Source organism: Schistocerca serialis, chromosome 6 (assembly GCF_023864345.2).
Source record: "Schistocerca serialis cubense isolate TAMUIC-IGC-003099 chromosome 6, iqSchSeri2.2, whole genome shotgun sequence".
In the NCBI taxonomy this organism is placed as follows: domain Eukaryota; kingdom Metazoa; phylum Arthropoda; class Insecta; order Orthoptera; family Acrididae; genus Schistocerca; species Schistocerca serialis.
Window position 1 is genome coordinate 445,237,543 of NC_064643.1, and position 1,153,433 is coordinate 446,390,975.

The window sequence follows — 1,153,433 nt, forward strand, 5'->3', positions numbered from 1 at the left end:
AGAAAAACTTCGAGTGGTTGACAGGTCACTAGTCAAATATTTTTGAGAAAACTGGAAGAATCTTCCCACTCTTTCGTTGCACAAAATGTACTACAGAAACCAGTTCGTGGCCCTCATATTCCTGATGTTCAACGTGAATGTAGAGCACAGCAGTAAGATTTCGGCATTGATCTCATTTGAATGTCTATTTGAGATCAGATTTACACATATTTCGATTTAAATTTCCAAATAAAAATTAAAATTTTAGGTTTCTCTGGCGAAGTCCTTATAACCAAAACCTGTAAAATACAAAAAAGTTTCATTGCTACTCAAAATACTGTAAATGAGTAGAACATGTAACATATCGCTAAAAGCTACATCTTATTTTGTATGTTGCACTCAAAAGATTATTATGTTTGTTCTAGTTTTTTTCATTTTTTAAATAATGTAAAATAGTTTAAAAACTTAATTTCGTTCCCTTTATGTTCAAATTCCTGCAATTTCCCAGTTGAGAGTCTATGTTCTATTAGATACTCTTAAGTCTGATATATAGTATAATGGCTACCAATAGATTTTAGGTAATTCGTGTATTTTATTTTATTTATAATGGAATATACAGTGGTGTAACTTCACATCTTAGATGTATCATACTGCCATGCCACTGGTGACAATAGCTGCCCCTTAAGGTTAAATGATTTGCGGCAGATAGTTTGCCCGTTTCCGTCGGCGGGACAACTTCAACTCGTTCCACTGTCATACTGGATAGCGTGTTATATTGCTTATGAGTATAATCTTAGAAAGTGCAAGATCATCATGCACATGGGATGATGATCCATTTTTTTTCATTGTGTGAGAGTTCTCAGCACTCTACACAATGTTTTGCATGTTGCACGTTCTATGAACATCGGTAAGTAATGTACATAAAGTTGTAAACAAATATCCGGTTAGTTGCTTAACAACACTGATTACCGCACAGGTTATAAACTCTACTTAATTGTAATGCAACGTTTTTGATTTGGATAAGATGTACTGGGCTCTATTTAGTTGTAAACCTTTAGAGATCTGAAGATGGCCATTGAACTGGCTGAAACTGGTTATCTATGTAACAAAACTTGTGATCAAGCTATAAAGTGTACTAAAAGGTTACTACACTATCTAACAGAAGATTAGAAGATCACCTCCTGCTTCCACTGACGATGTCAGGTAAACATAAATTTCCCAGTTGATACGTTTGTAAAAGGTACACAGTACTATGAAATGAACCCTTGTTCATAAAAAACAGACATCTGCAAGCATTTTTGCAATAAAAAGTGGACAACTACACATTTTGGCTTCAAAGATAACACAGGCCAATGACGGAAAAACTTTTTTGCTGAAAATACCTTATTATTATTTTTTAGGGTGGTAGCTCCGATTATGATACTTAAAAAATGTATTAACAACCTTTTATTCACATTTTACAATTAAATTTATTAAATTAAGCGACTTTTTAAAGAATTTAACAGCTTTTATATAGTTAAAATAATTTAAAAAAGAGGTGTAGTGAATGTAAATGACGTAGGTACCACTGCTGAAAAACATTTGATGGCAAAAAAAGGTCGATTCTGTTTTTGTGTTAACAGGTAGTGTTTTGTTTACTGTCAGACTAACCTCACTTTCCCATTTCCTGTACAGGTGCTCTGTACAATGTGTAATCGTGGTTGTAAAAACTCTGCTGACAGTTTTGTTATATTTGTAATGAATTTGTCATTAAAAAACACCAAAGAAACATTACAGACTTTGTGAAAAAGGTTTATCAATCATTCTTTGGATCTAAACTTGGTGATCAAGATAAATCTTTGGCGCCACGTAAGGTATGCTACATGTGTGTTGAAGATCTAAGAAAATGGTCCAAAAAGGAGAAAAAAGCCTTTAGATTTGCTGTTCCTGTGATATGGAGGGAGCCAAGAAATCATTCCAATGATTGCTACTTTTGCAGTGTTGATGTTACTGGTCATAATTCGAAAAACAATAAGGTAATAAGCTACCCCAACCTTACGTTCACCATCCGACCAATAGGGCGTGGTGTAGATTTGCATTTCCATGTTTCTTGTGTGAATGGGACAGTAGGGCTAGGCATCAACACTGGTGCAGAAAGAACTGGCCTGTGAGGGAGTCTTTATAACCTGGTGAGAAGAACGTTCTACGCAAAAACCTTGTAGATCCAAGAAACGTACTCCTACCACCTCTACATGTAAAGTTAGGCCTAATGAAACAGTTTGTAAAGGCTTTGCCTAAAGATGAACCATGTTTTAAGTATCTCTGCCAAAAGTTTCCACACCTTTCAGAAGCTAAACTAAAAGAAGGCGTCTTTGTCGACCTGACATTAGAAAATTGATGTTTGATGTTAACTTTGAATCCACAATGAGATTAAATGAGAAAGAAGCATGGGTATCATTCAAGCAAGTCGTCACAAAGTTCTTAGGACATGAAAAAGACCCAGAATACGTATCCATTATAGCTAAAATGTTAAAGAAGTTTAAAACTTTAGGAGGTTTAATGAGCCTGAAAGTTCACTTTTTGAACAATCACCTTGATTATTCCCAGACAATATGGGAGATGTTAGTGAGGAGCAAGGAGAGCGTTTCCACCAGGACATTAAAGTGATGGAAAAACGTTACCAAGGCCGCTGGAACACCAACATGATGGGGGACTACTGTTGGTCACTTCACTGAGAAGTTCAGCAAGCGACTCATCGTAGAAAACGCTACACAAAAAACTTCAAAGCAAAAAGAGAAAGTAAATACAAACCAATTCCAGTTCACAAGTGAAACCTATATTAACACATATCATTGTTTGTCACTACAAACCATGCTTATGTTGTAACAAAGCGTTTCATTAATTTCCCCATTTACCATATAGCATAGGATTTTTATACAATATAATAAAAAGCATATTGCTCAAAAACTATGGGCCATACAAAAGAACTAAGGCTAGATTTGGATTCAGCTCACAAAAATCTATAATGATCAGTTATCAAAGTAAAAGAAGTTTTTCAAAATAATTTTTCGTTGGCCTGTGTAACTTTAACTGGTATATCTAATTAAATGGGTATTGGATACTTTGTAGAGCCATTCCTGCAATACTTACGTTATAGTTGCCTAAATCAGCTTGAAAATATGTTAATCCACATTTTTTATGAAAAACGATGTTTATTTCAATTTTCTGCCAACAACAGCTGTCCATATTTGGTTATAACCTACTCAAATATGATGATGTAAAGAAGTGAATAGCATTTTGAGAGAGAATATTTTTCTCTGATTAGGACTGTATTCTTAAAATCAATAAATATCTTATACCGGACACTTTCTAAAGGAGCCTAAGTTCTTCCTCAGCGTTCAAGCTATTCCCATACCAAATTTCATAGAAATCGTTTCAGTGGTTTAGTTGTAAAAATGTAACACAGAGGGGTATTTTCGCATATTATGTACGGAAGTGCCGATTGAACACGGCGAGCATTTATAAGCACTGTATTCATTAAGTTGAATCGTGTTATGTAGAACATATCAATCAATAAAAGCATTTTCAACAATACGATAAAGTTCCAAAAGTCAAATAGTAAATAGCTTTTTCAAAGAGTAAATATGTTTCCCTAATTCGTGCTATATTCTTCAGATCAACAAATGTCTTGTACTGCACACTATATAAAGTAGCCTTGTTCTCTATAACATATTTCATGAATATCGATTCAGTGGCTTAGTCGTGAAAAGTTAAATACATACGCACTTATAGGCCTAGTATTAGTGTGATTTAGTTGTGTCATATATTAATGACGGTGGTAAATTTTTAAAATGACATTTATTGAAATAAATCTGAGTTTTAAAGCGATAAGCACTCTATGTCTAACAACATGTTTCCTGACGTTTCTTCCAAAATACAGCATTCGAATTAACTAAATCTACCAATGCTAGCCTTGCAGAGTCTGTTAACGTAGTTGGATGTATGCAATTTTTATTCCTCACATCAATGGCCCCTTAACGAACTGGGTTTCACTGTTAAAAATGATACTTTCCGACGATTTAATAAGGGCAATTACTTAATGGAATTCCTTCAAACTGCTCTCATATAAAAAATCTGTTAGAAAGTCGCTGTTATACGCAGCTCCATTTAGTCCCTTGTTTATCTCCCTATGATTTGAGGTATTTACGCTACAAGAAAGGAAGGAAGGGTTAAACGTACCTTCGACATCGAGGTCATTAGCGACGGAGCACAAGGCCAGATTGCGTCAGGGATCAGCAGGAAATCGGCCTTTCAAAGAAAACATCTCGGCATTTGTCAGGAAGCGATTTAGGGAAATCACGGAAAGCCTAAATCAGAATGGCCGGACTCGGGTTTGAACAGTCGTTCTCCCGAATGCGAGTCAAGTGTGCTAACTACCGTGCCACTTCACTCAGTGTATTTTCATTGCAGATGCCAGGTAGTCCATTTCTAGCCACACCATGAGACCTTGAACGCTGCCGCTGTATTGTGTCCGATCACATGGCTAGTGAGCAACTACCATACACTATCGCACTTCGCACTAGCAATCACGTACACAAGCTTTCTGATCATCTCATTAATCACTACATATTTCGTGAATGTATTTATATTTCACATACACTATCGCATTTCGCACTAGCAATCATGTAAACAAGCTTTCTGATCATCTCATAAATTAGTCTATATTTCGTCAATGTATTTATATTTCACCGTGAGACTATTATTTGTGGCACATGAAACTTTTTTGTTATTGGTTAAGAAATGTTTTATAAATTTGAGAGTCGGTAAACGAAATAAGAAGTGATTCATTGCAAACAGAGAAGAAGTGGCTCCAGCACAACTGTTAGATGGCACTCGACATCCACACATAACAAACAAAACAGTACTGGAAGATTAGGGCTAAATGTTTCTTTGTGTCGTAGGAGAATTACTTGTGGCTTGTATTTAGCGAAGGATACGAAGTGCGACAAAAGAAAAGAAGTCTACAGATGTAAACAATCCTATTATGTACGCACATACATATAATACCAGTTTACAACACGACACTTAACGTGCTCGTATAAATTGTTGCATCCAGCGATGATTGCAGTCTGTGGTCACCAATCGATGCCATGCCAGTTTCTTGAAGACGGCAACAATAAACAAATCAGGCATATCCTGTTTTAATTACATGTGAAACTGAATGATATACACATCAAACTTTAGAAGAAAAAAGACGATATACACTGAACACTGTAAGGAAGCTGTATGTAGGAAGACTGTACCATTGTGAAAAAGGAGCCATTTCCGTACGGAACTTATTATTGCGTTGCATTACGAAATTTCTCACTCCTTTAAACACATTATCTTCGGTATCGTGAAGGGTTCTTAACTGGTTGACGGGAAATGGCTCCTTGGAGGGGAGCAGGGACTTTGGCATCCAACACTACACCAGCGACCATATGACAACAGTAACAAAAGCGCTTTTCAAAGTAACAGAAGCTTAAGTGACGGTAATTATCAAAAACTACAATTAAATAAACTTTGTATATACTAAGATGGTATCTGTTCTTTCGGATATGTCCGAAACGGGGCAGGTGAAAATGAGTACCCCGACCGGGGCTCGAACCCGGCACCTCCTGCTTACATGGCAGACGCTCTGTCCATCTGAGCCACCGAGGACACAGATGAATAGCGCGACCTCAGGGACTTATCCCTTGCACGCTTCCCGTGAGACCCACATTCCCAACTGTTCACAATCTACATACGTAATGTTACTAATAGATAGAAATAGGTGGTTCAGATGGACAAGTCCGAAAGAACAGATACCATCTTAGTATATATATATAGTTAAGGCTCACCGGCCACTTGACCATCTTCTTCTTCCGTGCGGATGCACCAACAGTGCCCGAACTCTTACGGGAATCGGCAACGCGCCGCGAGCATTGCGTATAATGGGCGGGGGCACTACGAATGTAGTGCGGGACAATACGCTGAGAATGTGGGCTCGCGGGAGGTGTGCCAGAGATAAATCCCTGCAGTCGCAGTATCCACTGCGTCCTCGGAGGCTCAGATGGATAGAGCGTCTGCCATGTAAGCAGGAGATCCCGGGTTCGAGTCCCAGTAGGGACAAATATTCTCGTCTGTCCGCGTTGACGTATGTCAGCGCCTGTAAGCAGCTTAGAGTTTTCATTTCATTGCAAAAAAACTTTGTTGTTAATCATTACTAAATACCCAGGCAACCCACGGTTTTTAATTTTTTTAATGAATGCTAAATTAAAAGTACTATTTATAGGCCCCTTGTAGAAGACATTTTGCACGCTTTCTAATTAATCTTAATAGATAACGATATAGAAAGCAAGTTTAGATCCTGTTCTCTATCTCTCTTTCTCTCTCTCTCTCTCTCTCTCTCTCTCTCTCTCTCTCTCTCTCTCTCTCTATCTATCTATCTATCTATCTATCTATCTGTCCTACATGCGAAATTATCATCTGTATATGTATAGGCTAAAATTCAGGGCTACAGATATTCAAGCTACTGAAGGAATGAAATAAATAGGAAAGTCAGGGAAGCTAAGGTGAAATGACTACGTGAAAATGTGAATAAATCCAAAAACAAATTATTGTCGGAAGGACTGACTCCGCATATAAAAAAAGTCAAAACAGTCTTCGATGAAATTGAAAGCAAGGGTGGTAATATAAAGAGTGCAATGGGAGCTCCACTGTTAAATGCAGAGGACAGAGCGTATAGGTGGAAAGGTGGAAAGAGTGCACTGAAGGCCTCTGTGAGGGGGAAGACTTGTCTTATGATGTGATAGAAGAAGAAACAGGAGTCGACGGGGAAGAGATATGGGACACTCCATTAGAATCAGAATTTAAATAGCTTTGAAAGGATCTGACGACCTAGAAAAAGCGTTCGACAAAGTGAAATGGTGCAAGATGTTCAAAGTTATGAAAAAATAAGAGCGTACTATAGAGAAAGACGGGCAATACACGATGTGTACAAGAACGAAGAGGGTAAAATAAGACGGGTAGATCAAGGATCAAGAATGAAGTGCTCAGATTAAAAATCACCTAAGACAGGGACCCTGCCATACAATCAATGCATCGAAGAAGCAAAGACGAAAAAGAAAGGTTCAAGCATGCGATTAAAATAAAAAGTGAAAGGTTATCAATGATGACATTACTATCGTCAGTGAAAGTAAAGAATAATTACAGGATTTGTTGAATAGGATGATCAGTCGAATCCCTAATGAGTTCATAATATGGACTGAAAGTAAATCGAAAAAAGACGAAAGTAATGAGAAGTAGCAGGAATTAGAACATCAGAACTTAACTTCGAAATTGGTGATCACGAAATAGATGAAATTAAGGGATTCTGCTGCCTGAATAGCAAAATAACCCACGATGAACGTAGGAAGGAGGACACAAAAAGCAGACAAACACTGCCAAAACGGGCATTCCAGGCCAGGAGAAGTCCGTTAGTATCGAACATAGGCCTTAATTTGAGGAAGAAATTTCTGAGAATGTGCGTTTAGAGCACAGCAGCGTATGGTAATGGAAGATGGACTCTGGCAAAACCGGAACAGAAGCGAGTAGAAGCACGTGAGACGTGGTGCTATAGAAGAATATTGAAAATTGGGTGGACTGATAAGGTAAGGGACGAGGAGGTGCTCCGCAGAATCCTCGAGGGAGGATATGTGGAAAACACTGACAAGAAGAAGGGAGAGGATGATGGGACACCAGGTGCCATACAGAGTAACTCCAGGGCGAAGACAGAGAATGGAATACATTCAGCAAACAGTTGAGGACGTAGGTTGAAATTGTTACTCTGAGATGAAAAGGTTGGCACAGGAAAGGAATTAGTGACGGGCCACATCAAACCAGTCGGAAGACTGATGACAAAAAAAACACAAAATACTAAAGAAGGGTTTTCGTAAACTACCGTCACTTCTACATCAGTTGGTAAAGTCGTATATGCATCCGAAAAATCATCTAAATATAATGCGTTGGTTTCAAGCTTACCTAGGTACGGCACTTACGTAAAATGAGGCATTTATGAACAAATAACAAAGTATTCAGTTACCATATATACTGGATGTCCCTGTTAATTGTCATCAGGTGAATTTTCTCTGATGTTTCGGTAGACATCTGCAATTTCGTCCTCACAATGAATAGCTGGAGTCTCTAACTTAAAGTAACTTATGCTATGGACAGCACACACACCCATGCCCAAGGGAGGACTGTGGGGGTGGGTGGGTGTGGGGGGGGGGGGGGGGGAGCACGGACCGTGACAATGCGGCTGAGACCACGCGGCTACGAATTTCAGTACTCCAGCGCAACTGAGAAACGCTGCTGCATGGCTGTAGCAGTAATTGTTGACTAGGGCGATTCTGTCGCTGCTGGACTAATCGCTTTCTACTGTCCCTGTTGAAACATATCGATAAAACGACTCTCGCACTAGATTAAATTAGGGCCCCTCTATGGAATGGACAGGTAAAAATCTGCTTGAAACGTCATTAAGCTCATGATGGGAAACAATCTGATGCTTTCCATCGACGCTGAGAGTCACATGATGGATATGAATAAAAATCTCTCGGTGTACATGCCGCGTCAATTCAGGATAAAACTCCAAGCTTTCGACCACTACCTCCATGGTTGTTGTCACGGCTAAAACTGACTGTTGTGAACTAGCGAGGTTCCCACTTTTATATGCAAAGGACGGCTTCTGATTGGATGGAATACGTCATAGCAACAGCGATATGCCCTCTACTTCCATAGATGTAGTTTCGATCCCGCGTTGCTTGCAGCGCCATCCCTTGAATCAGGAGGTAAAGTGCGGGAAGTTTTTCTCAGCGATTTTTCTTTATCCATTGCACTCTTCCAAGTGTTGCTAAGTGCATAGCCGTTGTCTCTGTTAAAGTTATTATCGCTAAGTTTAATTTCGACTGCTTCCCGGATCACAGAGTCCCAGTAATTCGATGCGTGGGCTATTACTCTGGTTTCTTCAAATAAAATCTTATGCTTGTTAAGCAGACTATGTTCAGCCACCGCTGATTTTTCGAAATACCTGTATTTCAGATGGCGCTGGTGTTCGATGCAGCGGTCGGCAACGGTGATATCATGGTCAGCCTCGACGTGGTTTCTCTGTTCACCAAAGTACCTGTGGATGACACATTACTACTGTTGGCTGCTCATTTTTCCTCAGAAATTTAGAAGTTGTTCCGGCATACCTTGACGACCACTTACTTTTTATACAGTGGAAATTATTATGAAATGACGGATGGAACAGCCATGGGTTCGCCACTGTCACCGGCAATAGCGAATTTTTTCATGGAGGACTTTGAAGAACGAGCGTTGGCAGTGCTCACCTCCGCCCATCATGCTTCTACAGATACGTAGACGATACTTTTTTAATCTGGCGACACAGCAGCGACACGCTGCAGCAGTTCGTCGAACATTTAAATGGTGTACATCCAAACATAAAATTTACATTGGAGGTAGAGAAGGAAGGGAAGTTACCTTTTTTAGATGTGTTGGTGGAGCGAAAGCCAGATGGACGTCTGGGCCATTGTGTGTACAGGAAGCCAACCCATACAGTGAAAGGTGGCTACACTGAGTCACAGCGCCAGAGATTGCGCCAAATAATATTATTCAGCCGCCTCCACTGGCAGTGTTTGTTGAGAAGTCGTAGTGGAGAGTGCTTGTCGAGATGTGTTGGTGGAGAGTGCTTATTGAGAAGTGGGCAGTAGGTGTTCTGATGTAGCCGTGACTAGTTGTGAGCACGATGTATGCAATTGTTCTGATGGACTAGACAGCCGATGCTGTTCGATTGCGGATGTTGTAATGATCAGAGTGTATGTTTCGTCAATATATATGAAGGTAAAGAAAATCTTTTATTTTTTATTTCAAATGTGCTATATAACAATGGCTCTTGGTCACAGGTTCAGTCAACAAAGCATCTGGCTTGTGTTCATGTATTAGAGTGTAATTCTGGTTTCTATGTGCAATTATAGTATTTCTGTTTTTTTAATTACTGCAGTGTAAATGGTGCTTAAATTACCCAGTCTTATTGAGGAAGAACCGTGCCAGATGTGTACGTTGAATCACACTTCCACACACAGAACAGTTACATTTGTGCTTTGTTGTTTCGTAGCTTTTATAGTTGCTGGGGACTTAATTAATTAATTGTGTTAACGGAAGTTTTCTTTCATTCTTTGTTGTTATTCTATGCAGTCAGATTGTGTACTAATACTAGTCACGGCCAACCGGTTACGAGACTGCGTAACCGTACAGTCAGCTACTAAAATTAAAAATTATTTGCATTATTATTATTAATTAAGCCCCCATGCACGTGGCGACCGCTGCTTCGGATCGTCCCTTGGAATTCTTTTGATAGCAAAAATAGCAGACAGTAGTATTGTTGTAGTAATTCGTAGTTTAGTAATTGTAGTCTATATTGCATGTGTAGATTTGGTAACTGAACATTTGTAGTTGTCTTGTTATTCTTTTAATGGTATTTTGGCAGAATTTAATTTTTGATGTCTTGTATACGGGTTTGACAATTTTTGTGCAATTATGAAGATTTCAGTTGTTCATTAGGCGTGTTTGTCGGGAAGCATTTCGTGTGAATGGTATTGTTGGTGATAAAGTGTTATATTGTGTGTAATTTTCGTATGGTGACGAGTTTTGTATGTTTTGTAAATGATTACGCGATCGATGAAAAAGGCAAAAATGATGGATAGTGAGAATGACGAAATTGTTAACATGGCGAACTCGCCAACACAGGAGAACAGTATGATGAATAATGAAGTAGAAAACAACTTAATAAGTCGGGAAAATAGTCCGGAACCAGTTCAAAATTTTTCACAATCAAAAAATTTTCAGAATTCGAGTTTAACAACAGAAGCTTCTGGAATAGTATCGAACACAGATAGCTTTACGGCTATGTCGAAGGAAGTTAGTTTTGCAGGAAATGTTAGGGGCGAAAAGAATTTCGAACAAGTTAACATGGAGCAGTTGATGAGTGCAATATTAAATTTGGGATCTCGGTTAGACTCACAAATTGGAACAATTAAAACAGATATGGGAACATTGGCAACACGGTTGGAAACTGATATGGGAACTTTGGCAACACGGTTAGACTCACAAATAGGAACAATTAAAGCGGAGATGGAAACAATGGAAACACGGTTAGACTCACTGGGATCACAGTTAGGATCTGAATTAAAAACAGAGATAGGAACTTTGGCAACACGGTTAGAAACTGATATGGGAACAATGGAAATACGATTAGACTCACAAACAGGGACATGTTTCAAAAACATGAAAGATGAATCAAAGAAAGAAATTAGAGAAGAAGTACAACCGATTTTGAATGCTCACAATAATAGTTTAATTTCAACAGAAATTAGACTAGAGGAACAGGACAAAGAACAGGAAGAAAAAGATCGAATGATAGTACAAAAATTTTCAGAGTTAAATTTACAACGTGCGGACCATAAGGAAGAAATACTTGAAAGAATCGAGGAATCCGTACCAAATGACAGAATAAATAACCTAACACAACAGTATGAACAGTTAACTACTAAATGTGTCAATACTGAAACCCGAGTCGCTACACTTACGGAAGACGTAAATAAACAGAAAGAACAAATAGGTGACTTATCGGAAAGAGTTGGGGACATTGCAGATAAATTGACAAGTCTTAGTTTAAATGGGGACAGAGATTCAGATGATGCAGCTCCATTGCCATTTGCAGAAACAGAAGAGAACCATAACGTAAATAAGCATGTTGAAAATCAGGGAAAATTTAATGAACGCGTTGAAAGGGAATTTGAGGCATTACGAAAGCAAGTCAAACAAATTGAAGGCGAAATCGTAGGGAAAGACAGCAGAAGAAATTTAGAATCACAGATAGCAGAGGGGTTTGAAGAAAATAATTTGTTTCATTTACGAGATGCAACAAGAGAGCGCCAGGCGCGGGAACTTGACAATAATCGACAATGGGACTGGGACAGACGCGGTAGGTCTTTGTCGCCATGAGGAGAAAACTTTGACTATAAACACTTCTTAACTGTTCGGAAATTTAAGATCTTTCGCAATTCTAAGAATGACATACATCCATGTTCATGGTTAGATCAATTTATGCACGCACTTCCACCAAGTTTGCCACTAAGTCACAAACTGGAATTTATGTGCAGCTATTAAAGTCCTCAGGGGATTCACTACACTAAGTGAATATGTGCCGTAGCGTGCACAGGGCCCCGAGCTGCAGTAGTGCTATTTCCCTTTTAGTTTTCTGCACTGCTGCCTACTCTTTTACTATTCTTTGAATCTATCAAAACAACTCTTCAACTATCAATCTATCTAGAGAGTCGGTAAAGAATAACCAGATATGACTATTTTACCCAAAAGTGATTTCGGAAATTACCATTTGGACTTACTGTATCTTCAGCAGCATTCATTCGTAGTTTAAACGAAATTTTACCTGTTTATCTGCGTGACAATATTACTTCATATGTTGACGATATTCTTATAGCTAAGCGTTCTTGGAGTGAGCATAACAAAATTTTGGATTCATTATTACATAATTTTGCAAGAGTTGGCATTACAGTGAACTTGGAAAAATCTGAATTTGGTCGTTCTCAGGTGAAATTTCTTGGTCACATTATTTCTACAGAAGGTATTCTTCCTGATCCAGAGAAACTAGACGCTATTCGTAATTATGCTGTTCCTACTACAAAACGTGATGTTCGTAGTTTCCTTGGTGTTTGTAATTTTCTTAGACGCTTTGTTAGATTGGATAATTTGGCCACACCTCGTTTATGTGAACTGTCTGGAAAGAATTCTAATTGGTGTTGGGATGAGGAAGCTCAGTCAGAATTTGAACAACTTCGTGATGCTTTAGTTGCTGCTCCACTTCTTTCACATCCGGATTTATCTAAAGATTTTTGTTTGGCGACGGACTCATCATACAAAGACTTGGTGCACACTTATTTCAAGAGATAGAAGATAACGGCGTTGTAGTGCATAAAACTATTGCCGATCTGTTCTTGCCAAATGCAAGTTATGTCAAAAGGCTAAGCCGCCAATTATTTTTCACAGAGCACCGTGGTTTCCTATCATTCCAGCGAAATTAAAGGACATGGCTGCAGTCGATTTGTTCGGTCCAGTGGTTCGTTCGACTATTGGATTTGCGTACATTTTGGTAGCACTGGAATTGACATCAAAATATGTGTGTTTTACACCTTTACGCAAAGCAACAGCTCGTTCAGTATCTAATGCTTTGATCAAACATTTTCTTAAAGAAGTGGGTCATGTTGATAAGGTTATATCAGATAATGGATCACAGTTTCGCTCTAAAATTTGGCTTCGTACTCTACGGCGTCGTAAGATTAAATCAATTTTCATTTCACTTTTTCACCCTCAGTCTAACGCTTCAGAGAGATGGATGAAGGAAATCAATAAATTGTGTCGTCTTTACTGTGATCAGAATCACAGAACTTGGGATCAGTATCTTCATATTTTTCAAAACATTCTGAATGAACTCCCTAATGATTCAACTTCTTTACGGCCTATATTGATATTAAAAAACAAAGCACCGACAAATCGCATTTCTGAAATCGTTCCTTTTCCGCCTACACGGAAACTGCGGCATTCTGAAGTTGTCAACATGGCTCTACAAAATATTGCATTTGCGGCTGCTAGAAGAGAGAAATCAGTTAAACGTCCTGGTCGTTTAAAAACCTTGTCAGTTGGTCAAAAGGTGTTAATTAAGTCTCACCGTTTGTCTCACAAAGGAAAAGGCTTGTGTCGCGAATTTTTTCTGCTGTATAACGGTCCATATAGGGTTCGCAAAATTATTCATGATAACACTGTCGAAGTAGAAACTCTTAAATCTCGGCGCTCTAAGGGAATATATCACATATCGAACGTTAAAATTTTTGTGGAATGACATACTTTCGAGAAACCAACAGTTATACGTAAACATGCAGAGAATACAAGGATACCGCGCCGTGTTCCGGCAGCGGCACATACTCAAAGCAACAGTCAAGTCTGCGCGCCGCACAAGGCAGTCGTTGACCGCAAACAATTACTTTTTACGTCACGCGTACCTACAGCTGATCGAGCGCTCAGTGCGAATGCACTAACAGCCGTAAACATATACACAGTCTAATTTCTCCGATTAAATTCAGTATAAAGCTATAGTGACTTGATAAATTATGTTATTAACGTTCAGTATTTTTCAGGATACGGTTGTATAAAATATGTAAGAACTTCAGGTTAATTCCGTGTGTGTCCGTCGTTAATAGGACTTGCCAACGAGAAAATTTCAGGAAGAATGTAATTTCGAAGAAGAAAGTAATAAACTAAAAAGGTAACTATTAATTGAGTTTATTTTTCAGGTAACATATTTCCACTTAGGTACGTACTTTAGACGTAATTTGCTGCTCGCGATTACGTGATTTATACTTTGTGCTAATTCTATGTTCTATGAATTTACTTGTGAAGCGACGTGCTTGCGTACATTTGCTGATTTTTGTCAATGTTTGATTAATGAACAGGGTTGTTACTTATGTATATTATGCATCGCCTGGCTGCTCTGCTTTTTCAATCATGTAATATTTTTTTATTATGTGCCTGCTGTGCTTATTTATTTGATTTATAATTGTCACCTGATTAGTTGTGCTGATATGGTTATGTATGTAAGTTATACTTCGTGATTTATCTGCTTGCGCCGTCATGTTTACTTATTAAGATTACATATGAACATTTATTTGCTTATGCTGAAATGATGCTAATGACCTGTTTATTATGTAAGATACATATTTGCTGCTTTGCGTATGGATTGCACATTTATACATTTCTGGGCTCTCTGAGCACTATGGGACTTAACATCTTTGGTCATCAGTCCCCTAGAACTTAGAACTACTTAAACCTAACTAACCTAAGGACAGCACACAACACCCAGCCATCACGAGGCAGAGAAAATCCCTGACCCCGCCGGGAATCGAACCCGGGAACCCGGGTATACATTTCTGTTTTGTTGTCATAACTACTCTTTAATTTGGTATATAGAAATGCTGATATAAGGTGTACGAACATGGAGTTTAGGTCACACTATGGTATTAATTACAGATTGTTCGCTTGGCAGAGCCTCGTTGTAGGGATTGTGCTGCATCCATTTGTTGACATTCTGTTCTCTACTGGTATATTTACTCGCTATTGCATGTTTTGCTTACGCTCAGTGCCTTATATTTTTAAGATAAGAAGATGAGCTGCTATAATTCTACGAACGATGTTGGTACAAGGAACTTCATTCAAGTCACATGAGCTGGAGGTTTTATGGAAGCTGTATAAATTTATGCTAATAGGAAGGAAGCTAACGACATGACATACCAACACTAGGTTTAGACCATTGACAGTTATTACACGGCATTCTTCGTGAGCAATTGAAATAGCAAGTGACACTTGACACAAGAAATACTCCACATGTTTGCTTCTGTTTTGCCATGATTCTTGAAGTGGTGTACACACTGTGAAATATTACGATTTATTCACTCAAAGTCTTATGTGATCTTTCATACTACGTACTCGCACCTACTTACTGAAAGTTATTCAAACTAAAGGCTGTTAGAGGTCATGTATGCATTTCTTTTATTTTATGAAGGACAAGGTAATCAAAATGTATTTTATAATTCATAATGAGTAGAAGATTTGGCTCAGGTGGACTACACAGAGGTTGTGTGTGGACATTGTGTCTTCGGATTGTATGGGATGATGAATTGAGGTTTGCACTAGGATTTTATCTGTACTTGTTCGAGGAGACCGACTAGAGGAAAGAGTTGTTATGGAAGTGAAATGGTATTGGTTATAAGGTTTATATGTATCGACGTATTGAAGAGGTATTATTGAGGTATTGAGATTGTGTGAAGTTGATGATTATTGGAGTTTTGGTGGACAAGAGGTAAGGTAAATGATATTGATGATAAGGTTTATATGTTTCGACGTAAGAGGTATTAATGAAGTATTAAGATTATGTGATGATAATGATTATTGGAGTTTTGGTGGATAAGAGGTGAAGTAAGTGAGGAGCATTTTTTTTTTTTTTTTTGTTGGTCTATATGGAACAAGGAGGATGAAGATAGCAGACTAGAACACTCAAGTGGAAAGAAGATTGTCTACACACACACTTTGTTAAATCAATAAGCAGTATATACTTTTTTTAGAGAGAGAGGAAGTAATTGCATATCTTGGCACACTGACAGTTGTTCAGCAACTGTACATTTGAGTTGGCTTGGCAAACATTGGTCTTGACATGATGACTATGACGTTGATTAACTATTATTGACTGTTATACACTGCTGCCACTACTACTTGATACGCATGTTGAATATCAAACTTTGACAGAATTGCATTTACACAGTTAACACTATTCAATTACACAGTAGTACTTAATGTGGATGAAAGATGAGTGAGTATGTTTTGTGTGTTTTCCGTCCATAATCCCAAATAATTAGTACCGACCTATCTCCTAAATATTATTTTACTTGTTTGTTGTGGCTTGCACTGACACCCATAAATATTATAGGTTTACTGATATTTGTGTATTTGTAATATTTAATATGACAATTATCTGATAACATTTGTGTGTTTATTGTTATTTTTATGTTTAGTGTAAGAGCATTGATGATAATTTTGCAAAAGCAATTGTGTCTGCATTCAAACTGTTGTTCGTGCTTGCACCTATCATCATTCATGGGTGCCACCTGGAAATGTTTAATTTCTGCTGATGAACTCTGATGAACTGTCTAATTAGTGATAGTGAGTATTATGGACTGTTACATGCACTTGTTCAACATGATGGGTGCCACTAGGAGATGTTTGATTTCTGCTGATAAACTCTGATGAACTGTCTGATTAGTGATAGTGAATATTATGGACTGTTACCGGCACCTGTTCAACATTTCTGGGTACCACTGTTGGAACTGCTTCTACTGAAATGTCACTTGTTGGTGTCTGCACCTGTTCAACATTGCTGGGTGCCACTGATGGAACTGCTTCTACTGAAATGTCACTTGTTGGTCTCTGCACCTGCTCAACATTACTGGGTGCCACTGATGGACTGCTTCTACTGAAATGAGGTTACTTGTTGGTGCCTGCACCTGTTCCACAATGCTCGGTGCCACTGATGGACTGCTTCTACTGAAATGATGTCACTTGTTGGTGTCTGCACCTGCTCAACATTACTGGGTGCCGCTGATGGAACTGCTTCTAATGAAATGATGTCACTTGTTGGTGTCTGCATCTGTTCAACATTTCTGGGGGCCACTGTTGAAGCTGTTTAAATACTGCTGATGAAATGTTATGAGACTGCTATTTGCACCTGTTGATCATTGCTGGGTGCTACTGTTGGAACTGTCAACTACTCTGAGGGGTCCTACTTGTTTATTGAACTATTGAAAGGATTTTATGTGAATATTTGTATGAACTGATTTTTTGTGTGTTTACTGTTTATGAAATGTTATGAGACTCTTACCTATATCTATTCGTCATTGTTGGTGCCATTGATTGAATGATACTTGTGTAAACCATTACGTAAAATCACATGTATGTAAGCATTTGTATTCCTTACTGTGTTTTATACATTAGGTTATTGAAGGGTCAGTGCAAAGCCAAAATTTATTTAGTTATGTGATATTTACTTACTGATATTACTTTTTAATTTTTGTCTGTATTTTTTGGACGAATTTGGTGGTATTTTCACCACCAATGCTGGCAAAAATACCATCAAATTCTAGTCGGTGAAGGAGGGGCATATGAAAGGTGGCTACACTGAGTCCCAGCGCCAGAGATTGCGCCAAAGAGTATTATTCAGCCGCCTCCACTGGCAGTGTTTGTTGAGAAGTCGTAGTGGAGAGTGCTTGTTCAGATGTGGTAGTGGAGAGTGCTTGCTGAGAAGTGGTAGTGGAGAGTTCTTGCCGAGAAGTCGTCGTCGAGAGTGCTTATTGAGAAGTGGGCAGTAGGTGTTCTGATGTAGCCGTGACTAGTTGTGAGCACGATGTATGCAATTGTTCTGATGGACTAGACAGCCGATGCTATTCGATTGCGGATGTTGTAATGATCAGAGTGTATGTTTCGTCAATATATATGAAGGTAAAGAAAATCTTTTATTTTTTATTTCAAATGTGCTGTATAACAATAGCTCTTGGTCACAGGTTCAGTCAACAAAGCATATGGCTTGTGTTCATGTATTAGAGTGTAATTCTGGTTTCTATATGCAATTATAGTATTTCTGTTTTTTTAATTACTGCAGTGTAAATGGTGCTTAAATTACCCTGTCTTATTGAGGAAGAACCGTGCCAGATGTGTACGTTGAATCACACTTCCACACACAGAACAGTTACATTTGTGCTTTGTTGTTTCGTAGCTTTTATAGTTGCTGGGGACTTAATTAATTAATTGTGTTAACAGAAGTTTTCTTTCATTCTTTGCTGTTATTCTATGCAGTCAGATTGCGTACTAATAGTAGTCAGGGCCAACCGGTTACGAGACTGCGTAACCGTACAGTCAGCTACTAAAATTAAAAATTATTTGCATTATTATTATTAATGAAGCCCCCATGCAACAGACGTATATATGCATAGCCATAGCTTCTATCATCCGTCTCAGAAGAGAGTTATGCTGAGTACTTTAGTACACAGAGCCAGGACATGTTTCCGACAAGGACCACCGCGGTTCCGAGATTAACCATTTGACGACTGTTTTCAAGAGGAATGGTTGTTCTGCCGGTGAAATTAAATCAGTATTGTCCAAGAAAGTAAGACACGATGCCGGCCATATACAAGAAGAGGACCAACACATAGCGCGGCTTCCTTTTTGCTGTGCTACAATGAGCAAGATAGCCAGAGTCCTGAAGAGGCAAGGAATAAAACCAGTTTTCCGATCACCTAGGAAAATTAAGGAAATGTCGAGATCAGTCAATGATAGTCTCGGCTTAAGAGTGCCGGGAATTTATACTATTCCTTGCTAATGCGGCAAGAATTACATGGGCCATTCTGTGAGAACCGTTGCCGACCGCTGCATCGAACACCAGCGCCACCTGAAATACAGGTATTTCGAAAAATCAGCGGTGGCTGAACATAGTCTGCTTAACAAGCATAAGATTTTATTTGAAGAAACCAGAGTAATAGCCCACGCATCAAATTACTGGGACTCTGTGATCCGGGAAGCAGTTGAAATTAGACTTAGCGATAATAACTTTATCAGAGACAACGGCTATGCACTTAGCAACACTTGGAAGAGTGCACTGGATAAAGAAAAATCGCAGAGAAAAACTTCCCGCACTTTACCTCCTGTTTCAAGGGATGGCGCTGCAAGCAATGCAGAATAGAAACTACATCTATGGAAGTAGAGGGCACCACTTTACTACACGCCATATCGCTGTTGCTATGACGTATTCCTGCCAATCAGAAGCTGTCCTTTGCATATAAAAGTGGGAACCTCGATAGTTCATGACCATTGGTCACCACCGCCAGATCCCCATTCGGCTCCAACCTCTCCTTCCCGACCCCACCGAACACCTGATCCTGAGTCTCTTCTTCCCCGACCTTACCGTTACCTGCGCCACCATCTATGTACGCCCTAACGCCCCTATTCCCTTCGACTTCCTCCTCCACATTGACCGTACCTTCTCCTCCTACGTGATCGCCACCGACCTCAACATCCATAGTCGTTCCGCCGCCCAGTTACGGCGGTGGCATCGGTTCCTCTCCTCCCTTCAAGGCGACCTCATCCCCATCCCCCAGCACACCCGTCCTGAATCCAACTCCACTCCCGATGTTATCCTCTCCTCCCACAGCCTCCTTGCCCGCATAACGGTGGATGTCCTGGAGCCTATTGGTAGCGACCATCTCCCTGTCCTCCTCACCGTTTCAGACGGACGTCGCTCCCACCCCAACCCTCGTAATGACCCTCCCCGTAAGTACGTCCATGACTATTCCTGTGCCAACTGGAATGCCTACCGGGATACCCTCTCCACCCAGGTCGATAGCCACCCCTTCACCTACCACCACCATGACGATGTCACGCATGCTGCCTCCTTTCTCCAGCAGACTTTGGCTGAGGCCGTGGAGGCCCGCGTCCCTACTGTCGCCATCCACCCCCACCGTCCTACCTTACCCCCACAGGCCGTCCTCTTTCTCCGTGAATCCCGCCGTCTCTACCGTGCCTTCCTCCACACGCGTGACCCGGACACATTACGACGCCACCGGCAACACCAGCGACACATTCGTAATTTGCTCGCGGCTAAGAAACGCTGGGACTGGCGACAGACATGCACCCATTCAAATGCTACCCTATCTATCAACTCGTCCAAGTTCTGGTCAGCTTTCCGTCGCCTTACCGGAACTAAACCCTCCCCCTACTGTCCTCTTCTCCATGATGATCACCCCTTCCCTGACACCCTTAGTAAGGCCAATCACTTTGCCTCCTACCTCTCCAGTGTATTTTCCATCCCCGATGATCCCCAGTTCGATTACCCCCTCTTCCCGGATGTCCGCAATCAAACTGACACCTCTGTCCCTCCCCTCGCACCTTGTTTCCAGTACTTGGACAACATTGCACACACGGAACTCAATGCCCCTATCACTACACAGGATCTCATTGCTACACTCCGCACAAAACGCAACACCGCTCCTGGTCACGATCGTGTCACCTACCGCCACCTTCGTGAAGCTCCTGTCTCCTTCCTCTCCACCCTGGCCAGGCTCTACAATGTAGTCCTGTCCACTGGTTACTGCCCCTACCTGTAGAAAACCTCCCGTATCCTAATGTTCCTTAAACCTGGCAAACCGCTGTCGGCTGTCTCCTCCTTCCATCCCATCAGCCTTACCTCGGTCTTCAGCAAGGTCCTGGAATCTATCTTCACCCAACGCATCCACCAGCATCTTCGCTAGCACCGCCTCCTTCCCATTACCCAGTGTGGCTTTCAGCCGTCCTTCGCTTCTGACGAACTTCTCCTTACTCAACTCCTTTCCAACCAGCTTAATTCCCGTCGCTCCACAATCTTCCTCTCCCTGGACCACGTATGGCATTCCGGTCTCCTCATCAAGCTCCAAACCTTCGCCCTTCCCATTAACTACGTCCGTCTAATCGGCTCCTTTCTCTCCCGCCGTCCTTCCTATGTCACCATCCATAACGCAGATTCCTACACCTTTTTCCCCTCCGCCGGTGTGCCCCAAGGCTCCGTCCTCTCCCCCCTTCTGTGCCTTTTGTACACGGCGGACATGCCGCCGCCGTCACCCCCCCATCCACCTTCTCCACTTTGCCGATGACACCGCCTTCCTTGCCCTTGCCCCCACCCTGCAGCGCTCCCAACACCTTCTCCAATCCCATAACCGAGCGAGGTGGCGCAGTGGTTAGCACACTGGACTCGCATTCGGGAGGACGACGGTTCAATCCCGTCTCCGGCCATCCTGATTTAGGTTTTCCGTGATTTCCCTAAATCGCTTCAGGCAAATGCCGGGATGGTTCCTTTGAAAGGGCACGGCCGATTTCCTTCCCCATCCTTCCCTCACCCGAGCTTGCACTCCGTCTCTAATGACCTTGTTGTCGACGGGACGTTAAACACTAATCTCCTCCTCCTCCTCCTCCAATCCCATCTTGACCGGTTCACTGCTTGGTGCAACCAGTGGTTGCTCAAGGTCAATCCTTCCAAAACCCAGGCGATCATTGTAGGCAAAACCACCCCTTCCTTCCGCCTCCTTGATTTCTATCTCACCATCTATGGCCGTCCTATCGCCCTCACTCCCACCCTTAAGTACCTTGGCGTCACCCTCGACCGTCGCCTCTCCTGGACTCACCATCTCCGGACAATCCAAGCCAAGGCACGCTCCCGACTCCGTCTCCTCAAGCTCCTTTCCGGCCGTACGTGGGGTCTGGACCCCTCCACCATCCTCCACACCTATAAATCCCTCATCTGCCCTATCCTTTGTTACGCCCATCTGGCCTGGATCTCCGCCCCCCCTACCTTTTATAAATCCCTCCAAATCCTTGAATGCCATGCTCTCCGCCTCACCTATCGCATCCGTCTCCCCTCCCCCACGTGGATCCTGAACGATCTCATTCCCTTCCCCCACCTCCTCCTTTTCCTTGAAAGGATACGGATCCTGTACACCTCCCGCAAACTCGATCCTCCTCATCCGCTTATCTCACCCATCCTCTCCCACCTCCACCTGCTGCCGTGCCTGTATTCCCACGTCCCACCCGGTCTCCATCTCTCCACCCTCCTTACCCTCTCCCAAGGTGGCTTCCGCCAGCTCCCCCTCCCTGATGATGTCCTCCTCCCCTCCATCTACCCCTCCTATCAACTTTGATCCTCCCCCCACTTCCTGTGTCCTTTAGGCACCCTCCCTCCCTTCCTTTTCCTTTTCCCCCGTCCCCTCCCTCCACCCCTCTTCCCCTGGGCTTCCCCTCCCCCTTCCTCCCTTCCCCCTGTCTCCCCTGCCCATGGCATCTGCTCTCCCCTCTCCCTCTCCCACCCCCCTCCTCCTCTCTTGGCAGGTCCCCGCACATGGTTAGTGAACATTCGCCCGCCGGAGATCAATGCCTCGTGTTCTGTGTGTGCCGTCGTTTTGTGCTTAAGTGGTTCAGTGTTATTCGTTTTGTCCACCTACGTTCACGTGTGACAGTTTTCGTTTCTGTCTGTGTCCAAGTGTCTGAACAATTTTATCTTGGACTCTACGCCCGTGAACGGCACCTTGTATTTTAAAAAGTGTTTGTTTATATGTCCACCATCTTTTTTCTTTAATTGTCTTCATTGTATCTTTGTGTTTCTCTGCGGCCAAAGAGCGGCGTAGTATGCTGCTGCAGGCCTGCCTGTATACAGGTTTCAAAATGACAATAAAGAAAAAAAAACTAGTTCACGACAGTCAGTTTTAGCCCTGACGACGACCATGGAGGTAGTGGTCGAAAGTTTTGAGTTGTATCCTGAATTGAAGCGGCATGTGCACTGAGAGATTTTTATTCAAGAAATACGTCGCGAAAGACTTCGTAGACTTGATGGGTATGATGAGCTGTATTTGTTCAGGGTAACTCCAACTACAAATCACAAAAAAGAATTTGCATATAACTGTTTGAGATATAATTTTTGTACCCTTTTACTCGGATGAGAAAATAATAAACTGAAACTATAAATGTCTTTGAACAACGAGTTTTTCTGAGTCCATTAACGTGTGAAGAATTCAGGCGAAAACAAAATTCGATTATAAAAAGGGTTCAAACTTCTTCGGTGACTACTTGGAGCACTATATTAGCACATGAGCGCAAAAGAGAAAAATCAATCGTTTTAGCATATGACTGAGCATTACTTGAAAGTAACATATTTTTCAAAACGCTTTAAAATAATAGAAAATGATGTACTGGCAATTACATACTTAAAACCAAGAGGTGCAGTCAATGTAAACTGTGAATGTAATCGTGAATTGTAGAATGCGTTTTTCTGTGAAATGTGATAACGAAATTTGCGGGAACTGAAAAAAAATTACGTGGACCTCAGTTGTACTGAATGAGGAGTTTGATGTTTAGGTAAGTGAAATGTATTCGCAACTGTGAATGTGGACTATCATCAGATGTATAAGGAAATGCAGACAATGAAAACTCGTCCGGACAGGGACTCGAACCCGGATTTCCCGCTTATCGCGAGCGGTCGCCTTAACAATTCGATATCCGGTCCGGCACAGATTTTCATTGTCGTCATTCCATTATACATCTGATGATAGTCCACGTTCGCAATTGCGAATGTATTTCATGTATTAATAACGTCTGTAGTCGCCGCAGTGCCTGTTCCTTCGAACATGCATGCATGTCCGAAGGAACTTTGCATCGTAAAGTTGGAATAACACAAGCACTGCAATACCGAAATTGATGTTTAACTTGACCGAAACTAAATTTTCGGTGGTCAACGTACCTAGTTAACCAGGTATAGACTGCCATTTGAAATGTCGGTACAATTTCATCAACAAAATGCCTAATATCAGCCATGTAATTTAAATTTCTTCCTGTAATCTTAGACGGCCCGCCCGGCTAGCCGTTCGGTCTAATGCACCTGCTTCCCGAGCGTGAAGGCGTGCTGGTCTCTGGCACGAATCCGCCCGGCGAATTAGTGTCGAGACCGGCCAATTTGTGGATGGTTTTTAAGGCGGTTTTCTATCTGCGTCTGGGATACGGGCTGATTCCCCTTATTCTGCCTCAGTTACACTATGTCGATGATTGCTGCGCAAACACTTTCTCCACGTACGCGTACACCATATTTACTCTACCATGCAAACATTCGGGTTACACTTGTCTGGTGTGAGACATTCCAGGAGGGGGGGGGGGGGGGGGGTGTCCAGTGGGGGCCGAACCACACAATAACCCTGGGTTTGGTGTGGGGCGGCGGTGGGGTGAGTGGACTGCTGCAGCCTGTTCTGGGATTGTGTACCACTGAGGGCTACGGCGGGGACGAAGCCTCTCCGTCGTTTCTATATCCTCAGTTCAATACATAGAGGCACACAGTGTTAGACGTGATTCACCTCTCGACTCGTTCTGGCATTCAGCGATAAGCTAAACATAGCAGGTCTCAATGTTAACAGCAGACCTGTGGGAACGGAAGACGAAGTGGTAGGCGGACTGATAAAAGTCTTATTGTTCCAGTAGTGAAACAGAGCCATATGCTGAAGCGCAAATCATACAGAAATTTGTTGAAAGTAATATCCAGTCGAAGCAAGGTAGGTGTACGGAGAGGGACGTTAACCAGTATGACCTCGGTTCAGACGCTGCAATGCTGAGCTCATCATTACTGGCGCGCGGTTCTTCTGTTCCTCCTACGCGTTATGCAGTCTACGCTACAAGTGGTCAGAGATAAAGTAAGGTAGTGATTGGCGTCGTTCATAGGTTGCCTGTAAAGTTCCAACGTAAACAAGTACGATAACAAGAATTAGTAGACTATTTCACTTGTCACGCCTCAATACAACAGGTTTCTTTGATAATACTGGGTGGTTCGAAAGAATTTATTAGATTTCGCAACAATATGTCATGTACATGAATAAGTATGCAACTTGGCCTCTGTAAGGAAGTTAAATTTTAAGTGGTGTGATGTGAGGTACAGGCATAAAATTTTATTATCACCATCAAAAAATTGTTTTTCATTTGTTTTAGTTGCTTTAGGGTAGATCCTTGTTTCTATCTCGGCCAATGCTCAAATCTTAAATAATAACTGATCAGCAATGGTGGCCTATGACGTCCGACATAAGGAGTCACCCTTATTCTGCGATCGGCCTTGTGAAAGATGGCAAATGAGCGGACAGTGTTTCAAGTCAACCTCTTGCCCTTGTGGTGGGAAATTACTACGAAATAAGGATGCAGAAGGCAATGGAAACTGCTGCATTAAAGGGACATAAAATGTATTCGCAAGACGTGTGGTCTATAATTGATTTTCAGGATCGGTCCCACATTCGGATATTCGGGAGGGAACTGCCGAGGGGCAGGTCACCATAAGAAGACTGAATAACCAACAAAAGACTAATGTTCTCTGCGACGGAGCGTGGAAGAGTGGAATGATCACCGTATGAACGTGATAGGGGATCTAGAAAATCTAAAGAGAGGAATGCTAGGGGTCAAATCGTTATAGTGGCGGTCAGCGAAGTGAAATGGAAATAGGATAAGGATTTCAGGTCACACGAGTACGATGCAGGGTAATATCAACAGCACTAGTAAATGGTGTAACGGGAGTGGGGTTCGTTATGAATAGAAAAGTGTGGTAGAGAGTGAGCTACTACGAAATGTTCAGTGATTAGGGTTGTTCTCCTCAGATTCGACAGCAAAGTAATGCCGTAAACGATGTTTCACAAACACATGTCGTTGTCGCAAGCAGAAGATGAGAAAGTATATGAGAACATTGAACGTGTAATGCAGTATGTAAAGAGAGGTGATAATCTAGTAACCAGGAGGAAGGACTTGAAAATGATAGTACTGGAAGGAGCGGAACACGGAGTTCAGGGAGAATATGGGCTTGGTAGTATGAATGAGAGAAGAGAGTTAGTGAGTAGTAAGTCACAACTAATAACAGCGAATACAGTGTTCACAAATCACAAGAGGAAGAGGTTCACTTGGAAAAGGTTCGGAGAAACGGGAAGATTCCAGTTGGATTACATCATGGTCAGGAATATATTCCATCTACACGTCTACATCTACATCTACGTGATTACTCTGCTATTCACAATAATAGTACCTGGCAGAGGGTTCCATAATCAGATATCGGATTCTAAGGCGCATCCAGAAGCTGATGCGGACTCGGATCACAATTTAGTAACAGTGAAGAGCAAACTGCAGCTTAACAGAATCGTCTGAAGGTATCATTGTGGAGAGAAGTGGAATACAAAAATACTGAAGATTGATTACATGCGTTTTAAGTTCTCCAGTGCTGCAAAAACTGCCACAATAACACTACAGTAGGCAGATCAGTTAAACGACTGAACAACTTTAAAAATGGAGAACACAGAAGATGGAGGAGCAAACTTAGGTAAAAGCAAGGTAACTGCCAAGAAACCTTCAGTAACAGAAGAAATACGTCAGCTGATCGACGGAAGAAGGAAGATAATAACGTTCGGAAACAATGGAACACAGCATTACAGCATTATAAGTCACTTAGGAATAAAATGAGAAGTGCAGGAAAGCCAACGCGAAATGTCTACAAGAAGAACGTGAAGAAATCGAAAAAGAAACGATAAGGGAAGGTCTGTTCCGGTATACAGAAAAGTCGAAACAAATTACGGTGAAATTAAAATAAATGACGTCAGCATTAAGAGTGAAATGGAATTTTACTGTTATCGCAGAGAAGAAAGCAGATTGTGGAGAAGTCAGTCGGTATGGATGACATAGGGTACCCGTTTCTAACACTACCATTTTTTTTTGTGAACGAGATCTTAACTTTGTTTCTCCGAAAAGCCAAATGTAAGACGTGCTTTCTGTTATTTTGAACGAGAACGTAACTTCCGTGTGTCGTGTCGTGACTTTACACTCGCTTAAGTCATTTACATTTACGTAATGCTACACGCACGTTAGCTCTGCTAATAAATAGTTAACATAAATACAACTAGACAAAGAAAGTGATTTATAATAAAGATTTTGGTTATTTTACGGCCCTTCTTGCCTTAGTCATTGACTAAATTACTTCGAGACCTCCATTGGATCATAGAGCTTGTATCAACAATGGGATGAGAAATGGTACAACCTCACCTTTTGATTTTTCCTTCTGAAGAAATGACATAATATTTGTTAAATAATACGGTCGTCAGTCCTGAAGGGCCAAAAATCAAGAATTGTTTTGGTATATTCAATCAAAACCGTTGACAGAATTGTTGTTGAAATCGAACTACTTCATTTTAACGAAAAATGAAGAAGCAAGCGCAGTTTTGTTTCTCTAGATTTGCAACCAATGATGATGATGATGATGAAGTCCCATACTCCTTGACAGAGCGTAGGGGACGATTCGGGAGACCCGCACTGCCGTACTAGGCAAGGTCCTAGCGGAGTTGGTTTTCCATTGCCTTCCTCCAACCGTTATGGGGATGAATGATGATGATGAAGACGACACAACAACACCCAGTTATCTCGAGGCAGGTGAAAATCCCTGACACCGCCGGGAATCGAACGCAAGACCCCATCCCCCGGAAGCCAGAACGCTACCGCGAGACCACGAGCTTGCAGCCAGTATTACTGCTTTTTTTTTTTACCAGAAATGAGATCAATGGTTAATTCTGTTATTTTTCATAAAGCTTATAGAATCCTAAAACTCCAATTAACAATGAACTACGGCAAAGTGACCTTCCCAGTAAACGACCAAAACTTTAAAGTTAAATAATCTCTCTATCTGTGTGCTGCAGGCATTTCATTTACACCTCTATTACGTTACATTAGCATTACTGTACAAACATTTGTACTACCTTTAATTACTCTTGATTTAACAAAGTTACTTGGCAACAGGACGTGGGAAGGAGGGAATGCTAAGTTTTCAAGTAGTAGTAACATATGTTATTATAAATCATGTTAATGTATTTTCCACAACTGATTAGCATCAACGTTTCCTAAGACAACTGTATATCCCTTCACGTATCTACAGGGTGTTTCAAAAATGACCGGTATATTTGAAACGGCAATAAAAACTAAACGAGCAGCGATAGAAATACACCGTTTGTTGCAATATGCTTGGGACAACAGTACATTTTCAGGCATACAAACTTTCGAAATTACAGTAGTTACAATTTTCAACAACAGATGGCGCTGCGGTCTGGGAAACTCTATAGTACGATATTTTCCACATATCCACCATGCGTAGCAATAATATGGCGTAGTCTCTGAATGAAATTACCCGAAACCTTTGACAACGTGTCTAGCGGAATGGCTTCACATGCAGATGAGATGTTCTGCTTCAGCTGTTCAATTGTTTCTGGATTCTGGAGGTACACCTGGTCTTTCAAGTGTCCCCACAGAAAGAAGTCACAGGGATTCATGTCTGGCGAATAGGGAGGCCAATGCACGCCGCCTCCTGTATGTTTCGGATAGCCCAAAGCAATCACACGATCATCGAAATATTCATTCAGGAAATTAAAGACGTCGGCCGTGCGATGTGGCTGGGCACCATCTTGCATAAACCGCGAGGTGTTCGCAGTGTCGTCTAAGGCAGTTTGTACCGCCACAAATTCACGAAGAATGTCCAGATAGCGTGATGCAGTAATCGTTTCGGATCTGAAAAATGGGCCAATGATTCCTTTGGAAGAAATGGCGGCCCAGACCAGTACTTTTTGAGGATGCAGGGACGATGGGACTGCAACATGGGGCTTTTCGGTTCCCCATATGCGCCAGTTCTGTTTATTGACGAAGCCGTCCAGGTAAAAGTAAGCTTCGTCAGTAAACCAAATGCTGCCCACATGCATATCGCCGTCATCAATCCTGTGCACTATATCGTTAGCGAATGTCTCTCGTGCAGCAATGGTAGCGGCGCTGAGGGGTTGCCGCATTTGAATTTTGTATGGATAGAGGTGTAAACTCTAGCGCATGAGACGATACGTGGACGTTGGCGTCATTTGGACCGCAGCTGCAACACGGCGAACGGAAACCCGAGGCCGCTGTTGGATCACCTGCTGCACTAGCAGCGCGTTGCCCTCTGTGGTTGCCGTACGCGGTCGCCCTACCTTTCCAGCACGTTCATCCGTCACGTTCCCAGTCCGTTGAAATTTTTCAAACAGATCCTTTATTGTATCGCTTTTCGGTCCTTTGGTTACATTAAACCTCCGTTGAAAACTTCGTCTTGTTGCAACAACACTGTGTTCTAGGCGGTGGAATTCCAACACCAGAAAAATCCTCTGTTCTAAGGAATAAACCATGTTGTCTACAGCACACTTGCACGTTGTGAACAGCACACGCTTACAGCAGAAAGACGACGTACAGAATGGCGCACCCACAGACTGCGTTGTCTTCTATATCTTTCACATCACTTGCAGCGCCATCTGTTGTTGAAAATTGTAACTACTGTAATTTCGAAAGTTTGTCCGCCTGAAAATGTACTGTTGTCCCAAGCATATTGCAACAAACGGTGTATTTCTATCGCTGCTCGTTTAGTTTTTATTGCCGTTTCAAATATACCGGTCATTTTTGAAACACCCTGTAAATAGGAATGGATAACGGTCTTTGCCTCTTTAACTGAACCTTAAACCTTTTAAACAGGGAGCATTTAACACATCACTGTTTCTTCATGTCTCATATAAAAAAATGTAGCTGTTGATCGCCTTATTGCATTCTGTGGCAACAACGCTTGCTGGACTTGTGACGCGATTGAAAACAGTATAGATTTAGCCTCGAAATAAATTTGCACATGCTTGAGACGACTTACTGATGGAAATGCCCAAAGTCGACGTTTCCATTTACCACTATTCAGTAAGTTACTGTACAAAATTATTTGCTTATTGTCGACTGTATTGTAGTACTGTCTAACAACGACTGACTGGCAGTGACTGCTAGTCACTTTACACGTTGCGCGCCAAGGTGGGAAACAGACACCAAACTAAAAACGTAGAGCATGACCTGAATTTGTGCTGAAGACATTATCATAAATTTCTTTGAAAATCGTTTACCCGTGATGAGATCAGTTATTCAAAAAAATAAATTTCGAAAATAATATGAAGTCTAAAACAGTTTCAATAAAGCAAATTACTAAGTATATACTGCATAATTATCAACAGTCAATCATTGGTTTCGTATTTAAGATACAAAATATGTAATTGGAATTACATTATGACGGAAAAACGTTTGAGATAACAAAAAAAATATAGTGTTACAACATTACACAATATTGGACTCAGAGTTTAACAGAGTTTTGGAAGACTTTCGATAAAATAAGGCAGAAAGGACAGAGAACATCCAATCGGAATTTCTAAAATGATTGGGGGCAGCCAAACAACTTTTGAAGTTGGTTGTAGAATCTAAGATACTTAAAACATACCGTCTGACTTTCACAAAAATATCATCCACACATTCCCGAAGATGGCAAGATCAGGTTGGTGCGAGAACTATCGCACAATCAATTTAAGAGTTCTTGCCTTCAAGTTGCTAACAAGAATAATACATATAAAAATGGAAAAGAAAATTGCAGATCCTGGGATCTGTTAGATGACGATGAGTTTGGGTTGTCGAAAATTGTAGGACCCAGACAGGCATTCCTAACATTGCGTTTAATAGTGGAAGCAGGACTTAAGAAAAATCAAGACACTTTCGTAGGATTTGTCGACCTAGTAAAAGCGTTCGACAATGTAAAATGGTGCAAGACGTCCGAAATTCTGAGAGGAAATTAGGAGTAAGCCATAGTGGAAGACGGGTAATCTATACCGCTATATAAAGACAAGTCGTAGTTTAACGTTGTTACCAAAAATCTTGAAAAGTCCCTGAGCGATTTACTTCAAATTTTTACACAATACGTTACTAATCGTTGCGATGCACAGAGCCTACAAAAGTTCTTTACCTATTTACTTCAAATTTTCACAAGATACTGCAATAAAATTAAGATGGTCGTAGACTATATACTTTTTAAATATACATAGTATATATAAATATATACTACAATGATACAGTAGGCAGACATTTTTGGCATAATCTCGACAAGTTCTTGATCGATACACTTCAGATTTTTGTACAATACTTTAATAAACGTTCAGATGGATATAGGCACAGGCTATATATGTTTTAAACAACACTGTACAGGCTTTCTGTTACAACTGCCTGTGAGAAAAAAATGCTGTGCTTTGCTATGAAAATGTGTGGTTTAGTTTTCATTCTCACAGTCACCTCGATATCAGGGCATTTAAACAGTTACACAAATTGTTTCTCGTCCATATATTCTTTCTCCTTCTTTATAATTTTAAGTAAAATTTAAATACACGACAATGTGCTTTTTCCGTGCATTCCTCGCAGTCGGTTTCAAACAGAAAATGGAAATGTTGCATTCATGGTTTGTCAGTTATGGTTAGACTACTACTATGGAATTTGAATCGTTTGAAACTTTGTCATCCTACCCGTTTGCAGATTAAAATCAAGCGAAGTACTGTTGTTGAAGCTACTTTCCTCGCAGATCCAGCAGCCGAAGACGTCTCTCTCACACCCCGTGTACCAATGATCCCACCCGATTTACAGATTAATTTTAAGGGACTTAAAATTTTAATCAAGGATTCCTTTTCTACGGCAATAAACAAGGTTCAGGGTCAGAGAGAGTAGGGAAGAAGAGGTCGACAAAGAGGAGGGAGGAAAGGAACGTAGAGGGAAGAAGGAGACTGGCTGGGGAAGTGCGAATGAGTGGAGCGACGAAGAGAGGGAGGAGGAGGTGAAGGACAGAGAAAAAGGGAGGAGGAGGAAATGGACAAAAAGAAAGAGGAGAAGAGAGGGCTAGAGAGATTGGGAGAGACGGAGATTAGGACGTACATCCAATTCCTATAATTTAGCGATTACGAAACATTGCCGGGTTCGCTAGTATACAATACGTACAAGAACAGAGAGTGAACAAGAAGAATCGTAACGAAGAGCAGCATGCAGTTTTTCGCCCATACTCTTCATTCTGTACATGTAAGAAGCAATTGCGTAAGTTTGAAGAGTGGTATTAAAATTTAGGCTGAAGGGATATCAATCATAAGATTCGCTTAGGACGTTGCTATCCTCAGTGAAAGTGAAGAAGAAAAAAAATGTGTGTGAAATCTTATGGGACTTAACTGCTAATGTCATCAGTCCCTAAGCTTACACACTACTTAACCGAAATTATCCTAAGGTCAAGCACACACAACCATGCCCGAGGGAGGACTCGAACCTTCGCCGGGACCAGCCGCACAGTGTATGACTGCAGCGCCTTAGACCACTCGGCTAATCCCGCGCGGCAAAGTGAAGAAGAGTTATGGGATCTGCCTAATGCTACGAACAGTCAAAGGAGCACAGAATATGGATTGAGACTAAACCGCAGAAAGACGAAAGAAATGAGGAGCAGCGGAAATGAAACTAGCAATAAACTGAATAGCAATATTGCCGACCACGAGGTAAACTGGCGGATTTCTGCCACCTTGGAAGCAAAATAACACATGACAGGCTAAGCAAGGAGGATGTAGAAAGGATACTAGCATAGGAAAAGAGGGAATTCCTGGCAAATAAAATCTACTGCGAGTAATAGCAGAAATGTGCTTTCGTTTGAGAAAGAAATTAGCGTAAAACTATCAGAAGACTGATTACCAGGGCACTTTTCAAAATTTTTCGTAATTTTTGGTTCCATCTGATGTAAAATGAGTTGTGTGAAATTGGGGCTCTATAAGATAAGGAGGAAACGTGTCCCCTCCAACGTACAAATGGAAAATCCAGGAAAAAGAGAACAATCTGCTTGGTAAAATATTATAACAAAATCGTCACTGAAGGCCGATTGCTTCTTTCATTTTCCTTTACGAATGCATTCTTATTTTCCAGTTCACTTTAGTTCGCAGTAAAGTCCCAGAATTCACACCTGTCGTAAAATGTAGTCGTTCCGTTTATAGCCACAAATAGAAGCATTAGAATATTGAGAACCGAAATGATTCCGACTGCGAAATAATACTAGGGTTGTCCAGAAGTAAGTTCCGATCGGTCGCGAAATGTAAACCACTGGGAAAATCCGGTAAAGCTTTGCCCGGGTGTGTTGGGCAGTGTCTCTAGTATGCTCGTCGATCGTGTAGCGTCGCTCTTTTCAGTTTTGAGTGAACAGTGAGAACATAAAGATGCGTAGGGAATAGCGTCTCCCGCCAAGTATGAGGGTCGGGTTAGAGATTTCGCCTGTGTCATGCAGCCCACATAACACGAATGTCGAGCAGTTCCTTCTTCATACCAATTCCCGGCCGCACACTGCAGGGGCAATGAAGACGCTCCTGCAGCGTTTCTGATGAGAAGTGTTTAATCACCCACAATACAGTCCGTAATTGGCTCCCCCTGAGTCTCATTCTGCTCACAAGAACCTCTGGCCGTGAAGACAAAATTTTTACACAGACAACGAGCTGCAGACCATTGTAGGTAGATAACTGGCCGAAAGCACAGACGGCTGACGAGGATATCGGAAAATCTACACAACAACACTACGACAAAACTCGAAGTTGGAGCGGCGACTATGTAGACAAGTAGGTGGACGGTGTACCTAACCGTTGCAAATAAAAATCCAATACTTGGTTTTCACTGTGGTTTCCATTTCGCAACCGATCGGAACTTACTTTCTAGACAACCCCGTATGAATTTGAATAACAGGTGTCGGTAGACTTGGATTAATAATCAGGTGTTTATTCCGATCATCAGATGCAGACGCTTCGGTTATAAAGTCATTTAAAGGAAGCCTGGAACTGGATAACACGAAAACTCAATGAGCGTCCGGTTGCAATGGGTGGTAAGTTCGATCTGTCCAGTACCGCCCAGGAAAATTACGCATACTGTCTCAAACAACTGGCCCGACAACCCACAGGTGAAAGCAATATTCTAGAATTTCTAGCTATAAACAGACCCCATCTTTTCGAGAGTGTCACTAGTGAGAAAGGCCATCGTGTTATTACAGTAACACTGGTCATAATAGGTACAAACATCATCAAGAAACCTAGGAGCAACTTTGTGTTTGATCGAACTGATTGTCAGTAGCCATTCATTTGAAAAAAAAGAAATTGAGAACGTTTAGTGCAGAAATGGCCAACGAGGAAAAAATGAACTTATACTTGAAAGCTCTTTCTTATTAAAATAATAAAAGACCCATCCTGGTTTAATGGTACATTCGTAGAATGTTACTAAGAGAGGGACTTCTACATTCTCGCTAAAAGAGAGATTCTACGTATGCTGCTAGATACAGTTTACTAGCAGCTCCTGCATTTGTAATAAGGGCCATGCGTGAAGCCTACAATAATTTTCAAATGCAGATTCTGGCGAAAGATTTTTGGGGGAATCATTGGAAGTTCTGATCTTAGAATGAAGGAAGGCTTTCACGGCAGGTGTTGTCATCACTTAACACTTCCGGGCTAAGATGCCGTGGTCCATACGTAAGACTCTCCCCCGACGTTTCGCCTTCGACTGCGGAAGGCATCCTCCGAGGACAATCGGCGAACTGCACGAGAGCGCGAGTGAGCGCAGTATATATAAGCGATCCAGAGGGCGCCGCTGTCAATCACGTGACGTCGGCGGTGCTATGATCTCTGATATTGCCAACTTTCTCAATTGAAATTAATCGATTGTCACGCTGTTGCTGCAATGTTGATTTCCGTATGTCATATGACATATCTAGCCTAATGCCTTCACCTTTTCTATTAAAATTATTGCAGTGTTTGGCAATCTCAATGGTCTCACTGTAGATTCGCGCATAATAAAGTGACGTCTTTGCAATGACGGTCGTCTCACTAAACTTTATTTCATGATCACCTTCCTGAAACACAAGTTCCGCTACAGCCGATTTATCGATATGTCCGAGGCGGCAGTTCCTTTTATGTTCACCCAGGCGGGTGTTGACGCTTCTTTTTGTTGTGCCTATATAGACCTTTCCACAACTGCACGGAATTTTATAGACACCTGGTGTAGCTAAAGGATGTCGTTTATCTTTTGCGGATCTTAAACATTCCTTTATTTTCGTGGTGGGTCTGAAAACAGTTACCACAACGCACTGGCTTAAAATTGGAAGTTCTGGTTATATGTGAAGTCAATGAACGGATCCAAGCAAACCGTTCAATCTGTCGTGGATCCATTTGCTGTCGTGACTGAGGACAGCAGACAGAAAGCAGAAATTTTCAATTCCACATTTAAAAATGTACGCACGTGAGATGACATTATCGAAGAAATGTTTGCCACTGCAATGACTCACCATGAGGGATATCGACTTTAGCACCCCTAGAAACGAAAAACGACTAAAACTTCTCTGATGTACCAGCGATTCTAACAGTCTGCTTCCCGCCACTTGGTATGCGAGAACCGCTCTGATCGTCTGTAGAAGGGTTTATGTTCTGGCCCTGCCAGGGAGGTAGTATCAATCGAGGAATTGATTAGACTTAAGAAGAACGGTTATTTGTGGATTCCTGAAGCAATTTAATTTAATGAGAGTAGGTAACCTACTTTGAAGACAAACAACACGTTCCCTGCACTATTATATTGTTTGTATTATCGCGTTGTTTACAGAATGATACAGGATAGAAATGGTTAACTGATAATTAAATTTAAAAGAGGACATACGAATATTTATACTAGTATCAGACAGTTATAGATAACAATGCTTTGCTGCCATATAAGTTAAAACAAACAAGTAAGAACAGAAGTACAGTCTGTAGAAATGGTTTCTACAATATACTATAATTAAACGGCGTTTATTAATGTAGTTGGACAACCATTCCTAACTAATGTTCATCATTATAATCTTTCTTGGCTAAACACAACAAGGGGGGATTAGTATAATTGTCCAAACTAAACACTGACCTGGACAAAGACGCACGCTTGTGACAAGATCATCTGTAATACACTCCCTGTGCGATTGCAATGTGTCATTTACCTTTGCTACACAGTGTGTCCTTAGATGTGCAGGATGCCAGATGACTGCATCTGCTCCGCACAGCCTGTCAACCTATAAAACTGCTTATTCTTGACTGAAGTGTCAGTCATATAGTATTACCGAGACGATCTGTGAAGCAGAAGACTGTTTGTCCCTAATCTGTCTATAAAGATTGCATACACTCGACTGGTTGGTGGAGCAACGTGCATAGTAATACTCTCGCAGTTCTCGCAAGAACTTATGAACACGTCTCTTCTCGATCTCTCCTCTTGGAGAATATATTAGACTCTCAGCTTATTTAAAGCTGGTCTGTTTATAGTCCATTGTGATCAAAGTGACCACAGAATAAATCTCTCTACACACCCCACGAAATGTCTAGCACTCGGTGTATCATCACAACGTTTCGGACAGAGGGAGAGAGCCGTTTCTTGTCTGCAATTTGCGTGTACTGAGCTTCCCTCCTGCGTCTGTGAAGAATATTGTCTCCCATCGAAACTGCCAGCCAGACAGCTATGCACAGGAATTATTTCTCCCACTATTAAAACTTTACTTTCAGTGATCCTTTCCACTAACTCCACCTCCATAATGAAAAGACGTAAAGGATGCAGTCTCCCTTCGCTCATGATTTTCAGACTTGTTCTGCCAACGAGACAGCGTTCTAAAAGAGCCCTGACCCTTTACTAGCATTCATATCAGGCACTGTTCACATGGGTGCCACGTGCTGTTTCAACTATGTATTTCCTTTTCCGCCTCCAAAATTATGGCACATCCAATTAGCGTGAATTGCGCAGTCGCCACTTCCTTCAGACAACTGAGGCAGTTGTTGTACCGTTGGCCCCAGTGGCAAAATGAGCTACAGAAGTCTGTATCCCTTGATGCCGCGATATTTATGACCCATCCCTATCCTTCAAAACGGGTATGCGAAGTGGCTCTTAAAGAAAAGTTATGTCGTGGTTCATGACTTCCTCTATCTTCCAGATCTGCATTGCCACTGACATATATTTACATGCAAGTGGGAAAAGGGATTACTTACTCTTGTATTATGATCAGCCAAGTACACTTTCACTGTCATTTGATATACAAATTAAGTCTGTTAAACAAAAAGCATGGCGTGTGATATACCATTTGAACTGTCTCTTTGAGGAGATGCCCACGGAAGGTGGTGAAATGGATTGTCACCTTGCCTGTTGCCTCTGTAAGGTGGTGAAAACTGGCTGCCACGTTACATAATTCCGCCTTCCTAGTTAATTTGGTGCTGGGTTTAGTCAAGGGTTAAGGCATTGACTAAAGCAGCATGAAATTAGATAACTGTCTCAAGTTTATTCAGCTGTCTTTAACTTTGTCCAATTACCTTGTCTTAAGTTAAGGTGAGTCATTTTAAAGTACTATTTATCTTTAATACATAAAAGTTTCAAAGAAGTGATTTGCAAGACCCTTTAGTAAATCTTAATGTTATTGTACTGAAATACTATATGTTCACAACTAGGTATCTATAATTATTGTTTAGCTTTTGAGGACACTTTATAAGAAATTACACTAGAATGTCTCTTTCACACTTGAATCAGTATCTCAGTCTTCCTTTATCTAGTTAAATTACGTTTCAAATTTGTGAAAGAAAAACCCACATTCATTCCACTTATCAATAATTATTACGTGTATGATTGAAGTCAAGGAAATCTTTGTCTCAACTATCATATTATTTTCTCTCAACACTTCACAATCCATGTCCATTTAAAATATTTGTATCTCTGCATCTACATTTGGAATATTATTAAGTTCAACCTGGTTGATGGTAAACACGACATACACACATAAAATAATTGAAGATAACAAGAATATACGTTTAAATAATATAATTTAAGTTCACAAGGTATGTATTACATCATACAATAGATTATACATTGACTTGAAGGTAACATCAACGTAACGTTTCTTGGCACTTGTAGAGGACAATTTTTTCCTTAGGTGACCTGGTACCGAATAAACTTTTTTCCAGTACTAAAGTGGCACTCTTACACTTATTTGTGAACTGTGGTACACAGTTCCCATTGTAGTCCTGCACTTATTTGTGGGCTGCACTAAACATTTCCTGTAGACTGAGTGGCTGTGTAGACCACAGTCTGTTGTCACATCCCACAAGATCTTGTTGTGATGTGATAGAGACATTGTAATTACATATGTAAATAGTTCTACTTGTAGAGTAGCTGGAGAATATGGAACCAGCATTGCTGGCAGTGTTTCATGGTAGACCATCAATTAGATGTCTGTTTGTACAGACTTCAGCATGACTTCCATGGTAGTCTTGTATTGTCAGGGTTATCACTTTGGTGATGTAACAGATCATGGTTTCGTTACATATCGTAGGCCCTCATTCTTCAGGATTTTCTCATATTTCCATTTATGAAGACCAGCAGTAGGTCTATGTTAATGTTTAGTATTTGACAGTCGGAGTGCTATGTGTTCATACTATTGGATGAGCAATAAGTTGAGGGGTTGCAGAGTTTTTTCACGGTACTTTTACATATTTGACTTTTGAGATCTCAGGAGAGAATTGTGGAAGGTGAATCTTCATTCTTCTAGCCCACATCATCTTTCTCCTCTCCTATGGTCTTCTCTTCTTTTTTTGCAGGAACTTCTGCTTCTTTGTTTTTTCATTCTTCTTGAGCTGGGATAGGGTGTGATCTCACATGTTAGTTGACAGTACTGGATAACTTTGCCAGGTTTTATGTGGGATTTTGATAGGTTTGAACAGATGTTCATGGTGACCTTGGTAGCTCTATGCTCAGCATCAAGCCATTGTGTAGCACTCCTGTTGGTACATGGATGTATCGTTTTTCATCGATTGCCTGTTGTCCTCTGGTGCGATTCCTATTTGAAGTAAGGTTCCATGTTGTTAGTTCTTCACTTCATTCGCCTTCATACTGCCTCTTTTTGATCTACTGTTTGTGTTTTATTGCTTGTAAACTGTCATGTCATTTGCTACTCATCATGAGTCGTCAATGCCTGTACCTTCTACCTATACCACCTCCTCGATGTTCCATTCTGTCGTCCCACCATCGCTGTCCTCCTGGCTCGATGTTCCAACAGCATTGTCCTCTTGCTTTTAAGTTACACGTCGCTCTGAAAAACAAAGAATTTCATAACAGATCATACGTAAAATTGTTAAAAGAACTTAACTCAGTTAAACCTTGTGCCCTTCATTTTAGACTTTATACATAGGGCGGTTGATTGCTCACGTTTACATACCAGTAATGCTATCAGGTTTCCTCATCTTCCTAGTTCATAGTTTATGACTGAAATGTGTTCAAGATGCGTGAATTTAGGATTATAACTTGCATGCTGTTAGTGTTTGTTTCCTACCTGTACTTAATTATTAGCTGTGCATGCTCTATAAGTTCTTTGTTAGTTACTCTTTGATTGTGTCTTCTCTTCATCCACACTGATTATCATCCGTCAGCTCTCCACCTGTACGTATTTTATCTGAAACAGAATGTTTGCTATCACCTCTTGCTGGCATGGTAGAATTGGTTGCTTTTCCCTTCCTTAGGACTAATCATCAATTTGATTCACGTACCTGTATTTTTACTTACTGCATTGGTCTTATCTATTGTTTAGTTACCTTCTTCTCTTATTTATATACACATCTCCTTTTTTCCATTCTATACTTGTCTCACGTCCACCTATAAAACAAAGATCAATTATATTTGCATACATTACGTGTGTTCATTTATAGATGCACTTTTGGCGCCATGTACTGTCTCTGGTTTCCATTGTCAACTGTTGTTCCTGACCTACTCCTCCTTAGTCTCCATCTCCCAACATGTAGGGTAGTTTTGCAACCATATTAATCTCATTTTATTTTTCCCTAAGAACAACATTTCACTTACAGCCCATTCCACTCAACATATTAATGACAATTAAGGTCCTCACATCCTGAAGAATCCTATTAAGTACTGGGATCTCATATCTTTTGGTATGAGCCCATAATTCTTTTACACCTTCACTCGCTGTGTACAAAATATACATATCGATACTTGTGGCCCTTGGGTCCACCAGCCGTCCTTTATATTATTGCAGTAACTCTTACTACCTTTCCATTCAGCAGGCTCTGGACTTCGGTGTCTTAAATTTCATTTAACTACATATCCATTAAATTGTTGACAATAATCTTAATGTCCGGTAGGTTGTTCCTGTTTACATCAGTTCTCCATTCCATGTGTATAAATGTATATCCCTTAAGCAACATTACATGTCCTTATGAACTCACTCATTAACAAATATTGCAGCCTCCAAGCTACTTTATCCCATATGCTCTTAGGATTGTCTGCCTCCATTTTCAAAATACTACATACGACCCATTTTCTGTAATGGTCGTCGACTGCACTGTTGTCTTACATCCACAGTAAATTATGGAACGTTTTACCTTAAACCCATGGCAATTACTTGCTTTTTTACCAGGATTTATTCTATATTATCTTTGCTAAGCATCGTTATCATAACTATTCTTGACGCGCCTTCATGTAGCTTATATGACGCACTCCCAATGGCTTTTGCGTTTTGCGTGGGAAATATGATAGATTTCGTCTGCTCCCCTATATGCAAGAAAGAATTATTTCTCTTATTTCTGCTTATTTGACAGACATTAAGTTTTGATTTGTACCTTCTGGCCTATTTTACATCTACATCTGCATCTACATGACTACTCTGCAATTCACATGTAAGTGCTTGGCAGAGGGTTCATCGAACTACAATCATACTATATCTCTACCATTCCACTCCCTAACAGCGCGCGGGAAAAACGAACACCTACACCTTTCTGTTCGAGCTCTGATTTCTCTTATTTTATTTTGATGATCATTCCTACCTATGTAGGTTGGGTTCAACAAAATATTTTCGCATTCGGAAGAGAAAGTTGGTGACTGAAATTTCGTAAATAGATCTCGCCGCGATGAAAAACGTCTTTGTTTTAATGACTTCCATCCCAATTCGCGTATCATATCTGCCACACTCTCTCCCCTATTACGTGATAATACAAAACGAGCTGCCCTTTTTTGCACGCTTTCGATGTCCTCCGTCAATCCCACCTGGTAAGAATCCCACACTGTGCAGCAATATTCTAACAGAGGACGAACGAGTGTAGTGTAAGCTGTCTCTTTAGTGGACTTGTTGGATCTTCTAAGTGTCCTGCCAATGAAACGCAACCTTTGGCTCGCCTTCCCCACAATATTATCTATGTGGTCTTTCCAACTGAAGTTGTTCGTAATTTTTACACCCAGGTACTTAGTTGAATTGACAGCCTTGAGAATTGTACTATTTATCGAGTAATCGAATTCCAACGGATTTCTTTTGGAACTCATGTGGATCACCTCACACTTTTCGTTATTTAGCGTCAACTGCCACCTGCCACATCATACAGCAATCTTTTCTAAATCGCTTTGCAACTGATACTGGTCTTCGGATGACCTTACTAGACGGTAAATTACAGCATCATCTGCGAACAACCTAAGAGAACTGCTCAGATTGTCACCCAGATCATTTACATAGATCAGGAACAGCAGAGGTCCCAGGACGCTTCCCTGGGGAACACCTGATATCACTTCAGTTTTACTCGATGATTTGCCGTCTATTACTACGAACTGCGACCTTCCTGACAGGAAATCACGAATCCAGTCGCACAACTGAGACGATACCCCATAGGCCCGTAGCTTGATTAAAAGTCGCTTGTGAGGAACGGTGTCAAAAGCTTTCCGGAAATCTAGAAATACGGAATCAACTTGAGATCCCCTGTCGATAGCGGCCATTACTTCGTGCGAATAAAGAACTAGCTGCGTTGCACAAGAACGATGTTTTCTGAAACCATGCCGATTACGTATCAATAGATCGTTCCCTTCGAGGTGATTCATAATGTTTGAATGCAGTATATGCTCCAAAACCCTACTGCAAACCGACGTCAATGATATAGGTCTGTAGTTAGATGGATTACTCCTACTACCCTTCTGAAACACTGGTGCGACCTGCGCAATTTTCCAATCTGTAGGTACAGATCTATCGGTGAGCGAGCGGTTGTAGGTGATTGCTAAGTAGGGAGCTATTGTGTCAGCGTAATCTGAAAGGAACCTAATCGGTATACAATCTGGACCTGAAGACTTGCCCGTATCAAGCGATTTGAGTTGCTTCGCAACCCCTAAGGTTAAATGCTCATCTACTTACAACGCTGTCTGCTCTATTTTTTCGGATCATTCCTACACAGAAAATATTAAGTATTGCTAGTGCTACAATTTATCTGTGTTGTATCCCCGGATTGAGGGGAATTTAATTATTTCTCTGGTGGCTGTTGGCTTTTTTAGAACAGTTATGAGTGGTAGTTGAGTTGTGGTATGAGGTAATTCATTTATCACGTCATTGGAAGTCTCGTAAATGAATACCCAAAGTGTTGTGCCTTTTGTTGCAACATAGTGGCATAAGGACCCTAAATCTTTCATCATGCATTCTGATGGGTTATAATTGTAGGGTAAATGGGTGCCCTTGTTTGGAATGGTATATGTCTAGTTCGTTGACAGTCCTTACACTTTGTTAGCACCATTCTAATTTGCCTTTCCATATTATTGAAGCGGCATGACCATTTGATTTTGATAAAGCATTTCTTCGGTAAAAATTGTCATAGCTTACATTAATGTAACAAATGTATTTGTTAATCAATTCATTTTGTAGACAAACGGGTCATAAGGTACTACCTACACTTCATAGATAAAACAAGATGTCATTACCCAAGAAACAATGTTGCCTTATCTCTATCCCATTCTTATCGTTCCAGTTATGTTTTCTGATTCCTTGTCTTGTTCTGTTTTGATATTGTTAAAAGTGTTAGTGATAAAGTTTTCAAACGGAACATTTCGCATATAGTAGATTGAGAAATGTTCCTCCTGTAGATCTTGCCTTCTGTCGTCTTTGCTGCACCTTGGGAAATGTGATAAGGCGTTGCTGCAAGTACATAAATCACTGTGAAATCGTGTTCTTGTAGGGTAAGCACCCACCAGGTGAGTCTGCCATACGTTCGTTTCACCATCAGTAAACATTATAACGCTTTTTTATTTGTGTAAACTCGGATTTTTGTGACAAAAAGAGAACTCTAAAGTTTTGAGATCCCCATACTACAGCTAAAGCTTCTAGCTCTGTTATGGAGTAGTTTCTTTCGCTTCTGGTTAAAACCCTGCTTGCAAATGCAATGGTTTTATGAACAGTTTGCCCTTCTTGTTGAAATTGTTGACATATGACCATTCCCAGCCCTGTCTGTTGCCATGCAGAAATCCTGCATTAGGTCTGGATGTGATAAAATCGGCGCTGCTAATAACACTACTTGTAACTTCTTAAATTCTTCATCATCTTGTCTGTCCCACTGAAAGGACGTATTTTTCCCTGTCAGTGCACATAAGTGTGATGTGGCCATACCTCTGCTATAAAAATATAATTGACATAGCAAGTTAATCCCTGTCTATAATTGTTCCAAAGCCCTTTGTAAACGCTACTGAAGAGGTATTGAGTCCAAACGGAAGTATTTTAAATTAGTATTATCTACCAAGTGCAATGAAGGATGTGTGTTGTTTACACTCTGGTGCCAACTCGATTTTCCAAAAGCTCGACCTCAAATCTAATAATGTAAACGCTTTAACCCTATGAAATATTTGTATTAACCTTGTAACATTTCTGGTCTATATGTTTCAGTCATAATTATTGTATTTATAGGCCTAGAGTCATGCACGTGGAGGACGCTTCCATCTTATTTGTCAATTTGTAGCGAACTACTGTCTATAGACTGTGCCAATTCTATCACCCCATCGTCCATCATTTTATGTAAGTCGTGAAACACTTGTTTTCTGTAGCATAATGGTATGGTATGGTATAGGGTGGTACCATGAAGGGTTTATGTTCTTTTACTTTGAATCTGTATTTGTAGTTCTTAATTGCACCTATCTTTGAGAGCAATATCTCTGAATTGCTATGCAGTGTGTGTTCTGATTCCCATCTTTCTTGAACGGAGGTATCATCTGGGATATTTAATTTATTGTCAACCTTGGCATGTATTTTATCAGTAAGTTCGTTTTCTATTGAGACTGGTTCCTCTGTCCATACATAGTGTGAATGTTTTCCCTCATTTTCCCGTAATGTATCAGAATTTGTAATTTCAAATATTCCCCTGATAAGGATTTGTTGTTAATTTTATCTTCCAAGTGAATTGTGATGTCCCCAAAGATCACACATCAATTTCCCATGTCTAGTATTGCCTTCTGTTCATTAAAATAATCGGCTCCCATAGTCATCTCAATGGACAGTTTTGGAATGATCACGAAACTGGTTTCTTAGTAGTGTCCCTGACACAACACTGTGATTCTAGTTTTGTGATCTCAGTTGAGCATCCAATTATGTGTCCCTTGACTTCCGTCTTGCTCTTTTTCAAAACTGGCAGTTTTTGCTACGCAATGCAAGGGTTAAAATTAGTCCATAATGGTTGTTGGCTCAGTCCCTCTGTCAAGAATCGCTTTCACCTGTATGTCACCTATGGATAAATTAATACTCGTAATTGGATGCACATCTATTGATGTCTTTGGTTTCTCCTCTTTCACTAATGCTTCTTCCAGTGATTCATAGTTGAACCGATTTATTTCCTGTGTTTCCGATCCGAGAATTTGTATTTCTTGTTCATTGTTGGATGGATCTGCATTTTTCTCTTGCCTGTGTTATATAGAATAGTGTATATTACCTAATGTCAGGTGACTTCCTTCCACTGAAGTGAACACTTTGATTCCTACTTGTTCTTGTGATCCCTTCTGTGTTATCATGGCTCCTGTAATCTCTTGAACGATCTCTCTGTCTACCCCATCCTGTTCAAACATTTCTATTAGGGAATCTAACCCTGCATCATCATCTATTTTTTCTCTCATGAATGGAGGGAGATCATCCTCCTCTTCATCAGATTCGCATCCTATTGTGTCTCAGCATAATATTTGACCTTTTTGCCCCCATGTGTTCCATGTGTATGGTTTTGTTCATTTTGTGCACGATAAATAAGTGTAACTTTTCTCCTACATTCGGTTCTGAGTTAGGGTGAAAGGAAGCCATCATCACCCTGGTTTATCACTTCCACCTGTAGATGATTCTGGCGACATCCCAAATTTTGTGGTCTTATCTCCATTGTGCCCTATTAGCGCCGTCATTCCTTTCATTGCCCCGATTCTGTAGTTCTCGAACAAAACGGGGAGCACCATAAAAGTTTCGGTTGCATTATTGGAAACTATTTTGTTTGCCTTGCCCATTCCAATGGCGCCCACACTTATTTGAGTTGCCATTTCCGTTGATGCTTCCGTTATAATTGATCTTGTTACCGGTCCTGGCTGGGCTATAGTTCCGTCTACTCCCGTATGAATTTTGCCATACCCATTGGTATTGCCGATCCTCTATCACCGTTACCTTCTCTCTCATACTTTACTTTTCGTGCTTCTGCTTCACTAGATATGAGCTCCACCTCTCTCAGGATCCCTTTAAACGCTTGCAAATTATCTCCTGTTCTTCCTACTAAAGACTGTCGATACTGAATCGGGTGTTTCATCATACAGAGACGTACCAGCTCCTCATCGCTGTACGGAGTGTCCGGACACTGATCTCCTATCGCCATGTTCTCAAAATGTTTCACTGGTCTCTTCTCGCCAGAAGTTTCGAAAACGGTCTCTTGGAACAACTCATACTTTATATGATTTTGTGCTTCAGCTGACCAGTAGATTCTACGAAAAGATGTTTCAGAATCGTCATATGACGTGCAGTTCCCTCGCACTCTGTGCATGGTTTCTGCTACATCACTTTCCATGTGAGCGCTGCATACAAAGTCCAATTTATACGCTAGTGGCTAATGTTCCAGTAAACCTACTTGTAACTGATTTATAAAGGTCCGTTGATGCAATGTATTTCCATCTTCTTTATAATGCTGAAACTTCCTCACTGTTAAGGAGTGGCCGTTATCAAAATGTGTTGTTCCACCATGTGATGCTGACTCGACCGTCGTACCCCATCTTCCACCTGTTGTGTCCATATTGTTGCTTTCTGTTTGTTGAACCGCTATCGGATACTGCAGTCTTTCTAGGTGTGTACTGCATCGTCTTAACGGTATGCCGTTACTTTTTTCTACTTGCCCTGCAGTTAATATTTTGTTTATTCCAGGTATGTATTCCCGCCCTTGACTTACGCTCGTTATCGGCTCTGTGTCCTGCCTTGCCAACACCATCGAGCTATCATACGTCATAGATTCTGCTATGCTGTGTCTTGACACAAACTGCGGTGGTACCTGTAGACCTGTGACAGGTCTGACTTGACACCTGCCTGCTTTTTTTACCGTGTACACATCTCCCATCGGATTTTGTTACGTCATTATAATTTCTGTTTGTTTTGAACCTGATGTTACATCTCGTAATTCACGTAATTTTGATTGCACTTTGTCTGTTTCTCTTATATACGTTTGATCATTGGTTCTTTCGCATGATCTACCTACTGGAGATTTTGTGGGTCTTACATTACACTCAGTTTCGGTTCTAGATGTCTTTTCGCGTTCTTTATCACTTCCTTAGTATTGTGTGGTGGTCTTCGGTCACTCTCCACAGTTCGGACATTCCGTGCCTTACTCGCATTTACCTCAAGAAGAGCTTTATCAAATTTTGTGAGGTTGCAGACAGGTATATGGACTCTGAACTCAAAGCACCTGTCACTGCGTTCCTCCATGCTTTGCAATAATTCCGATTTCAGTCGTTCTAATTGTTCCTTGTTTTAGGATTCAATTGCGAGGATTCTATTGCTGAATTTCTGTAATGCGGTGCATGTTGCTTTCTGTCATCCAACCGTTTCTCTCGACCTACCCAAAGCCCTGGTCGCGATTATTTTGACGTTACGTACGTCATTGTTCGCGCTCGTCGCGGAAGGTGTTTAATTCGCCTCGGATTTCCGTCGTTTCTTTCTGTACGTCACGGTTATTTCCCTCTATCTGTTCTTGCTGTGGTGTCAGTTTGTCATTTCCCACGTCTGTCATTTTCAGGTGTGGCACTTGTTGTATACTTAGTATCTTCGCCTCATTTCTACTCTCCTGTCCCACATGGTGCTGGACACGATCCAGCTCGGTGTGGTCCAACCATGGTACCTCGCGACTCTGTTGCGACCTGCCGACGTTTTCCATGTCGAACCGGGCTGACGCTCTCTCTCTAATTGTTTACGTGCTTTCATCCTAGCCAACATGTGTTTATAGAATTTTACTCTTTTCAGGAAAATCATTCATGTTCCTATCTGACATCTCTGATATACGAAAGTTTTTGAGAGGGTACTAATTTTCCAAAAAACTGCTCTACTCTTTGCTTTCCCTGACAATGCAAAATTATTCTCGTGGTGGAACAGAATTCAAAAAATAAAAATAAATAACAAACTTGAAATACGCAACCAGCAGGCACCCTAGAATATTGTAAATTTAATGTGTCTATCCAATATCAATGTTATATTATTGTATGCGTGGTGTCCGTTCTTTCGCATGTGTCACATATTTGCTTTTTTTCTCCTAGACAACCTCAAGTGGAAGTGGTTTCACCTTTTGAATACTTTCGAGCTTATTTACTCTAAAAACATCGTCAAAATAATTACTGTAGTCATCTTACAACATCTGCTAATCAGAATCAGCACCATTTACTACCATTGTTGCCAATCCTGGCATGTTCATGTAATTACAGTTGTTAATCAGAATGACTACCATTTTCGCCATCCTGGCCGGTTCATCTGATTGTAATTGCTTAAAAATTACGACTGCTTATCGCAATTACTAGCAGATAATCAGAATCAGTATCATTTTCATTATCTAATGTATCGGTGATACCTACAGACTGCTCCCCACCAATTGGTATGCAAGGACCGCTCTGTGTGTGTGTAGAAGGGTTTATGTTCTGGCGCTGCCAGGTGAAGAGCATGCACCGTGCAGTTGATTAGACATCAGAAGAACGGTTATTTATGGATTCCTGAAAGAGCTTCTCTACCGAGTACTTTAATTTAGTGAAAGCAGGTAGCCTACTATAGGACATACAACCCGTTCCCTGTGCTGTTATATTGTCTTTATTATCACGTTGCTTACAAAATGAATCAGGATAGATATGGTTTACTGACAAATTTAAAAGAAGACTCACGGATCTTGATACAAGTATCAGATAGTTATGGATAACAACGCTTTGCTACCCGATAATTTAAAACAAACAAGTAAGTAAGAACAGAAGCATACTCTGTAGAAATGAATTCTCCAATATACTACACTTAAGAAACGTTTAATTGACATAGTTGGACAAGCATTCCTAACTGATGTTCAACATTGCAATATTGCCTGGTAGGGTTTAGTATACTATATATGACGGTAGTCTCTGTTCCCGAAAGAACAGTTACCGTGGATGACCATGCAGCTTGGCTAGAAATGAAATGATAATTAAATGGACACCCTAGCTGCAAACAGGCGTTGATGTACTTCATTGGGGACATGTTGAAAATGTGAGATCCCGGGTTCGAATCCCGGTCGGGGCACAAATTTTCAACATGTCCCCAATGAAGTACATCAACGCCTGTTTGCAGCTAGGGTGTCCATTTAATTATCATTTAATTTTTAGTATACTACTCCAAACTAAACACTAACCTTTGCTGCATGGTGTATCATTGGGTGTGTGAGACGCCAGACGACTGAATCTGCTTAGTGCTGCCTGTCAACCCATAAAATTACTTATTTTTTGACTGAAGTGTCAGTCATATATTCTTACCGAGTTCTTCTGTGAAGCAGAAGACTTTTTGTCCCTAGTTTAACTAAAATGGCTGTGTACACTAGCGCGATTGGCGGGGGGGGGGGGGGGGGGCGACGCGGGCAGTCATGACCGCGCAGTCATAGCAAGGTAGGGGTGGGGGACAGTAAGTGCTGCTTGTGGGAGCGATTAGAGATGAGGTGGAGAGAGGATGCTCAGCAGGTGCAGTCAGCAGGTTAGACAGGGGGTCGTGAAGAGGGGGGACGGGACGGTAGTGGAAAAGAAGTAAAAAGACTGGTTGCGTTGGTGGAATGAGATCTGAGTAGTGCAGCGAAGGGGCTAGGTGGGTAAGGACAATGACTGACGAATGTTGAGGCCGAGGTTATGGGAACGTAGAACATAATGCAGGGAGAGATCCCATAAGTGCAATTCAGAAAAATTGGTGTTAGTGGAAAAGATCCAGATGGCTCAGGTTGTGAAGCAGTCACTGAAATGAAGAACGTCGTGTTGGGAGGAGTGCTCAGCTACAGGGTAGTCCAGCTGTTTCTTGGCCATATTTTGTTGGTGGCCATTCGTGCAGACAACTTGTGGTTGTCATGCCCACATAGAATGCAGTACAGTGGTTGCAGCTTAACTTGTAGATCACGTGAGTGGTTCCACAGGTAGCCCTGCCTTTGATGATTTTTGTGACTGAACTGGAGTAGGCAGTGGTGTGAGGGTGCATGGGACGGGTTTTGCATCTATGTCTATTACAGGGATATGAGCCACAGGCAAAGGATTGGTATGGGTTGTGTAGAGATGGGCACGGATGTTGTGTGGGTTCGGTAGGCGGCAGAATACCACTGTGGGAGGAGTGGGAAGTGCAGTGGATAGGTCATTTCGCATTTTAGAGCGTGACGAGAGTTAGTCGAAACCCTGGTGGAGAATGTAATTCAGTTTCTCCAGTCCCAGAAGGTCATGAGGGGAATGATCCTCTGAGGCTGGACAGTGGGACTTTGGGAGGCGGTGGGTGAAATTAGGTTATTATGTCAGACATAGGTAGCGGGAAGACATCTTCCACTCCGTAGCTTGACTGTTTCGTATTCAATACCACATCCTGCTCACTCATCATATAATTCAAACTTCTTTTAAATTTTAGTATGCAAAACTCTCACTACAAAAAGATACTTCTTAAAAGCAATTATCATTGTATTCCATTATTTTAAACACACTTGTCATGCACCTCTATTTAAGTGACTGTGGTATTTACTACTCTGGTACACAAGATGATTACAAAATTCATGAAGCAGCTCCAACAAAGTGACTTTCACATTTATTACGCAGCTTCCCAATAATGACAGTGAAAATTTTGTTCGGATTTATGCTTCAGTTGTTTTCATGTCAAACTATCAATACCCCTTCGTTACTCTAAGCCAGGGAAAATATCATAACGACTTAGGCTTCTGTTGCTACAGTTGAAAACAACTGAATAGCATTTCTAAAGTTAAGTAAATATTTAGATTCTTGTAATATTGTTTTTGTCCTTTAAGCAATAAATAATTCTGTTTCGTCTCAAGTAAGCACATAACGTTACTGAATAAATCTTGAAAAACAGCTTTTAAGTAAAAGAAAAATCATTCCAGTCACTCCACTAGGGACTGTGACACCGCATCATAATGTTACATTGTGTCTGCAGTATCAGCCGATATCCGTTCGGCCTCACTTTCAAATACGCGCGCCGCCTTTTACGCCGCTGAGTTGCCTACAGCCGCCACCGCTGCATGAGGGCGCTGCCACGAGCGATTACGCCACTGCCAATGAGATGCAAGCATCCCCTCTCTGGAGCCCCAGCGGTGAATGCACTTAAGTTCGAACATTCATGCATTCTCCCCATTTTGTGTGTTTGCCAGTTGAGTAACATTTAAAGATTTTCGTAGTGTCGAGGGCTCGACGTCTTCTGAGTAGACACGGTATTGAAGAGTGACATATTTATAAATCTTTAGTATCTGTATATATTTATACACTCAAATCTACAGTTAGCAACTGATGCTGCAATTACAGCAACAAAGCTATGTATTATTTTTACTGTGTTATGTTAGATGTATTAATATCTGAATTCTCTGTTCATGAACGGTGTCTATTCCTCGCTCCTGTATCAATTACAGAACCAGACAGCTTGCAAGGAAGTCAGAAAAGTGCCCTCATCAAACAATAACGTAGTCATAGCCTAGATCTGCGTAGTATGTAAATGCTAAATTCTTGCTTTTACATCGCAGTGAATAATACCTTTCTTGTTACTACATTCACTATATCTAAGTAACTTAGCAGACTTTGTATGTTCACAAAGAACTGTCTCTACCAATAAATTTTTCTCTTCTGAGACACAGTAACTAAATTCCTACCTTTTCACCAATTCTTCAGTTTTAATCTCCAATATAAGAAATAAATCATGATCAGAGTCCACATCTGTCCCTAGAAACATCTTACAGCTTATTTGGTTTGGAAATCTCTATCTTACTATCATGTAATCAATTTGAAACCTTCTAGTGTCACCAAGTTTCTTCCACCTATACAACTTTCTTTCATGATTCTTCAACCAAGTGTTAGCGACGATTAGATTATGCTCAGTGCAGAAGTCTACCAGGCGACTTCCTCTTACTTTCCTTTCCCGTAGTCCATATTCACCTACTATTTTTCCTTTTCCCACTATCGAGTTCCAGTCTCCCATCACAATTAAATTTCCTTTACCTGCCCTCAAATTCTTCAGTCTGTTCAACGTCTGCAGAACTAATTGGCATATAAATGTTTGGTGGCTGTTGGCTTCATCTTGGCTACGTTAACACATCCACTACGCTGTTCATAGTAGTTTAGCTGCTTTCCTATTTCATTACTCATTATTAGGTCGCATTACCCATATTCGATTTTATGTTGATAAACCTGTACTGAACTAACCAGAAGTCCTCTTTCCCCTGCTTCTGCACTTCACTAATTCGCAATATATCTAACTCCAGCCTGTCCGTTTCTCTTTTCAGGTATTCTAACCTACCTGACCGTTTAAAAGATCAAACATTTCACATTCCGTCACGTAGAATGCCAGGTTTGGTTTTAGTGATGAAGATATGCTCCTGAGCAGTCTCCACACGAAGTTCTGAATGGTGGACTATTTCACCTCCAGAAAATTTTACCCATGAGGATACCTTCATCATTAACCTATACAGTAGAGTTGCAACCCTCGAGAGAAAAACAATGTTTGTAGTTTCACCGGCTACGTGGACTTTCCGACCATGGTGTTTCCGACGACCGAGAGAGGTGGCGCAGTGGTTAGCACATTGGACTCGCAATCGGGAGGACGACGGAAAAGACCCGCGTCCGGCCATCCAGACTTTTCCGAGATTTACCTAAATCGTCCCAGGCAACTGCCTGCCGGATTGGTTGCTTTGAAAGGTCGCGGCCGATTTCCTTCCCCATCCTTCCCTAACCCGAGCTTGTGCTCCGTCTCTAATGACCTCAAAAACGGTTCAAGTGGCTCTAAGCACTATGGGACTTATCATAAGGACATCACACACATTCACACCCGAGGCTTATCATAAGGACATCACACACATTCACGCTCGAGGCAGGATTCGAACCTGCGTCCGTAGCAGTAGCTCGGTTCCAGAATGAAGCCCCTGGAACCCGCTCGGTCACAGCGGTCGGCTCTAATGACCTCGTTATTGACGGGACGTTAAACATTAATCTTCTCCTGTTTCCGACCTTTCTGTAGGCGCCGCAGGTACCGTGGGGCTTCCGACCAGGCAGTTTTTCACTGTGTGTTTTCCGACTAGACAACCCCAAACTGCTGATTTACGTTATTCGTTCATCAGCGACAGATGTGTTGTCACCGTCAATCAGGCAGTCCCTTCACTGACAGCCTTCGTTCTCGTATATTTTCGTAGGCCTGAGCTATTTAGGTTGCATACACTGCGAGTAATATAACAAATTACAACGAAACGGAAGTGGAGTCTCCTCTACGATGGTCATCGCTAAAGGGTGCACAGAAAATGTTGAACTGATTGTCCAACAACTTCGAATGTAGTAAGTGCCGACGCCGTTTAAAAATTGCAAATGGTAGAATCATGGCTGAAGACCTACATTCTAGCTCACCTGACGAAGCAGATGTGCAGATTAAGAAACGAATGCACAAGTGCAGGAAAAGAGCTCACGAATAACAGAAAGTGCCTGTTTTTCAGATTTTTAAAGAGAAATTTCAAGGTTGGAAAGATAAAGATTTAGATTTCGTCGTAAATATGCCAAAATATGAGAACTCCAACACTGTACTGTGTAAAACCAGAAGAGAAGTAATTGTGATGACGCAGAATCGTGGCGCTACTTCGGAGGATTCAATTACGCGAAGCCGTTCTGAAATTGACTGAAGTTTCTTTCGGACATGTCCGAAAGAACAGACGTCATCGGAATCCGCAGTTGTGATACAGAGGTGGAGGGGAGAGAAAGGAAAGGAAAGGGAACGAACTAATGATATCAGCTGCTTCGGGACTTCATACGGAATCAGCAGCGACGACTGACAATGTGTGTCGGACCCGGGATCTCCCACTTACTAGGTAACTGCGTTAACCACTGAGCCACCCGGACGCTTGTGTTTATTTCAGTTGCGCAGACTACCTCAGTACGCCTCTCGGCCGACTCATATTTCCACGTAGCGCCACCTTTCCACAGCCCTTGTCCATGTTCTCCATGCCTGAGATTCCCGCAGGAGTTCGGACGTAACTGTGCATCCGCAATGAAAGTCGTAGATTCATTGTCCATGTGAGTCATCCGAGATAGTCCGCGCAACTGCCATAAACACTGTGTCCGGTTGGTATAGTCGTTACCGCAACTGCCTAGTAAGAAGGAGATCCCGGGAGGGAATCTCGGTCTGGCATACATTTTGACTCGTCTCCGCTGACTCCGCATAAACCCCCGTTGCAGCAGATAATAGTTCCTTCCATTTTCTTTCCTTTCTCCTTCATCCACCAGCAGTTTACATATTTATGACAACTCAGGATTCCACATGGCGCTTGTTCTTTCAGACGCGTCCGAAAGAACAGACAAACTCTATCCATATAATTGATTTGCCGAGATGGACAAGGAATCCACCACCATCAGTGCGGAAACACAAATACGTCCGACCTCCTGCGGGAATCGGATAGTAACAAGCATGGAGGACATGGATACAGACTGTGGATAGGTGGCGCTAGGTTGGAACGTGCGTCAGCCGATAAGCGTGCCGAGATAGTCAGCGCGCAGAACAGTGCGGACGTTTCTTATTTCCTTCCTGTGGAGCGCGCATGCTAGTTTACCTTATGAGGCAGTTATCTGCCCCTTCTGCACTCAGGCTCATAAGGATAATTGCAGCATGTGGCACTACACAAAACTGGTGCTGATAGCTTAGGCACATAGGGAACACACACGACACAGTTCTGTAAGTCCACGGTATTGGTGATAAGTTGAGGAAACCGTCCCGAAACACATGTGTTACAAAACGCCACTGTTTTCTGCTCATGTACCACGACATCAATATAGGATATGATCACCATGCACACGTACATAGGCCGCACAACGGGTTGGCATACTCTTGATCACTTGCTTGGTCGAGCAGCTGCTGGGGTATAGCCTCCCATTCTTGCACCAGTGCCTGTCGAAGCTCCTGAAGTGTCCTACGGGTTTGGAGACGTGCAGCGATAAGTCGACCGAGAGCATCCAAGTCATGTTTGATGGGGTTTATGTCTGGAGAACAGGCAGGCCACTCCTTTCGCCTGATATATTCTGTTTCAAGGTACTCCTCCACGATGGCAGTTCGGTGGGGCCGTGCGTTATCATCCATCAGGAGGAAGGTGCGACCCGCTACACCCCTGAAAAGGCAGACATACTGGTGCAAAATGACGTCCCAATACGCCTGACCTGTTACATTTCCTCTGTCAAAGACATGCAGGGGTGTACGTGCACCAATCATAATCCTACCCCACACCATCAAACCACGACCTCCATACAGGTCCCTTTCGAGGACATTAAGGGGTTGGTATCTGGTTCCTGGTTCATGCCACATGAAACCCCGGCGAGAATCACTGTTCAAACTATACCTGTGAACATAACCTGGGACCACTGTTCCAATGATCATGTACTGTATTGTTGACACCAGGCTTTATGGGCTCTACTGCGACCGGGGGTTAGTGGAATGCACCTTTCAGGTGTCCGGACGAATAAACCATGTCTGTTCAGTCGTCTGTAGACTGTGTCTGGAGACAACTGTTCTAGTGGCTGCAGTAAGGTCTCGATCAAGGCTACCTGCAGTATTCCGAGGCCGTCTGCGCGCACTGAAGGTGAGATATTGGTCTTCTTGTGATGTTGTACACTATGGACGTCCCGCACTGTAGCGCCTGGACACGTTTCCTGCCTGCTGGAATCGTTGCCATAATCTTGAGATTGCACTTTGTGGTAAACGGAGGACCCGTGCTACGACCTGCTGTGTTTGACCAGCCTCCAGTCTCCCTAGCATTCTACCCCTCATAACGTTATCAATATGTGTTCTTTGAGCTATTTTCAAGACACAGTCACCATTAGCACTGTACTCTGACATGCACCAACGCACCTCTGCGTATGTGAACTGCTGCCAACGCCACCGTACGACGAGCGCAAGTCAAATGCGCCGCATGGTCATACTCCGAGGTGATGTAAAACCGCAAACCACCCACCAGAGCGCTGTTTCTCCATGTATCAGCATTATCCTTATTTTATGAGCATAAGTGTAGTACTCCAGAGCAATGACGATTGTTGTTGTTGTTGTGGTCTTCAGTCCTGAGACTGGTTTGATGCAGCTCTCCATGCTACTCTATCCTGTGCAAGCTTTTTCATCTCCCAGTACCTACTGCAACCTACATCCTTCTGAATCTGCTTAGTGTATTCATCTCTTGGTCTCCCTCTACGATTTTTACCCTCCACGCTCCCCTCCAATACTAAATTGGTGATCCCTTGATGCCTCAAAACATGTCCTACCAACCGATCCCTTCTTCTTGTCAAGTTGTGCCACAAACTTCTCTTCTCCCCAATCCTATTCAATACTTCCTCATTAGTTATGTGATCTACCCATCTAATCTTCAGCATTCTTCTGTAGCACCACATTTCGAAAGCTTCTATTCTCTTCTTGTCCAAACTATTTATCGTCCATGTTTCACTTCCATACATGGCTACACTCCATACGAATACTTTCAGAAATGACTTCCTGACACTTAAATCAATACTGGATGTTAACAAATTTCTCCTCTTCAGAAACGCTTTCCTTGCCATTGCCAGCCTACATTTTATATCCTCTCTACTTCGACCATCATCAGTTATTTTGCTCCCCAAATAGCAAAACTCCTTTACTACTTCAAGTGCCTCATTTCCTAATCTAATTCCCTCAGCATCACCCGACTTAATTAGACTACATTCCATTATCCTTGTTTTGCTTTTGTTGATGTTCATCTTATATCCTCCTTTCAAGACACTGTCCATTCCATTCAACTGCTCTTCCAAGTCCTTTGCTGTCTCTGACAGAATTACAATGTCATCGGCGAACCTCAAAGTTTTTATTTCTACTCCATGAATTTTAATACCTACTCCGAATTTTTCTTTTGTTTCCTTTACTGCTTGCTCAATATACAGATTGAACAACATCGGGGAGAGGCTACAACCCTGTCTTACTCCCTTCCCAACCACTGCTTCCCTTTCATGTCCCTCGACTCTTATAACTGCCATCTGGTTTCTGTACAAATTGTAAATAGCCTTTCGCTCCCTGTATTTTACCCCTGCCACCTTTAGAATTTGAAAGAGAGTATGACGATTATATTCCGTAAATCGACACTCCGTTTCTCTTTCGGCAGTGACTATACGAGACCAAAGGCGCTCGAGTCATAGCACTTCCTTCGTAATGTAGCCAAAATCCCGGCGAACGACATAGTGGGCATCCAGTTATAAATACTGAGTAGTACGATGTATGTTATGTTACAGTCACCCATGACACAAGTTCCGAAGCACGCAGCAAGGACTCCATTTCTGCCACGCCGATGTAACGTTGGGCTGGTGACGGTCGACCCCACAGCATTAGGTGCGTGGAGAATTTGGGTCTTTGAGCTACCTTTCGAATCCACGGCGGCTGGCGTCATGGACGCTTTCCGTCATTATGGCACTATTCACGACCATGTAGCCGAACGGTGGGCGCAATTTCGAACATGCCCGGCCCTCAATAACGTCCGCCAGATAATCATATACCTCCGTCGTCGTGTGTCGTCCTACCTCCATATGTGCGGCTGCCGTGCGGTCATTTACCATGGCCAACCACACACTTGCTCAGGATGCGGCAAGGATCAGATTGTCTCCAGCGTCGCCTCACACAACTGCTAGCCTCAAACTTCGCATCATCATCTGGATCTTGTATCGATGCCATTATCGGACACAACCGATACAACTGTTGTACAACCTCCAAAGCACTAAAAGGCCGTTTCGTCACCACTAGCACCACCCCATTGTGGACGCCGATCATCACTCACACGATCCGATGGAGTTTGCATTAACAGTACTACCGGTGACGTTCTTTGTGCCAGAACGACACGATTCATACCTGACTTCCGACGTGGAAGGGCGGTCATGCAAGCAGCGGTCACCCAAGCGCCATAAACACAGATGCCACGCGATCTCAGATAGGGATTTCTCACCTCGCGATGACTCCTTATTTGCAGTTCCCAAGGAGGACGACCACGAGATAATTGAAGCCTAGGGCACCAACATAATCACGACTACCACGAACGAGTAGCTACCAGCCCTGACAGCAAGTCAAAGCGTTGTTGAATCAGAGGACACTTCCGTCTCTTTGGAAGCCTTTTTCTTGCGGTATATAGTTAAGTGCATCCCATACTCCTAACCACGGGTCCTTCTATGGCCAAAACATCTACCTCACCCTGCTACGTCGAGTATAACACAACACTGCTGAATACACATATCTTGCAGTCCGTTGGTCAGATGTGTAGTGCCGTATCGACCAATTTTACCTCCTCACATATGTTTGAGCAATGTGGCACTTGGTTAGCAATGGCAAAACTGTGATACGACAGAAGTTACATGCAACAGGATCAGCTTACGTCCCGCCGTGTGCCGCCTGCCAACACCTCAACGAGGACATCCACTGTCTCACATACTCATCGACCCTTCAAGTCAGGGAGCTCAGCCACAAGATGGTTACCTGCTTTCCCCACACCCCTCTGACCATGGTTGAATCTAAGACATACACCTTCTCTGAGGATATATACTTCCCAGCCGCCGAATCCAACTTCATACTCTGGATAAAAGGTTGGACGCTCAGCTACCTCTATGACAATGGCGACAAATCAGGTCTTGGCTTTTGGTGTAGGTTATAGAATGCCCACTGGACTCTGCCAAGTACTTGCATGGAGAATTCATGCCCCCACCATACAGATGGGCGTAATTGGCCTTATCCCCACTCCCCCCTCCCTATCACTCCTCCTCCTGTTCTTCTCGCTGCGTCTGCATATTTCGTCCCTGCTTTCCGATGATGTCAAAAAGGGCAGTGCATCTTACTCGCTGAACAGGACAGACCACATGAGGCAGCACCACGGACCTTACCATCTCCTCCCACGTTACCTGATTTAGTATTACATAAATAAAAGGAAGTCTCCCTCCCCCTAACTACCACATGCACTCCCCTGCTATGCATCCGACTGTGGAGGGGTCAGGAGGCACCGTGGCCAGGCCTCAGTTACGAACCCTGCACTTCGGCTCTGCTGATGGGCGGATGTAAAACCCTAACTGTTTCTCCTCTCCCCTTCCTTACCTTACAAAGTACATTATACAGTAAATCCCTCTCGCTATTGTTCCTCTTTAGCTTTGCTAATAAAATTATGCATTTATTGTTCCGGCTAAAGTCAAGCGCTGGCACGCCGATCAGCAACGTTAAAGCAAAGAAGGCTGTGAAGAAGACATCAGCCGATGGTATGCTGACCGACCCCTCTGTAGGACGACACCAAGCCTGCAGCGGCCTCTAGGCAAAGAGAACGTTAAGCGTCGCGCCGTCTGACCGCAGCCCAGTTGAAGACTAGCCGTTCCACAAGCTCTACGGCAACGACTTAGGAACTGTATAATTTCACTTGCATTAGGAATTGTATATACTGAAGAGACTTCCTTATTTTGTCTGTCGCCCATTGCTTGCAAGACATCACTGTAAATTCTCAAAGTTAATTATGACCAACAAGTGGATGTGGTAGCAGCTAGGTACCAATTCTTTAATTGCAAGAAGTGATCAGAACAAACTTATCGCAAGTGGGTAACAGATTTTCATGGTATGACGAGGAAATGCAAATTCAAATGTGCATGTGGTGCTTTACGTTTAAATGTTATGCTGCATGATGTTATCATGTACAATGTAACTGATGTCTGACTTAAAGAACAGATTTTGAAACACTTCAATCCATCATTTCAACACATACTGCAAATATTAGATCAGTACAATTCAGGTGCCATATTGGACGATAAGTTTGAGCAGCCAGCAATATGTCAGATCGAGCCACCCCTTGCTTGCAGCCAGCCCATTAAGCAGCGGCATCTTGCACTTGCCATGCCACATAAACAGTACTCCACATCGTGTAACCAGCTCTCTAAATAGGCGAACGGAATTAAGTCATGCCCTCGGTGCTATTCACGGCACAAATGCCAAGATTGCCTGTCCAGACTAGGGCAGTTTTACGCTTGTGGCAAGAAAGGTCACATACAATCCATCTGTTCAAATGAACAAAGTTACAAATTCTGCCCACTCAAAAAATCAAGTCACAAGGTCCATGTAATAAATTCAGTGTATTCAAAGCCTGCTGCAACCATTAGCAAATCTAGAAAGCGGACAGTATCTTCAGTGCTACGCCAGTCCTACAAGCTTTTTGTTCATGTTTATTATTGAAACACGTGTGAAATTTCAGTTGGACATGGGTGCCTCTGCTACATTGGTGAATCGAACACATACGAACTGTTAGGCTCCCTACGACTGTCTGAAATTAGCACGCACCTGGTGGCTTATAATGGACAAGACATTCCTGTTCTTGGAAAATGTACTTTGCCTGCCATGCATCGCTCGCATACGAGAATTGTAACTTTCATTTGTTACAATCACACGATTGTGAGAACGTATTTGGCTTTAACTCACTTTATTTGTTTGGCTTTAAAATTCAGGACAATGTGTTGTCAGTGTCTGCATTCAATGCAAAAGACAGTGTAGCTAGCTTGCTGAAAGAATTCCTGGAACTCTTTTCCGAAGGTTTAGGCAAGGCTAAAAATTTTTTTCCACGTATTACTCTGAAAGACAATGCCCAGCCGAAATTTTACAGGGGCAGAACTTCCCACTGCATTATGGGACAATGTGGCTGCTGAATTTAAAGAATTACAAGATAATGGAGGTACTGCGCCCATACAAGGTGGTCAGTGGGCAAGTCCACTGGTTTTGCTCCCCAAACTTTTAGGTCCCATTGGGCTCTGTGTTGACTTAAAGTCTACAGTCCACACACAAACTGTGATTGATTCTTATCCATTGTCATGCCCAGAGGATCTCACGGACAGATTAGGCGCTGGTCGCTGCTTTTCTCAAATGGATTTGCGCGACGCGTATCTTCAAATACTGCTCGATGAAGAATCTCAAAAGGTGTGTGCTGTGAACACTCATTTGGGCTTGTTTAAATAATTGCGTTTGCCGTTTGGCAGTGCTTCGCCGACCGCCATTTTCCAACGGTATTTAGAACAGTTGACTGCTAAGGTACCAAACTGTTCAAACTATTTGGATGATATTGTCGTAGTAGGTCGTACACCTGAAGATCACATTGCAAATTTGCGTGCTTCGTTTCTTATTCAGAACTAAAGTGTAGACTGGGCAAGTGTGATTTTTTTTAAAACCTGAGTTACAGTATCTTGATCACGTCATAAATAGTCAAGGTGTACATCCTCTTCAGTCGCATTTGTTTGTCTTATGAGACCTGCCAATTCCTCGTAATGTCACAGAATTGCAGCCAGTTTTAGGGAAAATGAAATATTATATTCGATTCACACCGAATGCTGCACAAATCGCAGCTCCATTGCATCGCTTGCGTCGCAAGAATGCCCGCTTTGTTTGGACACATGAGTGCCAAGAAACTTTTCAAAAACTTACAAGGGAACCTCCCCATCGCACCCCCCTCAGATTTAGTTATAAGTTGGCACAGTGGATAGGCCTTGGAAAACTGAACACAGATCAATCGAGAAAACAGCAAGAAGTTGTATGGAACTATAAAAAAAATAAACAAAATATACAAACTGAGTAGTCCATGGCATGATATGCAACATCAAGGAAAGTATGGGCTTCGTATGGATGTGGTCCCGTGGTTAGCGTGAGCAGCTGCGGAACGAGAGGTCCTTGGTTCAAGTCTTCCCTCGAGTGAAAATTTTACTTTCTTTATTTTCGCAAAGTTATGATCTGTCCGTTCGTTCATTGACGTCTCTGTTCACTGTAATAAGTTTACTGTCTGTGTTTTGCGACCGCACCGCAGAACCGTGCGATTAGTAGACGAAAGGACTTGCCTCTCCAATGGGAACCGAGAACATTTGATCGCAAGGTCATAGGTCAACCGATTCCTCCACAGGAAAACATTTCTGATATATTCTATACGACACTGGTAACGGCATGTGCGTCACATGACAGGAATATGTTGTCGACCCACCTAACTTGTACACTTGGCGAATGGGTAAAAAGATTCTTCTACCTTGCCCGATTTAGGTTTTCTTGTGGATGTGATAATCACTCCCAAAAAAGTGATGAAAACATAAGAGTTTGTCACATAAACTGAAAATAAAAAATTTAAACTTTTCACTCAAGGGAAGACTTGAACCCAAGTACCTCTCATTCCGCAGCTGCTCACGCTAACCACGGGACCACGGCGCTCATAAGCCCATACTTTCCTTCATGTTGCCTATCTTCCGCATGGACTACTCAGTTTGTATATTTTGCTTATTTTTTCATAGTTCCATACAACTTCTTCCTGTTTTCTCGATTGATCTGTGTTCAGTTTTTCAAGGCCTATCCACTGTGCCAACTTGTAACTAACTCTGAGGGGGGTGCGATGGGGAGGTTCCCTGTCAGGATTCTCAATTGCTTCAAATCTTTTATTTGAACAATTGAAAAACTGCACAGGCCACGGAAGCTGATTCAGATTTGAACATTTTGCTAAAATACATGCGCGCATCTTGGCCTCGTTCTTTGCCCACCATAACGAACTCTGTAGTGCGACGATAGTTTGCACGTCGGCATTGCCTCTCCATACAGCAAGAGGTGATTCTTGTTCAAAATGACGGGTGACAGTCACGTGTGTTGATCTCTAAAGTTTGGCAAAAAGAAGTATTGTAGTTACTTTGTCGCGCGGGATTAACCGAGCGGTCTCAGGCGCTGCAGTCATGGACTGTGCGGCTGGTCCCGGCAGAGGTTCGAGTCCTCCCTCGGGCATGGGTGTGTGTGTGTTTGTCCTTAGGATAATTTAGGTCAAGTAGTGTGTAAGCTTAGGGACTGAAGACCTTCGCAGTTAAGTCCCATAAGATTTCACACACATTTGAACATTTTTTGCAGTTACTTCACCAAGGAGACTGGGGAATTGTTCGTACGACACAGCTAGCGCGTCGACACTGTACTTGTCAGGGTATGGACAGCCAAATAGAACAGATGACGTCACAGCGTCACGCATGTGCGGAAAACCAGTCCGCTCCGCCACAAAAATTCTCTTCTTGGCCTAAGTCGCAGTCGCCATGAAAACGTGTAAATATAGATTTTGCGGGAAATTTTTGGAACACTCGTTGGATGATTGTGGTAGACGCTTATAGCAACTTTCCGTCTGTTGTGCCAATGAACTCGACAACGTCACGTAACACAATTCAGGCGCTGTCCTCTATTTTTTGCCTCGAAGGTGTCAGACAACGGCCCTCAGATCACGTCTGAATTTGAAACTTTCCGTGAACCCAATGACATACAGCATCTAACTAGTGCACCGTTCCATCCACAGTCAAACGGCGAAGTGGAACGTTTTGTCAGCACCTTCCAGCAGTAGATGGCCAAACTCCGCGCCGCACACACCACGTTCGTATCCACGAGATGGACTATCGCCGGCGGAATTGCTACACGGCCGCCGCCACCGGACACTGCTCCACCCTCCTCAGCATCCGGGGCCGAAGGAAGGCCGCAAGTATTGTTCGTCCCGCATGATATTGTGTTTTACAGGGTTTTTAACGGCAGCAGACGGTAGGCGCGAGGCGAGATCCTTCGTCCACTTGGCGCATGCCTGTATCTCATTTCAGGCCCCGACGGACTGCAGCGCCGACATCACAATCAAATTTGCCACTGTCATGTGCACCGTGATTCTTCTATGTCTCTTCCCCCAGATTCACGGACCCCGAGCACAGCGCGGCCGTAGCAGCCGCTACAGGGTGTCATCGCGACACCGCGGAACGACCCCGTGGAGACGGAGCCTTCGCCTCCTCCGCCTTCTCTCGTCCTACAAATGGCGCTGGATCCGCCCACACAGCAGCAGCCGACGACTTCTACAACAGGTTATGGGCCTCAGGAGGTGGACGCGTGCCCTTCTGGTCGTTTTACGCCACAGCGAAGGCCGGATGGAGGGACACCAGCGGAAGTCTGACGTTCCCTGCAGCCACAGCTTCCGGTCCAACGCACTGTCCAAGATCCTGCCTCCCCTCCCGTTGTCGAGCTCCTTATACAACGGTCCGTCGCTTTGGGGGGGGGGGGGGGGGATGTTCCGGAGTAAAGTCAAGCGCCGGCACTCCGGTCGGGAATGTTAAGGCGGAGAGGTCTGTGAAGAAGACGTCAGCCAATACTACGCTGACCGACCCCATCTCTACGACGACACCGTGACAGCAGCGCCTCTAGGCAAAGAGAACGTTAAGCGTCGCGCCGCCTACAGCAGCGACTTAGAAACTGTATAACTTCACTTGTATTAGGAATTGTACACTCCTGGAAATTGAAATAAGAACACCGTGAATTCATTGTCCCAGGAAGGGGAAACTTTATTGACACATTCCTGGGGTCAGATACATCACATGATCACACTGACAGACCCACAGGCACATAGACACAGGCAACAGAGCATGCACAATGTCGGCACTAGTACAGTGTATATCCACCTTTCGCAGCAATGCAGGCTGCTATTCTCCCATGGAGACGATCGTAGAGATGCTGGATGTAGTCCTGTGGAACGGCTTGCCATGCCATTTCCACCTGGCGCCTCAGTTGGACCAGCGTTCGTGCTGGACGTGCAGACCGCGTGAGACGACGCTTCATCCAGTCCCAAACATGCTCAATGGGGGACAGATCCGGAGATCTTGCTGACCAGGGTAGTTGACTTACACCTTCTAGAGCACGTTGGGTGGCACGGGATACATGCGGACGTGCATTGTCCTGTTGGAACAGCAAGTTCCCTTGCCGGTCTAGGAATGGTAGAACGATGGGTTCGATGACGGTTTGGATGTACCGTGCACTATTCAGTGTCCCCTCGACGATCACCAGTGGTGTAGGGCCAGTGTAGGAGATCGCTCCCCACACCATGATGCCGGGTGTTGGCCCTGTGTGCCTCGGTCGTATGCAGTCCTGATTGTGGCGCTCACCTGCACGGCGCCAGACACGCATACGAACATCATTGGCACCAAGGCAGAAGCGACTCTCATCGCTGAAGACGACACGTCTCCATTCGTCCCTCCATTCACGCCTGTCGCGACACCACTGGAGGCGGGCTGCACGATGTTGGGGCGTGAGCGGAAGACGGCCTAACGGTGTGCGGGACCGTAGCCCAGCTTCATGGAGACGGTTGCGAATGGTCCTCGCCGATACCCCAGGAGCAACAGTGTCCCTAATTTACTGGGAAGTGGCGGTGCGGTCCCCTACCGCACTGCGTAGGATCCTATGGTCTTGGTGTGCATCCGTGCGTCGCTGCGGTCCGGTCCCAGGTCGGCGGGCAAGTGCACCTTCCGCCGACCACTGGCGACAACATCGATGTACTGTGGAGACCTCACGCCCCACGTGTTGAGCAATTCGGCGGTACGTCCACCCGGCCTCCCGCATGCCCACTATACGCCCTCGCTCAAAGTCCGTCAACGGCACATACGGTTCACGTCCACGCTGTCGCGGCATGCTACCAGTGTTAAAGACTGCGATGGAGCTCCGTATGCCACGGCAAACTGGCTGACACTGACGGCGGCGGTGCACAAATGCTGCGCAGCTAGCGCCATTCGACGGCCAACACCGCGGTTCCTGGTGTGTCCGCTGTGCCGTGCGTGTGATCATTGCTTGTACAGCCCTCTCGCAGTGTCCGGAGCAAGTATGGTGGGTCTGACACACCGGTGTCAATGTGTTCTTTTTTCCATTTCCAGGAGTGTATATACTGAGGACATTTTCTTATTTTGTCGGTCGCCCGTTGCTTGGGAGACATCATTATAAATTCTCAATGTTAAGTATTGTCATTTATCTTACTGTAATAAAAATTCATTAATACGATTTGCTTGAATTGTTGTCTAGCGATCTTCAAAGAAACTCGTATAGGCATGTGTATTCAAATACAGAGATATGTAAATAGGCAGAATACGGCGCTAAGGTCGGCAAGACAAGCGTCTGGCGCAGTTGTTAGATCGGTTACTGCTGCTACAATGGCAGGTTATCGAAATTTAAGTGAGTCGGAACGTGGTGTTATAGTCGGCGCATGGGCGATGAGACACAGCAGCTCCCAGTTAACGATGAAGTGGGGATTTCTCCGTACGACCATTTCACGAGTGTACCGTGAATATCAGGAATCCGGTAAAACATCACATCTCCGCCATCGCTGCGGCCGGAAAAAAAATCCTGCAAGAACGAAACCAACTACGACTGAAGAGAAGCTTTTAGCGTGACAGAAGTCCAACCGTTCCGCAAATTGCTGCAGATTTCAATGCTGGGCCATCAACAAGTGTCAGCATGCGAACCATTCAACGAAACTTGTTCAATATGAGTTTTCGGGGACGAAGGCCCATCGTGTACTCTTGATGACTGCATGCAAAACTTGACGCCTCGCCTAGGCCCATCAACACCGACATTGGACTGTCGATGGCTGGAAATATGTTGCCCGATCGGATGAGTCTCGTTTCAAATTGTATAATGCGGATGTACGTGTACAGCTATGCAGACAGTCTCATGAATCCACGGACGCTGCATGTCAGCAGTGGACTGTTCAAGGTGGTGGAGGCTCTGTAATGGGGTGGTGCGAGTACAGTTGGAGTGATATGGGAGCCCTGATATGTCTAGATACGACTCTGACAGGTGACAGGTATGTAAGCAACCTCTCTGATCACCTGCATCCATTCATGTCCATTGTCCATTCCGACGGACTTGGCCAATTCCAGCAGAACAATGCAACACCCCACACGTCCAGAATTACTACAGAATGGCTCCAGCCAAACACTTCTGAGTATAAACCCTTCCGCAGGCCAGCAAACTCCTCAGACATAAATGTTATATCTGGGATGCCTTGGAACATGCTGTTCAGAAGAGATCTCCACCCTCTTGTACTTTTGCGGATTTATGGACAGCCCTGCAGGATTCATGGTGTCAGTTCCCTCCATCACTACTTAAGACATTAGTTAAGTCCACGCCACGTCGTGCTGCGGTACTTCTGCGTGATCGCGGGGGCCCCTACACGATGTTAGGCAGATGTACCAGTTTCTTTGGCTCTGCAATGTGTGTGTGTGCGTATATACAAGAATAGACAAAGGTATTTCCTGTTTAATTTGCTTACTTGCTCCCACACCAAAGTAAAAATACGTGTGACTTTTTTCTGAATTGAAAAATAAGATGCCTGGGTGAACACCGAAAAGCGCAATGCTAGACATTGAAATGGCTACAATTAAAGCTATGAAAAATCTGTTCTCCGAAACATCCCTTTCCAGTAGCAACATTCACTTCAACCAACGTCTGTGACAGAAAATACAATAACTGGGGATTTAAGAATGAATACAGGGACAGAGAAGAAGTTCGATTGTTTTGCCGCACGTGCGCTACTTTAGCATATTTTCCCCTAAATAGTGCTGATGTAGCGTGGATGGTAATAATGGAACTACCGCCAAGTGGAGAACAGGTCATGAAATTTGTAGACTATATCCAACAGTCAGTGGATGGATAACCCTGATTTAATAGTCGATGTTGTGTCTAGACAAGACAGCCTAGACACAATGAGAGGAAGCCGAAAGGCACGCGCTACGCTCACGCAGATGGGCGTGAGGTCTGAAACAGGATACGTAATGAATGCTATAAAGAAAAGTACGTAGCTTCTGGAATACTTAACTTTAATCCATCCTTTTGGTACATCCGGAGATTGTGCCGATACAAGTGAGACTCTTTAGATAGATGCAATGTTACTAATGGCGCCTTGCTAGGTCGTAGCCATTGACTTAGCTGAAGGCTATTCTATCTGCTCTGCAAATGAGCGAGGCTTCGTCAGTGTGCATCGCTAGCTACGTCGTCCGTACAACTGGGGCGAGTGCTATTCCGTATCCCGAGATCTGTCTTGTGGTGGCGCTCGGTCTGCGATCACACAGTGGCGACACGCGGGTCCGACATGTACTAATGGACCGCGGCCAATTTAAAGCTACCACCTAGCAAGTGTGGTGTCTGGCGGTGACACCACAGTCGAAACGTGGAATTTCTTAACTAACGGCACGGGACTACGAATGCTATCGAAAGCTGACGTAAGAATCTAAACTCCACAATAAATCAAAGGCACCGAAACGTGTCCTTTCTGATAAATAAGCTGAAGCAGAAAGCAGTAAATGCTATAGTCGAAATTTAAAAAATTCTTCTAGCTTGCCTCTTCAAAAAAGAAGAAAAAAGGTTCAGAGATATTAGCAAAACATTAAAAGACATCATAAAAATATATAGCTACTCGGGGATTTAAGATTTTTAAAAAATCTTACTTTCTTCCAAAAAATTGATTGAGTAATTAAAATTCGCAAAATTGGCCAGGGCCTTTAACTTTTTGCTGTAGTAATGTTATAGAAAGAAAAAAACGTAAAAATGAAAAGTTAAAAACAAAAAATAACGATATAACAAATAAACATCCAGTTCTACTAAGCCTGGATGAAATTTGAAGGGACATTCTTATTACAAAACGGTTGGCAGAGCCTCCCTCATTGTTGTGGCTTCCTTTGACGGTACAGAAACCAATGGTTAAAATGTTTGTTGTCAGATGTTGCTGCTTGCTTTAAAGGTAGGGAAACGCACGGTTAAAATATTTGTTGTCGGGAATACCACGTTGAAGCCACAGTCCGTAAAACCCACGGTGAAGCCCATGACACCGTTTCCCCTTACTACTGTAAAGGCTGCTACCCATCATCAGGAACCACGGGTTAATCTGGTCTTCGCACAGATACGCCCCCATTGTGGTTTGATTTACGGTACGGCTGTACGTTTCGTTGAGGCTGACAAACCACCCAACTTAGACAAGGTCAAAGTTAATGAGTATCTATACCAAAATAAATCTTTTGCTCTGAAGACTATAAGTGGTATGGCGATGAAAGCAATAATTCATTGATGGACGAAAGGAATGCTCTAAAACTGTAGAGATGACAGGCTTTGGAAGAAGATTGCGTAACGTTAAATAGAGTGCTGGTGAAAGCAAAACGACTGTTGAAAAATAAGAAGAAACCTTCATGGATTAACCCTAACGAAAACATACCTAGCCCTACTATCTGGTATTGAAGTAAGGGTATATGTAGAGTTTGCAACAATAGCGGTTTAACAGCGGTTCCGTTCAAATTAGTTGACGACTTCCCGTCTCGCCTGGCACAAGATTCAGCTGAACAACTTATTGATGGGAAAGGCAAAGAAGGAGGTCATTTCCTAAACGAATGCGTTACTATTGTACAACACAAAGGTCCTGTTACTTGAGTGAGGTAGTGCCACAGGAACTGACAATGTACTTTACAACATGCTGTCTTCTTCAACGCACGAAGTGGAGGCGTTCCTGTAGCCTTTATATTAATATCTGGAACCAAATAATTGATATCTCCTAATGTAAGACGTCACGAATAGTGCTTATAGTAAGATACGGTGAACCACCTAATGAAGCAAACTCGTATATGGCAACAACGCTCCTGAGCTGTTCATCACGGGGTAGCCGCATGGTTGAGGGCGCCTGGCCACGGTTCACTCGGCTCCCCCGTCGGAAGTTCAAATCTTCCCCCGGACATGGGTGCGTGTGTTGTCCTTAGTGTAAGTTAGTTTAGTTATTTTAAGTAGTGTCTAAGCCCAGGGGCCGATGACCTCAGGAGTTTGGTCCTATACGAACTTCACATAAATTTCCAAAAAATTTCCAGGGCTATGTACAGAAAGTGCTGGAAAGGATATTGAAAAATAGACTTGGGTGCTGATCTGAGCGCCACCAATTGTACCCAAAAACTATTTTTGGTTTCCGCATGACATGGCATGAACGATGCACTAATAAAATTAGTAACGGATAACCAGATACCTCTCAGTCGCAACGGATATGTAATTCCTGTTTTTAATGACATAAACAACCCGTATGGTAATATCACCTCATCAATACTGGCTGCCAAAATGTGGAGCAGAAAATTCCCGGTAGCTTAAAAGAAGGAAGTAAATTGGGTTTGACGTCCCTTAGACATCGAATCCATTAGAGATGGAGAACAAGCTCGGATTGTGTCAAGGATCGGAAAGGAAATCGGCCGTGCTCTTTCAAACGAACCATCACGGCATTTGTCAGGAGCGATTTTGGGAAATCATGGAAAACCCAACTCCAGATGGCGGCACACGGCTGTGAACCATCGTCCTCCTCAATGCGAGTCCATTGTGCCAACCACTGTGCCACCTCGCTTGGTACCGGCAACTTCGTGAGTAAACTCATTCACTTACTTTCCCATAGCTCACCAGTAGCAAGAAGTAGAATGGCTACGACGTGCTGAGGACGACGACCATCAGGCTATCCCAGAGATCAATTATATCTCCCCTGCTTTTCAGTATACACTGGGGTGACAGAAGTCGTGGGATACATCCTAATATCGTGTTGGATTTCCTTTAGCCCAGTGTAGTGCAAAACAATGTGACATGGACCGAAGAAATCGTTGCAAGTCCCCTGTATAAATATTGAGCCTTACTGCCTCTGCAGTTATCCATAACTGCGAAAGTGTTGCCGGTACCAGGTTTAGTGCACTAACTGACCTTTGAATTATGTCCCATAAATGCTCGATGGGGTTCATTTCGGGCGGTCTGGGTAGCCAAATCATTCGCTTGAATTGTCCAGAATGTTCTTCAAACCAGTCGCAAGCAACTGTTGCCCGGTGGCGTGGTGCAATCTCATCCTCAAAAATTCCATCGTTTTTTTGGAAACATGAAGTCCATGAATGGCTGCAAATGGCCTCCAAGTAGCTGAACATGACCATTTCCAATCAGTGACCTACACCATTCAATGCAAACTCAGCCCACCACACCATTATGGAGCCACCACCAGATTGAACAGTGCCTTGTTGACAACTTGGATCCATGGCTTCGTGGGGTCTGTGCCACACTCGAACCCTACCATCCGCCCTTACCAACTGAAATTGGGACTCATCTGCCCAGACCACAGGTTTCCAGTCGGCTAGGGTCCAACGCCGCACTGTCCAAACGGATATGTTCGTTGTACGTCCCACATTGATTTCTGCGGTTATTTCACGCAGAGTTGCTTGTCTGGTAACATTGACAACTCTACGTTAACATCTACATCTACATCTACATCCATACTCCGCAAGCCACCTGACGGTGTGTGGCGGAGGGTACCTTGAGTACCTCTATCGGTTCTCCCTTCTATTCCATTCTCGTATCGTTCGTGGAAAGAAGGATTGTCGGTATGCCTCTGTGTGGGCTCTAATCTCTCTGATTTTATCCTCATGGTCTCTTCGCGAGATATACGTAGGAGGGAGCAATATACTGCTTGACTCTTCGGTGAAGGTATGTTCTCGAAACTTTGACAAAAGCCCGTACCGAGCTACTGAGCGTCTCTCCTGCAGAGTCTTCCACTGGAGTTTATCTATCATCTCCGTAACGCTTTCGCGATTACTAAATGATCCTGTAACGAAGCGCGCTGCTCTCCGTTGGATCTTCTCTATATCTTCTATCAACCCTATCTGGTACGGATTCCACACTGCTGAGCAGTATTCAAACAGTGGGCGAACAAGCGTACTGTAACCTACTTCCTTTGTTTTCGGATTGCATTTCCTTAGGATTCTTCCAATGAATCTCAGTCTGGCATCTGCTTCACCGACGATCAACATTATATGATCATTCTATTTTAAAACACTCCTAATGCGTACTCCCAGATAATTTATGGTATAACTGCTTCCAGTTGCTGACCTGCTATTTTGTAGCTAAATGATAAAGGATCTATCTTTCTGTGTATTCGCAGCACATTACACTTGTCTACATTGAGATTCAATTGCCATTCCCTGCACCATGCGTCAATTCGATGCAGATCCTCCTGCATTTCAGTACAATTTTCCATTGTTACAACTTCTCGATACACCACAGCATCATCCGCAAAAAGCCTCAGTGAACTTCCGATGTCATCCACAAGGTCATTTATGTATATTGTGAATAGCAACGGTCCTATGACACTCCCCTGCGGCACACCTGAAATCACTCTTACTTCGGAAGACTTCTCTCCATTGAGAATGACATGCTGCGTCCTGTTATCTAGGAACTCCTCAATCCAATCACACAATTGGTCTGATAGTCCATATGCTCTTACTTTGTTCATTAAACGACTGTGGGGAACTGTATCGAACGCCTTGCGGAAGTCAAGAAACACGGCATCTACCTGTGAACCCGTATCTATGGCCCTCTGAGTCTCGTGGACGAATAGCGCGAGCTGGGTTTCACATGACCGTCTTTTTCGAAACCCATGCTGATTCCTACAGAGTAGATTTCTAGTCTCCAGAAAAGTCATTATACTCGAACACAATACGTGTTCCAAAATTCTACAACTGATCGACATTAGAGATATAGGTCTATAGTTCTGCACATCTGCTCGACGTCCCTTCTTGAAAACGGGGATGACCTGTGCCCTTTTCCAATCCTTTGGAACGCTACGCTCTTCTAGAGACCTACGATACACCGCTGCAAGAAGGGGGGCAAGTTCCTTCGCGTACTCTGTGTAAAATTGAACTGGTATCCCGTCAGGTCCAGAGGCCTTTCCTCTTTTGAGCGATTTTAATTGTTTCTCTATCCCTCTGTCGTCTATTTCGATATCTACCATTTTGTCATCTGTGCGACAATCTAGAGAAGGAACTACAGTGCAATCTTCCTCTGTGAAACAACTTTGGAAAAAGACATTTAGTATTTCGGCCTTTAGTCTGTCATCCTCTGTTTCAGTACCATTTTGGTCACAGAGTGTCTGGACATTTTGTTTTGATCCACCTACCGCTTTGACATAAGACCAAAATTTCTTAGGATTTTCTGCCAAGTCAGTACATAGAACTTTACTTTCGAATTCATTGAACGCCTCTCGCATAGCCTCCTCACACTACATTTCGCTTCGCGTAATTTTTGTTTGTCTGCAAGGCTTTGGCTATGTTTATGTTTGCTGTGAAGTTCCCTTTGCTTCCACAGCAGTTTTCTAACTCGGTTGTTGTACCACGGTGGCTCTTTGCCATCTCTTACGATCTTGCTTGGCACATACTCATCTAACGCATTATGTACGACGGTTTTGAACTTTGTCCACTGATCCTCAACACTATCTGTACTTGAGACAAAACTTTTGTGTTGAGCCAACAGGTACTCTGAAATCTGCTTTTTGTCACTTTTTCTAAACAGAAAAACCTTCGTGCCCTTTTTAATATTCCTATTTACGGCTGAAATCATCGATGCTGTAACCGCTTTATGATCGCTGATTCCCTGTTCTGCGTTAACTTTTTCAAATAGTTCGGGTCTGTTTGTCACCAGAAGGTCTAATATGTTATCGCCACGAGTCGGTTCTCTGTTTAACTGCTCAAGGTAGTTTTCAGATAAAGCACTTAAAAAAATTTCACTGGATTCTTTGTCCCTGCCACCCGTTATGAACGTCTGAGTCTCCCAGTCTATATCCGGCAAATTAAAATCTCCACCCAGAACTATAACATGGTGGGGAAATCTACTCGAAATATTTTCCAAATTATCCTTCAGGTGCTCAGCCACAACAGCTGCTGAGCCAGGGGGCCTATAGAGACATCCAATTACCATGTCTGAGCCTGCTTTAACCGTGACCTTCATCCAAATCATTTCACATTTCGGATCTCCGTCAATTTCCTTCGATACTATTGCACTTCTTATCGCTATAAACACGCCTCCCCCTTCACTGTCCAGCCTGTCTCTGCGGTATACATTCCAATCTGAGTTTAGGATTTCATTACTATTTACATCTGGTTTCAGCCAACTTTCTGTCCCTAGTACTATATGGGCGTTGTGACCGTTTATTAATGAGAGCAGTCCTGGGACCTTTCTGTACACGCTCCTGCAGTTTACTATTAGCACATTAATATTGTTATTCCCTTTTGCATTTTGCCTACTCCTACCTTGCTGCGTCTCAGGAGGCGTCTTGTCGGGCCTAGGGAGGGGATTCTCTAACCTAAAAAAAACCCCATGTGCACTCCACACGTACTCCGCTACCCTTGTAGCCGCTTCCGGCGCGTAGTGCACGCCTCACCTATTCAGGGGGACCCTACATTTCTCCACCCGATAGCGGAGTTCGAGAAATTTGCACCCCAGATCTCCGCAGAATCGTCTGAGCCTCTGGTTTAAGCCTTCCACTCGGCTCCAAACCAGAGGACCGCGATCGGTTCTGGGAACGATACTACAAATAGTTAGCTCTGATTTCACCCCGCGAGCGAGGCTTTCCGCCTTCACCAATTCCGCCAACCGCCTGTACGAACTGGGGATGACCTCTGAACCCAGACGGCAGGAGTCATTGGTGCCGACATGAGCAACAATTTGCAGTCGGGTGCACCCAGTGCTCTCTATCGCCGCCGGCAGTGCCTCCTCCACATCTCGGATGAGACCCCCTGGCAAGCAGACAGAGTGAACACTGGCCTTCTTCCCCGACCTTCCCGCTATTTCCCTAAGGGGCTCCATCACCCGCCTAACGTTGGAGCTCCCAATAACTAATAAACCCCTCCCCCCGTGTGCCTGCTCGGACCTTGCTGCTCTCGGTGGTTAAGTGAAGGCCCTCGGCCACTGCGTTGTCTGCGGTGAGTGGTAATGCCTGAAATGTGGTGTTCTCGGCACGCTCTTGAGACTATGAATGTCGGAATACTGAATTCTCTAACGATTTCCGAAATGGGATGTCACATGCGTCTAGTTCCACCTACCATTCCGCGTTCAGTCTGCTAATTCCCGTTGGGCGGCCATAAAACTTTCCACGTCAATCACCTGAGTACAAATGACAGCTCCGCCAGTATACTGCCCTTTTATAACATGTATACGAGGTATTATCGCCATCCTTACATATGCATATCGCTATCCCATGCCTTTTGACACCTCAGTGTGTTTACATTAGACCTACACGATATCTTGAGACAAAATGCGTTTTGCAGCACGCTGGCAATCAGTGTATTTATTGGACAGTTGACACTTTGCCTGGTGGCCTGTGTAAAATGGATTAAGCTACATCTGTCATCATCATCATTTAAGACTGATTATGCCTTTCAGCGTTCAGTCTGGAGCATAGCCCCCCTTATAAAATTCCTCCATCATCCCCTATTCAGTGCTAACATTGGTGCCTCTTCTGATGTTAAATCTATTACTTCAAAATCATTCTTAACCGAATCCAGGAACCATCTCCTTGGTCTGCCCCGACTCCTCCTACCCTCTACTGATGAACCCATGAGTCTCTTGGGTAACATTGCTTCTCCCCCGCGTGTAACATGACCCCACCATCTAAGCCTGTTCGCCATGACTGCTACATCTATAGAGTTCATTCCCAGTTTTTCTTTGATTTCCTCATTGTGGACACCCTCCTGCCATTGTTCCCATCTACAAGTACCTGCAATCATCCTAGCTACTTTCATATCCGTAACCTCAACCTTGTTGATAAGGTAACCTGAATCCACCCAGCTTTCGCTCCCAAACAACAGAGTTCGTCGAACGATTGAACGGTGCACAGATAACTTAGTCTTGGTACTAACTTCCTTCTTGCAGAAGAGAGTAGATCGTAGCTGAGCGCTCACTGCATTAGCTTTGCTACACCTCGCTTCCAGTTCTTTCACTATGTTGCCATCCTGTGAGAATATGCATCCTAAGTACTTGAAACCGTCCACCTGTTCTGACTTTGTTCCTCCTATTTGGCACTCAATCAGTTTATATTTCTTTCCCACTGACATTACTTTCGTTTTGGAGATGCTAAACTTCATACCATAGCCCTTACATTTCTGATCTAGCTCTGAAATATTACTTCGCAAACTTTCAATCGAATCTGCCATCACAACTAAGTCATCCGCATATGCAAGACTGCTTATTTTGTGTTCACATATCTTAATCTCACCCAGCCAGTCTATTGTTTTCAACGTATGATCCATAAATAATATGAACAACAGTGGAGACAGGTTGCAGCCTTGTCTTACCCCTGAAACTACTCTGAACCATGAACTCAATTTACCGTCAACTCTAACTGCTGCCTGACTATCTATGTAAAGACCTTTAATTGCTTGCAAAACTTTGCCTACTATTCCATAATCTCGTAGAACAGACAATAACTTCTTCCTAGGAACCCGGTCATATGCCTTTTCTAGATCTATAAAGCATAGATATAATTCCCTGTTCCACTTATAACACTTCGCCATTATTTGCCGTAAGCTAAAGATCTGGTCCTAAACCCACACTGATTTTCTTCCAATTGGTCCTCAACTAATACCCGCACTTTCCTTTCAACAATACCTGAGAAGATTTTACCCACAACGCTGATTAAAGAAATACCTCTGTAGCTGTTACAATCTTTTCTGTTTCCATGTTTAAAGACTGGTGTGATTACTGCTTTTGTCCAGTCTGATGGAACCTGTCCCGACTCCCAGGCCATTTCAATTATCCTGTGTAGCCATTTAAGACCTGACATTCCACTGTATTTGATGAGTTCCGACTTAATTTCACCCACCCCAGCTGCTTTATTGCACTGCAATCTATTGACCGTTTTCTCCACTTCCTCAAATGTGATCCTATTTCCATCATCTGTATGTAGACTAAATAGATACATGGAGAGAGAGAGAGAGAGAGAGAGAGAGAGAGAGAGAGAGAGAGAGGAGACTGGGGAGGAGACGTATGGAAACCGTTTAGGGCCTGCCATATGTAAATACTACAATAGATACATTTTTTCCCAACCTTTCACCCCCCTCCCCACCCCTCCCATTTGTTACAACCATTTTACTGTAGGTTTTGAAGAATCTGCTAAGGAAAGATAAGAGGTTTCAGTTTAAGGTGTGTGTGTGTGTATGTGTGTTTGATCTGCAGAGTTTTTGGGTGTTCTGGACTTAATATTTTGTGATAAACAGTTGAGTATCTCTTTGTATATGATTTAGTGATGAAACAGAGATGTACATTCTATAGTGAAGGTGTGTGTGTGTGTGTGTGTGTGTGTGTGCGCCGGCTGCAGTGGCCGAGCGGTTGTAGGCGCTTCAGTCTGGAACCGCGCGACCGCTACAGTCGCAGGTTCAAATCCTGCCTCGGGCATGGATGTGTGTGATGTCCTTAGGTCGGTTAGGTTTAAGTAGTTCTAAGTTTTAGAGGACTGATGACCTCAGATGTTAAGTCCCATAGTGCTCAGAGCCGTTTGGTGAGTGTGTGTGTGTGTGTCTGTGTGTGTGTGAGAGAGAGAGAGAGAGAGAGAGAGAGAGTGAGTGAGTGAGAGAGAGAGCGAGAAAGAGAGAGGGAAAGAGAGAGCGATAGGGGGGGACAGAGAGAGATTGAATCTGAAGTACAATGATTGACTTAAAATATGTTGTAGTAAAGTACAAAACATTGTTCGCGAATATCTGCGTGTGTCAAGAAATTTGGTGGCGATATTGGCCGACACTAATTGATAAACAAAAAGGCCGTAATGAAGTATAAAATAATTATTTATGTGCATCGTTGTGAGTGAGTGTTATGCCTTTTCTTTTTATAAAAAGTCGAAACACAACACTATGTTGTTAGACTGTATTAATCAAAATCTTTTGAGGGCAAATTTTTGAAGCAATCTAAAAATAATTGAATTAATGAGAGTAGTATTCTTTTAGTATCAAGAGTAAATAATAATCAACGAACAGTAACATAATTTGCAATTTTGAGGTGAGTCACTAAAGGGCTGTGTTTCGGCCGTAGCACTACAAAGCTGACGTCATCAAAGCGCGCCCAGGCCAGTATCTTCAGTCGGCCGTGCACGGGAACTCGCTGACGTCATCCACAACGCTGCACGGCGGTCAGGCGCTCATGTCCACGTCGACAGACGGGCAGGGCTGTGGTGGCAGCAGGATGAGGAGACCTCTCGTATGCCTATCGCAAAGTAACTCTAGGCAATACCCTCACACGCTATGAATGTGACGTTTCGTCTCATACTCCAGACGTTACAAAACGAACTTGGTGTGAAGACGTCGGGAAGGATGACCTCCAACACTCAGATCTCATCGCCTATGTGGCACCATGTGCGACGTCCAAACCTGCGATATTATTATACTTATCAACAGTATTCGATGTGTTGTGAACCTCCGTTCGCTGGCTAATTTCTTGTGGGGTACGGGCGTTGACATTGCCGTGGTGCAGGAGGTAGTCACTGTCTTAGAAGTGCCCGGTTATGTAATTATTGATAACATAAATATGGAAGATCCTGTAGAAACTGCCATCCTTTAGCGCGACGGTATACCTTTTACGGACGCGCAACGGCTGCCTGGTCAACGTGGCATTTCTCTTGAAGTGAACGGTGTGCAGACTATCAACGTATACGCCCCCTCAGGTACCAGCTATAAGAGAAAAGATTCCCATTCTTCTTAGCACTTATCACGCCCATCTTACCGTCGGTATTGACTTCAATTGTAGGTTTAACGACAGAGACCAAACTCTACACGTGAGAAAAATTACATTGTGAGCGGTTAGCGTGCAGTGTCCGATTCACTCTGGCGACACACTGTGAACTATAACATAGCTCCTGTCAACATCTCCAACCAATTCGCATATCAGTGTTACCCCAACCTAGAGCGTCAGCAAATTTAGCGCGGCAAAGGCTGTTGGAAACTGAACGTCAGTCTTCTACGGGATGCGCAACGTGAAGAGGAGGTGAACCTAGTGTGCCAACAACTCCAGCGCCACGGTCGTCATTACAATAGCGTTCCACAGTGGTGGGTTCAATGCGCCAATCCGAAATTACGCCTCATCATCATGAGCTTTACCCGACAGAAAAGTTTTTGGCAGAAACAGACCACTGATTTTTATTACCGTTGTTTGAGAGAACTGCACAGTCAAACTAACAATCTTTCACCCGATAAAAGCGAAAATAACGGTGATTCATCGTAGATGGAGGGAATCATCAAATGGTTCAAATGGCTCTAAACGCTATGGGACTCAACATCTGAGGTCATCAGTCCCCTAGACTTAGAACTACTTACACCTAACTAACCTAAGGACATCACACATCCATGCCCGAGGCAGGATTCGAACCTGCGACCGTAGCAGCAGCGCGGTTCGGGACTGAAGCGCCTAGAACCGCTCGGCTACAGAGGCCGGCCGGGGAATCATCGTGCGTGCCCACCCAAAAGACGTTGCCGCCAAAGAACGAGCCTCTTTGTACCATAATCTGAAAATGAAAAACAAACTATGTAAAGCTATGATGATTGAAAGAGTCGTTGATGACGCCGAGAATGCCATCAGCCAACTTTACGAGAAGCAGTCACTTGATGAACAGTTTTCCGACAATTTTTTTTTTTTTTATGGCCCAGAACTGCCGCTTTTCACGAGTGGACATTGCAGAACTGGAATCTGTTTCCACAGTGCACAGGGCAAAGAAAGGGAAATCACCAGGGCCCTAGAGCTTTAGCGCTGAGTTTTACCAGCGCCACTAGAAACTCCTCAGCCCGACACTCCTCAACATAGCGAATGAATTCTGGCACCAAGGAGACATACCCAAGGCATTCAAGGAACGCATCATCTTGCCCTTACCGATAAAAGTTAATAGCAGGAAGGTAAAAAACATGCAGCCCATCACACTATTGAAAGCCGATTTCAAAAATGTTGCCAGATCGATTAAACTACGGCGACAAACCGTTATGGGACAGTTTTAGGTAGGTACCAACAGAGTGCTGTGCAAGGCCGAAGAGCAATCTCAGCTGCCTGTGAATTGAGGGACTTCATCTGTTCATATGCTGAAAATAGAAGACATCGTGCTCTAGTATTTTTAGATTTTGAGATGGCGTATGATCGTGAACGTCATGACTTCCTCTCTAAAAGCATGGTGAAACTCGCACTTGGATCTCTCTTCACCAAGTTAATTTGCATATTCAGTACAGACATTTCATCCCGGGTCCTCACTAATGACCATTTAACAAAAGAAGTTGGCACTGGGCAATTCATCTGACAAAGATGTCCTCTGTCAGTGATATTATATGCCATTGCAGTATTGCAGTGAAGTCGCGACTCAACAACTTTGTGCACAGTGGGATCGGGCTTAGCATCGATTCTGTTACTATCCTGTGCATTACACATTTTGACTATATACGCGTAGCTGTGTCATCATCACAACTTAAGCTGTGTCATCATCACAACTTTAGTCAGCAGAAATTCTTTTAGCGGCATTCACGTTTCGTTCCAGATCAAAATTAATTAGAACCAAAACCATAGCCTTAAAATTAGGCCGCGATGTAGGAGATATATCTCAAACTACCTGATGCACAGAAACGGATTGCCGCACAACTCTCGGTGCTAACTTTAAGGCCATTCCAGATTGCTGACAAACAACTGGTCACAAATGCTTAGTGAAGAACGTGTTACTTTAATACTCCGACCGTGATTTGAACTTAGTGCAGAAGGTTAAGACGATAGAGCTCGCCATTACAAATAAAATGAATTATTTGGCGCAGGTTCTCCCTATATCCGACTAAAGAGAGTACAGCAAGCGCTATGCTGGTGTCATTTTAGAGGGCACAATTTCAAAGTTGAATTTGATACATTAACTTTTTCCATGTCCAAAGGCAGCCTTCAACTCATTAACGTACACAGGAAATGAGTAACCCTCTTTCTAAATCGCATCAGGAGGAGCAATGTCATCACAAACCTCATCAAGTGGCGGAAGCCGCATAAGCCTTGATCCTCCAGTTGATATCACAGGCAGTCCGCTTTATTACTGACATGTGTGACTGTACTACATGAAAATGAGCTGCATTCGGCACACCCACCGTTATCGATACCGGAAGCCTGACAAACAGAAACCTTCATGGACTACTAACGATAACAAATCACAAAGCAGCATCGAAGAGGAACCTGCACACACGAAATGGAAAATAGTTTGGCGAAATGTGCACAACGACATGTTAAGCGTCACACATCGTAGCCGACTCGTGTCTAACAGTGAATGATAAAGTAGCAAATAATGAGAAACTACCTAAGATAGGCCTTCATCCTACGCACACTTGTGACGCATGCGGTAGAGTAGCCACGCTAATTTATAGGTTCAGGTGTGGAGATGTAGAAGTAATTGCAACATTTTTTCGTCACAGATTGTCGGGATAGACCGGCGACACCCAGCTGTATAGACCACGTGGTGATCCTTCAACGACAAAAACTGAGATATCCACAACAAAGAACAACGCTACAATGCGGACCATCGGCCACACGCCATAGTTTATGATGCAGAACAAGCATACTGCTTTCAAATATTATTGTTCATACATCGGAAAGGAACATCTTACAGTCAGCCAACATAATGACTACAGGCAGTCATTTAGAAATATACTGAACGTTATAATCAACGGTTAACTAATTATGTACAAGTAATTCGGATATTAGTAGATGGTGACACTGATCTGTGTGTACAGTAAGAACCCTAGTTCCTTCAGGGACTTCAGTGCTATTTGAATCTTTAAGGAATTATTGCAGACGTTAAACAATGCAGAAAACAGTTTTATTTCATACTTTTGTTTTCCTATATTTCTTTTTCTCTCAAGGAACTGGAGAGAGAACTTTCATTCAACAATAAAACGATAATTATTTGTGTACTATTTCGTTTTGACGTTAATAATTTGAAGAGCACAAATTTCAAAAAGAAATTTCTTTTTCCAAATTGCTTCAGAGAAGATTGCAGATAATAAATTTCCTTTTTTAGTGTACTCCCATCACAAATGTAGAGAGAATGTTGTTTACTTTTCTTCTTCATACATGAACCTCCTATGTTTTCTCGACCTACAATGTGATGATTTACTTGCAAATAAAGCTTAGAAGCCAGCCGATGAAGGCAATATAGGTGAAAGGATGGCTGGGCTGTAAGTGGAGAAGGGATGCCCTTAAAGAGGAAAAAGAAGAAAACAAAGTGTTAGAGCAAAAAAAAAAGAAAAAAAAGATAAAATAAATAAACGTAAGCAGGAGACCCTGGATTCGAATTCCCGTCCGGCACACATTTTTCACTCGTCGCCACTGTTCCGCATGAAGTCCCGATGCAGTTGATACCATAAGTTCATTTCCTTTCCTTTCCTTTCTCCACCCTCCTCCTCCAAATTACAAAATATGTATCACAGTTGCGGTACCGACGTGTTGTCTATTCTTTCGGACATTCCTATTTATATGACGTATAGAATACGTGGGTAGCTGTACCATAACTTACCGATCAAGATATAACTGCAGCATTTCACTGTTGTAATAAGTAACGCTATTAGGCACATTATAATCTCAGGCTCTGTCAATATGGTATGTAACGCGTGGAATAAAACGTAATTGAACTGAGATTGTGGTCAGTTTAGGCGCAAGATGTAAGGAAAACTACAAACAATTCCAGAATCTTCCAAAACAATTTGATATTGTGAACTGAAGGTAATCTAAATTATGATTTCACTCGCTCGTCCAAGTATATGCAGTGTCAAAAAATAAACAACAAAAGATCAATAGCAGTTCGTAAATATTGGCAGAAGTGGAAAATATTACGAAAATTTTCGAATTCTACCTACGAGAATAGGGCAACACACCAGTGTTCCTTAAACATTGATTGTTTTTGAGACAGAGCTGAAAAATTACGGTGGCATTCCTCACTCGCTGTCTGTTCTTGATGCTAATCCTGTTACACATCTGTGACATGTTTGATATTAATAAGAAAAATAGTTGAATGAAATACGAATGAATTATGAGGGTATCAGAGCAGCGCTATTGCGCTGTTTAGGAAATGCTAATTTAATTCAGGCCCCTACGGCAGGAATAACCGTAAATTCTTGTTAAAATATGGCACTAGAGGAGTCTTTGAGTCAGAGCAAGGACACAGAAACAGTGAAATCAGCTTGTCACGCTTCGGAGAGCCACTGTCTTATCAGTAGCGGAAGATAACTGGTTGACAGTACGGTCTGACCTCAGGGAGCATCGCTGCGGCCATGAAATTCCTCTTACAACGATGAGTTGCAGATGCAGAAAAAGCAACTCATTGTGTCTGATCTTCTACTTACATCACCCTGACTAGACATCTTAGCTGCAGCATACGCTTATTTTGACATTCGTTTCCAGTTGAAGGACTGACAAGTGACACGGCAGTGGCGATCGAACTGATTACGACTATAATAATCTTAAATGAAACACAGATCAATTGGCTGCACATTACCTTTGTTTTTCTATCAAATAAAGATTTCTACGACGACACTAAAAGAACTATAAAAATATTCATCTGTATAATACAATTTCTGCAGTGTCTGCAAATGGATATCAACATTTCTGATAAAGTCATCGGATGCCGATAGCGGTAATATCTCGTATGTACTTGTACAACGTGTAACAGGGCAGTGCTTTGGCGGAGCTGTCTTTTGTGCTTACGTGAATCATCAGAAAAGGTTTCCGACGTGATTCTGGCGGCACAACAGGAATTAACAAACTTTGAACTCAGAATGGTAGTTGGAGATACACGCATTGGACGTTCAATTTCGAAAATCGTTACGGAATTCAGTATTCCGAGATTCACAGTGTCAAAGGTGTACCGAAAAAACCAAATTTCAGGCGTTACCTCTCACCACGGACGACGCAATGGCCGACGACCTTCACTTAACGACCGACAGCAGTGGCATTTGCGTAGAGTTGTCAGTGCTAACAGACAAGCAGCAATGCGTGAAATAAACGCAGAAATCAACGTTGGACGTTCGACGAACGTATCCATCAGGACAGTGAGGCGAATTTGGCGTTAATGAGCTACGCCAGCAGGCGACCGACACGACTGCCTTTGCTATGTGCACAACATGGCGTACTGCGATGAGTTCGTGACCAAATTCCTAGACGACTGGAAAACGGTGGCCTGGTCGCATGAGTCCCGATTTCAGTAGGTAAGAGTTGATGGTAGGATTTAGATGTGGCGCATAACCCACGAAGACATGGACCCAAGTTGTCAACAACGCACTGTGCAAGCTGATGGTGGTTCCATAATGACGTGAGTTCAGTTTACACGGAAAGGACTGGGTCCTTTAGTCCTACTGAACCATCGTTGACTCGAAATGGTAGTGTTCAGCAACCTAGCGCATTTGCAGCCGTTCATGGACTTCAGGTTCCCATGACAATGTGCCATGTCACCGGGCCACAGTTATTTGCGATTGGTTTCAAGAACAATTTTGACAATTTGAGCGAATGATTTCCGCACTCAGATCACCCGAGCCATGAATCCCATCGAACAGTTATGGGACATAATCAAGAGGCCGTTTCGTGCACAACATCGTGCTTGGGCAACACTTTCGTAATTATGGACGAATATGTCTGCCCTGATAGCTGAGTGGTGCCGGCACGGTAGCTCAGCGTGTTCGGTCAGAGGGTTAGCTGCCCTCTGTAATAAAAACACTGAGTTAATGGGATCATCAACGAACTGAAACGGGTGTCTTTCGACGTTTGCCCAGAGATGATACAACGAACGAAAACGAACAAAATGAGATTTTTAAAAAAAGTGGTCAGCGTGACGGACTGCCGTCCTACGGGCCCTGGTTCGATTCCTGGCTAGATCGGAGATTTTCTCCTCTCAGGATCTGGGTGTTGTGTTGTCTTTATCATGATTTCATCCCCATTCGGTGCGTAGGTCGCCCAATGTGGCGTCAAATGTAATAAGACCTGCACCGAGGCGGCCGGACCTGCCCCGCAAGGGGCCTCCCGGCCAATGACGCCAAACGCTCGTTTCCATGAACGGCTATAAAGTTAACATGGCTCAATATTTCTGCAGAGTTCTTCCAATGACTTGTTGAGTCCATGCCACGTCGTGTTGTTGCCCTCCGACGGACAAAAGGAGGTCCGACACGATATTCTGTCCCATAACTTTTGTCACCTCAGTGTGCGGTACTGCTGCGACTTGATATCACTTTAAGAATTCTGTTCGTCTTAATTGAGATACTCTGTTAATCTCTGGAATTGTTTTTCTCACATTATCTCTTTCAGAGCTTCAGAGATCTGAAAGTTACTGATAAGGAAATCTGATGAATACGATGAGTGTGGAAGATTAAAAGGCCTTGGTGTTTTTTTTTTTTCATATTCTGTAGTAACAGCAGCTGAACTGGGAGTATTGGGCGGTCGTTTTGATACAGGAAAAAAAATAGTAACTGAACTTCCTGCTGATTGCATGAGAGTAAGGCAGGTAGAATAGTGTTTAACGTCTCGTGAAGGAGAACGGCATTATATATAACTCGTACTGGGAAAGAAAATTAGTAGCGTCATTTTAAACGGACCCATCGGCGTGTTTTCCTTATGCAATTTCTAAGAACTACGAAACACTCACATCAGGATGGCCGGATAAGGATTTGACCCGCTGTCCACCTGAATGCGAGCCCAGCTTGCTGATCACTGCGCCACCTCAACCGATTGGTGACTGTACCGCAGATGAGTCTTTTGGGCAGATCTCTAGGATTTACTCCGATGTCCCGTTACCCCGCCCACTTAAGAGTCTGAAAATTGTCGACCCCTGTCTGAGAAAAAAAAAAAAAAACGCTTAAGCTTCTTTGCTGATATTTGCGTACCAAATTTCTTGTGTTTACGAGCTACTGCGGTACTCCTTACTCGCAGTCTGTTCCAGATTGCTGACACTGCAGGTTGCATCATGTTACATATCTTGCAAGCAGTTGCATAGACAGATGGATACATATTTGGCTCTGAGCACTATGGGACTTAACTTCTGAGGTCATCAGTCCCCTAGAGCTTAGAAATAGTTAAACCTAACTAACCTAAGGACTTCACACACACATCAATGCCCGAGGCAGGATTCGAACCTGCGACAGTAGCTGTCGCGCGGTGCCAGACTGTAGCCCCTAGGACCGCTCGGCCACTCCGGCACGCAGATGGATAGATAGATAGGGTGTTCAAAAATAGTGTCGAATATTTATACAGGTGGTAGTACTCATCGAAACAAGAAGAATATAAGTCCAATAAACATGGGTCTGGAAATGCATACTTCCTGCGATAAGCAAGTCTTTACAGGAGGTGTTCAAATGGCTCTTAGCACTATGGGACTTAACATCGGAGGTCATCAGTCCCCTAGAACTTAGAACTACTTAAACCTAACTAACCTAAGGACATCACACACACCCATGCCCGAGGCAGGATTCGAACCTGCGACCGTAGCAGTCGCGCGGTACCGGACTGAAGCGCCTAGAACCGCTCGGCCACCGCGGCCGGCTACAGGAGGTGTGCAACGAATCGATTCATGACATTGCACCGCTCTGCCCTCCGGCGTAAGGAATGACACAGTCTCTCAAGCTTACCAGGACGTTGTAGTAACTGCTGGCACGCTTTAAGACGCGAACCTGCAATGTTCGCACATCGTTGATTGGAGTGGCGTAGACCAATTCCTTCAAGTGTCTTCATAAGCAAACGTCTAGGGGGCTGAGGTCTGGCGAATGGTCAGGCCAAGGTGTGCCCCACCCCTACCAATCCAGCGGTCCTGATACGCAGGAACCACATTTGTATTCGTTGCTGCAATGGCATAGCCTCCAGCAAGGTAGGCAATACATTACTGAGACAGTCCAGATAATGCGCCCCAGTTAATCTCCGTGGTAGCACGTACAACACTATTAATCTTTCGGCAAGTATGTCCGCCCACACGTTGATTGAGATCGGCGTTGATACCCTCTTTCCTGAATTTCTTGGGAATTTGCATCTGCCCATACATTCTGACTTGGAAATTCTTAACACGATCTCTTGTGAACCCTGCCTCGACGGCAAATAAAATCGTGGATGAGAACTGTGGAAATGCGGCACGCTTCTGCAACAGCCACTGACAAAACCACGGGTCTGCCATGACGATCCTCTAGCCGTAGGGCCGGAAGGTGCTGTAGATGAGAAGGGTACAGAAATTGTTCATGAAGTACCTCCTAGATAATAGAGTGAGAAATGCCTTCTGCTGCTGCTAATCGTCGCACGCATGTCCCAGAAGTTTCTTCCACCGAACGTGGCACACTTTCTTCCATGTCGGGCGTTGGGACTGTGCGTGGCCTTCCAGGGTCAGTGTTCCGAGCTGCAAGGGTACCTGTCTGACTCAGACGCTGGAGAAGTGTGCCGAATAGATTACCAGAGGGCACTCAGCTCTGCTGGTGTTTTTCAGCGTAGAGATCACGATCCATTTGCTAAATTATAGCAAAATATCATATCAGACATTTCATTTGTGGAGTAGTAGGCTTCCATCTCTAACAAGTGGTGTAAGAGAGAAAATGTAAATGTACTACACCGTTTGAACGTACAAACAGCAGAATAACAATAAATACATAAGTGAATCCGCGTTTGGAAGAAGGTCAAACACTATTATACGTACCCGGGGTTGACACTACTGTACGATATGGCACACAAACACGACGAAAACTAACGTAACCTACAGTACCACTCGAGCCACACAACTGACTGCAGACCACCTAATGGTAGGTAAAGTAATGTGAGTAAGATATCATAATACCCTGCCGTCACATTTCACGGAGCGATTGTGCTAATATCCGCAACCAACCATCGCGCAGTCCTTCCTATAAACAAGTATTTACCTCGGAAAGTATGTATTTGTGGACCAATGTTTAATGGACTTACTTTTCTTGTTTAGATTATTATTACCACCTCTCAAAAGTATCCGACACTTTCTTGAGCACTATATATGTATATGAGGAGATGACAACCAAATATCCATTCTTTCAATGCACACAAAGGTCGATCTCTTGCGGAAATCCGAAATGACGAGTAAGAGGTTCACGGGTAGATGAGACAACGCTAGTAGTGTGTAACAGAAACTTGAGTCTGATGAAAAGCGTTCTCGGATGGCCGAGGTGGTAACGGCGATTTGAGGCCCGGTCCAGTAAAAATTTTCATCTGTTACTATTGTTTCATTTCAGTGTCACAAGTGGAAACCTCTAAATCAAAACGTTACTCCCACCCGGCAAACAACGCAAGTAGTTTCGCATGAGCATCAACGCGCCGATTTTTCAGCTCTGCAGTGTATTGATGTGGAATCCATCTTGCACACAGTTTAAGAAACTACAGCTCATTATAAGTTATCTGCTGCAGTGAACCGACAGTGTCATCCGCGTACACACTTACTAACAGCTACGAGGCCATCGTCTCTGTTACCATTTCTCTGTTTGAGCTGGGCTTGTGGCCTCTGCCCGCGTTACCACAAAGGCAGATAGCTCGATTTAAAAAAGCGAAGCTGATATCGATGTTTCTGTAATTAATTCACCTTTGAAAAGACACTGTACGTCATCACGATTCATTTGTATGAAAACATAATTACTTTATGTTAAACGGTTCAGGAAATAACTGAGACGAACAGCTTAGCTGAGTTCATTTGGCTTCCCGAATATTAACCCTTGACCTACGAGGTTTGGTCTCGCACATGGCGCAGAAATTTTCGAACTCGCTCTCCAAGGTCACTTATGGCGGAGTGCTTCTATACTCCCCCTACCCTCCTTAAATTGCCATCCCTACGATGTTTTGTTGTTGGCACGCGTTATTGACAGGTATTCCAGATAGCGCCTCGTAAAATACGTACCTGTTTTCTTCAGTGCAGTGCAAAATGTGTTCGCAGAAACGTGTCAGTTTTAACGATACCGAGCACCAGTCTTCATACTCTCCCTTCTCTCATCATCATCGTACACTACTGGCCATTGCTACACCAAGAAGAAATGCAGATGATAAACGGGTATTCATTGAACAAATATATTATACTAGAACTGATATGTGATTACATTTTCACGCAATTTGGGTGCATAGATCCTGAGAAATCAGTACCCAGTGTAATGTCCCCACAGCAAATATCCTCTACCACGCACCAATTAATCATTTTCAGTCAAACCATCCACATTCATTCACTTTGGAAAAGTTATCTGATCTGATTTTCTCGTAATATATGCGGCGACAGCTCGTCGACGCCAAAGTATTTTCAAGTGTATTTATTCTTTGAAATAACAAAGATGCATATATGCATTCTCCATGTTTGTTAGTGTGGTAACTAGGAAAGCTTCTGGAGTATCGGTTGAGGGTTTGACGTGTTTCTGAGAGGTACATATTCTGCTTTTCTTCTCGCTAAAGCGAGCCAATTAACATTTGTGCCGCTAGCGGTTTGTTTTGAAGAGAAAGAGATTGTAAAACAAAAATAATTAAGGCGTGGAAACACCGGAGATCTGGACATGTAATGGAGACGGATTTAATACACGATTTCCTCCATACATAAGGTTTGTGACTTTTTTGTTCTGGAGTGAATGAACGAATGAGTTTTTCCTGAATCATTTGTTAATCACGTTGCCCCTATTGTTAGTGGGGAAGTTCCAGCTGTGTCGAAGAGAGCCTGCAATCACTAAGTCTGTGTTAAATCGTCCAAAAAGGCTTCGTACACATCTGGAATTCGCAATCTTTCGTAAAATGATCAAATTGTCCAAAAGATTGATTCTCCCGACTGACTGCAGTGCTTAACAGTGATAATAAAGGTAAAGATCTCTTACAGCAAACCAGCCTCTGATTACCAAGACGAAGGGCTCCACCAAAGATTCTATTTGGCTGATTCCTTTTATCACTAAATCACGTAATGAAATCTTATATTAAAAACTATACATAGATGAAGGAGAGAAAGAGAGAGAGAGCGAATGAAAAATAGAGATAATATTAAGAATCCTCCATTAGTCTGATTTTTCGCCTATCTTATCACGGATCAGCCAAGAACTGGGAGGGCCTTACTTTACTGTATAGACTTATGTGTGAAGGTGAAGAGATCTTAAATACAACAGATACACGTCTATACAGGCAAGACATTACACAGAGATAGCGGCTAGCTGCACTGATCATCTGTTCTTAGATTAAAGAGACGGCAATTTATTATCCGAACATAAAAATGTTAAAATGGCGACTGTGACAGGACTCGAACCTGCAATCTTCGGATCAGATGGCAAATTATTACAAACTGGTAAATGGCGTATTATTTTTCCGCTGTGGAAGGCTAAACAAAGTCCGTTGGTGTGTATGTATACCTGAGGCGCAAATAGAGAAACTCGTATGATTCACCCATTTAACCTGGGGACATTTCGGTGCGACAAAATGTGCAGACAAGATAAGTATGTACTGTTATTTTCCCAACATAAAGCGCAGAGAGCATGAGTTCTTGAAGAAATGCATAATCTGTCAAAAAGCAAAGCCGGATTCAAAAGGGAGTAAGCACCCACTATGCTCTATATTAGTCCGAGAACCAAAAGAATTAATTTCGTGCGATCTTTGTGGACCGTTACCTACTGCAAGAGGAGGTGTTAGATATGTGTTGGCATTTCTTGATGTGTCTACGAAATACGTAAAGCTATACCCGATAAAGGCGGCTACAGCCAAAGTAATTGTGATAAGATTGACAAGGGATTATCTTCCACATGTTGGTATACCTAAGGTGATAATAACAGACAATGCTAAGATATTCACGAGACTCCGATGGAAACAGGCTTTGTCTCAAGTCGGTGTGAAAAACATACTAACATCATTTTACCATCCACAAGGCAATTTGGTTGAGAGAATTTTTAGAGAGTTCAATCGCTTTATGAGGACCTATTGCCATAATAAGCAGACTGCGTGGGCAAATTATGTGGAAGAATTTGAGCAGATATACAACAACATGCCCCACTCCTCCACTGGTTATACACCTCATGAATTGATGTTCGAGGAAAAAGAAGAAAACTTCTGGACTCAACATATGCCCAAAACCCAGGAAATTGAGATGCCTTGGGAAGAAAAAATAAGACAAGCCATCATAGATATGACGCAAAAGGCTGATCAGAGAAAACAACAATACGACAAATTAATCAAGAGGGTACAGGCGTACTACGTCGGAGAGAAGGTACTAGTCAAAAGACATACCAAATCACCCTTAATAAAGAAGAGTATAAAGAAATGGGAGTTATTATATACCGGCCCATACATCATTGTACAAATTCCGAACCCTGGGGCTTATCTGTTAGCATACCCGGGATCTAACAAAATTAAAGGGTTATTTTCCCATAACGACTTGAAAAAATTTAATGAAGATTAGAAGATAGGGATGAATGGTGTTGCGACTGACAGAGATGAACGCTTGTAAAAACATAACAATAAACTGTGTGTGTTTAGTGTTAGAAAACTTTAAACTGAAATAATTAATCAGTGACACAGATTGTAGAAATAGTGAATAACTATAACTATCGAGCGCTGTAAAGAAGATAGTGGAGATAGGCTTCACCTGTGTTTGGGTAAACATAGAACTTTAGCATTGCTAATGTCACCAAGAATTATAAAGGATCTGAATGATCTGCATAATCAAAAGAGGTTACCAGTGAATGTTCATATATAATTTCAAGTGCACGCTTAGATGTGTAAACGTGTGCAGTGAAGTGATGCGTTTAGGCAGTGAATCATGAGTGACGGTTAACGCCGCAAAGATGATTTCCCGCGCAAAACAATTTACGTCGGCGCGAGAGTTAGAATCGATATAGACGACACAGATATGCTTTCTAAGAGACTCGCATCAAACGCGAGGGGAAACGTATTGATGTTCAAATTCAAAAAAGTGTCATAATTAGAGGTTGAGAGTTCTTGATTTATTGTTGAATGCCAAAAGAAGTCAATATTCATAGAATTAGTAGTTTTTTAATGGGTCTTGTTCACTTTGGAATTTTGTTTGAAAATCCATTTCCATATATGTGCATGTATGAATGCCGGATGAATCAGAGAATAAATTAAAGAAGTGAATCCACATTCCTCGCCACTGATAACTTTTACATTACAGCAATCAAGCGGAGAAACATACGTACTTAGGACCAAATTTTTATGAGTATAGATAAATGATATGACTTTTCAAGGAAACGATGGATTATGTCTTTGTATAAAATGAACCACACTTTCCATTATTCGATTATTTGAATCCAAAATCTACTGCAAGTTGCATGAATCCTTTAAATTACGAAGAGTAAATCATTGACAGAAAACGTGTCGGAATTTTTGGACTTACAAGCACAAGTGGTGATTAAGTGATATGCGAAGTCCAAAAGAAAATTCAAACTAGAGTAAATATTATTATGTTTACGGCAACAGCATTAGTCAATGGACAAATGGAAACCTTAAGTCAATGGCTAAATTCCTTGCAGTACATCGTAAGAAAAAGGATGCATGAAGCCATAGGGATTTTGTTTTCAAAAAGGAGAATATCTTGGACAGTGCAACCTAACCAGTTATTTTACAGGAAGAGTTTCCTTTTCGGTCATTGCTAATTCTTTTGGAATGAATGTTGCATGTAAAATCTGGTATCCCTGTCCCTTCTAATCTTCCCATTGTGGGCCGCGTAGAAGACCGACTACAAATTTGGACGTCGGGGACATGAAAGATCCGTGGGAGTTTCAGGACCGCAAGATATTGTCCTGGGAACAAGATTGTAAAAAAAACTTGAGTTATTGATTGTAAATTTTTTTTTTTTTTTTTTTTTTTTTTTTTTTTTTTTTTTTTAGCTAAAGGCACAAATCACTCTTCTCCAAATCGTTATATAAATCGATCCCTATCTTTCCTTTAGAGATCAATTTCAAAATTATTTTTTCTCTTGTGTAGGCTTTCCTATCTTCTATGTACCGTAGGCTGGGGGGGTCTAGGCTTAAGAGGTTTTCCAAGGTTTCCCTGCTTAAGAAAGTTCCCGAATGGGTAGATCCTGATAATAGTTTCATGAAAGATCATCTTCCTTGGTTGTGCACAGCAGACATAACACCTTGCACGTAAAAGCAATACAGCAGCGGTACCTGTCTCTACATTTCTTCTGTTTTCAATGTTTCTTTTCTTCGTCTGTCTTATACATAACTATTTTTTTCAGTCGGAGGACTGACACTCATCACTTCCGGGTTACCCACACTAACAGATAGCTCGTGAAGTGTGTTCGGTAAATTAGGCTCACAAACTTCGCTCGCTGCGGACAACCACCTCTGGCCGTAATAACGGCCTTGATACGCCTGGGAATTGAGTCAAACACAGCTGGGATGGCGTGTACAGGTACAGCTGCCCACGCAGCTTCAACACGATACCACAGCTCATCACGAGTAGTGACTGGCGTATTGTGACGGGCCAGTTGCTCGACCACAATTGACCAGACGTTTTCAATTGGTGAGAGATCTGGAGAATGTGGTGGCCAGGGCAGCAGTCGAACATTTTCTGTATCCAGAAAGGCCCGTACACGACCTGCAACATGCGGTCGTGCATTATCCTGCTGAAATGTAGGGTTTCGCAGGGATCTAATGAAGGCTAGAGCCACGGGTCGTAACGCATCTGAAATGTAACGCCCACTGTTCACTGTGCCGTCAAAGCGAACAAGAGGTGACCGAGAAGTGTAACCAATGGCACCCCATACCATCACGCCGGGTGATACGTCAGTATGGTGATGACGAATACACGCTTCCAATGTGCGTTCACCGTGATGTCGTCAAACACGGATGCGACCATCATGATGCTGTAAACAGAACCTGGATTCATCCGAAAAAATGACGTTTTGCCATTCGTGCACCCAGGTTCGTCGTTGAGTACACCATCGCAGGAGCTCCTGTCTGTGATGCAGCGTCAAGGGTAACCGCAGCCATGGTCTCCGAGCTGATTGTCCATGCTGCTGCAAACGTCGTCGAACTGTTCGTGCAGATGTTTGTTGTCTTGCAAACGTACCCATGTGTTGTCTCAGGGATCGAGATGTGGCTGCACGATCCGTTACAGCCATGCTGATAAGATGCTTGTCATCTCGACTGCTAGTGATACGAGGCCGTTGGGATCCAGCACGGCGTTCCGTATTACCCTCTTGAACCCACCGATTCCATATTCTGCTAACAGTCATTGGATCTCGAACAACGCGAGCAGCAATGTGTCACGATATGATAAACCGCAATCGCGATATTCTACAATCCGACCTTTATCAAAGTCGGAAACGTGATGGTACGCATTTCTCCTCCTTACACGGGGTATCACAATAATGTTTCACCAGGCAAAGCCGCTCAATTGCAGTTTGTGTATGAGAAATCGGCTGGAAACTTTCCTCATGACAGCACGTTGTAGGTGTCGCCATCGGCGCCAACCTTGTGGGAATGCTCTGAAAAGCTAATCATTTGCATATGACAGCACCTTCTTCCTGTCGGTTAAATTTCACGTCTGTAGCACATCATCTTCGTGGTGTAGCAATTTTAATAAATTTAATGGCCAGTAGTGTACAACTCAAGCATTACAGTTCACTCCACACACAAACACACACACACACACACACACACACACACACACACACACACACAAACATGTAGTATTACAAATATTGTTAATGCAGCATGTTGTACGTAAATAAACAAAACAACACACCATTTTCATTTAGCTCCTACTGCCAGGATGGTTAGTTCCTCCCCACATTGTAACACGAGGATTTCATTCATTTAGCTCATCCTGCCGGGATCCTGCCAACTAATAATAGACGGTCTTTCATTTGGCGAGCCATATCTCAGGATTCTCGAACTAGTGCAAATCTTGTGATAAGTAGCCACAAGCATAAGCGCGTTATTTAGAATAAGATGACTAATGGTTTCCTTTTGTCAGCTTTAAAAGGTTTTCATTGTCCTTCAGCATTATTTGATATGCATTAATTGGTGATTTGATGTGTTATTTTGGAAATATTTTGATTTATTTTCATTTTGGAGTTTGCCTTAGCAAACAGAGTGACAACGGCGAGAGAAAACATTTAAACAACACCACAAAGGTTTAAATGTGAAGCGGCATCGATCAACATCTCCTACCGAAGTAATTACGGAACTATAACGATTCTTTGCCTTTTGTTACTAACAACAGGATTATTAATCAAATAAATTATCGTTTTTCTTGACGGAGAAAGAGTCGTTCTGGACTCTTTGTGAATAATGATAGAGAGATTTGTACGTTGAAATGACTTCGTAGAAAATGAAATGTTAAAAGGGAGATGGAAAGCGAGAAAAATTGTTGGAATTTGTAACAACAGAAAGATATTTGTAAATGAATGGTGTTTCATTGCAGACGTCAATACAATGTAACTTCTGTGAAGTACTTCCGTTAATTTTCATCGCCCAGAATGCAGCTTGCTGTTTTTCTTTAAAGATTTCAGCTGCAGTTTTCAGCGAGTAATATTTCCGGACAATAGCTTTTGGTTTAAGTCAGTTATTGCAAATCGGATCACATTACTCGTACATGGGAACCGACTATATTTTCAGAATGCAGCGTAGCTTGACGACTATTCACGAAGTAAGAAAAGTAAAAATACATTTCACGAAATCTGGTTGCAGATTTGAATTGAAATAACCGTTTATCAATAATAGGTGTAATTCAGACCTCCTAGCGTGTGAAGCCAGAGACGCAAGAAATATTTTTCAAAAATTTAAACATGTATTGTTTTCCTACAATCTGCTTACTGCAGCTTGTTACACTTAACGCCGTCACTAAAATTTCACAAGCAAGAAAAGCATTTCTCGTGAAACGCAGTGCTTAACGTCACTTTTCATTACTTTACCGATAGCAATCACGCCTCATTTACTTACGGATACAGGTCTTGGCCATGTACCCAGGCAAACGAATTTTACACGGAAGAGCCTAAGAAACTGGTACACCTACCTAAGACCGTGTAGGGCCCCCGCAAGCACGCAGAAGTGCCGCAACTTGACGTGGCATGGACTCGACTAATGTCTGAAGTAGTGCAGGAGGGAACTGACCTCATGAATCCTTCAGAGCTGTCCATAAATTGGTAAGACTACGAGGGGGAGGAGATCTCTTCTGAACAGCATGTTGCAAGGCATCCCAGATATGCTCAATAATGTTCATGTCTGGGGAGTTTGGTGACCAGCGGAATTGTTTAAACTCAGAAGAGTTTTCATGGAGCCACACTGTAGAAATTTTGGACGAGTGGGATGTCGCATTGCCCTGCTGGCATTGCCCTAATCCGTCGCAATGTACAAGGGACATAAATGGATGCAGAGTCGTATCTAGTCGTATCAGCGAACCAATATCGTTCCAACAGCACACGACCCACACCATTACAGAACCTTCACCAGCTTGAACAGTCCTCCGCTGACATGCAGGGTCCATGGATTCATGAGGTTGTCTTCATACGGCCGTACACGTCCATCCGCTCGATACAATTTGAAACTAGACTCATGCGACCAGGCAACATGTTTCCAGTCATCAATAGTACAAATGTCGGTCTTGAGGGACCCAGGCGAGGCGTAAAGATTTGTGTCGTGGAGCCATCAAGGGTACACGAGTGGGCCTTCGGCTTTGAAAGGTCGTATCGATGACGTTTCGTTGAATGATTCGCACGCTGACACACTTGCTAATGGCCCAGTGTTGCAATTTGCGGAAGGGTTACGCATCTGTCACGTTGAACGATTCTCTTCAGTCGTCGTTGGACCCGTTCTTACAGGATCTTTTTTCGGCCCCAGCGATGTCGGAGATCTGCTGTTTTACCAGATTCCTGATATTCACGGTACACTCGCGAAATTTTTGTACGGTAAAATCCGCACGTCATCGCTACCTCGGAGATGTAGTGTGTCCCATCGCTCGTGTGCCGACTATAACACCACATTCAAACTCCCTTAAATCTTGATAACCTGCCACTGTAGCAGCAGTAAGCGATCTAACAACTGTGCCAGACACCTGTTGTCTTATATAGGCATTGCCGACCGCAGCGCCGTACTCTGCCTGTTTACATGTCTCTTTATTTGAACACACATGCCTATACCAGTTTCTTTGGCGCTTCAGTGATAAATATTCATTACATAAAATACTTCGTTCGCCTGACTGGCTAAGTCCGAAACACGCAGTTTCGTTTCGTGCACTAGCGCTTTTGTCAACCATTAGGTCAATGTAAAAATAATGTGGTAGTATGCAGTCTGATAATGGAAATAGAATATATTATTTTATTATTTGTGTAAGGTAAGCAGTTTTATAGAACGTTATACTACCACGAGTGCTTTGTTTGCAGCTAAACGTTAAAACGAGGGCAGGCAAAAAGCCTTTGGATACGTTTGTATTGAAAACTGACGAGGGAGTCGAGTAACAGCGTTGTCGGCGAAGAAAGAAACGGACAGTCTGGTGGAGGTTAGCTAAGGACCATTGTAGAAAGAGACTACAGCAAGCAGATACCGTCCAAGGTAAACTGTTCGACGATCAATAATTCTTTTTGCACCTGCATGCACTGAACTTAACGTTATTTCTGTAACTGTGGGCCTCCGGTAGTGACTCTAGTAATTTTCAAGTTCAGAAATCTTAACTTTTTTTTTAATTTGGGACACAGAAAATGAAAATATAAAATTCGTATTTTGCAACTAGAATGGCAGCGATGTAGTAGTGTCGATAGAATTCAAACTAGTAATTTTCATTTACGTAATTTATTTGCGGAATCGGTAAGTAATTTTTCAATTTCAGCAAAATGGCTAGAAGTGACAACAAGAAGAGTTTTTTGCCTGTTTGCTAACAAGTAATAAAATGTTATTAGACGATAGAAAAAGTGATTTGGCAGAACGTGGAGAAGAGGAGAGGTAGGAGAATGAAGAACGGAGGTAGAAGGAGAGACAGGAGGATGAAGCAAGAATAGATGATAGATGGCGTAAAAAGAGAAGTAGTCAGGGAATTGCAGAAGAATTTAACCATGCTTGCTAGATAATTTTAGGGGACAAATGAATAAAATCCTTAATCAAGTCGTGAATTTGAATGAGGCGGTATGGGAACGAACAGCGGAAGAAGCAAAGATAAAAGGAAAGATTTAAAAATTGCAGCATGAGACTAGGGAACTGAAGACGGATAGCGTGTCCAAGGAGGGTTGGACCCCTACGAGAAACTGAATAGTGAGATTTCACAGATGCGGACATGGGTAGTAAGGAAGTATAGAGGTTGTGATTTATCTTTGGATTGCGTGAGTGTGACAAATTTCGATGTCTGCGGGCAGGGTAAAAAAAGAAAACAAAGTACAGGGTAGTGATGAGACACCACCACCCTCTCCTCCTTATATTTTTGGGGATGACGAGAATCTGCTACAAGACAGGATTAGACAATTAGGTAACCATTCTGAAAATTATATAGGACACCTAGAGAGAATTCAAGGAATAGTAAATTTTAGAAAACGTTCTCGTTGTCAAGCAGAAGTGACTGGTGGTGGAATCAGTTTTACGAAGAATTTAGGTCTGAAATGAGCAGAAGGGAGAACCCAACCAGTTATTTTTCCGAAAGTGTTTCATGGAACTTTATCTGTAGTTTGGGACTCTAGAAGAAAGATAAGTTTTGTGATAAATCATCTAGAGGAAAATACTTTGCGGTGGGAACTGTTGAATGTAGACAGATTTTAGTCTTAAGAGAGGTTTGAAAAGGAGTTAAGTCACAATTTTGGACAGAGGGTACACAAAAGTTGCTGGGTACAGGCGTATACCAAGAGACGTGGAGTGGTATAGGAATTTCACTGAATGGCATCTCAGTTAGGCAAAATATTTAGATGAATGAATTTACGAGGCCACGTTGATTGAGGTACTTATCAGTAGGTTATCCACAGTCACTAGTCACTTGACAGAAAATCCTCGGAAGTTCTGGTCTTACGTTAAATCCAGACACTCCGGGATGATGATGGCATTGAAACAGAGGATGACACGCGTAAAGCTGAAATACTAAACACCTTTTTCCAAAGCTGTTTCACAGAGGAAGACCCCACTCCAGTTCCTTCTCTAAATCCTCGCACAAACGAAAAAATGGCTGACATCGAAATAAGTGTCCAAGGAATAGAAAAGCAACTGGAATCACTCAACAGAGGAGAGTCCACTGGACCTGACGGGATACCAATTCGATTCTACACAGAGCACGCGAAAGAACTTGCCCCCCTTCTAACAGCCGTGTACCGCAAGTCTCTAGAGGAACGGTAGGTTCCAAATGATTGGAAAAGAGCACAGGTAGTCCCAGTCTTCAAGAAGGGTCGTCGAGCAGATGCTCAAAACTATAGACCTATATCTCTGACGTCGATCTGTTGTAGAATTTTAGAACATGTTTTTTGCTCGAGTATCATGTCGTTCTTGGAAACCCAGAATCTACTATGTAGGAATCAACATGGATTCCGGAAACAGCGATCGTGTGAGACCCAACTCGCTTTATTTGTTCATGAGGCCCAGAAAATATTAGATACAGGCTCCCAGGTAGATGCTATTTTTCTTGACTTCCGGAAGGCGTTCGATACAGTTCCGCACTGTCGCCTGCTAAACAAAGTAAGAGCCTACGGAATATCAGACCAGCTGTGTGGCTGGATTGAAGAGTTTTTAGCAAACAGAACACAGCATGTTGTTATCAATGGCAAAACGGTTCAAATGGCTCTGAGCACTATGGGACTTAACATCTGTGGTCATCAGTCCCCTAGAACTTAGAACTACTTAAACCTAACTAACCTAAGGACATCACACACATCCATGCCCGAGACAGGATTCGAACCTGCGACCGTAGTAATCCCGCGGTTCCGGACTGAGCGCCTAGAACCGCTAGACCACCGCGGCCGGCTGTTATCAATGGAGAGATGTCTACAGACGTTAAAGTAACCTCTGGCGTGCCACAGGGGAGTGTTATGGGACCATTGCTTTTCAAAATATATATATAAATGACCTAGCAGATAGTGTCGGAAGTTCCATGCGGCTTCTCGCGGATGATGCTGTAGTATACAGAGAAGTTGCAGCATTAGAAAATTGTAGCGAAATGCAGGAAGATCTGCAGCAGATAGGCACTTGGTGCAGGGAGTGGCAACTGACCCTTAACATAGACAAATGTAATGTATTGAGAATACATAGAAAGAAGGATCCTTTATTGTATGATTACATGATAGCGGAACAAACATTGGTAGCAATTACTTCTGTAAAATATCTGGGAGTATGCGTGCGGAACGATTTGAAGTGGAATGATCATATAAAATTAATTGTTGGTAAGGCGGGTACCAGGTTGAGATTCATTGGGAGAGTCCTTAGACGCCGGCCGGAGTGGCCGAGCGGTTCTAGGCGCTTCAGTCTGGAACCGCGCGTCCGCTACGGTCGCAGGTTCGAATCCTGCCTCGGGCATGGATGTGTGTGATGTCCTTAGGTTAGTTAGGTTTAAGTAGTTCTGAGTTCTAGGGGACTGATGACCTCAGCAGTTAAGTCCCCTAGTGCTCGGAGCCATTTTTTTGAGTCCTTAGAAAATGTAGTCCATCAACAAAGGAGGTGGCTTACAAAACACTCGTTCGACCTATACTTGAGTATTGCTCATCAGTGTGGGATCCGTACCAGATCGGGTTGACGGAGGAGATAGAGAAGATCCAAAGAAGAGCGGTGCGTTTCGTCACAGGGTTATTTGGTAACCGTGATAGCGTTACGGAGATGTTTAACAAACTCAAGTGGCGGACTCCGCAAGAGAGGCGCTCTGCATCGCGGTGTAGCTTGCTCGCCAGGTTTCGAGAGGGTGCGTTTCTGGATGAGGTATCGAATATATTGCTTACCCCTACTTATGCCTCCCGAGGAGGTCACGAATGTAAAATTAGAGAGATTAGAGCGCACACGGAGGCTTTCAGACAGTCGTTCTTCCCGCGAACCATACACGACTGGAACAGGAAAGGGAGCCCTCCGCCACACACCGTTGGGTGGCTTGCGGAGTATAAATGTAGATGTAGATTTAGAGAAAAAGTGACAGGAAGTACTTGGGACAGTGTTCAGCAATTGTTAAAATTTCTTGATCAATTGGATTATTTAAATTTTTTCAAGAAATATTTATAATTAGGGAGAAGAGTGTGGCCGTAAGATTAATACCTGGTCAAAAAAGGAGAATAGCTAGGAGGGATGTACCTATGAGGCCAGTTACGGAAGGATAGTACACAACCAGCAAAATACTAACGGAAACAACAAGTTTTACCGTACTAGGGATGATTAACAGCAAAGCCAGAACTATAATAACCGTCGTAGTAATAGCAATAATGCGAGGTGGTATGGAAGCCTCAGTTAGACTGCCCAGCTCTCGCCAAGCGCCAAGAGACGCTAATAGGACTTGGAGAGAACCAGTTTGTACTGAAGGTGGGAGAATTAGTGAGTGTTCAGCTGAGAGAGGAACCAGCTCTGTTGACAACCCCATAAACATTACAGTTGTATGTGTCAGCTTCTACAAGTCATCAAGAGGGACTAGAAGTAAAAAGAATTATTATTAGAGGAACAGCTAAACCAGCAGTCAGACTTGTCGAAACCGTTGCAAATTGGACGTGTTAATGACACGGAGCTGTCATTAGTGATCGACACTGAAAGCAATGTATGTTTAATTAATGGAACATGTTGGGAGGTGATTAAAAAACATGGGAAGGCAGCTACTTAACCCGTAGAAGGTGTGCTTTAATGCGGAGTGATTTTGAGTTTCTCAGTAGGTTTGTAGCCCGTAGCTCGTGGTCTAGTTGTGTTAGTAAAAAAAATCCATAAATAAAAAAAGTAAAACAAATAAAATAAATAATTAAACATAAACAAACCCGCTAAATCCTCTCCCTGATCCTTTGATTCTAAAACACGTTGCTTGGGCATGGCGACGGGATGGCCAGGCCTCGGGCGTCGACCCCTGCCCTACACGTTGTCCTATCCTGCAGCGGTTCATTAGATTAAAAAAGAAAAAAATGAAAAGGGTTAGCATTGCTTCCTGTGGATCACCGGGTCACAGGTTCGATTTCCGACCGGGTCGGAGATTTTCTCCCCCCGGGGACTGGGTGTTTGTGTTCTCCTCATCATTTGATCATCATTCGGGAAGATAGCGAGGCTCGACTGTGCAAAGATTGTAAATTCCTACGGGTGCTGATAACCGAGTTGTTGAGCGCCCCAAAATCATCAACATGATCATCATCGGTAGGTCTGTAAAGCGAGAAGCTAACATAAAATTTAGGGTAAAAGGAATTAATATTCGTCAAACGTCCTTGAAAATAGGTTAACGAAGGCCCTCAGATATACTTATTTGTGAGAGCTATGGTGTCTTATGACAATTATGCTTTGGTGCAAATCTTCCTTCAAATAACAGATAACTTCCAACCGGCCATCAGGGCATAGGACATATTCCCTTATTTAGTATTAATAACTGATGTCAATGCACCTGGTGTCACTTATATTGTACCATTTGTTGTATCAAGCAACATCTTACTTTGTCTTCCCCAGAATAGGCCACCTTCGTTTTAGCTCACCCTGCAGTGATGCTTAGTTTCTCCCCACATAGTAACAGATTTCTGTCAACAAGAGTCAACTAGTCAATATATCATAACTGGAAACTTGAATTCTCCCAAGGTGTTTAATAGAGCCGAACCGTGTATGTTATCGTATCAATATTTAGTTGCCAGCTTTTTCAGTAAGTTATCTCATAGTAAATAAGTGACCAGCTGCGGACGTACTTCCCGTAAATACACACCGATTTACAAAGTGGTGTGACAGCAATTTTATATAGCCTTATCTTTTATTTATTTTTAATGTTTTATACGTTTTAACCTCATTCCCTTCTATTTATTTTAGGGCGCTAGAGTAACATGTGTAAAGGGTTGATAAACTAGTCGCTCAACGTCCATAAATCACACACAGACACACACGCGCGCGCGCACATGTACAGGGCTGTGAGACCTGAGTTTCACCTGGTGAATAAAATTTTCAGATAACTTACGGGAATGCAGCCGGGCGACATCGTCGACAACCGCCGATATTTCGACATGAGACCACACTTTCATTTTCAAGGCAACAGTGCAATAGGAAAGCGACGTGCAATGGAATTTAAAACCTCTGTCTGCAGTGTAATTCCGGAAATATAAGACACCAGAAGTTACAGACAGTGAGAATTACAGAACAATGAGTGAGGTACCATCAACTCTGACCCTCTGTTTTTTGACAAGGGAGAGAGAGGGTTCAACGCAGAATTTAAGCAAAAATATCCATTTTATTTACCAAGTTATTTGCTGATTTAGCCGCGAGCAGTGTCCGCGCGGTTTGAGGCGCCTTGTGACGGATTACGCGGCCCCTCCCGCCAGAGTTCGAGCCCTCCCTCGGGCATGGATGTGTGTGTGTGTTGTTCTTAGCATAAGTTAGTTTAAGTAGTGTGCAAGTTTAGGGATCGCTGATCACAGTAGTTTGGTCCCATAGGAGTTCACACATTTGAACATTTTTGCTAATTTAATTCCTATTGCTTTCTGAACAACACTAACCCAATAGGTGGAAGTGAATGCCGGAAACTGCGTGTTCTCATGTTCCATAGGGTGACTGGTAGCAAGACAATATTCTCCAATAGTCATTGGAATTAAATTAGCAAATAATCTTATAAATAGATATGGAGGTCTTTGCTTAAATTCTGCGTGGAATCCTGCTCTTTCTCTCTTCCTTGTCAAAAAACAGACGGACAGAGTTAATGCTACCTCGTCCGTTGTTCAGTAACTTTCACTACCGATAACTTCTGGCGTCGGCTACCACTGATTATGTAGTGGCAGTAGTGTGTATGTGTATGTGTTTAATTTTTCCGGAATTCCCCTGTAAAATGAGGTTCTAAATTTCCTTACACAGCTATTTCCTGCTGTAGTTTTGTCCTGAAAATGACATGGAGAGCTCCTGTCGAAATATCGTCGATTGTCGACGAAAAGCAATATCATCAGAACTGAGTGCGCCTTGATGCAAAATACTTAGTTATTTATTTACGTATTTATTTCCCAGACTAGTTTCGGCGACAAATATCAACATCGTCAGTGGTTTTTTTAAATCTAAAACATGCATAAAACAGCATAGTTATACAAACAAAGTAAGACATCATTATATTTTTACTGTTCGTTTTTTGAAATATAGTTATCTATGGATAATTTCATTCTAACTTATTTATTGTACGTTATGGCATGTTTTTAAGAATTACTGTCGCCGTTTGCGGCATATTTTCTGTACTTTTCTCTGTTTGCGTTGTTCCTCAGCGCACATTATGTCATCTTCAACTGTGTGAGCGGCTGTTAGTAAACAAATACTAAAAGGTGACCTTAGTATGTCAGCGCTATACACTTAGGGTTGCGGTAATGTTGTGGAAACCAGTTTTGGTGTGTACTGGACTGTTAGTTATTCGTGTACTCACGTTCGTTGGACGGCATGTAGCTGATTCTGTACACAGAAAAACAAAACTTCCACACTTTGTTTATGATCAAGAACATTACGCCACCTTGCTGTTTGCGTGTGTAGCGAGAGGCGTACCGCATGTTCCGAGAAGGCTATGAAAACTGTAGCGGGAGTTAGACGACTTACGTTCCTTATTTATGTTTCTTTGTGTGATGGCGAAGTGGCTCTTTTGTGTATGTATGCTTTCTGTTCTGTGTCCTTGGTCAGTTCTCTCAGAGCGGTAAAGAGTGTGTCGTTTCAGAGTGTTGTGTTTTCGTTTTTTACATTTTTCCCTTCCACTAAAGCCTTTAGTATGTAGTAATTTTCTTCTGTTGTTAGTTGTCGGTAAAGACTGTTGCTGTTTCTCAGATTGTGTTGAACTTTTTCTATATTAGTGGGGTTGTGGTTTTTGTGGATTAGGTGTGCTCTGTGTACCTCGTTCGGAAGTTTCTGCATGTTTGTCCTATGTATTGGGCGTGACAGGAGTTGCATGTGAGTTGATATATTCCAGAGTTGCTGAATTTGTCTGAGGTTTTTCTCACTGGTCTTAGCCTTTTCTGAACTGTGTTAGTTGTTCTGAATGTTATTTGAATCCCTTGCTTTTTCAAGATGTTTCGGATTCTATGTGATGTTTTGTTATTGTATGTTAGTGTGTACAATCTGTCTCTTTTTGCTGATGTGATGTGGACTGCTTTTATGTAAAAGAATTTAACGTTTATTATGTAATGAATATTATTGTTACTTTATTTAGAACGTCTAAGTGGTCAAGCTTTGATTATTTAAATATGTTAAAATGCAAAGTAATGTAGAATAAGCTGTAGCCAATCAGATGAACGGTTTCCGGAACGGGAACTGCCCTAGTCAGTTGAGCGAGGATATTCGGCGCGCGGGAAACGCGTCCGGAGACGGGCAGAAGCGGACAGTGCCGGGGCAGACGCGAAAGCGGACAGTTCGGCTGGAGACACCAAAGGGGACAGTTCAGATGCAGACGCGAAAGCAGACGGTCGGTCTTTAGGCAGCTAGGAGGTGAAACGACTTAGAAAGTTTCGCGTTGTGTGGTACCGCGGGACTTAGTCTCTGAACGGTGAGCAGCCGTGCGCCTGGTGTGAACTCTTAACTTTTTTGCATAGTTAACGAGGTGGAGTACCGAACTTGTATTTCCCAATGAGACTGTGAATGATCGAACTGCGTCAAATGGATATGCGCTCGAGTGTAACAGTAACTGTAAATACGACCACTTTCGCTATTGGTTTCCTTTCTGAATAAACATTATTCTAACCAAATCGCAACTGTGTGACATACATCATTTATAGATCGTTAATTTAGTTCCAGATATTATTATTACTGTTATTATATGTTATGTTAACTCTGTATTTCTCAAACTTGACATCAGCCAGACAATTTAGCCAAAGGGTCACAAGTGTAATTTAGGGCGTGGAATGTGACACGTGCTGTTTAGCTCCTAGACGTGTTTGAGACAAGACATTTCGACGAAGAAGAACTGCATGTGAGCCCGAGCATCTGTGGGATCTTAGCTCGCATGTGTTACTGTGTTTCTATAACTATGCTGTTTTCTGCATGTTTTAGATTTAAAAGAAAAAACACTGATGGTGGTGATATTTGTCACCGAAACTAGTTTGGGAAATATAACAAGGTATTTTGCATCAAGGTGCACTCAGTTCTGATGCTGTTGTTTTTCATCGGCAATCGACGATATTTCGACAGGAGCTCTCTATGTCATTTTCAAGGCAAAGCAGGAAATAGCTGTGTAAGGAAATTTAGACCCTCAGTTTACAGAGCAATTCCGGAAAGATAAAACACGTACACACACTCACTACTGCCACTACACAACCAATGGTGGCCGACGCCAGAAGTTATCGGTAGTGAAAATTACTGAACAACGGACGGGACGAGGTAGCATTAACTCAGTCCGTCTGTTATTTTTTTTTTTTTTTTTTTTTTTTTTTTTTTTTTTTTTTTTTACTGGGGAGAGGGAAAGAGCACGATTCCACGCAGAATGTAAGCAAGACCTCCATATCTATTTATAAGATTATTTGCTAATTTAATTCCAATGACTATTGGAGAACACTGTCTTGCTACCACTCATCCTATGGAATAAAACAACACGCAGATTCTGGCATGCACTTCAAGCAGTTAGGTTAATGTTATTAACAAAGCAATAGAAATTAAATTGGCAAGTAACTTTGTAAATAAAGATGGAGATTTTTGCTTAAATTCTGTGTTGAACACCCTCTCTCCCTTGTCAAAAAACAGAGGGGCAGAGTTAATGGTACCTCACTTCCCGGAATTACGCTTGAGACAGATTAAATTCCTCTGCACAGCGCTTTCCTATTGCACTTTTGCCTTGAAAATAACATGTGGTCTCATATCGAAATATCGACGGTTGTCGACGACGTCACTCGGTTGCACTGCCGTAAGTTAGCAGAAAATTTTATTCGCCGAGGGAAACTCAGGTGTTACAGCCCTGTATATGTGTGTGTGTATGTGTGTGTGTGTGTGTGTGTGTGTGTGTATGTGTGATTTATGGATGTTGAGCGACGAGTTTATTAGCCCCTTACGCATGTTACTCTAGTGCCCTAAAACATAAATCTACATCTACATCTACATACAAACTCCGCAATCCACCATACGCTGCGTGGCGGAGGGTACCTCGTACCACAACTAGCATCTTCTCTCCCTGTTCCACTCCCAAACAGAACGAGGGAAAAATGACTGCCTATATGCCTCTGTACGAGCCCTAATCTCCCTTATCTTATCTTTGTGGTCTTTCCGAGAGATATAAGTTGGCGGCAGTAAAATTGTACTGCAGTCAGCTTCAAATGCTGGTTCTCTAAATTTCCTCAGTAGCGATTCACGAAAAGAACGCCTCCTTTCCTCCAGAGACTCCCACCCGAGTTCCTGAAGCATTTCCGTAACACTCGCCTGATGATCAAACCTACCAGTAACAAATCTAGCAGCCCGCCTCTGAATTGCTTCTATGTCCTCCCTCAATCCGACCTGATAGGGATCCCAAACGCTCGAGCAGTATTCAAGAATAGGTCGTAAAAGCGGTCTCCTTTACAGATGAACCACATCTTCCCAAAATTCTACCAATGAACCGAAGACGACTATCCGCCTTCCCCACAACTGCCATTACATGCTTGTCCCACCTCATATCGCTCTGCAATGTTACGCCCAAATACACACCTGGAAATGGAAAAAAGAACACATTGACACCGGTGCGTCAGACCCACGATACTTGCTCCGGACACAGTCATGATCACACGCACGGCACAGCGGACAGACCAGGAACCGCGGTGTTGGCCGTCGAATGGCGCTAGCTGCGCAGCATTTGTGCACCGCCGCCGTCAGTGTCAGCCAGTTTGCCGTGGCATACGGAGCTCCATTGCAGTCTTTAACACTGGTAGCATGCCGCGACAGCGTGGACGTGAACCGTATGTGCAGTTGACGGACTTTGAGCGAGGGCGTATAGTGGGCATGCGGGAGGCCGGGTGGACGTACCGCCGAATTGCTCAACACGTGGGGCGTGAGGTCTCCACACTACAACGATGTTGTCGCCAGTGGTCGGCGGAAGGTGCACGTGCCCGTCGACCAGGGACCGGACTGCAGCGACGCACGGATGCACGCCAAGACCGTAGGATCCTACGCAGTGCCGTAGGGGACCGCACCGCCACTTCCCAGCAAATTAGGGACACTGTTGCTCCTGGGGTATCGGCGAGGACCATTCGCAACCGTCTCCATGAAGCTGGGCTACGGTCCCGCACACCGTTAGGCCGTCTTCCGCTCACGCCCCAACATCGTGCAGCCCGCCTCCAGTGGTGTCGCGACAGGCGTGAATGGAGGGACGAATGGAGACGTGTCGTCTTCAGCGATGAGAGTCGCTTCTGCCTTGGTGCCAATGATGGTCGTATGCGTGTTTGGCGCCGTGCAGGTGAGCGCCACAATCAGGACTGCATACGACCGAGGCACACAGGGCCAACACCCGGCATCATGGTGTGGGGATCGTACACCACTGGTGATCGTCGAGGGGACACTGAATAGTACACGGTACATCCAAACCGTCATCGAACCCATCGTTCTACCATTCCTAGACCGGCAAGGGAACTTGCTGTTCCAACAGGACAATGCACGTCCGCATGTATCCCGTGCCACCCAACGTGCTCTAGAAGGTGTAAGTCAACTATCCAGGCCAGCAAGATCTCTGGATCTGTCCCCCATTGAGCATGTTTGGGACTGGATGAAGCGTCGTCTCACGCGGTCTGCACGTCCAGCACGAACGCTGGTCCAACCGAGGCGCCAGGTGGAAATGGCATGGCAAGCCGTTCCACAGGACTACATCCAGCATCTCTACGATCGTCTCCATGGGAGAATAGCAGCCTGCATTGCTGCGACAGGTGGATATACACTGTACTAGTGCCGACATTGTGCATGCTCTGTTTCCTGTGTCTATGTGCCTGTGGTTCTGTCAGTGTGATCATGTGATGTATCTGACCCCAGGAATGTGTCAATAAATTTTCCCCTTCCTGGGACAATGAATTCACGGTGTTCTTATTTCAATTTACAGGAGTGTATTTAATCGACGTGACTGTGTCAAGCGCTACACTACTAATGGAGTATTCAAACATTACGGGATTCTTTTTCCTATTCATCTGCATTAATTTACATTTATCTATATTTAGAGTTAGCTGCCATTCTTTACACCAATCACAAATCCTGTCCAAGTCATCTTGTACCCTCCTACACTCACTCAACGACGACACCTTCCCGTACACGACAGCATCATCAACAAACAGCCGCACATTGCTATCCACCCTATCCAAAAGATCATTTATGTAGATAGAAAACAACAGCGGACCTACCACACTTCCCTGGGGCACTCCAGATGATACCCTCACCTCCGATGAACACTCACCATCGAGGACAACGTACTGGGTTCTATTACTTAAGAATTGAAGGTAATGTGGTTAAAACGTATAACATATTAAAAAATAAATAAAAGACAAGGCTATATAAAATTGCTGTCACACCACTTTGTAGATCAGTGTGTATTTATTGGAAGTACGTCCACAGCTGGTCACTTACTTACTGTGAGATAACTTACTGAAAAAAGCTGGCAACTAAATATTGATACATTCACTAGTTGACTCTTGTTGACAGAAATCTGTTACTAAGTGGGGAGAAACTAAGCATCACGGCAGGGTGAGCTAAACCAAGGTGGCTTATTCTGGGGGAGACTAAGCGAGACGTTGCTTGATACAACAAATGGTACGATATAAGTGTCACGAGGTGCCTGGGCATCAAATATTAATACTAAATAAGGGAATATGTCCTACGCCCTGATGGCCGGTTGGAAGTTATCTGTTATTTAAATGAAGATTTGCACCATGGCATAACTGTCATAAGACCCCATATCCCTGCTTCGTTAACCAATATTCAAATGACGTTTGCCGAATATTAATTCCTTCTACCCAAAGTTTTATGTTAGCTTTTCGCTTCACAGCCGCTTTCCATGTATGATCTCGATAGCAGCACGTGAATATTCGACCAGCTTCGCCGTTTCCGAGATCCTCGTTCGCAGACACCGGCCATAAGAATCCGCCATTTATTAGAGTCCCTTATGTCAGTGAATTTCACCATCTGAAGCCCGTACCGTTGCTAGAATGATTCGCAATCCGTCTCTGCTCCGCTTAATTACATTAACTGATCAAAAGTATCCGGACACCTATTAGATCACATTTATGATGTCTTCAGCTCTGCTGGGGAGACTTACGATAAGGTCTGCAGAGGGATGGCAGCTCATTCTTCCTCAAGAGCCAAAACCAGAGAGGATAGTAGTGTACGCTGGGATCTGGAGTAAAGTCGATGTTCTAACTTACCCCAACGGCTGTAAGAAAATGTAACACCTACAGCCGTCATTATGATGTCATAGTCCGCAGCTCGTGGTCGAGCGGTAGCGTTCTCGCTTCCCACGCCCGGGTTCCCGGGTTCGATTCCCGGCGGGGTCAGGGATTTTCTCTGCCTCGTGATGACTGGGTGTTGTGTGATGTCCTTAGGTTAGTTAGGTTTAAGTAGTTCTAAGTTCTAGGGGACTGCTGACCATAGCTGTTAAGTCCCATAGTGCTCAGAGCCATTTGAACCATTTGATGTCATATACTGTGCAGCTACCAGTTTAGGAGCTTCGCCGAAATTGGTAGCTACACAATAAATGACATAAGGACAACTGTAGGTGTTTCATTTTCTTACAATAGTCAACGGCCGTAGTTCCCCAGACTTCCAGTCACAAGGATGGACTTACAAAATACCCCAAAGGTGTTCCATTGGGTGCCGGCCGGAGTGGCCGAGCGGTTAAAGGCGCTACAGTCTGGAACCGCACGACCGCTACGGTCGCAGGTTCGAATCCTGCCTCGGGCATGGATGTGTGTGATGTCCTTAGGTTAGTTAGGTTTAAGTAGTTCTAAGTTCTAGGGGACTTATGACCACAGCAGTTGAGTCCCATATTACTCAGAGCCATTTCAACCATTTGTTCCATTGGATTCAGATCGGGACTCTTGGCAAGCCAGTCCACTCCCGGAATGTAACAGTTCGTAAGCCTTTGCCTCACTGAAGCTGCTTTATGACAAAGTGTATTGTCATAATGAATTATCATCGTCTCCAAACAGACCACACCATAAGCACAAAGAGCCTCACATACCGTAATACCGCCTCTTTTCTACTTCCCTCTGCACTAAACATGATGGCAGGTAACGTTCTCCAGCCATTCGCCAAACCCAAACCATTCCATTGTGTTGTCAGATGTTATAGGGTAATTCATCACTCCAACTCACTCGTTTTTAATCATCATTGTTTACATCACGTCATGCTTCGCTTAGCCCTGACTACAGAAACGTGTAGCTTATGAGCAGCTGCTAGGCCACTGTAATCCCTACGAACAGTATTTGAGCTAGCTGTGTCTGCTCGTAGCACTTCGGAACTTGCAAATCATTCCATTTGCTGATTTCACGCAATTTTACAACCACTCTCCACTAAGATCGATGGTCCCTGTCCATCGGAACATGAGGAACGCCTGGTCTTGGTTTAGCTGTCGTTGTTTCTTCGCGTTTCCATTTCTAAATCCCGTCGCCAGCACTCAGCTTGGGCATCTTTAGAAGGGTGGAACGTCCCTGGTGGATTTATTACTCAGACGATATCCAGTGACTAGTCGATATTCGAAACCACTGAGATTTTGTGACCTACACACTCTGCAGCTCACTTTGAGTCATCAGTCTTCTAACTGGTTAATCCTTGCGATCTACATCTTCAGTTATTTGCCAGATGTGTTCCAATCTCTGTATTCCTCTACAGCTTTCACCCTGTACAGTTCCGTCTAGTGCGATGGAAGTTATTCCCTGATGTCTTAAGAGACGTCCTGCCATCCTGTCACTTCTTCTTGTCAATTTTTTCCGTATATTCCTTTCCTCGCCAGTGAGAACTCCTTCATTCCTTACCTTATCAGTCCAGGTAATCTTCACATCTCAAATGCTACGATTCTTTTTTTTTTTTCAGTCCTTGTCTCACTACCATACAATGCTGTACTCCAAACATAGATTCTCATAAATTTCTTCTACGATTCTCTTATTTTCAGTCCTTGTCTCACTACCATACAATGCTGTGCTCCAAAGATAGATTCTTATAAATTTCTTCTACGATTCTCTTATTTTCAGTCCTTGTCTCACTACCATACAGTGCTGTGCTCGAAACATAGATTCTCATAAATTTCTTCCTCAAATTACGGCCTATGTTGGATAGATTTCTCTTGGCCAGGAATGCCATTTTACCAGTGCTGGTCTAATTTTTAATGTCTTCCTTGCTCCATCCATCATGGGCTATTTGTTGCCTTCGTAATCGCTAATGCTCATGATAAGTTTCTCGCTGTTCTTACTCCTGCTATTTTTCATTACTTTCGTCTTTCTTCGATTTACTATGACTCCATATTCTGTACTCATTAGACTCCTCATTTCAGCCGCGCGGGATTAGCCGAGCGGTCTAGGGCGCTAGAGTCATGGACTGTGTGGCTGGTCCCGGGGAGGTTCGAGTCCTCCCACGGGCATGGGTGTGTGTGTGTTTGTCCTTAGGATAATTTAGGTTAAGTAGTGTGTAATCTTAGGGACTGAAGACCTTAGCAGTTAAGTCCCATAAGATTTCACACATATTTGAACTGCTCATTCCATTCAACAGGTCCCGTAATTCTTCTTTAGTTTCACTAAGGATAGCAATGTCATCAACGAATCTTATGACTAATATCCTTTCACCTTTAATTTTGATTCCACTCTTGAACCTCTCTTATATTTCCGTCATCTCTTCTTCGATATATTGATTGAACAATAGAGGTGGATAATTGCATTTCTATCTTACATCCTTTTTAATCCGAGCACTGACCCCTCGCGGTTCTTGTAGATACTGTATTTTACCCGTCTTTCCATAAAGCTTACTCCTATTTTTTTCAGAATTTCGAACATCTTGCATCATCTGACATTGTCGAATGTTCTTTCCAGGTCGACATATCCTATGAACGTGCCTTGATTTGTCTGTAGTCTTGTTTCCTTTCCTTTCCTAAAACCAAACTGATCGTCATCTAACATATCACCAATTTTATTTTCCATTGTTCTGTACACTATTCTGCTGTTACTGCTTTTCTACTGACAACACAGTACTCCCCACCTACTTTTATACTGTCGGGTCCGCCTCTCGTGACATCTAGCGGTCAAATCCGCGTTACATGGGGCGTCCGGATACTTTTGATGCAGTGTACTTTCCTTATCGCGCCACGTTCACGCAAAGCCAGTAAGCGGAATTGAGTATCGAGGTGTGCAATGGCGTCACATTGTTTTGGCTCAACAGTGGACATATAGATGTAGAAAGAAACTGACGCAGCAGCTGTAAAACGTCCATTTGTCGCGGTGAATGTTAACGCAACGCGAGTGCCTCGAGCTGTGCCAGACACTGCCGGAAGACGGCGCCCCGAGTTCCTCGGTGTCACGTAGCGTGTGTGACGTGAGAGCAGCCCGTGGCCGGCTCCCGGGACTGATTAGCCGTATCAGCAGCGCAGCTGATACCGCCAGTCCGGCGGCCACGCCTGCAGGTGAGTACTGCACACTGCCCATGTCCTCATTTATTAATTAATTTCCCTCTGTGTGTGCGCGTTATATGAGAGCGCGACCTACTAACATACTGTTCGACGCTTTCCTTATCATCGTGCTTACCTTACCCTGTTTGTATTTGCCTGAGTAGCTGCTAACACCAGCCGTCTTTGTCTTTATTCGCCTCCAGCGGTCTGCGATTACAGCCTCGGAAGCAAGTAGTGCTACTTTAAGAAGATGACATTGTTTTTTAAGACGGTGACATTGTTGGGTATTGCTCCGCAGTAGCGCGCGGGCAAAGAGAAAAGTGTATTTAGCCCTTATAATAAGTGGAAAATAATCTCAATAAAAATCCTCTATGCATATGACGGCGTAATGACAGAAAGTAAAATCCAGCTGCGATGACTTAATCTCATGATTCTACCTTCAGCAGAAGGCGAAACGCTGGATTTTATTTTACAATCTGACGTTACCGCACTCTTCGCGAAATTATACGGAAACTGACTACAGCCTTCACCACTACCACTCGTACAGAGGAAAAAAATAATTCTGTATTTGAGCAGAAAGTGACTAATGCTTAAATAAATCTAATCGCTAGAGAAGCTTGACACTGATAGGGAGGAGACAGTGGTTTAAAGTAATTTGTTAAATAATTATTTATATTGTGGGATGTAGGTCATGCTTCGCAAAAAACTGTTTTTTGTTGTTACCCAAACATGTTCCAGCACTCTGTACCATCATCAGCGAGTATTTTTTTATTTGACATATTTTAGGTTGTAGCTTATCTAACAAAAGACAGTTTTTGTTCGTTACTCCTCTTACCTTCATTTTACGTTATTTGGTTTTGCAGAACCATCTGTATGGTGTCCTGCACTGATGCCTTGTCATCTGTAAACCAAACGATGTAAATGTGAATTTTATCAGCGAGTTATCCTATCCCTTAATTTTTTTAAAACGTGATTTTGGTGTGGAAACATGTTTTGTGTACGTATTTGTTAATACTCACATGATGCCATACCAAAATCACGTTTTTAAAAAATCAAGCGATAGGATAATTCGTTCACAAAACGCACATTTACATCGTTCGATTTGCAGATGAGAAGCTCACAGTGCAGCACACGATACACATGGTTCTGCAGAACCATATAACGCAAAATCCAGGTAAGAAGAGTAACGAACAAAAACTGTCTTTAGACTTCATTTTGTTGGATAAATCACTTCTACAGTTGTCCAGTAAACAAAACCCACTGATGATGGCACAGAGGTGTTGAAACATGTTTGGGCGACAAGAAAAAACAGTGTTCTGCAAAAAATGCGGAACCTATAACCCATAACGTAACTGCAAACACGGAAGAAATACAAGAGGTGCAAACCCAAAAGATGAAAAAATTTTTAATGTACGAAAACTTTTAATGCCTAGATCGCAATTTTCGCTGTATAATTAAAGCTCGATGACTAGTTTCGTTTACTTTTCTATACTCACCTTCAGATTGCTCAAATCGTAAAAACTTGACCTGGTGCGAGTACAACTCACGCATTGAGCGTTCCGTACAAACAGACAGTTCATCCATCCCGGGAATCGATAATCTCGTCGATTTTTGCCTCTTATCGACATTTATACTGGAAAGTTATCGGACCCAGGGCTTCGAAGACTTTCGAGAATGTTTTACTTTCAAGTTCGAAGTCGGATAACAAGTAACAATAATAACATTTTTTTCGTACAATATAACTACAAATTAACAGTTTTCGGATATTTTCCTTTGGTTCTATGGTGAAACCTTGCTTCTTGCCAAATTTCACGATCCTACGTCAACGTGAAATATCCCGTAGGTTTTGATGAGTGAGTTTGTGAGTATCAAAATATGTGACTTAAATGGCCATATCTTTTGATTGCATCGTCTTAGAAGCAAATTTTTATTATACCGCCAAGGGACCACAGACCTTAGTATGTGACACAAATATTAAGTTGATACGTCTACCCATTCCTGAGGAAAAGGTTTCGTAACGGATTGGCAGGCAGACAGGTACTCTGATAACAAATGACAAAATTTTTTCGTGTAACGTAATTACAGATTAACAGTTTTCGGATTTTTCTCCTTTTTTGTAGTTTGGAGCCTTGGTCCTGACAAATATCACGATGCTAGGACAACGGGACTACCCTTAGGTTTTGATGAGTGAGTTGGCGATTGTCAAAATACGTGGCATAAATGACCATATCATTTGATTGCATTGACGTCTTAGATTCAAGTTTTTCCATCGGCAAGAGATCGCAGACCTTGATATTTGATATAAATTTCAACTTGATACGTCAACCCACTCCTGTGATAAAGGGTTTTGAACAGTCGCACAGACAGACAAACAGATAGACGAACAACAAAGTGACCAGATAAGGGTTCTGTTTTCACGGATTGAGGTATGGAACCATTAAAAGCAGCGAATAAGCATTGAAAAACACGATCATTAGCTGTAGTTATACAATATCCATTCTTATTATGGACCAACAAGACTATGACAGCATGTAGTTAAAAGGCTCATCGTGAGGAACAGGGTTGTAAATAACAATCTCGCAAGTAGACGGTAATAAAGAAGAAAAATTGCGAGCTGCATTACAAAATATTGCATCAAATACCCATTATATGCAATTTTTATTAATGTAACTCGCCATAACATAGCACGAATGCACGTCATTGCATGATGACTGAGTGATTTGAGTGATATGAAGATGGTTACAAAAGAAACGAAACTGGTGGGCATGGTTTAATTGTGTAATGAAAACTGTTGTTTAGGCACGGACAGTATTTTGCATTAAAATTTTTTTTGGTAATGATAATTGCATAAATCCCGTAGTTTAATAGTCATTCAAAACGACAAACTGAGATTTGTTATGCTGAAATTACAAATAGATAAATAAGCACCAGAATTCAAGACAAAAAGGAAATCATCGCTAGTTTATTTGTGTTTATGGTCCACTCACGAGACTATTTTCTGAGCTCCAGAAGGTTGTGCTTGCTAATACTATATTCTAATAGCGATAGACGAATATAAAGAGATTACTGTAAATTATATAGGAAGAGTATTGCGAACGCTAAGACGGTAGATAAAGCGAGCTCAGCAAAGATACGGTGAAGATTCTACAAAGAACTCTCTCGTGTGATTATGACAACAACATCCTGCTCACATATCTCTTCGAGAAAGAATAATGTTACGAGAGTATCTGGAGTAAACCTTGAGAACGAAGTAGCGGTGCATTTCATGTGTATTGTGGGAGTATCATTTATAATGTTGTTATATCAACAAAAACGTCACAGTGATATAGGGAAAACAGATTTATTAAAGACATGTATGTAATCACGAAACAGCTTTAGAACTAGAGCAGATTCCTTTCCATAGTACGGTTAGGAAGTGTTAAACATCATTTATCAATGTAGTCGAAACGCTCCTAAGTCTGACGTAAGTTATCTGTTAATGTATACTTTGGAATACATTATTAAATATTGTTTCCCATGCAATAACATTTGTTTATTAAAGTTTATATTTCTACTCGAAATGCTACTGTGCATTCATTGACGGAGGAAACGTGTACTGGCACTGTAATCAGTTTGGCCTTCCAATTTCCCCCTGAGACAGTTTAAGAACTGTTAGTTCTTCGAATAGCTTTACTACGGGTGCGACAATAAAGTAATGAGACTGATTTTCTTTGCAAGATGTGGCAACCCTGCAGGCTTGGGTAGGCACAATATCTTTGACCGTGGTCTATAAGCTGCTTCTAGTCCAAGTAGCACATCGATGCAACTCCTCAGTCGTGAGTTGTGCTGTAATACGTTAACAGGTGTTTGTGTCTCTCGTCACGGAAATGGAACTGCATAATAGTGCGCAACGGTATGCCATGTCTTTTTGCGTTAAATTGGGTGAAAACGCGACGACAACTTACAGTAAGCTTCAGACGGCTTTTGGAGAGGAGGTTATGTCAAGAGCTCAAGTTTTTCGTTGGCATAAAACTGTTTAGTGAGGGCAGAAGGAATGTTGAAGATGAAGACCGCAGTGGACGACCATCAACCTCACGGACGGATGTCAACTTGGCCAGGGCGCGAGAATTGCTCATAAAGAGTGGGTGCCTCGTGAACAAACAGTTAACCAATATTACTAAAAAGAAATTTTAGAAAGACTTCGTAAAAGAGTTCTTCGTGTCCGTGCTGACATTGTTGATGATTGGATTCTGCATCACGATAATGCGCCATCCAATACTGCTCTGTCAGTACAGCAATTTTTAACCTCAAAACAAATTTCAGTACTAGCACAGCCACCATATTCAACAAATATCGCTCCATACGACTTTTTTCTATTTCCAAGAGTCAAAACGGCGATCAAGGGATGTCCAACAAACTATGACGAGGGTCTTGGAGGATATTACAGTCGATTAGTTCCAGAAATGGCAGAAGAGCTGGAAAAAGTGTGTGCAATCAGAAGGGAACTACTTTGAAGGAGACCACACTAAACTGACTCTAAATTGTAAGCAACATTTTTTTTTCACATCAGTCTCATTACTTTATTGTCGCACCTCGTAGTTGTTTCGTTACTGAAATATTTCTTCATCACGGCATACTCCTCACAAGGGAAACTTCCTATCGCACTCCCTCAGATTTGGTGATAAGAAGACCCTGCAGTCAGCTCGTCAAAAACTGAACACAGATCAAGCCTGAAAACGGGAAGAAGGTGTACTGAGCGTTAAAAAAAAGGCAAAATAGAAACAGTAAACGGTCCGAGAACAAGAAGTGCAATATAGAACAGCGAGGAAAATATATGACGTCGTGATTAAATGGTTACGGTTTTCGACTGCGAAGCGAACAAACCGTGTTTAAACCTCCTTCGTGCCTTTTTTTTCCGCTGTTCGTTTTATTCAAATTGTGTCTGTATCGTGGTGTAACGTCCGTTTGCAGCAGCAGAGCGTAAGGTAGGGACCTATTATGAAAGTTGATAGTGCACAACTACAGTATAAGCAGCCAAAAGGAAGTGGCTTTCGAATGGGAATCGCAAACGTATGATGACAAGGCGACAAGTCAATCGAATCCTCCGCCGGAAAAAAAGTCTGGTGAGTCATACACGGCATTAGTGACAGTACGTGTGTTATATGATATAAATCTCTTACCGACGCACACTGGACCCGTTTTCGGTAGGACGACGCTTCACACCCGCGTCTTGCCATCCTGATTTAGGTTTTCCGTGATTTCCCTATATCGCTTCCGGCAAATGCCGAGATGGTTCCTTTGAAAGGGCATGGCCAACTTTCTTCCCCATTCTTCCCTAATCCGATGGGGCCGATGATCTCACTGTTTGGTATCCCCTCCCCCAAATCAGTCAACCAGTCAATCAATCTTGTCGACGCATCTAATCTGCATGACTGGTAAGTGAATGAGATATGCCTCCTTCCCCGATAAAGGTGTTCGTATGTATGTGAATTTGATCACTCCCAAAGAAATTATGAAAACTTAGTAGTATGGCACATAAGCTGCAACAAATGAACGCAAGTTTCGCAATCACAATGTTTCTCTGTGCTCTGTCAAAATATATGTGTTTAACGTTTTTGAAGTTGCGTTCCGTTTTGGAAGTCTTGACTCTTGTATTCCTTCGTTGTAGCATAGTTCACATCCTTTTGCTTGTTGTTTTCGTTTCTGTGATACGATCTATGTGGTATCTCGCCTGCTCTCACTGTTCATCACATTTACTTTCGACAGTAGCGTATTCTGACCACATGACTCATATTCTACAAACAATGTACAGTATGACAACTGCCAAGACTACAAAAAGAGAACAATCATTTCAATAACCGGAGGAACAGTCCATAATGTAGTCAATAATAAATAAATAGCACGAGGGAGGTTCGAACACGGCTTGCTCTCGTGGCAGTCCAACACCATGACCACTTGCACACGACGCAGGTGCTGTTTCAGCCTGGTCTTTATTGCACTTCTTGTGTTTGGACTGTTCACTGTTTCTATTTTGCGTTTTTTCACAGTTCAGTACACCTTCTTTCTGTTTCCATGCTTCATTTGTGTTCAGTTTTTGACTGGGGTATCCACTGGGCCATCTTACCCCTAAATCTGAGGGGAGTGGGATGGGAAGTTTCCCTTGTCAGTGACCTTTGCTACATACCAAGGGCGTACCCGGAACCTGATGGTGGAGGAGGAGGTAGCGATCTCATATTGGTTTCGTGGAAGGGAAAGTGTTGGAGGAATCGAAGTACAACTTATGGAAAAATAAAAGTGAAACATGTAGTGGCAGTGTGACTATTATCACCAAACATACTGGTAGTACCGTTTCATAATAGGCAATGCTCTCTACTGTTGCTGCAGCTGCAAACTAAAAACTATGTAAAACTATGTAGATTAGTCTAGCATGTGATTGCAGTACTGATACAGCTCCGACGGCTCAATTTTCAATTATTTGTGCGCTACTGCACAAATGATGCGGTAGTAGAACAGGACTTCTTGGCGGTATAACCACAAGATGTCACACAAAACGTTGTGATTGAAAGATGTTATGAAAACCGTTAAAAGTGCTGTAATTTTCATTCGTGCACGCGAACGTAATCAACGAAAATTTAAAGAACTGTTGAACGAATTGCAAGCTTGTTACGGTAATGATGTCCTGCGTACTACTGTCAGAGGGCCAAGTAAAGGAAAAGTGCAGGAACGGTTTGTCAATTTGAAACCTAAAATTATTTTATTCTTACAACACAGCAATAAAAATGGCGGGCACTTGCAGCTTATCTGTCCAATGTTACACATTAATTCAACAAAAGCAAATTGGAATTGCTAGGACCAAACAAGATAACTGGGTATATGACTAATAAAATATCTGCATATGAAGCCAAATTACAACTGTATATAAACAAACTTGAAAACAATGATTTGTCTAATTTTTCAACTGCTTCTATGCTCCAATCTGACCTAACTATCGCTGAAAGTATTTACGATGACATGGCGTTTTATTTGCAACAATATTTGCAATAAATTAAAAAATCCTATTTGTTTCATTCTGGTAGAGAACTCTTGGCATGTTGAAGACGATGATCTCAAATTATTTTGTCAATTTGCGTGTCATTTAACTTATCAGAGAAATGAAATAATCGATCTTTCAAGAGGACATACAGCATAAAGCTGAACTTATAGGACATGAATTTTGCAGATGAGAGCCTAGCAATTAGCCCAGCAAGATGACCAACTGACGAGGCCCAGAAACGGTCAAAAGACCAAATAGACATCGTTCAATGAGACGACCAACCGAACGACCAACCAGCGGTCGCTCCCGCTCCAATCTCCTTTCGTCGGACAGTTCATATGTGTGGCCAGCGGTCGGCAAGTACAGGCTGTCCGCGCCTCACTGGCGCTCCGTCCCCGACTCAACTCCATGTCTGTTCGGAACTCGGGAGACACGGCGACCCGGGTACACTGATTAGGACCCAGCTATGCAGAGGTAACACTTGCCCAGTGGCCACCCGACACCTCTACACAAGGAAGGAACCGACCCACGTCCGGCAAGATGACCAACTGACGAGATCCAGAAGCGGTCAAAAGACCAAATGCACGTCCCCAGATGAGACGAGCTACCGAACGACCAACCAACGGTCGTCCACGCTCCAGTCTCCTTTCGTCGGACAGTGCATGTGTGTCGCAAGCGGTCGGCGAGTACTGGCTGTCCGGACCTCACTGGCGCTGCTTCCCCGACTCAACACACGACACACGACGACCCGGAAATACCAGCGGTCGCTTCAGAGATAATATGGCACTGCTCTTATCGATAATCGCTGCTGCTGCCACTCACGGGCAGGTAAGACAGGAACTTAGTGACGCCAGCAAATCGAATTAAACGAAAACGAGGCGACAGAAACATAAAAACAAGATGACGAGCGATAAACGGCATGACCGCGAGCCACGCACGGCTCAACCATGCTGTGGGACTCTGATTTGCAGATGTTTGTAAGAACTTCCTGATTATGAGACCTTTGGGAGTTCATTCTCAAGTGATTGGAGAGTCGAACTGGTGATCCTTTCAGGAAATTCTCATGTGGCGTGTTAAGTGATTCGTGTATTGTTTCGCATAGAACATTCTTATTTTGAGTTCTGGAGGCATGTCAGCCTATTGTATACTCAGTTTTTAAACTATAAATCTAATCTCTGCAGTCATTTCAATTTATATTGTTACTTTGTAACATCTTCTTTTTCTATTGCACAACTGGCGCCCGTTTCTACAGTCTAGTGCATGAATCTCTAAAGCGTTCAACTGCGTTACCTCTGTCTGACCTCAGCTTCCAAATGGACAGCGCTTCTGAAATCTAATTACTGAAGATAAAAACCCTGTTTGCCGGCCGCTGTAACCGAGCTGTTCTAGGCGTTTCAGTTCGGAACTGCGCGACTGCTACGGTCGGAGGTTCGAGTCCTGCCTCGGGCATGGACGTGCGTGATGTCCTTAGGTTAGTTAAGTGTAGGTAGTTCTAAGTTCTAGGGGACTGATGACCTCAGATGTTGAGTCCCATAGTGCTCAGAGCTATTTGAACCATTTTTTTTAACCGTCCTTGCTTACTGGGAGCTGACGAGTTGTCGCTTCGGTGAGTAAAATAGAGATATTTCAACCGCTAGTCGACGGTTTACCAGGGTAGCAAGAAGAACGGAATGAGAAAGGGTTAGCTGCTCTGAGCGTCGCCCCAAATGGTGCAGTACATCAAAACAACAGCTGTCGGCTGTCACCCCATGGCCTCACGACACCACATGAGACTAGCAGGAGATAGATTCGCCGCTCTTACACCACACCAGCCACACATGCCTGCACGAGTACCAGTTCTGTCACGTGGCCAATACCCCCACCCCCTACTTGCCAAGGGCCTATCCACTGTCTGTGCACACTCATCGGCAGTGTGATTATTTTGTATTTATGATTCGTGCTTAATTGCAATATTAATTTGAATTTATTCCATATGCATTCGCATTTCCATTTATTACACCCTGCTTAATATCCACTGCTGGATAAAAGACTTCTAAGGACTGTATGTATTACAATCTACAGTTGTATGCATCCATACTACTCCTATACGTTTCTGATATCGACCACCCACCTACCATTGTGATGTCTTGTCCGTCTTACGTTTCCACTTAGAATTCAGTAAAAGAACATCTCTCTGCCATCAATTCGCGTACGAAACTCTGTTTCATTTTCTTTGCGGTCATGGTTACGTCCTTCACTCCACTTTGTTGCATCACCCATTCATTTATTTTCCTATCTCATGTATTAGAACCCGTCATCAATATTTCCTCCATCACTGAGAATTGTTCAGTATTACGGGCTTTTCGGAGTGAATGTCCATGACTGACTCCCATATGGCAAAAGTGATAAAACACGCTCACTGTAAGCGTTATCTTACATATAGATCGCAAAGCCATACTCGGTTTACCAAAATCGTTCCAGGCTGTTTTTCCTTTTTTATTTTATATCCTGCTGTCCATCCAGTCGTCTTCTGTTATCCTGAATGCCAGTAAAACCTGTTTCTATGATTTCGTTAGCAATTTGTACAGTTTTCTTTTGAATGTGTTGATTATACGTTTTTTTTAGTCTTGTGGTAATTGAGTCTCAGCAGTACTTTAGAACTTACTATATTAAGCTCTTTGATTCGTTTTGAAATTCATTTGCACAAGAGCCAAACAGCATGAGTTCGTTAACAAAACAAAGATGATTCAGGCTTCTTCTATTAACACATGTTTCTTCTTTCTTTTTCCAGTTCATTTACCTGCCAACATCCCCTAGGACACATGGGAATAGTTTTGATGATATCGAATATTCTTGCCCATCTAGAGCCCTTGTGACACTATACCCCTCCGATAAGAAAACAATATCACGAAGCCAAATGCAACCATATTGTCCCCGAAGTTTGGTGATATTAACGTTTATCTCGACCATTGGTCTTGTTTTTAATTTGGTTCTCTTTCAACAGGGATCGCGTCATATGATTTATACTGATGTTAAGTGCCACGGACAAGGTGTTAAGAATAAGCTTCCTTTAAATTCATTCTAGATTCGCGTCACTGTTTTATTCCTTACAATGTCGCAGCTTGTGAAAAAAGGTGTTACGAGTCCGTGGCGAATCGGTCTGCACACCTGGCTTCATCAAAGGACGGCATGAAAAAACGTTCTCCACGCCAACGACAGTTGATTGGAACAAAAACTGTTACTGCCAGTATTTTTTGTAACACTTTCTACAAACTGTTTGCTCATAAATTAACAGTTACTGAAAGCGAGCAAACTTGAAGTTTTCTTTAAGTCGACTTCGGTTTAACACTCGAATTTTTCGTAATGAATACATGAAAGAATAATGTTTCTCACACCCTGTGGCGAAAACTGAGCACCCTACGTGCCAATACATCATTGCGGGAAATCTACTCTCACTCCTCAGAAAGGGTGAACCTACTTAACAGTAACACAACAAATTTACCCATCTCAGTAGGATTAGTTTCTTGAAAAGAGCGGTTGAAACACATGAACTGTGTCACTATTAAAGTAGTCTGCTGGTCAGTATGTATCGCTTTGACCCACTTACTTCTGATGTTTTCTACCTCCGTTCTCAGGCTGCAGAAACACTACCTTTCCTCTAGTCACTATCACATAATTTATTAGAAAAGCAGTACAGTTGGGGAGTAATCAGTGAAATAAGGTTTTCCTTTTGGGGACTGTTGGTCAAAACTCAGCTCATAACTTTTTTGAATGAGCAATTGCAAGTATTCTGCAAACTTTGAAGGTGGCAGCAACAAAACCACGATCATCGCGTGGACGACTATGAACAGTTCGACTACTCGCTGTTACCTTCCCATCCGTGTTGGATTATAACTACTTTAACGGTGATGTCGCAATCTATAGTGTTATCTGAGTGGCACCCATATTTAACTATTTTACTGGCAACTGTAGGGCCGACCAAGTCCCGGTGAAGAGGAGCGTTAACTACTCGTAACTTTTCTGAGATCTCGAAGAATGCCGTAGTAACGATAGCTCCTGAAGTCGCTAGCGCCGACGGCGACTCCCTATGGCGTAGCTCTTCCACCTATACATACTTGCTCTGCCAACAAAGCCAGCCTCACACAGCTCTTCACTACCGTCTGACCACGAATGACTTCGGCAGCATTGGGTCCACCAGCTTACTTTTCATTGTACTAAGTCAGCTGTTTTTAATTAACAATAGCCGGTAGGTGTGGCCGAGCCGTTCTAGGCGCTTCAGTCTGGAACCGCGTGACCGCTAGGGTCGCAGGTTCTTCAGATGTTAAGTCCCATAGTGCTCAGAGCCATTTGAACCATTAACAATGGGTTATGCGTTTATTAAGAATCTGTAAGATTTGAATTTAGAAACTATCTTCCAAGGTTTTCGCCAATCCAGCGTTTTTGTTGTTTCGAATGAAGGACTCTCTACCACAACGTGAGTTATGCTTCATATATCTAAAGGCATCTATAATTGCAGCTTCTGATCAATATCAACCTTGCACAATATTTGTTAATCGAAATTTTGATAAAATAATTACAGCATTCCATAGGAGAATCTTTACACACGCCATTCATTGAAATCTTCATTTCATAGTCTTACGTTTGTTTTTGTATCACACCAGAAAAAATGTTCGGTATAAAAACAATGACTTTATCAACGCATTGCTTAAAAATATTTGCAAAGAAAATTCACAAAATAAGATACTCGTTATTAGGGCCAGCTAAATAGCAGCAATACACTTCAGTGTGATATAGGCACTTCACACCATTTCTCAAAATAGTCACCAAGCCTCTGCAAACAACAGTCGTTACTTTCTACCAGTCATTCGGCTTCTCGGCGGCAGAAAACCGCTCGTTAATAACAAAGCCACTCAAGAACTACTATATGAACTAGAAGTTTGCATTTGAAGTTTACGCTCACTCAAACTACTCGGTGCATGTAGCTCCGCGTAAGTCGAGCAGAAGTCAATACAGGCAATCTGTTACTCGTTCGAGCACCTCAAGCTCGAATTGTCCAGCCGTCTACTATAGTTGCCCGAATGCCGCTCAGCCGCCCGCTGTAGGACAATATGCATTAACGTAAGATGAATGAGAATGCGAAAGCGAAGTTCGATTACAAAGAATATATTCTGAGAAAGACAGTGGTCTTAACAATGTTTGGGAGTGATTTTCATTGTGACTGATAAGGATAACGGCTACATGTAATTTGATAACTGCTCTGACCTCCTATCCTACAGATCCTCCACCACACATCTGAAGGCACATGTCTGCAGAACACGACAAAGTGTAAGTTCTGAAGCATTATCAGTCTCAGTGAATTCTACAGTACCTGGAAAGGTGTACAAAAATGTATGCCAAAGATTTTCGTCCATTTACACACATTAATATTAGGTGTAGGATTTCGCGCTTTATGTCAGGACCTTGTAATCGTCGGTTCAGAACTACGACATGTAGATGTCTCTAACCTTATGCCTTTCCCCACCACAGTAGCAAGAAACACAGAAAGACACGCCATGAAATACGGGAGAGTATGATGCCCAGTATTATCCAGGCCACAGGCGTGAATACATTTGGATGAACAGCAGACACATGAACACATGAACCGATAACATCGGAAAATGTGTTACATGTGTATTATTGCGCACTTTGTTTATCAAGATTAGGCACTGTGAAATATAACCCCTAACCCTCGTTTCTGAGAAGTGAAAACAGAGTGGAATTTATTAAGAACTACATTGAGGAAAAATTATTTAAATTGTCAGGAGTAAATTTGCAGCATTTTACAAGACTTCATTTGTCGCTGATATAAGGCGATAATACACTCCTGGAAATGGAAAAAAGAACACATTGACACCGGTGTGTCAGACCCACCATACTTGCTCCTGACACTGCGAGAGGGCTGTACAAGCAATGATCACACGCACGGCACAGCGGACACACCAGGAACCGCGGTGTTGGCCGTCGAATGGCGCTAGCTGCGCAGCATTTGTGCACCGCCGCCGTCAGTGTCAGCCAGTTTGCCGTGGCATACGGAGCTCCATCGCAGTCTTTAACACTGGTAGCATGCCGCGACAGCGTGGACGTGAACCGTATGTGCAGTTGACGGACTTTGAGCGAGGGCGTACAGTGAGCATGCGGGAGGCCGGGTGGACGTACCGCCGAATTGCTCAACACGTGGGGCGTGAGGTCTCCACAGTACATCGATGTTGTCGCCAGAGGTCGGCGGAAGGTGCACGTGCCCGTCGACCTGGGACCAAACCGCAGCGACGCACGGATGCACGCCAAGACCGTAGGATCCTACGCAGTGCCGTAGGGGACCGCACCGCCACTTCCCAGCAAATTAGGGACACTGTTGCTCCTGGGGTATCGCCGAGGACCATTCGCAACCGTCTCCATGAAGCTGGGCTACGGTCCCGCACACCGTTAGGCCGTCTTCCGCTCACGCCCCAACATAGTGCAGCCCGCCTCCAGTGGTGTCGCGACAGGCGTGAATGGAGGGACGAATGGAGACGTGTCGTCTTCAGCGATGAGAGTCGGTTCTAGCTTGGTGCCAATGATGGTCGTATGCGTGTTTGGCGCCGTGCAGGTGAGCGCCACAATCAGGACTGCATACGACCGAGGCACACAGGGCCAACACCTGGCATCATGGTGTGGGGAGCGATCTCCTGCACTGGCCGTACACCACTGGTGATCGTCGAGGGGACACTGAATAGTGCACAGCACATCCAAACCGTCATCGAACCCATCGTTCTACCATTCCTAGACCGGCAAGGGAACTTGCTGTTCCAACAGGACAATGCACGTCCGCATGTATCCCGTGCCACCCAACGTGCTCTAGAAGGTGTAAGTCAACTACCCTGGCCAGCAAGATCTCCGGATCTGTCCCCCATTGAGCATGTTTGGGACTGGATGAAGCGTCGTCTCACGCGGTCTGCACGTCCAGCACGAACGCTGATCGAACTGAGGCGCCAGGTGCAAATGGCATGGCAAGCCGTTCCACAGGACTACATCCAGCATCTCTACGATCGTCTCCATGGGAGAATAGCAGCCTGCATTGCTGCGAAAGGTGGATATACACTGTACTAGTGCCGACATTGTGCATGCTCTGTTGCCTGTGTCTATGTGCCTGTGGTTCTGTCAGTGTGATCATGTGATGTATCTGACCCTAGGAATGTGTCAATAAAGTTTCCCCTTCCTGGGACAATGAATTCACGGTGTTCTTATTTCAATTTCCAGGAGTGTATATGAGGCGAATTCAAGTTCTAAGGCCTCCGATTCTTTTTCTCTGGACTGGAAAGAGATAGAAACATGCGCATTGTTTTAAAATGAGGCCGCGTTCATTGTCAATACGTCCCAGAGATGGCAGCACCGTACAGCAGATAGAATTTTACCGCCAGTGGCGAGAATGAGAACTGTTTTAAATACTTAAAATGGCGACGTTTTCCTTACTTGAACAGCGTGCAATCATTCGTTTTCTGAATTTTCGTGGTGTGAAACCAATTGAAATTCATCGACAGTTGAAGGAGACATGTGGTGATGGCATTATGGATGTGTCGAAAGTGCGTTTGTGGGTGCGACAGTTTAATGAAGGCAGAACATCGTGTGACAACAAACCGAAACAACCTCAGGCTCGCACAAGCCGGTCTGACGACATGATCGAGAAAGTGGAGAGAATTGTTTTGGGGGATCGCGGAATGACTGTTGAACAGATCGCCTCCAGAGTTGGCATTTCTGTGGGTTCTGTGCACACAATCCTGCACGACGACCTGAAAATGAGAAAAGTGTCATCCAGGTGGGTGCCATGAATGCTGACAGACGACCACATGGCTGCCCATGTGGCAAGTTGCCAAGCAATGTTGACGCGCAACGACAGTATGAATGGGACTTTCTTTTCGTCGGTTGTGACAATGGATGAGATGTGGATGCCATTTTTCAATCCAAAAACAAAGCGCCAGTCAGCTCAACGGAAGCACACAGATTCACGGCCACCAAAAAAATTTCGGGTAACCGCCAGTGCTGAAAAAATGATGGTGTCCATGTTCTGGGACAGCGAGGGCGTAATCCTTACCCATTGCATTCCAAAGGGCACTACGATAACAGGTGCATCCTACGAAAATATTTTGACGGAAAAATTCCTTCCTGCACTGCAACAAAAACGTCTGGGAAGGGCTGCGCGTGTGCTGTTTCACCAAGACAACGCACCCGCACATCGAGCTAACGTTACGCAATAGTTTCTTCGTGATAACAAGTTTGAAGTGATTCCTCATGCTCCCTACTCACCTGACCTGGCTCCTAGTGACTTTTGGCTTTTTCCAACAATGAAAGACACTCTCTGTGGCCGCACATTCACCAGCCGTGCTGCTATTGCCTCAGCGATTTTCCAGTGGTCAAAACAGACTCCTAAAGAAGCCTTCGCCGCTGCCATGGAATGATGGCGTCAGCGTTGTGAAAAATGTGCACGTCTGCAGGGCGATTACGTCGAGAAGTAACGCCAGTTTCATCGATTTTGGGTGAGTAGTTAATTAGAAAAAAAATCGGAGGCCTTAGAATTTGAATGCACCTCGTAGAAAGGCGTTGCAACACTCTCAGCATTATGCAGTCATTATATATGTTTTGAAGGCCGTCCTGAAACACATTTTCGATTACGGTTATTTGATAAATGAAGCTGCAGTGGTTTTTTCCACGACTTATGCTGCCAAAGATATCGTCCGTTTCAGGAAGAAAATTGTTGACATGAATTCGATGCAGACAAGCTTGTAGCAAGAAACAGAGAGTAGGTGAAACAGCTTGTTTAGAATGCTGCAGCCAGTACTTTGCCGTACCATTAAATTATGGAAATGCTTCCGAGAGAGATATCTCTGAAAAACTCACTGGTTACGATGACACTGTGATAGAACTCGTGACATTTTGAGACATTGTTTGTATGAAAGAAAATTTTTGGAAAATCCACAGGAAAAGTCGGAAATTTGGATGGTATTTTTGTATGTAAATCTCAATAAAAGCAGTATGACGGTCGGTTTGACAGATCTGCTGTCATAAGTTTTTATAATATATAAAATGTAACATTCACTTTGACGTTCTGCTGTCGTATGTTTTCATAACAACCAATTTCGCAGAGAATATTGATATTTTGCGAAAAATAATACAAGTGAAAGCGATATTTCTGTTTGTTATCGGTGATGACCATATCTTTAGTGTGTTTCAAAGATTGAATTGATGTCAGTTGGTGGTAATTTGTTATGCTGAAAACATTCAATTGACTTCATTTCGTGGTTTATTACTTAAAAACAAAAAAAAAAACAAAAAAAACGCCAACAGTTAGGCGTCGAAATATCGGTCAGCTTACGCGAGCTAACCACCTCATCGTCGAGTCAATGAGACTGACGAAGAACGTAGACAGCGTTTGGAGGCAAATCGAATAAGAATTTCTCAAGCGCGATCCATTATGACACCAGGACCACGGATACAGTCGAGTTTCCACTCGCTCAGCTGGAGTTTACGCACAAAATAATTTGGAGCGTCGACAAAACAGACAGCCAGAAGTAAAAATTAGAACTGAACATTTGGCGTTCAAGTACGATCCAACAGTCGATTACGCTGCAGATGTCAATGGTTGACTTCGGAGCAATGAACAATGTTTGTCAACATTGCAATGCTTTCAGGCTTCGACACGAACCTCTAGGATTATGTTTTGCGAGTGGAAAGCTCAAATTATCACAATTGACGCCAACACCAGAGCCAATAGCAACTCTGCTTCCTGGCCAAGACCAACGATCGAAGTATTTCTTGTAGAATATACGAATGTGCAACTGTTACTTCCGAATTAAGAACTACATTAATTATTTATTTTGAATGAATATTATCGAAGAACGAGGTTTAAACCCAACTTTTAAGGTTAACTCTTTTTCGACTGCATCACACATCACATATACAAACACACCACACAAACGAACATCAACGATTCACAAAGTTAACCGTTACGATGATTTATCCATTAACCGATATGTAGCAATATTTTTAATCGTGTTTCAGTCCGATTCCTAACAAAAGTTCATTATTCACTTGCAAGTTAAGAAACAAACAAAAAATTTAGCTTTATGAATTTTTATGTCTACCGTTTGATGAGTTGTCGAAACGAGGACACTCACTTATTTAATTACCCTAGATAATTTCATCAATTCGCCGTTGATATTTACTCGCAGGTCAAAATCGAAGCGGGGCGTCTGCCATATATACGTCTAAATCAGCAAAAATTGTGTACTGAAAAATACATTATCTGTATGATGCCAAGAAAGTAGACGGAAATGCAAATAAAGTTGGACGACTTATTATTTTGCCAGCGATCTATGCTGGAAGCCCAACGCACATCCACGAATACGCATGGCCTATGTGCGCCAATACGGTCGACCAGACATATTCATCGTTTTCACTTGCTACCCAAAATGGATCGAAATAACACAACTGTTACGACGTGGTCAATCATCCAACGATCGCCACGACATCACAGCGGGAGTATTCAAGCAGAAACTCAAAACGATCATAGAGCTGATTGCGAAACGTCATGTCTTCGGAGACGTGTGATGTTAGATGTACTCCGTTGAGTGGCAGAAAAACAGAACTGCCTCATGCACAGTTCTCCTGCGGATGGTCGAGATAATAAGACCGGATGAAACTGACGCCGTCATTTGCGCAGAAATACCTGATCCCGAAATAGATCCAGAGTTGTATGGACCGAGTGAGGATCACAATCCTGAATCGCCGGACATGATCGAAAACAAATGCTCGAAAGGTTATCCGCGCGCTTCGTTGGCTGACACAATCAAAGGCAATGAATGCTACCCCCCTAATCGTCATCATACTGTTGAGAATAACAGAATAACGATAACGTCGAAAGTCAAGAATAAGGACATTGTAATCGGCAACTGCTGGATTATTCCGTTTTCGCCACTGCTTTCGAGAACATTCAAAGCACATTGCAATGATGAGTGATGCTATTCTGTCACGTCCATCAAATACGTTTCCAAGTACGTCACGAAAGGAAGCGACAGGGATGTTTTTGGTGTTGCAGCTCCTGATGTCAACGATGAAGTTTCGCAATACCAGATGGAAAGACATGAGCAGCAATGTGGTGATTTGCAGAATATTTTCATTCTCCATAAACGAACGTCATCCTACTGTGGTACGCTTAGCCGCGCAGCTGGAGAATGGACAATGAGTTTATTTCACGGCAGCAAACGCAGTGCAGAGAGCCGAACGACCACCAGTGACAACGCTGACAACATACTTCGCGATATGGACAAGTGATCCATTTGCAACAATACTGTTGCACTCGGAGATGCGGATATATTTCACGTGGACTGCGTCATCAAAAAATTCCAACGTCGGAAACACGGAAAGTCTGTTCCCGGATACGTGGATGTATATTCAGCTGATGCATTGAGGCGCATTTAGACCGTTCATTCGAGCAATAACGAATGTTTTTACCAGCGTTTGCTTTTGGTTAATGCTCGTGGACCAACTTCACTTGAATTTTTACGAACTGTCAATGGTGAGCTGTGCGCAACATGTCTAGAAACCTGTCAGTGTTTACATTTGCTCGAGGATGACATTCATTGGGACCACACACTCGCTGACGCTTATATTTCGTTGCGGTTCATCAAATTCGATCACTTTTTGCCTTCATAATTTCAATGTGTTTCCCATCCAAGCCTCATCATTTGTGGAACAAATACAAAACCAGTATGGCTGAAGACATTCTGCATCGAGTGCGTACAATAGCGATTCACGACCGTGAATTTAGCGCGGAGATCCACAATGAGATATTGATTTCTATGGAGGATTTGTATTTTCTGATGCTCGGCAAGGTGTTGCATGGCGCATTCAATCGAGAAACTGAGTAAGAACCACAATACGATCGCGATGCTTTGATTCGATTAGTACGAGCACAGGTCTCACTTTTGAATCACCGGCAGAAAACCGCGTACGACAACAGTCAACGACGAATAAGGAGGTATCTTCTTCTTCGATGCACTTGGTGGAAGCGACGAAACGTTCACAATGTCATCAATTTTAGTTTTGATTGACGCACAAAGTCAAATAGCGCTGGCCGTGGTGGCATCATTTGGGATCGCTGCCACAGTGCTAGGAGGAGGACGAACATTATTCTGCGCTCAAACGGCCACAGAATTTGAAAACGATAGATGAACCGACATGCATGATTGCCTGAAACTGGAAAAACTTGGAAGTTTGTGGTGAGGTCCTTTGGGATCAAACTGCTGAGGTCATCGGTCCCTAGGCTGACACACTACTTAAAACTAACTTACGCTAAGGACAACACACACACCAGTGCCCGAGGGAGGACCCGAACCTCCGACCGACGGCTACGTTGCGCCGCGCCTGAAATTCATCAATGGTAAAAGTACTACTGAACAGCAGAATTATCGTTTGGGATGAGTATACATTGGCGCACATACGAGCACAGGAGCTCTCAATCGAGCGTTGAGAGGTTTGCGCAATAATCTGGAGCTCTTATGAGGTACAATGATTGTGTTGGCCGGTGATTGTCGCCAAACACTGCTAGTCATACCAGTATCAACAGTTGCCGTTGAAATAAACGCTTTCTTGAAGTCATCGACTTTATGGAGATACGTGAAAAGTCTCAAGCTTACAACGAATATGCGAGTTGCATTACAAAATAACGAATCGGCGGAAGTGTTCTCCAAGTAATTATTAGACATTGGCAGTGGAATAATTCCGCTTGATCCTTCGATTGGCCTCATTCCGTTTCCACCTAATTTTCGTCAATTCACAACATCGAAAGAAGAACTGATCACAAAAGTGTTCCCGAGCTCTGCTGGAAATTACAAAGACCATGTATGGTTGAGCGAATGAGCCATTGTTGACAGCAAAAAATAAGGACGTAGACGAACTGAACATAAAAAATTTTAGTCAAATCGCTGGCCGATTATATTCATTTACTTCGATTCATTCCATTATCGATCCAGATGGTGTCGTCAATCATCCATTTGAATTCCTTTTATTCACTGAATTTGCCAGGAATTCCACCACACAATTTGCAGCACAAAGTTGGCTCGGTGATAATCATGTTACGCAGTCTGATCCAACCGAAACTATGCAATCGAACAATACTTGCTGTTAAGAGGCCGATAAACAACGTGACTGAAATATCGATAATCATAGGAAAGCTTAAAAAGCGATAGTGTTCTGATGCCAAGAATTCTACTTGCCGTTTCAATTGAAGCGTGTCCAGTTTTCTATTGCCTTGCATTCGCAGTGACGATTAATAAATCTCAATGGCAGTCATTGGGAGTGTGTGGAATAAACCTTGAATTGCCGCGTTTGCAATCCACAAGCAAGAGCGGGCAGCGCCACACCTCCAGAAAGACAGCGTTCAGCGCCCCCTGTCAACGATGATTTGACCGGCCGCTCATCGCTAACCGACCCAGTTCGGTTGCAGACATCGAGAGCATCATTGTTGAGTAACAGAAAGACGATACTTAGCCTTCGCTCTACAAGTAGTAATAGTGTGTAAAAGTAATAAATAAGGTAAGAGAGAGGCGGAGGAAGAGATGGACAGAGAATGGAGGAGGAAATGGATGTAAACAAGGGGAAGAAGGATCTACATCTACATCGACATCGACATCCATACTCCGCAAGCCATCTGACGGTGTGTGGCGGAGGGTACCTTGAGTACCTCTATCGGTTCTCCCTTCTATTCCTGTCTCGTATTGTTCGTGGAAAGAAGGATTGTCGGTATGCCTCTGTGTGGGCTCTATCTCTCTGATTTTATCCTCATGGTCTCTTCGTGAGATATACGTGGGAAGGAGCAATATACTGCTTGACTCTTCAGTGAAGGTATGTTCTCGAAACTTTAACAAAAGCCCGTACCGAGCCACTGAGCGTCTCACCTGCAGAGTCTTCCACTGGAGTTTATCTATCATCTCCGTAAGGCTTTCGCGATTACTAAATGATCCTGTAACGAAGCGCGCTGCTCTCCGTCGGATCTTCTCTATCTCTTCTATCAACCCTATCTGGTACGGATCCCACACTGCTGAGCAGTATTCAAGCGTTGGGCGAACAGGCGTACTGTAACCTACTTCCTTTGTTTTCGGATTGCATTTCCTTATGATTCTTCCAATGAATCTCAGTCTGGCATCTGCTTTACCGACGATCAACTTTATATGATCATTCCATTTTAAATCACTCCTAATGCGTACTCCCAGATAATTTGTGGAAGTAACTGCTTCCAGTTGCTGACCTGCTATATTGTAGCTAAATGATAAGGGATCTTTCTTTCTATGGATATGGACAGAGACATGAGGTAGGAGGAAATGGATAGAGTTAGTGTGGAATAAGAGATATACAGGGAACGGGGGAAAGGTGGTGGATAGATATAGGGGGAAGGGAGGAGGAGATGGACAAAGGGATAGGAGAGGTGCACACCAATAGAGAGAAAGGGGGCGAAGGAAATTAGGGTGAATATCCGATTCCCATACATATTTAGTAATTGCGAAGCATTGCCGTGATCACTGGTCTGTAAATATTTATTTAGTGCCTTTGAGAGAATGCCTGCAGTGCACAGTAGCCAAAGAAATGAAGCCTCTGTTGTCGGAGTGGGTAGACTGTGTGCCATGACATAGTAATCTACCGATGAAGCTTACCTTGTATTTAATCGTAATGCATCGACTGCGCACTAACCAGAACAGCGCTGCAAAACGGCATCAAGAAGGCGTTGACACGCACGCCTATGGAAAGAGTTCAGTACCCCCTGCCAATGTTGATTTAACCACCCATGACTGGTCGGCCCAGATCGGTCGCGGACTTCGAGACTATCAGTACCGAGTAATAGGAAGACAATACTTAGCCTGTATTCGGCGAGTGGTAATAGTGTGTAAAAGTAATTGCATGTGGGAGGCCCAGGAAGCACATCAACCCACCTCATACGTTACGTTTCTTTCGTTTTTGGTAATAAAGTGTTCTATTAATCAGGTAGTGTACAGATCATTTTGAATTCCTACCACCAGCCATTCAACTTCTCTGCTTCCTTGTTTGGGTCGGTGCTGACTCCCTCAGTAACCGACACAACAATGACGACTATGATCCTCTAGAGAGGTGAAAGTGTAACTGTACTCTCTTTCTCAAGCAATCTAATTTAGCGATAAGAATGTCTTGTGTTCCAGCCTCTAATGTGACCAGCGAAAGAAATTTCAGTGTAGCATGGAAATTTATAAGTTGACAGTGAATCTCCAAACTGTTTCCATATTTTCTTCATGGCATAAAGCAAGTTACAATGAAGCCCCAAAGAAACCAATATAGGCATGCGTATTCAAATACAGAGATATGTAAACAGGATGCATACAGCGCTGCGGTTGGCAACGCCTATATAAGACAACAAGTGTCTGTCACACTTATTAGATCGGTTACTGTTGCTACAATGGTAGGTTATCAAGGTTTAAGTGAGTTTGAACGTGGTGTTATTGTCAGCGTACGAGCGATGGCTCACAGCATCTCCGAAGTAGCGATGAAGTGGAGATTTTCCCGTATGACCATTTCACGATTGTACCATGAATATCAGGAATGCGGTAATACATCAGATCTCCGACATCGCTGCGGCCGGAAAAAGATATTGTAAAAACGGGGCCATCGACGACTGAAGAGAATCGTTCAACGTGACCGAAGTGTAACCCTTCCGCAAGTTGCTGCAGATTTCAATGCTGGGCCATCAGCAAGTATCAGCGTGCGGACCATTCAACGAAACGTCATCGATATGGGCTTCCAGAGACGAAGGCCTACTCGTGTGCCCTTGATGACTGCACGACACAAAGCTTTACGCCTCGCCTGAGCCAGTCATCACCGACATTGGACTGTTGATGACTGGAAATATGTTGCCTGGTCTGACGAGTCTCGTTTCATATTGCATCGAGTAGATGGACGTGTACAGGTACAGAGACAGCCTCATGAATCCATGGACTCTGCATGTCGGCAGGGGACTCTTCAAGCTGGTGGAGGTTCTGTAATGATGTGAGGCATGTGCATTCTAGATACGACTCTGATGGGTAACACACGTACGTAAGCATCCTCCCTCATCACCTGCATCCATTAATGTCCATTGTGCTTTCCGATGGACATGGGCAATTCCAACAGGACAATGCGACACCCCACACGTCCCGAATTGCCACAGAGTGGCTCCAGGAACACTCTTCTAAGTTTAAATACTTCTGCTGGCCACCAAACTCCCCAGACATGAACATTATTGAGCATATCTGGGATGCCTTGCAACGTGCTGTTCAGAAGAGATCTCGACTCTCTCGTACTCTTACGGATTTATGGTCAGCCTTTCAGGATTCATGGCGTCAGTTCCCTCCAGCACTACTTCAGACATTAGTCGAGTCCATGCAATGTCGTGTTGCGACACTTCTGCGCAGTCGTGGGGGCCCTACACGATATTAGGCAGGTGTACCAGTTTCTTTGCCTCTTCAGTGTATGTCTACAGCGTGACTGATCTCAGTATTGTTTCATCAGCTGGTGTATTTTGCCAGGAGCGACGCCAGCCCGCGGACACGCGGAGCTGCTATTGAAACAATTGCAACAGCAGCGCGGAGATCGCACCAGACCGGACTGCCTCTGCCCTTCCCTTCCCGCGGTGCCTCGTTCGACCATAGCCTGCTTCGAGCGTTTGAACTCGGCCAAGCCATTCCCGAGCGCGTCGGGCTTGCGCGAGTATGGTGCAAATGGCTCTGAGCACTATGGGACTTAACTCCTGAGGACATCACAGATATGCCCGAGGCAGGATTCGAACCTGCGACCTTAGCGGTCGCTCGATTCCAGACTGAAGCGCATAGAACCGCTCGGCCACACCTGCGGGCCGCGCGAGTATGAGCGAGCAAAATGCCCAATTTGCAGACCTCTAATGTGAACGTCCGCATCGTTGGAAACAATGGCGGCCTGTTATCGTGTGCTAATGTGTTACAGCGCACAGAAAATATCCCACTAAAATCATGCCATTTCGGTTCTAGTGCGAGCTGGAATTACTATATTTCTCTTAGAATGCGAGCCTGAAATTGTAGTAAAATTACACAATTTTTCTTCGAATGGGTGGTGGTATGTAAATAAAACGGACGAAAACATATTTTGTAGTGCTCTCTCCGCGATAACTAGAAACTAGCGTCGAATGCTGAAACGGCAATCAACCCAGCTAACTTAGAAAAGGGATGCAGCTGTTTGTCTTTGAGTGCGCATGCTCTGATCTGACGTCATCCCTTCTGACACTTCGAGTACAACGTTGCTGACAGCATCAGGTCAGTATTTTTCTCTTTTGAAATTGCGTGTAGTGTATTGTGCAAGTGTAGAGCATCACGACTTTTTAAAGAACCCTTCATTGTTCTGACGACACTGAGCGAGTGGCATAATGCGCAGACTGGAAGTTTGCACTCCCGGCTTTGGTTCCCACTCATACCAATAATTTTCTTTCATTTTATTTTATTCCTAGCAATGTAAAACTGTTAGTTGTAAAATATAAATAACATTTCAGTTTATAAACAAAAAATTAATAGATTCGATTTAGTTATGATTATTAGTCTTGTAAGTGGAAATGCTACAGGCAAGATGATGCTAAAACAAGCGAGTATGTGAGGTAATTTAGCATGAAAGTGTTTTCCGCGGATAAACTGCCAAAAAGGCCCTTCTCCGGTAGATCTTTAGAGAAGAAAGTGAGATTTAAAGAGTAAGGTAGATGTGCTTCAAAGATAAATATAACGACAAAGAACGAGGCTCAGTGATTTGGTTTATGTACCGCTGAAAATTTCGAAACACTTGCAAAATATTTTGATCAGCTTCTTAATTGTCCAGAAAAATCCATAAGCTAGAACACTCAAAACACTCACGAAAACCTAGAAGAGAGTTTACCCCCAACTATCAAAGCAATTGAAGACGTTATTAAAACCTTACAAAGCTAGAGTGGAAGACTCTATTGCAGCAGAACTTCGGAAATGTTTTCTACCAAAAATAAAAAATCAGCTAAAATTAATATTTGAAATTAAATACTATTATTGATTCTGAACAAAAAATTTCAAAATAATAAAACTGAAACTAATAACATATTTTAGTCTCCCGTTATTACATGAAAGTATTTTAATTCACTTGATAGCTTCCAGCAACAGAAATAAGTTTTGTTTTCAATTGACGTGAGAGCCATAAACGAAGAGAAAACAGTAAAATCACAAAGCATAAACATGGGTCACGTGGAGAACTCACCCCACTACGACTCAGATTACTCTGTCCGTGTGCGAATCTGGCGGCTTGGGCGGACCAGAAAAACTTTTCTGGGTAACATCTGGCTGCGTGCTATTACTGCTCTGACAACTAACAGCCACACTTCTAGTAGCCACAAGCAGGAGAAGGCAATGCTCATACGCAACTGCTCAGACGAACTGAGAACCTTAATATATACCCAGTTCAGTGTATGGGTTGTTTTTTTAACTGCGCCTAACAGTTTTCTCTCAAACATCTCACATAATTTACTATCTGATGTTTTCTGCATGATCATAACTGTGCCATGAAGTAGACTATGCATATGAGTATAGACTTTCCGTTTGGCTTCTACGTGTCTACACTTCAATATCTGACGTGCTTCCCAGGGGAAAATAAACATTAATGGCTTGCTTGTGGCACGCATAACTTCGTGATACTAATTAACCTAAAAACATACTACTTGTAATATCTATATTTATTAGTCTGCACATTAAGTAAATACTGAAGTAGTGTTACTTAGTACGCTGGCCTCAGCAATCAGTAGAAACGTCTGCACTTATGCTCACAACACTCTGTACTTATGAGAGGGTTCGAAAGAATAGGTGCGAAACAACACTGTGAGTATAACTGGTCTTAAACACCAGAGGCCTTAGCACAGGTATCCAAAAGATTCGCTGATCCCAAAATTCCTGTTGCTGTCACACGAGCCAGTCCTCCACTGTGTCCTTCAGTTCATCATCTGAGTTGAAGCGCTTCACTTTGAGATGTTTTTTCAATGGGCCAAACACGTGGAAGTCTCAGCGTGACATTTCCGTGCTGTAGGGCGGATTCTCAAGCCGCTACCGCTCGAACTTGGCCAATACACTTTGTGTGAGCTCGGAGACGCGTGGAAGCATGTCATTGTGGCGCGGAATCACTCCCTTCGTGAGCAGTCCGGGCCGTTTGATCTTGATGGACTTGCAGAGGCTACGGTGTGTCTCACTGTACACGTCACTATTAGCAGTTTGTCCGTGCTCGAGGATTTCGATGAGTATCGGACCGCGGTCGAAAAAGGTGGTGAGCATCACCTTGCCTTCTGAGAGCACAGCTTCGAATTTTTTAGGGAGAGGTGGCGACCCTACATACGCGTTCCTATATGTTTCACAACGTTATCAAAAAGCGGCATATGCAAATTTCAGGGGATTTGAGCGCTATGACATTTCACACCTTTTCATTTGAACATTTTTAATACGAGGTATGTCGTCCACAAAATAAGTTCCGTTTGGTTATACAAAACAAACATGTACAGATACAGAAAAAATATTTATTGTACAAATATCTACAAATATTAAACTACTTTTCTACAAAGCTTCCGAAGTTTTGTAGACACTAGTCATAGAGTGGTACAAGTTTTTGTATGCCTTCTTCATAGAAGGTTGCCGCCTGTATATTCAACCATGTGGTAACATGTTCTTTCAGCTCGTCATCATCGTTGAAGAGTTGACCACCAAGGACAAATGGTTCAAATGGCTCTGAGCACTATGGGACTTAACTTCTGAGGCCATCAGTCCCATAGAACTTAGAACTACTTAAACCTAACTAACCTAAGGACATCACACACATCCATGCCCGAGGCAGGATTCGAACCTGCGACCGCAGCGGTTCCAGACTGTAGCGCCTATAACCGCTCGGCCACCCCGGCCGGCCCACCAAGGACAGGTTTCATGTGTAAGAAGATATGAAAGTCGCTAGGAGCGATGTCCGGGCTGTACGGAGGATGATCAAACGCGTCCCAGTGAAATTCCCGTAAGAGTTGGTCACATTCGCCGTGAGAGGTCGGACATTATCGTGGATAAAAACAATACCTTTTGACAGTTATCCTTCACGCTTGTTCTGTATTGCGTGGCGCAAATTCTTAATGGTCTCGCAGTAACCATGTAAATTGATTGATTGTCCTCGTGGTAAGAAATCAATCAGAAAAATGCCTTTTCTGTCCCAAAAAACGATGCACATGACTTTTCGAGGTGTCAAGATTTGCTTAGGCTTAACCTTCGTTGGGGATGAAGTGTGCCTCCATTCCATTCATTGGCGTTTTGTTTCAGAGGTGTCGTACAATACCCAAGTTTCATCCCCCGTATCTATCCGAGAAAGAAAACCATCGCCTTCTTCATTCCATTGTGTCAAAAAACAACGGATGGGCAGTGCACTTCAGTTTTTATGTTGTTCAGTAAGAATTTTGGGTACCCAACGTGAGGAAAGTTTTCGAAATTTCAGTTTTTCAGTAACAACTTCATGAATTTGTGATCGTGAGATTTACGGAACTTTCATAGCAAGGACACTAAGTGTAAACTTACGGTTGTGCTTAATCTTCTCTTCAATGGTGTGGACCAGTTCATCAGTAACCACAGACTGGCGTACACTTCATTATTCATCGTGCAGTTGATCACGTCCTTCATTGAACAGTCTGACTCATCTTCTAACCGTTGAATCACTCATAGCATTTTGTCAGCAAACCTCGCAGGTTTACCGATGAATCTCCTTTGGTTTAACTTTCTTTGCATTTAGAAAACGAATCACAGATCTGATTACAAACGCGGCGGCATTTTCAGTTACGGCTGACGTTATGAAGAAGCACTACAAAGCACACGTCGGCAGCAGCGATCTGAAAATGGCGTACATGTCTTCTCCTTGAGTCAGAGTAACTGCCGCGCATGCTCGGAACTGCGATTGTAGCGCTGCCGCGGATAGAAATAGAAACGGAACTTACTTTGTGGACGACTCTCGTACACTCGGAATAACGCGCCAGGCAACAACTCTATAAGCAACACCGATTTGAAACAGTTGCCCAGGAAGACAACTGTTCTCCTTACCCGAATTTTCAATAGCTGTCTTCTACAGGGATATTTTCCTACGGCATGGAAGACGATTCGAGTAGTTCCAATACCCAAGCCAGGTAAAGACCTAGAAGAACCCAACAGTTACCGGCCAATTAGCCTCTTGCCGACCCTTGGCAACGTGCTCGAGAGAGTACTGTTGAAGAGGCTCCAAGACACGCTTACAGCGCATGAAGTTATACGACCCGTACAATTCGGTTTCAAGGACAAGTTATCTGCCGAACTTCAACTTCTACGGATTACCGGACGGATACAAGAAGGATATAACAAGCAGCACTTCACGATTGGTGTATTCCTTGACATCGAAAAAGCTTACGATAAGGTGTGGCACTCCAACCTTATTGTCAAACTGTATCGCACTACCCCTATTGCGGATTGTTACGTTGGACTCATAGACAGCTTTCTGCAGGACAGGGAACTGTATGTGCGAGTCAACGATAAAAACTCCGAAATGAAACTCATTTCCGCAGGGCTCTGTCCTTTCGCCTCTGCTTTTCAACTTATATGTAAATGACATCCCAACAGTTCCCATTGTTACGGCGAGTTTTCATGCGGACGATACGGCCTTTCTGACAACTGGACGACATTTGGACCAGCTAATCGCTAGGATGCAACGGCAACTTGCTGTAATGGAACGCTGGGCGCTGCAAAATAAGATAACGATCAACCCGATGAAGACGGCAGCCGTTATGTTCACAGGGAGGAAACCAGTTCTGAACGACAGACTCCAAATAGCTGATCAATTAATCCCATGGTCGCCAGGAGTGAAGTACCTCGGTGTCTACCTTGACAAAAAATTACTCTTTACTCAGCATACTGACGACAAGAAGACAGCAGCCCATAAGATGGCCAGGTCATTGAGTCTGTTCCTGAAGAGTCAGGATGTCAACGCTAAGGCTAAATTGTATATGGCAATGGTGGAACCGACAGTGTTACACGGCTCCACCTCATGGGGAACTACGTGCGTCTATAACTACAACAAACTCCAAACGCTGCAAAACATTTGCTATTGATGGATCACAGGAGCTCCATAGTGGACAAGAAACGTCGACAGCCGCACCGCACTCCACGAGACCACTATACAAGAGTACGTCCATGACAAGGCTCTACGAGTTTTTGACAAAATCGATTCCCTTAGGGTCGAAGTTCGACAATTACAATCGATAGGAATGATAAACCCCGCAAGATGGCACAAGTATCGAGTTCCGAAGTCAATAACGTTTTACTCCGCCCCCCCCCCCCCGCCCCCTCCCATAGGCGATATGTCATAAGACAAGGAAGCAGTCACCCATAACAGCGTAGACACGTCTCACCCTCCAGAGGAGATAGACATCACCAAAGACTGCAGGCTAAGGACCCATTGAGTGCCCAAACCTAATTTTTTTTCTTTATTGTGATTTCATTCCCCTGCCCCATGTGGGCAGGGGAGGGCTGTCAGTGGCACAATCCGCCGCTCTTCAGCCGAGTGACACAACAACTAAAACAAGAATAAAATGATACACGCATAAGGCGGAAAAAAGGGGAACATAAAACAGAGTAAGGGGAGAAATTGGAGGTAAAAATACACTGACATAGAGACATTCTTGGGGGACAGTTGAAAAAGTCACCATAAAGTTAAAAAACACAGTTGGCGATTCTTAAAACACAGAGAAGACACTGAATGCGCATGCACAGGTTAAAAGTCGACCACAGTATTAAAAATACTCTGGAACAACACATTTAAAACCCACTTGGAGCACACATGACGAAGAATAAAACTGCCAGGAGGGACCTGCCGAGGTTAAGGTAAGAGAGGATGGAAAAGGAGGGGAGAGCAAGGGGCAGCAGGGGAAGCGGCGGGATGAAGAGAGTAGGGGCGTGTGCAGGTACACTAAGAGGCAGGAGACACGTGGGGCAGGAGATGAAGAGAAAAGACAAGGCAAGAGGAAGTGCAGAGACACTGAAAGGGGGCACAAGAGAGGAAAGGGGAATAGGAGGGGGAAGCTGCTCAGGAGGAGGGAGGGTGAGGAGAGGGAGCCCTGAGGAGGAGGCAGGAAGATGGGGTTACAGTTGGTAGGAAGGGTAGATGTCAGGGCGAAGCTCATCATGCAGGAGGGGTAGATGGTGGAAGTTCCATTGGGAAAGGAAATGGAGGGTGTGGAGATGAAGAGAGGGTGGGACACAGCGGTAAAGGTGTAGCAACTAGTTTGGGGTGGAGAGGAAAAGAGACACCAGGGGGTGAGGGGGATCAAGGTGGCGGACAATATATAGTGTGCAGATGTGTTCAAGGACAAGTAGAAGGTGGGGGAAGGGGATGAACTCGTAGAGGATGCGCGAAGGGGACGGAAGGCGGATGCAAAAGGCGATGCGGAGCGCACAGCGTTCGAGGATTTGGAGGGCTTTATAGAACCGGGGAGGGGTGGAAATCCAAGCTACCCTGGCATAACAGAGGATGGGGCGGATCAAGGATTTGTAGGTGTGAAGGATGGTGGAAGGATGCAGACCCCACGTCTGGCCGGATAGGAGTTTCAGGAGGTGGAGGCAGTTCTCAGCTCTGTGTTGGATGGTAAGGAGATGGGGAGTCCAAGTGAGGTGGCGGTCGAGTGTGAGGCCAAGGTAGGAGTGAAGTGGATAGGACGGACATAAATGGTGAGGTAGAAATCGTGGAGCCGGAAGGAGCGGGTGGTGCGGTCTATGACGATCGCCTGCCCAAACCTAACTGAATGTGTAATAAATAAAGTGTTTTCCTTTTATCCTTACATCCCAACCTAGAAGAATAAGTCATCAAGGAGATCTCTTCAATCCACACTACACAGTATAAACAGGATGTTGCAAAAAGGTACAGCCAAACTTTCAGGAAACATTCCTCACACACAAAGAAAGAAAATATGTTACGTGGTCATGTGTCCGGAAATGCTTACTTTCCATGTTAGAGCTCATTTCATTACTTCTCTTCAAATCACATTAATCATGGAATGGAAACACACTGCAACAGAACGTACCAGCGTGACTTCAAACACTTTGTTACAGGAAATGTTCAAAATGTCCTCCGTTAGCGAGGATACATGCAGCCACCCCCCATCGCATGGAATCCGTGATGCACTGATGCAGCCCTGGAGAATTGCGTATTGTATCACGGCCGTCCACAATACGAGCGCGAAAAGTCTCTACATCTGGCACCGGGGTTGCGTAGACAAGGGCTTTCAAATGCCCCCATAAATGAAAGTCAAGAGGGTTGAGGTCAGGAGAGCGTGGAGGCCACTGAATTGGTCCGCCTCTACCAATCCATCGGACACCGAATCTGCTGTTGAGAACCGTACGAACACTTCGACTGAAATGTGCAGGAGCTCCATCGTGCATGAACCACATGTTGTGTCGTACTTGTAAAGGCACATGTTCTAGCAGCACAGGTAGAGTATCCCGAATGAAATAATGATAACGTGCTCCATTGAGCGTAGGTGGAAGAGCATGGGGCCCAATCAAGACATCACCAACAATGCCTGCCCAAACGTTCACAGAAAATCTGTGTTGATGACGTGATTGCACAATTGCGTGCGGATTCTCGTCAGCCCACACATGTTGATTGTGAAAATTTACTATTTGATCACGTTGGAATGAAGCCTCATCCATAAAGAGAACATTTGCACTGAAATGAGGATTGACACATTGTTGGATGAACCATTCGCAGAAGTGTACCCGTGGAGGCCAATCAGCTGCTGATAGTGCCTGCACACGCTGTACATGGTACGGAAACAACTGGTTCTCCCGTAGCACTCTCCATACCGTGATGTGGTCAACGTTACCTTGTACAGCAGCAACTTCTCTGACGCTGACATTAGGGTTATCGTCAACTGCACGAAGAACTGGCTCGTGCATTGCAGGTGTCCTCGTCGTTCTAGTTCTTCCCCAGTCGCGAGTCATAGGCTGGAATGTTCCGTGCTCCCTAAGACGCCGATCAATTGCTTCGAACATCTTGCTGTCGGGATACCTTCGTTCTGGAAATCTGTCTCGATAAAAACGTACCGCGCCACGGCTATTGCCCCGTGCTAATCCGTACATCAAATGGGCATGTGCCAACTCCTCATTTGTAAACATTGCACTGACTGCAAATCCACGTTCGTGATGAACACTAACCTGTTGATGCTACGTACTGATGTGCTTGATGTTAGTACTATAGAGCAATGAGTCGCATGTCAACACAAGCACCGAAGTCAACATTACCTTCCTTCAACTGGGCCAACTGGCGGTGAATCAAGGAAGTACAGTAGATACTGACGAAACTAAAATGAGTTCTAAGATGGAAATAAGCGTTTCCGGACGCATGTCCACATAACATCTTTTCTTTATTTTTGTGTGAGGAATGTTTCCTGAAAGTTTGGCCGTACCTTTTTGTAACACCCTGTATAAGAAAAAAAAAGACCCTCGTACATAGCCTCTGTATCACCATATTTCCGAGTAAACAGCACAGTTTTCACCGGCCCTTGCCCGTTAGGCGCCTTCGCCCCTCGCCGAGCGCAGCGCTGATGAGCCGGCAGCCGACGCGCTGAGCCGCCAGATGGAGTGGATTACGGCGGTGCTGTCGCTGGTGGCGCTGGCGCTGGTGGCGTTCCTGGCGGCGCGCGCGCGCTACTACGGCTACTGGGCGCGGCTGGGCGTGGCGTCGACGCGGCCGCGGCTGTTCCCGCTGGGCGACACGTGGGCAGCCGCGCTGCGCCGGCGCTCGCCGGGCGAGGCGCTGGCCCGCCTCTACCGCCGCCTCGCGCCGCTGCCCGCCGCCGGCGTCTTCCTGCGCACCACGCCGGCGCTGCTCGTGCGCGACCCGGACGTCGTCGCCGCCGTGCTCGACACCAACTTCGCCTGCTTCGCCGACCGGCACATGAGGACCCGCGACAGTGACTCCTTGGTGCGTACGTTCTCCCACACAGTTTGCCTGGAAGCTCCGTGTTTTCTATTCTTGTCGTTGTTGTGGTCTTCAGTCCGAAGACTGGTTTGATGTATATCTTCAAAATGTTCAAATGTGCGTGAATTCCTAAGGAACCAAACTGCGGAGGTCATCGGTCCCTAGACTTACACACTACTTAAACTAACTTATGCTAAGAACAACACACACACCCGTGATACACCCGCTGGGCAGAACAGGTAATAGGATTGTGGAAAGGGCTAAGGGTTGAAGTCAGTTTCTGCTTATAATCGTCATTTATTGTAATTTAGCAACTCTTTCACGGCTGAAGGCCTCCAACAAGAAATCTTAACAATATAAAAATCCAATTAAGATAGCAATAAAATAATTTAAAGAAACAACATATGCAAGGTGCAATACCAATGGCTGAAGACCCCAATCAAACTTCAAAATTCAAAATATATTACCATAAAATCCTCAAGAGGGTAGGACGTCAAACGGGCTGACTTGGAGCAGGAGAGGCACCAGAGGACATTTTAATTTCCACTGTCTATACTTTTACAAGTAAATTCATAAAACTTTGTCAGCGTGACCATGAAGGATTCAGAATTCACACTCGTAGCAGCGGAAGTTCAAAAACATAACAAAACAATTTTTTTTTACATGTTAAATTTCATCATTTTTTCAGTTACTATTGGCTGCATTTGTTGCTATAGGTACATTTTTCTTAATAAGTAAGAGAGACTGTTCGATGAATTTTGCACAGCATACAAAACATACTTACAGGTGTCTGAAACTCTAGAATCTATTTAATTTATGAAAAAATGTACGAGCTGTTGCGTTTTAAACTTTATGTTTAGAAAAAATCAAATTTTGTAGTTAATTATCTCAATTTTTACCACTTTTTTTAATAGAGTTGGAAAATTCTAGAGTTTCATATACCTGTAAGTATGGTTTGTATGCTGTGCAAAATTCATCAAAGAATCTCTCTTACTTGTGAAGAAAAATGTACTTATAGCAACAAATGCAGCCAACAGTAAGTGAAAAAATGATGGAATTTCATATCTAAAAAAAATTTATTTTGTTATATTTTTGCACTTCCACTGCTATGAGTGTGAATCCTGAATCCTTCCTGGTCATGCTGACAAAGTTTTATGAATTTATTTGTAAAAGTATAGACAGTAGAAAATAAAATTCCCTGTGGTGCCTCTCCTGCTCCAAGTCGGCTCCTTTGACGTCCTACCCCCCTTGAAGGCAGAAGGCCGCAGTGTTTAAGCTTGAAAGATAAATTTAAAAATTAATTTGCAGAATGTTAAGAAACAAACAGTAACCATAAGGCTAAAATTTAAAATAGCTGACAACAGATAATTAAACACCGGTGGCACTCAGAAGGCCTCCAGGGAGGTCGGTCTGCCCTCGTTCACTTAGGTGAGACAGGTGGTGAGCTCAACTATACTTGATCCGTCGGAACCCAACCAGGGGGCAGCCACGGACCGACCGACACAAAAACTTGCTTCCCGTCAATCAGTACATGAGAACCCCAACTGGCAATGTTACAAACCTGACAGTCCACAATGGAATACGTTTTAGCTGTCAAAATTACAAACCATGTTGGACAGCGACAACAGGTGAGGAAAGGACGCTGCCTGAAATTACCATAGTGGGCAGGGCAGGTAACCGGAACACTAACGGCCAAAGACAAAATTCCACTGGTGCACTCAAATCGTACTCGATCAAAATAGTAATTGCACCGCATGGCGCCTAAATCCGCAACAACCGACCGACTCACTGCCAGTACGCCGACAACATTTAACACAAGTTGTCAATGGAAATGACACCAACTACACATACAGTTAGACAAAAACTTGGACGAAGACCTGAACGATATTCAACAGTAACTAATCACACACGAGGACAAATCGGGAGTCTTGCGCGCACACACACACACACACACACACACACACACACACAGCCGACGCATGAACGATCGGCGAGCCAAAAAGCGTCGTCCGGTAGGACGACCGACCGACGATCCACCAAGACCGCGGCCCGGCTCCAGCGATGCGTGGCGGCAATGGTCGGGCGAGCCATGTTGGTGCAGGACTCACTGTTGCTCCAACCCGACTGCACTAGTGCCGCATTGCAACTCCCCGACTGGCAGGTCCGGACTGCGCTCCATACGCGTTCCAACTGACTGGCAGACCCGGACTCGCTAGCCGAACTCGCGACCAACTCCCTACGACAGACAACGTCCGGTAAGTAATAGTAGTCGAGCAAGATACTACGAGAGGGGATATATCGATACGCGCTGCTAACGCCGCTCACGATCAGGAAAAGCAGCAACTCAGTGACAGAAATAATTTAAATTAACGTAGTGAGGTGGAAGTACGTTAAAAACAGGGTGTAAAATACATGATGGGAACACTAGCCATGCACGGCTCAACCCATTCCCGAGGTAGGATTCGAACCTCCGGCGGGAGGGTCCGCGCAATCCGTGACATGGCGCCTCAAACCGCACGGCCACTCCGCGCGGCTGCATGTCTTCATACTGGTGTACTGGGTGAGTGAGACTCAGTTAGGAAGTATCTAATTATATGTTACTTTTATGAAACCATCACTCATCGGGCAGTGTGGTCCAGACGAACGGCCTCGAAATTTCTTAGCGCAGCCCAGATACGCTGCTCATCACACTCCTCCTTTTCTACGCACCCAATGGGCTCGCTCCTCGAGGCACAAACATACAATGATAGCATGATGAACTGAGACGTAATTTTTAAGTAAAAAAAAAAATTTAAAAAAATTTAAGTAAAAATTTACGATTAACGCGTCAGATTAAGCGCCAAAGTAGACAAAACAGTTGTGATAAGTCGCTGCAAGATAATAAGAAAACTACCCAAGGCAACCACCCCACTTACACCTAATTGTAAAGAAGTTCAGCGGCCAACGGATTTTCAGCTTCAGATCTCGCCACAAGGCGGTAACAGTAAATACTTTATCGTCGTGTGGGATGTAAAACATTGGTGGAACAAAGACACAGACTGGTGGCTGATGAACATCACCTACGTTAAATAAAAGCTTAGCTTGAAAGTACAACTAACCAAAACACATGTAAGAAGATTTGACCCCGTAAGATGATAAGCTTGGGGGGCCCAGATACACTGAAGAGCCAAAGAAACTGGTACACCTGCCTAATATCGCGTAGGGCCCCGGCGAACATGCAGAAGTGCGGACCCACGACATGCCATGGACTCAACTAATGTCTGAAGCAGTAGTGGAGGGAACTGATGCTACGAATCCTGCAGGGCTGTCCATAAATCCGTAACAGTACGAGAGGATCGAGATCTCTTCTGAACAGCACGTTGCAAGGTATCCCAGATATGCTCAATAATATTCATGTCTGGAGAGTTTGGCGGTCAGCGGACGTGTTTAAACTCAGAAGAATGTTCCTGGAGCCACTCTGTAGCAATTCGGGACGTGTGGGGTGTCGCATTGTCCTGTTGGAATTGCCCAAGTCCGTCGGAATGCACAATGGACATAAACGGATGCAGGTGATCGGACAGGATGCTTACGTACATGTCACCTGCCAGAATCGTATCTAGACGTATCACGGGTCCCATATCACTCCGACTGCACACAACCTACACCACTACAGAGCCTCCACCAGCTTGAACAGTCCCCTGCTGACATGCAGGGTCCATGGATTCGTGAGGTTGTCTCCATACCCGTACACGTCCATCCACTCGATACAATTTGAGACGAGACTGATCCGACCAGGCAATGTGATATCAGTCATCAACAGTCCAATGTCTGTGTTGATGTATCCAGGCAAGGCGTAAAGCCTTGTATCCTGCAGTCACCAAGGGTACACGAGTGGGCCTTCGGCTCCGAAACCCCATAACAACGATGTATCGTTGAATGGTTCGCATGATGACACTTGTTGATGGCCCAGCATTGAAATCACCAGCAGTTTGCGGAAGCGCTGCACTTGTGTCACGTTAACGATTCTCTTCAGTCGTCGTTGGTCCTGTTCTTGCAGGATCTTTTTCCGGCCGCAGCGATGTCGGAGGTTTGATGTTTTACCGGATTCCGGATATGGTCGTACGGAAAATCCCCCCTTCATCGCTACCTCGGAGATACTTCATCCCATCGCTCGTGCGCCGACTATAGCAGCACATTCAAATTCACTTCAATCTTGATAACTTGCCATTGTAGCAGCAGTAACCGATCTGACAACTGTGCCAGACTCTTGTTGTCTTATATAGGCGTTGCCGACCGCAGCGCCGTATTCTGCCCGTTTACATGTGTGTATATGAATACTCATGCCTATACCACTTTCCTTGGCGCTTCTGTGTAACTAAATAAAGCGACTTGGCGACTTAGTACACAACGTACTAGGCAAAAAAAAAAAAAAATTTTTTTTGACCGTCAAGAATAATGACACACTGAACATAAAAATTATTTTTAAAAGTCAAATAATTTACAAAACTTATAATTTAAAGCACTCAATCAAATCACATCTCCATGATAACTTGTATGAAGACGGTATCTGTTCTTTTGGACATGTCCGGAAGAGCAGGCACCATTGGTGATCATGCAGGTCTCGAAGAATGAAGTTACAATGACATCCAGACCTTTAGCTGCTTACAGGTGTTGATAAATATCAACTGGGACAGTTGAAAATGTGTGCCCTGAGGGGGACACGAACCCGGGATCTTCTACTTACATGGCAGACGCTCTATCCGACTGAGCCATCGAGGACACGGAGGATAGGGCGACTGCAGAGACTTATCTCTGGCACGCTTCCCGCGACACCCACATTTCCAACTTACTGTCCACGCACTACATTTGTAGTGCCCCTGCGACAATCTTCCGACCCGGTCGGAGCACACATTTTCAACTGTCCTCGTTGATATTTATCAACGCCTGTAAGCAACTAAAGATCTGGATTTCACTGTAATTTCATGCATGACTGTTGCCAAATTGAAGCTATTACTTTTTCATACGAGGGACACGCTGCTCAAATCGCCTGGCCAGACACAAGCACATGGGACAACTACAACTGGAGGCTGAACCCAATCTTTTTCCCTTCTCCGATAATATTCAGTTGCAATTTGACGTCATTCTGACCAGTGGTGTTATTTCTACAGCGGTTTGAAAATTTTTATCTGCCGTGTGTGCCAACGGCCTTGCCGCAGTGGTAACGCCGGTTCCCGTCAGATCACCGACGTTAAGCGCTGTCGGATGGGTGACCACCTGGTCTGCCGAGCGCTGTTGGCAAGGGGGGGGGGGGGGATGTGCACTCAGCCCTTGTGAGGCAAACTGAGAAACTGAGGAGCTACTTGATTGAGAAGTAGCGGCTCCGGCCTCGAAAACTGACATACGGCCGGGAGAGCGGTGTGCTGACCGTATGCCCCTCCATATCTGCATCCAGTGACGCCTATGGGCTGAGGATGAAACGGCGGCTGGTCGGAACCGTTGGGCCTTCATAGCCTCTTCGGGAGGAGTTTAGTTTAGTTTTAGTTTTAGATGCCGTGTGAACAGACACCATTTTGATCCAGCAGCTACTGTGAATTGAGACACATAGTAACCACGTCCACAACATACAGAGAATCGAAGAAGTAATTTCGTAAAATGTTTAATTTATTAACTAATTGGCCCAATTTGTTTTTTTTTTTTAATTCCTGACAATTGCACAAAGTTTTCAACGGAAGTTGTAGAGAATTTAATTTTGAAAAAATGATGGTAATAACTGTGTACCATAGCACACATGAATTCATGTTAAACTGGAGAAAACAAAGCTTTGTGTTAACGAAGTTGTACAGCGTACATACAATTTCACAACACATTCACAATAAATGTTCAAAAATGTCTCCACCAAGTTCATTGCATTTAGCTGCCCGTGTATGAACAAATTTTGTTGATCGTTTCAGTTTCACGGGGTTGTTCTTAATTTCGTCTATTGGATTCGGAACGCGATCAAGTAATCCCTCACGTGTATTGACTTTGTCCTCATGTTTTATTAAACTCACCAGACAAATAACAACAAAATAAATAGAAATTGTGCTTTACTTTAACCTCGTACGGTTCTGCGAGGGCTTCATATTAGCGAAGCTGCTAAATTTCAGGCAAAATCTTTTATTAGCCGTAACTCCGTAAGTAAACGTTTGCGGACCTATGTTTCTGTAAACTTTTTTCTTTAGCTTTACTTGTAGGATAACATTAAAATATTTGCATATCTTCATGAATAAAAAAAAAATGTTCAAATGTGTGTGAAATCTTCTGAGACTTAACTGCTACGGTCATCAGTCCCTAAGCTTACACACTACTTAACCTAAATTAGCCTAAGGGCAAACACACACACCCATGCCTGAGGGAGGACTCGAACCTCCGCCGGGACCAGCCACATTGTCCATGACTGAAGCGCCTTACAGCGCTCGGCTAATCCCTCGCGGCTTTCGTGAATCACTCTGTATAATTCTGTGTATGTTGAAAAGTATGAGCGAGATGCTACAGCATTGTCTGATCACCACGTTAGTGACGAAAGGTGCCGCCAGCTCTGAAATTACATCTAAAATGATCGTTGCGTGTTCGTATAGATTAATAGAGTATTTGTTAAATGGAATGATTACTCCCTTTTTTTTCATTATCCTTCACAATATCGCTATGTTGACTTTATTGGAGGCTTTTTCCTGATCAAGAAATGCTGAGGTGGTTATTCGATAAATCTCTGCACAGTTTTCATAACAAATATTGTGTCTGTTGGATGTAAAATGTAGACTGGCAATGGCAAGGAAAGCGTTTCTGAAGAAGAGAAATTTGTTAACATCGAGTATAGATTTAAGTGTCAGAAAGTCGTTTTTGAAAGTATTTGTATGGAGTGTAGCTATGTATGGAAGTGAAACATGGACGATAAATAGTTTGGACAAGAAGACAATAGAAGCTTTCGAAATGTGGTGCTACAGAAGAATGTTGAAGATTAGATGGGTAGATCACATAACTAATGAGGAGGTATTGAACAGGATTGGGGAGAAGAGGAGTTTGTGGCACAACTTGACAAGAAGAAGGTACCGGTTGGTAGTACATGTTCTGAGGCATCAAGGGATCACAAATTTAGCATTGGAGGGCAGCGTGGAGGGTAAGAATCGTAGAGGGAGACAAAGAGATGAATACACTAAGCAGATTCAGAAGAATGTAGGATGCAGTAGGTACTGGGAGATGAAGCAGCTTATACAGGATAGAGTAGCATGGAGAGTTGCATCAAAGCAGTCTCAGGACTGAAGACCACAACAACAATAACATTGTGTCTGTTATACATCTTCCTGTACGGAAACCGAACACAAAAATCTGTTGCGCGTAAGCCTGTTGCTGTGGCCGAGCGGTTCTAAGGCGCTACAGTCTGGAACCGCGCTGCTGCTACGGTCGCAGGTTCGAATCCTGCCTCGGGCTCGGATGTGTGTGATGTCCTTAGGTTAGTTAGGTTTAAGTAGTTCTCAGTCTAGGGGAGTGATGACCTCAGATGTTAAGTCCCATAGTGCTTAGAGGCATTTGAACGATTTGTTGCAAAAAAAAAAAAAAAAAAAAGAATGGTTCAAATGGCTCTGAGCACTGTGGGACTTGACTGCTGAGGTGATCAGTCCCTTAGAACTTAGAATTACTTAAACCTAACTAACCTAAGGACATCACACACATCCATGCCCGAGGCAGGATTCGAACCTGCGGCGGTAGCTGTCGCGCGGTTCCAGACTGTAGCGCCTAGAACCGCTCGTCCACTCCGGCCGGTTGTAGGTAAGGCTTCGGACAGTCAGAGTGACCTGACCACAAGAGCCAGTCGCCACAAGTACCGCGCGTGTGCACACAGCTGCGCGCCAACGACCTGTCGCTAATGCCGGGCGGCGACGGGCGCTGGGCGTCCCTGCGCGGCCGGCTGGCGGCGGCCGTGTTCGGCGACGCGCGCGCCGAGGCCGCCTTCCCCAGCCTGGCCGCCGTGGCGGGCCGCCTCGCGCAGTCGCTGCGCCGCGCCGCCGGCATCGTCGACGTGCACGACTACGCCACGCGCTTCGCCATCGACATCGCGGCCTCCGCCGTCTTCGGACGACCCTGCGACGCCCTCGCACGTCCCCAGGTATGACAAATCTCCCACCGCCCGTACTGGACACAATGGCACGCTTTTTATCTACACTGAAGAGCTAAAGAAACTGGTACATCTGCCTAATATCGTGTAGGGCCCCTAATGTCGTATACGACCACGCCAGCACGCAGAAGTGCAGCAACACGACGTGGTATGGACTCGTCTTATATCTGAAGTAGAGCCGGAGGGAACTGACACCATGAATTCTGCACGGCTGTCCTTAAATCCGTAGGACTACGACGGGGTAGAGATTCTCTTCTGAACAGCACGTTGCAAGGCATGCCAGATATGCTCAATAATGTTCATGTCTGGGGAGTTTGGTGGGCAGCGGAAGTGTTTAAAATCAGAAGAGACACTCTGTAGCAATTCTGGACGTTTGGGCTGTCGCATTGCCCTGCTGCAATTGCCAAGTCCGTCGGAATGCACAATGGACACGAATGGCTGCAGGTGATCAGACAGAATGCTTACATACGTGGCACCTGTCAGAGTCGTATCTAGACGTATCAGGGATCCCATATCACTGCAAATGCACGCGCTCCACACCATAACAGAGCCTCCACCAGCTTGAACAGTCCCCTGCTGACATGTAGGATCCATGGATTCGTGAGGTTGTCTCCATACCCGTACACGTCCATCCGCTCGATGCAATTTGAAACGACTCTCGTCCTACCAAGCAACATGTTTTCAGCCATCATCTAGGCAATGTCGCAGTTGATGGGCCCAGACGAGGCGTAAAGCTTTTTATCGTGCAGTCATCGAGGGTACAAGAGTGGACTTTTGGTTCCGAAAGTCCATTACGATTATGTTTCGTTGAATGGTTTGCACTCTGACACTTTTCGATGGTCCAGCATTGAAATCTGCAGCAATTCATGGTGCACTCATGAAATGGTCGTAGGGGAAAATCCCCACTTCTCCGCTTGCTCGGAGATGCTGTGTCCAATCGCTCGTGCGCCGATTATAACACCACGTTCAGACTCACTTAAATCTTGATAACCTGCCATTGTAGCAGCAGTAACCGATTTAAAATGGTCCAAATGGCTCTGAGCACTATCGGACTTAACATCTGAGGTCATCAGTCTCCTAGAACTTAGAATTACTTAAACCTAACTTAAGTCACTAACATTGCCAGATGCCAAATTTGTTTAGTTTGCAGATGATACGAACAATGCAATAAAAGTAAATCGAGTATAGTTTTATAATTATGGAATAATGAAATTTTCGTGCGCATTAGTAAATGATTCATTGCCATTTGTCATTAAAACCCTGGAAAAAGATGCTGTATTCAGTAAAGACTTGGAAGAATGTCGTCGCCCCCCCCCCCCCCCCACATATACCTACAATGTGACGAGAAGCGTACAGAAGAGGCTGACAGCGTTAAGTTCTTGCGATTACTACTCGATAGTAAATTTAGCTTGGAGGAGCATACCGCAGAACTGCCGAACAGCATAAACAAATAGTCATATTTTAAATATTAATTACTAGATTCTAAGTTGCACATATTGACACTGGATTACTAGTTTTGGTCATAAGCTAGATCATCTTCAGAGCTGATTAACCACGACCTGAACCTCTAATGGAACGTTTAATTGACAACTTGATAAAATTTATCATTACTAAGTGGAGCTTCAGCATTAATGGAAGAGTTATCACTCTCTCATGACCATATTATAGTTCTCTTATTAATAATTACAATAACTGTAGGCTATGTTCTTATTCACACCGGGTGTCTTTTCTAACAATTGTCAGGCACATGTTCTCTGGTGTTTCAGGAGGTATTTGCAATTTCGTTTTTGCATTGTGTAGCTGGACTCAGCCGAAACAATTGCAAGTCATCACGTCTTTTATGCGACACCCAGTGACAACAGAAAGCGTCGGCTTGCTTCCTATTACAAACAGAATTATTTTTAAATCGGAATTTTACTTGCCCAAACGATACAGCGCAACCAAATTAGTAGAGTCCGATATTCGTTTTATCGATATGTATTAACAGGGAGAGCAAATCACGAAGAATAAGCAGCAATCCAGCAGCGAGTCAGTAATGCTGCAACTTGGCGACAGCAAATGGCTCTGAGCACTATGAAACTTAACTTCTGAGGTCATCAGTCCCCTACAACTTAGAACTACTTAAACCTAACTAACCTAAGGACATCACACACATCCATGCCGGAGGCAGGATTCGAACCTGCGACCGTAGCGGTCGCGCGCTTCCAGATTGTAGCGCCTAGAACCGCTCGACCACTCCGGCCGGCTGGCTATAGAAGTCAGCGCATGTCAGGGCAGTGCTATTACTGCTTGAGTGCTGGTTATTCTTCGTGCTTAACTGTCCCTATTAATACAGATCGACGAAACAAATATCGGACTAGACTAATCTGGGACCACTCCGTCGAATGAGCACGTAAAATTCCGACTTAATGATCATTTTGTTTGTAACGGGAAACAAACCGGCACTTTCCGTCCACACTGGGCCTCGCATGAAAGATATGTTGAGCACTATTTGTGTGGGCTGACTCCAGCTACACGATGCAAAAAATGAAATTGCAAATATCTGCTTAAAGACCAGAGAACATGTACCTAACGACTATTAAGAGAGTCACCCTCTTTATACAAGGAGGTCATAGATAGTATGAAAACCTTGTAGGGGGTTTCAGGGTAGGTTATGCTGAGAAATAATAACTGCTCAGAAAAAAATTAGATTCGTTGCGCCGTTTTCGAGTTAATAAGCATTGAACTTAGCCAATCAGGCCGTTGCACGCGCCAATTCAAGCGGCCCGCCAGATACAATTAGTGTCAATTTTCAAGTGTAGGTGATAGCACACAAGATTGCTCAGCCTTTAGCTTCGGTTCGATCCTTACTACGGTTCCATATCCGATTTTTGTATCGCTCTCTTGTTCGGTATTAGGAAACCATACGAAGAAGGTGTTAGGCGACAACGTCTCTGGCCGGTACTTCAATTTCTGAGCACAACGGCCTGATTGGCTAACCTCCATGCTAATCACATCGCTAATCGTGCAACATATCCAATTTTTTTCTTAAAAATTATTTCTCAGCATAACCTACCCCGCAATACCCGACCACCCTGCATAGTTATACAGTACATCGCGAGTATCGTGATTAATCAGATCAGAATGTGATCATGGCTTATGATCGAAACTAGCGATCTACTGTGAATATGTACAGCTAAGACAGTAATACTAAATATTTTTAAAATAGCTGAACAGTTGCAGAATCTCTCATATAATACGCCATTCATTATTAAATTCTTCATTTGCAACGCAGATCTTGGTATAAGTGGGTGACACAAAAATTAAAAAGATAGCTTGCTGCGTTTACTTTCATTTCGTTCAAACCAAGCTAGAATTCTCGGCGTCCAAAAGCGTTTAGTAAGAATTATTTGTGAATGCGAGACCAAGAACGACCGGCACGGGCCTGTTTGAGGACCTGGGCACACTGACTGCTGCTTCCCATTAAACTGGACGGTTATAATTAAAATGCAACTACTCATAAAGATCCAGTGCAGGCTGTAATTATCGTATAACAACGAAAACTGATAGATATTCTAATGCACTAATGTGAAACAGATTTACGCTGGAAAAAAATTGGTTCAAATATTGGCCACAGGCGTAAATTTTTCGCTGTGAAACCAAGAAAAGTGAGTGGAAATGTTTCCGTATGTAATGGATTAGGAATGGGAAGTGTACATAAATGTTCAAACAAGTAAGAAGTTCATAAAGTTGATTTTGTTGCTAATTGCTGTTTATACAGTTTGTTCAACATGAGTACCGGGGACGTCGACGAAATTCCCTACAGCCCAAATTTTGAACCTGCAGGCCAAAATTTGAACCTCTTTTCGTCCAGTGTAAATCGGTTCCGCATTAACGCATTAGATAATGCACAACGTATCACTGCCATACGATAATTACAGCCTGCACAGGAACTCTGTGAGTAGCTGCATTTTAATTAAAACCGCCTGGTACTTATTCCTTATGAAAATTGTCATAAGTAATACACATCTTTTCGAGCCCAGCAGCTCATTTCGTGCCGTCAGCGCTATAAATAAGATTAATCTTTAAAGGATTGAACATCACTCACTTTTGTCCAGAAAGACGCACATTAGTCAGCAAAAATATTTTAATAACCTGCAAGCAGCTATAAGAAATTAATTGCCAACAGACTTCAGTACAAGAGGAGCCTAAAGAACAACACGTAATGGCCAAAACGTTTAACTGCCTTGTCGAATTTCTTAGTAGATCCGATAAATGTGTGCATATTATTTTTATCAAATACCATGAGTATTGCGTGCAATCTGATTTCTGTACAGTGATTAGTGTAATGTCGTTACTGTAATGTGATCGATGTAATTTGATCAGTGTAAACATGTTATATAAATTAATTCTTTCTTCGCTACTGCTTTGCCACAATGACCTGTGAACTATCTTATGCAGCTCACTGTATTGAACTTTTAAGTTTTGTGACAAGTTTCTTATTGCCTTTTAAATTAAAACATGTTTAAGATTTTTTTGACGCATTCAAAATCGATGACTGGCATTCCACTTTGGATCTAGGCAAGGTAACAGCATGCTGAAAAGTATCCGAAAGACCTGAATCTAATTCCATATGATTTGCATGTAGCCAACACGATATAACTTTCATGCATGTTCTCTAAGTTCTTTTTGGTACAGTGGAGAAGATTTACGTTCTCTTTGGAGAACATTCATAATTCTTGATCATAAGGTATGTTCCATAATTCTACAGATTGACGTCAACGATATAGGTCTATAATTGTGTGCATCTGTCCTACAACCCTTCTTGAAAACGGGAATGACCTACTCTTTTTATCAGACACATGGTACTCTTCGTTGCTACAGCGACCTACCATAAACTGTTGCCAAAACGGGTGCAAGTTCTTTCGCATAAGCTTTGTGGAACCTTACAGGTATCTCATCTGCTTCTGATGCCATTCCACGATTAAGACATTGTAGTTGCTTTTCTATTGAGAGATCGGTTATCTAAATATGTGCCATTTCGCCGTTCGTACGATAGGTGAAGGGAGAGACCGTATTACGATTTTCCGCAGTGAAAGAGTTTCGGAAGATCGAATTCAGTATTTTGGCCTTCTCCCTGAAATCTTCCGTTTCGATGCCCGTATGGACACTGAGTGATTGAATAGATAATTTCGACCGCGTACTGATTTCACGTGAGACGAAAACATTTTAGGGATCTAGTCAGATCAGTTCACAAAATTTTACTTTCAGTGTCATTGAACACTTCTCTCATTAATCTCCTTAGGCTCATTGTCGCTTCGTTCAGCTTCTGTTTGTCTGGTAGGTTTTGACTTCTCTTGAATCTGTAATGTCGCTGTCATTGTTTACATAGTAGGTTTTTACAAGGCTGTTAAACGACAGAAGGTCTTTCCCATCTCTTAATAACTTTCTGGGAACATACTTGTCTAAGGCGTAACACTGCTGATTTTTATTTTTTGTGTGTATCGTGCTTTAAAGACACCCCTGTAAAGTCTGTGAATAGTGGTGAATAAGTCGAAAAGAGCCATGAAAATAAAGATGCCTCAACACATCACAAAAAAACATCAACGCCACAGGAACAAAATGAATGAGTACTTTATAAAAATTATGATGTTGACAGAAGACCAGTACACTAAGTGACATCTTCTCTTACTAGGTTAACCTTCTCTCTCTCTCTCTCTCTCTCTCTCTCTCTCTCTACAGGATTATCAAAGCAGACATGTAAAGAAGCTTTAATAGCTGTATAAACACGTGTTAATTGTTTCTGTAATGCCAATATAGCCTGATTAAGAGGTATCACCTCGACACCTGTCGATAAATAAATAAAATAATTTAGTTGTCACCAAATTTTGCGACTGGTAGCGGTATTTGAAAACTTTTTCATATTTTTGAAACAGTCGCGGTCGATTAATAGTCAGTATTACATTGAACGATGCTTTTAATTTTTTCCTTTTGTGCTCCACATCTTTGTCCTCAACACTGAATATTTGTAATGCGGAATACAAGTACTTCCACGTACTTCACTGCTATCGGAACTTCCTGAAGGCCGGTCATTGCCAGGAGAGCTGGGTCGCCAATGGAGGGAGCTGTTGGCATGGCAAAATGCTGCGTCGATTGGCTACAGCGGGTGCCTTGTGTACCGCACCGGGCTCCTGTCTGATAGTGTACCGATATGAAAATTCGAAGTATTCTTGCTCTCTAAATGGTTTCCAAAAATGTCGTTCGCTTGGCAAGGTATCTGAACTAACGAATTACTAAAATAAAAAAAGCGATTAACGGCGTCAAGCGCTCTATGAAACCTTAATATCAACAGCTCATTACTAACAATTTCACTGTACTCACTAGCGACACGTGGCTTTATGAGCAGATGTGCAGTTTGAAAGTCACCTGTCGCCTTTGTTATCTACCTCAGACTGATATTAATTATCTCAGGTATTCGTGAGCGTGTTTACACTTAAATGGACATCCGGAACTGTTTTGTTCTAGATACTATTCAAACCCAGCACCTATAGCCAATGATAACTAACTACACAAAGTTTTCGTGCTTGATCGAGACTTGAACAAAGGGCTGATCGTCACTGCTGACTAGGCATAACCAAACGAGGAATTTCTCATTTTTGGCCAGTATCAGTTAACAAGTCTCTACATGAAATTACACGAAGAAAATTTTTGTAGTTGACCAAGACCCAGGACTCCTATCCATTAAACTGCTGCCGCTGTTAAGTGATCACGAAATATCGTAAATATAGTTTCTTCATTCCGTAATAACAAATGATGATGATGAAGTCCCGTACTCCTTTACAGAGCGTAGGGAACGATGCGGGAGACCCGCACCGCCATACTAGGCAAGGTCTTAATGGAGGTGGTTTGCCATTGCCTTCCTCCGACCGTAATGGGGATGAATGATGATGATGATGAAGACGACACAACAACACCCAGTCACACCCAGTCATCTCAACACCTAGTCATCTCGAGGCTGGTGAAAATCCCTGACCCCGCCAGGAATCGAATTCGGGACCCGTGCTCGGGAAGCGAGAACGCTACCGCGAGACCACGAGCTGCGGACTAATAACAAAAGACCACATTTTTAAAATTGAAATGAGGTGATATAATTTTTTGTGTCGCACGAGGATTCTAACCCAGAACCTAATGGGATTGTTACCTAAGCACAATCAAACATCAAATATCGATACAATGTTAATAATGGGTGAAGTTTTGTGCTGGATCGTATTACGAATACTTTTTGATTTATTAAGGTAAGTTTTCGTCGTAAGATTTTCATGGTAAGTTGTAATGCATTTGTATTAAAGCAGTGCTTACATTTATAGAATTTCTTCCTGGTTTATTGAATATAAGAGAAAGATCATCATCATCATCATCATTATCATTTAAGACTGATTATGCCTTTCAGCGTTCAGTCTGGAGCATATCCCCCCTTATACAGTTCCTCCATGATCCCCTATTCAGTGCTAACATTGGTGCCTCTTCTGATGTTAAACTTATTACTTCAAAATCATTCTTAACCGAATCCAGGTACCTTCTCCTCGGTCTGCCCCGACTCCTCTTACCCTCTACTGCTGAATCCATGAGTCTCTTGGGTAACCTTGCTTCTCCCATGCGTGTAACATGACCCCACCATCTAAGCCTGTTCACCCTGACTGCTACATCTATAGAGTTCATTCCCAGTTTTTCTTTGATTTCCTCATTGTGGACACCCTCCTGCCATTGTTCCCATCTACTAGTACCTGCAATCATCCTAGCTACTTTCATATCCGTAACCTCAACCTTGTTGATAAGGTAACCTGAATCCACCCAGCTTTCGCTCCCATACAACAAAGTTGGTCGAAAGATTGAACGGTGCACAGAGGATAACTTAGTCTTGGTACTGACTTCCTTCTTGCAGAAGAGAGTAGATCGTAGCTGAGCGCTCACTGCATTAGCTTTGCTACACCTCGCTTCCAGTTCCTTCACTATGTTGCCATCCTGTGAGAATATGCATCCTAAGTAGTTGAAACCATCCACCTGTTCTAACTTTGTTCCTCCTATTTGGCACTCAATCCGTTTACATTTCTTTCCCACTGACATTACTTTCGTTTTGGAGATGCTAATCTTCATACCATAGTCCTTACATTTCTGATCTAGCTCTGAAATATTACTTTGCAAACTTTCAATCGAATCTGCCATCACAACTAAGTCCTCCGCATATGCAAGACTGCTTATTTTGTATTCACATACCTTAATCTCACCCAGCCAGTCTATTGTTTTCAACATATGATCCATAAATAATATGAACAACAGTGGAGACAGGTTGCAGCCTTGTCTTACTCCTGAAACTACTCTGAACCATGAACGCAATTTACTGTCAACTCTAACTGCTGCCTGACTATCCATGTAAAGACCTTTAATTGCTTGCAAAAGTTTGCCTCCTATTCCATAATCTTGTAGGACAGACAATAACTTCCTCCTAGGAACCCGGTCATATGCGTTTTCTAGATCTATAAATCATAGATACAATTCCCTGTTCCACTCATAACACTTCTCCATTATTTGCCGTAAGCTAAAGATCTGGTCCTGACAGCCTCTAAGAGGCCTAAACCCACACTGATTTTCATCAAATTGGTCCTCAACTAATACTCGCACTTTCCTTTCAACAATACCTGAGAAGATTTTACCCACAACGCTGATTAAAGAGATACCTCAAGAGAAAGATATAAGACATAAATGAACCATTAACAATATATTGTCACATATGCACTAAAACTGTCTGACAATGCTAAGGTACTGGAGTTTTCGAATTCTACGCCTTTAGAAACCTACTGGTTCGGAGATAAAGTTGTCGTCAATCCAAGCGTAAAGGGCATTTTCGTCTGCAAAGAATTTTTCTTGATGATTGTTCGGTAAGAAGCGATAGAGGTAAAAGTTTGAGAACGCAAGATCAGAAGAATAAGTGTGGTAGGGATGGTCTTGTACTGCAACAACACTTATGCAATTTCCTGGTTCTTATTCTTGTAATGCGACCACTCAGTTGTTGCCTATAAATAGCAACTGCAGTGGACAAATCAGATGTATAACATTACATTCTGTGCACTCACACGCGCCTCTTCTTCAGACAGTTTTTTGTTAGAGCTAACCATTTCTTTGTTCTTTAATAAGTTAACACACGGTCGTTGAAATCCCCATCAGGCCACCAAATTTAGGTTTTGCTTTGCTTCCTTAAATCGACTATGGCAAATGCTGGGATCCTTGCTTTGAAAGAATACAGTCGATTCCTCATTCATTCCCTATCCTCCTCAATGGATGTGAGTGTCTCACGAATATTACGAGGGCGTGCTGAAAAGTAATGGCTCCGAATTTTTTATGTGAAAACTCTCAATGCTTTTAAAATAAAGCAGACGTTATTAACATACTACATCTTTTATTCTTCAAGACCACACGTTTACTTCTCAGCATAGCCACCTTGGCGACGAACACATTTCCTCCAGCGAGAGACCAGTTTGTTGATTTCTTCACTGTAGAATGTTTGACTCTTTTGACAGAGCCACATCCTCACCTGTGCTTTCACCCGCTTCATCTGTTTCAGAGTGAAGTCTTCGAAGGTGTTGTTTTAAGCTTTGGAAACAGATGAACATCAGATGGAGCCAAGTCAGGACTGTATGGAGGATGATGGATGAGAGTGACCTCAAGGCGCGGATTGTTGCAGGTGTCGCAGCGCTTGCGTGCGCTCTGGCGTTGTCATGCTGAAGTAGAGGGTGCTGCATGTGTGAAAGAACCCTTCGAATTCATGCTTTCATTTTTCTGAGGAAACAGTACCTTTCAGGGTTTATTGTGGTGCCTGTAGGTATGAATTCCAAATGTACCACACTTTGATTCAAATGGCTCTGAGCACTATGGGACTTAACATCTATGGTCATCAGTCCCCTAGAACTTAGAACTACTTAAACCTAACTAACCTAAGGACATCACGAGGCAGAGAAAATCCCTGACCCCGCCGGGAATCGAACCCGGGAACCCGGGCGCGGGAAGCGAGAATGCTACCGCAAGACCACGAGCTGCGGACCCACACTTTGAACATCCCACAACACTGTTACCACGCCTTTGCTTACTGATGGCATAGTCTTGAAGTACACTCATGCTCATAAATTAAGGATAATTGCCGAATGTGGTGCCACACAACGTGGCACTACACAAAACTGGCGCTAATAGCAAAGGCACATAGGGAACACACACGACACAGATCGGTAAGTCCACAGTATTGGTGATAAGTTGAGAAAACCGTCCCGAAACACATGTGCTACAAAACGCCACTGTTTCCCGCTCATGTAGCCCGACATAAAGATGGGATATGAACACCATGCACACGTATACAGGGAGTACAACGAGTTGGCATACTCTGGATCAGGTGGTCGAGCAGCTGCTAGGGTATAGCCTCCCATTCTTGCACCAGTGCCTGTCGCAGCTCCTGAAGTGTCCTAGGGGTTTGTAGACGTGCAGCGATGCATCGACCGAGAGCATCCCACACGTGCCCGATGGGATTTCGGTCTGGAGAACAGGCAGGCCACTCCATTCGCCTTATTTCTGTTTCAAGATACTCCTCCACGACGGCAGCTCGGTGGGGCCGTGCGTTATCATCCATACGGAGGAAGGTGGGACCCACTGCACCCCTGAAAAGGCGGACCTACTGGTGCAAAATGACGTCCCGATACACCTGACCTGTTACAGATCCTCTGTCAAAGACATGCAGGGGTGTACATCCACCAATCATAATCCCACACCACACCATCAAACCACGACCTCCATACAGGTCCCTTTCAAGGATATTAAGGGGTTAGTATCTGGTTCCTGGTTCACGCCAGATGAAAACCCGACGAGAATCACTGTTCAGATTATAACTGGACTCATCCTTGAACATAACGTGGGACCACTGTTCCAATGACCATGTACTGTGTTCTTGACACCAGACGTTACGGGTTCTCCTGTGACCAGGGGTAAGTGGAATGTACCTTGCAGGTCTCCGGGCGAATAAACCATGTCTGTTCAGTCGTCTGTAGACTGTGGAGACAACTGTTCCAGTGGCTGCAGTAAGGTCCCGTGCAAGAGTACCTGCAGTAATCCATGGCGGTCTGAGGGCACTGATGGCGGTGTTGTCCACTGTGGACCTCCCGTACTGTAGCGTCTGGACACGTTTCCTGTCTGCTGAAATCGTTGTCATAATCTTGAGATCACACTTTGTGGCACACGGAGGACCCGTGCTACGACCTGCTGTGTTTGACCAGCCTCCAGTTGCTATAGTATTCTACCCGTCATAACGTCATCAATATGTGTTATTTGAGTCATTTTCAACACACAGTCACCGTTAGCACGTCTGAAGACGTCTGCACACTTACTCGCTGCACCGTACTCTGACATGCACCAACACACCTCTGCGTATGTGGACTGCTGCCAGCGCCGCCGTGCGACGACCGCAGGTCAAATGCACCGCATGATCATACCCTGAGGTGATTTAAACCCGCAAACCGCCCACCAGAGCGTAGTTCACCCTGTATGAGCATTATCCTTAATTTATGAGCACGAGTGTATTAAGAATAATAATTATTTGATTAGCTGAATGCGCAGTGTCTGTTCCTTCGAGACAACAGACACCACACAGTTCCATATTAAGAATAAATATGTCTGATAAAGAATTGTGGAACATTATTTATTGAACGTCCCTCGTATTGGACTTACAGTAAATTGAGATATAGCAGTTACTGAAAGTAGTTTATTGTACCAAGTAATAAGTGCTGTTTTACAAACCTACAAAAGAAGCGAGAAGCACCGAAGTGAGAATCGCGGTTGCGGATAACGCACTTGCCAAGTCCAGAGTTAGAGCCAAAATGAAACTTCCGTTGCGTTCTGTTGCAGAACGATTTCTCGCGCTGGGTGAAAGACAGGAAGAACCCGCTGGCGGAGTACTTCCTGGAGGCGATGGTGATGGACACGGTCAACTACCGAGCTCTCACGGGCACTCGCCGCGCCGACTACCTCCAGCTTCTCATCGATGCCACCAAGAGCAGCACTCAAGGTGGTCAGTATACCGGGTTTCCTGCTATTCTGACCACGCCTGTTCCTAGACATCATCACATTTCATTCATCTATTTGCTTCCACAGGCTGTTCGGAAATCCCCGTTACGAACCTCAAGCACTTATAGAAGAGAGTGACTACGTAATATTTTGAAAATGAACTCATGTCCAGAAACGTACCGTCCCTCCACGGCGATCTCAATACCAATATGTAACGCGTCCACGTCTGATGAGGAAAAGAGAAAAGTATCAGTTGATTGTCCCGGTATGCAGTAGGGGAGACAGGGTGATGTGTACCACGTCAGTCACCTAATGTCACTTAACCGTTTGCCTTGCTGCGAGACCTATTAAGTGCCTGTGCGTCTCCGATACTGTAAACATGTTTCGATAGACATTTTCTCAAAAAAACAGACATGCTCCTTGTGAATGAATGGCGAAGTTCCAAGAGACGGGAGAGCTACTATTCGGCTCTATCACGGACGTTTTCCGCAACGTATCACGTCATCGCACAAACTTTTTGTCCAAGTTACGCAGCGGCTTCGAGAAACAGGTACCTTCACCGTGAGGATGCAAGGTTGTGGTGCACCACGGCAACGCCGCGAGCCCAAATTTGGTGAAGATGTACTACATCGCGTCGAATAGATACTGTCAACGAGTACTCTAACAACTAAGCGTGCAATGGGTATTAGTGTTAGTATCGTCTGGGATGTTATCCTTTAGCATCAGTTACACCCGTACCATTTACAAATGGTAAACGCTATGGGTCCAGCCGATTTTCCACAACGCCTTACCCACTGTACGTGGTTCCTGCACCGCTGCATCGACACACCCCTGTTTTCACGTCACGTTCTGTTCACATATGAATGTAAATTAACAAGCGACTGTGTTCTGAATTCACGAAACAGCCATGTGTGGGCAGACGAAAACCCTGTTAGATGCATGTACATGGATTCCACCACCTGTTTGGTATTAACGTGTGGGCAGGTATTATGGACGGTCATATGATTAGGGCATACCTCCTTCTACTCAAGCTAACTGGTCTTGCATACTTCGTACAAAACGTATATGTCCCGTTCTTGGAAGCAGTGTCATTGACTGTTAGTCAGGAAAAGTGGTCTCAGAATGATGGTGCACCATCTCATTCCTCAAGTGCGCTTCGGAGACATCTCAATAGACGATATGATGACAGACGGATAGGCCGATGTGGTCCAACCGAGTGCACGATAGCCGAATTTGACTCCTATGGACTACTTCTTGTGGGGTCGTATGCAAAAGTTAAATACACGATACTCCTGAGAGACAGAGGAAGATCTGCTGGCACGAGTTCTTTCCGCTGCACCAGGTGGGATTCAGAGTGTGTACCAGAATAAGCTGCGTAGCTACAGTGTGGTCGCCACATTGAGCCGCTGTTGTAATGAATCAGTACTATTCTACATGTACAGTATCCCGGGTTCTCTTTTGTTCTGGAATAATGTAAACACGTAAAGTTAAAACGAATGAGCTTAAGTAATAAAGCGACGTTTCCTTTCGAATTGTTACCTAATAACTGTACTGCGTCACGATAAATTCAATTTTTCCCAGCAAAAGTAGATGAGTTAAACATCTAAATTGAAACAGTCGTAGAACGGAAACGGTGCGTTTCCGAACATGGGTTCCTTTTCAAAATATTTTGTATTCACTTCCCTCTGTAAGTCCTAGAAATTTTTAGAGGGGATTTCCGAACACCTTTTATACTGCTGTAGCTCGACGTTTGTGGTGGGCTTTGTTATAGTGCTAATAGGGGCCAATACATCCACGTCCGTAACTAGGTGAATTCTGGATTTCGTTTGCTGTTAGGTGTTTAGTGTTTTCAATTGAGGGCGGAACCTCTACATCTATATAAATCCCGATCCGCCACAAATTTTCGTATGTCACAGTTTGGCAGTACACTGTTGTTGTTGTTGTGGTCTTCAGTCCTGAGACTGGTTTGAAGCAGCTCTCCATGCTAATCTATCCTGTGCAAGCTCCTTCATCTCCCAGTACCTACTGCAACATTCATCCTTCTGAATCTGCTTAGTGTATTCATCTCTTGGTCTCTCTCTACGATTTTTACCCTCCACACTGCCCTCCAATGCTAAATTTGTGATCCCTTGATGCCCCAGGACATGTCCTACCAACCGATCCCTTCTTCTAGTCAAGTTGTGCCACAAACTTCTCTTCTCCCCAATCCTATTCAATACCTCCTCATGAGTTACGTGATCTACCCACCTAATCTTCAACATTCTTCTGTAGCACCATATTTCAAAAGCTTCTATTCTCTTCTTGTCCAAACTTTTTATTGTCCATGATTCATTTCCATACATGGCTACACTCCATACAAATACTTTCAAAAACGACTTCCTGACACTTAAATCTATACTCGATGTTAACAAATTTCTCTTCTTCAGAAACGCTTTCCTTGCCATTGCCAGTCTACATTTTATATCCTCTCTACTTCGACCATCATCAGTTATTTTGCTCCCCAAATAGCAAAACTCCTTTACTACTTTAAGTGTCTCATTTCCTAATCTAATTCCCTCAGCATCACCCGACTTAATTCGACTACATTCCATTATCCTCGTTTTGCTTTTGTTGATGTTCATCTTATAACCTCCTTTCAAGACACTGTCCATTCCGTCCAACTGCTCTTCCAAGTCCTTTGCTGTCTCTGACAGCCCTTTACGGGCAGATCCGGCCGCCTTGGTGCAGATCTTATTACATTCGACGCCACATTGGGCAACCTGCGTGCCGGATGGGGATGAAATGATGATGAAGACAACACAACACCCATTCCCTGAGCGGAGAAAATCCCCTACCCAGCATGGAATCGAAACCGGGCCCCTTCGGACGGCAGTCCGTCACGCTGACCATTCAGCTACCGGGGCGGACAGTCCTGACGTGAATCCTATAGAACACCTTTCGGATGTTCCGGAACGCCGACTTCGTGCCAGGCCTCACCGACCGACATCGATACCTCTCCTCAGTACAGCACTCCGTGAATAATGGGCTGCCATTCCTCAGGAAACCTTTTAGCATCTGATTGAACGCATGCCTGCGAGAGTGGAAGCTGTCATCAAGGCTAAGGGTGGGCCAACACCATGCTGAATTCCAGCATACCGATGGAGGGCGCCACGAACTTATAAGTCATTTTCAGGTGTCCGCATACTTTTGATCACATAGTGTACGTCTATATCCACGGTATCTGATGTCATGAAATTCGTATTCAACTAGCAATTTAGAACAATACTGCATACAGCTGCTGATCGTCAAGTGATATGTAACTGTATATATGCCTCACAACCCACTATAAGGTTCAAGGCGGAGGATATCTTGTTCGACTGCTATCATTTCCTTTCCTGTTCCACTCGCAAATGATGCCAGTGGAAACCAGCTGTCAGTATACTTTCGTACGAGCACCGATTTCTCTTAACTTGCTTCACGGTCCTTAGGGTATATGATTGTCGGTGATAGTAGCATTGTTCTGCAGTCTGTTGCAAATGACGGTTCTCTAAACTTCCTCAAGAGTGTTTTGCGAAAAGAACGACTTCTTAACTCAGGGATTCCAATTCAATTTCATTTTCCGTAATACTCGCATGTTGATCGAACGCACCGGTAACAAACCTAGTAGCACGCCTCTGAATTTCTTCGAGATCTTTCTTTAATCCGACCTGGAGGGGATCCCAAACGGCCGATCACTACTAAAGTATGCGTCAAAGTGTTCTGTGCGCGGTCAACTTTATAGGTGAGCTACACTTTTCTAGAACTCTCACAATAAACAAAATTGGACCATTCACCTTACCTACAATCGAACTTACGTGATCGTTCCATTTCAGATCGTTTCGCGACTTTATACCTAGAACACCTAAATATTTAATCGAAGTGACTGTGTTAATCGGCGTACTACTAATATTGTATCAGAATACAGTAGATTTGTTTTTCCTACACATCTGCATTAATTAACATTTTCCGACGTTTAGAACAAGCCGCCACTCATCCCACCAAATACAATTTCTCTCCGAGTCATCCTGTATCCTCCTATAGTCATTCAACGACGACGCCATCAGGAAACACTTGCAGGCTGCTGCTCACCCTATCCTAGAGACTGTTTATGTATATAGGGGACAAGTGTTGTCCTACGACACTTCCTGGGGCACTCCTGATTATATCTGTCTCTGGTGAACACCCACCATCCGGGACAATGCACAGGGTTCTATTACTCAACGCACCTTTGGGCCATTGACATATTTGAGTAATTACGCCGTAAGCTCGGACTTTCACCCGCAACGGGTAGCCGCGTGGTCTAAGGCCTCTTGTCACGGTTCGCGTGGCTCCCCCCCCCCTCCCCCTCCCGGGGAGGTTCGAGTCCTCCCTCGGGCATGGGAGTGTGTGTTGTCCTTAGCGTAAGATAGTTAAAGTAAGGTTAAATAATGTGTAAGCTTAGGGACCGATGACCTCAGCAGTTAGGTCCCATAAGATCTACTCCAAATTTCCATTTGCGGACTTCCATTAACAGTCTGCATTGTGGCACTGTGTCCAACGTTTTTCGGAAATCTAGGAATCTCTCACCTATACCATTTCCATATTTCTGCAGCCTAAGGAAGACGTCGCGACCGTCGATTTGCCTCGGCAAAGAGGTGCACCCTGCCACACTCTTACAAGCTTTTCAGACTGTTTCTGACCACCCTATACATCATACTACAAGCCATGTACAGTAGTTATTATAAACATTAGACATAGATTTTGTTTTACTTCGTATACCCCTAGAAAGATTATATAATTGAAATTTATTTACAATAATGACAAATTTGATTTGTTGTGTCCAACATTTGAGTAATATTTTTCAATAAAGCTTTATTTTTATTAAACCCTCTAACAAAAACATAGATTTTACTAAATGTGCATAGCAAATACTGCAGGAAGGCAGTTTTAGGATGTGAAGGTGAGAGAGGAGGGCTGAGGAGGCAGCTTTGACAATTCTCCCGAGACAAAGGATCATCTTGGTTTGCCTCTGAATCTGATTTACAGAAAATTCGAACATATTAAAGCAACAGACACTTTTAGATCCGATATCTGAATGGGCTAACAAAGTCTGGTTCAGGCCACACTTGAAAACGCGGCATATCTATTTTCATCTTTTGCGAATTGTGATGTTGTTATGAAATAACACAGGAGAGCGAGGATTGGGAAGAGTTTGACAGAAGAATTCGAGATGAATAAGGGTTTGCGGCAGGGATGTGGCTGTCACCGACCCTCTTTAAGCTGTATCTTGAAGCAATCCTCCAGACTTGGCATGAAAAATTTCAGGTTATGAGAGTGACAGTAAAGGACAGCAAGATATTTCGGCTTGTCCATCCCTGTTAAGTAGGAGGAGAGGATCTCGACCGACAGCAATATTGCCATTTTCAATATTACCGTTAGCTACAGTAGTTACAATGAAACTACAGCTGGCAGTGGTGTCGAAAATTATGAAATAGCAAAATATTTAGCCTGTATTTTGCAGCTGACCAGATTGTACTACCAAAAGATGATGAGGATCTGAGCTATATGATGCGAAAGCTTAAAAAGGAATACAGTAAAGCTGCCTGAAGTTGAAGAAGTGTGATACTTGGCTGTCGGAACAGAAAAAAATTAATAATTTGTAGGTAGATGGAGAAGTACTACTAGACGTGGAAAAGGGAAAATATCTTGGAGCATAATAAACAGGGCACAAACAATGACGAAATCACTAGGAGGATTAATAAAGGACGAGCTGCAAAAGGGCAATGAAACCAACTCTGTGGAACAATAGATGAGAAGAACAACGAAGAAGAAAACGTATAATACCATACACTGAGGAGACAGAAGTCATGGGATACCGCCTAATATCGTGTCACAACTCCTTCTTCGCTGCGTGGCGCAGCAACTCAACATGGCATTTACTCAGCAAGTCGTTGAAAGTTCCCTGCAGAAATACTAAGCCATGCTGCCCTCATATCCGTCCACAATTGCGAAAGTGTTGCCGCTGAAAGATTTTGTGCTTGATCTGACCTCTCCATTGTGTAAGGTGAACGGTCGATGTGACTGACGTCATTCGCTCGAATTGTCCAGAATGTTCTTGAAACCAATCGCGAACAATTGACATCCATAAAAATTCCGTCGTCGTTTGGGAAGATGAAGTCCATGAATGGTTGCAGATAATCTCCAAATAGCCGAACATAACCATTTCCAGTCAATCATTGACTCATTTGGAGCAGAGGACCCAGACCATTCCATCTACACATAACCCACACCATTATGCAACCACCACCAGCTTGCACAGTGGCACGTTGACAACTTGGATCCATGGCTGCGTGGAGTGTGCTCCACACTCGAGCCCTACCATCAGGTCTTCCTAACTAATATTGAGACTCATCTGACCAGTCGTCTAGGTTGCAACCGGTGGGGTCACGAGCCCAGGAGAGAAGCTGCAGGCGATGTCGTGGTATTAGCAAGGTCACTCACGTCGGTCGTCTACTACCAAAGCCCATTAACGCCACATTTCGCCACACTGTCCTAAAGGATACGTTCGTCGTATGTCCCGTCCCACATTGATTTCTGCCGTTATTTCATGCATTGTTGCTTTTTTGTCAGCACCGACAACTGTACTCAGACACCGCTGTTCTCGGTCGTCAAGTAAAGACCGCCGGCCACTGCGTTGTCCGTAGTGTGAATTAATGCCTGAAATTTGGTATTCTCGACTCAGTCTCGACACTGTGTATCTCGGAATATTGAATTCCCTAAACATTTCCGAAATGGAAGGTCCCATGCGTCTGGTTCCAACTACCACTCGGCGTTAAAAGTCTGTTAACTCCCGTCGGGCGGCCATAATCACGTCGCAAACTTTTTGACATGAATGACCTGAGTACAAATGACAGGTCCGTCAATGCACTCACCTTTTATACCTGACTATGTGCGAATCGCTATCCCGTGATTTTTGTCACCTCAATGTAGTTCAGAGTGTAGTTTTATAGGCAGCAGAAGCCTAGGACGGTAAAAAAAAAAATACTGCTTGCCATTGAGATGGTTTACTTTAAGACGAAGCTCAATCTCTACTAGGACAGATAGGATAAAAAATTGAGAGAGATATTTGTGACGACATCAACAAAAACAGCTGATGTGGTTTGGCCTAGTGAGTAGGATGAATGAAGACAGGTTGCCAAATAGCATAGTAAGGAAGAAAAGGTTAGTCAGCCCGGTTGGCTGTGCAGTCTAACGCACAGCTTTCCGGGCGGGAAGGAGCGCCTGGTCCCCTGCACGAATCCGCCCGGAGGATTTGTGTCGAGGTCCGGTGAACCGGCCAGTCTGTGGATGGTTTTTAGGCGGTTTTCCATCTGCCTCGGCGAATGCGGGCTGGTTCCCCTTATTCCGCCTCAGTTACACTATGTCGGCGATTGCTACGCAAACAAGTTCTCCATGTAGGCGTACACCACCATTACTCTACCACGCAAACATTGGGGCTACACTCGTCTGGTGTGAGATGTTCCCTGGGGGGTCCACCGGGGGCCGAACCGCACAATAACCCTGGGTTCGGTGTGGGGCGGCGGATGGGCGAAGTGGACTGCGGTAATCGTCGTGCGGTTGTGGACCACTGCGGCTGCGGCGGGGACGGAGCCTCTCCGTCGTTTCTAGGCCTCCGGTTAACATACAATACAATACAATACATGTAGTTGTTGTTGTGGTCTTCAGTCCTGAGACTAGTTTGATGCAGCTCTCCATGCTACTCTATCCTGTGCAAGCCTCTTCATCTCCCAGTACCTACTGCAGCCTACATCCTTCTGAATCTACTTAGTGTATTCATCTCTTGGTCTCCCTCTACGATTTTTACCCTCCATGCTGCCCTCCAGTACTAAATTCGTGATCCCTTGATGCCTCAGAATACGTCCTACCAACCGATCCCTTCTTCTAGTCAAGTTGTGCCACAAACTTCTCTTCTCCCCAATCCTATTCAATACCTCCTCATGAGTTACGTGATCTACCCACCTAATCTTCAACATTCTTCTGTAGTACCACATTTCAAAAGCTTCTATTCTCTTCTCGTCCAAACTTTTTATTGTCCATGTTTCACTTCCATAGATGGTTACACTCCATACAAATACTTTCAGAAATGACTTCCTAACACTTAAATCTATACTCGATGTTAACAAATTCCTCTTCTTCAGAAACGCTTTCCTTGCCATTGCCAGTCTACATTTTATATCTTCTCTACTTCGACCATCATCAGTTATTTTGCTCCCCAAATAGCAATCCTCATTTACTACTTTAAGTGTCTCATTTCCTAATCTAATTCCCGCAGCACCACTCGACTTAATTCGACTACATTCCATTATCCTCATTTTGCTTCTGTTGATGTTCATCTTATACCCTCCTTTCAAGACACTGTCCATTCCGTTCAACTGCTCTTCCAAATCCTTTGCTGTCTCTGACAAAATTACAATGTCATCGGCGAACCTCAAAGTTTTTATTTCTTCTCCATGGATTTTAATACCTACTCCGTAATTTTCTTTCGTTTCCTTTACTGCTTGCTCAATATACAGATTGAATAGCATCGGGGAGAGGCTACATCCCTGTCTCACTCCCTTCCCAACCACTGCTTCCCTTTTATGTCCCTCGACTCTTACAATACATAAAAGAAAGAAAAGGGTCTCCCAGGTCGCGAATGTCAAAATGATTGGGAGGAAGTGGTGGAAGCAAAGAATATGAACGTTGAGGGAAGTCAAGATGGAAGAAGATGGCGACTGGGGTCGGAGATGCGGCGCCAGCTGTAGATAATCTGCAAGAAGAAGCGAACTGCGTAGGATGTAGACATTGTGAGTGTGGTGTCGCCGCCAGTCACCACACTTGCTAGGTGGTTGCCTTTAAATCGGCCGCGGTCCGTTAGTATACGTCGGACCCGCGTGTCGCCACAATCAGTGAGTGCAGACCGAGCGCCGCTACACGGCAGGTCTAGTCTAGAGAGACTCCCTAGCACTCGCGCCAGTTGTTCAAAAAATGTGTGTGAACTCTTACGGGACTTAACTGCTAAGGTCATCAGTCCCTAAGCTTACACACTATTTAACCTAAATTATCCTAAGGACAAACACACACACCCATGCCCGAGGGAGGACTCGAACCTCCGCCGGGACCAGACGCACAGTCCATTACTGCAGCTCGGCTAATTCCGCGCGGCAGCGCCAGGTGTACAGCCGACTTTGCTAGCGATGGTTCACTGTCTGCATACGTTCTCATTTGCAGAGACGACAGTTTAGCATAGCCTTCAGCTACGTCATTTCCTACGACCTAGCAAGGCGCCATATTCAGTTACTATGAATGTATTCTGAACCGCCGGCCAGAGTGGTCGAGCGGTTCTAAGGTGCTACAGTCTGGAACCGCGAGACCGCTACGGTCGCAGGTTCGAATCCTGTCTCGGGCATGGATGTGTGTGACGTCCTTAGGTTAGTTAGGTTTAAGTAGTTCTAAGTTCTAGTGGGCTGATGACCTCATATGTTAAGTCCCATAGTGCTCAGAGCCATTTGAACCATTTGAATCAATTCTGAACCGATAATATTGTCAATCATGTACCATCAAGAGCGACGTTCATCATTAATGGATTAAAGTTAAGTATCAAAGTAATTACGTGCGCTTTCTGAATTCTAATTCCTTGTCATGTTCCAGACCTCACGTCAGTATAGTCCTTCCCTCCTCACGCCTGCCTGCGTGAGCTAAAACGCGTGCATTTCGGCCTCCTCTAGTAACACGGTGTTGGCTCTTCTGCCACCACAACAGTGAGCGTGTGATGCTGATGTGGCGTTTGTGTGTTCAGGAGTTCGGTTCAGACCGCGGCAACCGCAGGGCCCAGCGGCCACGGTGGCGGAGGCTGCGGGCCCTGCCGAGAGCTTCCGGCTGGGCGGCGTGGAGCTGCGCGCGCTGCCCGTCTGGTACCTGGACTCCGGCGTCGAGACGGTCGCGTCGGCGCTCGCCTTCTGCCTGCACGAGCTGGCGCTCGACACGCCGGTCCAGGCGGCGGTGCGCGCCGAGGTGGACGCCACCCTGCGCCACCACGACGGGCAGCTCAGCTACGCCGCCGTCAAGCATCTACCCTACCTGGACACCGTGATCGCCGGTAAGCGCCCTGCCCTCCAGCTTCGCAATGTAGGAGCGTCGTTTCATAAGACTGACAAAGAGGCAAGAAAAAAGGTTTGTTTCATAAACGACTCACCTTGCTTCTCGACATAGTCTCCTTGGAGGGCTATACACTTGGTCCAACAACTGTCCAGCTTTTCCACCCCATCGGAAAAATACATTCGCTGAAACTCTGCAAAATGCTCTCTGGCTGCATATTATAACGGCTCTTCTTCTTAATGATTTGGTTGATTTGTACTTGGCCTCGGCTAAAACTCGGCGACAGTCGGTAGAGTGTTGAAATCGTTATCAAGTAACGAAGACGACGTTACTCAAAATAACAGTGCTGTACCGAAATGTCGACGTGCGTGAGATATTTACTTCACCAAGAATCGTAATTAATCGTTCGTAATCGATGTTTAACTGATTAATGATGAAATATTAATGATAAAACCAATGCAGTCACAGCCACAACAAATTCCCTACAAGCTGGTCGTAATTTCAAGTATCTAAGATATCGTAACAGTGGGCTTGTTATTTGAGTCAAAGATTCTACACAACCGCCGAGTGCTACAGTCAAATATTATCGCTGCGCGTAATTATTACTCGGGAGTTTCATGTCAATAATTTTATAGAATTTTAAATCACAAATGCACGACTTGGCTTGGCACGAGAGGGTGTTTTATTGCACAATATCAGTCACTTCGTAACCGAGCCTTGAGTAGAAAACTTTCCCAGGTGTTGGGGGGGATTTAAATTATATGCTTCGGACCTATCACTGAAGTTCCATAAACCACTGGCTATTATAAATGAAAATTGTCTATCAGTGTTCGTTGCCTAAATCACTGTCTAAGTAATGTTTAGTTCAATTATCTAGTTACAAGTTCACTTTATTCTAGTAGGTAAAAGTCCTCCGTTCGAATTCTAATGCCGTGATATTTGAAGTCAGAAGATCGTATTACTGCGTCATAATAGATCGCAATTATTCAATCTCAAAAACAATCTAAGCGCGCCTACATGTACGAGCATTCAAATATATGACCTGCTTCGGCTAACTCTCGTAACGTAGTGACAATGCATCGAATTATACTTAGTCATTACTCATGACTCCCAAAGAGTACTCACACGGAGTATTCTTTGGGATCATTGGCTCTACTTTGCGAATGTTAATTTATGCTAATTTTGCGATTTATTATGATTTTTATTTTTATTTTACTGAAATTTAATCTTTCTTTCGTAGATTGCTAAATTGTCAAGTCTTAGATTCCTGATTTAATTACTTGTTATTGTCCTAATAATAGCGATAAATGGAACTTCGTTCGCTTATTCACTTTTCTGGGAATTTGGGACATGGGGGGAAATCTTTGGGGTATTGGGAGCTAATTTTTGATTTTTATTTCTCGGCTGAGGAAGTGGCATTACAACATATCACTTCCTCATTTGATGAACATTCTTCCCAGCAAGCCTAGGTTTCAGGTTTGGGAAGAGGAAGAAGTCACTTGGGACTAAGCCTGGAGAACAGGGTGGATGAGAAACCAATTCAACTTTCAGTTCATGCACATTCGCCATTGTTATCGCTGGTGTGTGGGATGGTGCATTATCCCGTTGGAAGAGCATTTTTTTTCTTCGTGACAGCCTCAGTCTTTTTTTAGCCAACGAATTTCACATGATCCAACAATGAAGTATAATAGGTTCCGGTTATGGTTCTGCCTTTCTACAACTAATCTATGGGACAAACTGCCTATTGGCTTCTGTCTCGGGTTCTTCGACCGACGTTCATCTAATGATTATACTGACGTTTCGCCAGCACGAATGGCTGGCATTGTCAAAGCTTCACCCCATGGTGAACTGGAGCCGGGCTCGCGGCCGCAGACTGTATGTACCTGGCGCGCCAACGTCCGAGGGCTTCTTCGCGGTCATCTCCGGTGCGGTTCTCCTCTTGCTACCGGCTCGGTCGTTCGCTGCAGTACGTGAAGCCAGGATCCGTTTACCCTAAGGCTTTCCTTTTATGTAATCGAGCTTACCAACCATGAAGGCGCAACAAAAATGTTGCATTCTTTCATTGAAATTTACCAGACTTACCAACCACGCTCGCAGTCAATGGACCGAGCGACGGGGAACACCAGATAGCTCACTGTAGGCCTACTCGCAATTTGGGGAACGGTATATCAAATGCTTGCCTGGCCATTGGTATTAGGTCTTCCACGGTTCAGAGTAGTATTTGCACCCAATGCCCTCAAATATTTGTTGGATATACAGCCTCTATCTTCCTACAGTGTTTACCCTCTACAGCTCCCTCAATTACCATGGAAGTTATCGGACTGTACACGACAGTGCACAGTAGAAATGTATACTAAAAACCCGCGCACTAAAATGCGATTTTTCAGGGAGTCATATCTCGGGTTCTTTTGATCGCAGATATAAGGGGTCAAGTGTTTTGGATAATCCATGGACTAGTAACCTTTTGTATACCTATTGGAAGAATAAGCATTCTGTACCTGTCCTACAACACAGGATCAAAATTTAAACACTACACACTTCCTCCATCCCAGGCAACTTGAAGCAAATCCCATGATTCTTTTGTAAAAAGGTGTGGTCTGGGGTGGACCATGGGCGGCTTATGAAAGTCTGTTTCTCCATATGCGGTTCCTGAGAATATCCCAGAAAACCACTATGTTTGGGTACGAGATCCACCAGTTGTGGGGATGGTCAGTATCATAATCTCTGTTCATGACCGTCGTCGACATTTTCCGATATGTCCTTAAGATGTTCTCAGAGAACGTTACAGTTTTTTTCGATATCAGTGTCCGATACTGAAGTTCAGAGGTTCAAAGTTCCGTAATTACGCACGTAAAATATCCGTATTTTTAGCTGATGTAGTGAACACATGGTAAAGGTTCTAGGGCAATTGCACGTTTTTTGAGGTCACCAGACTAGCATTTTTTCATCAATAAAAATTTATGCTGCACTCTCTCTATATAATGGGCATTTCGCGCATGTACAAATGTATCAAAAGTGTTACTAAAGTGACAAAAAATGGGCTAAAGAGGGTCTTAACATGCCCGAAAAGAGCTTAAAATAATTGCCAGAAATTATGTAAAACTGGAAAGGCTGAAAATTTAGTAAATATTTCTAATAAAATTTTTATTCTTTTAAGACATAAGCCATAAGTGCGCCATTTTCTATTAATTGCGATCTATGAGAAAAGTATTCATAAAATTGTGTTAACTTTATATTATGCGTATTTATTTGTGGTTGATATGTGTCAAAACACATAAATTTGTCGAAATATGTAGATAAACGACCAATTTTTTTACTTATAGAATTCTTTTTATATAAGTAGCACAGTCTGCTGTAACAGAGAAAAGAAGGGAACTGGCGGAAAAATGCTCCTGTCAGACATCAAAAAGATGAATATGATCCACTTTAAAAGACTGAGAGAAAAGTGGGGAACCAAGTGCCTAATGGTCAGTCAATTTTCCTCACCAAAAAATTTGGCATGCGAACATATTCGAGCTTTTCTGTGCTGAAATAGAGTAGAAGAGAGACAGCGACGGTGGAAGAGAGAGGATGCAGTGACAGTGGGAGAGAAACGAGAGGAGACATTGATGGAAGGGAGGAAGTGGCAGTGAAATAGAAAGATAAGTAAAAAGATCGACGTGGGAAGGAACGGATAATTTCAATCAGTTTTTTGTAGTGGCCGAATTTGTCTGTTATGTTGCATTAGAACCAGCATTTCTTGCATAGAATTTTAACTTATAGTTTACAAAGGAGTTTTCGTCCAAAGCTGTCGAATGGAAAATATAGAGTGACCGTAGTCCACCTCGGATTTATGAACAGCGCGGCGAGTTCAATTAAGTTATGTCATAGTGTCACCGTCAGCATTGCGCAGCATGGAATTTGGGTGTGTAACAGATAACTTCGATAGATGTTAGGACATAACAGTTTGATTTACCGTCGTAGGTGAAGACATCGCACAGAAAGGTTCCGACGGAACATAACACACCAGTGCATTAAAATCCGCTTCTCATCTTAAGATTGTGAAGTCACGTCCGTGCCTTTACGACACATGTACAGCTACGAGACGTACTTGTACTGCTACCAACGAACGAATTGTTAGCTGGCGAGGTTGGATAGCTCTCGACACTATCATATTAGTGAAACCGTATACGAAAAGAGTCACCATCCTGGGTGAAATTCACGAGACAAGTTTAAAACGCCTCATTTCTGGGAGAGGCGACCACTGTACCGTAGAAGTCCAGTTGTTGTCACATAACTACGTTAGCCGATGTTCCTTTGGAGCAATGTATAATATTTCATACATTATAAATGAAAAAAAAATAGACGGTGTTTGCGTAATATTCTGCAATATGTATTATTTAACTGGTTATTAGCTGTTACTCTATTATCAGGTACAATAGTAAATATGTGGACTGTGAATTTCATGATATCAAGGATTGATTGAGACTAGGTGCGTCTAAAGATCTGTCAACTACCTCTGAAAGATAACAGTTATTAATGTTCGTTATAATACTGAAATTACTTTGATGAAAATGTGAAATAAAAACTATGTAACTTACATACGATGTATGACATGTTGAGTTAATGAACTACATGATAAATTACTATAGCTAATTGTACACTGAAGGAAAATAAATTGAGCAAAATACAGAAAACTTTGGAGACATGTTTCAGAGGCGTGACTGAACGAGATAACGTTGTCTTGAGCAAAGCCATTATTACAAACAAGTAGCCCGCATCTCGTGGTCGTGCGGTAGCGTTCTCGCTTCCCACGCTCGGGTTCCCCGGTTCGATTCCCGGCGGGGTCAGGGATTTTCTCTGCCTCGTGATGGCTGGGTGTTGTGTGATGTCCTTAGGTTAGTTAGGTTTAAGTAGTTCTAAGTTCTCGGGACTGATGACCATAGATGTTAAGTCCCATAGTGCTCAGAGCCATTTGAACAAACAAGTACAATATAAGAAGTGAAACAAGTGTAAAAATTAATGCCTCCTGCGTCATAAAAATTTTAATAATGAACAAATAAAAGCGGAATTATAGCCTGGACAGTACTCTACATAACACTATCGTTCGACGTAGTAACAACGCATTTGCACACATTTGCGCGATCGTTGAACCCAGGATTCAAAACGTTTGGAAACATTCTGGGCTTTGCTCCTTGGCCCATTTTTCTCAGAATGTTTTTACAGAATTCTTTAAAAGAATTTTCTTTTAAAGGATGCTTCTGAAAGATGAGAGTTATTAATGTTTGATGTTGTTGTTGTTGTTGTCGTCGGCAGTCCAGAGACTGGTTTGATGCAGCTGTCCATGCTACTCTATCCTGTGCAAGCTTATTCATCTCACAGTACCTACTGCACCCTACATCCTTCTGAATTTGCTTAGTGTATTCAACTCTTGGTCTCCCTATATGATTTTTACCCTCCACGCTGCCCTCCAATACTAAACTGGTGATCCCTTGATGCCTCAGAACATGTCATACCAACCGATCCTTTCTTCTAGTCAAGTTGTGCCACAAATTTCTCTTCTTCCCAATTCTATTCAATACCTCCTCATTAGTTATGTGATATACCCATCTAATCTTTGGCATTCTTCTGTAGCAGCACATTTCGAAAGCTTCTATTCTCTTCATGTCTAAACTATTTACCGTCCACGTTTCACTTCCATACATAGCTACACGCAATACAAATACTTTCAGAAACGACTTCCTGCCACTTAAATCTATACTCGATGTTAACAAATTTCTCTTCTGCAGAAACGCTTTTCTTGCCATTGCCAGTCTACATTTTATATCCTCTCTACTTCGACCATCATCAGTTATTTTGCTCCCCAAATAGCAAAACTCCTTTACTACTTTAAGTGTCTCATTTCCTAATCTAATTCCGGCAGCATCACCGGATTTAATTTGACTACATTCCATTATCCTCATTTTGCTTTTCTTGATGTTCATCTTATATCCTCCTTTCAAGACTCTGTCCATTCCGTTCAGCTGCTCTTCCAGGTCCTTTTCTGTCTATGACAGAATTACAATGTCATCGGCGAACCTCAAAGTTTTTATTTATTCTTCATGGATTTTAATTCCTACTCCGAATTTTTCTTTTGTTTCCTTTACTCCTTGCTCAATACACAGATTGAATAACAATCGGCGATAGGCTACAACCCTGTCTCACTCTCTTCGCAACCACTACTTTCCTTCCATGCCCCTCGACTCTTATAACTGCCGTCTGGTTTCTGTACCAATTGTAAATAGCCTTTCGCTCCCTGTATAACACCCCTGCCACCTTCAGAATTTGAAAGAGAGTATTCCAGTCAATATTGTCAAAAGCTTTCTCTTAGCCTACAAATGCTAGAAACGTAGGTTTGCCTTTCCTTAATCTTTCTTCTAAGGTAAGTCGTAGGGTCAGTATTGCCTAACGTGTTCCAACATTTCTACGGAGTCCAAACTGATCTTCCCTCAGGTGGGCTTCTACCAGTTTTTCCATTAGTCTGTAAGGAATTCGTGTTAGTGTTTTGCAGCCGTGACTTATTAAACTGATAGTTTGGTAATTTTCACATCTCTCAGCACCTGCTTTCTTTGGGATTGGAATTATTATTAATGAAGTCTGAGGTTATTTCGCCTGTGTCATACATCTTGCTCACCAGATGGTAGAGTTTTGTCAGGACTGGCTCTTCCAAGGCTGTCAGTAGTTCTAATGAAATGTTGTCTACTCCCGGGGCCTCGTTTCGACTTAGATCTTTCCGTGCTCTGTCAAACTCTTCACGCAGTATCATATCTCCCATTTCATCTCATATACATCCTCTTCCATTTCCATAATATTGTCCTCAAGTACATCCCTCTTGTATAGACACTCTTATACTCCTTCCACCTTTCTGCTTTCCCTTCTTTGCTTAGAACTGGGTTTCCATCTGAGCTCTTGATATTCATATAAGTGGTTCTCTTTTCTCCAAAGGTCTCTTTAATTTTCCTGTAGGCAGTATCTATGTCACCCCTAGTGATATATGCCTCTGCAGCCTTACATTTGTCCTCTAGCCATCCCCGATTAGCCATTTTGCACTTCCTATCGATCTCATTTTTGAGACGTTTGTATTCCTTTTTGCCTGCTTTATTTACTGCATTTTTATATTTTCTCTTTTCATCAATTAAATTCAATATATCTTCTGTTACCCAAGGATTTCTACTCTCTCGTCTTTTAACCTACTTGATCCTCTGCTGCCTTTACTATTTCATCTCTCAAAGCTACCCATTCTTCTTCTACTGTATGTCTTTCCCCCATTCTTGTCCATCGTTCCCTAAAGCTCTCCCTGAAATTCTCTACAACCTCTGGTTCTGGTAGTTTATCCAGATCCCATCTTCTTAAATTCCCACCTTTTTGCAGTTTCTTCAGTTTTAATCTATAGTTCATAACCAATATATTGTGGTCAGAGTCCACATCTGCCCCTGGAAATGTCTTACAATTTAAAACCTGGTTCCTAAATCTCTGTCTTACCATTAATTAATCTGTCTGAAACCTTCCAGTACCTCCAGGCCGCCTCCATGTATACAACCTTCTTTTATGATTCTTGAACCAAGTGTTAGCTATGATTAAGTTACGCTCTGTGCAAAATTCTGCCAGGCGGCTGCCTCTTCCATTCCTTACCCCCATTTCATATTCACTTACTACGTTTCCTTCTCTTCCTTTTCCTACTATCAAATTCCAGTCACCCATGACTATTAAATTTTCGTCTCCCTTCACTATCGGAATAATTTCTTTTATCTTGTCATATATTTCATCAATCTCTACGGAGCTAGTTGGCATATAGACTTGTACTAATGTGGTAGACGAATGCTTCGTATCTATCCTGGCCACAATAATGCGTTCACTATGCTGCTTGTAGTAGCTTACCCGCATTCCTATTTTTTATTCATTATTAAACCTACTCTTGCATTACTCCTATTTGATTTTGTATTTACAACCTTGTATTCGATGTAATACTAAAATTACTTTGATAAAAATCTGAAATAAAAACTACGTAGCTTACATAATATGTATGATATGTTGAGTTAATGAATTACATGATAAATTACAATAGCTAATTGTGCATCGAAGGAAAATAAATTGTGCAAAATACACCAAACTTTGGAGACATGTTTCAGGGGCACAACTGAACAAGATAACGTTGTCTTAAGCAAAGATATTATTACAAACAAGTACAATATTACAAATTAGACGCATGATGAGACGAAGCTGATAAGTGAAACAACTGTAATTATATAAGGGTGATCAAAAAGTAATGCCTGCTGTGTCATAAAAAATTTAATAATGAACAAATAAGAGCGGAATTATAGCCTGGATTCTCCTCCATACGACACTACCATTCTACATAGTAACCACACATTTATACACATTTGCGCGATCGTTGAACCCAGGCATCGAAACCAGTTTGGAAACATTCAGGGTTTTGCTCTATGACCCATTTTTCTCAGAATGTTTTTAATGCTGTTGTTACTGAACTGTACCGTGTCTGTCTCCTCGAATCACTTCATCAGCACTTCCTCGATTGGTATCTGAGACAGCTGTGCGTTTTATCTGCGTCGTCCGTTTTTCTGTGACCAAACTTTTCCCACAATACCGCACTTTGCTCGTGTTCATTACTGCGTCCCCATACGATTTTCTCATGGATGGGATAAATAACTTTACGATCATGCTTGAAGAAGCGAAACCCTCAATTTCTCCAAACTGGATTAGATGGCTAGTTAGTCTTCCACCTCCGCAAACTCAAGTCTGTTAGAATTTTGTTACGGGAGGAAGACTGTGGTCCAAGGTTAGTGTTGGGAGCGGCGGAACAGAAGATGTGGACCTATTGAATTTTAGGAAATGTAATTTGAAAATCAAGATGCGGCATTCGCTCTATGCTGTATGATTGGATGACTATAGGTTCCGCACATAATAATCAGTAATAACTGACATTGTAAATTAGTAATAAAATCACACCAATGCCGGAACGGTTCCACATTGAAGTGTTGAGTCTTCCCTGCTAGAAATGATGAAAAATAAAACTCATGACACAATAAATAATGAAATTAAACATGTGAAATCGTTAACTGACAATAAAACAGCACTTACTTGCTTCAAAATAAGGTATTGTATCGTAAAAGTACTACAGCAATACCACACGATCCTTGCATGTCAAAATCTAAAGGCAGACAGACCAGTGCGAACAGACATGCTTCTCTTACCTGAGCTCAAAAAATTTGAAGGCTGCACTTTCTTTTATTACATAGGTAATACAAATATAAAATCGACTCTGTGGTAGCAATCTACATACCGATGTTTTACACAAAACAGTTTTTTTGAAAAATGAATTCATTATTAAAGTATAGGAAGACTAAAGCAAGCTGGTGCAAATGGATGTAGGTTGCAGCAGTTACATAGAGACGAAGAGATTTGAACGTAACATAGTGTCATGAAGAGCTGCATCAAACCAGTCTTCCAACAGGAGAACACAACAACAACAAGCGCTACGTAATTCTGTAACAATTATTAGCTGTCCTTCAGTTTGTGCTTGTGTATGCTTGGACAAAAGTAATTCAAGACATTGTAGCCGTACTGGCAGGTAGGGCTAATGGATAGGTTCGAGTGACTGAGTTTGAGTTAACAGAACAATAATATTACGTTTATTTCCATCATACGTAGTTTACAGACACGATTTAAATAGGCCTCAAACGAGTAAACGTAGCATGCACCAAATTTTATACGTCACAGGCTTACTGGGCACAAAATATTTAACAGTGCCAGAGAAATTTTAAAAAACCAGTTAACAATAATGAAAATAGCGCATAAAAAATAGCAGCGTAGTAGAAAACAGTTAAATCAAGTGAATAATCATACAGCAGATTTAAAAACCGCATTTCAAAATTTCAATAGGATCCTGAAGGTCAAGTTTTTAAGATGCACAACTGAATAAACTGAGAACAGTAGCTTCCCTTTTGGAAGGAGCATCGACATTGGGTGTCAATAGATTCACAATAACCTTTACCTTGGTACAAGACAATTTGCCCGCCTCCAAACCTACAGTGTACATGAAAATCAGCAACGCATTTGGCGACTGCGAGTTGTGTTTTTTTATCATCATTTCATCATCATCATCGACATGCAAGTCGCCTAACGTGGCGTCAACTGAAAAGACTTGCGACTCGGCAGCCATCAATGCCACATGATCATTCCTTTTCAGTTCAGTATCAGGCACGAATCATAGCAATCATTTATCAACATCAACAGCAGGAATATGACCAATCAAGGGTTATGGCTGGTCTCGTTAGCATACTCAGTTATAACAGTCAGCATTTAAGAATTTAGTAAACAGTCTCTTTGGGAATTCACTTTTATAGTATCTGTTATAAGGTCCACATCGAAAAGTTTAACTAATCACTCACTCTGGCCAGTCACAGTACTCAATCAGTTATGGTAGTTTGTAGTTAATCATTATGTTTCTATGAGCGTTAGCAAAATATCAACTTACAGTACCTGCGGTGCAGTACAGCTAGCCACAGTCATGTACTGGTCGTGCCATTCCGTCCCGTGTCCAAAATAATAGAATACACAGGCACAATGGGGAGACGTGGGTTTCAACACTCCAAGTGTGCAGTCTTCCCACTAGGACACGAGATAGCTTCCCTGCGATCGCCCGTCACCTACTAGGGCTGTTGAAAAAACAACAGTATATCGATACTTTCTTCAAATGTGTAAATGCGTGTGACCAAACTGCTGAGGTCATCGGTCCCTAGACTTACACACTACGTAAACTAACTGATGCTGAGAACAAAACACACACCCATGCCCGAGGGAGGACTCGAACCTCCGGAGGGAGGGGAAGCGCACTCCCCGGCATGACGACTAACCGCGCGGCCACTCCCCGCCGCAATACTGTATTTTCATTAAAAATATCGATATGTATCGGCCTTATTCTCCTGCCCACGATATATCGATATATCGATTTCAAACCTGCAATATCGAGTGCCGATATTTTTATTTTATATTATATTCTTTTTCACAATTTTTGGTAAATATTTGAAGTTGTTCTTTTGAAATTGTAGTATAACATAATTTTACTTTCACTGTGTGAAGGACTCTTATTACTTTTTGAGCTAATCTTTCTCTTTGCCTGTATGCAGCATGTATATGTGGCACGAAAGGAAAAGTCAGATTACACTGGGGAGGGGGAGGGGGGGTGAGTGGAATTAGATTTCCGATGTGAATAAATATCACACCAGTTGCGTTACAAAAAAAAAAATTAACGCAACTACTGTACTATTTCTTCACATATGCGTCTTCAAAAATGGTTGCTAAAAATGTTGAACAAGAATTTAAATGACAAGATTGGTCTTTGTAGTGGGCGGAGACGTACAAATATGAGGGCAGATGCTGACGTAATCGACGTTCGGCGTTGCCAACAGAAATTGCAGCCTTTAGCTTCACCACGTAATTTTGACACTACAGTTGCTAGGTCACTGGCGTTGGCGGAAATGAAAAAACAGGGAAATGGACATAGGTGTTGTGGACAAATGCGGTATATAACGGGACCGAATGCGGGACCTTTTATTGTGCCACTGACATTCAGTTACCATTGTTAGCAAAGTGGTTACCGTCAATCGTGAAACTGCATCGTTTTCCTTTCAATTCTTGCTGTAAGGGGGATAGGCAGGCTGCGAGCTTGTTGATGTCCTCGAATATCTAATAATAAATCAATATCAAATACACAGCTCTAAAACCAGCACTATACTCTCAGGCGCTATAAAAACTGGTATAGGCAGGCGTATTCAAATCCAGAGGTATGTAAATAGGCAGAATATCGCGCTGCGGTCGGCAACGTCTATATGAGACAAGTGTCTGGCGCAATTGTTAAGTCGGTTACTGCTGCTAAAATGGCAGGTTATCAAGATTTAAATGAGTTTGAACGAGGTGTTATAGTCGGCCCACGAGTGATGGGACACAGCATCTCCGAGGTAGCGATGAAGCGGGGATTTTCCCGTACGACCATTTCACGAGTGCAAGTGTACCGTGAATATCAGGAATCCAGTAAAACATCAAATCTCCCACATCGCTGCGGCCGGAGAAAGATTCTGCAAGAACGGGACCAACGACGACTGAAGAGTATCGTTCAGCGTGACAGAAGTGCAGCCCTTCCGCAAATTGTTGCAGATTTCAATGCTGGGCCATCCACAAGTGTCAGCGTGCGGAACATTCAACAAAACATCATCGATATGGGCTTTCCGAGACGAAGGCCCACTCGTGTACCCTTGACGACTGCACGACACAAAGCTTTACGCCTCGCCTAGGCCCGTCATCACTGACATTGGACTGTTGATGACTGGAAGCATGTTGCCTCGTCGGACGAGTCTGTTTCAAATTCCATCGAGCGAGTGGTTGTGTATAGTTATGCAGACAGCCTCATGAATCCATAGACGCTGCATGTCAGCGGGGGAGTGTTCAAGCTGGTCAAGGCTCTGTAATGGTGTGGGGCGTGTGCAGCTGGAGTGGTATGGGACCCCTGATACGTCTACTTACGACTCTGACAGGTGACACATGCGTAAGCATGCTGTCTGATCACCTGCATCCATTCATGTCCTTTGTGCATTCTGACGGACATCGGCAATTCCAGCAGGACAATGAGACACGCCACACATCCAGAATTGCTACAGAGTGGCTCCAGGAACACTCTTATGAGTTTAAACACTTCCGCAGGCCACCTAACTACCCAGAGATGAACATTATTGAGCATATCTGCCTTGCAACGTGCTGTTCAGAAGAGATCTCCACTCCCTCGTATTCTTTCGGATTTATAGACTGCCTGCAGGATTCATGGTGTCAATTTCCTCCAGCGCTACTTCAGACATTAATCAAGTCCATGCCACGTCGTGTTGCGGCACTTCTGCGTGCTCGCGGGGGCCCTACACGATATTAGGCAGGTGTAACAGTTTTTTTGTCTCTTCAGTGTATTTATAATGTGCAGCCGATATTTATATATTGTAGTGTTTTGGGATATTTGTAAACATCCGAACATACCATTGGGAAGCCGTCGACAAGAGATGCTCGTGAGTAAGTTGAATAAGGATAAACGTAGTGGGAAAGGGAAACTGTATGTTTTTCTTTCTTGTATGCAGTGAATGTGGAGCAGTGGTGGAGCCGGCGAGAAGGGGACCAGTAAAAATGGTATTGCAACCACTGGTCGTCCAGGAGTCATTTGGGCCATGGTGCAGCAAGTTCCTGAATACCAGAGCCATGAAGTAAACGAAGCGCCAACAAGAGCGTAATGAACAACATGAACTACTGAACAGCAGTAGTTTTTTTATCTGTGCTTTGTTTGCTCTCTGAGGTGCTAAAGGACGCATGTACGGACGTTTCTGAATGTACTCAAGAGAGTGCTGAACCGTCAATTAGGGCGGTTCACAAACAACAACTCAAGTACACATATTATTCCAAAAACGTTATCGTGGAAGTCGGGACCAGGAGGTGCTGGTGAAATATCGCACACTGCTAAGGTTATCTTTTTATTTTAAAAGGCTTTCCCAATAATAAATTTTTAAGTCTGGCATTTAAAAAAATTTCAAAAACAATTTCGAATAGCTGACAAATTTTCTTTATGAAAAGGAGATGCCAGGTATGACGTTAACAACTTCCCAGTAGTAATATATATATATATATATATATATATATATATATATAAGACAACAATTAAAAAATACTCTTGTAAATAGCTGGCAAATTTTCTCTGTGCAAAGGATATTGCAAGGTATGACGTTAACAACTTCCCAATAGCAAGATTTTAAACTTGTTATATCTATAAGAGAACAATTGCTTTAAAAAATCACCTTAGAGTAGCTAGTTTGTACTAAAGCTAAAATAGTTGTCTCTCGCCAGTTAAATAACTTATATTACACTTGTCAGTTCTTACAAGGTAAGTGTGAATAAGCCAGCACACAAAGCTTCACATTAAAGGCAATTCCCAAAAAAAATTCCCTTAGCTCGGTGAGGGAGTGACACGTGTAAAGGGGCCCAAATCACAATAGGCGGAATAGTTACTGGTGGTCTATAGGACCACAGCAGATCAGCCCCAAAACTTCCATTACAAGCCACCACCTCCCCGAGTTACCCAAAACTAGAAGATGTAGCAAGACTCCGAACCACAGAGACACGCGACACCGACCCTAAATCACCCAGTCGACGTGTGAACGAAACGGCCTGACCAAGAAGCAATTACCACATTCCCGCGGACAGGCAAACGAAAACTGTGGTGGAAAGATTCCAAGAAAACCATTGGTGAAGAAACTCATACACTTCACTAGAACTCAAAAAACCCCTTTATATATAAAACAGTACTCAACTTCTCACACTCCACAACAGCGCTGGGGACACGTTGCACTTCCAAATGCTCGTCAGAGCCAACCGCTGCCAGTGGTTTCAATGGCCGATAAGAAGACATACGGTCCCATGCGCTGACCTCCTGCACCACGGCTTCTAAGCTTCATGCGGGTAAGGCATATTTAGCCTCTGACAGCCAAGAGGTCGGGCAAAGAACGTGGCGAGCAGTTGACGACCCCCAATAACAGGACCCCGCTCGCGCCACCACCTCTCTCGGTCACCGGCCGGTACATCCTCCTCGATCGTCTCGTGACCGTACACTTGATCCACCTCCCGCCAAAGACCGGTAGCGATCCAAACAGCGCGCTAAACCGAGAGCGCCACCGCAAACACTAGACGCGAAGCGAAAGCACTCCGCCTGGCGTTCTTTTCGAAGAGCCGGACACAACTACAGCTCAAGTGGTATTACCGTAGCAATTGTTTGTTATGTTGTTAAAAGAAATAGTGAAAATGTTGGGTAAAATATACTCCTATTTGTGAGAAGTGTGGCTATTTATTTAGTAGCGCAGTAGAGAGAACTTGCGGAAGCATTCAAGGAATCTTCACCGCAGTTAGATCGACAGGGAGGTGGCACGGAGGGATCCGGGCCACCAAACAACTACTCTAAGAAGAGTGGATAAACGTAATACTACTTTCATCTGGCGGTGTATTAGGGCCGGCAAAATATTGCCCAGTTGTATCGGCCAGGGACGCAACTTTACGCTAGTGCTGGTATAAGACCGACCACAAAACCTACAAAATATACATCAGCAGGAGAAGAGGGAAAAATACACCCCAATAGGCAGGTACGTCGATATTTTTTTCGTCGATTTGTCGATACATTTCCTCGATATATTGTGGCCGAACGGTTCTAGGCGCTTCAGTCCGGAACCGCGCTGCTGCTACGGTCGCAGGTTCGAATCCTGCCTCGGGCATGGAGGTGTGTGATGTCCTTAGGTTAGTTAGGTTTAAGTAGTTCTACATGTAGGGGACTGATGACCTCAGATGATAAGTCCCATAGTGCTAATGGCCATTTCAACCATTTGAACCTCGATATATTGAGAGCAGATAATGATATCTTTTTAAATATCGATGTATCGGATTCCGGACATTTTTAAAAATATCAGAAGTTGAAAGGTGGCTACACTGAGTCACAGCGCCAGAGATTGCGCGAAAGAGTATTATTCCATCGCCTTCACTGGCATTAGTAGTTCAGAGGTTGCCGTGGGCAGTGCTTGTTGAGAGGATGTCGAGAGCTGTACTAGTTGAGAGCATGTCGTGTGCAGTTGTTCTTCTGCTGGCCGAGAGAGTTGATGCTGTTCGGTTGGTGTAATGTATATATGGAAGATGTTGCAATGATCACAGTGTATTTTTCATCAATGTATATGGAGGTAACAAAAATTTTTTTTATTTCAAATTTCCTAAATAACAATGCCTCTTGGTCACAGGTTCAGTCAACAAAGCATCTGGCTCGTGATCATGTATTACACTGTAATTCTGGTTTCTATGTGCAATTATAGTATTTCTGATTTTTCAATTAGTTCATTGTAAATGGTGTTTAAAATATCTAGTCGTATTGAGGAAGAACCGTTCCAGATACGTGTACGTTGAATCACACTTCCACACACAGAACAGATACACTTGTGCTTTGTTTCGTAGCTGTTATAGTTGCTGGGGACTTAATTAATCAATTGTGTTAACGGAAATTTCCCTTCATTCTTTATTGTTATTTTATGCAGTCAGATTGCGTACTAATACTAGTCAGGGCTAACCGGTTGCGAGACTTCGCAACCGGACACACAGCTACTAAAATTATTGCATTCATTTTCAATAATTAAGCCCCCATGCAAAGTCATGTCCTCTATCGTCGCTGGGCTCAGAGCAAACTTCGCTACAGTCGGCAGTCCCTCCAAAATCTATAAATTCGCCACCCAGCTCACACTGCTCTTTCCCATTTTCGCCTCTCAGGGACGGCAGATAATACACCTTCCGCCAGAGAGGGTAAAACAAAGCCATTCAGCGACTTATCGACACGGAATAGTGTCAACCCTTGCATGAAATGGAAAAAGTGTCAGCCTTATGCCAACATTTATTATTGTAGACCTTAATGACCAAGCCTTTACTGGTGACCGCCTGTCTGTTCCTCAGAGACGCTGCGGAAGTACCCGCCCGTGGAGACGGTGACGCGCGTCACCAACGGCGAGTTCCGGGTGGCGGGCTTCTCGGCGACGCTGCCGCGCGGCACGCTGGTGCTGGTCTCCGTGCTGGGCCTGCACCGCGACCCCGCCTACTTCCCAGACCCAGACCGCTTCGACCCTGACCGCTTCCGCGAAGACGTCCGCAGGCGCCGCCATCCGTACGTCTACCTGCCTTTCGGCGCAGGGCCACGGGCTTGCTTCGGTAAGCTGAAGACCCTTCTTCTGACACGAAACGTCTTCTATTTCGGAATACACTAGTTACAAATGATAGTAGCCACTGTGGAGTCGTACCTTTGGACACACCGAAATTACAATCGAAATCAGTTGTAGCTGCCACACACTTCTTTATTACAAATACATTGCTCGTAATACATTCAGAGTAACCATAGTTACAAAAAAGCTTGTCTTATAGAACACCAAAATCTTTTAAGACATCTTCCACACATCGTTTTTTTTTTCAACCACTTGCATTAATTAAAACCCTGTCCATGGATCCATAATTAATTCAACATGACTGACAAATGAACCACACCTACTTCATCACTTACATGGAAACTCTTATCTATCTTTTAGCTCATCCAAGTTCGGAATTCAACAGACAATAATGTTTTACGGCTTCTTTGGCCAACTCTTCATAATTCAAACACAATATACATAAAAGCATGCTCGTAAAATATGACTACATAATTATCACAATTAAAAGTTCTGAGTTCAACAAACACCAAAATTTTAAGGTTTACTTAGGTAACTCTTCATTAACTAATACAATGTTCATAAAATCCTGATCCATAAAATATGACTAACATGACTAACTCACACCAAAGTTCTGAGCTCCAAAATTTTTAAAGTTTACTCGGCCAACTTCAGATTAATTAGAACAACACTGCTTGCATATACCACGTTCGTATGATTTTAGTACATGACTATAAGGAGATCTTTCCAAGAGAAACTTAATAGGGGCCACTTCCACTCTACATGAGAATTAGTGATGGATTCGAGCACCCCAAAAGATTTTAACCAAAACAAGAAATCCACGGGACAGGAAATTAAATAAAAAGGTACTTAACTGTGCACTGCGATTGAGTTTCAGAAACCATAACTCTCTACCGAAAGGATCGAATTACAGGACAGCTGCAACAAAACCCGAGACGTGGGAGGGGGCAGGGCCTTAAATATCACTCTGCCACCGTGGTAGTCCGATCCCAGTTTGCTCGCGTCAAGCATGCCAGTTATCTGCAACACAAAACACACTAGCGGCAGACAATATTCTGAGGCATGAGATACACAATCCTAACTGCACAACTAGTTATCAGTATCTTGCGACGATATACTCCACAAATGAAACCAAGAGAATTAACCTCCGTGACTTACTTGCGCAGTCAAGGCTCTTAAAATCTGGTTAGCCAATCCCTTAAAACCATCACTAAAATAATGGCATAAAAGTTAGAATAGCATGAATAATCTCGGCGCACATTTAAAGGCCAGACTAAAATAATGACATAACAGGTAGAATAGGAAAAATATTTCAGCGCAGCTTGGAACGCCGAACACAGACTTACGCAGATCTTCGTTACACTTGTAGCTACGCGTTTAGCCATGCTTCCTGTCTATTTGGTGGGCATCGTTACACTTCCTTAACTGCCGTCAAGTTATCAAGTGACAACACCAATTTCAATGATAAGCTACTGGAACAATTCCAAACGGTTTTTAGTACACTGGAATATTTAGTTAATATGAACACCACCCACCGAAGCAACTCGACGACTCCAATTCGCTCGGCCTGTGTAACTTGTAACCAACTCGACGGAACTTGTCCTCCCAACCTCGAGGAAGTCCCCATCATCATGGCCAGAAAATTTGCATTGTAACGGTTAAACTCGCAATAGCGGCTGGTCACGTTCCTTCGTCATGCCCACTCGGCCTCTAGCCGTGCTGCATACAAACACAGCCCCAAGTCACACCGCCTCACACCGCGCATACCCGCACACCAGCCACCAACAGAGCGCGCGTACTGCAGTTAAAATCCCCCGCCGCCAAAGATGTGAAGAAGACAAATAAGCATCTAAGTCAACTCAACGATGAGAAGACAATCGATGGAAACTGGCGCCAGCAACGCACCAGCTCAGCCACAGTACGGGGGGCGTTCAGTAATTAATACAACACATTTTTTTTCTGAAAGCAGGTTGGTTTTATACAGGATTCCAATACACCAAGTTATTCCCCACTCTTTTGGCTACAAAATCCCGTTTTGCAACATAATCTACGTTCAATGCGACGACCTTACACCACCTTACTAGGAGGGCCCGTATGCTCGCATGGTACCACTCCACTCCACATTCGTATGGCTCACATGCAGTTTAAAATTACAGGTATATGAAATCAGTAATACTACATACAACAAGAATATGAAAGCTACATATAAAACTAACTAAATGCCAATATATAGGTTCCTAATCCGTATAAGAGCCGTATCATCAGCTTTCATGAGGGCGCTCCAACACCCCTGGTAGGAATTCAAGGGGCATTCATCTGTAATGTGCTTGATTGTCTCGTTCGGAGCCCCACAGCCATAAACCGGAGACTCTGTAGCACCCCATTTCTAAAGAGAGTCTCCGCACTCGGCCATGCCTAGTGACATATCTGTTCAATCCGACCTACCGTTTTCTGTCGAGGTCTGTACCATAGTATCACAATTATACTTTTGGAACCACTCAAGCTACATCTACATCTACGTCTACATGGATGCTCTGCAAATCACATTTAAGTGCCTGGCAGAGTGTTCATCTTACCACCTTCACAATTCTCTATTATTCCAATCTCGTATAGCGCGCGGAAAGAATGAACACCCATATCTTTCTGTACGAGCTCTGATTTTCCTTATTTTATCGTGGTGATCGTTCCTCCCATGTAGGTCGGTGTCAACAAAATATTTTCGAATTCGGAGGAGAAAGTTGGTGACTGGAATTTCGTGAGAAGATTCAGTCGCAACGAAAAACGCCTTTCTTTTAATGATGTCCAGCCCAAATCCTGTATCATTTCTGTGACACTCTCTCCCATATTCCGCGATAATACAGAACGTGCTGCCTTTCTTTAGACTTTTGCGATGTACTCCGTCAGTCCTATCTGGTAAGAATCCCACACCGCGCAGCTGTATTCTAAAAACAGGACGGACAAACGTAGTGTAGGCAGTCTCCTTACTAGGTCTCTTATATTTTCTAAGTGTCCTGCCAATAAAACGCAGTCTTTGGTTAGCCTTCCCCACAACATTTTCTATGTGTTCCTTCCAATTTAAATTGTTCGTAATTGTAATACCTAGGTATTTAGTTCAATTTACGACTTTCATATTAGACTGATTAATCGTGTAACGGAAGTTTAACGAGTTCCTTTTTGCACTCATGTGGATGACCTCACACTTTTCGTTATTTAGGGTCAACTCCCACTTTTCACAGCATTCAGATATCTTTTCTAAATCGTTTTGCAGTTTATTTTCATCTTCTGAAGACTTCATTAGTCGATAAACGACAGCGTCATCTGCAAACAAAGGTAGACGGCTGCTCAGATTGTCTCCCAAATCGTTTATATAGATACCGAAAAGCAAAGGTCCTATAACACTGCCTTGGGAATTTTCAGTTAGTTGACATCTGTGGTCCCACAGGTCTCTCATCCTGGTATTACTGGAATGTAGCTGTTCTGCTTGTCGTAATGGTGGGTTTCTTGAACGGAGTCTATTTCGTCGTAAACTTGGTATGTCTTCCTGTAGGTTCTCCTGTAGCTTGCGGTATTTCTTAAGCAAGGTCTCGCTTCTACGGATTGTGAGTGGATACATGTTGTTCAGCAGAGGAAGCCAATAAGTCGGTGATGGTCGGATTGCCCCAGTTATTAACCGCATAGTTTGGTTCAATTGGACGACGATCCAGTTGGCGTGGCAGCTGTTTAGCGTCACTGGGTCATAATACTTGGATGCTGAGCAGACCAACGGAATCGATTATGTGCGCAAGGTACCTGCTGAAGCTACCCATGTCAATCCACACAATTTTTGAATAATATAGATACGAGTTTTAATGTTGGCAGCAGTGTTTTCGAGATGTTTTCTATATGAAAGGGTGCAGTCAAGGATGACACCAAGGTACTTAGGGTACTTGTTATGGCAAAGAGTGTTTCTATTAAGTTTCACTCTGAACTCCGCATTACCTTTTTTGTCTGTCAGGTGGAATGTACATACTTCAGTTTTACTTGTATTCGGTTTAAATCGCCACTTTCTAAAATAAGCACTCATAACGGTTAGATCTTCTGTGAGAATTGTCTCCGCTCGTCCATGATCCTTGGTTCTACAAGCAAGAGCGATATTGTCTGCTAGCAGAATTTTGTTGACCTGGTATTGGGGAGATCGGAGATACATAGGTTGAATAATACAGTGGCTAAGATGGATCCCTGTGGTTAACCATTACATAATTTCCTCTCTTTGCTCACAATTTCTCCCAAGTAAACACCGAAATATATATTGTTTATCATGGTGTTGATGAGAGTTACAGTTTTTAGGCATTTTTTTTTTTTTTTTTTAGTAATTTGTGTATCATCTCTTCTCTCCAGCCGGCCGAAGTGGCCGTGCGGTTAAAGGCGCTGCAGTCTGGATCCGCTAGACCGCTACGGTCGCAGGTTCGAATCCTGCCTCGGGCATGGATGTTTGTGATGTCCTTAGGTTAGTTAGGTTTAACTAGTTCTAAGTTCTAGGGGACTAATGACCTCAGCAGTTGAGTCCCATAGTGCTCAGAGCCATTTGAACCATTTTCTTCTCTCCAGACTGCGTCGTATGCCGCGGTTAGGTCTACGAACGCGACAAATGTCTGCACGTTTCCTTGGAAACCAGCCTCTATGAAAGTTGTTAGAGCCTGTACCTGGTCGTAGAAACTTCTCTGTGGCCTGAAACCCGCTTGCTCAACTGGGATATGTTCCAGAATGAAGCCGCTAATACTACTATAGATGCACTAACAACCTCGGCGTCATCCACGTACTGCTTTCCGCGGAGTGCGTACTTCATAGGGCCAAACAGATGGAAGTCGGAAGGTGCGAGATACGTGTTGTAGGGTGGATGTGGAAGAATAGTCCAATGAGATTTGTTAGCTCCTCTCTGGTGTGCAGACTAGCGTGAGGCCTCCCTTTGTCATGGAGAAGGAGAAGTTCATTTGCGTTTATGTGGTGACAAACAAGCTGCAGTCGTTTCTTCGATTTCCCGCCGGTAGCACAATACACTTCAGATTTGATCGTTGCACCATGAGGGAGGACATCAGACAGAATGATTTCCTTCAGCGTCCCACAAGACCGACACCATGACTTTACCGGCTGAGAGTGCGGCTTTGAACTTTTTCTTCGGAGAAGAGGTGGTGCCTGCCACACCATGGATTGCCCTTTTGTTTCAGGTTCGAAGTAGCGAACCCATTTTTCGTCGGCTGTGACGATGTTCGACAAAAACTGTCACGATCAACCTCATAGAGCACATGCAATTCTGCAAAGTTGATCGTCCGTTGCCCTGTTCGGCGGTAGGGAACTCAGCAGGCACACACAGCTTTGCATACCTCAACTGATCGACGAGTGTGTCAGCACTACCAATAGCGACGTCCAGTTGCGCAGGGAGGTGTTCGATTGCGACCCGTCGGTCACCTCTAATGAGTGTGTCCGCACGTTCAAATTGCAGGACTCAGAGCTGTGTGCGACCTGTCGGCACGCGGAAGACTGGACATATTTACCCAACTTTCTTGTGATGATGACAAACACCTCGCCAGACGACTCGCCGTGCTTTTGTTCCCTGCCAGGTCTCTATAGACAGTCTGCAGGCACCTATTAATATTTCCGATGCTGTGGTTTCCCAACAAAAGAAATTCAGTGACAGCTCTCTGCTTGGAACGCACCTCCGTTACAGACGCCATGTTGAAGGCAATGTATTGTGTCTCCACTTTCAGGAATTCTATGAAACGGTAGGGGCTGAAGCAGGAATACTCCACGATCTCCCACAGCAAATTCCGCATTTTTTCAACTCAAACTGACCGAGACAAAAAATTTGTTGGGTTACTCACTGAACGCCCCTCATATAATTGGATCCGATATTGCTTATAGACTCACCGCTAGGATTATACACGCCAGAGCAGCATACCTTAGTACTATGTAATTTAACAGTTATTTTCTTACTCGATTTCGGCCTACTACGAATTACGTAAGTACCTACGTCTGATTTAACTTCCAAGTTTTCCAATAATTTTTGTTCCTATCATCTTCATCAACAGGGTTACTCTGCTATTCACAATAAAGTGCCTGGAAGAGGGCTGAATGAACCACCTTCAAGCTGTCTATCTACCGTTCCACTCCCGAACGGCAGCGGGAAAAACGAGCACTTAAATTTTTCTGTGCGAACCTTGATTTCTCTTATTTTATTGTGATCGTCATTTCTCCCTATGTAGGTGGGTGCCAACAAAATGATTTCGCAATGGAGGAGAAAACTAGTGATTGAAATTTCATGACAAGATCCCGTCGCAACGAAATTTGCCTTTGTTTTAATGATTGCCACTCCAATTCACGTAACATGTCTGTGATACTGTCTCCACTACTTCGCGATAATACAAAACGAGCTGCCCTTCTTTGTACTTTTTCGATGTCATCCGTCAGCACCCACGTGCTGCGGATCCCACACCGTACAGCAATACACCAGAATAGGGCGGACAAGCGTGTTGTAAGCAGTCTCTTTAATAGACCTGTTGCACCTTCTAAGTGTTCTGCCAATGAATCGCGCGCAGTCTTTGGTTTGCTCTGCCCACAACATTATCTACATGATCAGTCCAATTTAGGTTATTTGTAATTGTAATCCCTAAGTATTTTGTTGAATTTACAGCCTGCAGATTTGTGTTATTTATCGCGTAATCGAAATTTAGCTGATTTCTTTTAGTACTCATGTGAATAACGTCACACTTTCCTTTATTCATGGTGAATTGCCACTTTTCGCACCATACAGATATCTTACCTAAATCATTTTGCAATTCGTTTTCGTCATCTGATGATTTTACAAGACGGTAAATGACAGTATCATCTGCAAACAATCTAAGACGGCTACTCAGATTGTCTCCTATATCGTTAATATAGATCAGGAACAATAGAGGGCCTGTAACACTTCCTTGGGGAACGCCGGATATTACTTCTGTTTCACTCGATAACTTTCCGTCTATTGCTACGAACTGTGACCTGGCTGAAAGGAAATCACGAACCCAGTAGCAAAACTGAGGGGATATTCCATGCGCACACAGTTTGGTTAGAGGACGCTTTTGTGGAAGATGTAGAAAGCCTTCTGGAAATCTAAAAATGTGGAATCATTTGATATCCCCTGTCGATAGCACTCATTACTTCATGACTATAAAGAGATAGTTGTGTTTTACAAGAATGAAGTTTTCTGAATCCGTGCTGACTATGTGTTAATAAATCGTTTTCTTCGAGGTAGTTCATAATCTTCGAACATAGTATATGTTCCAAAACTCTACTGCAAATCGACGATAGTGATATGGACCTGTAATTCAGCGGATTACTCCTATTAACCTTTTTGAGTATTAGTGTGACTTGAGCAATTTTCCAGTTTTTAGGTATGAAACTTTCCTTGAGAGGGCGGTTGTATATAACTGCTAAACATGGAGCTATTGTATCAGCAAAGTCTGAAAGGAACCTGACCGGTATACAATCTTGACTGGAGGCCTTGCCTTTATTAAGTGATTTGAGCTACTTTGCTACACCGAGGATATCTACTCTTATGTTTCTCATCTAGGCAGTTGTTCTTGATTGGAATTCAGGAATATTTACTTCGCTTTTTTGGTGAAGGAGTTTCGGGAAACCTGGCAGTCTTTACCATTTCTGCTAGTCGCCCTAAACCAGAGAGAATCTCCTCTGATCCAAGGCGACACACGTCATTGGCACCGACATAGGCCACCACCTGCAGTTGGCTGCACTCTGTACTCTTCATGGCATCTGGAAGCACCCTTTCCACATCTGGAATGACTCCTCTCGGTATGCACACGAAGTGCACACTAGCTTCCTTCCCCTACTAGGCAGCCATGTTCCTAAGGGGCCCTATTACGCGCCTAACGTTGAAGCTCCCAACTATCAATAAACCCAGCCTCTGTGATTGGCCAGATCTTGCAGGCTGAGAGGTTTCCTCTGAAACAGGACAGGCGACTTCATCTGGCTGAGCGACAGTGATAAAGGGCATAGCTGTCTCAGATCCTAATGAGAGTGGTAAACTCTCTGTGAATGCCCAGACCTTGTAGGCCGAGAAGCTTCCTCTGGAACAGTGTGGACGACTGCGTCCGGCTTAGAGACTTCCTCAGCCACAGATAATGCCCAAAACTTGTTCGTCAAACGAACTGGGGAGGCCCTACGATCGGCCCCTCAGAAAGTCTTTCGCTGCCTGCCAGACTTTGGAATGATCTCCCACTAGACCACAGGTGAGGGGTCAGCCTCAGTGCAGGCAGTACCAGAGGCGGCCACAGCAGTGGACCGATTGGGTGACACGTGGGACGTGCTCGATGTCCCTCGCATCCCTGCATCTGACCCCCTCACAGTGATGCCACTTGGCAGCAGCCTCAAGCTGTGTGACAGAAGCCAACACTACGTGGAGCTGTGAGCGAAGGGTCAACAAGTCACAGCAATCACAGATTCTATCCATTACTGAATTCGCTCCTGTTTGAAGCTCATAAAAATGTGTAATAAACGAACGGTGCACTCGCCTTATTAGCAGCAGGAACTCGCGGTGCTCACTGACGGTCTAACCGACACATAGTGCTGTTGTTTCCGAACTTCTCACGACTTTACTATAGTTTCCTTTTTGGTTTCCTCTGAAGATGGGTACCTTAAAGATCCTTTCGAAGCGGATCTCTGTTCATAATTTCATTTACTTCACTCTTCAACTCTTTCATATCACTTCTGATTCTATGCAGTCACTTGCACTACACAGATTTTTCTCCAGTTGACGTCTTTAAAAATTCTCTTGCATATCTTATTTCCATTCGCAGCAACCAGATGGCCATAAAACATCATTCTACGTTTTCTCATCGCTACATTTATTTGTTCAGTTTTTCTGTACAGATCCTCGTTCCTCCTCTTCTGGTATTCATTTTTCTGTTTTGTTGACCCCATAGTTCTTTAGGATTTTCTGCTCTTTCTGCTCCATATTTTCTATTTCTCCCGCCTTTTTTTAAATCGACACATTTGCCTTCATATAAATATTCAGATTTTTTACTGTAAAACAGTACCGTAATTATGCTTGAGAGGCAATATATCTCTTATTGTTCACATCTTAAGTTCAGCGAAAAGCCTTTTCCACCTTCTTTGCCCGGAGTTTCTTAGCTTCCCAGTCAAGGCCGTTCTTCTTTATTACCTCACCAAGCTATTCATACTGTTCTTGATCCGTTGTGTTTTCCAGAATGATGAAATCACCCAGGGAACGCCACGAAAACATTCTTGAAACAATAACACTCCCACCTGTTTGCAGGGTGTATGCTTTCAGACGTTTCCCACCGATGAAACATAAAACCTTCATTCAAGTAAAAAGTCCACCTGTCGCCACTCAGCGGACGTCCAATTGCGGTACTGACGCGCAGATTTCAGCCTTCGTCGCCGATGAACAGCAGTCAGCATGGATGCATGAACCAAGCGCCTGTTGTCGAGGCCCATATACATCAATATTCGCTTGACGGTTGTTGAGGAGACAGTGTTGCTAGGCCCTTGGTTCATTTGGACGTTCAGTTGCTCAGCAGTTGCATGTCTGTTCCCCTGTACGCATCTTCGCAGCCCTAGTTCATCCTTGTTATCTGTGTCCCATGGTGCACCACAGTTGCCTCGGCGCCAGTTTTGGGTAACGCCATTTTGCAATGCACGGTACATTTTAACCACGGAGGCATGCGAACAGTCTACAGACTTAGCCGTTTCGGAAATGCTTCCACCCTTGGCCTGAAGGCTTATGATCGTCAGCTTTTGGTCGCCAGATAATCCGCTCCGTTTCCGCATTGCAAAAACTACCGCACTATTTTCCGCGTCTCCCGACACACTTTATATACCCTCCAGTGCTTGTGCTGCCACATGGTGTCATTAAGTGGCTGTTGCATATTGACGCTGAACATAGGCGGTGGTCACATTAACGTGACTGGGCCGTTTATTTCAGACACACATACACCGAAGTGACAATAGCCATGGGATAGCGATATGCACAAATACAGATGGCGCTAGTATCGGGGACACGTGGTAAAGGGCAGTGCATAGGCCGAACTGTCATTTCTACTCAGATGATTCATTTGAAAAGGTTTCCGACGTGATAATAGGCGCATGACCGTAATTAACGGAGTGGTACGCGATATGGTAGTTGGACATGGATATTCCATTTCGGAAATCGTTAGCGAATTCAGTATTGCTAAATCCACAGTGTCAACGGTGTGCCAATAATACCAAATTTCAGGCATTACCTCTCACCATGGACAACACACCGGCAGATGTCCTTCACTTAACGACTGTGGGCAGCGGCGTCTGCGTAGTGTTGCCACTGCTAAAATACGAGCAGCACTACGTGAAATAATCACAGAAATCAATGTGGGACGTACGACGAACGTTTCCCTTAGGACAGTGCGGTGAAATCTGGCGTTAATGGGGTATCGCAGTAGACAACCGACGCGAGTGCCTTTGCTAACAGTATCGCCTGCAGCGCCTCTGCTCCTCTCTTGGCTTGTGACCATATCGGTTGGAATCTAGACAGCAGGAAAACCGTGGCCTGGTCAGACGAATCCTGTTTCAGATGGTAAGAGCAGATAGGGCTAGAGTGTGCTGCAAACCCACCGAAGCCATGGACTCAAATCATCAACAGATACTCTGGAAGCTCCGTAGTGGTGTGGGATGTGTTTACATGGAATGGACTGAGTCCTCTGGTCCAACTGAACCGATCACTGACTGGAAATGGTTATTTTCGCCTACTTGGACTCCATTAACAGCCATTTAGGCATTTAATGTTTCCAAACAATGATGGAATTTTTACGGATCACGACGCGGCATGTCATTGGGCCACTATTGTTCGCATTTGGTTCAAAGAGCATTGTGTACAGTTCAAGTGAATGATCTGGCCACCCAGATCGCGCAACACGAATCCCATGGAACATGTATTGGACATCATCGAGTGATCCATTTGCGCACAAAATCCTGCACCAGCAGCACTTTCGCAAGTATGCTTGGCTACAGAGGCAACACGGCACAATGTTCTTTGAGGTGACTTCCAATGACTTGTTGAGTCGATGCTAAGTCGAGTTACCGCACTACACCAGAACAATGTTAGGTGGTATCCCGTGACTTTTGCCACCTCGGTGTGTATTTCAGATGGATTTAACATATTTCACACATATTCGTACAGTATTTAATCCGTCTCTTTAGCGAGTTTAGCTGTACAATTCCATTAGTCCATCTCCATAACTGAATGGTCAGTGCACCTGACTGCCATGCGAAGGATCCACATGTGATTCTGGTACTGACAGAGATTTTTCCTTGGTGGAGAGATTGGAACTGGGTGCACTCAACCTCGTGATACCTCCTGAAGAGCTACTTCAATGAGTATTAGTGGCTCCAGGTCACGAAAACTGACAGTGGCTAGGAGAGCAGTGTGCTGATCTCAGGCAGTTCCATACCACATCCAATGACGCCAATGGTGAAAGATAAGTCGGCGGCCAGTCAGTACCAATGGGCCCACCAGGGTCTGTGGGGGTATTTAGAGTGTTCAGAGAGAGTTTTGTAATTCTGCCAATAATGTCACCATGCAGCTGTAGAGAGGACGTTAAACTGTATCTGTGGTATTGAGCCATGTGGCATGATCTTTGGCCCCAAAACCCATTGAGTTATTGGCTTGTTGCTGTGTTTATCCTCATTATGTGTTTGGTGAATTACGCAACGCAAATAAGAGTCATATTGTGTTTCGTACTTCAAGAGTTTCCCAAGTCACCTAATTACAGGGAAGGTATACTGGTACCAACAAGTCGTTTTCGGACGTTTTACATGTCAGTCTTTGACATCGTCATCTCCATCCTTATCGGTAGTAGGATTGTCTTACTGCTACAGCATTTTTTTAATAATGTCTCATGTATGTACCGAAGTATCCTCTACTCTGTTCGATTGTGTCCTTGAAAGGATGATCTGAGAATGCGAAGAATAACTTAGAAAGTGTGGGGTAAATAACCAGATGCAATCAAATATACGGGGCAGCTAAGACGGACCACCCCAAACATATCCAGAGTGAATCAATATGTCGAGCTATGCTTTTCGCCAAGTAATAACGGACAACACGTCAAATTTCCTGACTTTGGCAACTACACTGATGAGCCAAAACATTATGGCAACTTGCTTAATAGCTTGTTTGTCCGTCTTTGGAACGAAATACATCACTGATTCTGCGTATCAGGGATTCGACAGTTTGTTGGTAAGTTTGTGGGGATATGTGGCATTAGATGTCTACGCACAAGTCACGTAATCCGCGAAAATAACGGGCCACTGATTTGCGTACGCGGTGATGGCCCCAGACAGCGACCCATATGGGTTCTATAGGATCAGCATCAGGCGAATCAATGTCAATTCATTATAAAGCTCTTCAAACCACTGCAGCACGATTCTGGCTCCGAAAGACGACATTACCGTTGGAGAAGGCTTCACGGATGAAGGGATACAGGTGGTTCGTAGCTGTCAGGGTGTCTTCGATTACTGCCACAGATCCTGTGCAAGTGCAAGAGTGTATTTTCCTCAGCAAACTACTGCTCCCACCAGCCTGTGTCCGTGGCGCGCTTCACGTTTTGAGCCCCCGTTCTCCTCGATAACGACGTTCGTGGAGACTATCATCGACCAAATGTAGTAAAAATGTGATTCACCTGAAGAGCCGACATGTTTCCGTTGATCGACGGTCGAATCCAGATGATTCCGTGCCCATTGCAGTCGTAATAGACAATGTCGTTGGATTCACATGAGACCACGTGGCGGTGATCTGCTGCTGAGCTCCATGCTCAACTATGTGCGATGAACGGTGTGTTCCGAAACACTTGTCCGTGACCAGCATTGTGCTCTTTCGGCAGAGATGCCACAGATCACAATGTATCCTATTTTATAGAACAAACAAACCTCAGAACCCCACGTTCTGAGAAGGCTCGTGGACTTCCAATTATTTAGCGCCTAGTGGTAGTTTCATTGTCCTTCTACCTCTTTCCGTAGATGCTCACGACAGTAGCACGTGAACATTTTAACAGTATCGTCTGTTTCGAGATACTCGTTCACAGGATCCACGTAATAATAATCTATTATTTGTCAAAGTCGCTTCTCTCAACGGATTTCCCCATTTGCAGCCCATATCTTCTTTAGGATGGTCCCCCGTTCGTGTCTGCTCCGCCTACACACTTTTGTTGCCGCGTCACCTGGCCGCAACGCCATCAGGAGGCATCCTACATCGCGGTGAGCAGCGGTCAGAATTTTTTGGCTGATAGGTGCAATTTTTATCGTTTATAGTCGCCAAATTACGGCATCAGCTTTGTTTTCTTCTGATGGAACTTCAACGACATAACATGTATGAGACTTGATCATATAGTATTAAGATAAAAGCGCCGCATACCACTGTCCCGCCGTTAGGAGAAGACGTTTCACAAACGTCTGTCGTATTATACCAAATCTAAGCTAACACGTAACTCAGCTATGATTCTTGTGTTTACCTGGCCTCTTGAAGTCCATCAGTCTGTCTTCTGCTATTTTAGCAACCAGATTACTTCTCTCAGGCCGCTGAGACATGCACAATGTACACTACAGTCGAAAAATTGAATGTCGTTCATGGCGAATGCCGCGAATCTATTAGAATAGCGATGCGGTTATATGCTGAGGAGTATGCAGATGGTGCCAAGGATTCACGATCTGTCTTTGCAAACATTATAAAAATTCTAGAAACTGGAAGAATGGAGAATAAAATTCGCCAAGAACAAAGAAGGACTGTGCGGCTGGCCCCGACGGAGGTTAGAGTCCTCCCTCGGGCATGGGTGTGTGTGTGTGTGTGTGTGTGTGTGTGTGTGTGTGTGTGTGTGTGTGTGTGGGTGGGTGGGTGGGTGGGTGTAGGTGTGTGTGTGTGTTTGTCCTTAGGATAATTTAGGTTAAGTAGTGCGTAAGCTTAGGGACTGATGACCTTAGCAGTTAAGTCCCATAAGATTTCACATACATTGGATTGGACAAAGAAGAGCAAATGATGAAAGTAATAAAACGAACATTTTAGCAGCAATAACACATCTACATCTACATCTACGTGATTACTCTGCTATTCACAATAAAGTGCCTGGAAGAGGCTTCAATGAAGCAGTTTCAAGCTGTCTCTCTACCGTACCACTCTCGAACGGCACGCGGGAAAAACGAGCACTTAAATTTTTCTGTGCGAGCCCTGATTTCTCTTATTTTATCGTGATGATCATGTTTTCGCAATCGGAGGAGGAAACTGGTGATTGAAATTTCACGAGAATCCCGTCGCAACGAAAAACGCCTTTGTTTTAATTATTGCCACTCAAATTCACGTATCATGTCTGTGACACTATCTCCCTTATTTCGCGATAATACAAAACGAGCTGCCCTTCTTTGTATTTTTCCGATGTCATCCGTCAGTCCAACAAGTGTTCTGCAATGAATCAGTCTTTGGTTTGCTCTACCCACAATATTAACTATGTGGTTCAAATGGCTCTGAGCACTATGGGACTCAACTGCTGAGGTCATTAGTCCCCTCGAACTTAGAACTAGTTAAACCTAACTAACCTAAGGACATCACAAACATCCATGCCCGAGGCAGGATTCGAACCTGCGACCGTAGCGGTCTTGCGGTTCCAGACTGCAGCGCCTTTAACCGCACGGCCACTTCGGCCGGCTATTAACTATGTGATCGTTCCAATTTAGGTTATTTGTAACTGTAATCCCTAAGTATTTAGTTGAATTTACAGCCTTCAGATTTGTGTGATTTATCGTGTAACCGAAATTTAGTGGATTTCTTTCAGTACTCATGTGGATGAATTCACACTTTTCCTTATTCAGGGTCAATTGCCATTTTTCGCATCATTTTGCAATTCGTTTTGATCATCTGATGACTTTACAAGACGGTAAATGACAGCATCATCTGCAAACAATCTAAGACGGCTATTCAGATTGTCTCCTATGCCGTTAATATAGATCAGGAACAACAGAGGGCCTATAACACTTCCTTGGGGAACGCCGGATATTACTTCTATTTCACCCGATGACTTTCCGTCTGTTACTACGGACTGTGACCTGGCTGAAAGGAAATCACGAATCCAGTCGCGCAACTGAGACGATGTTCCATACGCACGTAACTTGGTTAGGGGACGCTTGTGAGGAACGTTGTCGAAAACCTTCTGGAAATCTAAAAATATGGAACCAGTTTGACATCACCTGTCGATAGCAGTCATTACTTCATGAGTATAAAGAGCTAGTTGTGTTTCACAAGAACGATATTTTCTGAATCCGTGCTGACTATGTGTCAATAAATCGTTTTCTTCGAGTCATTAGCAGTCATTACTTCATGAGTATAATGAGCTAGTTGTGTTTCACAAGAACGATATTTTCTGAGTCCGTGCTGACTGTGTGTCAATAAATCGTGTTCTTCGAGGTACTTCATAATGTTCGAATACAGTATATGTTCCAAAACCTTAACTTACGATTTTGGGATGTTTAGTGTTATTATTATCATTTTTAATTTAATCAATTTCCTAACAGGTCTATTATAACTCCATATTGGTATCACCGATATGATAGAGTAGGTCGAGGAAACAATGGAGCCTTTTTCTGAAGGTCCGAGGCGGAGGGAAACAACTCTGCCAGGACGCCCCCTGTGAAGGAAGAGGCTCCCTATGTCCCGAAATACCGCAATCTATCCCGAAATACTGCAATCTATTTTTCCTTACAGTATGATCGTTGGGCTGCTAAGGATTGTCTCCACGAGTAGAGGACTTTGAACACATAATTAAAAGTTCAGAAATACAAAACAGAAAAGAATGTGAACTTGGCTAAGATCAAAGATGGCTGTATAACCCGACATTCTGACGGACAAGGAGAGAATGAAGCTGAGTGTCGGCGAGAGGGGTCGTCGGTGTTAGGTCTACGCTGACTGCTGTCCCTAGCCTTTCACCTGCAAATGGAGCGAATACAGGAAAAAACTATAGCCTGTCGCAGCTACGGACTTGACTGCTAACAGATGAGATGATACTTCGTGTGTTTTGTAGGGAGCACATTGTGCTCATGTGGGAGCGATCTAGATGCTTGTAACACAATAAACTGGTAGCCAAGATCGCAGGAATTCTTTTTATTCCATGATACCATGGAATAAAAAGAATTTCTGCGATCTTGGCTACCAGTTTATTGTTTTACTTCGTGTGTTCGTTTTCTGCGCTGATAATGCCTTCGGTATTGTCTTCATGGCCGAGAGGCTGGGACCAAGGACGCTGAATTGCCTTCGTAAGTGGGTGCACTACAGACAATGCTGCACTTTTTAAGTTTCTATTTTCTGACGTAATTCTCAACCAAATCCGCATAACAGCAACCCCCTATGAGGAACTGGCACTTCTGTTCACGGTGGCGTGAGCTCTGATTTCGGTAAGCTTTGTACCTGTATCTGACAGCCCACATTTCAGTGTGATTGTCTCCACTTGGGTACCAAACTTCAAATTTAATGAGCCGAAGGACAGTGTAACTTTAAATTTAGAGAAGATCTATTTTATAATATTGAATAAATGCGTGTTCGCAAAAGTAGTATAGGTACGTACTACTGCCTTACTTTGCACTTAAACCCAGTATTGAATACCACTGATGTGATACTCCAAGATGGGCGCCACTTTGCACTTAAACGACCTTGAACGAATGCGTCACAAGCCACACTCCCTCTTATCAGTGACGTCTCATACCTTATCTATGACATATCGTGACGTCACAAGCCGCGAGATTTTTTCAATGACGGCATACTGGTGGGAAATGCAGAAAATACTAATGAAACATGCAAACAGTATTATATTACATGTTCAATTTAAATGATTTGTATTATTTTTTTAAAGAAACACCTAACCATCATCTGAACTGTGTAAAAAGTTACACTCCGTCTTCAGTCCACAAGTGGCCCATCGGGACCATCCGACCGCTGTGTCAGCCTCAGCTGAGGATGCGGATAGAAGGGGCGTGTGGTCAGCACACCGCTCTCCCGGTCGTTATGGTGGTTTTCTGTGACCGGAGCCGCTTCTGTTCGGTCGAGTAGCTCCTCAATTGGCATCACGAGCCTGAGTGCACCCCAAAAAATGGCAACAGCGCATGGCGGCCGGATGGTCACCCATCCAAGTGCTAGCCACGCCCGACAGCGCTAACGTCGGTGATCTGACGGGAACCGGTGTATTCACTGCGGCAAAGCCGTCGTGTAAAAAAATGTAACCGGATTCAAATAAAAATATTGCCAATACTAGAGTATTCTCATACTGAAAAATGAATAACCTTAATCTAAATTGCATAAAACTGGCACCATGTTAAAAAAAACATTGCCAATACTACAGTATTTCCAAAGACTGTTTAAGCTTGACGTAAGTTGTGCAAATCGGTGTTACTCATATCTCTCTCTCTCTCTCTCTCTCTCTCTCTCTCTGTCTATCTCTCTCTCACACACACACACACACACACACACACGTCTGAGAAATATATTATGCATCTGAGTGTACTTGGAAGGCTGAAGAGAAAGAGAGAGAGAGATACTTCTGTGCAAGACCTTCGCTGCAGCGAAAACGTCTCATTAGGTCAGTACTGGTGTGTCTGACTTCATAGTCAAGCTGTAGGCGGTCCATGAGAAGACATGCTTCTCACTAAATAGACTGCTGCATCGATGTGAGAGGGAAGCCAACAGCTTTATAGTGTCGAAAAATGGCGTCCTTTGATGACATGACTTTTTCATTATGATATCAAAATATCCACTGCGCCAAAATTTTATACTCTTTCAAACAATAGTTCACGAGCCATTAGCAATTCGTCAATGTTCAAAATGAAACTGAGGTCCAATACACACTCTAGGACAATAAAAAAATGCGTACCGCGAAGGAATTATCCGAATGGGACGGAAGTCAGTAGATGTGATGCACATCTACAGGTAAACAAATAACATGAACTTCAGAAAGATTGGATTATTTATTCAAGGGAAAGAGCTTCACAAATTGGGCAAGTCAGTAATGCGTTGGTCCACCTCTGGCCCTCATGCAAGCAGTTATTCGGCGTGACTCTGATTGACAGAGTTGTTGGGCGTGCTCCTGAGGGATATCGTGCCAAATTCTGTTCAATCGACGCGTTAGAACGTCAAAATCCCGAGCTAGTTGGACGGCCCTGCCCAGTATGCTTCAAACGGTCTCGGATGGGTAAGGATCTGAAGACCTTGCTGGCCACTGTGGGGTTCGGCAAGCACGAAGACAAGCATTAGAAACTCTCTCTGTGTGCAGGCGAACATTATCTTGCTGAAGTATAAGCCCAAGATAGCTTTCCATGTAGGACAACAAAACGAGCCCTATAATATCATCGACGTACCAAAGGGGTCCTGTTATGAAAAGAAATTGCATCCTTGTTGTCGTGCCGTATGACAAGGTCGTCGAATCTCGAGAACGTTTGGAGCATAACAGGCAGCGCCCTCCAACTATCTCCGGGATTTTGACGACCTAACGCGCCAATTAGATTTAACACTATATCCATCAGGAGGACACCCAACAAGTCTATCAGTGAATGCCAAGTCGAAAAACTGCTTGCATAAGGCCTAGAGATGGACCAACACGTAATCGCCTTGCTAAATTTCTGAAGCTCTTTCTCTTGCATTAATCATTCAGTTTTTCTGAAATTGTAATCATTTGTCTGTCTGTACATGTACATCACATCTACCCATTTCCATCCCATTCGGATAATTCCTTCGTTGTGAGTCGATTTTATTTTAGAGTGTACTTTTAAAGTTATGAACACCAAATTGGGTATGGGAGTTTTATTCTTGGGCGTTGTGACGTAGTGTGTTGAGTTTTGTGTCAATAAGCTTTCGCTTTGATTTACGTCGAGTCGAGACTTAATTTTTATAGATGTTGATTTTTGGTGTTAGATGTTTTAATAACACCACCGGATTGCAATTTCAGTCTTTTCTTATGATCTTCGCTTATAACTTGAAAATTAAAAGCATTTTCACTCCATGCTCACTTACATACTTCGAGGAACGCATTGAAAGTCATATCAGTGTCAACATGACCACTGAGTACATGCCTCAGATTATGCTCGTCTTGTCTGAAAAGAATAATAACGTAGCAAAAAGCTGCCTGCACCATAATTACGTTCATTTTACTTTTTTCTTTTTATATAGCCTGATCACATATTTTTATTTGAAAATCGTTCTCAGCTGTGAAAGAAAGGTTATTGCTTGTCATACTGCCATTGTAGCTGTAGAAACACCATCACTAGTAGCCGTTCCAAAACAACAAATGGTCACTTTATTTTGTATTTGTTCCACTGCACTGATCAGTTATCTATCATAATTCTGATATAACTAGCTTCTTCACTCATATAATTCTCGCAGAGTAGCGAAATTTGAATGAAACTTTGTTGCCATTATGTATTATTCTTGTGAAAATTTACTGACGAACGTTAAGTTAACGTCAAACTTATTGTGTTGCAGGGAACGAGCTTGCTTTGCTGATCCTGAAGATGGCGGTAGCTGCAATTCTTTCAGAGGTGGAACTTCGAGTATGTTACCGAACCAAAATGCCACTCAGGATTGATCCTACACGCAAGATCATGACACCGAAGGGTGGAGCATGGCTTAACGTGCTTCCCCGGGACTGAGTTTGTGCCTTAACAAGGAGGCTACAACAAAGATAGAAACGACAGAGCATAAAGCCATGTCACTCCATCAAATGTGTTAAAAGTCAAATGTTCTATGTAATTTGCCCAACTGAATTGCATTCAATTTCTACGGTTTAATCATAAATATTTTTATATGTGTTTTGTGATGTAGCTTTAATTGTTTTTTTCCTCTTCTCTTTGTCTATGGCAAGCAATAATCACTTTCGAAGAAGTTTTGGTGATACTAATATGTACCTCTACACTTACTCATAAAGTGCAATTTTTCAATAAATTTTTTTAGATTACTTCATGGTAGAATCTACATACAAAGTTTATTAAAAAAAAAAGAAAGGCTATCTTTGATTATGATACCGGTTTATGAATTTATGGATTATTTAACACTGAGGAAAACTGTATGAAAGATGATCATTTGTATCATACTGACTGTGTGACTGCTGTGTAAGAAATAATATATTACAGTGGTTACTGTGAATAGCTTTCATCTGTAAAGGTATCTTCATATTGTTTGGCCGGGAATTAAAGCGAAAATATGGACCATATTACCCAGTTTTTACTGATAAGGAAGGCACTAATCGTAGCAGCTCCATCTGCAGAGTGCAACAAGATGATACAATCTTCGATGGATTATAAACGGTGTCTTGAGGAACAAAGCGAGGATAGGGACTCATGTCTAGATACGTCGCCCATGACACTGCAGAGCATCGTAATGAACTTTCAGACATCCTCAGTTTGGTTCTCAAGACGTTTTCTACTACGCCACAAAGCTGGTTAGTTCCGTTCCGTTATAATCCGTAGAAGGTGTATCATGACACATTTCTTATATCGTAACTTTTTTTACCCAAAAGAAACTGTCGTTTCTGCAAGCCAAGAATCAACAAATTTTATAAAGCTACTTATGTATGACATTGTTTCTACTAAGTCTTAAATAAGGGCAAGTGTCAATAAAGAACGCATTTCTTTATCTGTTTCACTTAAAAAAAACAGTATTGGGAAGATTTAAACCATAAGCTACCCTCAAAGTAAAATCACTTGACCTTAAGTGTGTAAGAAGGTAGATAAATATGATTTATCAACTCAGATTCTAAGAAATATACAATGAGATGACAAACGACATGGCATAGAGATAGCCACTTATACAGGTGGCGGTAGTGTCGCGTACAGAAGGTATGAAAGGGCATTTCTTTGGCGGAGCTGTCATTTCTACTCATGTGATTAATGTAAAAAAGTTTCAGACGTGATTATGACCGCACGACAGGAATTAACAGACTCTGAACACGGAACGGTAGTTGGAACTAGACGTATGGGACAATCCATTCCGAAAATCGTTAGGGAATTCAATATTCCGAGACCCTCAGTGTCAAGACCGTGCTGAGAATACCACTTTCAAACATTTACCTCTCACCACGGAAAACTTAACAAGCGAAAGCACCGTCGTTCGCTTAGAGTTGTCCGTGCTGACACACAAGCAACACTACGTGAAATAGCTGCGGAAACCAATGTGGGACGTACGACGAACGTAACCGTTAGGACACTGCGGCAAAATCTGATGTTAACGGGCTATGGCAGCGGACGATCGACGTGAGGACCTTTGCTAACAGTACTACATCGCCTGCAACACCTCTCCTGGGCTCTTAGCTATATCGGTTGGACCCGAGACGACTGGAAATCTGTGGCGTGGTCAGATGAGTCACTATTTCAGTTTGTAAGAGCTGATGGTAGGGTTCGGGTATGGTGCAAACCCCTCGAAGCCGTGGACCCAAGTTGTCAACAAGGCACCGTGCAAGCTGATGATGGCTGCATAGCCGGCCGAAGTGGCCGTGCGGTTAAAGGCGCTGCAGTCTGGAACCGCAAGACCGCTACGGTCGCAGGTTCGAATCCTGCCTCGGGCATGGATGTTTGTGATGTCCTTAGGTTAGTTAGGTTTAACTAGTGCTAAGTTCTAGGGGACTAATGACCTCAGCAGTTGAGTCCCATAGTGCTCAGAGCCATTTGATGGCTGCATAATCGTGTGGTCTGTGTTTACATGGAATGTATTAGGTCCTCTGGTCCAAGTGAACCGATCATTACTGGAAATGGTTATGTTCGGCTATTTGGAGACCACTTGCAGCCATCCATGGACTTCCTATTCCCATAACAAAGCGCCATGTCACCCTGCCACAGTCGTCTGAATACCATTCTGGATAGTCCGAGCGAATGGTTTGGCCACCCACATCGCCCGACATCAGTCTCACAGAATATTTATAAGACGTAATCGAGAGATCAGTTCATGCAAAAAATCCTACACCGGCAATACTTTTGCAATTATGGACGACTGTAGAGGTGGCACGGCTCAATATTTCTGCAGGGGCCTTCCAACTACTTGTTGAGTCCATGCCACGTCGAGTTGCTGCACTACGCGGGACAAAAGGTCTGACGCAATATTAGGAAGTATCCTGAGACTTTTGTCACCTCAGTATATATATTCAGACATCACGAAACTTCTGCATATTATTGCCGCTCATGAGTGCATATGTGAAATGAAGAGGGAATATATAGACGCTACTTGACAAAAAAGTGATGCACAAGAAGATATCTTCCAATGTCAACGTAACTTAATACACGAACACGCTATCGGCAAGTATGTAAATTATTTAAAGTTGAAATTCTCCATGACACGAAGATCAACCATGAGAGTGCACTAATGTGCCTGATAGGATATCTAAGAGGCAATAACAGCCTCAGGTGCTAGGTGATCACTGTGAAGGACATATACTACTGGCCATTAAAATTGCTACGCTACGAAGATGACGTGCTATAGACGCGAAATTTAACCGACAGGAAGAAGATGCTGTGATATGCAAATGATTAGCTTTTCGGAGCTTTCACATAAGGTTGGCGCCGGTGGCGACACCTACAACATGCTGACATCAGGAAAGTTTCCAACCGATTTCTCATACACAAACGGCAGTTGACCGGCGTTGCCTGGTGAAACGTTGTTGTGATGCCTCGTGTAAGGAGGAGAAATGCGTACCATCACGTTTCCGACTTTGATAAGGTCGGATTGTAGCCTGTCGCGATTGCGGTTTTTCGTATCGCGACATTGCTGCTCGCGTTGGTCGAGATCCAATGACTGTTAGCAGAATATGGAATCGGTGGGTTCAGGAGGGTAATACGGAACGCCGTGCTGGATCCCAACGGCCTCGTATCACTAGCAGTCGAGATGACAGACATCTTATCCGCATGGCTGTAACGGATCGTGCAGCCACGTCTCGATCCCTGAGTCAACAGATGGGGACGTTTGCAAGACAACAACCATCTGCACGAACAGTTCGACGACGTTTGCAGCAGCATCGACTATCAGCCCGGAGACCATGGCTGCGGTTACCCTTTACGTTGACGATGGTGTACTCAGACGAACCTGGGTGCACGAATGGCAAAACGTCATTTTTTTCGGATGAATCCAAGTTCTGTTTACAGCATCATGATGGTCGCATCAGTGTTTGGCGACATCGCGATGAACTCACATTGGAAGCGTGTATTCGCCATCGCCATACTGACGTATCACCCGGCGTGATGGTATGGGGTGCCATTGGTTACACGTCTCGGTCACCTCTTGTTCGCATTGACGGCACTTTGAACAGTGGACGTTACATGTCAGATGTGTTACGACCCCTGGATCTACCCTTCATTCGATCCCTGCGAAACTCTACATTTCAGCAGGATAATGCACGACCGCATGTTGCAGGTCCTGTACGGGCCTTTCTGGATACAAAAAATGTTCGACTGCTGTCCTGGCCAGCACATTCTCCAGATCTCTCACCAAGTGAAAACGTCTGGTCAATGGTGGCCGAGCAACTGGCTCGTCACAATACGCCAGTCACTACTCTTGATGAACTGTAGCATCGTGTTGAAGCTGCATGAGCAACTGTACCTGTACACGCCATGCAAGCTCTGTTTGACTCCATGCCCCGGCATATCAAGGCCGTTATTAGGGCCAGAGGTGGTTGTTCAGGGTACTGATTTCTCAGGATCTATGCACCCAAATTGCGTGAAATGTAATCACATGTCAGTTCTAGTATAATATATTTGTCCAATTAATACCCGGTTGGACTAATGACCATAGATGTTAAGTCCCATAGTGCTCAGAGCCATTTGAGCCAATACTCGGTTATCATCTGAATTTCTTCTTGGTGTAGCAATTTTAATGGCCAGTAGTGTAGAAATGCTGCTTACACGTGTGAGGCAGTGTTATAAGCACCTGACAGCAACTGAAAGGAGTCACATTGTGGGTCCCCGTTTAGCCGGCAAGTCGAATCGCGCAGTGTTGTGGCGTGTTAAAACGGCGTGAACGTTCCACATAAAATCACACAAAAAATAATCATGTGGGGTTAGTTCGGGAGAGTGTGGGGCCGTGACACGAATTTCTGACCATCAACCCCACCACAACCGATCCGTCAGTTTCTCAATTTCCTCTAAAGAAATTCGTGAACCTCAAGATGAATTCCACTCTGTCGGTCTCCAGTTATGGATGAGCCAATTTCTCAGAATGTCCAGATACGTGTGTCTCGTAACAGTCTTTTTGCAGTAGAAAAAAGGACTGTTAACTTTAAACCGCGAGACTACACAGAATACATTAAGTTCTGGTGAATCTCGAGTGTGCTGCACGATAGTATGGGGATTCTATGAATCCCAGATTAGCACATTGTCCCTGTTCACGTGCCACTCACAAAAATTCTTGTATCGTCATTGAAGATGAGTTTTTCACTAAACACGTCCATAGGCTGTTGCAAGTTTGCCGAAAATTCAAAGCGTCTGATTTTGTCATTGGGAGTTAGAGCTTGTAGCAACTGCATGTGGCAAGGCTTGAGCTTCACTCTTTTCCTTACGGTCTTCCGAACGGTTGGTTGTGGTATGTTCAGTTCTCTGTTTGATCTGTTCATCGACTTTTGTGGGCTACGTGCGAAACTTGCCCGCACGCGGCCAACCGTTTCTTCATTCACAGCAGGTAATGGTAAAACTTTAAACTGTGCGCACCATCGCCGGCCAGAGTGGCCGTGCGGTTCTAGGCGCTACAGTCTGGAACAGAGCGACCGCTATGGTCGCAGGTTCGAATCCTGCCTCGGGCATGGATGTGTGTGATGTCCTTAGGTTTAATTAGGTCTAAGTTCTAGGCGACTGATGACCTCAGAAGTTAAGTCGCATAGTGCTCAGAGCCATTTGAACCATTTTTTTGCGCACCATCGCCGAATGGGGCTGGCAGTTTTGCTGAACTTCATTCTTAAGTGTCATTGCATTGTTACAGGAGTGTGATGTGAATGCACTTCAAGCTCAACATATGCTTCCTTGGCACCTGTCGCTGTTTTTCTTTTTTTTTTTTTTTTTGCCTAATTGCTCACTGCTACGCTCTCGTGGCAGAAATCTCGAGTGCGAGGCAACAATGCAAACCTTTTTGAGCTTTTCAATATGAGTGTTGCGTTTTGTAACAACATGGCAATCTAGCTACAATGAATTTATGAAATCGTTTCATTCATTTATAATGACCTTGCATTATTTGATAAATTGAAACAATTAACAGATGTCTTAGACCAACAGAACACAATTATCACAGCCCTTCAAGAGTTACGTAATACTGACCAGGACCCGAAAGAATCAGGAGGATATCGACTTTATGAGGAACCACCAGGAGAAAGGGCAACAGAAAATGTTCTCCAATTCGGTGTGCGTTTCCTGGTACATAATAGAATATTGAATTCCATTGAGGATTTTTCATCCAATTCCTCAAGAAAGGCATTATTAACAATTAAGGTTGAAAACTAAAGATACTCACTGATAAATATTCATGTTCCAACTGATATTAAAAGTAGGACTGACAAGGATGGGATGGAAAAATTCTGGGATGAACTTGATCAACTAGCAAGGCCCATACCAGGTACTAACATTAAAATTCTGCTTGGAGACTGTAATGCGAAGATAGGACGAGAGAAGATATTTCGAGGTGTGTTTGGTCGATGGCCAGCGCATACAGTTACAAACAAGAACGGGGAACAGTTAACTGAATTTTGTACTACAAATGGGTTGGTTTTGAAGACAACAAAGTTTAAGAAAAGACCACATAAGTTAATGACATGGAAATGCCCTAACGTCAAGCTAGGAGAGTTCCAGATAGATCATGTGGACATGGGTCAGAAATTCCATAAAAAAAAATCTATAATATTAAAGTGGTGCGTGGCGTCGATGTTGATTCAGACCACTATTTTCCAAAATTAAACTCAAACTGACAACTAAAAGAAAAAGCAAACCTCAAAAGTTTGATACAAAGAGAATATATGACCCTAGCTATATTATTAATAGTCAGATATATTACGAGAGATCAAAAATATCTCTAAGCGACAATCTAGAAGCCACAAAGATAAAACCTGTCGGCTGACGGGTGACGCAACAGAGTGATATCCTTGCTCGGTGGGCAGAACATTTTGATGACCTTCTTATTCCCAGCCATCAGACGACTGATATTCCATACATAGGGCAATAGAAAGGCCTGCCAGTCGATGAACAACTTGCTGATGCCCCTTCATTCATTGAATTCAATTCGGCATTGGCTAAGCCGAAAAATAACAAATCAGCGGGATTAGACAACTTACCATCAGAACTTTATAAATATGGTGGACCAAACATTATGAACCGACTGTTTGTTCTAATTTTAAAGATTTGGGAGTGCGAAATAACTCCACAAGATTGGAAATATGCCTGCATTTGCAAGATTTACAAAGGCAAAAGTGACATTTCTGACTGCAATTCTCACAGGGGAATCTCTCTTCTCTCGCCAGCAGAGAAAGTCCTGGCTCACATACTCAACAACCGGCAAATGCACATTGCAGAAAAAGTACTACCAGAGACCCAGTATGGCTTTTGCCCAAACAGAGGCACAGTGGATGCCATATTTGCTGTAAACAAATGCAAGAGAAAAGCTTAGAGTAACATCAGCCTCTGTTCATGTGCTTTGTAGACCCGGAAAAAGCATTTGACCGAGTCCCACGGGAAGCCCTCTAGATTAAACTAAAGAAAACTGGCTGCCCTGACGAAATTATTAATTTGATTAGACAGTTTCTTGACAACTTGACGGCAAAAATACGCCATGAAAACGAGCTTTCAGACCAGTTTCCCGTGACATGCGGTGTAAAACAAGGCTGTGTACTGGCTCCCACACTCTTTTCACTTTATTTCGCAGCTGTTATGAGAGACGCGACCAAAGCCTACAGTGGTCAAATGGGTCTTGACTCGAGAACAGACAAAAGTATCTTCAACATCTCTCAGCTCAGAAAAAAATGGCGTAAATAAAATATCTATCTTAGAAATTCTTTACGCAGACGATGTATGCATGATGGCTAATTCTCTTGAATCTCTCCAAACATACACGAACCTGCTAAATGACTCCTGCAGAAGATTTGGTTTAGTCATAAGCATCACCAAGACGCAAATCCTTCAACAACCACTTAGGGGTTCCAATACAGACGACTACAGTATTAAGTAGGACAACAAACATTTGGAAAACGTGTTACACTTTAAATATCTAGGCAGCAAAATTAGAAGTGACAACAGTTTGACAACAGAAATTGCAGCTCGTATAGCCAATGCAGCATCAGTTTTCGGCAAACTGAATCACCGAGTATGGAAATCACATGACTTCAGACTACAAACTAAAATTGCGGTCTACAAAGCAATAATATGACCAACTTTACACCTCAGAAACCTGGTGCTGTTATAAAGCTGACATTAGGAAGCTAGGCACCTTTCATCTTCGCTGTCTGAGATCAATTCTCCGCATAAAATGGGAAGACCGTGATCCAAACACGGAGATTTTGCGTCGCGTGAAACTACCTGGCATTGCAGCTCTCTTAATGAAACACCAACTGAGATGGAGTGGCCACATCATACACATGGATTACAGTAGACTTCCCAAAGCGGTGTTCTACTCAGAGCTCTCATGTGGAAAGTGGCGGCAAGGTGGCCAACACCTGCGATATAAAGACACCATCAAACGCCATATCACAGCCTATGGCATTCCGAGTAAACGTTGGGAGGAGCTTGCATTGCGCTCATCAGAGTGGCGCTCAACTGTACACAAGAGTGTGGAACAATTCGAGCATATCCACCTAATGAACCTGGACGATAAACAAAAGCTCTGCAAATCCAAGCACAAGCCTAATTACATATATTTGCATAACTCCACTGGGCAATTGTATTGCACTTCGTGCAACCGTATCTTCAAAGCAAAGCTCGGTTTTTCAAGCCACATCCGAGTCCGCCACAATGCAGACTAAACGACTGATGGAGTCACTGTCGCCGGACATGGCGAGGAGGACATGATGATATACAAAAAATGATTTAAAAGATATGCATTATGAGGCAATGAGATTGACATATGCCTTTAAGAACTTCTGTTTAAAACTACAGCCAACAAACCATTCAACAAATAACGTAAATCTCAAGTCATATCTTTAACCAAATAAGGGTAAAATAAGCGACAGTAATTTCTGAACAGTTAGAAATTTGCACGTAAAGGTTGGGCAGAAGCTGCAATCGAAATGGTCCACAAGAAGTAGGAGCAGCAATATAATGCTGCACAAGAAGACAGACCCGTTTAACAGGAAATTACTATCTATGCAGCTCTGAATATCTAACAGAATACATTTCCTTATTTGGTGTAAAGAATACTGAAGATAATCACACTGACAAAATTTGGTCGAAAACGAGCAAACTAGTAGCACCTAACCAGAAGAGGGCAGAAGCCTTATCACACCAACAACTGCGGAAGTGTTTAGTACCCATGCTACAAGGCGTAACAAAGCCCAAGCAAGTGGAGCCAGAGGAGTATACAAATACCTAGCCATTTTCTACTTAAATCAGGGGTTTCCAATCCATGACCCATAGGTTGCAAGCAGCCCAAAGTATGTATCAGTTCAGTCCAAGAAGTGAGTTATCAGACAATATATATATATATATATATATATATATATATATATATATATATATATATATATATATAATAGAGGGAACATTCCACATGGGAAAAATATATCTAAAAACAAAGATGATGTGACTTACCAAACGAAAGTGCTGGCAGGTCGACAGACACACAAACATACACACAAAATTCAAGCTTTTGCAACCAACCATTGCTTCGTCAGGAAAGAGGGAAGGAGAGGGAAAGACGAAAGGATGTGGGTTTTAAGGGAGAGGGTAAGGAGTCATTCCAATCCTGGGAGCGGAAAGACTTACCTTAGGGGGAAAAAAGGACAGGTATACACTCGCACACACACACATATCCATCCACACATACACAGACACTAGCAGACATTTGTAAAGGCAAAGAGTTTGGGCAGAGATGTCAGTCGAGGCAGAAGTACAGATGCAAAGATGTTGAAAGACAGGTGAGGTATGAGCGGCGGCAAATTGAAATTAGCGGAGATTGAGGCCTGGTGGATAACGAGAAGAGAGGATATACTGATGGGCAAGTTCCTATCTCCGGAGTTCTGACAGGTTGGTGTTAGTGGGAAGTATCCAGATAACCCGGATGGTGTAACACTGTGCCAAGATGTGCTGGCCGTGCACCGAGGCATGTTTAGCCACAGGGTGATCCTCATTACCAACAAACACTGTCTGCCTGTGTCCATTCACGCGAATGGACAGTTTGTTGCTGGTCATTCCCACATAGAAAGCTTCACAGTGTAGGCAGGTCAGTTGGTAAATCACGTGGGTGCTTTCACACGTGGCTCTGCCTTTGATCGTGTACACCTTCCGGGTTACAGGACTGAAGTAGGTGGTGGTGGGAGGGTGCATGGGACAGGTTTTACACCAGGGGCAGTTACAAGGGTAGGAGCCAGAGGGTAGGGAAGGTGGTTTGGGGATTTCATAGGGATGAACTAAGAGGTTACGAAGGTTAGGTGGATGGCGGAAAGACACTCTTGGTGGAGTGGGGAGGATTTCATGAAGGATGGATCTCATTTCAGGGCAGGATTTGAGGAAGTCGTGTCCCTGCTGGAGAGCCACATTCAGAGTCTGATCCAGTCCCGGAAAGTATCCTGTCACAAGTGGGGCACTTTTGTGGTTCTTCTGTGGGAGGTTCTGGGTTTGAGGAGATGAGGAAGTGGCTCTGGTTATTTGCTTCTGTACCAGGTCGGAAAGGTAGTTGCGGGATGCGAAAGCTGTTTTCAGGTTGTTGGTGTAATGGTTCAGGGATTCCGGACTGGAGCAGATTCGTTTGCCACGAAGACCTAGGCTGTAGGGGAAGGGACTGTTTGATGTGGAATGGGTGGCAGCTGTCATAATGGAGGTACTGTTGCTTGTTGGTGGGTTTGATGTGGACGGACGTGTGCAGCTGGCCATTGGACAGGTGGAGGTCAACGTCAAGGAAAGTGGCATGGGATATGGAGTAGGACCAGGTGAATCTGATGGAACCAAAGGAGTTGAGGTTGGAGAGGAAATTCTGGAGTTCTTCTTCACTGTGAGTCCAGATCATGAAGATGTCATCAATAAATCTGTACCAAACTTTGGGTTGGCAGGCCTGGGTAACCAAGAAGGCTTCCTCTAAGCGACCCATGAATAGGTGGGCGTATGAGGGGGCCATCCTGGCACCCATGGCTGTTCCCTTTAATTGTTGGTATGTCTGGCCTTCGAAAGTGAAGAAGTTGTGGGTCAGGATGAAGCTGGCTAAGGTAATGAGGAAAGATGTTTTAGGTAGGGTGGCAGATGATCGGCGTGAAAGGAAGTGCTCCATCGCAGCGAGGCCCTGGACGTGTGGAATATTTGTGTATACGGAAGTGGCATCAATGGTTACAAGGATGGTTTCCGGGGGCAACAGACTGGGTACGGATTCGAGGCGTTTGAGAAAGTGGTTGGTGTCTTTGATGAAGGATGGGAGACTGCATGTAATGGGTTGAAGGTGTTGATCTACGTAGGCAGAGATCCGTTCTGTGGGGGCTTGGTAACCAGCTACAATGGGACGACCGGGATGATTGGGTTTGTGAATTTTAGGAAGAAGGTAGAAGGTAAGGGTGCGGGGTGTTGGTGGGGTCAGGAGGTTGATGGAGTCAGGTGAAAAGTTTTGTAGGGGGCCTAAGGTTCTGAGGATTCCTTGAAGCTCCGCCTGGACATCAGGAATGGGATTACCTTGGCAAACTTTGTAAGTAGTGTTGTCTGAAAGCTGGCGCAGTCCCTCAGCCACATACTCCCGACGATCAAGTACCACGGTCGTGGAACCCTTGTCCGCTGGAAGAATGACGATGGATCGGTCAGCCTTCAGATCACGGATGGCCTGGGCTTCAGCAGTGGTGATGTTGGGAGTAGGATTAAGGTTCTTTAAGAAGGATTGACAGGCAAGGCTGGAAGTCAGTAATTCCTGGAAAGTTTGGAGAGGGTGATTTTGAGGAAGAGGAGGTGGGTCCCGCTGTGACGGAGGACGGAACTGTTCCAGGCAGCGTTCAATTTGGATAGTGTCTTGGGGAGTTGGATCATTAGGAGTAGGATTAGGATCATTTTTCTTCGTGGCAAAGTGATATTTCCAGCAGAGAGTAGGGGTGTAGGACAGACACTGTCTGTAGGACAGACACTCTTTGCCTTTACAAATGTCTGCTTGTGTCTGTGTATGTGTGGATGGATATGTGTGTGTGTGCGAGTGTATACCTGTCCTTTTTTCCCCCTAAGGTAAGTCTTTCCGCTCCCGGGGTTGGAATGACTCCTTACCCTCTCCCTTAAAACCCACATATTTTCGTCTTTCCCTCTCCTTCCCCCTTTCCTGACGAAGCAATGGTTGGTTGCGAAAGCTTGAATTTTGTGTGTATGTTTGTGTTCGTTTGTGTGTCTGTCGAGCTGCCAGCACTTTCGTTTGGTAAGTTACATCATCTTTGTTTATATATATATATATGTATATATATATATATATATATATATATATATATATATATATATATATATATATATCTGTGTGTGTGTGTGTGTGTGGTGCTATTATCTCATTGGTCCATACTGTTCTTTCTTTCTTTCTTTATTTTCTCTCAGTGGTTAGTGTTAGTGTTAAGTATAATATGGGCAGCACAAACATACTCCTCTTCTTCCAATATGGCCCAGTTGATTAAAGCATTGAACACTACTGACTTACATTGTCTCATGTTAGTAGTGCAACACTATTTCTCTGGGGCTGCAACACATGGGGCACCATTGGGACTGCTGTACAGAATCCACAGTTCACCTCGGATCAGAGCAGCCCGCCCTGAGACACTAGTTGCAGAGCTGCCATTTGGTCAGCCGAGCCCTGAGACGTAGCACACCAGCCACAGTGCTTTTACAGGATAGCTGGAGACATCAGCCATGCTTCGGCTGTGGCTGCCTTAGTTGCCAAGTACAGAAGATGTTGCTGTCAGAGGCACTGGCATTGCACCACCACTCAGCCAAGCCAGCACACTGTCAGCATCGCAGGATGACATGCACACACACGCAGGAGACAACTGGATGCCTCAACCACACTCCTTATAATGAATCAGGGTGGAAGGCTGTAATAAAGGAATTTGAAAAGCCCAAAACAAGTCTACTGACTTCAGTCTATTTTAACAAATTAAAATTAAAAAACTCAAAAGCAAATAGTTACATTGTTATAATTGCTCTATGAATAATTAGACACCACACAATTTTTTCAAGAAAAGAGTGAAAGGTTTAAAATATGATGTTCAGCCTCCACTAACCTCTAAAGTATTGAACGATATTATTGTAATGGATACTGGGAAACTAGATGGTAATATCAAATTACATGTAGGACAGAAAGCCAAAAAGGCTCTAGCTAACAACAAAACAAAAGCAGGTTACCAATATTCCCAAACTAACATGACACTCACTGTCTTGAAGGAAGCCTTTTTTGTGGTTTAACTTATAGAATAACAATAACATCATTACAAACGTTTAATATCCTTCAAAGTAGTTCCCTTGGGCATCTACACATGTTTTCCAGTGACTCTGTTCCACACATGATATGCATCCTGGACGGCTTCAAATGGAATCTCAGCAAGGCTTCTCGTTACAGTGCTTTGGACAGTTATAATCAATCTAAAACAGATTCATTTCAGGGTGATCTTGATCCTCAGGAAGAAACAGAAGTCAACCATACCCTCTCCAGACAGTTGCAGGATTGTGGCAGCATTGCAAATTTGTGTTTCACCCGGTACTCAACGACACACAGAGAGGTGTCATGGTGGAGCTCCCAAGTAGTGGTGATCTCCTTTCTCACTCTGATGACCCTTTTTCACAGCTTCTCCACCACATCAATGTAGTGAGCAGTGTTAATGGTTTGGCCTTTAGGAATGAACTCTCTGTAGACCACGTGTTTGGTGTTCGGAAAAGACAGTCAACAATGGTTTTCATTCTGGCTTACTCCTTATTGCTATTTGTGGTTTCCAAGATGTGCCACTTGCAGTGTTGACATTTTGTTTCTGGGTTGTACTTGAAACACAATGTTTCATCACTGGTAATGAAACTGTCTAAGAAAGAAGGTTCAGTTTCCACATCTTCAAGGAGTTCAGCCTTGACACTCACCTGATGACTATTCTGATTGTCAGAATTTTGTAAACCAGCTTGGCACACATCTCCCTCATGTGCAATTTATTGGCCACCAGTTCATGTGCAGTTGTTTCAGGAATGTTTAGGGTTTCTGTAATCATCTGGTCACCCAACCAATGGCCAGAATTTGACAGATCACACACGCTGACCAAACTGTTGTCAGTTGAGCTGGTTGATGGCCATCCAGAGCAAAGTTCATTGACCACTCTTCCTGGCCTTTCTTAAACGCTTTTAATCAATATGACACTAATGAATATGACAGAGTACTGTCACCTTAAACTTGCACAATCAACTGGTGGGTCTTTGCAAGAGATCTTTTCAGTTTTCAGAAAGCATACACATGCATTTCAAGTTCATAGAAAAAATATAACCACCATCCAACAGCTCACAAACAAGCTGCATGCAAATGTGTTATTAACAGGGCATTTAAACATCTCTTAAGCAAAATAAAGTTTATAAAAAAATCTTCAAGCTGAAATCAATATAATCCCTGAAATAGCCGTAGTAAATGTCATAGAACAAATTTTCACTCATTAAAATGTAAAGGACAATAAATAAAACAATGGAAAATCCAAGGTGGAATGTAACAATATAATGAGAAGGAAGTTGCTACTCACCATATAGTGGAGATGCTGAGTCATGGATAGGCACAACAAAAAGACTTTCACAAAATTGGCAAGAAGTCGGAAGGTCAAAGTAAAGAATAACTAATAAAACAAAATAACTAATAAAAATATACATATATTACTGTGGGTAGCAGGTCTCTTCTTTCCTGTGTTTCTCTTGTCGCCTTACAAACTGCACTGCACGCTCTACTTACAAGCCATACTGTATCAACCGTCTCGGTCTTGCACAACAGATGGCTACTAGACCACGCTGATTACTGGTGCAGCATCTAATGTCCCACATTACTCCCACTGAAATAATTATCCTATACTTTCAAACTGATCACTCTTCCAGAGTCATTTCCCATATTTATGAATATTAACACCCGCACCTTTCCGGTGCCACACTAAATTGCATCTCATCCTACGAATCCGTCTCCACCCCCCTCCACACTTTCTCCATTCCATCCCAGTTCACACCCCCTAATTCCACCATCCTGTCACATCTGCCATCCCCCTTCTTCATACTTATCCACCCTCAGACCTGCTACCCACAGTAATATATTTTTTTAATTGGTTATTCTTTACTTTGATCCTTGTGACCTCTCGCCGATTTTGTGAAAGTCTTTTTTGTTGTGCCTATCTGTGACTCAGCATCTCCACTTTTCATAATATTATAAGAACAATAAATAGATACTTCTACCAGCACAAAAAGGGAAAAAGTAATCTATACCTTATACTGGTTGTCTATCTCACAACTAGCAAATAAACTCAAGGACCTCAAAGATCAAAGTAAACAATGCAAAGTACAGGTTTTTTCGAACATGTCACTCAAACCACATTAATGCATACTACCTTGACACACTAAGCATCAATTGTCTCACAGATACATGAAATTGGACACGCCTTCAACACCATAAAAACCAGCCTGCCAATACCAACAGAATTAATTGAGTTGACAACATGTATATCACAACATTAATCTAGATTTTCATTCACGACATAAAAGGCAAGCTTACTAAGTCAGTTAATAAAACAAATTAAATTTGTGAACTACTTTAAAAAATTCAGTGATATACATATTTCATAGCAACTAATTGTATACAGAGTGTTCAAAAATTCAGTGCCCAATCTAGCAAGGATAATGATGGAGACAAAAACAAATATATTTTGTAAAGCAACCAAGTGTGGGAAATGCATATTACTGGAATACTGAGTGTTCATGAGGTTATTGTGTGTGACTGAGAATAAAGCAAGGTTAAATCAGGGTGGCTATTCAAACTTGGAAAAAAAAAATCACTGAGAATTTCAGATGTAAGGAGGAAAATGATGTCAAGAAGCTCCTGATAAATTAATGGTGAGAGCATACTACAACAATGGGTTTCCTTCCCTCTCAATTGAGCTATATGCCAGCCATAAGCAGTAGTTTAACAGCAACTTTTAAACACTAATAATTTATTTGGAATAATACTTATATAACATTGATATATTGAGTATTTTAAAATTTATGATTTATAAAACTCAATAAAATTCAATTTCAATGCTAGTTTAAAAAAAAAGAATCCCTGAGATTTTATGATATTCTTGAAATTTCCTGAGATATCCCTGATTTTTCCAGGTAGAATTACTCCCTGGAATTCCAGATTTTTCAGAAGAATCACCATCCTGTAAATATTTTTTATTGCTGTATTGTTCTGATCACTATTACATTACAATAAATGTTCAGAATGAGCACCATTACCCTCAGCACAGAACCAGTTTTGATGTAGCAGGGAGTCCTGTATTCACTGGAAAATGCGTGGTGTCTTCTGTACTTGAGTGGCTACTAAAAGAATTCTTGCAATCAATTCTGCCTCCAAATCATCAGGGGTAGAATTCACCTTGGTTTTTGTGTAGCCCCTGAGAAAAAAGTCTAATGGGGTGAGGTCTGGTGATATTGCAGACCAATGTACAGGTCCACCCCAGCCAAACCTCTGACTCCCAAAAGTATGGTTATTACTGCTCACACTGGTTCTGCAAAGAGCATTAGGCCCTATTACACTGAAAACAGATTCACCTTCTGATTTCAAGTGGTACCTCTTCCAGTAACATTGGCAGGTGGACTTCCAAGAGCTCTCTGTCCATTGGATGCCTGCATTGAGCAGGCATCATGTAAGGTCCAAATAAGTAGTCACCCATGATACTGGCCAACATGTTTACTGGAAAATGTCTCTGATGACCTTGCACAACTGCAGTATATGAGTTTACATCTGACCATACCGGTAAGTGTGAACTGTGACTATTGTAAATGCCTTCCCAAGTAAATTGAGTCTCATCTGTAAACACAATATTAGATTAGATTGGATTAGTTTTTCATTCCATAGATCCATGCTGAGGAGATCCTCATGGATTTGGAACATGTCATAATTTTTTTTAAGCTGAAATAACAATATTAATAGTATGAATATATACATCATTTGTTTCTATTAAAAAATTCGCCAATAGAGTAGAAGGGGTTGGCCATTAGTAAGTCTTTCAGGCTCCTTTTAAACTGATCTTTATTTGTAACTAAATTTTTTATGTTTGCTGGCAAATTATTGAAGATGAGTGTTCCTGAGTAGTGTACCCCTTTTTGAACTAAAGTAAGTGCTTTTAAGTCCTTGTGCAGATCATTTTTGTTCCTGGTGTTGTAGGCATGAACTGAGCTGTTTGTTGGAAAAAGAGATATATTATTTAGGACAAATTTCATTAAGGAGTAAATATACTGAGAGGCAGTAGTTAGTATACCCAGTTCTTTGAAGAGGTTTCTACAGGACGTCCGTGAATTTACTCCACAAATAATACATATTACATGCTTTTGGACTCTGAAAAATTTTGTTTGACTTGAAGAGTTACCCCAGAATACAGGTTCAGTAAAAAGATGATGTTCATTAGCCTCTTGCAGGAACCAGCGTAAGTACTCAACATGAAGTGGATAGTCATCTGGTCCCATGGCCTATACTCTCATAGAATTAAGAGGATGGAATAGCTGTCCATGCAACACATCCCTTACTAAACTATGGTGAATGCCGAGCAACAGCTCATGTACTTGTTTTGGATTGTTCTCAGAATGTAGCACCATGTCTTCCTGTACATTTGGTATATTCACCATCATTGGTCTGCTGGCATTGTCCCTGCTTACCATCAATGTGCTGTTATTTCCCAGTTGAGCATGGATTGCAGTAAATGTGTGATAATGTGGGCACCCCTGTGGAGGAAAACATTACAGTACAATTGCTGGGCTTTTCAACTATTACCTTCAGCGACATCATAAAAGTGCATGTCTTGCAGCTCTCCCCATGTGTAGTACTCCATGCTGACACAGCAACTGTCATGTAGGCATGAGTGATACCCACTGTTTACTGACTTAGTGTTGAAGAGTGTGGCATCACAACATACAGCAGAGTCCTGCTGATCTGAACCCCTGTAATCTGAAGTTCGGTTAATCTGAACATGAAAAATGTTAGTCTAAGTATGGAAAACTGTGCGGTAAACTGCTGTACATACACACTATTTTAATTTACACAGTACAGTAAACATGTATTAGAAAAATTGGCAAGAAAACATTAGGTATAAACAATGCATAACAATGAAAGGAAAGCTGTCAACCTTACTAAAATATGGCAGAAATTTTATCCCTACTTTTTAGATGACAAAAACTCAGTCATTGTTTTTTGGCATAATGAAGACAGTCTGTTATATGATGCATAGTTGCACCATCGTCTCATAAACATCAAATCAGCAGGTGTAGCAGTGGACTGTTGCTCCAAATAATGTAACGTGAGGTCAGGGGCTTCTGCTGCATCACTGAGTGGCAGCAGCTCTCCTCTGTCACTTTCAGGCTCATTGTCACTTCCGTCACAGCAGTCCAGTTCTTCCTGGTCTTGAGTCACAGCAGCAACTAAATCAGCATCAGTAAGGTTCTCGACACATGCCCCATCCACTGCCATCCACTCATCTATGTCTCCTTCAGTAGCTTCTTCACATCCAGGGACTATCTGTATCATTTCTAGCAAACTTTCCTCTTCATTTTCAACTAGGTTGCCTGAAATTTAAGAGATGTCCACAGTTTTCTTCATGATTTTCTCAGAGTATTTTATGAAACATTCTGCCGTGCCTCAGTGGCCCAATAAACAACATCCTTCATATTGGTCTTTTTTATTTTGACCACTAAAGGAATGCTATCATCTTGGAACAGCATTCTTAAAAATTGTTTTCTGTAAATCAGTTTTAATGTTTGCAGTACACCCTGGTCCATCAGCTGCAGAAGTGGTGTAACATTCGGTGGCAAAAACTTCGCCACAATTTCTCCATCACATAATTCCTCAGTGATGGGGTGAGATTGCCCTTTATCAATCAAAAGGACTGCACAGAGAGACAAATGATTTTCCTTAAAAACCATCAGACAGTGGGAACAAACTGTCTGTGAACCCATTCTTTGAACAGCTTACCATCCATCCACGCTTTTTTCTGGTTGTGATAATACACAGGCACAGACTTCATGTTGCACTTTTTAAAATCTCTGGGCCTAGCAGATTTGCCGATCAGCATTAAAGGCAGCTTGTGACTACCAGCAGCGTTGCTGCACACTAATAAAGTCACACAATCTTTACACATTTTAAAACCAGGAGCATGGTCTTCTGCTTTTGATGCCAGGCTTTTTGTTGGCAATGTCCTAAAATTAAGGCCAGTTTCGTTAGCATTATAAATTTGTTGGGGAGACTTTCCCTCTCTTATCATTTTTTCAAACTCACCCAAGTATTCCTTTGCTGCATGATGGTCAGAAGAAAGCTTCTCTCCAGCAATTGTTAGCTTATGATTCCATGACGTTTTTTGAATCTGTCCAACCAAACTGTACTCACACTAAAAGACTCATCACCATTCATTAACTTGTTCAGGTAAACAGCCTTCTCCTGAACCAGTGCTCCACTCAAAGGAGTTCTCCTCACTCTTTCCTGCGTAAACCAAAGGAAAATAGCTTCATCCACTTTATTGTACTGGGACTGTTTCAAGTCTGCCGAATTTTGAGTGTTTTTCCTGAAGACATTGCACAGGACTGTTCAAGCTTTGCTTGGTTCTTCTTCCAATCACAAATGGTTGCTTTACCAACACCCAGTTCCATTGCCAGTTTAGATACATTCTCACCATTGTCTATCCACTTCAAAGCATTCAGTTTTTCTTTGAGAGTTAACGTTGTATTTTTCCATTTACTCATGATGAAAATACGTACACCACTACACCAGAACAAATACAGTACAACTGTTACGCATGCCAGCCATCAATAACTAACATAACCAAATCCTTTATGAGCCAACTGGCAGTGCACTGACCTCAGACACTACGAGGGTTTCAACAATCCAAAACAACAAGGGCAGAGCATGAGAGTGAGCCATTGTTCTCATTTGTTCCCATGGTGTACCTTCTTATCTGCTTGGTACACTTCATTCTAGAAACTCATTACCATAATTCCGGCTAATCCAAATAAAGTGGTAAATCGAGCAAGGTCCGGTCCCAATTAATTCGGATCAATGGTACTGTACTGTACTATGTATCTCACGCTAATGTTTGGTGTAAAAACATTAGGTGATGATAACTTTTACCTGCTCCACTTGTGTTTTACCTGTGCATACTCAGTGCTCATGCAATATGGATGTCTGATACATTATTGCTTTACAAAATATATTTGTTTTTGTCTCTTGTATGAACCCTGTAGTTTGGGCAGTGAATTTTTAACATCGTGTATTAAGCATTGTCACTGCATCTATTGATTTATATAAACAAGTCTTCAGTGGCACATTATGTTTGACAAACAGCTGGATGAAAAAATAAAATCTGTAGTATGTTTATGTCCAAATAAGTTAATCAGTGTGTTAAATTGAAATCAACTGCAACTTATGCCAATGAACACAATAATAACAAACCACATATTTGCAACATATTTTTGTGATTATATGCCTTCCCACAGTCCTGGAGCCTCAACTCTTATACAGCTTGTATCTGTTCCAGCACTGCTGCAAACACAACAATGTGAGCAATGTACAGTTGTATATGTACAATATAACAAAATAAGAACCAGTCAGTAAATTCCAAGGTCGAGGAATTGGTCTGAAACTATCCCAATGACTTGAAAAGAAGAAGAACCACAAGTGAAAGACTGGTCTTCACAGCCCAGAAAGACAATCAATCTTGGGGAGGAAACCCTGAGACCAAACTTATCAGGGTTATTATTGGTAGTAAATTAATTATGGCTTAACACCCCTGATCCCTCAATAAATTTTCAACCAAATCATGGAGGACATTTTACTGAAAATAAAATGGTAAAAATTGTAACTATTGTGCACTTTTTGCTAGATTGAATGTCAATTTCTTCCGCAATATGGGTAAGTAGAAGCACCTAACAGACACTTTGGCACAGTACCATATTGCTCACATCAGTACAGGAGACCAGATACACAGATAAGTATGCCTTTCAGTCACAGGGGTACTAGTTTTTCAAGAGGAAGAGAGGGCAGAGAAGAATGAAGAACAGTCCACCTCCAGCAACTGGCTTGATAGTCAGTCACAGAAAGTTAAGAGTTAGTTATCAAATTCTATTCACTCAGCAACAATATACTGGAAATATCCGATTCACAGAAGCCCCAGGCAAACAGAGGCACAGTCACAGAACAGTAATAACTAACAGCTAAGATCATCATACAGGTCAAGTTCCAGAAGACCCAGGAGCAATTAACAAATGGGCAGTGGTATGCATCACTAGACCAAGTGACAAAATGTCATGAGTGAGATAATGGAGCTCAAAGTTTCCATTCCCTTAAAATGTATTTATGTCGAATTTTCCCAATTTTTGTACTGAAGAAGAGTTATTATTGTTTCTCTTAGTAGTGGAACCCCAATGTACGAGGTGCATTCAAGTTCAGAGGCCTCCGATTTTTTTTCTAATTAACTACTTACCCGAAATCGATGAAACTGGCGTTACTTCTCGACGTAATCGCTCTGCAGACGTACACATTTTTCACAACGCTGATGCCATCATTCCACGGCAGTGGTGAAGGCTTCTTTAGGAGTCTGTTGTGACCACTGGAAAATTGCTGAGCCAATAGCAGCACGGCTGGTGAATGTGCGGCCACGGAGAGTGTCTTTCATTGTTGGAAAAAGCCAAAAGTCACTAGGAGCCAGGTCAGGTGAGTAGGGAGCATGAGGAATCACTTCAAAGTTGTTATCATGAAGAAACTGTTGCGTAACGTTAGCTCGATGTGCGGGTGCGTTGTCTTGGTGAAACAGCGCACGTGCAGCCCTTCCCGGACGTTTTTGTTGCAGTGCAGGAAGGAATTTGTTCTTCAAAACATTTTCGTAGGATGCACCTGTTACCGTAGTGCCCTTTGGAACACAATGGGTAAGGATTACACCCTCGCTGTCTCAGAACATGGACACCATCATTTTTTCAGCACTGGCGGTTACCTGAAATTTTTTTGGTGGCGGTGAATCGGTGTGCTTCCATTGAGCTGACTGGCGCTTTGTTTCTGGATTGAAAAATGGCATCCACGTCTCATCCATTGTCACAACCGATGAAAAGAAAGTCCCATTCATGCTGTCATTGTGCGTCAACATTGCTTGGCAACTTGCCACACGGGCAGCCATGTGGTCGCCGTCAGCATTCGTGGCACCCATCTGGATGACACTTTTCGCATTTTCAGGTCGTCATGCAGGATTGTGTGCACAGAACCCACAGAAATGCCAACTCTGGAGGCGATCTGTTCAACAGTCAATCGGCGATCCCCCAAAACAATTCTCTCCACTTTCTCGATCATGTCGTCAGACCGGCTTGTGCGAGCCCAAGGTTGTTTCGGTTTGTTGTCACATGATGTTCTGCCTTCATTAAACTGTCACACCCATGAACGCACTTTCGACACATCCATAACTCCATCACCACATGTCTCCTTCAACTGTCGATGAATTTCAATTGGTTTCATACCACGAAAATTCAGAAAACGAATGATTGCATGCTATTCAAGTCGCCATTTTAAGTATTTAAAACAGTTCTCATTTTCGCCACTGGCGGTAAAATTCCATCTGCCATACGGTGCTGCCATCTCTGGGACGTATTGACAATGAACGCGGCCTCATTTTAAAACAATGCGCATGTTTCTATCTCTTTCCAGTACGGAGAAAAAAAAACGGAGGCCTTAGAACTTGAATGCACCTCGTAATCAAATCCTAAGCAACAGTAAAAAAATAATAAAAATGTTCATTAGCATACAAAAATGTCCATGAACCATGGACCTTGCCATTGGTGGGGAGGCTTGCATGCCTCAGCGATACAGATACCGTAGGAGCAGCCACAACGGAGGGGTATCGGTTGAGAGGCCAGACAAACATGTGGTTCCTGAAGAGGGGCAGCAGCCTTTTCAGTAGTTGCAGGGGCTACAGTCTGGATGATTGACTGATCTGTCAGTGCAACACTAACCAAAACGGCCTTGCTGAGCTGGTACTGCGAACAGCTGAAAGCAAGGGGAAACTACAGCCGTAATTTTTCCCAAGGGCATGCAGCTTTACTGTATGATTAAATGATGATGGCGCCCTCTTGGGTAAAATATTCTGGAGGTAAAATAGTCCCCCATTCAGATCTCTGGGCGGGGACTACTCAAGAGGACGTCGTTATCAGGAGAAAGAAAACTGGCATTCTACGGATCAGAGCGTGGAATGTCAGATCCCTTAATCGGTCAGGTAGGTTAGAAAATTGAAAAAGGGAAATGGATAGGTTAAAGTTAGATATAGTGGGAATTAGTGAAGTTCAGTGGCAGGAGGAACAAGATTTTTGGTCAGTTATAAATACAAAATCAAATAGAGGTAATGCAGGAGTAGGTTTAATAATGAATAAAAAAATAGGAGTGCGGGTAAGCTACTACAAACAGCATAGAGAATGCATTATTGTGGCTAAGATAGACACAAAGCCCATGCCTACTACAGTAGTACAAGTTTATGTGCCAACTAGCTCTGCAGAGGATGAAGAAATTGATGAAATGTATGATGAGATAAAAGAAATTATTCGGGTAGTGAAGGGAGACGAAAATTTAGTAGTCATGGGTGTCTGGAATTCAAGAGCAGGAAAAGGGAGAGAAGGAAACATAGTAGGTGAATATGGATTGGGATTAAGAAATGAAAGAGGAAGCCGCCTGGTAGAATTTTACACAGAGCATAATTTAATCATAGCTAACACTTGGTTGAAGAATCATGAAAGTAGGTTGTATACATGGAAGAATCCCGGATATACTAGTAGGTATCAGATAGATTATATAATGGTAAAACAGAGATTTAGGAACCCGGTTTTAAATTGTAAGACATTTCCAGGGGCAGCTGTGGACTTTGACCACAATCTGTTGGTTATGAACTGTAGATTAAAACTGAAAAAACTGCAAAAAGGTGGGAATTTAAGGAGATGGGACCTGGATAAACTGAAAGAACCAGAGGTTGTACAGAGTTTCAAGGAGAGCTAAGGGAACAATTGACAGGAATGGCGGAAAGAAATACAGTAGAAGACGAATGGGTAGCTCTGAGGGATGATGTAGTGAAGGCAGCAGAGGATCAAGTAGGTAAAAAGATGAGGGCTAGTAGAAATCCTTGGGGAACAGACAAAATATTGAATTTAATTGTTGACAGGATAAAATATAAAAATGCAGTAAATGAAGCAGGCAAAAAGGAATACAAACGTCTCAAAAATGAGACTGACAGGAAGTGCAAAATGGGTAAGCAGGGATGGCTAGAGGACAAATGTAAGGATGTAGAGGCTTATCTCACTAGGGGTAAGATAGATACTGCCTACAGGAAAATTAAAGAGACCTTTGGAGAAAAGAGAGTCACTTGTATGAATATCAAGAGTTCAGATGGAAACCCAATTCTAAGCAAAGAAGGGAAAGCAGAAAGGTGGAAGGAGTATATAGAGGGTCTATACAAGGGCAATGTACTTGAGGACAATATTATAGAAATGGAAGAGGATGTAGATGAAGATGAAATGGGAGATACAATACTGCATGAAGAGTTTGACAGAGCACTGAAAGACCTGAGTCGAGACAACGCCCCGGGAGTAGACAACATTCCATTAGAACTACTGTCAGCCTTGGGAGAGCCAGCCCTGACAAAACTCTACCATCTGGTGAGCAAGATGTATGACACAGGTGAAATACCCTCAGACTTCAAGAAGAATATAATAATTCCAGTCCCAAAGAAAGCAGGTGTTGACAGATGTGAAAATTACCGAACTATCAGTATAATAAGTCACGGCTGCAAAATACTAATGCGAATTCTTAACAGACAAATGGAAAAACTGGTAGAAGCCGACCTCGGGGAAGATCAGTTTGGATTCTGTAGAAATGTTGGAACACATGAGGCAATACTGACCTTATGACTTATCTTGGAAGAAAGATTAAGGAAAGGCAAACCTATGTTTCTATCATTTGTAGACTTAGAGAAAGCTTTTGACAATGTTGACTGGAATACTCTCTTTCAAATTCTAAAAGTGGCAGGGGTAAAATACAGGGAGCGATAGGCTATTTACAATTTGTACAGAAACCAGATGGCAGTTATAAGAGTCGAGGGACATGAAAGGGAAGCAGTGGTTGGGAAGGGAGTGAGACTGGGTTGTAGCCTCTCCCCAATGTTATTCAATCTGTATATTGAGCAAGCAGTAAAGGAAACACAAGAAAAATTTGGTGTAGGTATTAAAACCCATGGAGAAGAAATAAAAACTTTGAGGTTTGCCGATGACATTGTAATTTTGTCAGAGACAGCAAAGGACTTGTAAGAAGAGTTGAACGGAATGGACAGGGTGTAACCTCCCCCCTCACTTATCGACCTTAATGACAGTGAAAAATTAAACCGCGTGTACCTAATGGAAATTTGGGAAAAGCAATCGTCACCGAAGTTAATCTATCGGTAAAGAGGGAGGAAAGGGTTACATCTAAATGAAAGGAAAAATGCAAATGAAACTGGTGGAAATTAATTTTGAAAAGGGGTAAAGTTAATAAAGAAAGTAAATGTGTGGCCGTTACGTTAACAATTAACTAGCGGTAATTAGATATTTGAGATTTGGGGGAAATCACGGTCGCCAGTCCTAAGGACAATTACTATAGTAACTGAAAAAGAAAGGTTATTACACATATAATTAACACTAGAAGCGTGGCAACTGAAGGTTGACACGTGTAGTGTGAAAACTGAAAGTTTGTCAGAAGTAATAACTTTCGCTACACTCTGACTTAATTTAGCAAAAGAATTAATAAAACTGGAAAATCGAAAGTTAATTTAGTGACTGAAGTTAATAGTGAGCTTTCTTTCTGAAGCACATCGAAATCCAGTAAAATACGGTTAGTCTTGGACTACCTCAACAATCATTTCAAAAGCAACTTGACTATGCAATTTAGAAACAAGAGATTTTACTTTGAACTTGAATTAAATGATTCTGAACTATTAACAATAGTAAAATTTAGTACGTACCAAGCTGAGCTGCAGTCACAGGTAAGCTAAAATACGGTAACAAAACTCGCACTCTAAATTTGTGCTCGTGTAACCTAAATATTGTAGCCAGCTACTGAACTTTGAAATTAAAGCAGTGAAATCTAATTATATTATTTTAATGCGGGCGTTTGAATTTCAACGACACTCGGGTTCATTTCGGAAAAGGAAGGGACCCTGCTTGGCAATGCAATTGGGACAATGAGCAACAAAGGTTCATGCTAAGTTGCTGTAATTTTGCGAGGCAAATGGAACAATTTGAAAAGCTGAGGTCTGCCATACAGTTCTGAAACTTTACGTGCTTTTAGTCTTCCTTGCTGGTTGATTGAAGGTTTGAAGCCGTCGATCGAGGAGGTGGCGACAGTCACTCATTGTCGGCCGTCGCTGTTGCAGAAGCTGGATGTTGGCGCGCCTTCTTCTCGACACGGTCACCAGGCGAAACGGGCTCTTGATGTGCGCCAGCTAATGCTTCCCGTCCGCGACACCATGTCAGAAACTATCATCGCGAGTCGAGCGCAATTACATGCTGCCAAACCCTGAAAGCGCGGCAACTCGCGGGAGCATCACACAACACCTGCTCCACTCGCTACTCCCGCCAGACTCTCACTGTTCTGCCCGCGCTTCACGCGGCAGAGTTAACACTACCAAAGATCCTACACACTTTGAGTCTTCACACGACCTATCGATGTAATCGTTCGATAGCAGTTTTCCCTAGGCAAGACCCAGCGTAAAAATACAAATAATATTTACGAAACAAACCAATTATACATCGACATAAGTGCATAAATATATATATACAAACAGTAAAACAATTACAATACATAAAGAGACAGAAATGTCATATCTTGAGGTAACAAAACAAGGAAAAAAATAATGGTACAATAGATGAAAATAGGAGGATATGCATTTCCGGCGTTACACGTGCCCCACATTGTCTGAGGATGTTCGTGTAACGTAAACAGACTCAGAAAATGTCCCAAAAAAGAAACAGCGGAAATGCATATGCTCAAAACATCAACAAAAGTTAGTATTCGTCTAATTAACCATAAATCAATTTTTAGACCATAATAATTGAGTGGAGACACTCCTAATCTTATTCCACTCTGTCACCTTGCACAAAATAAAACAGGTTGACAACATATTAAAATTCATAGAAAATATAGAAAATGGTTTAGCTATTCCAAAATCATTAAAATTCGTAACACTATGAGAAATGGAATACTATTTGCAAAATTAATTAGAGTGCATGGTCATAAAAACAGATAGATCAAAATACGCAAATAAATAATTAAATACATAGAATACGTATTTTATATAAACTTTTCATAATTAATATTCTCGTCATGAGTGTGCACTTAACGCTAAACAAGAAAATAATATACAGCAGATCGACAAAAACATAAATATTGACAACAGAATTCTTTCATATCAGCTGTCCGGTAAGAAAAACAACTCCGCCTTCCGTACTCGCAAGTACAAAGAATGCCGACAGCGGCACAAGAGCCGACAGCGGCACAAGAGCCGACAGCGGTTCCGCCCCGCCAGTATTGTTGCGCCCGCCTGTGCGGCACGCTTGATCTCTCTCGCCCTTGTAACGGCATTTCCAGAACGTCCGCTTCACTGAATTCTTTGGGAAAAACTCACTCCCGAGAAATCTCAAGGAGTCCATTAACACTATCACAGTGGATAACTCAACACTGTCCATCATCACACGCATGTACTAGCCTGAAACTTAAAACACCGTCTAAGTACATCGGCAATGACTAGTAAAACACATATTCATGAAATCTTACAGCTAATTACAAAATCATATTTACATTGCTTAATCTACTGTGACTCAGCTGAAAACTTAAACTAGAAGCTTGGATTTTTCAATTGATAAATAATCACTTTCTCTTAAATCATTTAGTCAAAATTAATTACTTATTAATTACAACTTCTTTAATGTCCTCTTGGTCAGGCAAAAGCATGGCAACCTAGCAAACCTTAAATCTTACACTCTATATTTACATATTGTACAAATTACGCATTGTGTGGTATTAATCGATCCTAGGTTGGTACAATTTCAAGTCTACTATATTCCGTATACCTAATCGTTTTCCAGAGCTTGGATACTCTAAGCAATAAGCATTTGTGTGAGGTATACCAATGACTTTATATGGTCCATTATAAACAAACTTAAATTTAGAGATTTCATTGCCTATCTCGCTCGATTTCTCATGAGCTTTTACAAGTACTAAGTCTCCGATTGCAAACTTAGCAAAACGCGCTTTAGCGTCATGACGACGTATGTGAGCATCAGCTTTTAGCTTCATTACTTCTCGCAAACGATCCTTTTTCACACCAATACTAATGTCAATCCGTGGAGGGAATTTGATTATCTCTTCCACTAAACTTTTACTTCTGTCATCCAACAGGATTTCCTCTGGAGAAAATCCCGTAGATTCATGTCTCAAGGTGTTCATAATTCTCTCAAATACTGCTACATATTTGCCCGATGCCCTATGGTTGTGATGGCAATAGGTACGGCAAAGTCGGCCTAGCTCGCGCATATACCTCTCAGCGGGATTCCCAGCCGGACAATAAGCTGAAATATGGATCACCTCGACCCCATTACTTTCCATGCCTTCATTCCACAACTTAGAAGTAAATTGTGCCCCATTGTCTGATAGAATCGCCTTGGGCTTGCCAATATGAACAAAATAATCGTTCACAAGCTTGCTATAGACCGCTTTGGCTGTAGCTTTCCTAATCGGGTATAGTTTGATGAACTTGGAAAAAGCTTCTAGCACTACTAAAATGTAGGCAAAGTTTCCTGATGACTTGGGCAAAGGTCCGTACAAGTCCACGCATAGTAACTCAAAGGTGTCGTTAGGCCTTATACTTTGCATAGGACCACGACTCGTACAGTTGGTAACCTTCACCTTCTGACATAAATCGCAAGTCTTCACTCTGTCAGTAACTCGTTTTAACATGTTGTTGAAATGCACTACTTCACTCAGCTTTTCCGTACATTTCTTTGGTCCACAGTGACCATACGCCAAATGGTAGTAGTCTATTATTTCCGTGACGTATTTGCTGGGCCAGCATACCCGCCAAATATTACTATCTTCACCCTTACGTATGTACAAGATATGATCGTATATCTTGTAATACTCCCTTAATTTTTCTCCTTCTGGACTCTTTTCATCATATCGGGTTTTCACCATATCTAAACAACCATCCTCGTTCTGATGACGACGTAGATTCTTACAAATGTTCATTATTAATTTACGTCCCTCAACTTCTTTAAAATAGTACAATTTGACCACTCCATCTGCCTCATCTTTCAATAGACCTTGATTAGACTCGGGCAACCGCGACAGCGCATCCGCTACGCAATTGTCGGTCCCTTTTACGTAACAGATGTCATAGTTAAATTGCTGTAAATACAGCGACCACCTAGTCAGTCTTTCGTGAAGTAGTTTACAATCCTTCAGATAAGTGAGCGCCTTATGGTCCGTATGAATAATCACCTTACGGTCCCATAGGTAACCCTTGAACTTCTTGAATCCCCACACGATAGCGAGACACTCTTTCTCAGAAATCGTGTAGTTTCGCTCACTTTTTGATAAAGTTCGACTCGCGAACGCTATCGTCCGGTGTTCCTTATCCTCTCCTTTACCAACTTCTTGGAACAGTTCTACCCCCACCCCGTAATTCGACGAATCCGTTCCCAGATGGAAGGGTAGCGATAAATCAGGATGAAATAGTATGTTAGATCTTAACAACTCGTCTTTTAATCTCTCGAAAGCGGTCTGACACCCGTCAGTCCACACAAACGGAACATTTTTGCGTAAGAGGTTATTCAAATTTTCATCATTAAACACTTGTCCTTTTACAAATTTACGGTAAAATCCTGTGAGCCCTAGAAAACTTTTTAACTGTTTCCTAGACTTGGGTGGAGGACAATTCCTTATTGCCTCTAGTTTCTCTGGGTCTTTCGTAATACCAGCAGTGGTAATTACATGCCCTAAAAATTTCAGTTCCTGCTTCACAAATTCGCATTTCTTTAGCTTTAGAGTCATTCCGCCACGGCGCAATGCTCTAAAAACTTCATCTAACAGGTCACAATGGTCATGCCAAGTGGCATTGGCCAACAATAGGTCGTCAACATATACAGTTAATCTTGAACTCAAAGCCGGTCTTAGCACTTTATCTAGGGCCCTGATGAATACGGACACAGATATATTAAGTCCAAACGGCAGTACTCTATACTGATAACACCTGCCCGCAAACAAGAAGGCGGTGTATGGCCTAGATTCTTCTTCGAGTTCTATTTGCCAGTAACTAGCTGTCAGATCGAGGCTAGTCATGAACTTAACGTCATGAAAACGTTGCAAAATCTCCTCCATACTCTCTGGTCTGTCTGTTTCACGTTGAACGACCCTATTCAACGTGCGTGCGTCAATCACAATACGCACACTACCATCCCGTTTTGCTACAATGACCAAACCCTTATTGTATGGACTTGTACTTCTTTCAATCACTCCCCATTCGATCATCTTATCTATCTCCCGTTGCACTGCTTCCTTTTTGGACAGCGGTATAGCATACGGTCTCACGAAGAATGGTTCGTGCGGAATTACATGCAACTTGCATTTATATCCTTCCACAAGACCCGGTTTGTCTGAAAACACACTCTTATTCCTCATTATTACTTCATACAGGCCTCGTCTTTGTTCGTGTGTTACGTTTGACACACCGTCTACAATACTTTCCAATTCACTTTCTACACTATTGTCAATGCCGAGATTCCTCACATTACAGTAGTTCAAATTCATACCTACGTCAATACCATTTGGCCAGTTAACAATGTGTATAGGCTGGTATTGCCTATGCACACCGTCTCCTGCCTCGTCAAAACTAACTACTATTGTTTTATCTTGGGACGTACATGTCAAAGTTTTGCTTTCGCAGTTAATCACTGCACGGTACTTTAATAGCCAATCTAACCCGATAATTACTTCCGTAGTTAAGTCTGGCACGACGACAAACTCTTGTTCAAATCGTGCCCCACATATCTCGAAGTTGACAAAAATCTGTTTTGTGACCGGTTTACTGGCCTTCCCAGTAGCACCGATAATTTTCACTCCTGTTACTGGCATAACTACGATGCCAGGTCTGTCTTTCAGTAACTCAAATATTTTCCCAGATACAGCACTCAATTCTGCACCGGTGTCAATCAACACGTTTAGTTGTAGGTCGTGCATATTAACAGACACTACTATCTGTCTACACTTGTCCTCGACTGTTTCTTTATTTTCCCACAGTAAATCCTCGTCTATATCCAGGTCATTCCAGAAAAAACCATCCGCCTTTGATCCTAAATCCGGTTTATCTGGCGGCTTTTTCAGCCTCTGTTCACATACAGTTTTAATTTCAACACGTTTGTCCTGAGGCTTAGTCTGTAGCGTCGCCTCCAATACCGAAACCTTTTCCTGTAACTCGTCAACTAGTGAGTGTTGCTTTGCTATCAATTCACTAATTGTCACCTTCGTTGATTCCTCTTTAATCAGATTGATCTCATCTGCCAATTTACCTGGAGACATGTGCCCAGTAGTATTTGCAATTACTTCCTCTAGATCTGCGCAACCCACACTGTTATCTTCTGACCGTATAATGTCAGCTCTAACCTCATACACGCTGTAATCTACGTGCTTTTCTACCAATCGTGTTCGGCTATCACTAAAATTTTCGTAATCTTTCTCCTTAATACTCTCGCAATGTTTAAACTGGATGTTCGCGTCGGATGGGTCGGCTACTTCTACCATTACAACTTTCGGTAAAGTCTGCCTGTTAGGGCCAGAACTTTCCGTTACTACTTCAACATTCAACTCCTGCGGGACGAAACACGACGCATCTTGCTCGTGCTCCCCATTAACATCAACTATTTCTAGTAAAGTCTGCCGGTTAGGGCCAGAACTTTCAATCACTTCACAATCACTATCTTCCTGCGGGACGAGACGCGGCACATCCTGCCCGCGCTCCCCATAAACACTTCTCCCGTACAGGCCCCTATAATCTCTTAGTTCGTCGTATAAGCGACCGAACTGCCTTAACCAGACCTCATCCCTCTCTGCATCTCCTCGCTCGATGACGGACGTTTTACCCGACATCTGATCTTCTTTCAACACTTGCGAATCATTCTTAAACTCAATCTCCAGTTCTGCTGTGGGTATTACAGCTGCCACTTTATAATCGATTTCCGGAACACTACTTAAATTGTTCTCACTGACAGTGAATGTACTTCCTACTGCCGTGTCTACAGCTGATCTACTACTTGTGGGCGCACTCCTTTCTCCTAACACTGGCACACTCTCCCGCCGTTGATTATTCCATACGGAATTTTCATAACGACGACACCTGGGTTTTCTCCTGTTATTGGGCCGCCAAAATTTCTCCACGCCCGGTCGGCCCCTCACCGGCGCGGCTAATGGTTTCCCTGTCTCGTCCCAGCAGATACGCTCCCCGGATACTGCTGAGGCGGCTGGTCACACCCTCTGGCGTTATTACTATTCTGCGCAGCCCGTATCACGCTAGTATGATACTGGTTTCCGTCATTCCGGTTATTATTTGCATTGTACCGATTGTTATTATGGTCCAAACCATTATTGTTATTGCTGCCATGGTTGCGGTATGCATTATTCCCATGGTTATCGTTGGTGTGGTTGCTGTGGTACCCGTTGTTGTTACCACGGCCTCTACCACTGTCGCGATTATTGCGCCAATTGTCGTCGTCCTCCACTCTTTCCAGGAAATCATTGATTGTCCTGTAATTGCTTCCTATGTAGCGTTTTGTATCATCTGGAAGCTTCATGTAGAGTTCCCAGACAATTTCGGATTCCGAGCGGCGGTCACGCAAATATTCCAACTTGCGGATCCAGCCCTCACAAAACTCCTTCATCGAACCGCGCGAATTCGCATCGAAAGGCCTCGATACGACAAATTCGCGCCAGACACTTTGCTGTTTTTGCTCTGACCAGTATTCAGCCAGAAACAAATTTTTAAACTCGTCAAAAGTCAGGTTCGTAATGTTGAGGTTTAGGCCCCAACGCTTGGCATCACCAGCCAACACATCAATAACCGCATAAATTTTTCTCTCATTAGTCCATGATCTGGGTAAAACTCTTTCACAATTTTTAATGAAATCCGTCGGGTGTATACCGCCTTTTTTCAAGGGGTCGAACCGCTCCTCTTTCGTCAACAACTCCGAACTATGTGCACAGATTGGCACATAGCTCTGTTTTTCGTCAAGTTTCCTTTCTAATTCCGACACCCTCGTAATCACTTGGCAAGTGGTTGTCGCAAGCGTTTCCACTTCCCTCTTTTTCTCTTTGCAGGTGTTAGCCTGCTTCATCACTTTGGTATCTACTTCGGATACTAAAGCCTTTAACGTTTCCACCTTCTTTTGATCCTCTTTTCTCACTAATTGAATTTGTTCCGTCACCTTATTCTCGATGATCGGAGCAACTGCGTCTCCTACACTTTTCTCGATTCTGCTAATTTTGGAATCAAAACGAGTATTTATGCTCGCAATTTCCGCCTGAACGCCTATCATTTCCTGTTTAAGGTTACCGATTTCGGTATTAATCACGACAATATCGTCTTTGATTTTATCAACTTTTGTGTTAACAACTTCAGCATTGTTGTTAACGACATTAATAGCTTTGTTCTGATTGTCTAGCATTCGTTCAATTTTTTCAGACTGAGCTACTTGCTTGGCAGCCTGAGCTGCTTGCTCGGCAGCCTGAGCTTCTTGCTTGGCAGCCTGATCTTTAATTTCTGCCGATTGACTCTTGATTTCGTTAATCAAAACATTCAATAAATCAGTTAAATTCCCGGAAACCACCGGTTTTACTTCCGTAGCGGCTTCCTCTTTCATTGTCCCCCCGTATTCGTCATCAAGGGATTCAGATTTGATTTTCACTTCCGATTCCGAAACATTTTCTAAAGTCTGGAATTCCATTTCTGCTCTTTGTTGCGTTTCGGCGGTCGCATCTTTCATGCTAGCCGCCTGCCCCGGAACAGTGGGTACCGCTGTGCGCGTTTCCCACTGTTCGACCGATTGTTCCGTATCCAAGTCTACCAAATTCTGGTAATTGTTGCCTTCACTCATTTTAATAATTTTCAATATAAATGCAAAACCTCAACTCTAATTAGGATTCCTCACACGAATATTCTCGCTGACGTATCGACCATTTCGTAACCAGTACTTTGTTACGAGATTTGCACAATGCAAAATTCGTGTCCAGAACAACCTCATATTTGAAGATTATCCTGTCACCAGGTCGCCACGTGTAACCTCCCCCCTCACTTATCGACCTTAATGACAGTGAAAAATTAAACCGCGTGTACCTAATGGAAATTTGGGAAAAGCAATCGTCACCGAAGTTAATCTATCGGTAAAGAGGGAGGAAAGGGTTACATCTAAATGAAAGGAAAAATGCAAATGAAACTGGTGGAAATTAATTTTGAAAAGGGGTAAAGTTAATAAAGAAAGTAAATGTGTGGCCGTTACGTTAACAATTAACTAGCGGTAATTAGATATTTGAGATTTGGGGGAAATCACGGTCGCCAGTCCTAAGGACAATTACTATAGTAACTGAAAAAGAAAGGTTATTACACATATAATTAACACTAGAAGCGTGGCAACTGAAGGTTGACACGTGTAGTGTGAAAACTGAAAGTTTGTCAGAAGTAATAACTTTCGCTACACTCTGACTTAATTTAGCAAAAGAATTAATAAAACCGGAAAATCGAAAGTTAATTTAGTGACTGAAGTTAATAGTGAGCTTTCTTTCTGAAGCACATCGAAATCCAGTAAAATACGGTTAGTCTTGGACTACCTCAACAATCATTTCAAAAGCAACTTGACTCTATGCAATTTAGAAACAAGAGATTTTACTTTGAACTTGAATTAAATGATTCTGAACTATTAACAATAGTAAAATTTAGTACGTACCAAGCTGAGCTGCAGTCACAGGTAAGCTAAAATACGGTAACAAAACTCGCACTCTAAATTTGTGCTCGTGTAACCTAAATATTGTAGCCAGCTACTGAACTTTGAAATTAAAGCAGTGAAATCTAATTATATTATTTTAATGCGGGCGTTTGAATTTCAACGACACTCGGGTTCATTTCGGAAAAGGAAGGGACCCTGCTTGGCAATGCAATTGGGACAATGAGCAACAAAGGTTCATGCTAAGTTGCTGTAATTTTGCGAGGCAAATGGAACAATTTGAAAAGCTGAGGTCTGCCATACAGTTCTGAAACTTTACGTGCTTTTAGTCTTCCTTGTTGGTTGATTGAAGGTTTGAAGCCGTCGATCGAGGACGTGGCGACAGTCAGTCATTGTCGGCTGTCGCTGTTGCAGAAGCTGGATGTTGGCGCGCCTTCTTCTCGACACGGTCACCAGGCGAAACGGGCTCTTGATGTGCGCCAGCTAATGCTTCCCGTCCGCGACACCATGTCAGAAACTATCATCGCGAGTCGAGCGCAATTACATGCTGCCAAACCCTGAAAGCGCGGCAACTCGCGGGAGCATCACACAACACCTGCTCCACTCGCTACTCCCGCCAGACTCTCACTGTTCTGCCCGCGCTTCACGCGGCAGAGTTAACACTACCAAAGATCCTACACACTTTGAGTCTTCACACGACCTATCGATGTAATCGTTCGATAGCAGTTTTCCCTAGGCAAGACCCAGCGTAAAAATACAAATAATATTTACGAAACAAACCAATTATACATCGACATAAGTGCATAAATATATATATACAAACAGTAAAACAATTACAATACATAAAGAGACAGAAATGTCATATCTTGAGGTAACAAAACAAGGAAAAAAAATAATGGTACAATAGATGAAAATAGGAGGATAGGCATTTCCGGCGTTACAAGGGTCTTGAAAGGAGGATATAAGATGAACATCAACAAAAGCAAAACGAGGATAATGGAATGTAGTTGAATTACATTGGGTGATGCTGAGGGAATTAGATCAGGAAATTAGACGCTTAAAGTAGTAAAGGAGTTTTGCTATTTGGGGAGCAAAATAACTGATGATGGTCGAAGTAGAGGGGATATAAAATGTAGACTGGCAATGGCAAGGAAAGTGTTTCTGAACAAGAGAAATTTGTTAACATTGAGTATAGATTTAAGTGTCAGGAAGTCGTTTCTGAGAGTATTTGTATGGAGTGTAGCCATGTATGGAAGTGAAACATGGACGATAAATAGTTTGGACAAGAAGAGAATAGAAGCTTTCGAAATGTGGTGCTACAGAAGAATGCTGAAGATTAGATGGGTAGATCACATAACTAATGAGGAGGTATTGAATAGAAGTGGGGAGAAGGGGAGTTTGTGGCACAACGTGACATGAAGAAGGGACCAGTTGGTAGGACATGTTCTGAGGCATCAGGGGATCACAAATTCAGCATTGGAGGGCAATGTGGAGGGTAAAAATCGTAGAGGGAGACCAAGAGATGAATACACTAAGCAGATGTAGGAAGGATGTAGGTTGCAGTAAGTACTGGGAGATGAAGAGGCTTGCACAGGATAGAGGAGCATGGAGAGCTGCATCAAACCAGTCTCAGGACTGAAGACCACAACAACAACAACGTGTTTAATTGTCGCTTTTGAGCTTCTGTTATGCATTAACAGACTAAAAGACTTGATAATCCTTTGTTCTCATTATGTATAAGTGAACAGTGCATTAGAACTATTATAACAATAGAACATAGTATATCACATGCTTTTCATAGACTGAAACAACTTGATTATGATGATGTTTGGTTTGTGGGGCACTCAACTGCACAGTCATCAGCACCCGTACGAAGTCCCAATTTTTACACAGTCCAATTTTTACACTATCCTATTTAGCCACTGTCACGAGTGATGATGACAAAATGATCAGGACAACACAAACACCCAGTCCCTGCACAGAGCAAATCCCCAGCCCAGCCAGGAATCAAACCCAAGACATTGTGATTCAGAGGCAGCAACACTAGCTACTAGACTACGAGCTGTGGATGAAACAACTTGATGAGTCCACTTTTTGGAAACAAAGCTTCAATAACAACAAATTATGTTTTGTGAGCTAAACATTGTTGAAGAAGATGCTGAAGGTAACACAATTTTAATTATTGTAACATGGCTGTATCTTTTATTGATCCTTATGGAACACAAGAGGGTTTGTGCCCCACAAACCACACAAGAGGGTCTATACAAAGGCGATGTACTTGAGGACAATAACACTTGGTTTAAGAATCATGAAAGAAGGTTATATACATGGAAGAACCCTGGAGATACTAAAAGGTATCAGATAGATTATATAATGGTAAGACAGAGATTTAGGAACCAGGTTTTAAATTGTAAGACATTTCCAGGGGCAGATGTGGACTCTGACCACAATCTATTGGTTATGACCTGTAGATTAAAACTGAAGAAACTGCAAAAAGGTGGGAATTTAAGGAGATGGGACCTGGATAAACTGAAAGAACCAGAGGTTGTACAGAGTTTCAGGGAGAGCATAAGGGAACAATAGACAGGAATTGGGGAAAGAAATACAGTAGAAGACGAATGGGTAGCTCTGAGGGATGATGTAGTGAAGGCAGCAGAGGATCAAGTAGGTAAAAAGATGAGGGCTAGTAGAAATCCTTGGGTAACAGAAGAAATATTGAATTTAATTGATGAAAGGAGAAAATATAAAAATGCAGTAAATGAAGCAGGCAAAAAGGAATACAAACGCCTCAAAAATGAGATCGACAGGAAGTGCAAAATGGCTAAGCAGGGATGGCTAGAGGACAAATGTAAGGATGTAGAGGCCTATCTCACTAGGGGTAAGATAGATACTGCCTACAGGAAAATTAAAGAGACCTTTGGAGAGAAGAGAACGACTTGTATGAATATCAAGAGCTCAGATGGAAACCCAGTTCTAAGCAACGAAGTGAAAGCAGAAAGGTGGAAGGAGTATATAGAGGGTCTATACAAGGGCGATGTACTTGAGGGCCCCGGAGTAGACAACATTCCATTGGAACTACTGACGGCCTTGGGAGAGCCAGTCCTGACAAAACTCTACCATCTGGTGAGCAAGATGTATGAAACAGGCGAAATACCCTCAGACTTCAAGAAGAATATAATAATTCCAATCCCAAAGAAAGCAGGTGTTGACAGATGTGAAAATTACCGAACTATCAGTTTAATAAGTCACAACTGCAAAATACTAACACGAATTCTTTACAGACAAATGGAAAAACAAATAGAAGCCAACCTCGGGGAAGATCAGTTTGGATTCCGTAGAAATATCGGAACACGTGAGGCAATACTGACCTTACGACTTATCTTAGAAGAAAGATTAAGGAAAGGCAAACCTTCGTTTCTAGCATTTGTAGACTTAGAGAAAGCTTTTGACAATGTTGACTGGAATACTCTCTTTCAAATTCTAGAGGTGGCAGGGGTAAAATACAGGGAGCGAAAGGCTATTTACAATTTGTACAGAAACCAGATGGCAGTTATAAGAGTCGAGGGACATGAAAGGGAAGCACTGGTTGGGAAGGGACTAAGACAGGGTTGTAGCCTCTCCCCGATGTTGTTCAATCTGTATATTGAGCAAGCAGTAAAGGAAACAAAAGAAAAATTCAGAGTAGGTATTAAAATTCATGGAGAAGAAATAAAAACTTTGAGGTTCGCCGATGACATTGTAATTCTTTCAGAGACAGCAAAGGACTTGGAAGAGCAGTTGAATGGAATGGACAGTGTCTTGAAAGGAGGATATAAGATGAACATCAACAAAAGAAAACAAGGATAATGGAATGTAGTCTAATTAAGTCGGGTGATGCTGAGGGAATTAGATTAGGAAATGAGGCACTTAAAGTAGTAAAGGAGTTTTGCTATTTGGGGAGCAAAATAACTGATGATGGTCGAAGTAGAGAGGATATAAAATGTAGGGTGGCAATGGCAAGGAAAGCGTTTCTGAAGAAGAGAAATTTGTTAACATCCAGTATTGATTTAAGTGTCAGGAAGTCATTTCTGAAAGTATTCGTATGGAGTGTAGCCATGTATGGAAGTGAAACATGGACGATAAATAGTTTGGACAAGAAGAGAATAGAAGCTTTCGAAATGTGATGCTACAGAAGAATGCTGAAGATTAGATGGGTAGATCACATAACTAATGAGGAAGTATTGAATAGGATTGGGGAGAAGAGAAGTTTGTGGCACAACTTGACCAGAAGAAGGGATCGGTTGGTAGGACATGTTCTGAGGCATCATGGGATCACCAATTTAGTATTGGAGGGGAGCGTGGAGGGTTAAAATCGTAGAGGGAGACCAAGAGATGAATACACTAAGCAGATATAGGAAGGATGTAGGTTGCAGTAAGTACTGGGAGATGAAAAAGCTTGCACAGGATAGAGTAGCATGGAGAGCTGCATCAAACCAGTCTCAGGACTGAAGACCACAACAACAACAATGGAACACAAAACAATTACATCATTGTAAATAACATTAAAGGTTTATATCTGGGGAATTTCTCAATGTGCCCAGCTACCTCTTGTATGTGGGCATCAACAATTTAAATTTTTCTACTCCATGACTGTCATGAACTTCTTCAGGGTGCTTCATATTTTGCAAAGCGTTATTCACTTTACCACTTGATATCCTAAATGTAACAACTCACACAGTTCATATAACCTGCTAAACTTTCTTTTCTTTAATGTTTTCGCTCTTTTCCATTTTATTTCAAACTTGGAAACCATTGGGCAAATCAATGCATGCTGGGCATCATGAGGGCCAACACTATAAATTTTTTTTGAATTCTTTCCTAGCACTGTCTTCTCCCACTTTTTAAACATTTGCATGGGCAGAGGTAATGTCCGAACTCTTTAGCTTCTTGGAGGGCATTTCTTTGAGCAAAACAGCCGTTGTTTTTGATACATTTTTTTCTTATCTCACTGTTTTGGTTTTCAAACTTACATTTCCATCCCCTTTTTGGCCTCCCATTCAATAACTAATTTATACCTGGTTAAGGAATGTAATTTTGTACATCATTAGTACACACATTCTGCTGTGGGATCACTTCATTTACATTTCTTTGTCTTTCATCATTGTCAACACGAGTAATGCCTGATCTGCAGTTTTCATCTTCATCACAAGTCACAGCCTCATCAGTGGTTTCCTTACCCACTACTACACTTGATGTTAAATAATTGCTACTGTCATTTTCACTCCACAAAGTATCTTTGGTTGAAATGTCATTGCTTCAAGATGTATACAGTGTGAATCACCTAAAACTTGCATCACAAATATTGCAGAAGTGAAAAGTGTTATTGATGAGTGGTTTTCACTTAGTGGGTTAGTAGTCAAGGGTTTGTGTTGTTACCCAATCAACAGATTGTAACAAAATTGAGAAAGAGTATTTTTGTGCAGACATACAATTTTTAAATGGAACAATGCCTATTGACATTAACAAACAAAAAGTAGGTTAAATTATAATGTCAGTCATCTTTGTTGCAGGATTCTAGTGCGAGTTGTTTATGAGATGTCATATTTTTAAAAGTTTCCACACTGACACTTGTACAATATCTGAGGTAACACACACTAAAGAACAACACAAGTGCATACACTACTTATGTGGATTCTGACCAGTAATGAGACAACTGACCATCACAGGTTGTGTTCAAAATGACCATCAGTAGTGGCAATACTTGCTTCCAGTCTGGTAAGGAATGACTGTCGCACACATGCTAGCATTTCAGCATTGATGTCCAAGCAGGCTGCAGTAATGTCATTGCATATCATTGGATGTAGCTGCTATGTCCCTGTAGACAGCATCTTTCAGCTTTCCCCACAGAAAAAGTCTACAGGCATCACATCTGGGGAATGGGCTGGCCAAGGCACAGGTTCTCTGTGTACTATCCAATGATTTGGAAAAAAATTGTGAAGGCATACTGCAGTGCTTCATGCACTAGGGGCTGGACAGCCATCATGTTGGTACCACAGGTCCCTCCTAGGCTGCAGAGCAACGTCTTCTAGCATCTGTGAGGAAGCTGCAATACATGTGCAAGTTCTGTGTTCCATCTACAAAAAATGGACTTATGAAATGGATGTTCACTATCCCACATCTCACATTTAAACTCCATGAATGCTGACGTTCCACCTGACGAAGCCGATAGGGATTGTCAGGAGACCAACATGTTTCAGCAGTTTACTTGGCCATGATTGGTAAACGTAACTTTATTCCTAAATGTGACATGTGATACATCTTGAGTATTGTGTCTTAGTGCCCATGTACCTGATGCTCATAATCGTTTCCATGAAGCTCTTGATGGAGCAGGATGTGATAGGGATGGAACTTATGTCGATGGTGAATGTTTATGACACTTGTCTGACTCGTGACACTTCTTCATGTGATTGCACAGGAGCTAATGTGTGGATCAGCTGCAACAGCAGCAATAACATTAACTTCCCCTCCTTCTGTCATCACTTGTTTCCTTCTGTTACATTGTCTAGACAGTACACTACCACTTTCATTACTGAGATGGTTGATGTCTATTGGGATATCTTACCACATACACCATGAGCATGTTGACTTTTGCTGCATTGGTGAATCCCATCATCCATTCACAATCTACTGTTTGGACCATCACTCACTAATTGACTAGCTAGTCACAATGCACTCAAGGAATACACAAGCATACTGTATGCAAATGTAATAACACTGCACCTTGCAACTACACAGGCTGAATGGCATAAACAAGGGTCAGTGAAGAAACTTTTCAAAATACTATATGTCATAAATGACTCATACTAGAATCCTTCGACAAACATCAGTGACACACTAATTTACATTACTTTTTGTGTGTTAACATCCATGACGTTGCAACACATAACATAATATTATGCCCATAAATACCACACAGCTCACAGACAAAGGAAAGATGGCCTTTTGCATGGTCTGTGCACACAACCGATGTTGTGAACTAGCATTGCCATGTGTTCCCTTTATCATCATTAGACCAGAGACTGATAACTGGCACTTGGCTTGTGGATTTTGTTGCAAAACTGAAAAATCACATGAAGGCAAAAATGGCACATAGTATTTTCCAATATTTCGTGGCAACCTTTGCTATAATGAAATTGGTGATTTTTTTTTCCTAAATAGGTTATGTTGTTTCCCGGCAGTATGCACTCATATCAGGAACTTTAAAGGAATGGTTCTTGGTCTAATGATACAAAACACAGTCCAAATTTGAATGAGGACTTTAAGGAGAAGAGTTACAGGATCTACCGTAGAATCATTAAGCAAAAGCTCAGTCACTACAGTACACCCAGTCTCCACCTTTGGGGATCAGATGGAAAATGGTATACAGTGGTACAGCCAGTTACAACCTCCTGGCTGAATACTTCAAAAACCCCTTCACCAGCAAACTGCCTCAACCTTCATTTTTATATCAGCACTGTCCCAGTCAACAAATCTTCCATCCTCCTACAGAAGAGAAAGTGAAGAGCATAATGCAGACACTCGACAACAATTGCTGAGAGAAGACTCCCTAGCGACTGAACTGTAAAAGCCATTGGAGAGAAAGTAAGTAACAGGTTAATATCTTGAAGAATATTTGATAGAAAGAGTGACTACTAATGGACTGGGCATCACCCCTAATCCATCCCTTACACAAGGAGGGTGATTGCCCAAAGCCTTACTAAACAGAGCTGATCAATTGGATCCACAAGTGAGGGAACATTGAATGGATCCTACATCTGAAGTCAATCCTAAGATGGGCTAAGAGAGCCGGAAAAGGCATGTCATCTTTGTGGACTTCCAGATGGGATTCGATTCAGTTGGAGGACCTATGCTTGTGAGAATTCTGCAGGAAATAGGACCAGACCACAAGACCTACAGCCTTATCCAACAGTCCCTGAGTAATACCAGGTCACAGGTAAAGTTCAGAGTGATGGTCTCAGAAATATGAAACGAAGACAGGAGTCAGTCTGGGGATAGACTCTCACAGTTACTTTCCAAATGCACTTTACAGAAGGTCACAAGAGTGTGGCAAAAATAAGTGGATAAACAGAAGTTTCCAAATGGTCTGTACCTGGAAAACAAACATGAGAGAGAAGGGAACAGAAGTGGCTCAAAATACTCACACATCAGGCTGCTAAAGTGGGGCAGAAGTATCACTAGAAAAAACAAAATTCTTCACTCTCAACAGTGATCCCCCATGAACTACAATTGGAGTAGGGCAAGATCAAGAAACTCATAGGTTTAAGTATCAAAGAGAATGGCTGTGAATCTATCTCTCTGAAGTGGCAGCACAAACACAACAAATCAAAAAGCTGGAGCTAGCATATCAACTGACTAAGAACATCTACAATAAGAAATTCTCACATAGCACCAAATTTCAGCACTACCATGTAGTTATCCCCACAGATGCCCTTTATGCCACTAAATGTCTCCATTCCAATGGTGTAGAAAAGTGCAAGCAAACTGATGGGGAAGGGGGGAGGGGTATAGGAGAAAGGTATTAGGCCTAATTAAAGAAGTTATCTTCTGTTTTAAGAGCTTCATTTCGAAATTATTCAAAACTCGGAAGTGTGTCCAACACTAATGGCAAAAATGTGCCTCAGTTGTTGATTGGTGGAGGCCCTTATCTGTTACTATTCTGAGGCAGCTTTTTGGAAAAAGAACACTATCAATTTTCCCAATCAGTGTTTAAAAGACACACGTGCCCTTTCTGCATAATGGGAACCCCTACTTTCAGCTAAAACAGATCAAAACAAGATAAATGTGCTTGAAACATTTCCAAAGACAGAGAGTGCCTACAAGACCCATCTGAAAGTGATGACATTAAACAAATTTTCAAATAATGTGCCAAAAATAAATCACCAGGCCTTGGCATCCCCACTGAATTTTATCAGAGTTTGGGACATTATTGGAACTACTTTTACAGAGAATGTGAATCAAGTTTTTACTGCTGTCCAAATTTCTAGAAAATTCCTCAAAGGGAGTAATTGTGTTCATACTAAATAAAATTTCTAGTCACAGAGTAGAAGATCTTTGCCCAATAATGCCTCTAATTGTAGACTACAAAATCGTTGCAAAGTACATCATATCAAAATTAAAACCTGTCATGCCTAAATAATCAGTCCATTGAGTACCATGAAAGAACATTTTGTAAGCCATTCGTTGGTATAAACATGTGACAGCACATACAGTGACAGAACATCTGTCATCAGCATTAAAGGCTATGACCAAGATTTATAACATGTCCAAACAAACGGCAGGGCAATTAGCTGGAGTTTGATTGCAGACTTCGAGAGCATCAGTTCTGAGTTATAGAAAGATGATACTTACCCTGCATTCTGTGATTAATAACAGTGTGTAAAAATAAAGTGTCATGTACAGATAATTTTTGATTCCTGCCACTGGCCATTCTCTTCTTCCTTGTTTGCGTCCATTCCACACACTGTCTTTTACTGTAGGATGATAGCCAAAAACCAAGTCTGACAGAGATTCACTTACTACAGTAGGGCTACGTGCATTGTTCCACTGTGATGACATGTTGGAACTTAGTTTTAACTGTCCACAAATAGCAGACATCTGGAACAGCACAATCAGAATGACAGCACTCATACATCGAATGAGTCAGGCACATGTTTTACCTCATACAGTGCTTACCTCTGGGTTGTATCCTTGTTCAGATTGAAAAACAAATGCTACTATATGGATCCTTGTTCATGCAGTTCATGCAATCATAGAAAGCCATATAACAGACTCAACTGATTATCCTTCTTTCCTCTAGAAAAGGTATCAAAAGAGACTACCAAAAAACAACCTATGAAAAAACTTTCAAAACTACCTATGGATACTATTAGAGAATGAATTTCAGAAGCTTTTAAGAGTTTATGAGAAGAAACAGAGAAAAACAAAAATGAGTAGAAAACAGATTGAAATATTTCTTTTATTCTTAATTAGTTTCATTGTTAAAAATGTTATATTTTATTCCAGTTTACTTAATTCCACATATTTAAATTTCCTTTCAGTTAACTTTTATTTCAGTTTCATTCCTTCTGTTTTAACTTCACACTTGATCTGTTTTTTAATTTGATTACTGTTTTTTCTTTGCCTTTGATTGTAAACAAGTATCCTCCAAATGAGGCATTTGTCTCACGAACAGCAAGAGTCCAGTCTCAATGATATCTCCTGCCTACCTCGTATTCTCATTCCATACACAAGGACCATTCAATAAGTAATGCAACATGTTTATTTCTTAAAGTACGCTGGTTTTATTCAGGATTTCAATACACAACATTATTAGCCGCTCTTTTGGCTATGGAACCCTAATTTTCAACTTAACATCCATTCAATGCTTCAGCCTTATGCCACCTTACTGGGAGGGCCTGTATTTGTCAACATTAGAGCCAATGTCTTGTTGCATCAATAACCTCCTCATCATCCATGCACTGCTTCTCACAGAGGGTATCCTTCACTGGGCCAAAGAGATGAAAGTCAAAAGGTTTGAATTCCAGGCTGTAGGATAGATGAGGAAGAACAGTCAAATGAAGTTTTGTGAGCTCCTATTGGGTGCACAGACATGTTTGAGGCCTTGCATTGTCATGGAAAAGCAGAGGTTCATTTGCATTTTTGTGGTTACCAACACACTGAAATCGTTTCTTCAGTATCTTGAAGGTAGTACAATACATTGCAGAGTTAATCACTACACCATGAGGGCCGACATCAAACAAAATAACTCCTTCAGATCCCAGAAGACCATTGCCAGGATTTCACCCACTGAGGTGGCAGATTTCTTTGGAGGAGAGGTAGTGTGGTGCCACTCGATGGATTGCCGTTTTGTTTCTGGTTCGGAGTGATGAACCTGTATTTCATTGGTTGTGATGATTTTCGACAAAAAATTGTCATTATCAGCCCCCTAATGCACAAGCAACAGATGGTCTTTCATTGCTCTTGTGGTCTTCTGCCAGGTAGTGAGGAACCCAGAGAGCATACACCTTCAAGTACCCCAACTGGTGGACAACTATGTCAGCACCAACCAACAGAGGCATCCAGCTTTGCGGTGAGATGTTTGATTGTGATTTGTTGATCGCATTAAATGCCAATGTCTGCACATTCCATCTCTGCAGTGGTCATAGCTGTGTGCGACATGCCAGTACATGGGAGATGAGGCAGATCTACATCTACATCTTCACAGATATTCCACAAGTCACCACATGGCGCATGGCGGAGGGTACTCTGCACCAATACTAGTCATTTTCTTTCCCGTTCCATTCGCAAATAGGGCAAAGGACAAACAACTGTCTGCACCTCTGTATGAGCCTTAATTTCTCATATCTTATCTTCGTGGTCCTTACGCACTATATATGTTGGCTTAGTAGAATTGTTTGGCAGACAGCGTCTCTAAACTTTCTCAATAGTGTTTCTCGAAAAGAACATCGCCTTCCCTCCAGGGATTCCCGTTTGAGATCGCAAAACATCTCCGTAACACTTATGTGTTGTTCGAATCTACCTGTAACAAATCTAGCATCCCAGCTCTGAACTACTTCAATGTCTTTCTTCAATCAGACCTGTTACGTAACCTGACTGAAACTTGATTCTTGGTTCTCCATTACAGGCCCCACTTTGAAGGCAATGTATAACGCCATCACCTGTTGAAACTTCATAGAATTAGAGGGGCTGAAACGGGAATATTCCACGATATTTCACAACAAAACCTGCACTTTTTTTTTCAACCGAAAATGACCAAGAAAAAATGTGTTTCATTACTTACTAAATGCTCCTCGTATACATAATCAAAAACCATAAACCAGAGTATTGAAGTACAATTAAAAAAACCGGTGTGGCATCAAAGACCAGAAATGGAAAAGTCTGTGGATTGAATCTCCCTTATAACAATTTGTTTTACTTTTATTTAAATTTTATGTTTTTTGTCAACTGGAAATTATAATAAATATTGAACCATGATTTTCTAATGAAAATAAAACATTTTATTTTCATGATGGATCAAATGAAACAAATTACAATTTAATACAGACAAGAGTGAAATTCGTTCTGGAGCATTATTGATCTAAATAAGTCATTTCACATGTCTGCATCAAATTTTAATTTGTTTCATATGACCAATTGCTGAAAATAAAAAGTTATTTTCGCTAGAAAATTCATCATTCATTATATCATTATTATAATTTCCACTTGACAAAAGTGTAGAATTTAGCTAAAAGTAAAAAAAAAATTGTTGAATACTGTAGGAGATTCGAATCATGTACTCTTCTTTTTCAGTCTTTGAAGCTACACATGGATCCACAAACGTGGACGAAATATCTTTTGAATGTTTTGCAATAAACAGTGGTCAGAATTCATCTCATTTTTAGAGGCAACTTTTTCGAGTTTTTCCTTTTTAAAATAGTGTAGAATTGCTTCAGAAAACTGATGTCTGAGCACAGACTTTCAAATCTTGAAAACAGACATACAGAAAATCGAATGGGGCCAGTCCGTCAGGTGCCCTAGTCAGACAAAAGCTCGTATATAAGCTCACAAATGTAACCTCTGTAGAATGAGATGCCTCAAAAGATTGCAAACACATACACAGTGTGCAACAAATCCAACGTTAACTTGGTTTCACAACTTTTGGAAAGAACTATCAGAGCTTTAAGAATGCTTCGCTGAGTGTGACATCTACGGACAATGCCATGTACCGTTTTAGTGTCGTCATTGTTGTGATATCATGAGCCACGACCCCAGAAAACTCAGGATTTAACGTTGAGTACTACATACTTATAGATTGTAAAGATTGAGCCAATTTTACCGTTTACAAATCGTATTGTGAGGTCATTTTTTCCAAACGTTGGCAGGTTCACACATCCAAGGAAAACAGAACAATCAATTGCTTCCAAAATTGCAGCGAATATACCAGTTGAAGATATTAATAAGCTGTGTTGTCTTGATATAGAGTGCACTCATCATAATGGCGTCACACCTGACTTTACCAGAGTGCAACCATACTCATCCTTCTGCAATAGCATATAAATTGACCGGTAAATGAGCTGCACATGAAATTTTAGAGACCTTTTTCTCAGAATTTTCTGGCTAGTGTGCTTCACAACTTTTAGGGTGGACACACTTAACCCAGATAGTTATTTTTATTTAGTATTTCCAAAAATGGGCGTCCTTCCAGAAGGACTTCAGGACAATAAGGGAACATGTTTTTATAGTATACAACATTGCACAATTAACTTGTTTTGGTTTTTGTACTTTCAAATAAATATAAATAAATTTGAATTATGGGCTAAAACAACTAATAAATACAAAAAACAAATAAAATAACCTATACACATATTTTATACACTAGTATGATAAGACAAAAAGCAACAAACATGAAGTGGTTCGTCACATTTTATGCACATAGTAGTAGTTTTTTTGTGGCAACTTCGACATTTCAGCTGCTTCTTCTTTTTTGTTATCTCGTCCGTTGGTAATTCAGCAACATAATGTTTTCTTTCATCAAATCTAGAATCTAGTTTTGCCCTCTTACTAGGACATCCTCTGCTGGTAGTGACTCTTTTGTTACTTTCAAGAATTGCAGTGACAATTCGAAGACGAAATGTCATATAATCTATGGGTTCTTCGTTGTGCTTGTAAAGATCCCAGGCATTTTGCTCTGCAATGTCTATAAAATGTGCAATGCTCGGGAAATACCATTTTCCCTCTTATAGAGCATCTTTATAGGGATACATTTTGGTCAGCTCGATCTGTGCCTCCCATTTAAGTATTGTAGGAGTGTAATAAGGTAGGTTGAGGCACTCTAATCCTTTTCTTTTGTTCCCTGGAAAATCTTGCTACAGAGCGTAGTGGTTGCACTCTGACAAAGTTGGTGGCTACAGTAACAACACTGTTGTCATTCCAACGTACAATGGAAATCCTGGATGCTGAGTCAGAACAAACATCATATGATCCTCTATTTTCTTTTATCATTTTACCTACAGATGATAGAGTACAATTCTTAACTTTGTTTCCTCTTATTGTTCCTGTTGCTTCCACACCCCTCTCTTTTAGGTCATGTAGTAGTTCAACGCTGGTAAAGAGGTTATCAATGTATATTCGATATGGAACATGTGGAAGTAACTGGTCAACATAAGTCATTACCAAACTGTACCCCTTACCTTTCGTTTCATAATCCTTACTACACGTGCTAGCTACTTGGTAGGGTTCGAGACAAACAATACGTCCACCACTTGAGCCTCCATTCCAAAATGTGAATCCGCATCTGATTGGTTTCCATTTCATGAATTGTTTGCACCTGTGATCCCCGAAGTATGAGACCATCAATTCATTGACAGAATGATGCCGCACGTGAGTAGCATTGTTTGAATCTATCATTCAGCATACACAGTAATGGGCGGATTTTCCCAAAATGGTCTTATTTATCTAAATTGTTATTGTTCCATACATGAAAATTGGAAAAGATAAAGTCAAATCGATCTCTGCACATGGCATTTGTTACGAGGTCGTTGATGGTCTTTCTGCGTGACACTTTTACATATCCACTTAGCAGAAGTATTGCAATAAACACCAACATCTCGTCTTCTGAACAATCACCTAGTCTATTTCTCTTGGCTACGTACTGATTTGTGTAAGTGACGATCATTTGAAGCACTTTGTTATCAAAAAACTGTTGGAAATATTCAAGCAGTGTTCGCCCTTTCTTCATTGCAACTGTGAACATTAGAGGTCATACAGGTGTTGGATTAACTATTTCACCACTTTTACAGTTATATTTCTTGAGGTTTAGAACTTTGTTCTTCGATAGCCTTGCTGCTTTTGTTTGTGATGATTGTTGCTGTTTTTGTACTGCTGGAGGGTCCTGGAACAACGTCAGAGGTAAATGATTGTTTCCTTGTTGCATTCACAGCATTACCATCGGTATAAATGGCCAAATCACAAAGCGCAGTAGCACTGAGCTGACTTGCTGGTAATTTATCTACACTTGGATTTTCTTCAGCACCCGAATCTTCATCTGTTACGTCATCAGTTGAATTTAGAAGAGGGTGTAATGTTACATTCACACCAGTATTAGGTATTTCCTCATCTTTTGATTCTAATATGTCTAAAAGTTCCATCAGTGTACATTGTTTTCTGTGAATACAAAATGACAGCATATTACCCTGACATCCTTCTGGAAGGATGATTGAAAACATTATTGAATTACAACTGACGAAAACGTTCAATCGTAATATGAACCCATAAATAACATAGGTTAATTCTTTAAGATATTATATGACAAGTTTCAGAATTATTGACACAATATGAAAGAAAATATACGTACCCATCGATGTCAAGGTCAGTCAGTTCGTCCATGGTAAAATCGGCCCTATTTTCAAGACACAGTTTCTCACTCACTATGAACGACAGTGTCAAACTGACTATCGCAGCGTGCAACTGACTCTGCCTACTTCATATAACAATGCGTCACAGTCCGTTGCAACAATGCTTTATTTGCAAAAGTAAATAATTTCAACAATGAGTGACGTCGTCCTTCCAGAAGGACGTCGGGATTATCTGGGTTTGGTATACTACCAATCTGCGACGTCCCTCACAAATCAAGCTAGTAAATAATGCGTTGGTCCACCTCTGGCCCTTATACCTTGTACACACTAGTATATGAGGGTTGGAACTTAAATAGTGGCAACTATTTATTCAACACTGATACAAAAGAGTAACATGTTCGCACCTGTTGCTGTCCTTAAAAATAGTCACCAGCGTTTTGTAGATCCCGTTGCCAGTTATGTGGAAGGCGTAGTATACCATTAGCAGAGCCTGTTCTGTTGATGGCGCGAATGGAGTGGTCTACTGCCTGTCGAATCCCTGGAACAGTTCTGAAGCGAATACCACGAAGTGGTTCCTTCATCTTCAGAATCAAACCAAAGTCACAAGGACTAAAGTCCGGGGAGTATGATGGATGGTACAGTAGTTCCCAGTCCCGTCGACCGAACAGAGCAGCCACAGCTTGCGCTGTATGCGCCCATGCATTGTCATGCAAAATGATGGGTGCGTTGTGCAGAAAGTGTCGCCCGCTTCTTTCGCAAAGCATGATGGGTCGCCGCGAAAGTTGAAACTGTGACAGAGCCCCAGGATGGTGAAAGTTATGGTGATTCTTGTGTACGACTGTCATGGTGTTATCGTAACGCATTACGTTCCTCCACGGCAGACCGTCAATGCTCAGTATTACTGTTCTTTTTGGAGCACCACCTGCAACCAACTTTGTGAAAGAAGCGGCGACGTTTTCTGGGCAACCCTCCCATCATTTTGCATGACAATGCGAGGGCGCATACAGCGCAGGCTGTGACTGCTCTGTTCGGTTGACATGACTGGGAAGTACTGTACCATCCACCATAGTCCCCAGACTTAAATCCTTGTGACTTTGTTTTGATTCTGAAGATGAAGGAACCACTTCGTGGCATTCGCTTCAGAACTGTTCCAGAGATTCGACAGGCAGTATACCACTTCATTAGCACCATCAACAGAACAGACTCTACTAACGGTGTACTACGCCTTCCACATCGTTGGTGGTTCTACACAACGCTGGTGACTGCTTTGAAGGACAGTAACAGGTGCAAACATGTAACTCTTTTGTATCGGTTGTGAATAAATAGTTGCCACTATTTAAATTCCAACCCTCGTACAAAGCCGAGCTATTTTTGTATGCAGACAGTGTCTACAGACAATCGAGCTATTTTGTAAACAGGGTGATTTTTTCCACTGTGTACAGCTCTTGGACTGATTCATGACAGGCTATGGAACAAAAAAGGTCTAATGAAGTCATGTCAGGAAATGCATGGTTTCCACGCTAGAGACCATTTATTCAAATGTACTTCGTTACGGAGACTGTGGCCTAATACGCGCTTTACCATGCAGTCCTAGTTACAGTGTGCATGGTTTCCTACTAGAGGGTGGAACTGCTCCTCATATGTCATGCCCTAGCGCCCTCTCCCGCCACAGTAACTGGTAATGTTGTGTCCGATTCACTTGTTTTTCTGACTCACTTCGTAGTGGATGTGATACAGCGTTTTGTGCACGATGGTTCCATGTTCGAATCGAGAGCATGCCGACATGATGTTTACTTACAGAAATGCAAATGGAAACTGGATGCAGGCAGCAAGATTGTGTCAAGGTACACATCCCTGCCGACAACAACCAAAGCATCCAATGTTTGCAACAGTGTTTCGCCGTTCGTCTGAGACAGTCGTTTCAGGAAGCAGGAAATCATGAAGGATCTACTCGAAATATTCGGACACCAGACTTGGAGACAGTTGAGCCGCCAGTACAGGGTAAGCCAGACGACCGTGTGGAACATTCTCCATGACAATTGTTCCTACACTTATCACTTACAGCGTTTGGAGGGCTTACTAGCCACAGATTTTCCACACTGGGAGCGGTTTTTTTACTGGTTTCTTCACCAGGCAACCAAAGATTCCGGGTTTTGTGTCATCCGTTCTATTCACAGATGAGACCACCTTTACGCAACTTTCATAGCAATCACGGTGGAAAGAACCACCCTTATAGACAACTGAGAGACATTTCTTGTCTATAACACGCTCTTGCAACAAAATTACAGACCTTCTGGCTCTTGTTTGAAATGGGAGACATGAAGACAATTCGTAGAAAACTGCGAAACATTTCGTAACGTGAACGTGTTGGTAGGCGTGATATTCAGTTATCCTGTTTAGAACGTGAAAAACGCTTCGTCGTTTTTTTTATTATTTTTGTTTTTCTTATTGTTAAACTTCACTTATCAAGGTGTGGCCAACGGAAAAAGTGTTGCAGATGACAGAAGAGTTTCACGTGGTATCATGTTTGTGGGACTTTAACGTTTCCAAATAAAAAAATCGCAACAAGAAGTAGCTGGTTATCGAAGAGCCGGCCAAAAAATTTTAAGTATCAGTGAGTAATGCTCAAAAAATAATGTGCTTCTACTTTCAAAGTCGACAGAAAATTACAGCCGAAACGAGGCTCCTCCGCAAAAAGTTCACGTTTCGACCTACGTCTCCTTTTTTTATTTCTTTCACTATCCATTATTATCGCCGCCCAAGCTGCGATGCTAACAAGATCGGCCATACGTAGCAAATATCGAGGAACAAGGCATTCAAGTGTGTACACGAAACAAAATACCTAGGCGGTTTATACACATTGTCTAGCTACATTTCTATAAACAATCCCTCTACAATATCTGTAGACAGTCGCTCCATTTTCTATTAAAAAAATGGTTCAAATGGCTCTGAGCACTATGGGACTTACCTTCTGAGGTCATCAGTCCCCTAGAACTTACAACTACTTAAACCTAACTAACCTAAGGACATCACACGCATCCATGCCCGAGGCAGGATTCGAACCTGCGACCGTAGCGGTCGCGCGGTTCCAGATAGCGCCTAGCAACACTCGGCCAACTCGGCCGGCTTTTTTATACAAGTGTGTAGCCTACTTACCTTTACGCAAACAGTTATTCGGTTTGGCATTTATTTTTAAGAGTTGTGGGATGTTATCCTGAGGGATATCGTACTAAATTCTATCCCAATGGCGCGTTAGACAGTCAAAATCCCAAGCCGATTGGAGGGCTCTGCCCATAGTGATGCAAACATTCGCATTTGGGGAGAGATCCGGTGGATCTGCTGGCCAAGGTAGGGTTCGGCAAGCATGAAGACAAGCAGTAGAAACTATCGCATTGTGCGAGAAGCATTCAGATGGGTTGAAAACACATAGCTACAGAGTTAATCTGTAGTTCCCGATCTTTCGTAGGAGAAACAACTTGATTAGATCTCAGACGACGCGATGGGGATATTGCCAGATCTCGTGTTACTGCCGTTTCATCCCGTTCTTTTTCCGTTTCGTTGGCGGCCTGTATGACTGCCACCGTTTGAAGTGCGTTGTGGAATGTTTTGGCGTTCCGTTCCGTCAAATGCGAATCCACATTTTGGCTGGATTGAAGTCCTATCTCGCGGTGGGCTTACAGTTCCGACAGATGACTGGCTACATAAAGCATCACAGTTTGAACTGATTTTAATGAATTTAACGCTTTAGAGAGTATTTCGAAGGAAAGAAATATAGTAAAAACATATCGCTGCTGTCCAAACTAAATAAGCTGGTTTTTCACCGGAAATCATCCAGCGGTACGCTAGAACAAGACTTTCCATTCGCATGCGCTTCCTTAATATGAATTATGAAGCTGAAAATGCAAAAGGCGGCAGCAACACATAAGCGAAAATCCTGGCAATGGCACTCTTCAGCCGCTACTAACATCTAAACAGGGAAACCAACAGTTTTAAAGAATTTCGTGGGAACTGATTGTAGTGATAAGTAGTTATTTGTGCTGAAGAGCCACTCGCTCCGCCAGCCGCTCCCTCGCTTTGCAGTTTGCTCAATGCTCTTATAGTGACGTCACTGCGCAAGTCACTCGCAGTCCTCTTCGCTTCGGGCCCAGCTCTGTTTTTAACAACCTTGAATCGACCTGTTGGGCTTTTTAAAATTCCTCTACAGAACGTCAACGATAACTTTATTCTAAACTTATTTAGAATCGTCCCTCAGTGTGAGCATCAAGCGTTGCAGATAAATAGCTAATAAAGACATTTCTGTAAAAGAAAGAAGTTTTGTTTTGCAATATTGGTTAACTTGCTAGAAAACAAAAGCGAAATGCCGAACTTGTGTATGTTTTGAAAATTTGTGTGTACGAAGTGTCAATAAGTGATAACTTTTGTAAAATTTTAGACTGTAATCGAGTAGTAATTATGGAATCATCGGATGAGGATGTCCCAGAATTGGTTCCAGCTGTTTTCCAGCCAGTGCCAGTAACAATAATAACTGGTTATCTAGGCGCAGGGAAAACAACACTTCTTAACTATATTTTAACAGAACAGCACGAAAAGAAGATTGCAGTAATTTTAAACGAGTTTGGGGAAGGTAAAACAGAAACACTATATGTAAATATATATACATGTCACTATCTCGTATGATGGTTGTATAACCGTTTATCACCTAACAACGCGTGAATCAGTAAAAGTACCTGGTGCAGATTTGGGTGGGGAAGGTCAATTAAGTATTATAGAGCATTTCAAAAGCCAGTCATGGGATTGGGATGAGGCAGAGGGCAAATTTTCGTTAGACATCATTTCTACCTCGTGTAGAAACTTACAGAACCTCCACGCGTGTGAATGGTTTGTTGAGCATGATATAGAATGAAAATAAGGGAGTCATACAGGCTTACTCGTTTGCATTCCATTGACGCATTTGTATCAGAAATATATCCGTGAATTCTACAGTTAAATTCTACTGTCTTTGAGTTCTTTTAAACGATGCTGTGAAGCAATCGTTGTCTGTATTATTCCTTTTTATCAAAGTATCAGCATCGGAGCACTGTAGCAACTTCATTTTTAAATCATTCAAAAAATTACATATATCATACCAGGACACTGATACAAGTTGTGTAAGAACTCGTACAATATGGTATTAGTGACATGTAAAGATTTTGACTTGTTTTACTTGTTCAGTATACCTCCTCTGTAAACGGTCTGTATTATATAGCACTTCACATACTGATGCTATGGAGTAGGCTTACTGTGAAGTGCCATATCCCTATGTGACATATAAATACAGTATTTTACGAATGATAAATGTACTTGACTGTTCAGGGTAACATTGGGGTAAGAGTTAAGTAGGGCCGTGTCTCTCCCTTTATTACAACCTTTGTTTTGCATTCACATGTGTTGGTTTCCCCAAACTGCAGCCGTATTGTCACCTTGCAACATAATCTAGGTCTCAGGTTATGCAACACATCAGTCTGTCACCACAGGCAAGATTGCGGTAAAAGTGGGGGGGGGGGGGAGGGGGGGGGGTTACTAGCCAGTGTAGATACCCATGATATAGTCATCAAGAAGTTATCAACATATTTGGGGTTCCAAAATTAACTCATCACATTATCATGTTTCTTTCTTGTTTCCTCAGCTGTCCCAGAGTTGGGTACTGTTCCATATTCTCATCTGCTACAGGTCCAAGATTATTTTGGGACTGTGATTATAGAGAGAACCAATAATACCACATTTATGTCCTTTTTCAGTTTGTATTTTCCATGATCTGCACAGAAACCTTGCTCATTGGCAACAAGTTCTTCTGGAATGATCTTTCTTATTATAAGATTTGGCAGACACTAAGGAGAAGGATACACAGCCTTACTTCAGTTTTGGTGTGAGGTGCATTTAACAAGGAAAATCCGATTTGACAATGTGCACATGGTCGTTATGGTCATTTTGGTAGATTGCACTGGCTGAAGCATGTTTGTGTTTGTCTTGCAACTGTAATAACCATACCTTCTTCAAACCTTTAGTTTTGACCAATCTAGTGTAGGCCTAAATATTGTTTTCTGTTTTGTTTCCCTTCTGGCAGCTACATCCTTTTCTTTGATAATGTTTGTGCTTTTGCTATGCCCTTCTCTACATCTATACTCTGTGGACCACTGTGCAGTACATTGGAAAGGGTACATCCCACTGTACCAGCTATTAGGACTTTTTTCTGTTCCATTCATGTATGGAGCGTGGGAAAAATGATTGTTTAAATGCCTCTTTGTGTGCTTTAATTAATCTAATCTTATCCTCATGATCCCTGTGGGAGCGGTATGTGGTGAGTTGAAGTATATTCGTAGAGTCATCATTTAAAGCTGCTTCCTGAAACTTTGTTAGTAGACACTCTCAGAATAATTTCCCTCTCTCTTTAAGAGTCTCATTTATGCTGTCCTTCTTTGTATACATTCAATATCCCCTGTTAGTTCTCTTTGGTATGGGTCCCACACACATGAGCAAAACTCCGGGATGGATCACAAGGGGATTTGTAAGCAATCTCCTTTGTAGACTGATTGCATTTCCTTAGTATTATACCAATAAACCAAAGTCTGACATGTGTATAATAGAGGGAAATATTCCACGTGGAAAAATTATATATTCTAAAATTATATGTTCTAAGATTCTACAAAAAAATGTATGTTTGTGTTTGTTTGTGTGTCTGTCAACATGCCAGCGCTTTCATTTGGTAAGTTACATCATCTTTGTTTTTAGATATAAAGTCTGACATGTGCTTTATCTGTGACCGAGCCTATGTGATCATTCGGGACTAGTGTAGCAGGGGATACAACCCGTCGGCTTTGGACAATGATGTCACAAGTCACCAAATGAGAAGCGATTCTTCTTAGTGTTGTAGCTCCCTTCAGTAGCTGATAAGTGTTTTTTGGCTTTTTTTAAAAAAAATCTCACGAGATAGAATAAACAGATCCACTTTATTAAGCAATCAGTAAAAAAACGAAACTGAAACATAACAGCAAAAGCGAAAATGGTAAACTGCTCTCTGGCGACTTGTGATGTCATTGTCCAAAGCCGACGGGTTGTATCCCCTGCTACACTAGACCCGATCATTCCACTTCATGTCCCAGACAAGGGTTACACGGAGGTATTTGTATGAGTTTGCTGATTCAAACTGTGACTCACTAATGTTATATTCCTAGGATACTACATTTTTCCATTTTGTGAAGTGCATAGTTTTACATTTTTGAACATTTAAAACAAGGTGCCAACCATTGCACTGCTTTGAACACTTAAAATCAAAATCTGAGTAGATATTTGTACAGCTCCCCTCTGACTGTACTTCATTGTAGGTAACAGCATCAGGTACAAAAAGTCTGAGGTTACTGTTAATATTGTCCACAAGATCATTAATAAAGCCTACTGCATCTACTTGACTGCCTTGATCCATGGCTTTCCGGATGTCATGGAAGAAAAGTGCAAGTTGGGTTTCACATGATCTATGTTTTCGAGAGTTCTGTTGAAGAAACCTCATTGTGTTTGAGCTCAGAATATGTTTCAAGATTAAAAAAAAAATGTATGTTAATGATACTGGATGGTAGTTTTGTGTATCACTTCTGCTATCCTTCTTGTAGATGCCTGTCACCTGTGATTTCTTCTAATTGCTCAGCACACATTTTTGTTTGAGGGATCTACGACAGATGGCAGTTAAGAGAGGGGCTCACTCAGTTGCAAATTGGGTATGGAATCTGACAAGGGTTCCATTGGCTTTGGGGTTTTGTTCAGTTGTAGCGATTTCAGTTTTTTCTTAATGCCAGTGAGACTAATATCTATTTCACTCATCTCTTCCGTGGTATGAGAATTAAGTTGGGCAATACTTCTGGGTTTTCCTGTGTAAAGGAACATTTGTGCCATTAACAGCCTTTACACATTATCAGAATTTCTGTGGGTTTTGTTAAAGATCATTTGACAGTATTATGCTACGGTAGTCATTCAAGGCTTCACACATTGCTCTCTTGACTGCCAAACACATTTCATTCAGCATCTTGCTATCTACAGCCCTGTGTGTGTTTTGTACCTATTTTGCAGTAGTCTCTGTTTCTTTAGAAATTTCATTCTTTCTTGTGTCATACTTATCAAATTCCAGCACTTTGAACTTTCTAGTGACTCCCAGCTACAGATGGCATTTTACAACGGTTAGCTGCAATTATAGAGTGATGTGTTACGTTCAAAGCTGTTTGTAAATGGTTTGAAAGATGAAGACTCATAGTTGTCTAATAACCTACTAACAAATTCATTACCTTATTAATCAGCAGACTGTCTTTTTTTTATTATTGTGAGAAATCAAGGACCAATTTAAATTAAATTCAAAATTAAAATCAGAGCTGAATATACTGATCCTAAAGACACAACAGGAATGCTTTCCTTATTTCCACAGTATTATTAATAAACCATTAATGTTAGCAAAAGGCAGTGGAAAAAGCTTTTGTATGCTGATAAAAGAGGCAGTGCTAAACCAATGGTATGCAAAGGAAAATGTCCTGACAGTGACTTACTTGCAGTAGGAATGGAAGAGAATATGACCAAGTAATGACTGTAAAACTGGAAATAAGTTGTAAGATGGCTTTTGTACAGTTATCCCATTTGTAGTGTGTCAGTTTTAATATATTTGTAGTGTTCAAAATTGACATTGTTATTAATTTATTGTGCAATGATATTAATTTATAGTGTGATGATGCAGCTGTAAATGACAGGATGCGTAGAGCCTGCAGATGTGTTATGCTTTACAATTACAAAATTATTGTGGTGCTGCGTTAAGTATCTTATGGCCCAAACAAAAACTGTCACTTATAATGTAACCACACAACATGGAAAAACTCAATAGGCTGCTGTTTGAAATCTGTTATCAATGAGTAATGTGATACATGCGTTTTTCAAGACACCTATAAATCTTTCTGCACAAGTTTGCTATATAATCTTTGGCTGCTTGTGGAACGAACATCATTTCTCCCCTCGGTACTTGCCCATTGCTTGACTTTCTGGAGTCGAGGTCAGTTGTGACGTGCTGTATTCCTTGTCTGCTTACAAATGTTTTTAGTGAGAGTATGTATCAGGATACTAGCTGCTGTGAAGTGCAGTCAAAGTCCAGCCTGCTATTTCATTTGTTGTATACTGCCCACAATGCTGTGTTGCCTGAGGTGATACTAGATGTAAACCGCGTTTTTCTCACGACCAGATATGTGAAGCCTGGTAACCAATGTAAGTAGCATGTGGTGTTTTATTTAGACACACAGGTTAAATCTAATGAACTGTTAGAGGGAAGAGAATTACCAATAAAGAGTGAGGAAGTTAGAAGTCTGACTAGTCAATAACACTCCTTACTATCGCCAGAATAATGTATTACTTCTGGTTCAAATACTGATTTTCCAGAAGGTACAGAAGGGGGAGGCCAAACAATTATAAACAATAGCACACACATGAAATTGGCTTATAATTATCTGTTTGATATTTCTGATCAGCAGAAATTTCTGTCGTGTAGTCATTTGAGTTGTCTGCATTCAGCATTGTTAGCTGATTATTCAAAACACTGAATGGGTGCTGGACCTCGGTATGAGACATTTATGAGTTCAACCCAAGAGATGACCCTGTCGAGGCAGACAATGAAGGCTTATTAATAAAGGGAATGAATTTTCTTTATGAGTCTGTGATCATTGTGAATATTTTCTGGAAAAAAAGTCTAGTTCGCTTACTAAAATTTCTTGATTTCTTACGATGTTTTGGCCACTGCCATCATCAGATATCAGCAATTAAGATGAAAGGAACATAATTAGAGACAGGCATTTGTTATACAACAACAAGCTAACAAGAGATAATAACTAATAAAGTTAAAAAATATTTTTAAAGATACACTCACCGAAAAGCTTAGAACTTATAAAAAAAAGTTCTGTGTCACTCCTGAAACCTGTACCTAAGTGGGTGCCAACTAATAGCTTAATTCAAAAATTTTTTCAAATTCATAAGTTTTAGTTGATAGTTGGCGTTAGTGCTGGGGACATTACCTTTGAATTTTATATTATTACTTATATATGTGTATATTTTTTCTCCATACTTATAAAAAGACAACCTCACTGTAAAATATAAACATTCACAGACAGAGTATAAAAAATGATTTAAATGAGTATAATTCCATACTTGTGAAATTAGCTTTTCAGAAGGTGCCAGTTACTTCTCTAAACAAGCAACAAGTATTAATTTAAACTGCTACACAATAATATCTATGTAACAGCCTCATGAACTTTAGTATTAAATATATTTTTTACCTTATCATGATGCAGTGATTATAAAAGTAGCACTTATTGTTATAATTGCAGGCATCTGATAAATGAAAAGCTGTTTGCTGTGAACTGAAATGTAGTCAAACAATACCCAAAATCTGTAAACTTATAAACATATTGTAGAGAGTAAAACAATATAGTTATTGAATTAAAATAGTTTGGTAGACATCTCCTTTTTGTGGAACCAGCAGTGTTGCTCTGCTCCCTGAGGTAGGTTGTTTGGTGCTCACCAGTGGGAGCTCTGCCAGCCCAGCAGAAGTGACATGAAGTATGGCCTAGTCACCAACAGGACAGCACGTCACAGTCAGTACATCTCACTGTCTGTTCTCGAAAAATATCAAAAGAGCATTCAAAATTGTTTTTGGATATCTGTTTTTGTGGTTAAAAATCTCTAGGTTTCCCAATATGTTTAAGCCATATGCCTTTCTGGTTCTGTGTAATACTTTTAATATTTCCATGCTTTCACTTATCTGATTGATGTTTCTGAGTGTCTGACTGTTGTGTCATCAATGCGCTGCCACTCCCTCGTAGGAGTATTCTTTAAACCTTGCCATGAATTTCCTTCTGGTTTGTCCTATATAAACCTTATCACAATAATTGCAGCTTATTTTGTACACTACATACTTGTCACCTTTATTTCCAATGTTGTGACGTAACCTATTTGGCTGGTAGAAGTAGAGAATCACTACATAACTGGCATCCAGTGCAGGACCAGAAAAGTCTGTCACTACTGCAATCTCATGTTTGAAAAAGTGTGGGAGAGATCAGCTGCACATATAATCCATAGACCATATGCAGTGTTTGTCAGAAGCTGAAGTTAAATGTATTCAGACTGTCGAAATTGATATAGAACAAGTATGTCATTTGTAACACCTTCTATTTAGTATTTTCTTCGATATTTTACCATCTAAATGTAAAGTTCCAGTAGCTGATGTCATTCAAAGGAAATCTGTACAATAGTTGATTTTAAAATATTTGTGTGTTCGTATCTTTACAGGCAGTGCTTTAGAGAAGAGTGTCTCTGTTGGGCAGGATGGAGAATTATATGAAGAGTGGTTGGAGCTCAGAAATGGTTGCCTGTGTTGCTCTGTCAAGTAAGAGAGACTTTACTATGTGCCTTGTATGTTATAGATAACCACACTTGTGTTGTGTGCATACATGTCTCAGTGAAACTGTTATTGTGGAACTACTCTCTTAATTCAAACTATTCTGATTTCGTTTACATGTGGCCAGCTTCACACAGCTACATTCATGCGTGTGTACATGACACTGAGTGTGACAATAGTAACATGTTGGCGGCTTTGCTGTATAAATGATAATTCATTTCGCATTGCGGCAATTTCCACGGGTAAGAATGAAAGAAGCGTTAGTAATGTGCATGTAAGATGTTGTTGTGACTGTGCTATGGCTTGATATGTTTTTGTAAAATGGTGTGCAGTGAAGGTCTGCAGTGTCCAAAACAGGATTGCACCTAAGTTAGCAATTTTTTTTATCTGGATTTCTAATCAGTTATCCCATTCTTGTCAATGAAAACTACCACAACCAAATCAAGTTGTGTCTGTCTGTACAGAGCAAGAAAGAACATGGTGCTAAATTTGTTGCATAACACTTATATGTAGCTATCTGAAGAAGAGAATAACTACCCAAACAGGTAACAGCTGCTATGTAGAAAGCAGTTTAATAATTTAGTCATTGTTGGCATTTAATTTTAATCTCTTTAAAAAACTGTAAAAAAATGAAATATGGCAACTCAAATTGAAATAATAAGATTGGTAATTGGTAAATATTATGTGCCAAATCAGTGTATCCATTATTTGGTGTTGAACTTGCCTGTTATGGTTTCTCTCTGTTGTAATATTTCACATCCTGTATATAACTGGAATTGTGTGAACAATCATATATGTTTTTCCAAATACTTAGGAAGAATTTTCAGTCATGGTTATGATATTAGCAGTGCTAACTAAAACACATTGAATGAGTTCTTTGATAATATGATTTAGCCTTCAACATTTAGCAGGCTGTGCAAGGTAATTGCAGGAAACAGAATTATTAACCAGTGATCAAAACTGCAATTTTGTAGCAGCTATGAAGACGATTCAAGTTAAGGAATAGTAAGCCACATCCTGGCCCACATTTTAACCACTCACATTGCCATGGGATGACATAAACTGTTAATCATAAAAGGAGGTTTATCCATTAGCAGAGGACCAATTTTGAGAAATACCTCCCTTCACTGTGACCCACTTCACTAGACTCGTCTCCAGACTGCTACAATCTACTGCCTCTTGGGACCATGGCACTATCGCACCTGGCTGTTCATGGGTGGACTGTCCACAAGCCCATAGCCTTGTGGAAACATGTCGCTTCTCTTCCATGGCACCTCCATGCAAATTGCCACTACGCCATTCATGGACTTTGTCATAGTGAGCACCATCTAGGTATCATCAAAGATTGGCATTTCAATTGTAATCAAATCGTGTGGACATTTGTCCTCAGAAACTTTAGTTAGTTTAGTTCATGGTTAATAAACAGTTGTTATCCCAGTGTGTGCACATCAATCACAACCTTGGTACACCACTTGATTAAGGACATAACACAATGAAGAGGTATCACAGTAGAGTGTGTGATATTTTGTAAAGTATTGAAAAATTACTGACATTAATATTTGATGCTTTAGGTTTAGAAAGGCCACAGACTTTTGCTTCTAAATGCGCAATTATTAGGAAAATACAAACATGACAAATTACAGTCTCCTTTTGAAGTGGTATTTAAGATTCGTTTCAGAATACAAACAGTTTGAAGTGTTAAATAGCATTTGCCATTAACTTTGCGTGATGGATCACCCCTAGGGCATGGAAATATGCTCCACAAGGTAATGCTTCGACAACAGAGGTTACAGTTAGTTCTAAAAATTCAGTATATTTTTTGGGTTGCTGTTCCCTGATACAAAATTCAGGATTCAAGTTAGCATACATCACTTGACCCAATTGTTGCTTGGCCATTTTATGTCAAATTACAGTTTGGAATGTATTAACAGTAATTTTCAGGATTGGTACAGACAGACTTGTATTTCAACAGCTCATCTTTTCCCCAGAACTTCTTCTGAGAATGATTTCATATACCCAGTGCCTGCATGATAAATGCAAGAAGTATTTTCCTGAAAAGTTATCAGTCAAAATATACACACCTCAAAAAAGTGCCATAATGCTGAAAAGCTGCTCCGTGAGAGTTACTTAGGCAACTTTGTTCTTTCCCATAGTAAGTTAAATATCCATATTATGTGTGAAACTACTAGCATCATTTTCAGATATGTTAATATGTAACATTCATATTATCACTTCAGAAATATACAATGACCAAAATTTTGAACCTATTATTTGCATCCTTCATGTGTTTTCTTGGCCATTGTTGTTCTGTCAAAAGCTTTATTTCTTTCTCTAATAACTTCAATTCCATGAATGAATCTTGTCAGTCTTGAACTACAATTGACCAAGAACTGGGTAACCTTCAATATTAGTGACATTGAAAGCATTTGCATGTGCTACCTCCTCAAATTTTTGAAAAATAAATAAATAAATCTCTTCAGCATGTTTTTATAGTTGCCTGTATTGTTGTTACAAATCTTCCAGTTTTGGTATGTAATTTCTCAGCGAGTGGACACTTTGAAACACATTTAATTTACTCACTTGAAAATTCTATATGAAAACCTTTAATCTTTGTATGACAGATGATAAACTGCTCTCAGTAATTTCATCAGATTAATAATACCAGAGCAAATAAATTATAGCCTATACAGGGTGTTACAAAAAGGTACGGCCAAACTTTCAGGAAACCTTCCTCACACACAAAGAAAGAAAATATGTTATGTGGACATATGTCCGGAAACGCTTACTTTCCATGTTAGAGCTCATTTTATTACTTCTCTTCAAATCACATTAATCATGGAATGGAAACACACAGCAACAGAACGTACCAGCGTGACTTCAAACACTTTGTTACAGGAAATGTTCAAAATGTCCTCCGTTAGCGAGGATACATGCATCCACCCTCCGTCGCATGGAATCCCTGATGCGCTGATGCAGCCCTGGAGAATGGCGTATTGTATCACAGCCGTCCACAATACAAGCACAAAGAGTCTCTACATTTGGTACTGGGGTTGCGTAGACAAGAGCTTTCAAATGCCCCCATAAATTAAAGTCAAGAAGGTTGAAATCAGGAGAGCGTGAAGGCCATGGAATTGGTCCGCCTCCACCAATCCAACGGTCACTGAATCTGTTGTTGACAAGCGTACGAACACTTCGACTGAAATGTGCAGGAGCTCCATCGTGCATGAGCCACATGTTGTGTCATACTTGTAAAGGCACATGTTCTAGCAGCACAGGTAGAGTATCCCGTATGAAATCATGATAACGTGCTCCATTGAGCGTAGGTGGAAGAACATGGGGCCCAATCAAGACATCACCAACAATGCCTGCCCAAACGTTCACAGAAAATCTGTGTTGATCATGTGATTGCACAATTGCGTGCGGATTCTTGTCAGCCCACACATGTTGATTGTGAATTAAGGACGTACAGTACATACTGACGAAACTAAAATGAGCTCTAACATGGAAACTAAGCGTTTCCGGACACATGTCCACATAACATCTTTTCTTTATTTGTGTGTGAGGAATGTTTCCTGAAAGTTTGGCTTACCTTTTTGTAACACCCTTTATATGAACTGAAGATAAAGTCATTGTACTTGCAACAACTGCTACCATTCCTCAAAAGTGAGATGAGTGGGTTGGTCTGGGTTGGACCGTAAAAAGGAATGATTCAATCAATAAATTGCTTCCTCCTTTGTGAATTTCACATAAATACCATGAAAGTAAAGCTAGAGAGATTTGAGCTCACATTGAGGCTTATCAATAGTCATTCTTTGTGCAGGCTCCTTGTGACAGGAACAGGAAAGGGAAGAAGTGACAGTGGTACACAATTTACACTCTGCCTCCCACCATAAACTGGCTTACTGAGTATAGATGTGGATTTAGTTGTAGCTCATTCTGTCCCTCGCTACTTCTTGGGGTCACTGACAGATTATGTCACCTGACCAATATAAACTGTGAAATCTGAAAGGATTCAGTTAAGGAGATACAAATGAACAACCTCTGTACTTAAGTAACCTGATCATACAGATGTAAGATTTTGTGAAGATTTTCTTTTTTCTGTAATTTCCGATTTTGAATATCCAGGAGCATTTCTTTCCCTTAACCTACTGAGCCCTAGATTACACTGCTCATTTTTAAATGTAACGGAATTAAACTGGAGGGCAGTCCAAGAAAACTTATCAAAAATGTGAAACAGTACTGGATAAAGGTGCACCCTAAACTGACCATATGACAGCTAACCAAGGTGCATACCAGAAAAGTGGATAAGTCATTGAACTTGCAGTCCATATAACACACAAACTCCATGTAAAATGTGTCTATTTTCAAGTCACCCAGCCCACACTGTCATCCAATGGAGTCTCATCATAAAAGGCTGTATTATGAATTGTTCTGTGTGCTTAATCATTTTTTTCCACTGTCTTAATCATTTCAGCAGAGTCTGCCAGATAATCTTTCCCCAAACCAGACTAATACCACACTAGAAAGCTGCGACAAGATATTAACAAAGCAATCCAGAAATGAATAAAAATATGTGCCAAAACACAAGGCAGCTCAGTCATAATGTTAATCATGCAGCAGCACAAATGTCCGTAAAATTAAGCATCTTTCAGGAATGTCAAATCTGCGAGTAACATTTCAATGGGGCCTGTGACAACTAGCAAAAGCAATTATCTATTCTATAGATATGCATTTCACACATAATTCTACACAAAAATGTTCTCCTTCCCCACATTTGGTCCATGATGTAACAGTAAATATTACTCCTGTAGCAAATTGCCATAAAGATATTTTGGAAAATGGATCCATCATAAGTGGATAACAGATTCAAGCTGTCACTGCATGCACAAATTCTTCCTTAAATCCTGTAGAAAAGCATTCAGTCAGTTGATAAGCAAGCAGGAAGATAACATTATTCTAAGCATATTCTGATCGAAACTGAGTCAGCTGAGGGAGACTGTAGCTACTACTGTCCCTTAAAGGTGAGGGAATCAAGGATTCTCCAGAGATGATATATGTGAAGAATTGGGATTTTAGTCCCCCACTGCCATACCAGTACATTGACGTGCCATGCATGAACAACGTTGTGATCTTGTATTCAAATTTCAGTAGCATATACTCTGTCATTTCATTCCAAGATGTCAGTGACTCTGACTTTTATATTCACCTCTGTTCTTTATTCCCTCTTCACTCCTCTGCTCGTTCCCTCTCTACTGTTGTTAGACCTGGTTGCCTTTTTATTGTTCTTATTTTGTAGGACTCTTTAATGTATAGTTATATGCTACACTATAGTTTTAATGTGTGGTGGCTTATGTCAACTAAAACCTCTTCAGTCCCAATGTACACATATGTGCACATCAGGTCTTTGTAGTGTCATCCTGCCAACTGTCATTTTCTTGAATTGAGACCTGATGTGCACGACTGTGCACATCATGCGGTTTCTGTTTTTGCCACTAGCTCATGCGCAAGTCAGTTTTGGGGGTCGTCTTGCATCGTGAAACTTCCAATCTGAAAGATGGTGTCATCTGCGACACATGAGAAAGATAAATTCAGTTACAATACTTGTTTTTGAATTGTATTACTGTTTTTCTCATGACTTACTCCAAACAAGACATCAAGGAAGTGATATGTGCATGCAGTTAAAATTATAGTGTCGTAGTTTTACAAACATCAACTGTTGAATTTTGAACTACACATTTGTGTACATCAGGTCTTGGCTCACAGAATGTAGTGGTACTAATGCTAAAATTGATCTCATTGCAAAATTGTAATTTAAAATGTAATCTGAATTAAAGTCTTAAAGTTTAGCTACTAAAACTGTAGCTTAGGAGCAAAGTCTTTGTGGGTGTAATGGGTAGCATGCTGAATTTATAATACATAGGTCCTGGGTTCTAATCTTGGTAAAAGCTCTAAAATTTTTACTTTTGGTATTAGGTTCACTTTAATTTCTTTCAACAGTTACCAGTTACTCCAAAAGTTACCTTCACTTTACTTAATTTTCTTCTCAGCTTTGACAGACGATGAAATTATATAACTACTTGAGACGAGTGACTTGAGTTCCTTGTCAGACAAAGATGAAGATCCTGTTGATGGACTTCCAACTTCAACTGAATGAATTGGTGTGCTTGAAGTTGAAGCATGCAATGTGGATGTTACTCCTGAAGCATCTGCATCTAACAATGATGCACACAATTCTGGGACATCAGCTTCATCTTCTCACTGTCGTCCAGTAAGATGAATGCTATCTAAGTAAGCAATACATTGGTGTAGTTCTGTGTGTCATCTGACTCGATTTAGATCACTATTTTTCAGTGGCACAATTTGTTTGCAGGATGTGTAATAGCAACAGCCTTCTTACAACAATTTTGAAGAACAAATAGATGGTGAACTGAGAAACCCTTCAGTTTTTCTTCAAGTACTTCGATAAAAATTTCTGGAAAAATGTTGCAGGACAAACTAATTTATGTCATTGTCTAAACTCAAAAAAATCTTGTTACAAACAATTTTGTCCCTTGTCGACATTGAAATGTTGATGGGTACATTGAAATTGCCCCAGGCAAGACTTTACTGGAATATGCAACTTTCAGAATGAGATTTTCACTCTGCAGCGGAGTGTGCGCTGATATGAAACTTTCTGACAGATTAAAACTGTGTGCCAGGCCGAGTTCGAGTCTTGGCCAGGCACACAGTTTTAATCTGCCAGGAAGTTTCAATATGCAACTTGATATTCCATTTGTATCATCAACCATGACAAGAGATAGACACTAAAAACTATGTAATAATCTGCATTTTGTAAATAATTTGGAAGATAATGACACAAAAGACAAACTCTGAAAGGTTTGGCCTGTAATTGATGCTTTTAGAAATAAATGTATTCCTTTATCCAGGTCTCAGCACCTGTCTGTGGATGAACAGACGACTCCATTCACTGGGAGGTGTAATATGTGGACATAAGTACCTTCCAAACTAAATCCACTTGGCCTCAACAATTTTATTTTGGCATCATCAGATGGACTTGTCCTTAATTTTGATACATACACTGGCAAAGGAACAATTCCTGAAAGCAATCATAAAGAACATCGCCTGAGAGCGGGTATACTCAAAGTACTGGCTAGAACTGTGTCCAGTGATAACAATCATGTAATTTACAGCAACAGATTTTTTGCCAGTTCAAAATATTTTTAGCTTTTACTAGACAGTAATATATTTCAAACAGGAACTGTGATGACCAATAGAATAAAATAAATAGCTTCTAAGTTCAAGAGAGATCAGGGGCTACAGCGGGGGCAATGGGATGAATATGTAAAGGAGGACCAGGAAGTTTGTGCCCTCAAATGGAAGGACAATAAATCTGTCACTTTGTTATCCTCGTGCATAGGGAGTGAACCAGAGGCTACCAGCATACAATGGTGTAATACAGAGAAAGCAAAAGTTGGTGTCAAACAACCAGCCATCATCAAAAGCTATAATCGCAATATGGGTGGCATTGATCTTTGTGATAGATACATGGCATACTACTGGTCAAACATCAGGACAAAAAAGTGGATTGTCAGAGTATTCAACCACTTCACTGATTTAGCCATAATTAATTCAAGGATTATGTACAAAAGGTGTTGTCATGTTCTCGCGCAATGTGTAAAAAGTGCAAAGTTTATTTGTATGTATTAAAAACAATTGTTTTGCTAAATTCCATAAACATGAGAAATAATGTGTTCATAAAATGTAATGTGTACATAAAAATGAGAAGTAATGTGTACATTTTTCATTGTAAATAAAAATATGAAAATACTATGAGATCGGCATTTTTTCTCTGTTAAGACCCAGTTTGCACTTATGTGTACATTCAATTATTCAAACATTACATAAAATAAAATTTCAAAATTTGTTTTTTTTTTTTTTTTTTTTACTACTTTGAGATCAACTGCACCAGAAAAAGCAACTGAAACATTTTTTCCATTCTTTGTTAATCTTCGGGTCTGAAGAGGGTATAGACAGCAAAATTTAATGATGTAGGAAAAGATAGATTGCTACTTACTGTAAAGAAGACATGTCAAGGTGCGGACAGGCAATTGTATGCAACTTGATGTGTCTTCTTTATGAAAGTAGCAATGGATCTTTTCCTACATTGTTGATATTCCTACCTGGAGTTTCTATTGTTTGAGACTGCAAAATGTGATGTACAGAGAAGGCACTGAACAGCATATGAACATACAAACTAACTGCAGGTCACCATAGATAATTTTTTTGTATCTTTCAATTGTTCTCACTTCTCTCTTTAGTACTACTCCCTTTTCAACTGCCATGGTACACAGATTTTCTTTTTGCTAGCTTTCCTGTACCTCAGTTATTTCTTTCATGTAATTATGCTACAGAGTGTCTATTGTTTCTTATGTTGCTTTCTTCCCTTGACAAACTTTTGATATGTTTCTTTCCAGAGATGTTTCACATCTTTAATAAAATCATTGTGCATCACTAAACTTTAGCAATTTGTCTGTGTTATGTGCATATTCCTATCCTAGTCTGTTCTAGGTGTATATTGCTGTGCTTTATGACAAAAGCTGGGCTCTTCTTTAATTTCCTGTTAAGTCATCCAGTTGATTTGCAGCCCCTTTATGAGTCTCCACTCTCATTGAACATCCAGCTATTGGACTTCCCACTGCCAGAGTGCTTTTTTTTTTTGTTTTGTTTAAAATCGTATTCTGCTCCTGACCACTAAATCACGATCTGTTTTCAATATTTAACTCTGCTGTTGCAATTGAATAATAAGAAAATACAATTCGAGGTAGATAAGACAGCAGGAGTTTCAACACATCACTATTATGATAGATGATACACACTTACTAATTCTGGTAATCATACGTAAAACAATACATGAAATGATAAGCAAATACAGGCAACATAAACTTAGGGAATTTATCTATAATTTTGTCACTAACTAGTTGGCACACATAGTTACTGTTTCACTATTGTTTCCAAGGAATAACTTATTTGTATATACAATTGTGAAGTGACAAAAGCATGGGGGGGGGGGGTCATTAAATAGCAAACGAGTTCTACATTATGAATGCCATTTTATGTAGTAATAAGTTGCAAGTCTCACAGTGAAAAGCTGCTTCTGTGGTGACAGCGTTATGTAATCCAACTTGAGAAACTGATTTATGTTAATTATATTTATTAACTAGTTGAGTACCTGGTATTGCCAGATATATATTTCTTAATTCTGTTAGTCATATCTTTTGGCTTCTCTTTGTCTCCTCTTACTCATCTCTCTGTCCATGCTGTTCTCTTCTTTTTCTCTCTTCCCATCTCCTCCTCCCCCTCTCTACGTGCTGAACAATGATATAATTTTATAGGTACATTCAGCAGCATAAGTAGATACTGTCCGCTAATTTTGTTATGAATAAAGTTAGTATCAAAGAAGTAATAAAATTCAAACATCATACATGATGTGGCTGTTTTTCATGCACCTCAGAATTTCTGACACTGTATCTCATGAACTACGTGCCATACAGTGGTATAATTTTGTGCGTATATTCAGTGCTACATGTGAACACTGTCTGCAAAAAGTGTTTTGAATACAGTGTATAATAAAGAAGTAATAAATTAAAATGTTATGCCTAATGTGACAATTTTACTACATGAACAACGAAAATGCAGTATGTAAGTGAGATAATTTTTCATAAAGGTTTGAAATTGTATTGCAAGTCACTAAGTGCTCTCATTCTCAAATGATGAATATTGCGCATAGCAGCTACACATTATGCAAAAGAAGTGTGAAAGTGTCAATTAAACTCATTGAAGAGTGTGTAAGCAGTGTATTCAGTACTTTGAATTATATCACATAGCATGTATCAGCCAAGAAAAGCACTTTCACAGATGTAGTAAAGTTCAAAAATTAAAGAGTAAGTATCCTTTTCAAAGAGTAAATCTTTTCCTTAACTTGCATAATATTCTTCAGTCAGTAAGTATCTGGTACTGTACACTTTCTAAAGACGCTATATTTTTCTTCAGCATTCAAGCTAATTGCTTACCAAATTTCATCAAAATTGGTTCAGTGGGTGTGTAATAATAAATTTAACTCTCAAGCAGGCACACCGTTCTTCACAACGTGTGTGGGAATGCGGTGTACTTTGTACAGATATAAAGAATAACTGTCTTTACGTTGCTGATGTAAACAGGTATGAGCAAAATCACTGTCTAATCTTAGTCTAATTAAACAGTGATAAAATAAACTTACATAATATGAGCTAAACTTCTGTTCAATTAAACAGTAATGAAAGACACTGTGATATATCACTTGCCACGGACAGGCGATACCCCTCAGTCATAACTTAGAGACCAGATTATATGCATCATAAAAACCTTAAAATATGCAAGCAAATATGCATGAAAAGTGTCGAAATATGCAAGATCAAATAATAAAAAAACATGGTAGTTACTGTGTGCATTATATCTCAAAAGCTGAATCTGTGCATATCAGTTACGAGGAAGAGTGCCGGCCACATGAAAAATTGGTTCATATTGAATGCTGATATCATTTCCTGAATATTTTGTGGTAGAGATTAGAAAGGGGGTCTTTCTGGGATTATTTTCTAAAAATTTGCAAAATGGGGATGCATACTGTGTTTCAAGAATTATTTCTCCTTTGATATTGTTTTTGGTAACAAGAGAATGCGATGCTAGTGAGTCACAGCAAGACAATTGATACGTGGAGGACTAATTTCGATATATCACACACAGAGGGGCATGCTCAAAAATTGTGTAATATTTCATTTAGAAAACAATATACAATCATGATTTTTTTTTCTTTTCTTTTTTTTTTTTTTTTGAATAGCATTAACTTTCAATTAATACTATTGGACCAAAGCATCATTTACAATTTATTTTACGTTTTTCTACTATTGTAAACATAAACCACGAAGTACTGTTCCAAATGTTCAGTAGTGAGATTGTGTCTTCGATCACTCAAAACATTTTTATGAGCAAAAAAGGACCGTTCTACATCAACTGCAGTAACTGGGCAGTATCTGAATTTGGATGCTATGTTGGCATTTATTGTTTCTGGTAAAAGTCACCCGTCCCATTAATAAAACTATCAATTTGGGACAAGGGTTCAAAGCCTGGGTATTTGTTTAAATTGTTTTCAAACATATCTTTAAGTTTTCTTGGGAATACCTCCGGCAATAAGGAATTCATTAAAATAATGTTATTCATTAACTGAATAGATTCATTCAGCACTAAACATTGAGTTTCAAGCTTTTTAATACTTGCAGGTATATGGGAAAAATGAGTGTTAATCACAGCAATGTCTTTTTTAATACCAGAATCTTTAAAAGCTTCCTTGCACTGGCAAACTGCCAAAGCCTCTGCACTATTGAAGTCATTTACTACCTCTCTAAAGACCTCGAAATATTCATTGTAAAACCATACAGCTTCGACCCACAAATCCGAACAAGCTACCACTGGTTCAGGAGATATACACACATTTGGTAATATTCCACAAGATTTCGGGATTGCAGCCGGATCTCATCGACTTCTTTCCACGATATTTCGGCTGACAACCTTACAGCCATCTTCAGGCGAGTGTTTGACACTGGAGATTGCTAGTGCAAGTCGCTCTATTTATACGTAAAAGTGCCGCAGGCGCGCATGCGCAAGTTACCGTAGCATGCGCGCCACCTGTCGATTCCAAGGCCCTCTACAATATTACTGCATCTATGGAGCGCAATCGAATGCGTGAAAAAAGTAAAACATGCACACAGACATGTCCAAAACAATAAAATTTGAATATTAAAATTACTTGTCGCTCGACATGTCAGAAGCCATAAAAAGTTTTCTTTTGGTTGAAATTAAAGAAATCAACGGGTCCCAGGCCTTATTCAATAAAAAGCCGCCATCACGATTAATGAGATTATCCGCTAAACGTATTTCCACAGATTCCTTCACAACTGAATCCCAGAAGGATCTCGATGGGGCCAAGATTTTCGTGGCCGAATAATCCATAGTATGTCCTGTGGAAATACAATGTTCGGCTATAGCCGACTTACTTGGCTGTAAAAGGCGAGTGTGGCGCTCATGTTCAACGCAGCGGTCGTGTACTGTGTATGTGGTTTGACCAATGTAGGCTTTCCCACACTCGCAAGGTATTTTATAAACTCCAGCCTTCCGTAATCCCAGGTCATCCTTGGCTGAGCCCAGAAGAGCACGAGTCTTTGTAGGTGGCCGGAAGATTGCTTTCTCACGATGTTTCTTTAAAATTCTGCCTACTTTCGATGAAATGTTCCCGATATATGGGAGAAATGCTCTGGACTTAAACACCTCCTTATCCTCTTGATCTTGTTGGTGGTCACGTTTTTTCCTCCTTAAAGCAGTACTGACCTGATGTGCAGAATATCCATTACATTGAAATACCGATTTCAAGTGCTCTAATTCGTCTGCAAGGCTGTCTTTATCAGACACGACATGTGCCCTATGCACCAACGTTCGAAGGACGCCCATAGTTTGTGACGGGTGATGACAGCTTGACACCTGCAGGTACAGATCCGTATGCGTGGGTTTTCGATAGACCGAATGCCCCAATGACCCATCCACCCTGCGTTTAACCATGACGTCCAGAAATGGTAGGCAACCATCCTTTTCAACTTCCATCGTAAACTGAATGTTTGTGTGGATGGAATTCAGATGTTGTAAAAACCGTGAAAGCTCTTCTTCACCGTGAGGCCACACTACAAAGGTATCGTCCACATACTGCCAGAAGACTGTTGGTTTCAACATCGCCGAATCGAGAGCCCTCTCCTCAAAGTCTTCCATATAAAAGTTTGCCACCAGAGGGGACAGAGGACTGCCCATGGCAACACCGTCAAGTTGCTCAAAATATTCATTATTAAATAGAAAGTAAGTAGAGGACAGGGCATGGTGAAACAGCGCCGTTATATCGGCCGTAAACTTGTTGCCGATAAGTGACAATGAATCCAAAAGAGGGACCCTCGTAAAGAGTGAAATGACATCGAAACTTACTAATAAGTCCGAATCCTTCAGCTGTAGTGTTCTCAGTCTATTGATAAAGTCCGCAGAGTTGCGAATATGGTGCGTACATTTGCCAACAAAAGGTCTCAGTAGCGAAGCCAAATGACTAGATAAATCATATGTTGGAGCACCGATATTACTCACTATGGGGCGTAAGGGCACATTATCCTTATGGATCTTTGGAAGACCATATAACCTCGGTGGAACAGAACTGTGAGGTCTCAATCTTTTCACAACTTCTAGCGGCAGAGGAGAGGAGTTTAGCAACTCTGACGTTTTCCTTTCTACTTTCCGAGTAGGGTCTTTATCGAGCTTCTTGTACATTGTCTCACTCAGCAAACTATATATCTTCTGATCATACATATCACGTGGCAACAGCACAGTAGCATTCCCCTTATCTGCCGGAAGGACCACCGTCTGAGTATCTTCCCGTAACTTGCGCAGCGCAGCCCTTTCCATTGAAGAAATGTTGCTCTACTGAGGCCGAGTTCTCGTAAGGGCGCGACATGTTTCCCGCCTGATTTCTTCTGCTGCTTCACTGGATAGAGGCCTGACAGCTTCTTCAACAGCACTAATAAAATCTGTTAAAGGTAAGGTCCTACGTGTCGGTGCGAAGTTCAGACCTTTCCCAAGTACCGACAGTGTCACGTTGTCTAAATCCGTGAAATTTACCACGGAGCGTTGAAAAAGAATGTTTTACTTTTTTCACGCATTCGATTGCGCTCCATAGATGCAGTAATATTGTAGAGGGCCTTGGAATCGACAGGTGGCGCGCATGCTACAGTAACTTGCGCATGCGCGCCTGCGGCACTTTTACGTATAAATAGAGCGACTTGCACTAGCAATCTCCAGTGTCAAACACTCGCCTGAAGATGGCTGTAAGGTTGTCAGCCGAAATATCGTGGAAAGAAATCAATGAGATCCGGCTGCAATCCCGAAATCTTGTGGAATATTCGATACGCCGGGAAAACTTCAAGAGTCACACATTTGGTCATTTTTGTAGGTGTTGATGTGAGCAGGAGCCTTTAGAAACACTTTCTTTGTGAATGAAATCGGTTTATTTACATTCACAAATGTGGAACACACCTACGCACTTCTTCAGCAAGGCGCTGTGCTCCATGAACAAAGTACGTCACATGATCAAACTGGGATACAATACTTGGAGGGCTTTTTCTGCTTCGATCATACAGGGAGCAGTATCTGAAATAAACACAAACCCCTTTCATCTGCAGAGGAGTCTGGAAATGTTTTTCTAATACCCTCAGTCACAAATCTGGCGATCATAGAATGATTTACTTTTTCAAGTTCTTTACCAGCAGGGATGGCTAGAGGACAAATGTAAGGATGTAGAAGCTTATCTCACTAGGGGTAAGATAGATCCTGCCTACAGGAAAATTAAAGAGACCTTTGAAGGAAAGAGAACCAGTTGTATGAATATCAAGAGCTCAGGTGGAAACCCAGTTCTAAGCAAAGATGGAAAGCAGAAAGGTGGAAGGAGTATATAGAGGGTCTACACAGGGGCGATGTACTTGAGGACAATATTAGGGAAATGGAAGAGAATGTAGATGAAGATGAAATGGGAGATACAATACTGCGCGAAGAGTTTGACAGAGCACTGAAAGACCTGAGTCAAAACAAGGCCCCTGGAGTAGACAACATTCCATTAGAACTACTGACAGCCTTGGGAGAGCCAGTCCTGACAAAACTCTACCATCTAGTGAGCAAGATGTATGAGACAGGTGAAATACCCTCAGATTTCAAGATGAATATAATAATTCCAATCCCAAAGAAAGCAGGTGTTGACAGATGTGAAAATTACCGAACTATCAGTTTAATAAGTCACAGCTGCAAAATACTAACAAGAATTCTTTACAGATGAATGGAAAAACTGGTAAAAGCCGACCTTGGGGAAGATCAGTTTGGATTCTGTAAAAATATTGGAACACTTGAGCCAATACTGACCGTACGACTTATATTAGAAGAAAGATTAAGGAAAGGCAAACCTACGTTTCTAGCATTTGTAGACTTAGAGAAAGCTTTTGACAATGTTGACTGGAATACTCTCTTTCAAATTCTAGAGGTGGCAGGGGTAAAATACAGGGAGCGAAAGGCTATTTACAATTTGTACAGAAATCAGGTGGCAGTTCAAGAGTCGAGGAGTACGAAAGGGAAGCAGTGGTTGGGAAGGGAGTGAGACTGGGTTGTAGCCTCTCCCCGATGTTATTCAATCTGTATATTGAGCAAGCAGTGAAGGAAACAAAAGAAAAATTCGGAGTAGGTATTAAAATCCATGGAGAAGAAATAAAAACTTTGAGGTTTGCTGATGACATTGTAATTCTGTCAGAGACAGCAAAGGACTTGGAAGAGCAGTTGAATGGAATGGACAGTGTCTTGAAATGAGGATATAAGATGAACATCAACAAGAGCAAAATGAGGATAATGAAATGTAGTCAAATGAAGTCGGGTGATGCTGAGGGAATTAGGTTAGGAAATGAGACACTTAAAGTAGTAAAGGAGTTTTGCTATTTGGGGAGCAAAATAACAGATGATGGTTGAAGTAGAGAAGATATAAAATGTAGACTGGCAATGGCAAGGAAAGCATTTCTGAAGAAGAGAAATTTGTTAACATTGAGTTTAGATTTAAGTGTCAGGAAGTCGTTTCTGAAAGTGTTTGTATGGAGTGTAGCCATGTATGGAAGTGAAACATGGATGATAAATAGTTTGGACAAGAAGAGAATAGAAGCTTTCAAAATGTGGTGCTACAGAAGAATGCTGAAGATTGGATGGGTAGATCGCGTAACTAATGAGGAGGTATTGAATAGAATTGGGGAGAAGAGGAGTTTGTGGCACAACTTGACAAGAAGAAGGGACCGGTTGATAGGACATGTGTGAGGCATCAAGGGATCACAAATTTAGCATTGGAGGGCAGCGTGGAGGGTAAAAATCGTAGAGGGAGAGCAAGAGATGAATACATTAAGCAGATTCTGAAGGATGTAGGATACAGTAAGTACTGGGAGATGAAGAAGCTTGCACAGGATAGAGTAGCATGGAGAGCTGCATCAAACCAGTCTCAGGACTGAAGATCACAACAACAACAACAACCAGCCACTAAATAGGAAGAAGAATACTCTTCTTTTAAAGCACCAACAATTAAATTTGCAATGTAACGGCCACTAGTGTCTGTAGTTTCATCAACTGAAATCCAGGTAATGCTGTCCTTGAGTTTATTGCGTACTTCTTCCAGTGAGTTCAGGTAACAGGCAAATAAAGTAGGTCTGAACACTTCCTTAGTGGACAGATTACAGTTTACAAGAAAAGTGTGCCAAAACAGGTTTAATAAATTTAAACTTTTTTTACGAGTGTAAGTCAACTTACATAGATCAACTGCCATTCCTATTAAACATAGCAGTTCATTTTCCATGACAGAAATTCTTGGAAAATTGATGTTTTAAATGCTGATTGAAATGCTTGATAAATTTCTCATGTGTAGTGGGGTCGATGAGAGTGACTGATTACAAGTAACATTGCTACTTACAGTATGTCTTTCGAGTGTTTACTAATCATACTTATGCTGTAGATAATTTATCACCAAAATGAAACACAGCGTTAAGCACTGATGACTATAGCATCAACCTTATTGTGCGCAGTAACATTTGGTAGCCAAATATGAGAGCAACACACATAAAATTTTTAGCAGTTCAGTTTCCAGTGACCCTTCTGAATCAGCACTAGGGAACAAGTAGTCAAGAGAACATGTACTCTGGCTGAGGATACAAACTGTGCTGACACAAAGATGATAAAGCTGACTAACCATATTTAATTTTATGGTAGTAGAATGAACAATTTCAAATCAGTTTCATTACAGTAATATCCAAACTCTTTAAGATGTCTATGATTTAAAACAAAAAATTATCTGACTAGCTACAACTTAATGCATGAAATCCATTTGTAACACATTGAAAACTACAGTAAAAATGAATTATTTTGAATGATACCTACACTGGAAAATGTGTGTTCCCATACACCATGGAGTTATACTTGATATGCCAAAAATTATCTATATGACCACATTAATAAGTGAACTTTGCATTGAAACTTTATAAGAGAATGTATAATTTGCAGTATTCTCCTTTACCTCTAATTATAAGATTCATATAATTCAGGCACCTTCAGCACAATCTGCTTCAGGCAAGCTGCAATAAATAGACTGCATGATTAGTTTGCAAAATCAGAGTACCCGGAGTATAGCTATCATGCTGAAATCCTCCATATCTATATCTATACTACTGTACAAAGAGAAATCATTGTTCAACATTTTAACAAAATTTGAAAAGTGCTTGACCAATTTACTTCAGATTACATGATACTCTAATAAATGTTCAGGCATGAAATGTTGTTAGCAAAACTCTGGAAAAGTTCTTGACCGGTTTACTTCAAACTTTTACCTGATCTTTAACAAACATTCAGACGGATATAGGCTACATACTTTTCTAAATGACAATGTACAAGTTTCTTTTTAACTGACTGGGAGAAAAAAGTGCTGTACTGTGCTGTGAAAATGTATGGTATTTTCTTTCTTGCTTTCAGCTTTAATTATGATAGCGGGGCATGTAAACCATTAGAAAATTGTTTTTCCCATGTACATTATTTTTCCTTATATTTAACTTTAAACAAAAATAGTCTGCACAATGAAGTGCTGTTTTGCTTTCTTCCTCACTGTTAGTTTTCTCAGAATACAGAAAAGTTGTATTTCTGGCTTGTCAAGTTATGATTAGAATAAAACTGCGAAATACTGTCATTGAAGCTGTTATCCTCACAGATCCAGTAGCTGCAAAGGTCTCTGCCATACCCCTTATACCAATGATCACACTGATTTATCTATTTATTTTAAGCAGCTTCAATTTCCAATCAAGGTCTTGTTTGCAGTGGCAGTGAACAAGGCTCGTGGTCAGAGAGAGTGATGGAGAGGAGAGAGACAGAGGAGTGAAGGAGGGGGGGGGGGGGGGGGGTTGCGGGGATGGAGATGGAGATGGACAAAGGTAGAGGGGGGGGGGGGGGTGGAGATGGACATATAGAGAGGGAGGAAGGAGTTTGGGATGTATATCCAATACCCTTACAGATTTAGCTATTGCAAAACTTTGCCATGTTTGCTAGGTCATTGTATAGGCCTTTCAGAATGTATGCTGTGCATTCACAGAAAGACGTAGTTGTGGCATCTCAGACTGATTCTAAGCATTGATGTTACTCAATGTGGGGCACCTGTATTGTTGAGCATTGCAACTGTCATGATGTGTTGCTAGTTTTAAGAGAATATATGGAAAATAGTCATCACATAATTAAGGTAATTACCCAGTTATAATAGTGGGCCATAATTAAAATGGGGATTCCAAAGAACATGCCCCATGGTGCACAAAGCAAATAAAGAAAAACATAAAAAATTGAAATGGAGGGAAAAGTGGAAAAAATTAGTAAAATATATCAATCAGGTGAAGTCTTTCACTGTGTTAAAATAACTGAAGCTGGTTCTGGAAATCCTTCAGAGGTTAAGATAAGTGAATCATTTACCTCCTAAGATCCACGTGTATAGGAGTCCAGTATCAATTATCTGAATCTACAGAATGAAAGGGACTAAACGGAGCAAGTATTGTTGGGTAAGCTGTGAAGTAACATCTGTCATGAGTGGTGTACATGATGGTGTGCAATAAAGGATCAAATTACAATTTAGCCCTTAAAGACACTGTAAGAGAGTAATTGAAAAATGCCCTATACTCCGACATGGGTGAGAACATCTATATATTTTTTTGCTCACAGCATATCACAGGGGTAACATTTAAAAACTTTTCCCATAAGCACTTCCAACATGTTGAGCTGTGATATGATGCCATCATTGCCATTCTTAGGCCTGTGCCAAACTTAATTCATGAGTAAGAAATGTAATGAACTGAGTGTAGCATTAGATCTTAAAACATAATCCAGCCCTACAGCGTAATGAAACGGGAACAGGCTGTAATGAATGAGTCAGTAAAAAGAATCCTCTGCAAAGCACTATTCACAGAGTATAGATGTATTTATGTACATTATGTGAAAGAGCACAAAATATTGATCTGTCTGAAATAATGGACCAATTTACACATAAAAGAATTAGGACACATTCATTGAAGTGAAGTGAGACAAGAATTTAGGCCACATAGAACATACATTTGATTCAAAGTTTAAACTTTTACTTAGGTATTCACACTTATATACTACTTTTATTCCTGTATCATCATGCAATGTTTTATTAGATGTTTATATTATTTTCCTTTCATGATATTTATATGTGTTGTAACTAATTAATTTTTATTTTAAAAGTAGTAAGATTTTTTTATTAGTTAAATGCAGAATCTCATAAGAAACAGTTTGGTTTTATGTTGAATTAAGACATACCTGGGCAGTATGCAGTATTTGTTGTGTGCAGTGATGTAGGAATGAATAGCTGTTTCATGTTTTGATAAATCAGAGAAAAGTTACTAAGATTATTTTCTTCTTTACCAAAGTATAAAAAATAGACTTTTTTATAAAAGTTTTTCTTTTTAATTCCACTTTATTACTCAAGTTGGAGGGAAACAGCCTGGGTGATGTAGTGTAGTGTGTATTTAATTAAGGGAAAGGGGGTCTGTGAGAGAAATTAGTAGTCAACATTTTGTTGAATGGGGAATGGGGGTGTAGCCAAGCGTACAAGATGGGGAAGGGGCCCCCTACTGTAGGTACTTTCATTGGGATCTGCACGACTGTTGTTATGCCCCTGAGACAAATATTTTGACATATGAAACACACAATTGCTGGTCTCTTATATGTTTCTTTCTTCATGTAGTTAATGCTATAGTCCTCGGAACTATTGTAACACTGTATGTACTGTTTCAGGGACAATGGTGTGAAAGCTATTGAGAATCTAATGAAAAAGAGAGGAAAATTTGATTATGTTCTACTGGAAACTACTGGTTTGGCAGATCCAGGTGAGTAATTTTACCTTGTGTGAAGTGTAACTCTTATGATGGAAAGACGTTGGTGAAATGTAAATAAAAGTAGGAGTAAAGCTAACAAATCACCTTATAATTGAGGTATTGAGTGGTTGATAGGCACATAAACATGACTGCAAAATTTGGCTAGTTTTGGATGATGTCCATATTCAGAACTAAATAATACAGTATACACATAACACATGTACATCTCTATGGGTTCAGTCAACTACATTTTACCAATACTGCAGCTAGACTGGGCTGAGGGGCTGGTAGGAGAGAGTGAGGTGACAGAAGAGGATTAGAGGACTTGAGGGAAGAGTGATGACATCTGGGGGAGAGGCAGCAGACAAACTAGATAGTAATATGGAACTGGTGAGCTTGTTTTGGGTCACAAGCAGGAGGAGTTGTGTGTGGTGCAGAATGATATGAAGGTGGTGATTGAGAATGGGAGATAGAACAGAGGCACATGGAGACTGCAGAGACAAGGGTGTGACTACAGAATGGGTTATGTGGCAGGGTTGGAGGTGGAATTGGTCAGGAGCTAGTGAAGATTGAGTCCAGTAGGTTTATGAGATTAAAGAATGCGTTGTAAGCACAATACTATGTACATAAATCAAAGACACTGTTGCTGGGAGAAAGAGTTAAGATAGGAAGCAACCACTGAAATCCATCATCTTGTGCTCAGCAGTGTGCTCTGCCACAGGGCGGTCAACTCTGCTCTTGGCTACAGTGTGGGAGTGGGGTGTATATTGGGTGTACAGCTGGTTTGGTGGTCAAGCTCACATAAAGTGGCTGTGCAAAAGTCACAGTAGAGCTCATATGTGATACGTCTGTTTTCATAGGTGGCCCTGCCCCTAATAGGATAGTATATGTCTGTGACGGAATTGGAAAGCAATGTGTTTTGTGAGTGCATAGGACAGGTCTTAGGACATACGAGATACATTTACAGATTAGGTTTGGAGGGTAATGGTTATCTGTGGAGGCTGTATTAAGACCTTCAGTAAACTGGGCAAAGGATTGTTTGTTTTTTCATATGTGTTATCTATGAGTGGCTGTACATATGAGCGAGACATTAAAATGTGGAAAGAATGACACATATCAAAAGTGAGCTTGATATGAGCAGAGGTTTTTATGCATCCCTGAAAGAGATGGAGGTCAACTTCTGGGAAGATGGACCAGGTGAAGCAGATGAGAGAGAAGATCTTGAGGCTATGGAGGTATAAGGATAGTGTGTCTTGACCATAGATCCAGATCTTGAAGATATCATGAGTGGACCTGAATTCCCAACTTTCAGTTTACTTATCCTGTCTCTGCTTGTCATTGAATTGTGTGTGGGTTTTGATTTTCTCCTGACATTCACTTGTCCTTTAGGAATACAAACTGTTGATGCCCATTTCTCATTCCTCTTCATACTTGTGTCTTGATTAAACATCTGAGAAGTTATGTCACCAGAGTGGACTAATTACCACATATTGATGACTTCTATTTTCATCTGACTACCATGGTCACACCTGTGGTTTATGGCAGTTGTGTCATCTCCTCTTTCTTACCAGACATGTACTTTCTGACAGAGTGTTTGGGCAAGTGAAAGACTTGAGAAAACGTGTTATCGGGAGTATGGAAAGTCACACACAGAGTTAAAATTTCCCATACATTAGGGTATTAAGTGATACACTCGCTAACATGCTTTTCCTCGAACACCAGAAATTCCTCAGTGTTTGTGAGAAATGTACAGAGGTTCCCTTCTTGTACTTATCAGGATACAGATAGAGAGCTTTTGTCCACAGCTGATGTATAAGAACAACATCTGAAAGTAATTTTAGAACACACAATGAATGTTACAGATGATGATGCAGCATTTGTCTGAAATGCCTGTAAGTGTATTTCAGGGTTTGCCTTATAATTTGTGGAAATATAATGGAGCTTCTATGACTATTATAAAAAAAAGTTTAGAAAGCAATTGTGTAAGCTTGTATTTTTCAGAATGTCCAATCTCACAGAAAACTTGAAATGTTTGTAAATGTCTTTCTTCTAAAAGTCCTCTCCTTAAAATAAAACATTGATCTCTGGTTTATTTTTCCAACTGTGTTCTCAATTTATGACCCATTATTGAGGTCATTGGTCTCTAGATCCAATTGACTGAAACTACCTTTTCCTACATCCTCCTGATACCAAATCCACCACGTCTTTCTTAATCCTCCTAATCAACCACATCCTGACTCACAGTTATTTCGCTTTGGAAGGCCAAATCTGAAAACAAATCCATGGTACTGCCATTGGTACTCACATGGCACGATCCTATGCCAGCTGATTAATGGGAAATCTGGAAGAATCCTTCCTATACAATCAACTTCTGAAACCCCTTGCCTGGTTCAGATTCTTCAGATTCATTGATGACATTTTCATGATCTGGACTCAAGCCAAGGACAACCTTTCCTCTTTTCTTCATAAGTTCAAAACGTACTCCCTAATTGACTTCATACGGTGCTTCTCAGTTCAATGCGCCATCTTCCTAGATGTTGATCTCCACCTCTCAGATAACTCCATAGGTATATCTGCTCATATCAAGTGCACTGACCACGAACAATACTTCCTGTTTGACAGCTGTCACCCCTTCCATCTCAAAAAGACTCTCCCTTACAGCTTCACCACCCCAACACACCTCATTGGTATTGGAAAGCAGTAGTTGCTGAAATATACCAAAAACCTTACCAAAACCTTTTTTTGACAGACAGTATTCTGCCCAGTTTATCCATAAACAGATCCCCCATGAATCACTTCCTCTGACATCAGTAAAACTGTTAACCAGCTGCTGACCAGCAGTGCTCTGGTCACTCATTATCACCCTAGCCTTGAAAAGCTTGATCACATCCTTCATTAGGCTTCGAGTGACCAAGCGACATGTCCACTGAAGGCAGTGTGGGAAAAATAATCAGGTATAAAATGACCATGATGTTTATTGTAACACACTTGAACAGTCTTCTCCATGGGAATTAGTGTATAAAACAATAATTGAAAACAAGTCACTCATCAAATATTGAAATAACAACAATAATATCTGAAGGCTGAAGGCCTGTAAATGTCAGAGTAAATGGAAAGTTCTAAAATCCAATATCCAAACACTAAGCATGTGGCAATCAAAGTTCAGAAGTGACATGCAAAAGTAAGGGATGCACAAAAAATTAAGTCTGGTGTATTGCCAACGATAACCAAAGAAAAGTCCAGTTGCTGGTCACAGCATTGGAAGGCATGTCTCTTCAGTGCATAAACCAAGAATGGTGTAGGTCTGTAGGTGGCAGCTTCTGGAGGCGAAAGTCGATGTGGATGGGACCATCACCATAGTGGCAACTCGAAAGTGAGATCTTGATTATGGGAATGTGTATGCAATTGGTGCATGGCCCAAGAGACTCACTTGGAGTGAACTGCTTGAGAGTAGCCCAGATGATAACCTGGGCACCATTCATGTTGCCCTCAGAGGAGAAAAGGTGCATGAGGCCAGTGACTGCTGGAGGTGCTTGTGTTGGTGATTGTTGGCCTGACAGAGTGTAGCCATCCCCTCAGCATTTCTTCCTCTCCCTCTCCCCCGCCCCCCCCATTTCCCTCCTGAAGGGGAGGAGAGGTGGTAACACATCTTGACGTCCCTGGAAGAAGCTGGCTCCCTGCTTTTAGCCAGGATGGCTGGGGTGCTGAGCTCCACCACTACCGATGTTGATGCTGGTGTGATGTGTGGAGTGGCTGAGGATCCCTCCAAGGAGCTAGCCACAGTCCAGAGATTAGACAGGTGTGTGGGATGGGAATTGTGGAGGGCTCCAAAATACAATGGTAGACTACCGGATCTAGGAAGAGGTCCTCAGGAAGGCTGCGTTTGGTTAATGTCCTTATAGCACACCGTACCGTCTTTAAGTGTCACCTCAACTTGGCTCAGCCCAGAAGACTGGAAATGACTGCAAGAAACCAATACTGGCAGCTTTTGGTGAAGATAAGGGCTCACATGGGCTCTTGGAGAGAGAAACAGTGGCAATTGGACTGCTTAGACGAGGGCATGGATGCTAGTGAGGTGGATGATAGATAATTGTGACTGATGTGGTTAGTCGTGAGTTTTTCTGATGGGATTGACCTGTCCTGGGGAGTGCAACAATAAAAAGCCAGGAAGAGTGTAAGGGCATCATCCAGAGTGTGATGGTGCTGGAACTTGTGCAATTGGGATTTAAAGGTATGTACAAAGCATTCAGCTAGACCATTAGAAGCAGGGTGGAAGTGCACAATGTGTATTGGTGAGTTATGGCATTTGCTTCACAGAAAATGGGGAATTCCACAGAAACAAATTGAGGGGCGTTATCCATGACAATAGTTCCTGGTAGCCTTCAATTGAAAAATGTGGGACAGGGTTTGAATGATCTACAGACATGGTAGACATGTTTGAGACATAGGGGAAATCACTGTGAGCATTGTGGTGATTAACCAGGAGTACCTGCAAAATCCAGGTTTAGCTCTTACCGGGGAGCAGAAATATCTGTCATAAAAAAAAAAAAAAAAAAAAAAAAAGACAACTTGGAAGGATGGCCTGTGTGGATGATCGCCACATCTATGCCCCCACCTGTAGACTTATTGGTAGGCAAGGTACATGGTGAGTACAATCCCCCAGTGCCTGACTTGCAAGAGACACAAGATATGTTGGTGGAGGGTTTTTAGGATCTCGACCTTGGTGCGACTGTTGTCCCCATGTAGCAGTAGTTCAATCTGAGGGCAGAGAGCTCATTCCAGTGACACCTGTAGGCCTCGACCTCTGGATGTCACAGCTGCTTGCAGTCTGGTGCCAAACTGCTTGCACCAGGCAGAGTACCTCCTGGAGCACTGGGTCCTCAGTAATGTGGCACATGATGAACTTCATGTCCAGCAGTAGGTTGCCCATGGCTATGTCCAGGTGGAAGCAGAATTTGGAGTCTGCATCAGAGACACAGCCCTGGCCCAGGGGCAGATGTGAGTGAAGGTCGGCAATAGCATGTTGGAGTGTCGAATGTTACTGAAGTCATAATTACAGCATGAAAGAAACAGAGTCCGCCAATGATGGTGGTGTGCCATTTTGGTTGAAATGTTTGCCGACACTTTTAAAAGAAGGTGTAAGAGGTTTTTGGCCTGTGAACAGCGTGAAATGGCAGCTGTGGACCTCGTCAGTCACATTTGACAGGACCACTTCTAACCCGTAATCCAATGCATAAGCTGCCAAGATTGGGGCTTGGTGGGGTTGTACGCCATAAGGCACTTGGGGCAGAGGATGGCTTGTACCAAGTCCCAGAAAGCGTTATCACATGCCAGGGTCCACTGCCAGCAAACTATTTTGCATAAGAGGTGGTGTAAGGGTTCTGCAATGGCTGCTGCATGCAGAATAAATTTACAGTAATACTTGAGCTGCCCCAACACTGGTTTCAGTTGGCATGTGTTAGTTAGGGCCTGAAAGTTTTTCACTGCCTCAATATACTATGGCATAGGGCAGATACCTCAGGTACTAAAAACCAGGTATTCCACTTGATGAACAAAAAGAAAAAAAACAGCACTTGTCTATTTGAGATTGGCCTGTGGGAGGACCATGAACAGTGTGTGCAGGTTGTGAGCCAAGTCCTGTGTGTCCTTGCCCAAAATGAGAATGTCATATAAAGAGTTCATCATGAGTGCTGCACTGCAGGCGAGGTGCTTGAAATAGTGCTGAAAAATCGCTGGAGTAGTGGCAATGCAAAAGAGAAGTCTATTATGGTAAAACAGCCCAAAAGGAAGCATTGGGAATTCTTGGCTAGTAGAAGTTGGAGATATGCTTCATGGAGGTCGGTCTTGGCAAACGCTTTACCACCCATGAGAGGTAGATCATTATGTCCCCTGCCTTGGGAATAGGATAAGCATGTATGACAGATTGTACATTAGTGATTGTCTTGAAGTCCCTGCAAATGTGCAGTGCACCATTTGGTTTTTCTACAAGACAATGGGGGTGGCCCATAGGCTTTTGTGAAAGGGAATGAGAATACCCTCATCCTGCAACCACTGTAGCTGTAGTTGAAGTTTGTCCCTGACTACAAAAGGAACATTTCCGGCTTCGAAGAACTTCAGTGTCACAGATGAGGGAAGAGCCACATATGCCTCAAAGTCTTTGACACCCAAGGAGGGTTGTGTGACCACTGAGCTAAACTTAGAAAAGGCAGGAGTTGGCACCCAGTGACTTGACTAAGCCAAGAGTGTTGATCATATCCAGCCCCAAGAGACTGATGGCTCCAGGAGTGCTGAAGACCATAATCCTGGCCATAAGAGCTGTCGAACAGTACTGAACTTGGACTGTAAATTGGCTGCTGACTTTAATGTTACTGCTGTAACTATGCAGCAGAGAGTCAGAAGGCTGAAGGGGAGGGGCTCCATGTGATAATAATATTGGCAGTCTATGACGGTCGCGGAGCACCCTGTGCAACTCAGTGAGCAAGTTGTTGTTGACTATTGTGAGCAATAGAGGTTGCTCTTAGTAGGGAAGCACAGATTGAATGTTGGATACATCTGGGAACAAGCCTGTCCTGTCTTCCACCCCTGTGTCCAAGAGTTCCTTACATGCACAATCAACATTCATTCTGAGCACTACTCAGCACACTTAAGCCCTTTGTTAGGTTTTCCCACAAAAGGTGCACATAGTGCGCTGGTGTGGCACTGGTGTCTCTGGTGACTAATGAAACAGTGGCTATAGGAAGGGGGCTGTTGAGGGTGGCATGCGGCCACTGACTCTATGCCAGCAGTGTGTGGATCTGAGCTGTGTGGGGTTACCTGACGTGGATTGAGGAGATCATGTTGGTCAGGTAGCAAATGCTTGTGATGGGTCCTGCAGGGTGGCTGACAATCTGAAACACTGCTCAAAAGATCTGATAATGTGAAGACATATTTCTAAGGAAGGATCTTTTAGTTTAAGGAGATCTGTGCATAGTCCTTCAATGGGGGCATGCACGAGAATCACGCCTCGGATCAAGGACGTCACATATGATTGCTTACACTGAGGATTACTACACTGGAAATGGCAGTCACAAGTTAAATCCTGGAGGCAAGCAATCCATTCGCAGTAAGACTACATGTTCAGTTTATGACAGTTGAAAAGCTTGTGGCAGGCTGCCACCAAATTCACCTGGGAGTCGATATATTCTAACAAACTGGACTTCAATGTGCCTTAGGGCAGAGTGTGAAGTTCCACTTCCAGGATAAGTTGTTGCAGAAGGTAATAAAACATCTGGGTGTGTGACTGACAGAAAGAAGCTGCGCTCTTGGGTATCATCTTTGATGCCACGGGCTAGGTAGTGCTGTTCCACGCTTGCGATATAGTTCGCTGCCCATGACCCAGTCTTCTTGTTGAATTACTGCAACAGCGGGGGGTGCTGCCTGCAAGTCCTTGACAATGCAGTTGATGTGGGAGAGACGGTCACAGAACTCCAGAGGTGATGTGGAGAAGGCCCCAGCTGCTTGATCAGGAGTCCGTGGGTGCACTGCATCTGCTGGAATGAAAACAACACTTGGGCAAATACATCCACCATTTCTGTCATTCTGGAATTTACATGATAATAAATGTACTTGAAAGTGGAAGAACACATGTCAAAAGACTGTGTATCTGGATCAGATCACACATGTGAGACACTGACAAAAACTTGTAGCCAACTATGCTAAAGGCAACATAGGAAAAGTACCAAGATATTAAATGAGTATGAAGTTTATTGCAACTCACATAAACAATCTTCACTGATGGAAATAGATTGTAGCTGTGGAAATAGATTGGAACACAGTAATTAAAAACAAGTCCGTAATTAAATATTGAAAGAACAACAATAACATCTGAAGGCATGAAAATATCAGAATAAATTAAATGTTCCAAAGTCCAGTGCCCAGACACTAAGCATGCCACAATTAAAGTCCCAGAGGGCTGCAGAGAAGATAAGTCTTGCATATTGTCAGCAAAAAACAAAGACAAATATTACAAAAACCAATTGCTGGTCATGGCGCAGAGGCCATGTCTCTTCTATGTAAAGCCCAAGAATGACATAGGTCCATAGCTGGCAGCTCCTGGAAGTGAAGTTCAATGTGGACAGTGGATGCATCACAGTGGTGGTTGCAGAGCGAGATCCAGATTATGGGATATTTATTTATTTATTTTTATTTTTTTATTTTTATTTTTTACTGTCAGTACCTGGGCCAGAAAACTCACTCGGAGTGAAGTGCTTGAGCATAGCCTGGGTGCTAGCCTAAATACTGCCTGGGTCAGAGGACACTGCAAGTACTACTTTTGGTCTCGTAACCGGTGGAGGAGAAAAGGTTCTTGGGGCCAGTGACCTCTGATAGTGCTCAGGTTGCCCCCTGGTGGCCAGGTAGAGCATTGCCATCCCTTGTTTTGTCATCTGAAGAGCTGTCCCATGCAAAAGTCTGTGCCCGCGTAACTTGTCTGTGTCCTTGGTTGCTGTCTTGAGTAGGCACAAGCCCTCGACACAGCATCAAGAACCTCTCATTGTGCTCTGAAATGAGGGATATCCTAGCCAAAATCCTATCAGTCTCATCCAAAGTAGTATTGTGCTACTGGCCCAACTTACAGAATATTCTTGTCCATCCCTATTCCAATCCTGGTTCCAGTCCTGTACCACATGAGTAATTCCATTGTGGTTGTCCAAGGTACAAGAACTATCCATTACACCCACCACCACCACCACCACCACCACCTCCTCCTCCTCCTCCTCCTCCTACCACAGACCAACCACAGGAATAATTTCCTACTGAATAGAAGGTAGGGCCATATCTGAAAGCAGAAAGAACTTAGATCAGAAATATTGTCTGTATTTGATGGACTAATGACAAGAAAGGAAATTTGTCTGACTGCACTCTTATATGATACTTCAGTTTTGAATTATTCCTTTTTCTGCAACTCATGTCCGCTACATGTCATAGCTTTGTTGCCAAATTGTTCTATTGAAGGTGATCCAAGAGGTATATACAGGATGGTCAGAAATAGTCTGACAACCTTGTAAAGATGTTTCAGGGTAGCTTATGCTGAGAAAAAACTGTTAAGAAAAAAAGTCAGTACGTTGTGCCATTTACAAGTTAATTGCCATTGAAATTAGCCAATCAGGCTGTTGTGCATGCAGATTGAAACTGTCTGCCAGATACAACTAATGTCAATTTTTTTTAATGGCGTAGATGATAGCAGATGAGACTGCTCAGCCTTTGGCTTGGGTTGGATCCTTACTATCACGCCATGTCAAGTTTTTGTATTGTTCTCTTGTTTGATGTTAGGAAACTAAACAAAGAACATGTTTGGTGTCACCATCTCTGGCAGGCTACTTGAATTTGTGCATGCAGTGGTGTGATTGGCTAATTTAAATTGGACACAACACAACCAAGAATGTTAGTTCAACTTTATTAAACTGTGGCATGCACACCAATCACCATAACATACAATGAACACAATAAGATAAGGCAAATGTAAGGAAGCAGTAATAACATGATAACCGAGTGTTAGTGTAGTGCAGTTTAAATAGGCACTAACGCATGGAAGGCTCTATCGGAAGTTCACAATATTGCTCTTTTGTGGTGCACTTTCACTGATGATAACACACTGCTACTGCACACAGCTTTCAAGTGTGGATGCATTACTTCATTCCTCTTCCCTTGGGGAACAGCTCAGATTCACGAGATGTCCTTGACATTCTCCTCTGCAAAGCTCTATCGGAGATGGCGTGCTGATAATGGGACATATGGTCAGAAGTACTTTGGGTGTGGGCAGCATTGCAGTCTGCCTTCTCGTGGCAACCGATATGGTGCACCATATTCGTCCACTGGTGACAGGGGATCCCTCGTATGTCGTGTCAGGGACTCAACCACATAAGGTGATCCATAGAGCAAGGCAGACTGGCATGGTGGTGTCGGAGTTCCAGCTAGGCTTGTCCAGTCATCCATGCACCGGCACAACTGGTCATAGTGACGTGCACAGAGCTCTTCTCCATATGGATGTCATCAGAGATGGCAGCTGCAGCATCAGGAGGTGATGGCAGGAATACATTTTGGGCGATGACCAAACCTGCATGTCCGGACAGCCAACCCGAGCTGGAAAAGGAAGACAGCTCCACAGGTTGACGTCCCTGGTTGGGTCATAGGAGGTGCATGAGCATCCAGGGTTAACTCCTGTGGAGCAGTCCAGCAGGGCTGTTGTTGCCAAATAGAGTGTACTGATAGGAAGACAGAAATTGATCCCAGGAATTGTCAGACAGGGACTTAGTCACATACTTTTACATTAGCATGTTGAATGTTCCAACTTAATGTTGGACTGCAAGTGAAAGGGTGGGGTGAAAATGTGACAAATCCCATGGGCATCACAGTAGGAGGCAAACTCTTGTAACACAAACTGAGGGCCATTAAAAGAGGCCAACACTGCTGGAAGTCCATCAATGAAAATATTTTTTGTCTGTGCTGCCACGGTGGCAGCAGCTGAAGTTGACAGGCAAATAAACAACATATAGGAGCTGAAAGAATGCGTCAATTACTATTAGCCAGTATGCATTAAGGAAAAGGCCGGCAAAATCGGTGTGTAGATAGTTCCAGGCCTGTGAAGGTTGCGACCACGGAGACAATGTTGCCTACAGGGCAGCTTGCTGCATTGTGCATTCAGAACATGTTGTAACTAAACAAGTGATGTCGCCACCCAAACCATACCAAAAAATATGACGACTGGCTAATGCCTTTGTGCATGACACCCCCCCCCCCCACCCCCACTCCCAGTGATCAGTGTGTAGCAATTGCAGGATATCTGAATGATGGAGAGCTTAGGGAACCACTAGATGAGGAGCTGAATAGTCTGTATTGAGAAGTAGAACGTGGCCAGTGACAGAGAAACAATGCTGAAATACACAGTAGTTATGGAGGGGGTCTGATGCCTGCGATGGAAGCACCACAGGCCAGCCGTGTTTTACACAGTGTATCACTTTCTGTAAAATCAGATCAGTAGCACAGCCAAAGTTCTAGTGATTGGAAATCACCAATAGTTTGTTGAGTGCACTCATCAATGTGGAAACAGAGTAACTCCTCCTGATCAAAAACTGAGTCTGGACCGGCTGGAAGACAGGAGAGCTTGTCAGCATTCACATGTTTAATTGTGGGGCAGAAGTGACTCTCGTAGTTGTACTGGGCAACAACACTGAGGGGCTAAACAGCAAAACTAATGTCTTGTGATCTGTGATGAGATGGAATTTTACATAATACAGGAAAACATGAAACTTTTTGAAGGCGTAAACAATGGCGAGTGCTTCATTCTATATTTGTGAATATCTAGTCTGAGCCAAATTAAGTGTCTTCGACATGCATGCAATAGGCTGCTTAGTACCTTCAGAATATTTATTGCCTAACACTGCTCCCAGCCCATGCTGGAATGATCTATTGCTAACACTAAATGTTGACCCAGTTGATAGATTACAAGGCAAGGTGCAGACTGTAACATAGACTTGAGTTTGGAAAATGCTGTCCATATGAGCAGTGGAAATATGTCCCCTTATGCAGCAAAACATGTCACCATTGTGCAACTGACACTGCGCCTAGCAAAAGCTGGTGATAATAAGCAGTCTTACTTAAAAAAAAAAAAACTTGTAGTTCCTTGACTGACAGGTTGCGGAAGAGCCACAATGTCAGAGACATTGTGACAAGGGGTTTGATACCAGCACTAGAGACCTTGAACCCAATATAAACTATAGAAGCCTGAAAGAAGTGGCACTTTTCCAAATTTAATTTTAACTTGGCGGCCTGCAACACCAAAAAGAGCACACATAAGTTGTTGAGATGTTCAGCAGTGGAGCAGCCGGAGACCATAATACCATCCAGATAGGTGGCACAGACCTTGTGAGATGTTAGAGATATGGTTGAAAAATCGGAGGGTGCTGGCCATGCCAAATGGTAACCACAAGTATTGAGACAAGCCAAAAACCATTTAACAACCAAGAGTCATTGAGAGTCAGCATCAACAGGAAGCTGCAAATATGCGTTGGTGAGATCAATCTAGGAAAAGTACTGGACCAGCAACCATGGCAAAAGGTTTGTCATGGTATGGCAAGGGAGACATGTCAATGATAGACTGGGCATTGACAGAAACTTTGAAATCGCCACAAAGATGTAACCATCCTGATTGCTTGTTGATGATGACTAAGGGGGTAGCCCACTCACTGGATGCAGTTAGTTGGATTACCCCAGAGGCCATGAGGTGGTTGAGCTCCACATTCACTTGGTCACTGAGTGCATTGGAACTGGGTAAACCCAAAAGAAAAGAGGTCTGGCTGAAGGTTTCATAGTGAGATTGGCTTTGAAATTATTGACACAGCCCAAGCCTGTGGAAAACGGGTGTGGAAATTCAGAGTATAAAGAGTCGAGTTGTGTACAAGGCACTTGATCAGAGACGAGATTAACTTCTTCAGAAATAGTGAACCCAAAAAGGTTAAAGGTATCCAAACCAAACAAATTTTCAGCGCATGCATTGCTCACCACCAGAACAGTCATTGGACAAACCACAGGTTTATACGTGACTGGGGCCAAGAAACTACCCAATATTGGAATGCTATGTTTATTGTAACTGACTAATGTATGGGACCCTGGTGCTAAAGGGTTTGTGTTACAAACAGGAGAAATTTGGCCCATTTTGTTGCACTGGCAGCAAATGGCCCACCACTTAGGACAGTCTGGCCTCATGAGTGACAAAACATGATGAACAAGAGAGGAGCATGGAGCACTTGCATTGTTGTTCATTACTGGGCATGTTGTGCTGCTGCTGCAGCCATAGCTGCCCTAGTGAATAGGGCCGGCCACTGTGATGTTTTGCTCGTCCTTGGACCACTGCCACCGTATTGTCCCCTGGTGAACCGCTGGACAAGCAGTGGGGAAAGGTGGTTGAAGTTCTGCAACCTCACTCCACGATTCAGTCTGAGTACCTGCAGCCCTCGAAACCTCAAACACTTGTGTAATAGTCATGGGAGAGTGTGGGTTTTCACATTGAATGGCCTGCTTATGATCCTCATGATTGAGGCCAACCGAATGATTGCATTGCAAACCATTTGGTTGGCATATGACTCGTTATGTACATCAGTGACAAAGTGACGACAACAGCTTAAACTGTGAAGCTCAGCTGCCAAGTCTTATAGGAATGTTCCAGTTTCTTGCGACACCAGTAGAACTTGACTCAAATGGCAATGATGTGCATCCTATTACAGTAGTATTTGGAAGAATGTTGCACATGTTATCAAAAGAGAGTGAAGACCGATTGTGCAGGGGGGCCAGTTGGCAAAGGAACTGATAAATGCGAGGTGATAATGAAGACAAAAAGGAAGTGCGGCATACGATAACATCAATCCAAACACATGAAAATGCTGCCTCAACTGCTTTTTCATAGGCTTTCCATTCTTTGACAGACACATCATAAGCTGGAAATGGGGGGGTGTAAACAACTGTGGTAGGGGCAGGAGGTGTAAGTGGCAACGTAGCAGGTGACATAGATTGAGACAGACCTGAATTGGTCAAAACAGAGGCAAACGTTTCCAATGTTAGGGTTTGATTGTGTTATACTGTGGCGAATGCCTCCTGCTTTTAACGAAGATGCTGCAACACCGCAGTAAGAACCCCTTGCTGATCAACCAGCCTGCATAAAAACTCGTCAGTAGTACTATGAGGCATTGTAGAAGCAACGGAGGACCAATCACCATAATATACATTGAACACAATAAGATAAGACAAATGTATGCAAGTAGTAATAACATGATAACTGAGCGTGAGCATAGTGTGGCAGGGTTTAAATAGGCACTCACCTATGGCGGGCTCTGTCAGAAGTTCACAGTACAGCTCTTTCATGGTGCATTCTCACAGATTACAACACAGCTGATGCATGCAGCTTTCGAGTGTGAGCACATTACTTCATCTGACTTCAGTGCTAATTATCATAGAAATGGTACAATGTGTCTTAATTTTTATTTTACTTAACAGTTGTTTCTCAGTACAACCTACTCTACGACCACCCTACAAGCTTTTCAGGATGTTTCTGACCACCCTGTATGTATTTCAACTAATAAGCAATGCATGAGCTGCTTTGTGAACTTAAAATATTATTGTAAAATCATTAATAATTTTAGAGGATTGTTCCTTTCATACTAAAGTTTGAATTTTATGCACTGAATCAGTACTGTGTGCCTTCCTGACCTTCCTAGAAGTATGAGAATTACAAACACTGATGAAGTTGCCAAATTTCTTGTAACAGAAGCAAATTTCATTCTGCATAGTATACTGATGACATGTATGTTATAAAAACACTTGGGGCAAGGAAGTAGTGAAATACATTGAATACATGTGGACCCATGGTCTGTCGGTAGTGTCTGTGACTATTAATCAAAATGTTGTGAGTCTCTGGTTTGAACCCAGTAACTTCTTTAATTTTGATTAAAAATTATCAGCAATGGTGTCCAAAGACCACTGGTATATAAAAGTCACCATCATTCTGCCAACCACTTCCTCAAAGAGGGCAGAGAAGTAGATAGAGTTGCAGGGCAACATCTTGCCCTTGAGGTGGGAAACCACTGCTAAAAGGTAGAAGAATCTGCAATGATTGGTGACGTAAAGATGCAGGAGGCAATGGTACCACTGCATTAAAGACACACAATGTGTATCCACTGGACATGTCCTGTTATTGAAAAAGTGTCATGAGTGACAAAAGATTCCAGATTAATACCGCATTCTCACCTCCAGGAAGAGACTGCTAGAATGGAGGTAACCATGGGATTGAATATCCAAAGAAAGGGTTAAACTCTTCAAGTTGAAATGTGTGGTGTCAGAAGTTTGGATGTGGAGGGAAGCTAGAAAATCTGAAAAGGGAAATTCAAGGACTGAATCTAGATATAATGGGGGTCAGTGAATTAAAATGGAAAGAAGATATCGATATCTGGTCAGTGAAACATAGGGTAATATCAATGACAGCAGAGAATAGATAAGGAGTAGGATTTGTTATGAAGAGAAAATTAGGGCAGAGAGTGTGTTACTGCAAAAAAATTGGTGGTAGTGTTGTTTTCACCAGAATCAACAGCAAACCAACACCAGAAATTATAGTTCATTTATACAATCCAACATCAGAGCATATGATGGAGAGAGAGAGAGAGAAAGTGTATGAGGATACTGAAGGGATTAATTCTGTGGGTATTGGAACACAGTAGCAGGGAAGAAATAGAAGAAACAGTTAAGAGGAATAGGAATGGAAGAGAAGAAATATTAATTGAGCTCTGCAATAGATTTCAACTACTAATAGTGAATACATTGTTCCAAATTCACGAGAGATGTGCCAAAAAGTAGAATACCAAAGTACTGAGGAATGATGAGATGTGTTGATGTTCTCTGAGGCTATAGACACTGCAATAATAAATATCACAATGAGCAATTCAGTTGAAGAGGATGGTCATATCTAAAAAGGTCTGTCGCAGAAGTCGGACAGACAAACATAGGTACAAGGAAGTTAGTTGCAAAGAAATTGTGTAACAGAAGAAATACTCCAATTGATCGACAAGAGAAGGAAGTACAAAAATGTTTAAGGATGTTTAGGAATACAGAAATATAAATTATTTAAGAATGAAGTAAATAGGAAATACAGGCAAGACAAGGTAAAGTGGCTACAGAAAAAAATGTGGAGAAATTGAAAAAGAAATATTTGTCATAATGAGTGATTTAGCATGCAGAAGTCAAAGCAATCTTCAGTAAAATTAGAAGCAGGGGTGTTAACATTCAGAATTAAGCACAGAGGAGAGAGTGCATAGGTGGAAAGTGTAGACTGAAGGCCTCTGTGAGATGGAGGACTCGTCTGATGACATTATTAAGGAGGAAATAGGGTCTGTGTGGATGACATATGGGATCCAATATTGTAGTAAGAGTTTAATAGAGCTTTGTAAATCTTGTGATCAGGTAACATGGAGGGAATAGATAACATTCTTTTGGAATTTCTGAAATCACTGGGGGTAAGTCACACACAATCAAGCAACTTCTCAAGTTGGTGGTAGAATCTATGAGGCTGGAGACATACTATTAGACTTTTGGAAGAATTCATCCACACAATCTTGAATATAGTGAAAGCAGATAAGTGTTAGAACTATTGCACTATTAGCTTAACAGCTTATGCATCCAGGTTGCTGGCAAGAGTAATACTCAGAAGAATGGAAAATTAAAGTGAAGATTACCATGTTGGATTACTATCAGTTTGGCTTTCAGAAAGGTAAGGGCATCATTGAGAGGCAGTTCTGATGTTGCAATTGATAATGGAAGCAAAGCTTAAGAAAAATTAAGATACATTCAAAGGATTTCGTGACCTGGAAAATGTGTCCATTAATGTAAAATGATGCAAGATGTTCAAAAATTTTGAGAAAACTAAGGAAACATACAGGGAAGATGGATAGTATATAATTTATACAAGAACCAAGAGGGAACAATAAGAGTTGAAGACCAATAGAAAAGTGCTTGGAGTAAAAAGGGTGTAAGACAAGTAGTCTGTTGCCACTGTTATTCAATCTAGACTTTGAACAATTAATGATATAAATAAAAGAAAGCCTCAGTGGTGGGATTAAGATTATTAAAATTCAGGTTGAAAGGATATCAATCATAAAATGTGCTAGGATATTGCTACCCTCAGTGACAGTGAAGAAAAATTACAGGATGTGTTGAATGGAATGAAGATCTGAAGATGACACAATGTGAATTGAAAATAAACCAGAGAAAGACAAAATAATTAGGAGTTGCAGAAATGAGATAAGCAATAACTTAACATCAAAACTGGGGACCACTAAGTTAAGGAAATGTTGCATATTTTAAGCAAAATAACACATGACAAATGAAGGATGGAGGACATAAAAAGCTTATTTTCGCAGTCAGAGAGGGCATTCCTGGCCAAAGGAAGTCTAACCTGAGGAAAAAATTTCTGTGACTGTACATTTGAAGCACAGCATTGTATGGTTGTGAATCAAAGACTATGGGAAAACCAGAAAAAAAGAAAATCAAAGCATTTGAGATGATGTGCTATAAAAAGATGTTGAATATAAGATAATGTATGAGAAGATTCTCTGCAGAATCATTGAAGAAAGGGGCATATGGAAAATACTGACAAGAAGAAGGGACGTGATGATAAGACAGATGCTGAGACACCAGGAAATAAATTTTATGGTACCCGAAGAATCTGTTGAGGGTAAAAACTTCACGGAACACATCCAACAAATAATTGAGGATGCAGGGCACATATGTTACTCTGAGGTGAAGAGGTTGCCACTAGAGGAATTCGAGGTGAGGAGGTAACCCATATTGAACCAGTCAGAAGACTGATGACTCAAGGAGGGGGGAGGGGGGATGCTGAGCTTGGAGAGTAGAATCACCTGAGGAAGGTTTGGAATATTTTGTTCCAAGAGCTATCATTTCTTTGAACTCTGTTGTCTCAGTTCTTCTTCTTCTTCCTGAAATGTTTCTGAATATGCAGGTCATTCACAGAGCCTCATCCAAGCTTCTCCCTAACTATTGACTGCTGTCTTACTGGTCAAGCTGGTTATTTGTTCATAATAACTGTGCAGTATGTGGAACCTTTGGAGTATGTTTGCCAGTGCTTTTAAGTATCCTATCTGAATTCAAAACTTTGCTCATTTCTGAGAACATAACCAAAGGTGGATCCAAAAACCTTATTGCCTGAATACACACCTCTTTATCAGGTTCATAACAAATAACTCATTATACTGAATTTACTGTGATTTACATGTTCCTTAACGGGGCACGATTGTTAACAAGATGTGTGATCACCAAGGATGGCAATGTATGCTGTGCAATGTCCTTGCATTCTGGCTCCAAGGTTGGTAAGGTGCTTTTGTGGTAGGGCATTCAATTCCTCCATCATCATGATTGACAACAGCTGGGCTTACATTGGTGCTTGTGAACATACTGTAGTATGCCTCCCGAACACATCTCACACATCCTTGATGGGATTTAAGTTGGTTAAATTGGCAGGCCAGTTCATTTGCCAAATATCCTCCCACTCCGAGAGCTCATCCACCTACACTGTTCATTGTGGTTGTGCATTGTGTTCTATAAATGTGAAGTCAGGGCAGAATGCATTGCTTGAAAGATGTAAATGGGGAAGGAGTACTGTGTCACAATAACATAGACCAGTGGATGTATCAATTTCAAAGACTTGGAGGTTGGTACATCCGTGCAGCATTATGCCTACCCACATCATAACACTTGGATCACAAAACTGACGGTGTGTGACACTCTTCTTGGGTGTCTTATGTGTGGCGAGAGGTGGGAACATGTAATAAATCATGGAACATAGTCGAATGTGATCCATACATTATAGTGTGAGAAGGCATAATGTTGCATCGGCGTAATGAGCTCCAAATTTTGAACACAGTACACTCATTGATCGGTGATATTGTGACACTGTACTCCTTTCCCGCATGCATTGCTTTATTTTAGACAGTGTGTAAACACACTGGCTCACCTTATGAAGGACTTGAATTTTTCTTCAAAACAACTGCAGCTCTTTTCTTTGAATAGTAACAAGACTTAGTTATTGATTATTGGAGGTAACAGCTCATTGAATAGTGTGAATAGTGGAAGCACTGAGTCATCAGTGAGCACAAAAAAAGAATGAGAACTTTGCTAGCTTTCTGATGAATCCTTTAATGACCTATGGTGCACACACACACACACACACACACACACACACACACACACACACACACACACACACAGCTACATTATGCCAGCTGAAAACACAAGACTGGGCTTGGAGTTAAGAAGTAGAATGGGGTGAGGGGTTATGTTGGGAGGAGTAGGTGAGGAGATATAAAGGTGGGGGATATGGTGGGAGGGTTGGAGAGCGTTGAGGAGGTGTGGCTTATGGCTCAGAGGGAGGCAGCAGGCATGCAAGATAGCAAGGCAGGAGGGAGAGGCAGCACATAGATGCGGTAGGAAGCAACATATGAGCAACGGAGTCTGTGACATTTTGCAGCATATGATGAAGATGATGTGGTGGTGTGGATTTTGAATGGGTGGCAGGGCAGAGGAAGGGAAAACTGTTGGGTAGAGGGTGTTGGAGCAGTGGGTTAATGGAGACTGAGGCCAGTAGGATTACAGGAACAATGGATGTGTTGTAAAGATAACTCCCATTTATAGAGTGTGAAAAGCTAGTGCTGGGGAGAAGGATCCTGAAGGCATGGGTTATGAAGCAGCCGTTAAAGTCAAGCATGTTGTGCTGCTCAGAAGCATGTGTTCAGTTCTGCTCTTCTCCACAGTTTGGCAGTGACCATTCATTTGAATGGACATTTGGTTGATGGTCATACCCATATAAAATGCTATGCAGAAATTGCAGCAGATATGGTGTATGGCTTGGCTACTATCACAGATACCCCTGCTTCAGACAGGATAGGGCAAACTGGTGATGACACTATAATATAATGTGGTAAGTGCACTTGGATTCTTCTACAGGGATATGACCCGTGTGGCAAGGGATTGAGAGTGGTTGTGGCACAGGAACGGATCAGGATATTGTGTAGGTTGGGTAGGCAACATAATACTTCTTTGTGAGGTATGGAAAGAATTGCACACGGGATGTTCTTCATTTCTTGACATGACGATAGACAGTTGAAGCTCTGGCAAAGGACATGTTTTAGTTGCTCCAGTCTGGGATGACACTAGCTGATGGGGTGGGTGCTCCTTTGCTGCTGGCTCTTGGTGGTGGTAGGAAGATGAGGGGTACATTAAGATATGACGTGAAAAATCTATTTGTGGACTAGATTTGATGGATAGTGCCCTTTTGCAAAGGCCTTTGTAACACCTTCAGCACGCTGGGCAAAGGACTTCTCATTGCTGCAGATACAGTGTTCTAAGGAGGTCAGACTATATGGGGGTGACTTTTTGACATGGAAAGATGACAACTGTCAAAATGCACATATTGTTGGTGATTAATGGGCTTTATATGGACAGAGGTGTGGATGGAGCCATCATATAAGTGGAGGTCAACTACCAGAAAGGTGGCACATTGGCTGAGGATGATGAGGTGAAATGAATGGGAGAGGTGTTGAGGCTGTGGAAGAATGCGGGTAGGGTATCGTGGCTCTGGGTTCAGATTATGAAGATATCCTCAGTGAACAATATCCAGATGAGAGGTTTGGGATATTGGGGGGCTGGAAAGGTTTCCCCTGGGTTTCCCACAAACTAACTGGCCTAGGGCAGTGTCAAGTCAGTGCCCCTGACTCTGCTGCAGATTTATGTATATATCTTCCTCCTCAAAAGAGAAGAATTTATGTGTGAGAATGTATAAGGAACGATATGGTGGGTTTGGAATACTAAGGAGGTTGTGTGAGGTAACGCTAAATAGCAGCAAGGCCATAGGCATGGGGGGGGGGGGGGGAGCTTAGTGTATAGGGAGGGGCAGTGACAGTAGGGATCCCGGTAATAATGCGGATGAGATGACCAAGAGCTAATGAATGAAGTTGTTTATAACTTTAATATGAGAGGATAGGCTATAGAGAGTTTATTAAAGCCATTGGCCAACAACAGCAAAGAGTCTTTCAGTGAGAGCACAGTAACCATCTACATGGGGGCATCCAAGATTGTTGGGTGTATGTATTTTGGGAAGCATATAGAAGGTCATTGTGTGCAGGACGATTATTGGAGTGAGGTGGGGGATGGATTCAGGGGACAGATTCTGAGATGGGCTGAAGGATTGTTATAGGGATTGGAGGTTACGCCCGACATCTGACATGGGATCACTGTGGCAAGGCTTTTAGGCAGAAAAGTCACAAATGCTTTCTTCCAGGTAATCACTGTGATTCATCACGACAGTGGTGGAGCCTTTGTCTCCAGGAGGGGGGGATGATTAAATCAGAGTCTGTCTTGAAGTTGTGGAAAACAGTCCTTTCTTATGTCGAGGGGACCGTGTTAGTGGAAAGGAACCTGTGGAAAGATAGTGAGGCCAAGGTAGAAGTACAGAATTCTTGGAAGGTAACCAAGGGGTAGATAGGTTGGAGAGGGAGAAAGTTGTCGTCGGGTGGTGATATGAGCTCTAAACAGGCCATGTTCAGTGTTGGGATTGGGTTGGCTTAAGGCGGAGGGATTGATAGTAAAAAATATATTTTTACTTTAGTGATTGGGAGAAAGAGAACAGTATTCAATAATTCCACCCCTCATGAAGTGATACTCTGCTGCCCATCCAACATACACGATATCCTGGTCCATCTCTATGCCACACCCACTCCCAGCCCCTTGACACACAGGCCATATCCCTGAGGAAGGCCCAGGTGCAAGATCTGCCCAATCCATCCTCCCAGGGGGTAATGCTTGCCATGTCATTGTCTTTCAATAAGCCACATACACATTACATCAGTGATAACTGCATGCCGAATAATGACAAGGTTAGAGAAACATTAACACAACTATAAACTGTTAAAGTACACAGTCCTATCACTAACAACTGAATGCATACTGGCACGGAGCTGGTCTGACTCAAGAGTGTTTGTGTACAATGGAAAAGATGCAAGTGCCTGAGGCCGCATTGGCAATAACCTGAAGTGTCCCTGTTGGTTGGCCACGGCACTGGATGCAGGCAACGGTGGTGTGCTTGCTTTGCCCGGCTGCTGCTTGTTTCAGATACAAAAGTTGAACATCACAACATCCCTACCCTCTTCTACGGAGCCAGCACCACTGGCATTGGTGTATGAAAATGGAAAACCATACCAGCTGGATCACTACTGGCAGAGATCAGCATGGGCAAGGAAACCACCCAATCCGCCCAGGCGAACTGATGGCATCTGGGCAGACACCATCAGACACTAGTTGAGGGTCCAGGACAGGCAATGGCTCCATCCCAACATTTTCGACACTCACCAGCACATCCAGGGTAGAAGCCACCATGGCATTCGGTCCGTGGGAGGGGTGGCATCTGCAGTGGGGCTGGCCAGTGGTGTCTGCTGTGGCTGCCATGAGTCATTGCCCTACTGGTGGTGTAGTTGATTCTGATGGTGAGAAAGTGATGCCCTGTGGTCATCTATGCTGAACATTAGCTGGCCGTGCATCACCCGAACCTTAGCCGGCCCCTATTGCAGCTGCTGGCAAATGGTTTGCACTAGATTGTCCATAGCATATTGTGAAGGGTGCAGCCATGTCACAGGCCATGATGTAGCAATGTCTGCTGGGCTGCAGCTGTTCAGTGGCACGTGCCTGTAGGTGCTTAGGAACACAGGCAACACCGTATTGGTAGGTGAGTCTGCCAAGCACTTTGCCAATTTCATATGAAATGTGTGCACCATACGTTCCACCTCACTACTTGGTTGGGGGGTGAAATGGTGTGGACATGAGGTGAATTATACCATTTCAGATGCTGATATCATGGAAAAATGCTGTGACAATCTGTGGGCCATTATTGGAGACGATCATCCGTGGCAATAATTTGATCAGAAAAATCTGCATTAGAGCCCGCACAGTAGCTTCTGCTGAGGTGGAGCAGATGTGCAAGACATATGAATAATTTGACAGTGCATCCGCTGCTACTAAACACATGGAATGATGGAAAGGAACCCCAGAATCAATACTGATACAGTCACATGGCTGACTGCAAATGGGTCATGGAGAAAAAGTTCATGTGGGAGGGCTGTCTGATGCTCGGAACACTGTTTGCACCCAGAGAGAAGTTTCTCAATTGCTGAATCAATGCTGTGCTTGTTGGCAAAATGCCTTGCAAGCATTTTCATGTGGTTATGCCTTGGTGCCCGTGGTGGAGAAGCACAAGAATTCAGGACTGGTGGGATGGCAACACGGACTTCATCCAAATCTGTACTAGATTAGAGTAGATTAGTTTTTAGTTCCCCGGAAACCATCCTTGTAACCATTGATGCCACTTCCTTATACACAAATATCCCGCACGTCCAGGGCCTCGCTGCGATGGAGCACTTCCTTTCACGCTGATCACCTGCCACCCTACCTAAAACCTCTTTCCTCATTACCTTAGCCAGCTTCATCCTGACCCACAACTTCTTCACTTTTGAAGGTCAGACATACCAACAATTAAAGGGAACAGCCATGGGTACCAGGATGGCCCCCTTGTACGCCAAACTATTCATGGGTCGCTTAGAGGAAGCCTTCTTGGTTACCCAGACCTGCCAACCCAAAGTTTGGTACAGATTTATTGATGACATCTTCATGATCTGGACTCACAGTGAAGAAGAACTCCAGAATTTCCTCTCCAACCTCAACTCCTTTGTTTCCATCAGATTCGCCTGGTCTTACTCCAAATCCCATGCCACTTTCCTTGACAATGACCTCCACCTGTCCAATGGCCAGCTTCACACGTCCGTCCACATCAAACCCACCAACAAGCAACAGTACCTCCATTATGACAGCTGCCACCCATTCCACATCAAACGGTCCCTTCCCTACAGCCTAGGTCTTCGTGGCAAACGAATCTGCTCCAGTCCGGAATCCCTGAACCATTACACCAGCAACCTGACAACAGCTTTCGCATCCTGCAACTACCCTCCCGACCTGGTACAGAAGCAAATAACGAGAGCCACTTCCTCATCCTCTCAAACCCAGAACCTCCCACAGAAGAACCCCAAAAGTGCCCCACTTGTGACAGGATACTTTCCGGGACTGGATCAGACTCTGAATGTGGCTCTCCAGCAGGGATACGACTTCCTCAAATCCTGCCCTGAAATGAGATCCATCCTTCATGAAATCCTCCCCACTCCACCAAGAGTGTCTTTCTGCCGTCCACCTAACCTTCGTAACCTCTTAGTTCATCCCTATGAAATCCCCAAACCACCTTCCCTACCCTCTGGCTCCTACCCTTGTAACCGCTCCCGTGTAAAACCTGTCCCATACACCCTCCGACCACCACCTACTCCAGTCGTGTAACCCGGAAGGTGTACACGATCAAAGGCAGAGCCACGTGTGAAAGCACCCACGTGATTTACCAACTGACCTGCCTACACTGTGACACATTCTATGTGGGAATGACCAGCAACAAACTGTCCATTCGCATGAATGGACACAGGAAGACAGTGTTTGTTGGTAATGAGGATCACCCTGTGGCTAAACATGCCTTGGTGCACGGCCAGCACATCTTGGCACAGTGTTACACTGTCCGGGTTATCTGGATACTTCCCACTAACACCAACCTATCCGAACTCCGGAGATGGGAACTTGCTCTTCAATATATCCTCTCTTCCCGTTATCCACCAGGCCTCAATCTCCGCTAATTTCAAGTTGCCGCCACTCATACCTCACCTGTCATTCAACAACATCTTTGCCTCTGCACTTCCGCCTCGACTGACATCTCTGCCCAAACTCTTTGCCTTTGAATATGTCTGCTTGTGTCTGTATATGTGTGGATGGATATGTGTGTGTGTCCGAGTGTATACCCATCCTTTTTTCCCCCTAAGGTAAGTCTTTCCGCTCCCGGGATTGGAATGACTCCTTACCCTCTCCCTTAAAACCCACATCCTTTCATCTTTCCCTCTCCTTCCCTCTTTCTTGACGAAGCAACCGTTGGTTGCGAAAGCTAGAATTTTGTGTGTATGTTTGTGTTTGCTTGTGTGTCTATCGACGTGCCAGCGCTTTCATTTGGTAAGTCACATCATCTTTAAAAAAGCTGAACTAACAATACTAGTAGTATGAATATATACAATACATCATTTGTATCTATTAAAAAATTCATCAATGGAGTAGAAGGAATTGGCCACTAGTAAGTCTTTCAGACTCCTTTTAAACTGATCTTTAATTGTAACTAAATTTTTTATTTTTGCTAGCAAATTATTGAAGATGAGTGTCTCTGAGTAGTGGACCCCTTTTTGAACTAAAGTAAGTGCTTTTAAGTCCTTGTGTGGATCATTTTTGTTCCTGGTACTGTATGTATGAATGAGCTGTTTGTTGGAAAAAGAGATATATTATTTAGGACAAATTTCATTAAGGAGTAAATATACTGAGGGGCAGTAGTTAGTATACCCAGTTCTTTGAAGAGGTTTCTACAGGACGTCCGTGAATTTACTCCACAAATGATACGTATTACACACTTTTGGACTATGAAAACTTTTGTTTGACTTGAAGAGTTACCCCAAAATATTATACCATATGACATTCTGGAATGAAAGTAGTCAAAGTATGCAAGCTTTTTCATTTTTATGTCGCCTATGTCTGCTAACGCTCGAATTGCAAATACAGATTTGTTAAGGCGTTTCTGCAGTTCTGTGGTGTGCTCCTCCCAACTGAATTTATTATCAAGTTGTAATCCCAGGAATTTAACACTGTCAACCTCTTCTATCTGCTCTTCTTCATACTTTTTGCATATGCTGGGTGGAAACCTCTTACAGGTTCTGAATTGCATATAGTGAGTCTTTCCGAAGTTTAATGTCAGTGAGTTGGCTTTAAACAATATATTAATATCCATGAAAATATCATTAGAAGATCTTTCTAGAACTACGCTCGTCATACTATTTATTGCAATACTTGTGTCATCTGCAAACAAAACAAACTCTGCTTCAGGCAGTATAACTGATGAGAGATCATTAACGTACACAAGAAAAAGCAATGGCCCTAAGATGGATCCTTGTGAGACACCACATGTAATTTCTTCCCATTCTGATGATGACTGATGACTTAATTCACTTGTCCCTTGCACTGACACCCTTTGTTTCCTGTTAGCGAGGTATGACTTGAACCATTTTGCAGCACTGCCTGTGACCCCATAGAATTCTAATTTATTTAAAAGGATGTTGTGGTTCACACAATCGAATGCCTTTGACAAATCACAGAAAATACCTGCTGCTTGTAACTTGTTATTTCATGAATTAAGTACATTTTCACTGTAGGTGTAAAAAGCCTTCTCGATATCAGAACCCTTCAGAAATCCAAATTGCGTTCTTGATAATATGTTATTTGTGGTCAGATGGTTGAGAAGCTGCCGGTACATTACTTTTTCTAAAATTTTTGAGAATGATTGCAAAAGTGAAATCGGTCTGTAATTTGATGGTATCTCTTTATCCCCTTTCTTGAATAGAGGCTTAACATTTGCATATTTTAGCCAGTCAGGAAATGTCCCAGTTATAATTGACTGGTTACACAAGTAACTTAGAATTGTACTAAACTCACAAGAATTAATTTTGTTGATATTTCATCGTAACCATTAGAATGCTTTGTTTTTAAAGATTTTATTATGGAAGTTATTTCTCTTGGCGAAGTGAGTGACATATTCATGTACCTGAAGCTATTTGTAAAGGCTAGTTTCAGATATTCAAGGGCATTATTTAGTGATTTTGACAATCCCATTCTATCAGTAACGGATATAAAGTACTTGTTAAATAGATTTGCCACACGATGCCCATCGGTTACTAGTGTGCCATCTACCCTTAGTGCTGTTAGCTCCTCTTCCTTTCTGGGTCTACCAGTCTCCTCTTTCACTATATCTCATATTGTTTTTATTTTGTTCCCTGACATTGCTATCTTCTTCTCGTAGTGCATTTGTTTAGATGTCTGAATTACTTTTTTTTAAAATATTTTACAGTATTCCTTGTATTTAGCTAAATCATCAGCATTAGAGCTATTCTTGGTCGACAGATACATTTTCCTTTTTGTCTTACAGGAAATCTTTATTCCTTGTGTAATCCATGGTTTTATTATAGACTTCTGGTTAATTTGAGTAACTTTTAGAGGAAAACAGTATTCAAACATGGTACTGACATTGTTCATGAATGTGTTATTTTTTTCATTCATGTCATGAGCACTATAAACATCTTTCCAGTTCATATCTTTGAGCAGTTTTCTAAAACACTCAATTTTTGGTTGATTGACTACTCTCCTGTACTCAGATTTAGCAGTCTTGATAATCTGCTTAGAATTTACATCTAAAACAAGGAGCTGCATGTCATGATCTGATAGTCCATTTATTACAGGTTTTATGATATGATTTTCTTCCTTTGATTTGTCTATAAAAATGTTATCAATAGCTGTCCTTGAGGATTTAGTGATCCTAGTTAGAAAGTTTACGGTGTGAGTTGGATTGAAAGACAACATTACTAACAGCAGTAAATGTTTACTGGAAGATTGCATTAGAAAGTCTGTATTAAAGTCACCAGCAATCAAAATTTCTTTGTTTCTTCCTGTTAAATAACCCAAAAGAGCTCCTAGATGATTTATGAATAGATTATAATTTCCTGCAGGTGCTCAGTAAGTAGTTACTATTATATAGGATCTGTTAAGGAACTCTACTTCTGTTGCACATGATTCTAGATGCTGCTCTAAACAGAATTTATTAATGTCAATGTTCTTGAATTTATGGCAGTTTTTCATAAATGTGGCAACTCCTCCTCCATCCATATCTACTCTGCAGAAGTAGGAAGCTAGCTTAAATCCTGAAATGTCTAACATATCTATACCAGTGGTCACTTGATGTTCAGAGAGGCAGATTATGTCAATTTGGTTAGATGAATTCATTTCATCGATACAAATGAGTAGTTCATCAACTTTATTTCTGAGTCCCGGAATGTTCTGGTGTAATAAAGATAACTGATACTGCATACTAATGGGATTATAACTGCTTTGGCGAAGATGATCTGGCAGTTTCTGATTACTTTCTGTTAAACATTGTTTAAATGGAGGCTGTGTGCTAAAATCTGACTCCTGTCCATCTGTTTTCTCAAACTGAGTGTGTCTGCCAATCTCTCTTAAAACTCGTTTTCTTTCCCCCTTCCCTATCCTAAAAAAGGCATGCCTCTGACATTTGTGACCACTGGTATTTTACCATTTGTGACAGTGTCCCCCCTTAAGTTTTCTGCAATCAGCCCAGACAGTTTTCCCTTCCCTTTCCTATTGAGGTGAAGGCCATGCCTAGTGTAGTCCCACCAATCAATAGCATCCACAGGAATCAAACCAATATGGGGCCCTATATCCGTCCTAAGCAGCCACTCCAACTCCAAGTTCACCCTCCCTACAGAAGAGTTCAAATGAGGCCAATCATTGCGTCTCAACACAGACGTAAATCCCACATCCGTATGCTTCATTGCTGATGCTATCTTCGCCAGGTCACTCTCTATGGAATATTCAGAGTCTCTGTCAGTGGTATTTCCCGGACCATCCACTATAACCACGGCATCCTCCTTTGTGAAATCCGTGCATAAAGAACGTACATTCTCTGTTGCCTGACCCAGATGTGCACTAGACTTGAAAAAGTTTGTGACCTGGTACTCTGGACCTAGATTTTCCTGCAGTAGTTGGCCAACACCTCTACCATGGGAGGAGTGTTCCATCAACCATCGCCAGCTACTTACGAAGAAGGAAAAAATTGCAGAGTGGGCCCAGCTGCTTAGTAGGCAGTCATTTGGGCCAACCTTTCGACACAAAATGAGATGCTTGATCGAGCACTGGATCTTGCTAAGTGGCTTTCTCTATACACTTCGCTGTGCTGGAAACCTATCCAACACCTACTGCACATTGATTTGGAAAGACACAACTTTCATTTTGTTGAATTCACAATGAGGACCAATGGGTAAGTGCGACAGTGCACCTGTATTGGCATGACGGGCAGTGGGATGATAATGAATCTCATACTGATACACTTTCAAAAGTAAAGCCAACTGCTGAAATCTTTGTGGAGTCCTGTCAGAAGCTGATAATGGGGGCCAAAGAGCAACACAAGGGGTTTATGGTCAGTGATGAGATGGAATTTGTTCTGATAAAGGAAAAGGAGGTCCTTGCAGGCTGCATAGACAGTTACCAAAGCTTCCTTTTCTGTTTGCAAATAATTGTGTTGAGCATCTGTCAATGTCTTTGAGGCAGATCCCAGAGGTTGTTCAGATATATCAGCTTCCCTGTGAGACAAAACCACCCCAAGTCTATTCTGGGATGCCTCTGTGGCAAGAACCAGCTGTTTACAAGTGTAAAAATACTGAGAGATGGGGAAGACAGCAACAACTTGGCATGGGCAAATGCCTTGTTGCAGTCCACTTGCCAAACAAAAAGAATACCTTTCTTTCACAAGTTGTTTAAGGGGTGAATGACATCTACCGCCACGTGGGATTAGCCGAGCGGTCTAAGGCGCTGCAGTCATGGACTGTGTGGCTGGTCCCATCAGAGGTTCGAGTCCTCCCTCGGGTGTGGGTGTGTGTGTTTGTCTTAGGATAATTTAGGTTAAGTAGTGTGTAAGCTTAGGGACTGGTGACCTTAGCAGTTAAGTCCCATAAGATTTCACACACATTTGAACATTTTTTGGACATCTGCCACATTGGCAATAAATTTTTAAATAGGAGCTGAATTTTCCCAAAAATACTTGGAGATCTTTCAGATTTCATGGCTTAGTAAGGTTGGCAATAGCCACTAGATGATAGCCACTAGATGATGCTTTGCAGGACAGATGCCATAATTTGAAAGAAGATGGCCCACATTTTACACATGTGCCTGAAAAACTTTAACTTCCACAGGTTGCCCTTAAGGCCTGCCTCTTGCAGTATAGTGAAAAAGAGTCCAAAGGTTGTCGACATGTTCTTGCCATGACGACCAGAAGGAGATAATGTCATCTAGATAGTTCACACAACAGGGGATGTCATATATTAACAGTTCTAAGAATCACTGAAAAATTGTGGGAGCACTCATGATGCCAAAAGGCAAGCAAGTGTAACAACAAAACCCAAACGGGGTATTGATAACAATAATCTGTTACAAATTGGAATCCCGGCAAAGCTGTAGACATGTCTCTGCAAGATCAGTTTTTGAAAAATGTTCACCTACTGCCAGTTTTGCTAAGATTTTGTTCGTCCACAAAGCCAGAGAAGACTCCACTACTGACTGAGCATTAATGATGAATTTGAAATATCCACACAAATGAAGAGTTTCTGAGGGTGTGTGAATTACAACTAACCCATTGGCTAGGGGAAAGTGGTTCAATAATACCCAGGCCCTACAGCCTATCAAGTTCCTCCTTAACCGCTGATCTCAGGGCGAAGGGGACAGGTTGAGCATGACAAAATTTTGGCTGTCTGTCTGAGGTTGATATTTGCCTCAAAATCCTTTGCTGCCCCAAAACCAGGTGAAAACAGGAGGACCAAACTCATGGCAGAGATCACCCAGTTCCTGGAATGGAACAGAGTTGGAAAAAAGATGTATTGCATCTTGAATTTGAAAACAAAAGATCGTGAATGCATTGAGATCAAAAATGTTCTCCAACATTTCACTATCTACTGCCAAAAACATGATTGCCCTTATGACAGTTTGATACTTGACATTGATAGTGAACTGTCCTAGAACAGGAAAGTTGATACTTGATGTCGATAGTGAACTGTCCTTGAACAGGAATGGGCTGGTTTCCGTAACCAATCAAACAATGATTTTTAGAGGGGAGAGCAGGTTTACCCAGACGATGATATGTTTCCAGGTTCACAAGGGACACAGAGGATCTGGAAATGGAACAGTTGTTGCTGAATCAACAGTGTAATGTAAATCTTGCTGGAGATATCAAGCTTCCGGCCATGGACTGGCATAACACTGTGCACTTCGATGAACTCCACATCTGCATCCGAAGGCCGGCTGCACGATGAGCTATGACAGACTGTGGCCACATGGCCTTGTTTACGGCTCTTCTATGTGGGCAGCAGTGCCAGGAGTGTGCACAGAAAGTCAGGACACCATTGGAAACCACAGCGAAAACAGCAATGTCCAATTGCACCCGAATGAATTAGAGGAACAAATTGAGGGCATCAGGGAATTTTGCCAATGTTGTGCTAATGAGCATTTTGATGCAACTTACATGACATCTGCAAAATGTTCACATGCAGATTATGACACTTCGAATGCCTTAACGATAGCCAAAGCCTCCTCAGCTGTTGGATCATTAAAACATAACACTTCCCAATAGACCTCTCTTTCTAAGACAGAACAAATGACAATGTTGCGACTCCGAGAAACGGCATAAGAGTGTTGGCGTTGACCACACACAATTAAACTTCCAACTTAGCTCTTGGAGGTCAGATACCCATGTGTGGGAAACTACCACATGGGTTTGCTCAAGATAATGTGTACTAAGCAAGTCACACATTTCAGAAAATGGCAATGGTGATCAGTTTTTCAATGGGACAAGTTTTTGAAGTGGATGAAAGACAAGAAAAAAGTTTTTTGCAAGGGTTGATTTTCTACCTGAAATGCTGTGAAATGCTGCTGTAGACATCACACACATGTGTCACAGCCTGCCTTTGCTTCTTGGATTGGTGGAAAAGCTGCATGAGTGCATAGGCAGTCATGACTGGAGGGGCCAGTGCTCCCCGAATTTATAAATAAGTGATGAAGCAAGTCTAAGTGCTACTGGTATTGCTCATGCTGTTTCTGCTGTTGTAGCAGTTGAACCATGCTGGATGCATTTCACTTGTGAAAGACAAGTGCAGAATGAACTACCTCGTTGTTAAAACTGCTGTACCTACACTCTTTATTGACAACCACTACATGCACAAAAAATTATGTTGGATGATAACTGCACTTCAGATAATGATAAGGTTAGAGAAACATTAACATGACTATTAGCTGTTCAAGTACAGAGTCCTACCACTGACAACTGAATGTACACTTGCATGGAGCTGGTCGGACTAGAGAACATTTGCCTATGGCAGAGAAGGTGCAAGTGGCTGAGGCCTTCCTAGCAGTGGCCCAACATGTCCTTATTGGCCAGATGGGTTGCTGGCTGCGGGAAACTTTGGCGTGCTTGATTCACGTAGCCACTGCTGGTGCTGTATACAAACACTGTGGTGGTGGATAGTGCCAACTCACTGCCACAAAGGAGTAATCGCATGCAGTGACATCATGCATATGGACACAACAGAGCTTGAGGAGGAGTGGACTGACCAAGGGATCCTTGAAGTGCGGAGTGTAATGCATTGAGTGAATGGGAGACTGAAAAAAATCAGAATCGTTTACATTGATGTTCAATTCACCAGTTTTGCCAGATTGTATTAAAGCTGGATTTTTTTAGACTAAAAGTAAGACCATACTTCACCAATCCCATGAGGTGTTTCATGTGACAGAAATTCGGGCTCACCACTATGGGGTGCAAAGTGCAAGCTGTATGTGGTAAGTGTGGTGGGGGCATACAACACTGAAGGAACTACGTTTGCCTCTCCTGACCTTCGTGTCAGTTGTTCAGACAGCATACTGCTTGGAGCAGAGTGCGTATGATGTTCAAGGAGGAAAAGAAAATTCAGGAATTAAAGGTGACTAAGTGCTTGCCCTATGAAGATGTGAAGAAGGTGTACAGAGCTTTTCAACCCCCAACCTTTTCAGCTGTACTTGCTGCAGTTCTCATGAAGAAACCTTTATTATTTAGTGTTTAGACCCATACATCACCTACAGATTTTGATACTAAGAAATATTCTAGCCATTGACCTTGGAGAAGCAACATTTCAGTTGAAACTGTAGCTGTCTCCACATGAGCTCCAATGATAAGCACCACTTCAACCCCTGTTGTAGATGCCACATTGAAAGGGCAGTTGCTGAAAATGGTCTGCCTCAGCCTAAATAAGTGTCACCAAATCTGAAGGACAAAAGTAAGTTGCAGTGTACCATAAAGAAGGCGGAATCAAAGCAAGTGGACTGTCAGATACAGAAACATTTAGAGGATGCTGACTCAACCACAGACTTTGAAGTGTGCTTAATTGAACCCTCAAGTCCTGCCAGTTCTCTACCTTCGAAGTGGATTCGCCTACACACAAAAGAGCAAAGAAAAACAAAACCTCCCAAGTAAATTGATAACCTCCCAAGTAAATTGATTCTGTACTTCAAAGAAAAGATACAGAACACACAAGGAGGACCTGATACTATTGTCACAGCACACAGCATGCACACCTGTCTCTGTGTTTAAGGAAATGTATTTTAAATGTAGAGACACGCTTTGTACTTAATGGATAAAGCCTCCATCAAAAAGATGACCTCAGTAGAACAGTGGAACTGCGGCTGTCTTTGTGAATGACATTTACCACTCCAATTCCTCTCTATTCAAACAGCTATTCAAGCAGTGGCTTTCACATTCTGCAACCCATTCACTGTTACAATTTGTAGTATGTACCTGCTACCCAATGAAATTTAGGATAGAGCTGCTCTTTCTGATATGATTTTACAACTCCCCCAGCCTTCCCTACAAGTAGAAGATTCCAATGCACATAATGTGCTATTTGGATCTACACTGACTTGCACCAGGGGTTGAGTTGTTGAAAGCCTCATTGTGTCAGAAGAGTTATGCCTTCTTAACACTGGTAGTAGCACATGCTGTAACACTGCCATGGACTCATTCTCAACCATAGAACTAACTTTCTGTTCTCTTGCCATTTATAAATGCTACTCACTGGTCAATGGGTAATGAAACTGCCATGAGGTCATTATTGGCCATAGACGTGGCTTTCTGTTCTCTTGCCCTTACAGAGGGTGCTCTCTGGGAAATGGTCGATGACTTGCATTCAAGTGACCACTTTCCTATCTGCTTTCCACCTCTGAGACAGAGCTGTCTCCAAAAGAAGCCACCATAGTGGAAGCTTAGCAGAGAAAACTGGAACAGCCAATTAGCTGTGTTTGAACATCCAGATACTATCCAGAACAGGGTGGATCACCTCACTGTGCTACTGACGCATCTGTCCCAAAGTCCTCAGGCTGTCTTGAGAGGCGACAGATCACGTGGTGGAACAGTGAGTGTCACTCATGGCCTTGCAACAGTTCAAATGTGAACTATTGGCTATGAACCTTGCAGGCTTTTAGGTTGTGAGAGAAAAGGCACCAATGACAATAAAAGAGAGCAAGAAGAGGTCTTGGCATGTGTTTCTAGACTTGATAAATTGTCACACTTGCTGTTCAAAGGTTTGGGAAGCCAGGAGGAGGATATCTGGCTAAGGTGGGACAGTGCCTATAATTACTCTACAGAGGCAGGGTTGTCTCAGTCTATGCCTGGGGACAGCACTGTGCAAGCAATAGCAGAGTACTTCAGTTCAGTCACTGCCATTGAAAATTTGGATCCACTTTTCCACCGTCATCGGGCATTAATCTGGATGGGTGGTTGGAATTTCCACTCCACCAACACCAAGGATTACAATTGCCCCTTTTCTGTGTGGGAACTTGAGTATGCATTGTCTTGGATCGAGACAGCACCAGGTAAGGATTGAATCCTGTATAGCATGGTACAGTACCTCAAACAGGATGCAAAGGAAATCCTCCTATCCTTTTTGAATTTGATTTGGTTATCTGGGGCTTTCCCAGTTCATGGAAGGAGGCAGTTCAAGTGGCCCTTCTGAAACCAAGGAAGGGCCACACATTGCCTGGTAGATACTGTAGCCTGGCCCTCACTAGCTGCGTGGGAAAGATGCTAGGAAGTGTGGTCAACGACTGTCTGAGTTTGGTCCTAGAATTGTCGAGCATACTGGGTAGTTCAACTCTCAACAACCTCACCCTGCTGAAGGCAGAAATACAACAATTTTTCCTATGCAGATGGCAACTCATTGGTACCTTCTTTGATCTCAAAAGGGTCTATGACACTGCTTGGAAGCATCACATCCTGGACAGCTTGACAAATGGGACTTCCAAGGATGACTACCAGTATTGATGCTGTCTTTCCTTTCTAGTTGATTTTTTAATCAGGGTGGTCATGATCTTTCCAGGCAATTTGAGCAAGAGAATGGCATCCTCAGTTATCTGTTTTAAGTGTAACTCTGTTTGCTGTTGCCATAAATGGTATTACATCCATGGTTAAGACTCATGTTCGATTTTCATTGTTTGTGGATGATATTTTCATATTTCACTCCTTCTCCAACTTCTCAGTGACCACTCGTCAGCTGCAACTAACAAAGTGATGGTTGGAAGAGGTTGATAGCATATGTTTCAAATTTTCCTCAGACAAATGTGTTTGTGTTAATTTTAATAATTCTCGTCACCCTCTTTCCCTGCCTATTCTTAAAACGAGGGACAGTCTTCTGAATTTTAAAAGTTCCATGAGTTAAAAATATTAAGGCCAAAGCCATAATAGCATTGAATATTTTAAAATGCCTCATCCACAGGTCATGGGGAACAGACAGCATGTGTCTGCTCCATTTTTAAAAGGCATTTGTGCGATACCGCCGTGACTTGGATGCATGGTTTATGGCTCAGCTAAGTCATCTTATCTTAAGATTATTGATGCTGTTCTCCATGAGGGGATTCAGCTGTTAAAAAGAGTATACAGGACAAGTTCAATCCCCAGCCTTTGTCCTGAGGCAAATGAACCACCACTTGTTATCCGATGGCAAATCTTCATGGTGCATCATGTGTACAACATACTCTCCACCCTGTGACCCCTGGCACTTTAAGCATTGCTCAGCATCCAATGGAATGACTATTGCAAAACAGGCCAAAAGCAATGAAGCCATTTGGGATTCATGTGTGGCAGGTCTTAATAGCTCTTAACGTGGACCGTATCTCTGTGCTTCATCGAAGTTGGAGTTGTTTGCCACCCTGGTCAATAAGGAGAACCAGAATTATTTTAGACTTACCAGTGTACAAAAAGAATTTTCCTCCAGCTATGTTTTCAGATTGCTGTTCTACATAATTTTATTTGAGCACTGAAACTTTGTGATTGTTTATGCTGATGGTTCTAAACAGGATAATTTGATTGGCTGCATTGTGTTATTTCCACAAAGTGTTCTCAATATTGACTTATCTTATATATTCACAATGTATAACACTGAATTACACTGATTGACCAGAACATTATGACTCGCAGTGGTTAGCACACTGGACTCGCATTCGGGAGGACGACGGTTCAATCCCGTCTCCGGCCATCCTGATTTAGGTTTTCCGTGATTTCCCTAAATCGCTTCAGGCAAATGCCGGGATGGTTCCTTTGAAAGGGCACGGCCGATTTCCTTCCCCATCCTTCCCTCACCCGAGCTTGCGCTCCGTCTCTAATGACCTCGTTGTCGATGGGACGTTAAACACTAAGCTCCTCCTCCTCCATTATGACTACTGACCTACTGTCAATAACAGACATTTCCTGGTGGCAGCAGCCTCACCTGGTGAGGAATGACTGATACTCGGACACATGCATGATGCACATAGTGTCAGTGGGCATGCTGTCCATGTGTAGAATGGGGAAAGCATGCACTCCATCAGAATTTGACAATGGGCAGATTGTGATGGCCCGGAGACTCGACACGAGCATTTCAGCAACTGCACAATTTGTCAGGTGTTCGAGGAATACTGTGGTGAGTGGCTTCAACACTTGGTGAAACCACGTCCAGACATCATGAGATAGGGTGACCTTCTGTCATTATAGATTTCAGACATTGTAGGCTGGACAGACTGATAAAACAGGACAGGTGATGAATTGTGGTGGAACTAACATCAGACTTCAGTGTTAGGCAGAGTACAAGTGTGTCTGAACACACAGTGCACCAAACATTTCTAATGATGGATCTCTGCAGCCAATGACCCCTGCATGTGCCAATGTTAACACCATGACATTGGCAACTTCAACTGAGATGGGCACATGACCATCAGTATTGGACATTGACGCAGTGGCAGAGCGTTGCACGGTCTAATGAACTCTGATATCTTTTTCATGATGGAAAGGCGCTAATCCGTTGTCTTCCAGGGGAACAACTCCTTGACATCTGTACTGCGGGTTGGAGAAGTGCTGGTGGCAGCTCCTTTATGCTCTTGGGAACATTCATGTGGGCATACTTGGACCCAGTGGAACTCATGCAAGATATCTTGACGACCAAGGAATATTGTACACTGGTTGCAGACCATTTACACACCTTCATGACGATCATGTTTCCCGATGGCAGTGGCATTTTTAAGATAATGTACCACCTCACTCCCCCCCCCCCCCCCCCCCCCCCCCGACTTGTGAGATCCAAACCCAATTGAACAAATCTGGGATGTGATTGAACGGTGATGTCAGAGCTCATCGCCCTCCTCCCTGAAATTTTGGGAATTAGGTGACTTGTGTGTGCAGATGCTGAGCCAACCCCTTCCAGCGATGTACCGAGGCCTTATTGGTTCCATGACATTATGTGCCAGAGGTGAACATAACAGCTATTAGGTAGGTGGTCTTAATGTTCTGGGATCATCAGGGCACTACAGCAGATATGATGTCTTCCTGCTATCAAATTCCTCATCTGCACCGACTTCCTAAGTGCCCTCTACACTAGCTTTCAAGTATCTTCAGCTAATTCACAACACCCCCTTTTTCACTTACAGAGGTAGGACACGGAGGTGTCATTTTGCTGATACCAGAAGATGTGTGTGTTCAGGGTAATGAGGCAGAAGAAGATGCAGCTAAGAAAGCCTGCTTGGAAAATACGATTTCTAAAGTGTGAGGCAGAGGGCCATGCGTGTGTGGGAGCTGGAGTGGTTAGGTTTGAGGAACAACAAGCTGGGGCTAGTGTAACCAGCGACATAGGCATGGCATTCTTCCTTGTGGCTGCTGCAGTGGGAGAAAGTACTCTTAATGTGCCTCCAGAGTGCTTGTTGTGTACAGGTATCTGTACACCACATTTTAACAAATGTTTTTTATATCAAGCCTCGAGGGCTTCAGCCAATACCAGGTGACCTGTTGCCTATTTTAGGAGACAATGAATCAAATGTGGGCCATGATCTGAAATTCTGTGCGATGTCTAGTATTCTCAGTGATATCTTAGATACTGGAAGGGGCAATTAAAAATGGACCAGAGAACAGAGTTCCAGGATACAAAGAAACATGGCAGAGGAAAGAAAATACAGAAGTGATCTGACCATAGCAGATGTTGAAGGTGACCCATATTTATCTCATGGCACTTTTGGGCCCGTCAGCAAGTTGCTGAGGATGGGTTGAAGCTGCACTGTTGTAATTGCTGCAGTCTCATCTGAAATGTTCTGCTGCAGTTCTTGAATGCTATGAGGATAGTTGCTATACACATTAGATTTCAGGGCTCCCCACACAAAGTAATCACGCACTGAGAGATCAGGTGACCTGGGTGGCCAGCTAGGGTCATGACAAGACTGACCTCTACTAACAACTCTGTCAGCCATGAAGATTGTGTAAATGTGATCCAAAGTTTGGCCGGCTGTATGGGCAATTGCTCCATCCTGTTAGAAGTAACCATAGGTCTTTTCCTCCTCATCAGTGCTACCAAAAATGGTTTCAAACTGAATTTTGGCAGTATAATGTGCCAAAGTCAGTGACTGATGAAAGAAGATGGGACCAATAATGTAGTGTGCAGACACTGCACACCAAACCCCCAACCTCCTGATCATCCAATGGTGTTTTGTGGAAGTTATGCTGTTTCCCTGCTGCCTAGAAGCTGTGATTCTGTGAGTTGAAATTGCCATTCAGGTGAAACCAGGCATTATCATACATAAAGAACAGATCCATGTCCAACCATTTGTTGTTATCCCAGAGAATAGCCGCTTACAAAACTGGAAGCACTGGTTTTAATGCGTGGCCAACAGACACTCGCTAGGGATGCACGTGCTCATCCAAGTGGAGTATTCATCCGCATCATCGACGTGATATGCCAGTCTCTTGCAACAGGCATTGGGATGATTTGTGGGGACTCTGAAGCATTTTCTGGTGAGCTGCAGCCACATTTTTCTTGCATGGACATATTTCGAAATGAAACTTCCTGGCAGATTAAAACTGTGTGCCGGGCCGAGACTCGAACTCGGGACCTTTGCCTTTCGCAGGCAAGTGCTCTACCGACTGAGCTACCCAAGCACGACTCACACCCCGTCCTCAAAGCTTTACTTCTGCCAGTGCTAGTTCTGCAGGTTCACAGGAGAGCTTCTGTAAGGTTTGGAAGGTAGGAGACGAGGTAGTCTGCCAGGAAGTTTCATATCAGCGCACACTCCGCTGCAGAGTGAAAATCTCGTTCTGATATTTTGAAATGTTTTTTTTTACTTGTTCAAAACAGAAATTGTTTGATGCCATTTTTGGATGAAGTGTTGCATGGCACTCTTTGCTGGCACTTTGACACCATTAAACTTCTCAGCGAACAACTGACCTCATCATTTCTACGACTTTGTTGTCACGTAACCTTCCACAATGAACAACTGCTGCTCCACTGTGAGTACCATTGTCCCCTTTTCACTGCTCCCTCACACTGATACAGCCCACAGTACACTCTGAACCGGAGTGGATCATGTGGCAAGTGTACACGTGGTGTGCACGTCTTGGGGTGTGGTTATATGCATACATTCATGTCCAATCGTATCCACTCATCTGAGCCACTTTAGTTTGCCCCGCCCATTTTTTATTTTCCAAATGCTGAACCAAGGACAGTTCCCTGTTATACTACAGGGCTATTACAAATGATTGAAGCGATTTCATAAATTCACTGTAGCTCCATTCATTGACATATGGTCACGACACACTACAGATACGTAGAAAAACTCATAAAGTTTTGTTCGGCTGAAGCCGCACTTCAGGTTTCTGCCGCCAGAGCGCTCGAGAGTGCAGTGAGACAAAATGGCGAGAGGAGCCGAGAAAGCGTATGTCGTGCTTGAAATGCACTCACATCAGTCAGTCATAACAGTGCAACGACACTTCAGGACGAAGTTCAACAAAGATCTACCAACTGCTAACTCCATTCGGCGATGGTATGCGCAGTTTAAAGCTTCTGGATGCCTCTGTAAGGGGAAATCAACAGGTCGGCCTGCAGTGAGCGAAGAAACGGTTGAACGCGTGCGGGCAAGTTTCACGCATAGTGATGTGAAAGATTCAGTGTTTAAACCTCCTCTACCAAGAAACGTGCCAGAACTGCGAGCTCGCATCAACAATGCTTTCGAACTCATTGATGGGGACATCCTGCGCCGAGTGTGGGAGGAACTTGATTATCGGCTTGATGTCTGCCGAATCACTAAAGGGGCACATATCGAACATTTGTGAACGCCTAAAAAAACTTTTTGAGTTTTTGTATGTGTGTGCAAAGCATTGTGAAAATATCTCAAATAATAAAGTTTTTGTAGAGTTGTGAAATCGCTTCAATCATTTGTAATAACCCTGTATTTTAGATGACGTGTAGTTACAGTCTTTGTATTCCTGCCTTCACATCACATACACTTTCTGCCTTCTTCCGAGCCATCAGCCACCCTTCCCCAATCCTCCCTCCTGCCACCCACCTCTTTTCTTCCCTCACCCTCTCCACAATACAGCCCCAGACTACCTTCTTAACTGCAGTCCCAGCATTGTATATTCAGCCATCACAGTGTAGCTGTAGAGGCATGGGAGCTAGAGAACTTTTCATTATTTATTTATTTATTTATTTATTTTGCATGTCAACAATGTAACACTTGTGTTATTCAGTGATGTGTTACCTTCACTCCCAAATTATATATATATTCTGCCAGAATGTTCTGTACCATATTGACTTTATTTTGTTGGAGTTACATATTTATATATTTATTTACATTTTGTGTAAGACAGTGGGAAGCCCATGTGCAATTTACTCGAAAACTTTCAGATGTTTATGAGTGCATTTATGAGACACAAGCATAAAGCTGTGTGATAGGAAATACCTACTCTGTAGAAGAAAGGAGAGGGTCTTGTTCTGACTGATAGTTAATTCTTTTGCTATTACTTTTTTTTACAGTGTTACAGTCAAATATTGTGAAAAAATACCTTTATTGGGCAGACTATTTAATTTGCATCTTATTTTTGTAATCGATGAAACTTTTAAGTTTTGTGAATTTATTTATGTATTTATTTATTTTTTTGTTTTGAAATGTGTGTCATTTCAGTTTTGAAAGCTACTAAAATACTATTATGCATATATTTTATGAAGTTCTTATTTTTTTTTAATTTGCAGGTCCCATTGCATCTATTTTTTGGCTTGATAAAGAACTGGGGAGTGACATTTTCCTAGATGGTAAGAACATTTATTTGCTTAAACATTTACCAAAATGCTGCAGATTTGTGTCATTTTACCTGTTGTAAATATGAGTTGTTTTATTACCATCATTTCAGGAATTGTTACAGTTATGGACAGCACTCATGGATTGGAGGTAAGGACAGCATGTTTCTGTTTACATACATCACTTCTGAAGCCTCTTTAATCTTGTAGTGCAGTAATATTACTTGTGCGTGGAGCTGCCCAATTAAGTTTTGTCAGGTTGTCACTCTCTTGACGAAGCATCCTTTTGGCTATCTTCTTAATACATCCGTTATTTCAGGCCTTGAATCAAGTGGAATCTACTTTTGTAAGAAATTAATGTAGGGAATGCTGTTTGTTGTGGTTTAGTGAGAATGAATGAAGTTTTATTAATATGATGATTATTTTTTATTTTTATTTTTTTATTTTATTATTATTATTTTTTTTATTTTTTTTTATTTTTTAATTTTTAGCTGTGCACAGAAGCCACAATATGGTTTTGGAAATGCTTGGTTTTGAAATACATGTTGGATATTGCCTTAGGTACATGTTATATCTCATGTATTATGAGAAGGAGAGTTGCTACTCACTGTATAGTGGAGATGCTGAGTTGCAGATAGCCACAACAAAAAGATTTTCACACCAAAGCTTTTGGCCAATGGTCTTTGTCAATAGTAGACATACATATGCACACACACATACTCTCACACAAATGCAACTCTCACACACGACTGCAGTCTCAGGCAACAGAAACCAAACTGCAGTGTGGTTTCAGTTGCCTGAGACTGCAGTTGGGTGCATATGTGTGTCTATTGTTGACAAAGGCCATTGGCTGAAAGCCTTAAGTGTGAAAACATTTTTGTTGTGCATATCTGCGACTCAGTATATCCGCTCTATGGTGAGTAGCAATTTTCCTTCTCATAATACTGTTACATTCCATCCTTGATTTTCCATTGTTTATTATTTATATCTCATTTAGCTGGACAATTTTTGGGCTTGGCCCTTTGCAATACAGCTATATAATTGGCACATGTTTCACGTATTTATTATGAACCATCATCCATGGGCAAAGTCTGAAAGCTGTCCAGCTGAATAAGGAGTCAAATTATATAAACATATTATACAGGTTGGATAAGAATTATAGTATTTCGTGTAGCCTCCACTGACTACAAAGCAGTCCTGCATTTGTTCATAGTGATAGTTGCTAAGATGATAGTTGGTATGTTAATTTCCTCATTATTTTAACCTGTTGTCACACTGGGTTAAGATATGTTGAGGTAATAAATGTAGGTGAGATGGTATCTCACAGCATCCCAAACAATGACAATAAATACAGGTCTAGTGGTTGGTCTGGCAAGCAGACTTGATGGCAACTCAGAGAACACGGCGATTAAAGTAACCAGTATTTGCATCAATGAAGAGCTTTGTTGTTTCATGAATATTGACAGAATGTGCAAGATGAAGTCCTGAATATACCCTGCACAGGTCATTTTTCGTTCAACAAACATCAAAGGTGTACTTTCATAACCCAAGTGAGGTGGTGCAATAGTTAAGACAGGACTTATATTTGAATCGAGTGGACATCAGATACCGATCCAACAATTCAGGTACAGGTTTTCTTCGGTTTCCACGGTAGTCAAATTTGATGACTGCTGTGATGGTTCCTTGGAGAAGGAGAGAGCTGATTTGTGTTTATATTTGTTTCTCACACAAACTTCTTTTCTCTCTCTCATTATTTATGGGATGTTATAGCATAGTCTTCCGTTCATTTGTACATTTACTTTACACTATGGCTCCTCTCAGTATGTTTCCTTGAGTAGGTCCTCTGTGTCTTTGCCCAATGCCCTCTGGTAAATGCTGCTCTCCTGGCCAGCAGAACAGTTCCTAACGACCATTACTGGTAGCGATACAGACTCTGCTCTCATTGCTAACCAAAACTTTGTGCAAGTCATATATGTAATCATATCTTTGGCTACATTCAAAGCAAATTTCAAGGCTGATCAGCACCTTCACTCACAACCTGTTCTTCATAAAATGTTTCATTATGATTGTAGATTACATTTTGAGTGTAACACTGATTGTAATTTGTACTGTGCTGTCTGTGTGATCAGCACTGGCTGGTTGTCTGATGGGGCAGTTTAGAAGGAAACATATGCTGCTGCCAAGTGGGGCAGGGTAATGAGTATATACATTTTTCTTGGACCAATTCAAAGCTGGCACATACAACATGTTGGGCAATTCTTTGGAAGGACATCAAGTTTCTCAAAGATCAGTGATTGAAATTCAAATTATTGCAGTAATTGTGCTCATTGGCACAGCCAAGATGTACCTGGCAGTGTCTCATCCCAGTAAGGCATCCTTGCATCACATCTTTAGTACTTTTCATTTATTATCTATTAGCACATGTATCTCTGCAGCAGTAAATGTAATAGCTGTGCATGTGAAAACATTTAAAGTAGGGGGAAATGATACATTGTATAGAATTTAAAATAAAAAGAACAGAAACATTAATTATATGAATTTTTAACAGAAGGGTCTTATAAGTTTAACCCGTGTATCTGATCTGTGGCATTGTAGCTCCCAAATGAAATGTCCTGTTGTAATACAGTTTTTTAACTGAAATATGATTAAATCAGGATGGTTCTTGGCTATGTTCCATGAAAGTCAGATCAGCCGTTTAAATTTCATCAGCTAAATGAAGTAAAAATGTTTTCTGCTCGTGCACTTGTTTGTACTAAGTTGCATGCACTAAGTTTGTACATAATTATGGAAAAATATGGTAAATAGGTAACACTATTCTTTAACAGTGTCAGGCTAATTTTGTATTTACTTAACAGTCCCCGATGCGAGGACACTTAAATTGAAATGGTACTACACTACTGGCCATTAAAATTGCAACACCATGAAGATGACGTGCTTCAGACGCGAAATTTAACTGACAGGAAAATGATTAGCTTTTCAGAGCATTCACACAAAGCTGGCACCGGTGGCGACACCTACAACGTGCTGACATGAGGAAAGTTTCCAACCGATTTCTCATACACAAACAGCAGTTGACCGGCGTTGCCTGGTGAAACGTTGTTGTGATGCCTCGTGTGAGGAGGAGAAAACATACCATCACGTTTCTGACTTTGATAGAGGTCGGATTGTAGCCTATCACGATTGCGGTTTATCATATCACAACATTGCTGCTCGCGTTGGTTGAGATCCAATGACTGTTAGCAGATTATGGAATCAGTGGGTTCAGGAGGGTAAAACGGAACACCGTGCTGGATCCCAACGGCCTTGTAGCACTAGCAGTCGAGTTGACAGCCATCTTATCCACATGGCTGTAATGGATCATGCAGCCACATCTCAATCCCTGAGTCAACAGATGGGGTCAACAACCATCTGGAGACAACAACCATCTGCACGAACAGTTCGACGACATTTGCAAGAGCATGGACTATCAGCTCGGAGACCATGGCTGCTGTTACCCTTGACGCTGCATCACAGACAGGAGCGCCTGCGATGGTGTACTCAACGACGAACCTGGCTGCACGAATGGCAGAATGTCATTTTTTCAGATGAATCCAGGTTCTGTTTACAGCATCATGATGGTTGCATCCATGTTTGGCGACATCGCGGTGAACGCACATTGGAAGCGTGCATTCTTCATCGCCATACTGGCGTATCACCCAGCTGGATGGTATGAAGTGCCATTGGTTACACGTTTCGGTCACCTCTTGTTCGCATTGATGGCACTTTGAACAGTGGACGTTACATTTCAGATGTGTTACAACCCATGGCTCTACCCTTCATTCGATCCCTGTGAAACCCTACATTTCAGCAGGGTAATGCATGACCGCATGTTGCAGGTCCTGTACGGACCTATCTAGATACAGAAAATGTTCGGCTGCTGCCCTGGCCAGCACATTCTCCATATCTCTCACAAATTGGTAACGTCTGGTCAATGGTGGGCGCGCAACTGGCTCATCACAATATGCCAGTCATTACTCTTGCTGAATTGTGGTATCATGTTGAAGCTGCATAGGCAGCTGTACCTGTACACACCATCCAAACTCTGTTTGACTCAATGCCTAGGTGTATCAAGGCCGTTATTACGGCCAGAGGTGGTTGATCTGGGTACTGATTTCTCAGGATCTATGCAACCAAATTGTGTGAAAATGTAATGACATGTCAGTTCTACTATAATATATTTGTCCAATGAATACCCGTTTATCATCTGCATTTGTTCTTGGTGTAGCAATTTTAATGGCCAGTAGTGTACTTCTATTAAACTTAAAGGGGCAGTACATATTATTTGCACCTGTTTTGTGATATTTTTTTGTGTCATAATCTCAAACATGCATTGCATTCCATTACTCTTTATACATTTAATGACTCACTTAAAGAATTATCTTTATTTTGATGAAACTTGATGTTTGGCTGCATCATTCTCCAAATGGCTGTTTCGACTTTCTTATGCTCTGAGACTGTAATGTTTAAATTGAAAGATATTCAGTATCACATTTTGACATCCTTTTTTTAATGGAAATACAAGAAGAGTCTGTTTTCCACAATAACTTGAATCTTTGCTAGTCTGTGATATCAATCTGAAAATGGTTTCATTATATTTTTACCTACAATTTAAATGGTTTCATTACAGTTGTACCTACAATTTATTTCTATTGTATTGATTAAGATCGTGTACATGAGAGGACCAATAATGGAAGCTATATTTATTTACAAATATGGAAACAGAATAAATCTGTAGATCTGTCTCTTGTGTCAGTACTACCTGTAGGTTAAAGCACCCAAGGTCCCGGTGGGTTCACATATACTGTAATAACTTTCATAGATATGGATTAGCAGATTGTGACCATCCACATCAACTATGAAACCTCTCTTCCAGTTAAAAAATTGAGTTTGTTTTGCATTCTGTTAACAAGGGATTTGAGGAAAAAGTTACATCTTTTTTGCTATATTTTGATTTGGTATCAAGTTGTTGTCCACTTACAACAGGAAGTGCTGCAGGTTGTTTGTTTCTATTTATTTATTTTAAGGAAAGTGTTTTGCTAGTTCTTGGCCAGAAACTGTTCATATGTTTTTCAAGTGCTCTTGTTCTATTCTATAGGTTTGTCAATTTCTAGTTATGGATATGGATCATCATTTCAATGTTAAACTACATTTCATTGTCCCAGGTGTGTCTGAGGTAGGTTTGTGGTTATGGGATGGATTGTTTTGTAACTTATAATTTGGAGATTGTCAGTAGTGATGTCACACTTCATGTCACTATCCTAAGACTGGCATGTCGGTATCTGGGTTAGTCAGATCATATGTTGTGCAGTGCATTTCACTTCACTGAATTTTTCCTCTTTTCCCCTTATCAGTTATTTCATTGTTGTTCAGGAATGTCTTTTGGGCTGAGAAAGTTACAAAATTGGGAGTTTAAGGGTACGTGAAGTGGATATTGTTGAATTCATGAAGTGGCTTGCAGACTAAGTCTTTCATTAAACCGTCATTGAACCCTCCTTTGTATGGTCCCTTAGTGGTGTAAAAACATTAAGCTTGTAAGTCAATGCAGTCAAAAGAAGCAGCCATTTATGTTACATATGTTGATAGTTGCAAATTCGTACATCAAAACCTATACTGTACCTCCCGTTGACCAAAAATCTTGAAATTTGGCAAGAAGCAAGCTCTATTCGGTCCATATTTTCCTGTTATGGGCGTGATTTTTTTCAAGTATTTCGTGTGTGTTGGTGGATTCACATGTGGTGTTATGTGATATGGTGTGGTGAAGTTTACCTGGGAGTCTTAGGTTTCAATGGTCAGAAGCTACTTTGCTTTCATATTGGGCTTTTGATGGTGCCTATAGGCAGGTGCCATGCTATAGCAGGGCCTTACAAATGTTCTGTAGGTGTGTAGTACTGATTTTGGGTTTGCACTGCCAAATCTCAAGTGAGTCATATTTACTACGTTTATTCTTTGCTTTGCCTTGCTGATGATCACATCTTTGTGATGTTTCCAGGACAAGGTGTGGTCGAGAACTAGTCCTAGATATTTCATACTTTGTAGTGGCTCCACACTTTCCTGTCACAGTGTTACAGAAGGGTTGTTTATTTTGAGCCTTGTGCTCATGTAACATTTCAGTGGCTAACATTAGCAGTTGTCTTTTTGCAGGATTTAGTTTAATACACCACTTCTTCATCTGTTGCTCCAAGCTGGGAACGTACGTCACTGCTAAGTTTCTTGCATCTTCTACCTATGGTGCCATGAATCAGTAGGCAGTGTCATCTCTGTAAAGGGTAAAAAATTCATTCCACCTGCTGAGGCATGGGGTGTCTGCTTTGTATTGTGAACTGATTTTGATTCAGCTTAAGATTTTTATTTTCTGTGACCTATAAATAATTATAATACATTACCCTGAAATTTTCCTTGTGCTGAAATATAGATGATCGAGGCAGTCTGTAGATAATCTGTCAGTTTCCCCTTAACAAAGTTTGAAACGGTATTGGGGACTATTAACCTGACAAAAATAAGTGATTGGTTGTAGGACACATCCTGAGGCATCAAGGGATTTGTGAGGTATAAGGGTATGATACATACAGGGAGTTCAGCAGCTGTTTCACATCCCATGCTATCTGGATCCATCCTTCCAGCTCCAGCTTTTCTAAACTACATAGATGGGAGTAATCCTTCCAATACATCCTTCACTCATGTAATCATCCACGTCATGTCGGTTGCATACCCAGACTGTGCTCCTCCCACCCGTACCTCATGCTCTCATGTCCTGCACACCTGCTGCCTTCCTCCAAACTGCCAGCTACCAGCCTCCAATTCCTCCTCCTGCTTCCTACCTCTTTCCCTCTTTATTCACCCCACCTGGTACAACTCCCACCTCATTCCATAACTGCAATCCGGCATTGTGTTTCCATACAGCTCTCTCTCTGTTTGTGTGTGTGTGTGTGTGTGTGTGTGTGTGTGTGTGTGTTTTTTTTTTTTTTTTTTTTTTTCAAATTTCAAGACCATACTTACTTCACCCATTTATACGATAAAGTCTGTCTGTTGGTAGATACATTGTTGCTATAGGATTTGATGTAACATACATCTGACAATAAACAGTACCTGATGCTGTGAAATACATGTTGCCATTTTTGTACCTCGTTACATCTTTCCCTGAGGTCACTTACAACATAAATTTTCTGTCTCATTATACCTTCTAGAGGCCACTAACGTCAAGAGAATGAATTTTTGTTGTGTTGACCTCAACCAAGGAACACATTGTAGAAAGTGTGCAGAGAGCTGGAAGAAAATTTTTATATTTGCCACATCATGCTTTATGTTTGTACCTAAAGCCTGTAGATCTAAAAAGAACAACATGAAGAAGAAGAAACCTCTAAATCCCTCTTATTGAATGCAGGTGTCATTTAGATGAATTCACAACTTCTCTTGCACTCACTTACTGTAACCATCATTTTCCTTAAAGCACTAAAATTCTGTAATATTGAGCAAGTGATGCACAGACTTCTGTCATAAAAATGGAAAATGAGCTCAGATTAAACATTTCCAATTGTAATGGAAGTAACTGATTGCTAGGTAAACATAGTTTCCAAGTCACTCTTAACTGTTCTTACTTATTTTAACTGCAGATCTTTAAACTAGATTATCTTTCAAGGCAAATGGTTTCCTTAACTGAAGTAGAATAAATTATAAAAAGAAAATAATTTCTTTGTTATGTCAAATACTTAAATTTCTCAACAATGATTTCAGACACCATAAGTGTATCCCGGCCTACTGATAACTTTTTGTTTCTACCTTATAGGTACCAGGTGGGAGCTTTATTGCAAATTTTGTTATGGACAATAACTAAAATGTCACAATACTTTTCTTAAAATAGGGCCCACAGCCACTGTAAATATTCTAAATTATAAAATTCTGTTTCACTCTCTGTCATTGGTGGGATTAAAATATCCTTTTATTTTGTACGCATTACGAAGAAATTTTGGCAGTGTATTAATTTTCGTGTGATTGTGTAGTATAACATGCCAAAAGATTATTTCTGATAGGTGTAGAAACACCAATACGAGAAATGGTAAAGCTGCTAGAGATTATACACAAAACATTCGGGAGCATGATTATTTCTGGTATTGAGCTCCTGCATGTAACAAAGATTGTGATGTTCAGCACCTGTGCACCTGTAGTGCTGGTGTAACATACAATAGAAAGGCTCACCTTTATGAACTACGCTGCAATGTCCACATTACTCCAGTTTTGCCGTTGTGTGACTTGATGAGTGCTTCAACTGTAACACAAGTCTGTTCATTTGATGATATGTGTTGTACTAATTCAATCACTTAGAAGTAGATACATATCCAAAACAATGCAGCAGTCAATGTAAAATAAATTGGTATTTTAATCCAACCGAGGATAACCCATGTGCCAGAAGGTTTTCGTTCATAAAATGACACATGTACTTTTTTCACAAATGAGACAGTGCTTATATTCTCTGTTTTCAGTTATCTATTTTTGCTTGACAGATCTCCTGTGTACTACCACTTGCTTCATGCTGCCTTGATGTCCATTGTGTTTCCTTCAGACAAAAACCCCTCTTCTATGACTTTGTTGCTGTAATACATTAACACCTTCATCTCATCACGTCTAATCTCATTCGCTTGCTCAGTGGGTAGTTTCCTGCCTCTAGTGGGCTGCATCTTCATTTTGCCAGTACAGTCTTGTCATTACTCATTACCATAATTAATTTATATTGTGCCCCTCTTTCATTGGCTACACAATAATCTAATCATTTTCATCACTGTGCATCGTTGCTTTTGCTTGACAGACTATATACTATGTATCACTGACTTATTTTATTCTCATCCTTTAGTTATATATTTCTGTCCTACCAAAGAGAAAACAGCAGTTCTGGAAGCTAGATAATCAGATAGTGTTTCTGGTTCATATCAGGTTTGGTCTTGATTGTGAAGTATTTTATTTCTTGCGAATGCTTTTACTTCGGGTATTCAGCTTTGTGCATGGTATCACAGATACTGTACTCAAATCTTATTTGAAACCTACGGGGACTGTTCTCTTCTTGAACAAAATCATTTTCTTGCATGAGGGCAGTTCGTTTTTGTTAGTAGTTACTTAGATTTTCGACCTTTGGTATTATCAAGCAGCACAAAAACAAAAACAACAACAATGTATGTTTCCATTTGTCACCCTGTCATAATTAGTAGCATAGCAGAATGGAATAGATCAATATATGACAGTCACTCATATTATCATGAAATGGTGGACTCCATTAGTAAAGTAAATAACTGATCAGCTGCTGGAAGTTTATTTATTCCACCTTGATCAATACAATGTTTAGATACTGCTATGAGTATCTTATTGGGAAGTACATGATGTTACCTAAAAAATTACGACAATACGGTGTTCACCCAAACTACCATATGGCGTGCCACATGTTGCGAGTTGATGTCGTAACGAAATGCTTGAACTATATTACCTCTATCTTTTTATCAACATCTACATATATATGGATACTCTGCAAATCACAGTTAAGTACCTGACAGAGAGGATTCATTGAACTACCTTCACAATAATGCTCCATTATCTACTCTTTCTCTATTATCCACCTTTCAAATAGCATACGGCAAAAACAAACACATATATCTTTTTGTTTGAGCTCTGATTTCCTTTATTTTATTATGATTATCATTTCTCCATATGTAGGTCAGCGTCAACAAAATATTTTCACATTTGAAGGAGAAAGTTGCTGACTGAAATTTCATCATAAGGTCTCACTGCAACGAGATATTCCTTTGTTTTAATTATGTCCACCCCAAATCCTGTATCATGTTCATGACTCTCTCCCCTTCTTTGAACTTTCTCGATGTAGTCCATTAATATTATCTGGTAAGGATCCCACACCACACAACAGTACTCCAGAAGAGGATGGACAAGTGTATTGTAGGCAGTATCTTTAATAGTTCTGTTACATTTTCTAAGTGTTCTGCCAGTAAAACACGGTCTTTGGTTTGCCTTCTCCATAACATTTCCTATGTGTTCTTTCCAATTTCAATTGTTTGTAATTGTAATTCCTAGGTATTTAGTTGAATTTACAGCCTTTAGATTAGACTGATTCATCATGTACTCGAAGTTTAATGGATTCCTTTTAGCACTCATGTGGATGACCTCACACTTTTCATTATTTAGTGTTCATTACCAGTTTTCACACCATTAGGATCACTTTTCTAAATCATTTTGCAATTTGTTTTGATCTTCTGATGAGTTTACTAGACCATACATAACAGCATTATCTGCAAACAACCTAAGACGGCTACTCAGATTGTCTCCTACATCGATTGTATAGATAAGGAACAGCAGAGGGTCTATAACACTACCTTGGGGAATGCCAGACATCACTTCTGTGTTACTCGAAGACTTTCTATCGGTTACTACAAACTGTCACCTCTCGGACAGGAAACCACAAATTCAGTCACAAAACTGAGACGATGTTCCATAGGCAAAGAATTTCACTACAAGTTGCTTGTGTGGTACAGTGTCAAAAGCCTTTTGGAAATCTAGAAATACAGAATCGATTTGAAATCCCTTGTCAGTAGCACTCAACAGTTTGTGTGTGTAAAGAGCTAGTTGTGTTTCACAAGAATGATGTTTTCTGAATTTGTGTTGAATGTGTGTCTATAGAGCGTTCTCTTTGAGGTAATTCATAATGTTTGAACACAATATATGTTCCAAAATCCTGCTGAATATCAATGTTAATGATATGGGCCTGTAATTTAGTGGATTACTGCTACTATATTGGTGTGATCTGTGTAGCTTTCCAGTCTCTGGGTACCACCTTATGGCACAAGTTGAGGAATCTGGAGCCTACATGGTCGCAGAACCATTTGAGGCTCTGATTCAGAACCTCCACTCGAATCTGTACCAAAGGTCTGCAACTGGTCCTGTTGAATATGATGCAAATTGTTGAGCTTGGCAGTCTTAACCACTTCTGTTAGCCTCTTGAAACCAGAGAGAGAATCTCTTCTCATCCAAAGTGATGCACATCATTGGTGCCGACATGAGCCACCACCTGCAGTTGGCTGCACCATGTGCTCTTCATGCCATCTGGAAGGACCCTTTTCACGTCCGGAATGACCCCCACCTGGTATGCACATGGAGTGCACATTGGCTTTTTTCCCCTCCGTGGCAACCATGTCCCTATGGAGCCCCATAACGTGGCTAACACTGGATCTCCCCACTACCAATAATGCCACCCTTTTTGACTGCCCGTATCTTGCAGGCTGAGAGGTTCCCTCTGAAATAGGCCAAGTGACCACAGCTGGCTGACATGGTGTTGTAACATACAAATAATAATCTCTGTTCCACCAGTAGAAGACAATGTAACAGTAATGCTAATTTCGGTACCTGTATTTAGAGCAGACAACTGCAACATATATGTGAGTTTGCCCTTTGTAACAGCTCACACATCATTTTACATTAAACTAGGTCAGCATATAGATTATTCTCCTCTCTTTATAACCTACCAGTGAGCTGAACAGCAAACACAGTTCTTGACTGATAGATATAATCGTCTGAAATACTCCTATTACTTTATTACTAGCAGTTTAATACTTTTTTTTTAAATTTACACACATGTCAGATGACACAACTATGGCGATTACATTGTCATTTTTAGGGTTCCATCCCTCAGTTAATGAAAACAGAACCCTCATAGAACCGAGCGAGGTGGCGCAGTGGTTAGCACACTGGACTCGCATTCAGGAGGACGACGGTTCAATCCCGCGTCCGGCCATCCTGATTTAGGTTTTCCGTGATTTCCCTAAATCGCTCCAGGCAAATGCCGGGATGGTTCCTCTGAAAGGGCATGGCTGACTTCCTTCCCTAATCCGATGAGACCGATGACCTCGCTGTTTGGTCTCTTTCCCCAAAACCAACCAATCCTCATAGTATCACTTTGTTGTCTGTCTGTCTGTCAGGACCTTTTTTTCCTCAGGAACAATTGGAAGTATCAAGCTGAAATGTATGTCAAATACAAAGTTGTGTGATCCCTTAGTGGTGTAAAAAAGTTAAACCACTAAGTTAATGCAATAAAAATAATGGCAGTTTATGTCACCTATTTTGATACTCACAAACTCACTCATTGAAGCCTATAGTTGAGCTATCTATGTACATAATTAAGTTTGTATGGGACCCTCAGAGCGTGACTCCTACTTGCACTTGTCCGATTTTTGGTAAATTGAATAGATTTAAAGCTGTCATGTCTATAGCTGACTGAGCATTATATGATGTGCAAACATTGTGCCTTTTTGGTGACACTACTTACCTGGAAAGTCAAGACTTTGATATTAGTTCAGCTGTTGTTTTTGTTACTTTAGGATTTTACACAGTCAATGCTTAGATCCTCAGACTTTTGACTGTAAGTTTATTTAGTGAAGCACAGCTCACATGTGTAGATATATGTTGCAAATTTGATAAAGTAATTTATTTTTTCACATACGTGGTTTAGGTATTAAAGTATTTACACATGTGTTGTTTCATCCCTTAACAAACCTGGTTGAGAGTTTTCACCTGCAATTGCTTAGATTTTTGCACTTTTTATTAATGCCTTTCAGACGATTGTGTTCTTCTTCTTTATTGTTGTACAACAGTATAGAATGAATGTGAACCGTAGTAACATTTACAAAGTCAAGAAGTATAGCTGAAGATTGAAGCGTACATTGGTGAGCTATGAATAGCCAGAATGTACAAGCTGGCTTTAATGAAATACTAAAAACATGCATCCAATATGGACTGAGAAATAACCTTTGAAAGAGTCGTGATTAATATATTTGGTACATTTACAAACACTTAGCTGAAGATGTAACTTCACCACTTATTCATTAGTCCTGCACAGAAATTTCATTCTGCAGTGAAATGCAACTTAAAACTGTATGCCAGACAGAAATTGAACCTTTGGCTTAATCCTGATCCACCATAAAATTATAAGCAATTATAAATGCTTGTTTAAGAAAGACCAACTGAAACACCACTGAACACACATTTGGAAGGCACAGGGTGAAATAAATGACCTTTATGATATGATGTTTATGTCTGCATCCAACATTCTCCTTATTTTCCAGCTCACTATTCTGTTAAAGTAAAACAGGGTGGTGGATAAGTGCATGCCATTGATAGTGAATACTACCTGTGTCACAATTGTGTTATAAAGAAAGTAATTGTATTGTTTGTGCATAATTTATTAAACACACATATTGTGCATCACAGTTTTAACAGCCAGTGGAATAATTCTCATAGTGTAGTCAACACAAAATAAGAACACTGAGATAGTCAGTTAACGTTTCATTGCATGAAAACATTTGAGCACATTCTTGTATTTACATACTGCTTGAACACAAGCATAAACATTTCTGAATACAGATGATGCTACATCAGTATGACCAAGCACTTTGCAACTGCATTTTTTCAACTTCACAAACATTTTCTCATCCTGACTTCGATATCATGTAATGGATTGAGGCAAGTAGCATCAGCGAACTATCAGATCACTATCACCGTCTTTTTACATGAATAACACAAGTCTTAAGGGCATTTCTAATATAAATAGTAAGACTTGTTTGCCATGTAATATTAAGATAATGCATCTGATAACCTTTACCACCGAGCAATGCATTTCGGATTATACCTGAAACAATAAAAGATGAATTGCACCTAATCAATAGCAAGCTGTTTAAATGAACCTTCCATACCAAAAAGTTCATTCGCTAGTCGTGTCTTCCCTGGTCGTCTTGATTCATCTGCCCTCTTCTTTTCTTCTTCAAGAATCCAGTCACGATAACTTTCAAGTTTTTTCTGCCAGGCCACTGTTTACAAACAGAAATGAAAACAACTTGTTAAAATTCATTAAATATGTGTTCCGCCAGCAGATAGTACATGAAATGAAGAGTAAAATGAAACTGTATGTAATAATATTTCACTGTGTGGAATAGGCTGTAGTAAAGTTATTTCCCAGCTTTCTGATAAGTAGTCACAAACATATTGATTAATGATGTTTTAAATATTGTGATTTATCTGCATTTCACTATGGTAATATTTCTGGTATAGATTTGTTAATTATTATTGATATATTCCAGTTTTCACTAAGTTCCCTTCTTCTGTAAAGACATACAATGTATTCTAAGTCTTAATGATTGAATATAAAAATGTAATGATTGACAACTCACAGTTAAGTTCACTCCTACTGCCTGCTGATCCTCCATATTCTTCCGGAAGAATGTCTGTAGAGAAAAATTTTGCCAGACCTTCGCTCCCTCCAGTGTGGACATAGACCTGAAAATGTGATAATGTTAACTGTCAAAGCAATGATGCCAATATTAACATACATGACTACGTATAACACTGTTTACTTATTTGTGTGACACATCGTGACAGATTAAAACTGTGTGCTGGACAGAGACTCGAACTAAGGAATTTTGCTTTTGCGAGCAAGTGCTCTACTGGCATAAGTAAAGCTGTAAGGACAGGTCATGAGTTGTACTTGGGTTGCTCAGTCATTAGAACATCTGCCTGTGAAAGGTTAAGGTCCTGAATTCGAGTCTCAGTCGAGCACAAAGTTTTAATCTGCCAGGAAGTTTCATATCAGCACACACTCTGCCGCAGAGTGGAAACTTGATCCTACTCACTCATGTATGTGCTCATTATCATGGACTGATATTAGATAAAAATATTATGAAACCAAGTAACAGACTACAAGTATTTCAAGTCTCATACATACCCTTTTTGCAAGTTTCTCTTTCATATAAGGCTTGAAAATTGCAAGTATTTTGTCTGCAAATGAAGGCGCATAGAGAAGATGAATTTGCTTAATACGGGTGGGAAGGGCATTCTGGAACAGAGACAAAAAGTAAATCTGTTTGATCTGTTAACCATAGAACAAAAAATGGTTCAAATGGCTCTGAGCACTATGGGACTTAACATCTGTGGTCATCAGTCCCCTAGAACTTAGAACTACTTAAACCTAACTAACCTAAGGACATCACACACATCCATGCCCGAGGCAGGATTCGAACCTGCAACCGTAGCAGTCGCGCGGTTCCGGACTGAGCGCCTAGAACCGCTAGACCACTGCAGCCGCTAACCATAGAACATAATACCAACATTTCCCTTGAAGTAATTAGTATAAAGAAATATATTTTGGTTTCAATTTATAACTATAAGCTAACATTTATGAATTATGTTACTCTTTGTTGTTATGTTAATTGTTATTTGGGACTGTTGCTTCAAAAAAATGACTGTCAGATTATTCCCCTACAGTTTGCGTGTTGTTTTTGGTTAATTTTGCCATAAAGCAGTTTTTTAAAATTTAGCTGTTGTGTGATCTTCAGTGATTTGATGTCATTGTCAGAGATATGACACTGTTGTCGTAGATAAAATAGTAAACTGTCCACAAAAGAAAAGTTAAATAGCAACTAAGAGTGAAATATTTTCTGTTATGAGCTATAAAATTGCCATAAGATGGATATATGCTTTCTCTGAAATTATCTACACTGAAGTGCCAAAAAAATTGGTATAGGCATGCATATTAAAATACAGAGATATGTAAATAGACATTATATGACACTGCAGTTGGCAACGCCTATATGAGAAACAAGTGTCTGGTGCAGTTGTTAGATCAGTTACTGCTGCTACAATGGCAGGTTATCAAGATTTACGTGAGTTTGTATGTGTTGTTATAGTCGGTGCACAAGCGATGGCACACAGCATCTCTGAGGTAGCGATGAAGTGGGGATTTTCCCATACAACCATTTCACGAGTGTACTGCGAATACCAGGAATCCTGTGAAACATCAAATCTCTGACATTGCTGCGGCCAGTAAAAGATCTTGCAAGAATGGGACCAACGACGACTGAAGAGAATCGTTCGACATGACAGAAGTGCAAATCTTCCGCAAATTGCTGCAGATTTAAGTGCTGGGTTGCCAACAAGTGTCACTGTGTGAACCATTAATGAAACATCAGCAACATGGGCTTTCTGAGTCAAAGGCCCACTTGTGTACACTTCATGACTGCACGACCCACAGCTTTATGCCTCACCTGGGTCCGTCAACACTGACATTGGACTTTTGATGACTGGAAACATGTTGCCTGGTCAGACGAGTCTCATTTCAAATTGTATCGAGCGGATGGACATGTACGGGTACGGAGACAACCTCATGAATCCATGGACCCTGCATGTCAGCAGGGGTCTGTTCAAGCTGGTGGAGGATCTGTAATGATTTGGGGCGTGTGCAGCTTGAGTGATATGGGACCCCCGATATGTCTAGATACAACTCTGACAGGTGACATGTACATGAGCATCCTGTCTGATCACCTGCAAACATTCATGTCCATTGTGGATTCCGACGGACTTGGGCAATTCCAGCAGGACAATGTGACACCCCAAATGTCCAGAATTGCTACAGAGGGGCTCCAGGAACACTCTTCTGAGTTTAAACACTTCCACTGGCCACCAAACTCCTTAGACATGAACATTATTGAGCATATCTGGGATGTCTTGCAACATGCTGTTCAGAAGAGATCTCCACTTGCTCATGCTCTTACAGATTTATGAACAGCTCTGTAGCTTTCATGGTATCAGTTCCCTCCAGCAGTACTTCAGACATTAGTCAAATCCATGTGACATTGTGTTTTGTCACTTCTGCAAGCTCGTGGGTGCCCTGTACATGATATTAGGCAGGTGCACCAGTTTCTTTGGCTCTTCAGTGTATAACCTATTACGTGACATACACAAGTATGTAATTGCAGAAGTAATTAAAATTGTAAATTATTCTGGGAACTAAGTCCCTAACCTGCTTTTGTAAGTGTTTCAAATTACATTTCTGTTTCCTCACTGGATTTAGTGCAAAGAGTAAGAGGTACCGATATAAAAGTCCTGATCATTAGGTTTTGTGCTGATATCTTCAGTTAGTTTTTTTGATTTCCTACAATTTTCTCTGATGTACAATATTGTAATTTTTATTTTATTTATCTACCTGACAGTGTCCATCATTTTTTAACATTAAGTTTTGTGTCCCCTTGTTTCATTTTGGCATTGATGGATTTCATACACTTTCTCTTCCTTAAACACCATCCTTTGCACACTTGGTATTGTAATGTGTGTCTTGCATGATTTTGTGTAGTCGCCAAAGCTCTCACTGAGCGCATGAGCTCCCTTTCAATTCTGGCTTATTTTTCTGAACTCACCAATAACTAACTTTATTTCTCATCCTTTTGTACAAAGGTGTCCCATTAATCATAAGTGTCAGAAGGATATTGGCTATGGCTGTTAGTAATCACTTGATTGATTCATACTTTGAGGTCCATTCTGTGCACCTCCTGTGATGTTTTTATTTTGTTACATTGATACACATTGTGCAGTTATGTAAACTTAGCCTCAAATTTATCACCAGAATATTTTGGTTTTATGTAATTGTGTTGTTAATGTTGAATTGAAAAATTTGAATAGTGAACTGTCATAAAATTCTTTGTTGTGGGTGGTGGCTTGTCAGTAGAAATTCTTTCATTTGGTAAGTTTTACAAGAAGTCTCCTCTTCCAATTTCACCTGTTAGAAACAGTGAGGTGAATTAAGGAGTGGCAAGAGCAAACTAAGTGATCTGAAATACTTATAATTGGAACATCTACCCTTTTCACCAGATTCGACACACACTGATGTATGACCACAGCCAAACAATGTTGTGGCTGGGAACTATTTTGATTCCAGCAAAGAGATTATGGCAGCCATATAATTTGGAGACATTCAAAAACCACATGGGAAAAAATGTTGGCTGCAATGCATTAACCTAAAGGGTGACTGTATTAAATCTGAAAATGCATTTTTTAATTTAAAAAATGCAATTGTTCACAAGCAGGTTTTCAACTTTTCACTTTGATCTTATTTGTAATTCGTACCTGGCCACAGACGAGGAGTTTCTTGGCGAGTGGCAGTGTAAATTTTACGAGATGCTGCAGCGTGAATCCACGTAGATCAAAGAGCAGCACTTCACCAAGGCAAGGCTCCTCCTGTAGGCGCACATCTGCTACCAGGAACATGCGCTTCATGTAGTCCCGAGGACTGAAGACTGATGGGTCCGTGTCTGCCAAAGCTGATAGGCTGACCCTGTAACCCTCTGGAGTATAGCCAGGAACTGGGAAATAGTACCTGCAACATATTTCCTAATCAGTCCTGTCTTTTGATGGCACTGCAGTGTCTGCTATAACTGTTTCTACATCACATTTGAATAGCTTATTTATAAAAGGGGTAACTCATATTTGATAAATCATTCAGGAGTAAGAAAAAAGGATTCCACAACCTTGTTTAACAATTTAAAGGCGAATTTCTTTCTGTTGTGTGAATGAGTACATTTGTTGGAATGTGTAAGGTTAATATTACCTAATTTTAAAAGTATTTGTAGCTGCTGTGGTGATTTTTATCACGTGAAGCTACTCCTTACAGCAATAGATGAGGAAGCAAATATATTTTAAGGCACTTATTTAAATAACATAAGTAAAAACTTATATTTAATGAATGACAGTATTTTGAGTGGAATAAATCTTGTGTAAAGTGTATGTGTGTGTCAGGAGTGTGCAAACACAGAAAAATTACCATACATAGTCTTGATATGAAGTACATTTAAATGATAACCAAATAACTTACAGTTCCTCAATGCTTTTGAACCAAAACCATTGAATGTTTTTAATATTATCCTTATAACTCTTAAGTGTTTACAAAACTGCCCTAAGTACATGCAAAAATGAATACAAAACATGTTACAAATGATTACTGGCCACATGTTCACAGAAGTACATTAAGTTTAGTAGTCACTTTCCAGTCACTGTCATCCACTTCTGTTATAGGCTACATCTCCAGCTCTTCTTCTAAACTTTATACTATCAATCTGTAATATCAGTATCATCTTTCTGCTTCTTGTTTATGGGAACTTTCCAATCATATGCTTCTGTTTGAGGAAGTTCAATATTCTAAGTGGCAAAATATATCCTGGCTTTCACATTGTAAAAGTATGGACATACAGCTTATAAGCTACTTCTCTTTCCTTTTTTGGTGTGTACTATGAAGTACAGAAGTTAATAGGGAGCAAATGATACTTTCTCCTGTTTTCTAGCGCCTTTTCCCATTGTTTTACTGAAGATAATGACATGTTTGTATAAAAGCATCCAACATATTATAAAATTTCTCTGTTTCTCTTCATTTTGCTGCATGAACATTAAAGTGACCAAGGCAGCTAGATTCGGTGAAAAGTGGCATATACTGACCTGGAATAAGTACTTGGTCACACGTACGTAACTTCCTTTTCAAGACATTTAATAGTCGTGGTCGTATGGTACACGAGCGTGCTCTTCAGTGGGTAAACAGTGGTAGATTTTATCAAATTGGCCACTATCTGTTAAGAACAGTAGCATTATTATAAGCATTTGGCTACTTCATGCATTGTGAACAAGTGGAGTTCTCTTTTGGGGATGACGTACTCAGTGTAATGGTATAGAAAGGTGCACACTTCTGTAGGCCCTTTCTTACTTTGGTCCTCATTATGTCAGTAAAACCTACCTTCATGTGTTTTCAGGTTGTGTGTATCAAAAACTCATAGCAGGCTAAAAATTATTTGGAACTTCAAATTCTGAGCTGCCTATCTTAATATTATAAGTGAAATAGTTAAAGTTTTCATCAAAATCTCGCTATTAGGAAAACTGCAGATTTAAATTTGCTTTCTGCAAGCAGCAAGACAATGATGGCCTCTTTCCAATCAATGCATCTATGTCTTAAGAAACTGAAAATAACAAAACCTGTATTTTCATTTTTGAGGGGGTTGTCTCCTTTTAGTAATACGTGATTCATTTGCCTGTGCTGGTAGTTTGTTCAAAGTGCAGTTGTTGTAGTCATGTGTGTTGCTACCTTCAGAATTATTGGTAATTGTTATTTGTATACCTAATTTTGCTAGTAAGCATGCACGGAACTCACTAATTGATCCCACTAAGTAACTTATACTCATATTTTGGAAAAACAAGATACTCTTATGCCTACCACTGCGGTTGAATTTCGTGTGGCCCCTCCAAATGAATTGGGGCAAATTCAGTAAGATTCCTTTGACAAGGAAATTATCAGTTTCTTCAGTGCATATGACCAACTGGGAAATAATTTCCTCTTTATAAATGGATTTTAATTCCATGAGTGTTACAACCATACCATACTTTTTACAGCTATTGTAAATTCTGACCTGGCTGTGTCAGCATGATTATGGCAGTTGACTGGTCACTTTTTAGAATATGGCGAACAGCCATGCCTCCTTTTTTAGTATTATTAGGATACATCCTCAGCTGCCAGTAATACAACTGTCCAAAAGATGCCAGAGCTTTTGAAGAATACCATACAGAGTTTCACTGACAAATTAATCACACACAAAGCCTGATTTCCAAGAGAGTTATGCCTGCAATGACAGCATCTAACAAGAGTTAATAATAGATAATGTGCGATGGTAACATAAACAGGGCTCAACAATTCAGTGCTGCAATAGTAAGTTACAGTGAGCCTCGTGATCCAAATAAATACGGTTTAGGGAACATCATACATGTTATGTAAAATACTTGGATAAAAAAAAAAAGTTTTTCTTAGTTAATTGTAGAGTAATTACTTACCTAGCTAATTTACATACTTGTAACAGAGTGTGAAACACATAGTCAATGGCAGCGAGCATTTAATGACCACATGGAAAGAGTACCATTTCACAGACTGACACTGATTAACACCCAATGAAGCCACATTCCAGAATTGGTCATACAAGTGTTTTGTAAGCCATATGTTTACAGACTAACTGCAATCTGCAAGTTATCACACCAATGAATTGTTCCATTTTGTATCCCAGTACATTATTTCCAAATATTTTTAGCACATCAGCTATTCCAGCTGTATCTTCTTAATTGTGTAGTAAAAACCTATTACAATTTTACATTTAATGAAATGAACTACTTTATCTTTCTCTTCAGTAAGGGAGATTTTCCAATCTTTGCAACAGGGTGTTTTTTTTTTTTTTGTCGAGATATAATTGGATACGAGTACCATTTTAATCTGATAACTCTTTTGCATGGGCTGCTCAATTGGGAAAAGATTACAGCTGGTACTCATTAATATACAGATTATTCTAGGAGGCGATGACAGGAAGTTAAGGTGTGACAGTAGAGATTATGCTGAAGGAGAACATGCAAGCATATATTTGATTCGCAGTGGCTTTTGAGCTAAGGAAACTGCGGGAAACATTAATGGGATGGGAGCAGTGCAGGAGTTACAAATTTTGTTTTAACATAATTTTCTCTTTGCAGCTCATATTCAGAACTGCAACTGTGAGTCACATGTAATTTGCAGCTCATGTAAGCAGTGGGTGTTGCCAATAGAGTTGAAGTGTGCATTTTTCTGTAAAATACACACAACTGTTTAAAACGTTTACAGATGTGCTCCTTGGGTTGCACATTTTGCATGTAGGCTTCAGTTTTTAGCCAACCTGTAAGCAATCACCTGTAGAGAATTGGTTGGATGACCTTGATCAATGGTCTTGCACAACAATCTGTATGAACTATCCAGAATTCATGATAGATATCACTGAGTAAAGCTTTTGTCAATACAAACAATGAAACTTAATTAGTGGCATTTTTTAATATTTTTAATGGGAATTATCATAAAACTCAAGTAATAACATCTTCAGTGTTACATTGCTGACAGTTATAAGTAACTGCATTTCGCAAGCCATTGAGATAGTGTGTGTGGTTATATGTAGTTCTCCTTCAGAATGGTTAATAGTGCCACATATTTCATATATTAGTTTCTTCCTGTAAAATTTTCTATAATATGAGCGTTATTTGTCCTATCAGACTTACCTGGAATATGCCAGATAGTGTGTTGCTTTCTGCCTGTGAACAGGTCAGTCCAGCAGCAAACCTGGCTGGCCATACCTTGTGGATGCACCCTCCTTACTAACTTTTGCCAATTGTGATTCTGCATGACCGTTGTTTGTAGAGTACTGGTATGTTGTAATTGCTATGGAGAAAGTTGCTTTAGTTCAAGGAAGGAAGATAGTGGTCAGTTCATTATGTGTGAATTATGTGCTCTAGAATCTTGATGCAGACAGAGGTGATTTAATCGGTAAGGGAGTAATCATTGCCTAAGAGTATGCACTTAAAAGTTTTTCTGTATGGGCTGAAAATGGAGGCAACTGACATTGGCTGGTCAGTGTAGTAGTGTGTAGTGTCATAAAAACTAGACATATGCTGTTGCTCCTCTATTCTTTCTTGTTATTCGGGTAAGAAAGCATTATTTTTAGTTTCAGGGATAATATATACACCTCTTAATTTAAATGATTTTACTCAAACTGTCGCTGCAGTTTCATTTATTGTACACTCCTGGAAATTGAAATAAGAACACCGTGAATTCATTGTCCCAGGAAGGGGAAACTTTATTGACACATTCCTGGGGTCAGATACATCACATGATCACACTGACAGAACCACAGGCACATAGACACAGGCAACAGAGCATGCACAATGTCGGCACTAGTACAGTGTATATCCACCTTTCGCAGCAATGCAGGCTGCTATTCTCCCATGGAGACGATCTTAGAGATGCTGGATGTAGTCCTGTGGAACGGCTTGCCATGCCATTTCCACCTGGCGCCTCAGTTGGACCAGCGTTCGTGCTGGACGTGCAGACCGCGTGAGACGACGCTTCATCCAGTCCCAAACATGCTCAATGGGGGACAGATCCGGAGATCTTGCTGGCCAGGGTAGTTGACTTACACCTTGTAGAGCACGTTGGGTGGCACGGGATACATGCAGACGTGCATTGTCCTGTTGGAACAGCAAGTTCCCTTGCCGGTCTAGGAATGGTAGAACGATGGGTTCGATGACGGTTTGGATGTACCGTGCACTATTCAGTGTCCCCTCGACGATCACCAGTGGTGTACGGCCAGTGTAGGAGATCGCTCCCCACACCATGATGCCGGGTGTTGGCCCTGTGTGCCTCAGTCGTATGCAGTCCCGATTGTGGCGCTCACCTGCACGGCGCCAAACACGCATACGACCATCATTGGCACCAAGGCAGAAGCGACTCTCATCGCTGAAGACGACACGTCTCCATTCGTCCCTCCATTCACGCCTGTCGCGACACCACTGAAGGCGGGCTGCACGATGTTGGGGCGTGAGCGGAAGACGGCCTAACGGTGTGCGGAACCGTAGCCCAGCTTCATGGAGACGGTTGCGAATGGTCCTCGCCGATACCCCAGGAGCAACAGTGTCCCTAATTTGCTGGGAAGTGGCGGTGCGGTCCCCTACGGCACTGCGTAGGATCCTACGGTCTTGGCGTGCATCCGTGCGTCGCTGCGGTCCGGTCCCAGGTCGACGGGCACGTGCACCTTCCGCCGACCACTGGCGACAACATCGATGTACTGTGGAGACGTCACGCCCCACGTGTTGAGCAATTCGGCGGTACGTCCACCCGGCCTCCCGCATGCCCACTATACGCCCTCGCTCAAAGTCCGTCAACTGCACATACGGTTCACGTCCACGCTGTCGCGGCATGCTACCAATGTTAAAGACTGCGATGGAGCTCCGTATGCCACGGCAAACTGGCTGACACTGACGGCGGCGGTGCACAAATGCTGCGCAGCTAGCGCCATTCGACGGCCAACACCGCGGTTCCTGGTGTGTCCGCTGTGCCGTGCGTGTGATCATTGCTTGTACAGCCCTCTCGCAGTGTCCGGAGCAAGTATGGTGGGTCTGACACACCGGTGTCAATGTGTTCTTTTTTCCATTTCCAGGAGTGTATTAGTGATGAAGTCTACACAGTATTGGTCCCTTGTGCTCCTGATAGCAGTTGCCCATCTGTTATGTAGTGGGATCTAACAATACGTTTGTCAGGTAGTGAACTTTTGGCCAAGAGGACAACAGTGGCAGTTTATTCAGAAGTGCCTCCTGCCAGACAGCAACAGTAGGGAAGACAGTAAAAGTATTTGAAGTAACAGTAATGCCTGAATGAATGTGTATTCCTATCTGCCTGTCCGCAGTTAACTTTTTTGTGCCTTCACTCTTATGTGTTTATTATGAATAATAATGCACTTATTTTTACAATGATCAATACCTGGGACTTCCCAAATGACAAATTGGTTTCTAAATATGTAGATTACAACAAAACATTAAGCAGATATCCGCATTTTTTGCTTAACTGCGCACCACTAACTGAACTTCCCTTATGTAACTGTGTGAGTAGCAATCTTTTCCTGTGGCTGTGTGCCTATATTAAAAGTGATATTTTAGGTGAACGACTTTGGTGTCGAAGTGACGCCGCATCTGAAAGAAGGAGTAAATTAGCGGTTGGGAGTTTGACAGTAACTGTTGGCAGAGGAACCCGTTTTTTTCGAGCTAGCGTGACCGGGCGGGCTAAGTGCCGTTGTCCGCGCGGTGCCGGGTGTCGGGCGCTCGGTAATTACTTCGGCTGAGCGCCGCCGGTTCCTCGTCGCGACGTAACGGGTTCGCGGCACACTTCCGCCCCGCCGACCTGCTGTCTCTTGTTTCGTGCCGACGCTGCTCTCGCCGAGGCTTTCCAGCCAGCTGACTGCTGGCCGTAGGGCGCAGTGCAGGAGAGAGAAGGCTTTTCCTCGCTTGGTATTGCTTAGCCTCCGTCGTGGCGCTAATTCGATGTTTATTTCTTTGTTTTTTGTGGTCCCTCTCATGTGCAGTATAGTTCTAGCTTTCCCAGTGCTAAAGATATTAGACTGTAAAGATTGGCACGTGACCTGACTTTCAAAGAGCGCAGGTGTTCTAACGTTTCTAGCGCGGGGAAAACGTTACACAGACATCGGTGTATGATGAGTCCGATCGTGAGCGCTCGTGACTCATCGACGTATAAATTGACAAAACACTTGGCCGCTCTGCATCAGCTGCACTGGGGAAGATCGACTGTTACATAAAAGACTCGGGACATTTCATTCATACGCTGAAGAAACTAAAACTTCGGAACGACATCCAGTTCAGCTTTGATGATGTTTATTTCTTTACCGAAGTTCCATTCATTGAATCTCCGAGGCACATTGGTTCTATCTTCCCGCGCAACGTCACCAGACTTTCATGCACAAACTACTTTATGTGGAACTGTGATTTCTATGTACAGTTGGAAACGTGTCGCCATGGGTAGTCAACTTAGTCCGTTGGCTGCCAATGTCTTTATGTAGCATTTTGAAAGATAGGCGCTGTATTTAGCAGCCTTAAATGTAAGGTGTGGGACGGGTACGTCGAATCATTGTTCGGTGATGTCCTAAGACATCTGAACAGTCTCCGTACCAACATTAAATTTGTTTTGGAGATGTAAAAGGGGGCTAGTTACGAGAAATGTTGAGAACCTGGGCAGCATCGTGAATCAAAAACCTACGCACATGTACGCACAAACTTTCAAACCATTACCCGAGCCAGTAAAGAGGAATAATTAATAACGCTCGTAACGCACGCAAAACAATATATAGGCCACAGCACGTCGGATGCGAGGTGCAACACCTGGGCTGCAGCAATGGGTACTTCGAAAATTGCATAAGAAGAGTCATGAAACCTAACATCCATCAAAGTGACACTCTGGTTCAAATGGCTCTGAGCACTATGGGACTTAACGTCTGAGGTCATCATTCCCCTAGAACTTAGAAGTACTTAAACCTAACTAACTTAAGGACATCACACACACCCATGCTCGAGGCAGGATTCGAACCTGCGACCGGAGCGGTCGCGCGGTTCCAGACTGAATCGCCTAGAACCGCTCGGCCACACAGGCCGCCCAGACACTCCGGAAGAAGAAAAGTCGGATAGGGATTTCTGCAATAAATCTTTAGGCAGACGGACAAAATCGGCCGTACATTGCGCAAACACGACGTCAATGCTACAAACCGACTAAGAAGATCAAAAAGGGTCTTACACTGAAAAGCCAAAAAAACTGTTACACCTGCCTAATATAGTGTAGGGCCCCTGCGAGCACGCAGAGGTGCCGTAACACGACGTGGCATGGACTCGACTAAAGTCTGAAGTAGTGCTGGAAGAAATTAAAAGCATGAATCCTGCAGGACTGTCGATAAATCCGTAAGAGTACCAGGGAGTGGAGATCTCGTCTGAATAGCACGTTGCAAGGCATCCCAGATATGCTCAGTAATGTTCATAACTGGGGGTTTGGTGGCCAGCGGAAATGTTTAAACTCAGAAGAGTGTTCTTGGAGCTACTCCGTAGCAATTCGGGACGTTTGGGGTGTCGCATTGTCCTGCTGGAATTGCCCAAGTCCGTCGGAATGCACAATAGACATGAATGGATGCATGCGATCAGACAAGATGGTTACGTACATGACACATGTCAGAGTCTTATATAGACGTATCAGGGGTCCCATATCACACCAACTGCACACGCCCCACACCATTACAGAGCCTCCACCAGCTTGAACAGTCTCCTACTGACATGCAGGGTTCATGGGTTCATGAGGTTGTCTCTATACGCGTACACGTCCATCCGCCGATACTCGTCCGGCGATGTAACATGTTTCCAATAATCAACAGTCCATTGTCGGTGTTGGCGGGTCCAGGCGACGCTAAAGCTTTGTCTCGTACAGTCATCAAGGGGTACATGAGTGGACCTTCGGCTCCGAAAGCCCATATCAATATGTTTCGTTGAATGGTTCGCACGCTGACACTTGTTGATGGCCCATCATTGAAATCTGCAGCAATTTGCGGAGGGGTTGCATTTCACGTTAAACGATTCTCTTCAGTCTCGTTGGTCCCGTTCGTGTAGGATCTTTTTCCAGCCGCATCGATGTCGGAGATTTGATGTTTTACTGGATTCCTGATGATCACGTTACACTCGTGAAATGGTCGTACGGGAAAATCCCCACTTCATCGCTAACTCGGAGATGCTGTCCCCCATTGCTCGTGCGCCGACTATAACACCACGTTCAAACTCACTGAAGGGGCGGTGGAACGCCCTATCGTGACAATGTTAAATTGAGCGACGGCTTCCCAGTATTTGAGGAACCACTGTAGCCATTGACATGAAACTTTTACAAGACATTAAACTGTATGTTCTAAGTGTACGTAACTACAATAATTGCATTTCAGCCACTGCTTTCGGAAATACAATTTTTTAACTACACGGTTAAAATTTTGTGTACTTTTTGTACGTTATTCTAAATAATTTCAATTATACTTAACATTATGTTCTTCTTTTTGTTCAGTAGACTCAGGATATGTATGTTATTACTTCATGAAAATTTGAATACTGTACTCGAAGTGGTTTCTGAGATTTAGGGGAAAATACAACATAAAATATAAATTTTCAGTAACGGCTTCTAAAGCTGCAAAAGACTGTAACTTACTCAATATATGCTTAATTTTAAAAGCACCCTGCACCATGCTGTGTATCATTCTCTAGATCTTTTTCCAAGTTTTTTTCTTCTTTTCGTCATTTCTTCTTTCTGGACTCCTTAGTGGCCAACTGTGCTGCATACTCTGCTATGTCAATGCGAACCTTGTCCATCCATTCACGTTCTCTGATACAGTTTGCTCCAGCATTAATTCCCATATGCTGTAGCACTCACCCTACCAATGCTGCCATCATTAAAAGCAGTAACAGCATCACTAATCTCCCACTTTAAAGTTTTCAATCCAATAAAAACATTTTTTGGAAAGCGAGTCCATACAAGATTATTGAACGACTCATTGGGATTTTGAGTCTGACCATGCAGACACTTCTTCAGTAACTCAGTATTTGCCAGGTCTGTGTAAATAGGTTTTATGATATCCATGACTGCTGCTAGGATGGAATGTTCATGGCTGTATGAACTGTTTTGAGTACCGAGCATTGCAGTAATTGCACTGTCTATCAGGAGTGCAAAGGTGGTGTACTGGTTTTTCCTCAGTTGACAGTCTGTGGAAGAAGGTAGCCCATACTGCCTGCTTCATTTTCAACAAATCCTCAGTATTATTTCTAATGGCCATCCCATAATAATGCTGTAGTTCATCAGTCAATTTGCCTGTCAGCCTGCATCTTATGGTTTTACCATCAGAAAGTTTCTTGTCTCTCAAACCTTGTTTCAACTTCCTCAGCCCCCTCTTATGGGCATGACCAACACTGTTAACCTTTATAACACAGCAATACACAGCTTTCTATATAAAAAATTACCGATTTTATTAGATCTTGAAGTAATGCACGTAAAAATTTTAACATTTTCTACTGGTGTAGATTATATTTAAAAAATAAAATAATAAAATAAAATACTTCCCATGTGAGTTTATAAGTGATATGTATATGTATATATAGACTACATCAAATTTTATAATGAGATAAAAATCCGAAAATGTGAAAAAAAATTTCCCGTTCTAACTCCCCTTAAATCTTGATAACATGCCATTGTAGCAGCAGTGACTGATGTAACAACTGTGCAAGACCCTTGTTGTCTTAAATGGGCGTTGCCGACCGCAGCACCATATTTTACCTGTTTACATATATCTGTATTTGAAAATGCAAACCAGTTCCTTTGCGTTTCATTGTAGACAAATAAAAGAAAAAAAGAACTCGCTCGCAGTATTGGGAATATTCCATATACGAGAAGGCCTGCATGTGAAAATTCTATGTTGACATGATCAGGCGCCTCATCGATATTGGATTCACTTAACACGAACGGTTTTGCAATTTGGGCAGCTGGAGAAATTGTCCGTGGCGGAACACACGCTCTGTGAGACCGATCAGACAATAAAATTCGGCCGGCCGCGGTGGTCTCGCGGTTAAGGCGCTCAGTCCAGAACCGCACGACTGCAACGGTCGCAGGTTCGAATCCTGCCTCGGGCATGGATGTGTGTGATGTCCTTAGGGTTAGTTAGGTTTCAGTAGTTCTAAGTTCTAGGGGACTGATGACCACAGATGTTAAGTCCAATAGTGCTCAGAGCCATTTTTTTTAATAAAATTCGGCGACACGTAAATCCTCGCGTGGAGAAGAGCTAACGCACCCGTGTGTTCAGAAAAGCCATAGAAATTCACAAACATAACATTGGTTTTAACAAGGAAAAAGAAAGCCTCAAGGTAAACGGATCCTGGATTCCCATACTGCAGCGAACAACCTTTGTTTGCAGCGCCACCAGTTGTGGCCGTGCGGTTCTAGGCGCTTCAGTCCGGAACCGCACTGCTGCTACGTCGCAGATTCGAATCCTCCCTCGGGCATGGATGTGTGTGATGTCCTTAGGTTAGTTAGGTTTAAGTAGTTATAAGTCTAGGGGACTGATGACCTCAGATGTTGAGTCCCATAGTGCTCAGAGCCATTTGAACCATTTGACCTTTGCAGCCAACTAGGGGAGAACCGTAGCGATAGTGACCGGGGAAAGGCCCTCAGAAGTGGGAGCGATACATACATATAATCTCCTTCTGTGAACTCATCTCCAGTCCACCACCAGCAGTAGAGGGTGAACTGACAGTGGCAGCAAGTCGTGCTGGCGAAACGCCAGAAAAATCGTTAAATAAGTATCGGCCGAAGATCTCGAAACCAAATCCAATAGTTTATACGTGTCGATAGATAAAGCGCCATAGCCTACACAATAAGACAAGGCAGGATTCGGTATTGTAAAATTCTGCATTCATACCTGAAGCTGCAAAGATCAAGCGGTGACACTCGATGCAAAGGAACTGGTTTTTATCTTCTTAGTGGAAAAGGAAACCTCCATCACCAGTACTTTGCCGACAAGGAGACGGGAGATGGCCTCGTGGAGTTCTTGATCACCAGACTGCACACATGCCTTCAGTCTTGTCACATACACTTTTGCAGTGTCTTATGGAATTATGGCATGTGACACAGCTAATGGTGATTCGTTCGTCGGATGAGACACTGCTTTTTCTTTTTCATTGTTATCGGCGGAAGCTGGCCAAAAAAGACATTAATTACCTAATTTATAATTATTGTATTCTAAAAAATCGATGTGAAGCCATTGGCCAGTTCGAGGGCGTAGCGAAATAGCCCTCGACACGGGCGAAGAGGGAGCGGGGAGCGCATAAACTGACCAGAGAAAAAAAAGAATAAAGAAACACGATTTAAGAATTAACCGGGAGCGGTACGTGAGTTGCCCCACACCTCGTGTTCCAGTCTTCTGCCTACGAGAAGAAACCACTCCCTCCGACTTTAAACGTACGATGATGACACAGTGTCTTTTCGTCCGAGTAGCATCACAAAGAAACGACAACTACCGAACAGGCGTCTATAGCTAACATGAGGTGTGTGACAACAATGTGTTTGGTTCACACAGCTGACGCCTGCACAGCGCGGTCACGTTCAACAATGGAGTTCTCGAAACTTCCTGGCAGTTCTGCTATTCTCCCACGACTGCTGGATCACCTCGAGTCGGCTCTGGCTAGCTGTAAAAGCTAAACGGTGCTAATCAAATCTGTTAACAGCGATTTGTTTCCAGAGCTTCTTGTTCACTGATTTGTTCTTGCCGACCTACCTGCTGTGTGACACAATATATTAGTGTTTTGTCATATGTCCTAATTTAGGATCAACTAAGTGACAAAGTTTAGAGTTTACACAATTTCACATTGTTTGACAACAGCGCAGTTTAACGATGTACGAACAAATTTGCTGTACCTCGTAATGGAATGGCCACATAGTGATGAAACAACGACGTAGTGAATAGGACGTCACACTCTGTGAGTTATGTGGATCTGGCCGAAGTTAGCGTGGCAGGGGAACGGGCCACAAAATTTACTGATTGACAGCATCCTGTAAAGTACTCACTTCCTCGTTCTGAGTTTCGTTTTTAGCAGTCGATTTCACTTCTTCAGTTATAGCGTTCAAGGACACATTGAAGCATGGGAGAGGTGCTTCTGGGTTATTTGGTGTCATATATTGAACGTGATGAAGAAATTATTGAAGAAACTATTACTGAAGAACCGCGGCGAATCACACGTGGTACAGCATGGCGATTTCATGCTCTACAGCTTAATACAATAAATCAGGACTGTGATGAAGCTAAAAATCTTGCCATTATTGTGTGATGAGTACCGTCTTCTTTACGACCGCCGTGTCGTAATGCACGTCTTTGAATGATTTTTACTTAAACATGGAAGTGAAGATGATAGCAAAGACTAATTAACTAACAGGCAATGGGGTGGTGTGTGATGACGGTTTGTGCTATTCGCAAGGATTTGTTTAATGTGTGCAGTACTTTCTAGCACGCTGACCTCATGAAGTTTTACAATGTGGAGGTAAGACACTCTTCAGAATCGATGGCTGGAGTGGAACCACACGATAAGCGATTGATTACCGTTTGATGTCTCATCAGCGAAGTGGAAGCATTTTCTTATCAGCATCTTTCTGGAACTGCTATTAGATGTTCCACTTGAGGTTCGATGCCAGTTGTGACAGAGGCATGCATATCACTCTACCTCGAAGAAACGTTGCAATGTTTGGGAAGTATCGTCTTCAGAGGATGGATTGGCTGTGGAGTTCAACTTTACAGCTCCCATTTTCACCCTGGGCTCTTTTCCCTTGGAAACATTGGAAAGCATTAGCCTTCTGTCAGTGGAACATTGTAATCGGGGAGTGAATTAGTTCCGGTACCGAAATCACTCTCTTTCTTCCACTCTCTTTTGTTATCATGTGAAGCAATACGATCGCAACACTGTAATGTACTGGAAATCACCCCGTAATAAAGATACTTACTTGACGCAATAGATAGGGAAAGGGCTTGCATTCCTGTATATCAAACGAACGTACAAAAATTGGTGTTAACTTTGGAGTTGAAGCTAATGACTAGACAAGTTTATCACACTGTTACTTACACGGCGCTAACGCTGCGCAGGACGTCGGCACCAAGAGGGTCCCTGTCGCTGAAGAACTCCGGCACTGCACCTCGTACCGTGTAGTACATGTCGAGCACCGTCTTGGCGCGCTCCACGCTGTACTTGCAGCCTATCAGGAAGCGCTCCAGCCATTCTTCACCTGCACACACCAGATATCCTCTCAGTTCCGTAATTGCGGATGACCGTACCGGCAGCAGTTGCGAATAGGAGAAATTCAATCCTTAGCGTCTTGGGTATCATCTGCTCACGGAAACAAGATCCTGTTGCAAATTACTGCGAAAACTCACGTCTTCGATTCCAGATGATGAAGGAGAGACGAATATGTCTTTGTAGTATTCGTCATGGTGGCACGGAACAAGTGATCGGAGTGTACCGAATGTATCATAATTAATAGAGAAAACTGACAGGGTGAAAATATATGATAATGGTGAAGAGGCGCCACTGGCAACAGAATCAAATGTAATCTTTTCTCTAAAGTCTCTATCTTAGTTGGATCAAAATTTACCCATGGCCTTCCTTAATAAGGAAAACTGCTTCAGCACGCTACATTCTAAAACTAGTAATTTTTAATTTAGAGAGATCCGCTTCATTTGCGCTAATATTTATATAAATCGGGATCGGTTTCGGTATTTTAAAATCCCATCTTCATGTGCATGAATTTGTTGTATTCGGTAACACAAGATACGCGGTCGGGCCAGTCACTGCAAGAGCTTCGTGCGGCTGTCCGGCGGCGAACAGTTTCCGACAACATGCAATGATTGGAGCTCTTGCACTGATTGGCCCGACCGCATATTATGTGTTAACAACTACAATACTTTCGTGCACCTGAAGATGAGATTTTAAAATCCCGAAACATATCGTGGTTTGAATAAATATTTGTGTAACTGAAGCGGATCTCTCTAAATTAATTATCGTGCCTCTCAGTTGCTCATGTCCTACGTACCAAATGTCAGAGGAAGTGTTAAAGTGTTCCACGTATTGCTCTTGGATTTGCATGCAATATTGCACTGGTCTTTGCAATGAGCTACAACGTCTTTGAAACGCCCGTGGATATTCGCGTTAATCTGTACTGTTTGCTGCTCCAATTGTTCAACCACATCATCTGAAATGCTGTACACTTCGCTATTATGCGTATGCGTGCAAGGGACAGGTTGGGGGGAGGGGGGGGGGGGATGTCGCGGATTGCAGGCGTTACCACAAAGTGACTAGGAGACAAAAGAAATATATTCGAAACTCTTAGCAAGGTATCGAAGTTACTTCGTGATACTGGACGGACCAGTAAAGAGAAAAACTGTAGTGATGGATAGAGATTAGAATATGTAACCCACATCGCATCGTTTGTATTAGGTTGGTGCTGAAGTTCGTACCGTTTTCGTTTTGCATGTTGGTATTTCATTTGCTGTAGGTTTATTTATCGATTGTCTTTTTTTTTAGTTCGTTGTTGTTATTTGAGTTTACGTATTGTGATATTGTCACTTGGAAATAGTGAGTGGAGCTGTGGACGCTAGAAAATGGAGTACAAAGTGGAGAAATCAGAACATTTCCGTCGTATTCTTCTGTTTCAGTTCAATAGCACAGCAAACGTTTTAAGGAGAATCGTTTTGAGATTAGTAACTGCCCACTTTCAGGAAGACCTTCGAGGTTTCACGAAGATCATCAAACGCATTAATCTACAATGATCCACGTCAGTGTACTGGAGAACTGGCAGATGTGATGAACTGTGATCATTCCATCATCGTGCGACATTTGCATGCAATGGGCGATGTTCAAATACGGATGTAAGGGTACCCCACGCTCGAAGTCAAACTCTCACAAATCAGTGGGTGGCCATATCTGTATCTGTGACTGCTCGTCTCAACTGGTTCGTGAACAACACCGACCACTCGTATCCTCTGTCGTTACTAATGACGAGAATGGTGTCTTTGTGCTAACATAAAAACATTTACAATTTGTACAGAAACCAGATGGCAATTATAAGAGTCGAGGGACATGAAAGGGAAGCAGTGGTTGGGAAGGAGTGAGACAGGGTTGTAGCCTATCCCCGATGTTATTCAATCTGTATATTGAGCAAGCAGTGAAGGAAACAAAAGAAAAATTCGGAGTAGGTATTAAAATCCATGGAGAAGAAATAAAAACTTTGAGGTTCGCTGATGACATTGTAATTCTGTCAGAGACAGCAAAGGACTTGGAAGAGCAGTTGAACGGAATGGACAGTGTCATGAAAGGAGGGTATAAGATGAACACCAACAAAAGCAAAACGAGGATAATGGAATGTAGTCGATTTAAGTCGGGTGATGCTGAGGGATTTAGATTAGGGAATGAGACACTTAAAGTAGTAAAGGAGTTTTGCTATTTGGGGAGCAAAATAACTGATGATGGTCGAAGGATATCAAATGTAGACTGGCAATGGCAAGGAAAGCGTTTCTGAAGAAGAGAAATTTGTTAACATCGAGTATTCAAAAATGGCTCTGAGCACTATGGGACTCAACTGCTGTGGTCATAAGTCCCCTAGAACTTAGAACTACTTAAACCTAACTAACCTAAGGACAGCACACAACACCCAGCCATCACGAGGCAGAGAAAATCCCTGACCCCGCCGGGAATCGAACCCGGGAACCCGGGCGTGGGAAGCGAGAACGCTACCGCACGACCACGAGATGCGGGCAACATCGAGTATTGATTTAAGTGTCAGGAAGTCTTTTCTGAAAGTATTTGTATGGAGCGTAGCCATGTATGAAAGTGAAACATGGACGATAACTAGTTTGGACAAGAAGAGAATAGAAGCTTTCGAAATGTGGTGCTACAGAAGAATGCTGAAGATTAGATGGGTAGATAATGTAACTAATGAGGAGGTATTGAATAGGATTGGGGAGAGGAGAAGTTTGTGGCACAACTTGACTAGAAGAAGGGATCGGTTGGTAGGACATGTTTTGAGGCATCAAGGGATCACAAATTTAGCATTGGAGGGCAGCGTGGAGGGTAAAAATCGTAGAGGGAGACCAAGAGATGAATATACTAAGCAGATTCAGAAGGATGTAGGTTGCAGTAGGTACTGGGAGATGAAGAAGCTTGCACAGGATGGAGTAGCATGGAGAGCTGCATCAAACCAGTCTCAGGACTGAAGACCACAACAACAACAAAGAAAAGAAAGGAATAGTCGAGTGCAAAGAAAGCAGCAGGCCCCGTAGAAAGGCCTGCGTCCATCCACAAAAGATAATGTTATGCATGTGGTGGAACAGCGTCGGAATGATGTATTACGAATTGCTCCCCAAGACGTGTAACCATCACTACTGACATATATCGTCAAAACTCAGAGCGTCTTGCAGACGCAATCCAAGAACAACGGCCAAGAAGACAGCGTGAAGTGATGCTACACCACGATAACACCCGCCCGCATTCTGCTAGACTGACAAAAAACGCTATATAGGAGTTGGGTTAGGAAGTCATTCCGCACCCACCTTATTCACCTGATCTTGCGCGCTCAGGTTTTCACCTTTTCCGCTCTCTATCGAACAACCATCGAGGAACTTCTTTCGGGATGAAAGTGCGCTTCCAACATGGCTCGACGATTCTTCGCCTCAAAACCACGTGGTTCCCACAGTCGCGGAGTCGAAAAATTACCCCAGCGTTGGCAGACTTGTAAATAGTAAAGGACGATATATTATTGATGACTAGAGTCTGTTGTATGTATCTGCTGTGTTTATTAAACTTGTGGAAAATCGCTACGAACTTACGCACCAATCGAATAGCTAGCAGGTAGAAGCACGAGACAGGAAGAGAGAGGCAACTCAATCAGCTCATTAGAAAGAAGTTCTACAAAGTCGGGAAATAGGATATGCTGCTCGGGACTAGGTTGGTCAGGGTGATACGCATGACCAGGCTTAGCACAGGGCAGGAGAGAGGGCTGCGCACCGTTATGCCGCAGTTTTTCCGCTGGTTCCTTTTGTCCGGCGGCCGGCGCGCCTGCTGGGATGTGGGCCACGCGACCGGTTCCTCGTTGCCGCTACGTCCTCCCGGGAAGACTGCAGGCGGGTACGTGCCACCAGTGGAGGCGGGGACCAGGATGTGGGTACTCTCTCTGCCCGCTCTCTTCGTCCGTCAAGTCCAGAGGGCAACATGTTTCCTCTCAGTCCAAAAGTTTCGAAGCTGGAGTAATAAAAAATAGAGAAAAGTTAAGATGGTGGTTTTAATTTTCAGGTGTTCTGCATACGCCCTCCCCAGTTGCATACATCGCACAGAACGTTCATGCAGCCAGGTGAGACTATCAGAAAAGTCATTCTGTGGGCTGTTGTTCACATCGCACGTCACACTGGCATCTTCTTCGGTCATGGCGAACCATCAGAAACCCATCTGTACTTTGTCGTTACGTGGGAGTTTTCTATTCGTAACACCGATTCTCGTGATCCGTGATCACTAGTTTGCAGAAAATAATTGTACACGTTTTGTATTTCAGTCAAGTCGCGGCAGACGTCCACGCGTCGTTGTTTTTGTTTGAGAGTCGAGGTGTGCGGGACAAACTTTGAACGCACTTCTTTTTCAGAACATTCTCGAGAATGTCTTGAACACTTGATTTAGAGATATTTAGATTAAAGTTCAGTCTTGATCACGTTATGTCTGTTTTAATGGGTAACCGGTTTCGGTTTTTTCTATAAAACCATCATCAGACCCATTGGCTCCCTTGGGTTGGTAGGTGGAGCTCTCCTTGCTGCTGTGCAGTCAACTGACTGCACAGCAGCAAGGAGAGCTCCACCTACCAACCCAAGGGAGCCAATGGGTCTGATGATGGTTTTATAGAAAAAAAACCGAAACCGGTTACCCATTAAAACAGACATAACGTGATCAAGACTGAACTTTAATCTAAATATAACAATTGATCACTGTATTCCAAAAATGTTTACCAAAATTGTGATTTAGAGATGTTCAGCTCTTTTTCTACTACACTTTATGACGTCACAACGCTGCCACATTATAACCGCACGTCCACTACTTTTAACAATTGCTGCCCACAAATGCCTTAGTTGTGTACAGTTGTTAATCCAAGCTGCCACCGCAGTTACTGCGCTAACGTCGCTTATACACTAAATATAAAATCAGAAGTAACCAGAGTGCCCATCTTTTAACATCATCTCTTTTGAGCGTGAAGTGTGACGAGTATACTGATCTGTTATGCCAAGACTTTATTATTTTTTTTCTCGCACACAGATTACTGTAAGTAGCATATGCTGCATTTCAGATGAAAGGAAATTTGATAGAATTACAACTAAATGAGTCTTCCACAGCTGTGAATAACTGTACGTGCCAATATGCAGTTGGTTCTTCTTCGGCAGCGCCTACCGAGCGAGGTGGCATAGTGGTTAGCACACTGGACTCGCATTCGGTACGACGACGGTTCAAAACCCGCGTCGGCCATAATGATTTAGGTTTTCCGTGATTTCCCTAAATCGCTTCAGGCAAATGCCGGGAAGGTTCATTTGAAAGGGCACGGCCAATTTCCTTCCCCTTCCTTCTCTAATCCGAGCTTGTGCTCCGTCTCTAATGACCTCGTTGTTACCGGCCAGTGTGGCCGAACGGTTCTAGGCGCTTCAGTCTGGAACCGCGCGACCGCTACGGTCACAGGTTCGAATCCGGCCTCGGGCATGGATGTGTGTGATGTCCTTAGGTTAGTTAGGTTTAAGTAGTTCCAAGTTCTAGGGGACTGATGACCTCAGATGTTAAGTCCCATAGTGCTCAGAGCCATTTGAATCATTTTACCCTACAATCACTGAGAGCGACTGCCGTAGCTAAGGCCTCGAATCCGACCACTCTGTTGTGGGAGTCTGTAGTTTGGCGCATGCACCACGTCAGCCTTGTCATAGTAATTGCATTTTCTGTCTTGTTGACGGTTGGGATAGACCAGTCACAAAATGCACATCACATCTCTGAACTTAATGGATTCAGACATCATACCGAAGAGTCCTATACCGACGAACAGTATTGAAAAATAATAAGGTTTTTTGTATACTAAGTCACACTTTGCTGTAATTCTTCCGATGAAAGCTGTCGGTCATTTGCCATCCCTGCTCAATAATTCACGCTTTCTTTAGCTTCAACTCAGTGATATAAGTACTTGTTTATTAAACAGCAGTGCGGATTTGTACCAAAGTCATTTTTATGGAAACTAAGCTAACCAGTGCAGTTTAACAAACTGCTTTCAATGGAATCTGTGTATTAGAGACACTCTGTTGTAATGTTCATAATCCCCTGACTATGGTCTACTATTCTGATTTTATATGTTAGTTACAAATCTGCTTGTATTATAACCGGTGTTTTTCGGGCGGCATGTGATTCGAATTTTACCTAGCATCTTTCTTTTTGTACTTCACCAGTCGCCTTGAACCATTTTCCCAATATAAAACATTTAAATTTGCTTACTATCAGAATTTTCAACGATTCAGTCAGATTCGACTTGTAAGTTTTGAATCCATAATATTACAAATGTTAATTTCATGTTCGCGTTATTTTTTCATTCGATTGTTCATTTATACACCATGCACAATGACGGATTATTTAAAGCCCACACTCACGTCAGAGGCGAACCTGCGACGTACGGGTTTCCGGTACAGCGACGCTACCACAAAATGATGGGTACCTGGGAATATAACAAACAATGCAGCTGCTGAATGCTAGAGCTATAGGGGAGAAATGTAAACTCTTATAAAGTTAATCTTTCATTGAAGTGTGAAAGTAGTATTTACTGTGTGTTTCTAAAGCATGGAACTAACAAAGAAAGAATCCATGACACAGACATATGAAACTTGTGTCGCAATTGAAATCGAATAACATGACTTCAGCATTCGTGCGAAGTTAAACGGAAAGGCAGGGAAGTTTATACTTCATGTAACTTATTTCCGCTACAATTAATCCTCTTGAGGTTTTGAAACAGCTGTCCGTTCATGGAGATTTATGTTTTCAGTGGTTTCTTAAAAACATTTAAGGAGCACGGCGGGATGTATATTTCGAAAAATTCTGTGCCCATTTTGTGTCCTGTCCTGGTTCAACCAGAGCTTGCAATAACTTTTCTTTCTTCTTCCTTCAGGCAGATGGTTTCCACCCCACCTTATTTTTTTTTTTTTACTTCACTTCCTGCTGAACATTTGATTCAGTTTTAAGCATTGGCAGCAGATGCTCCCCGTCTTCGTAAGTGATCCCACACCCGTTTTAGTCCACACTTGTTCTGCTTGTGGGAAAGAGTTGGCAACTCTATCGTAAAAGAACTTTCCTGGAGTTTTTGGTACCACAGTGAATGCATCAAAACTGAAATAATTCCTTTGAGCATTCACGGAAATAACATATGTCGTTGGGTCATTTTACTATGGTGTAGTCTGTGTGCCTGTGCAATCGTTATTCTTGCCGAGTTGGATTTCGTGTAATTCGTTGTAAGAATTAATGAATCCCACGTCTGCTTCCTCAAAGTGTCTCACCTTTGCGTAAACAATATAAATATTTATATTATTAATATGACAGCTAACAAATACTCCCCTGTTGGACTCGAATTTGATGTACTTGGAGCCTGGCGAACTCATCAGCAGATTGTACAGGGCCCAAAAACTACACTAATAACATATGTATTACATCATTATGAAATATTCTTAAAACCAATATGAAATAAATAATCAAATTAATTTGTTGCCCAGGTCTTTTGTTTCTGAAATTCTAGCTCTGAGTGTAAGCAGTATCTGACTGTGCTTGAAAGTCCTAGTTATATCGCAAGTAAAAAAGTTACAAAAAGCAGTGTTAGCGACTGTTGGCATAGCATTAATAAAAATATGTTTATATTCATTTAATTAAGCTGCATAGAAATATAAGGCATTGCCTCCCACTCTACATCCCGCCTTCTCTTGTGTTTCCGTAGTTCTTTGTGAAGTGTTACTGTTCATTTTGCAAGTATTTGCACTTAGACAGTCTACATGTAAGTCATCTCCCCTTCAATAATTGATTTATTACTCTCGGAACCACGACATTTGCGCTACAGCAGAGTGAATAAGCTACTGGGTGGTGAAAGCACGAAGTTTTGCAGCGGCTTCGAACACAAATTTCTACTTTTCTGTTTGTATACAAGAAAGTAGAACAGCACCTACGTAATGGGAAGGAACAGGATGGGAAGCAGATAGAAGCAGGCAGAGAGAACTTCTGTTGTTACGTTTGACGGCGGTTGCCGTTACTGGAGTAGTTTTCGAACAGGATACATCCGTCGCACAAAACACGCCACTCTTCTGTTGCTTCCTGGTTTTGTTTTTACGAACGCTTCAGCGTTTTGTGGCCCCGGGCCTGAGAAAGTACCGCTGCTGTTTAGACTAGCGGCGGTGAAAGTGCGTATAATGCGGAAGAGAGGGAATTCCGCCGTTCAGGTTAGCGATACCACTGTTTACGTGACTTCCTCCGGGAAGCGTATTTCCCCATAATCTACTTTCGCCAACATCTGAAGCATATGTTGTTACACTGTTTCGTTGCTTGGATTGAAGGATCTGGATATAGTATGGTTACGAAATGTCACCATTATGACGTCTTCAATTCTTGTTTGCCAACAGTATATAGTTACCTCCGGCGTGTAGTTAACTCTTCACAGTCTAGACACTCTCTTCAGTTACGTGTAGCGGATGACGTGGAATATGCCAGGGCTGTTAATACTGGATGGTTATAATTAACGTGCAGCTGCTCACAGATGTCCAGTGTGGGCTGTAATTATCTATGGCAGTGAAACATGGTAGATATGATAATACGTTAATTGGAACTAATTTACGCTGGGAAACAAATTAGTTCCAGTTTTGGCCACCAGGTGCAAATATGGTGCTGTACACTGTATGACGGGATGAGATCCACGCTGTCATCTAACAAGCTATAACAGTATGGCTGTCGAGAAGTGAGACCGTGCACTGTTGTATGTGAACGATAGCAATAACAATGCTGCATTGAGTGAGTGTCGGCGACTGAAAGGTCTGGGGAGAGACCCGATGTCATTAAACGGTTTAAAGGTGATGATAATGAAATTCCAAAACGCGAGCGAGCAAGGTGTGGCACATGGAAGTGGAAGGCATCCTGTCTCAGTGTACGTTATCGATGAGTTTGCTGTTGCAGTAAGTGGCCATGCGGTACGTGCTCACTTGTTTGCATTTTCTTCCCACGTTCCGTTCCTAATCCATAAAATATGGAAAAATATATTGGTATGTAAACATATACGTCTTTCTTGCATTCATAGCGCTAGACTTGCACCTGGTGGCCAGAATTGGAACTAATTTGTTTTCCAGCGCAGATCGGTTCCGCATTAACGCATTAGCATATCTACCAAGTTTCGCTGCCATACGATAATTACAGCCCACACTGGCCTTCCGTGAGTAGCTGCACTTTAATTATAACCGCTGGGTGTAATATGGGTTACAGTTCGTACATGGAAGCACTTAATTTACTGTTGTTGCAAGACCTGAAATCTAACAGTACGCGGACTATTTACTTGTTTATTAATTATTAGAGACTAACACCAACGAAGTGATATGTTACCTGTGGCAGTCTAACGAAAGTACCATTACCTGCATAATTCTGGTAGCTATAATCAGAATGATTAGGGTAGAATGAGGAACATGCCTCGTAGCGCAAGAACAAGAATCCAAGGAACAAGGCAGGCGTATCGTAGCGACAAGGAACTGAAAATTATCTACCGTATCTTACTTTGAGCAGCAAACAGGTTGTTGAACTTAGTGTAATGGTCCGTTCATAATTACCTCTGTACTGTTAAATTTTCTATGCAGTACTTTTCGCGTGGGAGCCTCCCAGTTCCTGTTAAGAAACCTTAGGTACACTCTTTGGATGGACATAATAATGAAAACGGCTTATTTCCTGCATTTATTGCAGCTTTCATTTATTTTGGTAGGGATTTATATAAAACCATTTGTACTTTGCACCAATCTGTTACCGCGATTATTGTTGTTGAAATGTTCAAATGGTTCAAATGGCTCTGAGCACTATGAGACTCAACTGCTGAGGTCATTAGTCCCCTAGAACTTAGAACTAGTTAAACCTAACTAACCTAAGGACATCACAAACATCCATGCCCGAGGCAGGATTCTAACCTGCGACCGTAGCGGTCTTGTGGTTCCAGACTGCAGCGCCTTTAACCGCACGGCCACTTCGGCCGGCGTTGTTGAAATGTACTTGTAACGACGTTTCTGAGGCAGACACGTATGATTCCCTAAAAAGTGAAAAGGCAGTGCGCTCAGATTCTTTTCGTGTTCTTAAAGCCATACTGAACAGCAGCTCCTTTGTATGTGGATGCAAATTCAACTTAAACAGGTGATCATTGCCAGAAAATAAATACACTATCAAGGAATGCGTCATACTGCCAAACATGTTTACATAGTCATTGACTAAAGCATTATGATTTTTTAAAAAGATGGGATACTCTTCGAAAGATAAATAAATGATTACTTTGTAACATGCCTTTAGACTATTTTGATAATTACAGCGCAGGATTTGGACAAACTAATTAGCTACATTCAATGGTATAGGATATTATTAATGGCGCAATATTCCATCGTTATTTATACATTATATCATAAACACACCCGCAGAAGGAGACATCATACACGATGTCATTGTGTGTGTCGTCAGCTTGTGGTATAAAACAGGTTCGTGGTATATGAATTCCTTAGCAGGTTGTAGCCACTGTTAATTAATATGATTAAAAAACTACGAAGAAAATGAAAGAAAATTTGAAAAAGAGAATAAAAAAGGTAGGACAACACTTAACAATGCTCAAGTTTGCAGACGAAATAGTAAGGTTACAGATAAACTAAACACTTGACTGGAATGAGCTGGATTCTGAGCTCAGAACTCAGGTTGAGGATAAATAAAACAAAAATTGATTAAAAAAAGTATAAAGAAGAACAGTGGCTTTGGAAACAAAAAACAGCAGAAATGAAACAGGAATGTTGAAAGGATTCTGCTTCCTTAGAAGCAGACTGGGACGAAAACTATTTCCTACCAGAGAGATCTGCTGGTGACAGATACTAGTGTGGAACGACGGAAGAAGCTTTGAGGTGTGATGAAGACGTAGGGGAAAAATGGTGGAGCGGTAGGGGTGAGGACGGGGGATGAGAGAGAACTAGAAGCATTTGATACGCGTTACTACAGAACAATGATATACAAGTATAAGAGTTGAATAGAAGACGAAATAGTAAACTGAAAACACGAAAGGTTAGGGACAGCTTATTGAGACATCGGACAATGCACCAAAGAAACACTGGACGCTCTGGAAGGAGTGGGAGTATTTGCAGGAGCAATAGGTGTGAATTGTGGTGTGCTTCAGGGTATTCAGCCGATATATTGTTTCCATTTTATGCACAATATTTCGATGGCCGACCCATTTTTCTTTAGGTGCTGTGAGTTTTGCTGATGCGTGTACTCGCTGCCTCGACCTCAATCAGACTGTAGAACTATTTTTCGTATCGCCCCGCTACCCCGATTTATTACTGAGTTCGATTCGCGACACCCACTATACCCAGCAATGCTCTTTTGTTTATCGCAGCTCGTAGTGAAGGTCCCTGAAACATTCTCTCAGCGTTTTCCAGCTCTGGTGCATGTGAGGGCTAAAGATATTTTATTTGATTGCATGCCGGACCCCAAACACTGTTGATACGGAAACATGCGTTTTTTTTTGTTTTTTTTTTAAGGTTGCCCGATGTCTTTGATTACGCTGCCCCAGAAACGTGGCATTTGCACCACGATACTGATGTCATCGTGTTTCATTTCATGATCATATTCGAGGCAGTGCTTGGCGACAGCGGATTTGCTTGGGTGTGCTGCTGCTGATGTTGCTTGCATCTCTCCTCGACTTTTTAATCTATCCCACGTAAGAATTGTCACAATCGCATGAAATGCTGTACGCTTTCGGAGACCTTTATCGTATTTTTACATTACAAGGAAGACTTGGTTGATAAGAGCGAAATACACTGCACTCTCTATTAACGGAGTGCGCTCAGAAAACCTTGTGAGATGCCAGTAGATGTGAATATGGGATGGGTGAGGATGCTAGGTACAGTTAATACACACTGAAGTGACAAAAGCCGTGGGGTATCTCTTAATATCGTGTCGGACCTCATTTTGCCCGATTTAGTGCAACAACTCGACGTGGCATGGACTCAACAAGTCGTCGGAAGTTCTTTGCAGAAGCACTGAGCGATGCTGCCTCTTGCCAGAGTGTTGCGAGTGCTGGATTTTTTTACACAAACTGACCTTTCAATTATGTCCCATAAATGTTCGACGGCTGGCGGGATCTTTCGCTCAAATTGCGCAGAACGTTCTTCAAACCAATCGTGAACAACTGTGGCCCGGTGACTTGGCACATTATCATCCAGGAAAATTGCATCGTTGTTTGGGGACATGAACTCTACGAATGGTTACAAATGGCTAAAAATGTCTCTGAGCACTATGGGACTTAACATCCCTGGTCATCAGTCCCCTAGAACTTAGAACTACTTAAACCTAACTAACCTAAGGACATCATACACATCCATGCCCGAGGCAGGATTCGAACCTGCGACCGTAGCGGTCGCGCGGTTCCAAACTGAAGCGTCTAGAACCGCTCGGCCACCGCGGCCGGCAGGTTACAAATGGTCTCCAAGTAGTCGAACATAACCATTTCCAATCAGTGATAGGAGGAGAGGACCCAGTCCAGTAAGCACAGCCCACCTCATTACTGAGCCAACACCAGCTTGCGCAGTGCCTTGTTGACAACTTGGGTCCATGGCTTTATGAGATCTGTGCCACACTCGAACAATACCGTCAGCTCTTACCAAGTGAAATCGGAACTCATCTGACCAGGTCTCGGTTTTCCAGTCCTCGATGGTCCAACCGATATAGTCACGTACTCAGGAGAGGAACTGCAGGCGATGTCGTGCTGCTAGCAAAGGCGCTCGCGTCGGTTGTCTGCTGCCATAGCCCATTAACACTAAATTTCGCCGCACTGTCCTAACGGATACGTACGTCGTATTTCCCACATTGATTGCTGCGGTTATTCCACGCACTGTTGCTTGTCCACTAGCATTGACAGATCTACGCAAATGCCGCTGCTCTCGGCCGTTATTTCAAGACCGTGAGCCACTACGTTGTCCATGATGAGAGGCAATGCCTGAAATTTGGAATTCCCGGCACAGTCTTGACTAGCGTATCTCTGAATATTGAATTCCCTAACGATTTCCGAAATGGAGTGTCCCATGCACCTAACACTTCGCGTTCAAAGTCTGTTAATTACTATCGTGCGGCCATAATCACGTTGGAAACCTTTTCTCATGAATCACCTGAGTACAAATGACAGCTCCGTCAATGCACGGCCCATTTACACCTTGTGTACGCGAAACTACCGCCATCTGTATATGTGCATATCGCTATGCCATGATGTTTGCCACTTCAGTGTAGGTGACGGTGTAATTAGTGAGAGGTGGACTGCAAGGGGAGACTCACTCTGGTCCTGGGGGAGGTGCGGTTGGTGGCGCAGCCAGGCGCGCAGGTTGGCCACGTCGCTGGTGAGGCCGGCGCGGTCGCGGCCCATCTCCTTCTCCATGGCCTGCTGCACGGCCGGCGGCAGCGAAATCAGCGTCATGGCTGAAGCAGGGCAGGCACCGGCTGGCTGGCTGTCAGGGTAGGCCGCCGCTGCAAGAACAACACGACTCGTGTGAGGTCAGCTGTGCTCGCAGGTCTCGCACTTCGAAGGCAACTGTGTCGCAAGCAAGCTTCGTCTGTTCCGCCAAATGAGATTCGCTGTGTAATTATTATGAACAGAAATCTTTCAAATGTGATGCTACAGAAGAATGCTTAAGATTAGCGGAATAGATCGAATAGATAATGAACCAATTGCGAAAGAAAGAAATTTATGGCACAGCTTGATTAAAAGAAGAGATCAGTTCATAGGACACGTCCTGAGGCGTCAGGGAATCATCAGTTTGGTACGGTATTTGGAAGGAAGTGTGTGTGTGTGTGTGTGTGTGTGTGTGTGTGTGTGTGTGTGTAGAGGGAGACTGAAACTTGAGTACAGTAAGCAGGTGCGAATGGATGTGGGTTGCAGTAGTTACATAGAGATGAAAGGGCTCCCCAGAATATTCCATCAGTCCAAAAAGTTTAGAGATTGGATTAATATATATATATATATATATATATATATATATATATATATATATATATGACCGAGTAAGCGAGCACAAAATACGGGATGGGGCGAGCACACCCTAACTGGATAGGCTGCCCGCACTAGTTCTAGTGACCGAGCATAGAAGCCGTGACCGAATACGTAGCAGGTAACTTCAAACACATTACACGTGTCATTATCCGTGTGAGACTGCAGCCAGTACGGGCTTCTCATTTGTGGTGTCTCTCTCTCTGTAATCATGCAGCGCGAGGAAGCCAGTGCAGTAAGACGTAACATTGAAACCAATGTTTACACATTGAAGAAACGGGAAGGTCTAAAAAGCCAAGTATGGAGCACATTTTTGTTTGTTGTAGAGGAAAACAATGCGTCTAGTGGATACGTATCGTGCATAAACTGTTCCACATTATTGTGTTTCCAGTCGGGAACCACTCATTTAAAGAAACACAGTTGCAAGAAACCTCACAAACATAAGTTTCCTTCAGGGATACAGGCAGTAATAAAAAATAGTATTACAGCAACGTGTGTTGCAATGTGTGCTAAAGATATGAGAATTTTTAATGATGTTTCCGGTGAAGGTTTCAGGGAACCAGGCCAAGAATTAATACATCTAGGTGCGCATTATGGAGAAGTTAACGTGGCAGATGTCATGCCACATCCCTCTACTATAAATAGATATGTCAAAGAACGAGCTGATGCAATACGAAACAGCATAATGCCTTCTGTTATTGCGGAAGTTATTAATAAAACATGTGCTGCGACAGTTGATATGTAGACTGATACGCATAAGCTATTTGACGCTTACAACACATTACATTAACACAGATTGGTCTCCTGTGAACAATGTTGTATTTACAACAGAATTCCCAGACGTTAAGAAGACGGGAGTAAATATTATAAAAGAAAGTGCTCTATGAATTTAGTTGTGTTACGTACCAATTCTTGGAAACGTTACTTTTGTATTAAAAGAGGGCCGGCCTGAGTGTCGAGCGGTTCTAGGCGCTACAGTCTGGAACCGCGCGACCGCTACGGTCCCAGGTTCGAATCCTGCCTCGGGCATGGATGTGTGTGATGTCCTTGAGGTAGTTAGGTTTAAGTAGTTCTAAGTTCTAGGATACTGATGACCTCAGAAGTTAAGTCCCATAGTGATCAGAGCCATTTTTGAACCATATTAAAAGAGAGAGAGAGAGAGAGAGAGAGAGAGAGAGAGAGAGAGAGAGAGAGAGGGGCGTTGGATTTGTACAGTACAGTGCAGCGAGCCGGGGCGAGGCGAGGTGAGACGTCAGCGGTGACAGGTCGTGCTCGGTTATCCGCGTGTCCGGAATCCGGACAACAGACATGGGGCGAGTACGTGACCGAGGCGAGTCGTGTGGGGCCGGACACGAGCGGCTCGGTACCCCCGTCAACAGGCGAGCCGTGACCGGTCAAACATTGAGCGTTGCAGCACGCTAATGTGGACATGTGTCCGGAAACGCTTACTTTCCATGTTAGAGCTCATTTTATTACTTCTCTTCAAATCACATTAATCACGGAATGGAAACACACAGCAACAGAACGTACCAGCGTGCCTTCAAACACTTTGTTACAGGAAATGTTCAAAATATCCTCCGTTAGCGAGGATAGATGCATCCACCCTCCGTCGCATGGGATCCCTGATGCGTTGATGCAGCCCTGGAGAATGGCGTATTGTATCACAGCCGTCCACAATACGAGCACGAAGAGTCTCTACATTTGGTACCGGGGTTGCGTAGACAAGAGCTTTCAAATGCCCCCATAAATGAAATTCAAGAGGGTTGAGGTCAGGAGAGCGTGTAGGCCATGGAATTGGTCCGCCTCTACCAATCCATCGGTCACCGAATCTGTTGTTGAGAAGCGTACGAACACTTCGACTGAAATGTGCAGGAGCTCCATCGTGCATGAACCACATGTTGTGTTGTACTTGTAAAGGCACATGTTCTAGCAGCACAGGTAGAGTATCCCGTATGAAATCATGATAACGTACTCCATTGAGCGTAGGTGGAAGAACATGGGGCCCAATCAAGACGTCACCAACAATGCCTGCCCAAACGTTCACAGAAAATGTGTGTTGATGACGTGATTGCACAATTGCGTGCGGATTCTCGTCAGCCCACACATGTTGATTGTGAAAATTTACAATTTGAACACGTTGGAATGAAGCCTAATCCGTAAAGAGAACATTTGCACTGAAATGAGGATTGACACATTGTTGGATGAACCATTCGCAGAAGTGTACCCGTGGAGGCCAATCAGCTGCTGATAGTGCCTGCACACGCTGTACATGGTACGGAAACAACTGGTTCTCCCGTAGCACTCTCCATACAGTGACGTGGTCAACGTTACCTAGTACAGCATCAATTTCTCTGACGCTGACATTAGGGTTATCGTCAACTGCACGAAGAATTGCCTCGTCCATTGCAGGTGTCCTCGTCGTTCTAGGTCTTCCCCAGTCGCGAGTCATAGGCTGGAATGTTCCGTGCTCCATAAGACGCCGATCGATTGCTTCGAACGTCTTCCTGTCGGGACACCTTCGTTCTGGAAATCTGTCTCGATACAAACGTACCGCGCCACGGCTATTGCCCCATGCTAATCCGTACATCAAATGGGCATGTGCCAACTCCGCATTTGTAAAAATTGCACTGACTGCAAAACCACGTTCGTGATGAACACTAACTTGTTGAGCTACGTACTGATGTGCTTGATGCTAGTACTGTAGAGCAATGAGTCGCATGTCAACACAAGCACCGAAGTCAACATTACCTTCCTTCAATTGGGCCAACTGGCGGCGAATCGAGGAAGTACAGTCCATACTGACGAAACTAAAATGAGCTCTAACATGGAAATTAAGGGTTTCCGGACACATGTCCACGTAACATCTTTTCTTTATTTGTGTGTGAGGAATGTTTCCTGAAAGTTTGGCCGTACCTTTTTGTAACACCCTGTATAAGAAAGGTAAGGCGGTGGTTTTATTTCTTCAGATGTTTTCTAGTTGTGGACATTTCAGAAAACACTTTCTGTGGGATGTTGTTCTTATCGCGCATCACTCTCGCATCTTCTTCGGTCTTGGAGAACCATTGCAGACTTACAATGATCAGCCAGAACATTAAGACCACATCCTTAATAGCTATTTTGTTCGTCTTTGGAACGAAATACATCACTGAACCTGCGTACCAGGGAGCTGACAGTTCGTTGGTAGGTTTGTGGAGGTATGTGGCATTAAATGTGTACGCACGGTGATGTAGTTCGTGTAAATAGCGGGCTGCTGATTTGCATAAGTGGTGATAGCGCCCGATAGCGACCCAGATGGGTTCCGTAGGATTATCATCAGGCAGATTTGGTAGCGTGGACATCAACGTGAGTTCACTATAATGCACCTCAAACGACTGTAGCACGGTTCTGGTTCCGAGACGCGGATAGTTATACTGCTGAAAGATGACATTGCCATCGGGGAAGACATCAAGCATAAAGGGATGCAGCTCTTTCGCAGCTGTCACAGGCCTCATGCAAACGCAGGAGAATGTTTCCCATAGCATAATACTGCTCCCACCAGCCTGTGTCCGGAGCTCGCTGCACGTTTCGAGCCGCCGTTCACCTCGATGACGGCATTTGTGGAGACGATCAGACAGACCTAGTGTAGCAAAAACGTGATTTACGCGACGAGCCGGCGCGTTTGCATTGATCGACTGCTGAATCCCGATGGTCCCGTGCTCACTGTAATCGTAATTGACGATGTCATTGGGTCAACGTGTGAAGGCGTAGAGGTCTGCTGCGGAGCTGCATGTTCAACAACGTACGACGAACGGTGTGCTCCCAAACACTTGTGCGTTCACCAGCATTGTGCTCTTTCGGCAGAGATACCACCATCTTACTTTACAGAACAGACGAGCCTCCGAACCCCACTTTCTGTAAAGAGTCGTGGAGTCCAGCCTCTTACCGCCTAGTGGTTGTTTCACTGTCCTCCTACCTCTTTCCGAACATTAGACCGGCTTCGCCGTTTTCGGGGTGCTCGTTCACAGGCTTTGCGTAATAAGAATCTGCGTTTTGTCAGAGTCGCTTATCCCAAATTTGCAGCCCATATCTTCGCTAGGATGATCCCTCGTCCGTGTCCATTCCGCTCACATACTTTTGTTACTGCGTCACATGGCCGCAACGCTACTAGGTGGCATCCAACGTCGCGATCGGCAATGTATCCTCCACTTACGATATTGCAGGCCCGTGTTCAGAAGTACGATTCAGTGTTCCCGGAACAGGCACTGCAGCGACTAGAGCCTTTATGAAATACGTGCGATGTATTCGCAGTTGCGAATACCGGCAAGCATCAGCTGTATAATGTAATGACGACAATGAAAATTCCATTATACAACTGATGCTTGCCGGTATTCACAACTGCGAATACATTGCGTGTATTTTACAACGGCAGTAGTCGCCGCAGTGCCTGTTTCAGCAACACTGCGTCGTTACTTCTGAGCAACACAGACACTGCAATATCGTATTTATCAGCCGACATCGGGCAAGCGATTTGCAGTTAAAATATCTTCCCTGTAAGGGAATATACATAATGGATGTACGAGTGCAGGTTGTAGACACATAGATGACGACATATGGAAGTTTCGATCTGGCTGTGAAGCATTCTCAGATTGCCTAATGATAAGGAGACCGCTCGCGATAAGTGCGAAATTTGGTTTCGAGTCCCGATCCGGCACAAATTTTCAGTGTTGTTTTTGTTCGGGTGTCAAGGGGTGCGAGACAAATTTCCGTACACACGTTTTTCTTCTTCTAAACATTCTGGAAAACGTCTCGAAAGCTTTCCTTAGAGATGTCCAATTCGTTGCTCCATTGCGATATGTGACACTCCGGTTGCACACTCGCTATTTAACACTTGCGGCTCATAACTGACTTGATCGAATAAATATCTGTTATTTACAGTAGTTCAGGTTGCGACCAGTTACTGCGCTGACGTCGCTTATACGCCAGGAATAAAATCTGTGTCGCAACTTTATGGACGGACGGTGTAGACTAGCGTGCAGAGCTGCGATCAAATCCGTCGTGTAACTGAAGTTCACAACAGACTACATACTTCTGAATTAACCAACACGCATTAGTGACACTTGCTTTGTCCTGTTTCGTATTATTGTATTAGTTGATGTATTTGGCACTGTGTTACGTATCAAAATGTTTGTTGATTTGTAGGCTGCGTTTGGCAAGTGTGAAGATTGTCAATACCGAGAATTTCTTTTAATTGACATATTTTTAAGTGTATATATGTATATCGCATGAAATCTACGTCTGAGGCCGAATATGGCCAGCCTTGATACGCCAATAAATCCTGGCTTTTTTTAAAGTTAAAAAGACCCGCGAAACCATTGAGTCGACCTTGATTAAACCTTAATGTTTTATTCAAAGCTTCATTGAATTCCCTATCAGTTGCTCTTGCTGTTCCACTCAAGCACGATTAATTTAGATGTTGTTCCATCACATACGTAACCATGTATCAGTGGATACCCATGATTGATCCACTCTGGTATCCGTAATTTAATTTTGGCATATGGCAGCATTTCTTCTAGTCAACAAATGGTTTCTTGTAACTGGGTGGCCTGATGAAAAGGACGTTAATGATTTTGTGTGGCGATTACCCATGCAGGTACAAAGAGCAAAAAATGTCGATTATGAGGAATAAAATCATGTAGCCGCAAACTTTCGCGCAGTGCTAGGAGAGAGTGTCATGAAAAACATACTAAAAATACTGACCATGAGGTGTGAGGATTGGGATGGGAGAGGAAGACATATTTTTATGTTTTTCCCGAATAACTCGAAAACCGAGTCTTCTGGCGAAAATGTTTACCAGTGCAAAATTAAACTGCATTAAATTTCCTACTAAAGAGGGCCTATTCATATTTTTCAGTAGGACTAATTGTGTTTTGCATGGGATGGAAAAATCACTAATTATTAAAAATATTGTTCTAACGGTATAAAATTAATGTTTATTTCTAAATGAAGTGGGTTAAAGACAAATGTTAAATGTTTGTACCGCATCTAAGTGCAGTAGAGCCGCATTAAGGAGTATATTGTGTTATGGGAGTGTAACAGCGTGGAGTATGGGGTGGTGGAGGGTAGAAACGCAAGGGAAGACAGGTCGCCGGATTCTATTCATGCACTTCTCTCCTTTATAGGTCTACAAACTGAAGAGCGAATATATAATTCCCCTCTCTATCTACTCCAGAACGTCACAAGAAGGTGATTCAAAAAGTTATAGGGGCCCTCCAAAGCACACCTTCTGAATCACTGGTGACTGTGCAGAAATGCGCGGGGAGTGTGTACTTTGCACATAATGCATAAACACTACGTGTTATGCAGCTGTTAGCTACTAATAACACTAACGCAGGCAATACATACGGATAGAATCTACGTAAATCTCTTCACACGATTCTACACTGCTGTAGGAGAAACTGATTCTTGGTCATCCTGCACGGCAGCTGTAGTGTTCTTTATGGAAACACAATTTCCCTACACCATAAGCTCTGCTCGCATTTCAATTTACTGACAGACTGTACCTCCCCAGCATTTCCTGTCCAGTTCTCTTCTGTTATGTGGACAAAATAACTTCACTGAGCTCGTGTTTATGAAGTGGAGTTGTTTTCAGTTTATTAAGCGAGTACTTATATGCAGTTGTTACGTGAATTAAGTTAAAGATAAACATTAATTTTATACCATTAGAACAGTATTTTTAGTAACCTGTGATTTCTCCATACCCTGCAACGCAGTAACTATTTGCCCTAAAGAAAAAATGAATAGCAGCGTTTTTGTAGAAAATTTTATTAGTTTAATTTTATACTAGCAAACATTTTCGCTAGAAGCCGCGGTTGTCGATTTATTCGAGAACCCACCCCCAACCCAACGCTCGCATCCCACCGGTCAGGATTTGTGATATATTGTTCATGACGCTCCTTCCTAGCGCTGCGCAGAATTTTACACTTCAGTTGTCTGAACCTCGGAGAACACCAGTCCATTAATGTAGGGTAACTGCTACCTAAAATTTCTCTGTGGCTGCCACTAAATTCGTGTCGTTGGGAGATTATGCTGAGTTAAGGACGAAGGTTGCCACACTTTCCCTGCCGTTTTTGTCAGTACATTGAAGATGAAACTCTATTGCTAGTTGATACTGACTCTGATCATTCTTTGGAGACCTAGTGGTGTTTGTTTAATCCCTATAGTACAATAAATCCTAATTCGTTTCCAGGACAGCTCACATGCCTGCTTTTGGAATATGGATTACTTGTAGGTATTGTGTGTAACATAGTTATGCATGGACCCACTCGCATAGCGTAAGAACTAAGCTTGGTACTGAGAGAGTGAAGAGGGCCAATTCGGCATCGGAACTGCGTCCTACAGAGCCACTGCACGGCCCCACAAACGAAGGGATTCGGCTATAACGTCTCGTCGGCAATGAGACCATTAAAGACGGAGCACAAATTCGAATTAGACAAGGATGGGAAAGGGAAACTGCTTTGTACTTTTGAAAGGAAGTATGTTGGCATTTGCACGAACTGATCCAAGAAAGCAACGGAAAATTTAGAAGTGGTTGGTCGGACGGGAATTTGGACCTCTGTCTACCGAACGCGAGTGTTCTAACCAATGCTCCACCTCATTCAGTGCTCACACGAAAGGCAAAGATTTAGGTTCTGCTTCCGTTCTCAGTCAAAATTTAGTACTGTCTGGATTGTTCAGGTCTGCGAGACACACACACACACACACACACACACACACACACACACACACACACACACACAGCAATACGTTGACGACCAGGCTAAAGTAGTTGTCTATAAAACGCGGAGGTCCAGTTGACCCACAGCGAACTGCGGTAATGTGAGTAGTAATATGTACAGTAGCCTCGAAGATTGTTTATAGACACCTAATACAGCTAATATCATAAGTTTACGAAATAGCATTATAGACTCTTGCTTGTGAGAGCAGAAGAATTAAAACTAGCATTCCGGCAAAGCTGCTGATAAAGACTTACGGCCGGGCTCTGTGGCCATCGGTTCTAGGCGCTTCAGTCTTGAACCGCGCGACCGCTAAGGTCGAAGGTTCGAATCCTGCCTCAGGCATGGCTCTGAGCACTATGGAACTTAACTGCAGAGGCCATCAATCCCTTTTAACTTAGAACTACTTAAACCTACCATCGGTTCTAGGCGCTTCAGTCTTGAACCGCGCGACCGCTAAGGTCGAAGGTTCGAATCCTGCCTCAGGCATGGCTCTGAGCACTATGGAACTTAACTGCAGAGGCCATCAATCCCTTTTAACTTAGAACTACTTAAACCTAACTAACCTAAGGACAACACACACATCCATGCCCGAGGCAGGATTCGAACCTGCGACCGTAGCGGTCGCGCGGCTCCAGACTGTAGCGCCTAGAACCGCTCGGCTACTCCGGCCGGCGCCCTGGGCATGGGTTTGTGTGATGTCCTTAGGTTAGTTAGGTTTACGTAGTTCTATTTTCTAGGGGACTGATGACCTCAGATGTTAAGTCCCATAGTGCTCAGAGCCAAAGACTTAAAAAACGAAAGATACCTTCATGCGGTTGGAACGCATGATAACACTACGCAGTTAATTTCGTCGTAAATGACATCCTGCCTATAACATACTCGTAGCATAATAATTTAACAAGAAGCTGTCCAGATCTACATGCAACGTACAAGTGTAATGATTCATTTTGATGTCGTCATCGACTGCACGTTAATAAACTCTAATCTTCTTTCCTTCCTTTGTACGGTCAACTTCGGGGCTATAAATTATTTTTTCCTATTTAACGCACTGATGACACTTTCGAAAAGCCTCTGCTATCGTGTCGCTATATGAGCCGTAATTAATTTGTGATCTTTCATTCGTGGGGGACCTCAGTCATATAGAATTTTTTTGAAAGAAATTTCCATCATTTGACTGTTAATTGTTCATTCATTTTATACAATTATGATTTAGGCTTTGTAGCCATTCTAAAGCGCATGTTGAAAAGTTGTGATATGTCTGACATGTCTATGAAATGTCATCGTCTACAAGACCAGGAACATGTCTTTTCGGCGATGACTTGTCACAGACGGATCATAAATATTTTAACTTTTCAAGGTGCACTTGAGAGTGGCTAAAAAACCTAAATCATTATTGTGTAAAATAAATGAACAGTTAACAGTCAAACGGCGGAAATTTCTTTCAAAAAATGTAATTCGTTTGGTTGTTCGTTCTCTATCTCTTGCGTAACACCATGTTGGAGCCAAAGGATACTACTGGATTGATTTTTGCGGGTGGAGCCACGATCAAATCATTGTTCAATCATTCAGAATTTTCACGGTTTCTTTAAATCGCTTCACACGAATGCTAGGATGGTTCCTTCAAACAGGCCGCAGCTGCATTCCCGTCGCATCGTACTCCAGTTGGGCCAGTACTTCATCTCTAACGCCAGTAAAAAAAAAAATTAATTTCAGCGTTTCCTGCATTCTTTGTGGATTAATTACAGAAAATCACTACTGTCTATTTCCTACGTCGAATTTCATGAGTTAATAGGCATCTTCTTTTCAAGCGTATGCCAATTATTTTGGCACTTCCGTGGTATCTTATCGCAAGTCACAAACACTTGTGATTATTTCTCGTTGCACATGCTTGAAGATGTTTCTTAAGCTAACCTAGTGGGGATGCTAATTACTCTGGCACCATTTTGCAATAGGTCAAATACCTTTTGGTGATACACCTTTTCATAAAGAAGGGCGGGGGGAGGGGTGTGTGTGTGTGTGTGTGTGTGTGTGTGTGTGTGTGTGTGTGTGTGTGTGTGTGTGAGATAGAGATAGAGAGAGAGAGAGAGAGAGAGAGAGAGAGAGAGAGAGTGAGTGAGTGTGTGTGTTTAGTTTCAACCGAGTCTTACCAGTTGCCTTACCTATCTCATTCATGCATTAACCTTGTCTTATGGTGACGCTTTCTGAAGTCGATTGCGGGAAGGTATTGCCTTGCGTTGCTTTGTCCATATTCACTTTATTCCCAGTTAACATTGTACACAAATTGGATTTATTGACAGGCCGAAGAGGAGACGAACATGATGAGGTGTCCCAGCGGGTATCTACTGGAACTAGTTCAGTAGATTCCAAGTTGAATACCTGCTGTTACTTCTTACTACGACCACTAATAACCACATGATCATCCTCGATCATCATCATCATCATCATCATCATTATCAACATTATTATTATTAAACTCATATGACTTACTGAATCCGTAAAACACATTTCCTGCATTAAGCAACAGCGTCTTTTACAAAGTCAGATGGTTCAAATGGCTGTGAGCTCTCTGTGACTTAATTTCTGAGGTCATCAGTCGCCTAGAACTTAGTACTAATTAAACCTAACTAACCTAAGAACATCACACACATCCATGCCCGAGGCAGGATTTGAACCTTCGATCGGAGCGGTCGCTCGGCTCGAGACTGTAGCGCCTAGAACCGCACGGCCACTCCGGTCGGCTTACAAAGTCATTACTTCCATCTGAACAGTGCTTGAATTCGGGAATACGTCCCAAGACAATAATGCGCACATTATATTAGTGAAACCGTAAGCTTTGTGTGCTGGAAGCCGAGTTTACACAAACATGAAAGAGAAAGGGACATTGTCTGCACGAGAATTCCTTTTCTCCTTTGTGTTTGCGACATGCCAACGAAAGGTGCACCGAAGGAAATTTTGCTGTCGCTGCACTATATTCTGTGCTTATTTACTTCCGTTAAAAGACACCGGGCAAAGAATCAGATGCAAATGCAGGAGACACACCGTTCTTAAAGCGCAATTGGCAATGTTGTCGCCTCGACCACGTAATTCGTTTACGAGTCTCTTCAGCTTGGAGAAATGGTACGAAGCTTAAACTGTAGTATCTCGTAACTAGCGAGGGAGGCGATGCAGTAATTCAGACGCTGGTTTCGTAGTCGTCAGGAGAGCAGTTCCGATGCCCGTTCAACCATCTAGATGTCGGTTTTCCGTACTTTCTGAGCATCATTTAAGGTAGGTGCCTTGGAAATAAGAGGTATAATCTTATGTTAAAAGTGTAACACGATTTTTTAAACATTGCTGTTAGACATTACATTGACGGAAAAAATTCACAAGACCAGGGAGGACTTGTGCGACACAAACGGAAGTTGGTAGGCATGTTTCTACATGTGAAAGGTGATATCTATTCCATTTTCGCGCCAGTTGCATAAGAGAGGCGGTAACAGCGCCACTATGAAAATGCAAATTAGGTTTGCTTTAAATACACACAGTAACGATCATGAACGTTGAGACTGAAGTGGTGAGTTGATGTTAGTCAAGAATGCCTTTAAGGCGACGAAGACACCATTAACACCCCACGTAGTTTCAGTGGGGTCCTGTAATAGGGCTACGAGAAGCTCGATGTTCCTACTGCGACACTGCAGAAAGACTTGGCAGAAATGTAGACACTGTGCATGGTTGCTGGCTGCAATGGTCGCAAGAATGTACGGCTGCGAACGGCCACGTGGCACTACCGAGACTGAAGACCATCGTGTCCGGCGTATGGCTCTGGCGCATCGTACTGCGTCTGCAGCAGCTATTTGAGCAATAGTTGGCACCACAATGACCCAACGAATTGTTACGAATCGGTTACTTCCAGGACAGCTCCGAAAAAAATGGTTCAAATGGCTCTGAGCACTGTGGGACTTAACTGCTTGTGGTCATCAGTCGCCTAAACGTAGAACTACTTAAACCTAACTAACCTAAGGACATCACACACATCCATGCCCGAGGCAGGATTCGAACCTGCGACCGTAGCGGTCGCGCGGTTCCAGACTGTATCGTCTAGAACCGCTCGGCCACCCCGGCCGGCTGACAGCTCCGAGCCAGACGCCCTGTAGCGTGCATTCCACTGACCCCAAACTCCCGCCATTTGCGACTTAATTGGTGTCAAGCAAGAGATCATTGGAGGGCAGGGTGGGCCTGTTGTGTTTTCTGATGAAAGCTGGTTCTGCCTCGGCTCAGTTATGGCCGTGTATTGGTTAGAAGTAGCCAGTTAAGGGCCTGCAACCAACCTTTCTGCGTGGTTATCACACTGGACCTACCCCGGAGTTACGGTCTGGGGTGCGATTTAATGCAACAGCAGGAGCGCTATCGTGTTTACCCCACGCAAATTCGTACCCTAGTGTGGTGTTTCGTCCTGTTTGCTGCCATTCATGAACAGCATTCCAGGGGGGTGTTTTCCAATAGGATAACGCTCGCCCGTATATCACTGTCGTTACCCAACCTGCTCTACAGAGTGTCGACGTATTGTCTTGGCCTGCTCGATCGCCAGATCTGTCTCCAGTCGAGTACGTATGGGATATCATCGGACGACAACTCCAGCATCATCCACAGGCAGCGTTAACAGTCCCTGTGTTGAACAGTCAAGTGCAACAGGCATGGAACACATGCAACAAACTGACATCCGGCACCTGGACAACACAATGCATACACGTTTGTATGCTTGCATTCAACATTGTGGCGGTTGCACTGGTTATGAAAGTGCCGGCATTTCACATTTGCAATGGCTTATCTCGCGCTTACATTAACCTTGTGATCTTACAGTGTTAATCACTTAAATATGTTACCAAGACAAATGTATACACGAAAGTTTATCAGTCTACATTATTATTATTTTTTCTGTGCTGCGATTTTGCTTCGTCAGTATAGGTCTCTGTCTACAGGCAGCTTAACTTACGACGCGCAAATTACACAGACTAGGTCTACTTTCATCCAGTATTTTGAGAACGAGAGCAGTCAGCAATTTCCAGCAACCTTTACGCATTATTTCAAACCTTCACGCAATTTTTTCTCGCTGACACCTCACAGAAAATGATGAAAGGAAAAAAGGTTTATCGTTTATTACATTTTCGCTGTCATGGAGTGAAATTTCAGCATCAGGTATGACATTTTAATTTATTACTTCTTAACTACTAACTATACGCAACACATTTTGCAGAGTGTATTCACATATACCACCGGAACTAGTCAGTGGTTATTTTTTTAAACACTGTTCACGACGACTGTCTCCCTCCTCCTCATACCGTTATTAATTCTTTAGTACAGAAGAAATCAAACTTTGACGGCCAGTTAAGTTGACGAGGGAGTATGTTAGTCCTAACTGACAAAATCTGAAACCAATATTATTTAATTTTGTGACGCAACAACCAGTCGTTTCAAAGGCGGGGCAGTAATTATGTTACCTCTGAGTTAGTTAATTGTTGTTCTGTTGTTGATATCTAGACGTTCGGTCATTTGTATATTGCATTTAACTCCAAACGCAGACGACTCTCGTAATAAATAGGAATGCTAGAAACAGTCAAGGATACATTAATTGTTAAGAATCGGTGTAATTGAGAAGGTGTAGTATACATGGTATATGAATTTCACCAGGAAGGAAGATAATAAGTTTGGTAAACTAGCAGCAGCAGGCCCCAATTTCGAACATCTCCAGAATTTTTACTGTCTGGGAGCTAATATTAATTGGACAAATTCCACGTTATCTGAAATGAAACTGCGCATCCTAAGCGATAGTAGACGCTTCCAAATGTTTAAGAAATGATTGACCTCCAGGCAATCAAATAGAGAGCTGAAATTGCAAATATACAGATAGGCTCATGATCAGGCCAGTTATATCTACGTATTTGAAACATGGGCATTAACGAATATTGATTAGCAGCAGGTTAACACATTTGAATGCATGGTTCTGAGCAATATCAGTGGGACAGTCCAGGATAACAGTGATTTCTGGATATCTAGAACGGACGCTGAGCTAGACCGCCTCATACAAAGAGCTGATAATGGAAGAGCAATAAGAAGCAGGAGAATAACCGGACTTGGACGTGCCCATGGGATGGATACTGGAAGAACGACTAAAAAGGTTCTGGAATGAGATCAGCTTTAAGAAGACAGAGAGAAGGCCACGAAGTGATGGATGGACGACGTCGAAGAAGATATAAAACCTCTCAGTCGGAAGACGGCGGAAAATCACGCTGGGGAGGGCAGAGAGGAGGAAATTCTGTGAAGAGGTAAGACCCATGGTGGTTATAAGGCCATGCGAAGAGGAAAAGTAAACGTCGTAGTAATTTTCACGGTCAGCGTTATGGATCTTCCTCGGATAGAAGCAGCGTATTCTTGGACCACTGCATCGAAGGAAGATAGATTTTATTTTTAAAGAAATATTTATAAGGTAAAAAAGATTCATGGGAGCAAGTCTTGTGTTGCCATTAAGGTGTATCTGAGAACTTTTGCCCATGTAACAATACGAGTTATATGTGACAGGCGCTGAACCGCACAGTACTCACCGCAAAAACGTGTGGTCGCTGCTGATGGTCTGGCGGTGTCGCGCAGACTGGCGGAGGAAGCTCTCAGCACAGCTGAGGCAGCTGAAGCGGGCGCCGACCCCTCCACCGCCCCCACCACCCACCTGTAACCACCCCGCTTCCTTCTCGGAACATGATCCAGGAGGCCTACCAGCAACTTCCAGCAACCGGCTGTGCTCGTATTGGTGTCACGGAAGCCTGGATCACGGCAGAAACCCTTACCATCGTCCTCTTCCAGCACCGTTCCACCGAATTGTGTCTTGCGAACACGTCATCCATAAGTGTTGCCCTTCGAAAGGAAACCACCGAATTGTGTCTTGCGAACACGTCATCCATAAGTGTTGCCCTTCGAAAGGAAAACTAGTTACTTAGCTGATCCATTACCGTCGTAAATCTTGTTCATTTAACCCTCTGTAAAACGGTTACTGAAAAAGAGCTATACTTTCTCATGTTAGAAACGAAACCCTTGTAAATGATAACGTGACACTTTCTTCTTATTTGGCTGATAGATAAGTAATCATCAATCAAGACCACTACCAGTATCCCAGTCATGAATCATGCGTACCGAACGGTCTAAGGCGCTGCAGTCATGGACTGTGCGGCTGGTCCTGGCGGAGGTTCGATTCCTCCCTCGGGCATGGGTGTGTGTGTTTGTCCTTAGGATAATTTAGGTTAGGTAGTGTGTAAGCTTAGGGACTGATGACCTTAGCAGTTAAGTCCCATAAGATTTCACACACATTTGAATACAGTCACGCGTAACTGGGTAAACTAAATGTTGAGATAATCTGCATTATTTGCTGGCGTAGTTACAGCGTCACTTTTAAACATGGCGCCCCAAACAACAATATTTCATAATAGCAAACAAGTGTAAAATTAACGCATATACGAGGTGCCCCATTTATCTCGACCACCGCAAAGAACTTTTTGTCCAGAAGCGATGCTCGTGGGGCGTTCAATAAGTAATGCAACCTCCTTTTTATTCAGTATTCCAGTACACTCTCTCTTGTCTACAAAGTCCTATTTTTAAACATAATAACCGTTCAGTGCGCTGGTCTTACGCCACCTTACTAGGAGGGCCCTTATGCCCGCATGATATCGTTCCGCTGGTCGACGTCGGAGCCAACGTCTTGCGGCATAAGTAACCTCCCCATCGTCTACGTACTGCTTCCCACGGGCTGTATCCTTCATTGGGTCAAACAGATGGAAGCCGGAAGGTGCGAGATCCGGGTTATAGGGTGAATGTGCAGTCTTGTATGAGGCCTTGCGTTGTCATGGAGAAGTTCGTTTGCATTTTTGTGGCGACGAACACGCTGAAATCGTTCCTCCAATTAGCACGGTGCACTTCAGAGTTTATCGTTGCCCCTTGAGGTAGGACATCAAACAGAATAATCCTTTCAGAGTCCCAGAAAACCGTCGCCATAACTTTACCGGCCGAGGTGCAGCTTAAAGCTTTCTCTTCGGAGGAGATGTGGTGTGTCGCCACACCATGGATTGCCATTCTCTTTCCTTTTCAAAGTGATGAAACCATGTTTCATCACCTGCGACGATGTTCGACAAAAATGGTCACGAACAGCTTCGTAACGCGCACGAAATTCCGTGCAGATGCCCCTTCTTTGCTCTTTATTGTCTTCTGTTACAGAGCGAGGGACCCAGTGGGTACATACCTTTGAGAAGCCCAAGTGGTGGACTAATGATCACAAAGACGTCCAATTGTACAACAACCTGTTTGCTTGAGATCCGTCGATCACCTCAAACGACAGTGTCCCACGTTCCAACATTAGAGAAGCCGCAGCTGACTGTGGCCGGCAGGCGCACGAGAGATTGGACACGTTTGCGCGACCTTGTTGCGTTGATGACAGTCGCCTCGCCCAACGACTCGGTGCGCTTTTGTGCATTGCCAGTTCTCCATAGACATTTTGAAAGGGCCTATGAATATTTGCATGCTCTGCTTTTCCGTCAGAAGAACCTCAGTGACAGTTCTCAACTTGGAACGCACCTCCGTTACTGATGCCATTTTCAAGGCTACGTTAAGTGGCGCTACCTATCGGAACTTCATAAAACTATAGGCTCTGACGCAGCCAGCCGATGTGGCCTCGCGGTTCTAGGCGCTACAGTCTGGAACCGCGCGACCACTACGGTCGCAGGTTCGAATCCTGCCTCGGGCGTGGTTGTTTGTGATGTCCTTAGGTTAGTTAGGTTTAAGTAGTTCTACGTTCTAGGGGACTGATGACCTCAGCAGTTAAGACCCACAGTGCTCAGAGCCATTTGAACCATTTTTTTATAGGCTCTGACGCAGAAATATTCCACGATGTACTGCAAAACATTCCCCATTTTTTCAATCGAAACTGGCCGAAGAAAAGTGTTGCGTTACTTAGTGAACGCCCTTCTCAAAAATGTAGCCAGCAAATGTTCTGTAGCTGCCAGGGAGACATTAACCAGCGTGACTGCTTTTCTTTATTTGTTACGAAGATATGAACAGAAGTACGGTTTTTTTTAAGTAGAATCCCACAGTTTTTGCTCGGTAGTCCATTCCTCTCTTCAAGACCTGTTCAATAGTATATCACAGTGTACCGTTCACGTAAACCAAAACGACTGTTCGATTAAGTTTGATGTCCTCAGTCAGAACTGATTAGATTGAGCTCTCCAAGGTGGTCTGTACTGTAAAAGCCTCTTCATCTCTACACAACCATTGCAAGCTACACGCCGGCCGTGGTGGCCGAGCGGTTCTAGGCGCTACAGTCTGGAACCGCGCGACAACTACGGTCGCAGGTTCGAATCCTGCCTCGGGCATGGGTGTGTGTGATCTCCTTAGGTTAGTTAGGTTTAAGTAGTTCTAAGTTCTAGGGGACTGATGACCTCAGAAGTTAAGCCCCATAGTGCTCAGAGCCATTTGTTGCAAGCTACACCAATTTGAACCTATTTGTCCCCTCCCGCTGGAGGTTCGAGTCCTCCCTCGGGCATGGGTGTGTTTGTTGTTCTTAGCACAAGTTAGTTTAAGTATTGTGTAAGTCTAGGGACCGATTACCTTAGCAGTTTGGTCCCATAGGAACTCACATACATTTGAACCTATTTATCGCAGTCAAGCTTTGGTCCCCCTCTACGATTTTTACCCCGCTACACTTACTTCCATTTCCTAAGCTACGTTTCTTCTATGCGTCTGGATGCTTGTCAAGCTGCGCCGTACATTTCTTTTTCTCCAATTAGATTAATTAACCCTTTGTTAATTATTCGATCTACCTGTCCAGTGTCCAGCATTCTTGTGTAACACCACATTTCTATTTTCTTCTTGTCTGAACTCCTTATCGTCCACATTTCACTTCCATACAAGGCCAGACTCCATACAAATATCTTGAGAAAGACCTCTTAACAGTTAAATTTACATTATATGTTAACCAATTCCTCCTTTTTCAAAAATCGTTTCCTTACTGTAGCCAGTCAGCATTTTGTATCTTTTCTACGTCGATCGTCATCAGATATGTTACTGATCAAACAGCAAAAGTCATCTACATTCCTTATCCTTGTTTTAGTTTTCTTGATATTTGTCTTATAATCTCTTTCAAAACATTGTATATTCGGCTCACTGAACCTCTAAGTCTGTCTCTGACATAATTACAGTGTCATTGGGAAACCTCAAAGTTTTTATTTCATGTCATCATCTTAATTTCCTTTCCGAATTTCTTCTTGATTTTCTTAACTGCTTGCTCGCTGTATTGACTGAATAACGTCGAAGTTAGGCTACAAACCAGTCTTACTCCTTTCTCAGCAGTTGTTTCCCTTTCATATCCTTCGACTCTTATAACTGCAATTTGCTTTCGGTTCAGAGTTTAGATAAAATTTCGGTCCTTGTATTTTATCCCTGCTACATTAAGAATTTGAAAGAGTGTATTCAAGTCAACTTTTTCAAAAGCTTTGTCCACATCTAGGAATTCTATGAAAATGTGTTTGCATTTCTCCAACCTATCCTCTATCAACGGATACTCCCCATTGCAACCTCCTCAAATTTAGCGGTAAAATGGCCCAGTGGATAGCCCGGTAAAAGCTGAGCACAGATCAAGTGTGAAAACAGAAAGAAGTTGTACTGAACTAAAAAAAAAGGAAAATAGAGACAGTGAACGGTCCAAGCTCAAGATTTGGAACATCAAGCGTACTTGGACTGCCACGACGTCGTGGTTATGTGTTCACGGTGTTGGACTGCAAGGGGAAATCCGTGTTCAAACCTCCCTCGGGCCCCATCTCTTTTTTCCCACAAAATTGTGAACTGTCCGTCCTGTCATTGACGTGTCTGTTCTTCTTCTGCACTCGTGGTAATTGTCATACTATACGTTGGTTATAGAATGTGAGTCATATGATAAGAATATATCACCCTCACAAGTAAATGTGATGAATAGTGAGAGTAGCGAGATGGCGCATAGACCTCTCACAGAAATGGAAACAACAAACAGACGGGTGAGAACTACTGGATGTTACAACGAAGAAATCGAAGAGTCAAAACGAACGCAAGAGTAATAAAATGTGTAGGACAACTAGGAGGTACGTACGTCTGGAGCGCTATTCATTACACGTCGCTGTTGCAAACGGACGTTACACCACGCCAAAGACACAAATTTGAATACAGCGAACAGACACTTGAATGACTGGACGGGCAATTCATAATTTTGTGTGTGTGTAGTGGGGAGGGGCGGGGGGGGGGGGGGGGAAGCCGCACTAGGGAGATTTGAACATGGATCTTCCCCCACCCAGTCCAACAACGCGACGACATTACCACGACATCGTGGTTTTTCAGTTTCGCTCGATGTTGCACGTCTACAGCGTAGACCATTCATTTGTTCGATTTTTCGTCTTTTTTTTTTTTTCACGGTTCAGCATACCTTCTTCCCGTTTTCTTGCTTGATCTGTTACCGTTTTTGACGGGCTATCCAGTGGGCTATCTTACCACTAAATCTGAAGGGGTTGCGACTGGGTTTCCCTTCTAAGTAGTGCCGAAGGATGACTAATGGCCTCGCGTGCTCCTACATTCATCCAAGACGCAAACTTGTCCTTACCGAGACCGACTTCTACCAGCGTTTCTATTCATATGTAAATAATTCGTCTTATTATTTTACAATCACGACTTGTTAAACTTCTTATTCTGTAATATTAAACCCGTTGGTTTATAAAATGATATATTTTGCCTGATACTGTAACCTTAAATGACCATGGAAGTTTTCTGCATAGATTCCATTATTGTTTTCAATGTTATGAAATTCCTTTCAAAACATAGATTGTTAATAAATGTTTTATGTTTTTGGCGTCCTTACATTCCCCGAATTGAAGTTTGCTTCATTTTGGTAACCTGGAATAAAATGTTCGATCTGTGCCACTTGGTTGATTTACTCCTCACACTATATGTTACGGAAGATACCTGTTGTCTTCAGATGTGTTTAGCTGACGATATTTTATTACTGCTTACCCCCGTTGCCACAGGCATCTTCATTCCAGGTAAGGAGATGCGCAAGTGTATGCATTTTGGAACTGTATTCGGAACTTTAATCAAAACGCCAGAAAAGAGCACTCTTTTTCGTAGAATCTTTGTTGTGGCTTATCGTGTAACCACAGAGCTTTACAAACAGTGGGGATCGCCCTTCGGCAAAACATTATGCAGCTTTAGTTTAAGTAGACGCACTTGGCTCAGTTTTTGCGTCACGAGATTGCAATATAACAGGAATGTTGTCTCCTGGCATATGGTGGGGAGAACCAGCTTTATTTTTATTGCTACCTGTGAGTGGTGACTCTAAACTTTTTCTTTTTGTGATTGACTCGTATTTTTTATTTGTCTCCTTGCTTTAAATGTCCTTTTTTCGTTTTTAGCGACCTCTGAAGATTAATAAATAAGCAAGTGAGAAATGTTTTCTTCAACAAGTAAACATGTTTAGTGCTTGCTACCCATCTATAAACGTCTAACATTGAACTGAAATTAGCTATAATTTGCTATTTATGTAAGCATCGTTATCTCATTATGCTTGTGACGTACATGTGAACATCATCTCAAAAGAATTATCCATTCTGACGCGAACTGTAGAGGTTGCGCAACTGCTGTTATTTTATTCTGCCTTCTAGTATAAATCGAAAGCTTGTTTCGAGGATGCTTCCATCTCTTGATGCCATAAAGAACAATATTACTAGTTCTGCATATAGGGATCGTGGAAATGAAAGTTCATTGTGTACAGTACTCTCTCTCCCACTCTTACTTCTAGTGCACAGAATAAAGTGAACATGCGCGTAATAATCGCGTCCAGAGGGATCTCAGTCCTTCTGGGGATCTATGCATGTAAACCTTAAAAGGCGGTCAACCGTCCTTATGCCATTCCTCGGCGGTCCATTTGTTTAAGGTATGCTGGCTGAAAGTAAAGCCGTCAATCTTTTTCTCAATGAAGGTCGCAGTTACTCGTTACCACTCAAAGCTGACGATTGTGGAAGTCAGGAAAGACCTGTTACTTGATCCTCAAGTTTATCAAATCCGCCTTCTACATATACAGCTGTGTTTGTTGGGGCCATTATCATACTGTAAAATGTACGATTCACATTTGAAAAAACCTATGCTGGGGAGGATACCCTCATCGTTGAAGGAGTATGATCATTTAATGAGTTCATGGAAGTCACTCGCTATCTTTCGTTCAGCGTGATCACCCTTCGATTATAACGATACGATGGCCCACAACATTATAGAACCTTCATCACAATTCACATTTGGAAAAAGGCGCACGCTTTCTCCCGTGTATTCCAGAACAAATTTTATCCACAACAGAAATATTGAAAAAAAAAATCCGTTCGACCACAGTACATTTTTATTAATTGATATTGTAATTTTTTGCATTTCTTGTGCCAGTCCAGAGAGGAAAAGAGGTTTGTTAATATATGGCTTCCAGAATATTATGTGAGAAAATCGTCAGTTTAGTTTCCCACGAAATATTTTCACTATCCTTGCAAACTGGCATGAAGTCTTGCTGTTCGAGACATCTCATTACGTTCGTCGAGCTCAGAATAAGTTGCAAGGTCGTACAACAGAAAGATGCATGTGATACTGGACGCAAATTAGTGCGTCACTTGCGGTACCCTTCTTGAAGAAGGGAGTTGTTTGTGCTTTGCGAATTCTGTGCAGAATCTGATAGGATTTCTATCGGGCCCTGGAGCAGCCTTGTTTAATTTTTGCGCTTTCAGCTGTTTCTCGACGCCATTGACACTATACTCCGCTCATCATAAGAATAAATCTTGTCTAAACATTACACTATATATTCTTCCGTGTTTGCTGGAACCTCATTGGCTTTCGTTTCACGTGCAGCGAAAGACCAGCTGTCTCGAGTACAGTCAAGTACGGTAATGGCAGTACGTTTTATCCTGTGCGTTACGCATACTTCAACTCAGCGATGACACGGGGCAACAGCTTTACCGGTGCTTTTAACTTGGACAGCACTGGCCAGACAAGTGATCCACCCAACTTGGAGTGATGTGAACAGTCGCAGTAAAGACATAACACGAGGCGAGCAAAGAAGAATATAGCTCTGTACATAATTTAATTTGCAAACAGAAGGAAATTATATATGGCAAAACTCAAGTGACACGCTTCTTAGGTGACCTGACGGTAAACACAGCTAACGTAGTATTGAAATTAAAAACAAGAGTGATGAAAATTTCTGACTTTTTATTCATGAGCTACATGGTACGTGGCATAAAAGCACACTGTTGATTTCCCATGTAGTTAAATATTGAAGCCACTGAAGGTATTACAGTCAGTCGTCTGGTGGTCTCTGAACTCCTTCCATATATGACTCTGAGGAATACACGTCAGTACTGGTACATTCATAACGAGGCGATCAGCAACAGAATCGCAAGCCACCAAAAAGTGCACATTTCCTCCTCCTCTTCTGTGACGTACTGTTCTGCATTTCGCCATCGTTCGGCAGTGACGTGTCACAAAGCTTCGTGCATTAGCTGCTGTAAGTATACGAGCTTAAATGTCATGTTATTTCTCGCGACATATGTTTGGTCCAGATAGTAGTGGTATAGTGACAACTGTAAAATGCTGCATTTTTACAGTGAAAATTAGTGTTTTCCATGTTTCTACGACACTTATCGCTCTGGCTCGTGTGAGACCACCTCTGTGCTTCAAAACAATGGACATATTCAAATAAAGAGTATTTGATTTTTCATTTTTCTTCAAAAAAATTTGATTGTGTAATGTTTTCATAACTTCAGCAATCTTTTTATAAAATATCGATACCTAAGAATTTATATTATCAATGAAAACCAGAATTGTGAGTGCGGTTTTTAATTAAAAACTAGAGGATGTGCATTTTTCTTGAAAAATGAAAGTTAAGTATGAATTCATTAACATATATTTGGTGAATTTCATATTTAAATGATTTAATATTCAAACCGAAAAAAACTATAGACCACGAGATTTGAACTGTCGCCCTAAAGCGTATCTGATTATCATTCTACGACGATGGCGGTATTCAAACTAAAAAAAAGTAGTCTATAACAGGATCCAAATTGTCGCCGCAAAACATATTCTGTTATCGATCAACGACGTTACCAGTTACGCTGTAATGAAAAATGTATGGGTCCACCAATTTGTAACATACTGTTCCTCGAAAATCGTCAGAGCTGATTTTCTTTTCTGTAAGCCTGTGAAAAACATTAAGTACACTTGTTTTGCGCCGTTAACGGTGTTACGCGCATGTCTCTTTACGAACCAGGAACAGTGCGATCCGTTTTCGCAGTACATATTAACAGCGAGACAATCAGAGCACAAGTAGCTTTGGCGGAGACTGTGACTGTACACGATTTTTGAAATAAAAATTACGTAGGTAAAGTATGATTAAGAAGAACTTTGATGGCTGTAAGTTCATGAGGATGTCTTTAAGTTTCATTTACAATTACGTTGTTGTTGTTGTGGTCTTCAGTCCTGAGACTGGTTTGATGCAGCTCTCCATGCTACTCTATCCTGTGCAAGCTTCTTCATCTCCCAGTACCTTCTGCAGCCTACATCCTTCTGAATCTGCTTAGTGTATTCATCTCTTGGTCTCCCTCTACGATTTTTACCCTCCACGCTGCCCTCCAGTGCTAAATTGGTGATCCCCTGATGCCTCAGAACATGTCCTACCAACCGATCCCTTCTTCTAGTCAAGTTGTGCCACAAACTCCTCTTCTTCCCAATTCTATTCAATACCTCCTCATTAGTTATGTGATCTACCCATATAATCTTCAGCATTCTTCTATAGCACCACATTTCGAAAGTTTCTATTCTCTTCTTGTCTAAACTGTTTATAGTCCATGTTTCACTTCCATACGTGGCTACACTCCATACAAATACTTTGGGAAACGACTTCCTGACACTTAAATCAATACTCGATGTTAACAAATTTCTCTTCTTCAGAAACGTTTTCCTTGCCATTGCCAGTCTCCATTTTATACCCTCTCTACTTCGACCGTCGTCAGTTATTTTGCTCCCCAAATAGCAAAACTCCTTTACTACTTTAAGTGTCTCATTTCCTAATCTTATTCCCTCAGCATCACCCGACTTAATTCGACTACATTCCATTATCCTCATTTTGCTTTTGTTGATGTTCAGCTTATACCCTCCTTTCAAGACACTGTCCATTCCGTTCAACTGCTCTTCCAAGTCCTTTGCTGTCTCTGAGAGAATTACAATGTCATCGGCGAACCTCAAAGTTTTTATTTCTTCTCCATGGATTTTAATACCTACTCCGAACTTTTCTTTTGTTTCCTTTAATGTTTGCTCAATATACAAATTGAATAGCATCGGGGAGAGGCTACAACCCTGTCTCACTCCCTTCCCAACCTCTGCTTCCCTTTCATGCCCCTCGACTCTTATAACTGCCATCTGATTTCTGTACAAATTGTAAATAGCCTGCCAGCTTCAGAATTTGAAAGAGAGTATTCCAGTGAACATTGTCAAAAGCTTTCTCTAAGTCTACAAATGCTAGAAACGTAGGTTTGCCTTTTCTTAATCTTTCTTCTAAGATAAGTAGTAATAAGATACCTTAGGGCTTTGGCAGCGAGAGAGGGGAAGAAAACCAATGTGCACTCCGTGTGCATACCGGGGGGAGTCATTCCAGATGTGGAAAGGGTCCTTCCGGATGCCATGAAGGGTGCGGGGTGCGCCCATCTGCAGGTGGTCGCTCATGTCAGCACCAATGATGTGTGTCGCTATGGATCGGAGGAAATCCTCTCTGGCTTCCGGCGGCTATCTGATTTGGTGAAGACTGCCAGTCTCGCTAGCGGGATGAAAGCAGAGCTCACCATCTGCAGCATCGTCGACAGGACTGACTGCGGACCTTTGGTACAGAACCGAGTGGAGGGTCTGAATCAGAGGCTGAGACGGTTCTGCGACCGTGTGGGCTGCAGATTCCTCGACTTGCGCCATAGGGTGATGGGGTTTCGGGTTCCGCTGGATAGGTCAGGAGTCCACTACACGCGGCAAGCGGCTACACGGGTAGCAGGGGTTGTGTGGCGTGGACTGGGCGGTTTTTTAGGTTAGATGGCCTTGGCCAAGTACAGAAAGGGCAACAGTCTCAGCGGGTGCGGGGCAAAGTCAGGACATGCGGGGACCAAGCAGCAATCGGTATTGTAATTGTAAACTGTCGAAGTTGCGTTGGTTAAGTACCGGAACTTCAAGCGCTGATAGAAAGCACCGAAGCTGAAATCGTTATAGGTACAGAAAGCTGGCTGAAGCCAGAGAGAAATTCTGCCGAAATTTTTACAAAGGTACAGACGGTGTTTAGAAAGGATAGATTGCATGCAACCGGTGGTGGAGTGTTCGTCGCTGTTAGTAGTAGTTTATCCTGTAGTGAAGTAGAAGAGGATAGTTCCTGTGAATTATTATGGGTGGAGGTTACACTCAACAACCGAGCTAGGTTAATAATTGGGTCCTTTTACCGACCTCCCGATTCAGCAGCATTAGTGGCAGAAAAACTGAGAGAAAATTTGGAATACATTTCACATAAATTTTCTCAGCATGTTATAGTCTTAGGTGGAGATTTCAATTTACCAGATATAGACTGTGACACTCAGATGTTTAGGACGGGTGGTAGGGACAGAGCATCGAGTGACATTATACTGAGTGCACTATCCGAAAATTACCTCGAGCAATTAAACAGAGAACCGACTCGTGGAGATAACATGTTGGACCTACTGATAACAAACAGACCCGAACTTTTCGACTCTGTGTGTGCAGAACAGGGAATCAGTGATCATAAGTCCGTTGCAGCAACCCTGAATATGGAAGTTAATAGGAATATAAAAAAAGGGAGGAACATTTATCTGTTTAACAAGAGAAATAGAAGGCAGATTTCAGACTACCTAACAGATCAAAACGAAAATTTCTGTTCCTACACTGACAATGTTGAGTGTTTATGGAAAAAGTTCAAGGCAATCGTAAAATGCGTTTTAGACAGGTACGTGCCGAGTAAAACTGTGAGGGATGGGAAAAACCCATCGTGGTACAACAACAAAGTTAGGAAACTACTGCGAAAGCAAAGAGAGCTTCACATCAAGTTTAAACGCAGCCAAAACCTCTCAGACAAACAGAAGCTAAACGATGTCAAAGTTAGCGTAAGGAGGGCTATTCGTGAAGCGTTCAGTCAATTCGAAAGTAAAATTCTATGTACCGACTTGACAGAAAATCCTAGGAAGTTCTGGTCTTACGTTAAATCAGTAAGTGGCTCGAAACAGCATCCGGGATGATGATGGCATTGAAACAGAGGATGACACGCGTAAAGCTGAAATACTAAACACCTTTTTCCAAAGCTGTTTCACAGAGGAAGACCCCACTCCAGTTCCTTCTCTAAATCCTCGCACAAACGAAAAAATGGCTGACATCGAAATAAGTGTCCAAGGAATAGAAAAGCAACTGGAATCACTCAACAGAGGAAAGTCCACTGGACCTGACGGGATACCAATTCGATTCTACACAGAGTACGCGAAAGAACTTGCCCCCCTTCTCACAGCCGTGTACCGCAAGTCTCTAGAGGAACGGAAGATTCCAAATGATTGGAAGAGAGCACAGGTAGTCCCAGTCTTGAAGAAGGGTCGTCGAGCAGATGCGCAAAACTATAGACCTATATCTCTGACGTCGATCTGTTGTAGAATTTTAGAACATGTTTTTTGCTCGAGTATCATGTCGTTTTTGGAAACTCAGAATCTACTCTGTAGGAATCAACATGGATTCCTAACAGCGATCGTGTGGGACCCAACTCGCTTTATTTGTTCATGAGACCCAGAAAATATTAGATACAGGCACCCAGGTAGATGCTATTTTTCTTGACTTCCGGAAGGCGTTCGATACAGTTCCGCACTGTCGCCTGATAAACAAAGTAAGAGCCTACGGAATATCAGACCAGCTGTGTGGCTGGATTGAACAGTTTTTAGCAAACAGAACACAGCATGTTGTTATCAATGGAGAGACGTCTACAGACGTTAAAGTAACTTCTGGCTTGCCACAGGGGAGTGTCATGGGACCATTGCTTTTCACAATATGTATAAATGACCTAGTAGATAGTGTCGGAAGTTCCATGCGGCTTTTCGCGGATGATGCTGTAGTATACAGAGAAGTTGCAGCACTAGAAAATTGTAGCGAAATGTAGGAAGATCTGCAGCGGATAGGCACTTGGTGCAGGGAGTGGCAACTGACTCTTAACATAGACAAATGTAATGTATTGCGAATACATAGAAAGAAGGATCCTTTATTGTATGATTATGTGCTAGCGGAACAAACACTGGTAGCAGTTATTTCTGTAAAATATCTGGGAGTATGCGTGCGGAACGATTTGAAGTGGAATGATCATATAAAATTAATTGTTGGTAAGGCGGGTACCAGGTTGAGATTCATTGGGAGAGTCCTTAGAAAATGTAGTCCATCATCAAAGGAGGTGGCCTACGAAACACTTGTCCGACCTGTACTTGAGTATTGCTCATCAGTGTGGTATCCGTACCAGATCGGGTTGACGGAGGAGATAGAGAAGATCCAAAGAAGAGCGGCGCGTTTCGTCACAGGGTTATTTGGTAACCGTGATAGCGTTACGGAGATGTTTAGCAAACTCAAGTGGCAGACTCTGCAAGAGAGGCGCTCTGCATCGCGGTGTAGCTTGCTCGCCAGCTTTCGAGAGGGTGCGTTTCTGGATGAGGTATCGAATATATTGCTTCCCCCTACTTATACCTCCCGAGGAGATCACGAATGTGAAATTAGAGAGATTAGAGCGCGCACGGAGGCTTTCAGACAGTCGTTCTTCCCGCGAACCATACGCGACTGGAACAGGAAATGGAGGTAATGACAGTGGCACGTAAAGTGCCCTCCGCCACACACCGTTGGGTGGCTTGCGGAGTATAAATTTAGATGTAGATGTAGATACACAAGCTGGACCTGCTTCCAAGAGCGGAACAACATCAGTGTACGAGAGTTACGGCTGCTGACCAGTCATCGCGCTTATGTTTGTTTACATTAGGTTTTCTTCTTATGATGAACGAAGCATAATATCTGTATTATTCATATTTGCAGTGATTCGAGGATTAAATTATACTGTATTCATGGAACCTTCTTTGTAAAGGAACCTTTGAATTCGAAGTTCTGCTTTTGGCTTGCTATCCTCAATTTCATTTGTTGTGTTATCCACCGCTGACAGGCTTTACATATGAGCTTAATTTCCTTGGGCTTAGCTCGTTGTCGTTTTGGAAATCAAATCTGTTTCATGTAGCATCTCCCGATCTATAACACTACACTTTGCTTTACGTCTGTTTTGCTTGGAATCTGTTTCTTTAGAAGTTTCTTTACCGAAACTATGCACCATGGAGGCATCTCGCATCATGAACTTTTCTTCTGACACATCTATGCAATGATTCTATCTTTATGTTTCTAAAATTATCGTACATGATCATGCCCGGAGCCAACTGTTTAAAGTTCTGTCTTGAGATTTGACACAAATGGCTTTTAATCTGGTTTACTGAAGGCGCAAATCTTTCCACTTTCAGACGCCATTTGTACTTTGGTAGTCATTCTTGCTACGTTTGCTTTATGACCACTGATACAAGCTGTAAAGTGGCCTTCCTGAAAGTGGTAAGAGTAGGAACACAATAGCGACTTTGGGCGAGATACGCACACTGGACACGTGTCGGACTGTAACGGGTGGAGGCGAGGGCAGGACTGGGTGGACGAGAACTGTTACTGCGGCGTGATTGTGTCATCGTGTCCCCTCCTCTCTTTTCTCTCCGCCCACTAAAAATGAAACAGCCAATCATTATGTACCCAGAGCTGCCCTTTGCCAGCGTTTGCAGAAGCCACACAGCTCTGTTAGTAGAGTGCAAATGGCCCCATACACACACACACACACACACACACACACACACATTAGTTTGCTCACACAGTTACTGGTCTTTGAAACGAAATAGCCAATCAGTATGCACCTCAGAGTCAACCCTCTTGTTCTCTGTACCCCACTTACTTGGCACTCAGGTAAGACTATAGTTTGACATTTGTACCCTACCTGGTGCAAGGGAAGTTGGCCCACAAATTAAATATCACAATGTTATTTCTACATCTAAACTGTCTGTATTATTTTTCTGTAACAGTAGAAAATAAATGCGGCTCACTTATTGGCATTACTGGTGTAACTTATATGTTAAGGTACACTTTTTACAGGTTAAGGTTCGCTTGATGCCTAAAACACGACTGTGTTTCTTCAGATTAAAACGTCGCAATGTTATTCGTACATTGACATTGTCGGTAATATTTATCAAAATACGTAAAGAAATAAACGTTTCGATCTTAAGCCTTCTTGAGGTCATATTACTGGTGATGTAGACCGAACTTTCACCACGTAAACATTGTTGTAACTTTGTCAGTAATGCTTCACCCATGAAGCACCATTGTTTAGGGGGAAGACAATATTGCATCATGTTCTACACTAGGAAGATATAATTGATGTTATTGACTGGCTAATATAGATTTTTTATTACTTTTGATCTTAGGCGTACTTCAGGTCATGTTACTGGTAGTACGGAGACAGAAAGGCTGCAACATTTACCAATCAGAAATATGTCAGTTCTCTCTAAAAGCGTTTACACAATTCATTTCCTTTCCTTTCCATGATCAACTAGCAAATAAAACTGAGTTCTGTATCATGCTTAGGTACCAATACCACATTTTCTTACACTTTAGCACTATAAATTATACAAGAAATTATGCCTTTTGGAAAGATCTGTAATGCCATGTATTACTTAAACTTCATAATACCCAAATACAATTACAATATGCTCCACGTACAATTTGTTTGGTTTGTAAACACTTATATAAACGTGGCGGCCTCTCGCTTTGCTTGACAGGGTCGCTGGACCACTACAAGTCTCAGAAGTAATAATGTCTTTGGACAAGACTCCACACAGAGGAAAGTTCGATCTCTGATCACTAATGAAAATTCGATTCTTGCATCAAAATAAAATAGCACTTAAAGAAACCAAAAATGTTCTATATTATTTTCCAGTTGCAGTACAAAAAACACGTGGCTCAATTATTGGCATTACTGATCTATGTTTCAGGTCAAGGTATTCTTGCCAATGACTGACTTACCCTGTTGCACAGTGGAAAACACCTGACACTTGAATGGGATAAAGTACTGAACAGTAGTTCTAACATCTGTATTTAATACACATTCGTATAGGTAAGAAAAAAAGGGTTGCTATGCTTCCAGATATCCACTTTCAACAATTAGATTCAGCCAAACATTAATATGACCCAGTGCTTGGATGTTAACTTTAAATTAACGTGCGTTGAGCCATTATTTTTTGTGAGTACTGCAACATATGGCCACTTTCTATTATAAGGTCTGCCCATCTGCAATGAATCGTTCATTTTCCAGTAGCAGATTACATTCTTCCTTCATGACAATTACTATCTCGAACATGGCTGACATACAGCAACAGTATTTAAGTTTCAGTGAAGCCAGCTGGTTGGCTGTCTTTATCCTTCGTTAAAAAAAAAATCGTAACAGTTGTTTTCGCCAGATATTCCAGATTGCGCTTTTTTGACTTTGAAATCTTCCATTTCCAGTTTTCTTTTGTGTACACATTGTCACATCCATAGCGTGAATATTGCCTGAGATTTAGGAGACGGGGTTCATGAGAAGGCAATTAGTCGATTGGCCTATGTGGGGGAGTCTTGATCTGGCTATAATGTTTAATCCGTTATTACAAAAGGTAAGGTTTGGAAAGTGACTTGAAATAACCCCAACTAGCAGTGTTTTGAAACTCCTGGCTTGATTCAAAAAATAGTTTCAGTTCTTGGTCTACTTGCCTTGAAGGAGTTGCAGCCACGATAAGTCTTAGTGCTAGCACCATACTGTCTGCTTTGAAATGAGACTGTCAGTACTAACAACTGAGCCTGCGCTCACTATACGACCCACAGAGTTCCCCGAGGTATTTGCCTATGATATTGTTAACTGCATTGACACTACTGCAGCTACTTCTACGGAGCCTGGCCTGGCTACTCTCTCTCTCTCTCTCTCTCTCTCTCTCTATCCCCTGACTTCATTTGACTTCCATCATTGACTACTCGACTTCTCCCTGGAATTCACTTCACTTTCCTCTTCGGAGCGTCCTGCCTCCGAGTTTTGTTCGACTTCCCCCTCCCCCTCTATCCCTGAAATGATGTGACTCCAAAGGCCTCTCATCACTCCATGGCTCTAATTTTGAACTGTTCGTCAGTAGTTTTCCAGAGACCGGGTGGAGAGAGAGAGAGAGAGAGAGAGAGAGAGAGAGAGAGAGAGAGAGAGAGAGGCGTGTCTCTTTGTATGGTCACACTATGCATCCTAAACCTGCCACTGGCTTTTCATGACTTATCGGTGTTCCTACCAAAGACCCTTTCTCTTTATCTCTCTTATCCAAAGCTCTCTGCCTAGTCATGAAACGCTGCCTGATTGAGACTGTCGATATGTGTGCTGAGCAAAGTTGGAGCTATGCCTGTAATGTTCTTGGATCACCCTGTGTTCACAGCTTATAGCGTTATCGCTATTTGTGGCCGCCCGACATGCTGGCGCGTGGCTGGCCCGCTGACTGTACTAAGACTTAATGTTATTCTCCATTTGCAACTATTTTCCTAGAAGACTTCGCTGTTTTCTGTGGATTGGACGACATGACACATTAACTACACTTAAAGGACTAATTTCTGTAATACGGAATGGTTTAAATCTGTGTGATAAAGTTGGTATGTTTCTTAAGACCTGCAGAGTTTTTGATTATGTTATGGAGAACGATATCCTGCACTAAGAAAAATGTAACTTTTATGTGATAATTATTTCAGTTTTTTGTGAATGTGTGTTAACAAATTCCAGAGGTAAATAATTAAAACTAAAGGCAGACAGGACATCAGCAAATCTTCTGTAAACTATCTGATAGAGGGCCCACATAGAAGTCACCGACACAGAGTACAGCGGAGCATATTGAAAATATTGTTTGTTGGCGTTTGATACACGTAGACAGTTTTCCACAGGGCCAGAAGAACCATCCATTGTGTAGTTCAAATCACAATTTCCTGGCTATTATTTTCATGTTCATTAGCCAAGGAAGAGGTAATAGTTTCTCGTAGACACACATCAGGGACACATTATAAAATCGGTTGGATGTTTACCGGTATCATTGTTTTCTCAAGGGCTTGTGATTCGACACAATTGGAGCTCATCCACGTTAACTACCTATATCAAATGTTTTATGTTTCTCAGGTAGGCTTCTTGCAGAAGGAATCGTGGTTTGATGTTAATTTATCACACATTTCCGTTTCGCTAAAAGTCGTAGCAAAATCTTGCGTTAAATTCAGATCCATAAGGTCATATTTGTAAATATATGGTTAATGCAATATCTCAGGCAGATCATCCTGGAGAATTGATGTCATAGGTAACTGTTACATACACAACATATTTTCTGCTTTAACATTACAGACTGTCCCTTCTCTAATTGTCCTTGGAGTCCACTGGTACACAGCTGCCTCCCCCTGCCCAGCCCTCCCCCGTCTCTGATGCATGCGCAGCCTGCATCTCTGTAATGTGGAAACAAGACACTTGCGAATGTGAATGTTTCTACATGTCTCGACTTGTCTGAGACCTTGCTGACTAAGCACATGTACACGTGTCAGGACAGTCCCTCCTAATGTCACATGCATGTAGTGAGGAGTGGGGAGCGGGGACACGATGACGTCATTCCAATGCCTCTGCATTTCTCATCGCCACAGCCCTGCCCTCGTCTCCACGTGTCACAGTCCGAGGAATAGCCTTTCTGAATATTTGGCCCAAAGTCGTTATTGCATTCCTACTTATTAGGTCTATCTGTTGCCATTACGTCTAATATCTTTCCGTCATGAGTTGGTTTTCGAACTATTCTTTGTAGTTTTCAGAGCCAGTATTTGCTAATTTATCACCGGATGCCATGTCATGTCCAATAATAGCAGAAATGTAATTTTGGCTGTCGATTGTTGGATGATTTAAAGCCTGCTCTAGTGATGGCATTGTGACTGGGGAACGTACTTACTAGCGAACTGAGATTTTCTCGTAATATTTTGGTTGCCTCTGTGGATAAGTCTTATGGTCGATGAAAGGATCCGTTTTGCTTACCCTTAATACTTAGTCTTTTCCAAACAACCTCAAGTGTAGATTCTTTGTCGGTGGATTCGTATCTACTGCAACGAACATACCACTTTCGTTTCCCATTAGCCAGTTCTTTCGATAGAAAGAAAAATCTCACACTTGCAAGTTTCGGTTTTAGCCAGCTGTCTGCACCTTATATTAGAAGAACTCCAATGCTTTTTACCACCAGTTCAAACTATGGAATTTTGTTACAAATGCTTCGCAGTTGATAATTTGGACTGAATTGTCTCCTTTGTATAGTACGCACATTTGTGTGTACTCCACAGGTATGTTGTCGGCCAGAATGCTATCAGACTTGTTTCTTGGTCATGTTGTTGAATCTGTGAGTTCTGTCCTGGGAGATTCTCATTGATTTCACCCACTGGAATATAATGTGGTTGCAGCAGTAGCTCCTGACCGTCTTGGAGCTGTTAATCTCTCTAACAGTGTGTGACATATAGCTGAGTTGTAGTTGCGACATCTGTCTCATACATGATGGTTGTTGTTCTAAAATTCTGGGCTCAGATGGTTCAAATGGCTCTGAGCACTATGGGACTTAACATCTGAAGTCATCAGTCCCCTAGAACTTAGAACTACTTAAACCTAACTAACCTAAGGACATCACACACATCCATGCCCGAGGCAGGATTCGTTCCTGCGACCCTAGCGGTCCCGCGGTTCAAGACCGAAGTGTCTAGAACCGCTCGGCCACACCGGCTGGCGGAATTCTGGGGAAATGAGATTTCGTAATTCTGAACCCGATCGCAGGAGCGGTATTCTGTTGAATCTTCTAATGACTCTCCCTTGGCCACTAGAAAAATTATTAAGTATTCCTGATAAGAGCTAAAAGAACAAACAGACAGACAGCCTCGAAACTTTCCGCTTCAAAATTGATTGTAAGTACTGTTCCCTACTTTTACCAGGTCCTCTTTCCTTCCTAGTATTATATGATTTAAATAAATCTGCCCTTTGGTGTTACTTTTGAATATGAAAATTGAAATTGACTTTTCATCAAAAATAAAATATTTAATTCTGTGGATCTTTATTACTGTCTTCTTGGCTGAAAAAGAGTAAATTATTAATTTTGCAATAATCCGTGGCGTCTCCGGAGTGCAATCTAGCGCACCCAATGTTAAAGTTCTTCTTAGCAGCCAGCGTAAGAAACACCTTCTCAAGATCTGCGTCATAACGTAGCTCTGAAAAATTCTTGACGCTGTTATTGAAGAGCAATTCAGATGGATACGATTCTGAACAACTATGATACTCTGTGTCGGTAGGGCAAGTTCCGCAAATTTTAGCTTTTCACAAAAGAGAATCTGTTCATTCCAAAAGATCGTGTTATTAAACAGGGACCGCACAGTACTATCTACCATTCAAAATCCTAAGTCTTCTCCTTGCTTACACTTTGTATCGTAATTACTAGGAGAGGAAAGATGAGCATAGTATTCAATTCAGAAATGAGAAAAAAATTCACCTTTTAAGATAACAATTATTATTTCATAAAAACGTTCATCTCAGTGTTCAACTATTACAGTATATATTCAGCTTTTTACAAGAGCGTATATTGAAAAAAATTAATATTTTCTGATATCTCACAGTAATGGTGGCTCTTTTTTTTAACAATAGAAGTACCCCTCCTCTGAAAATACGCCCTTCCGTAGTCAAGTCTACTATCAGAAAAAATCATTAGTAAACTCACGGAATCCACTAGTTTGTTAAAAATCACGGAACGCTAACAAGCCAACGATATTTACGATGCTGCCCTCTCACAGGCTAAACCGATAATTGAGGTTATTTATAACTGAGATTTTTTCCGGTGCTAATGTTTATAGTATAATAAAATAATGGAATAGATGATAATAAAATGCGCGGCTTTTTAAAATGTATTGAATTAATGAGATTAATTTTTCGGCGTGAATGACAAGCACAATAAGCTGAGCTATGCCTGGAAATAAGTCCGTATTAGTTCATATTATTTTGCAGGGCGGAGTAGTTTCTTTCTCCGCTGTAGATTTGTGCTTACCATTCTTTATAATACTACGTTTGGTCGCCGCGTTCACCTTTGAAGTCTTGACCGTGTTCCTATTAAGCTTATCGGATCTTCGTAATTTTCCAAAGTACACAGGTGGGCTTCAGTTATTGTAATTATTGTACTATTTGAAATAACAACTCACACGACCTTTCTGTTAATAAAACAATACTGTATTTTTCTAAACGGTGCACATATGAAATCCACACTCCTCACTTATTCATAGCGACCCCAAAATGGCGGTCTACAATTACTCGCTAAAAAATTGACGTGCTTCTCACTCTTTCACTAGCTGAGCGCGAATCCCCCCTTCCTCCTACCGGTACCAGAAAAAATCCTCTGTTTATTAACAACTGAAAGTCAAAAAATACATGACGGTAGGCATAGGCTCTATGATGGGCTACCGCTTCATCTTGTCTCTTTGCCTTTAAGGAAGACGAAAACATAAAGGAAATGCAAAAGGTTTATCACATGTTTAAAAAGTAATTAATATATAATCTTGCTGTAATATATTGACCCTTTGACATAATTTTTATGGTAAATAAACAAAATATTATTACCGGAAAAGTTCTTCGAGCCGTCGCAGCACCCAGTATTTACATTTGTCACAGTTTGCATTACACGTTATTAAGTGATGCTATAATCTGTTCATAATAATAGAAGGCAACGGTGATTGTTCAGGACACAGTATGGACTAGCTAACTCTAAGCCAAATAGCCATAGTCTTGTTGCCACTATATGAGAGTTATAATTATTCCACCTGCATTCGTGCCACATCTGGATAATGAGCGTGACTTTTCTCCGAGATTCGTATCAGGAAACTGCCTATGAGCCTTCAGCAGTGGTTAGTTTTGGGCACCGCTGCGAACCCAATGCTCTGCTCATTGTCGTAGCATTAAGTTCATGATCTTCTTGAACTGGCCATCAGCCAGTTCTTCTCTAAAGTTCTAAATTTCCGTAAAAGAGACGCACTCTGACATACTGTCACTGGCGGACTGTTTGCTCTTTTCCAGCAAGCCTAATTTGACAATGAATAAACAAATGCAGTCTCAAGCACAATATAGACGTATTCTGTGATGATAACAGTTGCTGAGGACTTCCGGTATAAAGAGTCACCTTTTTCTGCCTACCTCATTCGGCCCTGTCAAAGTGGTCAGTGGATCCTCTTGCCCTTGATGTGGAAAACTGCCCCTACAAGCGGAAGAAACATCAATGATCAATGGCGTTAGGATGCAGCAGACAACGGAGACCACTGCTATCAGAATCGTCAGTTTCTCATTGCATAATCTTTTCGGCTCTTCTGTATTTTAGCTAAAGCTATGTGGAAATTCTTGGATGACTAAGTATAGCGTAAATAAAAGCCAACGTAGAACACCATTCGTGTGAGAGCAGTTACACTGATGAGCCAAAACGTTATGACCAACGCCCACCGCGAGGCTCAGTGCCACCTGGTTGCGTTGCGGGCACGTGACACAGGAAAGAAAGAATATAAGCAGAACAAAGACGAATGGGTAGTCATTGTAGCGAAGATACGGGTCGCAAATTCGGAAATCCACTGATATAAACAGTTTTGACAAAGGGCACATCGTTGTGGCGCTGCGGCTAAAAAGAGAATCTCTGAAATGGCTAAGCTGGTCGGCTTTTCGCCTCCTACTGTCATGAACCCCTGTGGGGAGTGATTGAAAGATGTCGAAATCACGAGTAGGCCGTATGGTTTTGCACGTCCAGGTCTCATAATAGAACTTAGCAGTGGGAGGATCGCCGCTGTGTAACCCACGATATGCAGCGATCTGTGGCAATCTGACGAGAGAGTGCATTCTGGTGCAGACAAAAGTGTTTCGGAAGAAACCGTTCAGAGGCCATTGGTGAACATGGAGCTCCGCAGCACACGATCCCAATGTGTTCCCGTGTTGACACAGTGATATCATCAATTACGATTGCAATGGCCGCAGAATCACTGGGCTGTGACCGTGGATCGATACAAACGTGTCACGTCGTCGGATGAATCGCATTTCTTGCTACACCAGATCGATGATTGTGTCCTTACACAGCGTCATGAAGGCTAGTGGCTGCTTGTAACATGCACCGTGCCACAGATGCAGGCCGCTGGGGCAGAACTACGCTGTGGGCACATTGGTTGGGCTTCCATAGGATCCCTGGTAGTGATCGAAGGCATCATGACAGCAGTAGACTACATGAACATTATTGCGGACCATCTGCATTGCTTCGTGCTTGAAGTCTCCCCCTGCGCGAAGACATCTCCCGGTAGGATAACTGTCCGTGTTGCAAGGTCAGAATCGCGCTACAGTGGTTCGCATTGATGTCTTGGCCAACAAATTTGCTTGACCCTTACCCATTGAAACACATATCGGACGCCAGCTGCGTGCTCACAAACCACCGTCCCAATTTGCGGGAATTGCATGACCTGTGCGTAGACATCTAGTGCCACATACTTCTAGAAACCAACCAAGGACTTGTGGAATCCATGCCAAGCAGAACCGCTGCTGTATTGCATTTGAAAAGTGGACCAACACGCTATTAAACAGATGGTCATAATGTTTTGACTCATCGGTGTATGCGTACAATGTTGATTCCTAGATCACGTGCCCTTTGAGACGTTTTCCTTACAAACTACCAAAGTACGAAAACGACGTAGGCGTTACCTGTTTCGACAGCATTCCATCTGATGTAACATACGTAGCTGTGAGTGGATACAGCCCATGTTTTAGTATGAATGTGTTTTCACGGTTGCCTGCAAGGGCAAATTCATCAGGCAGCAATGAACCAGTAACAAGTTTTATGTGATCTACTTTATGTGCCTAAGTTCGGATGCTCGTGCTTAAAACGATTACTTTTCGTGCGTTTACAGTTTTAAGGCGCGTCTTACGATACTACGGATTCATGGAAAAATGAATGGTCTCAGACTGGACTATCCAAGAACTGCAATGAAATATCACCGGGTGGAAACCTACCTGGTGCAGACCTGCCAAGAAGAACTTTGGTTATACTCAATAGACTCAGAACTGGTCATGGCAGAAATGGCGAGATGCTCGGTAGATGGGGCATACGAGATTCACCACAGTGCGATTGTGGACATCCAGAGCAAACGATCCAGCGCATCATTCAGGAATGCCCTAAACGTGCCTTTAAAGGATCCATTCGAGAACTTTATGCAGCCTCCCCTGCAGCCGTCGAGTGGATGGAAAACCTAGACATAGAACTTTAAATTGGTGGTACTTGTAAGACGTTTCCTTCCGTAACCAAGGTAGTCGAGGTTTTTGGTGTTTCAAGATACACCATATCGAAGATTTACACAGCACACACGGAAAGCGGAAAAACGTCATTCGCTAAGCCACAACGCGGACGAAAGTGTGTGCTGAGTGATCGTTACAGAGGTCATTGAAGAGGATTGTGTAGAAAAATAAGAGGACGACAGCTGCAAAAGGCATTGCGGAATTGAATGTCACACTCACGAATCCCGTCAGCGCCGAAACATCTCGAAGGGAACTCCGTAAGCTGGGAACTGTAGGGCGTGCTGAGATCCCAAATTAGTCATCAGTGATGCAAATGCCCGTAACAGAAATGCCGGATACCGAAGCCATAAAACATGGACTATGAAGCAATGAAGAGTCATATGATCCGCTGACTCTTGTTTCACACTGTTTCTGTCTTCTGACCGAGTTCTCTGGGCCCCTTGGATACACTGCAAGGTCGTATTACTTGCAAGGATTATGTGACCATTTTGGCCTGTCAGATCCATCGCATGGTACAGTGGCTATTCCCAAATGATGGCGCTGCTCCAAGACGACATGACCCCTGGCCACACAGCTCGCATCGTCCGGGACTGGTTTTGTGAGCACGAGTATGAACTGGCTCATCTCCCGTGGTGACCGCAGTAACCAGATCTCAATGTTATTGAGGCTTTGTGGTCTACTTCGGAGAGAAGGGTTAGTGATGGCCATTCACCTCCATCATCATTATCTGAACTTGTCGTATAAGATTCGCTTGGGAACCATAGAGGACCTGTATTTTTCTATTTCGAGACGATTGGAAGCTGTTTTGAATGCTGTATTGGGCATGTTAATGTGTTGTGTTCTTTGTGTTTCTGTATTTTCGTCTACCCTTGTATGTGCACCTACTCTTCATAATAGACTATCTTTATCTGCATCGTTTCTTCTGATCACATCCATTCTTGTATGTGACGATCATATTGTTGTTTGCAGCGGACTCATTTTCGTGGGATGCTCCGTGGCGTAGTAGCTTTTGTTGTGTAGTCTCCGGAACAAAAGTGTTCTGACCGCGGCATAATAATAATAATAATAATAATAATAATAATATGCATAATAATAATAAGAATATGCATTTCACTCATCAAGGCTTGTCACCGACTCGACAGCGTGGCGTGAGCCATTGTGTTTTCATTGTAATGCCAATCTTTAATTTCTGTCTCTCAATTTTATTGTAATTAGAGTAATTTTCCAAAAGTGAGAACTTTCAGTTTGCAGAGAATATATGAGAAATCTTCCTGAGAATATATGAGAAATCTTCTGTACCTTGAAAACGATAGGAGAAACAAAGGTTTACGCACCGAGCGAGGTGGCGCAGTGTTTATCACACTAGACTCGCATTCTGGACGTCGACGGTTGAAACCCGCGTCCGGCCATTCTGATTTAGCTTTTCCGTGATTTCCCTACATCACTTCAGGCAAATGCCGGGATGGTTCCTTTGAAAGGGCATGACCGTCTTCCTTCCACATCCTTCCCTAATCCAATGGGACGATGACCTCACTGTTTGGTTCCCTCCACCAAATCAACCAGCGAACCATATACTTCCAAACGCTGCGGGGAATTTATGAGATGTAAATGTCGTGTGGCTGGGGCCTCCCGTCGGGTAGACCGTTCGCCGGGTGCAAGTCTTTCGATTTGACGCCACCTCGGCGACTTGCACGTGGATGGGGATGAAACGATTGGGACAACACAACACCCAGTCCCTGTGCGGAGAAAATCTCCGACCCAGCCGGGTATCGAACCCGGGCCGTTAAGATTGATATTCTGTCGCACTGACCACTCAGCTACCGGGGACGGGCATTTATGAGATTCTTGCATTATGTGGATGTAGCTTCGGTTTCTCAGTTTTGTAAGTGGTACGAGCCTCATGCAAGAATCCACAGCTGTTCGGAAAGCAGTCCTGAAACTATTTACAGTTTGCTGTTAGAAATGAGGACTACTTCCATATGTGCTAGACAGGGGCAAAAAGTTCCAGGTTCGGTCAGAGCCGATCGGATGATGCACTTTCACCACAGAGCTCCCGACTCGAATTCATACACCAGTATTCAGACAACTGTTGCAAATTACTCCTGCAACTCCTTATTTGAAACCATACTCAGCTGCTACATCACTTTTTCTTTCACGTCCTTCAGTTTTATCTGTACTCACAGTAGAAAATAGAAATCTGCGATTTTGAGGTCGGTGTATTCACGTCAGACTTGCAGGGGAACTGCCGCAAGCGAGGGCAAAAAGTCTGCTGCCCATTTGTCTGGATGTTTCCTCATGACAGAGTCTGGTAGGTAGGAATGGAGAACGTCCACAAGCAGTTTTTTAACATTAGTCTGCACCGATTGTCTGAAGAATGCATACATTGACGTCATCACCATTGAGAAATCGCAACAAGCGACGTCTTTAACGGTGAAAACAGCTTGCAATAAACCGATTGTGCAATGCGATCACTTGCTCTTTTTTCCGTTGCTTCATAATCGTAAGTTCTGTTAAGATTAGCAACGAATCACGAGATTTCCGTGACAACACACAAAAAGAAATGTTCGTGCACTGTTGCGTAAATGTCATTTCAAACTCTGGCGACTTTCCAGTAGTACCTGATTGCGCCACGTGTTAGAACACCTTGACGGCAAATGCACTGTAATCCCTACAGCGTGCACTCTTCGCCTGCTGTTGCCTATTTCAACCGCCGGCCGCGGTGGCCGAGCGGTTCTAGGCGCTCAGTACGGAACCGCGTGACTGCTACGGTCGCAGGTTCGAATCCTGCCTCGGGTATGGATGTGTGTGACGTCCTTAGGTTAGTTAGGTTTAAGTAGTTCTAAGTTCTAGGGGACTGATGACCACAGATGTTAAGTCCCATAGTGCTCAGAGCCATTTGAACCATTTGAACCTATTTCAACCCGATAAATAAATAATTCTGAAACCTGCTCTAGGACTCCAGTGACATTTTTACTGTATACATTTAGTGTTTTGTTAAAAGCCTTTGAGCATCCGGGCATGGTGGTCTAGCGGTAAAGTGCGTGTCTGTAGACCGGGAGTTTGCGGGATCGAATCCCGGTTGGACCACGGATTTTTCAGTCTTCGTTGTAACCTAGCCCTCACTTCTCAACCTTTCCCCGGTTGGATAAATGGGGTAGGATAGATGGGGTAGGATAGGGGCACACAGCTCGCCAAAGTGGCGTCCGAGAGAAAGATTTGCACCAGGCCATTGAGCCACACGAACTTAATTAATCAGTATGATCCTACTGCGTAGGACAACCGTTGTTGGTATATGAATTTTGCATAATTTCGCAAATACGGCTTCCTGAAGGAGCACGATAATGATGTATTCTACGGCATATTGTCTATAAAGTCGCGGTATACCTTATGATATTTTCGATTTCGTAAGTTGTGTGTAGAGGAGGACCACGTTGTTCGGAAACAGATTTACTGATTTGGGTTGTCGTTGCAAAGATTTCTGCTCGGTAGGGATTGCAATTATATGAACTGAAAGACCGAGTTTTGCAGGAATGAAACTCGATGTTTTACTTCATTTGTGTAAAATATGTGATCATTTTTTAGATATTCTATAGATTCTGTTGTAGTTGTCTACAACCGTGCAATCTGCAGACTACGTTAGCATCTGCGTTAATGTCCAAGTATGCATTTCACGCGGTGTTTCCATGTTTTTGTAATTGTGAGGAATTTGGCGTATAGTAGGCGAGCGAACGAATCCTCTCTGGTAAGCGAATGTGGCGTCACCCAGTGATAGCCCGAAAAAATTCTACTCTGATGTTGGCAGTCATGAGGGTAACATGTATTGTACCTAAACACACTGTTATAATAAATGAGTTTAGACTCAATGATACTTAACGTGACCTATCACGACACTTCGTCACCCTTTCTTATTTTTAAAACTGCGATGTAACATCTTTTGGTTAGCGTCGTAGTTAGGGATACAATTTCCGGCTAACGCGTCAGATTGTTATTGATTTGGTAGGCCTGAAACAGACCCCATTCACTCTCATGAGTACAGGTGATTAGCAGTTTTAAAGTACCAGGAAAGAAGTGATATCTGAAATCTGACAGCAGGTTGTCAGGTTGGGAGCAACAAAAAATTTATATATGGCATGGTTATAATTTAACTTTTGCTATTTGAGCCAGTGGAGACGGAAAACTACAGGATGACTCAAAAGTCCGTTAACATTTCAAAGTTATATACTTCACAGAATAATGTAGGTAGAGAGGTAAGTAAACATTGACACACGTGCATGAAATGACATGGGGTTTTATTGAAAACAAAAAGTGAACTAAATGACCAACAGATGGTGCCTGGTATGATAAATTAATGCAGGAGTTAAAACTACACTTGATATGTAACAAAGACGATCTTCTTTACAACAAGTGCTCAACACGTTAGTCGTCATTCATCAACAATACCTGAAATCGAGGGACGACTTTGTGAACAGCGCTGTACAGCATATCAGTAGGTATGGTGAGAGATTGCCGTCGAATGTTGTCTTTTAGTGTCGCTAATGAGTTCGGACGATCGCGGGAGACTTGCGACTCCAGGTAACGCCGTAACCAAAAATCACACAGGTTCAGGTCCGGGGACCTGGAAGGCCAAGGATGACTCAAGTGGCGGCTCGGCACGCAATCCTCACCAAACGATGTGCGCAAGACATCTTTCACACGAGTAGCAATATGAGGTGGAGCACCATACTCTACAAAAGTTGTACCCTGCAGCAGGCTTATATCAGCCAGTCTGGGAATTACGCGATTCTGTAACATGTCGGCGTACCTCGCACACGTTACACTGACAGCTTGAAAAAGCAGCACCTGTGACTTTCTCGTCACCAATATGGTTGCCAAGGGAGTTTTAGGATTTTCAGTAACCCATATTCTGGAGTTGTTGACAGAACCTCTGACTGTGAAATGGGCTTCTTCGGACCACAATACGTTGACAACCAATCGCCATCGTTCATCATTGTTTGAAGTGCCCCACCACAAATGCTCTCCGCGTCATAAAATCAACGGCTAACATTTCATGATGACGCCTAATTTTGTACATATAACACTGGCGGGTACGCCTTAGTGCTCTCCTAACAGTAATGCGAGAAATAACGGTCTGACGTGCGACTTCACAACCGCTGACTTCCCCATGGGGAGATGAACTTGCTAATGTCTCCATTTCTTCCTGTGTAGTATCTTGTGTCTGGCTGCCCACTAGAGGGCCGATCGTCTAAACAACCCATCGCTTCGAATATCGTGATCATTTTCTTCACAGTGACACTTATCACAGAATCATTAGTTATTCGAATACCCTTCTTATGGCGGTGGAAATGGAAATGAGCGTTTGGCCCCTCGCGGGGCAGGTCCGGCCGCCATGTCGCAGGTCTTATTACATTCGGCGCCACATTGGGCGACCTGCACGCCGGATGGGGATGAAATGATGATGAACACAACACAACACCCAGTCCCTGAGCGGAGAAAATCTCCGACCCAGCCGGGAATCGAACCCGGGCCCAGAGGACGGCAATCCGTCACGCTGACCACTCAGCTACTGGGGCGGACCTTATGGCGGTGGTATCGTAAAGCTGCAGTAGCGGCTTCTACATGCTGATAGTGAAGCTCCACTGACATTGCCTTTTCAGCTAAAGTCAACATGCCGCGATTGCCTCTGGATCTGTGATAGGAATAATCCGCTGAATTACAGATTCCTGACTGCCTCTCTCACTACAGCTTATGCGATTCAGGGTTCTCATGTGCGTCAGTGATTTTTAGTGCCATCTGTTGGCCGGTTGTTACACTCGTTTTTGGTTTCAATAAAACCTCGTGTCACCGCACTGCAGTTCCTTCTCTAAATCCTCGCACAAACGAAAAAATGGCTGACACCGAAATAAGTGTCCAAGGAATAGAAAAGCAACTGGAATCACTCAACAGAGGAAAGTCCACTGGACCTGACGGGATACCAATTCGATTCTACACAGAGTACGCGGAAGAACTTGCCCCCCTTCTAACAGCCGTGTACCGCAAGTCTCTAGAGGAACGGAAGGTTCCAAATGATTGGAAAAGAGCACAGGTAGTCCCAGTCTTCAAAAAGGGTCGTCGAGCAGATGCGCAAAACTATAGACCTATATCTCTGACGTCGATCTGTTGTAGAATTTTAGAACATGTTTTTTGCTCGAGTATCGTGTCGTTTTTGGAAACCCAGAATCTACTCTGTAGGAATCAACATGGATTCCGGAAACAGCGATCGTGTGAGACCCAACTCGCATTATTTGTTCATGAGACCCAGAAAATATTAGATACAGGCTCCCAGGTAGATGCTATTTTCCTTGACTTCCGGAAGGCGTTCGATACAGTTGCGCACTGTCGCCTGATAAACAAAGTAAGAGCCTACGGAATATCAGACCAGCTGTGTGGCTCGATTGAAGAGGTTTTAGGAAACAGAACGCAGCATGTTGTTATCAATGGAGTGACGTCTACAGACGTTAAAGTAACAGGGTGTATACGACCCGGGACAACCGGGAAATCTGGGGAAAACCCGGGAATTTTTTTATCCGGGAGAAAACCGGGAAAAACCCGGGAATCTTTCGGAATTCCGGGAATTTTTCCTTGTTTTAGCTTTCAGTTAAATTTTTGTAGTTTTGATTGCAGAATTGATTCACTAGTAAAGAATGTTATTGTATCCTGCTACTGGAGAATGATAATGCTGCAATAAAATATAAACGAGAGGAAAAAAAATAAAACTTTAGTGGCAAAGGAAATGTGCAATTTACAACAACAAAACACCGTGCACGCACAAGCGTCTGTAAGTAGCAAAAATATGTCAATGGCCGTAGGGCGCAGACTGTGAATTCTTCGTAACAATAAACTGCTTGCGATGAGCATGACGTCACAACTGTTCACATTAAGGTTCGTTTGACCAGCTGCCTGCGGTCTGTTGCGCATGCGCATTTGACTCGCTTATAAGCAATACCTTCTCCCGCTTTCCGCTACTTGAAGTTTGACTGTTACCTGTATCGGTAGTAGCAGCAAGCAGCCAGATGCAAAAAAAAAATTTTCTCGCGCGCCCTAGCTGCCAGATTCGCGCTTGCACAGAGTTGTCTGAGTTGTAGTGGGGAGGGGGCTAGTTTCCACGTGACCCGGTTTTACCTTAAGTGATTTCGCTGCTTCTCTTCGTGTACAGCTCCCACGTCAAATGAAAACAAAACGGTTTTCTGTGGCCCGGAGCTATCAAGTGAATTAAAATACATTCATGTAATTACGGAGGACAAAAATAAATTATTAATTTCAGTTTTCCTATTTTATTTTATTTCCAAGTTAGTAGCAGTCAAGCGTTAATCGCCTTGCAGAACAATGAAGTTATTTTTGCAAGTTTGCTAAGGGAATTTGGCTTTATTAATCTTTCCGCTGAGGCAATCATTTTATTTGAAACTAAGTGTTTCATTCTACAGTATTGGCTAGTTCCAACTGTTCGCTGACTTTCAAGTGCACGTTATCATCGTCTGCCATGTATGGAATTATGCCATAATAAAGAACCAAAAATGAGATCGTAGAGTACTGGTACTCCAAGAAAATTTACATCCCAAAAACCACACTGAAAAGCTTAATATCAGATGGGACCTACTTCATTGTGAATCTGGAAAAAGGCAATATGCGCTTGAAGCCGAATTATGTATTTCAGTATGGTTTACGAAATTCCGATGCTCTTTGGAGTATCCTCTGATGTCCCGTTTCTTTTATTGTGTAATGTAAGCTCTCTTAGTGCTTTATACACACGAACATGCGGGCCTCCTACACCACTGTAGTTGCAGACGCACAATAATGCCTGTTTCCTGGCAACTGGTAAATCGAACCTATTTCTAACAGTCTCCGGATAGTATTGCGAACGGTAGTTAGAAAAGCTTTACTTTCAAAGTAAATTTCTTTTTACTCAAGATGAATTATGTTGCGTGTGAGAAAGTGGGATGGATTTCTAAATCACAGAGCGTTCGAAACTGAACTTTTTTGAGGACCAGCCACTTACAAGAATTTCGAGCCGAGACATTTATGTCATAATTTTAAATTTACTGGCACATTTGTGTGATGTATCTTAAAGTATAACACACACAAAAAAGATCAATATTAGAGGTGAAAGCTAAGCTTCTGTTGTAGAGTGTTAGAGACCAATATTTGTGAAAGCTTAGCTTTTCGTGTAGATATACGGTACTGTGTACATTAATGTGAACCGTTAACTTTTCTTCTTGTGTGTTCGCATGTAACCAGTGATCTTGCTATTGGATGACTATAACACGTGCCCTATGCTCTGAATAGCTGCTGTCATCGACAGGCGAGATCTCGTGGCTTGAGATATGACTCGCTTACAAAAGGACATCGCAACCTCGGTTTCAATGCTCCGGAAACTAACGCGCTGTGTTTGGTGCAATTAGAATTTATTCTTTCGTAATACAAAAATATGCAGCGTATATGTTGCTGCAAATCAAAGGTCTTTCCAAAACTTCCCTCATTTTTTATTAAAAGTCTCTCCAAAACTTCTCTGCCCCGTCTTTTCTTTTTTTTTTCGGGAAGTTTTACGCGATTGTATAAAACGTTAACCATTCAAAGGATTGATAAGTTTCACATTTCCGAGGGAAAATCTACGGAAAATCTACTGTCACTTAGCACAGAAAAAGTGTATTTCCGCCCGGGATAAAGCATATTTTTTAAATGGGATATCCGGGAGAAATCCGGGAATAATCCGGGAATTTTTTTTCCTTGTCCCCGTATACACCGTGAGTAACCTCTTGCGTGCCACAGGGGAGTGTTATGGGACCATTGCTTTTCACAATATATATAAATGACCTAGCAGATAGTGTCGGAAGTTCCATGCGGCTTTTCGCGGATGATGCTGTAGTATACAGAGAAGTTGCAGCATTAGAAAATTGTAGCGAAATGCAGGAAGATCTGCAGCGGATAGGCACTTGGTGCAGGGAGTGGCAACTGACCCTTAACATAGACAAATGTAATGTATTGCGAATACATAGAAAGAAGGATCCTTTATTGTATGATTATATGCTAGCGGAACAAACACTGGTAGCAGTTACTTCTGCAAAATATCTGGGAGTATGCGTGCGGAACGATTTGAAGTGGAATAATCATATAAAATTAATTGTTGGTAAGGCGGGTACCAGGTTGAGATTCATTGGGAGAGTCCTTAGAAAATGTAGTCCATCAACAAAGGAGGTGGCTTAAGAAACACTTGTCCGACCTATACTTGAGTATTGCTCATCAGTGTGGGATCCGTACCAGATCGGGTTGACGGAGGAGATAGAGAAGATCCAAAGAAGAGCGGCGCGTTTCGTCACAGGGTTATTTGGTAACCGTGATAGCGTTACGGAGATGTTTAGCAAACTCAAGTGGCAGACTCTGCAAGAGAGGCGCTCTGCATCGCGGTGTAGCTTGCTCGCGAGGTTTCGAGAGGGTGCGTTTCTGGATGAGGTATCGAATATATTGCTTCCCCCTACTTATACCTCCCGAGGAGATCACGAATGTAAAATTAGAGAGATTAGAGCGCACACGGAGGCTTTCAGACAGTCGTTCTTCCCGCGAACCATACGCGACTGGAACAGAAAAGGGAGGTAATGACAGTGGCACCTAAAGTGCCCTCCGCCACATACCTTTGGGTGGCTTGCGGAGTATAAATGTAGATGTAGATTTCAGGCATATGTTGTCGTTTTTTATTCTCTGCCTACATTATTCCATGAATTAGTGCATTTTCAAATGTCGACAGACTTTTGGGTCACCCTGTATTTAATGTATTTATGTATTATGGGTAATGCATTGTTAGTAGTGTCAGTGTGATGAGTTGCCGTTAGACGCCGGTACTGGTACGGCAACGTTGGGCTGAAACACTAGCATTAAATTTGCACACAGTTAACATGGGTCTAGACAGGTTGAGCAGGGCTGCACTCGTAAAGCTGTTTTATCAAAACAACAGCAACAGTGCCACTGCTTTTCGCGAATCTCGACGCATTAAAGGAATACGGGAGGTCATCTTTCCGCACCGGGATTGAAGAACAAGATTCGGAAGTTCGAATTAACTCGCGATTTGGGAATAGCTCCTGGGAGAGGCCGACGGCAAATTGCGTCACAAATTTCTGAAGAAGTTACTGTTGCCATGGTTGAGAAATCTGGGCACAATGTACGATTTTCAAGTAGTGCGCGAGCTGTGTCACGGTAACTGAACGTTCTGTAGTCCACCGATCGAAAAATGGTAAGAACCATTGTGGAATGGTATCTCTAATGCTGTTCCGGGCTGTCGAGTATGCAGATGGTCATCACATTAAGCAACGTTTGTAACCTGGAATGTAAAAATGGTACGTAATTAACAAATGTTACAGTCTTAAGTGAAAATTAAAGCGTGTTTCTTTCAGTGGTTTATTCTTTGTTTCTCTTCCGCATGATGTTTTCACAAAGTTTCATTGTGCTAGGAGCATTAGTTTTCCATGAAGACACTTTCGAGTAGCAAAAGTTTAATTATAACCATCCTGTATATAGTGAAACACTCACATATTTCTATTCTTGAACCATTGAACTAGTAGCAATTTATATTTCAACCAGTTTTATATTTCGCAATAAACTGAAACCGCTAGTACACTCTGCAGAATATCTTGTCTTCATTTCATACTTTATTTGTCAAAACAAAGTGCCAAATATCTCTGCGGCGGTTCTACAAGTTTTCACTTATGTACACTGCACAGGGTTTGGTGGCTTCGTAGCTGACTGAGAAATCGGTAGACTACTAATCCACATTTTCAAGGTCCGGATATCTATTGCTCTGACAGTGGTTTGCGTAGATAAAAATGCCGGGTTGAACACTGGTTCGGATTTCATTGAAGCCTGGGCTAGCCAGTTTAGAGAAAAGTCTTGGATATGACCTCCAAGAGGAGAATATCTAGTAAAAAGCATTTTTGTGTTCAACCCTAAATTATGAATACTGTAATTTCTGTACTCAGGTGTAAAGCCATCATGAATACCTTCACTGCGCGATAACAATGGTGATGTTACTGATGACAGCGCCACTAAAGCAGAATTACTAAATGCTGTTTTCCGAAGTTCCATCACCAAAGTAGACGAAGTAAATATTTCAGAATTCGAAACAACAGTAGTGCCAACATGAATAACTTAGAAGTAGATATCCTCAGTGTAGCAAAGCAGCTTAAATCACGTAAGAAAGGCAAGGTCTCCCATCCTGACTGTATACTCGTCAGATTCCTCTCAAGAGTACGCTAATACAGTAGCTCCATAATTAGCAATAATGTACAACCAATCGCTTGTTAAAAGATCCGTACCTAAAGACTGGAAAGTTGCACAAATCACGCCAATACCCAAGAAAGGAAATACGAGTAATCCGCTGAATTGCAGACCCATATCACTAGTCGAATTGCAGTAGGTTTCTGGAACAAATAGTGTGTTCGAATATTAAGGGTTATCACGAAGGAAACGATTTATCGACAAACAGCGAACACACAAACGGAAAATGCTGTTTTTGTGAAACACAACTAGTTCTTTACTCTCACGAAGTAACGAGTGCTGTTGATGGGGGATGTCAAATTGATTCCATATTTTTACATTTCCACAGGGCTTTTGACACCGTACCTTACAAGTACTTCTAATCAAATTGCGTGTCTGTGCACTATCGCCTCAGTTGCGCGACTGGATTCGTGATTTCCTGTCAGAAAGACGACAGTTCGTAGTTGTTGACGGAAAATCATCTCGTAAAACAGAAGTAATATCTGGCGTTCCACAATGAAGTGTTACAGGGCCTCTGCTGTTACTGAACTACATTAACGGTTTTGGATATTATCTGCGTAGCACCCTTAGATTATTTGCAGACGATGCTGGCATTGACCGTCTTGTAAAATCATCAGATGATCGAAACAAATTGCAAAAAGATTTAGACAAGGTACATGCATGGAGCGAAAATTGGCAGTTGACTCTAAATAATGAAAAGTGTGAATTCATCCACATGAATACCAAAAGGTATCCGCTAAATTTCGGTTACACGATAAATCACACAAATCTTAAGGCTTTAAATTCAGTTAAATACTTAGGGATTACAACTGCGAATAACTTAAGTTGGAACGATCAGTAGATAATATTATGGGTAATACAAACCAAAGTCTACGATGTATTGACAGAACACTGAGAAAATGCAACACACATCTATTGAAGAGGCAGCGAACACTACGCTTGTACGTTATTTTCTGGTATAGCTGTGCGGTGAGGGATTGGCATCAGATAGGATCGATTGGAGATATCGAAAAAGATCAAAGAAGGGCAGGTCTTTTTATACTGTCGCGAAATAGGAGAAAGAGCGCCACAGATATAACACGTGAATTGGGGTGTCAATCATTAAAACAAAGCTGTTTTTCGTTGCTGCAGAGTCTTCTAATGAAATTTCAATCACCAGCTTTCTCCTCATGTGAAAATATTTTGTTGGTGCCCACCTATATAGGGAGAAATGATCATCGTAATAAAATGGGAGAAATCAGAGCTCGCATAGAAAAATGTAAGTGTTCGTTTTTCCCGCGCACCGTTTGAGAGTGGAAAGGTAGAGAAGTAGCTTGAAGACAGTTCGATGAACCCTCTGTCAGGTGTTTCACTGCGGATTGCAGAGCGATCAAGTAGATGTAGATGCAGATACCGTTGAGTAGAAGATGGGTCAGGATGTTAGGACACTTTCACTGTGCTACAGGGAGACATAGGAGGAAAGAATTGTAGAGGAAGTCAGAATTGAAATATATGTAATAAATAATCGCAGACGTTGGGTGAAGGTGCACTCTTTGACAGTGAGATGAAGAGGTTTGCGGAGAAGAGAAAGTCTTGGCGAGTGGAACTGATACATTCAGGAGGCAGATGAGGGAAGAAAAGTACAATTACTAAGTGAGATATCGCTCAAGTGTGGTTCACAACATGTAAACTACTAGCATAATATTCGTACTGGGTGCTTGCAATTCGCTTATTTTCAGGACTTCAGTGATACGAAGCCAAGGCAAAAATTTCTCCACCTGATGCATAGATCGACTGAATGCTGGAAATGGGAAACAACGAAAGTGCCAAAAATATTTACTTTTTTCCATGTAAACTGCTGGAAGTGCCATTGCTGGTAACTTGGAATGGTGGGAAATACCATAGAAATCTCCTTGTACGTCAAAATACCTTTCAGTTTTGACAGTGAGTTAAGTCCTTTGATCGCAACTTGAGGAACGCTGAATGTGACGAGCGAGTCTGACGGGGTGGGAAACAGGTTGTAACCTATTACCGCTCACTTCCTACAAGTAACAAGCAGTAGTACATTTTACTTCATTTTAGTTATTTTAGACGTGAATCTTTTGTGTCCAGTGGTTTATGACGGAAAGACAAGACTAGAAACGTGAAGAATGTCGAGCTAAGAATTGAAAGAGAGCCCTGTCTAACAAACAAAAGGATGACTTTTGCTCAGAAAGAACCACCACAATATGATGTAACATGAAATTATTAGAATTTAACTACGTATTGTGCAGCGTAATGAAATAAAACAAAATATCGGGAGTTTTGGGGTTCACACTACATGATCTTCTCATCCTATGAAATATTTCCTCCTTCAGTTGGCCAGCAAATGGAGTGATAAAGAAAAAGGATGACATTTTACCCACGTTCGATTTTCGTAAACTGATATAGAGGCACTTTTATTTGTCGCTGTGTCAGAAATGTCAATACCGTATTCTGTGTTACTGCTCAGAAATAAGCGAGGTGATGCTCTGCACATTCATCGTTTCCTTGGAAATGAAGAATGGCATTTACATCTTTACCTAAAGTTTTTTATGTTTTTTAATATCTAAACTTCGTTCATTTTGCAGACACTTTTTCTGTCAGACGCTACAGATGGCGTGAAACTTATTATAATTTTCCTGCGACTGAAATGATTTCTAATCCGAATCTGTCATGGTTTTTTCCTGTTTTCTTACATTTTGGTACTTAGCACTTTCGGTGTTTCCCATTTCCAGTCTACAATTACATCTTTTAGTTATCTCTGGAGTAACGCAAGCGAAAAGTCAACTTGTTTGTAGGAGGCTTTTTAAAGATTTATTGTTTTGTGTGACTCGTTCGACTGGATATGCTGTTACACCGCGCCACCATAAAACTGTGCTTTGGATCATTTAACACCAACAGAAATTAATCTAAAGCTGTTGAACATCTCTCAGAAGTTGTTCCCTACATTGTTATAATTAAGAAGTGGGCAGTCTTCTCTTGAGATCTATGATAAGGTTTTTTTTTTGCGTGAAGAGTATCACATTTATTCAACGCTGACCAGAGTGTGTCATAAATGCTTGGACCCTTAAAAAAGGTCTACCAATGATTTCATTCGCCGAGTTGTTACGATAGATGGTACAGAAGCGCATAATTTCGTCTCGAAAATGAACAGCATTCAAAGCATTTTGTGCAAGCCGTTGGCCTTCAACGACAAAATAAGCAAGTTGGACGTCATGTACTCGGTAGGGTTTGGCACATGTTTTGCTGGACTAATGAGGATTATTTTTATTGATTCTCTTATGAAAGGTTAAACAATAAATGACTAATACTACGGAAGCCTAACGGAACAACTGGATAAAAAAGCACAGAAGAACAAGCCTGGATTCTAATAAATAAGTAAATAAATAAAGTGTTTCTTCAGAACAGTGTACACGCCCACAGAAGTGCTATGGTAACGGGAAAACTGACGAATGTACAGTACAGCGACACTATTCACCAAATTTGCAACTTCTGACAGCCTCCTGTTCCCACAACAAATAAATTTGTTTGTGAAAAACGTCTTAAGTACAGTAAAGAGGCTATACCAGAAGTGAGTGAATATTTTTCAGACATTCCGGAACCACGTTTATGGGATGGAGTCTACCCACAGGAAAAACTTTGGTCAACATGAATTATTGTGGATGAGGACAACCAAAGGTTATGCTTTCAGAAATAAAAAGACTAGTCTTTTACTAACAGGCCAGGGATTGTTTACCCTGTCCTCATAAAGGCTTTTGCGTGTTGTTGAACAACTTCGTAGGAGATAAGATGAGCAATCAAAGGAATGTTCGTGCATGTAGAAAGGCGGAACTGCGCTTATTAACTCCAGCGGTAAAGGACATGTGAAATCGCCTTGTGAGAACAGAGGTAAAGAACGCGAAGTCTTTCGCTGCGTCACGCAAGGCTGTTATCTACCAACCAGAACGAAAATTTACTTTAATTGCATTTTGCTGGCACGTCTTTGCTATCGTAGCCAGATTTCTTATTTTTGTTTCTTTTTGGTGCCACGATATTTTGTCGTGTCTTTATTTTGCGAATGAGAATGTAGATGCGGCAACAAGACGCCCGAACTTTACTTAGCCGCTTTGAGTTAACGTTTGTTTATTTGCGTTCGGCAGCATAGCGGTAACGAACGATACAGCATGCCAGTCACTAGATGGTTCTCGAAGCGACATTTTACCTCGGAAATAGGCAACATAGCGACAGTTATTCCAGTCTGTGAAGACCAAAATATGTGACTGGGGGGGTGGGGGTGGGGGAATCCAAGGTCGCAAATTTCTGTACAGTGGTGGTGCTGGAGGGGGGAGTATTACGAACAACGTACAAAAAATCCCGACCAGTGTGATGATAGCGTGGTTGGCGGGGGGCTGTAAGTACACTTATTTACGCTTTTCTTGAACATCTCGAAACTCACAGCATCTAGCGAGAATGCTTCCCAGCACAGAAATCAACTACTTCAATTTTCTACAAAAATGTATTATTTGTTTTTTCTATAAGACTAATAGTTTCCGCGTTGCAGGGGATGGACAAATCACAGACAATTAAAATAATTTTTTCATAATATAAAATTGATTCTTTTTGTTAAATGAACTAGGTTAAGAACAAATATTAAATATATGTACCACATCTAAGCACAAAAGAACCTTGTTAAGGGGTAAATTGCGTTCAGGGTGTTTCATAGAGTTGAAAGGCGGGGGTGGAGATTAGAAGCGTGACGGAAGGCAGGTCGCCAGATTGTGTTGATGCACTCACTTCCTTCATAGGCCCGTAAAATGAAGAGCGGGCAGGCAGTTCCCCATTCTCTGTACCGCACCACGTCATAAAAAGTAACTACACGTTAGTTCACATAGTTATAAAGATCCTTCTGCAGTTCGCCTGATGACTCACTGGCGACGCAGTGCGCAGACACTACGGGTGGTGGAGGGATGTTATTATCCACAAAATGTGTTAACATTACATGGAATGAAGATATGAGTTGCTAATAACACAAATGCAAGAAAAGCGTTTAGAAATATTCTGCGTAAATCTCTGCACACTGTTCCACATTGCTACAGGGGAAATTGATTCTTAGTCGTCCTTTATGGCAGTTGTAGCGTTCTTCCACGGAAGGCGACTTCCTCCACTATGCGCTGCTGCTCGCGTCTTAGTTTACGGACAGACTATACCTCCACAGCATATCCTCTCCAGTTCTCTTATCTAAGTACACAAGAAACTTCACTGAGATCTTGTTTATAGAGTGGAGTTATTGTCAGTTTGTTAGATGAGTACTTATTCGCAGTTGTTAAGTGACTTTTCATGTGAGATACGTTCCTATAAACAATGATTGAGAAGTGCTTAATTTGTAAATGTGATTGTGTCAGTAACCTATGTAGTGTTGGTGGGAAAGGAATTGGATTGGCAAATCTTGCATCTTGCTGCTGTCTGTCGTTGACAGAGTATTTGTATTGTAGTCAGGTTGTGGTGAGTTAATGAATAACCAGAAAGTTACTGCTCTTCTCTCACCATTAACTGTGTTACTGGTAGACTGCGTGAAACTCTTCGATTCAATAACTGCTGGGACTTACATAGGGGGCTGTACTGAGTGGCCTGTGACACCCCAAGAACACAACTTATCTCTTAATACGGTTCTACTGCACTTATATTTCGTACAAACATGTAATATTTGTTGTTAACCCACGTTATCTAACAATGTACGTTAATGTTATATCATTAAAACACTATTTTTAATAATCTGTGATTTTACTACATTCCCTGCAAAGCAGAAACTGTTGGCCCTAGGGAAAAAATGAATAGGACCTTTCTTGTAGAAAATTTAGTGTAGTTTACTAACTTAATATGGTTCCAAATTGTTTTACAATTGAAATAAATGGTCGCAGCCACGTCATAATTTGCATTGAGAAGTGTCCATTTTTTTCTTATTTCTTGATGGTGAATAGTTTTGGACACCTGTGTTCATTTTCAAACCATCCGTGGTGTAAGCGTGGCAAATACAGGCAATAGCCCATGTACAGAAACTGCCCCTGCAGTAATGAAAGCGGTGTGTAGCCGAATTAACAACAGGAACCGCTTTCACTACTGCAGGGGCAGTTTTTTGTACATGGGCTATCACCTGTATTTGTCACGCTTACACCACGGATGGTTTGAAAATGAACACAGGTGTCCAAAACTATTCACCATCAAGAAATAAGAAAAATACATACTTCTCAATGTAACTTATGATGAAGCTACAACCATTTATTTCAAATAATGTAGTTTTAGTTTTGTACTGGGAAATATTTTCGCTAGGAGATGCGGGCTTATAGTTGCGAAAACATGAAAAATTAGCTTTTAAAAACTCTCTCCCATCACCTGCGCTCCCTAGGTTACACACCAAGAGCTATAGTTTTTTAATATATTATTCATTACCCTCCCGCTACCACTGTACAAAAATTTGCGACCACACGAATTTTTTCCCGTAAATTTCCTTCCCTGAATGGACTAAATAGTGGCGTGCGGCACTTTTGTTTGAAGAGTACTAAAAGCCACGAGACTTATGTGCGGAAATAAATACAATTTGGCCGATGGACTGAATGCACAGTGCCCTGTGTGTGAGTTTTGATGAGTCTGTGTAGGGACCACCATTGCAACTATAAACTACGTTTTGTAATAGAAATTAGCATTGGAATCGGAATTAAAATAGCTTGGATGAATATAAATAAAGTTACATACGCAGGCGACACCACCCCAATGTCAGTGAGTGAAGAAGAGTTACAGACCCTCTAGCTGACGCAGAATGAAAAATGTGCAAATGCTGTTCTAATGCTGAATGACAAGAAAACAAAAAAGCTGTGGCAACTACACGTATCATTTCGTGGCTTATACGAAGAGAAACAGTGGTGGTATAGTAGTTTCTATGTTCAGTTATCTCGGCTCCCTAGTTTGTCTGATGATGACTGTAGCCATGAAATCAAGAGATGCTTGTTATCTGGTAGAAAGGCAATGTCCAACCTAGAGAATGTTTTAACGAGTAGAGATATAACCTTAATAACGAAGATCATATAGTAAGGGCTATGTTCTTTCCAGTTGCGATGTGCGAATGTGAGAACTGGACCATAAGAAAGGCTCTACGGCTTAGAATAGACGTATTTGAATTGCGATGTCGAATGAAACTCCTTGACTTCCATGGACCTCAAAGAAAACCAATGGGTTAGTATTAAAGCAAATGAAATCACACTGCTCCTTGGAGGATCTAATAATGAAATAAAAACCGACCAATCTTGGGCGCACCACGAGGAGAAATGATTAGCTGGAAAAGACGTTAATACTGCGAAGATCGAAGACACAAGGATAAGAGGGCGACAAAGGATAAGATGGATCGATGACATCTCAGAAGTAAGGAGATAGTGCAGTACAGAAGAAATTCACGTGCTTTACTTCATAGTGTCACGGAGAGTCGGAATCGACTAAACGACTAAAAGGGGGGAGGGAGAATAACTCGCATCTGATTTCCTTTACCAAGCAACGTTAGGGAATTCCAGTAAAAAAGTGATATCATACAGGATGACAATTATTGAACTATATGAAATAAAATCGTCGTAACTTCTGAATGGTTTGCGTTAGGACGTTCGAACTGAACTGCACGGTTGGGCGCGGGGTATGATGGGAATTGTATTGTTTGATTAAGCGACGAAGTCCACATTCATCTGGGTGGATTCGTCAGTAAGCAAGATTGGCGCATTTGGGGGGGTTGAGAATCCGCATTTCGCGATTGAGAAGTCTCTTGACTCTCAGTGGGTGACTGTGTGGTGTGCAATGACCAGTCACGGTCACGGTGCGATATTCCTTGATGGCATAGTGACTACACTGAACGGTACCTGAAGCTTTTGGAAGATGATTTCACCCCCATTATCCAAAGTGACCCTGATTTCGCCAAGATGTGGTTCATGCAAGACGGAACTCGACGCCATCGAAGTAGGAGAGTGTTTGAAGTCCTGGAGGAGCACTTTGGGGACTGCATTGTGGCTGTGGCGTACCAGAAGCCACCGGCATGGACCTCGATTGGCCGCCGTATTCTCCGGATCTCAGCACATGCGACTCCTTTTTGTGGGGCTGTATTAAAGGCAAGGTGTACAGAAATAACCACAGAACCATTGCTGAGCTGAAAAGAGCCATCCTTGAGGTCACTGAAAGCATCGATTTTCCGACACTTCAGCGGATCATGCAGAATTTCGCTACTCGCCTGTGCCACATCGCCAATGATGGCAGGAATATCGAACGTGTCGTAAGGTAAATCCGAATATCTGTTGTGACGTTTACACGTTGAATAAAGTATGTGCACGCCGTAGTTCGTAAATAATTTACGTTTCTTTGCATGTAGTTCAATAATTGTCATCTTGTACAGCACATGCCAGTTCAGAGCATATACGCAGTGACAGCTATTTGGAGGCTCTTCTATGTTTTCGTAACTTTTACGCAGTTATCTTTTTTTAACACTGAAATATTTAATTATGTATTATTTAGCATACTTGTTACAGCATTGTTGTCAGTAATGCAGTATAATATTTACATACTTAAACCATTTTAAAAATAATTACAGCTGGGTTGATAAAGAAAGACGAGAAAAAAACCTGACGAAGAGCCTCTGTTAATATTGTGTGACTGCTGTAGTGAGCGATAGAGTAGATTTTGCAAGATTATTAAATAATGTTACATCGTTTTAATAAGCTAGAGTAAAAGAGACACGAGATTGTAGCAGACGGATGGGGATAGCAAACGAAAGTTCCTATAGATCACTGACATTGTATTGTTTCTTGGGAAAATACATATGTGGATATATCCAGTAAGTAAACCATTGCCGGCCGGGGTGGCCGAGCGGTTCTAGGCGCTACAGTCTGGAACCGCGCGATCGCTACGGTCGCAGGTTCGAATCCTGCCTCGGGCATGGATGTGTGTGATGTCCTTAGGTTAGTTAGGTTTAAGTAGTTCTAAGGGACTGATGACCTTAGAAGTTAAGTCCCATAGTGCTCTGAGCCATTTTTTTGAAGTAAAACATTACCAAGCGCTAATATTTTGTTGCTAATTACTACTACTTATTCTGTATCTCTGGGATGTTCCTCAATCAAAAGAAAGTATACTACAATGGAGAGAACAGGGATAGCTCTTTATTAAATTACTGGTAACCTCGAGAGCAGATTTTAGGAATCACTATGCCACAAATACGTACACATCGATGTATTCTTGCGAATGTAATAGACCACTGTCGTAGAAAATTTCCGACAAATTAGCAGCCGCGTAAGTGCAGGTCAGCACTAAACTTGTTGAGATTGGGAAAATATGACCCCCTCCAAACCATAAATTATAAATCAAAATCAAATTCAAAAAATCCGCTCATGAATGCGGACTGATACTGAATTTAATTAGAAGAATACAGTCACAAAAAACATCTATTTCACATGGAATCGAATTGTTCGTGGATCAGGTCTCTGAATAGCTCGTCATTTCAGATACGTAAAGGCTGACCCAGTCAAAATCAGTCGTTATGATGGGAGGATTTGTGACACTCAAGGTCACAGCTACTCGCCGTCTGCCATCCCAGTATTGTCTTATATGCTGCAACAGTATTGTTCTGCTGTGATTCGACCCTCAAGCACGACTATTAACAGACTCAATGGAAGGTCTATGCTGTGTTCTCATGTGCTGTTAAGGAAGGTGATGTTCACTTTAGGCAACATCTTCAGAGGTTCATCTGCTCAGTACAGCTGTGGCTGTGTTATATTCAACAAAGTACTGCTTATCGTGGTGGTAGGTAAATGAAATGTAGGTTTCGCGACACCACAGTTGCTCCTGTTGATCAACTACCTTGCAACTCTAAATGCCTTCATCCCATGAGATTTCCTTACTCGTAGCTAGTAGTTACCACTATCCAATGTAAACCTGCTCTCTGAAAATACATTTTTGGTTCGATCACCTCTTTCTGACGTGGAAGTCCCTCTGCTCTACCTGTAACAATTACATGTGTGTACTTTTCCACCTGTTGCAACTTTGCACATCGGCTATATGGTGACGATACCGCTCTAGCATTGTTGAAGCTCACCCTTGGTCATTACCACATGTCCAGCCCTATTTTTCGCCACGAGCAATACTCCTTCTTCTCTCACTTGCACACACTTTCCAACTGCCACTAACTAACTTCAGTGGGGTAGGTGTGAACTATGTAAGATATGAATAACACATTCTCGTTTGCTATCGGTATCCTCTGTGATACGTACAAAGTGTATTATCCGTTGTCACATACACAGTTCCACTACGGTAGTGGAAATGCAAGTTCTGCCTACCTGGCTCTACTACTAACTGTAATTATGGCGGTAACTCCCCTTGTACCTTCTTCAGTCCTCTCAAATGCGACTCACATGACAGGAAGACCGGAATCAGTTGGCCGTGAAGCACCTGACGAACAATTTCCTGCAAGTTCTTCAGTTCTCTTGGCCCCCAAATTGTATCCCCAAGAGGTTGCAGTAGTCATGTCAGCATTATCCTCGCACCCAGTGCAAGCATCCCTGCGTGTACGGCTTCCAAATCTCGGCTTCAAGTAATACCCGAGTTCCTGACATAATTCATAACTTTCTTGGTAAGCTGCCAAAAAGTGTGTGTGTTGATCAACGTACCACTCTCCAGATTCACGATCTGCTTGGAATGCCGCTAAGTTGATCTGTTTGGCTTCTTTATCCCCTTTGTGGCTTATCCTATTTTGTTCAATTTGCTCACATTGCTTGTGTTTGCTGTTTCACATATGGTCTTCAGAATTCTACTTGCCACACCTGTCTATCCCCCTAAAGCTCCTTATTTTGTGCTGTGCACTTACTTCTGGCACTGCTCTGATTACCTCCTGCAGCTGCTCTTTTAATCATGCATATTCCCCGAGTAACTTCCGCTTGTTCCTTGAGAACCTGTCTAACACCTATTTCCATCCGTTAACTGCTGTACCCTTGAATCATCTCTTCAAGCCAGCTTACCTCGTTCCATAATTTTCAGACAGTAAACACTAAGCTCAATGGCCATCTACGGATTGATAACACTATGTCTTGATGCCTGGAAAGTACAACTCCTCTGTCCAGCTGATGATCTCCTAATGCTCCCACTCCACTTCCAGTGAACAGATACACCACTGCCAAAACTAGCAATCTTCTCTTCTCGCCATTCCGTCTGGCAGCCTGAGGACAGGGACCATTATCAACTCCCCTCACTTCGGTAGCCCACTGTCTCCATCAGCACGTCTCAGTACTCTACTGATGCATCCCATCCTAACAAAAACACGAAATCTATATGAAACAATGTAAACAACCTGTACTGCACGTAAGAGAAAAAGTACCTGAAACCACAGAAACACAATGCAAGTCAATCATGAAGTGTCTAGACCTCCTCTTTCTATTGTTTGCTCCCTCATTTCATCTTCTCTAGCTCTTTCCTCGCTTTCATTCCCACCTCATGTGGAATCGCTTCGGGCGCACCCTTGAACGGCTGTAGACGCCCAAGATGCACAATTGTTACCTTTTTGGCACCTGTAGCTTCATATGTACTAGTGAAGTGGTCTTAGTCATTTGATATGGACCCTAGTACCGTGTTACAAACTTATTCATTTTCCCCTTCGGAGTATGTGGAATCGATAACATCACCCATTGTCCTACTTTGTACTACTGTAACGTTCCTACTTGCTTCACTGCATCTTCTTGCTTCTCCAATGCCTTAGTACTTGCTCGCTGGATGTTTCTCCGTACTGCCTTCACTTTTCTTGTAAATTCTTAGACCGTATCACCACTCCTGTCTCATTTCTGTCTAATCATGTCAAAAGATGATGGTATCTCTCTCATACGCCACCTCAAAAGCTGTGCTAGTGTATACTTCGAAGTTATATGCACTCGCCCAAAGGATAAGTATATGAATGGTGTGCTTTCGTGTAATAACCAAGTACCTTTCCAATTTTCTGATGAGCCTGTTCCGTCCTTCCATTAGCCTAAGGATGAAGTGGACTCGTTTGTACGTAATTTTTTTTACTCTTAAAACTGATTTGACTCTCTCATTAGGCCAGACATGAAGTTTATTCCCTCATCTGTAATTATTGTCCCCAGCATACCAAACTTAAATATCCACCTGTTCACCAGTTCTTGTCAGACTGTGAATGCCTGCTAGTCTGGCATCAGCACTATCCGTGTGTGTTGAGAAAAACGATCTTTATGGTCAGCACAAAACAGTTACCCACTGGTGTTCGGTTAAAATGGTCCTAACACATCCACACCAATGAAACTAAATGGCTCTGTCGCCTCTTGCAACCTCTGCAATAGTACCTAATTTTGATTCAAATCCACACATTGTGCATACTCTATACAATTTCTAATGTATTGACCGACATTATTCCTCCTTCCCTTCCACCACTATTTTTCTGCCACTCTTTGATTCATTGCCCTTCATCCTTCATGTCCCGGGAAACCATGATCATGCATTTCACATAGTACTTCCTTTTTAAATACCTCTGGCACAACCTTACTTCCTCTGCACAACAGTCTATCATGCACACTGAACTGCTGCTGATTGCCATATCGGTGGCATTCTTCATTGGCGCTCTGTGAAGTCTGCCATTCCTCAAGGTTCTCACATAGTGCTTATATTACCGCTATTTTCTTGCTTAACCCATCTGCATTTCCATGTTTCTTCCCTGATTTGTGGATTACTTCGTACTGAAATTCATGGAGTTTTAGTGCCCTCCTCGTCAGTCTGTTGGATGGGCACTGGAACCTACTAACCACTTCAAAGCGTCACAGTCCATCACTACCTTGAACTTTCTACCATGTAGGTAACACCGGAAGTGTGTTACTCCATACACCAAACCTAGTGTCTCTCTCCCTCTCTCTCTCTCTCTCTCTCTCTCTCTCTCTCTCTCTCTCTCCCCCCCCCCCCCCTTCCCTGTAGAGTAATTCCTTTCCACTCTGTTCAACTCCTTGATACAAAAGCTGTTCCTGACCGTCTGCCGAGCTCTTGGATCCGCTATTCCCACATCTCTCAAGTGGCTGATGATACTTTTGGTGACTCAGTATGGTGTTAGAGCGCCTGAGAACGTTTCCGAATCGCTTCATTGATATTGTTCATGTGGGTTTCTGCTCTGAAGCCACTATCCTGCTGTATCGGTGCGCGCGCAGTGTCTTTTAAATGCGAGTGTTCTTGAGGACCTGCGTGTTTCAGCGTCGTGTGGTGCTGGCTAGCGCCCACATCGAGCTACATAGAGAATATTCGCCAAAATTAGTGGCCTTATAGAGTCTGAGTTTACCATCAGTATAACAGTTTTAAATTGTTGTAGCTGTGTTGGAAAAGCACCAGAGCTCCAAGCGCTAATAGAAAGCACTGATGCACACATTGTTATAGGCTAAAGCCGGAGATAAGTTCAGCCGAAATTTTTGCGAAGGACCTAAAGTGTCCAAAAATAGTAGGCTAAACACAGTTGGCGGTGGCGTGTTTGTCGTTGTTAGAAGTAGTGACTTGTAGCGAAATTGAACTAGACAGTTCCTGTGAGTTATTATGGGTAGAGATCATTCTTGGCAACCGGAATAAAACAGTAATTGAATCCTTTTTCTGACCTCCCACCTCAGATGATACAGATGCTGAAAGATTCAAAGAAAACTTGAGACTAATTTCAAACACCAACCCGACTCATACAATTTGTAGTTGGTGGTGACTTTAGTTTACTCTCGATATATTGGCGGAAATACATGTTTTAATCCGGATGTAGGCATAAAACATCATACAAAATTGTAGTAAACGCATTCTCTGAAGATTATTTCGAGAAATTGGTCCATGAGCCCCCTCGAGTAGTAAATGGTTGTGAAAACACACACGACCTCTTAGCAACAAATAATCCTGCGCTAATAACGAGCATCAAAACGGGTACAGGGATTAGTTAACACAGGGCTGTCGTAGCGAGATTGAATAATGTAACCCCGAAATCCTCCAAAAATTAACGAAAAATATACCTATCGAAAAAAGCGTATAAAAATTGGCTTGACGCCTTCGCGAAAGGTAATCCGCAATACTTCTAAATTAACAGTGTTAAGTGTAGATCAGATGTGGCTTGAAATCAAAGAGATAGTATCTGCAGCAATTGAGAGATTTGTACCAAATAAAATAACAAACGACATGGTACGCAAAACGGGTCTGAACACTGTTGCAGAAACAATGAAAAAAACATGCCAAATAATTTAGACAGACACAAAATCCCCAAGATTGGCGATCTTTTACCGAAGCTCGAATTTTAGTGCGGACTTCAATGCGCAATGCTTATAATAGTTTCCACAGCGAAACTTTGTCTCGAAACCTGTCAGAAAATCCAAAGAGACTGTGGTCGTATGTAAAGTATGCTAGCGGCAAGACACTATCAGTGCCTTCTCTGCACGATGGTAATGGAGATACTATCGAAGACAGTGCTGCGAAAGCAGAGTTACAAAACACAGCGTTCCGAAATTTCTTCATCAAAGAAGACGATGTAAATATTGCAGAATTCGAATGAAGAACAGCTGCCAACATGAGTAACGTCGGAGTAGTGAAGCCATTTGAATCACTTAATAAAAGCAAGTCTTCCGGTACAGACTGTAATACCAATTAGGTTCATTTCAGAGTATGCTGATGCAATAGCTCCATACTTCAAGATCATGTACAGACGCTCGCTCGACGAAAGATCCGTACCCAAAGACTGGAAAATTGCATAGGTCCCACCAATATTCAAGAAAGATAATAGGAGTAATCCACTTAATTACAGGCCCATATCATTAACGTCGATATGCAGCAGGATTTTAGAATACATGTTGTGTTCGAACATTATGAATTACCTCGAAGAGAACGGTCTATTGACATACAGTCAACACGGATTTAGAAAACATCGTTCCTGTGAGACACAACCAGCTCTTTACTCACACGAAGTGTTGAGTGCTATTGACAAGGTATTTCAAATTAGTTCTGAATTTCTAGATTTCCAGAAAGCTTTTGACACTGTTCCTCTCAAGCGGCTTGTCATCATATTGCGTTCTTATGGAATATCGTCTCAGTTACGTGACGGGGTTCGTGATTTCCTGTCAGAGAGGTCACAGTTCGTAATAACTGATGGAAAGTCATTGAGTTAAACGGAAGTGATTTCTGGCATTCCACAAGGTAGTATTATAGGCTGACTGCTGTTCTTTATATAGATAAATGGTTAAGGAGACAATCTCAGCAGCCTTCTTAGGTTGTTTACAGATGATGCTGTCGTTTATCGTGTGGTAAAGTCATCAGAAGATCAGATCAAATTGCAGATCGATTTAGAAAATTGGCAGATGACCCTAAATAATGAAAAGTGTGAGGCCATCCACATGAGTGCTAAAAGAAATCCATTAAACTTCGGTTACACGATAAATCAGTCAAACCTAAAGACCGTAAATTCAGCTAAATACCTAGGAATTATAGTTACGAACAAATTAAATCGGAAAGAACACATAGAAAATATTGTGCGGAAGGCAACTATAGACTACGTTTTATTGGCTGAATATTTAGAAGACGCAAGATATCTATCAAAGAGATTGCGTACACAACGCTTGTCCGTCCTCTTTTGGAGTACTGCTGCACGATGTAGAATCCTTATCAGATAGGATAACGGAGTAGATCGAAAAAGTTCAAAGAAGGGCAGCAGGTTTTGTATTACCGAGAAATAGGGCAGAGAGTGTCACGGACATGATACAGGATTTGGGGTGGACATCATTAAAAAAAAGGCGTTTCTCGCCCCGGCGGGATTTTCTCACGAAATTTCAGTGACCAACCTTCTCCTCTGAATACGAAAATATTTTCTTGACACAGACGTCCATAGGGAGAAACGATCATCATAATAAAATAAGGGAAACTAGAGCTCACACGGAAATATATAGGTGTTCGTTTTTTCCGCGCGCTGTTCGAGAGTGGAATAATCGAGAATTATTATCAAGGTGATTCAGTGAACCTGCCAGGCACTTAAGCGGGATCCATGTAGATGTAGATGGGAGGCACACCTCTGTTGACGCTAGTGAAGAAAGGCATCCAATGTCTCGCCACAGCCGAGGCCTTGGTGCGGAGCTCCTCGACCTGGGTTTGAGGTCTTGTCAAGGAGAACGCCTAGATATCGAACCGAGGCGCTCTGCAGAATGTCATTTTCTTGCAACCGGATGTGATCTAGGTGTGACGGTCTCTTCTTTCTGAAGTTCACTGCCACCGTCTCCTGATGAAATGTCACATTTTTGTGATGACTCCACTCGCTGTTCAAGTCTAACTGCCTCTGAAGTCGAAAAATATTGATAGCATGGATTCTGCCAGGCGTTGGGAAGCACTGTCATAAGCGAACTGGGCCAGTTGGACATTGGAACGTAGGCGTGTCATTGCCGAAAAGTACGAACAGGAGTTTTTGCATCCGGTGTCTTATTGTCAACCTGCTCAGTCATGCGCCTATAGTGGAGAAAGCTGGCTAGCCGTCGTTGGTATCAGACAGATATTGTGGTCTGTTGCCGTATCTTCGGTAGAAGATTCTGACGGCACATCTTATCACACACAGACTCATTGTCGAGGAACAGACGGCTGTCGTTTGAGATAAGTTGGTACTGATATGTTTTGTCAAACAGAGAATGCAGTTCTTCGCAACACTTTCTGTGGGAACACGGTTACCTTGGCAAATGCCTATAAGATATTCCTTTAACAGATACTACTACTCCTGTGACTTCCTTTTTATACTATAAATTTATAGCGGACATGTAGGGTAGAGTAAAGCGCCAGATACTGAAAGAAAGCATTTGTCAGTTCAGTGCACAGGAAGGACCACGAGCTTGTCCACAAAATTATCACCCTATACCACTGACTTATATTTCTTCCATAATTTTACAACGCAGTGTAAACACATTCCGAACATAACTTTATTCTTCGCCTTTATAGTCGTTCATATCAACACCTTTGATGACGTGTGTCAATTCTCATGCTATACTGCAAAGTCTCGGGCCGAAGCGGGCTGCTGTAAGTAATTCATGTGTTCCTTTGGTATTGCCAAGAATTTTTCAAATACCATACAGTTTATTTCCAAGTAAAACGTTTTACCCACGACCTTTTTCATTTGATGTTTTGGACACAGAGTGATCAAAATAGCAGTTTTGTTTTTCATGTTGGTATTCCGTTTGCTATAGGTTTATTTATCGATTTTAATTCTTTATTTGTAGTTCAGTGTTGGTATTTGAGTTTACATATTGTCTTTTGGAGACAGCGAGTGGTAGTGTTGACACTGGAAAATGGAGTGCCAAGTGGAGAAATCGGAACAATTCCCACATGTTCTTCTCTTTGAGTTCAGTAGAAGGGTGACAGCAGAGAAGACAGCCAGAAACATTTGCGCATGTGTGGGGATAATGCCACTGGACAGCACGACAAGAAAATGATTTTCTCGTTAGGGAGGGTCATTTTGACATTAGTGACTCTCGACGTTCAGGAAGACCTTAGAGGTTTGATGGATATCGTTAAACACTTTAATCGACAGTGATCCACGTTTGTGGTAATTCCACTATTGTGCAACATTTGCATGCTGTGGGGAAGGTTAAAAAATCGGATGTATGGGTACCGCACTCTCGAAGCCAAAATCACACAAATCAGCGAGTTGTCATATGTGCATCTCTGCTTCCTCATCATCATTTGGCTCGCAAAATCACCTACCATTGGTATCCTGCCTCGTTACTGGTGACGAAAAATGGTGTCTTTATGCTAATATAAGGAAAAGAAAGAAGTGGTTGCGCCCATACAAAGCAGCAACTTCCCAAGAACTGCGCGCATACACAAAAGATAAATGTTATGCATCTGGTGGAAAAGCGAGAGAGTAGTGTACTACAAATTGCTTCCCCGATGTGTAACCATCACTGCTGACATTTACTATCTGCAACTGAAATATCTTGCAGACTTAATCCAAGAACAACGACGAGGAAGACTGCGTGAAGTGATGGTACTCCACGATAACGCACGCTCACATTCTGCTAGACTGACAAAAAACGCTATACAGGAGTTGGGTTGGGAAGTCATTCCGCACTTACCGTATTCACATGGTCTTGCGTCCTAAGATTTTCACCTTTTCCGCTCTCTGTCAAACAACGCTTCAACCATGGCTCGACGAGTTCTTCGCCTCAAAGCGACGTGGTTCCTGCAAACGTGGAATCGAAAAGTTACCACAGCGGTGGCAGACTGTTGTACAAAGTAAATAGTGAAGGAGAATATATTATTATGACTCAAGTCTCTGTTATGCGTATTTGTTGTGTTTATTTAATTTTTGGAGAAACGCTACGATCGTATGCATCAGTCTAAAAAAAATATGATGCCCTCCAGTCACGAAGCAGCGTAATAACACAGTGTCAATACTGCTCTCTTTAAATTACTTAGTGCCTGTCTTCGTGGTCTCAGTGTAGCGTCGCTACCACGTGAATAAGAATAGGAGGTTGAATTCTGCGTTAATCAAGGGGCGTGAGTTGTAAGTGTGCCGTTACTGTTCGTGTCCTTCGTATGCAGCGGAATAAAATTCACGAAAAGCTGTATATTATTTACTGTGATGTTACCCCTGAAGCACATTGAATTTTTACAGAAAATGGCTAAGACTTTCAAATATACCAACGCTTATTTGCCTACCTGCTGCATACAAAGATGACTTAACACATTTAGTTATAGACTCGGACTTGAACTATATGTTTCTTGGGGTGCGGAAGATAACCGCGTCTCAATAAGAATTACGCGACTTATGAATGAATTAACGGGTGGTAAGACGTAAGCTTGCATTTCAGCTTTCAATTCACACTTAAATGTAGAAAGTCTTTTGCGAAATAGCAGGATTCGCCAAAGAGAAATGTTTTCAGTCTGGTTTCAAATTTTACTTTGCTTTCTGTCAGACATTTAGTATCACTGGGCAAGTTATCAAAACTTTTGGTTGCATAAGTGATCAAAACTTTTGGTTGCAGCATTGTGAACCCCTGTTTTTGCTACAGACAACCTTAATACGATGTAATGAATGTATTTTTTTTTCTTCTGGGTTCCGAGAGTTGCGGAACCTGCACAGAAAAGACATAATCATCATTTCCGCCCATTTTATTGCTCATGAAAGTCACACATTGTATGTTGTACCACCATACAGCGAGACCCTTCAAAGGTGGTGGTCCAGATTGCTGTACAAAAGGGTACCTCTAATACCCAGTAGCAGGTCCTCTTGCGTTGATGCATTCCTGTACTTGTCGTGGCATACTATCCACAAGTTCATCAAGGCACCGTTGGTACAGATTGTCCCACTCTTCAACGGCGATTCGGCGTAGATCCATCAGACTGGTTGGTGAGTCACGTCATCCATAAACAAGCCTTTTCAATCCATCCCAGTCATGTTCGATAGGGTTCATGTCTGGAGAACATACTGGCTACTCTAGTCGAGCGATGTCGTTATCCTGAAGGAAGTCATTCACAAGATGTGCACGATGGGGGAGCGAATTGTCGTCCTTGAAGACGAATGCCTCGCCAATATGCTGCCGATATGGTTGCACTGACATTCACGTATCGTACAGCCGTTACGGCGCCTTCCATGACCACCAGCGGCTTACGTCGGCCCCACATAATGCCATCCCAAAACAGCAGGGAACCACGACCTTGCTGCACTCGCTGGACAATGTGTCTAAGGCATTCAGCCTGACCGGGTTGCCTCCAACCACGTCTTCGACGATTGTCTGGTTGAAGTCATAAGCGGCACTCATCGGTGAAGAGAACGTGATGCCAATCCTGAGCAATCCATTCGGCATGTTATTCGGCCCATCTGTACCGCGCTGCATGGTGTCATGGTTCCAAAGATGGACCTCGCCATGGACGGCATCATGCAGCCTTTTGCGCACAGTTTGTCGTAACCCGACGTCCTGTGGCTGCACGAAAAGCATTATTCAACATGATGGCGTTGCTGTCAGGATTCCTCCGAGCCATAACCCGTAGGTAGTGGCCATTACGAAAGTAAATGACACCTGTGTTTGTACGTTACAAATACTGTAGGTCCATGTGACTGCGGATTTGTTCATCAGCGTGACAAAAATTTGGTTGGTCTGAGTTTGAAAATTTAGAGTCGTAAAATTCTACTTCGAATAATTACTGTACAGATGTAATCAGTCATAAAGTTGGAGTAAACATTTGTTGCTGTTGTTGTGGTCTTACGTTGAAGACTATAGTTTGTTGCAGGTCTCCATGCTCGTTTATCCTGTGCAAGCCGCTTCTCTGCACAACTACTGCAGCCTACAGCCATTGAAAGGTGTTTACTATATTCATGCCTGTAAACTCTTAACCCTCAGACACACAGTTCGTTGCATTACCAAATCGACTATTGCTTGATGCCCCTGGACCTAATCATATTACTGATTACGCTCTGTGAATATGTGTACTCAACTTATCTCTCTCTCTTTCTCTGTATGTGTGTGAAACAATCTGCGACACCGCGTTGCCGCGTGGAGTGGCCGCGCGATTTGAGGCGGCATGCCACGGATTGCGCTGTCGCTCCCACCGGAGGTTCGAGTCCTCCCTCGGGCACGGGTGTCTGTGTTGTTCTTAGCATAGGTTAGTTTAACTTAGTTTAAGTAGTGTGTAAGTCTAGGGACCGATGACCTGAGCTGTTTGGTCCCTTAGGAATTCCCACACATTTGAACAGTGCATTACAGGTTTCAGTACATCGTAAATTCTTCAAATCAAATGCGGAAATTTTACAGCAGTGAAGTATCATACAAAGATACTTAATGTTCCATTACATATTGTCTTCGCCACAGTGATGAAATCTGAGGAAATTATTTATTGAAGTTGGTAATAATTCTGTGTTTAAAAGCACGACCATCATTGATCTATAAAGTATTAATGTATCATGTTCTGATCGTGCTTATACTGATCAGTTGACTAATACCAAGATTTACAAAAATGTTGATTACCTGATTGTATTTTGAATCTTCAGAATTCTCCTTGAATTGTGTCAAATGTTGGTAATAGCAATTGAAATACATAATTCTGAAGCATTTTTTCCAAGTCTCTGGTTATTGGATATCACTGTGTTACTAATGTTTGCACATTTTATTCTCACCATGTATTTATTCTTTTCAGGCAGTTTACTAAATTGATAGAAGGTGTAAAATCAAACACTGTAAACCATGGCGCTTTTCCATCGATGGCAAAATATATTTTTTGTAATCCGTCACGCGTGATAGTGTTTATAGAAATTTAATGGAAAATATTGACTTGTGTCGTTCGTAACAGTTTTTTTTTCAGTTCCTAAAAAGTCTCTCTAAGATAACAGCGATAATCTGCGGCTCTCACATACTGAACGGTGGCTACTGAAGTACTTCCATTAATCCTATCTTGAATGGGATCATTATAAGAAATGTCATTTGTAGATTTTTTGGTATTTTCCTTTTTATTCTTAACTGTAGGTATAACGACACATCAGTACGAAATCCGTCCCGAAAATAGTTAATGATATCAACTTCACTCTTATATAACTTTCACACTGATTTTTCTTTCTTAGAACACTATAAGTACAATGAGACTGCAGTTACTAAGAGGCGAGTTTATGATTTGTCAGCAGTAATTTTGCTTTGCTATTAAGTTTCGTTTTTAGGTAGGAGAGAGAGAGAGAGAGAAAAAAAAAGGGAAATCCGTTGTAGCTTCTCGTACACACGATCATCAGTCATAAATTATCAAAATCAATTGCAAAATGATTTAGACAAGATTTTTGTATGGGGCGGAAGTGGCAATTGCTTCTAAATAATGAAGAGGGTGGAGAATACACATGTGTAATAAAAGGAATCAGCTAAATTTCGCTCACAAGGCCGAACACACAAATATAAAGGCTGTAAATTCAACTAAGTTTTATTTACGAATAGTTTAAACTGGAACGATCACACAGATAATGTTGTTGGGAAAGAGAACCAAAAACTATGTTTTACTTGCCGTTCACTTAGAAAATGCAACGGTCATACTAAAGAGACTGCTTTCACTGTGCTTGTCCGCTCTCTTCTTGAATATTGCTGTGCAGTGTGGAATCCGCATCAGATGGAACAGACACAGGATAGAAAAAGTCCAAAGAAGAGCAGTTCGTTTTGCATTATCGCGAAACGAGGAGAGCGTGCCACGGATATCATGTGCAAATTGTGGAGGCAACTATTAAACAAAGGCGTTTTTCGTTGCAGGATCGGTTCATGAAATTGCAATCAGCATCTTTTTTCTCGGAGGGTGAAAATATTTTGTTGGCGCCCACCTACACAGGGAGAAATGTTCATCATAATAAAATAAGAGAAATCAAAGCTTACACTGAAAGATTTAGGTGTTCATTTTTTCGCTCGCGCTGTTAGTGTGTGCAGCGTTAGAGGGATAGGTAGAAGGTGGTTCGATGAGCCCTCTGCAAGCCACTTAATTGTGAATTGCAGAGTAATCATGTAGATGTAGATGTTGTAGTGACTGTATGCATATCTGATGCGTGTTATGTGGATCTAATCGTGTTGAAATCGCGGTGCTTCTGACAGACTACCAAAAAGGTTGTTTTAGTATCTTGTGTGTGCATCCTAAAAGACTGTCGCTCACTTTTTCCAGCTGACAATACAGTTTTTGCCTTTTTGCAACTTATTTGGAGAGCGAAATCCACTATTTCGATTTTTCCTTTATCTCTCTACTGTATGTAAGTTCCATCAGCTGTGTCGTACAGCGTCAAAAGCTTACAAGCGTCCTACTAGAACAAATTTAAACACTCCTGAGAAAATTTAGTATAATTCCTGTATGTTTAACTAGAAGGTATAGTAGCACACGTCCGACCGACGGCTTCCACATACTTAGATTTAGGGTAGGAAATAATATTCATATCCACTCTAGACACAATCTTCGGGTAGTGTATAATCCTGAATTTTGTGCCAAACTATTGTAAAAATCATCTGTACGTTATGTCCGGAAGTGTCGACATCACTCACGACGGTACAACAAAGTTTAGTCAAAATTTGTCGGCCGGCCGGTGTGGCCGAGCGGTTCTAGGCGCTTCAGTCTGGAACCGGCCGACCGCTACGGTCGCAGTTTCGAATCCTGCCTCGGGCATGGATGTGTTTGGTGTCCTTAGGTTAGTTAGGTTTAAGTAGTTCTAAGTTCTAGGGGACTGATGACCTCAGATGTTAAGTCCAATAGTGCTCATAGCCATTTGAACATTTAAAATTTGTCGACCGCGATAAAATTGATTTTTCATCGCACTTCAACTTATTTTTACTCAGGTTTTTTTTCTTCAAAATATAAGTATGGTGTTTGTATACCCGGAAATTAATTTTCTTTACCTCAGAAAGTGCAATGGATTTGTCATTGCGAATCACGAATATCTACAAGAACGACCGGCCTTCCAGTACTCCTCCTTGGGGATGCTGTTCTCTTGGATGGTATCCAAGATTTCACGTGCGTGACTGTTCAGAAAGTGTGTCGACCTGTCGCAACGGGCAGCAGCGGTCACAGGCAAGTACAGGTTGACACAAAACTTCCGCCGATGGAGGCACCGGCAGACCTGGTGACCCTGTTGAGAGCAGCCCGTGTGAATCTCCGGCGCTCTGCAGATCAGTAAATTGGCTTGCGCTTGTTGCGCCATAAAGAAACAGGTCTGTTCATCTGTGGAACTCTATCGGTTCCCAGTCTGGACATGGACTAGAGCCAAATGTCGTAATCAAATAAAATGTTCGTTAATGAATGTTAGTGGATGGAACTAATCCTGTTCTCAGAAATCTCAAGTTATTTTTTACGAGCTAAAGAAGAAATGTACTTTTAGCAGTATCCTCTTCCAGACAAATTAGTTCCTTCCAACTACAATCCACACAGACGCCATGTCTCAAACACTGTAGTTTCCACAAAACCAATATGGTTTATTTTTTATTTCGGCAAATCTTACCAGTGTAACGAATATGTGAAAACACTGGAAATCTTGTGCCAGACCAGGACTCGAACCCAGATTTCCTGCTTTTCGCGAGCCGTCTCGTCAACTATCTAAGTGCTCTTGCAGGGCTGAATCAAACTTGGATTATCACCCGTGTTCCACCCTTGATTTCCGGACATTATTATCAAAGATTTTCCCTCGCAGCATGTGGGTATAGCACCGTTGGGAGAGTGGAATCACTGGCAAACAGTAGTTTACCCTGTCTGCAAAGAATGTCATAATTAAAAGACTCTAAAAGCTACACCTTGCAGTGCAGGCATCCTTCTCTGTTCCTCCCTATATGAACAGTTTGTTTGTAGTTGACGCAGTTCATTGCATTAATAACACCTCGTAATGTACATGTTCTGGGCCTGCCTGTTAATATTTTTCCTGGGATTTTTCCTTCTAAGATGACTTTTGTGAAGCTATTACGTCGAATTATATGTCGAATAAATTCAGTTTATTTTCTGTACATCATGTTAATCAATGTCCTTTCGTCTTCAATTTCTTGTAGTACGTGTTCATTAGATTTTTTTTCAGTCCATTATGTTTTTGTGGCTATTCTTTCATATGTACATCACTGTTTCTTCTACACTTCCCTTTTTCTATTTCCCCAGAGTCAACACTTCACAACGGTACCTTAAAATGGTACAAATAACTGTCATGCTACGTTTCGTTCGTGTTTATAAATTGATTGTTTGATAACAAATTGCGGTGTAGTACTCCTATTTCTGAAGTGTTGTTTAGTCATTGCAATTCTTCTCTTAGTATCCATTATACTTCTGTTTGTCTTCTATTTATTGTGCCTAACAAGTAGCAAAATTCCTTTACTTGAATTAGTATTTTATTTACTATGTTAATGTTTCCATTACTTATGTGTTCGATATACCTATCACCATTATTCTAATCTTGTTTTGTTTATTTTCAGTTTGTGGTTTTGCCAGGTATCAGATAAAACTTTCAACATATAAAGTTCGTGTTCTATTCAGAATCTGCTAAGACTACTGTATCATCAACTAATCGAATTCAGTGTATTTGTTTACCAATAATTTTGGTGCGTTTTTTCCGCTTTTCATTGTTTATGTGACACTATGAATAAATGAAATAATTATGGAAACAGAGGACAGCATTGTTGGAAGCATCTTCTTATCGTAGTATCTTTCTTAACGCCGTTAAAGTCTATTTCTGTACTCTGGCAGAGTAATGGAGTTTACGGAAATGAAATGAATGGTCGATAAGAATGAAAACAGTGAAGATGCAGTGACATGAAATGATATCATTGCTCACCGTTCAAGTATCTCTCTTCTGTTTTGCTTACAGTGTACTTAATTGATTTCAAACCTAAACAAATTCGTGTTTTCGATAATCGTCTGCCAGTGCTAAATCAGAACCCTTGAGTTTGAAAATTGGAACTGCAGATAGCAAGACACAGCCATAGCATTGAAAGGGAACGGAACGAAGGTTTCGCACCAATTCACCAGACACGGGTAACTCTGGCGATGAATGTGAAACACAACTGATAAAACTTTGGAAAATGGTCGCCAGAAAACTGCACATAGCGATCGCTTGCTGCCGACTCCTGTTTTCTCGAGTTTAAAGTAAATCTCGAAACTGTTTATAACGTTTCGGTAACTCAGACAATCAACATTGAAGCCACAACTTGACTGGCTTTTGCCTCAGTCACGGCCTTTCCACTGGCCGTTGGCCCAACCTTTTTCTCTGCCACTAATATCAACTCTCTTTAGACTGCTGTCCCTGGCTGAACATCACAATTATTTTCGAATCTAATGTTATTAAATTAGCGGTAATTATGTGTTAGAGTACCAACTGGCAAGTACCGAGTGAGTATTACGTAAACGGTGGAATCGTTTCTAGAGGCCAGGCTATGATACAGACCCCAGTTCTGCTATCGAATTTCAATCCTAATAATAACAATTTTAAAAAAGTATGCCATAGAGGTAAGAGGCTGGCATGTGATGGGTTTAGAAAGCCTGTATGGAGTATCTTTGTCACCTTTGTCTGCAGCCAGGTTCTGTCCTCTCCTAGCTGTAGGCCTCTTCCATAATTCTCCGTTACTATTTGTAGCCTTACAAGTCCGCTAGTTTCTTGGCTTTTCTTATCAAGAGGAATCCAGAAAACAATTTCCATCGTCCACATTCCGGATCTTCATCCAACAATATATTCCGCCAATCTTTATTTGAGCATCATACCAATTCTATTACAACGTAATCTCCTGTGCTTTTACTTAACCATTCATTTGTATTCCCGTATGTTCTGATTCCTAGGCCGAAAGGAAACCCCGGGTAGACGACATACCGTCAGAACTACTGACAGTCTTGGGGCAGCCAGCCATGACAGAACTCTTTCATCTGGTGTGCAAGTTGTATAAGCCAAGCGAAATACCCTCAGACCTCAAGAAGTATGTAATAATTCAAATTCCAAAGAGAGCAGGTACTGACAGGTGTGAATATTACCGAACTATAATAAGTCATGGTTGCAAAATGCTAACACGATTACTTTACAGAAGAATGGAAACACTGGTAGAAGCCGACCTCGGGAAAGATCAGTTTTGTTTCAGGAGAAATGTAGGAATACGCGAAGTAATACTGACGTTACGCCTTATCTTAGAAGATATGTTAAGGGAAGGTTAACTTACGTTTATAGCATATGTAGACTTAGAGAAAGCTTTTTTCAAAATTACCTGGGATACCCTCTTTGAAATTCTGAAGTCAGCAACGGTAAAATACAAGGAACGGAAGGCTTATTTACAGTTATTACAGAAACCAAACGGCAGTCGTAAGGGTCGAGGGGTATGAAAGGGAATCAGTGGTTGAGGGGGGAGTGAGACAGGGTTGTAGCCTATCCTCAATGTTATTTAATTTCTACATTGAACAAGCAGTAAATGAAAGCAAAGAAATATTTGGAGTAGGAATTAAAGCCCATGGAGGAAAAATAAAAACTTTTGGGTTTTTCGATAGCACTGTAATTCTGTCAGCGACTGCAAAGGACTTGGAAGAGCAGCTGAAGTGAATGGACAGTGTCCTGAAAGGAGGCTATAAGATGAACATTAACAGAAGCAAAACAAGGATGATGGAATGCAGTCGAATTAAATCAGGTGATCTGGAGGAATTAGGTTAGGAAACGAGACTCTGAACGTTGTAGATGAGTTTTACTATTTGGGCAGCAAAATAACTGATGATGACCGAAGTAGAGAGAATATGAAATTTGTACCGGTAACGGCAAGAAAAGCGTTTCTGATGAAGAGCAATTTGTTAACTTCGAATATGGACGTAGGTGTTAGGAAGCCTTTTCTGAAAGTGTTCTTACGAAGTATAGCCATGCATGGAAGTGAAACACGTACGATAAACGGTTTAGAAATTAAAAGAAAGAGGCTTTTGTTGAAATGTGTTGCTAAAGAAGAATGCTGAAGATTAGATGGGTAGATACTTAGCTAATGAGTAGGTACTGAGAGGAACTGGGGAGAGAAAAAACTTGTGGCACAACCTGACTAGAAGAAGGGATCGGTTGAGAGGACACATTCCGAGACATCAGTTTAGTACTAGAGGGAAGTGTCGGGGGTAAAAATCGTAGAGGAAGACCAAGAGATGAATGCAGTAAGCAGATTTTAGGAAATGTAGGTTGCAGTGGTTATTCGTAGATGAAGAGGCTTGCACAGGATAGAGTAACGTGGAGAGCTGCATCAAACCAGTCTTCGGACTGAAGATCACGACAGCAACAACAAAAACAACATGTTCTGATTCTTCCCAAGTGTCCGCCCAAAAAGAAAAGAAACTTTTGGCATTATCAACGAACTGTCATCGGTTACATATTAGTACATGATTGATTTTAAGCCTTGGACTGTGTTTTCTACGCCGTGACAAGTATCGTCAAAATCGATTTCTCGGCGGTAGTGAACGAACAATTTTTATAGATGTCTTCACTGGTTCCGCCGGAATATGTTATGACACAAAAGAAACAAGACTGAAGTTGAAAACATGTTCGTTTACCAGACAGGTTGACTTATCGGTGATCGTCTATAAAGTAGAACCCGTTTGAGTCCGCACACATCGAAATTCACTACTCAAAATATTTCGTCATGTCGTTTTCTCTGGTGCTGCGCTAGAGCTCGCCCGTTTTTACGTTTCGTCTGAACGCAACAGCACATCTGCAGTAAACAGCTTGTTTTTTGCAGATGAGACTGATCGATTTTGTTCATGTATGCCACAGAGCGCTAATTCGCCACAGTAGATACTTCCCTTACATTTTTGTCAGATCTAGCACTTTTTCCCATCGCCCTTTAAGCAACTCTCAAGTGTTAGTTTCTGTAAAGGGCAACGAGCTGCATTCTGCTGCCAAGAGCTTCGCAGTCAGCACAAAACATGGCTGTGTTGCCGTGGCGAGGTTTATATTCTGCCCTCCTAATAACATTGAAGACACTCACTTTGGTTAGTTTCCTAGAGGCACGACCTGCCCTAAAGCGGCGCACATGGTTCCTCAGCTATATAAAATTTGCTGCACCACGTGTCTCAACAGAGTTCATGGATTTATTAAACGTATTTATAATCATCCTCGTCATCAGTCTTTTGCCCTAGAGCAGTCTTAACAGGTAGCTCTCCGCGCAGTCCTGTCATCTGCTACGCTCTTCGTTTTTGTTTTCTATCCTTATACTATCCACCATCTGGTATCTTCTGCGTCCTCTTCCCCTTCTTCTTATTTCATTCACCGCTCCTTCCATATCATCCATCAACAAACAATCTCTTCTCATCCTGTGTCCAAGCCAGTTGTTTTTCCTGTGCCTTGATTACCCATAAAATTTCGCTCTTCCTCCACTCTTCTCAACACCTCCTCATTTCTTACTTTGTATACCCATTTTAACGTTTCCATCCCTCTAAAAATTCATATCTAAAATGCTTGTATTCTTCTTTGTTGCTCTTTCCTCATTGTCCATGCCTGAGCTCCATATCATGCCACGCTCCATGTAAAACACTTCGTCGGTCTCTTCCTCAGGACCTTGTCCATGCATCCACTTAGAAGCTGCTTCTTCTTATTAAATGCCTCCTTGGCGATTGATATACGCGTATCACCTCCTTATGATTTATGATTTTGTCTCTAGTTATGCTTCCCAGATATTTGAAAGCCCCAACTTGTTCTGTATCTTTCTGTCCGAACTTTATAGCTGTTCTTACATTTCTTGCAGCTATCACTATGCATTTTCTCTTTTTCTTATTAATACTAATTCCGACACTCTCACAGGTATTATTTAATTCTTTTAACATTCCAATCATAGGTCTTCCGCTCTCTGCCAGTAACACCATATCATCCGTAAATCGAATACATTCTATCTTTCTACCACCAACTCACACTCCTCCTTTCGTGTCAAATATTTCGAAATAATATGCTCCAAATATACGTTAAACAGTATCGAGGAGAGTCAGAAGCCTTGTCTCACTCCCCTTCCAATTATGCTTTCCTCTGTCACCTCATTCCCAACCTGTACTCGTATTTAACCAGCCTCATTTCATCAGGTCGCGCTGTAACTAATAAATGAGGGAAGGTCCTTATTTTAAAATATCCACATTGTGCTATGACTTTTTATACCAAGTCTGTCATAGAATACAGTTCCAGAAATAACGAAAAAAAAGTAAACGGAATTTGCTGTAATCCCCTCACTCATGTTAGGTGTTGCACAATTATGGTTAGAATAAACAGTACGTGCTGATTGTCGAGATTCCATCTGACGCTCTTTGGGAATATACTTGCGAATAAGGCATTCGACTTGACAAATAATCTTCAGTAATTTTTATTCTTTGTTTATTTACTTCATAAGTCATCCGCTCGTCGCTTTCAGTTGCTGTAAATGTACGAAACTTTCGACCAGTTCTTAATGTACGTTGTTAATCTTCTCAGCGGACTGGTTATATGATACGAGCAAGGTGGCACAGTGATTAGCACACTGGACTCGCATTCAGGAGGACGACGGTTCAAACCCGCATCTGACCATCCAGATTTAGGCTTTCCGTGATTCCCCAAAATCTCTGCAGGCAAATGCGGTGATCGTTCCTTTGAAAGGGCACGGCCTATTTCCTTCGTCATCCTTGACGCAATCCGAGATAGTGCTCCGTCTCTGATGACCTCGATGTCGACGGGACGTTAAACCTAATCTTCCTTTCCTTTGTCTGTGTGTAGGTACGTCATTTTAGTCGAACTGTAACCTTTCACTTCTATTGTCAGTCTTGCTTATTTTGATCACCCGTTTTTAACATACATGTTTTATAACCGAATAAAACAAATCGATGTCATTCACATATCTGAGAGGGTTTAGATAATATCCGATGCTGCAGATTACTTCGTCATCCCAGCTCGCTGATTTAGCTTCATCTACCGTGTTCTGCGAATTACTGTACAGTGGAAGAAGCTATCTTTTATTCTATAGCTTATCACTTCTTTCCGTTCCATTTACTATTAGAACAAGGAAGGTTGTTTCGTAAGCAAACTATTTCATATACAAGTCGCCGTTTTCCTATACCCTCGTTTATTTCAAAGTCTGCCTGTTCTGTTTAATATTCCCGTGCATATTTATATGACATGAGTAGTTGGAGCTGTAAATGCCTGATTCAGTAACCAAAAGGTACTGCAGTTTGGGTTTCGCAAGTCACAAAACTTCATATTTCACGACATTAAGAGCTAGTTGTTAATTTGTGCACGATATCTTGTCGGGACCTCTCTGGTTAGAGCCCTCGGTTTCATCAGATAATACATCCTCATTCAGCGTCATCTGAGATAAACATGACTTTTCATCTTCTAACATTTGTTGAATGGTTAATAATTACTATGAACGATAATGGTTCCGTAACATTTCCTTGGGACCCACTCAAAGCTCACTGTGGGGAAAAATCTCTGTCATTGGTAACGATCTACGTACATCTGAAAGGAATTCTCATTGAGTAACAAACCTACCTAGGTGTCCCATACGAATGCTTCTTTGGTAGCCGTTGGTGCGGCACCGAATGGAGAGGTTTTTGAAAGTGTAGGAACACCGAATGCAGATTGTTAACTGTTTTCAGGGCCATAGCTTTCAAGGCAGCAGAAGTAAAACCTCCTTATTTTTCTTTCTAGAGAGAAATGTAGGAATTTTAATGGTTGAAGTCTCCACATTCACAGTTATTTGTGCGTATTACGAACGCATTTCCTCTTCATATAATTGTTTCTTACGAGCTTTTTGAAAATTTATTTAAGTTCGCATATTTCATTTTATTTTGAGAAGAACAATCTAATTTATTGAATTTTCTCCGTAAATAATTCCATTTCTAAAAACTAACATGTGCATTAGTAAAGCTTCGTTCTTCTCTGATGATATTTTTTTGTAATGTCACCACTACTTGAAAGTTTACGATTGTCTTCGCCCGACATTAGAACACAACCAGTTATACCTGTTTGGATTTTTCTCATACACAAAGTGGTGGTTCTGAGCATTATGGGACTTAACTACTGTGGTCATCAGTCCCCTAGAACTTAGAACTACTTAAACCTAGCTAACCTAAGGACATCACACACATCCATGCCCGAGGCAGGATTCGAACCTGCGACCGTAGCAGTCGCGCGGTTCCGGACTGCGCGCCTAGAACCGCTAGACCACCGCGGCCGGCATACACAAAGTGTTGCAAGATGTGAAAGGAAGGCAAGAGAAACAAATAAAGGATCGATTGGGGTCGAAAGCGATAATATGGTTTTGTAATATGACACATATCTGCATAGCGCCCAAAATACGCTGTCTTTGTCATAATTCTACGAATAGATTATCATCCGGAACTGACACATCATGAAGATCATCCTTTCAAAAGAGATCATGGAGGCTATAAGTGTTCAAAACTGAAACTTGATGGATAAAACAAGGTTCTTCGCTTTTACTTTTAGAGAGAAAAAAATGTGTTGCATGAGAACTTTAACCATTTATTATAAATTATCCATTCAGGATATACTCTGTAATGCTGTGCCATCTTTTAGGTGTATGGTATTTCATAACAGATATTGTAGTTGTAGGAATATTTAAAAATATGAAATCCGAAGGAAGACTCTTGAAAGAAGTCAGCTTTTCACCATGGATCAAGTTACCACAAGCAGTTGGGTCGAGTTCTTGGCCTCAGTTGTAGCGGTTCGACGTTCATCCGCTGGGTGTCTCTGTAGCCCGAGAAGGTGCGCATGGCATCTGTCGCTAGCTCGCTGAACTACGTGGACATACTGTAGTTTGATAACGTTATTCTGCATGCGCTAAGTTAACGTGTATTCGTTTAGGTAGCATGGAACCATATCTGCTTGACAAATAATCACTACACACGTAGCTCATATACTGGGAATAAGGTAATATTCTAGGCTAAACAATCATTCCTCCTCCTCAACGAACCGAAAGTCCCATTTGTACTGTGACACGGCGGAAAATAGACAGTGTTTAAGAAGCGTAAGGTTTCATTTACAGCTCTACAAACGTACATATCGTACAAGCACAACATAGTCGTAAGAAAAATTGATACAGGAAATGGTCCTGACAGGTATGTCATGAGGATTGCTTCAGCGCTAATCAGGACATGCCTTTACATGGAAAATTCGTAACCTTTATAACACCAGAGTCAGATTCAGATTGTAATCCAGATACTTGTATATCCAGTGTTGTTGTTTAGCCACTGTTACAGGTTGTTCTTCGATGAAGACCTACAGCACTTCGACGACGGAAACCCGTACTCCCGGCAATCACAGTTCTTACATGTATACTTTTCCAGCAAGCGAGAAACTGAAAATCTGTATGACCATAAAATAAAATTATGTGTTTGAATAGTGTTTTCCTAAATCATTTCGTACTAATGCCGGTATTGTTCTCTCAATAAAGCCACGGCCAATTTTCCTGCCGTGTGTCCCTACATTCCGTTTCCTTGTTGTTATGGCTGCCTGATCTTTATTCCTTGTTGTCAGAAGTATTCTTCCTCGATATGAGTCTATTGGATATTGCTCTCTCGACGTGTGATTTTGCGATCGCTTTCTAAAAATACACTGACAATTACGAGATTTTCAACTGTCTTAACGGCTGTGTTGAGAAACAGACGAAATCAATTGTTTAGTTCAAATGAACTAAATCATTTCATATTTTCGTCGTATTCGTTACGTTGGATGTAAATTGTCAGTAATGATATCTGCTGTCTTTGTTCCTTCTACCAGTACCTCTTCTCCCATTTTCTAAACTTTACAGAAGTTCTCCTGCACGTCCTTCGAAACCAGAACTCCGCAATATGCCTTCCTTGCAGGTACGCTAGTCTCGAAAAATGTGCGGGAGAACTTATCGGAAGTTAGGAAATTAGGAGAAAGGTGCTGGTGTAAGTAAGAGGCGGGCTGTGTGTCGTGCTTGGATAGTTCAGACAGTAGAGCACTAGCCCGCTGAAAGCAAAAGCTCCAGGTTCGATTCCCGGCCCGGGACAGTATTAGTCTGCCAGGAAATTTGAAAACAAGTATATGTAAAGCGCCATACTTTGACATTTGCGATTTGCAGTGATTCATCATCACCTACTGTTTAACATACAATGTTGTATAAATGCTCACTCGAAACTTATTCATGCATTACAGTCTTCAGCTATAATCATCCGATGTGGCTGCTGCAGCTACCGTAGTGTCGTTTTCTCATGTTCAATTAAGTACTCGGGTGTCTTGGAATCCACAAGAAAGCTCCTTTCGCCCATTAGTACACTTTAGCATGATTTTATGTGGTACCCACTGGTGTTTCATTTTCATTGCACGCCAGTTTCTTTACTGGCGCATTTGTTACTTTTGGTCTGTCCCAGAAATTCCCAGCGTCCATGTTTCTATTTACCGCGAAACACTTCTTACTTGTAGGTGCTTGGCGCATTAAAATTCAACGTATCACTGATCGTAAACTTTCCTTTTATCTCACATTGGGTTCTTGGGTTTGACATCCTCTCTTAGTTTGCCACAAGCACCTCTGGCCACTTTCACTCCTCTGTTTACTGATTTTGCTGACCATCCATTGGTTGTCTTCATACGCCCTAAAAAAGGAAACAAAAGCACCAATTGTCTGTCGGTGCTTGACAGAACTCGATAATAATATTAAACAGGAAAACACTTCCTAACGATCTGGAAACTTTTATTGGGGGACGAATCGACTTTCGGCTTCTTAGGCCACCTTCAGATGACAACTGATTGTCGCAAACACAGATAAAATGACGCGCGATTTACACATACATTGTTTGTACCAAGATGCAAAAATGACGCATAGTGTTTACATGGGAAAATATTACTATTTTATGTCACATAGAAATAAATGTGTTAACTGAAAAAGGGGGGGCAACAAAGATTTTATGTATGATAACTTAACTGCAGCAGCTCTGCCTAAATGACCAATATATACTTTTTCACACTATTTGCACGTGATTTTATACTACAAAAAAAGAAAATGGATAAAATTACAACAATTCTGTACGCTGGCCGACAGCAATCAGTCAGTAGTTACAAAGCCTGGTGCAAGATCCCATATATTGGCAACGTTTCAGATAATCCTGCAAAAAAGTTAATAAGTCTCACAACTACAGACCTGCAGTTTATAATACCAATAGCTTATCAAAATTTCTGTTCAATAGCGAAGACAAATTGCAGCTCATTGCACAGAGGTGTATATAACATCACACACTAGAAGTGTGACAAGGTGTATACTGGTCAGTCAGGTAGAGCTGTGGCAATTAGGTTACGTGGACATCAGAAAAGCTGAACATTTAGAAAGAAAGATTCAGTCTTTGTTAATCGTCTTTTAACAGAAAATCATTAACACGATCTCGAATGTCAAGTCTTAGGTTTCGTTAAGAAAAACAGAAAGGAAATAATTGAATATCAACAAACATTTGACACAAAATGCCAGTTTAGTATTAAATGATCACACTGTTTCCTTTTCCCCTTTCTTAAATTAATTAAAAATTATAGATTCAAAATGTAAATTAATCTTATTTCTCATTAGTTGCCGTATACATCGCCACAAAAAATTATATTTCCTCGATTTTAGTTAATGTAATTAGTTCTATGTAAAAAAAATTGTAACACTTTGCTATGTAAACGCTCTGTTACTTTTGTATCTTCCGTATAAATTATATATGTGTAAGTCACACATAATTTTTACCTGTGTTTGCGACATTCCATTGTAACCTGAAGATGACCTGTGAAGTTGAAACATAGTTCGTAACCAAATGCATATAATTTTGCAGAACACTACAATGTGTTTTCCTATTTAATATTAAAATCGTCAACTGATTTTATGACTCTATTGTCAGTTTGTAAAAATTTCACTATGTTGGTTATACTTAACGTTAATTTTATTTACTGGTTTCCAGGACTATTTCGAACCATCTATGTACTAAATTGTTCCATTCGTTGCTGAAGTTCCTTTGCACTAGAGGCTAACAGTATAATGTCACTGTCAAAAAGAAGGTACTCAGATACATCCCATTAACAAGTATCCCATCTATGTTTTCCCTATTCAATGATCTGAAAACTTTTTCTACACCTACTTACGATAGCTTTGATGATATAAAATCTCCTGTCTTGTCTCCTCTTCCAATTTAAAATTACCGGTTTTCCTGAGGAAGCGTAATGGAAAGCTTTGGATTGATGTATATATTTTTCATGTTTATGTTTTTCAATACATTAACTTGCTCAAAACAGATCACGCAGATTTGGTTGAAAATGTGTCGAAAACTTTCTGGAAACGTACAAAGTTCAGTCAGTGTGGTCATTAATACTTATTGCTCTTTTCCATAACTGCCTTTATGACTTACAACTGGTTAATTCAGAAATGTCCATTTCTAGTCCCACTTTATTACTTTTCCGGATTAAAATCCATTGTTACGAGTGACAACTTTAGTGAATATCGTGTACCTTAAAGAGAGATCTGCAATTTATTATGCTCAGACTGTTGCCTATTTTGTAATGTTTTCTGGATATGTGTTCTTCCGCAGAAATTCTGTACATAATTTTGCAAATTCGCACACGTTTTTTCCCTTCTTCATACCTCAAATATTTTTATGAACGTATACAGCAAAATTATTGTAATACCATTATTTTCATTATTAATACATGTTCTCCTGATTAACTGTGTACTTACAGAAATATTTGAAAGCGATTATACTTTTTCCTCTATTGTTAGCTACTGCGCCATCTGCCATGTTTAGTGATTATGAGAAATGTGTGAACGGTTTACATTGTACAAGAATCATAAACTAATGGCCTCACCTGCAGGTGCAACACTGTTTAATTTTAATTTCTCTACTTTCGTTTTGGTTGAGAAACATGACTTTCGGCTTTTATTATTCAAAGTAACAAATGTACAGGGTATTACTTACAAGCTTTTTCTCTATAGCTTGAACCGGAGAAAATTGTGGCACCAGCTACATATTTTTCTAGAGAACGTCACTGACATATAATTAAGACGAGGACGACCAATGACAACTTCAGTGCGGATGCACACTAGGCTCGAACTCATACGGCAATCGGCGAAATTCCGCGAGTAATGCGGATAATGGACAAAGGGCACTTAACGTTAGTAGTGCGTGGATAAGTTGAGAATCTGGGTGTGACGGGAGGCGTGATAGGTTAACCCCTGCAGCTGCGATGGCCTCTGTGTCCGGATGGCTTTGTGGTCAGAGCATCTCTCTAGTAAGCAGGAGACCTGTGTTCGAAACCCGGTCCGGCACAAATTTTCAACCTACCTTATTGTTTTAAATCAATGCCCACTCGCTGCCATGCTTGTAATTTCTTTGTGTCTAAACTTTTATAATACTTTATTTTCAGGCGCGTTTACAAATTCTCTTCCTTGTCAGTGGCCATTTTCAGATACACTGCACATCCATTATGTAGTGTGTATTACGATGATGTAGTGTGAGGTTTTTTTTTTTTGGGGGGGGGGGGCGGCGATTGGGACAGTCTAGGGCCTTAAACATTGCACCACCTCTCTGCATACAGGTAACATGGCTGCTAATATTCAAATCCACCAATTGTAAATGCCATACCCGTCATTAAAGTATGGCAGGTTGTAGTTATGTGGATGGAGGAATAATTATTTTCGAAGATGGAGACCCCTCGTGGAGTGAGGTAACAGGTAGCTCATCATTGTAGGAGGAGTATATGATAACAAATTCAGACCAAACGAAACACACCTTTCACAGTCAAGTATCTCCAATCAGTCGGATCAATACGCGGTATACCTCCCTCCAGCCTGCAAGGCAGGCGTTTATTTTCGCTGGCAAACAACCGTAATGTGCCGAATGGTATCCTGCAGTAGATTGTCCGAGGCATCTGGCGCCTTTTGTTGCAATTCGGCAATGGTTCTTGCAGGCCCTGGATAACAAATAAGGTCCCGCTTCATCATGTCCCAAACGTGTTAAGTTGGCGTGAGATGTGGTGCTCTTGCTGGCCGAGTACGTTGTTGTGCACTACGATGAGCACGTTGCGTCTGAGCAGCCGTATGTGGTCATGCATTGTCCTGCTGGAATACACATCATATTCCTGTCGAATAAATGACAGTAGGACGGGGTTAACAGCCTGTGCAATGTAGCAGGCGCTGGTTACCCTCTCCGCGGAAACACCAGATGCGATAGCGGGTTGTAACTGACAGCCTGGAACAAGCAGTTCATCAGGTTCACGCCATACACGTGTACGTCCATCACTCGCATACAGACTGAACCTACTCTCATCGGTGAAGACAAGAGAGCGCCTTTCCAGCCTCCAGTCAACTCTCTTACGCCACCAGAGTAGCCATGCTTGACGGTGTTGTGGTGTTAGTACTATCCTGACCAGAGGAACATGTGACATTATTACTGCTGCAAGCAGGCGGTTCCAAATGGTCTCTAATGGTAGAGCAGCTGCATGCAGGCGGTTCTCAGTGGTCCCTAATGATACAGCAGTTGCAACGTGTGTCCAGATGTCGTCCCTGGATGATATTCGTTCGGCCACCGCTGCTCGCATAATGCGTCGATCTTGCCGTTCGTCTACGCGGACGTTCAGACCCTGGCCTACAGGTGTCGTTTATTGGCTTCGTATGGTGTTCTCCAAGGGCAAAACCAAACTGTGGCAGGAGATGGATCACATTTCATGTTTGCACAGATTGGTAATACAGGTGCTCCGAGTGTTTAATTTACGTAGTGACTGTCAAAATGATTCAAATGGATCTGAGCACTATAGGACTTAACATCTTAGGTCATCAGTCCCCTAGAACTTAGAACTACTTAAACCTAACTAACCTAAGGACATCACACACATCCACGCCCGAGGCAGGATTCGAACCTGCGATCGCAGCAGTCGCGCGGTTCCGGACTGAAGCGCCGAAAACCGCTCGACCACAGCGGCCGGCTCCGCACGTGGATTGCTGCGGGGAAAGGAGCTGTGCGAAGGGAAAATATATGTCGTCATTACATGTTTTTTGTGCGTCTGCGAAGACGGAAGAGAAAGACCTTATTTTCAGTTTATGCGTTGGCAGCGAAGTTGAGAAAATTTTGGGATGGACCGTGGACGGCCTTCTCACGTACTATAGGATATGAAAAATAGTAAAAAATGAATATAACTCGTCGTACTACAAAGTAAACTCACTGTGACTACGATGGTTTACAGTGTGGTTGTTAGCTAACGTGTGCCTATCTTTTCCACTTCACCACCGGAACGAAAGGTCTTCATATTGTGGACAACATTGGCACAGAAGTCATCTTATTATTAGTAACATTCCTCTTTACAGATCATCGGTAAGTTTAATTTTTTCCTGGCAAATTATTCGAAATGTAAGGCGTTTTCATGAACTTTTTATGCTGTCATGGTAGTAGATACAGTATAGGTAGATACCCTTTGTAGATCTCTGGTTGTGACAAAGCATACACCAACGTAGCCGACGCCCATACTTTGAAAATGACAATTGGTCTACGTAATAGCACAACGATTACAGATGTATTTGTTATTAATATCGCAGTCAAATAACGTTTTTTCTTAATAACTTTTTAATCGTTCTGTCTCTCCCCAGTTTTCATACAATTATTGCCCTGCACGGCTCACTCTTGTCACGGAATTTACTCCCTGATGGCTTAATACATGTTATCATCCTCTTTTTGTGCTAAGTGCTTTCCACAAATACCTCCCCTCTTCGGCTTGTGAAGAAATTTCTTATAGTCCATTTTATATCCAGGGAGCTACTGTAACACCGCATCTCAAACGCTTCGATTACCTTCTTTGACGGTTTTCCCACTGTCAGTTCACTTACATACAGTGCTGTGACCCAGATGTGTATTTTCAGAAATTTCTTTCTCATATTGTAGCCTGTATTGGTAGACGCCTTTCTGCGACGAATGCTAGTCCGTTTCTTAGGTGCACCTTGCTTTGTCCAAACAAATTATTTTACTTCCAAGGGATGCAGCTGTGTACATCATGCGCTACAATTGTGTATTCTGTAAACTTCGACATCAACGTCTTTTAGGGAAGTCTTTCTCCCTTACAGCAGTGGAGGCACTTACGTGATTAGTGTAATATGTCCACTTTTTTTGCTCATTGATCTCTTTCATCTGAGTCAGCGTTTCAAATTTTACAATCGCAACGTAGATTTGACTCTTAGGGATCCAGTCTCTTATTCCGTTTTGTCCATTTTATAAATGCGTTATTGCCTTCTTGTGGATTTCCTACTTCAGCAGTAGTTAATGTTATCAATATTTGCCATACATTATCACTGTCTTAGAAGTTGTTACACGAATTTGTTACTTAGCATAATTTACAAAATTTTCAAGAAACAAAATTGTCTTCGAGAAATATGCAAATTTTATCCCAGAGTTTTCAAAAAATGTTCAAATGTGTGTGAAATCTTATGGGACTTAACAGCTGAGGTCATCAGTCCCTAAGCTTACACACTACTTAACCTAAATTATCCTAAGGACAAGCACACACACCCATACCCGAGGGAGGATTCGAACCTCCGCCGGCACCAGGCGCACAGTCCATGACTGTAGCGCCCCAGACCGCTCGGCTAATCCCGCGCGGCCCCCAGAGTTTTCTTTCTTCATTTTACACTAACCACTTTCTTCGGTGTTGTAGCTTCAGATTTTAAAGAGGACTTACAATATTTGTACCGAAACAGATCCAAAAATTGAAGCAATATCAACAATGCTAATTTTATGTTAACTATTTAATGTTCAGATAAACTTGCACCAGTAAAACTGCAGCGGCACTGTGAGTGCTGTTCTCGGCCACTGGATGAGTTACTCGCTGTTGCTGAGCAGCTGGAAATGGCTCTGACGGCTGTCAAACGATTGGAAGCTGCTTCAAATGTTTGCTTTGAGTGACATGCTGATGGACATATACTAGAGATTTTGTAGGTACCTTAAGTAGTTTCCGTTTCAAACGGATGCTGTCTTACGTGCAGGAAATACAGTCTGTATAACCACTTTTCTACTTGACAGTGACCGAGCGAGGTGGTGCAGTGGCTAGCATACTGGACTCGCATTCGGGAGGACGACGGTTCAATCCCGCGTCCGGCGATCCTGATTTAGGTTTTCCGTGATTTCCCTAACTCCCTCTCCGTCATCCGTAATCCGATGAGACCGATGACCTCGCTGTCTGGGTATCCTCCCCCAAACAGTCCAACAGTCCAACTTGGCCGTGAGTGACGTATCAGTGATAGGTGTAGAAGTCCTTCACAGGGGAGACAGCAACCGAGGAGACCTGAGTGTGTTTCACCCACTCACCTAACTAACAAGTTCGATGTGCTGTCTTCCACTGAAGCTGAACCCAAGTTCCTGACGCACTTCATCTGTTGCGAAACATGCAGTGTCCTGTATGAAAGGGAGGCAAACACGGAAGTGTAGGAGTCAGTTAATCGTTGGCAGTTCGCACGTACGGCTAATAATAGAACCAATTATGGAAATGACAGAAAGGGAAGAGAGGGACCACGTATTGCACTCTGTATGTGTGCGGGGAGGCCTCATTCAACGTTTTGAAGAGTCTCCTCCGGAATCCATTAAGGGAACAAGGCGAAACCAATTGTGACGCATGCTGGAACGGAAGATCCCTGTCGTCTGGGGCATAAGGTCTACTTCGATCGTTCCAGCGACTGTCAGAGTTGAGAAGACCAGTCTTACTCACGGAGTATCAACGAAGCTCACAATCTGCGACATTGATCAGGACTCTCTGGTTTTGAGCCGAGTAAAAGGCTTGAACCAGAGACTTCGAAAGTTCTGTGATAATTATAGTTTTGCAAGCGGTTGGAGTGATGAAACCCTGCGAAACGTTACTCAGTAAAAACTACCTAGAGCATGTAATTCAGGAGTCCGCTCATGATGGGAAATATGCTAGACCTAATGGCAACAAATGGTCTTAAACTCTTTGAGAATGTTCATATTGAAAATTGTGTCATTGATCATGAGACAGGTTGTAGCAACATTGACAGCTAAAGCTCAAAGATCAGTTAAATCAAATAGGAAGATTTACATGTTCAGTGAAATAGATAGGCGGTGGTCTCATATGTCAAGGAGGAATTCCAATTATTTAGTTATAGGCAACAATATGTAGAGGAACTACGGCTGAGGTTGAAAGTAAAAGAATAGTTAACTATCCACTGGATAGATATGTAACTATTAAACAGTTTGATGGAAGGGACCTTTCATGGTACACAGTCACAGTAAAGAAACAGTAAATTCTGCCTAACAAATATAAAACAAAGCATAGTTTGAATGAAACGTATTTGGCTGTTAGTAGTACAGTGGATGAAGTGAAACCTTCACTGGCTGCCGTAGCAGAATCTTATCGATAAAGCTCTTACAAAACCAAAAGAAATTCTGGTGGTCATGTGTAAAGGCTGTCAGTGGCATTGAGAAACAGGGAAAATCGCTGAAATTAAACTTGACTCCAGGATACGACGGAATTCCTGTCACATTCTGTATAGAATTTGCAGCTGAGTAAGCTCCAGTTTTAATCATAATGCGCCGTAGATCACGTGAGCAAACCAAAAATAGTTGTATGCAGTGCTTGGATAAAAGCAGGCGTCACCACTGTCTACAAGAAGGGTAGAACAAAACTACCGTCCAGTATGACTGCACGTCATCCCTAGAATCCCGGAATATATTCTGGCCCCAAATGTAATGATGTTTTTTTTAACAGAATGACCTTTTCAGAGCAAAGCGTCAACGATTCCGAAACCATCAGTCACGCTAAACACAACTAGCGCTTTTCTCATATGATATCCTGAAACCAATGGATCAACGAAATCAGGCAGATGCCGTATTTCTTGAAGTCAGAAAAGCATTTTACTTGGTGCTACACAAGTGTTCATTAACAAAATTACAATTATATGGAGTATGGAACACAATTTATGTCTAGATTGAGGACTTCTCGACAGCTGTAGAAGTTAATTTGGATGTACCACAGGGAAGTATGTTGGGACCCTTTGTGTTCTTGCTGTATATTAATGACATGACAAATATATTAACTGCAACTCCAGACTTCACAGATGACCAGCTGGAGAAATGTTCAATCAGGTCTTGATAAGATTTCTAAATGGAGCAAAGATTTCCAACTTACTTTGAAAGTACTGAAATGTAATTTTGTGTACTTCATTAAACGAAAAAATGTAGTATCCTATGAATATAATATCAGTGATTCACAATTGGAATCAGTCACGTCACACAAACACCTGGGTGTAACACTTTGTAGGAATATGAAATGGAACGATCACGTTGGCTCAGTCGTAGATAAGGCAGGTGGCAGACTTCGGTTCTTTAATAGTCTACAGAGGAGACATCTCATAAACTACCTGTGCGTCCCAGCGTTGAACACTGCTCCTGTATGCGTGACCCATAGTGCATACGGCCTACAAAGGGTACAATAGGGATACGGAGATAGGCTGCACGAATAGGGACAGGTTTGTTTGACTCACGGATAGCGTCACGGAAATATTGGAAAACCTGAACTGACAGGCTCTTGAAGATAGACGGGAGGTATCCCCCGAAAGTCTACTTAAAAAATTTCAAAAACCAGAGTTTTGTGAAGAATGTAGAGATAATCTTCGGGTCCTTACGTATCGCCCCCGTAGAAACCACGAAGAAAAAATTAAACTACGTACAGCAATCGCAGAGGCATTTAAGCACTCATTTTCCCCGTCCTTCATATGCAGTTAGAACGGGAAGATATCCTATGTGTTGGTGCCACGCTAAGCACCCTCTCCTACGAGCTTCACATTGGCTTGCTAATTATATATGTAGATATAGCGGAATTCCTTCTCTTCGTCTACTACGTAATGCCTGATTTTACTTTCAGTTTTGTAACTTATCTCATTTCATCTACTCCTTAACACTTTCTTCTTTTTTGGTTTACTCTCAACCTAGAGTGTTCATTCCAGTCAACGTGCTATGTAACGGTGTCCTGATTTTGCAGATGATAGCAAATCGTATCATTGACATCCTTCCACTTTAAAGTTAAATCACACTTCTGAACTTGTCTTTTATATCCTTTATTGCGTCTTCGATATACAGACTGAACAGTGGAGGAGAAACTGCATCCCCGCTTTACTCCCATATTTTTCTCTTTGTGTGCCATACTTATTGTTCTCTCTTTGTTATTGTACACATTTTATTTAACCCCTGCCTTCAGCTAGAGGACTGCGGAAGTACAGTACATCTGCAGATATTCGCAATAATAATTACTTTATTGTTAATAGAGAAAAAATATTACTAACTGTCTACTATTTATTATTAATTTATATAGGGGAACACTAATAAAACCAACAAACTGCAGGAACGGTTTCCTGCCTGGAAATGGAGGAAAAACCAAGCTTTGAACGTGCTGCCTGCAACACACAAGGAACACACGGCATGTGGTCAGAGGAATTGTCATTCGTCAGCGCCATCTACCGTGGCAAAGATGCATCCGAACACGTCTTCGTGGACTTTTTCCCTCCATTTCCAGTCAGGAACCTGTCCCTGCAGTTTGCCGGTTTTATCGATGATTATCCTATATGTCTGCCGGTTTCGGTCATAGAACGCCATCAAAGTACGTAAGGTGAAAACAGATCAGGCGAATGCATATTTCATGTTGCTTATAGTCTCATACAACGTCAAAGTTATCATAGAGAAAGCCCACAATAAATTGTCAAATACAGCACCTACAGTACTTCCCCTGACGTGATCTATCACCCCTAGGCGTTTGATGCAAAGACTTTGAAACACGTGGTGTATTCAAGACATATTGTGAGATTTACTGATGTTATAAAATTCTTATTTATGTCGTTTGTGAAACACAAGCAGGAGTCAAGACATGGAGCAACTGTTCCAAACGATACAATGTCCTAGAATAGCCTAGATTTCGCTTTGTGGCCACTTTCGATAATTGCATAAGTGACAGCCTTTAATGCAAACGAAACAGGGTAACTTACACATAAGACAGCTGCTAGTACGACGGAAACAGTGTGTACCTGTGTTGTCCGAAAAGGAAGAAAAGAGTTGATGTCGCCAACTATAGCCCTTGCATGTATCGAGCGCGCATCTATCCTCTCCAGAGTACTGTGCCTTCCAATCGACATTGTGGCACTCTGTCCCTCACACGTAATACCTGAGACTTAGACAGTAATAATTATTACTGTGGACCGTTAGTAGTCCAAACAGGCAAAAATGTAAGATGGACATCATTGTCCAAAGCTCTAGGTTTTATCTTGAACTAGCTGGTACCCGGCGCGTTGCTAGGCGAAAATGTAAGATGGACATCATTGTCCAAAGCTCTAGGTTTTATCCTGAACTAGCTGGTACCCGGCGCGTTGCTGCCGCAGAAGAAGTAATTGTGGAAATATCGTTTGAAATTTGACAGAGTTATCTTGTTTAATTAGGAATGATAGAAAGGACGACATTTATTTTACTGTCGATAATGAATAAATTTACTGAAACTGAAAGATATATAAAGGAGAAATATAAATGACATTATTTTATTTTTTTTTACTTTATTATTCAAGTCCGTTAGGGTAAGACAGTGATTTTTCTTTTTCCATCTTCAGCAAAAACAAATAAATTTCTTGGCTGTCTGACAAGTGAGCAAACAATATCCAATTGGGCATGTGAAAAACATGGATTTTGTAGATTCATTTCGCACGCTTGAGAAGTGATTGATCTTGTACCTTGTTGATGATCATTGAGAACGCAAATCGAATGCGAAACTGCAATCGTTTGTAATCAAATGGCATGTCGGTGGGAGTGATGGGAATGAGTGGAAAGAGCAAATCTTCTCCTTTCGACTTTTCATTAAGAACAGTTGCGTCGATGACATTCATTATCACTTTCTTCACAGCGAGTCTTGTTCCATTACATAGTGGCGGTGGATTAATGTTCCGCAAGAGAATAACTGGCACGCCGAATTTGAGTGAGAATTTGTGCGGTGGCACACCAGAAAGATCCAACGAATATAAAAACTCAGTTGGATAGTTAACAACTTCGTCCCCATTCGTGACACTTTCAGTCGATTTGTAGGTAACAGGCACAAAAAGACGCTGATCTCTTCGTTTCTGTCACATTCTAACATCTCATTACTTCCATGCTCTTTCAGATACCTTTTCCGGTACGGCAACGCACTCCAAGTACTGTAAGTTAACTACACTATGGCTATAATCTTCGCAGAAGCGGAAGCAAGAAGTTGACAAAGTTTTATCAGAATCGCATGAACGGTATGGCAGCGCATAAAATACGAAGAAACAAACAACAAACATAGATTTTTATGTATTAGATTGAGGCGGCAAGAAGTCCGAGAATGTTTTATGCAACAGTGCCGTCGTCGCGAAAGACTTCGTTCTCATCTCAAGGTATAGTTCACTTTTTTTTGTGGAGGATTCAGACATCTTGGATAACCCCCACGACTTTTACATTACCATTTACGACTGTCTCATCCAATTAACTAACACTCTAAAATATCTCGGGCCAACACTTGATCGCCAACTAAAATGGAAGACTCGCCTACGAACCCTTAAGCAGAAAGCTCACAATAGACTAAAATTACTAAAACTACTAACTGCCTGAGCGTGCCGATTGCACTCTTCTCCAACCATCCACCACTCTACAGCCCTAATCCGACGCATCGTCTGCTATGGGATGGACATCTGCTCCTCCCTACTTTGGTCACGCCTGCGGATTCTCGAACGCCATGCACTCCGCCAAGCCTTTTATATCCTCTTACCCTCCCCGACCCGCATCCTCTTCCAACTTATCGAATTCCCCAGCTTGCTTTTTCCTGTTGAACTCCTCCAAATATCGTGTGTTACGCGTGAACTCGACACTACCCGCCCTCTAGCTTCTCGTGGCACTACGCTGCGCCGCTACCACTACATTCCCCCAATACTGCGCCTCCATACCCTCCACATCCTCTGCTAACGATACTTTAATTGCCGTCCCTTAGCCGAGCATGAAGTCCGCCCTGATGTAGACCCGTCTATCAAATCTAGGAGATCCCTAACACCCACCCCTCGTCAGATTCCCCTCCAATCCTCTCCACTCAGTTCGTAAGTCTCGGTTCGGAACCGCATCGCATTCCACTTTCCCTACATCCGTTCTCCAAATATCCACCTACAAGCCACCTCCTACGTACTATCTTGTAAATGCTTCGTTCTCCTGATACCCTTCTCCCTGCCAGTCTATTCCCACTCATCTCTTCACTCATCACACATCGGCTCATTTTTGCTTTATGCACCTGTCTGTTTTCATATCTTCGTTTGCGACACTCACTCATTCATTCATCTCTATCTGTATTTTAATTAATCACCGAACGAACCTTTTATATTTTAACTTATACAACTGATGATCTGTCTTGTTACTGCACAAAACGTTTGCTTTCGGCTAACGCCGTGCCCAGTTTTTATATTTTTTTAAATTTTCCTCTCGTGTGATTGAAGAGCGGCAAACTGTATTCACTGACAGCCCACCACCTGCCTGTATGGGGCGGGGGAATGAAATAACAATAAAGAAAAAGAACATACGTACCAGAGTGATTGTAGTACAAAGTAAGGACAAACGCCGCCACCATGTTGTACAAGAGACAGGAATCACGCTTCGAAAACGAATGTTTACATTATTTTGTCTAGATCCTCTTGGAACTTGTATTACTTTTGTTTCCAATTGTTATTTATTAGAGGTTGCAAGAAGCTGGATTGGCTACAGGGACTTCTGAAGGAACACGTGTAACTAGTGAGATTTGATTCTCTTATGCGAACAACAGTGTCGTTCGCTAGACTCGTAGCCGTGACGCAAGTTGGATTTTTAATTTCCCCTGTAGGCCGCAGAGCCAAAAGTACGCGCGTATGAGCGCGCGCGCCATCGCTACAGAGAGGGGAGGAATGCGCGCGCGCGGCGGCCGCAGATGGGCGCAGGTCGCGTCGCGTAATAACTTTGCGTTAGGCCGGCGCTCCGCATCCCTCCGCCTCTGTCTGCGCCTGCTTGTGCCGGCCTCTTCGCGTCGCGTCGCGTCCCCCGCATCCCGTCCGCAGAGCAGCCGGAGCCGCGTGTGCACAAAGGCCGGCCGGGGACGCCGCAGCGCCGCCGGTGCCTTTTTCCAATAACATTTATTGCCAAACAAGAGGCGGCTGCGGCTGCTGCTGCAGCGCTGCCTGGGTCTGCGGCGGCGCGGCGCGGCACACGGCGGCCGCGTTTGCCTTGGGCCACTGTCAACATGTAAAACTCATTTCGCAACTGTAATGGAACTCTGCGCTGTTGACTCGGCGCCTTATTGCACGGCCCGTGTGCGCGCCAGCCCGCGCCGCTGCGGTGCGCCGTGGCTGCGGCGGCGGCAGCGGCGGCGGCGGCGGCGGCGGGTGACTGGCTGGGCGTGGCCGCCGCGTCCCTCCCACCTGTCCCTCATTACCCGCCCGGGGCTAATGGCTCCCAATCCCGAGCTCCCTGTTTGTTCGCCGCCTCCGCTCCGCCACTCCGCGAGGCGAACGACTTACCGCGCTACAGCGTGATTGCCAAATACTCAACCACCGCGGCACACGCCCTTACACGTACACAGATTGCCATTAAAACTGCAACACCGTGAATACGGCATGCGACAGACTTCAGAGTGACACGAGGTGTGCTACGTGCAAATAGCATTTCAGCCGATCCCACAAAGTTGGTAGCAGTAGTGCCATCTACACTGATATCCAAAATATTATGACCACTGCCCACCACGAGGTTGAATGCCTCCTGGTGGTGCTGCGGGCACGTGACACAATAAGGAAAGAATGTACGCGTAAGAGAGACGAATGGGCAGTCATTATAGCGAAGATAAATGCCGCAGATGCGGAAATCCACAGAAATAAACGGTTTTGACAAATGGGAATTCGTTGTTGCGCAGCAGCTGGAAACGAGAACCTCTGAAACGGCGCAGCTCGTCGCCTGTTTCCGTACTAATGTCGTGAGCATCTTTGGAAAGTGGTGGGTGGGCCGTTGTGGCCGAGCGGTTATAGGCACTTCAGTCCGGAACCGCGCTGCTGCTACAGTCGCAGGTTCGAATCCTGCCTCGGGCATGGATGTGTGTGCTGTCCTTAGGTTAGTTAGGTTTCAGTAGTTCTACGTCTACGGGACTGAGCCGGCCGGTGTGGCCGTGCGGTTCTAGGCGCTTCAGTCTGGAAGCGCGTGACCGCTACGGTGGCAGGCTCGAATCCTGCCTCGGTCATGGGTGTGTGTGACGTCCTTAGGTTAGTTAGGTTTAAGTAGTTCTAGGGGATTGATGACAACAGATGTTGACAACAGATGTTAAGTCCCATAGTGCTCAGAGCCATTTGAACCATTCTACAGGACTGAAGACCTCAAGATGTTAAGTCCCATAGTGCTTAGAGCCATTTGAACCATTTTTTGAAAGTGGTTGAAGGACGGTGAAATAACGAGTTGGCCGTATGATACTGGATGACCAGTAGAGGTCGTAGGATCCTGTGGTCATAGGATACTGTGTAATCCATGATAGGCTGCGGTCTCTGGCAGATCTGACGACAGAGTACAGTGCTGGTGCAGGCACAAGTGTTTGGGAGCACACCGTTCAAAGGCCATTGTTGAACATGGAGCCCCACATCACACGACCCCTACGTGTTCCTGCGTTGACTCAGTGACATCTTCCGTCGTGATTACAGTGGGCACAGTATCACTGATTTTTCACCTTATGTCGCCTGTCGCATTTCATGTTACACCGGATCGATGTCGGGTCCTTACACGCCGTCGTTGTGGCGAATGGCCACTTGTAACATGCACGGTGCTACAGAGGCTGACCGGTGATGGCAGAATTATGCTGCGGGGTACATTGAGTCGGGGTTCCATGGGATGTGTGGTGGTTATCCAAGGCAAAATGATAGCAGTGAACTAAGTGAACATTTTTGCGGACCACCTGCATCGCTTCATGCTTTAAGTTCCCCCTATGGCGATCACATCTTCCAGGAGGATAACTGTCTCTGTTGCAAGGTCCGAATAGTGCTGCAATGGTTTGCAAGGTATTATAGTGAACTCACATTGATGTCTTGCCCTGCAAATGTGCCTGGTCTGTACCGTTGGAACACATATCCGGCGCCACCTGCATGCCCGTAAACCACCGTCCCGTAATTTGCGGAAATTACTTGACCTGTGCGTAGACATCTGGAGTCACATACGTCTGGAATCCTGATATGTAGAATCCATGCAAACAGAATCTGTGTTCTACTCTGTTTGAAAAGGTGGCAAAACACGCTGTTAAACAGGTGGTCATTATCGCGTACACAAGCGATAAAAGGGCAGTGCATTGGCTGAACTGACATTTGAACTCAGGTGATTTATGTGAAAAGGTTTCCGGTGCGATTATGGCCGCACGACGGGAATCAACAGACTTTGAAAGCGGGATGGTAGTTGGAGCAAGACGCATGGAACATTCCAGTTCGGAAATCGTTAGGAGATTTCAATATTCCGGGATCTACAGTGTCAATAGTGTGCTGAGTATACCAAATTTGAGGCATTACCTTTCACGACAGACAACGCCTTCGCTTAACGACCGAGAACGGCGGCGTTTGCATAGAGTTGTCGGTGCTAACAGACAAGCAACACTTCACGAAACAACTGCCGAAATCAATATGGGACGTTCGACGAACGCATCCGTGAGGACAGTGCAGCGAAATTTGGCGTTAAGGGGTTATGCCAGCAGACGAATCACGCGAGTGCCTTTGCAAACGCCAGATATCGTCTGCAGCGCCTCTCCTGGGCTCGTGTGGACCCTAGACGACTGAAAAACCGTGGCCTGATCAGATGAGTCCCGATTTTATTTGATAACAGGGTATCTTGAAACACAGCCCGGAGACATTGCTCAGACGATGGCAGGGCATTTTCCAGCGACTACTGCCGATGGCAGTCAGAATCCGTTGTTTCGCTGCTATGACTGCAGAGAGGGGCAAGTTGGACTTCAGATCGCACAATTCTGAGCTTGACAACTACAGTCTCTCCATGTAGGAACTGGAATCGGTACTGACTCAGACTCGTGATACTTCACCCAGTCACGACCAAATCCGATAGTACATACTTCGACATTTGTCTACAGGAAATCCTTCGCGTATGTTTTAATTTTATGTTGCAGACAGCCAACTTTCTCAACTCGTGGAGAGAGGCAATTCCGATACCTCCCTTCAAATCAGGGAAGAATCGCACAAGTCCCAGTAGTTACCGGAGCGTCGCCTTAACTGACTGTTTAGGAAAGCCTTTGTCTGGTTGTTAAAGGCCAAGCAACTCCTTAGCCGCTCTCAGTGTGGATTCCAGAGATTTCGGTCCACTATCGACAACCTGACCCTATTACACACGTCTATTCAGCAAGCTTTCCTATTTAAACATCGCTGGCTCGGTAAATTCTTTGAAATCAGCAAGGCTCACGACTCGGAGACACGGTATTCTCGTGTACATCAGTGGGCTTCCGTGGTCATCTCCCCTTCTTCATACGGTCCTTCCTGTCTAAGCGCTTTTTAAGTCCCTGATTGGTGATGTGCTTTCGGATCGTTTTGAGCTGAAGAATGATGTTCCTCTGGGCTGGGTTTTTTAAGTGTTACCCTCTTTGTCATAGGCATTAACAGTAACATGTGTACACTAAGGGGCCCTGTACAGTGGTCCTTATTTGTGGACGATTTTGCTATTTTCTTTTTCTCCTCCAGTGTTGCAACAGCGACCCGTCAGTTGCAACTTATAGTGCGGAGGTTATAGGAGTGGACTCCAAGGACCACGTTTTCAGTTTTCTGCAGATAAGTGTGTGTGTGTGTGTGTGTGTGTGTGTGTGTGTGTGTGTGTGTGTGTGCGTGCGTGTTCATTTTAATCGTTCTCATCGTATTTTTAGTTTTTCTGCCTTGCATATGAGGGTCACCATTCTCCTTTTTAGGGACTCAGTGAGGTTTCTGAGCCTCATTTTTTATCCCAAGCTGTCGTGGTTACCACACGTGAGAGACCAGAAAGTCAAAACGCAGAAGACACTGAATATGTTAAAGTGTCTTAGTCGCGTCTGTTCCAGTTTTATAGGGCTTTTGTGCGTCCACGGCTGGACTGTGGATGCACAGGCCTTCTTACCTGAAGATTATTGACGCAATCCTCCATTATCGGATTAGGCTGGCCACAGATGCTTACAGGACCAGTCCCATACCCATTCTCTGCTGAACCGCCGCACACCATCTGGCGGCAGCTCCTCATATTGTGTCAGGCATGTAAGTTTTTCGCAGCTCCGACTTCACCTGTATGCCATACTGTTGCTCGTCCATCTCTGAAACGCCTTTTCTCTGGCCGTCCGCGAACAACAAAGCCATTTTGGACCTGCGTACGGCATGTGTTGGAGTCACTTGGTGTGGCGCAAGTACAACCCCGAAGTACAAACGTCTGTCACGCTGGTTACTGCAGAGGCCCCCACTAATTTAGATTTAGTGCCGTACAGGAGAGATAGCACAGATTACACTCTTGTTTTTGTTTTTAATGCGATATTTTCTGACTTTTAAGTGAGCAGTACAACTATGTAGCCGTCTTTACGGATGGGTCTAAACAGGGGGACTCTGTTGGTTGCTCTGTTGTTTTCCCGGATCGTGTGCTCGTTTAGTGTGCCATCCCTCTGCATCCTGTCGCCTCGCTATTGAGATACAGAGTCATACATGATGAAAAGATGAGTGGCTGGAAGTGACAGACAACAAGCTCCGTCTCGTAAAGCCCACAGCGCGGTGGTGGTGTACCTCCGTCCAGTCACGCAGACGGGACGAGGTTCTCCTTAAACAGCCCTGTGACGCATGGTTTCTCGCTCCGGCTAGAGTGTGGTGCTTGAGACGTACAGATCAATGTGCGCCACATTTTATTAGACTTTGTTTTATTTTCTGACGAGAGGCCAGTGGCAGATTTACCGACAGATGTGCTCTCTATTTTATATAACGTTCAGAAGAATGTGGTGCGAGTTTTAAGGTTTTGTGGTTTGTCTCATTTGTTACCTCAGTCTTAGGGAGCTTTTGTTAATGTGTTAACAGAGTGACTGACTCACTCAAGATTTTTGTAAGTGGTCAGCCAGTCATTTTTCTTTGTACCTTTCGTTTAATTCCTCTGTCGTTTTACTTCTATTTTAATCCGACGTATAGCACTTTTCACGCCTTCTCCTTTGTCTTCAGGCATGTGTGATAGTGTTTGTGCGGATCAACGCGAGTCAGGTGCGAGTGTGAGTGCATGTGTGTCATTTTATAGGGTTCATCGTCACAGCGTACCAACAATTTTAGTACTTTTATCCATATTCGTTTCTTTTAATGTGTGTGAGGGCGCTGATAACCTCGCGCCGTAAGCCTCAAATACACACACACACACACACACACACACACACACACACACACACACACACACACACACACACAGATTTCCGAAGGTAGGATTCGAGTGTGGCTCAGACCCGACGAAGCCATGGACCCAAATTGCCAACAAGGCACTGTTAAACCTAGTGGTGGTTTTATAATTTTGTGGGCTGTGATTGTGTCCTTTGGTCCAACTGAACCGATGAACCGATTATTGACTGGAAATGGTTGTGTTTGGCTACTTGGAGACTATTTGCAGCCATTCATGGACTTCAAGTTCCCAAACAACGATTATACTATTCTGTGTATCCGTTTTATTAAAGATAACCACAATTAAATTACGTCTTAAAACGAAACACTTTTTACGATGTTATCCCGACGTTTTCAAAAAAACTCTACGGCGCTGATTAGAACTTCGCACGCAGATTTTTTTAATGACACCCCATATCTTTTTGTAATTTCTTAACGTCGAATATAAATTTGAGTGTTAGGAAATCTTATCTGAAATTATTTGTATGGAGTGTAGCTACATGTGGAAGTAGAACATGTGCAATAAACAGTTTACTCAAGAAAAAAATTGAAGCTTTAAAAATATGGTGTTACAAAAGAATGCTGAAAATTAGATTGATAGATCACGTAACTTATGAGGAGGTACTGAGTAGAATTGGGGAGGAAAGAAATTTGTGGCGTAGCTTGATTAGAAGAAGGGGTCAGTTAATGGGACACATTCTGAGACATCAAGGGTATCACCAGTTTTGTATTGATGGGAAGTGTGGGGGGAAAAATTGTAGAGGGAGACGAAGAGATGAATACACTAAGTAGATTCAGAAGAATGTAAATTGCTGTAGTTATTCGAAGATGCAGAGGCTTGAAGAGGATAGAGTAAGATGGAGAGCTGCATCAAATCAGTCTTCGGACTCAAAACGACAGCAACAACGATAATATATGTATTATTTGGTAAACCAATAGCTAAGCCATCTAATTGTTTATAAAGAGTCCCTTGGAACTGGAAATAGTTCTGTGCAAGGCATGTCAGTGTGGCCAGTCTCAAGTCATTCAGTTCCACAGGATTGACATTAGACTTGTGCATCAGCTCTGTCAGAATACCAATGCTTTCTACTACTGGTATGTTAGAAAAAAAAACTGCTGACGTCAAAGGATACTAATTTGTCACTGTGTGAGACAGATATACCTTTTAACTTGTTTACTAGGTCCACAGAGTTTGAAATACCATGCTTCGGTTTGAATTTAGTCTTGCTCTTAATTAGGACATCAAGTTTACTGGCTAGTTTGTAAGATGAAGCAGTGAATGATGATACAACTGGGCGAATAGGAACATCTTGTTTATGCAGTTTATGAAGTCCATACATTCTAGGAGGTCAGGTATAACAGATTGTAGCTAAAGCACTGAAATCCTGCAAGTATAGGGTTTCCTACTATGTCAGCAACACGACAGCCCAGTGTGTTTTTAATAGCAAAGACAAGATCCAGTTATTAGCCAACAGTGGGATATACAAAATCAGCTGTTCTGATTGTGACAAATTTTACATTGGTCAGTCAGGCAGAGACATATCAACTAGGCTGGCTGAACATGAACGCAGCTGGAGGTTGCTGAATTCCGACTCTGCATTTGCTGAGCGTGTATTGAGTGAGGGTCACAACTACCAGCCAGTGTCCCACGTACTTCACTTAGCAAACAAAGGCCATAAACTTAACCTGCTGGAAGCCCTGGAAATTAACAAACATCTTGCTCACAGTCCAGATCTCATCCTAAATGACCAGACACAACTCAACACTTCCCCTCTCCTAAAATTCACATAATCATCTTTGTTGTTCATTACTTCCCACACTCTCTCTTCCTACATATTCCCATTTTCCTGTTTTCATTAAGTTGTTTTATTTCTTGCAGTTGTCTTTGTATTCCACATAGGCTGCAGTTTCAATAGTTAAGGCTTTCGTTTAACTTGTACTTGTATTACTATCCGTGTTTAACTCCCCTTGCAGTTGTCTCATCAAATACTGTTCATATTTTACTTTGCTCATTTATTTAATGAAAATTGGTACACAGCCACTGCTTTGATTATAATGTTAATGTTAAAATGCAGTACCAACACGCTCTCAAACTGTAGGTTCCCACAAACACCTCCATTTTCCTGCATTTATTAATTTCTGTTTATCTTATTGATATTGCTTAAGTTCCTTATGTATTCTGTATTTACATTGACAACTGTCTCTTCTTTTTTAATTGGTTGTGTATCACTCTCCATGTTTCATACCTCCTGATGCAGCCTTGTCTAGTACTAATTTTATTTTATTTTATTTTATTTTATTTTATTAGTTTTGTTTATTAATAGAAACTGTTATGTAGGCATGCTATTCCTATTTTGTGCTAAAGGTTTCTCCATTGTTATTTATGTACTGTTCAGTTTTTACTATTTCATTGCAAAGATGTTACTTACTGTACGTTTCTACTTCAGTCTAGATGTGTTACTTCTCTTCCAATGTTGTGTGCTAACATTTAACTTCTGTGGTGTTAATACTCAGTAAGTGTCTGAAGATGGCCTTGTAAGCCGAAAACGGTTAACAATAAAAGTAATATTGTAGAACAAAAGCAAACTGGTGCTTTTCATTTATTATAATGTTGTTCTACCAATAACCGACGGAAGATTCTGTTAATAAAATAGAAACGTCTTCGAGCACGGGTCGGAAATCGATTACAGCAGGATCGTGGCGTAGCGAGACTGTAGTGTATCGTTTCGCGATATTACTGGGTGCATTGGTCGGCAACCCACCATTGTCTTGCGAACATAAAATTGATGCGTTCCGGAGGGCCACGCTATAGTCAAGCCGAATCTGGTCGGCTCCATGAGACTAGCGTCCGAGAGGACAGATGTTCTGTTCCCTCGGCCACTCACGATCTTACAACCGCGTCACGTACTTTGAGACAGAAGATGGATTTACTTGCAGAAAGACCACACGGACATTACGACGACGCTTGGAGCAGCACGAACTGTCAGCTCAGCGACGACTGTTGCGGCTGTCCTTGGCAGCAGCAGAGTCAGACTTGCCAGCATTCATGAGCACGACGACAAGAATAGCAATGGACGTACCCATGTGTGAAGGCTCGGAGGGAAAAGAACGTTGACAGTTTTAATTGTGCAGGCTTTCGCGGCCAGATTCAGCTAACGTAAAAATTTTCTTGGTGTGGAACAGCGTCATATTGTAAATAACTGTCACTGATGAAACCAGAATCTCGGTCACGGTTACAGGTGACGTCTTCCGGGTTACTGGAAGCCCATTCACACACAGCATATTGATCGTATATGCGAAAAGACTTGGTTGACATATTAATACTTAAAGTGGACAAGACGGATACATCCGTCCATGACCTGTTCGTTCTCTGTGGGTTCGACGGATATAGTCACCCGCAGCATTCTGTGGCTTGTATCTATTGGGAATGTTTATGGTTTCAGGCACGTTATAACGCTTTTAGTTATTTCAAAGGGGGCCTTATTAATGACTATATATCGTAGGTGACTTTACTTTTTATATTCTGTAACTTAGATTTTTATTCTAATGACTAGAAATGGGTCTGTGCTACTTGCAAAGCTTATGGCTGCCCCTGTTCCTTATGACTTGATGTTTGGGTTGCTGGTTTTGTATCCATGCGTTGTATAAGCACTTGTTTAGCTGTTTTACTCCGTATGACAGTTTTAATGGCATGTTTTGACTTGCTATTTTATGTTTTTATTTTACCTAATTATTCTGTTTTATGTAGAGGTGCATTGATGTACTTTTGGTTGCATGTGGTTGCAGTGGTTTCCTTATATGTTTCCTAATTTCTTAGGTTTAGGAGCTTTTATATTTCGTAAATGTGCCCTACACCGCTCATGGGCACCAACTGGACACCTTTTTCCACACTGAAAGTGATGTTTGCATCTCGATCTGTCACGGTAGTATTTGTGTGCGCGCCAAAGGGACATTGTGCTGCATGCGGCTCATACTGCGTTTGTTTAGCAAGCGTGGCCCTATTTTGTGCTACTATGTCAGAGTCAGCGGGTGTGTTGAAGGTCCACGTTGCATTCTGCATCTTTTTTTTTTACTTATGAATTACATATACAGTTACTGTTGCGTCCATTTTCCATTTTATACCACCTTATGGCGGATAGTTTCCATATTCATATCCAATTACTTTTACAAATTCTGATGATACCACAAAAGGGCGAAACGCGTCATTGATATAAAGTAATTTCGCAACCAAGACTGATTTTATTCTAAAATAACTCAAAACTGGTTGCTTAGGATCCTGCCACAATTGACGGGAATAAATTTTACTGTTAATTAATACTTCCTCCGCTAGATGGGACCTCTCCTCCGTCAGATAATGAATTCTCGCTCGGTTATAAAGACTTTCATTGTTTACACTGATAAGGGTACAAATTACGGTTATCACGAAGAGAAAATAACTTCTAGAATTGTTTTGCAGCTTGCTCATGATTTGCTCGGAAAGGGTTATTGCATTTACCTCGACAACTGGTACTCTTGTCCAGATTTAGTTGACAAACTTGGACACCGATGTTGCCGGCATAATGCAGCAAAACAGAATTAGTTCCCTGGCTTAATGAAAAATGGAAAACTGAAGAAGGATGAATTTATAAAGGCGCACAGAAAGAAACACATATTGATGAAATGGTGGCACAAGAGACTTGTATTGGTGACCAGCACGTTCTATGAGGTCACATTTCAAGAAGTGATTTCAGAGAGTGGCACTTACAAAAGCCAATTGTTGTCATGAATTACAACAATAATTTTCGCCAAACACGACGAAGAAAAGACCCAGGAGGAGATGTGAAGTATGCAGGAGAAGAGACCGTCTACATGGAGAATGTGAAATTCCTCTTTGTGCAGAACGATTTAAAATATTTCACACAGAAAACTACCTTTACTTACATAAAAATAAAAAATCATTCTCTTCTTTTATACATTCTATTCCATTGTAATCCATTTTAGTTGTGGTCTTTTCTAACACAACGGCACTTCTTCCGCGAGGAGAGAAAATGTGCACCGCAGAAAGTGCAGATAAGAGTACATTCGCTTGTCAGTCTCTGTGAAAGGAAGATTGTAGGTAAGAGGAAGAAATAACGGTTAGTGAATATTGAACAGAACGCCTTGTTTTTTGGAGAACAGCGCAAGTCAATTGATTTCGGTCAGGAAGTGACAGCGTGCCGTTCACTGGAACGTGTTGATTCAAGCGCTGATTCACTATTTGGGGGGGGGGGGGGGGGGGGGGCGGGCGGGCGTGCAGTTTCATACTTCCTCCTTCCCCATTCCCCGTCGCCCCATATATAATTTTATAATTTCTTGAGATACCCGCTTTTAATGTACTACAAGAGCTAGAATATTGGTCATAATAAAAACAATAAAATATATAAATTGTACCTTGTTTTAATATGGTAATTCTATATTACCATTAGTAGGGTAACGGCGGCTTGTGTGGTACCCTCAAAGCCAAAACTGGTACAAAGCTTTTGTTATTGTTTGGAAATAATGTGTGATTGTATGAAAACTTTACTTGAACATTTGTTTTGATATAAAAAATTGAAAAAAAGATTTCGAACTAAAACGACACACAGTAAGAAAAACTTCTTCAAAACTTAAAATTCGAGATGCTAAGAAAAGTGTTGGGTCGTATGGGTCAAACAAAAAAAAACAAAAAAACAAAAAAATAGGTTTAAAATAAAAAAGGTGTTTTTATGGCTCACAAAGAAATTACTCTATTTACATGTCAAAAGTACATGATAATAAAAGTTTGCTAGAAAACCTTTCAGCTTGTAGATGGAGATTATCTCTCAGGATAGTTCTGGGTTCTTCTTCATAAAGTTTAGATTGAAATCTTTACCTACCAATTTATTTTCTGTTTTAAACCTGTAAGGCAGTTTTACACTTTCTGCCGAATTGTTAAGTGAAGTTTTGAAATTCAGTCTTAGCTAGCGGCATTAACCTAGAATCGACATCTCTCATGTGTGTTATAAGCAATTCTTCGTAATTTTCGAAATTTTCGTGAAATGTTTGTTTGAGAAATCTCATCTGAGGTGTCATAGATGTCTGCTGATTCCCTGCAATGATTTCAGTGTCCTTTGCGGTGTAGCTCTAGCTAGAAACATTAAAAAGATCGGCAGCAGCCCTCTGTCATTTCGCCTTTCTAAACATTTGAAACTACTTTTGTTATTTTAGTCTCGGAACGCTCTCCGCGACGCTAGCTGGCATTCTTTTCCTTCTTCAAAAAGCTACGTGACTGGCATTCCACATTAAACCACCTTGAGTCAGCGGGCCGGCCGGAGTGGCCGTGCGGTTCTAGGCGCTGCAGTCTGGAACCGAGCGACCGCTACGTTCGCAGGTTCGAATCCTGCCTCGGGCATGGATGTGTGTGATGTCCTTAGGTTAGTTAGGTTTAATTAGTTCTAAGTTCTAGGCAACTGATGACCTCAGAAGTTAAGTCGCATAGTGCTCAGAACCATTTTTTGAGTCAGCGGATTTATTATTATTACTATACAATCTTTGTTAGACTACTTAAATATTAATACTATTATGACAATAGCACTTATTACCCTTAAGAGGATTAACGGATGCTGAAAATTTAACCCTTCATCAGTTTCGACACTCAAAAACAAATAAAATTTATTTGAGACACAAACTCAACAGCTTTATCAGTCAAGTTGTAGAAAATGGTGGAGTGATGATTGCGCTTTGTTCCAAATCTGTTTTGCAACAAGCTCGAGAAACGCCAGCCCATACTAACTGCCGTTCCTTGTGTACAGTAACTTATAATTCAGAAAAGTCCGCCATTGTAAAGACATTAGCCCGTAAATTTGAGAGGTTCACCTGTCAGCCAACTGATTTAAGAACAATAACAGGTACAAAGTCGTAGAACTCCTATAGCGTCGATTTAAAGTAGTAAAATCGAAATGTGGATTGAGCATTGGAAGGAGTTGCTTATTTTCGGTCCTTTCCGATACCGTTCGAGAAAGTCAGTCTTATTTTCTTTTACGCGAATTCCTGTGATTTTCTGGTGCTTTATTGGTGTTTCTTGCAGCCGATCAAGCTGCAGACGTTTATATGTGGACTACCGCAAGGTGAGCGAGAGTATCCTACGCTAAGCACAACTTGTCGTGCTCTAGATTTCTTGACATTTGCGAGACTCTTAATTTTCATACTATTTTATTCTGAAGTTAGCTCAGAGACTTGAAAATTAATACGTGAAATAATATGAATACTTTCAGTGAAAGAAGGTAAAAACTCCCTCCATGTATTCGCGCCGGCGTTCATGTAGGGTACACCATGGTATGAAAAAATTACCTCCCCCCTCCCCTCCGCCCCCGCATGAATTTCGGACATACCGGATGGTTACAATAAAACTTTCCCTATTTAACAAGTTATAACACGGAAATTAATTACCGTACGAGGACCAAACTTGGTAGCATTAATTTCAAGGACATGGGGAAGAGAATTAATGCAGAATCAGTTCAGTTGAAACACTTTTAATGTGCTGCTACGGTACATCATACGAGTACATACCGGTACTATTACTCCTACAAAAGGGGCTCAATATGGCGCCCATCAGTGTCCAGAAGAGTCCGAAAGCGCAGGATTGCATTCTGCACTGCACAACGAAGCATGTTCATAGGTATACTGGCTATCTCTCTTGATATGCTGGGCTTGAGATCGGCACATGTGTGAACATTCCCCTGGTAAACCCTGTCCTTCAGGTAGCCCCACAACCAGAAATCACAGGGAGTGAGATTAGATGATGGTGCCGACCAAGCATTTGGAAACGATCGACTGATTATTCGATCCTTTCCAAATGTGTTTCCGAGAAGGAGGTGGCGTAACGATTGAGGTACGGTGGGGCCCCATCTTACGTGAAAACTATTGTGTTCAGTGCGTCTCACTCCTGTAGGGCGGCTATGACATACTGGCGAAGCATATCGCAGTAACGCTGGCCAGGCGCTCTGCAAGTCTATCGTTCTTGAACGCCAACCTGTTCAAAAAAGAATAGGCCAATGATGAACGTAGGGTCCCGGCGGAGGTTCGAGTCGTCCCTCGGGCATGGGTGTGTGTGTTTGTCCTTAGGATAATTTAGGTTAAGTAGTGTGTAAGCTTAGGGACTGATGACCTTAGCAGTTAAGTCCCATAAGATTTCACACACATTTGAACATTTTTTTTTTTTATTTTATGAACGTAGCCGCGAAGCCACACATTCACCTTACAGAGGAACTTCATGTTCTGTGACAGGAGGTGTAGATCCCTACACTCGACAATTCTGTGTTTTTACCTCACCCGTCAGATGAAAATGAGCTTCGTCTGTCCATAGGATGGTCCAGGGCCAGCCCCCATCAGCTTCAATCCTTGCGAGGAAGTGGAGAACGAAGTCGATACGTCGTTGTGCGTCCTGTGGTGCAAGCTGCTGTACGATATGCGTCTTGTATGGATACAATTTGAGAAAGGTTCGAAGCACCTTCCGTTCAGTGAACCACGAGATGTTCAGTTGTCGTGGCGCAGCACGCACGCATACTGCCTGACGATCGGGAATTGAGCACAGCGTTGTCTGCCATAGCAACAGCGATTTCATCAACGACCTGTTGTGCAACGAGTCGTCGGCCTCTTCTCGTAACGACGCCCAGTTCTCCAGTTTATTCGAACTTCTTCATGCTCCGCACAGCGGGTGGAGAAAGATGGTTGGCCTAGAACCGCTCGGCCACACCGGCCGGCTAGAGAAAGATGACCCTTCCGTAATCCTTTCAGCCGGCGATATACTGGAATTGCAGCTGCAGCATTACTGTTATTATGATAATACAGTTTCAACAATAATACCCTGCTCCTTTTGTCCAAGCTTATGTCCGCACGTCAAGTGCACTGCGACTGGTCAGGTGTGTGAGACTGTGAATCACAATGACTGATCAAGGCACCTGGTGGCCATAGTTGGATCTCTACGGTGGCGCTGTGACGCATGGAAATCATGCACCCTATACTCTGGATATTATTTTTACCAAATTTGGTACTCGTACGGTAATTAGTTTCCGTGTTATAACTGTTAAATAGGGAAGTTTTATTATAACCATACGGTATTTTGATTAGACACCAATTGTTACATTTCTTCTCAGATACCGTCTCCCACAATTTGTCCCCATCTTTCATAACAACCCTGTTGACATATTGCACTAGGGCACGTAAAGCGACACCCACCATGATCTAGGCGTTGTATTTGTTACTTCCAGGAAATTATCACAATAAAATGATTGGTGTGTAGCGTACGTGTTGTCAGTGAATGAGCTGCTCTAATGTGAGTCGCTGTTTGGCTTAGGGAGCTGGCTGTAACGGATCTGCCTCGGAACCGGGGCGTGGACCCTTGTGCCGGCGCACTCGGTGGCGGCGGCGGTGGCTGGGGGCCTCGGTTTGTGCCCTGGTCAAGTGCCCAGCCCGGCCCGGGGCACACGGCTCACTATTGGATGCGCGCAGCGGCCGGTGGGCGCAGTGTCAATATTAACCCAGCTATTAGCCGCTCTAATTACTGCTTAGCCAGCTCGCCGATATTGCTTTCGCCCGCGGAACCGATCGAAACTAGTAGTCCACAAATACGATCCGACGGTCGCCGCTTGTTTGGCAACATCTGCAGCTTTATTTACTGTTCAGGTGCTTCCGTGCGTGTGTACTCGTATTGCTGCAGACTATAATATTATGTTCAGAGCATCTACCCGTTCAGCGGATTAGCCGATGGTGGATTTAATAATAATGGAAAAGGGAGATTTCAGTACAAAGGTTGATCACTCGTCTGAAAAGGAAAGTTTCGGATTGTTTCAGTGGAATCGAAACTGTCGAGGTGCATTGCAGTTGGCCAGCGGTAAATGTTGGATATTCACCGGGTGATCAAAAAGTCAGCATAAATTTGAAAACTGAATAAATCACGGAATAATGTAGATAGAGAGGTACAAATTGACACACATGCTTGGAATGACATGGGGTTTTATTAGAACCAAAAAAATACAACAAAAAAAGTCCGACAGATGGCGCTACATCTGGTCAGAATAACAATAATTAGCATACCAAAGTAAGACAAAGCTAAGATGATGATCTTTACAGGAAATGCTCAATATGTCCACCATCATTCCTCAACAATAGCTGTAGTCGAGGAAAAGTGTTGTGAACAGCACTGTAAAGCATGTCCGGGGTTATGGTGAGGCATTGGCGTCGGGTGTTGTCTTTCAGTATCCCTAGAGATGTCGGTCGATCATGATACACTTGCGACTTCAGGTAACCCCAAAGCCAATAATCGCACGGACTGAGGTCTGGGGACCTGTGAGGCCAAGCATGACGAAAGTGGCGGCTGAGCTTACGATCATCACCAAACGACGCGCGCAAGAGATCTTTCACGCGTCTAGCAATATGGGGTGGAGCGCCATCCTGCATAAACATTGTACGTTCCAGCAGGTGTTTATGAGCCAGGCTGGGGATGATGCGATTCTGTAACATATCGGCGTACCTCTCACCCGTCACAGTAGCAGTTACAAAACCAGAATCACACATTTCCTCGAAGAAAAAAGGCCCGTTAACGATAGATGTGGTAAATCCAACCCATGCCGTGACTTTCTCGTCGTGCAATGGAGTTTCCACGACAGTTCTAGGATTTTCGGTTGCTCAAATTCTGCAGTTGTGGGCGTTGACAGACCCTCGAAGCGTGAAATGAGCTTCGTCGGTCCACAACACGTTACTCAACCAATCGTCATCTTCCGCCATCTTTTGAAACGCCCTCACCGTAAATGCCCTCCGCTTCACTAAATCGCCAGGTAACAGTTCATGATGCCGTTGGATTTTGTACGGATAGCATCGGAGGGTACGCCTAAGTGCCTACGAAACAGTAGTGTATGGAATGCCGGTGCGACGTGCGACTGCACGAGCGCTGACTTCCCCGTGCATAGACGAACCCGCTACAGTCTCCATTTCTTCCTGAACTGTCTCGCAGTATCGGCGTACCTCTCACCCGTCACAGTAGCAGTTACAAAACCAGAATCACACATTTCCTCGAAGAAAAAAGGCCCGTTAACGATAGATGTGGTAAATCCAACCCATGCCGTGACTTTCTCGTCGTGCAATGGAGTTTCCACGACAGTTCTAGGATTTTCGGTTGCTCAAATTCTGCAGTTGTGGGCGTTGACAGACCCTCGGAGCGTGAAATGAGCTTCTTCGGTCCACAACACGTTACTCAACCAAACGTCATCTTCCGCCATCTTTTGAAACGCCCTCACCGTAAATGCCCTCCGCTTCACTAAATCGCCAGGTAACAGTTCATGATGCCGTTGGATTTTGTACGGATAGCATCGGAGGGTACGCCTTGTGCTCGGTCGGCCACTACGGGGTCTATCGTCTAAACAACCCGTGGCTTCGAACTTCGAAATCATTCTCGCCACAGCTGCATTTGTCAACGGACCTTTACCCGTTCGAATCCCCTTCCTATGGCGATAGGATCGTAACGCTGAACTAGCACATTCCTCATTCTGATAATACAGCTTCACTAAAAGCGCCTTTTCAGGTAACGTCAACATACTGCGACTGCTGGCGCATCTGATTCTCTCTCTCATTACAGCTCCTTTTATACACGATTGTCATGTGCACTCACTGACGTTCTGCTGTCCAGCGCCATCTGTCGGACATTTTGTGAACTTTTTTTTTTGTTGTTCTAATAAAACCCCATGTCATTCCAAACGTGTGTCAATTTTTACATCTACGTTATTCCGTGGTTTATTAATTTTTCAAATTTATACTGACTTTTTGATCACCCGGTATATTGTAATCAGGTTCAGTTTGACGTATAGGGTGAAGCATGAAAAAAAAAAAAAAACGGTGTCAGTCAGTCATTTAGGTCTTGATGACACACCTGAAGCAGAAATATAGACATACACATAGCAGACATAAACCTGCTGTGGATGGCTGTAATTAAGTACGAGGAGTCAGCGTTTTTTAAGAAGACTATAAAGTAAGGCCTTTGAGCTTTGTTGTTGTCGTAGAAAATACCAAGACTGCTCTGATGCAGTTCTCAGTATTAGGGTGTCGTGGGCAAATCTTTTTATACCTTCATAACTGCTGCACTTTACATGAATCTGAACTTGTTTACTGTATTCAATCCTTCGTCCCCCTCGAGATCTTCCATGAACAGATTCGCCACAAACGCCGACAAAGGATGCCCCATACTGACATCATTTACCTACTCATAATAATTCCATCAAAAAGAAAGTCACTTGAGGTGAGCGTAAACTCGAGAGTCTCGTGTGGTTGGTCTCGAATTTCTTGTTTCCATGGAGTCCTTTAGTGGCGCACTGGCAAAGAGGGACACTACGTCAAAAGGTAACAGGTCACTACCAGTGAACGAAGATCTTGTAGATGTTGTACAGAATTAGTGGGAATACGCACGTGATGTTGTAAATTCCCCACAGATGGACTCAGGAGGGAACATCCCGTTTGCCGACAGTGTCTCAAGAAAAGTAAGCAGAATCGTGGAGCGACAGATGTGAATTTCGTCCACCCCCCATGACCTAGATACTATTGCGTTCGGTAAGGATGATCTAGGCCTTCGCAAATCACGGGCCTACCGAATCTCCTACCATTGCGGCACGGTATACAGTGGGGAAACTGTTCACGAGGGGAAGAGAGGTGTCTTGAACGTAGACGTTACCCTGAACTACGCCAGACTATGAAATCCGCCGTGGCCGGCTACAGATTACAACAAAACTAAGATACTTAGACAGTTTTCCTCCTTTCAGGACTGCGTGATTAAAGAGGCAATTGAAATTAAGATCCAGCATAGTCTAATGAACAAAGATAGCGACTTATAACTCAGGCACTTGCACTGAACCGAGAAAAGCAAAGCGTTCCCCTTCAGTAAGGTCAGCACCCGGCTGTGATAGCGCGCAGACTCGGAGATTGCAGTTCGCAGCCGGGCGTCGCCAGCTTACCATCACCACTACGCACTACAGTGGCTGCACACATAAGCGACAGGAGCGGAGTGATGGAGTCACGGTCAACGTGCATAGTGAGCCGGCACGAACAAAGCAGCAGGCATCAGGAACCACCTGAAGATGGCAACGTGCTGTCGAAATATCGTGGAGAATTTAGGGCGTAACCATGGCAGACATCCGAGGATTCTGCAAACATAGAAAAAATAAAGAATCGTATACCACATGATGGCCACCCTATATAACTATACCTTGACGTAAAAAAGTATGTCGGGTCGGTATCCACTTACGTACAAATAAATTGGAAACTACCTGCTAGAGTGCGAAATAGTCTTACGATCTGATGGCGACAGTAACTCCTCGTCGCATGGAGTTAACGAAATACAAGAATCGTTGCGGAATCATGACAATCCTTGACAGATCAACGCCACGTGAGTTTCGTTAGATCAGCATGCAAGGAGCTTACTTTTCCCGTCTCTGCATCCCACGTGAATTTCATAGTATTGGGTCTAGGTGACTTCAGGGCCAATGAATACACTCTGAATACCACGAGGCTATGATCGAACTAATCTTACGTCAATGTATGAAGCGATGCTGCCTTGTCTTGCAAAGCTTACTTTTCTCCAGTAAGGTAGGGTGCCAAAGACGAACATTTGAATAGACATGTTATGGCCAGCTGTATTGCTCGACCGTGAGAGACGACGGATATGGAGAGTTTCAGTTTCACCCATGCAAATAATCCTCATGAAATTAATACCACCAGCTGTTAATAAAAAGGTCCTCATATCTATATACACTTGCCGACAAACTTTCCGAAGAATGCCTCTGTACTGTGTATTAAGGAAATGCTTTTCCGTAGTATGCGTGTTCATATGTAGATGTCTAATTACAATATCCGACAGTTGGCTGTAAGGAAATGAAGAGTAAACACTTTCGATTCAAACTGCGAGAAGCCAGTTAAAATCAGCCGCGAACCAGTATTTATTAGGCTACTGCTCGAGTGCTTGGAAAACTTACCAAGTCGGATTACAGGAAAAGATCTAAGGAATCCAGAGACGTGCTGTTATGTTTGTAATTGATCAGTTCCTTTGGTATGAGATAATTACGGAAATATTCATTATGTTGCATGTGATTCTGTGGACGAAGACGCCTTCATTTTCGTGAAATGATTTTAGACAATTAACAAATCACAGTTTGAGACGGACTGTAAAACGGTTGTGCTGCCTCCATTATTTATAATGCGAAATCACCAAGAGAACTTACGAAGCGTACTACAGTTACTTTTCCCGTATTTCTTTCTTTCGTGCAACAGAAAGAGAGGGACAGTGAACAATAGAGAATACCATACTCCATACACGATACAGTGAATTCTAGAGTATTTCTTCAAATCCAAATGCAAATTTTGAGGAAACACTGAAGAGGACGTCGTGGCTGGAAAACAGCAAAATGCAAGTAAGCATTGTTACTGACAAGATACTTCCATAATGGACGAAAACCCAACGGTTAACTCGATATGGAGAAAAACAGTCTACAACTACATGCACATACATACTCTGCAAAGCACTGCGAAGTGCATCGCAGAGGGTACTTTTCATCTTAACTACTTATTAGGACTTCTTTCTGTTCGATTCGCGTATGGAAAACGGGAATAATGTGTGGTTAACATCGCTAAGCGAACTGTAATTAGTGTAATTTACCGTCGCGGTCCCCACGGGAGAAATTTGTTGGCACTATAGTGTGTTCCTTGACTCCTGACGTACTGTTACTACTTAGAAACTTTTAAAGTTGGTTTTCACGGAATAATGTGCGTCTGTCTTAACTGGGTCGCACGAGTATTTTGTATGCAGTTTTCTGTACAGACCGATTGCATTGCCCTGGTATTTTACATGTGAACCGAACAGTTGTTCCAGTTATGACTCAATGATATCGTGCTCGTATGTTTGTAGATTTTTTTCGTTTGGTGAAGTGAACAGTTTTACATTTTTGAACTTTTAAAGGAAGTTTCAATTTTTGCAACACTGAAATCTTATCCAGAGGTGACATTATTGTTATTATTTTAATGTTGTGGCACTTGTTATTCGGCTTCTTGCTTCCCAGTAAAATGTTGTTAAGTCTGAATTACAATCACTTAATTATTGCACTCTTTTAAATGATGTTTGTTCATGATCGAAAGAATTTAATGACACGGAACACGTTCCGGAGAGGGTAGGATGGCGACTTTATGCTGGTGGCGGGCGAGCAGTCACATCGAGTAGACAAGTGGGATTATGGCTACAGCTCCTCTTATTGGTCCATCAGATACTACTGAGTCGTCCAAGATGTTTTTTTCAAATCTTTCTCTCACATAAAAATTTATTGAGTCGTTTTAATTCGCCTTCAAATAGTGCGTTTAACTGCAGAATACAACATGTTAGTTTTTCTAATCCGTTCAGTTTTTGTGCTCTTTCTGACTAGAAAATCTACTTTTTCGTTATTATCTAACCCACAGTAAGAAGGTATCCTCTTAATTAGAATTGTCCTGCTTTCCTTTTATAGAATTTATGTATTTACTTCGCGGACTTCCTTAACGTGAATGAGTTTTGGGTCTTGTGTGTTGATAACTGCCGATTATTACGACTCCGGAATCCCAAAATATGACTGCTTTGTCGAATGTGTGTAAATAAATGTGTGTAAACAAATGTGTATAAATATTCTTTAGTCGTCGTATTGCCATACCGATGGCTTCAACTTCGCCTTCAGAATTTGAACTGTGTGGTATTAAAGTTTGTACAAACGAAAAACTTTGCTGTATATTCTTACGCCAGCTTTTCCTTCTTTTTCCCTATATTAAATGGTTCAAATGGCTCTGAGCACTGTGGGACTTAACTTCTGAGGTCATCAGTCACCTAGAACTTAGAACTACTTAAACCTAACTAACCTAAGGACATCACACACATCCATGTCCGAGGCAGGATTCGAACCTGCGATTGTAGCGGTCACGCGGTCCCAGACTGTAGCGTCTAAAACCGCTTGGCCACCCCGGCCGGCTTCCCTATATTAGCCATTGGGTGTATGTGTAGTCATTGATCTTCAGGGCAAATTAGATTGTTTCCAGTTCTATAACTCTCATTATTTATTATTATTATTATTATTATTATTATTATACAAATTTGGCCGTTAAAGACCGTGAAAACAGTTATTTCTTGCGCTTCTGGGAAGTCTTCTTTCTCTCAGTCCACACTTCTTTCATTCTTGCGCTGAAGGCGGCTTTTCTCTCTTCAAACCATTTAGTTCCACAAGTCTTCTTAATTTTCACACCGAAACCCGTGAATGAATTCAGTTTTTTTCTAAAAAGGTTTCTGTTAAATATTGTTTCCTGATCTATGTCCATTTCTTTTAGATCTCTTTCTGTGTTGATAAACCATAAATTTTTATTTTTTAGATTTGCGATGTACGAAAATATTTGTTTTGTAAGCCTATTCGGGTTCATCCTCATGATGTGAGCATAAAAGGAGCATCTTCTTTTTCTAATTTCGTCTGTAATTTTGCTGCACTTCGTATACACTTCTTTGTTGCTTTTTAGTCTGTATACAGGCTTGCCTTGATCATCTGTTATTTTCCTGTGTCCAAGAATTGTCCTCACAATTCTTCTTTAACGATTTTCTATCTGTTCTGCGTATGTAAAATTTGCCAGTGTTTCTGATGAATATAGTATCTGCAGTCTAATGACAGTCTGGTAGTGTCTGAGTTTAATGTTTTTGGATATACATTTTTTTGAATACATTTGTCTGCAGTAGTGAGTTGCTGTCTCTAGTTTTTGTATTCTAGCCCTGCAGGCTGGATGACCTTTTGGCACAGGCTGAATTAGTTCACCAAGATATTTAAAATGTTTAGATACCTATATTTTCCCGTATTTCGTAGTTATTTTCTTTGGTGGATTTTTGATATTTGTAATGATTTCTGTCTTTTCAAATGAAATTTGCAAGCCTGCTTATTCAGCATTTTCTTTAAGTAATTCTATTTGTTTTATTGTGTCTTTTTGTGTGTAAGCTAAACAGGCGAGATCGTCAGCGAAGGCAAAACAGTTGGTTTCAATGGCTTTGTAGCACTTCCCTCCAATTTGGAGTTTCTCAACTCCATGTTTTTGCGTGAGTTTTCTCCATTCTGTTATGACTTTATCCAGAACACAGTTGAAGAGTACCGGGGACAGCGCATCTCCTTGTCTGACGCCGGTTTTGACCTCGAAATGCCGTGAAATTTCTCCTTGGAATTTTACTTTTGATGTTGTATTTGTTAATGTTTCTTTGATTATGGTGATTGTTGTTTCATCTATTTCATATTCTCGAAGTGTTTTGATGAGTGTGTCCCTATCGATTGAGTCATAAGCTTTTTTGAAATCAATGAATGTTATGAAACATTTCTTGCTCCTTGTAGATAAATAGTTCATTGTTGTTTTGAGGTTAAAAATTTGTTCGGCGCAGGATCTTCCTGGTCTGAAGCCAGCTTGATATTCTCCAAGTTTTCCCTCTATAATTGGTGATACACGATTGAGCAGGGCTTTTGATAGAATTTTGTATGGGACTGGGAGAAGCGATATTCCACGATAGTTGTTAACATCCCTTTTGTCACCTTTTTTAAACAAAGGGTGAATTAGGGCAGTTTTCCAGTGACTTGGGATTTTCTTGGTTTCCCATACTTGTTCAAGTTCTTTGTGTAGTGCTTCTACTGATGTTTCTCCCCCAAGCTTGAGCATTTCTGCTGTAATTGTGTCTTCTCCACATGCTTTTCTGTTTTTGAGATTTTTGATTATGCTTGTGATTTCCTCTCGTGTCGGAGGTGTTGAATGTGTTGGTAATGTTTCTGGTTGCGTAAAACTGAGAGTCTGGATGGGTGTTTGGCAGTTTAGGAGTGTCTCAAAATATTCAGCCAGGATTTCACAGTTTTCAGTATTGTTGGTGGCGAGAGTCTTATTATTTCTCCTAAGGTTTAGGCAAGGGGACTGGTATCCTCGTAGTTTCTGGTTGAATGTTTTGTACCAAGCTGCCGTGTTGGATTTCTTGAAATTCTCTTCGATTGAGTCCAGTTGTTGTTTTTCATATTGTCTCTTGGTGTTGCGAATAGTTTTCGAGGCATTCTTTCTGGCTTGCTTAAATTCATCAAAGTTGTTTTCAGTTTTATGTGAGTTCCACTTTATCCAGGCTTTAAGTCTTCCATGCAGAACTTCATTACAGTTGCTGTCCCACCACGGGTGTTTCGGTTTGCTCTTTTATGGAAAGGTTGTTTCTGTTGCCTCAATCAAGTTGTTCTGAAATTCTTGGAGGTTTTGTGAAGGGGAGAATGTCTTTAGTTTTTTCTGAAAATCCTTGAGGTTAGAGTTGGACTTAAGGTTGTAATTTCTCAGGGTTGTAAGATCAAAATTTATTTTATTTCTGTTTTTATATTCACCGTTTCTGCTTTTCTGTTTGTTTTGTGGGATCAGTTTAGTTTTTATTTTCGTGAGATAGTGATCGGAATCGAGGTTTAGAGATTTTCGGACACGTGTGTTCAATATTTCTTTTTCACATTTGGAGGAGATGGCAACGTGATCTATTTGAAATTCCGATACTCTTTATCGGAGATACCCAGGTTTTTTCTTTTCTGGGAAGATGTTTAAAACGTGTTGACATTAGCTTGAGTTTAAACTGCTTACAGAGCATAATTAACCTTTCTCCATTTTTGTTGGTTCGTTTGTGTGCGGGAAAGTTGCCGACAATATCGCTGAATTTCTTTTCTTTTCCAATCTGAGCGTTAAAATCTCCTAGAAGTATTTTTGCATTGTTTTCTGGGATTTCTGATATATGATACTTAAGGTTTTCCCAGAATTCATCTGTTTCTTCCCTATTTTTAGCATTATTTTTGTCATTTGTGGGAGCGTGAACATTGATTAATGTGTATTTGTTATTTGCACATCGAAAAGTGAGGAAAGATGTTCTCGATGATGTTGACCAAAAATGTTCGACAGAGTTCAGAATTTTTGTGTTTACAGCAAAAGCTGTGCCAAGCTGAGGGCATTTCTTCATTACAATTTTTCCAGGTTTTCCTTTAAATATTCTGAATTTGTTTGATTCAAATGTGTTTTCATCAGTGAAGCGAGTTTCTTGTAGCGCCACAATTTGTATGTCTTCCGTGTGTAAATGGTCTGTAAGGTGCTTAAGTTTTCCCACTTTGAGAAGGGAGTTTATGTTGAGAGTTGCTATGTTGCAGATTTTTCTGGGTTTAATCTTGTTGGATTTGCATGGTGTTGCAGACTCCCCAGAATCCTTGAGTCTGCTTGCGTCGTTGCCGACGGTGGATTGGCCACCTGGGGTAGTTTCGTTATTGAAAGACATTTCCATCATGCGTTAAGATTGTAACTGTTGAAATTCTTCAAAGTTGGGGAGATTACTTGCGTAACCTACCAGGAATACGACTAACGTTGTTAGCGTTAGAAGGTTTCTTGAAACAGTCGCCTCTAACATGAGGAACAGACGCTGCCCACAAGCCGCCCAATCTGGGTACAGACGCTTGCAGTTATAGATTTTTGGTTCCTCCGCTCTCTCAGCCGTTGGGAGTTAAAAATTCCTCATCCGCCTATGAGACCGTTGACCGGTTTTCACCTAGTAACCCTAGGCAGGGGCCCTCACAGGGTGGTACCATCCGGAGCCAGATGGACCCAGGTTTTTTTACGAGGTTGTTACTCCTCCCCCTCCTCCTCCCTCATCACTTGTAAGATGAGGATCCGGGCTTGGGACCGGCAATGGCGGAGTTTAACTCTCATTATTAATTTATCCGTTTCACCTTTTTTATAATTATGTGTCATATTCAGTTTATACTGTAATTGAGAAAGCATAAAGGCACATAAATTTTTCTGTATAAACTTCCGGCAGCTCATGTTGTGGCCTTACGCCTTCTACTTGTTGGATCAAGCTAACCTGCATTTAGAGGTGCTTACTGTTATTGTCGTATGGATATTTATACACTGATGGAAAAAATGGCAATACCAAAAAATAATTAATGTAGAGTTATGAAATTTCGGGAATACGTAGGCTAGGTAACATATTTAAGTAATTAACATTGCAAGATCAAAAGCTAATGGTTGCGCGAGGTAAACCATTGCAAATGCTAAATGTTGGTACAATAACAATCGGTGCAACTGCCAAAATGTTGAACGCAAGCATGCAGACGTGCATGCATTGTGTTTTAAATTTGCCGGATGTCAGTTTGTGGGATTGAGTTCCATGCCAGTTTCACTTGGACGGTCAATACAGGGACGGTTAACGCTGTTGGTGGATGACACTGGAGTTGTCATACGATGATGTCTCAAATGTACTCGATTGGAGACAGATCTGGTGATCGAGCAGGCCAAGGCAACATGTCGACGCTCTTTAGAACGTGTTGGGTCAAAACAGCGGTATGTGGGCGAGCTTTATGCTGTTGGAAATCACCCCTTGGAATGCTGTTAGTGAATGGCTGCACAACAGGTCGAGTCACCGGACTGTCGTACAAAATTGCAGTCAGGGTGCGTGAGATAACCACAAAAGTGCTCTTGCTGTCATAACTCTAGGTGTAGGTCCAGTGTGTCTACCACGCAGACGGGTTGGGTACAGGTCCTCAGCTGGCCGGCCTCCATCTAACCAACACACGACCATCGCTGGCACCGAGGCAGAACCAGATTTCATCAGAAAACAGACTTCCACCCTGCCCTCCAATGAGCTCTTGCTGGAGATGACTGAGTCGCAAATGGCGGTGGTTTGGGATCAGTGGAATGCACGCTACATTGCGTCTGCCTGGAGCTGTCCTGGAAGTAACCGATTTGTAACATTCGTTGTGTCACTGTGGTGCCTATTGCTCCTCAGATAGCTGCTGTAGATGCAGTGCGACGCGCCAGATCTATACGGCGAACACGATGGTCTTCCCTCTCTCTAGTGCCACGTGGCCGTCCGGAGCCCAGTGTTCTAGCGACCGTACATTCTCGTGACCACCGCTGCCAGCAATCATACACAGTGGCTGCATTCCTACCAAGTCTTTCTGCAATATCGGAGAAGGAACTTCCAGCTTGTCACAGTCTTATTACACGACTTCGGTTGACGTCAGTGATGTATTGGTAATGACGTCATTGTCGCCTGAAAGGTATTCTTGACTAACGTCAACTCACCTCACAGGTAACCAATGCTCACGACCGTTACAGCGTGCATTTAAAGCAAACCTGATTTGCACCTTCATAGTGGCGCTACTAACGTCGCTCTAATGTGACAGGCGCGAAAATTTGAATAGACATCATATTCTGGTGTAGGAACACGCCTACTAAATTTCGTTTATGTCGCACTACTTCTTCTTGTGTTGCGATGTTTTCCCTTCATTGTATTTCAGCATCTGACTAAGTATTTCTACGCCTATTTTTCAAACAGTAGGTCATTATTCATACCTGCATTTTTTTCGAAAAGTAACACATATCTCACGAGTTTACTTGTTGGGCGGTACCTTTCTGTACACTCAGCAGCGAACATAAGGGATACGTTTCGGCCTATGGCAGACTAGTGTATTTGTCCGAAACTGTTAAAGGATGTGTCCCGCAAGTTATGTATGTTTGGTTATTTGGTTGTGGCCTAAACGTCGAGCTAGAGGGTATGTTTGGTTATTTTGTTGTGGCCTAAACGTCAAGCTAGATAGAAACAAAAATGTAGCTAGAGTTTTGTTTTATTTTATAGCTGATCGAAGAAACGTCGCTCGAATGAGCAACTGGCGGCGTTGCATTATCGGTCAGAGATGCCAGTCTCGCATAAGAGACGACACGGTGCTTATTAACCTCGCCTTACCATTCAGGCCATAGACACGCTCGGAGAAAAAGAGATTGCTGCGGGCAGATTTTGTAGCAGGCGCTAAATGAAGACCAACCCACCCCTGGCGTGTCTGGCCGGAGGGGACTGACGGACGGACGGACGGGGCAGAGAATGAAATTGGCAGCAGTCAGGGAATCGCGAGGTTTATAATCACGCCATTGTGGCGGCCGCGCTGTCGCGGGAATTACCGGCGAGCGTGAAGTTGCCTCTCGGCGGGCCGGCTGACGCGGGATGCGCGCGCCCGCATTGTGCCGCCGAGCGCGAGGGGATCAAATAGCAGGGACAATCGCGACTTAAGCCGCTTAAGACGCGCCGCGCAATTTCACGAGCGCGTCTTTCTGTCCTCCTGCTCCTCCTCTCCCTTTTCCTCGCCTCCCACCCCCGCCCTCTTTTTTTCTGCTGACTCCGGCGACGGCGGAGCTAAATGTTTGGCCGCGAGGTGGGGCCTACTCAGCCCCGACCGCAGCGCCCCGCGCCCAGCTCCCGCCTTAATAACGCCATTGTCTCTGGCTCTTAATAATTCCATTCTTGCCAGCGCCACCGTCTCTGGTACCAGCGGCGGCGGCTGCGGCGGACAATCGCCCCCATCTCGGTGGCCGCCTCCCTCCGCCGTCGGGAGCCCGGCTATTGCCACCCAAATGAAATACCTTCCTCCGGCGCTAAGCGCTGCACTCGATTCATAATATTTGGGCGGGCATAGGCGGCCGATGCGTCATTATCCCGCGCGCTCGCTGCCATTGTCGGGACACGCGCGCGCACGTGTTCGCGCGTGTTAATTAAAAAGAGGGCCGGCGGCCGGCTGCGAGTACTCGCTACTCGCTACACGCGGCGCCACCTGCCCACCGCCACCCTACGCCCTCGGGCCCTCCTATTGTGCGGCGTCGGGCGGCAGGTGTTGCACTCGTCCTGCGTGCATCACTGCGTTTCCTTTGTCCCGAGGGTCCTCCCTACTGTGGGCAAGTGTCAAACCTTTTCTTATGCTCCTGTCGTACGGTCACGTAGTAATAAGGATGACACGAGGCGTGTTAGAATGAAACACGCTCGAAAGCTACATAATCAGACACTAAAGGCAATAACTCGCTGATGTAGCCAGTGGAAGTAAGAAACTGAGCTAGTACGAGTCTAATGTTGCGGATTGCATTCTTCACAAATCAGGGTGCCGCTGTTACATCAGTGCTAACGGATCTTCCTTCGTTCCGTGAGTATGACATTTCTGGGAACTGTGGCGCTGCGGTCGCTGTCTACTCTCTCTTACTGAAGCATGCAGGAGTGTAACCCTAGTCGTGACTTATTGTTAGTACGAAAGATGGGCACCCGAATTTGTTGCTGTGAAGTAGCACTGACAAGACGAAATGACCGATTTCGGGAACAGATGATCTCTAATGAAGCTGTGCTTGTGGTGTATGACGAAAACTAATTGATGCGAAGTACACGGTTGCAAATGGGTTCTATTACAAGAGGAGTAATGTTGTCGTGTCCTAACACAAGGTAGAGGAAAGACTGCGGATTACAGGTCAGTCTCCCCCTGCAAGTCCGGGCGTTAGAATAGGCCCGAGGTATTCCTGCCTGTCGTAAGATGCGACTAAAAGGAGTCTCACACTTTTCGGCCCTATACGTTCAGGTCGCATTCTATGGTTTGACCTGCCACTTTCAAAATTATACAGAAGTGCGGGCCATATGGGGAAGGATGTCTTACGTGGTGCGCGAGTTATCCATAGTGCCCTTAGATTCGATCTCCTGAATCTCTTGTCATGGCTTTGCATCTCCACCTATGATTCAACTGTTTGGGAGAGGACACTTTCTGGGGTATGTCATCTCCTTCCGTTGTCTCCTGTCCTCTTTCTCCTCCATGACAATACTGGATTTCTCTGCGCCCAATATCCAGCATCGTAGCCAGTCCGTTATGGTGGGGAAGTCATGTACATATTTGGTGGTTGCCCCTGACAACATAGGAATCGCACGGCTGATGCCTGAGCTGTAAACTCCCAACATATGCCAAGGAGTAGATGCCTGTCTCCCTGCGGCATCAGGGCTCCTGGTAACGGCCATCATGACAGTTGGCCTTTGCTGTGGCTGGGTGGCGCCCGTGGGTTGAGCCCCTGATCGAAGTGGGTTGCATCAGGGCGGATGACCCGCAATGAAGCGTACTAAGTCATCTCTCGCTGGTGACCGTACGGCACCAGCAGTCACTAAGAAGGGCAAGATCGAATTCAATGCCGACAGGTATGATCCTGAATCGTCTCCCTCCCTCGCTACACCATGGGAGGAACGTAGGGTTACAGAAAGGTGAGAGCGATATTCGCCTCGATTTTTAGTCTGTAGCAGAACTGTTGGGGACTCCTTTCTACCTACGAAGCCTCAATTTTTCGTTGAACACCTTGAGGATAAATATTTACTATTAAAAACAGTCTTGATCACGATTTATTTATTAAGGTGACCGGTTTCGACCACTACTGTGGTCATCTTCATACGGTTGAGTAGGAACCTCTTTCTGCTCCAGGTTCCTACCCAATGGTCTGAAGATGACCACAGTAGTGGTCGAAACCGGACACCTTAATAAATAAATCGTGATCAAGACTGTTTTTAATAGTAAATATTTGTAACTCATTGATCACTGCCACTCCCATAATGTATTCAAAAGTAACCTTGAGGATAAGATTGGAGAAGTGACAGCGCTGTCCAAGATGCGAAACGGCGCAGTCTTGGTTTAGACAGTATCCCCATCCCAATCCCGAGCGTTATTCGCCTGTGACAAGTTGGGTGATATTCCTGTTTCCGCCACTCACCAAAAAAGCCTCAACAAGGTCCAGGGGATCATTTTCCATCGCAATCTCCTCTTGCATTCTGCTAATTTAGAACGCTCGGGTGTTAACTTCATCTGGCGCATTTACAGGAAACCCAAAGACAACAGGATTGCTACCGGTGCCTTCATGTTGGCCTTTGAGGGTGATTCATTCAAGGTGAAGGTTTACCGCTAGGACGTTAAATCATATGTCCCTCCCCCTATGTGGTGGTTAGGTGCTGGAAGTTCGGGCACATGTCTTCCCGCTGAACTTCCAGCGCCATATGTCGAGACTGCGGACGTCCACTGCACCCAGATACTCCATGTTTGCCACCTCCCACTTGCATCAACTGTGGAGAACACTACTCCCTCTGCTCGCCAGACTGCCCAGTACTCCAAAAGCATCGGAAAATCATGGAGTACAAGTCCTTGGACCAGTTGACTTATGCAGAAGCTAAACGGAAAATTTGAAGATTACACCCCATTCAATTTACATCTACATATGCTGCAGCTACGTCATCATCGCTATCCCAAGTGCCAGTGGTTCCTCACTCTGTGCCATGAACAGTGGGCCCTCTTGGCCGCCAGAATACATCGGCCCCCATGGTGGTAGGGGGCAAATCTTCCTCTGTTGCTCCCAAAGCACCTACTTCAGGAGTATGGCCCCACAAACGCAGGGGACATCGGTCCCATCCCCGCTGCCAGAGAAGCAACAGCCTCCTCAGGCTCCTCTTGTGCGGTAGGGCTCCCTTGGGGCCCTTTCTCCCAAGATCTCCACTAATGCAGCGGCGGACACTCGCCAGTGGATCAAGGAACCAAAAGCTGCTGGACGAAGAGCTTCACAGTTTCCCTCCATGCCTGAAGCTGCTTCAGGGAAATCTTCCTAGCAAGCCCCTAAAGAGAAGCGAGAGAGCAAGCAAACTAAGAAAACGTCTGCTAAGAAACAGGACCCTCTGGTGGCCCCAACACCACCACTCCCTATCAATCCTGCATCTGCGGATGTGGTGGAGATCTTAGCGCCCCTGCAGACTTGGATCTGACTGATGCCTCATCCACCATAGAAATTGCTACAAATACTCAATCGTAGGCAGCAGGTGACCCTGAGGCATAAGCTGCCTCCTTGCTTGCTTCATGCCTTCCCAGCCTCACCATATCATCATCCTCCAGTGGAATTGCGGCGGTTTTTTCCACCACCTGGCTGAGCTATGGCAACTCTTAAGCTTTACACGTGCTTCCTGCATTGCCCTTCAGGAAACTTGGTTCCTGGAAATGCGTCCCCCTGCCCTCCACGGCTCTAGGGGATATTGCATGAACTGTAGTGACTGTAATAGATTGTCTGGTGGAGTTCGTGTCTATGTCCTGAACTCAGTATGCCCCTTCGAATCCCTCTTGAAGCTTTGGCTGTCAGGATAAGGAAGATGCAGGAAATAACCGTCTGCAACGTTTATCTTTCTCCAGATGGTGCAGTTCTCCTGAATGCATTGGCTGCACTGGTTGATCAACTCCCTAATCCTTCCCTACTTTTGGGAGATTTTAACACTCGTAAACCATTGTGGGGTGGCACTGCGCTTACCGTGGCAGAGATGTCGAAAATTTACTGTCACAGCTCGACCTCTGCCTCTTAAATACAGGTGCCCCAACACATTTCAGTGTGGCACATGGCACATATTCGGCCATTGGTCTCTCGGCTTGCAGTCTGGCCTTCTCTCGTCTATCCACCAGAGAACACATGATGACCTGTGTTGTAGTGACCACTTCCCATCTTTCTGTCGCTGCCCCAGCGTCAGGTCCACAAACGCCAGCCCAGATGGGTTTTAACAAGGCAGACTGGGAAGTCTTCACTTCTGCTGTCACCGTTGAATCTCCTCCACATGGTAACGTCGATGTGGTGGTTGAGCAGATAACTACAACGTTCGTTTCTGCGGCGGAAAACGCGATCCCTCGTTCTTTAGGGTGCCCCCGGCGAAAGACAGTCCCTTGGTGGTCGCTGGAAGTCGCTGAGGCAATTAAGAACCGTCAGCGAGCTCTACAGCAGCATAAGTGGCACCCTTCCCTGGAGCACGTTATAGCCTTTAAACGGCCTCGTGCTGGCGTTAGCCAGCTTATCAAACGACACAACAGGAGTGTTGAGAGAGATACGTCTCGACCATTGGGTGCCATGCTCAAGTCTGGGCAAAGATCAAACGAGTTTTTGGGTACCAGACCCCAACAGGTGTTCTCAGTGTTAACATAAATGAGTGCTATCTACCGTTGCAAAGGCGATGGCCCATCACTTTTCTGAGCACAATACTCGCACCTCTGCGTTGGAGAATTACCCCCCAGCGTTTCGCGCTCTCAAACGGCGTATGGAAGGGAAAGTCCTCTCGTTCAGTACACGCCGCAGTGAACCCTATAACGCCCCATTTACAGAGTGAGAGCTCCTCAGTGCCCTTGCACATTGCCCCAACACAGCTCCTGGGCCAGAACGGATACACATTCAGATTATTAAACATCTCTCGTCGGACGACAAGCGACATCTCCTCATGATCTTCAACTGGATCTGGTGGGATGGCGACTTTCCATCGCACTGGCGGGAGAGCACCATCATACCAGTGCTCAAACCCGGCGAAAATCCGCTTGATGTGGATAGCTATCGGCCTATCGACGTTCTTTGTAAGCTGCTGGTCCGCAGCACGTGGTCGTGCGGTAGCGTTCTCGCTTCCCACGCCCCGGTTCCCGGGTTCGATTCCCGGCGGGGTCAGGGATTTTCTCTGCCTCGTGATGACTGGGTGATGTGTGCTGTCCTTAGGTTAGTTAGGTTTAAGTAGTTCTAAGTTCTAGGGGACTGATGACTATAGATGTTAAGTCCTGTAGTGCTCAGAGCCATTTGAACCATTTTTGTAAGCTGCTGGAACGTATGGTGTGTCGGCGTTTGGGTTGGGTTGAGTCCTGGAGTCACGTGGTCTACTGGCTCCGTGCCAGGGCGTTTTCGCCTGGGTCGCTCTACCACTGATAATCTCGTGTCCCTCGAGTCTGCCATCCGAACAGCCTTTCTCAGACGCCAACACCTTGTTGCCGTCTTTTTTGATTTACGAAAAGCGTATGACACCACCTGGCGACATCATATCCTTGTTACATTATATGAGTGCAGTCTCCGAAGCACCAAGTTGGTGCCTACCCCCCCACCCGCACCCCCCACCCCGCCCATATCGAGGAGAATGGGGTCCTGCAGGGCTCCGTATTGAGTGTATCTCTATTTTTAGTGGTCATTAATGGTCTAGCAGCAGCTGTAGGGCCGTCCGTCTCACCCTCTCTGTATGCAGGCGACTTCTGCATTTCGTATTGCTCCACCAGTACTGGTTTTGCTGAGCGGTGCCTACAGGGAGCCATCCACAAGGCGCAGTCATGGGCACTAGCCCACGGCTTCCAGTTTTCGACCGCAAAGTCGTGTGTTATGCATTTCTGTTGGCGTCGTACCGTTCATCCAGAACCAGAACTTTACCTTACTGATGTTCCCCTCACTGTAGTGAAGACATTTCGATTTTTCGGACTGGCTTTCGACTCCCGATTGACTTGTCTTCCTTTGTCTTCCTCATTTTCGTCCGCTTAAGCATAAGCGCTGGGAGCACCTCAATGCCCTCCGCTGCCTGAGAAACATCAACTGGGTCGAGATTGCTCTACGCTGCTGCATCTCTACAGAGCCCTTGTTCAATCCCGCCTTGACTATGGGAGTCTGTTTTATGGTTCAGCGGCGCCCTCAACGTTGCCTTTACTCGACCAGTGCACCACTGTGGCATTCGACTAGCGCCGGGATCTTTTAGGACGAGTCCGGTGACCAGCGTCCTGGCGGAGGCTGGAGTCCCTCCACTGCAGGTCAGGCGTGCACAGCTGCTCGCCATTTACGTTGCACACGTTCGTAGTTCTCCTGCGCATCCGAATTACCGTCTCCTTTTCCCACCCACGTCGGTTCATCTCCCGTATCGGCGGCCCAGGCAAGGGTGTAAAATTGCAGTTCGCATTCGATACCTTCTATCTGAACTGGAGTCCTTGCCTTTACCATTATACTCGAGGACCATTTGCGTACATCTCCATGGCGTACTCCTACGCCGCGGCTTCGCCTGGACCTTTCACATGGCCCGAAGGACTCAGTTCACCCCGCGGCTTTCCGCTGTCACTTCCTCTCGATTCTTGACATGTACTGAGACCATGTGACATGTACCGAGACAATGAAGTGGTTTACGTCAACGGCTCGATGGCTGATTGTCAAGGTGGCTTCGCGTATGTCCATGGAGGACATATTGAACAGCATTCCTTGCCCGATGGCTGCAGTGTTCCCACTGCAGAGCTGGTGGCTATATCTCGTGCTCTTGAGCCCATCCGTTCGTGGCCTGGGGAGGCGTTTCTTCTGTGTACTGACTTCTTGAGTAGCCTACAAGCTATCGACCGGTGGTAACCTCGTCATCCTTTGGTAGCGACCATCCTGAAGTCCATCTATGCCCTGCAACGGTCCGGTCATTCAGTGGTGTTTGTGTGGACCTCAGGACACGTCGGAATCGCAGGCAAAGAACTTACTGACAGGCTGGCCAAACAGGCTACGCGGAAACCGCTTCTGGAGATGGGCATCTCCGAAACTGACCTCAGGGTTTTTCGGCTTTGGGAGACGGAATGGCATAGTCTCAGTATGCACAACAAACTGCGTGCCTTTAAGGAGACTACGAATGTGTGGCAGTCCTCCATGCGGGCCTCTCGCAGGGCTCTGTGGTTCTCTACCGGCTCCGCATTGACCACGCTTGGGCGACCCACGGCTACCTCCTGCGCCGTGAGGACCCGCCTCAGTGTCGATGCGCGCCCATATTCTGGTGCACTGTCCCACTATGACTGCCATGCGACGAAATCTTCGATTACCGGACTCGTTGCCGCTAATTTTATCTGACAACACCTCATCGGCTGATTTAGTTTTACGTTTTATTCGTGAGGGTGGGTTTTATCATTTGATCTAAGTTTTAGCGCATGTCCTTTGTCCCTCTGTGTCCTCCACCCTAGTGCTTTTAGGGTGGAGATTTTAATGTGTTGCAGAGTGGCTGGCTTCTCCTTTTTATTCTCATGGTCAGCCAGCCATGGTAATCTGTTTTGTCGTTTTAATCTCTTCTACCTGTTTCCTGCGTTTATGTAGGTTTCATCTCCCCTTTCGTCCATTTAAGTGTTTGTTGCCCTTATGTCGTTCTTTTGGTTTTTCCTTTCTCTCCGTTTTGTGTTGTCAGTCTCGCTTGTTTTATTGCCACCCTTGTTGCATTGTTTTATTCGGAACAAGGGACCGATGACCTAGCAGTTTGGTCCGTTCCCCCCTCTTTTAAACCAATCAATAAGTGAGTCTGCAGTTTCCGAGCGGTTAGCAGTGAGTGCAGAAAGACGTTTGCAGCGAGGGGAGATTGATTGTTTGTCCGCAGCTCGTGGTCGTGCGGTAGCGTTCTCGCTTCCCACGCCCGGGTTCCCGGGTTCGATTCCCGGCGGGGTCAGGGATTTTCTCTGCCTCGTGATGACTGGGTGTTGTGTGATGTACTTAGGTTAGTTAGGTTTAAGTAGTTCTAAGTTCTAGGGGACTGATGACCATAGATGTTAAGTCCCATAGTACTCAGAGCCATTTGAACCATTTTTTAGATTGATTGTTTGCAATAGCGCCAAGCACTGCCACAAGGCACTTACAAGAGGCTCGATAGGATGTTCGCAGCAGGAGACTCAAGAATACTCGATTGTCTGATTAACAATGTTTATTTGCAATCAAACTAACTATTGCACTGAATGCTAATTCTGAACATTAGACAAAGCAAAGGGTGCTACTGGTTGCACAGCGGAAGTAAGTGTGTGAGCCCTTGGAATGAGTACTGACTGCAGCAGTGGACACTAACAGTATTGTAAGTACAGACTTTGAGAGCAGCACTCCAAGTGAGAGAAACGGAGGTATCAAAGCTTACTGAGGCTGGCAACGAGCGACACAGAGTTGGCGTCCCAGTGATCTGACTGAGAACTCTGTCTGAATACAAAAACATGAGTCTTTAAAGGATGGTGGTGGCGCGCATTTCTCCGTTCCTATAGTCGGACCATCGACCCACAGGCACTTCAAAAGCTTCAGCCAATCTGACGAATGAAATGATAATTAAATAAAGACCCTACGCTATCGACAGGCATTGATATACATCAACGGGGACAGTTGAAAATGTGTGCCCCGATCGGGACTCGAACCCGGGATCTCCTGCTTACATGGCAGACGCTTTATCCATCTGAGTCACCGAGGGCACAAAGGATAGTGCGACTGCAGGGATTTATCTCTTGCACGCTCTCTGTGAGATCCACATTCCCAACTTAATGTGCACACACTACATTCGTAGCGCCCCTGCCCACTACACTCATCACTCGCGGCAGACAATCTGACCGAGTCCCGTAAGAGTTCGGGCAATGCGTGTGCGTCCGCACAGAAGAAGGAGGTCAATGGCCGGTTAGCCTTAACTATATATGGAGATGGTATCTGTCCCAGGGGAGAAGTATCACTTAAGAAAATTAACCGGCAATTCCATCAACTGCCTAGACGCTGTTGCAAGGTGTCACAGTAAAAGATGGCCATAAGGAGGCACGTCTTAGATAAGGCAGGTATCTTTACCATTTGCCTGTAGTTACTGCTGTTCATTCCACTAATAACACTTTGTAATACAGACCTTCTTAGTCTGCCTGTTGATTCTTACTCCGTATTTTCCTTTTGCGGTGTTTTTTATGAATCTGTTATGTCGAATTAGGTGTCCAGTCTGTTGGAACGGTGCTTAACTCCCTTTATATGAACAAAGGCACCAGTTACAAGTTCGGTACAAGCCGAGAGTTCGGCGCTTAACACAGTCTTCTGTACCGATAGATGTCTGTGCGGTCATGTTATCGTGATCTCACAGCAACTCACTGTATCTTCAGGTGGCTTATTCATTGCTACTTTCGAAGCTATTGGTTCCTTTCCTTACCTGATAATTGAGAACTTGCCAGCCTCATTCTCATTTGGAGTTTTATAGATCCTTGTTAATCAAGTACTCGTGCTTCACGAAACTTGGTTGGTAATTGCAATACTTATTTTAATATATTTTATTTTTCTGTCGTCATTTGTTATTGTATTTCCTGTATTAATGTTTGTCCCACTTGTCTGTTCGATCTGTCACCATTATTTTAGTCTGTACGTCTCCGTAGCGAGCAGTCAGCGCGTCTCAATTCAATGCCAAGGACCAAGGGGGCACATGGTACGAGTTTGTAAACTCAGCCATACCGACGAATGAAAAACTGGCAGGCATACACCTTACATGGAAACACACCAGCGACACGTAACGTGAACTACACATTCTGCGGCACAGAATTTTGTGTTGAACGGTCGTGATCGTCTGATAGACTAGCAAGCAAACGATCCGCCTGATCAGTGGACCCATGTCAACAAGAATCACAACAGCAGACTCTTAAGTCGTTCCCAGCATGCATGAGATTGCCTACCACATGGATAGTCGCCCACACGGCGCACACCGTCTTTCACTTACGACACGATTTCTTATCTATGAGACCCATAGAGAAAAAGACAAAGTAAAAACCAAAATATGAAGAAATTATTGTAGCGTTAGAAACAGCCTTAACAAACCGTTTAACGACATCAAGCCGACGGATTAATTTCAATATAAAGACTCAGCAACACAGCGCGTCAATAGCAAGAAGAAAGCTGGTGCCAGCCGGAGAAATGAGGCATACCGTTATCTCTACACGGACTGAGTCGCCTTCCTAGGATCACCCAGTCACAACTACATTCCAGCTGCAAACATAACCAATGAACAAGGATCATGAATACGGAACTTATTCTCGTAAGTGAACTCAAATTTTTTTCCAGACAGGTTAAAATATGCTGTTATTAAACCATTTCATAAAGAAATTATCGTCCAGTTTCCTTACCGAGATCTTTTTCCAAAATATTTGAAAAAGTAATTTACTCAAGAGCAATCACACATTGAAGTGGAAATAATTTATTTAGCATAATACAGTTTGCATGCCAGAAGGGCTGCTTGACCGAGAATGCTATTTGTACAGTCACTGAACAAGTAGTGCAAGCATTAAAAAATAATAAATCGTGCCGGCCGGAGTGGCCGAGCGGTTCTAGGCGCTACAGTCTGGAACCGCGCGACCGCTACGGTCGCAGGTTCGAATCCTGCCTCGGGCATGGATGTGTGTGATGTCCTTAGGTTAGTTAGGTTTAAGTAGTTCTAAGTTCTAGGGGTCTGATGACCTTAGAAGTTAAGTCCCATAGTGCTCAGAGCTATTTGAACCATTTTTTAATAAATCGTCTTTTGGTATTTCTTGTGATCTCTCCAAGGCCTTTGATTGCATAGACCATAATGCTCTCTTAGAAAAACTCCAAGTTTTGTCAAATTGATTACTTTACATTCAGCTGATTTGAATCATACTTGTCAAACAGAATGCAAAATGTTGTGCTGAATAATTCAGACTGAGGTAAAAGTCACGAAGGGAGTCCCACTGGGTTCAGTGTTGGATCCACTTCCATTCCTTTTTTATGTGAATGACCTTTCACTTAACATTCATCAGGCGAAATTGGTACTTTTTGCAAACTTATAATAAATCCCATTAGAGAGAAAGCAACAGAAGAGGTAGTAAATGATATTTTCCAAATAATTATTAAGTGGTTTCTGAAATGGACTCTCCCTAAATTATGAAGAAACACACTACATTCAGTTTTGTATAACAAATTGAGTCACACCAACAGTTGATACAGCACACGAGTAGGAGTCAGTAAGTAACGTAGAATGTTCCAAGCTTTGGGTGTACGTACTGATGATAACTTGAACTGGAAGAAACGTGTTATTGAGATTGTCAAACAATTAAGTGCAACGTCTTTAACGCACGGATTAATTTTCTGTGGTAACTCGTCACTTAGAAAGAAAGTATAGATTCCACAAAAGCTAGCAGTAAGAATGATATGTGGTGTTCACCCACGTACATCATGTAGGTGCCTCTTCAAGGAGCCGGGCATTTTAACTGTGTCGTCACAATACATATTTTCGCTAGTGAAATTCGTCATAAATAATCCATGCCAATTTGGGAAGGACAGCGATGTACATACCTACAACACTAGAGGAAAAAATGACTTATTACTCATTGTTAAAGAAGTCAGTAGCTGAAAGTGAAGTTCATTATGCAGCAATAAAAATTCTTGATCATTACCCCAATTACATAAAATCTTTGACAGGTAGCGAAACAAGTTTTAAATCTAATTTAAAGTCATTTCTCATGGAGAACTCTTTCTATTCCAATGACGAATTTGTACTTAAAAACTGATAGCTGGTTAAAAAGTTATAAGTGTCGAGGCGTGATTAGAAATAAAATGATAATGTGTTCGTTAATGTTAACACTAATCATGTATACCTATCCTGTTAACTGACTCGTTCCGCATAATTTCGATAAAAGATTCGTTTGACTTAGCTATAGAAAACGTAACTAACAAACTAAATTTTGAGTTACTATTAACACGCGTGTTATTAGTTGTCTCTTTCGGTATTATGTCAGTACTGTGTCAAAACATCTGCATTGCACCAATTTTTAAATGTTGGATTAACTACCTGCTACGGTCGCAGGTTCGAATCCTGCCTCGGGCATGGATGTGTGTGATGTCCTTAGGTTAGTTAGGTTTAAGTAGTTCTAAGTTCTAGGGGACTGATGACCACAGATGTTAGGTCCCATAGTGCTCAGAGCCATTTGAACCATTTGAACTACGTAAAATTCCTAAGGTGGTGATGAATTTATTAAAAACGTTCAATTCTCGGTACTGCCAGAGATTTTTTGTTGTTTCAAGAACTAGTACGCGGCGCACTCTGTCTCGTGATTACAATTGAGTGAGGAGTAGAAAATTCTGGGCAGCTGACAACGGCCGGGAGGGCGACGTACTGACCCTATGCCAGTCCATATAGCAATGTAATAACGTCAGCACTAAATGGTCCGTCAGAACCAAAACGCGGAGCTGGTACTGTTTTACGTTTGTTTGTATTTTTTTTTCAGTTTCTGATTTTCTAAGGAATAAGAGAAATAATTTAACGTACTGTATAACTTTCTAAATATGCTAAGATGGCCGTATCATCAGCAAATGGAATTCAATGACTTTGTTCTTTTGGTGCCGCTTTTCATTGTTTGTACTGCAGTTCCTACAAATAAAGTAAATAATTATGAAATGAGAGGACAGCCTTGTCGAACGCATCTTCTTATTCTGTCCTCTTTTGAATACCATTGATGTCTATTTCTGTACTGCTTTTTTTTTGGGGAGGGGGGGGGGGGGGGCGGGGGAGAAGATTGAGAACCGGTCTTCCACCTCTCCATTCTACTCTTAATTTTTTTCCGTTCTCCGAACTGTATCTTCATGTCCACACTATCGAAAGCCTACTTTAGGCCAATGACTACGGCATGCCTTTTCCTGTTTGTGTCAGTACTTTTTTCTAAAATAATTCTTACTGACAGTATAGCCTCCACGGTCCCTTAAAGTTGGCCTTCTCTTAAATGTCGGTTTTACTCTAGGTTTTAGAGAGCAATAATCACAGGAAAAGGAAATTAAGAACGACGAACAAGCAAATGTCCAGATAAGTGCTTGCAGCTTACATTTTTGCGAAGAAATCACCTGTGGTTGAGGTCTGCGTGGATACGGATACTATTCATAGTAGTCGTCTACAATTACATCTATAGTCAACAAGCTACCTTATAATGGTGTGACAGGGGTTCTTTTGATTCCCCTACCTTTTCCCCCCTGTTTCCTCTTCCATCCACGAAGGGCACTCTGGAAGAACAAGTTTCGATAAACTCCTCTATGAGCTGTCATTTCCCTGTTATTTGCCGTGACCATTTCGCGATACTTACTTGGGTGGAACTAGTATGTTGCTCGACTCTTCATATAGTCCCGGAATTTTAATAGTGTACCTCTATGATGCACAACACTTTCTTTTAATGTCTGTAACTGGAGATTCTTGGGCGTCTCCGTAATACTCTCGCGCCGTCTAAATAAGTCCGTTACGAAATGTCCCGCTCGTCGTCGGATCGTGTCTTTCTTTTTATTTATCCTATTTGGTAAGGGTCCCGTGATTGATGAACAGCGTCCAAGAATCTGGGGAACAAGTGTTTTGTAAGCCACTTCTGTCGTGGATGAACTCCTCAGTAATCTCCCAGTGCATCGTAACCGGACATCTGCCTTCCGTACTTTTTTATGTCGTCATTCCTTCTTCGGTCACTTCAGATCAGTATCCCGAGGTATTTTAAGATAGTTACTGTTTCCTGTGATTTGTCACCAGCATCGTAAGGTACCATTAGTGGATTTCTTCGCCTATTCATTATATTTACGTGCAGCACCAGTTGCCGGTTAATTCACCTATCATTTATCCTATTCAGGTACTCCGCGAGTAGAATCTTACGCCGAATCGGATATCAGCACGTATGTCTACCTCCATATTGGCACGAATGTGATTTGTTGAAATGAACAATGCCATTGCCTTCTTCATGGGTTCCCGCACAAATACACGTACATCAACCAATTTTTGTCGTACCTGTAGCTGCCGTACACGAACGTCATGTTTGTTTTGTTTTACAGTGCCAGAGGTCACTTACACGGTAACCGGAAGCTGCCAGAAAGCGACAAAAATGATTCTGTAGGATACTCCATCAATTAAAATTTTCACTTCACAGTCTGACTCCTGAATGTGGATCACTTCTAATAATTAAAGACGGGAAATCCATGCACTATAAAATCCGAAAATATGCATGCTGTCATGCACTATCAAACTACAATAGATACAGGGTTAAGTGAAAAGTACATTAGTATATGCGCTATCATTTTTGTTCCCAGTTTATTAATTCATTTTCCTTTTTGCACAGTTAACTACTGATATTTATCAACCTTTTTCTGTGATGTTCCTGCGCTTGTCAGCCAAAATATTTTTGTAGGCGGAAAATGACCTATACATCTCAAGAAGTTATAGGCGCACATTTGAAAGAACTTATTTGTGACACTGTCAGATCAAATTCTACCACCACTAAATACTACCTTCACAGAACAAAGGAATCCATACTCTGAATTCCTGTTTATGACACTAACCAGTTCGTTCTTTGCATCTAATCCCACTTTCTCTTGGCCATGACTGAGGAATCTCTGGAATTCCTGAACAATTGACACTGAGTCTACCAGTGGTAGACACGTGACTTCTAATTGTGTTATTGTAGAGGACAATTTAGAGGAGTTTGTCATAATGTTAATTAAATCCTGCTGCACATTTGTGCATTCAAATGCTACTTCTGCATCTCTGATACATACTGCATCATCTGTCGAGAAACAGTTTACTACCAAAAATGAAGTATTTACTTTAGAATTAAATACTGAAGTATTAGTTGTATTGTAATTAACTATGTATCAATCTTATTTCATACTGATTTAGTGGAATCGAAATAGTCAGAGTAAAACATGGCAGCTTCCAACCAAGTTGGAATAAAGATGGGCAGGTAGTCTCTCTTTGTAAGCATCTACACATACAGGGGCTTTCGAAAACACCTGTAGAAAACAAAGTATTATTTTAAAATGACTAATTTGTTTCTACAGCTTTGGGACCATTAAAACTGATACATCCCTAAAATTTACACACACATTTTAGATGAAGAGGTTAAATTATTCATAGTATGATAACTAGAGTTTTTCTTTTGCAACACGATGGACCCCATGAACAAGACGTGTAGTGTGTTTTACATTTGGGTAGAATATTTTAATTGCTTTTCCGGTCTTCAGCATGCAGGGAGTAGCATCATTTAGAAAAAGAATTCTGCTTTTAGTTAGGTTATTTGGCCACAGAATACTTAAAATAGAAAAGCATACTTTCAGAAAATTTGTAAATGTAGAGAGGCAAAAGAGAGTGAAATAATTATTTAAATTTTATTCAATTACAATATCTGATTAAAAATTACGCAGCGCACTATTAAAGATGCTAGCAATTGTGGAGATTTTCTGGGAAAGTTGTCCTATTTTGAGAATTTTAACACTCTATTTTATTTTTCCCCTTTCTCTTTCTTCAGTCCTAATTCCTGAAACAAAAATAAGGATCATAAAATTCTAAAACCTGAGATGTCTGCTCAGTAGCATTAAAATATGCATTTACACTGAAACTAACTTGTGTAACTAATCTAAAAATGCATTGTATATGCATTATGCATGTTTGTATCCCAAAAAAGGTGGAAAAATGCACGGAAAAACTGTACACGTTCGGTATCAGCAAGTCATAAAATGGGTAAGTACTAAATCTGAGCCATGTCCAAATCCTATCAAAACGTGCATTTGCAGGGAATTCTCGTCTTTACTTGCAGTAAATCTGTAAAATTGTCGTGTCTGCCTGTTTGTCTCTTTGAACTGGGTAATCTCCAAAACTATGAGACGAATTCTTATCGGGTTTTCACAGGTAACTTGAATGTATCTAAGGCCACCGTATAGACTTTATTTAATCAAAACCGGACCACTGAAGAAAAATGTATGTAAGAAAGTTTTATCGATACTAATATTATAAACAGCGAAAATAACTCTGTTACATTTTCACGACTATCCCCTGAACTAGTTTTGATGAAATTTGGTGTGAAAATTCCTTGGACTCTGAGGAAGAATATAAGCTATTTTAGAAAGTGTAGTGCAACTTACTTTTATATTTGAAGAATATTACGCGAATTAGGGAGAACATGCACTCCTTCTAAAAGTTGTTAACTTTTTGAGTTTTGAACTTTATCATATTTCTGAAAATACGTTTATTGGTTGGTATGTAAATACGTGACGTGGTTCCAAGCAATGAATACAATGCTTAAACAATGTTCACTGAGTTTAATCCATACTTCTACACCATTTGTTGCATAATGTTCATGTTGTATAATGTAATACCTATTTCAGTAGCACAGTGCATAGATGTTCGCTCCTGCCCATGCCCCTCTGCACGCACCACTCGGCAGCAGCGCTGTGCATACCGATACAAAATGCGTTGCGAAAGCTTGAGTGGAAGGGGGAAGGGGGGGGGGGGGCACATCTCCAGCTTTGCTTATCCCACCAGGCAGACATTTGAGGACGGCTGATGTTATTGCATGTACAGTAGCTTACTTACCCACCATCACTCATCATAACAAAACCACTGATATGCAAGTGCAGTCATGGGTAAAAGATATTACGACGTAAATTATGTTCTGTATAAAATCCGTGAATCAATGGACATTTGTTTCAAATACGCTGACAGGAAAAGAATCACAACATCAAGAAAGTGCTGTGCGATGCAAATGAAAGTTGATAGGCGCCTTTCTACATCTGAAAGATGAAGCCCAATAGATTTCAGGTCAGTCGCATGAGAACGGCGCTAGTTGCACCAATATGAGGATGCAAATCACGTTTCAAGAATGCCTTTAAGGCGACAATGACGCCAAGACTTGACAGGAATGTAGCCACTGTATATGATTACTGTCATTAGTGGCCACGATAATGTACGGCCGCTACAGCACTGGGCTCCGGACGGCCAAGTGCACCACCGAGGGGAAGACCATTATGTTTGCCGTATGACTGTGGCGCATCGTACTGCGTCTGTAGCAGCTGACTGAGCAGCAGTTGGTACCACAGTGACACAGCGAGTGTTCCAAATCGGTTACTCCCAGGTCAGGCATACGCTATGTAGCGTGCATTCCAATGAACCTAAACCACCGCCATCTGCAACTTCAGCGGTGTCAAGCGAGAGCTCATTGGAGGTCGCGGTGGAGATCCGTTGTGTTTTCTGATGAAAGCTGGTTCTGCCTCGGTACCGGTGTCGGGCGTGTGTCAATTAGGTGGAGGCCAGTTGAGAGCCTGCAGCCAACCTATCTTCGTGCTAGACACACTGGACCTACACCTGGAGACTGCAACAGGCATGGAACTCCATACGACAAACTGCCCATACAGCACATGTACCACACAATGCATGCAGGTCTGCATGCTTTCATTCAACATTCTGGCAGTTACACCGGTTATTAATGTAACAGCATTTCACATTTGCAGCGGCTTATCCCGCGCTTACATTAACCTATGATTTTGCAGTGTTAATCACTTAAATATGTTACCGTCAAACGTCTTCCAAAATTTCATTACTCTATATTAATTATTATTTTGGTGTTGGAATTTCTTCCGTCATTGTATATTGACAAGTACACAACCCAAACTTTATTACACTGACATGTGTAGAACGCTAACGTGATTTAACATGATTATGAATTAATGTAGATTTGATAGGCTTATGAATGACCGACGTTTAACAGTATGCAATAAGTGACAACTACTTGTAACACGACTTCATTCGATTTCTCAGTGTAACGTAAACGTTTCACAGAAAGTTTCACGTATTCTGTTTCAGTCATTACGGCATTAAACTGTAACTTACGCCACTTGTCAAGGATCTGAGTGGCCATGTTGTATAACAATGTGGTGATGACGGACACTTACGTTCTTAGTCAAAGGAATGTAAATAACGTGGTCCATTTTCAACAATAAAAATTCGGACCGTGCGGAAGCCTGTCGTCAGAGCTCCGGCATACCGAACTGGTAAAAGTGATTTACAAATATTTGATAAAAGACTTGCAAATGAAAATTAAGATGCTGATGCGGATGAAAAGAGTTGAAGATGCATTAGGATGACTTTCGCCGCCGGCCGCGGTGGTCTCGAGGTTAAGGCGCTCAGTCCGGAACCGCGCGACTGCTACGGTCGCAGGTTCGAATCCTGCCTCGGGCATGGATATGTGTGATGTCCTTAGGTTAGTTAGGTTTAAGTAGTTCTAAGTTCTAGGGGACTGATGACCACAGATGTTAAGTCCCATAGTGCTCAGAGCCATTTGAACCATTTTTTTGACTTTCGTCCGCGCAGGCGTCTGCCTTTGATATTTAAATGGGTTTACCAGATGCAATTATTTAAAAAGGAGGACAAAGGAAGAAAAAAGAGGACACATGAAACGGGCCAACTGCAGAGGAGGAGGCCGGCCGCGGTGGTCGTGCGGTTCTAGGCGCTCCAGTCCGGAGCCGCGCTGCTGCTACGGTCGCAGGTTCGAATCCTGCCTCGGGCATGGATGTGTGTGATGTCCTTAGGTTAGTTAGGTTTAATTAGTTCTAAGTTCTAGTGGACTGATGACCACAGCAGTTGAGTCCCATAGTGCTCAGAGCCATTTGCAGAGGAGGATACTACCCGTCAGCTTTGGACAAGTCACGTGACTGCCGGGAATCACCCATAAAACTAGTAGTTAATTGTTACTGATGGTCAGGTGGTGGTTAACTGAGCAATATAAAAAAAAATTAAATACATTGATTGTGGTGACAGTGTGGCGTGAATTATTTTTTTATGTCAATTGTTTACAAAGCGAAAAACGTAAGACCATTCACCTCCCTTCATTCGACGCACCGCTACCAACATCCACAATTCGAGCAGCACCTGACGTCATGTAAACTGCACTTTAACCTTCAAAATACAAATAAATTGAATGACTATGAAACAGTTAAATAAAACCATGACAGTTAATCTGTCGACTTATTTCTTACCTTTATTGGCCACTGAGACGTACGTTCCAGCTCCACATATCTTGCATTCCCCTTCAAATTCATTTCTCCCTATCTTAAAGCCGGATATTTGCAGGAAAGGACATCAGAAAATGTACACTTTTGTTTAGGTATAGCCAAATATTTTACGTAACTCACTCGGTTAAAAAGTACACATACAAATCACACGTGCACTACAGGAAGCCAAGCCAATAAAAAGCGAAGTACGAAACGAAAATTTGAAATAATCGATATTTGCATTCGCTTATAGGTAGATCAACGATAACATCGACGATCCTGGTGCCACCTTCTAACACCGCCTTCGTGCGTGTTTATCACGAAGGCTGTGCCAATAGTTAAAGTATTTAAGAAAAGAGCAATAGAACGAGACGAATTGTAAATTTAACTGTATTACGCTCAACTTTGCGTAAAAGCCGGACACTGTAAAAATCCGCCTGGACCGCGGACAAAGAGTTAAAAAGGAGGACATGTCCGGATTAATCCGGACGTCTGGTCACCCTATATTTAACCGCATATTCCATTGTGTTGTCCGCAGCTCGTGATCTCGCGGTAGTGTTCTCACTTCCCGAGCACGGGGTACCGGATTCGATTCCCGGCTGGGTCAGGGATTTTCACCTCCCTCGAGATGACTGGGTGTTGTTGTGTCGTCTTCATCATCATCATTCATCCCCATTACGGTCGCAGGAAGGCAACGGCAAACCACCTCCATTAGGACCTTGACTAGTACGGCGGTGCGGGTCTCCCGCATCGTTCCCCTACCCTCTGCTCAAGAAGCATGGGACTTCATTTCCATTCCGTTGTTTGGGTATGCGATGGATTTCGTCTTGATATCGGTTGGTGATTGACCCATTTGCTAATTACGTCCATTTCTTGTTCGTTTTAGTGGGATTTTGCCCTTTCAAATATTTCTTCAGCAGAACGCAAATTCTAAACTGACGTGGTGACAGTACTCGACTGTTTTGCAATATCTTTAAGGACTTCTCATTTCCTCTTTTTAGTGTTCGGTATGTTGGTGGGATACGTACAGATATGTTTTTTTTTACGTTATGACACACAGTCTTATGAATAGTACCAATTTTCCGATGCCTCGTGGACGGTTTGTCTAGAATCCATTGTCATTGTTAGTATTGAGACTAACGCACATACAAACATATACACACGCAAGCAATAGGCTATCGCAGCGATCAATCTCCGATGCGTGACTTGCACTTCTGAACAGACTGAAACTGTCAGTGCTCGCTGGGCCACATCATCATTTTCGTCGTCCTGCCGCACAGACTTTTGGTAGTGGTTTATTGATTTTGTTGTAGATACATCCATTTCACCTCTATTCATGTAAAAGGATGTCTCTGAATTATGCACCATGATATGATAAAATAAAATATAATGCCACATTTCTGCATATTAGTGTGAAATAAGAATCCTAACTTTGTTTGGCGGCTCGTGAAAAGAGGAATACAGTAATTTAAAGACTAGAGTGTAATTCCTCCATTTTCGTCATTTGGCAAGCTTTAAACAAATTCCGTTTACTCAACACCTCTACCAACTCATTTATTGTCCTATATGTGGTCGGTAGCGTTGGTGTATTACGCTGGTGAGAGACAGTACTCTGCAGGCGGAGAATCACGTAAGAACTTCTGTGTCAAAAGTGAGACTGAACCTGTGTTAATCCTGGATGTAAGGATGATTATACCAAAGAAAAGCAGATGGGATAGAACGTGTGAACCCACTGACTGGATGATCGTATCATACCGAATGGCCTCAAATGATGCCCAAAAGTCATAGCCCGCTTACTGAAGACTATTTCTAAAAAGTACGAAAATTAAGCTCTACTGTGCATGTCGACCTCCACTCCAGTGTGCAACAGAGGAACGATGGTCTTCGAAAGCGCTATTTGACAGGTTGTACCCTGGACTACACGAATCACATGTAGACATTGTGTTGCGAAACAAATGCTGTGCAAAAGAATAACGCAAAAATTCACTGCTCCATCCTTTCGACTAAGGTGGAAGTGCTCCTAACAAGAAATTCATCTAGTAACATCCAATTCGGCAGGGTGTCATTTTTCGGGCCGGCGGGGGTGGGCGTGCGGTTCTAGGCGCTACAGTCTGGAACCGCAGGACCGCTACGGTCACAGGTTCGAATCCTGCCTCGGGCATGGATGTGTGTGGTGTCCTTAGGTTAGTTTGGTTTAAGTAGTTCTAAGTTCTAGGGGACTAATGACCTCAGAAGTTAAGTCCCATAGTGCTCAGAGCCATTTGTCATTTTTCGGCTCCAGACCACTCACCAGAGGTAACTATAATTTCAAGTACAATCAAACTGGCTGCACAGTTCACCAAGAGACTGCATGAACCTCGCCGTAGCCTTGAGATTAAAGAGTTTAGATAGGTTTCGATCGCACATTCCTTACCCGATAGCCAGCTGATCGCTACAAATTAAATTCCATTGTTATCGAGAAAAAAAATACTGAAAAGTCCATAGCCGTCTTTTAATAGTTAAAAAATGTGTTTGTTTCCGTTTTCCTTCTAGTGTGCTGGTGTTACCTGAGTCGTTTGTTTTCCATTGTAGGGTACTGGATTCCACCCAGAATGTGGGTGTGAGCAATTCATTAAGCGAGTTGATAGTCGACGGAAAGCATTTATCTCGTTGCCTTTCTCCGAGCATACAATTCTGAAAATTTCGCTTTGGAAATTAGTCGCGTGATGTGCCAAGTACGTAGCTTACATACGAAAAGCGCCGCTCGAAATGAATGTTTACAGTCTTCATAAATCGTTGTAGCTGTTGTTGTTTGGAACTGAGACGTGATAAAACGTCAGAATTCATAAACTTTTGAGTTACAAAGTCAGTTATTTTGTTGTTTATTTCGAACAGTCTCTCATTCATGCAAGTTCTCTTTTCATCTGTCAATTAATACACGTGTTGTTTCACGTTGTGTGGATAATTATTAACACTTGTGCTTTCATGTATTTTCCAATATATTATAGAAGACTATAATGATCCAAAAAAAAGAGGAAGAGGAAAAAGAAAAATGCTGCTCGAGATGTTTTGAGAGTGGAAACTGGTGCCACGGTGTAACATAACCACATTAGCACCTAAACAGTGCATATGACAACTTCTTGTATAGCTCATCAGCCATCCATTTCTGGAGGAATTACACTCTAGTCTTTAAATTACTGTATTCCTCTTTTCACGAGCCGCCAAACAAAGTTAAAAGGAAAATAGTCCAGGCTCGTGCCATTATTAATCAAAAATTTTGTCACTGTGCCATGAACTGTATCCGCGTTATTATACTTGCTAACGTGACTTAGATCGCAGTGTATATGCATACTCCCTCTCGATATTTTCTTCTCTACATAGACTCACTCTCGTTGTCTGTCCAAACAGAGCCCTTCCGTGAAATTTGCAAGTAGCCGACTGCAACATATGGCATATTAGCCTAGCAGCGGCGTAAGGGAATCACTTTGGCGCGTTAAGCAGCTGCATACTAAACTCCCCTCTTATGGTAACGCCATTGTGACTCCCGCTAAGCTGTCACCCAATTCGTCACTAATGCCATCTGCGGGAGGCGTGTTCCTGCAATTACCGACTAATTGGATAGGACTGTACATGACTTATGTCAGTAGAGGATGGCATACGGTTCCACTCTGCCTTCTAGTACTATCGCACGTATTCTTTAACAAGGTCGCCAGATGGAGAAGGCCTACTGTACGCGGCCGCAGAGGTAAGGAGAGGAGTGAGATGCATATTTCACCAACCTTTAGTTGCAAGTAAACTCATTTCAACTTCGCCCTGTCTGTTGGTAATATTGCCAAGTCGTTCCAGTGAATATAGACCAAATAATAGACAATGGAAAATAATTTGGATGCAGAGAAGTTTGGTTTTGGAAGAAATGCAAACTCGAGAGATACACTAAAACTCGTGATAAATTTGGCAGAGAGATTGACTAAAATGAGGAGACGTACGCAAGTGTTTTATAGACCTGGAAAAACATTTTACAATGTGGCTCATGTTAAGCCTACAACTATAATGAGGGAAAACAAAGTGAAGTAGAAAAGCAGGCGAGTTATAAACACATTATATTTAAATAAAAGAAGCAGCAGGGAAAGAGAAAGTACCAACACGACTAAATGACGAAAAGAAATAGTACAGAGCTGTTGCCTGTCTCCTACTCTTTGAGAATGTAATTGAACTGTACCCACTAGAGCCGGCCGGAGTGGCCGAGCGGTTCTAGGCGCTTCAGTCAGGAACCGCGCGACCGTTACGGCCGCAGGTTCGAATCCTGCCTCGGGCATGGATGTGTGTGATGTCCTTAGGTTAGTTAGGTTTAAGTAGTTCTAAGTTCTAGGGGATTGATGACCTCAGAAGTTAAGTGCCATAGTGCTTCGAGCCATTTGATTTTGTACCTACTAGATGATAAAGGGATAAAAATGGGGAGGACAAATATATAGTGTTTAAAGTTTGCAGACGACATGGTCCGTGTGGAAATGGATAAAGAAGTCTCAGGGGAAATAGGAAGGTTCATTGAAGCCAAAGGAGAGAATATGGAATGAAATGAAAGTCAATACAAAGAAAGCAAAAGTAATGGCACTACGAGGAAATAAAGACATAAATGTAATGGTAAATGAGCAAATGTTAGATAATGTGCTGCACAGTGTTTAATACCTAGCTGTACAGAAATTAAAATCACGATAGTATTAGTGAACGTGGCGCCTTGTACAAAAAAAAGTATAGAGTTCTGCAGCAATATGGATAAACATTTTTGTGTTCTTCTGTATGATGCTGAAAAGTGGACACTGAGCAAGCAAGATAGAGATACACTGGAGGCTTTTGAAATGTGCATGGGGCAAAGAATGGAAAAAAGTAGGGTTGATGGATAGCGTGAAAAACGACGAGCTACTAAGAACAGTGGGAAGGCAGAGACCATTTCTTACTGAAATAAAGGGAAGGAAAAGGAATTCGGTAGGAACTATATTGAGAAAAAGTAGAGACTTACAAAAACAGATTCGAATGGCGTGCCCGAGCACGGGGTCCCGCGTTCGATTCCTGGCAGGGTCAGGGATTTTCAGTTGCCTCAAGATGACTGGGTGTGTGTGTTGTCCTCATCATTTCTTCATCATTCATGAAAATGGCGAGATTGGACTGAGCAAAGGTTGGGGCTTTGTAAGGGCGCTGATAACCGCACAGTTGAGCGCCCAACAGACCAAACATCGTCATCGTCATCATCATCCAATGGTGTGTGGAGAGGAAGATGGGGCGAAGAAGAAAGAGATTTGAGAGCTTGGACGATTTTCTGGATAGCAGCACATACTGTAGCGTAAAGAAGGAAGCCATAAATATAGACGCTAGTGATCTGTTAATACAGCAGGAAACATAAAACTGTTGAATAGACCTACATATAATTGGTCCGATACCTTAAAAGTAAATTATTCGAACATATGTGAATTTTGAGCAAAGAACCAGAAATAGACAATGAGTTTCTTTCTCTGCATAATATCCCACGAATTTACTTTTTAGTTTGCTGCGGTCTTTGGCATAGTAATGTGAATAGATTTTCGACTCGTGTCCTTGACGCTTCCATTCCTGATGCTGAAAGGGGTTTTATTTTCAGTCGATAAAGTGGGCCATACAAGCATAAAATTTCAGAATACTCTGTCGATAAATTTATTCGAGAGAGAGAGAGAGAGAGAGAGAGAGAGAGAGAGAGAGAGAGAGAGAGAGAGAGAGAGAGAGAGAACCATCTACTGGTACCACTATTACAACCATAGATGTTTCCGAGTGTGACAGTAACAAGTGATAAATGTGAGAACCCCAAACAACTTGCCGAAATCAGTTCTCTGCAAAAGCATTTTAAATTCATTCTGTCGTATTGTGGAACTAATTTCGGCCATCACTTACCAGGCTGCAGAGCGAAGACAGGCACAGACAGACTCTACGCCAGAAAACATCACCACTTCATTTCCCAGAAGTCTTAGACGAAAATCATCCTTTATTTCCTGTCAAGTTAATTATTAGTGATGCATGCACAACATTTCAACACCAAGCACTAACATTTCAAGTTCACGCCTTGCGCTGTCACAATTTCAGTGTGATGCTTGTACGAGCTCAGTCCCTCGTGAGAAGAACTATGTGCATTAAATTAGTTTTAAATAGAATTAGAAAGGAAGCGAGAATTAACTTACGTCAGTTTAGAAGTGAGCATGTCTCGTCGGTCTCTAGACTGAGTATTTCGATTAAGGACTTCAGGACTCTACAAACAATGCTTGAAATTCCGCATGTGGTGACCATCTGTTATCAAAGATGCGTATCTTCCCAGTGTATGAATTAATTGGGCTTCATAGATTAATCGAAATTGCGAGGGTAGATGAAAGGAAATGTCCCACAGTTGTCATTAACTTTCGCTCCAATTTCACTGAAGAAATTGCTTAAGGATTTGGAAAATGCTGTGGCAGGAGACCAGAGACGACTGTCTTTCTCGCTCCAAAACTTCAGTCGTTGAAGAGAGAAGGAAAATTGGTTTGGGCGAAGCTTCATTAAGAACGATGAAACACGGGTTTGTGTGTTCACTCCAGCGGCCAAAGAGGAACTCCATGATGTGGAAACATCCTTGTTCGCCGCCGCTAAGCAATTATAAGTTAATCTCTCTGCAGTCGATGCGATGGCGTTTGTATTTTGAGAGTCAAGCACCAATTATCAGTAAAGTCCACCGCAGACTCTTGCAATATCACGTGCAGCCATTAAGCAGAAACAACTGGGATAATAATCTGAAGCCTGAGAATTCTGACGGACATTCTCTGATCCAAATCATTTAAACAAAGAAAAGCTTATATCGAAAAGAATGTATGAGCCTTCGTATGGCTGTATCGCCTCTTAAAACATAGTACGATAGTTACATATTTTTGAACCGATGGTATATTTTGAAGAACTGTTTAACCTATCGACTCGGCAGTATAAGTACCAGAATACGTCCAGTTATTGTATAGTCAAATTAAAAATTCAGAACATTATTAATGACACATGTTTCACTTATTGTAGAATAGAAACATTGATTAGCATGCCTTTCGGATTCAAGGAAGTGGTGGAGCTATAATTATTAAAAAAACGAAATTGTTTGCTTCTGATTCATTTATAACAGAAAAATTTTATTGGTGAATTGAGATGCAATAAAATACAAAAAATCACTATAAGACGCGGTTTTGCAGACATGACCTGCAAAGACATTTCAGAAATAGGCCGGAAAGGTAATATTAAATTTGTCATAAGGAATTTGATAGCTGCGAACTACAGTGAACAATAGGGGTAACCAGGCGAGGCGATTCCCTTGAGTGGCGTCAGCATTCCTAAACCTTGCTTTGGCTTCCATCTTTGAGAGACGTGCTCTGTGAAGTACAGGACGAACAATGTGCTCTTAGTAGACTGGCATTGCATACTACATATTGGTTCGTTCACTCGGTTCTTGTGCGAGTCATCAAAATGACGTGCCTGCTTCTCTCTTTCTGAGACCTCATGGTCCCACGTGGGACAGTACTGAGATCCTTGCGTCATCCCAGACATGCGGGTCTGCAGCAGTTTTACTATTGTCTTGCTCTGGTCTCGTTATGCGACAGTGTAAAGCGCTGTCTAGGGAAGTCATAGATTTCATTGTGAAAACTCGTAATGATCTCTGTTCTAGTGTGCAATCCTAAATTGTTTTAGCACATTCCATAGGTGGTTAACGTGACAGCTCTCTGGTAATACAGAAGACAACATTGTGAACGCTTCAGCGAAATCTACTTCTGCGTAAAGGTGAGCCAACGCTACTGTGATATCTGCGGTTTGATGTTACGCAACTGTTTGTTGCAACGTATACTCATATTTTTTACCCAACAATAGGGACAGACAGCTGACCGTCGCCAAGATGTCTAATCATGGATTACGTAGATCCCGTAGTTTAGAGGCCAGTGGCCTCCCAGATGTATTCCATCGAGTTCAGATCAGGCGAATTTGGTGGAGACATCAATTAAGACATCAACGTGAGTTAACTGTCATGTCTCTCAAAGCACTGTAACACAATTCTAACCTTTTGATACGGACAGTTATCCTGCTGTAAGGCGCCACCACCATCTATGAAGACACAAGCATGAAGGGGTGGAGGTGCTCCGCGACAGTAGTCACGTAGTTCACAGCTGTCACAGGATTCGTGGAAGCCCAGGTGAATGTCCTGCTCCCAGCAGGCCTTGTTCGTAGCGTGGTGGATGTTCGAAGAGCCGTTTGTGTGGACGACTGCGTAACCAGACGCGACCAACAATCTGGTGTAACAAGAAACATGATTTCTCGGACCAGGCGACACTTTTCCATTGATGTAATGTTCAACTAGATGATGCCATGCCCACCCTACTGGTAACTGTCGATTTCCTAGGGACGGAGTAGATAACACTTGCGAGTGTACTTCCATATGTCGTCAACCATGTGTCTACAACCTGTGCTCGTACATCCACTATCGTAATTCGTAATAACACAGGCACTGCAATTTCATATTTATCCGCCGACACCGATCAAGCGACTTCCAAGTAAAATATACTTATATGACCTGCAGCCGTCTAGAACGAAATTAGAATTATATTAATACCTTCAGCTGCTAACGGGCGTTGATATGTGCAGGGAGGAGACCCTTCAAGAGGGATCATTGCTGATAAAATTATATTAAATAATTTTTCCATTCATAATGTACGGCCGTAGCCAGCTTGGGCATACTGTGGTGGAAGGTGCTGGGTGGAAGACCGTGGTCGGCACCTTCCTGCCACGTCCTCCTCGGTCAGGCTCTAGTCCCACGGGTTGGTTGCGCTGACGAGGGTACGCTACTAGCAAGGCGCGTTGGCGGAATCAACCCTCCAATCAAAGACTAGTCGTGTGATCACGTGGGGACGCGGCTGGGAGCGGCGAGAGCGGCTCTCGAACAGCCCTGCGCTCTCTTTGTTTCAGACCTCGGCCCCGAGTAGTCGCTCCTCTAGCCTCTGCCTCTCTCCTCAAACCTCCTGATGAACAGACGGCAACTCTTCTTGGTGCTGCTCAGCCCTACGTAGGCACCCACGTACAGGTATAAACTGGGTCCATTCCAACTTCATTACTTTTCATTTTACCACGCCCACCGCTCCTGACCTCTATCCTGACGAACAGATATATATCAACGGGGACAGGTGAAAATGTGTACCCCGACCGGGACTTGAACCAGGGATCTCCTGCTTACATGGCAGACGCTCTGTCCATCTGAGCCACCGAGGGCACAGAGGATAGCGCGACTGCAGGCACTATCTCGCGCACGCCTCCCGCGAGATCCACATTCCCACCTTGTATGTCCACACACTACATTTGTAGTGCCCCACCCCAACACACTAAATACTCGTGGAAGACATTCTTACCAAGTCCCGTAAGAGTTCGGGGAATATGTGTGCATCCGCACAGAAGAAGAAGGTCATGGTCGGTATTGCCAGAACTATATACTTATAGGTGTCTGGCGGCCGCTCGGGATTAGCGGGTAATCCGGGTTCAAGTCCCGCTCCAGCAAAAAATTCTCACTGTCGCCATTCCATTATACAGGTAATGGTTTTCTATATTCGCAACTACGGATACATTTTTTGTACTTACTTTGCTGTTGAGCCCTATGTTCAACAGTGCACAATGAATGGTATGCTTCGAAATATTATTGCCTACATCTGAAGTGTACTCTTTCGTCAGAGCTAGAGAGCCTGCATAGAAAGAGAGGGAGGCCAATGATGATGTCAACGCTGATTGGCTGAGAGCTTAGGACGCCGCGTTTTTAACTTTTCTATGTTTACTGTGGTTGGAGTAGTGTGCGCGGTGCTGTTGTGGGGTTATTTTAATGCTTCCAATGCTGTATCATGGGATATTTTCACGTAGAAATACAAGAAGTCTTGTTGCTCTTCTACATGTCCTTTGTCGGTTCATTTTATATAATTTAACATTGGTAAAAGAATTGTGTTGTAACTGGAATCTTTGGCGGGATGCTGCACCATATTTTTCACACGAAGTTTCGTTGTTGAGGAGGGGTTTAATGAATGTAAGTAATATGACTTACGAAATTTTAAGGATAATAAAGAGCACTTCCAGTTAGTTCCTCTATTGACTGTAAAAATTGCAGCAAAGGTAGGTTCAAGTCGGTAATATTTCCAATACATGAAGAAAGATGCAAATGTTGGGCAGTTGAAATGAACCTGTAGGACGGGAATCGTAAATGCGAAGTGTACGTATTTTGTACTGTTATATGGCATTAGTAATGTGTAATCAATAATATTTCGTTGTAACCTCGGTTGTTGCAAGTCTATTCAGTGCTGCAGTGAACAATTTGTAAAATGCTAGCAGAAAAAGCAATAGAAAAGCCACATATTTTCTACCAAACAGTTATCGCACGATGACTGTAGCAGTTGTTATTTAAGTTATTCCTTTAGTGCGTAACACATTATGTCTCATAAGTAATGAATAGCCATATAGGAATGATATGCGCTCTAGTAATGTACCAAATAACAAACGAGATGTGGTGCTTTGGTGTCACTTATCAGGTTGATGTAATTTATAGCCGTTGGGCGACTGCATTTCACGTTGCTACGCTACCTAATTCTACATCCCGTGCGCGGTCTGGAGAAAACATCACGGCCACCCGAGTATTGGACGCTCTGTATACGTAAAAAGGATCGACAAAAATATGGAAACACCAAAAACACAGCAACTTTACCGTGCCTGATACGACATAGGAAACCTGTTGGCGTTCAAAACAGCTTCCACTCGTCTCGGAATGGATAAACACGGCTCCTCCACGGTCTTCAGGGGAATCTTGTACCATTCTTCTTGCAAAATAGTGGCAACTTCAAGTAACAATCATGCAAGTGGATAGAGATAACGCACCCTTCTATCCAGAGTAGACCACAGAGGCTCAATAATATTGAGATCTGGTGGCAGTTGGCCAGGAAAGATGCGACAATTCATCTTCGTAGTCATAGAATCAGTCCTTGACGATGCGAAATATGTGGATATGGGCCCTATCGTACTGGAACACAGCGTCGCCACTGGGGAACGAACGTTATACCATAAGATGGATCTAATCAGTCAAAATAATCAGTCACATAATCTTTGACACTAATGCGACATTGTAGAACAGGCTCATAGAATACCACGATATGGATGCCCAAATCATCACCAAACCCCCGCCATGTTTCAACTGGGACATAAAATATGTCAGAAATTGGAGAAAATATGAAATAAGACTCATCCCACCATGACTTTTTTCCATTGCTGCATGTACAGGTTTTATGGCTTCATCACCTCATTTTCCTGTGACGGACATTTGCATCACTGAGGAGTGGTTATTGAAACCAACCTCGCCCATCAACTCGCTGTTTATAGGTCTCCCTTCGTGTTGGGTTCGCGAATGCAGCTGTCGTCCTCTCATTTTCGTCACAATACTCTTCAATGACCGCCTGACAGCGACACTGAGCACGTACTTTCGCCGACGTTGTGACTTAGCGGACAATGTTTCTCCACATTACCTGTATCCAGTATAAATTCTTCGGCAGGGTGCCTCTTGAAACACCCAAACACGTCGGCTTTCGTCGCTACGGTAGCACCCATCATACGAGCACCAACAGTTTTACCATTTTAGAATTCACTTAGCTCCGATATAACGCATTCACAACTACACAGAACATTGTTCTGCCCACGACTAACACTTGCAACGTATTGAGGACATTGCACAGGTGCTATTCGTGGCCAAGATACAACATTGCAACCTGCAGGCATACTAGTATCTGCATTTATGTTCGAACAAGCGTTTCTCGCGAAGTTTTCATATTTTTGTCCAAACTCTGTAGGTTCTCTAGTCAGATCTGTCACAGATCGCTGCTCATCCCGCTTCACAGAGAGAGCAGGCCTCTGACCACCATGTTCTGTTATCAGACATGGAGATCTGGCACAGTGTCGCCTACTCGTGGTTTCACCACCCTTCAACCACTTTCCATAGTTGCTCACGACAGTAACACGGGAAGAGCCGGCCAGCACCACTGTTTCCGAGATCTTTGTTCCCAGGCGTCGGGCCATAAAAATCTGCTCTTTGTCAGAGCCGCTTCTGTTAGTAGTTTCCCTATTTGCGGCGCGTTTCGGTGCTGGAATGATACCTCATCTGTCTGTGATCCACTCGTACACTCTTCGTACCGCGTCACGTGCCCTCAACGCAACCAGCTAGTATTCATTCTCACCGTGGATAGTGGTCATAATATTCTGCCTCATCAGTGTATACGACGGTTATGATTATGATGCGACTGAACTGATATATAATGGTAGTATTGTAGAAGCAATACTCAGGTCCTGCAACTTAGGCGACGGTCATTTCCTTCGTTTGTTAATTGGCATATTTATTTCGATTAGTTTTGCTTTTTCTTAAGTCATATAAAATCTGTTATATTTAGGAAAAATACCTATTATGAAACATTCTGATAGATTAAAACAATGTACCGGACCGAGACACGTGTTCTAGGCTTTTGCCTTTCCCGGGCAAGTACTCTACCGACTGCGCTACACAAGCACGACTCACGACCCGTCCTCACAGCTTCACTTTCGCCAGTGACCCGTCCTCACAGCTTCACTTTCGCCAGTGACCCGTCCTCACAGCTTCACTTTCGCCAGTACGTCATCTTCTACCCTCCAAACTTCACAGAATTTATCTGCGGAATTTGCGAGATTAGCACACGTAGAAGAAAGGATGTTGCGGAGACATGACAGGAGAACTTCTGTGAAGTTTGGAAAGTAGGAGATGAGGTACTGGCGGGAGTAAAGCTGTGAGGACGGGTCGTGAACCGTGCTTGGATACACCAGTCGGTAGAGCACTTGTTCGCGAGAGGCAAACATCCCGAATACGAGTCTCGCTCCGGCACACATTTTTAATCTACCAGGAAGTTTCATATCAGCGCACATGCCGCTGCAGAGTGAAAATTTCATCCTGGTATACCTATTATGTTTTTTGAACTAAATTTGTGACCTTACTATCCAACCATAAGCTCTACAAATAAACGCAATTCATTTCTTGGTATTAATATCTTCTTCATTACATTTCAAGTATATTACAGGTGTTTCAGTATAGCCAGTCAGAAATACAGTATTTTTACTTTCGGTTTGAGTTCCACAGTAGAATTCATAAGAAATGATAGCAGTCCAAACGAGATGAGCAAACAATTACCATCAAGAATCAGGCCTTCCGTGGTCGTGCATTTCAGAGCAATGCCGAGGTTATTCCTATAATAGGAACGTGCCGATTTGTGGGCGATCATTATCTAATCAAGTTAAGTGCTCCGCCTCGAATGAACTCTTCTTTCACAGTGGGAAGCAGACTGCCACAGACTTGTGCATTACACCTTTTTAAGTGTCGGAAGTAAACTCCAGTTTTGAGTGTAACTTGGAGAATTTTTAAATTGGGTGTGTATTTTATAATTACGAGCTATTGACTAAGGTAGGCCACGCTTAATTCTAGCTATGGGGATGACTGACGAAACTACGCATTGCACACCACTATTAAAAATAAATAAGTAAATAAATGTAAGAATAAAAAATACCCACATCAACACCTCTACGAATTCTATATCTCCTCTTTACCACTAGTGAAACTATTGTCATGTGACACATACAGATAATATTTTCGCTTTCTCATTAATAAGCGTATCATTAGCTTTTCCACGCGGTTATACGAGGTATAATTTAAGTATGTTGAACTCGTAGTTTTTAAGTGCAGTTGCATGAGTAGGAGTAAAAAATAATTTGTTCATTAATATTAACGCTGATCACGTATCCATATTTTGTTAACTGACTCGTTTTACATCATATCGACACAATAGTATTAGTAATCTGTGTCTGCATTTGTTGCAGCAACTACGTCAGAAAGATGGCGGCGCCTCCAGCGGTGATCACTCGTCCGCTTCAAAGCCGGATCTCAACGAAGCTGTCAGGTGAGGACCAAATTGGGAGACCGCTCCCTTTATCATTTTTACCTCTTAGTCCAATATTGGCGTCATCTGTCGGAAAACTATACAGGCTCGTTGTTTCTTCCTATCGACAATATAGACTGATATCATACTTCATAGAAATTGAGTTATTACGTGGAGAACACATTATTGGTGTTTTTATGATACTCCTAGCAAAAGAAATTGTAAGTTCTCACACATCGTCGTCATAGGGGTCAGTGCAGAGCGAGTACTAGCTTATTCAATTAGATATGTATAACGGCTGTTGCTTCCTCGGTCGAACCTTCCTTGAACTCGTTTATTGGGATAGGAGCGAACGTAAATTAGAATGGCGAATCGTGATTTGAACCAGAATTGTCAGGTGTTCCGGATGCGCCACTTTTAAAGCCCACCGTCGCATTCTCTCTAAAACTACATATGTTAACGGAATATTATGAATACCCACCTTTGCCACGCAAAACAGTTCAGATAGTTGTGACGTTGGATATACTAGCATTTGATACATTGTAGAAGGTGTTATGCAAATGACCAAACGCTGATTACAGTACTGCCGTCACCAACCGAGGTGGTTAGCACAATGAACTCGCATTCGGATGGACGACGTTTCAAATCCCCGTCCGGCCATCCAGATTTAGGCATTCCGTGATTTCTCTAAATCGATCGGGCAAATGCCGGGATGGTACTTTTGAAAGGTCACGGCTGATTTCCTTGCCCATCTTTGAAATACGAGGGTCGTCCACAAAGTAAGTTCCGTTTCTATTTCTATCCACGGCAGCTCTACGATCGCAGTTCCGAGCATGCGCGGCAATTTCTCTGACTCAAGGATAAGACATGTACGCTATTTCAGATAGCTGCTGCCGACGTGTGCTTTGTAGTGCTTCTTTATAATGTCAGCAATAATTGAAAATGCCCCCGCGTATGAAATCAGATCTGTCATTCGTTTTATAATGCAAAGAAAGTTAAACCAAAGGAAATTCATCGGCAAATATGTGTGGTTTACGGACAAAATGGTTCAGTGGTTAGAAGATTGATCAGACTGTTCAATGAATGACGTGATCAAGTGCATGATGAAGAACGAAGTAGACGCCCGGCTGTGGTTACTGATGAACTGGTTCACACAATTGAAGAGAAGATTAAGCACAAGCGTAAGTTTACACTTAGTGCCCTTGCTATGGAAGTTCTGCAAATTTCACGATCACTAATTCATGAAATTGTTACTGAAAAACTGAAATTTCGAAAACTTTGCTCACTTTGGGTACCTAAAATTCTTACTGAACAACACAAAAAACAACGGATGAACAGTGCACTTCAGTTTTTGACACGCTACTATGCAGAGGGCGATGGTTTTCTTTCTCGGACAGTCACGGGGGGATGAAACTTGGGCATCGTACGACACCCCTGAAACAAATTGGTAATCAGTGGAATGGAGGCACACTTCGTCCCCAACGAAGGTTAAGCCTAAGCAAATCTTGACACCTCGAAAAGTCAGATGCACGGTTTTTTTGGGCAGAAGAGGCATTTTGCTGATTGATTTCTTACCACGAGGCCAAACAATCAATGCACAAGGTTACTGCGAGACCATTAAGAAATTGCTCCGCGCAATACAGAACAAGCGCCGAGAATTACTGTCAAAAGGTGATGTTTTTTTCCACGAAAACGTCCGACCTCTCACGATGAATGTGCCCAAACAACTCTTACGGGTATTTCACTGGGACCCGTTTGATCATCCTTCGTACAGCCCGAACCTCGCTCCTAGCGACTTTCATCTCTTCTTACACCTTAAATCTGTCCTTGGTGGTCAACACTTCAACGATGATGACGAACTGAAAGAACATATTATCACATGGTTGAATACACAGGCGGCAACCTTCTATGAAGAAGGCATACAAAAACTTGTACCACGCTATGACATGTGCCTACAGAATTTCGGAAGTTATGTAGAAAAGGTGGTTTAAGAGTTGTAGAATTTTTTGCAATAAATATTTCTGTATCTGTTCGCGTTTGTTTTATACAACCAAACGGAACTTACTTTGTGGACGTACCTCGTATACCAACCTTGTGCTGTGTCTCTAATGACCTCGATGTCGGCGGGACTTCAAACTTCAATCTTCCTTCCTTCCATACTATTATTATAGATTTCAAGAGAACGGTTTACGAAGTCTAAGCTTTTGGTAGACAAGCTTGAACCACGTGACTGTTCCACAAATTAAATAACCTTATTTTGAACTTGGGGAGTGGACAGTTGCCCTGCTTGATAAATGTAATCCAGTGGAGAGGACAACAGTTTCAGTTGGGCTACCAGTGCTCTGAAATAAAACGTCTATGAGGCTTTCGTGCTGCTTTCTGTAAAACCGGTGGTATATATCAGGGAGGTCGATGGGACTGTAATTCTGCCAGAAGCGGCAAAGGAGCTGAAGGAGCTGTTGAACACAGTGGATAGTGAAATTTCCCCAGATTAAAACTGTATGCCAGACCGAGACTCGAACTTGGGACATTTGCCTTTCGCGAGCAAGTACTCTACCAACTGAGCTACTGAGCTACCCAAGCACGACTCACAACCCGTCCTCACAGCTTTACTTCCATGAGCACCTCATCTCCTACCTTCCTAACTTCGCAGAAACTCTCATGTGAAACTTGCGAGACTAGTACTCCTGGAAGACGGAAACTGCGGACGGACTTAGCCACAAAGAAGGGTATGTTTCCAGAATGAAATTTTCACTCAGCAGCGGAATGCGCGCTGATACGAAAGGCAAAGGTCTCGAGGTCGAGTCTCGGTCTGAGACACAATTTTAATCTGCCATGAAGTTTCATATCAGCGCACACTCCGCAGCATAGCGAAAATCTCATTCTGAAACATTCCCCAGGCTGTGGCTAAGCCATGTCTCTGCGATACCCTTTCTTCCTGTATTGCTAGTCTTGCATGTTTCGCAGGAGAGCTTTTGTGAAGTTTGGAATATAGTGATCAGTTACTGGCGGAAGTAAAGCTGTGATTGAGGGTCGTGAGTTGTGCTTGGGCAGCTCAGTTAGTAGAGCACTTGCTTCCGAAAGGCATAGGTTCCGAATTCGAGTCTCAGACCGGAGAATCAATATTGTATTGAAAAGAGGTTATGAAATGAATACCAACAAAAATATAAGAGATGATTGAAAAGTTTCGTTTTGATGGCGTTACTGCAGCCTATATGCAATGTGGCGCGACTTCGAACGTGCATAATGGGTGAATCACCTAAAACTTTTACCGCAAATATTGCGGAGATGAAAAGTGCTATTGACGTACGGTTTTCACAGAATGGTCTGGTAGTCAGAGCTCGTATTGTTAGCCAATCAACAGATTGTAATAATACTTCGAAAGTTTATTTCTCGTAGAAACATACACTTTTTTAAATGGAACATTGCCTATTGAGAAATCGGTTGGAAACTTTCCTCATGTCAGCACGTTGTAGGTGTCGCCACAGGCGCCAACCTTGTGTGAATGCTCTGAAAAGCTAATCATTTGCATATCACATCATCTTCTTCCTGTCGGTTAAATTTCGCGTCTGTAGCACGTGATCTTCGTGGTGTAGCAATTTTAATGTACAGTAGCGTATTTTAGACTCGTAAACTCTGGCAGTAAAACCTAAAGGGTACTTCCCGTTGACCTACAATCAATAAATGTGCTAAGAAGCAAGGTTTCTCTCCACAACTAAAAGAAGAATATAGGAAAATTTTTAATTTATAATTATATCACTCGATTTTTTTAGCAATTGTGATCAGACTGACAGAGCGTCCGTCCGACTGTTAAGCCCCGTTTTTCTCAGGAAGGGGTGACGTATCAGGTTGAAATGTTACAGAATGACCTCTGTAACCCTTTGGAGGTGTAAAAATGCTAAAGCTCTACGTTAGTGTAGTCAAAAAATGCGGCGATTCATGTACCATATTCTGATACTCTCTAACTTACTCATTTAAACATATAGGATACTTTCCCTTAACGGAAAATCATTAAATTTGGCAAGAAGTAAGGTTTCATAGTACAAGTAAAGGACAAAATCAGAGAATTGTTAATTCATAATTATTCCAAACGAAAAAAAGATTTTGTCTCTTTTTATCCGGCTTCAGAATTCGAGTATCTTATCGATAGCAGCCAAAAATAGTCGAGATCCTCGATTCGCGGAAATGTATGTAGTATACATAATGAAATTGGTACGAAATCGTCAGTGCGCGAGTTCTACTCACATCTGACCAATTTTTGTACAAGGTATAGTTTTTGCGTCTATATTTTGACGATAGAATACTTTTCATTTCGTTCAGCAGATGAATTAACGCTGAGGAATGTTTGGACATACGTCGTTGTAAAGTGTTACCCGTGGATTTGTATGTATCATAGAAGCGTCAAGCATTGTACGCAAAAAGTTAATCAATGTGAGCAGTCATTCCAGACGAAACGTGAGTAATTTGCCGCGTAAGTAATCATATCAATTACGACTGCACGAGTGATTGCGTGATGCATTCTGCTAATAACAGAATTCTTGTGACTTACGCGGCGTTATGTACGAGACACTGTATGGGTCGAAGCGGCGGTGATGGATTTGTCAGCATGACAGATGAACTGTGTACGATCTGAGTGCGACAGCACAAGGAATTCGTAGAATGTACCTATATGGCGCATGTGATCAATCTCAGCGTTCCATTATCAAGGGGACAGACAAAATTATTGACTTGCAATGAAAAGTTCTGTCGAAGGACTCGTTTTGTAACATCCTGAACGAGAGCAAATTTTTGCCTTCCGTGAAAAGCTTTATCGCATCGTTGTAATACGTGCGAGCATAAAAGACCTTTACAGATCCCGGCGCGATGTCCTGCAATAAAGCACAACCTTCGTTATTGACTGCGTCTATTGTACCGCGGACGGCACGTTATAGCGGATCAATAAGCGAACACTTTTCCGAAACACTGCTTCCCCTTTGGCGACTTCATTTCTACCGACAATAGCCGCAGCACTGCGTCGCTGAGAACGAATGTAAATTTTTTTCGCCGCGTTGCCAGTGACTCCCACTTTATTCGACGAGCTGCCGAGCACTTTTTTCCTGCTGTTTCTCATTTGGAATAACAGCCTTTATTTCGCCACAGCATGACGTTTTGTTTTCATCTTTGCTGCGATACAATGCTATTGTTTCTGCTCGCTTCTCGCGAGTATTTGTCTTTTGCATGGTTTACCCTTATTTCTCTCATCTCTCGTTTACGAGACCTATTTTTACGGACGCGTTCTATGTATTGTAACGTATTTATAACCGCCTATAAGGCTATCAATTACCATTACACTTGGCCGTGATTTTTCAGCTGTTTGAGGTTTACTCAGTTCCCGCCAAGTTAAAATTTTATTGTAAATAGGATCTCTCGTATTTGCCTTGCAGAAGCGGAAAGAAGAACTGAGAAATTGAATTGTTTAGTAATTGTGGGAACTGCACAAATGGACGATGTGTAAAGTCCTATTTTATCAGGCTAAGTGTAATATTCGCTGATTAACAGCTGTGTCTTAAATATTTCATTTAATTATGTCTCCAGTCAGAATATTCCACAGAACCATCAGTAAATGCAGGTCTTTACCTGAACCCTGTGTGAATCGCAGTGAAGCACAAGACTTTAGCACATTAATAATAATAATAATAATAATAATAATGTTATTGTTGCGTTATTCTGGATTTTCAAAGTTAAAGCTCTTTAGTTTACTGATTTTTTTTCTTTTATAAATTTATGGATGTTTTACGGCCTGTTCTAAGTCTGTTATCGACACATATGACTCACTCATGAAAAAATAACGTACCAGCTATACTTTTCTTTGTTTTTCCAATTCTCTTATTTCTTTGTTTTGTTTTCTTCTCTGCTTTCAGCAGGATTTCCCCATCTTCCATAGCTCGAAAATTTGATATCTGGGCCAGTTATTTCCCCTCGTAACTCTTCAAGAGTTCTGACAGTACTTATCTTTATTGTCTCATCCATTCGTTGTGAATGTATGCGGTAATGTAAAATATTTAACATGTTATGTTCTCGCTGCGTTCACAGTTTGTCCCCTAGAAAATGATATGTGATCTTACAAATAACATATATCGATAGTGGCAAGTCATTTAGGTATGTAGGCGTTTTACTGCATTTCATCTTGCACTTGAGAATGGCTGTAAAGCTAAAATAATGACTGTGTGAAATAAATGAATAGTAAGTTAAAGTGAAATGGCGGAAATTTCCTTGAGAAAGTTCGACTTGACCGTGGTCCGCCACGAAGGAACAATCATTAATGGTGCAGATTATTCGAATAGTGCAGGTAGAAGCATTCGGTTTCTGTACAAGATCCTGAGTGTAATACTTCCAAGAACGCCTTCCACCTACCGTCAGTTTTAAGAATTGAAAGTAGTCGACTTCCCTGACTGACACCTTGGCTTGGGACAGAAAAAATTTCACTTTTACAAGAGTCCTGTGTCATAAACTGCAGCCATTAGGTGTTTTTTTTACGGGTAAGTGGTAATCTGTTCTCTGAAAGCCATGTGCTGACATTACTGCTAACCCGTCAACTACATTATTTGTATTACGTTCCACGTCTTTCAGAATATCGCTAGTGTCATCTGCAAAGAGAAAAATTATTGAGTCATCTGATAAATTTAAATGGAGATCATTGATTACAGTATGTCAAGCAACGGACGCAGAACAGTCCCCTGTGACACTCCCTGCTCTGCATGCCCCGGCAAGATTAAAACCTCTTCCTTGTTTGTTGACATGGGAAAACAACCTTTTGCCTCGTACTTTTGAGGCATGAAGCGAATCCGTTGTTGGACTTTTTCCCTAATTCCCTGATGTTACAACTTATGCAAAACTATTGCATGGTCCACACAATATGCCGTAGTGACCAATATATTCACCACACCTGGATGTCGTGTAGTTTACATGACAAGTGTTGCACAGAAAATGCTAAAACTTCGGACGTTGCATGCGTTACAAACCACAATGATGGATTAACGGCATAATCCTTACGGCATGGGATAGAGTAAATTCTTATGGAGGGTAGCGATTCTTCTGGAAAAACTGGAATTCTCAGGTAATTACATTTTAACGGGAAAAATCAGGACAATCTAAGTGAATTTCGGGAATTTCATAAAATCTTAGGGACTTTAGCGTTTTTAACTTAGCATTGAATCTAAATTTACTTACTGTTTCAAGGTGTGTTGATTCTGTGGGTATTGTGTGGGATCAGGCAACAAGATCCCGCCTTAAATCCCGCAAGAGTTTCCTTGCTAGGACTACACCTTTGGAGGGAGCACCAGAGGCAATTCTTGTTGAAACATGGAAGAGCTCACTGCCCGTAGACGTACCACTAAAAGAACAACTAACTCCTGGCGCAAACCTACGATACCCTGTATGGAGGTGCGTCAACCGCTTAAGAGTGGGCGTCCCCCGATGCAAGAGCAACCTGAAGAAATGGGGAATCCTTCCAGCGAGCGCAGACACCTCTTACGACTGCGGGGCTGAAGAAGATCCAAGCCACCTACTTGTATGCCCCCTCCTGGACAACTCGCGCAAAATACAAGATGTTTACGAAGGAAATGACAAAGCTATCGCGGCTACTATTGTTTGGAAGTGCTCACCGGACACGTAAATGAAATGAATGATTCCATATAAATTATGGATGTTTACAAAACTGCGGTTAAACTACTGTTTATGGCTGATACATAGCTCACCTGAGAGAAAAGTCGTTATTGTGGTATACTAGTGCCCCCGCTCACCATTAATTTATCACGAGCTTCTTTGCACCTTTTTCCTCCTCACAGAATTTTTTTTTTTTTTTCCAAGTTTGAGTGGCCACTCTTTTTATGGTAACTTGCTTCGAGATCAGCATTCTAATTTTTGCTGCTCTGTTCCGCCTAAGATGAACAGTGGAGTCTGTGCTTTCTCTAAATGTTAATGTAGTCTTTCGATGTCCTCATACGGCCGTTAATGAGAACTCGAAGTGAACGTGTAATTACTCGTTAGCGACATTGTGAAGCGTCCGATTTGGAAAGGAGGACCGACTCTCGGTGCGGTGCTCCGGTCGGAGTGAATGCAGCGTCTCTGGCGACGCGCCGGTGCCGGTTTCGCCATTTGATTTGCCTGCGGCGACAAGTGGCGGGCCGCAGATGAAGCGGGCACGCGGATTGCGCATTGTCCGCCTTATTGTGCGCCGGCACGATCCCACTCGTGCGGCTGGGCCGCGCTCCGCACTATTTATCCGCAAATACCTCCCGGCGCGCACAATGGCCGGCAGATGGCGTGAGTCTAGCGGCCGCCCCGCGCCACGGCTAATGCTATTGTTTCGCCTGCCGAGCGCGACTTTTCGACGGCCGAGCACTAGCATGCGCGCGGCTCCGCTCTGCTCTCGTAGCCCCGCCCCGGTGTACGAGTGGTCTGCTCACAGCGCAGCCGTCGCCGAGGGGAAGGCTCTGTGTGGGGCCAAGACGTAGCAAAAGGTGAAAAGCACACATCGTGACAGCGGAACAGACTATGGCAGACGCCATATTATTATTATTATTATTATTATTATTATCATCTTGTTGGCGAATTTATCACTTAGGATCACGCTACAACACTCTTAGGATCACTCTTGCTTTGCTGCCATTCTGTGGCTCTGTGTCGGGCAAGATAAGCCGCCTGTTGAAAAGACACAAGATCAAATCAATCATCAGGCCTCCAATGAAAATCCGTCAATTACTGAGACCAGTTAAAGACGCAGTAGGTCTCAGAACACCTGGAGTCTACGAAATACCATGTGAGTGTGGCCAGAAGTACATCGGACAAACAGTGCGCACTGTGGAACAACGCAGGAAATAACATGAGAGGTACTATGGATATCCAGAGAAATCTGCGTTAGAAAACGGTCACAACATAAAATTTGACGATATCTCTGTCGTGGCTCGCTTCTAGGGCAGTTTAATAAAGAAAACTATTCAAATAAAAATTACTGCAAACACCCTGAATAGAGACGGTGGCTTGCAGCTCAGCGCTGCGTGGAATCCTGCGATCGCGCGGTTGAAGAGGGCACGTCGAATGCCGACTCAAAACATGCCCATATATGGCAATGTCACGGGCACCAGTGACGTCACAGCCTGCAGCTAGCGTATATAAGGGCGCACCAACAGCCCACTGGCAGTCATAACACTTGACAATGGCCAAGGGGTGCTTGGCTAAAAGCTCGTGTAGTTTTAAGGAATTCACGCTGTTGGAAACCAGAGAACATTTTATTCAATGTTATCGCCGCGAGACTCTGCATTCATACAGTCGCTATTCTGTTGCTTTTGTTCGTCCGTCCACATCCTTCCGACCTTTGTAGTTCTTTCGACCTGAAACCCTTCCAGGCTTTTTATTCTGTTTCGAAATATGTCCCGTTCTAATACGACGGCTCCCGGGCTCTTGAATCTCTCCAGATCTTTCCGCACTTATTTAATCCACATTGTGGTGGTCTACGTGTTCCTGAAGTAATAAAATATTTGTTTGGATAGTCTACTTTTATTCATTCTATACGAATGTCCAAGAAATATCAACCTCCTTTTCCTCACGGTCTCTGGAATCCTCTTCGCATTCTGGAAGACTTCTTTGTTGCTCCGAAGCCGTCCGAGTGGAGCTGTAAAACTACCGAAGGCTATCGTTAAGTAAGTGTAGGCTACGGTACTTTCCCTACCAGCTTTGTTCAGCCAAAGTCATAACCGCATTACCTGTATGTTAGGTGTTTTGCGTACCTATCGGGCGTTGACTTGTTTCGATCGTTTTGTTGGGATCAGTTTGTCCCTAGATTCCCCTAGAAACCGGAACTGGTAAACCGTCTAGAAATTGAATGTGAATATATAAAGGGCTGCATAACCTACAGAACATTTTTGTTCTAGATAGTTATCCTCCTGTCTGTTACTTAAACATAAACAGTTTTTATAGGAAAATTGATACTGTCAATGTTTAATTCAAGTTTTATTCGAAAATTGTTGATTAGTAACTTGAAATAGAGGAAAGCTGTAGTAAATTTAATAAAAAAATACAGATTTATCATACAACGCTAGAAAACGTAATTTCTCCAAAAAAAGGTAAAACTTAAAAAAAATACAAAACAAAATCGTGTCAAACATCGGTTCAGCACTTCGTCGAGCTTATATAAAACATTCTTCTGTTATTTATAGACAACTTTCGCATTTATCGATAATAACAGGAAAATCTTACCTTTGATCATGATGAAGAACGCGCTATTGATTACAAAATAACAACAATAACTACATACAGTTTTTGTGTTTCTAAAAATAATGTTTTCTTGCATCAGAAGTTGGTTACAGAAAAGCGCTGAAGTTACGCGAGCAGCTAATGTTTTTTACTTATAAAATGCAATTTATATTTTGTAAGAATTTAAAATACGCAATGAACCCTGAATGATGTGCGATTCTAATTATGTGCAAAACAAACAAGAAACGGTTCCTGTCTCGGACTTTAATTTATGTTTCTTTCCCTACCAGTGCTACCAGTAATCGTACCATTTACTGCGTCATTTATGTACTGTACGCAACTCTACGTCTGATGCATTTAACCTGGAGCTGCACTACGTCGCTGATTTCGCGCAAGGAGTGGCTATAGCTTTAACGTATCATAACAGCCGAACAACATAACATCAAACTCCGTGTGTATGTGATTAACAAAAAGTGGAGCTAGCAGACAGCATAACTTTAAATTCCATACAACTGAATCATGTACGGTAAAACTCGGTGAACACGAACCACAATTTCCTTCTCGCTGCTTTTTGACGATTCTTGAATATGTTTCATTCCAGAACAAAGCAATTTCATACGTTTTCACTGCGCGTACGAGCGACAGTACTACATCAGCACGAATGGCGTGACGGAGAAACGCATTGTCCAATGATATCTGAAACAAGAACTGTGTGGATTTAACATTTCATACCGTGATTGACAAAAACAGTGGAGTCTTTCAATGCCTTATCGTGCTCAGTGTCTCATACGCTCGAAAAATGGCCGATACAAAAATAGGGCGTATTTCCAGTAATGGCACAACATCCGATGTAGATGCACGGCGCCCGATGACCAGTCTCTGAGCGGTCGTTTATTCACCTTAGGACTGAACTTAATATGAATAAAGTTTTAATTAAAATCTGTAAGCGATTGTAATAATATTGCTCTTTTCACTTCCTATTTTCGTCTCTCCAATTAACGAGGGAAGACTTTCAGTGAAATGTTCCCAATTGATTGCCCTTCTGAGCAGATAGAACGGCATCTTGTCTAGAAAACCTGGAAATGGGGAATTCATAGGGAAACTGAATTTGCTGGGAAAGCCAGGGCCATTTCATGAAATTCTGAAAGACTCCAGGAGTTTTGGCAGACTCTAGGGGGGGGGGGGGGGTTGACCTGTTCATTAACGGAAATAAATGTTCTGAATCATTTTGTCACTGTGAGTTCGGCTTCAGAAACAATCGCATGTGAAGTTGCTTGAGGAAAGGTGAAAAAGGGCGTTTCGTTGTGATCTTTGTTACTTGATCGCGAATATTCTGGCGCGCTCATAGACCTCGGGAATCTTCGGTATCGTCCCTGAATTTTCTGAGTCAGGTTCATCTCTCATTGCAAGACTGCGATTGCGACTGAGTGAACAGTGCGCTTGACAACTGAAGCGACCGGCGTAAGAGAATGATAATCCACAACAGCATATTTTGAGTTATTACGTTGGTTTTGAGGTTGGTTAAACTGAAAGACGAAAATTTAAATTCAAAAAGTAGCTTCAGGCGTACACCAAAGAAATATAAAGCCCGTCTTACATGAGCGACTTTCTGGACAAAATCGGGTACTCGCAGTGCGGGGGCCTTTCGCGCCAGCGTGTAAATCATCAGCCAACGACGACGCGAATGTCTATGACGTCAATGATCAACATATTGTGGCGAGTGTAGGGGTCTACATTTACGAGTGTGCTGCACACTGCGCATGCGCAGAGAAAAGGGTCTCTGGCGTCGTCTGCAAACATCGTAAATTATAACGTATTCTGCTCGGGCTCACTCCTATTATACATAGAAACTGATTTTTTGCGTCCGTGTCGTCTTAATCTTTATTGTGTTGTTTGCTTTGTTTTCGTAGCACGCTGAAAAGTTACATGAGGTCCTCGTATTTTTTCCTATTAGTGTTCTCCTAAAAGAGAGACGAAATATCTGAAAATAAAAAGTATTCACATTTCACAGAGCAAAAACCTATAATAAGCAGAAAAAAATTTCAGAAGATAAACGTGTTTTAATGAAAATTGTTTTAACAGCGAAAAAGTGAGATTAAGATAAAAAACTTTAATCTTCTTACGTGGCACTTAGCAAGAAAACAAGATACGAAGGATAAAGCAAAATGGCAGTATTTACTGTGTTGTCAAATGTGTTTGCAACCTACACATACTCGTACTTTATCGAGCAAATACAAGCATATGTTCTGAAATGTTTGGATGACACTTTTCCTGTTCTTTCAGTTCTCAAGAGCGTAGAAAGTTCACTTCACGACCGTTAACAAGAACTTTCACAACTAATTCTGCACCGGCTAGAGTGGCCGAGCGGTTCTAGGCGCTACAGTCTGGAACCGCGCGACCACTACGGTCGCAGGTTCGAATCCTGCCTCGGGCATGGATGTGTGTGATGTCCTTAGGTTAGTTAGGTTTAAGTAGTTCTAAGTTCTAGGGGACTGATGACCACAGCAGTTAAGTCGCATAGTGCTCAGAGCCAACTAATTCGGCTTTTGTCATTAATAGACTTCAATGTCATTGCTTGTTCCTACATCATGTCACTATATTTAGATTTTTCCGTAAAAAAGAATAGTGTATGTATGTATGTATGTCTCATAACCTCAGATGTCAAATTGCACAGCAGACAGTTCTCACAACACCTGCAATTTTGTCGCTTGAGTGTAAACGAAAATAACTACTCAAAACAAACAAGATTTAGTATGGGAATAGAGCTCCAGGTGGCTGCAGTAGACGCAGTTGTCTCGAATACTCTGTTGAGACAAGAAAGTCTATCGTGTAAAAGAGGATTCATAGGAACCTTACTGTTGACAATACATACAGGTTGAACCATAATTCCACCTACAAATTTTCAGACAGGGTAGTATAGACAAAAATAACAAAAACATATCCAGTATTCATAAGCTCTAAAATGCATACCTTAACATGTATGAGCACTTGTTCAGTACAAGAGGTGTCTTTCACAGTAGCGATGATGAACAACTGCTGATGGCTCTTAAAGTTGCGTTTTAGAACCCATATTTACTGGACGACTTTGGACCAATGACCATAGCAGTCTGGTCCCTTTAATCCCACAAACCAACTGGACGACTTTTTTTTTGTGCAGAATACTTCCTCCTAAGACATGGAAAGCAGAGAGCTTGCAGTAGAAGAGATGTCTCACAGTATCGAAGATGAATAAGTGCCCATGGGTCGTCACGTATGCATTTTAGAGCCCATGCTTACTAGAAATTTTTTTGTTTTGGTTTAAGCAACCTGTCCTTGAATTCTGTAAAGGGAATTATGTTGCATCGTGCACAGCACACATAACTAAAAAGATAGACGTACAACTCAATCGGACAGTGCGAATAATTACGACATGTATTGGGAGTACAGACACCCAATGACTTTATGTTCTCAGCAGTACCCTACCTCCAGCTCTAACGTGATCAGAAGCTCTGGTGAACAAGAATCCTCAGCTACCCATTCATCGAGATAGTGCACAAGCAGATCACAACGCTTGAAATTAAGGAACCATCGAGACGCACTGCAAGAAACCTTGTTGGGCTTTCTTTCAGTGTCAACCATTCATGGAAAAATCCAGCGGGAGCAGTAATCAGTAGTCAAAAGACATCCAGTTGCGTATACAAAGATTCGATCTCCCCAGACGTCAGTGGAGAATCTTGAACCTGATTCAAACCGGACAAGGCATATATGCTTATCTAATGCCCAAGTGAAGTGATGTGAGAGCTGTGTACGCAAATGTATCTGTTAAGTGTTGGTGACTGTGATGTGGTGTTATGTGTGTGTGTGTGTGTGTGTGTGTGTGTGTGTGTGTGTGTGTGTTCAAATGGCTCTGAGCACTATGGGACTTAACAGCTGTGGTCATCAGTCCCCTAGAACTTAGAACTACTTAAACCTAACTAACCTAAGGACATCACACACATCCATGCCCGAGGCAGGATTCGAACCTGCGACCGTAGCAGTCGCGCGGTTCCGGACTGCGCGCCTAGAACCGCGAGACCACCGCGGCCGGCTGTGTGTGTGTGTGTGTGTGTGTGTGTGTGTGTGTGTGTGTGTGTGTGTGTGTGTGGTGTCATGTTCGTGTTGGAGACGAAGAGAGAAGGGAGAGGGTGAAACGCGCTGTCGATATACGGGGTGGAGAAGAATTGTGTCACGAAATTTTTAAGCCTGGATAGCTAATAGCAGTAGGAGCCAAAATTACTAATGTTGTGTAGGTCGACAACGCACATTTTTAAACTACGGAAACTTGGGGCCACGCCCTCCGGTTGGCCGTGGGATTGCCCTGTTGCCGTTCGTCGGTTGACGGACAGCGCTATGGTTATCGGTTCACAAACACAAACGTCCCTTATCCCATCACTGCCCCAACGTGATACGCACTTGTCGAATAGGTCTTGCTGTTTGTTTCCACCTCACGTCAGAGGCATTCACGCGTAAGCTTCGCTTCGATGCACACACGTCACCCGCGATGTAGTCATACAGTAAGCATGGCGGCACAGTATTCATTTGAAGAACAACGAGATTGGTCATTGATTATGGACTAGCCAACGGTAATGCGCATGAAGCTAGACGGTTGGACGAGGAACGGTACCCAGCAAGACGCCACCCACACCCGCAAACGTTTACAGCAATTCACCGTCGACTTGGCGAGATAGGCTCGTTAGCGCGATATCATGGTGATGCTGGAAGACCTCGGACACGACGGGATGCTGCATTTGAAGAGACTGTTCTGAGCGCTGCGAGGAAGCACCTACACTCGAGCGGCTGGACACGACGTAGGGGTCACTTATCGGTTAGTGTGGGAGGTTTTGAGGGGTGACGGCCAGCATCTATTTAGTTTCCACCCTATCCAAGACCTAAACCCTGCGGCGGACTGTGAACACAGGCTAGAGTTTTGCCGGTGGTTTCTGCGACGTGTTGCACGAGATCACGACATCCCCGCCATTGTGTTGTTTACCGACGAGCGCACTTTCCATCGCGATGGCCTTTACTACACTCGAAACGTTTATTACTGGGCAAGGGGAAATCTTCACGTCACGTAGTCCACTGCCTCCAGGAACGATTTTCTCTCAGCATTTTGGACCGGTCCGACTACCTCCTCGACTTACTAGGGCAAATTACCTTCACTTTTTGCAAAAAACTCTAACCGGTCTGCTGGAAGATGTTCACCTGGACATACAGCTACGCATGTGGTTGCAGCATGATGAGGCGCACCTAACATTCGTGCTGTGTGCGGATATTTAAATGAACTCTTCGACGGCCGTGTAATTGGCAGAGGTACTCGTAGGGCATGGCCCCCGCGATCACCAGACGTCACGCCACCAGACTTTTTCCTGCGGGGATTCTTGAAGGTTCTAGTTTATCCACCCGGACGCGAACCACCTAGAAACGAAGTTCAATCACCTGCTTTAAGTAAACGATGTTCTAGCTACAAAAAAGGCCCTTTTAAGGGCCGACACAATTCGTGAAAGACTTTCTTTGCGCGAACTAACAGCTATTGACGGTCTTTTTCCCTGTGCGTCTTATCATGAAACTATAATGGACGTGTCGGGACTCCGGTGGATTCGCGCCCAGAGTGGAAGGCTGGTGCGATACCACCGAGCGTGCGGGCCACCATGGATACATCGCGAACTTCGGCAGGCAAAGCATTCGCGGTCATGCGTTGTCCAGAGAATCTGGCAACAGGGCAATCCTGCGGCCAATCGGAGCGCATGGCGCTAAGTTTCCGTAGTTTAAAAAATGTGCCTTGTCGATCTACGCAACATTAGTCATTTTGGTTCCTGCTGGCATCAGCTATCCAGGGTTAAAATTTCTTGACACAATTTTTCTTCACCCTGTATAGCCTACACCTCTCGAAGAGCACCAAAAAGGCCGCCGAGCTTAATGCCTCCACGCAACGGAGGGATCACCGTCAACAGTTTCACATGTGCCCTCACTTCATGAGACACTGCGGAGAGGTTTGGAATTGAATTGAGCATATTTAGCACAAAGAGTGGGATGGGCTAGTACTTCGAATTGCGAGTGCTGTGTCATCTTACAGTCAGTACACCTTAACGTCACTGACTGTTGTCTTCGAGCGCACAAAAGAACAGTAATGGACATTCACCATTGCATTGGATGAAGTGATTGAATGGAGCCGGCCAAAGTGGCCGAGCGGTTGTAGGCGCTACAGTCTGGAACCGCGCGACCGCTACGGTCGCAGGTTCGAATCCTGCCTCGGGCATGGATGTGTGTGATGTCCTTAGGTTAGTTAGGTCTAGCTCTAGGGGACTGATCACCTCTAAGTCCCATGGTGCCGGCCGGAGTGGCCGAGCGGTTAAAGGCGCTACAGTCTGGAACCGCACGACCGCTGCGGTCGCAGGTTCGAATCCTGCCTCGGGCATGGATGTGTGTGCTGTCCTTAGGTTAGTTAGGTTTAAGTAGTTCTAAGTTCTAGGGGACTTATGACCACAGCAGTTGAGTTCCATAGTGCTCAGAGCCATTTTAGTCCCATGGTGCTCAGAGCCATTTGAACCATTTGATTGAATGGATATGGAAACTAGATATGGAGATGTGAGATTGCACGATCTTCTGATTGTGCACATTTGGTTCAAAAATGGTTCAAATGGCTCTGAACACTATGGGACTTAACATCTGTGGTCATCAGTCCCCTAGAACTTAGAACTACTTAAACCTAACTAACCTAAGGACATCACACACATCCATGCCCGAGGCAGGATTCGAACCTGCGACCGTAGCAGTCGCGCGGCTCCGGACTGAGCGCCTAGAACCGCTAGACCACCGCGGCCGGCTGCACATTTGGTCACAGATTTCTTGTATATGTACTTTTTTGTCACATGATAAATAAATAAACCCACTTCTATTGCTAATAATTTTAGGTTATAACTTACAAAGGAGTTTCCATTAAAGCAATGTATTAGGAACAGATTGAGTGGTAGCAGTCGATGTTAGACTGACAGAAAGCGCGATAATTCAAACAGAATGGTATCAGAATATGAGTTAGAAGTCAGCACTAGGTTTAGATACCTTCCTATTCGAGTAAGGAATTAAGTGTCTGATAATAAGTGAAGAAGTGTTACAGTATCTACCATTTAACATTTACTTTTATCGATGTGGCTGGAAAAAGCTCCTGGAGAGCGGCTAGTGGGAGACACAAAATTTGACGCTGTCTGTCACATTATTATGAAGCTTCCCGGAGTTGCCGTTCCTCCCGCTCACGTCCTGACTCTGGCAGATTGTCTCTTTTTTTTTATCTTCCCCAGGAAGCGCTTGTAAGGAAGGCCTCTTTCCCACAGTCGGTAGCGTCTCCTCGCCACAGACATTTTCCATTTTATTTTGGGAGCAAGGAATACATTTGAATAATAATATTGTGCGGCCGGGGTGGCGGCCGGCGCTGCGCTCCGGTTGGTCGGCGCGCAGAGGGGGGCGTGGCGGGGCGCAGCGCACGCAGCGCCACCGCAAATGCGTTTACCGAGTCGGCGGCGCGGCCAAATGATATGGTAACCGCGTTTCGTCTCGGCGCGGGCCGCGTAATCCCGTTACGGCGCTCAGCCCCGCCCTAATGCAATCAGCGGAGACGAGGAGAGCGCCGGGCCAGCCAAGCCGCCACGTCTCTCCCAGCATCCAGTTCCCTCTCCTCTCATTCTCCTCCTATCCACCTCTCTCCCTCTCTCTCTCTCTCTCTCTCTCTCTCTCTCTGTCTCTCTCTCAACTCCCGCATACACGCCACAGCTTTACGATCGGATGTATCGTGTCCTGCCGATCAGGTTCTCCGCGCGGTAGTTTCGAACGTCGTTTCCTGGTTTGTCGTGCAGTGGTCAGTAAAACAGAGCTCTGACAAGCCAAGAGTAATGGGACTCGATCCGAATGATCATCAGCCATTTTGTATCTGCTGCTTCATAAAATGCCTTTTCAAGGATTTCATCTTGCGTTAATAGAGCAAGTTTCTAAGTGCCTGCCATTTTCCGTCGCAAATGTACACTGCTGGCCATTAAAATTGCTACACCAAGAAGAAATGCAGATGATAAACGAGTATTCATTTGACAAATATCTTATACTAGAACTGACATGTGATTACATTTTCACGCAATTTGGGTGCATAGATCCTGAGAAATCAGTACCTAGAACAACTACCTCTGGCCGTAATAACGGCCTTGATACGCCTGGGCATTGAGTCAAACAGACCTTGGATGGCGTGTACAGGTACAGCTCCCCATGAAACTTCAACGCGATACCACAGTTTATCAAGAGTAGTGACTGGCGTATTGTGACGAGCCAGTTGCTCGGCCACCATTGACCAGACGTTTTCAATTGGTGAGAGATCTGGAGAATGTACTGGCCAGGGCAGCAGTCGAACATTTTCTGTATCCAGAAAGGCCCGTACAGGACCTTCAACAAGCGGTCGTGCATTATCCTGCTGAAATGTAGAGTTTCGCAGGGATCGAATGAAGGGTAGAGCCATGGGTCGTAACACATCTGAAATGTAACGTCCACTGTTTAAAGTGCCATCAATGCGAACAAGAGGTGACCGAGACGTGTGACCAATTGCACCCCATACCATCACGCCGGGTGATACGCCAGTATGGTGATGACGAATACACGCTTCCAATGTGCGTTCACCGCGATGTCGCCAAACTCAGATGTGACCATCATGATGCTGTAAACAGAGGCTGGATTCATCCGAAAAAATGTTTTGCCATTCGTCCACCCAGGTTCGTTGCTGAGTACACCATCGCAGGCGCTCCTGTCTGTGATGCGGCGTCAAGGGTAACCGCAGCCATGGTCTCCGAGCTGATAGTCCATGCTGTTGCAAACGTCGTCGAACTGTTCGTGCAGATGGTTGTTGTCTTGCAAATGTCCCCATCTGTTGACTCAGGGACGAGACATGGCTGCACGGTCCGTTACAGCCATGCGGCTAAGATGCCTGTCATCTCGACTGCTAGTGATACGAGGCCGTTGGGATCCAACACGGCGTTCCGTATTACCCTCCTGAACCCACCGAATCCATATTCTGCTAACAGTCATTGGATCTCGACCAACGCGAGCAGAATTGTCGCGATATGATAAACCGCAATCGCGATGGGCTACAATCCGACCTTTAACAAAGTCAGAAACGTAATGGTACGCATTTCTCCTTCTTACACGAGGCATCGCAACAACGTTTCACCAGGCAACGCCGGTCAACTGCTGTTTGTGTATGGGAAATCGGTTGGACACTTTCCTCATGTCAGCACGTTGTAGGTGTAGCCACCGGTGCCAATCTTGTGTGAATGCTCTAAAAAGCTAATGAGTTGCATATCACCGCATCTTCTTCTTGTTGGTTAAATTTCGCGTCTGTAGCACGTCATATTCGTGGTGTAGCAATTTTAATGGCGAGTACTGTATAAAAATTTATTCGGCGAATTGTTATTTATTATGTGTTCTGTCCGATGGAGGTCTTCCCACGGTTGCTCGTCGTGTGCTTCTGTCTTCTGGTGCTCTCTTGAATTCCACGTGGCTTCCTGTTCCTTTAACTTCATCCACCATCTTGTACGAATTGTATGAGAAAAGTAATGAGACTGACAACACTTCGAGCGGTATGCCAATGCTGTATTGAAGTAGTTGCTTAGGAAAGTGTGTTCATCCCTTCAAGATCCTCAGTCCGAGTTTCAGCACCTTACAGCCATCATGTGATTTTTGAGAGCGTCATCAGTGACAATGTTATATTGTTGTATTTCGCGAAAATGGAACTGCGAAATTTTTTATCTCAATACGCATTCATTGTTATTCCACAGCTCCCCTATTCACCTGATCTGAATCCTTGTGACTTGTTTTCTTTTCCCGGAGTGGAAAGAGTCTTAAAAGGACGTCTTTGGGAACTCTGGAGAACATTCAAAATATTGTCACCGAGTTAAAGGCCCAAGCAGTTGAAGCTTTTCAGAGATGCTACCAAGATTGCGAACAACGACTCCGCCGGTGTACAGTTGCCGAAGGGAACTATTTTGAAGGGAACAACATTGTTCATTCTTCCCCCACACACTAATCCTTCCCGTGCATTTACCATCAAACAGTTCCTTTGCAACAAGAGACCAGACCATAACTTCCAATAGACCTATTTCCTCTCCTATACTTCCCAGCACATCTCCACTAGCCTCACGCCATACACACGTTTCAGATGTCACCAACCACCTTTCGTCCTCTCTTATTAGTGTCCATATTTCAGCTCCATAAAGTGACCGCACTCCAGACGAAACACTTGACTTATCTTTTCCTGAGAACATTATTCAGCTTTGCCGGCCGGGGTGGCCGAGCGGTTCTAGGCGCTACAAACTGGAACCGCGCGATCGCTACGGTCGCAGGTTCGAATCCTGTCTCGGGCATGGATGTGTGTGATGTCCTTAGGTTAGTTAGGTTTAAGTAGTTCTAAGTTCTAGGGGACTGATGACCTCAGATGTTAAATCCCATAGTGCTCAGAGCCATTATTCAGCTTTCCAAACAATAAATTCCTGTTTCTATTGAAATTTCTATAAACTGAAATACCTTTTTCCGGCTGCAGTCCAGTATTTATTTACGCTATAGACGCGTTTTGCCTTATATACAGACTGATGACCATAGATGTTAAGTCCCATAGTGCTCAGAGCCTTATATACAAAAGGCATCTCCAGTAAAACTGTATTATTAGAGATTAAATCCGCTGAAGATGATTTAAAATGCGAAATGAGCTTGGAGCGTAAATCACTATAGAAACTACATATTTACGTGGGGCACTTGTAAAACTGCAATATTGTTTCAGGCGCCATATCATCCAATGTATTCTATTCCCTTAGCCAAGTTCCAAATAAAAAGAGGAACCGGCACGTAAACGTCCTGTCAGGATTGCTTCATGTTCAGTTTATGTCAGCTTTTCCCACTCACTCACGTTTGAAATTAGCGATACATTTAAAAATATGGTTAAGGAAGGGTGCTTTGTAAATACTACTCGGAGGAAAGTCGTTCTTATAAACCACGACTGAATATCATCATCTCTGAAAAGTGGCAAATAGTGTGTGAATCATCATTCATAAACATGAGAGTAATTGAAAGTCGTTGGTTTCAAAGAGAGTGTGTGTGTGTGTGTGTGTGTGTGTGTGTGTGTGCGCGCGCGCGCGCATGCCTCTGAGCGTGTGGTTGCGGGCGAGAGAGAGCGAGAGCGAGAGAGAGAGAGAGAGAGAGAGAGAGAGAGAGAGAGAGAGAGACGGCTCAGGGATCAGCGGCAGTAGAACATTTGAGGCATTTACCCGTGTTGCAACATCATTAATCGTGAGGCTCGGCAATTATCGTCCATTCCTGATACAGTCACTAGATTAACGCGTGTGGTATCGCCACTCGATAGTAATTACAGGAACGGAGTAATTGATCGTCGAATTATCTTCTTCTTCCTATTCCTCCTTGGCGTCAGCACTCAAGTAAATACTTCCACCAACATGACGCCTAATCTGTAGCTCCGTGTGTACTGGCTCCAACCTGGTGTCGATCCAAAAAGCGCGTGTTGTCTCCTCGAAGTCCAACTAAGAAGTGTGGGCACAGTGATATATCTCTGGGTCTTGTTTAGAGACTGCTACCTGGAGCAAAACAGTTGTCTTACGAAGTGCGTTTACATCTTGTGACCATTATAGCTCGGTACGTTTTCAGCATTTTCTGAAGTTTACCTGGCTCTGGCTACTTTTTACCGCCAATTTCACCTTACAGATGGATCACTGCGAAAGCGGGATCTTTCTCACACTGGGCTTCGTTTTAAAGAAAATTGCAATCTTGGCGATAACTGATGACTTGTTAACACCTGAGTAACTTCACTACTTTATCGTCGACTCGGCATTATGCATAGAAGTAGTATTATAAGTGTTTAATAACTAATGATGTTTTATATCAAATTTTAGCATAGTTCACGTCTTCCCGTTGTTTTTCTTCGATTGTGAAATATCAACATGATGTCGAGACCCTTTATGGATGTGGCAGCACTGAATGTTAGAGGGCAGTTATGGCAATGATGAATTAAAGTACCTTTATATACACAGCGCAAAAATCACGTACTCACGTGGAAACCAAAAGCCCGCAAGTAAATTTGACATAGGGAAAGAATCGTCTGCTGTTCTGAGGATTATGCTGGGGTAGTAAAAACCATATACATGTCAGACTGGCATCGACTGTCTCATTTTTGAAAATAACTGAAATTCAGAGAGATGATACTGCAGATTATACTCCTGGATTAGCGTTCTTAGTAAATCCTTACAGCGTTGGCGTGAGGTGTCAACTGCCTATCTGTGTTCATGCGAGTGTTTTGAGGAAGATACTGCAGTAGTCCTCCTTGTCCGTAGGACTGGACTGCAAGACTATTATTGGATTCAAATGACCTTGTAATGGACGTTCCATCGAGTGGAGCGATAGGGTCATCAGGCAGCCAGTCGTAGTGTGTTTTCATGCGCCACGTGCAGGTATATACAGAGCCTCGTCAAGCGTGCCTGGCCGCACACCGGTAACAATGTCTTGCCAGTGAAACTTGACAGTCACAAAGTTATTTTATTGAAGCTATAGTTATAACCAATGTTAACACTCAGAGGGTCAAGTAGGATTCTTTTTAAATTTTTTTGAGCCCATCAATTTACGTGACTTGTTATTTTTGGACACTGCAGTCTCATAAATACATTTATATTTATGTAATACAGAAATTACACTACATTGACAAATTTTATATCTTCCAGACTAATACAATAATAATAATAATAATAATAATAATAATAATAAATATTTTAGCAGCCACAGGTCGTAGTTCGCTTTGTGTGATCCTGTACGAGTCTAAACAATTTAAATAAACAAATAAGTGTTTTTCTAATGATGAAAATACAGGGCGGCCATTAAGTTTCTTTATAGGTGAAATGATTTCATTGTAACTTGAATGATAAGTTATTTGTTCAAAATATCCACCTGCACTGGCCGATACGCCTCCATATTCTCCAACTCACCCACTGTAACAACTGCAATGTCACGTCCTGAAAGCCTTTAAGCATACTCGCTTGCAGACCATCGACCACGTATGATTTTCATATCCACCACAGGTAGCTGTCTGGTGAGGTCCAGACCAAGGCAGTGAAGGATAAGGGCCGGGCGAATTTCGGGACCCAAGTGCCGTCCTCCAGCCAGAAAAGATCATTCAAATGTTGTGAACGGTTTGTGGGAAGTGGACGGGAGCTTCATTATGTTGGTAAACAGCCTTGGCGTTCATGCCCAAAGCCTCAAGTTTCTGAAAAAGCCAAACATTCAACATCTCCAGATAAGTAATGTGGGGCACTAAACCCTCAAAGAGGTGCGGACCAACAATGTGTTCTTCAGTCATCCCCGCCCTAAGTATGACGTATGGAGGATCGTTCTCAGTGTCTTGGTAAGCTTGTGAGTCTTCCTTTGCTCTTATGGAACTCTGATAAATAGTACATTCATCAGAGGAAAGAATGCACTTCCGACAAGGCCTCCAACTTCTTGCATGCTTCCTCCTGGCACTTTGTCATAGTTCATTAGCTCAGTGATGGCCGTTGATGGGAATGTTTGCAGGCCTAAGTTCTTTTTCGGTGGAGTTGCTTTGTCCTCTTTTTAATTCCGATTCTGAAGCACACTTTTTGGTTCACTTGTAGGGTAAAAACATCATTGACGCTCTAATTACAGCACTTTGATGACCAGAGTGGGGACATCCAAAAACTTCTTAAGCGAAAAGATTTCTTCTCCCACCTGATCCAAGCCTGACGTCTTCGTGTCTTCTACCGAAACGTTCAATAAACCTGTCCATCACCTATGTCATATTCTCTTCGTGCTCCCGTTCATTGACCCACGCACTTATCACTCAGCACTACTTCAAAGCGACGTCGCTGGTATCTGCCATAGTTCTTCGCCAAATACCGAAAGGAGAACAATGAACTGCTCAACGCACAGAAATTATTCTCTTCCCTGGGCCTGGCAGTTAAGGGGCACTCACATTGCAATTCACGTGAGCAGCACTGTGGCCATATCAGTAGTTGGGATGGGAGATTCATATCGTAAATATCTTACCATCTTATACCGTTATATGCATTTATTTCACGTCGAAGGTTATTTTCTGGCGACACTGTCGAATGGACACAAAGGAAAAATATAAAGTCATGATATTATGCCAACTTATATTCTACGTTCAAGGTTTCATCAGTTTTCAAATTAATTAGAAACTAAAACTCCACTTCCCGCCAGTTCTGTCCCAAATTGTATATAACTTGACTTAGCACCCGTTTGCGTTCCATCTATACGTCTTTCTGGTATAGTCTGCGTCTGGTATGAAAGCCAGTGATTTTGTGAGACGTCGTGGAATCATTCGGATCCCTTTGATGGAAAGTTGAATTGGAGCAATGGTACTGCTCTCTGGTCCTTTCGCACATCGTCATTGTACAGTTCGTCTCCTGTGGTGCAGTGAAAGGCACATCCGCAGGTATGGCAAACCCAAAGTTGGTTTTGGTGGCGATAGAACATTCTGCCTTGGGGTCGGTGAAGACTGCGTGTAGCTGCGGCGACGAGTTGAAGAGGGGCAGGTGTCGGAGAATAACGTTCGGGCAACGAGTTACAGGACCAGCTCACTGATCTTTGCATGGGGAGCAACAGCCAACATTGACTTTAGGAAGATGAAGAAGGCAGACTACACCCATGACGTCACCAGGCCGTTACTCGAATGTTATGCAAATTGGCTCTTCGCACAGGTCACAGTTTGTTATGATCGTCAACTTTACGTATTCAAGAATATCCTGCCTGTTCCTTGATTTCTACTCATTTTCCTGATTTTGTCTGTGTCGCTTCTTATCACCAGCAATTCAACAAAGAATTTATTTTGTATATCTTAAGTCAATTCGTCTGGTTATATGCCTCGTGTAGCAACCACGATGAAGTACTGTCGTTCCTAATTTTTTCCTCCACAACGTTTCTTGCTGTTGTTTGTGTAGCAGCTCTTAATATCTGGACGGTTTGTAGCGAAAAGCAGGAAGACCTGCAGCGGATCGACGTTTGGCGCAAGTGAACGGGGAGCTTCTCTTAAATTACCGTCCCATCATGGCTGTGCAGTATTTAAATAAATTTCGTAAGTCCAAAACCAGATGAAGATTTTAACAGCCTTCTTCCGTATACGGGAACTGAATTGTAATGAAGGTTTCCATGTGGTTTCCGGCACGACCACCGTTTGTTTCCTCTCGATATTCTCTTATGGAGCACATTAATTCGTTAGTGTTGAAACAACAGATAAAACCAAAGAGGGTATACTGGCTAGCGTTCAATTTTTTTAATACTTTGATTGCTGCAAATTAGGAATCTTACAGTGTGTACCCTGGGAGCACATACATCAAGATTGGTGTGCATCACATAGTCTATAATTATTACTCTTTGTTCGGCATCCATTTTTAATGTTTTTTCGCACGCCACGCGGAGCATTAAAAATTGAGACATTCTTATTGTATATAAAGTCAAGCATTCTTGCTTGTAACGTAAAATAAAGAACTGGTTTTGTTAGCTTCTTTGCTTGGTACTGTCGAACCGTCTTGTTCTTTATTTCTTACCACGCTACGCTCAAAGTGGCTCCTGTCACAGTTTGTCCACTTCAGCCACCTGTAACTGAAGTTTCTCCTTAATCTTAGAAGTTAGTGACTTCTGGTATTTAGCAGTCGTTTGATTTTTATAGTCGCCAAACTATTTTTAAGTTGTGCAGAATAAAGTATAATAACTCATTTGTTTTGTTTTGTTGTAGGCAGGTGGCATTGGCGGACCTTGTGATTGTAAATAAGGTGGACCTCGCGACACTCGAGCAAATCGACGCTTTGCGTACGGAGGTCTCGTGAGTATCGTACACATTATAATGCCTCAGTCTGTCGTAGAAACCACTTTTCTGTCTATTCCAGTTTTTGCTCTAGGTATTTTTCTCTCATCTCCAAAAACATAGCCGTATAGAGCGTTAACTGCTTTCCTTGTTACTGTGTAGAGCATATACAGATGACACGTCAAAAATCTATCAGGACGAAATCTTGGATTCTCTCTTGACTCAGATCAGCGCGTGAGATGTGGCAGAAACGAAACCTGAATGGTATGCATTTTTGTAAATCACAGATTTTAGGTGGTCATGTGGAAAAAATTGATAAGAAACAAAGACATCGTTATGGATGAGAAAAGTTCACCGAGCAGTTAAACTATAATTCAAATAACAGAGTTCCGCTACTGACTTGGGGTATGCAGTAAAGAACGAGTTTTGTTTTAGATATTTGGAAATACTCTGTAGTATTTTTTAATCGATTTTAATTCCTTTTGGTTTTATTCTTTTGCGGCTCATAGGAAACTACTGCTTATCAACCAAGATTTTATCAGTCTTCCTGAATTCAAACGACGTTGAAAGTGTACTTACTCAAGAACTTAAGCCTCCTGTTTTAATGAATTTTTTTAATGTAACATGTATTATTGCTGCGTGTCCGTGGTGTCGAAAAATTTAAGTTCATCGGTTACCTTGAGTGCTTTCCATCACGATGGACAAGGGCGATGAATAAGTTATCTCGCCTACTGCTTAGACATCCCGCTCAGCGGTGAGGCTTCGTTAGAATCATAAGCGGCAGGCGTAGCGGTACATACTCGGCCACCGTAGCGGTACATACTCGGACACACTATTAAATAGTATAGTTATGGCTCTTCCAATATGAATTTCTGACTTTGTGAAAACATACTTACTGCTAGATTTTCCACGCGAACTATGGTAGCACGATCATACTGCCCTTCATGGCTCACTATGGCACAGCATTCTTATCCTTGGATCGTGTTTATTAGCGTGCTATTCTCCACGCCTATCAGCTAACCTCACAACGATGATTGATTTCACCTTGCAACTAGACTCTAAGCGATTGTTTCAGTAAGCAGTGAAAAGTGAAAAATTGTAGTCCGCTTTAAGTACAGTTTGCTTATGCTACGTTCATAAGGGCGGTTTCATCTGATACTCTGTAACAAATGTTTGTTCACAATGTATTCATGTCTAATAACTGAGCGATTTTGATACAGATCACCGTCGGTTATTGCAAACGTTGTTTGCTTCGTTATCTGTTCTAATAGAGAGAGGTCCGAGCGCAGACAGAGACTTATCCACAGTCGCTCTTCCCGCGAACCGCACGCGACTTGAACAGGAAAAGGGGGGAAGCGACTCCAGTATACAGATAGCGTAAAGTGGCTTCTGGAGCACAGATGTAGACGTAAACATAATAAAGAATAATTATTTTTAGTATATTGACACCCTATATTTTTCTTTTAGTGTTGTAGCATTTATTATGTCTCGGCAACGTAATGAGTCTGGGAGGAGGGGCGATAATGGAATATCCTGTGACGGTGTTCGCTTGAAGCATGATAAAATCGTGATCTCTTTTCTGAGGAAGCATTGATGGTCATTACCGCGAAAATAAGAAAAGATATCTAAGGGACTAAGCACGTGGGTGCTTCTTAACATACCTAATGCGCTACTCTATCCGTGCATTGCTACTCTTACTCTCAAGGAAGAGATACGTTACCTCTACACATTAGTTATTATTTGTTTCAGAATAGTGTTTGCTGATTTTGTGGCCTCCCTCTTCATTCTGTTATACAGCATTTTCTAAAAGATAAGCATAACAGGTAAAAGAGGAAAATAGAAAGCAGAAAGTAGAGCAAATTACAAATGACAGTCCCCAAAAGTTAGAATTCCGCCATTGCTATAGAAAAGGAGCACTCCCCAGTAATTCAAATATTTAAAAAATGCAATGCATTAGACCAATAATGTCAGTAGTGTAAGAACTCCAGTGTTTCGTTCGAAAAAGGTTCAAATGGCTCTGAGCACTATGGGGCTTAACTTCTGAGGTCATCAGTCCCCTAGAACTTAGAACTGCTTAAACCCAACCAACCTAAGGACATCACACACATCCATGCCCGAGGCAGGATTCGAACCTGCGATCGTAGCTGTCGCGCGCTTCGAGACTGTAGCGCCTAGAACCTTGAGGCCCCCCGGCCGGCCCAGTGTTTCGTGGCGGTAACCTTGAGTAAAATGTTCTCTGGCTTCTAGTCGCATCAAGTGAAGCGACATTAATACTAATAAATCGCATGTATAAAAGTCGTTTTTAATATCATTAGTTACATTTTAAGAAAATGTTTAAAATGACGCAATTCAACGTTGGGCGCATTAGTTGAGAAACAAAACATTTCAAATGACAAAAACGACAACAAAATGAAACAGAACAGTAAAATAAATGTTGTATAGGCGTTCAGAATAACAGTTCATTGCTATTCGTTTAAACTTGTGCATTTGATTGCTAGTAAATTGGACACACCATGAGGAAAGTTCGGAACACCGCTTTTCCCCGTTCCTATTGAATCGATGTGACAACTTATTGCTCTGCTAAATCACGAGATAATAATAAAAATTCTGTTTTATCTTGAAGGAAAAAACTTGTTTCTTTAGCTCAATTGATCAGTGAAACGGTTCTTAAATATTCCCCAAAAAGTTAACATTGTTATGTTTTCCCCTTTTTTAAGGACAGCTACACAGTGTATGCTAATGAACTCGTAGACAGGGAAAAGTGCATGTTCTTAGCTGATGCTGAATTTTCCATGTCTTTTGCAACTGACAGTTTTTTTCAGTGTCTCCTCATCGTATTTTGATTTATTTGAAACTGCCATACTGACAGTTATACCTGAAAAATGAAAGACAGCTTCAGTATATTTGTCTGTGTGGCCACTATCGTAGTGTCCGAGACTGGAGCCAATACAATGGGTATAAAGAGACTTACTGCTGTTCAAAACTTGTCAGAAGGAGGTCCAAAATTCGTATGAAGATTGTCAGTGTACCGCTAGTAACATCGATGTCACTTAACAATGGATTTCTCACCACCGACAAGGACAAAAAGAAAGTGTCGTGAGAAACAACACGCAAGCATTTTGCTCTGCAACTGCAGAAAGTCAGCTATTTCATGTAAATGTGTAAGCAAACTTGTTCGCCGCTGGAATCTGTCCGCCGCTGGGGAGAGCGCTGCTATAGTAGACAGTCTGTCGTCATTTAGCGTTAGCTTGCAATCAGGTACTTGGACTGGTATCGGTACTTGAAGCTAGTTTAGTTTGAGGCACAAACAACGTAGTGTGACAAAGAAATGAAGATTTTACTGTAATTGTATGGTCAAAATTCACTCATTTAAATCAAAGTGTGTTAAGCATATACACTCCTGGAAATGGAAAAAAGAACACATTGACACCGGTGTGTCAGACCCACCATACTTGCTCCGGACACTGCGAGAGGGCTGTACAAGCAATGATCACACGCACGGCACAGCGGACACACCAGGAACCGCGGTGTTGGCCGTCGGATGGCGCTAGCTGCGCAGCATTTGTGCACCGCCGCCGTCAGTGTCAGCCAGTTTGCCGTGGCATACGGAGCTCCATCGCAGTCTTTAACACTGGTAGCATGCCGCGACAGCGTGGACGTGAACCGGATGTGCAGTTGACGGACTTTGAGCGAGGGCGTATAGTGGGCATGCGGGAGGCCGGGTGGACGTACCGCCGAATTGCTCAACACGTGGGGCGTGAGGTCTCCACAGTACATCGATGTTGTCGCCAGTGGTCGGCGGAAGGTGCACGTGCCCGTCGACCTGGGACCGGACCGCAGCGACGCACGGATGCACGCCAAGACCGTAGGATCCTACGCAGTGCCGTAGGGGACCGCACCGCCACTTCCCAGCAAATTAGGGACACTGTTGCTCCTGGGGTATCGGCGAGGACCATTCGCAACCGTCTCCATGAAGCTGGGCTACGGTCCCGCACACCGTTAGGCCGTCTTCCGCTCACGCCCCAACATCGTGCAGCCCGCCTCCAGTGGTGTCGCGACAGGCGTGAATGGAGGGACGAATGGAGACGTGTCGTCTTCAGCGATGAGAGTCGCTTCTGCCGTGGTGCCAATGATGGTCGTATGCGTGTTTGGCGCCGTGCAGGTGAGCGCCACAATCAGGACTGCATACGACCGAGGCACACAGGGCCAACACCCGGCATCATGGTGTGGGGAGCGATCTCCTACACTGGCCGTACACCACTGGTGATCGTCGAGGGGACACTGAATAGTGCACGGTACATCCAAACCGTCATCGAACCCATCGTTCTACCATTCCTAGACCGGCAAGGGAACTTGCTGTTCCAACAGGACAATGCACGTCCGCATGTATCCCGTGCCACCCAACGTGCTCTAGAAGGTGTAAGTCAACTACCCTGGCCAGCAAGATCTCCGGATCTGTCCCCCATGTTTGGGACTGGATGAAGCGTCGTCTCACGCGGTCTGCACGTCCAGCACGAACGCTGGTCCAACTGAGGCGCCAGGTGGAAATGGCATGGCAAGTCGTTCCACAGGACTACATCCAGCATCTCTACGATCGTCTCCATAGGAGAATAGCAGCCTGCATTGCTGCGAAAGGTGGATATACACTGTACTAGTGCCGACATTGTGCATGCTCTGTTGCCTGTGTCTATGTGCCTGTGGTTCTGTCAGTGTGATCATGTGATGTATCTGACCCCAGGAATGTGTCAATAAAGTTTCCCCTTCCTGGGACTATGAATTCACGGTGTTCTTATTTCAATTTCCAGGAGTGTAATATACCAGGTCGAATCTGAAAGCATTTGCCCCTTTATTTAGCGAAATTACGGCTGCATATGCGAAGTCAACGTATCCACTCCTAGCGGTGGACCACTCTTGGACCTACCCTTCCTGATCTGCCGGTAGCTACGCGGCACGGCGCTGCAGTCAGTCCGTCCACGACGTACGAGGAACAAACTGTCACTGGTTTTCCATAGAGCAAGGGAAGAACGCCCATCGAAAACCACATCGGAATGCTGTCCACGTATGGGGGTAAGTGTATCGCTTTGGGAAGTGTGAGGCGGTGAGTTCTGATTTCGCAAAAGGCGGTGAAGACTTACAGGAGAGTGAGCGTTCAGGGAGACCGCGTTTGTCACTGACTGACAACATTTCCCCCGTGGATGCAAAGGTGAAAGCGGATTGGCGTGTGCACACCAAGGTCATTTCGCAACAGCTTGCCATTTCGTGTGGGAGTCTTTACGACACCGACGTTAGGGCACCGGAAGATTTCATGTCGGTGGGTGACTAAGCAGTTGGATGACATGATGAATGGCAAACGAATTTTTACTTTACTGAATCATCTGCAACGGTATGCTGAGGAGGGTGACAGTTTTCTGGATGTCATTGTTACTGGTTATGAAACGTGAATACTGTACTTCACGTTGAAATCGAAGCAGCAGAGCATGAGCATGGTGTAGGAACATCGGTGTTCACCTGTGACAAGTACATAAATAAATCCGTTCATTGCCATCTGTTGGCAGAGTGGTGTTAACGGTCTTCTGGGAACGTCTTGGTCAGCCCCTGCTGGATTTCATGCCACTAGATGTAACCATTAATGCCGACAGTTATTGTTCCACTGTCACGGCTGCGGGTCGCCATCAAGGAGAATGGTTCAAATCGCCCTGAGCATTATGCGATTTGACTTCTGAGGTCATCAGTCGCCTAGAACTTAGAACTATCTAAACCTAACTAACCTAAGGACACCACACACATCCATGCCCGAGGCAGGATTCGAACTTGTGACCGGATCGTTCGGCTCCAGACTGTAGCGCCTAGAACCGCACGGCCACTCCGGCCGGCGCCATCAAGGAGAAGCGCTGATGGATTGTCGATGTCAACATCGTGGTTATCCTCCATGACAGTGCGAGACAACATGCGGCAATCAGAACCGCAGACAAACTCCCGTCACAGGGAGAGTCTGTACCACGTACCATACAGGCCGGACCTCGCCTCCGGTGATTTATACGTTTTCGGTCCGCTGATGAAGTTCCTGACAGGATAGCAATTCACGTGCAACGATCAATTCAAGAGAGCAGTCCGACGGAGGGTCCACAGTCAGTCAAACAAATCCTACCACAGCGGAATTCCAAATGTAGTTCTGCGATGGGATAAATGTCTGAACCGGTGTGCAGACTAAGTAGAAAAATAGTGTAAGGTAAGCAGAATAATACATATATTTGTAATTACCTGTATGTACCGTTTTTCAGATGATAAAAAATAGGGGCAAAGACTTTTTGATTCACCCTCACATTAATCAATAAGTGTTCAAATTTTTATAACGATTTGCTGTGTGTTATTGGGGCGAGAGAGAGAGAAAGACCGAGAGCAGATATGTTACTCATTAGGTGCCGAAGTAATTTTGATTGTTTTTATTGTGATGTGTTTGCTTTCAACATGCGATTATTCATTTTCACCAAGGTGAAGGTGACCGTTGGATAGATTCCTTTATGTATACAGGGCTATTACAAATGATTGAAGCGATTTCATAAATTCACTGTAGCTCCATTCATTGACATATGGTCACGACACACTACAGATACGTAGAAAAACTCATAAAGTTTTGTTCGGCTGAAGCCGCACTTCAGGTTTCTGCCGCCAGAGCGGTCGAGAGCGCAGTGAGACAAAATGGCGACAGGAGCCGAGAAAACGTATGTCGTGCTTGAAATGCACTTACATCAGTCAGTTATAACAGTGCAACGACACTTCAGGACGAAGTGCAACAAAGATCCACCAACTGCTAACTCCATTCGGCGATGGCATGCGCAGTTTAAAGCTTCTGGATGCCTCTGTAAGGGGAAATCAACGGGTCGGCCTGCAGTGAGCGAAGAAACGGTTGAACGCGTGCGGGCAAGTTTGACGCGTAGCCGCGGAAGTCGACGAATAAAGCAAGCAGGGAGCTAAACGTACCACAGCCGACGGCTTGGAAAATCTTATGGAAAAGGCTAAAGCAGAAGCATTTCTTAAACAGGAGATTGGAAAACCGATGGATCGGTCGTGGTGGAGATCATGATCAGCAATTCATGTCATGGCCTCCACGCTCTCCCGACTTAACCCCATGCGATTTCTTTCTGTGGGGTTAAGTGAAAGATTCAGTGTTTAAACCTCCTCTACCAAGAAACGTGCCAGAACTGCGAGCTCGCATCAACGATGTTTTCGAACTCATTGATGGGGACATGCTGCGCCGAGTGTGGGAGGAACTTGATTATCGGCTTGATGTCTGCCGAATCACTAAAGGGGCACATATCGAACATTTGTGAATGCCTAAAAAAACTTTTTTGAGTTTTTGTATGTGTGTGCAAAGCATTGTGAAAATATCTCAAATAATAAAGTTATTGTAGAGCTGTGAAATCGCTTCAATCATTTGTAATAACGCTGTAGAAGAATGTCATTAGCGCTGGCACACTTCGGCTGGGAGGTAGTTGGCGGTTGGGGTGAGGCCAGGCGATGGCAACCTAAGATATCTGTTCACTCTTCTGAAAGAGTGACGTAATTCTTTTAGAAACGTCTATTAAGGATGGCAACAGAAAATAGCGCCAACGGTAACAATACGGCACGTTTTGAACACGTATAGCCGAGTGCGTTAACGCGCCGCTCCTGGGATACGGGGAGGCGAGTCAGCCCCTGATCAAATCCTCCTCGAGGGTTAACAATAAGGGCTGGTGAGCTGCTGAGCCTGGATTTGGTTTTTAGGTGGTTTCCCATATCCAACTAGGTAAATAATGGGCTGGTACTTGTATCGTCTCCGATACAGGATATGCGAACATTTAGAAAACGTTCTCCCACCTGACCATGATATTTACTATAGGTGCAGGCAGATGGGTTCACGACATCGGTCCCGGGGCAAATGGTGACGTCAGCAAGGGAATTCGGCCACTAACATTCCAATCTATATAAAATTGGCGACCCCGTAGAGAAACTGAAAATGGCATTGAAAATGAAGATGAAGGATACTAACTTTGAGAATGCATTGTGCACGGGTTCCCGGGTTCGATTCCCGGCGGGGTCAGGAATTTTCTCTGCCTCGTGATGGCTGGGTGTTGTGTGCTGTCCTTAGGTTAGTTAGGTTTAAGTAGTTCTAAGTTCTAGGGGACTGATGACCATAGATGTTAAGTCCCATAGTGCTCAGAGCCAATTGAACCATTTTTTTGCATTGTGCAAGATGGGTACTACTGTGTTCAGTGCAGGTTAAAAGCAAATGGAAAAACGAATTTCGCAACAGTGTTTGGACCACTTTAATAGTTACCAGTCATTTGCGTCGATCTGTTACTGTGGGTCCATTACTTAGCTCGAGGAACGAAACATTAAAGGAGGAATTCGTCTTAATTATTACCTTGCGAAAGATGAAAGTATTACTAGCAAATAGTACGTAAGACGTAGGGACAAGTACATGAAAAAGTACATGCGAAGTTTTTGAATTTAAAAAGAAAAATATCAAAACAAATCACCTTCCCACAAAGGCATTTTGTTAGTATGAAAATTAACGGTTTGTAGTAAAGATTATTAAACCATCTACCGAATTTGTTATTAGAAAACGTTCTGAGCCCAGTGTTTTGCCTTTTTACGGGCAGTGCTCTCCCCTCCCAAACTTGATTGCACAGAGGCTTTTATGTTTACGGAACAGCTGGTTCATCCCATTAGTTACTAGATCAAGAGCCTATATACTCTCTAAACTAATTTTATCAGTAGAGGAGAATGTTGTACCTTGAGGATAGCGTACCTAGGATCACGTGATGTTTTTTTGTTACCATCTAATGATTGGTTTTACAATTACATGAAGGAAAGCGCAGTAAAAACAGACTTACAATTTTCGCTAGTTTCTATAGTTTTTGTTGTTGTTAGACATGAGTTTGGGATTTGTGCAGCATTTGTGAATGTTTCGTGTTGTGCACATATATGTCCTGTACAGTATATTGAAAGTATCTGGAATATATAGTTAATTCCTCAGTTACATAATTTTATGTTGCTTAAAGTACTATATATTTTGGAACAATTTGCATAACATGTGGAAAAGCAAGCCGTACTTTCTCGGTCGTGCACCATCGTGTATTTGAAACAGGAGGTGGTCCTGTACCGGAATATGTGATACTTTGCAAATTAACTGAATTTCTGTAATGTCTTAATAATTTAACCCGTCATGAAAATGGAAATTTATTTTAGTTCCTATTTCAAACTGTATTTAACTGGCAACTGGTTTTTGATGACATTTGTTCTTAATTTGATTTCTCTTACTGATTACTGGTGTGCACTAGAGTAATAATGTAAGAGAGAGACGATTAAATACGGTATAGATAAGCTTTTCTCGATTAGAAAAGCTTTCAAAATTCAATAGAATATTTGTTTCTAGGCACTTGACCATGTTGTACGTGGAACATGTTTAGAAAACCTTGATTTTTGGGGGGAATCTTTTTAAATCTGAGAAAAAGACTGAGGCACACTCAAAGTGAATGCCTTCATTTCAAAATGGAATTAGAAGGATGGCTAGAGGCGAAAATCTGAAAAGTATCCCCAGGTGCAACATTCGCCCCACCCCCTCCCCCTCTCACGCTCTTTAAATGTATGACAGCCGTACGATCGAGGTAGTGGTGAATGTATATGCAACACTTTAATGACTGGCTTGTAGTACGTAGTCTTCATTTTAATTTTAAGAGATGTAACCACCACTGCCACTATATTAAGAAGGGGTGCTGACCACCTCTCTATTTAGCGCCCAAAATTAAACCCATCTTATCCAACCTCCCCTCACCTCCCTTTTTCCCATGTCTGTAATGTTCTATACTTTTCTGCATTGTATTGAAGATCTTAGAAAATCTGAGTGTCGTGTCCAGTCCATATCAGACCAGAGGATGCAATTGCCAGAAAGGTTAACCGTATCATCAGCGCGGCATTTATGGCGCTCCGCACTAACGACTCTTGGAAAAGTCGTGGAATTCGGGTCCCTTACGCGTATCTGGAGGCAGGTGCTCGCCTGCCAGTGACTGAAGTTTCGCCTGCGGGAAATATAGGAGCAAAGGCGCGTTCAGCTCCGTTGATGCGCAATCTGTTGCGTGATTGGCGTGCCGGGTGTCGGATTCGTGACGCGCCACTCGAGGCGAGGCTGGGGTGAGGGGCTGGCGCGAGCTCGAGCCGCGAAGGCGGGCGCCGCCGAGTATTGCAACCAGATTACTCCGTAACTCAATCCCGACACGTGCGCCGTCATCAGATTGCCTGCGGCCCTCCCCGGCCGGATCGCTGTTAAACCGAGGCTGAACGAATTACCGCCGCCGCACAGGATACACCGCGTCGTCGCGCCCTTCTGCAGGCACCGCTCCGCCGTTATCCGCACTGTTGGCCCCCAAGTGCTTCAGAGCCTTTCCTAGCTCTTACTGGGACTCGCTTAGCTCAGATTTGCTTTGTAGAAAAGTCTCAACTGACTGATAACTGCAGAAAGTTGAGGAGTATTTTCAAAAAGGTACACTGTCTAATCAAAAGTATCCGTCGATCTATTAGTGGACATAAGGTGTGTCAATCATTCGCCTTTGTGACGGCTTGTACGCTGCTGGGGCGCTTTCATTCAGGTGTCTGAATGTCTGTGGAGGAATGATAGCCCATTCTTCCTCAAGAGCCGTAACTAGAACAGGTAGTGAGTTGGCTACATCTACATGTACATTTATACTCCGCAAGCTACCCAACGGTGTGTGGCGGAGGGCACTTTACGTGCCACTGTCATTACCTCCCTTTTCTGTTCCAGTCGCGTATGGTTCGCGGGAAGAACGACTGTCTGAAAGCCTCCGTGCGCGCTCTAATCTCTCTAATTTTACATTCGTGATCTCCTCGGGAGGTATAAGTACGGGGAAGCAATATATTCGATACCTCATCCAGAAACGCACCCTCTCGAAACCTGGCGAGCAATCTACACCGCGATGCAGAGCGCCTCTCTTGCAGAGTCTGCCACTTGAGTTTATTAAACATCTCCGTAACGCTATCACGGCTACCAAATAATCCTGTGACGAAACGCGCCGCTCTTCTTTGGATCTTCTCTATCTCCTCCGTCAAACCGATCTGGTACAGATCCCACACTGATGAGCAATACTCAAGTATAGGTCGAACGAGTGTTTTGTAAGCCACCTCCTTTGTTGATGGACTACATTTTCTAAGCACTCTCCCAATGAATCTCAACCTGGTACCCGCCCTACCAACAATCAATCCTATATGATCATTCCACTTCAAATCGTTCCGCACGCATACTCCCAGATATTTTACCGAAGTAATTGCTACCAGTGTTTGTTCCGCTATCATATAATCATACAATAAAGGATCCTTCTTTCTATGTATTCGCAATACATTACATTTGTCTATGTTAAGGGACAGTTGCCACTCCCAGCACCAAGTGCCTATCCGCTGCAGATCTTCCTGCATTTCGCTGCAATTTTCTAATGCTGCAACTTCTCTGTATACTACAGCATCATCCGCGAAAAGCCGCATGGAACTTCCGACACTATCTACTAGGTCATTTATATATATCGTGAAAAGCAATGGTTCCATAACACTCCCCTGTGGCACGCCAGAGGTTACTTTAACGTCTGTAGACGTCTCTCCATTGATAACAACATGCTGTGTTCTGTTTGCTAAAAACTCTTCAATCCAGCCACACAGCTGGTCTGATATTCCGTAGGCTCTTACTTTGTTTATCAGGCGACAGTGCGGAACTGTATCGAACGCCTTCCGGAAGTCAAGAAAAATAGCATCTACCTGGGAGCCTGTATCTAATATTTTCTGGGTCTCATGAACAAATAAAGCGAGTTGGGTCTCACACTATCGCTGTTTCCGGAATCCATGTTGATTCCTACATAGTAGATTCTGGGTTTCCAAAAACGACATGATACTCGAGCAAAAAACATGTTCTAAAATTCTACAACAGATCGACGTCAGAGATATAGGTCTATAGTTTTGCGCATCTGCTCGACGACCCTTCTTGAAGACTGGGACTACCTGTGCTCTTTTCCAATCATTTGGAACCCTCCGTTCCTCTAGAGACTTGCGGTACACGGCTGTTAGAAGGGGGGCAAGTTCTTTCGCATACTCTGTGTAGAATCGAATTGGTATCCCGTCAGGTCCAGTGGACTTTCCTCTATTGAGTGATTCCAGTTGCTTTTCTATTCCTTGGACACTTATTTCGATGTCAGTCATTTTTTCGTTTGTGCGAGGATTTAGAGAAGGAACTGCAGTGCGGTCTTCCTCTGTGAAACAGCTTTGGAAAAAGGTGTTTAGTATTTCAGCTTTACGCGTGTCATCCTCTGTTTCAATGCCATCATCATCCCGGAGTGTCTGGATATGCTGTTTCGAGCCACTTACTGATTTAACGTAAGACCAGAACTTCCTAGGATTTTCTGTCAAGTCGGTACATAGAATTTTACTTTCGAATTCACTGAACCCTTCACGCATAGCCCTCCTTACGCTTTGACATCGTTTAGCTTCTGTTTGTCTGAGAGGTTTTGGCTGCGTTTAAACTTGGAGTGAAGCTCTCTTTGCTTTCGCAGTAGTTTCCTAACTTTGTTGTTGAACCACGGTGGGTTTTTCCCGTCCCTCACAGTTTTACTCGGCACGTACCTGACTAAAACGCATTTTACGATTGCCTTGAACTTTTTCCATAAACACTCAACATTGTCAGTGTCGGAACAGAAATTTTCGTTCTGATCTGTTTGGTAGTCTGAAATCTGCCTTCTATTACTCTTGCTAAACAGATAAACCTTCCTCCCTTTTTTTATATTCCTATTAACTTCCATATTCAGGGATGCTGCAACGGCCTTATGATCACTGATTCCCTGTTCTCCACTTAAAGAGTCGAAAAGGTCGGGTCTGTTTGTTATCAGTAGGTCCAAGATGTTATCTCCACGAGTCGGTTCTCTGTTTAATTGCTCGAGATAATTTTGGGATAGTGCACTCAGTATAATGTCACTCGATGCTCTGTCCCTACCACCCGTCCTAAACATCTGAGTGTCCCAGTCTATATGTGGTAAATTGAAATCTCCACCTAAGACTATAACATGCTGAGAAAATTTATGTGAAATGTATTCCAAATTTTCTCTCAGTTGTTCTGCCACTAATGCTGCTGAGTCGGGAGGTCGGTAAAAGGAGCCAATTATTAACCTAGCTCGGTTGTTGAGGGTAACCTCCACCCATAATAATTCACAGGAACTATCCACTTCTACTTCACTACAGGATAAACTACTACTAACAGCGACGAACACTCCACCACCGGTTGCATGCAATCTATCCTTTCTAAACACCGTCTGTACCTTTGTAAAAATTTCGGCAGAATTTATCTCTGGCTTAAGCCAGCTTTCTGTACCTATAACGATTTCAGCTTCGGTGCTTTCTATCAGCGCTTGAAGTTCTGATACTTTACCAACGCAGCTTCGACAGTTGACAATTACAATACCGATTGCTGCTTGGTTCCCGCATGTTCTGACTTTGCCCCGCACCCGTTGAGGCTGTTGGCCTTTCTGTACTTGGCCAAGGCCATCTAACCTAAAAAACCGCCCAGCTCACGCCACACAACCCCTGCTACCCGTGTAGCCGCTTGTTGCGTGTAGTGGACTCCTGACCTATCCAGCGGAACCCGAAACCCCACCACCCTATGGCGCAAGTCGAGGAATCTGCAGTCCACGCGGTCGCAGAACCGTCTCAGCCTCTGATTCAGACCCTCCACTCGGCTCTGTACCAAAGGTCCGCAGTCAGTCCTGTCGACGATGCTGCAGATGGTGAGCTCTGCTTTCATCCCGCTAGCGAGACTGGCAGTCTTCACCAAATCAGATAGCCGCCGGAAGCCAGAGAGGATTTCCTCCGATCCATAGCGACACACATCATTGGTGCCGACATGAGCGACCACCTGCAGATGGGTGCACCCTGTACCCTTCATGGCATCCGGAAGGACCCTTTCCACATCTGGAAGGACTCCCCCCGGTATGCACACGGAGTGCACATTGGTTTTCTTCCCCTCTCTTGCTGCCATTTCCCTAAGGGGCCCCATTACGCGCCTGACGTTGGAGTTCCCAACTACCAATAAGCCCACCCTCTGCGACCACCCGGATCTTGCAGACTGAGGGGCAACCTCAGGAACAGGACAAGCAGCCATGTCAGGCCGAAGATCAGTATCAGCCTGAGACAGAGCTTGAAACCGGTTCGTCAGACAAACTGGAGAGGCCTTCCGTTCAGCCCTCCGGAATGTCTTTCGCCCCCTGCCACACCTTGAGACGACCTCCCACTCTACCACAGGTGAGGGATCAGCCTCAATGCGGGCAGTATCCCGGGCAACCACAGTCGTAGTCCGATCGGGGGATGCTTGGGACGAGCTGGCCGTCCCCGACAAACCCCCATCCGGACCCCCACAGTGATGCCCATTGGCAACAGCCTCAAGCTGTGTGACCGAAGCCAACACTGCCTGAAGCTGGGAGCGAAGGGATGCCAACTCAGCCTGCATCCGAACACAGCAGTTGCAGTCCCTATCCATGCTAAAAACTGTTTTGCAAAGAACGTCTGAACTAATCTACAGAGAGCGCAAACAAATCAACAAAATTTAAACGGTTATTAAAATACAAGATTGCCTAGTAAATGCAGTAATGCTGCTACTTGCGCACTGCTGACACTGCTCGGCGGCGGAAGGAGACTACGCGAATTTACACTATTCAGGTACTAAAACGCGATGCTACAACTCTCAAATACTATAATACGCCCGAAATTTATGAATTAAACAATGCAAGTACCAAAAACACGCAAAGAAATTAAGAATTAAACTATGTAACAAATGAGTGAGCTAGGAGTATACGACTTGCTGCTGCAGCTGCTTATCCAACGGCAGCAGGGAGCACACTGACTGTGACCAACCGACACTGGCCGTTCAAAACAAAAACAGAAGACAAACGACTACGCGAATTTACACTATTCAGGTACTAAAACGCGATGCTACAACTCTCAAATACTATAATACGCCCGAAATTTATGAATTAAACAATGCAAGTACCAAAAACACGCAAAGAAATTAAGAATTAAACTATGTAACAAATGAGTGAGCTAGGAGTATACGACTTGCTGCTGTAGCTGCTTATCCAACGGCGGCAGGGAGCACACTGCTGGGGTCTGGCCGGCCGCGGTGGTCTAGCGGTTCTAGGCGCTCAGTCCGGAGCCGCGCGACTGCTACGGTCGCAGGTTCGAATCCTGCCTCGGGCATGGATGTGTGTGATGTCCTTAGGTTAGTTAGGTTTAAGTAGTTCTAAGTTATAGGGGACTGATGACCACAGCTGTTAAGTCCCATAGTGCTCAGAGCCATTTGAACCATTTTGTGCTGACACAAACAATCGTCGTCTCCGAACTGTTCCTTCACTATACCCAGTACACAACGCTGTAAAATGTCTTCTTATCCTTCCGAATTTGGCGTGTTATCAAGCACAGTAATGGGACCATACCCTAACCACGGAAAACACCGTAACTCATTTCGAGTCATCCACTGTCCAGTGGCGTCTCTCTTTACACCAGTTCAAGTGTCGTTTAGCACTGACTACAGGAATGTTTGCCCCGTGTGGAGCTCCTTTCCCATCGAACCCCACTCTTTTTAACTCCCTACGCACAGCCATCGTGCTAGCTGGACTGCTGGTAGCACTGTAGAACTCAGAAGTGATTCCTTCCGTTGATTTTACGCGATTCTTTCTTCGCGTTTTCACTTCACAATCTCAGCATCAACTGTGGACTTGGGCAGCTTTAGAAGATTCAAATGTCCCTGATGGATTTATTGATCAGGTGGCAACCAGTGATTAGTCGACGTTAGGAATCGCCGAGCTCTCCTGACCGACCATTGCTGCTGTTACTATTTCTCTGACAACCCAATACTCTCCGCCTCCTTTTATACCGGCGGTTCCGACTCTCACGACGCCTAGTGGCCAGTTCCGCATTACATAGTGGTGTCCGGTTACTTTTGTTCAGATAGTGTATTGTGTTGAATGCTCTGAGATATTTTGCAATGATGTCGATTGCAGTTGGCTGTAAGCGCATTACATTGTTGATGGAAAGAGTGCATTTCGCCAACGCTTATTGCTCACAGAACTAGTTTCCTCGATGAGTTAATGGGTATTTTGAAGTTGTAGGAAGCTACAGACCGACCATCAAAGTGTGTGCTAGGAAAGACAACGGTCCATTTTTCAAGTTCTTCATATGTAGTACGCCCCTGAATGCGATTGTTCCCCATTGTTTCGCGTATATCTTGCACAGAGAATACTAATGTGGAGTGTTGAAAGTTATACTCAGAAATTTGATGTGCCCTATAACATATCGAGACACGGACGTAGGGCAGTTGGGGCAGTATTACGCTATAGAGGACATTCACCAGAGTTTCCAAGGGATCTACGGTGATAATAATATTTGAAGGCACCATGATAGCTGTGCACTACGTGAATATTATTGCGGACCACTTGCATAGCTTTACACTTGATACCTTCCCCGATGGGGTTGATATCTTCCAGAAGGAAAATTCTCCATACCACAAGATCATAATCGTGTTACTGTGGTTTGATGAACATCATAGTGACGCTACTTTGGTATCATCATGACTAAATTCGCCTGATCTAAACCAAATCGCACACATCTGGGAGGCTATCGGGCACCAGCGGCTCGTCCACAATCTACCGTCTTATAATGTGTGAGACTTCATGACCTATAGGTACACATCTAGGGGAATGTACTTCGGGAAACCTACCAAGGAATTGCCGTATCCTTGTTACTCAGAGTCGCTGCTGTATTGCATTCCAAAAGTGTACAAACACTCTGTTAAGCATGTGTTCATGATGTTTTGGCTCATCAGTCTGTGCATTACGTTCTTGAACACTGGCGAAGATGAAAAAGAGATGAAGTGCTGAGAAGACTGAGAGTAACAAGACGCCTACTAAGAACAATTACAAATAGGAGAAAAATAGACTCCTCTTCCACCGTTCATACTTTTCTGTATCTTGATTGAATGCATAGCATAGGGAGAAGACGGTGAGTAGAATGACGACATCAGATCAGGGGCGAAAGTGAAAAGTGCGAAAGTGTCGAGAAGCTAGCTTTAACTAGGGAGATAGTAACAATTAGCCTTCCCGTTTTTGGTTGAGAATGAGAAGTGCTCTATCATATCCAAAATAGTGCTCTGTGCTACCAAAGGACGTCTGGTTTATTCTCTCCTGTGACGTCAATTGGCTGACAAGTTGGCCTTCCGTCTGTTAGTGTAGACTCCCAAAACTGGAACCATTACTACTTCTTCAGGTAACTGCTTAGTTGTCCTCATACGGCTGAATGTTCCGCGCTCCAGACGGTGCTGAGCATAAATACCCAGGTCAGACATGCTGACTGTTGAGCTATGGAGGCGAGCTGAAAACATTAAAAATTGTAGATGGTCATCCATTTGCCACAATGTGGGAGGTTCATTTGCTGAAACGGCTATCTGTAAAATTACAGAGAAGCCACTGGGGTAGCTTTCTCTATAGCACGAAGACACAAACTGAAATTGCATATTGAATAGTTTCCCTACTCATTTTGTCGAGTTCGAGTACTGTGATTCACATTCATGGGATGATGTAGAATATATCGAAGTAAAGATCTGCAGTGTTTCAGGCTTGTATGTGCTTGTTGCTGACGGTGTTATTGTCGTTCCAACAACTATAAAAATGGACGCGAAAGGAGAGTGAAGTCTGCGTCAAGCGAGCTACAGATTCCAGTCGATGATAGTTATTTCAGTTTTCAGTGGATTACCCAAATAACTATAGGGAGAAGACCAGATTGTATCCATGAACAACAGCATGGATGGCGCCTGTCCGTCCCTCTGACAAGCTGAGCATCTGCTTCGCCAGGAGGAATCTTTAAGTCTACAGAAAGTCTACAAGGTAACCTCTAACCTTCCTCTCTTTCTTCAGAAGAAATTGGTCCACACTCCAGTGATGAGACCATGTACGCCATGACCCCCACTCCGCTGTCCCCTTCATAAAAAATCATTTTGAATTATTCGAGGTATCATGAAACAAAACTTATACAGTGTTTAGAATAACTTACGGGAAGCCTTCTTCGCTGTCCAAAAATGGATTATTCTTTCTATGGCCGTGCCCTCTGCTTTGCTTTTTCATGAAAGCTTCTAAATGTGTCAGTCAAATTATGTGTGAGGATGGCAGTCTGGTTGTATGTCGTTGTGTACCAGTTAACACTAACGGTAGACTTAACTTCTGAATCAGCTTTTGCTTTCCGTAACTCTCCCACTGCCTCAAGATCTTGTTATCGAATATTCCTTCTAGTACGTTCACTACTGTACGTATCATCGATAGATAAGACTTACATTGAGTAAGGAGAGCAAAACTTCCTGAACTAAATGTACTTGTTGGCGTGCTCTGGATACATTTAATTAAATGCCATACCCCTGCCATACAGTAATTTTCATAGCACACTCGTCAACCAAGCAAAAACGGAATAACAGTGTTAGTGGACACAGACCGTAGTAACAGCGGCTGATGGTTTTTCATGTTTCAGCAACAGATTGCACGGCATCATTTGTTTCTCAACTCGACACCAACCAAAACAGAAATTATTAGTGTTAACAGACTAAGGGCAAGTCACAGGAAGCTAATATGAGGGGCATTCATTAAGTACAGGGCTATTACAAATGATTGAAGCGATTTCATAAATTCACTGTAGCTCCATTCATTGACATATGGTCACGACACACTACAGATACGTAGAAAAACTCATAAAATTTTCTTCAGGTTTCTGCCGCTAGAGCGCTCGAGAGCGCAGTGAGACAAAATGGCGACAGGAGCCGAGAAAGCGTATGTCGTGCTTGAAATGCACTCACATCAGTCAGTCATAACAGTGCAACGACACTTCAGGACGAAGTTCAAAAAGATCCACCAACTGCTAACTCCATTCGGCGATGGTATGCGCAGTTTAAAGCTTCTGGATGCCTCTGTAAGGGGAAATCAACGGGTCGGCCTGCAGTGAGCGAAGAAATGGTTGAACGCGTGCGGGCAAGTTTCACGCGTAGTCCGCGGAAGTCGACGAATAAAGCAAGCAGGGAGCTAAACGTACCACAGCCGACGGTTTGGAAAATCTTACGGAAAAGGCTGAAGCAGAAGCCTTACCGTTTACAGTTGCTACAAACCCTGACACCCGATGACAAAGTCAAACGCTTTGAATTTTCGGCGCGGTTGCAACAGCTCATGGAGGAGGATGCGTTCAGTGCGAAACTTGTTTTCAGTGATGAAGCAACATTTTTTCTTAATGGTGAAGTGAACAGACACGATGTGCGAATCTGGGCGGTAGAGAATCCTCATGCATTCGTGCAGCAAATTCGCAGTTCACCAAAAGTTAACGTGTTTTGTGCAATCTCACGGTTTAAAGTTTACGGCCCCTTTTTCTTCTGCGAAAAAAACGTTACAGGACACGTGTATCTGGACATGCTGGAAAATTGGCTCATGCCACAACTGTAGACCGACAGCGCCGACTTCATCTTTCAACAGGATGGTGCTCCATCGCACTTCCATCATGATGTTCGGCATTTCTTAAACAGGAGATTGGAAAACCGATGGATCGGTCGTGGTGGAGATCATGATCAGCAATTCATGTCATGGCCTCCACGCTCTCCCGACTTAACCCCATGGGATTTCTTTCTGTGGGGTTATGTGGAAGATTCAGTGTTTACACCTCCTCTACCAAGAAACGTGCCAGAACTGCGAGCTCGCATCAACGATGCTTTCGAACTCATTGATGGGGACATGCTGCGCCGAGTGTGGGAGGAACTTGATTATCGGCTTGATGTCTGCCGAATCACTAAAGGGGCACATATCGAACATTTGTGAATGCCTAAAAAAACTTTTTTGAGTTTTTGTATGTGTGCGCAAAGCATTGTGAAAATATCTCAAATAATAAAATTATTGTAGAGCTGTGAAATCGCTTCAATCATTTGTAATAACCCTGTAATGCAATACACTTTTTGTCTCAGCCCGTTTCGGTTGAAAAACACAGAGAATTTGGTCTGAGACTTTCATGAAGTTCCTATAGGCGGCAACACTATACGTAGGCCTACCTTTCAAAATGGCATCTGTAACGGAGGCACTTTATAAGGAGAGAGCTGTCATTGAGTTTCTTTTGATGGAAAACCAGAACGTCGCAGATATTCATAGACGCTTGCCGACTGTCTGCGGAGACCTGACAAGGAGCAAAAGCACGATGAGTCGTTGGGTGAGGCGTCTGTCATCATAGCATCGAGGTCGCACAAGCCAATACTACATCCTGCGTGACTCCTGCAACGCTGGAACTTTCGGACTCAGTCATTCTAGATGATCGACGGACTACAAACAAACAACTCGCTGCACAACTGAATGTCTCTGTTGGTAGTACTGACAACTCGTTCACCAGTTGGGGTACTCAAATGTGTGTGCACGCTGGCTTCCTCGCCGCCTACCGAAGCAGTACTTGTTGGATGATGGATGACGGATGTGCGGAAGATGTCGACCAGTAGAGTGGAACCATGCAGTGACACAGGCCGTCCCCGTAAGATGGCTTAAGGTCATCGTAATGGACGGAGATTATTTTGAAAAATAGAGATTTGTAGCCAAAAGAGTGGGGAATGATATGATGTACTTGAACCATGAATAAAACCAAAATAATTGTTGCTTGTCTTTATACAGTTTTCCTATGTAATACATTGTGTTTTATGTTTTGTTCAAATGGCTCTGAGCACTATGGGACTTAACATCTGAGGTCATCAGTCCCCTAGACTTAGAACTACTTAAACCTTACGAACCTAAGGACATCACACACATCCATGCGCGAGGCAGGAATCGAACCTGCTACCGTAGCAGGAGCGCGGTTCCGGACTGAAGCGCCTAGAACTGCTCGGCCACAGCGGCCGGCTTGTATTTTGTAATGAAGTCGCAGAAAAGTCGTGTTTCATTATGAGACATAATTGTATATGGCGAAATGAACTTTGCCGGAAACCAGTAAATAAAAATATAAAAATTGAACGCGAACTGCTTCTGTAGACATCTGAGGATGTCAGTGTGTTGTCGAAACTCGTCGTCGCTATCTTATTTTGTTAACGGATAAGTGAATAACACTGAAACTGATTGAGTAAAAATCTTACATACAATTACTGACCTCAACATGTACCTTGTAACTCTGTAAAATAAATAATTTCATAATTTTAAGAAATATTCAGCAGTGAATTACAATCCTACAATGATAGCCGTTGCAGCGGTTACTGAGAGGGAAGGGAGTGTCTGACCAGTAGGACACATCGTCCCTTTGTGGTGGATGGCGCAGCGCCGCCCAGCCGCCTACAGAGCAGCGCGCGAAGAGCAGGGAGTTTAGCCACCTGTCGAGTTGGTCGGCGAAAGCCAACAGTTGCAGAGTATCGCCTCGGACCCCGGGCGCGCGGCGGACGTGATATAAATTCCAGCGGGCTAATTACCAGCGGCGCTACATTGTCGGCGCCTCGATTAGTTTCTGCACCTATGCAATATCACCTTGGCGAGCGGCCGGTATTTTTCTTTGTCTGCCGCTACACAATTACCTGTAGCGATGGCCCCTTTGACCGCCCGGCCCGGGGCGCACAATTTCATTTCGCGCGGCGCCATTGTGCGCGGGCCAGTTTATTGGCTAAGCGGGGCGAGTCCCCGCCCCGGCCGCTGGGTCGCTGTTCATTGTGAGCGCCGGCGGTTTTTTTGCAGACCCGACGCCTACCTTTTGTGACGGCGTCGCGACGCCGACCTGGTCACCGCGCCCGCTGCACTTCCTGCCTGCCGCTGTCTGCGACCGCCGCGCGGCTGTTCCTCCGTTCCGGGAACAGCCCTTTGCGGATTCCCTCGTCTCACTGGCGCGCTAATCTGTTTCTCTCCCAACAACCGGCTGTGCGTCTGCATATCGCAAGTGGAGAATTTCATTTCGGCGACAAATTATACACTCCATCTCCCTAGTCGAGACCATTAATGCACGATATTGCAATAGCGAACAACCCCAAGGTAGCCTGTAGGAATCCCGATAGTTCCAGGAATTGCCATCACTACTATTCTACAATACGATATGCGGGGTGACCCACAGAAACCCTGTACGCCTCACGCTCGATTTCAAGTAACAATGAACTAACTAAAAAAGAGTAGTTAGTATTAACGTTAAGAACATGTAGTTAGATACACTATGCGATCAAAAGTATCCGGACACCCCAAAAAACATACGTTTTTCATATTAGGTCCATTGTGCTGCCACCTACTGCCAGGTACTCCATATCAGCGACCTCAGTAGTTATTAGACATCGTAAGAGAGTAGAACGGGGCGCTCCGCGGAACTCAAAGAGTTCGAACGTGGTCAGGTTATAACACTAGCCTACCAAGACATAAGCTAATGTTACCCTCTGAGAGGATTTATAATTTTTACCGCGCTTGTATATCTAACGGATAAAGGTATTGCACAGTAATTTTAAATATGGTGAATTTAACAGAAAAACTAAACAGGCTTTAAACTTTGGTGTTTAATGAAAGTAGTAAATTTCGTATACGAATGAAAAATGAACGGTCGTCAACCCAATTAGGCACATGAATTTGGAAATATATGTTTAACAGAATTAAATATTAGTTATTTAAGTTACTTTCATTAATATTTCCCTTTGAATAGTACACAGGGTACAAACGGACACAGGGCACTCCCAGCTGTGTGTAGCAGCAGTCACCAATACTCCACGTACTGGTAATCATAGAAAGCAACATTTGTACCAAACTCACACTAATAAGAGCTACACTCAAGACTGTTACTTGGATCAGTACTGAAATGTTACTGCAGAACTAAATTTGGCTGGAGGGGGTTCTGACTTAACTGACATATAAATACCACAAATAAAATAAATAATACCACAATTACACTGTTTATGCTCCCATTTATGGAAATGTATCAGATTTCCTTAGTAGCAATACTATTCCAGTTACCTTTCTCATATGAGAAGATATGGTGGGGATCCATAAACTGGTATTGTATCTCTAGTCAAACTCTATGATTATTTCAGCTGCCAAAATTCAGTACCATTAAATTTAATTCTTATCTTCGCTTGGAATAATTTATGTTTTTTTTCTTTTTAAGGCAAATTATTCAACACTGAGCTCAATTAACTTAAAAAATTCGTTCATGATAGTAATCAAAGCTAAATTAAGTTTCAAATGAGTATAACTTATCTCCCTGTTTTCATCACCTGTGAAGCAGGTATTTTAGACAGTAACATTTACAGTCTGGCACTGGATTTTTGCAAAACGATACTCTGCAATAAGTTGAGAGTATTTTAGTAAAATTCTAACTAGCTTCACTTTTAATAATACTTGCACATCTGACAAACATAAATAAATAATAATAGTGCATTGAAACAGGATATTCGGTTTTATAAACACGTAGGAGCGCATACTGCACAGGTTCATGTTCAGGATAAGAGTTATGGTTCTAAACACACTATATAGCACTTGGATTATTATTAAAAACAATCGCAAAAATTAACTGGTCCACGCTCTGATACATCTGTACGCATATAGTTGGTGGAGCAGTGGCAAAGTAGTGGTGGAAAGCGACATGGCGGCTAACTGTACTCACGGCTCTTGATGTTTGAATGCTTTGTACAATTTCTTCTTGGCGACGGATTTTTAATATGTTTGAGCCATTCCTTATTGCCGAGAGTACCATGCAACAGCCAAATCCACATCTGAGTCAAAATTCCTTGCAAAGCGACTTCCGATTGCCTGCCTTGGCACCGTCGATGTGTACCGCGCAACGGCTAGCCACTGACTACGTACCGTTCACACCAAGGAGCCGCCCAGTCCGACCGCCAAAACCACCTTTTACATCGCGCCAAGCCACTTCCGTTGCGGAGGGACTTCCCTGCATCTTTTACATTTTACAATACAAGTGCCCTAACCATGAACCAGCTTCCAATATACAATTTTTTTTCTTCTAAATATACACATATTACAAAATTTCGTTATTTTAAACATCATTTAGCTTTTCCCATATATACATTACAGTATTTTTAAATTTCCTGCCACAAATCAATGACTTTAATCAACAAAGAATAAACATTTCGTAATTTTAGATACACAGCTACATAATATAAACCTACTACTAATCGATATAAGTGTTACAAGGTGATTGGGTGTCACTTGTGTCATACATCTGTACGCGAGATTTCCACACTCCTAAACATCCCTAGGTCCACTGTTTCCGATGCGATAGTGAAGTGGAAACGTGAAGGGACACCTACAGCACAAAAGCGTACAGACAGACCTCGTCTGTTGACTGAGGGGGACCACCGACAGTTGCAGAGGGTCGTAATTTGTAATAGGTAGACATCTATCCATACCATCACACAAGAATTCCAAACTGCATCAGGATCCACCGTAAGTACTATGACAGTTACGCGGAAGATGAGAAAACTTGGATTTCATGGTCGAGCGGCTGCTCATATGCCACACATCACGTCGGTAAATGCCAAACGACGCCTCGCCTGGTGTAAGGAGCGTAAACATGGGACGAAAGAACTGTGGAAAAACGTTATGTGGAGTGACGAATCACGGTACACAATATGGCGATCCGATGGCAAGGTGTGGGTATGGCGAATGCCAAATGAAGGTCGTCTGCCAGTGTGTGTATTGCCAACAGTAAAATACGGAGGCGGTGGAGTTATGGTGTGGTCGTGTTTTTCATGGAGGGGGTTTGCACCCCTTGTTGTTTCGCGTGGCACTATCACAGCACAGACCTACATTGATTTTTTTAAGCGCTTTCTTGCTTCCCAGTCTTGAAGAGCATTTCGGTGAAGGCGATTGCATCTTTCAACACGATCGAGCCACCTGTTGGTTACACGACAATAACATCCCTGCAATGGACTGGCCTGCACAAAGTCCTGCCCTGGCTCCTGTAGAACTCCTTTGGGATGTTTGGATCGCCGACTTCGTGCTACGGTCTCACCGGTCGAAATCTATCTCTCTCCTCAGTGCAGCACTCCGTGAAGAGTGGGCTGCCATTCTCCAAGAAACCTTTCAGCACGTGATTGAACGTATGCCTGCGAGTGTGAAAGCTGTCATCAAGGCCAACACCATACTGAGTTCCAGCATTACCGATGGAGGGCGCAACGAACTTGTAAGTCATTTTCAGCCAGTTGTTCAAATGGCTCTAAACACTATGGGACTTAACATCTGAGGTCATCAGTCCTCTAGACTTAGAACCATTTAAACCTAACCGACCTAAGGACATCACACACATCTATGCCCGTTACAGGATTCGAACCTGCGACCGTAGCGGTTGCGCGATTCCAGACTGTAGCGCCTAGAACTGCACGGTTACACTGGCCGGCCAGCCAGTTTTCTTTGCACCATATAAGCAGACAGCAGCTCGTTATGGTTGGCCGGCCGGTGTGGCCGTGCGGTTCTAAGCGCGTCAGTTTGGAACCGCGTGACCGCTACGGTCGCAGGTTCGAATCCTGCCTCGGACATGGATGTGTGTGATGTCCTTAGGTTAGTTAGGTTCAAGTAGTTCTAAGTTCTAGGGGACTGATGACCTCAGTAGTTAAGTCCCATAGTGCTCAGAGCCATTTGAACCATTTTTTTTTTCGTTGTGGTTGTTTTTAAATGGCTGTGGCAGTTGTGCTGTAGAAATGAATTACATTTAGTCAGATGCTATTGTGTGCACATGGATTGTTTATAATATGTAGTGGTTCCAATGTGATGCAAACATGGTACAGGAGTCTGTCAAGGAATCATACTTTTATTCTCTGCTGCAAAACCTCTGCTTATGGATGATTGTTTTGTATATTTATTACAGTGTAGATATACGACCTTATCACCCACTTATATTGTAGCTTGACACATTGTGTTACGTCATATACGATGATGGGTTGTGAAGTAAATGAAATGTTTATTTTAAAACATGTGGTTTCAGATGGTTTTCAGACATGATGTAGATGCACATCATCAAGCCCTGTAACCCATAACAGGGTAGAACACACTGATTAAAACTAATATCTAATTACGTCAAACTCTTACAGAAGATTTATATATATTTAAAATGGTGGGGGTAATGTCTGAGCATCTGTCCGATATCAGGGACGGGACCTCAGCCGCGGGGTTTACGGGAGGCCGCAGACGGGAAAGGGGGGTGGCAGGGGAGGGTACTACAGAGAGGTGTGTCGGCAGAAGGGATGGCTGCCACGGAGGGACAAGGGCAGTACTGTTGGTTCCCAAAGGGGTAGGCATGGGAGTAGTGGGCTCTTATTTAGATTTGTCTAGGATAGATGTTGATGCAACTGCACTATTGTTATTAGACGTCATTGCGAAATTTCTCTTAAGTCAGGTAATATTTAAGGAAATGGGACATGATGGGACTTGAACCCAGGACACTCACAGCTTAGAAGCTGTGGGCAGTTGTACTATATTGTGAAGTCACTTGACCTTGGATTGCACCAATACAGTTAGGCTGTATGTGACTTTGGACTGTACTAGAACAATTGGCTAAAAGTGAAAGTGGTGTTTGTGTGGTAATTAGAGTGAGACCTTGTACTGCACCACTAATGGTTGCTGACATAAACAACTCTGGTGGTCATTATACCTATCACTGAGTTGTAATTCTAATCATTTACGTATCCACTGATGGTGTGTGTGTGTGTGTGTGTGTGTGTGTGTGTGTGTGTGTGTGTGTGTGTGTGTACGAAGTTACACTGACATCCAACCAAGTCCTCTGGGTGCTTCAATTTTTTTCCATCCGTTGTATAGTGACTGTAATTTACCATTGCTTTCAGGTGTGCTGGAGTTCCAACAGAATATGAGAATGCTGATTAATGTTATATCGGCACATCTGTCAGTCATACTGGCTGTTGCCCCATTAACCACTGAAAAGACTGCCCTTCATCAAAAATCATATATTATGTGCGTACTCTCAATGGAGATATTTTGTGACAAAGAAAAATGTCTTGTTTTTAAATGGTTCAAATGGCTCTGAGCACTATGCGACTTAACTTCTGAGGTCATCAGTCGCCTAGAACTTAGAACTAATTAAACCTAACTAACCTAAAGACATCACACACATCCATGCCCGAGGCAGGATTCGAACCTGCGACCGTAGCGGTCGCCCGGTTCCAGACTGTAGCGCCTAGAACCGCACGGCCCCTCCGGCGGGCTCTTGTTTTTAGATGAAGAGCATGTTTTCGAAGTTAACACTGAACTGTAAACTTAAGCAGCTGAGGAAGTTCATCGAAAAACGAGAAACAGCAGACACCGTAGATACCAATCGTCTGTGAGCAGTTTCAAAACAACTTAAACAATAACACAGGAATCTGGGTCTTCTGCAGAAGGAAAAGCTTCTTTCTAAATATAGTGAAATTCAGGATTCATATACTGTAAAGAAAGGCATCTCCACATCACTTCTTGCTTTGTGGCTCCCGTATACATGTAGTAATTATTGCTTTATTAGTAATGACCACCTTCCGGTTTCGTAAAGCAATCACTTGTGACTCATATTTGTTGTGGCAGAAAGCTATCTCATGTTGAGTTATTTGTACCTCTTAACAACAGTCAATCGTCTACATCACTTAAATAAATGCTTGTTTTCTGTTGTCAACAGGTACATCAACTCGGCTGCTGGGGTGATTGAGACGACGCGCTGTAGGTAAGTCGGCACGCCCAATGTTTCGCAGTAGTCTCTCCATTCAAGGATTTAGTCTGTAGAATGTCGCTGTAATTGCGCCACAGTCCACCATAAATCGTATATTCTATCTCATTTATATTTTTCGCCCGCTTCATAAAATAGTGTTCTGTCAGGTGAATTCGAAGCTGAACGGTTTGAAAGCTCCACTCGATCTTGGTTATCCGATTATCTTTGCTTGTTAGTGTAAATCTGCATTTACGTGTATACTAGAATCAATGTTAATTGCATAGCAGATTGTACGTTTGATTGAAGAGGTTTTACCACGTATTATATCACTTTCTTATGTGTTGAAATTTAGTAACATTTCTGTTGATTTCTCGTGTTTGTAAGACTGTTCTTTGACCATTAGCACTGTCTTTTTCTGTAGGCTTCTGATCTCACCTTCATTCCGTCCTTGTCTTCTGAGGCAAAGTCGATTCCGTCCTCCATTTGTTATTCACTCGCAGCATATGGAATGCCCCAATGCAATGTACTTACACTAATCTTCAGTGTGGAGAAAAACGTGAAAAATGAAACATAGATAGGAAATTCTGTATAGAACACGATGAAACATGGAACATCAGTCTGTGTAACTAACAGAGCTAAATGGGCTCAACCATCTCTGCATATACTGTAAACTGTTCTATCTATTAAGGACAACTTGGACATTTGTCTGGTATTTTTTCGTAGTGTCATTTATTGAACACAAATAGAGAAACGTATGGCAACCAAGCTCGCAGACATTTAATGGCGTGCTACGAGATTCGAACCATGCAAGTGATATTTGAAGGTGTGGAAGAATCTCATGTGAGAGTCATAGTGAACAGATGCTCCAGTTACAGAAAGGTACATTGTTGGGATCACAGCTGTGAACACCGTGAAATCCATTTGCACACCTAAATAGGTGAGTGGTACGTTAATGTACGTAACACAGTGTCTCGACGACGGTTGTATGAATGTAAGAATCCCCCAGGGTCCCAGAATTCGCTTGCTGGGTACGGACTTGGCGAGCCTGTGGTTCCTTAGCTGTGGACTGGTAAGTGTCGCCAGTCCTCTTTTCACCGTAAGCCTTGGGCATGCTTCAGTGGCCACTGCGAACAGTCGTTAGCGGGGAACATCTGGGGAACCTGCCGCACCTCAGTTGTGTAGGGCTTACTTGGGCATGCGGGAGTCTGTGTAGGTGGACATTTATTTCCGTAGCTGCTCGTGGGACCGTGATAGAACCCTCGAAATTCTCTTCTTCTCCTTCCAGCGGGGACGGTGGGCCACTGGTCGGTAAAAAGACCCAGTCAAACAAGATAGCTTATGTAGCCAAACCTCCTGATTGGGAGTTAATTCAAAAAGTTTGTGATCTAGTAACACAACATAAGCTGGTCATCGGAACGTATTTTTAATTGTTGAAAGGAAGGAGGGCAGCTTCGAGAAAGTTTCGCGTTTCTGTATTCAAAAAGTCTTAGAGGGCATCACTGGCACTTTAAAATAAATTAAGGGATTGCATAATGGGGCGTTATTAGTAGAAATACCTTGTTCCCAACAAGTTAAGAACATACAGAAAACGCAATACTTCGGGAATATGCAATCGAAACTGAGGTGCACAGCACCTTGAATTACAGCAAAGGTGTTGTAATGTGCAGGGATCTGGTGGACATTCCCAAGGAGGAACTGAAAGATGAGTGGGCTACAGAAGGCATCATGGATTGCTAAGCATCATGAAGAGGGTCGTGTGAACTTTGTATATTCCGACTCCTTTATCCTGACATTTAATAGCACAAAACTTCGTGAGCACGTTAAGGCAGGTTTTCTTTGCCTAAGAGTGCAGCCTTTTATTTCCAACCAAACGCACTGCTTCAAATGCCAGCACTTTGGCATACTACTCTTGGGTGTTAGGGAGAAGCGACTTGTGGCAAATGTGGTATGGCTGCCCATGAAGGAATTGCTTTTCATCTCCATTGAAATGTGGGAACTGCTCTGGAGCTCATCCTGTCTGGAGTTGGCAATGTAATGTATGTGTGGAGGAACAGAAGATAACAACAGCTTTAGACTATGAAGCACCTTCCGTATGGTGAGGCTAAAAAGATATATAAAGCCACGCTGCTTGCAACGTTCACTACCTCCTTTGCTTCAGTTCTTAAACAAACAGAGGCTGCTAGTGTCAACACTAGCACCTGCATTTGTCAATGCACTTGTGCTGCTGCAGTTACTTTGTCACCTGTACCTCCTCCAAGAACTTCAGAAAAGGCCATGATTGCCACCATTGCAGACCTCTCAGCCCCTCCAAAGATTCAGTGTGGTACATTGTCCAGTGCCGCCACTACCACAGCCAAAGTTTACACAGGGCAAAAAATCAAAGGTCAAGCTTCCACAATTGACGGAATCAAGAAGAAACTGCCTAATGATATCTACATCATTCTCTCTGACGTCTCCCAAGATTCTTCTGTAGAGCTAATGGACCTTGACGTCAGTCTGGTGCAACCATCTCGCCCCAAGACTGAACCTCCACTAACTACGCCCTCTCCTCCATGGCAGAAAGACAGGGTGAAAGTGCAACCCCTGTGACAGATGGCTCCCATATTAAAGTGGAACATTAATGGGTTCAGAACACATTTGGAGGAAATGAACGCCCCTTTGCTTGTGTTTGTAGGAAACACATTTTAAAGCCTCCGATGCCCAGATCCTACAGGGCTATACGCTGTAGTGCAGTGATGACCTGACTAGAGAATAGGCCAAGGGAGGGGTCGCTGTGTTTGTAGATAACGTGCACCAACCCTCTGCTCCCCCCCCCCCCCCCCCCCCCTTTGCTATTGACAGGCAAGAAGCTGTAGTTGAAAATCATGTGTATCGGGGATCACTGTTTGCTCACTTTATTTACTTTTGCTTGATGCAATAGCCTCTGAAGCTCTCACTGTCCTGTGGGGCTCGACCTCTGCTTGTCTTTGGGGATGGGTTTTGGAGAGCCTCATGATGTCTCAAGCACTGTGCATCCTTAACACAGGTACGCCCTGCTACTGCTACTGGGCCTGCCCTGCCCTGCTACTGGGCCATTCTCAGCCATTGACTTCTCTTTCTACTCTCCAGCCCTCTTGGTTTCTGTTCTGTGGGAAGTCATTGAAGACCTTAATTTCAATGACCACTTCCAACTCCTCCACCTATTGGAAGGAGGACTACTTGAACAGAAGCCACCAAAATGCTAAGGGCTGAGTGGACACTGTTCATCCATTTAGCTGTGTTTGAACACTGCAAAAGTGCCCAGGAATGGCTGGACCACATCTGACAAGTGGTCCATTATGCCACTGACTTATCCTGCAATCTTAGGAGACAAACTGTACCTTGGTGAAGTGATGAGTGCATTTCAGCAATACGAGACAGGCATGTTGCTCTTTGATGATTTAAATGTTGCCCAACAAGAGAACAACCTCACAGCCTTTAGAGTCATGCGAGCCAAGGCTCGACGCGCAATTAAGGCTAGCAATAAAAGGTCATGGCAATTGTCCTGGACTCCATCAGTCGTTCCACTACAAAAGTATGGGAAGCTATCAAGAAGATTTCCGGTAAAGGTAGTCCATTACCTGTAGCAGCGTTGTTGGATCGGGAATGTCTCCAAACGACACATGGAGACATTGCACAGACGATGGCAGAGCATTTTGCACTGACTACTGCCACTGCCACCCAGGATCCAGTGTACCGTCGTTAGCATGCCACCATGGTACGAGGTGAGTTAAACTTCAGATCTAACAATTCAGAGTCCTATAACTGCCCATTCTCTATGAGGGAGCTGGATTCGACACTATCTGCAGCTTGTGATACTGTACCCAGTCACGACCAAATCCGATACAGTATGCTGCGGAACTTGAAACCAATGTCCAAGTAAATCCTATTACAATGTTTTAACTTGATACTTTCCCAGGTCGCGGAGGGAGGCGATTTTGGTATTCAAACCAGGAAAGGACCGAACATGTCCAAGTAGTTACCAGAGCATTGCCTTAACAAGCTGTGTGGGAGAGGCATTGGAGAGAATGGTTGACAGTTGTCTGGTCTGGATATTGGAGACCAGGAAGTTCTTAAGTCGCTTCCAATGTGGAGTCAGGAGGTTTCGATCTACTGTCGACAACCTGAGCTTGTGGTAGAGACGGCTCATCAGCAGGCTTTCCTACGTAAACAGCATTCTGTAGATATACTTTTCATATCAGTATTACGTACAATACAACTTGGAGACACCTACAGCCAGTGGAGCTTCCGTAGCCATCTCCCCATCTTTATTCAGTCCTTTTTATCAAAGCACTGTTTTGGCTCAGAGTTGGTGATGTGCTGTTGAATACTTTCGAGCAGGAGATTGGTGTTGCACAGGGCAGTGTTTTAAGCGTTACCCTCTTTGCCAAAGCCATCAGCAGTTTCATGTCTACAGTAAGGAGTCCTGTACAATGCTCCTTATTTGTGGACGATTTTTCAGCTCTCTCTTCCTCCTCCAGTATTGCGATCTCAGTTTAAACTTACATTGAATTAGCTGGAGGAATGAGTTGCACAGACTGGCTTTACGTTTTCTGTGGAGAAATGTGTGTGTGTGTGTTCATTTGAATCGTCCATGTCGTATTTTTTTTTTAACTTACGTACGTATGTGGAGCACCATTGTTCCTTTTAAGACTCTGTGCGGTTTTTGGGCCTCATTTTTGACTCCAAGCTGACGAAGGTAGCACACCTGAAAGACCTGAAGACAAGGGCACAGGAGGCACTACAGTATTGTAGCCACAGGTCAGTGGGGGACTTCATTTGATCACGCTTGCACTATGTGTGCACAGTGTACGGGTCAGTGAGGCCTTCATACTTGAAAGTCATTGATGCTGTCCACCATGAGGGGATGAGACTGGCCACAGGCACTTACAGGACCAGCCCCATACCGAGTCTCTGTGCTGAGACTGTTAAACTGCCACTTACCATCCAGCGGCAGCTTCTCATGGTGCATCTGGCGTTTTAGCTCCTCGTTACTCCAATTTCCCGAGCATACGATACCGTTCTTGTACAGCTGTGGAACACCTCTTTACGAACTGTCCATGGGCAGCAAGGCCATTTGGGATCCATGCAAAAGGTGTGTTGGAGTCCCTTGATGTGTGGCTTATACAGACTCAAGTCTGGGATTTTAACCATCTGTCACCCTGGTTACTACAGAGGCCCAGAGTAATTTTGTATTTAGCGCAGTACATGAGAGACTGCACTTCTATTTCTGTTTTTAATGTGACATTTTTCGACATTTTAAATGAGCATCAAAAGTATTTAGCTGTCTTCATGGATGGGTCTAAACAGGAGGACTCTGTTGGTTGCTCTGTTGTTTTCCCCGATCATGTCTTCTAGATTCAGTTGCCTCCAGAGTTCCCTGTATTTGGCGCAATCTGGAGGGCGCTGGATCAGATGAGACGTGCCAGTCTAGCTAAATCCCTTGTCTGTTTCGGCCCCCTGAGTGCCCTTCAGTCTTTGAAAACCTTGTATCCAACTGATAAAGTTGTTCAGGATATCTAGGTTGTCCTGCTCCAGCTACAAATGGTGGGGAAGGAGGTGTCCTTCTGCTAGGTGCCAAGGCATACGAGTATTGCAGGGAACAAAAGGGCAGATGTAGCAGCCAAAGAGGCGTGTCTTGATCATCGGTTAGTGCAGTGTTCCATCCCTCTGCATGCTCTTTCCTCACTGTTGAGATGTAGAGCATTGCGTCAATGGTAAGATGAGTGTCTGGAAGTGGCTGATAAGCTCTGTCTAGTAAAGCCCACTACGCGGCTGCTGCCTGCTTACCCGTCTTCGCATAGGCCACAGTCATCTGATACGTGGCTTCTTGCTCTGGCGAGAGGATCCTCCAACGAGTGATGCTTGTGCTGTACAGGAAAATGTGAGCCACATTTTACTAGAGTGTGTTTTATTTGTGGACCAGAGGGCAGTGGCAGATTTGCCAGCAGGTCTGCCCTCTCTTTTAAGTAGCGTTGAAGTGAATGAGGTCAGAGTTTTTAAGATTTTGTCTTATGTTCAACTTGTTTCCAAAAATTTTATGGAGACATTCTTCATGTGTTAACAAGGTGACTAACTCACCCGTGTTTTTTGTAAGTGGTCTGCCAGTCACATTTCTCGTGTGCTTTTCTTTAAGCTCTTCTGTGGTTCTACCTCAAAAATGGTTCAAATGGCTCTGAGCACTATGGGACTTAATATCTATGGTCATCAGTCCCCTAGAACTTAGAACTACTTAAACCTAACTAACGTAAGGACATCACAGAACACCCAGTCATCACGAGGCAGAGAAAATCCCTGACCCCGCCGGGAATCGAACCCGGGAACCTGGGCGCGGGAAGCGAGAACGCTACCGCACGACCACGAGCTGCGGACAGGTTCTACCTCAGTTTTAATCCAGGAATAGCACCTTTCATCGTTCTCCATTCTATTAAGACTTGTGAGAGCGACTGATTGTGTGGGTCAGTGCGAATGAAGTGAGAGAATGAATGACTGACAAGGGGAGGCCGCCAATTGTGAAATTCAGATTCGATTCATACTGCGCATAATAAAAGCTCATGGCCAGAGGTGTAATGTGGCAAAGCACCAAGATGCACTTCTCAGCCGTTGTCGAGAAAATCGACAGTTAAAAGAAACCGTTGCGGTGAAATACTCTCCACGATTAATAATTTTCTACATCGTCGTGGCGCAGCGGTAAGCGCTCGGGTTCGCAATCCCAAGGTCGCCGGATCGAATCTCGCGCCATGCAACTTTTTTTTATTATTTGTTTTTTGTAATTCAAATGTATAGACAAACACAAACACACACACACACACACACACACACACACACACACACACACACACATATATATATATATATATATATATATATATATATATATATATATATATATATATATATATGTCAAAGGCTGTCCTGGTAACCCGACATGACATGAACAAGGTGACGCATTCGTATACGGCACAATATTCAATCACGATGTCTGGACGAGTCTTGCCTCTTGTTTTCGTATCCCTCCAAGAGTCCACAGGTACGTTTGGACCCACAGTACAGAAGACAGTCGACGAGTACGCCAAGAAGTATACCAACGTTGTTATTACATCCTCCAAATCCGGTAAACTAACAACGGGTTTGTTCATGGACTTCTTGCGTAATGCTTTGCAACCATACGTACAAAAGAAAGAATTTCTCCTTCTGATCGACTCTTGGGGTGGACAAACGAACCCGTCGTTATACGATGAGATGTTCCAGGGCGATAAGAAGTTACCAACGTGCACTATAAAAGTCATTCCTCCAAAGTGTACTCCTCTCGTCCAACCGTGTGACGTGTATTTTTACCGGCAGGCAAAAAATTTGATCAAGCGCCTTCAAAATTGTGCTTTTTTAATCGAACGAAACCGTGACATCAACTCGAGAGACGATTGTATAAAAATCCAATCCATCGTCCACCACCAATTGTCTTCTCCGATTTTTGCCGATATGATACGATACGCGTGGTATGTATCAAACCTGACGAACGAGGGAACAATTTTTCAGAATGTCAATCAGGTGTGTTTCCCAACAGATAATTTAAAAAAACAATTATTCTTGTAAAAACGCATCGTTTATCAGATGTGCTCGATGTCGTGCTGTTTTCTGCTTTCCATGTTTCTATGACAACTATCACTCTGGTTCGTGCGATACTCCAGCTACTTCTGGTCACTAATTGTTAATTATGTGCCGGCCGAAGTGGCCGCGCGGTTAAAGGCACTGCAGTCTGGAACCGCAAGACCGCTACGGTCGCAGGTTCGAATCCTGCCTCGGGCATGGATGTTTGTGGTGTCCTTAGGTTAGTTAGGTTTAACTAGTTCTAAGTTATAGGGGACTAATGACCTCAGCAGTTGAGTCCCATAGTGCTCAGAGCCATTTGTTAATTATGTGCGAGTGTATACCGAACTTTTCAATAAATTATATCCACATGAATATTATTTGTGATATTGTGTTTTATTTCAAGTATTATTTTTCCACGACAAACGACTTTCAACAACTTATTATATACATAATTGTGTATATACATTTGAATTACAAAAGCAAATAAAAAAAAAGTTGCATGGCGCGAGATTCGATCCGGCGACCTTCGGATTACGAACCCGAGCGCTTACCGCTGCGCCACGACGCTGTAGAAAATTATTAATCGTAGAGAGTATTTCACCGCAACGGTTTCTTTTAACTGTCGATTTTCTCGACAACGGCTGAGAAGTGCATCTTGGTGCTTTGCCACATTACACCTCTGGCCATGAGCTTTTATTATGCGCAGTATGAATCGAATCTGAATTTCACAATTGGCGGCCTCCCCTTCTGAGTGAGTGAGTGAGTGTCATTTAATAGGTTTCCCCTTCATTGTGTGATAACGATTTTAGACATTTTGTTTACATTTGTTTCTTTTCATGTGTGTAAGGGTGCTGATAACCTCGGCGTTGAGTGCCCGTAAGCTCCAAACACACACAAACACACTGAATGTAAGAAAGTAATAAATAGCCCGTACAGTCTCACATGTTTTTAAACTGACGTCGGTGTTTTTTAAATGTGATGGCCCTCTTTCGTCATGCTGTGTACCCTCAAGCTGTTTTGATCTTGTTCCAGATTCCTGTTGCTTGCCTGCTGTCTTCCTCATTTCAGCGCAACTGCTGCGCTTCACGTTGACGACGGTTTGCATTATATATAGCCTGATCAAGAGGATCAGGACATCCATTTGTGCACATTAATATTGGGTGTATACACCTTTCGTCTTTGTGAGGCCTTCATTCTGCTGTAGACACTTTCAGTGAAGTGTGTGAATGTTTTTGGAGAGATGGCAGCCAAGTCTTCCTCAACAGCTCAAACCAGAGAAGACAGTGACGTTGGTCTCTGGAGTCTGGAGCAATGTATACGTTACAGCTCATCATGAAGTTATTCCGCTGAGTTCAGGTCGGGACTGTGAGCAGGTCAGTCCATTTCTGGAGTTATTGTTCACAAACCATTCCCTCACAGATGGTGCTTCATGACAGGTGCAGTCAGTCATTGTTTTCGAACTGGTCACCTATTGTATGCAGTACGTAATTTTGTAAAATATGTTTATATCGTAACGCATTTAGGATTTTTCTTAAGAACAATAAGGGGACTGTTGTCTAAATATGAGAAACACTCCCTTAGCATAACACCATCTCTTTGGTATCTCATTGTTAGCATTTTTCCCCAGGCATTTGCCAAAACCAAACCCTTCCGTCGGATTGCCACACTCTAAATCATTCGTTTCCAGCCATTCACTGTCCAGTGTTGTCGCTCTTTGCACTATCTCTAGCATCACTTAGCAGTGATTACGGGACTGTATGTGACAGATGAGGAGATACTCAACCATTGTACTCCAATCTCTTTAACTCCCTATCCAGAATTATTGTGCTGACATCTTCTGGAAGCACTTTCGAACTGACTTGTGATTCCTTCTGCTGAATTTATGCGATTTTCTACAACCATTTTCCGCAATGCTCGACGATACCTGTCCATCAGTGCATGCATTCTGCCAGGTCTTGGTTTAACTGTGGTTGTTCCTACGCGTTTTCAATTCACAATTACATCACCAACAGTCTGCTTGGGAAGCTTTAGAAGGGTTGACGTGTAGCTGACGGATTCAGGTGACATCCAGTGTCTAGTCACCTTCTTAGTCTTAACCTATTCTGCTGTTACTATTGCTCTACTTAAAACACGATACTTAGTGGATCCTTTGATATTGGCGGGTCTGTCTGCCGTGACTTCTAGTGATCAGTACCACATTACTGTTACTTTTGATCGGTTATAACTAGACTTGCCCTTGTGATTCTCGCATGTCATTATCCTTCAACTATAGTTTTCAGCACAACTCATCTGTGATGATTATCCAACCGAGAAAGAAATGGAGCCCCTCCACAACCGGACTAGCATGGTGACCATCACAAAACGTTCTGCTGTCATCTCTACGAAAGTTCACCACCCACTCGAGTGGGTGGAATCGCCATGAAATGGTCCCTTCGCGGTTGTTGTACACAAAAACGTTTGATGGTTGCGGATTTAAGGTCAAAAGGAGAAATTGGCCGCGGAATGTAGTGGGAAAATATCCTCTGTGTCTGTAGTGATGAATGGTAGAGGTGTTGGTGGTATCATACTACTAACAGTAACAGGATTGTTAGTAGTTTGTTGCTTGGCACCGACGATGGCTTCTGGCCCTACCACCGTTGTCTCGATCCTGTAACATGCCAAGGTCTTCTTCAGAGTGGTCAGTTTGATTATAAATCAGCCACTCAGTGTAAATTTTCGTGTGGGGTTTATTTGTGATTTGTGTGTTGTCAGCTTCCCTGTAGGAACCATTTTATTGTACTACAGGAGTTCACCGACCTCTTGTTCAGTGTGTTTGTCAGTTGGAACTAGTCATAGGTCATCGGCTATCCCTGCTAAAGAGCGGTTTGGTCTGTTGTAGCTGTGATCTTAATTTTCCTAGTTTAGAACGAAGAGATTAATCGAATTTCTTAAATTCCTGTACAGTCATGCGGCTAATTTCTTGATCACCTCCATGCTGGTGTCGAGACAGAATTCATTGTGCAGGTCCATGGTGCGTGTGTGTAATGGAGCATTGCTTATGACTTGTAAAACCTTGTTGTTTACAACCTGCAGATGTATTGAAGCTGCTTATCCACAGACTGGATCAACGTATATCATTATGTCAACCATTTTGTCTTTTCGTTTCATTTCTTTCTTTATTAGACAATTTTTTTTCATTCTCTCGTAGTAGGGCGGCTAAACTTCGCCTATCAACCCATCAGCCTGACGTAACACCATATATCAAAGATCATTACTATATGGGAATGCAGTCTTTGTCGGCCAATTTCATTGACGAAATCTTCTCGGGTTATCAGTCGAGTCGCGTTGTCGCAACAATTCGACGACTTTCCTACTAAACATTTCCAGAGGAAGTGTCGCGTTCATGTTCGTTTCGTTCCTTTGCAGCCTTTCGATCGCTGACTTTTTGCCGAGGACCCAATGACCGGGCCAGTCGCCTGCCTCCGGAAGAGGTCTCGCAGCCGATGGTGGGGTGGACTCTGGTGGGATGGAGGGGGTCTGGACGTTGAGTATTGGTGCTGCCGGTCTATTCTGTTCGCTATCTTCGCCGCTTTCACATCACAGCGTTTTATACGTATTTTTGCCAACGCCTCGTTCCACGCAAAGCTCTGTTGTAAATCGCTGTTCCGGTTGACAAGGTCGTAGTGTATTCCGCTCAACGGCTAAAATCAAGAATATGGTCACCTGCTGTCTACAGCATCAGTTGTGAATGTGGCGTGCAGGACATCGGCCAGACGTAGCGGTGCGTCTCGCAGATGTGTGCAGAACATGTGAGGAACTTTTGTCTAGGCAGATTGACAAGTCTGCAGTGGCAGAACACAGCGACGCCAGGGCCACATGTTTGTTTTTGAACAGACGAAGGTGCTGTTTCGCGCCAACAGGTTCTGCGATTCGGTCATAAAAGTGGCAGTGGAAATAGGAGTACACGACGTACTTGTTAACTGAGCTCTGCGATGCATGTAGAGTTAGCAAAAATACTTCTGGAACGCCCCTATGTAACAGCGAGGCGCAGGTGGACCCCCCCCCCCCCCCCCATACCTCCGTGGTGTCCTCACCACCAACTGTGACTTCTGTTCCAAACGACTGGCCCACCAACTAGACCCTCAGCGCAGAAGTTAGTGATCCAGGGGCTATAACGGAACACTTTGCATGGATATGACAAGTAGGAATTTCGTCGACTGTATATCGTCAGTTAGCACTCATTTCATTCCGTTAAGCGCCTCACTCAATTCCTTTTCACTTTCGGCGACCGCCACTGTGAGATCAGTGAAATGTGTGTTGCTAATTTTTTATCTGTTAAAAGCAACTCCCACATCTAGGTACTCCTGTACTTCATTTTTAAGACTTCTATGATTAAAAATATTTTGATATGTTGCAGGGTGGATCTCAACCGAATTCTCGACCTCAGAGCCTACAGCACTGGCGGCAACGATGAAAGGTTAGCGAAGTTCTGTTTCTTTTTGACAATGGACACGGTCATCATCTCTGCTTCACCTCCCCTTTATCTTTCCTTTTACTGAAATATGTGTGATTGTTTTCTGCTTTTAGGCTGTTTCTGTCCATTTCACGCTCTGTTTATTTTGATTTATGTATTGTATTATTAATTTTAATAGTTTTAGTATCACTTTTAAGGTTACATCATCAAGTAGCTTACTTGCTTCAGCCACTGCCACTTAGAACTTACTACAGGATATAAATGAAAAAAAAAATGATTTTGTACGTGATGTTGGTATTTAATGTAGACCTTTCTGGACGACAGGTTATAGGAGCGATTTTAATTAGAATTAATGTTACGAAGGTGACGTTAGAAATAACTGAACATTTCGAACAGTGTACTGTACTTACATTAACAGCTAAAAGCAAAGTCACTAAAATGAATATCTTCGACAGTGTGACAATCTCTGCAGGCTCCATGACGAGTCCATCATCGCTACAAAAGTGATGATAAAACCATTTATCATACGAAAAAGATGACGTTGATGCAATTATGTACTCCAGAAATTCGTCATTTATCTTTTATAGCAAGTTGACATCGTGTATGTTGGCCACATGGAAAGTGTAGGCATTGAACTGCTTAGACTCAATTCACACAGAAATGGCGTGGTGCGGACGCCTGGCGGCAGCGAGTCAGGGACATGGCGCGGACGGGACGTGAGCACTTCACACTGAAGTGGTGCTGTGAGAGAGGCGCGGGCCGACTATACTACAAATGGGTTACAATATGTCGTCTTCATCACATGAAGCATCCTATGTTCTTAAATACACGAACTGTAAACTGGCCAGCGACTACATTTTCCACTTCATGCTTTTCAAAATATACCCGGTGGTTTACTTATTTGGGAAGTATCACAATGATTATGGGCGATAACGAAAATAAAACCAGTTCATTATCGAGCTGTGATGTCGGACTGTAAGCTGTCAAAAAATCTTTTTTATATTTTTTTATTTTATTTAAGTATTAATTTTTTCCCGTATAATTTCCTGAAAATCGAATGAGAGAGACTCCATAGCTGAGAGCTGTCTTGAATCCTAATACTGCGGTTTTTGTTTACTCGAAAATTTGAAGTTTCACTGAGAAACTCTCTCCAGAAATGGGTGTAGCTTTGCTTCATCTACATTAAACAATATTTTTAGAGGCACATCACATGACTTCAAGTTAATGGAAACAGCAGCACGCCAGTTGGACGTATCCGCCACTCGTGGCGAGAAAGGGAAATGGTATGGACCACAAAGTGACGTGTCCACTCCACGCCATCTCTGTCTGACTTGCTGCATTTGTTGACATGGAGGTGTCGCGGAAGAGCGCCACCTCTCCGCCAGACGTCTGCGCCACGCCATTTCAGTGTGACTTTGGCCTTACATGCTACGAAGAGACCGATGGCCAACCGATTAGGTCCTGTAAAACAATTACCGTAATATACCTACTACCATTTGAAATGGAGAAGACTCTATTTGACGTGTGCCGCAGTTTTATGGTCACCCGTTGTTCTTTCGGTGAAACAAGGCTAAGGATGATGCGGAAATTTTAAGAAACGTGCTTCAGTTATTGTTGCCTTGTCTCAAGGTATTTGTGCCTGAATGTGTATTGCTGCTTCTGTTCAGACGAAGTTTGACAAATGTTCGCATGCACTTAAATATCTTCTATATGGTGTCTGCTTATGCTTTCGCAACATTACTGTGCGTTTATGATAAGTTTGACAGTAGAGAATATAGTATATATTTTCATCCGTGAGTTAAGCTCACGGAAGTAAATACTGCCCTGCGTGTATAAATGCCGCAGAATTCCTCTGGAAATAATTCCAGAGTTTTGTGCATCCATTCTGCGGCAGGTCACAGCGGCATCTCACGCTAAATAGGATCTAAAATGTTTCTTCAGATTGACTAGTATCTGATAATTACCTTTGTAAAATGGTTCAGTATCCTTGGTTAAGATGGTCTACACAAATAAAGATTGAGACAGTCCAGCAGAAAGAAACTAGTAACAGAAACAATAAACATCAGGACAGACTGTAGCAACGAATAATCGTATTACAGCAGCACAAGTTGCAGAGTGAACATTTAGGAGAATCTTTTTCGAACAAAAATTCCGACGAAAGAACACCACCTCATAGTCTTTTACTGACCTGCAGTGTTCATACGCCTGACTACCAAAACAATATCCCAGGACTGAAGGTGGTGCGGAGAGTATAAAACATCGTGTGCTGTTAACTTTCAAAGGTTAATTATGGTGGTTCACGTAATCGTTTCGTATTATTTAGTGTATAGTAAATAAAAACTCAAAAGAATGCTTCCCGCGCCATAATTTTAGCGATTCTACTAAACGCGTTAGACGTGCCTTCTCAATACGTAACCACCGAGCGAGGTGGCGCAGTGGCTAGCACACTGGACTCGCATTCGGGAGGACGACGGTTCAATCCCGCGTCCGGCCATCCTGATTTAGGTTTTCCGTGATTTCCCTAAATCACTCCAGGCAAATGCCGGGATGGTTCCTTTGAAAGGGCACGGCCGACTTCCTTCTCCGTCCTTCCCTAATCCGATGAGATCGATGACCTCGCTGTTTGGTCTCTTCCCCCAAACCAACCAACCAATCAATACGTAACCATCGCCCCCTCGGAATCACCCATTAGGGAAAACAAAATCAGAAGCGTTGAGTAGATTACCTTCTACTTGAGGCTGCAATACCGAATCCCAGGACTTTTAAGCACTATTGACGCCTTCTGCGAAACCTTTACCGTCTGGACGATAAACATATAAACTGATTTCTGTTTCTTTTTCTTATAGTCCATGTTGTTGTTGTTGTTGTGGTCTTCAGTCCTGAGACTGGTTTGATGCAGCTCTCCATGCTACCCCATCCTGTGCAAGCTTCTTCATCTCCCAGTACTTAATGCAACCCACATCTTCTGAATCTGTTTAGTTATTCATCTCTTGGTCTCCCCCTACGATTTTTACCCTCCACGCTGCCCTCCAATGCTAAATTTGTGATCCCTTGGTGCCTCAGAACATGTCCTACTAATCGGTCCCTTCTTTTTGTCAAGTTGTGCCACATACTCCTCCCCAATTCTATTCAATACTTCATCATTAGTTATGTGATCTACCCATCTAATCTTCAGCATTCTTCTGTAGCACCACATTTCAAAATGGCTCTGAGCACTATGGGACTTAACTGCTGTGGTCATCAGTCCTCTAGAACTTAGAACTACTTAAACCTAACTAACCTAAGGACATCACACACATCCATGCCCGAGGCAGGATTCGAACCTGCGACCGTAGCGGTCACGCGGTTCCAGACTGAAGCGCCTTTAACCGCACGGCCACACCGGCCGGCACACCACATTTCCAAAGCTTCTATTCTCTTCTTGTCCAAACTATTTATAGTCCATGTTTCACTTCCATACAAATACTTTCAGAAACGACTTCCTGACACTTAAATCAGTACTTGATATTGACAAATTTCTCTTCATCAGAAACGCTTTACTTGCCATTGCCAGTCTACATTTTATATCGTCTCTACTTCGACCATCATCACTTATTTTGCTCCCCAAACAGCAAAACTCCTTTACTACTTAAAGTGTCTCATTTCCTAATCTAATTCCCTCAGCATCACCCGACTTAATTCGACTACGTTCCATTATCCTCGTTTTGCTTTTGTTGATGTTCAGCTTATATCCTCCTTTCAAGACACTGTCCATTCCGTTCAACTGTTCTTTCAAGTTCTTTGCTTTCTCTGATAGAATTACAATGTCATCGGCGAACCTCAGCGTTTTTATTTCTTCTCCATGGATTTTAATACCTACTCCGAATTTGTCTTTTGTTTCCTTTACTGCTTGCTCAATATACAGATTGAACAACATCGGGGAGAGGCTACAACCCTGTCTTACTCCCTTCCCAACCACTGCTTCCCTTTCATGTCCCTCGACTCTTATAACTGCCATCTGGTTTCTGTACAAAATTGTTAATAACCTTTCGCTCCCTGTATTTTACCCCTGCCATCTTTAGAATTTGAAAGAGAGTATTCCAGTCAACATTGTCAAAAGCTTTCTCTAAGTCTACAAATGCTAGAAATGTAGGTTTGTCTTTCCTAATTTTTCTTCTAAGATAAGTCGTAAGGTCAGTATTGGCTCACGTGTTCCAACATTTCTGCGGAATCCAAACTGATCTTCCCCGAGGTCGGCTTCTACTAGTTTTTCCATTCGTCTGTAAAGAATTCGCGTTAGTATTTTGCACCTGTGACTTATTAAACTGATAGTTCGGTAATTTTCACATCTGTCAACACCCGCTTTCTTTGGGATTGGAATTATTATATTCTTCTTGAAGTCTGAGGGTATTTCGCCTGTCTCATACGTCTTGGTCACCAGATGGTAGAGTTTTGTCAGGACTGGCTCTCCCGAGGCTGTCAGTAGTTCTAATGGAATGTTGTCCACTCCCGGGGCCTTGTTTCGACTCAGGTCTTTCAGTGCTCTGTCAAACTCTTCACGCAGTATCGTATCTCCCATTTCATCTTCATCTACATCATCTTCCATTTCCATAACACTGTCCTCAAGTACATCGCACTTGTATAGACCCTCTATATACTCCTTCCACGTTTCTGCTTTCCCTTCTTTGCTTAGAACTGGGTTTCCATCTGAGCTCTTGATATTCATACAAGAGCCTCTTTTCTCCAAAGGTCTCTTTAATTTTCCTGTAGGCAGTATCTATCTTACCCCTAGTGAGATAAGCCTCTACATCCTTACATTTGTCCTCTAGCCATCCCTGCTTAGCGATTTTGCATTTCCTGTCGATCTCATGTTTGAGACGTCTGTATTCCTTTTTGCCTGCTTCATTTACTGCATTTTTGTATTTTCTCCTTTCGTCAATTAAGTTCAATATTTCTTCTGTTACCCAAGGAGTTCTACTAGCCCTCGTCTTTTTACCTACTTGATCCTCTGCTGCCTTCACTACTTCATCCCTCAGAGCTACCCATTCTTCTTCTACTGTACGTCTTTCCCCCATTCCTGTCAATTGTTCCCTTGTGCTCTCCATGAAACTCTGTACAACTCTGGTTCTTTCAGTTTATCCAGGTCCCATCTCCTTAAATTCCCACCTTTTTTGCAGTTTCTTCAGTTTTAATCTACAGTTCATAACCAGAAGATTGTGGTCAGAGTCCACATCTGCCCCTGGAAATGTCTTACAATTTAAAACCCGGTTCCTAAATCTCTGTCTTACCTTCTAGTATCTCTGATACCTTCTCAGATCTCCAGGCTTCTTCCATGTATACAACCTCCTTTCATGATTCTTGAACCAAGTGTTAGCTATGATTAAGTTATGCTCTGTGCAAAACTCTACCAGACGGTTCCTCTTTCATTTCTTCCCCCCAATCCATATTCACCTACTATGTTTCCTTCTCTCCCTTTTCCTACTCTCTTATTCCAGTCACCCATGACTATTAAATTTTCGTCTCCCTTCACTACCTGAATAATTTCTTATATCTCATCATACATTTCTTCAATTTCTTCATCATCTGCAGAGCTAGTTGTCATATAAACTTGTACTACTGTAGTAGGCGTGGGCTTCGTGTCTATCTTGGCCACAATAATGCGTTCACTATGCTGTTTGTAGTAGCTTACCCGTACTCCTATTTTTTATTCATTATTAAACCTACTTCTGCATTACCCCTATTTGATTTTGTATTTATAACCCTGTATTCACCTGACCAAAAGTCTTGTTCCTCCTGCCACCGAACTTCACTAATTACCACTATGTCTAACTTTAACCTATCCATTTCCCTTTTTAAATTTTCTAATCTACCTGCCCGGTTAAGGGATCTGACATTCCACGCTCCGATCCGTAGAACGCCAGTTTTCTTTTTTCTTATAACGACGTCCTCCTGAATAGTCCCCGCCCGGAGATCCGAATGGGGGACTATTTTACCTCCAGAATATTTTACCCAAGAGGACGCCATCATCATTTATCCATACAGTAAAGCTGCATGCCCTCCGAAAAAATTACGGCCGTAGTTTGCCCTTGCTTTCAGCCGTTCGCAGTACCAGCACAGCAAGGCCGTTTTGGTTAATGTTGCAAGACCAGGTCAGTCAATCATCCAGACTGTTGCCCCTGCAACTACTGAAAAGGCTGCTGCCCCTCTTCAGGAACCACACGTTTGTCTGGCCTCTCAACAGATACCCCTCCGTTGTGGTTGCACCTACGGTACGGCCATCTGTATCCCTGAGGCACGCAAGCCTCCCCACCAACGGCAAGGTCCATGGTTCATGGGGAAGTATAGTCCATATCATGATATTTTTCTGGTCCTGTTTTTATTCTTAAAGAACAAGATATCTTATAAACACAAGAGCAACTAGCCCAATTCTTTCCTTGAAATTTAAAACTTTTCCCCTTCTGCATCCACCATGGCGTCCAAAATTAAAGCAACAAACCGTTATTTCCTCGTCCTGTGTCTAATTCGCGATAGAATAATACGGACTTTGAAGAGATGTCCGTACGATCGTCGTGTTCTGTACGGAAGCTGGCATTCCGGTCAAAGAACAACCACGCCAGCGATGACGTCGGGACGCGTATCAAACAGGATAGTGTTTTCCTGGTGGTCCCTCATCCACAATCGCTGTGTACACCCTCAAAGACGGTGCAGTATGGCACAGAGAAGACGCCTACCGGACTATGCGGTGGAAAGCCATAGGAAGAATGGAAGCAGGACAGTCGCAAACCGATGTGGCGACGGTTTATGGAGACCGAAACTGCATACCGAAAACAAGAACAGGGCCGACCTCGTGTCACACCAGAAAAAGAGGACCGTTATTTGGCTGTGAGCGCACGATGGTACCGCCTTAGTATTGCACGGTTAACATGCCACCTGGACGGTCGAACAGTGGGCTAATGTACTTTTCATAGGTGAGTCCCGATTTGGTCAGGAGAGCGATTCTCGACGGATTCGCATCTGGAGGGAACGTGAAACACGATTTCGGGACCCAGACATCGTAGAAACAGATCGATATCGAGGAGGGTCCCTAATAGTGTGGGCAGTGATTATATTGACCAGTTGAACATCTTTTCATGAAATTGTACAGGTGAATGGACAAGGTTTAACTGCTGTCAGGTATTCTGACTAGATCTTGGGAACGCACGTGCGGATTTTGCGCAGTGCTGTGGACTCACATTTGATACTGATGGACGATACTGCTCGACCTCATAGAGCACGGGTGGTTGGTGTTTTCTTGGAAGCAGAAGATATTGCACGCATGGCGTGGTCTGCTCGCTCTCCCCATTTGAAACCCATAGAGCACGTCTAGGATGCACTAGGGAGACAGGCTGCGTTACGTCAGCATCCATAGCGCCACTCTCCAAGACTTTCGAGCAGCTCTGCATAAAGAATGGGCGTTATTGCCTCCACGAGAGATTTATGACATCATTCGCAGTATGCCCCGTCGTTGTCAGGCCTGTACTGCTGCCAGAGGTGGTCACACCCCATACTGAGCACATTGACCAGTTGTCGGTATGTATGTGCAGGTCTGTTAGGTTGAAAAACACGAACATTTTTGCCTACCATTATGCATGTTGCAGTTGTTTAAGTTCTGTATTCTTTACATTGTTGTTTCTATTTTACTATCACCTGTTTGTAATGTTTCGTTGGAAAATAAACGCAACCTTGCACAGTTTCCGTTTGTTGCTTTAATTTTGGTCACCAGCGTATATTCCGTAAATTGTCTTAGAGAGATAATTTCCGCTGTATGAAATTATATTGATTCTTTGCGCTTCATTGAACGCAAATAAGCGTCAGATGAAAGACTGCTTATATACCTTTATTGGAACAGCTGTTTGTCCAAATGTTATTTGCACTGTCTCTGTGGGAGCATTTGTAAGGAGTTTCAAGAGATCTGCGTGTCACCCTCTCCTCCCATCATCCTCTCACCTTAACCGGGCTCTCTGCAGCCTTCTTACACGGAACGTGGCAGTTAATTTGGGTCCGGATGCGGCTTTCAACGTTGATGGTGAACGTACTGGGACATCACACGGGAAGTGCCCACCAACGTGATCTGCGACCGCAGTGTTCTCTAGCAACAGTTATCGACTACATCTAGCGTGTACTTAAAATTCGTTTCCGAAACTGGACACGCATGGAGTAACTGCTTTAACCTGTTTGGCGGTTATCCAAGATGCGCGCAAAAAATCCCGAAAATGACCGTGGAAGCCTCATTAGATTCTGCGACACCTAACAAGCCGAAAAGATGTTTCGTCCTACACAAAATTTCTTTCAAAAACACATTTGAATAAGCACTTGAGAGGAGTTAAAATTTTGTGTCTCTGTAGATATCAATAGTTCCCCGATTTGAGAAAGCAGTACATGTAGGTTGGGTTACGATATGCGTAGTAAGTGTGCCGGCAACGAGGAAATAGTACACTATGTAATCAAAAGTATGCGGCCACTCTATGTGAAGCGGAATTGGCCACTAGGTGTCACGAGAGGTGGACCCGCCGATGCAAAAGGAGACGGGGAGTATTGTGTATCTGTAGCAACGCAGGAACAGCAGAATGGATCGGTTAGGCGAGCTCAGTCACTTCGAACGTGGACTAGTCATTGCCTGTCACAGATCCATCCGTGACATTCCAACCCCTCCAAAGCTGCATAAATCGACTGTTAGTGATGTGACTGAAAACGCATAGGAAAAGCCGCCATAGTTAAACCAAGACCAGGCGGACTTCATGTGGACCTACAGACGGACGGGGACTATCGAGCATTGCGGAGGTTGGTTGTAAAAAATCGCATGAAATATGAGGAAGGAATCACTCGTTAGCTCCAAAGTGCTACCAGTAGTCAAGCTAGCACAGTGACTGTACCTAGGGAATTAAAATGAATAGGATACAATGGTCGAGCTGCTCCTCATGAACCATATATTTCTGTAGTCAGTGCGAAGCCAAGCTTGAGGTAGTATAAAGCGCGACCACAGAGGACATTAAATGACTATAAACCAGTGATTTGAGTTGATGAATCACGTTACACACTATGGCAGTCGGTTAGAGGGGTTGGGGTTGGGATTGGGAACGCCTTGAGAACGTTATCTACTGTCTTGTATAGTACCAATAGACTAATGAAGTAGGGAGGAAGTGATGCTACGGTATCGGGATGTGTTTCATGTTTAGGCTTTATTCCCCTTATTGCGCTTAAGAAAAAGGTAAATGCGGAAAGATATGAACATAAATTAAAGCGTTGTGTACTGCGTACAGTAGAGGAACAGATCCTGGACGATGGCTGTATTAGCATGACGATGCACCCCGTCACAAAGCAGTCTGCCCAAGTTTCTGACCTGAAAGTCGATTTCACTTCAGGCACCAGCGTCATACATCACCACCTACTACCTTCTCTTGCTTCGGCTTTTGACGAAAAATGGGCTGTCATTCCTTCGTAGACATTAAGACACCTTATTGAAAGTGTCGTAAGTTGAGTTCAAGCCGTCACAAAGGCGAAGAGTGAACGCACCCCATTTTAACGTCCAGTAATAGGTGTCCGCATACTTTTGATCAGATAGTGTACATGTCCCGTAACAAAATATATATAGTTAAATAATTATCTTTTAGTTATAGACCATTGATGATGCTTAATACGAAAGGGTGAAACATTTCTGGTTGAAAACTGAATAATTATCCATTTGCAAAAGTTGGATGGTTATTATTCTTATCTAAAAGGTAAAGGTAATTTAGCGGTAACAAAGGAAGAATGGCCGCAAATTATTTACGTCATTGAGGGCAGGCGATCGAGGATATTGTCTCCCTGCTACTCCCAACATAGGATGCAGTGACGTAACCACTGCGCCACCTCGGGCTGTGACTCGTCCAAAGTTTTGCGGGAAGAAAAAGTGTTCTGGGTCCCTTACTTTGAGTCTCCTCTGCTTGCGCCTTCAAACGACGCTTCTAGGAGGGGAACGAAGCCGCAACATGAAAGCCACGCCGTCTGCCTTCGACCGTGGCTCCGGTGCGGCGATTAATGAGCTTTTCAGTCGCTAAATACACGTCTTTGTTGCTAACTGGAATGTTTCCAATTATTCCGCCGCTGGGAGCGCGCGTGATTGCTGCAATTACGGCCTCTTAATTGCTTTTGTTACGGAAAATGTGATCCGCGTGCGCTGAAAAGAAAGTCGGTGCCGGCAGCGCGGTGCTATTGTCCCGACCGTGGCTCGCCTCGCCTCGCATTGCGGAGCAGCGGCAGTAGCAGGCGCGTCTCTGCTGTGGGCTGTGGGGGCGCCTCGCCCGCATCCCCAAGAAAGGTCTAATTACGGCGCTTATTGTCCAACTTATCTGCCGGAGTGCAGTGCTCCAGCCATCTGTCCAGCCCGCGCTGCCTGCAGAGTTATTTGTTACCGCGCCGCTAAGAGAGGCGAAGCCATTCGCAATAAAAATGTATTGTTTGCTGGCGCAACTGAGCAATTTCTTAATCACAAGTCAGCTTTCCTTTCTTTGCCCGATTGGATTAAAATCTTAGATTTCCTAACGTAAAAGGTTTTGTTGTTTGGCTATCGCATAGACGTGAGTCCCATAAAAATATACACTGACACCTCGTTTATCTCGACTAGGCGGGACCATAGGTTATACGGATAACAGAAAATTCAGATAATCCTGCTGAAAGTTATAAAGAAAAGGATGTCATGGGTTGAATTGTATAAATACATTCTTTATGGGAAGTAATCGGAAACGCCATTTTTTAAAAATGAGAATCATTAATGACTAAATAAACTGACGGAAAGAAATTGCAACAAAAATATTAGTGTAGCATAATGAAATTTCTGGAGTACACATGTAAGTGATTAACGCTACAAGATCAGAAGTTAATGTGAGCGCGATATAAGCCGTTGCAAATGTGAAATGCTGGTATATTAACAAGCGGTGTAACCGCCAGAATATTGAACGGAAGCACGTAAACTTACGTGCTTTGTGTTGTACAGGTGCCGAATGCCATTTTTTGGGATTGAGTTCCGTGCCTCCTGCAATTTGTCGGTCAGTACAGGGACGGTTGGCGCTGGTTGATAATAATAATGAGCGTATGGCATTGGTGGCCGGGAGATCCCTAGCGGAGCGGTTCGACCGCCGCTCCACAAGCTCTTTAACGCCACGACGGCGACTTGCGAGTGAATGAGGATGAAATGATGATGAAAGACACACACAACACCCAGTCATCTAGAGGCAGAGAAAATCCCTGAACCCGCCGGGAATCGAACCCGGGACCCCGTGCGCGGGAAGCGAGAACGCTACCGCAAGACCACGAACCGCGGACGCTGGCTGACGATGACGCTGAAGTTGTCGTCCTATGATGTCTTATACGTCCTCGATTGGAGACATATCTGGTGATCAATCAGGCTAAGGTAACTTGTTGACGTTCTGTAGAACATGTTGGGTTGCAACAGCGGTATATGGTCGAGCGTTATCCTGTTGGAAAACACCCGGTGGAATGTTGTTCATGAATGGCAGCAAACAGGTCGAATCACCAGAGTGACTTACAGATTTGCAGTCAGAGAGCGTGGGATAACAGTGAGGGTGCTCCTACTGTCATACGGATCCGCACCAGGGACCGTAACTCAAGGTGGAGGGTCGAATATGTACAGCACACAGACAGGTTGGTTGCAGGCACTCGATTGGCCTCATAGCCAACGCACGACCATCACTGGCACCAACTTTCATCATGAAACACAATAGACGTCCATCCTGCGCTCCAGTGAGCTCCCACTAGACACCACTGAAGTCGAAAATGGCAATTAATCTGTGTGAAGTTCGAGTGAGGACTAATTCAAAGTTTCCAAATATATATGGAGAAATAGTTTGTTATTCGGTCTACAAAATCATCAGGTTGGAGTTTCAAATTCTTGCAGGAAAGACAAATACTTCGTTCAGCTACCGGAATCTCATTATACAGTTATATCAGCCGAATTTTTGAGCATCGGCATTTATTATAAATGAAATTTATAAAATCTTAAACAAGTTTTAAATAAGATTTTAAATAAGTTGTTTTGCCATTGCCACGAACTACAAAGCATGTGTAAACCAAAATCGATGCTAAAGTTGATGGCTGGAAACTTATCAGAGAGCGAACGTTACGACGGCAAGCGACGTGAGCTCACAGCAATTCTAAAGAAGATCACCAAATAGCTTTGACACTATACTCATGATATGAGTTGAAGTCAAAGACTAGGCGCAAAAGCAAGTTAAAATTATTGTATCCGAGTAGCGGCCTATAACGTTACAATAACATTTTAACGTTACAATAACATTTTTAACTTGTAGCAGATGGCACGCTCAAAGATTCCAAATATCTCAAAGACGTTAGACGAGCATGTTAAGTGGCCCTCACGCGTCCAATAACATTGTCAAACCGCCAATATATTGCAATTTCCTGGTAGTTTAAAACTATGTGCCGTACCAGGACAGTATATTGACCGTCTGAGGGCCTGTGCCAAGGTACTGTCAATACTAGAAATACTGACGAGCAATACTGATGGCCCCAAAAATTCGGTCGGTGTTGTCAACACGTAGGCCTACCGAGCGTGAGAATGCGAGTATTCGCGAGTTGAGAATATTCACCACTCAAACTTTGACAGAGCTTCGTGAACCGACCATACGGCCTTAGGGAGCACTGTCTATATTTTTAGTTCGTCTTGTGCCTATAATTCCTCAGATTCAATTTTTCAAGTAGTATTTTTAACGGAAAGAGTCTTCTTAGGCATATACAGTGTGGTAAATGTTTTTACCACATTAGGTTGATCATTGGACGATTCACTGTGCTATAGCTTTCTTTATCAATTTGGAAACATAGTATTAACCTTTTGAATTTCGCAGCAATATGGAAAAACGTTTCTACTTCGAACAGTACGTCTTATAACGGATGTCCCTCCGAAGAACCGTGAGGCGCATTTCCTCTGATGTCTCGGCAGATATTTGCAATTTCGTTTTTGCGTTGTATATTTGAAGTCAGTCAAACAAAAACTGCTCGTCACGTCTTTCATGCGACGCTGAGCATCAGCGTCGGCTGGTGTCCTGTTAGAAACAAAAATATCCTTGAAGTGGAATTTCCCATGTCCATTCATACAGCGGTGTCCAAATTACTCTAGTGCGGTTTTTATGTTATCGTTATGTATTAACAAGGGCAGTAAAACACGAATAATAACCAGTCTTCCAATAGCACTGCTGGATAGCGGATACAGTCAGGGCGGTAAAGGGCGGTGCCGTCGCTGCTGAGTACTGGTTACTCTTCCTGTTCTACTGTCTCAGTTGACAGTATTGATAAACCAAATATCGCACTAGACTAAATTGGGACCGCTCTATCAAATGGAAATGTAAAATCCCGATTTTAAAAAATAATTTTCATTGTAATGGTAAGATAACCGGCACTTTCCGTCGACATTGGGCGTCATATGAAAGTCGTGATGAGAAGTATTTGTTTGGGCTCACTCCAGCTACACATTGCAAAAACTGAATTACAGGTATCTATCTAAACACAGAAAATGCGCCAGGCGACTCTTAGAAGGGACACTCTGTGTATGCAGTGAGGAATGTGCGAAGCCGGCCGTTGTGGCCGAGCAGTTCTAGGCGCTGCAGTCTGGAACCGCGCGACCGCTACGGTCGCAGGTTCGAATCCTGCCTCGGGCATGGATGTGTGTGATGTCCTTGGGTTAGTTAGGTTTAAGTAGTTCTAAGTTCTAAGGGACTGATGACCTTAGAAGTTAAGTCCCATAGTGCTCAGAGCCATTTGCGCCATTTGAATGTGCGAAATGCGTGACAGTCAGAACAAATCATCGCAAAATATACGAAAAGTTTTGCTTCAATTACGAGAATATATAACTGTAGGTCAGATATAATTGCTTCACAGGTTTCAATAACAATTGTGAGAATTGTGCTTAATAATACTACTGCACTAAACTTAAAGCATTCGAATCACCTGCCTGTCGCCAGAAATCTCTCGTACTTGGGTCGCTATCTTGTGCGGTATCAACAGCAGTAATTTTATGCCGGAATAACCGAGGACAGTTTATGAAATTTTCGTGTCTGTGCTTCCTTTTCTTCAATCATTTTCATATCCATATCCCCATTTCCTTATCTTCTGTTGTTTCTTGTCGACTGTACCTTAAATAAGTACGGCATACTCTTTCTTCTGTGCGTTCGACGTTTTAACCTTGTAAACTTGTGTTCCCAGCTGGTAATATTATTGATGGAGTTAGGCTCGCTTCAACATATTGAAGTTTAACAGGCTGGTATTTTTTACAAATACTGAACGTGTTCAGGCCTCTTTAATTGTCTCCACCGAAAGCTCTGAGCTCTGACGCATTATGGGTGTGGCTATATCCATACGCCACACACTGTGGAGAATTTTCCATTATTTTTAGAATAAAACTGTTGCATTTCTTTAAGAAATACTAAATTTAGCGTTTACGATTAGTCTTAGAACGCCAGATTATGTGGAATTTGTACGTGTATCGTATTTAATGAGTAACTGCTTTCCATACTTTGAGTGACGCAGCACTGTTGGTTTGGATGGTACGAGGCATATACTCCAAGTGAAACTTCGCTAGAGTCTTGGAGTGCAGTCATGACAGCAATAAAAACAAGTATTTGTTTTACAGAAGTTTTCTTTTTGGTCATCGAGTTGGATAGAAAAAGCATGTAGTAACACGATCGATTTCCAACCGCACGGCGCTGCTTTGTCATCTTATTTTCCTAAGTAACACTGAAGTTGTTGCCTTATTCTCGAGCTACAATATTTTACAGTTTATGAGTGCTATTTATTACAAATAGTTGGTCGTCTCTTGTAGCCATCTTGTCACGGGAGTTTGTCGCTCGCACGCAGGACAACGGAGGATGGTAGCTGCTAGTAGCAGGGATGTCGCACATCCAGATGTCACCCATTCAGATGTGGCTTGCTGTCGGTCGCTTCCGTCGCTCACGGAGGATGTGGCCTTACTTGCTGTTCCAAGAAGCCACCAACTTAAACATTCCTCCAACTATGTGTTACAAGTATGTGCAACAGTGTTCCTCTGCCATGTGCCTCGTTCATGTCATTGATAGTTAAAAAAAGTCTATAAAATATACGTAACATTGCTTCAGTATCACACGTCCATCTTACTGGTGACGAATAAAAGTATTCCAGTCACTACAAACAGAAACATCAGTAAGACCCTTGCTGTTAATATGGTAATGTGATGCAAAGTATTTTGTGCAAACAAGCCATTTTGTTGAGCAAGATTCCGCGGTCTCGTACCATATAATAATGAGTTATTTAAAGATGGCCCAAAGTGCAGCCGGCACTCGATTTGTCAGTACCTCAGATCCCGATATGTTACGGCTAGTGAGAATACCTTCCCGTGGTATAGTCTGTCTGTGTCTTTTCCAGGTGATTTCAGACTCCATCACGTTTCATGTTCCAATATACTAAACACGATCTTAGTGGTAGTGAGTCCACTAAAATGATGACCAGAACGCGCCGCAACCGTATTACACGGCCGTCAGGATTTATTATTTAATTATCCAGATTTATGAGAGGTATGACTTTGAATGCATCGGACTGTCCAACTCTGTGTTATGACAAAATCTGAAGTATATGCGATAGTAATAATCCACCCTTACGTGCATGTACCGATAATTTGAAATTAGAAAGAAATAAAACATTTACAGCCATTGGAAGGTTGACGTATGTTTGCTAATGATGTAACCTACTGTATCACTGAATCATACAAATACAGAGCGTCTTAATAAATATGGGACTCACTCAAACAGCCATACATGCAATTTATACTACTAATCATGGACTAAACAACGTAGATACTTATACAGATGATACTCTGCAATTAATAAATTCTGAATTTACAGCAGTCGCGGAGCAGTACGTTAGCAAAGAAACTTCATACTTAATGCCAAAATACCTGATGATGAGGAGCTGTAAAAAAAAAAAAAAAGTATTAAATTCTCTGCACCGTATTTAATTCTTGAATTTAAGAACGTGAACGAAAAGAGTTATCGAGAAACTGCGTGTTACAAACAAGTAGGACTCAGCTGGATTGTTGCTGTAGACTTGATTCAGTGGCAGATAAACAATTTTAATATCCTCCATCGTTCCTTCTATTGCAGTGTTGTGTTACTTATTTCATATTTGCCAACCTCGATCATCAGTATCGCACACAGCTGCAGTCGGAGCACACACCACGACAACGGCAGTCTGCCACGGTCTACTACTCTCAATGTTGTTATGACAAATGAAGTCTATGCCTAACGAGCAAAATAAAATATGTTACATACTTTGTTTATTTGTATTACATGTTCATCTGTTTCTGTGTTGTTTACGGTTTAGAAAATGGATCACAAAAATAATATTTACGATTACGAGTTTGACCGAAGTTAACGAATACACGAAAGAATCTTATGCCTTAAATAACTATATCGTTACAGCCTTTATCAAACGCTTCTAACACATATGAATGATGTGTGTGTCATCGTTGGAACTTCCTCAGCTCTATTTCCACCATGGACTGTCGCTCTGAAGCAACTCTACGTCACTCGTCCTGAAGGCTCGCCTATTAAATTTCTGGTAACCCTTCTGCGGAGTTTCTCTCTCTCTCTCTCTCTCTCTCTCTCTCTCTCTATCACACACACACACACACACACACACACACACACACACACACACACACGCACAAGCGCGCGCGCGAGCAGACGAGCAATGATTCTGAAGCCACATATTCCAAGATTCGAAGCTCCCCCCTGTAACCGGTCTCACTTTTTTAACCTGCTTATACCTCTCTGTTATTATAAAAATAAATAAAAAAGTTGGCAATCGTTTCCTGTGATACAAGAAGTCTCTAGTTCTAGTTCAGAAACGGAATGAAGTTCCAGTTTGTCTGGAAATGTCAAAATTATGTTAGTGTTGTAGCTTTGTTTCACTAGTAGCAGCTTTCAGAGCGTGGAATTGTAATACCTTTTATTAGCTACCGTAATTCTTTCTTTTTCGGATGCATTTAATGTTGTGTCCTGCCTGATCGTGAAATATGGGGTGCCTAGGAAACCTGCTTCTCAGATCGCTAGGCAACAATTCAAGCACATCGTATTAATGAATTTTTATTACAATAAGATAAATAACATTACTTAACTTTCAGAATTTACAATGATGTGTCGCAAGCAATGGGTGACATACAAAATAAGAAAACGTCTTCAGTATATACAATTCCTAATACAAGTGAAGTTATACAGTTCGTAAGTCGCTCCTGTCGAGCTCGTAGAACGGCTAGTCTTCAACTGGGCTGCGGTCAGACGGCGCGGCGCTTATGTCCTCTTCGCCCAGAGACCACTGTAGTCTTGGTGTCGTCCTACAAAGGGGTCGGTCAGCGTACTGTTGGCTGACATCTTCTTCACAGCCTTCTTTGCTTTAACGTTCCGCCTTAACATTCCTGTCCGTTGTGCCGGTGCTTGACTTTACGCCATAGTATTTAATGTGTTGTAAACTTGCAACCATACTAATCGATCTGTAGTGGGCTGTTTTCGTATTTTCCGTGATGACATACTATGTCCCTATGGATTAATTAAAGGTTTACCTCTCGTCTCGTGTATATTATATTTCTTCGCCGTATCAAATATTTGGGCGGGCTGTGCTTTACGAAGGTGCTGAGACTTAAAAAAACTAGAGAAATTAGTTAAGCATATATTTTTCGTTATGAATAATAAAAGCATCTAATTTCTCACGTGCTTTATTGATACTTGGTCCACAGCGTAAGCATAATGTTAATATACAGCCTAGCGCGAGAACCATTAATTAATTTTTGACCTTTACTTTGGTATGCAGGCGAGAGAAAAAAATACATTATTCCAGTTATCGAGAGCCATAACATTTCAGCATGAGTAGGGAAACGTGCAGTACTGGTTTACATTTTTGCACGCAGACAATAAATCACGTTCATAACATCTGAGAATGGGTACAGTGACATTAATGCGGTTTTTAAGGAAACCAGTGTAACTGCCAGAAAAGGAAGTAGAAATGGCATCAGAAATAAAGGTTTGCGTGACAGCCTTCGAGCATCGGTAGTCACAACACTACTGATAAAGTGTAAGTGAAGGCCGACGTGTTAACGAGTTAAATGTGCTGACTCGTCTCCTGGGAGTGAAAACGATGGCTTTTATGCAGAACAGTTGAAAATAAATATGAGCCAGAAAAACCAGTGCAAAAAAGAATGAGAACTGCCAGCGTTCAATAATTGAATATTACATGCTCTGTCCATTAAGATGAGGATATCATGCGAACGAAATTGACAGTTCAGGCCGGATCTCAATGAATTAAGTATTTCTCCGTTTATTGGAAGTATCAAAATTATGTTTCTCGGTGTCCTTTGACCGGCGTTATTAAACTGTAAATAATTGCATCTTTCAAATGAAAAATCGTAGAGAACATTTTCTGTATTCTACACAAAATTGCACAGTCTGCAGAACGAACGAATCGTAATTTTTCCCTCGTTGCGTTGTATTTCGTTAGATATAAGTAACTGTGGTACACTTACATTAATTATATGTTTGCAAGCACTATCATATTCAGACATTTCTCATTATTTCGTCATTCCCTTGCGTCTTCATCGTGGATTTAATAACTCTCATTATAGTGAAAAACCCATTCTTAAAGAGGCATAAGCTGCCAGATCCTGAATGGTTCAAATGGCTCTGAGCACTATGGGACTTAACTTCTGAGGTCATCAGTCCCCTAGAACTTAGAACTACTTAAACCTAACTATCCTGAGGACATCACACACATCCATGCCCGAGGCAGGATTCGAACCTGTGACCGTAGCGGTCGCGCGGTTCCAGACTGTAGCGCCTAGAACCGCTCGGTCACTCCGGCCGGCAAGAGCTGACTGATGAAGTCGTTAAGTTGTCTGCAAGAGCATAAGCAACTGTAATTCTAAGCAAATAATAAAGAATAAACTAAACAGAACAGTGTTGCAGAAACAACAAAAAAACATGACAATTTTAAACGAACGTTAAATCCCCAAGATTGGCGATCTTTTACAGAAACTCGAAATTTAGCGCGTACTTCAATGCGAGAAGCTTGTAATAGTTTACACAACGAAACTTTGTGTGGAAACCTGACAGGAAATGCAAAGAGTTTCTGCTCGTATGTAAAGAATGCTAGCGGGACGACACAGTCAGTGCCTTCGTTGTCCGACAGCATCGGAAATGCTATCGATGACAGCGCTGCTGAGGCAAAGTTAGTAAACACAGCCTTTCGAAATTCCTTCACTAAAGAAGATGAAGTAAATATTCCAGAACTCGAATCAAGAACAGCTGCCAGCATGAGTAACTCTAGAAGTAGATTTCCTCGGCGTAGTGAAGCAATTTTAATGGCTCTGAGCACTATGGGACTTAACATCTGAGGTCGTCAGTCCCCTAGAACTACTTAAACCTAGCTAACCTAAGGACATCACACACATCCATGCCCGAGGCAGGATTCGAACCTGCGATCGTAGCGGTCGCGCGGTTCCAGACTGAAGCGCCTAGAACAGCTCAAATCATTTAATAAAAGCAAGTCTTCTGGTCTAGACTGTATACCAGTTAGGTTCCTTTGAGAGTGTGCCGATACAATAGCTCCGTACTTAACAATCGTATACAACTGTTCACTCGACGAAAGATCCGTACCCAAAGACTGGAAAGTTGCACACGTCACACCAGGATTCAAGAAGAGCAATAGGAGTAATGCACTAAATTACAAGTTCATATAATTAACGTCGTCATGCAGCAGGATTTTGGAACTTATATTTCGTTCGAAAATTATGAATTACCAAGAAGAGAACCGTCTATTCCCACACGCTCATACGGATTTAGAACACTGTGCTCTTGCGAAACACAACTAACTCGGTACTCAGAGGAAGCGTTAAGTGCTATCGTCAAAAGATTTCAAATTGATTCCGCCTCTCTTCATTTCCAGAAGGCCTTTGACACCGTAACTCACAAGGCGCTTGTAATCAAATTGCGTGCTTATGGAATATCGTCTCAGTTATGCGACTGGATTTTTGATTTCCCCTCAGAGAGGTCACAGTTCGTAGTAATTGACGCAAAGTCATTGAGCAAAAAGAAAAAAAAAGAGAAAGGAACTTCTGGCGTTCCCCGTGGTAGTGTAATAGGCCCTCTGCGGTTCCTTTCTAGATAAAATGATTTAGCCGTCTGCTTAGCTGGGTGGTAACGTGCTCGCCTACGATGCAAGCGGGCCCGGGTTCGATTCCCGGCCGGGTTGCAGATATTCCCCGCTCGGGGACTGTATGTTGCGTTGTCCTCATCATCATTTCATCCTCATCACCGGCGCGCAAGTCGCCCAATGTGGCGTCGACTGAAATAAGACTTGCACTTGGCGGCCGAACTTCCTCGAATAGGGGTTTCCCGACCAACGATGTCATACGCTCATTTCCATTTTTTTCCATGTAGCAGACAATCTGAGCAGTAGTTTTACGTTGTTTGGATATGACGCTGTCGCTTACCGCGTAGTAATCATCAGAAAAACCTGCAAACGATTTAGAAAAGCTAGCTGAATGGTGCGAAAATTGGCAATTGACCCTAAGTAACGAAAAGTGTCAAGTCATCCACATGAGTGGGCAAATGAATGCGTTAAACTTAGGTTAGACGATAAGTCAGTCAAGTCTAAAGGCCTTAAATTCGACTAAATACCTAGGAGTTACAATTACGAATAACTTAAATTGGAGAGGAAACGTAGAAAATGTTCTGGGGAGGCGAATCAAAGATTGCGATTTATTGGTAGACCACCCAGAAGATGCAACAGAACTACTAAAAGACTGTCTACACTACGAAAATTATGAATTACCAAGAAGAGAACCGTCTTGTGAAGTTTGTTGCGCTCTCTGGGGTCCTTACCAGATAGGATTAACGGAGTACCCCGAGAAAGTTCAAGGAGGAGCAGCACGTTTCATATTATCGAGAAATAGGGGAGAGAGTGTCACGAACATGATTCGGGATTTGGGGCAGACATCATTAAGACAAAGACGTTTCTCGTTGCAGCGGGATCTACTCACGCGCTGTTCGAGATTGGAATAATAGACAATTATTGTGAAAGTGGTTCGATGAATCCTCTGCCAGGTACTTATGTGTGATTTGCACTATATCCATGTAGATGTAGGTGAACCACTACAATGAAGTAATCACCATTATGCAAGGACGATACTTAATTATAGGATATTTACTAATCTTTCCATGGGTTTGAAGTTTTGAAATCTTAAGTTCAATTTATTATGATTCTCGAAATGGGCACCTTTGAATTCTCTTCACTTGTCACTAGCACACAGCGAGAACTTATGAGTGCTGCGACGTTGAAAATGATCATCACGTGGCATGCGTCAGTACTAGACTACACTGCTGAACCAAAACAGTTTGAGTAGCACCCACGGCGTGGCAGAACGCCACTTGGTGGCGATGCGGGAACGTCACGCGATAAGGAAAGTATACAAGCAGAGAAGAGACGAATGGGGAATCATTCTTGTGACAGGGGGAAAATCCATTGACAACGGTACAGTGTCACTGCCCGACACCTGCAAACGAGCGCCTCGGAAAGAGCACATCTGATCGGCTGCCTGTTTGCTACTGTCGTGAACATCTGCAGAAAGTTGTTGCAGGACAGTGGAACCACGAGCAAGCGACAGGATGTTGGACGTGGAGGTCGAAGGTTTTCCCGCTCTGTAAAGCGGGGTAGGTGGCGCTCTGTGGCACACCTGGCGACATACTGCAGTGCTGGTGGTGGGAAAAGTATTTTGGAGCACACCGTAGCGTGAACACTGTTGAAACGTGAGTTTCTGTGACGCAACGACATCGCCAATTACAACTGCAATGGGGACTGGACCATAGAGGATGCACCATGAATCAATGAAAACGTGTTGCTGGTGTTATGCCGTGGGGGAAATTCATCTGAGCTTCCATAGGACCTGTGGTAATAACCGGAGACCTCGTGAGAGATGTGGACAACATGAACGTTATTGCTTTCAGCCTGTATCCCTTCACGCTTGATGCCTTCCCGGACGGCGATGGCATTTGCCAGGAGGGTAACGGTCCGTGTGACTCTGCAAACTATAGTGGGTTGAGGATCATGATAGTGAGTTCACTCTGATGTCTTGACCACCAAATTCGCCTGATCGGAACCCGACGGACCGCACCCGGGACGGCATCGGACGCCAGCTCTTCGCTCACGAACTTTCGGCTCGTCATTTATGGTGATTGCGTAACCTGCGCGGAGACATCTGGTCCCACATACCTCTGGAAGCCTACCAGGATCTTGTCGAATCCACGTACAGAATGGCTGCTGTAAGCGTCCCATAAGAAGACTAGCACGCTATTAACACTATAAGCGCCAAATTTGCGAACCGCTTAAAACGGCCGTCGGGACTAAAAAGTCACAACTCTATTCGATGCGTTTTTCTGTAACAAATAGTCACTCTTATGATCTGTTATGTTGTTTTAACTCTAAACGTTACGTACAGTCATGCTAGATACTTACAAATTAGTTCAAAATATAAAGATTGAATATTTTCTCAATTTTTGTCCAGATCAAGTTAAATTGGAAATTGTTCGACTATCACGAAGAAATATTGTATTTTTCAAAGAAATACAGCCAAGTCACAAAGGTTTCTGTACAAAATGATATTCTTTACATTAAGAAAGAACAATCAGTTTATTACCATAGTGTGATATAGGTCTACACTTTGATATACCGGGTGATCAAAAAGTCAGTATAAATTTGAAAACTGAATAAATCACGGAATAATGTAGATAGAGAGCCACGAATTGACACACATGCTTGGAATGACATGGGGTTTTATTAAAACCAAAAAAATACAAACGTTCAAAAAATGTCCGATAGATGGCGCTTCGTCTTATCAGAACAGCAATAATTAGCATAACAAAGTAAGACAAAGCAAAGATGATGTTCTTTACAGGAAATACTCAATATGTCCACCATAGTTGTAGTCGAGGAATAATGTTGTGAACGGCACTGTAAAACATGTCCGGGGTTATGGTGAGGCGTTGGCGTCGGATGTTGTCTTTCAGCATCCCTAGAGATGTCGGTCGATCACGATACGCTTGCGACTTCAGGTAGCCCCAAAGCCAATAATCGCACGGACTGAGGTCTGGGGACCTGGGAGGCCAAGCATGACGAAAGTGGCGGCTGAGCACACGATCATCACCAAACGACGCGCGCAAGAGATCTTCCATGCGTCTAGCAATGTGGGGTGTTTTTTTTATGGTTCTAATAAAACCCCATGTCATTCTAAGCATGTGTGTCAATTTGTACTTCTCTATCTACATTATTCCGTGGTTTATTAAGTTTTCAAATTTATACTGACCTTTTGATCACCCGGTACATTATCTGAAGGTAAACATTACAGTCTGTGTAAGTACATATGTGCCTGTCGGCTTCCTACAAAGCATCGATGTTTTTAGATCGAGCTTTGCAAACTGAAAGGCGTAGGAAACTCTAAGAACTCATTTCTTGCAATTTGGTCTGTCACGCGAGGCACTTGTATAAGATTTTTTCTGCTCTGCAAGATTTTCGCAGCTGGCAATGACGGCGGCTATTCGACGTAAATCTGAACTAGAATAGATAGAGCTCTGAACCTGATTCTTATCTAATTCTTGGTAAGTTTTCTGTAAGCTTGAGAAGGAAATCTTCTTCTGTAAATTACCCAAGTTCTGACGCCTTCTAAATCTAGAATATTATAAAAAGTATAAACAGGCCACCTTCTTCGACCAGTTTGACTGAGTACCTACAAGTCATCTGATCAACGTCATCTACTTCCATGCATTTTTTTCGTCGTAACATGTCTCTGTGCCATGCTTTGACTTTGTGTTATTTCCAAGTTTGTATATACTTGGAACCTCTGTAGGAAGTCACCCAGTATTTCTGCCCAGATTTTGAAGCCATGAACTTAGTGAACTGATATCTATATTAGCAGGGGAGCAACTGGTCTTTAACACAAATATAAAGATCAGGAATATTCATGCTTTGGCAGTTTTCTGTGAATCTCTCTACGCCTGACGTGAGAGCTAACTTGTCATTTATTACTCGACCTCAAATACAACCCGAGAAATCTTATGAGTTCCCTGAAAAGATTACTTGACATAACTGACCTGTAAAATTGTATTCACCACTTCTCTGATCGAAGAAGATCCACTTCTATTTCCTTGGATGTAGTGGCACTCCGAGCACACATGGTAGCAAAAGTGCATCAACTTGCAACTTTGTTCATTCCACATAAAAGTCTGTAACGGTGATTTTTGAATGCGTTCCAGGAAAGGTTCGTCAAAAAACAAATACCAAGCAGTATAGGGAAAATGAATTATAACACGCCTCTTATGTACCTGGAAAAGGGCCAGAATTTTCTCGAAGAACATTTTGCTGTCCACGGCTTTCGGGAATCCCTGTGTTGGTAGGCACTCTGTTCCACCATGAGCTTCAATTTCTGTACCTGTTACTGGGACAGTGTCTGTTACCGCCAAGCATGTGCATGGCTCAGTTCTGCATCATTTGGATGAGAATCGCCGTCGCCTTAAGCTATGCTCTGTTCATCATCATTATCTTGCAAAATGACAACTGCAGCAGCTCTGGCAACACTACACGAACCTCTGTGGCAGATTCTCCTCTGCTACTTTTTCTAGGTCCATGACGACGTGAATGAGGTGGCACTTAGTGGTAAGTGAAATAAGACTTTTATGTGGAATGAACAAAGTTGCAATGAAAAACGGGAAAAGAAAAATATCTAATCTCAGACTCGTTTTATTTCTCACCATCTCCACAACTGTGTACAAGGGGACATTTACCAGAATCTTCATCGCTGTCCTCTGATTCATCCGAGCTTCCTGTTGCGCTTTGTTCTGCATCATAATTAGAATAAGAATCAATTGAAATAGCGTCTAAATATTCTGCTTCGGGTTCAACTTCTTCAGTATTTATCGACGCTAAAAATTGCACATCCGCGAGACCGCACCCGAGCCATGCTACAGTACGACTTCGCACAACTAGTTTATGTTACTTATGAAAATTTTATTCTGCCAAAGAAGCCCCACTTACCATTTCATAACTGTATCGCAGTAGCAGACACCATTTAAGACCAACAGCCATGTGTAGCAGTCAGCAGCGCTGAGTTTATTCAGTGGGACAAAAATGTCCCGTCGGCGGTTCTTGCGTTAGGTAGGTGGTCATACTGTTTTGGCACATCGGTGTTTGTTTCGTCGAATGCCCGGATGGTTGCTTTGAAAGAGCAAGTCCGATTTCCTTCGCCACGCGTCTTCTATCAGAGATAGTTCGTCATCTGTAATAACCACGTCGTTGACTGGACATCTAATTCAATATTGTTTCTTTTTTCCCTTCATATTCATTCTGATAGAATTGGTGTTTCGGTTGCCTGTTTGTAAGAAACTGTACATATTCCCACCATTTGGATTTTTTTTTTGTTTTGTTTTATAAGAACTGGACAGTGCCTTAGCTACCTTATAGGAGAATTTCTTTTGCGTCTTACATGTGTTTTTATAATTTTTCTTTATTTTTGACATCCATCATAGTTAGGAATTAGATCGGTAATGAATAGCAATATTAAAGAGAATACCAGTGAGTAATTTCAACATAAGGTTACGTAGGACACAGACGATTACTCTAGATCATCTGTGCCTTCCTTCCTTTGTCTTCCTCTTTCCAAACATGGAGCCAATGAACACAGGGTTACTTTCTAGTACATCAGCCAAGAAGATTAGACGCACTCGCTTTATCTCTCTCCATTATCCCAAATCTGATGTATACAGCATAATTTTACTGAATGTAGACAAGCTTCAGGAAACCATACCTGAGAGGATAAGGAGCAAAGAGAAGGTCATATGATAGTGTTGGTGGAAGTGCGTTCCAAGGGAATTACACCCACTTGAAATTGGTGATAGCAGATCTTTGACAGTGCTGGTTTCAGTGATTGAGAACACACCAAGCAAATGGGAATGTGCTGTTTGTACTAGTGTTTTAGCTCCACACTGAAGAGGTCGGTAATGTTGTCCTTGTTTTAATATTTATTCTTTCTATAGGTTTTTTAATTATTAGTCCTAATTTGATTAGAATTTTATTAGGATGGGGTACGCTCACACATTATTTCTAAGACGCATCCACTTCACTGATATTGTCGACTCAGTCTGGTCATAGACAACATTATTGCGCACTTGAGTGTGGAACTAAAACGGTAGTATAAATAGAACATTCGTACTTGCCTGGAGTCATATCATTTGTGCTTTCAATCACTGAAACGGTCACTGTCAAAGATATTTTATTTCCACCTTCAGGTGGGTGTAGCTCCCCTTAGAAAGCATTTTCGGCCATATATCCGTATGACCATTTTTGCACATTATCCTCCTAGGGTTCGGTTCCTATAATTTGTCCTCATTTAGTAAAACCACGCCATAGAAACGTTAATCCGCCATTACATGCAAGTCTATAGGCACCGAGACATCTACATAAATAAAAATGTAAGTTTTCTTTTTACAAAATTTTAAATCTCCTAAAGTTCTTCACCGATTGCTCTGAAGTTTTCGCACAACATTACATTCAAATACGCGAGAGTTTTTATACCTTTTGAATATGTTGAATGTAAATGTAAATATATATAAAGAGTGAACGATTTTAAGTCATAATGGGGAATAACCCGGGGTAGAGATGAGATACAGCAAAATTATTCAGATAAAAATTGTAGGTGGCAAAGAGGATCACGCATTGCTCGCTATGTCCGTGATCTTGAATCTGATTTTCAAGGTGATTTAGAGGTTAAGCTGATTTTTTTCAATGGGAACCCTAACATTTGATTTAGAATCTGAAAAGAACCGCACGTTTTACTTATAAAATGATTCATTATTCAAGGTCAAGACAACGTTGAATGAAAGTCAAATAAGTAAATATGTTATTAGTTCTCGTAGCAATTAACTCGGAACAGAGGACGGATACAGCAAATTACAATGACGGATACAAACTGGGAGGGGCTTCCCGAGCGAATGACAGGCACGGGAACTCACTCAGAGGTTTGTAAATCAATTATCTACGATTCATTTACGTTTGTTCCGCCTTGCAAATGTCAAAATAACATTTATACATTGTGATGTATGTGTTTTTGCCAATAAAAACGTTAATTAAAACTTGGAAGTTCAAATCTCTCTTCACTCTTTCCAAATCTGACGACTCAAATAGGGGTTTCCGTGAAACAAAATTCAACCTTCGAATGACCTTCGACAATTACCTTTAAGGTCATGGTTATTGCTAACTATACATGATTCCTTATGCTCTTTCCAGTTTTTACCTAACATTGTATTTTGCTGCATCCGTCTTCTGTTCCGAGTTAATCCCTACGAGAACTAAAAAGATATATGCTGATTTGACATTCATTGCACCTTACTACGGCCCTTAATAATGTATCATACCATAAGTTAATTTGACGCTGTCTTCAAATCTTAAGTCAAATATTTGGGTTCTCATTTTAAAAAAATCACTTTAATCTGCAAAACACCATGCTGTTTCTTATTTTTCGCACTTGCTGAATATCTGAATAAACATTTCTGGCATCTTGCTAATTTGAGTAAAAAATCGGAAACAGCTTATAAATAATTTGCAGGACGTAATCAGGCCGCCAACCACACAACTGATGACACGTGATGTCAATATGATGTATGTTAATACACTTGTTGCTCAAGTGCAAAGTGTTATCGCGGAGAATTTGAGTACCTTTTTGGAGAGACCATCCAAAGAGGTAGAAGAAATTGTGGCTTTATTAAAGTTGCTTTATCTTTCAATTATTTTACATTCGAGGATGATTTTTATTCACAACAAGAAGGCTTAGTCATGGGCTCTCCACTTGCCTGTTGCATAGCAAATATTTTTATCACCAACTTTGAGCAGGAATTTATGACAAAATTCCCTGAAGATGCTAGAAGATTAACCTTAAGGAACAGATATGTTGACTATGTTGTCATAGTATTGATGGTAATAACGTTGAAACTGACCAGTTTCTTCGGGATCTAAATAGTTCGAACCATGCATGCGCCGAGAAGACACTTTACCGTTTTTGGACCTCCAAGTTACCGTATAAAATGGAAATATGGGCTTCGATATTTACCGAAAGCCAACCACGACAGATCTTGTCATACACAAGCAGTCATGTCACCCAGTGACATATAAATCCGCAGCATTCCGAGCCATTTTAAACAGTATGTATAAAGTGCCCCTTATCAGAGAAGCTGGAGTGGCTGAATATGAGGTTGTACAGTATATTGCGTATCAAAACGGTTACGATCCAGAATTTGTTAATAGAAGTATATTGAAGAGGAAAAATATGCCTTCTCTTATCGGATTAGAGGCAGATTTTATAACGCTTAGACCAGTCAAGCCGACAAAGAACACTCTATTTCTTTGTGGAATACCATACCTGGGTGCAATACCCGAAAAAATTGGCAGACATATGAGATCCGAAAACATTATTCCCGCGTATTTTACATTTTCAGATCTAGGCAAAAAACTCAGGCACAACGAAAAAAGCTGTGATGAATAAATGTAATGACTGCTCTAAGAAATATATAGGACAAAACCGATAAGTCATTTCGAATAAGATTAAATAACCCGCTATTTGCATTAACAGCGCACTTACACAATGAGGGCCACAGCATCACTAGCCCTTCAGAAAATTTAAAAATACTTCACAAAAAAGAAAGAAAGCCATGTTGTTGTTGTGGTCTTCAGTCCTGAGACTGGTTTGATGCAGCTCTCCATGCTACTCTATCCTGTGCAAGCTTCTTAATCTCCCAGTACCTACTGCAACCTACATCCTTCTGAATCTGCTTAGTGTATTCATCTCTTGGTCTCCCTCTAAGATTTTTACCCTCCACGCTTCCCTCCAGTACTAAATTGGTGATCCCTTGATGCCTCAGAACATGTCCTACTAACCGATCCCTTCTTCTAGTCAAGTTGTGCCACAAACTTCTCTTCTCCCCAATCCTATTCAGTACTTCCTTATTAGTTATGTGATTTACCCATCTAATCCTGAGCATTTTCTGTAGCACCACATTTCGAAAGCTTCTATTCTCTTTTTGTCCAAACTATTTTTCGTCCATGTTTCACTTCCGTACATGGCTACACTCCATACACATACTTTCAGAAACGACTTCCTGACACTTAAACCTATACTCGATGATAACAAATTTCTCTTCTTCAGAAATGCTTTCCTTGCTATTGCCAGTCTACATTTTATATCCTCTCTACTTCGACCATCATCAGTTATTTTGCTCCCCAAATAGCAAAACTCCTTTACTACTTTAAGTGTCTCATTTCCTAATCTAATTCCGTCAGCATCACCCGACTTAATTCGACTACATTCCATTATCCTTGTTTTGCTCTTGTTGATGTTCATCTTATATCCTCCTTTCAAGGCACTATCCATTCCGTTCAACTGCTCTTCCAGGTCCTTTGCTGTCTCTGACAGAATTATAATGTCATCGGCGAACCTCAAGGTTTTTATTTCTTCTCCATGGATTTTAATACCTACTCCGAATTTTTCTTTTGTTTCCTTTACTGCTTGCTCAATATACAGATTGAATAACATCGGGGAGAGGCTACAACCCTGTCTTACTCCCTTCCCAACCACTGCTTCCCTTTGATGTCCCTCGACTCTTATAAGTGCCATCTGGTTTCTGTACAAATTGTAAATAGCTTTTCGCTCCCTGTATTTTACCCCTGCCTCCTTCAGAATTTGAAAGAGAGTATTCCAGGCAACATTGTCAAAAGCTTTCTCTAAGTCTACAAAAGCTAGAAATGTAGGTTTGCCTTTCCTTAATCTAGCTTCTAAGATAAGTCGTAGGGTCAGTATTGCCTCACGTGTTCCGATATTTCTACGGAATCCAAACTGATCTTCCCCGAGGTTAGCTTCTACTAGTTTTTCCATTCGTCTGTAAAGAATTTGCGTTAGTATTTTGCAGCCGTGACTTATTAAACTGATAGTTCGGTAATTTTCACATCTGTCAACACCTGGTGTCTTTGGGATTGGAATTATTATATTCTTCTTGAAGTCTGAGGTTATATCGCCTGTCTCATACATCTTGCTCTCCCAAGGCTGTCAGTAGTTCTAATGGAATGTTGTTTACTCCCGGAGCTTTGTTTCGACTCAGGTCTTTCAGTGCTCTGTCAAACTCTTCACGCAGTATCATATCTCCCATTTCATCTTTATCTACATCCTCTTCCATTTCCATAATATTGTCCTCAAGTACATCGCCCTCGTATAGACCCTCTATATACTCCTTCCACCTTTCTGCTTTCCCTTCTTTGCTTAGAACTGGATTTCCATCTGAGCTCTTGATATTCATACAAGAGCCTCTTTTCTCCAAAGGTCTCTTTAATTTTCCTGTAGGCTGTATCTATCTTACCCCTAGTGAGATAAGCCTCTACATTCTTACATTTGTCCTCTAGTCATCCCTGCTAAGCCATTTTGCACTTCCTGTCGATCTCATTTTTGAGACGTTTGTATTCCTTTTTGCCTGCTTCATTTACTGCATTTTTATATTTTCTCCTTTCATCAATTAAATTCAATATTTCTTCTGTTACCCAAGGTTTTCTATTAGCCCTAGATGGGACCTGGATAAGAATGCCATAATTTGAATATATTAGTGGAAGTGGAAATTTTAGACGTAAAAAAGAAACCGCAGAGTTCTCGTTGAATAACCAATTGGAATTAAAGCGCCATAGCATTCTGGCTAATTTTCATTGTTTGTATGTTTAGATGCTAGTATAAAATTCTTTACTATTCTCGCTTGTACAAGTATTGAGCCCAGCGCTCCTAGTAACAAGCATATGACGATACACTGTCCACATGAATAGCTTCCATTCCGCCAGTCACTTAATGTCTCTGTTATTCGTGCGGGCAGCTTTTTCGTTGCCCTGCACAGTCACACTGGTAAGACATTATCACCTGATTCTTTCCACTTAATAATTTGCGCGTGTCGCTACTAATCATGTTAGCAGTGACGGTTCTTTATCGCCAGTCCGACCTCTTGACTAGAAGCGATGGGTATGTCTATGATCTTTCAACTTTATGAGTATATTTTAGACATTCCTTCATGAATTTTAATATCTACAAAATGTGCCGACACTGCCCTTTGCCTTGTAGATTCACCTGATGATGCGGCGTGAAGCTGCGAAACAGGTCGTGTTTTAATAAACAACAATTTTACCAGCTGTAAGTGGAGTTCTTCCTAACTTCATGCTTTTCAACAGCTGCGGTTGCCCGGGATATAAAATAATTCATGTGAAAAGGTTTCCAACGTCATTATGACCGCTCGTCGGGAATTAACGTTGAATGCTGAATGATAGTTGGAGCTCGACGCATGCGACGTTCCGTTTCGCAAATCGAGCCACAGTGTCCAGAGTGTACCGACAATATCAAATTTTAGACATTACCTCTCACCACGGACAACGGAGTGGCGGAAGGCCTCCACATAATGACCGAGAGCAACGGCGTTTACGTAGAGTTTTCAGTGCTAACAGAGAAGCAACACCGCTTGAAATAACCGCAGAAATCAATGTGGGACGTAAAACGAACGCATCCGTTAGGGCAGTGCAGCGAAATTTGGCGTTAAGGGACTATAGCAGCAGACGACCGACAGTAGCAGAGAAGGGAGCGGAGAGGAAATGGGCTAGACAGAGGAAAGGGGAAGGTCGACAGAGAGAGGGAGAGGTGGAGATGGAATAGTGAGGGAAGGAGTTGATGGACAGAGAGAAGAGTAGTAAGATGAGATTAACAAAAGGGGGGGGGGGGCAGAAGGAGATAAGGATGTATATGCAGTGCAGTATGTATGTAGCAATTGCGAAGCATTGCTGTATTCGGCAGTATGCCATAACGTATGCAATAACGTAAATATAGCAGATAAATTATTTTTCTGGGTAGCATGCAATTCAGTTGGTACGAGAACAAAGATATAAAAATAAATCAAAGATAATAATAAACTGTATTGATTTTCTTGCGAATTTTATCAGTTCCCCTAACATTATTAATCTGAAGGTGTAAGGAGCTACATGGTAATATATATATATATATATATATATATATATATATATATATATATATATATGTGTGTGTGTGTGTGTGTGTGTGTATATGTATTTTACTGAGGCTGAGCCGAGCGGTCTAAGGCGCTGCAGTCATGGACTGTGCGGCTGGTCCCGGTGGAGGTTCGAGTCCTCCCTCAGGCATGGGTGTGTGTGTTGGTCCTTAGGATAGTTTAGGTTAAGTAGTTGATGACATAAGATTTCACACACATCTGAACATTTGAACTGAGGCTGAATTAAATGAAATTTTATCTGGAAATATACACGTGGAAGCCACAACATAATGACCACCTATCTAGTAGCCGGTATGTACACCTTCGGCACGGATAACACGGGCGACGCGTTTTGGCGTGGAAGCAATGAGGCCTTGCTTGGTCGTTGGAGGGATTTAGCACCACATCTGCACACACGAGTCACTGAATTCCCAAAAATTCTGGGGAGGGGGCGATGAGCTCCGACGACATGTTCAATCACATCCCAGATCTGTTCGATTGGGTTCAGATCTGGCCTTGTGACATGGCGTATTGTCTTGCTGAAAAATTCCACAGCCGTCGGGAAACAAAGTTTTCATGAAGGGTTATTCGTGGTGTGCAACCGGTGCACGATACTCCTTGGCAGTCATGGCGTCTTGCACGAGCTACACTGGACCGATGGATGCCTACGTGAATGTTCCCCAGACCATAATGGAGCTGCCGCCATCTTGGTCTCCGTCCAGCAGCATAGGTGTCAAGGAGCCGTACCCCAGTAAGACGATGGATTCGCGCCCTTCCCACGGCGTGATGAAGATGGCATCGGGTTTTGTCAGACCCAGGCAACGCTCTACCACTGCGCCACAGTGCCGATGGTCACGTGCCCATTTCAGTCGTAGCTGCCGATGTCATGGTGTTAACATTGGCATATGCATTGGTCGTCGGCTGCAGAGGCCCATCATTAGGAGTGTTCAGTGCTCTGTGTGTTCACACACACTTGCACCCTACCCAGAATTAAAGTCTGATGTTAGTTCCACCACACTTCGGCACCTGTCCTGTTTTACCAATGTGCCCAGCCTACGACGTCCGTTATCTCCAATAAAGGGTGACCGTTCAACCCCACGACGTCCAGACGTGGTTTCACTTTGGTTTCGCCACGTGTTGAAGTCTCTCATCACAGCCCTCCTTGGACACTCGAAAGTCTTGGAGTTTCCGAAATATTCGTGCCGAGTCTCAGGGCCATCACAACGTTCCCTCGTCAAACCTAGATAGATACCGCGCTTTCCCCCTTCTACACAAGGACAGCACACTCGCTGATACTGCATACTCGTGCGTATGTCTGACCAGCAGTCGTTCCTCGCCACGCGACGCTACTATCGCCTAGACGGGTTTATATCAATAGTAGGTCGGTGGTCACGTTGTTGTGGCTTATCAGTGTAAGTAGGTTTTGCATTGCCATTACACATCACTCAGAGCAGAGCATCCGTACCTGGAGTCTGGAGGGAGTGTAGGCTCTGTGAGCGACAGCGCAATTTTTTTTTTAGTGCCTGTATCATAACAGCGAAGTAAAGATAGCAAAATGGAACGGTGGATGACGTACTCGCTCACAAGCGAGTGAATAACTTCTCACGCGCCAGTGACGCTGTTTGCGGAATGCAATCCCAGACGGCTGTGAGGGAGACACCTACCGCGGAGCCGTGGCAGGGGCGCAGCGGAGAGCAGCCGACCCTCCCCCTCTCGACCAGTCGCGAGGGTTGCACGCCCGGACTCGCGCGACAAATTGCCGGCCCGCCCCCGGCCGTGTTAATATCACCAAGTTGCGCACAATGCGCCTAACGAGCGCGCTGTTTACGGCGTAATCCCCCCGGCTGCCACAGGGCGCCCGAGAAGCGCGCCAGCGGCCGGCTGCGGGCCGAGACCGAGGGAGGCACGCGCCGCTGCCTCGGCTGTCTGCTGCTCTGGGCGTGTGCAGTCAGGTCACCGTTTGTCTACCCTCAAACCAAGCACCGATCATTCCCAGTGTCGGGAATGGCGCTATAGACGCGTATTAGCTTATCAGAAGTATCCAGAGAGCCCTGTGTAATTTGAAGACGTCACGAGAGGTGGACCCGCCTTTGTAAAGCGAGGTCGTGAGTTGTGTGCAGTTAGAAGATAGAGGGCAGTAACACCAGATTGGGCCCGTTAGGAGAACCCAGTGACGTCGAAAGTGGACTGGACTTTAACTAACAGATCTCTCAGGGACATTCCGACACTTCTAAAGCTCTCCAGTTCGACCATTGGTGATGCGATTGTGAAGTAGAAACCCGAAAGAACAAGTACAGGTGGAACTGCCCTGTACCAAAACTATGGTGTTTTAATTTTGGTACAGTACAGGAATGGCGTAGTAAATGGTAGGATTACCGGTAGTATCGGTAGCAGTGCTAGGAAAGGGAGCATAATTGAATGTGTGAGAAAGAATCTGGAAGCAGAGGAATTCTCTTTGTTTTTTGTTTGTTTTTCACGTAATTAGAACACCACATCGTTCAATATTAGTCCATTGTGTATTTTAGATTTTTGCAAAATGTAAATTGCATTTTACAAGTAATCAAAATTAATTGATGACGTTGCCAAAACAATAACTTTTGAAGCACATACGGTTTACATACACTAATGTAAAAATCTATGTAATTATTGTTGTTATTTTGTATTCAGGAGAGCGTTCTTTATAACCACCAAAGGCAAGAGTTTTCTGTTCTTATTTGTAAGTGTTGAAAGTTGTTTATGAAGGACAAAAGGTTCAAATGTCTCTAAGCATTAAGGGACTTAACATCTGGGGTCATCAGTCCCCTAGACTTAGAACTGGTTAAACCTAACTAACATAAGGATATCACACACATCCATGCCCGATGTAGGATTTGAACCTGCGACCGTAGCGGTCGTGCGGTTCCAGACTGAAGCGCCTAGAACCGCTCGGCCACACCTGCCGGCATATGTTCAGCACTGTCGCTTAGTGAGCGAAATGCGAGCTTGCCGAATATCGAATCAGATTAGTGACAGAATTAATGACTTCTTTGAAGACATAATTCAACACGTTGTCCTTAACTAAACCAAGACGGAAAATGTAAATTGAATTAGGAAGCACTCCAAGAGACTGCTGTAGGCTCGTTGCTGTTTACAGCGAATGTAAATGGTCTTCGAAATCATGAGGGAAGCAACCTGGGGCTATTCGAGAACGATGTTGTTGCCTGCAGAGATGTTGCAAAGCCTTGTACCAAAATTCGGGAAGACCTGTAGAGAATCAGCAATTGGTGCAAGGGCTGTCAATTTACTCTGAACGTAAATACACGTAAAGTACTGTTCATAAGTAGGCGCAGAGTTTCAGTGCTGTTCAATTTTTACGATTCGCGACAAGTCACTTTGTATCTAGGATGATCTATCCAGAGAGACTTTTAAGTTAAATAACCACATATAGCAGCAGTACAAGTAATTAGAATCCAGGCTGAGATTCACCGAGAGACACTTACAGATATATAGTTCATCCACGAAAGACATGGCTTACAATCGGCGGATTCTTGAATATTCTTAATCACTCTGGGACCTTTACCAGATTGAACCAATAAAAGAGACGTAGAAGATCCAACGAAGAACGGCGCATTTCGTCACGGGATCGTTTACACAGTGGTAGAGCGTTACGGATATGCAAGCAACTGCTGTGGTGGATGCTACGAAAGAGGCGTTATGCATCACTGTTGGAATTCCGAGAGATTACGTTTGTAACGAAGAGTCGGGAATCATATTTATTCCTCTCGCTCACGTCTCGCAAGATGAACATGGCGAGGCTATCAGAGAGGACTTACCTCTGGAGAAGGTTAGCTCCAATCATACATCGCACGCACCGTTCGCGATAATAACAGGGGTGGAAGTAATGCTGCTTATCGCTGCACACCACAAGATTGCTTGCAGAGTATAGATGTGCATGAAGACGTAGAAAAATACCGCCACACAAACACTCAACATGCTTGTACAATGGTAATCGTAGGGCCATACACCTGTAGACACTGTCGTGGACAACAGTTTGAGTATCACATATGCCTTTTTCTAGCTATAATGGAATCTCGCAGTTATGCATAGAGAGGGTCATATATGTATCCGATGTCGTCTTGGTAGAACTTCCTACGCTTCTTCTAATATCGAAATTGGATTTGGAAATAGAGTATATGTTACAGTAGTGCAAACCAAGTCAGATATCGTCTAATCATACCCTATATATTGTGAATAAGTAACAGTTCTGGCAAGTGGCCAGTGAGCTAACTGGATAGTGAGCTAATGAATTTCTCGGAGAAATTGATTGCTAAGACAAGAAATGTGTTAATGAACTGCCCTGTCGAAAGAGGGCATATCCTCATAATCGTATTGATTGGAACAGAATCGACAGGATCTTGTTCTCTCCTTCCCCAACGCCATGTCCTGGACTTCACACTGTCCTGCAGTCTCGGGAGTGAGAAGTCACAAGGCTAATGCGAAGGCAAGGGGTTGACTAATTCATCTGAAATCGTTAGTAAACGAGTTTCACTGGCCACATGGCGGTGTGGGACTAGACATTGTTGTCGTGATGCAAAAAGACTTCCCTTAGTCCAATCTTCAGCTGGGGAACTCAGGACGGTTAAATGATGGCAAAGCAAACTGTTATAACACGCCTAAAACTCTTCAGAATTAATCTTTGCAGCATGGCACGTTGGGAGAACAATGTATTAACAGGGGACACCACTACCACTTGGTGTCCCTCAGGTAATGACCAAAACGAATTACTTACTTTCCGTTTTAGGACCATAGTGATACATCGTACTCTTCGCGAGTGAAGATGTGTTGGATGTGTTGTCGCGGAGATAAGTATCCATGTGGAAAGCCAGCAGCACCTCGGGGCACAGTTCAAACTTTTGCCACCGCCAAACCTCCTTCCTTCTCCCCCCCCCCCCCCCCCCCACTTCCCCAATGAGATGGTGAGACATTCGCTGTGAGGCTTGCATGTTGTGCGAGATCTGCATTTACTTAGCGGGCCCGAAATGCTCCCCCACAAATCATCTACAAGGCAACCATAAAATTTTTTATCATAAAATACACTTTTCAGCCAGAACATTATGACCACCTACCTAATTTCCTGTATATTCACCTTTGGCACGGATAACATCGGCGACACCTCTTTATATGGAAGCAACGAGGCGTTGGCAGGTCGCTGGAGAGAGTTTGCACCACGTCTGCACACACAGGTCACCTAACTCCCGTAAATTTTGGGGAGGGGGCAGAAGAGCTCCGACGACACGTCGAATCACATCCCAAATGTGTTCGATCAGTTTCAGATCTGGCTAGTTGTGGGCTAGTACATCAATTGGAACTCGCCACCGTGTTCCTCGAGCCACTCCATCACACTGAAGGAGTTGTTCCCCTTTAAAACAACGAATTCTCGCCCTACCATCGATGCGAAAAAGAGGGTATCGGGATTCATTAGACCAGGCAATGCTTTGTCACTGCGCCAGTGTCCAGTGCCGATGGGTATGTGCCCATTTCAGCCGTAGTTGCCGATGTCTTGGTGTTAACATTGGCACAAGCATGGGTCGTCAGCTGCAGAGGCCCATCGTTAAGAGTGTTCGGTGCACTGTGTATTCTGACAGACCCTTGTACCCTGCCCAGAATTAAAATCTGATGTTAGTTCCGCCACAGTTCGCCGCCTTTCCTGTTTTACCAGTCTGCCCAGCCTACGACATCCGACATATCTAATAAGACACCCACCACAGCACTCCTCGAACATCCGGCAAGTCGTTCAGTTTCCGAAATGTTCGTGCCGGGCCTCATGCACTGAGCGTAAGTCTGATCAGTGTATATGCTTCATTCCTCACCCCTTGCAGCTAATTCTAGTGTAAACACGCATTAAGACACCTGTTTTTCACAAAAAAAGCACAAAATCATCCGCCACGAGTGTTCGTTACTCATTGTGTGTCCGTTCCCAGGACTTTCTGCAGCCCAAGGTAGTTTTTTTTTTTTTTTCATTTTACTACTACTTTTAGTGTTAGCGTATATGATGACACAAGACAGTGTGCGGTGCAGTTAACCTCAGCCCTGGTTGCAATCCAGGTTCACTGTACAAGACGATATGCGCAGATGGAGGAGAGTCGCTGATAAATTGCGAGGATGTAGGAGAGCTAAAATAGCAGTGCATGAGATCAGTTTTACACAAATGAGGAAGCCTGGTGTCCCAAAAGTGCAGAAAAGGGGAGACCACAGAATTAAAAGAGCTGCACACACAAAAGAAGTGAGCTTCATGTTAGAGTCTATCTGATGTCGCTCGTTGTTGATCTGCAGGTTGTTCCATTGCCTGAACATCTAAGATATCTGCATACTTTTCGCCAGGTGATGTTCATTCTTTGGCAGACACAGATATATGCGGAGTTTAGCTAGCGATTCTCTGCATAATAATCTTAGAGCAAGCGACCCCAACGAGTTGCACAAGGAAACCTTCATGCTGGACACACAGTCCTGCTCACTGTCCAGTTAGCTCACTGGCCACTTGCCAGAACTGTTACTTATTCACAATATATAGGGTATGATTAGACGATATCTGACTTGGTTTGCACTACTGTCACATATACTCTAATTCCAAATCCAATTTCGATATTAAAAAAAGCGTAGGAAATTCTACCAAGACGACATCTGATACATATACCCTCTCTATGCATAACTGCGAGTTCTATTATACCTAGAAAAGGCCATATATGATACTCAAACTGCTATCCACGACAATGTCTACGATTGCTTGCAGACATTGATAGCTTCCTGCTGACTTTATCCGCAAGCAGAATCGCAGAAAAGTTGCTCACGCTTTTTTTTTTCTTTCTTACCATCCTGTTTACCGCGATGTACAAATCTGTGTGAAATCTTATGGGACTTAACTGCTAAGGTCATCAGTCCCTATGTTACACACTATTTAACCTAAATTATCCTAAGGACAAACACACACACACCCATGCCCGGGATCAGTTACTGCGATGTATTAGGCACAAAATTTCATATGCGTTTCTGTACTTCGTAGTTGATCTGAAAACTAACCGTTCTTCTAAATCTATTTAAAACGATTATTTGTACGTCATTTCTCCTAAATAGTTCACGTTCTCTGGCGAGGTTTCATTTATTTACTCATCCCCTGATCCATTAGTTATTGATAGTCGATAAAGTTGTCATATTCTATACACACACGGTATGTATTGTACTGTCAGGCAAATGTGATGATGACAAATTTAATGTTTACTAATTACCTCGTAATTGCTGAACTATGTTATTAAATAAATGTAGATTATTTGCGTTTCATAGACATACGCTTTGTCACTGATGCGTATTATTTTCTTTACTTTTTGTATAAATCATTGATGGGTGCCAGTCTCGTTTCACGATAAACATATCTAAGGAATTAAATACGAAATTATATGACCTCGAACTAATAATAAAATAAAATGATTGACTTGTTAAATGAAATCCATTCAGGCATAAGAGATATTATGGGAAAACACAAAGTCACTGTCAAATTTGCTGAGAAAGCAGTTTGCGTACTTGTTGTATAATTTTTGTATAGAATTTTGTATAGTGTTTACCTTCATGAAATATTGTGGCTAATATATTTCGGGAAAGAGAAAAATATGTCGAGAAAATTTGCGTGCACAAATTTTCTGTGATTTTTACCTTCAAGGGAGGTATGGATTCATGGTAAACATGATCCAACCTTTAACCCCTCATATTTTTACATGCATAAATTTCCATATTTCTCGACTAACTGTCTCATAATGGAGTAGCATGAAAACTAAGAACCTAAAGAGTGGCAAGAAGTTCCAAAAAGTACAAGCTATTTTTCTCAGAAACTTTTCTTGTGGGTGGGTCTTCGCCCCGTGGAGGAGCTTGTGGCCTGACAGCATGCAGTAAATTCCAACTAGAAAGAGACAAACATTACCCACTGTCAACAACGAACACGACATGGAAAGGGAGTCCACAGGAGGAACCGGCAAACCAGTGTGATGTTGAGTAAGGGAAAAGTAACAGAAAGACTGAAGTCCCGAACATAGGCGGAAATGAGTAGCTACAGTGTAGAAGGATGTAACTGTAAACAGAAAAAAGCAGTAATAAATCATTATAAACGTTTAACGAGTAAAGGCAATTATAATGGACAGTCAAGAATCGAAAAAGAAACTGGCTGAGGCTTTCCATGAAAACCAACGGCTGAACAAACTGGGCTTTAGAAGGAACAGTGAAAGGAGAATAAGGCGATTAATACATGACATAAGGATAAATTCGTAACAGAAGATGCTTCAGAAGGAACCGATAAACGGAGAGAAGTCTAGGACGGAGGAGAGATCAACTAATACCCGACATTAGAATAAATTCGTCGTACTTGAAACCTAGAAATGTGGTGGGAATGAAATAATGCTGAGCTAGCCTCTAGGGCAGAAAATGTGATGGCAGTGGTGATAGCTGAGACAATAAATAAAAAAGGAATTGGCCATACAGCAAGCGGTGTTTGCTTGGTTAAACGCTCGGCGGTACGGCGGCCGCTACGTGGCGCCCTCGGAGCTGACATTCTGGTCTGTGGGGTAGAGGGTAGAGCGCCCACTACTTCCTCCCCCCCGGAGCTCTGCCGCCACTCCCCGACCACTCGCCGCCGTCTGAACGCATTTAATTTCCGCGCCGCGCCGCAGCAGCACCAGAAGAGCAGGCGGGGGCGTGGGGAGTGGGAAGATGTTGGCCACCACTTCCCGCGCGGCTGCGCTGGCAAAAGTTGGCCCGGCCTTTTAGCGCTGAGTCTGTGGAAGACGAGGGCCGCGGGGCAGTAATATGTCGCCTCCATTATCCACGAGGAGCCCCGTTATTGCTCCAGAAAAGTGTTTGACAAACATCTGCATGCCATTAGCATATTATCGGCTGCGCCGCAGAAGAGAGAGCCTGGCCTGGGTCGGCTCAAAAACACCGCCGGGACTTTCCCGGGGCTGATTACCAGCCCCAAGAGTGGTGGTCGCTGTTACCAGGCGGATTAATCAACTTGCTTAGCTACAGCCAGACACATACATATTTTGCACTATATTCATATCTGTGAACGCGTGAGAATGAAAAATAAACCTTGCGAAATTGAAAAAAAAAAAAAAAAAAAGAAATCCGTACTGAGAAATCAAGCGAAACAAATTGTTAACTCGGTTGTCGAAACGTCGCTGCTCGTGCATTACCTCCAATTTTTCTATGGTGGCTCTCCTGAGATCATCTAGTGCGTGATAGTTACTGCTACGACGCATTCCACGTTTAAGATGGTCCCAACCATCCTCAGTTGGGTTCACCACAGATATTATCATTGAGTGGACTGTTGCCTCCAGGAGGAAGATGGTCACGTCTTGTACACGGATGCGTAATGCAATCTTCAAAGACGAACCCGTCGACGAAACGTTAACTCTAGAGCGCCATAACAGATTTTAGTATTCTAACGCGATACTGCACTGCCCTGAAATTACCCTCGGTAGCGATGAGAGGCGTCCGACATCCGCACACGATTCCAGCCCAAAACATCACTGAGCCTCCTTGTTGCTGAATCCGTCGGACTGTATATCTCAGACGTTCATTGATACCTGACGCTTCCATCGTTTCCTACGACGCTCATAAGTCGTCAGATAAACATTCAGTCGTTGTGAAGAGAATGTGGCGTCATTAAGCCAAGTTCCATGCCAAGTGTTTTCGTGACCAACTCTCTTCAGAAGCTACGATGATGGCGAGTTTGTACAAATATTCGGTTTCCTAGAGGTCAACGGTGAACGTGGTTCAGCGGTAGTGTTAGAAAGCTGCCACCAGGCCAAAGAGAGTTTCATCACAGATATAAGCGAAGTCAAAGTCCAGTTGACAAACAGAAGCTGAAAGAAACCACCGTGAGCATCAGGCGAGGAATCCTAAAAGTGATTATTTCGAAACTAAAGTCTGGCAGCCTGTCTCACTAAAAATTTTAGGAAGTTTTGGACCTACTTAAATTGGTAAACTGATCGAAGTCACTTCTTTAGTCGCTCCGTGACTATGTTGTCACCAAACGGAAGATGACAAAGAAAAGGCCGAAGTATTGGATTCTGTTTTCTGACGCGGTTTTATCTGAGAGGATCGTGATACGATTCTTCCTTTGAGTCATTACACGAATGCTGAAATGGCTGACATTGAGAGAACTGTGTGCGGAATGGAATGCCAACCATAATCTCTCAATAGTGGAAAGCTATCTGGATCGGATAGAATAGCTGTGAGACTCTACAAAGGTTGTGTCAAAGAATTTTCCCCTGCTACTATTAGTTTATTGTTGGTCGCTGGAGCAATGAAAGTACATAGCGACCTGGAAAAGGGCATGTTATGGTCGTTTCCAAGAAGATCCCTTGTACGGATTTCCATAATTATTGGTGTGGTATCATCCAGAGATGGCGGTGCAAGATCAAAGTGGCAACGCGAATCGATACCGCTGACATTAGCGAGGGTTCACTGCAATCCGCAACAACATAAAGTATGTGATCCAGAAGACCATGCCTCCCTCTCAGCAAAAGAAAACGATCTCACGCCGACGTCAAAATAGTGTTGAACATGCAAGAACTCACCGCCAGTTCGCGATCGCAGCTACAGCAGTCAGCATTATAGTGTAAGACCAATGAAGTGCTGAAATTTCAGATGAACTTGTTGAGTTATTAATGTCGAACATTGTACATCAAGGGAACAGTTCATTAATTAGTGCATAAAATAATGCTTTGCTAGTATGTGACAGTTGTACATTATCAAGTACTCCGGTCTCAAAGAAGCGTGTGGAAGTTAAGTAAAGCTTTCATTCGTTTACGTAATAAAATGAAGTAATATTTCCCGTTTTATGGTATGATGAACCTCTTCCAGAGCAACCAAGGAACCCACAGTTGTGGACGGACGAAAGAAGTTTCAACCGGTCGCAACAGGCCTATTTCAGTGACGTCTGTCTGTTGTAAAATGTGGAACATGATTTATGCTCACGTATCATGGCATTTTGGGCAACGAAAATCTCCTTAATAACAAGCAGCATGGCTTTCGCAGTCAGAACTCTACGAAATTCAGTTCACCCTCTTCGTCCATGAGATCCACAGCGCTGTAGACATCGGCGTCCAGTTTGATACCGTGTTCTGTGATCCCAGAAAGGCATTTGACACCGTCCCGCACTGCCGTTTAGTGAAAAAAATAGAAGCTTACTGAGTATCGAGCCAAATTTGTGATTGGATTCAGGACTTCCTTACGGACAGAACTCTGCACGTCGTTCTTAACAGAACAACATCAACGGATTTTAAGGTAATTTCAAGAATATCCCAAGGAAGTGTAAGAGGACCGCTACTGTTCGAATTATGATGTTTGTAAGTGATCGAGTGGATAATGTCGGGAGATCCAGGAGATTGTTTTCAGACGACACGTTTGCCTATAGGAAGGTAGCAGCAACGGAAGACCGTAGTGAAGTGAAGGAAGACGTGCAGAGGATCGGTGGTTGGTGCAGGGAACTGCAGGTGATCCTGAACGTAAATAACTGTAACATGTTGCGCATAAACAGGCGAAGATATCCCCTACTTTTCGGTTACATTATTGACGTCAAATAACTGGAAACAGCGACCACCGTAAAATACCTACAGCTAACTATGTGGGGCGACCTAAAGTGGAATGTCCACAAGAATCAAATAGTAGAACAAGCAATTGACAGGCTGAAATTCTTTGGGAGAATATTAGGGAAATGTAGTTCATCCACGACAGAAGTGATTTGCAGAACACTGACAACGTCTCTTTGTCAGATAATAGTGTAAATTTTCAAAGATGTTGGTTTGCATCGAACATACGATAGGTGCTCATGTGTCGTTCCCAAAGTCTTAGTCGCAAAAAAGGAAACAAGAACCTATGTTGCTCTATGAAAGTGGTGGATGTATAGAACTGTGGAACAGTTGTATATTTATTTACCCAGTCATTGATTACTGTACAGTAGTCTATTTCGTGTGGTTGTAGGAGCTATGCAAACAGCTCATCTAATCCAAAGCGAAACGTTGGGGTGTACAATATAATTAAAATTCCTGATAAATTACAGCAATATGTGGGGCGACCCTCCAGTGCTGACTTCTTCATCGTTCTTATGTGGCGGAAACCGAAGCTACAAGATCGAACATGAGACGTATAGGGGTGGGTCAGATGATACGAACGTTTCCTATGTGAAGCAAAAGTTCATATATAAATGCGTGTACCGGACGTAGCTTAAGTGAGTCAGGAAATTTCATTACGGAGTAAACTCCAAAAGCCCGATGCTGTATTTGAGGTGCTCTAATTTAAATGTTTTATGTTACCAGTCAGAGTCCAAAAATACACAAGATCTTCTGTGCTTTCATGAAAACTGTAAGGCAGCTATTGACATATTGTCTGTGAGGTTTGCATCGTTATAGGAGAATTCTCCACTCAAGCAAATGTTTGGATGAGTATCCTTGCCTGTCACATAATTTTCATCTGTTGGAACGTAGGACAGAACTAATATGTGGACATATGTTAAAACTGACTTCCGGACGAACACAGGAAACTGGATGCTTGCGCTTTTCATGTGGACACTGCGTTACCAGCTGCACTGTTGGAGCACTCGTCAAGGACCGGCTCCCTGCTTCGACATGCCACTAGTTCCTCTCGGTGCTTTGCCCAGTCTCCACAGAGCCTCTTCCAGAATACTGCTGAAGTAGCACAGTTGAAGCTTTCGGGCGGTCCGTGATGCGTGCTCGCGTGTCGCAAGTGGTAACACACTGTCAACGAAAGTCAAATATCGGGTTCGAGATTTAGTACTGAAATAACACAAGAAAAGTAAGTTCAAAAATTGATTACAGTCAGTGTATGGAGAAAAATGTTCATTAAGACTGGAACAAAGTCGTTACTGTTTTACTTTACAACAAAGATCACCCACAAGGCATACAAAAATTGAATCCATTAGTCTACTCCATAATTCGCTACAATTTGACAAAATTTTCCACCAACCCAGTAGGGGGCAAAAAAGATTTGGTTTTTAATCAAACAAAGGAACAAGCTGGCGTTAGAAACGGGTATAACTCAATGAGCCACTTGTAAGTCGTGACTCAAAATGTGGAACGGGCCAATGATTATGACTTATCGCTTTGTCTGGGATCAAAATCTTAAGAAAGGTTGTGACTTAGTTTCAGAGAAAACCGTATTGGCACACTGAGAAACAACACACTGCTTTCATCTGTGTTAATATACTGCAGAATGAATATAACCGTGCTATTGCTTCCATTGGTCTTGATACAGATAGCGAGAAATTTGAAAGGAGGGATAGAAAAGTTTTCATTTGAGGGTATTTGGTTCCAAAGGTTCTGAGCACTATGGGGCTTAACATCTGAGGCCATCAGTCCCCTAGACGTAGGATTACTTAAACGTAACTAACCTAAGGACATCACACACATCCATGCCCGATGGAGGATTCGAACCTGCGACCGTAGCAGCAACGCGGTTCCGGTCTCAAGCGCCTAGAACCGTTCGTCCACAACGACCAGCTTTGGGGGTATTGCTGCAGCATATATGCAACGTAGTGCGACTCCGATGTGGGTATCTAAGCACCGACAGGTAGGTGAAGAACAGTGTGGCAATCGTATCTTTCTGTTGCGCGGGCGGTAAATGCGGAAACATGAACCATGGTGACGTTATTCCCAAATGCGTCCAAACAGGAGCAACGCGCTGTTATTCTTTTCTTGGTTGCTGAAGGACGAAGACCCGTAGATATCCATCGGAGAGAGAAGGATATGTATTGTACAGCATGTCCGTCGAAAACCACCGTTGTGGAATTGTGCTTCAAGCTTCGTGCTGGTCGCAGTTCGACACAAGAAGCCGGTCGATGCTCATCCTGTTCTTTGATTATTGGGGCTCATTGCTTACCAATTTCAAGCAACCTGGTGCCTCCATCGCTGGAATGGGACTGCGCGACACTGGAGAAATTACAGTATGCAATTGAGGCGAAACGTCCGGGAAGCCAGCGACATGTGGTGCTGCTGCTCCATGATAACGCACGTCCCCAAGTCGCAAATGTCGTAACGCCAAAGTTATGCCAACTCAAATGGGAGACACTCGAGCACCCGCTCTGAAATCATTTTCTCTCCACATGCGAATATCACACCTTCGGTCCCATAAAAGAGGCGCTGAAGGGTCAACGATTCCTGACGGACGAGGATGTGCAGCAGACAGTTAAGCCGTCGGCACACGGACCGTGCATCAGAACGTTGAGCATTGAGCGTGCCGAGTTTCTGACGTCATAACGTGGAACAGCACGTTCGGGAGTCCCTCCGAATGTGCAGAGCAATATCTAGCATATTAGATATTCAGAGCGTGCGTCTGAGTGTTGACCAATGAGATGGCACAACGCCACCCACGTCACAAGCACTCCATCTCCCTTCAGCACAGAGTTGTGAGGCGCCATATTGGCATTCATTTAAAGTAAATACGTGTATATGGCGTTACTCAGCACAAGCAAAGTGAGAATCACTGGAAAACCCGTTGTTAACTGAGTGATTCGTTCCAATAAAATAATGAGAAACATCATATTCGTGGCAAAATAATTATTGTAACTTGCGTATTATGAGAGTATTCTATCTGAAGGCTGCGACACACTGAAGATCCACCCAAAACCCATTGTTCTTGGTACAATTTGTTCTAATTAAATTTTAATCAGTAACACATCTACGATTAAAGTTTTCAGCCAGTTGTAACATGCTATGATTTGTTACACACAGCGTGTAGTTGGTTTAGTGTTGTGAGTAGCGTCACTGATCCGTATAAAGATTTTAACCTAGGGCGGCGGTTCGCATCCCCGATCTTGCAAATTTTTTTTTCTAACATTTGCGTTTTTCTGAAACTTTCTTATTAGTTTAATGTAAGTATATACTATAATATTTGATCTTATGTAAATATAAGTTCACCTTATTTCGAGGGGTGAGTTTGTTCGATTGGCTCAATCTACAGAAGAGCTTGCGCTACTTGTATAAACTTATTTCGCTCCTTTTTCTTTTCCGCTTCGTAATTCACATGTTGCAAAGATTCTGCTACTGGGTAGGAGCAGTGATCAAGTAAGACTGACCTTGGGGTTTTACTAAAATGTGGGAATGGTGAAATAACGTTTATCTTAAGTGGAGAAGTATTGCAAATTTGTATCGCACTTTTTGTAATGGAACTATTATAAGCCTGTGTCCTTATTGATTGGACATGGTACTTTCCTTTCCGTGGACGATGGAGGAAATGCGCGTTTTAATAGAGCTAACGTGGGAATTTTACGCGCGCCCGTTGAGTAAACAGTGTGATTTACGAACTAGAAACATCTCTCAACTGCCACTGGAGTGCGTTGTGATCGCGTATACCACGTTGGGGCCCACGTACCGTATGCTCAAGTCGCATCTTTTCTGACCGTTGAACTTAGCATGCTCAACGTTGACGTTCGACAGCACGGTCCGTGTGCCGACAGCTTTTCGAACTTCTTCACTCAGCAGGACACGGTGTTTTACCGAACTGCGCGTCCGTGGGACGATTGCCTCAACGTTCACGGCGATTTTGCCTGATTCGCATATCGATTCTGGACTGTACGGCCTTTGAACAGAAACGGTTGATCGCCCCTTACAGAAGCGAAAGAGGAACGACAGAAAGAGATTCAATATTAGCAGCTGTTGTCCACGCTATAAAACCCTGCAATTTGGGAAAACGAAGAATGAGTATATGTCAGTGAAACATATTTGAACAACCTTTGTTTTGATGATCTCAGTGTGGTGTTTGGGCCTCGGTTGGATAAATACCAACAACCGATGAATGATCATTGTATAGCAAGTTTGAAAGTATGCCTGTAGATCAGTTACAATCAGTAACCCACACACTAGAAAGAAAGAAATAGAAATTCACACCGAACTCGTACTACTATTTGATAATTTTTTATATTTAGAGTAGGAGATGACGGTGACTTGATGGACAGCAGAAGAAATAAACATCTGAGTAAACGCGCTGTGTAGTACTGTTGTTAAACCCAATTGATTTTTCAAAACTAAGATTGCTGTAAGTTAAAAGGGGAAGTTTTCAGTCAGTGTTTGTTACCGATTTCGACTTCTGGCATTGTGAAATGAACTTATAACGTAAAATCGTTCAAATAGTGAAGTTTACTCATAGATTAACGGAGAACTGCATGTTAGGAATAAGTGAGAGGGACAGGAAAACAAATGCATTAGAAAACAGGCTGGCGTAGAAGACGTAATCATGAGAGTAATGCACACGAAATGGTGCTGAGCAGTACGTGTGGTCTGGCAAATGCATGGTTGGTGGATCTACGGCGTTCTTTGTGCGCTTCAAAGAGATAAGAAGTGACTGGGACGATTACCTAATGGAAAGTGCTAGATCAGTAGCAGAACTTAAGGATGAACGTGGATGCATATGATAGAAAAATTAGAATATGACGCCATGTCGACGATGATGTCATTAGAGACGGAGCACAAGCTTGAATAAGACAAGAAAGGAGAATGAAAGCGGTCGTATGTTTTTGAACGGAACCACACCGTTATTCAGCTTGATCAGTTTAGGGAAGCCATGGAAAATTAGTTTCAGGATCAGCAGACGTGAGCTTGAAACTCGATTCTCCCGATTGCGAATCCAGTGCACTTGATGCGTGTGTCTGAAGCCTTATCAGATGAGAACGGTGAGAAGAGGGCTGTACTCAACCGCGGATGACCACTGGCAGTTACCGCTGCCATTTATGATGACTGTTTCATGGTAAACTACTGAGGAAACATGACGAATCTGTTTTCAGGATGAAATCTACGAATTTCACATCTAGGAGGAGGCTAGAGACAGAGTACTAGATCAATTGAAAAAAATGAGAAGGTAATTGTTGAGAGCGTACATAGTGGAATCGCCTCGGTATTAAATTTGTCAGGAAAAAGGTAGAATTATAATCAGTGTAACTTGTTAGAGGGGCGTTCAATAAATAATATAACCAATTTTTTCCTCACAGCAGGTTGGTTTTATTCGGGATTCCAATATATCATATTATTCCCCGCTCTTTTAGGAACAGAACCCCATTTTTTAACGTACTTTCCTTTCAATGTGACGGCAATACGCCACCTAATTGGGTGGACCTTTATGCCTGCATGGTACCACTCTAATGGTCGACTTTGGAGCCAACGCCTAAGTGCCCCCCCATCATGCACATACTGCTTCCCACGGGTTGCATCATTCATTGGGCCAAACAGATGGAAGTCGGAAGGTCTTCTTTTAGGCGGCGAGGAACCCAGCGGGCACACACCTCTGAGTACCCCAACTGGTGGACGAGTTTGTCACCACTACCAAGAGATACGTGCAGTTCAGCAGGGAGGTGTTTGTGATCCGTCGCTCACCTCGAATGAGCGTGTCCGCACGTTCCAGCATTGCAGGAGTCACAGATGTGTGCGGCCAACCAGCAGATCGGACACGTTTGCGCGACCTTGTTGCGGTGATGACTCCTCGCCCAACGAATCACCGCGCTTTTGTTCACTGCCAAGTCTCCGTAGACATTCTGCAAGCGCCTATGAATATCTGCGATGTTCTGGTTTTCCGCCAAAAGTAAGTCAATGGCAGTTCTGTGCTTGGAAAGCATCTCAGCTGTGAAGGCTACGTATAGCGCCGCCATCTATCGGAACTTCACTTAACTATGATGACTGAAGCGGGAATATTCCACGATGTCCCACAACAAATTCGGCATTTCTTTTCAAGCGAAATTGACCGAGAAAAATTTTTTGCTTTACTTATTGAGCACGCCTCGTACAAAAAACTGGCTCTGAGCACTATGGGACTTAACTTCTGTGGTCATCAGTCCCCTAGAACTTAGAACTACTTAAACCTAACTAACCTAAGGACATCACACACATCCATGCCCGAGGCAGGATTCGAACCTGCGACCGTAGCGGTCTCGCGGTTCCAGACTGTAGCGCCTAGAACCGCACGGCCACTCCGGCCGGCACGCCTCGTACATATGAGAAAGTAAAAAGTAGTTATCGACCAGAAGATTCTATTGAAAAATAGAGGATGGACGATTTATGCAGGGACTTACAGTTGGGACTGAAAATACTTAAAAAGTAACATACTGCGCGCAACTAGGCGAAGATATGCACTGCCGTCCTAGTCTACTACTGACAGCACGTCATTGAGAACAGTAACAATTTTTAAAATACCTCCCAGTAGCGCTCCAGAGCTACCTGGAGTGGAATGACCATATAAATTAAATTGTAGGAAAGATAGATGCAAGGTCGAAATTCATTGGGAGAATCTTACGGAAATGTAGACCACGCAAGAAAAAAATGGTTCAAATGACTCTGACCCACTATGGGACTTAACATCGGAGGTCATGAACTAGAACTTAGAACTATTTAAACTTGACTAACCTAAGAACATCACACACATCCACGCCCGAGGCAGGATTCGAACCTGCGACCTTAGCGGTCGCGCGGTTCCAGACTGAAGCGCCTAGAACCGCTCGGCCACAAAAGGCCGGCAGACTACACAAGAAAAATTTGTGATTCTTGAGTTTCTCCCGGCGTATTTGATAATCAAAATGTCCACGGGTGTACTGCCGGTCTACAATGTCCAACGGACACAATATTTCGGCGATCATACATGTCGCCATCATCAGGTGAACTGAGGGACTGAGCTCCTGTGAACGTGCCGGCACGGAGATCCGTACGCTATGGCTGCTCTGAGAGAACTGGGTTCGGTCGCGGCGGCGGCCGATTTAAATACCCTCCGCCCGCGGCGCGCTCCTTCCGCCGTCCGCGGCCCGCGCCACGGTCGCGCGGTGGAACAGATTGCGACGGCGTCTGGGATGACGTCGGTGTCATGGCTCTGTCCGCCGTGGTCGTCACAACTATACGTTTGCTCGATTTACTCTTGATTAACCCAATCGCTGGTTCCCAAGCCTTGCTAAGATTATAGCCACAGTCACGGTTTATGAGGTCCTCATTGGTGCAAATTTCGATGGCCTCTCTAACAACGCTGTCCCAGTATCTCGACGTCTGTACCAGAATCCTCGTGCATTCATACTCCATAGCGTGATTTTCCGACAAACAATGTTTAGCGACCGCCGACTTGCTCGGATACATCAGTCGAGTGTGCCTCTGGTGTTCACGGCATCGATCCTCGACGGTACGCATCGTCTGACCAATATACGACTTGTCACATTGACACGGAATCTGGTACACGCCGGCCTTCCTCAAACCGATGTCATCTTTGACGCTCCCCACCAGTGCACGAGTTTTATTCGGAGGACGAAACACAGTTCCGACCCGGTGTTTCTTCAAAATGCGGGCGATTTTCCCCGAGAGTGCGCCTGTATATGGAATAAACGCAGTGCCTACCTCCTCCCTCGTGATTTCATCCATCTCCACAGGTTGTGCTGTAGTGGTTGGGCGGAGAGCACGTTGAATCTGCCACTCTGAGTACCCATTTTTTCGAAATACAATTCCTGGGGTAGACTCTGCGTCAGAGATAGTGCGCGCCCTATGTACTAGAGTTTTAAGTACCCCATTCCTCTGTGAAGGGTGGTGGCAGCTGTCTGCGTGCAAATACAGATCAGTGTGCGTTGTCTTCCGATACACCCCATGACCTAGGGTGCCATCAGCCCTTCTCTTGACCAAGACGTCAAGGAAAGGTAATTTACCCTCCGTTTCAGTCTCCAAAGTGAATTTGATGTTGGGGTGTATGGAGTTTAGATGAGTAAGGAAGTCAAGGACTTTATCCATACCATGTGGCCAGATGACGAACGTGTCGTCCACGTAACGGAAAAAGCAAGTAGGTTTCCATTCGGATGACGACAGGGCTTCCTCCTCGAAGTTCTCAATGTACAAATTCGCTACCACCGACGAGAGTGGGCTACCCATGGCGACTCCACTCCGTTTGTTCGTAGTATTCTCCATTAAAAAGAAAATAGTGGAAGTCAAGACATGCCTAAAACGTTCAGTGGTCTTCTCGTCAAACTTCTGACTAATCAATTCTAGTGACTCTCGCAGGGGTACCCTCGTAAAAAAGGAAACGACGTCAAAACTCACCATGATATCTGACTCATCAAACGTGAAGCTATCAAGGCGTTTAACAAAAACCACGGAATTACGGATATGATGAGGGCATTTACCCACATAAGGACTTAATATTCCCGTCAGGTATTTGTCCAACAAATATGTAGGTGCCCTGATGTTGCTGACAATGGGGCGTAATGGTACCCCCTCTTTGTGAACCTTTGGGAGTCCATATAGTCTAGGCGGTACCGGACCTTGGGGTAACAATTTCTTAGCGTCACCCTCCGGTAAATCTGCGTCCTTGGGAAGCGACCTCGTCTTGTTCTCCACCTTCTTTGTAGGGTCAACGCTGATCTTCCGGTAGGATTCGTCATTTAGCGGGCTCTGCATCTTATCAGTGTAGTCCTTATGGGAGACAACAACTGTAGCATTGCCTTTGTGAGCCGGTAAGACAACAATTTCAGAGCGCTCCCTCTCTTTACTGGTGATATTTGACTTCATCGGCTTGGATTTCGTCAACGCACGACAAGTTTCACGACGTATTTCCTCAGCTGATTCAGGCAGAAGTCGAGCTGCAACCTGTTCAACGGCACTAACAATTTCTGCGACCTCTGAGCAGCCATAGCGTACGGATCTCCGTGCCGGCACGTTCACAGGAGCTCAGTCCGTCAGTTCACCTGATGATGGCGACATGTATGATCGCCGAAATACTGTGCCCGTTGGACACTGTAGACTGGCAGTACACCCGTAGATATTTTAATTAAGAAAAATTTGGCTTACGAAACTCGAGCTCGATTAATTCTGGAGTATTGTTCATAAATCTGGGGATGCTAACCAGGTTGGGTTAATAGAAGGGATGGACACAATCCAACGAAGAGCGGCTCGTTTTGCCACGAGATCGTTTAGTAAACGCGAGAGCGTACAGAGATACTCAACAAACTCCAGTGGCACACGGTACAAGAGAGGATTTTGGAGTATACTCGTAGATATATTGCCGGCCGAAGTGGCCGTGCGGTTAAAGGCGCTGCAGTCTGGAACCGCAAGACCGCTACGGTCGCAGGTTCGAATCCTGCCTCGGGCATGGATGTTTGTGATGTCCTTAGGTTAGTTAGGTTTAACTAGTTCTAAGTTCTAGGGGACTAATGACCTCAGCAGTTGAGTCCCATAGTGCTCAGAGCCATTTGAACCATTCGTAGATATATTGGAGGTGATACGAGGGGCTTTCAGTGAGTAATGTAACACTTTTTTTCTGAAAGCACGTTGCTTTTATTCAGGATTCGAATACATCATATTATTCTCCACCACAAAACCCTATTTTTCAAGATAATCTATGTTCAATGCGACAGTCTTACGCCACTTACTGGGACGGCCTGTATTCCCGTATGATACCGCTCAACGTCGGAGCCAACGTCTTGCTGGTTGGATAACCTCCAACATCATCCACATCCTGTGATTATGTAGGCTTTCCCGTCGTAATAAGTCTTGAAAGTCTCTTCGGGTTTGCTGCCGGATCCGGCAGCAAACCCGAAGAGACTTTCATCATCCACATACTGCTTCTCGCGGAGTGCCTCCTTCATTGGTGCTGCAAGCAGTCGGAAGGTGCGAGATTTGGGCTGTACATTGAATGAGGAAGAACTGAAGAATGAATTATTTTGAGCTCCTCTCGGGTGCTCAAGCTGTGAGAGACTTTGCGCTCCCGTGGAGACGTTAGTTTGCATTTTTGTGGCGACGAACACGCTGAAGTCGTTTCTTAAGTTTCCTGAGGGTAGCACAGTACAGTTCAGAGTTGATCATCGCACCATGAGGGAGGACATCAAACAGAATAGCCCGTTCCGTGTACGAGAAGACTGTCACCCTGACTTCACCGGCTGAGAGTGCGGCTTTGAACTGTTTTGTGGAGGTGTTTTGGACTTTACTGTTACCAAAAGTAAAACTCCACAGCATGGTAATGGCTGGATAACTGTTGCTATTGTACCATACGATGGTAATACTGTTAAAGGTGTTTCTGGATTGGAGGCTTTCAATAAGAGAGATGTTATTGCTTTTCGTACATTTCAAGTTGGTGAAGTCTTCAATAGGGACATCGGAACGTCTTACTTTACTAGCAACATGCCTTTTGTTTTGAGGACTCGGAATCATCGGAAAATAAATGAACAAGATGGTGTTTGTCTTTGGGTCAAAGGATCCGGGACTTGTTATGAAATAAAAGTTGTTGGTGATATTGTTTATTATTATAAACATTAAATAAAGTGTGTCCTTGAACCTTTTTCCTTCCTAAAAGCCGAGAACCGATTCTTCTTGGTGTTGTAGCACTCAGGGGCACTCTGGGATGCTCTCTGTGTGAGGCACCTCTGGGTAACTCTGTGGGCTGGAGGAGAGCTGCAGTTTAACGTGGAATCATTTCCACAGTAAGCGCAGGAGTCGCAGTGGGGCGGAGAGGCCCAGATGCGCTGCGGCTGGTGGTCCTCCTCCAGCGGGGGCGGCGGTAGCGGGGAGCTGGGCGCGGCGTGCCGTCAGCAGCGCCCCGCTGGGCCGCCCGCCTCATTAGGCGGCGCTCCCCGCCCCGGCAGATGGCCGCGTTTCACGCCCTCTTGATCAATATTGCGGATCAAACCCCGCGCGCTTTGTCCGCCGTTTAAATCGTTATGGATAGTGGCCGCGAGGAGCGGCGCGTCCTCATGAATAAAGCGACGATTGTGCCCGCGGCCTTTGTGGGCGCCGCGCCGGGGTGACACGGCCGCGGCCGCAGGTAACCGCAAACAATGACCTCCCGCCGCCGCCGCTGCTGCCGTCGTGCATTGACTCACAGGTACACCGCACCGCAAAAACAAAGCTCCTCTGACGTCTGCCGTCGTTGACACTGACTGGAGGTGAAGATCGTTGTGTGCTATTTCGTATACAACGGATACAGATTGATGCGGCAACTGTCGTCATAGAGAAGCCGGACAGCAGCAGAAATGATCAGCGAACACCTAAATACAGTAAACAGAAGTTTTGCTTAACTTCCAGATTTCTGCAAGCGTTCCGAAGAAACTTTACAAAATAACGGACAACAATGAAATCCAGCTATTACAAGAAGCGAAAGAGCGTCGTGCAGTGGGAGTCTCCCGCTACTAATGCGCGAGCGAACTGTCGAAGGCTGACTATGACAGAAGACAGGGCTTTGTAGAGGCCGCCGGCCAACCTACATCACGGCGGCAGAGGGCGGTCGGCCAGTGGCAGGGGTGTCGAACTATGATACTACAAAGGTGACGTGTTGATAAACCTAAAGCCGCGCGGTTTGAGGCGCCATGTCACTAATCGTGCGGCCCCTCCCGCCGGAGGTTCGAGTCCTCCCTCGGGCACGGGTGTGAGTGTTGTCCCTAGCGTTAAGGTAGTTTAAGTAGTGTGTAAGTCTAGGGACCGACGACCTCAGCAGTTTGGTCCCTGAGGAATACACACACATTTGAACATTTGATAAACCTAAGGAAGAATCGAAACACAGGGTCACAGGAAAGTACTTAAATGGATTTCAAAAGAAATGACACACGCCAGCAGTCAATCTCTCTCCAAGTTTCGATTCGCAATACATGCCGTAGTGTAGTTAGAGAGCGCATCTCTAGGGCGCAGGGGCATCATAACTTGGCGTATAACGGCGCGATGCGCGCATTTTATATCTTTGAATTCGCTAAATGTTTGTCAATTGTGACGCTTCAGCGACGGTTTCGCACCAAATATCAGGTGAGAGTTTCATTAAGCAGAACAATCAGTGGGTGGCAGAATCCATTCCATGTGACTGCTTATATGGTGCAGAGAAAACAGGCTGGCCGGCCAGTGTGGCCGTGCGGTCCTAGGCGCTACAGTCTGGAATCGCGCAACCGCTACGGTCGCAGGACCCAGTCCTGCCTCGGGCATGGATGTGTGTGTCGTCCTTTGGTTAGTTAGGTTTAAGTAGTTCTAAGTTCTAGGGGACTGATGACCTCAGATGTTAAGTCCCATAGTGCTCAGAGCCATTTGAACCAATTTTGAAAACACGTTGGCCAGATTCATCAGTAGAGACGATTGAGCATTTGTGAGTATCATTCGTCAGGAGCCTGAAGAAATAGATAATAGGTGCGAGCAGAGAACTGCAGACACCATAGTCAGCTGTCGGGCGTATCCTACGCAAACTTCTGCGTATAAAACCTTTCGGGCTGCAGCTGTTACATGCGCTGACTACTCGGAACAATTAACTTCGTTCTAACTTTCTCAATGACGTACTCTAGCAAAAGATAGCAGATGGTTTTTCACAGAAGTTGGTTTTCAGTGTATAAGCCACGTTTCATGTGTCAGGAAAGATCAATCCTCAAAACGTGTGTGTTTAGGGTACAGAATATTCACACGAGAATCTGGAACAAATCGGTCATTCGCCTAAATTTATATCCTTTGTGTCACGTCTTCTTAAAACATGTGTGAACCATTTTTCTTTACGGAGAAAACTGACTGACTTCTTGTAGCTGGATGTGGTTTTGCCACAATTACACCAAAACCTTGGAGACTTCATTTTGCAAAAAGATGGTGCTTCACCACACCTTCTTCAACACGTTCGTGATTATCTCTATGCCGAATTGCCTCAGCATTGGACTGGACATACTTGCTGTCATAACTCTCCTCTTCTGCTGTGTCTCCCAAAGGATCCTGCCTTAACTGCATGTGATTTCTTCTTATGGGACTGTGCCAAAGATTCTGTGCTCCCGACTCCAGTGCCACTTAATTTGTAATAGTTGCAAGGAACGTTAATTAATAGTGTCGGTGATATTTACCTTGCCGTATTGGAACGTGCATGGCAAGAATTTAATTATCTTATTGACGTTTGCCACTTCAGTACTGACCATCTGTAAGATGAGTTAAAAACTAGAGACGTTCCGTCCACTAATGTCTGGCTTCTTTTGTGTATATCTTGTGATTTCACGCAGTCTGAACCACATAGGTATTTATGAATAAACCAATACAAACTTCTTGTGTGGATCGTGAGCTGTACTACTGTACTCCCGCGAATCGTATGCCGCACGATTCAATGTGCCATGGTAATGGCAAAACTAACAAAATGTTTCTCTGCTGTGGTAATTCCCTACTCACTTTTCATTATGTCTCTCATGGCTGTCGAATTGTATTAATTTACGAAGTGGCATGGCTACGAGGAAACGAGAGAAACTTTATTAAGGGAAATATTAAGACAATGCATAAGGCATGGTGTCACGCGCACATCAGAAAGTTGCCCAGTGCTCCGTATGAGGTCAGACTTCTTCACAACCAGCTCAGAAACAGAATCTTGTAGAAGGTTCTGGAAGAATCTTTGGGAACACCTTCGGAAGATTCAGGAGTAATTGGAAAAACTCACATGAAAGTATCTGAAAAAGCAGTATGTAAAGGGCTAGCGCGTGGGGCCAAGTCAATGTGGAATGTGACTTAGGAGTAATTACTAGGAAGCAACTAGTAGCAGTACAACAGACCAGTCGCCGGGGGCAGTTACTTTAGAGTGACACTTCGATGCTTGTGCGGTAATAACTACAAACAGTGTGCACACATTTGAGAGGGAACAACTAAATTCCTATAAGTATCCACCAATATTTATTATCTTGACTTTCCTGCCTCTTCGAAAATAACAAGTTCTATAGAGTACTAGCAACGAGTAATAGTTGATACGTGCTGTGTATCAGGACATAAAGAGTAACAAACATTGTCTCCCATTTGTCTCCCGTTGTAATCGCAACTAGTAATCTTCTAGATCTATATACAAAAGTCTTGTGTGTGTACGTACTGACAGACCTTTCTCCATGACCACGTAATACCAACCCATTCGTGGTTATGGTAGTAGATATCCCTTGCTCTCATGCTGTTAGTAACGGAGTCTGGGTGCTGTACGTGACAGTGGTTGAGTGTCGCGAACGAAAATCCGCGAATTATGGAGTAGTGAATACTCGTAGTAAAGGCTATACACTGAGGTCACAAAACTCATGGGATATCTTGTAATATCGTATCGGACCTCGTTTTACCCGGCTTAGTACAGCAATTCGACGTGGCATGGACTCAAGAAGTCGCTGGAATACCCCTGCGGAAATACTGAGCCATGCTTCCTGTATAGTCGTCCATAATTGCGAAAGTGTTGCCGGTGCAGGATACTGTGCACGAACTGACCTCTCGATTATGCCCCATACATTTTCGATGGGGTTCATGTCGGGCGAACTGCATGCAAAACCATTCGCCCGAATTCTTCAAACCAGTTGCGAACAGTTGTAACCTGGTGACGTGGCACGTTGTCATCCATAAAAATTCCTGAATTGTTGGTGCTGCAGATGGTTCCAAGTAGCCGAACATAACCACTTCCAGTCAATGATCGGTTCACTTGAACCAGAAGACCCAGTCCATTTCATGTGAATACAGGCCACACCATTATGGAGCCACCACCAGATTTTACAGTGCCTTGTTGATAGCCTGGGTCCATGGATTCGTTGAGATATCACCACAGTCGAACCCTACCATCACCTCTTACCAACTGAAGTCGGGACTCATCTGACAAGGTCAAGGTTTTCCGGTCGTCTAACGTCCAATCGATATGGTCACGAGACCAGGAGAGGCGCTGCAGGTGATATCATGCTGTTAGCAAAGGCAGTCACGTTTATCGTAATTTGTATAGCTCATTAACGCTAAATTTCGCCACACTGTCCTAGCGGATACTTTCGTCGTACGTCCCACATTGATTTCTGCGGTTATTTCACGCAGTGTTGCTTGTCTGTTAGCTCTGACAACTCTTAAGTAAACGCCGCTGTTCTCGGTCGTTACGTGGAGGCCGTCGGCTACTGCGTTGTCCATGGTGAGAGGTAATGCCAGAAATCTGGTATTATCGGCACACCCTTGACACTGTAGATATCGGGATATTGAATTTCCTAACAGTTTCCGAAGCTGAATGTCCCACGCCTCTAGCTCAAACTACCATTCTGCATTCGAAGTCTGTTAATTCCCGTCGTGTGGTCATAATCACGTCGGAACCTTTTCACGTGCACACCTTTGTATAAATAACAGCTCCGGCAATGCACTGACCTTCAATACATTGTGTATGCTATACTACCGCCATCTCTATATGTGCCTACCCCTATGCCATGACTCAGTGTATACTCTCTGGTTTGCGAACTTTACCGTACATGTGAAAATGCGTTTATTGTTTCGCTCGTACGACATAATGCGAAGCTAACGTGGTTTCGTCATTCAGACATTAATAACGACGTGTAATCGTCTTCGTCAAACCACTTTACTGGCTATCGACAGAGACACAAAGAAAAATATCCAGATGGGTAGAGATAAAAATACTCGTTACTAACAAGTGAATAGTCAAACGGTATGCTACAGTAATTTCGGATAAACATTTCGCTTATTCTTCGTGAGTATAGTCCTTTTCGCAGTTGTGTGTGTTTTCGTCAATCACTTCACATGAGCCACATGGTGTTAGCCGTGGTGAAATATGCATCCGTAACGTAATGTTAATGCCAATTTGGATGGAACAAGGTGAGGAGTCTATAAGCGAGTAGATTCACTAATACGGTAAAGTTCAAAAATCATAGAAAATATAAGTTTTTGACAGAGAACTGAGTGTTCTACATTGCGCATTATGTTGAGATATTTACCAACCACTATCACCCATTTCCACCCACCACAGTGTGGATGAAATACTTTGAGGACTCTATCACTTTCATATTGCATTGTGACTGAAGCAGTGAAAAGATTTTTACATGGACGGTAAAGTTCTCAAGTCATATATCATTTAACTGTACGTAAGAGTATTTATTGCTCTATATTTTGCGGATTTTTTCCTACCACACACTCACGCACTGCTATCAAACTACCTCACCAACAGGATAGCTGAATTCACAGTATCATTAATGAGATACACGTCTGTACGCGTCTCACGTGTACAGTATAATGGTACCGTGCCTTCTAGCACGCCGTATATTCTGACCTGGGAAACGCCGGGTTTCTCAGCTAGTAGTTGATTTTTTCTGTATGCTACAACATAAAGAAAACCAAGCGCCTTCTCGCGCTTGTCTCCCGTTGTGGTTAAAGTATTTGATTGTGTATTGTCGAAATGCGTTGCAAGCAGAGCACTTGTCTCTGATAACGAAAGGTAGAACACAGGAACCGGGAGTTCTGGAAATGACGTGACATACGCAGTGATAGGGTATACTCATTTATTTGCAAAGGTATAAAGCCGCTGTGAGACCGCTCTCCAAATAAGACTGAACTATTGGAATATAAATCGTTCTTAAATTGAATCCTGAATTGGTTACACACTTATTCACTTTTTTACGAAGCGAGCAAATTCTCCTCTCCTTTCCAAAATCACCTGTGCGAAGCATCCTAAGAGACTTCTTTTCTCTTTCTTGGTTAAAGGTTAACTTAGTCGACCTTATCCCACATTGTCGCCAACGTCCTGATAGCGCCACGCAGGTCACATCGTTGGTCAAAGCTGGTGATAGGACCTCTGCCGGAATGCGACAGTTCTGACAGAAATAAAATTTACGTAACATACAGATCCTTCTCTTGACATTACACTTCATGAATCCTGTGAGACCAGAGTGTTAACTCATTTTAGATACAATGAGTTTTTGTCATGTAAACTGAAATGCTTGAGGTAATGACACGTCTGTTTGGCAAGTGGCCTGAATTCGATGGTTGTACATCATATTCCCAGTTATGTTTCTTATTGTGTATGTTACATTGCATGTATATTTACAGATAACCTCAGATCAAATGTTAGTTGCATTGTGCTTTATCAAATACAGAGTCAGTGAGAATTAAGTATCTAAAACGTGCATCAGCTGTAGGAATGGAATAGAGATACATTCTAATTACTTTTATTTCCCGTGAATAATTGACTCGAGGCCAGAGCTAAATTTTATTGTGCGTACACTTATCAGAACACTAGAAACCTGTAAGTCTCTCTTAGTAAATTATTATTCAATAAAATATTGAACAATTTATATATGATGTCAGGGATGTTTTCCTAGGTGTTATTGTAGCCTTGGGAATAAATTAGAACAATGATGTGATGACAACTATTTGGGTGCACTAGTGCAACTTGGTACTAGCCAGAGATCACAATTTGTGTCCATATTAGACATACAATTTTCAAAAAAAAAGAAGAAAACTTGCATTGAAATCTGTTGGTGGTTACAAAATGTAAATTCATGATGGGGGCTGACTCTAGCAGCATGTCGTACAACTTCTGTCACCTGTGTCCAGCTAATATCTTGAGCAAAGTCTAAAGCAAAGTTGTTCAAGCCTAACGCAGGACTGTCTCTATGTTACAGTGCTCAGGATGTGTCTTGTATCTGATTGGTAAGCTTGCGCTTTGAGTCCCACTAATCGAATTACCTATACAATAACAGCCACTGCGTTAGCTGAGGTGTTTGTCCTCTCACCCTACCTTTGTTAATGGAAATATTCTGAGCAACATTCCACTTCAGCAGTGTCTTTGCCCAAGACAGAGGCATTTCTGCATGGAGGTAAGTCTTCGGGTAATAAGTGTACATCTATTCTTCTAACTTTTATGTCACTGCCGTTCCTATCCTGCCTCCACTAGCGATGACAATTGGTCAGACGGCTCCCTAGGATATTCTGGTGGCTATAAGGATGTGGTGACTGTCCTACTATATATCGAGTCGTGTCAGCCCTACAGTGTGAACTTCTCAAGCTACAGAGATATACAGGGTGACTGTAAACTCTGTTTTCTCGCTTCTGACAAGTTATGCAGATAATAAACTCCAGTTTCTTGTTTGTTATTTGTGCAAGCATTGTGGGCTTGGCTACCAAAAAGTTTGCTCGGCAAGTCATTCTTAAATTGTCTGCCGATTCTGATGATCAGTAGATCAGTATCACTGTAACCATTATATATTTTGTTCGGAATTATTGAGGAATTACATAGCCGATTTCTAATATTTAGCTGCGGCTGATCCTAATGTATTCAGTTGCAGTCTGCGCTTCTTGAAAAGTCTACAGCCGAATATCAAAGTCACGGAAGTGTTTTGAAGGAAGAATACTATTATTTCCTGTGAGAATAATTTCAAACAAAGATTTAACACTCACAATGAATTTTTACCGTCTCTGATTTTTGTCAGGATGTAGTAAATGCAAAATATGCACTTCATAAGTATTCATCCGATATGTTCCGAGTACTAGTTGGAACGTTATTTGATGCTAGGCAAGTAGCTACATGAGCCTTAGACAGTGTACTGTAGAATTTACTCCACACGTACATCATAAACTTCTCGTTAGTCATCTTCAATCTGTTGCAGAATAATTGTGTGAGCCATTAAAGCTACAAAGTCCATTGTCAGTTGTTCCCACTTGAGGTGTATAGTCGTCTCATACATGCTTCAACCATCTTTTGACTCCGTAATTTTAGATTTGTGGTAAACGGTATATTATTATCTTTCCATCTATTGTTACGATACCACTGTTTCATCACCTACGTCTGTAACGATACTGACAAGTAACGGCACGAATTGCACAATCTGCAACAAACGCACTTTAAATTCCTGTTACGAAATCTCAACGCTTTTTATTCTTTATGTCTGTGATTGACTGCAAAGTATGTGTTTCGAAAGGGGGCATCGACTAAAATACTGTCTGAATATGAAGTTTGAGTATTTCAGGCGCTGCCGTATTTAAAGTGCGTAAAGTCACGATTGTTTTTTCTCTCAGCACCAAAGGTAGCCACTGTCTTTGGCCCTGTGAAGAATGACTTGATTCTGCAGAAAGCAGGCGTGTATAAGTTTCCCGTTCAGTGTGGTTTGTGGTACATCGGACGTACTGCACGTTGCGCCAAACATTGACGCTATTCTCGGCTGCTGCAGCCTGATAAATCTGCGGGAACTGCGCGGTGTAGCTGCGCCTTGCCACGGTTCGCGCGGCTTCCCCCGTCGGAGGTTCGAGACATCCCTCGGGCATGGGTGTGTGTGTTATCCTTAGCGTAAGTTAGTTTAAGTTAGATTAAGTAGTGTGTAAGCGTAGGGACCGATGACCTTAGCAGTTTGGTCCCATAAGACCTTACTACAAATTTCCAAATTTTCCGTAATCTGCGATAGCCGAGCACTGCTTGTAGGCTAGTCATACTATGGACTACGGAACGTTTCAATTTTAACATCTGTTTCATTCCTCTGGGATTCAGTTTTCAAGGAAGCTACTGAAATACGTTTGACGTACGATTTGATTAATGGTGAAGACGATTTTAACCTTTCAGAAAATGCGAAATCTGGCTTTGGCAGTTGGTAATTCATATACAAGAAAATTAAAGAGGCCTTTGGAGAAAAGAGAAGCGACTGTATGAATATCAAGAGCTCAGATGAAAAACCAGTCCTAAGCAAAGAAGTGCAAACTGGAAGGTTGAGGGTGTATATAGAGAGTCTACACAAGGGAGATGAACGTGAAGGCAATATTATGGAAATCGAAGAGGATGTACATGAACATGAGATGGGAGATAAGTTACTGCGAGAATAATTTGACAAAGCACTGAAAGACCTAAGTCGCGTCAGTGCCCCAGGAGTAGACGACATCCCGTCAGAACTACTGACAGCCTTGGGAGGGCCAGCCATGACAAAACTCTTCCATGGAAGATATATGAGACAGAGGAAATACGCTCAGACTTCAAGAAGAACGTAAAAATTCAAATTTAAAAGATAACAGGTGCTGACAGGTGTAAATATTACGGAATTAACAGTTTGAAAAATACTAACACGAGTTCTTTACAGAAGAATGGAAAAACTGCTAGAAGCCGACCTCGGGGAACATCAGTTTGATTTTCGGAGAAATGTAGAATCACGCGAGGCTGTACTGTCCCTTGGACTTACCTTAGAAGATGGGTTAAGAAAAGACAAATTTACATTTATAGCATTTGTGGACTTAGAGAAAGCTTTTCACAATACTGAGTAGAATGCTGCCTTTGACATTCTGAAGGTAACAGGGGTAAAATACAGGAAGCGAAAGGCTTTTTGCAACTTATACAGAAGCCAGACGGCAGTTATAGTAGTCGAGGGGACATGAAAGGGAAGCAGTGGTCGAGAAGGGAGTGAGATAAAATCAATGTTATTCAATCTGTACATTGTGCAAGCAGTGAAGGAAACCAAAGAAAAATTTGGAGTAGGAATTGAAGTCCAGGGAGAAGACATAAAAACTCTGTGGTTTGTCGATGACATCGTAATTCTGTCAGAGACAGCAAAGATCTTGGAAGAGCAGTTGAACGGAATGGAAAGTGTCTGGAGAGGAGGATATAAGGTGAAGATCAGCAAAAGAAAAACAAGGATAACGGAATGTAATCGAATTAAATGGGGTGATGCTGAGGAAATTAGATTAGAAAACGAGACATTTAAAGTAATAGATGAGTTTACTATTTGGGCAACAAAATAACTGATGATGGCCGAAGTAGATAGGATATAAAATGTAGACTAGCAATGACAAGAAAAGTGTTTCTGAAGAAAAGAAATTTGCTACCATCGAATATACATTCAAGCGTTACGAAGTTTTTCCTGAAATTTTTTGTATGGAGTGTAGGCGTGTATGGAAGTGAAATATGGACGATAAACAATTCAGACAATAAGAGAAGAGAAGCTTTAGAAAAGTTGTTCTACAGATGCTTAAGAGTAGGTGGTTAGATCACGCAACTAATGAGGAAGCACTAAATAGAATTTGGGAGAAAAGACATTTGTGGCACAGCTTGACTAGAAGATACATTCCGAGGCGTCAAGGTATCTCCAATTTCGTATTGGAGGGAAGTGTGGGGGTAAAACTTGTAGAGGGAGAGCAAGAGATCTTGCGGATTCAGCAGGATGTAAGTCGGCGTAGTTATTCGAAGAAGAAGAAGAAGAAGAAGCTTTCACGGAATAGAGTAGCATCGAGAGCAGCATTAAACCAATCTTCGGACAGTAGACCACAACTACTCTTATTGACGACGGTACGGTCACCCTGTCGGCCAGAATTTGTAAAACATCTTCATCCACAGAAGGGTCGCTGGAGTATATATCTCTGCTGCCTTTATGGAATTTCGTCGACCACAAATTGCCATGTACACATATACCTGCCGGTATGTAAGGCGGGCGGGAGCCCTAAACCGCCGGCCGGAGTGGCCGTGCGGTTCTAGGCGCTACAGTCTGGAACCGCGAGACCGCTACGGTCGCAGGTTCGAATCCTGCCTCGGGCATGGATGTGTGTGATGTCCTTAGGTTAGTTAGGTTTAAGTAGTTCTAAGTTCTACGGGACTGATGACCTCTGAAGTTGAGTCCCATAGTGCTCAGAGCCATTTAGCCCTAAACCGTCAGTCTGTCCGATCACTCCAGTGCTTTTACAGCCGAAATATTGCGAACGTACAAAATATGGTTATGGCTTTATTCTCGTAATTCGATGGATCGGTTTTGTGCGAGTATTCCTGTTTTCGACTTCGATTTAGATAAATCTTCGATAGCAATGAACGGTTGTATTAACGGTGGTAATGTAGGGATTGAAATATTTTTCTGCCGATCATTGTTGATTCGTTTGACGACTTTTTTACTCTGTTTACAATTGGTTATCACGAGGTTGCTACCCTTTATGTTTTAAAAGTTAGACTGATTATTTTCAGTTTCAACGTATTGCTGCTTAAAGTTCTCAAAGTAAGTCGGAGAGTACTCGCTACGGATGCCACTGTTAAGTACTTTTGTATCGCTTAATCCTTTTAACATTAAGAGAGTTTTTGAAGACATAGCATGGCTTTAAAATTTAAAACTGAAGATATCTACTAATTACAGCGTTTGTAAACTGTGTTGCAGGTTGCGAGAAGTCGCTGAAACTGTGGAGCGATTCAGCAAAATTCCCCACATCAGCCAGGTCTGTACTGAAGTTTTATCATTAAATTATAGACTGTATTATCTGAATTCTCTCCAGAATCGACTAAGTATTTTTTTTACAGTTATCTGACGTATTATTTACTTAGTGATATTTACTTGCTGTACCATGCCCATCAAAGAATTTGTTTGGGCTGTTCTCAGTTCTGTTTTTGGTTTTGAGGAATGTAAATAATGACGTAATAAGCAAGTTATCTGAGTGTTTAAATATTCATTGGTTTTTGAATGTGGTGTGCAACCACCTTTTTTTCGCGTTGTCCTCTGAGCTCTTAATATTTCTTCAGTTTCGCTCCGCCGATGAATGCGTGTTTGTTTATGCAGTAACTATCAAAGTAAGGTTACTAATACTGTGCTAATAAGGTAAGAAACGTGTTCTATTTATTAAACCCCGCCCCCCGTAAATGTACAGTAAAAGATAGTTAAGCATCACTTTTTAACGAAAGAATATAGTACTTCTGACTGGAAATGTCATAGCGACCTAAAACTACTCTACGCGGATTTGGAGATGAATATAAAACTTACACGAAGAAGAAATGTGGTCAGAGAACTTTCAGAGGGAATCACTACCAACATACAACACCGGTTCTGTAGGCTCGAAACGTATCATATAAAAACCATAACCATATAAAAGATTAGCTCAGGTTTTACGAAATGATCTCTCGGGTTTTCTCGACGTGATTGATGCCATAAAATAGCACCCAATGTATTTTGCTTCCTTCGGTTTACATAGAAAGTCATCTGTGTAACGTTAAAGACAATATATGTCTCTGAAAGCAAGTTATGTACCGCATGCATATGTTTCACATATTACGTGGAAAGAAAGAAGCATATCAGTTGTCGCGGAGCAGTGCCTCGATTATTATGAAATGAAAATATTATTATTATTATTCTCGTGTCAGAAACATACATGAAACACAGTTTCTACAATTGTTGACAGATCAACACAGTTTATATAATTTTTACCAAAATTTGGCCGCTTCCAGTGCATTTTCCGTTGCCTGGTGAAACTCATATTCTGTGCATGTGGCTGGACGCAATCGACATATGTTCAACAGTCTGTCCTTCCTCACAGTCAAATGGGTTTTGTTTTCTTCAGTGTATCCCCATCTTGCCAGGTTAACCCGTGATCTGCCCACTCCAGACCTCAGCCTATTCAGGGACTTCAGATTGTCCAATCTCATCATGATCAGGAGGTAAACAGTCTGAAAATCTTTCACAGCCAGGAGATGGGATGTTCTCAGCACTCCATAGTTGCAGCCTGGGTCCTTCATCAGTAGTTGTTAGTTTCTCTGATGTTCTAAGGAAACTTTTCCTTGATCTTTGTCGTTGTGAGTAGCATTGTTGCCCATGCATGGGATGCGGTTTTTTTTCCCCTTCTCCAGTGTCGTTCTTTCCCTGTTTGCTGCTATATCTCTTCGAACAGGTGGTGGTGCAATTCCTGCAAGCTGGTAGAAACATTCGACTGGAGTTGATTACAAGCAGCCTGTTATAATTGTGCATGTGTAGCTTAGCGCAATATCCACCTTTTTGGCATGTGTTACTTACACCATAAAGAACAGGCATACTCTGCAGCGGAGCAGAATAATGCCATTGCAGAAGTTTGGATAGCTTGGGCTTGACTGCCCCACTGTAATCCGGCCAGTTCTCTCGGTAGATTGTTCCCTGGTGGAGAATTTTGATTTGAAATTCGTGCAGTGTTTTTTGAACACTAGAGATCTGTCAAGTGTTATTCCCAGGTATTTTGGAGTGTCACACTGTTCCAATTTAACCCCTGACCATTCTATCTTTAACTTGCAGGTGTTTTCCCTCTTTATCAGGTGGAAAGCGCACACTTGTGTCTATGATGTGTTTGATTTAAGGTGGTTTATTCTGTAGAGTTTTGATAGATCTTCAAGAGCACTCTTTAGGGTGATTTCTACTGAATCGAAGTCGTGCTATGAGTTGCCAGTGCTAGATCATCAGCATACAAGAAAATCCTGTAGTCGGGGGCTAGGGGTTGGTTGTTAGTCTACATATTAAACAGAAATGGAGCCAACACACTTCCCTGGGGAAGGCCGTTTTTGTGCAGCCTCCATCGGCTAGGCAGTCCTTAGAGGTAAATGAATAATCTTCGGTTCTGCAGAAGAATGGTGACGAACCTGGTGAGGTTGAAATCCTTAGTTATCTTGTAGACCTTATTTAATAGTTACTGGCGGTTGATGGTGTCTTACGCCGCTGTCAAGTCCACAAATATCACTCCTGTCACCTTACATACTTCAAAAACATCTTCTGTGAACTGTGTAAGATCGAGTAATTGTCCTGTGAAGCTTTTACTAGGGTGGAACCCAACTTTCTGAGGTACAAGAAAGAGATGAATAGCACGTAAGAGACGGTTTAAAATCAATCTCTGTGGCAATTTGTAAAGGTAACCCAGTAGTGCGATTGGTCTAAAATTCTTTGGGCTGTTTGGCATATATATGAAGATACGATGAGATCAGTATCGTGGTGCAAAAGCCAAGCTTCTTGGACAGCGTAATTAAGCAATCTATGGAAATAAATATTTCGGAAAACGTAATATAAACAGGTTTCAAGTTAAACACAGTTTGTGGTCGGGCACACAATTTGTTAAGATCTCGTCAATTGTCACATACACCAGAGCTGAGAATCGCTGAGAAAATGAGCGTTTGAGGGAGTATCAGTAAGGCTTCTGAAAAACAAAGGAGCATTAAAGGGCGTAGCGGTCGTCGAGAATCGAACTCAAGCTATAAATGTCGGCGTGAGATGAACAATAATTCACAATTTGGTTGAAGTCCAGGCGGCGAGTACACGTCACAGCAAAAGTCACAGCACGTGATGATGACGGCTGGATCGGTTTTAGAAATATTGTGCATAAAATGGAAACAAGAACTCAGCAGAACACCCAGAAGCACACCATTAAGGTTCTATGAGTTGGGTCCCCGCGTTTGTAGACACAGCTGGAACTCTTTCATTTAATGGAGCAACATACCTAATTGCCCACGAGGGCAGTCACAGGCGAAATAATTGCTTTGAACCTTTCTGGCACGGTTATCCAAACATCCCAAATCCCACTCGAGCTGTTAAATACACTAGGACCTATTGTCAGACCAATCTGGGATCTACCCTAATCAGGCCTCATCCGTCTGTGGTGTGTCACATCTGCAGTATCTGATCAGTACTGAGTGAGTGTCTAGTGTGTCACATCTGGTGCAACTGGCGGAGTTCAGCCATCAAAAACTTCTGTTGTATGGGAATTAACGCACTAATCACGTAATACCTGACCAGAATCGCCGTTAATATTGTCTTTCAAGCAACAGGAGTGGTGCATTATTCTGCAAGTGATTCAGATGGACCTTCAGTTATCACCAGTATTCTTTCGGTACAAAGTAGTAAATAATATTATTTTTTAAAGTCTCACAAATAATGCTCGCCGCTCAATTACTCCGAATAATTACGTGCTCCACGAAAACAGTACTGTTTTGAGAAGTCTTGTAGTACACATTTGAGCAGTCAGAATGAAGTATGAGTCCAAACTGGCGCATGTTAAGCGCCTTTGTCAAAACTACAATTTTTAACCTTGTACGATGTATTTGTGACAGTTTCCAGTTCCTCAGCATCTCAGACATTTGGTGTCAGCCGAAAAACTGACGTCCTATTGTTGCATATAGAATTCGTGGATGTTGCAGTTTCGTCGGCAGTGACGTATTTGAAAATAGGATATTCCTACGATGATGGCTTGAGATTTGTTCGACACTGCTCAACTTCCAATAATAGCACACAGAGAAAATGATAAATGAACACATCTGGAGACGTGACACAGGAAATGATCGATACCATATGTACTTTGGACACGGATAGTGGGAGGTTATACTCGAATTCTGACAAAAATAAGGGTAAGATGTAGGGAAAGACGCGTAGTATACAGTATATACAAGAGCCAGGAGCAAACAATAAAAGTGGAAGACTAAGAACGAAGTGCTGGGATTAAAAATGATGTAAGACAGGGTGTAGTTCATTGGCTTCTACTGTTCACTCTGTACATTGAAGGAGCAATAAAGGAAATAAAAGAAAGGTCTAAGAGTGAGATTAAAATTCAGGGTGAAAGAATGTGAATGATAAGCTTCGCTGATGAGATTGCTACCCTGAGTGAAAGTGAAGAAGAATTACATGATCTCAAGGAGGGCATCAAAAGCAAACAAGCACAGGTAAAGAGGGCATTCATGGCCAACAGAAGTCTACTAGTATCAAACGTAAACCTTAATTTGAGGAAGAAATTTCGGAGAATGTACGTTTGAAGTACAGCATTGCATGGTAGTGAAACATGGACTGTGGGGAAACCGGAACAGAAGAGAATCTAAGATATGTTTCCGAGAAGAATGTTGAAGACGACGAAAGAAATACATGGAAAACACTGCCAATAAGGAGGGGCAGGATGATAGTACATCTGTTAGGACATCAAGGAATAACTTCCGTGGTACCAGAGAGGGCTGTAGAGGGTAAAAACTGTAGGGGAAACTGTAATAGGTACCCTGAGATGAAAAAGTTGGCACAGGAGGGGAATTCATGGCGGGCTGCATCAAACCAGTCAGAAGACTGATGAATCAAAAATAAAAAATAAAAAAATAAGTACGAAGTAAAGACAGTGTGTAAGGCACCATGCTGTGGACAGAACAGGAACATGTCAAGAGCATGACACCACTGAGACTATGGCAACTGAAAGAGTGAACTGTTGTGTCGTAGTAAATCGTAGTAGCGTAGTTAATAGATGCCTGTATGGAGAGGACACAGCTATTCACGCAATTAAATTACTATCTCAGAGGTCGTGTTGTGTGGTCCTTTGAGATACTGAGTAGTCCTATCGAAGAATTTCCCATTATGTTTGGCGTGTTTGCCAGTTATCTATCCGTGGTGATTTCTACACTCCTGGAAATGGAAAAAAGAACACATTGACACCGGTGTGTCAGACCCACCATACTTGCTCCGGACATTGCGAGAGGGCTGTACAAGCAATGATCACACGCACGGCACAGCGGACACACCAGGAACCGCGGTGTTGGCCGTCGAATGGCGCTAGCTGCGCAGCATTTGTGCACCGCCGCCGTCAGTGTCAGCCAGTTTGCCGTGGCATACGGAGCTCCATCGCAGTCTTTAACACTGGTAGCATGCCGCGACAGCGTGGACGTGAACCGTATGTGCAGTTGACGGACTTTGAGCGAGGGCGTATAGTGGGCATGCGGGAGGCCGGGTGGACGTACCGCCGAATTGCTCAACACGTGGGGCGTGAGGTCTCCACAGTACATCGATGTTGTCGCCAGTGGTCGGCGGAAGGTGCACGTGCCCGTCGCCATGGGACCGGACCGCAGCGACGCACGGATGCACGCCAAGACCGTAGGATCCTACGCAGTGCCGTAGGGGACCGCACCGCCACTTCCCAGCAAATTAGGGACACTGTTGCTCCTGGGGTATCGGCGAGGACCATTCGCAACCGTCTCCATGAAGCTGGGCTACGGTCCCGCACACCGTTAGGCCGTCTTCCGCTCACGCTCCAACGTCGTGCAGCCCGCCTCCAGTGGTGTCGCGACAGGCGTGAATGGAGGGACGAATGGAGACGTGTCGTCTTCAGCGATGAGAGTCGCTTCTGCCTTGGTGCCAATGATGGTCGTATGCGTGTTTGGCGCCGTGCAGGTGAGCGCCACAATCAGGACTGCATACGACCGAGGCACACAGGGCCAACACCCGGCATCATGGTGTGGGGAGCGATCTCCTAAACTGGCCGTACACCACTGGTGATCGTCGAGGGGACACTGAATAGTGCACGGTACATCCAAACCGTCATCGAACCCATCGTTCTACCATTCCTAGACCGGCAAGGGAACTTGCTGTTCCAACAGGACAATGCACGTCCGCATGTATCCCGTGCCACCCAACGTGCTCTAGAAGGTGTAAGTCAACTACCCTGGCCAGCAAGATCTCCGGATCTGTCTCCCATTGAGCATGTTTGGGACTGGATGAAGCGTCGTCTCACGCGGTCTGCACGTCCAGCACGAACGCTGGTCCAACTGAGGCGCCAGGTGGAAATGGCATGGCAAGCCGTTCCACAGGACTACATCCAGCATCTCTACGATCGTCTCCATGGGAGAATAGCAGCCTGCATTGCTGCGAAAGGTGGATATACACTGTACTAGTGCCGACATTGTGCATGCTCTGTTGCCTGTGTCTATGTACCTGTGGTTCTGTCAGTGTGATCATGTGATGTATCTGACCCCAGGAATGTGTCAATTAAGTTTCCCCTTCCTGGGACAATGAATTCACGGTGTTCTTATTTCAATTTCCAGGAGTGTATGATTCAAAGAAAAATTACACAACCTTATCTTGAACGATAGCTCCAAACAGATTCACCCGTGAATCTCCACTTTAGATGAACAGCCATTGCTTATGAAACAACGACTACAACACAGACTGGTTCCATTGTTGTATTAAGAGGGTTTGGTAGTAGATGGAGGAAGCGTTTGTTTAAAGCTAAACCACAAACAACGGTGCCGCTTGTCATACTTTCATCGAGGACGTAGACATTTGTGTAATGAAAACAGCAACTTATTTCCGCTTTACCTAATTTAAGAACACTAATATAGAAAGATCCCTTCTTATACAAGAATGTAATTATGGAAAGATGCAACAAGTGATTACACAAGTTTAATTTGCTTGCAGTCTGTCCGTACCTTGACGCTGGAGTTCCCCATTACCTTGGAACGTTCTGCGCTGGATGCGTTCGTACAAGCTCTTCTGTGGGAGAAGGCTACTGGTGCAGACATCATCAGAATGAAGGTAAGCACCCAGTCCTCGAAGACCCTCCTTACAAGAATGAGAGACAACCTAAATACCACTACAGGCAGCAGGAAGATCTTTCGTCTCCTGTCGTTTCCTCCACTACAGCTGCAATTTGTCTTTAAAACGCCTATCGCCTACTATTTGTCAAACCTATGTAGGTTTCGTGATTTCACATAGTTTCCAGAATACCCAAACACAACAGACGCTAAGCGCTGAGAAACATACACACTGATCAGCCAGAACATTATGACCAACTACCTTATAGCCAGTATGCCCTCCTTTGTCACGGATAACAGGGGCGTCACGTCGTGGCGTGGAAGCAATGAGGTCTTGGTAGGTCGCTGGAGGGAGTTGACACCACATCTGCACACTCAAGTCACCTAAATCTCGTAAATTCTGGAGAAGGGGGCGATGAGTGACGACACGTTCCATTACACCCCAGATGTATTCGGTCGGGTTCAGATCTGGCGAGCTGGGTGGCTTGCACATGCATTGGAACTCGCCACTGTGTTCCTCGAGCCAACACACTCTTGTCCTTGTGACATGGCGCATTATCGTCTTGATAACTGTCACTGCCGTCGGGAAACATGATCGTCATGAAGGGGTGTATGTGTTCTGCAATCAGTGTACGATACTCTTAGGCGTCGTAGCGCCTTGCACGAGCTCCATTGTACCCAAAGATGCCCACATGGATGTTCCACAGAGCATGCAGGAGCCGCCGCCAACTTGTCTCCGTCCCACAGTACAGGTGTCAAGGAGCTGCCCGCCTGGAAGACGACGGATTCGCGCCCTCCCATCGGCATGATGAGGTCTGTAGTGGGATGCAACGCTGTGCCACTGCGCCAACGTCCAGTACCGATGGTCACGTGCCATTCTCAGTTGTTGCTGATGTCGTGATTGGCACAAGCATGAGTCGTCGGCTGCGGAGATCCATCGTTAGGAGTGTTCGCTGTACTGTGTATTCAAACACAGTTGCAATCTGTCCAGCATTAAAGTCTGGTGTTAGTTCCGCAACAGTTGGCGGCCTGTCCTGTTTTACCAGTCTGCCCAGCCTACGACGTCCAACATCTGTAATGAGGCGTGGCCGCCCAACCCCACAACGTCTGGACGTGGTTTCATCTTGGTTTCGCTACGTCTTGAAGACATTTACCACAGCACTTCTCGAACACCCGACAAGTATGCAGTTTCCGAAATGCTCGCGCCGAGCCTATAGGGTCTAGGCCATTACAATCTGCCCTCGGTCAAACCCAGATAGATAGCTTGCCGTCCCCATTCTACACATGGACTGCACGCTCACTGATAATACGTGCACCGTGCGTGTGTCTGACTAGCAACCATTCCTCGTCAGGTGACGCTGCTATCGCCGGGACTGGTTGACATTGATAATAGGTCGGTGGTCATAATGTTCTTTCCGACCAGTAGGGATGTTTATTTGGTAGTGTATACGCTGTGGTCTTTTGTGAAATATTTTTATTCCTCAGTGTAGCACTTCTTGTTCAGCTTTTACTGATCGCTAAGGGAAGAGGTTGTAAGGGAAAAAAAAACTCTGTCCACCCCAAAGACTGCCGCCGACGAAGGAGCGATGTGGCGGGCGTTTACATGCACCATGCAGTGGTGGCACTACACATACGCTTTGTGCTTCATTCCAGATATCTAAAATAATGGAAAGTACACATTATTCGCCATATACTGTGACTTTTTGTTCCAGAGACGTTATAGGTAGCGCCTGCGATTCAGCATTTTGTAATAAATACGCATACCTACATCCCAATACGACAGTCACTATATGACGGCTGCTACAGTCTTTAGGTTGACAGGTGTCTGACAAAATACTAGAAGCCAAATGGTTTCCAACTACAGGACAGTCAGAACAAGGAAGCGCAGCGATCGTGGAAAGTCGTAGAAATAGTAAATGTTACATTGTTCATTTGTGATACCCTAAAATTTTCAGCCATTGTGGGACCTGGAACTGCACACCTGCCCTACACGGAAAGGAGCTAGAGGTAAGTGTAAGGTTGAAGGCAGTTCGCGATACGTTCACGAATGCCTCAATCAGAAAGAGCGCTGCCCGTCAAAAGTATTAATTCAGGATTGGGGTTATAGGATGGTTGGTATTGGCACTTGCGACTATCTTTTATCCGCTACAATATGTGATGAGAACTTCGCTTCAGTGCCAGTGACGACTCCCGTCCGTGAGTTCATACATGAGCAGTGTTGTGCTGGCCGAAGAAACACTCGTCTGCGCTGTGGTGGGTTCTTATATTGGCTTCTGGAGGAGGCCGAGTGGATACAACACACGCACAATGTATTCTATCACTTTATTATAATTTCAACAGGATGAAATACTTAATTTTAAACAGTCCATGTCCACAGGACAGTCTGTGTATATCTGTAAATGTCACTGAACAGTAACGTATCACTTGATATAGTACAGAATAATAGCCTCTTCTGTCAATGTTCGACTGACTATAAACTTGGTTACTTAGCTCTGTGTAATACAACTGCCGCGCGGGGTAGCCGCGTGGTCTATGGCACACTGTAACGGTTCGCGCGGCTCCCCCCCGTCGGAGGTTAGAGTCTTCCCTCGGACATGGGTATGTGTGTCGTGCTTAGCGTAAGTTAGTTTAAGATAGATTAAGTAGTGCGTAAGCTTCGGGACTGATGACCTCAGCAGTTTGGTCCCATAAGATCTTACCACAAATTTCCAAATTTTAATACAGCTCTCGCGCTGCTGGCTCTTTAATAAGACGATGCTGCCGTCTTCGGCGATGATTGCAGAGTAGGGTGAGCGGCACTCCCTTCTGTTGTAAGGCCGTCCGCACACGGAGTGACTGAAGACGAAAGCGACGGGCGGCGATCTACGTCGGCAACTGGCTGCCTATAGTTTCACACAGGGAGCGATACAGAAATGAGCAATTGCAGTTGCCATGTGCGAGCGTACAGGAGACAGAGTATTGTTGTCCTCTAACATCTTATGGTTACACTCGGCAGGTCGAGCACAGATTCAAACTCAGCGGAGTGTGTGATTCTCTATTATTACTACACACGGATAAGAAGAAGAAAATTCTGGATCATCCGTACACCGAAATAAATATAAACTGCAGCGCTAATAGAAAGCCCTGACGCTCAAATCATTATAAATACCGAAAGATGGCTAAAGCCGGACATAAGTACAGCCGAAATTTTCTGTGAATGACCCAACGGCGTTCAGTAAGAATAGGCCTAATACAGTAGGCGATGGTGTGTTTGTTGCTGTTAAACGTAGTTTATCGTATGAAGAAATATAAATAAGTAATTCCTTTGAGTTAGTATGGAGAGAGGTCATTCTTGGCAACCGGAATAAAATAATAATTGGGACCTTTTACCGACTCCCCAACTCAGAGGATACAATTGCTGGAAGGTTCAAAGAAAACTTGAGTCTGATTTCAAACACGTACCCGACTCATACAATTGTAGTTGTAGGTGACTTAAATTTAATTTCGATATATTGGTGAAAATACATGTTTAAATCCGGAGGTACGCATTAAACATCTACCAAAATTGCGCTACACGCATTCTCCGAAAATTATTTCGAGCAGTTTAGTTCATGAACCCATGCGAATATTAAACGGTTTGGAAAACATACTTCACCTCTTAGCTACAAATAATCCTGAGCTAACAAAGAGCATCAAAACGGATAAAGGGATTAATGAACACAGGGTTGTCGTAGCGAGACTGAATACAGTAACTCCCAAATCCTCCAAAAATAAACGAAAAATATATTTACTCAAAAAAGCAGATAAAAATTCAGTTGACGCCTTCCTGAGAGACAATCTTCACTCCTTTTAAATTAGTATTGTAAGTATAGATTAGATGTCGCTTGAATTCAAAGTAATAGTATCGACAGCAGTTGAGAGATTTATATCAAATGGTTCAAATGGCTCTGAGCACCATGGGACTTAACTTCTGAGGTCATCAGTCCCCTAGAACTTAGAACTGCTTAAACCTAACTAACCTAAGGACATCACACACATCCATGCCCGAGGCAGGATTCGAACCTGCGACCGTAGTGGTCGCTCGGTTCCAGACTGTAGCGCCTAGAACCGCTTGGCCAGTTCGGCCGGCAGATTTATATCAAATAAATTATTAAACGACGGGGGCTGATCCCGCATCGTACACAAAACAGGTCAGAACATTGTTGCAAAGACAATGAAAAAATCATGCAAAATTTAAACGAACGCAAAATTCCCAAAATTGGCGATCTTTTACAGAAGCTCGAAATTGCGAGATACTTGTAATACTTTCCACAACGAAGCCTTGTCTCGAAACCTGGCAAAAAATCCAAAGAGATTCTGGTCGTAAGTAAAGTATGCTAGCGTGAAGACACGACAATGCCTTCTTCGTGCGATGGCATGGAAATGCTATCGATGATAGTGCTGCTAGAGGAAGGTTATTAAACACAGCCTTTCAGAAATTCCTTCATCAGAGAAGAGGAAGTAAATATTCCAGAATTCTAATCAAGAACAGCTGCCAACATGAATAACTTAGAAGTACATACCCTCCGAGGAGTGAATCAACTTAAATCACTTAATAAAAGCAAGTCTTCCGGTACAGACGGTATACCAGTTAGGTATTAACAGTCATACAGAACCGCTCGCGCAACGAAAGATTCTTGCCCAAAGACCGGAAAGTTGCACAGGTCACACCAATATTCAAGAAAGGCAACAGGAGCAATCCACGAAATTATAGACCAATATCATTAACGTCGATATTCAGCAGGATTTTGGAACATATATTGTGTTGAAATATTATGAATTACCTCGAAGAGAACGGCCTACTAACACACAGTCAGCACGGATCTAGAAAACACCGTTCTTGTGGAACGCAACTAACTCTTTACTCGCACGAAATATTGAGTGTTATCGACTAGGGATTTCAGACAGATTCCATATTTCGAGATTGCCAGAAAGCGTTCGACACCGTACCTAACAAGCGGCTTGTAATCAAATTGCGTGTTCATGGAATATCGTGTTAGTTATGCGACGGGATTCGTGAATTTCTGTCAGAGAGGTTATAGTTCGTAGTAACTGACGGAAAGTCATGGAGTAAAACAGAAATGATTTCTGGCGTTCCCCAAAGTAATGTTGTAGGCCCTCTGCTGTTCCTTATCAATATAAACAGTTTAGGAGACAATCCGAGCAGCAGTTTTAGGTTGTTTGGATATGACGTTGTCGTTTACTGCTTAGTAAAGTCATCAGAAAATCAGAACAAACTGTAAACGATTTAGAAAAGATATCTGAATTGGTAGTCGACACTAAATAATGAAAAGTGTGAGGTCGTCCACATGAGTGCTAAAATGAATCTGTTAAACATAGATTACACGATAAATCAACCAATTCTAAAGGCCGTAAATTCATATGCATACCTAGGAATTACAGTTACGAACAACTTGAATTGCAAAGAACGCATAGAAAATGTTGTGGGATAGGCGAACCAAGGAAACCGTTTTATTCACGGAGTACTTATAAGGTGCTACAGATCTACTAAGCAGACTGCCTACATTACACGTGTCCATCCTCTTTCGGAGTACTGCTGTGCTGTATGGGATCCTTACCAGATAGGATTAACGAAGTACATCGGGAAAGCGCAAAAAAGGGTAGCATGTTTTGCATTATCGAAAAATAGGAAAGAGAGTCTGACGGATATGATACAGAATTTGGAGTGAACAAAGGCGTTTCTCGTTGCGACGGGATCTTCTCAAGAAAATTCAATCGCCAACTTTCTCCTCCGAATGCGAAAATTTTTTGTTGACGCCGAGATACATAGGGAGAAACGATCGCCATTATAAAATAAGGAAAATTAGAGCTCGCATGGAAAGATGCAGATGTTAGTTGTTTCCGCTCCCTGTTCGGGAGTGGAATATGGTAATAGAGAATTCTTGCGAAGGTGATTCGATGAACCCTCTGCTAAGCACTTACGAGTGATTTGCAGGGTATCCATGTAGATGTAAATGTATATTTGTTGTAGATGCAAGCTATATGTATGAGGCAAGGAGCTGTAACAGACACATTCGAAATTCATACGTCTTTGTGGAACGGCTAAACAGTGATACAGTGATTTGGCGCAGTTGAATTCTTCCACCATAACACATCGTTACTTTTATTTTGACAACCAAAATATCTTGAAATTTATATACCGGTACATGGAAATGTGATGGTTGTTATGCTTGTTAAGTAGTTTGTCTTTGAACACCATTGTAGTTAGACGTACTGGAGATTTGTGACCTCTCACTGTTCGGTTCCACTTGACAATTTAATTTGACAGAATGACAAAGGCTGATAGTCACACAAAATTATTTGTGATTTCTTATACATTTGCTTCCATTGACATTACGGTAATTTTATTTTAAACAGTGTATGTACTGTACCTCTCCTTACCAAGAGAAGTCTACCGATATCAAACATAGGCCTTAATTTGAGGGAGAATTTTATGAGAATCTACGTTAGGAGCACGGCATTGTATGGTAGTAAAACATGCATTCTGGGAAAACAGGAACAAAAAAGAATCGAAGCATTTGAGACGTGGTGCTACAGAAGAATGTTGAAAATTAGGTGGACTGATGACGTAAGGGATGAGGAGGTTCTCCGCAGAATCGGCGAGGAAAGGAATGCATGTAAAACACTGACAAGAAGAAGTGGCAGGATGATAGGACACTGTTAAGACATCACGGAGTAAATTACATGGTACAGAAGGAACTATCGCGTTTAAAACTGTAAATGAAGACAGAGATTGGAATACATCCAGTAAATAAGAGAAGACGTCAGTTGAAATCGCTGCTCTGAGCTGTAGAGGTTAGCAGAGGAGAGAAATTCGTGGCGGGCCGCATCAAACCAATCAGAAGACTGATGAGAAAGAAAGGTACAGTATACTTTGTATGTCATATAAAATCCTTTTCCGTCTTCGCACCTCCATTTTTTTGTCAAATGTATTCTACAGTAGCCCAGGAGCTTGTAGTTGTATAAAATGGGATGTTTTTCGAGTTAATTTGCAAAGCTAAGCTAATGTTCACAACCTGCTCTTTCATCTTCAAATTAACCGATACAGAGCTGTGTTGGAGGACGCAACTCAGTTCGCTTGGCAGCGCGGGCGCCGTCACTGGCAACTGATGGGCAACACATTGCAAGCGATTGACGGAGTCACTCTGCAGTTGCGTCATCTGCGGAGTGCTATTTAACTACACACGAAGTGATTCGCTGCAGACCCATTACAAACTCATGTCGACATCGAGGTGCTTTTGAGTCGCTGCATGTGCGGAGCGCAGTCTTTAGTAGTAGCGGCGTATGGTAACTTTTCAGAGCGTGTCTACGCCGACCTCTGCCATTCATCGCTGCGTCTGGCAGCCACTGTGCTTGGCAGCCACTGTGCTTTCTATTAGTTCCATGGTGAGGTAGCAACTTTGTCATGGTGCCTCGATCTTCGGATGAAGCCACAAGAAGCAGGACTATTTCTGTCCTGTTGGTGGCAGAAATTATTCTTGTAACTGCATTAGTTTCCGAATAAGCAGAATATTGGGATCGCTGTTCTTCTGCGTGGTATCATGGCGGACTGACACAGCTGCAACCATTCCGCTGCCGGCGTAAACTACTATCGCACGATACCCAACTTTATTGATGCGCTACGCCATTTTATTTTGGCTCTTCTAGCGGCGGGCTACGATTCTGTGACGTGGGTAAAGCAAGTGTACCAGGACTGTGGGTATGTCTCTGCAAACAAACAAAAAGGTCATAGTTGAAACGTTATGATTACTCCTCGTGCTGTATGTAAATTTGACGATCTGCTGCCGGTGTGCGATGCGAGAGGACAATAGATCAACATCTGCAACATAATGACATAAATAACATATTACATTGAAGGCGATATTACTCCTGTATTCGTTCATTTTAATGTTGTGATGAATTTGAATAGTGGACAGTGGGAGAGTGAGATATTTCGTAACAATGGTTTTAATTTGGCACAGTAACAATCAAAGTTCTCTCGAGGAAATCGTTCGAATTATGCACCGAGGTGGCAAAATTTATGGGATAGCGATATGCACATATGCAGATGTTGGTAGTATCACGTACACAAGGTATTAAAGGGCTGCACGTTGTTGAAGCTGACATTTGTACGCAGGTGGTTCATGTTAAAAGGTTTCCGGCTTGATTATGGCCGCACGACTGGAATTAACAGACTTTCAGTGCGGAATGCTAGGTGGCGCTAGACGCATGCGACATTCCATCACGGAAATCTCCAGTGAATTCACTATTCCGAGATTGACAGTGTCAAGAGTGTCCCAAGAATACCAAATTTCAGGCATTACCTGTCACCACGAACAACGCAGTGGCCGCTGGCATTCACTTAACGACCGAGAGCAGCGGCGTTTGCGTATAGTTGTCAGTGCTAACAGACAAGTAACTCTACGTGAAATAACCGCAGAAATCAATGTGGATGTACGACGAACGTATTCATTAGGACAGTGCATCGAAATTTGGCGTTAATAGTGCAGACGACCAACGTGAGTGCCTCTGCTGACAGCGCGAAATCGTCTGCAAAGCATCTCCTGGGCTCGTACCACATCGGTTTGACCCTAGACGACTCGAAAACCGTGGCCTGGTCAGATGAGTCCTTATTTCAGTTGATAAGTCTTGGTGGTAGGGTTTGAGTGTGACACAGAGCCCAGGAAGCCATGTACCCAGTTTCTCAACAAGGCGCTGTGAAAGCTGGTGGTGGCTCCATAATGATGTGGCCTCTGTTTGCATGGAATGGACTTTGCCATATGTTCCAGAAGAACTAATCATTGACTGGAAATGGTTATGATTGGCTGCATGGAGACCATCTGCAGCCATTCATGGACTTCATGGTCCCAAACAAGTCACAGTTGTATGCGATTCGTTTGAAGAACATTCTGGAAATTACGCGCGAATGATTTGGCCACCCAGATCACCCGACATGAATCTCATCGAACACTTATAGGACTTAATCAAGAGGTCAGTTCGTGCACAAAATCCTGCACCGCCGACGCTCTCGCAGTTATCGACGGCTATAGAGGTAGCATTTCAGATGACCTCCAGCGGTTTGTTGAGTCCATGCCACCACTTCGAATTGCTGCACTACGCTGGGCAAAAGCTGATGTGACACAATATTTGGAGATGTCCCATGACTTTTATCACCTCTGTATATTTAAGTATAACTGCTGAGAAAAGCACTTCTCTCTCTCTCTCTCTCTCTCTCTCTCTCTTTCCAAGCATTAATCCTGACTTGTGGGGTCTGCTGTTATGTTTAAACGGATGTGGTATGTTAATTTTAAGGGATGGCCAGATGCCCTTCCTGTCGCCACTCCTTACCCCTGGGGGATGGGATCAGTGTACCTTAGTTGTCTGTGTCTAGTGTAAGCCATGGAATAGTGCGAATGTTTTTCAAATATCTGCGAGTCGAGTAACTGAGTTGGATTGTGGGGACCAGCCCAGTGTTCACCTACCGGGATGTGGAAAACCGCCTAAAACCACATCCAGGCTGGCCGGCAGTCTGGCCCTCGTCGTTAGTCCAACGGGCGGATTCGGTCCGGGGCCGGCACGCCTACCTGAGTCCAGGAAGCAGCGCGTTAGAGCTCTCGGCTACCCTGGCGGGTTGAGAAAAGCCTTCCTTGCCTCCTAAAAGCCAATCGTCGAATGTTGACGTTGAATTTGCATCATACTACGATGAGCATGTTGTTGAATAACTTCGCTTTGCCGTAAAAAGAAAAGTGAGTATGGTAATTGCAGTTACCGAGAACAGCATAGACGTCCTGACTGGAAACCGTATTAAGGTGCTGTGTGGGGAAACAGATCCGCAGTATTGGCGGATGCGTTTGTGTTGGAACATGTGTATTTTATTTGAATGAAAGGTTTGGTAATGAAAGATAAGTATTTCGTTGTGTCTGTAGCTGTATGTAAGGTAAATAATAACTGTCAGAGCTAATATAGGCTGGAGTCGTCAAAGCGGATGAAGACGGGAAGAAAAGAAACTGCCTTTACGACGCCGAGTGCCCCATCCTCGTTGGCCCACCATTCGCAGAGAATGTGTTTATTTTGATGCTTCGCAGCGAGCACCAGCGGCCCCTCCCTGACGTCCAATAAATGTTTAAACGCACCGACAAAAGATCCGGCACGGTCTTTTATGTAACGATCGTTGCCGGATGCCGACTGTTACTCTAAGCTCGCGCTCGATTTGCCGCGAATGGGCAACGGCCGTATCGCTCGCTAATAGGATTACAAAAACTGAACGCTCGCGTCTGCGGGCGAGTTGTCAGCAAGCACGGCCAGCCCATTCTGCGCGCACCTGGCGCCGCCCCTGATTCCTAAATTCGTTTACATCTCGGCCGCTCGCGGCGCTGTGCTGCACCACGCCGGCCGGCTTATCCCCGTCGCCCATTGTGGCCGGGCCCCTTTCGCGGAGCCACGGGCGGCCTGGTTACCGCATCTCGCCCAAGCACCGAGCCGGCACCCCGTCGCCGCCAGATGTCTGCGGGACTCGTCGCTCGCTGTCGTCCCCATTGAGGGCCGCGTGTGACGTCTTCACAGGCACAGTCGCGTCCCCCCTGCCAGCCCAGTTCGTTCCTTTAACTCTGTTCTGAGAATAATAGGAGCGCAGCAGGCACATTCTGAAACATCTAGTCTCGACGGACATACGAGACCTATCACTCTTCTAACGACGACGACCGAAGTTGTACACAAAAAACTCGTTGTAAAAAAAGAGTCCAACCAGTTTTATCGAAAACAATAAAAAACGAATCAAACGACTTGGTTTTAAAAGAAATTTTCAGCCGAAATCAAGCTTTGCGACTAGTTGAAAATATTACGAAAAAAATTAATGTCCCTAAATCGATTGTAACATTTAAAAAAAATGTCCCTAAATCGATTGTAATATACCCGTGGTCTAGGGGTAGCGTCTTTGATTCATAATCAAAAACGTCTTCGGTCCCGGGTTCGATCCCCGCCACTGCCTAAATTTTAATAAATAATCAGCATTGGCGGCCGAAGACTTCCGGCATAAGAAGTCAGTCTCATTCCGCCAACGGCCTTGTCAAAGAGGGCGGAGGAGCGGATAGACGTTCAGGGCACTCTCTTGTCCTAGGGGTGGGAAATTGCCCCTAAAGGCGGAAGAATCAGCAATGATCAACGACATGATGATGCAGAAGGCAATGGAAACAACTGCATTAAAGACACGTAACGTGCATCCACAGGACATGTGGCCTGTAATTGAAGAAGTGTCATGATGATCTCTCCATTGGCAAAAGATTCCGGAATAGTCCCCCATTCGGATTTCCGGGAGGGGGCTGCCAAGGGGGAGGTTACCATGACAAAAAGATTGAATAATCAACGAAAGGATAACGTTCTACGAGTCGGGGCGTGGAATGTCAGAAGCTTAAACGTGGTAGGGAAACTAGAAAATCTAAAAAGGGAAATGCAAAGGCTCAATCTAGATATAGTAGGGGTCAGTGAAGTGAAGTGGAAGGAAGACAAGGATTTCTGGTCCGATGAGTATCGGGTAATATCAACAGCAGCAGAAAATGGTATAACAGGTGTAGGATTCGTTATGAATAGGAAGGTAAGGCAGAGGGTGTGTTACTGTGAACAGTTCAGTGACGGGGTTGTTCTAATCAGAATCGACAGCAGACCAACACCGACAACGACAATTCAGGTATACATGCCGACGTCGCAAGCTGAAGATGAACAGATAGAGAAAGTGTATGAGGATATTGAAAGGGTAATGCAGTATGTAAAGGGGGATGAAAATCTAATAGTCATGGGCGACTGGAATGCAGTTGTAGGGGAAGGAGTAGAAGAAAAGGTTGCAGGAGAATATGGGCTTGGGACAAGGAATGAAAGAGGAGAAAGACTGAGTTCTGTAACAAGTTTCAGCTAGTAATAGCGAATACCCTGTTCAAGAATCACAAGAGGAGGGGTATACTTGGAAAAGGCCGGGAGATACGGGAAGATTTCAATTAGATTACATCATGGTCAGACAGAGATTCCGAAATCAGATACTGGATTGTAAGGCGTACCCAGGAGCAGATATAGACTCAGATCACAATACAGTAGTGATGAAGAGTAGGCTGAAGTTCAAGACATTAGTTAGGAAGAATCAATACGCAAAGAAGTGGGATACGGAAGTACTAAGGAATGACGAGATACGTTTGAAGTTCTCTAACGCTATAGATACAGCAATAAGGAATAGCGCAGTAGGCAGTACAGTTGAAGAGGAATGGACATCTCTAAAAAGGGCCATCACAGAAGTTGGGAAGGAAAACATAGGTACAAAGAAGGTAGCTGCGAAGAAACCATGGGTAACAGAAGAAATACTTCAGTTCATTGATGAAAGGAGGAAGTACAAACATGTTCCGGGAAAATCAGGAATACAGAAATACAAGTCGCTGAGGAAATAAATAAATAGGAAGTGCAGGGAAGCTAAGACGAAATGGCTGCAGGAAAAATGTGAAGACATCGAAAAAGATATGATTGTCGGAAGGACAGACTCAACATACAGGAAAGTCAAAACAACCTTTGGTGACATTAAAAGCAACGGTGGTAACATTAAGAGTGCAACGGGAATTCCACTGTTAAATGCAGAGGAGAGAGCAGATAGGTGGAAAGAATACATTGAAAGCCTCTATGAGGGTGAAGATTTGTCTGATGTGATAGAAGAAGAAACAGGAGTCGATTTAGAAGAGATATGGGATCCAGTATTAGAATCGGAATTTAAAAGAGCTTTGGAGGACTTACGGTCAAATAAGGCAGAAGGGATAGATAACATTCCATCAGAATTTCTAAAATAATTGGGGGAAGTGGCAACAAAACGACTATTCACGTTGGTGTGTAGAATATATGAGTCTGGCGATATACCATCTGACTTTCGGAAAAGCATCATCCACACAATTCCGAAGACGGCAAGAGCTGACAAGTGCGAGAATTATCGCACAATCAGCTTAACAGCTCATGCGTCGAAGCTGCTTACAAGAATAATATACAGAAGAATGGAAAAGAAAATTGAGAATGCGCTAGGTGACGATCAGTTTGGCTTTAGGAAAAGTAAAGGGACGAGAGAGAGGCAATTCTGACGTTACGGCTAATAATGGAAGCAAGGCTAAAGAAAAATCAAGACATTTTCATAGGATTTGTCGACCTGGAAAAGGCGTTCGACAATATAAAATGGTGCAAGCTGTTCGAGATTCTGAAAAAAGTAGGGGTAAGCTATAGGGAGAGACGGGTCATATACAATATGTACAACAACCAAGAGGGAATAATAAGAGTGGACGATCAAGAACGAAGTGCTCGTATTAAGAAGGGTGTAAGATAAGGCTGTAGCCTTTCGCTCCTACTCTTCAATCTGTACATCGAGGAAGCAATGATGGAAATAAAAGAAAGGTTCAGGAGTGGAATTAAAATACAAGGTGAAAGGATATCAATGATACGATTCGCTGATGACATTGCTATCCTGAGTGAAAGTGAAGAAGAATTAAATGATATGCTGAACGGAATGAGCAGTCTAATGAGTACACAGTACGGTTTGAGAGTAAATCGGAGAAAGACGAAGGTAATGAGAAGTAGTAGAAATGAGAACAGCGAGAATCTTAACATCAGGATTGATGGTCACGAAGTCAATGAAGTTAAGAAATTCTGCTACCTAGGCAGTAAAATAACCAATGACGGACGGAGCAAGGAGGACATCAAAAGCAGACTCGCTATGGCAAAAAAGGCATTTCTGGTCAAGAGAAGTCTACTAATATCAAATACCGGCCTTAATTTGAGGAAGAAATTTCTGAGGATGTACGTCTGGAGTACAGCATTGTATGGTAGTGAAACATGGACTGTGGGAAAACCGGAACAGAAGACAATCGAAGAATTTGAGATGTGGTGCTATAGACGAATGTTGAAAATTAGGTGGACTGATAAGGTAAGGAATGAGGAGATTCTACGCAGAATCGGAGAGGAAAGGAATATGTGGAAAAAACTGATAAGGAGAAGGGACAGGATGATAGGACATCTGCTAACAAGGGAACCTCCCCATCGCACCCCCCTCAGATTTAGTTGTAAGTTGGCACAGTGGATAGGCCTTGATAGACTGAACACAGATCAATTGAGAAAACAGGAAGAAGTTGTGTGGAACTGTGAAAAAATAAGCAAAATATACAAAGTGAGTAGTCCATGGGCCACATAGGCAACATCATGCACAATGTAAGCTCAGGAGCGCCGTGGTCCCGTGGTAGCGTGAGCAGCTGCAGAATGAAAGGTCATTGGTTCAAGTCTTCCCTGGAGTGAAAATTTTACTTTATTTATTTTTGCATAGTTATTATCTGTCCGTTCGTTCATTGACGTCTCTGTTCACTGTAATAAGTTTAGTGTCTGTGTTTTGCGACCGCATCACAAAACCGTGCTATTAGTATACGAAAGGACGTGCCTCTCCAATGGAAACCGAAAACATTTGATCGCAAGGTCATAGGTCAACCGATTCCTCCACAGGAAAACACATCTGATATATTCTATACGACACTGGTGACGGCATGTGCACCACATGACAGGAATATGTTGTCGATCCACCTAACTTGTACACTTGGCGATTCTTCTACCTTGCCCGATTTAGGTTTTCTTGTGGATGTGATAATCACTCCCAAAAAAGTGATGAAAACATAAGAGTTTGTCACATAAACTGAAAATAAAAAATAAAAATTTTCACTCAATGGAAGATTTGAACCAAGGACCTTTCGTTCCGCAGCTGCTCACGTTACCACGAGACCATGGCGCTCCTGCGATCCTATTGTCCTTGATGTTGCATATGTTCCCATGATCTACTCAGTTTGTATATTTCGCTTATTTTTTCACAGTTCCACACAACTTCTTCCTGTTTTCTCAATTGACCTGTGTTCAGTTTTCAAGGCCTATCCACTGTGCCAACTTATAACTAAATCTGAGAGGGGTGCGATGGGGAGGTTCCCTTGTAAGACATGAGGGAATGACTTCCATGGTACTAGAGGGAGCTGTAGAGGGCAAAAACTGTAGAGGAAGACAGAGATTGGAATACGTCAAGCAAATAATTGAGGACGTAGGTTGCAAGTGCTACTCTGAGATGAAGAGGTTAGCACAGGAAAGGAATTCGTGGCGGGCCGCATCAAACCAGTCAGTAGACTGATGACAAAAAAAAAAAAAAAAAAAAAAATCGATTGTAGCGATTAGTAAGTTGCACTAAAGCTTATGACAAAGCTTTTTATAATGAAATTAATTACAATGATCGCACGCCCTGACTAATGTATTAAAAATGGACCAACACACAAATAATTATTTTCGTAGATGCTGAAAGATCAGAAATGAAGATAATATAAGCCTGAATTCATCGAGATTCTGTGCTATCGGCGACTGCCTCAAGGTGTATATTATCGTCATACCCTGGCATCAAGATGTGCTGTTTGCACCGTGTGCAGACAACAATGCGTTGCTTACAAGCAACAGACATAGGAATAAATGTAGCAACGTACAAAAACAAGTCGATACTGCCGTAAAATTCGGGAGGATGACAGTTCAATCCCGCGTCCGGCCATCCTGATTTAGGTTTTCCGTGATTTCCCTAAATCACTCCAGGCAAATGCCGGGATGGTTCCTTTGAAAGGGCACGGCCGACTTCCTTCCTCTATCCGATGAGACCGATGACCTCGCTGTCTGGTCTCCTCCTCCACCCCCACCCACTCACCCACCCCCCCAAAAAAACGAAAACTGCCGTAAAACTGTGGAGACCAAATAAAGTTACATAAGCAGAGACAAAATAAAAGCTGTCTGTCTTTCGAAGATATTACTGAACCTGAGAGTCAATATAATAATTAACTATCGTATTATTCCTCGGTCCGTTAATTATTTTTCAAAGGCCACAATACAGAAAAAGGACAAAGTGCGTTCATATTGCTAAGGCAATGCCCCTTCTTCGTCAGCAGTGAATTAGAAGCCAAAACCAGAATATTGTCATACAAAGCCACACTACTCCTTGAATTACTATGGCATTTCAGTTTCGGTCTTTGGCTCTGCAAACCAGCTTCTAGATTTCAGCCAATTAAAAATATAAGTTCTACGATGCAATCTTTAAGCTGCTCCGTGGAAAAGCTTTGCTGACATGTATGAGAACTCGTAAATGGACAACATCAAAACTTCAGTTGGTGAAATCATGTGGAAAAACTGTACAATAAGACGAATCTATTACGCAAAATATCCCAACATTGAATGAAATATACCTGCTTCGCTCTCCATAATCCTAGAAGTAGAGTGGAAATACCTTTCAGAATTCGTGAACAAAAATAAAAGTTATGATTAAATAGAAAGATTATGTTCCAACTGTAGGTCGAAGATAGAGATTCGTGGAGGCTTACATCTGCCCCCAGTGAGGCAAACAAAATATTTCCCTAAACAATATGAAAAAAGATTAATTATGTCAAGTCGATGGCTCTGGAGGCTCAACTACGAGAACAGAACAAGAAAAGCTGATCAGGCGACCATATACCTACATAACTGAACATGACAAGCAGTTTGTGCAGCTTTCCACAAATTCCCTTTGCCTATACACAGAGCAAGCATACTGCAATATATCCACTACTATATCTGGTAACGTACCGTCAAACTTAAGAATGAACCGACAGGTGTTTTCTTTTGAAGACAGTCTCCAACAACTTATCGCTCGGCGTAGTCCGCCTGTTTAGCTGGGTGGTAACATCCGTGCCTCCCATGCACTGGGCCTGGGTTCGATTCCCGGTCGGGTTGGAGAGTTTCTCTGCTCGGGGACTGGGTGTTGTGTTGTCCTCATCATCGGCCGCAAGTCGCCCAATGTGGCGCCGACTGAAATAAGACTTGCACCTGGCGGCCGAACCCGACTGGGACATCCCGGTCAACAATGGCATACGATCATTTCACTTTCATTTATGATCGCTCGGCGTCTGTTTTGTTGTTCCACAACCTGTCTATATAAGCCAATACAATAGCAGGTAGTTTTTTCGGAATGTATCATCCTACAACATTTACAGCACTTCAAGATCTGGCACTAACTCTCATCAAGTCACTGAGGTAAGCACTTGCGTCGCTCATTCTATTATGATCCACCGTTGCGGAAGTGAACGTGATAATTTCTGAGCAACAACTCCTTGTTTGTCTCCAAAACTAGTACAGCCCTTGCCACCTGAAACTGATGTTCTTATCACTTATTATACGTTCGTGAGTGATCGGGTGACAGTATGACCGCCCACTTGTTTGTGTTAACGCGGGAATTTTGATATTACGAAAACATAGTGGCATTTTTGATTAATAAAGAGAATTCCCCTGTGATACTCATTACTTTCTGTAAGTTGTCTGTTTACATTATATAGCATTTGATTGGGCGCCTACATCGACCACATCGTCATGCGCAGTAAACGTCGTTTCCAGTGTTAGTATACTGAGTCAGCCGTCCACAGCTGTAGCATGTCAACTGCGCCACATCTGCCTGATAATTAACGAGGCGTGGCTTCATCACATCCTTATAAACGTCTTTACATAAACGTTTCTGAGGCGCTGAAGCCTACTTACTCCGATCAAAAATAAGTTAAGTAACGTAGCAGGGGAAAAAATTGCGGATTGTAAAGGAAACTTCGCAGTGCTTGTACAAACATCACTTTGTGCTTCGAACATGAGGAGCTCGAACGTACACGATTTTCTCGTTGTGGGCGGCGATGAGCAGGTTTTCGCGAGATAAGTTATTTCTTCCACCGAGTGCCCAGCGCTTAAATTTTTTCAACATTACGGCGTCTCTTCTTCCAAGAAACAAACCTTTCTCCTTTATATACGACCAGTGTCTCCTTTTTAGTACTACCCAGTAAACCTGGATGTTTCTGTGATGATGAAATCAACTTTCCGTGACAATGGAGAAAGTCGAATGTATGTATTTGAGATCGACTCTGTTGAAAGATTCAAGCGAAAATTACAAAATTTAAAAATTAGCGTTTTCTATTGATTATAAAAAATGTAAACACAATTCTTGTAATAATTGCATTTATCTGAACAGGTTATACAAGATTCTACATTCATAACAGTTTTCCACTTTGGCGTTCTCCGCTTTTGTGCTGACATCATACCATCACAAACTTCACCTGTACCCGTCCGCACAAGACCAGAGTAATTTGAGCAGTTGTACAGGCAGAAAGATTTATTGCAGGAAAATCCGCTTCAGTTTGACAGGTGTCTCGCACACAAGACTTTCCTCATGACCACAAAAATCGAAAACAAGGTGAGGATCCTGAAAGGTGAATGAGTTAGCCACGGAAGAGGACCTCATCTTCGTAATCATTTTCCAGGAGCACACGAACAAGATTTGAGTAATGAGGTGGGATTTAATTACGTTGTAAACAAAAGCATGCACTGAGGTGATGTGAGATGCCACTGAAGAAAGTGGGGCGTCAGTCTCTGGAAAATATATGTACAGTCGTGCAAATGGCTCAGATAAGGGATAATTTACCAATAATATGTGATGCCTCACCCCCCCCCCCCCCCCCTCAATTTCTGCAAATGTATTCAGTGACCGTTCAGAACTGCAGCGTAGGGATTCTCATCGTCCCATTCGTGATTAGGTGCTGAAACTTGGAATTATTCCGTCCTTGGTGAAACACGCGTCATCCAAGAGTAGTAAGATCTATGTAGATAGAAAAAGTGATAATCTATCATACATCACAACGGCACACACTGGCTCAAAACGACGCAAAGTCCCACGACAATAGGAATTAGTGTTTCCACACTGTGTGATCGGTAGAGGGGTAGCTTGTCTCAAGGTATTACTTTCGACACCGTACTGCGCGCAACGTCCAATTCACTTGTAGCTGCTAGAGAGTTAATTGAAAGCTTCTCATCGGTGTGAGCAAGCACTACATCTATCGACTGGGGAGTCCGTACAGACCATTGAACTCGTTGATCGTTGAACTGATAGTACTTGTCCGGCTTCAAATAACCTTGGGGACAAGGTGTGAGTTGGATGTCTCCTAGGTGGGTACCAGGCCCGATAAAGCCGTTAAACCTTCCTGGAGATTCCATTTCTTCGCCTCTACTCGAAAATCATGTCTGCGAATTAAGTATTCGCTTATAATACTGTTTACGAGCGAGGTAGTGCATTGGTAAGACAGTGGACTGATATTCGGTAGAATGACTCTAATGATCCCCGTCCGGTCATCCAAGTTTTTCGTGATTTCCCTATATCGCTTAAGTAAATAGTAGAGATAATTCCTTTGAGGCAACGGTGGATTTTATACCTCATCTTCGCAACCCGCGTATGTGGTCTATGGACTCGACGCCGATGAGATCTTAAACCTTAATCTTCCCTCCTTTCAACTTCCTATCGTTTGCCATTTCACCACGGCTGTTAAAGTGTACATTTCAAGTTGGAAATACTGACTGCAGTCTTAAAGACTTTTACATCAGGACCGGCCATTTCTGTGCAATAAGAGCAAATTGCCAATTCTTGAGATTAAGCACGCAAGAGCGCCCGAAGTTGAGCTGGAGACACCTACCTACTAGCGTGTTGCGACTCCAGATCGCCATGATGAAGGCGGCATTGCAGCGTTGCTTGGCACGTGCTGCAAAAGGTAACATGTCTGGCGGACGTGTGGGACCTATTGCTCTTCGAAGAAGGAATTAATATTCCTGGCCACCTTTGAAAAACAAAAGGACCTATACCTCAGCCGGTACTTCGGTCTGTTGCTGTCCAGAGCGCTCTCAGTACGCAGCAGCAAAGAATTCTTGTTCTATCCAATGATTTAGGGTTTGCCCCACATACAGTTCAATAAAGCTGAGTTCCTGCTTGATGAGTCTACCAAGTCGGCGGCCAACGCTGTATGCTGTATGACAACTTCAAGTGGGACTTGTCTGGAGCCAGACGGATCGCAAATCTGAACAGAAGTAGACAACACTCGTTGTACAATTACCAGCTTTGAGCTAACAAAATGGTTCAAATGGCTCTGAGCACTATGAGACTTAACTTCAGTCGCCTAGAACCTAGAACTAATTAAACCTAACTAACCTAAGGACATCACACACATCCATGCCCGAGGCAGGATTCGAACCTGCGACCGTAGCGGTCGCTCGGCTCCAGACTGTAGCGCCTAGAACCGCACGGCCTCTCCGGCCGGCTTGAGCTAACACTGTGGACGTCGCTGTACAGTACTTTAAAACCGTAGAAACAGAATTGTGGTGAACTCATAATGTGATCACCTTGCGAAGTCTAGTAACCAGTCGTCATTGTGTATAGCCTCTTTCGATCCACCGCTCCCACACGTGAATGTACATCTACACACATACTCCACAAGCCGCTGCACGTGGTGGGAATGAGAGGAGCGTGCGTTGCACCAATGCTAGTCATTTGCTTCCCTATTTCACTCGAAATGACTTTTTACGAGTTCCGGTCTCCCTTACTTTACGTTGCGACCCTTAAAAGAGATAAACACTCGAGGCAGTGGGATCGTTGTGCAGCCTGTTGTAGATGTTGGTTTTCTAAGCTTGCCCTTCCTTCCTCGAAGAATTCCCATCTAAGCTCGTTAAGCATTTACGGTGGTAACTCTCCCATTCTAATCGAACCGACCGGTAGCAAATTTAGCAGCACGCCTCGCGGGGATTGCAGACACTCGAACATTGCATAACAGTGAGTCGAAGAAGGAACCTGTGCGCCATCTGCTTTATAGATGCGCTGTATTTCCCCTGAAAACTTCCAGTAGTCCGTACTCGGGCACTCGCACCGAAGTACACGTATAATCATTCTTATCACTCTCCATACATGAATAGAATAGAAAGAAACATTAAGATGTGGTACGGTAAATATCATGCACATAGTAGTGCTTCACAGAACATAGATGAACGTTAACCGATGAGTAACATCGATTAACGACTAAAATATTGGGTAGCTTCGATACAAATTTAAGTTTGAGGCGGTCTTCTTCTGTCGAGTGCATCTCATATGGAAGTGAAACGTTGACAACAAACAGTAAATGCAAAAATAAACAGAAGCTTTTGAAATGTGGTGCTGAGAAAGGATACTGAAGATAGATGGGTAGATGAGAAACCTGATGAGTGGATACTCAGTCGAATTGGGAAGAAAGAAATGTATGGCCTGACGTAACTAAGGGAAGCGATCGGTTAATGGGAGACGTTAAGGAATCATCAGTTTAGTAATGGGCGGGGGTGGGGGAGGCGTGTGGATATTATAGAGGTAGACCGAAACTGTATTGCAGTAAACAGGCTCAAATTGGTGTAAGTTGCAGTATTGATGAAGAGTTCTGCACAGGTTAGAGTAGAGTGGAGAGGTGCATCAAATTAGTCTTCGGACCGATGACTGCTACAGTAGCAACTACAGATTCTGGAATATTTAGTTGGAGGTCAAATCACCTGCTAACTGGCATTGCATTACGATTCGATTATTGTCTTGTAGCGGAGATTAAAACTGACGAATCCTGGACACACTGCGGTGTTAACGCCATTTTCCCAGTGCCAGTCGAACCTTCTTGTTTGGATTGGTGTATAAAAGCTCGCTGAGTGTGGTTGTGAAGTATGTAAAACGAAAAAATTTGGGAAAAATATGTCACAGAAAGAAGTATGGAAACTAAACTAAGATGCCGAGAGGCTGACTTAAAGCCTTCGTGACCATCTCTGATTATTTTAACAAGCAGCTGGGACATCCATCTCATTCCGACCCCCACCGTTCATGATTTTGGCAGAGGACTAGAGTAGCACACCTGCAGAAATTTTACTTGACCTAGCGGAGTATATTCGTGGAAGTGTGTCACTGAACAGTGTTACTGCTTCGTCTGTGTTAGAATAACTGCATATACAGTGGTTCACTTTAATACTCGGTTTCGCTGTGCCTCAAGTATGTACAGGACGGGGCTAGAATGGGATAAAGACAAGGTGGAAAGAAGTAGATTCTCACGGCGAATGAAATTCATAAAATGCTAGACAATGTCTTGTTACTATTGCTGATAAGTGCCAGAATGGTCCCTCGAGGAACAATATCCGATATGCCAATCGCATGGGGAACGGGGTGGAGACCAGAAGGTAAAAGGTGTTATAAAGGACAGTGATATTTCGGGATGACTGCGGTATAATGCAGATAGAGACTAAGGCAGAGACGGACGCATAAAACCGCCAGCTCTGTAGGAGATACAGGACTCGGGAGACCTTGCTTCAGAAGCTTGTCTCTGTAGGTGGGCACAGCAGGAAGTCACGTGGCCTCCCTCCCGCACTTACTGATCAGTGATGCAAAGTATGCTGGTCTACGCAGCGTCTTGGCACAGGTGTTTACTGCCCTTGGACCTTGGTCTGTCAGTTCAGCATGCACATAGCGACACGTCTAGTTAGATGGAACGACTGGGCGCTGTGTGTAATATCTTAGGAAGATAGAACAGCAATAAAAGTTATTGATGTTTTGAGGTCAGCGGTGCGACTGATAACTGGGGCGCTACGTACAATTACTGGGTTTTACAACTTTCTGGTGATATTTCTTGCAAATTTACGAATGCATGGGAATCATTCTACAATTTTACAGTTTTTCTGTATGCCTTTTGCACCTTCTTTCCTCGGAATAATAATTATAAAGTAGCCGCTTTGAAATATGTATCTAGGTTAAATAACTTTACCGATTTAATACTGTCACCTTACTATGAATTAATATAACTCGTAATAAAAATGCTTTATTTGGTATCTTTCTTCAAATTATTTCTCTTAAACATTTCTACGTATTTCCTATTGTTTCTGCCATGCTAGGAGATGAAATCAGAGTAATTAATCTTGCAACCTCATCTCTAGTTCCTCTAATGACGAAATTAGTCGTGACTTAAAGGTCTACTCCTGTCCGTCGAATAAATTCTCCTTCGGGAGAGATACGGAGATCATGGACAAGTATTAATAGTTTCCCTATAGTTACTGAGTAACTATTCACTCATTAGTATTTTTCTGTACGCCGTTTTGCTAGAGTATGAATGTAAGTGTGAGGCACATTTTTTTGCGTTTGGCTCCTCCAAATAAATACCCCTATACCTTTACATTTTCCGTGCCATACTTTACAATCACCAGAACTTACTTCTACAGCAGTTCTTTGTTAACTTCACGTCATAATTGTAACGTACTATCTGAGGTGAAGATATTACTTTCCTCTAGAAATCAACATTTCTTCATCAGTCAGATTCCGTATTAAAACAGGAAGTTATGAAGCCGTGTTTTTCATACCACTGACTTCGTAATATAGTCAAGGCTTTTTTGCTTGGCATTCGCCCATTTGTAGCCTCGACGATGCAGCACAATTCTGCCTGTATCGGTTAAATTTGTTCCCCTAAATGACGTACGACTGGAATCAAAATTAACTGTATTCATATTCACTGCATCATATTTACCGATGACATGGCAATGATGGTAGACTCAGAGAAATAACTAAATAAAATGCTTAAGGTCTTAAATCGAAAGATAACTAAACTAAAAATAAAAATAAATACCAAGACAACAAAAGATATGGATACATACAAGAAAGGAGGTGGAGGTAAGACTGACAAAAAGATAGGCAATGAGTAACTCGAGAAAGTAACCAAATTTCACTATCTAGGAAGAATGTGGAGCAAAACAGTAGACGTCTCAAGTAAATCGAAAGAATGTCGCTGGCCAAGAGCTGCTCCCATAGTAAAGCACAAACAAGGTCGCTTCGAAGCTGCAGAAATATAGTTCTAGAGAATTACAAGACTACTTCTGTTGACAGAAAAACGAATGAGATGGTTCTACAAGTACGAGATAAGAAAGAACTACTGGACGTTATAGGAGAAAGCAAAGACATAGTATTCATGTACATCTACATGATTATTATGCAATTCACAATTAAATGTGTGGCAGGCGGGATCATCGAACCACCTTCAAGCTACTTCTCTACCCTTCCACACTCTAACGGCGGGCGCGAAAAATGAACATCTAAATCTTTCCATGCGAGCTCTGAATTCTTTTATTTTATTACGAAGGCTACCTCTCCCTACATGGGTGGGCGCCAACAAAATGTTTTCACACTCTGAAGAGAAACTTGGTGATTGAAATTTCGTGAGAAGATCCTATCGCAAGAAAAACGCCTTTGTTTAATGATTGCCATCCCAAGTGGCGCGTCATATCCGAGGCAGTCTCTCCCCTATTTCGAGATAGAACGTAATTCAAAACGAGCTGCCCTTCTTTGAACTTTTTCTATGTCCTCCATCGATCGTATCTGATGCGGATCCCACACCACACAGCAGAACTCCAGAAGAGGGCAAACAGATCTGTTGCATTTTCTAAGTGTTCAGCCAATAAATCGCAACCTTTGGTTTGCTTTCCCCACAACACTATCTGTTTGATCGTTGCAGTTTACGTTATTCCTAATTGTAATCCCTGCGTATTTAGTTGAGTTTACAGGCTTTAGATTTGTGTAGTTTACAGTGTAACCGAAATTTATCAGATTCCTTTTAGCACTCATGTGGATGAGTTCACACTTTTCGTTATTTAGAGTCAGCTGCCACTTTTCGCACCATACAAATGTCGTAGCTAAATCATTGTGCAATTGATTTTGATACTTTGATGACTTTACAAGACGTTTATTGACAGCATCATCTAAAAACAGTCTAACAGGTTTGCTCAAATTGTCTTCTAAATCGTTTTTGTAGATCAAGAACAGCAGACAGCCTTTAACACTTTCTTAACGCCAGTCATTACTTCTCTTTTACTCGATGACTTTCCGTCAGTATGAGAACTGCTGCCTTTCTGACGGGAAATCACAGGTACAGTCATACAACTGATGCGATGCTCCACACGCTAGAAACTGATTAGAAGTCGCTTGTGAGGATCGCTCTCAAAAGCGTTCTCGAAATCTAAACATATGGAATCAGTTTGACATCCTCTATCGATAGCAGTCATTACTTCGTGAGAATAAAGAGATAATTGTACTTCACAAGAACAATATTTTCTGAATCTATGTTGGCTATTTGTCAATAAATCGTTTTCTTCTAGATAATTCATAACGTTCGAGCACAGTATATCTGCCAAAATCCTACTGCAAGTTGACGTTAGTTATATGGGTTTGTAATTCAGCGGATTACTGTTTCCTTTCTTGGGTGTTGGTGTGACTTGTGCAACTTTACAGTCTTTATGTACGGATGTTGTTACGAGTGTGGAGTCGTATATGATTGCTAAGTATCGAGCTATTGTATCAGCGTACTCTGGAAGGAACCTGACTGGTATACAATTTGGACCGGATGCCTTGCTTTCTTAATTGTTTTAAGCTGCTTCGCTACATCGAAGATTCTTACTTCTATGTTACTAAGTTAAGTTACTATTTTATAAAACATTTTCTAAAGCAAGATCTTAAGAAGGGAAACGAGGGGACGTCCGAGACCATCCTATTTACAAAATATGATCAGTGAGACAGGATGTTCTACATACATGAAGAAGAAGAGGATCGCTGGAGATAGGAAGCTGTAGCTACAGAGGCAAGTGTTAGCCTTTTGAAAGAAGACGACACGCACTATGAGCGTCCTTTTTCCATCACTAAGCTTCCGTCGAACCATGTCTTCTTTTCTGTGCGGGTAGCCGACGTCACCGACGCTAGAGGGGATATGGTGAAGAAGTGAGCTACTTATCTGTTCGAAACGCTCTTTTCATAACCAGCTGTCGCTGATAGATATATTTGTTGGAATTATATGAAGCCTTGGGGAAGAAAGGAGGTGGTTCTGAAATTTCTCGTGCTATTTGAACAATGGTAACGACAGTTAATTACGCCTTGAGTGGATAATTATTAAGTAACGTGACGCTGTCTAAACGAGCAGGAAAGAAAAATAATCCAGTGTTGCACGTTAAGCATTTTGAAAAGACAACATTATAGCAGAATGAAACTACACTTTCTTTATGCCATTACATTTTTTATATCATGTCTGTTTGTGTTCTGAAATATTCTACAGAAACGTCGGCGTAAGAGGGTAGCCGGATATCATAGCCTGACACTGCAATTATAATAATACGGTATTGCACTTGAGATTACTTCTCCAAATCTGTTAATAACAAATGAAGATGTATCACCAGTCTGTATCACAGCATCTGACGTCGTAGAATACCCCTTCGGAATCCGCGGAAATGGAGTTTCATTTTATCCGCATTTGTGGCAAGACGCGTGACGGGAGGCGCATAAATTGTCGGATAGGCTGTGACAGCGGGTATGACCACAGCGCAAACAGCCGTCGCGCATGCGCGCCTCGCCCTGGCGCGGCCATCGCGTTGCCACAACAAACAGCTGAGCGACGGTGCACGACAAATATTGTGACGGGGGCGGAGCGCTACAATGGGTCAGCCCCTCTCTGTCTCTCTCCATTCAGCTGTCGGCTCGGTCAAAATAAGTGGCTGTCTGCAAGCGCCAGGGCCGGGGGCTTTACGTCACGGGGCCGGATATAGTCTGAGTCTGATAACGCAGATCGTATCTCAAAACAAGATGTTCCCCAACGGTTCAGTTCGAGACTGAATAGACCATGGTTTCTAACGCAGTCGTTTTCCCCCCAGATTCGCTCGTAGTCATCTTCCTAGCCTGTAGCGAACGTCTCCTTGCAGAATACTTGTCAGGTTTAAATTAATTGAATGATAGGATCTTCATCCTCTCTGATTCCAGATCAGCGCTTCTGTTACCCTACTCAGATACCTCTACAGTGGCGTACGACTCTATGAACCGTATACTAACAGTCATGTCTAAGAACCAGGATGTTCACGTGCTCGACAGAAGCTCTCTGTGGAATGCCTTCTAACGAAACAGCAGCGTACAAGTAAGCCAAAACAGCCTTTACAACGGAGAGAGAGATGGTGGTATCCACGTAATTACACATACTTCCGTCTGATATTAGGAGGTGGAACGTGACTCAAGATAGGTAAACAGCATAGCTGGGCACTAGACCGTTAATCCGTTGTCGTTACTTTTAGAGTAATAGATTACCTTTTAAATTAATTTTAGAAAACGTTAACGGACTCTTCAACCTCCCCCAACTTTCTTTGACTCCGTTAATCGTAAATGAGATATCTACTGTTTATGACTAAAATGGCACCGTGCCGCTCACGGAAGTCGTGTTCTGACAATTTTGGGTCATTTAGGTGTGTGGCTACGCCGGGGTGAACGCGATTTATGCAAACAGTCGAGTACGAGCGAGAATAACTGGATATTGGCTGTTTATTGTTGTTTGTTTACTGTGTTCGCATTGATTACTACTTATTGTTTGTGTGTTGACTGTGGAAACTAATCATGGAATCGGATTCTAGCTCGAACAACAATCAAGAGAAACCTAGTACAAATACGTCTGTAGTAATGAAAGTCCAGAGTCTACTTAAAATGTGGATACACATGAAATCAGAAGAGTCATTCAGCGATGTGGTATTTCTTGGGGAACGGGTTTTAATAAACTTATTTATTAATATAATATTCCTGTACCCTCGATTGCTGCAGTCAAACGACTTTTTTCTCTGGGCGAAAACATTTTGTCTCCTGAACTAGCCTCGCTGTCGGAAGAAAACTTTAAGATGTTGATGTTCATGAAGGAAAATATGCAACTTGTGTCCAATACTATCTCATTTTCTTGTTTTTTGATTTTCCCGTGATTTAACATTGATAATTAAATAATTATAAAAATAACTGAATAAATGACCTAATTGTTTTTATTTGTCATCAGTCTAAACTTCCCCAGCAAAACCCTTTTATTTAAGCAGCTGTAATACGTTTGATTCACTAGCACATTTCAGTACACCCACAACATAAAGTTTACTATTACGAGTTAACCATTAACTTTAACATCCGATAAATCTCCTGTAAGATAACGCTTTAACGTTTAACGAAGTTAACCATTTTAGCAACAGATTAATCATTAGGGAAGTTAACTTTTTGACTAACGTTGCACAGCTGTGGTAACCAGTATGCGAGAGTTGATCGGACGGACCCATAACTATCCGCATGGATATCCGTCTTTCTCGCGTATGGATTATTAAGCCAGACAGACAAACAGCATTCTGCTGTTGAGAATATCAGTCCCGAGTGCGACACTCGAAGTGTGTCTGCTGATGATCCCCAACTAGTGCTGCACAAGAATGTCGTTTCTGCTTTTTAGATTAGTAGATGTTCGTGTGAACTGCTCCTTAAAACAAAATGTTCTTTCTAACGCGATGCCAAGGTCCCTTCGATGCATTTTGTGAGGAAACTATACTTTAAGGCCTCAGTGTACCAATTTATTGCACAGATGAAAATATGCAACTCCTGATTTATTTGAGTAAGATGTGACTTTTCAGGCTTTACCGGCGGAACTGTTGCAAATACACTTCTCGAGTTTGCCGCTGAATTGTATTATGTAAATCCCACAATATTTCTTCGATTTGAATCAGGTTGTAACCGACATATACGGAAGTATTTGTGACGACTGTTTGCATCCTTGACATTTCTTAAGTCACACTTGTCGTATGGATGGTGGTAAAGAAGTGTCACTTGGAGGTAAATATCTAACCGTGAGAAGCAAGACAGCTTGATAGTTTCGAAGATCTCCTGGCTATAATGAATTTGTCACAAGGCTTGGGTTCAGGCGGTTCTCTTCAGGACCCTCTAGCAATAAAATCTGGACCTGTTGTCAAGATCCGTCAAATATCAGGTAAGAACGTTTGGAAAAGGTAAGACAACTGAGTTGGTACCTGTTAATTTGTGCATAAAATTTAATCGTATCACAGTCGTAGGCGTAGTTACTTATTTTGGATTATCATCTGACTACTGCTAACATTTTTCTTACCTCGCAGAATTTATTGTCAAAATATAAAACCAAATATTCAGGTTTGGTTCGACGATAGTTCCTAGAAGTTTTGTCCTGAAAACTGAGATTTTCGTCCGTTGCAATGGATTGTTCATTCGAAAGAAAACGAATTTGTATAGTTAATGAATTTACACAAATTAAAAGTTTCACAAAAAACCAACATCAAATTTGAATGTTACGCATACTGTGAATACTACGTTTCAGCTTTATTCTTAAACCGTCGGCACACGGGACGAGGCAGCTAACGTGTACGTGCACATTACGAGACACCGCGCCGTCGGCACACGCCACGATCTGGTTAACGTGATCTAGCATTCTCCAGCGTCAGATGTCGACTTTATTTGGTCCACAGACGATACAGTTTGTTTACTAAAACGGACGCGCGTAGAATTTCTCCGTTAGCACTATTAAACGGATATTTATTTTCTTGGCCATATAGTAGTCATTGTGTTCTGTCTGTGGTATGCGTTTGAAAACCTCAATATCCGTGAACATGCGTAAGACAAAAATGAAAGATACATGTCCTCTGAGAAAGGACATCAGCTTTTAAAAGTTCACCAAATCGAACAAACTGACGCCTGACAGAGAGCACACTTATAGTTACATAAAATCGAATATTGCAGAAATTATTTCTATCAGTTTTATAGAAAACCCCCACAACCTTATAGAACACGCAAAGGGAATACAGCGGGACGCGAAAACTCTTCCGATTAACCCTCGATTCCCGATCATGGCGCCTTAAACAAATACGCTAGGCTGTGCTGAAACTCAGCTTTTATCAACCTCGTATTTTATGTTACTAGTTTCTAAATGCTTAAATCGCCGAAATTATATTAACTGACATTTAATTGTAACAATTCCTAACAAGAGCGACACGTTTTCGTGAATCTTCATTGGGTCGTACCCTTAAAACAGCTTACTCCCATAACACGCGAGCATAAGGTGAAAATACTTTAACCATCAATATTACGTTTCCTGTCATTTTATTACAGCAAATCGTACCAATAACGATTCATTGTCGAAACATTCAATGTTCTGATGCTTAGAAACAGCATAAACTCATAGGATGTAACACACAACGTAAAATGTACCGATTATGGGCTTCCTGAACAATGCAAATACAGTATAGCGTCTTGCTTTCTGCTTGTGACGTAGGGAGCGATTTTACTTCCTATTCGTTCTACTGTGCGTGTGACGTCGCCTAAATATCGGAGAACGTATTTTGTGTTTCAGATGACGAAATGGCTCCTCAACGAGAAATAGCTGGAAGCGACGTCATAATGCTCGAACGTCAACATTAGCAAACGCGTCCTGTGCACCGACGACTTTAGTCATCCTCGACATAAAGTGTCTAATGTATGGAGTCGCATATTGTCTTCAAAATTCCACGAGTTCGTCGCACGTAGAGTCTGCATTGCCTTCTAACTCATTGACGTATGTAACGAAGCAGTAGATTTCAGTATGTATGCATATTAAACGGTAAATGCCAGTGAAATAAGGGGGGGGGGGGGGGGGGGGGAAGATGTGACCCAACTGGGAAACCTCTGCAGAACATTTCACCAATTTAACTTCACTGCTGCGATGTTAGTATCACATTACAAAGTAGTCTTGAGAAGAACGTGCGTTTGTTTGGTTGCGTAAAATAGTCGCTTTCTTGCTCGACACGGGTTTGCAGTGTCACAACTGAAGACAGCATTCCTTATTGGAGTCACGGTGAGGACGGTATGAACTGTTGCGACAGAGTGCTATAATATCCGAACAAAGCCCACTGCGAAGAATTATTGCTTACTGTGTTCTGATTCGAAACTGGCAATCATTTTGGGATTAAAGAGGCTATTGACCCAACTTGAGCAGTCGCTTCTGATAACTGTCGGGTTGGCTGTTGCGTTTTACTTCCCGCTTTGGGTCCACAGTTTTTCCCTTCGCCTCGGTAATCCTTCGGTCGCTACTCAAACGGAGCGAGCAAGACAGCTACGTGAGGTCGGTCGCCTCGTAATTCCGTCGCCCCGGGCGTCGCTTTTCATCTCCACAATCGCCGGACGGCCGCGAGCTATATCCCGCCTCCCTCCGGCGCGCCCATTATTTCGACGCCACTGAGGCTTGTAAACAGGTAGAACGTAGCAAATGATAATTGTGGACATAAGACTCTGCAGCACTATGAATATATCCGTCACCTTTCCGTCTTTCACTGGCGGCCAGCTTTCAGTGCTCCTCTCTTTTTCTTTCCTCTCCCCTCCCCCCCCTCCCCCCCCCCTTCCCCCTGCGCCCTTATTATTTAGAGACCGGGTCGCGGTAAATCCCGTTCCGTATTGAGCGCCCGCCCTTTGTGGGGCGGCCATTGAGTTTTAATACACAGTTTACCGACCGTAGCGTAAGCCGGCTCAGGCGCGCCGGAGGCACGGTCCGCGCACATCTGTCGCTGGCCGGCGCGGCCCCACCCAGCCGGGCAGCGGGGCAGCGAGGCAGCGAGGCAGCGCCTGTTTGCGCAGACACTTCACAGACGCTCTCGCCGCTCTAATACGGCGGCCACCCCGGTGCGCCGAGTCGCCCGCAGACGCCATCGCTGCCCGTAAACGACAGCGTCACTCTCACTAAGCGCCCTTCCTGTGAGGGCTCTGAGGCCTGTCGGTGGCTCAGCTAATCGATGCTTGCATGGAACTCGTGACGCCAAGGGAGGCGGAGGTTGGGGGTTAGGAATTGTACTGTCTCAGTCTCTTCGTGTATGCACGGAACTGTGACGCCAATTCTTTTTTTACTGATTGTTTTCTGGTATTTAATAGTCGCTCTTGATCATGTATTGAAAACAATAGACTGGCTGGGTGAGATTAAGACATGTGAACACAAAATAAGCAGTCTTGCATATGCGGATGACTTAGTTGTGATGGCGGATTCGATTGAAAGTTTGCAAAGTAATATTTCAGAGCTAGATCAGAAATGTAAGGACTATGGTATGAAGCTGGTTGTTGTTGTTGTTGTTGTTGTGGTCTTCAGTCCTGAGACTGGTTTCATGCAACTCTCCATGCTACTCTATCCTGTGCAAGCTTCTTCATCTACCAGTACCTACTGCAGCCTACATCCTTCTGAATCTGCTCAGTACATCCATCTCTTGGTCTCCCTCTACGATTTTTACCCTCCACGCTGCCCTCCAATACTAAATTGGTGATCCCTCCATGTCTCAGAACATGTCCTACCAATCAGTCTCTTCTTCTCGTCAAGTTGTGCCACAAACTCCTCTTCTCCCCAATTCTATTCAATACTTCATCATTAATTATGTGATCTACCCATCTAATGTTCACCATTCTTCTGTAGCATCACATTTCGAAAGCTTCTATTCTCTTCTTGTCCAAACTATTTTTCGTCCATGTTTCACTTCCATACATGGCTACACTCCATACACATACTTTCAGAAACGACTTCCTGACACTTAAACCTATACTCGATGTTAACAAATTTCTCTTCTTCAGAAATGCTTTCCTTGCCATTGCCAGTCTACATTTTATATCCTCTCTACTTCGACCATCATCACTTATTTTGCACTCCTTTGCTACTTTAAGTGTCTCATTTCCTAATCTAATTCCCTCAGCATCACCCGACTTAATTCGACTACATTCCATTATCCTCGTTTTGCTTTTGTTGATCTTCATCTTATATCCTCCTTTCAAGACACTATACATTCCATTCAACTGCTCTTCCAAGTCCTTTGCTGTCTCTGACAGAATTACAATGTCATCGGCGAACCTCAAAGTTTTTATTTCTTCTCCATGGATTTTAATACCTACTCCGAATTTTTCTTTTGTTTCCTTTACTGCTTGCTCAATATAGAGATTGAATAACATTGGGGAGAGGCTACAACCCTGTCTCACTCCCTTCCCAACCACTGCTTCCCTTTCATGTCCCTCGACTCTTATAACTGCCATCTGGTTTCTGTACAAATTGTAAATAGCCTTTCGCTCCCTGTATTTTACTCCTACCACCTTCAGAATTTGAAAGAGAGTATTCCAGTCAAGATGAAGATTAGCATCTCCAAAACGAAAGTAATGTCAGTGGGAAAGAGATATAAACGGATTGAGTGCCAAATAGGAGGAACAAAGTCAGAACAGGTGGATGGTTTCAAGTACTTAGGATCCATATTCTCACAGGATGGCAACATAGTGAAAGAACTGGATGCGAGGTGTAGCAAAGCTAATGCAGTGAGCGCTCAGGTACGATTTACTCTTTTCTGCAAGAAGGAAGTCAGTACTAAAACTAAGTTATCTGTGCACCGTTCAATCTTTCGACCAACATTGTTGTATGGGAGCGAAAGCTGGGTGAATTCATGTTACCTTATCCATAAGGTTGAGGTCACGGATATGAAAGTGGCTAGGAAGATTGCAGGTACTAGTAGATAGGAACAATGGCAGGAGTGTGTCCACAATGAGGAAATCACAGAAAAACTGGGAATGAACTCTATAGATGTAGCGGTCAGGGCGAACAGGCTTCGATCGTGGGCGCATGTTACGCGCATGGGAGAAGCAAGGTTACCCAAGAGACTCATGGGTTCAGCAGTAGAGGGTAGGAGGAGTCGGTGTAGACCAAGGAGAAGGTACCTGGATTCGGTTAAGTATGATTTTGAAATAATAGGTTTAACATCAGAAGAGGCACCAATGTTAGCACTGAATAGAGGATCATGGAGGAATTTTATAAGGGGGACTATGCTCCAGACTGAACGCTGAAAGGCATAATCGGTCTTAAATGATGATGATGATGATGATGATAATGATAATAGTCGCTCGTCGTTATGTAAAAAGGAAAACAGTACAAGAAGGGACAGTCTTCCATAAATATTCTCGTCTGCGTGACTTTATAGTTTAGTAAACGCAAAATAATTCCATGGACAGAAGCTGTAACACCATCTAATTCTATCTATGCATGCTTTCTCTAGTAGTTTATTTGTTTTGGCTAGAATGGTCATTTTTCTGTTTCTCAACATTTCTTGTGTTTCCAAATTTAAATGAAAATTATGTAGTCTATAGTTTTGTCTTGATAGCTGCGGACTAGTTCACAAACGAAATACCGAGCGAGGTGGCGCAGTGGTTAGACACTGGACTCGCATTCGGGAGGACGACGGTTCAAGCCCGCGTCCGGCCATCCTGATTTAGGTTTTCCGTGATTTCCCTAAATCACTCCAGGCCAATGCCGGGATGGTTCCTCTGAAAGGGCACGGCCGACTTCCTTTCCCATCCTTCCCTAATCCGATGAGACCGATGACCACGCTGTCTGGTCTCCTTCCCCTAACCAACCAACCAACCACAAACGAAATCCAAAGATGTCAATTATTGCTCGCAGAACCAATTAACTCTGACAACTGAAAAACACTTCGTTGTAAAAATGAAGTGACACAATTTCAGAGACCTACTTGGTCTCATATAGATATGTTTATACCGATCGAGGTGGCGCAGTGGTTAGCACACTGGACTCGCATTCTGGAGGACGACGGTTCAATCCCGCGTGTGGCCATCCTGATTTAGGTTTTCAGTGATTTCCCTGAATCGCTCCAGGCAAATGCCGGGATGGCTCCTTTGAAAGGGCACGGCAGAATTCCTTCCCCGTCCTTCCCTAATCCGATGAGACCGATGACCTCACTGTCTGGTCTCCTTCCCCAAACAACCCAACCCAACAGATATGGTTATACGTATATAGACTGAAGCGTCGAGTGAACATTGTACCAAGGCCGGGAATCGGACCTGGGTCTCGTGCTTACTAAGCAGGTGCGCTAGCCACTAAGATACCTCGGCTCAGCGGTTCGCACAACTGCACGTTTTACCCAGGCACGCCTCCCTCCTCGATCCAAATTCTGACTGGCGACCCAGTTTACTCTTAAATTCCGCCTCACACACGGACAGAATTGCCGAGGCTATCCATGTTCTGGAATAGCACCTCAGCATCGAACGTAAATGGGGGATCCAGCTTGAAAACCAGGTGCAGGTACTTATACAAATGAAATGACATAATTTCAGAGACTTTACTGGTCTCATACAGTTATGATTTTATGCATATATACTGAAGTCTCTGAATTTGTGTCAGTTCATTTGTATAAGTACCTGCACCTGGGTTTCAGGTTGGTTCCCCCATTTACGTACAATGCTTAGGTGCTATCTACATCTACATCTACATGGATACTCTGCAAATCACATTTAAGTCCCCGGCAGAGGGTTCATCGAACCACCTTCACAATTCTCTATTATTCCAATCTCGTATAGCGCGCGGGAAGAATGAACACCTATATCTTTCTGTACGAGATCTGATTTCCCTTATTTTATCGTGGTGATCGTTCCGCCCTATGTAGGTCGATGTCAACAATTATTTTCGCATTCGGAGGAGAAGGTTGGTGATTGGAATTTCGTGAGAAGATTCCGTCGCAGCGGAAAACGCCTTTCTTTTAATGATTTCCAGCCCAAATCCTGTATATTTCTGTGACACTCTCTCCCATATTTCGCGATAATACAAAACGTGCTGCCTTTCTTTGAACTTTTTCGATGTACTCCGTCAGTCCTACCTGGTAAGCATCCCACACCGCGCAGCAGTATTCTAAAAGAGGACGGACAAGCGTAGTGTAGGCACTCTCCTTAGTAGGTCTGTTACATTTTCTAAGTGTCCTGCCAATAAAACGCAGCCTTTGGTTAGCCTTCCCCACAACATTTTCTATGTGTTCTTTCCAATTTAAGTTGTTCGCAATTATAATACATCGGTATTTAGTTGAATTTACGGCTTTTTTAGTACTCATGTGGCTGACCTCACACTTTTCGTTACTTGGGGTCAACTGCCACTTTTCGCACCATTCAGATATTTTTTCTAAATCGTTTTGCAATTTGTTTTGATCTTCTGATGACTTTATTTGTCGATAAACTACAGCGTCATCTGCAAACAACCGAAGACAGCTGCTCAGATTGTCTTCCAAATCGTTTTTATAGCTAAGGAACAGCAAAGAGCCTATAACACTACCTCGTTAGAACCTCGGCAATTCTGTTCATGTGTAAGGGGGGATTTAAAAATAGACTGGGGCGGCAGTGGAAATTTGAATCAAATCCAGCCGAACGCTTCTGAATTACTTCAGAGTCTTCATTTGATCCCATCTGATGGAGATCCCAAACGCTCGAGCAATACTCTTAAAAATGCATGGCAAAAGTGTTCGGCAGACGGTCTCTTTTATACACTTCCCTAAATTCTCCCAATAAACCGGTCTTACATACTCATTCTATTTCATGTCGCTTTTCAACGATACACCTAGATGTGTAATTGACTTGACTGTGTCAAGCAACGCACGACAAAAAATATATTCGACAACATAGTAATTATGTGTTAACTTACATTTATTTGTCACTCATAAGATCAAACCCCAATTCGCCTAGGATATCTGCCTCTCCACCATTTCGCGATAGTACGAAAACAGCTGTCCTTCTTTAAATTTTTACGATGTTCCCCGTCGGTCCTGTGTAAGGTGGATTCCACACTGCACAACAGTACTCCAAAAGAGCCCAGACAACAGGCAACATGTTTCCAGTCATCAATAGTCCACTGGCGGTGTTGACGGACCCAGGCGAGGCGTATAGCTTAGTTTCGTGCAATGATTAAGGGTTCACGAGTGGGTCTTCTTCTCCGAAACCCCATATCGATGATGTTTCGTTGAATGGTTCACACGCTGACATTTGTTGATGACCCAGCACTCAAATCTGCAGCAATTTGCGGAAGGGTTGCACTTTTGTGACCATGAATGGTTCTCTTCAGTCGTTGTTGGTTCCTTTCTTGCAGGATCTTTTTCTGATTGCAGCGATGTCGGAGATTTGCTGTTTTTCCGGATTCCTGATATTCACGGTACACTCGTGAAATGATCGTACGGGAAAAGCTCTCTTCATGCAATTTAAAATCAATTGTCTCCCATGAGCTGTAAATTCTACTGCATCACAACATGACTCGACTCCATTAGACGACAACATCCTACAAAGTGCAAGCAGGAAGAAGGACAAAGGCTACATTTGGAGGAAAGAGATTTAAATGATTTATTGATTTGTCAAAGACAATAGTTTCCATTAACTGATACATAATTTAGCAAAACTTAGAAAAAATTAAATTTACAGGTTTTCATGGTAAAGCTGCTGAATTATCAGAAATACGTAAAATGTAAATAGTTGTGCAAGCAGTAATGATCGTTAGTTAAATATAATTTTATACGATCTTTTCTACTTAAAAATGAAATTATCGATACCCATTGTAACCTCCGCCATGCACCTTATGGTGGCTTACGGAACATGTATGTAGATGTATATAAGAACGCCGCAGCACAGGCGACAGCGACATTGTCACTGGGCACTGCTCCTGTGGAGCTTTGCAGCCTGTCAATGGCTGAGCTAATCGATGCTCGCATGGATATAGAGGCAAAAGGGGCAAGGACAGAGACAGAGAGAGAGAGAGAGAGAGAGAGAGAGAGAGAGAGAGAGAGAGAGACGCCTTGCAAAGGGTTTTGTTTTTCCACTGCAGCTGTAGTCCGATTCAAACTAGTAGACGTGTGACAGTTAGCGAGCTGAACTGCTCCCGTCGCCAGTATCCCTCCTGGCATTGTTCTTGCCATCCTCAGTGGGCATTTCCAGTAGCGCCTTAGTATGTGCAACGAAAGTACTCGAAAGAGTGGTGTAGCGGAGACGTTTTACAGACCCGTACCATACGTGGATTTCAAAACTTTTGTATGATTTTTGTAGGGACTTTAAACTTAATCCTTGTTATTAGTTGAATATTGAAAAAAAAATACAAAATATGTTCTCGGAGGTTATACATATCAAAGGCAATGCGATATGCAATTTTCGAAAGATACGTTGCTGAGCGGTGTATGTTGGTAAAAAGGATTAATTAAGTTTGATAGTTTTCGATGTATGACGTGATAAATTTGAAGCTGGTTCGAGAAATTTTCATTCGTTAAAAAAAAAGGCGTAACGAGGGCCTTAACTAAAATTAAGAACACATTTTGAAAAATACATAGAAAATCTATAGAGATTTATACCTTTCGATAGCAAGATAGGCAAATAAGTTTCTAAAAAAAAAATTAAAGAAACTGCAGAACGCATTCGGAATCGACCACAGTTCTCTGCTCCCTAGTCAATGCCTTGGTCTCGCCACACCAGTAGCGCTTTGTGAACGGAGTTTACGTTACGGATACATAAGCGGCTGTCGTAACAGTTTCTTTCCCCGACTTTCACAAAATAGGGGTTGCGGGCCGCAATATGATCAAGAAAAATGCTCAGTTTTCAGCTATCTATCGATCATTTCAATTTTGAGTTGACTGCGCGTCATGATCTGTAGGGTAGTTTTCTCAGAACCGGAGGGGTGTTGACATGAAATATCTCAGAGTCCTCCCTTTTATGTTGTACACGAGTTACCTACCAAATATGAGCCGAAATGGGCTCCCCGTGTCTCAGGCCTTGCCCTTATGGGCGAATAATGGGTCACGATCCTACCACTATCGAGTTTTGAGATGTGCTGCTGGACTCCGTCTCCGCATAACACGATCTTGTCACAAACTGTCAACTTTGAAATGAGGTTTCTGAGTAATTTGGGGTTTAGTGTGCCGTCGACATGGAGGTCATTAGATATCTGAATAAGTAATCCGCTGCATAATTTTCTCTAGTCTACGTTAAATAAATGGCATAGTCCTACTTACTTCGTGCGGCTGCGTTGAAATGCTAATAATTTGCAGTTTTAATGGATAACGATGCATTAATGGATGGCGTTTTGAACATTTCATGCAAGGAAGTCCAACCTGCGGTATGCTGATAAATTCTGTTCCTTTTTTTTTCTTTTTGGAAAAATCATTAATGGCGTGAATAATTATACCACCAAAGTTTCGACTGTCTCCACTGCGGTCGTCTTCAGGACGACTAGTTGTGGTTTCGGTAGCTTAATGCTTCGAGAAACGATCTCAGCACGCAGGTGTCCCGTGTTTATGCTCTACTGCTGCACATGATTGATTAATTATTTATTAACATTATTTGAATCCGCTTTAATGGAGGCCACAATTCGTTGATTTCTTGTTAGTTACAATAAATATTTATTTGATGAAAATTACTGTTCTGTTGTGTTGGTCAGATTATTAATTCTGCGGGGCTTATCCAGTAATTATATTATTAATTATTGGAATTCGCTAATCTTGCAGTACATTATTAGACGGACAGATACAAGAGAGTAAAAACAAGTTTACCGGGCAGACCCCTCTGGCACACCAAGCCCAGCCAGCCTATGCGAGTAGTCAAGGTCGTACATCTGCCAGCACCGTTTTTGACTTTCGGATCCTGACAGCGTGCAATTTCTTTTTATAGAGGATATTTTTTCTGCTTTAGTTAGAAGCTAATGTCGTAACATAAAAGACGAAAGCTTGCGTATGAACCTAATTGAGTGGGATGTTTAATTTGTGCTTTCTCACTTCGCTAAACGCAGAGTCAGAAGGACACAAAATACAGAAACCTAATCAGAATCTGCTGTGCCAGGATTTTCTTCCTTACTTATTTTGTGGATATACCTCAGTCTCTGTCTTCCTCTACAGCTTTTACTCTCTAAAGCTTCTTAAGGTAACATGGAAGTTATTTCCTGAAGTCGTAACAGATATCCTATCATTCTGTCCCTTCTTTTCGTCAATATTTCTCATGTATTCCTTTCCTCGTCGATTCTGCGGAGAACCTCCCTGTTCCTTAGCTTGTCAGTCTACCTAATTTTCAACATTCTAGTGTAACACTACATCTCAAATGCTTCGATTCTCTTCTGTTCAGGTTTTCCCACAATCCATGTCTCACTGCCATACAGTGCTGCGATCCAAACGCACATTCTCACAAATTTCTTCCTCAAATTTAGGCCTATGTTTGATACTAGTAGACTTCTCTTGATCAGGAACGTCCATTTTGCCATTGTTAGTTTGCTTTTTACGTCCTCCTTGCTCCGCCCATCATGGGTTATTTTGCTATACAGGTAGCAGAATTCCTAACTTCGTGTACTTCAGTTGTGATGTTCCGTTTCTCGCTGTTCTCATGCCTGCTGCTTCTCATTACTTTTGTCTTTCTTCGATTTACTATCAGTCCATATTTTCTGCTCATTAGACTGTTTATTCCATTCAACAGATCTTGTAATTCTTTTTCACTTTCACTGAGAATCACTTATCACTGACATCCTTTCACATCGAATGTTAGTCCCACTCTTTAACCTTTCTTTTATTTCCGCCATTGCTGCTTCGATGTGTAGATTGAACAACAGGGGTGAAAAGCTACATCTGTGTCTTACACCCTGTTTAGTCTGAGCACTTCGTTCTTGACCTTCCATTTTTATTTTTCCTTCTTGACCCACGCACACTCTGTATATTATCCGTGTTTCCCTATAGCTTACATTTGTTACAATGATAATTTGGAACATCTTGCAGTATTTTACATCGTCGAACGTCTTTTCCAGGTGGACATATCTATGAACTTTTCTTGATTTTTTGTTAAGTTATGCTTTCGTTATCAATCGCACCTTCAGAACTGCCCCTCTGGAAACTGATCATCATCTAACAAATCTTGATTTTTGTGGTAATGCAGTCAATATTAAAGGGACGGGCCGACAAGGCACAGTTATCAATGCAGTGAATTTTTAGAAGGGGCCCGCACACAAAGTTCCACCCACCCGTCGTGATTTAGGTTTTGCGTGGTTTTACTATTCTTTGCCCAGGAGATCTGCACCAAATCATACTTTGGGGAACGTCGGGTGGTACCTGACAGTAAACTGTATCAGACAAGAGCTGTTGCTAAAATCTGTCGGTAGTGATAACCTGCCCCCATTGCAGTGTCCGTCATGCAGTAACAAGACCACTCACGCGATTTTGAATGAAAGCAACAGTGTGTCTCGGAGTGGCAGCAAGTTCTCTGTTCTTAGTGAGTTTTTCGGTGCGGCAACCTAACTTTATAGTGGTGTATTTTGTCTGCAAGTAAATAATATTACATGGTTAATCATGATAGAAACAAGTGATATTATTCTTTTCCTTGAAGTCTATGTAATAACAATGCGACTGTTCAACTACGCTACAGTTGTGCGCTCACGTTGCATTAGTGAAAGCAGTACCTGGTTGAAGGGCACAAAGCGGCATAAGAACTTAAATTAGTACGTTTTCTTTTTTTTTCTTTAATAGGCGAAGATAGAGAAATCAAGACATAAATCAGATGAAAATAACCAGAAGAAATAAGCAGAAAAGGTCAGACTTTTTCGAACCAAAAAATAGGAAACGGAGTGAGAAATATTTAGATGAATCCTGTTCTTGGAAATGACATGTTTTTTTTTCCCCCGAGAACATTCAGTGATGAAAAGGAAACAGTATGGTATGACTGTGTTAAAAATTTAGATAGAGAGCGTATGTTTTTCAGTAAAGATGATTCCTAAATCTAGTTTACTGGAATGCAGAGGAACTGAAAATAAAGCATCGGTCGAATAAGACAAAAGCGAAAGCGAGTAAAGATTTTTACTTTGATATTTAAAAAAAAAAAAAAAAACATGAAGACGTAAGGCTGAGGACAGCCGAATCCACGAGTTTGCAACGAGCAGTGGTTTCAGCATGAAAAAAGTTGACATTCTTTGACACAATATTGTTGAACAGATGGACAAGTTTAAGTTAACAGTCATTTACTATCCACTTAAAGCTTTTTTTCGACAAAAGTGATTTATGTAAGCTCTACAATTTCACGTCCGATACAACACCAAAAATTTAAACGGCTAAGGCTCATAGGGTGGAAAAATATATACAGGAAATGTATTCGCGCCGGCCGCGGTGGCCGAGCTGTTCTAGGCGCTTTAGCCCGGAACCGCGCGACTGCTACGGTCGCAGGTTCGAATCCTGCCTCGGGCATGGATGTGTGTGATGTCCTTAGGTTGGTTAGGTTTAAGTAGTTCTAAGTTCTAGGGGACTGATGACCACAGATGTTAAGTCCCATAGTGCTCAGAGCCATTTGAACCATTTGAACAAATGTATTCGCAGTTACGAATATGAACCATCTTCGGCTGTATGTTGGAATGACGGCAAGGAAAATTTGTGCTGGACCGGAAATCGAACCCGGATTTACCACTTTACCCGGGCGGTCGCCTTAACCGATCTGCCAGCCGAGCACATTTCACAGCAAGACCCAAACTTCCATATGTCGTCGTCCATATGTCACAACCCACACTCGTACGTTACGTATACTCTCGTCCAGGAAGGACACATTGGTTGAAAGTCGAGGGCCTGGTTTTGGCGAGTAAATGGAAAATAGCAGTGCCGTGTGTACATGGCCTAACGAATATAGCATCGAACATCTTAATAACAGAGGCACTGTTATTTTGTGCAATAATGTAACCAGTTCAACGACCGTCGATACTTATGATATCAAATTTTATGTTTTTGCGAAGCAGCGTATCATAGTATTGTTTAGTGTAACGAATGTTTGAGTATAACCTCCATAAAATTGTATAATTTCCGAAAAGCTTATGTGTTCACTGCCCGACCTTCGCCTGGTACATGGCATCTCCATGAAAATAGGATGGAGGAACCCAACCAATCCTAAGTTTGGTTCAGTGCTGTTACTTGGTCCTGCGAAGATGATTCGACGAGATCATATATACCCTCCCGGATGACGCGACAAGGCAAATGACTCGGATGACGCGACAAGGCAAATGACTCGGTTCCGTCCTGTGACGCGACGGAAATTACACTGGGGTGACAAAAGTCATGGGATACGACCTAATATTTTGCCGGACCTCAATTTGTACGGCATAGTGCAACAACTCGACGTGGCTTCGACTCTACAAGCCGTTGGAAGTTCCCGGCAGAAATTCTGAGCCATGCTGCCTCTATAGCTATCCATGATTGCGAAATTGTTGCCTATGGAGGACTCTGTGCACGAACTCACCTTTCGATTATGTGGCGTAAATGCTGGATGTGTTCCCAAATCATTCACTTTAATTGTCCTGAACGTTCTTAAAAACCATCGCGAAAAATTGGCATGGCTCATTGTCATCCACAAAAATTCCATCGTTGTTTGGATACATGACGTCGATGACTCGCTGTAAATGGTCTCCAAGCAGTCGAACTTCCAGAATACGTAGTCGAATTCCATTTAAAACAACCCACACCATTATGGAGCCACCAGCAGGCTGCACAGTGCCTTGTTGGCAGGTTGGGTTCATGGGTTCTCAGGGTCTGCACCACACTCGAACGCTGTCATCATCTTTTAGCAACTGAAATCGGGACTCGTCTGACCAGGCCACAATTTTCCAATCACCTATCGTCCAATAGATACGGTGACGAGCCCAGTAGGGTCGGCCGGCCGCGGTGGTCTAGCGGTTCTAGGCGCTCAGTCCGGAACCGCGCGACTGCTACGGTCGCAGGTTCGAATCCTGCCTCGGGCATGGATGTGTGTGATGTCCTTAGGTTAGTTAGGTTTAAGTAGTTCTAAGTTCTAGGGGACTGATGACCACAGATGTTAAGTCCCATAGTGCTCAGAGCCATTTTGAACCAGTAGGGTCGCTGCAGGCGATGTCGTGGTGTTAGCAAAGACTCTCGCGTGGGTCGTCTCCTGCCATATCCCATTAACGGCAGATTTCGCCACATTGCCCTAACGGATATATTCGTCCTAAGTCGCACATTGATTTCTGTGCTTATTTCACGCAGTGTTGCATATCTCTAAGCACTGACAACTCTTAGCAAACGCCATCGAGCGAGGTGGCGCAGTGGTTAGCACACTGGACTCGCATTCGGGAGGACGACGGTTCAATCCCGCGTCCGGCCATCCTGATTTAGGTTTTCCGTGATTTCCCTAAATGCCGGGATGGTTCCTTTGAAAGGGCACGGCCGAATTCCTTCCCCGTCCTTCCCGAATCCGATGAGACCGATGACCTCGTAGTTTGGTCTCTTCCCCCACAACAACCCAACCCTCTTAGCAAACTCCGCTGCTCTCGGTCGTTAAGTGAAGTCCGTCCGCCACTGCGCTATCTGTGGTGAGAGATAATGCCTGAAATGTGGTATTCTCGGCACAATCTTGACACTTTGGGTCTTGGATTATGGATTTCACTAACGATGTCCCATTCTTCTAGTTCCAACCATCATGCCGCATTCAAAGTCTGTTAATTCCCGTTGTGCGCCGGAAATGTTATCACATTAATCACATGAGCACAAATGACAGCTCCGCCAATGTATATTACTTTAATACCTTGTGTACCTGATACTATCGCCATCTGTATCTGTTCGTATCGTATCCCTACCCCGTGACTTTTGTCACCTCGGTGTTTACTCTGCCAAACTCTGACAGCGTGTGTTGTGTCTGGTTACACCAGACCTGTCTATCGTATTCCTGCAGTGATCACCAAACAGTGACCCTTAGGACGGCGGCGGGCGGCTACCCGCTCGGCGAGAGCAGAGCGCGCGTGTTCCCCTCCATATGTGCGACGCGTGCGGGCGGCGCGTGCAGGCGTGGCGATTGCCCTCGTAGCGCCGGAGAGTTCACACCGTGTCGTCGGGCCGGGCTCCTGGGGCGGGCATTCCTGGCCGCGTCCAATATACGCCGGCCTTATCGGTCAATCTTGACCGTACACGACCACAACAAAAGCTGCGTAATGACGGCCGTGGAGGCGCGCCGGCGCCGCCCAGGAACGCCAATAGCCGCGCCGACCTCATCTGGCGCATTCCTGCTGCAAGGCGGAGCGGCGGGCGCCACGCTCCGGCCAGCGCCGCGCCGCGGGCCGCACCGGCCGTATAAATTCAGCCGCGCGGAACGCAAGCGGCTCCCGCAGCCGCGCTGTTCCCAGGTCACGGCCCCATCGGTCTGCAGTGGGATTCGGGAACATGAACACTGTTCGCACATTATTGGTTATTTCGAAGAAAACGATTTATTGGCAAACAGCCAACACGGGTTCAGAAATATCGTTCTTGTGAAACTCAACTAGCTCTTTATCGACAGAAAGCAGTGGGTGCTATCGACAGAGGATATAAAAATGAATCCATATTTTTAGATTTCCAGCCGGCCGGTGTGGCCGTGCTGTTCTAGGCGCTTCAGTCTGGAACCACGTGACCGCTACGGTCGCAGGTTCGAATCCTGCCTCGGGCATGGATGTGTGTGATGTCCTTACGTTAGTTAGGTTTAAGTAGTTCTAAGTTCTAGGGGACTGATGACCACAGCAGTTAAATCCCATAGTGCTCAGAGCCATTTGAGCCAAAACCAATTGCAAAATGATTTAGGTAAGATATCTGTGTGGTGCGAAACTTGGCTGTTGACTCTAAATAAGTCTGAAGTCATCCACATGAGTATTAAAAAAAATCCACAAAATTTACTTTACGCGATTACTCGCACAAATCTAAAGCTTGCAATTTCAACTAAATACTTAAGGATTCAATTAGGCTTACGAATAACTGAGACTGGAACGGTCTCATAGGTAATATTGTGGGTGAAGCAAACCAAAGACTGCGATTTATTGACTCAACACGTAAAAAGTGCAGCAGGTCTATTAAAGGGGCTGCTTAGGCTACACTTGTGTACCCTCTTCTGGAGTATTGTTGTGCAATGTGGGATCATTACCAAATGGGACTGACGGAGGACATCGAAAAAGTTGAAAGATGGACAACTCATCGCAAACGGGGTAGACAGTGCCGCGTATGTGACACGTGAATTGCGGTGGCAGCATTTAACCAAAGGCGCTTTTCGCTGCGGCAGGATCTTCCCATGGAATATGTTGTTGGCGCCAGTCTACATTGAGAGGAATGATCATCATAATAAAATAAGAGCTATCAGAGCTCGCATGGAAAGATTTAAGTGATCGTTTACCCCCGCGCTGTTCGAGAGTGGATTGATAGAGAAATATCCTAAAGGTGGTTCGATGAAGTCTTATTGTGAATTACACAGTAATGATGCCCTGTACATGGCGGAAGTGGCCGGCAGTTGCTTCACCTTCTTACTGTCAGTGAAGCTGTTTACTTGAACCTAAAGTTAACATTCACGACATGTCAACGACTCCTCAGCGCCAGATGTACGGAACGGTTGCTATCAATGGGCCACCTAAAGAAAACGTCTAATAACATCTTCAGATATTGTACTAAATATTTTACTTTCAGTGTGAGTTGAACCTTATCTTTTGCATTTCGGTAGAGTAGTCAACAGAAGTCATAGATATTCGTTGTTAAGGAAACGTTTGAAAAAAAAAAAGCATGTATCATCGGCCCAATAAAGGCGACTGGTTACCTCCATTGGGCCAGGCAGTTTCCGTGAGTGGGCTGTAGTGTAATAGCTGTTAAATACTGAACGCGTCTAAATGAGTGCCATTACATTTCGTATTTTTTACTTCAGGAGTTCTTATTTTGGCATCTGAAATCAAATAAAATGTATTCGAAACCAGGATGACTAAAAGTAGAAATTCGTCTTCGAAGCCCAGAAACATTTGACTGGTATCAAAAACGTGTAATAAAAAGAATTATTTAACTTTTGTTCACAATGGTGTACTTAAGCCTAAGATCAGACAAAATTCGACGTGGCTCATTCAAGACAACTCGCACTGCGTCGGTTAACAGTACTTACTCTCCATCCATAGCATGTAACTTTGTAGTGTATGACAAAATGGTGTGAATCGGTCGTATTTCCCAATGACGACTACTGACATTTAATCACTAGTAACGTATCCGTGCAGCGTTTCAGTCATTAATACTAGTAAATTACAAGAAGGTAGTGCAAAGCCTACTTTTTTTCATTGTTGCTTCGTGTCTTCGTGGAGTAGCTCACGACTACAATCGCGAATCTTCGGCAACATGGAGTACCCTTAATGACTGGTAATATGCGACTGTTGTCAGTCCCTTAGAGAAATCGAGCCGGCCCATCGATGGAGCCGGTCCTCCGATAGCAACCCTACCTTACAGTATCTCTTCTATTTTTTTGTGAATACTGCACAGCGTGCCACAGTAATATAGACGAAGCTGAGACGAACATTTTAATACAGGACGCTTGTGGTCTATCAAGTAGGAAAACTACCTCAAACTCGCCTACCAAAAGCATCTAAGCTACAGCGCACGCGCGGCACGCGAGATATTCAGTATTCTCGCTATCGCTCCGCGAAAACTGTTAGTTCTAGGCAAAAAATAAATAGTACCTTTTTGTAGCAAATTTAAATTGGAAATTTGTGGTAAGGACTATGGGACCAAACTGCTGACGTTATCGGTCCCTAGGCTAACGCACTACTTAATCTAAATTGGATTCACTTACACTCAGGACAACAGACACATACTTATGCCCCAGGGAGGACTCGAACATCCGACGCGACGGGGAGAACCGTACGAACCGTGACAAAACGGCCTGGACCGCACGGCTGCCCTTCACGGCAGCAAATTTCATTTAGTTTAATTGTGTTCTGAGACACGTTTTCGTCGGAGTGTGCGGTTTTCGCTTTATTAAAGAAAAACATACATTAGTGATATTAAATGTGTTCTATCTCGGAAACCATTAGCAATAGGGCATATGTCCACAAGAAGATTTTGTTCAGAATCACTAATACTGTTGCATCTCGAAGCATGTACCTTTCCTCATATATATGGCGTTTCAAAAATAATTTTACAAAAGTAGGAGATAGGTTCTTTAAATAGAAACAAGAAAAAAATCCATATAAACGAAAGTCCAAAAATCTTTCGCTTTCGAGTTATTAAGGAAAGCTAACAATCAGGTAATTAGAGCTCATCAATACGGTAATTCATAATAAATGCTCGAAATCTCCTCCTTTTGCTTCTAAGAATGCATGCACTCGTCGAAACCTTTCAAGTACTCCTCGATAGTTTCTAATGGTTTTGCAAGCTTCCATGCCATGTCGAAGAAGAGTTTCTGCATTTGGGTGGTTACTGCAGATAACAATTGTTTTGGTGCCCCCAGACATAATAACCCAAATGACCGAAGTCGGAGGCATGTTCAGGCCATGGAACTGGTCCTTCTCTACTTTTCCATCGGCAGATACCAGCCAGTGCGTCTCGAACACTGAGACTGGAATGTACTGTAGCTCCATCATGCAAAAACCACATATTTCTTCTTAGTTGCAGGACACATCTTCTGATAGGTCTTTCAGGGTATTCGGGGTAAAGACCCTGTAGACGCCAGCCGTAAGACGTGCTGGGAGAATGCATGGCTGTACCAGACAGTCACCAGCAATTGCAGCCCACACACCAGTAGCCTTAAACTGACGCTTATTCTACCTGTACTGCAGCAAGAGAATTGCGATCAGCCCATATGTGTTGGTTGTGGAAATTTGTTATTCCATTTATTGCAAACTTTGCCTCATCTCTAAACAAAACTGGAGAGACAAACGAAGGATTGTCAGTTTGTGCAACAAAACACTGGCAAAAGCTCTCCCGTGGTGGGTGATTGGCAGGCGTAAGGCCCTACACACGTTGAAGATGATACGGATACATGAGCTGAAAGTGAAGTATCTTGCTTGCTGCACTTGGCAATGTACCATATGCAAGGGCCAATTGTCTTATGCTGATACCTGGCTCTTCTTCGACAGCCCATAGAATGTGCTCTTCCTGGTCAGGCGGACAAGCAGCAGGTGGTCTTTCTCGATCAATAGTCTGTGGTGTTGTAGATCGTCTCTCGGCAACGCAACGCTACAAAGCACCGAAGATTGGACGATTCGGTTGGCTTTGGCTGTAATGGTTGGCTGACACTGCCTTGCAGCCTCGTACGACCGCACATAAAAATCGTGTCTGCCTGCTCAAAAAAGAATATCCTGCCGCGTCTGAGCACTTTCAGTTAAGGCACTGTCTGTAGTACATGTACTGAATGGACGCGCCGAAGACAGGCGAATGACATATGTAAACAAGTTTCCCTTTCAACTCAACGCCATTTAGGATACAATGAGTAAACGGGTTGTTGGTTTGTAGGTGGAAAACGTAGGATTTTCGGACATATATTTATATGAACTTTTTTCCTGGTTTTGGTGTCAGGAACCTGTCCCCAAATTTGTAAAAGTATTTTTTGTGCTCTTATTCAGGGTCATGACAGGAACGATCATTCGAAGTAAAAAAGTCTACCAAGCATGGGATGTAAAATCCATACCGATCTTCGTTATTGTGAAACACGCCTCTTCTGCTGAACAAATACTTATAGCCCTTAACGTATGCATTTTAGAGCCCATGTTTACTCGACAATTTTTTCTTGTTATATTCCATACCACCTTCTCCTAAAATATGGAAAGAAAAAACATTGCAGTGGAAGAGATTTGTTTCACAGTATCGAAGAGGAAGCAGTGCTCAAAGCTCGTAAGATATCCATTTTAGAGCCCATGTTTACTAGACCTTTTGCTTCGATTGATCGCTCCTGTCATATCTCTGAAAAATTACCAGTCCTCCCTTGACATTATATAATGATTTTGTTTGTGTGTATCCCACTTAAAAGATCCTGATTTGTTAGTTATTACAAGTTACGTGAATTCAAAATTGTCTGTTGTATCTATCCATCGTTAGTTGCCCTGGGAACCGAACAAAATTCCACAAAGAGTGCCGATGTCTTCCTACGTTTTTACTAGTTGTGTCGACGTTGTTCAGATCTCTTTTGAACAAGGAATGTTGTCTTAGAACTAAGTATTTTTTGTACAACTTCACAGATAACAGATATTTTGTAAATCAGAGAAATATACATTGAGAAATTTGACAGGAAAGACATGAAATCAAAATGAGGAACAAGAATTTTATTAGTTGAAGTGGAGATGTTTTACGTCGAAGCAAATTAATATCTGTACGCTAGAAGAATAAACAGAGACATTGCACTACTCATCTCAGTACATACGCTGTAATGCTAGAAGTGGCCAATTTCCAAAGAGAATGATGAAACCGCAACAATACTAAAGCTATAATACATTTTTTAGACCGGCGCCTATCATTCTCTGCCCAAGACCGTAGAAAGAAATATTAGAAAAAAAGTTTTTGAACTTTTGGAAATAGCAGTGTGTAATTCATCTGTTCTCTATTATAATAGAGTGATCAAGTTGTTAGCAGTTTGTTTTTCGAAAGCTGAATGCCCATGAAAAACGCCGTTACTTGTTCTTCAGATGTCGTCGATAGAAAGGAAATAACAATCAAGAAGACATTGAGCAATATGCAGCTGTGTGCGTTGTTCAGATAAAAGACAGTCAGTATTATTCTACTGACTGTAATCTGTCCCACTGTGTTACTCCATGTTTTCTTATCACGCCAGTAGACCCATATACAGTACATAATTATTGTCGCACATCTGTAGTATCATCAGTTGTACTTAAACTCATATTTTGATAAATAATCGTGATATTTGAAATGTAATTTAACCTTTTTGTATTCAATTTTTCGAAAACGTAATTCCGATTAGATTTAAAATAATATTTTGCATCATTATTGGGAGCTAAATACGAGGGCTGTTCGGAAAGAAAGTTCCATTAATTTAGAAAAAAACGTCAGAACATTCAGAGGGATATTTTATGACTTAAAGCTAGAACTATCAGCTGCTTTTCTACGTAATTGCGTTCCACATGAAGGCGTTTGTCATATCGAGGAATGAGATTCTTCAGTGCCCTCAATGAAGGACTGGGCCGCCTGTGAGCTACGCCATCCATTCACCATCTCCTTTAACTTGTCATTTTGAAACCGCTGTAACCCTAGCCGTTTTCTCATCTTCGGAAACAGGTGGAGATCGCTGGGTGCCAAATGCGGGCTGCACGGAGGATCATCAGTTTCCAGATTAAACGATTTAGCGACGTTTGTGTGCGTGCCGCAGTGTGTAGCCTAGTGTAATCGTGCAGTGAAAGCGATATCAGTACTCAACATTCCACGCCTTTTTTTCTGGATGTAGAGGCATATATCACTAGGGGAAAGATAGATACTGCCTACATGAAAATTAAAGAGACCGTTGGAGTAAAGAGAAACAGTTGTATCAATATCAAGAGCTCAGATGAAAAACCAGTTCTAAGCAAAGAAGGGAAGGCAGATAGGTGGAAGGAGTATATAGAGGGTCTATACAAGGGCGATGTACTTGAGGGCGATATTAGGAAATGGAAGAGGCCGTAGGTGAAGTTGAAATGGGAAATATGATACTGCGTGAAGAATTTGACAGAGCACTGAAAGACCTAAGTCGAAACAAGGCCCCGGCAGTAGACAACATTCCACTAGTACTACTGATAGCCTTGTGGTAGCCAGCCCTGACAAAACTCTACCATCTGGAGAGCAAGATGTATGAGACAGGCGAAGTACCCTTAGACTTCAAGAAGAATGTAATAATTCCAATCCCAAAGAAAGCAGGTGTTGACAGATGTGAAAATTACCGAACTATCAGTTTAATAAGTCACGTCTGCAAAATACTAACACGAATTCTTTACAGACGAATGGTAAAACTGGTAGAAGGCGACATTGGGGAGGATCAGTTTGGATTCCGTAGAAATGTTGGAATACGTGAGCAACACAGACCCTACGACTTATCCTAGAGAAATGATTAAGGAAAGGCAAACCCACGTTTCTAGCATTTGTAGACTTTGAGAATACTTTTGACAATGTTGACTGGAATACTCTCTTTCAAATTCTAAAGGTGGCAGGGGTCAAATACAGGGAGCGAAAGGCTATTTACAATTTGTATAGAAACCAGATGTCAGTTATAAGAGTCGAGGGGCATGAAAGGGAAGCAGTGGTTGGGAAGGGAGTGCGACAGTGGTGCAGCCTATCCCCGATGTTATTCAATCTATATATTGAGCAAGCAGTAAAGGAAACAAGAGAAAAGTTTGGAGTAGGAATTAAAATCCGGGGAGAAAAAATAAAAACTTTGAGGTTTGCCGATGACATTGTAATTATGTCAGAGACAGCAAATGTCCTGGAACGGCAGCTGAACGGAATGGACAGTGTCTTGAAAGGAGGATATAAGATGAACACCAACAAAAACAAAACGAAGATAATGGAATGTAGTCGAATTAAATCAGGTGATGCTGACGGAATTAGATTAGGAAATGAGATACTTAAAGTAGTAAATGAGTGTTGCTATTTGGGAGGCAAAATAACATGTAGACTGGCTGTGGCAAGGAAAGTGTTTCCGAAGAAGAGAAATTTGTTAACATCGAGTGTAGATTTAAGTGTCAGAAAGTCTTTTCTGAACATATTTGTATGGAGTGTAGCCATGGATGGAAGTGAAACATGGACGATAACTAGTTTAGACAAGAAGAGAATAGAAGCTTTCGAAATGTGGTGCTACAGAAGATTACTGAAGATTAGATGGGTAACTAATGAGAAAGTACTGAATAGAATTGGGGAAAAGAGGAATTTGTGGCACAACTTGACTAGAAGAAGGGATCGGTTGGTAGGACATGTTCTGAGGCATCAAGGGATAACCAATTTAGTATTGGAGGGCAGCGTGGAGGGTAAAAATCGTAGAGGGAGACCAAGAGATGAATACACTAAGCAGATTCAGAAGGGTGCAGGTTGCGGTAATTACTTGGAGATGAAGCTTGCACAGGGTAGAGTAGCATGCAGGGCTGCATCAAACCATCTCTGGACTGAAGACCACAACAACAACAGCTTTTCTGAGTTTGATTAGGATTTTACAGTAAATTATGGAATGATTTGCAGTGCTGCTTTCATTAAATCAACAACAAGTATTCATTTTCTGTGCGAAAAACCGTTGCCATCACATTTCACGGAGGTAAAAATGGGTTACGGGGCGGTACCATACAATTTTTTGTTTCCAAGTTGGCGTATTCAATGCATACTTCTTTCTTTATCGCATTGTGATTGAGGAATTCGGCTTCTTCTGCATCGTGTCCCATCAGAAACCGTAATGCGGCTCCCAAACTCTTTGTTTTGTGGACGTCAGTCCGAAGCTTAGGGACACATCGTTGCGAAAAATTTGTGTCAACCAAGCTTATTGGTCACAGATTTTTACGACATTGTCCGTGATATCGGAGCGAAACTGATTGATAGTGGTCAACCACGCCACAGACTCTCATCCAACCTTACTGAAATAAATGCCACCATTTTCATATAGCATTATCACTCATACAGCTTTCTCCGTATGCTGCAAGAAGTTGACCATGAATTTCTACTTCTTTCATCTTCTTCGCACGCAGGAATCAGTTTACGGCACATTATTCGCAATCGGCGGGATTTTCGACCGTAGCTGCCAATTTGCTTTATTGTTACGACGCAAACAACAGTTCAGTAACCTTTCCACAGCACTCTGAACTCCCTTAAACTACTTGGAAATAACTTAATCACCTAAGGGCCGTCATACGCTGGAGCGAAGGAATGGGGCTACATTAGTACTGAAGCGCTGATGAGCGCTGAGAATGCAGCGTACTACAAGATCTACCTCACTTGGTAATTTGCGGAAGATTGGATGAACCTTGCTCCTTAGGCGACTTGCTTCCAGAAAGTAACAAGGCCATCCAGGCTGCTGTGTTCTGGACCAATTTTGGAATTTAAGCAGCTGAAAAGTTTGTCGGAAGTCATTTTCATTACCACAGGACATACGAGTGTATCGTTTTTCTACCTCCGATCGCTCGCGAAATTGAAACCACAATGAAGATCAAATATGTTTTATTCGAAACATTTAGCTATACGTTGCAACTGTTTCTCTCCATAGTTGCCGCTCCAGCTCAGACGTTTGTCGTAGCGTGGTATTACCTTTGCAATAACCTCGTCGTGGAAGGTACCCGTCTATGCATTCCGCCAATTTCTTACGCTGGTCTGCCAGCTTGTTGGCCGGCCTTTGTGACCGAGCGGTTCTAGACGCTTCAGTCCGGAACCGCGCGACCGCTGCGGTCGCAGGTTCGAATCCTGCCTCGGGTATTGATGTGTGTGATGGCCTTAGCTTGGTTAGGTTTTAAGTAGTTCTAAGATCTAGGGGACTGGTGACCAGAGATGCTAAGTCCCATAGTGCTCAAAGCCATTGAACCATTTTGCAGCTTGTTGTCTGTGCCAAAAAAGCTGTCCTCATAGCCAGCAGTTCATGTGAGCGAAGAGACGAAAATCAGGGGGCTGTATGGTGGGTGATCAAACACTGTCCATCGAGAACGCTGCAAGGTCGTCTTCGTTGCACCTACAATGTGCGACCGAGAATTGTATTGAAAAAGTAAATGCGAGACAGTTAGGTTATGTGGGCTGCGTGAAATCAGGCGAAACCGCTCGCAAGGGTTTCACACTCAGCAGGAGACACTATTTCCTTGATATCTTTACGTGCTCACTGTGCGCTCAGAACTGAAAAAGAGCGACGTCTCGTAATAGACGTGTGTACTGTAGTCGCTGCGAAAGCTTCACAGGATTTTCATAGTGGTTTTAATTTCCCGATCCATCGGAGGTTGAAAAAATGTTGTCTCGGTTGTGTTAATAATTTTATTGTTCTTGTTGTATGATGTCTTGTTCAAGAATAAAAGAAAAAAGACCCGTACTGAGCCGAGCGACACACTTATACTGAATTGACTTAGCTACCCCTTCTCCTCTACGCACCAGACGGCATCGGATCTTGCTTTCAGAACACCCCTCGTACATACAAGCATGCAGCCAACAATATTCTTATGTCTCACACCACTACTGTTGTTCGTAAACTAATACTGCATAACGATATAGTCATATTAGGTCGTATGTAAAACAAATTTTAAAAAATGGAGTTAAGTCATCGAGCAAATGGATACTTTGCCTTTCTACTCTTGTAGTCTGTTCCACTTTCTTTTGAACATCATCATCCAGCAATTATTTCATCCTCAAGATGTTTCCATTCCTCTCGCGAATCGCGCCCACTATCGACCGTACTATTCGCTGCGCACCTCCTCATTCTAAATGTTATCTTTTCACTTTACTTTTTCCATTTTTCTCTAACAACGCATCTCGGATATTTACAGCTCTTTTTCCACAGGGACTAAGTTTCTGAGTCATACATTCTATGAATAAAAATTCGTTAGCTGTCTGTATTTCGATTTTTAGACTTCTTTCCCCTGATACATTTTCGGAGAGAAAGATTCATCAAAAGGGTTTTCAACACTCAAGTGTGGATTTCAATTTATGAGCTGGTGGTCACACCTGTATGTTGTGAGAAACTGCTTCACTGCTGGCTCACGGCGAAATTCCCCGAGATATTTTGCTTTGTAGTCCTTACACACAGTCACACGTAAATGACTCTAGAAAGGCTGTCGAATCAGATGACAGCCTTTAAGTTTTCTTAAAGTGCTAAATGTGGCAGCTGTACGACAAGCAGCCGCAGCGCTATTGTCTAACATAGGTTCCGCAAATGAACTCTAGTTTTACTGCAGCACCGCAAATACACACAGTCACGGCTCTTTACTGCCTGCGCCCGTTTGTGTATACTGTGAATTGTCTCTTTACGACAGCCACAGGAAAAACATTTGTTCAGGCCTGGAACAACAGAGGCCAAGTTTTGCGGTAGTTTGTGTTCTCTTTGCCGCCATAAAACAGAACTTCCGAAACGAAAACAAAGCGGCTGGTGCCGTCGTGTGGGTTAGCATTGTAGGCGGCTCTTTAGCGCCGCTCGCTGGGTGGGAGGAGGCGCGTCTCCCGAGGCGACAGAGTTTGTTGTTGCTGCCGAAGGTGGAAATGACGTTGTGTCCCTGACGATTAATATAGCCGTAGCCGGTGTAAGAATGATTTCCCGAGAGTCGCGCAGGTTCTGCGTGTAGTTACATTGGCCCATAGGAACTTGAAACACCAAATAATTAGTGTTTTATCGCGAGATTTGCCTGTTAACATTTATTTATTACGTTTTTATTTCCTCTTGTGACATCTTATGGAAATATGTGCAAACTGAAAAGACAATGTAAGATTAGATATAGTTGTATATACTCTAAACTGCCACGAAGGACAGTTTGGAGTACATTACAGAGGAGCACACATCGACAGACTTGTACTTTTAATCACCACAAGAGGGTATTGTGAAAGAGTCAGTTAATCCTACACTCGAAGTCGGCAATTCTGCACGCAGGTAGCAGGACGGTATGAGTGAACGGGGGCGGTGTTCCTGGCCTAACCGAAATCTTCAGTCTTGCTCACATCTGTGAAGAATCGCATAGTGTTTCGTTATGCAGTTCAAGGTAGTCGAAGAGAAAAATAACAGGAAGTCACATTTTGCAATCTATATTTAGTGTTCGTGGTAATATATATTTCTTGCGATTGTTTTATAATTCAGCCTTACAGAAGTGTTCTAGGAGCTGAAGAAGGTGGATGGCGATCCTGTGGTAAAAATTCGCGGTGTTCTGTTAATAATTTACAGTCGTCAGTGTTTGGGAGGCACTCATAACGACGTACCAATTCCAGAAAATTTGTTAAATAGGTGAATATTATCGAAGCTTTGAATAAAAGACCATCAGAGCTTACGCGCAAAGAAGCAGATGACAATTCGACAGCCGTGGACACATTAACGAGGTAGGATGGGATGCAAGATACATTTGCAGTAATATCACTCACGCACGTTTGAAGAGTATCCCGAAACTGCCGAAACCCGCAATGGAAATTCAGGTTGCCTTATCGGAGATAGAGGTGACAATTAGGAAAAGCGAGGCATTTGTCCATAATAATGATATAGAAAATTCATCTGTTGTTTTTTCAGTCGACTCCAATCCACAATACCTTTTCTAGCACTAAAGTATATTGATGCAGCGAAACAGTTGTTTACGATACACTGTTACTCTGGAGGTTCTTACGAGGTCTGTTCAAATAATTCCGGAACTCTGTCCACACATTTTTTCCACACTTACCTTTTACTTATTGTGCATCGTCTCCTTCGAAATTCTCTCCTCCACAATTGATACACAGCTCCCAACGCCGTTTCCACTTCCGGAAGCAGTCTTGGTACGCCTCTCGCTGGATCGCGCGAAGCGCCGTCTGCCAATTTTCTTTTATCTCATCTAACGTTGCAAATCTTCGTCCTTTCAGCAGTGTTTTCGGCTTTGGAAATAAACAAAAGACCGCAGGGGTCAGGTCTGAAGAATACAGATCTTGAGGCAGCATAGTGAGTTCGATTTTTGCGCAACAATCGCGCACTAACAGGGATGGCGGTACGGGTGAGTTATCGTGATGCAAGAGCCATGAATTGTCTCGCCACATTTCAGGCCTTTTCCTTCTCACATTTTCCCGCAGGCGTCGCAACACGTCCCGATAGTACCATCAAATGGTTCAAATGGCTCTGAGCACTATGGAACTTAACATCTGAGGTCATCAGTCCCCTAGAACTTAGAACTACTTAAACCTAACTAACCTAAGGACATCACACACATACATGCCCGAGACAGGATTCGAACCGCGACCGGGACGGTCGCGCGGTTCCAGGCTGGAGTGCCTAGAACCGCTCGGCCACATCAGCCGGCGATAGTACCATCAAATGGCTCTGAGCACTATGGGACTTAACAGCTACGGTCATCAGTCCCCTAGAATTTAGAACTACTTAAACCTAACTAACCTAAGGACATCACACAACACCCAGTCATCACGAGGCAGAGAAAATCCCTGACCCTGCCGGGAATCGAACCCGGGAACCCGGGCGCGGGAAGCGAGAACGCTACCGCACGACCACGAGCTGCGGACGATAGTACCATCGATTACTGTGGCAGAATTCATGATGAACTAACACTTCAAAGTCAAAGAAAACTATCAGCATGGCTTTGACATTTGACTCGATCTGACGAGCATTTTTAGTCTTGGTGAAACTTCCCTGACCCATTGTGAAGACTGAACCTTGGTCTCAACATCATAACCGTAAACCCACGTCTCGCCACCAGTTATGCTTCTCTTAAGGAATATCTCGGTCTCATTTCCGAGACCCAAAAGCTCTCCACAGATTGTGAAGACCTGAAAAAACTTTTACATTTCTACAAACGTTATTTCTTTCTACATATTTCAGGTGGTGAGCCGTGGGATGAACTTGGCGGCAACAGATTCATTCCAAGATGCTGTGTCAGGATTTCATGATATGATGCAAATGAAATGTTACGTTCCTTTGCATTCTCTCGGACAGTCAGTCTTCGATTGGCACGCACTATTTCGTTGACGTTCCTGACATGAGCGTCTTTGGTAAACGTTGAAGTCCGTCCTGAACAAGGTTTGATCTTTAACTTACGTGCGGCCATTTTTAAACTGTGTGAATCATTCGGAACACCGAATACGGCTTAAGCACTCATCACCATAGGCTTCCTGCATCATTTGATGTTTCTCTGTATAGGTTTTCTTGAGTTTCACGCAAAATTTAATTCAGATGCGTTGCTCCTCTCACTCTGCCGTCTCGAAATTCGCCGACTGTGTGACGCAACGTTCTACTCAATACAGTAATGAACAATAACTAACTGACATACAACAGTGAAACTTCTGGTAGTTACACATTAACCACTGGCGAGTGCAGGGATGCCAAGCGCGTTTCGTTTTAGCACACCATTAGCGCGAAATTAGAATGTTCCGGAATTTTTTGAACAGACCTCGTAATAACATTAGCGTTCAGCCTTATAAAAGACAAGAAGAAACAAACGCATCTGAAAATTATACATTGTGTTCAAGATGAATGTAGAAAGAGGCGCCGGCCGTGTTGGTCGAGCGGTTCTAGGCGCTATAGTCTGAAACCGCGCGACCGCTACGGTCGCAGGTTTCGAATCCTGCCTCGGGCATAGCTGTGTGTGATGTCCTTAGGTTAGTTAGGTTTAAGTAGTTCAAAGTTCTAGGGGACTGGTGACCTCAGAAGTTAAGTCCCATAGTGCTAAGAGCCATTTGAACCATTTTTTTTTTTTTTTTTTTTTTTTTGAAAGAGGCAATTGTCTTTTAATCCAGAAACGATGGTTATTGACTTCGAACAGTTCATTCATAAGAACTGAAAGTTGCCTTCCGATCAGTCAAGATTACTGGTTATAGGTTTCACCTGGCTCAAGCGTGGTAAGTACAATTGTAATTGTTATTTTAAGAAAGCCTTGTTACTATTAAACGGCCATAATTAATATAGAATATTATTTCCCTTTTGTAAAAAACGCTAAAATATATGTGTTTCTAAATTACGTTATTCTTAAAATTAGTTATACATCATTCACGCTACCGAGGGTTGTGTACATTGCTTAATTCGAGGACCTTCAAAAACTTTTACATTTCCACAAAAGTTATTTCTTTTTACATATTTCAGGTGGCGAAAAATACAAATACTTGGTTTGGTTCCTGCGGTGTAAAATAGGGCCTATAATATGATTAACTGAAATACTGAATCATGTCATCAACCTCCTCGGTGTTACTATTTGTTCTCGAAATGCGTTACACCCGAGGTGCCTAGTTGCTTTCACCGCACTGAGTGAAATGCATAGAATTCTATTAATTGTGACCAACCTGTAGTGTTTTAAAGGTGTCCCGTGCGTAGACAGCAGCACTTAGGTCGTAGATGCATTGTCTTGAGGCTGTAATGAACAGTTGGCGAGGAACTGCTGTTACGTAAATAACTGGTTCGTTCACCATATTTTAGGGATGTCTCTCGCATTTATTCAAGCAAAACACGAGAAACTGCAAGTTATAAACCTCATCCACTGTATCTTAAACAAATCACATTTTATTGATATAGTTACAAACTTTATCTTGCGATTACAAGTTGCTCATCCTTAAACTGATTCAGATTTAACATTTCTAGATAACATTAGTTAAAATCGACCGCACCAAACAATACATCTGTACCCCATAGCCACTCCCTTGCGATCTGATTAGGTATTGCCGCTATTTCGCGGGGCAGCCCTGTCTGAACGCAGCCCCGAAGACACCCGAAGAGCTTCGTCTGCCTTTTCGTTTAGCTTTTGTTTTTAGTTTAACATTTAATAACTGACTTTCGAAATAAGTAGGCGATAGCTTGCTGTTCAAAAGATACCTGTTTCAGAGTGTTAAGCATGTTTAATGCACCATTATTAAAACATTACTGAAAGAAAGTTAGCATTTTGATGCGCAGCCTCCGAACGTACCAGCCAGTGCCATTGACAAACTACAATTCTGGAGGTCTTTTCCACAAGAAAGGTACCATCCACTACTGGTACCTCACACCACTGATTACGTCATATGCATAATGCTGCAACATCTACTGCACTGAGGAATGAATCTTGGAGCTAGAAATGATGGCTGCTGAGCACAGAAACATTACACTTCGATACAAAGACCAGAACAGTGAAAAAGGCCAGTGGCTGCAATATATCCTTAGAATTAGTTACTTAAATCTTCAAGACATTACTGCCTTTTTTGCTGACATGGTCAGCATACAGCCACTCGACCAAAAACTGTCCAAATTTTCGAATTATGCAACTGAAAATTACGTTCATGACGAAGAAGATGCGCTATTTTCTCCTCACATTTGGGCAGCAGACTGCACCCTTATGGGGAAGGACAAGCGCCTGTGAAAGCTTTCGTTCCAGTTTCAGTGGTTCGCAGGAATCATCTTATCCCTTACGTCTTAAATTTTGTGAAACATCCAAAGAATGAACAAACTGATACCTACATAAAATTAACTCGGAAAAAAATGGTCACATCACAAAACAGGCTCAAAAACCGAAATGAGGAAAGCTTTGTTACATCAGAAATTAAATTTACTCAGAAATGGTGAAATTGGCAAATTAGAATTTGTAAAGTTCGTTTCATACAACGTAGCCGCCAGCAGAACACAACATAAAAAAATGGCTCTGCGCACTATGGGACTTAACATCTATGGTCATCAGTCCCCTAGAACTTAGAACTACTTAAACCTAACTAACCTAAGGACAGCACACAACACCCAGTCATCACGAGGCAGAGAAAATCCCTGAACCCTCCGGGAATCGAACCCGGGAACCCGGGCGTGGGAAGCGAGAACGCTACCGCACGACCACGAGCTGCGGACACAAGATAAAAGAAATGCAGTTGTTTTCAGGAAATATTTTTGTATGTGAAATTTGTAAAAAAACATTGTGTTTATGTGTAATTTGTTTTCTTTTATATCTTGTTCATTGGTCCAGTGATTACAATATTCCTTAAGGACGTTGTACATAGTGGCGGAGGTCATTGCCCCTTCAGATTTGGAAGAATTTTCTGATTTTGTGCAGTTGGTCTGCCACGAGCATGTCGAAGTTGTCGAGTTCGTGCGTGTCGCTCAGGAGGCGCTTTGGGAGGAGGTGCCAAATTCAAGTGCTTCTTTTTCCACCAGCAGGTAGAAGTTGCCAAGTTCGAGCAAGCCGACACGCACTACTACTGCGACTGAATTAGTTCATTTTATTACATTACATTATTCGTATTTTATGCGTTTTATAATATTTCAGCAGACGTGTATCAACAATCACTTGGTCAAAATCTGTAAAACAATCTAATATAAAAAAAGAGAAGGAAAAGGAAAACGACTTACCACGAAGGAATTATCCGGATGGGACGGAAATTGGTAGGTATGATTTATCTACCTGTACAGACAAACAAGTGAGTACAATTTTAGAAACAATTGGGTGATTTATTCAAGAAAAAGAGCTTCGCAAATCGCGCCAGTTAATAACGCACTGGTACACATCTAGCTCTTACGCAAGTACTTATTCGGCTTGGCGTTGATTGAAAGATGTTGGATGTTCTCTGAGGGATATCATGCGAAATTCTCTCAAATTGGCGCGTAAGGTCATCAAAATCCCGAAACGTTTGGAGGGCCCTGCCCATAATGCCCCAAAAGTTCTCAAATGGAAGGATAACCGGCGACATTCCTGGACAATGTAGGTTTCGGCTGGCACGAAGACAAGCGGTAGAAACTCTCGCCGTCTACGGGCGGGCATTATTCTGTTGAAATGTAAGTCCACGATAGCAATGGGGAACAAAACGGAGCGTAACCATCGTCGACGTACCGCTGTGCTGTAAGCGTGCCGCAGATGACAACCAAACTGGTCCTGCTATGAAAAGAAACGATACCCCCGAGCGCCACTCCTGGTTGTCGGGCCTTGTGGGGGACGACACTCAGGTTGATATCCCACTGCCTTCTGGAGCGTCTCCAGACACTTCTTCGGTCTGAAATCTCATGGTCTGGAGTAGAACTATATTCGGTGATGAGTCCCGCTTCGAATTGAGCCGCAGTGACCAGCGCTATTAGGAGGTTATCGCTTGTGTAAGAACAAGAAACATCTTCTAGTGGCAGGATGTTGCTCTATCGCGACCGGTTTATCGTTCCGTGTTATTGCTGCTAGCGTTGATCGGAATCCTATGACTGTGATCTGAATATGGAGTCGATGGAGGGCCATACTCAACACCATGCATGATCTCAGCGGTCCCAGGAGTAGTGCCCGAGAGGACAGACTCATTGCCGTGCCGTGCCGTGCGGGATCATACAGCCACGTCACGTCCCTTGAGTCAGGAAACACTCTTGTTTGCAGCAAGTCAAGTACCCACCCAGAGAGCGCGAAAGAGCGCCATGCACCACCAACACGGCGACGTTTATTGCTGCTTCCTTTAGCGGGGCAGCAGAGAGAAATGCAGTAACAGTGGTGCACCCAAAAAGAATACTGCACTCAAGGGTGGTATTTCGGGTAGTCTTTTCAGACGAGTCATGGTTCTGCGTATAGCATCAAGAGGGACATATTCCTGTGTGGCGGTTCCGAGGAGGACGAACGTTGCCATATTGCATCGGCTAAGTCACCGGCGTAATGGTGTGGGTATCATTGGGTACACAACACGATCACCTCTTGTGCGTGTAGCTGGTAATTTGGACAGAAGGCATTCCATGTATGACTTATTAAGGCCTGTGCCCAAGCTTCATGCTCTTCGTGATGTTATATTTCAACAAGATAACTCAAGACCTCCTATTGCCCGTAGTGTTATTCCGTCCTGTCTTGCTATAGACGGTGTTCGAGTGTGTCACTAGACACGTTGTTGTGCAGATCTCTAAACCACTGAAAACATCTGGTCATGGGTTCTTTAGAGACTGGCACACCGCCAATCGCCATCCACTAAAAGTGATTAACTCTGGCATAGAGAGTAGGAAGCAGCATGGAGTAACATAGCTGTAAATGTGTCTCAAGCAAGCTCAGGTTGACTCGTTGCCCATCCTGTTTACAACCGTTTTTGCGGTCATGGGTGGGGTTGTAGCTCTGTGTACTAAATTATGTACCCTGTACAACGCCCATCCCGAAGTTCTCATCGTCATCCTAGGTCCGTATGAGCTTGTGCATCATGTCTTACGTTTTAATTTGTGGTTGTGGAAAAGAAAACACTAGAGAGCGCTTTATCAGACGATGTCATCGATGTGTACGTATTGCTGCTGAGTGGTAATGTCTCAGCATGGAACTTCAAAGGGGAAGGACATTTAGTATCATTTGTTGACATCGCACGTTCAATACTGTATTGCTGACGTGGGTCCAACAAGATTTGGGAGGTACGTTATCCGTTGAACTGAAATGCTTTTGTCCTACCTAAAATTTAAAAAAGTTACGCGGATCGTAGCGAGCTGAACGCGATTAATTAATACGGATTTCACAAATATTAATAATTTTGAAGTGCTTTGATAAAAGCCGGAATACGGGCTTTTATAACTGACTAATACAATCAACACAATACTGTCATCTCACCTATTACAGTCCACCAATAATAAGAGTTCGGTGTACCGCTGCAAATATTGAGTACACCAGTGCCCAACGAGGCCACAATTAAACCTTCCTTAATAAAATTATCTCAAGAGTGCCATGCCCCTTTTAAACAGATGCAACTTAACACAGAATGCTTCAGTGCTTTGGGAATATATCTATAGAATCGGCTTGCGGCTAACTTTCCTCCTACTTCAGTTTGTGATCTACAAAGTGACACACTCAGACACTTTCATAAAATAACAAATACCAATATATGATAAATATGTATATCGCAGTGTCTGGAGTCACTATAACTACTTAAAGTGTCGGCTGTTGTCCTTCTTCCCTTCTTGCCAGCAACAGCTGACGTCGAAAGACCTCGTTTCACGTATACACTTGGCAATTTTTGCCATTCTGTAGTAATCCTGGCGTTGCATTTGGGTTATTTACACTTCACCTTTGTAAATTTAACTGAAGTTATATGTTTTTTCGTTCATGTTGTGAGTGTTATCAACCTATGAAACTGCTTTTATTCGTGTGTGTATGTGTGCGTGTGTGAGAGATAGATAGATAGAGCGATAGAGGGAGAGAGAGAGGGAGGGGGGGAGAGAGAGAAAGAGAGAGAGAGAGAGAGAGAGAGAGAGAGGGGGGGGGGGAGGAGTGAGAGTTAGTGGAAATATCCTGTATGTTTGGCAGAGATGTGAGAGGAGATTTTTTTGCGGGGGAGGGGGGGGGGGGTTGCGATTCCGACGGTCCTTTCTCTCCTCACACAGGAAAGCAGAAGCGAAACAAGGGACGTAAACATTGGTCTGACGAGAAAGCTACCCAGTACTGAAATTAAAAATACAATAACACAGACGAAAGAAAACAGAGGAAACCAAAACAGTACAGATGCCACAACACTGATGAAACTTAGAAAGGAACTACAAGAACACAACACCATCATCACAAGGGTACATAAAGAAAACACAATGGTTCTCATGGATAAAGAACAATACATCAATAAGACACAAGAGTTCATCACAGAAAATAAAATTACGAAACTATAATCAGATCGAGCTAACAGATTCCAAACTTAGTTGAGAAACACTCTGAAAGACATTAAACATACAATAACACAATGAAAAAAGAAAACTGTCACAAAAAAATCCCAGTGCGTCTTCCCTCCCATGCCAACCACAGCTACGCAAGAAAGACCTCCCCGTCAGTGCTATTGTGAATTATAGAAATGCTCCCGCTTACTCACTTGCAAGATACATCTTGAAAATCTTATCAGCACACTACGAATTAGAAGAGGGTAGAACTACAAGAAACACCACACAATTGATTCATTGCATAAAAGACATACCGGTTCCAGACACAGCCACTATTCTGCTGTAGAGAATATGTATTCCAATATATCAGTGCTGAAACAACAAACGTTATAGAACAAAATCTTAAGACACACAGTACACTTCCACATGAATACATCAAAGAAACAGTCAGGCTGCTAGAGATAATAACAGAATAGAACTATTTCCAGTTCATTACTGAATTCTATTTACAAAGTGAAGGATTACCAGTGGAATCCCCAGTGTCTGGACCATAGCAAACACATTTATGAGCCATGTGGTACAGATTATAATTAACAAAATAATACCATATAGGTACAGCATCCTATAGTGGATTAGATATATGGATGACATCTTGTGTCAGTTAGATGAACCAAGCAATAAAACTGACCAGTTATGCTCACACACAATTGCTGTTCTTGATAAGATACATTTTACAGCAGAGAAAGAGCAAAACAGGCAGCTAAAATTCTTGGACAGCACCATAAAGATAAAAAAAGAAAAAAAAGACAAGAAAACGTTGACATATACCGAAAACCGGCAAGAGACACAATTATACATGAGACATCACAACACCCCAGTTCTCAAAACCAGGCAGTACTTAGACACATGGTCCACATACTAAACACAGTACCACTAGACACAATTACAAAAAAAGAAATGAATACCATAATACAAACAGCCACAAACAATGGATACAAAGAAAACCTAGTAACATAGATAAACGATAAAATCAAGAAACAAAATGAACAAACACTCAGTCGTCACCAACACAAGGACAGAATCCCACACAAACACACAAAATACAAGAACGGGAACAACACAAATTGAGAAAGAAACAGGTAACAAAAGATGGGACACAAAAACATACAGCCACATGTACACACACAGAATGTCCAAAATTTTTTTAAAGAAAAACAATGCATAAAAATACCATAGTTTGGACGCTCTGAGCTTTCGTATCGAACGGACGCTATGTATTGTACTTAGTGGAAGTAAAACTGTGTGTATGGTGTTGGTAATAATTCACTATCGTATCGCCTAGACTGTGATAACCTCACCACAAAATGACTTATAAATGAACAGACCAACCTGGCAAATCACATACTCTTTAAACTGACTGACCACTCAATATAACATTAAATATACACATATAACCGCAGGCTCCATTTACCACTACCATCTCCTCCCATATTCTGTCCTATAATCACCTTCCCGGCCCACCCTCCACCCCACCACAAAAAGAAATCTCCTATGAAAACATTTTCACTAATTTACGCTAATTCACACACACGGAAAAAGTAGTTTCATAGGTTGGCAACACTCACAACATGAACAAAAACAAACGTACAAACATGAAATCTGTAATACTGTGCGGAGTGAGAAACACACATAACTTCCGTTCAATTTACAAAGGTGAAGGGTAAATAATCCAAATACAGCGCAAGAAATACTGCAGGATGGCAAAATTTGCCAAGTGTATATGTCAAACGAAGTCATTCGACGTCAACCGCTGTTAGTAAGGAGGGAAGAATTAACTTACGCACCAAATTTATAAAAGCACTGTTTTTCATCTAAAGCAACCAAAAATGTACAAACATTTGTATCCAGTTTGCAGAATAACCGTGGAAGATGCTTGATAAATAAAAGCGAAACGTGCCTTGTGTAATTCTCTTTAATTAAATCGCAGTAAGCTCAAGACGGAAAACCAGTAATAACTGATGATGGATCTGTACTTGATAAGGTATGCTGTCTGAAGCGTATAATAAGCAATGACTGTTAAAATATCTGTTGGGTATGAAAATGCAACGCGCACCTGAACTCACTGTTTGTATTACAAAAGTACGGTTCTAGCAGTGATCGACAAAAGCACTTCTGAATAAAATGGGAGCCTCAAAGCAGCTAGAAAGTAAACATTAAACTCAGACAGCTTCGTGATACAAGCCACGTGATGTTATATCATTAATCTTATCATTGCTACGCAAAAGCATATTCGTACTTTCCTCTGCTATATGTAAATATATTCATAAAACAGCTACGTCTATAACGACAGAGTTGATGATTGTAGTAAAATATACTATCGTTTACACATCCTGTAATCCTAACGTAGTTCCTATTAAACGATGTGATTACACATTCAAGCTGTGAGAGAGATTCATGCTGATTCAGAAAAGATAAGCAAGAAATTCCGTTTGTTCTTTTCTTAAGCAATGCAAAACACTTGCTGTTTTCACAAGATGTGTTTTTACCGACGATTACGTAATAGTTAAATTACTGTTTTCACTAGATGTACAACAAAGTTGGTCGTGGTGTAAAAGAATCTCTTGAATATTCATCTTTTCACTGTAATCGCTGTGTTGCATGCTCCTTGATTCCGACATGGTGCATCGGTTTTTGACGCTCGATGGAGCAAAGCAAGATGGCATTGCTATCTTGTCAACAGGAAAATAAATTAATGAAAAGCAAAGAAAACTTCCACAGCTACTCCAAATAGAGTTTACATCGCTGGGTTGAATACGATTTTATAGTTTTACAATGGATGACTGTATAACTATATGTTTCAATTGTTGAGAAGTTTCTTTCATTAGTATTCACTCTTTAATTATTTCAAAGTTTGGCCCTTACAGTGTGTAACTTTCCAAACATTCTACAGTTCAAAGTACAAACAATAGCTGTCAATCTCCACTCGTAACACAGTTCATTGGCTGAACAAAACCATAGCCTCACTTCTGTCCAAAATAAACAAAAAGCAGCTCGGAATACTGCTAAGAGAAGTCATGGTGCATTTGCATTCCCTTGATAAGATTGTGTCCGGCTTTATGCTACTCGATGTATAATTCGATCTTGCCTGTTGATGTCTTCTGCGCTGGATGTTGAAAAATCTTCTCTCTTGTAATTCTTGGTTCTTGTTTTTCTTCTTTTCTTTACAGTCTTCAACTCTTACGATATCCCTTTCTGCATCGACTTTCAGAAGCAGCTCTACTCTCGATATTCTGGTAAGCTATTACAATAATAGCGAATCAATCGTGTTCTTGAAGGTCTGTGTTCCTCTCGCCTTCTCGTGATATTATTGCGGTCTCCATCCAGTGTCTCTGTGATCTTCGTAAACTTCTTAAATTTTAACCGCCACAAAAAGTTCTTTACCTTCCACAAAACAGTTAATTTTTACAAACTGACTGTGCACTCGTTCCCGTCCGTCCATGCACGACTTAGCCCTGACAATGGTTTGACTGTACTTCAAAATTACGGATTCCTATGTTCCCACTACTTCGTCCTTCCATTACTGCACAAAAACCACCGTCCTGTTGCAAAATATAACAGGATTTCCACTAATAATCAGACATGCCACTTCCGTCCATCTTAACACTCCGAGTTCCGGATTAGATTGACTTTTTCACTTGTTACTGCATGCATGAGACGGGTGAAATACCCTCAGATTTCAAGAAGAATGTAGTAATTCCCATTCCAAATATGACAGTTCCTGACAGATTTAAAATTTACCGAACAATCAGTTTAATAAGTTATGGTTGCAAACTACTAACACGAATTCTTTGCAGAAGAATGGAAAAACTGTTTGAAGCCGACCTCGGGGAAGATCAGTTTGGATTGCGGAGAAATTTAGGAACGTGCGAGGAAACATTAACCCTACGACTTATCTTAGAAGATAGTTTAAGGAGAGGCAAAGCTACAATAATAGAATTTGTGGGCTTAGAGAAAGCTTTTGAGTGTTGACTGGAATCCTCTCTTTGAAATTATGAAGGTAGCAGTGGTAAAATACAGGGAGCGAAACGCTGTTTACTCAGGTAAGGGAAATAAAAACTTTGAGATTTGCCGATGACATTGTAATTATGTCAGAGACCGCAAAGGGCTTGGAAGAGCAGTTGAACGGAATGGACAGTGTCTTGAAAGGAGAATATAAGATGAAAATGAACGAAAGCGAAACAAGGAGAATGGGATGTAGTCGAATTAAACTAGGTGATGCTAAGGGAATTAGATGAAGTATCGAAACGCTTAAAGCAGTAGACGAGTTTAGCTATTTGGACAACAAAATAACTGATGATGGCCGATGTAGAGAGGATATAAAATGTAGAGTGGCAATGGCAAGAAAAGTATTTCTGAAGAAAAGCAATTTGTTAACATCGAATATAGATTTAAGTGTCAGTAAGTCTTTTCTAAAAATATTTTTATGGAGTGTAGCCAAGTGTGGAAGTGAAACACGAAGGCTAAAGAGTTTAAATAAAAAGAGAATAGAAGTTTTCGAAATATGGTGCTACAAAAGTAAAAATGTCGTGGGACTAGGGCCTCCCGTCGGGTAGACCGTTCGCCGGGTGCAAGTCTTTCGATTTGACGCCACTTCGGCGACTTGCGCGTCGGTGAGGATGAAATGATGATGTTAGGACAACACATCACCCAGTCACTGAGTGGAGAAAATCTCCGACCCAGCCGGGAATCGAACCCGGCCCTTAGGATTGACATTCGGTCGCGCTGACCACTTTTTTTTTTTAATAATTCTTTGTTGATCTCGTTTTGTTCTATTTTGTTCGTTGTATATGATCGGGCGGACGTCTCATGACACCCGTTCAGGTTGTTCGTTGATCCGTTCACTCAGTTTTTTTTAATTACAGAGGGCAGCTAAACTCTCTGACCGAACACGCTTTTTTTTAAATAAAAAAAACACGCTGAGCTACCGTGCCGGCTCCACTCAGCCGGGGGCTGACCTTGGTGCTACAGAAGAATGCTGAAGATTAGGTTGGTATATCACGTAACTAATGAGGAATTACTAAGTATAATTGGAGAGAAAAGGACTTTGAGGCAAAAGTTGACGAAAACAAAGGACTGGTTGATAGAACACATTCTGAGATATCAAGGGATCACCAATTTAGTACTGGAGGGAATGGTGATCAGTAAAAATCGTAGAGGGAGACCAAGAGATGATTACAGTAAGCAGATTCAGAAAGCTGTAGGTTACAGTAGTTATTCGGAGATGATGAGGCTCACAGAAGATAGGGAGCTGCATGAAACCAGTTTCCCGCGCCCGAGTGCCTGGGTTCGATTCCCGGCGGGGTCAGGGATTTTCTCTGCCTCGTGATGACTGGGTGTTGTGTGCTGTCCTTAGGTTAGTTAGGTTTAAGTAGTTCTAAGTTCTAGGGGACTGATGACCATAGATGTTAAGTCCCATAGTGCTCAGAGCCATTTGAACCATTTTTTGAAACCAGTCTTTGGACTGGAAGACCACCACGACAACGACATTCCTTGATTGCCTGGTCCTATTGGCTCTAAAGAATGCACTTTCGCAGATTGCAGGTGGTACAAAAATTTTTTTTAGAAGTTTTCATTGATGCACAAGACGAGTCGTTCTGGTTTGGTTGCCAGCGGTGGCCCTGCTCATGTTGTGGAGCTAGACGTTTACTTCGCCACGCCCCTGCAAGTCTGTTTCTCCCGGAGCCGCTAGTGCTGCAGGTGAGAGCGGGCAGCTGATATGCACGCCGCAGCGCCGCGGCGCGGCGCGGCGGGCGCATTCCGCAGGCGCCGCTGGCCGCCTTGTGAACGGCGCCCGGCTGCGCCGACACCCGCGCCGCGCACCAATATTGTCTTTTGGCGAATGGGGGGGCGGGGCGAGGCGTAACGAGGCTGGGTCGCGCCGGGCCGGGCTGGGGGCCCGCGGAATGCGCCGTAGCCGCTGCTCGCGGGGGCGGAACAGCGCGCCGCGCCCGCAATATCCGCGCCTCGCCTCGCAGCGGTTATGAGACCGGGGCGGAGCGGCGAGCCGGGCCGCCGGGGAAGCGACAGCGCGCCGCCCTGCCGCACCAGGCCGCCGCTCCACGGCTCTCCACCTGCCGGATCTTTGCACAGCTCCGCAGCAACGTACGTCAACAGACCTGAAGCTGTATTTACGCTAATGTTAAAACGGTTTTCGAAATCATCCCTCCTGTGATACTCACCTCGTCCTTTTCTCACATGATGCACACTGATGTGACAAAAATAATGGGATAGCAGTATGCACATATATAAATGACGGTAGTATCACATACACAAGCTGTCTAAGGACAATCAAATGGCTCTGAGCAGTATGGGACTTAACATCTGAGGTCATCAGTCCCCTAGAACTTAGAACTACTTAAACCTAACTAACCTAAGGACATCACACACATCCATGCCCGAGGCATAATTCGAACCTGCGACCGTAGCGGTCGCGCGTTTCCACACTGTAGCGCCTAGAACCGATCGGCCACCCTGGTCGGCAATTTAAGGTAAAAACAGGTTAATGATTACAGGGATGTGGATGCCCAGCTGGTTAGTACAAGTAAATTAAAGCATGATATAATGTGCATGTGATCTCGAAAGAGAACATGTGAGAAAGCGCAACGAAAATATGAGATATCACGTAATGAAACGGTGACGTTGGCAAGTGCATGCTCCGTGAGGTGTAAGAGATCGCTCTGGCTTAAAGCAATGTTTTATACCTCACCCTTTCAATCCGACAACGACTTCCGTGACTTCTAGCAAGGAACTTTCTTTTTAAGTTTATTACACGTTGGCGACCCGCCTTCTGTGCGCGGAGTTTTTGTTTTGCTCGTACGTGTACAGGCCGGTCCACACGCAACGATCTATCTGCGCAGCTACCAACGCAGATGTCTGTACATGTAAAAGATCGCTGCAAATGTGTTGTGTTCACACGACACAAACTCCAATCTACTACTCGCCTGCCATCTGTTGGCGTAGAAAAGAAATATCAGTGGCAAGCGACTACGCTCGCCGACGATGTCAGAAGTTTAATTAATTTATTTTGAAATTTAGGAATTGAAGAAATTCTGTTGTGGTCTGTGTTCGCTACTTTTGTTGCAAAAAACATTCAGACAAAACGCAGGAAACAGAGAGAGCGGCCAAAATGGTATAGACAGTGGCTGCTAAAGCGTAAGCATTTTTCGCGCGTACATTTACTGCGAGAGTTGCAGGGCCATCCTAACGACTGGCGTAATTATTTACAGATGGATGTCGAAACTTATAATTGTCTCTTAACGCTCGTAACCTCTCATATTATACGAAATAATACTTGAATGAGAAGAGCAGTTTCTCTCCATGAACGGCTGACGGTGACATTAAGATTCCTGGCAACAGAAAGCAGCTATAAGTACTGCAACTGGAATTTCTAAACAAGCATTGAGTGAAATTATACCCAACACAAATGAAGCTATTTACGCTGTCCTGAAGGATGAGTTCATGAAGGCGAGTCAAGTACATTAATTCTGTCAAGTTACAAATATTTTTGCTGATGAGGAATCACAATATTTTTGCTGTTTTAGACGTGTTCGAATCACAAAATACCACAAACTTGGCTGGCATATTTCATCCACTCTAACACCAGATTTCCGAGATTTTTGAACTTTTGATAATTATTTACAGTAAACAGTCCACAACGATTTTTGTTATTACCGTTTCTCAGTTCGCCGGTGCGTCAACTTCTCGTAATTTCTCAATTAATGCATTGTATGCAGCTGTCTTTTTGTTCCTGTCACTGTACTCTTTACTTTTAATCTTCACAAACATGGGTCATTTCTATAAAGTTCAATGAATTCACTGATAAAGTGTCTACATCACTGACGAGTGTCAGCCATTTTAATGCTCCGTGCGCACAAAGATAAACACTAGACTGAACAAGCAGCTGTTTCGCGCCATATTTGCGGCGATCTCCTGTCCACACGCTCCAACTTGTCTGCGCAGATGTGGTTTGAACCCACAGATTTGAGACGATTCGCTCAAACCTCCAACTCCAACTTCCAGGTTTGCACATAGCTCGTGTCTGTGCAAATCTCGTGTCCACAAGCAACGATCTGTCTGCACAGATGTTATGTGCATAGACATTTGCGCAGACAGATCGTTGCGTGCGGACGGGCCTTACCTTACGCTAGGACGAATGCAACGTGTTTGCGAAACGGGCGTGTATGCGGCGTTATTATCGTTCCTTGCGGCACTTGCTGCAGCGAGCGATTATTCCATGCCCCTTACGCCCCGCCCAACAGATACGCTCAGCTCCACGGATTCTCCAGGGAGTTGCAATCTTGGTTGTTGACATCTCCAAGGAGATAAGTTGGTCATTGGTTGACAGCCAGAATATACAAGAGTCATTGTACAAGGCAAATGTTTCATAAATTGAAGTATAACCAAATTTTAAGATGCAGTGTACGCGTTTGTAACGGAAAGTTAATAGAAAAGAGGAAGAGCCCGAAATCATTGTGCAATAGCTGGTATTTTATGTAACTTTCCAGATTGACACAGAAATCGCAACAGAGGAAAAGTAGTGTGAAGCCAAGAGATCTGAGTACTTCCGCAGCTACTTCTAAGTGCCAGAACGTTAAGTTTATGTGTGGCGACCGTAAAATACACTCAAAAGGGCCTTTACAGACGCATTATATAACGGAACCGAGCCGTTGGAAAGAAGCGTAAAGATGATGCCATAAACCTTAGAGTGACTGCCAGACGGAGGAAGAGAAACAGAGAAATGAAACGGTGAGCGGCTAGTAGAGGACAAAATAATGCCAGGGCATTTTGTCCGAATACTACTAGAGACGCATGTCATACTGGGTAACAAGTTCTTTGGAGCAGCGGGACGAGACAAAGAAATGGTGGTCGTCAGCGCGCTATTTAGAGGCAGGCTCGCCGTTAAGGCATGCACGTGAAATGTAATCGCATTTGCGAATTTGGACAACCATCGGCTGTATAATGAAATGACGACAGTGAAAATTTATGCTGGACCGGAACTCGAACACGAATTGCCCACTTATCGCGAGCGGCCGCCTTACCTTTTTTTTGTTTTTTGCATTTTCTTTGTTGTTGATAGTTGGGTTTGGTTGTTGCGGACGTCACAAGACATCCGTTAAAGTTCGTTTGTTGATCCTTCGACTCAGTTTTTTTCTTTTTTTTTTTTTAACTACAGAGGCCAACGCGCTCTCTGACGGAACACGCTGAGCTATCGTGCCAGCGTACCATTAGGCTATCCGAGCACGACTCCTGGCCAGCAGACCAAAAGTACTGTCTGCCGTCAACCATGTGTCTACAACCTGTACTCGTACATCCACTATTTATATTGCCATACAAGGGAGACATTTGAATTGGAAGTCGTTTGCCCGGTATCGACGGATAAATGCGATGTTGCAGTGCTTGTGTTGTCAAGCATGCATGCATGTGCGAAGGAACTTTGCATCATACTTCTGAACAACATGCAAGAATGTCTAAAGGAACTCTGCATCGTACTTCTGAACAACAAATGCACTGCGATATCGTAGGTAACGCATGTAGTTTGAAGGAACGCGCAGACTTCGCCTGAATGCGTTCATTCTGAGCTGAGTGTTCAGAACTGATGGATTCATTTACATGCATTTTTTTGTTTTGTATTTGTTTTAATGCGTTATTCTCTAAATTATCGCGTGATCGTGATCTTCAGCTCTTTATAGTTTATTTGAGAAGGATGGGAACCTAATGATGAAGTGAGATTGTAAGGATAATTTTCAGTATTATTGTAGAATGACTGTGTCCGTTACTCGATGGTACAAGGTATTGATGGCATGTTTGTTTCCTGATGTATGAGAGTATTCGGAACGAACGAGGAGGCGTTTGTTATCATTCTTATGACCTTATTTTGAAGCATCAAATTTTTTCGTAAACGAATATCTGGATCCATTCCCCGGATCTCGCAACCATAAAGAACAGAGAGAAGGACCACCAAGTTCCGTAATTGTAATATGATCTTAGTGGTCAAACCATTGCTCCTAAGCAATGGATGCAATTGATATAAACTAATAAAACCTAGATTTCGTACATCGACTGTGTGACAAATGCGGTGTACGAGGTGCGGCTACAAAATAACAGGAATGATGCTGTCACAGAGAAGTAGGCATGCGCCAAAGATGAACGACCAATAGCTGTGAAGCGTGAAGCCTTCTCAGTCGAATTCGGCATCTGTGGTGTCTGTAGACAAATAAGTGTGGCCATGGCCCTCGTCTGTGTAAGAACTGTTATTCTGTTTTGTCGGAAAATTGATATGTGTAATAACAGGGCAACGAATTGTCATATACTTTCACATGAAACTTGGAAAAAATGCTATTGAAACATTTCTTTTACTAAAGGAAGTATATAGTGAAGATTATTTACCACGCAAGTTTTTGAGTGGTTCAAGCGTTTCCAAGACGGCCGAGAAGACGTTGAAGATGACTCACGCCCGGGATGCCCTTCAACATCAGAAACGAACGAAAATAGAGATAAAGTACATAACCTAATTCGATCTCACCGTCGGTTGATTATTAGGTCGATTGCTGAAACTTTAGGACTTGACAATGAATTCGTAAGGTAAATTTAACAGAACCATTGTAACATGAGAAAAGTGTGTGCGGAACTGGTGGCTAAAATACTCGCGATCGAACTAAAAAGAAGATGGAAAAAATGTTAGTAATGACAATGCCATTGAAAAAATTCGTAATTTCTTGGAAAGAGCGGTAACATGTGACTAATCTGGGTTTTTCACTTATGATCTGAGCTGAGTGTTCAGAACTGATGGATTCATTTACATGCATTTTTTTGTTTTGTATTTGTTTTAATGCGTTATTCTCTAAATTATCGCGTGATCGTGATCTTCAGCTCGGCATCTGTGGTGTCTGTAGACAAATAAGTGTGGCCATGGCCCTCGTCTGTGTAAGAACTGTTATTCTGTGCACTGGAAGGCTCCACTACAGCGAGTGCGAAAAGAACTTGAATGAGCGAATCAGGATTCAAAGCGTTGATTATTGTTGTTTTCGATATTCGTGGAATTGTGTATCTCTACTGGTTTTGGGAACGTCCAGCTATTAACTATCTTTACTACCTTCAGATTCTTCCTCAACTCCGTGAGGAAATAAGGAAAAAAAGCCTGTATTGTGGAAGAACAAGTCATGGGTTCTGCATCAAGGCAACGCACCCGTCATTTCTAGCCAAGTACAGCACCCGCTTCATTCACCTGACCTAGCACCATACTACTTTTATCTGTTCCCCAAGGTCAAATTTACATTTAAAGGAAGGAGATTCCAGTCCGTTGAAGCAGTGAAACAAAAAGCGGTACGCGTCATGAAGGAGCTCACAGAGGAAGAATTCCAGCATTGTTTCTGTCAGTGGAAAATTCGCAACGCAATTCTCTAGACCCACGGCAGTCATCGGACCAACGCCTTTTTTCAAATCCTTCAGTGTCTGGAATTTATGCAGAGCAACATGTGCACAGTCATCATTCTTGTAATACACCTTTACAAGCAGAGCGCGATCCTGCATTGAGAGAGTCATGGCGAACGTCGCAGACGCGAAAGGAGGAAAAGCCTTGTACCCGGCGTTTTTGTACCAACTTCTATGGGTCGTGCGCATGACGGGTGTTTTCATTCACATATTCTGACACATACAGCGCCATCTATTGAGCAATTTTCACACTATTTTTTTCTTCTGCCATACGTTTTCCCCCTTCTCCGATAATATTACGTTGTAATTTGACGTCGTTTTGACCAGTGGTGCTATTTCTACAGCGTTTTGAAAGTTTAATTGTAATTATAATCACCCTGTATATGGGACACTATAACATTATGAACAGTGTGTTCGCTATGGAAGATATTCTAAAACAGAGGGTTTGGTTGAGCAGTATGTGACTGGCAAATTGCGATGTAATGGCCGGGCCAGGTAGGTAAGCCGGCGCTGAGCAGCGTTCCGAGTCATTCCAGCGAGCAATGAAAGGAGGTGGGGTAGGTTTTGCACTCGCTATTTGGGAATGTCGTGGTTTGGATAAAGTGTGCCGCCGCGTGGTTTTGGACCCCCAAGCAAAATGGCCAGCTTCAAACTGTGCCGAAACTGAAGCTTCGAATATTCACGAGAAGTACTGAAACCACTCCGAGACATTCTATAGAAAATATAATGACAGCGCTGAAACCGCAATAGAGAGAGGAACTCAGTAAAATTATTAGCATGTGTGTAAAGTCGATACTAACAAAGCTGTTAATATTTAGAGGAAATTGCGGCGGAGCCCTGGTGTCTTCGCTTTGCATTCTCCTAAACGCTAGTTGAAACAAGTGCAAATAGTAGTTTTGGCTTCTATCACTCTGCGGCTGAGTGCACCAGTCGCACCCCCTTCAGCTGGTACTTGTCAGCTCGCCGTTATATATTTTGACAATGGAAGAACTCTAATGCAGATTCAAAGAGGATAATGGGGAAGGCGGATCAAAGAAAGTGGAGTCCTTCTCAACTGACTAAAGCTACCGATGCAGGTCTAGAAGTAGTCCAATAAACAGTTAAATGTTTCAGAATCTACGCTTACGAGATTGTCTAACATAATGTACGATGCACCTGAGGAAGCAGCAAAAACAACAGGAGGCAAATCTACAAATTAGAGTACAGATCTTGAAGAAGAGCTGGTTTAATATGGTCTTGCTACAGAAGCTTCTTCCTTCGTTGTTACTCGCAATCACTTGTGAAGAATGGCTGTACAATTGACAGAGAAAAATTACTCTAAATACTTTTTAAAAGACGATATTGCTGGGATCTAGTGGATTAGTCTTTTCCTTAAACGCAACAAAACCAAACTGTCAGCAAAGAAAACAGAGAGAAATTCTATATCCTTGTGGAAGATGTTATGTTAAAACTAGTTTGGGATTGATTATATTTTCTCTGATTTAATTCCTTTTTCCAATTTTGTTTATTGCTATTTTGATTAGTTTTATAACGGGTCTGACTATGGTAACTAATTTTCAAACTCGTGTAGTGTAAATATTTTGGAAAGTAAAGCACTTTCTTATGTGTATAATATTGTTTGTACTGGGTCACATGACCAAGTTTTTAAATAGGCAGACAGAGTGAAGTTTGTGGTCTTTTGATATTCATGTCTTGGTTTCCTAAGATTGTTTTACAAAATTTGCATGGCCAATGAGCTGAATGGGCTTAAGTGTAGGTTGAGGCTTAGAATTATTCGTAAGTTGCCTGTTCCGGACTTGGGAATATTTTAGTATGTAACAGTTCAGAAGATAGAAATATTTTGAACTTGCGTGCTATAATAGCTACCAGTGACTGAGCTTTTGCGAAGTTAATTTATTATTGTGTATAGTATTGAATGAACTTAATTCAGTTTGAGTGATTTGGTTTAAGGCTCAGTGCCTTTGGTTTACATTTGTTATTGTCTGTGTACTCTCCACTTACTCTGCCAAGTCCATCTTTTAATTTCTTATTTAATACTGTGTTCAAATAACAATCTGTGTAAGGCCACCATTCGAACTAATTTTGAGTCAGATTTGAATAAATTAATAGTGAACATCATATAAATTGATAGTGAACATCAATCTTTTGGTTGGGCTCATAATTATCCTAGTTATTCCTTTAATATCTTCTTTATTTACTAATTCATTCATTATCTTATGTTATTATATTTAAAAATTCACTGGTTTGTCTTTGCTAAATTAAGGTAACTCTGGTTGTTTCTTGTTTTTAAGGGCTTGAAACAACTGTACATGACAAAACTTCCATTGTACTGATGAACTATATACAAATTCGAAATCGTATGTCCATCTTCTCTCGCTTAGGTAGCAATGAATTGATCCCAGCTGACAATTAATTTCACGTTATAACATTTAACGTTACTGAGCCCCCAGTAGCGTTTGTTAAACTTATTTCAATATTTTTGTTCTACAGGAATTCTTCTGTTACTTCTTGGTGGAACAATTCCATGTTTAAGGTAGAATAACATAGAATACATTGTATGACAAACTTGTTTTACATTGTAGGCTACATTTCTCTGTAGGTGGAAATACAGTATTATACACAGGACATGGTTAAAATACACAATATTAAAGTATTACAAGCTACAGTGTTGAAGTTTGTGGGGTTAAGAATAGGAGATTCTACTGTGTTTCATTTTTGGATAGCAGTGTGTCTTTTTGACACTTTGTGGGTGTGTGGCTGGCCGATTGCGTCATGTGAAGCTTAAAAGAGCGGATGTGCTCAGATGTAACTGATAATTTAGAACCAGCTGGGAATTAAATACAAATTTGGAACTCTGAATTCGGTGAACCTCATTAACAAAATTAATGATGTTCATGTTACACATAGTGCAAAACTAGTATCTTTTGATGTTAGCAGCTTATTTACAAACATACCAGCCAAAAAATGCTTTGATATTTTGACAGAACTACTATGCAGAGCAGGTATCAACCCTGTATATGTAGATGACATAAAACTGGCCACTGAGACATTTTACAACAGAATTATTTTCAGATACTCGATGCAAACAGCTAGATGGCTTGCCTATGGGGTTACCCTGAGTCCTCTTTTAGCAGAAAGTTTCGTAGACCATTTTGAAAAACAGTTCATACATAATGAATCTCTCAGTGGTAATATCAAATACTGGTACAGATACGTAGATGAAGTACTGTGTCTGTGGACTGGAATTAAAAGACAGTTGACCACATTCCTAAAACGTCTAAACTACAGCATATAAACATACAGTTCACGATGGAGATTGATGTAAAATACGTTAACTTCTTAGATCTCAACTTGGTTATCACTACAAACACTCATAACTTCAAAATTTACAGACAACCCACTGCAACAGACACAGTAATGCTCTCACATTCGCAACACCCAATATCACACAAACATACTGCCTTCCATTCCATGGTACATTGTCCTACATCCAAACCTGTGTCAAAACAGAATTTATGGTCAGAATTAGTCATCATTAAATGTATTGCATCAAACAGTGGCAGGACCCCCAAATTAATTGACAACATTTTACACAGAAAAACAAACAAGAAAAATATTTGCTCTCTGTGTATGCCCCCTCTGTAGCAACAGTCATATCTAAAACCAAATCATGTACTATCTCATATTTATGAAAGCTACCAGCAAATTAGCCAAACCCTCAAATCCTGCAATTACAAAACTTCATTTTATGTAAGAGGCACTAAAGCTCATACCTGTTCAACAGAAAGGATAAAACAGAGTTTAAGCAACAGTGCCATTTACACAATGGCTTGCCATGAATGCAACAAACTGTATATTGGTCACACAGGCAGGGCCATAACAACTAGGGTGATTGAACACAAATGCAATTGTAATTTATATAAGTCAGACTCTACCTTTGCTGAACATGTACAGAAGGAAGGACACAGATATCAAGTCCACACAGAAGTACTACATGTAGCCAACAAAAGACGTAAACTAAATCTGTTAGAAGCTCTTGAGGTAAACAGACATTTAGCTCAAAATCACTAGGTAGTTCTAAATAATCAATTACAACTAAGCAAATCCCCACTTTTAAGCTTCACATGATGCAACCAACCAGGCATATACCCACAAACTGCTACAATGGCACATACTGCTATACAAAAATAAAACACAATAGAATTTCCTATTCCTTACTTTGCTTACCATACAAACTTCAACAATGTATGAAAAGGTTTTAAAATATTAATAGTCAATATGGCTTCAAATCAGTCAACAACGTAACTTGTAATACTTCAGTATTCTGTATTTTAACCATTTACTGTGTTTAATATTTCCCATAACTTAAAAATGTGATTTACAATGTAAAACGTGTTTGTTGTACAGCATGAGTTACTAGTTCGTAGTTAGATAGTTCTCAGCCAATGCCACAACCTCACAAACTATAACATCATAACCATATAATATGTAACAATGTAAGAGTGTGTATTTTAATTATTTCATAGAATACTACCCATTGCCTGAAGTTGACAGTATTAAAAACATGCTCAAATTAACAGTTTCTCAGCCATTGTCAGGTCCTCACAAAATTTTGCATTATAATCATTTAGCCTGTAATATTCTGTAGTTGGATTATTTATTGTAGCTAACATTGTTGTTGTGTACATTGCAATTTCAGCGTTAAGGAACAAATTTGATGCACAACACGCAATGTAAGTGGATTGCTTCTTTTCTTATATTGTTTGGTTACCTAAGAACTAGTGTCCTTTTCAGATGCTAGCTAGTTGCTTCCTGAAGGTGGCCCAGTACGCCGAAAACTAGTATGAAATAAACAAAAACAGTGTACTTGTTATTCAGTCTTTCATATTTTTCTATTTATTCTGTTTATGTAGAAGCTTCTACTCATTATAGAGTATGCCACTACCATCGCACTCGGCTGTAATACATTTATAGGACGTGTAATCCTGCCAAATGGAAGCAAAAAAACTTAAACTTGTAAATAATAGTTATTAATTATGAATTAAAACTTTGATTTACTTCCTAAGTATTCTTTGTGACTTCTACTGCACAGAGATCCGTTGCTCGCAACTGAATAAAAAATTACAAGACCACAGACTATTGTACGGCAATTGATTTCGTTTGTTGAAGAAACTATTCTTCACTGTTTGTATCCATGTGTTCAAGTTGAGTATTTTCTCATTCTTTAAATTCCTTTTGTTATTCATCTGCGCTCAGTGTGAAATAGCATGTACATTTCATTTATAGATCAGGATTCGTCGTTCCATAACTAACGATATCGCCATTTGGCAACTGTGGGACTGATACATGATATGCGTCTGTTTACCTTTCTCTGAACTGCATTTTTTCATTACTTCGAAGTCTAAAAAACAGTTACAACAAACAGCAACCGTGGCTTGAGCACTTACAAGTCTGCGTTTGACTGTTTATTTTTTAAGTTTTTTGTTTAGTTTTTGTAGATTCATAAACTGATTCTCTCACACAATTTACGAGAATATCTGAGCACTTACTTCAGTCTAACTATGGATATCCGTACGTTACACGTATTTGCGTATACATGAACAGCTTACAGGGATTAGGTTTTAGGACTGATCCGACTGGCCGATGCTACCTACAAGGCAATTGAAGTCATACAGTACTACAAAATGAGTTTATCACACAGCCTAACTGAAACTCTTAATACATCGTGTGCGCTGGGGCGTACGGAAGGAGGAACTGTCAACGTTCCGTACAGTCATTCAGGTTTGTTTTTCCAGCGCTGTGACCATTTCATCCCACCTCTAACCATCCCCATGTGCACGGAGCTGTAAAGGAATACTTAAAACGTTCAGAGTATGTAGTCCAAACGGTTGAAAGTCTTCGACTACAACTACGGTGGGAATCTACTGGAAGGCGGAAATTACTCGTCCTAGGGCTAAGGAGATACCGAAAGGAAGGAGAGCGGAACTAACAAAAGGACTCAGACGGATAGAGCGAGGTGGCTCACTGGTTAGCACACTGGACTCGCATTCGGGAGGACAACGGTGTAAACCCACGTCCACCAATCCAGATTTAGGTTTTTCCGTGATTTCCAAAAAATAGCTTCAGGCAAATGCCGGGACGGTTCCTTTAAATGAGCTTGGCATATTTTCTTTCCCTTCCTTGACACGAGCAGAGCCTGTGGCTTCTTCTTTAATGATCTCGATGTCGACGGGACGTTAAACCCAATCCTCCTTCCTCCCCGGACTCAGCCAGGGCACTTCTCAGGTCTTATCCGTCTGTGCGACGTGCCAGTCCGGTAAATACTGAAAGGAAATTCATTTTAAAACAGCCGCTAATGTCCCTGTTGGCGTCACAAAGCGTGTAGTTTAACAACAGCGCAGCTCTGCTGCAGCGACTATCGGCCGAGCTCGCTCCAGTTCACTGGAATAAAACAGTCAGCCGTAACATTTAAAACGGACCTGTTCGGGCTCAAAAACCAAAATGATTCCCGCATTATCCGACCGAGTGGCGATGTCGAGCGGTTTTTATTTCGCGAAGAGAGAATTTCCACGTAGTGAACATATTTTTTCTGATTCTCTGGTTGTGTATCAATCAGAGAAAAACCGTTTCGCGGGTGAAAAATCGGCATTCCGCGGGCGGCGTGCGCGGTCGGCCGCAGAGGGCCCCGCTGCGCATGCGCGGCCGGCCGCCCACCCGCCCGCTTTTTGCTTCGCTGCATCGCAGCTGCGGGAACCGGCAGTAGAAAATCCACATGTGCACCTCACTGGCATCGAGGATGTCAGCTTTCCTACTCACGGGATCAACACGGCTCCACTCATGTAACGGACGTTTCAGGCTGTTAACGTAAAGCCACCTGAATGACTTGAGTCGTCTGTTGTCTCTCATTACTTACGAGAGTTCGAGAATATTTCTCGATAGGGCAGTGAAGGACTGTTTCTGTTACGTAAAAAAGTGCAATTCTTTTTCGACATATTGTCCTTATAGGTAATGCACTTTGTCCAACGTTTTGGCAGGTCTGTCCCCAAAGTATGATCCTCAACCGCCATCAAACTACTGATCTACAAGCGGTCGCCTTAACCGCTTCCGCTACATGAGCACGCCTCCCGGACCAACCCCAATTTCCATATGTCACACTGCCCATTTTTCCTAATGCTCGCACGCTCTCTCTCTCACACACACACAAACACACACGTACACGCACATTATCTGATTCCCATAACAGGGAGGGACATTTGTTATGATCGTAGTTTTAATCCGTCGTGGCATGTAATGTGTATTATTTAGTTTTATTCACATGATAAACGTGGTTATGGCGACCGCTCGCGACAAGCGGGAAATCAGGCACAAATTTAATTTCGTAATATTTAAAGGGGCAGCTGTGGATCGTCAAGCAGCGTCTGTTCCTTCACACATGCATATATGCGTGAAGGGACATTGTGCAATGTGAATTGTCAACACAGGCGTTGTGCTGAATACGGAAGACAGTTTCCCTGTTGCTGAAGCAACTTTTTAGACCGTTCAGGTCAATCATTTGTTTTCCTTAAGCGCTCCCAGCATTTTCTGTACTTTTTTCATTTAGTCAATCTAGGCCAATAGCCAGGAATTATTTTGCGCTTTCAAGACCAATTAATAACAAAAATAATCTGTTTTACATTCCAGGTGTCCGTAATCGTAAACGTTTTGCAGATGAAATCGAATTTTTTATGCTGTGTCGCCGACTTCAGTCTACTATTCTGTATGAAGCACTTTGTCTTTGATTTCATTTTTTTTATATTGGGACGCGCTTCAGAGACGTTAGTTTCAGAAACCCATTTATAAAATGTTGAATATACAGGACAAACTTCTTTATAAAACTCCACAAACTTTGGATGAATGTTATGACGGAATGGTACTTCAGCTGATACATTTCAACGAAATATACACACACAGTGCTTCTGAAGGCCGCGGTGGCAACCCTCTAATACGACCATTGCCAGTTACAGAGTAACATGCCGAAGACACGGGATGAAGACCGGAGAAAAGGAGAAAAAGAAAATATCTTTAATATATTTGAAAAGCCTGACTTTGTTTATGAGAATATCCAATGGCTCTGGAACTCTAATGAATTTAAGCTAATTTCTTTTCCTTTCTGTGCTAGCTGAAGTAATGCTTATTCTGTGTCACAACCAGATAAGGCCTACAATGTTCAAAGCTGCTTCGAAATACGCTGTATTTAAGACATGTCCCATATTCTTAATAGGTGACAGTATTAGTGAAAAAAGAAAATCTTATAGGCTTTAAAATTATGGAAACAAAACTTGTCAAATTATCTACGATTGTGCTCTGTGGTGCCCGTCTCTCTTCTGATACTCCAGCAAGTGTTGATGTGAGTACAAATCATTCTGTGGTACCCACCCCTCGTCTGACACCCCAGCAGATGTGATTGCAGCCCATTTTTACACATTCTTCTGGATGACTTCCCATATAAATACATGGATTGTTTTTAAATATCAGAAGAGACCGGGCGGGCTTTATTGTGGATCAGCAACACTTGATGTTTTGATGACAGTTTTCCACACACTGCGACTGAAAAATGCCTCAATTGTTTCAAATGTTCGAATGTGTGTGAATTCCTAAGGGACCAAATTGCTGAGGTCATCGGTCCCTAGAGTTACACTCTACGTATACTAACTTAACTAACTTATGTTAGGAACAACACTCATACCTATGCCCGAGGGAGGACTCGAACCCTCGGCGGGAGGGGCCGCGCAATCCGTGACATGGCGCCTGTAACCGCGCGGCCACTCCGCGCGGCTCAATCGTTTCGATAGACAATCTCCGGAGGAGCAGTTTGTACTGCACAGTACCCATTTTGCTCCACCTGATACAAAATATTATGTACTCACACTGCCCCTTGCTCGAGGCGATATCTTTGTTAGGGCCCATCAATTGACTTTTGTTAAGACGTTAACGCAAAGGCATCCGAACTTGACACCAGTATCAGTGCTGCATAGCAGTTCTCATTGAACGAACTGATGTTCGAGCAGAAATGCAGTAATCGTCAAGCCCTTTGATTTTCGCTGCTTTGAATTAGATCGTACAGCAGTTCTACACCCGACTGCAGGACCTGGCCTGGCATATGTCGCACTAAGCTTGGCAGTTCATAACATAATTATGTCAATTATCGATACTTCCTGAATGTTGGAAACCGTTCACGCGATAACGCTCTGTCTTGAAACAAGAAAATCCTTTTCTGGCTTAACTTGTCATATAGCACTCGCCCCACACAAAATACAAATGTTTCGAGCTGCCCTGACTGCGTTCACCGCTCACCAAAACCCAGCGAACAATATGTCACAAATGTCAGTCCTTTGTCCACTGGCATTATAAAATTAAAGTATCTAAAAATCAGTACATAACTGCAAGACAAATACCGCAACTTCAAATAGGAAAACAACTGGTAAATACACTGATGTACTTGCAGTGCACGTGTAGAAGTTATTTCGCACGAGTAATAAAGTACAATAATAAACAATGTTATGGTACCCAATGAGAGAGCAGTGGAGGGTGGCTGCATGGCGAGGAAACTCTCGAGTATAAACAATTCTCGTCTTGACGCAGCCCAAGAACTCCTTCGCGGAAATGTTTCTGGAAGGCTTTGCTGTTACTAGTGGGCTACAAAGTGAGGTGAATTATTTTTGATGTTCCTTCAGACTGATGCATTTAGCAGACAGATAAAACACAGTTTAAAAAAATGAAGGAAGGAATGGGCTCGAACACGCGACCTTGTGTCTACACTCCGACGTTTACAACTACACGACGAGCAAATACAGCTCTGTAATGGCTACAGTGTTGCCAGATCGTGCGGATTGTGACTAAGTGCAGGCCTGTTTTATTGCCACACACACATAAGATGTTCTGGTAAAAAAAGACTCGATGTTTTCTGTTTCCTGTTGATATGTTTTTACACATTTATGTATTGAAATTATAAATAAAGTTGTAATTCAGATAGATGTATTAATCATTCAAACTGCATAACAAAATAGTACAACAATACAATAAACATTAATATAATTACGTGTATGTTGATTTTACTATGCAGTGCCTAACTTTTACTTACAGTTTTTAAATGTGTATATAAGATGTTTCTATTTTTTTTAACTTAATACAGTTCACTAAACTTTTGTTATCAGTTTTTCCACATAGACGACACTTCCCCCGCTTCTTACTTCTGGAATCATTTTATTTCGATGTGGAGGATGCAAATTCAAACTGTGATCTCTCTGCAGCTTCTCTTGCGGCATTTCCTCTTGGAAGATGTCTTCATGTCTTCACATCCCCATGAATTAGCGGCTCAACAGGAGTTTCTTGAAATAGTCGTCTTCGCTCTAGGGTCTTTCCTTTTCATTAGGAGTAAGTTGCCTTGTATAGCACATATAAGAGTTATATGCAAATATGTTGATGATATTTAGAAGACAACAATAGGCCATCTTTTTCACTGCCACCTTGTCTGGTGTGTCACAGCTCTTTTCGTAGTAATGTAGTCTAAAATAATTTGATGTTTTCTCTTGGAGCCATTATTGACTTTTGCATCGTGGATCAGAGTGCTTTGCACAATAGCACATTTTCTTTTCTTTGAGGTCTATGAAACAAGTGTTGAGTCTTTTGTGAAAGCAAATGTTAATGTGTAATTAGGAACCCCACTGGTCTGCATTAGTTCGGGTGGGATGCAAGACTTATTTTTCTCGCACACCTCCAATTATTGTGATACTTCTCTTCATCAGCATTTGTCCTAGCTCGTAAGAAGTGAAAAAAATGGTCGCAGGTAATGCTATGGCCTGTCAAGCCATAAGGTACGTCAGTTACAACCCTTATACCTTGGTTCTTTTCAGCGGCACTACCTACTGTTTTCTCTATATGGTTGAACATTCCATGTATAACTTGTTTCATTGTCTCAAAGTACACAAAACTTGATTAGCACTTTGCCGGCTTACAAGGCATGTACTGGCACAAAGGGCAGTTTTCCCTGAATGCAACAAGTTGTTCGTCTACTGTAACAAATATATTGGGATTGTATAATTTAGGTAATATCTCAACCCATTTCTACCGCAAATCCCTTGTAGGTGCAAACTTACCTTGTTCACATCATTGTTGTCTTGTGTCACAGTCATCAAATCGAATAACCAGGTGACTTACAAACGTCTGCTAATAACAACAGACCTACGTAAGCATCTAGATAAAGGACATCTCCTTTTTCCCCTTATCTCCACATAATTGCATTCCTTCAGCCGCGCGGAGTGGCCAAGCGGATTGAGGCGTCATGTCACGGACTGCTTTTAAGTTTAAGTAGTGTGTAAGTCTGGGGACCGATGACCTCAGCAGTTTGGTCCCTTAGGAGCTGACACACATTTCAACATTTTTGAGCATTCCTTCAGCGTTAGATTGGGGAGTATAATGTTTTCAACTGATGGAGCAAGAAAAATTTGAAAACTAAGTATACATTTGTAACGCGAGAAGTGGCGTACCTTGTTGGTACTGGCGTCAGGTGAACTACATTGAAGTGACAAAGAAACTGGTATAGGCATGCGTATTCAGATACAGAGACATGTAAACAGGCAGAATACGGCTATGGGCTCGCCAACACCTTTATAACAGATGTGTCTGGCGCAGTTGTTAGATCGGTTACTGCTGCTAGAGTGGCAGGTTATCAAGATTTAAGCTCGTTTAAATGTGGTGTTAAAGTCGGTGCACGAGCGATGGGACACGGAATCTCCGAGGTAGCGATGAATTGTGGGGATTTTCTCGTACTACCATTTCACGAGTGTACCGTGACTATCACGAATCCGGTAAAACATCAGATCATCGACAACACTGCGGCCGGAAAAATATCCTGCAAGAACGGGACCAACGACGACTGAAGAGAATTGTTCAACGTGACAGAAGTGCAACCCTTCTGCAAACTGCAACAGATTTCAGTGCTGGGCCATCAACAAGCGTCAGCGTGCGAACCATTCAACGAAACGTCATCCGCAAAGGCTTTCGGAACAGAAGGCCCACTCGTGTACCCTTGATACCTGCACGACCGAAAGCTTTACGCCGCTCCTGAGCCCGTCAACACCGACATTGGACTGTTGATGACTGAAAACATGTCTCCTGGTCGGACGAGTCTCGTTTCAAATTGTATCGAGCAGATGGACGTGTACGGGCATGGAGACAAGCTCATGAATCCATGAACCCTGCATGTCAGCAGGGAACTGTTCAAGCTGGTGGAGGCTCTGTAATGGTGTGGAGCCTGTGCAGTTGGAGTGATATGGGACCCCTGATTAGTGTAGATACGACTCTTACAGGTAACACGTACGTATGCATCCTGCCTGATCAACTGCATCCATTCATGCCCATTGTGCATGCTGACGGACAATTCCAGCAGGACAATGACACACCCCACACGTCCAGAATTGCTACAGAATGGCTCCAGGAACGCTTTTCTGAGTTTAAACACTTCCGCTGGTCACCAAACTCCTCAGACATGAACATTATGTCTGGGATGTCATGCAATGTGCTGTTCAGAAGAGATCTCCACCGCCTCGTACTCTTAGGATTTATGGACAGCCCTGCACGAATTATGGTGTCAGTTCTCTCCATCACTACTTCAGACATTAGTCGAGTCCATGCCACGTCGAGTTGCGGCACATCTGCGTGCTCGCGGGGCCCTACACTGTATTAGGCAGGTGTAACAGTGTCTTTGGTTCTTCAGTGTATATTAATGCTATATGCCGTTCCACTTCAATTAGGCGTGCTCTCTTCCATTCAACTGATTTATCCGTGGACTGATAATTGTACTGCTTACTATTTGCTGTTCTGGTGTATCATCTGCGTCTTCTAGTGAAGATGAAGAGCTATATTTCGAAACATGATTTTCATCCTTCGAAACTACTTCATCGCTATCAGACATCTTCATCAGTATGTCTGCTATTTCATCATCTAGCAAAGAGGCCGTTCTCGTGAGGGGAAAAACCTACAAAATATATGAATTGTAAAGGTAGAAACATAATTACATGATTAGAAGTGAATCACTTTACAAACGAATTTGGTTATAGGAATGAACCGCACTCCCCCTCCCACCTTTCCACGAAAATAGATATTCAATTGTTAAAGAAACTGATTTCTTTATACCCACCTTCCTGCACCCACACACGTTCCGTTGTTGGCAAATTGAATATTGTCAGAACTGACTGTAAGAATGATGCTTAAACTACACAGGGTCTGGAAAAACCCGTAAAGCTTGTAAAGTACTATTTCTGTGGCTGTGACACCAAAGCTGCATTTTTTTTCCTGTCAGAATATACTTCACTAAGGGGCAAACAAAATCAATGAAGGCAGTTTACGAAAACCAAATATTTTTAGAATTATAGACTATCAAAAATCCTTGTGCGTCAAAATAGACCCGAACACCTTACGAGGGTTAAGTGAGTAACCTGGACTTCATTTCTGGGGCGGTCGGCTGGCGGCCCGATTTTATGACAAAGACTGCACATGCCACGAATGTTTCCGTTGCTGCTTTGTTAGAAATTCTCAGTGAGCACGTGTTAATCACTTAATGTCGAAGACAATGTCATTATGTGCAATTACGCAGAGATTTTTGGCAACTTTTGGTATGAGTTACAACCAGATTTTTTTCTAACAACCCGGCAGAAACAGTCAACTTGTATTAGTATACTGAAGAGTGCTTACGGAATGGTGCAGCTCCCATTAGACTTCAACAGACTAGATGGAAATTTAGAACTGAAACAAGAGCCAGGTAAGGAGACTTCATATTCCCGTGGCAGTTTACACCATTTGTATAGGAAATTCTCAAATCCTTAAACCGGGAAGAAGAAGAAGAAGAAGAAGAAGAAGAAGAAGAAGGAGAAGAAGAAGAAGAAGAAGAAGAAAAATAAATACATCTCACTGAAAATAGCTGAACCAGTTTAGTTTTTTGGATGACATTGTATTGGTTGTTGCAGCTCTCCACGCAAGTCTCTTCATCTCTACATTAATATTTCATCCAGCATCCAATTGAACCTTCTTACTGTATTTGACGCATGGTCTCCATCCACAGTTTTTACCAGCCCCCCCCCCCTCACATACACTCACAAATAAACATATATCCGCCACCCCCCCGTCCCCCACGCGCACACACATTCACATTTCCATTCATTACCAAACTGACGATTCCCTCAGGCTTCAACATATGCCTTATTAATCGATCTCTTCTTTTAGTCAGAGATGTGAAATTGTCATCAACTGGAACGTTCGTTTGAACACCATAGTGCTTTGCTAGGCATGGTCCTGTTAGTAGAAGTGGCGTAAATTGCCTTCTTTCGAGCTTTGAACTGATTTATCCAGCCAGATATAGGTGATCTACCTTTAACGTGAATTATGGCGCACCGTGCAGCTCGGGATTTTTGAAATCAACAAACGTTGCCATATGTGAAGGAAGTGAAAAGTAACAGATTAAAATCTTAGCGCCAGCCGGGGATCGAATTAGATCCCTTTGGATTCCTAGAGCAAACAGACAACAGTAACGAACGTAAGGAGGGGAAAAGAGCAAATCCTTTCGTTGTTGTTTGTTGTTGTTGTGGTCTTCAGTCCTGAGACTGGTTTGATGCAGCTCTCAATGCTATTCTATCCTGTGCAAGCTGCTTCATCTCCCAGTACGTACTGCAGCCTACATCCTTCTGAATCTGCTTAGTGTAGTCGTCTCTTGGTCTCCCTCTACGATATTTACCCTCCACGCTGCCCTACAATACTAAATTGGTGATCCCTTGATGCCTCAGAACATGTCCTACCAACCGATCCCTAATTCTAGGCAAGTTGTGCCACAAACTCCTCTTCTCCCCAATTCTATTTAATACCTCCTCATCACTTATGTGATCTACCCATCTAATCTTCAGCATTCTTCTGTAGCACCACATTTCGAAAGCTTCTATTCTCTTCTTGCCACACATGGCTACACTCCATACAAATACTTTCAGAAACGACTTCCTGACACTTAAATCTATACTCGATGTTAACAAATTTCTCTTCTTCAGAAACGCTTTCCTTACCATTGCCAGTCTACATTTTATATCTTCTCTATTTCGACCATTATCAGTTATTTTGCTCCCCAAATAGCAAAACTCCTTTACTACTGTAAGTGTCTCATTTCCTAATCTAATTCCCTCAGCATCACCCGACTTCATTCGACTACATTCCATTATCCTTGTTTTGCTTTTGTTGATGTTCATCTTATATCCTCCTTTCAAGACACTATCCATTCCGTTCAACTGCTCTTCCAAGTCCTTTGCTGTCTCTGACAGAACTACAATGTCATCGGCGAACCTCAAAGTTTTTATTTCTTCTCCATGGATTTTAATACCTACTCCGAATTTTTCTTTCGTTTCCTTTACTGATTGCTCAATATACAGATTAAATAACATCCTTCCGTAAGAAATCTGAATTTCGTGCCATAACCGTCTATTGGTGTACATATATGAGAATTATCAGTCCAGTGGAATGATGAATGTGATATTTAGAATTTCTTTTGCTTGCTGCTTACTGTCAGGGAAAACCAGGTTTTTAATACATTTCACAGCTCTCTCTTACAGCAGTCACTAATTCTCATTAAATATATTAAAATAATTTGATTGCCTCTCTTGTCTACCAAGATTTCGAAGCAACTACATTTGCAATGGTGCAACATAGCTGCCTATTTAATTGCAGCGACAGGAAGGACAGAAAATAACGACATTTTTCTTGTGATACGTATACAGTACAGCAGGAAGAGTACATATTTAAGTGATTTGGCAAAATATGGGGTACTAAATTTAATAAACAAAGCAGCCACCTCTGGCAGCAAAAACGACAGTAAGCCGCGTGGGCACCGAGTCACACTGACCTTGGTTGACAGCATTCCATGCTGCTTCAGGTGTTCATCAGTCGTAGTGGCTGGAGAGTGATGACGTGCCAGTGTGTGGGCGAGCCACAACCAGGTGTTTCCATTGGGTGAGAGGTGTTTGGCCCGTGTAACGATGATGAATGCAGTATGACGACGTTTGTTCACCGTGCAGCCTCCACGCATGGATACACGTCCACTGTGATGGTAGCTGGCCGGAGTGGCCGTGCGGTTCTAGGCGCTACAATCTGGAACCGGGTGACCGCTACGGTCAGAGGTTCGAGTCCTGCGTCAGGCATGGATGTGTGTGATGTCCTTAGGTTAGTTCGGTTTAATTATTTCTAAGTTCTAGGCGACTGATGACCTCAGAGGTTAAGTCGCATAGTGCTCAGTGCCATTTGAACTGTGATGCTATGCGCAGAGCAGGAACTCGTCTCAGAAGTCGACGCTGTGTCCCTCATGTTCCGTTGCTGTCGTTGGAAGCGCCACTGTCGGCGCGCGTCTGTGTGCTGCGAAGTCAGGGGATCCCACAACGATAGTCGCCGTGACGACAATGCGTGCTGCTCCGTGCAGCGTCGCACTGTTCTTGTGAATGTCTTACTGGACGATACTGGATGCTCAGGTGAACAAATCATGGGTTCCCCCGGGCTGCTGGCATCGTACGCGGCGCTGAGTATGTCTTTGCTGAACAGACACATTCCACATTTCCACCTTGGAACCTTGACCAAAGCGAGCAGCAAAATCAGTAAGAGATTCGAAATTCTCTATTATTCACTCAGTAACCATACTGGCACCGAACCATAAGATAACAGAGAGAAGGCCTAAGTACTGAATTCGGTCTTCCGAAATTGTTTCACCGCGAAAGATCGTAAGACGGTTCCTCCTTTCAGTCATCGAACGAACGTCGAAATGACAGATATTGAGGTAGCCGATCGTGAATAGAAAAGGAGCTACAATCGCCTAGTAGTGGATAGGTATTAAGCCAGATATGATACCTATAAGATTCTTCAAATGTTATGCGAAAGAACTTGCTCCCCTTCTAGCAGCAGTTTATCGTAGGTCGCTGGAACAACCAAGGGTATCTAGCGACTGGAAGAAAGCTCAGGTCATTGCCGTTTTCAAGGTTGGTCGTAGGACAGATGTAGACAATTATACACCTATATCGTTGACACCTATATCAGGCTGTTGTAGAATTATGGAACACGTTTTAGGCTCAAGAACTATGACTTTTTGTCTTATGTAAAAATCAGCGATCTTGACACGATTTGCTCTGTCATTTAGTGAAAAAAATACGAACTTACCGAGTCCCGTACCAGATTAGCGACGGGTACAAGATTTCTCTTACAGGTAAAACTCAACACGTCGCTCTTAACGGTACAAAATCGACAGATGTGGAGGTAATTTTCGGAGTACCGTAAGGAAGTGTGATAGGACCGTTATTGTTTACAGTGTATATAAATTATCTAGCAGAATGCATCGGAAGCTCTTTAAGACTGTTCGTAGATGATACGGTTGTACATAAGAAAGTAGCACAATGCCAGAAGACAATTTCGATATGCAACGTGACCTACTGAAGTTGACCCTGAACGTAAATAAATGTGGAGCATAACAGACACCGTCTTACATTACTTGTCTTGTCAGGCACTATCGAATGCCGTTAAAAGTAGCACATAGTTCTAAAATAAAAAAGAAGTTGACTAGTGCTGTAGGTAGATACTTCTCACATCGCTTTCCATACTGATATTTGTTCAGTACCTTGTTTCAGCATCTTCAGAGGTTTCGAAAATATTTACCAGAAGATAAAGTGTTATTCGGGTGAAAAAACTAGGAATTGTCTTTTTTTTCATGTATCCTGTTGTTAAAAAAAATTGTGAAAAGGCACGCATCGTTAGTCTTCTGGTAAACGGCGTGGACCTCTCATGCAATATTTTCCATTTTCCATCAATTTTCGTAATCTAAATCGCACCTATGATTGCTGTTGATTGTACGTGATTACTAAAATGATACTTTTGTTTCTTTCCCAGGATTTCTATCTTACTTCTAGCATTCGAAATTGTGAAAATCCCAGTGAATACAGTGGGACAATGATTGAGGCACTGGACTGGTTTTCGGAAGGCGCTATGTTGAGCTTAGTGTGCGATGTTGTTGATTTAGAGTGGAAATCTCCTAAGTCATTGTATACAAACAATGGAATAGTTTCTTCGCCAAGATCAGACCAGTTGCTCCCTCTTCCAACTGAAATGGGTCTACGCCTCCGTTGATTTCGACAACTCCAAAGTGACTACAGAACGTTTGCTGAAGCGGTGGACTCAGGACAACAGTGTTGCAAGAGGTTTAGGGACGGTCCTTGCAGGCGGTCTGAATTATGAGAAGATCGTAGGATTGTTTGATTGACTGGCAATAGAGAGCTGACAATAGCTGAAATCTACCTAGAGGTGAAAGGCAGTGCGTCACCGCTAATCGTCGGGAACAGATCAGTTGAACGTAAGTTGATATCTCGAGTTGCCATGCGTCTTGTAGCATTGACACCACACCGCAGACAACAGAAAACGCGTGTGTCAACCGGTAAAGTGTCAGCGGTACAATTCTCCGCTCTTCAGCCAAACGAATTTAAAAAGAAATGAGAAATAGAGACAAAATTTAGGACTTTTTTCTATTTTGAATTAAAATTGAAAGACGTTCAGTTAAAAGTTAAACATGTACAGTGTAAAAACACATCGTAGGAAAGTGAAATTCTTGTATTAGAAACACTGAAGCGCTGCATTTTCACTTAAAATCTGAAGCACCTGCACTAAGGTGAGAAGTATTGCCGGAGGAGAGAGTATTTTCCGTAGAATTGAGGGATGGAGATGGTAGGTAGGAGTAGTGATGGTAAATGGGAACTGCAGTCGGTGGGAAAGACAGAGGGTGGAGGGTACTGTGTGGTGTGGGTAGGGCAGTGGTTATAAGAGGAAAGGGATGGCGATGAATGGAGAGGGGAAAGGAGAGAGGAACCCTGATGAGGAGTAGGATAGGTGAGGAAAAGTTGGTAGTAGACTGATGGCCGTAGAGCCACGAGTTAAATAGCTTGCGATTTCCGCGACGAATGCGGATTACGTCTGCATCAACCTAAGGCGTGAAATTTCGACGTTAAAGGAAATTTACAAATTAATGTCTCGTAGGCCAGGTACGAATATGTAAGAAGTTATACCATTACAAGTCATCAGACAAGTAGCCTCTTATATGAAAAAGAGGCAGTCTTACAGAATGAGAGAGGAAGCAGTGTCACCTAGTGAAACTGATGTGAATGATAAAATCGTCGTTCTCACCAATGTTTTGCCGATAAACAAATGAACCAGAGAGAAGTAATTATGTGCACATGCAGATAACACTTGAATATATAATTAGGGAACATGGTTTCATTAAAAGATTCATCCATTGAAATATGTACGTGTCGTCTTCTATTTGCTAGACAGTGCCCTCTAGTGTGTATCAGAAAATGACGCCGTTGTCAAAGTAATGCAGAGGCCATGATGCCAGCCTTGAAACCAGAGAAGTGTGTACTGAAACGGACACCGTTGCCATGGTAACGCAGAAAGCAAAATGGTAACTCAGAAACCAAAGACGTAGACATTGGGGCCGCCGACTGCGTCGTGGTAACGATCCAGGTCGATATCTTAAACGACAATTGTGCGAACGCCTCATAACGTGCATTGCAGGAAAAACTGAAGATCGTCGTTACCAGGTGACGGCGTATGACTGAACAATTGCCATAATAATATGCAAAAAATGTAATGCGGAAGTAGGTACTAAAACGAAAATAAACATATTACAAATTGCTGTAAAACTGTTACCGAGATGCTATTGTCAGCGTGCCTTCGTGACAAAAAATGGCTGCTAGGAAAACAGAAAACTGAAAACTGCACTTAGTAATGCCCATTTTGTCCGTGGTAACGGCAGATAGTCGATATGCTGAATAACCTCTGAGAGGAAGTTTTCATGGCATTGGCTGCTGTGCCATAGAGGTAAATGCTACGTCATTTCTGTATTTTTTGTAACGCTATACGTTTTGATCTCTCTGCTAACTCTTGATATTCCTAACCTTGTAGGTCTCACATCTGAAGATGACTTTAACTTAAAGCCGTAACTGATCGTCATAAATAAGTATCATTGCGCTCAAGACTGTTATTTTAAACCAAGAATGGCAAACCCGGTTGCCATACCCGTCGTGAGTCCGGTACCAAATGGGATATTCCTGCGGGACGATGTAAGAGTCCACACCACAGTCGATAACACAAACGCCTTGAGAAGTGCCCGGATCCTTGATTTGTCTGGCCGGTCCCCCCCATTATCTCCCATGGAACAAGTCTAGGATGCGAGAGGAAGGCATATACTTTCCCATCGCTCTGAGAGGCTACACTTTTTACGTTGTCGGCTCGTGCCTTCCTCGGAATCGGATAATGGCATGTAACGCCAGCGCACCGCGCTGCGTCGAATAATAACGGCCTAGCGACTAGGTGGTGGGAGGAGGGTTGTGTGTGGTGGCGCGCCCACGCTCACACGCACGCCCACGCCTTGCGCCGGTTGCGGTGGGAACGGGGGCGTGTCCCATCGGCGCCGACCGCCGACATGAAAGCTGGCCGGCGCTCTATTAATATTTGTTCGCGCGAGCGGGGCGCGCCGCCGCGGTATTAAAACATTCCACACACGCGCCAAAGACGGCCACGGCCCAAGTGTCAAAGGGGAAAACTAATTTAGCAGCTTTTTATATTACGCGCCAGCCGGGCCCTCCTTGTTTAAACACGCGGCACCGCTCCCACTCGAGGGTTACCTCCTCTTTCATCTTATCGCTAATTGAGCCCAACACAGGACGCCCGGGGAACCGAACAGTGAAGATTAGGCGGCTGCTCGCCGGGCGGCGGGCTTACCGTCTGCAATAACACGCTGGTCGACGCGCACGCCTCCATTGTGTCGCGCCGCGCATCTCAGTGCACTGGCTGCTCCACCAGCTGCGGCTCCGTCTCGTCGGCGGACGCGCTCTCAGCAAGGATTCGTCTGTACTCGAGGCTGACGTTGGCCCCATCGTAGTGCTTCTGTTGGTATTCTTGCAACGTATTCCAAAGTGCTGGCTCGATTCCACAGTGTGTCGCTTTGTGACTTTGGCAAATGGTCATAATTCAGATACGAGGTATGATCAAAAAGTAATAGGAACTTTTTTTCATTTCGCAGGCTTTATACATCCGATTTTCAAAATGTTTTTCATCTTGCTGGCACACATGTTCCTGTTGTATGTTTGCACTTTCAGCTGTTTTGAATATTTAGTTTGTTATTGAGTGTCGAAAAGGTTATACAAGTGTATGAGTGCTCAGCGAAGGCTGGCCGGTGTGGCCGTGCGGTTCTAGGCGCTTCAGTTTGGAACCGCGTGACCGCTACTGTCGCAGGTTCGAATCCTGCCTCGGGCATGGATGTGTGTGATGTCCTTAGGCTAGTTAGGTTTAAGTAGTTCTAAGTTCTAGGGGACTGATGACCACAGCTGTTAAGTCCCATAGTGCTTAGAGTCATTTGAACCATTTGCTCAGTGAATTTTTACTGTCGACAAAAATGGATCAAAGAATTTCCATTAAATTTTTCTTGACAGTGGAATAAAGGTGAGCACTGCATTCGAAATGTTGACTGTGGGTGGCGGCTGAATTCACTATGAATAACACAAAAATGGTTCAAATGGCTCTGAGCACTATGGGATTTAACATCTGAGGTCATCAGTCCCCTAGAACTTAGAACTACGTAAACCTAACTAACCTAAGGACATCACACACATCCATGCCCGAGGCAGGATTCGAACCTGCGATCGTAGCGGTCGCGCGGTTCCGGACTGAAGCGCCTAGAACCGCTCGGCAACAGCGGCCGGCGAATAACACGAGAGTTTACTAGTGTTTAAACGTTTCGGAGAGGGTCGAGAAGACTTTGAAGACGACGACCGTTCTGACGTCCTAGCACAGGGGTGCCGAGATTTCGGCTCGCGTGCCATGCCCGGGACCCGAGTGCCGAAGCGCTCACCTCGCTTCACATTTCCCTCACCACCACACTGGGCTGTCTGAACGCGAGGAGGGGGAAGACGGACAAACAACGAACGTGCCGCATTTAAATGGCAGCACAGTCGCACAGCATACGACTTCGTCTTACATTTCGCATTTTTCAATAACATAGATCAAAACAACTTTAAGGTATTAATTATTTTTGCCGCACTGAAGACGTAATATAATTTTTATCTGGTACGAACTATCGGCATGCAGAGAGATGCAGACAATTTCACAGAGTTCCGCACTCAAGTTGCCACGTAATCGTGACTTACTTAGTTTCATAATCTAAAAAGGATCTTTCAAACAAATAGATCGACAGAAATATTGTAGCAATTTTGCAGCCTCATTACGGACACTCGGAAAATTATCTGAGAAACCGAGCGAGGCGACGCAGAGGTTAACACACTGGACTCGCATTCGGGAGGACGACGGTTCAAACCAGCGTCCGGCCATCCTGATTTAGGTTTTCCGTGATTTTCCGAAATCACTTCCTTTGAAAGGGCACGGCCGACTTCCGCCCCCCTCCTTCCCTAATTCGATGGGACCGATGACCTCGTTGTTTGGTCCCCTCCCCCGAATCAACCAACCAGCCAACCAATAGACAGTGTCCCCAAGACATTTATAAAATTATAGTAATTCTTGCAAGGCCACAGTGAATTCTTCAAACCTCGTGCTTCCTTTAATGCCAGTGAGCTTAGGGAACTGGACTGTTTTTGTCAGAATGTGCCTCTTCTACGAGGCGATTTTTTTTTAAATGCATCCCCATCAAAACAGAAACAATTTATCTTGCAGTGTCTTACTGTGGACTGTGTGCAGTAAAGTCCGCTTAAAATACGAAATCTGCAATCCATTCCGGATGTTCCAATCTTCGTTCCTGTATGTCTTTTTCCTTCATAAATTCAACAGTAGCGAGATTAATCGAAAAATCGTTCCATGCATGTCCCGTGATTTAACCAATGTAAAGTGCAGTAATATATGAAGTCTCCAAAGTCTGCATTCATGTCCATCGAAAACTGTTGCAACTGAAAATGGAATAATGCGTGCGATTTAAGAAACATGATTTTGTGGGTATGCCTTTCAAAGACGGCTCAGTCGTGCCAATGGAAACCGCCTGAAGAACGAAGCCTGAAAAGAATTCGACAGGTTCGATCACATATGAAGGTTTTTCTCCCATTTTCTTCGATTACAATGGAATGTATCACCGCGAGTTCTTGTCTTATGGTCGCACGGTCAGTAAGGAATACTATCTGGAAGTTACGTGCCGCTTGCGTGAAGCAGTCCGAAGAAAACGACGAGAATTTTGGCAAAATCGCTCGTGGAAATAGGCTCCTGCTCACACATCAGTGCTTGTTCGTGACTTTTTGAAAAAAGAAAAAAAAAGTTATGTTACCTCAGCTTCAGTATTGACACGGACTAATGACTCTGAAGATTTTACCATCTGTCATTACAATGTTTACTCGCAGCGTAAGCTTCATTTCCTGCAAACAGCTATAATAGGTAGTAGTAATTGCTAAATCGCCTCTTACAAATTCAACGTGTATCATACGAAGATCGGCTTTTAAAATTACGAGGAGCCGTCTTTTAAATCTTCCTACAAATTGTGAGCCTCCCCTACTAAAATTTTATTGCTTTTATCGGTGGGTGTAGGTGATTAATACTTGCTGTAGTCTGGCTGATTAGACAAATGAGACATCGGTCTTCCATACGTAGCCGATAAGCAGCCTATCTTCCACCTGCACCTAAAATACATATCGATATGTTTACTCAAAGTTTAAATACCTCTGCCCAGTGCTTCTCCTGGTCTTATTTCTCTGAAAGTCTGACAGTAAGATTGTTACATTATGTTTGTACAATTTACGCGTGCAGACTTTCCGTGTTCCTGTTCTCAACTGTAACATTAGCATCGTATTTAGAGAGGTATGGTACAAGAGTGTGTAACAATAAATATTGGGTACTTGAAGTAGCGGTTTATGTGTTGATATAGCGCAGTTTAGAGGAAAGAAATTTTATAAATTTTATTCATAAAACACACTAAGATGACAAAAATCACGGCGTGCCTCCTAAAATCGTGTCGGACCTCCTTTTGCCCGGCGTAGTGCAGGAACTCGACGTGGCATGGAGTCAGATATGACTCGTCGGATGTCCCCTGCAGAAATATTGAGCCGTGCTGCCTCTATAGCCGTAAGTGTTGCCGGTGCAGTATGTTGTACACGAACTGACCTCTCTGTTCTGTGCCGGCCGAAATGGCCGTGCGGTTCTAGGCGCGGCAGTCTGGAACCGCGAGACCGCAACGGTCGCAGGTTCGAATCCTGCCTCGGGCATGGATGTGTGTGATGTCCTTAGGTTAGTTAGGTTTAACTAGTTCTAAGTTCTAGGGGACTAATGACCTCAGAAGTTGAGTCCCACAGCGCTCAGAGCCATTTGAACCATTTTTTTCTCTGTTCTGCCCCGTAAAAGTTCGATGGAATTAATGGTGGGTGATCTGGGTTGCCATGTAATTCGCTCGAATTGTCCAGAATATTCTTCAGAACTAATCGCGAACAGTTGTGGCCCAGTGACATGGCACATTGTTGTGTTTAAAATTCAGTCGTTGTTTGGAAACATGAAGTATATAAATGGCTGCAAATGGTCTCCAAGTAGCCGAACATAATAATTTCCAGTCGATGATCGCTTCAGTTTGATCAGAGGACCCAGTCCATTACACGTAAATACAGACCTTACCATTATGAAGACACCACCACCTCTAAGACACCACCAGCTTACACAGCGCCTTGTTGACAACTAGGATCCATGGCTTCGTGGGGTCTGTGCAACGCTGTACTCCTAAAATCAGCTCTTACCATCTGAAATCGGGACTCATCTGACCAGCCGTCTGGGGTCGAACCAATGTGGTCATGAGCCCATGAGAGGCGCTGCAGGAGATACTGTGCTGATACCAAAGGCACTCGCGTCGGTCGTTTACTGCCACAGGGCATTAACGGCAAATTTCGCCGCAGTGACCAAACGACTACATTCGTCGTATGTCCCACACTGATTTCTGCGGCTGTTTCATGCAGTGTTGCTTGTCTGTTAGCACTGGCAACTCTACGCAAAAGTCGCTGTTGTCGTTCGTTAAGTGAAGGCCGTCGGCCACTGCGTTGTGTGAGATGAGAGCTAATGCCTGAAATGGACCACGGACATACAACCTGGAAGAATTCTCGGCAGCTAATGCCTGTAATTTGTTACTCTCGGCACACTCCTGACACTGTGGTCCTGGAATATTGAATGCCTTTACGATTTCCGGAATGGATTGTCCCATGCATCTAGCTGCAACTACTATTCCGCGTTCAAAGTTTCTTAATTTCTGTTGTGCGGCCATTATCACATCGGAGACCTTTTCAAATGAACCACCTGAATACATTATGTACGCAATACTACTGCCATTTGTATATGTGCATATCGCTATCCCGTGACTTTTGTCACCTCCCTGTAAATTCGTAAAATAATCGTACCATTGGTATTCAGAAATTGTGAGGGCGGTATGATTTAGTCTCTCACACATAGAAAAGACAGTCACAAGAGAAATGGAGACCATAGTGCTCAAAGACGGGCGTATGGCAATTCAGGCGATAGTGGAACAAGTGGAAATCAGTTATGGATCAGTTTCCATGATCGTGGACGAGATTTCTACAGAGGTTGGCACCCGAACAGAGGCAAGAGCGGAAATGTCTGGCCAAACCATATGGCTTCTTTAGCCTCCTATTAACCGTGGACGGAAGGGGGGTGTATCACTATGATCCCGAAACATAGGAGCAGAGCAAGCGGTGAAAACGTGTGGATCCATACCGCCGGAAAAGGCGAAAATTCACCATCACAGGCATAGGTGAAACTGGGTACTTTTTGGGCGAGTTATGGCCATAAGACAGAAGCAGCTTCGTTGAGCTTTGGAATTTTGCCTCACCCCTTGTATTCTCCTGACATGCCATCCAACGAATTCTGCGTCCCCTTCCCTCGAATGAAGAAACTACTGCGTGGCAGACATCTCCAGAATGACGAGGTGATCCTGAACAGCCAAATGCAAACTTCTACCACCAAGGTCTCCGCCAAGTCAGACATTGTTGGGATGATGTTTCACGTATAAATCTGTATATATAGAGAAGGGCTATTACCATCAACAAGTTTTGCGGTCAGTCTTCATTTTTTCTTCTGTGCTGTAGTTAAAACTTTCGAATTAACACTTCTAGACGTAGAAAACTATAAGACTAAATGCTTGAATTAAATGGTTAGTACTGCAAGCAGCTGTATTTTTGTGGAATGACTCGTGTAGAATATGGCATTCTGAATACCGGACGCAGTGACTGATAGATCGTTTCAGGAGCTAAGCATTCGCACCTTGTGTTGCAGGGCGTGATAAGCGTGCAGGGGGAGTCGCGGCCGCTGCAGCTGCAGGCGGTGTACGACACGTACGACGCGGAGCCGCTGCCCAGCGGCTGGGACGTGCCAGGCGCCCTCTGCCGCTTCATCCTGATCGGTGAGCGCCCATCCAGCAGTCCGAGTCAAAACGGCCCTCTGCGTATCCCGCACAGTCCTCGCCAGCACGTCTCTGCTCAGCTATGTACACTTCTGTGAAAAACTTATGGATGAAAGTAACTTTCACCTGATAAGTTACTCCCAAGTAACATAGCTTCATGAAATATTGATCATACATTGAAAGAACTATTACACTCTACTATTGAAAGAAGAACGCTATGAATTACCCTTTTATTCAAAGACAATAAGTGCACTTAAGTCAACGCGTTTCAAAATTGTTACCTGGTTCTTAATAGGTTGTATGATTACCACACACGGCAGTGAATGCTCCGCAACGTGCTCCCATCCTATCCACAAGGTTGGCATCGAGTTCTTGTGGTACAGCGTTCCATTCCTCCTCCAGCGCGAATGACATCTGGTAGATGGTCGATGGTGCATGTGGACGTGCTACAATACGTCTTCCCAACACATCCCACTAGTGCTTGATGGGATTTAAGTCGCGGGAGCGGGAAGACCAATCCATTCGCCAAATATCCTCTCGTTCCAAGAGCTTACCCACCTCCGCTGTTTGATGCGGTAGCACAGTGTCAGCCACAAAAATCAAGTCAGGACCGAAAGCACCCCTGCAAAGGCACTCACGGGGGAAGAGTACAGTGCACAAGAACGTTCGCCGATGAGTGTATTGTGTTCAAAGATTAGCAATTCAGTACGCCCATGCAGAATGATGCTTCCCAAAACCATAACACCGGGTCTACCAAAACGATCATGCTCCACAGTCTGGACATACCATTGTATGACGAGAGGCGGGAACACGCAATCCACTCAGGAACATCGTCGAACATGATCGTTTTGGTAGTCCACGTGTCGTAGTGTGGAGAGGCATAACGTTGCATAGACGTATTGATCTCCAAATCTTTGAACAATGTATACCCAATGGTGAACGTTATTGTGACATAGTAATCCTTCCCCATGTGCGCCTTATCGTGAGTACATTCAGCCCTGATTTCATTTTTATGGACGACAATGCGTGACTGCATCGAACAGCGCAGGTGGAGGAGCTATTGGATATTCCTCGGACTTAAATCCCATTGAACACGTGCGGGATGCGTTGGAGAGATGTACTGCAGCATGTGCACATACACCAACGACTATGCAACATTTGTCAGCCGCGCTGGTGGATGGATGGAACGTCCTACCACAAAAACTCCCTATCAGCCTTGTCGCCAGAGTGGAAGCAAGTTGCGGAGCAAGCACTGCGCGGTGCTCACACTCCTTATTAACAACCATGTCCCGTCTTTTGTAACGTCCAGAGGACCATCATGATCCACAGTCACTTCAGTGGAATTATTGTCTTTGAAAAAATGTGTATTTTCTATTCGTCTCACTGCATACTATACCGTAAAAATTCTTTCTGTGAGTGGTCCAAGTTTGTCCAGCCGTATTACAGACACTGAAACATCATGCGAAAGTTACTTTCGTCCTTCGCTTTTGCACAGCATTATAAGCAGAGACATGCAGCAGAGAACGGTTAGTGCACACACTTCCTAACAAAAAAAGTGAAGCACCAAGAAGACTTGGTCGCTTGGCAGTGCAAATTATTGGAGCTTTAGTTCTCTGTGGCAGGTGGACTGGCCACCAGAGCGCATTACTGTTTAGTACTTTTCCCAGGCCTAGTTGAGTACGTGAGAGGCATGTACAACATGAGATACTGACTGATCACTGAAGGATACAGAGATGCCATGTACTCAAGTGAGACAGCGTTATAGCACCTGATAGCGCATGAAAGCTGCCTCATTTTGGGTCTTCGTTTATCGGTTGGTCGAATTGGGCACTATCTAGATTTGTGGGATGTTTAGATTTGACAGAGGCCGTATGTTGCACTTGAAGGGAACGTGAGGGCAGGCATACTTGTCTCAAGATTCCAGTCGACCACGTTTCATCATGACAAGGGAGGATCACAATATTGTGCACCAAGAACATCGTAAACCCTCATATCTGCACCTGCTATCTCCGAACAAGTAATAGACTCCTTGCAACATTCTTTGTCTTCCCACACAATTGGTTGAAGACTAGCAGCAGCTGGTTTAGGAAACTACCATCTCATGAGTAGGCTTCTGTTAACACCGCAACACACATGGCTGTATTTTTAGTGGCTGTTGAAAGGCGTCGCACTGTGTTCTGCGATGGATCATGGCTCTGCACAATCCTGGATGACCATCTCTGGCGAGTATGGCGGCGATCTGGGAAGAGGTTCATATCTTTCATATCTTCCCAGACTTGGGGCAGGCACAGCGGTGATACTCTTGCGCCACGGTGTGGGGAGACATCAGGCATGGCTTCAGGTCATGTCTAGTAGTGACTGAAGGAACTTTTACAGCACAATGGTTCCTGCATCCTCCTGTGTAACCTCTCATGTGACAGTATCGTGGTGCATATTTTTTAACAGGATCAGGGTCGTCCACGCATGCACATATGTCTCTGAACAGTTTACATAATGTTGAGATAACACTGTGCCCAGCAAATTGCACAGATTTGTCCCCTACTGCATATATATGGGACCGGTTCATACGTCGACTCCGTTGCTGTGGCAGTGTGCAGGCTATCACGGACGAGTTACAACAGTTGCGGTGCAACTTGCCTCAGGAGAGGATACAGCGGCTTTATGACACCCTTCCCAACAGAATAAGTGCATTCATCCAGGCCATTTAGGGTGCAAATTCTTACTGATAAGTGGAGTCATTATGCGAAGTTCTGTATAAATTTGACTAGACTTTTTAATCACAGAATTAATATTACATTTCCTATTTCATTTCGTCCCCCCACCCCTCTCTTGACAGGCAGTGTATAGAAGGGGCAGTCAAAGGAAAACGAGACAGATGAAGAAAAGTAATTAAACTGCTTATTATTTCACAAGTAATCGTCATAACTGTTAATAAATTTATCCCACTGTGTGTCGAGACCATCAATGTTTGCCCACATGTTGCCAAGGTTGTTTCAACTAACCCGCAGAAGTTTCGCTTAGAAGCCCTTACAAATTCTTCATACAGTCCCGATCTTTCCCCATGCGACTTCCATATTTTTGCAGCCTGAAGAAAGACATCCGTGACCAATGATTTGCTTCGGACGATGAGGTGCATGCCTGGGTACAGTCATGGTTCCATTGGCAAACACAAACATTTTTCCATGACGACATTAATTGCCTTGTCTCACAGTGCGATAAATGAACAGTAATAGCGATCACTTTCGAAATAATGAACTTTTTTCTTACTTTCTTCAGATGTCTCATTCTTTGTACCATTTACTAAGGGTTTATTCTGGATGGTCATTTTATTTTTGAAGATAAGGTAGAAATTATGTTTTAGTTTATGTCATTGAAGTTTTCAACTGTGATTGTGGTTGTGACTTGTTGGCCAGTGCTACTGTATCAATTAACCATGTCGCATGTGTTTACAAATGATGAGTATGCCGATAGGGTATTTTTGTACTGATGTTCCAGTGGGAACTGTAGAGGATACGGTAAGCTATTTCCTAACTGCAGAGTATCAGATTCAAGAGCGTTTACTTCTTTCTTCAGTAAACTGCGCGAGGCTGGTACAGTGTCCATCAGTTATATGTCACTTGAATGTGCAAATCAACTGAATTTTGTTGAATTAGAAGACATAATTATGTTGGTAAGGTGTACCATTTCAACAGGCACAAGTAGAATTTCTACATGTGTTGGTGTTCCACATAGAGGAATCAGCCAATACACCACGGCATTCGCCTCATCGGCTTGCCTATTGACTTGTAAGTCTCTCTACTCCAATCCGTTGCCGAGCTCAGGTGGTAGAATCATCATCGTCAGTAGACTTCTTGGCATCACACTTGGGATTGAGTAATAACTGAGAGCCTCAGTTCAGTGTAGCACCAGAACACCACAAATCCAGCCTGTGTATTTCATCAGTTAATATCATTATTTTGTTGGCCGCAGTTGATTCCAAATCTCTGGTCCTGAAGTTCATTTGGGCAGTCAAGTTTCAAACCCATGTGAATTGTGAATCTTGATAAATCAAACAAATGATTGAAGTCGCACGTGGACATCATCTGTCATGTTTACTCACCGTTGCCAACATATATATGGTTGGATTTCACAAGAACAAAAGTATTGTGCATCTTTGTGACATGCCACAACACTGACTCACTCTGAAGTTACACTTGACGTCCCCACCATCTTATGGGATGTGATATCTCAAAATCAAGTCGACATTTCTGTTGCATTTTAATTCTGTTTGAATGTGTGTTAATGTGTTAGCAACAAAACTTGATCCCACTGTTATACCCTGCAATCTGTTTGCCATCTTAGAAAAAAAAACACATTTTTTACAAAATTTAAATGGTCTGAGAATTTATGGCTAAAGTGTCACATCTTAAAGGAACTTTCGTGCTCATTCAAACCTGCTTTTACATTCTGCTCTGTAGTCTGTTTGAAGTTACAGATGATTAAACATTTTGATTTATATTTTAATGATATTAAATCAGCTGATCGGTCGGATTGCAGTTTCATTTGCAAATCATTATCTTTTGTCTTCCAGTGTCTGCAGTCTTTTAAAGAATATGCGGTATAATTTTCGAATTAGTTAAATAAGTTGGTCCCCCATAAAACATATTTCCCTGCAATGGTCTTTAGTTGCTAATTATCCTCTGTTTATGGGATCATAACAAGGGTGAATTTAATAAAATAGTTTCAGGGTTTGAAATATGCGTTTCTTTCAGGAATCCTAAAATACAAATTCAGAAAGTTTGTGTTGTATCAACGGAATCAGCAGTATTGTACTGTTATCATAAATATGTCTCATGAAAAATGGACTTCACGTAGTACAAAAATTCTGTTTAAGTTCAAATAGTTTGTTGTTAGGTGTTGTGATCGACTTTGATTCACTAATCAATCACGAAATTATATAAAATACTTGGCTTTTCTTTATAAAAATGTACACTTCATGCAAGAATTGTTTTCCACAAAAGTTTCAAGAAAATTCTCCGTTTTGTTACTACTCTCTTTTGTTACTCTCTGAAACATATGTGAACTAGAGAAGAAGATGGTGTTCAAGAGAGCACTCTTCTCTGTGTGCCAACTACTGGCTAAGCTATAAAATTGAAATTAATACGATAAATATTGCAGTTAGGTTCATACACAATGACACGTTGCCATCATGTCTATTTCGTAACCATATTGACAAAATCTACAGCTCCATATTTACCTGGTACTATACTATTTCTTTTACCATCAGCCTTCTGACTGGTTTGAGATTGAGATTTTCACTCTGCAGCAGAGTGTGCGCTGATATGAAACTTCCTGGCAGATTAAAACTGTGTGCCGGACCGAGACTCGAACTCGGGACCTTTGCCTTTCGCGGGCAAGTGCTCTACCAACTGAGCTACCCAAGCATTACTCACGCCCCGTCCTCACAGCTTTACTTCTGCCAGTACCTCGTCTCCTACCTACCTGTGGCTAAGCCATGTCTCCGGAATATCCTTTCTTTCAGGAGTGCTAGTTCTGCAAGGTTCGCAGGAGAGCTTCTGTTAAGTTTGGAAGGTAGGAGACGAGGTACTGGCAGAAGTAAAGCTGTGAGGACGGGGCGCGAGTCGTGCTTGGGTAGCTCAGTTGGTAGAGTACTTGCCCGCGAAAGGCAAAGGTCCCGAGTTCGAGTCTCGGTCCGGCACACAGTTTTAATCTGCCAGGATGTTCCATGGTTTGAAATTGTTCGAACACCTTTCATCCCCTATCCTTTTTAATCTCTACAGGTCGCTGTATACAATGGAAGGTATTTCGTGATGTTTTGACACATGTTCTATGATCCTGTCCCTTCTTCTTTTCAGAGTGTTTCACGTGTTCCTCTCCTCGCCAGTTTTGCAGAAAATCGCCTCATATCTTAGCAGCCCATCGAATTTTCAACATCATTCTATAGCACATCTCAGATGTCTAAATTATATCTTTAGTTCCGTTCAGTCTTTGGGGAAGAGCTACTTTGAACAAGTAGGGATTTGAGGAGTAGCTACTTCGAAAATTCAAAACTGCTGTAATCCCCAACTATGCTGATTTATTTATTTTCTGTCTGCTCTACTTCATCCACTCTAATCGAAGTTGCTTCTGCACTGTATGGAGATGGAAATCCTACTGAGACCACTCAAAATACGAATCCTGTTTGGAGCCTTTGCACTACCTTTAAAGACAAAAGGGCTGCCTAAAGAGCCAGATTTCACATGATACTAATTCGCAACTTGTTCCAGACAGTTGAGAACGATAGCTGGATGAGTTTCAACTCATAAGTGCTTATTTTGTTGCAGGGCGGAACCTGGACAGATCGGCTATCGAGCAGTTGTTCCACCAGACCGTAGTAGCCGCCGTCGATGGTAACAGCCAAGAAGGAGTTTGTACCTAAGCTGATATCTGGATACGCAAACTTCTTTTGTACATTATCTTGTTAACAAATCAACTCCATGTGTTGTTAATAAAGTGGTCTTATGGCAAGTGTAGCTTATAATCTATGTCATATGCACACTATTATAAAGATAGGTATATATATGTAGGCATGTACACATAGGTCGCAACAGGTATAAGTGCATAAATTACTGTTGATGACTGAAGATGGTGTGTTGAACAATAGTACATCAGTGTTCATGTTATTTACAGATTAATAATTATAGCTGTAAAAAATTAGGTTGGTTAGTACCTTCCACGTACATGTGGCAAGTGCATGCCATTAATTTTAATTTTCCCCTGGGCAGCAGGTCAGTTGTTGGAGCTTGGATGTACGCATGGAAAACATTTAGTATATACTGACAAGCATAGTCCACTTAGTGGTACAGTATGACCACGCAGAAAAATCAAGTCAGAGTTTGTGAGGTATGTTTGGGAAAACTGTTTGATTCAGAGAAAAAAAACTAACCACTGATGTGTGTACATATTAAGATACCACAAAGAAAATATCTGCACTTAGACCTGTTACACTCTGTGTATATGTTCCACATCTCCTCCTGAACCAATGGACCGATTTCAGCTAAACTTATTACACATATCACATACTGTCTGGAACGAATCGCTAAGGTGGAAAGAACCACCCACCAATGTCGGAGGTGGGGGTGCGGCAAAGAAGCAATGTAGCCTATGATCTGCGGAAAACTATAATTCATCCGGCCAGTGTTTGAGAATGAGAGCACATAGTGACTTGCAACGAACTTTGCACATGATTTCAAACCTTTATGGAACTTCTTCTCGCTGACAACCTACCCAAATGGAGAAAGGAAAAAGTTATCAAATATTACATGTCTGCTGTTTGAGCATTAAAACTGCAGCATGAAACATGATATTTTAATTTATTACTTCCTTATTACAAACTGTATTCATGACTCATTTTGCAGACAGTGTTCACATATACCACGGAATGTACCATCAAAATTTCACTGATCAGCCATAGCATTATGATCTCTTATGTAGTATCTGGTATATCCACCTTTGGCATGCATAATAGCAGTGTGTGATGGCATGGAAGCAATAAGGCCTTGGTTGGTCGCTGGAGCAAGTTGACACCACATCTGTACACGTAAGTCACCTAATTCCCATAAATTCCGGGGAGGGGGTGATGAGTTGTGATGCCAGATTCAGTCAAATCCCAGATGTATTCAGTCAGATTTAGACCTGGTGAGTTGGAGTGTAGCGCATCAACTGGAACTCGCCCCTGTGTTCCTACAACCATTCTATCACACTCTTGGCCTTGTGACATGGCGTATTATCTTGTTGAAGAATGCCACTGCCATCGCAAAACATGATAATTCTGAAGGGGTGTACGTGGTCTGCAACCAGTGTATGACACTCCTTGACCATCATGGTGCCTTGAACGATCTCCACTGGACTCATGGATGCCCATGTGAATGTACCCCAGAACGTATTGGAGCCGCCGCCAGCTTGTCTCTGACCTGTACTTCAGGTATCAAGGACAAGTTGACACAACATTGTACACGCAAGTCACCTAATTCCCATATATTCTGGGGAGGGGGTAATTAGTTGTGATGCCGGATTCAGTCCTGGAAGACAACAGATTCGTGCCTTTCCATTGGCATGATGAAGAAGGTATTGGGATTCATCAGATGCCAGTGTGCCAACATTCAGTACCAATGGCTAAGTTCTCATTTCGGTCATAGTTGTCGATGTCATGGTGTTAACATTGGCACATACATGGGTAATAAGCTGCAGAGTTCCATTGTTAGGAATGTTCAGTTCATTGTGGTTTCAGATGCACTCTGACCAGAAGTAAAGTCTGATGTTAATGCTGCCACAGTTTGCCGCCTGTCTTATTAGACCACTCTGTCCAGCCTATGATGTTCAACATCTGTGATGAGGGGTGGCCGCCCAACCCCACAATGTCTGGATGTGGTTGCACCTTCATTTTGCCATGTGTTGAAGATTCTCACTACTGCACTTCTCAAACAGCCGACAAGTTGCGTAGTTTATTAAATGCTCATGCTGTGCCTCTGGGCCATCACTATCTACTCTCAGTCAAAACTCAGATGGATCTCAAGCCTCCCCTGTTCTACTCATAGCATGCTCACTGGTTCAAATGGTTCAAATGGCTCTGAGCACTATGGGACTCAACTGCTGTGGTCATTAGTCCCCTAGAACTTAGAACTACTTAAACCTAACTAACCTAAGGACATCACAAACATCCATGCCCGAGGCAGGATTCGAACCTGCGACCGTAGCGGTCTTGCGGTTCCAGACTGCAGCGCCTTTAACCGCACGGCCACTTCGGCCGGCTGCTCACTGGTATTACATGCACCATGCATGTGTCTGACTAGCAGTTGCTCCATACCAGGTGATGCTGCTATCACCTGGATGGGTTTATATGGGTGGTAGGTTGGTGGTCATTATGTTCTGGCTGGTCAGTGTATATCAGTGCCTGATGAAAGATTCAGGTGATACTACATCATAAACTCTGAGATTCGCAAAAACTGCCACATCATGCATGACGTTTGGAATTATTATGTCTTTACTACTAACTGTAGTTTTGATACATTTTGCAGACAGTATCCACATATGTCTCTGAAAAGATATTCAAAAATATATCATTGCCTGACACACAGTGCAGGGGATACGATGACATAAACACTGAGATGTGTAAAAATGAACTACAGAGTGAAATTAGCTAGAGAGACAAATGAAATATATGTACAAATACTTGTTTAATATGTTAAATATGTATGACTTGTGTGTACATGGGCAAAGCCACAGGAAAAAAGCTCTCTTAACCCCTGGAAGATTTCAACCAAATTTGGTACACATATTAGTTAAGCTGTGGAAGGTAATACTGTGGGAATAAGAACCATCAGCATCCTACTGGGATGGAGATGCTAATGTGGAGAGGGAAGGGGTAGGAGGAGACGAACAGACAGAGGAGGGGGAGGAAAAAATGGACACAGGTAGAGGGGAGGAGGAGTTGGACAGAGAGAAAGCGGGAGGGGGAAATGAACAGAGAGAGGGAAGAGGGGGAGATGGACGAAGTAAGGAAAGAGACGGTGATGGACAGAGAAAGGGGGTGGAAGATTTGGGCACAGGGAAGGGAGAGGAGATGTAATTAGTCGGCGAGAGAAGCACGTGAACAGAGAGGGGACAGAGGAGATGGACAGAAAGAGGAACAGGAGGAGATGGACAGAGGGGGGGATGGAGGACATGAACAGAGATAGGATGTTGAGGAGGTAGACAATATGAGAGGAGGAGATGGACAGGGAGAGGGGGAAGAAGGAGATGGACTAATTGAAGACTGGAATAAATACTTACCTGGGCAACGCTGGGTTCTCAGCTCGTGCACATATAAATTGATGTATTTGCGTAGTTGTGTATGATTCATGTCTTCACCTGAACCACTGGGTCGATTTCAACCAAATTTGGTATACATACTACTTATTGTCTGGAAGGGGTGGGGGTGAAAAAGGATTGCAATGCCTGTGTTTAGACTACCCTGCATTACTGGCACATTTCGCAGCTAGTATCACAATGCATTCAAGGGCACAGAGAAGTGGAAACAGGAGATGAATAATGAGAAGGGAGTGGATGAGATGGACAGAGAAAGGAGAGGAGGAAATCGACAGAGATGAGGGGAGGAGCATATGGACAGAGGAATGGGGGAAGAATTAGATGGACGAAGGGAGGGACTGGAGGAGATGTGTGGAGTGAGGGGAAAGAGGAGATGTTCAGAAGGAGAGGATACGACGGGGAGGTTGTAGGAAGGTGATGGAAAATGAAGAGTGGTAGTGAGCAGACAGAAAAGGAAGAGGGGGAGGACGAGATGGACAGAGAGCGTGGGAAAGCTGTACGCAATATATGTGCCATATGCATATATGGCTGAAGCCATGGGCAAAAGGCTACTTGTATATATATAATTCCAAACGAAATCAACTTCCAGCAGCCACATTTTGTTTACGAAGACTGATGAAGTTTTTTTTTAATGCCTAATGCTTGTCGCTAATTTATTTGTTAAAATGAATAGAACTCTGATGAAAATGTTATGCATGCTTTCATAGCTTCCAACATTGCATCCAAAAAGAGAAACCTGACGAAATCTTGAACTTACTCTTAGAGCAGGTATGCCAACAAGCAAATAATCCCATTGGCTATCTATCACGTGTTTGCTATTTACATTTTGGTTCTAAGAACTGACAACATCCTACATACAGGGTATAATGAGAGGCACCTGTCACATACTCGCAAGTTTCGCAGTTGGGTGGTTAAACTATTTGTTGAGAAACGATTCGCGCTGATTTTCATGACCATTCTATTGCCAAGGAATTCCACGCGGTACTTCGACACCCGCAAACAACGCCATCAGTGGTATATGGGCCAGTACAGCTATTTATTGTGGAACGATGAATTGCAGTAAACGTTGTGGCACTCATATGGACCCACGTGGATCAGATAGATGCCTTGGGAACTGTTTGTAATTTGATAGTGAGTTGAGTGATAAACTGAGTGTATTTCAAACGACTGAGTTCTGTAGAGATGATGTGGACTAGCACTGCAGTCCCTGATTTGTGAGCAGGACGTTAAATTTGGTCGACGGAAAAATAAAGGCAGGTATTTATTGGAAACATTAAAGGCAACAGCATATTCCCCGTGGAAACAGCTTCGAAGGGGTCCTCTTATATATCAGATGTCATGATGTTTCTTTTCGTAGGAGGAGGACCAGTGTACAATACTTCATCAGTTAATTTTGCTGTAAGACTAGCAGAAAATATTCGCAGTGCCTTAAGAATCGTCGTCGACGTGATGTGAATCAGTATCATCTTTTTAGAAAGAAATCCTGCCTCCTGTGTATCAGAACTAATAGATATTCTTTCCCCTTGGTTAAAAAATAAATAACAGAAAAAGAAGGTACTTCACACAATTTTTTATATAGATGGTGTTCGTTCAAGAAACTTTTAACCATGTAAGCATATGATATATCCGTTAATATCTGCAAACCAACATTTGTATGAAAGGTGTAAATGTTGTGGTGATAATGTTTTGTTTATAGAGAAACTGACACTTGTTCCGTACCGTCACACACACATACACACACACACACACACACACACACACACACACACACACACACACACACACACACACGAAGTATACACCTGGAACACGTAAGAAAATGAGTTGTAGCACGAAGTCATTTGTAAATCTGTCGCTGTGCAGGATCGAAGTCACTCTGCATCAACACATTTCCGTCTTAACAGGACATCGCAACCCTGTACTGTCTCGTAACAAAACACAACGTTCTTTTGTGCGGCTGACCCAAAAGGGAGGGTAGTCTTTTGATTACTGTGGCGAAATAAATAAAAAACATTTGAATTTATTGGTTTTTTGAAAAGAGGAAAAATTATGGATATGGAACTGTAACTTTAGAATTTTTGAAAGGCTTTTTTACGGATTGTATTGACCGGCTTGAATGCGGACAAATACAGTGCTGCGTGAAATATGCCTGTAATATAATTTACCATTCCGATTAATTACATTCTGAATTCTACGTCATTGTTGATTTAATCAGAGTTCTCACCTGAGACGTAGAATTAGTCCTTCTGCCACAATATTAATTCATTAGTCGCCATCGATGTTCTTCTCTTTGTTGACCGTGTGTACCATCATGAGTCGGCATCGGTTCACTTCACGAAGACGGTGGAAACCAAGGAATACAATGCTACGTCACTTTAAATAATTTTCGTAACACTTCGATACTTTTCACTATTTTTTGTTCACAACGCAATAAGACTTGCTGTGCTCGTCGCACAAACCATAATTACTAACTATATGGCTGCCTTTCCGCACAGTCCAAAAAATCACGTCCATCCTCCACAAGGCAACAATCGAAAGTGTCTCTTAGCTCCTTCTTGGAGTATGAAACAAAAGAGAATCCAATGTGAACATTACAAAGATTATAATCTACATGCCTCTCAATTTAATCTTTGGCGCAGCTTTTAAGGTAGTGTATGTCTCTGCGTCGGAATGTGTCATTACAACTGCCCCCCTACTGTATACTGTCACTAGAAAATTTTATTTGGTTGACAGGATACAGTAGTCGACCTTGCAATTGATAGGTTTGGGGGTCTTTTATTTGCAAACTTCATTTTTACTGTTTCATTATCATGGCACTGTGAATTCTTTGGTATTACTGAGTGTGTGTCAGTTTTTTGGTATACTTATGCCAATATTTACAAACCTTAATCCTAATGTACAAAGTTTTGGTTAATACTGAGAAAACAACATCATGTGGTAAAGGTTGTACAATAAAAAATACAATGAATACAACGTTATTTACAAATGTTCCTTCCTCATCAGAGGTGAAAATTAAGTCCTTGTATTGCTTTCTGTATTTATTCTGGGGCGACGAGCGTTGTTCGCTAGCCCCAGTGTTGAATATGGACGGGTGATACGCGCGCCAGATTGTTTGGTCGTCCGTTAGCGGGCGACTTTGGTTGAATGCGCGCTAGTGCACTGAATATACACCGACATGCGGGTACCGTCGAGACTTCCGAACCTCAGTATGCGTGTGCTTTTTGTAGTTCCTTCCTGTAGACTGGATACGACGAGGTACAATGGAATATGTGCCCCGAAGAACACACCACACTATGAGCGAGGCGGAGGCCGATCCCGTCGATGCAGCTCCTGGTAAGAAGCGTACCATGTCAAACTTGTTTGGCATTGTCCTTTCCTATCGTGACGCCATGGGTCGTTTAACGATACAAGCTTCAATTTTCGATGTCACTTGTTTAGGCTCGCTGACACTTGCAACGTAGCACTACTTTGCACAATTTTAATTTCTACACACACCACTTTAACCGCGAGTATTGCGATCGAAACTTTCTTTTTCACTACACTTTTTTCTTCGCATTAACCCCTTTTACCTATTGTACCGAGATTCATTTCCCTCAATACTTCTGGTCAATGTACATAAGTATTCACAAAATTGTAAGTCACGGGACTTGGCATGAAATGCAAAATACATCACATACAATTGAATAACATATAACACATACAATACATTGGTTACATTAATTACAGGAAAAAACTATCGACAAAAATTGAAAAATTTTTGACCACTCGTAGTGGCTTCTTTGTCTTGGATTTCACTGACACACACACATTTTTCCATTAATCAGTTAGAAGGAACAAGTCCTTTGTTTTCCTTCTTGAACTCTAGTATATGTTAAGGTTTACCTCCGTTACGTATTCTTCATACGCAACGACGTGCATCAGCATGCAGAGAATACACCTGTAGCCGCTCCACTGAAGCTTGGGAAGGGAATTTTCTACCTTCTACTTAGGGTAGTGGCAACGACTACGTGTATGCTATGGTTTTTACGTATAAAATCTGAAATTGCATGAAATAATGATTTATATGTAGCATAAACCTAATATGTACAGTGTTTTGTGCTTCAGCACGTTCTGGTGTGCTTGTAAATCATTACCTCTAATAAAATTTCCTACATTAACATAGACATATAAACATAAAACCTTGAAGTTCAGGGTGTAACTACTATTACCATGTACAATGTTTCATAATAGCGGCACGCCCTTGTGTGCGTGTATCATCTTCAATTAAAGTGCGCTTATAGGCGTCTTGTGTTATCATGGGAGAAAAAATACAGACATTTTAATGCATCGGTTGTCATGAAAATCTATGTACACGAATAATCAGACTTTCATAGCTTCAGTGCAGCATGAAATTCTGTATGACGTTTTTGTTCATAATTCATTTTATAGACGATTCCTTTGCTTACAGGTCGTCGGTCACACTACTTACCTGTTTCTCGTATAGCAGCGATATCATTTTCATTCTTTGTGACTGAATCGTCATATGCATGAAAGATATAATTTTAACATGATTTATCCTTTCATGTTTCAAGTGGGTAAAGTAATTCATACCTTCCTTCTGCATACATGAGTGAAGTATCGCTAATGTTGCACTTTGCATCAGGTTTTTCGCATTTTCTCGTAAACTCGTAGAGTCTTACGGTTTTAATTAAGTTGTTTCTTGACGTTAGGTATACCTGTTTATATGATGTTGTCTTACAGTTTAATTTTCCTTATACACTTCTACGTTGTTTAAGTTCCGTACATGTACAGAGCTTCTTTCGCCTTTCACACATTCATACATACGTTTATACACAAAAAAAATCTACCACAATAATATACACATTGCTGGTGGGGCCCTTTTTTCGGCACCCTGCACCATTCCTTCAATATTCCAAAATAATTCAGGGTGTGCTGAGCATCGTCCCTTATACTAATATACTTACAACTAAATATTTCTTCTTACATACATAACTGCCTTACGGTCCATTAATGCGCAACATTCCCTATTTTCCTCCTTTACACTTTAGCTTTCGCACATGTACCCTCGTGTATAGCTTATATATTCTACAAAGTTGTTTGCTGAGCGCTTTAGGTGTTTCCTAAAGTTAATGTGTGTATCTCTCTCTATAAACCCTAGGTATTTGTTTTGAGGGTGATTCAGTTCGTTAATCACGTCGCATAGATCTGTTTATTATTTTCCTATTTTAAAGCTTGTGTCATTCTCTTCCTTAGTCACAAAAATTCACGCGTTCGCCTTGTTGTTCATTCTGAAAATCGCACGCTACTGCGTAATGTAAATGTATGCGTTATCTCTTTTCTTTCCTCTTGAAACGTCCCCTTTGAACAATTATACATGACTGTGCTTAAACTGACAAACAATATTTTGTTAGCGCAACGCAATCTGACTTTCAAAATTCCCTACAAAAGAATGGCCCTGACTAACATTAAACTATACCTTTCACAAATCACTTACCTCACAAAAATCTTCGGTGCTCAAGCTACTGCAATACAGCGAGTGCCACTACTGCCAGCTAAATAAAAGATTCAAACTATGGAAGGCACTAACTACTGATAGGGATAGTTAGCAAATGAAAGATATTAATAGAGAACAAACAATGTATTTACCTTGATATCATCATATATAAATATAGCAGTTCATGACAAATTTCAAAACTCCGCCATCTCTCTCCCCACATCCACCACTGCTGGCGGCTCACCTCCAACTGCGCAACGCTACGCGCTGTTCACATCCAGCTGCCGCTGCCCAACACTACAATGGCGAGTATTACAACAATGCAAAGCAGCCACAGACTGCACACAGCACAGCCAGTGATTCTCATACAGAGGTGGCGTTACCAATAAAAAAACCTAAACAGCCTACTTACATAGAGAAAACATAAACAGCCTACTTACATAGAGAAAACATAAACACCCCCATGCTCCCCACAAAAAATTTTACAAATTGGTTTGGGCAGTGCCCAATACAGATTTAAAAAAATGTTTCATAATTACAATAACAAAGATATCAAATGCACACACTTATTGATGCAACATTGGTCAAAAGCTAAAATTTTGTCACAGTCCATAAAGACAGTCCTGATCATTCATTACGGTAAAATATAGTGTTTTTCTCAAAGTCTGAGCAGTAAAAGAAAATGCACACAGAAGTAGTGGAATTCCATGCAGTCTTGAAGAAGTAGTGTTGTCCTTCCAACGGAAAGACAGTGCTGACTCTTGACATGCATACAGGTAATGGGCCACAACAGAGCAAACCCACAGCAGAGTCAGTCGAAATTTTGAAGAGTATTGGTAGGTAGGTCATCACAGAGCAGACCCACTGTAGTCCTGGTAGAGATTACGGTATTGGTGGGCCACCAGAGGTGCAGACCCACTGCAGTCCTTGTAGAAATAATGATATTGATGGATCATCAAAGATGTAGACCCACTGTAGTTCTTGTAGAGATAGCCAGTAGGCATCTGTTGTGACTGTGCAGGTGCACAATCACCATTGAAGAGTCTTGCGGATAATATAGCAAGTCCATAAACCACCACTTGTGCACTCACAAAGTTTTTGAAATTGTCCTTAGAACCAGCAATGCCGTTATCCAGTCCCTTGCTGAATTATTAACACACGTGCAAACACTAACAGTCCCTACTTCTCACATATTGTCCATATACTATGACCAACAGAAACGTGTGCAGTGAAATGTAACTAACAAGTTAATAATATCATGAACTGGTGACAATTACAATTTTATAACATAAGAATACAATAACAAAGGTACAAAATACATCATTAAAAACATAACAATACAGATAACATTTGTAGTACAGGCTTTACAAAAGAATCGAACTAACATATACATCAGTGGAATTATGACATGAGTACATACATAAAAGATCACAATAACTTTTGAAACATCAACTTCACACATGAGCATTAAACAGAATAAATAATGTGTAAGCATATTTATAAGGTAAATAACATATTATTAATGCCAATTATATTTGAGGATAACAGTATTCCTCATCATAGTGAATGTAGCTTAATATTAAAAGAAGAAAAAATTCTATGAGACTACACAGAGACAGGAAGAAAACAAATACACAAGGGTACACAAACATATAGTGGGATAACACCAATAGGAAAGGACAGGGTTCGTTTTCAGTGTAACATGTGGTACTGCAGTCCAACCCAAAACTTCATATATCTTTCCTCTTATTTCATCCTTTGTTTCCACCAAAAAAATTCTATCTAAGCATGCTTTCTGTATTTATATGTTCACACATTTCTTACCTCAACATTTATTTCCAAGAAAATTCTACCTAAACCTGTTTTCTGTACTTTTTTTTGTATAACTTCTGAATGCATTTCTTCCTATTCATCGCAACTCATTCTCTTAGAGGCTACCCCCTCTTAAGCTAACTTAAATCTACTGAGCTCAGATGCTAAACTAAGGGACGAGGCAATGCAGCAGCACAAAATAAAAAGTAACACAAACAGCAATGACCAAAAAAATGGAAAATTGCAAAGCAAGCTACAGTAAATCTAAATTACCAAGCAATGCAACATTGCAACTAATATGAGCCAATGTGCAGCAACAATAAAAATAAATGAGTAGTAAAACTGGCTTAGCAGAGTAACACAAAGTCAAATTCAGTAACACTATGCCTGGCAAACAGCAGTAACTTATATGTCAACATGACATAGCTCAAGCAGAAAAAATATTACAGTAAAAACAACAATGCAGATAAGGGAAATGTATATTCACATCTTAATGTCTATGTAATTAAAGTGGTGCACCACAACAACTTATTGTAAAAAAAATATTACCATGTACTTGAAAAGAAAATTATGTGTCCAGTTACTGTTACTAGTCCCTTCTTATTGTTCTTTCCTTTCCAAGTGCTCCTTTTTTTTAAAGAATGTGGATTACAAAATTATCATTTAATAGATCTGTTGACAGAAAGTGTTCACATTAGCAAATGCATCTAAGTTTATTTTATAAAACTAATGCTGTAACACAGCTGGAAAACAGGTATCAAATGAAATAAGCAATTACGCAAACCAAAGCATAAAAATATCATTCAATAGTCATGTGACATTTCATAAGTTAGTAGAAATTCTCTCAACTCTCGTAGAAAGACGCTTGTCGTAATCAGGTGTGCAGATGTAAAAATATTTCTCGTCATTTCATTAGGCATTTCAGTAAATATCATAAATTACGAGCTCCACATTATGCTTTCAACAAGGAAATGTCAATAGCGAGGATAATGGCCTTCCCTTTTTTTTTTTTCTACCTGTGCTTCCGGAAAGGCACACCCTAATGGCTTGTTCTCCAGGTGTCTGATACAGCGGTGTGCCGACGACGCACGTGCAGGTGGTCACTTAACTTTCTTACGGAAATATTTACGACAGCAGTTTCCGCTACAGTGACAGTCTCATATAAAAATTTCACAGGTCGAGAATTTACGTTGCAAATGTGTAGAAACAAAATCCTATGAATATAACAGTGTCCAAAAAAATTTTCGCCGGCATCGTGTTACATTCACGCATTTACACACATTTCAGAACTCTTAAAGTACAAATCTTGGTTTCCAACAACCTTTTCCACAAATCAGAGTCCCTAAACACTACTCATTATTCCTTACCTCATTATACATATACATATTCGTCGACACTTCTTCAATATTTCATCATGAGAAATACGTAGCATAATAAACATTCCTCAACAACATAATACACTTTATCATCATAATAATATCATAATCATCGTGATAATAACATCATAACACATCAGTCAACTCTCAAAATCGTCGTAGCTTCCTCCAATAATTTCAAAAACTAAAAAAAAGTTCTCTGCTCATTTCAATAGTGTCATCTACCTCAAACGTACTTTAAAATCATGCTCCCTTACCAAATACATCATTCAAAGCTCTCATAGTATCACAATGATTCCGAAAAAAAAATATGAACAGTTTACAAAGTACAGACAAAATACAGTTTCATAAGTGTGAAGTTACCCAACTGTGTATTGTGTAAACATGTGTCACTGATGTAGTAAAAAAATGTTTATCTCTCAGTTAAATTATCAGATAGCCGTGTAATTTATGTGGGGAGCATGGGGGCTATGTAAGTAGGCTGTTTATGTTTTCTCTATGTCCCTCTTCCCGTATTGGAGCGCGAGTGTCCTCTGAAATACGTAATTCTTGTATTACCTGTGTCAGCTGATCTTGTACTTCCCGGATTTCTCTTTGGTGTTGGGTATTAATTTGATTCAGATTTTGTTTCAGTTTCCTAATTCGTTCGCACTCTTCTGTGTCATTAAAGACTACCGGTTTTGTGTCATTCAGATTATCATCTACCTTCGTAGATAAATTAGTGAACTGATCCGAAAGTTCGGCTACTTTCTCCGATAGTGTACTTATTTCCTCAGTGTGTTTTTCTGAACCAAGTTTCAGAGTATCTACTGTGTCCTTTAAGTTTTCCTGAGTTTTTGCAAGTTGCGTAACCGAATCGGTAGATGCAACTGAGTCATATTTAGCTTGCAAGGTCTCATGATTTTCATGAACAATAATTTGCAGTTCTTTTATGGCTGCTTCGTGATTCTGTAATGCATTTTCATGCCGCGAAAAAATAGGTTGAAAATGCTCACAAATTTGTGTTTTTACGTCATTACAGACTTTTTGACATTTCGATTCAATGTTATGTAACTCAGTAGTTAAATCTTCACGTGTTTGTTCAAGCGTATGTTCCACTGAGTCTAACTTTTGAAGCTTTTCTTCCATTGCGTCTAACTTTTGAAGATTTTGTTCCATTGTGTCTAACTGTTGCTGTGTTTGTCTCTGGTGTTGTTCCATTGTGTCTAACTTTTGAAGCTTTTGTCCCATTTGTCTCTGATTTTGTTCCATTTGTTGCATTAATTGTAATAACAATGCACTGGTGTCTGAAACATGTTCCTCAGTGCTTTTCGGCAGTGAATTTGCACCAGCAACATTCACATTTTGACAAGCGGAAAATGTGTCTTGACTCATTTGAGAAAACGGTGAGAACCCAAAACCTGAGTCTACAGTATTTGCAAAATTGTGTCCTGTCATTCCCGATTCCTGAGGCGAGCTGTTGCCGACCGATCGATCGATAATGCGTCCCTCTTCACTAATTGTTTCACTGTCCACGCCATTGTTTGCCGCCCGCTCCATTTCCCTATGCACAGTTACCAAATTACTACTTTGAATGTCTGTTAATTCATTACTCTGCGGCGCTAACACACTACTTTCGTCTTCACTGTCATTTCTCAGTTTACTTTGGAGCCTAGTATTACGTTTTTCACACGCCATTATTGTCACAATATTTCACACGACAACACAGAAAAGCACAATTTGAAGAGCAAAAATAAGAGAACACATTAACATAACACTGAAAAAATATCTAGTTAATTGCACGCGCTGCTGAGAAATACTTGGTGTAAAACTGCATGCATGCTACAACTGTTTTACTGTACCACAATGAAAGACTGCAACTACAAAGGAGATTCTCTCTACAATTACGCGCTAGCAATAAACAAAGGCTACACTAATTACACAAACTACAAGAAAAAAATCAGAAGACTCCAGTGAGGTATCCTAGGCCAAGGGTCGACATATGAAACGTCCCCTTTGAACAATTATACATGACTGTGCTTAAACTGACACACAATATTTTGTTAGCGCAACGCACTCTGACTTTCAAAATTCCCTACAAAAGAATGGCCCTGACTAACATTAAACTATACCTTTCACAAATCACTTACCTCACAAAAATCTTCAGTGCTCAAGCTACTGCAATACAGCGAGTGCCACTACTGCCAGCTAAATAAAAGATTCAAACTATGGAAGGCACTAACTACTGATAGGGATAGTTAGCAAATGAAAGATATTAATAGAGAACAAACAATGTATTTACCTTGATATCATCATATATAAATATAGCAGTTCATGACAAATTTCAAAACTCCGCCATCTCTCTCCCCACATCCACCACTGCTGGCGGCTCACCTCCAACTGCGCAACGCTACGCGCTGTTCACATCCAGCTGCCGCTGCCCAACACTACAATGGCGAGTATTACAACAATGCAAAGCAGCCACAGACTGCACACAGCACAGCCAGTGATTCTCATACAGAGGTGGCGTTACCAATAAAAAAACCTAAACAGCCTACTTACATAGAGAAAACATAAACAGCCTACTTACATAGAGAAAACATAAACAGCCTACTTACACTCTTTGCTGCTTTTTCCCTATATGTAATTGTGTGTTGTTCTCGCGTGTACATAGCTTTTCTTCCGGTTATATATCTGCATTTTTTTTTTTATTGAGCTATTTTCTTTGTCCTTCCATACAAGCTAAGATTTTACTCAATATAATATTACAATAGCGTCCATGAGCAGTATGTACTTGTATGTTCACTTTTATTACGTAGTACCAGCTTATAATTAAATTTTCTAAGCTACTATTTAGAAAACTTGTGTACCCTTTTCTTTCTTGTTTTTGAATGACTTTCGTTACTGTGTTTCATAGGAGCATGGTCTCAAAACTTTTAAACGTTCCGCGCGTCCGCACTTACGTATCACGACTCGACTGTAGGCGCGGGGAAAATTCTGCATTGTTGGTGAACATTATTCGTGATAGCCGCCATCATGTAGCCTAACAACGTGTCCTGTCACGGTCGCCAGTGTGGCGAAATAAATAAAAAACATTTGAATTTATTGGTTTTTTGAAAAGAGGAAAAATTATGGATATGGAACTGTAACTTTAGAATTTTTGAAAGGCTTTTTTACGGATTGTATTGACCGGCTTGAATGCGGACAAATACAGTGCTGCGTGAAATATGCCTGTAATATAATTTACCATTCCGATTAATTACATTCTGAATTCTACGTCATTGTTGATTTAATCAGAGTTCTCACCTGAGACGTAGAATTAGTCCTTCTGCCACAATATTAATTCATTAGTCGCCATCGATGTTCTTCTCTTTGTTGACCGTGTGTACCATCATGAGTCGGCATCGGTTCACTTCACGAAGACGGTGGAAACCAAGGAATACAATGCTACGTCACTTTAAATAATTTTCGTAACACTTCGATACTTTTCACTATTTTTTGTTCACAACACAATGAGACTTGCTGTGCTCGTCGCACAAACCATAATTACTAACTATATGGCTGCCTTTCCGCACAGTCCAAAAAATCACGTCCATCCTCCACAAGGCAACAATCGAAAGTGTCTCTTAGCTCCTTCTTGGAGTATGAAACAAAAGAGAATCCAATGTGAACATTACAAAGATTATAATCTACATGTCTCTCAATTTAATCTTTGGCGCAGCTTTTAAGGTAGTGTATGTCTCTGCGTCGGAATGTGTCATTACATTACGATACATTACTGGTGCTGGTGTACTGCTACAGGCGGTGTCACAAGCCGATTCTGCAGTAGCACATGTGCAATGTACGGTATGGGGGCCTAAATAGCACGACGGCTTGCAGCCTTGGTATACGTCTTGCAGAAAAGTGCACTGCATGCCTTCAAACCAACCGACGTTCCCCTTACGGGGAAAGAATGAAAATGCGAAAAAAGGAAAAAGGCCATGGCATCATTTTTCAGTGGGGCTCACCAGCAGCGTCTCTCTTGAAGGTAGTGGTCAAATGGATAGTCGAAATACCGATTCATGTCGATTTTCGGCAGCAAATCCCAGGTGACTACCAAGAATTATTACGCTGGCAAAGCGTACGCAGCCAAAGTTGGTCTAACACAGCCTAGTTATAAATTTTCCAAGCTATAAAGGTCAAAAAACTAAAACTTAGCAACACAAACTATTTTAAAACAATGCAACTACTAACTCATTTTTCTGTCATTATATACTGAAGTGACAGAAGTTATGGGATACCTCCTAATATCGTGTGAGGCCTCATTTTGCCCGGTGTAGTGCAGCAACTCGACGTGTGTCAGTCATCTTAATTCGTCTTTCTAAATTACTTTCATCATGAGTGAAAAGTGTGGAAGCTGTCATAGTCTAGTGAGTGGAGGATTTTTTGCCAGTCTTGTAAGAAGCATTTTCATGGAGAGGAGGGGGTAAGGGTTTAGTGGTGAGTACACTGGAAAAACTTACGGCACTCACTGCTGGAACTGCGTAGTATGCACCAGGAACATTTCAATAAATAACCAGGTGCCGAGGTATGTGTCCCTCGGGTACCTTTGGAGGAAGTGAAGAAGGAACTGACCAGGATCGAGGACTATGAACAGCCATTGACCATTGCTAGAGTTCGGTGGAGAAGAGCCTCCGGTAGTTCCAGGGCTGGTTCGAGAACACATCACCACACAAGCGACATATCACTTGGTGTCCCCCCCCCCCCCCCCCCTTCCACAGTCACCCCGTTCCCCAGACATCGGTTGACTTTCCTTACGCTGTTGGCAATACAATTAACAACAAATGCAAATGTAGTGATCTACATCTACATGACAACTCTGCAGTTCACGCTTAAGTGCTTGAAAGAGGGTTCATATAACCACTTTCGTTACACTCTCGAGTAGACATGGGAAAAACGAACCTTTAAATCTATTAGTGTGAGCTCTAATTTCTCTTATTTTATTACGATGATCATTTTTACACATGCAGATGGAGCTAACTAAATAATTTCGCATTCGAAGGAGACAGTTGGTGATTGAAGTTTCGTGAAAGGATCCCGCCGTAACGAAAAAGCTTGTATTCTAATGACTACCACCCCAACTCGCATGTCAAATTCGTGACGCTCTCTTTGCTAGATCGCCATAATACGAAAGGAGTCTTCCTTCTTTGAACTTTATCGATGTCTACCGTCAGTCCTCTCCCGTAAGGATCCCGTACCACGCAGCAGTATTCCAGAACAAGCGGACAAGTGCAGTGTAGGCAGTCTCTTTAGTACATCTGTTACTTATTGTAAGTATTCTGTAAATAAAACTTAGTCTTTCATTCACCTTCCCCACAACATTTTCGACGTAATCGTTCCAATTTAAGTTGTTCGTAACTGTAGCTCCTAGGCATTTGGTTGAATGTAAAATATTTAACTTTTTGTGATCTATCGTTTAAATTAAATTTAAAGGATTCTTTTTTTGTACTCATCTGGGGAACTTCTTATTTTCCATTATTTAGGGCCAATTTCCGCTTTTCGAATCATCGAATCATACAGATATCTTGTCTAAATTTTGCAATTTGTTTTGATCTTCTGATAACCTCATAGATGGTAAGAGAGAGCACATCCGCAAATAATTTAAGAAAGCTGCTCAAATTGTAGGCACGCAGTGTGTCGCTTGCAAGGATTCAATCAAAAGCCTTCTGCAAATCTAGAAATATGGAATCAATTTGAGAGCCCCTGTCGATAGCCCTCATTACTTCATGTAAATTAACAGCCTGCTGTGTTTCACAAGAATTATATTTTCTAGATCTTTGCTGACTTACGTGCCAATAGATAATTTTCTTTTAAATATTTCATAGTGTTCGAACACAGTATGAGTTGCAAATCGATTTCACCAATATCGGTATAACTCAGCGGCTTGCTTTTATTTCCTCTCTCATCTAACACTGCAACCAGTAATACTTTCCACTATTTTGGTACGGATCTTTTGTCGAGCGAGCGGTTTTTTATGAGACTGCTGAAATGGAGCGATTTCATCAGCGCACACACTGGTTTGTATGCAATCTGGAACAGAAGACTTGCCCTCATTGACTTAACCTGCTTCGCTACACTGAGGGTATCTCCTTTTTTCAGCTGTTCTTGATTCTAATTCTGGATTATTTACTACGTCTTTTTTGGTAAAGCAATTTCTGAAAAGCGTGTTTACTGACTGTGTTTTAATAACACTGTCATTGATATCGTTACTATTGCTTTCGCGCAGTGAGGGTGTTGATTGTGCCTCGCCGCTGGTGTGCTTTATACACAACCAGAATCTCTCTGGATTTTCTGCCATACTTCGAGATATTGTTTCGTTGTGGAAACTGTGTAAAGCTCTTGCACTGAAAACAGCGCTAAATTTCGAGCTTTTGTAAAATATCACCGGATGGGAGATTTTGAGTTCTTTTAAATCTTTCATGCTTTTTGCGCTACCTCTGCAACAGTGTCCAGACTTCTTTTGTGTACAAAGGTGTATCTGTTCCATATCTTACTAATTTCCTTGGTATGAAACACTCAGTTCCGATTTACTATTTATTTGAATTAAAGCCGTATCTGATCAACGCTTACAATGTTAATTTGGAAGGAATGAAAACTTGTCTTTTAGGAATACGTCAAGCAAATGTTTATCTGCTGTTTTAAATAGATATATTGTGCTTTTATTTTTGTGGATTTGGATGTTACGGTAGTCAGCCTCGTTGCAAGGATCTTGTCGTCATTAATCCCTGTATCCGTCAAGATGCTCGGGGTTATTTGTTGCCAAGACGTTGAGTAAGTTTTCGCAACAATTTACACTGCGAGTGCGCAAGGGTAGTAATTGCTCAAAAAATTCCCGAAGAAAGCATTTAGTACGATTTCAGACGAGGTTTATGATAACCACCATTTTAAACAAATTTTCACCAACATATCGATGGTAGATTGAAGTCACCATCATCTATGAGTGTATGAGATAGGTTCCTATTGGAAATGAGGCTGCAGTTTTCACTGAAACTTTCAGCAACTATACCATCTAAATCGGGGAACGGTGAAAGGAACCAGCTGTCGTGTACAAACTCAGTCCATACAAACTCACACCTACTATCTGTTTCCATTTCACTACAAGATAAACTACAGTGCATCTAACAGCAAGAAACACGCGACCACTAACTAACTTTAATCGATCCACACAGAACACCGTTAGGTCCTTGGCAAAAATTTCGGCTAAAGTTAATTCCAGCTTTATCCAGCGTTCAATACCAATGACGATTTCTGCTTCGGTGCTTTCTATTAGTGCTTCAAACTTGCGTTCTTTCCCAACACAGCTATGACAATTTTCATCTATTATACCAATTTTTCCTAGGCCTGCCCTCGTGTGCACATCATGTCACTAGCAGACTACACGCTTGCAGAACTGTCTGAGCTTCTGATTCAGACCCTCCAATCAGCTCTACACTAAAGGTCCGCAATCGGTCCTGTTAAAGATTCTGCAGATGGTGAGCTCCGTCATGGTCGTGGAATTAGGTTTTAAAATAAGTACTACGTAGACTTCCATATGTAACAGAAATATATTTTGAATCCTTCCCAATGCTATATGCTAACAAGAAATTCATTTCCATCTGGGTAGTTCCTGATACTTTAAAAGCTTTTAGTAAAAGAAGAAAGAACTGGCTACGTTGTATTGACGTAACTTCGGTAAATATCTACTGTCTATTAAACTGAATAGAAAGAATGAAAATATAATATTTCTGTGATTTTCTTTAGTTTAATAAAGGATTTTTTAAAATTCTGTAATGTAGAATTTTTGTACTTTCTACGGAAACAGTTTGATGGAAATACAAAAAAAAAATCAAATTTTATATTGGCGTATTAAACATAAGACACTGTTTAGTTGCATAAGTTGTATATTACACATGAAGAAAATCCACCAGTTAATTGTAACGAGTAACGTTCTAAAGTAGCATTGTATTTCTGGTTGTGCTAAGCCTTGGGTGAAATTTTAGCCCAATTACACTGAAGAGCCTAAGAAACTAGTACACTTGCTTAATATCGTGTAGGGCCCCCGCAAGCACGCAGAAGTGCAGCAACACGACGTGGCATGGACTCGACTAATGTCTGAATTAGTGCAAGAGGGAAGTCACACCATGAATTCTGTAGGGCTGTCCATATATCCGTAAGAGTACGAGGGAGCGGAGATCTATTCTGAACGGCACGTTGAAAGGCATCCCAGATTTGCTCAATTATTTTCATGTTTGCCGGCCGAAGTGGCCGTGCGGTTAAAGGCGCTGCAGTCTGGAACCGCGAGACCGCTACGGTCGCAGGTTCGAATCCTGCCTCGGGCATGGATGTTTGTGATGTCCTTAGGTTAGTTAGGTTTAACTAGTTCTAAGTTCTAGAGGACTAATGACCTCAGCAGTTGAGTCCCATAGTGCTCAGAGCCATTTGAACCATTTTTTCATGTTTGGGGAGTCTGGTGGCGAGCCGAAGTGTTTAAATTCAAGAGTGTTCCTGAAGCCACTCTGTAGCAATTCTGAACTTTCGGGGTGCCGCATTGCCCTGCTGGAATTATCCTAGTCCGTCGGAATGCACAACGGACATGAATATATGCAGGTGACCAGACAGGATGCTTACGTACGTTTCACCTGCCAGAGTCGTGTCTAGACGCATTAGGGTCCCATATCACTGCAACTGCACACGCCCCACACCATTACAGAGCCTCCACCAGGTTGAACAGTCCCCTGCTGATATGCAGGGTCGATGGAGTCATGAGGTTGTCTCCGTACCCGTACACGTCCATCCGCTCGATACAATTCGAAACGAGACTCGTCCGACCAGGCAACATGTTTCCAGTCATCAACAGTCCAATGGCCCCAGGCGGGGCGTAAAGCTTTGTGTCGTGCAGTCATAGGGTAAACGAGTGGGCCTTCGGGTCCGAATCCGATATCGATGATGTTTAGTTGAATTGTTCGCACACTGACACTTGCTGATGTCCCAGCATTGAAATGTGCAGCAATTTGCGGAATGGTTGCACTTCTGTCTCGTTGAACGATTCTCTTCAGTCGTCGTTGGTCCCGTTCCTGCAGGATCTTTTTCCGTCCGCAGAGATGTCGGAGAGTTGATGTTTTACCAGATTCCTGATATTCACGGTACACTCGTGAAATGATTGTAAAGGAAAATCCCCACTCCTCACCACCTCAGATTCATCGCTTGTGCGCCGATTATAACGCCACGTTTAAACTTATTAGATCTTGATAACCCGCCGTTGTAGCAGCAGTAACCTATCGAGTGAGGTGGCGCAGTGGTTACACACTGGACTCGCATTCGGAAGGACGACGGTTTAATCCCGCGTCCGGACATCCTGATTTAGGTTTTCCGTGATTTCCCTAAATCGCTCCAGGCAAATGCCGGGATGGTTCCTCTGAAAGGGCACGGCCGACTTCCTTCCCCATCCTTCCTTAATCCGATGAGACCGATGACCACGCTGTCTGGTCTCCTTCCCCAAACCAACCAACCAACCAAGCAGTAACCTATCTAACAACTGCGCCAGACACTTGTTGTCTTATAGAGGCGTTGCTGATTGCAGCGCCGGATTCTGCTGAAACACGTATGTAACATAGCAGCGATGGCGAGGCATTGTAGCATCTGTGACCAGAGAGTTTGCGCTTGACCGCGCGAGTGTTGCGAGCGGTTCTCAGTCGGTCAGTTAGTCGTTGCGAGTCTGTCGGTAGTCTGTTAGTAGCTGTAGGCCAGTGCAGTACAGTAGTCGTTGCGAGTCTGTAGCTCTGTCTAGTTGAGAGCAGTACTCAGTCTGTAGTCGTCATGCAGAGCGGTCGGTCAGTAGTAACAGCCCAGTGCGGTTGTATGATGTAGGCGGTCGGCAACACTGGTCAAGATGGTGAATAAGGTATACCATTAATTAATATAATCATTAGATAATGTAAAAATTTATTTATTGTAATTTTTCTCCAACAAGTTCCCCAATAATAATTTTTAATTCAAAAGCATTTTTCAAAAATTTAATTTTTTATTGAACTAAAGATCTCGTTGCACTTCCCATTTCATTCCACTCCTTTTAAAAAAAAAAATTTCACTAGAATCACAAAAAAAGACAATATTATTATTTGCAATGCAGTTCCTCCAAGCGGTGCGCAACAACAAGAGCAGATATGTGACATCCATTTATTCTGAGGTAAGACTTTAATTCTGATTGTTTTACACAGGGCCAAAGACCGATATTTCGGTTTAATTAAATTTTCTTATCACTGAATGGACTTTATTTTTTCATGAGGAATGTATATTTGAGTCAGATTGCGATTATCAGTTTTATTGTCATTAAATTTAATTGCAGGGAGGTTACGTTTGGCTCCCATTTCTATTAAGTATTGTCATTACATTTCTTCTAAAATTTCGGTGGGGAGGTTACACGTGGCGACACCCAGTCCAGGATCGTATTTCGTTGAGAGTCTTTTGAGCAACAGTCAGATATCTGCTCTTATTTGCTTAAGTATAATTAGGATTTGGCGCTACGCTTTTATTAATCTTGTGACTTTCTCTCTACAGGTCAACGGCAATTTGTTGCTTTGTTGTATTTGTGTGTTGCTTTTGCATTGTGCTCATTTGTTTTGTGAATAATTGTGACCATTGCAAAAATGCCGCGAAAGACTATGAATAGTGTATCGCGAGGTATTACGAACGAAACTACCGATTTAAACAATTTTACCGATAGGACATGTGACACGCAGTGTAATCATGACATTCCTGCGTTCACTAACAATCAGTGCATTACAACCACTAATGATGACTTTTACCTTGATAATGAACAAACGAACTCAATTGTCTCGTCTGTTAACTTGACGACAATTGATGACGCGGAGCGCTCTATTGTAATGAGCGCTGCAGAGCTTAACACACCCGATTTAGAAAATCTAAGTAATGTACAGACAAATTTGTCTAATGAAAATGAACAGATCACACAAAGTAGGACAGATTTATTTAATTCCGAAACAATGACTGATAGTATACATTTGACTGACAAACCTTTTTGTAAATTTCAAAATGACCAAATGGTTACAGAAAGTGAAACAATTCCAGATCCACTATTGAACAGCACAGAGAATAGAAATGCTGACCTTGAGTCGAATCCAATTATGGCTTTGTTGCGACAAATGAGTAAACAACTTAATGAACGGAACAAAAAACTTGACAATTATGCCGAAGATCTCAAACAACTTAGCGAAACAATTAATGAAAGTTTCAAACTGACGAACGAAAAACAAGTCAACCTTAACGAACGGAGCAGACAAGTTAGTGAACAGAATACAGCTATTACCGTGCAGTGTCGGGACAATAAAGTACAATTACGTGTAGATACTAAGACTTGTGCTAATAACAGTAATGAAGAAGTTGGCACTGTTGCACAAGAATTAAGTAGCACACGTGTAGGCACAACAGAATCACATAAAGACAAGATTGATGTAGTCACTGAACAATGTTTAGCGAACGAAACACAGATACACGAAATTATTGCAGTCACCGAACAATGCCCTAAAAACGCAGTACAGATTCGCGACGAAATTAATTTGGAGTCAGTGGAAGTTTCACACACTCCGAATACGGAAGTTGACGAGAAATTTGCACGACAAATCAACCAAATTGACAAAAGTGTTACAGTAACAGAGTTGAAAACTATTTCAGTCACCAATACGTCACAGAATCCGCTACTTTGCGAGCATTTGTCAGAGTCACGCAGCGTGTATAATGTGAACAATTTACAGAGACTACGTGAATTAAAATCCGAAAAGCTACGCGACTTAAAATCTGAAAAGCTTCGCAACTTGAAATCCGAAATGACACAGACGAACAGATTCACACACAAACCTGAACGTGTTTTCAAATTCAATGACGAGAACGCAGATTTCGAGCAATTTGCATTTGTAAGAAAATGTAAGGAATTTAATAATGACAGCGTACAGGTACACGCTTTGCACTGTATACGACAATTTATCTTTGTACATTCACCGCTATTACCTGTAATGCAGAAGCTAGCTTTGAACCAGATGCGACAATTTGCTATTGTATTTTCATCAGCATTACGTATTATGCAGAAACTGGAATTAGCAAGAATACAACAATTTGCTTTTGAATTTTTACCGCTATTGCGTGCAACGCAAAAGCTAAAATTTATTTGCAGTGCGTAAAAGACCTCAGGGGATTCATTACGCTTTAATGAATATGTGCCGTAGCGAGCATAGGGCCCCGAGCTGTAGTAGTGCTATTTCATCTTTAGTTTTCTGCACTGCTGCCTTTTCTTCTACTATCCTTTATATCTATCAAAACTGCTCTTTAACTATTGCTCTACCTAGAATTAAGAAAAATGACAATGAAAACCGGACATGACAAATAATTTTACCGAATGTGACAATTTTCAGTAGGCACTCCAGAACCAGCGTAATTTTAATAACGGATAAAATCGTAATCATCAGTATGTGTAAAATTAACAGCAAACGCATTTTTTGGTAACAATAGACCTTTTCACCACAACAGCATGAAAGTCAACCGCTTAGCATACATAACCAACAATGCAGTCTACAAGGTCAACCAGGCTTTAATGTTTCGCCGCGTGCACGTATAGTCCCAGCTCCAACAAATAGTAACGCATGGCAGCAAAGAAATAACTACGTACAGACAACACACCATTTCAACTCGTATCGCAATGCGCCGTATAGAAATTACTATCATGACAGACGTAAAAATAACGAGCACAATTTTCAGCGTACATTTAATAACAGTCGATTTTATGAGCAGCAACAACATCAGCAACAACAAATAATCATGAATGAAACAGACAATAGGTGTCATCCATAGCGTAACACGTCAGTAAGAAATAACAGAACAGTTCATATAGTGGATATGCCACAACATTCTCCCGTAAAATAAATAACGGAACGTACGATAGATTTTAACCAGATACAGCACAGATTGCATATTACAGTAACGCAAACATTACTTTTGACACGCAGAATTTTGTTCACGAGAATGTTATTTGAAACATGCTTTGTTGAATGCTCCACTTTTATCGCACCCAGATCTTACCAGAAATTTTTCATTGCCACCGACAGTTCTAACACCGCTTTAGGCGTACACATTTTCCAGGAAATCGAAGAAGACGGTTCAATAGTAATTAAAAACATCGCATTTGCAAGTCGCATTTTGTCACCCGCTGAACGAAATTATTCTGTTACAGAATTGGAAACATTATGTGTTGTATGGGCTTTTACGAGATTTCGGCACTTTCTTTATGGTAGACATACCACCGTCTACACAGACCACAGAGCAATACAATTTTTGCTTTCAGCTAAATTTACTCACGACAGATTAAGCAGATGGAAACTTTATTTGCAAGAATTTAATTTTACGATTGTTCACATTCCCGGCACACAAAATGTTATAGCAGACGCACTATCGCGTTCTCTCGGCAACAATCAGCAAGACGTAGCAACCAACTTCTGTAAAACAAATTTCAGTGTCATGTACATTCAGCAAGTTGCATTTGAAAATTTTATTTCATCGTCATTACAGGACATAGCACAAGAACAAAACAAAGACAATGTGTGGAAAGAAATTAAACAGCTTTGGCAAGATAAGAATAATGTTACGATTAGAAACCACTACACTGTACGCAATGACATTCTGTTTCGCCGCTCTCATCCTGACAGCAACATTTGGTTATTATGCATTCCTGACGAACTGGTTAACAAACTAATTTGGTACACTCATTTAAGTTACGCACATTACGGAGCACGAAAATGTTTTCTTATACTGAGACAGAACTGTTATTTTACTAACATGGAAAAACGTATACGACGAGTTTTAGCGTCTTGTAAAATTTGCCAGAAAGCTAAATCAGACACCACTTCACATATTCCTCCTTTATATCCCATTATACCTGTTAAATTAAGACATATGGCCGCAGTAGATATTTTTGGTCCGATTCCCAGAACTAACAGAGGTTTTTGCTACATTTTTGTCGCTGTTGAGCTCACTTCAAAATTTGTTACTTTCACTCCGTTACGCAAAGCTACTGCTAAAACTGTTTCGAAAGCATTTGTAAAACATTTTCTATTTCATGTAGGGCATGTGATGAAAGTAATTTCTGACAATGGATCACAATTTCGTAGTAGCGTATGGACACGCATGTTACGAGCTAGAAACATTTCTCCGATCTATATATCCAAGTACCACGCTTCTTCGAACCCCTGTGAACGATTAATGAAAGAAATTGGTAAACTGTGTAGAATATACTGCCACAAAAGACATATTGATTGGGATACACACATACTCTCATTCCAAGATGTAATTAATTCCATTCCAAATGAATCCACTATGCTATCTCCGTCTGTTATACTGAAAAATGCTGAACCACCTAACAAAATTAAAGAATTAATAAAATTTCCTACATCTCGTCGATTACGACATCACGAAATAATTGACATTGCGCTGAACAACGTGCCGCAGAGCGCCGGAGAAGACAGCAAAAACAGGTTTGTACACGCCGCGACTTTCACGTTGGACAGAAGATATTGATACGTACACACTATTTATCCAGTAAATTAAAAGGTAAGTGCAGTAAATTTGAACTTCTATACGCAGGTCCATATCGGATTCGCAGCATCCCTCACCCCAATGTTGTACATGTCGAAACTTTGAGAACTAGAAAATCGAAAGGCAATCACCATATATCAAACATTAAACCGTTTATTGAGTGAAACCACTGTATGATTCAACACACTATGATGTCTTTTACTAATGCAATTAATTCGCCTGACTAATTACTGATGATTATCGTATTTTTTCTTGGCAAGTGCCCGGCAAGGTAAGGTTAGCAGGTCGCTTTTCTTGTCGTTACACATCAGACCGTGCATATTTTTCCAGATGAACTTACGTATTTTATGACTAATTATGCAATGTTAGCTAATGACATGTTAATTTCATTACATTTTTTCCTCATTAAAGGCTTTAATTCTCGCCTCTATTAACTACACTACATACAAGCTGAACACAACGAACGTCACATTTGTCTCTTTTATGTACGATTATATTCCAGTTTTGTTTATATGCACTGTGAAATAGTTAAGATATAACACACACCAGTCGACGTTGACATTTTTTTTTTTTTTGCCCTATGACATCTCAACATCGTGACTGTTTCACATTTTTTTTTTTTGCTGCTGCATCGTATTATTCTGTGTACATTTTTGCATCTGAACACTGTCAATGTCTTTGACACGTTACGTTTTCTGTCATGTTATGCTGTATGCTTAATTGTGTCACCATAAACCAGTCAATATTTAGTGGGTATATGATTTAAATGCAAGACATTAATCTTTGTTCATCAATTTCAGAAAGGAATGATGATTCTAAGAAATAAATTTAACATAAATGGGAATTTCACCTACGGAATAAACGAAAGGAGATGCAATAACTTTATGAGGAAGAGTAAATGGATCAGGATTAACAAGCATTAACAAGAATATACAATACCCATCACAGAATAGCAGTCTTAACTAATTTTTTCTTTCAGAATACAAGGTGATTGATGCAGGCTGTCAGACTGAACTACACACCTTAGTTTTAGTGATGAAATATGCTAGAGATAAGGAATAGTTGTATAATGAGTAATGAAGTGATTTTTTGCAGATGATAATGAATACTGATGAATAATGATGAGGGAAATGGTATTATGAATAATGAAGTTTTTCTTTACAGGTGATGATAATGGTGAAGTTATGATGATATGGATAATGAAGTTTTTTTCTTTACAGATGAGGATAATGTTGAAGTTATGTATTTATGCTACGTAGTTATTTAAGTATTTGTTGCAGTTTGCTTTGACAGCAGGTGTTACATTGCATAGTAGGATGACTGAAAGTTTTGGAAAGGACAGCTATGGAACACATTTTTATACACACTTCACTGCCTGTTAATTCGAAGTTCACTACTTTTCAGCATAGTGTGCGTTTCTTCTTTCAGGTCAATAATCCATTTTGTATTTTTTCCAGGAGAAGTTTTTCATGACACTTACTAAACCTGTTAGTTATTATACCTGTTCTAGTACTTGCATTTTTATTTTTTACCCATTTGTGTTTATCACTTCTAAATGTGATCACATGTGCTGCCTTGTTACATAATCTTGCTACAGCTGACTCATGACGAATGACGTTACCTATCCTCATTTGCAGCAATAGGTCAAAAGCAAATAGTGTTATGCCTCACCAATTAATTATCGATCCCAACGCAATGCATTGCTAACAAAAAAAAATGTATTACCAATCCCAAGTAGTGATACCAGTTTGAGAAAATTCTGAATAATACTGATTAGCTCTAAATAGTATGTCACTTGAGTAATGACCTCTTAATGAGACTATATTCAAAATGATGCTTTGTCACTAGCTAATAACTGCCACTGTTTATTGTAATGATACCACTTATAATGCCTGTGATTATTAATGATTTGACTGTAATTAACTGATTTTTAATAATGACTTCGTAATAACCTGAATAATACTGAATGATGATTCTATTCAATACTTGCTGGCCACTGAGTGCCAATAATTGTCACTTGAAGAATTGTGATTAATTATGCCATTGATTAGCTCTTGTTTCCAATGTTGATACTTTGTAACCAGAAAAGAATGTGACTGTTTAATAATGCTTTGTAATTAATTAAGGCTAATAATTCTTACTATATTGAAATGACAAATGATTAATTAATTAACTGTAATTAGACAAATGATTAATTAACGACAAATGATTAATTAACTGTAATTAGACAAACGATTAATTAACGACAAATGATTAATTAACTGTAATTAGACAAATGATTAATTAACTGTAATTAGACAAATGATTAATTAACGACAAATGATTAATTAACTGTAATTAGGCAAAGGCTAATGATTATTGGAATGACAAATGATTAATTAACTGTAATTAGGAGAAGGTTAATGATTCTTAATTATACTCTGTAACTGAAAAGAATGCGATTATTTCATAATGCTTTGTAACCAGGAAAAGAAGGCTACTGATTCTATGTACAACAATTAATGAACATTTTTCTGTAATACTACATACTTGGTACAGAAATGTTCAATAACTGGGCTATGAATGCCACAAACTACTAATTAAGTCTGTAATTGTCAATATTATGTGACTTGATGTCCTTCACCTCATAAGCTGACTACCCTGAATTATTGCAATGTCCATTTGTCCTGTCTATCCCAGTGATCATGGAGCACTATATTTGGTTTTGCACTAATTCTACGTTGGTGTGCCTTGTAAGAGTGTGGTGTTGACACGACATGCTGTCCACCACCATGAGCGATGAAGACATTATTATGGTCCCACTGTTTGGTGTACCTAATGTACTGCCAAAATGAAAACATGGAACATTACTACGACAGTTCAGTGTCTTGGCTACACTGATAAATTCTGATGGGAAAAGAACTTCAAGTTGTGTCACTTGGTGTTGTACTTCTGTGGAAAGATATGGACTTTCAGAGCAGCTGTGTACAATCTAAAGTGCTACAACCATGATGCAATCCTTCCCTTTCCTATCCTGATTCTTGCCACATAGTTCATAGGTTATACATTTTTCGATTCGCTGAACTCCAATGCGAATACACTTATGTCACTTGTCAATATAATATTTTTGCCAGTCTGTTCATTTGTTCTGAATATGCTAAAGAATTTTTTCAGTGCCTGTGCACTTTATTATCTGTCAAATAATTTGTGTATACTTTTCTGATTTGCTACTATGTTTTGTATTCACATTTTGTCTTTGTCTGATATATTTTGTACTTAGTGCGTGTGCACAACATTTCAATATTCTGTAAGTTGTAGGATTTTGTTAATTAAAGAAAAATTTTGCCGCGCTTGGCAAGTCCAAATGACTCACCATCGCTGCCAAATTTTTGCCCCCCCAGTGGAGGGTTATGAAACACGTATGTAACATAGCAGCGATGGCGAGGCATTGTAGCATCTGTGACCAGAGAGTTTGCGCTTGACCGCGCGAGTGTTGCGAGCGGTTCTCAGTCGGTCAGTTAGTCGTTGCGAGTCTGTCGGTAGTCTGTTAGTAGCTGTAGGCCAGTGCAGTACAGTAGTCGTTGCGAGTCTGTAGCTCTGTCTAGTTGAGAGCAGTACTCAGTCTGTAGTCGTCATGCAGAGCGGTCGGTCAGTAGTAACAGCCCAGTGCGGTTGTATGATGTAGGCGGTCGGCAACACTGGTCAAGATGGTGAATAAGGTATACCATTAATTAATATAATCATTAGATAATGTAAAAATTTATTTATTGTAATTTTTCTCCAACAAGTTCCCCAATAATAATTTTTAATTCAAAAGCATTTTTCAAAAATTTAATTTTTTATTGAACTAAAGATCTCGTTGCACTTCCCATTTCATTCCACTCCTTTTAAAAAAAAAATTTCACTAGAATCACAAAAAAAGACAATATTATTATTTGCAATGCAGTTCCTCCAAGCGGTGCGCAACAACAAGAGCAGATATGTGACATCCATTTATTCTGAGGTAAGACTTTAATTCTGATTGTTTTACACAGGGCCAAAGACCGATATTTCGGTTTAATTGTATTTTCTTGTCACTGAACGGACTTTAAATTTTGTGAAGAATTTATATTTGAGTCAGATTGCGAATTTCACATTTTTGTTGCCATTGTCAGTACATTTCATTGTGGGCAGGTTACGCTTAGCACAATGTCCATTAGGATTCATAATTAAATATTGTCTTATTTCTTTCTTTAAAATTTCATTGTGGGGAGGTTACACTCGGCTCCCATTTGTATTGAGTATTGTCACTTTATTTCTTATAAAATTGCGGTGGGGAGGTTACACTGCCTGTTGACATCGTTCAACCGAAATTTAATGGATTCTTTTTTTTTACTCATATTGAGAACGTCTCATTTTTCGTTATTTAGGCTCAGTTCTTTGGCATCTGTGTAGATGGGGGTGACTATATTGCGCTAATGTTGATACACTTGTTCTAAACGCAATTTTTTTTTCAATTTTAACTTGTCATGACGCGTTTCGTATTATCTCATCATCGGATCTCTAACGTCAAAATACAGTAGCTTGTCACTCGTAAGAAGTTAAAGATAACAGTTTTTCACGGCCAAGACAAGTGTATAATCAATAGCGCCAACACGGTCGCAGATCCCCTCAGATACTTATTGTTTAAGGTGCTGGCCACTTTGCGGGTACGTGTCTACCGTAAGTATTTGGCTTCTATTATGGTGTACCTCCTTACGTGTGAGTTTTCGCTACCAATTACGCTATACCGCGTTTACAAATTTTATCTTCCCAGTTCTGTATCCCAAGCAGCCGCTTGTGTCGCTTGGGTCTTAAATCGGCATTGGATAGAAGTAATATAAGAGCAGGAAACGTTGGGATGTGCTAAATGTTAGGAAGAAGAAAGTGCAGATGCACCATAGTCAATTTGTAGACCTTAAGTCGAAGGAAATTTTAGGGGCAGCGGACCAGGCCATATGCATATTCAGAGCGCTAATTATAATAATTGGAGACTTAGGGCCTATATGTAAGGATTTTACAATAGAGGACCTTTGATAGTAGTGAGTTGCGAAAATGTTTCGACAGGAAAGTGCCATATGACGTATGTGGTTAACTTTTTAAGATACGCATTGTGACTCGTGGCACGAATGTGCACTTTGTGGAACTGTTCCTACTTCACGATCGACCACGACGCAATCGATGCACGGAGGCCCATTAATGCATTGTTGCAAATTATACTTATGGCAGCCAACTTTGTGTATGTTTCGTCGGTACCAGTAGGAACTATCGATTCATGGTGTTTCACAAGGCATGACCTACACCTAAACAGAACTAAAAATGGAAGATCGGCTAAATATGAAAAGTATAACGGTTGGATCCAGGACCTCGCATAGTTGCGGTAACGAAAAATTGATGATAAATCCCGACACTGAAAGAAGATATAGAAGCAATTCAGAGGTAAGCTGCTAGGTTTGTTACTGGTACGTTCGATCAGCATGCAAATGTTACGGATATGGTTCGGGAGCTAAAGTGGGAAAAGTGGGAATACATAGGGGGAACAAGACATTCATTTCGAAGAACGCTACTGAGAAAGTTTAGAAAACAGCAGTTGGTTCGAGACAGACGTGGAGCAGGGAAATGACCTTCCACACAGGGTGGGCAGAAATTGTGGTTGTTCGCTGCTGAAGCTGTGGTGTCGAAGGTGTCGAAGACAAGTTACTATAGGTTGATACAAGATGACGTAGACAAAATTTCTGGTTGGTGTGATGAATGGCAGCTGGCTGTTAATGTAAAAAAATGTAAGTTAATGGGGATGAGTAGGAAAAGCAAACCCGTAATGTTCGGATTCAGCATTAATCGTGTCCTGCTTGACATAGACACGTTGTTTAAATATCTGGGCGTAACGATGCGTAGCGAAATGAAATGCAACGAGCATGTGTGGATTGTGGTAGGGAATGCGAATGGTCGACGTCAGTTTATTCGGAGAACTTTAGGAAAGTGTGGTTCATCTGTAAAGGAGACCGCATATAGGACGCCAGTACGACCTATTCTTGAGTACTGCTCGAGTAATTTGGATCCGCAGCAGGTCGGGTTAATAGAAGACATCGAAACAATTCAGAGGCGAGTTGCTAGATTTGTTACCGGTAGGTTTGGGATCGGCACAAGGTGAAATTGAAAGAAGACATGGAAGCAATTCAGAGGCGAGTTGCTAGATTTTTACCGGTAGGTTCGATCAGCATGCATGTGTTATAGATATGTTTCGGGAGGTCAAGTGGGAATCCCTGGAAGGAAGAAGACATTTATTTCGAAGAACATTACTGACAAAGTTTAGAGAAGCGACATTTGAAGCTGATTGCAAAACGACCCTACAGCCGCCAACATACATCTCTCGTAGGGACCACGAAAATAAGATACGAGAAATTAGGGCTCTCTATGGAGGCATGTAGATAGTCGTTTTTCCCTCGCTCTGTCTGTAAGTGGAACAGGAAAGGAAATGATTAGTTGCGGTACAGGGTACGCTTCGCCAGCACCAAACGGTGGCTTGCGGAGGATGTCTGTAGATGTAGAACAACGAAACAAACATGCCAAACTTAAACAGACGCAAAATCCCCAAGATCGGCGATCTTTTACAGAAGCTCGAAATGTAGCGCAGACTTTAATGCGAGATCCTTATAACAGTTTCCACAACGAAACTTGTCTCGAAACCTGGCAGAAAATCCAAAGAGATTCTGGTGGTGTGTGAAGTATGTTAGCAGCGAGAAACAATGCCTTCTCTGCGCGATAGCAATGGAGATACTATCGAAGACAGTGCTGGCTAAGTAGAGTTATTAAACATGACCATCCTAAATGCCTTCACAAAAGAAGGCGAAATAAATATTCCAGAACTCGAATCAAGAACAGTTGCCAACAGGAGTAACGTAGAAGTAAATATCCTCGGAGTAGTGAAGCAACTTAAATCACTTAATAAAGCAAGTCTTCTGCTCCAGATTGTATACCAATTAGGTTCCTTTCAGAGTATGCTGATGCATTAGCTACATACTTGACAATCATGTACAACCGTTCGCTGGACGAAAGATCCCTACCCAAACACTTGAAAGTTGCACAGGTCACATCAATATTCAAGAAATGTAGTAGGAGTAATCCATTTAATTACAGGCCCATATCATTAACGTCGATATGCAGCAGGATTCTGGAACATATAATGTGTTCGAACATAGTGAATTTCCTCGAAGAAAACGGTCTATTGACACGCAGTAAACATGTGTTTAGAAAACATCGCTCTTGTGAAACACACCTAGCTCTTTATTCACATGAAGTGTTGAGTGCTATTGACAAGGGATCTCAGATCGATTCCATATTTCTGGATTTCCGGAAGGCTTTTGACACTATACCACACAATCGGCTTGTAGTGAAATTGCGTGCTTATGGAATATCGTCTCAGTTACGTGACTGGATTTATGATTTCCTATCAGAGAGGTCACAGTCCCTAGTAATTGACGGAAAGTCGTCGAGTAAAACAGAAGTGATTTATGGGGTTCCCCAAGGGTACTGTTATGGGCCCTTTACTATACCTTATCTATATAAACGGTTTGGGAGACAATCTGAACAGCCGTCTTAGGTTGTTTGCAGATGATGCTGTCGTTTATCGACTAATAAAGTCATCAGAAGATCAAAGGAAACTGAAACACGATTTAGACAAGATATCTGAATGGTGCGAAAAGTGGCAGTTGACCCTAAATAACGAAAAGTGTGAGGTCATCCACCTGAGTGCTACAAGGAATCCTTTAAACTTCGGTTACACGATAAATCAGTCAAATATAAAGGCCGTAAATTCAACTAAATACCTAGGAATTACAATTCCGGACAACTTAAACTGGAAGGAACACACAGAAAATGTTGTGGGGAAGGCTAACCAAAGTTTGCGTTTTATGGGCAGGACAATTAGAAAATGTAACAGATTTACTAAGGAGACTGCCTACACTACGCTTGTCCGTCCTCTTTTAGAATAGTTCTGCGCGGTGTGGGGTCCTTACCAGACAGGACTGACGGAGTACATCGAAAAAGTTCAAAGAAGGGCAGAACGTTTTGTATTATCGCGAAATGTGGGAGAGAGTGTCACTGAAATGATACATGATTTGGTCTGGACATCATGAAAAGAAAGGCGTTTTTCGTTGCGGCGGAATCTTCTCACGAAATTCCAATCACCAACTTTCTCCTCCGAATGCAAATATTTTGTTGACACGACCTACACAGGGAGAAACGATAAAATAAGGGAAATCAGAGCTCGTACGGAGAGATATAGGTGTTCGTTCTTTCCGAGCGATGTACGAAATTGGAATAATAGAGAATTATGAAGGTGGTTCGATGAACCCTCTGATGATTTGCAGAGTATCCATGTACGTGCAGATGTAGATCAGTTTACCCTGCCTCTTAAATGTACCCATAGTTTAAAAACTTCTGCAGTAAGCAATCACAAGATAGATTCTGACACTCCAAAAGGCACACATACTACACGTCATAAAGTAAAAGAAATCAGACAGACAAATAATGTTGAACATGCCACAGACAAAACAATCCTTAGCCGGCCGCTGTGGCCGAGCGGTTCTAGGCGCTTCAGTCCTGAACCGCGCTGCTGTTAGGGTAGCAGGTTCGAATCCTCCCTGGGGCATGGATGTGTCTGACGTCCTTAGGTTAGTCAGGTTTAAGTAGTTCTAAGTTCTAGGGGACTGATGACCTCAGATGTTACATAGTGCTTAGAGCCATTTGAACCATTTTGAAAACAATCCTTCATTAAAACATCGAATAAAAAGCTGCCGAAATTTATTAAATTGCAAAACTGATTACCACTACGTGAAGAAAATAAAATTATTGTATAGTTATATAAGCATTTTCACAGGCGTACTGCCGGATGATAACGTCCAGCGGGAACAATATTTCGGCGATTAGGCACGTCGCCATTGACAGGTGGTGTCACGCCGAAATACAGTGAGGTGACAAAAGTCAAGGGATACCTCCTAATATCGTGTCGGATCTTCTATTTCCTGCCGTAGTAGAGCAAATAAATGGTTCAAATGGCTCTGAGCACTATGGGACTTAACATCCGAGGTCATCAGTCCCCTAGAACTTAGAACTACTTAAACCTAACTAACCTAAGGACATCACACACATCCATGCCGAGGCCGGATTCGAACCTGCGACCGTAGCGGTCGCGCGGTTCCAGACTGAAGCGCCTACAACTGCTCGGCCACACCGGCCGGCCGTAGTGCAGCAACTATACTTGGCACGCACTCAAAAAGTTGTTGAAAGCCCCCTGTAGAAATATTCATTCATGCGGCCTGTATAGCCATCCATAATTGCGAAGGTGTTGTGTAGGATTTTGTTCACCAATTGACATGTCGATTATATCACATAATTGTTCGATGGGATTCATGTTTGTCGACGTGGGTGCCCAAATCATTCGCTTCAATTGTCCAGAATGTCCTTAAAACCAACCGCGTATTGTTGTTGCCTGGTGAGAAACCGCATTGTCATGCATAAAAGTTCCATCGTTGTATGGGAACATGAAGTGCACGAATGGTGCAAATGGTCTCCAAGTATCCGAACACTTTCAATGATCGATTCAGTTGCGCCAGAGGATCCCAGTCCATTCCTTGTAAACGCAGCCCACGCTGTTATGGAGGCACCACCTGTTTGCAGAGTGCCTTGTTGAAAGCTTGAGTTCATTGGTCCGGGGGGGAGGACCTGCACCTACCATCGGCTCTTACCAACTGAAATCGGGACTCATCTGACGAGGCCACGGCTTTCCTGTCGTCTAGGGTCGAACCGATGTGGTCGCGAGCCTAGAAGAGGCGCTGCAGGTGATGTCGTGCTGTTAGCAAAGGCACTGTGCTGTCATAGCCCATAAACGTCAAATTTCGCCGCACTGTCATAATGAATACGTTCACCGTACGTTCCACATTGATTTCCGCGGATATTTCACGCAATGTTGTTTGTCTGTCAGCACTGACAACTATACACAAGCGCCACTGCTCTGGGTCATTAAGTGAAGGCCGTCGGCCACTGCATTGTCCATAGTGAGAGGTAATGCTTGAAATGTAGTATTCTTGGCACGCTCTGCATCTCGGAATATTGAATTCCCTAACGATTTTCGTAATGGAATGTCCCACGGGTCTAGCTGCAACTACTACTCCAGGTTCAAAGTCTGTTAATTCACGTTGTGTGGCCACAATCACGTCGTAAACCTCTTCACATGAATCACCTGAGTGGAAACGACAGGACCTCCCAATACAGTGCCCTTTTATACCTGGTATACGTGATAATATCGTCACCGTATTGTGCCCACTATGATAATAATGGCGTGTGACGAGGGCCCCCCGTCGGGTAGACCACTCGCCTGGTGCAAGTCTTTCGAATTGACGCCACATCGGCGACTTCCGTGTCGATTGGGATGACATGATGATGATTAGGAGAACACAATACCCAGTCCCTGAGCGTAGAAAATCTCCGACCCAGCCGGGAATCGAACCCGGGCACTTAGGATTGACAGTCCGTCGCACTGATCACTCAGCTACCGGGGGCGGACATTGTGCCCACTGGACCTATGGTATACCAATGGACTATTCGATCTAGTGCAGTGGTGTTAAAAATATCGCTGTTATTTGCACTGGAGAAGAGTGTACGGTTCATGGTTAGTATCCTATGCTTTAGCTCTGGGAATTCGATTATTCATCAATAACGGAAGCAAGTGTGTGAATCACTTTTCTGTGACGATGCGGAATAGTCAGTACAGCCGCTGAAGGTCGACGCCCATGCCGTGTTTTCGCATCCTCGGGTCTAATCCGGTTTCACTCTTCGCATAACACCACGGAGGCAAAGGCGCATTTTTTTCTTTTTTTTCTGTAATGCCGATGTTCCGGTTCACCGGAGACTTTTTCTGCGGCTTTCGACTAATTACTTCCATCCCAGAGTCTCGTTAAATATTTTTCGACGTGCTATTGACTCGGGGATACTCATAATCCCCCCGTTATCGAGTTAGCCTCCTTGTGAGCGCGGACTGGGGACCCGGGCTGGTAGTTAGGCAGCCTTTAAGCAGGGTAATGCTTTTACGCACGGCATGACGAGCGCTCGGCGCTGTGTTGCCGGCAATCACATCAGATCGATGCGGTGCGTCCCGTGGCGGCGGCGGCTCCGTGCGACCAGCCAGACTCGGAAGGAGCGACGCAGTCCCCGCGGGATGGAGCGCTCGCATTATCCTCTTTTCATTCCATTCTGCCCATAGGATAAATATTTAATACTGCTAATATAACTTGTATTTTTTTCCGGACGAGAAAGAGTTTTATTTGTGCCGGGGACGCGGCAAGCGGGCTCGGCCGCTCTCTCAGTTATTACTTGCCGGCGGATTTGCTTGCTATTTTTAATGAAAATAAAGGCCATGCCGCCGGCTTCTTCAGAAAACTTTCTTTATTTGCCGCTGCGAGTTGAAAAGCGGAGCAGCGCAGCGTCATATTCTTCGGTGCGCCTCCCCCCCCCCCCCCCCCCACCTGCTCCACCAACCTTCCCTTGCCAACCTTCCCCCGACCCTCTCCCCCTCGTTCGTCTTCTTCTTCGGTGCTCCGAGGAGATGAAGGTAATTATTAAGCAATTTTCTCGATATCTAAACAGAGAGTATTCAGAGGAAAAGTTGCCAGCGGATTCATTATGGGCTTAGAATAGCGAGAGGGGAGGGGGGCGCCGCTTATGAAGCGACGTCGATGCCTCTGCAATGTCAGTGACGGAAGTGGCGGCAGCCGATAGAGCGGTAAGATTGGACCGGAGCCAAACTTAGCTGCGTCTTCAGGAGAGGTACTCCTGTGCGCTCCATCTTGGAATATTGTTCAAGTGTGTCGGACCCATACCGTACAGGACCAAGAGAGGATACTGAAAATACACAAGAAGTGGGGGCACGAATTGCCACGCTTTTGTGTGAGTCAAGCAGAGCGTCATTAAAATGCTGAAAACCTGAGTTACTTCTTAAGCCTCTACACATCGCTCTTGTTGGGACCACGGAGATTAAGTACGTCACACACATAGGCATTCAAGCAGTTATTCTTCCCTTATTCCTTACGCGACTGGAGTGGGAAGGAAGATTAACGTGTGGTACAAGTACCGTTGCCATGCACTTAACAGTGCTTTGCAGAGTATGTATGTAGATGTAGTTGTTTGGCAAACAAATTTTACGCAGTTGTAGAGTACAACTTAAAATTGAGTCACTGTTATTTTAATCTCCAGAATACCCTATTACAAAAGTACAAGTTGCTGCTACACATACACACTAAGTAAATACTCAAAAGACGAGATTAAACTGACCAGAGTCAACAAAATTTTATGAATTCCGTAGTTGCAGACATGAAGGTACGGAGCGCATTGTAGTTCACCGCATTACAGACTGCCCTTCAGATTTCAGCTTATTCAACGTTTCCCTGTCCTGTAAGGCTTCTTTCAACTACCACACAGTCCTTCCTATTATTTTTGGTCTAATCATCAACTGATTTACTTCGCCGAAGCTATATTCGTTGGGGCCTAAGAAAGTTTTCTTAATCTACGAACTGTCATTTTTCAAGTTCTACCTCTGAACTTCTGTTGTCCTTCGTCATTTCAACTCAGGACTTGTTGTGCACAGAAGGGTGCCGTCATAGCCATGATTTTTCTTAGTGTTCCATCTTCATTACTTTTAATGACATACACCACAAAACTTTTGTTTCAGCTTACGCCATCATCAGAATAATATGGGGAGGAAATCTACGTATGTGCTAATCAGCGAAATCAGTCTGACCACTGCTCACGGATGGATGCAATGGCACCTAGTAGGGTTGCGAGCACATAACGTGGCAACGGAAGTATATTAACAGAGCAGAGATGGATGGGGAGCACTATAACGAAGATGCGACCCGCAAATAGGGAAATCCACTGACGTAAGCGACTTTTGGCAAGGGGTAGACTGTTATGGCTTGTTGCTTGCGAACGAGATTTCAGAAACGACGAAGCTGGTCGACTGCTCAGAAACTACGAAGCTCCTGTCATGAGCGTTTGTCCCTATAACTAGGGAACAAGTTGTTGAACGTCAAAGCCTTGAGACGGAACATGGAGGCCGGAGGTTGTCCGCTCTGTAAGCAGGTTTGGTGGCAATCTGCCGCAGATCGGACGACAGACAACAATTCTGATTCATGCCTAAATGCTTTGGAGCACACGGTTCAGCACACATACGAGAGCCGTTTTTTTTTTGAAACTCCAATAGGCTACAAATAAAAGACAAGTTCATAGGAAACAATTATTTTATTACCAAAAGTTTTGTTCACTAATGGTTACTTTTCAACATAATCGCCGAAAAGAGTGAGGCATTTATTGTACCCGTGGACAAGCTTTGCAGTACCCTGCCAATTATCTCAAATGAGCATTGACGTTGTTTTGAAGATCTTCGTTGGTTTGAAAGTGCTGTCCTCCTAGCCACGTCTTCAGTTCGGGAAAAAGGTAGAAGTCGCTGGGTGCCAGGTCAGGACTGTACGGTGGATGATCGAAAATGTCCCATTGAAATTGTTCAAGGAGCCGTTTGGTTGTGCCAGCAGTGTGTGGACGAGCTTTGTCATGGATCAACACAATTCCTGAAGTCAGCATTCCTCTTCGTTTGTTTTGAATGGCTCTCCGAAAACGTCGTAAAGTTTCCACAATGAGCAGCTGCATTAATAGTGGTTCCGGGCTGCATAAACTCTACAAGCTACACACCTTTTTTGGTCCCAAAACACGGTAGCCATAATCTTTCTGTTGTTGAATGTTTGTTTGAATTTTTTTGCTTTGTTTGGTAAATCTGGATGCGTCCATTGTTGTGACTGTCGTTTTGTTTCCGGGTTGTCGTATTGGATCCAAGTTTCATCTTCACTAACAATTGATTTCAATAAGTTCTCTCCCTCATCGTGATAATGGTAAAGGAAATTCAAAGCTGACGCCATTCAGTGACTTTTGTGGGCGTCCGTCAACATTTTTGGAACCCAATGAGCACAAAGTTTTTTGTAGCCTGAATGTTCAGTAATGACAGACTGTATGACAGATCTTGAAACTTCTGGAATTTCCGTAGACAAAGCAATTATGGTGAACCTACGATTTTCTCTAACCGTTCTGTCAACTCGTTAAGCTAGGCCGGCTGTAACAACAGACTTGCGTTCTTGGCTCCCTTCATCATGCACGTCATTTCGGCCATCTTTAAACTATCGGCACCATTCACGCACAACACCATCGTTCATGAAGTTATCACCGTACACTCAGATCATTCTCCGATGAATTTCTGCTGCACTATTTCCTTCTGCTTGCAGAAACCGAATTACACTTCGTAATTCACACTTGGCGGCGACAACAATGACGGCAGCCATGTTTACGCGGCTGTAGTGCAATGCAGACTGATGCCTTGAGGTCGGTAATGGCGAAGAGTTGAGCAGCAGCCTACACCGCATGTCCACTTTGTGCCGCTCGCGTAGTTTCAATACTAAGCGATCGGAGGTTCAAAAAAAAGACGGCCCTCATACTTGAAAAAGGGGCTTCTCTTCCAATGTTCACCTAGCGGCATCATTAATTGTGATTGCCGTGGGCATGGAATCATCGATGTTCGACAGCGGATCTGTGGGAATGTATCAACATGGTCGGATGAATCATCTCTGTTGTTACGCCACGTCGATAGTCGTGTCGTGATTGTGACCACTCAGGTGAAAGGCTGTTCGAAACATGCACTGTATCACGGACGTGTGGCGGTGGGGGCAGTATTATATTGTGAAGTACATTCACTTGGTCTTCCATAGGACCTGTGATAGTAATCGAAGACACCAGCACAGCCGTGGACTATGTGAACATTACTGTGAACGACCTGAATGCCCTCAATGCATTTGCCGGCCGGAGTGGCCGAGCGGTTCTAGGCACTACACTCTGGAACCGCGCGACCGCTACGGCCGCAGGTTCGAATCCTGCCTCGGGCATGGATGTGTGTGATGTCCTTAGGTTAGTTAGGTTTAAGTAGTTCTAAGTTCTAGCCGACTGATGATGACCTCAGAAGTTAAGTACCATAGTGCTCAGAGCCATTTGTACCACATGCACCTAAATGCATTATGTCTTCCACAACGGCGATGGCATGTTCCAGCAGAATTAAGTGTCAGTGTCACAATGCCAGAATCGTTCTACAGTGGTCTGAGCAGCAGGATAATGAACTCACGTTTCTGTCTTGGCCAACAAATTTGGCTGATCTGAACTCGATGGAACACGTCTGTGTCACTATTGGGCGCTAGCCCCTCGCACAGTAGTCGCCTACCCGGGAATAGCAAGACCTATGCCTGCACATTTGGTATTAGATGCCTCTGGAAACGTACCAAGGATCTGTCGATTGCACGCCACACAGAATCGCTGCTATATTGCGGTCTGAAGGTGAACCAACACGCTTTTAAGCTGGTAGACATTTCTGGCTCATCAATGCCTATACACTGCTTGGCAATTGCTAAGGAACAGAGATATTGTTGCACAGGAATAATCACAGCCTATGATGGACGACATGCAACGCACATACGTAATAGCGGTGAAGTGGTAGATTTATAACTAAGAAAGGAACAGTTTTTACCACATGGGAAAACAAGATACCAGACATAAAAGTCGATATCGGACTCTCAGTAAGGAATACTCCCTCATCTGTCACTAATGCACATTTTGCACTTGTTATGCGTGCTGGTTACCGAACTGTTGAGGAGTCCTTGGGGGATACTTTCTCACTCCTCTCTCAAGGCGTCTCTCAGTTAATGCGCGGTTGTAACGGGTTGTTCGTTGAGAAACACGTCCACCAAGAGCATCCCAAGCCTGTTCTAAAGAGTTTAGGGCCTTTGTGTATGTAGGCCATTCAATACGCTCAATATCTTCTCTTGTCAGTGTGTCTGGCACCTCACCGGTCCTGTGTGGTCGGGCATTGTCGTCCATAAGTAAAAAAAAAGTCGGGACCTACCGCACCTCAAAACGGACATGATCTAGAATAATCTCCCCACAATACCGCTGTGTTGTAACAGTACGTCACGCAGAGTTATGCAACGAGGTTCGGTCATTGTGCATAATGCCTGCTCACAGCATAACGCTTAGCCCATACCGAAGACGTTCGTGAAGATTCTGTGGTGTGAACGTATTCCCCTGTTTCTCCATTCTAACAGGTGGCCAGAATCACTTGCCACAGTGAAGCAGTGTTCGTCAGAGAACATCACTCTGGACCACTGTTGCTGACCCTAACCAACATGCTTTCTACACCAAAGAACTCTCCCCCGACGATAGCGGGGATGAAGTGCGATGCGTTTTACCGGCTGCAGAGCGTACAAACCAGAGCAGTCTGATTCAGTCGCCGGCAAATTTTTCTGGCAGAGACGCGTGTACCGGTAGCAGCTGTGAAGTCTGCAGCGATCTGCCTTGGAGTGAGATGTCTGTTCCTTTTGGCCACTAGGGCTATGCATCGATCCTCTTGCAGGGTGGTGGTCCGTCTACGACCCCCAGAACGCCTTCACATAGCATTTCCACCTTCAGGGACCGTTTTTCAACCGCGAGTTAGTTTGGAAACAACCATCACTGTGGCTACAGTAGTGTTCACCGGCTTCGAGCTTTCGAACTGCTCGCCTATGATCGTAAGCACTCAATTGATGCCATGCAAACAAGTTTGCCGTTCCACACGGAAAGTTGCACTAATTGGTTCCACAACAACCTTTGCCACACACAGTATTGCATGAACTGCCGAACGCATACAGAATTTGTGGACAGGCTCCGCTGTAGTTAATACGCCCCACCCTCTACGTTTCCTTTTACTATTATTGGTCTGATGTTCCGTAGCAATTGGCAGTTATTTTATATATACCACTTTTCGAAAGGGTGTCAGTACACAGTATCTCGCCAGGTATCTGTGAGCAAACACATACCGCAGACTTCCTGTGTTTTCAGTAAGGCAGCCTGCTTTAAAGAAAACATCTGTGGCAACTAGGCGGCACTGCAATAACTTTTTCATGTTAAACCATGAAAGTACAGTATCTAAATAATATGATTTCGATTGCAGTTATTTATTTCCTTTCAAATCTTTACAAAATCTTAAAATTTATCAAGAGCAACTTTTTCATTTTCATATTTTTTTATACTCTAGCCTCGAATATACAAGGGGATCTTTGTGCTCTGACCCACTGCACAGTCAAGGATTTACCTGTCAAGTAACAATAGAGCTGGTAATGGGGCAGAGGGAATGACAGCTGGGAATATTTGGGAGTGGATTTTCAGTTTCGACATTTGCCACACAACCGAGGGAAACCAGTCGAGATACTTGTTTAGAATCATGAGAGAGAAACTGTTTTTAATGCTATGACAATATGTACCAAACAAAGAGTATGAAGCCTACTGAATGTGTAAATGTATAGTTATGTGTATGCAGAGCAAAGGCCATGGCTTGGTCTGAAGGTGCAGCGTGCCTATTGTTACTGATTGTTGGCGACACGCCATGGAGCAATAATTTTTTTCGTCTTTATTATTTCATTCCTCTAACGGGATTGGGGAAGTGGAGGCTGCCAGCATCAGTAGCACCTGAGCTGTAAAGTTTCAAAATGCTGTAACGTAGATTTAGAAACATTGAAAAATTTTACAATGGTAAATTAAATTTAAACCTGATATTTTGATGTAGTGATGATTACCTCTGTGCTGACTGACGTGGCGTTGTTTTGTTCCTGATGATGATGATTGGTGCTGTTGATCTGCCTGGGAGTGGTCTATGGAAACTTTACCACCATGTCTGGATAAAGCAGGAGTACGAAAAGGTATAGTGAGGAGGGAAGTGGAACTTCGACGTGTAACGAGATGCTTTAAGGATATTGGAAGAAGGAAGCATTTATACATGAGGACGCAAGGGTTGGATAAAGATAGGATTTGTTGTACTTTGACGGAGATTCGACTACTGTAGGACACTGTAGGACACAAATGTAAGTGCGAGGGATTGTACGACAGAATCTAGGTTGATGAAAGTGAAGTAGGAATCGTTTTGAGAAAATTTAGCAATAGTATTAGCATGAAGAATGGAGTATGTGAAGACGTTCAAAGAGGGGAATATTTTATGCAATTGCCAATTAGTTGATGACTTCAGTGATTATGGATATTATAAGTTGACTGGATGGAGCGCTGTGTCTATGGGCAGACGGGGACCGTTAAATTGGATATGATGGATAGTAAAGCCTCGACCTGTAGGAATATGTTGGATAGATTCATCACACGTCTTCAGTTTGGGAGGGAATTGTAGGATAGAGCATTTTTTGGGTTAGTGATGGTACATGTAGTGGAGACAGGTCAGTAGGCAGTCTGCAGTGACTAATGAGGGAGCCAGAGTTGTTGAGAATGTGGTGAGTTTTTATGATCGGCGTATTTGGGTTTGAATTCCGTTTCCGCTGAATGTCTTGCAGTATTCTTCAGGTCAACCTCTTTGGTACAGAAGTGACATCTGGAAGATAGTGGTAAATTTACGATTGTCTGGTACATGAAAGTGGCTAAGATAGCAAGGAAGTGTGGAGACCAATCATTAATGAAGGGAGTTGCGCAACAAGTAAGATTAGACTTCAAGATTGCAGATTTTGTGATCATAGAGGTTTTACAGGTGACGATTTGGGTTATGTTCGAGTTTTAATTTCAAAGTACAGGATCTCTGGTGTAAGAATATTTGGTTCAGAGTGGGACAGCACAGACGAATTTGTTGGCGAGGAGGTTTGAAGAATGTGTGGATTTAGTCCATGGGTTCAGGATTTTGTGGTGGTGTCCTAGGGTTCTTAAATTTTTATTTTATTTTATCGTATGGCTAGGGCCCCCGTCCGGCAGACCGTTCGCCAGGTGCTGGTCTTTCAAACTGACGCCACTTCGGCGACCTGCAGTCGAGGAGGATGAAAGGATGATGATGAAGACCGCACAATACCCAGTCCCTGGCCGGAGAAAATTCCCTGACCCAGCCGGGAATCGAACCCAGGCCCAGAGGATTGACAATCCGTCACGCTGACCATTCAGCTATCGGGGGCGGACGAGGGTTTTTAAATGATGTTTGCAAAGACATTGGTTTATCTGTGAATTAGAACTAGCTGCCAGGCGAATTACCTGGGGCACGGTGGGTTTGAGATGAAGCTGGTGTGATGGAAGACGGTAGTGGTGAAGCTGATGTTGCTGAGGGTCTGTTAGTAGACTTTGGGGCAGATGGAAGAAGTGTAGGTGTGGCGACTGTAGGTACTGCAACCCTTGTGGCAATCGTGGAATGGAAAGTGGTGGAAAAGTGGCTGAAAAAGATAAGGTTGACACAGCTTTTTTTGTCAAGTGGTTAGGTAATGGACACCCTTGTGGTAGCGAAAGTGAGCAACATTGAAATAACTAATGGTTTAAAGATGGGGTTAAAAGTAAGTGTGGCTCAGGGAGTGGGATTTTGTTACAGGTATGTGTGTATGGCGGCAACAATGGTGGTTGTTGGAACATCCATGCTGATTAAAGGAGTAGGAAATAAGAAACACAATAGATGCAGAGAGATGCAAGGCTATGTGGCGACTGTTTTGCCAAACGAAGACGGACGAGATAATAGCGATGACGACAACGGCTCGAAGACATTCCAGTGACTGCGAAAGCAGAGGACGTTGGCCAAATGCACAGTGATGACGAGGAGGCTTTCTCTGAGTCCTGAAGTCCTAAGAGTCACCAGCTGCTTACTTTCATGATGAGAAGAAGGTTTACAAAGGCCTGATGTGGTGTACTGATTTTTTTATTTGAGGGTTTTCTAAATGTCATTTTTGTGGGCAGGTACACTGCAGAGCCAAAGAAACTGGTACATCTGCCTAATATCGTTTAGGGCCCCCACGAGGACGCAGAATTTCCCCAGCACAACGTGGCATGGACTCGGCTAATGTCTGAAGTAGTGCTCGAGGGAATTGACGCCATGAATCCTGCAGTGCTGTCCATAAACCCGTAAGAGTACGAGGGGGTGAAGAGCTCTTCTGAACAGCACGCTGCAAGGCATCCCAGATGTAATGTTCATGTCTGGGGAGTTTGGTGGCCAGCGGAAGTGTTTAAACTCAGAAGAGTGTTCCTGGAGCCACTGTGAAGCAATTCTAGTCGTGTGGGGTGTCGCATTGTCCTGCTGGTGCCCAAGTCAATCGGAATGCATAATGGACATGAATAGATGTAGGTGATGAGACGGGATGCTTATGTACTTGTCACCTGTCAGAGTCGTATCTAGTCGCATATCACTGCAACTGCACACGCCCCACACCATTACAGAGCCCCCACCAGCTAGAACAGTCCCCTGATGACATGCAGGGTCCATGGATTCAGGAGGTCATCTCCATAGCCGTACACTTTCATCCGTTCGATACAATTTGAAACAAGACTCTTTCGACCAGGCAACATGTTTCCAGTCATCAACAGTCCAATGTCGGTGTTGACTGGCCCAGGCGAGGCGTAAAGCTTTGTGTCGTGCAGTCATCAAAGGTATATGAGGGGGCCTTCGGCTCCGAAAGCCCGTATCGATGACGTTTTGTTGAATGGTTCGCACGCTGACACTTGTTGATGGCCCAGCATTGAAATCTGCAACAATTTGCGGAAGGGTTGCACTTCTGTCTCGTTGAACGATTATCTTCAGTCGTCGTTGGTCCCGTTCTTGCAGCATCTTTTACCGACCGCGGCGATGTCAGATATTTGATGTTTTACCGGGTTTCTGATATTCACGGTACACTCGTGAAATGGTGGTACGGGAAAATCCCCACTTCATCGCTACGTCGGAGATGCCGTGTCCCATCGCTCCTGCGCCGACCCCAACACCACATTCAAACTCATTTAAATATTGATAAGTTGCCACTGTAGCAGCAGTAACCTATCTAATAACTGCTCCAGACCCTTGTTGCCTTGTATAGGCGTTGCCGATCGCAGCGTCGTATTCTGCCTGTTTACATATCTCTGTATTTGAATACACATGCCCGTACCAGTTTCTTTGGCGCTTCAGCGTATGTGGGTACCTCAGATGAGCTTCTGAGCTAAGGCGCTGCAGTCATGGACAGTGCGGCTGGTCCCGGCGGAGGTTCGAGTCCTCCCTCAGGCATGGGCGTGTGTGCTTGTCCTTAGGATAATTTAGGTTAAGTAGTGTGTAAGCTTAGGGACTGATGAGCTTAGCAGTTAAGTCCCATAACATTTCGCACACATTTGAACATTTTTTTGCAGCTGAATATCTCTGAGACACAAAATCAACCTTCAGGTACACTACTGTAAAATTTATGTGCAGTAGAACTCCCCACACAGATAGAATTAATAAAGGTGATCATGGAACCATGCCTACTTGAATAATAAGTAGAATTCAGTACAGCAACAGATTTATTTTCAAAAGACATGAACGATATAGAAGCTAATTCGATATAGCACACCAATTATAGTTATGCTCATACTCTTAAAATGAAATATACTGATGTACGGTTAACAAAGTAAAACACAGGGAGGCAAATTGACTCTATTCTGGTTTTAAAAATGAATAACATAATCTGAATGCACCTAATACGGTTGACAGTGATTGAGAACTGTTGACTGGAACAAACAACCGGAATGCACTTAAATCAGACGGCGACTGCTGCAGCTGTGAGCGAATGGTGCAGTGAGTTACATTCTCTAAAGGTCCCTATTGCTGGCGCTGCGAAAAGCTCACCACGCACATGTAGAAATTTCTCGGTTTTGCAGTGGGTCGAGTGATGGACTACCATCTCTTCTCTCCTTCGGATCAACCTTCATGGCCAGACCCCACAGCCCAAGCTGTCTTCTCTGCTCCATGGCATTTGATGGAATTCTCTGCTTCGTCACACTTCAAGCAAGTCCGAAAAACACACCATATGGAGCACGCACCAAAAAAGCTAAAGCCACCAATCGAAAATGATAGCGCTCTCCTACGCCACTCACATATCACTCCGTATACAGTCTCCATCCATAAGATGGGAAAAAACTTTCTCCCTAGTCCTAACACATCTCGCGTGACCGAACACGCATCCACTGTTATGTTTTTTGTTACCACGATCGGCGTCCGAATGAAGACACCGTTATTTTGCTCGGATGGGATGCAGTGCGACTTGTGTGCATCTCGCAGGAAGATTCCCAAGAAACAACGTTAGGACCCGAGCAGAAATCGCCGAACGCACTTACCCTCGGCCGAGAACACTTGTAGGAGCCTCCGTGCGTTGCAGCTAACGGGAAAAATCATGTCCATTGTAATTATCCGGGCTGTTATGCCGTGGTCGGTTGATGAAATCTGTGGTGATTCCCAACGTTTCGTCTCCGACTGCGGGAGACATCTTCAAGGGGGTCCGTAGCTTGATGGAAGGTCCAACACACACACTGGCTCGCTACTGAGCCAGTGTGTGTGTTGGACCTTCCATCAAGCTACGGACCCCCTTGAAGATGTCTCCCGCAGTCGGAGACGAAACGTTGGGAATCACCACAGATTTCATCAACCGACCACGGCATAACAGCCCGGATAATTACAATGGACATGATATTTCCGGCCGTGAAAGTCTACATTTTTGTAACGGGAAAAAGTTCTGCCTCTTGCCTCCTTGACAATATGCCGCTTCCCATGGCCAGTGGACCCCGTGTGGCGTATACCATGTTTTCTGCCTCAGCTTCCAATGTTCGGAAACGCCAGCCAGAGTCTCACTTCACTCTGTCGATACCTGCTGTCGCAACCCGCAGTGTTCTCTGAACTGGCACCAATAAACCTCCCCTGCCAAAGCCAGGGCTGTCTGTCAAACCAAAAGCAAGTAGCTCAGTTCCACCACAAGCTACCACTGAATTCAGTATTACTATCACTGTCAACCCTCTTCGATACTCTCATTAACCACATACACATCCCAACCTAATGAAAGTACCATAACTGTATAAACTGTAAGCGCCAGTATCAACAAGTTCTGTCGCATTACCCTCTGCCATGCACCTCATAGTGGTTTACAGAGTATAGATGTAGATTGCAACATCAATCTGTCATGAAGGATGTCGAAATGGAAATTTAATCTGAAATCATTGTGTTCGTCAGACTCCCTCTTCCTGGGAGCAAATGTTTCTAACATGAGGATGCTAGGCGTATTCTGCAGTGGATAAACACAAAGTAAAAGCTGCTGTGCTACAAGAAACGTTCGTGTCTCTTGACGTATGTTCAACCATTTGGACCAACTTTCTGAAGAGTCTTTACCGACACACTACTCAACATTAAGATTATGCAGTCATTGTTTAAAGACATCAATGTCACTGCCAACACTGGAAATCTATTGAACCATTACATTGCAACCACTATTGGACGTTGCTCGGGCTGTTGTCATAGAAGAACCTATCCCCCCATGGCAGTACAGGAATCGTCGCTTCACAGGCTCCAGAGAAGGGAATCTTTGCCTTGCCATCTCCATTTCTGCCCACCTTCCTTATGGTGTGGGCGCCGAGACCTGTGTCAGGACACACAGCATGCATTATAATCATCTTCATCGTCGTCGTCATGATCATCACACCATCACCACCATCACATGAATGTCTGCCACCACATACACATCCTAGTAGTATTTTATCAACTTACTTTCTGCTCCCCTCTGTCTTCCCCAACTTTCTACCTATCCTGCAACTGTGCGGCTTTGAGCTTCATTGTCACCAACAACAACGTCAATACTATCAACATAGCAAGAACTGTCGCCACCACCAACACCTAGAAAATCACCTACCCCACCAGCAGCACAGCCACCAGCACCACTACCACCAGTGGCACCACTAGCAGCCATCATCATCAACATCTGCACTGTCAACTGCAGCTGTATACTTTGCCATCGCCACAGTTATAAGCTTCTAGTAACATGTTTATCTCCACTATCCAACAAACCTCATTCTGTGACGGAGGAAACCCATCCAAATCTAATGTCAGGAAATCAGTCATCAACCAAGTAGCCAAAAGACCTAACATCAAAAAGAATAACACCCATCGTGACATCTCCATCTCAACCATCCCCCCACCAATTGACACATCTAATGTTCCCACCCAACCAAAGCGACTGCATATGCCTTCCTCCTATCTGGAGCAGAAATAAGATTCTTAAATCCATAGACACTCTCCCAAGAAGCAGTTAAGTATAAACTGAACCACCCCACTTTCCCACATGATCACCAGGAGAGTGTATGTTCGTACAAAATCAGATGATTCCAGTCTCCATGACAACGTACACCAACAACTTCCACCTCTCCCTACCCATACTACCCTCACCCCTATGTCCTCTCTCCATCCATGGCTACCACATCCGCTCGCCACCCATTAACCCTCTATGCCAAGGCCAATAGATCTCAGTGAAGGATGCGCAGAAAGTCAATTCCATCCCCAGTCTGAAAGTTCGCACTGTAGTGTGCACCCATCGCAGTCATAGCCAACAAATCATTAAAAGAAAGGCGTTTTTCGTTGCGACGGAAACTTATCACGAAATTCCAATCACCAACTTTCTCCGCCGAATGAGAAAATATTTTGTTGACACTGACCTTCATAGGGAGGAAGATCATCACGATAAAATAAGGCAAATCAGAGCTCGTACGGAAAGATATAGGTGTTCATTCATTCCGCGCGCTATACGAGATTGGAATAATAGAGAATTGTGAAGGTGGTTCGATGAACCCTCGGCCAGGCACATGAATGTAATTTACGGAGTATCCATGTAGATGTAGATGTAAATATACAATGTCTGCCTCGTCACAGAATGAACAGCCATCAACAATCATCTTATCTGTAATTCATTATTCATTTATTTCTAGGCTCGCCACGCCACCTAGTGATACCCTACACCGTACCTCGGTCTTCAGCGGACCCCTTAAATAAATCATCTTTAAATGCTTCAACAAATACCTGGAACAACGCCCACCTCTCCACAACACCCTGTGTGGCTTCTGTCCCAACATTCTTCCTCAGGACTAACAACTACAAGTCGTCTTCTTCTTATACCAACTACACAATAAAAGATAAATGAGTACTGCATTCTGAACTCTTGTTCAAACTGTTCTGCTATGCACATCCAGTCAATTACACATGCCTAATCGCATTCTTTCTTACTCTCCATCCATCCTATCTTACAACAAACAACACCCAATTATAGATGTGCCCCATTGATCTATACTGCCACTGTTCCCTTATTTCCGACGTTATTAAGCCATCCCAACCCAAACACTTACTGCAATATGTCGATAACACTGCTTTCCCAGCCGTCCATCACACACGCTCCATTTCTCTCAACAACCCCATCAGCTTCACCTGAACGATTTCACCTCCTTATCTAATCTGCACCACCTCTCCATCAATCCTTCAAAAACCCAGGCAGTTATTATCATAAAACCAACTGAACTTTCTATCCTCGAGATCTTTGCCTCACTGGTCACTGTACAAGCTGCCCCAGGACCCTAACGCGAGAAATTTTTGTTATTTACATTTTGCGAAGACGTCGCCTTTCAGCTGATGCGACAACAATCGACCGGTTCATCCGGAACAGGCCGAATCGTCGTCAGCAAAGCCCGTCATCAATCAAACCACACCACAGGATCACCTGATTTGTGAGACTGAGGGCTCTCGGAGCTGCGGCCGAAAAGCGTCTCCCCCTTATGTTCCGAGCCGTCACCTAGAGTACCCCTTATGTTCCGAGCCGTCACCTAGAGCAGACTAAATGGCTTGTTTTCCTTACCTTGGTATTTTCCCTTTTCCTCCGAGATGGGTTTTTGGCTAATGCTATTAACTTCTCTCGTCCTTCTGGCAATCCTCACCATGTAATCTAAATGACAAAGAGAACAGTACGATTTCTTTTTCCAGACATTAGTACCGTATGTTAATTACAAGCCCACACCGCTTTCCAATTCCGTCTACACCATCGAGGGGAGTACACCACAATAAACCAGTTCACCTAACTAAAACACTAAAATACCTTGCACTAATATTCAGTCAAAAGCTAACCTGTAACCCACGCATAGTAACCAAAATAAAACCCATAATACACTAAACCAGTAACAGAGTGAACATGGGGACCAGATCCCTCAAATATCATTCATAATCAAAAGACCTTCATGTCGCATCCATGCCTAGGCAAATGGAACATGGTCCTCCAACCCTCCCAAGTTTTTTCTCTCTCTCCAAATTCTTGAATACTGTGCATTCCACGTCATTTTTTACAGCCATTTACCCTCTCCCACCTATACCTTGTACCAGCTGATAATTTTTTCATCTTGTCAGTTCAAATGGTTCAAATGGCTCTGAGCACTATGGGACTCAACTGCTGAGGTCATTAGTCCCCTAGAACTTAGAACTAGTTAAACCTAACTAACCTAAGGACATCACAAACATCCATGCCCGAGGCAGGATTCGAACCTGCAACCGTAGCGGTCTTGCGGTTCCAGACTGCAGCGCCTTTAACCGCACGGCCACTTCGGCCGGCATCATCTTGTCAGTTACCTGGGATCGGGGATGGCTTGTGCAAAATTTTACTAATGTGCTACAATATTATCTAAATAAACGCACTCTGTTTCATTATGTCTTCATGATAGGCATGACTTAATACTGTTGTGATATTAGCTTTACATAATGCACTAAGGTAAAGTATGTTATTTATATGTCTATAATTTCCGCTGGTTTTTGTTAATGCATTAATGCAACCTAAATTTTTAACTCCTCACGTACCACAAGTATCACTGTCCCCGAATAACGAACATGGAAAGCAAGAAAGTGCGCTGTGAACATCACACCCACTGATCCAACTGTTTTCATACACTTTCATACTAAATTTCTTCGTATATTCGCTTTTTTGTCCACCAACTACAACCTTTTGACCTACACAGGTACTAATAGTAACGAAATTGACTATAATAATCTTACATATATAAATTGAACTGTTTAAATATATATATATATAAATATTTTTAGTTAATAGTTTAACATTGTGAGGAATAAAATAAAATGAAAAAAGAAAGTAATGGTAGCAACAGGAATCGAATCCGAGCTGACGAACTGGCAGCCAGTGCGCTTGACCGCAGTATCGCGGCGTCGACACGTCAATGGCTGCTCAAAAACCCCTCATACTCTACACATAAATATGTAGAGGGCGACATACTTTGAGCCAAATCAGTGAACTCCGTCCCAAGCCCTCCCCATATTACATTTAAATTCAGAGTAGATCTGCCAAGCTCTTAAACACTCAATCCTTCCTCCAAAGCCGGACAATGTGGCCGAGCGGTTCTAGGTGCTTCAGTCTGGAACCGCGCGACCACTACGGTCGCAGGTTCGAATCCTGCCTCGGGCACGGATGTGTGTGATGTCCTTAGGTTAATTAGGTTTAAGTAGTTCAAAGTTCTAGGGGACTCGTGACCTCAGATGTTAAGTCCCATAGTGCTCAGAGCCATTTTTTGAACCTCCTCCAAAGATGTACTGGGAAAGGGCCTAGAGCAAATCATACACATAATTCACCAGGTTGCTTGTATAATAATTTACACGCACTTTCAAACAAAACTACTCGTCTCATGCTCTGAGCACAGTGGCACCACAGTGCTCGAAGAGATGACGGCACGTCAGACAGTGTACAGTCATAGAAAGGCAGCTGCATTTCTTCTCTAAGCTGATCGCAGGACGGCTACCGATAATTTCAGCACTCGATAGTGGTTTCTAGCTATCGCGGAAAAAGCACTACAAAACACGTTTTCGTCCATTTTATTTGCATATCGGCACGAGAAATGGCATTATTCAAGTGCGATATCTACGGTGTGCTGTAGCACATTAGCGTTTGATCACCGGCCGGTATTACCTTGTGTACCTTCACCAGTCCTATTCCTCCTGTAAAATCAAATCCCAAGACCAAAATACCATGACCCCCACCCCTCGCTTATGTCTCCACACTATTCATGTATATTTCAAGGTTTATATCAAGTAAATTACCCTCTCACACCTTGAAATCGTTCATGAGACCTAAGCATCTTATAATCTATTTTGTGTCTTCATTTCCCAAACGAAGGCTGCAGCACACTTTTTCTCTGCGTAACAATAATCCTACCCGCGTACATCCCGTCTCTGGATCCTCCCCAGTACTTATCTAACATCTTTTTTCATGTCACTTCCCCTCCCCAACTTCTATGTCCAAATCCCTCACCCAGAAAATGGTACCAGGAGCCCACAGAACTTTCAGTTTTACAGTTTCAAGACCTCACGAAAGACAGACTCAACCTTAAGGCAATCGTTTTTATTCTTGTAAATTTATTTTCATACATTTGTAACCATTTGAATGAATGACTGGTGAGCGGCAAAATGTCTGCTGGGAATGAGTTCTCCCCAACAGATTAAAAAAAAATGTTATTGACCTCAGGGAGCCTACCACTGATGTTACAAAGGAGCTTCCAGGTTTTTAGTCTGACACTCAGTTTGACCCCCATGCCTACGCTGTAAGCAGTGAACGTGAATCTACTATCACACTTTACCTCCAAGTACCTGGGAATGCCACAGTAAAATAGAAGCTTCCTGGAGAGTATTTGGTTTCCAGATGGGTTAGTCCATTATTTTAGAATGAATCAAAAAACACAAATTGTGAAGTGTAACACATACAATAGATAATATTTAGTTTCCAAATTTAGGAGGAACATATGAAATGTAGAGTATGAAATTAGTTTAGACACTGGCGAAATCAAAGAATAGGAATGCTCCTAAATTCTTACAATAACCTTAGACTGGACTTAATTTAAATAACAACCTGGGGCTGCATATTTTACACAAAGTCATACAGAGTGGACAGATGCGCAGAATCTACAAATGGGCAGCTCTGTAAATAAATACGTGTATTCTGTTTGTTTGTAATATTTCTGCTTTTTTATTCGTTTTGTAATGTCCACTTGATAACATCTTAATGTTGAATTTGATCGAATGCAGAATTAAAATTGCTCAGACTTATTTGGAGAATATTTTGTGATCTATAGAATTCAGTACGATTGTGGCATCAAACATGAGATCAGCAATGAAGTTCTGAACTGTAGCTGTATGGATGGAGCATACTGAAAGTAAGCTTTCTATTCAAGAAAAGAGATCGGAATCATTCAAATAACAGTACCTAAGCCTGTCTTTGTGTATAGCTTATAAAGCATATTATAAAATTGCAAATTAAAGATTATAAAATATTACAAATGCTGTTTTAAATTAAGAACAAATGGGCTGCTGAAAAATGGTGTTCTTTAATGAAAATCAGTAAACCCCACCAAAGCTTCTTTAAAGACTCGAATTCCCTTGTATAAAATAGTTTCAAATGTCTGATTACTTTGCAAGTGAGTTAATGTGTTAAATATATGACATTAACCATGTAAACAAGAAAAAGGTTAGAAGAGGTTTGATATTATCTTTAAATTTTTTAGACATCATTATGTACTCTCACTTACAGACAGTAGATTGATATAGTCTGAGTAATCTGCTTTCTGTTTCAAGCAATACAAATTTTTCAAGCCTCTCTATGTTTATGACGTCATATCTCCTGAACTGTCTATCGTACAATGATATAGTTTTGCAGGTACATTCAGTGGAATATGTGGATACCGTCTGCAAATTGTGTAGGGAATAGAGTTACCGTAAATGTGGGCAACTTGTAGCACTTTTTGTAATATAATCTTGCTGCTACATTGAATTTCCACATATATGACGGGCGCTGATAACCTCGCTGTTGTGCGCCCTAAAACACTAATGATCATCATCATCATCCACATATATGAAATTTTATAATCTTTATCCTTTAAGTGTGATAAATTTTTTTTATATGCAATGAGGTATTCAGAATATAGAATATTAACTGTCACAAAGTTACCCCCCCCCCCTCCCTCCTGCAGCTCAGAACAGCATTGATCATTAAGTCTAAGATAGGGAAAGTAGAATTAAATTCATCAGACACAACGATGGGTTGACATAGTATTTTTTATAATACACAGCTATAATTTTGTTACGAATTTGCCTAGTTTTCAGCGTTTTACGTTATCCACACACAGAAGAACGTTTGTCACAAAGTTTGTCAATTTGGTGAAATTAATTTTTTTAATTTTCTAATCAAAAAAACTTGTAGGCCTTTTCTCGTGAAACAAAATAAGAATGAAAAGAGCAAAATGCATTAAACAAGTTCGATCCCGCGTCCGGCCATCCTGATTTAGGTTTTCCGTTATTTCCGTAAATCGCTCCAGGCAAATGCTGGGATGGTTCCTTCGAAAGGGCACGGCTGACGTCCTTCCCCGTCCTTCCCTAAACCAATGAGACAGATGACCTCGCTGTCCGGTCTCCTTCCCCAAACAACCCAACCCAACCCATTAAGCAAGACAATTAAACGAAACTATTACACACTTAGTTACATGACTGTCCCTTGGAACTGTATGAGGAAGGCTATATATGGAAAGAAAACACAGTATCCTCATCTCTAGATAATTAATTCAAATTCTTAAACACTTAATAGTTCAGCAGCATGAGATAAAACAAAGTCATGTCACATTCACTACAGTACAACCACATGTTATATTCAGGAACAAAGTTATAATGCGGAATAAAAGTTTGTCTTTTTTACTAAAAATTCACATTTAATGAGAGTTGTTTCCCGCAATTTTAGCTGTCACACTTGTTTCTGCAAGTATGTGTAGTGTCACAAAGTTACCTTTGCAATCTATGTAAATAACTTCTTGCGCTTTACAATGGCTCAAGAATTTTTTTTACAAAGTTTAACTCTTATATTGAATGGTCTGCCGCATGTAACTTATTTAGATCAACTTAAATCAGTTAGTCAGCTCTTCAAAATTATCTGCATTAGCAGAAAGTTTGCAAGAAATCTACAAAAAAGTTTTCCCACCTGCCAACTACATAGCTTTTTGACCAGCTCAAGTGTAATGCACTTACTTGTAGCTGCCATCATTAATGATAGTACTATGCAAGAATACACAGCAGCACAGCTCTGTAAGTAATGTTCACACGAATTATAGTACTTGGCGTGTTTTCTTTGTCATCAAGTAGTATTTAGTCACAAAGTTGCTCACTTTTAAGGTAATAATGATGAAACAATAAATTAAAACGTCATGCCTGATGCTGAAATTTTGCTGCATGAAAAGCGAACATTCTGTAAGCGATAAACCTTATTTCTTGTTGGAGGAGTGTCAGCATGAAAAAAGTTAGTTGCATATAGCTAAGTGCTCTCATATTAAAATACTGGGTGAATGAAATCTTGATACTTTCCGCACCATGAGTTACACTGCCTCATGATATGTACTGAACACAGTTTATGACTGTAATAATTACTATGTTAAACCTTGAACATAAAAATATATCTCTTCATGAGTAGAGTATTACAGCACTTTAAACTTTAATTTCGGTCAGTGATGATATGAAATACAGAAAATCCAATTTTTGTCGCCTCTGGAAGCTGTGATATAGGCAGCCTGCTATTTGGATTGTGAACCATTAACCACGAATCGTAAACCTGGTTAGCAGTTTAGTAATTCAGACGGTTTTATTGGTAAACCTACAATATAAAGACGAAGCTAATTTAACTAGGAAACACACGTAACCTCCATAGATTTTGTGGAGCCGTTATATTGTGTGATCAGACATATGTAATTATTCACAGACATATGTAATTATTCATGACACGGAAAATAGCTTACTTAAAATCGTCCAGAACATAACACTTAATCAAAATCGAGTTCTTTTCTTTCCTTCCTTCAGTCAGCAGCAGATTTAGTATCTGCAGATTTCTCTACGAGATCTTACGTGTGATATTGTGAATTTCACAATAAAATATTATTACAGAATAAATCTCTTCTCTACTGAACGCGACATGTATAAAAACAGGTAGAAAAGTATTGGAAAGTAAATAAACTCTTATTTGAGTATGAATATTGAAAACGAGATACATTTTTACACTTCAGGCTGCTAATCGGAATTATTTCCAGCAGAGACTGATAAGATACACTGGGTAGTTCATAAGTCCCTCAGCAGTGCTATTGGGACAACTAAATCTTCACTTTCTGTGAAAATCGAATAGTTAATAGACAGCGGCCAGTAGCAAGTACACCCAGAATCACTGCCAGCTTACAGTTTGTGTGATTCCAGTTGGAGGTTCGAAAATTGGGCCCTGAATCTGATATGAATTAATTAAATACCCTCCAAAATAATGAATTAGTAATTAAATGACTATTAACTGAAACAAGAATCAGAGTTATTCGGTGTATTCTGTTAAAGAAAAAAAATGGTTCAAATGCCTCTGAGCACTATGGGACTTAACTTCTAAGGTCATCAGTCCCCTAGAACTTAGAACTACTTAAACCTAACTAACCTAAAGACATCACACACATCCATGTCCGAGGCAGGATTCGAACCTGCGACCGCAGCGGTCGTGCAGCTCCTGACTGTAGTGCCTAGAACCGCTCGGCCACCTCGACCGGCTGTTAAAGAAAACATTTGACAAGCATTAATAATAGTATTCTAGTAAAACCTTGACGCATCTGATTAAAGGATCTGGAATAATATTCTGATAGTCATGTAAATGAAACAATTGCAATTGCAAAGTTGTATGCGCTTGTTGTGAGGTTAGTACAAAGAGATGAAAGCAAGCTGCCGGTAGAGTCTGTGCGCAAGGCTTGAAAGTGAATCTTGCAGTTACGAATTTCTATGAAATGGTTTTAATGTCCCTAGGCATCCCCTCATGGTTGTGACTCGATCTCACCGCAGTAAATCGTAGGTGGGGGCTGAAGTGACTACAAAATCAATCACACCAACAACCCTCACCAACAGCTAGTGCGAATCATTTTGTAATCCCTCTAAGTCCCTGGATACGTCTGCTTTTGGTGGTGAACTCTGAATCATGTAATATCATTTGTCGTCAAATCTCAAAAGCAGTCAGCTGTAGGTTGCTGTTCCCTTTGCAACTGCAAATCCCAGGTAGCTGTAGGCTCTAAAAGCTTCAGTTCACAATGTTTCACATGTAACAATGCCACCTGAGTTACAGCAAAGTAGTAGAAATTTTATACGGAATATAGTTTCTCAGTGAAGAACATTGTATGCAGTAGACATCTGTAGCATTTATATGTAGTGCTATGAATAAATACAGTATTCCAATAATTTTTAGTTTCATTTCGCAAGAAATTGTGCTTTGTTTGCTCTACCTCTCACACTCTCACGCTTTTACAAAATTAACTTGGGATGCAGTCCCCCTCGCCACACTCCATCCCAGTCCAGATCCTAAATACATTCTTGATAGGTTACACAGCGGCAAGTTTACCATTCCCATTTTCTAAAGTGTGACATGACTCATAACAAGAACAGAGCTGCAGTCATTTGGGTTAGTACCTACCAGGGAATATGAGGCACCAGAGAAATGAACTTCTGTAAGATATTGGCAGTTCGTGAATTTTCACGTAAATCAGTGTACGTCAATACTCTCAAGAACAAAATATGTTGACCAAATACAGCAATTCAAAATAAATTTCCTGAAGCTGGTAAAGCGATGCAGCAGAGCAGATAAAATTAGAAACCCGATGGACGAAGGTAGAAATTACATACTACCAACAAAACAAGAGTTACATTCCAATCCAGCCAGGAAGTTCCAAATTATTATGGGAAGAACACACATTGCGAATACTGGAGGTGATGACTCCAAACCAAATTATGTACCACGGCTTTTCAGAAAGATCAGTTTTATGAAATAAAATGGGGAAATGAAACTGAAACAGATTGTTTCAGCCTAAACATGATAAATAAAAATAAGTGGAAGCTTTGACGGAAAGCGTCTAGACACCCACATGAAATCGCAATCTTCGTCCGCTCAGGTATTATCTCCTGTACTTTATACTTGGATAGTTCGTTCCTTGCCTTCATGGGCTGGTTAATTTCCTTTGTTAGGATGGCAGTAACTCTCACAGGCATATTTATTATCAGATGAGTTAAAATTCTTGATAAAAATATTGATATAAGGGCGATTTTTATCAATGACATCCACTCATTGGGTGACAGTATAGAAATATTTTATCTCCAACAGGAAAAGTTTGTGGAAGAATTAACACTGTGCTTGAGCACAACTCGAACAGCTCGAATTGTTTTTGTCACAGTTCGAGAAATTTCGGGTTCTGCTGAAGCTTTCACTCATCTTGTGACTGTGCAACACCTGTTGATACTATCTTGACGATGGGTCTTGTTACTGTAATTTAATTTTGTGATGGCAATTATACACAATTTAATATTAATTATTTCGTGTATTATGCACTAAATCCTTAATTAATTTTAATCCCTTGTTTCACATGAATATTACAATCTTGTTTTCAAGCTGATTAAGATGTGATAACTGATTAACTCATTATTCCAACACGTAAACAGGAACCGAAATGCTTATTTGCAACACACTTGATAAGCCTTTATGGCCTTTATTAACAATATTAAATGTGTTGAGTTCAGAATAAAATATTATTTTAAGGTACAATATTTTCGCCTTTAACTGTTATTTTTACTTTAAAATCACTTTAAACGTTTACATTTCCATAAATACTGTGTGATAACTTCTATTACAAAAGTTAAAATACAACGAAAGTTGTACAGAATTGCATATTCGTATCATAATATTGTGAATCTGTTAACGTGCAGCTAACACTACTTGAAAAAGAAACCCGAGACAGAACTGAGCATTACTGAATGCAACATTGAGGGAATTTATTGTTGTCAACAGCAAATACCGTAACAAAGAATCTCGTCATCGAAGGGACATTAAACTCTAATATTCTCTCTTTTCACAGGTTATTCGCTGTCTTACGTCTTCCGATGAAGTCAGGACCAAGCAACAACTTACAAGCCTGCTAATAGCCAAAAACACATCCTGATTTTATAACTTGTTTTAAAGGAAGACTTGTACAACTGGGTATAGCGTCACAAAACCTTTTTTTAAATTTATGTAGTTCTTTTAGCCTGAAAATTTGATAATTTCTCTTGTGTCTCCATTAGTTACGTGTGACTTTTTGTGATTAGGCCTTTTTTTGCAGTAGATGACGTTATGAGAGTATTCCATAGTTGTATTATAATATCTTCTCAAAGCAGCTGCCAACCGCTAATATGATAACAATTTTCGTTGCATTATCGGTTTTGACCGTTTCGCTCATCATCGGGCGGCTGCATTGTATTTACAGGAGGAGCTGTTAATAAATTTTTGAACGCTTCGAATTCCATGGTTCCCTACTGTAAAATCATTTCAAACTGACCAATTTTCGAAAAGGAGATAAAAGTCGGGTAGAAATTCAACTTGAAATTGCACGATAGGTGTATAGTGTTTGTACATAACAGTGCATGTATGCTAGTATCTTCGAAGGAATGCTTTTTCTCCGTGTAGCACGAAATACTGTATTGAATAAACGTACCAGTATCACTATATTGCATATCTTTTAATCACAGTCATGAATGCAAAGTGTTGAAAGTGGGCATGGAGAGATTGTGCGGAGAGGTTATCGCCAGAAAAGGCATATAGATGTAGGTTGTTTATGACAAGCCTATGTTATGCCTAGTGTAAGATGGAGAAACGTTTACCTGTACCAGTCGGAATTACAGAATTCAGCACAGCCAATATTATGGCTTATCGAGACTGATTTGCTGTTCCGCTATACTGGTGTTTGCGATCGCTGTGACTGTTATGACGGTACGAAATCAATGGGTTCTGGTGGGCCGTACTCAGTGCTGTTGAGGAGTTCAACGACCTCACGCAAATGGCGTCAGAGAGCTTAGACACGTTCTTTTGGCCCTGCAGGATAGTACAATCACACAACGTATGTCGAATCACGAAGTGGTCTTGTTTAATTGGTTGGTTGGTTGGTTGATTTGGGGAAAGGAACCAAACGTCGAGATCATCGGTGTTATGATGTAGTTTAGTAGAAATCAAGGGAGGAACAACACAAGCAGCACAGTCCAGTCAATGGGAAGGGATAGCGTGCAAACACGAGGGAAAAGGAACGTCAGAGCAGCAGGAAGAAGAAAGAACAGGAGGGGATGGGTGGAAACGGGGAGAACGGGGATGCCACAGAAATGCTACATGCGGTGGGGCAGTAGCACCGCCACTGAACCATCGCAACACCTACACCATACAATTATCACGATACAAAGGGGACAACGCCAGGGGAAGAAGAAACAAGAAAAGGGGAAACAAAACACAGATCAGACAAAATGTAAGGAACTCGCATTTATCACGAAGGGCCAAAACGCCCAGTGAAACATGGATCACCGTGAGCGGAGCCACGGATCTTCAAAGGGGCGTGGTAGGGGGACAAAGGGGGGGGGGGTTGATTGCGAAGTAAAAACCCATGGGTCAACCTAGTGTGGCCAATACCAAGATGGCAGAGAATGGTAGATTCCCGCCGGGATGACGATGATGTATGGTTTGTGGGGCGCTCAACTCCGCGGTTATCAGTGCCCGTACAAATTCCCAGCCTTCGCTCAGCCCAATATCGCCACTTCCATGAATGATGATGAAATGATGAGGACAACACAAACACCCAGTCATCTCGAGGCAGGTGAAAATCCCTGACCCCGCCGGGAATCGAACCTGGGACCCCGTGCTCGGGAAGCGAGAACGCGACCGCGAGACTACGAGCTGCTGTCTCTCCCGCCGGGAGAGGCAGAGGGAGGAACACTACATGGTAGGAGTCTCCCTGATGGCGCAAAGTTTATTAGACAGTGGGGTAGCCTCCGAAGAGGCAGCCCACGATTGAGCGAAAAGAGATTTGATATAAAGTCGAAAATACTCCCCTGGAGGGGTCACGGAGAAGGGGGGGGGGGGGGGGAGGTGGTCTTACTTACAGCAAGACAAGTATCTATACGGACAGTGCGGCAACGTTTGGATTGCCACAGACTGTCTACACTGCGACAGTTACTGCAGTTTATCTTGAAGTGGAAGCAGCGGAGGGCGCGTTGACAGTGGCGCGCCCAACGGCGGTACTGGACGCAGAAGTGATAACATGTCATCTTTTCAAATGAATACCAGTTATACAGGGTGATTCAAAAATGCATGTAAATATTTTAAGGGTGTATTTGTGAGGTAAATATAAGACAAAAATGTTCTATAAATGTTTTTCCATAAACGTTTAATTCCAGAGTTATCGTTAAATACGAAAGTCATGTCCGTATCAAAACGACGGCAGTGCAAGCAGCAGGATGCCATATTCTGGTACGTAATTCACATACGTATCTCCCAACAGTTGATTCGAAACTGCATGAATAGTGTTTGTTTTTGTTTGCACGTGATGTTTACTCCTACTGTACGGAAGATGGCGCTGATGTAGTTGGTAACGGAAAAGTACGTCCTGTCGTTCATTCATCGTCGGAAGGCTAAAGGTTTCGTGCACATGATGTACTCAAACAGTGAGTATGCTGATATGCACCTTGTGTATGGTGCAGCAGATGGAAATGCACTTGCAGCAAGACGAAGGTACAGTGAGCTGTTTCCAGGAAGACGGTTACCAAGTCATCAGACGTTTGTATCTGTGGACAGACGTATGCGTTAGTATGGCATTCGTCCTGGGCCACATTCAGGTCGACCACTTGAGCATGCAGTGAACGTCGAGGAACATGTTTTGGACCTGGTAGACCAAGATCCATCTATCAGTACGAGACAAATTAGTGCAGCTGTACGACTTCCACAATCTACTGTATGGCGGCTGCTTCGGAGACAACAGTTGCATCCATTTCACCTGCAAAAAGTGCACGAATTGACACCTGAAGACTATCCTCGCCGTCAGCAATTCTGCCAGTGGTTACAAGAGCGTCATTTGAATGATCCAATGTTCATTCGGCGGATATTATTCACAGATGAGGCCATGTTTACTCGTGCGGGTGTAATCAATTCGCATAATATGCACCAGTGGGCTGTCGAGAATCCTGGCGCGAGAATTGTGCGTGGATATCAACATCAATTCTCCATAAACATGTTCTGCCTCCAAGGCTGAATGGGCACGCGTACTGCGAATTTTTGGAGGGAGAATTGCCTGGATTGTTACAGGATGTCCCTCTTGCAACACGAGCCACCATGTGGTTTATGCACGATGGTGCTCCCGCCCATTACAGCCGCAACGTAAGGGCGTACCTCAATTCTGCGTATCCACATCGATGGATAGGTCGCGGAGGACCAATTGCTTGGCCAGCCAGATCACCTGACCTGAACCCTTTAGACTTTTATTTATGGGGCCGACTAAAGACATTGGTGTATTCTTCTGCAGTACCGAACAGAGAAGTGTTACAACAAAGAATTGAAGGTGGTTGTGAAATTATTCGTGGAGAGTTGAACGGACTGTGTAATGTGCAGAGATCATTGATGCGACGAGCACGGGTCTGTCTGCAAGTTCAGGGACAGCATTTTGAACATGCATTGCATTAAGATTTGTGCAAATACAGTACAGTACAGTACAGTCTGTAAAATGCTTCAATTTTCCTTAGTTATTGTGCATTGCTGTAGTTCAATCAACAGGACCTAAATTAATACAGTGTTCGCGAGGAATTGTTTCAGTTTGTTACGTCACGTTTATTTATCAGTTTGCGTTGTTAGTCCAAATGCACTGTAATTAAACTGTGAACTCTGGGAATTAAATACCTTACGTTGTATTGAATGTATTATCCTGTTTTGTTCATAACTCTGTAATAAGCCAAGTATGGAAAAAATTGTATAGAACATTTTTGTCTTATATTTACCTCACAAATACACCCTTGAAATATTTACATGCATTTTTGAATCACCCTGTATATACAGTATCACAATGGGTGTATCCGTGTGTCGTGGTTCCAAGGAGATTGCACCATGCCAGATTACATTCACCATCGCCATACGGACTCAGTGCTACTGAGCACACAACACCATCACTCTGGTTGCACAGCCAGTAATCCGGACGCTAATGACAGCCTCGCCGTTGAGCGGCCGCAGACTGCAATGGAAAATGGGTGCTACATTTTTCTATCATGTTACTGCAGGTGGCTGTACTTTATTTTCGTTGTCTCCATGACATTAGCTTTCAATAAGATAATGCGTGAATGTACGTTGCCCCTGCTGTCCTGAGTTATCTCGGTACAAAGGGCGTTTGACTGTTCTTCTGGCCAACAACTTCTTCAGACCTCTCACACATTGAAAACATCTGGTTATGGGTAGTCAAGATACTGGTACACGACTACTCGGTAAGTCACTATGACTGATGACCTTGTGACAGAGACATTCTTCATTATGAGTTATTGTTGTAACTTTTGTTCATAATTTCACATTTTGACACAAATTCGAATGTATTTTAAAGTTTAACGGTAAAGTGCTGCATAAATATAAACTACTCCAATGCAAATCTATAAATATTTGTTTTACAGTGTTTCATGTCACTATAAACGTAAAGTCTATGTAATGTTAACTGTAATAAAAGTACTACTGCTCAAGAGGATAAAATTAAATCTCTGTGATTAAAACATAAGGAGAGTGATAGTTGAAAGTTGAAACTGTTGAGTGGTGGTTATTGGTTGGAGCTGTCTTCGCGGAGTTTTAGCGTTCGTTGATTATAGAATGAAAAGTTAATTTCGAGCCAAGAAACGGACAGTTACTAGTGTACTGGATGCAAGAAGAGGAGCGATTTAAAGCAGACTTAAGGCTGAAACAGTCTCTGAAGATCATTATAAGAGTAATGAAGAAACCTCTAGAGACTCAACATGGTATCATTGTTGTGTGAGTAATTGCAGTTTTAATGTGACCTTTTACATACACAAATTAAACTCTGCAGGAGCTGAACAAGACGGAAGATTGGGAGATGGAAAGACGGCTGTATCAAGTGAAAGCCGACACAGAAGATCTTCAAGATGACGGTGTCAAGACGTCGGTAGAACAATAATAAGCTGCGTTCAGTCAAGGAACAACAGCAGTGATAGTGTTCGGAGAAGTTAACAGCTATTTATATTAACCGAGATGGGCTACAGTGGAGGACTCGACTGTGTATATACGGAGTGACAATTATACGATCTTTGTTGTAGGGAAGGTACCCTTGGAACTGTGTAGTTATTGTTTTAACAATTACTGTGAGGGCTAAGCTCTAATTAGTCTGAATGCGAAAGTTTTAATAAATTGAAACCACGCCACTTAAATACATTATTGCTTGGGCATTCACTGTCGACATTAAAAAAAAAAATTAAAATCTAACCCAGAAAATAGCCCTCTCCTTATTTCATCCGAAGGATTTCCACACTTTTGTTTCGCCAAGTTATTTTTTAGAGCAGAAATTCTGAGTGAGAATATTCTTTTATAATCACCAATGCTTGCATTGAGGATGCTACGCCATATTCCCAGCTACCTTTGGTGCAGTGAAACATCCGCAAAGCCAAAGGTAAGCAACCTTCTTCGGTTGCTACAATTTCTACAGACTCATGTGAGCAGAAAAACCAATTATACATCTTTGGAGAAGATATTTTCATAACAAACAAATGAGTGTCTGATCACGTAAACTCAATAACACACCGATGACTCTGTTTCAATGAAGTTAAGTCCAAAGTACATTAGAACAGTAATAATTATTCCAAAAATTTGATAATAGAACTAAATACATTCCATATGTAGAGAAGGTTAAGATATTGCTTGCAGTCAGTTCTTTTGCATTAGTGTTTTAAGACACAAGTAGTAAATTCAAGTAGAAATATCTTGTGTTCTGCAAGAAGTGTCAAGTAATTCAGCACTAAATTCAGTTTGCTCGATAATGTAACTTTATTTGGAGAGTAGTCCGCCCCGGTAGCTGAGTGGTCAGCGTGACAAACTGTCAATCCTAAGGGCCCGGGTTCGATTCCCGGCTGGGTCGGAGATTTTCTCCGCTCAGGGACTGGGTGTTGTGTTGTCCTAATCATCATCATTTCATCCCCATTGACGCGCAGGTCGCCGAAGTGGCGTCAAATCGAAAGACCTGCACCAGGCGAACGGTCTACCCGACCGGAGGCCCTAGCCACACGGCATTTCCATTTGGAGAGTAGATCAGTTATGGCATTAAACGGTTATATTTAATGATAGACTGCACTTGTCACATGTGACTATGTACACAGCAAAGGGAACTTTTTATAGCTATTTCACATTACGGTGTCGGTTCAGTTACAACTAATTACACACAGATTATTTAGTAGAGTTTCAAACATTTTTTTAAGATTGTGTAATAAAAGGACCACTAGCGATATCAATACTCAGTAACTCTGCCTGAGTCATGACGTAATACATTTTACCTATTTAAATACAGGGTGTACATGAAGTCTGGGAACACTTTCAATTATTTATTGTACAAGAACCAAACATTGTACAGATATCATACATATGTCATTTTGAAGAGAAACCCTGAAAGTTTTTTTCATTTATACACTCCTGGAAATTGAAGTAAGAACACCGTGAATTCATTGTCCCAGGAAGGGGAAACTTTATTGACACATTCCTGGGGTCAGATACATCACATGATCACACTGACAGAACCACAGGCACATAGACACAGGCAACAGACCATGCACAATGCCGGCACTAGTACAGTGTATATCCACCTTTCGCAGCAATGCAGGCTGCTATTCTCCCATGGAGACGATCGTAGAGATGCTGGATGTAGTCCTGTGGAACGGCTTGCCATGCCATTTCCACCTGGCGCCTCAGTTGGACCAGCGTTCGTGCTGGACGTGCAGACCGCGTGAGACGACGCTTCATCCAGTCCCAAACATGCTCAATGGGGGACAGATCCGGAGATCTTGCTGGCCAGGGTAGTTGACTTACACCTTCTAGAGCACGTTGGGTGGCACGGGATACATGCGGACGTGCATTGTCCTGTTGGAACAGCAAGTTCCCTTGCCGGTCTAGGAATGGTAGAACGATGGGTTCGATGACGGTTTGGATGTACCGTGCACTATTCAGTGTCCCCTCGACGATCACCAGTGGTGTACGGCCAGTGTAGGAGATCGCTCCCCACACCATGATGCCGGGTGTTGGCCCTGTGTGCCTCGGTCGTATGCAGTCCTGATTGTGGCGCTCACCTGCACGGCGCCAAACACGCATACGACCATCATTGGCACCAAGGCAGAAGCGACTCTCATCGCTGAAGACGACACGTCTCCATTCGTCCCTCCATTCAGGCCTGTCGCGACACCACTGGAGGCGGGCTGCACGATGTTGGGGCGTGAGCGGAAGACGGCCTAACGGTGTGCGGGACCGTAGCCCAGCTTCATGGAGACGGTTGCGAATGGTCCTCGCCGATACCCCAGGAGCAACAGTGTCCCTAATTTGCTGGGAAGTGGCGGTGCGGTCCCCTACGGCACTGCGTAGGATCCTACGGTCTTGGCGTGCATCCGTGCGTCGCTGCGGTCCGGTCCCAGGTCGACGGGCACGTGCACCTTCCGCCGACCACTGGCGACAACATCGATGTACTGTGGAGACCTCACGCCCCACGTGTTGAGCAATTCGGCGGTACGTCCACCCGGCCTCCCGCATGCCCACTATACGCCCTCGCTCAAAGTCCGTCAACTGCACATACGGTTCACGTCCACGCTGTCGCGGCATGCTACCAGTGTTAAAGAGTGCGATGGAGCTCCGTATGCCATGGCAAACTGGCTGACACTGACGGCGGCGGTGCACAAATGCTGCGCAGCTAGCGCCATTCGACGGCCAACACCGCGGTTCCTGGTGTGTCCGCTGTGCCGTGCGTGTGATCATTGCTTGTACAGCCCTCTCGCAGTGTCCGGAGCAAGTATGGTGGGTCTGACACACCGGTGTCAATGTGTTCTTTTTTCCATTTCCAGGAGTGTAGTTTGGTAATTTCCCGATAGTCAGCGCTAGTCGCAAACATGGCGATTTCAGGTGCGGAGCGAGCTTTCTGTGTGTTGGAGTTCGACAAAAACAAGTGTGCTACAGCTGATCAGCGGATGTTTAGAACCAAGTAAGGTAAGAAGCCACCAACAAGAAAGGTCATTTACCACTGTCACAACAAATTCGTTATAGTGGGTTGCTTATTCCCGGCAAAGAGAAGTGAAAGTTGAGCGCGTACGAGAGACATTCATAAGGAGTCCAAAGAAATCGGTGCGTTGTGCACCCCGAGAAGTCGAAATGGAAGCAATGACAGTGTGGGAAGTCCTGCGACAGAAGCTTTCTATGAAACCATTCAAATCGGAGCTAGTGCAGAAGATCAATGACGACGACAAAGACAAGCATTTTGAGTTTTGTTCGCAGTTGCATAAATTGAATGAGGATGGGGATGGCATTGTTGATCGCTTAATTTTTAGCGACGAAGCCAATTTTCACACTAATGGGAAGTGAACAGGCATAATTATCGAATCTGGGATACAAAGCATCCACACGAATGCATCGAATTTGAGCGTGATTTCCCAAAGATAAATATGTTTTGTGCCTTGTCACCTCGAAAACTGTACGGGCCATTCTTCTTCGCCGAGAGCACTGTCACTGGATATTCCTACTTGGACATGTTGCAGCAATGTCCGATGCCTCAAATGCAATCCGACTCTCCGTTCATCTCTCAGCAGGATGGGGCTCCACCCCATTTTCGTAGTGAATTACGTGAGTACCTGAACACGGAGCTGCCGCATCGATGGATCGGCCGTGCTACAGAAAGGGACAGCTGTTTAATGAAATGGCCTCCTCAATCATCAGATCTCTCTCCGTGTGACTTTTTGCTGTGGGGACACATTAAAGATCTGTTGTATGTACCGTCTCTACCGCGTGATGTAGCAGAACTCCGGGAGAGAATACGGGAAGCGACTGCCACAGTTGACGATGCAATGCTGAGACAGTGTTTAGTGACGAGGCAACGTTCCGTTTAAATGGTAAAGTGAACAGTCATAATGCGAGAACATGGGGTACGGAACAACTACATGAAGTTGTACAACATGAGAGAAACTCTCCAAAATTTTGTGTCTTTTGTGCTGTCACGGGAAAAGGTGTATGGTCCATTTTTATTTGCCGAGCACATATCTCAATACGCTTGAGAACTTTCTTTTCCCACTGTTGGAGACTGATTGAACCATCTTCATTCAGCAACAGGAAAGGACACCGCCTCAGTGGCATCTGGAAGTGCGGGAATTTTTATATCAAAGGATTACTGAACGATGTATAGGCCGCACTGGACCAAATGATTCAGCCTTACATTACTGGCCTCCAAAGTCACCGCATCTGACTGTATCAGATTACTTCTTGTGGGGGTTTATAAAAGATTTTGTTCATGTGGCTCCATTACCAACAATAATAATTGAACTGAGACGTCGCATAACAGCAGCTGTGGAAGCTGTAACTCAAGACATGCTCGCTGTAGTGTTAGAACAATATGAATACCGCATTGACATATGCAGTGAATCTCAAGGGGGTATATTGAACACTACAAAAAGGTATGAAAAAAAAAGTTTGAGTTTCCAGTTCATCAAAAAACAAAATTCATTTTATATGTTTATTAGTTTCAGAAGTATAGACGTGCCATATCGGGTGATTCTTTTTCATATACCCTGTACATCTACATACATATTCTGCAAGTCTTCAAACTCTGCGCAGCGGGGACTACTCTGTACCAATGCTCATAATTCCCTTTCCTGTCCCATTCGAAAACAGAGCAAGAGAAAAGACTGTCTAATGCTTCTGTAGAAGCCCTTTGAACTCTTTAGTGAGATGTATCTTGACGGCAGCGGTCTGTTCCAAATGTCATTTCTCTAAATATTCTCAGTAGCATTTCGTAAAAACAACGTCTTCCCCAAGGGATTCGCATTTCAGTTAACGAAGCATTTCTGCAATACTCGCGTGTTGACTGAAGCTACCTGTAACAAATGTAGCAGAACTCTTCTGGATTGCTTCGGTGTTCTCCTTAAGGCACTGCTTCACACCATGCCTTATCACAGAATCCACTGTCATGTAGATATAGACTGCGATTGTCTCCGAACTGCTCCTCTACTGTATGTAATGCAGAAAGTTGTAAAATGTGATCATATCCTTCCGCATTTAGAGTTTTCTCAAGCACAATAAGGGGACCACATCATAACCATAGGAAAAACTCCCATACCGTGACAGCACTTCCTCCATACTTCACTGTGGGGACTCCACGTGTTGGCAGGTAACGTTTTCCGGAAATTCACCAAACTCAAACTCTTGTATCGGACTGCCATAGGGTAGTCTACAGCATGCTTCATCAGTCGAAATAACTTGTTTTCAAGCCTCTGCTGTCCAGTGAGGTATGACCTGCACCCCAAGCGTCACTTAGTGTTGAGTACAGAAAGGTGAGGATTATTAGGAGATGCTCGGCTGTTGTGCCACATTCTTTTGAACCGCCTGATATTGTGCTAGCTGGACTGCTGGCAGCACTTTGGAACTCTCGAGTCATTCGTTCCTTTGATTTCAGGAAATTTTTTGCAACTACTTTCTGCAATGTTCGACGATCCCTTCCTTAAGTGCAAGAGTTCTGTCTGGTCTTGGTTTAGCTACGGTTATTCCTTCACGTTTCGGCTTCACAATCACATCATCACACTTGAGTACCTTTGGATCGGTTGAATGGCCGTGATGGATTTGTTACTCAGGTTACATCCAACGACTAGCCCACGTTCGAAGACTCTAAGTACTCCTGACTGATCCATTCTGTAATTACTGCTTCTCTGCTGACAACACAACACTTCCCGCCTCCTTTTACATTGGCAGGTCCGCCTCTCGTCACATGTAGTGGTCAGTTTTACACTACGTAGAAGTTTCCGGTTACTTTTGATCAGATAGCATAGACGACCCTGTTGTTCTATACATCAATCGGTGGAGAATAAAACAGTGTCATCGATGGACATTTGTGAGATATTGGTTGTGCTATTTTGCATAGCCCCTTAATGCTAGTGTCTGATGGAAATCAGCGTTTGGCGTCATTGGCCGGTAGGCCCCTTGCGGGGCAGGTCCGGCCGCCTTGGTGCAGGTCTTTCTACATTCGACGCCACATTGGGCGACCTGCGCGCCGGATGGGGATGAAATGATGATGAGCACAACACAACACCCAGTCCCTGGGCGGAGAAAATCTCCGACCCAGCCGGGAATCGAACCACGGTGACCTACAGAGAAGAGAAGCACCCCATTTGGTCATGCAAATTAATTAAAGAAAATGAAATGTTTCCAATGGATATGTCTTACTGAATGATAATTAATAACGATGACCCAGCAAACCACGACAATATAGCCGCTGTACCATGCACATAGACCGATTAGTGAGAGGAGGTATCACTTATCTATGACAGAAATAAATGGTCACTATAACATTCAGGTTTACTATCGACAAGCAAAGCACGAGAGTTATTCACTAAGATAAACAACTGAACAATTAACACATGGGGAAGGGGTTCTAATGGTAAACTCTATACTGGCACAAGTGGGTGGTCACTATAAAAACGTAGTCACGTGGATTTACATGAATACAAGTGACTGTAAGCATGGTTAGTAAATTATAGGAAGAACAAGCAAAAATAGGTTCGAACGCCAGTGAGATCGCCAAAGTGCATATTGTAAGCTAACTAGCTGGCTGTGAAGTATTACAAGGGAATAACTGGCTCCTGAAGGAAGTGAACTAATATCGCGTTCCTACGAAATCAATGATTGCAGCGCTGGTCCATCTTACCAAACTCGTAGCATAATGCGGAAGGCAGCAGCAACAACGGCTGGATAACCCGAGTTCAGCTCTCTCCCTATCTTAAGTACGCAAGCGGGAGCATCCTTTTGTCCAACCATAAGGCTCCCTCAGTAGTCTTTACTCCAAGATCGCACAGCGGCAAATCATTACTCTTCCAAAGTCTGATGAAAAGTGTACTCTTCTGTCGCCTACCGAGCAATGTCTTATTTCTGGACACTCTGAAACTTTGCTCTCTCTATCAGAGCCGGAAACTTGCACACCAGTCGTGACAGACATTGTGAGTTCCGTCCAGTAAAACTCAAGTAAATATGTTGAATAATTTGCTATTCTTACAGATTTACACTATGTTTAACCAACTATCTGTAGACAAGCAGAAAATATCTCTCAGTTCATGGTAAAATTTCGAAACAGACCTATGAGATGGCAGACACACAGGCACGGACGCAAAAGTGTATGCCGTAGGGAAAATGACAGTAAGAACCAATCAGAAACCCGGATTCTGAAATAAATTTAAATCGAACGTTATTTTGTGGCGTCGCTCCTGAGGTAACGGCGATTCATAAGTCAGCCTCTGAGAGCGACACCTGGTTAGACAATTCTTATCTTCCAAAAGGCTTCTACAAAAAAAGCTGCTGCTTTTTTTTAAAAAAAAAAAGAAAAGAAGAAAAAACCATCCTACGTCCTGTGCAGAGAGCGTGAAATGAGGGACGCAAACGCCAAGCTTTTTACCTGAGGCTGCGGCTTCGCCTTAAGCTCTGTCTCTTATCTTTTCTAGCCAGCTTGTAAACTTCGAACAGAGCAGTCACTTCACCACACTAAAAAAAGTGACAAGAAGGCAATAGAAGGAGTGCCGGTAGTGGTACTGAATCTTGATGCAATAATTACGAGGTGTATGGGAAAAGTAATGATATTAACAATACTGCCAGCGACCTGGCAACGTTGTGTTCCTCTACTTCTGTAGAACGGTGCTTTCATACCTTCCTTAAGCTCAGTCACAGTCTGAGCTCCGTACCGCCATCACGCGATTTTTGCGAGCGCCATTAGTGAGATTGTGTTTTAGTTGCGTGTTAAGAAAATGGAAAAGCTGAATTTAGAGTAACCTTATGCCATCAAGTTTTGTGTTAAACATCGGGAATCCGTGAGTGTGACCTTTGAAAAGTTGAAACAGGCCCATGGGGAAAAGCCCTTATCGAGAGCACAAGTTTTTCGCCGGCACAAATCATTTTCGAAAGGCCGAGAACACGTTGAAGATGAATCTCGCAGTCCGCAGCTCGTGGTCTCGCGGTCGCGTTCGCGCTTCCCGAGCGCGGGGTTCCGGGTTCGATTCCCGGCGGAGTCAGGGATTTTCACCTGCCTAGCGATGACTGAGTCTTTGTGTTGTCCCCATCATTTCATCATCATTCATGCACGTGGCAAGATTGGACTGAGCAAAGGTTGAGAATTTGTACGGGCGCTGATAACCGTGCAGTTGAGCGCCCCACAACCCAAGCATCATCATCAGTAACCTCACTCAGGTAGACCAGCTTCAAAAACTGACGAAGACGTCGAGCGTGTGTGTGTTCTTGTGCGATCAGACCGACGTTTAACGACCAGGACAATGGGTGATCTGTTAAACACTTTCATCGTACATCAAATTTTGACCGAAGATTCGCACATGCGAGAGGTTTGTGCCAAAACGGTGCCGAAAAAAGTCACAACTGAGCAGATGAACAATCGAAGAAACGTGTGCGTTAATTTGCTTGAGTAGATTGCCAGTGATCACGAATGGTTCAATCGTGTGATCACAGGTGATGAACCATGAGACAAAGCGACGAAGTGAGGAGTGGCACACTGAGACATCTCCTCGACTGAAGAAAGCTCGAAAGGGCAAATCAATGATCAAAACGATGCTGATTTGTTTTCATGGACAGTTGGGGTATTGTGCACGAAGTATCTGTTCCTCTAGGATAAACTGTCAACCGCTTTACAAAGATGTCCTCGAAAGTCTCAAGGAAAGGGTGACTCGCTTGAGACCAGACACTGCAGACAAGTGGATGCTGCATCATAACAACTTCGCATGTGAGACGGTCAATTCCATTATGGAACCGAGCGAGGTCACGCGTTGGTTAGCCCACTAGACTCGCATTCGGGAGGACGACGGTTCAATCCAGGATCCGTCCATCCCTTACGTTTTCTGTGATTTCCCTAAATCGCTTCAGGCAAAATACTGGGATGGTTCGTTTGAAAGGGCTCGGCCGATTTCCTTCCCCATGCTTCAGTCATCCGATGGCACCGATGACCTCGCTGCTCGGTCCCTTCCCCAAATCAACCCACCAACCATCACAGAATTTTTGACCTCAAAAGGCATTTGTGTTGTTCCACAGACGCCCCCCATACATCTTGTCTGAGTCCTTGACTTTAAACGTATGTTATTATGGAACTCTGGAGAACATTCTAAAGAATATGACCGACATGTTAAAGGCCCTACTAATTTCAGCGCTACTATTAAGACTAGGAACAACAACTACGCCTGTGCATAATCGTTGAAGGAAACTATTTTGAAGGGGACAATACTGTTTTCTGAGAAAAAAAGCTCTGGTAGATAAAAAAATCAGTATCGTTAGTTGCCTCACACACCTCGCATGCAGCGTCAGTGATTGACTACTTGATCAAGGTAAATGAGCATAGAAATATTCCGAAATATTTTGCGTGACACTTTCAGAGTAAACTGGTCACCTAATAAAATGTATTAAGGAATTTTGAACATGGCTGGAGGAACAACCATAGGAAAAAATCTTATTATAGAAATAATAAACAGCTAATCATATGTGAAATCTAAGGGTTATTAAAACCCCTTTACTATGAAAGTTCCTGGTAGAGTGAAATTGTGTGCCGTACCGAGAGTCGAAATAAGGACTTTTGCCTTTCGCAGGCAAGTGGTCTGCCATCTGAGTTACCCAAGCACGACTCGCGACCCCTCCTAACAGCTTTATTTCCAGCAGTACCTCGTCTCCCACCTTCCAAACTTCACTGAAGCTCTACTGCGAAACTTGCAGAACTAAGATTCCTGATAGAAAGGATATTGTGGAGACATAACTTAGCCAATCTGCACTTGCCCAAGAAAGGCAAAGGTACCGAATTCGAGTCTTCGTCCGGCACACCGTTTTAATCTACCAGGAAATTTCATATCAGTGCTCTCTCCAATGCAGAGTGAAAGTTTCATTCTGGAAACATCCCTTTACCATGGTTTTAACGTTAGAAAAGGGTGTTATTTAGAATGAACTATTGACAACTGAGTTACATGCTGTGGCCTTTAGGCTATATTTTAACGAACCTCTGCCACAACATGTAACCTAGTTGTCAATATTTCTTTCTGAAGAAGATGTTTCTACGAGGGTTGACTGAAAAGTAATGCCTCCACTTTCGTATCTATTCAACAGTTGGCAGCATTGGTATGCGGCAGGTACTGGCTTGTTCCGTAGCCTCTATTCTACAGCTCCAGTTGGCGGAAAGCCTTACATTGAACAGTTGTCTTGTTATAGTGTAAAGTTTGGAACCCTGCGCAGGCGGTCGGTCAATGCGATTTAAGCAACGAGCAGTCATTGAATTCTTGACAGCAGAAGGTGTCACCCCAAACGAGATTCATCAGAGAATGAAAGCAGCTTATGGTGCTTGTGTTGATGTGAGTACTGTGCGCCATTGGGCAAGTAAGTTTAAAGATGTTGAGGCGGGAACATCTGACCTGCGTGACAAACAGAGAGTTGGACGTCGTGTGACAGCAACAACCGAGTTTCACAAGCAAAATGATGGCAGATTAATTCAGGACGATCGGCGTATCACTCAGAAAGAATCTGCAAGCACAGTCGGCATTTCTCAAGAACGTGTGGGTCACATTATTGCTTTGCATGGCTATCAGAAGATCTGTGCACGATGGGTACGCCGGATGCTGACTCCTGAAATGAAAGCGCACTGACTTGAAATTTGCCAGGAACTCCTCTCGCGTTACGAGAATGAAGGTGACGCTTTTCTCCATCCAATTGTGGCAGGAGACGAAACGTGGGTACGCCATTACGACCCAGAGACGAAATTTCAGTCTATGGAAACAGAGTGTCGACTTCTTCCGTGACGGCATCAGAAAACTTGTTCATCGTTGGCAGAAATGTTATCCAATTGGCTAGTGATTTTGTGGAAAAGCGAATATTGGTGATTAAAGATCACATTCTAAGGATTATTTCTACGTTTGATTTATTAAAATATTCCCATCCAAACCCAATTAACGAAGGTGGAAGCATTACTTTTCATTCAACCCTCGTATAAACGTCAAAACCATAGTAAAGAGGTTTTAATAAACTTTCCATTTGGAACTGACTGGCTGTTTATTACGAGGGTCACTCCAAAAGAAATGCACATTTTTTTAAATCCATCTTTTATTCTACATGTTTGAAAGTTTTACAGTGTGTAGATACATCCTTTAGGAACAATATTTTCATTTCTCCACATAATTTCCATCCCTCTCAACTGCCTTACGCCATCTTGGAACCAGCGCCTGTATACCCGCACGGTAAAATTTTGGACGAACCTGTTGGAGCCACTGTTTGGCAGCGTGAACAAGGGAGTCAGCATCTTCAAACCTTGTTCCACGAAGAGTCTTTCAGTTTCCCAAAGAGATGATAGTCACATGGAACCAGGCCAGGACTGTAAGGCGTGTGTTTCAGTGTTGTCCATCCGAGTTTTGTGATCGCTTCTATGGTTTTTTTGACTGACGTGTGGCCGTGCATTGTCGTGCAACAGCAAAACATCCTGCTTTTGCCGATGTGGTCGAACACGACTCAGTCGAGCTTGAAGTTTCTTCAGTGTCGTCACATATGCATCAGAATTTATGGTGGTTGCACTTGGTATGATGTCCATAAGCAAGAGTCCTTCGGAATCGAAAAACACCGTAGCCATAACTTTTTCAGCGGGAGGTGTGGTTTTGAATTTTTTTTTTCTTGAGTGAAATTGCATGATGCCACTCCATTGATTGCCTCTTCGTCTCTGGTGCAAAATTATGGAGCCATGTTTCATCACCTGTGACAACTCTTCCAAGAAATTCATCTCCACCATTCTCGTACTGTTCCAAAAGTTCGCTGCATACCGTTTTTCTTGTTTCTTTGTGAGCCACTGTCAACATCCTGGGAACCAACCTGGCGCAAACCTTTCTTAATGCCAACACTTTCAGCATTCTGCAAACACTTCCTTCCCCTATCCCAACGTAGCGTGACAATTCGTTCACTGTGATGCGTCTGTCAGCAGTCACCAATTCGTTAACTCTCTGCACATTGTCTGGAGTGTGTGCAGTACGAGGCCTGGCGCTGCAAGCACAATCCTCAATATTGCCGTGCCCGCTTTCATCACGTAACCTGCTTACCCACCGACTAGCTGTACTGCGATCGACGGCAGCATCTCCATACACCTTTTTCAACCTCTTGTGGATGTTTCCCACTGTCTCGTTTTCACAGCACAGGAATTCTATGACAGCACGTTGCTTCTGACGAACGTCAAATGTAGCAGCCATCTTGAAGACATGCTGTGACGGCGCCACTCACGGGAACAGGTTGAACTAAGTTTGAAAACAAGCGGGAAGGATGTATCTACACACTGTAAAACTTGAAACATGCAGAATGAAAACTGTATTTTTACAAAAATAGTGTGCATTTCTTTTGGAGTGACCCTCTTATTTCTACAAAGAAAGTATGAGGGAATGTTAGAAGCCGCGTATAATGTTGCTAGGCACAAAGAATTTTAGAGGCGGCACCCAATAAACAGGGTCAGAGTAGTGCTGGCAGGTTTACAGTGTCTCTGAAGTAGATCCACTGGCTGCCACCACTCAAGAGCATTTTTACCAGTGCGGAAGGAGAGCCCCAGAGCATTCGCAGTCCGCAGCGCCCTCTCAGAGCGGGCGGGCACTGCCAGGCGAGACGAGACGAGACGGGGAAGGAGGGACTGCTCAGTGTCCGGCGCCGGAATCCCTGCCGGCTAAAACAATTGTTTGCCCCGCGGGGCAGAGCTGGGAGGCGAGGCGAGGCGAGGCGAAGCAAAGCGAAGCGAGCTGATATTGCAGGCAGGCCGGCTCGCCGGGCGGCCGGGCGCCGCCTTCTCAAGACCTGAGCACACAGCCGCCCGCGCCCGCCGCCGCCGCCTATATGACGGCCGGGCGCAATTTTACAATATTTATTCGCGATATTGTTCTCAAAGGATATTGGAATATATTGACGCACGGGCCCGGTGCGCGGCGCATGTTGTTTGAGCTCACATCAAACACGGCCAAACTTTGCCGGCGCGCGCAGTGATACGGTACCGCTGTAATCTGCTCCTTTTGTCTCTCGCCCGGCGCACCGCCGCGCCGCACCGGCTTACTGCGGGATGTTTGCCCTGTCTGATGATCTCAAACATCGCCGCTGCCTGCGCCGCGATATTGCACCTCCGATACTCTCCCGTCCGCCCCTCCTCTTCCTCCTCCTCGTCCGCCCACGCAGCCGAGGTTTCCCGCACGGCGCCGCTGCGGACGCTGCCGGACGACTCCGTGTCTGCGCTTTTCTCGCCATCACCACGGCATTTATGATGCCTCTTACTATCAGATGGTAGCAGCTCATTGCTGGTAATGATACTGTAAACAGAGCGACAAGCAACTGCGAGCGCATTAATGCTTATAAAAGTATGCACGATTTTCTTGCACTCCAGCCTCGTTTACCTTTATAAAATTGTTATGTATGAGGCGGAACTATGGGCCTGATGGGAAAAGGGTGATCCGGCTGAGTCACGCAATTTGACTCTCAGTCTGATCACAAGGGGTGGCCATTATTGCACATGTTTATCACGTAGGCTGACGTGAGGATCGATGAAGTATACTTGACGGAATGTATCTGGAACATCTTAGGTGATTAGAAGTTAGTAGACAGGAATACAGTTAAATACTTAGCTTTAATTCAGCAGCAGCGATGAACGTCGATCTTAACTTTGTACAATAAGTGCAAAAAAAAAAAAAAATGGTTCTGAGTTCATCAGTCCCCTAGAACTTAGAACTATTTAAACCTAACCAACCTAAGGACATCACACACATCCATGCCCGAGGCAGGATTCGTACCTGCGACCGTAGCGGTCTCTCTCCTACTATAGCCTTGGCAATTGTCATACTATGCATTGGTTACAGAACGTAAGTCATGTGGCGAGAATATGTTACCGTCGCAAATAAATGCGATGAATAGTGAGAGCAGGTGAGATGCCGCAAGACCTCTCACAGAAATAAAAACAACAAATAAACTGGTGTGAACTATGTTACAACAAAGGAATACAAGAGTCAAAACTTCCAAAACGGAATGTAAGAGTCGTAAGATGTGGTACATGCGTAGAACAAATAGGAGGTCCTTATGTTCGTCCGCAGCTCTTGGTCGTGCGGTAGCGTTCTCGCTTCCCACGCCCGGGTTCCCGGGTTTGATCCCCGGCGGGGTCAGAGATTTTCTCTGCCTCGTGATGACTGGGTGTTGTATGCTGTCCTTAGGTTAGTTAGGTTTAAGTAGTTCTAAGTTCTAGGGGACTGATGACCATAGATGTTAAGTCCCATAGTGCTCAGAACCATTTGAACTTATGTCCGGAGGTCCTTCCTTACACCTCGCTGTTGGACGTTAGACCACGACACAGACACAGATCTGAATACAGTGAACAGACATGTCAATGACCGGACGGACAGTTCATAATTTTGTGGAAAAATGAGCTTGGAGCGTTCACTGTCTCTATTTGGCTTCTTTTTTCACAGTTCAGTACGCCTTCTTCCTGTTTTCATGCTTGATCTGATTTCAGTTTTTGTCGGACTAACCACTGGGTCATCTTACCACTAAATCTGAGGGAGATGCAATGGGAGTTTCCCTTGTAAGAATTCTGTCTGTACACGAGTTCATTGACAGACGGTTGTGGTGCGTGGCTTTCTCCCAGACTCAGTACTGCAATTGATCTCTGACTGTCAAGGAGTGTACCGTGTTGTAAGTGTTGTGAAGATGGATTTCGCCGTTACGACTAAATGGAATCTTTTATTGATATACAACGGCCATCAGAATACTATTCCACCAAAGACGATGTAACGTACTGGCGTTTTGGAAACGGTACATAGGTAAGAGCAAAGGAAGACCATCAACTACAAATAAGGCAGTTTTAGGCGAAGGTAGCCAAGTTTGAATTCCAGATGCGTGTGGAAAGGAATCATATACTACAATTTCATCAATTTACGTTGAAAAAGTAGTTGTTAAATGGACGCTACGACTTAGCAACTTCGCTACCATCACACTGAAGTGCGAAACAGTAGTTGCATGGCACAAGGAGAAAACACACGGGACCTACCCAAGATTAGACCGATTTAAGAAGAATATTCTTTCAAGAAAATAAGATGGTGCTGAACGATGGCAGCAAATTTTTATTTGCAGGTGACAACAGGGTACGGAATGTCTGCCAGCGAAAAGGGAAAATCATGTTTCTCAAGCTGTGAACCATTCTTTGTGGATGGAAAGTTAAAAAATTCGAACAAATACTTTGGACAGCTGTTTATACTTTCCACAGTACAGTCCTAGGGAGCAAACAAACAGTTTTCCAACTGTCCTACTTGATACTGAGCAAAAAGCGAGAAACATATGATCTCTTTATTTAACTATGGAAACGAGCGTGCTCGGATGGGACTTCGAAAATGCTATCGTCTACAGTGTTTGTGGAAACAAGTTCAGTTTTGCGGCCTTATTCCCGCCAACGAAGAAAACGAAGAAACGCACTGTTACTAGCATGTCTCCCCGCAGAAATACTAAATGACGGTTGACTTTCAGTTCAGGAGTGCATGTTTGAAAATCAAAAGCTTCTGGACTCATACGACTGTTTATGGTCCAGCGGCTCGATATCGAGAATATACCAAGAGGTAAGTGGAGCTGCAGTGGAAGGCGCCAACACAGTAACGTCTCTGAAGAATGGAATCCAAGAAGACACATTAATAATAAAAGTTCATCTAAATGTTTACTCATTGGAAAAAAAATCCGAGAAGACGGCCACCACTTTGATTAATTTTAAATTTCGATGGGGAAAGAAGGAAGAAATCAGCAATTGAGACTAAGACGAGACTACTGCTAAGACTTTCAAAAGACTACAAATTGATTGCAACTTAAAATTATTTCTGGCTTGTGTGACCTACAAACAGAAACTGCAATATAATTGGAAAGTCACAACCATTGGAAATTTTTTAAATAATGAAGCACGTCAAACTGACTGGCAATCTTGTAAAAACCTGTAATGGGAGACGAAATGAGACTACCCGCGCGTGATTTCCCTTCGAAACGACACAAAATCTGTTAAATGTGTCTTGCAGTTGTAATACATTCGCTAACGAAGACCGACAAGACTATCTCTTCTAAGGAATTGCCGGCCGAAGTGGCCGTGCGGTTAAAGGCGCTGCAGTCTGGAACCGCAAGACCACTACGGTCGCAGGTTCGAATCCTGCCTCGGGCATGGATGTTTGTGATGTCCTTAGGTTAGTTAGGTTTAACTAGTTCTAAGTTCTAGGGGACTAATGACCTCAGCAGTTGAGTCCCATAGTGCTCAGAGCCATTTGAACCATTTTTTTTCTAAGGAATTATCGCGACACTTTCCTCTAAAGATTCTACGAATAAAAATCTATATGGGAGGACACAGAAAACAAAATAGTTTTCCGGAAACGCAGGAAAATTACATGCTACTATATCCATCCATTCACGCTCCGTATGAAGACGTGTCGTGGACTACGGCAAGCTGTGCCACTCCGCTAAACTTCTTCGTGTACCTGTGCATGTGGAAAGCCGCTTACTTCATAAAGAGGCCCAGGCTTCCAGAAGTGTCATTCCGTACAAGTGTTCGACCCAAGTAGAACCATCTTCTGACGGTTGAAACAGTGACCAAAAACTTGCGTATTCCATTTACTTTGGTTTTTACTGTGTGTAAACGACTCCCGTCTTATTAATGATAAAGCAGAATAGTTCTGTTTGCTAATGATACAAGCATCAGCCGGCCGGAGTGGCCGAGAGGTTCTAGGCGCTATAGTCCGGAACCGCGCGGCCGCTACGGTCGCAGGTTCGAATCCTGCCTCGGGCATGGGTGTGTGTGATGTCCTTAGGTTAGTTAGGTTTAAGTAGTTCAAAGTTCTAGGGGACTGATGACCTCAGAAGTTAAGTCTCATAGTGCTCAGAGCCTTTTGAACCATTTGATTCAAGCATCAAAATCAGGTCCAACAGATATGACCAGCAGAAGGAATGATAAATGAGATTTTCGTAAAAAAATTTGATTTGCTAAGTTTAGCCACGCGACATGCCGTTTCTCATTTTGCCTATGAAAGCATCGGAAAGCTACCGAGTTTTACGGATTATGAGACGCTCCGGACTATAAGCTGCACCTTAATTTTCAAGCAATTTTTAAAAAATAACAATTTTACCATTTTTATTATTAGATTTCAAAGCCAGACTAAAAAATTCTTAGTTTTCAAAAACAACCTGACATTTAAAATCCCTGAAAGTCGTCATCTTCCAGTTTTGGCCATTTTGCATTCAGTCCTCTATTTGCAAATTTAGTCTTCCTCATTTTCTCAGTTCTTCTTTACTAGCCCGCCAATAGGGAATGGTTTTTTTCTGTTGGTGGAGAGCCGAATTGCCGCTCAGCTGCTCTGTTTCTACGCTCTTCTGCATATGCTATTACTTTCAATTTACAACCCACTTCCTATGACAAACTTTTAATTTTTTTCCAAAACAAAACTAGGTACTAACAAAAATACTGTACAGTAATCGTACCTATAACAGAAATCACTTTGCATTCAAGCTCACTGGCATGGCAGACTGCAATGACGCATCACAGGCTAGACAGTGCTCTGAGTTTGTGATGGCGGGACGGAAGGGAGACAACATTAGCAAGCTCGTGAATCTCCGCAACTCATGTTCGTGACATCAGTGCGCGGCTGCTGCTGCCAGTTGAATCCATTATTGCCAGGTGGAGATAGGCGTCTTCCGGGGTCGAATATATGGCCATTGTTAAGACTGGCTGATATTTTAGCTCAAACCTGGACATTTTTACATGAATTTCGTGTAAACGACGCACCTGAATCTTGGAGGCGATTTCTCGAAGAAAAACGTGCGTCTTCTAGTCCGTAAAACACAGTAGCATACTTTATATACGACCGTTCGTTGGTGTTCCGTGGGGTAATATGTAGCAACTGGCACAGGAAGGCGTGAGTAGGGGGCAATGAAACAAGCAAATAATCCTGATACGCGTAGGTCCGGAAACCAAAAATTTCCGTGATGCGACATTTTCACAAATGCTGTCATACCAATGTTTCAACTCTATCGATTTCTAAGGCTTCATTTATTTCGATAAGTGAAGAGTAAATTAGAAAGTACTGAACTGCACTCTTTTGATTTTAACATCATTTCTAAGTCCTTGTAAACAGCATTTCGGCAACAAGTGTATTGGTCACGGACTGCCAGGTGCCCTGACTTGAACCGGTTGAACGTTTTTTGTATCGGGATATTTAAAAGCTTTGGTGTATTCGAGCCTTCTTGATAGTGCTGATTAACACCGTGAATGCATCATGGGTGGCTGTCACTGCATTCGGAAAACACCTGGCCGGCCGCTGTGGCCGAGCGGTTCTAGGCCCTTCAGTCCGGAACCGCGCTGCTGCTACGGTCGCAGATTCGAATCCTGCCTCGGGCATGGATGTGTGTGATGTCCTTAGGTTATTTAGGTTTAAGTAGTTCTAAGTCTAGGGGACTGATGATCTCATATGTTAAGTCCCATAGCGCTTAGAGCCATTCGAACCATTTTTGAAAACACCTGGATTTTTGAAAGTGTACGGGCATCGAGAAAGAGACGATCTGAAGCCTGCCTTCACATTAATGGTGGCGACGTGGAAGACTTGTTGTTGTGTGTTTGCCCTACAGTTCGGATCCTCGCGGATTCTGTTATCATGTGTTCACACCATATGTCGTCTGGGGGAAACCATATTTAGTAGAATTTTTTCCTTGTTTGCTTGTCACCTACACTCTCTTTCGCCTTTTTACTGCGAACAGTGAAACACCCTGCATTCAGGTCAGCGTGTGGCAGCATTTTCACTGGGAAAATGTGCTCTACCGGGTGTCGCAGAAGTCTTTCCCGATTACAGAGATTCATAAGGCGACAATATGAAACACTAATACTTTTCTTATCTCGAATTGCATACGGCATATTAAAGTTTTTGTGTACTATCTGTCAGTTTGCCTGTTACAGGGTCCAGTGACGTACCGGAAGTGGAATAGGTCACTCATTTAAAATAACATACACTCAAACCAGAAGAACGTCCAATGTGTCCTACTGCATCATGAGACACAGTCACCAAAAACAATGCACATTAAATGTAGCGTCATCTGAGAGAGGAAAACGTTTGAGAGAGTAATCATCTTCGTCAGTCTCAACTAGAACGGCAATAGCAAAGTCACAACAAACACTGTAATATACTGGTTGGATGGACTGCGCGATCTGGGCTTTGTACGCTCGGAAAATAAGTTGCATATAAGAGATGCGGTGCACTGAGGTCTTCAGAATTTGCGTTTCACGTGAGGCTCTGCGGATTGACTTCTTGTGAATTCTCACAAAGGCGTCTCTTACTAGCACTAGCCCCAGGCATGCCTGTTGTAGACAGATCACAGATTCTCCCTGTTTTTAAGGCATTAAACTTCGCGCACCATACCTTGATGCTTTTAACATCTAATGGACCGAGCGAGGTGGCGCAATGGTTAGCACTCTGGACTCGCATTCGGGAGGACGACGGCTCAACCCCGCGTCCGGCCATCGTGATTTCCCTAAACTGCTTCAGGCAAATACCGGGGTGGTTCTTTGAAAGCGTACAGCCGACTTCCTTCCCCATCCTTCCCTAATCCGATGAGACCGATGACCTCGTTGTTTGGTCCCCTCCCCCAAATCAACCAACCAACCAACATCTGATGGCTGACAATGATATGCCGTCTGGACGTTTTTTGGGCTTTTTTTGGTGACTGTGTTTCGTTGTACCAGAGGAGACATTGGGCTTTCTCTTGGTTTTAGTACATGTTGTTTGCAAATGGTACCCACTTCCGCTGTTGTTACGTGACAGAGCCCTATATCAAACAAAGGAAAAGTACGAACGTATCTACACAAAACCTTGTATATGTAACATGCAATTCAGGATAAAAAGTATTTGTCTATGCATCATATTTTATGGTTCAAATGGCTCTGAGCACCATGGGACTTAACATCTGAAGTCATCAGTCCCCTAGAACTTAGAACTACTTAAACCTAACTAACCTAAGGACATCACACACATCCATGCCCGAGGCAGGATTCGTACCTGCGACCGTAGCGGTCGCGCGGTTCCAGACTGAGGCGCCTAGAACCGCTCAGCCCCATCGGCCGGCCATTTTTTATGCCTAATGAATTTAATCAGGGAAGACTTCTGGGACACCCGGTATTTGAAACGTAACTGACTCCTTCCACATTACAGACAGATAAATACGAACCACGAACAACGTAAATAATTATACTAAATCGGTCGCTAACAAGATTACGATGTATCGTGCATTAAGGTACAATGGTGGATAGCGTTAGTCGGCGTGTACTCCGAAGTAAACAAGTAACGGCTAGCAACCTGATAACACTGTAGCCACACAGCCTGTCTGAGCGGCGGTTGCTGACCGCGGCGACTCCACCAGACGGCCGGCCGGCCACCTGTGGACACCGCCTGCCCATAAAACCCCGTATGGCCGCCTTATCTCGCGCTGCAATGTTTATGGCGGGTGGCACCATAAAACTGCGCCCCGTCTCCCCCAGGCTCGCCCACTAATATTTAAATTACTGGTCGCGTCCACGCGCCACACGCGCCACCCCATAAAAGTTAACGGCCCAGTCGCCTGGCGCTGATGATTTCAGGGCCCCCAGAATTCAGCAGGCAGCTAGTGTCCTATCGCGGATTCGGACAGGTTGCCACGTTCTGAAGAGTTCCTCTGGTTAGATGGCCTGCGTGGCAGCAACCTTCCGTAAGTAAGCCACTGACGAGGCTTACTCGGGTTATGGCGAGTACCGTAACCCAAGTTCCCAGAAACTTCGCTCAGTGTAAGAGAGGTCAAAGTAAGCGAACACTTGTATGGGCTTATCGATAGATAGTCGACAGTTTCTGGAAAAAACGACTGTCAAAGTTTTCAAAGTATTTTTCCAGGTCCTTTATGTGCTTCATATCGCGCCATAGCCCCAGACAAAATGGTGAGGGTTAGCATAGCGGCGTTTTAATTTTGTTCCCCGTGTAGAGACTCGATTTTTTTCATTTACATTTCCATGTTTGTAGGAGATTACTGCACCAATGTTTTCCAGTGTATATTGTTATAAAGAACGCTCTCCTTATCCGTCTACTAACTGTAAGTCTGATGAATGAACTAAAAAGAGAAAGAGAGAGAAAATTATTTGAAATTGTTTTCGGTGAAATTCCTGAATTGTATCTTGATTCATAATCAACTGCAAGAGCCAGTTTTCAGGAAAGTGATCCGTTATGTATGATTTGGTGCGAAATTATTGCCGACGCACGATATATTCACCAATGTTAACGACGTTTCTCTCTCGAATGAGATTCAGACGAAAAATTGCTCGAGGTGTTCGGAATATCCGTGTTTCGAATGAACTACGATCGGTATCATTCAAGGGAATACACCAAATCTTCTTGGAGAGAAAACACACGAACAAAATATTAAAATTAATATAAGAATTGATTTGAGGATGAAATATCAGAATAAGAGAATTTAAAAAGATCGAAACCCCTCAATGTATCATACATACATAAACTCCTGGAAATGGAAAAAAGAACACATTGACACCGGTGTGTCAGACCCACCATACTTGCTCCGGACACTGCGAGAGGGCAGTACAAGCAATGATCACATGCACGGCACAGCGGACACACCAGGAACCGCGGTGATGGGCGTCGAATGGCGCTAGCTGCGCAGCATTTGTGCACCGCCGCCGTCAGTGTCAGCCAGTTTGCCGTGGCATACGGAGCTCCATCGCAGTCTTTAACACTGGTAGCATGCCGCGACAGCGTGGACGTGAACCGTATGTGCAGTTGACGGACTTTGAGCGAGACATTGGGCATGCGGGAGGCCGGGTGGACGTACCGCCGAATTGCTCAACACGTGAGGCGTGAGGTCTCCACAGTACATCGATGTTGTCGCCAGTGGTCGGCGGAAGTTGCACGTGCCCGTCGACCTGGGACCGGACCGCAGCGACGCACGGATGCACGCCAAGACCGTAGGATCCTACGCAGTGCCGTAGGGGACCGCACCGCCACTTCCCAGCAAATTAGGGACACTGTTGCTCCTGGGGTATCGGCGAGGACCATTCGCAACCGTCTCCATGAAGCTGGGCTACGGTCCCGCACACCGTTAGGCCGTCTTCCGCTCACGCCCCAACATCGTGCAGCCCGCCTCCAGTGGTGTCGCGACAGGAGGGAATGGAGGGACGAATGGAGACGTGTCGTCTTCAGCGATGAGAGTCGCTTCTGCCTTGGTGCCAATGATGGTCGTATGCGTGTTTGGCGCCGTGCAGGTGAGCGCCACAATCAGGACTGCATACGACCGAGGCACACAGGGCCAACACCAGGCATCATGGTGTGGGGAGCGATCTCCTACACTGGCCGTACACCACTGGTGACCGTCGAGGGGACACTGAATAGTGCACGGTACATCCAAACCGTCATCGAACCCATCGTTCTACCATTCCTAGACCGGCAAGGGAACTTGTAGTTCCAACAGGACAATGCACGTCCGCATGTATCCAGTGCCACCCAACGTGCTCTAGAAGGTGTAAGTCAACTAACCTGGCCAGCAAGATCTCCGGATCTGTCCCCCATTGAGCATGTTTGGGACTGGATGAAGCGTCGTCTCACGCGGTCTGCACGTCCAGCACGAACGCTGGTCCAACTGAGGCGCCAGGTGGAAATGGCATGGCAAGCCGTTCCACAGGACTACATCCAGCATCTCTACGATCGTCTCCATGGGAGAATAGCAGCCTGCATTGCTGCGAAAGGTGGATATACACTGTACTAGTGCCGACATTGTGCATGGTCTGTTGCCTGTGTTTATGTGCCTGTGGTTCTGTCAGTGTGATCATGTGATGTATCTGACCCCAGGAATGTGTCAATAAAGTTTCCCCTTCCTGGGACAATGAATTCACGGTGTTCTTATTTCGATTTCCAGGAGTGTATATTATATTATAATTGTGAGACAATTATTGTGAAATCCAGTTGTAATTTTACAATTAATATAATGTTCTTGTATTCCCTAATTTAATAGGAAACAGGCATGGATAGATATATGACAGCAGTAAAAATAAAGTAAATAAAATCAGCAATCGGGTTTCGAACACGGGACGCGATATTACGAAACCTCGAAACTAACAACTGCGCCACTAGGGCACTTGGGATTATCGTCCTGTAAAAGGCAGATAAAGTACTTCGAACACTTTGACAGTCGGTTTGTCAGAAACAGTTGAGTATCTATCGATAAGCCGAGACACGTCTCCGCTTATTTTGACTCCTTTTTCCACTGAGCGACCGAGTGATGGCACTTGTTGTGTTCTCCTTGTGAGGAAACAGTTGCTGCGAAATGAAGGGGGACACGGACCCAGAAAACGACGAACTATATTTTGTAAACTGGAACAGTATTTTACTTAATTTCAAGTCTTTGGTAATTTTCGTTTTATGGGCACCGGGCCTTGGTCCAAGGCATAATTCCCTGCCTATCGTTTCGTCTTCCAGTGCTGGAGACATAGTCAGAAGCTTCATCGATTCAGAGAGCAGCTACAATCTCATACAACTCAGCAAGTCGAACTGTTTGTACGTACAGACGCAATAGTTGGTTCGTGACATCATCAGACCGCTGTCTAAGATCGTGGAGACGCGCCGAATGTATTACGAAGTTTGTAGCTTGTAAGATTTTCTGCTGTTTGCTTTACTGAGCGCGAAGGTCCACAACTTGTCTTATTTCAATCCTTCTTTTCTTCTGTTCAAGTGGTTTTCGTGGTTTTGAATTTATGAGGCCTCTCTGTACATGCTAGCATAGTAATGATTGGATATTGACAAATCCATGGTGTCGAAAAACCATTGGTGGTTCCCTGCTCCCACTATATGATCTGCTACTGCCCATTTATCCGTATTCTCCAGATCAATTCTCTACTGCTGTAAGATATATTTAAAAGCAGCAGATTTTTACAGATGAGGAAAACGAATAGGAATGCCTCTCTTTCCATTGCTACTATCGACGAAAGTTAATTTTACAGAACAATTACAGCATTCTATTCTGTACAGGAGCCCCAATGACAGTGTTCCGGTTAGTAAGAATTGAACATAATTACTAGTTTTCAGTGCCGAAAAAAATTCATGTAAGAGACTGTAGTGGGATGGTTAGTGAATGTAATCACTGCAGGGAGATTCAAAACGACTGGGGAAGAGAAGGGTCGTAAACGATGTTTTAAGCAGTTATTGTGAAGTGTGACATAGTGTTTTCTAGTTTTGAGTTAAATGGGACTGACTTATACTGCGAAGGCTCATACCTGGCCGAGAGACACACGAGTAGACATGTACACAACAAATAAAAAAAATTTGACCTGTTGTAAGTAGTTGGGGTATGGTGATGAGAGGGGGGAGAGTAGGGGAGTGGATGGGAGGGGAGAGGAAAAATGAGAGGAGGGGAGGAGAGGAGACTGAGATAAGGTGTGGAGAGGAGAGAGAAGAGGTGGGTGGAGAGGCTGGGGAGAGGTGAAAGGATCAGAGAGAGGTGGAGAAGAGAGGGGAGGAGTCGAATGGAGAAGAGAGTAGAGGGGAAATGATTGGAGGGAAGGGGAAGTGAGATGATCAGACAAGGGAGGTGAGGAGAGGAGAGGACAGGACAGTAAAGAGGAGGGGGAGGAGGGGGAGGATGGGGAGGAGGGGAGAGGAGGTGGGAGGGGGGAGGATGGGGGTGGCGGAGGGGAGGTGAGGGGTGGAGGAGGAGGGAAGGAGAGGGGATGACAGGGGAGGGGAGGAGAGGGGAGGATGGGGAAGGGGAGTAGAGAGGTGGGGAGGGGGAGGGGAGGAGAGGGGAGGAGTGTAGAGGGGAGAGGGAGAGGAGATAATCATTCAACTGATTGCCATCACATAGTAGAGAAGCTTCCACTGCTGCTTTTAAGACACGTTATACCGTTTGAGGAATTTCAGAATCGAGGTCATTAGAGAGGAAGCAAGAGGCCTGATGGACAGTGATCGAGAGCTGAATCAGCTACTAAATCGGTCAGAGGACGTGGTCGAATGGTAGTCGAGTGGTGCACTGTACACCACTGTCAACTGCTGCACAAATAAAAAGTAAGGGAAAGTCTGCAGTGCAAGCATGACTGCAGTAGAGTGCAGCCTTATCCCGCCGCGCAATAAGAGGGGGAAAGCAGTGGACCCACTGCCCGGACGCCTTTTTAGCCACGGGAAAGATCCCTGGTATTCGTTTGATGGCAATCTGAACAGTAATTAGCACATAGGAACTGTTGCCCAAAATTAAAGCGTTCATAAAAGATGAAGTTTTATTCAAATCTCGTGGCACTATGTTGTTACTATAGTTCGGTAATAATTTCGACAAAGATGTAATAAATTACCAGCAACATCTGAATCCATTGTAATCAGTGAAATCCACCCAACAATCATAAAATGCTGAAACAACCTATAATCGACAAGAAGAAGAGTAGCTTTCTACGAAGTGAAACAGTAGGGGAGTTGTAAGGGAGGCACGGATTCAAGGGGTGGGGTGGGAGGACAAGGGGGTCATAGCACCACCGCTCTCCCATCCCCAACTCCACAAAAATTACTGTAAGCATTTTTATTATTACATTAGTTGACAAACCTGGCATTGCCCAGCCATTCATTGCATCGATTTTCGATCACAAACGAAAACAAAAAAAAATGAACTGTGTTTGCAGTGTAAAATTGAAATAATTCATTTTAATTTATTCATGAAAACAACTTTGAAATTATGAAACAGTCGTACAACGAAATGTGCATACTGTACAAATGTGCAATGAAGCGTCAAAGAATCTGGTATAGGGATGCTTATTCAAATACAGAGACATGTAAACAGGCAGAATACGGCCCAGCGGTCGGTAACGCCTATATAAGACAAGTGTCTATCGCAGTTGTTAGATCGGTTACTGTTACCACAATGACGGGTTGTCAAGATTTCAGTGAGTCTGAAAGTGGTGCTAAAGTCGGCGTACGAGCCATTGAACACCATCTCCGAGGTAGCGATTAAGTGGGGATTTTCCGCTACGACCTCTTCACGAGTATACCCTGAATATCAGGAATCCGGTAAACTATCAAATCTCCAACACTGCTACGCCCGGGAAAAGATAATGCAAGAACGGCACCAACAACGACTGAAAAGAATCGTACGACATGACAGAAGTGCAGGCCTTCCACAAATTGCTGCAGATTTCAATGCTGGGCCTCCAACAAGTGTCAACGTGCGAACAATTCAACGAAACATCATATGCATGGGCTTTCGGAACCGAATGCCCACTCGTGTTCCCTTGATGAGTGCACGACACAAAGCTTTACGCTGGGGTCATCAACACAGACATCGGACTGTTGATGACTGGAAACATGCTGACTGGTCGGACGAGTCTCGTTTCAAATTGTATCGAGCGGATGGACGTGTACGGGTATGGAGACAACCTCATGAGTCCATGGACCCTGCAGCGAACTGTTCAAGCTTGTGGAGGCTCTGTAATGGTGTGGGGAGTGCTTAGTTGGAGTGATATGGGACCCCTGATAGATCTAGATACGACTCTGACGGGTGACACGTACGTAAGCTTCATGTATGATCACGTGCATATCTTCATGTCCATTTTGCATTCCGACGGACTTGGGAAATTCCGGAAGGACAATGTGACACCCCACACGTCCAGAATTGCTACAGAATGGCTCCAGGAACACTCTTCTGAGTTTAAACACTTCCGCTGACCACCAAACTCCCCAGACATTAACATTATTGAGCATATCTGGAACACCTGCAACGTGCTGTTCAGAAGAGATGTCCACCCCTCTCGTACGCTTAGCGATTGATGGATAGCCCTGCGGATTCATGGTGTCAGTTCCCTTCACCACTACTTCAAACGTTAGTCAAGTCATTGCCACGTCGTGTTGCGGCGCTTCTGCGTGCTCATGGGGGTCCTATACGATTTTAGGTTGGTTAACAGTTTCTTTGGTTCTTCAGTGTATAAATACAGTATCCCGGAGAGTCTCTTTACGCTGAGCGCAGCTGCTTCGCGTGTCTACAACGCAACTTTGTAAACATCTCTATGGCAACGCCTCTTTATAGCTCTAAGGAAGGCTATAGTTTTGCTGACAGCCGTTTGCGCTTCGTAGTTGAAAGTTGTCAAAACCGTTGCCAGGTGTGAGGTCTTTCCTTCAGTTGACTCGATTGCAGGAATTTTTAGTAGTAAAGAACAAATGTAAGCAACAGTTTTTCACGCATCTCAGTGTTTATGACGTCGTATCTATGGAAGTATGTGTCGTACAATGATATATTTGTGAAGGTACATTCAGCGGCATATGTGGATACTGTCTGCGAAATATGTAGCAAATAGTGATAGTAGCAAAGAAGTAATACACTTAAACGTCATGCATGATGCGACAGTTTTCCACGCATCTCATTGTTTATGACCTCATATCTCCTAAACTGCCTCGCGGGATTAGCCGAGCGGTCTACGGCGCTGCAGTCATGGACTGTGCGGCTGGTCCCGGGGGAGGTTCGAGTCTTCCCTCGGGCATGGGTGTGTGTGTTCGTCCTTAGGATAGTTTAGGTTAAGTAGTGTGTAAGCTGATGACCTTATCAGTTAAGTCCCATAAGATTTCCCACACATTTGAACATTTTTTTTCTTCTAAACTATGATAAGTAGGTGATTAGTAAGCCCACACCGATTGTTGCCTCACAGTAAGGGTATGTGGACCAAGTTTGGTTGAGATCGATCCAGCGGTTTGGAGGAGATGTGGAACTTGCACATATACCCTCATACATACATACATTTTTATAATAAGTATAGATATATCAATTTTCAAATTTCACGGCAACTGTTGGAGGATAAAGTTGTATGAAAACTAGGAGACTCGAAAACGGAAAGGGTTTCTAGAACTTACAAGCTATGGTTAACAGAGGATACTTTTCAGATGCTGGGCGTGCTCCTGTCAATGGTCTCACAGTCAGGTAACGTTCGGCCAGGTAAAGGTGATCTTGGCGTATCTGTTATTACCAACAAATGACACGGTTCGTGAATCCACAGGCAGAACCGGCAAACTACAGTAATTGAGTAATGGCAGGCAGCAAGGAAAAGGCTCTCTACTACGCGTAGGCGGATATTACTGAAAGAAGATGTATTCTCCTACTTACACACTTACTTACACACATAGCTCGCAGACTGGTGTTTGCAATCATACTGCTTGGTGAAATATTAACCGAGCGATGTGGCGCAGTGGTTATCACAATGACTCGCATTCGGAAGGACGACGTTTGAAAACCGCGTCCAGCCATGCAGATTTAGGTTTTCCGTGATTACCCTAAATCGCTCAAGGCAAATTATGAGATGATTCTTTTGAAACGGGACGTTTGATTCCCTTTCCTACTCTTCAAACATTCCGAGGAAGGTTGATGTGTACGATCTATTACTACCTGGTGCCTTCACAGTTATGTTAGTGATCGAGTGCCCACGCACTTTAAAACCTATACTGCTTAATTTTGTGCCTAGTTTCTTTTTATCTTTAGGATCTTCATTCATAAAATAGTTCCAAAATGCTTCTGTTCTTTCTCAATAACAATGTAGTCGACTGTGGCATAAAAAAATCTGGACGATAAACTACCTGTGACTTCAAAAAACCTTATAATTCGAATTGACAAATGAAAACAGTTGACACATTTGCGTCACAGCAGTCAGAGCGGAGCGAAACGCCGTAAACGCCGGCATTAATGTGGCGTCTGCCAGTGGGCGGAACGAGGACGCTGCAAAGAGCGCCTGTGCGCTGCCGGCTCTCCACCGGCCGGCCACGCCACAGTGGCGTTGCCATGGCGACCCGCCTGCATCAACGTTGACATTCCCCGTGATTGAAAGTTAGTGGTGGGGCCCTACAATAGCGAATACCGGGCAACTCGAGCGGACGGCTGCTTGTGATACGGGCATTATATTGTTGTTGCGTCCCCCTCCCACTCTCCACGCCGCATCTCCCTCTCTCAATCTCTCTCTCTCTCTGTCTCTCTCTCACTCCCTCTCACCCTGTACCTCCCTCTACCTCCCTCTCTCGGTCGCCTGCGGAACAGGCAGCCCCAAAACGCTCTGCCTCTCCATGCCTCGGGCTTTGCTATTGCAGTTCACCTCCACTTCTACTTCGCCAGACGCTTCGTGCTTTTCGTGTGCTCCTAGCAGCTGTGTTTCTGTTTCACACGTGTACTATGGAATCATACTCTGAATTCTTTAATAGTTAATACTATTCTTGTAACTACGATAAAAGTGTCAAAGGTCAAATTCTTGCTGAAACTACGAGAGTAATCCAAATCAAAACTTTAAGATTGTAATTCAAGAGGCGTTCAATAAGTAATACAACATTTTTTTCTCGGCCAGTTTTGGTTGGAAAAATGCGGGCTTTGTTATTGGACAACGTGAAATATTCCCGCTTCCGCTCCTATAGTTTCATGAAGATTTGGGATGTGGTGTCGCTATACGTAGCCTTCAAAAAGGCGTAGCCGCGTGTTCGAGTGGCTCCCCCCGTCGGAGGTTCGAGTTCTCCCTCGTGCATGGGTGTGTGTGTGTGTGTGTGTGTGTGTGTGTGTGTGTGTGTGTGTGTGTGTGTGTGTTGTCCTTAACGTAAGTTAGTTTTAGATTAAGTAGTGTGTAAGCTTAGGAACCGATGACCCCAGCAGTTTGGTCCCGTAAGACCTTACCACAAATTTTAAAAAAAGAAAAAAAGGCGTCTGTGACGGAGAAGCATTCCAAGCAGAGAGCTGTGGTCGAGTTTATTTGTCGTAAAAACAGAGCACCGCAGATATTCAGGGGCGGTTGCAGAATGTCTACGGAGACCTGGCAGTGAACAAAAGCACGGTGAGTCGTTGAGCGAAGAGTCTGTCATCATCGCAACAAGCTCGCTCAGACCTGTCAGATCTCACACGGGCCGGCCGGCCGCACACAGCGACTCCTGAAATGTTGTAACATGCGGACACTCTCATTCGACGTGATTGCTTGCACGTTACGAGGCTGACTGTGACAAATTTTTGTCGAACGTCGTCACAGGTGATAAAACATGTATTCACCTCTTCGAATCGGAAACCAAACGGCAAACCACGGAATGGAGCCACACCACCTCTCCTCCGAAATAAAAGTTCAAAGCCGCACCCTCAGCTGTTGAAGTCATGGCGACGATCTTTTGGGACTGTGTAGGTTCCCTGTGCAACTACAACTCGGAAATGGGTTTTGGTACCCTCAGGAAACAGAAGAAACGACTTCAACGTATTCGTCGCCACAAAAATGTTACTCTTTCTCCATGGCAACACAAGGCCTCACAAAAATCTGCCCACCTAAAAGGAGCTCACGAAGCTTCATTAGACTGTCCACCATCCACCCTGAAGCCCGGATCTCGTACATTCATACTTCCCTCTGTTTGCCCCAATGAAAGATGCACTCTCTGGGAAGCAGTATTTGGATGATGGGGAGTTTACTGAAGCATCAAGACGTTGGCTTCGACGTCGATTGGTAGAGTGGTAGAGTCTGTGCAGGATGCGGTGGCCGATGCGCAAGAACAAATTTTCGTCCAGAGTGTTGGGCGATTTCATTCGTTTGTTCGGAAACGGAGGCCGACCCTGTCTGCCACCATTCGGCCGGTCGGCCATAACATAACTGAGGCTCATGCCCTGTAGTCTTCCTCGAATGATCTTACAGAAACTATTCTTTAAAAAAGTTTAATTTTTGCGTTATTTGTAGCTTTATATGTCGGGTTCATGACGATGAGTGTATCATTTCGTTAATGGTCATAATTATTGCAATATTTACGTGGAAATAAGACACTGCGGGAAATGTGGAAAAATTTGCAGTGAAAAATAGGTGTCGCTATGATTTTGTGTTTGGTGCATATTACATAATACATTGAAGAGCCATAGAAACAGATACACGTCCGTAATATCGTGTACGGTCCCCGCGAGCACGTAAAAGTGCCACAACACAACGTGGCATGGACTCGACTAATATCTGAAGGGGCGAACTGACACCATGAATCGTGCAGGGCTGTCCATAAATCGCTAAGAGTACGAGGGAAGTGGAGATCTCTTCTGAACAGCGCGTTGCAAGGTATCCCAGATATGCTCAATAATGTTAATGTCTGGGGGGTTTGGTGGCCAGCGGAAGTGTTCCAGCTCTGACGTGTGTTCCTGGAGCCACTCTGTAGCAATTCTGGAGTGTGTCCAGCTGGAATTTCCCAGGTCTGTTGGAATGCACAATGGACATGAATGGAAGCAGGTGATCAGACAGGGTGCTTACGTACGTATCACTTGCCATAGTAGTATCTACACGTATCGGGGGTCCCATATCACTTCAACTCCACACCCCGTAAACCTTTACAGAGCCTGCACCAGCTTGAACAGTCCCTGCTGACATGCAGGGTCCATGGATTCATGAGGCTGTCTCCGTACCCGTACGCTACCATCCGCTTGACACAATTTGAAACGAGACTCGTCCGACCAGACAACAAGTTTCCAGTCGTCAACAGTCCAATATCGGTGTTGACCGGCTCAGGCGAGCCGTAAAACTTTGAGTCGTGCAGTCACCAGGGCTCCGAAAGCCCATATCGATGATGTTTCGTTGAATGGTTGGCACATTGACTTTTGTTGATGGCCCAGCACTGAAATCTGCAGCCATTTGCGAAAGGTTTGCACTTCTGTCACGTTGAACTATTTTCTTCAGTCGTCGTTGAGCCCGTTCTTGCAGGATCTTTTCCGGCCGTACCGATGTCGGTGATTTGATGTTTTACCGGATTCTTGATATTCACGGTACACTCGTGAAATGGTCGTACGGGAAAATCCCCACTTCATCGCTACTTCGGAGATGCTGTGCGCTGTTGCTCGTGCGCTCACTATAACATCACGGTCAGACTCATTTAAATCTTGATAACCTGCCATTTGGTAGAAGTAACCGATCTAACAGCAGAGCCGAACACTCGTTGTCTTATACAGGCGTTACCGACCGTACCGCCGTATTTTGCCTGTTTACATACCTCTGTATTTGAATACGCTTACCTAAACACGTTTCTTTGGCGCTTCAGTGTATGTTGCTGTGTATGAAGTTTAGGTAACATACTGAATTTTTCTTTAAACTTTGGTGGAGGTCTCTATATGTCACCGACCTCGAGAAAACTGATCTGAAATAACACACCCATTTGTGATCGCGTCGCTCCAGCGATAAAGCCAGAGTGAAATACCCACAACATTCTGTAGATTTCATAAAAGGTTTGAGATGTCGAAATGGAATTTTGACAAATCATAGCACACAAAGAGAAGTGTATTTTGCCGTATGGTTATTATGCAAAACTTCTTTATCTACCGTGTTATTCCACTAACTACAGACTTCTTCAATGAAATAATGTAATTTTTAAGGGGCATCGATAGCTGGTGAAACGAGAAACGCTATCGGTTTACACGTTTATTTTGTACAGAGGATGTGCTTTTTCATAAGATTTTGACTTTACTTTTCCTGAGCTTCTCACTTAGTAAACGTAATAAACCAGTGTTTCAGAATTTTCTCGCAATTGCGTCTGCAGAGCATGTTAGTGAGGTCAGACTATCTAAATTCAGCTGTGTTTTGGCAAAATAAGCAAGTTTTAACATGGCAACATGAGAAATGTGTAGGTTTTACTGAAATTTCGCCTCTCGTGACTCTTCTCTGAAAGTTAGAAGTGGTTAACAATCCATTCGAAAATAAATCGCCGCATTTTCAGCGGAATTCCTTTTTAGATACTAACCAAAGCAGAGGTGACAGATCTTTTTGGACAGTCAACACACAAGTGTGTGTGTTGTGGGCCGCACTTAATATTTACAAAAAATTGTGAGTGTAAGCTTCAGTTTAGAATGGCAATTCGCCTCCAGCACTCGGCATTTCCCCTACAGTGCGTTGACCACAACTTCCACCACCACTGCTCTTCCCACCCATGCCCTGCTGTCTGCACATCTACTGGGCATGGTATTCAGCACAGACTCTGCCATGTGGGCATACAGACACTGCCAGTAGAGTGTGGTAAGATCGTTGCACTTAATGACTCCTTCACCGCGGAGTGAAGCAGTATATTGCTCCCTCCTATGTATATCTCACGAAGAGATCATGAGGATAAAATCAGAGAGATTAGAGCCCACACAGAGGCATACCGACAATCCTTCTTTCCACGAACAATACGAGACTGGAATAGAAGGGAGAACCGATAGAGGTACCCAAGGTACCCTCCGCCACACACCGTCAGGTGGTTTGCGGAGTATGGATGTAGATGTAGATGAAATTATGTTGGAAAATAGGGTTCTGTAGCCAAAAGAGTGAAGAATAATATGGTGTTTTGTAATTCTGAATTAAAGGTGTTACATTACTTATTGAATACCCCTTATAAAGCGCACATCAGACTAATGCTGGTAACAGTTGGAATGATGTTGTAAATTCAAGAAGGGGGCTGTTCTACACCAAGGCATTAAGTTAAACGAACTTAAGCTAATGAAAGCGTGGATGGTGCGGATGAGTTGAGGAGCACTAACAAAGATGAAGTGTGTGTCTTAACACTGCCCTCTGCCCTGGATCAGAGAATGACTTAACGCAGAAATTTTGAAGAACTTCGTGAAGCTTTAGAAAATAGGAACAGCATGATAAAGAACCCATCCATTGCAAGCCTCTAAGTTGACAAGAATGTGATAACAAAAATATCTGAGTTGATTTCGGATGGAGAAATTGTGATGGAGGAGTGCTATCTAGTGCTCTACTCCGTTGTAGATTAAGACTTCCCCGAATGTTGCGAGTACAAGAATTCATTATCATTCTATTCCCAGAGGCATAAAAAAACGTTTATGCACACGTTAAGTATTCTGGGACATAGTGTACCAGAATTAAATTAGAAACAGTTTTGCTATAATTCCCTGTTATGACCAAGGTTTTGATGAGGTTTTCCATGGTAGTAAGGCAAATGACGCAAGTGGAATTGCCTCCCAAATGTTTGCAATCTCCTGCCGCATTATCAGCTTGTTTCGTATTTGTCTATAAATATGCAGACTCAATTATGCATCAGAACTCTAACAGCTTAATTTACCTTTGGGCATACAAAATATAACATACTTACACGGAACTGAAGATTATGCAGTAGCAACTGTATTGTAATTATGGTTTACTTGTTTTGTTATTCCGATTCCGTTCTTTTCTTTGAGAATACCTTCACAACAGTGAAGAAGCCTTTGATATGGAATCTCCAAAACGTACAAAGTAACGAAACCTGGTTCTTGGGGTCGGAGTTCGTCAAAGAAAAATCGTACGTCGCCATACCAGTAACGACGTCTGATGGCAAGTCGTGATATCAAACACTACTAAAAATGTAAATCTTGCAGTGCACAGTCTGACCATCAGTCCTATAAAACTGAGAACTCTTAGGTAAATAGTTATCCGTCTACACTGGCAGAAGTAGCGAAAGTTTAATTGTAACCTCCGTGTATTACTGTCTCTCGTAATTCAGCAGGGAACTACGTTTCCAGTCCCCACGCCATTTCAGTCACACACTGGGTTGCACTTGTTATCCGTATGGCTTCAGAACTGTGTCTACACGAAACCCAGAACATGTACTCTCTTCTGACAATGCACCGCTCTTGTTGCCCAATGGTCTTAGCGTTGAATAAGAAGTGTAATTTTCTTTCTGAAATCCCTACGTAGATACGTAGAACATATATCTGACTGCTGTTATTGGAATTATCCATCCAACAACACAGAAGAAATGGCTGAAAATTTTCCTGATAAATCCTCAACTTTGCAGCACGAGTTTGGACAGACTTCGAACGGGCGTCTGCAACTGTGGTGCGCTCTAAGCAAAGAGCAGTTACTGGATTTCTTTTAACGGAAAACTAGCCGGTCACGAATGTTCACAGGCGTCTATAGAACGTCCACACACATCGGAGACTGAATAAAAGCACGGCAACTCGCTGGGCGAAGCGTCTGTCGTGAGCACAACAAGGAGAAGGAACTCTAGAAGGAGATTTTAACTATGCAGCCTGAGTGTGCACTGGTATGAAACTTTCTGGCAGACTAAAACTGAGTGCCGTACCGAGACTCGAACTCGGGGCCTTCGCCTTTCGCGGGCAAGTGCTCTACCAACTGAACTACCCAAGCACGACTCACGACCCGTCCTCACAGCTTCAATTCTGCCAGTACCTCGTCTCCTACCTTCCAAACGTCACAGAAGCTCTTCTGAGAACCTGGCAGAACTAGCACTCCTGGAAGAAAGGATATTGCGGAGACATGACTTAGCCACAGCATGGGGGATGTTTCTAGAATGAGATTTTCACTCTGCAGCGGAGTGTGCGCTGATATGAAACTTTCTGGCAGACTAAACCTGTGTGCCGGACCGAGACTCGAACTCGGGGCCTTCGCCTTTCGCGGGCAAGTGCACCACCATCTGAGCTACCCAAGCACGACTCACGACCGGCCCCCAAAAAAATGGTACAAATGGCTCTGAGCACTATGGGACTTAACTGCTGAGGTCATCAGTCCCCTAGAACTTACAACTACTTAAACCTAACTAACCTAAGGACATCACACACATCCATGCCCGAGGCAGGATTCGAACCTGCGACCGGCCCTCACATCTTCAATTCTGTCAGTACCTCGTCTCCTACTTTCCAAACTTCATAGAAGCTCTTCCGCGAACCTTACAGTACTAGCACTCCTGAAAGAAAGGATTTCTCAATATGGAAACACCCCCAGCTTGTGGCTAAGCCATGTCTCCGCAATATCCTCCCTTCCAGGAGTGCTAGTTCTGCAACGTTCATAGAAGAGCTTCTGTGAAGTTTGGAAAAAGTAGAAGACGAGGTACTGGCAGAATTGAAGCTGTGAGGACGGGGTATGAGTCGTGCTTGGGTAGCTCAGATGGTAGAGCACTTGCTCGCGAAAGGCAAAGGTCCGGAGTTCGAGTCTCGGTCCGGCACACAGTTTCAGTCTACTACAAAGTTTCAGAAGGAACTCTGGTCTCCCACGCGCAAGCCGGCCACACACACCAGTGACGCCCGCAGTTCTGCAAAGTGCGGACATACTTATTCGGAGTGATCGACGAATTTAAATCGAGCAACTCAGTGATCAACTGGACATCTCTTTTGGCAGTGCCGACACCCTTGTTCGCCAGTTACATTATTGCTAGATTTGTGCTCGAGGCCTAATCTATGAGCATAAAGAGGAATGAAAATGACTGCTGCCGAATTACTTGCTTGTTATGTGGCTGATGGTGGCGATTTATTGTGAAACCTTGTCACTGGCGATGAAACATGGATTCATCACTTTGAGCCTGAAACAAAACGGCAATCCGTGGAGTGACACGACGCAATGCCTCCGAAGAAGAAGTAGTTCAAAGAAGTACCCTCAGCTGTTTAAGTCTTCTGAGAACCTGAAGAGGCTATTCTGTTCGATTTCCCCCATCACGGTCAAATTATGAAGTATACTGTTAGACTCGTAGGAAAGAAACGATGACAGGCTGTTCGTGGCCACGATAATGCAAGGCCACGCACAAGTCTGCGCACCCGAGACGACATCACGAAACTTCGGTGGACCGTTTTTCCCCGTACGCCACACAGGCTGTATCTCTCGCTTTCAGACTTCCATCCCTTTGGCCCATTGAAGCATAGACTCCATGGAAAGCAATGTAACAATCATAAGGAATTAATTCAGGCAACAAGGATTTAACTGAGACGTAGACCAGTATAGCGGTACCATGGCGGCATATCCATTCAGTCCAAAACAATTTCGCGACTGCGTTAGTAAGATATAGAGAAAAATTAAGATGACTCTGTTAGTTCTTTAGGTGGTCTGCGTAATCTCTACCCACTTGAGTGCAACGCACAGAACGTTCTTACAACCATGTGAAACTCCCCTCCTTTGGGATATTGCTCACACTGGCTTGATTGTAAGTTATGTCGTCATTTCACAGCTGTTTCATGTGAATTTCTGCACTTCATCGTTTTGTGGTAGGCTCGTAATGATAATACCAAGTCTCAGCATCAGTCTTGATATTTTCCTGGATAAGACTGTCCGCGTTTTCTATTTCAGTCAAGTCGCGGCAGGCGTCCAGTTGCCATTGTCTTTGACGAGAGGTCAGGTGTATGTGAAAAAATTTGTTGGTTTGGTTGTTTGGCGGGAAGAGGCCAAACAGCGAGGTCATCGGTCTCATCGGATTAGGGAAGGATGGGAAATGAAGTCGGCCGTGCCCTTTCAAAGGAACCATCCCGGCATTTGCCTGGAGCGATTTAGGGAAATCACGGAAAACCTAAATCAGGATGGCCGGACGCTGGATTGAACCGTCGTCCTCCCGAATGCGAGTCCAGTGTGCTAACCACTGCGCCACCTCGCTCGGTGAAAAAATTTGTCTTCAGAACATTCTGCAGCATATCTTGAACACTTGATTTAGAGATATTTCTCCACTGCAATTTGTGAAGTACACTACGGCTGCACGTTCACTACTTAGCACTGCCTGCTCACTGAGTGGTCGAAAGCACAACTGTTGTTTACAGTTGTTAGATCAAGTTGCTACCGCAGTCACTGCGCTGACGTCGCTCGTAAGCCAGGAATAAAATCAGTACGAAACAGCAGTGCCTGGGTTATTAACAAGAGCGGTGCAATTTTCCTTCCGGATGCATGCATGCATCGTACTTCTTAATAACACATGCACAGCTCTTTTGCATTTCGTGTTAACTTTTCTAGCCCTTGACTCTCCTGGGATGGAATAGACGTAATGTACGAGCGCAAGTTGTGACACATGGATGACATATGGAAGTTTGGGTCTGGACAAAGTACGTGCGTTGATAACTGAAGCAATTAAGACGATCGGTCGTCTAATGCGGAGAATCTAGGTTTGAGTCCTAGTCGGGGTACAAATTTTCACTGTCGACATTCCAATATAGAGCTGATGGTAGTTCATATTCACAATTGCGGCCGGCCGGCGTGTCCGAGCGGTTCTAGGCGCTTCAGTCTGGAACCGTGCAACCGCTACGGTCGCAGGTTCGAATCCTGCGTCGGGCATGGATGTGTGTGATGTCGTTAGATTACTTAGGTTTAAGTAGTTCTAAGTTCTAGGGGACTGCTGACCTCAGAAGTTAAATCCCATGGTGCTCAGAGCCTTTCGAACCATTTTTGAACCACAATTGCAAATACATTTCCAATAAAATGAGTCTCGGAACATTTCGTGTAGAGATCCTGACATTAAGGTGGCTTATGTCCATAGTATGCAATGGAGGTTACGTTGAAAAATAGGGTTTCATAGCCAAGGATCTGAAAAAATATGGGGTATTTAGGAATAATATAGTTTACATTGAATTCGGTTTAAATTGGTGTGAATGTTTGTAAATTCAATTATTCTAAGATTATGAATTTAATTTCAATATTTTTAAATACACAATAATTTTTCACTTTGTAGATGGGACGTCTTACATCGAAGACGGTATTGATGATGCCGCATGTTAATTTAAAGCAACATCTCTGACAAATAAAACAGTATTTTATGCGAATGCCTTCTAGCGCAGCTTTGCAGCCATCCCATTTTTAGTTGACAGTAAAATTAAACATTAAATTTTTCATTTTGTAAAGAATATTAGCATTTGTGAAGCTATGAAAATGTGCACTTCTTTCAGGCAGAGCCATTTACTGCTATATTCTTCTGAGAAACTTCTTTGAAAGCATTGAAGTGTGTTACGGATAAGATACCATTTGGGTCCTTCAGAGAGATGAGCTGGCGGAGGAAAACAGGTGGAGGAGGTGGCGACAGGGGGGAGAGGGGGGGGGGGGGAGCAGCAACTGCAGCTACGTCAGAGACGCTGTCTGGAATTCCGGGAACATCTCAAACAAAACGTTTGAATAGCGCCAAACGGTACTGAATGGGATGTTTATATACAGACTGGAGAAATTACGGTGGAGTTGGCACGAGGATTTCATTGTGACGGGGAAATATAATATTTTTCCTCGGGAAATTGGCAGGAATTTCGTCCGAGGAGCGACCGGGCTGCTAGGAGACGTCTGACGTGGAACAGCGAAGGGAAGGCGGCGTGAGGAGGGGAAATGGAGTGACAGAAGGAGATAACGAAACGGAATAGCGAGGAACGACAACAAAGGAGCGGGAGGGAGAGGAAGGGACGGCAACAGGCGCCGGACGTCAGCGGCCCTGCGGGGTTCGCGCCGCGCCCGCCCAGATGGCGCTTCCGTCGCACCTCTTGCCGACTCGTCCACACGACCACTCCCAACCCGCCGCTGACATTCAAGTTTCCTGAATAAATTCCCCAACTTTCTCCAGCGGCTTTTACCCGTCGATTTTCTCGCGCGCATTAATTCTCTTCCCTCCGCGGCTCGCAGATTTAATTGAAGTGCGCTACTGCACGTATTTGGCTTAGAATTACGCCATTCTTTACATTCGCTGGGTGACGGGGAACCCCAGACGCAGCATCTGTATCCCACCTCCCCCCTAGCCCCCACTCTTCCCCCTCCTCAGCATACATCTGACTTCCCAGAGCCCGTACTCTCGGAGGGAGAAAATTCGCACGAATAAACACGCAAACTGCTCGACGAACGCCCGTCTGCGTGCCACCACACTCTCCTCTATTAAAAGTATAAAGTTCCTCCGAGCGTCCTCGGAATCTCAATTCCTGTTATGCGCTGTGTACCGCCTTTTTTTCTTTTATCCGAAAGGGAACGCGTAAACTTTGTCTTCCATTCTCAGTCTGAAAAATATTTTACGTCGCGTTCCGCTGCCGGTGGCAACCAGTGGAATATTTTCGTTGCGTGAAAGGCGTTAAGCGAGTCAGTGTTTCGAACCGCCTGAAACGGAGTCGCGTGGAATTGCAGCATTTTACGCGAGTTCTGAGATTTTTTGAAAAAGTTTCGGCTGTGTGCTTTTCGACATACGTATAATTTCTTAGTAGCACATAATCTGTTGTATGGATGTAGGATCCCAATTCGTGTACTGCTAAAATACGAGAGAAAGTTATGCTTGAATTATTCGTCTCTCTTTCCTCTCATGAAGGAAGGAAGGTAGGTTGGAATTTAGGGTACCATCAACAATAATTCATCCAAGATGTGCTTCATTGCACATAGATGAAGGGAAAAATCAGGGAACGTACAGCATATGGTGAGTTTTCTAAAAGTTTAATGACAGTAAATTGGCTAGAAACACGGTATTAATGTAAATGAAAATATTATGCTCTCTGAAACTGTACTTGTTTTGCTACTTATCGCAATGATTATATCGTCAGTAAACAAAGCAAGCTCACCATCTACTGATATTACTGTTGAAAGGTCATTACAGTACACAACGAAAAAAAAAATGGCTCTAAGGTAGAGCGTTGTGGATAATCATATGGAACTAATTGTTATTCGTGGCCTGCCATACAATTTTTAATGTGTTAGAAGTTTCAAGATAGTTTGAATTTTGACGTCTCTTCTTCGGTGAGATTATTAGAGACGTGGCGGTAATTAATAGGGAGTAGATCGGTTGTGACGACCGTAAGAGACCCACACCAATAGTCCAATTAAGGAATACTGCTGAAATTGCCAGTTGGGACGGTCAAGAAAATGGTGAGAATATTCGTTGTCGATTGGTTTAGTCAGCAAGAAATTGGCACAGAAATGCAGAACCAACTAGACTGGGAGACGCTATAAAAGCCGTTTTATATCATTACTCTCCCCCCACCCAAAAAAAAAAAAAAATCTGGATAACTGCGAGTAGCATTCGCGCACCGTGGATTCTGTATAAATTTAATAATGTATACAAATAGTTTATCCGTTACAGGAATCGAGAATCTCGACGATTTTCGACTGCTGTGATGTCGATACAGACAATATATGTCTATCTGTTCCTGGCAAGAAAGTGTCTTTTGCCGCGTGGGGTAGCCGCGCTGTCTCGGGCGCCTTGCCATGGTTCGTGCGGCTCCCCCCGTCGGAGGTTCGAGTCCTCCCTTGTGCATAGGTGCATGTGTTGTCTTTAGCGTACGTAGTAGTGTGTAAGCCTATGGACCGATGACCTCAGCAGTTTGGTCCCATAGGAACTTATCACCAAATTCCAAAAAAATTTCCAAAGATGTCTTTACTGGACAGATAGACTGTCGGATAAAAAATGACAAAAAATATTTTTTCATGTTATGTAATTACATATTAACAATTTTGCTTTTTTTTCTTCTTTGCTTGTACTGTGAAACCTTGCTCTTCCCATGTATCATAATTGTAGATCAACGGGATGTACTTTATTCGTTTTGTTGAGTGAGCTTGGCAGTGTAAAACATGTGACGTAAATGGACGTATCTTTTGATTACATTGACTTAGAAGCTTAACGTTTTTACACTGCCAAGGGACCATAGACCTTAATATGAGACATGAATTTCAGCTTGGTATGTCAACCTTTTCCTGAGAAAAAGGGGCTTATCAGTCGGACAGACACACAGTCGGATAACAAATGATAAAAAAATATATTTGTCGTGTAATATAGTTACAAATTAATACTTTTCAGATTGTTTCCTTTAGCTTCATTGTGAAATCTGGCATCTTGACTAATATCATGATTCTAGATCAACGGGAAGTGCCGTATAGGCTTTGAGGAATGAGTTTTCGAGTATAAAAATGTGAGACATAAATGGCCATATCTTTTGTCTGCATTGACTTAGAAGCTTACATTTATTACACCACCAAGGGGCGACAGACCGAAGTATTCGACATAAATTTCAACGTGATACGTCTACCGTTCCATCGAAAAGGGATTTTTAACAGACAGACAAGCGTCAATGCGACCCTATAAGCGTTCCGTTTTTACCGACTCAGGGATGGAACCTTAGAAAACAAAGAGATCACGATCCAAGAGACGTCATCACGTATTTTCTCCCCCACAAGTATCTAGAGTAACATGTGAATGTAGACTTTTCTCGGCGTGTGGTTGGCATTGCTGAACTTGTAAAAAGTGGGGTCTTTCTACTGTGATATGTTAGTGTATACGAATACGGTACTTGCCAGCCGTTGTGGACGAGCGGTTCTAGGCGCTTCAGTCCGGAACCACGCGGCTGCTACGGTGGCAGGTTCGAATCCTGCCTCGGGCATGGATGTGTGTGATATCCTTAGGTTAGTTAGGTTTAAGTAGTTCTATGTCTAGGGCACTGATGACCTCAGTTATTAAGTCGCATAGTGCTTAGAGCCATTTGAATCATTTGAATACGGCACTTCCGTAAAGTTCCTCTCTATGTGAAGCTGCATATGATGGCTACGTTGGATAAGCTGTGAGAGCAGAAGTGCTAGCAGTATGTACTTGGTGCTTCGCTGATTGTTCGAAGAGTCATTTACCTACCTCGTGTCTTCTAAAGAAGCGTCGTTGTCCTCACTCGTATTCTTCTTCGTAGGTCGTGTGTTATATCAACACTAAAAGTAATTAAACTTTTCTCTACGTTCAGAGTGGGAGGGCATATGGGCAGTTTAAACGTAATCACTGCTCGAATAAAATTCATCATTTTTTTACTCGATGTTCAGTTTTCACTTTCTCCTCTTTGTTCTTCTTCTGGTGTAGGCATCGTAGTGAACTGCACGAGATCGGTCGTCGCTCTGTACGACTATTTTTCTGTACATGACTTTAGATTGAGGCTATACAGTTAGGTTAGCGCAGGCACTGATGTAAAAAGCCTCTTGTAGGGCGGGCTAAATCTGAGAAACGATTAAAATGCAAGGTCAATCATGTTTCTGGGTCATTCAGTTGTTGCTATTTAAAGATCTAAATGGACTCATTAATCTTGTCTTATTAAATGTTAAAGACGCAAATTCGATGTAATTCTAATTACGTGGTAGACTGATTATGATATAACAGAGGGAGACGAACATCCAGAAAGATAATAGGGTCAAAACACGTATCTTCAAAGTCACTTATTATTACTATGTAGAGAGCCTTCGGTGATATCTCTGTTAAATATCATTACAGCAAATTCAAAGCTTTTAATCATTATTTACAATAAATTAAACTTAACAGAATATTTTTTATCATACCATTACTTGTTTCAGCTGTTGTCGATATACCGTAACTTTATCTTTAACTTTATTTTATTTTTAATTTACTTGGACGCTACCGGCCGATATGACCGAGCGGTTCTAGGCGCTTTAGTCGGAACCGCGCTGCTGCTACGGTCGCAGGTTCGAATCTTGCCTCGGGCATGCATGTGTGTGATGTCCTTATGTTAGTTAGGTTTAAGTAGTTCTATGACTATAAATATAAATGAATTTGATCCAATAACGTTCTCTTGATCCTGTCAAACCCCTTTCCTTCCTCGGCTCTGGGAGGGCGGGAATGGGGCACTGAGGTCAGGCCTCGGAAGACGACCCCTGCTCTCTTTGCCCCCGACCCTTCTCTTAGTACATTAAAACAATTGTAACGTGTTTGCCTACCATACAGCGGGCCCGAGTTTTATTGCCACCCACCCGTAATGGGGATTTCCATCGCTCGTCGACTGGGTCTTGTGTTGTCCTCATCATCATTTCTTTCTCCCAGTGTGGAATTGACTGAATATATATATATATATATATATATATATATATATATATATATATATATATATACATACGGGGTGGTCCATTGATCGTGACCGAGCCAAACATCTTACGATATAAGCGTCAAACGAAAAAACTACAAAGCACGAAACTTGTCTAGCCAGAAGGGGGAAACCAGATAGCGCTATGGTTGGCCCGCTAGATGGCGCTACCATAGGTCAAACGGATATCAACTGCGTTTTCTTTTTAATAGGAACACCCACTTTTTATTCCATATTCGTGAAGTACGTAAAGAACTATGAATGTTTTAGTTGGACCACTTCTTTCGCATTGTGGTAGATGGCGCTGTAATACTTTGATGGTCGTGTGCGGTACAATGCTTGGTGGCTGAACGCCTCGTCGTCAGGTAGACCCACAAGTCCAGAGCGCTTTCGGGTGCGGCTTGCAAAATGTTATACAGCACCATGCCGTTCAGCATGTTGACGGTGTTCGTTCTGGTAGTGGGAAAGTAAACGGTATCTGGGTGTAGGAGTTCGTCCGGCGTGATGGACTCTGGCTGTTGTCGTAACAGGAGCGCCAGCATACATTGTGCAAGATCCCAGCATCTGCCTGTCACAGCACATGTTAAGCGTTGCGCGTCCGAAGCGACGACTCCTCAGTGCGGACACAAAGGGTTGTCAGTGAGATGGACGGAATGGAGGCGCTGACGTGTGGCTAATTTGCCGTTCACCACCATATACTATAATGAGCCAGCGTACGTAGGCAGTTATGGATTGTGGACCGCTCGCCACACCCCGATCCGCGGGTGGTTGGGTGTTGTTGTTCGACGTTGTTAGGGGGTTGCCGTGCTCGATAGATGCTTTAGTAATCTCTCGTGCCAGGCGCCCTCGTCGCCGGTAGATCCTCCGTCATGTAGGTCAGTGCGACCAGGAAATCGCGGGTGTGGGCAAGAAACGTAGCTACGTGTCCCACGGCGACCGGTGGACGAAGATCTCGCGGCGCGACGATCTGTAGCAGCGTCCCCGTCAAGCTGTTGTTGGCCGCGGTCCATGCGAGCCGCATCGTCCGTTGGTGCAATGCCCACACGCGGTTGTGGGCGTGAGGCAAACCCAGGCCCCCTGCCAGTGGAGGCCCCGTTAAAGTAGTGTAACGAACTTTGAATATATGGCCTGCACTCACAAATTGTCCGTACGCCACCTGGAAACTGTGGGCCATGACGACTGTTTGCGTATCAGCTAAGCAGGCGGACGGAGAGCCAGTAAACATCCCTAAATCAATGACACGATCTGTATGCCTAATCACAATATCGCGCTCCGCTCCTAATATCACTGTCTGTTCTTAAGACTCATTTAATATAACATCAAACGCTGGCCGAGACTCTTTTGACATTTATCTCACTTTTTGACTACGAAATTATAAACTTGTTCGTTCAGTACGAGTTACGAGGTAACATCGCTGAGTAGGCTGAACTGCTTAATGATCACAAGTAACATTTTTCTCACTTGCCCGCACAGAGCGCATGTCCGTCAGGAACCGGCTACTTCCGCCTACATTCGAACGTTGACTTGATTGATTTTCTATAATCTGAAATTTTTTTTATACGTAATGTAGCAAATATGAAACATGTATGAACATAAAATGAACCTGCTCTTGAGAACAAGTCTTTTGACGCATAATTTTGTTCAGTTAATGGGTCCGATTCATATCGGTTCGCTACCTCGTAAACATCAACGTCACTGACGTTACAGTTTTGACTTCATGTGCTTGTAGCGCTGCTGTCGCGTAATGTAATGAGGCGGCCCGCGAGCTTAGGTAAGCATGTGAATCACGCCTGAGGGTCAGCAAAGATTTCCCATACCGGGGTTCAACGATAATAACCGCTTGGGAAACTAGAAGCCAAAAAATAAGTAAAAATTCATAACTGTGAAATTGTTTGCATGGAAAAATTTCGAAGTTTCACGTCATATTTCCGATGCCTGTATTATGCTTTCATATTTTCTGTGTTCTTTATTTTTTAACCTAAGTTTTGTTAGTAATGTCCCAGTAACTTGAAAAAAAGATGTAATATATTTTTTCCTGTCTGTAGAATACACTCTTACTGCCTACGCCACGTGAAAACGTTTTTGAATAGCTTTTTGTATGTGTATCCTGTTTGAAAGGAATGGGCCAACGGCCTTGCTGCAGTGGTAACACTGGCTGCTGTCAAACCACCGAAGTTGAGTGCTGTCGGGCTGGGCTAGCACTCGGTGAACGGGTGACCGTCCAGTCCGCCGCGAGCTGTTGGCAAGCGGGGCGCACTCAGCCCTTGTGAGGTAAACTGACGAGCTACTTGATTGAGAAGTAGCGGCTCCGGCCACGAAAACTAACAACGAAAGGGAAAGTGGTGTGCTGACCGTATGCCTCTTCACGCCCGCATCCAGTGACGCATGTAGACTGAAGATGACACGACGGTCTGTCAGTACCGTTAGCGCCTTACGAGACCTGCTCCTACGGTGTTTATGCTATGAGTACTTTAGGTGCAAGTCTGTATGAGATTGACAGTTGGTGACGAAACTCAGTTACCGTGGTTATCCATCCGTTCCGGTTGTCGACGTATCGTGATTCCAAGCCTGCACAAAAGAGAGAGAAAAATCGATTCTACGTTTATATCCACATCTCTGTTTCACAGTAGACCGTAAGGCGTGTCACAGAGGCTACATGGCGTACCAGTATCTACACCCTCCTGCCCACCGTCCTCTCCGCTTCCCTCAGCTCTTTCGTATTCCTCTCGTTGATGGTAGGAGGAATAAAAGACTGTCGACAACCCTCTCAAATTCTCTGATGTTATCACCCAACATTATACAAGATGAGAGATGAGTGTCTCGCAGATTTCCAGCTGGGTCGTAGGGTCGAAAGGCCGAGACTATCAACGATTGTCATTCCCATCGACTGCTGGCTGCGTCGCGGTTTTTGACACTACCTCACAGTTGTAAACCGAGAAGCATTTCACCGATATCATATTGTGGCGTTTATCCCACGTTACAGTTCATAATCTAATTTCAGTACAGAGTTACATTCACTGATATGGCTGTGCGTGTCAGAAGAGATAGGCAGGCTACCCACTTCACTATGATTGAGAGTAAAGACAGCTGAACTTGGCGTGAGGGAAAGTTTCAGTCAGTGGGAAACTTTATTGTCCTTCAGGTACGTTTCATTTTAGAAATAAAATTTACTTTAATATGCATAACATCAAGTCATAATAATTAACAAGTAATGAGCCGTGCACGGCTCGCGTTTATTCCATTTATTGGCGTCACTAACTTTCTGCCTTACTTGCCCGTGAGCGGCAGCAGCAGCACATATCAATAAGTGCACTGTCGCAACATTTCTGGAGCGACCGATAGTATTTCCGGGTCGTCGTGTGTCTGGCAGTCAGTTCGGGACGGGCCAGCAGTGCCCTCGGGACGCAGCAGCAGTGAAGTCTGGGACGGGGCGCCGGTGAGGCGCTGACAGCCAGTGCTTGCCGACCGCTGGCGACACATGAACCGTCCGATGGAGTGAAATTGGAGTGGAACGACCGTTGGTTGGTCGTTCGGTTGCTCGTCTCATCGGCCGATGTATATTTGGTCCTTTCACCGTTTCCGGGTCTGGCAGTTGGTCGGTTGGCGTGGAGCAGCGAGGAAATCTCTGTGGCGCGTAGTTTGGCCGGGCCCACTGACGGCCTCTATGTGCGGAGTGTGTGGTGCAATTTCCGTTGCTACAGGGTTCGTGGCTCACCGATCCTGGACATGAATGTTGAGTTCTGACTTAATCTATCAGCAAGTCACGACTGTTCTCATTGTGTTGTTCGGAGTTCATTGTCGGCTGTTGGGATATTCCCGCGAGCAACGATGTGTGTTTTCAAGTTCGCAAATTTTAGCCACCCTCTCGTAGAGTTTAACTGTACTTGATTTTTTGAATTGAAGTGCATCAGCGGAATCTTCTGCCTTGTGGCCGTTAACGTTTCGGTTACCTGTCCTGGTCGTTGACGTAAATTGAGGCAGTGTATTTTCTACATCGTGTTGTCGCTGTCCAGCACGGTGTGTGGTTTGACAGCTCAATGTATAATGGGTTGTGGGCGGCGATACCTTCTACGTTGTTCCATTGAACTCCCTGTTGCGTGCTGGTCGAGTGAAGCGGAGATTATCTTGTCAGTGGGTCCGTTGACTGTCTGTCGGTTGGGTTGTCATTGGATCGACAATGGTTGGGCTGACTGTCTCACTTAAGCGAGCACTAGTGTTTGAATTCCAGGCCGACCCTCGGAACTTCTGAGTGCCCTTGGGTGGACTGCCTTTTCTTGTTTGCTCTTGTTGTTTGTACTTGTATGTTCGAGTGTAACTGACAGCCGCTTATTTTGGCCTCTTTCCACAACTTAAACTACCTGTCCTGTCCTGCGGGTTTAGCAGGGCGTCTCAAGTTACTTATTACACAACAAAACTGTCGATACGGGAATTTGATGCAGCTCTCCATGCTACTCTATCCTGTGCAAGCTTCTTCATATCCCAGTACCTACTGCAACTTACAGCCTTCTGAATCTGCTTGGTGTATTCATCTCTTGGTCTCCCTCTACGATTTTTACCCTCCACGCTGCCCTCCAATACTAAATTGGTGATCCCTTGATGCCTCAGAAGGTGCCCTACCAATCGATCCCTTCTTCTAGTCAAGTTGTGCCACATACTTCTCCCCAATCTTATTCAGTACCTCCTCATTAGTTATATGATCTACCCATCTAATCTTCAGCATTCTTCTCTAGCACCACATTTCAAAAGCTTCTATTCTTGTCCAAACTATTTATCGTCCATCTTTCACTTCCACACATGGCTACACTCCATACTTTCAGAAACGACTTCCTGACACTTAAATCTATACTCGATGTTAACAAATTTCTCTTCTTCAGAAACGCTTTCCTTGCCATTGCCAGTCTACATTTTATATCCTCTCTACTTCGACCATCATCAGTTATTTTGCTCCCCAAATAGCAAAACTCCTTTACTACTTTAAGTGTCCCATTTCCTAATTTAATTCCCTCAGCATCATCCATCTTAATTCGACTACATTCCATTATCCTCGTTTTGCTTTTGTTGATGTTCATCTTATATCCTCCATTCAATACACTGTCCATTCCGTTCAACTGCTCTTCCAAGTCCTTTGCTGTCTCTGACAGAATTACAATGTCATCGGCGAACCTCAAAGTTTTTATTTCTTCTCCATGGATTTTAATACCGAATTTTTCTTTTGATTCCTTCACTGCCTGCTCAATATACAGATTGAATAACATCGGGGATAGGCTACAACCTTGTCTCACTCCCTTCCCAATCACTGCTTCCCTTTCATGTCCCTCGACTCTTATAACTGCCATCTGGTTTCTGTACAAGTTGTAAATAGCCTTTCGCTCCCTGTATTTTACCCCTGCCACCTTCAGAATTTGAAAAAGAGTATTCCACTTAGCTTCCTCTAAGTCTACAAATGCTAGAAACGTAGGTTTGCCTTTCCTTAATCTAGCTTCTAAGATAAGTCGTAGGGTCAGTATTGCCTCACGTGTTGCAACATTTCTACGAAATCCAAACTGATCTTCCCCGAGGTCGGCTTCTACTAGTTTTTCCATTCGTCTGTAAAGAATTCGCGTTAGCATTTCGCAGATGTGACTTATTAAACTGATAGTTAGGTAATTTTCACATCTGTCAACAACTGCTTTCTTTGGGATTGGAATTATTATTTTCTTCTTGAAGTCTGAGGGTATTTCGCCTGTCTCATACATCTTGCTCACCAGATGGTAGAGTTTTGTCAGGACTGGCTCTCCCAAGGCTGTCAGTAGTTCTAATGGAATGTTATCTACTCCCGGGGCCTTGTTTCGACTCTGTCAAACTCTTGACGCAGTATCATATCTCCCATTTCATCTTCATCTACATCCTTTTCCATTTCCATAATATTGTCCTCAAGTACATCGCTCTTGTACAGACCCTCTGTATACTCCATCCACCTTTCTGCTTTGCCTTCTTTGCTTAGGACTGGGCTTCCATCTGAGGTCTTGATATTCATAGAAGTGGTTCTCTTTTCTCCAAAGGTCTCTTTAATTTTCCTGTAGGTAGTATCTATCTTACCCCTAGTGAGATAAGCCTCTACATCCTTACATTTGTCCTCTAGCCATCCTTGCTTAGCCATTTCGCACTTCCTGTCGATCACAGTTTTGAGACGTTTGTATTCCCTTTTGCCTGTTTCGTTTACTGCATTTTTATATTTTCTGCTTTCATCAATTAAATTCATTATTTCTTCTGTTACCCAAGGATTTCTACTAGCCCTCGTCTTTTTACCTACTTGATCCTCTGCCGCCTTCACTATTTCATCCCTCAAAGTTACCCATTCTTCTTCTACTGCATTTCTTTCCCACATTCCTGTCAATTGTTCCCTTATGCTCTCCCTGAATCTCTGTACAACCTCTGGTTTAGTCAGTTAATCCAGGTCCCATCTCCTTAAATTCCCATCTTTTTGCATTTTCTTCAGTTTTAATCTACAGTTCATAACCAATAGATTGTGGCCCGAGTCCACATCTGCCCCGGGAAATGTCTTACAATTTAAAGCCTGGTTCCTAAATCTCTGTCTTACCATTATATAATCTATCTGATACCTTCTGGTATCTCCAGGCTTCTTCCATGTATACAACCTTCTTTCGTGATTCTTGAACGTATGTTCATTTTGAAACACCCTCTTATTTGTGTACGCGATACTACCGCCATCTGTATGTGTGCATATTGCTAACCCATAACTTCTGTCACCTCAGTGCATACACACACACGCACGCACACACACACACACACACACACACACACACTCACACACACACACACACAGAGAGAGAGTGAGAGAGAGAGAGGGGGGGGGGAGAGAGAGAGAGAGAGAGAGAGAGAGAGAGAGAGAGAGATAGGTCTAGCAAAACGCAAGGCCAATTTACAAGCGTGAGGAAGCTGTAACCGTATTTATAGACAGCGAAAGAAGGCACAGCTGTCGTCACAGACACGAGAGTCGTCGGTCGCGTGGGCAGAGAGCTACGCCGGGCTAATTGGTCAGCTGAGCAAACATCGTTAGCCCGCGTGCGCAAGAGCCCAGGCGGGCTGCGACAGCGCTGTGCGCCAGGAGAGCACGACTGCCGAGCAAGTAGCGTCGACAGAATCCGCAGGAGCCGCGCTAACTAAGTACAGTAGTAACGTAAGATAAGCACCTAGTGCTCATTAAGCCTGACTCTGAGGTGACAAGAGTCATGGGATACCGGTACCCTCATATACAGGTGGTGGTACTATCGCGTACACAAGGTATAAAAGGGGAGCGCACTGGCGGAGCCGTCATTTGCGCTCATGTGATCCATGTGTAAAAGTTTCCGCCAAGATTTTGACTGCTCGACGGGAATTAATGAAATTTGAATGCGGAATGGTAGTTGGAGCTAGACACATGGGACATTTCATTTTCGAAATCGTTAAGTAATTCAATATTCCGAAATCGACACTGTCTACAGTGTGTCGAGAATATAAAATTTCAGGCATTACCTGTCACCACGGATAGCGCAGTGGCCGACGGTCTTCACTTAACGATCAAGAGCAGTGGCGTTTGCGTTGTCAGTGCTAACACACAAATAATACTGCGTGAAATTACCGCAGAATCAATGTAGGACAGACGAAGAATGTTTCCCTGAGGGGAATGCGGCGAAATGTGACGTTAGTGGGCTATGACAGCAGACGACTGACACGCTCTCCTTTGCTAACAGCACGAAATCGCCCGCAGCGCGTCTCCTGGTCTCGTGACAATATAGGTTGACCCTACGCGAGTGGAAAACCATGGCCTGGTCAGATGACTTCCGATTTCAGTTGGTAGGGTTCGTGTGTGGCGCAGACTCCGCGATGCCATGGACCCAGGCTGTCAACAAGGCACTGTGCAAACTGGTGGTGGCTCCGTAATGGTGTGGGCTGTGTTTACATGGGATTGACTGGGTCGTCTGGTCCAACTGAACCAATAATTGACTGGAAATGGTTATGATCGGCTATTTAGAGACCACTTGCAGGCATTTATGGACTTTATGTTCCCAAACAACGATGAAAGTTTTATGGATGACAATGCGCCATGCCTCGGGCCACAGTTGTTCGCGACTGGTTTGTAGAACATTCTGGAAAATTCGACCGAATAATTTGGCCACCCAGATTGCCAGACATGAATCCCGTCTAACATTGTGGACAAAATCGATAGGCCAGTTCGTGTTCAAAATCCTGCATCGACAACGCTTTCGCAATTATGGACAGCTGTAGAGGCAACATCGCACAATATTTCTGAAAGGGAGTTCCAGCGATTTGCTGTGTCCTTGCCACGTCTAGTTGCTGCACTACGCTGGACAAAAGAACGTCTGACACGATATTGGGAGGTACCCTATAACTTTTGTCACCTCTATGTCTTTAGCGGCGAAGGCTGCTGTTGAATAGTGTTCTCCAAGATTAGAAAGCTCTGCCAGAATTGTCTTTGTTGGTAAAGACAGTGGATGGTAAGTTCCCACTGACTTACTGATAGATAGGTTTTATATTTCTTATACCGCTAACGAGATTTAAAGCAACAAATCCAGAAAACATAGTCTAACAATCATCCACTTATTTCCAGTAATATTAAGATGGTACCTGTTCTTTCGGACAAATACCATGGGTGAACTTGCGTCTCTCGAAGAATGAAATTACATGAAAAAAAAGTTCAAATGTGTGTGAAATCTTATGGGACTTAACTGCTAAGGTCATCAGTCCATAAGCTTACACACTACTTAACCTAAGTTATTCTAAGGACAAACACACACACCCATGCCCGAGGGAGGACTCGGACCTCCGCCGGGATCAGCGGCACAGTCCATGACTGCAGCGCCTTAGACCGCTCGGCTAATCCCGCACGGAAAATTAAGCGAAATCCAGACCTTTAGCTGCTTACAGGCGTTGATAAATATCAACGGGGACAGTTGAAAATGTGTGCCCCGCCAGGATCTCAATCCCAGAATCTATTGGTTACATGGCAGACGCTCTATCCGACTGAACCACCGAGGACAAAGAGGATAGTTGGACTGCAGTGATTTAATCTTGCATGCTCCCCGTGAGACCCTCACTCCCAACGCCTGTAAGCAGCTAAAGGTCTGGATTTCATGTAATTTCGTACTTCGAGAGCTGCAAGATCACCAATGGTATCTGTTATTTCGGACATGTCCGAAAGAACAGATACCATCTTCATATAGATAATGCTTAGTGGCCAATGATCTTCTTCAATGCGGATGCACTCACATTGCCCTAATATTACGGGAATCGGCAGATTGACTGCCGCGAGCAATGAGCATGGTGGGTAGGGACACTACAAATGTAGTGTGTCGACAGTAAGTTGGAAGTGTCGGTCTCACGGGGTGCGTGCCAGAGATAAATCCCTGCAGTCGCACTATTCTCTGTGTCCTTGGTGGCTCAGTCGGATGGAACGCCTGCCGTGTAAGCAAGAGATCTGGGGTTCGAGTCCCGGTCGGGACACACATTTTCAACTGTCCCCGTTGAGCCGTTGATATTTATCAACGCCTGTAAGCAGCTAAAGGTCTGGATTTCCTGAAATTTCAGTATTCTCAGTAAGTTAACTGATCTTCTAATTCCACGATAAAATTGTACTTAATGGTGACAGTGTTTGTGAATTCAACTCTGACAGGAAAATTTGGATTACTCCAAGACAATGTCACTGCAACGTTAAAACATATGATCTAGTGGATAATATTATAAGCTCCATGCCGTAGACGATGTGGGGCCCGTGGGGAAGTAGGAAGATCAGCAGACTGTATCGAACTGCAGGAAGACCTGCAGAAAATTGATAATTGTAGCAACGACTGGCAGCTGGCGCTGAGAGTAAATAAATGTAACATATTAAGCATAAATAGGTGAATAAATTCACTGCTATCCGATTACACTCTTGGTGACAAATCACTGGAAACTGTAATACCTTAAAATAACTAGGAGAACCATCAATAGTGACTAAAATGGAACGACCGGATAAAACAAATTCTATGAAAAGCAGGTGGCAGACTGAGATTCACAGGAAGACTCTAGAGGTAGTGTCATTCATACACGAAAGAAGTGGCTTACAAAACACTTTTTCGATATATTCTTCAGTATTACTCATCAGTCTGGCAAGCAAGAAGTAGACAAGATCCGACGTAGACTGGCGCGTTCTGGGCCGGAAACGTTTGTTCGGTGCGACAGCGTTACGTAGATGCTCAACAAACTTCAGTTTCAGTCTCTACAAGACAGGTTAACTACTCAAATTCCTAGAGATTACCTTCCGGGAAGAGTCGGGAATCCTACCATATGTTCCCACATACGCCTCGCGAAGTGACCACAACGAGAAAATATGAGAAATTAGAGCTAAAAGAGAAATTTTATAACATTCGTTTTTCTCACGAGTCTTTCGTGCTAGAACGGATTATGATGATCGTGATGACGATATCTGGTTTGTGAGGCGCTCAACTGCGCGGTTACCAGCGCCCGTACAAATTGCGCATCTTGTCAGCCCAGTGTTGCCGCTTTCGCGAATGACGATGCAGTGATGAGGAGTCCGCAGCTCATGGTCGTGCGGTAGCGTTCTCGCTTCCCACGCCCGGGTTCCCGGGTTCGATTCCCGGCGGGGTCAGGGATTTTCTCTGCCTCGTGATGACTGGGTGTTGTGTGCTGTCCTTAGGTTAGTTCGGTTTAAGTAGTTATAAGTTCTAGGGGACTGATGACCATAGATGTTAAGTCCCATAGTGTTCAGAGCCATTTAAAGTGATGAGGACAAGACAAACACCCAGTCCCCGGGCAGAGAAACACCGACCGGCCGAGAATCGAATCCGGGACCAAGCTGCTGACGCGCGCTGGAACAGGAGAGAAGGGAACAGACAGTGGAACCAGAAGTATTTTATTAGTACGTTTAGTAAATTTTCTTTTCCTAAACGTAGATTTCGACAGGCGCTGGTATCGTAAGATTCACTATATATCTTGGTCTTGATCACATTACGTGGTTCACTTCGGATATTAATTGTAGTGTTGGCAGAAGAGCCAACACTGTGTTGCTAGAGGAGGCCGAAATGCACGCCTCTAAGCTCACGCAAACTGGCGTGAGTTCTTGAACAGTTAAGGGAATTAATAGTAGCAAATAAAGTACGTAGTTGATGTAATACTTAACTTTAATCCATAAGTGGTGTACATCGGTCTGACGGTACAGGCCTCACAATATAACTGGTAATGGCGCCTTGCTAGATCGTAGTAAATGACGTAGCTGAAGGCTATGCTAACTATCGGCTCGGCAAATGAGAGCGTATTGGTCAGTGTAGCATCGCTAGCAAAGTCGGCTGTACAACTGGGGCGAGTGCTAGGAAGTCTCTCTAGACCTGCCGTGTGGCGGCGCTCGGTCTGCAATCACTGATAGTGGCGACACGCGGGTCCGACGTATACTAGCGGACCGCGGCCGATTTAAAGACTACCACCTAGCAAGTGTGGTGTCTGGCGGTGACACCACATTAATTGCCCACTTAAGAAATATAAAACACTTTTAAACATCAACTTGATTCCGAGAGCATCAATCACCTCTTGAAACTGGTTAAACATTTTCACTTTTCAGTGAACCATATGTGAGGTGCAGAATGATAGGTTTTTAAGTCCAATGGCGACAGTCTCACTAGTCTTACCCTTTCTTCATAACGTCACCTCTGAGGTGAGCGCTTCCTTGTGACAGCTATACATGCATTCCAGTATGCATTTTCCCTCTGCAGCGGAGTGTTCGCTGTCTGGAAACTGCCTCCGAAAGATAGAATCTAACCTAGTATCTTTGTATATATATGAAGATGGTATCTGTTCTTTCGGACGTGTCGAAAGAACAGATATCATCGGTGACCATGCAGCACGTTAGAATGAATTTATAATGAAATGAATGCCCCTAGCTGCATACAGGCGTTGATGTAAGTGAACGGGGACAGCTGAAAATGTATGCCCCGACCGGGATCTCCTGCTTACATGGCAGACGCTCTATCCATCTGAGCCACCGAGGACACAGAGGATAGTGCCACTGCAGGGACTTCTTCTGTGCGGATGCACAAACAGTGCCCGAACTCTTACGGAAATCGGCAAAAAGCCGCGAGTAATGAATATAATGGGCAGGGGCACTATGAATATAGTGCGGGACAATAAGTTGGGAATGTGGGTCTCATGGGAAGCTTGCCAGAGATAAATCCCTGCAGTCGCATTATCCTGTGTGTCCTCGGTGGCTCAGATGGATAGAGCGTCTGGTATGTAAGCAGGAGATCCCGTGTTCGAGTCCCGGTCGGGGGACTCACTTTCAACTGTCCCCCTTGTCTTATATCAACTCCTGTGTGCAGTTATGGGTATTCATTTCATTGTAATTTAAACTAGTACCTTTGCTTTTCACGAGCAGTTGATCTACGACTGAACTATCCAAACACGACTCACACCCGCCTTCACAGCTTTCTTCCGCCCGTACCTCATCTCATACCTCGAAATTCCACAGCTGCTGCACACCCTGCGGGACTAGCGTTCCTGGAAGAAAGGACCAGTCCTGGGGGGAAAGAACGCTTTTATGCAAATTGAAGTTGGGGGAGAAAGGAAGGGAAAGGGAAAAGGGAAGGAACTAATGGTATCAACTGCATCGGAACTTCATGCGGAAAGCGACGACGAGTGAAAATGTACGCCAGACGGGGACTCAATCCAAGGATCTCATACTTAATAGGCAGTTACTTTAACCACTGCGCGACCCGCTCACAGTGTTTGTCGCAAATGCGCGGACTGTCTCGACATGGTCCCTGGTCGACTCACATTCCCTCCTAGCGTCACCTATCCGCAATCCCCATCCATGCTGGAGTTCGGGCATGTCCGAAGTACAGACTCCCCCTCCCCCCCCCCCCCCACTCGGAATCCACACCTGTGATCAGATTGTGTAAACTGAAGTGCGAGGGGGGAGAAGGAAAGGAAAGGAAAGGGAAGTAATTAATGAAATCAGGTGCAATGGGACTTCGTGCAGAATCAGCGGCGACGAGTGAAAATGTGTGCTGGACTAGGACTCGAAGGCAGGACCTCCTGCTTATTAGCCAGTTGCATTAACTTCTGGCCGGCCGGTGTGGCCAAGCTGTTCGAGGCGCTTCAGTCTGGAACCGCGCGATCGCTACGGTCGCAGGTTCGAATCCTGCCTCGGGCATGGATGTGTGTGATGTCCTTAGGTTAGTTAGGTTTAAATAGTTCTAAGTTCTAGGGGACTGATGACTTCAGATGTTAAGAAGCATAGTGCTCAGAGCCATTTGAACCATTTGAACCACTAACTTCTGCACCATTTGGGCACAGTGTTTATCGTAAATGCGGGGACAATCTCTGTCTGTCCTCCATCTCACCGATTTTAGATTCCCGCAGGAGGTCGAACGTAAATGTGCATCCCTACTGAAGGCTGTAAATTCATTGCCTGTCTAGGCGAATCAGTTATATGAATGCCTGGTAGAACAGACACCACACATTCACATGAAAGGACTTACGCTACCTTCCATGAGTGCTAGTTTCACTAGCCACGCAGAACTTCTGTGAAGTTTCGAAGGTACTGGCGGAATAAAACTTTGAGAACGGGTGTGAGTCGTGTTTGGGTGGCAGAGTCCGCTAAAGGCAAAATACCAGGTTCCAGCTCCGATCCGTAACTTCATAGCTATTTTCCTCCTTATGTTTCTGAGAGAACATCTTACGTCATCGGAACATCTCCAACCCTTAAGCCAGCCTAGGAGACGGAGTACGCGTTTTGAATCTCCTCTACAACTCACTGTAGTGGGGCCGGTGAGATCAAGCTTCAGGTTTTGCATGTCTAAGATCCACAATCATGTTCCCAAGCCTCAGACTCCGAAGAAGAAGTTCGTGGAGATCACTGAGCAGTGGGGAGGATGAGATGAAGAGCTCTACGCTTTAGTACAGAAACTGCAGCTTGCGGTACGGAATCTGATACACGGATCTTGTATGGCCACTACATTAATGCATTATCAGTTCATCTACCCATCAAGTCCCGAGGTCTGAGGGCTTCTCGTGGCGACACGTTGATTAGTATTACTGGGAAAGTTTAGTTTATATGTCATTGCCAGGAGGTCCTATGGATAGTCTGCCTGATCCAGCTTGTGACTGCGGTGCTCCATATCAGACTGTTCACCACATTGTCAGTGAATGCAGGATTCGAGCCTATCACGGCGCTAGCAACTCCAGATGCAGTGCACTGGATTGAAGGACTGGATATTCAGTTGTAAAGACAAACTTAAGATTCTTGTGTGTCATTATGTACAGGGCTATTACAAATGATTGAAGCGATTTCATAAATTCACTGTAGCTCCATTCATTGACATATGGTCACGACACATTACAGATACGTAGAAAAACTCATAAAGTTTTGTTCGGCTGAAGCCGCACTTTAGGTTTCTGCCGCCAGAGCGCTCGAGAGCGCAGTGAGACAAAATGGTGACAGGAGCCGAGAAAGCGTATGTCGTGCTTGAAATGACTCACATCAATCAGTCATAACAGTGCAACGACACTTCAGGACGAAGTTCAACAAAGATTCACCAACTGCTAACTCCATTCGGCGATGGTATGGGCAGTTTAAAACTTCTGGATGCCTCTGTAAGGGGAAATCAACGGGTCGGCCTGCAGTGAGCGAAGAAACGGTTGAACGCGTGCGGGCAAGTTTTACGCGTAGCCCGCGGAAGTCGACGAATAAATTGGCTCATGCCACAACTGGAGACCGACAGCGCCGACTTCATCTTTCAACAGGATGGTGCTCCACCGCACTTCCATCATGATGTTCGGCATTTCTTAAACAGAAGATTGGAAAACCGATGGATCGGTCGTGGTGGAGATCATGATCAGCAATTCATGTCATGGCCTCCACGCTCTCCCGACTTAACCCCATGCGATTTCTTTCTGTGGGGTTATGTGAAAGATTCAGTGTTTAAACCTCTTCTACCAAGAAACGTGCCAGAACTGCAAGCTGGCATCAACGATGCTTTCGAACTCATTGATGGGGACATGCTGCGCCGAATGTAGGAGGAACTTGATTGTCGGCTTGATGTCTGCCGAATCACTAAAGGGGCACATATCGAACATTTGTGAATGCCTAAAAAAATTTTTTGAGTTTTTGTATGTGTGTGCAAAGCATTGTGAAAATATCTCAAATAATAAAGTTATTGTAGAGTTGTGAAATCGCTTCAATCATTTGTAACAACTCTGTACATATGTATATGTAATTTAATTTCATGATATGTCTGTATTAGCCATACGCTAAATAAATAATACTGGGAAAGTCGAAGCGTGTACCGGTGCTCACGGTGGGGAACGGGTGCTGAGGATCCTGGAGGCGGGTGGTGCCAGCCCGGGCCACCCCGTGACGTGTTGTGCTTGGCGGCGCGACCTGCCAATTACGGACCCCAAATATTTGGCCGCGCCAGCAGGGGGCGTGCCTGACGGCTCCCACCTGGCCAGCGAGGCCGGGCCTCGAGCGTCACACGTCAGTGTGTAGCGCCGGCTACTGCCCTTCCCTGTAGACAGCTGCCAGCGACCTTGTAACTGTTTTATGATGTAGTTTGTTGTTGTTGTGTATGTAAATCGGTACCCTATTCTTAAAACTCCGTGTATTTCTGTGCTGTAATGTGAACCCGATGAACGCAAATGTTGTGGTTATGTAAATGCTGGATGATAAAAAGAGACGCCAAATCCACCAGAAACTGTGAAACTGTATTGCAGTTTTTACCAAAAATACTAAAAAAACATAAAACTTATGCTAAATAAGCTATAAGGTGAAATGCTGTATTGCGCAGTGCAGTGAACAATGCTACCATATGTGAGGTCACAGTACTTGCCTTCCAGTTTCCAAACACAAAACTAGCGGAATAAAAATTCTACCTAAAATTAAAAATCTAATTTTGAAATAATAACTGGCCAAAATGCTTCTGTCGAAATGACCTGTAAATTTTATGTTTGCAGACTGACTGAATAAACTCCCGAACACTAAATGAAACACACTCGCATATGTAACGCTGCAATGGCGGTTATCGCTGAAACAGCTTGTTTTCGGTTATATCGATTTTTTCAACGATGTTTTACGTGGACTGTTAAAATCGCTCAAAATACCCATTTCTCAAATAAACGATTTTCGTTCGTTTTTTTAAAAAAATCCTATTATTTCCTATAATAAAGGTAGAAATCGAAAGAAGATTGAAACGTTTTGACTCTGTCACTTTCAAGATACTTAGAATCAAAATATTAAATTGCAAATAAAAGAAAACTTATTCAGTATATCGTTTGCTGCTTTTCTCAAAAAAGTGATAAGTGGTTCACTACTACAAAAAATCTCAGGTAGTCTCCTATTGGTTCTAGTGTTTTGAAACTCCGCCAAAACATCGTGTTGTAGTCGGAGATCACATCAGTCCATTTTCAAGGGCTACAACCAGAAGCCTGTTATTTGTAGACACAAGCAGCAGGTCAGCTGCTTTTATGTTCCAGGTTTGTTGTCCCTTCTCCCGTTTTCAATCCTTTAAATCAAATGCACAATTGTACTTCATTGATACCACACATTGAAATACTTATGGCTATGGACGGTGCCATTCTGTAATACAACCGTTGTCCGACGCCAACAGTGAGATATTACCGTACAGACTAGATAGGGCAAATCTTGCACATCGCATGTACACGTGTACCATGCAATAGGCCACGCCATTTGGTAACAGCTACATTATTGTCTCATCAATGTTCTACTCATTCTTATGCGATGTGTCTGCTGCTCATTTCTCTTAGCATTGTTATTAAAATAGCACTGACCACTTCCTCCACTTTTTACAATACCGCAATATTTCAAGGCAATGCAAATGTTGGGAGGAAAAATTACTCGTTCTTTAAAAAAGGTTTATTTAAAAACGAAAAATTTTAGCTATGCTGCTGTGGTTGATTGACATTGCTGTTTTTTACCCAGTTGGAAGCAAAAATAAAAATACCTGTTATAGCCGAGACTAAACCAGTTCGTCGACGTCAGCAACTGGTGTGACGAAGACTCTGTCCTTGATACAGCCCCAGAAGAAAAAGTCAAGGGGCGTAATGTCTGGAGAGCGGGGTGGCCAGGGTGTTGGACCGTTCCTTCCAATCCACCGATCCGGACATTACTCCCCTCTCCAGGCATTACGCCCCTTGACTTTTTTTTCTGGGACTATATCAAGGACAGAGTCTTCGTCACACCAGTTGCTGACGTCGATGAATCGAAGGCTAGGATACAAGCTGCTGTAGGTACTGTGACAGAACATATGTTACGAAACACCTGGCGGGAACTGGAATACTGCCTCGACATTCTCTGGGCTACCAAGAGAGCACACGTTGAGGTTTACTAACGTAAGTGGTCTTAAAAAAAAACTAGTAACACTAACCTATGCAACGGCATCAAATGTAAATTATTATGTCAAATGGTTATTCTGTAATAAATTGTTATAATCACGGCAAGACTTCGTGCTCACTCTGTATATTAAAGCTACAGCATCTTGTGCCTTGAAACGGAAAGCCTTTTACTGTGCAACACATGATACTTGCAAATGAACTGAGTTTCTTTAACGCCTTAACAATTTTCCCCTTCTTAAATATGGAAATGTGTTTTTTGCCAACAGCTTCTGTTTCAAAATATTTTCAATTTGTAACTTTTTCTATACTATTTCTTCTTAATTTGATTTCAGTTACTGATTACTGATGCGAAGTAGAGTAATAATGTAACAAATATACAAGTACAGTATTGACGTGATTATCTCTATTACAATACTTCCAAATTTCGATGCAATGTTTGTTCCAAGGTGCATTACCATGTTGTACCTTGGATCAGATTTTTATGATTGAAACAACCTTACATTTCCGGAGTATTTTTTGTAATTTCAGAAAAAGACAGCAGCACATACATGGTGCAGGCTACAGTTTCAAAATGAAATAAGAAAATATGTGAAACTTCTATTACAGGGCAGGCAAGAGGTGAGACTCTGAAAAATAATTCAGTGTACAATATCCTATAAACCGGCAGGGAGAAAATTGGTATATATTTGCTCTGCACAAGTACTCCCTAAACACAGGAACGGGAATTGGATATTTAACGAACGAGTGTCTAAACCCCACGTACCTGATTTTCGCGCGCCGGCTGCTCTTCTCTCCTTGCACTGCCTGCTGCGATGTGTTCTGTAATAATTATTATCGAATAGGGTGCGGAACCGCTCACTCAAACAACGCTGTTAGACACATGTCTGTTAGACACAAACACACAGGGGTGGGCTGCACTGTTCACAGCTAACATTATTTCACGTGCGACGCAATTGGTATCTGCATTCCAACCCTGTAAAATGTTGTGACTTACTTAAGTTGTTCTTGAAGCAGTATCTTCAAGTCGAGTGCGTGCAACACAGAACACATGTGAAATTCACTGTTCAAAAGGTACTTTACAAGGCGACGAAAAGGACAATTTTTCCAGTAGTACTAAACATTTCCTTCATTCATTGTACGACCGTGAGCGTGAGCGAATCGTGATGAGGACGTCTCAAAATGTCAGTGTACGATATACGAAACAAGGAAGTACACACGGTAGTGATAATCAAACAGTCCATCCATACACGTTTCTTTCACTTGTAACTTGTAGTTAGAGTCAATCCAGGTCAAGTTATCTTTCCGTACTCGTCCCGACGCGGCTGATTATTGACCTCTCGACACGACACACGAGAATGAAAATCGTCATCTTTTAGATAAAATATTAATACTGAGCCGTGAATAATGATACGAAGTGTATGACTTGCATGACAAATATTTTTAATTATATCAGAATAACTTGAGAAATGTGCGTGCAGCCACGGCATCGACACTGCAGGGTGCCATCATAACTAAACTACGACGCTAATTTCGCGCTCTACATTCGCCAGAGCGGTGACAATCGATAGGTCAGCGATACAACAGTGCACTTAACAACTTCCGAATAGTGCGGTCTTGCCACCCTCGTTGTATGTCGAATAACTGTGTCAATATCTGTTTATGGTAGAAATTCATTATTCTGCTATACTTAGTAATATCGAAATACCGTATCTTACTGACGTCATGCCATGTTAAGTAATAAGCACTATGTTTCCACTAGATCATGAATTCAAGTTTAGAACTTAGACATACTATTCCAGTTCATATTAGGTATTGTAGGAACCGACATCATAACCCATTTACTTGGGCCCAGCTAGATAATTTAAACCATTAATCTCCATTGAAATAATTAGCTTTTTCGTTGCGTACACACTGAATAGGTAGCTTAGTTCCCTGTTGCTATCTTTCTCACGCAGGTCTAGGCAGAGAGAAGAGCGAACTCTTTTTATGGAACACTGGTTCGTGGCTCGATTGGTATCTTGCACCTTTCTCGATTTTTCTAGGCGAATGTTGCCAAGTGCTTGATAGATGCGGCATCTTACGCCAGAGCATGAAGCCATTAGCTAGCTGGAGTTAGTTTTCACGGAACGAAACGAACTTCGCGATGTTTAATAAAAGCAAATAAATTCTTCGTGTTCCCGAGGGAATTTCAGTGTTGTATTTCTGTGAGTCTTTTGAACTATTGGCGTTGAACTGTACTTTTGTTTTGTTGTTGTGGAGATTACCGGAAGTTGCTAGAGCTAGCTGTATGTATTTCGGGAGACTGAAGATGCCTCAGCAAATTGAGGCGAAGCGCCTCTGGCTAAACTTAAATAACATGTATCCAATTACATGTGAACATTGCCCAAACATCAGTTATATAATATTACAATGCAACTGAGGATTTACAGATCTACAGTATAAAAAACTTTCCATACATTCAGTAAAACTGATTTGCCCAGCTGCGTAATTTTAGCAGCTGTCTCAGATTCAACAAATCATGACAAATGACTGCTTGATGTACTGTCAGTTTCTTCGGGCTTGCGAACAAATATTCACTGAGAGTTAAAAGCGAAGAATTTATTTCAATAATACGCTTTGGCTTATTCACGATGATTGTGTCTAGTATATCTGTCTAGTTTGGTATACTGCATTTTTATTGATGGTTGGCAGACGCGGCATCTTGTGATAGGCAAAAGGTAGATTTAAAATGTGGTTGGTAGATGCGTCCTTGTGATTGGTTGCAAACCATATCGTCCCTCGTACAAGTTATTGGAAGTTCTGGACGGTCGTCATCTTCAGTGGGTGCACGACCAACATTAAATCCAGGAAGACGGCGGCCTTAATGTCATTGGTAACTCCACCTGTATAGTCGGTGGGGTTTAAATCGTCTAAAACGAAGCACTTTACAATAACTCTTAACTAATTCGTTTCCATTATTCAATGAAACCGTAATATTTGATAGTGACAAACACAGAATTTAAGCCGGCAGCTGTGGTCGAGCGGTTCTTGGCGCTTCAGTCCGGAACCACGCAGCTGCTACGGTCGCAGGTTCGAATCCTGCCTCGGGCATGGATGTGTGTGACGTCCTTAGGTTAGTTAGGTTTACTTAGTTCTAAGTCTAGGGGACATGTCCTCAGATGTTAAGTCCCACAGCGCTTAGAGCCATTTGACCCATAGAATGTAACTTTAAGTCTTTGAGACTTCGCTGCTCACCTTATCAACAGCAGCAGTTACTCTCTTTAGGCCAAAATCGCATAATGGTAAGTTTACTCGTATATGTGGAGCATGAGAGATTTCGAGAAACTTCTATAGGCGAAACTTAAACAGCGATGAAATATTCTGTCCGTGTGGCATATGTCGAAGGGGTCAATATACGAGCTGTGGACAAGCCATTATCCATTACTTTCCTTCTGCCAGAACTGCTACTTCGGTAGGGTAAGCAAAAGAGTTTCTGCAGAGTGCGGAAAGTAGGAACGCAGTACTGGTGGGTCGAAGCTTTGAGCCAGCCACGAAACGCGACAAATACCTCCTTTGGCATGCAATTTTTTTTCTGCTTGGTCATCTTCCGCAGTAGCTGTCATATATCAATTACTAGCACTTTTTTGACATGTAGCGTCTATTTGCTCGTCACTCAAAATTTCTCTGTGATAAAACAATGCCCGATTTGAATCGCTAATAACTACGAATATTCTAATGCGTAAACAGTGATTGAGTCCACAACGGATGGATCACAGGATCAATTTCAGCCAAATTTGATACATATATCCCTTACTGCTAAGTAACAATCGCTGTCGGGGTAGGAACCACCTACCTATCATAGTTCAGGAGATATGACGTTATAAACAATGAGATGTGTGAAACACTGCTGCATAAAATGGTTCAAATGGCTCTAAGCACTATTGGACTTAACATCTGAGGTCATCACTCCCCTAGACTTAGAACTAAGGAAACCTAACTAACCTAAGATCATCACACACATCCATGCCCGAGGCAGGTTTCAAACCTGCGACCGTAGCAGCCCCGTGATTCCGAACTGAAGCGCTTAGAACCGCTCGGGCACAGCGGCCGGCCACTGCCGCATCATGCATTAAGTTTTAATAGGTTTATTCTTTACTAATAAGACACTCCTTCAATCGAGTCAATTAAAATAAATCTCTTGACAACTGATAGCGCTTTTGACAGCGAAAACATTAACCGTCTACGTTGATCAGCCAGAACATTATGAGCATCGACATACTGTCTTTTTAAATCCGTCCAGGCGACAGCAGCGTCACTTCGCGAGGAACGACTACTAGTCAGACACACACATGCTACATGTAGTATCAGTGAGCGTGCTGTACAAGTATAGAATGTGGAAGACGCACAATCTATCTGCGTTTCACCGAGAGCGCCACGAGCATTTCGGAAACTGCACTATGTATCGGGTGTTCGAGAAGTGCTGTAGGACCTTCAACATGGCCATCCCTCATTTGCAGATGTCGGACGTCTTAGGCGGGGCAGATTGGTAAAACAGAACAGGCGGAGAACAGTGGCGGAACTAAAATCAGACTTTAAATTTGGGCAGAGTAAAAGTGTGTCTGAACACACAGTGCGCCGAACACTCCTCACGAAGGACGTCCGCAACCGACGACCCATGGATGTGCCAGTGTTAACACCACGTCAGCAACTACGGCTGAAATGGGCACGTGACCAATGACACTTAACGTTGGAGCAGTGGCAGAGCGTTGCGTGATCTGATGAATCCCGATACTTTCTTCATCAATCCGTCGTCTTCCAGGGGGACAGCTCCTTGACATGGTGGTACGGGACAGGCTGGCGGCGGCTCCATTACGCTTTGGGGATCATTCGTTTGGGCATCCGATGGGTCCAGTGGAGCTCGCGTAAGGCACCATGACGGCCAAGGGCAATCGTACACTGGTCGTAGACCATTTACACCCCTTCAAGAAGATCATGTTTCACGAAGACAGTGACGTGTCTAAAAAGACAATGCGCCACGTCCCGAGGCCAGGAGTGTGATGGAGTGGTGCGAGGAACACAGTGGCGAGTACCCGTTGATGTGTTGGCCCTCCAATTCGACTGATGTGAACCCAGTCGAACACAACTGGGGCATGACTGAACGTGGCGTGTGAGTTCAACGCAACCCTCCCCGGAATTTACGGGAATTAGGTGACTTGTGTGTGCAGATGTTACTCAAACTTTCTCCAGCGATCTACCAAGGCCTCATGGCTTCCACGCCACGAGAGTCGCCGCTGTCAGCAATGCCAAAAGCGGACATAACGACTATTACGTAGGTGGTCATAACGTTCTGGCTAATCGGTGTACAGAGCTATGAAGAGGCCTTTACAACACCGCGCTGTAGACACACGAGGCAGCTGTACCCATACATTTATCCATCTTTCTCTGTAAGACTGTTTCGCAATTTCAAAGGTGTTTCCACGAACATATGAAAATGAAATTTATTCGGTACTGCACTACAAACACAGTTCATTTTTTTCCATTTCTAATAGAAAAATGGCAGTGCCGGGATTGTCAACTAGTAAAGTTATAAATTGGGGGAGCGTGGACACGCTTTTAGCTAGGACATTGATTCGCATGTCATTGTTAAGAACTTTAATTTTATTTAGCGTTTCAAATGGTTCAAATGGCTCTAAGCACTATGCGACTTAACTTCTGAAGTCATCAGTCGCCTAGAACTTTGAACTAATTGAACCTAACTAACCTAAGGACATCACACACATCCATGCCCGAGGCAGGATTCGAACATGCGACCGTAGCGGTCGCTCGGCTCGAGACTGAAGCGCCTGAACCGCTCGGCCACTCCGGCCGGCTTAGCGTTTTATTTTCAGCTCTACGTTCATTGCCAAAGGCAGTCAGTGTGTCTTAACTGTTCCAGAGTTCCAGAAGTACGTACGGTTGCTTATAAAATTCAGAGTATTTGTGCAGATATTTACTTAAGCTTGAGCTTGCATTTAATGTATCGTCCAAAATCACGAAACCTGCAATGAAATTGCAGTTCATTATTCCTCCAGCCAAACTTGCAAAATCATCACCATCCTTGCGTATACATTCTCGTGCCACGCGAAAGGACTCGTAACATTGCAATATAGCATGAACTGTGCGATTGGTACTCAGTCAGCTGGTGCCACCAGCTTGAGGTAGTTTTAAAACAGGTAGTTATAAAGCACCATTAATTCCACGCAATAGATTTTCTTGTTTAGAAGAGGAGTGAAAATGTTTATAAATGTCCGTAACTACACTCCTGGAAATTGAAATAAGAACACCGTGAATTCATTGTCCCAGGAAGGGGAAACTTTATTGACACATTCCTGGGGTCAGATACATCACATGATCACACTGACAGAACCACAGGCACATAGACACAGGCAACAGAGCATGCACAATGTCGGCACTAGTACAATGTATATCCACCTTTCGCAGCAATGCAGGCTGCTATTCTCCCATGGAGACGATCGTAGAGATGCTGGATGTAGTCCTGTGGAACGGCTTGCCATGCCATTTCCACCTGGCGCCTCAGTTGGACCAGCGTTCGTGCTGGACGTGCAGACCGCGTGAGACGACGCTTCATCCAGTCCCAAACATGCTCAATGGGGGACAGATCCGGAGATCTTGCTGGCCAGGGTAGTTGACTTACACCTTCTAGAGCACGTTGGGTGGCACGGGATACATCTACATCTACATCTACATTGATACTCCGCAAGCCACCCAACGGTGTGTGGCGGAGGGCACTTTACGTGCCACTGTCATTACCTCCCTTTCCTGTTCCAGTCGCGTATGGTTCGCGGGAAGAACGACTGTCTGAAAGCCTCCGTGCGCGCTCTAATCTCTCTAATTTTACATTCGTGATCTCCTCGGGAGACACATGCGGACGTGCATTGTCCTGTTGGAACAGCAAGTTCCCTTGCCGGTCTAGGAATGGTAGAACGATGGGTTCGATGACGGTTTGGATGTACCGTGCACTATTCAGTGTCCCCTCGACGATCACCAGTGGTGTACGGCCAGTGTAGGAGATCGCTCCCCACACCATGATGCCGGGTGTTGGCCCTGTGTGCCTCGGTCGTATGCAGTCCTGATTGTGGCGCTCACCTGCACGGCGCCAAACACGCATACGACCATCATTGGCACCAAGGCAGAAGCGACTCTCATCGCTGAAGACGACACGTCTCCATTCGTCCCTCCATTCACGCCTGTCGCGACACCACTGGAGGCGGGCTGCACGATGTTGGGGCGTGAGCGGAAGACGGCCTAACGGTGTGCGGGACCGTAGCCCAGCTTCATGGAGACAGTTGCGAATGGTCCTCGCCGATACCCCAGGAGCAACAGTGTCCCTAATTTGCTGGGAAGTGGCGGTGCGGTCCCCTACGGCACTGCGTAGGATCCTACGTTCTTGGCGTGCATCCGTGCGTCGCTGCGGTCCGGTCCCAGGTCGACGGGCACGTGCACCTTCCGCCGACCACTGGCGACAACATCGATGTACTGTGGAGACCTCACGCCCCACGTGTTGAGCCATTCGGCGGTACGTCCACCCGGCCTCCCGCATGCCCACTATACGCCCTCGCTCAAAGTCCGTCAACTGCACATACGGTTCACGTCCACGCTGTCGCGGCATGCTACCAGTGTTAAAGACTGCGATGGAGCTCCGTATGCCACGGCAAACTGGCTGACACTGACGGCGGCGGTGCACAAGTGCTGCGCAGCTAGCGCCATTCGACGGCCAACACCGCGGTTCCTGGTGTGTCCGCTGTGCCGTGCGTGTGATCATTGCTTGTACAGCCCTCTCGCAGTGTCCGGAGCAAGTATGGTGGGTCTGACACACCGGTGTCAATGTGTTCTTTTTTCCATTTCCAGGAGTGTATATAGATGTGCATTTTATTATAGGGTGTTTACTCCTACAGGTGGTGGCAGCAACTGCCAAAACGTCTGCCCTGCAGTGAATGTTCGACCACTTTTGCACCTTTTCTCTGATAACCGAGCTCAGGCTCCAGTGACAGAGCCACTAGAATTCGCAACACCATCGAAATAGCATGTTACTAATTTGCCATAGAACGGTTCTCGTTTCTTTAATTCACAATCAACCATTGCAAATGTAGATTCAGCTGTAGTACTCTTGATTTCAACCAGAAATAAAAACCTTTTCTTCACTTCAAAAGACGACGCAACATACCGAAGTCGCGAAGACAGTTCACTTTGGTTAGCTGCACTCGTTCGTTCGACTGCCATTAAGGAAAAATATTTATTACGCAGAGTTGTTCATCTTGACTGTCTAGAGCAGGGTTGCCAAATTGTGTTCCGAGGAACACTGTCCCGCAGAGAGTGAATTAAATGGTCGCGAAAAACCGTTAAGAACATGGTTTTTTTTCGACATTTTGAAGATATTCATCACTTTTTAAAATTTTGTTATGACTTCCATATAATTAGTTACGGTTTAAAATAGACGTAATCAGTGAATGAAACAAGTTGTTCTCATTTTTTAAATATGTGTTAACCTTAAAATAAACAGTGTTCCGTCAAAGTTCCAGGATTTTCAGTGTTGTCAGAGGAAAAGCTTGCGAACTCCAATGCAATTTAATACTGCTAAAGCAGTATATTTGCTTGCATATGTGTACCTTTCGCACTGAAATTTAACTAGCTACCGAATTAGAGATTCGTGCTTTGATGTATGGTTGATTTCTTCCTTGCTAAGGAAATAACGCACTTAAAATTAAACAATACACTGTTTGTGATTTAACGCATTTTCACTTTCATTTTGTTTAGTTATCTGCACACATGAATTGGAGAGTTTAATACCTGTAATTTACAATTTTCAAGTGAAACCTCTTTGCACGTTTCTCTGACTTGGTGTGTTTTTCTATACTGAAGCGCCGAAGAAACTGCTATTGTCACGCGTATTCAAATACGGAACTATGTAAACAGACAGAAAACGGCGCTGCGGTCGGCCACGCCTATATAAGACAACAAGTGTCTGGCGCAGTTGTTAGATCGATTACTGCTACTACAATGACAGGTTATCAACATTAAACTTAGTTTGAACGTGGTTTTATAGTAGGCGCATGAGCGATGGGACAGGCATCTCCGAGGTAGCGATGAAGTGGGGATTTTCCGGTACGAGCATTTCACGAGTGTACCGTGAATGTCAGGAATCTGATAAAACATCAAATCTCCGACATCGCCAGAAAAAGATCGTGCAAGAACGGCCTCAACGACGACTGAAGAGATTCGTTCAACGTGACAGAAGTGCAACCCTTCCGCAAAATGCTGCAGATTTCAATGCTGGGCCATCAACAAGCGTCAGCGTGCGAACCATTCAACGAAACATCATCGATATGGACTCTCGGAGCGGGTACCCTTGATGTCTGCACGATACAAAGCTTTACGCCTCGCCTGGGCTCGTCAACAACGACATTGAACTGTTGATGACTGGAAACATGCTGCCTGGTCGGACGAATCTCGTTTCAAATTGTATGGAGCGGATGGACGTGAACGGGTATAGAGACAACCCCATGACTCCATGGTACCTGCATGTCAGCAGGGGACCGTTCAAGCTGGTGAAGGCTCTGTAATGGTGTGGGGCGTGTGCAGGTGGAGTGATACGTCTAGGTACGACTCAAGACAGGTGACACGTACGTAAGCATTCCGTCTGATCACCTGCATCCATTCATGTCCATTGCGCATTTCGACGGACTTGGGAAATTCCAGCACGACAATGTGACGCCCCACACGTCCAGAATTGCTACAGAGTGGGTTCAGGAACACTCTTCTGAGTTTAAACCCTTCCGCTGGCCACCAGACTCCCCAGACATGAACATTATTGAGCATATCTGGGATGCCTTGCAACGTGCTGCTCAGGAGCGATCTCCACCCCCCCGTACTCTTACGGATTTGGGGAGAGCCCTATAGGATTCATGGCGTCAGTTTCGTCCAGCACTACTTCAGACATTAGTCGAGTCTATGTCACGTCGTGCTGCGGCACTTCTGCGTGCTCGCGGGGGCTCTACACGATACTAGGCAGGTTTGCCAGTATCTATGGCTTTTCAGTGTAGTTTTCCCGTGCTTCCAGTAGCTTTCCTAAATACAGTGAAAGGTTCAGAAATCAAAACTTCTCCTGTTTTTTATAGAACTTCTATTTCATTTTTTAAAATTCATTTCACAGAATTTGCAAAAAGCTTCGCCCTGATCGCGGTCAACGTACAACCATTTGTGTCCACACTCCCATTTTCGCTGGTACTTAGTGTCCCGTCGTTTAGAATGACGACCAAGTAACGATAAGAAATAGCACATTTTTCATTCGAAGGTTGGGGAACAGTATCTGTATAGACAGTAAGCAATTCACCATCACATTCACTTGCATTTCTTTCAATAGACTCAAAGTCATCTACGTCGTCCGCAATGCGCAGTCTTTTATTAGAAAAGAAAGCAAATTAAGTTTGCTGTTTCGGCATTGCATTTCGGCATTAACACGTCTTTATGTACAACGAACTGAAGACCTCACCCACATTGCATAATCACGTCGCTCTTCCATAGCAAGATATTGACTTGTTAACTGTTAAAATAGCTGCATGTGAATAACTGAAATTTAGTACGCAATGGAAGCTTATTAATGTGGCGGTTTGTAGCAGGCGGCAGTCTTTGTGTTTAGATATATCCTTTTCACGCGTTTCATTATACGCAAAGTTATCACGAGTTGTCCAGATTTCGTAAACAACGGTTTCCGGCACAGTTGTAATATGTGAAAACAATACATGCTTATTAGTTATTTAACTACACCAGCCCACACGATAATTTAAATTCATACATTATAAGAGGTCCATGATTAAAGAATTTGTTGCTAGCGCACTCGAGCAGATGTAATTTCGATGGACTGCTCACGCGCTGCCTGCTATATGTAAGCTATAAGAGAATCTTAGACCAGAGAGCAGTGTTGTCAGCAGTAGGAACTGTGTGTCAGTTGTAGTAAGTACTTGCTAGCTAGTAGTCGTGTGTATCGAGTTGGCTGAGCCGGTCGTGTGGAGCGATCGCGGTGCCTGAGCGTTGTAATATAAGGTAAAAGCAGCCTCGCGCATATGTAGTATTGTTATATCAAGTCCCATGTAAATGTTTTTTAAAAAAAATCTCTTAATAATAATCTTTCTCATAAAAAGTAATTTTTGACAATCATTCATTTCAATTTAAAAAAAATTTACTAATTTCTCCAATGCTTGGTCATCCCGATTATTGAAAAGAGAACTCAGTTGTTTCTTTTTATACATGACAAATCTATCGGCCAGCATTGCACTCGGCTGTGCCAGAAAAATTTCTGGGTGTTGTGTGCTGTCCTTAGTTAGGTTTAAGTAGTTCTAAGTTCTAGGGGACTGATGACCGTAGATGTTAAGTCCCATAGTGCTCAGAGCCATTTTGAACTACTAATTCTATTTACAACCCATTTCTCAGATAATAGGGACATACAGCGCTGAATGTGCCTATAAAATTATATCAGTGTACGACTCATAGCTCAGGAGGAGAAACTGCCACATAATGCTACTAACCCTATTCACTACACATTTCGCAAAGAGCAGGCACATATAGAACTGCATGTACCTGAAAAATTATATCATTGTACAGCACATTATTCAGGAGATACGCTAGTCATTCCGGTGAAATACGAGTTCAAATACTCGTGGAATGTAATAAATATGTGTGAAATATGTTTGACATCCCTGTATGCATGCAAAGATATGGGTGAAAAGCTCAACATAAAACCGTGGAACGATTTGAATCAAATTTGGTACACACTTTAGTTACAATCCGGAAAGATGTACTGTGATGATAAGAAACATCAGCGTTCTTTTGTGGGCAGTGTGATAAGGTGGACAGAGAAGGGAAGCCGAGAGATGATGGATAGAGAGGAGAAGGAAGAGGCAGAGGTGGATAGAGATATAGGAGAGAAAGAGATATGATGAGAGTTGGGCGAGGAGGAGATGAGCAGACACAGGGGAGGAGCAAGTGGACAGGGAAGGGGAAAAGGTGGAGAAGGACAGAGAGAGGGGAGAGGAGGAATGGACAGAGGGGAGAGGAAGAGATGGACACAGAAGGGAATGGGAAGGAGAAGAACAGGAGAAGGGGGAGGAGAAAAACAGAGAGGGGAGGAGGAGACTAACAGAGGATGAAGGAGCAGCTGGACAGAGAAGGAGGAGCAGATTGAAACAGAGAGGGAGCAGGAAAAGATGGACAGAGGGAGGAGCAGGAGGAGATGTATAGAGAGTGGGGGTGGAGGTGGTGGGCAGAGAGAGGGAGTGGTGGAGTTGATGGAGGTGATGGACAGGGATATGAGGGATGGATAGGTAGAGGATGGATGAGAGGTGTATAAAGAGAGAGGAAGGGGTAGAGAGAGGAAGGGGGAAGAGGTGGGGAGAGGAGGAAAGAGGAGATGGACAGAGACAAGCGAAGGAGGAGATGGATAGAGAGAGTAAGGAGGAGGAGATGGACTAATAGAAGATTGGAATAAATAAATACTCGGGAAACGCCTGATTTCTCACCTAGTATTACATACAAATAGATACTAATTTCTAGGGGGCAGGGGAGAGGGATTTTTAATTTCCGAGGGGATTCCCCCCCCCCTCCTTCCCCCTCTGAATTCATCACTGATCACGTAGCTGGCCCATCAGGCATACGGTGGCCAGCGCCAGTCCAAACTGCGATTTATCTATTCCGGTAACCTTTATACCTCTCAGAGATAGAGATTTCATGAAAAATCTACAGCGCGGACTTGAGCTGCGCACACAAAAACATTTTTCGTCTTAAACCTGTCGTAAAAAAATTGACACTGATCAGCCAAAACATTACGACCACTGCCCACCGCGATCTGCGGGAACGTGATGCGGTAACAACAGTATGTAAGCGGAGCAGGCACGGACGGGGATCACCTTAACGAAGATATGGGCTACTAATGGGGAAAGCCATTAGGATAAGCGACTTTCACAAAAGGCAGATTATTATTGCGCAAAGCCAATGAACGAATATCAAGAAAACGGCGAATGTTCACATGCTACTGTTGTGAGCATCTACGAAAAGATGAAGAAAGACAGTGAAACTACCACTAGGCGCTAAATGGTCGGACGTCCGCAACTCTTCACAGAACGTGGGGTACGGAGGCTTTTCTGCTCTGCAAAGTAGGGTAGATGATGATCTGTGGCATCTCTGCTGAATGAGCACAATGCTGGTGCACGACAAGCGTTCCAGAGCACACCGTCCATCGTACATTGTTGAACACGGATCTCCACAGCGGACCACCACTACGTGTTCACACGTTGACCCAACGACATCGTCAATTACGATTGCAAAGGCCATGGGACCATCGTGATTCGACCGTCGATCAATGGAAACGTGTTGCTTCTTCGGGTGAATCACATTTTGCTACACTAAGTCGGTGGTCGTCTCCACAAACGTCTTCATCGAGATGAACGGCGGCTCTAAACGTGCAGCGCGTCACAGACGCAGGCTGGCGGGAGCAGTATTATGCTATGGGAGTGTTCTCCTGCGCTTACGTGGGACCTGTGTACCAGTGGTAATAAGCGGACACGCTGAAAGCTGCGAATCAACTGCATCCCTTCGTGCTTGATGTCTTCCCCAACTGTGACGTCATCCTTCAGCAGTATAATTATACGTGTCTCGGAGCCAGAACCGTGCTACATTGGTTTGAAGAGCATTGTAGTGAATTCGCGTTGATTCTCAGCGACCAAATTCACGTGATTTAAATCCTATGGAGCCCATCAGGGTCGCTTTCGGGCTCCATCTTCATCGGCCGGTTATTTAAGCGAATTACACGCCCTATGTGTAAGCGTCCACACACCTCCACGAACCTACTAACACTGTCGGATCCCTGATAGGCAGAATCAGTGATGTATTTCTTCAAAGAAGGACAAACAAATTATTAACCAGGTGGTCACAATGTTTTAGTTCATTAGTCTAAGAGTGTTTTTCACGAGTCACGTTTCTCTTTCGTGTATGTGGCATCTGCAGTGTCATTTTGTAAAAATAGTATACGTAATATGTTTCTACACTTTGCTATTACCAGATTAAAAACAGAATGAGATTTTCATTCTGCAGCGGAGTGTGCACTGATATGAAACTTCCTGGCAGATTAAAACTGTGTGCCCGACCGAGACTCGAACTCGGGATCTTTGCCTTTCGCGGGCAAGTGCTCTACCATCTGAGCTACCGTAGCACGACTCACGCCCCGTACTCACAGCTGTACTTCTGCCACTACCTCGTCTCCTACCTTCCAAACTTTACAGAAGGTCTCCTGCGAACCTTGCAGAACTAGCACTCCTGAAAGAAAGGATATTGCGGAGACATGGCTTAGCCACAGCCTGGGGGATGTTTCCAGAATGAGATTTTCACTCTGCAGCGGAGTGTGCGCTGATATGAAACTTCCTGGCAGATTAAAACTGTGTGCCCGACCGAGACTCGAACTCGGGACCTTTGCCTTTCGCGGGCAAGTGCTCTACCATCTGAGCTACCGAAGCACGACTCACGCCCAGTACTCACAGCTTCGGTAGCTCAGATGGTAGAGCACTTGCCCGCGAAAGGCAAAGGTCCCGAGTTCGAGTCTCGGTCGGGCACACAGATTTAATCTGCCAGGAGGTTTCAGATTAAAAACAGTTTTTTTTTTGTAAATGTGGTGTTCAATTTTCTTACACTCTTTCTACAAACGTTGAAGACTACAGTTTTTTTTCTCAAAAGTGGAGTGATTTCTTCTGTTCTTCCATACTCTTACATTCGTTGTATCTGGTGTCAAATATTCTCTTGGTTTGTCCTGTGTGTATATATTCCATCACATGTTTTACATGTAACTAACGACGAGGGAAAAAGGTGTCGACTTTAGAACATGTAAAAAAGGTAACAGGCATCATAAGTAATTTGCACGGCAAACTGACAAACAAAAAATTTTAATCTACAAACAGTGAAATGTGGAAGCACTTTATTAATACTATGTTTACAAAATGATGTCTGAAGATAATATTCTTGTCGGATCTGCAGCGGTTCTTGCTATTATCTTGACAATATTTCCGAGGTCCATCGGGCTGTAAAAAATCCCTGAGAACGTTCTTTGCTAAATTTCGCCGGAACTGATTCTTACTGCGAAGGCGACCCTCTCATACGCCACGGATATGTAAAATTAGAAGGATGTATCGAGCGTTATTCAATATCAGAGCTTTCTTTGGCTCGGTTAAAGATTTTCTAGGGCTCAAAAGGTACGGTGTTTGCAGAATCCATTGTTGTTGTTGTTGTTGTGATCTTCAGTCCTGAGACTGGTTTGATGCAGCTCTCCATGCTACTCTATACTGTGCAAGCTTCTTCATCTCCCATTGTAGCTACTGGAAAACGCAAATTTGTCAGACGATCCGTAACGTTCACTACAGATGTGTTGAACACCATCGCTACACACGATTACTATACTCTTGAGAAATAAGCGGTGACGAAACAATGTCTAATCGAGAGAATGTGCCTTAAAAGGAATTAACTGAAATTAGAGTGGCATGTAATAGAATTAAGAGCGATAGGGGCTGTCGTTTCAGTAAAATATTGAATCCTGCTTTAGCTGATATAAAACAATGCTCTTTGTTGGCAGAAACACATGGCTATAACGATTCATCCTTTCACCATGAGGAAACTGCACCTTCACATTGCGTTATGGATCAGCAGCGATGATTTCTCTCGCAGGCCTTATTTATATCCTCTGTGACATAAAATGGCCGCCGTTCATAGTAGCTTGAGGTAAATGTGTGAAATAAAACAACAGTGTATAATTGCAGTTCGTACGATGTATTAGTTTACACAGTCTGGTGAATAAATAAGTATTGACTGGAAAACGAAATGCATTGCAAGTATAAAGTTTATTGTTGCAGTTCGTACGATGTGTTAGCTTATACAATCAGGTGAATAAAGATGTATTGATTGGAAAACGAAATGCATAGTAAGTATAATATCCAAATTTACGTATTCAGATGTATGGACGCTGTTGCGTTCGTACGATGTGTTAGTTTACACAGTCAGGTGAATAAAGATGTATTGATAGGTAATCGAAATGCATCATAAGTATAATACCCAAAATTACGTTTGCAGATGTATGACGTTGTGTACAAACACGAAACGCGCCTGGTGGAAAACAATAGAAAAAAACAAGTAATTTACACAACGTCTGGTCAAGTATACATATCGTCACAACTCACTGTACTCACTGCTGAGCATCGTGACCACATGAACCAAGCGTCTCCATCCCGGACAGTTACCAGCTTCCCAAAATGATCATTTTCTGTAGATTTTCTCCATCTGTTCTCAGAATATGCCCGACTGACACGAGAAGTATGGCGCCGGAGGTGCTGAGTTGTTCAATTGACACATTGGTTCTTCTTCCGCCACACTTTATGCCCTGCATCCTGCGTCAGCACCGAAGCTCAAATGCATCAATCCACTGCTTGTCGTTGCCCTTTTCATGTTACTTTCGTAACCCTAAGAGAGAAAACAAGAATATTTCAACAAGCTGGAATTTTGTGCTGTTCATTATCGTTCTCTTCTGAGACTTGGTGATGTCCTTCATAGCTACTCGCGCTGTTAGGTGGACATTAATGTGGGGTGTCTACCCTTTGTCTTTACGCCGGCATCAACTTTGCTGGGAACATTTTCAGTGAGGTGTCTGAATGTCCGTTGAGGAGTGGCGCGCCATTCTTCGTCAAGAGCCGAAACCAGAGAAGATAGTGAAGTTGCACGCTGCGGTCTGGTGTGAAGGCGTTGTAACTCATTCCAAAGGCGTTCCATTGACTTCAGTTTGGGAATCTAGGCAGGTCAGTTCATTTCAGAAACTTTATTCTTTACGAACCATTGTCTCAAAGATGCTGCTATATGACAGGGCACTTTGTCATCGCACCACACAATGCTATAAAATGTGTTCATATCCTTCCGCAATTAGCGTCTTCTTAAGTGTAATAATGGGACGGCATCCTAAGCACGAAAACCTCTGCCACACCGTTTCACAGCCTTCTCTGCACTTCATTGTTATCACTAGACGTCATGGCAGGCAATGTCCTTCAGACATGCGCCAAACCCAAACCCTACCATCAGATTGCCCCAGAATTTAGCGTGATTCGTCACTTCAAATCACCTCTTTTCAGTCATCGTTGTTCTTTGCACCACCTCAAGTGACGCTTACAATTGACTACAGAAAACTGTGACTTATGAGAAGTTGCTCCACCATTGTACTCCATTCATTTTGACTCGTTACGCACAGTCATTGTACAACCTGGACGGCTGCTAACAGTTTGGAACTCACGAGTGATCCCTCCAGGTGATATCATCCAATATTTTGTAACCACCCTCGGCAATGGTCGGCGGTCCGTATCCGTCACGAATTATCTCTTACGATATTTTTTTTTTACTCTGATTATTCATGAGTTTATAAGTTCAAGCTAAATTTTTATATTTAATTTATGATATAGTTCACAAGTCTAAACAGAAGGTCCAGTTAAGGCGCAGCTTCTGTGAACGAATGTGTCGACGGTCGGAGAGATTCCGCTATGTGCAATGCGTGTCGGAATATTGAAGCTGGACGCTCTCATAGCGGAGGCGTGTAACAGGGCTGGTCGTGTAGCAGGCTCGTCGACAGTGTCCAGAATTCCTCTTACCCCGTACTCTCATAACTGAAATCTGGATGACGGGTTAATAAAATAAGTAGTCGATATAATTTCATTTGAGTCTCACCAGCGGTCTGTTGTTTGTCTCCTTCCTACTGGTAATTCCTTTTCCATTCAGTTAACACGTATTTCAATTGACTTTTTATTTTTAGTTAACACCATTCTCCACGATTTTTTTGTACTGGATAGACACAGCGCCAAAAACTGACAGTTTCATGCATGAACATCTCACAATAATCTGTAACAAAGAATAATCAGTGCTCAAAGTGCATGTAACATTTATGATACAAACTGAGGCTGCAAATGTCATAGGATACCTCCTGACATTGTGTTGGGCCACCTTTTGCTCCGCGTACTGCAGCAGCTCCAGGTGGCGTGAACTCAACAAGTCATGGAAGTCCCCTCCAGAAATAGTGAGCCACGCTACGTTTCTAGCAGTCACAACGGCGAAAGTGTTGCCAGTGCAGAATTTTATGCACAAGCTGGCCTCTCGATTATGCCCCATAAAAGTTCGATGGAATCAATGTCGGGCGATGTGAGTCACCAAATAATTCGCTCGAATTGTCCAAAATGTTCTACAAATCAGTCACGAATAACTGTGGGCTAATCACACGGCGCATTGCAATCCATGAAAATGAAATCAGTGAATATCCGCAAAGGGTCTCCAAGTCACAGAACATAACTACACTATGTAATCAAAAGTATCCGGACACCCCCAGAAATACACGTTTTTCATATTTGGTGCATTGTGCTCCCGCCTACTGCCAGGTACTCCGTATCAGTGACCTCAGTAATCATTAGACATCGCGAGAGTGCAGAATGAGGTGCTCGGCGAAACTGACGGATTTCGAACGTGGTCAGGAGATAGGGTGTCACTGTGTCATACGTCTGTACCGGAGGTTTCCACACTCCTAAACATCCTTAAGTCCACTGTTTCAGATGTGATAGTGAAGTGGAAACGTAGAGTGACACGCACAGCACAAAAGCCCACAGGCCGACCTCGTCTGTTGACTGACAGATACAGCCGACATTTGAAGAGGGTCGTAATGTGTAATACGCAGACGTCTATCTAGACCATCACACAGGAATTCCAAACCGCATCAGGATCCACTGTAAGTACTATGACGGTTAGGCGGGAGGCGAGAAAACTTGGATTTCATGGTCCAGCGGCTGCTCATAAGCCACATATCACGCCGGTAAATGCCAAACTATGCCTCGCTTGGTGTAGGGAGCGTAAACATTGAACTATTGAACAGTGGAAAAACGTTGTGTAGAGTGACAAATCACGGTACACAATGTGGCGATCCGATGTCGCGGGTATGGCGAATGCCCGATGAACGTCATCTGCCAGCGTGTGTAGTGCCAACAGTAAAATTCGGAGGTGTTGTTGTTATGGTGTGGTCGTGGTTTTCATGGAGGGGACTTGCACCTCTTGTTGTTTTGCGTGACACTATCACAGCACAGACCTTCATTGATGTTTTAAGCATCTTCTTGCTTCCCACTGTTGAACAGCAATACAGCGATGGCGATTGCATCTTTCAACACGATTGAGCACCTGTTCATAATGCGCGACCTGTGGCGGAGTGGTTACACGACAATAACATCCCTGTAATGGGTTGGCCTGGGAAGAGCCCTGACCTGAATCCTATAGAACACCTTTGGGATGTTTTGGAAGGCCGATTTCGTGCCAGGCCTCACCGACCCACATCGATACCTCTCCTCAGTGCAGCACTCCGTTAAGGATGGGCTAATTTCCCAAAAAACCTTCCATCACCTGACTGAAAGTAAGCCTGCGAATGTGGAAGCTGTCATCAAGGCTAAGGGTAGGCCAACACCATACTGAATTCCAGCATTACCCTTGGAGGGCGGCACGAATTTGTAATTCATTTTCAGCCAGGTGTCCGGATACTTTTGATCACGTAGTGTATTTGTGTCAATGATCGGTTCATTTGGACCAGAGGACCCAGTCCATTCCATGTTAATAGAGCTCACACCATTATGGAACCGCCACCAGCTTGCACAATGCCTCATTGACAACATATTTATTTTATTTATTTATTTATTTATTTACTGCATTATGAGTACAAAGTAACCCACCGCCTTAAAATGTAAGGTGGGGCGGACGCTTCTAAATCTAATAGCAAAGACTTCTCATTGTTAAAATCTTATTGGCATACAGTTGTTAGCGCTTTTAAATAATATAAAGAACATAATATATAAAAATTTCACCAAGGTTACAGCGAATTGAATGCTCAACAATTGGTAAAATGTTTCTATGTAATTTTTTTCTGCCTAGTTGATGTGAATATAATTTCTATAATGCAAATGTCAAACAAACATAAAAAAATGTAAAAAAATGAGTGTGGTGAAAATAATTTGCAATATGTAGAGGGAAGTGGTATCTATATTTTGATGTATGACATAGTCTAAGTAGATGTTGGTTGATAATGGCCTATTTCTACCTATTTCAGGTGAGCAGGTCTCGGTAGAACCCGGAGATATTCTCATCTGACAACTTCGCTCCGTGGCGTCTGCGCCGTACTCGAGCCCAACCACCAGCTCCCGACAGCTGAAATTGGGATTCATCTGACCACAAACGTCTCACACTGATTTCTGCGGCTATTCCACGCAGTTTTTTCTGCCTGTTACCACTGACAGCTCAACGCAAGGGCCACTGCTCACAGTCGTTAAGTGAAGGCCTCCGACTACTGTGTTTTCCGTGCGTGTGAGATAATGCCTGAATTTTGGTACTCTGGGCGCAGCCTTGACACTGTGGATCTCAGAATTCCGAAAAGGGATTTCCCACACGTCTAGCTTCCATCTACCATCATGTGTTCAAAGTCTGTTAATTCCCGCCGTGAGGCCGTAATCACATCGGAAACCTTTTCGCTTAACCACCTGAGAACAATTGACAGCTCCGGCAATGCACCGCCCCTTTACACTTTGAGTACCCCCAGCGGTATATGCATATCACTAACCCACGACTTTTCACCTAGTGTACTACCAGTATTAATAATTTGTCTTCGACATACTGAACTTTCTGATCTTACAAGAAAAGATGACAGTACAGTCAATACATGAGGCCTACCTAGTCTTGGTTTAGCCATGTTTGTTTCTTCGCATCTCCACTTCGCAATTACAACACTAACAGTCGACTTGGACAGCTTTAGAAGGGTTGAAAGGTCGCTGATGGATCTGTTACCCAGGTGATATCCAATAACTAGTTCATCTTTGAAGGCAGTGAGCTCTGTTGTGCGACCTATTCTGCAGCTTTTCTAATTGGTAATACAATACACCCCGCATCGTTTTACATTGGCGGATTGATATCTAGTGGTTAACTAGGCATTACACAGTTTGGTGTCCGTATATTTCTGATCAGATAGTGCATTTTGTGCAGTATTATGAAGGCGTAACGCATTCCGCAATCAATGCGGCTTTATGGCAGCAAGCAGTAATAGAGCAGTATGATTAGGCCAGTGACAAATGGTTCAAATGGCTCTGAGCACTGTGGGACTTAACATCTATGGTCATCAGTCCCCTAGAACTTAGAACTACTTAAACCTAACTAACCTAAGGACATCACACAACACCCAGTCATCACGAGGCAGCGAAAATCCCTGACCCCACAGGGAATAGAACCCGGGAACCCGTGCGTGGGAGGGCCAGTGACACCAATATGTTATACGTGTGAGGTAAAACAGTAATAACGTCTGTTAATGAAGACATGGGAATGTTGCAAAGGAGTAATCAATGGAGATACTAGAAGCATGTTGACACTGAAGGAAGTGGTACCCAAAGCTACATAGCAAAGGAGATGCTGCTATGCAGCGCAGAGAGTATAAATGTCAATAACGTGACTCCCGATTCCCAGACGGCGTTCATGCTGTATTTGAAGGCAGTCACGGTATCGAAAATTGCATGCACTACCGGAAAAAAACAGTACAAGTGGAAGGACGACGTCGAGTTTGATCCGATAACGGCTGGGGGACAGTAAATGTGAAACATCCCCTTTGGAAAATTATATGACTGTGCTGATAATCCTCTTAAGTTATTTGATTTTCAAACAGCTAAGCGAAACTGAAAGTACTCAGACATTTCTCTCTTTACTTATTCTGATCGTCACTAAACTGACACACAATATTTTTTTAGCGCAACGCAATCTGACTTTCAATAATCCCTACAAAAGAATGGCCCTGACTATCATTTCATGAATCACTCACCACACAAAAATCTTCGTTACTCGAACTACTGCAATACAGCGAGTGCCAATACTGCCAGCTAAATAAAAGATTCTAACTAATGAAGGCACTAACTGCTGATAGGGATAGTTAGCAAATGAAAGATTTTGATATATATATATATATATCAGTTCATGATAGCCAATATTACAAATTTACTCTTTCTGATGGACACACTACCAGATCGTCCGCTCTCAAAATTTCTGCCATCTCTCTCCCCACATCCACCACTGCTGGCGGCTCACCTCCAACTGTGCAACGCTATGCGCTGTTCACATTCAACTGCTCAACACTACCATAGCGAATATTCCAACAATGCCAACCAGCCACAGACTGCACACCGCACAGTCAGTGATTTTCATACAGAGCGCTACGAGGTGTTTCCAACATAAAAACCTAAACAGTGTGCTTACAAATGTACTTATAATGGTCTGAACGTCGTCCGCCAACAGATAGCGCAATGGCATAGCTACCGCCTGTGTCTACGTTTAATAGAAAATAGTCACACCCAGAAGTGTCAGTGTGGTGCAAACATATGAAGCAAGCAGGCAACCAAGTCACGGAGGCGTACTTGTGCTTCCTTCAGCCAACAGAGCGCGTTTGAACCGTGTCAAATTCTGGGCTTCCGAGTGGCGGGATGGTCCTTTCGCAGAACTACAACACAAGTTGGACGTGCTGCATCAGTTGTGCAACAGTGCTGGTATCAGAGGTCACGTGAACATTCTCGCACCCACAGACGATGTTTTGGACGTCCGCGCAACTCAGACGCCGGCAAGGATCGTCGTATTGCAAGCAGTGGCAGATAGTACAGCTATGTCAGCTCAGATAAGATGGCTTGTGAGCCCAGACTTGTCAACACGAACCGTTGCGAACCGGTGATTAGCTGTGGTATTACAGGAACACACACCTCTGGCACGTCCTCCACTCACGCCACGGCATCCATGTGCACAGCTCGACGGGTGCCATCAGAGGATCACCTGGAAGATGGAATGGCGCAACCGTGGTCGTCAGCGATGAAACCAGATTCGCCTGCACGAAACTGATTCAACAAGAACTGTTGTGAGCCGGTTATTACCAGTGGGACTACAGGATCGCACACCTCTAACAGGTACTCCACTCACGCCACATTATTGATGTGCACGGCTCGACAAGTGCCGTCAGAGTATCACTTGGAGAATGGAATGGCGCGCCGTGGTCTTCAGCGATGAAAGCAGGTTCTGCCTGCACGCAACTGATAGTTGTTTGCCTGTACGGCTGAGGCTTGATGAGCGCTGTCTCGTAGAATGGATTCGTCCAAGACACTCTGGCCCATCCCACGCCTTATGGTCTGGGGTGCGATAAGCTACAACTCTCGTTTACTCTTGCTGTTACTGGAGGGAGGCCGGCCGGAGTGGCCGAGCGGTTAAAGGCGCTACAGTCTGGAACCGCACGACCGCTACGGTCGCAGGTTCGAATCCTGCCTCGGGCATGGATGTGTGTGATGTCCTTAGGTTAGTTAAGTTTAAGCAGTTCTGAGTTCTAGGGGACTTATGACCACAGCAGTTGAGTCCCATAGTGCTCAGAGCCATTTGAACCATTTTACTGGATGGAACGTTAACCAGCTGTTAATGTATGTCGGATTGTAAAACAGTTAAGATCCTTAGACACCAGGAAGGCATCTGTCACAGACGGTATCCCCGTAAGATTATATGTTGACCATGAAACTTCCTGGCAGATTAAAACTGTGTGCCCGACCGAGACTCGAACTCGGAACCTTTGCCTTTCGCGGGCAAGTGCTCTACCATCTGAGCTACCGAAGCACGACTCACGCCCGGTCCTCACAGCTTTACTTCTGCCAGTATCTCGTCTCCTACCTTCCAAACTTTACAGAAGCTCTCCTGCGAAACTTGCAGAACTAGCACTCTTGAAAGAAAGGATACTGCGGAGACATGGCTTAGCCACAGCCTGGGGGATGTTTCCAGAATGAGATTTTGGTGGAGGACCGGGCGTGAGTCGTGCTTCGGTAGCTCAGATGGTAGAGCACTTGCCCGCGGAAGGCAAAGGTCCCGAGTTCGAGTCTCGGTCGGGCACACAATTTTAATCTGCCAGGAAGTTTCATATCAGCGCACACTCCGCTGCAGAGTGAAAATCTCATTCTGGATATGTTGACTATGCTACAAGTATAGCAACATTCTTATCCACCATCTATCAGAGATCATTGGAACAGCGTAAAGTTCCACGGGAGTGGAAAAAGACCCAGGTCATAGCAATCTATAAAAACGGTAGAAAATCGGACGCACATAATTACCGATCAATTTCACTGACATCGAATTGTTGTAAGATCATGGAACGTATTTTGTGTTCAGACATAATGACCTTTCTAGGCTTTGAGAAGCTCGTCTGCAGAAACCAGCACGGTTTTAGGAAACAGCGGTCATGCGAGACACAGCTGTCTCTCTTTGTGCATGGTATACAACAGGCCTTAGATACCGGCTCCCAGGTTGATGCCATATTTCACGACTTTCGAAAGGCGTTCGACTCAGTTCCGCACTGTCGCTTGCTCCAAAAAGTGTGCGCTTACGGTCTATCCGATGACATATGTGGTTGGATAGAAAGTTTTCTAACAGACAGGGAGCAGTATGTCGTCCTGAACGGGGTGACTTCAACAGAAACAAGCAACTTCAGGTGCGCCCCAGGGCAGCGTAATAGGTCAGCTGCTTTTAACGGTTAACATAAACGATCTGGCTGATGGTATTGACAGCGGCATTAGACTGTTTGCCGGTGATGCTGTTGTCTACAGGAAAGTAGTATTACACGAAAATTGTGAACAAATCAATGAGGATTTGCAGAAAATAAATGCGTGGTGTAATGACTGGCAGTTATCTCTCAATATTAGTAAATATAACCTACTGCGTATAACAAGGCGAAAATCCCCATTAACGTACGCGTACAAAATAAACGCCGGTCTTTGGAAGCAATAACATCCGTCAAGTGTCTGGGTGTGACTATTCGAAATGATCTCAAATGGAATGATCAGATAACACAAGTAACGGGCAAGTCGATCTCTAGATTGCGATTTATTGGTAGAATCCTGAAGCGATGAAGTCATGCAACAAAGGAAATTGCTTACAACACGTTAGTTCGTACAGCATTAGAGTATTGTTCGTGTGTATAGGACAATTAACAATTGGGTCTGATTCAAGAGATTGAGAAGATCCAAAGAAGAGCGGCAAGATTCGTGACGTACATTTAGCCATCGCGAGAGCGTTACAAATCTCATAGAAAGTTTGAAGTGGGACACATTTGCAGATAGACGACGCGCTAAACGGAAGGGGCTGCTCACTAAATTCCGAAATCCGATCTTCGCCGAGGATATAGAACATATATTATTACCACCAACTTTCAAATTGCGCAATGATCACCATTCAAAGATAAGGGAAATTAGAGTTCGTGCTGAGGCGTTCAGACAATCGTTTTTCCCTCGTGCGATCTGCGAGTGGAACAGAGTGCAGGGGGGGGGGGGGGGGGGATATGACTTGGCGCGAATTGTGCCCTCCGCCACACACCGCTTGGTGGCTAGCAGAGTATATATGTAGATGTAGATGTACATGTAGAATGTTTTTAGACCCGTTCTTTCGCCGTTCTTGTAACAGGAAAGTGATGTGTTGCTCCAACAGGATAATGCCCGTGACAAATAATGTGTTTTGTAAGACGTGCAGCAACTTCCCTAGGCAGCACTATCTCTGGACTTGTCTCCAGAATCAGAATACTCTGCCAAGTGTACAAGTGTGGGATATGATGGGACCAGATGTGAGTCTTGTGACTCCTCAACCAACAACTTTTACAGAACTATACGAACAGGTCGAGCAGGCTTGGCTGAACATATCACAGGACAGTATTCGCCGTCTGTACAATCGACTGGATGCCAGAATCAACACCTGCTTTGCCGCCCGTGGAGGCTACACTACTTAGTAACATAGGTGTTTCAGAACGGATCGATACCTTCTACACTCATGCTCATAAATTAAGGATAATTGCAGAATATGGTGCCACAGAACGTGGCACTACACAAAACTGGCGCTAATAGCATAGGCACATAGGGAACACACACGAGACAAATCTGTAAGTCCACGGTATTGGTGATAAGTTGAGAAAACCGTCCCGGAACAGCTGTGCTACAAAATGCCACTGTTCCCTGCGCATGTAGCCCGACATCCAAATGGGATATGATCACCATGCACAAGTACACAGGCCGCACAACGAGTTAGCATACTTTGGATCAGGTGGTCGAGCAGCTGCTGGGGTTTAGCCTCCCATTATTGCACCAGTGCCTGTCGGAGCTCCTGAAGTGTTGTAGGGGTTTGAAGACGTGCTGTGATACGCCGACCGAGAGCTTCCCAGACGTGCTCGATGGGGTTTAGGTCTGGAGAACAGGCAGGCGACTTCATTCGCCTTATATCTTCTGTTTGAAGGTACTCCTCCACGATGACAGCTCGGTGGGGCAGTGAGTTATCATCCATCAGTAGGAAAGTGGGACACACTGCACCCCAGAAAAGGCGGACATACTGGTGCAAAATGACGTCCCGATACACCTTACCTGTTACAGTTCCTCTGTCAAAGACATGCAGGGGTGTACGTGCACCAATTGTAATCCCACCCCACACCATCAAACCACGACCTTCATACAGGTCCCTTTCCAGGACGTTAAGGGGTTGGTATCTGGTTCTTGGCTCACGCCAGATGAAAACCCGACTTGAATCACTGTTCAGACTGTACCTGGACTCGTCCGTGTACATAACCTGGGACCACTGTTCCAATGACCATGTACTGTGTTCTTGACACCAGGCTTTAAGGGCTCTCCTGTGACCATGTGACCAGGGGTCAGTGGAATGCACCTTGCAGGTCTCTGGGCGAATAAACCATGTCTATTCAGTCGTCTGTAGACTGTGTGTCTGGCTGCAACTGTTCCAGTGGCTGCAGTAAGGTCCCGAGCAAGGTTACCTGCAGTACTGCGTGGCCGTCTGCGGGCACTGTTGGTGAGATGTCGGTCTTCTTGTGGTGTTGTACACTGTGGACGTCCCCTACTATAATACCTGGACACGTTTCCTGTCTGATGACACTTTGTGGCACACAGAGGGCCCGTGCTACGACCTGCTGTGTTTGACCAGTCTCCAGTCGCCCTATTATTCTACCCCTTACAACGTCATCAATATTTGTTCTTTGAGCCATTTTCAACACACAGTCACCATTAGCACGTCTGAAAACGTCTGCACACTTACTCGCTTCACCGTACTCTGACATGCACCAACACACCTCTGTGTGTGTGGACTGCTGCCAGAGCCACCGTGCGACGACAGCAGGTCAAATTCACCGCATGGTCATACCCCGAGATGATCTAAACCCGCAAACCGCCCACCAGAGCGTTGTTTCATCAGGTATCAGCATTATCCTTAATTTATGAGCATGAGTGTATCTTATAACTACTTGTGTTGTTGATCTAGAAATGTAAAATTTCATGTCCTCCAATTGTACTGTTGTAACAACGACTTTTGAGTCAACCGAAAACTTTTAAAAGGTTGCATTAATTTTTTTTCCGGTGCTGTATTCTTTATAGGGACAGTGATGGCCTGTGATGATCAGCCTCCGCTAAAATAGCGACACTGTGTAGTTGCAACCCTCAGCCGGGATGTGTTTGCAGCATGCTACTGTCTTTCTTTAACCGCGACAAATATTGTGGACTGTTGACTACTACCGCCTAGATGGGTGCTGTGTAGGAACTGTCGGGGCAGGCTGTGGGCAGCTACAAAGTAATTACACGTGTCTGGGCCTCGTGACACGCCGTGCGTGATGATCGCGTCACACGCATCCTTACTGCCCACCCTCCGCTCCCAGGGCGGCAGCGGAGGGGGTGGCGCCGCACCTAGACAGCATCTCTCATGGCAGCGTCGCGGCGCCGGGCAAACATTGCTTCCGTAGCACTCGCTGTCCCAGTCACCTCGGCACTCGGAAAGTCGAGGATAGCGCGAAACCGGCGGCGTACTGATCCCTTCACATTCCGGCCGAGGTTTCCTACACGAGCGACGACAAGAGAATAGTGCTCCACATTCGTTTCTTCAACACTTATTTATTCTACACGATGAAAATACCCACATGAAAGAAATATGTTTCCTCTACCCACCCTATTTTTCTATACAATATCCAAGAGCTAAGGCATATCTCCAGCGAGATACATGGCCGTGTATGCGATGTAGATACCAGTCCCTAGCACTCCGTCTTCAGGCCACGAGTGGCCTACCGGGACCATCCGACCGCCGTGTCATCCACAGAGGAGGATGCGGATAGGAGGGGCGTGTGGTCAGCACACCGCTCTCCCGGTCGTTATGATTGTTTTCTTTGACCGGAGCCACTACTATTCGGTCGAGTAGCTCCTCAATTGGCATCACGAGGCTGAGTCCACCCAGAAAAATGGCAACAGCGCATGGCGGCTGGATGGTCACCCATCCAAGTGTCGGCCACGCCCAACAGCGCTTAACTTCGGTGATCTCACGGGAATCGGTGTATCCACTGCGGCAAGGCCGTTGCCAGATACCAGTCCCTGCTTGTGCTGTAATATGTATCGAAATGATAGAACAGAGGAACGTAGGTAATTTTCGATGTATTTATTTTTTTTACGTAACTAGTTTAAGTAAGTAATTTTAGTATTAAAGCTGAAACACTATCACACTGTGAAAGCTTTTATTTACCGTATACAATCGAATATTAATTTTGTAGGAACGTGTGCTCTACAGATAACACGTTTTTAGCCACTATACATTATAGCCTGGCGATACACCGTTGCATTTAGTTGCTTCTAGTTACCTATATACAGTCACCTTTCAACAGCTACTCACAGCTACAGTTAGTCAGCCTCTAACTTTTGATAATTTGTTACATATAGTTAGTTTTTAACTTTTTTACACAGGTTTTTACTAAGTTGATAATCTATAGTCACAGTTTATTAGGCATGTACAGTTATAACTAGTAAAGCACTTTTCAGTTCTAAATGGTTAGCCGCTTACATTGCCAGGTAGTTAACCATCTATTGTTGCAGATACTAAACCATCACAACCTGGAGGTGGTGATGCATTTTTGCAGCAGGATGTCAGCTTTATGTAAACAGTGACCTTTAGATATTCTATTCTTGAAGTTGCAGATGCTCTACTTTATCGTCTCAAGTAGTGCTTGCTGTTACTAAGCACTTTTAGTCATTCACGGTTAGACTGTCACGAACCTACTGTATTTATTTCACACAATTTTTCTTTACTTCACGAAGCGTATTTAGGACTATGCATACTTTTTTCTGAGCTAGTTATTCCACCATTACAAAAGTATAAAAGATGTCCACGTTTCCTTCCTCTTATGGTTAGTTTTGAATCTTCTCTTTAGCTACTGACTAACAATTGTTTCTTCATTTACTCCAGTTATTACTCCTCGGGTGCACTTCGCGCGCTATTTGCACAGCCGTATTTCCTGCTGTTTTCTAAAACTTACAGTACCATACAATTGGTAAAATGCCGCTAGTTACAATTCTTTCACGAAACGTACATGCGACTTCCATATATTCTAGTACTAGTTGTTTCACTGTAATATAATTGTGTCCACGGTTCTTTAGTCACTTTCCGACACTTAATATGAGCCAATGATTGACAATTCTCTCTCCACTTACTCCAGTTACAGGTTCCAGTCCCACATCCGTTTCGTACTTCGGAAATGAGTATATGTCACGTTTTTTGTGTGTAACTTACCGTTTGTAAATGGATAATATTGAGAGGCACCCACATGCCTTGCTCATACTGTGGCATCAAGCAGTCAGGCCTGCAAGATGAGTGGTCTGCCAAGCGAGTGGATTCATTCTTGATTTATCGAGTAACATGAACTCTCGTACTCACAATTTAAGTTACAAGTTATCCTCCTATATGATTAATACGCAACGGAAACACGCATCTGACTATCAATAATTTACAGAACTCTGACTGTACACTACGCACTGGCAATACCACATTTTCTTTTTTGTCTTTTATTTAACGGCTTTTGTCAACACGTGCCCACCGCACACATTATACATTCGGGACATTATGACAACATACAATTCGAAGTAAAAGTCCACCAATCTTTTTCTTTTCACTATCTTATTTATTCCGATAAATTCTCTAACCTAAACACACAAATTCTACAACCTACAACAATAACACATAAGAAATTCCGCCCAGTGGGCATGGCTTTACAATAGTGAATCTCTATATTATGGTCTCGTAATTACTTTTATCGCTACAGTGCACTTTCTGGATAGGATGGTGGATCTTTTATTATACCTCACACTTCGACTCTCACAATCATCATCACTAAACTTTCCTCCAGACCGAGCGGTACCGAAGGAACAAGCATAACCCACTAATCTTTTGAAACTACCTCGCTACTCTCCCATGCAAACCACACATACCCAAATTACATGACATACACCACACTACAACATGAAATACTACACAGAGAATGGTCACAACATTATCACTTTCAGCTTTCCCACTTCAATTAATATTTATCCCAGTTCCACACGACACTGCCCCACTTCGTAATTCTACTTTCCTACTGTGAACTCTGGAGATATATGCACGTCTTCCTGTGCAATGCAAGCCAAGTGGCGTTGCTGGATAGACGGCCGACTCACCTTGATTCTCTCTCAGAGTTTAAATCTAGCGTCACACGGAATCATATCACGCGAAGTAATATTAAGAACATCACACACGCGAGTCCTCAACTGATACCATGGACGAGTACTTCTCTTTATCCTTTGTCTCATACACAGATTGAGACTCACACAGTACTCACCACGTGGAAGTACTCGTCTCTAATTTCAAGTCCTGCACACGCCATTTCTTAAATATTTCAACTTATGGTACACACGCTATTTCTTAAATATTTCAACTTATTGTACACACGCTAGTAATTCAGCTTAACTTAAGCACACGGAAGTATTTCAACTTATTGCTACACGTAGTTTCATTGTGACCGTTGGTCACTTCCGAAGATTACTACAATCCCTTTAATATTACCTGCCTGACATTTAATTCTCCCCACAAAAGTTCCTGAAATAGAGAAATTATTATTTCAAACTACTCTTAAATATTCCACATGCATACCATGTCTACACTCTTTCGTCATTACGGAGCACAACTAAAACAGGTCTTAACAGCACAAGATCCAGCGGCAGAGTGCTGAAACATGGCCGTTCTCGAGGCCCTCTCCACCTCTGCTGAAGTGGGGGGAGCACCTTTCTACCGCATTGGTCAGCCACATTTCAGGCGCTCAAAGCTCAGGCAAATTTCATGTCTTTGGTCCCACCAAAGGTGGCCAAAGGATCGACTCAAAGATGATCAGATATTCACATTCACTATCTGCGGTTAGCAGACGACCATACATTCATTCATTTCACAGATCTCACCAAACTGGATGTAGGGATTTACTTTGTGGGAGTGCACATGTGATCAATTAAATAAATAAATTGTCATTCTTTCCCACACTGGTATCCGGCTTCGCTGTATTAATTGAAATTGAGTTATTTAAAAGAAATGTGTTGTTCTGACAAAAATAATGGAGTATGTTGTACCTATTTTCAATGTCGGGCGGTACTGTACCCTTTCAATATACAGAAAAATAAAAATTACGTTTTTCTGTTTGCAGATGAGAAGTTGTAGATTGTGTAAGAGACCAGTTACCATGATAAATATACAATAGAATCATGTAAGTTATGTAAACTAACTCATAAATCCACTCTTTTGCCAATTAAACTAAAACTAGAACTTTAGACATGGTATTATAAACAACACACAGTGCATCAGGTCGTTAATACACTCCTGGAAGTTGAAATAAGAACACCGTGAATTCATTGTCCCAGGAAGGAGAAACTTTATTGACACATTCCTGGGGTCAGATACATCACATGATCACACTGACAGAACCACAGGCACATAGACACAGGCAACAGAGCATGCACAATGTCGGCACTAGTACAGTGTATATCCACCTTTCGCAGCAATGCAGGCTGCTATTCTCCCATGAAGACGATCGTAGAGATGCTGGATGTAGTCCTGTGGAACGGCTTGCCATGCCATTTCCACCTGGCGCCTCAGTTGGACCAGCGTTCGTGCTGGACGTGCAGACCGCGTGAGACGACGCTACATCCAGTCCCAAACATGCTCAATGGGGGACAGATCCGGAGACCTTGCTGGCCAGGGTAGTTGACTTACACCTTCTAGAGCACGTTGGGTGGCACGGGATACATGCGGACGTGCATTGTCCTGTTGGAACAGCAAGTTCCCTTGCCGGTCTAGGAATGGTAGAACGATGGGTTCGATGACGGTTTGGATGTACCGTGCACTATTCAGTGTCCCCTCGACGATCACCAGTGGTGTACGGCCAGTGTAGGAGATCGCTCCCCACGCCATGATGCCGGGTGTTGGCCCTGTGTGCCTCGGTCGTATGCAGTCCTGATTGTGGCGCTCACCTGCACGGCGCCAAACACGCATACGACCATCATTGGCACCATGGCAGAAGCGACTCTCATCGCTGAAGACGACACGTCTCCATTCGTCCCTCCATTCACGCCTGTCGCGACACCACTGGAGGCGGGCTGCACGATGTTGGGGCGTGAGCGGAAGACGGCCTAACGGTGTGCGGGACCGTAGCCCAGCTTCATGGAGACGGTTGCGAATGGTCCTCGCCGATACCCCAGGAGCAACAGTGTCCCTAATTTGCTGGGAAGTGGCGGTGCGGTCCCCTACGGCACTGCGTAGGATCCTACGGTCTTGGCGTGCATCCGTGCGTCGCTGCGGTCCGGTCCCAGGTCGACGGGCACGTGCACCTTCCGCCGACCACTGGCGACAACATCGATGTACTGTGGAGACCTCACGCCCCACGTGTTGAGCAATTCGGCGGTACGTCCACCCGGCCTCCCGCATGCCCACTATACGCCCTCGCTCAAAGTCCGTCAACTGCACATACGGTTCACGTCCACGCTGTCGCGGCATGCTACCAGTGTTAAAGACTGCGATGGAGCTCCGTATGCGACGGCAAACTGGCTGACACTGACGGCGGCGGTGCACAAATGCTGCGCAGCTAGCGCCATTCGACGGCCAACACCGCGGTTCCTGGTGTGTCCGCTGTGTCGTGCGTGTGATCATTGCTTGTACAGCCCTCTCGCAGTGTCCGGAGCAAGTATGGTGGGTCTGACACACCGGTGTCAATGTGTTCTTTTTTCCATTTCCAGGAGTGTACATATCTCAACTGTGAACTATGAACAATTGATGTAGAATATTTTACAATAATTATTCTTTCACAATTGTCAATATTATGTACCAAAAGTTTCGCTAAATGTTAATAAGTAATAACAATTTTAGAGAAAGAAAATAAAAACAACCCACTGAAGAAAGCACAAAAAGTGCTGAAACATGTATGGGTAAAACAGAACGGAAAAGGTGTCTTGCAGAAGGCGGAATTCCTCGTCCTATTTTCATAGCAAGACACGGACATAAGAAGAAAAACGCCACAAGATAATTAAGCTTTCTATACATTAGGAAATGTTCTGACTGACGTCTCATCATCGCCCAGCCCAAAGCGTGAAGGATAGAAATTTGAAACTTGGAGAGGGATTTGATAGTATACTGCAGGCATCGTTTAAGAAGGGATTTTTCGAAATTCCGCTCCTAAGGGAGTGAAATATAGGATGAAAGGCATTTTGAAAATATGTCGCTGTTAAAACAATTTTGAAGCTACAACTTCAGAAATGCGTATTTGACGTCTCGGTGAGAAATAAAGAAATACACGTTTCAGCATTTTCAGAAATTTAACCCCTACGAGGGTTGAAATAGTGGGTGAAAGTTATTTTTGAAAATAAATTTTTGTTAAACGACTACTAAGAATTTCTAAAGCTACATCTATGAAAACTGGTATTTGACTTCTGGGTCAGAAAAGAAAAAAATTCGTGTTTCAGTGTTTTTGGAAATTCAACACCAATGGGGTGATATATGGCATGAAACTTTTTATGGAAATATTTCATTATGAAACATTTTTGAAGATATATCTCTGAAAATTTGTATTTGCCTTCTCGGTGAGAAATAACAAATTACATGCTTCATGTTATTGGAAATTCAACTCCTAAGGTGATGAAACAGGGGTTGAACAGTTTTATGAAAATATTTCATTACGGAGCCGTTTTTTAAACTGAATCTCTGATAATTTATGCTGCGCTTTTCGGTTAGAAATAAAAAATACTTCATTGTTTTTTGGAAATTCATTCTCTAAGGGGTTGAAATTGGGGATGAAAATTTTTATGAAAATATTTCGTTGTATACCATAAGAACCCAAATGACAGGATTAATAAAGACCTTCGACTCTAGCTACCAGAATCACTTTTTCGTCAGAAGCACGTTCGGAAATCACCGTGTTTCTGCAGGGTGATTCACGAAGATATGCAAATATTTTAATATGTTATTCTTCAAGTAAAACCAAAAAAGGAAGTTCATATTGTCATAGGTACGCAAATGTTTGGTTGCGGAGTTACGGCTAATAAAAGATTTTGTCTCAAATTTAGCAACTTCGCTAATATGAAGCCCTCGCAAAACTGTATGAGGTTAAAGCAGAGCACCATTTTCATTTATTTTGTTGTTATTGGTCTGGTGAATCTAATAAAACATGCCCAAGACGTGTATCTGCAGTAGCTGTCCAGAACATCCAGAGAAGCAAAGAAGTAATTTCGTAAAATTTATAATTCATTAACTACTTGGCCCAATTTGCTTTTTTAATTCCAGGCAATTGCATAAGATTTCCAACATAAGTTGTAGAGAATTTAATTCTGGGAAAATGATGGTAAAGACGTTAACTGAAACCGTACGAATGTGTTAGATAATCTGCTTTTATTAATAACATAGCACACGTGAATTAATGTTAAACAGGAATAAACAAAGCGCATTTCTTACAGTCTGTGATGAAACATACTTTCTTTCATGCATCTGAACAGCGATAGCAAGTTTTCGAGCACCTGATTTTGGATTTTCCGTGACTTCTCTGGTATTTTTGCATCTCGGATAGAATTGCAGGACGACTGCATCGTGATGGGTTTTCGTATGTTTTGTCCTGATTAAACCTGTTTATAACGGCCTTCACTGTAGTGGTAGGTCTACCAATGGTTTTTCCGATTTCTTGAAAAGTTTTTCCATTTAGGGAACTACATGATGCAGATTTTTCTCTGTCCTTGTGCAATTTCACTACGTTTTCTACCAATATTACTTAAATATTGCGCAACGGCTTTATAAAAACAGATAGGGATCTGTCCAGTACAGTGGATGAAACACAACCGCACAAGGAAAGTGGGAAGGGTGTGTTTCACTGCGGCACCATGCATGCGATCTTGTGCACTAAGGCGAATACTTGTTTGACATCATCTGCGGCTTGATTTCAAATAACGTCCATTTCTTCACAAATTAAGCAACATATGAAACGAAATTGCGTTTTATTTCTAAATGCGGTTATTAACCGATGTAAAGGAATAGTTTTTGTTTGTTTTTCAGCTATATTATTGCGATTGTGGTTGTTGTGTTCTATTGCCGGACGAATACTTTTTGGAGTCACTGTAAACTAAATCACAACTTTAAAGCACAAATGATGATCGGTAAAGAACCCCATAACAACTGAAGTACTAGTACGCGAAATGAAAATTCATCTCTGTAAGCCAGCCGCTGTGGCCGAGCGGTTCTAGGCGCTTCAGTCCAGAACCGCGCTGCTGCTGCTACGGTCGCAGGTTCGAATCCTGTCTCGGGCATGAATGTTTGTGATGTCCTTAGGCTAGTTATGTGTAAGTAGTTCTAAGTCTAGAGGACTGATGACCTCAGATGTTAAGTCCCATAGTGCTCGGAGCCATTTGAACCATCTCTGTAATCAGCCGTATCTCTATAACCACAAAAACTAATAAGCGGTATCTCTGTAACCACAAAAAGTGGGCACATATTATATGGAAAATTTTATTAGAATTAGTCTTCACTGCCACCACCTATAACATTTTCAGTCCGCCTGAAACAGTCTGTGTATTCACATGGTTGTGCCCAAGTCGGAGGAGCACCCGTGTGTCCATATGCAGACTGTTTCAAGGATATTTTTACACAACTAATGGGACATTTTACTTAAACTAAAACAAGAAAACATTTCAGATAAACGTATGTCTGAAAATACTTCGTTTTCGAGTTATTAATGAAAGTTGAAGTTCAACGGCTTACAAGGCGCAGCCCAAGAACTTCACTTATCAATGCACCTGTTAGACAGTTAGACTGACTGTATCCTAGGTGGCGTTGCGTCGCCAGGGAGATCTATTCACATTAGTCATTCATCTGTCTTCAGTGTGTCTACTGTATACATGTACTACAGGTAGTAAACCCTCCGTTCGAACATAGAAGGATATTCATTTAGTGAGCAAGCAGACACGACTTTTGTTATGGCCGCGAATGGTAATGGGCATGACGCTCTACGGCTGTATCAGACGGCGTTTCCAGACAGAAGACAGCCAAGATATCAAACATTTCGTACTGTGTGTCGTCCTGTTGCCAAGACAGCATCCGCAGCACCACAGGCTATGGATCGAGGAAGACCCCGTGCTGACCGTACGCCTGACTGGGTAAACCATATTTTGCTGCCAGTTGAAGAAGACCCAGGCATCAGCGCAAGACAAATGGCCCTGGCATTCTCCCAGACAGTCACCTACTCTTCCAGCGCACACATTAATCTTTAACTGATTCTGAAGTTCTAGCCTGTACTGTAGCATGAGGATTACGGTCGACCCATACTTGTCGGTTGTGGAAATCTGTTATTCCATCTCTTCCAAAAGTTGCCATGTCTATGAACAGAATAGACCTCTAAAAGGTACTCCGTACGTGGATTTTATTCAGGAAATTGTCTTAGACCTACTAGAAGATGTGCTCCAGCAAAGAAGAAGACACGGGTGATTTATTCACAATGGATCTCCTGCACATGTCAGTCTTACTGTTCAAAACGCACTGGCTGGTATCTAACGTGGTAGATGGACAGGTAAAGGACAACCTCTTCCATGGCCTGAACGTTCCCCTGACCTCAGTTCTTTGAATAATTATCTCAAACCATTGGCCTGTGCAGCAGACGAACCGGATGCGGAAATCTTCATCGATGTGTCATGGAAGCTTGCAAAACAATGCGAAACCGGCAGGGAGTATTTGAAAGGGTGCGACAGCCCGTGATTCGACTAGTGCATGCTTGCTTAGAAGTGATAGGACACCATTCCGAGCATTTATTTTGATTTTATGTGTTGATGAGTTCCAGTCACCTAAATTGTAAACTTTCTCATTAATAACTCGAAAACGAAAGATGGCTTGACGGATCTTTATGTGAACTTTTTTTCCCTTGTTTTGGTGTAAGAAACCTGTTCAGAAAGTTTGTAAAAATATATCTCATACAGTCCGTGGATATTGCAGGTCAGATGTCTGAGAAACCGTGACGCATTTATGGCTAAGACTACGGAGTAGGTTTAGAAGACGAATGTTTGAGATTTCTCCTTAGTGCCGTCACGTACACTTTGGCGACAGAAGTCATTGGATGCCTCCTAATATCGTGTCCGACCTTCTTCTGCCCATAGAAGTGCTGCAACTCGACGCGGCATGGACTCAACAAGTCACTGAAAGTCTCCTGCAGGAATATTCAACCATGCTGATTCTAAAGCCAGCCAAAATTTCGAAAGTGTTGCCACTGCAGGGTTTCGTGCACAATCTGACCTCTATATTATTTCCCATACGTGTTCGATGGGATTCTTATCGAGCGATCTGGATGGCCGAATCAAACACTGGGAATGTCCGGAATGTTCTTCAAAGCAATCCCAAACAATTGTGACCCGGTGATGAGACATCGATGTTTGGGAATTTGAAGTCCGTGAGTTGCTGCAAACGGTCTCAAAGCAGCCAAACATAACCATTTCCAGTTAATGATCGGTTAAGTTGGACTAGAGACCCAGTTCATTCCATGTAAACATAGCCCACACCATTGTGGAGCAACCGCCATCTTACACATAACCTTGATGGCAGCTTGGATCCATGGTTTTGTGTGGTCTGCGCGAATAGCTCTTACCAATGGAAATCGGGGCTCATCTGACCAGGTAACGGTTTTCCAGCCATCTAGGGTCCAACCAATATGGTCACAAGCCCAGGAGAGGCGCTGCAGGCGATGTCGTGCTGTTAACGAAGGCATTCGCGTCGTTCGTCCGCTGCCATAGCCCATTAACGTCAAATTTCCCCGCGCTGTCCTAACGGATACGTTCGTCAAATTGATTTCTGCGCTTATTTCATTCAGTGTTGCTTTTGCGCTAGCACTGACAACTTTAAGTAAACGCCGCTGCTCTCGGTCGTTAAGTGAAGGCTGTCTGCCAGTACGTTGTCCGTGGTGAGAGGTAATGCCTCAAATTCGGTATTTGGTATTCTCGGCAATGACATTGTGGATCTCAGAATATTGAATCCACAAACGATTTCCGAAATGGAATGTGCCATGCGTCTAGCTCCAGTTACCATTCCGCGTTAAAAGTCTGTTAAGTCCCGTCGTGCGGCCGTAATCACGTCGAAAACCGTTTCACATGAATCAGCTGAGTACATATGACAGCTCCGCCAATTCACTGCCCTTTTATGCCTTGTGTACTCGATACTACCGTCATCTATGTAAGTAAATATCGCTATCCAATGACTTTGTCACGTCAGTGTATTGCGCGTACTGACTTCCACGACAGGTCAAAGGCGCGACCCGCTTGGTGCCGCGTCCAGAATGGTTGGTGTCTGCGGACGACCGCCGACCGGCGCGCCTCTCAAGAGCCGGCCGATGTTTCTTTACTCAAGGATGAAAGGGCGGCGAGTATTTGTTTTCTCTGACAAAGCGAGTATTGCCGGCCTCTCTGCTCCCTTGACGAGACTAAAGAAAACTTGGCCTCACCGTTTCCCATTGTTTCCCCGAGGTGCTGTCACTGGTAAACAGAAATACTGGCCGCGGCCGCGCTGCAATCATCGTCCGCTGCCCCCTCGCGCGACGCCAGATGTAAACAAGCGCACACGCATTGATCACAGACCTGGAGAAGTTCCCCACGAAACGTTTCTCATGTTGACATACGGAGCTGGTGGCTGCTAAAAATAGTTTACACGGATTAAGTAACGTTTTACCAACGATATTCTAAGCCATCGAATGTGTCCGTTCCCGTCAGTACAATAAAAACGACGACAGCGTTTATCGGCCATCTCAACAGCAATGGCAAAAAGGCATAAAAAATTAAAGGGCTGCGCCGTAATCCATAGTGATTAAGTATTCTGTTCATGCCTTTGGATTGTTGGCCTAACTACCTCTGGCACCGGTATCGATAGTCACCTCCCTTGTGACTTATCTTTGGTTTTACTGGTTGAGGCGTGGAGGCTCGGCGCGGTGGAGTGAGTCACGGCCGGGAGACTGCACCGTAGCATACTGCCTATGGACATTCTGGTCCTATGCTTTTATTGTTTAAAGGAAAATTGGCACAATATTATTGTGTTGTGTTCGTGAATAATACGCATTTGTTTCCTCTGCAGTGTTCCTCGGCTTGAAAGTGACCAATGGTTGTTAGTGCGTCTTCTTTGAAGCAACGTGATTCTGTTAATTGGTGAACCGCTAGTGTGCACCCGCTTGGACTGCGATGTTAAGAATTCAAGTTGTTACACCGATGAGTGGCACTGTACCCGGTGGCAATGTTAGGGTACTGTATCAGGTATTGGAGATGAATTTGAAATGTAATTGTGATTTAGTAAAGTGTGTTTATTCTAAACTACGTTCATGTCTTTTAGTCATAATTGAGTTACGTAGGGCTACTACTGAGAGAAAGTTTCTGACTTGCTTAGGGGTTTAACTGCAACTGCTCTGTTTGTACCAGCACCATGTCAGTTACATTTGCTCGCTTATCATCTTACCTAGAGAGAGGCGTATGTATTTGTGTACGACAATATCCTTTCGAATTAACTCTGTCAATCTTAGCGAGCTGCCCCTGATCTGATTAAAAGCTTTGTGAAGGCATATATATATAAGTTTATTTATTTAAGTTTGGCTTTACCTATTTGTTTTATCTAAGGTTAGGAGTTGTATTTAGCGTGATAAGCGAGTCTCATCATTTGTGACTGTATATTCCGTTACTGTTTGAGAGTGCTGCTTCGCGTGTGATTAATGTTCACAGTTGATTGCAAAACACGCGAGTCTCCCTTGGTGTTTGTAGCCGTGACTTCCGGGCCGCTATTTTGGCGGCATCCTGCTCAACTCCCTAGTTCTAAGTTATTGCCGCGTGGGCGCTTTGCCGCGTCGCCTGTCATATCTAGCAAAAGTTGAGTAGTTGTCTTGTTCCTTTGCGCTATACATGGGTTGAACGACTGCCACCAGGGTTGTAGATTGTGGAGTTAGGCGGAATTAACTCATGAATTTTGTATATTACGATTCAAAATTTTCTCACTGTTATAAACTCAGATGGTTTATGTTTATTGAATATTGTTTCTTTTTGCTTATATTCGTTAATTTCAGTAGTTTGTCACTTTATAGGTCACTGTAATTTTGATGGTTTTCATGACTGTTATTGATCTGGAATTTAATAGATCAGTATGTTTTTCTTAAATAAATGTTAATTTGGTGAAAACGACGAACTATTTGATGGGTCTCCCTTCCACGTGTTGATGTTTGACCCTTTCCTATCCTGAACCTGTTACATGAGTTTCAGATACTTTTTGCCTAAGTGTTATGTTACCCAAAAATATTATTCCGTATGGTATCAGAGAGTAAAAGTATGCAAAGTATGTTACCTTGCTAATTCTGTATCCTCAAAATTAGCAGTTATTCTGAGTGCAAAAGTTGCTCACCCTAATCTGTCCAGGAGAATATAAATTTTACAGTTAAAATTCTCATCTATATGTACACCCAAAAACTTAGTATCCTCTACCTTGGCTACTGACTTCTGTTGATGTTTTATATTTCTTGAATGAGCAGTACTCCTTGCAGTAGAAAATTGGACGTACTGTGTTTTTTCAAAGTTTAGAGCAAGCCCATTCGCAGAAAGCCAATCAATAACTTTACGAAAGACATTATTTGTATCATTTTCTATTGGAGTTTCTTTTACTGGATCAATAATGATGCTTATATCATCTGCAAACAGAATCAGTGTAGCTTCTTGTTTCAGATAAGAATGGAAGTCACTCACATAAACATCAAGAACAGAAGTGGGCCCATGATCGAACCCTGTGGAACACCTTATGTAATTTTACCCTGTTAGATGAAGTTGGAAACTTCCTTAAATCACTTAAACCATATAAAGAAACTTTTTGCTTCATGTTCTGTAGGTATGACTTGAACTATTTATATGCTGTTCCGTTTATACCATAGAATTGTAATTTCTGTAACAATGTCATGGTTCACACAATCAAACGCTATTGGTGACATTTTACTATTTAAAGACTCTGTTCTGCGGGCAGTGAAACTGTATGTTGCTGTCTCAGTGAAACAGCGTTTTTGAAATGAATGCTGTGCTTTACTAAGTGTCCCATTACTGCTGAGATGGCTAACCACTCTTGAGCATATTACTTTCTCGACAATTTTTGAAAATGCTGTGAGCAAGGATACTGGCTGCTAATTGCTGACATCTGTAGTGTCTCCTTTTTGTAGAGAGGCTTAACAATGGCATATTTCAACCTGTCTGGGAAAATACTTTGAGTTAGTATTGTGCTCCAAGCACATTGTAACCGCTTCACATGTGCAGCTGCCATCTGAGAACAAGTAAGTGACTCCCTGAAACATCTTGTGTCATCCAGTACCGTACTTCGGAGACTAACAGCAGTCGGACTGCTGTTAACTCCACAACACGAACGGCTGCCTTTGGAATGGTGCCATGACCAGGAAGTACGGACTACTGATGAATAGTGTCGCATTGTGTTTACCGATGAATCGCGGAAGGTAATATGCTTACAACTGAGTCAGCTCCCAAGAGAAGTAGAAAGTGTAATGAAAATGTGAAAAATGGAATTCTGTACGATGAGTGTGATTGTTGGATACATATTCGATGTGGAAAGTGAAAAGAAGACAATCTTACAGACGGAAATAGCGAATGGTAATGTAAAATCTTATTTATTTTCATTTATTTATTTTAGTATGTGTCCTATCAACTGATCTCTTTGTTTACTCATGTTGTGCCATAAATTTCTATTTTGCCCAATTAGATTCAGTGCCTCCTCATTAATTTTTCGCGCTGCCCGTCTAATATTCAGTATTTTTTTGTAGCACGACATTTCAAAAGCTTCTGTTCTCTTCTCGTCTGATGGTCTTATCATCAACATTTTACTTCTGCACAAGCCTACACTCCAGTCAAATACCATAATAAAAGCCGTTGTAACATTTAAATGTTGTGTTGAATGTAAACAACTTTCTCTTTTCAGAAATGCTTTTGTTTATATTGCCAGTCTGTATTTTTTATCCTCTTTACTTTAGCTGTTACCAGTTATTTATTTGCCCAAATAGCAAAATTCATCCACTTCTTTTCGTGTCTCACTTCTTAATGTAATTCCCTCACATCATTTTACTTAATTCGACGACATTATATCACCCTTGTTTTACTTTTATCCATATTCATATTATAACCTTTTTCCAAGACATTAATCATTTATAAGAACTGCTCTTTCAATCCTTTGTGTCTCTGGTGAAATTACAGTGTCATCGACAAACCACAAAATTTTTATTCTTACTGTCTGAACTTTAATTCTCTTTACAAATTTCTCCTTTGTTGCCATCACCGCTTGCTCAGTGTAGAGACTGGATAATATTGGGGATAGGCTATAACTCTGTCTCTTTCTCTTCTCAACTATGGTTTCCCTTCTATGTCCTTCGACTTTTATACCTTCAATTTGGTTTGTGCACAAGAATGTAAATAACTTTTCGTTCCCTGTATTCTATCCGTGCTACCTTCAAAACTTCAAAGAGTGCAGACAGTTCAGCAAATCGTTTTCTCGCAGTCTGCAAATGAAGTAAAAGTGGGTTTGCCTTTCTTCAACCTATCTTTTAAGATAAGTTGTAGAGTCAATATCGTCATGCGGGTTCCTGTATTTCCTCAGAACCCAAACTGATCTTCCATGAGATCGTCTTCTACCAGATTTTCTATTGCTCTGACTGGAATAGTTAATTTCTTCTTGGAGCCTGAGATGAACGTCATTGGTTGAGAGGAAGGGATCTTCAAATTTCTTAATTTTTGGGGATATGTAAGTCCATATCAGTATAGGAAAGACAGCTGTGATGACAAATTCTGTGGTAAAATATTGTGGCTCATACACCCAATGTTATTATAGAATGACACGAAAATGTTCCCCTAGCCATAATGTCAGCCCAATCGCTTTGTCTTCTTTCAGCATTTGATACGTACATCAGCACATACATTAGCATTGTAGTCCGCCGTCAGATCTGAAACCGATCGCTTCCTATCCTGCATTGCAGATCACGCAAGCCTCAGACCTCTTCATTCTGTGACTCAGGTGAAGACGCCCGACAGCTCGTCGCCCACTCGTGGGTTCACCGCCCATCAATAACGTTCTGCACATATTCATGACAGTAACACGCGAGCAGCCGAACTAGCTTCGCAGTTTCCGAAATGATCTTACCCTGGCGCTGGACCATAAGAATGTGGCATTCGTTATAATCGCTTATGTTAGGGGATTTCCCAGTTTGTCACCCGTATTTTGAGCAAGTTCTAAACAAACAGAAATAAATCATAAAATATCAGTATTATTTGTGGAAAAATCTACATAAATGAATTCTAAATTCAATACATTAATGTGTCAAATTGAAAAATATTTTTTCTTTTTAAAATTCAGTCTTGATCGTACCATATATGCTACAAGAACATATGTGACCGGTTTCGGTCATATTACATGACCATAATCAGACCTGTAATTTAATTTGGACAAGTAATAGAAACCTTACTAGAGTGGCATTAAATATGACAAAATGCTTATAAGTATAAATTAGAATAAGACTTGTTATACCCATGGCATCCTTCGAAGATGGTAGGTGGAGCACTCTTCTCAGCTGCTGTGATGTCAACTGGTGCCAGCAAGTGACGGTCATATGCTTAAATTCGAAGGTGCTCCGCCTACCTCTTCTCCCTCTACCTTACGTCAACCAATCAGTGTAAAACGGTATGGAACTACTTAAATATTGTATAAAATATCAAGTAAAAGCTTCAAAATAACTGTACAGACGATGTATACTCAGCGTACCCTTATGGGCTAAGGTGGTACTACCACAATGGTTTCAAAGTCAACGATGTTGTGGCAAATAAAGTTAATATTAGACAGACTGAATCTAGCATAGGTGTATACTTGCAGTCGTGTCACAATTCACATATCGATATGACGCCGCAATGCCAAAGACCTTCACAACATCGTGGACTTTAAAACCATTGTGGTAGTACCACCTTAGCCCATAGAGGGCACGCTGAGTATACATCGTCTGTACAGTTATTTTAAAGCCCGTAAGGTGCGCATGCCCAAGCCTGCGTGGTCGACAGTGACAGCACCGTCATTGCCGTCGTCGTGCCAAAAGCGTAGTACATGTATTGTGTCACGAAGTATTCTTTCGCATGCCGCGTCATTGACGACTTTAACGTACACCGTACTGCTTAAGATGGAAAAGTGGGTGTCCAAAATGTCCGAAGCTCGGATCTTGGCTACGTCGCATGGGAATCGTTCCACTTCCAAGGCCTTTGGTCGGTGTAGTCATTGCAGAAGGTGAATCGCAGAGTCGATTTTCGAAAACGGTTGGCCATGGTTATAGTAAACTTAAGTGATGGCCGCTGAAAGTAAACAACGGCGAGCGCGCGCACTCCGCAGGCTTAAACTGCAGCACGCCCGCACTGCACGGATGTGAAAGCCGGACTAAGTTCTAACAACTGAGCTACCCAAGCACGACTCACGCCCTGTCCTCAGAGATTTTCTTCGGCCAGTACCCCTCTTGTCTCCTACTTTCCAAACTGACGGAAGTTCTCCTGCGAATTTGCGGGACTAGTACTTCTGGAAGAAGGGATAGCCTGGAGGCTGTTTCCAGAATAAAATTTTCACTCTGCAGCGAAGTGCTTGCTTATATGAAACTTCCTGGCAGATTAAAACTGTGTGCCGGACCGACTCTAACTCGGGACTGCCTTTCGCGGGCAAGTGCTCTGCTGCCGGAAGTAAAGCTGTGAGAAGGGGGCGTGAGTCGTAGCTCAGTTGGCAGAGCACTTGGACGTGAAAGGCAAAGGTCTCGAGTATCGGTCCGACACACAGTAGTAACCTGCCAGGAAGTTTCATATCAACGCACCTTCCGCTGCAGAGCGAAAATTTCATTCTGGGAACGGGTGTATTATTTCACACTCATAATTTGCCCAGTCAGAGGTTTGGAGGGTCAGTTGGCACACGTTTCATCGATGCTTATCAGAATTTAATTCATTAGCCTGCAGCGTTAGTTTAGAGTAGAGAGAAGCATAAAATACAAAAATAGCCTCCCTGATGTCACTTGTCTGTATTGCTACCAGGCGACATTCAATATCATGGTGGGCAGGGGTCAATGTTTTGGCTGATGTTTTCCTCGTATTAAGTTGAAAAACAATGAAATTGTAAAATGATCCTTGGACAAATAAATTACTGATAGGAAGCAGACAGTCGTGACACCCTGACAATGTAGCTTCATGGTGGCGTGCTGACGAGTGGTATGCCCCACACAGGTGTTGTGTGAAGATGTTGGTGTGAAGTACGGTGAGCCGAGCTGCGTGCCCCCAGCCCGGCGGCGCCGCGCCGTCTGACGCTGCCGGCCGCCCGCGCCGCCCCCTCCGCCCCCGCACCGAAATAACACGGGCCCCGGCTGTGTCGCGGCCTCTACAGTTACCGCCACATGGCAGCCCTCGACCCCAATTAGTAGCAGCCGCTCCAGACAGCCGCCGCGCCGCCGCGCAGCCTCACGCGGCTGGCCGAGGCAAAAAGCCGCCACGCCTACGTCGCGCCCACCTCGGCTAATTTTCACGCTCTTCCTTCACGTAGGCGACTCCTATTTTACTCTCCCTAGCACTCGTATCAGGAGCACAGGACATCCACATCCGTTGCTGCGCTACGGCCAAGAATCTGTAACAATTTACTGACGCGTGACACTGCCTTTGCGCCAAGCTTTCACCGCGTTGGCCCGACCCTGAACTGTAGTGCACCAACACAACGGAAGTCATCACCAATGCTGTTCGGCTGGAGGAAGATGAAAAGGAACAGACGGCCACTTGTGACAATACATAATACCTGAAAATTACTCTGAGGTGTCAGCAGTACTTTGGTGGAGCTCTCATTTGCATTCTGGTGATTCATGTGGAAAGATTTCTGACTTGATTTTGACCGCACGACGGTGAACGCGGAATTGTTGTTGGAGCTAGACGCATGGAATATTCCATTTCGGAAACCGTTAGGGAATTCAGTATTCGGAGGTCCACAGTGCCAAGAGGGTGCTGAGAACACCAAATTTCAGGCATTACCTCTCACCATGGACAACACAGTGACCGTCGGCCTTCACTCAACGATTAAGAGCAGCGGCGTTTGCGTACACACGCAAACAACACTGCGTGAAATTATCGCAGAAATCAATGTGGGACGTGCGACGAATGTATCCGTTAGGACAGTGCTGTGAAAGTTGGCGTTAATGGGCTATGGCAGCAGACGAGCGACGCAATTCCTTTACTAACAGTACGACATCGCCTGCAGCGCCTCTCCTGCATCGCGACCACATCGGTTGGACCCAAGACTAGTGGAAAACCGTGGCTTGGTTAAATAAGTCCCGATTTCAGCTGGTAAGAGCTGATGGTAGGGTTCGACTGTGACGCAGACCCCACGAAGCTACGGACCCAAGTTATCAAGTAGGACTGTGCAAGCTGCTGGTGGCTTCGTAATGGTTTGGGCTGTGCGGGTTGTGTTTACATGGAATGGACTATATCCTCTGCAGCAACCGAACCGATCATTGACTAGAAATGGTTACGTTTGGCTACTTGGAGACCATTTCTAGCCATTCACGAATTTCATGTTCCCAAACAACGATGGAGTTCTTATAGATGACAATACACCGTGAAACTGGGCCACAATTGTTCACAGTTGGTTTGAAGAAAAGTCTGAGCAACTGGAGCGAATGATTTGGTCACACAGGTCGCCCGACGTGAATCACATCGAACGTGTCCGGGACATAATGGGAAGCTGAGTTCTTGTACAAAATCACTTTCGCAATTATGGGCTGCTATAGAGGTAGTATGGTTCGAAATTTGTGCAGGGGACTTCCAGCGATTTGTTGAGTCCATAGCACGTCGAGTTGCTGCACTACGGTGACCACAAGGACGTCCGACACGATATTACGATGTATGGCAAAACTTTTTCACCTCAGTGTAGTCTATAACATTTCAGAATTATTACATAAACACTTCTTGGCAGTTCCATGAGAGCATGCTACGACTCAGCATACGTATGAGGTTTTTGAGAAGAGGATTGACTGGGGTTCAACGCTCTGAGTCTTAATATGACTGTGGATGCTATTTCAGTCTGGTTTATGTGGGCCTACATGGATTAAAATTAACGTAAAATAATAGCTGAGTGTGCTTCACAGTAACGTAGAACTGTCAAGAATTATTTTATAGTGGTTAAAAAATGTTCTGAAATGCTTTTACATTGTCGTCACAGGCACGGTTTTCCTAGCCAGTGGCGAATAAATAGTTGATGTGCCTTGATAACAGGCAAGTAGGCGACTTCTTTTTCAGGTGGTAGATGAAGTGAACCATGTACCGTAGGTGGCATCAGTTACTTACAGTGGACGTTATACACTGAAGCGCTAAAGAAACTGGTATAGGCATGCCTATTCAAATACAGAGATATGTAAACAGGCAGGATATGGCGCTGTGGTCGGCATCGCCTATATCAGACAACAACTGTCTGGCGCAGTTAGATCGGTTACTGCTGCTACAATGGCAGGTTATCAAGATTTAAGTAGTGTTGTAGTCGGCACACGAGCGATGGGATACAGCACCTCCGAGGTAGCGATGAAGAGGATATTCTCCCGTACGACCATTTCACGAGTGTACCATGAATATCAGGAATCCAGTAAAAAATCAAATCTCCGACGTCGCTGCGGCCGGAGAAAGATCCTGCAAGAACGGGATTAACGACGACTGAAGAGAATCGTTCAATGTGACAGAAGTGCAACTCTTACGCATATAGCTGCAGATTTCAGTACTGGTCCATCAACAAATGTCAGCATGCAAACCATTCAACGAAACATCATCGATTGAGCTTTCGGAGCCGAAGGCCCACTCGTGTACCCTTGATGACTGCACGACACAAAGCTTTACGCCTCGCCTTGGCCCGTCAACATCGACATTAGACTGTTGATGACTGGAACCATGTTGCCCGGGCACAAGAGTCTCGTTTCAAATTGTATCGAGCGGATGGACGTGTACGGGTATGGAGACAAGCTCATGAATCCATGGACCCTGCATGTCAGCAGGGACTGTTCAAGCTGGTGGAGGTTCTGTAATGATGTGGGGCGTGTGCAATTGGAGTGATATGGGACCCCTGATACGCCCTGAACGTCTACATGCGACTTTGTCAGGTGACACGTACGTAAGCATTCTGTCTGATCGCCTGCATCCATTCATGTCCATTGCGCATTCCGACGGACTTGGGCAATGTCACACCCCACACGTCCAGAATGCCTGCAGAATGGGTCCAGGAACACTCTTCTGAGTTGAAACACTTCCACTGGCAACCAAACTCCCCAGACATGAACATTATTGAGAATATCTGGGATGTCTTGCAACGTGCTGTTCAGAAGAGATCTCCACCCCTTCATACTCTTACGGATTTGTGGACAGCCCTACAGAATTCGTGGTGAGAATTCCCTCCTGCACTAATTTAGACATTAGTCGAGTCCCTGCCACTTCGTGTTACGGCACTTCGCGTGCTCGCAGGGGCGCTACGCAATATTAGACAGGTACACCAGTTTCTTTGGCTCTTCAGTGTATAATACTAGTATCACTGTATAACACTGCTAAGCGACGGCGTAGTCAGCGATGCATTTTGGTAATGCGGACAAGCCGTTGAATTTCCCCCTGCAAGACGCTGGCCTTTGTTGCTAGGCGAGCACCTTTATATTAGGCTGCATACTGTCGCTGGGCGGCGATGACGTGTTCTGTGTTGCAGATGGCAGGAAAGTGACGTCAAGAAGAATTTACGATACTAACTGTAGCCTTTGACCAGTGACGTAATGATAACAGCTGATCTGATGTCAACTCTTAGTGCACGTATTGATTTCTTTGTAACGTTGTTTGTTGATTTTCGTTGGTTTCAAGAGAAGTTATATTTCTAATCCCTGCTGGTATGAGGAAGTACTATACCTTTCGATTCGGGGGATTTTAATATTTAGTCGGTTATCAGTATCCTACGATAAACACTTCCTTTAAAATTATTATGTTTGCCGTATTGCCATCAATAGTTATGGAGCCTTTTTATCGGTAATCGATTCGTGAAATGTATGCGTAGTTGCGAATAAGGGTAATCATTCACTGTATAATGGAATGGCGACAATGAAAATTTTCGTGAGTGGTCGTCTTATAATATTCGAGCGCTACTGAAGGCCAGACCCTAATTTCCATATGTCGCCAACCATACGTCTACAACCTGTACTCGTATATCCCTTATGTATATTGCTGTACAGGGAAGACATTTTACTTGAAAGACGCTTGCCCGGTGTCGGCCGATAAATACGATATTGCAATGCCTGTGTTATTCCAAATTACGATTTAGATGATGATGATGTTTGGGTTGTGGGGCGCTCAACTCGTGATTATCAGCGCCCTTACAAATTCCCAATCTTTACGCAGTTCAATCCCGCCACCTTCATGAGTGATGATGAAATGGTGAGGACAACACAAACACCCAGTCCTTGGGCGTAGAAAATTTCCAACTCAGGCGGGAATCGCATCCGAGACCCCGTGATCCAGGGGCAGCAACGCTATAAAAAAAAATGGTTCAAATGGCTCTGAGCACTATGGGACTTAACATGTGAGGTCATCAGTCCCCTAGAACTTAGAACTACTTAAACCTAACTAACTTAAGGACATCACACACATCCATGCCCGAGGCACGATTCGAACCTGCGACCGTAGCGGTCGCGCGGTTCCGGACTGAAGCACCGAGAACCGCTTGGCCACTACTGCCGGCGCAACGCTATCCCCTAGAGCAAATTACGATGCAATGTTTCTTCGGACATGCATGTTTGCACTGCAGTATCGTACACATCCGCCGACATATAGCAAACGACTTTCACGTTAACTGTCTCCCCTATACGGGAATATTCATAATGGATGTACGAGTACAGGTTGTAGACACATGGTTAACAGTATATGGAAGATTGCGTGTGGTCGTGAGTCGTGCTCGGATGGCCTAATGGTAAGGCGAATGCTAGCGATAAGTAGGAAATCCAGGTTCGAGTCCCGGTACGACACAAACTTTCGTTGTCGTCATTCCTTTATACAGCTGATGGTAGTCCGTTTTCGCGTCTCTGAATACATTTCATATGCACTGCTGGCCACCGTAAATGCAACACCCTGAAGGAAGCATCCGAATCAAGTGAAATTTACACCAAGGGTTTGCAGCGATGAGATATGCAACTGATTAGAATTTCAGCGCAGACACACATCACACGCGCCTGTGGCGCCACCTCATAGCGCCATTTAAGGCTTGGCGATTTCGACGAGTGTACGTTCGGCACGTGTGTTTACCTTGTGGTTGTTTCACAAGACGATCAGTTATGCCTCGTAGACAACAGCGAACATCGTTTGATCAAGTATCCGAGTTCGGCAGAGGAAGGATAGTGGCTTACCGAGATTGTGGATTATCATACAGAGAAATCGCTAGTCGTGTTGGACGAAACCAAACAACTGTAATGCGGATATGTGACCGTTGGATGCAGGAGGGTACGACGGACCGATGTGGTCGATCGCATTCACCTCGGTGCACCACTGCACGTGCTGATGGGCAAATTGTGCGCATGGCAGTGACGGATCGCTCAGTGACATCCCGAACCATAGCACAGCACATTGCGTCTGTAACGCATCATCCAGTGTCTGCGCGTACCATTCGACGCCGTTTACAGCAGAGTGGTCTGTCCGCAAGACGTCCATTGCTTCGTCTACCAGTGACGCAGAACCACAGGCGTCTCCGTCGCCAATGGTGTGATGACAGACGTATGTGGACGGCAGAATGGAATGACGTTGTCTTTACTGACGAGGCACGCTTCTGTCTGCAGCACCACGATGGTCGGATTCGAGTGTGGAGACACCGTGGAGAGAGGATGCTGGACAGCTGCATTATACACCGCCACACTGGTCTTGCACCGGGTATTATGGTATGGGGCGGTATTGGATATTACTCTCGCACGCCTCTAGTACGCATTGCCGGTACTTCAAATAGCCGGCGCTACATATCCGAGGTGCTGGAGCCAGTTGTCCTTCCTTACCTTCAGGGCTCGGCCACAGCCATATTTCAACAGGATAATGCGCGACCACACGTGGCACGCATTGTCCAAAGGTTCTTCGTCAATAACCAGATTGAAGTGCTACCCTGGCCGGCTCGCTCTCCTGATCTTTCGCCGATAGAAAACATGTGGTCCATGGTTGCTCATCGAGTGACCCAGATTACATCCCCAGCTGTCACACCAGATGATCTTTGGCAACGTGTGGAAGCTGCTTGGGCTGCTGTACCCCAGGAACACATCCAACGTCTCTTTGACTCAATGCCGAGACGTGTGGCAGCGGTGATCTCCAACAATGGCGGCTACTCTGGCTACTGATTCTGGCAGGAACCACATTTCACAGACGTCTGTAAACGTAATCATTTGATACTTGGTCAACATGTTATCTACAAAATAAATTTTGTTGTGCTACCTCTTCTCTTTCTTGGTGTTGCATTTACGGTGGCCAGCAGTGTATTTCATACCGGCTGTAGTCGCCGCAGAGTCTGCTCCTGCGGACATGTGTGTCCGACGGAATATTGCATCGTAATTTGGAATAACACAGGCACTGCAATATCGTATGCGATATGTGTCCTTTCTGATAAACAGTTAATTTTTTCTTGTTAGCATTATCCTGGTTTACAAGTGAAAAGTATGTACTTATCGAAACTGCATATCACAGCACATCTCGCAGGATATGAAAAAAGGCGACGTGATCGGGCGTCGAAATATGGTGCATCAAATGTGAACAACAGCTCGGCTGAATACCTGGAAGAACACCGTGAGCCAGTCACACCGAGAAAATCTGAGCAGACACATTGCTTTTACGACGCTCCATTCGTTTACTTTCCAAGAAAGGTTTCTCTTATTTATATTTGGTTAATCATAATAATCGGAACTCAAACTATTCTTTCCCCGAGGTAATGCAATCAAAACTGTCTGTGTCGTTTATCTTTCCAAATGTTGCCAATGATGTTGTGGTGTCACCGCCAGACACCACACTTGCTAGGTGGTAGCCTTTAAATCGGCCGCGGTCCGTTAGTATATGTCGGACCCGCGTGTCGCCACTATCAGAGATTGCAGACCGAGCGCCGCCACACGGCAGGTCTAGAGAGACTTCCTAGCACTCGTCCCAGTTGTACAGCCGACTTTGCTAGCGATGGTTCACTGACAAATTACGCTCTCATTTGCCGAGACGATAGTTAGCTTAGCCTTCAGCTACGTCATTTGCTACGACCTAGCAAGGCGCCGTTACCAGTTACTATTGATGCTGTAAAACATGTACCGTCAAGAGCGATGTTCACCAATTATGGATTAAAGTTAAGTATTCCAGAAGCTACGTACGTTTTTTACTAGTCTCATTTCCGTGTCCTGTTCCAGACCTCACGCCAGCCTGCGTGAGTTTAAAACGCGTGCCTTTCGGCTTCCTATTAGTGGGTTGGCTGTCGTGCCAATCCACAACAGATGTGACGTTATATCCGCCATGTTGTTTACATCGCTTATCGCATGTTCACTACGTGACTAGTCATAGCTGTCTGCTAGTACTGCAATTTCCTCTTTATCCAGAAAGTAATAAATTATAGTGTCAGCATACATCCAATGTATATAAGAACAAAGAATTAGGGAACACAACGGACATAATGACAAATAAAAGGCAAAAAGTGAACGAAAACCGATAATACTTGAAACCAAGGTTGGCATTTTCAAAGGAGATTGGTATAAGTGGTGAAAAAAGCGTTCTTTTTGAGCTCGTTTTGCTCGTTAGACAAATCGTAAGGTTCTTTCTTGGAGTTCCTGTAAATTTCCGGCTCTACAATTTTTTTCGTTTAGCATGCCATTTTGAGCACGGAGGAGGACTTGAAAATTGTTATGTATGATTTCATCATGATGTTTACATATTATCAGGTGATTCCCGGAGTTGGATGGTGTAGATTTTGTGCCTTTGTATTATCTTTGAGTCATATTGACAATCTTCTGCCAGTTTTCTGGACATTATTGTGTGCAGACGCCTAGCCTCATGTATCTACTACTATTACGACAGGTTTCGGGCTGAATCCATTCTCGAGTGAAGGTCAGCTAAAGTGAAATGTCCATGCTTTTTTATTTATTTCTGAGTCGTCAGTCCACCGACTTGTTTGATGCGTTATCCTACTTCTTAAAATATTTAATAACCTCAGTATTTTAAAATCGACTCAGCTCTAAATTGATAGTGAGACCAATGACAGATTATGGGCTCAAATACGTAAATAACACAAAATAAATTTGATTGAACGTCTGGAGGAGGAGAGAATCTTGTTGCTCTCTCTACATTCTGTAAGAATCCTTATGTGTTGCCACATATTACTGCGCAATATGTAGCTACGCGAAATGAATAAACTGCGTTGGTGCTAGTCCACATCTGTCCTAGGTTACGAAATTTTCTAATTGCTGTAAAACTCGCCTGTCTCTAAAACTTGGGAATTGCCTAAGCTCCACTGTGTTCCCTCTACCACGAATATATGAACAAGATCTCTGTGCTATGACCGTCATTGAATGTCACCAGTTTAGTTGCATCAGTAACGAATAAGTCGATTTCAATAATATACTACTTACTCATTCGTTTATTCATTCATGCATCGTGTTCCGTTGATCCCATCAAGTAGGAGAACGTTCAGAGATGTGTGGCTTTTACAGTCTTTTACTTTTGATCTTCGAGTATAACGTAGTATAATTTCTCAGTAGATTACTTGTGTATTTAAATATAACTGTGCTTCATGTTTAAGGCCACATATCGGTCTTAAAAGGAGGTCTTTTTTTTTGGAAACATAATCCTTATGCAGCTATAAATCCTTGCATATGTTATGCGGATTGTCTGTTTAGTCTTAAGTTGCATGAAGATGGTCTAGAAAGCTGAAGCCGCTTCTCGACGAACTATTAAATAAATATTATTGTGGAGCATCAGTAACGTTGCAATGCAGCGCATGTGTTTGAAATGGTTACCCTGTCCCACACCTCTAAGACTAAAGCTGAAATTGCGTGAGCAATGGAATGACTAACGCGAAGAATTGATGGTCCTAGTTGTGGCCCCTAAAGTGTAGAATTGCATAATGTTGAACATGATATTAAGTGAAGGTGCTAACAGAAACAAATTTTAAACGCTCAGATTAATTTAATCAGTTAAAATACATACATGAAACGTCTCTGCCTATGAAAGATCGTCAACTGATATTGCTGATCTGCCGTGCATGAATTACAAAAAGCGAATCAGCTGATTTTTCAGAATTACTTGAAGATGAATGAAAATGTGCCCTTTAGACATTACTAAGGGTTGAAAAACATAAGTTGCAAGGTTCTAATTAAGCGAATACACTGACTGTGGGCCTTACAGTATGATTAAGAAACGCCTGCATCTATTGAAGCAATGCTGGACTTGAGGCAGATGACTGTAACTTTCTGACTAAATATGGATTAAGGGCTCTCCTAGGATGCCTGTGCTGCTAATGATGTTCACCGTGAACAGTCAGCATGAGACGTGCAAAACACTGCCAGCGTGCCTACGTCTCTGAAGTACGTGCTTCCAGCGATACGAACTCTGGACCCCGACTGGCTGCTCGTGTGAAGAGCGCGGCTCACGATGATCTACTCTTTTTTCTGTTTATGAACGAATTCCCAGTTTTCTAGCTGAATCGCACAGCCTGCTATTTCCTTCCCACCAAACAAGACGTGACCACTAATCGCTATGTGAGAACACTCAGCTGGACAATGGCGTGATAGCTTCTTGCGAAAACATTCCACTAAGAAAAACGTGTCGCGTTAAAACTCCCATAAATTTCCGATGCCCTCCTCTTCATCAAATGAACTGCTTGTTATGCTCCGATTTCATATCGCCACAAGCATTTTTGCCAATGGCGAAATTTTATGCCGAGTAACTAGCATTGCATCACAGGTCTTAACGTAAACAACTGTGACTGAAGCTAGGCCCTTTTCGTACTTTTCGTTATATCTCGTACGATACATACAATTTCTAACTTTAATACTTGTCTTGTTGCGTTTAATCTTTAACGTAAGATTACATCGCTTAATGAGTGGATTATACCTACATTTTGAATTTTTAATTTAGGTCGTAATTATATGAATACTGAAAATCAAATTCGTGTTGCCCCTGGCAGGGGATATGTAGGAAGCACGGTATTGGGAGTACGAACCACGCACTGTATTACCGGTTAGTGGTATACATGTGTTGCCTGCATTTTAGCTTGTTACCAGTTGGACGCCAAGGAATTTAACATACAGTTATTCGTACAGTGCATGACCATCAACTTTTGCTTGTTGTTTTGTAGGATCATCATTGCTTGTTTAAAAAAGCATAGCGTAAGTCTTTGCGAGATTAAGACTCGCATGTAATAAAATGAAACATTTTCAGCCATGGTTTGCATGTTGTTTTAGTATATTGGAACATGTACGTTTGAAATATGACTGAAATTACCTTTCTAGTCTGAAACACAACAGCTAGAATGGGAATGGCATGTGAACGCACGTTTTATCTCGTCACTTACGCGCTTTGCCCTGTATTGAACGTTTCTGACTGCTAGAAAGTAAACTGTCAATAACATTAAACCACATCAAAACTGAATGAATTTACGTAACTCAAAATCTGAATCTGATGCAACACTATCGATTTTAAATGGGCCCTGGCTATAAAACAAAACTTGATCAATTTGAAAACAATGGTCCCTGTTCTTATTGAATGATATCCCCCAAAATAATAAAATTTCTTACCTTTATCTGCGCAGTGGTAAAGCACTTCGCACTCCTCTCTGTTAGTACTTTAAATTTTATAGTTCCCAAACAGATATTGTGCAAGGCTGTTGCTCAGCATGCATTTTAATTAAATCGAATATGACTGAGACAATAACTTCTTGAGAAAAATAATCAAAAATGACTGGATTGGGAACTAATATTGACTCGGGGTATGTAACAATATGGCAACAAACTTTAAAACTTTTATTTTGACTCTTTGAAAGCTAATAATGTTCACAATTAATACACTTAATAAAGTGATTATACATTAACAATTAGCTTTACAAAATCAGTGGATGTGAGTGCTATACATCGTCTTAATCATCACTTATGAATACTTGCGTTGCATTAGTAATCAAATAACTTTTTTTGCCTTAATTATTTCCAACTTCCGTTGAGATTCTTTTTACAGTTAGTGAACAGAATAGTATCTTGCAAATAAAAAAATCATTACTGTCAGTGGCTAGTAAGTATACATCCATCACACATCAGATACAACACGTCTTTACACTTGAGAGTCCTCCATCCATACCCTGATCTAAAGTTACTCCAACACATTATCGATAATACCTTGAATCAGCGATCGCTGATCGCTGTTGAGCAGCGACACTACTACATAATCGATATTACATTTTAGCATCCCTGTTTCAACATAATATTTTCTCAGAAAACTTGAATTAATTTACCCTGTGTATATACCTTTCAATATTGCAACTAGCTGGTAGTCACGGTTGCAGATACAACATCGTTTTTGTGCTTCTGTAGATAGATGTTGGCCAGTGATGGGATTGTGTTTACGATTGCAATTGACCCCTCAGCATCAGTTAAGGTTTGAAGATGGTGTACTGAATCACCGAAACTGGATGCAATATAATATCAAAGCGACGGCCGCAGGTGTTTCATTTTATTACGTTAAGTGAACAGTTGAAGACCCAGACCACCGATCACAAGGATGGACATACAAAACCAAGACTCTACCTGTTGGCTGTGAACCACTCGTAGGCCTGTTCAATTATCATCCCAGCTCTCTCTGCTGCGGTCACAGGTTCGGATCATGCCTCGGGCATGGATGTGTGTGATGTCCGTAGGTTAGATAGGTTTAAATATTTCTAAGTTCTAGGAGACTGATGACCTCAGATGTTAAGTCCCATAGTGCTTAGAGCCATTTGAACCATCTTTATCTCTGCTAAGGCTGAATTTGGACACTGATTGGTATGTTTGTACCATCAACACAAAGTCATTGGAAGGTCGCTTACGTAGGTCAGAAACAAGAGGGGCCAGTACCGATCACTGTGTCACCCCGTATATTACCTACCTCCATTCCGAGTTTATTTTTATGGATGAGATGCAGTCTGTTAATGAGAGCATCTGCCTTCTGTGTTAGCGGTAAGATTACATCCACGCAAGAGGGATACCATAAATAACAACGTTATTTGCTAATTAGAATTTTGAGATCGACTCAATCAAAGGCTTTGGCAAGGTTGCAGAATGCACCATCAGAAACTTCAGTTTTCTGGGGAAACACATAGGGTGCGAAGTAGCTGTTTCCCTGTCACGAAGCCTTCATAAACAGACGGGACTGCCGTCCCCTCGGCCAGTTCTGTGCTGTGTTGGACGCCTCGTCACCTGACGAGCAGGGTCTAAGTCGGCCGCCGCTGTAGAGACAAGCAGGCAGGTCCGGCGGGCTCCAGAGGGCGGGCGTCGGCGTTTGCTTGGCGTCCGGCTGGTCGGCCGGCCACGTCACATCACACGGCCGGCTGTTTGGGCGGCGCGCGATCGCGCTGTTTGCGCGGCTTTGATCAGTCGGCGCGCGCTGACAAGCAAAATAATGTTATTCCACCGCCGGCGCTGCCGCTTTGTTCCGTTTCCTGCGTCGCGGAGAAGCGAGCCACCGCCCCGCCTGCAGCCCACTTGGCGTCGTCTGTTGCCCTCGAATCGACCTCATCCTAAATACAGGCCCTTCTGACAGTGAGCGTGCTCAGAAAAATGTTGCTAATTGCTGATGATACAGGCCAACCCATCGCTGCGAAAAGCCTGTGGTAGGAGGTGGTCTAGCATCGACACTGAAGGCTAACAGCATGTAGCGAACATACACGTATCATTTGTTCTTTCTGATACCGAAATACCACCGAAACTTTGTACCTTATCCGTATGTCGAAGTACGATGAGGTGACTAAAGTCGTGGGATACTGTGACGTCCCCTTTCCCCTTTTGTTGTCGCTGTTGATGTTGAGCCGCTACTGCTACAGCTCGGTCGGTGGAATGCAGAAGCGACTCGCAGTGATGGTTGTCCCCGTCGGATAACGTAGAACAGCACCTGAAAATCTCTAAAGGAAATTGTTCCTCGCGTAATGTATGAAAGTCCGTTTGCGAGTCCGCACAGTCTTCTCAGCGCTGCGAACTGCTGATTTTAATTGTCTGTTATGGTCTCGTGATGATTTGCTATGCCCGGTTAGTTAGTTACTGCACTATTGAGTGAATCATTCATCACCGGCGTCGTTTCACACCACTGAACCGTGAAAAATTCATTTGCGGTTCAGCATCAGTAGTTGCTGTTCGTTGCTAGGCAGAATTGTTCACTACGGAACGACGCAAATCCAGAGATAATTATAATGCAATCTTGCTTTCGTGCGTCGTAATATTATTTCGGCAAAAGACTCCTTTCAACGCTCAATCTTCATCAAGTCACTCTTTCACTTAAAATGTTCACAGTTAATTAATTGTGATCATCAGATACCACACAGTTCAATTAATGATGCAGCCAACACGTGAGATTTCCATTACTGACGAACAATTCTTATTGTGCCTTCTTAGCAGTTAGTTTATAATCATCACACCACACGCACACCGACGGCTAAGATCAATTACGATTCTTTTCAATTCGGTGATCGTGACAATTACGACAACTTTTACAATCGGCGTATTTGTAATATCTCCATGTGGTCGTATTAATGTTTCCTACTCAAGGCTAATCAGGTATTGCAGTCTTCGATACTATGTTCATTCTTCGTTGTATCTGTTCACTTTGATGAAGGTTGAGTCCAACAATAATATCTCCAATAATTAAAGTTCATTAACTTGTCGTACACTATCAGAATATCACTTCAGTTCAAGTTCTCAAGTCAGAATAGTTGAGAACAAAGTCCGCGCATCTCTATCACGCAGTAGTACTTTTTTTGTATAAAAACAATCTCGTAGCGTTCCGTGTGTAGTACTATAACAAACGGTGCTCTCTCACGACTTGATAGCAAGCAAGCTAGCAAGCGACTAACATTTCCATGATCGAACATTGTAGACGCATTGAATTTCTTTTTCGCCGCGTTTACAACTCTCTTTCGCAATAAATGTTATCTCTGACCGACATATTACTTTGGACTTAACTTTCGTCATACTGATTTGCAGTTATTACTGAGATGTTTGATAGCTAATTAAAAATAATCTTTCTTTCTTTCTACCGTTATATCATGACATACTCAGTAATTACTGAAATTGGTGTTCATCAAAACTTTAAGGTTTTATGTTATTGTCAAAGTTGTCGTACCTGTCAAGATAACTCTGTTGCCTACTTTAAATTATCATGACATTCTTATTTGAGTTTTCGAGTTTCTTGGGGTGTTACAATACCTACTAATATCGTGTGGGACCTCCTTTTGCACGGCTTGTGCAACAACTCATCGTGACATCGACTCAACAAGTCGTTGAAAGTCCTCTGCAGAAGTATCGAGCCTTACTGCCTACGTAAAGCCGATCATAACTGCGAAAGTGTTTCCGTTGCAGAATTTTTTTTCACGGCCTGATATCTCGATTATGTTTCATAAATGTTCGATTGGATTGATGTGCGGCAGCCTGAGCGGCAGAATTATTCGCTCAAATTGTCCAGAATGTTCTTCAAACCGATGGGGAATAATCGGGGACCGGTGACATGGAGCATTGCCATCCGTAAAAATTCCATCGCTGTTTAGGAAACTGATGTCCATAAATGGCTACAAATGGAAAAAAATGGAAATTTGTGGTAAGGTCTTATGGGAGCAAACTGCTGAGGTCATCGGTCCGTAAGCATACACTCTGCTTAATCTAAATTAAACTAACTTACGATAAGGATAACACACACACCCATGACCGAGGGCTACAAATGGTTTCCAAGGAGCCGAACATAAACATTTCCCAAGGGACATTGCATCGTAATGTGGAATTACGCAGGCTCTGCCATGTCGTATCCTTTCGTATATAACCATTTCCTGTCAGTGAACGGTTCAGTTAAACCAGAGGTCAACTCAATTCCATGTACACACAGCGATACTCGAGCCCTACAATCACACCAATTGAAATGGAGATTCATCTTACCCGGCCACGTTTTCCCAATTTTCTAGGTTCCACTAGACATGGTCACGAGCCCAAGTGTGGCGCTGTTGGCGATGCTGTGCTATTATCAGGGGCACTCGCGTCGGTCGTCTGCTGCCATAACCCATTAACGCTAAATTCGCAGCAGTGTCCTAACGGATACGTTCGTCGCACATCCCACTCTGATTTCTTCGGTTATTTCACGCAGTGTTGCTTGTCTGTTGCCACTGTCAGCCCTACACAATCGCTATGCTCTTGATCGTTATGTGAAGGCCGTCGGCTACAGCACTGTCCTTGGTGAGAGATAATGCCTGAAATTTGGTATTCTCGGCTTGGTCTTGACACTGCGGATCTTGGAATACTGAATTCCGTACCGATTTCCGGAATGGAATGTCCCAAGCGTCTAGCTCCAACTGCCATTCAGCGTTCAGAGTCTGTTAATCCCTGTCGTGCGGCAAAATCACGCCTGAAACCGTTTTACAACAGCCACGTGAGTACAAATGACAGCTCCGCCAATGCTCTGCTCTTTTGTACCTTGTGTACACGAGTACATGATACTAGCACCATCGGTATATATGTATATCGCTATCCCATGACTTTTGTATCCCCAGAATAGTCTTTACTGGTACATCACACAATAACACTCCCACGGCTCAAGTGCATTAGCGGTGTGCACGGATATTCCGTTACGTGCTGCTGTTGACAGTTCTTTTTTGTGCCATTCGGATGGTAGTGTACGGTACGGAATGAGAATAACTGAATCTAACGATTTATTTAGGCGGAAAACACGAATTGATTCCTTTTGTTTTCTTGATGGAAGGTGATTACAGTGCTACTTTCTGTATCAAGTTGTTGATTTTTACAGTGATGTTTTTCCGACTACGCCGCGATTTACAAGATTGTGGTTAGGATGGGACATGTAGTAATAGCGAATCTGTTGTCCTCATCTTACCCCTCTACCCCTCCACATTTTGGCTGACTGCTCGATTGGTCACGTAGCTCGAGGTCTAGACTAGGTTGGAGTGTGATTATTTTGTAGAGTGCAGACAGCACTCGGTAGTGTGAGTCGTGGCTTGATGGGCCGTTGGAACCCAGTGCCCACTAGTAGTTGAGAGAAATACACTGTTGGAAGAAAAGCGTTTGTCCACCTTATAATGTCACAGTCTGGCTAACTAGCGGTAGAGCTGTACATATTGACGTTATATAAAAAATCTATTTGGGCTGCGCTGAAATCCTACCGAGTGCGTATTATTTGTCTCTGTCAGGTCAAGCAATTACGCGTTCTCCGGCGTATTTAAACACAGCTACACGTAGGGATATATCAGTTCCTATTCCGGTATTAATGATAGCTTCAGTACATACACAACACCAATATCTCCACTAAAGTTTTTCAGCTTACTACAGCCTAATAGTTCGTAATAGAGTGATAATTTGTTAATGCGGCAAAGAGTACTTACGCACGCCGCGTTCCTTGGACAATCAATGTCGTCGCACAGATAGTTATTTACTGAGTATACAATATTGAATGGACTGAAAGAAGTTATTAACGTCGTAATAATACTGAATGCTGGTTTATTGCACTATTTTCACATCCTAACATTGCCGTAAGGAAGTAGCTTTTCCTGTCAGGGTGAAATTAATGACGTATACTTCAGTCCAAGATATTTTGCAAGTTCCAGAGTCCATTAACTGATTTTACGAAAGCTAATTCTTTTCTCACAATTCGGTTTCAAAGTTTAGTCTCTATATAGCTCCATCTTTAATAATCTCTAACTTTGGGTAATGCCCAGTCTTTTATTGAAATATTCAATTTAAGACAATTTCGAATTTTCACTATCTGGATTCTATGTGATATCCTATTTGAAGTTACTGATTTACTTCTTACAAGTTCAGTGCGTCGTAGTAGATCGCAAATCTTTAGCGTTCAAAAAACAATTTCGTCGCGCCCACGTATACGAGCACACGTTGAGGTACGACTTGCTCCAGCAAACTCTCGTAACACAGTAACAGTACTTGGCTCTTTCTTAGGTATTACACACAATTCTCAAAGACTACTCATAAGGAGTATTCTTTGAGATCGTTCGTCCTACTCCTTGATTTCTAACTACGGTACTTTGCGATCTACTATGATTTTATTTTGAAACTAATGGGAGTCTATCATCTTTATTTCTTTCTTTTTCAAAACACTAAGCTACTTGGTACTAAATTTCTTTTCCATCTACGTGCTACTATTCAAGCAACATTATTCCAAAAAGGGACTTTTTTCTTTTTTTATGAAATTTGGAACTTGATTTTTGGGACTTATGGGCTTTGGGTACTTATTCTTATTCTTCATTTTTCGTCCAAAGGAAGCGGCGCTACAACCTGGAAAGACGATGTCGATTTTGATCCCACGACGGTATGTTCCACCTGGGGATAGTAAATGTACTTATAACGGTTTAAACGTCGTCTACCAACAGATAGCGTAGTGACATAGCTATCAGAGCAGTATCTGTGTCTCCCCTTCAATAGGGAATGCTCGCAGCCAGATGGCTCAGTGTGGTCCAGACGTTTAGACGTTTGAGGGAAACAGGCAACCATGCCATGGAGACGCACCCGTGCTTCCTAAGGCCAACTGAGCGAGATTGAAAGGAGTCAAACTGTGGCCTTCCAAGTGGCGGGATGGTCCTTTTGGAGAACTACAACACAAGTCGGATGTGCTGAGTCTTTTGTCAAATGAGGCTCGTATCAGTGGTCATGTGAACGCTCTCACACCCTTAGAGGAGGTTCTGGAAGTCTACACAGCACTGACGCGAGCGAGGATCGTCATATTGTAAGAGCAGCAGTATCAGATCGTACAGCTACCATGGCACAGATAAGAGGGTTTGTAAGAACAGACGTGTCAGCTTGAACTGTTGTGAACCAGTTATTAGAAGGGGGACTATGGGTACACACACCTGCAGTCCATCTTCCACCCAGTGTGGGATCCGTACCAATCGGGTTGACGGAGGAGATAGAGAAGATCCAAAGAAGAGTAGCGCGTTTCGTCTCAGGGTTATTTGGTAAGCGTGAAAGCGTTACTGAGATGTTTAGCAAACTCCAGTGGCAGACTCTGCAAGAGAGGCGCTCTGCATCGCGGTGCAGCTTGATGTCCAGGTTTCGAGAGGGTGCGTTTCTGGATGAGGTATCGAATATATTGCTTCCCCCTACTTATACCTCCCGAGGAGATCACGAATGTAAAATTAGAGAGATTCGAGCGCTCACGGAGGCTTTCCGGCAGTCGTTCTTCCGGCGAACCATACGCGACTGGAACAGGAAAGGGAGGTAATGACAGTGGCACGTTAAGTGCCCTCCACCACACGCCGTTGGGTGGCTTGCGGAGTATAAATGTAGATGTAGATGTAGATGTAGGCCACAGTATCGACGTGCATGGCTCGATTGGTGACATCAGATCACTTGGAAGATAGAATTGCGCTCCGTGGTATTCAGCGACTAAAGCAGATTCTGCCTGCACTCAAGTGATGGTTATTGGCACGTATGACGTAGACCTGGTGAGCGCTGTCTCGTGGAGCGCATTCGTCCAAGACACACTGGCCCCACTCCAGGCCTTATGGTCGGGGATCAGATAAGCTACAACTCTCGTTCGTCTTTGCTGTTTCTGGATGGGACCCTAACCAGCACTCGATACGTGCAGCATGTTGTTAGAGCCCTTCTTTTTCCGTTCTTGCAACAGGAAGATGACATGTTGTTCCAATAGCATAACGCTCACAAACACAGATTGTCCATATGCTCTGCAAGACATGCAGGTACTTCCTTGGCCAACACAACATCCAGACTTTAAACGAGCGCGTGTGGCACATGACTGGATAAGAAGAGGCTGGTGCGCCTCATCAAACAACCACACTTACAGAACTACGTAAACTGGTTGATCAGGTGTTGCATAACGTGTCCCAGGACAGTATTCGCCATCTATACGATCGACTGGTTGCCAGAGTCAGCACCTGCATTGCCACCCATGGATCGATACCTGGTACCCAGAAACATAGTGAGCCGTGTTGGGCTCATGTATGCGTTGGTTCCTATTCTGTGTTTGGTTTCCCGCATTGCGATTATGCTCTTGTTCGCTCTCCATGAGAGGCAGCAGCGGTGTGTATCGATATTCGCACCTTGTACTATCTTTGGTCTGGTGCTTATAGTTTCCGGATGTGCTGTGTGCGAGGAGTCGGTCGGTTGGCGTGGAGCAGCGAGGAAGTCTCCGCGGGGCGCAGTTTGGCCGGGCCCGCTGGCGGTCTCTATGCAGTGTCGGAGTGTGTGGGGCTGTTCCCATTGCTACGAGGTCCGTGGCTCACTGACCCTGGACACGAAAGTTGAGTTTGTATTTAATTTACCAGCAAGTCAAGACTGTTCACATTGTGCCGTTTGGTTCTCGTTGTTGGCTCTTGGGACATTCCCGAGAGCAACAACACGTGTGTTTGAGTTGGCGAAGGTGGGCGTCTAACTGTATTTGGTTATTTGCAATTGAAATGCACCAGCGGAATTTTCTGCCTTGTGGCCGTTAACGTAAATTGAGGCAGTGTCCTTTCATCACTGTGTTGCCACTGACCAGCACGGTGTGTAGTTCAACAGCTTAATGTATGCTTGGTTGTGGGCGTCCATGCCTTTTACTTTTTCATTGAACTCCCAGTTGTGTGCTGGTCGAGTGGAGCCCAAGTTACCATGTCAGTGGGTCTGTTGACTGTCTGTTGGTTGGGTTATCGTCGGATCGAGAATGGTTGGCCCGACTGCCTGTCTCACCTAAGTGAACGTTAGTATTTCAAGTGCTGGCCGACCCCCGAAACTTCTGAGCGCCGTTAGCTGCACTGCCTTTTCTTGTTTTCTGGTGTATTTGTATGGCTCATAGCCGATGGTTTTGCATTAAAGTTGAATTGGTTTTAGTGGTGTTTTAAGTCATGGGCCTTCAGCCGCTTTAAAACTAAAGTTCCTTGTTTTTCAAGTGTTAGATTGTTTGGGGCATTCAGCCTAATTTAAAATAAGGATTTGTTGTTTAAATTTATTTTATCATGAGTTTTAAGTCATGGGGCCTTCAGCCGTTTTTAAATTAAGTATATTTGTCTTTCGAACATCTGACTGTTTCGGGCTTTCAGCCTAATTGAAGATAAGGCCTTGTGTTTTTTTATTTAATTTTACCTTGAGTCTCAATTTCTCGGCCTTCAGCTGTCTTTAAATCAAGGTTGTTGCTTTTCAAGTGTTAGATTTTTGGGCCTTCAGCCAAATTAAAGAACTTACTTTAAGTGAGGCCTTCTGCCTTATAAATATTCTTTTTGGTGTTTGAATTTTGAGTTAATGGCTTTTAGCCGTTTTTTGAAAAAAATTAAAGTGGTTGTGCTCTTAAGGCATAAGATAGTGTGGCGTATTCAGCCGATAACTAATTTCAAGAATTTGTACTGTAATATTTGGTCAAATAAATAAAGTTATGTGTTCGAATGTAACTGACAGCCGCTCATTTTGGCCCCTTTCCACAATTCCAACTACCTGTCCTGTCCAGCTGGTTTAGCAGGCCGTTTCATATAGTAAATGGGTCCATTACATACATGTACTCCATATGCACTGTTGCAACAACAAATCTTGAGTGAATTGGAAATCTCTAGAAGGGTGTGAGCGGTGGAGGCTCTAATCTTGGCGGTATGGCATTCCATTGGCGCCAGTAACTATTGTTGTCGATATCGATTCGATCGTATGTCGTGAGATAAGGTCTTTGGTCGAGGTGTGTGTGTTGTTGGTTTGGCGCGACCTGGAGAGCAGTTGGTTGGAGGGCACGTGGCTGGCAAGTCGTTGCATTTGGGGGACTCCAGCTGTCCGGCGCGTGTCTCCAGAAGCCGCGAAAGATTAAATCGTTGGGAGCAAGCCTGGCCGACTCGCTTAAGGATTGTATGCGAACATCGCGTGAAACCTGGTCGGCAAGTTTCAGGTTTACTCTGCAAGCTTAATTTTATGGCACCTAGTCGATGGCCTGTAAGGATTGGAGGCAATAATACCCCGACTGGAATGCTGGAAGTCACGGCTGCTTCACACCTGAATGAAGTTAAGTGCTGTTTTCTTATTTTTGGGTACTTGATATTGTAAGACCATGTCTGAGTTATACGGAATTGGACCTGTTATATTAACACGCTTACGAGTGATTTAGCGCATGATGATCGGTCAGTGTTACTAACTGCAATTTGTGTTCCTCGTATTATGTTGTACAAGTGTTTTAAATGGCTCTGAGCACTATGGGACTCAACTGCTGAGGTCATTAGTCCCCTAGAACTTAGACCTAGTTAAACCTAACTAACCTAATGACATCACAAACATCTATGCCCGAGGCAGGATTCGAACCTGCGACCGTAGCGGTCTTGCGGTTCCAGACCGCAGCGCCTTTAACCGCACGGCCACTTCGGCCGGCTTGTACAAGTGTAAGAGTATACCCCATTATAAGTTCCGTGAAAGGAATCAATTGTAATATGATTCGTGTGGGAAGCAAAGCTATCGTGGTACATGTGTGTGCCTGAGTTATTGCATCAGCAAGCGCTGATATTTTCGCTTCTGAGAAATATTAATTTAAGGAGTGTTAAACTTAACCTGTATCGGTAGCCGCCTGTGCCATTAGTTCACGTTTTCTACTCCTTGGCCATTCTTGTGTGAAGCCTTATTTGCGCAGATCACTGTTGCGTTTTGATGTGTGTTGGCAGGACAGCTTTGGCAGCAGACGACGCTTTCCTTTCCCCTGGCCCCGCAGGAGAGGTGTGTTTGCGTTTCCCGCGGCAGCATTTCCTTGGTCTCAAGGCGTCTAGGTTGACCTGCAGTCTGCCGCCCCTACCAGTCGTCTCGTGGTGACTCAAGTCAAGTAAACTTGATCGTTTGATATGTGCCACGACCGAGTTTCGCCGTTTAAGCGGGAACCAATAGACTGCTCTGCTTGGTCAATTTAATGAACTCAGGAGGTTAAGGCTTGTTTGGAAAGCCCGAGGTTCCTCCTCTTTACACCTCTGTAACTGCTCGTTTAAACCTTGGACTCTTATTACTACTTCTCAGCGCGTTAAGACCTGTTACTTATCAATACAAGCTGTCGAAGCTTGGTCCCCTCTTATTAGCGAACTCCAGTTGTTGTGAAGCTTTGTCTGCTCGTTCTTTGCTGGCTGTGGTAACTGTCTGCGGGAGCTCTCAACTTACTCTGAATTTTGAGCAATTGTGTATTTGTTAAACGTTATATCCACGTTTATGACGGTTTATACCAATTGGAGTATATTCAGTTGCATGTACTTCCAACGTATCTTGAATTTTGGGCAGTTGTAGATTAATTACATGTTGCTCTCTATGTTCCTGCAGACTGGTACCAGTTGGAAATATATTTCAACTGCATGTACTCCCAAATTATCTCGAATTTTTGGGCAATTGTATATCAATTAAAGGACATTTTTAATGTTTGGTTGGGATGTACGGGTTAGGATATTTATTTAAATTTTATATCTTCCCGATTTGTCTGTTTTGAGGGACTCTGCATTTTGTTGCGTAAGGGATTTTTTTATTAAGTGTTATACTTTGCGAAGTGGCCTTCCAGCAGCTACAACCACTGGCGTGACTTGTGGTCCTTCCTGTATGTGGACAAATATTACCCAATTGCGTAACGGTTACCTAAGCTTACCAATTGCTAATACATTTAATGGCAGTCATTGTAATTAATTTCGTTAAAAAAATTGTTTGTTGAACCTGGTTGCAGCAACGCCCACTTAGTGTGACCTTTTCTTGTTTTTGGGAACTGTGTACTTCCGATTTCATGCGCTGATATTAACGGTGTAATTGTTAAAATCGGTTTTTAATTAATTGAACCTTTACAAGTTTTGAGTGTGAGAATTATGACTCTTTAACGAAATTTTTAAGTTATAATGATAGTATCGTTAAGTAATAAAAAATGTATTATATGAAACAACAAATCAGGAAATATGTGGGTCGACCCTCCAAGTCTTTTCCTTAAAGCTACCCTAACCTTAATTGTGATGTGTCAGGGAGAAATAGACTACCGGAAAAAAAAAATTAGTGCACCTGGAAAGAGGATGTCGATTTTGATCCGATGAGGGCATATTCCACCTGAGGGACAGTAGATGTACTAATCTACACCTACATGGATACTCTGCAAATCACATTTAAGTGCCTGGCAGAGGGTTCATCGAACCACCTTCACAATTCTCTATTATTACAATCTCGTATAGCGCGCGGAAAGAATGAACACCTATATCTTTCCGTATGAGCTCTGGTTTCCCTTACTTTATCGTGGTGATTGTTTCTTCCTATGTAGGTCGCTGTCAACAAAATATTTTCGCAATCTGAGGAGAAAGTTGGTGATTGGAATTTCGTGAGAAGATTCCGTCGCAACTAATAATGGTTTAAACGTCGTCCACCAACAGACAGCGTTGTGGCGTAGCTAGCAGAGCGCCATCTGTGTCTGTCCTTTGCTGAGAGCCAGAAGGCTCATCGTGGTGCAGACGTTCAGATGTTTGAAGCAAACAGGAAACCATGCCACAGAGACGCACTCGTGCTTCCAATGGCCAAGTGCTCCAGTTTGAAAGGAATCAAATTGTGGCCTTCGGAGTGGCGGGATGGTCCTTTCGGAGAACAGCCATACAAGTTATAGGTGCTGAGTCAGTTGTGCAGCGATGGCGGTATCACGTCACGTGAACATTCTCTACATCTACATCTACATCTACATTGATACTCCGCAAGCCACCCAACGGTGTGTGGCGGAGGGCACTTTACGTGCCACTGTCATTACCTCCCTTTCCTGTTCCAGTCGCGTATGGTTCGCGGGAAGAACGACTGTCTGAAAGCCTCCGTGCGCGCTCTAATCTCTCTAATTTTACATTCGTGATCTCCTCGGGAAGTATAAGTAGGGGGAAGCAATGTATTCGATACCTCATCCAGAAACGCACCCTCTCGAAACCTGGCGAGCAAGCTACACCGCGATGCAGAGCGCCTCTCTTGCAGAGTCTGCCACTTGAGTTTATTAAACATCTCCGTAACGCTATCACGGTTACCAAATAACCCAGTAACGAAACGCGCCGCTCTTCTTTGGATCTTCTCTATCTCCTCCGTCAACCCGACCTGGTACGGATCCCACACTGATGAGCAATACTCAAGTATAGGTCGAACGAGTGTTTTGTAAGCCACCTCCTTTGTTGATGGACTACATTTTCTAAGCACTCTCCCAATGAATCTCAACCTGGTACCCGCCTTACCAACAATTAGTTTTATATGATCATTCCACTTCAAATCGTTCCGTACGCATACTCCCAGATATTTTACAGAAGTAACTGCTACCAGTGTTTGTTCCGCTATCATATAATCATACAATAAAGGATCCTTCTTTCTATGTATTCGCAATACATTACATTTGTCTATGTTAAGGGTCAGTTGCCACTCCCTGCACCAAGTGCCTATCCGCTGCAGATCTTCCTGTATTTCGCTACAATTTTCTAATGCAGCAACTTCTCTGTATACTACAGCATCATCCGCGAAAAGCCGCATGGAACTTCCGACACTATCTACTAAGTCATTTACATATATTGTGAAAAGCAATGGTCCCATAACACTCCCATGTGGCACGCCAGAGGTTACTTTAACGTCTGTAGACGTCTCTCCATTGATAACAACATGCTGTGTTCTGTTTGCTAAAAACTCTTCAATCCAGCCACACAGCTGGTCTGATATTCCGTAGGCTCTTACTTTGTTTATCAGGCGACAGTGCGGAACTGTATCGAACGCCTTCCGGAAGTCAAGAAAAATAGCATCTACCTGGGAGCCTGTATCTAATATTTTCTCACACCCGAGGTCGAAGTTCTGGATGTCCAGGCAGCACGGACGCCCACCAGGATGTCGTATTGTAATGGCTGTAGTGCCAGGTCGTAAAGCTACCACAGCACAGGTAAGAGGACCAGTGAGTCCGGACGTGTAAACGCAAATTGTTGCGAACAGGTTTTTGCCAGTGGGACTACGGACAAGCACACCTCTAATACATATTGCACCCAGAGCACAGCCTCGAAGTGCGTGGCTCGACTGGTACCATCAGGGGATGATTTGGAAGATGGAATGGCTTGCTGTGGTCCTCAGCGATCGAAGCAGATTCTGCCAACATGCATGTGATAGTCATTTGACCTGGTGAGTGCTGTCTCACAAAGCACTTTCGTCAAGCCACACTGGCCCCACCCAGGCCTCATGGCGCGGAATGTTGTTAGACCCGTTCTTTTGCCGTTCTTGCAACAGGAAGGCGATGTGTTGTTTCAATAGGGAAATTCTCGCCCACACTCTGCCCACGTGTTCTGCAAGACCTGGGTCAAATTCCCTGGTCAGCATGATCTCAAGCCTTGTCTCCAATTTTGCGCGTGTGGGGTGTAATGGGACGGAAAGTGACTCATGCGACTTGTGAATGAAGAGTTCTCACAGAACTTCGTGAACAGCTTGAGCAGGCATTGCGTAACATATACCAGGACAGTATTCGCCATCTGTACGACCTCCTGGATGTCAGAGTTAGCGCCTGCATTGCCGACCGTGGAGGGTACACCACATACTGATATGTGTGTTGCAGCGTGAATTGATACCCAGCACCTCAGAACCATTATAAATGGATTCATTTCATGTACTCCACATGCACCGTTGCAAAAACAAATCATGAATTAATTGGAAACCTCTGAAAGGGGGTACCATTTTTTTCCGAAAATGTATTTAGGTGGAGATGTCTTCTGAACAGCATGTTGCAAGGCATCCCGTATATGCTCAGTAATCATCACGTCTGCGGAGTTTGGTGGCCAGCGGAAGTGTTTAAACTCAGAAGAGTGTTCCCGGAACCACTCTGTAGCAATTCCGGGTGTGTGGGCCGTCGCATTGTCCTGCTGGAATTGCCGAAGTCCGTCAGAATGCACAATGGACATGTATGGATGCAGGATAGTTTCATACGTGTCACCTGTCAGTCGTATCTAGACGTACCAGGTGTCTAATATCGCTGCAACCGCACACGCCATACACCATTACAGACCCTCCACCAGTTTGAACATTTCCCTGCTGACATGCGGGGTCCATGGATTCATGATGTTGTCTCCATACCTGTACACGTCCATTCGCTCGATGCAATGTGAAACGAGACTCGTCCGACCAGGCAACATGTTTCCAGTCACCAACAGTCCAATGTCGGTGTTGACGGGCCCAGGCGAGGCGGTGCAGTCCTCAAGGTTACACGAGTGGGCCTTCGGCTCCAAAATCCCATGTCGATGGTGTTCCGTTGAATGGTTCGCACGCTGACGCTTGTTGATGGCCCAGCACTGAAATCCGCAGCAATTTGCGGAAGGGTTGCAGCTCTGTCATGTTGAACGATTCTCTTTAGTCGTCGTTGGTCCCGTTCTTACAGGATCTTTTGTCGGCCGCAGCGATGTCGGAGATTTGATATTTTATCGCATTCGTGATAATCACGGTATAGACTTGAAATGGTCGTACGGGAAAATCCCCATTTCATCGCTACCTGGGAGATGCTGTGTCCCATCGCTCGTGCACCAACGGTAACGCCACGCTGAAACCCACTTAAATCTTGATAACCTGCATTGTAGGAGCAGTTACCGATGTGACAACGGCGCCCGACACTTGTCTTGTACAGGCGTTGCCGACTGCAGAGCGGTATTCTGCCTGTTTTCATATCTCTGTATTTGAATACGCATGCCTCTACCAGTTTCTTTGGCGCTTCAGTGTATTTAGCTTCAGCGTCAACTTCCAGTCTCTACAACAGCCGCCGTGTCTTGGCTACTGAATTTCATTAATGTAAGAAGTGGCTGCGAGGAAAGGAGAGAAGCTTTATTAAGAGTAATATTTAAGACAATACACAAGGCGTGGTGTCAGCCGGACATCAAAAAGTGGACGAGCGCCCCGTATGAAATCAGGCTTGTTGGCAACCTGCCGAGGAAGCGGCGATGCAGTAATGACTAGGCGAGGATAACACTCTTGGGTGCCAAGGTGGCTAACAGATATTGGCACAGAGCCAGAATGTTCGAGAACCTTCTGGCAGGTGAATGATACCTGTCGTCTTGTGTTACTGCAAGGTATTGGTAAGACCAGCCACACAAAATGTATCTTTCTGATTTCCTAAATTCCAAGAATGACTCTGCAAGTAGAGACTATGTTTGCTTGCCTGCAACAAGTACCAAACACAAAATGTCTGATTAGTGGGCCAAAGTTACTCAAATATTAATTAATTAAACTGTTAAATAGACGTCGCCTCACATATCCTTTGATGATTTAATAAAATACCACTCCATGTATTGGATATACAATAAACAGGATAAATTTCATTGAAACATAGCTAAGAGGAGGTGCAAAACGACTGGTTTTAAGGATCCTGACTAGAAAGCAGAACGGCTCTGTGAGATGTAATAACCAAGAATTTATCAATAATTCATAATTCACATTTATTTCCTCATTAACAGTAACACATATACAGAATCTGAAATACAGTTAGTTGGAATGCTAGCGCGTGAATATCGGCACGTGTTATATTACACAGCGCAGAATCTAGATCGACACATGTGCGGCAAGACTACTAAATCACTGTATAAGATTTATCAAGGGCAGACACGCCACGTTCACCCTGATCACTCTCACAACGAAAGATAGAATTTAGAAGAAAGCATCCCTATCCCACTTGTACGCTCACTGGGTCATAGCCCGACTGCCTTCAACAGTGAATTTCAGAGAACAAAGTCCACTTCTAAAATTCCGTAGATATCAGTAATTTTGTAAATAAGTTAACCAAACAACAGCACATGTACTCCGTCATGAAACCGAGGCTTCAATTCGAATACGAGAGGTGTTTACGTCGAACTTGGGCCTTATGGTTACAAAGAAACACAAGTGTTGCACCAGAGTACGGCTACTAAGTCCGTCGGAATGAAACACAAATTGGACGGTAAATTAAATAAAATTTATCACAAGCATTCCACCAAGCACACAACACATTCATACATAATACGCTTAACTAACTAAAGCTGTACAACACCTGGTGGTACCGCTCGTCGACGTCAAGTTACAGTTGCACAAAAGATCCCATCGAATAAACTGAATACTACTGAAATTAACACCGTTCCCTGACTGAAATAGTTGGTGCGGCATGATTATCAATGCCAAGCACCTGAGTGACTATCGGAAACTCAAACGAAGCTCTCACACATTTCAACTAGGCAAACAGAGATGCTACATAGAGCGTACGTACTCACCGGCGTCCTAGGAAAGAGTAAAATTAACCTGCCCCGTCGCCGGGGTCTACAAAGCACTCCGGAAGGGCTCAAACAGCGTAAGCAGTTTCTGCCTGAACCAAAATCACAATGGGTGCTGTCAGTGGCCACTAATGTCCCTCTGACCCAACGTAGCCGTATTCTAAGCTCTACACAATGGTTGGTTACAGTGCTCTTAACATTCATAGAACCATGTACCGGCTCACAGTGAGCCGTTACAAAGATTCTGGGAGAATCTTTAGGAAGACCGTCGGAAAAGTCATGGGAATCATCTGTGTGGAAGAAACTAGCAGAAATGTCCCTGAAAAATCAGTATACAAAGTGCAGTGGGCCACGTTACACTTTCAAGGCAGTGATTACCAGGAACTAGCTAGAAGCAGTACAACAGCCGAATCGTCGGGAGCAGTCACTGTAGAGTGACATTCTAATGCTGATGCGGTGAAAACTACGTGAGGAGGACAAATGACCTACCGATAAATATTTACATCTAAATCTGCATGATTAACACACACTTAAGTGCCTGGCACAAGGTTCTCCAAACTACCGTCAAACCATTTCCCTCCGTTTCACTCTCTAACAGAGCATTGGAAAACTGCACAATTAAATTTTTCTGCACGAAATCTCATTTCTCTTATTTTATTAATATGATCATTTCTCGCTGCTTAGATTTGAGAGAATAAAATATTTTCACATTCCTATGAGAAAGCTGGTGATTGAAATTTCTTGAAAACATATCACTCATCGGAAAACTTCTTTGTTTTAATGATTGCCATCCCAACTCGTTTATCATATCCGTGACACTCTCTGTACTATTTCGCAATAACGCAAAGCGAGCTACCCTTCTTTGAACTTTCTCGATGCCTTCTGTCAAACATATCTGGTAAGGATCACATGCAGCACAGGAGTACTCTAGCAGAGGACGAAGAAGTGTAGTGTGGGCGGTCTCTTTAGTAGACCCGTCGCATTTTCTGTGTTCTGCCAATAAATCCACTCTTTGGTTTGTCATCTTCACAACATCATCTGTGTAATCGTTCCAAAGTAAGTTGTTCCTAATTTTAATTCAAATGTTGAAAGGTGGCTACACTGTGCCACAGCGCCAGAGATTGCGCCAAAGAGTATTATTCAGCCGCCTCCACTGGCAGTGTTTGTTGAGATGTCGTCGTGGAGAGTGTTTATTGAGAAGTAGCAGTAGGCAGTGCTTATTGAGATGTAACAGTGGTGAGTCGTTGTTGAGAAGTTCCCATGGAGAGTGCTTGTTCAGATGTTGTCATATTGTTTTGATGGGCTAGACACCAGATATTGTTGGATTGGGGATGCTGTAATGATCAGAGTGAGCTTTTCGTCAATATACACTCCTGGAAATGGAAAAAAGAACACATTGACACCGGTGTGTCAGACCCACCATACTTGCTCCGGACACTGCGAGAGGGCTGTACAAGCAATGATCACACGCACGGCACAGCGGACACACCAGGAACCGCGGTGTTGGCCGTCGAATGGCGCTAGCTGCGCAGCATTTGTGCACCGCCGCCGTCAGTGTCAGCCAGTTTGCTGTGGCATACGGAGCTCCATCGCAGTCTTTAACACTGGTAGCATGCCGCGACAGCGTGGACGTGAACCGTATGCGCAGTTGACGGACTTTGAGCGAGGGCGTATAGAGGGCATGCGGGAGGCCGGGTGGACGTACCGCCGAATTGCTCAACACGTGGGGCGTGAGGTCTCCACAGTACATCGATGTTGTCGCCAGTGGTCGGCGGAAGGTGCACGTGCCCGTCGACCTGGGACCGGACCGCAGCGACGCACGGATGCACGCCAAGACCGTAGGATCCTACGCAGTGCCGTAGGGGACCGCACCGCCACTTCACAGCAAATTAGGGACACTGTTGCTCCTGGGGTATCGGCGAGGACCATTCGCAACCGTCTCCATGAAGCTGGGCTACGGTCTCGCACACCGTTAGGCCGTCTACCGCTCACGCCCCAACATCGTGCAGCCCGCCTCCAGTGGTGTCGTGACAGGCGTGAATGGAGGGACGAATGGAGACGTGTCGTCTTCAGCGATGAGAGTCGCTTCTGCCTTGGTGCCAATGATGGTCGTATGCGTGTTTGGCGCCGTGCAGGTGAGCGCCACAATCAGGACTGCGTACGACCGAGGCACACAGGGCCAACACCCGGCATCATGGTGTGGGGAGCGATCTCCTAGACTGGCAGTACACCACTGGTGATCGTCGAGGGGACACTGAATAGTGCACGGTACATCCAAACCGTCATCGAACCCATCGTTCTACCATTCCTAGACCGGCAAGGGAACTTGCTGTTCCAACAGAACAATGCACGTCCGCATGTATCCCGTGCCACCCAACGTGCTCTAGAAGGTGTAAGTCAACTACCCTGGCCAGCAAGATCTCCAGATCTGTCCCCCATTGAGCATGTTTGGGACTGGATGAAGCGTCGTCTCACGCGGTCTGCACGTCCAGCACGAACGCTGGTCCAACTGAGGCGCCAGGTGGAAATGGCATGGCAAGCCGTTCCACAGGACTACATCCAGCATCTCTACGATCGTCTCCATGGGAGAATAGCAGCCTGCATTGCTGCGAAAGGTGGATATACACTGTACTAGTGCCGACATTGTGCATGCTCTGTTGCCTGTGTCTATGTGCCTGTGGTTCTGTCAGTGTGATCATGTGATGTATCTGACCCCAGGAATGTGTCAATAAAGTTTCCCCTTCCTGGGACAATGAATTCACGGTGTTCTTATTTCAATTTCCAGGAGTGTATATGAAGGTAAAAAATCCCTTTTTTTATTATTATTTCAATAAACAATAATGCCTCTTGGTCACAGGTTCAGTCAACAAAGCATCTGGCTCGTGTGCTTGTATTAGACTGTATTTCTGGTTTCTATGTGCAATTATAGTATTTCTGTTCTTTTTTTTTAATTACTTCAGTATAAATGGTGTTTAAAATGTCTGGTCTTATTGAGGAAGAACCGTGCCAGATGTGTACGTTGAATCACACTTCCACACACAGAACAGCTACACTTGTGTTTTGTTGTTTCGTAGGTTTTATAGTTGCTGGGGACTTAATTAATTAATTGTGTTAACGGAAGTTTTCTTTCATTCTTTGTTGTTATTCTATGCAGTCAGATTGCGTACTAAAACTAGTGAGGGCCAACCGTTTACGAGACAGCGTAATCGGACAGACAGCTGCTAGAAAAATAAGAAAATATTTGCATAATATATAATTAAGCCCCCATGCACGGGGCTTAATTATATATTATTCAAATAATTTTCAAGTTTTGTAGCTGACTGTCCGGTTACGAAGTCTCGTAAACGGTTGGCCGTGCCTAGTATTAGTACGCAATCTGACTGCATAGAATGACAACAAAGAATAAAAGAAAACTTCCGTTAACACAATTAATTAATTAAGTCCCCAGCAACTATAAAACCTACGAAACAACAAAACACAAGTGTAGCTGTTCTGTGTGTGGAAGTGTGATTCAACGTACACATCTAGCACGCTTCTTCCTCAATAAGACCAGATATTTTAAACACCATTTATACTGAAGTAATTAAAAAAAAAGAACAGAAATACTATAATTGCACATAGAAACCAGAAATACAGTCTAATACAAGAACACGAGCCAGATGCTTTGTTGACTGAACCTGTGACCAAGAGGCATTATTGTTTAAGACATTGAAATAATAATAAAAAAAGGAATTTTTTACCTTCATATATATTGACGAAAAGCTCACTCTGATCATTACAGCATCCCCAATCCAACAATATCTGGTGTCTAGCCCATCAAAACAATATGACAACATCTGAACAAGCACTCTCCATGGGAACTTCTCAACAACGACTCACCACTGCTACATCTCAATAAGCACTGCCTACTGCTACTTCTCAATAAACACTCTCCACGACGACATCTCAACAAACACTGCCAGTGGAGGCGGCTGAATAATACTCTTTGGCGCAATCTCTGGCGCTGTGTCTCAGTGTAGCCACCTTTCATATGCCTCTCCTCCACGGGCTAGAATTTGATGGTACTTTTGCGAGCATTGGTGGTGAAAATACCACCAAATTCGTCCAAAAAAATACAGACAAAAATAAAAGATAATATTAATAAGTAAATATCATTTCACTAAATAAATTTTGACTTTGCACTGACCCTTCAATAACCTAATATATATAATACAGTAAGGAATACAAATGCTTTCATACATATGATTTTACATAATAGTTTAAATAAGTATTATTCAATCAATGGCACCTAGTAATGTTGAGCAGGTGCAGACACCAACAAGTGACATTATTTCCGCAGAAGCAGTTCCATTAGTGGCACCTAGCAATATTGAACAGGTGCAGACACCAACAAGTGACATCATTTCAGTAGAAGCAGTCCATCAGTGGCACCTAGCAATGTTGAACAGGTGCAGACACCAACAAGTGACATCATTTCAGTAGAAGCAGTCCATCAGTGACACCCAGTAATGTTGAACAGGTGCAGACACCAACAAGTGACATCATTTCAGTAGAAGCAGATCATCAGTGGCACCCAGTAATGTTGAGCAGGTGCAGACACCAACAAGTGACATCATTCCAGTAGAAGCAGTCCATCAGTGGCACCCAGTAATGTTGAGCAGGTGCAGACACCAACAAGTGACATCATTTCAGTAGAAGCAGTCCATCAGTGGCACCCAGCAATTTTGAGCAGGTGCAGACACCAACAAGTGTCATTATTTCAGTAGAAGCAGTTCCATCAGTGGCACCTAGTAATGTTGAACAGGTGCAGGCATGAACAACAGTTTGAATGCACACACAATTGCTTTTACAAAATCATTATTAATGCTCTTACACTACACATACAAATTGTTATAAACACACAAATGATATCAGATAATTGTCATGTTAACTATTACAATACACAAATAACAGTAAACCTATAACATTTATGGGTGTCTGTGTAAGCCACAACAAAAAAGTAAAATAATATTTAGGAGATAGGTCGGTACCATTGACTTGGGATTAGGAAAGGAAAACACACAAAACACACTCACTCATCTTTCATCCACATTAAGTACTACTGTGTAATTGAATAGCGTTAACTGTGTAAATGCAATTCTGTCCAAAATTTTATGTTCAACTTGTGTATCAAGTAGTAGTGGCAGCAATGTATAACAGTCAATAATAGATAGTCAACGTCGTAGTCATCATGTCAAGACCAATGTTTGCCAAGCCAAATCAAAATGTACGGTTGCTGAACAACTGTCAGCGTGCCAAGATATGCAATTACTTCCTCTCTCCAAAAAAAGAATATACTGCTTATTGATTTAACAAAGTGTGTGTAGACAATCTTCTTTCCACTTGAGTGTTCTAGTCTGCCATCTTCATCCTCCTTGTTCCATATAAACCAACAAAAAAAAAAAAATATGCTCCTCACTTACTTTACCTCTTATCCACCAAAACTCCAATAATCATTATCATCACATAATCTTAATACTTCAATAATACCTCTTACGTCGATACATATAAACCTTATCATCAATATCATTTACCTTACCTCTTGTCCACCAAAACTCCAATAATCATCAACTTTACACAATCTCAGTACCTCAATAATACCTCCTCAATACGTCGACACATATAAACCTTATCGCCAATATCATTTCACTTCCATAACAACTCTTTCCTCTAGTCAGTCTCCTCGAACAAGCACAGACAAAATCCTAGTGCAAACTTCAATTCATCATCCCATGCAATCCGAAGACACAATGTCCACACACAACCTCTGTGTAGTCCACCTGAGCCAAATCTTCTACTCATTATGAATTATAAAATACATTTTGGTTACCTTGTCCATCATAAAATAAAAGAAATGCATACATGACCTCTAACAGCCTTCAGTTTGAATAACTTTCAGTAAGTAGGTGCGAGTACGTAGTATGAAAGATCACATAAGACTTTGAATGAATAAATCGTAATATTTCATAGTGTGTACACCACTTCAAGAATCATGGCAAAGCAGAAGCAAACATGTGGAGTATTTCTTGTGTCAAGTGTCACTTGCTATTTCAATTGTTCACGAAGAATGCAGTGTAATAACTGTCAATGGTCTAAACCTAGTGTTGGTATTTCATGTCGTTAGCTTCCTTTCTATTAGCATAAATTTATACAGCTTCCATAAAACCTCCAACTCATGGCAGTTCATTTTCTTATCTTAAAATATAAAGCACTGAGCGTAAGCAAAACAAGCAATAGCGAGTAAATATACCAGTAGAGAACAGAGTATCAACAAGTGGATGCAGCACAATTCCTACAACGAGGCTCTGCCAAGCGAACAATCTATAATTAATACCATAGTGTGACTTAAACTCCATGTTCGTACACCGTATATCAGCATTTCTATATACCATATTAAAGAGTAGTTATGACAACAAATAGAAATGTATAAATATGCAATCCATACGCAAAGCAGCAAATATGTATCTTACATAATAAACAGGTCATTAGCATCATATCAGCATAAGCAAATAAATGTTCATATGTAATCTTAATAAGTAAACATGAAGGCACAAGCAGATAAATCACAAAGTATAACTTACATACATTACCATATCAGCATAACTAATCAGGTGACAATTATAATTTAAATAAATAAGCACAGCAGGCACATAATAAAAAAAAATGTGACATCAGTGAAAAAGCAGTGCAGCCAAGCGATGCATAATAAACACAAGTAACAACTCTGTTGATTAATCAATCATTGTCAAAATCAGTTAATGTACGCAAGCACGTCGCTTCACAAGTAAATTCATAGAACATGAAATTTAGTACAAAGTATGAATCACGTAATCAGGAGCAGCAAATTACGTCTAAAGTACGTACCAAGTGGAAATATGTTACCTGAAAAATAAACTCAATTAATAGTTACCTTTTTAGTTTATTACTTTCTTCTTCTAAATTACATTCTTCCTGAAAATTTCTCGATAGCAAGTCCTCTTAACGTCGGACACGCACAGAATTTACCTGAAGTTCTTAAATATTTTATACAACTGTATCCTGAAAAATACTGAACGTTAATAACATAATTTATCAAGTCACTATAGCTTTATACTGAATTTATTCGGAGAAATTAGACTGTGTATTTGTTTACGGCTGTCAGTGCATTTGCACTGAGCGCTCGATCAGCTGTAGGTACACGTGACGTAGGAAGTAATTGTTTGCGCTCAACGACTGCCTTCTGCGCCGCGCAGACTTGACTGTTGCTTTGAGTATGTGCCGCCGCCAAAACACAGCGCGGTATCCTTGTATTCTCTGCATGTTTACGTATAACTGTTGGTTTCTCGAAAGTATGTCATTCCACAAAAATTTTAACGTTCGATATATGATGTACTCCTTTGGAGCGCCGAGATTTAAGAGCTTCTACTTCGACAGTGTTATCATGAATGATTTTGCGAACTCTATATGGACCGTTATAAAGCAGAAAAAATTTGCGACATAAGCCTTTTCCTTTGTGAGACAAACGATGAGACTTAATTAACACCTTTTGACCAACTGACAAGATTTTTAAACGACCAGGACGGTTAGCTGTTTTCTCTCTTCTGGCAGCCGCAGATGCAATATTTTGCAGAGCCAGGTTCATAACTTCAGAATGCCGCAGTTTCCGTGTAGGCGGAAAAGGAACAATTTCAGAAATGCGATTTGTCGGTGCTTTATTTTTTAATATCAATATAGGCGGTAAAGAAGTTGAATCATTAGGGAGTTCATTCATAATGTTTTGAAACATATGAAGATACTGATCGCAAGTTCTGTGATTCTGATGACAATAAAGTCGACATAATTTATTGATTTCCTTCATCCATCTCTCTGAAGCGTTAGATTGAGGGTGAAAAAGTGAAATGAAAATTGGTTTAATCTTACGACGCCGTAGAGTACGAAGCCAAATTTTAAAGCGAAACTGTGATCCATTATCTGATATAATCTTATCAACATGACCCACCTCTTTAAGAAAATGTTTGATGAAAGCATTAGACACTGAACGAGCTGTTGCTTTGCGTAAAGGTGTAAAACACACATACACTCCTGGAAATTGAAATAAGAACACCGTGAATTCATTGTCCCAGGAAGGGGAAACTTTATTGACACATTCCTGGGGTCAGATACATCACATGATCACACTGACAGAACCACAGGCACATAGACACAGGCAACAGAGCATGCACAATGTCGGCACTAGTACAGTGTATATCCACCTTTCGCAGCAATGCAGGCTGCTATTCTCCCATGGAGACGATCGTAGAGATGCTGGATGTAGTCCTGTGGAACGGCTTGCCATGCCATTTCCACCTGGCGCCTCAGTTGGACCAGCGTTCGTGCTGGACGTGCAGACCGCGTGAGACGCCGCTTCATCCAGTCCCAAACATGCTCAATGGGGGACAGATCCGGAGATCTTGCTGGCCAGGGTAGTTGACTTACACCTTCTAGAGCACGTTGGGTGGCACGGGATACATGCGGACGTGCATTGTCCTGTTGGAACAGCAAGTTCCCTTGCCGGTCTAGGAATGGTAGAACGATGGGTTCGATGACGGTTTGGATATACCGTGCACTATTCAGTGTCCCCTCGACGATCACCAGTGGTGTACGGCCACTGTAGGAGATCGCTCCCCACACCATGATGCCGGGTGTTGGCCCTGTGTGCCTCGGTCGTATGCAGTCCTGATTGTGGCGCTCACCTGCACAGCGCCAAACACGCATACGACCATCATTGGCACCAAGGCAGAAGCGACTCTCATCGCTGAAGACGACACGTCTCCATTCGTCCCTCCATTCACGCCTGTCGCGACACCACTGGAGGCGGGCTGCACGGTGTTGGGGCGTGAGCGGAAGACGGCTAACGGTGTGCGGGACCGAGCCCAGCTTCATGGAGACGGTTGCGAATGGTCCTCGCCGATACCCCAGGAGCAACAGTGTCCCTAATTTGCTGGGAAGTGGCGGTGCGGTCCCCTACGGCACTGCGTAGGATCCTACGGTCTTGGCGTGCATCCGTGCGTCGCTGCGGTCCGGTCCCAGGTCGACGGGCACGTGCACCTTCCGCCGACCACTGGCGACAACATCGATGTACTGTGGAGACCTCACGCCCCACGTATTGAGCAATTCGGCGGTACGTCCACCCGGCCTCCCGCATGCCCACTATACGCCCTCGCTTAAAGTCCGTCAACTGCACATACGGTTTACGTCCACGCTGTCGCGGCATGCTACCAGTGTTAAAGACTGCGATGGAGCTCCGTATGCCACGGCAAACTGGCTGACACTGACGGCGGCGGTGCACAAATGCTGCGCAGCTAGCGCCATTCGACGGCCAACACCGCGGTTGCTGGTGTGTCCGCTGTGCCGTGCGTGTGATCATTGCTTGTACAGCCCTCTCGCAGTGTCCGGAGCAAGTATGGTAGGTCTGACACACCGGTGTCAATGTGTTCTTTTTTCCATTTCCAGGAGTGTATTTTGATGTCAATTCCACTGCTACCAAAATGTACGCAAAACCATTAGTAGAACGAACCACTGGACCGAACAAATCGACTGCAGCCATGTCCTTTAATTTCGCTGGAATGATAGGAAACAACGGTACTCTGTGAGGAATAGTTGGCGGCTTAGCCTTTTGACATAATTTGCATTTGGCAAGAACAGATCGAATACGTTTTTCCATGTTACTGAAGTAGCAATTTTCTCGTAATTTATGAAAGCATTTTCTGGGACCAAAGTGCGCATAACTGAAATGTGTGTACCAAATCAATTTATTGACCCACTCATCAGGAATACAAACTAACCAACCAGAGTTGTCGACCGATTTTCGTTTAAAAAGAATATCATTGCGAACTAAATAATACTGTCTGAACGCTACGCTTTTCTTTCTCCTCCACTTCTCCTTAATGTCCTTCCAGATTGGATCCTTGTTGTGCTCCTTAGCGATGTCCTGGAGCGAAGATGAAATAAAATTCTCAAACGCAACACCTTGAATCTACATCAAACAACAATTGTTTTCTTTACAGTCCTCTTCAGCACTTTGTTTCAAACCCATAGGTGCACGTGATAAAGCATCAGCAATAATATTTGAAGAACCCTGTATGTAAACAATACTAAAGTCAAATTACTGTAGATACAACGCCCATCGTTACAATCTTCCATGTGTTAATTTTGTTGACATAAGAAATTCCAGAGCTCGATGATCGGTGTAAACCTTAGTATGTCTGCCATACAAAAATATGCGAAATTTTGCGAAAGCCCATACAACAGCCAAAGCTTCAAGTTCCGTAATCGAATAATTCTTTTCTGATTTAGAGAGTACACGACTTCCAAATGCAATAATTTTATGCACTACAACGCCGTTTTCTTCTATCTCTTGAAATAAGTGTGCACCTAGGCCTTTGTATGATGAGTCCGTCGCCAAACAAAAATCTTTAGATAAATCCGGATGTGAAAGAAGTGGAGCAGCAACTAAAGCATCACGAAGTTGTTCAAATTCTGATTGAGCTTCCTCATCCCAACACCAATTAGAATTCTTTCCAGACAGTTCACATAAACGAGGTGTGGCCAAATTGTCCAATCTAACAAAGCGTCTAAGAAAATTACAGACACCAAGGAAACTACGAACATCCCGTTTTGTAGTAGGAACAGCGTAATTACGAATTGCGTCTAGCTTCTCTGGATCAGGAAGAATACCTTCTGTAGGAAAAATATGACCAAGAAATTTCACCTGAGAACGACCAAATTCAGATTTTTCCAAGTTCACTGTAATGCCAACTCTTGCAAAAATACGTAATAATGAATCCAAAATTTTGTTATGCTCACTCCAAGAACGTTTAGCAATAAGAATATCGTCAACATATGAAGTAATATTGTCACGAAGATAAACAGGTAAAATTTCGTTTAAACTACGAATGAATGCTGCTGAAGATACAGTAAGTCCAGACGGTAATTTCCGAAATCACTTTTGGGTAAAATAGTCATATCCGGTTATTGTTTACTGACTCTCTAGATAGATGGATGGTTGAAGAGTTATTTTGATAGATACAAAGAGTAGTAGAAGAGTAGGCAGCAGTGCAGAAAACTAAAAGGGAAATAGCACCACTACAGCTCGGGGCCCTGTGCACGCTACGGCACATATTCACTTAGTGTAGTGAATCCCCTGAGGACCTTAATAGCCGCACATAAATTCCAGTTTGTGACTTAGTGGCCAATTTGGTGGAAGTGCGTACATAAATTGATCTAACCATGAACATGGATGTATGTCGTTCTTAGAATTGCGAAAGATCTTAAATTTCCGAAGAGTTAAGAAGTGTTTATAGTCAAAGTTTTCTCCTCGTGGCGACAAAGACCTACCGCGTCTGTCCCAGTCCGAATGTCGATTATTGTCAAGTTCGCGCGCCTGGCGCTCTCTTGTTGCATCTCGTAAATGAAACAAATTGTTTTCTTCAAACCCCCCGGCTATCTGTGATTCTAAATTTCTTCTACTGTCTCTTCCTGCGATTTCACCTTCAATTTGTTTGACTTGCTTTCGTAATGTCTCAAATTCCCCTTTAACACGTTCATTAAATTTTCCCTGATTTTCAACATGCTTATTTATGTTCTGGTACTCTTCGGTTTCTGCAAATGGCAATGGAGCTGTATCATCTGAATCTCTGTCCCCATTTAAACTAAGACTTGTCAATTTATCTGCAATCTCCTCAACTCTTTCCGATAAGTCACCTGTTTGTTCCTTCTGTTTATTTACGTCTTCCGTACGTGTCGCGACTCGGGTTTCAGTACTGACACATTTAGTAGTTAATTGTTCATACTGTTGTGTTAAGTTATTTATTCTGTCACTTGGTACGGATTCCTCGATTCTTTCAAATATTTCTTCCTTATCGTGTGCACGTTGTAAATTTAACTCTGAAAATTTTTGTACTATCGCGCGATCTCTTTCTTCCTGTTCTCTATCCTGTTCCTTTTGTCTGATTTCTATTGAAATTAATCCATTATTGTGAGCATTCAAAATCAGTTGTACTTCTTCTCTAATTTCTTTCTTTGATTCATCTTTCATGTTTTTGAAACATGTCCCTATCCGTGAGTCTAACCGTGTTTCCATTGTTCCCATATCTGTTTTTAATTCAGATCGTAGCTGTGATCCCACTGTTTTTAATTCAGATCTTAACTGTTTTTCCATTGAGTCTAACCGTGTTTCTATTTTTTTTATCTCTGTCTTTATTTGAGATCTGAACTGTGTTCCCAAATTTAATATTGCACTCATCAACTGCTCCATATTAACTGGTTCGAAATTCTTTTCACCCCTAACATTTCCCGCAAAACCAACTTCTTTCGTCATAGCTGTAAAGCTATCTGTTTTCGACACTATTCCAGAGTCTTCTGTCTTTAATGTCGTATTCTGAAAATGTTTTGATTGTGAAAAATTTTGAACTGGTTCCGGCCTATTTTCCAGACTTATTAAATTGTTTTCAACTTCATTATTCATCATACTGTTGTCCTGTGTTGGCGAGTTCACCATGTCAACAATTTCGTCACTCTGACTATCCATCATTTTTGCCTTTTTCATCGATTGCGTAATCATTTACAAAATATACAAAACTCGTCCCTATACGAAAATTACACACAATGACACTTTATCTCCAACAATACCATTCACACGAAAAGCTTTCCGACAAACACGATTAACGAACAATTGAAATCTTCATAATTGCACAAAATTGTCAAACCCGTGTACAAGACATCAAAAATTAAATTCTGCAAAAAATACCATTAGAAGAATGACAATTACCAAATCTACACATGCAATATAGACTACAATTACTAAACTACAAATTACTACAACAATACTACTGTCTGCTATTTTTACAATCAGAAGAATTCCAAGGGACGATCCGAAGCAGCCGTCGCCACGTGCATGGGGGCTTAATTATATATTATGCAAATATTTTGTTATTTTTCTAGTAGCTGTCTGTCCGATTACGCTGTCTCGTAAACGGTTGGCCCTCACTAGTATTAGTACGCAATCTGACTGCATAGAATAACAACAAAGAATGAAAGAAAACTTCCGTTAACACAATTAATTAATTAAGTCCCCAGCAACTATAAAACCTACGAAACAACGAAACACAAGTGTAGCTGTTCTGTGTGTGGAAGTGTGATTCAACGTACACATCTGGCACGGTTCTTCCTCAATAAGACCAGACATTTTAAACACCATTTATACTGAAGTAATTAAAAAAAAAGAACAGAAATACTATAATTGCACATAGAAACCAGAAATACAGTCTAATACAAGAACACGAGCCAGATGTTTTGTTGACTGAACCTGTGACCAAGAGGCATTATTGTTTAAGACATTGAAATAATAATAAAAAAAAGGAATTTTTTACCTTCATATATATTGACGAAAAGCTCACTCTGATCATTACAGCATCCACAATCCAACATATCTGGTGTCTAGCCCATCAAAAGAATATGACAACATCTGAACAAGCACTCTCCATGGGAACTTCTCAACGACGACTCACCACTGCTACATCTCAATAAGCACTACCTACTGCTACTTCTCAATAAACACTCTCCACGACGACATCTCAACAAACACTGCCAGTGGAGGCAGCTGAATAATACTCCTTGGCGCAATCTCTGGCGCTGTGGCACAGTGTAGCCACCTTTCAATGTGTGTGAATTTCTAAGGGACCAAACTGCTTAGGTCATCGGTCCCTAAACTTACACACTACTTAAACTAGCTTAAACTAACTTATGATAAGAACAACACTCACACCCATGCCCGAGGGCGGACTCGAACCCCCAGCGGGAGGGAATTTTAATTCGAATAGGTAGCCTTTAATTTTGTGTGATTTATCACAATCGAAAATCAACGACTTTTCTTGAATACTTCCTACTGCTCCAGAAGAAACTCCCTATCTTCTGCACGGTGCACTGACATCGAAAAACTAGTGGTTCACGAGCCCACCACACTCAAATGTTTCCCATCGTAGGAGGCCACGGGAAAATGCATCAGTCATCTGTGTTCAGTGCACTCAGCGAAATCGCACAAGCTGAATAGCAACATTTTTTTTACATACCTTAGTTGTTGTCGCTAATTTTCAGTAGGGCTGTTATGACGCCACATCGTATCTTCTTGATATGCCCAGTGAAGTCCCTGCATTTTGCGAGATGCGTGGAAGCACCCGTGAAAACCGCCGCCAAAGACGAACAAGATATGTTCCGGACGCTAGGCATTGGTATGTCAAGCGTTCCGTGGTTCCAGACATCAGATTCCGAGAACTACTGAAAACAATGCTATCACCTGGCATTGGCCAAGTGAAGCCCACACGGCAAACATCAATCCAACTTTAACGCTAGCCCTAGAAAGTTGAGCACACCGTCGGTGTATGGCTAATACAGTGGCCGAGAGCCGTAGCAGGTAGGCCGCCCTGAGGGGCCGCCAGGCGCGGTTGTTCATTCCACAAATGGTTCAAATGGCTCTGAGCACTATGGGACATCTGTGGTCATCAGTCCCCTAGAACTTAGAACGACGTAAAGCTAACTAATCTAAGAACATCACACACATCCATGCCCGAGGCGGTCGCGTGGTTCATTCCTCCTCACATTCGCAAGAAAGTCAGCTCGGCGCGACCTCACGTTTATCTACCACACTAAAAGCAGGTGGCCCTAGTCCAGCCCCAGCTCACCCACACATCAGGGACAGAGGAGCAAGCGATGTCCCATCACCAGTTGAAATATCACTAATAAAAACCGGCTTCATTTATACCAATGACCCTTCTAGGTCTGCGCCCTCTAAGACACATCAAGAAAATGATGTCAAATAAAACAAAATTGAGAAAAATGAGACGAGACAGACAACAAGAGCCTCGTAGCCTCTCAAAGTTTCTCCTAAAATTACCTTTACATTGGTCTTTTTTTTTCGTCAATCCAGGCATAATTGTTTACAAGTTGACTTTTGTTTCATCATTGAAGATGTCCCTCCTTGGGAAATGGAGAGCCTCTATACAACCACACAAGTACCATGTGCACAACTGGACTCATGGAGCGAAACGTGGCCGATTTAGTGCATCAGCGTTCTGTGAGGAGAACGCAGCGGCCGTTCTTGCATGACTTCCCTCACAGCGGTGGAATCCATAGCAATAGTTCGTGTTATCTCTTAACTATTCGTCATCGTCTAGCTCCGTGGAGTTCAGTCTCTTTCAAACTGACACTTCACCACCGACTTCGAGCACCACAATTGTTGCTGTTGACGGCGAATGTGCCCTATTTCAGTGTCTGCTGGTAAAAATTGGCAAAGAGGATGCAGGCTGGTGTTTCACGACGAGGAAAACTCTCCTCACAAAGTCGACGGTAAATTGTTTCATTGTACTTCTCTCCAGTGTTCAGTGCGACACTGAGTTTCGGGACGTGTGTGGCCATACAGATTCGACAGCAAAGTACTGCCCCACGCATTATAGTTCCATGCTGGAAGCACTAAAATGAGGCGTAGTCAAATGTCAGACACTTATAATTAATTCAGTTTTTAGGTAGTTACATTTTCGGTACGTGTGGTGCCGGCCGGTGTGGCCGAGCTATACAGGCCGCATGACTGAATATTTCCACAGGGGGCTTCCAACGACTTTTTGAGTGCGTGCCAAGTAGAGTTGCTGCACTACAGCCGGCCGAGGTGGCCGAACGTTTCTAGGCGCTTCAGTTTGGAACCGCGCGACCGCTACGATCGCAGGTTCGAATCCTGCCTCGGGCATGGATGTGCGTCGTGTCCTTCGGTTAGTTAGATTTAAGTAGTTCTAAGTTCTAGGAGATTGATGTCCTCAGATATTAAGTCCCATTGTGCTCAGAGCCATTTGAACAACTTTTGTACGTGTGGTAATAAAAAGACATTTTGTTATGTTCCGCCAAGCTGTACAAATTTTTATTTTAATACAGTGAGAATTAGGTTGCCACAGCACTGGAGGAAGATGATCTTGATGATGGGGCAAAGTGAAAACACTGATGTAAGTTGAATGATGTATTTTCTTAGAACATATAAGACAGTACCTTAATTTAAGATTTCTATATAGTCCTCATTATGTAGAATATAGTGAAAGAATTATTGTGTTGAAATTAATACAACTCAAAATCAGCATTGCATATCCGACAATCACACACAAATTTTACCCTTCAAAGTTCGGGCAATCCTCATGCCACTATGTTGCTGTTTCCAGCATTCAGCCCAGTCATCTGGTGGAGCATTAATGTAAATCACATGCAGGACACTGCCTGAAACATTCCACCTAGAGCGGTTTCATCTTGAACCAACATCTGATTTTTACATGTTAGTAAAACATATGCACTTTGCATGCCGTGATGTTTCCAGTTTTTTGCACATAATCTTTCTTTAGGTCATGTTTTCAAATCAAAAATACTTCGACGCTGTTTTAGCGTGTTAGGAGCGCCATTCGTGGTTCGTCATTTTGCTCTAGCAGATGTGCATCAGCAGATTCGTTAGTATTTGCTGTAGGATGTCCTTTAGGTGCTGCGGCAAGAACAGGAGCATTTTCAGTGTTGGCAAGAACACAATCAGTGTGTTTCGTTGCAGCAAAATCACGTGTGTTAAACACGATGCAAACATGGCGTTAGAGCTAACATTTCTTGAACACACTAACTGCATTATAGAGAGTAGATGATTTTCAATTACCAGTGTTCAATAGATGATCAGTAAATGAGATGTTCGCCGTCTGAGTCATCTTGCCTCAGTCAACATTGTTAGAAGTCTTTGATTTTTGAAGCTGGATTAACAAGAATAGGACATAAAGGAACAGTGTCTGTGAAACGCATACTGTGTTTGGTAGTCATGTACAGCAAAGAATAATCAAAAATCTTACCCGTTATAGTGAAACGTGATTTGGTATTCATGCCTTTAGCGCCATAAAGGCTCACAGATCGCTCGTTTTTCGTAAGGTGGAAGCTGATTATGGGATCAAGTGATATTTATCCAATCCCATGCATTATGCACTGAATCATATCCCCTCGTGCACTTTAAATACCCCCTTTCATTGCTGTGCTGAATACGTGTACACAGAACACGTAATTCTTGGTTTTACCAAACTTCGATTCAGGTTATGTTCAGTGTAAAACCTAGGTGCTTTATATGATTTTCCTGACCAATTTCAGATCAATATAGTTTCTTAATTCAATATTACTGTATTACTGTTACTTATTATTGCTCTCCCTAAGCCATAGGATACGCTTCGTGTGACGCCATCTTGTCGACACCTGTTGCTAGGATCTCCCTTCTGGTTTTTCGATGATTAATCGCTGTACGAACAAGCAAACAGTTGTGTTGTACACAGCTTTTCAATTCATTAATGGCACATAGCTCATTCTGTGTACAAGTAAGTTAAAAGTACAGAAATTAAGTTTGGACGCGGTTATCACAAAGCAGATTGCTGTGGCATAGTTCTTAGAGCGTAGATTCATAAACCGGTGTATCTTCTGTAGTACATGGTAGTGATACGTTCCCTAATTCATAATAATATGTGCAGATTTTGTACTTAGACTATGTTATGTTATGTTTTTGGTGATTTGATGAGGCATTACAATGATGTATGCTTTCGAATCCGAGTTATGGCCGCGCGGGGTAGACGCTCGGTCTAGGCAGAGCGTCTCGTCACGGTCTGCGTGGCTTCCCCCTTCGTAGGTTCGAGTCCTCCCTCTGGCATGGGTGTGTGTGTGTCGTCCTTAGTGTAAGTTAGTTTAAGTTAGATTAAGTAGTGTGTAAGCTTAGCGACCGATGACCTCAGTAGTTTGGTCCCATAAGACCTTACCAAAAACTTCTAAATTTTCCAAGTTACGTAATTACAACAAGGAGCAACCATCCTCACTGCACTGCCTTTGGCCACAGGTCGTACGTGTTTACACTACATAATTTGGTAGAATTTTCTGAGTGAATACGTACTGTTTGATGTTGTTTGTCTTTGCACTTATTGTAATTATATATTTACTTTCTTGTGGTCATATTGAATATTGGGTCATCAACGTTCATAAAATAGGGCATAGTTTCGTAGGTCAGCGCTTCGCTTAACTGTTCATAACTGTAGACAAGTTCTTAGTATAGGCACTCAACGTATGTGCTTTTCGTGGGATCACATGCTTTCAGAAACTCGAGCGATTTACTGAGAGGAAAGTGTGGCGGAATGCCGTTTGCTAAGAGAGATTTACAAACAGAAACAGTTTAGGCAGGCGGCAGCAGGCGGTGTGGAGCCGGAAGGCCTCACGGCTAACCCCTCCCCACCCCCGCCCCCGCCCCCGCCCCCGCAGCAGCCGCCGGCCGCCGGGCCGCCGCCCACCTGGCGGGGCCGCCGCCTCAGATCTCGCCGCAGACTCCTCCCCCGCGACACGTCGGAAGGTCGCCACCTGACAGCCCGTCCCCCCTTCTCCTGGCCGATCCTTGCTGTACGAGTGCAACGTGGAAACAGCCAGCGTCGCTCTCAAACACACCTGGTGCGACCGGTCTCACGCCATCACAGGGTAGCGGCCTCATACACAGAAGAGCCAAAGAAACTGACACACCAGCCTAGGATCGTGTAGGGCACCCGCGAGCACGCAGAAGTGCTGCAACACGACGCGGCATGGACTCGTTTGAAGTAGTGCTGGAGGGAACTGACAACATGAATCCTACAAGGCTGTCCATAAATCTTTAAGAGTACAAGGGGCAGGAGGTCTCTTCCGCACAGCACGTTGCAAGAAATCCCAGATATGCTCAATAATGTCCATGTCTGGAGAGTTTGCTGGCCAGCGGGAGTGTTTAAACTCAGAAGAGTGTTCCTAGAGCCACTCTGTAGCTATACTGGACGTGTGGGGTGTCGCATTGTCCTGCTGGAATTGCCCAAGTCCGTCGGAATGCTCAGTAGACATGAATGGATGCAGGTGACGAGAAACGATGCTTAAAAAATGGTTCAAATGGCTCTGAGCACTATGGGACTCAACTGCTGTGGTTATCAGTCCCCTAGAACTTAGAACTACTTAAACCTAACTAACCTAAGGACATCACACACATCCATGCCCGAGGCAGGATTCGAACCGGCGACTGTAGCAGTCGCACGGTTCCGGACTGCGCGCCTAGAACCGCGAGACCACCGCAGCCGGCTGAAACGATGCTTACATACCTGTCACGTGTCAGAGTCGTTTCTAGACGTATCAGGTGTTCCATATCACTCCAACCGCACACGCTTCACACCATTGCAGAGCCTCCACTAGCTTCAATATCACCTGCTGACATGCACGGTCCATGGATTCATAAGGTTGTCCCCATCAGCTCGAAGCAATTTGAAAAGAGGCTTACCAGACAACACTTTTCCAGCCATCAACTGTCCAATGTCGGTGTTGAAGGACCCAGGCGAGGCGTAAACCTTTGTGTCGAGCAGTCTTCAAGGGTACACTTGTTGTTGGCCCTGCACTGAAATCTGCAGCAACTTGTGGAAGGGTTGCGCTCCTGTTACGTTCAACGATTCTCTACAACCGTAGTTGTCCCGTTCTTGCAGGAACTTTTTCCAGCCCCAGCGATGTCGGAGATTTGATGTTTTGCCAGATTTCTGATATTCACGGTACACTCGTGAAATGGTCGTACTGGAAAATCCCCACTTTATCGCTCTCTCGGAGATGCCGGGCCCATCGCTCGCGCACCTACTGTAACACCACGTTGAAACTCACTTAAATCTGGATAACCTACCACTGTAGCAGCAGTAGTCGATCTAAGACCTGCTGCAGACACTTGTTGTCTTATACGGGCGTTGACGACCGCAGCGCCGTATTCTGCCTGTTTACATGTATCTGTATTTGAATACAAATGCCTATACCAGTTTCTCTAGTGCTCCAGTGCAGAATACTGCCGTGACCAGCCAAACAAACAGCCTATTCAGAACTGACGTCAACTGACAACAGGAAAATCGGCCGGAGAAAGCTCGTCGCTGATTCATAGCTGACTACCAACTGGCAGAAAGCCGTGCAACCTACCAACGTGTCCCCTCCATCTCTCAACACCCACCAGGGTTATGTTAGGGCCAATAGAATCTAATAAACAGAAGAAGACTCGGAACCGAAATATCGTGCCAGCAGTTGTCTAGTGACACTATTGGAAAAGTCATGTATTGAAGCATCCACTTCTCAGCTAGTTAGTCTTTGCCCTAAGAAGATCGCTGAAACTCGGGCAAAACCTTGCTTATTTTATTTCTGTAAGTATTTTATCGAAAAAGAAGTCCATCTGCGAGAACCTGGTCTCAAGGAGTGAGACTTGGCAGCACATCGTTGCTGGATAATACTCAGTTAATCCTGAATCAATTACAGAATTTATGGTGGAAGTGGATGATTGCTGACTGTGGAGGCAAATTCTTTAGTTCTCATGAAATCTGAGCGTTCCGAAAGCACTGCCTTCGGAATAGTTGACCTCATGCGATATGTTAGATACGTCAATACAACATTATACACTCCTGGAAATTGAAATAAGAACACCGTGAATTCATTGTCCCAGGAAGGGGAAACTTTATTGACACATTCCTGGGGTCAGATACATCACATGATCACACTGACAGAACCACAGGCACATAGACACAGGCAACAGAGCATGCACAATGTCGGCACTAGTACAGTGTATATCCACCTTCCGCAGCAATGCAGGCTGCTATTCTCCCATGGAGACGATCGTAGAGATGCTGGATGTAGTCCTGTGGAACGGCTTGCCATGCCATTTCCACCTGGCGCCTCAGTTGGACCAGCGTTCGTGCTGGACGTGCAGACCGCGTGAGACGACGCTTCATCCAGTCCCAAACATGCTCAATGGGGGACAGATCCGGAGATCTTGCTGGCCAGGGTAGTTGACTTACACCTTCTAGAGCACGTTGGGTGGCACGGGATACATGCGGACGTGCATTGTCCTGTTGGAACAGCAAGTTCCCTTGCCGGTCTAGGAATGGTAGAACGATGGGTTCGATGACGGTTTGGATGTACCGTGCACTATTCAGTGTCCCCTCGACGATCACCAGTGGTGTACGGCCAGTGTAGGAGATCGCTCCCCACACCATGATGCCGGGTGTTGGCCCTGTGTGCCTCGGTCGTATGCAGTCCTGATTGTGGCGCTCACCTGCACGGCGCCAAACACGCATACGACCATCACTGGCACCAAGGCAGAAGCGACTCTCATCGCTGAAGACGACACGTCTCCATTCGTCCCTCCATTCACGCCTGTCGCGACACCACTGGAGGCGGGCTGCACGATGTTGGGGCGTGAGCGGAAGACGGCCTAACGGTGTGCGGGACCGTGGCCCAGCTTCATGGAGACGGTTGCGAATGGTCCTCGCCGATGCCCCAGGAGCAACAGTGTCCCTAATTTGCTGGGAAGTGGCGGTGCGGTCACCTACGGCACTGCGTAGGATCCTACGGTCTTGGCGTGCATCCGTGCGTCGCTGCGGTCCGGTCCCAGGTCGACGGGCACGTGCACCTTCCGCCGACCACTGGCGACAACATCGATGTACTGTGGAGACCTCACGCCCCACGTGTTGAGCAATTCGGCGGTACGTCCACCCGGCCTCCCGCATGCCCACTATACGCCCTCGCTGAAAGTCCGTCAACTGCACATACGGTTCACGTCCACGCTGTCGCCGCATGCTACCAGTGTTAAAGAATGCGATGGAGCTCCGTATGCCACGGCAAACTGGCTGACACTGACGGCGGCGGTGCACAAATGCTGCGCAGCTAGCGCCATTCGACGGCCAACACCGCGGTTCCTGGTGTGTCCGCTGTGCCATGCGTGTGATCATTGCTTGTACAGCCCTCTCGCAGTGTCCGGAGCAAGTATGGTGGGTCTGACACACCGGTGTCAATGTGTTATTTTTTCCATTTCCAGGAGTGTATGTTAAACGGGTTCGGCCAAGGAGTAGATCCGGCTGAAGGGAGTGCCTCGGTTGTTTTCATATAAATATCAGACGAGCTGCTGATAGGACAGAGGGATTTCAAAATGGGAATAAATTGGAGGTAATTGCCAATTCTATAAATTGTCGTACTACCAAGGCAAATCTCCCAAAAACCTTAATCAGAATGGGGGAATTGGAACTACTTTTAATTTGATGTGAAATTAAAACTTTCCCGGCTTATAGATTGCTCATTGAAATGTTGGTCCAGTTGCCGGATGTCAGTAACTTGCTGCAAGGATGTTTCAGCGCAAAGTCTTCCGATCATCTTCAGATGTATTCTGGCGAAAGTACGCTGAGCCCTTCTATTGAAGACTTTGCTGCCGCATGTGTGGTGTGCCCAGTTGTCACTGCGCACCTGTCGCTAGAGCGCACTCGCTTTGAGCTCCGTCTCCAATAATAGCTCTGTCGTTGGACCGTCAACCTCTAATCTTCCTAATCGTCTCGTCGATATCAGCTCTACCGTCTTCTCACGGTGAAATTGCGTGACGACGCAGCCCCGCAGAGCACGAAATTTTGCTATGACAGGATTTCGTTCATTATCTAACTGGAGACCCCTGTTTTAAATAGGGGAGCTGAGTGTACTTTAGTTAGTATACAGCTGAAGACTCGGAACCGAAATATCTTGGCAGCAGGTTATTGATGTCCAGCAGTTCACCCGAAATATCAATGAGCTATAATTAATTTATTGTTGTGTCAATTTTGATTATTATGTATAGAAGGTGATTCCACGATGATGTTGCATACTTTCATGGATAATGAAGAAGGATAAATGTATCAATATGAGGAAAGGAACCATGGTCAGGAAACAAAGATGCGAGAGATATAACCGAAAATTGTTATAATACCCCTGACAGTTGAATACAAGTACCGGTACTGTTATAAGATTGTAGGGCAAACAAGTTTCAGAGGTGGTAGTTTGCACCAAAACAAGAGAAAAATATGCGTAGTAAACATGGGCTCTAAAATGCATATCTTAACAGCTATGAGCACTTCTTCATCGTCGCTTCTGTGAAACATCCCCTCTACTGAACATGTGCTCATATCTGAGGTCTTCAGTCCCCTAGACTTAAAACTACCTAAACCTAACTAATCCAAGGACATCACACACATCCATGCCCGAGGCAGGATTCGAACCTGCGATCGTAGCAACCTCGTGGTTACCGACTGACGAGCCTGGAACTGCTCGGTCACAGCGGCCGGCTCTTAACTACAACAGCACCGGTGCATGTGTTGCTCTGTCAGAGGTGTCAGAACGATTTTCGCTTATAATTCTCGATTCGAACGTTTCGGAACCAGGGTACCTTAACCTCAAATTGATACATTTACACCTCTCCATCATCCATGAAAATATAGATAGCTCATTTATAGCTTTTGAAGGGTGCTATAGACCTGTGTATTTGACATAAATTTCACCTTGTTACCTCTACCCGTTCCTGAGATAAAGCAGCCTTGATAGACGGACACACGGGCTACAAACGGCAAATAATTACAAATTGACTGTTATGGCATTTTTTTCCTTTCCTTGTACTATGAAACCATGCTTCTTGCCAACGTAATATCTTTCGACAGTACTGACTTAAAAGCACAAATTTTTTACTCACCAACAAAACGACGATCTTAATATTTGAGATAAATTTCAACTTGATACCTGTATCTGTTCCTGAGAAAAAAAGGGTTCTTAGAAGACGGACAGAGAGACGAATGGATAGCAAAGTGATACCGTAAGTGTTCCGTTTTTATCTATTGAGGTATGGAGTCCTAAAAAATAATTGTTTGTCTGTCTGCTCATCTGTGTGTGTGTGTGTGTGTGTGTGTGTGTGTGTGTGTGTATGTGTATGTGTATTTGTGTGTATGTGTATGTGTATGTGTGTGTGTGTGTGTGTGTGTGTGTGTGTGTGTGTGTGTACGTTGTATCTGTCCTCTGTAAACACTCCTGTAATAATTTCATAACTGTGCTATTTTAAGGAGTCTCGTGTGAGGCTATTCGTCGAGATTAACTGATTGTGGGAGTAAGGTAGAAGTGTAAGACTGGTACTATACTTGTATGCAGCCTCATATAGCGACTAATGCCGGGGTGGTTCCTCTGACATGGCACCCCGGTAACCAACCCCGTCCGTGAAACATTCTGGGTGTGTGCTCCGTCTCCAACGACATCGATGTTATTTATTTATCGATACGTCAAGCTCCGTAGGACCAAATTGAGGGGCAAATCTCCAAGGTCATGGAACGTGTCAGTACATGAAATCTTCATCTACATCTACATACATACTCCGCAATCCACCATACGGTGCGTGGCGGAGGGTACCTCGTACCAGAACTAGCATCTTCTCTCCCTGTTCCATTCCCAAACAGAACGAGGGAAAAATGACTGTCTATATGCCTCTGTACGAGCCCTAATCTCTCTTATCTTATCTTTGTGGTCTTTCCGCGAAATGTAAGTTAGCGCCAGTAAAAATGTACTGTAGTCAGCCTCAAATGCTGGTTCTCTAAATTTCCTCAGTAGCGATTCACGAAAAGAACGCCTCCTTTCCTCCAGAGACTCCCACCCGAGTTCCTGAAGCATTTCCGTAACACTCGCGTGATGATCAAACCTACCAGTAACAAATCTAGCAGCCCACCTCTGAATTGCTTCTATGTCCTCCCTCAATCCGACCTGATAGGGATCCCAGACGCTCGAGCAGTACTCAAGAATAGGTCGTATTAGTGTTTTATAAGCGGTCTCCTTTACAGATGAACCATATCTTCCCAAAATTCTACCAATGAACCGAAGACGACTATCCGCCTTCCCCACAAGTGCCATTACATGCTTGTCCCACTGTAATGTTACGCCCAAATATCTAATCGACGTGACTGTGTCAAGCGCTACACTACTAATGGAGTATTCAAACATTACGGGATTCTTTTTCCTATTCATCTGCATTAATATACATTTATCTATACTTAGAGTTTCTTTACACCAATCACAAATCCTGTCCATGTCATCTTGTATCCTCCTACAGTCACTCAACGACGACACCTTCCCGTACACCAGAGCATCATCAGCTAACAGCCGCACATTGCTATCCACCCTATCCAAAAGGTCATTTATGGAGATAGAAAACAACAGCGGACCTACCACACTTCCCTGGGCACTCCAGATGATACCCTCACCTCCGATGAAAACTCACCATTACAACATAAAAGTAATAAGAGATAAAAATAAATGTTTATTAACCTGGAAAAAGTCAGTCCGTAAGATTAAGTAAACGCAATCAACAATACAATAAGAATTAGCTTAATTTTTCAATGAACTCCTTGACAGAATAGAAGGAGTGACCCATGAGGAAACTCTTCGGTTTCGATTGCTGCTAAGATTTTTGAATTCGAGTGGTAGCTTACTGAAAATGCATGCAGCAGTATACTGCACACCTTTCTGCACAAGAGTTAAGGAAGTCCGATCCAAATGCAGGTTTTATTTCTGCCGAGTATTTTTTAACAAGAAATGACAGTAAGGGCTGTATATATTCAGAGCCAAAATACCTAGACTCGTGAACAGGGGTCGACAAGAGGTTCGTGAACTTACACCACTTATTACCCGAACCGCCCGTTTCTAAACCAAAAATATCCTTTCAGAATGGGAAGAGTTACCTCAAAATACACTCCTGGAAATTGAAATAAGAACACCGTGAATTCATTGTCCCAGGAAGGGGAAACTTTATTGACACATTCCTGGGGTCAGATACATCACATGATCACACTGACAGAACCACAGGCACATAGACACAGGCAACAGAGCATGCACAATGTCGGCACTAGTACAGTGTATATCCACCTTTCGCAGCAATGCAGGCTGCTATTCTCCCATGGAGACGATCGTAGAGATGCTGGATGTAGTCCTGTGGAACGGCTTGCCATGCCATTTCCACATGGCGCCTCAGTTGGACCAGCGTTCGTGCTGGACGTGCAGACCGCGTGAGACGACGCTTCATCCAGTCCCAAACATGCTCAATGGGGGACAGATCCGGAGATCTTGCTGGCCAGGGTAGTTGACTTACACCTTCTAGAGCACGTTGGGTGGCACGGGATACATGCGGACGTGCATTGTCCTGTTGGAACAGCAAGTTCCCTTGCCGGTCTAGGAATGGTAGAACGATGGGTTCGATGACGGTTTGGATGTACCGTGCACTATTCAGTGTCCCCTCGACGATCACCAGTGGTGTACGGCCAGTGTAGGAGATCGCTCCCTACACCATGATGCCGGGTGTTGGCCCTGTGTGCCTCGGTCGTATGCAGTCCTGATTGTGGCGCTCACCTGCACGGCGCCAAACACGCATACGACCATCATTGGCACCAAGGCAGAAGCGACTCTCATCGCTGAAGACGACACGTCTCCATTCGTCCCTCCATTCACGCCTGTCGCGACACCACTGGAGGCGGGCTGCACGATGTTGGGGCGTGAGCGGAAGACGGCCTAACGGTGTGCAGGACCGTAGCCCAGCTTCATGGAGACGGTTGCGAATGGTCCTCGCCGATACCCCAGGAGCAACAGTGTCCCTAATTTGCTGGGAAGTGGCGGTGTGGTCCCCTACGGCACTGCGTAGGATCCTACGGTCTTGGCGTGCATCCGTGCGTCGCTGCGGTCCGGTCCCAGGTCGACGGGCACGTGCACCTTCCGCCGACCACTGGCGACAACATCGATGTACTGTGGAGACCTCACGCCCCACGTGTTGAGCAATTCGGCGGTACGACCACCCGGCCTCCCGCATGCCCACTATACGCCCTCGCTCAAAGTCCGTCAACTGCACATACGGTTCACGTCCACGCTGTCGCGGCATGCTACCAGTGTTAAAGACTGCGATGGAGCTCCGTATGCCACGGCAAACTGGCTGACACTGACGGCGGCGGTGCACAAATGCTGCGCAGCTAGCGCCATTCGACGGCCAACACCGCGGTTCCTGGTGTGTCCGCTGTGCCGTGCATGTGATCATTGCTTGTACAGCCCTCTCGCAGTGTCCGGAGCAAGTATGGTGGGTCTGACACACCGGTGTCAATGTGTTCTTTTTTACATTTCCAGGAGTGTATAATACCATACAACATAAGCGAATGAAAATGAGCAAAGTAGACTAATTTTCGTGTCGAACGATCACTCACTTCAGATACCGTTGGAGTAGTAAAAATGGCAGTATTAAGTCTTTGAACAAGATCCTGAATGTGGGCTTTCCACGACAGCTTACTATCTATCTGAACACCTAGAAATTTGAACTATTCAGTTTCACTACGCCCATTGTGTGAAATTATAACGTCAGGTTTTGTTGAATTGTGTATTAGAACCTGTAAAAACTCTGTTTTACTGTGATTTAGCGTTAGTTTATTTTCTACAAGACTCGAGCTTAGGTTACATACTGCACTATTTGAAACCGAGACAATGTTGTACACAACATCGTTTACTACCAAGCTAGTGTTATCAGCAAACAGAAATGTTTTAGAGTTACCCGTAATACTAGATGGCATATCATTTATATAAATAAGGAACAGGAGAGGCCCCAACACTGATTCCTGGGTCACTCTCCACTTGACTGTACCCCACTCAGACCCCTCATCATAGCCGTTATCAACGTTGTGAATAATGATCTTTTGCTGACTGTTTCTAAAGTAAGAGGTGAACCAATTTTGAGCTACTCCCCATATTACGTAATGGTCCAACTTCAGGAAAATATTTTGTGATCAACACAATCAAATGCCTTGTTGTTGTTGTTATTGTGGTCTTCAGTGCTGAGACTGGTTTGATGCAGCTCTCCATGCTACTCTATCCTGTGCAAGCTTCTTCATCTCCCAGTAACTACTGCAACCTACATCCTTCTGAATCTGCTTAGGGTATTCAGGTCTTGGTCTCCCTCTACGATTTTTACCCTCCACGCTGCCCTCTAATACTAAATTGATGATCCCTTGATGCCTCAGAACATGACCTACCAATCGATCCCTTCTTCTAGTCAAGTTGTGCCACAAACTCCTCCCCAATCCTATTCAATACCTCCTCATTAGTTATGTGATCTACCCATCTAACCTTCAGCATTCTTCTGTAGCACCACATTTCGAAAGCTTCTATTCTCTTCTTGTCCAAACTGTTTATCGACCATGTATCACTTCCATACATGGCTACACTCCAAACAAATACTTTCAGAAACGACTTCCTGCCACTTAAATCTATACTCGATGTTAACAAATTTATCTTCTTCAGAAAAGCTTTCCTTGCCATTGTCAGTGTACGTTTTATATCCTCTCTACTTCGACCATCATCAGCTATTTTGCTCCCCAAATAGCAAAACTCCTTTACTACTTTAAGTGTCTGATTTCCTAATCTAATTCCCTCAGCATCACCCGACTTAATTCGCCTACATTCCATTATTCCAATCAACATTGTCAAAAGCTTTCTCTAAGTCTACAAATGCTGGAAACGTAGGTTTGCCTTTCCTTATTCTTTATTCTGAGATAAGTCGTAGAGTCAGTATTACCTCACGTGTTCCAGTATTTCTACGGAATCCAAACTGATCTTCCAAGAGATTGGCTTCTACTAGTTTTTCCATTCGTCTGTAAAGAATTCGCGTTAGTATTTTGCAGCTTTGACTTATTAAACTGGTAGTTCGGTAATTTTCACATCTGTCAACACCTGCTTTCTTTGGGATTGGAATTATTATATTCTTCTTGAAGTCTGAGGGTATTTCGCCTGTCTCATACATCTTGCTCACCAGATGGTAGAGTTTTTTCAGGACTGGCTCTTCCAAGGCCGTCAGTAGTTCTAATGGAATGTTGTCTACTCCCGGGGCCTTGCTTCGACTCAGGTCTTTCTGTGCTCTGTCAAACTCTTCACGCAGTATCGTATCTCCCATTTCATCTTCATCTACATCCTCGTCCATTTCCATAATATTGTCCTCAAGTACATCGCCCTTGTATATACCCTCTATATACTCCTTCCACCTTTCTGCTCTTCGAAAAAAGTATGCCAAGCGTTCGAAACCTTTTGTTTAATCCATCCAGTACCTCACATACGGACACACTCTCTAAGAGAGATTAATCCCTAACCTTCCTTCCTTAATATTGGGACAGATCACGAAAACTGAAAGGAAAGATGAAATCTAATTAAATCAATCGCACGTCTAAATCTGCCACTGAGGTTTCGTCAACTGCGCCTCGCTTAGGAAACACGGCGTGCTAGACGGCGGACTAGAGGCGTGGTTGGTGGTGGCAGGAAGCGGCTTGTTTTGACAGAGGCGGCCGGGGTGGCGGTGCCTGCTGCCTGGTGGCTGCTGGCCGCGGCTTGTTTGGCCGCCAGTCTGCTGTTTGTTTAAGAGCCTCCGCCGCAGATGTCGCTTCCTGCAGCCGCGGCGAGCTTTGCGGGAGCGCCGGCGCCTAGCTACTCATAATCGCCACTTTATGGCTCTCGCCGAGGCATCACAACGGCAGCCCATGGGTACGCGGCTAGCCCGCTCGGTGAGCACTAAAACAGTTCTCGGCTACAGCGGTAGGGTTGTTTATTTGCGAGATCATCCCACTCCTGGTCGTAGCATCATGCTGGTGAGTGCCGCTAAGCAGCGAAAAAGAAAGAAAAAAGGCTGAAGGACTGAGAGAAAATCCTGTGTAGTGAATGTGGTAACATACCGTTCCACTCACTTGAAACAAGACACTCCCACACAGTGGGACAGCCCCAGACGATGACATCTCACGCTTTAACTAGCTGTCATCGGGTAGTTGTGGAGCAGTAATACACGAACACTAAAGGAATTCAAATGAAATGAAACTATATGATTCCACAGATTTTTCAAGTCTCAAACATATATGATGTACACAGGGTGGTCCATTGATCGTGACCGGGCCAAATATCTCACAAAATGTGCGTCAAACGAAAAAACTACAAAGATCGAAACTAGTCTAGCTTGAAGGGGGAAACCAGATGGCGCTGTGGTTGCCCCGCTACATGGCGCTGCCATAGGTCAAACGGATATCAACTGCGTTTTTTAGATAGGAACCCCATTTTTTATTACATATTCGTGTAGTACGTAAAGAAATATGAATGTTTTAGTTGGACCACTTTTTTCGCTTTTTGATAGATGGCGCTGTAATAGTCACAAACATATGGCTCACAATTTTAGACGAACAGTTGGTAACAGGTTTTTTAAATTAAAATCTACATTTACATCTACATGACTACACTGCAATTCACATTTAAGTGCTTGGCAGAGGGTTCATCGAACCACAATCATACTATCTCTCTACCATTCCACTCCCGAACAGCGCGCGGGAAAAACGAACACCTAAACCTTTCTGTTCGAGCTCTGATTTCTCTAATTTTATTTTGATGATCATTCCTACCCATGTAGGTTGTGCTCAACAAAATATTTTCGCATTCGGAAGAGAAAGCTGGTGACTGAAATTTCGTAAATAGATCTCGCCGCGACGAAAAACGTCTTTGCTTTAATGACTTCCATCCCAACTCGCGTATCATATCTGCCACACTCTCTCCCCTATTACGTGATAATACAAAACGAGCTGCCCTTTTTTGCACCCTTTCGATGTCCTCCGTCAATCCCACCTGGTAAGGGTCCCACACCGCGCAGCAATATTCTAACAGAGGACGAACGAGTGTAGCGTAAGCTGTTTCTTTAGTGGACTTGTTGCATCTTCTAAGTGTCCTGCCAATGAAACGCAACCTTTGGCTCGCCTTCCCCACAATATAATCTATGTGGTCTTTCCAACTGAAGTTGTACGTAATTTTAACACCCAGGTACTTAGTTGAATTGACAGCCTTGAGAATTGTACTATTTATCGAGTAATCGAATTCCAACGGATTTCTTTTGGAACTCATGTGGATCACCTCACACTTTTCGTTATTTAGCGTCAACTGCCACCTGCCACACCATACAGCAATCTTTTCTAAATCGCTTTGCAACTGATACTGGTCTTCGGATGACCTTACTAGACGGTAAATTACAGCATCATCTGCGAACAACCTAAGAGAACTGCTCAGATTGCCACCCAGGTCATTTATATAGATCAGGAACAGCAGAGGTCCCAGGACGCTTCCCTGGGGAACACCTGATATCACTTCAGTTATACTCGATGATTTGCCGTCTATTACCAAGAACTGCGACCTTCCTGACAGGAAATCACGAATCCAGTCGCACAACTGAGACGATACCCCATAGCCCCGCAGCTTGATTAGAAGTAGCTTGTGAGGAACGGTGTCAAAAGCTTTCCGGAAATCTAGAAATACGGAATCAACTTGAGAGCTCCTGTCGATAGCGGCCATTACTTCGTGCGAATAAAGAGCTAGCTGCGTTGCACAAGAACGATGTTTTCTGAAACCATGCTGATTACGCATCAATAGATCGTTCTCTTCGAGGTGATTCATAATGTTTGAATACAGTATATGCTTCAAAACCCTACTGCAAACCGACATCAATGATACAGAACGTAGGTACGTTTGAACATTTTATTTCGGTTGTTCCAATGTGATACATGTACCTTTGTTAACTTATCATTTCTGAGAACGCATTCTGTTACAGCGTGATTACCTGTAAATACCACATTAATGCAATAAATGCTCAAAATGATGTCCGTCAACCTCAATGCAATTGGCAATACGTGTAACGACATTCCTCTCAACGGCGAGTAGTTCGCCTTCCGTAATGTTCGCACACGCATTGACAATGCGCTGACGCTTGTTGTCAGGCGTTGTCGGTGGATCACGATAGCAAATATCCTTCAACTTTCCTCACAGAAAGAAATCCGGGGACGTCAGATCCGGTGATGGTGCGGGCCATGGTATGGTGCTTCGACGACCAATCCACCTGTCATGAAATATGCTATGCAATACCGCTTCAACCACACGCGAGCTATGTGCCGGGCATCCATCATGTTGGAAGTACATCGCCATTCTGTCATGCAGTGAAACATCTTGCAGTAACATCGGTAGAACATCACGTAGGAAATCAGCATACATTGCACCATTTACATTGCCGCACCATACATTAACTCGCCAAGGTCACTGATGTTACACTTGTAGCAGCCATCGTGGATTTTCCGTTGCCCAATAGTGCATATTATGCCGGTTTACGTTCCGCTGTTGGTGAATGACGCTTCGTCGCTAAATAGAACGCGTGCAAAAAATCTGTGATCGTCCCGTAATTTCTCTTGTGCCCAGTGGCAGAACTGTACACGACGTTCAAAGTCGTCGCCATGCAATTCCTGGTGCATAGAAATATGGTACGGGTGAGAAATATGGTACGGGTGCAATCGATGTTGATGTAGCATTCTCAGCACCGATGTTTTTGAGATTCCCGATTCCCGAGAAATTTGTCTGCTACTGATGTGCGGATTAGCCACGACAGCAGCTAAAACACCTACTTGGGCATCATCATTTGTTGCGGGTCGTAGTTGAAGTTTCACATGTGGCTGAACACTTCCCGTTTCCTTAAATAACTTATCTATCCGGCGAACGGTCCGGACACTTGGATGGTGTCCAGGATACCGAGCAGCATACATAGCACACGCCCGTTGGGCATTTTGATCACAATAGGCATACTTCGACCTTTTCCGCCATTGATAAACGGTCCATTTTGACACGGGTAATGTATCACGAAGCAAATACCGTCTGCACTGGCGGAATGTTACGTGGTACCACAACTCATACGTTTGTGACTATTACAGCACCACCTATCACAAAGCGAAAAACGTGTTCCAACTGAAACATTCATATTTCTTTACGTACTACACAAATATGTAATAAAAAATGGGGCTTCCTATTTAAAAAAACGCAGTTGATATCCGTTTGACATATGCAGCGCCATCTAGCGGGCGAACCACAGCGCCATCTGGTTTCCCCCTTCAAGCTAGACAAGATTCGTTCTATGTAGTTTTTCCTTTGACACTTATTTCGTGAGATATTTGGCCCGGTCACGATCAATGGACCACCCTGTATATACAGACTGAAACGATGAATGAAAATTTGTACCAAGCCTGGGCTTCAAACCTGGATCTCTTATTCACTAGGCGTGTGTGCTAACCACTACACCACTCTGGCACAGAGACTTTGCACGTCTGCACAGACTACCTTAGCAAACCTCCCGCCTCAATCCAATTCGTTCGATGGTGAGGTGTTCGGTGTTGAGGTGCTATTCCAATACAGCTGCAGAGCCTCTGCAGTGCTGTTCGAGTTTAGGGGCAGTAAAAAGTGGTGTAAGCTGCAGGGTCAAACGAGTAGTGTACAGTATGTACAAGAACCAAGAGCGAATGACCACAGTGGAAGACCAAGTACGAAGTGCTCGAATTAAAAATGGTGTTAGACAGGGATCTAGTCTTTGAAACCTGGTTGGTAGGTACTCAGAGAGCGCACAGGATAAGGTTACAATTGTGGATGGGGCCGTAAACAGTTGCTGTGAGTTGCACAATCAAACACACAACTTTATTTTTCTAGGAACCACTTATTTACACATGTCTTTTAAAGATCACAATTAGACAATACAACTGAAGGCCTAGTTAAAGAAAACTTGAGATGCTTTCTGGACTGAAGGCACAAAACGACATCAAAACAAGAACGGCTGAAGGCCTGGTTTGGAAATCAAAAGCAATTAAAAATAGTAGTTAAATTAAAAAAAAACATGCAATTGAAAACAATTAGCTGGTGAAGGCCTACACTACACGTCTGAAGAACAACTATAATTAAAACACATTAGTAAACAATTTTCTTCTAACCAAGAAATTTCTTTTTAAACTTACAACAGAATGGCCAAAGGTCTAATTAATGAAATTTTAACTTATTGCCTGGCTGAAGGCCCCAAACAAATTTCAAACAATGGCTGAAAGCCTGAACAACAAGTAAAACAAACAATTTAAAATAAACCCCTTCCTTCTCATAAAAAATTTTCCTTTAAAAAATACACACAGCTGAAGGCCTTATTAAAAGGGATTCACGTAAATCCTCGGATGAAGGCCACTCATAACACATCAAACAACTAACGGCTTGGGGTCTGGATTACAAACAATTTAAGATAGAACAAATTTTAAGGAAAAAATATTTTTTTTGGTAAAATCAATCTTCAAAATTTTAATTTAACACGGCTGAAGTCCTTTATGAGAAATTTTAAAAAAACTTAATTAATACATGGCCGAAGGCCACACACAATACTCCAAACTAAAATGAAAATCACAGTCTAAAACAAACAGAACAAGTGGTGCTCAGAACTGTTCCAAGGGTCGTCCTGAGAATGTACCTCAAACGTAAGGTGAGGTGAGACAGGCAGCCAAGAGTTGAAGTTAAATAATCTGATGGCAACCCAAACTAGGGATAGCCCAAGAACCGAGCAACAATTTAACCAATTCCCTTTCGTCTGACCAAAGGCACAACGATGTAAAATATTGGCTGAGGACGATGATACGAGCAGCACTACGTCTTCAGAAATTGCCGTCTAAAAACAGCTAAGGGAACAATAACCACACTAATCAAAATATAAACCAAGCAACTTAAAGGCTGTCGAACTACACGCCGTGCCGGACAGCATCAACACGACGAGGAAAGGCACACTTCCGAAAAACCACGGTAAAGACCAGGGCCCGTAACTGAGGTGTTAACGGCCACAGGGAAGAAAATTCCGCTGGTTCACTTCACTGGCAAGTAACAGTCAATTTTATAATTAATCACAATATAGGAATACAGCTGCAAGATTTCACCGACTCCAACACATCATATGCTGCTGCTAGCCCAAAAGGCCCAGGAGCAACAACTCGCAAATGAACGAAGAGATTACTCAACTTCAGCGTCGAAGTTCGGTGGGCAACGAACTTTGTCGCTCTCGTAGGTAGTGCCTCACGATCCGATAGCGTGTGCACGCTGTCAGCGGTCCCGGCCTGGCTACGCGCCGCGGAGAGTTCATCGCCGCTCCGTCCCAACCGACTGACCACCACACACACCACCACCACCCGGAAATACTAGCGGTCACCCCCCTAAAGATAGTACGACAGTACTGGTATCGATAAGTGGTGCTGCTGCCACTCAAGGAGGCAAGCCAGCAACTTCGTTACGCCAGTAAGTAAGGAAGACAGAAGACACCACTCAGTGCGACAAAATGCCAAAGAACAAACGGCATGAACGCGAGCCGCATACGGCTCCGTCTTTCACCACTACTGTTCGATTTAAACCTCGAAGAAGCAATGTCGGAAATAAAAGAAAGGTTCAAGACTGGGATTAAAATTCAAAGTGAGAGGATATCAGTGATAAGATGTGCTGATGACATTGCTATCCTCAGTGAAAGTGAAGAGGAATTACGGGCCTGTTGAATGGAATCAACAATCTAATAAGTACAGGGTATGGGCTGAGAGTAAATGGAAGAAATACGAAAGCAATCAGAAGTAGGAGAAACTTGCTGATCATGAACTACTTTAAGGTAACGAACTCTGCTACCTAGGCAGCACAGTAGCCCATGATGGATGCTCCGAAGGATATGAAAGCAGATTAGCACAGGCAAAAAGGGAATTCCTGGCGAAGATAACTCTCCTAGTATCAAACATAAGCCATAATTTGAGGAAGAAATTTCTGAGAGTGTAGGTTTGGAGCACAGCATTGTATGGTAGTGAAACATGCAGTGTGTGGAGAAACAGGATCGGAAGAAAATCTAAGCATTTGAGATGTGGTGGTGAATTTTGAAAATTAGGTGGACTAATAAACGTAACTAACGTTCTCCATAGAATCGGCGAGGAAAGGTATATATGGAAAACGCTGACAAGGAGGAACAGGATGACACGACGTGTGTTAAGACATCATGGAATAGCTTCCATGGAACTGGAGGAAGATGTAGAGGGTAGAAACTGTAGAGGAAGACAGAGATTGGAAAAGATCCAGCAGAGAACTAAGGACAAGTTGCAAGTGCTACTCTGATATGAAAAGGTTAGCACAGAAGAGGAATTCGTGCACGTCGTTGCTAATGAGAAAAAAATGGACAACCTACAGTAATAAAGTGGCTAATTTTGAATATGAGTGGTCGTCTGATGTACCGCTAAGCATCTGTAAACGGGCAATATCGAGAGGATGATATGTGTGTAGGAGATTCCCCCACCATTACTAGAGGAGATGCAGTAGAAGTGTGGATTTGCTCAGTGGCGAAGCTGCAGATGCTGATAATAGATATGTTCTATGAGTCACCAGCTACGGTAACGTGTTCATAAACTGCTGTACATTATGTTAGGGCTCACTCAGTTTTGTAGCTGACCATTCAGTAACTTTACTTTATAATTTTAAAGTTGACAACATAGCGCTTTAAGTGAATTTTATTTGTGTTTTTGTACGTAGGGAATATGTTGATTACGCTGTTGATAGCATGTCACCGCTATCATATTTTCTTATTCATTGTTAGACCTACCTCTGCATTACACATATGTGATTTTACACTCATAACCCTGTACTCAGTTAACTATTTTTAACTTCATACTGTACATTTCTCTTATCAGTTTTTCCAACCTAGCCGATGACGCCATCTCACATAGCATGCTTCGACCCCTAGAACGTCAGATTTATTTCTTTTTCCTGTTGTCATCATTCTCGTGGGTAGACCCTTCCGGATATCCGAAAGGAGGAGTAAACATGAGGAATATTTTGCAGAAAAGGATAGCATCGTCGTTAAATGATAAAGAACCAAAGGGGATATACTACGAAAAGAAATGGCACCCCAGATCACGATTCCACGTTGTCGGATCGTATGTTGAGCGACAACCAGTTGGTATCCGAACACTGTCCCGGGCGTCTCCAGACACATCTTCGGCCTGGTATGTCATTGACTGGAGTAGAATTGTATCCAGCGATGGATGAGTCGTCATTCTCTCTGAGCCTCAGATGGCTAGCGAAGACATGTTTGGAGGTGTCCCCCACAGTGGGGAGATACCAACGTGACTATCACCTGCCATACAGCACAATAACCAGAAGCGATGGTCTCGGGTGCCATTTTATTTCACAGCTCGATCACTTTGGTTGTCATTCCCTGCACTCGCGCAGCACAGCGGTGCTTGGAAGATACATCACGCCCTGTTTTGTTGCTCTTGAGGTCAAGCCATCCTGGGCTTACATTTCATCAAGATAATGCCCAGCCGCACATGGAAAGAGTTTATAATGCTTGTCTTCGTGCTTGCAAAACTCTGCTTTGGTTAGCAATGTCGCCGGATCTCTCCCCAATAGGCAACATTTGGAGAGTTAAGGGCAGGGCATTTCAGTCATCTCGGGATTTCGACTATCTAAAGCGCCACTTGGGGAGAATTTGGCACATATCCCTCAGGGGGACATCCAACAACTCTGAGTCAATGCCAAGCCAAAAAACTGCTTGCATAAGGGCTACAGGTGGAACGAAGTGTTAGTGACTTGCTGAATTTGTGAAGCTCTTTCTCTTGAATAAACCACCCAATTGTTTTTGGAACAGTAATCTTTTGTTTGCCTGCGTATGGGCACTACGCGTACCAGTTTCAATGTTATTCTTATAATTCCTTCGTGGTGCGTCGTTTTTTTTTTTTGTCTTAGAGTATACAGTCATATTGCTTAAAACAAAAGCTGCTGTATTTACGCATGTTCTTCCCTCATTCACTGTTGTTGTTGTTGTGGTCTTCAGTACAGAGAGTGGTTTGAAGCAGCTCTCCATGTCCCTCTATCCTGTGCGAGCTTCTTCATCTCCCAGTACCTACTGCAACCTACATCCTTCTGAATCTGCTTAGTGTATTCATCTCTTGGTCTCCCTCTACGATTTTTACCCTCCACACTGCCCTCCGATACAAAATTGGCGATCCCTTGATGCCCCAGAACATGTCCTACCAACCGATCCCTTCTTCTAGACAATATTGCCACAAATTTCTCTTCTTCCCAATTCTATTCAATACCTCCTCATTAGTTATGAGATCTACCTATTTAGTCTTCAGCATCCTTCAGTAGCACCACATTTCGAAAGCTTCTATTCTCTTCTTGTCCTGACTATTTATCGTCCATGTTTCACTACCATACATGGCTACACTCCATACAAATACTTTCAGAAACGACTTCCTGACACTTAACTATACTCGATGTTAACAAATTTCTCTTCTTCAGAAACGCTTTCCTTGCCATTGCCAGTCTACATTCTATATCCTCTCTACTTCGACCATCATCAGTTATTATGCTCCCCAAATAGCAAAACTCCTTTACTACTTTAAGTGTCTCATTTCCTAATCTAATTCCCTCACCATCACCCGACTTGATTCGACTACATTCCATTATCCCCGTTTTACTTTTGTTTATGTGTATCTTATATCCTTCTTTCAAGACACTGTCCATTCCATTCAACTGCCCTTCCAGGTCCTTTGCTGTGTCTGACAGAAGTACAATGTCATCGGCGAACTTCAAGTTTTTTATTTCTTCTCCATGGATTTTAATACCTACTCCGAATTTTTCTTTTGTTTTCTTTACTGCTTGCTCAATACACAGATTGAATAACATCGGGGATAGGCTACAATCTTGTCTCACTCCCTTCCCAACCACTGTTTCCCTTTCATGCCCCTCGACACTTATAACTGCCATCTGGTTTCTGTACAATTTGTAAATAGTCTTTCGCTCCCTATATTTTACCCCTGCCACCTTCAGAATTTGAAAGAGAGTGGTCCAGCCAACATTATCAAAAGCTTTCTCTAAGTCTACAAATGCTAGAAATGTAGGTTTGCCTTTGCTTAATATGTCTTCTAAGATAAGTCGTAGGGTCAGTATTGCCTCACGAGTTCCAATATTTCTACGGAACCCAAACTGATCTTCCCCGAGGTCGCCTTTTACCAGTTTTTCCATTCGTCTGCAAAGAAATCGCGTTTGTATTTTGCCTTATTAAACTGATAGTTCGGTAATTTTCACATCTGTTAACAACTGCTTTCTTTGGGATCGGAGTTGTTATATTCTTCTTGAAGTCTGAGGTATTTCGTCTGTCTCATACATCTTTCTCACCAGATGGTAGAGTTTTGTTAGGTCTGGCTATCCCAAGGCTGTCAGTAGTTCTAATGGAATGTTGTCTACTCCTGGGGCCTTGTTTCGACTTAGGTCTTTCACTGCTCTGTCAAACTCTTCTCGCAGTATCATATCTCCCATTTCATCTTCATCTTCATCCTCTTCCATGTCCGTAATATTGTCCTCGAGTACAACGCCCTTGTATAGACCCTCTATATACTCCTTCCATATTTCTGCTTTCCCTTCTTTGCTTCGAACTGGTTTTCCATCTGAGCTCTTGATATTCATACAAGTGGTTCTCCTTTCTCCAAAGGTCTCTTTAATTTATCTGTAGGCAGTATCCATCTTACCCCTAGTGAGATATGCCTCTACATCCTTACATTTTTCCTCTAGCCATCCCTGCTTAGCCATTTTGCACTTCCTGCCGATCTCGTTTTTGAGACGTTTGTATTCCTTTTTGCCTGCTTCATTTATTGTATTTTTATATTTTCTCCGTCCATAAATTAAATTCAATATATCTTCTGTTACCCAAGGATATCTACTAGCCCTCGTCTTTTTACCTACTTAATCCTCTGCTCCCTTCACTGTTCATCTCTCAAAGCTACACCTTCTTCTTCTTCTGTATTTCTTTCCCGCATTCCTGTCAATCGTTCCCTAATGCTCTCCCTGAAACTCTCTACAACCTCTGGTTCTGTCAGTTTATCCATGTCCCATCTCCTTAAATTCCCACATTATTGCAGTTTCTTCAGTTTTAACCTACATTTCATAATCAATAGATTGTGATCAGAGTCCACATCTGCCCCTGAAAATTTCTTACAGTTTAAAACCCGGTTTCTAAATCTCTGTCTTACCATTACCGGTATACAATCTATCTGAAACATTCCAGTATCTCCAGGCCTCTTCCATGTATACATCCTTCTTTCATAATTCTTATTCACTATAGTAGTTCAATTGTGTGGATTCAATTAAGTTATTAAAACATGGAGGTTAGTTTTTCAGATTCTCAGTGTTTATCTCCTGAACTTTGTCGTATCTACTGCACTGTGTTCCGTAAAATGCACCGTGGTAACAAAGAATGGATGAAAGTACGACAGCAAAACAAGTTCTGTTTTGGGAAATATGACTCTGTGAGTATTACATGTGTTAACGTAGACCCGCTGGTCAAACTATTAGGCAAGCGCTTAGAAGTGCACTGCGGTCTCTTTGGAGCGCTCTACACGATGTAAACTGCTATCAGGCGGTTATGTGAACATCCACCACTGACTTAAATCTTGGAAGTGAAATGCTGCGTATGTGCCAGACGATTATATGGATCAGTGTAGTAAGATGAACTGGTGTGGGGAAATGACAGAAATGAGAAGAGATCTGATCTTTGCATGTGGCCATGGTCACACCGTAAAAAGTTACCCAATTTGTTGGTGCGTTAACGCAGACTGTCGAATTTTCCTGTAGGGAATGTCGTACCACTCGTACCCATATAACGCGACGCTATAGCAGTCGTAAGGAGACCCTAACCGACAGAGACCAGAGCCGACTGTCACGCCTTGTCAATGACATTTTCAGTCCCAAAAGAAATTGCTTCTTACAGAGCCTGTAGGTGCATCACAAACAGTATTCATCACTGCGAAGGAAACTGCATTCTGTGTACACTTAGAAAGAAGGAGGTAGGTTAGAGATTAACGTCGCAGTCATTAGTGAAGGAGCACACCCCGGTCCATGCCGTTTTTAAACGAACCATCCCGACATTTGCCTGAAACTATTTCGGGTAAACTAAATGTGGATGGCGGGTCGATGACCTGAACTATCGTCCTGCTGAATATAGGCACTTAGAGGCGGGTACCTCTCAAAATATCATTTCTCACAGCGGCATAAAATGCTGCGCTTCTTCAGTTGGCAAAACAAGACAGAAACTGAGCAGTAGGTGACTGCAAGCCTATAGCGACAACCGCCGAGTGGCGATTTCGCCTCTTTCCAGACGATGCAAGGTGAAGAGTGCTCTGGGGGCGCAGAGAGGCGATTAAACTGCAGTGCGTGGAGGACGTAGCTCGAGTTCCTGAATGTTTGTCATATTTCCGAGGTGTTTTTCGTACCATGACCTGGGTCTATTCTTTCAAGTTATAGTCGTGAACATGAACCACGATGTGTTCTTCATTACAACCGAGTGTCTTCCGAGAAGACAACAACCGTGTTTACAGAGCTGCGCCCATACTTTCCCGCTTTGACGAACACTCTGCCATTCTATGCCATCTCAACTGACTAAATCGTCCGATCTTAAGCTCGTAGAAGAGTATTCGCAGGGAGTGAAAGGCAGCAGTCAGCATCCTCAGAGCTGGGTGGCTCACTCATTTCAGTTGCATGTGGCATATCTGAAGGAACTCGTGGCCAGACTTCCTCTCGAATTGAGGCCATTATTGAGGATGGAGACCGTGTTATGCAATATTAGCGCGGCGTCTTTTGGAGGAAAATGATTTTTTTTGTCCTGTGTGCTTGTTGGAAGCAAATGGTCAGCTTTTTGCCAAATAATACCTCTTTTATGATTCTGCTGGTCATAACAGTCTTGTGCGGTATTGTTTCTTCAGCAACTTGTGCTTCAACAGTCATTAGAGTTGTTAATCTTTGAAGATCGATTTTACACGAATACTCAATTTTTCAGATAAATGTCCTTGACAGAGCAGATACATCTTCTCAGTCAAAAATTATTTTTATTCGGATTTAGCAGTTAATTCCAAGTATATTCACTTTGTGAGACGGGAAGGTGCTATGATGAAAATGGAGATAGCGGGAAACGCGAGTTGTGTGCCTATCAACTGACAAGGTCAACGCCAAAAAAATTATGTATATAGACTGAAAGTGCGAGTGAAAATTTGTACCAAAGCTGGGAATCGAACCCGGATGTGGCAGGTTAATCCGTGCAGTTGTGTGAACTGCTGTGCCAAGCCTATTAAACAGGAGACCCGTGTTTGATCCCCGGCCTTGGTACAAATTTTTACTTGCCACTTCAGTGTATATACGTAAAATCACATCTTAATTAAATCAGTAAAGTCTCTGAGATTGTGTAATTTCATTTGTAAAAGCCTCATTCCAAGCTGGATCCCCCATATATGTTCGGTGCTGAGATGCTGCTCCAGAACAGGGACAGCCTCGGCAGTTCCGTTCATGTGTAAGGGGGAATTTCAGGTAGCCTGGATAGGCAATGAGAATTTGGGTCGAGGAGGGAGGCATGCCATGGTAATCCATGCAGTAGTCTGAAACGCTATGCGAAGATGGCTTAGTAGCTAATGTACTTCCCTAATAAGCAGCCTTGGTAGAAATTTTCACTAGCCGCTTCAGTCCATTTACATAAAATCATATCTGTATGACACCAGTGAAGTCTCTGAAACTGTCATTTCGACAACAACAACAACAACAAAAACTCGTTTAGAGGCAGGAAACGGTACTTCGATGGTCTTGGAACAAATGGACTTAATCTGCGTGTTGATATCCTGGAAAAACGACACACAAAGCTCAGTAGCATATTGCTAGAGGCTGAAGTGGAAAGAAGCGCTTAAATTCGGTTGAGATTGTCGTAAGTGCATCATATCTGCAGAGAAGTCGCTTGGACGACTACAACATGTGCTTCCGCCTTGTCACGGCTTCGCACCCCCTCCAGGCATAGTATTTAACAGCTTTGGAAATACTTGGGTGGGTATTTGCAATGTTTAAATTGATTCTGCGGAAAGTGATTTATTCTATACGTGTCTAGGAAGTGATTTTTCCATCACATGTTACCTGAGATAGGTTCCTTTACCATCTCATACTAGTGCTCCATGGTGTAAAGAACTCATAAACGTGTAAATCACAATCTGCAACAGACACCAATGATTTAAATGAATAATAATTGCTAATATTTGAGACGTTCTTTAGCATGGTTTTCAGTGAATGCAAGACAGTAGGGAGACCGGGGCAGACTAGCCCACTTTTTCCCTTTACTTTTTCTAGCTTGTATTTTAAATGTTTCCACTGATCTTTTTATGTGAAAACATTGGTTCATTGTTTCAGCACATCTACAACTAACTACAGCCTCTCATTGTTTACTATTCATAAAACAACATTTGGTACAGTCATACTACCTGGACCAACCTACCCCACCCGCAGGGCAATTTAGCACGACAGTGAGGGCAACTTGGTCCACATGATTTTATCGTTTTAGTTACTACATAGGCTATTTAACTGAAAATATATCGACTTTAATACTCGCAGTTTATTTTAATTCCAGTTCTTACAACTTTGTGACAAAAACTGATTGTATTGACACTGAGGTGACAGAAGCCATGGGATAGCGATATTCAAGTATACAGATGCTGGTAGTATCGTGTACACAAAGTATAAAAGGGAAGTGCATTGTTGGAGCTGTTATTTGTACTCAGGTAATTCATGTGGAAAGGCTTCCGATGTGATTATGGCTGCAAACCGAGAATTAACAGACTTTGAACGCGGAATTGTAGTTGGAGCTAGACACTGTAAGGCCTCGGATTTTATGGATGTCTTACATGAAGTAATTAGAACAAATGAAATGAAATGATCGTATGTCGTATGGCATTGTTGGTCAGGAGGCCCCATTTGGGAGGGGGGGGGGGGGGGGGGGGGTTCGGCCGCCGTATTGCAAGTTCCTTCTAGCTGACGCCACATTGGCGACTTGCGAGTCAATGATGATGAAGGACACGCAACACCCAGTCCCCTGTCGGTAATCGAACCCGGCCGTCTTGCGTGGTAGGCGGTAACGCTACCGCTACGTTACGGAGACGGCCAATTAGAAGAAAAAAATGGCTCTGAGCACTATGGGACTTAACTTCTCAGGTCATCAGTCCCCGAGAACTGAGAACTACTTAAACCTAACTAACCTAAGGACATCACACACAGCCATGCCCGAGGCAGGATTCGAACCTGCGACCATTGCGGTCGCGCGGTTCCAGACTGTAGCGCCTAGAACCGCTCGGCCACCCTGGCCGGCTACAATTAGAACAGAACTTGTATTTTAACTGCAGTAAGAGATCGAATTCATGTGATTCAGAACACTGACATATGCGGGCAATGAGGGTGACGTTACAAATCGCGTGTCTTGCATGCTCAAGTTATAACTGGCAGTCAGACTATAGCACAATGTTTTTGCTAAGAAACCATAAGAAGTGAGGACAGCCATTTTGAACTAGCGGGCCACTCTGCGGTGCATGGGAGGGACGTAACAGCGTTGTTTCACTGGCGCCCTCAGTGCAGTGTCATTGGGGGGGGGGGGGGCAGCCACGCTCCGGAGTCATTGGCACATCGGGGGATGCAGGCCTGGAGGCTGAAAGCCATCTCGCAGTACGTGTTTATACGGGCTCTGTCCATGACAGTTTGCAGAAGGTGGAGTGGGAAAGTCGTGTCTGAGCCTTCTCCGTGAGCGGAGAGGTTATGTCTCTGTGTGCGCACCTTGTGCACAATAGAGAGGCACGAACTCCGATTGGTTATCGAGCAGATGCACCAGAGTGTCTCTGTGAGCTGTACATTCGTCACTTGGCAAGCAGATTGGAGAAATTAAGAATCTGTAGAAGCAGTTGGACAGTAGAGCTGCTCTTTATTCACGTTTGCTTGTAATGAGATTCTGTCGTTATCTGGCCAATGGGCAAGCAGCTGATCTCACTCACAAATGGACCGATACTAGAGCAGTTCCGAGGAAGGAGCGTTACGGGCAATATTAGTCAAAGTGAGTAGGCAGGTATCAGAGCTGCAACGAGCGTCTACCGACGGTGCGGGAGCCGCAGTCAAGGCAGTCAGCAGCGCTCACTTTCACTGTCGTTTAGTATATGGTGATATCGCAGCTCGGCAGAATATAGGGCCTTAATTCAATAAATGCGTTGAGCTCCATGCCATTGTGCTGTATTCAAAAGCTGTCAGATTCATTTGGCAGTTGGTTACTTCTTTTTCCTGTAACTCGAAGACATCCTATTTGTCTGTATATAGTCAGATCGCGCTGCCCAATTTATTTAAGAGGACGACAAGTTCAGTACTAATTAATGGCAGGCCAAACTCAGAGAGGTAGTTAAGGATATGTGATATTCGTGTCAATGTAAAATTTTAATTGAAAATTGTAAAATTTATTGTCAAAATTATATACAATTTATTGTCAAAATCATTTTTCAATTTTATATATAAAACAATGGAAACTGGAGGACTGAATGTAATAGCATAATGAAAAGGGTAGTTGACACTCACCATATAGCGAAGATGCCGAGTCCCAGGTAGGCACAAGAAAGAAACAGTTCGAAAGTGAGCTTTCGGCCAACAAGACCTTCGTGGAAAGTAGACGTACACCTATTCCCCCCCCCCCCCCCCCCCCCACACACACACACACGAAAAACGCACAGTCTCCAGCTGTTGGATATTTTCTTTTTTTCTTTTTTATGATTTTATGATTTCCCACCCGCTTCCAACGCATAGGACATTCCATATCAGAAACCGTTAAGGAGTTCTATATCCAAGATTCAGTGTGTCAAGAATGTGCCAGGAATATCAAATTTCAGGCATTACCTCTCGCTATGGACAACGCAGTCGCCCGACGGCCTTCACTTAACCACCGAGAGCAGCGGCGTCAGCGTAGAGTTGCCAATGCTAACAGACAAGCAACACTGCCTGAAACAACCGCATAGACTAAAGTGGGTTGTACGACGATCGTGTTCGTTAGGACAATGCGGCGAAATTTTGCGTTAATGGGCTATGGCAGCAGACAACAGACGCGAGTGCTTTTGCTAACAGCACAGAATCGCCTCAGCGCCTCTCCTGAGCTCGTGACCATATTAGTTGGCCCCTAAACTACTGAAAAACCGTGGCCTGGTCAGATGAGTCCTGACTGCAGTTGGTCAGATCTGATGGCGGCGTGGTTCGAGTGTGGCGCAGACCCCACGAAGCCATTGACCTAAGTTGTCAACAAGGTACTGTGCCAGCTGTTGGTGGCTCCATAACGGTGTGGGCTGTGTTTACATGGGATGGACTGCGTCCTCTGGTCGAACAGAACCGAACATTAATTGGAAATTGTTATGTTTGGCTATCTGGAGACCATTTGCTGCCATTAATGAATTTCATGTTCCCAAACAACGAACTATATCTTATGAAAAGCAGTGCCGGTGGGGCCACAATTGTTTACTTTTGGTTTGAAGAACATTCTGGACAATTCGAGTGAATGATTTCGCAACCCAGATCGCCCTACATGAATCACATCGAACATTTATGGGATGTAATCGAGAGGTCAGTTCGTGCACAAAATCCTGCACCGGCAACACTTTTGCAATCATGTACTACTGTAGAGGCGGCATGGCTCAATATTTCAGCAGGGGACCTCCAGCGACTTGTGGAGTCCATGCCACGTTGATATATATTGCTGACATAATAACTTGTATGTTGTTAGGCTTAAGGCTATTTGGATCATCAAGGACACTCCAAGGTAGGAGATCAGAGATTAATGCAGACAGCAGCCAAAAGTCGTAGCGTTTGGGTTACTGGAGAGAAATTGTAACACTGCAGCCATGAAAACTGTATACGCTCTAGGAAGTTGCCCCAAGGGAGAAGTTCCACTTCAGAGAATTAATTGGTAGCTCCATCCACCGCCTAGACACTGTCGTAAGGCGTCACTGTAGAAGATGGCCACGAAAAGGTTCGTCTTAGCAGAGGCAGCAAACTTGATACTTCTCCTGAGAACTGCAACGTCAACAACCGCTGATTCCTCAAACTGGGGGGCTATCAAGTACGGGGTCCCACAGGGTTCGGTCTTAGGTCCTTTACTGTTCTTGATATACATTAATGACTTACAATTCCACATTGATGAAGATGCAAAGTTAGTTCTTTTTGCTGATGATACAAGTATAGTAATAACATCCAAAAACCAAGAACTAAGTGATGTAATTGTAAATGATGTTTTTCACAAAATTATTAAGTGGTTCTCAGCAAACGGACTCTCTATAAATTTTGGTAAAACACAGTATATACAGTTCACTACAGTAAATGGCACAACTCCAGTAATAAATATAGACTTTGAACAGAAGTCTGTAGCTAAGGTAGAATTTTCAAAAATTTTAGGTGTGCCCAGTGATGAGAGGTTAAACTGGAAGCAACACATTGATGGTCTGCTGAAACGTCTGCGTTCAGCTACATATGCTATTAGGATTATTGCAAATTTTGGTGATAAGAATCTCAGTAAATTGGCTTACTATACCTACTTTCATTCACTGCTTTCGTATGGCATCATATTCTGGGGTAATTCATCATTGAGTAGAAAAGTATTCATTGCTCAAAAACGTGTAATCAGAATGATTGCTGGAGCCCACCCACGGTCATCCTGCAGACATCTATTTAAGGATCTAGGGATCCTCACAGTAACCTCACAGTATATATATTCACTTATGAAATTTGTTGTTAATAATCCAACCCAGTTCGAAAATAATAGCAGTGTGCATAGCTATAACACCAGGAGAAAGGATGATCTTCACTATGCAGGGTTAAATCTGCCTTTGGCACAGAAAGGGGTAAATTATGCTGTCACAAAAATCTTTGGTCACCTACCAAACAGCATCAAAAGCCTGACAGATAGCCAACTAACATTTAAAAATAAATTAAAAGAATTTCTAGATGACAACTCCTTCTACGCATTGGCTGAATTTTTAGATATAAATTAAGGGAAAAAATTAAACATTAGTGTCATGCAGTATTTTGTGTAATGTAATATCTTGTACAGACATCTTTTATTAACCTGATACGTTCCACATCATTACGAAGTGTCGTATTCATGATCTATGGAACAAGTATTAATCTAATCTAATCTAATCTAATCTAATCTAATGTGTTTACACAGCTTAGAGTGCTACTGCAGCAGTCCCCACCCACAGAAGGACGGAGGGCGTGGCCAAACGATGTTAAACACTGTTGTTGCTGACCGTAATAGGAGTGCCAGTGACGTTTAGCTTTCAGCTGAACGCTGTTGATACCAAACTTGGAATCTCTTAAAGTAAAATCCAGCAGCATCCCTATCTACCGAGAAGGGGTAAGGGAAGAATCTAAATGTGGTTGGCCAGTGGCGCCCTGGAGATGCAGGGCGATCAACAGATTGACTGAAGCTTTTTAAGTGCCGGTAGATTGAAGGATCGACTATAGAAAGGAAGAAATCATGCGCAGCCAAGATTCTTTAAAAACCTCTATTTTTGTAATCTCAGTCAGATTGCTGGCGCGCCTCTCCATGCCTCTTGTGGCCAGCCTCGGCAAGCTCCGCGTTGTCTGTTTTCCTCACTTGGAGTGCTGCTCTCAAGTTTGTAATTAACGTTTTGCTAGTGTTCGCTACCTCTGTTACCACCTGCCCCGTGGCTTCAGACACTGACTTTTACTTTGCAACCAATTGCCATCTTTGCTTTTACTAATCTTAAAATTACCCTTCATGGAAGTAGTTAGATTGATCGCAAATAAATAGTGATAATCAGACCCTTGCATTCCGTGAGTCTCCTGCTGCAAGCGGTCTGTCGAGACCCGCAATGTGCCTCTCCCGTTGGTGCACTGTGACAGTGTTTGGCGCTCATCCAAGTCATCAGCCTGCCTTCACTGGGAACTTGCCTTTCCGCATTTGCTCCTCACCTCTTGGAAATTGCAGATTGGTCACAAACCCCCTAACTTCCCACTGCCCCGTGTCAGTACACGACAACGTCTAGCTGCTACACTACGCCGGGCAAAAGGATGTCCCAACACCATATGATGTTCACAGTTCAGAAATTCATAAAAATGACAATTCACTTCATTTGTAACACATGACATATATGTCCACCCCTTAGAGCTTGTGATTAATTCATTCAACACCTTTAATACTGTGAGAAAATGTTTTGAGACCCAGGAGACACAGGAGATCTTCATCCTCATCTTCCTCATCTTGAAGAACCCCTTTAAATGTCTACTTTATTTCTGTGCTATATTTGAGCAGTTTTATCATGTGATTTAGCTTGACCACGGCCACTTTCTTCTTTCTTTTTTTTTTTAGAAAATACGTTATTTCGCAGAATATCTATATTTGTTTTTACAGTGGTTTTTTCTTTTACTTATTCCCGTTGTAAAGCGTCCTTCACTGGAGTTTCTTATGTCTACTGTCTTTCTTCGTGGGTGTGATTTCTTAAATGGCCTGACTTCTTTAGTCGTTGGTATGCACAGTTTGTTTCATGATATGACGATTAAGTAAACAGGCGTTGTTACTGATCTGTCATTGTCTTTTCGAGCAGCCGAAGATCCACATTCAGCAACTAAACCACAACCAACAGCGCTATGACGTGGTCTTTTTTTGAGTCATCAATCTTCAGACTACTGGTTTGATGCGGCCCGCCACGTATTCCCCTCCCTGGCCAATCTCTTTATCTCAGAGTAGCACTTGCAACCTACATCCTCAATTATTTGCTGGATGTATTCCAATCTCTGCCTTCTCCGACAGTTTTTGGAAGTAATTCCCTGATGTCTTAAAAGTTGTCCTATAATCATATCCCTTCCCCTTTTCAGTGTTTTCCACATATTCCTTTCCTCTCCGATTCTGCGCAGAACCTCCAACAAATTTTCAACATTCGTCTGTAGCACCACATCTCAGTACTTCAATGCTCTTCTGTTCCGGTTTTCCCACAGTCCATGTTTCACTACCAAACAATGATGTGCTTCAAACGCACATTCTCATAAATTTCTTACTCAAATTAATGTCTATGTTTGATACTAGCATACTTCTCTTGGTTAGGAATGCCCTTTTTGCCAGTGCTAGTTTGCTTTTGATGTTCTCCTTGCTTCGTCCGTCATTCATTATTTAGCTGCCTAGGCAGTAGAATTCCTTAACTTCTTCTACTTCGTGTCCACCAATCCTAATGTTACGTTTCTCGCTGTTTCATTTCTGCTACTTCTCATTACTTTCGTCTCTCTTCTATTTACTCTCAGTCCATATTCTGTACTGATTAGACTGTTCATTCCATTCAGATTTACCTGTAAAGGAAAAGTTCTGACATCAGTATGTGAATATATGACAGATAATATATACACATTTAGGTATAAAATGCTAAAAATTAATGATGGATGCTAAAAATTAATGAGGAATACCGTACAGTGGAAGAGCAGGATATTAATCAAGGGGATTATAGGCTTAATTTCTTTTTAGTCATATTTATTTTTAAGTGAAATCTCTGTCTTCTCTACTTCCACAACCTAATTACGTGTTCTGTTTCCATACCATTTTTCAATTCCAGTTTAGTTTTATAAAAGCACTCAGATAGCAATGTGATCAGCGAATCGTATCATTTATATCCTTACATTTTGCATTTTAAACGCGCTTCTGGACCTTTCTTTTATATCCATAATTGTTTCTTCGATGAACAGATTGAACGTAGGGGCGAAAGACAATATCCCTGCCTTACACGCTTTTTAATCCGAGCACTTCGTTCTTGATCGTCCACTCTTATTGTTCCCTCTTGGCTCTTATTCATACTGTATATTACCTCTCTCCCTACAGATTACCCCTATTTTTCTCAGAATTTCGAACATCTTGCACCATTTTACACTGTAGAACGCTTTTTCCAAATCCTATGAACGTCTCTTGATTTTTGTTTAGTCTTGTTTCCATTATCATCGGCAGTGTCAGAGTCACCTCCCTGGTGCCTTTACCTTTCGTAAAGCAAAACTGATCATCATCTAACACATCCTCAGTTTTCTTTCCCATTCTTCTGTATATTATTCTTGTCAGCAGATAATTCTAGCACCTTATATCACTCCATAACGTGTAATTCAAACTGTGACATAAACCTAAATTCTAAGTGCTACAACGCCTTGAAAAACATTTTCCGATAATAATATTCTGTCCATTTCGTTAGTGGGGTACTGTAAAATGGTCTAATTGGTGGAACCAACCATTATGAACCAGATTCTACAGACTTAACTCTCAGTTATAAATAACCTGAATTATCGCTTTCGCCTGCGGAAGCGCAGCATTGTAAATAACATCGTTGGCTTGTTAGCATTCTGTGATTTTTAACAAGCTTGTGTATTCCGTGACTTTACTAATAATTTTTTTCTGGTAGTAGACTTGACTACGAAAGGACGTATTTTCGAAGGAGGTGTACTTCTATTGTCAAAAAAGGAAACGACAGCCGCCATTGCTGCGAGATATCTGAAAATAGTAATTTTTGTCATTATACGGTCTTGTAAGATATTGAATATATACTGTAATAGTTGAGCACTGAGAAGAACGTTTTTATGATTGTTATCTTAAAAGGTAAATTTTTTCTCATTTTTGAAGTGAATATTATACTCATCTTTCCTCTCCTAGTAATTACGATACAAAGTGCAAGCAAGCAGAAGACTTAGGATTTTGAATGCTAGGTCGTACTGTGCGATCCCTGTTTAATAAAACGGTCTTTTGGAATGAACAGGTTCTCTTTTGTTAAGAACGAAAATCTGTGGAACTTGCCCTACCGACACAGACTGTCATAGTTGTTCAGAATCGTATCCGTCTGACTTGCTCTTTAATAACAGCGTCAAGAATTTTTCAGAGCTACATTAAGACGCAGATCTTGAAAAGGTGTTTCTTACGATGGCTGCTAAGAAGAACTTTAACCTTGGGTGCGCTCGACTGCACTCCCGAGACGCCACGCATTACTGCAAAATTAATAAAGTACTATTTTTCAGTCAAGAAGACAGTAATTAAGATCCATAGCACTAAATATTTTATTTTTGATAAAAAAGTAAATTTCAGTTTTCATATTCAAAAGTAACACCGAAGAACAGATTTATTTAAATAATTTAATACTAGGAAGGAAAGAGGAACTGGTAAGAGTAGGGAACACTAGTTACAATCAATTTTGCAGCGGAAAGTTTCGATGCTTCCTCTCTGTTTGTTCTTTTTACTCTTATCAGGAATACTTGATAATTTTTCTAGTGGCCAAGGGAGGGTCATTAGCACCTGTTAAACTGATTGAGCGATAATTCTCGCACTTTCAGCTCTTGCAGTCATCGGAATTGTGTGGATGATATTTTTCGAAAGTCAGATGGTATGTCGTCAGACTCATACATTCTACACACCAACGTGAATAGTCGTTTCGTTGCCACTTGCTCACACGATTTTAGAAATTCTGATGGAATGTTATCTATTCCTTCTGCCTTATTTGATTATAAGTCCTCCAAAACTCTTTTAAATTCTTGTTCTAATACTGGATTATCCTTCTCTTCTAAATCTACTCCTATTTCTTCCTCTATCACATCAGATAACTCTCCCCCCTCATAGAGCTTTCAATGTACTCTTTCCATCTACCCGCTCTCTCCCCTGCGTTTAACAACGGAATTCCCGTTGCACTCTTAATGTTACCAATCTTGCTTTTAATTCCACCGAAGGTTATTTTGACTTTCCTATATTTTGAGTCAGTCCTTCCAACAATCGTTTCTCTTTCTCTCTCTTCTCATTTTCCATGCAGCCATTTCGTCTTAGCTTCTCTGCACTTCCTATTGGTTTAATTTTTCAGCAACTTGTTTTTCTGTATTCCTGAATTTCTTCGAATATTTTTGTACTTCCTTCTTTCATCGATAAACTGAAGTATTTCTTCTGTTACCCGTGATTTCTTCGCAGTTACCTTCTTTGTACCCATGTTTTGCTTTCCAACATTTGTGATTGTCCTTTTTAGAGATGCCCATTCCTCTTCAACTGTACTGCCTACTGAGCTGTTGCTAATTGATGTATCTATAGCTTTGGAGAGCTTCAAGCGTCTCTCGTGATTCCTTAGTACTTCCGTATCCCACTTGTTGGGGTATTCATCCTCCCTGACTAATGTCTAAAACTTCAGCCTACTCTTCATCATTACTATGTTGTGATCTGAGTCTACATCTGCTCCTGGGTACGCGTTACAATTCACTATCTGATTTCGGAATTTCTGTCTGACCATGATGTAATCTAACTGAAATCTTCCCGTATCAGCTGGCTTTTTCCGAGTATACCTCCTCCTCTTGTGATTTTTGAACAGAGTTTTAGCTATCACTAGCTGAAATGTATTACAGAACTCAGTTAGTCTTTCTCCTCTCTCATCCCTTGTCCCAAGCCCGTATCCTCCTGTAACCTTTCAAATTGGTTCAAATGGCTCTGAGCACTATGGGGCTTAACATCTGAGGTCATCAGTCTCCTAGAACTTAGAACTACTTAAACCTAACTAACCTAAGGACATCACACACATCCATGCCCGAGGCAGGATTCGAACCTGCGACCGTAGCGGTCGCGCGGTTCCAGACTGAAGTGCCTACAACTGATAGGCCACCTGGCCGGCCTGTAACCTTTCCTCTGCTCCTTCTCCTACAACTGCATTCCATTCCTCTTTGACTATTAGATCTTCATCTCCCTTTGCGTACTGTACTACTCTTTTAATACCCGCTATACTTTCTATATCTCTTCATCTTCAGCTTGCGACATCGGCATGTACACCTGAACTATCGTTGTCCGTGTTGGCGCTGTCGATTCCGATAAGAATAACCCTATAACTGAACTGTTCACAGTAACACAATCTCTGTGATGCCTTCGTATTCATAACGAATCCTACTCCCGTTATACCATTTTCTGCTTGTCTTCTTTCTATTTCATTTTACTGACTCCTACTATATACAGTATTGGGGCTTTGCATTTCCTTTTTCAGATTTTCTAGCTTCTCTATGGCGTTCAAGCTTCTGACATTCCATCCCCCTGCTCTAAGAAGATTATCCTTTCGTTGGTTATTCAATCTTTTTCTCATGGTCTGTTACGTATGAAGGCAGAAAGTCACCATATGTGGAAAGGTCCCTGTTGAAGGGGAAGATGTCTGTCACTCTGAATCCAGCCAATAAATTTCTGGACGTAACTGCATTTGGTAGTGCAGTTTACTGTTGAAGGGGAAGATGTCTGTCACTCTGAATCCAGCCAATAAATTTCTGGACGTAACTGCATTTGGTAGTGCAGTTTACACAACGTCTGGGAGTCGTACATTGTTATTGGTCGTTTGTTTGCTGTCCCTGATGCATCGCATGCTCTATTTACAAATTTCTTTATGGAGCCATAAACGCTTCTGTCTGAGGGCTGTAGTTTGTGCTTAAATGAGATGGAAAAGACGAAAGTGTGACAGACGTCATTTTACAGCAGATAAATGGGTACTACAGTTAGTACCAAGCAAGGATGGTCTTTGGAACATCGAACATATGACAAAAAATGATGCATTTGTTTCTGTCATCCACGCTGAGGAATTGGCACTACCTTTGCTCGCAGCTAGCTTTGCTCCCAATAACACCGTCTCTGATAAAATAGGGTTCCACGTTAAACTAAGGAATGTGAAAAATGAAGAATGCTATTCCCAACTGCACTAACAGCTGAAGCCATAGAGATAAGTGATCTCTTTCAGCAGATGCTACTCGCCCTATTTGCCGTAATCCCCTTCGGCGACTATTCTGTGAAGCCTTTGGACTAGTGATTCCAGTTACATCAGCGTTCCAGGTCTCACCAGGGTTCAGTTTCAGTCTTGTCGAAAGATTGTTGATACTGTCAAAAACAAGGCCGTATTATGCTTGTTAACGCTAACAAATTGTGCCAAACTAGTTGCCTTAGAATTTCGAATGCACTTTACCCGTTGTAATTACTTGTTTAGTAAGAGCGCTGTCTCTGAGTACACAACAAATTAAGTCGAACAAGCAAAATTTACTTTCACTAACAAAGTAACGTAAAATGCGTGCTCTTTCTCGTTCGGCAATCTGATTACATTGAGGCATTTGTGGACAGACGAGGGTATTGTTGCCACCAAGCTTGGCCGGTGGCGTATTCTGAGGGAATAACGAAATAATACCAATTGCCCATCGTCCCCCTATGGCCAATGCGCCCCGGCCTCCCCTATCCGTTTTAAATGAAAAGATAAAGTTTACAAAATTATCACATTATAGCTAAATAACTATGAAATTTGAACTGTGTTTAAATTATTGCTATAAACGTGTTCTGTCTAATGCTGTCCCTTGTCCGTGTATGTAGCTGCATTCTGCCAATGTTGTTGTAGCTCTGTTGCAAGTCCATGTTAATGTGTAATTGGGAAGAGTACCATCAGTGAAAGTAATGTATGTTATCAAGGTACGTTACTTTGAGGACGTGGCTGATCCAAGTATCAAGTGTCAGTTCATAACTGTCTATTAGATGTGCAGTGTTAGTTCTGTGTATTCAGGTTCAGTGGCAACTGCAGCGAGTAATCAACTTCGTGTTTAAGTTTTGTACTACATACGTGTTGTTAAATAACTGGCTAGTTGGCATTAGGATACGTGCTCATTGGACCAGTGACCTTTCGTTTTCGTTTCTAAATTGCAGTTAATTGATTTGTGAGCTGATCTTGGGCATACTATTCTCGTACTCGGTGTTTTTAACTATTACATCGAGGTTTATTATCAGGCTTTGACAGGTTAAGAGAATGTGTAGTGGTCCACTTATTCTGGTTATAGGTATATAGAAATTTGATTTCTTGTAATAATGTTTAGGTAATATTTTTATGGTCATTTATAAATAGCAGTGGAATCGGAAACGGAGGACGGTGTAGCATATAGTTTATGTCATAACTAGTACTGTCACACGCTCCTTATTTCGTTTTGTGCGCCATCTGTGCCACTGGTTCACACGCTGCCTCCCAGAAGACTGGTCCACAGACAAAGCCTTGTGGGCATTTCTTCATAATCATTTTCTATTGACCGTGCATGACATACCACAAACCCTTCTGTCACAGTGATAGTCTGCAAACCCTCTCTAAGGACATCCAAGTTACATTGGATAATGAATATCCTTAAACAGGGCAAGAAGGAGCAAAGTAATAGATGTACAGTACCATTCCTCCATCATCCGCTCTACGATGGCTAGTCGAGTAAAGTTACAGATATGCACGTGGATTACGTCTGGACTACTTAGAAACATAAATGGTTGCACTTTCGCTGCAATGATTTCAAAAGCCTGAGGCGTGGGAAACGAACGTGACGCAGGAAAGTGTCCGCCTTTGCCACACGACCGCGGTGCATCGTACACGCCCAGGGGCTTGGCGCAGTTACGCCATCATTGCAGATAAGGTGGGACCACAACACCCGGCACCCCTTTCGCGTAATGGAGCTCCTCTGATTTAAGGCGCCACTGCCTGGAATGATAGCGTAGCAGCCGGTGCGATGCGGATTTGCCTCGTGTTGTAATACACCTTCGCCGCTAGAACTGCGTATCAGGAGAAAAACTGGGAGGAGTACGCTCAGAAAAATTTACTGTAGTTAAAATATAATTAATGTGTTCGACTGTCAGTGGCCATCCATTATCGCAAAATGTGCACAATATTATAGATCGAGGTACTATTATAAGATTCAGTACCAAGTCTTGTGGCATATATTATCCAGTCTGTCAGCGAAAGAGTGTCAGAGGGTTAATTATACGATCCAGATTTTTGCACAAAGGTGAGTTTACGTGCATGAAGTGCAGTGCGAGAGAACCGTCCTAGACAATGAAACGAGTGGAAACATCTGCCGGGTTTTGCTGAAAAGGTTTCGAACCCTTCAGCTGAGAAGATATTCCTTTTGTTGGCAACTTTGTCATAATAGAGAGTATTTTCTCCGAATGAAAGCACAATGTGGAACTCTGGGTTACGTGATCCTATGAAACCCGGATGTTATTTCCGCAGAAGAATGCAGCGCCCAGCGACAGCCGGGCTCGTAGGCATTACTTTTCAGCGCGCCCTCGTATATTTTAACGAAATTATATTACAGATCATACAAAAAGGATATACAAAAATCAAGTACACCACAAAATCGCTGCAATGAGGCGCGCTCATGTGATATCAAGCACAGATCTATGCTATTATTACAAAGGTTAGTATTGTTATGATAGATTATAAAATGAAGAGCCAAACAAACTGGTACGCCTGCCTAATATCGCGCAGAGCCGCAGCGAGCACGCAGAAGTGCCGCAACACTATGTACACTATGTGGCATGGACTCGACTAAAGTCTGAAGTAGTGCTGGAAGGAACTGACATCATCATTTCTCCAGGACTGTCGATAAATCCGTAAGAGTACAAGGGGGTGGAGATCTCTTCTGAATAGCAAATTGCAAGGCATCGCAGATATGCTCAATATTGTTGAGGTCTGGGGACTTAAGTGGCCAGCGGAAGTATTTGAAATCAGAAGAGTGGTCCTGGAGCCATTCTGTAGCAATTCTGGACGTGTGGGGTGTCGCACTGTCCTCCTGGAATTGCCCAAGTCCATCGGAATGCTCAATGAACATGAATGGATGCAGGTGATCAGACGGGATGCTTACGTACGTGTCATCGTCAGAGTCGTATCTAGACGTTACAGGGGTCCCATATCACTCTAACTGCACACCCTCCACACCATTAGAGAGACTCCACAAGCTTGAACAGTCCCCTGCTGACAAGCAGGGTCCATGGATTCATGAGGTTGTCTCCATACCCATACACGTCCATCCGCTCGATACAATCTGAAACGAAACTCGTCCGACCAGTCAACATGTTTCCAGCCATCAGCAGTCCAATGTCGGTGTTGACTGGCCCAGGTGAGGCGTAAAGCGTTGTATCGTGCAATCATGAGGAATACACAAATGGGCCTTCGGCTCCGTAAGCTCTTATCGATGACGTTTCGTTGAATGGTTCGCACGCTGACACTTGTTGATGGCCCAGCATTGAAGTCTGCAGCAATTTGATGTTTTACCCTATTCCTGATATTCACAGTACACTCGTGAAATGGTCGTACGGGAAAATCCCCAATTTATCGGTACCTCGGATATTCTGTGTCCCATCGCTCGTGCGCCGACTATAACACAATGTTCAAACTCACGGCCATTTTAGCAGCAGTAACGGATCTGGCAACTGCACCAGACATTTGTTGCTTTACGTAGGCGTTGACGACGGCAGCGCCGTAATCTGCCTGTTTACATATCTCTGTATTTGAATACGCATGCCTATACCAGTTTCTTTGACGCTTCAGAGTATTGTGAATAACTAGTAAGTCACGGGAATAATCTGAAGTGTCGCATAACAGCTGAAAATGTCAGTAAATATCACACCACGCTACTTTTTTTTTTTTTTTTTTAAAAAGGCTTGTATATAAATAATTACAGATCAGTTTATTAAAAGTTGATATGCAAATATCCAATATTACTACGCTCTAAAATCAGATGCAGTATGAAGACAGCAGGAGTTTCTTATATCATTACCTAATTTTCCGGCAGGATGACTATCCACAATTTGTTATTCAAAATGTTTGCATATTTATATATCAGCTTTGTCGCAGTGAAAACCTGATGAAATTTGTCAATAGTTTGTTTACCACTGTGTTGATGTTTCAAACAGAGGTCGCAAAAAGACCGAAATAATTCTCTCTGTTTTACAGTATCATAATTGTATATGTAACTAGTTTTAAATTTTAATGGTGCTCGTTAGTTAAGTGTCTAACTTGGATTCAGTAGTTTGTGACGCCACAGATAACATTTAAGGGCGAGGGGAAAGGTGTGTGAGGTCTTGTCAGCGGGCTTTTGTCGGTTTTTGTGAGTGTGTTTTGTCAGGTTGCTGTGGTGCCGAGCAGCTTCGTGTGAGTTGAGGACCTTTGCGTTTTTAAATATTTAGAACAAGTTTGGTTGCACAAGTTATAGGCTATTTTTTCACTGCACTTGGAGCAACTGAATGTGTTATAGGTGATTGACTTTGTACTTTAATTTTATTTACTGGATCTGAAGCAGCTGTGAACTATAATTATTTGCTGTAGTGAATATGTAATTGTTGCATAATTTCGCAGTGGTTTTTCAGAATAACGAAATTTGGTTTACGTTTCGGTTGATCGAAGAAAACTGCACTTCCAGACTTTGAATATTTGCTGTTGAATTTTGTAAAGTACTGTGCAGTCAAATGAACTTTACCCCCGAGTGTTTTTGTATTCATTGTTCTGCTTGTATCACAAAACATATTTTTTTTTTTTTTTTTGTTACAATCGTATTGACCAACTAGGATCACGTTAACAACTTCAGTTCCTCTTCTTCCTTTATTGTTGTTTCCTATTTTTTTAGTATTCCCTCATTTTCTCCTCATGAAGTCTTTTCCTTTCTTCTGTCCATGTTGTTCCCGATTTTTTATTTCTTCTGCTTTGAAAGCCTTCCAAGTTTAGTATTTTGTTTTTAAAACGGTTTCTTTCTGCTATTTCTGATTCTTTGATGTTGTTTCTTTCAAGATCTTTTCTTACTTCTGTAATCCATGCTATTGTCGATTTCTTCTTCCAGAAATATGTTTTGTTAGTCTATTTCCATCCATTCGGTAGAGATGTCCAAAAAAGGTTAATCTTCGTTTGGCCATTACTTGAGATATTTTCTCTATATTTTTGTAGATCTTCTCATTACTTCTCATTTTCCAACCATCTGCAGTTTTCATTGCACCCATTATTTCTCTAACAATCCTTCTTCCCAGTACCTCTAGTTTGTCCATCTTATAGTTCATCGTTAGGCATTCAGATCTATATAAACATTCTGGTCGTACCACTGTTGCGTAGTGTTTTAGTTTTGTTTTTCTAGATATACATTTCTTGTTGTAAATATTTTTGGTCAAACCATATGCTCTTTCCATTTTGTTAATTCTTTCATCTATTGCAGATTTTTCTAGTCGATTCTGTTGTATAGTTTCTCCAAGATATTTAAATTTATTTACTCGCTATATTTTACCTATTTGTGTTTCTATGTATTTTGGTGCATTTTTATATTTGTCATGAATTTTGTTTTTTCAGCTGAAATTTATTGTTTAGTTGTTTTTATTTCGAATCAGCGATCCATGGGAGACTACCACACTCATGCGTTAGAACTTCAGTAATATTTGATTTACAATAGAACCCCTCCGGTTTCGCCAACATCATAAATCCTATGGGATTCACCCAGTCATATTCTTATTTATTTAAAATGTTTGTTCCATTAATATGTTTATTTACTAAAAAGAGTTTACGTATTACTTCTGTTTTAAATGTATGGGCTTTAAAGTGACGGTTTACTACCAACCTCTTCTGACAAAAAGGAGTCAAGCCAACAAGTAATTAGGTCATACGTTGCTCCCACCAATAGCGTTATATAAGATCATTGATGTGCTTGTTAAATCTCAGATACAGTAATTACCAGCATCGTACACAGTTGAATGTAGTGTATTTCTGCTCATGATAAACATCTCCGTATTGACGTAACTTGTACTGCGTAGCGTGGCACATACTGTAGCCTTTGTGACGTTCTAGGCTTTCAACCCATTCACCTCACGGATTTCTGAGCTGCGACTTTTCCGATATTTATAGAGACCAGCGTATTACGTCGCGGAGAAATTATCTTTCCTTATCTAATGGAAGCAGTGTTTCCACAAGTGGGATAAGCAGTTGGGGTGTTGTCTTTGTTCAGGGTGACGTAGGTGCCCCTTTCGCGGTGCGCATATGCAACTTGGCGCGACACCTCACTGGCGTCTTCGCACCGGGGCAGACTGCTTATCCTTGCGAGACGATAACACCCTCCCGATTATAAATTTCCGCTGTTGGTTTGCGGTATCGCGCGGCTTATCTTCGAACAACATTCACGTGAATTACCCAAACGCCGTGAGGCCACACCGTCGCCCTGCTGTCTATGTACTTTGGCGGCTCTGCGAAGGAAAACACCTGCTTTCACAGCCGACGGAAATTGCAGAAGAGTCTTTGAGTAGATCAGCGTGTATCTTGTGTAATAACTCTGCAAACAGTTACTAGTTTTTAGAGGAATTGCTCAGAAATGGTTCTTGCTACGTAACTGCATATCCTGTGTCTTCTTGGCTAACGTATCATTCTGTTTCTGCAACAGTTGGTACCACTATCCCCAGCAGTTTGTAGACAGTGGGCCTATGAATAGAAAAGTGGTCATCATATAAAAGTTTGTGTGGAATATCACTTTGCTTTCATAGTTATGGTCCTTATGGAAGGGATAAATTCTTGACATCCTTCGATATATGAAATAATTTATCAATTATTGGGCAAGGGGGAGGGGGGGGGGAGGAGCAGACAGATGGGCTTGTAACTTGATATTCGACCATTGTATACAAGCGTAGTTTTGTGTCAAAAATGTATCACCACATGTTAATTGTTCAAAAAGTGACCATATATGCAGGACACACGTTTCTATTTTTAGTGTGACATATACCTGCTCACACACGAAGACACGTCCTACGTTCTTAAATTGCCAAAATAAATTTCCGAGAAAATCGAAATAGCTTAGCTCCGTTGGTTACTGTTAAAATACAAGTGTCTTATACATCCTAAAGCACAACGAAGGATGATTATGAATTTTGGATGCAAATTTTTTATACAACGTATTGGATCTTTTATTAGGTATTGATTGACAGCGCAAGTAATTTGTGTATTACATTTAACAATGTAACGTTTAGCGTTCGTCCTTCGAGTTTATTTCTTGTAGAATTGGCCTTACATCTGGTACCCTACTGTCAAATGTTGTTCTCCGCTGTATGTAAACAAATGCCAGTACCGCGCTTTCAGGTCTTCGTTTTGTGTTAGTTGCATTGCTGTTTAACTCAATCTGTATTTCACTGTGGTGATAAAAGTAATGGGATACCGCCTAACATCGTGTCGGATCTCCTTCTGTCTGGCGTAGTGCACCAACTCGACGTGGCATGTACTCAACAAGTCTTTGGAAGTTCCATGCAGAAATAATTAGCCATGCTGCCTCTACAGACATCCATAACTGCGAAAGTGTTGCCATTACAGGATGTTGCGCACGAACTGACCTCTCGATTTTGTCCCACAAATATTCGATGGAATTCATGCCCGGCAATCTGGGTGGCCAGATCATTCCCTCGAATTGTCCAGAATGTTCTTCAAACCAATCGCAAACAATTTTGGCACCGTGACAGGTCTGGGAAAATGAAGTCCATCAATGGCTGCAAATGGTATCCAAGTAGCCGAACATAACCATTTCCAGTCAATTATACGTTTATTTGGACCAGAGGATTCAGTCCATTCTCTGTAAACACAGCACACATCATTATGGAGCTACCACAAGCTTGCAGAGTTGTTTTTTTGACAGCTTGGGTCCATGGTTTGGTGGGGTTGCACCACATTCGATCCCTATCATCAGCTAAAATCTGGACTCAAGTGACCAGACCACAGTTTTCCAGTCGTGTAGGGTCCAACTGATAAGGTCACGAGCCTAGGAAAGGTGCAGCAGACGATGTGCTGCTGCAATAGCTTATTAACTTCAAATTTCGCCGCACTGTCCTAACTGATACATTCGTCGTTATTGAGGTTTATTTGCGGCTATTTTGCTTAGTATTGCCTGTCTGTTAGCACTGACAACTCCACGCAAAGACCGCTGCTTTCGGTCGTTAAGTGAAGGCCATCGGCTACTGCGTTGTCCGTGATGAGAGGTAATGCCTGAAATTTGGTACTCTCGGCTCACTCTTGACACTGTGAATCACGGAATACTGAATTCGCTAACGATTTCCGAAACGGAAAGTACCTTGTCTCTAGCTCCAACTACTATTCCGCGTTCAAAGTCTGTTGATTGCAGTCGTGAGACCCTAGTCACGTCGAAAACCTTTTCACATGAATCACCTGAGTACAAATAATAGCTCCGCCAAAACACCATGTGTACGTTATACTAGCGCCATCTGTATATGTGCATATCGCTATCCCATGGCTTTTGTCACTTCACTGTAAAGACTCAATATAAAATTTGTATATTATTTAAGAAAAGTGCGAAGGTTCTTACCAATTATTGAGATTTTTGATGGACCTCAGTGTTATTGATAACTTTAGACTAAGGCTGCAGCTTCTATGTCAACTTCAGTTATTGTCATTTGGTTGTTCTCTCGATGTTGTAGACCTGGTAATGTAATTGAGGGACTCCGTACTGGTAGTTACGCGAAGGGCGCTAGTGTTGTTACCAGTAAGGATGAGAAGGGAGGGGAAAGGGAGAGGAGAGGTGGGGAGAGATGAAGCCCATTTAGTGCAAATACAGATGATTTTGTAGTACTTATTTGTGGCCTGTTGTTGTTTTCTGGAATTCTGTAACGAAGATGTTGGTGACGATATTTTACTGGCGACGACGACAGGATTACATCACGGTATTTCTTCAGTGATAAGGATCTCGCTTGGTTCGGCCCTGACATAGTAATGGAGTGTATTTTTTTTAATCCACTGATAGTTGTTGTCGGCCTTCCTGTTTCCCTACCGTAGGTACACTTAATGGTCTTTTTTCTGGTTTAACTGTGCATCACTTTTCGCCTGTAGTCGTTTTGGATTAGGGAGCTAATAATGGAACAAGGTTTTTATAGACGTGGAGAGATTTGTTAAAGTGGGAATAAGGCGTAATCTTCTAGTAGAAAATAAATACTATCATTTTGAATGACAGAGTTTCGTACTTTCGAAATGTTTTGCTGAGACTTTCATTTTCCGCATTTTAAGGACGTAGCAAAGAGTTGGTTGGGAGGTTAGGTGGGGAGAGATTGTGGTCTATTTGGTCAGACTGGTAGTCCCTGAAAGAGCAGTGAGCTGGCTACATGGTGAAATCTCTTTACATCCTTCACCTTGACGATCGAGCGGACTCCATCGGTAATTTTAGAGTGAGTCTTACCACAGAATGATAGTGCTGATGGCGAAAGCTGGGAGGTTGTAGCGTATCCGTCACAGAGATTTTGTAATATTCACACGAATGATGTACTGTTTATCTTAAGAGCTGTATCCAGCAACCTACAACCCATATCCAATCAGAGACTAACTGCAACACCTGCCTTTGGGGGTATTAAATGTGGTGATATGCATTTGACAATTCTATTATGAATTGCGAAACTGGTAGTTAGAATTAAATTATCGGTGCTCGGTACGCTGCAGCTGAGACTGAAACATGGTAGTTACGTTTATTAATCGGTGCGCTCGCGGAGTATGCAGAAAAAATAATAGTTCCACTTTCTGACACCAGGTGAAAATATTGCGCTGTAAGCAGTCAGAATGCAAATGTTTTCTGTTTAGATGTCAGTACGTTGTTTGTTGCTTGGTGACACTTGTTGATTTCTTTTATAAAGTGATTGTTGGTGTAAGGTGTTAAGAAGGTTGAAGTTTTCCATAGGAAATGCAGTGGGTACTGAGAAGAAAGCTAGTGCATTGCAGGTAAAGTTGTATAATCAGAACGGCAGCAATAGCAACGTTGCATTGCGCGAATAAGGCCGACCGGAACAGCTGCGAAGAGGTTTCATGTGAAGAGCATGATAAAGGAATTTGAAGAAACAGGTGAATTAGGTGGTACATGACGGAGAGGGAGGCGGCCCATTCGCATGACAGTTGTTGATGAAGTTGCTGTAGCTATAGCCGACAATACAGCACATGCCTCGAACTATGCAACCAGTGCTCAAGCTGTGTCACTGGAATTGTCTCTCCTCTGCTGTCCCTACAACACACATTCACACATTGGAATGACATATGGCTGGGGTATGTTCTTTGGGCGGAAGAGGCACGTTTTTCTCTGCACGGTGCCGTAAATGCGCAAAACAGCACCATATGGAGCTCTACTCCGCAATGTATTGTGCGGAAGCATCCACAGCACTCAGGTTATGTGACTGAGTGGTGTGGTTTCACAAGCTCCTTCAGTCTAGGTCCGATTTTCTTCGAGGAGATGACACGTCGCTGGTATGTTAAGTACACATTGACATCCGCACGTTATAAGGACCCCCTTGTGGAACACGCGATTCCAGCTGTCCAAAAACATAGCTCTGTCTACAATATTATTTTCATGCAGAATGTGAGAACAGCACATGTTAGCTGCCAGGCGAAGGATTTGCTTCGAGAAACCTTCGATAACGACCGAATCATTTCTAGGTAATTTCGCCGGCCGGAGTGGCCGAGCGGTTCTAGACGCTACAGTCTGGAACCACGCGACTGCTAAGGTCGCAGGTTCGAATCCTGCCTCGGCATGAATGTGTGTGATGTCCTTAGGTTAGCTAGGTTTAAGTAGTTCTAAGTTCTAAGGGACTGATGACCTCAGAAGTTAAGTCCCATCGTGCTCAGAGCCATTTGAACCACCTAGGTAATTTCAAGATGTGTTTTCTTCCAGATCCGTCGACCTAAATCGTGAAGTCTGCTTGTGGGGATCTCTGAAAGATTGTGTATTACTGATGTACGCTGTGAGGTAATGGACGAGTTGTGGCATCCTGAAGCTATTCTAAGTTCGGGGTTGGTGTGGTAGCACGGGTCACCCGGCAAACCGGGGCTCGTCAGCAACCGCATGGTGACGAACGTTAACCGTAGCAAGGGGGTACCACGTAGCCCAGCACGTGGTACAGGCCGTCCTCGTGGCTGGGAATGCCATGTTGACGCTGTGTCGAGTACTGTGCTTTGTGTTGATCAAGGAGATTTGTATGCCGGGATTGTCAAAGATGGCGAATTTTGTGAAACCATAATGGTAGACATTTCACAGTTCATGTAAAAATTAATCGTAACCAGAGGAATCATGATACCTCAAAAAGAAACATGTACATTTCCATTATTTGCACGACGATTCTGATGGTGTAATCAGATTTTCAATATCTTTATTAGCTTAAAGTTTAGTATCTGACTGTAAATTATACAAGTAACTCCCAGCAACGGATTTTCAAAATCTAAACGGTTTATCCGATTTTGTCGATCGACGTGTGTTGAGAAAGCTATGTAACTTGAATAGTGCATAAGTTATCGGAGGTCAAAGTGGCCTATTACTATTGATCGCGTCAGGCTATAAGTACTCCACAGTTACACGAAAAAACCGTAGCAGCATGCTTGTAAATATATTTATTCGTCTATGTCTTTGTTTATATCCGATATATACTATTCATGAAGAAATTGGTCAAATATTTACTGTGTTTCAGAAAGCACATAGACATTAGGCTACTGGCCTACTTTTGCTTCTATTCCTATGTTTATTTAATTTGTTTGTGTATTTAATAATGTGTGTTAGAGCGTGTTTATGGTCCAGCCGTAGGAATAGTTATTTAATTTCAAGTTATTTAAATGTAAATCCAGTATTAAGTATGTGTTTTAATATGTTTGTGAGTGTGCGTTGGCTTGGAGACATGGCGGGAGCGCTCCAGGCAATCACAGCGCTCGTTACTACGGTAGGCGACTACCGGAGAATGGAGAGAAGTGTATGGAGGTGGGGGAGGAGCATGGAGTCACAGAGGACACGGGAAAGTGCTTGACGGAGAGGCGCGACGGATGGCTGTGGGAAATACTTGGAGAGTGGAGCAGTTTGCGTGTGGTCGCGGGAGACAGAAATATTTCGTAGAGCCGACTTGTGCACTCGTGAGATTTCCGTGGCTTCTGCAGTGAAGACGTAGTATGCGTTTAGAAGTGAATATCTCACGAGCTATGTTCTCGTTCATAGCTAATTACGTGGAGTAGGAATCTATTGTTTCCCTGTTATTCAAAAAAATTGTACCTGCAGATTTATTTAATTGCAATCATTCATTTATAAATTTCTATGTTACATTCAAAATTCGCAACTGTCAAGTGATAGGAACCTTCGACAACTCGATTCATGTGTATATTCATACCGTATACTGCAGACTCAGCAGTATTTGACTTAATGCGGCAACTACGTGTCCAAACCCGTAGACAACGAAACCAGCCAAAACCCTTACTATTTCAACTCTGAGTCTGAGGGTACGTAGTTTAGGGTCACATTTTATTTTATTTTTGAAAGCCCACAACCCTGACTCTTCCTCATCTGAAGGATAACATATGGTGACATATCACTCTGATCACACCGGATATGCTGCGAACAACTGTCGACCACCCGTGTTGCAAATGCATCATATTGCTGAGTCTGTAGACCATTTTGAACACATGTTGTAACTTTTGGATATTTTCTGATAAACGTAAACAGAACCACAGCTATCATGTGTTTGATCGTTCCTCCTCTTTCCCTAGAACCACACCATAATCTGCTTACAGCGCCATATTTTCAACTAGTGGCAGAAAGTGAATCAATTATGTTTTCATCATACTCCACGAGTGCAGCGAGTAACGAAAGTTACCTATGATGCTTCAGCGCACTGCAATGTATACAGCCTACACTGCAGCAACCAGGACACCGTCAGTTTGATTATAACCATTCGGTATGTGATACAGTAAAGGTAGCTGAAATTTCCGGACTGACTGAAATTGTATGTCAGACTAGAACTCGAGCACGGAAAATTGTATTTGGCGAGACTCAGCTACCTAGGTAGGGCTCACGGCCCACCCCTCCAGCTTCATTTCAGCTACTACCTCACTCCTACTTTCCAAACTTCACAATAAATGTTGGTATTTCAAAAACAGATTTTCCCATATTTTTGGATGTACCGATCATCGGTGTGTGAGTTCGTGCTAACTTTATATTATGGAACAAAGCAAGATTGATCACCCATATGGAATCAGTTTCACAAGCAGACGAGTACGAGTGTAGGAGACTGATTAGGGTCTACAAATCGAAAGGCTTCTTCGCCGTCTGTATCGAAATTACGTTGCATCGCGAGATCAAGCGTGTCGTGCATCGGAATTTTTTATAACACCACCCCAAAAACTATTAATGTCCATTTCATACCAGATGTAGTGTAGAATGCAATTTCCAGTGCAGGTTCTGCTGCCGCTGATTTCTCATGACACCGTAGGCAGAAACAGCTCTCGTGTTCTACATAACACTATTCAACAGTGTGTACAGATTATTCTGTGTAAAATTGTCCACATTCACACGGTATCAGACGGCTGTCCGCAGTCAAGCACAGGTTGGGACCAGGCCATCGGATGGGTGATACGGGCACAGCCCTCCTGCGACCAAAAAATTACTTTATATGGCACTGGACTGGGCACCAGTGTTGTCATAGACGATAGCACGTCTATGTTCGGACGATAGCAGCAACCACACACGCCTGTCACGGCTTGGCAACCCCCCCCGAGGAGCAATAGTCGAAAGCTCATGAGTTTTAATACACTAAACGCTGCTGTAATTCCGAGAGCATTTTATCGAAGATACACTTACCACAAAACTCTCACACTTCGCGAAGGAAAAGAGCCATTCTATTCGAAGTACACAGAAACCTATCCAACTATGCGACTGAACCCAGCCCTCAGGATCTCATAGGAAACGACATCACACGATAGTTGATAAACCAGACAAGTTGCTATCCCTCCGGGGGAACATGTGTATAAGACACAGCGTTACATCTAGACTGAATCACCTAAGGAACGTCATTACCGTACGGTTGTAGTCTTGTGGAATTCTTCATAGCTATGCTGTTATTCCTACAGGATTAATAGTGAATTGAATGTAGCATACGATTTGGTGGAATGGGATTCGGGCAGGGGGCTATAGGAGACGACTTAATTTAATAACTACTTTTTTAAACCTAAAATCTAATTGGCAACAGAACAATAAAAATTAAACAGAACTTAATCTTCAGCCCAACGCAGTTCTTGAGAGCAGAGTTTAAGAAAGAGAATAACAATTAAAATGCCTTCAACAGAATTCAAGGAAGCAGAATTAAAATCAATTTATGCCCGGCACGCAGAGTTGGGCAACATCAATAATAATTACAAAAGATGGTCCACGGTCACACACAGAAAAAAATAAATATAGCTTCTGCAATTAACTGTAGGACAATACGATAACTCTCGGACTTAATTAAGATCACTCACACAGAATGCAGCTAAATATTGATCTATGACTACTCCCACCACCTGGTATTCTCTATGACAAGCTACTAACAAGTATCTAAAGGACTACCTACGCATATATCTCGACAGAATCTTCTGTTTAATGAACTACATAATGAAGCATTCTCACAGAGCATAATAATAACTTCCTTTGTATAAGTGATAGAACAAAAATCAGTTACATTCACAGTATAATAAAAACACACCACCTTCCTTACAACAAAAAATATAAATCAATCACATTCACGACATGCAATTAAGAAAATCAAAATGGCTCTGGGCTTGAGAGAACACATTCGGACGCATGATGTGCCAGCACACAACAACCATAACACATTGCACCATAACTACAGACCTTCCGTGCTTTATATTACTTGTTAACCAGTGCATTCAGCGCACCACTTGCACTCTGCGCTGCACGCTATACTGAATCACTTAAGGACCAAGATGGAGCCATCGACTATTAAAGTAAGTAGGTAGTGATCCTCTTGAAAAGCGGAAGGCCCTTTCTTCTGTTCCACTGGTAATGCTGTCCTCCGGCTCGGGACAGGACATAGTTCGTTTGTGTCCACACCACGGCCACGCCCCACGCTGGCCGCTGTCAACGTCGCGTAGACAGCTCATTGGCCTATCGGCTTGGAGGAGGCTCCCCGTTCTCGGGCGCGTACCGACTGACTTCCTTTCGTTGGTCGCTGCTCCACCTCGGTCCCATCACGCGCGTGTGCGGCCCTTCCTCGACACGGAGATATCCGGACAGCAGGGTTTGCGGAGATTTGCGGACACCAGCCGAGGTGGGACTTCTGGTGCCGAGAAGGGTGTGTCTCCACTAATGTACATGTGGGACCTGCAGGTGTTCCAGAATGTGTTGGAAATATACGTGACGTGTTGCTAAAATCTACCCGTGTGTGGCCAGCTACTATGTGGAAAACGAGATCAATGCAATTCCTGCCAATAAGACCGTTGCAAAGACAGGAGGTCGTTTCCAGTTACTTACAACTAACACAATCGTACATATTTACAAATATAGACTATTTGCAACGGTTAACAAACGATAAGGGTTATTGCCGTTGGTGGAAGAGCGTTTGTAAATTTCAAAGTACTTGGAAAAATGTATGACACAATGCTGTCTTGTAAAATTATTTGTTTAGGATGGTCAATGACAGAAACTAGTAGTTAATAAATAACTTTGTAAGACAGCATTGTGTCACGTATTTTTTCAGGTAGATATATACTGTTAACTGACGCCTGAAAAAATAGTCGAAATCTAAAAGAAAAAAAGAAAAGATGCACCACGAAGGAATTATCAGAATGGGACGGCAGTCGGTAGGTGAGATGTACATGTACAGACAAACGAATGATTACTCTCCCACCGCTATCTGGATCGTCTCAAGACACGTCTTTGCTGGTCATAAGGGCTCAGTTCGAAGTGGGTCTCATCACAAAAGACAATTCTACTCTGGCCAATGAGGTTCCAGGCCGCAAACGTGTCTGGAGACACCTCGAACAGCGATGGGATACTAACCTGACTGTCACCTGTCATGGGGCCTGACAACCAGGAGTGATGGTCTGGGGTGCCATATCATTTCATAGCTGGATTCGTTTGGTTGTCATTTGCAGCACACTGACAGCACAATGGTATGCCGACGAAATTCAGCCCATCGTTTTGTTGCCCTTCATGGCAAGCCATCTCGGGCTTACATTTCAGCAAGATATTCCCCGACCACACTCGGCGAGAGTTTCTATTGTCTCCGCGCTTGCAAAATCATATCTCGGCCAGCAGCTCTCTTTCCAATTGGGGCGTTTGGAGCATTATGGCCTGCGCTCTCCAACCAGCTCGGGATTTTGACGATCTAATGCGCCAGTTGGGCAGTATGTGGCACGATATCCCTCAGGACCAAATCCAATAACTCTATCAATCAATGCTGAGCCGTGGCGACTTCTATGAGGGCGTTCGCCAATCCTACTGGTGTAACTTGAGCGCGCGTTCCATCGACTCTGGCCCTAGTCAAATCGTCTTTGCTTAGTTATGTCTTCCCTCTGGGGCTTTGCGGCAGTAAGCTGCACGGCTGTGCCTGGGCCTCGGCGTCCTGGAGATTGCAGAGATTTGAAACCGTTGACGGTTGGGCTATGAGGATCTTCGTTTTTCTTCAGCATTGACCGTTGTTACCGCGGGTTTAGCGTGCACCCTGCTTACGGTGTACGTCAGTAAATTGTAGAGTGCTAAATACGCCGAAATGTATTGGACAACTGTGTAAATCAATACTAAGCTCAATAACTACTGGCATAAGGGCCAGAGGTGGAACAATACGTTACTGACTTGTCAATTTGTGAAGCTCTTTCTCTTGAATAAATCATCCAGTTTTAATGAAATTGTAATCATTTGTTTCTCTGTGTACGTACATTACACCCGAGTTCCGTCTCATCTGGATAATTCCTTAGTGATGCGTCGTTCCTTTTTGTCTTAGAATGTATAAGTTCTGAACAAGTCCGCCCCCAGTAGCTGAGTGGTCAGCGCGACAGAATGTCAATCCTAAGGGTCCGGGCTCGATTCCCGGCTGGGTTGGAGATTTTCTCCGCTCAGGGACTGGATGTTTTGTTGTCCTAACCATCATCATTTCATCCCCATCGACGCGCAAGTCGCCGAAGTGACGTCAAATCGAAAGACTTGCACCCGGCGAACGGTCTACCCGACGGGAGGCCCTAGTCACACGACATTTACATTTTACTTGTGAACAGATGTTATTTCGTTTTCTGAATGTGGGCAATGCTTTTCAAGCAAAACCAAATTTTGCTAGTATCGCCTGGAGGTAGAGAGAAAAAAAGTATAAGGACCGAGAGGCAGGGGAGAGGACGGGATACTATTCCAGTGCATGAGTGACGAGGGAGGGGAGACTGTCTCCGCAAATCTGCGGTGTCCATAACTCTCTATATCCGGAACTCTCTAGATACAGAAGAGAATGGCAAAAAAGGTGTACATCTCTGACTGACTGAAAACGACCCTTACAACTGAGAGCAAATAATTAGGAAAATAATTAAGGAGGTCTAAAACTGATTTATAGAGTTCTATGTAAGTTGCAGCAGGCACTGAAGCAGTTGATGGTGAATGATGCGTCATTATACGGGCAGGAGCGTACCATTTCGAGCCCTAAACGGAGAAATGCAGCCAGCAGTCTAAAAGAGTGGGCAGCGAGTTTGCAAAGCGTGTAGCAGCCGGACTTCCGCGGTGGTGACAGGGACGCGCTGTGCACAATCTGCGGCCCTTGTTTGGCGGCTGGCAGCCGGTGGCTGTGCACGCAATTACAGGCGCATTGTGCGGGCACGCCGCCGCCCTCGAGGCGCCCTCCACGGCCTCCGTCAAGGACGCGGCTGCCTGGTGCCCGCTAGTGTTCAAACACGCGGGGCTGACGACAAGTCACTGAGCGGGGATGCCGTAATGCGCCTGAAGTAACCCGGAATAAGGCAGCAGCTGCCGCTCTTGTGGGTGTTAAGCGACTGAGCACGATGACAGCGTTGCAGTGTCCGGAAATCCGAGAACTGGGAACTCGATTCCAGTGTGTTATCGAGAACTGGTCTCGAGTATTCGAATGGCGCATCCGAGAACAATAGTTCTCGCTCCGTGTCCAGGATCGGCTCGTGCTGGCACTTGAGTTATTGCATGGTGGAGAGCTCTCGAATTTTTTTTTTTCTTGGGGGAAGGGGGGGGGGGGGGCGTCATCGGTCTTCTGACTGGTTTGATGGAGCCCGCCACGAATTCCTCTCCTGTAGCAACCTCTTCATCTCAGAGTAGCACCTGCGACCTACGTCCTCAATTATTTGATTGATGTATTCGCGTTTCTAGCCGGCCATAAGATGAAGCGCATGACACTGTCGAGAAGTCGCCGTGTCGTAAGACTGCCACCCAGCTGGAAATCCCAGAGTTTTTCATCAGTAGTGTATGCCGGGAGAGCCTACATTCACATATGCACTTACTGGATGTCTCTGCCTTTCCGTTGTCACAAGCGTCTTCTTACTGTAGGAATTCGGGAAACGATTTTCGCTTATTCCCTTGCTTGTTCCATACACACAAAGAGAGAGTGAGAAAGAAAACGTTCTACTGAAAGATTTTAAACGTCGAACAAATATAATTTAAATTTGCATTAACAAAACCCCACAGAATTGGATATGGACTGTTCTACTAAATTTCACAAATGACTATGGAACGACAAGAGCATAAGACAAATTCTAAGTAGGTTCTGGCAGATTAAAATTGTGTCCCAGACCCGAATCGAATGCGGAACCTTTGCATTCTGTCGACTGAGGTATCCAAGCACATCTTATGCTCATGACTAACCTTCTATATCTACATTTACATCTACGTATACATCCATACTCCGCAAGCCACCTGATGGTGTGTGTCGGAGGGTACTTTGAGTACTTCTATCGGTTCTCCCTTCTATTCCAGTCTCGTATTGTTCGTGGAAAGAAAGATTGTCGGTATGCCTCTGTGTGGGTTCTAATTTCTCTGATTTTATCCTCATGGTCTCTTCGAGAGATATACGTAGGAGGGAGTAATGTACTGCTTGCTCCTCGGTGAAGGTATGTTCCCGAAACTTCAACAAAGCCCGTACCGAGCTACTGAGCGTCTCTCTTGCAGAGTCTTCCACTGGAGTTTATCTATCATCTCCGTAACGTTTTCGCGATTACTGAATGATCCTGTAACGAAGCGCGCTGCTCTCCGTTGGATCTTCTCTATCTCTTCTATCAACCCTATCTGGTACGGATCCCACACTCGTGAGCTGTATTCAAGCAGTGGGCGAACAAGTGTACTGTAACCTACTTCCTTTGTTTTCGGATTGCATTTCCTTAGGATTCTTCCAATGAATCTCAGTCTGGTATCTGCTTTACCGACGATCAACTTTATATGGTCATTCCATTTTAAATCACTCCCAATGCCTACTCCCAGATAATTTATGGAATTAACTGCTTCCAGTTGCTGACCTGCTATATTGTAGCTAAATGATAAAGGATATTTCTTTCTATGTATTCGCAGCACATCACACTTGTCTACATTGAGATTCAATTGCCATTCCCTGCACCATACGTCAATTCGTTGCAGATCCTCCTGCATTTCAGTACAATTTCCCATTGTTACAAGCTCTCGATATACTACAGCATCATCCGCAAAAAGCCTCAGTGAACGTCCGATGTTATCCACAAGGTCATTTATGTATATTGTGAATAGCAACGGTTCTACGACACTCCACTGCGGCACACCTGAAATCACTCTTACTTCGGAAGACTTCTCTCCATTGAGAATGACATGCTGCTTCCTGTTATCTAGGAACTCTTCAATCCAATCACTCAATTGGTCTGATAGTCTATATGCTCTTACTTTGTTCATTAAACGACTGTGGGGAACTGTATCAAACGCCTTGCGGAAGTCAAGAAACACAGCATCTACATGGGAACCCGTGTCTATGGCCCTCTGAGTCTCGTGGACGAATAGCGCGAGCTGGGTTTCACATGATCGTCTTTTTCGGAACCCATGCTAATTCCTACAGAGTAGATTTCTAGTCTCCAGAAAATTCATTATACTTGAACATAATACGTGTTCCAAAATTCTACAACTGATCGACTTTAGAGATATAGGTCTGTAGTTCTGCACATCTGTTCGGCGTCCCTTCTTGAAAACGGGGATGACTTGTGCCCTTTTCCAATCTTTTGGAACGCTATGCTCTTCTCGGGACCTACGGTACACCGCTGCAAGAAGGGGGGCAAGTTCCTTCGTGTACTCTGTGTAAAATCGAACTGGTATCTCATCAGGTCCAGCGGCCTTTCCTCTTTTGAGCGATTTTAATTGTTTTTCTATCCGTCATCTATTTCGATATCTACCATTCTGTCATCTGTGCGACAATCTAGAGAAGGAACTACAGTGCACTCTTCCTCTGTGAAACAGCTTTGGAAAAAGGCATTTAGGATTTCGGCCTTTAGTCTGTCATCCTCTGTTTCAGTACCATTTTGGCCACAGAGTGTCTGGACATTTTGTTTTGATCCACCTACCGCTTTGACATAAGATCAGAATTTCTTAGGATTTTCTGCCGAGTCAGTACATAGAACTTTACTTTCGAATTCATTGAACGATTGAACGCCTCTCGCATAGCCCCCTTAACACTACATTTCGCTTCGCGCATTTTTTTTTTTTTTTTTTTTTTTTTTTTTTTTTTTTTTTTTTTTTTTTTTTTTTTTTTTTTTTGCGTGCAAGGCTTTGGCTATGTTTATGTTTGCCTCCTCAAATCTGGACTTCCGTCAGTATCTCTTCTCCCCAGTCCTGTGAGAAATATAAACCCTGGAAAGAACTTGTGACGTCACACTAGTCGGTTTGTCCCCCACACTTCGCGAACGCTCGGCTCCGTGCAAGACCCACGTGAAACCTGTATGTAATTGAAAAGGTTCCCACTTAATGTCTTAACTTTTGCGTGTGCTTTCCAAAGCTTGCATGCATTTAAACGCGCAGTCCAGAGTTATTAAACTAGTCTGAAATAGTTACTCACTCCTCGCCGTAGAGGGCTGCTGGCACTCGTAACACCTGCTGTGTTACGTGCTGTGGCGTACGCGCCACAGGCGTCCTCCTACTTTTCAAATCCAAGAGACGTTCTCATACATACCTAGTACGACAAATGATTCCAATAGAAAGGATTCTGCAAAGAAATACTTTAACCGCAGCCTAGGGTATTGTTTTCAGAATGAATTTTCGCTCTTTATTGGAGTGTGCTCCGATTCAGGTGCGGCACACAGTTTTCACGTAGCAGAAAGTCTCACTCGACACACATTCCGTTGCAGAGTAAAAATTATTCGGGAAACAACCCGCTAATCAGTGGCGTAGCCGTTTCTCCGCAGTAGCTTTTCCCCCGGGAATGTTTACTCTGCTAGGTATGCAGGAGAACATCTGAGGTTAGAATATTAGATCTGGCGGGAGTAAAACTTTGAGAGTAAGTTCCGACTCATGACTGGATAGCTCAATGGATAAAGCAATTATCCGAGAAAGGCAATCATCCCAGGTTTGAGTTGGCTCCCGAAACACAGTTTTAATCTGCTAGGAAGTTTCAAATTAGGTTGGTTGGTTGGTTGTTTTGGGGAAGGAGACCAGACAGCGTGGTCATCGGTCTCATCGGATTAGGGAAGGATGGGGAGGGAAGTCGGCCGTGCCCTTTCAGGGGAACCATCCCGGCATTTGCCTGGAGTGATTTAGGGAAATCACGGAAAACCTAAATCAGGATGGCCGGACGCGGGATTGAACCGTCGTCCTCCCGAATGCGAGTCCAGTGTCTAACCACTGCGCTTCAAATTAGGGAACACCACGCTGCAGAGTGCATATTCCTTCTTGAACGTTGATGTTTAGTTTCCACTTTAATTCAGGAGTAAAGTTCTGTCAAATTTTGCAACCTCTCTTTCAAAACAAAAAACAAGAAACAAAAAAATCGTACGCCGGTTTTCCCTTCAAATAATACTGTACGGTATAATAAGTGGAAGAAACGATTTTGTTGCGAATATCTGTAACCTCCCCGCAAAATAAAAATGATTCATTGACAATGGCAATTAAATAAAAATTAGCAATCTGACCTAGGTATAAGCTGCCCACAAAATGTAAGTCAATTCAATAAAAAAATGAAATCTCAGTGACAATGAAAACGCAAATAGACCGAAATGTCGATCTTAGGCCCTGATTAAACTCAAATTCTTACCACAGTAAAACTGCATCTGCTCTTATTTTTCGCCATAGCTTGGAGGAAATGCATCGCAAAATATTTTTTTTTTTTGAAGTTAAAGGGAACTTTTCTTTATGGAAATGTAAGGCAAATATTCTTTCAAAAAGGATTCTTTGTTAAAAATGGTTGGTTTAAAAACAAAATTATTATTGGGGCGATTCTTGAACAAATTAGTTACAGTTAATTTACATTACATTATCAAATGTGCGCAATGCTGCTTCATTACCTTATTTATAAATATACCTCGTCCTGAATCTTGACCAGAGTGCCATGTCGACGCCCGCCGACTCCTCACACACAACTAAACTCTCTCGCAACTAGACCGCAACTGAACTGCTCTCTCGCGCGGTCAAGCGCAGACTAGGAACGACAAATAGCTCTCTGGTCAGAGACTCTGCAATGCCTCGCCATCGCCGCCACACAACATACGTGTTTCATAACCCTCCACTGGGGGGCAAAAATTTGGCAGCGATGGTGAGTCATTTGGACTTGCCAAGCGCGGCAAAATTTTTTCTTTAATTAATCAACTTTTACAATTTACAGAATATTCAGATGTAGTACATGAATTAAATGTGGTGCACTTGCACCGAGTACACAACATTTCAGACAAAGACAAAATGAGTACAAAACATATCAGCAAATCAGAAAAATGTATATACAAATTATTTGATAGATAACAAAGTGCACACGCACTGAAAAAATTCTTTAGCATTTTCAGAACAAATAAACAGAATGGTAAAAAATCATGTTGACAAGTGACATGAGTGTACATGCACTGCAGTTCAGAACATATCAGTAAATGACGAAATGTATATACAATGAGTAACAAATGACATAAGTGCATACGCACTGAAGTATTGAACATATCATAAAAGGTACACAGAATGAGTACAACTCATATTGAAAAATGAGAAAAGTGCACAGGCACTGAAGTTCAGTAGAAAACATATTAACACATAACATAGGTGCACATGCACTGAAAAACTGTTTAATATTTTTACGACAAATAAACCTAATGAGTACAAACTATATTGACAAATGACAAAAATGCACACGGACTGTAGTACCCTCTAGTATTTTTCTACAACAAACAAACAAATCAAGGAGTGTGCACATGCACTATAGAAGTCTTTAGTAATTTCAGGATAACTGATCTTATTAACAAAAGAAAGGAAGTGCACACGCACTGTATATGACTTTTTCATTTTACAAGAATTAGGGAAGGAATAGGAAGGATTGCGTCATGGTTGTAGCACTTAGGTTGCACGCAGCTGCACTGAAAGTCCATATCTTTCCACAGAAGTACAACACCAAGTGAGACAATTTGCAGTTCTTTTCCCAGAAGTATTTATCAGCGTATCCAAGACACTGAAATGTCGTAGTAATATTTCCTGTTATCATTTAGGCAGTACATCAGGTACACCAAACAGTGGGACCATCATAACGTCTTCATCGCTCACGGTGGTGGACAGCATGTTGTGTCAACACCACGCTCTTACAAGGCACACCAACGTAGAATTAGTGCAAAAACCAAATATAGTGCTCCATGATCATGAGGATGGACAAGACAAATGGATATTACAGTAATTCCAGGTAGTTAGGTCAGAAGGTGAAGGACATTAAGTCACAGACTTGTTTTGATTAGGAATTACATTAGTAGTTTGCGGCATTCATAGCCCAGTTATTGAACATTTCTGTACCATGTATTTAGTATTACAGAATAATGTTCATAAAATTAAATTATTGGCATCATGGGTAATCGTATTACAATAAACAGCGGCAGTCTTTGGCCAGTTACAAAACATGTTTAGTATGACAGAATAATGTTCATCAGGAGTCTTCATTGAAAAAGAGTCTATTATTGGCCTAGCATTAACATAATACACTGAGTTATACAAATTATTGGCACTCATTGGCCAGTTACCAGAAAATGAAAAGTCATCATTGAAAACAGGAGCTAATTAATGGCATAATTAATAACATAATTCATTTAGTGACATTAATTATTGGCACTCAGTGGCCAGTTATAGAACATGAAAAGTCGTCATTGAAAACAGGAGCTAATTAATGGCATAATTAATAACATAATTCATTTAGTTATATTAATTATCGGCACTTAATGGCCAGCAAGTATTGAATAGTATAAAACATTGTTCATCATTCAGTATTATTCAGAACTCTCTTAAATGAGTAGCATTATTTGAAACTGGTGATACACACCATTAAGAAGTCATGATTAAAAATCAGTTAATTACAGTCATAGCATCAATAATCATGGGCATTATAAGTAGTCTCATTACAATAAACAGTGGCAGTTATTTGCCAGTTACAAAGCATTATTTTATTTTTTTTTGTATCATTAAGAAGTCATTACTGAAGTGACATACTATTCAGAGCTGATCAGTATTATTCAGAATTCTCTTAAACTAGTAGCATTATTTGGGACTAGTAATACATTTCTTTTTGTTTCTGTGCTAGTTAGTTAGCAATGCATTGCTTTGGGTAATTATAAGAGAAAGCAAGAAGAGAAAAAGAAAAAAAATTGCTTCTGGGTTGTTCCTGTAAATGAAAAATGTGTAACGTCATGAGTCAGCTGTAGCAAGGTTGTGAAACAACTGGGTAAAAAAAATGCAAGTACTAGTATAGGTTTAATAAGTAACAAGTTTAGTAAGTATCATGAAAGGCTTCTCCTGAAAAAAAAATACAAAATGGATTATTGAGCTGAAAGAAGAAACGCAGACTATGCTGAAAAGTAGTGAACTTCGAATTAACAGGTAGTGAAATGTGTATAAAAAAATGTGTTCCATAGCTGTCCTTTCCAAAACCTTCAGTCATCATACCATACGATATAAAACATACTGTCAAAACAAACTCCAACAAATACTTAAATAACTACATAGCATAAATACATAAACTTCAACATCATCCTCATCTGTAAAGAAAAACTTCATTATCCATATTATCATAACTTCATTATTATCATCACCTGCAAAGAAAAACTTCATTATTCATTGTAGCATATTCTTCATCATTAATCTTCATCAGCATTCATTATTATCTGCAAAACAATCACTTCATTACTCATTACACAACTATTCCTTATCTCTAGCATATTTCATCACTTAAAACTAAGATGTGTAGTTCTGTCTGACAGCCTGCATCAATCGCCTTGTATTCTGAAAGAAAAAATTAGTTAAGACTGTATTCTACGATGTGTATAGTATATTCTTGTTAATGCTTGTTAATTCTGATCCATTTACTCTTCCTCATAAGGTGTTTGTATCTTCTTTCGTCTATTCCGTAGGTGAAATTCCCATTTCTGTTTAATTTATTTCCTTTACGTACCATTTCTTTCTGAAATTGATGAACAAAGATTAATGCCTTGCATTTAAATCATATACCCACTAAATAATGACTGGTTAATGGTGACATAATTAAGCATACAGCATAACATGACAGAAAACGTAATATATCAAAAGCATAGACAGTGTTTAAAGGCAAAAATGTACAGAGAATATCACAATGCAGCAGAAAAAAAAGAAAAATGTAAAATAGTCACGATGTTGAGATATCACACGGCAAAAAATGCCAAAGTCAACTGGTGCGTTATACCTTAACTATTTCACAGTGCATACAAAGAAAACATGAAAACAATCATACATACATAAAAAAGACAAAATGTGGCGTTCGTTGTGTTCAGCTTGTATGTAGTATAGTTAATAGAGGCGACAATTAAAGACTTTAATGTGGAGAGAATTTGATAAAATGAATACGTCACTACATAGAATTGCATAATTATTCATAAAATGCGTAAGTTCATCTGGAAAATATGCACGGTCTAATGTGTAACGACAAGAAAAGCGACCTGCTAACTTTACCTTGCCGGGCACTTGCCAAGAAAAAATACGATAATCGTCAATAATTAGTCATGTGAATATAACTGCATAAATGTTCATAAAAATTAGCAAATAGCATTACAGCGTGATAAATCGTAAAGTATGTTCACTCAATAAAGGGTTTTATGTTGGATAAGTGGTGGTTTCCTTTCGATTTTCTGGTTCTCAGAGTTTCGACGTGTACTACATTGGGGTGAGGAATACTGCGAATCCGATATGGACCTGCGTATAGAAGTTCAAATTTACTGCACTTACCTTTTAATTTGCTGGATAAATAGTGTGTTCGTACTAATATCTTCTGTCCAATGTGAAAGTCTCGGCGTGTACAAACCTGTTTTTGCTGTCTTCTCCGGCGCTCTGCGGCACGTTTGATGTTGTTCAGCGCAATGTTAATTATTTCGTGGTGTCTCAGTCGACGACATGTAGGGAAGTTTACTAATTCTTTAATTTTGTTTGGTGGTTCAACGTTTTTCAGTATAACAGACGGAGATAGCATAGTGGATTCATTTGGAATGGAATTAATTACATCTTGGAATGAGAACATGTGTGTATCCCAATTAATGTGTCTTTTGTGGCAGTATATTCTACACAGTTTACCAATTTCTTTCATTAATCGTTCACAAGGGTTCGAAGAAGCATGGTATTTGGATATATAGATCGGAGAAATGTTTCTAGCTCGTAACATGCGTGTCCATATAGCAGATCGAAATTGTGATCCATTATCGGAAATTACTCTCATCACATGCCCTACATGAAATAGAAAATGTTTTACAAATGCTTTCGAAACAGTTTTCGTAGTAGCTTTGCGTAACGGAGTGAAAGTAACAAATTTTGAAGTGAGTTCAACAGCGACAAAGATGTAGCAATAACCTCTATTAGTTCTCGGAATTGGACCAAAAATGTCTACTGCGGCCATATGTCTTAATTTAACAGGTATAATGGGATATAATGGAGGAATATGTGAAGTGGTATCTGACAGCTTTCTGGCAAATTTTACATGACGCTAAAACTCGTCGTATACGTTTCTCCACGTTGGCAAAATAACAGTTCTGTCTCAGTATAAGAAAACATTTTCTGGCTCCGTAATGTGCATAACTTAAATGAGTATACCATATTAATTTGTTAACCAGTTCGTCAGGAATGCATAATAACCAATTGTTGCTGTCAGGATGAGAGCGGCGAAACAGAATGTCATTGCGTACAGTGTAGTGGTTCCTAATCGTAACATTATTCTTATCTTGCCAGAGGTGTTTAATTTCTTTCCACACGTTGTCTTTATTTTGCTCTTTTTCTATGTCCTGTAATGACGACGAAATAAAATTTTCAAATGCAACTTGCTGAATGTACATGACACTGAAATTTGCTTTGCAGAAGTTGGTTGCTACGTCTTGCTGATTGTTGCTGAGAGAACGCGATAGTGCGTCTGCTATAACATTTTGTGTGCCGGGAATGTGAACTATTGTAAAATTAAATTCCTGTAAATATAGCTTCCATCTGCTCAACCTGTCGTGAGTGAATTTAGCTGAAAGTAAAAATTGTATAGCTCTGTGATCTGTGTAAACGGTGGTATGTCTGCCATAAAGAATGTGCCGAAATCTCGTGAAAGCCCATACAACACATAACGTTTCCAATTCTGTAACAGAATAATTTCGTTCAGCAGGTGACAGAATGCGGCTTGCAAATGGGAAGTGTTTATTTACTGTAGAGCCATCTTCTTCAATTTCCTGAAAAATGTGTACGCCTAAAGCGGTGTTAGAACTGTCGGTGGCAATGGAAAAATTTCTGGTAAGATCTGGGTGCGATAAAAGTGGAGCATTCAACAAATCATGTTTCAGGTTCACAAATTCAGAATGTGCTTGCTTATCCCATGACCAAATAGTGTTTTACCTGTTAATTGGCATAATCTAGGTGTGTCTAAAGCAGAGTGATGAATAAATTTGCGAAAAAAGTTAATTAAGCCCAAAAAACTACGTAATTGTTTCTTCGTTGTAGGAACAGTAATATCACGTAGAGCTTGAAGTTTTTCCGGATCAGGTGCAATGCCTTCTGCTGAAATTATGTGTCCAAGAAATTTTATAGAGGTTTTGCCAAAATGCGATTTACTGAGATTAACTGTGAGTCTTTGTGCACGAAAAGTTTGCAACAGTTGTTCAAGAATCAGATTGTGTTCAGACCAGTTAGCTTCTGCGATAAGAATGTCGTCTACGTACGTTGTAATTCTGTCTTTAAGTTCTGTCGGAAGTATTGTGTTCAAACCGCGAATAAAAGCTGCAGAAGAAATAGTTAAACCGAATGGTAATTTGCAAAATTGATAACAGTCCCCAAAACAGAGAAAAGCTGTGTAATTTCTGCAATTCGGATGAAGTTGAATTTGCCAAAATCCCGATTTCAGATCTAATGTGGAATAAATAGCAGTACCATGAAATTTTTGTAGAAGTTCCTCTAAAGTCTGTGGTCGATCTGTTTCATTAATAATAATGTCATTAATGTGACGTGAATCAAGTACGAGGCGAAGTGAGCCATCTTTTTTCTTAACAATATGTAGCGGGTTTATGTACGGACTAACTGCTGGTTCTATAATTCCTGCAATTCTTTTTTAACTTGTTCTCGGTGGATATACGGAATGGGATAATGCTTTGCTTTAAATGTGTCGTGCTGTTTAACTTGAAATTCGTACATAAATCCGGACATAGTACCAGGAATGTTGTCAAAAACAAGAGCTTGCTGTAAAAGAATTTTGTGTAGTTGCGTGCGTTCGTCGTCTGTATTTGCACTGCTTTGTTTAACTTTGTCAGAAATCATTTGCATTACGTCGTAGTCAGTTTCGTCTGGAGTATTATAGTTATGCACATACGTATCTGTAAACAATGTGGAATTGCAGTCTATGTTACGTGTTGCGGAAATGACCTCTGTGAGATTAATTGTTTGTTCTTCCGCAGATAAGGAATGCTGAAATTCTAAAGCCAATTGCACATTTTCGTCCTTCAACATTAAATAAGAATTTTGAAAATCAACCACTGCGTCGTGTTGTACGAGAAAATTAGTACCTAAAATAACGTCTGTTGTCAATAAAGGAACAATCCAAAAATTTGAGTGAAAAGTATGACCTCCAATACAAAATGATAAATGCGTCTGTAATTTCACATCCACTCCTTTACTCGACACTGCTCCTTTTACTTTCGTTTTGCCTAATGGTAATGTGGGATAAGTATTCTCTTTGTTGCACTCGTTGAAAGTCTCCTCATTTATTACTGACATAGGTGATCCGGAATCGATTACTGCTGAAAATTTCGATGAACCAATTTTAATTTCGATGACAGGATGTGAAATAGTTTTTTGAATAACTGGTCTTTCCTGCAAAAGAGCGTCTCTGATATCGTCAAAAGTAATTACATTTTCGTGAATAACATTCTGCGTGTTTAAAGTAGTGCTTGTGTTACTGCAAGATGCGATCTGTACTGTATCTAGTCAAATTCTACCTGACGTGTTACTATTTTCAGGGGGATGTTGTGGCATTTCTACTATTTGAACAGTTCTATTACTTCTTCCAGACGTGTTACGCTCTGGATGATACCTACTGTCGGGTTCATTCATGAGAATATGTTCTTTGCTGTTGGTAAGACCGACTGTTGTTAGATGTACGCTGAAAATTGTCCTCATTATTTTTACGTCTGTCGTAATAGTCATTCCTATACGGTGCATTGCGATAGGAATTGAAATACTGTGTTTTCTGCACGTAGTTGTTTCTCTGCTGCCGTGCGTTACTGTTTGTTGTACCAGGGACTATACGTTCACGCGGCGAAACATTAAAGTTGGGTCGACCTTGTGTATTACATTGTTGGTTAGGTATGCTAACCGGCTGGTTTTGTTGCTGTTGTTGTGAAAAACTTCTATTATTACTAAAATATGGTTCCTGTCGCTCATAATTTTGACGATACCGATAATTAGAATTTTGTCTGTTACCAAAGTTCTGGTAGTTGACGTTTCTAAAGCGACTGTTACTTTTCCTATTGAAATTACGTCCCTGATCGTAATTAATGTAAGTTTGTTGGCCATGGTTATTATATGAAAAGTTTTTGTTCACAAAAGAATAATCAGATTGTTGTACTTCCAAGAGCTGTAACAGGTCTCTGAATGCTGAAATATTTTCTTTTTGTTGACCTGTTAAAAGTGACACTCTTAATGACCGTGGTAATTTAGAGATACATAATTGAATGAGTGCGGATTCACTATAAGGTTCACTTAAATACTGATTTTGCTGGACCATGTGCTCAAAAAATTGCGTCACACTGGGAAAATTTGTGTTTTCATAATTTGGTAAACTAATTAACTGATCTTTAATTCCGCACTGTGTCGTCTTCGACCAGTACGCTGACAGAAAGGCATTCTGAAATTCTTCTACCGAGTAACATTGCCTCGCGATCGGTCTCATACGAGTTGCCGGTTCGCCTTCCAAAAAGCTGCAAATAAATTCAAGTTTGTGTGTTACGGGCCAAGTCGGTGGAAAAGCAAAGCTAAATTGTTGTATCCAATCTAGCGGGTGAATCTGTGTTCTGTCGTTTTTAAACACTTTAAACTTTCTCACTGACAGAAAATGTTTGTAATCAAAATTATCGTCTCTGTGTGATGGAACAGGTTCAGGATTGTAAGTGAATCTGTTGAACTGTGGTTGTTCGGAATAAAAAGTCCCGTACTCTCTGTAGATTACCCAAATTATACGCGCTCCGTGAGTCTGGCAAATGTTCGAAAAGTGGCGTCTGCTGTGATGTGTTATTAACTGAAATATTTTTCATTTCTGTTACTTCTTGCTGTAAACTTGTCAATTTTCTACGCAAAGTGTTATTAGATGAATCGATCTCATTAATTTTCTGCTGTAAATTTTGAAATTCAGGTGTTTGGTTAAATGAAACCGGTGCAGTATCGTCTGATTTATTGTCATTAGTACTTTCGATAACATCAATACGACTGGCCAATTCATCATATTTTTCAGTCAGTATTTTTACCTGATCATCGGTTTTAGTGTCAGTGGCATTAATCTCTTTTTGCAATTTACGTGTAGTTTCGTTCAGTTTTTTAACGTCAGCTTTGACGACATCGGAATCCTGTGTTAGTTCTAATTGTTCAAGTCTATCGGTCACTGTCTGAAAATCTGTTGTGTATGTGTCTGTTTTCGATTTAAGATCGGAAATTTCGTCACGTAATTCTGTGTTCGACTGTTTGATGGTATTAATTTCGTCGGACACTGTAGCAATATTGTTGTCTATATACGTTTTTGTCTTCGCAAACATTTTACGTTTGTCTTCTTGTCTCTGAGCAGTGATTGTTTCCATGACTTGACGTTTGACTTTATTTTGATCCTGAATAAATTTGCGGAATCGCGTATCACTGTTTTGTATGTGAAGACTAAGACGTTCGTTAATTTGAGTGTTCTGTTGTTCGAATTTCGCGTCAATCTTTTCATCCATTGTGCGCGAAAGTTCTGCTGTCATTGCTTTAAACTCGTCGCGTAATTGTGTAGCTTTTTCAGAACATTGTTTAGCGACTCCGCTAATTTCGTCTCTGAGTGTTTCTGTTGCAGCTATTTGCAATTCCCTTAATTCCTGAGCAACAGACTTAATTTCTTCGCTACTTTTTCTTGAACAAGCCTCAATTTCCTCGCGTAACTGTTCCTTAGCATCATGACATTGTGCGGCAACGGCTCTAATCTGTTCACTAAGCTGTCTGGAATTGTTGTCTAATTTTTCATTTAACTGTTTGGAATTGTTGTCTAATTTTTCATTAAGCTTGTCTTGTTTTTCGTTCTGTTGTTTGACCTGTTCACTAAGTTTGTCGTGTTTTTCATTAAAGTGTTGTTTAAGATTTTCACTGTGTTGTTGTAGCAATCTTGCCATAAATTGTTCCAGCCCATTATTATCTACACTATTCACTGTGCTGTTTAATGGCGAATCTGGAATTGTCTCGCTTTCTGTAACGATTTGGTTATTCTGTACTTTACAAAAAGGTTTATCAGTCGGATGTACACTGTCAGACATTATTTCGGAATTAAATAAATCCGTCGTACTTTCTGTTGTGGCGTAACAAGCTAGTTACGCCACACTGTGAAGGGAGCCGAAAGAAAGGCACGCGTACACACACGCCGACTGGCGTGAAGTCTGGAACAGGATAACTATTGAATGGTAGCAAGAAAAGTACGTAGTTGGAATATACTTAACTTTTAATCACTCCTTGTGATACATCTCTCTTGACTATACAAATGAGACTTGTAAGATACATGCACTGTTACAATTGGCGCCATGCTAGGTCGTAGCCATGGACTTAGCAGAAAGCTATTCTAACTGGCTCTCGGCAAATGAGAGGAAGGCTTCGTCCGTATTGTCGCTAGCAATGTCGTCGTACAACTGGGGCGAGTGCTATCTCGTATCTCGAGACCTGCCTTGTGGTGGCGCTAGGTCTGCGATCACACAGTGGCGACACGCGGGTCCGACATGTACTAAATGGACCGCGGCCGATTTAAGCTACCACCTAGCAAGTGTGGTGTCTGGCGGTGACACCACATTCCTCCCCCGCATATCGGCGAACGGTCGTGTGATAAGGCTTCCGCCCGCCGTGGGGAGAACCCCATGTTGACGTATGCGATGAGGTGGGGAGCCTAACAACAGGCGAGGCTGTGCCACCCGCACCCGGCCATTCGGTCCGAGGGGAGCTAGGAAACGCCTGAAAACCTAGTCCAGGGTGCACGTCAACATGCGGTGTAGGCGCCCGTAAAGAGACAGGAGGGGCCGAAGGGTCAACCTCCATTGCGTCGGGGCATCCGACGCGCGAAGACGCCATGTGGTCCGGAGCGGGCAAGAGTTCCATGGCGGAGGACGGTTGGTCACGGGAAGCGATCGGCGGCGCGTGACCCAGGGAGGCGCCCGGTGGCAGCAGCGAAGCGTCCACTGCGGGCGGCGCTGGCGGGAGAACAGGCGGCGGCGGCGGCGGCGGCGGCTGCGGCGGCGTCGCCATGGGGCAAAATGGAAGGCATCGTCGGTAACACCTAGGGATGAGACGAGCCAGTAGATGGGTCCCCAGGGCGCTGAACGGACGGCACCGTCGCTGAAAGCAGACGGGGAGCGGCAGAACCCGTGCGACGACAGAGGCGCAGCTGACTGAGATGCCGACGCACCTCACCAGAGGCCCCCAAAACCAAATACATCGCGCGGCCGAGGCAGCGAAGAATGCGCCCTGCGAGCCAACGCCGTGAACCTCGATAGTTGCGAAAGAATACAACGTCGCCTGGAGCAAAAGCAGAAGTCTGCCGCTGCACAGGAACCTGATGCGGCGGATGCAGCAAAGACATCAAGGTGCGATGAGGACGACCGTGGGGCAACTCAGCCGGCGAGCGACCATCTCGGGGCTGAGAGCGATACGAGGACAAAAAGAGCAACAACGCGTCCTCCCGAGAATGCGACTCTTTCAACTTCAACATCTGTGACTTGAAAGTCCGGACCAATCGTTCAGCGGTACCGTTTGACTGAGGCGAAAACGGCGCTGATGTCAGATGTTGAATACCATTGGCCTGGCAGAATGACTGAAATTCCGCGGACATGAATTGTGGACCATTGTCGGAAACAATAGTCTGCGGAAGACCTTCAATGCAAAAGATAGCAGACAACGCTTGGATGGTGGCAGAGGACGTCGTGGAAGACATCCGGACAACAAAAGGAAAATTACCAGAACCAACCATCGAGCATTCCAGAATGGACCAGCAAAATCAATGTGCAAGCGTTGCCAAGGAGAAGTGGCTTTTGGCCACGCAAAGACTTTCCGCGGCGGCGCGGATTGTTGTTCGGCACACGTCATGCAAGAAGAACACATATTCGTAATCGCAGCATCGATTCCGAACCAAGTACAGTGCTGACGAGCAAGTTGTTTCGTTCGCACTATACCCCAATGTCCTTGGTGAAGAAGCCTTAAAACAGAGAACTGTAACGAACGTGGGACCACTACTCTGGACTGATCATTATCAGAACGCAACAACAAAACACCACGTCGAACAAAAAGTCTCTCCTTGTGAGCAAAAAATCGGCGAACCAACGGATCCTCGATCCGAGACTTTGACAAAGGCCATTGCGTAGCAACAAAACGCAAAACGGTAGCAAGGACAGGGTCAGCAGCTGTGGCTGTAGCTACACGACGGAAATAAATCGGAAACGATTCGACCACTTCATCTGTTTCCGAATCAATGAACATGCAAGCAAGTTCGGAAGAATCGAATGCTTTATCCTCAGCAACAGGCAAACGGGACAACGCATCGGCGTTTCCGTGCTTAGCAGTGGACCGATACAAGATATCGTAGCGGTACTGCGAGAGGAAAATAGACCAGCGAATGAATTTCTGCGCTGTACGTGGAGGTACAGGCTTGTTCGGATGAAAAAGCGACGTCAAAGGGTTGTGGTCTGTGATGATGGTAAAGTGACGACCATACAAGAAATCATGGAACTTAGTAACACCAAACACGAGAGCCAAAGCTTCTTTCTCTATCTGGGAATAATTTCTTTGCGCAGACGAGAGCAATTTGGACGCAAAGGCAATAGGGCGATAATGCGAGCCAACTTTGTGCGCAAGCACAGCACCGATCCCGAAATCCGATGCATCTACCATCAACAAAAGGGGTTTCTGGGGATCGAATGGCGTAAGGCAAGTATTTGAAAGCAACGCCGATTTCAACTGGCGAAAGGCGCTCTCGCAGTCCGTCGTCCAGACGAACGGAACACCCTTACGGCGTAAGCGATGAAGCGGAGCTGAAATGGAAGAGGCATTGCGCAGAAAGCGATGATAGTAGGTAATTTTACCCAACACACTCTGCAGCTGTTTCACATTTTGAGGGGAAGGCAAATCTTGTATGGCACGGAGGTGCTCTGGACTCGGATGTATGCCTTGGGCATTGATGACATGGCCCAGGTATGGTAAGTCACGAGGAAAAAACACACATTTGTCCTTCCTCAAGCGAAGACCATTTTGTCGCAAGACCTGAAATAACGTTCGTAGGTTCGCAAGATGATCTTCTTCTGTCTGTCCGGAGATCACTATATCGTCCAGATAGTTTGCTGCAGTGGGGACCGACGCACAAATAGTTTGTAAATATTGCTGAAACAACGCAGGGGCGGATGCACACCCGAACGGCAGTCTTTTGAACCTGTACAATCCAAGATGCGTGTTAACCACCAATAGGCGCTGAGATTCGTCGTCCACCGGTATTTGCAAGTACGCATCGGCTAGGTCCAACTTTGAAAAATATTTTCCCGGGCACAGTTTAGCAAAAAGATCTTCCGGGCGGGGCAAAGGAAAAGTAGCAGTCACTAGTTGTGGATTCACTGTGGCCTTGAAGTCCACGCAAAGTCTCAATTTTCCGGAAGGTTTTGGCAAAATTACTAAGGGTGAGGCCCAGAGAGAAGCTTGCACACGTTCAATTACACCCTGTGATTCTAGATCGTTTAATGTTCTTGCGACCTCATCACGCAATGCGTGGGGAACATTGCGCGCTCTGAAAAATTTCGGTTGCACGTTTACTTTCAGTTCCAAATGTGCTTCATAGTTTTTAGCGCAACCTAAGCCCGGTGCAAAAATGTCTTCAAATTCTTCACATAAGCGAGAAACACTGTCTGAAGGCACAGTCTGATTCACTGATAGGACCTGATTTACAATAGACATGTTAAACAACTGAAATAAATCTAAACCAAACAAGTTCACTGCAGTAGAAGAACGAAGAACGTAAAATGACACAAGTTTTGTTTGTCCCTTGTATTTTGCAAGAAGAGTGCACTGTCCTAACACTGGGATAAGCTGTCCTGAATAACTTTTTAACTGAACACTTGCGGCACGCGACGGAGGTGCGCCCAGTTGTTTGTACGTGTCGTGATTGAGCAATGAAACTGCAGCTCCGGTATCGAGCTGGAATGGTATGACCTTGCCATGAAAGTCCAAATCTACAAAAAGTTTATTGTCCTGCTGACGACAAGAGCGACTGTCTCGTGCAGTTTGAACTGATACAGGTACCGAATCACTTGCTACTTGACGTGATTTCCGGCGACGTCGACGCGCACTTTTTGTGGGACGAACACAGTCACTGTGTGAGAAAGAGGCACTGGACGAAGTGGAATTAACTACATGAATGTCCATGGGCGAAGGTCCACGAGCCTGAGTGTCCTTGGTTCGATTCCGGCGCGAAGCAAAGGGCCTGGAATGATTGTGATTGTGTGATCCGAGCTTTTTCTGGCAAACACTTTGAACATGTCCTTTCTTATTACAGTAAAAGCAAATAACTTGGCGTGACAGGCAATTGTCACGCGAATGTCTAGTTGCACACCGCGGGCATGATTTCACTGCATTTGTGTGCTGGCGCGGCGCACCTGGATTAGAGCGTGGCGGCAGCTGTGTGGACGTGTGCGAGGGCAGTTTACCGGGCCGCGCAGCGCGAGCGCGCCCGGCGGGCCGGTTAATGTTACACACGGCTGGCGAAGTTTCAAAAGATTCCTGAGCACAGTCAAGTGTGTCTTGTCTATCCAATATGTCTATCACTTGTTGAAGGGAGGGATTAACTAGTTTCAAAATTTGCTCCCGTATGCGAACATCAGAAACGTTCTGTGCAATTGCATCACGTACCATTGTATCTGAATAAGAAAGGCCACAGTCACATTCAAAGGCACAGTCCCTAGTAAGTCCTTGCAATGTTGCGACCCACTCCCTATTAGTTTGACCGGCCGTACGTTTTGTACGAAAAAACGTATACCGTTTTGCAACCACATTAACTGTTTCTTTGAAATAGGCATCTAAAGCAGACAAAATTTCTTCGTAGGACAGAGCTGCTACGTCGCGTCGGGGAAACAATTTCACTATCACACGGTAGGTGGACACACCAACACAAGAAAGCAAAAACGGCTGCCGCTCATTACCTTGAATCCTGTAGGCGGCTAGATGAAAGCCAAACTGTCGGGACCATTCTGGCCACGATTCTTGCGCTGGATCGTAGTGCCTAAAAGGCGGTGCAACTGCGAGTTGTGGTTGCGGTAGCGGTGAAGCGGCGGCTGCCGCATCGGTTTGAATGGCACGTTGACCCTGGACGAGCTGTCCAAGGGCATCCAATAACGCCTGCGTCTGCTGATTCTGCAAGCGATAAAATTCGGACAGTACATCTGGCGAAGCCATGCCACAAGTAAATGTAAGCAATCAGAAAGAACACTTCTCTCGTCGCCAATCTGTTGTGGCGTAACAAGCTAGTTACGCCACACTGTGAAGGGAGCCGAAAGAAAGGCACGCGTACACAAACGCCGACCGGCGTGAAGTCTGGAACAGGATAACTATTGAATGGTAGCAAGAAAAGTACGTAGCTGGAATATACTTAACTTTTAATCACTCCTTGTGATACATCTCTCTTGACTATACAAATGAGACTTGTAAGATACATGCACTGTTACAATTGGCGCCTTGCTAGGTCGTAGCCATGGACTTAGCAGAAAGCTATTCTAACTGGCTCTCGGCAAATGAGAGGAAGGCTTCGTCCGTATTGTCGCTAGCAATGTCGTCGTACAACTGGGGCGAGTGCTATCTCGTATCTCGAGACCTGCCTTGTGGTGGCGCTAGGTCTGCGATTACACAGTGGCGACACGCGGGTCTGACATGTACTAAATGGACCGCGGCCGATTTAAGCTACCACCTAGCAAGTGTGGTGTCTGGCGGTGACACCACACTTTCAGTATCCTGTCCATTTTCATTAGAGAAATTTGTCTCTACGTCATTTAATTTTCCAGATCGGGTGTGTTAAGCTAGGCAGCGCTCATTACAATAGTGCGCCCCGCGTCATCAATTGTCGTCGAATTAACAGAGGACATAACCGAGTTCGTTTGTTCATCATTAAGACATAAATCATCATTAGTGGTTGGGATGCACTGATTGTCAGCGAACGCAGGATTGTGATCATTACACTGCGTGTCACAATTACTATCGGTCACGTTGTTTAAGTCGGTAATTTCATTCATAATACCTCGCGATACACTATTCACAGTCTTTCGCGGCATTTTGCTATAGTCACAATTATTCACAAAACAAATAAGCACAATGCAAAAGCAATACACAAATACAACAGAGCAACGAATTGCCGATGATCTGAGGAAAGAAAGTCATAAAATTAGTACAAGCGTTGCGCCAAATGCTAATTATATTTAAGCAAATAAGAGCAGATATCTGGTTACGTTTCAGAAGATTCTCAACGAAATACGATCCCGGCAGGGTCGCCAAGTGCAACCTCCCCGCAAAATAAAAATGATTTATTGACAATGGCAATTAAATAAAAATTAGCAATCTGACCTAGGTATAAGCTGCCCACAAAATGTAAGTCAATTCAATAAAAAAATGAAATCTCAGTGACAATGAAAACGCAAATAGACCGAAATGTCGATCTTAGGCCCTGATTAAACTCAAATTCTTACCACAGTAAAACTGCATCTGCTCTTATTTTTCGCCATAGCTTGGAGGAAATGCATCGCAAAATATTTTAATTGAAGTTAAAGGGAACTTTTCTTTATGGAAATGTATGGCAAATATTCTTTCAAAAAGGATTCTTTGTTAAAAATGGTTGGTTTAAAAACAAAATTATTATTGGGGCGATTCTTGAACAAATTAGTTACAGTTAATTTACATTACATTATCAAATGTGCGCAATGCTGCTTCATTACCTTATTTAAAAATATACCTCGTCCTGAATCTTGACCAGAGTGCCATGTCGACGCCCGCCGACTCCTCACACACAACTAAACTCTCTCGCAACTAGACCGCAACTGAACTGCTCTCTCACGCGGTCAAGCGCAGACTAGGAACGACAAATAGCTCTCTGGTCAGAGACTCTGCAATGCCTCGCCATCGCCGCCACACAACATACGTGTTTCATACCTTCCGTAAAATGCATGATAGACAGCATAACAAATCCACGTATTCAAATCTACTTTTTTTATTTTTATGTAAAAAGTAAAATCTTATCTGACAAACTAACTTCAGGAATGGATATAACTTTACTTGGTTTACATAAACTACTTTGCTTAGAAACATTGCAAATATCGTAAAATCCTACATTGTCGTAGCAGCACTGTAGATACACATATGAGTATTTCTCGAGTACAGTCGCTTGCATAGATGAAGTATACAGTGCCTGTTAGACCTAGGATATACCCGAAAATGTTCTAGGTTGTCTGATATCAATGTGATGCCTTTTATGTCCATTTTACTCCATAGACGAGGGACTTAAGCTGATGAAATATATGAGAAAAAGTACCACCACAGCTGCATTTTGAGAACGTATTTATTCCATCACACGCCTAGTTTCGGCGGCACCGTGTTGTCTCAAATTCCAAAACACGGTGGAGACAACATAGTGTCGAGTATAGAATCCTGATGAAAGGTAGCCCAAGTGTGCTAGTAACAAGGATCCCATAGTAAATGCGGCAAGGAAATCAAATACTCTTTTGGCAGTTGTGGGGCCTGAGGATGGGGGTAACTGGACGCTGAAACTAGTGTGATACACTAAAGACATTCTCAAGATACAGCCGTGGTGGTACTTTTCTCATATAATGTGATTCCTTTTCGTTCTTGAGAACAGAGTTCTCGAGTTCTGAATTGTTCACGGCTTCCCATTACCACAGTATAGGACTTTTTGCGTTATTCTCACGATAGTTTCCTAGTGACCTAGTGAAGACAGAAGGCGACTATCTGGCTCCCAGCTGCACGTGCGAGGTATTGAACGTAAAAGAATCTTGGGATCAGTCAATATAACCTTGCATTCCTTGTGGAGAACGCTGTGAATGAGATTACTTGGAGTTCAACTGCTTACATCAAACACAGAAATCATGCCTCACATACAGATACATGAACTAAGTGCCTAAGACAAACAATGCGTTGCTCAGTTATTGAAGTTCCTTAGGTCGTCGATATTTTGGAAGGTAGGAGACGAGGTATTGGCGGAAGTAAAGCTGTGAGGACGGGGCGTGAGTCATGATTGGGTAGCTCAGATGGTAGAGCGCTTGCCCGCGAAGGTCCCGAGTTCGAGTCTCGGTCCGGCACACAGTTTTGATCTGCCAGGAAGTTTCATATCAGCAACATGGTTTATTGGCTTTCTGCAACGTCGAGCTATTGGTAATATAGAAGCTGGTCACCGTTATCGGTTTCATAGGGTGGACAATGTTAAAGAGATAGTAAATTTCAGTACTACGAGGTGCGAATACCATCAGTGTCCCCAAGTGCAATTTCAACATACAGTAATTACCTCCTCTTCAGACAAACGCAGATATTCGAAAAGAACCATTGCAAGATTGTCAACAACCCAACGCTATAAGGCGCAGAATGCGAATCAACTGTATAAAGGAGTATGTTAACCCACACTACTCTTCGTGTGTGTGGTAGGAACTTAGCCTGTCAGTGTATGTGCCACAAACACTTGACGCAGAATGGAAGACATAGAATGGAAGAACTCGTTATTCAGATTATATGAAGGCTCGAGATGTAGTGATGAGTCTTGACACCGCACATTCGCTTCTCGGGAGAAACTGGTACGCGAAACAAAATAATACTTCACCTTGGTCGAGAACTAAGGTATTGAGTAAAAATCAACATCGACATACTCGCGGACATTCATGTGATCCTACCATGTTATTTAACTCGTTGGTGAAGAGGCGAAATCATTCTATAAAACTACAACACAGTATGTCACGTTATGCTACAGTATTATTTTATGTAACGTTCAATGCCTTTCTTTATTGTCTCTTTGTATACATGCTATCAGTTTGCAATATTGGCATATTATTTTTGTATAACTGTTGGGGTCAATTTTTATAAATTTTGTAAAGAAGACACACTAGCCAGGTCAGGGTTTTTGCTATCTACAAAATCAAACGTAATATCTAAATGGTAGTAGGATCTTTGGCATACGAGCGAGAAAAAACACGTGCACGTAAGTGCATACGTCGAACGAGTAGTGGCAGTGTATGTAGCGAGGCTTTGTGGATGTGACGGGTAAGCAGTTTTGTAGGGCACAGTACAGTATTTATTAAGGAAAAAGCTTCAAGAAAATTTTTAATGGACGAATACTGTGTGGATGAAGCCTATTTAATGTTATTCACAGTTGCTGAGCCTTGGCTGAAGTCATTGTTGCCGCAGGACTGTTACTTTGCTCCAGCAGTGTCGCTTCAGTAATGTCTGTATCATTTCAGGCAGTCAGAACTGGAAAAGGCTTGCCAGAGTCGTAGAATTATTCTTTGGACAATATATAGTCAAATGTACAAAAATTTAAACCCAATCCTGTGGCACTTATATAACCAAATAATTATTATCACAAGCAGGCTCCTTAATCATAGGCGTCCCACAGAAACTGAATTACACAGCTTTTATTCGCGTATTGAGTGGACAACCATTAATTCTCTGGAATACAACAATCTTTTCGTGTCACTTATAAAATGTAGTTCTTATGGCATGACTTGTCTCTAAACTGACCAACCATTCATACCTTTTTTTTCACGATCATAGGCCCTGTTGTCCACCCGTTGCATCAACGATCTGCTTCCATTTTCTTCTATTCCTCGCTGTCTCTCTCTACCCTGCGACGATTCCTAATGCTGCGGCGTCCTTCTCTATGGCATCTTTCCACCGGTCGGCCCATTGGTCTTGATGCTTGGAGAGTGGCCTCAAATGCCTTCTTAGGAATTCTGTTGGTTTCTTTCTAGCCACATGCCCAGCCCATTGCAGTCTCGTACTTTTTCATTTCTGGACGATAGTGGGGTGCTTCATTAACTGATAAATTTCAGTGTTCTTTTGAACTTTTCAGATGTCGTTCTCCACCACTGGTTCTCAAGTTTTTCTCAGCACTTTTCTTTCGAAAACATTCAGTTTTTTCTCTTTCTTTCTTGGTAAGCGTCCAGCTTTCCGAACCATACAACCATACAGTACTAACTGGCAGATGATGGTGTTATATGTCTTCGTATTTGTGGTGAATGACAAAGCTTTACTTCTGTGTGGGCTGCTTAGAGCTTAGAGACATTCTGATCGGGTGGCTATTCTCTCATTTATATCCAGTGTTATGAAATTTTTACTGCTGAAGCGCGACTCAAGGTATTTAAGCTGATGAACTTTAGTGAATCTCGAATGGTGGTCAGTTTCAAAGTATGGGTCTAGGTTTATGACTCCACCTGTTTCCATATATTCTGTTTTTTCTTGGTTTATGAAAAGTCCCATTTTGCTGGCACTGTTCCTGAGAGATTTGTACGTGTCCTTCATCTCTTCTTCCGTTTTACTGAGTAAGACTTCATCATCTGCGTATGCCAGGAGCTTTACATCCCTGTGTTCGAATGGGAGACCAATGAATAGCCGTGAATTGCTCTCTCGAAGCACTTTCTCCAATGCAAGGTTGAAGAGAACATATGAAAGAACATCTCCTTGTTGTAAGCCTGATTTGATTTATACCAAAATTGGCAGTTTTAGAACGGAGCTACTCCCCTCCCCCCCTCCCGGAAAACTTCTCGCGGCATGTCCTAACAACCGGGTATACATTATTAAAATAATAAATCTTTCCGTTGCACTGAAAATGACTTGTTAAGAGGTTAATCAAATTGTTACATGATCTTGCACTACAATAATATTAATAGCTTTTCGGAAAAAGAAGTTAATTAAATATGGGGATCAGTGAACTTGGAAAGATACAGTAATTTTACATTCTTAGTCAACAATATTCTTCAGTTTTGTGTGTTTAGTGATTGTCTATTGTACACTGAACTGAAAGAAGTCATGGGTAGCGATATGCACATATATAGACGGCGGTAGTAGCGCGTACAAAAGGTATAAAAGGGCAGTGCAGTAGAGGAGCTAGTACATTAGCGGAGCTATCATTTGTACCCATGTGATTCATATGAAACGATTTCCCCCTTGATTATGGCCGCATGGCAGGAATTAAAACTCTGAACGTGAAATGGTAGTTGGAGCTAGATACGTGGGAAATCCCATGTAGGAAATCGGTAGGGAATTCATTAGTCCGAGATCTACAGTGTCAAGAGTGTGCCGAGAATACCAAATTTCAGGCATTACGTCTCACCACGGACAACGCAGTGGCCGACAGCCTTCACGTAACGACCGAGAGAAGTGGCGTTTGCGTAGAGTTTTCAGTGCTAATAGACAAGCAACACTGCGTGAAACAACCGCTGAAATAAATGCTGAACATACGACGAACGTATTCGTTAGGACAGTGCAGCGAAATTTGGCGTTGATGGGCAATGGCAGCAGACGACCGACGCAAGTGCCTTTGCTAACGCCACATCACCTGCAGCGCCTCTGCTGGGCTCGTGACCATATTGGTTGGACCCTAGACGACTGGAAAACGGTGGCCTGGTCAGATGAGTCCCGATTTCAATTGGTAAGAGTTGATGGTAGGGTTTGAGTCTGGGACACACCACACTAAGCGATGGACCCACGCTGTCAACAAGGTATTATGCAAGCTTGTGGTGTTTCCATAGTAGTGTGGGCTGTGTTTACATGGAATGGACTGGGTCCTCTAGTCCAACTGAACCGAACATTGACTGAAAATAGTTATGATCGGCTATCTGGACACCACTTTTAACCCTTCATGATTTTCATGTTCCCAAAGAATGGTAGAATTGTCACCGGGCCACAGCTGTTCGTGACTGGTTTGAAAAACATTTTGTACGATTCTGGCGAATGATATGGCCACCCAGATGGCTAGGCATGAATTCCATCGAACGTTTATGGGATATAAACAAATGGTCAGTTCGTGTACAAAATACTGCACCGGTAACATTTTCGAAATTATGGACGCCTATAGAGGCAACATGCCCCACTATTTCTGCGCTGGACTTCCAACGACTTGTTCAGTTCATGCTGCATACGGCGGGCAAAATGAGGACCGACACCATAACGTTTGTTACATCAGTGTATTTCGGCTTTGCCTTACTACACTTGAAACGTCCCCTTTTGAAAAACTATACATGCCTGTGCTTAAACTGTCACCCAATATTTTTAGCGCAACGCAATCTGACTTTCAATAATCCCTACAAAAGAATGGCCCTGAATAACATTAACCTATACCTTTCACAAGTCACTTACCTCACAAAAATCTTCGTTACTCGAACTACTGCAATATAGCGAGCGCCACTACTGCCAGCTAAATAAAAGATTCTAACTACTGAAGGCACTAACTACTGATACGCATAGTTAGCAAATGAAAGATTTTGATAGAGAACAAATGATGTATTTACCTTAATAGTCATAATATATATAGCAGTTCATGACATCCAGTCTTACAAATTTCAAAACTCCGCCATCTCTCTCCCCACATCCACCACTGCTGGCGCCTCACCTCCAACTGCGCAACGCTACGCGCTGTTCACACCCAGCTTCCCAACGCTACAATGGCAGACAACAATGCAAACTAGCCACAGACTGCACACTGCACAGACAGTGATTTTCATACAGAGCGCTACGTAGCGCTTCCAATAAGAAAACATAAACAGCCTACTTACATAGCCCCCATGCTCCCCACAAAAAATGTTACAAATTGTTTTGGACAGTGGGCAATAATGATTTGATAAAATTTTTCATAATTACAATAACAAATATATCAAATGCACACACTTAGTGATACAATGTTGGTCAAAAGCTAAAATTTTCTCAAAGTCCATAAAGACAGTCCTGATCGTTCATCACAGAAAATAGCAGTGTTTTTCTCAAAGCCTGAGCAGTAGAAGAAAATGCACACGGAAATAGCGGATTTCCATGCAGTCTTGAAGAAGTAGTGTTGTCCTTCCAACGAAAAGACAGTGCTGACTCTTGACATGCAGACAGGTAATGGGCCACAATGGAGCAAACCCACAACAGAGTCATTCGAAGTTTTGAAGACTATTGGGAGGTAGGTCATCACAGAGCAGACCCACTGTAGTCCTGGTAGAGATTATGGTATTGCTGGGCCACCAGAGGTGCAGACCCTCTGTAGTCCTGGTAGAGATTGTGGTATTGGTGGGCCACCAGAGGTGCAGACTCACTGCAGTCCTTGTAGAAATAATGGTACTGGTGAGTCAGCAAAGGTGTAGATCCACTGTAGTCCTTGTAGAAATAATGGTATTAGTGGGTCATCAAAGATGCAGACCCACTGTAGTCCTTGTAGAGATGGCCAGCAGCCATCTGTTGTGACTGTGCAGGTGCACAATCACCATTGAAGAGTCTTGCGGATAATATAGCAAGTCCATAACCACCACTTGTGCACTCACAAAGTTTTTGGAAATGTCCTTAGAACCAGCAATGCTGTTATCCAGTCCCTTGCTGAATTATTAACACACATGCAAACACTAACAGTCCCTACTTCTCACATATTTTGCATATACTATGACCATCAGAAATTTGATGAACTGGTGTCAATTACAATTTTATAACATGAGAATACAATAACAAAGGTACAAAATACATTATTAAAGAACATAACAATACAGATAAATTTGTAGTAGTACAGGCTTTACAAAAGATTAGAAATAAACAGATACATCAGTGTTACAGGAATTGTGACATAAATGAATATATAATATACTGAGAATAGTTTTCGAAACATTAATTTCACATATGAGCATTGAAACAGAACAGAATAAATAATGTCTAAACATCTTTACAAAGAAAATGACATAGTATTTGAAAAATTCTACAACATAAATCTTATTAGCTAAACACATAAAGACAGGAAAAAAGACAAATACACAAGGATACATAAACACATAGCGGAATAATACAAAAGGAATGACAGGATTCATTTTCAGTGTAACATTTGGTACTGCAGTCCAATCCAAAACTTCATTCCATAGATCTTTCGTCTTATTTCAACATTTGTTTTCACCAAAACATCCTATCCAAGCATGCTTTCTGTATTTATATGTTTACATATTTCTTACCTCGTTATTTACTTTCCATTATTTTACATCATTTATTTCCAAGAAAATCCTACCTAAAGTTGTTGTCTCTAAACCCTACTTTTTTGGTTCATATCCTCTTTCAGAATACTTTTTTGGCCAAACCATTTTCTTATAGCTTCTCAATGCATTTCATTCCACTCATCCCAACTTGTTCTCTTATATGGCCTACCCCATCTTAAGCTAACTTGTAAGTAGGCTGTTTATGTTTTCTTATTGGCAACGTTACGTAGCGCTCAATATGAAAATCACTGGCTGTGCTGTGTGCAGTCTGTGGCTAGTTTGCATTGTTGTAATACTCGCCATTGTAGTGTTAGGCAGCTGGATGTGAACAGCGCGTAGCGTTGCGCAGTTGGAGGTGAGCCGCCAGCAGTGGTGGATGTGGGGAGAGAGATGGCGGAGTTTTGTAATTTTTCATGAACTGATATATTTATATATGATGATATTAAGGTAAATACATTGTTTGTTCTCTATTAATATCTTTCATTTGCTAACTATCCCTATCAGTAGTTAGAGCCTTCAGTAGTTTGAATCTTTTATTTAGCTGGCAGTAGTGGCGCTCGCTGTATTGCAGTAGCTTGAGCAGCGAAGATTTTTGTGAGGTAAGTGATTTGTGAGAGGTATAGTTTAATGTTTGTCAGGGCCATTCTTTTGTAGGGAATTTTGAAAGTCAGATTGCGTTGCGCTAACAAAAACATTGTGTGTCAGGCTAAGCACAGTCATGTATAAATTGTTCAAAGGGGAAGTTGCATATGTCGACCCTTAGCCTAGGATACCTCACTGGAATCTTCTGATTTTTGTTGTAGTTTGTGTAATTAGTGTAGATTTTGTTTATTGGTAGCGCGTAATCATAGAGAGAATTTCCTTTGTAGTTGTAGTTTTTCATTGTTGTACAGTAAAACAGTTGTGGCATGCATGTAGATTTGCACCAAGTATTTCGCAGCTGCGCTTGCAATTAACTAGATATTATTTTCAGTGCTATGTTAATGTGTTCTCTTATTTTTGATCTTCAAATTGTGTTTTTCTGTGTTGTCGTGTGAAATACTGTGACAATAATGGCGTGTGAAAAACGTAATACTAGGCTCCAAAGTAAACTGAGAAATGACAGTGAAAATGAAAGCAGTGTGTTAGCGCCACCGAGTAATGAATTAACTGATGTTCAAAGTAGTAATTTGGTAACTGTTCATAGGGAAATGGAGCAGGCGGCAAACAATGGCGTGGACAGTGAAACAATTAGTGAAGAGGGACGCATTATCGATCGATCGGTCGGCAACAGCTCGCCTCAGGAATCCGAAATGACAGGACACAATTTCGCAAATACTGTAGATTCAGGTTTTGGGTCATCACCGTTTTCTCAAATAAGTCAAGACACATTTTCTGCTTGTCAAAATGTGAATGTTGTCGGTGCAAATGCACTGCCGAAAAGCGTAGAGAAACAGATTCCAGACACTAATACATTATTATTGCAATTAATGCAACAAATGGAACAAAATCAGAGACAAACACAGCAACAGTTAGACACAGTGGAACAAAATCTCAAAAAGTTAGACACAGTGGAACAAAATCTTAAAAAGTTAGACTCATTGGAACAAACACTTGAACAAACACGTGAAGATTTAACTACTGAGTTACATAACATTGAATCGAAATGTCAAAAAGTCTGTAATGACGTAAAAACACAAATTTGTGAGCATTTTCAACCTATTTTTTCGCGGCATGAAAATGCATTACAGAATCACGAAGCAGCCATAAAAGAACTGCAAATTATTGTTCATGAAAATCATGAGACCTTGCAAGCTAAATTTGACTCAGTTGCATCTACCGATTCGGTTACGCAACTTGCAAAAACTCAGGAAAACTTTAAGGACACAGTAGATACTCTGAAACTTGGTTCAGAAAAACACACTGAAGAAATAAGTACACTATCGGAGAAAGTAGCCGAACTTTCGGATCAGGTCACTAACTTATCTACAAAGGTAGATGATGATCTGAATGACACAAGACCCGTAGCCTTCACTGACACAGAAGAGTATGAACAAATAAGAAAATTCAAACAAAATCAGAATCAAATTAATACACAACACCAAAGAGAAATCCGGGAAGTACAAGATCAGCTGACACAGGTAATACAAGAATTACGTATTTCAGAGGACACTCGCGCTCCAACACGGGAAGAGGGACTTAGAAATACGGAAAAGACGCAAAATAATAACACAGGGCATTTCGTAAGCTATGAAAGAAACTGGCAATGTGCACCGAATTTCGATATGGAACCGCCGACACGACGTAACAATGACCGATATGCTACTCGCCGACATGATGATTTTGACTATAAGCTGTTCATTACTACACGTAAATTCAAAACATTTAAGAATTCTGGCAACGACATTCATCCACAAGCATGGCTCCATCAATTCTCTCATTGTTTTCCTCCCAACTGGTCGTTGGAACACAGATTAGAATTTATGTGTGGCTACTTGGAGAATGAACCAGCTGTAAGAATGCGATCGGTAATTCACGATTGCCACAGTGAAGGAGAGTTTTACCATGCCTTCCTCTCAGCATATTGGTCTCAAGCCACACAAGACCGTGTAAAACATAGCATCATAATGATGAAACGTTTCGAACAATCTGAATTTTCCAGTCTTATGAAATATTTTGAAGACATGTTGCATAAGAATCAGTATCTTTCAAACCCATACAGCCCCTCAGAACTCATCCGCATTTGCTTAATCAAACTGCCTGAACATTTACGACATATTATTTTGGCAGGACGTCGCAAAGATGACATTGAAGCATTTCAGGGTCTGTTACAAGAACTGGAAATTGACACTGACAATCGGGGAACGCGGAAACAGGAGCACAACAATTACAGGTCACATCTGTCACAATTCCACGATGAAAGAAATAATAACTGGCCACGACAAGCCTATTCTTACAACGCAAATCGTGACCAAAACAGACACCACCCATATGACAACCATTGGCAGAGTAATAGTTACAGAGAAAGATCGCATTTCCGTAGTAATGAATATGACAGAGATAACCATAGAAACAGACAATATGGTAATCAGAACTATTATTATCAAGGGAGACAGAATAATTTCAGACGCAACAGTTCGGCGCAGAGTTACGATTCAGGGAGAAATTCTCCACCACATGACCGACAAACAAGAAACTATGTAAACTACCGACAAAACGACAGACGTGAATTTCATCAGAACTGGCGGGATTCTAACAGAGCTGGGCCCTCTCGGCAAGGCGAATTTGTAGAAGTTAGGTCTCCTAATCCCAATAACAACGCGCGCCAACAAAGAAACAGACAATGACTCGCACCGCAGGCAGCCACCTGCGCCCGCTGGCTCCGAGAAAAATAACATAAGACGCTACCCTTGAGAAAATTTTAGCATTCTTTACCGATGTATACAACATGATAATTGCTTTGAAGTTGAAACTCTGCGTACTAGGAAGAGTAAAGGTTTACACCACATTTCTCATGTAAAACCGTTTATTGACAGATAATCTGCCTTTTAACTTTGTCTTTGCCAACAAACGTTTCACTTCATGTTACTAGTATGCTTTAGAAACTGTTACCATGCAACAATGTTTGAAGTTAAATATCCAGCCAAGAACCAAGAGAAATTATTTAAACAGAAATTACGAATGCATTGTTATTGCGAACAGACGACACAGTGTAATTGTGTATGTACATTCTTGCTTGTTAGTTGCACGATTAGAACATTTACCAGTACTGCTAATGAGATTTTAATGCAACATTTTGGTTTACTTGAAAATACATTCCGGATTTAAAGTACTTTCTGAGAGATACCAGATGACACAGAGGTTAGTTTATGTGACAGCTACACGATTTTTATCACGACGCTACTAATGAGTGACAATTTACAATGTTGCTTTTGCGGTGTATCTGTTTTATATCTGCACAGTTTTTCTGACTTCTTCTGGAAAGCAAAACATGTTTTAGTAGTAACTTTAGTGGTATAGCTACAATGAGACAGGGTTTTCTGTAGCACAACAATACGTTACAGTACAGTACTTTCTTCATCACAACAATAAGCGTAATAACTACGATATCTATACGCAAAGCATTTCACTTTTGTTTATCATGAGGTAAGTACATTGACTTCTGCAGAACTTAGCTTTCGGAGGACGATAACTACGACACTTCCACAGAGATTATGTTACAAGACGCACAGTTTAGCGCTACAGTACACGTATTTGAGTGATCAATTTTATACTTAACACATTTATTTTTAAAGATTTTTTAATTACAAAGAAAGTTTTCCGTGATACATTTCATTCCATTGCTGTAATTTGTAACACCTGAGGGTATAATTACATTTATCCTCAGGGGGGTACACGCTTAGTTTGTGTACCATGTGTGTGGCAACCACAAGGAACCCTAGCTAATATGGTATTTGCTTATACAACTTTACACATCGGTACCATATTTCTCTAACACACAAATTACACAGCTATCTGATCATGTAACTGAGAGATAAACTTTTTTTATTACATCAGTGACAGATGTTTACGTAATTACACAGTTGGATAACTTCACACTTATGAAACTGTATTTTGTCTGTACTTTGTAAACTGTTCATATTTTTTCGGAACCATTGTGATACTATGAGAGATTTGAATGATATATTTGGTAAGGGAGCATGATTTTAAAGTACGTTTGAGGTAGATGACACTATTGAAATGAGCAGAGAATTTTTTTTTACGTTTTGAAATTATTGGAGGAAGTTACGACGATTTTAAGATATGACTGAAGTGTTATGATGTTATTATTACGACGACGATGTGTACTATGCTGTTGAGGTATGTTTATGATAAATAAGCTGATGCTATATGAGGAATCTGATTATGCTATGTAGCTATTATGATGAAATATTGAAGACGTGTTGATGAATATGAATATGGATATGTGTAATAAGGTAAGGAATAAGGAGTAGGGGTTAGGGACTCTGATTTATGAAAAGGTTGTTGGAAACCAAGAATCGTACTTTAAGAGTTATGAAATGTGTGTGTATATGCATGAATGTATCACAATGCCACTGAAAATTTTTTTGGACACTTATATTTATAGGATTTTGTTTCTACAGATTTGCAACGCTAATTCTTGACCTGTGAAATATTTTTAAATGAGACTGCAACGGTAGCAGAATCTCCTGTCGTAAATATTTCCGTACGAAAGTTAAGTGACCACCTGCACGTAATGCGTCGCGGGCACCCAGCTGTGTCAGACGCCTGGAGAAAAAGCCATTATTGCGAGCCCTTTTCAGCGGCACAGGTAGAAAAAAAAAGGGGACGTGGGACGTGTCAAACACCTGGAGAACAAGCCATTAGGGTGTGCCTTTCATCGCTAATGCGACACCCTCGTTACTTGAAAACATATGATTACTCGCACTTTGTGCTAATTACTGAAATTCTTATGAATTGATGGGAAATATTCGTACATCTGCACACCTGATTATGACAAGCGTCTTTCTATGAGAGTTGAGAGAATTTCTACTAACTTATGAAATGTCACATGACTACTGAATGATATTTTTATGCTTTGCTTTTCATAGTTGCTTATTTCATTTGATATCTGGTTTCCAGCTGTGTTGCAGCATTGCTTTTATAAAATGAAATGCATTTGCTAATGTGAACACTTTCTGTCAACAGATCTATTAAATAATTATTTTATGATCCACATTCTTTAAAAAAGGAGGACTTGGAATGGAGAGAACAATAAGAAGGGACTAATACCAGTAACTGCATCTATAATTTTCTTTTCAAGTACTTGGTAATTTCTTTTGTAGAATAAATTGTGATGCATCACTCTAATGTTAAGATGTGACATAGGTATTAGACATGGCCATTTTAGTGTAATATTTTTTCTGCTTGCGCTATGTCATGTTTAGGTATAAAATGCTGCTGTTTGCCAGGCATAGTGTTATTGAATTTGACTTTTGCTCATTTATGCTGCTAGCTTTGCCAATTTGCATTTTTTGCATTGCTGTTTGTGTTGATTTGTTATGTGATACTGCATTGCCTCGTCCCTTAGTTTAGCATCTGAGCTCAGTAGATTTAAGTTAGCTTAAGAGGGGGTAGCCTCTAAGAGAATGAGTTGCGAGGAATTGGAAGAAATGCATTGAGAAAACAGGTTTAGGTAGGATTTTCTTGGAAATAAATGATGAGGTAAGATAATGGAAAATAAAAATGAGGTAAGAAATGTATGAACATATAAATACAGAAAGCATGCTTAGATAGAATTTTTTGGGTGGAAACAAAGGATGAAATAAGAGGAAAGATATATGAAGTTTTGGGTTGGACTGCAGTACCACATGTTACACTGAAAACGAACCCTGTCCTTTCCTATTGGTGTTATCCCACTATATGTTTGTGTACCCTTGTGTATTTGTTTTCTTCCTGTCTCTGTGTAGTTTCATAGAATTTTTTCTTTTAATATTAAGCTACATTCACTATGAGGAGGAATACTGTTATCCTCAAATATAAGTTGCATTAATAATATGTTATTTTCTTTGTAAAGTTGTTTACAATTCTGTTCTGTTTCAATGTTCATGTGTGAAATTAATGTTTCGAAAACTATTCTCATTATTTTATGTATGTACTTATGTCACTATTTTTGTAACACTGATGTATATGTCTATTTCTATTCTTTTGTAACGCCTGCTTTACTACAAATGTTATCTGTATTGTTATGTTTTTAATGATGTATTTTGTACCTTTGTAATTGTATTCTTATGTTATAAAATTGTAATTGTCACCAGTTCATGACATTATTAACTTGTTAGTTACATTTCACTGCACACGTTTCTGTTGGTCATAGTATGTGGACAATATGTGAGAAGTAGGGACTGTTAGTGTTTGCACGTGTGTTAATAACTCAGCAAGGGACTGGATAACAGCATTGCTGGTTCTAAGGACAATTTCAAAAACTTTGTGAGTGCACAAGTGGTGGTTTATGGACTTGCTATATTATCCGCAAGACTCTTCAATGGTGATTGTGCACCTGCACAGTCACAACACATGGCTGCTGGCTATCTCTTCAAGGACTACAGTGGGTCTACACCTTTGCTGACTCACCAGTACCATTATTTCTACAAGGCCTGCAGTGGGTCTGCACCTCTGGTGGCCCACCAATACCGTAATCTCTACCAGTACTACAGTGGGTCTGCTCTGTGATGACTTACCTACCAACACTCTTCAAAACTTCGAATGACTCTGTTGTGGGTTTGCTCCATTGTGGCCCATTACCTGTCAGCATGTCAAGAGCCAGCACTGTCTTTCCGTTGGAAGGACAACACTACTTCTTCAAGACTGCATGGAAATCCACTACTTCCGTGTGCATTTTCTTTTACTGCTCAGACTTTGAGAAAAAACACTGCTATTCTACTGTTATGTACGATTAGGACTGTCTTTATGGACTGTGAGAAAATTTTAGCTTTGGACCAACATTGTATCAATAAGTGTGTGCATTTTATATCTTTGTTACTGTAATTGTGAAAAATTTTTGTCAAATCTGTATTGGCCAGTGCCCAACACCATTTGTAAAAATTTTTGTGGGGAGCATGGGGGCTATGTAAGTAGGCTGTTTATGTTTTCTTATTGGCAACGTAACGTAGCGCTCAATATGAAAATCACTGGCTGTGCTGTGTGCAGTCTGTGGCTAGTTTGCATTGTTGTAATACTCGCCATTGTAGTGTTAGGCAGCTGGATGTGAACAGCGCGTAGCGTTGCGCAGTTGGAGGTGAGCCGCCAGCAGTGGTGGATGTGGGGAGAGAGATGGCGGAGTTTTGTAATTTTTCATGAACTGATATATTTATATATGATGATATTAAGGTAAATACATTGTTTGTTCTCTATTAATATCTTTCATTTGCTAACTATCCCTATCAGTAGTTAGAGCCTTCAGTAGTTTGAATCTTTTATTTAGCTGGCAGTAGTGGCGCTCGCTGTATTGCAGTAGCTTGAGCAGCGAAGATTTTTGTGAGGTAAGTGATTTGTGAGAGGTATAGTTTAATGTTTGTCAGGGCCATTCTTTTGTAGGGAATTTTGAAAGTCAGATTGCGTTGCGCTAACAAAAACATTGTGTGTCAGGCTAAGCACAGTCATGTATAAATTGTTCAAAGGGGAAGTTGCAAACTTAAATCTACTGAGCTCAGATGCTAAACTAAGGGACGAGGCAATGCAGCAGCACAAAACAATTAACACAAACAGCAATGACAAAAAATTCAAATTGCAAAGCAAGCAGCAGTAAATCTAAATCAACAGATAAAATGCAACATTAAAACTAATATGAGCCAATGTGCAGCAACAAGAAAAATAAATCAGTAGTAAAACTGGCTTAACAGAGTAATACAAAGTTAAATTAAGTAGCACTATGCCTGGCACACAGCAGCAGCAAATGCAATAACTTATACCTAAACATGACAAAGCTCAAGCAGAAAAAATAGTACACTAAAGACAACAATGCAGATAAGGGAAATGTATATTCACATCTTAATGTCTATATAATTAAAGTGGTGCACCACAAAAACTAATTCTACAGAAAAATTACCAAGTACTTGAAAAGAAAATTATATATGCAGTTACTGTTATTAGTCCCTTCTTATTGTTCTTTCCATTCCAAGAGCTCCTTTTTCGAAGAATGTGGATCAGAAAATAATTATTTAATAGATCTGTTGACAGAAAGTGTTCAATTAGCAGATGCATTTAAATTTATTTTATAAAACCAATGCTGCAACACAGCTGGAGACAAGATATTAAACAAAATGAACAATCTCTCAACTAGAAAGACAATAGATGTAAAATGTAACTCATCATTTCATTATGCATTTTAGTAAATATTATAAATTAAGAGCGCCACAGTGTTATCATATGTTTTCAAGTTTGAACGTGTCGTATTTGCGATGCTTTCGACAAAGAAATGTCAATAGCGAGGATAATGGCCTCTTTTTTTTTTTTGCTCCTAATGGCTTTCTTTTTTCAGACGACTACCTCTCAGCTGGGCGCCCAAAACGCATTATGTCAAGGTCACTTACCTTTCTTACTGAAATATTTACGACAGCAGTTTCCGCTACAGTGGCAGTCTCATATAAAAAAATTCACAGGTTGAGAATTTGCGTTACAAATGTGTAGAAACAAAATCCTATAAATATAACAGTGTCCAAAAAATATTCGTCAGCATTGTGATACATTCACGCATTTAGACACATTTCATAACTCTTAAAGTACGACTCTTGGTTTCCAACAACCTTTTCCACAAATCAGAGTCCCTAACCACTACTCATTATTCCTTACCTTATTATAAATATACATATCGTCGACACTTCTACAATATTTCATCATAACCGATACGTAGCATAATCAAATTCCTCATATAGCATCAGCTGATTGATCATAAACATACCTCAACAACATAATACACATCGTCGTCGTAATAATGTCATAACACCCCAGTCAAATCTCAAAAACGTTGTAGTTTTCTGCAATAATTTCAAAACTTAAAAAAATTCTCTGCTCATTTCAATAGTGTCATCTACCTCAAACATACTTTAAAAATCATGATCCCATACCAAATACATCATTCAAAGCTCTCATAGTATCACAATGGTTCTGAAAAAATATGAAGAGTTCACAAAGTACATACAAAATACAATTTCATAAGTGTGAAGTTATCCAACTGTGTAATTGCGTAAACATGTGTCACTGATGTAGTAAAATAAATATTTGTCTCTCTCAGTTAAATGATCAGATAGCTGTGTAATTCCATGTTAGAGAAATATGGTACCGATGTGTAAAGTTGTATAAGCAAATACCATATTAGCTAGGGCTCCTTGTGTTTGCCAGACACATGGTACACAAAGTAAGCGTGTACCCCCCTGAGGATTAATGTAATTATACCCTCAGGTGTTACAGATTACAGCAATGGAATGAAATGTATCATGGAAAACTTTCTTTGTAATTCAAAAATCTTTAAAAATAAATGTTTTAAGTATAAAATTAATCACTCAAGTACATGTACTGTAGCGCTAAACTGTGCGTCTTGTTGCAACATAATCTCTGTGGAAGTGTCGTAGTTATCGTCCTCCGAAAGCTAAGTTCTGCAGAAGTCAATGTACTTACCTCATGATAAACAAAAGTGAAATGCTTTGCGTATAGATATCGTAGTTATTATGCTTATTGGCGTGATGAAGAAAGTATTGTTGTGCCACAAAAAAGGCTGTCTCATTGTAGCTATACCACAGATGTTACTACTAAAACATGTTTTACTTTCCAGAATAATTCAGAAAAACTGTGCAGATATAAAACAGATACAGCACAAAACCAATAATATAAATTGTGTCACTCATCAGTAGCGTCGTGATCTAATCGTGTAGCTGTCAAATAAACTAACCACTGTGTCGTCTGGTATCTCACAGAAAGTACTTTAAATCCAGAATGTATTTTCAAGTAAACCAAAATGTTGCATTAAAATCTCATTAGCAGTACCAGTATATGGTCTAAGTATGTAAGCCTTATAGTCGTATCATAATCGTGCAACTAACAAGCAAGAATGTACACACACAATAACACTGTGACGTCTGTTCACTATAACAATGCATTCGTAATTTCTGTTTCAATAAGTTCTCTTGGTTCTTGACTGGATATTTAACTGCAAACATTGTTGCATGTTAACAGATTCTAAGTCTGACAAGCATACTAGTAATGTAACGTGAAAAGTTATATGGCAAAGACAAAGTTAAAAAGCAGATTATCTTTCAATAAACGGTTTTACATGTGAAATGTGGTGTAACCCTTTGCTCTTCCTAGTATGCAGAGTTTCAACTTCAATTCAATTATCACGCGGTATACGTCGGTAAAGAATACTGGAATTTTTCTTAATATTAGCCTCTATGTTATTTTTCTCTGAGACAGCCGGCGCACGTGGCTGCCTGCAGTGCGAGTCATTGTCTGCTAACTCTTTGTTGGCATGCATCGTTACTGGGATTAGGAGACCTAACTTCTACAAATTCACCTTGTCGGGAGTGCCCTGCTCTGTTTGAATCCCGCCAGTTCTGATGGAATTCAGGTCTGTCGTTTCGTCGGTAGTTTACATAGTTTCTTGTTTGTCGGTCATGTGGTGCAGAATTTCTAGCGGAATCGTAACTTCGCGCTGAACTGTTGCATCTGAAGTTATTCTGTCTCCCTTCATAATAATTGTTTTTGTTCCCATATTGTCTGTTTCTATGGTAATCTCTGTCATATTCATTACAACAGAAATGCGATCTTTCTGTGTAACTATTATTACTCTGCCAGTGGTTGTCATATGGGTGGTGTGTGTTTTGGTTACGATTTGCGTTGTAAGAATAGACTTGTCGTGTCCCGTTATTGTTTCTGTCATGATGGAATTGTGACGGATGTGACCTGTAGTGATTGTTTTCCTGTTTCTGCATCCCACGACTGTCTCTGTCAATTTCTAATTCTTGTAAGAGTCCCTGAAAAGCTTCAATGTCGTCTTTGCAACGCCCTGCCAAAATAATATTTCTTAAATGTTCAGGCAATTTCATTAAGCAAATGCGGATGAGTTCTGAAGGGCTGTATGGGTTTGAAAGATATTGATTCTTATGCAACATGTCTTCAAAATATTTGACAAGACTGGAAAATTCAGATTGTTCAAAGTGTTTCATCATCATGATGCTATGTTTTACTCGGTCTTGTGTAGCTTGAGACCAATACGCTGAGAGGAAGGCATGATAAAATTCTCCTTCACTGTGACAATCGTGAATGACCGATCGCTGGTTCATTCTCTAAATAGCCACACATAAGTTCTAACCTGTGCTCCAATGACCAGTTGGGAGGAAAACAATGAGAGAATTGATGGAGCCATTCTTGTGGATGAATGTCGTTGCCAGAATTCTTAAATGTTTTGAATTTACGTGTAGTAATGAACAGCTTATAGTCAAAATCATCATGTCGGCGAGTCGCATATCGGTCATTGTTACGTCGTTTCGGCGGTTACATTTCAAAATTCGGTGTACCTTGCCAATATCTTTCATAATTTCCGAAGTGCCCTGAGTTATTATTTTGCGGCTTTTCCGTATTTCTATGTCCCTCTTCCCGTATTGGAGCGCGAGTGTCTTCTGAAATACGTAATTCTTGTATTACCTGTGTCAGCTGATCTTGTACTTCCCGGATTTTTCTTTGGTGTTGCGTATTAATTTGATTCTGATTTTGTTTGAATTTCCTAATTTGTTCGCACTCTTCTGTGCCATTAAAGACTACCGGTTTTGTGTCATTCAGATCATCATCTACCTTTGTAGATAAGTTAGTGATCTGATCCGAAAGTTCGGCTACTTTCTCCGATAGTGTAGTTATTTCCTCAGTGTGTTTTTCTGAACCAAGTTTCAGAGTATCTACTGTGTCCTCTAAGTTTTCCTGAGTTTTTGCAAGTTGTGTAACCGAATCGGTAGATGCAACTGAGTCAATTTTAGCTTGCAAGGTGTCGTGATTTTCATGAACAATGGTTTGCAGTTCTTTTATGGCTGCTTCGTGATTCTGTAATGCATTTTCATGCCGCGAAAAAATAGGTTGAAAATGCTCACAAATTTGTGTTTTTACTTCATTATACACTTTTTGACATTTCGATTCAATGTTATGTAACTCAGTAGTTAAATCTTCACGTGTTTGTTCAAGTGTGGTGTCTAACTTTTGAAGCTTTTGCTGTGTTTGTCTCTGATTTTGTTCCATTGTGTCTAACTGTTGCTGTGTTTGTCTCTGGTGTTGTTCCATTGTGTCTAACTGTTGCTGTGTTTGTCTCTGGTGTTGTTCCGTTGTGTCTAACTTTTGAAGCTTTTGCTGTGTTTGTCTCTGATTTTGTTCCATTTGTTGCATTAGCTGTAATAACAATGCATTAGTGTCTGGAATCTGTTCCTCTACGCTTTTCAGCAGTGCATTTGCACCGGCAACATTCACATTTTGACAAGCAGAAAATGTGTCTTGACTTATTTGAGAAAACGGTGAGGACGCAAAACCTGAATCTACAGTATTTGCAAAATTGTGTCCTGTCATTTCGGATTCCTGAGGCGAGCTGTTGCCGAGCGATCGATCGATAATGCTTCCCTGTTCACTAATTGTTTCACTGCCTACGCCATTGTTTGCCGCCCGCTCCATTTCCCTATGCACAATTACCAAATTACTATGTTGAACATTAGTTAATTCATTACATGGTGGCGCTAACACACTGCTTTCGTCTTCACTGTCATTTCTCAGTTTACTTTGGAGCCTAGTATTACGTTTTTCACACGCCATAATTGTCACAATATTTCACACGATAACACAGAAAAGCACAATTTGAAGAGCAAAATAAGATAACATAGCAATGGAAATAATGTCTACTTAATTGCAAGCGCAGCTGCGAAATACTTGGTGCAAATCTACATGCATGTCACAACTGTTTTACTGTACAACAATGAAAAACTACAATTACAAAGGAAATTCTCTCTATGATTACACGCTAGCAATAAACAAAGGCTACACTAATTACACAAACTACAAGAAAAAAATCAGAAGATTCCAGTGAGGTATCCTCGGCTACGGGTCGACATATGAAACGTCCTCTTTTGAACAATTATACATGACTGTGCTTAAACTGTCACCCAATATTTTTAGCGCAACGCAATCTGACTTTCAATAATCCCTACAAAAGAATGGCCCTGACTAACATTAACCTATACCTTTCACAAATCACTTACCTCACAAAAATCTTAGTTACTCGAACTACTGCAATATAGCCAGCGCCACTACTGCCAGCTAAATAAAAGATTCTAACTACTGAAGACACTAACTACTGATAGGCATAGTTAGCAAATGAAAGATTTTGATAGAGAACAAATGATGTATTTACCTTAATAGTCATAATATATATAGCAGTTCATGACATCCAGTCTTACAAATTTCAAAACTCCGCCATCTCTCTCCCCACATCCACCACTGCTGGCGGCTCACCTCCAACTGCGCAACGCTACGCGCTGTTCACATCCAGCTTCCCAACACTACAATGGCAGACAACAATGCAAACTAGCCACAGACTGCACACAGCACAGACAGTGATTTTCATACAGAGCGCTACGTAACGTTGCCAATAAGAAAACATAAACAGCCTACTTACACACTAAATTTGCTTGTTATGTCATTCATATTTAATAATTTTTTTATAATTAATGTTCTAACGACCCTCCCTTGGCCACTAGAAAAATTATTAAGTATTCCTGATAAGAGAAAAAGAACAGACAGAAAGCCTTGAAACTTTCCGCTGCAAAATTTATTCTAACTACTCTTACCAGGCCCTCTTCCCTTCCTAGTATTAAATGATTTAAATAAATCTGTCCTTTGGCGCTACTTTTGAATATGAAAATTGAAGCCGGCCGCAGTGGCCGAGCGGTTCTAGGCGCTTCAGTCTGGAACCGCGCTGCTGCTACGGTCGCAGGGTGAATCCTGCCTCGGGCATAGATGTGTGGGATGTCCTTAGGTTAGTTAGGTTTAAGTAGTTCTAAGTCTGGGGGACTGATGACCTAAGATGTTAAGTCAAGTGGTGCTTAGAGCCATTTGAACCATTTGAAAATTGAATTTGACGTCATCATCAAACATAAAATAATTAGTACTTTGGATCTTAATTACTGTCTACTTGGCTGACAAAGAGTAAATTATTAATTTTGCAGTAATGCGTGACGTCTCCGGAGTGAAATCGAGAGCATCCGAGGTCAAAGTTCTTCTTGGCGGCCAGCTAGAAAGAGCTTTTGAAGACCTGCGTGGTAATGTAGCGCTGAAAAATTCTTGATGCTGTTATTGAAGAGGAAGTCAGACGGATACGATTCTGAACAACTATGATAGTCTGTGTCGGTAGGACAAGTTCCACAAATTTTGGATTTTCACAGAATAATCTGTTCATTCCAAGACTGAGTTATCAAACAGGGATCGCACAGTACGACCTAGCAGTCAAAATCCTTTCTTCTGCTTGCTTGCACTTTGTATCATAATTTTACCTTTTGAGATAACAATTATTCTTTCATACAAACGTTCTTCTCAGTTTTCAACTATGTTGTTGTTGTGATCTTCAGTCCAGAGACTGGTTTGATGCAGCTCTCCATGCTACTCTATCCTGTGCAAAGTTCTTCATCTCCCAGTACCTACTGCAACCTACATCCTTCTGAATCTGTTTAGTGTATTCATCTCTTGGTCTCCCTCTGAGATTTTTACCCTCCACGCTGCCCTCCAATGCTAAATTTGTAACCCTTGATGCGTCAGAACATGTCCTACCAACCGATCTCTTCTTCTTGTCGAGTTGTGCCACAAACTCCTCTTCTCCCCAATTGTACTCAATACCTCCTCATTAGTTATGTGTTCTACCCATCTAACCTTCAGCATTCTTCTGTAGCACCACATTTCGAAAGCTTCTATTCTCTTCCTGTCTAAACTATTTCTCGTCCACGTTTCACTTCCATACTACACTCCATACAAATACTTTCAGAAACGACTTCCTGGCACTTAAATCTATACTCGATGTTAACAAATTTCTCTTCTTCAGAAATGCTTTCCTTGCCATTGCCAGTCTACATTTTATATCCTCCCTACTTTTACCATCATCAGTTATTTTGCTCCTCAAATAGCAATACTCATTTGGCCGGCCGCGGTGGTCTAGCGGTTCTAGGCGCTCAGTCGGAACCGCGCGACTGCTACGGTCGCAGGTTCGAATCCTGCCTGGGGCATGGATGTGTGTGATGTCCTTAGGTTAGTTAGGTTTAAGTAGTTCTAAGTTCCAGGGGACTGATGACCACGGATGTAAAGTCCCATAGTGCTCAGGGCCATTTGAAAGCAATACTCATTTACTAATTTAAGCGTCTAATTTCCTAATCTAATTCGCGTAGCATCACCCGATTGAATTCGACTACATTCCATTATTCTCGTTTTGCTTTTGTTGATGTTCATGTGTTCAACTATTACAGTATATATTCAACTTCTTACAAGAGCATATATTGACAAAAATTAATATTTTCTGACATCTCGCAGCAATGACGGCTGTCGTTTCTTTTTTTTTTTAACAACAGAAGTACACCTCCTTTGATAGTGCGTCCTTCAGTAATCAAGTCTACTATCAGGAAAAAAATCATTAGTTAAGTCACGGAATACACAAGTTTGTTAAAAATCACGGAACGCTAACAGGCCAACAACGTTACTTACAACGCTACGCTCTCGCAAGCGAAAGCGGTAATTCAGGTTATTTATAACCGAGAGTTTCTCTACTGTAGGCGTGGTACAACGTTTCTAAAATTGATTGCCATGTTGTGTTACTGTTCGAAACAAAACGTTTATTTTATTCAGGTTACTGGTAGCGAAGCAGATTACATGCATTGGAAACTGTCTATCGACGCGTTGCAGCGATCCGTATTTAGATTTATGTCACAGCTTGCATTACAGTTTACGAAGTGATACTACAAAATAATGGTTCAAACGTTTCTTAAATTGATTGCTATGTTGTGTTACTGTTCGATTCTAAAATTGATTGCCATGTTGTGTTACTGTTCGAAACAAAACGCTTGTTTTCTACAGGAAGCAGATTACATGCATTGGAAACTGTCTATCGACGCGTTGCAGCGATCCGTATTTAGATTTATGTCACAGCTTGCATTACAGTTTACGAAGTGATACTACAAAAAAATGGTTCAAACGTTTCTTAAATTGATTGCTATGTTGTGTTACTGTTCGAAACAAAACGCTTGTTTTCTACAAGTTACTGGTAGCGAAGCAGATTACATGCATTGGAAAATGTCTATCGACGCGTTGCAGCGATCTATGTTGTGTTACTGTTCGGAACAAAAGGCTTGTTTTCTACAAGTTACTGGTAGCGAAGCAGATTACATGTATTGGAAAATGTCTATCGACGCGTTGCAGCGATCTGTATTTAGATTTGTCACAGCTTGCATTACAGTTTACGAAGTGATACTACAAAAAAATGGTTCAAATGGGTCTGAGCACTATGGGACCTAACATCTGAGGTCATCAGTACCCTAGAACTTAGAACTACTTAAACCTAACTAGCCTAAGGACATCACGTCACAGCTTGCATTACAGTTTACGAAGTGATACTACAAAAAAATGGTTCAAACGTTTCTTAAATTGATTGCTATGTTGTGTTACTGTTCGAAACAAAACGCTTGTTTTCTACAAGTTACTGGTAGCGAAGCAGATTACATGTATTGGAAAATGTCTATCGACGCGTTGCAGCGATCTGTATTTAGATTTGTCACAGCTTGCATTACAGTTTACGAAGTGATACTACAAAAAAATGGTTCAAATGGGTCTGAGCACTATGGGACCTAACATCTGAGGTCATCAGTACCCTAGAACTTAGAACTACTTAAACCTAACTAACCTAAGGACATCACACACATCCATGCCCGAGGCAGGATTCGAACCTGCGACCGTAGCAGCACGCGGTTCCGGATTGAAGTGCCTAGAAACGCACAGCCACCGCGACCGGCGTGATACTACAATGTCAAGCACATGGAAGAAGCAGTTAGTTAAACTTAGTGACTGTAAGATCGTAGAACTTAGTCATTACTACGTCGCTTGACGCTGTGAGTCAATCTATCTTGAATTTAATTAATGCCAAGGTGTTAAGTATAATGATAACTGACCAAATAAGTTCTGTGAAGGTTTGCATATTCAACTGAGCTCCCACATGTGAAATACCGTTATCGTCCATGTACGCCTCGTTCCATTAGCTGTTACGTGAATTAAATACCGATCTGCCTTGATCAGTACCAAAACTATACCCCGCTTTAAGTCCGGCTACTCTGTTATTTCACTCCGTAACTAAATTCTCATTAAACTGGACTTTCCTAATTAGATATTAAATTCGACTAACTGACAAAAATTTACCGTAATTACTCATATTTGCAGCCAATCGCTATCAGGGCAACATATTCACTTGTCGTAATAACGATTTGTTATGCACATTTCTTATATCGTTTCGGTTTATCTGCTTTGGAACTGATACCTCTCCCAGTAATTAGGTACACTTAATCAGGCCGATTGCAAGGGTAGCGAAGGGTGCAAGGGGATTACTACCCGACATCTTGTTTAATATATGGCGTTGACATTTCTTTCCTCCTTGTAGACGACGTGGATGGTCATCCACATTCTTGTGCCGTGGTCGGCACGCCGCAAGAAGGTGGTGTCACTCGAATACAAAGGCAAGTGTGGTCCCTAGATTGAATCTCACTTGACGAAGTTTAGATTCACATGAAAGACAAATTTCGTATCAGCCACCACCTCACATACGTTTCTTAAGTAGAAATGGCTCTTATTTGGGAATAACAATTTACCCTAAGAACTTTGCAAAAATAGACATAATGTCTTATGGGATAACAGCAATCAGTGAAAAAATACTCAAAACACGATATTTAGCATTTCCTCTGACTGCACTCTGTATTAAAAGCTAAAGGTGTTATTAAGCTGAACGCTGCTTGGAAGATCATAGTTCTCCACTAGTAACCGTACTATTAGAGATGTTGTGTTCGTGCCTACCTTCGAACTCTGAACTGACTCGCTAAGCCAGATATTGGGGGATCTATGGTTAATCTGGATTGTGAACGATGGTACAACTTGGCATTTTTTATTTACTAATTACTACCAGTTTTAGGAGGCGGGGGTGTCTATGCTTAATTTGGACTTTGAACGATGGTAAAACCTAACATTTTTATTTACAAATTATTGTCAAAGCTGATAGAAACTTCTAGCGTCAGGAAAAATTTCTTGGGCCGACAGCTCTCTGAACCCTGAACTAATGGGTGTGGAATCAGACACTTAATCGTTTACTATTGGTCACCTTTTCTGAACCTTCGGAAGTGTAGTCAGATTTTTACTCACTTGGGCGCCGAGTCTATTGTAACTACTTATAGTTGTTTCATTAGTTTGAGTTATTTCGCTGGTACTACGAGTAAAAATAGTTTTTCTAAAACCTCGTGCCATATAGAAAAATTACAGAGGTCCTGCATCATTATGTTTTATTATATCACTCCTTCTCTGGAACTATTGAATGTTAAAATGATTTCAGAGTGAACTGGAGCGTTGTTTCTAGAAATGGATGCATCTCCTGTTATGATCAGTGTAAGACTACAGGGCATGCTTATTATTTGTAGTATTATCGTTACAATTCTCATCTGATATGTGAGCCAGAGATATGGGGTGAAAATTTTTTTGGTTCAGCCCGTACCAGCGGCCATTTGTACAGTCATTCGAACATCCGCCTCACTGTAGCTATATTACCGTATATTAAGTAAGGTTTGAAGACGAAACAGAGCTGTCGCCCAGGCAAACTGTGCGAATCGATTACTTCCTTTTTCAAAGCGACGGGCTGAAATTAATGCTCAACTAATGACACTCTTCGCAGGTACACCGTTCGGATTTTACGTGCAGAAACGGTCACCGTTGGTCGGATTTTACGTACAAAAAGAGTCACTCTTAATTAAATGAATGCGGACTGGAGCGAGACAGATGGTTCAAATTTGGTCCACCGATGTAACAGACCTTGGTGTAAGATGATTTCCAATCGTCTGAAAAAACCTTGCTTCGTTTGGATTTTACGTGTAAAAAACACGTGTTTTCTGGGAGGTTATTGAAGCGCACCACTTTTCAATTTTAAACTTGTACGAATCGGTTCAAACTTTGCACGGACGTTGACAAATGGATAAAGTCGAAACTAAATTTTTAACCAATAATCTTTATCTGTTTTCGTCATACGATGGTTTAGATTTGAGCTAGATGTGGTCCGTAAAACTCGTTCTTGCTGGAACTGCGCAGAAACGGTTTGAAGTGAATCAGGAAAATAAAAAATGCATTCTTACAATAAAATTAAAAACTCGCTTTCAAAAACATTGCTTTATTCGGATTTTAGGAGCAAAAAACACATTTTTGTGAGCTTTTTTACTCGCGCGACTTCTGTAATTCAGACTAGTGCGAATAGTTTGAAATTTTGTAGACAAACAGATGTAATTAATGGACGTCCTTGTGTTTTGTGAAAGCTTTGTTCGTTGCCACGATGTAAGCAACATGCTTAGAAACACGATAGAAAGAAAACCGATACGGGATCAGTCGTCGCAGGAGTCAACAGAAATCTACATCGGTTGCCAAGCTACGATGATGAGCTCTAATGTGAAAAGAATGGTAGAGTAAAAATTGGGAACCAGAATGAAAAATGCTCTTATCGTAGCCCAAAAACAAAAGACTATGTCCTTCGCGAAAGAACATGTCCTGCGCGGATTTAGGGATGTAGAAGATGGGAATTAGCTTTTCGAGTTACCTGACAGAGTCGAAGATACACTACTGGGCATTAAAACTGCTACACCAAGAAGAAATGCAGTTGATAAATGGGTATTCATTGGACAAATATATTATACTAGAACTGACATGTGATCACATTTTCACGCAACGTGGGTGCATATATCCTGAGAAATCAGTACCCAGAACAACCACCTCTGGCCGTAATAACGGCCATGATACGCCTGGGCATTGAGTCAAACAGAGCTTGGATGACGTGTTCAGGTACAGCTACCCATGCAGCTTCAACACGATACCACAGTTCATCAAGTGTAGTGACTGGCGTATTGTGACGAGCCAGTTGCTATGCCACCATTGACCAGACGTTTTCAGTTAGTGAGAGAGCTGGAGAATGTACTGGCCAGGGAAGCAGTCGAACATTTTCTGTATCCAGAAAGGCCCGTACAGGACCTGCAACATGCGCTCGTGCATTATCCTGCTGAAATGTAGGGTTTCGCAGGGATCGAGTGAAGGGTAGAGCCACGGGTCATAATACATCTGAAATGTAAAGTCCACTGTTCCAAGTGCCGTCAGTGCGAACAAGAGGTGACCGAGACGTGTAATCAATGGCACCTCATCCATCACGCCGCATCATACGCCAGTATGGCGATGACGAATACACGCTTCCAATGTGCGTTCACCGCGATGTCGTCAAACACAGATGCGACCATCATGATGCTATAAACACAACCTGGATTCATCCGAAAAAATGGCGTTTTGCCATTCGTGCACCCAGGTTCGTCGTTGAGTACACCATCGCAGGCGCTCCTGTCTGTGATGCAGCGTCAAGGGTAACCGCAGCCATGGTCTCCGAGCTGATAGTCGAAGCTGCTGCAAACGTCGTCGAACTGTTAGTGCAGATGGTTGTTGTCTTGCAAACGTCCCCATCTGTTGACTCAGGGATCGAGATGTGGCTGCACGATCCGTTACAGCCATGCGGATAAAATGCCTGTCATCTCGACTGCTAGTGATACGAGACCGCTGGGATCCAGCCCGGCGTTCCGTATTACCCTCCTGAACCCACCGATTCGATATACTTCTAACAGTGATTGGATCTCGACCAACACGAGCAACAATATCGCGATACGATAAACTGCAATCGCGATAGGCTACAATCCGACCTTTATCAAAGTCGGAAACGTGATGGTACGCATTTCTCCTCCTTACACGAAGCGTCACAACAACGTTTCACCAGGCAACGCCGGTCAACTGCTGTTTGTGTATGAGAAATCGGTTGGAAACTTTCCTCATGTCAGCACGTTGTACGTGTCGCCACCGGCGCCAACCTTGTGTGAATGCTCTGGAAAGCTAATCATTTGCATATCACAGCATCTTCTTCTTGTCGGTTAAATTTCGCTTATGTAGCAATTTTAATGGCCAGTAGTGTATTTGGATCAAAACATCTTGACATATTTGCACTTTTTAGGTTTCTGTGCCTGAGTCGGTAAAACGAAACCCTTACAGCGTTGCTTTGTTGTCCGTCCGTCAGTCTGCCTGTAAAGACCCCTTTGTCTCAGGAGACGCCAGACGCATCAAGTTGAAATTTATGGCACACACCTCATGGTGTCTTGGACTCTGGTGTAAGAATGTTCAGCTTCTACGTAAATACAGTCAAAAGATGCTGTCAATTATGTCACATATTCTGATTACTCACGGCCTTGCCGTAGCGGTTACACCGGTCACTCGTCAGATCACCGAAGTTAAGCAATGTCGGGCTGGGCTAGCACTTGGATGGGTGACCATTCGGTCTGTCGAGCACTGTTGGCAAGTGGGATGCACTCAGCCCTTGTGAGGTAAACTAAGGAGCTACTTGATTGAGAAGTAGAGGCTCCGATCGCGTAAACTGGCATGCGGCCGGGAGAGCGGTGTGCTGACCACATGCCCCTCCAAATCCGCAAACAGTCAAGCTTGAGGGCTGAGAATGACACAGCGGCTGGTCGGTGGCGTTGGGCCTTCATGGCCTGTTCGGACGGAGTTTAGTTTTTAGATTTTTTATTTGGATACTCGCAGACTTACTCATTAAAACTTTTAAGGTACTTCCCCATGGCGTAGGACCACGAAATTTGGCAAGAAGAAACGTTCCACACTACAAGTAAGGGAAAAAAACCAGGCGAATGTTAATATTTAATTATATCACACGAAAAAGTGTTTCTTTTTTATTATTTTTTTTCCGACTTCAAACGTGAAATTAAAACCTCCTCGGAAGTGTTGGAACCTCAGGGAACGGCATGTTGCCGTTATCAATGCTGATAACAGGAGAAAACCATCGTAATCCCAGATTCCCGGAACGGAGGAACTGTCTATATATATAACTAAATTTGTACGGTATCCTAATTACCGAGTCCTGCTCGCACCTGACCATTATTTTTTTAATCCATCTGTCTGTTCGTCAGTGCAACTCTTTTTCTCTGAAATAATTTGGTGTATCAAATCCAAATTTACAATACGTCTATGGTTCTTGGAAGAGTAAAAATTGTAAACTTCTAAGTCGATGCAATCAAAAGCTACGGATATTTATGTCACATATTTTGATGCTCGGAAACTCACTCATTATAACCTAAAGGGTGCTTCCCGTTGACCTAGAATCATGAAATTTAGCAAGAAGCTAGGTTTTATAGTAAAAGCAAATTAAAAAAATCTGAAACTTATTAAACTGTAAGTATGTAACGTAAAAAATATCTTTTGCCATTTCAACATACATTGCATCTGTCAGAAGCATAACTGATGAACAGTTTTGCATGGAAACATGAAATGTTAAGTTGGAGTCATGTTTCAGTAAATAAATAAAACATGTTTTATTAACTCTTATTTCTCTACATATATGAGCCGAAATCCCGTGCTCGCTATGGTGTGTATGCCCGGGATAGCCTGAGGAACTACTGAAGAGATTTTGATACGATCTTGTAATTCCCAGGACCAATATCTTGCCAGTAAAAATAGCAGACAAAAATCATTGAGATTCTCGATTCGCACGATGGAAGTTTGTACGGAACACGAGTCCTTTCTCGCAGTTGGCCAATTTTTTTTAAATAGTTAACCGTACTTGCCCCAGCGCAGTGACCTCCTTACACCCGCACCTGTTACATGTATGCTGACGTGTGTAACAACAAATAGACACAGATTTATGTCCTTCTAGAGTGTAGAATGGTGCTACTATAAGAAGTTGTAAGTAGGCTGTTTAGGTTTTTATATTGGTAACGCCACGTAGCACTCTGGATGAAAATCACTGACTGTGCTGTGTGAAGGCTGTGGTTGGTTTGCATTGTTGGAATTCGCCATTGTAGTGTTGGGCAGTTGGCTGTTAACAGCGCATAGCGTTGCGCAGTTGGAGGTGAGCCGCCAGCAGTGGTGGATGTGGGGAGAGAGATGGCGGAGTTTTGAGACCGGATGATCTGGACGTGTGTCCATCAGAGACAGTAAATTTGTAAGACTGGATGTCATGAACTGATATATATATATATATATATATATATATATATATATATATATATATATATATATATATATATATAATGACTTTTGAACACTATTAAGGTAAATACATTGTTTGTTCTTTATCAAAATCTTTCATTTGCTAACTATGCCTATCAGTAGTTAGTGACTTCAGTAGTTAGAATCTTTTATTTAGCTGGCAGTATTGGCGCTCGCTGTATTGCAGTAGTTCGAGTAACGAAGATTTTTGTTAGGTAAGTGATTTGTGAAAGGTATAGGTTAATGTTAGTGAGGGCCATTCTTTTGTAGGGATTATTAAGTCAGATTGCGTTGCGCTAAAAATATTGTGTCTCAGATTAGTGTTGATCAGAATAAGTAAAGAGAGTAATGTCTGAGTACGTTCAGTTTTGCTTAGCTGTTTGAAAAGCAAATGATGTACGAGGTTTATCAGCACAGTCATTCAATAATTTTTCTAAGGAGACGTTACAAAGTATCCGAGAGTGGCGGTATATGTGTAATGGGAAGTATCCCAGAGTGGGGATGCACGCATCATAAACTTCCATGACACTTTGTGTCGTACTGCACGATATGACAAATGCCATGTTGGATACTATAATGGAACGTGTTATATTATGCGACATGTTACTTCGCTTGGCACGATGTATTATAGTACATGACATGGGTACTAATACTAACAAGTAGAAAAGCGCGAATATTTCAATTTGTTTTGGTTGAAATGTCTTTGAAGTTGCTAGAGAAGTCGAAGAGCTAGTTCCCTTCTTTTATATCCCTAACTCTGCCCAGGACATATTCGCCATTTTTTGCAACGATAGGAGCATTTTTCATTCTGGTGGCAGTATAATGGTTGAAAGCGGAAACGGAATGATAAATGAGAATAAAATCCAACACTCGCGTGAATTATATGTTATTGTTTTTGAGAAGCAGCGGTAGGATCTCGGAAATTAAATTTTCCATAGACAGACGAAATTATCAACAGCATGCCTTATTTCCTTGCGCATTGTTGAATAATATGGAAATTAATATAGCCTGTGATGTACGATCTAGTGATCACATATTATACACGACAGGCGCTCTTCTTTTCACTGACAAAAAGTAAGTGAAAAAAGAAGTGACGAATTTCCCTAACAAAAGTGACACAGAAATTTTGTACTTTATTTCCTGTTTCTCTGTCCATGAAGAGTGAAGTAGGTTTGGCCGTGTAACAGCTCGATGCTGAAAACAGGCCACGATTAAAATCCAGAAGGAACTGGTCCACGTCCGAAAACACATAATAAACTCAGATATTCTGTTTTGAAAAAGAGGGAACAAAAAAAGCTGTTGGCAGTGATGTACTGTTCAACACAAAGGCAGGAGATAATAATAACCCATATTACCTACTACGATATCAGACTACGACAGATATTTATCGATGCAATCTTAATATTTCCGTAACGGGATTAATAAAATGTCAGACCGCTGGTAGGTAGAAAATGCGCTATAATAAGAACGGAATGCTAACATATCTGTCGATTTCATTAGGTTAGATACACTGAATTTTCCATAAACCCTACAGTGAGGAGATTTATTAAGATGTGACTTATGTCAGTAAGCAAAAATATATAACGCCTATTACGAAAGAACTGGTATGCAAATCCTTCAACAAGTCCTACATGAGGCAATCTTCAAGGATGTCGGAAAAGTAAAAGAATCCATTATTTATTTACACATTAAATAAAAGGCGTACTACTGACGCCTGTCACGATTAGCATTTACGAAACCTCGAAAGCCATTCGAAGCTGCATTTGTAACATTCCTGGATCTGTACCTGACAGTTCGCAGTAAACTTCTGGTCTGCATACTCCAAAGGCTGACTGTGTATTCTTATTTGATGGTCATCTTTGATCAGATAAAACCTGGATCTGTCGCTAAACACTTCTTGGTAACGTCCCGCAACCGGTTCCGTGAATTGGCCACAACAAAGGCATTAAAACAGCAGCCATTGATGAGATGTCTTTAACGCCTCTAGTACAATGGACTAGACAACAGGTCACGTCCTACTCGACGTCATGACATGCAGCTCTTTGACATCAGATTACTCATCTAGGACACGATATGTCGTTGTATGCTGGTATGCGCTATGTGTCTGACGAATTCTAACGTGCTTGAAGCTTCTAATAGCTACTTTTGTCATAATGGTTGTAACACATACTGTAACCATCATTACCTTATATTATACTCCAAAAGAGATTGGAACACCACAATTAAGTATTTTCTGTGTACAGATTATGATTTATTTATTGACTGATTGAACGAAAACTTTAAACTCTCAACACTTCGACACTAAGCTAAGAAATTCAAAGAAAATCCTATTTATGGAGGACCGAAGAAGAACATAACGTCTACTACTGTTGTTTGGTTTAATACCCAGGAGAGCACTGTCACTAATATTTTAAACAAAAGTATGAATAAAAACGCCTTCAGTTACAAATCGTACGATGCATTTTCCAAACAATTTTAATACATTATTTGGTACTGCTAATGAGTGGGGTGATGCGAAATGTTTGTTCCTGTTGTTAGAAGGTTAGCTATTCAGTTTCGAAATTCGCGGATCATCTAACTTAACAGATAACCTTCTCACAACAGGTACGTACATTTCACGGTACCTCATTCCAGAGCAGAAGTAAGTAATATGTTAGAAAGAAAATTTGTGGCTGCATGAGTTATTATTCATACTTCCAAATAAAGTCACATCCACAACTGCAAAATGTGGATAAAATTAACATTTTAAGTTCCAGAGAATATCGAAAATTGTTATCTGTGTGCAGACATGCATGGGTTGCCTCCTAATGATACTCAGCAGTTACCTCGAATGAAAGATTTAATCGCTTCACTGTGGTAACTAGAAACTGTGAGTTCGAATAAAAATGCAGGTAGAAATGTTTCAGTACAAAGGATAGAGGATTTAAGAAAAAATATATTCTATCACCGATTTTTTTCAGTTTATGTTTAAACTCTTTACATCGACACCTTAGTTACGGTTTTATAGTTAAGCGCCATGTAGACCTGCTATTTAGTATGATGTTGTATTTTCTATTAGACATACACTAGGCAGCTGTTTTATGTAATGATTAATTTGCTGGGTCTTCTCTAGATGTTAATTTAATGGAGACAGAGCTTTACATCATTCAGATAGGGAACCTAATTTATATTAATTACTTGAATTACCTACAAAATTTACACAAATTTTCAGTCACTGCAAAAAAGTATTAGATATGTCAGTAGCAGCATTGTAATTAGAGCACATCTAAATCACTTCTGCGTTCACAAACTTTTACTCATTCTGGATTATATCTAGGACCATTGCTGTCACCCTTCGGATAAATTATTGTGAAACAATTAACACTCTCCCATCTCTCACTGAGATTTAAAAAATAATGTGTCCTTTAAGTCAACAATTACCTTTGGGTGTAAATTACAGGTTCGAAAGAAACAGAACATTGTCAGATGTACTTTTCCTTGGATGGTGTATTGCATATTATTACCAGTCAGTGTGTGCCTTAAATCTGGGCATGCCAACTGGCTGCAAATGGGATCCAATTAGTAGGATATCCAGGTGGCAGCCACCGGGTGTAAGCGAGGGTTGGTGGTCATTTCGGATTCTGTGTGTACCAATAGTGACTCTGGCTGTCGCTTATAATTTATTCTCGGTTATCTCCCAGGTGCTGTTGCTGTTCCTTACATGAATACTAGTAGCAAAGTGAGAGACTCTAGGAGGATCTCTTCTCTGGTTTTCAGTAAAACTTGCTCTGAACATGTCCTGACAATGGACTGGCCAGATCTGATACACTGTCTTGCCAATCAAAGTATCTGTTAGCAATGTTCATTGCACTTACGTAAAGCCCTCCGTTCCCAAAATAAAAGGAATACCCATGTTCCAGCCTAGAAGCATTCCTGCATGTTTAGTTTCCAGATATTCCCAAAACTTCCCGCATTGTGGAGCTGTGTATTGTTAAATTTGAAAAAAATTATGATGGTATTTTCTGGGAGAAAATATGTCGGCGTAAAACTGGCCCCCATTCAGAACTCCGTATGGGTTTTAGCCAGCAGGATGACATCAGGGAAAACACAACTGACGTTTTACTGTTTGTGGTGTGATATATCAAAGAGTCATAAAACAGGTGAGTGGACAAGAGAATTTAAAAAGGTAAGAAAATAGGCTGTTCTTAGATACAGTGGGAATTAGGAGTAATGGAGGAACCAACCTGCTACAAGAGTACAAGTTTATATGCCTACTAGCTGAGCATATGACGGAGAGACTGAAAGAGTATATGATGAGGAAATACTTATTCAGTTAAAGGAGACGAAAATTGAATTGTGATGGTAGTCTGGAATTCGATACTAGGAGAAGGAAAAAATAGGAGTTCAGGGACTGGGGGAAAGGAGTAAAAGAGTAATTTTGTGCAGAGTATAATTTAATATTTGCTAACAGCTTAAGAATGATCAAAAATAGTTGTATATTTGCAAAGAGTTGGAGACAGCAGAAGGTTTCATCTAGATGATATAATGGCGAGAGAGGTTTATCAAAATCAAATTTTAAGCTACAAAACATTTCCAGGGGCAGATGTGAGTTCGACCATAATTTGTTGGCTATGAACTGCAGATCACACCTGAGGAAGTTACAAAAAGGTGAGAAATTAAAGAGATGGGACGGGGGTAATTTAAAGGAAGAGGGGAAAGAAACAGAATAGAAGACGAATGGGTAGCTTTGAAAAATAAAGTGTTGAAGTCAGTGGTGATTAAATAGGCAAAAAGCACAAGGCCAAACAGAAGTCCCTGGATAAAACATAAGATACTGAATTTAATAAATTTAAAAAAAGGAGAAAATATAAAAGTACAACAAACGAAGCAAGCGAACCTAAGGGCCCTTGGAGCAGACGACATTAGCTTAGGACTATTAATATCCTTGGGATTAAAAGTCATTGCAAAAATATTTCACCGAGAAAGCAAGAGACATGAGACTGAATACCCTCAGTGTTCAATAAGAATGTAATGGTTCCAATTCCAAACAAGGCGGATGCTGACGTGTCTGAATATTATCAAACCATCATTTTAATTCGTCATAGTTGCAGAATACTAACATGAAATAATTGAAGAAGACTGGGAAAACCTGGTAAATGTAGGAACAAGCGAGGCAATAGTGACCATACGGTTTATCTTACGGGGGTTGTTCAGAAAGTAATGTACCACATTGTTTTTCTTCAACAGTTCTTTATTGAACATAGTAAGAATTACACACACACGAAAGAATGGTGTTTTGTCTACACACCCTATTTTTCCATATAATCTCCATCCCATTCTGTATGCCCTTTCGCTGTCAATCCTTGTCCTCGTGGCGGAGCCAGTGCTTCACTGTGTGAATCACTTCCTTCGCTGACTGACAGATGCAGCGCCAACTGCCGAGTTGTTATGCGTCTGTCCTCGACAATGATGTGAATAACAACATCAGCTCGCTGCAGCATGTCAAGTGTGACAGCCGCGGATGGTCTCCCCGACCGTTGCATATTGTGGAGCTCCGCCGAACCGCCTTCTGATGACCTCACCCTCCGTGCCCAGCGACTAACTGTACTTCTGTCGGCAGCAGATGCTCCATAAACTTTGCACAATGACTTGTGGATGTTTCCCAGAGTTTCTTTCTCTACAGTGAGAAATTCAGTGACGGCACGTTGCTTGCAACGTACATCACCTACAGACGCCATTTTGAAACTGTCCTGCAGCTACGCTATCTGCCGGAAGTGACGGAAATTTGAAGCGCTCACTGAGGAGACTTCAAATAATACACATATCAAAAAAAGTTTTGCATAACCCCGGTTCCCAGAACTCCTGAAGATAAACGTTGACTGTGGATATTGTATCACAGACACAACCTTTTGACTGTTCCGAGATGTCACTAAACCCGCTCAAAGATGTGAACAAACATGCATGACCAGTGCCTATTAGACGGAGGGGGTCCGACAGCCGATCAGTTCCATCATTGCACCAGAAAGGAGGTACACGGCTCGTGTTGTCTGTAGTTCAACAATGCCTAGACGGTCAATACAGCGATTCGATCGTGTCCGCTTTGTTACTTTGTGCCAGGAAAGGCTCTCAACAAGGGAAGTGTCCAGGCGTCTCGGAGTGAACCAAAGCGATATTGTTCGGACGTGGAGGAGATACAGAGAGACAGGAACTGTCGATGACATGCCTCGCTCAGGTCGCCCAAGGGCTACTACTGCAGTGGATGACCGCTACCTATGGATTATGGCGTGGAGGAACCCTGGCAACAACGCCACCATGTAGAATAATGCTTTTTGTGCAGCCACAGGACGTCGTGTTACGACTCAAACTGTGCGCAACAGGCTGCATGACGCACAACTTCGCTCCCGATGTCCATGGCGAGGTACATCTTTGCAACCACGACACCATGCAACGCGGTACAAATGGGCCCAACAACAAGCCGAATGGACCGCTCAGGATTGGCATCACGTTCTCTTCACCGATGAGTTTCGCATATGCCTTCAACCAGACAATCATCGGAGAAGTGTTTGGAGGTAACCTGGTCAGGCTGAACGCCTTAGAGACACTGTCCAGCGAGTGCAGCAAGGTGGAGGTTCCCTGCTGTTTTGGGGTGGCATTAGGTGGGGCCGACGTTCGCTGCTGGTGGTCATGAAAGGTGCTGTAACGGCTGCACGATACGTGAATGCCGTCCTCCGACCGATAGTGCAATCATATCGGCAGCACATTAGCGAGGCATTCGTCTTCATGAACGACAACTCGAGCCCCCATCGTGCACGTCTGGTGAATAACTTCCTTCGGGATAACGACATCGCTCGACTAGAGTGACCAGCATGTTCTCCAGATATGAACCCTACCGAACATGCCTGGGATAGATTGAGAATGGCTGTATATGGACGACGTGATCCACCAAGGGATCTACGCCGAACCGCCATTGAGGAGTGGAGCAATCTGGACCAACAGTGCCCTGATGAACTTGTCAATAGTATGCCACGACGAATATAGGCATGCATCAGTGCAAGAGGACGTGCAAGAGGGCTCGCTGTGTGGTGCTACAACATGCAATGTGTGGTTTTCATGAGCAATAAAAAGGGCGGATGTGATGCTTATTTTGATCTCTATTCTAATTTTCTGTACAGTTCCGGAACTCTCGGAACTGAGGTGATGCAATTCTTTTTTTGATGTGTGTACAAACGTAAAAAAAAAAAAATGCGTTTCATTACTTTCTGGGGAAACCTCGTAGAAGATAACGTAAAATACGCTGCCTCATTTAGTACACGACAACTTTCCAACTAAAGCCGGTATTTTAACGGGGCGAGGACGTGATAAAAGCCAACTAAAAGTCGAGTTAAAGAAAAATTTCCAACAAATTTACGGAAATTCTATTAGGTTACGATAATAAATTATGCGACCTGCAAAGACTGACATGATACAACTGTAAGCGATACACATTCCAAAGCCACGTTGCTTGCAAAAATAACGCGATTCGGATTTCATTGTTTCGTTGCCGACAGATGCAAATTCGTAACAAACAAAGCAACAAATGCAGAGCATTATCGCTATACTTTTATTGAATTAGGTCATTCGGCGTAATGGGAGTGGCATCCCCATTAGTCGAAAATAGGAAACATACGGCTCCGTGTCGGTAAAAGGTAGTAAATCTCTTACGTAACTGTCGCTTAACGCAGCCCAGTCAGACTCCCCTCAGGGTTCCCTTTCATACACCTTGGCCTTCTTCCCATTTTAGCGGCCTTCATTCAGTTCCCTTCTTCTTCTTCTTCTTCATCTTCTTCCCACTTCGCCCATCCTGTTTTTTGGTCCTCCATGTTTTTCACCTGTCCCCTTGGAAATGTTGCCCTGGTCCCGCCCCCAGGTGCTATACTCAAGTCACGCCGCTGGCAAGAGTCAACATATTATGATTGTATTTACTGAAAAGCGTAATTTTATTTTGAGGAAGAAACATGGTCTAAAAAGCCAATAAAACATCAGTTATGCGAAACTCAACTCGCGTTTTTATCACATGACACTTTGAAAGCCACTGAAAATGACAGTCAAGTATATGCAGCATAACTTGTCTTCTGAAAATTATTTAGCTCTGTACCAAGCATACGCTTAAAAGAAAAGTACTATTGTATCAGATAAAGGTAGATGTGAGTGTTAACTCCGTCCACAGGCCCAGGTGGGCCCATAGATACCGATCGACCGCCGTGTTATCCTCTGTCAATGGTGTCATTGGGTGCCATATGGGGAGACATGTGGTTAGCACACTGCTCTCATGGCCATTGTCAGTTTTCTTGACCTGGAGTCGCTAATAATGATGTGTCAAGTAGCTCCTTTTTTTATTTGGCATTACGAGGATGTTCACCCTGTTCAGGTCCTGCCTGCCACGAAGGAGGCCCTGGCATGGTAGCCAGCTGGTCTGACCGCTCAGCTACCAAGGCATACGATTGTACTGGGTGTCAAACAAAATTCGTGACTATTGAGGGTTTACTGGTAAGGATAACGCAGCATGTTGTCTTGGATGCGGAGTCATTGGTAACTGTAGAAGTAGCTATAGGTGTACCAAATGCATCACTTTCAGACTCCTTCACATAAATTATAACGAGTCTGAGTGACACACGATCTGACATTTTCTGTCTGCAGAATACGAGTAACACCTCGCACCTCACAGTCGGAAGGATTCGCAATCTGTGCAGCCGTGGTTACAGCTCTCTGTGCTCGCGTAGCATGGCCCGACGCGGCGAATGTCCACATCACACTGAACACCAGCAACCAACTAGGGATTGCCAGGAGACAGGACCGTGGATTGTATGCACAAACGTTCTTTACTTTCTAGATGGCCCTCACACAATAATCACCTGCCATATTAATAAGAATCACAGAATTTTCACAAGTCATGCAGTTACATACTGCCGTCTCCATAGCGCAGCAGTAGCGGTACCGCCTACCACACAAGGGGGGCCGAGTTCGATTCCCGGTAGGGGACTGGGTGTTGTGTGTCCTTCATAATCGTTTTCATCATCATAGACACGCAAGTCGCCGAAGTGGCGTCGACTAAAAAGACTTGCAATACAGCGGCCGAAACCCCAAAGGGGATATCCTGGCCAATAAATGCCATACGGTCATGTCGCACACTGAGTCTTCGGATACCTCTTAATATTGAGTCGGACATCTTTTTTCCCGCCATAGCGTGACATGGGCTCAACATGTCATTGGAAGTTCCCTGCAGAAATATCGAGCCATTCTGCCTCTATAACCGTCCATTATTGCGAAAGCGTTTTCGGTGTAAGATTTTGTGCACGAACTGACTACTCGATTATGTCACATAAATATTTTGGGCGACAAAATCATTCACTCGAATTGTCCAGAATGTTCTTCAAAGCAAACACGAACAATTGTGGCCCGGTAAAATGGTGCGTTGTCATTCATAAAAACTCCATTGTTGTTTGGGAGCGTGAAGTCCATGAATGGCTTCAAATGGTGTCCAAGTAGCCGAACAGCCAACGATCGATTCAGATGAACCATAGGATCCAGTCCATTCCGTGTAAACACAGCCCAGACCATTATGCGGTCATCACCAGCTTGCACAATACCTTGTTGACAACTTGGGTCTGCGCCACACTCGAAACCTACCATCAGCACTTACCCACTGAAATCGGGACTCATCTTACAGGGCCACTGTTTTGCAGTCGTCTAAGTTCGATGCGATACGGTCAGGAGCCAAGGAGAGGCGCAGCAGGCGATGTCGTGCTGTTAGCAAAGGCACTCACTTCTGTCGTCTCGCGCTATAGTCCATTAACGCCAAATTTCGCCGCATTTTCCTGACGGATACATTTGTCGTACATCCCACATTGATTTATGCGGTTATTTCACGCAGTGTTGCTTGTCTGTTTGCACAGGCAACGCTACGCAAACGCCGCTGGTCTCGGCCTTAAGAGGAGGTTGTCGGCCATTGTGTTGTCCGTGGTGAGAGTAATGCCTGAAATTTGGTATTCTCGGCGCACTCTTGACATTGTGGATCTTGGAGTACTGTATTTCGTAACGATTTCCGAAATGTAGTGTCGCATGGTTCTAGCTCCAACTACCATTCCGAGTTCAAAATCCGTTAATTCCCGTCGCGAGGCCAGAATTACGTCGGAAACTTTTTCACATGAATAAAAATAACAGCTACGCCAGTGCATTGCTCTTTTATACCTTGTGTAGGCCTGCGCAGTATTATTGCTATCTATATAAGTGCATGACCCTTTCCCATGTCCATTGTCATCTCAGTGTATATAATGTACTGGCTGAAGGAAAGCTGCAAAAACATTGTCAGATCGTGATAACGTTTCAAAGTGGTACAGGGATTAAGAACTTTCTTTCAGTGTCTAGAATGATGACATAAACTCAGTCGTAGGCACAACAGTTGGAGGACGTCGGGTCATTGGTAGTATATTGGGAAAATGGAAACTCATTCTAGATTATTTTTTAAGTGTGTGAGACTCATACCAGACAGGACTAACAGGGGATATTGAACATAGGTAGAGGAGGGCACTGTGAATGGTTCGTTTGACCCACTGGGGAGCGTTACTGAGATCCTGCGAAAACTAAAATGGCAGCCGCTTGAAGACAGACATCAGTTACCAGCGAAAGCCTACCTGAAAAAACTGAAGAAACAGCATTTACTAAAAGACCTAGGAATATACCACAACCCCCTACACATCACTATCGTATGGACCGCGAAGTCAAGATTAATTATGGTGCGTACAGAGCCATTTAGGCAAACGAACTTGGCGCACTCCACACGCGAATGGAAAGGGGAGAAACCTGAACAAGTGGTACAATGTCAAGTGGTCTGCAGAGTATGGATCACAGTTACTAGAACAGACGGTAGGTATCACGTGCAGATTTTCTATAAGCGCTGACGTCATCGCTAACATTCTCGCTTCAGCGCAACTCATAGAAATTTATGGGTTTGCCGAGCACAATTATAAATACAATCGGGGTTTTTCATTTTATAGTATATTATTATTATTGTTAACTTTTCTATTAGTTAATGACAAAATAAATTTGTTTTTATGCAAAATAGTTTAATAAACAAACAAATTTGTCAGTATTTGACAGTTTTCTCAGTTTGCTTAAGAAATATCTAAAACATCGTTTGTTCTATAAAATTTATCTGGGTCGGTGAAATGATAGTACAAAACCTGGTGGAGCACTAAACTGCGTGACTCTTCGTCTTTTAATAGTGACTATAGTATAAGATGTTTCAATACATGCCTGACATAACACATGTTTTATAAGATATGCAACGTACGGTCACAACCATTTACTATCCTCAAATGACCAGTTAGAGCACCATCCTTTCATTACCATTTTTTGTTGACAGTCAGAAACAGAATCCTCAAACTACTTTGCGAAGATGTTTTATTTTAAGTTACTCAGCATTACACCAAAATAGACCATCTCTTTTTCTTAAGTACTTTCACTTCTTTTTTCAAGATTTTTAAGTGATGGCGCAAACGCTCACTGTTGCAATTACAGGATTGTTTATTTTCATTCCTAATGTTTTCTCTGCTAGTATTTTCTTCACGAATTGGTAATTGTTTACCTGTAAAATCTTTTCTAATTTTACGAAGTTAACTTCCTTTTTGCGACCGAATTTTTCTCTCACTGTTACGCTCATTACTAACTCTAGGGGACGGAAGCTGTAAGAGTTGGAACAGCATCAGGCTTCAGCTTGGGTTTGGGTGGAAGATTCAACACCACACTTTTGAAATTCCTTTCATAAACCAAATAGGCTACTTTGTTGAGCAAGCACAGGAATTAGCAATTGAAAACGACGGTACGTTTAGAAACATTTATCCATTTTTTAGTTTCGTGTAGTTGTTCTTAGAAAATATATGAAACATAATTTCTAACTTGTTTAGTTGTCTGCAGTGGTTAGTATAACTCGCGATCAACAAATCATTTCCCGCCGAACAAAATTCGGAACATATTCTCAGAATCTCTCAATACACCGTAGCTGTAGCGTGACTCTGTACTTGACCGTAAGTCTTCAAAAAGACTCAGACTCACGTAAGCAACTCTGTCGTTGTCACTGTTGTGCTGTTCAGTCCGAAGACATTTCATGTAGCACTTCATGCTGGTCTATTCAAGACGGCGCCATAAATTTCTTTTTACCCTCAACTCGATTCCGTACCTACTCATCTGTTATTCGATCCACCCATCTAACCTGCAAAAGCTTCCACTCTCTTCTTGTCCGAAATGTTTATTGTCCGCGTTTCAGTTCCGTACAAGGTTTCATTCCAGACAAAATAACTTCAGAAAATACTTTCTAACACACAACTTTATACGCTGAAGGGCCAAAGAAACTGGTATAGGCATGCGAATTCAAATGCAGAGCTGTGTATATAGGCAGAATACGGCTTCAACTTTTGTAGCCCTGTCTTCCTTAGTTGCGTGTTATATTACGGTATATTGATAACCACAAAAAGAGCTCACCAAAATAAATACTATTTCACACCAAAACATACACACACATGCATACACAAACAGATCACAGATACCTCAGAAATTACTCTCGAAAGTTGGCACTGACATTCGACCTTTGGCAAAACATCCGACAGTCGGCAACACAAACTAAAACACTGCAACAAAAAAAAAAGTGTTCAGTTCCTAGTGCTGTGAAATGTGGAGAAAACCCCAAGTGGCAATTATAAGAAGAGCAACGGCACTAAAAATGGAACAGAAACATAATTTGTAGAAAACCGTTCACGCACCGTGTAAGTAGAATTTGAAATATTACTACATCATAGCGTAAACCATCCACGAGAACTGATAATAACGTATAGGTACAGTGCCCCAAAATGAAAATTGAATAGTAAAAGAATGTACATATTCCAGGCCACTGAAGATGCCTTGCAGAGAATAAAGGCGAAACGCGTAAGGCACGAAAATTGTGTTTCATTCAGTTGTAACCAGACGGTCCAAAAAGTAAATATTATCAATATACCGTAAAAGGCAGAATACAGCGCAGCGGAGGGCAACGCCTGTATGACAACAACTGTCTAGCGCTGTTGTTAGATCGGTTAATGCTACTACAATGACAAATTATCAAGATTTAAGTGAGTTTGAACCTGGTGTTATAGTCGACGCACGAGCGATGGGACACAACAACTCCAAGGTAGCGATTAAGTGGAGATTTTCCCGTAAGACCATTTCACGAGTGTACCGTGAATATCAGGAATCCGGTAAAACATCAAATCTCTGACATCGCTGAGACCGGAAGAAGATCCTGCAAGATGAGTCGACCAACGATGACTGAAGTGAATCGTTCAGTGTGCCAGAAGCCCACCAACAAGCGTCAGCGTGCGAACCATTCAACGAAACATCATCGATATGTGCTTTTGGAGCCTAAGGCGCACTCGTGTACCCTTGATGACTGCACGACACAAAGCTTTACGCCTCGCTTGGGTCCGTCAACACTGACATTGGACTATTGATGTATGGAAACATGTTGCCTGGTCGGACGAGTCTCGTTTCAAATTGTATCGAGCGGGTGGACGTGTAACGGTATGGAGACAACCTCATGAATTCATGGACCCTCCATGTCAGCAGCGGACTGTTCAAGCTAGTGGAGGCACTGTAATGGTGTGAGGCGTGTGCAGTTCGAGTGATATGGATCTCCTGATAGTCTAGATACGACTGACAGGTGACACGTACTAAAGCATCCTGTCTGATGAGATGCATCTATTCATGTCCATTGTGCATTCCGACGGACTTCGGCAGATACAGCAGGACAATGCGACATCCCACATGTCCATAATTGCTACAGAGTAGCTCCAGGAGCGCTCTTCTGAGTTTAAACACTTCCGCTGGGCACCAAACTTCCCAGACATGAACGTTATTGAGCATATCTGGGATGCCTTGTAGTGTGCTGTTCAGAAAAGATGTTCACCCCTCGTACTCTTACGGATTTGTGGACAGCCCTGCACGAATCATGGTGTCAGTTGCCTCCAGCACTACTTCAGACATTAGTCGACTCCATTGCACGCCGGTTGCGGCACTTCTGCATGCTCGCGGGGGCCCTACACGATATTTAGAGGGTGTACCAGTTTCTTTGGCTCTTCGGTGTATTAGATGTTAATAATTCTCTTCTGCAGAAATGCTGCTTCTGCTGTTGCCAGTCTACATTTTATATCTACTCTAGTTCGTCCATCATCAGTTATTTTGCTACCTAAATAACAAAACTATTCTACTACTTTTTGTGTATCATTTCCTGTTCTTATTCCCTCAGCAATGCCTGATTCAACTAGACTACACCCAATGACACTTGTCTTATAACCTCTTTTCTAGACTCCATACATTCCGTTCAACTGCTCTTCGAGGCCATTTGCCATCCCTGAGAAAAATACAATGTCATCTGCAATCTTTATAGTTTTTATTTCTTCTCCCTGAACTTTTTGTTTCCAAATTTCTCCTTGTGTATTCTTTCAAAAACGCAATGATTACAGTAGGATATGCCAACGGTGGACTACCAAGCGGCGGCATTGTCATCTGTGACGTCAGCGTCGGTTCTTGCTACACCACACACGCCTCGTAATCCGTACCGCGTACTCTAGTAAAAATGGTACACAGGGTGTCTCAGAAGGCATGGTAACTCTATCGAGGGATGTGACGGGAACCATCGTTCGAAGGAAAATGTTCAAAAATGTTCAGATGTGTGTGAAATCTTGTGGGACTTAACTGCTGAGGTCATCAGTCCCTAAGCTTACACACTACTTAACCTAAATTATACTAAGGACAAACACACACACTCATTCCCGAGGGAGGACACGAACCTCCGCCGGGACCAGCCACAGTCCATGACTGCAGCGCGTAAGACCGCTCGGCTAATCCCGCGCGACTCGAAGGAAAAGCGTCTATTAAACAAGGGCTCTAAAGCGCAAGCTGTAAGATCCATGAGCACTTGTTTATCTTCGGTACTGGGAAACACGTCTCTTGTCTGAAAAACTGCTCGGGGCTATTAAGGTATGCATTTTACAGCGTACGTTTAAACCTGTTCTGCGCTACACTTCTATATCGTACGCCACAGCGTAATAGGCGCATGGACACGGGCCCCTTTCTTTTATGCACTATGGCTCTGGGCACTATGGGACTTTACCCTGACGTCATCAGTCCCCTAGAACTTAGAACTACTTAAATCTAACTAACCTCAGGCAGGCAGGATTCGAACCTGCGACCGTAGCAGTCGCGCGGTTCCGGACTGAAGCGCCTAGAACTGCTCGGCCTCCGCGGCCGGCTTCTGTTGTGAACGATCGTTTCTGTCATATCCCGAATACTGAGCCGCGGTGGCCGAGCGGTTCTAGGCGCTGCAGTCCGGAACCGCGCGACTGCTACGGTCGCAGGTTCGAATCCTGCCTCGGGCATGGATGTGTGTGATGTCCTTAGGTTAGTTAGGTTTAAGTAGTTATAGGTTCTAGGGGACGGATGACCTCAGACGTTAAGTCCCATAGTGCTCAGAGCCATTTGAACCATTTGAATACTGATCATCCTCCTGGGACACTGCAGATGTAAACTGATTGTTCGGAGCTCGTGTACTTGCCAACATCACGATCGCGTTTTCAGAGCCGCCACTGCAAAATGACAAAAGCGGCTGCGCAAACTGTTCGCACAGTGTGCTGCGCACACAAAACAAATTGAGCTGGAGAGGTCCCTAATGCGAGCTGTTTGTCTCGTCGCCTCTATCTCGAACGCATGTTAATGGCCCCCTCAGCACAGGTTTCGGCCTGACGCAGATCGGCGTCGAGTGTGTGTACCACCGGCCGCTGCCCGAGCGTCGGGACAAAGCGCGGGCGTCGAGTGGCGGCGGCGGAGCGGCGGGCCACGTGTTCACGCGGGCCGGCCCCGGAGCCGCCAGTTGGTCGAGAGGCGGCCGCCAACTGCCGCCAGCGCCGCTCGAGTGGGTCGCCTTGCCTCGCCGCGGACCGCCCCGCGCCGACTGCGCCGGCGACACCGCGTTCCGCCTCGCGCCTCGTTTGCTCCCTATGGCGGCGCGGCCCGCGGTTATGAATGTGGAACTCGTTTCATAACTGCTCTTATATTACCATTTTTCTTTGTAGTGGCCTTCCCCGCTGTCGTCCTCGCAGCGGCCCGGATTAGCCCCGTAGCGCGTCATCCGAGCGTGAGGTCGCAGCGTGAAAAGCTCGAGGATGTGGTTTCAAGCCGCGGGGGATTATGTCGGACGCTCTCCGCCCTGTTTGTCGCAGAAATATGAGGGGGGGGGGGGGGGAGGAGCGGAGGCAGTTACCGCAGCATCTCGAGATCGTGCACGGTCCTGCCAGCGGGAGGCGAAAAAAGAAGCGCCGCGATAAGTGGATGACAATGTGCAAGATCTGCCGTCCGCCGTGGCTGGGCACTTGTGCAGGAGGAGCGTCTACCGTGGGATACGGCGAGTTGCCAACCTCGCGGAATCTCTCCTCGCAACTGGTTGCGAACTGGCGGAGGCGAGGTCTCCATTATCCTGACGGGAATCGAAAGCACCGACCGTTATTTTTTTTTATTATAATTCCGTCGTTGTACTGGCTATCCTCGCCAGGAGCGAAGAACCTAGCACTTGGTCAGAGGATGGTTATAATTGAACTTTCGCTACTTGTGCAACTATAAAATGGCTCTGAGCACTATGGGACTTAACTTCTGAGGTCATCATTCCCCTAGAACTTAGAACTACTTATGGGGGGTAGGACGTCAAACGGGCCGACTTGCAGCGGGAGCGGCACCACAAGACATTTTAATTTCCACTGTCTATACTTTTACAAATAAATTCATAAAACCTTGAAAGCACGATCAGGAAGGATTCAGGATTCATACTGTTAGTAGTGGAAGCTCAAAAATGTAACAAAATACTTTTTTTGCATGTCAAATTTCATCATTTTTTCACTTACTACTGGCTCCATTTGTTGCTATAGGTACACTTTTCTTCCTAAGTAAGAGAGATTTTTCGATGAATTCTGCACAGCATACAAACTATAGTTACATGTGTATGAAACTCTAGAGTTTATTTAATTTATGAAAAAAATGAATGATCTGTTACATTTTAAGCTTCTTGTTTAGAAAAAACTCAAATTTTATAGTTAATTATCTCAATTTTTACCACAGTTTTTAATAGATTAGGAAAATTCTAGAGTTTCATACACCTATAAGTACTGCTTGTATGCTGTCCAAAATTTATCGAAGAATCTCTCTTACTTAGGAAGAAAAGTGTACTTACAGAAACAAGTGCAGCCGGAAGTAAGTGAAAAAAATGATGAAATTCCACATGTAAAAAAAAAGGTATTTTGCTACACTTTTGAACTTCCACTGCTATGAGTGTGAGTCCTCAATCCTTCCTGGTCATGCTGACAAAGTTTTGTGAATTTGTTTGTAAAAGTATAGACAGTATAAATTAAAATGTGCTGTGGTGCCTCTCCTGCTTCAAGTCGGCCCGTTTGACATCCTACCCCCCTTAAATCTAACTAACCTAAGGACATCACACACATACATGCCGGAGAGAGGATTCGAACCTACGTAGGGTTAGCGCGGTTCCAGACTGTAGCGCCTAGAACCGCTCGGCCACCCCGGCCGGCTGTGCATCTATAGACAAAAAACTGTTTACCTTATAGTTGGTTGGTTGGGGAGGTGGGGACCAAACAGCGAGACCATTGGTCCCATCGGATTAGGGGAGGATTTGGAAGAAAGTCGACAATGCTGTTTCAAATGAACCATCCGAGCATTTACCAGTGAAACGTCCCCTTAGAAAAATTTATAAATGACAGTGCTGGAAAACCTCTACGTTACTTGATTTTCAAACAGCTGAGCAAAACTGAACGTACTCAGACATTTCTCTCTTTACTTATTCTAATGAACAGTAAACTGACACACAATATTTTCAGCGGTACGGAGTCTGACTTTCAATAATCCCTACAAAAGAATGGCCCTGACTAACGATAACCTATACCTTTCATGAATCACTTACCTCACAAAAATCTTCATTACTCGAACTACTGCAATACAGCGAGCGCCAATACTGCCAGCTAACTGAAAGATTCTAACTACTGAAGGCACTAACTACTAATAGGCATAGTTAGCAAATGAAAGATTTTGATGGAGAACAAACAATGTATTTACCTTAATAGTGTTCAAAAGTCGTAATATATATAAAGTTCATGACATCCACTCTTACAAATTTCCTTTTTCTGACGGACACACGTCCAGATCGTCCGCTCTCAAAACTCTGCCATCTCTCTCGCCACATCCAGCACTGCTTGCGGCTTACCTCCAACTGCTCAACGCTACGCGCTGTTCACATCCAATTGCCCAACACTGCGATAGCCAATATTCCAACAATGCAAACCAGCCACAGACTGCACACAGCACAGTCAGTGATTTTCATATAGAGCGCTACGTGGCGTTACCAACATAAAAACCTAACCAGCCTACTTACACCTGAAGCGATTTAGGGAAATCACGGGAAACCTAAATCAGGATGGCCGGATACAGACTCCCGAATGCGAGTGTCCCCGTTGGAAGTTCGAGTCCTCAGTCGGGCATGGGGGTGTGTGTTGTCCTTAGCGTAAATTAGATTATGTTAGATTAAGTAGTGTGTAAGCCTAGGCACCGATGACCTCAGCAGTTTGGTCCCATAGGAACTTACCATAAATTTCGAAATTTCCCGAATGCGGGTCCAGTGTGCTAGCCACTGCGCCACCTCGCTCGGGTTAACCTTATGGGTACCCAACTTCGTAGGAATGATCTTCAGACTGTGCGGCGTAGGATTTACTACGTTGCTAGTCGTCTTTGTGCCATGACTTGTCGTTGGGCGTCGGTACTGGTACGGTTGAAACACAAGCATTTGTGTGCGTTACAGTTCCATACAGTCAACACGCGTCTGGACAAGGATAGCGGAGCTTCACGCATCAACTTGTCTCATCAAAACAACAGCAACAATGCTGCTGCTCTTCGCGTGTATCAATGCATAAAAGACTACTAGAGGTTGACTTTCCGCATCGGGATTGAGGAACAAGTTCTTATTAACTGGCGATTAGAGAACTGTTGGTGGGAAATGCCGACGGCCAATTGCGCCACAAATTATATGAAAGCGTGGTGTCTGTTCCTTCGGACATATCCAAAAGCATAGACACCACGCGGAATCCTCAGCTGTGATACCTTGAAAGGTGGCTACACTGAGCCACAGCGCCAGAGAGTTTTGTTTCGCCGCATCCACTGGCAGTGATTATTGAGAAGTAGCGGAGGGCAGTGCTTGTCGAGAACTCGTGGTAGTCAGTGCTTGCTGAGATGTCGTAGTGAAGAGTGCTTGTCGAGATGTGGCAGTAGCGAGTCGGTGTGGAGATATTTTAATGATTAGAGTGCTTTTCATCAATATAAATGAAGGTAAAAAACTCCTTTTCTTTTTTTTCTCATTATTTCAATGTCCTGAATAATGCGTCATTACAGGTTCAGTCAACAAAGCATCTGGCTTGTGTTCTTGTATTAGAGTGTAATTCTGGTTTTCTTGCGCAATTATAGTATTTCTAATTTTTTTATCACTTCAGTATAAATGGTATTTGAAGTTTCTTGTCTTATTGAAGAGGAACCGTGCCAGATGTGTACGTTGAATCACACTCCCACACACAGAACAATTACACTTGTGTTTTGGTTTCGTAGGTTTTATAGTTGCTGGGGACTTAATTAATTAATTAATTGTGTTAACGAAACTTTTCTTTCATTCCTTGTTGTTATTCTATGCAGTCAGATTGCGTACTAAAACTAGTCAGGGCCAACCGTTTACGAGACTTCGTAATCGCACAGACAGCTTCTAAATCAAAAAATTAAAATAATTTTCATACTTATTTAATTAAGCCCCCATGCAACCTTATATGCAAGTTTAAGGTGGAGGGGTGGAGAAAGCAAAGGGAACGGAGTACTGATGTCGGCGTCCGCGGCTCGTGGTCTTGCGGTAGCGTCCTCGCTTCCCGCGCACGGGGTCCAGGGTTCGATTCCCGGCGGGGTCAGGCATTCTCTGCCTCCAGATGACTGGGTGTTGTGTGTCTTTTATCATCATTTCATCCTCATTCACTCACAAGTCGCCGTAGTGACGTTAAAGACCTTGTGGAGCGGCGGCCGAACCACCCCGCGAGGTGTCTCCCGGCCACCAATGCCATACGCTCATTATTTACTGATGTCAGCCGGATCGGGACATTACGTCCGACCAACCTGCGGACCTCCACCTGAAATTTACATGTAGCTCCGCAAATTGTTGAAGAATTAACTGTTGTTATGACTGATAATGCTGGACGCAATGTACGATCTTCAAGCAGTGCACGAGTTGTGTCAACTAAAAATTTCATGGTGCACTGTTCGAAAAGTGCTGCGAAATAATATCTCTAGTGCGGTTCCAGTCTGTCGTGTATGTAGAGCAATGTTTGTAACGTGGGACATAAACATGATACGCAGTTAACAAACGTTACCTTCTCATGCGAAAATTAAAATGTGTTTCTTTCAGCTGTTTATTCGACAATTCTCTTCCTCATGTTCTTACAAATGTTTGGTTCAAATGGCTCTGAGCACTATGGGACTTAACATCTGTCAGTGCCCTAGAACTTAGAACTACTTAAACCTAACTAACCTAAGGACATCACACACATCCATGCCCGAGGCAGGATTCGAACCTGCGATCGTAGCAGCCGCTTGGTTCCGGACTGAAGCGCCTAGAACCGCTCGGCCACACCGGGCGGCTACAAATGTTCCCACGAAGTTTCATTGTCCTAACATCACTCATTTTTATGGAGCCCCTCTCAAGAAGGGAAAGTTTAATTATAACCATTCTCTATTTCAAGGTACGGTAAACCATTATGGGAAGTTACACTGAGGGAGTATATTGTGACACAGCTGCAAACTGGTACCTTAGATGAGAAATACGGTCGAATACCTAGCTGCATACTTCGGGCAAACTGGCAGCTGGAGCAGTGACCAGCCCAATCACAAGGAAAACATTTTCTTTAGTGTACAGTCGCACTTTTATTTTGTCAAGAGAGTTCTGGTTTTGAAGCGAAGAAATACCAAGAGCAGCACTCGAAGCGCAGTCGTCTAAATCACTTACCCGTATACTGGCTGCTAAAAAAGTATTCCATACTTTGAGTGGTGGTAGTATGGACCAAACACAAGGAAGACAAAGTCTCGAGTAAACATGGACTCTAAAATGCATATCTTAAGAGCTATGAACATTTGTTCACTTTCGTTACTGTGAAACACATTTCTGCTACTGCAAGCCATTTGCTCTTTCGAACGATCTACAGAATCAGTAAACAAATAAAGACCCATTCCTCTGTTATTGTTCATGGGTAGAGCAAACAATAAACACATATTACTGTGGTTTCTGTAAAGCGTATTCACAGTTTTGGGATGAGAAATTGCTACACCCATACCACGTACAGCATGTCCAAGGCCTTCGGCCACAAGATCAGCCGACCAAAAGCAGTTCTGTCAATGGCTGTTGCAAAGCTGTTGCGAAAATTCACTTTTCATAGAAAAATATTGTGCACAAAGGAGGCTAGTTTCACGTGAGATGAGATTGTCGGTTTTTATAACCAACATGTTTGCGCTGATACAAATGGGCTGCCATTCCTCAAGAAAAGTTCCAGCACCTGATTGAATGTATGCCTGCGAGAGTGGAAGCTGCTATCAGGGCTAAGGGTGTGCCAACACCATACTGAATTCCAGCATTACCGATGGAGGGCGCCACGAACTTGTAAGTCATTTTCAGCCAGATGTCCGGATACTTTTGATCACATATTGTATCTTCAGTTCCTATCAGACAACATGCCTGTCATACTATAAAATGTACCATTCAAACAAAGGCTGAATTATGGTTCATACAAGTGAAGCAACAAACCATTTTCTTATAAATGTCAGAGAACTTTCACACATACATTTAGTGAGCAACGGGCTCTGCTATTTCACAGTAAAAGAGTAATGTGTTCTCGTCAGTTTACTGAATTCCATAGATGATTCTAATAGCAAAGAGCTTGCTGTAGAAGAGATTTTAAAGCAGCGAAGGCGAACACTTGCTCGTAATTCCTAAGGAATGCATTTTAGGGCCAAAATTTCTGGACATTTTTGTCTTTTTTTGATCGATACTACCACCTCTAAAAATAAGGAACACTTTTTGCCGACACTCTGTATATAGATGTATCACGTGAGACGTAACACTCTTCTATATCGAGAACAGTTTAGGATATCAAACGAGATTTTGGACAAATGATAGTACACAGATGAGCACGTAATTCTGTTATGCGATTAATACTCTTAACTGTGTATCAATGGAGATACTGAACCACGTACGTCTTCTTTTTTCTTGAAAGCACGGAAAGCACCGCCTTCATGGCCAAATACGTGGCAATGGATCGTGACCGATCGCCGTGTCATCCTCAGTCAACTGTCTGATCGAGGTGCGGTATGAAAGGACATGGTGTCACCACACTGCTCTCGCTGTCATTATCGGCTTAGCAGATCTGGTTCCGCTACTACTCAGTCAAGTACCTCCTCAGCTGGCGTAACGAGGCTGAGAGCACCCCGTTCCAGTCCTCGCACCAAGGAAAAACCCCTGGCTGTACCGGGCATCGAACCCGGGTCCGCCGTACGATAGTCAGCCGTGCTGACTACTTGGATACGAAGGTAGACTTTTTTTTCTTAATGGGATTCAGTTACAGTTTATAAAGAACGGTACAGTAAGGTGCCAATTGTTGATGTTGGCGTTAACACTTTTCTCAAAAATTTTCGAAAAGTGCGCTAAAATTAAATGGCAAAGCGGCTGGCTATTGCGCTATATTGTTTCCATGTAAGACTCTCATGGCAGACTCCGTCGTTGTATTAACCCTTTTGACTATTTGCTTGTTTCTAAAAAAACCGATCACTTAAATATGAGTAGCACACCCATGTGAAATACCTTTGTTAACCCTTTTGATAACCTAGAAGTTGACATGTAGCTCCGTTTACACCATTCTAACTGATCGTATATCTATGTTATGTAAAGTAAGACGATGAGGAAAAACGTTTTATCTTAGGAGCGTAGGTCTATCATCTTGCTGCATTTAACGTCAGAGCCTGAGAGCCTCACAAAGGAGCCCCACTAGGTGATGTTTATTCCATAATGTACCCGATTCCGGCCATTTTGTCTTTCAGTTTTAGCATATTTCTAAGGTAGTTTTGCAAAAGTTGCAAAGAAAATATTAACTAGCAAAATATCAATGTGCTCGCCGTTTCAGGATATTTCGAATGCCGTTAAAAAAGTATGCCATTCCATTAAAAGGAGTCAACTTGGTTTAGTATATCGCTTGGTGCAAGAGTCGAGAAATTTGCCGAGAACCTCGTTTCGATGTCTTTAACCAATCACGAAGTAAATGGAACTTCGCGGTTTTCATCACTCACCCTACGTCTATGCACACACTGATCAATCAGAACATTAAGACCACCTATCTGGTAGCCGGTATGTCCACAACTGGCACGGATAACAGCGGAGATGCTAACAATTTAGCTGAAACCATAGCGACGACATTAGAAGAGGTAGGAAGGGTAATTTCACTGAGAGTTGGATGTTACAGATGGAGACAAACAAGACACATTGTGCGAATACTGTTAACTACAATATAAGAAATGCACGCGAATAGGGCGTTCAGAATAGACATGCAGGTAAAAGCTTAACAGGATGCGTGATAAGTAGATACGGAGGCCGAAGCGGGCAATATAAGGGTAGCAAAAACATGTGCAGTAGCGGGATTTTGCGTAAGTAGCATAGTTTACGGAAGGATGCCTAAGTTGTTACTGGACATCGGCTTTCATGTGTTAGTGACGAGTGTGGGATTCAGGGGAATGGGAGGCTTGGCCCACAACGATGTAGATTAAGTGGAAGTAGTGGAAATGAGGTGTGTTCGCTAGGTTCAGCGATGTTGAGTTCTCGGGTTAGGGCAAGAAGTTTTCCGTTTTGTAAGGAAGTTTTACCTCATATAGGCGATGGTTAATGTGCAATCTTAAGGTTATATTCTTCCATGGACATCACGCTAGACTTGACCGTCATCGATGCGTGGTAGAACTCGATGGGACATCGTTGCCTCTGAGGGAAATTCTTGACAGCGCCACATTACTAAACGGTTCATCCATGGCATAAGGGGAAGCACTTAGAACTGGGTGCACGGCCACTATAGATCAATTTGCGTGATACTGTACTGGAAGGTATGGGAGAACTACTATCGGTGAGTGTACGAAGTAATTTGCCGGTAAACGTATTGTAGTGGAGCCGCTTGAGGAAACATTCATGGAGTTTCACAAGCAGGAGTGTTGTATGCATACAATTATTAAGTGGTAAAGAGATAGTGCGGATCAAGACGCATAATTTTGGGACCATGGATGTGGAATTGTCCAAGGGGCTGATGGTTGTCCGTTTGGAGATCTTGCAGGAAAACTATTTAGACAGAGCAGATTACGACCCTAGGCTTAAGCAAGCCGCCAGTTTAACTGCGTTATGGGAGAAGGCAGCACACTTCGAACGAGCAGAGAACATGGTGGTGGAGCAGACGTTGTTAGAATATGGGGCTCTGTTTAGCCCTCGTGGATCCCAAATGGAAATGAATAGGCTGCTTATCGTACACTATCATACACATTATATGGAACCAGAAAAGAAAGAATTTATTAACCAATAGCTACGAGCTGGTGTTATTGAGGAACGTACCAGTCCTTGGGAATAGCCAGTGGTAATTATATCAAAGAGAAGTGCAGATAGGATGGTTTGAGTATTGGTGCTGGAGCTGGCAACAGCATTCTTTCAGTGCCATGCATTCAACAGGCACTGTATCTGCAACAGCCTCATTGAGTATCGTCACCAACTAGGTGCAGCCATTGTTTTACGAGTCGTCATTCAGCACTGATGGTTCCGAGCATCGAAATGGATCCGCCAAGGTGAGGCCGCCCCATGAGGGATAACGCCTGACACTCCAACCAGACTCTAAGGGTCCCCCGCCTGCACATTTCTGTCAGCCCCGTGTGATGTACGCTAGCTCAGCCCCTAAGCCTTATTGCGCAGCCGCAAGTTTACACCCTACTTACGTTAGCAAGTGCCCCGTCGCCGCCAGATGCTGTTGTGCTGCTGCAGCATTCCAGGTCCCAGCATATGTCATCCGCTACCTAATACCTCGTCTGGCATCTGGGCCACTATTATGAGTGTGCTGTACGAAAGGCAAATAATACTGAGTGTTCCTGGTGAGAGAGCACTCGCCATAGTCCTGGAGAATCCATCCACATCCACTCACACATATCATCAGTCAGGAATGGCCCACTGGCAAAAATGGCAGTAGCCAGATATAACAAAGCCGAGTATTTCTCGAAAATACATTAACTAAACAAACAATTTTTGCTGCAGTTGTGTAGAGCTAACTTTGAAGCAATAAAAGTGAACTGTTGGGATGTTGTAACTGAATGTTACTGCCAGTTCAGACCGAACATCTGTTTCTACTACAGTTTACTAAAAAAGGTGGCAGTATGCATGCTAGTTAAAATCTACGTAGCATTTGCTGACAGGGCAGCACTAGAAAATAAATGTGGCAACACGGTGAGAAACGTCCACGAATCAGTACGGTTTAGGAAAGCATCGGTCGTGCGGAACTCAGCTTGCCCTTTTCTTACGTGGTATCCTGCGTACCAAGGATGAAGGGCAACAAGTGAATTCCGTATTCCGAGATTTCCATAAAGCATTTGACACGGTGCCACACTGCCGACTGTACAAGCATACGGAACAAGGTCCCAAATATTTGAGTGGCTCGAAGATTTCAAGTACCAGAACCCAGTATGTTGTCCTCGACGGCGAGTTTTCATCGGAGACAAAGGTATCGTCGGAAGTGCTCAAAGGAAGTGTGGTCGCAGTTGAATTTGAGTGGTTTGCTAAAATGTACGGGATGATTCAACAATCACTGTTGCTTGGACTGTTACGTCTCCAGTATAGTCGGCTATTTCATTAACATTATAAATTTAAACTTGCCCTTGAGGGTAATGAAAGAAAAACGACCTTTTTGAAACGTTACGCTTAAACTAGTTACGTTGACAATTCGATCAAAATTTAACCAAAAATGGCTCTGAGCACTATGGGACTTAACTACTGTGGTCATCAGTCCCCTAGAACTTAGAACTACTTAAACCTAACTAACCTAACTAACTGCCCGAGGCAGGATTCGAATCTGCGACCGTAGCAGTCGCGCGGTTCCGGACTGCGCGCCTAGAACCGCTAGACCACCGCGGCCAAAATTTAACCCTTACAAGTTTTGCAGTCAGAAGTCCTCACGAATACTTTCGGCTGTTAACATTCACAAAATTGTTGGGTAAAATTTACAAAAACGTCACTTTTACAGTTTTTAAGAGCTCGACTAAGCCGATGGCGTAATGAGAACAATCAATGAGGGCCATACAAAATCGAATGTTAATTCGCGCAGTCGCAGATTTTTGTATAGTGGGATTACGATGGATAATAACATACTCGTGAAGGCCGAGTATGTTAGAGAACTACGGCCTCTTGAGGAAACGTGTCCCAACGCAAAATTAACTACATTACATCCCATAAAAAGGTTCTGTTCATTTTTTTTTCTGTAGGACTAATTGTTTGGGCGTAGCGAACAAGGGAATATGAAAAGCTCGCGCGTGGCTTATGAAAGTCAGATACAACATTTCGGATTGCATAAAACGTCATTGGTAGAGGCAGGTGAATGACCCCCTACATATAAGAAATTTCCAGGCCTTGGTAAAACTAAAATGCAAGCTGGGTAGCATATATGTAAATCGCTCAGTGATGGAATTTTCAGTGTTGTTCTCACAACTGACGAGCAAACCGTATGAAATTCCTGGAATCAAGTGATCAACAACAGCCTTGGAAGTATATGGCCTAAGAACTACAAGTATCTAACACAAATGAAGAGACTGTCTCATTTCTTTTCCAAAGAAAAAGCTCCCCAAAGAAGTTATGAGACTCGGATCCAATGCTGAATAATGAATTTTTTTGCCCCAGCTTGGTCTCACAAGAAATTTGCATCTGAATGTTGCGGTTAAGGCAAAATTTCCCCATTCCTTGCATCATTTTCAAGTAGAAACACTGAAAGCGCAGTCTGTATGAATCGGAACAGTTATGCGTACGGAGTCCGTTGAGCGACAGATTAAAAGAACGTAGGGAAAACGAGCATTTCTTTCAAGTAAGTTCGCCTGCTCCTAGCAGTAAATGGATTTTTTTCACATCTGCGTCGAGCCTCTGTTGGAAAACGCGGAGCCCCGCAAAGGAGAATGAGGGAAAAGAGGTTCATTTCACGCGCTGCGCTCTCTAAAAAAATTCTGCGAGCCCTTTCGGGGGCCGTGGAAGCTAAAAGAGAACAAAGGACGCAGAGTTTGTCCATTCCTCGGCAGGGGCTCGCCTTTTATGGAGGTCGGCCCAAGAGATTTAAACAGCTCCGGCCATATTTCCTTTGAGATTTTCGCCGCGCCGCTGCAGCCACGCTGTCAGCACAAAGGCCGTACGTCGTAGCGGAAGCAGGCAGCACCATCACATGGACGCAGCTTCCACTGTTACTCAATTACCTACCACATGGTTTATGGGACGCAACACTTGTGGGACGTCGTGCGTAGCCATACAGTGAGCGATTTTCTTGTGTGCTGAGTTCTATATTATGGTTATTTTCGGCAAGCCACTGCAACTCGTGAATTCACATTGACTGATAAAAAGAAGCGAAGCATCCAGAAGATGAGAACGAAACGAAATGAAATCTCACTAGTGAGCGGGTATGTCACATTATTTCAATGATTATGAAACCGAGACAAATGTGCAAAGAACTTGGCAGTGGGGGCACAGTTATCAAAATGTCGGTGTGCTCTCTCTGACCTGGGTGCATGCACTGACTGGGCTGGCAAGGGTGCCGTAAAGCCGGTGTGTCATCTCCTGGGGCAACAGTGCTGTAGTCTCAGCAATACTCCACGTCTTCCAAGCCAAAATGTTAGCATCTGGAAATGCTTCAAGGCCACCATAATCTGCTTGATTGCCCCATACAACAGCAAGTGTCAGCCAGGTACTACCTCCAAACACTGCTTGTACATCACAGGTAAAGTTCAAATGGAGTCCACGAAAAACATTTGGACCTCCAATCAATTGCTGTTTATTGAACTGACCAGCCAAGTCAATATCAATCGCCTTCAAACTGCGATACACAGGTACACTGCGCCGCCAGCGACGACGTATTGCGTACCATAAGGCTGTTTAGCCAACAGTCCTGTAGTCTCAGCAATACTCCACGTCTTCCATGCCAAAATGTTAGCATCTGGAAAAGCATCAGGCCACCATAATCTGCTTGGTTGCCCCATACAACAGCCAGTGTCAGCCATGTACTACCTCCAAACATAGCCTGAACATCACAAGTGAAGTTGTGTTAACGTGCCACAGCAATGCCTCTGCGACGTGCGTGGCGACGTCGCTGGCGGCGCAGTGTACCAGTGTATCGCAGTTTGAAGGCGATTGATATTGACTTGGCTGGGCAGTTTAATAAACAGCAATTGATTGGAGGTCCAAATGTTTTTCGTGGACTCCATCTCAACTTCACTTGTGATGTTCAGGCTGTGTTTGGAGGTAGTACATGGCTGACACTGGCTTTTGTATGTGGCAACCAAGCAGATTATGGTGGCCTTGAAGCTTTTCCAGATGCTAACATTTTGGCATGGAAGACGTGGAGTATTGCTGAGACTACAGGACTGTTGGCTAAACAGCCTTATGGTACGCTTGTTCCAAGCATGCCATTTGTTTTGACTACGAGAAGGAAGAAGTTAAATGCTGATGAGTACCTGTTTATATGGGCGAAAGTCGGCAATGGCAATTGTAAAATAAAGATCAACGGTGACTGTATGGTTTATTATAGACAATAAAGTGACTGGGCTGGCAAGGGTGTCATAAAGCCGGTGTGTCCTCTCCTGAGGCAAGCTGCCACGCAACTGTCGTAACTGGTGCTTGATGTCATGCATACTGGCACTCGGCCAGAGCTGACGTCTGAACTAGTCCAATAAAGACTCTGTTGATCCATTATGGACGTGGGACAGCGGTTGGCCAAATGTTTAACAAAGAATTTCGCCAAACAGCAGTGCAGATTAAGAAGTTATTTTATTTTCGCTACCAGTTTCGGCAATTCAATATGCCATTTCCAGGCCCCATATGCATCTCTCAAAAATTAACGGTATTGGCGTACTGGAGCCATTTGTTTCTGGATGTTGTGAATCAAGTGCTTCCTTCGAAGACTTGCCTGAAGATAGCATATTGAATTGCCGAAACTGATAACGAAAATAAAATAAAATAACTTCTTATTTTGCATGGCATTTTGGCGGATTTATTTCTTAAACAGTTCCATATATGATCAATCGGGGACAGATCTGGAGTCGTCCTGGCCACAGGAGTAGCTCAGCATAATTCAAATAGTTCATAAAGACAGATGCCTTGTACTGGCGAGCATTGTTCTGTTGAAATATTGTACCACGATACTTCTGGATGAGAGGTAACACATGAGGACGCAGGATGTTCGTGAGGTACCTTCTGCCATTCGTCAATCACTACCAGCTGTAACGTAAAGTTACAGCTGGCTTCCGACTCCAAGACACCAGGAGTAGCACCGCAGTGCTTCTCCAAAACATTGTAACTGTAGGATAGGCCAGAGCCGTACTCGCCGACGGTGGTCATCGGAGTAGTGGAGAATCGCGATTCATCACTGAACACAATGCGCCGACATTCGTCAGCACCGAGCGAGGTGCCGCAGTGGTTAGCGCGCTGGACTCGCACTCGGGAGGGCAAGGGATCAGACCCGAGTGCGGCCATTTCTAGAACACAACCTACGACCAGCTTAGAGACAGAAGTGATGATACTTTCTGCAGGACCTGACCATCATTTTGCAACACAATGCTCAAGCACATACAGCGCAAATTGTTACTGATTTGTTTGACTGATGGGGCTGCTAAGTGCTATACCACCTACTGCACTCCCCTGACTTATACCCTCGTGACTTCAATTCGATTTCTAAACTGAAGGAAACACTTCACGACATTCGCTTCAGAACTGCTACAAATTCGTCGGGCATAGACCGCGCCGCTCGAACTGTCAACACAAGTGGAACTGCTAAGAGTATCCTACGACTCCCACATCGCTGGCAGCGGGTTATACACAATGCTGGTGACTACTTTGAAGGTCAGTAAAACTTTGAAACACGTATCTATTTTGTACGAGCTGTAAATACACTCCTGGAAATGGAAAAAAGAACACATTGACACCGGTGTGTCAGACCCACCATACTTGCTCCGGACACTGCGAGAGGGCTGTACAAGCAATGATCACACGCACGGCACAGCGGACACACCAGGAACCGTGGTGTTGGCCGTCGAATGGCGCTAGCTGCGCAGCATTTGTGCACAGCCGCCGTCAGTGTCAGCCAGTTTGCCGTGGCATACGGAGCTCCATCGCAGTCTTTAACACTGGTAGCATGCCGCGACAGCGTGGACGTGAACCGTATGTGCAGTTGACGGACTTTGAGCGAGGGCGTATAGTGGGCATGCGGGAGGCCGGGTGGACGTACCGCCGAATTGCTCAACACGAGGGGCGTGAGGTCTCCACAGTACATCGATGTTGTCGCCAGTGGTCGGCGGAAGGTGCACGTGCCCGTCGACCTGGGACCGGACCGCAGCGACGCACGGATGCACGCCAAGACCGTAGGATCCTACGCAGTGCCGTAGGGGACCGCACCGCCACTTCCCAGCAAATTAGGGACACTGTTGCTCCTGGGGTATCGGTGAGGACCATTCGCAACCGTCTCCATGAAGCTGGGCTACGGTCCCGCACACCGTTAGGCCGTCTTCCGCTCACGCCCCAACATCGTGCAGCCCGCCTCCAGTCGTGTCGCGACAGGCGTGAATGGAGGGACGAATGGAGACGTGTCGTCTTCAGCGATGAGAGTCGCTTCTGCCTTGGTGCCAATGATGGTCGTATGCGTGTTTGGCGCCGTGCAGGTGAGCGCCACAATCAGGACTGCATACGACCGAGGCACACAGGGCCAACACCCGGCATCATGGTGTGGGGAGCGATCTCCTACACTGGCCGTACACCACTGGTGATCGTCGAGGGGACACTGAATAGTGCACGGTACATCCAAACCGTCATCGAACCCATCGTTCTACCATTCCTAGACCGGCAAGGGGACTTGCTGTTCCAACAGGACAATGCACGTCCGCATGTATCCCGTGCCACCCAACGTGCTCTAGAAGGTGTAAGTCAACTACCCTGGGCAGCAAGATCTCCGGATCTGTCCCCCATTGAGCATGTTTGGGACTGGATGAAGCGTCGTCTCACGCGGTCTGCACGTCCAGCACGAACGCTGGTCCAACTGAGGCGCCAGGTGGAAATGGCATGGCAAGGCGTTCCACAGGACTACATCCAGCATCTCTACGATCGTCTCCATGGGAGAATAGCAGCCTGCATTGCTGCGAAAGGTGGATATACACTGTACTAGTGCCGACATTGTGCATGCTCTGTTGCCTGTGTCTATGTGCCTGTGGTTCTGTCAGTGTGATCATGTGATGTATCTGACCCCAGGAATGTGTCAATAAAGTTTCCCCTTCCTGGGACAATGAATTCACGGTGTTCTTATTTCAATTTCCAGGAGTGTACATAGTTGTCACTATTAAAGTTCCAATCCTCGTAATATACCTTTTAATTCACTTTATATTTCACTTGATTTTAAATTAAACTGCGGAAGAATTTACTGCCTGTTCCAGCACATAGTAATGCAGGTGGCAGTCCTTCACAGGGAATCGGTTCTGTTAAGGTGCAGATCACGTATCATAATATGGCAGTTGAGACGGGTGGACACGAGGACAGAAAGAAAAATTTTTTGGAAATTTGTGATAAGTTCCTATGGGACAAAACTGCTGAGGTCATCGGTCCCTAGGCTTACACACTACTTTATCTAACTTATGTTGTGGGTTGGCAGGAGAGCCAACTCCGGGTTACAAGAGGAAGCCGAAAGGCACGCGTTTTAGCTCACGCAGGCTGGCGTGAGGTCTGGAACAGGACAGGGAAATTAGACTTTAGAAAAAACGGACGTAGCTGGTGGAATACTTAACTTTAATCCATTAATCGTGAACATCGCTCTTGACGGTACATTATTAAGTATCAATAGTAACTGGTAATGACGCCTTGCTAGGTCGTAGCAAATGACATAGCTGAAGGCTATGCGAACTGTCGTCTCGGCAAATGAGAGCGTATTTTGTCAGTGAACCATCGCTATCAAAGTCGGTTGTACAACTGGGCGAGTGCTAGGAAGTCTCTCTAGACCTGCCGTGTGGCGGCGCTCGGTTTGCAATCACTGATATTGGCGACACGCAGATCCGACGTATACTAACGGACCGCGGCCGATTTAAAGGCTACCACCTAGCAAGTGTGGTGTCTGGCGGTGACACCACAACTTACACTAAGGACGATACACACACACCCATACCCGAGGGAGGACTCGAACCTCCGACGGGGAGAGCCTCGCGAACCGTGGCAAGACGGCTCAAACCGGGACAGAAAGAATGAAAATCTACAAGAAGAAAATTTACTACCCTGGCCTACCCCCTTCATTACACAAATGTTTCAGTATGTAAACTGAAATCTCCTATTACCACAGCATGGCCCTGAATTTAACGACCGAAAATCTCCAAGTTTTCACTAAAGCGTTTTCGTACTACAGCTGGTGAGGCAGGTGACCTGTAAAAACTGCTGATTGCCACATTTGACTCAGGTTTGACGGTTACTCACAAATTATTCGCACTCAGGATCTGTAATAGTCTTACTAGCCGTTATCAAATGGTTTATGCCAATAGAAACGCTGTTATAGTTATTGTCCCGCTTATCCTTGCCTTATGTGTAATAGTTTCGATTTCCTAATTTCTTTCCTCTCACCCAAAACAGATTAGTTTCCGTGTCTGCATTGTTACTTCATAAGAAGTGCAGTTTAAGAACCTGTAATTGTATCACGAAAGAGTCCAAACGGTTATCCATTTGTAAGCTCCTGTCGACTGAATATACGACAAGATTATTTTCTTTGGATGTGTATTATATTTATTGTACAGGGTGTTCGGAAATTCTCGTTACAAACTTCGAGAACGTTTAGAAGGGAATGAGTATAAAATATTTTGAGCGGGAAACAGTGTCTGGAAACGTACCGTTTCCTAGTTACAACCGTTTGAAAACATGTTTGCTACATTGTATGCAGCATGGTAGTCTTTGTGAGGGTGGTGCCGTCGGACGGGTTGACATCATTTGACGTCTACCCTACCTCTCTGGCCAGGTTCGAACCTCATCCACGCGTCTGTGAGTGAGTACACGTCTGCAGAATACACCCCATACCCTTTTCGCCACAATTGCGCAACGCCTTCGAGAAAGGGTACCTTTACCGTCAGCAGGCGTAGCTGTGTTGCCCCAATGAGACGAAGCACAACCGAGATGGAAGAGGCCGTACTGCATCAGTAAGAAGAGAACCCGCGAACGAGTACACGAGCAGTTTCGTTGGTTTTTAATGTTTGGAATTTTTAAACAAGTGGCGCACTGTATCACGCCTAATAAATTACTTGTAGACGTGGTCGCGTTACCATGTTTGTAAATGGTTCTAGCACGGAAATGGTACATTTCCGGACACGAGTTCCAATACAAAATGTTATCTACTCACTCAGACCTGCAAGTCCAAGACGTTTCTAACGGGAATTTCCGAACACCTTGTATACAGGGTGTCGCGCGGGATAGCCGCGAGGTCTAGGCGCCTGGCCACGGTCCTTGCGGCTGCCCCCGTTGGTGGTTCGAGTCCTCCCTTGGGAATGGGTGTGTGTGTTTTCCATAGCGTAAGTTAGTTTCAGGTAGATTAAGTAGTGTGCGGGCTTGGGACCGATGACCTAAGTAGTTTCGTCCCATAAGACCTTACCAAAAATGGTTTAAGTGGCTCTAAGCACTATGGGACTTAACATCTGAGGTCATCAGTCCCCTAGACTTAGAACTACTTAAACCTAACTAACCTAAGGACATCACACACACCCATGCCCAAGGCAGGATTCCAACCTGCGACCGTAGCGGTCTCGCGGCTCCAGACTGTAGCGCCTAGAACCGCTCGGCCACTCCGGCCGGCAAGACCTTACCACAAATTTCCAAATTTGTATTCATGGTGCTTCAAAAGTCTTTGCTTCGAACGTCTAAGGTGGATAGATGACATAATAGAGAGCAAGTTTTGTCGGAGACTTAAAGTTCGATGATACTTCCCGGTCACGCTGCGCTTTTATTTGAATTCTTCGGTTCTGGGACGACGATATTTCACGACTAACAGGGCCTGCTAAGCAGGTGTGTTACATGTGCATACTGCCTACCCCAGTAATTTGATAGTGTGAGTTTCAACAAAAAAACCTTAAGAATGAATGTCTCTAAATGAGGAAAAGTATTTTACAGGCTCAGGCTACCCCTTTTCATGCGAAGCAGGTGACTGCCTTATAGTCAAAACACATTGCATTCGAACAACCCAGAGTGTCTACGCTCTGCCGCCTCTTCGGTGCATACGCAGTTAATAAGACGGCGTAGGGTCTCTGGGAAGTGTCAGCGAACACTTTGCTTCTAACAAAAGTTATTCTCCGTGACGTGGTCCACCACCTATAGACGTTTGATGCAAAGGATTTGGAATAGCCCGCGTATTTTTTTCTGTTGATATATCATGTAAACTGTACGAATTTGTAGTATAAATACAGAACTGCCATTGAAAGATTATCAGTGTTAGTAATGGGCTCCATGGTACTTCCAATCTTGTCTGACGATTCCTTGAAGAACGGCCATCCTGAGACGAGTTGCATTGCAGCCAAGTAAACCCGTACTTTCTGTACCTTAGGCTTGGACTGCTGATTTAATGGGACCCACTAGTCTCCCGTTTAGTGGTAGACCCCCCCCCCCCCCCCCCCCCAACACCTGTTCGCCTCAGATTGTCCTTTGACGTTATGCTGGGGTCAATCGATACGATAATCTGCTGGCGGGTGCCGCGTGGGGTGGAAGAACGCGGCAGGGTGGGGAGAAGAGAATACCAGACACCAGATAACGCCCTCGCTTTTGTCGAGCAACGAGACGGGGAGGGGAAGCCACAGATGACCGTCCACGGAGGCAGCCAACTGACCTTCCTTTGTATCCCCGCGAACAACGAATATTGGGCGACGACAAGCTTGAGAGAATTGATCTTGTCTCTTCCAGCAGCTGGTGCCGAGTTGCTTCTGGTGTTTCCAGCTACTCAACACAGTGCAAATTACATTATGTTTTCCCGTTCCTCGAATTAAGCACCATCATACATTCCTCAAATTGTACAGCTTCATTGCGGGGTCTATCACAAACTTTCTGGTTATAGACCCAATAAGAAATCCGCCATAACTTGCGGAATAAATACTGCAGGCTACACATTGATCATAATTAAAAATGAGTCCTGTTTTGTGAATTCGGTTGGCAGTTCCTTATAATTTAACGTCGCTGCTTTATGTTTATAAATGTTTTCAAAATAATTAAATGTTAAACAGAGTATACCTCTTTACTTCCCACATTTTCATTCATTGTGACAGAAACATAAGAAAACATATTACTGCTGGAACCTTTTGTGCAGCTTATGGAATTACAACATTTTATAGTATTCTCCATTATCCAGTGACCAAACAACAATAATCCCCTACGTTACATTAGTTTTGCTTGATGTAGCTTATCTCGCCTATTCTAAGGTACTGGCTGATAAACCCGGCAATTTTCTGTTAGAAACAAAACCAAAATATGGACTGCATTTTTAGTGAAGTATCGAAAGAAAATTATTTCCATGTTTTCGTGAAAACACCTTTGAAATTATGAAACAGTCGTAAAAATAAATATGCATTATGTGCAAATGTGTAAGTATAGTATTCAAATTGAGGCCTATGCAGATATTTCGCGTGACTACAGTGCATTTTGTAAACATCTCTATGGCAACGCCTCTTCATAGTTCTCTACGAGCCGTAGACATCTATCGTTTTCGCGTACAGCCGTTTGCAGCTCGCTGTTGAACGCTGTCAATAGTGCTGACAGACGTCAGGGGACTTCCTTAAGTTGACTCGACTGTCGGGGGGTCTTAGCAGTAAAGAGAAAAAAGGATTAGAACTTGTGTGCATGATGCACGATTTCTCACGTATCTCTCTGTTTATGACTCATATCTCTTGAACTATGTGTGATACCATGATACACTATTGCAGTTGCACTTAACGCCATAAGTGAATATTGCCTATGAATGGTCATGGGAAACGCTTAGTTGTTTACATTACTTTCGCATAAAAGGTAGTCTAAACTACTAAAATGGACACAGTCGATCTTGCTACTTTAATTTGATTCGGTGAAGTAATACTCGTTTGCGGATCTCGTCCTTGTAAACTGTAAACTTTAATGGCTGGAAATTGTCACACTTATTACAGTATTCCGGGCTATTTTTCCCACGAACCCAACGTTGCGCCTCCGTTTATGGAGAACATCCACAAGGGAGGTTGTAGCTTCATCGATGCACATCCCGGCTCACTAGCGATATCTTTCGCAGACAGGACGAAAAATTAGGTTTCAACAAGAAATTCATCTGTATAGCCTGGAATATTTCAATAAGTATGAATCACGTTGATAGTTTTCCTGAATCTCTTGGAAACTTCATCCAGAACCCCGAAGTTTGTACTTTTTCGAGAGGAAGGTTGCTTACTTTTACCCGTCGGTATACTGAAACTTGAGAAAATCGATCTTGGTCAACAATTAGTAAAGATCCAATTGTGGTCTCACTGAACAAATCATTTCACAAGTCGACTGAAAAAAAAAACGACTGAAGCTGGTTTTGAACGTACATTCTTCTAAATATTAAGCACGTAATTAAAAATTAGTCCTGTTTTGTGAATTCAGTTGGCAATTCCTTATAATTCAACGTCGCAGCTTTGTGCTTACAAATATTTTCAAAATAATTAAATGCTGAACTTGAAAACCGATTTACTACCCACATTTTCTTAAGCAAAATTAGAAAACTGATTACAGCTTCAACCTTTTGGGCAGCTTTTATAGCATTCTTCCATTACCCAGTGACCAAACAACAATAATCGTCTACGTTACATTAGTTTTTGCTAGCGTAGCTTATCTCACCTATATCAAGCTACCAGCTGACAAACTCGGCAATGCCAGAGTATTCACTTTGCAACTTTGTGTTAGAAACAAAAACTAAAAAATGAACTGTGTTTTTAGTGAAGTATGGAAAAAAATTGATTTTCATGTTTTCATGAAAACACCTTTGAAATTATGAAACAGTCGTGCAAACAAATCTGTATGATGTGTAAGAACAGTATTCAAATTAGGAACGTGCTCCCTGCGCGCAGTTACTTCGCGTGTCTACAGCGCGATTTTGAAACGCCTCTATGGCAACGCCTCTTCATAGCCGTCTATCGTTTTCGCCTACAGCCGTTTGCACCTCGTAGTTGAAATCTGTCAAAAACTTTGCTTAATTTGACTCGACTGTAGGTCTCTCTTTAAAAGTTAAAATAAGAAGCATTAAAACTGAATGAACGATGCGTCATTTTTCACATAGCTCGGAGTTCATGACGTCATATTTCCTGAACTATGTGTGATAGCATGATACACTATTCTAGTTGCACTAAGGGGACATGTGTGAAATTTATTGTGAATACACTTCGTAGCACGGTGTAAGACGTTTAAACGTCTTGCATGAAGCGGCAGTTTTAGACGCATCTCATTATTATGACGTCATACCTCCTCAACTGCGGCAGGTAGGTTGTTTTTACCCTCACACCAATTGTTACTTGACAGTATTAAGTACGTGTACCACCTTTGGCTGAAATCACTTGAGTGTTTTAGGAGGAGACGTGTAACATAAGTTTTGGTTAAAGTCGCTTCAGTGGTTTAAAGGGGGGATGTGGAACACACACAGATATCCATTTTAATAATATGTATGGATTCACGAGCAACTGGTACTTTACAGATACCTGCAGATCGCGAAGCCCAAGTTCCTGGAATGTGGTTCATCGTTAACATTAGTATTACCTGTCCTACGAATAGTTTAGGTACAAGTTGAAGTGAACCAGCATCACAAAAATATGTATTATTACTAGACCTGTTCATGTTACAAATTACATTCACGTTTGACTAAGGTTTAAAGTGAGCATAATATATTCTCTGCAACTGCGTAAATTTTTATGGTTACAGGTCGTCTGGATGAATGTATCTCACCCATCACAAAGCAATATTAACAAGTCAAAAGACCAAACTCGTCACCTTTGTAGCGAGAGAGAGTTTTCTACATTGCAACACTTTTCAGACTTTCGGTTATAGTCAGACCTGTAATGGAAGTTTAATTTATCTTCTTATTCCAGTTTGAAATGATAACATTCACTTTATGTGTGCTGCAGTCTGCAATTAAAAAAATACTCTGAAAAAGTAACGTTTTTACAAATGTGGAAAACTGTTCCAAAGTACAACTGCATGGTCATATACCTAGGAACAAACATTCAGTTCAAATTTAAACTTACTGCAATCGAAATAATCTTATCAATAATCTACTCATAGCCGCTGAGTTGCATTACTACTCTACTACACGCCAATAATCAGTAAGTAAAATAAAATTAAGAAGTATTATCAAAAACCGATTACAAGTCAAAATATTTTGAAAGAGAAACTAGTTTCCATTTTCAAGATAAGGAAAATTTTTAAATAAACTCGACTCATTTGCAACTATTTCGTGTTCCATTGTAGGAGACCTTTTTTTCCAATGTACAAGATGACGCCCGAATGCAGAAGTATCTCTTAACCGTCCGCACGTTACGTAACATGTTGTAGAAATATATACAATTATACTCACTATAAAAGTCTGTAACCGAAGAATTAACGATATCATTAAAATAACTACAATGTATTATACTGCACTTAAGTAAGTAGATATCGTAATATTTACAAACTCTGCACAAAACACAATCTCATGTCTCACGACAACAAAAATTAGGAAATGCAGAATATGTTTGTGGCGGTCTCTACTGTGCGGACCTTCATGTGATTCGAAAATCGGTCACTAGATTGAAATACATATCTAGGTACACTATCACGCAGGTACAACATTCTCTTCTATTCTTTACGCATATTACAGAGTAGTGTAAATACTGTGTTAGAGTCAGGAATCTCCCATGTGGATTTCTAGTTTTAATGTTTCAGCCTTCCAGATATGTTACTACTAAAAATACTTTCTCTTTTGGGACCTGTTGTTGATATGAAAATGGAAGACTGTCCCTCGTTATCGGCATTAATTATCTCTATATGTCACTAATTGAATGAAGAACGCACTGGGAAACCACCAAAAACCACAATTTAAAAACAAGTCTAAAGCCAATCGACATTCAGAGCGTCATCATGCTGAAAACCATTTACTTGACAATTATACTCATCTCACTGCTGAACAACATTTCAGTTAATTATTTTGCGTGAGTGCTCTATACCTGTTTTTGACAATGACTCGCTCCTCCCTTTTGCAGTTTTCTGTCTCTAGTCTTTTTCCCCTTGTTGACAATAAACTCAGTTATTTCCTTACAGACATGAATGAGTTTCTTCAGAAACTCTTCTTTCGTAACTAATATTTGACTTTACACAGCAGTTAAGTCTATCCTTAAGAAATTAAATTACATTTGACGTGCACCAAATTAATTTTTTCTTGTTGCCATCCAAATCGTGAAAACGTCACCAAAAATGGAAATGGCTGTTTTAAATTTCATAGAATATTATACACAAAATCGCAAAATATTGGAAGTGTTTACCAACAAAGTCATGTATGTTTCGTTGGTGCCGTTAAAATTCAACAGTTTCAGTACGCTACGTTATCATACATTCATTTCTAAAACACAAAGATTTGCTATTTATCTGCTAAGAGATGATGGTGCGTGCATGCAAGTTTAGTGTCATACAGTGCACAGATCTGTAGTTTGAAGTACACATGCACCCCCTAAGGTTTCCGACACTACATACAGAAATATAAGCTAGTAGCGTATTTAATGTCCGTTGAACATCAAGGTCATTGGACACAGAGTGTCAACCCAACTGCAGAAGAATAGGACAGGCCAGCGGCCATGCCCTTTTGGAGTGGACTCTTCCGCATCAAAACAATTTTGAGAAACCGCGGAAAAATAAGGATACGAACCATTCTTGTAGATTCTCATGAATCCAAAATAGACGATTCCGCTACATCACCTTGACGTTTTATGCAAAGTTTACCTATGCGTTCGCATTTATATCAACATCTTTAATACATCTAGACAATAACAGTAATCGTCCTCTATTGTACTTGTGCGGTCGGAGGTTACTTTATAGACAGTGTATAATATAATTCCTGTTACCGGTACAGAGTTAATTATTAAAAATGTATACTAATGGAACTGATGAGAGCAGGAATTTATTATAAGGAAGACGAAACGTTCTGTTAAAGAAAATGAAGTGATCATGTAGGTGATTTTCGTGGTCAGTCATTAATAGGGCGATGCTAGACCGTGTATCGGTAGTAAAGTTTTGAGTCGCCAAAGCTAACGCGCATAAAAATGCGTACAACAAATTTTAATCGGACTTCGTAAATCATTAAAAAAATTAAAGCAGGTTCTGTAATTGATTATACATGTTTGCATACAGACTGCTACAATGGCATCCGATCAATTGCATCACCTTGTCAAGACTTCCACGTTGCATCGTCCAATTATCGCTGACACAGAGAAATACGGGTTAGAACAAGATAGATATACTGACCTTTTCTAAAACAAAGGAACATTTTAAAGTTTAACGAATGTATTGTCACAAAAGACTCAAACTTGAAGAAAACACCCCACCTCCTCTAAAAAGCGTGAGTCTACACAGGAGGGAAACCAGACGAAAA

General features: G+C 42.8%; 2 protein-coding genes and 1 non-coding gene across 3 annotated transcripts; 2 read left to right on the forward strand and 1 right to left on the reverse strand.

Annotated features, from left to right (window-relative positions):
* Positions 1-5,584: 5,584 nt before the first annotated feature.
* Positions 5,585-5,658, reverse strand: Trnat-ugu (transfer RNA threonine (anticodon UGU)). Its single transcript has one exon. It is a non-coding gene; the product is annotated as a tRNA-Thr (tRNA).
* Positions 5,659-153,890: 148,232 nt separating this feature from the next.
* On the forward strand, positions 153,891-212,942 carry LOC126484426 (cytochrome P450 6k1-like). The gene is made up of 5 exons (XM_050107939.1): positions 153,891-154,011; positions 165,940-166,102; positions 175,934-176,233; positions 192,772-193,023; positions 212,563-212,942. The coding sequence occupies exons 2-5, from the start codon at positions 166,003-166,005 to the stop codon at positions 212,727-212,729; spliced, it is 819 nt and encodes a 272-aa protein (XP_049963896.1). The 5' UTR covers positions 153,891-154,011; positions 165,940-166,002; the 3' UTR covers positions 212,730-212,942.
* A 54,227-nt stretch (positions 212,943-267,169) lies between these two features.
* LOC126484169 (COBW domain-containing protein 1-like) lies at positions 267,170-786,727 on the forward strand. Its single transcript, XM_050107575.1, has 13 exons — positions 267,170-267,458; positions 274,175-274,271; positions 294,252-294,343; positions 335,209-335,268; positions 335,367-335,404; positions 538,915-538,994; positions 565,018-565,104; positions 592,789-592,833; positions 604,823-604,882; positions 670,907-670,964; positions 677,687-677,803; positions 780,089-780,215; positions 786,539-786,727. Exons 1-13 carry the CDS (start codon positions 267,287-267,289, stop codon positions 786,631-786,633), a joined length of 1,128 nt encoding a protein of 375 aa, XP_049963532.1. The 5' UTR covers positions 267,170-267,286; the 3' UTR covers positions 786,634-786,727.
* The last annotated feature ends 366,706 nt before the right edge of the window (positions 786,728-1,153,433 follow it).

Coding starts and splice junctions, on each gene's coding strand:
- LOC126484426 (XM_050107939.1), top strand. CDS start 166,003: ATGGTGATGGACACGGTCAACTACCGAGCTCTCACGGGCACTCGCCGC. Junction 166,103..175,933: donor CAAGAGCAGCACTCAAGGTG/GTCAGTATACCG, acceptor TTGTGTGTTCAG/GAGTTCGGTTCAGACCGCGG. Junction 176,234..192,771: donor CCTGGACACCGTGATCGCCG/GTAAGCGCCCTG, acceptor TCTGTTCCTCAG/AGACGCTGCGGAAGTACCCG.
- LOC126484169 (XM_050107575.1), top strand. CDS start 267,287: ATGGAATCATCGGATGAGGATGTCCCAGAATTGGTTCCAGCTGTTTTC. Junction 538,995..565,017: donor GATCTCAACGAAGCTGTCAG/GTGAGGACCAAA, acceptor GTTTTGTTGTAG/GCAGGTGGCATTGGCGGACC. Junction 565,105..592,788: donor GCTTTGCGTACGGAGGTCTC/GTGAGTATCGTA, acceptor TGTTGTCAACAG/GTACATCAACTCGGCTGCTG.